This window comes from Stenella coeruleoalba (assembly GCF_951394435.1).
Source record: "Stenella coeruleoalba genome assembly, chromosome: 11".
Classification (NCBI taxonomy): Eukaryota; Metazoa; Chordata; class Mammalia; order Artiodactyla; family Delphinidae; genus Stenella; species Stenella coeruleoalba.
The window spans coordinates 49472574-50488993 of record NC_137157.1 but is presented as its reverse complement, the minus strand read 5'-3'; the positions used below and the strand labels follow the sequence as shown (position 1 = coordinate 50488993).

The window sequence follows — 1016420 nt, the reverse complement described above, 5'->3', positions numbered from 1 at the left end:
ATTCATGAATTAACTATATATTTGTTAATTCAATTAAAAGCCGATAACTTCTTATACGTTTCTTAACCAAAAATAGTGCCAGGCTTCCCACTGGGTTTCAAGAGGTGGGGTATTTGTGTGTGGTGGTGAAGAGTGTGTGTGTGTGTGTGTGTGTGCGTGTGTGTGTGTAATGTCAACTAGGCATTTACTGAGCATTAACTACACATCAAGCAGAGTGCCTACTTGTTGGAAAAGAGAAATAAAAATACTCTCTAAGGAATTTAAAATTTAGGCAAGGAAACAAAACACAATAAACTAGGCTCTGGTAAAACCTGGAGTTTAAAGATATGTTATTTTTAATTTTGCTGAACCCCATATTTCTTTAACTTTTTGAATCCTGAGAAAACTTTTTTTTCAAGAAGCACCTAATAATGCCACTCTAAGTCATTCCTTTACATTTGAAAATTAATTTTTTAATCTCCCAATCAATGTTCAGGTTTAGAATTTCCTACAGGGTTATTCACTGTACTTGAGCTCTCTTATAAAGCCATTATATAACTAAAATGCAAGTAAAAATGGCTTCATTTACATTTATATTCCATTATTTTAGATTACATTGGGGCCTTCTATCTGCCAGGTGCTATGCTGTGGGTTGAACGTAAAGGAATCCAACACGAGCCAGACTTGAGAGTACAGTGGGAGAGAGGTGAGTAAACCACTGATCATAGCACAGTGAGGTATCTGGTTGACAATATACAATATACGACCAGTGCCTGTAGATCAGCCACACTACCACGTGGGGTGCATGTGGGTGTGCCCGGGGGAGGGGAGGCTTTATGGAGGAAGTGATGTTTGAGCGGCTCTGAAAGAACAGAAGGTCCCCAATGGAGGATGAGGACTTTTCCAGGCAAAAGGCGAAGCAAGCTCAAAGACGAAATGGCATGATTTGGGAGTCTCCCGGGGGTCTACCGATCAAGAGAAAACTTCCTGAAAAAGGTTGAGAAGTGGGGCAGTGTTTGTAGGGGGCTTTGCACGGAGAGCTGAGTCAGACACCAGACCGCTTCAGCTCATGACATCTGCTGCCAGCATCTTCTCCCCCCGGCCCCCAGCCTGCAGTCTCCCAGACACCCCTAACTGCTCTCCCGTCTCCCCTTCTTTTTCTGTCAAATAATGGTAGCGTCTGCTCCTAAATTCTCAAGCATGTGATAGAAGACCTGAGCAACACCAGTGGGAAGACCAGATAAACAGCAATAAGTCGCGTCCTCGTTTTTGTCAGTCTCACAAAAAGAGTTTCTTCAAACAACCATTTGTAGTCTAAATTCCAGAGCCTGGTTGCTTAATATGTGTATTAGCTGTGCTTTCAATAACTCTTTCTCTGTTGTTTACCATTTGGCTATTTTCACTGTTTGTTGACTTTTATGCCCACAATTGGTTGTGTGATTCCACTCTTTCAGCTACTGTTATTTCTCCCCCCCCCCCCGCCGTTAGTGAATTTATAAGATCCTATCAGCCCGTAGCTTCAAAATGTATTATTCAATAAAACTACAGGGAGAAATTGACAAACATCCAATTATAGTAGGAGATATTAACACATTTCTTTTGGGCTAATAAAATAATCAATGGGTTAATACAAGTAAAAAGGCTATGACAAGTAACAAGCCTAACCTAAAACTCTAAACTTCATACAGAGAATGTTCAGTATTTTGACCCCAAAGGATGCCTCAACAAATTCTGGAACAATAATATTATACACATAATTTTCATGGACCACAATGCAATAAAATAAGAAATCAATCCATCCAAAAAAAGTAGCCAAATCTTCTATTACCCCTCCTCATAGTAGTAAAGATTTATTTTATAAACACTAACATAGCACTTATTATATGCCGTCAGCTACTGTTACATCTTAGACCGATAAAAGTTCAAATTGAGGAGTGCAATAAAATTGGAGAATAATCTGTGGACTTTCTGTTTTTGGTTTATTTCACAGAAAATCAAGATACTTGTGTTATTTTATGAAAAAATTATGAAACTGTCAAAATGTTCTTTTTGGTGAAAAACGTTTTTCGCTAGTCTCCAAAATTGTTGTACAACTATAGTTCTGCTGAATTTCTTGAGCACTAGGAAAAGTCCGTATAGCAAGTGTAGGGGTTTGACATTATTAGCAAGGGAGTGCACTGTATAAAGATAATTATGTTGTGACTAAAGACCTGTCTTAGGCTAAAGTCCTTGAACAGAGAACAGTTATAAGTATCTTTGTTTGAAGTTTTGTGGTGAAATAATCATTGGAAACTTATGTAGCTATGCCTTGATTGATAGCTGTCTTACAAAAATATTTTTAAAAGGTTAATCATTTGCTAGATAATGCAAAGTACATTTTAAAAATTCCATATTGGTTAAGGTTATATATATTCACTCAGCAAATGTTTACTGAGTTATTTCATTTGTATAGACACTATCAGCTACAAATCCTTGACATGTCACTTTTTTTAAGAGTAATGATTATAATTACTCAAGGAGAACTTACAGTGACTACCGTGGGCAAAGACAAAATCGTAAAATTATATTACTACGTACTGAGCAATTACAAGTGCCAGGCACTATACTAAATGTTCAATGGAAATATTACCAAATTTAATCCTCTTGGTAACCCCTTGGGGTAAGTTTATTATCCCCTTTTTAATAGGTGAGAAATCTGAGTCTGAGGGATCAAGAAGATTTGTCAAAGTTTATTAGAGCTAACAACACACAGAGCCAAGTTTTGAACGCAGGAATGTCTAATTCCAAAGACTTGTCTCTTAACCACTATCTCCCCATTGTCTTAGGTAATAAACATGCTAATTGGAGAGCTACTTACAGCAGATACTCATCCCTGGTTGGTAACGTGGTTATATATCACCTTACAGTTTACAAAATGTTTTTACATATGTTAGAATTTGTCATCGCTAACAACAATCCTTGAGGTAGGTGTTATTAATTCCTCTTTTTTAGAGCTGAGTACATTGAGGCTCAAAGAAATTAAGGGACTTTCCTAAAGTCATCCAACCAGCAAAAGGCAGAATGAAGACTGGAAAGCAGGCCTTCTTCTGGTTTCAAATCCTCTGCTATAATTGCTCTGCCATAATAGGCAGAAAGAGAAGTGATGGAAAGTTTGCTCTACACAAACATATATGCACATACACTCAACAAATAAGGAGATATTACTATATCTCTTTATGCTGCTAAAATGATCATTTGAATTAAAACACGTCAATTTTAATTTTTTTACAAAAACTTAGTAGCAATTGTAACTGTTAACAAGACTAATAATAAAGTCCAAAAGGATCAAATATTTATCAGTTCTCATGAAACGTTGAGACTTTACTGATTATAAGATGTACTTTTCTTAGTCTACTTAATAACCTTTCGAAGACTGGAGATTTCTTTAAATTATAGATAATGATTTTAAATCTTTTTCATTGTAGGCAAAAAACAACATCAACAAAAAAGGAGTAACTCATTATCTACCTGTTTTAATCTGAAAAAGGGGAAATTTTTCTAAAATGAATTGTTAATGAAAACTCTGAACAGATAATGAACCAGGAGACCTTTGGATCTTGTTAGCTCTTGAAGTTGAAATTTTTACATTTAAAATGGAGAGGAAAGAGTAAAAATTTAGCCCTCTGAAGGATGCTTAGAGGATAATATCATTCAAAAAGTCGGTGCCAACAACAATTTATACACAGCATGAAGAGCAACAAATTCCACTTCTGTGGTTTGTATCTGGAAAGGAAAACAAGTCAAAAGGAAAAATTCCAAAGAAGGTTCAAATTTATTCTCCAACCTCAGAGCCTAGTTCAGGTTTGCCTGTGTGGTTTTATTGCTTAGTTCACACACACAAATTAGCACTGGAGATCCTAAAAGCCAGCTTAAAAAAAAAAAAAAAGAAAGAAAGAAAGAAAGAAGGAAAGAGAGAAAGAAAGGAAGAAAGAAAGAAAATCTTTTGCTCCTGGTGTTGATGAAAGAAAACACTCTTTCTCAAAAATGTGATTATTTGGTTCCTCACAAGTTCAAGATGTGTAAAAAGAGAGAGGGGAGTTTCTTTAAAAGAACTTCCTTCTACCACATTTTAAAATGTTGCTCTTTCGTCAATGATGGGCGATCAGGGGCTTCCAAAAGCAAAGAAACATAATGGTATCTTTCAAATTAGTCAATAGGGAACCTAGTGTCAAATTATGTATATAACTAGAATACCTTGGGGCTGCTTTCTGTAGCTATCCCTTTATAGGGAAAAAAATAATACAATAATTTACATTTTAAATCATTGGAATTTAACAGTGACCTTTACTACAGTAAACTCTCATTGAAAAAAAAGTCTTACTACAACATTCCCTCAAGAATAACTTTTTATAATTATAGCCAGATAAAATATGATTTGCCTGTAAGATGAAAGCTACTACTATGCTCTACCATCTGCATTATATATTACTGTGAGCTTATATTGATGTTATATTGAAATAAGTATTAGAATAAGACCAACTGTCTAACCAAAGAAAACATTCACAAATCTAACAGTTTAAAAAAGGATATGAAAAATGTAAGTTACAAAATGTGTATTTTGCTAAAGTCATATAATACACTGATCAGGGAAGAGTGTGCAAATTGCCTAGAAGTCCGGGAGTTCACCATGTGCATCAGTATTTGAACTTTATCAAATACCTTTCAACACTTCAGAGGTCACTGCCAATCAAACTCGTTTTTAAAAATACTGATTGGCTCTTTTTCTCTCCGTCAACCTAGTAAAGTTATTTTTTTGTTTGTTTTGTAATTTTTCACTTGGTGACATCCACGGTGTAGCCTGGGTTTGAGATAAGAAAATTTTAGAATTCATTTGTTTACTCCTTAAAAGAGTTATTTCCCATTATTTTACCTTAGCCTCTTTTTACATTTTGTAGATGAAAATATTCTTCTTTATTTAACATTGTCAAAAGACAGAACTTCTGTTATACATGAGGATTTCAAAACTCCCTCCTAAATTAAAAAGTATGATTTACATCCCTAAGAATGTACTTTCTAAATGTTTTTTAAAAATTAAAAAGCTCAAAAAAATCCCAAGATGCACCAATATGCCCACTTTAAATATTTTGAATAAATCTAATTTTTACATGATTAAAATACCAAACTAAGTCCCTTTGGCTGAACCTCATATGACCACCTACTCTGGGTAGATGTAATGAAGTTGAGGTATTGGGGTACGACATCTGGCGAGGACTTGTGAATTACAATTTTCTTTTACAACTGAAAACCATATCCTGGTCAGGTCTCAGTGGGGTTTAATGCTGTCAGAGCATACAAGGTTTGTTTTGATCTGTTATGGAGTAACACACATAGCTTTCAGTTCACACTAATAACATCCCCGTGTCTGGTATACACCAATCCAGAGGCTACTAATTAAAGGTTGGAATTAACCAAACACAGTTTCAGTACAAAACATGTGAAACTTATTAAAACTTAAAAGTAACTGCTGATTCTCAATACAGACAGAACTAAAGAATGTGGGAGTCTTGTGAGGTTACTTCAGCAAAAATTTTAAAGCACATTCAAGATGCTTTGAGTCTGCCTAGTCAGTACACAATGTGTTAACATAATAGAAAAATATGCTAAACATTTAAGATTATTGAAACCAAGACATGAAAAGGATTCAACAAGGAAACAGACCATTTCCCTCACCGGGGTGAACTCCTACTCTGAGTCTTTGGTCTAACAAACAATTCTATATGCAGTTGTTGGAAATAATTACCTTACCATTTTCTCACTAGAGAACTGTTTGTTGATTTGGAAATGAAAGGGGGAGTGGGAACGAGAGGAAGATGGCAGAGAGGAGACAAGTTTCAGCAGCTAAGTTACAAGACTACAGCTTTATTTTTTTATTTTTTTTGTGGTACGCGGGCCTCTCTGTTGTGGCCTCTCCCGTTGCGGAGCACAGGCTCCGGACGCGCAGGCTCAGCGGCCATGGCTCACGGGCCTAGCCGCTCCGCGGCATGTGGGATCCTCCCAGACCGGGGCACGAACCCACGTCCCCTGCATCGGCAGGCAGACTCTCAACCACTGCGCCACCAGGGAAGCCCCAGCTTTATTTTTTTAACTCAGTATAAGACTACAGCTTTATTTTTCTTAAACTATATGTAATAGACATAAAGAAAAGTGCATATTTCATGAGTGTACAGTTTGCTGAATTTTCACAAACTGGATTTATCCATGTAGCAAGTACTCGGATCAAGAAACAGAACATTCTCAGCAGCCTTACAGATTTTTTTAAACTTAGCAATGTATCTTCACCCACAATGGGCACTTAGATCTTTCTCTATATCATGATTTGAAAGAATAGTGAATCCCTGGAGCTGGAAAGCAATAGGGAATGACAACAGCCAGAGCTGAATTCTCTCTGCTTGTGGTTTTAACAGGGCTTCTGGGTCCCACCATGGTAGGTGTGACACCAACTGCTCAAGCTGGATCCAAGGTAAGTATGGAAGAGGGGGGGAAGACACTTCAATTAAAGCTCTTTCCCTGTGAGGTGCCCTCAAAACTGAGATTTAGAAAAGTTGTGAAAGCACTGTGATTTGGGGGCTGAGGTCCCAGATTCTGAAAGCAGAGATACCATCTCCTCAATTTACTAGAAGGAAGACCCAGTCCAAGCTATTTAATCTCTCTGAGCCTCAGGGGCCCCATCAATAAAATAAAGATGTGCCTATGTCACTGAATTATTGAGAGGATCAGATGAGATCCCTTACAGTTGCATGTGGAAAGTGCTGAATGCAAAGAAGTAATCAAAGGATGGCATTTATTATTATCGTTATTACAATGCCTGAAAAACTGATTAATCCATTGGAGAAGAAACCTCCTGATTTTCTCCTCTGTTGAATATCAGTTCACTCTCAGCATGTGGATTTTGTTATCTCTTAGCCTGTTGGAACCAAATTCAAGACTAAAGAGTGAGTGACCCCTACTGGTAGAAGAACCAGTGTATTCCATTCCATCGCTTCCCATCTGGACTTGCCTAAATCTTTAAACAAATACCTCCTAATATTTACCCTACACCGGGGTTTCAAACTCTGGTATGCATAAACGTCACCTGGATTTCTGGGGCACCATACCTAAATATTCTCTTTCAGTAGATCTGGGGTGAGGCCCAGGAATCTGCATGTTAATCAGTGCCCAGGTGATTCTGACATAGGTGGTCTTTGGGCCAACCTTTCAGAAACACAGACCCTCTGAGTCTCAGGATCTCAGAGATTATAAAGAGCATCTGTTGAAGCAGAGGGAACATTCACTGATTCTATTTTCTATGCTGAGTAGACAGTATCCACAGTTGACACCTTCTAAACATTAAAGGAATTTTCCAAGGAATAAAAAAAAAATCTCCAAGTGTGTGTGTTTCCGGCCTTCATTTCAGATAGATCATTTGCATATCATTAAATTCTAAGTGAAATGGGATGCTAATGAAATTTGTTGAGTCAAATCAATGCAACTTTAAAATTCATGGAAGCAAAAATAAGATTCCTGCTAATGTATAAACGTAACATTTTTCTCATTATGGTTTTTTATTCCTTGAACATATTTCTTGGCATCTGACATTCTCTGTTTTATGGCACTTTCAATTCCTCTTCTTTTTTCTAAAAATAAGCCTACCGGTGCCACAGCCAAGACATTTTTGTAAAAAATTTCATTTGTACATATACACTTAGAGACGTGTGTGTGTGTGTGTACATATACATATATATGTGTGTGTGTATATATATATATATTCATTGAGATAAGCATAATGCTTTATTAAATGAATAATTCTTCCTGGCCTTCACGTTTTCCTCCTTTTCCACTGTCATCGTCTTCATCATCACCTCATCCAGTGCATATTAAGTCATATCCACATTCACTTAAAAGATATATCCCTTAACTAAGTTCAATTATCGTTCTTTCATGAAAACAATTCGATATTCTTAAGTGACATTGCAGTCCAGATTATAAATTTGGTTTTCTTTAGTTGCACTCAATAAGCATTTATATAGGCCCTACCATGTGCCCAATTCTATTAGGCGGGGCTGGTTATTTTCACAAGGCGATAGGGGAATGAAAATCACCTTGTGGTGGAGGATGAGTTGGAATAAGGTGAAGGTACCACTTCTCTCCACCAAAGAAGCCCTGGAGTCCTGGTCCGGGAAGATCCCACATGCCGCGGAGCGGCTGGGCCCGTGAGCCATGGCCGCTGAGCCTGCGCGTCCGGAGCCTGTGCTCCGCAGCGGGAGAGGCCACAACAGTGAAAGGCCCGCATACCCCCCCCAAAAAAAAAATAAATAAAAGGGAAAGAAGCCCTGGAGCAAATCTGAGCTACAGACAGACAGGTCATTCGACCTCCAGTACATTTGAATTCACTTTTATGGATCAGATCATATTTGTTTCCCTTCCCAGGCACCCCACACACAAATTTCTGCCCAGAGAGCACAGTGGTTGGAAACTCTCCCCTTACACCGTTCTAGTCTACACAACCCTGGCCCAGGTTGTCTAACATTGTTAAATTTGCCTGCCTTACTGAGCCAATCCATTTCTAAGAAAGCACCTGCTGATGTGAGAAAAAAAGATTTGGGGCTAGAGGAATATATACCAACATCAGTGCTTGTCTTCAGGAGAAGTAGGGATCATTAAGAGTGATTTTTTTTTTTAATGTTCTCCAAATTTTCCATAATTAAGGTGTTACTTTCACAATTGGAAAAAGTAATTTAGAAAAAGAATAAGGAAAGTGTATCTTAAGCTGAGCTGCCCAGCCATTAGAAAATAGGGTGTAGAGCCATTGTTATTGGTTCTACTATCAGATATTGTCATTCGTATTTTAAATTCAAGTGCATATTCAGTTCAAAATATAGTCGCTTTGAAAAAGGACCCTCAACAGAACACACAATTGGTTTTTTCTTGGATGTCAAGATTTCAGGCATGAGTGAGATCGAAGATGGTTCTGTTTTCTTCTTTATTCCCCTCAAGTTTTCTAAAATAAGCATGAACAACTTTTGTAATTAGAAACATACCAATAAACGTTATTTGGAAAGAAGATTTTAGACTTGCTGAAGCCCATAGATATTTGGGCTTGCCCAAATTTATTTCTACACTGCAGGAATTTGCTTAACTGCTTCCAGTGTGGTGGACAATTTCTTAAAATAACATTCAATGAATTCATTTGCTTTAATGATTTTATAATTAGATATCTTGTAAATATTCTTAATTTTTCAGTCTATCTGGTGTGCGTATGAATTAAATCCAGGAAACTGCACAATTAACAAAATTCAGTCTCCTTTTGATATGGCCTTTTAAATAAGCAAGCATCAGATTTACAATGTGAGACTTGTGAAAATGTCTCATTACCTGGGATTATCATAATCCTGGAAATGACAGATTTTAAGATTTGTAGATTCATTTTAAGACCACAGAGAAGGCTGAAAGAAGGAGCCTATATTTATTGTGACCAGGTGTTCCTGGCCCACTATCTTTAATAGCCGAGACCACATTGCTCTATCCCCAGAGCTCTGTTCAGGAAGGCATAAAAGATATGAACGTTTAAGAGGGCCTGGTAAACTCTTCACCCTAGCTTTTCAAAGTGTACCTCGTTCTTGGGGTAGAACTTAGCAGCTTCCAACTAAAGGTGAGAAGTGCTGAGATTTCTGAAAACAGATGTTGCAGTCAGTAAACTCAGTCTATGTCTAAACCATCATCCTACTGGACCAAACAGGAGTATAAGAAATGGAATTCATTCAAACAAACAAATGTGAGAAGACAAACAGACATGAAACGACAATTAGAATTGGCTAATTCTAGCCTCAGCCTGAGTGGACTCATCATATAAATCATTTTTATTCTTATGTTTCCTCTTAGAAGCAATATTTAATATTGAAAACAAAACGTAAGACATCTAATACTTTAAAATAATACCAATCAGAGAAAGGAGAAAGATGCACACATCTGTCTGGTTTCGTTTACAAGGTCCATATTTGAAAGCCAAAAAAGAGATTTTATGTTTTAACTATAACTAAGGATGATTTTCTTCAATGGAACCACCACTGAAAAGAAAGGTTTCTTATTATTTTATCCCGGGAACAACTTGTTTTTCATAAAGATTGAATTGATCTCCAAAGGTTATTACTTTAAGCAGCAAAGCAATCAATGTCCTCTAGTGAAGGGCAAGTGGGCAGACTGCTCTCCAACACCGAGACCCAAAGGCCACTGGTTGCCTTGCAAGGATCTCCAATAACTACAGTCCTTTGAGCTATGCAGGTCCTCTCTGTGGTTCACTTTGCACAGACTAGGACCTGAATGGCAGTGGAACATAGCAGTTAAGGGCTCTGGAGCCAGACTGCTTGGGTTCAGATCCCAGCTCCCCTGTCCACTCTCTCGTAACCTTGGGTGGTTTACTTATTTTAGTTCTTTCTGCCTCTGATTCCTTGTCTGTAGATAAGGATAATAATACTACTACTCTATCACAAAGCTGTTGTAAGGTGTCAATAAAGTTATTCCATTAAAGTTCTTAGAGCAATGCCTAGAACATAATAAATTAGAAGTATTAACTGTATTCACAAATACAGTCAGTGTGAAAATATAAATAAAAGAGAAGTCAAGAAGGAAGAAAGAAGAATTGCCAAACAGTATTGTGAACACTGTTTTTGAAAAATTAGAAATTATATGCAGATGCTTTCATGGTTCTGAGTTATGCAGTTGGGGAGTTTTCTCTTACATCTGGGTGAAAGTCTCTAGGAAATATGAGGGGAGACTTCTAATACTGTCACCCAAACTTTGCCACAAACAAAAACGAACCTCCCACAAGGCTGAGATTACGTTTTTAATGAAACAGCAGTCACCTGTGAGACATTTTCACCTATAAAAGTAATGGCCAAAACTTGTTCTCAATTTCACTTAGAACCCACTATGTTAAGAAGTGAATCTCTTGGGGAGCAAACATCAATTGCATGCCTGTAGAAAAAGTATTTTTTAATCGCACGCAGTCAGTGGAAAATGGTACAGAAGAATGAGGAGGTTATCTAATGAACGGGAAGCACAATGACGAATCCAATTCAACAGATTTCTCAAAGGCCTTTCCAACAGCTCTTACAGCAGCCAAATGAAGGGGAAGGTAACAGTGGATTATTACCTTTCACTCAACGCTTCTCCCTCTGCCAAGAATTTTTTAAATGTCACAGGAATATAATTCACATGCTTCACAGATTGTGAACAATTTTCGCTAAACCTTCCACCACGTATGTGTCCAGCAGCACCCAAGCTCCACATAATCTGAGCGCAACAGCAAATGGCCAACATCTGCCCTGCCACTCAAATGCCCTGGGGTATAGAGAGGAGGACTTCAGGTGGCTCTTGCCCACAGAAGAAGAAAAACCAATTCTTCTGGGGATGAGGCACGCTGAACATAATGGCAGCTCCTGCCAAAATATTGGAAAAGCTGGGAGCCATCACGCAGAGTGAGTGCAATGAGAAACTCCCACTGGTGCTCATTTTATGAACTTGGCAGGTTGTAGATAAGGAAAGGCACTCTTGAGCATCACAGTGCCAATCGCTCACAAGCCATGAACTCAAGAGGGCGAGGACCACCTCTTTTTTTTTTTTTTTTTTTTTTTTTGCGGTACGCGGGCCTCTCATGGCTGTGGCCTCTCCCGTTGCGGCACACAGGCTCCGGACGCGCAGGCTCAGCGGCCATGGCTCACGGGCTCAGCCACGCCGCGGCATGTGGGATCTTCCCGGACCGGGGCGCGAACCCGTGTCCCCTGCATCGGCAGGCGGACTCTCAACCACTGCGCCACCAGGGAAGCCCGACCACCTCTTTTTAATCTTTGGATGGCCAGACTTTGACATGGCTCCTGACACATCGAAAGAAAGGTAATCGCTAACATGGCTGAAGGCTTACTGTATGCCAAGCACTGCGCTAAAAGCTTCACTCCAAGTATTACTCCATTTAATCCTTAGAACCCTATTTTACATTTAAGGAAACTGAGGCACACAGAGGTTAATTGTTTTGCCCAGTGTCACCCATTAGCAATTGTGACTTATGTTATGAATACTCAACATGTATTTAAATGAATAAGTGAAGTGAATGCATTTCAAGGTAGGCATCTACTTTCCTAACATGCAAATTCACTAAGTATGCATGTATTATTCGAACTGAAGGGAAAGGACACCGAAAAAAAGGATGAGGAACTCTGAAAATTCCTAGGATTGCTTAACAGGATTGGGAAGATGCATTATCGCAAAAATACAGTGATCATTACACACTCTCCTCCTGGTTATCTTTCATTTTTAATTGAATGTCCCATGATTATACTTAAGTTGGCTTTTAACTGTTCTGCATAACCATGATCATTACTGCTGTTTCGTTTGGAGCTAACAGTTTATCGGTCTCCAATACACGGTAGCAATCACCTCCCGCTCCAGCAGCACCCATCTAGTGGTCATCCAGCACTCACTGGTCCTTCACTCATCCTACAAATTTTCACAAAGCATCTGCGTCAGGCTCTGGGGATATGGTGGTGAACCAGACACAGTCCTGCGCTCAGGATCTTGCAGTCCAGCAGGGAATCCTAGCGATAAACAAGTAATTGCCCAAACAGTTAACAAATTACAATCAAGATGCATGCTCTCAAGGAGAGAGACGTCACATGTGAGGGGTGTCAAGGTGGTACTTGCCCAGCCTAGAGGAATCAAGGAAGACTTCACTGAGAGGATATTTAAGCTGAGACTTGAATAGAAAATACGGAAGATGAATGGAAATTTCCCCGGGGAAGGGGATTGGGGAGATAATAGGTGAAAAAGTTCCAAGCAGAGGGAACAGCACGTGACAGCATGCCATGAGGCAGGAAAGAGCTGGATGCAGTGTGGGTATTTGTTTTCATTATTAAATAATTAACACGTCACGGCTTGGCAATAGAGGAGTATCTTTCTAGAAACCACCATGTAAGCTGAGCACTAGAAAACGGGATACTGCAAGACAGACCAAGGAAAGTAGTCAAACAATCACACCATTGGCCATGCTGCTGGCAAGTCTTTGGAACTATTCGGTCTGGGAGCAACCTCTGCAGTGTTGGTGAGTCTACCAGGAAGATCCTGTTGCCTCTCTCAGGCCCTGCCTGCCTCATCTCCCACCACAGAGAATGAGAAGAGAGGGAGAGAGAGAGAGGGTCCTACGGAATAGCCTCTTCCAAAACATTCATCTGATGCTTATTCAGGTCTTCTAGCAAAACAAAACAGGGTGGCAGCTGGCCTCGCCGCATTCCCATTTTCTCCCTCCACTCGCTTCCTTCCCTGAATGCCTCCATCCACCTTTCACTTAGACTTATACAACTGCCAAAGCAAACAGAGATGCCTTAGAAAGAAAAAAAAAAAAAAAAGAAAGAATAAGAATAAAAAGAGGAAAAAAGGAGAAAGGGGAAAATAAATCCCTTCAGGACTTTTTGCACTTTGGGATTCACACAGCAAAACTATCTGAATGCCAACCAGACTCCTGTAGCTTTTCAAAGTCACACAGCAACCCAGTCCCCCAGCTTAAGTGGCATGAAAAGCAGACCCACCAACTGATTGCATTCACGGTGTGTGGTCCAGAAAACCAATCCATTTGGAGGACAAAGCCCACACCTCTTCTTTGCAAGTTCATTCGGTTTCCTCACTTATTGTTTTCTCCAGGTAATGCCTGCAACCTAAGTAGGATCAGTAAAGTTAGTAGCCCTTGATAAAGTACAGGAAACATGGGTGGGAGGGAGAAGATGGAGGGAGATGCAGGCGGGAACAGGAGAGCCTCCTTTATCCTGGGACCCAAGGGAAAGTCTGATCAGTCTTCAGATGCCCGAGTCCTCTCAAGGTATGGGTAGCAGAGCATAGAGCTAAAAATGGCTAAATTTTTACATAAAAATTAATAGAAAGCTCAATCACAGGTTACTCAGCACTCTCCTAATTTTGAATCCGTAGAGACCTCTCTGACTAAAACACTCCCAATCTGGCATGGAAATGGGGTAAGTGCCACCCAGCACGTGTGGGCTTTCCAATAATCTCAATCCTTTTTCCAGAGGCTGGGTGGGGATTTCATCTTGCCTCCCTCCCTACACACAATCACTCATCATTTATGACTGGCTTTTAAAGGGGACTTCTGCACAAACTATGCACTGTTTAAGCTTAGCCTTAGTTCTGTTTTGAGTTTTAAAGCAATCTCATTGTTCTAACCAAACAAAAAAAGTTTTGACTTGGGTGAAATAAATAAATGTTACCTGAAAGGAAAAAGAGATATAAGCTATAGATCGAATTTTCTCCAGAAGATGTTCTCTCTGTCCATAGTTCTTAAAGCAGGAAAAGGCAGAGCCTGCCAGGTAATGGTCTCATTTTCATTTTGTCCTCCCCTTAGTTTCCACAGGAGATAGAGCCAAGCTGCTAGGTTGCCCAACTTCAGAGAGCACCGAGCTTTTGTCAACTGCAGTGTGGATGGTGCAATGCGGGAGAACTGTCCCAGAGGTCTACCAAGGTTAGGGGCTGCAGACCATCCCAGAACATTAGCTGGATGTGCGTCAGCTACATTTACCCAGCGCTTCTCCTAACCACTCTCCAAAATGATCCTTCTTTTTGTCACAAACGTCCCGCGCGGGGGAGGAAAGAAGGGGACTAGGGGAAGCAGAGCCAAGTGAGAAACAGGTTTATTAGAAACACACATTTAGCCATCCTGCTGAGCCAGGATGGCCCTGAAGAAGCCTTAAATCTGTTCCTTCTTTGCCTCTTCTTCAAATGAAGTATTTCCCACTGAGTGCCATTTCAGCCACCTTCCCTGTGAACATTCCACAAAGATTCATACGACTCTCAGAGCATGTAACCATAGTTCATTTCACAGTTGAGACCTTGAGTTTCTTGCATCACTTAGTTTCCTGTCTCCCCTAAGCTTCTGCTCTTCAAAGAGGGACATCTCTAGGCAGCACCACCACTTCTACTGATGAAGTTAAAGTGACCCTAGCGATACAGGGCAATTTGAACTTAACAAAGGATTCAAACTAAGTAGGATAAGGTAAGGTGCTTGGAAACTTAATGGCTTGGCTTTTGAATGCTCAGTTCTCAGGCTGTACTCCTGGGAGTATCAAACTTCCAGGACACTTAATATGCTAGTGAAGATCCACTGCCTCAGCAATGGGCTGTTTACTGTACAGGGAACCAGAGAAAAACAATTTTCCCTGGAAGCATCGGGGAATGCAAAGATACATTTAATACACGATATTTGATGGGGGTGGAGAAAGAACTTTTTTTTTCCCTAGGAGAACTTTCTTTGGCACCACAAAATTAAAGGATTTTCTAACCCTGTCTTCTTTTTGTCTTTCCCAGAGGAGGAAATTGTAAAGGCCGGCCCTTGAAAAATAATATAGTAAAATCTAACTTTATTCCCCTAATCTCTTAATAATGCTGCAGCTGGCCATGATCTATTTAGCATAACACAAAAATAATGTATTTGTACCAAGCAGATTTGAAATGCTTTAAAATAGTGAAAGCTATTTACTTGATTGATTAAGTTAAAGTGTTTACATAAAAGTGTCGTATTTTGACATCAGTCATACAACACCACATCTGGTACTTCTAATTAAACTGTGTGAAAAAAGACGACATTTTTTATTCAGTCACAACAACATGGCTAACGGAAAGTACAACCGTATTCGTCATGCCCAGGGCCTGGGATCTGCAGTGTGGCATGTGGCTGCAAAAATCCCCAGATTTGGATCTTGCAAAGCTTTCCTAGCCTCCAACACATGTTTTGCCTGAACAAAGACTAAGAAACTGGGTCCCACCTCGGTTATTATTTTTTCCTCTTTTGATTTAAACTTCTCCAAGTGCCATCAGTGAACTAAAATGTAATGAGAATTAGAATAAAGTTATCTCAAGAAACTTGTGCTCAGAGCCCAGGTAAGGCACTTTGTTTTGTTAAGCTTTATTCCTTCAGATTAGGAAATAAGCTCAAGAAACTTGAATGGGGGTACAGGGCAATGCAGCCTTATTATTCATTCAGAGCAGGAGTTCATTTGTATCTTCGCTGAAGTGTGGAACTCATACCTACCTTAAAAATGGCCTGCTCCTTCCTGAAGCACTTGATTTAAACCACTGCTATTTTTTTTTCCCTTCCAAAATTAAGATGAAATATTTTAAATATAACAAATAAAAGACAAAATGGCTTGGCTTGTTAAAGCATGCTTGCTTTACTTTTAATATACAAATAATACTTCAAAATCCTCCTTTTTATTTTTTTAAGTTAAATTATGTCCACCCCATGTGCAGATTCGATTTACTGACTAAGTACACAACCAAATCTAGCCTCCCTGGGAACCATCCATTTGCTTAAGAAGGTGGAGGAGACACTGCTGTATTTTCTTAAAGAGATTCCTGGCATTTTTTTCCTCCTTCGTTTCACCTTAAAGACTACCTTGAGAAATGTTGCCCAGCAGTAAAAGGAAAATGAGTTCAAGCTTCAAAATCAGGAAATTTGGATAGTAAAAATGTAAGTTATAAAGTCAATGTCGATGTTGATCGGAAAATAAATTGAGCTCTTTTAAATGGGTTAAGTGTCAGCCCTGAGAAGTAAAGACCATCCGACTTCCTATAGAATTATTCATCCTTGCTCAGGCAAATGTCGCCTCCAAAAGGCTCTTAAACTGCAAAAGGATACGTTGGGCCAAAATGGTAAAGTATTTGAACACACATATGGGGTATGCACTTATTTACCATGTACTATGTTCAATTTAAAGAAAATAAACGTGAAGGCAGGAACCATGAACAAATAGAAGGCACAGTTTCCTATAATTGCAAGGAGGCTTAGGTAATGCTCTATGTGGTGTTTGATTTAAAATGTTAAAATATTAACAGAAGTTTTCTATAGTGGAGTGTTCCTATCACAGTGAAATGACTCATAAGAATGCTAAATTCAAACCAGATGGGCACAAACATTAAGTAAAAAAAAAAAAAAAAAAAATCAGATTTTTTAGGGGTCAGCATGGGTCTTCATAAAAATGAAGACCTTGTCTGGGTTAGTGAAAAATGAACTTTCAGTGATAAAAAAGAAAACAAGAGAAAATATTAGTGACTTTGTTTTAATTATACAAGCCACTGTCAATTAGAAGAACTAACATTCACAAAACTTTACATTGCCATTTTAATTTGAAAAAGATGACTATGGTAATCCTGAGCCTTCAGATAAACAGGTACTTTAATGTCTCCTGTACAGCCGAAGTCAGGGACACATGAATTCAGCTGTGTACCATGCTAATATTGTACCAGAATCTCTTTGCTTCCCACCAAGAAGTCATCCTCATTGAAGATTAGTGTGGTATAGAAACCTCTAACCGTCCACCCACGGCATGATGCCAGCCTCTGCTCTTCTTTCAACAGACCACAGAGGAAAATTCTCATTGCTGGGTCAGACACCCCACCAAATCTCCTCTGCTCTGTTGTTGAAAAATATGTTCCCTTGCTCTTCTTCCTTTTTGTTTCTTTCCTCCAGAGCTTTTTACCATTTGCAGACTGTCTGCAACATGTGCTGTGTTTAACTGTGTACATTCCCTACGAGAAGAAAAATATGTGGGCTCAGAATTAATATTGTTTTTGACTTATAGGGAAATTCCAGTTGTGTTTAACTTGGACTGTGGGATCCAGGAACTTTACTGAGAGGAGAAACGAATGTATTTTGAGCAAAAATGTGTACGGGGAGTTCCCTACTGTTTTGTTGCTGGAATCTTGGACAACACAGGGAAAAATGACAAGCACATAATTTAGTCTGGCAGCCATACCACTCTGTGCTGGGAGCCTGTCAGTTCTCACTAGCTAAGTAAGGGCTGGGCTGCTTTGGTGCAAGGATGAGAGACCTCCCAGGAACAAGTAGGTACTTGAGGAAATGGTGTTTCTCATTCAGTAGGTGGCCTCTCCTCTGCAGGGCTGTGTGAAGCGATGTCCCGCGTGGTGTTCAGGGCACTGTGCTACACTGAGCTGTTTACCTTTCGGATGAAACCTAAAACCACAGACCTAACCATTTGTGGTCACCAGAGATCTTATGGCAGACTTTCTAAGAGCAGTTGTGTTAACTCCGGAATCCTGGCTCCAGTCCAACTAAAGTAATTACATTCTGCCTCCCTAAAATTCCCCCTGCAGTTTCAACTGAATATGATAGTCTCAACCCTCCACCTCACAGCGTTGCTGGGCACGGCGGTTAGCATTCCGTGGAGGCGCAGTCTGTAATTCCCTGTGGGAAGAAGTGATTCCCAGGTCCTCACCAAGGTGCAGTGATGCTTAATTAATTAGTACTCATAAAAGCATGTGGAGAACATCAATTTAAAAGTGCTCCTAGTATACAAAGGGGCAGGAGTGTCCACGTGTTCATTTGTCCGGAAGAGCGAGTGGTCAATGTGCTATTGGACGGCTTTAATGGAAGTACAAATTCAGGACAGCAGAGGGACAGTCCCACTGCCCTCCAACCTAAAAATATCATATCTGGGCCAGTGTACTCAACTCTGGAGATGCATGTAAGAGAAGTACCTTATCTGAGAGCAGCATGTCTTCAGAGGCCACCAGAATGAGGAAGGATCTACAAATGATATTGTGACATGCCCAAAGGAATAGGGAATGTTTAACCAAAAAAGAAACGAAGGAAGGAAGGGGAGGAGGGAAAGAGAGAGGGAGGAAGGGTGGAAGGGAAGGAGGGAGGAAGGAAGAACTGACGTTTGAAGAGCAAACATACTTTGTCACCCCATAGAACAGAACCAGGACCAGTGGGTAGAAATCACAGAGAGGCAGAGAAAAGCCCTTCCTCCCAGCCCCAGCCTAGAATATCTTTTCCCACTATCTCTGGGCATCAATTCAGCTCTCATCCATTCACTAAGTTCAGGTCTATCACCAGACGAAATTCATTCCACCAAAAACTCATCTAACACCAAACTCACTCAGTACTTACAATCTGTAGCACTGATTTGGCCTTATCATAGGCTTTCAATGGAGATCTCATTAATTCTAAATATCTTTTTTCATCAATATGTCTCTAAGATTTATCAGAGCAGGACCATGCATTATATTTCTCCATATCTGCAGTAGTGGTAAGCAAAGTACATTCAACCAAGTTCTTCACAAAAGCTATTTATTCAGAGACTATGACATGTGTGCTGAGTATACAAAGATGAATAAGAGAAACCTACCATCAAGGGTGAACTCCCACTGTATGGCATGAATTATTTTTTAAATAAAGAAAGAAAAGAAGGAAAAAAAAATCACATTGGAAGGATCAGGAAAGATTCTCAGAAAGAGGTCTTTGAGGTGGCCCTTGACAAAAAGATGTGCTTTTAATAGGCCAAAGTGTCAGGGGGGACATTTTAACAGGGAAGGAACCTTAAAAGCAAAGGCCTAGAAATGGGAAAACATGGGTTAGTTTCTTGGAACTAAGTAAAGATGTTTCTTGAAATAGGATATAAGTGAGGGGAGAAGCAGGAGACAAAAGGAAAGGCTAGTTGGAAATATATTTTGGAAGACCCTAAGAAATTAATCAGCTCAGTAAATAACAACGTGCTATAGAGGAATTTATCTTTATTTTCAACTGGGGAAATATTAAGATGAGACTTATGCTTTAAGACGTTGACACGATAGGGCTGTGTTAGGTGGATTCCAGTGCTGAAGGCTGGAGTCTAGGTCAAGGTAATTACAAATCTAACCAGGGAATGGAGTATGGTGCTCAAGAGGTGGGGGAGGGGAGGATCAAAGGAAAAGGAGAAAATTGATTTCACAGAACTTTAACAAGTTTGCTATGGGGATATGAAAGGAGATCTCTAGGTTGGAAATTAGATTTAAAAAAAAAACAGAAATAAAGAAATCAGGAGAAGGACCCAGTTTCCATGGGAAAATGATTAATTTAGTTTTTCACATATTAAGTTCAAGAATTTGTGCTGAATCCAGGTGAAGATTCCTAGCATGTAGTTGGAAATGCAATACTGGGCCCAAAGAAGAAGGGCACAGTGATTATATATATATATATATATATATATATATATATATATATATATGGCCTCTATCCACATAGGGGAGGTGCCAAGGCACAGAATATACAGAAAAGAAGAACACTCAAAAAGGAGGGACGGCCAGCCAGGCCATCACTGAGGTCAGACATGAAAAAATGACATAAGACTTGATGATTAGAAGGTCACTGGTGACCTTCAAGAGTAGATTTCAGTAGCCAATTGAAGGCATAACATCTCAGGAGAAAGTAGAAATGGGAATTAATGTAAATATAGGGTTCTAGGAGATTTAGAAAAGCTGTCATAAAGCATATGATAAAAACAGAATCAACAAGAGATGGATTTTTAAAGTGCTGAGTAATAGTGAGTGATCTTTGGAAGTCACCCTAAAGATACTGTACACACCAAAAACAAAACACAAATGTAAAATACTGGCTAATGGTTTTTCTTAGTAGTGCACTGCATCCTGACAGTTCACTGAGAAGGCAATAATAAGGGTTGATCTGGGTGGGGATTTGGTTATGCGGGAACCAGGAAGTGTAGGTTGATAGAAGGGGCAACAGGAAATTGACTCTCAAGGATGGAATCTAATGAGGCTGGTGAGCTTGGCCACATGATCACGTTAAGCAGAAATAGGAAGGAGGAAGCAGAAGACACATTCGCAGACACCTGCCCAGCACCCTGGGAAGTGCTAGGGGTATAGAGATGGAGATGCATGTATCTCTGAGGGAGTGTTCAAAGTGGAAGGGCAGGAAACACTTGCACTGATGATGATGTACAGGAATGATGATCAAACTCAGACTCCACCACTTAACTAGCTATGTCATCCTAAGTAAGCAACTCATTTACTAGCTATATCATTCTAAGCAAGTAACTTAACCTCTACGCCTCGGTTTCCTAGTCTGTAAAGTGGGGGTGGCAACCCACCTCACAGGGTTGTTATGAGAATTAAATTAAATAATCCATGTGCTTGGCTCAAAGTAAGCACCGAATGAATGAATTTCACCAACTTGCCATGTTCTCTTTAACCTGCTCCAGTCTGCAGCTGTCTAATCTATCCCTTCCCTCCTGTCTACCAGCCTCACCCTCTGTGAAATCCACTCCCATCCCTAACAGGTTAATGGTGTGGTGCACCCAGGGGAGTAAGTTAAAGATTATGAGCCTCAGCCCTACCAAGTCTTGGTGAATTTTCCAGCCCTTTATCTCTGTCCCTCCAACCCACAGCGGAAGCTCAGATTAATAGCTAAGGGACTGTACCTAAGTTGGGATGGGGGAAGTAGATTCTCTCTTTAGTTGCTGGGCTTGGCTCCAAGATTTCTCTTTCCTCAGTGGAACACCTTAGCTATGAGTCATTGCTCAGAACCATTTCCTCAGGGAAGTTGGTAAGGAAAGAACATGAGTAGCAAGCCCCTTAGAGCTAGCTATTGCCTAAGAACAGAGGACGAAGAAGAGATCCATGCATGGGGGGGATCCCAGTCTCTTTGTGCTTCTCTTGGGCCCAGAGACTTTTCCTTTGCAAACAGTGCCATCTATACATCGGACGGGTAAGAATTTAGTTCTTTACTTCACTTTGAGGAGACCATGGTGTATTTTGCCTTAAAAATAAGTCCCCCATTTTACCAACTTCACAATCTTTCTATTCCACTTTCAACACCAAGGTTAAAAATGAAAAAAAAATACTTTTTTTTAATTGAATGAAATCAAGTTTTTCTCCTTTTTGGCATGAATCATGACTTGTTCCAATGATTCGGCAAATTACTATCTGTAAATTCTAGGAAGGTGTTTTTGCAGCTCTTCTTTTTCTTCTGGAGATCGTAGATAGTCCAAAGATACAAAATGACTAAATGTTTTATCAAGAGACAAGAGGGTGGGTGACATAGAATAAGGGTCCTTCAAAGAGGGTTCAAGACCAGGAAGAAAAATAACCCGAAGTTGTAATCTGTCTTGTACCAGCACTTAAACAAGACCAGCAGTAAACTTCCTCTTGGAGAGCCACAGGCAGGCTGGAAAGTCCGCTTATGCCAACACCTTCACTTTACAGGTGAGAAGCATTAAAACTGAAAGAAATTTTCTTAAGCTCCATTAGAAAAAATAGATTTGTAGGGGGAGATTAGATACACCCTGTATAGTCCTAAGGGGTTAGTTCATTGAACCTATGTTTTGTTGATCTACTAACTACAAATACAAATACAAGAGGGATCAGTACATACTGGGTCCTTGAACATGCAAAAGTATTTAATGATAATGAAGGGAGAAGAGGTCAAGATTTATCCATTGCAAACTGTGTGGCATATCTCATTTCAGTCTCTTAGTATCCCTCTGAGAATGGCATGATCACCTTGTTGTAAAGATGGGAAAACCTATTTGCCTAACGTCACACAACTTGTAAAATGTGAAGTGAAATCTATCTGGCTTCCAAGCCCAATGTCTGTTTGTTTGCTTGTGTTACAACACACACATTTTTTTCGGTGTTGCTTTCCCATCAATCCTGGCTTTACATGTTAAAATCCCATTTATAATTCCATTTTAGGAATAGCTCACAGCTTGAACCATGTAAGGTCTTCATATGGCTTACCATCAAGTAGCCATTACTTTTAATTTTTCTCATCACTTCCCATCTCGGTACCAACTAATCATTCCCCAAAGTGATCTGCAAATCAGATCCAGGAATGAGGGAAAGGTGGACAAAGGGGAATCCATCCAATCCCACCTTCCACTACCAGATCAAGGCTCTACCTTCACCTATTTGGCCAAGGCAAAGATAATTTATCCTGCTCGAAAATGCAAGTGAAACTTTTCATTCAAAAAACAGCTAGTGTATCTTCTGGTATTCTTGAAAAAAGAAGTTCAACCCAGAAATCCTATAAGGTTTTCAGCCTCGTGGGAGGCTGTCTTTCTTTCACAAAGGCAATGACAAAGAATATTTTCTTCAAGGCGGCACAAATCATTTTTAATGAAAATAAATGTCACAATACCCTCTGTAATTAATACATTCATTCATTCTTTCAACAAATACTTCTTGAGTACCAATTATGGATTAGGCACTATCAGACTTGCAATTTAGCCTCAGAATTGAGAGCCTAAATAAGCCAAGGTCTAGGAACACTTACCTCCCTAACTAGAAATGTGATCCTAGCATTAAGGTACATGTTTCCATCTAGTTAGGCAAATCGTTAGTTAGCCTTTTCATAAAAAAGAAAAAAAGGACAGATTTTATTATGGAAGCTATATGTGTTGATACTAGTTGTAAAGAAGAGCATAAAACTTCTAAACTTGATAATAAAGTTTCAAGCATTTCTTGCTTCCCACACAAATATATATCCAGCCAATATACAAACACGATCCTCCCACAGAGTTCTGGCATTTCAGAGAGAAGGAGGCATGAAGCAAGAAGTTCTCACCTCATGGTCTCTTTGTTTCCCAGCTAACATATGGTAATGGGATCCTTTCTGACTTATTTTATTGAAAGCCCAATCAACTACCTTCAAATGATATATATATTTTTTAAATATAAAATACAAAAAATATTTTCATAATGTGTCTAATTTGGTCCTCTAGAAAGAAAGTGGATTTCAATATCTGTACTCTCACTTTCATTACTCCCTTGGGTATAAAGAACATCTTTCTTAGAAAAAGTCAGGGGTTTTTGACAGAGAAAGTGAAACTCAGATTATTTAATTAATTCACCCAATCACACGTATGGTTTCTAAAAGGCAAAAGTAAAAATCAGACACTGTTCTTGGAACTGCTACAACTATTTTGGCACACAACAATTTCGCTTCCAGGACTTTATCCCATAGATATGCTCACACAAGTGTGCAAAGTACAAATACAAGGATGTTCATTGGTGTTAGAGGAAAACTAGAAATGAGAAACTAAGTGTCTTTCAACCAGGGGTTGGTTAAGTGAATTAGGATACAACTACAAAATGGAAAATCAAGAGTTGCTTTAAAAAGAATGATTTAGGGGGCTTTCCTGGTGGCGCAGTGGTTGAGAGTCCACCTGCCGATGCAGGGGACACAGGTTCGTGCCCCGGTCCGGGAAGATCCCACATGCCGCGGAGCGGCTGGGCCCGTGAGCCATGGCCGCTGAGCCTGCGCGTCCGGAGCCTGTGCTCCGCAACGGGAGAGGCCACAACATTGAGAGGCCCGCGTACCGCCAAAAAAAAAAAAGAATGATTTAGGTCAATGTGGGCTGTTAATGGAATGACCATAATATACAAGATCTTTCCACTCTCAGTTTAGTGTTCAGTATACCATGTTGCCAATTTCAGTCAGGGTTTGATCAGGACAGCAGAAGCCGCTCTATGTATTTTAAGCAGGAAGGGCTTTCACAGAGGGAAATAGAGGCTTACACAACTATTGGAAGGGCTGGGGAAAAATGGTCAGGGAGGCTATCACCGAAGATCTCAGTCTGCAGCACTATGTGGGTGGCTCTCCAGAGCTCTTCCAGAAGCCTTTCTGATGGTCTCAGCCTGCACTAAAGCAAATGAGTTTCCAAAAGCCACCTCCAACTGCATCAACCTCTGAGAGTACCAAAGCAGGCAATAAGTAGGCGCTCACCCAGTAGCAGCTGTGAACCATTCTTGTGTCATCTGCCCACGGGTTTGCCTGAAAATACCTCTGGAGAGAAATGACCTCTCCTTCTCAACTTCCTTCCAGACCTCACCCTTGGGTCTCACACTGGCAGACTCAAGTCTAGAACAAATGAAGAAGGAGATTCTGGGAAATGTGATACAGAGGAGACCAGGGAGGGGACAGCAACAATATGGTTTGACTACAGACAGTCCCTCACTCTGCCTTTTACAAGAGAAGGTGGCCTAACAATCCTTTGACTGGTGGTCACAGGCATATGTAAAATAGAACTTTACAACAACAAAATTAATTTATATCCAGTTTCTCTAAAATAATATCTTTAGAACATGCACCCAGTTTTCTCATGAAGGTAGATGTCGTATCTTATAGTCAGAACTGAGAAGTCCAGAAAAACTTCTGAGCTTCATAAAATTTCATATCCTTTTTTACAGTCCTTACAGTACATAGAAGAATCTATAGAAAAGTTTGATCTTTTCTTTTATGTGACAATAACATTAGTTAATATTCAAATCTGTCTAGTGTTCATTTGGGTAAAGTGCTTTATGAATGATGTTTTCCTGTGATTGTCTAGTCCCTGAGGTAAGTGGCACTAGCCTTATTTCACAGGTAGGGAAAATCGAGGGTAAGAAATTCCTCTAGATCACACTGGGGTTATTTTACAGAGCCTAGACCTGAACTCTGACACACTCTAAAACCCAGGTTCTAAACCACTCTTTGTGAGGGGAAAAATGATGTGAATCAAAAACTCTAAAAATTATGTTCTTTATGAAATACTAATTGGAGAGCTGGGGCAGAGGGAGAGAAATGACTTATACTTGAGGCAAATATTTAATAAATCTTGGGTTTAAGCTAAAATGTTGAATGCTTCTTAAAATCTTCTAAGATATTTGAGCTATTGTTATTTAGGAGTCTGTTTTGCCAGTGGTACCCAGTCACCGCATCCGAAAAAGAGAGAATTCATTCATAGTGCAGAAGAATTAAACTAATTTCTTTCCTTAGAGAAGAAGAAACTGAATTTCTCTAAATGTTTAAGCAATTATAAAACAATTATAAACGTGGGCTCTAAAATTTCAAAAACAATCGCAAACATGGACATTGAAGTCACTCGATTAAATATGGTCATGCTGATAAGATTCAACTGTATAACAGAATGTTCCCTAGATGAGAAAAGTCTTTCACTTACTGTAGAGACTCGACTTACCTGTTGAAAAGGTGACTTTATCTCTTCCCCGAGGCAGTAAATTAAAAAAACCCAGTGAAATGAGCAAGAAGTGGGAGAAGAGAAGCCCTTGGAAAGAGGGAGGTAGAGGGCTTCCAAGCAGAGTATAACAGTGCGAATTATTAAGAAAAAATACATAGTGTTAACATCTTTTTGCCCATCACCATCCCAGAAACAGAAACCTGTACTGCATTTCTAAGCTAATCAACTGGCCTTATAATACTGACTCCCCAGCACTGCTACCCCCAGCCCTCACTCAGGTGGGGGAATAAGTCGTAGTCCCATAGATTATACACACTGAAGGTTAAAGTGGGTAAGCCCTTGAGGGCAAAGTGATGGAGTTGAGGTCATAGGGGAGTTTGAGTTTCTCTGAGACTGGGGAAGAGATGAAGGACAAAGTGGCAAAGGTAGCATCCTTTACACAGAGGAATGGCCATGAGATGCTGAGTCTGTGGTCAGGGGAGGATTCCTGGGAGAAGTATCTCTAAGCCTGGCCAGAGCATCATGGCCGAAGAGACAGAAGGCAGAGCCCAGTACAAGACAACTGCACTGGGCAGCAAACAGAGTGACAGTAAAGATGAAGTGCTCCCAGACTGCTGTCTGTCCCCACTTTTAGTTATTACTTAAAACCAGGGTTCCCGCCTGATACTATAGCGTAAAGAAAGATGCTTCCTAAATGACTGAGGACAAATGTATGGCCAGACATGTTACGGGTTGAAGCAGAATAAACTTCATATAGAAAAGTAAAGTGGGCTTCTGGTTAAAGATAGCAATAGCCATCTAAGGTCCAAGATGGTGGCACAGGGAGAACCTGAACTCACCACCTCCCGTGGACACACCAAGTCTACAGCTACATATGGATCATTTCCCTCTGAAAAAGATCTGAAAACTAGGTGACCTGCTTCTCCACAACAAAGGATACAAGGACCACAATGATATGGGTAGACAAGGCAGAGACACAGTCTTGGCAAAAATTGCATTCCCAGCATGGCATGGCAACACTCGTAGGGAGGAACCTCACCAGTCGGGTGCTTCCCCCCAAAGAGAGAGGAGTTGTCGCCCCATCAAGCACCCCAACCCCTGAGATCCGCATCAAAGAGACAAGCCCCAAAACGTGTGGCTTAGAGGGTCAATGGGGCTGATGTCCAGGGACCCAGAGTGATACAAGAAACTGAGATTCCCCTTCTACAGGGCTCATGTACAGTCTCTCTTGTCCCAAGATGCATTAAAAAAAACAGCAGTGTGAAAAGTGTCCATTACATGAAGGAAAGTCATTTGCTAATCTAAAAGCATCTGCTGGAGGAGCAGGGGACAGGTGAAACTCCCCCTAGAGATGGAGCCACTGGTGGACAACATTACTGCGCTTTCCTCCTACCCTGCTAGCACAGGAGTGGCTGTGGAAAAGCTCTTTAGAGCTCTTATGTCCCATTACCATCAGTAATGGCTTTAAGAAAACTGACAGAAATAAGTTCATTGAATTTGAGTACTTGAAAGCATGGTTTCGTATCACCAAATCTGTACCAAAAACTGGTTAATTTGTAATCACCGCTACCTCATAGCTTCTGGTAGTTAACTGGAATATCTACTTATGGTAGATTAGAATATTTTTCAGATTCTCTCCCCACTCCACTGATGTTGGGCTTGTACCCATGACTTGCTTTGGTCAGTAGAATGTGGGGTGAATGACAACGCAGCAGTTCGTAGCTTAGGCCTTATAAGGCATCACTCGTTTCCACTCACCCCTCTGGGAGCTTCTGACTTCTGCCATGGGAAGAACATGTCTCAGTTGACCGCTGTTCCTCCAAGTTGGGTCCTGGAATAAGACATGATGAGCAGACCTGAATTCCACCTGAACGCTAACCAACACATAGACCCATGCAAGAGTCACACGCTTACCATTGTAAACCACTGATGTACTGTGGCCGGTTATTACACGGCAAAACTAACACTTGCAGATTTTTTTTAAAGGGTGCTTCCAAATTCTGTTTGAAAAAATTCCCTAAAATTCCATCCTGTTGAGAAGCTTTATACAGGAGAAGAAGAATCAGGCTTCATGCTTCCCTCTGCAGCAATACTCACATTACTCTTCATTTATATTTAGTTTTCATTTTACAGATATCTCAAGTAATTAATTCTTTCTGTTGCCTAGAGTAGAAGGCCCAGTCCACACCACTGACCTGTTCTGACTGAAGGCAGTGGCTGGCAAATGTGGAACCCCCAAATACGCTGGCAGCTCAAGGAGCAGTTCCCTCATAGGGTGCTGGGACAAAGTCCCTGCTAAGTACCTCTGTCTATAAGGCATTTTATTTTAGAATGTAGTGGAAGTGAGTCTAGAAGAAACTTAGAAGGAATAACAATGAAAATATACAAGGGAAATCCAACAATATACCTTTCCTTTCTTTCTCTTTAAAATAATAATAACGATCCTTTACCATGTTTTTGCTGAGGGGAGACTAAGCTCTGTGTTCAGCAGACCTTGAAGATTAGCTCCTGCACATTGCCTTCCTCAGTCTTTGGGAAAAACAGCTTCTCCCCCATGACACAAAGTCCTGAACTAGCACCTACGACATAAATAATTAGGGAGAAACTTTAAACTGATGAGCTATACTTAGAATACAGTAGGCATTCGATATATATTTATTAATATGAACGATAGTATTTCTACATTCATTACTAACATACTTTCATTTAATCCTTGAGGTAGATATGACTGTCAGACTAAGGCTTGGAGAAGTGAAGCAACTTATTGAAAATCACACAGTCAGTATTTGTTGGAGCATCAACTCAAAACGAGATCTGATACCAAAGCTAGAACTACACAATGATAATTCTTTGTTGAATGAACTGAATAAACTCCCAGACTTTCCAACATCTCTAGCTCCCTTGTGAAGTGGAAGAATCAGACTTAGCTTGTTTTAGCCATTTAGAAGCAATTAGGTACGTTTTCTCTCTGCACTTTCTCTCCTCAAAAGTCTTGAACATTCCTGTGGACACTAAAGCAATATTGCTCTCATTATTAACTGTTTGCCTGGTCCCTTCTTGTGTGTTTCAGGCAATTCCTCAATAGTCTTCATATTACTTTTTATCGTCTGCCATTTGAAATATCTTGGAAGACTGAAAATAAAACTTCTTTTCCCACAGACTAGTTTCTGTTTCCATTTGGTAAACTCTAATACTTCTTTCTCCTCATATTTCGAATTCGACTGAAGATAACATGGCTTTGCTCTTTGCCTCTAACTATTTTAATCCTTGTGCATCAAGATCAATGAGCTGATGAAAATGTGCCCACCTCAGGGAAGGGTGATACAAAGACCCCTAAAGCCAACTACATTTGAATCTGCTTCCAAATGTCACATGCAAAAGTATTTTCCCCCAATATATCCTGGTGACACTTGAAAGCTCTGTCACTGCAAACATCAGGCCTTGGGCATGATGCCTTTGACTAGGATTTCTCTTCTCCTGCAGTTCCTGCCTGTCCTTCTCTCCCACTCAACTTCCTGAAGGCTTTCCCCAAACCAACTTGCAACCCAAATGATAGAAATTCCTATAGAAACCCAACAGCAGCTCACCCTCTCTGGACATCCCCAGTACTCCTCCACCCCTTCTGTCCAGGGTACCTCAAAGAATGATTATTTTATTTTCTGCAAGATATAACTCTGTGTCAAAGTTAGAAATTAAGTAGGCTCTGAATTAATGATTGAAGTCAATATTTGTGATTAAGAAGAAGTAAATGTCTGTCAGATACTGCATGCAAAAAAAAAAAAAAAGAGTGCCATTTAAGAAGGACAAAGAGGCATCCTGGAAGGCAAATCTTGCATCTTCAAATAGAACAAAATTACAGGCAAACAATATTCATCCCAGAAGCTAATCTTGTACCCCTGCTCATAAGTCCTAGTCACCACGTGTGTGCACCTTTCACCTTGAGTCTTGAATGTTCCCAGTTTCTCTTTTTACATGTGCCTCTGGAATTTTGGTGTCTCTCATAAATACCCTTCTGATAATTGACCCCAACTTTGCTTCTGTTCCAAATACAGTTTGGGCATTTGACTTTGGTCTTAGACCCTCTAGTCTGCCCTATAGTCTTTGTCCGTGTCCACCACGTTTTGTCTGACTGCTTACCCAGCAAGTAGAATATCCACGAAGAGATAGTCGAAGGTTTTGTTCAGACTTCCACCCAAGGCAACGGCTTGTTCAGTTAGGGGATAAGGTCCCTTCCAAATGTTATACTTACAGCTGAATTCTAAGAATCATTTCCTACTCTGAAACCTTCAGGTTTGGGGGTAGAGCAGAGTCTGAGACGGAGGCGACATTCCTATTCTAAACCATATCCATCTATTTCTTTTTTAAATTTCTTTTTATTGTAGTTGATTTACAATATTGTGCCAATCTCTGCTGTACAGCAAAGTGACTTGGTTATACACACATAGACATTCTTTTATTTCTTAATCTTGATCAAGAGTTGTATGTGTTCATATCTTTATTATAGATGCATTCATTGGAATAAAAACGTTTATTTATGTTGTTCTTTTAAAAGACACACAGTGTGTCCCACTGCATTTCTACGAACGAGTTTCTTTTATGGGGTATTAGAGCGTGAAAAATATTCTCCTGAGTTTTCCTGAGCAATGGTATGACACATAACCACTAAACCTCATACTAAGAAAAGGTTAGTTAAATAAGAAATCGAAAAACCTGCCTGCAAATAATACTGTAAAAGTTTACAGTCCATCCTAACCATCAAGGATACTTTCCAGAACTTCAGGGTTTGATAGTAAAATGTATACACACAGTACACACACATATGTATGTTTCTAATAACAAAGGACTAAAGTAAAATAAACCTGCTTGTCCAAATATGGTTGCGTTACAGTCAAAGTTTTGCTTAATATTTCGAGAAGAGCTTTGAGAAGATAAATATTCTCAGCCTTGGATCTGATATCAGATGCTCATGGTGCCATCTACCGGCCGTTTGACCGAGAGACCTGGATGTGGAAAGTTGTGTTTTCGGTACAAAGCAGCCTCCACGTTGCCAAACGTCCACAGCTCCACTGTGGGGGCCCGATTCTGCTTAAAATACCCAGCTGTGCTGATTTCCTTTTTCACAAAAAAGACATCCAAATTGTTGAGTGTCACCAGAATGATCAGGCATCTCATTTTGAACAGCAATGCTTCTAATAAAACAAAGTTTAAGCTACATTCTGCACTAGAAGCATAGATGGTCATCTATCTGCTCTGTCTGAGCATCAATGTGAGGAAGGGGAGTAGTCCTGGCCAAATGTGTCTTCATGGAAACATCCTCTCAGGAGCACATAGTGTTCCCAGTAGAATGAAGCTGGCGATAAAGAGGGGAGGTGGTATGTGTAGGTGCTAAAATGATTATCCCTCTGTAAAGAGCAGTGGACAGATCTTGGTCCTCCCTTCAGAAGTCATGAGGTTACTACAGGCTGCAGGAGATGGCTCACCTTTGCCAGTGACTTTCTGAGCAAGTTCTCTCATAAGGTCTATTCCTGGAGAGCAGGTCCAATGTCATCTCCCCACTGAGTGTATGCTCTTTTCATGGCATCTTTCTACTTTTCAGAAGCTAAGCTTGTTCTCCTCTTTAATGCTTTCTGTGTCTCAGGTGCAGAAGGCCCTTGTGGATAATCCACACGTCACTAATGAGCCCATTTATCATCCTGCCCGGCCCCTTGTTGAGGTGCTCTGAGTTGGGAGCTCCTGGGGGCCTGGACGTTTTCGAATGTAAGCCCATGTCAGCCACAGCCGGCGGGCTTCAGAGCTGCCCCAGCTGTTGGTTAAGCCCAGGACTAAGCAGCCATGGTCCTTTCACACAAATCAGGAAGTGTCCCGTAGGTCTCTACATGGAGACCACCTGATCAGAGACTTCTGAAATCTCTTTTTTATTAAAGAATCTATGAAGAAAGTATTTTCCAAGAATTAAATTAAATTCCAAACCTGATGTATATTTTGAGGATAAAATCCAAAATTCTGAGAGGAGGGTAGGGTCCCTCTTGAACCAAATATCAACCTGGCCCCTTTCAAAAGCTATGGTTATCTGAGATCTCTAAAAATAAGATGGTGTGGAAAATTTGGTAGATATTAGGACTCAAAGACAATTTCTTCATCCCTTCACATCAAACATGGGTCTATCTGTATGTCCTTAAAAATACTGGTATGAGTTAACACAACAATATTGGAAGCATACTGATGATTTTAGCGATCGGCCCCTCCTGAGAAACAAGAATGGAAATTTGAATGGATCTAAGTGTTTACAAGAGCACACAGTATTAAGTCCCAGACCACAACAAGAATTTAAAACAACAGGTTCTACAAGCATGAGTGATTTTTAAAATAAAGGTTGTATCCAAACATTGTTTTATTTTCAAAGGCTGGTCTCACTTCAACTGGCGCAGAAAAGGGGCCTAGAAAAAAATGGTTGTTTTTTGAAAGAAAATCTAAAAACACTCTGCTAAAATCCAACTAACGCCTGTGTGTCAGAAGATAAATGGACGATTCATTACTCGAAACAAAACAGTTGTTTTTCTACTTAAGATATCTGGGATATATATACAAGAAGCCTTTTAGAAAAGGATAAGTCTTCAATAATTTAACTAAAAATGGAGGGATACAAAATAGATTTGTGATGCACAGAGAAAGAATACAAGATAAAATAGCGACATCATTTACTGTGTTCATTTAGAGCCCAAATCCAGCTGATATAATTTGTGAATTTTCAATTTGATATACTCACAGAGGTATAAGTTTTGGTCTGGGTCTTTTGAGGATCATTCTCTTGTTTCAAGTTTTCTAAATAAAACTACCAACTTGTAAGTGCTATTTTTACTACAAATAGGAACCTAGATTATTCTAGGAGGGCACCCAAAACATGGCACACCCAAGAAAAATAGCTTCTATTGAATAAGAACCACAATCATATTTGCAAGGGCAGTGAAGAGATTATCTTTCATCACAGAGAAACTGAGATAATATATTTTCAGCTCCCAAACTCCCAGCTATCCCAAGTGTTCACGCCTCTTTTGTGACAGAAATGTACCACACATTCTGATTTTCCTTTGATCAATCCTATTATTTTCCAAGGATCTACATGTACCTAAACAGTGCAGCAAAAGGAAAATATGGTGTGTTGAATTCAATGAAAGAAAGAAAAAGAAAACGGTGAGGAAGAGAAGGAGAGAACATTCAGAGAAAAGAGAGATACAGAAAAGAGAGAGGGGAATGGAGCAGGTGAGAGAAGACAAGACAGTAAGGGGGCAGAGACAGGAAATCTAAGGAGGGAGGAAGGAAAGGTGGGGAGAGGAAGCAGGAGGGAATACAGCACAAGAAAGGTGAGAAAGGAAAAAGGAAAAAAAGCAAGAGAGAAAGGATAGAAAAAGAGGAAAAGGGAGGACAAAATTATGAGGCGGTGGGGGGAATGAAAGAGTCAACGAAGGGTAGTGGGCGATGGATCCCTGGAGAGGCTGAGGAACACAGATAATAACCTAGTTACTCAGCCGTTTAGAAACTCGTCAGGTCCGAGATGGAAGGAATATTATAGAACATCTCATCCAACACTTCAGAGTACAGATTCCAAAATAGAGGGCTGGGGAGGTTAAATAACCAAGCGGAAGTCACATAGCTAGATATCACTGTTGGAGAAAAGTCACAGAAACAAAACAAATAGGTACTTGGCCGCAGCTTTTTGATCATGAAATAAACGCTTGGGCAGCCTCCCTGCGCTTCAGGCTGCTGTTGGGCTAGTCTGAGAAACGGGACCGAGCATCCAGCGGCAGGAGGCAGTCTGCGTGCAGAGAGGATGCAGAAGCAATCATGATCCAGCATCCTCTGAGGTCATTACTCGGCTCGAAGTGAATTCCTAGCGCAACCAACAGCTTCATAATCAAATAGAAGTATCAAAAACGAAAGAGCAGTAATAACAAAACTCTAATCCCGCTGGTATTTAGAGGAGGATAAGAGCTTGAACTCCAGGGTCAGACTGCCTCCGTGTGAATCCTCACTGAGCCGCTGTCCTGCGACCTTAGCTAAGCAGTTTCTTTAACTCAGATCCCTTGTCCAAAAATTGAGATAATAATAGTATTTGCCACCCAATATCGCTGTGAGGATTAATTGAAACAATCCGTGTAGCGTGTTGACTGACAGTATCTGGCACACCAAACCAAATGGTTTGGGATTCTTGTTGGACTATTTCAGCTTCAGCGCCACCCAGCTGTGTTTAAAGCCTGGAACTGACTCTACTTCATTTTTGTAAAATACTTGATTATGAAACGCCTTTGGCATTTATTTTGAATGAATGAGGAGGGATAGTGCTAGGCTGGCATCAAGCCACTTTCAACCTCTCTCTGAGACGACCACTTGGCGAGGTTTCCCAAGCACTAGTTACCTGCTTTTTGAGACTTCAATGTCCGATGTTATCGGTCTTAGTTATGAAGGATAAACCTAATTTGGCATTTGACTTGATTGGCTGCAGACCTTCTGAATGCGATTTGTTTTGAAATGAAAATGGAAAATGGAAACGAAGGCAGGACTTATTAATTTACAAACATTAATGCTGATCTGTTGATTTTATGCTTAAAAATAGCCTTGTATCCATTTCAGCTGAGGTGCTGATCCCTCAGTGACTGCCTCCACATCTTTAATGTCACTTCTGAGTGCTCGTTTATTACAGGAAGTGAAGTAAATCAGTGGGGAGGCCGATTAGAATCCCTGTTAGAGGAAAGTGGATAAAAATGAGATTAGGGAATGTGAGTGCATCTCTAAACCACTGCACTTGACCAAACCAATTACATTTAAGTATGCCTTCTGCTCCAGCCCAAAGGAGCAAGCAGTGATTCAGGAAAAAAAGAGACTCGAACTCTGAGTGGTAAGCTATAGTCATTGGCTTCACACACACACAATACACAAACGCACACACACACACAACACACACACATACATACACACACACCACAACACACATACATACACAACACACACATACACACACACAGATATGCAACACACACATACACACATAGACACACAACACACACGCATACACACACAGACAACACACACATACACAACACACACAATACAACACACACACACCACAACACAGACAACACACACATACATACACAACACACACATACACAACACACACACAACACACATACATACAAAACACACACAACACACACACAACACACATACACAACACACAGACAACACACACATACATACACAACACACACAATACACACACAACACACACAACACACACAACAGACAACACACACATACATACACAACACACACATACACAACACACACACAACACACATACACAACACACAGACAACACACACATACATACACAACACACACAATACACACACAACACACACAACACACACAACAGACAACACACACATACATACACAACACACACATACACAACACACACAGCACACACACATACACAACACACAGACCACACACATACATACACAACACACACAATAAAACACACAACATACACAACACACACATACACAACACACAATACAACACACACATACATAACACACACAACACAGACAACACACACATACATACACAACACACACAGATACATACACACACGTACACAACACACATATACACAACACAACACACAGATAACACACATACATACACAGCACACACACAACACAAACAACACACACAACACATACACAACGCACACAACACACAGCACACACATACACAACACACACAGATACGCAACACACATACACAACACACATACAACACATACACAACACACACACACACACACACACACACAGAGCCTGCATGATTTTCCTCAGGTGAAGTGGTATTTTCCCATGGTAACTTCTCCAGATGTTCTTAAACCTGCTTTCTGACAACAATACTTCCTATTTACGGTGCACATTCTAAGTCCTGGGCACTGGGCTGGGAGTTTTACGTATGTAATTTCATTTAATCTTCACAACAAATCTGTGACATGGATAGTGTTGCCCCTTTAAAGATGAGGAAATGAAAGCTCAGAGAATAATAATATTAATAATAATGCTTACTTTTAAAAATACTTACATGTGCTAGATGGTTTTACACACACTGCTCATCTAATCTTTCATGATTCTGTGAGATATGTTTTTGTCCCCATTTTAAAGATGAGGAGAATGTGGCTCATAATTATTTATAGTAGCTACCACCTATTATATACTAATTGCATACCAGGCACTGCATCACATTTTTTTAATATACAACGCATTATGCTTTTAATTCTTACAACCTAGTAACATAAATCTTATCATCTCCACTTTATAAATGAGTAAATGAGGGCACAGCAAGGCAGACAACTTGCCCAATAGCATTCAACTAAGGCAAGATGAAGCCAGGATTTTAACCAATAATAGGTAATTTCAAAGCCTGAATACTTAACCTATGCCATGCACTATCCCTACTTCATTGCCTTTCTAATTTTGCATTTATTTTTTCCTTTATTTCTAGTTAATGTAATGTAAATGTTTCTGGAGAAACTTCAGATCTGGAAGACATGGATTCAAAATCAGTTTGAAGTGGCTCTCACTGTCCAAATCTGGGACAATTTGAGCCTCAAAATAAATAATGACAGTAATGGATTATGATCCATTTGGTAAGTAGGAATTCATGAGTCCTCACTGATATGAATGAATAAATGAAGAGAACAGAAAGCTTTTCCTTAAAGTAGAAAGCCAGCCAATAAATACAGAAGGAATGATGGATCTAGAAAACCACCACAGTGGCAATCACCATAGTAATAATTAACTCTTGCAAGAAACATCAATGGATGCCAAACCTAGTGGGTGGAAGTGGAGTGAGGAATATAGTCTCAAAGTATCTCCCCACAAAGTACTTATTAATACCAGGGGGAAAATAATTTTACAACAGAGGACAAGGCAGACACTACAATCTTAATCAAGAAGTCAAAGTTGGGGTTTCCCTGGTGGCGCAGTGGTTGAGAATCTGCCTGCTAATGCAGGGGACACGGGTTCGAGCCCTGGTCTGGGAGGATCCCACATGCCGTGGAGCAACTAGGCCCGTGAGCCACAACTACTGAGCCTGCACGTCTGGAGCCTGTGCTCCGCAACAAGAGAGGCCGCGATAGTGAGAGGACCGCACACCGCGATGAAGAGTGGCCCCCGCTTGCCACAACTAGAGAAAGCCCTCGCACAGAAACAAAGACCCAACACAGCAAAAATTAATTAATTAATAAACTCCTACCCCCAACATCTTCTAAAAAAAAAAAAGTCAAAGTTAATACCACCACTCACAGGACAGACACCACATGCCAGATACAATAAAGGAAACACAGCATCCATGATATCATAGCCAAAAATGCATCCTGGGGTCTAATCATGAGAAAACATCAGAAAAACACAAATAGAGGGACAGTCTACAGAATGACAGGTGTATAATTTTCAAAAATGTCAATGTCATGAAAAGACTGAAGACATGTTCCAGAATAAGGAGACTGATGAAAACACAACTGAGTGCAACATGTGACCTTGGATTAGATTCTTTAAGGTGCCACTGGAAAAACTGGCAAAATTTAAATGGGGTCTCTGGGTGAAGAATATACATTTCTTTTAACCTTTCTTGCAACTTTAAGTTTGAAGTCTGTCAAATAAAAAATATTAAAAAAAAAAATTCAACCGGGGAGCTTCCGGGAAGATGGCGGAGGAGTAAGACGCGATCACCTTCCTCCTCACAGATACACCAGAAATACATCTACACGTGGAACAACTCCTACAGAACACCTACTGAACGCTGGCAGAAGACCTCAGACCTCCCAAAAGGCAAGAAAACCCCCACGTACCTGGGTAGGGCAAAACAAAAAAGAATAAACACAGACAAAAGGATAGCGACAGGGCCGGCACCAGTGGGAGGGAGCTGTGAAGGAGGAAACGTTTCCACACACTAGGAAGCCCCTTCGCGGCCGGAGACTGCGGGTGGCGGAGGGTGGAAGCTTCAGAGCCCCGGAGGAGAGCACAGCCACAGAGGTGCGGAGGGCAAAGCGGGGAGAGATTCGCGCACAGAGGATCAGGGCCGACCGGCACTCACCAGCCCGAGAGGCTTGTCTGCTCACACGCCGGGGCGGGCGGGGCTGGGAGTTGAGGCTCAGGCTTCAGTCGGAGCGCCTGGAGAGGCCTGGGGTTGGCGGCGTGAACACAGCCTGCAGGGGGTTACTGCGCCACGGCTGGCCGGGAGGGAGTCCGGGGAAAAGTCTGGACCTGCCGAAGAGGCAAGAGACTTTTTCTTCCCTCTTTGTTTCCTGGTGCGCAAGGAGAGGGGATTAACACTGCTGCTTAAAGGAGCTCCAGAGACGGGCGCGAGCCGCGGCTAAAAGCGCGGACCCCAGGGACGGGCGGGAGACGCTAAGGCTGCTGCTGCCGCCACCAAGAAGCCTGTGTGCGAGCACAGGTCACTATCCACACCCGCCTTCCGGGGAGGCTCTGCAGCCCGCCACTGCCAGGGTCCCGGGATCCAGGGACAACTTCCCCGTGAGAACGCACGGCGCGCCTCAGGCTGGTGCAACGTCACGCCGGCCTCTGCCGCCGGAGGCTCGCCCCGCACTCCGTGCCCCTCCCTGCCCGCGGCCTGAGTGAGACAGAGCCCCCGAATCAGCTGCTCCTTTAACCCCATCCTGTCTGAGCGAAGAACAGACGCCCTCAGGCGACCTACACGCAGAGGCGGGGCCAAATCCAAAGCTGAGCCCCTGGGAGCTGTGAGAACAGAGAAAGGGAAATATCTCCCAGCAGCCTCAGAAGCAGCGGATTAAAGCTCCACAATCAACTTGATGTACCCTGCATCTGTGGAATACCTGAATACACAACGAACCATCCCAAATTGAGGAGGTGGTCTTTGAGAGCAAGATTTATAATTTATTCCCCTTTTCCTCTTTTTGTGAGTGTGTATGTGTATGCTTCTGTGTGAGATTTTGTCTGTATAGCTTTGCTTCCACCATTTGTCCTAGGGTTCTATCCGTCCGTTTTTTTTTTTGTTTTTTAAATTTTTTTTCTTAATAATTATTTTTTTATTTTAATAACTTTATTAAATTTTATCTTACTTTATTTTATTTTACTTTATCTTTTCTTTCTTTTTTTCCTTCTTTCCCTCCTTCCTTCCTTCCTCCCTTCCTCCCTCCCTCCTTCCTTTCTTTCTTTCTTTCTTCTTCTACTAATTCATTCTTTCTACTTTTTCTCCCTTTTATTCTGAGCCATGTGGATGAAAGGCTCTTGGTGCTGCAGCCAGAAGTCAGTGCTGTGCCTCTGAGGTGGGAGCGCCAACTTCAGGACACTGGTCCACAAGAGACCTCCCAGCTCCACATAATATCAAATGGTGAAAATCTCCCAGAGATCTCCATCTCAACACCAGCACCCAGCTTCACCCAACGACCAGCAATCTACAGTGCTGGACATCCTATACCAAACAACTAGCAAGACAGGAACACAACCCCACCCATTAGCAGAGAGGCGCCTAAAATCATAATAAGTCCACAGACACCCCAAAACACACCACCAAATGTGGAACTGCCCACCAGAAACACAAGATCCAGCCTCATCCACCAGAACACAGGCACTAGTCACCTCCACCAGGAAGCCTACACAACCCACCGAACCAACCTTAGCCACTGGGGACAGACACCAAAAACAACGGGAACTACGAACCTGCAGCCTGCAAAAAGGAGACCCCAAACACAGTAAGATAAGCAAAATGAGAACACAGAAAAACACACAGCAGATGAAGGAGCAAGGTAAAACTCCACCAGACCTAACAAATGAAGAGGAAATAGGCAGTCTACCTGAAAAAGAATTCAGAATAATGATAGTACAGATGACCCAAAATCTTGGAAATAGAAGAGACAAAATGCAAGAAACATTTAACAAGGACCTAGAAGAACTAAAGATGAAACAAACAACGATGAACAACACAATAAATGAAATTAAAAATACTCTAGATGGCAATAGCAGAATAACTGAGGCAGAAGAACGGATAAGTGACCTGGAAGATAAAAGAGGGGCAATAACTACTGCAGAGCAGAATAAAGAAAAAAGAATGAAAAGAACTGAGGACAGTCTCAGAGACCTCTGGGACAACATTAAATGCACCAACATTCGAATTATAGGGGTTCCAGAAGAAGAAGAGAAAAAGAAAGGGACTGAGAAAATATTTGAAGAGATTATAGTTAAAAACTTCCCTAATATGGGAAAGGAAATAGTTAATCAAGTCCAGGAAGCACAGAGAGTCCCATACAGGATAAATCCAAGGAGAAACACGCCAAGACACATATTAATCGAACTGTCAAAAATTAAATACAAAGAAAACATATTAAAAGCAGCAAGGGAAAAACAACAAATAACACACAAGGGAATCCCCATAAGGTTAACAGCTGATCTTTCAGCAGAAACTCTGCAAGCCAGAAGGAACTGACAGGACATACTTAAAGTGATGAAGGAGAAAACCTGCAACCAAAATTACTCTACCCAGCAAGGATCTCATTCAGATTTGATAGAGAAATTAAAATCTTTACAGACAAACAAAAGCTGAGAGAGTTCAGCACCACCAAACCAGCTTTAAAACAAATGCTAAAGGAACTTCTCTAGGCAGGAAACACAAGAGAAGGAAAAGACCTACAATAACGAGCCAAAAACAATTAAGAAAATGGGAATAGGAACATACATATTGATAATTACCTTAAATGTAAATGGACTAAATGCTCCCACCAAAAGACACAGCTTAGCTGAATGGTTACAAAAACAAGACCTGTATATATGCTGCTTACAAGAGACCCACTTCAGACCTAGAGACACATACAGACTGAAAGTAAGGGGATGGAAAAAGGTATTTCATGCAAATGGAAACCAAAAGAAAGCTGGAGTAGCAATTCTCATATCAGACAAAATAGACTTTAAAATAAAGAATATTAGAAGGGACAAAGAAGGACACTACATAATGAACAGGGATTGATCCAAGAAGAAGATATAACAATTGTAAATATTTATGCACCCAACATAGGAGCACCTCAATACATAAGACAAATACTAACAGCCATAAAAGGGGAATCGACAGTAACACATTCATAGTAGGGGACTTTAACACCCCACTTTCACCAATGGACAGATCATCCAAAATGAAAATAAATAAGGAAACGTGAGCTTTAAATGATACATTAAACAAGATGGACTTAATTGATATTTATAGGACATTCCATCCATAAACAACAGAATACACATTTTTCTCAAGTGCTCATGGAACATTCTCCAGGATAGATCGTACCTTGGGTCACAAAAATCAAGCCTTGGTAAATTTTAAAAAATTGGTATTGTATCAAGTATCTTTTCCGACCACAACACTATGAGACTAGATATCAATTACAGGAAAAGATGTGTAAAAAATACAAACACATGGAGGCTAAACAATACACTACTGAATAACGAAGTGATCACTGAAGAAATCAAAGGGGAAATAAAAAAATACCTAGAAACAAATGACAATGGAGACACGACGACCCAAAATCTATGGGATGCAGCAAAAGCAGTTCTAAGAGGGAAGTTTATAGCAACACAATCCTACCTTAAGAAACAGGAAACATCTCCAATAAACAACCTAAACTTGCACCTAAAACAATGAGAGAAAGAAGAACAAAAAACCCCCAAAGTTACCAGAAAGAAAGAAATCATAAAGATCAGATGAGAAATAAATGAAAAAGAAATGAAGGAAATGAGAGCAAAGATCAATAAAACTAAAAGCTGGTTCTTTGAGAAGATAAACAAAATTGATAAACCATTAGCCATACTCATCAAGAAAAAAACAGAGAAGACTCAATAGAATTAGAAATGAAAAAGGAGAAGTAACAACTGACACTGCAGAAATACAAAAAATCATGAGAGATTACTACAAGCAACACTATGCCAATAAAATGGACAACCTGGAAGAAATAGACAAATTCTTAGAAATGTACAACCTGCCAAGACTGAATCAGGAAGAAATAGAAAATATGAACAGACCAATCACAAGCACTGAAATTGAGACTGTGATTAAAAATCTTCCAACAAACAAAAGCCCAGGACCAGATGGCTTCACAGGCGAATTCTATCAAACATTTAGAGAAGAGCTAACACCTATCCTTCTCAAACTCATCCAAAATATAGCAGAGGGAGGAACACTCCCAAACTCATTCTACGAGGCCACCATCACCTTGATACCAAAACCAGACAAGGATGTCACAAAGAAAGAAAACTAGAGGCCAGTATCACTGATGAACATAGATGCAAAAATCCTCAACAAAATACTAGCAAACAGAATCCAACAGCACATTAAAAGGATCATACACCATGATCAAGTGGGGTTTATCCCAGGAATGCAAGGATTCTTCAATATATGCAAATCAATCAACGTGATACACCATATTTACAAATTGAAGGAGAAAAACCATATGATCATCTCAATAGATGCAGCCAAAGCTTTTGACAAAATTCAACACCCATTTATGATAAAAACTCTCCAGAAAGCAGGCATAGAGGGAACCTTCCTCAACATAATAAAGGCCATGTATGACAAACTTACAGCCAAAATCGTCCTCAATGGTGAAAAACTGAAACCATTTCCACTAAGATCAGGAACAAGGCAAGGTTGCCCACTCTCACCACTATTATTCAACATAGTTTTGGAAGTTTTAGCCACAGAAATCAGAGAAGTAAAGAAATAAAAGTAATTCAAATTGGAAAAGAAGAAGTATAGCTGTCACTGTTGGCAGATGACATGATACTATACATAGAGAATCCTAAGGATGCTACCAGGAAACTACTAGAGCTAATCAATGATTTTGGTAAAGTTGCAGGATACAAAATTAATGCACAGAAATCTCTGGCATTCCTATACACTAATGATGAAAAATCTGAAAGTGAAATTAAGAAAACACTCCTATTTACCATTGAAACAAAAAGAATAAAATATCTAGGAATAGACCTACCTAAAGAGACAAAAGACCTATATGCAGAAAATTATAATACACTGATGAAAGAAATTAAAGATGATACATATAGATGGAGAGATATACCATGTTCTTGGATTGGAAGAATAAACATTGTGAAAATGACTCCACTACCCAAAGCAATCTACAGATTCAATGCAATCCCTATCAAACTACCACTGGCATTTTTCACAGAACTAGAACAAAAAATTTCACAATTTGTATGGAAACACAAAAGTCCCCAAAGAGCCAAAGCAATCTTGAGAAAGAAAAATGGAGGTGGAGGAATCAGGCTCCCTGACTTCAGACTATACTACAAAGCTACAGTAATCAAGACAGTGTGATACTGGCACAGAAACAGAAATATAGATCAATGGAACAGGATAGAATGCCCAGAGATAAACCCATGCACATATGGTCACCTTATCTTTGATAAAGGAGGCAAGAATATACAGTGGAGAAAAGACAGCCTCTTCAATAAGTGGTGCTGGGAAGACTGGACAGCTACATGTAAAAGAATGAAATTAGAACACTCCCTAACACCATACACAAAAATAAACTCAAAATGGATTAAAGACCTAAATGTAAGGCCAGACACCATCAAACTCTTAGAGGAAAACATAGGCAGAACACTCTATGACATAAATCACAGCAAGATCCTTTTTGACCCACCTCCTAGAGAAATGGAAATAAAAATAAACAAATGGGACCTAATTAAACTTAAAACTTTTTCACAGCAAAGGAAACCATAAACAAGGTGAAAAGACAACCCTCAGAATGGGAGAAAATATTTGCAAATGAAGCAACTGACAAAGGATTAATCTTCAAAATTTACAAGCAGCTCATGCAGCTCAATAACAAAAAAACAAACAACCCAATCCAAAAATGGGCCAAAGACCTAAATAGGCATTTCTCCAAAGAAGGTATACAGATTGCCAACAAACACATGAAAGGATGCTCAACATCACTAATCATTAGAGAAATGCAAATCAAAACTACAATGAGGTATCACCTCAGAACTGTCAGAATGGCCATCATCAAAAAATCTACAAACAATAAATGCTGGAGAGGGTGTGGAGAAAAGGGAACCCTCTTGCACTGTTGGTGGGAATGTAAATTGATACAGCCACTATAGAGAACAGTATGGAGGTTCCTTAAAAAACTAAAAATAGAACTACCCTGCGACCCAGCAATCCCACTACTGGGCATATACCCTGAGAAAACCATCATTCAAAAAGAGTCATGTACCAAAATGTTCATTGCAGCTCTATTTACAATAGCCAGGACATGAAAGCAACCAAAGTGTCCATCAACAGATGAATGGATAAAGAAGATGTGGCACATATATACAATGGAATATTACTCAGCCATAAAAAGGAAGGAAACTGAGTTATTTGTAGTGAGGTGGATGGACCTAGAGTCTGTCATACAGAGTTAAGTAAGTCAGGAAGAGAAAAGCAAATACCGTATGCTAACACATATATATGGAATCTAAAAAAAAAAAAAAAAAGTGGTCATGAAGAACCTAGGGGCAAGATGGTAATAAAAATGCAGACCTACTAGAGAATGGACTTGAGGATACGGGGAGGGGGAAGGGTAAGCTGGGACAAAGTAGGAGAGTGGCGTGGACATATATACACTACCAAACGTAAAATAGATCGCTAGTGGGAAGCAGCCGCATAGCTTAGGGGGATCAGCTCGGTGCTTTGTGACCACCTAGAGGGGTGGGATAGGGAGGGTGGTAGGTAGGGAGACGCAGGAGGGAAGAGATATGGGGACACATGTATATGTATAACTGATTCACTTTGTTATAAAGCAGAAACTAACACACCACTGTAAAGCAATTATACTACAATAAAGATGTTAAAAAAAAAAAGAAACAGGTGTGTCTGGACATAGGGCAAAATTTGATTAATAGCACGAATGTGGAAATCAAAGTACCATACTGGAAATATTGGATAAATATTAATACTCAATAGATAACTTGGTTGATTTGTCATTTGAATAGAAAAACTAAGATAGAGGAAAAATGAAACTACGTAGAATATTTGAAAGTCTCATCATCACAGATATTTCACTGATATACTGGAAATCCCTAGACAGGACCTGACCTTAAATATAGATGGATATGGGAAAAATAACTGCTGTGTTATCTCTCTTTGAAACAAGCTCCCTGTAACTTCTGGGGAGCACACAAAGTTAACGAGAGATAAATTCCACCTTTTGGGGAACTCTTAAGCACTTTTAAAGTTGTAGTTCGGGCTTCCCTTGTGGCGCAGTGGTTGAGAGTCTGCCTGCCGATGCAGGGACACGGGTTTGAGTCCTGGTCTGGGAGGATTCCACATGCCGCGGAGCAACTGGGCCCGTGAGCCACAACTACTGAGCCTGCGCGCCTGGAGCCTGTGCTCCGCAACGAGAGGCCGCGATAGTGAGAGGCCCGCGCACCGCGATGAAGAGTGGCCCCTGCTCGCTGCAACTGGAGAAAGCCCTCGCACAGAAAGGAAGACCCAACACAGCCAAAAATAAATAATAAATAAATTAATTAAAAAAAAATAAAGTTGTAGTTCATCTTAATAAAGTGTCAACACAGAAAGCCAACCAGTATTCACCTCAGCCCAGAAAGAATTCTTCCTATCCAAAGAGACTGAAGTTAGATTGGATTAGAAAGGAATTTCCCTCTTTATCTTCAGAAATTTTAGAATTCCTTCTTTTATTATTACTCCTTCTCTTTCTCTCCTGGAAGGCTGATCTGTTCCTACTTTTTTCTTACTGATGCGTCTCATCCTACTCCAAAGAAAGAGAGTTGAGGTTTAGACAGATCACAGACTACGTTTCATTGTTCAATTACTGTAAAAGGGGCATAAGGATCCTGTAAACACTGCTAACTTTTCTTAAACATCCTTAGTATCTTTCTTAGGTAACTTTTCATTCTAGTTCAGGTGGTGTCTGTGTATGTGTATGTGTGTGTGTGTGTGTGTGTACATGTGTGTAGGCACATGTTAGAAATGATAATATATTTTTAAAACACAAAATAACTTTCTTCAAAAATGTACCTACTATTAAGTGACTCTGGGAGGCCGTATGCTTATTCCAGTTTTTTTTTTTTTTTAAGTCTTTATTGAATTTGTTACAATATTGCTTCTCTTTTATGTTTTGGTTTTTTGGCCGCAAGGCATGTGGGATCCTAGCTCCCCCACCAGAGATTGAACCCGCACCCCGTCCATTGGAAGGCAAAGTTTTAACCACTGGACCACCAGGGAAGTCCCTGCTTATTCCAGTTTTGAGGCATTTGTTCATGAAGATATTTCTAAAGCCTGGCTACATTGACAGGAATATAGTCATTCGACAATATAATCTCTGTTGGGTTCATCAATCTCAGTTAAATAAATATTGAATACATCAGTTAAATAAATCAATTTAAGCTAAATAAAATTACGGCACAAACATACAATGGAAAGTATTCCCAACTCAGCCGCTGTTAAAAAGAATTATTTAGCTCACCTCCAGGATACATTAAGTGAAAAAAGACAGATGCAACACTGTGTGTAGTGTGCTACCATTTACATGAGGGGAAAGAAGAATATATATGTATATGTTTATAAAAGCACAAACTTTTTCTGAAAGGACACATAGGAAACTTTGCCTGTGGTGGGTAAAGGGAGTGTGGCCAGAGGAGGAGGAATGGAAGGACAGAAACCTATTTGTTCCTGTGTCTGAATTTATCATGCATATGTTTTACCCATTCAACAAAAAGGCAAAAGAATCACAAAGAAGTCTCCCTCAGTCCCCTTTTTAGTAGCCATGTGGTAGAGTGCTCTACGGACACAAGGTTGAGCTTTGGGGTAAGCCAGGTTAAGATGTGAATACACATGCTAACTGAGAGACTTCCTGTGGGTCCCTTAACTTCCCTGAAGTTCTCTTCTCTGTGACATGGGGGAGATGATAACTACTTTAGGGTTGCCTCGGGATTAACGAAAACAAGGAATGGAAAAACGCAGCAGGCACTCAGAAAACCCTAAGCCCGAATTCCTCCCTGCATGTAGGAAGGGACTTGCTTTGGTTATATGACGTCCTTAATCATTTTTAAAGAGTTAATTGATTGCAGCCTGTTCTTTTCCATCTCTGCCACATCCAAAGGTTGTAAACAAGACTTTAAGGAGAAAGGCCTCACTATGCCACAGGGAGCAAATCTTGGTGCCTCAAAATCAAGATCCCAGTTGAGGCATTACCATGAGGGAAAGGTGGATTTGAAGAAAAAAGAGGGAAAGGAACTTTTACTACTTGTCTTGGTACATGAAATTTCACCATTAAATTTATCTTTTATATCCCAGTGGCTAGTAAATTCCTAGCAGCCTTGGCATAGATGATTCTTAAACCTCATCTGCTAACACTTTGCAGGGAATTAGTTTAAGCAATTAAAATCCTTCCCTTACCCAAACACCACCATCCATAAAATAGAGGACTGGTGAAAGGGAAGGTCGAGCAGCCTCTGGTCCAGTTCAAGCTGCTAGTTGATACACTTTTAAAAGTAATTTTATCCTTAAGACCTTTTACTGGGGGCTTCCCTGGTGGCGCAGTGGTTAAGAATCCGCCTGACAATGCAGGGGACACAGGTTCAAGCCCTGGTCCGGGAAGATCTCACATGCTGCGGAGCAACTAAGCCCATGAGCCACAACTACTGAGCCTGCGCTCTAGAGCCTGTGAGCCACAACTACTGAAGCCCGCGCCTAGAGCCTGTGCTCTGCAACAAGAGAAGCCACCGCAGCGAGACACCCGTGCCACCGCAACGAAGAGTAGTCCCTGCTCCCTGCAACTAGAGAAAGCCGCGCACAGCAACGAAGAACCAAAGCAGCCAAAAAAATAAATAAATAAAATTAAAAATTAAAAAAAGACCCTTTACTGCCATCTGCTGGACAACTGTAGGTATCAACTGTCCAGATTCTCCCACTGACTACAAGACAATGGCACCCCCTGGAATTGTGAGACACAAGGCCCACACAACTGTGAGCAACAGCTCAAAACAAGCTTCATAGTTTTGCCAAGGCACTACTCATGCAGCACAGGCACCATAGATAAGTGGCTGTCACCTTTAGGTGTGGGTTCGCATGAATTCTTCCCTGCAAAGACTTTTCTTGCCCATCCATGATACTGGACTGAATGTTGCTCCCTTTTTCCAGAACCTCTAGACTGGGAATATCTGCAGGGCCCCTTCAGATCATTTTAAAGACCCCTTTAGGGGTCCATGACCTCCCCAGGTGAAAAAGCTTTTAAGGAGTGTGAATTCATCTTCCCATCATTGCTTGAGGCAGCACCATAAATTGTGACAGTCATAGAAAGCCAATGGAATACAGCATCGTATGCAAGCTCTGTGGATGCAAAACAGATCTGACTAGGTGCCATCAAAACAAGGAACTGACCACTAGTAACTGCTGAGGTCTCGGGTGCTGGGGAGCAGGGCGAGGAGAGGAGGGGAAAGAAGTCCTGTGGGGCTCACGCAGCTGGCCAGCTCCGCATCGCAAAGACAGAAATGAGGTTTGGCTTCATTTCAGCCCACTGATTGCTTTACTTCAAATTACCCTAACTACTTAGCATGGTAAATTAAGTTGAAACCCCCAAAAGTTTGCAGAGGATGTCATCTAATCTGATTAAAAGGAATATTCCCGTCACAAGCAAGGGAGGAAATGGAAATTACTCTGAGTGCACTGCTATTAAATAATTTGCATAGACTTGCATATGCTATGCATCAGAAAAGCATATGCTATTTAGATTTAATGAAATAATTTTCCCTCTCTAAAGACTGCTGCAGCCTCTGTCCTTCCCTATCTGTCTTTTTCTTTTCTCATCTACCTCTTTTTGAATGTTAAAATTATTTCATGGGAAGAGTATATGGTTGTGCACAAATTACGTGAAATATGCTAATAATCTCCCTGCTGGCAGGGCTGGGAGGTACTAAAACTGCATTGCCAAACTTCCCCTGTGCCCTCCCCCGTGTCCCCCTCACATAATTAAAGGCTCCCTTAATAGCCTTTAAAAGGTTCAACTCGATTCATTTGGGGCTTCCATTGATGGGGGAGGGTGGTTAAAACCAATCCTTTGGCTCTACTTTCCAAGTGATGTTTTCCTAACAGTAAGGAATTGCATCTAAATCAAAATGAAAATGAAAGGAAAAAATCACCAACAAGCTCATGTCATCCCCGTCTGTTGAGTCTATGATGCTGCCATTGTGGTTGCACATGTACAATAATCACCCTTGAAAGATTTTTGTGCTTGCTCTGCTTTTCAAGGTTCAAAACCCTTGATGAATGTTGGCTGCTGTTAAAGCATCACCCCCATTTTTATCAATGGAGACAAGGAAGCCCCGCTAGATGATCATGATGCCTTAGTGGCAGGGGGGTTGGATGGGAGATGAAATCTATCTATATTTATATTCTCTGTAGATATACACTAGTTTGGGGTAATATTTTAGCAGATCTCATGTTCAGTTGTAATGTAGCCAACAGAGGAATTCTAGTGAATTCCCCAACAAAATTACATTAGGATCAAATGTGATCGTTATAAACACTATCCAGATGTTGGGGATGGACTGGATATAACTCTTTAAGCCCCAAATTACAGTATAATAAATGCAAGCATGGGGATCTGCCAATACATCTGAACTTCATGTCGGAAACCAGGTCTGACCTTAATTTAACTCTATAAGGAACTAAGAGTTTCCCCACTTGTATAGTTAGGATGCATCCAAAGATCTCCAAGTGCTACACTGTCACGAGTTTTATCACTTACTTGAAGAATGACCATATTGAATACTGGCATCAAGCCAATCCTAGTGCAAGCATTTTATTAACACATTTAGAAAGGAAACAGAGTTGCAAATAGAAATAACTATTGAGGTTATGAAACAAACCTGTGAAATGAAATACAATACAATATTAAGATCACATTTGTCCTTGGTAAATCTCAGGGAGTTAAGATGCTATAATAAGCACTAAAATATTTTACTATATAAACCAGGGATGCAAACTAGCACAGCTCACAGAGAAAGCAAGGAAAAACTTCATCCTCTGCCCCTGAAATTTTTTTTCTATACTCAGTGCTGATATAAATGGATAACTTTGTATTATAGCTCAAGATCAGTATTGAATGCATTCTAATTAGAATGTTTGTGGTTATGAGGGAAGATGAATATTTCAAATATTCTAGTGTCAATTTTTATTTAAAAAAGCAGGCACTCTGGAAAGCTAGACTCCACAGATGAATCAAGCTATGGAGTAAATAGTCAACTACAACATGCCTACTAGCTGCATGATATTGTGTTGATGTTGCTAAAAGAAACAGAAAGTAAAAGGCAACGATTTAAGGAGTGCCAAGTATGCATCAAGTTCTTTAAGAAATATAAGCTTTTTTATCTGGATACACCAAACCATAGAATGGTCTCTTCCCTGGAGAAACTTAATATACTGTGCCAAAGACATGAGATATGCAACCCTCCCAAATTCAGAAGTTAAATCCCAAACAAAATAATAGGTGTCACAAGTCAGCATAAGTACAGCTTTGAGGGGCTCTGGGTGTCTCCTACCACCAACTTTCCAAACAACAACAACAAAAGCTATCTGTAGCAGTCAAAACGCATTGAAAAACACAAGAAATTAGCTACCAAAAAAAAAAAAAAAAACGTGTGAAACCTACAGCATTATAATTGTTAACTAAGAGTATTTTTTAAAATCATACATTTGTTTGCAAAAAGAAATTAAATATCTATCACCATCACATTTACATGGTCTGGGACCTCTTCCTCTGCTCCTTCCCGACCTCCTTCCCCAATATTTTCATCACTCAGTATATGACTTTGAGGCAGACAAAGAGTACAAAGGAGTTTCAAGAAGGGAAGTTTGTCTGAGATTGACGAACTTGGATGAGCCAGCACCGTGAGCTTCAAGATATTCTCAGCAGAACAACCTAAATGTCCATCAATAGATGAATGGATAAACAATATGTGGTATATCCATACAATAGAATATTATTCAGCCATTAAAATGAATGAAATCCTGACGCATGCCACAACCTTGAAAAGATTATGCTAAGTGAAAGAAGCCAGACACAGAAGGATGAACACTGTATAATTCCACTTGTATGAGGTATACTTAGAATAGGCAAATTCATAGAGACAGAAAGTCAAACAGTGGTTACTGGAGGCTGAGAGGAGGGTTGAATGGGGAGTTATTGTTTAACTGGGACAGAGTTTCTGTTTCAGATAATGGAAAATTTCTGGAAATGGATAATGGTGATGGTTGTACCACATTGTGGATGTACTTAATACCAATGAATTGTACACTTAAAAACAGATTAAATGGTAAATTTTATACTATGTGTATTTTATCATAAAAAAAGATGTTCTCAGGGGAAAAGCCAGTGGAAGCCAGGGTGCCTGGCAGTGATAGGCCCGGAGTACATAAGGGAAAGATGAGTGAGTGTAGGTAGAGCAGGCTTGCGGAAAGCTGATTTCCTCCCAGGGTCAGTCAGGTAACTGTGTAGAAAACGACAGGGTGTAGGGATTACTGTGAGAACTTAGAAGTGCCTGACCCACCTAAAGGCAATATTCAATTTTAAAAAAGGAGCTCTTTGCCACATCTGCTGCAAGAATGAAGACCATTCTCAACAATCAGACTGTCGACATTCCAAAAAATGTCCATGTTACTCCAAAGGGACACACGGTTATTGTGAAGGGCCCCAGAGGCACCCTGCAATGGGGCTTCAATCACATCAGTGTAGAACTCAGTCTCCTTGGAAAGAAAAAGAAGAGTCTCCAAGTTGACAAATGGTAGGGAAATAGAAAGGAACTGGCAACTGTTTACACTATCTGTAGTCATGTATAGAACATGATCAAGGGTGTTACAATGGGCTTCCGTTACACATGAGGTCTGTGTATGCTCACTTCCCCATCAACGTTGTTATTCAGGAGAATGGTTCTGTTGTTGAAATCTGAAATTTTGGGGGTGAAAAATACATCCGCAGGGCTCAGATGAGGCCAGGCGTTGCTTGTTCAGTATCTCAAGCCCAGAAAGATGAGTTGATTCTTGAAGGAAATGACATTGAACTTGTGTCAAATTCAGCTGCTTGCTGCATCGCACGGGGAGATCAGCTCAGTGTTTTGTGACCACCTAGAGGGGTGGGGTAGGGAGGGTGGGAGGGAGACGCAAGTGGGAGGGGATATGGGGATATATGTATACATATAGCTGATTCACTTTGTTATACGGCAGAAACTAAAACAACATTGTAAAGCAATTATCCTCCAATAAAGATGTTTAAAAAAAATTCAGCTGCTTTGATTTAGCAAGCCACAACAGTTAAAAACAAGGACATCAGAAAATTTTTGGATGGTATCTATGTTTCTGAAAAAGGAACAGTTCAGTAGGCTGATGAACAAGATCCGAGTGGTCTGGCTACAGAAACAGAAAGATACCAGATGATTCTTCAGACTCATTTGTGATATATTAAAGATTCAATAAAAGCTCTTTTGATTTGGGACTTTTTCTTAAAAAAAAAAAAGTAAACACTGCACAAACCATCTTCAGGGCAAGGATACCAATTTTTCACTCCTATTATCAGCCATCAATGTGATGTCAGAACTAAAACAAACACTTCTTATGGGTCTTCTACTTCTAAGCATATCTTACCAGAAACTGGAGATAGAACTTGGGGAGTGAAGGAGAGAAAAGAAGATGTGTAACAACCAAACAACCACCACCATTTATAGCAAACTTACTGTGTCCTAGGTAGGCAGGAAGTGTTTTACATATATTTTCTTATTTAATCCTCACAACCACCTGCGAAGTAGGAACTACAATTAACCCCATGTTACAGATGCAGAAACAGAGGCATAGAGAGGTTAGGTCTCTGGCAGGTAGACAAGTGGAAGAGCCAGCTGGCCATCTGATTCCAGTTTAGGGTCCCTGCCCTCAAGGCATAAGAAAAAGGGTAGACCAGTAATCCTCAAACTGGAAACCTTTTTCAAACATACAGGGCTAAGAAAGACATAATATTTAAAGCTGTCAGAGTAAACTAAGTTGACGAAGGTAAGCATATAACGAAAGGAGAGGAAGTCAGATACTCATGTGCATATTTGAGTGGAAAAGGAAGAGAATACAATGGAGACTGAGGATTTGTTAGAGATGGAGGAAAATACCAAGAGTGTGAGTGGCACCAAGTCAAAGGAAAAGAGGGTTTCAAAAATTTCAGTCATACCAAGGACTACACAGAAAGACACACCAAGAGTAGGCTTGTACCACTAGGTGAGAGTGCAGTAACAAACCACCCCAAACCTTAGGCTTTAGAAAACAAAGTCTTGCTCAAGATACATGCCCATCACTGGGTGGCAGGGAATTCCTCTCCACACTGATGCTCTTCCTTCAGGACCTGGGCAGCAACCACCTGCAGCATTGCCCTTAGCACAGGAGAGAGAATGGGAGAGTAGCTGACTAAGGCCTAGCTCGTAAAAGATTTTGCATGCAAATGCATGTGTCACTTCCACTCCTATCTCATTGGCAGAAGTCAGTCATGTGGCCACATTCCAATGCAAGGGGTGGAAAGTAAAATTCTCCCACGAGCCTAAGAGGATCAGAAATATTTGGTGGATACCACACTACCCCAAGAGCAGTCTTAATACACCCCCTAACGTTGACAGTGTTCCACAGATTAAAAATATTTCTTACCTCTATTATCTCACGGGAGCCCCCAAAATCAAGGTCTGTTTTTTTATTTCCATTTTAAAGCCTGAGGAAACAGGCTTGAAGAAATTAAGTTACTTGCCCAAGGTCACATACTACTAAGTAGTAGGGCTGGGATTTGAACCCTAGTTTCCTGACACTTAGTCTAGTCTAGGGCTGTTTCCTTGATGCCTCCAGGCAGATGGGGGCAGATGCCAGATTGCGGTGGTTGAGAAATTATCTGGAAGTGAAGAAATGGAAGAGCGTACACACTAAGAAGCTTAGATCTGATCTTGCAGCCATGGGAAGTTTCCTAGCTGGAGAGTGACATATTGAAAGGAATGTTTTAAAAGCTTAATTTACAGCCCCTCCAGTGTGCCCCAGACAGGCAGTCACATGCTCCAGGGAAGGATTATTAATTGTTTCAGCCTTTCAGGAAAGTGAGTTGGCAATATGGATCAGGAGTCTTTTTAAGAAAAGTTCATTCTCTTCTAAAACTCTTCTACAAGAATATATCAGATAAGGATTAGTAAGGCCATTAATATTACAGGGAAGTATTTTAATCACACACACAAAAATATTTTGTAAAAAATTTAAATTCCAAACACAGGCAAACAAGAAAATGTAGTTTACCCATGAGACAGAATATGAGGGAATGTTTCAAAAGATTTTCAGTGGCATGGGGAAAATCCTCATGATGTAAAGTTAAGAAAACAGAATATAAAACTGTACAGTGTTGAGACAGTTATGAAAATATAGACACACATACGTATTCTCTGGGTGGCTGGATTATGAACGATTGTATTTCATTTAGACTTTCCTAGGTTTTCTACAACATTACACGTATTACTTTTATGAGAAAAAATAATAAAATATAAAAAGAAATTGATAACTACACAGGGTGAATTAGAAGAGAGTAGAAACAAACAAACAAAAATCTAGCCTTTTATGGGGGCACAGGGCAAGAGGAGAAGTTTGTTACTGTGTTGTTTCATTTTAACTAAAAGATATTACACTGCCTGTGAGGTAAAGAGGCACAGCCACCAATGGGAAAGGTTTGGTTATTAACCACAGCAGGAATAGAGCTGCAGAAAAGACTAATCACATACCATCGTTTCATTTAGCAGCCGCTCTTTTTATAGAAAGGAAAAGAATAGAATTAATCTTGACATTAGTCAGAATGTTACATTTGTGTGGCCAGTTGTCACTGCCTTATGGTTTAGAAAAAGATTGGTCTGAGAGTAAAGAGACATGGGCTCTGAACTGGGTCATGAACTCCTAATATCTCGGCAAAGTTGGGACGTCAACAGTTTCCTCATCTGTTGAAAAGCACAGGGTTAAAATAGGTCACCTCTAAAACATTTTTCAGCCTTAAGTCTTATGATTATTTTAGTTCATATTAATTTCATGTTAATGAAACCAATCTGTAAGGGTATTTGTGTGAAACATCTTCAAATAGACCACCCACCAAATAAAACTACATTGAAATGCTTTTATGTGTCAGTATTCTAGGTGCCATATTAAATTAAGAGTCCTTTCTCCAGCATTTAACATTTCCAAAAATGGTTCATAGACTTAAAGGAAAAGTTGGCTGTGAGATTTTTGAAGAGCTTTACAATGGAATTATCTTTTTTCCCCCCAAAGACTAAAAAGAGCCCAGTAGGAGGTGGAAGGTGGGGAAGACATCTAAACACACAGACACACACACCACAAACGACCACCATTACCCACTTAGCTTTGATAGTCAGGACGGTAAGCTTGTCTTTTTTCTTTTGGATACCACTGCCTTTAAGTGAGAAATTTGGGGGAAATTTGCAAATATAAAATGCAACTCAATTTCACTAAGTAGGGAGACATAAAACAGATCCAACTCACCTGAATTTCCAGATAAGGAACAAAAAGCCTTCATTAATAAATACAGAAAATATTTTAAAGCAGGATTCAGCAAACTCTTCCTTAAAAGGCCAAAAAAAATTTTTTTAAAAATACATAAAAAGGCCAGATAGTAAATATTTTGGGATTTTCAGGCCAGAGGAGGGTCTCATTCATAAGTATTCAACTCTGCCTCTGTTGCACAAAAGCAGTCATAGAAAATACATGAATGAGTGGGCCTGGCTACGTTCCAATAAAACTTTATTTGCAAAACCAGATGACCAGCCAATTGGCCTGCCCCTGTTGTAAAGCATATCTTCTATTTATGCATCTGGTTAGAAGATGAGGGTGAAAAGGAAGAGGAAGAAAAACATAGTAAGTGGAAAAACTGAGATGAGAGGGGAGAGAGAGAATGCAAGAAGGGTAGTGATTTGACCCTAAGGAGGAAATTGAAGTAATATCCACACAGAAAAAGAGGCCAGTGCAGAAAATTTTTTTTTAAAAGAGGAAAATGCAGGACTTCCCTGGTGGCGAAGTGGTTAAGAATCTGCCTGCCAATGCATGGGTCACAGGTTCCGTCCCTGGTCTGGGAAGATCCCACATGCCTCGGAGCAATTAAGCACGTGCGCCACAGCTACTGAGCCTGCACTCTAGAGCCTGCAAACCACAACTACTGAGCCCATGTGCCACAACTACTGAAGCCCGTGGGCCTAGAGCCTGTGTTCCGCAACAAGAGAAGCCACCGCAATGAGAAGCCCACGCGCTGCGACGAAGAGTAGCCCCTGCTCACCGCAACTAGAGGAAGCCCTTGAGCAGCAACAAAGACCCCACGCAGCCAAAAATAAATTTAAAAAAAATTTTTTAAATAATAAAAAAAATAATAGACAAAACAAAAGTATGGTATTTAGGGATTCATGCATAGGTGGTAAAACTATTAAGAACAACAAGAGGGACTTCCTCGGTGGTGCAGTGGTTAAGAATCCACCTGCCAATGCAGGGGACACAGGTTCGAGCCCTGGTCCAGGAAGATCCCACATGCTGTGGAGCAACTAAGCCCATGCGCCACAACTACTGAGCCTGCGCTCCAGAACCCGTGCTCCACAACTAGAGAAGCCACCGCAGTGAGAAGCCCGTGCACCGCAACGGAGAGTAGCTCCCGCTCACAGCAACTAGAGAAAGCCCGCGTGCAGCAATGAAGACCCAATGCAGCCAAAAAATAAATAAATAAAATAAGTAAAAAGTAAAAAAAAAAAGAGGAAAATGCAGAGGAAGAGAGAAAGACAAACTGGTGAGGAAAAACAGCACAGAAGTGGGAAATCTATTTGAGCTATTGTCACTGGACCACAAAGAAAAATGCCAGGGGTCATTTATAAACAAAAGCACTTACAACTAAACTTGGTGGTAAGTAAATAATGTTTAACTCGCAGCTTTAAGTTTTTATTTAAAAATTTTTTTTTTCTTTCAGTTATATGCAAGAAAAACAGACTGAAGGAAAGCAAAGAAGAGGGAGGTGCAAAAGAGTACCAAATGGGGACAGGACAGGTGGTGACAGCCAGAAAAAAAAAAAAAGGAAAGGGTAAACTTACCCTGTCCTCTCAGTCTCTGCTCTCTGGAATTTAAAGCACCAAGTTTGATCTGCAACCCTCTGGTCCTGCTGGAGTATTCCTGGAAAAAATATTTAGTAGGCACATGCCCAAGCAGCAACGTGGCAGCTGTACCCTTCCCCCAGCCCTCTAACCCATCCCAAGCCTAAGTGGTCACAGCCTACCAACCACTTGCCTTTCCAGAAATTGCTCAATGTCAAATTCCTCTCTGGCACTGTGAGCTCAGTGTGTAGACTGGTCTTTAATGACAAGGGTGGAAAATCAACCCTGAGTCAATTTTCTCATCCACTGGTCACAACTTAGCATTTCATTTCAATTAAGAATTACACCAAAAGAACCTCCAGACCTCGGGGTCCTCTGGCACTTTAGTTCTAATGACTAAAGTATACTCTTTAGGTCTGACCTTTTAAACCTCAAAACCTGAGATGTGAGTGTGAGAAAAGAGAATAAAGGACTCATAACCATTGGGCAGAATTACATTTAAATCATCTCAAGTGGGGGTCTCCCACTCTCCGCCCCCTTTCATTTCTTTCTCTAGCGCGCTCTCTCTCTTCCAGAGACAATTCAACAGCCTCTTCTCAACCCATGCCTGGCTTCAAATAACACTCACATTCAGGAAGTTCTTCTTTACATTTAACTCAAATCCCTTCTTCTACAGTTAAAACCCATATCGTCAGTGGAGATTCGGAACAGCCGATTCCCATTCTCTTTATGGCAACTCTTCTTAAAGATTCACAGGCTTATAAAGGACAACCATACCAATTTCACCCATGGCATACAGCTTCCTTAAGCATTTTCCATGAATATTTTACTATACAGTTATCAATAACCCATTGCCTAGTCTGTGGAGAGCTTACCCACTGAGCAAATTTCTACAGCTGGAGAAAGACAATAGCCCCTATCCAATTACTCAAGGGACTGCCTGCGTTAGTAAATACCTATGCTTTCGTGAAGACAATGTTAGTTTGAAGTTTGGGACAGAACAAAGACTAAACCTAGAGCAGAATGCTTATGTCTGAGTAGGAAAGCACGTAGGAATGACCAATCTTTGGCCAACTACCTACCACTCTGCTCAGAATATCACCCCTTTGTGTGAGCAAGATGAAGCTTTTTAGAATTTTGAAAAACAGCACCCAATGTGGGTCTCCACTGAAATTTGTAATCCTATCTCCCCGTGGCCCCATCACATATCTCAAACTGTTTCTTCTCTAAAGCATTAAAAAAATAAATAAAAACAAACAAACAAACAAAAAACCTGGAGCAATACAAAAGATCTTCAGTTGACTTTTAGGAGCAAACAACATATTTTCTTGAACATCTGTGATCTTCCCAAGCTATTTTTTTTCCCCATTATTGTCAAGAGAAAAGAAGTTTAGTGGAATGTTTCTCCACAGAGGCACAAGTCTATAATACTCCCCGTTGATTACATATAAAAGACACAAAATATTAGTTTATTAGAAGCAGCTTGAACCACTGCTGTACAAAGCAGTTCTCTGATGGAACAGATTTATGAAGTAACAGCTGAAAGGTATGTAGATCACAAGATACATGACAAATGTACTTTATTACACGGATCAGAAATACCATATGTACTAGCAGTTACTGTACAGTGATACACAACACCCAACTAAGACTATTTAAAGGCTTTGCTGATATTGAAAACTATAAAGACAATGTGAGAATGAGAAAGTGTTTCGTAAGACAGCATAATGCCAAGACAAGTCATCGCTTTAGGAAATTAAACACACTCTGCATATTATAAACTTAATGTATTATAAAACTATGCCGTTTTTAAATTAAAATGCAAAGGACTTCACCCCATTCATTGTTTAAAGCAGATGTTCATAACGTTTTTCCATACTTTAAAGTGGAACTTTGTGGAATGAATACCAGACTTAACGACATTAACAAATTTAAGATTTCAGATTTTGTTACTTCCACCAAAAAGATACTTAAGTCTGCAATCGTGGGGTGCCAAAAACTATCTAAGGGCAAAGTAAGCACAACACATTTCAAAGTGACAACTTTCTGCAAGGCCCTTCTAAGCTGGAAAGTACTTCACCAGCTTTCTACTGAAATTCCAAGTACAATATTTGAGTCCATTCTGCCACATTCCAAACAAGTGGCTCGCCAGTCTTAGCTTGACAGGATAGTCCTCCCAAGCTGCTTGTTCCACCTCCCAACAAACATCTTAGTTAGAAGGTTCTTCCTTAGATTCAGTCAAAAGCTGTCTCTGAAGCTTCCCATCAGAGACACTACTGTGGGAGATTCTACAATCTGGGACAGCCTTGCCCACTACTTAATAATTGCACAGCTTTAGGCAACTTTACTTACCTCTTCAAAGCTGTTTCCTCCTCTGCAAATAGAGATAATAAGAGTACTGACCCCACAGTATTGTTTTAGGGATTAAATGAAATAATACAGGTAAAGCATTTAACACAGTAAGCATTCTCTAAATGTTGGCTGTTATTACTAGTATTCTAGCAAATGAGTCCTATTTGACACCGCGTCCTATTCTTCTCCTATTCTAAAATAGGTGCGAAAGACTCTTGGCATTCAACTGGGTAAAGTTTAAGGGTTTTTGTAAGCAGGCACAAACCTCGCCCTGGCCCTCCTGCTGCCTGATGGGGTCCTGGGAACAACAGAGTGGCCTTAACCTGGCATGAGTATTTAACAGTTCCCTATTCCCCCTGAACATTTCCTTGTTAAACTGGCACGTGCCTGCTGCAATGGTGTTTTTACATTCCAGCAAATACAGGGGAAAAGCTTTGTATTTTTTGACTATAGCATAAATGTGAATCACTCTGCCAGGTGGCATCAGAAGTTAGTTGCTTAGCTAGTAAGCTCAGTCAACAGCCCACCATCTGCATCTCAACTGCAGTATTTATAAATTCGGGAATTCCCTGAGGTCTCTTTAGATTTCTCCTATTTATTCTATTTTGTGGCTAGCACTTCACTACTCCTGCACACCACTACCCTCACCATCAACACCAGTCCATTTCAGATATTTAAATCAAGTCATTTATAGCCAGTTACTTTTTTTTCTCCAGCTCCTAAAAATCATATCCCAGATATATTGATCCAAATTTTGAAAATATTCAGATTTCCTCATAAGCAAATATATTCTGCTGCATACTTATGCAGCATGTGAACTAGTAGGGGGGAAATGTATCTAAAACGTGACATTAGAAAAAAACATGTAGTCAAAACCACTAGATTCTACTTTAGAGTGTCAATGGCAGTTCACATTCCTTCTCTGATTAGGAGCTTGGGTACCACTGAATCTGGGCTATACCTTTAGGATGGGATCAGCCCATTCTAAGGGCATGCTGGTTTAGTCTGGTTTAGGCCTAGAGATTTGAGAAGGGGTCAATAAATCATTTCTCTACTGAGAATCAGCTCTTCACCTGATCCTGAGCCCCCCGAACAGATTGAACCAAAAATAAGCATTCTACCCTAAAACTACCTTTTTTACTTAGCAAGAGTTTGCACACCCTTGAGAGGCAGAATGGCACTGCAAGAACATAGGCTCTGGAGCTTGACTGTCTGACTTTGAATCCCAGCTATATGGCCTGTGTGCCTCAGTTTCTCCTGGTGTATAGAGAGATAATATCAATACCAAACTCAAAGGATTGCTGGGAGGATTAAATGAGTTAATACTTTGATTGAAGAGTTTAGGATTAAATAATTTAGAACAAAGCCTGATATGCAAAGCAACCAATAAATGAAAGCAGTTTTGATTATCCTTAGATGATATTTTAATTTTAAATTTAATTTCTTAAAAAACAAAAATGTCACATTCAATCCCTAATGTGATTCAGCCCACTCAATATAATTCCAAAAAATGATTTGGTGCTTAGCTTGAGCTCCATCTGGTGGTTTTACAGAATTCTCTGGAAAACATCAGTCAAATAAAGAGATGACAAATTTTATGAAGCTAATCACTTAAGAGATTAAAGGACTATGCTATACTTCTCAATTTATAACCTCCAGGAAAAAAGCAACAAAGAAGTGATCATACATTGCACTCATTCTGGAATGCTAGTCTAATTTCCTGCTAAAATTTGGAGATAGGAAGAATCCTGCTGGCCACACAATTCAGGAACTCAGTGACCGTAGAGGTCGCCATCACAAGCTATGCAAGACAATTTCACAGCCAACTTGCCAGAGGACATAGGACACTTGAGAACATGTTTCTCAAATACGTTTTTTGATAGTGATACTTTGATTTTGTTAACTTTTAAGTTAAATCCTAACTGTACAAACTTCATGACTAGACAACCTTAAGTGACCAGCCTAACATCACTGAAAGGCCCTGGATGAAAGCTCAAAGCTACTATCTACCGTTGGAGTCAAATTGGAGGTTATCAGCCTCAGAAAACATGATATCCTGGTACTGGCTTCTGACCTCAAAAATCCAGAAAAAACATACGTAACAACGCTGCCAAATTTTAAACAAGCACTAAGTGTGTAACATCACTGATGTAGACAATTCCTATGATGGGAAAAAAAAGGAAACAGCTGGTATATTTAGGCTGATATTATCATGGCTTAATTAGATGTTAGCAAATTTTTATTTCATGAATAAACATTTATATATTTGCCTTTTCCTCACAAACTGTTCAAAATTATACCAAAAGGCAAAAAAAAAGGCCATGAACTTTTTTGAACTTTCCAACTCACATCTTCTGCTAGCTTCCTTAAGTATTTAAAAATAATCCACTAACTTTTTGGTGAACTAACCACTGAATAGATTGACAAAAGCCTATTATATAAAATAATCCTAAGATTTTACTAGCATTAAATTTCAGCTTCAAATCTCCTAAAAGATTTGGGTCCTGTCCTATTTATCTCTATACTGTGTCCCAGTGTAGCTGTGTGCCCAGTACAAAATTTGTGACCTGATGCCTAAGTAACCTTATTCCACAAGGTCTCATTTTTTTTTTTTTAGGTAAGAAGTGCATTTATTTAGAGAGAAACACACTCCACAGAGTGTGGGCCATCTCAGAAGGTGAGAAAGGCCTAGGTCTCATTTTTAACTTGGTTTTCTCTGAAGCTAACAGCTTCTTCTGAGTACATACCCGTGAGGGCAGACACCTCGTCTTGTTCCCTGGGTCCCTAGCACCTGGAAAAGTCTGCTAGATCTCTATATGACTATATAGGCATACTTCGTTTTATTGCGCTTTGCACATACTGCATTTTTTTTTTTTTTACAAATTGAAGGTTTGTGGCAACATTCTGTCAAATAAGTCTATCAGCGCCATTTTTCCAACAGCATTATTTTTTAATTAAGGTATGTATATCGTTTTCTTTACATGCAATGCTATTGTAAAACAGACTACAGTATAGTGTAAATGTAATTTTTATATGCACTAGGAAACCAAAAACTCACGTGGTCCACTTTATTGCAGTGGTCTGCAACTCAATGTGCAGTATCTCCAAGATATGCCTGTATTAAGCTAATATTGTTTTTCAATCTTCAAGTATGTAGCATTTCCCAAACTTAATGACCATGTAATATATTTTTTTCACCACACATCCAGAAAAGCTAATTCTGAGAATCATACTCTGAGAATAATATAAAAACTGAAGCACATTAAACTAGTTCCCAGGATGTTCTAATCTCCTAAAAAGATGGAGCATAATAATTTTCACATGTCAATATTCCACCTAAAAATTTAAAATTTAAAAAAAATTTAACTGAAGAATCTGGTCTTCTCTACTACTAGGAAACCTTAAGGATATATGAAAGAACAGATCTTCACGATCTAGACAGAGTATCTTTTATTCTGAATTATACAAAATCACAACTCCAAACAAGTACTGCTTATAAAATCCACTGACATATTTTCACATGATATATAATTTACTTTAAATCTGAGTTAGCTCAAATTTGTCAGTATAATATTATGTTTCATCCTTCCTAAGACTCAATGATTACAACCACATTAATACTCGAGAGAATTCTGATGTCTGATAATCCCTGCATATTGGATAGCATTCAATTAAAATATCAGCGTAGCTTTCATTCATCAAAGAAAATATTTTATTCAAGTTACCAAGACAAATTTGAGGAGTTACAGTTGGGCTTGAATTGAAGAAAAAGGCCAAGTTAAAAAATGGAAACAAAGTTTCCATTTGGTGGAAGCTGAAATCAATGTATACATTCTAATCAAAGACCTGTTCCATGCGGCATTTTTCAAGTTTTTAAGGGTCTACCAAGCCAAACCCTTCGCTGCCTTGATGGCTTTTGCTTTGCTTTTTCCTTTCTTTTTCTCTCGCTTTGCTTTCAGCCTTTTCCTTTGCCTCTGGTTCATCCATATGGGGTACTGCCCATGCTGGTCTAGAAGAGTCTTTTTGTTTCTCTTAATATCAGTCTCCATTTTCATGTCATCTGAATTAAAAAATGGAAAAACTATTAATACTCATGAATGCAACCCCATGAAAAAGCAAATTAATGCAATGAGGACACTGAACTTAAAAGTGGCATGAAACTACAAAAGCAAAAAAAAAAAAAAATTCCTTTGTGCAATGATCTTTGACTAACACTCAAAAAACTCCTTACAACACATTCAGTAGAATCATACACATGATGCCATGTGTTCCCACAACCATGAAAGACATAAAAAGTATCTGCGAGGAAGTAGGGACATCATCTATTTAGTCACTAAGAAACTTTCTAAAGAATGTTGTTATGCAACCCAGTCAAAAAATGGGCAGAAGACCTAAAGAGACATTTCTCCAAAGAAGAAATACAGATGGCCAATAGGCACATGCGAAGATGCTCAACGTCGCTAATTATTAGAGAAATGCAAATCAAAACTACAATGAGGTATCACCTCACACCAGTCAGAATGGCCATCATTAAAAAGTCTACAAATAACAAATGCTGGAGAGGGTATAAAGAAAAGGGAACCCTCCTACACTGCTGCTGGGAATGTAAGTTGGTGCGGCCACTGTGGAAAACAGTATGGAGGTTCCTCAGAAAACTAAAAATAAAATTACCATTTGATCCAGCAATTCCACTCCTGATATATCCAGACAAAACTATAATTCAAAAAGATACATGCACCACTATGTTTGCAGCAGCACTATTCACAATAGCCAAGACATGGAAACAACGTAAATGTCCATTGACAGATGAATGGATAAAGAAGATGTGGTACATATATAGACTACTACTCAGAATGAAATAATGCCATTTGTGGCAACACGGATGCAACTATAGATTATCATATTAAGTGAAGTACGTCAGAAAGAGAAAGACAAATACCATATGATATCACTTATATGTGGAATCTAAAATATGACACAAATGAACCTATCTATGAAACAGAAACAGAATCAGGGACAAAGACTGGTGGTTGCCAAGGAGGAGGGGAGTGGGAGAGGGTAGGAGTCAGAGTTTAGGATTAGCAGATGCAAACTGGTATATATAGAATGGATAAACAACAAGGTCCTACTGTATAGCACAGGGAACTTTATTCAGTATCCTGTGATAAACAACAATGGAAAAGAATATGAAAAAGAATGTATATATATGTATAACTGAGTCACTCTGCTGCACAGCAGTAATTAACACAACACTGTAATTCAACTACACTTCAATAAGAAATAAATTTTTTAAAAAAGAGAACATTGTTATGATTGTCCTTTGCAACAGTGAAAGTTAAATAGGAAACATTTAGGATATATGGGTTTGAATTACTGCATTAGGGGTAAGTTTATGGTTCTGAAAACATGCGAGTTATGAGAACACTCCTCGGATTAGGTGCTTTCTTGAACTAAATAAAATTGTTGTGTCAATAAAAAGTGCACCCACGCTTCTAATGGACAGGGCTTAGAAGAAAATAAACTATTAGGAATGACTGGCCACTTTCAATGAAGAGTACTTGGAAGAGGAACAGCAGTAAGCAGCAAGCTTCACGACAGAACAGACCTGGAAATCCTGGGGCTGCCACACTTTTTTATCCAGGTCACACGCAGGTATCCAGCTCTTCTAACAGAAGACTTAGCAGGAAGCTCAGCACAGCCATGCTGTGGTCCATCTATCACCAACCTTATCTATTGTGAAGGACATGTCCATAATGTCCCTCTCTGGGAACTTACCAGGGTATACAGGTTTTCTGTGGACTCTGCTACCTGACATTATATTGTATTAGTTCATTTATCTGGTTTACTTTCTGTCTCCTCCAATGTGATGTAAATCCCACTAGGATGGAGGCCATTTCTGTTATTCACCATTGTTGCCTCAGTTCCTAGAACAGTGCCTGATATACATTAGCCCTTCAATAACTGGTCACTGAATGATTATTTTAGGTGCTGTTCTAGGTTCTGGGGATACTGTGGTCCAAATAAGCTCCTTGCTCTCACGGAGTTCTCAATGTTCTGTTGAGGGGAGAAGGACAAAGCAAACTTCAGCTTGTGGTTACAGCCTTTTTAAAGAGAAGTACTGGAACGAGATTAAGTAGGACCAGGCAGGCTGTGGTAAGCACATGGAAATATAATGAGGTGATTTAAGCATGGGAATGACATAATTGATTTATATCCTAAAAGATCATACTGGGTGATATGTCAAAAATGAATCAGAAATGAGCAAAAGCTGAAGAGAGAGGTAAAGTGGCTACTACTGTGGTTCAGGCAAGAGATAACTGTCATTAAAGTGAAAGCATGAAAGTAGGAGAAAAATGGATAGATTCCTAATGTATTTTGGAGATAGTCAAGATGATGTGCTAATGGTTTACAGGTGGGGGATAAAGGGAAGAGGGATTGAGGATAATGACTATTATACACATTATATACAGCTTCCAACTTTAGACTATATTAAAACAGACATAACTAGAATCTGTCAAAATCAAATACAGGGAAACTAATATTTAGGATAATAATATAAGGGCAGAGGACTCTTTGAATGGAACCTAGATCTTGCAAAGGGTAAAATGAAGAAAGACCTCCTTCTATCCTGCCTAGTTCTTGACTCCTGTGTACCCTTCCAACGAGAGTGTGTCTAGGTTTGTCTACCCCTGTAGTACTGTCTATTTCTGAGATACTTAGGCTACTGTATAAGCACAAAAGGCTCACTCTGAATAATCCAAAACATACCTACTCACATGAGGTGGCTTTAAAATAGCTTAGCATAGAATCTCTAGTAGCACCTCCAAAGAATTATGTGGGCATGGCAGGACGTTTGTTGGGAAGCAAGTGTGAGAAAGAATGGAAGACAGTGAAAAAGGGAAAAAGTCACAAAAGGAAGTTGATATAACCTTTTTTGAAATGAAACACATAAACTCACCTGTTTCATCTTTCACCACACATTGCGTTTTCTCTTGACAATGTTTGGGTTCTACCACAGTTGCTATCTCTTGAACGTCTTTCATTAAAACATCACCATCTACTTTAAGAATACTTTTAAGTCTGCTGAGCTCCTTTGGGGCATTCTTTTTTCTCTTTTCAGCACGCATCTTCCTTTTCCACTTACTCCGTAAACTTTTAGCCATATTTAGCTGGAAAGCTAAAAAATTACATTTTCAAAAGCAACTATTTACCATCAAACAAAAAAACAAATCCTTGGAAAACCAGGTCAAAAGGCATCTCTGCAGAACATGAACAACTGGAAAGTAAACTCTTCGCTCTGTTCATGATTTATGATGGCATAATGTGCAAATTATGTGAGGATCAACGTGGCATATACGGCCACTAAATAACAATTAAGAACACCAAACCAAACTCCCCGTGGCCACTGGCACACTGTGAGTCAAGCCAATTCTGAAAGCTCCTGTAGTTTTCATACAAGATGCAGAAATTTAATTTCCCCCAAAATGCAGAGTGCCATCACCTTACATTTATGCAACAACTTAAAAATCACAAAATATTTTATCTTTTAACTGAATCCTGATTTCCCCCAAACCTACAGGCGACTCCACCCACCCCAATTTTCCTCATTATCCACCCCCTCAAATCAATCTAGCTATTTTAAACTTGTCTATTTCTACTCTTGCTTTCCCTCAACCCCTCAGTCCCAGCCCATCCCCTAGAAGGTGGTCAACCTGAGCTTTTAAAAACTTAAAGAGCAGACACTGTCTTTCTTGGAATTAATGATTTTCCAACTCATATATGCAAGATCTACAAGGGTATTTGTGACCCAGCCCCTGCCTCCTTTAACTCTTATCTCATGCTCCACTCCATCCTCAAGCACCAATTACATCTGAAGAAAGTCCAATCAATGACAACCGAGGGAGAGTGTGGGGATGTGATGAGGGCTGGGAAGGGATTATAGGGATTACAAAAAGTTTAGAGGGAAGCTCGTGGGAATGACTTATAACATCATCTTGACTGTGCTGACAGATTTATGTTTGTGTGTGAGTATACATGGATATATCTTACACACTTTAAATATGTGCAGTTTGTTGTGTTAATTACACATCAATAGGCAGTTAATCACTAAGACATTATTTTGAAAAAAAAAAAAGAAAAAGAAAAATGTCCAAATGACGTTGACTTCAGTATCTTTACATTTGCCGTCCCTTTGCCTGGGAACTGATCCTTCACTTCAGTACCTCAGAGACAGCTTTTCTGACTCCTGTAAGCTCACCTTTTATTCTCTACCACCTCATCCTTTTCTTTCCTGTTTAATACGTGTTACAATCTAAAATTCTTAAGTTTATTTTCTGTCATTCCCGGTGGCCCGTGGGCTCCACGAAGGCAAGGGATAAACAGGTCTTGTTCGCTACTGGATCCCCCAGTGCGTAGCACTGTGCACACAGTAAAGTTTAAGCAAACATTTGTTAAACGGACGACTGGTGGAGTAACATTTTTGGACGGCAGCAATCACAAACTCACTCTGTCCCGTGTGTACAACAACGCAAGCCCTGCGAGGGGCTGGGAGAGAAGGGTTGCGGTACACAGCCCTCAGCGGGGCCGAACCACTAAGGAGGACTCCACTTCCCACAGAGCACCGGGAAGCCCCACGACAACGGGAGACCCTCGTTCTAGAGAAGGCCTGCGTCTCTGGCCCGGGCTCAAGCTTGCCAGAGAGGGACGAGGCTTGAGATCTTTCCACGGGCGGCGGACTCGAGTCCCAAGTCCCACGCCCCACTGGAGCCGGTTGGTAAAAAGAACTCACCTGAGAAAACCCAGGAACTCAAACACCGCACGCTGCTCACGCAGACCGGAAGCCCCCGCACTTCCGCCTTCCCGGCAACCCGCTCTACTGACCCCGCCCCCCGGGCGGCGGCTGCTCGCTGCTCGCCAAAACGCCCCGGACGGCCTCGAGAGGCGGGGTCCTCTGGAGTCCCGGGCTGACGCACTGGGTGCGAGTGCTGACCTGGGAGCTGGGCTCCTCCCAGATAGGTTCTGAAGTCGGATTAGGGAAATGCGGGGGAGAAGCCGGGTCGAGGGTCGTACACCAGCTAGGCCTGCGTCCCGAGCGTGAGCGGGGTAGCCCCGAGACTAACCCAAGGAGGGAGAACCGCCAGGTGACCCTGCCGTCAGGTAGTGAGCTCAGAGCCGACCTCTAGATTCACGTCAGACCTCCCCATTCGCACACATTCACCACGTCGCGTGTTCCTCTAGAAGCCGAATTAAGATCTTTATTTGCAGCCCTTAAATTTCCCCATCCCCGGTGGTGGTCTCACGGTTGTACACATATATCAAAACTTGTCAAATTGTATCCTTTAAGTATGTGCAATTCATTGTATATCCGTTATACCTCAAAGCTGTTACCCAAAACAAAAACCCCTTTCTCAAGACAAGTTCAAAGGGTAAAATGATCAAACTAATTCAGTTCAATCAGTGTTTACTGGCTCATCACTAATGTATACCAGACACAATACTTAGCCTAGGACACTCGGCTTCGGTGACGGTCACGCTGATCACAAACAACACCAGTTCTTTTTGTTATTATTTTACATATGCTCCTAATATCACTGGCTTTGGAACCGTACAGGTCTGTGGTATTTATGGTTCTAACACTTCCTTGTGAGTGATATGAGTACTATCTCAGAGCCTGGATTTCCTTATCTATAGAATGAAGCTAATACAACCTAATAATCCTAGGTAGGGGATATAAGAGCTCAACAAATGGCCGCTCACATCATTTTCACGTAATAAATTCAAGATGCACGGGACTATTTGTAAGCAGTATTTTCTAGAGATTTACAACATACACCAAAAACCAGTAAATGAATTGTCTTTAATCATGGCCTAGTAAACTCCTGTCTGGTTACTAGTAAAAGTTCATTCTGAGACAATTTATGGGTCCCTTTTTTCTTTAAATTTGTGTCCTTGAAGAAACCATGCATCATGTGGAAATTAATAAACTCAGACTACAGCAAGTTGTTTTTGTTTTTTGTTTTTTTAAACAGAGGCTGGAAAAAGCTCATAACATGCAGTATATTTTAAAAAAAAAACATGGTTGAAAAACCTGCTTTCTTTAGAGATTAAGAAGTTCCTATACAGCAAGTGAATTTCTATTTTAAAGTTAACTATATGTTAGATCTGGCCACTTTTCCCAAAAATACATGTTTACATTGCATTTTAAATCAGAGAAAGCTCACTTTCAGATAGTCCAAATTGACTGCATCTTGCTTAACATACCAGGCCAAGACTTTTGAATAGATACTTGGCACCGAAAAAGAGAAAAAAGTTTATCTATTATGAAAATGTCATAGTGTTAAATATAGGCCATAATTCTGCATTACTGATGTTTTAAAAGGCTGAATCCTAGATTGCATTATTGAGAAAAAAACCTTTTTGAACATGTTCCTCACCAGTTTATATAAAAGCAGTTCTAACAGAATAGTTAAATGGCCTTGCTATATTTAAATATCCTTAATTCATTCACACACTTGAGTATGCATTCTGTGATAGGCACTATGCTGGGTATACAAAGATGATGGGAATTAAACTACTGTCTTTAACCCCTGATGGTAGGATAAAGCTTAAGGGTCAAACTGGACATTGCTTCAGCTCCATCACAGAGCTAGGAGGAGCCTGTGGGACAGGAGGCACAGTGGGTCGCACTGAATACCTGATAGGAAGCAGAATGGTTTCCCATCTCAAAGCCATGCTACACTACTGGCACCAGCTAATGGGGCCTCTACAGTCAGGTCTCGCCCATGGAATTCCTGATTTGAATAATCCCTTAGTAAGGACTAGGAAGACGAATGGGATTCAGATGGTGACTCCAAGCTGCCCAGGCACTAGGTGACAGGGACTTCAAAACAAAGCTTTAAAGATGAACAAACAACATGAACTTCCCAGCTGCTCCAAAAAGGCCCACAACTGGCTGCTGACACCAATAATCCCCAGAAGTGGATCAAGTGGATAAAAGCCAGGTGTGAGGTCTGCAGAAAAGAAATGAAGGCAGGCAGACAGGGCCCACTGCACTTCTTTCCCCAAATTATATTCAATAAAAACAGTTCTCAGATACTGCTCTTCCCTGTTTTCCTCCTACCTCCCTGGCTGCACTTGGTACATTTTACAGTTACCTGTCACTCTGTCCAAGCCCTGCTAATTCCCCTTTTTTATTATTTGTGGAGTCTAGGTATTTTCACCTTTACTTGCTGTAAAAAATTGAGGTTGCATATGCCCTTGTATTCAGCAATTCTGCTCCTAGGTATATTCCCTACCTATGCAAACTCTCATATCTATGCACACTGGGACACACACAGGGATGTACACATGGCAGTACTGATTGTGACAGTAAAAAAGGAGGAACCATATAAAATTCATTAACAGAAGAATGTATGAATAACTATGGTCGATTTACAAAACATAATAAATACACCAGTGGTTGTCAAACTTCTTGGTCTTGTGATCTCTTTACACTCTTAGAAATTACAACATTTGTCATATCAGAAAGATAAATTTTTAAAAGTTTACCTGTCATTAAAAAAAATTAATTACATGTCTATACGATTTTTATTAAAGAAACTACATTTCGCAAACCAAACAATAATTTACTGGATGAAAAATGGTATTGTTTTATATTTTTTAAATGTCAAATCTCCATTTGCTTATTTATGGTCTCTAGTCACAATTCAGTACATTCTCCCTTTGGACCAACAATAACATTAATTAACAACAGCAGCTGACATTAATAAGCACTTAGTTTATATGATATATCCATCTCATTTAATCCTTATAACAGCCAATAAAGTAGGTGTTATTATTCCCATTATAAAGATAAGGTAAAAGACGTAAGTAAGGAAGAGTAAGTAACTTGCCAAAGGTCACATCACCAGTAAGTTGCCTAGTAAGGATTCCAATTTAAATTCTCTTACCTATGATGCTATGTTAAACTTGAGTATAGCATTATGCAACTGGGTATTCAAAAATTAATTGATAGTGATGGAGTCAAATTTACATCTGAAACTCACCAAAGGCTAAAGCTATATACTACTGATTTATTTCAGTTTAATAGTTTAATGCTTAGTGTTATGTGCTGAGTTGCATCCCCTGAAAATTCATATGATGAAGTCTGTCTCAGTCTATTCGGGCAGCCAAAACAAAACACTAGAGACTGGGTGGTTTATAAACAACAGAAATTTATTTCTCACAGTTCTAGAGGCTGGGAAGTTTAGCAGGCATATTCGGTGTCTAGTTTAAAGGCCCTCTTCCTGGTTCATAGACTGTGTCTTTTCGCCGTCACCTCATGTGGCAGAAAGAGTAAGGGATCTCTGTGGGGTCTCTTTTATAAGAGTACTAATCCCATTCATGAAAACTCCACCCTCATGACCTAATAAGCACATCCCAAAAGCCCTACCTCCTCATACCATCACAAGTGGGCATCAGGTTTCAACAAATTATTTGGGGGGACACAAACATTAGGAGCACTGCAAAGTCCTAACTCCTAGTACCTCAGAATGTGACTGTATTTGGAGATAGAATCTTTATAAAGAGGTAGTTAAAGTAAACTGAGGTCATTAGGATGGGCCCTAATCCAATATGACTGGTGTCCTTATAAGAAGAGGAAATTTGGACACAGACAAGTACAGAGAGAAGTCCACGGGAAGATGGAGATGAACATCTACCGGCCAAGAGAGAGGCCTCAGAAGAAACCAACCCTGCTGACAACCTTGACCTCAGACTTCTAACCTCCAAAACTGTAATAAAATAAATTTCTGTTTAAGCCACGCACTCTTTGGTGCTTTGGTACTTTGTTATGACACCCTAGCAAACTAATGCAGTCAGGAATTTGCCGAAGTTTCATTGGTCACTGGTATACTGCTGTAAGTTTTAAATGAAACCTATACTTTAAAAAACTAATAATATTTTATGTCAAAATATCTGACTGTCAAGCAGAATTTTAATTTTTAATATATCATTTAATAATGAAATGTCATTAACATTTTAATATAGTTTTAATACTGAATAATTCTCTGGAATTTATCTTTTATACTTTTTCCTTTCTAAATAAGATTAAAATCTCCTAGTAAAAGGAGATTTATACTTTATAATATAGTACATGGCATACAAATAAAATCTTAAAAGTATTTAATAGTTAGTTATATCTCAAACTTTATTACTTAATGAATCAGTTTCTATACACTGCTTTCAATCACTTTTTATTAACTGCTTCCAAAACCCGCAACAGGTGCAAGAATAGATTGATGATATCCAAGTAGAGGCTGATGGCAGCTAATACATACTCTTCAGGTGACAGCCTATGCATCAAGGAGTGTGTGTCATAGATGATGAATCCACAGAAAAGAAGGGCTCCTACAGCAGCCAAGACCAACTCCACTGTCTCACTGTAAAAAAATACCTATAGGCAAGAGATTAAAATAATAATTTTATATTTAAAAACAGCATTAAGAATACTTAAGTTACTTGCTCTTAAGTTATATATTCTACCTATGTATTTAATAATGCTGTACAACTTTGAATACAAATGTTAAAAGTAGAAAAAGGCAAGGCAGGTCCACTACTGTTGTATGAAAGGGTGAATGGATGAACCAATGGATATCCTCCTTTTATTAAATTACCCACCTGACTTTGAACAGTAGCATTCCAAATATAAATAATTTAAAATATATTTCTTATTCAGAATTACATGTGCCACTTGAAGGTTAGCAATTACAAGTGAGGGACTCTTTCTATGTAATTTAACTCATTTGTTCATTCATCTTCCTTTCCATCAATAATATTGGCATAAGACCTTGATTTTTTAAAATATCATTTTAAATTCATTCTACATACAAATGTTCCCAGATAATTATAACCAAGTGTCTGACCATAAGATGCTTCCTATAGCTTTTTGAGATTATTTATATTTCAAGTTACCATCCTAAAACAACTTACCTTCAAGATTCCTGACAAGCACAAAATCCACAAAGTAGCAAATAGTCTATAAAAACAAAATATTAATAATTTAGAATATTGTTCCTAACCAAAAAACTTTGTAAACCCATTCAACATTTTCTGAAGAAATAAATCCATCCTGATATTTGCCTGATAATTGAAATGTAAGAATTCTTTACTGTACGATGAATACTGTAGAACACCCAGAAATGGAAAGAACAGCTATCTATTCAACATTTGTTTTTATGGTGTACAAAACTAGTTAAGAGTATCATTTTTAAAGTTTTCAATTGGAACATAAATATTGACATAAGCTAAAAATCATCAGAAGTATTTTAATTCTTCTAGAAATTAAAAATCTATAAATGAACACAGAAAATCTATAAATGAACAAATGAAACAAAATTGCATTTTTTAACCAAATAACAATAACAAATTATTCTGTGAACATGCATATCCTTTAGAGTGATTGGGATTAACAACAGTTTAGACACTGAAGATTATTGAACTTGAAAACAGCAACAGACACTAACCAGAATGAATCAGAGAAAAAAAGACTAGGAAAAAAAAAATGAACAGAGCACCAGTGAACTGTGGGACAACATCAAGAAGGTTAGCAAATATGTAGTTGGAGTCTCAACAGAGAGGAGAAAGAAGGGGAACTTAAAAATGTTTGAAGAAATAATGGCCAAAAATGTTCCAAATTTGATTAAAACTTTACACTGACAGATCCAAGAAGCAGAAGAAATGTGAGAAAAACACACCAAGGAATATCATAATCAGATTACTGAAAATGTTAATCATATTACTGAAAATTACGAAGAAAATGTTAAAGGTAGCTAGGGGATAAAAGACATATTATGTAGAGACACAAAGATAAAAAAGCAGACTTCTTGTCAGAACTACACAAGCCAGAATACAGTGGAGTGACATCTTTAGAGTAATGAAAGTAAGAAAAAGCCCAAACCTAGAATTCTGCACCAGCAAAAATTACTCTCAAAAACAAAAGTAAAATGAAGATTTTTTTTGCAGACACACATAAGCTGACACTAACAGACCAGCACTATAAGAAATGTTAAAAGGAAATCCCTCAGACAGAAAAATATTAAACGGAAATTTGGATCTACACAAAGAAATGGAGAACAACAGAAACAGTAAATATGTGGGTGAACATAAAAGGCTTTGTCTATATTTTAAATCTCTTAAAGAGTTAAAAATAAAAGAGCAAAAATAATAATAATGTATCATGAGGTTTATAACATATGTGGAACAAAGTTATGGCAACAATAGCACAAAGGTAGAAGAGAAGCAACCTAAGTATACTTACTGCGCATGAAATGGTATATTCTTGAAGGCAGACTATGATAATTTAAAGATGTATACTGTAAAACCTAAAGCAACCTCTATTTAAAAGAACTACAGCTAATAACTAATAAAGGAGATGAATGGAATTAAATAATCCAAAAGAAAAAGAGGAGAAAAGAAACAAAGTAACAAAGAATAGATAGGACAAACAGACAGAAAACAAGTGGCAACAGAGTAGGCTTAAGTCCAACCATATCAAAAATCACATTAAATATAAATGGTCTAAACAAGCCAATTAATAGCAGAGATGATCAGATTGGACAAAAAGTAAGATCCAACCATATGCTGCCTGAGAGAAAACGATTTTAACTCTAAAGACACAAATAAGCTATATATAAAAGGATGGAAAAAGATATACCATGCTAACACAATCAATAGAAAGCTGGGGTGGCTATCTTAACAAAGTAGATTTTAGGGCAAGAATATTACCAGAGATAACCCCTTCATGATGATAAGGGGATCATCAAGAGGACATACAATCCTGAATATTTATGCATATAAAAACAGAGCTTCAAATAACATGAAGCAAAACTTACAGAATTAATAGGAGAAACAAACCAAGCCATACTTGTAGTTGGAGATTTCAACACCACTTTTGCATTAACTGATAGAATAAGCAGGCAGAAAATTAGTAAGCCTGCAGAAGACTTGAATAATGCTATCAAGCAACTTGACCTAATTGACATTTATTAAACACTCCTCTAACAAGAGCAAAATATACATTCTCCTCTAGTACGCAAAGAACATTTACCAAGATATCATAAAATGAATCTCAATAAATGCCAAAAGACTGAAATCATATAAAATATGTTCTTTAACAACAGAATTAAATCAGAAATTAAACATACATAGTATTATAATCCACTTTGGTGAATCAAGGGCATGGTGAGATTCCAGCTCTCAGTTTTCTTGCTGGAATGGCCACAGAATTTCTTGGATACATCTGGTATACTTAAGTTAGACTGATGTATCTTGCCACCTCACCATATAGATCCTTCAGGATTGAAAAGGACTCAGGACCTGCTTTTTCATACTTAAACCCTAGGGAAACTCCAAAGCTTCTGCACCAAGAAGTATGGGGAAGGTGGTATTAAGAACTGTAAGGCAACTGAAATTTTACCTACTTGTAAGCTAGTAAGTTAGTCTGGCAGAATTTCATGGATGTTAGGTAGAAGACATGCGACTCTTAGGTCTGAGATGAAGAGTGGTTTATAACAGCAATAGCAGTAGCTGAAGAACAGGCACAGGAGACAGGTGTTGTGGGAGTAAAGAAATGAAAGAAATAGAGGACAGAAGGTGAAGAAAGAAAATGAGATACTGATATTTAAGATTTCAGCAATGAAACAACCCCTAGTGATGACAATCACTATGATGTGACGTCTACGATGTGGACACGGCAGGAAGATGAAAGCTGCCAAAGTAGATAGAGGTCCAGAGATATCAAGAAGCTAAGGTGATGGATGGGCCTAAAATGCAGTTTGATGCTATCGTCTTTAAAGCATGAGGGAGGCTTGACCAAAAAGGGAATGAGTAACAGTAATGAGCAAGAGTATGAAGCATATAGCCAGACAGCATAAACCTTAAAGCAATGAATGTCCAGCATGCTGAGGAACAATGAAAGGAGCATTAGGGGACTGAAGCAGTTTTCAATACTAACCCCCCATCCCAAACAACATAGGGTGTGGGGGAATGAGCAGCTAGAGAACAGTGTTCTCAGGGAGGAATCGAGTTTCAGCTGAGATAAGGAAGAAGAAAGAATTTATTCTGAAGAGGCTAAAATATAAGGAAGATATATAAGGAGTTCTAGAGTCTATAGTAGAGTGGATGGGAGGAAGGGGTACATATGGAGATTGGGATGGGAAGAAGCAGAGAGAGAAACCACATATACATCATAAATCATACATAACATACAAATATATAAAAAACACCCCCCACCAACATACATATAAGACAGGAAAGGAAAAAAAAACATGTTGCCTCTCCCTAAATCAAACTCCATTCTAATACAACTATAAGCATCCTGCACAATTGTCAGTGTTGGCTGACCAACTATATTTTACCCCCAAGAGACTTCTGGTAATCTGGATTACCAGAAAAAAAGGAGGAGGAAAGAAAGTTTTGTAAAACTAGACCACTTGTAAATTTTTAGTGTTGTAACTGGAAAAAGAACAGAAAATGTTTGAGTGATTATGTGCCAACAGAAGGCCATTGTGAACTTAGGAAAGAGTCTATGCATTCTTACCAAGGTGAGGGCGATACAGTACCATTATCCTAGTATAGAAAGGATCATTCCCTATATTAATTAGTTTGAAGAATGATACAGGTTAATTTAGATGGATCAAAAAGATTTTAAAGTTCATGCAGACTCCTGGATCATAATTACCTTGCTTTTGCCACAAAGATGTAGAGGTAACATTTGGTAACAGTTATGCTAAGACAAAGATCTAAATAATTTAGGCAAATTTCATACCATTTATAAAGCATGCAAGCCTAGCCTCTCTAGAAGGCTTAAATTTTTTCGCATTCACTTCCCTTTCAATACGGGGGAAGCAAAAGACTCAAAGCCACTTTTCATCTCCTAGCATGCTCTGGGAGAGTACTCAAAGGGATGACCTCTCATTACCCTCCATTTTTAAAGTATCCAAAGCTAACAGTATAGAACTTCTCTCAAAATTAGGTAATACTAAATATACTTATCTATCATAACCATGATATATATAACTTACCCTGCTCCAAATTTGCTGAAATCTCTCTTAGATTGTAGAGTACATACAGTCAAGCCAAGAAATACTGCAGTAGTCAGTATAAAAGCTTGCAGAACAATATACACATCATAGAAAGTAACTGTAAAATTACAAAACACGGATTTAAAATACATACAAACATACTCAATATAAAAGTTTTTTTCTAGTGGGAAGCAGCCACAGAGCACAGGGAGATCAGCTCGTGCTTTGTGACCACCTAGAGGGGTGGGATAGGGAGGGTGGGAGGGAGACGCAAGAGGGAAGAGATATGGGGATATATGTATAGCTGATTCACTCTGTTATAAAGCAGAAACTAACGCACCGTTGTAAAGCAATTATACCCCAATAAAGATGTTAAAAAAAAAAGTATTGGTTTCTTTGTACACTTGAAACTAATGAAATATTATAAATCAACTATACTTCAATTTTTTAAAAAAAGAAATGTTAGTGTATGGGAGGATGTAAAAAAAAAAAGTTTTTTTTCTGTCATATAACAGAAATGCCTTATTTTGTCCTGTACTACTTGCTAATAAAAACAATTATGGAAAGATTCCTTATTCAGTCTTCAATACTGGTACAGTAAAACCACACCCATAGTGCAATAAACAGGCTCCAAAATATACAACGTAAGGGGTCATGTTATTATGAAGTTAAAGAAATGACTAGAGAGATATTACACAGCTAGTTGGTTTAGGAGTTTGGGGGACATGGTGAAATGATTCTCACCCATTTCTGTCCCCACTGCAGTTTATCACCATAGTTGACAGTGGTGACTGTCAACTCTGGCTTAAATGTCAATAGGATATTCTGTAACAACCTAATTGGGAAAAGAATTTGAAAAAGAATAGATACATGTATATGTATAATTGAATCACTTTGTTGTACACCTGAAACTAACACAACATTATTAATCAACTATACTCCAATATAAAATAAAAAGTTAAAAAATATATATATATCTCAGTAGGGATGGTTCTGGGTCCTGTGGCTGGCTGGGAATTCCTAGGCAAGAAAAGTATTGGGGCTGTCTGGGGCTGTCTGCCATTTACCAATACCATAGGGAACAGAAACCAACCACTAATTGCTTTATATCCAAATCTGCATTATCTTGGAGTACATTATTGGGGGTTTACTGAATATATAACGAATTCCCTTCTGAAGTTTTAGAATGACCATCTGGATTGACTATGGCTACTGTAATACAACTGCTTAACATTTTAACAGAATACTAAATTATAACCTCTTTAAAGGAAATTACATACTTTGAACCCAAAACCATTTAAGTAATTTTTAATTTGAGGGGGATTAATTATTCAGTTCTTTCTATTCCTAAATGCTAACTAATTGGACTTTCTCTACCTATGCCATTACAGGGTTAGGAAGATGAACAAAGAAAAGGTAAACCATGAAATCACTTTTGCTTCTCATTAGAAATTTCAGTGTAAGATTAGGTGGATTCCAATAACCCTGAAATAAATCTCTCTCCTACATCCCTTACAAATGGTGGGAGCCAGAGAAGACAGAGATGGACTTGATAATAACATTAATAGTAACATTAATAGATAATAACACTAATAATAAGTAAATATTAATAATACTTCCTTTCTATGCTGAGAAATTTCAACCCTATTTTTTTTAGTTGTTATTATTATTTATTTATATTCTGATTCTTTTATAAAAGGAAGAGATGAATTACCAAAAAATAGATTCAATAAAACTGGCATAAAAAAGTTAAAAATAGTAATGACAAAACAGAAAGCGATAAATATATTAACAATAAGGATCAACAATTTACTGTTATTGAGAGTAATAGTCAATTCTGATCTTTTTAGTATGCCAGATTAATCATTCTGAGTTAATCAGAATTTTTATTGTTAATAAATCACAAAACTTTTTACTTGAGGCATTACATAGAGTACATCAAGTAACTATAACAGATACTTCCTTTTAAATATATATTTAACACAAAATACAAAACAGAAATGAACACTGTTTCTTGTAGTGCCATTTGATGAAATATGAGGATATAATAATAAAGTACAGTTCAATGCAGACAATTTGAGATACTGAGCTTATGTGATGAAAGTACATGGCTCCAAACATGTTATCAATTCTTCTAAGCTCCCTTTAAATAAGGGAAAAGATTAGCTATGGTTGTCTTATTTTCACAAATGGATAAACAAAATGAATACTGTTCTTATTCCTATTGTCTTCCTAATTCTTTTCCACTTCCTCTAAACTCAGTTAACTACACAAACATTTAATTTTTGCTTATATTTTAGGAATTCTTCATCCTATGCCATATTTTTTAATGACATTCCATGATGGTAAGCTTTAGCCCCAAACACGTTTTTATCCAAAACATTTACCAACATTAAAAAGTTACTGTAACATATGGAAGCATAATTATGGCTTACCAACGAAGGCCACAGTCAGAGCTTCCAACAGTGTCTAAAAAAAAGAAATTGAAATTACATAGATGCATGTAAAATTTATACTATGTTATGTACATGTTCTAATTTCCAGGAGTTCAATGTGATTCCATATGCATGATCTCATTTTAGCTTCAGAGCAGCCTTGTGAAGTATATGGGACAGATAATAAGCCCACCATAATGAAAATGAGACCTCAATGTATTAAGTGAGAATATTCAGAATTCCTTTTTTTTTTGGCTGTGCAGCACAACTTGCAGGATCTTAGTTCCCTGACCAGCGACTGAACCCAGGCCACCGCAGTGAAAGCGCCACATCCTAACAACTGGATCACCAGGGAACTCCTGTGAGAATATTTAGATTCTAACTGTGATCCCATTACTCCTTGAACTCAACTAGATTTTTCATATCTGTAACAGGAAGATTCTAAAAGTAATATGGAAAATTCTATTATTCTCACTCACTATAATGTAAATAAAAATGAAACTGCAAATCACATGCACATTTATAAAAACCTCACTACCTCACACAAATAAACACAGGAAGAATAAAATATTTAAGTAGTACTTTGGTGTGGCAGAGTCTTAAACTGTCTCTGAATATTCGTTTTTTCTTTTTTCCTTAGTAACAGAATTTTTGCCTCAACACACAACTGTTCAGATTAATCATTACATTTTTCAGCCTCCCTTGCAGCTAGATCTGGTCACAAGACTATATTCTAGTCAACAGAATGTGAGCAGAGAGGCATACAACTTCAAAAAGCAAAATGCTTGCTCTCTCCTTTCTCTTTTCATTTTTTTAAATAAATGGATAGAATGTAGATATGGTCGTGAGCTATCTTATACCATGCAACACTTTAGAGATGTCTGAACCACAGCAGATGAATGGGCCCCTGAGAACTTCCCTAAACAGTCACTCAGATTTTTATATGAAAGAGAAGTAAACCATCTTGTTTAAGCCATTGTTATTTTGTCATTGTTTAAGCCATGTCAAAAGTAGCTAAACTCATATCCTAAATAAGAGTTAGGGATATTGAGCTTCATCCTCTAGCTTCTCTTTCCCCTTAATTACATATCTTTGTTTTATATGCTTACTCTAGTTAGATTTTATCTGATAGAAGATTATCATAAAGGTAAAGCCTTGAATTTTTTTAAAAAACTCATTAATTTTGTTCTGTTACTGTAACACATGTATATGCATTCAATTAAATAAATAAATTTAAAACTCAGGAATAAATGTTAAAGGAACAGATATTGTCAAAGTACTCACAAATCCAAAAAGCAGGTACAGGTTAAGGGGATGCTTATGTCTGTTTAAAGTCAAGGCTAAAATCAAACCCAAAGATCCAAGGGCACACACCAAAATTAAGGCAGGACTGAAAGACAAAAAATTAAATCATTCTCAAGTTTAAAAATACTATAGTTTTATCCAATTTAATAAAATTTGTCTATGTATTTGTGAAAGTACAGGAAAAAAAAATCTGAAAGGCTCTACACCAAACTGTCAAAAGAAATTATTTTTCCATGGGGAAAATTTGAGGACTGTGAGATGGGGAGGAGCAGGAAGACAAAGAATCTTCCCCACAGGGACTTCCCTGGTGGCGCAGTGGTTAAGAATCTGCCTTTCAATGCAGGGGACACAGGTTAGAGCCCTGGTCCGGAAAGATCCCACATGCCTCAGAGCAATAAGCCCATGTACCACAACTACTGAGCCTGCGCTCTAGAACCTGTGAGCCACAACTACTGAGCCCACATGCCACAATTACTGAATCCCGCAGGCTCCGCAAGAGAAGCCACTGCAATGAGAAGCCGACACACTGCAACAAAGAGTAGCCCACATCCGTCGCAACTAGAGAAAGTCCGTGAGCAGGAACAAAGACCCGATGCAGCCAAAAATAAATAAATAAATAAAAATTAATTAAAAAAAAAAAAGAAGAATCTTCCCCACAATGAATGGGGAAGACTTAGCCTTTTTACTTCATGAACTTCTAACATACTTGAATAATTTTTGCAATTAGCATACTGCTTTTTTAAACTAAAATACAATACATAAAAACTATTAAATAATAAACCAATTTTATACCTAACTACTTTTTTAGGGTATTTACTATATAGCTGTAATTTAAATTAAAGAACTTTACTCCAAATAGCAAACTAATAGTTCAAGATTCCCCTTTTGTAAAGGGAGAATAGAAATTATCTACTTCTAAGAAAATATTCATTCTCTACTTTTCCTTTCCTTTAATATAAAAAACCTATATTACTTTTAGCCGTGGAAATAATTATTTTGGAGGTCAGATCTTAAACAAATTAGGGATGAATCATACGGAACTCTTTGAAAACTTTTCAGTGAAAATTTCCTAATTGTGAACCAACACTAAGGTAAGTTAAACGTTTTTTAAGTACCTTTACTTTTCAAGCACTGTCTTGGGCTTTGGGGACAGGGCATAAGTCTAATAAACACACAAAAAACTAAGACTTAGAAAAACTGCATACACAGTTAAAAATTCTTAACACTATTCCAGGAAATGAGGACTTAACCCTATGAAATTAAGCTAAAAAGTTTAGAGGTAAATACCATATCGTAGAACATTTTCCTTATCAAAACTTATTTACAAGAGCTAATAATGAACCTTTTTTACGTTCTAACCTTAAAAGTTAATAGAAAAAAAAACTAACTTTGCTCATATTATGCCCTTTCAGTGATATGCAACGGCTGAAAATGATTCAGAACCATGTCATTACCTTACCTTTCATGAACAAATGTCCGTATAGAATCAAAGTATAAAAAAAAAGTGGATGTCACTGTAGTTAAGAGAACTTGCAGAGAAAGGATGCTGTAGACTTTTCTTAGAAAGCCTGAAAGAGAAAAAAGTTACACATGACTATTTTCTTAAGCATTTATCAAAGAACAGCAAGATCAAATTTCTTCTTAGAAACATTAACTTGTTATATGAATTCTTTTTAAAATCTTCATCCAAATAATGCAACCTGTAACTAAAACTAAAAACAAAACAACGCTGCCCCCAAAAATCAAAATTTTTAAGTGATAACTATCCTCCAGGAAGCATGACCTTAAAAAAAATTAAGTTAATGGGCCAGAATACAAATGTTTTCATCAAAATAAAAAGAAAACATTAAATGCATATTTGTAAAACATACAACAAAGCAAAAGATTAAAAACAGAACATTTTAAAGAACAAAGCTATGTTGAAACTGAAAAGCAGGAATAGAAAGCATATGGTTAGATATAAAATTAAAAAAGAAATCTTAATTTCCAAGCAATACAAATGTTTCCCCAAAATGAATTTCTCCATAAAAGGCAAACAATATTTAAACTTATTTTCACTCACCTATTTTTATTTCTCACTTCTAGTACCTTTACCTCTAGTTTCTATATAAGAAATTCTTACTTTCAAAATATTACCGACATCCATATATCAACTCCAAATATCAACTCCAAGGCCTAATGATCTAAAAATACTTATTAACATCTTCTGAGCTACAGATGACATAAATGATACAGTGAACACCCAACTCACCACCAGCTTCAGAAACAAAACATTAACAACAGTTCTCACCTCTCCTTAACAAACTGCTAATCATCTTTCAAGATTCACCCTTTCTCGGGACTTCCCTAGTGGTCCATTGGTTAAGACTCGGCACTCCCACTGCAGGGGGCCTGTGTTCGATCCCTGGTCAGGGAACTAGATCTGGCATGCCACATTTAAGAGCCTGCATGCCGCAACTAAAAGATCCCGCAGGCCACAACTAAGACCCGATGCAGCCAAACAAATAAATAATGTTAAAAAAAAAAATTCAGCCTTTCTCAGTTCCCCAGTCTGAATTAAATGTTCCTCCTCATGTTCCCAAGGGACCCTAAATATACTTCTAGTCACTTTATTTTATAGTGATACATCTAATTGTCTTTCACTATTAGACTGTAAAGACTAAAAAGCTCCCTAATAATAGGATAATAATATTAATTTTTATACTCCTAGCACCCAGCCAAGGAGTTGGCACAGAATAAATACTCATTAAATTTTATATGCTTTTAAATAAACTTATATTGAATTAATGAAAAGTGAATCTTGCCAGTCAGGGAAAAGGTCTTATTCTGAAACAATAATGGAGCCACATAACTTCTATAGAGCATTGTTCTTAGGCAAGAAAAACACTATTGAATGACTTTTACCCAACAAAAGATGTGATATTGTCTCTTGACTCTCATGACAAGGCGAATATGATAAATGTTCTCTTTGAAAAAAATTCCTACCAAAGACCTGGTTCCTCAAGGAATGATGAAGTGCTTTGACGGCATGTCTGCCAAATATCGAATAATAAAATAAATATTTCGTAAGAATAAGGGAATTTTCATAAATACTAAAGATTTAATTCTTAAAGACCCCGCAATTAAATCTTAATCAGTGTTTCCTTCTGGCACCCTTTCCAAAACATAGTGAGTTTTTCCTAATGTCTTAAACAGGTTTTAATGAACATATATCGTAACCAGTGACTCACAGTCACAGTGAGAATCAGTCCTACTTTGGCCTAGGCAGAGGTAATCTTGAACAAAAAGAAGATAAATAGTGTTCATCTCCACAACCAATCTACAACTTACTTTCTTAAAAAGGCCCTGGTGTCTGCAAGCTTTGGGAAGTCATTTCTGCCTTTTTCAAAAAAGCAAAGAATCTGACATAGACAATGTTATTTGGGCTATGTTTCCGCAAATTTAATTCTAAACCAAAGGTCAAACCATTATTCCCCCAAGGGATTTTCTGGACTGTAAAAAGATCATATTCTTTACTTCTGATACCCTACAATGTACCTTATGTAACTCAAACCCATTGCACATAATATATATTCTCAGTTAAGCGGTGAAAGTCAATGTTAATCCTTAACATTTTATGGACCTGTTCTACAGTCAAAACAGTGTGTTTAATGTTTATTTGTGTATGTGCGTGTGCACAAGTGCATATGTGATAAAAGACTGGAAGAATACAAGTGAACGTGTTAATAATGGTTTTCTTTGGGCAGTATGACTGAGGGTGATTTCCATGTTCAGTTCTTTGCTAATCTGTTTTTTTAATATATCACCAATAAATATTTATTACTTTTGTAATAGAAAAACATTTTAAAGAAACCTATGCAGGGGGCTTCGCTGGTGGCACAGTGCTTAAGAATCCGCCTGCCAATGCAGGGAACACGGGTTCAAGCCCTGGTCCGGGAAGATCCCACATGCCGCGGAGCAACTAAGCCCGTGTGCCACAACTACTGAGCTCACGCTCTAGGGCCCGGGAGCCACAACCACTGAGCCTGCGCTCTAGGGCCCGCGAGCCACAACTACTGAATCCCGTGCACCTAGAGCCCGTGCTCCGCAACAAGAGAAGCCACCGCAACGAGAAGCCCGCACACCGCAGCAAAGAGTAGCCCCCACTCGCCACAACTAGAGAAAGCCCACACGCAGCAACGAAGACCCAACGCAGCCAAAAATAAAATCAAAAAAAAAAAAAGGAAACCTATGCTAAGCCAATAAATTCATCATAAAAATAATCCTTATGCAGATACTCTAAATCACAGCTTTTCTATACTCTTTAAAAATGAGAACTTAAATAAAATCTCACAAAAAGTAACACCTGATACCCATTTTGAATAACTAACATAAAAAGTGGCAAAAGATATACATACGCAGCTCACAGGGAAAAATAAAAGATCTGATATGAAAAGAAAACAAGCCAAACAACAATCTTTCAATTTCTTTTTTTTTTTTTTTGAGTCCTAATTTCTCCCCTTCTACTTCTCCCCTTTCTACTCAAATTTAACAGGCTAAACCAGGAACTCTTCATTTCTACCCAATCTGTAACCAGCACCAACATCCCCCAAGCCAAAAATGTAGGAGTCATCTCTCATTCCCCTCCCTTTTCCCAATCCATCAACAACTACCATAGCTTCCACCTGCAAAGTCGACCACCTCTGGTCTCTGCAGCCTCTCCAGTCAGTCTTATGATCTCTCACCTGGACTATTAAAGCAGCCTTCTAATTGGTCTCTGTGCTTTCACTGGTCCCACCTGTAGGCCCAACCCATTCTCCACAGCTGTCAGCAATCTTTTTGTAACGTAATCCATATCACGTGACTCCCTGCTTAACTACTTTTAATGGCTTCCCTTAAACTTAGAATAAAACTTTGAAGATTTTATGGGGCCTACAGGCCCTACATGATATGGAACCTCTCTGAACTCATCTCATATACTACTCTTCCTTTTCCTCACCATGCATTACCCTCACTAGCCACCTTTCTGCTCCCCAAACATGCCAAATCCTTCCTGCTTCTGGGCCTTTGCCCTTGCTGTTTCCTCTGCCTGAAATGCCCTTATCATTCTTTACATGAAATGATGGTTTAACTTCTGACACTCCCTTCAAGTGACTCACTTCTAACAAAAAGAATAAGGCAGAAGTGGCAGTGTGTATTATTTCTAAGTCATAAAAGGCAACACCTGTCAACTATACCTCAATAAAAAAACTTTTTAAGGCAATATGGCTACCTACTTGCTCTTTCTTAGATCACTTGCTCTAGAGCAGTGTTTATCAACCTTATTTTTAATTGCCCATCTAAGAAGCCTTCTGAACGTTTTTATCCTAATAGCCCTCCAATAAAATTTTAATGCCACAGGGACTTTCCTGGCAGTCCAGTGGTGAGGACGCCACACTTTCACTGCTGAGGGCCCAGGTTCAATCCCTGGTTGGGGAACTAGGATCCCAAAAGCCACGTGCCATGGCCAAATTAAAAAAAAAATTTTAATGCCACAAATATACTGTACATATGTTTATGTATCACAACTCTTTGGAAGGCTACAAACCATTGAAATACCTGAGATTTTTTGCTCTCCACCTCAGGAACCAATTTTCACCCTCTTGGAGGTTGTCCCCACTGAGAATGAACACTGTAGGAGAAGCCAGCTGCCAATGCTGTGAGAAACCTCAAGCAGCCCTCTGGAAAGATCCATGAGAAAGTGAGGTCTCCTGCCAACAGCCAGTGAGAAACTGAAGCCTTCTGCTAATAGTGATGTGAGTGTGCCTTCCTGCAAGCGTATCCTTCACCACCAGTCAGGACTTCAGATGACTGCAGCCTCAGCCAGCATCCTGACTACACCTATGACAAATCCTGAGCTAGAATCTCTCAGCTGCCTGGTTCTTAAAAACTGATAATAAACATTTACTCAAGCCAGTAAGTTTTGTGGTAATTTGTTACACAGCAATAAAGACTAATACAGATTTTGGTACCTGGAAGTGGGATGCTGCTGTACCAAAAACCTAAAATATGGAAGAGGCTTTGGAACCAGGTAGTGGGTAGAAGTGGGTAGGTCTTTGAGGTAAAAGCTCAAAGAGCCTTGAAGAAACTATAGAAGGATGACGCCTTTACAGAGGCTGTGGGTAAGGACGTAAAGAGAGGAAAATCTTATGGAAACTGGAGGAAACAGAATCCTTGTTATGTACCGGCAAAAAATTTAGCAACACTGTCACCTGTGGGAACATGGAAAGTAGAAGATGTGCCTAATGAAGTGGTGATCAAAGTAAGGAGATTTCCAGACAGAGCATGCACTTGCTGCCTTCTTGCTGCTCATACTAAAATGCAAGATGACACAGCATGTGATGATAAAATCCTTTGTTAGAACCTCACAAAGGGACTTACCTGGCGGTCCAGTGGTTAAGACTCTGCGCTTCCACTGCAGGGGGCATGAGTTCCAGCCCTGGTCAGGGAACTAAGATCCCGCACGCCGCGTGGTGCGGCCAAAAAGAAAACAAAACAAAACGAACCTCACAAATATCCAACATTGTACCTCAGAAAAAATCATTCAAACAATAGGGCTTCTGAGAGGCTTGAGGAAACAGTCACTCATCATCTCAGCCAAAACTCACTCTAAGACATTTGGGTGTGGCTTTTATCTAATGGAGTGAACCTCAGTAAGAATCATAGGAGACCCACAAAGTTTTCTGAAGAATTTTATTGGCAAAAATACCACCAAATTATGTTTGTCTTACCTTTGGATGTTGGGTGTGTGGATACAGGTAATTAAAAAATTCTTTAGTTCCACAGAGTCTGAGAGGAAATGTACTCATACGAGCTACACTTAAGGAACCATAGGCAAGGAGCCTCATCCATACCTTTAGATAACAAGATTCTGAACTTTGAGCTGATGTTATAATAGGATAAGACTTTTAGAGGGGCTTAGCTTGCATGTGGAAGAAAGAAAAATAATTTGTAGCCAGAGGGAAATAAATATGCCTGTAAGTTCTTTGACACATCTTCAAAAGGTGGAGCCTAAATACCCTCCCCTTGAATGTGGACTGGACTTAGGAACTTGCTTCTAATAAATACAATAAGGAAGATGATGGTGTGTGGAACTGCCCTGACTAGGTCATAAAAGACACTGTAGCTTCCTCGATGGTCTCTCACGGATTGCTTGCTCTCGAGGAAGCCAGCCACCATGCCCATGACACTCATGCAGCCTATGGAAATGTCATGTGGCAAAGAACTAAGGCCTCTGTCAACATCTGCATGAATGAGGTTTCCAGGAAGCGGATCCTCCAGACTAGTCAAGCCTTAGCTGATTGCAGTCCCAGCCCACACCTTGAGTGGACTCTCATGAGACACCCTGCGCCACAGCCACCTAGCTAAACCTCTCCCAGATTCCTGACTCTCAGAAACTGTGTGAGGTAATAACTATGTGTTGTTTTAAGCGTCTAAAATGTGGGGTAATTTTTAATAAAGCAATAGATAACTAATACACCTGGCTAGCTCCTTCCAGTACAACACAACTGCCATCTCCTTTACGAGTTCTTTTCCTGGCCATTCCTGAACTAAAACTGCTGCTATTCTAGACCCTAGAGTCTACTCCATCACTGTTTCTTTTCTTCAGAGAACTTATCACTGTTAGTAGTCTATTTGTTTGCTTGACTCTTTAGGGTCTATCTCCCCTACTCCTCCACCCAAATAACAGCTCTAGAGAACTGAAATATTATCTGGTTACTGCTATATCCCTAATATTGGTAGGGAGCCCAAGAAAGTTGCGTAAACAAAGAAAAACCTCACCTGCACTCACCTAGCTAAAGAAATGTAGATTAAAACAAGATAACAAGAGTCAGTAAAGTACAGAGTCAGTAACACAACAAGAGTCAGTAAACTACAGCTAAGGGCGGAACCCAGCACATCACCTGACCTTGTAGGCGTTACTGGGCACAGTCACACTGCCATGTGTGTGTCCTCTATGGCTGCTCTTGCACCACGATGGCAGAGCTGTGCCACAGTGTCCTTAGAACCCACAAAGCTGAAAATATTTACCATTTGGCCCTTTGTAGAAAATGTTTGCCAACCCCTGATCTACCAGATTGCCAGATACTAAAAAGTTTGATGATCTCAGTGTTGGTGAGGGTGCAATAATAGAAGTAATACAATGGAAAATTGTATTTTCCTGATATACAAATAATACAATGGAAAATTATTCAGCCTTAAAAAGGAAACTCTGACGCATGCTATAAAATGAACACACCCTGAAAATATGCTAATTGAAATATACTAGTCACAAAAAGACGAATACTGATGATTCCATTTATATGAAGTTATCTAGAGTGGTCAAATTCATAAAACAAAAAAGTAGAGTGGTGGGGCTTGGGAGAGGGGAAAGTGGCAAGTTGTTTGATGGGTACAGAGTTTCAGTTTTGCAAGATGAAAAAGTTCTGGTGATTAGTTGCATAACAATGTGAATATATTTAACACTACACACTGAACTGTACACTTAAAAATGGTTAAGATGATAAATTTTTAATGTAGTATGTATTTTACCACAATTTTAAAAAAATTTTATTAAAAAAACTGAGTTCTATTGCCAAAATAGATCCAAAATTCACTTCCAGAAATACAGATCAAGATTCTTAGCACATGAGCGCTTCATAAGTCCTCTCCCAGAACAAGTTCCAGCTGCCGGATAGGATGAAAATCTGCTGCAGCTTCTGTGATCAATTGGCTGAACTAGAGCGGACAATGAATTCCACTTACATGAAGCTGAGCATTTTAAATTCAAAATAATTTCTACCCGCGGGATATTACATAATAACTTATAACTAACATGGCATTTTGATTGACCTAGGAAACTTCCATTTTCAGCAAATGCCTCAATAATCCTCACATCTATGTTGAGTTTTAGGTCTTGCAGAGAGGAAACAGTAAACGAGATAGATATGGTCCCTGCCCTCACAGTTCTTACAATCCAGCAAAGAAGACAAGAACGTTGGAACCTGGAAACAAGTTCACACCCCCTAAACCAAAAACATCCAAGCAGATAACTCCATTCACGTATATGTCACGATGATAACATAATAAACTTATTTTAACCGAAAAAATAACCCTAGGTTTCTCTTAACTGAAAGATGCCAAATTCAGGCTACTGAGGTTTTCAACTGTCCCCTTCCCCACCGAACACAGGGTTTAAGGCACGATGGGTTCCGGTTTCTGAGAGCACAGCTGGGGAACCACCTCCTCTCCCGCTGAGCCCCTGCGGAGGGAGAACGCTCTTCCTCCGAGCCGGCGGGGCTGGCAGGAGAAGGGAAGGCTGCCCTCTGAACCCCAGGACACCCGCGCTCTCCCCCGAGCCCGGCCGGTGAGGATGCTCGCCTCCGAGGCCGGCGGCGCGGCGGGACCGACTAGGCGCGGCCGAGACGGGCCCGGCGACGTACCCATTCGGATGTGCACGCTGGCGGAGGCCACGCAGCTGCCATAGTTGAAGTCGTCCTCGATGGAGGAGCAGGGGTAGCAGGGTTTAGGGTCCGCCATGTCAGAACGGCACACCCAAGTACCTTTCCGAGGGCAGACAACACCAGCACAACAGCCTCCAAGCCACTTCCGGAGGAGGCGGTCCAGCCCCAACTAGCCGAGCGGCTGCGGCCGAGCCAAGCCCCAACTAATCGATGATCTCGCCTCAAAACTTCAGTTAGGCTGAGGAAAAGGAGATGGCTTCAGATGAGGGTGGGAGAGAAAACGAGTTACGTTCTCGGCGTCATCTGAAGTGAAGGTTTTCTCAGATTTTCCTCCACAACCTTCTTCAATCTTCTGACCTGGTGAGTTGCTAAAAGTGATAAAAGCGAAGTCCCATTCATCCTTCCTTTCAACAAATACCCGTCTCATTCATATACTCTGTCAATAATCACATTAGAGAGACACTTTTAATTACATTATTTTTATTGAAGTATAGTTGATTTTATTTGCACTATTTTTAATAATAACAATCCCTAAAATTATTGAGCACTTTCTATAAACCAGGCTTTCTTAATGAGATAATGTTTAATCCTGGAAGACAAGTCAGAGCCAACCAGGAAAGCGTGGAGTGATGTAGGTAGGTTCTCAAGGGACCAACATCTGCAAGGCGGCGGGGAGCAGAGAGCAAAGCTCAGTATGAGTAGGGCACAGATGGCAAAGTATGAGGCTGAATAGATAAAGGCCAGATCACTGTTTGCCAAATGTAGAATACATTGTAGAGTCATGACCACAGCCAGGGAAGAAGGGATGTTGCTGTACTAATAAAAGAAATGATGGTGGCAAACACGATGGATCAGAGTGAATATTCATGGTATTACTGTCATTTCAGTACAAAGATGAGGTGTAGATATACACAGAGTAATATCATCCCAGGATCCCTTGGAATTTTTATGACGCATTTACTTTGATACACCCACATTTGCCATCCTCACTTTAACCATAACACTCAAAAGACTTAGCAAGTAGAACTCAGAATAGCTGTGGAACGGTCTATTCTGAAACCAAATCCTTAAACTTGATGTTATTGGAAGCTTTTGTCTAAAGAACTAAACTCAGGGCTTCCCCAGGGCTTCCCTGGTGGTGCAGTGGTTAAGAATCTGCCTGCCAATGCAGGGGACACAGGTTCGAGCCCTGCTCCGGGAAGATCCCACATGCCGCAGAGCAACTAAGCCCGTGCGCCACAACTACTGAGCCCGTGTGCCACAACTACTGAGCCTGTGTGCCACAACTACTGAAGCCCCCGTGCCTAGAGCCCGTGCTCCACAAGACAAGCCACTGCAATGAGAAGCCCACGCACCTCAGAGAAGAGTAGCCCCCACTCACCACAACTAGAAGAAAGCCCACACACAGCAATGCAGCCAAAAATAAATAAATTAAATTAAATAAATAAAACAACGAAAAAAAAGAACTAACCTCATTTCCATAAAGACAAGCAAAAAAAACTTACCTTTTATGATTTTACAGGCATTTCAAAAACACATTACTCATTTTAATATAAAGTCATAATAGGATTTATTATATAGAACTAACCAGAGTTGTCCTGGGAACCCACCATCTTTTTTTTTTTTTAATGTCATACTCTTTTGCTTTTTAAAAAAAATTTTATATATTTTATATTTTTTTAATTTTTGGCTGTGTTGGGTCTTTGTCGCTGTGCTCCGGCTTTTCTCTAGTTGCGGCAAGCGGGGGCTACTTTTCATTGCGGTGCACAGGCTTATTGCGGTGGCTTCTCCTGTTGCGGAGCATGGGTTCTAGGCACGCGGGCTTCAGTAGTTGTAGCCTGTGGGCTCCATAATTGTGGCTCATGGGCTCTAGAGCACAGGCTCAGTAGTTGTGGCAGACAAGCTTAGCTGCTCTGCAGCATGTGGGTTCTTCCTGAACCAGGGCTCAAACCCGTGTCCCCTGAATTGGCAGGCGGATTCTTAACCACTGTGCCACCAGGAAGTCCAAACCCATTGTCTTATTGACTAAAAGCACCATCAGCAAAGTTTGATCTCCTACCTCTTACCATTTACAAAAAGTAAATTTCAGATGGATTGTGGATATAAATGTGAAAGACAAAACAATAAAACTTTGAGAAGATGATATATAGGAAAATTTGATTTGGAGGAAAGAAAAGATTTCTGAAACCAGATACAAACTAGCAGTTAACCCCAAAGGAGAAGATTGACAAACTAAACTATATTAAAATGAGGAACTTCTAGTAATCAAAATACACTATAAGAGAGTAAAAGCAAGTCACAGAACAGAGGAAGATATTTGCTACCCATGTAATGTACACAATGCTTCTTTCCAGAATATAAAAACAATTGTTACAAATCAAGAAAAAAAGAGACAGGCAGCCAACAGAAAAAAAGGCAAACAGGCATCACACACACACACACACACACACACACACACACACACACTAAATTACTAATAAACATATAAAAAGATGCTTACCCTCAATGTTCAGAGAAATGCAAATCAGTGCCACAATGAGATATCTCTACACATTCACCAAATGACTAAAGTTAAGAGGTTGACAACACCAAGTGTTGAAAAGGTTGTGGATCAACTGGAACTCTTAAACTAGAACTGGCTTCATAGGCATGTAACCTGTACAATTGCATAGGGCCCTGCTTTCAGAAGGACCTCGCATTTGACTTAATGTTCAACTGTCGCCATTTTGCAATTCTTCATAATTTTTCCTTTGAACTTGTGTTTTATAAGTGAAAGCACAACGGAGCATGAGCAGAAGAGTTACACACAATATATAAGTGTGTACACTCTTCCATGCCAACCATTTGCATTTAGCATTCAGGCAGCCCCATTAGTGCAGAATTCTATTAGACCTGTAATGCATGGGAGTTAGGCTAGATTGAAACCAGTACAAGATGAAATTCCCTGGCGGTCCAGTGGTTAGGACTCTGTGCTCTCACTGCCGATGTCCCAGTTCAATCCCTGGTAGGGGAACTAAGACCCCACAAGCCTCACGGCATGGCCAAAAAAAAAAAAAAAAAAAAGCAAAAGCAAAACAAAACAGTACAAGATAAATGCGTTCCATCTGCAGCTTAGTAAACAGAAAGGGAGGGAGGGTGCAGACAGCTGAAAGAGGCCAAGCTTTCCTTACCAACCAGAACTTACTTTGCAGAAAGAATGGTGTTCTAAGAAACATGAATGACCAAGGAATCCTATCATAACTTTTAAAATTTGTGTTACTTCCGAGCATTAGCCAACCACTTACACTATAAATGAAGATATAGAAAGAAAGAGAGATAGCACAACTATAGTTTGTTTTCCCTTTAGTCCATCCTTATCCGGAAGCTGAAGGTAGAGAGTGTTGGTAGATTGTGCACATATCAGGAAATGAAATAAAAACACTTTGAGTTAATTTCATGCAGCTTTTCCACAGTTGAAGTAAGAATGAAATACATAAGCATGTACAAGCTATGAAATACAAATTATGTAATTTTGATGATTCCACACATGAGTTTGCATTTAAAACTGGCATTGCACAATATAAAGATCAATGGTAAAATCTGTGCTAATAACTTTAAATGATATTTTTTTCTTTACTTAAAATGACATTAAATAGCAAGTTAAAAAATCATGGCAGGCTTCCCTGGTGGCACAGTGGTTGAGAATCCACCTGCCAATGCAGGGGACACGGGTTTGATCCCCAGTCAGGGAAGATCCCACATGCCGCGGAGCAACTAAGCCCATGCGCCACAACTACTGAGCCCACGCGCCTAGAGGCCGTGCACCGCAGCAAGAGAAGCCACCGCAGTGAGAAGCCCGCATGCAGCAATGAAGACCCAACACAGCCAAAAATAAATAAATAAATTTATAAGAAAAAAAAAAAATCGTGGCAAGTCAAGAGACTGCAAAAGAAACAAAAAAGCTTTCTGTTTTAGTACATTTAATGGGACTTCTCCCTGCCTTTTAAACAAGGGGCCCCGCATGTTTATTTTGCACCGGGTTCCACACATCATGTAGCTGGCTCTGCTACTGCGACTGTATATGGAGAAAGCCCTTTGGAAAATTGTTTGCCAATATCCACCAAAGCTGAACATACACAACAAGGCCTATGACTCAGCAATTCCACTCCTACATGGAGTATACGCTCAACAGAAATGCATGCATATATTTGTAAAAGATGACCAAGAATACACATAGCAGCCTTATTCATAATAGCCAAAAACTAGAAACAACCCAACTGACCACTGTTGGTAAAATGGATTAAAAAATTGTGGTATATACTTGCATAGTTTCTACAATGAAAATGAACAAATTACTACTATATACAACATGAATGAACTTCACAAACCTTATGTTAAGTAAAAGAAACCAAATACAAAGAATATGCACTATGAGATTCTATGTAAAGTTAAAAAGCAAGCAAAAGGGGACTTACCTGGTGGTGCAGTGGTTAAGAATCCACCTGTCATTGCAGAGGACACGGGTTTGAGCCCTGGTCCGGGAAGATCCCACATGCCATGGAGCAACTAGGCCTGTGCACCACAACTAGTGAGCCTGAGCTCTAGAGCCCACGAGCCACAACTGCTGAGCCTGCACGCCTAGAGCCTGTGCTCCGCAACAAGAGAAGCCACCACAGTGAGAAGCCCTCACGCAGCAACAAAGCCAATGCAGCCAAACATTAATTAATTAATTAATTAATTTTTAAAAAGCAAGCAAAATTAACCTGTGGTCTTAGACATCAGGAAATTATCTTTGGGGAGTAAGAAGGGATAAGAACTGGGAGAAGGCACTTAGAAGGACTTCTGGCTGATTACATATGTTTACTTGTGATAATGTAGCAAGCTGTTTATACTGAGGGTTTGTGTACTGTTTAGGGCATTGTACTAAAAGTTTTAAATTGTGTTTTTAAAAGTGACAAAAGTTGTTTGCTCCCTCTCAGTTTAGATAAGAAAGTTACCTTATGACAATAAAGCACTTAATTGCAGATATGGAATCCAATAACTCGGTATCCTCTATTTTTTTTAAGCTTATATTTTCAAGAACAAGTTTATTTGTTGTCGTTGCATTTTGTTTTGTTTTGTTTTGGTTTTTGGTTTTTTTTTGGCCACACGGCTTGTGGGATCTAGTTCCCCAACCAGGGATTGAACACCAGCCTTCAGCAGTGAGAGCACAGAGCTCTAACCACTGTATCACCAGGGAATTCCCTCCTCTATTCCTTTAAAGCTGAAATTTCATACAGAGTGCTTTGTAAATAAAGTCACTAATCTAAACAAATTTCAGTGGTTTTAAAGACCTATCTGCATCTCTCCTCTTCCTGCATCTTTCCTCTTCTTTCTTACTGTCTCTTCTTCTTTCTCCCCTCCTTTTCATTTAATATGTTTGTTCTACCAACTACAGGCTAAAATCTCTTCTAGATTATTCCCAGACTATAATAATTCTATCCTATTCCTAGATTGACTTGAAAACCTTTTTTTTTTTTTGGCTTTTAGATAATAATCTGCGTTCAACATTGAAGGAAGTAGAGACTTAAGCTGCTACTATCTTAAAATTTTTTTTTATCTTTAGAGTTTTATCAACAACTCAAGTTTAGGGACCAGAGCAGTAGAGGTTTACAAATCTCATGAATTACCGAAAAAGAGCATGGGCTTTTAGAGCTAAATAAATTTGAGTCTGAATCCTAGCTCAATCACTCACTAACTTTCAAGCACCCAAGCTTATATCTCCAGGCCTGGATTTTTTCTACTATAAACTAAGAATCAGAACACCTAAACTGTGGGTTTGCTGGAGTATTAACATATGTAACGTTGGAGACAACATGTGTAAAGCACTTAACTCTGTGATAGCAGGTGCTCTACTATCTCACCCTCACTGAATCTAAATAGGTAGGATTTGAGAGTTATTAGGGAACGGGGAGAATGTTAGAAGGAGGGAGGAAAAGCAGGCATTAAGCATGGCCAGAGGTAGAAATGAACACAACCACCATGAAACAGACTTTAGAGAAACTTGAACAGTAGGCCTTTATTATGTAATAGAGAGTCACTAAGGAAGTAATGTGATGAAATCTCTGTTTAATGTAGCTTAATTTGGAAATAAAATGGATTGGGAGAAAGCTAGGCTAGAGAGGCAACACAGTTTTGAGGTTAAGCCTCAATTTCCTTGTCTGTAAAATGCAGATGGCACAGATACCTACTTCAAGGAGCCCTCATGTGAATACATATGTGTGGTATAATAAAAAATTATTTTGTTTTTGTTCTCGGTTCCTGGCACAGAGCTTCAAAAAACCTTGGAATTTCTGGAGTGATCAGAGTATCTTTTGTTATTCACAAAGAACCCCTTTCCTCCATATCTGAATTTATGCTAATTCATGAGGTGACTTAGGTGGGCCTTGAGATAGTTACAAGGAAGGGACTGGCCAAGCCAGAAAGACCAAGCTTGTGATTAGGGTTGGAACTTTCAGCCACACCCTCCTAGATCTTGAACTCAATCAAGTGGTCGATGATTTAATCAATCATGCTTGTGTAACAAAATCCTAGATAAAATCTCTGAAACAGTGAGGCTCTGGGAGCTTGTTGGTTGATGAAAGCATCTGTGTCCTGGGAGGATGGTACACCTGGAGGGGACAAGGAAGCTCAGGACCCTTCTAGACCTTGTTGTGCTGTTTACCTCTTCATCTTGCTATTCATTTGTGTCCTTCATAATAAAATGGTCATCATAAGGATGTTGTTTTCCTGAGTTCTGTGAGTTGTTCTAGTGAATTATCAAATTGGTGGGGGCTGGATTCCGGGAACTCTCAAATGTGTAGTCAAATAGGCAGAAATACAGGTAGATTTGGGATACCTAAGACTTGCAGCTGGCATCTGAAGTGGGGTTAGTCATGTGGGACTGAGCCCTTAACTTGAAGGACCTGTATTAACTCTGGGTAGTTAGCATCAGAAATGAAAGCCTTTGACCTTAACTTGTGGGGTCCATGCTAACTCCAGTAGTGAGTATTAGAATTAGATTCACCTGTAATACACTCAGTTGGTATCAGCATATTGTAGTTGGAACACAGTATGTAAAGTACTGACACAGCGCCCAGTACAGAGGAAGTGCTCAGTAAATGATAGCTGTAATTATTATTGGCTAGAGGCAAAATCATCACTTTTTTCATTTGTTAGACATTTGTTGAGTAATTACCCTGTGCCAAGCAGTATGCAAGGTACCCAAAGATGACTAGGGCTGTCCCACTACACTCCAACCCTCAACAAGCCCACGGGGAAATAAAAACAACAACAAAAAGTGATGATGGAAATAAGTACTGAGTGTTATAGAACCAAAAAAGGAATGATTAACTTTGGGGAGGTTATAAACGGCCTCACAGAGTGTTTTAGTTTGCTAGGGCTGCTGTAACAAATTACCACAAACTGGGATTTAAAACAATAGATGTTTCTTTTCTCACAGCTCTGGAGGCCACAAGTCAGAAATCCAGGTGTCAGCGGGGTCAGTTCCTTCTAGAAGCTCTTAGAATCTGTTCAATGTCTCTCCAGTGGCACTAGGCCTTCTACCTTCTGTGTCTCTATGTCTAAATCTCCCTCTTCTTATAAGGACACCAGTCACTGGATTAAGGCCCACCCTCATTCAGTATGACCCCATCTTAATTTGATTGCATCTGCAAAGAATTTGTTTCCAATTATGGTCACATTTAGAGGTACCAAGGGTTAGGATTTAAGCACATATTTTGGTATTACACAAGTCAATTTACAACACAGAGGTGGTGACTTCTCAACTAGTCTCAGTGTTTAAGTATGGGTTCACCAGGCAAGACATACTCAAAAAACACAAACATTGGCCTCCCTGGTGGCGCAGTGGTTGAGAGTCTGCCTGCTGATTCAGGGGACACGGGTTCGTGCCCTGGTCTGGGAAGATCCCACATGCCGCGGAGCGGCTGGGCCCGTGAGCCATGGCCGCTGAGCCTGTGCGTCCAGAGCCTGTGCTTCGCAACGGGAGAGGCCACAACAGTGAGGGGCCCACACACCGCAAAACAACAACAACAACAAAAAACACAAACATGAAATAACTAGTAAAGACAAATTGGAAAAGACTCAGACACTTATGAGAGACATTACAGAAGAAAAAATTTTGTGACTTATCGAATATAGCACCTAGCACAATGTCTGACACAGCAGTTGCTCAGAAATTCTTTTGAATATATCAATCAATTAATGAAAATTACTAAGAGTTCCCTTGCCATGTCACCGGAAACAAGGAGTTGATTTTTCAGAAAATGATCAGTTTGGGGCATGTTGATTTGAGATGAAAGCAAAAAACTTAAATGAAATAAATAAAGACTGGAGACAGGAGTGAGAAGGGAGTCTGCAGGGCGGGCTAGGGCTGAAGACACAAATATTAGTGTGCGGTTTGCGGGGCAGAAATTGAGACACAGATGTAGAGAACAAACATATGGACACCAAGGGGGGAAAGCAGCGGGGGTGGTGGTGTGATGAATTGGGAGATTGGAATTGACATATATACACTAATATGTATAAAATGGATAACTAATAAGAACCTGCTGTATAAAAAATAAAAAAAATTTAAAAAAAAGACAAAATATATATGCAAAATATATATATATATATGAGTGTAGTCTAAATATATATATATATAATATACATGCAAAATATATATATATATGAGTGTAGTCTACATAGAGATAATAGATGAAAATGAGATTATATGAAATCTCCAACATCTGGAATAAAAAGATCCAAGAATTCAGCCTGTGGGTGCATAGTACAGGCCAGAGGAAGAGTCAGTTAGGAAAACAGAAGAAACAATCACAAATATAGGAAGAAAATACCAAGCATCATCATAGAGGAAAAAAAGGCAAAAATTCAAGAAAGATGATGTGATGAGAAACTAATGCTCAGAATAAGCCCTGAGGCCATTTGATCTGAAAAATTACTAGTATCTTTAGACCCAAATATGCTGGATATTTTCATATACAGACTTGTTATTGCTTTCATTATCAAGACACCAGATTAAAATCTTAAAAAGTTAAGAACAATGAAATAAATTCAGTACAAGAACAAGAGGAACTATGACCACTATGAAAGGCTACATGATATAGATAACTAATTACCAAGTGTTGTTAGGATGTGTACTCTGAAACCTGATGATGTGGCATTGTTTCTTGAATTTACGTGCAGAGGGTTTCCTATGAACTGAAATCTGTGTCATTCCCCCCACCCCAATTCATATATTGAAGCCCTAACCCCCAGTATGGGTGAATTCAGAGAAGGGGCTTCTAAGGAGGCAATTAAGGTTAATGAGGTCACAGGGTGTGCTGGAGAACGGAAGGGACAAAACGTATCCACTGAACTAAGAATGCATTTTAAGACTGAAAAATGAGGCAGGGTGCTCCATACACTCGATGGATCAGTTTATTATAGGGTTACTCACAGGGGGTGATTAGTTGGACCACAATCTGGAAGCATTCAAAGCTGCACTCCACACAGCTGAGGGGCCACTGGGACAATTTTATAGGGTTATGGGGGTAGGTGCTTGGAAACAGGATGTGTACTCCTAGATTTATGAAGGGGTTACTAGTCTCGAGGGCACAGGGAATACGTCAGCAACATTTTTCATCGTTTGGGGACTAACAGAGCATAGAGGCTACCTGGACCTAATGATCACTAAACACTATCTAATAACTACAAAGCCCTTGATGACAGAAAAGAGATTCACTACACAGTACAGCCCTAGGTAGGGTCAGTGGAAGGACAGGAGGAACTGAACAGGCCCAAGATGGCCCAGTTATGCTAACAGCCATGCAGGGTGGGGCCCTGATCAGATAGGATTAGTGTCTTTCTAAGAAGAGACACCAGAGTGTTGCCTCCCTCCCTCTCTCTCTCTCCTTCTCCCTCTCTCTGTTTGTGTGCATGCAAGTTAGGCAAAAGTTATTCTAGAAATACATTCTGGGATGAAAAATACTGTGAAAATAATTTGAAAAGGAAATAGTGAAATGGGATGAACGATAAAAGTGCTGGAAAAAATTATTTTCTATAGTTGAAGGTTTTCTAATCATAGAGATAATACGTTAACTTTAGTAAGTTTAGAAAACACAAAGTAAGAAAATAAAATCCCCAAATCCTTTCTATCAACCCTAAAAGGATAATTGTTAAAATTTTAGTATTTATTATGTTGTGAAATAATAGATTTTTAGAAAAATGTTTTGATACCTTAAATGGGAAAAGGCTGAGTTACAAGACAATGCAACCCTAATGTTCTTTAAAAGTACAGAGAGAGACAGAGAGAGGAAGAGAGGGAGAAAGAGAGAAGGAACTGGGGGAATAATTATTGCATGTTATTTTTGTGAGGTCATTTTGATGAAAGCCCAAGAAACCATTGAACTTTCACTTTTTAAAATTACCAAGTAATGCACACTACAAATGTTCTCACCCCATTATTGATCTTTACCCTATTCCTGAACCCCAGGGCACCTATGACCCTCTAGAATAAGGCTCAAGGATGAGATGAAACTCAAAGACGATATAGGTTAGTGATCTTTGTTTCAAAAATTATTTCTGAAACCAGAAAATTCCCTACGACCCACAAGCCTGTGTGTCCTTTGAACATTCATCCTTAGGGATACTGGGTAGATAGCTGCCACCAACATAGCTGACTCATACATATTAAGAGCTGTTACCTGCCTCACCCGCTTTCTCTCACCTGTTTCTAGATTTCTGAGACTTTGATGCCCATGCTTAGCTGGAGCTTCACCACTGATAATACCATGTATCTGTGCCATTGTCACTTTGGCCTTCAGGGTTTCCTCAGCATCTCCGTTTGTAATCTTGGCAGTTCATTACTCTCTTACCTCCAGCTGGGGTGGAAACACTTTCTTCTTCTAGTGTCCAAACCTTGAGGGGGAGGGGTGGCTCTAGAGAGCATTCCGTGGCAAAGGGCTAGGTCATAGTGTGAAGCAGTTTTGCGGTTTCACCACAGCCCTCTCTTCACTAGAAAGCATGTGTGCTGGCAGGGGGTCTGAGTCTTCATGGATTCTGGTGCAGTCTCGTGCACGTCTAGCGCAGTCTCAGGCACGTCTCATGAACTTCACATTGCTTCCACCCACACTGCCAGAGTCATTCTCTACTAACATTCATTTTCTCTCAGGGACCCAGTTGTCTCTCTCTGCAATCCAGTTTCCATGCCTATCTCACATCCCACAGATATAGCTGTAAATGTACATTTGAACTCCAGTTTTGGACAGGGGTTAGTTTCCCTCCCATAGGTTTCAGGCCCTCAGCAAAATCAAGGAGTAATACCAAATGTCTGTTCAGTGAATCAGGATGCATTTAGCTGCAAATGACAAGATCCTTGGTTTAAAAACTGATTTAATAAGGGAATTTATGTCATATAATTATAAGTCCACAAGCAGGACATTCTCCAGGCATAAAACAAATGAGCAACTTAATGACCTTATCAAGCATCTGGTTCTTTCTCTCACTAGACCATCCCTAAGACTTACTTCATTCTAATATGATCTCTGTGTGGTTGCAAAGTGGTTCCAGAGATGGCCAGAGCTCCCGCCTGTTCTTATTCAGATCAAGAAAGAGAGAAATCTGAATGAGATTTGGTTCCTGCGGCCATGAATTATTGCCAATTCCAGTCACATGCCAGCGTGAATCTGAGTACATGGACCATAGCAATTTTAAATATGGAGGTCAAGGTAGACCTTAGCCACATGGGAAGAGCATACCAGGCAAGGGAATAGCAAGTACAAAGCCTCTAATGAGGGATTCTGCCTGCTGTGTTCAAGGACCAGCAAGGAGTCAGTGTGGCTATGCAGAATGAACCAGGAATCATGATCAGAGGGTAACAGAGTGGAGGGGGAGTGGGAGAGAGAATGCAGCACACATGAAGAATCGGATTTTTCTTCTGACTGAAATTAGAAGCCATTGTTGGTTTCTGAACAGAGGAGAGGCCTAATCAGATTTGATTTAAAAAGATCAATCTGGCTGCAGTGTTGAGAAAAGCCTGTAGGAAGCAATAGTGAAAGCTATTTTTAGTTAAGAGACAACTACAGTGATCTGGACAAGACATAGTGATGACTCAAACCAGGATGGCGGCTGTGGAGGTGGAGAAAAGTGTCAGGTTCTAAATATATTCTGAATAGAGTCAGCGGGATTTGCTGGTGGATTGAACATGGGCTGTGAAGAAAAGGAGGAGCCAAGGATGACTCTATAGTTTTGGGTTCAAGCTACTGGAAGGATTCAGTAACCTAGATAAGGAAGAATGTTGAAGGGCAGGTTCAGGAGGCATGATCAAGCGTCCAGTTTTGGACATGAGTCTGAAGTTCAAGAGAGAGGTCTGGGCTAAACATGTACACTTGGCAGTGCTGGGTAGATAGCCGGTATTTAAAGCCTCGAACCCACCTGAGATCACCAAGGGAGTAGGTGTTAATGGAGAGGACTATGGACTGAGCCCTGTGGCACTCTGACATTGAGTTAAGGGAGAAGTGGAGGAACAGCAAGGGAAGCTGAAGGGTGACCAATGAAGTCAGGGAAAATGTAAGAGAATGTGGAAGATAAACGAAGAAAGTGTACAAGAAGGAGGGGGTGATCAACCGCGTCAAAAACTACTAGTCGGGGGCTTCCCTGGTGGCACAGTGGTTGAGAGTCCGCCTGCCGATGCAGGGGACACGGGTTCGTGCCCCGGTCCGGGAAGATCCCACATGCCACGGAGTGGCTAGGCCCGTGAGCCATGGCTGCTGAGCCTGCGCGTCCGGAGCCTGTGCTCTGCGACAGGAGAGGGCACAACAGTGAGAGGCCCGTGTACCGCAAAAAAAAAAAGGGGGACGATGGCATGAAAAAAGTTTTTTGGTTTGTTTTAAGATGGAAGAAATAACTTCATATTTGTATGCTGATAGAACCGATCCAGTAAACAGTGAGAAATTGTTGATCTTGCAGAGCGTGCGAACAGCTGCCCTTAATGTCTTTGAGTAGGGGACAGGAGATGGGATCTAGTGCCCAAGTGAAGAGATTAGATTTAGGAGCCTAGATAATTGATCCATGGGAAAGGTGGTGGGAGGGGGAGTGCATATTAGTACAAATGCAGGTAGGGACCGTCGATGTGGTAATGAGATCCTGTGGAAGTTTTCTCCTGGTGCATCAGTACTCTCAAGATCATCAGCTGAGCATGAGGATGGGGGAGAATGTGATGGGACTGAGGAGAAAAGAGATGCCATATACTAGTTGTCAAGGAGATCAGCAGAGTAAATGGACTAAAGGCACAAGTGTGACTGCCTGGCAGCATAAAGGACCCACTTGAGAGCCATGACTTTGATTTTAAACTGAGTCCAATTAACAGGGTTTTTTTTCCCCCTCCCCCTTCCAGCTACGTTCAGGTGTATGGGTGGAGCTCAAAATTGGAAAACTGGATTTCATCAGTATGGTAGACTTGCCAAGGGAGTTCAACAAAGTGAGAGGGGAGCAAGAGAATGGACAGCATGTGCAAGGGAGGGATTATAATAATTGAGTGTGGACTTTATGGATAAAGAGAAAAGTGAGAACGTCAAGAGGTTGGGGCCAGAGAGGAGGTGGCAAGATTTTGGACTTGGTATCCAGACGGGGGTAGGGGTTGTTGGGGTCAGAGTACTAGAGGATAGGGGATGTACTATTAACGAATCTCGAGCAGATTAATGAAATAGAATTTACGGACGGGGGTGCAGTTATTGATAATGAGAAGTTCTAGGGGATGAGTAAGTGGCTGAAATAGTGGGGAGGAGAAAATCACTGGAGAAGACATATCGAGGAACTGAGAGTCCAGGATATGAGAAAGATCATCATCTATTCTACATATATTCTAAATCACGAAGGATTAAGAAGAAATTAGCACTGGAAAGAATTACAGTAAGCAGGAGCTACATAGTCTAAAAATGAGGAGGAGAAATTGAGGTGGGGGAGAGCAGTGGATGATGGCAACAGTGAAGAGTAGTGAGTGATACAACCTGATGATATAAAGTTCAAAGGTCAAAGACAGTTTTAGGGAACGGGGAAGAAGCATGGTCTGATACTGCCAACATTGAAAATGCAAGAAATTTCACATAATCTATACATAGATTTCGCATAGTCTGGCTTTCACATAAAATTCTTCCTTCTCTGTAAATCAGAAGATCTGGCAAAGCAATCCGTGCTGACTGCTTCACTCAGCAACAGTGATTTCCTGGCTCCCTGGCGTATTTGAGTTTGGCTCCCCTGTTCCAGCAATTCAAGAGCTACTAGATTAGCTTCCGTTACGCAGCTTATTCAGGTAGTCCCTTTGAGGGGTATAGGGCTTCTAAAGCGTGTACAGATTGGCTGTAAAATTCTAGCCATTTGAACAAAGCCATGTGAACATCGAAAACAGGGATACAGAAACTTTTGCCCAAACGATGTTGGTTTTACCAATTTTCAAGTACATTTTGTGGAATATTTTTCCTGGAAATTCAGGTAGCTACGAAATGACGGTGCATCATCACTGTTGATCTCTAGAGGGCGTCATTCCCCAAAAGTACAAATCGGAAAGGTTGCAAACAGGTGTTGATATTTTTCAGCGGAGAGCCATCGTCCACTCTTCAGTCCTTCGGGCTGGGATTTTTCTCACCACTTTCGAAGCATCCCCTCTTTTTTGGCAGTGGCATTCGTATCATGCCTGCGGTGGGATATTACAGCATAAACGGTAGAAGATTTCAAAACAATAGCCAATTTTACTTAAACTCCCTGTTGAAAGCAAGAGGAAGATTCTGTGAAGCACTTTGAGGAAGGAAAAAGTGGTCGAAAAATGCTTCATCAGGAAAGCCCATGGACAAGAGAAGGTAGTAAAACCAAATAGCAGTTTGGACAAAGGACAGCCTCTAGAAGAAAACGACCACACTCTTATTTCACTTCGTTCTCTCTTATGTTTTTCTGTTCTTGGTATCTAGGTTCATCTTTTTCCAATTATTATTTCAGACATACACATTTACCTGTTTAACTTCGGTAAAAGTTGGGAGGAAAATGTGCCAAACGTTTAGAGTGGCTGTCTTCAGCTGGGGAGGGGGGGGGCTATGAGTGATTATTTTCTTCTTTCAGGTTTTCTGGGTTTTCCAAGTGCTCCTCAAGAAACAGGACAAAACGAAATAACTTTGTAAAAAGAAGTCATGACAGGTCATCTCATATCCATCCAGGCCAGGTCGAGGGGGTGGCGGACTCTCCATCAGTTCTGAGCTTCTGGTCTTTCTCCACCTCTCACTCTTTGCTTGGTCTCATCACTCACGTCCCAAAGCCGGAGGAGCGAAAGGACTGTTTAAAACTGAAAGCCAGCCTGCAGGGGGAAGCCGGGGCCGGGCGAGCCAGCGCCGGGCCGGGCCGGGCGAGCCCAGGGGCCTCTCCGGGGAGCGGCGCTGTGTGTCACGTGGGGCCCGCCCAGGCGCGGCCCGGACTCCGCGCGTGCGGCCGTCTTAGCAGCCGTCGTGGAAGCAGGATTTCCGCGGTTGTGCAACGGCATCGCGCTTCTGCGGAGAGCCTGGGCTCCGCGTTCCTCCCTGGCCCGGCCCCTCCTCTCCGGCAGCCCAGCCATGGCCTGGACCGTGGCGGCGGCGGCGGCGGCGGCGGCGGGGAGCCGCGGGGCCCGCGGCGCGCTCTCGGCGCACACGCTCCTGTTCGACATGCCGCCCGCGCTGCTGGGCGAGTTCTGCGCTGTGCTGGACAGCTGCGACGGCGCGCTCGGCTGGCGCGGCCTCGGTGAGTGTGGCCCGGGCGGCGGGGCCGTGAGGGGCGGCGGGGGCCGTGAGGGGCGGCGGGGGCCGTGAGGGGCGGCGGGGTAGCGGCGCCCACGCTCCGTCCGACGTGCGGCCCGCAAGGTCCTCTGCGCGGCCTCCGGGGGTCCTTGCTGCGAACCCGCGCTTTCCTCTTTCGCACTGGGAGCGACTCCCCAGGCCCACCCCCGAGCTCCCCCTTCGTCACTGAAACTTCGGGTAAGATTTAAGTGACCGGAGCCTTGGGGAAACCAGCTCCCCCCGTGAAACCATCTAATGTTTCTCCACGATTCCTGCCTTGCTTGGTTCGGAATATTTTCAGTAAGAAACGCCTGTGGGATGTCTTCCTATCCTTTCAAAATGACCCCCAGAATATAATTTTCGTATGAAGACATGTTTATACCTTTAAAATATTTATCCTGTGGTGTTTTCAATGCACTCCCCTTAATTACACTTCAGGTGAAATGCTAAAGTAAAACATTATTTGTAATTAACGTGGCTCCCAGTTTGCTTAATTAAATACACCTTGCTTATTTACCCAATCTGGTGGAATGAAGTTTTAGGCTAGAGAGTGGCTTTTTAATTTAGTCTAGCAAGTTGGCTCCAAGACTTCATTTTCTGCAGGCTTTGGAAAGTTGAGCAACGGCCTGTTGGAAGTGTTGAGTGTGATCAGAAATAATTCAGGCAAAAATCTGTAAGTACGTGCGTTCATGGTTAGATTTGATACCCCGTAATTTCGCAATTAATGTTAGTGGAAAATAAACGCAAATATGTCAAAGCAGCTTAGCCTTAATTCTCTGAAATAGCTATTATTCTTACCCAAAATAGCAGAAGACCAAGGAGGAAGAAAGTTTAATTTGCTGTTGGTGAACAGTATGGTCACACTTTATGGAATGTGGCATTGGGTTTCTAGTTGTATAAAGATTGTTCATTATAGGCTCTGTAATTTTATATTGTAGCCCTTCAGTAAAAATCAGGAAACTGATTTCTGGAAAGCATGGACGTTTCTAGTGTGCATTGGAGACATATCCTTCCCACACTAGATCTTTTTGAAATGGTTGACGGCATGGCAGGTTTTGCACCCGTTGGTTTCCTAGAGGCACTGAATTTGTAAGTGAAAAATGTTTTTAGTCCAGTCCATGGTTAGTGAATGGACTGAGTAGATATCATAAATGCGTGAAGTAGGTTGGTGTAGACTGTGAAAATATAAGAACATATGTCTCATCTGAAACAGTGAGTACTCAGCCCCAGGTCACTGCTCCTTTTCAGGAAGTTCAGCTCAGTGTTGCTGAATCTTTTCTCTCCGACCCCCCTCTCTCCCTCCCTCCCTCCCCCCTCTTACTCAGCATGGAAATTCAGATATTCATTCATTACCTACGTTGTTTCATAAACCCTTCCAATGCCCCTGTCAGGCAGGCGCTGTTACCATCATCAGTGTTTGAACAGGTGAGAAAACTGTGGTGCACATTGGTTTAGTAACTGTCCCAAGTCAACAGCTGGGAAGTGCGAAGGGAGGACTTGAAGCACATTATACAGGAAGGATGAAGCATATGAGGACTCTTTGGACTATATTCTAAATTTTTCTGTATATTTAAATCTGTTCTGGGACTTCCCTGGTGTTGCAGTGGATAAGAATCCGCCTGCCAGTGCGGGGAACACGGGTTCAAGCCCTGGTCCGGGAAGATCCCACACGCCACGGAGCAACTAAGCCCGTGCGCCACAACTACTGAGCCTGCGCTCTAGAGCCTGAGAGCCACAACTACTGAGCCCACGGGCCACAACTACTGAAGCCCGCGCACCTAGAGCCCATGCTCCGCAACAAGAGAAGCCACCGAAATGAGAAGCCCGTGTACCACAACAAAGAGTAGCCCCCTCTCACCGCAACTAGAGAAAGCCTGCATGCAGCAATGAAGACCCAATGCAGCCAAAAAAATTAAAAATTAAATCTTAAAAAAAAAAAGCCTGTTCTAAACAATAAAGTCTATTTAAAATTAAAACAAAAAACACATAAACTCTGGAGTCTGTCTACATTTCCCTCTGTGACTTCCTCAGGGTCACAAGTACTGCTGTGTTCTTCAGCTGCATCTCACAGACTCCCTAAAGTACAGCCACTTCTGCCATGAAAGAACCATTCAGTGAACCATTTCAAACATGCAGCCCCATTTTCCTAGTAGTGGAAATAACTGAAGATCACCAAAATGAGAACAAGCAAAGGCTTGTCAGGAGTCAGCTCCCATGGCTTGCATTTGACTGAGATGCAAAGGCAAGCAGAGGATTGGAAAAGCTTTATAGCTGAAAAAGAAGCTTCAGGTATGCCCTGATTGGAGGCTGTTGGCATGGGGAAGATGTATGCAGGCCAACTAGGAGTGGGGAATTCTATTTAATTAAGAGTACATATTTGGCTTTCTCCAGTTGGCCCTAAATTGGAATTGGGGCAAAAATTAGGAAAGCTATCAGCTATTAATGAAGCCTTGGTTATTTTGCGCCAATTGCACTAAGGGTTATTGTTTGGCTTTCTGGACTAGTTGCTACGGATAGTAGTTTGACTTCCCAGACTGGTTACTCTAGATAGAACATTGGCTTCCTGGGCTGGTTGATGCGTGTTGTGGGTGAGAGTTCTGTTTGTATATCTATCTGGCCATTGTTCCTTTGTATATTTGTTCTCTTATAGGGGAAGAATCTAAACTGTTTACTCCTTCATACTCCAGCTATAATTCATTGTGTAGGGGGCTGTGTCCCTGCTGTCTGGACCAGAGACCTGGAAAGGACCAGCTGCTTCATGAATTGTTGGCTCAGCAGAAAGGAAAGGCTGGCTCCGTTCCAGGTGGTTGAGGGCAACTGCCCATGGTTAAATAGGCTGAGTTTCTCCGTTGGCACAGTGAAAGGAAAAAGGGGGGAAAGAGGTGCTGGGAGGGAAAACTTGACCTTAGAGGGCGGAAGGGGGAATATTGGAGGACTGAATCAAGAAGACAGTTTCTTTTATGCTCAGGACAGCTGAAAGCCTGAGGGTACAGAGGGTCCAAAATTCGATATAGAAAGCAACTGTCATAGTAATGGGCAAGAGAAGAGAAAAGCAGTGGAAGAGATTAACCAAACTAAGTGTTGGTTCTCGAGCTTATCATGATTCTTGATGATGGTGAATAACAAGCTATGTTTGCAAAGGCAGTTCAGACAAAGGCAGATCATATGGTGGCCTATATGGTATAATCAGTGTATACAGGATAAGGTAGACAGGATGTTAGCAAACAGGAATCACCTGTGCAGTCTTTAAAAGCTACAAATGCCCAGGCCCCACCCCTGGAGCTGTTGATTCAGTAGGTCTGGGTCAAGGGTCCAGCATCTTTCTGTTTTTTGCCAAGCCCCACGGTTGAATCTGACGCACAGCCTGGTTTGGGAGCCATTTGCTTAGGCCAAATTCTCTTCTTTAGTAACATCTTATTGTAACAGTTACTTAACTGTAGTGACTGTACTTAATTCTATCTTTAAACACATTCTACCTATTAATCATTAAATCACTTATATTTTATTGTTATTGAAAATGGTGTAATCACAAGGTAGTATATTCTCTGGTTGATGTTGATGATTTTATGGCTTTATAATGAAAGTAGGACCACTGTAGAAAATGCCATTATCTTATACTACCTCAAAGACCTAACGTATATGCAGAGCCTCTGGTGACAACTGATTTCATTACATTACCTTGAACTAGTGTTTAAATTGTTTGGAGCAGCTCACACTGTAAAACCTCTCAACACTTCAATGAGAGAGGAACCCTGCTTACAGATACTATGTAATAGGTTGTATTCAATTTTCTTCCTCTCAAAAAGGGAAAGAAAATTATCATAGAAATTATTATTAATCACTTTAAAACAAATTAGATGTAAAATCACATTAAATATGCATTTGAATATTTAGTAAAGATTTAAAACAATAATAATTACCACCATCTTTTGAGTGCACACTATTTGCTAGACACTCTGTGCTCAGCACTTTACATGGATTATCTCATTATTTATCACAAAAACTCTGAGACAGGTACTCTACCTATTTCCATTTTATAGATAGGAAAACTGACTCTCAGAGAATTTAGGTAACCTACCTCAAATCATAGTCTAGTATGTTGCAGACTAGGATTCTAACCAGATTGTCAGACTCCAGAGTCTATGTTGTTGTCTTTCTTTAATTTTAAATAGACTTTATTGCTTAGAACAGTTTTAAAGTGACAGAAAAATTTAGAAGATTGTACAAGGCGTCCTCATATATTCTGTCCTTCCCATATACTCTGTACCCAGTTTCCCATTATTAACATCTTACATTAGTATGGTACATTTGTTACAATATTGATACATTATTATTAAATACAGTTCATACTTTATTCAGATTTCCTTCGTTTTTACCTCAAGTCCCTTTTGTCTTCCAGGATCCCATCTAGGATATCACATTTCACACATTTCATTTAGTTATCATGTATCCTTTGGCTGCCTTTGGCTGTGATAATTTCTCAGACTTTTCTAGTTTTTGATGACCTTTACAGTTTTGAGCGGTACTGGTCACTACTGATCAGTGCTGATCTACTGTTGTGTAGAATGTCCCTCAATTGAGATTTGTCTGATGTTTTTCTCATGACTAGACTGAGGTTGTGGATTTGGGGAAGGCAGACCACAAGAGGTAGAGTGCCATATTCGTTACATCCTGGAAGGGGAACACACTGTTTACATGACTGATCACTGTTGACGTTAACCATGGCTGGAGTAGTGTCTGTCAGGTTTCCACACTGTAAAAGCGGGCTTCCTCTGCGCCCCCTCCCACCCCTTTCCATATCATGCTCTTCGGAGGGAAGTCACTATGTGTGGCCCACACTTAAGGAATAGAGAGTTATGCCTCCCCTCCCTGAAAGTGGAGTAGAACCCATGTTCTTCTGACCACCATGTCATTTTTCACATCTTACAATGTTCTGTCTAGATCAAACTTCTACTCTTCAGTTACCACCCCTTTTTCTGTTCTGCTTTATGGTAAAATTCCTCAAAAGGGCTGTTTACTCTCCATTTTCTCCATTCTCCCTTGAACCTGCTCCAATCAGGCCTTCACCCCCCACTGCACTGCTCCATTGAAATTCCTCTTGTCCAGAGTCACCATGGCTAAATCCGACAGTCAGTTCTCAGTCTTCATCTTATTTGACACAGCTGATCACTCCCTTCTCCTGAAAGCTTTACTTCCTTTCTAGAACATTACACTCTTTATTCTATTCTGTTCTTACAGGTTCCTCGTTCTCTCTCTCATCTCTTAGAATGCCCCTGGGATTAGTCCATGGACCTCTTCTCTTCTGTTTATCTACTGTACCCACTATCTTGTCATTGCCATCTGTGTGCTAATAACTCCCAGATTTCTTGCCAGGGTCTCTCTCTTGAACATCAGCACCATCTACCTAGTCCATCTACTGGCCTACTTGACAGACATCTCCAACTTAACAGTCCAGAAGTACTGCCTTCCCCCAGAGTTTTTCCCCATCTTAGTTAATGGCAACCCCATCCGTCATTTTTTCAGGCCAAAATTATTAGTCTTCTGTGACTTCTTGCTTTCTCTCACAAACCACATCCTGTGTCTCAGCAAATGCTGTTCACTCTGCCTTCAGGATCTATTTAACAATCTGACCACTTCTTATCACTGTCACCACAGCCATCCTTGTCCAAACCACCATCAGATTCCACCTGGTTAATTTCAGCAGTGTTCTAACTGGGGTCCTTGCTACTGCATCTGCCCACCTCAAGTTTCTTTTCAACACTGCAGCCAGTGAGCCTGTTTAACATATGAAGCACCTTATACCATTATCCTATTCAGAACCATCCAGTAGCTTCCCATCTCACAGTAAACACCAAAGCCCTACATTGCTTTTCTCACTTCTTTCTTCTTCTTTGTTCAACTCCAGATAAATTGGCCTCCGTGGACATTCAAGGAATGTTTTTCCTGTAGGTAACCTTGAGGCTTACTTCTTCACATCATTCCTGATTTTGATTAACTATTACACACCCTAACTATGCTTTTAAAATTGATACCTCTGTGCTCCCTTATGCTCTTTCACTGCTTTATTTTTCTCTGTGTCACTTATCATTCCTCATATACTTTATATATATACATACATCTATATTTCTTTGTTTATTGTCCATCTAGAAATAAGCTTCATGAGGGCAAGGATTTTTGTTTGCTTGTTTTCTGCTTATTCCTCTAGGATCTGATATGGTACCTGGTACAGAGAAGGTATGCACTAAATATCTGTTGACTGAATGAATTAATGAATGAACAGATGTCTGTTAAACATTCTTTTTGGGCAGAATCTTAGACAAAGTTTATACTAGATACAATGTTATGGCCCCTGCGTGCAAGAATTTTCCAATTTAACATAGGCAACAGAACAATAGAGATGCTATAAAGTTTAACAAGGGAAGGAAGTATGGGAAAATAGTACTGATGACTCCCTGAGTGTGGAATTGTACAGCTTCTGAGTTCCAGACTGAAAGACTGGTGTTGAGGGTGGACTGTTCTTCACTTGTCTCCCAGAAGTCATTAAAGTTTGATCCTTCCCTGGGTCTGGGATTGAGAGAGCAGGACAGATGGAAAGATCCCTGAAAAATCATGCGCAGGCCTTCCTGTTTATCAAATAGGAGTCCTACTCATGTAGGGGGTAAAAAGTACACATAAGCTTAAGTATGGACAAATATTATTTCTTGTAAAATGTATGACCTAGTGGGTGTTAATGCTGTGGTCTGTAAGAGGAGTTGAGCTAAATTATGCTTTTTAGTTTTGTTTTACTTTTTTAGGAATTAAAAATATCTTTTAAATCCTCAAGTTTTTTTTTGTTTTTTTTTTTAATTGCCTAATTTGTTTGTGTGCTTTGTGGGGGAAAAAAAAAAGCCATCTTTTCCTCTTCCCATTTTGTTATCTCAAAACAAACTTTGCAAGAGCGCAGACAGTTTCCTAGGGGTTTTGGCATGTGGTTATATGCAAATACAAAGATTCCAAATAGGGTATGTTGCGTTATTCTAAAAAACCCCTTCAGAGACATATTTGCATGTGGAGAGTGATTTCTACAGCTGAATTCCCCAGCGTTAGCACTCCTAGATAGTCCTGCCCTCTCAAAACAGAGCCCTGAGAACCTTTGAGCATTGAATGATTATTAAGCTGTCACTATTTTCAGATCAATTTATTTCTGGACTTCTCAGGTCAACTTTTTTGGCTTATATTATGCCAAGATGTCTTTCACACAAAAAATTTGCCTTCCAAAAAATGATTTTAAACTGTGTTTAAGTACAGCAGATTTTTCCTGATTTATCTTTTCATGTAGAAGGCTCTTCACTTTTACAACACAACAGCCATTGGGAAGTTCACTCTTTGTTTAGGACTATTAATAAATAAAGATCTACATTCCGGCAGGAACAAGTAAGGAAGCACTAGAGAAAACTTTGCACGTTGAAGAATATGACAGGAATTAAGGGTTTGCATTCCTGTCGCATCATATTGAAGCCATTGTTTTACAGAATTTGATCTAAATGAATTATACATTTTATGGATGTTAAGAATACTTTTTTAGTGGTGTTTCTAATTCCCGATGCATCATCATTGGAGAAAAGCTATTAAGATTGTACGGTGAATCACCAGTTAGGGAAAGAGAAAACATTTCATTTCCAGTCCTGGAAGCAACCCATGCTTTCAGGATCCATTTTCACTGAGCTGGGTCAGTTTCAGCACTGTCAACTATGTACTCTTGGAAAACGCCTTTGTCTAATCTAGCTTTCCTTAGACTTAGTGCAAACTCAGAAACCTTTGCCCCCGGGGTCAGTGTTAGGGAACTGTAAAAACCTCAGCTCATTTGGTATCTGTTCATTCACCCTGCAGCTAAATCTTAGAGATGTGCTCAAGGGAATCATGGCCTGTTGCAATTTTTTTTTTTTTTAACATACGTAGTGGATTTATTTTTATTTTTTTATTTGTTTATTTTTTACACCTTTATTGGAATATAATTGCTTTACAATGGTGTGTTAGTTTATGCTTTATAACAAAGTGAATCAGTTATATATATACATATGTTCCCATATCTCTTCTCTCTTGCGTCTCCCTCCCTCCCACCCTCCCTATCCCACCCCTCTAGGTGGTCACAAAGCACCGAGCTGATCTCCCTGTGCTATGCGGCTGCTTCCCACTAGCTATCTACCTTACTTTTGGTAGTGTATATATATCCATGCCTCTATCTCGCCTTGTCACAGCTTACCCTTCCCCCTCCCCATATCCTCAAGTCCATTCTCTAGTAGGTCTGTGTCTTTATTCCTGTCTTACCCCTAGGTTCTTCATGACATTTTTTTTTCTTAAATTCCATATATATGTGTTAGCATACGGTATTTGTCTTTCTCTTTCTGACTTACTTCACTCTGTATGACAGACTCTAGGTCTATCCACCCCATTACAAATAGCTCAATTTCTTTCTTTTTATGGCTGAATAATATTCCATTGTATATATGTGCCACATCTTCTTTATCCATTCATCCGATGATGAACACTTAGGTTGTTTCCATCTCTGGGCTATTGTAAATAGAGCTGCAATGAACATTGTGGTACATGACTCTCTTTGAATTATGGTTTTCTCAGGGTATATGCCCAGGAGTGGGATTGCTGGGTCATATGGTAGTTCTATTTTTAGTTTTTTAAGGAACCTCCATACTGTTCTCCACAGTGGCTGTATCAATTTACATTCCCACCAATGGTGCAAGAGGGTTCCCTTTTCTCCACACCCTCTCCAGCATTTATTGTTTCTAGATTTTTTGATGATGGCCATTCTGACCGGTGTGAGATGATATCTCATTGTAGTTTTGATTTGCATTTCTCTAATGATTAATGATGTTGAGCATTCTTTCATGTGTTTGTTGGCAGTCTGCATATTTTCTTTGGAGAAATGTCTATTTGGGTCTTCTGCCCATTTTTGGATTGGGTTGTTTGTTTTTTTGTTATTGAGCTGCATGAGCTGCTTATACATTTTGGAGATTAATCCTTTGTCTGTTGCTTCATTTGCAAACACTTTCTCCCATTCTGAGGGTTGTCTTTTGGTCTTGTTTATGGTTTCCTTTGCTGTGCAAAAGCTTTGAAGTTTCATTAGGTCCCATTTGTTTATTTTTGTTTTTATTTCCATTTCTCTAGGAGGTGGGTCAAAAAGGATCTTGCTGTGATTTATGTCATAGAGTGTTCTGCCTATGTTTTCCTCTAAGAGTTTGATAATTTCTAGCCTTACATTTAGGTCTTTAATCCATTTTGAGCTTATTTTTGTGTATGGTGTTAGGGAGTGATCTAATCTCATACTTTTACATGTACCTGTCCAGTTTTCCCAGCACCACTTATTGAAGAGGCTGTCCTTTCTCCACTGTACATTTCTGCCTCCTTTATCAAAGATAAGGTGACCATATGTGCATGGGTTTATCTCTGGGCTTTCTATTCTGTTCCATTGAACTATCTTTCTGTTTTTGTGCCAGTACCATACTGTCTTGATTACTGTGGCTTTGTAGTATAGTCTGAAGTCTGGGAGCCTGATTCCTCCAGCTCCATTTTATGTTCTCAAGATTGCTTTAGCTATTCGGGGTCTTTTGTGTTTCCATACAAATTGTGAAATTTTTTGTTCTAGTTCTGTGAAAAATGCCAGTGGTAGTTTCATAGGGATTGCATTGAACCTGTAGATTGCTTTGGGTAGTATAATCATTTTCACAATGTTGATTCTTTCAATCCAAGAACATAGTGTATCTCTCCATCTATTTGTATCATCTTTAATTTCTTTCATCAGTGTCTTATAGTTTTCTGCATACAGGTCTTTTGTCTCCTTAGGTAGGTTTATTCCTAGATATTTTATTCTTTTTGTTGCAGTGGTAATGGGAGTGTTTTCTTGATTTCACTTTCAGATTTTTCATCATTAGTGTATAGGAATGCCAGAGATTTCTGTGCATTAATTTTGTATCCTGCTACTTTACCAAATTCATTGATTAGCTCTAGTAGTTTTCTGGTAGCATCTTTAGGATTCTCTATGTATAGTATCATGTCATCTGCAAACAGTGACAGCTTTACTTCTTCTTTTCCAATTTGGATTCCTTTTATTTCCTTTTCTTCTCTGATTGCTGTGGCTAAAACTTCCCAAACTATGTTGAATAAGAGTGGTGAGAGTGGGCAACCTTGTCTTGTTCCTGATCTTAGTGGAAATGCTTTCAGTTTTTCACCATTGAGGATGATGTTGGCTGTGGGTTTGTCATATATGGCCTTTATTATGTTGAGGAAAGTTCCCTCTATGCCTACTTTCTGCAGGGTTTTTATCATAAATAGGTGTTGGATTTTGTCGAAAGCTTTCTCTGCATCTATTGAGATGATCATATGGTTTTTCTCCTTCAATTTGTTAATATGGTATATCACATTGATTGATTTGCGTATATTGAAGAATCCTTGCATTCCTGGAATAAACCCCACTTGGTCATGGTGTATGATCCGTTTAATGTGCTGTTGGATTCTGTTTGCTAGTATTTTGTTGAGGCTGTTGCACTTTTAAAAAGGAAATTCAGAAATTAATAAAAAGAAAAATGGGGAATAGAATTATGTCGGAAAGCTGACATCCCCTGGAACTTGAAAGGTTAACTCCAGATTTCCTTAATAGTTATAAACTGTTCCTTTCCTACTATGAGAATTGTGAGCCATGAAATGTTTATACCTTTTTATGTGCAAATACTGTATATGAGACTCCTGCTGCTATTGCCGCCAGATGGATCTTCCAGAAACTAAAGCTTCCATCTTTGCATCACCTCCTCAGAAATCTTAGATTGGCCCCGTTTACTTTCAGGGAAAAATTTTAAGTTACACTGACACTCAGGGCCTCTGTCTGTCATTCAGCAGATACATATGGAATGTCTGCTATGTGCTGAGCACATTCCTATGCAGGTAACACGGAGACTTCATGGAGCTTGTTCACCTTTTCTTTAAGTTGAACCCTCTGCTCTAAGCATAGTGGTCTCCTCTTTGCCCCCTCATGCCCTTTTCTTCATTTCTGGAACAACTCTCCATCTGACAGGCTCTTCCCTCTTCCTTCATCTGACTGAAACCTTGCCCCAGCCCCCTGCTGTTGCAGAGTCAGCTGATGTCCCACTACCTCATGCTCCTTCCCGGGCTGTGGTAGCCCACACGGACTTCTTCTTTCTTCACCCCTGTTAAATTACATGCATGTCTTATCTCACAGAGTCAAAGTGGAAAGAGAACTGTTTTAATAAGGAAAAAAAAAAGTCCTGCTGTGTTGTTGTTAATTTATATGGTACATTATGCCTCTATAAATGTTAGCCAGTTGATTTACTAACAAAGTAGAAATCCAAATTTTCCCTTTGCTGAAATTTGATATTTAGCATTCCCTTATTGGGATGTTCATTTGGAGACTGGGAAGTGTTTTAAAGACTGGAGGTGTTTTAAAGTCAGTGCTTATATAATCAGCAGGCCAGCAAAGGGCAACTAAATTTAGTGTCTGTTTTAGGAGGGACTGTTTGTCGAAGGACATTAACTGATGAGAAGTTTGAGATTGCTCAGTGAGGCTGTGACTCGTCTGGAGTTGTTCTATAGGTTGGTGATAGATCCGCCACTAAACCCCCGTGTTCCTGCATATATCCAGGGGGCCATGATGATGTCTGGACTGGTGACTTTTCTCATTAGAAGTCAGCATAGTCTGTGGGGCTCAGAGTTCATTCTTTTGTCTTGTTTTCTAATCGTAACTCGAGTGATTTTTTTTCTCCCCAGGGTAGTATACCCTATCCAGTTATTTCTTAAGAATTGGCCTCTCTTTAGAAATACTCATAGTTTTAAACTTGGCTCAGGCTCCAGAAACCACCCCTCTAGGAAGCCTTCCATGATGCCCCATCTTTAGTTAGGGACCCTTCTTCGTGCTCCACTCACACGTGCTATGTGCGGTTACTGCACTGTTGCACACGGTAGATGCTCAACAAACGTTTGAATTACACTGATATACAGTATTTCCTCCAAGAGCTTTTAGAAAGAGTTAAAGGGTTCATAAAAATGTGCCTCAACCAAATAGGCAGATGACATCATCCAAAAATACTTTAAAATAGAGTTAGCGTGTCTTGCCAACTATATTTGCTTTGAAGGTTCCCTTCTGTTTTTTTTTCAGTGCTACTCTATCTAAAACATATTGGCATTTGGACAGTCCTTGCCTCTTCATGAGACATCATCTCTACAAAGAGATGTAAAAGGAAGATATTCTTGCCAGAACTTAAAATATGGAAGAAGGGCAAAAACGTTCCAACTTAATGAATGATATCATATATTTTGTAGTAACTGTTTTCCCCCTACAGCCTAAGCAGGCATTCAGATTGAATGTTTCAACTTTATCTTCCCTTGTTTGACATGTACTTACCAGAGCAGCCACTTCCTTTCACTCTTTTCGGGTATAAGATGTGACTGAAATAACAAAATACTCTGACTTCCCTGGTGGCGCAGTGGTTAAGAATCCACCTGCCAATGCAGGGGACACGGGTTCAAGCCATGGTCCAGGAAGATCCCACATGCCACAGAGCAACTAAGCCCGTGCGCCACGACTACTGAGCCTGCACTCTAGAGCCCGCGAGCCACAACTACTGAGCCCGCGTGTCACAACCGCTGAAGCCTGTGCTCTAGAGCCTGTGCTCCCTAACAAGAGAAGCTACCGCAATAAGAATCCTGTGCACCGCAACGAAGAGTAGCCCCCGCTCGCTGCAGCTAGAGAAAGCCCACGCACAGCAGTGAAGACCCAACACGGCCATAAATAAATAAATAAATAAATAAATATTTAAAAAATAAAACATTCAAGATAAAAAACTTTGTATGTATTAGGTTAGACTAAGTTATACTGCAGTAAAAAACAAAACGAAAAAAAAAAAACCACCACTAAATCTCAGTGGTTAGCATAACAGAAACTTACTTTTGGCTCATGGGAAGAGCACTGAGAGTCCAGGGCAGCTGATCTCCATGTGGTGGTCCAGCATCTTGGGGCACCTCCATCTTGACATGTGCTTCTACCATTGCTGTGACAGGGGTGGGAGCCTGGTGAACTGCACCCTAGCTCTTCAGCGTTTCTGGCTGGAAGAGACACGTAGGCGTAACCAACCTAGAGCAAGAAAATATCATCCTCTCTGATGGGGTAGAGGAGTAGAAATATTGGTGGGTACTAACAATGTCTACCAAGTCCAGTTTTTTGCTCCGAAATAGGGGCAATAATGGTATCATATTGTGATCCCTTTCAGCTTTTAGGATTTACTTACAGTCTCAGCAGGAACATAAAACTGAAGGAAATTGAATAGTCCAGCAAACCCTTGTAGGACTGAAAATATGGGGGCAAGGGCTGCCATATTAAACAGAAGACATTTGCCTTTCTGATATCTTTGTTCAAAGACTGTAACTGGTGTAGTAGTTCCTTAAGAAATTTTTAAAACCTGTGGAGTCTGAAACAGACTGAACAAAAGATAGTTCCCTAGGGCTTATTGCTCTTCTCAGAGCTGAGAACCTGTTTGTCTTATAAAAGGACATCAGCCTTTGGAGAACATCATTGTTGGAAAAGTGAGCCCTTCCATGAGGTTACCTTGATTCCTCTTGGAGGTCAGCTTCCATATTTGTGTGTGGTAGAGGGAGAGGGGCCGATTCCCACAACCAGTGACAGTGATGTGTTGCAGGTCCCCACAACCACTCTCAGGTGACAGTTGGATTTTATCTATAGATCTGTATCTGGCTGCCTGAAATTTTAAGACTCTGGAGGATAAAGGTATGAGGGGATGCTGCCATCACCATCACCAGCCCTAAAACACATTGCTAATTTCAGTACTCAGGATGGCTGGCCTAATCCGGGAGTACTGTCCCAGGGACAAGAAAGCTATTCTTTCCATCTGTCATCTGCTTGCTTTCTTCCTCCTTTGCCTTAAAATACACTTTAAAATTTGGGAGTTATGCAGAAAGTCCGTGTAATATCTTACCTGAAGAATCCTATTATCTCAGGGTGCCAAATCAACTATACTCCAATAAAAATTGTTTAAAAAGTCATATACTTCCAGTACAGCTTTAAGGTATTTAAAGGACCCTAAATAAGTCATATACACTGTTTTCGAGTAATTAAAATCCTGTTATCCCAGTAGAACATTTCCCTGACCCTACCCAGATAATAACTTTTAATTGCTCAAAAATGTTCAGCAAAGACAGTCTAGAACAAAAAAAAATTTTTTAACATCCTTATTGTAGTATAATTGCTTTACAATTGTGTGTTAGTTTCTGCTTTATAACAAAGTGAATCAGTTATACATATACGTATGTCCCCATATCTCTTGCATCTCCCTCCCTCCCACCCTCCCTATCCCACCCCTCTAGGTGGTCACAAAGCACTGAGCTGATCTCCCTGTGCTATGCGGCTGCTTCCCACTAGCTATCTATTTTACGTAGAACAAAAATTTTAAACAGCGTTTCATATAAGCTTCAACAAATGAACCTAACTATATTATCAGTGAGTAACCACACTGAAGAGAATGAGAGAGAAAAGAACTAACCTAAGTAACCTTGGAAAACAGGCTCTTCCCAGAATATCCTTAGCCTGAGGACAAAGACAAGTGTGCACAAATGCTGTAATTTGATTAGTTAATGTGTTCCTCACAGGGCTACGGGTTAGCCATTCTGAAAGTACTTTATGTACGTAGTAGAACTGAACAAACAAGCAAATATATTGTGGATAATGAGAGCAAAGTTTCTCACTGTGTGAGAATGAAGTTATATAAGTGAGAAAGGTCTAAAATGTGCCATATGTTAAAAATCATGGTTTTTAACTTGTGTACAGACAGAAATACAGATGCATGGGTGAGAGCACATACATATATTTCCCACCTCTGTCTGCTTGAAAGACCTGGCAGCAGTGAGCACATCTAACATCTAAGTTCTTGCTTTTTAAACACCATTATCCAATAAAAGGAATCAGGACTCCTTGGAAAAGTAATTATATCAAGGGCTGGGGCAGGGGGAATACAAAATGAGCCTAGAGCATCTTGTAAAGCCAGAACAATAAGAAAGTGTTCCCAGAATGGTAGGGCTTGTCAAAAGAATGCAGGAGCAGCCTGAATGGACAAAGCTGGAGCAATTTTAGCAACAAAATAAATAATGATACTATTGGATTTTAACCTGTAGAGTAAAATAACTGTCCATGAGTCCACACTGATATAAATAAATTAATTACCTAAATAAATGGGGAAGAAGAGATAATACTTTTTTACAGAAGAATTGGAGTTAACGAACATAGAAGGAAAAAGGGAAAATTGAAAAATACCATTAAGCAAACCCCACAGTAATAATTATGATAAACAAGAACCATAGATAGATGCAGATATTTTTAGGCAAAATCTGAGAAGAAGGTTGCTTCCATAGTCTCAGAGTATCTCCCCCAACATAGTTATTAGTTAAAAATAATTAATAATAATTTTATAGTGGAGAAACCTGCAGACATCACCTTAACCAAGGGATCAAGGTTAACATCACCAGTGATAAGACATGGACATCATGAACCTCTTGATATTATGCACCGAGAAGGATACAACAGCATTTCACTGTCCTTAAAGATAAGGAAAAACTGAGGAACATTAGATTAGTGGAGATTAAGGAGAAGGAACAAGTAATTGCAATGTGAGAAACTGGATAGGCTCTTAGAACAGAAAAAAGACATCAGTAGAAAAACAGGTGAAATTAGAATAAGGTCTTCAGTTTAGTAATCTCTGGGTCTGATCTTTGTACCATGGTTACGTAAGATGTTAACATTAGGGGAAGTTGGGTGAGAAATACATGCTAAAATTAGTTCAAAATAAAAATATAAATAAAATGCAACAGAACATATAAGGTACACACAAAGAAACAGGGATTCCAATAGAAGTAAACTATTCTTTGGTTCTTCCTATTACAATTTCCACAGCGGAGCGACTTTCAAGCAGCTGGCTGGATGTTCGTCACATTGAAAAATATGTAGACCAGGGTAAAAGTGGAACAAGAGAATTACTTTGGTCCTGGGCACAGAAAAACAAGACTATTGGTGACCTTTTACAGATTCTCCAGGAGATGGGGCATCATCGAGCTATCCATTTAATTGCAACTTATGGTAAGCATTGATTCTAACGATACGGCTCTTACTCAATTTTATATGAATTGTAACTTGTAAATATTGTATTTTATCTAAGACATTGACTGGTCATGCTGTGTGTCACTGATTCCTTACCTGTGACTTTTATCTGAAGCGGGGTTTGCAGCTTCACACTTTTGTGTCTGACACTTTCTTTTCTTATTGCCTAACTTATACAACACATTCCCTTCTACCACTTTATAGTTTGGTTTTTAAAAAATATTTATTTACAAGCTACGCTTCTTAAAATGTTTCATTCTCACTTAGTTAAGAGAATCAGCTGTCTGTCCAAAACTCTGACTCTCTGAGTCATAAACATGACCAGAACCACAATATGAGTAAAATACAAATAATGCTATAATTTGTTTTACCGTGTGATTAGAAGTTAAAAATAATTGGGTTTCCCCCCCGTATTTTAGTGCAGATGATACCTCCAAAATAACCCTGGGATTTCTCTATTGTCTTCACTGCTGTTTTCATGCCATGGCTTTCTAACTTCTAACCTGTTTACTGTCCGTTTCACAGTGGCTTGATTCTTCCCTCTCTTTGTCTTCTCTTTCTGATGCTGTGTCATGCGTTACATTTATAGTAACCTGATAAATAAAGCTCATGAAGTTTTCTCTGTTCACTCTTTGTCAATAAAATAAACTCCCAATGTCACCTGTTCTGTTTATTCCACTTTAGATTCATTGGCTTCAACAAGAATGATCTTGAGTGATCTTGGGTCTTATGTTATAGATTCAGGGCTCTTAGGTTGGAAACTCCTTTAAATCAGCAGGCTTATTCTTTGGCTATTTCATCCAGGCATATTTTTAGTTCTGTGTATTTGCACACATGCTCTTTGATAATATATTTTGTCCACTCAAGCCACTGCCTCATCACCTAAAGAAGCTTTGCACACACAAGAAGAAATCCCAAGAGGTTTGTACCAGAAAACTGTAGCTTCAGAATGACTTATTTTATAGGTTTTTCACATTAATAAGGTATTAGACAGTTCCCAATAGGCTTCCACCATGATATTATCTGTATAACTTGGCTAATCCCTTTTTTCTGTTGCGCACTATTTCTTCACTTAGGTTTTTTTTCTTAATGTTTATTTATTTATTTATTTTGGCCACTCCGGGTCTTAGTTGCAGCACGTGAGTTCTTCACGGCAACATGTGGCTCTTTAGTTGTAGCATGTGGACTTCTTAGTTGCAGCATTCGGACTCTTAGTTGTGGCATGTGAACTCTTACTTGCGGCATGCGAGCTCATAGTTGCAGCATGTATGCAGGATCTAGTTCCCCAACCAGGGATCGAACCCCGGCCCCCTGCATTGGGAGTGCAGAGTCTTACCCACTAGACCACCAGGGAAGTCCCTTCACTTAGTTTTATACAGCAGAATGTTTCACTCTGAAGCTGACTGATCAGGTGAAATGCAGTGAGTCTCTGGGAGCTGTAAATGTAATGCCTTTTCATTATCTGAGCCTTTTCCAGCTACTGAAACCACCCACGTGACTTGTTGTTCACAGTATAAACTCACACCAATTTGATAGGGCACGGGTATATTTTATACTTCAGTGTTCTGGAATAGATTTCAGGGTGTCTTTTCACACTCTATGTTGTTTATTTATGCAGCGGGGAATTATATGGACAAAAATTCCACATCCTTGGTTGACTCCTAGTCTGTTGCACATGGGAAATTAATTTAATTTTTACAATGTGGGATTAGTTGATTTGTGGAAAGGCAATCAATTACTGCCCTAATACCAGGAGATAGATACATCTGAGATGAAAAGGAGGTTAGTGCTTTGTTCTGAATCCTTTGCTAAGGAAAATAGCATTATTTATTTGCAGTTTGTTGAATTAATGCTTTGAATTATGATCTTAAAAACATTAATTGTATAGCTCGTTGAAAGCAGCCACACGATGATTCATTGGAAACGTTTAAATGTAACCTGCTGCACAGGTGTTTTCTATGAGAGCAGCTCACTGAAGTCAGGAGTTGGAGCTCCTAATTGAAATGCATAAAGATTTAGTCTTTCTTTGTTGCTACCATGAACAGAGTTATCACTTATCTAAATAATCTGTTTTTGCCTAGCTTTCCTTAAAATTGTTCCATTTGGTGGGATGGTTTCACCTTAATCACCTTAGCCAAGCCATTTTGAATCTCCCATTTTATATGACAGTGAAGTATTGTCTCTCTTTTTATGTGCAGCAAAAGGACAATGGCTTTTAGTGCCCTTGCAGCCCCCAAACTTCAAATTTTGTTCTACACAACAATACCTTATTCAGGATGTTTGCTATTTCTTGCCTAATTGCCCTCGCTGGAACCTCTAGTATAATGTTGAATAGAAGTGGCAAGACCAACATATTCTTTTCTTGTTCCTGATCTAAGGAGAAAACATTCAGTCTTTCACCATTATGTATGATGTTCACTGTAAGTTTTTCACAGATGCCCTTTACCAAATTAAGCCATTTTTTTTCTCTCCCTAGAGCTTCATCATGATAGATTATTGGATTTTATGAGTTTGTTCATTTTATTAATGTGGTATATTTTCAGATATTAAGCTAACCTTGGATTCCTGGGATGAATCCCACTTGGTCATGGTACCTCATCTTTGTTATATGTTTCTGGATTTAGTATTTTGGTGAGGATTTTTGCATCTATATTCATAAGGGATATAGGTCTGTAGTTTTCTTGTGCTATTTTGTGTGGCATTGATATTAGGACAATATTGGCCTCAAAGAAAGATTTGGGAGTTGTTTCCTCCTCTTCTATTTTGGAAGAATGTGTGAAGAACTGGTCTTAAATCTTCTTTAAATGTTTGGTAAAATTTACCTGTGAAGCCACTTGGGCCTGGGCTTTTCTTTATGGGAAGTCTTAAAATATTAATTAAATCTCTTCCCTTGTTACAGACCCATTCAGGTTGTTTATTTCTTCTTGAATTAGTTTTGGTAGTTTGTGTCTTTCTAGGAATCTGTCCATGTCATTTATCTAGTTTTCTGACAAATAGTTGTTCACAGTATTCCCTTATAATTCTTTTTATTTCTGTAAGGTTAGTAGTTATGTCTTTTGTTCTTAATTTTAGTAATTTTGAGTCTTCTTTCTTTCTTGGTCAGTCTAACTAAAAGATTGTCAACTTTGTTTATATTTTCAAAGAACCAGCTTCAGTTTCATTGATATTTCTCTTCTGTTTTTCTATTCTGTTCTTCTATTTCATTTATTTCCACTCCAGTCTTAATTCTTCCTTCCTTCTGCTTCCTGTGGTTTAGTTGTTTCTTCTTTTTTAGTTCCTCAAGGCAAAAGTTTAGGCTATTTATTTGATATTTTTCTTCTTTTTAAAGGTGGACATTAACAGCAATAAATTTCTCTTTAAGCGCTGCTTTTGCTGCATGCCATACGTTTTGGCATGTTGTGTTTTTGTTTTCATCCATCACAAAGTATTTTCTAATTTCCCTTGTGATTTCTTCTTTGACTCATTGGTTATTTATGAGTTTGGTGTTTAATTTTCATGTATTTGTCAATTTCCAAAAAAAATTTCCTTTTGTTATTGATTTCTACTTTTTTTTTTTGCACTTTTAAAAAATGTATTTATTTTTATTTATTTTTGGCTGCATTGGGTCTTCATTGCTGCACACGGGCTTTCTGTAGTTGCAGTGAGTGGGGGCTACTCTTCATTGCGGTGCACAGGCTTCTCACTGCAGTGGCTTCTCTTGTTGCAGAGCAGGGGCTCTAGGTGCGTGGGCTCAGTAGTTGTGGCACGTGGGCTCAATAGTTGTGGCTCACGGGCTCTAGAGCACAGGCTCAGTAGTTGTGGCACACGGGCTTAGTTGCTCCATGGCATGGGGGATCCTCCCAGACCAGGGCTTGAACCCGTGTCACCTGCATTGGCAGGCAGATTCTTAACCACTGTGCCACCAGGGAAGCCCTTGATTTCTACTTTAATTCCATGTAGTCAGAGAATATGCTTTGTATGATTTCATCCTTCCAAATTTATTGAGGCTCATTTTACTACCTAACATGTGATCTGTTCCGGAGAATGCTCAACGTACACTTGCAAAGTATGAGTATATTCTTCTGTTTTGGATGGAATGTTCTATAGATGTCTGTTCGGTCTAATTGATTTATAGTTTTGTTCAAGGAGGCTTATTATTAATTGATTGTATTTTGTTGCTAGTCTTCTAAGCAAAATAATCCAGGAAACATTAGAATACAATTTAAGAAAAACTAGAAGATGAAATAAAACTTCTGAAGTCTGAATCAAAATGTCAGAAGTAACAGCAAAATATTGCAGAGTTTTAATTTTTTGTAGGAAGCTACATAGACTTCCTTAGTTCAGACAGAAGTAATTGTCTTCAATTGGGCAGCATTTGTGGGCATTTGTGATTGCGCGTGCGCGCACACACACACACACACACACACACTCTCACACTCACTCACCCCTCTAATACCTTATGGCACAAGATGGGATAAAGAGTGAACTAACCGAGAGAGGTATAATCCCATAATCGTAAAAAATTTAAATACACGTACAAAAAACTGATAACAACATTGCTTTTTTCCTGTCAGTTCTCTCCTTCATACTTCAATATTTTTAATGATGTCTAACAATAATTTAAGATAGGTGCTCATGGACTTCCCTGGCGGTCCAGTGGTTAAGACTCCGAGCTTCCACTGCAGGGGGAACGGGTTTGATCCCTGGTCAGGCAACTAAGATCCCACGTGCCGCGCCTCACAGCCAAAAATTAAAAAAACAAAAATACAAACGAACAAACAAGAAAAAAAGATAGGTGCTCATGTTTTAAGTGAACAAAGGTATGTTTGTATATTTGATCATTAGAAAGCTCTTTCACATATGGAAATTTGAAACCATTCAATGGGAATGAAACTGAGCTTTAGAAATGAACCTTACTAGCAAGGTATTTATTTTCACAGTGTAAAAAAGAAAAAAAAGTTTGTTAAGAACATAACATTTTTTGTATCTATATTCCCTTATTTCTCTTTCAGGGGCAGCCTTGAATCCTTCAGAGCAGAGTCATCAGGGAAAAGGATTTCCGATCACGTTATCCAAGGTAGAGTGTGTGCGCATGGGGAATGACCCTTGAACCCTGTTGCATATATAATTGAGTGTAAGGAATGAAGTTATCAGGCAGAAAAATGCTGTATTTGCAGGTACTTTTTTAAATTCTGGAGAGCTTTAGCTCTCATTCTTGTTCATTTATTTGGGGATTCAGGAAATTGGAGATTTGTAAATGTTTGAAGAGTTAAGAGCTTTGTCCTCTCAGTGATCTGTCAGAGATGAGTCTTAGAACTTTTAAGAGTACTGTAAGTTACGCATTTGTCTTAACTCAGCTTTTAGTTTTCCTGTTCTAGTGTTTTGCATGTTACTGTTAGTTTTTATTAAAGCAAATTAGCGGTGATCATTTTTACAGCAATAGAAGTCATTTAAAATTGACTATAGGGCTTCCCTGGTGGCGCGGTGGTTGGGAGTCCGCCTGCCGATGCAGGGGACGCGGGTTCATGGCCTGGTGTGGGAAGATCCCACATGCCGCGGAGCGGCTGGGCCTGTGAGCCATGGCCGCTGAGCCTGCGCGTCCGGAGCCTGTGCTCCACAACAGGAGAGGCCACAACAGTGAGAGGCCCGCGTACAGCAAAAAAAAAAAATTGACTATAACTATGACTTTGATACTTGAGTTTTTACCGTTGGTATGGAATATATATAGCAGTGAATACTATTGAATAAAATGGAATAACTTTGCATTCTACTAGCTTTCTTCTAAATTAGATTCCACCCTGTTGCACTGTACAGTCCCAGGGGGAGCTTTGGATTTCTGTTGGGGTTCTGTTCTTTCTAGACTTTATGAAATTGAATTATACTTTAATATGTATTTCTTCTCCTAGGAAACAGCTAGTGTCACAGCGGATAATGTTCTTATTCCTGAACATAATGAAAAAGGTAAGAAAAACAAAACAACTTTTCTTTAAATCATGTTTTCCTTTAAGTGAATTCATGAATTCTTTTAAGTGAAATTTAGAAAGATCCAATAAACATAATAACTATTCATTAATATGCAGATTCAGGATAAATTTTTCATAGATATCAAAATATTCTCAATTTTGACTGACACATAGTTCTGATAGGTGATACATTATTGTTGTATTAAAAATTCATTGGCCAGTAAAGAGCATAATTGTGGTCTCAGGAGAATTTCATGACATTTGCTATTTTTATGTGTCATAGGAAGACATTTAAAAATTATGTTGGGTTTTATACAGTTTTAGAAATTTTCATAGCACTTATAGAGAAATCTTTAGAGGTGATTGTAGAGCAGTGCTGAAGGTCACTATGAAAATCAGTTATTTTCCACACCAACTTTCCTACTTTATCAGCAGGGCGAATAATTTACTTCTATCTGGGAATCATTCTGATAAACTTTAGTGGCTATTTAAGGCTGCCTAGCCTAATCTTTGCCACTAGATCCGATGCTTCTTTGGTTCAAAAGAGAATTAGAATAGTTAGATAAGTTTGTGGTCCTTTAATGTTTAGCAAAAAAGGTTTAAATCAAACAGACTAAGTGTGCAGATATAGCCAAAATTGGTCTCTGAAGCATTTAGCCAGGCTTTTCCCTTTGTATTTGATTACCTTTGAAATGTTTCCTCCCAATCTCTGCTTTAGATGATTTTTTTAAAAAGCGGAAGCATCTTCCTGATTTACTCTGAGCAAGTTAGTTAGCCATTTAGAGGATTTGGCTTATGAGAAACGTTTCTCCCAGTCATGCTTAGAGAATATTATTTAGTCATATCAAAATTTCTACTTCTATAATTTTTTTTTTTTTACTGGTTTTAGGTTCATAGTGGGTCAGCAGCAATCTGTTGATTTAATGACAGGGAAACAGTCTTGGAAAAGTTTCCCCAACTAAGTTGTCTGGCTGATCTCTTTGGAAAGGTGATAGAATCACAGCGCTTTTGTTTGAATATCTAAAAAGCCATTGGCTCTGTGGGATGGTGGGAGCCAGGCCCAAGTAAATGTACAGAGAGCACATGGTGGGCTTCAGTTTTTGCTCCTGGGCCTTTCTCTGTTGACTTTTCGCTGGGCCCTGATTTGTTTCTAGTAGGGAAGTCTTGGTTCTTTATAATGATGGTTGATTCTTAAAAAGAGAAAAAGTAACTTATCTTCTCCCTACTTTCCTTCCTAAGGAATATTGTTTAAATCGTCCATCAGCTTTCACAACGTCATAGAAGGAACCAGAAATTTCCACAAAGACTTTTTAATCGGAGAAGGGGAAATTTTTGAGGTATACAGAGTGGAAATCCAAAACCGAACATATGCCATTAAATTATTTAAACAGGTATGGAAAGAATTACTATCACAGGATATCCATTCCATTTACTGGCTCATATTTCACATTAAAATGTGTCATTTTTCATCAACATTGAAAGGAGGTATACTTGAAAATAAAATTTCATAAATGGAAATAAGATATATGACCTCTGGTGACTGGAGAAATGACTGAGAAATGAATGCCTGTCTTGCAGGAATGTGGAAGTTAAATCCTTCCCCTCCCCAGATGTATGGCCTGAGAAAGACTTTTCTGAAAAGCGTAGTTAGGACCATTGCGACTTTGCTTAAGATGGCCGGATTGTGCTGGTCTGCTCCAGGTTTCCTGGCTTTCCAGGATGGGCAGCGCCCTCTCCATGCAGCTTCACGGGCTAAGCCACAGACTGATATTCGGTGCTACTTTATGAATCGTCTTCAATCGCAGTTCAGGAGCGGGGGAAAGCGGAGGCTTTGGGAGGAGCAGCACGGCAATGATCGGAGCAGGAGGTTAGAATACAGCTGAGTAGAGCCAGGGAAGCAGAAAGGCTATTGGGGGTCCGACGCAGGAGTCAGGAGGAGGTAGGTCTGCACACGCATACCCAGAGAGCTGTTCTTCATTGTTGGTCCACAGCCAATAAACATTTACTAAACTTCTTTTACGGGCTGCGTGTTGGGGGGAGATGAATAAAGCATAGTTACATTCTCCAAGAGTTCCCAGCCTTATGGGGAAAACAGGTAAAGAAAAGATTAAATTGCAGTGTGATAAGCACTTTAGCAGAGATTTGCCCCAAAGGTCATGGGAGCACATAGAAGATAGGCAGAGGAGGGGCTGGCACAGAGTAACCACGCAGTAAACATTTCCTCAGTAAACAAATGGAAAAGTGGATGAAAGGCAGTGACCTTTCAAGTGGATTTTGAAGGATAAGGAGAATTTACCAGGCAGCGAGGGAAGTACTTTCTAGATGGAAGAGATAGCAGGTGCCCAGGCCTAGAGGCACATGCATGAAAGCCTGTGTCTTACTCACGAAGACCAGTTCGTTTGGTGGAGTAGAGTTTAGTGTGAGAGGGTGGGAACGTAGTGGCATCAGATGATACTGGAAAGATAGGTGAAGTCCGTGGATGGTTTCTAAGTAGGAGAGTGAAAGGACGAGATTTGTGTTTTGAAGTATCACTTTGATTACCGGTCAGATGATGGACTGGAAGTTGGCAGGGGCACTGGAGGAAAGACGGCAGGAATTAGACTAGAGGTAGAAAGACCTGGCAGAGGGATATTTCAGATGTGTAAGCTGAAGTGGATAGGGCTGAAACCTGTATTCTCCAGTTTAATATTAGAATCACCCAGGAAGCGTTTTAAAAACTGAGCTCTGCAGCATCTGGTTGGGTCAGAGAAGTGGTGGTGGTAGGCGTCCCCAGGTGGTTCAGATGTGTGACGTGTGTTGGTAACCGCTCTAAGCCAGGGCAGAGGCAGTGGGGATGGCAAGGGAGGGTACTATGTCTGAAAGATGAGGTGAAATGGAGCAAATCTGGTGATCTGTTAGACAGGGCTGGGGAAATAGGGGAGAAGGAGGGATCTGAGGTGGTTCCAGTTTTGCAGCTTAGATTACAGGGCCTCTTTAAAAAAATTATGAACCCAATTTGTCCATTTCCTCAAACTGCATTTGCCCCACTAATTCTGTATAGACATCTCAAGATTCCTGAGAAGATGAATGTCTAATGAAGAAATGAAACAATCTATTGTTATAACCATTCACCAAGAAGAATGTGGTTACTCTAGAGGTGTCCTAACTGAAGGCTGCTTCTTGGGGCCAGTGTGTCCCTGGCCCCATTTGTACATTCTCTTCTGGTTGAGCCCCAGGGCCACCTCCCCAAAGACTCCATGCGTCTACTTTCCTCTTCTCTCCGCAGCTGCCACCAACTCACACTCCCTCTTGGGAGTATTCTTTCCAGGGGTCTGGCTTCAGAATGGGATGTCTTTGCCCTTTCTGTCCCGAAGACAATGATCATTTCCTTGACTGCTTCCGACCCCTCCAGGATGGTTTTGGTGACCCTCCTCTGTACAGTCGCAGGAAAATACCACTGTCTCATAGTATTGATTTCTTCATCTGCCTCTCCCAGTGGACTGGATGGTTTTCTTTAAGGAGCTTTTATTTATCTTTGTATCCCAGTGCTGTATTACAGAGCCTGGCCTATAGTAGTCGCTCAATAAATGTTTGTTAGGTGAATTGAATGAAGCACATAGGCTGTTTTCATGAATTTAGTTGCTATTCAGTATTAGTAAAAAGGCAGGAGGTAACAAAGTTACCCAAGACCTAGAGCTTGTACAAACTCCTACACACACATACACATACACATCAGGAAAAATGAGATAATTTAATGAAGCCTTAGCCACAGAACATTTTTTACTAGAAATGTAGTTTTGTAACATTGAGACCTTAATTTCGGTAACCTTTCTTAGAGGGACTGAGGCTGGGAACTGTACTTAGGTGTGTTAGATTAGTGCATCCAGCTCACCTGGGGATCTTACAGTGCAGATTCTGATTCAGCACATTTGGGTAGGGACCTGAGACTCAGCATTTCCCATCAGCTCCCAGACAATCACAGAACACACTTTGAGCAGCAAGAGTGCTAGGGTAGCATGAACACAAAAACTAACCCCTTCACATTTTCAGATTAAGAAAACGAGGACCCCAGGGAGGTTTGGTGACAATAAGTCACAAATAATGAGTGTTAGAGGTGGGCCTGACACCCAGTCCACTCGCTCCCAGGGCAGTGGTTTTTTAAAATGTAAATTCTCATAATGTGGTCCTTGCAAATGATTTGTTAGACTAGTTTATTGTTTCTGACTTCTTGGGTTAACTTGGAAAATAGTTTCCAGGATTCCTGTTGGATTTCTCTCCCTTTGTTCCTGAGGACAGAGAGCTCTAAAAACTCTGCCATGGGACTTCCCTGGTGGCGCAGTGGTTAAGAATCCGCCTGCCAATGCAGGGGACACGGGTTCGACCGCTGGTCCAGGAAGATCCCACACGCCGCGGAGCAACTAAGCCCGTGCACTACGACTACTGAGCCTGCGCTCTAGAGCCCGTGCTCCGCAACAAGAGAAGCCACTGCAATGAGAAGCCCACGCACCACAACGGAGAGTAGCCCCTGCTCGCAGCAACTAGAGAAAGCCCGCGCACAGCAACGAAGACCCAGTGCAACCAAAAAATAAATAAATAAATAAATATTAAAAAAGAAAACAAAAACAAAAAAGAACTCTGCCCTGTCTAGCAATTTGCAGACAATAACTGGAGCACACTTACTTTAACCCTTTCATGGTAGAAGTTAGGAATTTGAGATCCAGAGACACGCAACGATGTCAGGTGTATGAAGCCATCGAGAACAGTGGAGGTGCTCCATACAATATCATTGAATTCATCAATTTATTCATATGTCGGGCACTCTGCTAGCTTCTGAATCTTCTTTGAAGTAAGGAGTTATATGTTTCATTTTCCTAGTGGGCCCATTTTTTCAAAATTAGTACCAAGGTAAACTTGAACCAACAGCCAAATGACCCAAGTCATAAATGCCAAATTATTGAAATCAATTCTAATTAGAACACAACTATCACAACCAGGATTCTTTGAGATCAAGTGGGGAGTTTCTGTCATGGGATTTTCTTTGAATACATATTTTTGAATTCATGTAAATGTGTACAAAATATGGTGAAAGGGTTTGAATATAAAATAGAGCAGTATGATACATTTCATGAAAAACTTCTAATTCGAAAGCAGTGGTTCTAAATCTGTTTTGGGGTTAATGGATTTTTGAAAGTCTGATGCAAGCTAAGGATCCTCTCCCCAGAAAAATGTTCATATGCACTTATGCCATAAAGTATCTAATTTCAGGGAGACTATAGACCCTAGGTAAGAATCCCAGAAATAGAGAGATCCTTTCCTTATTGTTTTTCTTGTGTTTCTGTATGATATTTAGGGGAAAACAATGCAATGTAAGAAACAATGGAAGAGCTTTTTATCTGAGCTTGAAGTTTTACTGCTGTGAGTATATTGCTTTGGATTTCTCCACTTGTGCCTGGTTTTCATCTCTGTTCATCTTTGATTCTACAGCACAGAGCTTGGCATGGTTGGCATTTAATAAATGTGGGTTGGATGTTAGAACATCGGGTAAAATTTTGACATCTGCTTTAGTATATTCCTTGGAATACATTTTAAAATAGACCATTTACATAATTCACTTGAACATATTTTAACAAGAAACTGTCACAAGGAAATGGGTTAAATCATGTGTGACTAACATGACTGAATGTAAACTAATTCTTAGAACTTTAGAATTGTATATATTTTACCATTTCCCCCCTTTCTTAGAGACATTCCAGTCAAGAAACTGTTTCATCAATATAGACCTCTTCTGGAAGAGAGTTTTAGGCAAAGAAATCAAGTACTTTCGATGTGCACATTATTTTCTGGGAATTCATTCATGAACTTGAAAGTTCTTGGAGACAAACTAAAATGACTTCATTTTCATATATATTCATATCTGCAGCTGTGCAACCTGTCTCACTGAAGGCCCCTAACCCTATAGAGTTCAGTCATCACCCTTTACAAACAGAAAATGTTCTTTTCAGATGTTTTCTAAACCAATACATGAATTGGGGGGAGAGAGGTATTATCCTAAATCCTTCTCCGTTTATACCCAGGACCAGAAATCAAAATGTTAGAGGCTAAGTATAAACACTTAATATATCATTTAGTCAACAAAAAACTAAAACCAAAGTTGTAATAAGGTTTTTATATTTAAACTTTATTTCTTTGCTTAGGAATAAATAATAAGTTCAGACAGTTCAAAATTCCAAAAGGGCAAAAGGGTAAGCCAAGAGATTTTCTTCCACTATTCTCATCCAGCCACCTAGCTGATTTTCCCAAAGGCAACAGCGTTATCAGTTTCCTGTATATCTTTTCAGAGATATTTTCTGTGCAAGCATATATGTATTTTGTTTTCTTACTTTCCTCTTCTCACACAAGAGGTAGCATGCATACGTTGCTCACTTTGCTCATTTTAGTATTCCACTGTGTGCCGTGCTGTAATGTAATCAACCGTTTTCCTACTGATGGATGTTTAGAGTTCTCCTAATCTTTCACTTAAAAAAAAAATGCTACAACAAGAAACCTTTTATATGTGTTATTTCAGACCTGTTGGAAAACTTATCTAAGTTTTAATATCGCTTAGAAAACTAAGAAAGCTTCACATAATTATAGGGTCAAATGGTTGTATGTGTTACCTGTTACCACATTGTCCTCCAGTAGAAGCTGTACGAATTTACACGTATACCAGACATATGTTAGAGTGCCTGGTTCCCCATATTCTTGATAACATAGCGTTTATTCTTTTAGTTTTTTCTGATGTGCTAAGTGGAAATGGTTTCTCAGTGTAGTTTAAATTTCTTTTTCTATGATGAATGAATCTTTTCATATATTGAGATGTATTTCCTTTTCCATGAAATATCTGTTAATGTTTTTTGCCCATTTTTTTATTAGGCTGTTGGGTTTTTTCTTAATGGTTTGTAAGAGCATTTTATATATTAGAGAAAATTAGCCCTATTTTTATGTTACAAGATACAAATAATTTTTTACCACATTTTCATTTGTCTTTGCTTATTCTAGTTTTGGCCATGTGGAAACAGTTTTCATGTAGTTGAATTTAATCTATACTTTCTCTTATGGAGTCTGGGTTTTATATTATAGTTTAAAAGGCCTTCCCCACTGAGAGGTTATAAAAGAATTATGCCATTTTTTCCAAGTACTTTTATATTTTCATTTTTTACATTTGTATATCTGATCCATTTGGATTTATTCTGCTGAGGCATTTATGTATTACTTTAGAGAGAATTAACAACTATGACATTGAATATTCCTGGTGTGCCATCATTATCATTTATATTGCTAATATTTCTTTAGTTTTAGGCCCTATACCAAGTACTTCACATGTGTTAATTCTTTAATCCTCACAACAATCCTGTGAGGTGAGTCCTGCTATTATGCCCATTTTGCAGATGAGGAAACTGAGGCAGAGCGTACTTTTTTTTTTTTTTTAACAAGATCCAGTTTATTTCCTGAATCATACTCAATCTCCCTCTTCTCAGACATTTGCTAGTAAGTAGGTCAGAGGCAGGCTTCTCCTCTTAGAACATACTGTCTGGAGTGGGTTTAGGGGAGAAGTGCACAGGCAAACAGGCAATTTCGGTAAGTTAACTAATAAGACAAGCAAGTACAGAGCACTGAGGGAGGAGGAAATGCTAATTTGGGGAGGCGGGTGGGCGGCAGAGTAGGTGTCTTGGAAAAAGTAACGTCTAAGCTGAGACCTGAGGATGAGGTTTTTTTGTTTAATATTAAGGGAACTACTTAAGGGATTGTATTATGTGTTTATGTATGTATACTTACACACACCCACACATTGCCTTTCTTGAGGAAGAAGGAATAGAGGGACTCAGAAGGGAGGTATATATATATATATATATATATATATATACACACACACACAGACACACATGCACACACACACGCGTGTTTTATAGGTAAGTTTTGCTACTGAAGAAATGTGTAATAGGATATTTTTTTTTTTTTTTTTTTTTTGCGGTACGTGGGCCTCTCACTGCTGTGGCCTCTCCCATTGCGGAGCACAGGCTCCAGACGCTCAGGCTCAGCGGCCATGGCTCACGGGTCCAGCCGCTCCACGGCATGTGGGATCCTCCCGGAACCCGTGTCCCCTGCATCGGCAGGCAGACTCTCAACCACTGCGCCACCAGGGAAGCCCTATAATAGGATTTTATACATAACACCATTTATGGAAAAATAGCTTTATTTATTTTAATATCACCAGGCATGCCTAAGACATAGAAGGTGTTCCATAAATAATTGTTGAATTGAGTTGAGTTCACAGTATGTGTGGTGAATTTCACATGTTTCATATTTCATAGCTGTTACTGGGTTCCATTGGTTTTCACAGTGATGACACATGCCCTCAAGAAATAGAGTTTTTTTAAAAAAGAACCTGAAAAATGTATACGATACTGACACAGAATTCTGGGATTTAAAAATCAGTGATGTGTTTTTCAACATCAAACTTTACTAGTCACATGGGTTTCAGGTAACACTACAAGCTTTCTGAAGGCACTGGATGTCTCTTAACTGTGTGACTGGGGCCTAGTACAGCACTTGACATGGTAGCATTCAGTAAATGGATGAATGAAAACAGTCTTCCGAACTCTTCTATTTTGGTGATTTTAGTTACACATGTATACCTGAAGCAATGAAATGGATAATTTCACTTGTATTATCTTTAATAAATAAGTTATATTGGGTTTCATGTTGATAAAAATAAGTTAATATCAAATATTGTTTTCTATTTGTTGTAAAGTTTCCCAAACCCCAAATCTTAAGAACTCTTTACTTTCTTAAGATATCTGTCTTATGTTTGGATATTGGCTAATATCTGTCAGAACGCTTTAGACCAATTTGGAAGGCAAATCTGTATCATGTGTCCATTGAAATTCCTTCTCTCTTGGCCAAATTTATATTCTGCTTTATACCTGTTCCCCAACCCACCCTACCATCCCCAAAACAGTGTTATTCATTTCCTATTTGAATAAACAGTTTGATGGATTTAAAAAATCTTTTGTTTCAAGGTTCCAACATCCAAACATATTGGAGTTGGCTGCATATTTTACAGAGAGTGAGAAGTTTTGCCTGGTTTATCCGTATATGAGAAATGGATCACTTTTTGACAGATTACAGTGTGTAGTAAGTTATATCTATTACTCTGCCTGATACTCTGACCCTCTAAAGCCCTGAGGCAGCTGCTGAAATACTTGAGCTATTGTGTGTTGTGCAACATGGTGGCCAGAAGAGTTGCTGGGTCCTTACTCCTCATTGATACCACGTCTCAAATGAGTTTACATCAACTACCCTTATTTCTCAGACAATTTTTATTTGCATAACTTTACGCAAAGTACCATTCAGTACAAAGGATAGACATAAAAGTGATAGACACCTTAAAGAGAAGGAACGAGGTTGAATAAATGCCATGGTTTCTCTTTTGTGATGTTTCTGAAAGATAAGTTTTAAAAACTGATTCCAAATTGGTTAAATTTCAATTACGATGAGAATAAAACGGATTATTTTCAGTTACCCACACTATCGTGCCACAATAACTTTAAAATCTTGTTTAATGAACTCTTAAACATCTTATTAGCCATATTTCAATTAAGATAACACTAAAATTATTGGGTATTTCCATTGCCTATAAAGGGGCCTAGAACCAGCGTTGGTAGTAGAGGAAAACCTATTTTGAATTAAAAATCGCTTATGGTAAACTACAGTGTTCATTTACCCCCCCTCACCACCTCCTCATTAGCGTTTATTGGTTTTTACTCAGAAAATACAACCAAACCAACTACTGTTGTCTTTTCAGGGTGACACAGCCCCACTCTCTTGGCACATTCGAATCAGTATATTAATAGGAACAACCAAAGCCGTTCAGTACTTGCACAACACGGAACCGTGCTCCGTCATCTGTGGCAGTATATCAAGGTAAATTATCCCAGCGCTGTAGGTTACAGCTGAAGGCCCCTTTCATCATCATGGATGAGTCGGACTTCACCCTATTTTCTGTCTATAGTTTCCCTGGTGTGTGTGTGTATGTGTTAAGAAATCTCATTGAAGTATTTAAAACCTTACCTCTTAATGAAAGCATGTCTACCAAATTTTAAAGGCTGCACTTATATTGCCAATCGGAGAGTTTGTATTATCTTTGGGAATTATTAATGAACAGTGTAGGATAGGCAGTTTTGTGTATTTTATTAATTATACCGCACAGCAAACTGTGAAATGAACCTGTATGCATCTCACTTTTTAAAAAAAAGAAACTGAGGTCTCGGGAAAGGTTAAGTGGCTCATACAGGGACTCCTCACAAGATAACAGTAGTGATCGGCAATTTAAATTCTTCCTTCTTGAGTCTCCAGCCTCCTGCCATGCCACTGAGCCCGCTGCCTCCTAGCTGTAGGTACTCACCTGTGACAAGCTGAGCGGCAATCCCAGTGTTCATTTTTGAGACACGTGAGAAAATTAGAAGCAACATCTTCCGTCTTCTTTCTTCTTCAGCAGACATAAAGAATCATTCAAACAAAGAGTATACCCTGTAGCAAACCACCCCCCCACCCCCACCCCGCTCTGCATTTTTCCTGTGTGCCCTTCATCATGAACCTGTCTCAAAGTAGGTAAATACACCTTTGCTGAATAGCAGGGGAGACTGAATTTAAAAGGCTCTGCCTCTTGTGAACCATCACCTAGTATCTTGGGAAAAGCTTTAAGTGCGCCTTCAAGTTGAACCGAAGAGGAACTGATTGCTTACTTTGTTTTTCTGGTGAAGTGAATTTCATATAAAAAGACTCTAGATTTTGTTTTGTCCTGGGGGAGTGGTGGGGGTAGGGTGGAGGGGACACAACCCGTAGGCAATCTGCTGCTGTCGCAGTGTGGCAGTTCATCAACTGCCCGTGGAATCAGTGTAAAATTTGTGCGCCCTCATGGGGCCGGGGACAGAGATGGACAGTGAAAGTCTCAGCGGTCGGTGGAACCAACCCCTAGGTTCCACCTAGTGGAACCTCCCTCTTCCACTCAGCTCTCAGCCAGCTCAGCACTGTAGGTGCTTAAATATACGTTCTAACTGGGTAGATAGATAAATAAATACCTGGAATTTTGCTATACATATTCTTTCTTTGGTTTAAAGTGGCTTGAACTTTTTTTTTTTTTTGGTACGCGGGCCTCTCACTGTTGCGGCCTCTCCCGTTGCGGAGCACAGGCTCCGGACGCGCAGGCTCAGCGGCCGTGGCTCACGGGCCCAGCCGCTCCACAGCACGTGAGATCTTCCCAGACCGGGGCACGAACCCGTGTCCCCTGCATCGGCAGGCGGACTCTCAACCACTGCGCCACCAGGGAAGCCCTAAACTTATTTTTAATCCCATGAAGTAATCCATTAATTTTAAACATTTTCCTTTTGTGTGACTGATTCATTACCTCCTTTCCTGAAAGCAGAGCTTGATAGGAAAGAGGGATGAGAAGGGAGACAGTGTGGAGGTCCTGGTACTTGATGGGAGAGGGGGACAGGGAAGGCCACCGACCAGAGCAAAGGGAACATCAGGATCCCGGCTCTGCCTGAGTCACAAGGCTTTCCCACAGCTGACACTGGGCAGGGAGATTTGCATGTGCCCCTCCAGCACGGCTCTCCTGCTTTTAGGTCAGAGCACAGGCTGTGACCCTCATTTCTGCTTTCTCATCATTGGCAAGTGTCTTCAGGCAAGTTCCCGACACTGGGCAGGGAGATTTGCATGTGCCCCTCCAGCACGGCTCTCCTGCTTTTAGGTCAGAGCACAGGCTGTGACCCTCATTTCTGCTTCCTCGTGATTGGCAAGTGTCTTCAGGCAAGTTCCCAGGAAGTAGGCTCAGAGGCAGAGATTTGCCTGCAGGGGAATTTTTTGAGAATGCTCTCCGGAATAACAAAAGTAAGGGAAGGAGGAGGAAGACAGAATCGGGCGGTTGGAGAAGCTGAGCTGGGATATGGAAGTAGAGGCCTCGGCAGATGCCACGGGGACTGCTGGAGTTGGGGTGGCCCTTAGAAACTATCCCCAGATGAGGCAAGGTGCTTGGGTTTTGGCATCCCTGCATCCAGCCAGCCTTGAGTGGGGCTGTATTGGGGTGAGGCAGCTCCCTTTTCCCACTAGCAATTCCCAGGTTGGGGCTCAACTGGGAGCCCTCAGCAGCCACACCTGCCTGTTGGGGACCGAGTGCCTCCCTGGATCAGGAAGGAAGAATGGGGCCACACCACTGCAGCCGCCACAGTTAGGGAGGAAGTCGGCTGCATGGCGCGCTGCAAAATGTGACCAAGTGATTTTCTTTTTCTTGTACTTTCCTCCCCACCTTCTTGCCATCCTGTCCTCTTAGTTCAGTATCCACAATCTTTTAAATCAGAGAGCTCTGGTTTAAGAAGCTGGCTTTAAAATGCGATTCTGAGCCAACTGCTTGACTCCTCTACGCCTCAGGTTTTTTCCTCTGCGAAGTGCTAATAAGAGAATAATAGCTTCTACCCCTTAGGGTTAAATGGCAGAAAGTCTATCTGCTGCTTGGCAAAGAGGATGCACTCACTAAATGGTGGCTCCTGTTACAATGGTCCAGAAGTGGTAGGAGTAGCAGAGGCGGAGGCTAAGAGATATTCTGGCCGGTCAGCCTTTTTACTTATCACCCTTTTACTTATTGTCTTGGTCCGTTTGGGCTGCTCTAACAGAAATACTGTAAACTGAGTGGCTTATACACAGTACACGTTTATTTCTCATAGTTCTGGAGGCTGGGAAATCCAAGATCATGGCCCTGGCCGATTCTGTGTCCCGTGAGAGCTCACAGATGGCCGTCTTTTCTCTGGTGGAAGGTGTGAGGGGTCTCTCTGGGGTCTCTTTTATGAGGGCACTAATCCCATTCATGAGGGGAGCCGTTATGACCTAATCACCTCCCAAAGGCCCCACCTCCTAATACCATCACATTGAGGGTTAGGATTTCAACATAGGAATTTAGGGGGGACACAGATATTCAGTCCATAGCCCTTACCTCTGTCATCAATTTATTGCGTTTGAAAAGTGGACCTACAAACTAAGTTCTCTTTTAATAAAAATCTTTTCTGTGTTAGCACATGTTTATTGAACATTTTGCAAATCACATTCATTTTAGTTCACAAATATTTATGGGACATCTGCTGTGTGCAGAGCATTGTCTTAGACCACAGTGGGGGGAAGACATTGACGATCATAGTCTTGACCTGGAAGCTTCAACCTGGTGATCAGATCGATAGTGAAAACACAGAAAATATATAGTGTGACACTATATATGCCTAATGTGTGGTTGGTCTGAGAAGGCTAATTCTAATTAGGTAGTTCCAAGCCAAATCTTTGAGGAGATGGTCATTGTCAGTGGATTGGTTGAAAGAAGAGAAGAGAATATTCCTGGTGGAGGCATAATTTATTCAAGGGAACAGAGTAAAGAAATGCTGGGTGTATAATGAAATCAAGACAAGTTAGTTGAGGGACTTCCCTGGTGGTCCAGTGGCCAAGACTCTGCACTTCCAATGCAGGGGACCTGGGTTTGATCCCTGGTCAGGGAACTAGATCCCACGTGCCACAACTAAAGATCCCGCATGCCGCAACTAAGACCCGGCACAGCCAAATAAATAAATAAATAAACACTTAAAAAAAAAAAGACAAGTTGGTTGATTGGAGAGGAAAGGATGAGATTGGAGAATAATGAAAGATAAGACTGGAGAAAAATAAGGAAAATTGTGGGGAGAGGGTTGGATGGAGCTTTGAACACTTCCTAGGCTGAGAACCTGGGTTTGATAAGCTAAGCTCTTACAAGGGGCTCTGAGGCTTCTTCTCTCTGGGGTATAGGTGGGAACAGAAAGGTTCTGAAGTCTCTTAGGTGGTCTGACAATTTAAAAGGAGGCTATATCTTTCAGGCCAGTATCCCAGGTGTTTGTCTGGATGTGCTGAGCTATAAAATCACTTAAATAACACAGAGTGCTCAGCAGGTAATATTGATACGAGTAGCAAAAGAGATCTGATCAGAGAAAGGTAGAATTTCATGGAAGAGGCAGGATTGAGCTGGAAGTGAAGCTAGCAGTGTATTTTATTTTATTTTTTGTTGGTGAAGGGGCTGCTGCGGATTGTTGCCTTTCTGGGTTTTCCAGAGGGTTCAAGGGCTCAAACATAACCATCTATAGATTACACCCACCCAGTCATGTGTCAAGGTGTGGAATTCTGGGGCTCTGGGCATTGATTTGAGAATTGTGGTTTCACAAGGGTTCATCAGTGTGTCCCCGTCTGTTCCAGAGCAATTCAGCCCCCTCCACAGTCACTGCACTCTTGGCCTTTCTGCTGAGCCTGCCGGCAAAGGTGTTAATTAGTGCCAACTATAACAGTAGCCTTTCCCCCCTTCCTTTGGTGATGTGCACACCTGTTCTCTAGAAACTGGAATGAGAACAGCTCATTTCATTCAGGGCACTGAACATCTGTCAGATGGTAATGACATTCAGTCCCCTGCAGTCTTGACCAAACGTGAATTGGCTGACCTAGATCACCCTCCTGAATCTCTTTTATTTTTATATTTTTAACATCTTTATTGGGTTATAATTGCTTTACAACGGTGTGTTAGTTTCTGCTTTATAACAAAGTGAATCAGTTATACATATACATATGTTCCCATATCTCTTCCCTCTTGCTGAATCTCTTTTAAATGAATCCTTTACTCCATTCTAAACTTGGGCCTCCCCGATTCTTGGTCCCACTGTGTACAGCCTTGTGCTTTCAGGGATGTCTGAAATCCCTACTATTCGGCCTTTGTCATATTAATTTTCTAATTCTTTGCAAGGAAAGGCAGCTTCTTGAAGAGATGTCATTTTGTGGCACAGCCCTGATAATTGGCTCAAAAAAGGGCATCTCAGTATGTGTTAAAACAGTGACCTTTTCTGTGAGTAAGTCAGGGCCCTGTTTTTGTTGAAGTGAGAAATGGAAAACCTTTCTTTTCTTTTCTGCACTTGGGCCTCAGACTGATGAATCACCGAAGAGTTATCATGCATCATTTGACATTATTAAATATTGTTTTTAATAGTATGAAATAACATACAGTGTACGTAAAGTGACAGTGCAAAAAGCCAAATTGAAATAGTAAGCAGTACACAATTATAACCTTGTAGAACTACAACTTCAGGAATTAAAAAAAAAAGATTAAAAGTGGAGCATACCAAAATATCAATAAGGCTTTAATTAGATGGAGAGACTATGGCTTTTCATTTAATGGCTTATTTTTTACTTCTACTTGATATTAAATTCTTATTTAAGGATTATGTCTACTCTTATAATAAAAATAAAATTTATTAGAAAAATAATAACTCAGCATCAGACCTTTCTGTCTCAAACCAGGGAATCAGAAATTTCAAGAAGGAGTCTCTAGTTGCTGAATGATATCCCAAAGTTTCTTTTCATTCTCTGTAATTAATTCTGTCTGCGAAGAAGCTTGATAATCTCACACCTTCGTCGTTTTAAAAATAGTTTAAAAAATGAAGATTGTAAGGTCATCCTTCGGCAGCCTGGCGCCCAAAGTGTGAGCAGCACCTTCTGTCTGGGCAACACGAAATGCTGTCACGGGGGTGACGTGGAAAGAGCACAGGAAGTCTCGGTTCGAGTCCAGGCCCTGGCCCCCACTCTCAGGCCACGGTTTTCTCACTTGTACATCAGAGCCAAGTGGGATAATCTCGAGTTGGACCTCTTCTTGCTTTCAAATTCTGCGCCATTTCACCTGCTTGTTTTTGTACTGTGCTCTGTACTCACAAATCTAGGGGTTGTGGCTGGAGAATGACATGACATCACATTTTCTTAGATCTTGGCCAAGCTTTCCCCTGATCAGCTCCCGAGTGAGGATGAGCTCAGATATGTTTCAGGAGGCACCTCCAGACACCTGCTCACCCTAGAGCAGGTTAGGGAGAGTTCTGACTTGCCTGTTTTCAGAAACACCCCTCCCCAGTCTTTTCCCTGTCCTTCCCCCTTTCCAGCACCCACCCCAGTGATCTCATTGCTGCCCCTGTCTCTTGTCACTGCCTAAGGGTGTGGCCTTTGGGGTCTCCCAGGTCTCAGTACAAACGCCAGCTTTACTACTTTCCAGCAGTGTGATCGTGGGTAAATTACTCAATTCCTTGAGGCTCAGTCTCCTTATATGGAACTAGAAGCACTGTACTTCTTCCCAGGGTTGTGAGGATGAAATAAGATTATCTCTGTGGAGCACAGCCCAGGGTTTGGCAGTGAGTTTAGTTCCTCCCACCTAATGGAGACTCAGGTATCTCATCTGACCTGTCCTTGGACCCCTGCACAGCACATTGTTAGACCTCTCTTTGGGCGCAGCTCTAATGATTGGAACTTCCTCTGCGCTGCACCAAAATGTGACTCGTCCATTAGCCGTTATCTTGGCACCGGAATGATCTATATACAACTAAAGAGAAGAAGGGATGAAATTCATTTCCTTTCTGCCTTGTAATCAACAGTTTCTTGATCTTTTACGAATAGCTGAATCAAAAGATGTTTCTTTCAGTTAACTATAGTAAATCGAGAGAACACTGAACAGGGAAGTAGGAGGGCTAGGCTTTAGTGTAAGCTATTTTGCATAGAATGAGTCATTTCAACCAGCTGGGCCTCATTTACCTCATCTGAAAACAAGTGGTTATACTTTTAGCAGCGCTGACAAATCTGTTTCGTCTCACATTCCATCTTTGATTGGTTGGTAATGACTTCCCGTGTGCCTTGTCGAAAGGGAATCTGGGGTGGGTGGCTCTGAACTCAGTTAGTGATGTCTGCCAAGACTGTGGGAGGATGTTTTGGCCACATTTGGGCCACATACCTGCCCTATGCCCAGTGGTCTAAGGCTGCTTACGGTTTCAAATTCTCTTAATTTACAAACTGATTATATGATCAGATGTTTACTTGGTATCTTCTATAGATTCAGCATTATGCTTCTGTAAACAGCAGAAGCTGGTCTCGGAGGGAGTGCCAAATCGAAGAGGGCAGGGTGTACAGTAGGAACTTGGAGAAAGGAGGGCCGCTGGAGTTCAGAGCAGTCGAGTGGAAAGGAGGTGAATCAAGCCGCATAGTGGATTTGGATGACAATAAGTGGGAGGGAGTACTTTGCAGGTAAGGGGAGCAGCATAAAGAAGGCCCCCAGACAGCAGTAAGCCCAGTCTATCCTGACTGCGCTGCTAAGCGTCAGTACCTTCAGCGTGGCTGATAGGCTGCAGACGTATTAGGGAACTCAGTGAAAGCCAGGGGACTGAGTTTACGTATCATTTGGTCTTATCAAGTTCCTTGGTTTGACAGAGGAGAAAGCTGAGACTTCCAGAGGTTAGTAACCTGCCTCAGTCACATATCTGTAGATGGGTTGAGGAGGTGGGTTCCACGCTTGTGTGGGTCCAGCAGTCATGCTCTTATTAGGCAATTAAGCCTTTCTAGCCGGCACTCCTGGGAGCATGTCGGCTTCATCAGCAGAGGCAGGGAAATGGGACAGGAGAGGAGAACATAATTAGTATGTGCAAATTTGGAAATGTTGACCTTGGACTCCTAGTGAAGACGGCAGCAGGCAGCCGACTTTGCGGGGGAGATTAGGCCTGGTGGTCTGCATTCGGAATCTTCGCCTTGTGCAAGCAGAGAGGGAGAGTAAATGGTCTTTGAAGGAAGACACTGTCAAGGACACAGCTGCAGAACACCAAGGATGAAGCCGAGACCACATTTCAAAGATATTTTCAAGAAGTCTGCTGGTTTAGTTACCCCCAAAATGTCTTAGTAATTTGAACTCTGCAAAGAGAATGTTATAAAAACAAAATCCATTTCCAGATGGTGGAATTTGAGGAGGAAAAGTATTGAAAGAAAAGAATTCTAAAGAGTTGAAGTCTCTGTTCTTGGCGAAAGACCCTCACATTTTTATTGGGGAAAACGAAGAAGTTTTTGAATTACGGGATCACATAAAAGCATCTGAAGGCAGTAAACCTTCTTGTTATTTCCATCTTATTCCTTAGCGAGCTTAACTGTTTTCACATTTATGAATGATTTTAAATTGAAATGCATTTTACCCCTGGCATTTTTCATCCCAGACATTCATTCTTGTTAATGTTGCCAAAGTGAGGAGATAATCTTGGGGAACATTTCTAATGTTTCCTACAATATCATGTTCTCTTATGGTATGGCCGTGTGTCTCCTGCCAAGTGAAACAGTCTTTCATACAAGGGAGGTGGTCTAGGAAAGAAAGGAAGGAAGAAGCCATCTGCTTAAAAATGAATTTTTAAAAAATGGACATTGATCAAATATATATGGCCTAGTAAGCGCGTAGGGAATTTCCTTTGTGAGGGACTAGAAAGACTGAGTAGTTGGGAAGGAGGGTGGGCAGCCACACATGGGCTCCTTCATTGTGACTGTGTCACCCTTGCCCATGGGCCCAAGCTCCTCCTGCCTTTACCGCAAGACCTGATGTGAGTGGCGAGGCCACTGGGCTCCAGCTCAGCGTTCAGCAGGGACCGAAAATGCAGGGAATGCAAATGTTTGTTTGATTGATGGTTTAATTAACCAGTTTCCTCCCTGTCTGACGTCACTCCCCTCCCCCGCCAAGAAAAACCTACTTTTGTTTTTCAGAGACATTTTAGCTATAGCAATTCTTTTTCTTCAGATTTTTCCTGTTTCCCCCCTGGTGCCTGCCTTCTTCTAAAATATCCAAATATGTTCATTTTTTCTAAGGAATGCCAAAACAAATATTACGTAAATTAAAATTTTCCCTATTAATTTTATTTACCACTATTGTCTCTAAACCCCAGTGTTCATTTATTTATATACAGGAATGCATACATGCTTGCGCACATACATACCAAACAATATGTATATTTTTCTCTCCATGGTCTTAAAATATCTGGGAATATTAGTTTAGTCAGGTTCTTCCAGAAGTTCTCTGGAACTATTTTGAAACACAACTGATGCCTGGAAACTGATTAACCCAAGGGTGTTCAGATCTCCAGGGTTATCCTGCAACCCTCTGTACCTTTGTTACATCAAATTGGTGTCCTTGAACTTCTAGAGACACCTAACCAAGTTCTGTAGGATTTTAAGGTAAGGTGGTGGGTATAGGCTGGACAGTGGCCAGACTACATCCTTGAAAGCATGTTTCGAGGCTCTCCCTGTGCATCAGGCACTCTGCTTATGTTTTCTCATTTAGGCCTTGTAACAATCCTGTGAGGTAAGCATCATCAGATCTTTTTACCTACAAGGAAGTTGAGGCTTAGGGAAGTTGCGCTAGTTTGGTCAGAGACGAAATTTCACATTTAAAGGAGGAAGACCCCTTATCGTCTGGGCCTAGGACTCATAAGACACCAATAAAGCAAGAACAAGCCATAATACTGTCTCTGAGTGCTGCCTAGGTCAATGGGAAAGAAAGGGAAAGCTGTATAATCCAAGAGGGGCATTAAGGGTTTCAGCTTCGCATCATTTGAGGCCAGATACGCTGCATGCTGAAGTGGGAGAGGGTGTGTATGCCTTTTTCCAGTAATCTGCAGGTTGTCGGAGAAACTGGGTCTTCCCTCATCTGGTGAGGGGTGTCTTAGTGTTGCAACAGCAGTGACACAGACAGCAAGCTGTCCTGTTGCCTCAGGCTGTCATGGAGAGCCAGTTGGGTGCTCTTTATCTCTGGGGCCAATTAAGTGAAGTCTAGACTTTTCCTGAGAGTTGCCAGGTATTCAGGGACTGGGCTACTGAGCACAGACAGCTCCCCCTAAAATCAAAATATAGATACAGATTTTTAAAAACCAGTCATGCGCTTACACGTCAAACATATTTGCACTTAAATTCAGATCCTGCGATACAATCTAGGTGTATCATCTTGCTTTATATTTAAGGCCCAAGGGCTTCAGCTTTAAATTAGGAGACAACGTGAGCCGAAGGTGCCCAAAAAGAGTTGTGCTAGAGACCCCTAGCAATAGAGAGATGAAGTAACATCCCCAGAATCAGAATACAAATTCACCACTTTGTGTGGGATTTTCCCCATCACCTTAATGTACCACTACTAGTCCTTCTGCTAGAAGAGTTATCTAGAGAGGTGGTGGTCTCTCTGCTACAGTAAGTAGCCTTGTGATAGAGAAGAGAAGAAATAGGTGGTAGAAGCACTAAATTGAAGGCGTGGGCCATTGGATGTTTCTCATCTGTTTGTTGCATTCTGTTGTTACATGATTTTAGTTATTTTATGTTGTCTTTGTTTTGTTAGTCTGTTTTTACTCCTGTAGGGTGAACGCATTCAGTTGACCTGCAAGGTAGCTGAAGGCACCTTATGTTTGAACATTCTATTTGAGGTTGAAGGAGGGGAAAGAATTCAGGTACAATTGATTGTTGAAGGGCCTTTTGCAGTTCCCACTTTCCTAAAAGAGAACATCCTTCTTCCTCAGCTACCATTAACCTTTATTTAGAACAGAGTAAATCACTGGACTCAAAATTTATGTTGTACACTAAAGTCTGCTGGTAAACAATTTGTCTTTACACTTTCATTATTCAAAGTGTAAATGCAGTGCCCTGGAACAATTTCACATTCTTATTGATGGCTTCTCACTGACCCAAAGTCCTCTGTGTAACCCAAAGTCCTTTATTGTGTAACGCTGTGTAACGCTGTGGTTACTCAGCTCACCTCTGCCTCTTACAGAAGCATGAGTCACCAGTTGCTGAAAACTTCCCCAGTTTTTCTGAGGATCAAATAATGGATTAGATTATGAGTGGTGGTGTTTCTTTTTTTTTCCTTTTGTACTTAGAAAAGACCTATTCTTCAGGGATTCCGTTTCACCAGTTCAGCTTTTTGCATTCTCTTTTAAGTTATGGTTTTATGCCATTCTTAAGGCTAGGGTGAAGGAAGAAGAGGATGAGATGTTTGACCTTGAAGATCTGGCATTCAGATCTTTGCTGTCCTCCTCTTATGCTGAAATAAAGCGGGGTGGGGGGCAGTGGTAGGGCAGGGGGGCAGAGGAGAGCCAGGCTCTCAGGGGGGCAGAAGCTTGGGTCCTGGTAATGAGAGTTAATGAAACTCTCTGCCCACCTCACCTCCTGGCACACCTGGCAAACTCCTGCATTAAATACCCCGGGACTCTGAAATGATCAGGCCATCTCTGGAAGCCCCAGCCTTGATCTGAGCAAGTGAAGAGTACACCTATGGAAGAAGTCATTAAGAGCTAAATGTCTGTTCTTATCTAGAGCTGGGTTGAAGGTAGGATCTGGCTCTAATGTATTCCCCATATTCAGAGGTTCAGGATAGCTACCACTGTTCTCCAACTGAGAAAGTGGAAGACCAGGTAAGGAGTAACGTAGATGGTGCTGTGTGAGACCCCATCTGGCCTCAGAAACTGCCAGGTTTGAAATATCTGGGGAGAAAAGATCAGGCAAGGAGAATAATGAGGACTGTGCTTACTGATACAAGTCTAGAGAGCCAGGCCTTCTCTGACTTTCTCCTTGTAGGTACAAGGATCACGCAACAGGTAAAGGCCCTCAGCTTATGGACAAGGTGGGCTCTTTGGACCTTGAAACTCTCCTGCCACCTTTAGGGGAGGGAGAGTGAAATAAAGTTTAGAGCACATCTTTCTCTATCCTTAAAGGGCCTTGGGGAGTCCCATCATTTTGTCTGTTGTCAACTCAGTCCTAGACAAAGTCTGGACTAGAATTCTTAAGACATTAGCATCAAGTCCTCTAAATAGAACTAGGACTCAATACTCTGAATCATAATAAGACCTGTAGTTTAGAACTAGGGTCTGCCTGTGGGCCTACTTGTATAGGGACAGCAAGAATTTCTTTCATAAGATCCAATATTTGTTCTAGACTAAGAATTTCTTCTTCTTATCCTATAGCTATTACCACTTTTACTACAAATATCCCATGTGGCATTTTGGATGGGCAGGCCTACTGTTGGAAGCTTTGGTTTCAGGGGACAAAAAGCAAGCTCTAGATAGCCCTAAGTAAAGTGGAAAAGTAGATGGCTTTCTCACGATCCACCCACTTCTTTTATCAATATCCATCTGCTGTCTTATGAGGGGTTGCTAATCTTCATCTCAGCTACCAGTATTGAGCATTACTGTATGCCAGGCTATTTATATGCCCCATATCAGTTCTGTGAGTTCTATTTTTTTCCTCATTTCACATGTGAGGAAAGATGACATTGAGGCTTACAGGGTGATGTAACCCACCGGCAGTCACAGAGCCAGGAAGAGGCAGAGCTGGGACTTGCTCCCAGGCGTGTGCCCTGTGAAAAGCTTATCATTTCCCACCCCTGCTAAGACCACCCTTCAAAGATAAAAGGATCTGCTGCTTATTCTCAGCTAAGATGTTAAGTGACTATTGAGGTGTTTATGTGCCAAGCAGCTAAAACAGACTCTGAGCACTTTGCCTCTGCAGATATTTATATTTTAAAAAAGACTCAAAGACAAAAAGTCCATAGAGGTGGAACAACGGAATAGTGTTATTAGGAAGGCAGGGGCTACCGAAGATTCCTCAAATCACTGCAGAGCAGCAGCTCTAAGCCGGGCATTCCACAACACAGCCCTGTGCACATCAGACACTTAACTATAATCTGATTAAAACTCAGTTAGTGTTCTCATTACATGCATGTAAGAAGAACACAAGGAAAGCTGCTTTGGTTAACTTTAGTTTCTCCTGTTGACAAAGCATCAGCTTTAGCCACCAACTCCATACATGTGCCTGTAAATTTGAAACGCCTGCTGTTCCTAGGTCAGGATTTTGGTTTAGGTTTTATACAACACTTGGATTTATACTTTAAGAAAAATGAGAAAATGGCCTTTAAAAAGTTCATGGAAAATAACATATGGCTTTACTTGGAATTGATCAGATGTAATGGTGAGCTTGTCCTGTTTTCGAAATACCTTTATGATGTTTTTGTTTTGTTTGCCCTTGATCACAATTTCAGTGCAAACATACTTCTGGATGATCAGTTTCAACCCAAACTAACTGATTTTGCCATGGCACACATCCGACCCCACCTAGAACCTCAGAGCTCTGTCCTCAGCGTGGCCAGCAGCAGCAGTAAGCATTTGTGGTACTTGCCAGAAGAGTATATCAGACAGGGCAGACTTTCTGTTAAAACAGACGTCTACAGCTTTGGAATTGTAAGTACTGACTACCAGTTAACAAAGTAGAAGAGTTTGTTGCCAAGAATACACTAAATTCCAAGAATTATTTTAAAGGCTTTAGCTTTTAGACCTATTGATTTTCTGTTACTCATTGTCTTATACATTAATTTTGTATAATCAATCAAGTAGTGAAATGTAAAGTCATTAATTAGAATGAACTGTATTCAGCATTGAGGTTAATAGTCATGACTAATTATGTGTATATATTTAATATTTGTAATATTTTAATAATATTTATAATAATTTAGTAATTATTACTATGTGTATAATATTAATATTACGTAGTTGACTTTCTATATGTTCCTTGTAGGTAATAATGGAAGTTCTGACAGGTTGTAAAGTGGTGTTAGATGAGCCAAAGCATATCCAGCTGGTAAGAATTGTCTTCATCTCTGTGCCTATTTCTTGGTCACTTTTTGGATAGATTCTGAGTTCTCAGTGATGAGTTTGTCTCCTTTTCTTCCTAGAGGGATCTCCTTATAGAATTGCTGGAGAAGAGAGGCCTCGATTCATGTATCTCATTTCTAGATAAGAAAGTACATCCCTGTCCTCGGAATTTTTCCGCCAAGCTGTTCTCTTTGGCAGGCCAGTGTGCTGCAACACGGGCAAAATTAAGACCCTCGATGGATGAAGTACGTATACCCACGGTTTTATTAAAAACTGAGTCCATGGAACCATGGAAAATCTAAATTGGATAAATTGTGTATCTATGTGAATATCAATGAGACAAATGCAGCTCTCAACAGAGAATTCTCACCTAATAGATAGCTTTTCCAGCTCAGAAAGTCTCATCGTTTGGTACTCTGAAAGAGGGTATTACTGGGTGGGACCAGGGCAACCACAAAAAATTTAATGAAAAGACATGTGACTAATTTGGAGAGAATATTTTATTCAACGTTCGTGAAGAGATCTGGTCCATTAAGAATGAAGCATACGGGAATTCCCTGGTGGTCCAGTGGTTAGGACTCAGTGCTTTCACTGCCAGGGCCTGGGTTCAAACCCTGGTTGGGGAACTAAGATTCCACATGCTGCGTGGTGTGGCCAAATTTTTTAAAAAATGCATCATGTATTTCCCTTATTGATTTTTTAATTTACTCATCTGTCCATCAATTTAATCATCTAGACGTTTATTTGTTTACAATAAACAAATATTTAGTACCTGCTTTGCACGTACCAGACTTTGGACTAGGTGCTGGTGATACAACAGTGATCAAGATACTGAATTGCTGCCCTTCAGCTCACAGTTCAAAGGGAGAGTCAGATCTATAAACATGAAGTTTCGGTACCAGAAGATAAGCATGATGATAGATGGGAGCGTAGAGTCAGAATACGTCCCAGCCTATGAAGTCAAGGAAGCTTCTTGATGGAGGTGATAGCTGAGCTATGATCTGAAGAACAGGTTGGATTTAGGTATTAAAGATGGAAGGACATTCCAGGGAGAGAATCTACACCTGCAAAGGCTCAGAGGTGCAGTGGATTCCTTGGCACCAAGACTGCAGATTGTCTAGCACCATGGAAGTGGGATGGTGGAGAGCAAAAGCTGGACGTGTTTAAAATAAGAGGAGGTTCCAGGTGATCGAGGGACGTGAATTCCATTCTAGGAATTTGGATTCCATCCTAAGTCTATTGTAGAGCCATGGAAGGGTTTTAAACAAGGAGTTGACATAATCAGAATATAAAGACCATTGGCCTGGGAGTCAGGAGAGCTGTGTTCTAGCCCTGACACCACAAGTAAGAGCTGTGTGGCCTGCAATCTTGGGCCCGGAAAGGAGCTTTGAGATATATAGTGGAGGGAACGTGAAATTGGGAGCCGAAAGACGTGGGGTCAGGCAACAGGTCTGCTCCTTACTGGCCAGCGATAGCGATTCCCTTTTCTGAGCCTCAGCCTTTTCATCTATAAAGTGAGGATATTAACGTTTGTGCAGGTTAAATGAGGTGATGTGTGTGAAAACACTTTGTAAATTATAAAGCTCTCTATAGGTATTTTTTAAATTACGTGTGTGTGTAAATGTATGTTATTTTATATCAGGTTAATGGTTCTCAATTCAGCTGCATATCCAATTCAGCTGCATATCCAAATCAACTGCAAAGCTTGTAAAATACAGATCCCTGGGCCCCCATGTCCATATTTTTTGAATGACCATCTTTAGGTTGGGGCTAAGGGATCTGTTTTTTAAGAAAGCTTCCCTAGGTAGTCTGGCATTTGAGAACTATAGATTGGGTTCACCATCCCCTGACCCCTTCCAATCCTCCACATATTAAGGCTGAAGTAAAAAATGATAAGAGATTCATCCAAGGTCACAAAGTAGTTGGTGGCAAATCTAGGCATAAAGTCAGGTCTCTTGATAATCAATTTCTTTTCTACTTTGCTTCAAGTCACTTAATTTATTAACATGAAGGAGTTTAGCTAATCTTTAATTCCTTCGCATTTCAAATTCTATAGTTGAATTTATTTCATGAAAATAAGAGAATATTCCTTAATAGGTAGACAGAAAAAAAAGGTAAAAGGAGAGGTTATTCAGACTTCACCCAATGTGTGTTGGCTTCTTGGTTAATCAGGTCCTAACTGTCCTTGAAAGTACTCAAGCCAGCTTGTATTTTGCGGAAGATCCTCCCACATCCTTGAAGTCCTTCAGGAGTCCTTCTCCTCTGTTCTTCGATAATGTACCAAGTATTCCAGTGGAAGATGATGAAAACCAGAATAATCCATCGCTGCCTCACGATAAAGGTTGGAGAAAAGGGAGAACGACTCAGAAAACTCCCTTTGAATGCAGCCAGTCTGAGGTTACATTCCTGGGCTTTGACAGAAAGACAGGGAGTGGGAGGAATGAGGACACTAGCAACGTGCCCAGTTCTGCTTGTGAAGAAAGTTGGTCTCCAAAGCCTGCAGCTCCATCCCAGGATGTGAGGGCCTCTGGTGTGAATAGGGACCCTTCTGCGGAAGTTCCAGGGCATTCCTACAGGAGCATGCCAGTGGAGGCCAGCTGTTCCTCTGAATTTTCCTGGAATGAATGTGAACAGTGCAAAAAGGCATCAGTTTCACCAGAAGATAAAGAAGAAAGCAAGTATTGCTGAGGCACCTGAGTACAGGTCTCATCCTGGGAAGACATTGTCTTTATTGGGAGCGCCAAGAGGATGATTGATGGTGAACTTGGGTAATGCAGATCGATGATCGGAACAATTCTATTCCATTCCTTCCAACTTGTAGAACAGAGTGGCTTAAAGTTTTGTTTTAGCACGATCATTGCCTCATGATCAAACCTGGACTAAATTAGAACCATTCAGAATTACTTAAGATTGTAGACTGTGACTTCAGACCAACAAAACAATCAAAACCTACCAAAATGGAAGTGGATTCCAGTGTCTTCTCCCTCAGCATCCACGTGACTCCTCAGAGCCTCCAGTCTGCCAGGTACACTCAGTTCAGTTGGATTCCCTTGTTTTGGTTTAGCTTGCTTGCGAAGGTCGTCAGAAACGTCTAACTTGTAAATGTTAATAGATACCATACCTTTTTAAAGAATTGCCTTTTTGCTTATTTCAATCAACTCTTAGTATATTTCTGTTCATCCCTGTCAAGTCTGCCTATCTGAACATGAGCCATGACATGCCCAAGATCTGTATTTCTGTATTTAAACTCTTAAGATAGTTTATCTCCTATAATATTGACTATTATTACAATTTTTTTTACATAGAGACGATTATATCCTGAATAGAATGTATGAAATTTTAATCAAGCCATTTTTGTTCCAAGAAAATGGCTGGTCATAAAGGCCTAGGTCAGTTTTTTCTTTGATTCCAACTCTGTGCCTTTACTGCTGGTGTTTACTAGATCTCCCCCTTTTGAAATCCTACCCAGTCTTTCAGGGCCCACCATAACTGCCATCCTCCAGGAAGCTTTCCTAATCTTTCCAGCCAATAGTAATCACTTTATCAGCATTTCCATAGCAATTTCTTTTTTTTTTCCATTTTTAAAGATTTTTAATTGAAGTACAGTTGATTTACAGTGTTGTGTTAGTTTCTGGTGTACAGCAAAATGATTCAGTTAGATGCATATATACATATTCTTTTTCATGTTCTTTTCCATTATGGTTTATTACAGAAAATTGAATATAGTTCCCTGTGCTATTCAGTAGGACCTTGTTGTTTATTTTATATATAGTAGTTCGTATCGGCTAATCCCAAACTCCTAATTGACCCCCCCTTTCCCCTTTGATAACAATGTTTGTTTTCTGTGTCTGTGAATCTGCTTATGTTTTGTAAATAAGTTCATTTGTATCATCTGTAGCAATGTCTCTGTATTTCTGTTTTATATTTGTCACTTTCTGAATTATATCCAAGTTGCCTGTGCTATCATCTCTCTCTTCCTAGATGGTAAACTCCTGTATTAGTTTCCTACTGTCGCTGTAACAAATTATCACAAGCTTAGTGGCTTAAAACAACATAAATTAATTATTTTACAGTTCTAGAGGTCAGAAGTCCTTGGCATTCCTTCTGAAGGCTCTAGGGGAGAATTCGTTCCCTTGCCTTTTCTAGCTTCTAGACACTGTATGCATTCTTTGGTTCATGGCTTCTTCCTCTATCCTCAAAGCCAGCAACATGACATCTTTAAATCTAGATCTCTCTCTGAACTCTTTTTCATCACCACTTCCTCTTTCTTTGGCCCTCCAAAGGATCCTTGTGATTGCATGGGGCCCACTCAGATAATACAGGAAAACCTCTGCATCTTAAGATCCTTAATTTAATCACACCTGCAATGTCCCTTTTCTCCTCTAAAGTCATATATTCACAGGTTTCTGGAATTAGGACATGGACATCTTTGGGGCCATTACTCTGTCTGTCACATTCCCTGACTGTGTAGGGTCCATCTCTTCAGGGCCTAGCATGTTATCCTATACAGAGCAGGTGTTTCCTTATAAGTTAAATTGAGTTACATTATCTCTGTGAACCCACATAATCAAAAATTCAGCTATAATAAACATTCCGGAGTAAATGAACAAAGTGGGGATAATGACTGTCTTTATGATGATGGACAGAAACACTCCACGAAAACCATTTCCAGAGGATTTACAGAATCTCCCTCTCCAGGATGTTTATAATAAAAGGGCAGACCTCTAGTTTTCTCTGCATCAAAGGAATAGGCCTATGATTGTTTTTTGTAGGTTTTTTTTTTTTTGATAAGTCAGTACGGTTGAGTTAATCATAGTCAGATTGGAGTCCAGATTCAAGAACAATTAATCAAAGAAGGAAGTCGTCAGCAATCAGGGTCAGGTTAACAGACCAAGGTCAGAAACATGGAGCTACAATTCTGGGAAAAAGGATCTCATGGCAGGAAGTGAGGTTCAAAACACAATAAGCCTTAGCCTGATTGACAAGCCAAATAAAAGCCCCAGGCAAGCAGTTGGGAGAGGCCATCCCTGAGGGCTGGTCTGGGGGGACCTGGCTGCCCAGTGATGTCTTCCCCATCTGAGCATGAAGAATGTGTTCACAGTGCTCCCAAACTGCCCATATGCTAAGACTATCAGGGGAAAGGGTTACCCTAGACTCATGTGATTTTACCTCTTGTGACCTGTCCGGTTTGAAAACTCTTGATTATACACGTTAATCAAGGAATCAGTAAGTAAAAGTCTTCAACATTTGGCCTTATATATCGCCAGCCATTCTGAGGCCGATTCAGCTTGTCTTATGTAGTCTGAAAGTATTTTGGCTGAATCGGGCAAATAAGCCTAGAATTGTGTGAAGTTGCCACTAATAATTCAAACGAGGTAATCAAGATAATCAAGAACTGACTCTGTGTTAAACTGCTTTTCACTTTGAATCCGAATCCCCCAGTACCTTCAAAGAGAGATCATTAAGGAAGCTCTGATTGACAGCAGGCCCACACCATTATTCATCACATGTGTAATCCGTTGGTATGATGTTGATTTGAACTTGCTTAGTTGACTTAAAGCAGTGTTTCTCAAAAAAAAAAAAACAAAAAACAAACAGTGTTTCTCAAACTTTAACATGCAGCAAAATGACATGGAAGGCTTGTTAAAAACACAGATTGCTAGCTCCCAACCTATTCCATGGGATTTTGCTTAGCACTGAGTAGAAGCTCTAGAAATACTATTAGTCAATGATCTTTTTAACTAGATCACCTTGCTAGGGTGTGACTATTTTAGACATCTTAAAGACCAAGTCAGATTAGCTGGCAATAACCTAATTAATGATATGGTAAGCAGATACCACTGTGGCTAGAAATTACCAGAATTTTCTATTGAGTGATGCAGTCCTTACTAGATTTGCCTTCTAGTGGGTGCATTAATAAATGTTAACTGTTAGGAATTAAATCTTGCATCCTGCTACAGGCAATAAGAGGATACCTTTGTGGCTTCATGATGTAAAGACTAAGACACATGAAGAAACCAATAATGAGCCCCCAAGTGTTTCCTCTGATCAGCAAACGTGAATTAGTAAAGAATTGCACTCGTCTTCATCCTTATAACGCACCATGGGCAATCCTCCAGGCAGATCCTATTTACTTGATAGGTTTTTGTGCCATTTTACAATCCCCAAAACATGAAGAAAGTATTTTGTTGTTTTTGAAATTAGGTATGGGATTTCTGACGTAGTCAATTTTATTGGCTTCCGGAGAATTGTTATAACGATCTGTGACCCACTGCATAATTGTGAAGTTTCATAAGGTGGTACATCCTCTTGTGTAAAACAGCTTTTATGACCTGAGGTATGATGAGTCTAGGAAGTGAGGGTTATGTGAGTAGCATTTATGAAGAATCAAGGCACTGTGTTAGCTACTAGGGTACCGAGTAAGGAGCAAACATTTTAGAAAGGACGAAAAGGCATCTACCCAAGTTAACTGTTCAGTGACATCTGTTATTTGAACCATAAACTATTGGAACCGAAAGTAAGGGCTGAAAGGGTGAGGAAGAGGTCTTACCCTTTTTACTGTGCACTTTCGAGAGGGCGAGGAAGGTGTCTTGGAGAAGTTTCCTGGAAAGAGAGAAGGGGTTAAGAGAAATAGAAAAGAACACCCAAGAAGCACTCCAGGATGGATACCCAGGGAACCAGGGGTCCACAGCTCTACCAGACCCCTGCACAGCCCCATCTCTGGGGCTGGAAGGATGCGGTGAGGGCAAAGGGAACCGGGTTCAGAGCTGTGGAATATTTTTTTTCATTTAACCTTTACAGCCACCGTGAAGGTATGAATCCCATTTTATAGATGAGGAAACTGACTCAGGGTGGGTATGTAACTTGCCTAAGGTCGTCCCAGATCTGGAGGAGCCAGGATTTGAACCCACCTCTGTCAGACTTCAAAGCCCATGGTCTTTCTTGTACTCGACATGACACAAAGAAGCCACTGCAGATTCAAGCCCCTATGCAAAGGTCATTTGTCGATTCTAAAACTTTTCAGTAGGGACAGAAGCCTCACCATGTTTCCTGCCTTTTTCATTATTCTGTTCCTCTGCTTCAGGCACCCACCTCTGCAGTCATTTGATATGAGTTCAGTGGATTCATTCATTCATTGAATAAATATTTACCGATGGCCTCCTTTGTGTCAGACACTGTTCTAAGAGCTGGGGATACAGTGAAGATCAAAACCAACAAAAATCCCTGCCTTCATGGAACTTACATTTGAGTGAAAAATGAGTGAGTGGATGAACAGGAAATACTGTGGGAGAGTTGTAATCTCAGTTCTATCACTGACCAGCAGATCTCCGTGGGACCAGCCAAACTGAGTCGTCTCAAAAAAGAGTATTCTCCAGACATAGACCCTGGCTTCTCTGCCAGCTCTTTTGTCAGGATTCAGAGAGGTTTTCTCCTTGTCCTGTGGTATAGCTCATGTCTCCACGCTAGCCTGTGGCTCCGCTGTTAGTGCCTATGGCATACTTTGTGGCAATCATGACAGCACTTCTTCCACTGACCTATGACTTCTTCAGGGCATTCATTGGGCTACTGATGCCATCTTCAGCAGGCTTCTGCTAAGAAATTTGAAGCATCTACCCATGCCTCACTGCACCATCACCCCAAGCTGGAACTGCCTGTTGACTTCTCTCTCCTCCATAAAACTGAAACTTCCGTGAGGGCAGAGGCTATATCTTGCTCCTTTGGTATCCCTAACAGCTAGCACAGTACCTGGCACATACTACGGCCCAACGAATATTTGTAAAATGAATGAATTGAATAATCCTTCAAAACCTCTTCAGAATCGTTGGTATCTAGTGTCTCAACACGGTCATCTAGATTGCACCCAAAGTCTGTCTTTCTAATATCCAGACTGTCACCAATCATTTGCTTAAATGGTTCCATTTCACCATTCTTGGATGAAAGTTATGAATTTCAAATATTAACATCTGTGATATCTTTGAAAAGAGGAATTAGAAATTGTATATGTTGCTTATAAATTTGCTCCACGGTGAAAAACATTCCCAAACCGTGTCTACGCAATGATAAGCCAACATTTTGACAGGGAATAAACTGATGTTTGTTGTATTTTGCTTCCATCTTTCTGTCCCAAATTATTTATGTGTATTTGATGGTCCATTAGATTTTATTGCAGGTATTTCCTTGGGAGGCATTTTTATTCCAAAGATGCCTACTAAACCTGCATTACCCACCACACTTTCACTTAAGAGCCTTCTTACTGATGTCATCTGCCTAATTGCAAATTTTTGTGGTCATCTGTATAAGTAGCAAGAGAGTATTTCCAATGGTTTTCAGTGGCTCCTTAGTTTTAAAACTTTCTTATAGACAAATGTTAATTGGGATAGAGGGTAGGAAGGTAGGAAGAGTGTACTTGCAGGAGATTCAGACTCAGTTAATATTGGTGTATTTAGTTCTATGCTAGCTGCATTCACACATCATCTAAGCTCTTGAGCTGGGTTCTGTTACTATAAGATCAAGGAAAATGAGGTTCCAAGAAGTTGACTCTCATTCTGACTCACACTGATGGGGAGACAAACTGAAAATTCTTTATTTAAGCCCAGGAAATACCTGCTCTGAAAAGGAGTAAATTAAAAAATTAAAAGTATCCCCTATTTGAAAATGAAAACAGCTAATAAATATGTTTTTATTATTTTTAATTATTATTAATTTTGTCCTCACAGATGGGCAAAGATTAAAACAATTGACAGGAGTATGGGCAAATGGGTATTCTTATTCACTATTGGCAGGAGTGGAGATTAGTACAGCCTTTCTAGAAGGTAGTATGTCAAAATTTTAAATGGTGAGACACTTTTACCCAGCAATTTGTTTAGGAATTTATCCTAATGAATAAAAGTTTCACAAGTGCGTAAACATGAGGGCAAAGATGTACTTTTTAGTGTTTGCATATTAAAATATTGGAAACAGCCTAAATATCCTTCCATAGAAGATGGGTTAAATAAATTACAGCACAAATATACAATTGAGTTGTATGCAACTAATTAAAAATTGTTTAGATCTGTGTTTATTGCTATAGAAAATTTGTCCCTGAAATATTATTGAATGAGAAAGCAGACTACCGAATAGTATGTTTAATATGGGCCCATTTATAACATTAGATATTTTTAAATAATATGTGTTTCATAGAGAAATCTTCGCTAAAAAGTTAATGATGGTTTCTTTCTGGGCTGTGGCGTTTGGGTGCTCTTTACTTTCTTTAGACTTTTATGTATTTGAAGTTTTTATAATGAGTATGTATCACTTTTATTATCAGAAAACAATAAAGCTATTTTTATTTTGGAAAAAAATGTTCTCTAGATTTCTACATTTGCCTGACTCTTCGCTCAGCTGTGCCCTCGGTAACAACTGGCAACTGGTAATAATGCTTTTATTCCAATGCCCTTTATTATTTCTGTCTTCCAACCCTAGTGACTGACGCTCCCACATAGATTTGTCTGGTATCCCCTGAGTAACAAGTTTTGAGAGGGCTTATAAAAGAAAAGTCCAACAGGCAAAAACCAGACAAGCTGAAATACAGAAGAATGGAGAAGAGATCACAGTACACAACTGAGAATATCTGTAATTAAATATTAGTTGATTTTGGTAAAATCTTTAAAAGTTACCCTTAAGATCTATACTTGCTTCAAGTACTTCAAGAAGCAACCTACAGTTAAATTAGGGCTTCCCTGGTGGCGCAGTGGTTGACAGTCCGCCTGCCGATGCAGGGGACACGGGTTCGTGCCCCGGTCCAGGAGGCCCACGTACCGCGAAAAAAAAAAAACCCCAAAACAAAAAAAAAACACAAAAAAAGAAGCAACCTACAGTTAAATTAAAGATCTTTGGGGAGATAAATTTTTCACCCTTAAGTATCCACACCCCAGACTTGTGCCCCACTATCCGTTTCTAGCCTACACAAAAATTTTAACTTGCTGAATTTAGTAGACTCTGGTTATCATTATCAACTGAAAATAAAACTTGCAACAGTGCAGAGAAAGAATGGCTGACTACCGTGCTTTTCCCCAGCAGGTAGAGGTGGAGGCTGTATAACAAAGCTAACGGGATCCACAATAACACATGAATTATAAAGGGAAAAAGCAAAGTATACGCTAGGGTAAAATACCAATTCTGATGAGCTCTATCTGGGACTGTTGTGGACATAACGAAGTTATGGAGTGTGTAAATATAAAAACACTTCCTAGGCAAATCCAGCTAAAAGATAAATGAATGTTGGCTTCTTAAGAGCGTAACAGAGCCACAAATTTTGTTCTTTTATACTAAATTAATGTGTTGGTGCTATTCTTGTGTTTCCTAGAAGGGAAATGCCAGGTAATCCCAATGGTACCATCATTACAAAGATTTCAACAAAAGAGAAGTTAAGGAATCCAATACATAAATACAGTGTAAAATGGAATCATTCTGAACAGCACGTTGGAGTGAGGTAGAAATAACTTCTGGTGGTCTTCCTAGTCCCATTATTCACTAATGATAATTTCATGTCCTTCTGAAAGTGTACAGGCAAATTATGGTGTACTTGCAGGACCATTAAACACTGGATCTTGTGATGTTTTTAAATGTTTGTAACAGGATTTTTAAATAAGGGCTGCAGTGACTTCAGCCAAGGGCAAATATTAATCAATTTTTTTTAATGACCTTTTATTGTTTTTATTTTATATACCTGGAGGAAAGGGTGTGCTGACCTCCCAGTATGCGTACAAAGCCAAATATGCACGTTTTACGTTAACTCGCTGCCTGCAGCTCTAAGGCCGTTTGCTTTGTGATAGGAGGCAGAGCGATCTCTGACATTTTCATTATGCATCTGTCTGGCAGTTTGAAGCAGGAGAAATAATTCATGTGATTGCTAGTATCCTGTCTTGGCCATTAAAATGTATTTCCCTAATAAAAAAATTATCGCCATATTTTATAAGGCATAGTCTGACATGTCTTCTTCTTTCTCCCCATCTCATATCCTGGCATCATCGCTCCTGATTTCAATAGTCATGTGAGTGAACCAAGTAGCATTACTGCATCACAGTTAAAAGATCTCATTGATTACAGTGAAGCCACACTTAAACTTCCCTTCAGCCACTGTTCCCATGGCCACACTGGACCCTATCGCCACCTGAAGCTGCTACACATCAGGAATCACAGTATGTTGTCCTTGACTTTATAAAGACCTCCCATTATCTGATCTCTCCATTTTTTTTTTTTTTTTTAAAGAAGATGTTGGGGGTAGGAGTTTATTTATTTATTTATTTTTGCTGTGTTGGGTCTTCCTTTCTGTGCGAGGGCTTTCTCTAGTTGTGGCGAGCGGGGGCCTCTCACTGTCGCAGCCTCTCCCGTTGCGGAGCACAGGCTCCGGACGCGCAGGCCCAGCGGCCACGGCTCAGAGGCCCAGCTGCTCCGTGGCATGTGGGATCCTCCCGGACCGGGGCACTAACCCGCGTCCCCTGCATCGGCAGGCGGACTCTCAACCACTGCGCCACCAGGGAAGTCCCTGATCTCTCCATTTTGTCCGGGCCTATCAGTGATCCTCTCCCATCTGCTCCACGTTTTTTCCTTTGCATAAGCTGGGCCATGCGTTCATCTGTATCAGTGATTGTGCTTATGGAGAAATAGAACCCCTACTAGGTGTTTCAAACAGATGAAATTTAATATTGGGAATTGGCTATCAAAGGGTTGGAAAGCCTAGAAGAGCGAAAAGAGGAAAATGTGAAGTTACCCAGAGATTAATAACTACAGGAAGCCATTCTCACTCTTATGGATGAAAGAGAAAAAAGGGAAAATGTATAACTAAGAGCCCACGACCCCTGTACTGCTGAGGCTGCTGATAACTTGCTGCCGATGCTTCTGGAATAGTGTTGCCAAGGAGAAAAGCAGGAATGTGGACGGAACCACCACCTGTGCTGCTGCCAGGGGCCCAGTAAGAAGCAGGGAAAGAAAAACCTCTATTTCTTCCACATCCCATTATGAGAAGTTAGCTGCCAAGGGCATCTAGGAAATACAGGGGGTTTTTTTGTTTTTCTTTTGGCTGCCTTGGGTCTTCGTTGCTGCGCGCAGGCTTTCTCTAGTTGCGGCGAGCGGGGGCTACTCTTCGTTGAGTTACGCGGGCTTCTCATTGCGGTGGCTTCTCTTGTTGCAGAGCACAGGCCCTAGAGTGTGCAGGCTTCAGTAGTTGCAGCACGTGGGCTCAGTAGTTGTGGCTCATGGGCTCTAGAGCGCAGGTTCAGTGGTTGTGATGCATGGGCTTAGTTGCTCCACGGCATGGGGGATCTTCCCAGACCAGGGATTGAACCTGTGCCCCTTGAGTCGGCAGGAGGATTCTTAGCCACTGCACCACCAGGGAAGTCCTGGAAATACAGTTTTGTCTGAACTATAGTGGAAAGCACAGACAGGCAAGCATGGCGCTAAAAGCCAAAAGACAAATCCTACTCTTCAGCTGTTCAGCATTTATCCTCACCCTTGTACCCTTTATTTAACCTTGCAGTAACAATAATAGTATCATACAAATAACCCTAAAATAATTCAAGATGCTGTCACTCTCCCAAAAGAGGAGACACAAGGTCTCTTCAGTCATCATTTCTGTCTCTAGGTGATCTTGATTTATCTTCCACCTGGATTTTCTAAGAATAAAGGTAATCATCACCAACATTTCTTGTACAGAAGAAATGAGAGGGAAAAATAAAAATTGGTTAATATACGCAAATACAAAACAAAGGAAATATGCATGGCTGCTGTGGTCTTTGTTTCTATAATTTGTCACGAGGCTTTAATTTGTATTTACAATGTGCTTTTTTTTAGTCTCCTTCCATGTTCCCTTTGCCCTCAGCCAGCACCCTGGTTGTCTATGTTTCCTTCCCTGATGGCGTGCACCGAACCTTCATTCCTGAAGGCTTATTCCTCAGTGACCCTGCCTTTATTAATGTGTAACCACTGCACATTAACTTTTACCCCTGGATATGGAACTATTAGCAAAGCAGAATTCCCTGGATTCCCAACCTAGTCCTTCCTGCCCTCGCTGTGCTCACCAATCTGGTCTCCCCTTGAAAACTGCAATCAATCCCCAGAGCCAGTGTAATAACCTACTTCTTTCTTCTTGGTTCAGTGGCACAAAGAGCCCCGAAAGACAGTCCCTCAACTTCCAGTTCAGTGAAACCATGGTTGTGTCCACAGGGATCATTTCTCACTTGAGATCCAGGACCTTTAAGTTAGCAGAGTTCTGAGTCTGGGACGAAGAGAAGGGAAGCAAAAAAAAAAAAACATGTGAGCAGGTATTTTTATTTTTCACAGCATCCTGGTCATTGAAAACTGGGGAAAAATTTAAATCATCAATAACTCTCTTAAAGTATATAGTCAAATCAAATGTAATACTTTCAATAGGGTAGGTGAAAAGAATATTAGTTATTCTGTCATTTAATTTGGGTATGTTACTGTTAATTTAGTCTAAGGTTGTGCTGGGTGGAGATACATGCATGCACATATGCATGTGTGTATGTGCTTGTCTGCGGTGTATGTGTGTGTGTGTCTCTCGAATTCATCACTTTATACGAGCTCTTACTGAGCTTGTGGACCTACCAAGGTCTTGAGGTCTTTTTCACATAACCTGCTGATAGCACACCTCTCCTTCATCCTTTCCTTGTGTAATTGATTTTTATGAAATAAAACCCAGAGTGTATTACATTTGCATTTTTATAACACTATCCAACCATTTTTAAATGACTTAATATGCCTCGTGCTTCAGTGCCATCTTGTTTGTTTTGATTTATTGATCCCACCTTTTGAGCTTATCACGCTGCCTTTCAGCAGTCAGCTCCAGCCTCGCTAGCCTTCTTGCGCGCCAAGCTCATCCCCATGCAGGACTTTCACACTCGCTGTTCCTCTGCCTGGAACTCTCTTCCCCAATAATTTCTCCCTCTGCTATTACTCTCTATCACCTTTTACACTGTATCCTTCAATTTATTTGTCAGTGCATGATATTATATATTTATTTGTTTATCATCAATCTTCTCTAGAATATAAAAATCCATGAGGTCAAGGACTTTCACTTGTTCACCGATGGATCCCTGCCACACTTAGAAAATTTCCTGAAACATAACAGATGCTCCAGAAACGTTTTTTGAATACATGAACTAGCTAGTCTTTAAAGAAATTTTTAATTGAATTATGGTTGATTTACAATGTTGTGTTAGTTTCAGGTGTACAGCAAAGTGATTCGGTTATATATATTTTTTTTCAGGTTCTTTTCCATTATAGTTTATTACAAGATATTGAATATAGTTCCCTGTGCTGTACAGTAGGACCTTGTTGTTTATTCTGTATACAGTAGTCTATATCTGCTAATCCCATACCCCTAATTTATCCCTCTCCCCTTTCCCCTTTGGTAATCATAAGTTTGTTTTCTATGTCTGTGAGTCTGTTTTTGTTTTGTAAATAAATTCATTTGTATTATTTTTTAGATTCCACATATAAGTGATATCATAATATTTTCTTAAAATTTTTAATTTTATTATCCAACCTTTAAGTTCTGTTCAGACTTGTATCATTGGCCAGTTTGATGAGATTGCTTTCTCTATCCACAAAATTGTTGATAAAAAGTGCTCCACAGGATAAGGCCAGTTTCAGAACCATGTGGCACTCCACAGAGTACTTTCTTTGAGGTTAATGTCTTTCCAATAATTTTTAAAAATTAGGAATAAATTCAACGAACTCTGATTTCATCTCATTTTCCAAATACTTCTCTATCTTGAATGCAAGATATGATCCAAGTTCTTTAAGTAGTGCAAGAGGGACTTCACAAACTGGTCCCAAACAATTTTTCCGTCATTTATATCCCATCACTACCTGCTTCCTGCCTCCTTTCCATAGACTTTGTATCTTTCATTCTAGTCCCACTAAACTTGTTATGATTCCTGAAGCATACCACGTCCCTTCTCATCTCCATGCCTTAGCGCATGCGGTTCCAGCTATCTGGAATACCCTCCTCCCCCATCCCCACCTTCAGCTAGGTGCATCCTATCCTTATACACCATCCACGACCTAGCATAAATATCACTTTCTCCATGAATCCTTCCCAAACTTCCCTGGGTGATTAATCACCCACTCCTCTGTTCTCCCTCAGTAATTTAGATGTTTGTCCACTGTTGCATTTTGCTTATTGTTTGTAATCTTTACCATATTATTTATGTCTCTTTTCAGTGTTAAGATGCTGACCTCCTCCAGGTATGAAGTTAGATACTGATGGATATCTACTGAATAAATGAAAAACATAATGAAATATTTAGTTCATTTCTTGTTACAGCTTTAAAAAAGCAGGTCGTGCCCAGTAGGAGTGGCTTCCATCAAGGATGGCATTGACATTGGTGAGTTTTTGGGGATCCATCTTAGCCTTGCCATCTCAGAGACCTGAATTCTTCAGTCTGTTTGGAATGGACTTACTCTCAGTGGCAGAGCTGCATTGATCAGGTTCATGGAGGTTTATAAAAATCAGCATACTAATTCTCTACTTTCTAATGAAAAAATATAACTGTCCAGAGAACTGAAATCCTCAAGTCAACCTATTAGTGCATTGTCCCCCTGGAGGCAAGTTATATTTGAAGCAATATGATATGGCCCAGGGGAATTCGTTGATCTTAAGTATTCCTCAATGAAGGAAGCTTGAGACTGTCTCATGCCCTAGAGAAGTAGTCTCTCCAAGGAAACTTGGTGCTTAACCAAGACTGCCACGCCTGGGCAGGGCCTGGGTGATCACCTTCAACATGTCCGCTAACTCTCCATTTCCTGTGCAGCTTTGGTCAACCCACATCTCTTGGCCCAGACAGGACTTAAAGAAATTTCACTAAATGTCTGGTGACAAAGTTATGTTTGTATCTGAGTTCCCATTCTTCCCATTTATATAATCGTGGACGCTCTCCTGGTTTGTTCCTGTTCATATTTACTGTGTATAGATTTAACTAACTTAACTCCAAGGACAACTATATTTCCACCTCATTGCCAACCCTGTTTGATGACAACAAGACCTAAAAGGGTTGAGTGGCTAATCAAGGTCTTAGAACTTCTCAGTGGAAGAGGCAGAAATTCATCCCTGGTCTTGTTGCTCTAATCTGGTATGCTCTCTATTATTATTTTCATGTGGAAATCCCTAATAATTATTCAAGAAGGACTAGTTCTTAGCCTTTTTTACCTGATTAAACACATGTTTTTTCAAAAGGCTTAAAAACTTTGACACATTGTTGGCACATGTATGAATCTATCCTATGGAAATCATATCCTATGGAGGTACAAAAATTATAGCTAGAAGGATGTTCATTGCTACATGGTTTACAATAGTAAATAGCTGAAAAGAACCTAAATGTTCAACAACAGGAAATTTGTGAAATTATAACTATAGTTATTAACATAGTGTTATAAAGAATGTTCACCTTACATTGTTAAGTTGGAAAAGGCAGATTACTAAACACTATGTAAAATAGGATCCTACTTTTTGCAAAAAGAAAGTATATGGATACCTAAATATAGAAAAAGAACTAGAAGCAAATAAAAATAAAGAAAGTGGTTAGGATTATAACGATGTTTTTCCTTTTTTGGCTTATTTGTTTTTTTAAAATTTTCTACAATGAACATGTATTCAATTTTAAAAATGATTGCCATTATTAAAATAGTTGAAAATTAATTTTCATAATCTTATTTGATGGGATTTGAATAGAAAATAAAAACCATATGCAACAGTATATCAGTATTTTCATTACGTAGCTTTCTGTGTAAGAAAGCTGCTTTTATCTTTCTACTTCACATGTTATTAATTTCCTGTAGTGATATTCCACTAGAGGAGCTCTTTAAACTTATTAATCGCCTGTATTTCTATCCACATAAATGCAGACAAGTCTTTTTTGTTGTTGTTCTCTGGGAGAGACTATTAAAAGATAGTGAGGGTAATGACCCCCAAGCAAATATTCAAGGGACGCAGCTGAATTTGTTAGAATACTACAGTGATGTGATACCAATTACGCTTCTGCTTCCAGTGTGGGAGAGTAAAGTGTATATGAAAGCTGCAGAATGCACTTCTTCATAGTCTATCCCCCACAAATGTTGCTCCATTGGAATGGAGACTGCAGGAGAACACCGGTAGACCAGCATGAAATATCCTTCCACTGGTCAGTCATACCATGTTTGTAGGTGAAGTGCAGCAGCAGTTGGATCAAGGAATGTTAATATTTCATTATAACTCAACTGAAATTTAATTCAGTTTCTGAATTCAGAGGATTTAAAACCAGCATAATTGAAAGTCATAAAATGTAAAGTCTTCTGATTGTATTCTCTCATCCTCATACACTCGTCTTCCCTCCAGGGTTTCTTTGCTCACTGCCCACCTCCCTCCCAGACAGCTCTGCTCAGTCCGGTGGAATGGTCACTTGCTTGCACAGAAATGTCTCTTCATTCTCAACCTGCTCAAGATATTGTGTTAACAAAGACCATATCTTCCCATTATCTTAACAAAACCTGGCTCTCACCAAGAACGCTGCTTTGCTTCCTTTACAATTCGGTCCTGGGAAGGGTGCTCGTTCTTCCATGAACCTGACACCTCTAGGGCAGGGAGGAGGAGGTCCAATCCTTCCAGCTGCACACCGCTGCTCCTATGCCATTCACCTCCCAGTCCAGGGAGGCTTCACGGTCATGTGTCCAGTGCAGTCACACGGGCCCCCATGCACAGAATTGTCCCAGGCTTGGGGGTTAATGCTTTGCAGTGGTCATCTTGAAACTCTTAACAATTGTTATGGGCTGAATTGTTTTGTCCCCCCAAAATTCATATTTTGAAATCCTAACCCTCAGTACCTCACAATGTGACTGTATTTGAAAATAGGGTCCTTTAAAGACCCTTTACTTAAGGTTAACTGAGGTCATTGGGATCGGCCCTAATCCAATATGACTGGGAAGAAAAGGAGATTCCTAATCTTATAAGATTCATTATAAGAAGAGGGGATAAGGACACAGACAGGAAAGACTACATAAAGACACAGGGAGAAAATGGCCATCTCCAAGCCAAGCAAAGAGGCCACGAGATAAACTAAACCTGCCACTATCTTGATCTCAAACTTCTAGCCTCCAGAAATATGATGATATAAATGTCTGCTGTTGAAGCCATTCAGTTGTAGTTCTTTGTTACAGCAGCCTTAGCAAACTAACGTAACAGTTTCACCTTTTAATTTGTACTTTGTAAATGAAGTCTGATGGAACAATGGAGCCTGCACCAGGGGCCTGGAGCCTTGGCTCCCATGGGGCTCCACCTTCCACTGCCTCCCCACCTTCCCTGGTCAGCTTCTTGCGTCTCACTCTCCCCTTCCCTGACCCCCAGCAGCCTGGGTCCCATCCAGCCTTCCCCTTTCCGCGCCCTCCCCAGGACAGTGATTGGGTCATGTCATCAGAACAAGCCTACTGGTGCTTGTTCCTGCTGTTGCCCTCCACCTCTGGTGAGGGACTGGATGCAGGCACAGGTAGGGTTTGAAGTTGGGGCAACACTGCCCTGTGCCATCTTCAGGGAGAGCATGGAAGCACCATCTCCTCTCCAGGCTGGCAGGGTCACAGTGTGTGTGCTTGACTCTCTTGCCCGACCAAATCCAGGCACCGGGCATGGGGTTGTCCTTCTGCTCTGGGGTGGCGTGGTGGGTTGAGGGAAGGGGAGACTGATTTCTTTGCCTTCAGCCGGGGTGCAGCATCTCAGGGAAGGTAGAACTGCTAAGCCGGTGGACCATGCCCTGAGTCATGGGACAGAGCCGCCACTGGGCACCTGTGAGGGTCCGCACTCACTCTGCAGGGATTCCCCTTGTCCAAGGGACCAAGGCATGAAATAGTAAATAAAAACACCATGACAGGTCAAGAGAGAGTGACTGCAGAAAAAAGAGAGTTGTTAATATTTCGGTACCTTTAACAGCACTATATTTGAACAAAGGCCTGCACAGTTTCATTTTGTACTGGGCCCTACAAATTACACAGCTAGCCCTGCTGAACCCCATGCAAAAAGGTCAGCACTTTCAGGGCTCACACAATCTGGCTTTTTCACCCTCTCTCCTCAATACTCTTGCTTCTATACATACAATTTGCTTCCTTGGCTAGCACCTTTTTCCACACTCCTAGCTATTATGGTGTGGTAATCCATTACTAATGTGACGGACCCATCTACACCTAGCTCTCTACTTCACTGACCTTCAAATCCAGTCTAGGAGAGGAATTCGCTCCTGGAGCCCATCCTCCTGCTTTGCATTATGTAACTGCTCCACCTCTCAACCTCAGGGCCCAATTTAATCCATCAACTCTGGGGAAGGTCAACCAGCTGTGTGACATTGAACAAGTTAGCTGCTGCCTTTGAGACTCCGTGGCCTCACCTGTAAAATGAGGAGAGTAATTATTAACTTCACAGGTTTGCCGTAAGGTTAAATAAAATGATATACAAGCTGCGCTTAGCATGGCGCCTGGGACATAGGTGTTCTCGCGAAATGGCTAGCGTTTTCCCCACGGATCACACCTTCCTATCCCTCCGGCTCTCACCGGCGTACTCCCAGTGCCTCTCCAGTTCCCTGTGATGTGCATTCTCTGCGTCTGTACCAGGTGAGTCGAGGGGGAGTCCACTGCAGCACCCCGCAGACGCGGGCCTGCACACACGCGGCCCTGCCGGCCTCAGCTGGTCTCGGGTGGTCCGTCACCTCTAGACCCAACAGCCCTTGTTAGAAGGCTTCCCTCCAAGCCTCCTTTCCTTTCTCTCCTCTGACTCTGAGCCATCCTCCCCTGCTTCAGAGGGAAAAAACCGGCAGCGGGCTTGCCTCTGCCCCCCCTCTTCTGCTGGTGGACAGATCTGCCTATCCTGCGCTCTTCTCTCCTTCCCTGTCTTTCTCCATCGGTCTTCTTGGCCTTTTCCGTCTATGCTCTAGACCCCCTTTCTCTCCTGTATTCGGTCATTTAGCCTTTGTACTTTACTGTCAACCTCTTATTTTCCATGTCAGCTTCTCCTCAACATAGATACATGATTATATATATATTTTCAATGTTTAGGGGGAAACCCCTTCTTTGATCACATCTTATCTAACTTCTTATTCTCAGCCAGACTCTTTTTTTTTTTTTTTTTTGCGGTACGCGGGCCTCTCACTGTTGTGGCCTCTCCCGTTGTGGAGCACAGGCTCCGGACGCGCAGGCTCAGCGGCCATGGCTCACGGGCCCAGCCGCTCCGCGGCATGTGGGATCTTCGCGGACCGGGGCACGAACCCGCGTCCCCCGCATCAGCAGGAGGACCCCCCAACCACCGCGCCACCAGGGAAGCCCCTCAGCCAGACTCTTTGATAGAGCAGTTTGCACTGGCTCGCTCCCTTCCTTTACTTCCTGTTTGTTCCTCAGTTCCTTGAAGGAAGGCTTTGCCCTCCATGCCAGAAAGATTTGTCTTTCTGAGACAATCAGTGGCCTCCTAAGGGCCGATTCTGGTAATCAACATTCAGACTTCACCACCCCTGATTCCTCTGCAGCATCAGACATTGTTGAATTCTACTTCCTTACGGAAGGGCTCGCTCTCTCGCTCTCCTGTCTCTGTCTCTGTCTCTCCCCTTCCAAGAAATGACTCTCTTTCGGTTATATTACTACCATTTTGATTCCTCCCTCTCTTCTTTCTTCTCCTCTTTCTCCCCCTCCCCCCTCCTTTCCCTCAGGTGTTGCCATTCTCTGAGCTTCCACCTCCACCCCCCTTCTTTTCTCCCTCTCACAGCCGCTCTTGATGAATTCATTTAGTCTCCTGGCTTTAACCGCCCTCGATTTTCTGAGGAGCCCACAGTGCCGGGCTCCAGGCCCACTGGACCAGAGTAGCACAGTGGATTCAGCATTGATTAGCCACTCCGCGGCCAGCTGAATGGATTGGGAGCAAATCGGTTAACCCGTGTAAGTGTCAGCTTCCTCATTTGTACAATGAGACGAGTAATATATATATGTATCTTAAGGGCTTATTGTGAGGATTCAAATAATGCAGAAACAGCACAGTTCCTGGCACATATAAATGATCCCATAAATGGTGGTGATGCTGCCACTGCTGCTGCTGCTAATGGTGGTGCTGTTTACGGGTAGCTGCTCTTCCACCCTTGCTGGGTATTTGGAAGACTCACCCATGCTCCCTCCCATCGGTTAGTAGTATTAACCGCGGACACTCTTTTGACCCACTGGCACCTCTTTCTATCCAGAATCACAACATCTGGAGCTGCTGCATGTTCTCTGCTTCCTCTCACGTCTAACCCACTCTCCTGTCTAACCCACAAAGAGCGGGGGGATGCTCTATCTTGCCTTCCTGACTTAAATAATCTTCTATCTGACTCAGTCTTTCTGACGGCTGCAAACTTAAAGAAGCCCATTTTTGAACAGTCTCCCATACTATGTAAAGCCTAGTTAATACTGACATTCTCAGCATGTTTTTGTGCAGTATTTGTTACAACTCTGTTTATAGCCTTCGAACAGAGTGTGGGAGACACTATCCAACAGGATAAAGGCCTGTCTCCACTTCTCCCCTCCTCTGTGCCTCTCCCCAGCCCCTTGCCAAATTAGCTATTTCCACTTTATCTGTACCACAGCTCTGATCAGTCTTTTCTATAAATGTTTGCCTCTCAGCCACACTGAACTTCACTTTCAGTCATGTTTTGTCCCCAGAGCCTAACATGATGCCTGGCACACAACAGACCTTTAGCATCTATACAGGGATTAAAGAGATCAATGAAAAATACTGGAGAAATGCTTCCTCAAAATTCCACTAGGGGTCACTTTCTGTACGTTTTAGGAAGAAATAGTGCAGGCACGTAGTAAATCAATTCTTTATGAAAAATTCAGCTTGTGTTTAAATTTTTTAAGTCATCTGTTGTTTATTTAATGGAAACTGAAATGCTGTCATGTCGTACAAGCCTTGAAGCACGGTACGATGGCCAGCTCTTTCTGGTTGTACGGATAATGTCAATACTCATGTTTGTGTAAAAAACAAAATTGAACATAGCGTTTAATTTTGCATTTTAAGAATTCAGATCACTGAATTTATATGAAAGTTTCTTCCATATTTTTAGGTTAATATCCTTGGATAAGGTTAATATTTAGTTAATTTCAAATATGTTTATTTATAGATTATCCCAAAGGCCTGTTCTTCTAAACCTTTATTTCTTTACCACACTTATTCTCATTTGACCTCAGTTGCAAAATTAATGGTATATTCCTACTGATTATCTTGATCTGCCTCATACCACAGAGATTTTTAATAAGGGGGGAGAAACTGACTTTACTAGCAATTAATAGCCACTTAAAAACAGTGCAAATACACTTACCATCGATATAATGCTTTACTATTTTGGTTACTCTCTCAAATATAAGACCGGCCTCCAGAAGAGCCGTGGTATCAAGATTCTGTTCTTAAGGGAAAATATTGTTCTTAGCAACACTGCAAATGTAGTAGCACAGCTATTGGTCAAACATTGAGTTTATACTGGCTGTCAACCTTCTAGGACACAGAAACATCAACAAATGATTAAATACCATGAGGTGAGCGCATTGACAACAAACGCTATGGGAACACGGGGTGTGGGGGGCGGAATTAGCTAAAGGACCGTTGCTTGATCAAAAGGGCTGCAAGGAGCATTTCCCATCAACTTGGGGAAAGTTCATGAAATGTCTCCATCCCATAACGGAAGTTTCCCTCTCTAATGACTGCAGGTGGATGTGGGTCATTTATCCACAGTATGTCAGGGAAAGCACATTAGGTAAATTTAGGTGTGTAAGCATATTTCATAGGGGTTTTGGTATCAGGAATGGTCACACCACTGTGGAAAACCCTCGACATTCACTGAGCTGGAGGAAGGTCTTGCTTCTTCAGCTTGGCTTTTTGCTCATCCCTGAGTTGATTCTGGGAAGAATTCTTGGAGTATCCTGGCCTGCATGAGCTCTTCTGACCAGCTCTACTCTGACTCCCCAGTGCGTGTATTTTCTCACATAATGGGAAGCTATTTCTGTGTCCTCTGCCTGGAACACCCTACCTGCCCACAATGGAATGAACCCTTCTTCTTCCTCCGGAATTTAACAGAATGGTCGACTTGAGGTTTTGGCTCAGTCTTTTCCTCAGAGAAAACCTTCCCTAACCTCTTAGATTAGGTCCAACTTCTGTTTTTTTTTGTTGTTGTTGTTGTTTTGCGGTACGCGGGCCTCTCACTGTTGTGGTCTCTCCCGTTGCGGAGCACAGGCTCCGGACATGCAGGCTCAGCGGCCATGGCTCACGGGCCTAGCTGCTCCACGGCATGTGGGATCTTCCCGGACTGGGGCACGAACCCGTGTCCCCTGCATCGGCAGGCGAACTCTCAACACTGCGCCACCAGGGAAGCCCCCAACTTCTGTTTTGAGTTGTCTCTTAGCTCTAAATGCTTCTCTTTTGCAGCCCTTATCATTATTGCAATTTTGCATTGCTTTTCTGGTGTTCAAAGATAAACTGAGGCATATTAAAACTTTCAACAGTTTATTCAAGGAAAAATCGGTTGGAGTCAGGCAGTCATAAACCGGAAGTGGTTAGGAGCCCTCCACCCACAGGAGGTGGAGGAGAGATTTTTATAGAGAAAAGGTGGAAGCAAAGTAAGGAATTATTGATTGGTTATAGCTTACAGCCTAGTTGGCTGTTTGTGACTGGTCGTCCTTATGTTTCACTTTTGTAATGTTGAGGCATTTCCAGCTTAGATTTTGGTTTTCTTATGCAGGCCGCCATGGCATCAGAGCCCTCTCAGTCTAATGGCCTCCTTGTTTAATTAAACACTGGTAATTATTTGATTAATTACTGACTCTCAGACTCAGCTGAAGCAGGAGAGCTCCAGGTATAACTTTGCTTACCGTTACCTAACAGTGTCTGGTGCGAAGTAAGCATTCAGTAAATATTTGTTGAATAAGCAAATGCACTTCATTTTAATTTGGCTGCACAGCCCCAGACTTTTATTTCTAAGACCCTATAAGCCTAGTATTGTTCTCTATAACTTCCTTTATAAAAGGTTGGAAAGGGCTTCCCTGGTGGCGCAGTGGTTAAGAATCCACCTGCCAGTGCAGAGAACTAGGGGTTCGAGCCCTGGTCCAGGAAGATCCCACATGCCGCGGAGCAACTAAGCCCGTGTGCCACAACTACTGAACCTGCGCTCTAGAGCCCACGAGCCACAACTACTGAAGCCCTCGTGCCTAGAGCCTGTGCTCCATAACAAGAGAAGCCACCGCAATGAGAAGCCCGCGCACCACAACGAAGAGTAGCCCCCGCTCGCCGCAACTAGAGAAAGCCCGCGTGCCCGGGTGCCCAATGCGGCCAAAAATAAATAAATTAAATAAATAAAAATAAATAAATAAATAAAAGGCTGGAAGGAAATAAAGCAGATTTACTAAGCAAAGTAAGAAAATTTAGACTCAGATATCAGACGTTCCCTTCCTCCCACTGGCCTTCCCGGCCTGCCCCCTGGGCCTTGGCAGCCGCCATGTTGCTAGCTGTGCTCTCATTTACAATGCATCTCTTACCTCGCTTCTCTCGTCCCCATTCTTTAAGACCCCAACCTTCTGTCCCCAGCCCCTTCCCAAACCACTTATCATCCAAAAAATTCCTCCAAGGACAATGCCCTTTTCCATTTGATTGACAACAGTTTTATCTACTTATGTTTAATATTTCTCATTCTTGCTAGTCTCTGCGTCTTGGCTTTGCATAGCCAAGAATTTCTCCAAAGCTGTTCTATCTCCCAGATGAACTCTGCTGCACTTTTCAAACAGTAAATTTTTTCCTTCCTGCTGTCTATAAGCTATTTTGATTAGAAAACAGAGCCTCCAAATCCTCAGTGACTTCAAAGTTGCGCAGCTTGTCAGTGATAGATTTTAGATCAGAATTTTTTTTTTTTTGGAGACTTCTGACTTTGAATCCAGTATACTTTCTGTACAGATCTCTCTCGTCTTCTAGCCTGGGAGTTGAGGGTGTGGAATTGTTAGCGAGCTCAGCACAGTGCCTGGAACATAGTAAGATTACGCTCCATGACTCTGCTGAATGAACAAGCTTGATCCTCTGTCCCTCAACATTCTTTTAGATGCAAGCTGCCCGGCCTGTCCCTCTGGCGCCAGTGACCAACTGTGACCATTAGAGGGCAGCAGAGGTGTGAAAAGCACTGGGGAGGGGATAGTTGAAGTGTCGCAATGAAGTCAAAGTCAGAAACATCAGACCCGGAAATGTTCTGGAATACAAAGTGCAGGGTTTGTCAGATTTAGCAAATAAAAAGACATGACACTCTGGGAATACGTATATTTAAAAAATATTCATTGTTCATGTGAAATTCAAATTATCTGGGTGTCCTGTGTTTCACCTGGCCACGCTAACAAGTGCCGTTGCATGTGAACCAGACAGGTGCTCCAGAAGTGGCATTGGTCCTTAGAAGGGACCTGTTAGGAGGAATTGGATGGGGAAGTTGTTGGTGAGCTTACAGAAGTCGAATACAGGTGCTCGTCACATAGGGGATTGGCTAATTCAAGGTCAGCCAATATTAAAAGTCTGCTCTGGAGGAGAAGAGTCTGTAATGTTACCTGGATTGATCTGGGTGACAGGCCCTTCCTCTGTCCCTTCCTGCACTGTGATGGCATCAGATGGTAACAGTTGAAAGAGGATGTGCAACTTCTCCACCTGTGGCCACAGATGGATTGGGTAATGATTGTTTAACCCCACACACTGTGACTGTTGTGACTTGTATCCACCTTCCCTTCTTCATCTTGTGGTCTCTCACCTTGCGTAACAATCCAATTCTCTTATTTCAGAATCTGCCATTTTCCACATATTTTTTCCTATGACATTCCCTCTCCTCTAAGGCTCATTTTCTTTTTGGGGCCCTCCTGAAACTTCACTTCTTAAGGGTTCCTTTCTCTAATTAAGTGGAGACATCCATTCTCAATCCAATTGTTAAACATGAATAATTTAAGACACATTCATTTCCATACACATTTATTGAGGGCTTACTATGTAGGAGAAAAAGCTTCACCATTAAGAAACTTGTAATCTAGTTAATGAATTATAACATTAGAAACCAAAGGGGAGATCCTCCGTCTGAGAAGTGATTGATACAGGTTGCCAGAGAACAACTGGTCCCTTTGTAAATCACTGTTCTCATATTCCTATGAATTTACTTTGGGAAGTAACTTCAGAGTAAGAGAATTCATGAACATGTTACAAGTCATCTGTGAAATTGGGAATTATCAGTAGGGTCTTCTTTAAGTTCCTTTGTTTCTCAGAGAGCAGTTGTTTGCTTCTTCTTTTGAGGTAGGTAGAACTGACAAAATCTAGACTTACTTATTATATTTAAAAATGTAAAAGTGATTGAAACACACCCCCGCACACATACACTTACTGCTGCATGGCTTCAGGAAGAACGGGTAGTGATAACCGGCTGGAGGTGGAGGCTTTTAAGAATCCTAGGATGTTAGTATTCGATACTTCAAAGAACTTTCGGGATCAATCACGTGGTCCAACCTTCTTACTTACAGATATGATACGCAAGGCCCAGAATTTAAAGGCTGGTATAAGATCGCACACTAAGCTTGTGCTACGGCTGGGATGCGAGCCCAAGACTTCTAGGTGTGTCCAAGATTAGGTTCTGAAGGACTAGGTAACAATATAACGATGCTCTGTGTTGCGTGGCTCCTAACCACTTTTTTCCCGGGAAACTCTTGTAGGTGCTTGGCTTCTATGAGCACCTTCCCCCTGGGCTGTCTCCTCCCCCTTCTGATGCCCCTCCTCTGTCTGCTTTGCTAGTGCCTTCCTCTGCTCTCCTCTAAAGAGCAATGTTCCTGAGAGTTCACTCCCGCACCCTCCCTCCCTGAACAGTCTATCAACTACCAATGTTTTGGTTACCTTACAAAGCACCTCTTTGATTCACAGATATTTATCTTTAGTTCTGATCGTTTTCCTAGGATCTATATTTTCAACTGTTATCTGCATATCTTTTCCCAGATGGTCTACAGATGCCTCAAACAGTCCAAAACTGAAACCTCGTCTTTTCCATCGTTCCCCCACAAACTGGGTTCTCTCCCTGTGTTCTATGTCTTAGATAGTGACGTCATCAGCCATCCCAGTCTCCAGGTCCCTATCCCCCACACTAATTGGTCACCAAGCCCTCTCACGTCATGTCCCCTCATGAGGAGGGATGTCCCCTCATCCCACTGTACTCACTGTGATGAGTACAGTGATGTCCCCATCTCTGTACTCATCACTTCCTCTGCATCCACACAGCCCCAGCCTTATTAGTCTAGGCCAGGAGTCACAGGTTCAAATGCCTACAGGAGATTAACAAGTGAGATAGGGCACATGCCAGTAATAAAGCACAGTGAGGGCTATGACCAGCTGGAGACAACAAGCTTCATTTAAAGGGGGCACAAAATACTTAGTTTAAGCAGATTCTTACCATCAGGGAATGTGGGCCTAGTATTGACAGATATTCTCAATTTAAGAGACGTCTACATTTTTAAAATGTGAAACATTCTGATTTTTTAATTGGAACAAATCATTTTTTTAAAAACCCAACTATTGGATGGAAAACAAGCACACCCACTCCCCTGCCCCCATCCTTTATCCTTCCCGTAGCTCTGCATCCAGCAAAGTGCCTGACATACAACAGGTGATCAGCGATTACTTAAGTGACTGAAAATGGACATTGAGGTCGTAGCAAGCAAGCTATTACTAAGTTGTTTGCAGTTTAAATTTTTTTAGTTGTAATTACTGAATTATTATGTGCCCATTTTATTGAATGAAACACTTTGAAAATACCTCAAGAAAAGATCAGTTGTTTTCCTGCTCTCTTCCATATGCTTTAGGAAACTGGTGTTAACAGCTTAGTGTGTATCCAGCTACGCTTTTCCCATGGTCTTAAAACAGTCATATAGATTTTTCCTCCTGTTTTCCAGAAATGTAATAACACTTTACACATTACTCTGCAACGTGTGTTGCTTTGGCTTAATTATGCAGCATCGTCATCCTTCAGCTTAGTAACTATATATCTAACGTCATTCTTTTTAATAGCAGCCTAATGTTCTTTAATAGGATTTACCATAATTAAGTCAACCATTTTTCTATTGATGAGCAATCAGCTTGTTTCCAGCTGCTTTTTAGCCTATGAAAAATGGTGCAATAACTATCCTTATAAGTGGATACTTACACAGTGGTGCTTCTGTGCTTTCTATTTCTGTGGGAGAGATTCCCTCAAATGGAATGGCTATATTAAAGGATGTGGCTAAATATTTTAAGAGACACTCTGCAATTACTTTCAAAAGGTTCTAGCAATTCACATTCCCCCGAAAGGCCTTTGGCAGGGTGGACAGGGAAAGTCCCACTGAGAAGATGATATATGAGCAAAGCTCAAAGATGGTAAAGGAATTTGCCACACAGATCCCTGGGAAAGACAATTCCAGACAGAAGGAAGAGACAGTTCAAGGACCCTAAGGCAGAGGCACATGTGATATGTTCAAGGAATAAAAAATAGGCCAGTGTAGCTGAAGCAGAATGAGCAAAGGGGAGCCCAGGAGGCGAGAATGTCAGCGAGATTGATGGGCAGAGAATGATACTGGCTTTTGCTTTCATCATGAGGGTGATGTGGAGCCATTGCAGGGTTTTAAGCAAAGGAGTGACACACCAAGGCCTGTTTTAAAAGGATCGCTATGGCTGCTATGTTGAGAAAAGGCTACAGGGAGCAAAATCGGAAGCAGGAGACCAGTTAGGGGGCATTAGCAATAAGTTCACACAGAAAGGAGGGCAGAAATGAGAGTAGCATGAAAGCAGTGGAGATGGTGAGAAGTGCCGATTCTAGGTATATGTTGAAAATAGAGTCACTGGGATTTGCTGATGGATGGTGGATGGGATATTAGGAGATAGAGAGGAGTTGGGGATGAATCCAAAAAGTTTGGCTAGAACAATCAAAGGATGCAGTTGCCAACAACCGAGATGGGGAAGATCGAAGGTGGACCAAACTTAAGGAGGGAGAAACATCAGGAATTCATGTTTGGCCATGTTAAGTTGTAAATGCCTGTTAGGGACCTAAATGGAGGTGCTGAGATTTAAGAATGACAGCCTATAGATGACATTTAAAGACATGGGACTGAATGAAGGGAGTCTAGACAAAGAAGAGAAGACCAAAGACCAGGTCAGAGAGAATAAGGGAGACCAGCAAGGGAGACTACTCAGAAGCAGCAGCCACAAGAGAGGGAGACACCCAAGAGATTGCAGTGTCCCCAAAATCAGGAAACAAAAATTTATCAAGGCAGGAGAGATCAAGTGCATCAAATACTGCTGGTAGGTCAGGGAGATACATGTCTACACACAGCTGATTCACTTTGTTATACAGCAGAAACAAACACAACATTGTAAAGCAATTATACTCCAATAAAGATGTTAAAAAAAAAGGCAACTGAGAACTAACTGTGGTAGACTGAGTAATAAACACCACCACCCATGCCCCGCCAAAGATGTTCATATCCTCATCCCAGAACCTTGAACATGTTACCTTACATGGCAAAAAAGACTTCGTCAAAGTGATTTTGTTAAGGACCTTGAAATGAGAAGGTTATTCTGGGTTGTCCAGGTGGGCTCAATGTAATCACAGGTGTCCTTAGAAGAGGAGGCAAGAGGGTCAGAGGAAGAGAAGGGCATGTGACAATGGAGGCAGAGGTTGGAGTGATGTGGCAAGAGATGAATTATCCTCTAGAGTCTCCAGAAGAAAATCAGTCCCGATGACCCATTTTGAACTTCAGACCTCCAGAACCGTGTGAGAATGAATTGTGTTGTTTTTAAGCCATTATATTTGTGGTGATTTGTTGCAGCAGCAGTAGGGAATGAATACCCTAACCAATGGATATAGCTATGTGGAGGTCACTGGTGACTTTGGACCAGAGGAATTTCAGGGGAATGATAGGGGGAAAAGGCTGAGTGAAGTGCATTAACAAAGCACAGGAGAACGGGGCTATCATAAGCATATACAGGACCTTTGTGCAAATTAGGAAAAGAAGCCTGCCTCAGGCTGGCCAGCTGGAAATGGTGGTGCCCTGGGTAGATCAGTTTCAAATGTTGTTCCTTCCTCAAGGATGACAAAGTTCTGTGCCAGGCTTTCTGCTTGGCAGGCAAAGAATGGACTGGATTTCAGCTTCTACCCACGCCTTCTCTACCAAATGCCTCAGTGCAGAGCAGAGCCTGAACTAAAGCCCAGGTCAGCACTGGAAGAGAGGAGCAGGGGATACATAAATATAGACAAGCTTCAGGATAGCAAAGAAATGGAATGGTCTCTGGTGGGGCAAGTGAGAACAAAGAAAGGATTTTAAAGATGGCATATTTGTATGCTGATGGAAATACTTCGAGAGAGAGACAGAGAAATGAATGATATAGGAGGGAGAAGAGAATTTCTGGAGTGACGTTCCTGAGGAGATGAGAGGGAATGAATTCCTCACTTCATGAGGACTGCAGTGGAGAAATTCATATTTAATAAAATCAGTAAGAAGGAACAGGAGTAAAATATTATAGTATGTTTGTACTATGAGAGCAATGGACACAAAAGGAAAGAAAGTGGAGGTCTGGAGGCTAAGCAGGAGAAAGCTGTAATATGTTATGTGAAAAGGGTACAGAATAAGGTGTTGGTGTGACTCAGACTTGGTCAAGCAGGGCTCCTAACAAGGGCCCGAGGCATCCAAAAGGTCTCTCTCTTTGAGGGACAGCCTCAATTTTTTAGAGCCTTTCTGGTACTTAGGACCAGCTGAGATTGCATTGGCATCTATCTGGATGGGGCGCTCCAAGCTAGAACCGGGCCCCACGTGAATTCAGTCCCAGTGTCTCCCTTTTGGGATGCTCTCCCATCTGCTGTCCAATGAGTGGGTTGACCAGCTGTCCCAAGTTACTGCATAACTCATGCCTGTGCAGTCATCCTGGGGTTCTGTGGCCAGGTCCTAATTCTGGGAGGGTGACCTGGCAAGCTAATCATGCCCATTGGACAACACAGTATTTTTTTTTAAAGGATTGTGTGAGTTGGGCTGCCAGAATGGCACTGACGTGCTGATTTAGGGTGGCTTCAATTGTTCACATAGACAGGGGTCCTATAAAAAATATTTGTGCAGGGGCAAACACACCCTAGGAATGACACTGCCATAGTAATGAAGGGGCAATCAAAGAGATATTTCAGAGAAAGAGGAAGCAGAGATACAACTTAGGGATTAATTAGAGGTACCGATATCTGAGTGTCTATCTTAGTGTCATCTTTTTAGGTGAATTTCCCCACTACAGAAATGCCTCAGACCTTGTGCTTACCCCCATCATTTGGCAATCATATGATTTAGGAAAGAAATAATAGGTGGAGATTTTTGAAAAGCATTCTGAGAGATGTAAGGAAGTAGTTTTTCTCAAAATGTGAAGTCATGGTCAAATATTATGGGGAAAGTGTCAGCCAACAATAATGGCTCCAAAACAGAGCCAGCCAAGAAAGAGGTAAAGAGCATTCATTTCTCCCACACGTACGATGAACCTCAGACCCCTGAGTCTAGAGTTCTTATAACCTGATCCAGTAGCTATGTGAAAAATAAGTAACCTCCATGCAATTGGAGTTATTTATCACTAATCCATGACATCAGGTTGTAGGTATCTTTATAATAGTTTTAAATCTACTCTAAGATCTCAGAGAAGTATGTGTATGTTTTACAAATCTCAAACAAACAAGAGAGAGGCAACAAATCAAGAATGAGTTTCAATCTGCTGCAATATGAGTCTGCACACAACCCCAGAGAGTTCTGGGTGTATCCACAGAAGCTGAGAACGTGTAGCAGGAGAGAGCATGGGCACTGGAGCCAGACTCCCTGGGTTCAAATCCTGGCTCGGCCATTTCCAACCTTAATCAAGTCATTTTACCTCTCAGTAGCAGTTTCCTCATAATTAAAATGGACATCTTATTATTATTATTGAAATATTTGAAAATTTTAATGTAAGATTTTAAATCTTAATTTAACTATAAAATGGGCATTTTAATCTTACCATTTCACGGGGCTGTTGTGAAGAGTAAATGAGTTAATTCACAAAAAGCACTTTGTGGTTGGCACCTCATAAACACTCAAAATTAGCCATTATTATTGTTTATCACCATCATAAATAATAATAAAGGATGAAGATAAAAATACAGAAACATTCTGTTTTCTGAGTGTGGAAACATTTTCTTTGCACTCTCCACATTGTCTGTTTTTTTTCCATCAAAAATGGAATTTTGGAGATTTTATATTAATGAAATCTGCCATTGGGTAAAATGAGGTGGTATTACAGCATTATGACTTGCGGTACGCGGGCCTCTCACTGTTGTGGCCTCTCCCCTTGCGGAGCACGGACTCCGGATGCGCATGTTCAGTGGCCATGGCTCATGGGCCCAGCCGCTCCGAGGCATGTGGGATCCTCCCGGACCAGGGCACGAACCCGCATCCCCCTGCATCGGCAGGCGGACTCTCAACCACTGCGCCACCAGGGAAGCCCATGACTTGTTTTTAAAGCAGAGTGTTCAAATTCTTTTCTCTACTGCCATGCACCTACCTCCTTTATCCTCAGTGTAACTCTCTTTCTGCATTGTACTCCTTGTCTGTCTCTCTTTCAGACATTCCTTCTGTTTTTTGCTCTTCTTTATATCTTACTTTTCTCCAGTGCTTCATAAGCTGGATGGGTTATTTTTTGTCCTTGGCCAGAAGTAGATGTCATATGCGGAATCTTCTCACAAAGAGAGGAAATTTTCCAGCCATTTAAAATAAACCCAGGGAAACATACCTGCTAATCTGAAGGCAGTTTGATTTCTCAGGGTGGACCCTATGGAATGCTCAAATATATTTCTGTCCCACGAAGTCAGTCTTCTATTGCTGATTATGAATTGCATGGGCATAGCACTTTTTACTTGGTCCCTGATTTGCTGTCCTTCTGTTCTATAAGTCATCCCATAGCCAATATGACACACTATCTTATCAATGTCAGTTTAATATTTCTGCCTCTGTTTCTATCGATCCATATCTGAAAGAACTAACTTCCACTCTAGATATTCTCTCTCCCCTTACTCCTCATTCTCATCATCACTTGATATTTGTATTTACTTCCTTTTGACTATCTCCTCTCACTAGAATATACCGGGACTTGGTCTGTTTTGTTCACTGTTCTTCTCCAGCACCCAGAACAATAACTGTCCTGAAATCTATATTTACTGAATAAATGAGTTGTAATCTTTTTATGAATACTTCCCAAACTTGTTCTGGTTTTGATTTCTATTTTTTATTTCACTTATTGTATAAGATTAGATCAATAATTTTCATAAAATGCCTTACAAATAAAGACCAATATGACTGAGTAGGGATCTACCCCCAGCACGACCTCCCTGTGGTAACAGAGCTGAATGCTTTTGCTTTGGTGCTTACCTCACTCATGGTATGTTTCTTAGGAAAGGAGCTTCTAGAAAATATACTTAAGGAGGCAATAATTTTTTATCAATATATTCTCCTACAACTTAAAAACTCATATACTGAAACAGAAATAGAAGGGCATAGATTTAGCCCTACCAATATTTTAGCTTGAGCAAAAACTTATGTAATAAAGCAAACTAAATTGAATTGCAATTGAGGTGACTTGGGGCCATTTCTTTGTTTGTAACATTTAGAGACAAGGGCTTAACATCAAAGTCAGTTAATTTCATCAGCATTTCCACTGAAATGCCCATATGGCAAAGAAGAGGGCTTGCATGCCTCATGGGGTCTTGAGGTACTAGCCAGTCTGTCTTCGCAAAGGTGAAATTACTGTTAAGTTTTATCTTTTACCTTAAAAATTCTTGCCAACTTTTCATTCTATATAATGCATCCTTATTTTTTAAAATATTAGAACAGGGTACTAGATAACATTATGAGACAACTGGACACTTCAAAAAGCCTTTTATCTTGAGACTTTTTGTCCCTTTCTGGTGTATCACCACTTACCTACCAGGAGTCTAGAGTCCTGATTAGAGAATTATGGAACTAGATGTCAGCTCTTTGTGAGTAAGTCTTTTTGTTTCTTCTTTTCTTATTGAAGTATAGTTGATTTACAATGTTGTGTTAGTTTCAGGTATACAACAAAGTGATTCAGTCATATATATGTGTATATATATATAGATATATATATAGATATTCTTTTTCAGATTCTTTTCCCCTATAGGTTATTATAAAATATTGAGTATAATTCACCTTTCTGCTTCTTTAAATCCATTTTGGGACTGCAGAATACTATCACAGTGTTTTAGCTTTCAAAGGTCCTCTGAATCAGGCCCCCAGTGCAGTTTTCCAGCCCCGTGTCCCATTAATCCCAAATCTATATACCGTAATTAAATTATAGAAACTTTTGGCAAGGGCCACTATTATTTACTTATGTCTCTCACTATACTCACTAAACACAGCCATCTGGTATGTGGTCAGTATTGTGTCAGGAAGGATAGGCTAGGTTCTGCTGACTTAAGAAACAAGTCCAATGCTTCCCTGGTGGCACAGTGGTTAAGAATTCGCCTGCCAATGCAGGGGACACGGGTTCGAGCCCTGGTCCAGGAAGATCCCACATGCCACAGAGCAACTAAGACCGTTCGCCACAACTACTGAGCCTGCGGTCTAGAGCCCGCGAGCCACAACTACTGAAGCCCACGCGCCTAGAGCCCGGGCTCCGCAACAAGAGAAGCCACCTCAATGAGAAGCTCGCGCGCCGCAACGAAGAGTAGCTCCCACTCGCCGCAGCTAGAGAAAGCCCGCGCACAGCAACAAAGACCCAACACAGCCAAAAATAAATAAATAAATAAATTTATTTTTAAAAAAGAAAGAAACAAACAAGTTTACTGCCTTAGTGGATTAACACAAAAGGATTTCTCCTCATTTATTCAGACCCTACTGTGGGTCCGTGTCACTCTCCAGGGCAGTTGTCCATTAGGTGATGGCTCATCGTTGCACCTCACACTCCTACAATCACCAAGGCAAGGAGAGTTGAGCGCCCAAAATCAAATGCCTCCACCCTGAAATGATGCTTCGCTATGATTTTTATCGGCCAAAGCAGGTCGGATGGCCATGACTAACTCCAAATAGGTGGAGAAGTACAGCCCTACTGTGTGCCTAGAAAGAGAGGGGAACGAGATACCAGTAGACGGGTAATACGTGCCGCACACATGCAATCTCTTGACTGAACAAAATCTAACACATTTTTAATTAGGATTTCTGCTCTGTGTGTAATTGTCAGTCTCTTTGGTAATCCTATTATTTAATTCATTTTTTAATTCTGTTCTCCTTTGGACCCCAGTTTAATAAACAAAACAGACAAAATGCTAATTTAAACATTCACCTGGATAAATTAATTCAGAGTGCTTTCCCATAACTGTGAAACCATCATTATCATGACTACATCTTAATTGCATGCTTTACCTAGTCATTAATTAAACAGGTCACTAAATCTTATTCCCTCCGTACTCTCCCAATAAAACGTTTAGGTTTTACCAATGATAGCTTCACAGTGTGTTAGCTGCCTTGATACCATCCAGGCACACTAAAACAAAGGTATTTCCAGTGTAACCAGAAAATACATTCTGTGTAATTTAGGGGAAAAAACTCTATGTGAGAAGCAATATGAATGAGATACTGAAATTCTTTGCTTCATGATTCGGGTTGATTGATTTATTTAACAAACATTGCCTGGATTTCGAGGGGATATTGAAATGAGAGCTTGGTTTGTGTGACATGAATAGCCACGTTTTCAGGAGGATATGGTTAAGCTTCTGTTTACGACCTTCACTGGCTTCTCCCTGTGGCCTCCCAAAGTACTGCAAGTTCTGGCTCTAGCCCGGCTCTCTGTCCAGCCTCATCTCCTACCCACTCCTTCTACTCTTGACTTCAGCTACTGGCCTCTGTCAATCCTGGAATCCCTCTTGCTCTTTCCTGCCTTTTTTCCCATGACATTGACTTTCTGGAAAATCCAGGTCAGTTGTCTTGTAAAATATCCTATGTGCCAGGTCGAGTATGCACATATTATGGCCTTTTGTTGAACAGCCCTAGAGCTAAGAATAGTTTTTACATTTTAAGAGGGTTTTAGAAGAAAATTAAAAAAAAAGAAAAAGGTGAAGGAAAAAGGGTGGGGGGAGAGGAATTATGTGATGGAGATCATTTGTGGCCTGAAAAGCCTAAAGTATTTACTTTCTGACCTTTATTCTAGATCTTTTTGTTTCCACATGGTATTATTCACTTTGTACCTCAGTTCCTTGGATTTTGGGCAAATTGAAAAGTAGGTCTAGAACTGTGCTGTCCAATATTATAGTCACCAGCCACATGTGGCTATGGAGCACATGAAATGTGGCTCGTTCAAACTGAGGTGTGCTATAAGGGTAAAATACACATCAGATTTCAAAGATTTAGGATAAAGAGTGTGAAATCTTTCATTAATGATTTTATATCGATTATCATGTTGAAATAATATTTTGGATATATTGGATTCAATAAAATGCATCATTAAAATTAATATCACCTGTTTCTTTTTTCCATGTGGCTACCAGAAACTTTTATATTGCGTATGTGCTTCACATTATATTTCCATTGGACAGTGCTTGTCTAGAACCTTGATTAAAATCAGGTTAAATATTTTTGGCAAGAATACTTCATAGCTGATCTTATGCAATCATAGTGTATCACAGCATGAGACACGCATCAGTTTGTCCCATTATTAACGGCACTAAGTTTGATAACTTGATTAAGAGGAGACTGACAAGTGTCTCCACTGTAAAGGTCCACTTTCCCCTTCACAATTTATCATTTCTTGTAGCCATGGGACTATCAGCTTCCCAGTGACTTTTCACTTAGTGGTTTTAGTATCCTTTGGTGATCCTCCCTTGAATTAGTTATTATACTGGGGATTGCAAAATGGTGTTTTGTATTTTAGAATTTCTTCTTAAATTTCTTTTATTTTTTATGTATTTTTTACTTTTTCAAAACAAACAACTTTTTATTGACGTGTACTTGATTTACAATGTTGTGTTAGTTTTTGGTGTACAGCAAAGAGATTCAGTTATATACATATTCTTTTCCAAAGTCTTTTCCATTATAGGTTATTACAAGATATTGAATATAGTTCCCTGTGCCACACAGTAGGTCCTTGTTGTTTATCTATTTTATATATAGTAGTGTGTATATGTTAATCCCAAACTCTTAGTTTATTCCTCCCCCTCCCCTTTCCCCTTTGGTAACCATAAGTTTGTTTTCTGTATCTGTGAGTCTATTTCTGTTTTGTAAATAAGTTCATTTGTATCATTTTTTTAAGATTCCATATATAAGTGATATATGATATTTGTCTTTCTCTATATGACTTATTTCACTTAGAATGATAATATGTAGGTCCATCCATGTTGCTGCAAATGACATTATTACATTCTTTTTATGGCTGAGTAATATTCCATTGTATATATGTGCCACATCTTCTTTATCCATTCACCTGTTGATGGACATTTAGTTTGCTTCCATGTCTTGGCTATTGTAAGTAGTGCTGCTACGAACATTGGGGTGCATGTATCCTTTCAAATTAGAATTTTTGTGTTTTCCGAATATATGCCCAGGAGTGGGATTGCTGGATCATATGGTAACTCTATTTTTAGTTTTTTAAGGAACCTCTATACTACTCTCCATACTCTTATTTAATGTCAGTTAAATTCCTTAACTGACATTCTTTTCTTCTTTTCCTTAAAAAAATATTTTTAGTGAGTATCACAATGGACACATCAGTTTTCATATGCTCAGTGTGTTACAATCAAGTGCAGTCATTATTCTTTTTGTTACTCAAACGTCTCTAAATTTGGCTAGTGGGATGCCCTTCAAGCTGGCTCCTGAATCCTTTTTATCATAACCCTATTAGCTTTTGAGTGCTTCCTTGCCTTCTGGTACAGGAAATCCTAGGGCCACCTTGTACTTTCCTGTCCCAGAGGTGGAATCAGCCCTTCTTTTTTTTTAAAGTTAATTAATTAATTAATTTTTGGCTGCGTTGGGTCTTAGTTGCTGGGCGCGGGCTTCCTCTAGTTGCGGCAAGCAGGGGCTACTCTTCGTTGTGGTGCGCGGGGTTCTCATTGTGGTGGTTTTTCTTGTTGTGGAGCACGGGCTCTAGGCACGCAGGCTTCAGTAGTTGTGGCACATGGGCTTCAGTAGTTGTGGCACTTGGGCTTCGGTAGTTGTGGCACTTGGGCTTCGGTAGTTGTGGCTCGTGGGCTCTAGGGCGCAGGCTCAGTAGTTGTGGTGCACGGGCTTCGTTGCTCCGCGGCATGTGGGAACTTCCCGGACCAGGGCTTGAACCCACGTCTCCTGCATTGGCAGGCGGATTCTTAACCACTACACCACCAGGGAAGCCCCAGCCATTTCTTAAGAAGCTCTCATTTCTTTTAATAAGAAATGGTATTCCAAAACCAAGATGAAGGTGGTAGATGTGATCAGAGTTACTGGGGTGACGTTACTTTCAGGCCCTTTCAGTAGACAGAGCTAGGATATATATTTTAAGAAATCACAAGCTCATATTGATATTTCCAGCTCAGGTATAATGCTATAGGAGTTTTACTTCTTTTATTCTATGTTTGTATTTCTCTTCATGTACATTAAAAACCTTCCTTTGATAAAACACAAAGACATTTACTTGTTTGCTTTATCCTACGATACACATTGTATTCAAATTACAATAACAATATTACAACTAACATTAACCATAGTGTGTGGTAAATTTTTTTTTTTTTTTTTTTTTTTTTTTTTTTTTAGCGGTACGCGGGCCTCTCACTGCTGTGGCCTCTCCCGTTGTGGAGCACAGGCTCCGGACGCGCAGGCTCAGCGGCCATGGCTCACGGGCCCAGCCGCTCCGCGGCACGTGGGATCCTCCCGGACCGGGGCACGAACCCGTGTCCCCTGCATCGGCAGGCGAACTCTCAACCACTGCGCCACCAGGGAAGCCCAGTGTGTGGTAAATTTTAAGATTATTTTGTAGATCTTTTGTCCTCAGAATATAACCTACTAAGGGTATATAGTCAGAGTAACTTAAAATATTTATTCAAAGTATTCAGAAGTAACTTGAAGTAATTTTTTTGCCTGAGAGGTTATGTTATCCATTTGATAGATAGTTTCCTTTGTTTCTGTTTGTGTTCAATTTTAGGTTTTGATTTTGTTTCTTTATTTTTGAATATGTGAAACATTTTCATGGCTCAGAAGTCAAAACCATTATAAAAAATTACTCAGAGAGCTTGTTCCCACCTTTTTCTCCATTATCCTGTTTCCACTCTATCGGTAGGTAACTATTTTCATAAAATTCTGGTTTATGTTCCCTGTGTTTGTTTGCTTGTTTTGTTTTTGCAGAAAGAAGCATATGCAAACACATAAAACTATTTTCATTGTTTTATGTCTTTTTTCTTATTTAACATAATATCCTGGAAGTTCAAAAAGGTATTCCTCATTCTTTCTTTTATAAAATTGCTGAAGAATACTCCATGGTGTGGATGTACAATAGTTTATTCAATAGGTCTCTTACTGGTACACATTTCTACTGTTTCCAGTCCTTTGCTACTACAAAAGTTATACAGTGAATAACCTTATGCCTATGTTGTCTTACGTTTGTGGAAATGTAGCTTCAAGAATCATATTTTTATAGAAACATCCCAAGTGATTCTGATGCACAGCCAGGTTTGAGTATTGTTGCTTACTGTGTACTGTAAAGATGGTATCCAGGAACCTAGAATTGTTAACGTTTTAAAAAATGAAGAATCAACAGGTAAAGAAGCAAAGTCCTCACCATCCTGAATCCTAACCTACACTACCTAGTAGAATGCAACTGAGTTATATAAACAGAAGCTTAACATCTGGAGTCTTGTGCCTAAATCATCCTGTTGGTAACAAGGTTATCTTACGTATAAACGCGTAAGTGGACCACATTTGGGCAGCAGATAGCTTTCAGTTTGGATGCGTTGAGTCAGAGGGAGCCAAGGGGCATCCAGTCCTGGCATCTAATAGGCAGGTGTTTGCACAGGTTTGGAGATTAGATTGGGGTCATTAGCATGTAGGTGACAGAGTAGGTGAAAGATGATTGAGGGAAGGATTACAGAGTGAGGAGGTGCTTAGGATGGAACCCTGGGGAACACAAGTACTTAAGAGGCCAGTAGAAGAACCCAAAGAAACTATAAATGGCCAGAGAGGTTGGAGGAAAACCTAAGAAGACAAGTCACAAAAGCCTAGGAAGCAGAGTGTTACAAGAAGAAAATAGTTATCTGTGCCAAATACTGTTGAGAGGTGAGGCAAGACAAAGGCAGAAAGGTATCCACTGCATTTAGTAACAAAGAGACCAGTGGTGAGACATGTGTCAGATCAGATTCCATGTTGTGGTGGAAACAGCAGCCATCCTGAGTGTTAAGGAAGGCGTTCCACCTCATATAGACGATCCTTGGAAACACTGATGCAACAGAGGGTGTTTCTAAAAGCACCAACAGTCAACATTTGTACCCAAAGGAAAAAAAATCAATTTTAGTAATTTCCCCCGTAAGTTTTTAAAAAAAGAACAAAAGAACTTTATTTTTTATTGAAGTATAGTTGATTTACAAAGTTGTGTTTGTTTCAGGTCTATGGTCCCATAAATTAAACAAACAAACACAAAAAAACTTTGGTGGTGGTTGTTATTTATATTAGAATAAGATGCTTTTGGATTTAGCAAACAGTGTATGCTTAGTTATTTTGTTTATTATTGAGTAATTTCATAATAAATAGTATCAAAATAGTAATGTAATATATTTTATGGTGTTCCTCAAGAAGTACCATGACTTTCAAACACTATCCCCATCAAGTATGGGAACCCTGGCTCCAGAATAACTTTTAAACCACTGTTCTCTTCTACTTGCTTTCCCTCACTCCTGTCTATACCCTGGGCTGTAACTAGACTTTTTTGCCCCACTGCGAGCAGGCAGCAGCCCAGCTTAAAGAAGTTTGGGAGGCCTGGGTGTACTCACAGAGGAAATGATAAAGAGGACTTTGAAAGTCATCTAATGTAGTGCTTTCCAAACCTGGCTGAGCATCAAAATCTACAACTTGGGACGTGGGTTGAAAAGAAGCCTGGGTCTCTGCCCTAGATCCCGATACAATGGGTATTGAATGGGGCCTAGAGATCTGTACCTTGAGTAAAGTGCCTTTGATCATATAAATTCAACACCTGACGAAAACAGAGGCCCAAAGGAGTCACGACTAGGCGGCTCTCCCGATTGGAGATTCGCGGTTCTGCGCTTTGGGTGCTGGCCGAAGGGCATCTGGGTTTTCGTTTTGGAGGCATCGGGGAAGGGCTTGCTTTTCCAGGTTCTCTGGGGTCACTAGACTGCCGTTCCCTCGCGTTTCTCTCTATGCAGGAGTCGCAGTGGGTTAGCTGCTCTGCAAGTGCCCGTATGCCGCTGCCCAATCAGCTGGTTTCCTCCGAGCACCTGGCGAAGCCTCAAGTCTGGCTGCGGGGCGGAGGCGGGAGAGATCACCCCGCCCGCGCATCCGCTCTGCCCCTTGCCCGACCCCGCTGAGCCTCGACCCTCCCCACCCAATCCCGGTCCTCCGCTGGGAGCTTGGGGCGGAGCTTCGCCGCCGCTCCGCCCCTCCGCGCAAACTTTTAGCCTGGGGAGTGGGAGCGTTTGCGAAAGCTGATGGTGTTTTTTTAGAAAATAAGTTTCAGACGTATAGCATTGGGCTTCCCTGGTGGCGCAGTGGTTGAGAGTCCGCCTGCCGATGCAGGGGACACGGGTTCGTGCCGCGGTCTGGGAAGATCCCGCGTGCCGCGGAGCGGGTGGGCCCGTGAGCCATGGCCGCTGGGCCTGCGCGTCCGGACCCTGTGCTCCGCAACGGGAGAGGCCCGCGTACCGCAAAAAAAAACCCCACAAGAAACAGATGTACAGCATTATAGTTCAACATCTGTATATACTAGAGCGTGATCACCACTACAGTCTAGTTGCGATCCGTCACCATACAATTAACCCACTTCATGCTTTTCGCCCAACCCCCTGGAAGCAGATGGTCCTACAGTCGCGGAGCTGATTGGCTGTTCTTGGGCGTTACGTAGCCCGGGTTTTCCGGAATTTGGGTTGAGCTGGGGAGAGTGGAGTATGGCTTCTCTGAGTCAGCCCTTGCGCGAGCTACAGGGACCTTTGCTCCCCCCCAAGGACCTGGTGGAGGAGGAAGATGATCATCTGAGGGAAGATGCGGAGGAGGAGGAAGACACGGTGTTTGTCGATGCCGAGGAGCTCTGCAGTGGGGGTGTAAAAGCGGGCAGCCTCCCTGGTCGGCTCCGTGGTGAGGAAGCAACTCGCCCCTGGGAATGGGTTTGGGGGATTAATGAACTGTTTCCCATTATGGTCTCGTCCCAAGTAAGGCGCCCCATCGCTGCTAATAGACTTCCTTTGGGATGGCCTAGCTGTTTCGTCCTGTTTAGGATAAAATAAAAACAGCAGCAACCACAAGAATAGCAGAGACTTGAGCAAATACTTTGTGTTAAGCTTGGGCTCTACGTGTATCTCATTTACTGATGACAACTTTTTCAGGTAGTTTCTTAGTCGAGGAAACAATGGGTCTCCAGCCAGTATTCACACCCCGAATCAGGGCTTTTAACTATTTTCCTGTCTTTCCTGGAGTCGAGTATGTGGTTACTTTTCAGCTACTTAGACACACACGCACATAAGAAACACCCCAAGGCACTGTTGATTCATTAACCTTGTGTTAATAACCTTGTGATCTGTGTTTACCTTGTATAGTTTCCTGTCCTAAGAATTATACCTATTATGTGTACCTGGTGACTGATGTTTGAGAATGTTTGAATGTTCAGACCACTGCTGTACTGTAGAATTTTTCTGGTGATGGCATTGCTCTATATTTGCTCTGTCCAATACAACAGCTGTTACCCACTTGTGGCTATTGAGAACTTGAACTGCAGCTAGTGCACCTGAGTTGAATTTTAAATTTTAATTAATTTAAATTTAAATAGTCACAGGTGAGTGGCCAATACAGGTTTAGACAGAAACTTTTAAGTATTTGTGGAGGGTTTAGTCATTTATCCTGAAAGTGTTAGTGATTGGCTACCATCTTCCAAGCAAGGTGTTTGTTTTGTTGGGCTACCTTGGAGAGATTAGATGATGAGGTTGCTGTCTTAATGGAGCTTACCCTCTAATGAATTAAACTGACATTCTATAAATAATCACAGAAGTAACTATAATATCACTCAGTGCTTAGAAGGAATAGTACGAAGTGCTATGAGAGGTTATATTCATGAGATTCAGGGCTTTCCTGAGGAAGTGACAATTAAGCTGAGGTCTGTAGTAAATGGGGTAAATGGTAAGGAAGAAATTATTTAAGGCAAGTGGAACAGCTTTTGCAAAGGCCCTGGGTAGGAGGGACCATGACATTTTTTAGAAACTGCTTGAAGGTCAGTATTGACTGAGATCAGAGTAGCAGAGAGAGGACTGCTTTTAGAAGAGGAACAACAAACTTTTGCCATGTACCATGCCTCCCTCCTGGAATACAAAAACAGATGAAACATTGTCATGTTCTAGAGAGCTTACAGTGTAGTAGAGGGAGACAGATAAACAGGTGAGTGGAATATAGACACTGTAATAGACATCTGTAGAGGGTACTGTCCAGGGATTAAAGAGAGTAGTGGATTTGACAAAACATTGGGAAGAGATTTTAAATTTATCCTAAATTACCTTTTTTTTTTTAAAGTTTCAATTTTTGATGAAAATACTCAGCAGCAATGTGAAGTGTTTGGACGTTTTCCGTTAATGGGTGCTTGGTGGCGAGTGAAGGTACAGGTGAAGCCGGTAGGATCAAGGAGCTTTCAAGTTCAAGGATTTCCTTCTTACTTTTTACAATCAGATATGGCAGCACCGAATCAGTTACACATCTGTTCCCTCTTTCTTAAAGACTGTAATGTCTCCAGTGAAAAGAGAAAAAATTTTTTAGCATGGGTAAATGCTGAATCAAGTTATAAAGACCTCAACTTTGAAAATCTTAGGGAAAAATTAAGAACTTACCAAAAGAACATTGGAAGGAATACTCAAAAACAATCTACACGGAAAACACAAGAAGAGTCACCACCAGATGACGAGATACTGCGTTCTCTGGAAAACACAAGTAAGTGATTTTATCATTGAGTTTTAGTGTAACTGAGATACTGGATGACTGGTGTGTTTAAAATATTACCAGTACAGTATTGATATCTTGGTATAGTATTCTTTTTTTAAATTGGTTTGATGAAATGTGTTTGTATTGCTTTTGGAGTATGTCATTGACATTGTAGGTTCCTCATCTGTAATGTGAAGAGATTGGGTGAGATGATCTTTAAACACCTTTTAGTTCCTTTCCTGCTCTAAAAGTGTGATTCTAGGTCTCTCTCTAACTTTTGTGTCCTAGGATTACCTTGAGTCATTAAGAAGAAGTTCATTTATCAATTATTCTGTTTCAGAAGGGAGAGAAGAAAGGCAAGAATATGAGCAATCCATTTTGGAAAGATTTCAGTTCAAAGTAGTTTAAAATAACTTCTAAATATGGTTTGTTATCTGGACATTCACATATATGGAATATTTCATTTCTTAATTTTATCAAATAAATTTGGCAGTACATCATTGAATGATTTCAATGATGAAAACATCATGATTACAGTAAGAAGAATGACTATAAAGATTAATATGTAAATGATTTTTAATGCTTAGCTTTAAATTTATATATTATTGAGTCAGAAATTTTATTCTGATTCTACTGCAAGCAGAAGGAAACAAAAGGCTAAGAAGTAGCTATCTAAGCATTTGAAGAACATAAATTTTGGTGTTAAACACAATGAAAACCATCTTGATACAAAAGCAAGTGTTATAATACAATCACTTTTCTTGCTGGTCACAGTAAATTTATTACTCTGTCTTTGATTTGGATTTCTTAAACTGGTTGTGCTAAATGAGAAAGTCCATCAAATCAGTTGTTCTATAAGCTCATTTGTATGTTTCTATTTGTTCTTTTCTGATATCCTGTAGTTCCGTTTATAACTGTGATGAGAGCTCTGCAGTTCCCAAAAATAATGGAATTCCTTCCAGTTCTTCTGCCCCGACACTTTAAACGGCTCATAAGCTCAGATTCTACACAGGTGTTGGAAGCGATAGAAGAGATTTTAGGTACACAGCCATGGAAACTCGGATTTCGTAAAGTAAGAAAGATATTTGCTTAGCGTTTTGTAATCTTATACAAGGGAGGATGTCTCAAGCTTGACAGTTTTTTGTATCTCTTTCAAGGGAAAGAAATTTGTATGACTTCAGTGTTGATTTATTTTCCTTGCAGTGTTGCAACTAATATAAACTTCTTCCACCTATAGCTCTTATGCAATAAATTTACAAAGGAAAACAAAATAACACAATAAATGACATTCAAATTATCAATACTTCAGTTACATAATTTAATTTCATATGACATTTTTTGTAACTGAATTGCCATAGCTCCTTGAATATAGATCTCATCGAAGACAAGTTCTTGTGTGTTTGGCAAGTCCATTCTGCTATGCTACGCCGTTCCTCACTTTCCTATTTGAACTTTCGAAGACCTTCATTATTCATATGGTACATGATGATGCCATTTGATTCTTTTTCTTTGGCACAATAATGTTATTTACGATTTCTTTGGCACTTCTGTTTTTCTTATTAGAGACCAGGAGTAGTAAAGTGGCACCGCGAAGCTCCAGAGATGTTGAAAACCAAATGTGGCACTTAAATCTTGGCAGTACTTGGTTATAGATGGTTTTCCAAATGAAAATACAATTTAAAAATTCTGAGATAATTGGTGGGATCCCCAAGAATGTTTACAGATCCCACCCCCCTGCCCCCCATTTGAGAAATACTGGAATAATGAATTTGTTCCCTCTATAAAATGACTGATTTCAATATGCTTGGAAAAATGAGATTCTGGAACATTAGATTATTATATATATTTATTCAGTAGGAAAGAGAAGCAGAGCAATGAGCCTTCTGGGACTCAAGTGGAACTCAAGTCCCCTTTTCAGCGTGTAAACCACCACCCAGAATAAAGACTTTTACTGAGGTTTTGAATTCATTTGCTAGGGCTGCTGTAACAAACAGCATAGACTGGGTGTCTTAAACCACAGACATTTATTTTCTCACAGTTCCGGAGGCTATAAATCCAAAGTCAAGGTGCCAGCAGGGCTGATTTCTTCTGAGGCCTCTCTCCTTAGCTTATGGATGGCTGTCTTCTTCCTGTGTCTTTACATGGTCTTCCCTCTGTGCTTGTCTGGGTCCTAAAATCTTATGACATCAGTCATATTGGATTAGGGCCCACCCCAGTGATCTCATGTTAACTTAATTACCTCCTTAAAGACCCTATCTCCAAATATGGTCACATTCTGGGGTACTGGGTGTTAGGATTTCAACATACGAATTTTGGGGGGGACACATTTCAGCCCATAAAATGTATGGAGGGCTCCAGGGGTGATGTCTCCATGGGAAAAAAAAAAATGGAGCTGGTAGACGACCTACTTAGTGGATCATGGTGAAGGAAGTTCTGTACCTTTTCAGTGGAGTTTGGGCAGAATTTTGATAGGCACATGGAAAACTAAACAAGCCAAGAAAATGAGGCAGTCAGTAACTTCACAATATACACGAGAGTTCAACACAAAGTTAATGTAATCACAGCATATCATGTCACTCAGCCGTGAATCCTGTTTACACTGATTTAACAAAAATCAGTTTTCAAAATGTATACTATTAACTTTTCTCAAAGATGGGAGGAAGAGGGCTTCCCTGGTGGCGCAGTGGTTGAGAGTCCGCCTGCCGATGCAGGGGACACGGGTTCGTGCCCCGGTCCGCAAAGATCCCACATGCCGCGGAGCGGCTGGGCCCGTGAGCCATGGCCGCTGAGGCTGCGCGTCCGGAGCCTGTGCTCCGCAACGGAAGAGGCCACAGCAGTGAGAGGCCCGCGTACCGAAAAAAAAAAAAAAAAAAAAAAAAGATGGGAGGAAGAGAAGCATGTGTGAAAGTGACAGTACAAAGGGAGCAAACTTGCATGAAGAAAGACTTTCCATAGTAAGGAGTTAACTAATTACCTAAATATTTTTTAAGAAATTAAGGAATAGTATAAACAATACACAGAAATGTGGAGATAAATTCTGGAAGAAATAACTGAAATTGTTGAGGGTGTTGCCTTTAGAAGGCATGGAAAGGGTAAGTCAGAGGATTCCTATTTTTTGTGATAAGTCTCATAGTGTTATTTGACTCTTAAAACTGTATGTGTATTGCTTTGAAAAAACATAATTTTAATTATGAAATTATATAGATCTCTAATCACAGTACAGTTAATTAAAAAAAATTAGTTATGTATTAGGTACATAGTTTTTTTCCCCAAATTTTGTTGAAACACATGTCTTCTGGAACTTAAAAAATTATTATTAAACACCATAGTTTTCACTGTAATTCTCATAATAGTCATCTAATAGTCAATTATAAAAATATTTGTAATTTTTATAAAGCAAACTTGAATTTACTTTTCTTAAAGATAACCTACAGACAGTTGAAGCTTCTGCAATGTGAGGCAAGTTGGACATCGTTTTGTCAGTGCAGGTCTCTTCTCCAGTTGATGACTGATTTGGAGAAGAATGCATTAGTAATATATTCTGAACTGAAGCGGATGTGTAGAGAGCAAGGGCACACGTGTGTTGAAGAAGCTGACTTAACTTCTGAATTGTCAGACCGCATGTCTTTTCATGATGCTTGGCAGTCTCTGAAGTTCTTGAAGGATATCGGTGTGGTGACGTATGAGAAGGGCTGTGTCTTTCTTTATGACCTTTACCAGGCTGAAAGAGGCATTGCCTCTTCAATCTGTGACCTGATGACAAGGTCGCCATGGCGATTACATGTTGATGTCAAAAAGGTGCTTGCATCTATTCACACCACAAGACCTGAGAATTCAGAAAGTGATGATACGCTAAATAAAAGTGAACCTGACGAAACAAGATTAGAAGATCCTGTGGATATTTGGGACACGCAGGACAGCGGTGACCATATTTGGGATAATGGTGAAAGTGAAGTTAAGGCAGAAATAAGTGAAGTCCAACTGGATCAGGATCAGGTGGCTGCTTTGGACATGATTTGCTCCAATGCTGTGACAGTCATCAGTGGGAAAGGTGGTAGTGGGAAGACCACAATTGTTAGCCAGCTTTTTAAGCATATAGAGCTGTTGGAAGAAAGAGAAGTGAAAAAAGCTTGTGAAGATTTTGAACAAGACCAGAATGTACCAGAAGAATGGATTACCTTCACCGAGCAAAGTCAGCCGAAGCCGGGCAAGGCTATAGAAGTTTTACTTACAGCACCTACAGGGAAAGCAGCTGGCTTACTGAGACAGAAAACTGGTTTCAGCGCTTATACACTATGTCAGGTAAAGCCTTTTACATTTTTTCTGTACATAAAACATTTGCCTTAAACACGGGCTTAATGTAATGAGTTTATTTTTCATTTCTTCCTGACAGAAATCAGTAGGCATTTATTTTATTTTATTTTATTTTTTTAACATCTTTATTGGGGTATAATTGCTTTACAATGGTGTGTTAGTTTTCTGCTTTATAACAAAGTGAATCAGTTATACATATACATATGTTCCCATATCTCTTGCCTCTTGCGTCTCCCTCCCTCCCACCCTCCCCACCCCACCCCTCCAGGCGGTCACAAAGCACTGAGCTGATATCCCTGTGCTATGCTGCTGCTTCCCACTAGCTATCTACCTTACGTTTGGTAGTGAATATATGTCCATGCCTCTCTCGCTTTGTCACAGCTCACCCTTCCCACTCCCCATATCCTCAAATCCATTCTCCAGTAGGTCTGTGTCTTTATTCCTGTCTTACCCCTAGGTTCTTCATGACATTTTTTTCCTTAAATTCCATATATATGTGTTAGCATACGGTATTTGTCTTTCTCTTTCTGACTTACTTCACTCTGTATGACAGACTCTAGGTCTATCCACCTCATTACAAATAGCTCAATTTCGTTTCTTTTTATGGCTGAGTAATATTCCATTGTATATATGTGCCACATCTTCTTTATCCATTCATCCGATGATGGACACTTAGGTTGTTTCCATCTCTGGGCTATTGTAAATAGAGCTGCAATGAACATTTTGGTACATGACTCTTTTTGAATTATGGTTTTCTCAGGGTATATGCCCAGGAGTGGGATTGCTGGGTCATATGGTAGTTCTATTTGTAGTTTTTTAAGGAACCTCCATACTGTTCTCCATAGTGGCTGTACCAATTCACATTCCCACGAGCAGTGCAGGAGTGTACCCTTTTCTCCACACCCTCTCCAGCATTTATTGTTTCTAGATTTTTTGATGATGGCCATTCTGACTGGTGTGAGATGATATCTCATTGTAGTTTTGATTTGCATTTCTCTAATGATTAATGATGTTGAGCATTCTTTCATGTGTTTGTTGGCAGTCTGTATATCTTCTTTGGAGAAATGTCTATTTAGGTCTTCTGCCCATTTTTGGATAGGGTTGTTCTTTTTCTGTTATTGAGCTGCATGAGCTGCTTATAAATTTTGGAAATTAATCCTTTGTCAGTTGCTTCATTTGCAAATACTTTCTCCCATTCTGAGGGTTGTCTTTTGGTCTTGTTTATGGTTTCCTTTGCTGTGCAAAAGCTTTGAGGTTTCATTAGGTCCCATTTGTTTATCTTTGTTTTTATTTCCATTTCTCTAGGAGGCGGGTCAAAAAGGATCTTGCTGTGATTTATGTCATAGAGTGTTCTGCCTATATTTTCCTCTAAGAGTTTGATAGTTTCTGGCCTTACATTTAGGTCTTGAATCCATTTTGAGCTTATTTTTGTGTATGGTGTTAGGGAGTGATCTAATCTCATACTTTTACATGTACCTGTCCAGTTTTCCCAGCACCACTTATTGAAGAGGCTGTCCTTTTTCCATTGTACATTTCTGCCTCCTTTATCAAAGATAAGGTGACCATATGTGCGTGGGTTTATCTCTGGGCTTTCTATCCTGCTCCATTGATCTATCTTTCTGATTTTGTGCCAGTACCATACTGTCTTGATTACTGTAGCTTTGTAGTATCGTCTGAAGTCAGGGAGCCTGATTCCTCCAGCTCCGTTTTTTGTTCTCAAGATTGCTTTGGCTATTCGGGGTCTTTTGTGTTTCCCTACAAATTGTGAAATTTTTTGTTCTAGTTCTGTGAAAAATGCCAGTGGTAGTTTGATAGGGATTGCATTGAATCTGTAGATTGCTTTGGGTAGTAGAGTCATTTTCACAATGTTCATTCTTCCAATCCAAGAACATAGTGTATCTCTCCATCTATTTGTATCATCTTTAATTTCTTTCATCAGTGTCTTATAGTTTTCTGCATACAGTCTTTTGTCTCCTTAGATAGGTTTATTCCTAGATATTTTATTCTTTTTGTTGCAGTGGTAAATGGGAGTGTTTTCTTGATTTCACTTTCAGATTTTTCATCCTTAGTGTATAGGAATGCCAGAGATTTCTGTGCGTTAATTTTGTATCCTGCAACTTTACCAAATTAATTGATTAGCTCTAGTAGTTTTCTGGTAGCATCTTTAGGATTCTCTATGTATAGTATCATGTCATCTGCAAACAGTGACAGCTTTACTTCTTCTTTTCCAATTTGGATTCCTTTTATTTCCTTTTCTTGTCTGATTGCTGTGACTAAAACTTCCCAAACTATGTTGAATAAGAGTGGTGAGAGTGGGCAACCTTGTCTTGTTCCTGATCTTAGTGGAAATACTTTCAGTTTTTCACTATAGAGGATGATGTTGGCTGTGGGTTTGTCATATATGGCCTTTATTATGTTGAGGAAAGTCCCCTTTATGCCTACTTTCTGCAGGGTTTTTACCATAAATGGGTGTTGAATTTTGTCAAAAGCTTTCTCTGCATCTATTGAGATGATCATATGTTTTTTCTCCTTCAATTTGTTAATATGGTTTATAACATTGATTGATTTGTGTATATTGAAGAATCCTTGCATTCCTGGAATGAACCCCACTTGATCATGGTGTATGATCCTTTTAATGTGCTGTTGGATTCTGTTTGCTAGTATTTTGTTGAGTATTTTTGCATCTATTTTCATCAGTGATATTGGCCTGTAGTTTTCTTTCTTTGTGACATCCTTGTCTGGTTTTGGTATCAAGGTGATGGTGGCCTCGTAGAATGAATTTGGGAGTGTTCCTCCCTCTGCTATATTTTGGAAGAGTTTGAGAAGGATAGGTGTTAGCTCTTCTCTAAATGTTTGATAGAATTCGCCTGTGAAGCCATCTGGTCCTGGGCTTCTGTTTGTTGGAAGATTTTTAATCACAGTTTCAATTTCAGTGTTTGTGATTGGTCTGTTCATATTTTCTATTTCTTCCTGATTCAGTCTTGGCAGGTTGTGCATTTCTAAGAACTTGTCCATTTCTTGCAGGTTGTCCATTTTATTGGCATAGAGTTGCTTGTAGTAATCTCTCATGATCTTTTGTATTTCTGCAGTGTCAGTTGTTACTTCTCCTTTTTCATTTCTAATTCTATTGATTTGAGTCTTCTCCCTTTTTTTCTTGATGAGTCTGGCTAATGGTTTATCTATTTTGTTTATCTTCTTAAAGAACCAGCTTTTAGTTTTATTGATCTTTGCTATCATTTCCTTCATTTCTTTTTCATTTATTTCTGATCTGATTTTTGTGATTTCTTCCCTTCTGCTAACTTTGGGGTTTTTTTGTTCTTCTTTCTCTAATTGCTTTAGGTGCAAGTTTAGGTTGTTTATTCGAGATGTTTCCTGTTTCTTAAGGTGGGCTTGTATTGCTATAAACTTCCCTCTTAGAACTGCTTTTGTTGCATCCCATAGGTTTTGAGTCATCGTGTCTCCATTGTCATTTGTTTCTAGGTATTTTTTGATTTCCTCTTAGATTTCTTCAGTGATCACTTCGTTATTCAGTAGTGTATTGTTTAGCCTCCATGTGTTTGTATTTTTTACAGATCTTTTCCTGTAATTGATATGTAGTCTCATGGCGTTGTGGTCGGAAAAGATACTTGATACAATTTCAGTTTTCTTAAATTTACCCAGGCTTGCTTTGTGACCCAAGATATGATCTATCCTGGAGAATGTTCCATGAGCACTTGAGAAAAATGTGTATTCTGTTGTTTTTGGATGTAGTGTCCTATAAATATCAATTAAGTCCATCTGGTTTAATGTATCATTTAAAGCTTGTGTTTCCTTATTTATTTTCATTTTGGATGATCTGTCCATTGGTGAAAGTGGGGTGTTAAAGTCCCCTACTATGAATGTGTTACTGTCGATTTCCCCTTTTATGGCTGTTAGTATTTGCCTTATGTATTGAGGTGCTCCTATGTTGGGTGCATAAATATTTACAATTGTTATATCTTCTTCTTGGATCGATCCCTTGATCATTATGTAGTGTCCCTCTTTGTCTCTTCTAATAGTCTTTATTTTAAAGTCTATTTTGTCTGATATGAGAATTGCTACTCCAGCTTTCTTTTGGTTTCCATTTGCATGGAATATCTTTTTCCATCCCCTTGCTTTCAGTCTGTATGTGTCTCTAGGTCTGAAGTGGGTCTCTTGTAGACAGCATATATATGGGTCTTGTTTATCCATTCAGCCAATCTGTGTCTTTTGGTGGGAGCATTTAGTCCATTTACATTTAAGGTAATTATTGATATGTATGTTCCTATTCCCATTTTCTAAATTGTTTTGGGTTTCTTATTGTAGGTCTTTTCCTTCTCTTGTGTTTCTTGTCTAGAGAAGTTCCTTTAGCATTTGTTTTAAAGCTGGTTTGGTGGTGCTGAACTCTCTCAGCTTTTGCTTGTCTGTAAAGGTTTTAATTTCTCCATCAAATCTGAATGAGATCCTTGCTGGGTAGAGTAATTTTGGTTGCAGGTTTTTCTCCTTCATCACTTTCAATATGTCCTGCCACCCCCTTCTGGCTTGCAGAGTTTCTGCTGAGAGATCAGCTGTTAACCTTATGGGGATTCCCTTGTGTGTTATTTGTTGTTTTTCCCTTGACTGCTTTTAATATGCTTTCTTTGTATTTAATTTTTGACAGTTTGATTAATATGTGTCTTGGCGTATTTCTCCTTGTATTTATCCTGTATAGGACTCTCTGTGCTTCCTGGACTTGATTAACTATTTCCTTTCCCATATTAGGGAAGTTTTCAACTATAATCTCTTCAAATATTTTCTCAGTCCCTTTCTTTTTCTCTTCTTCTGGAACCCCTATAATTCGAATGTTGGTGCGTTAAATGTTGTCCTAGAGGTCTCTGAGACTGTCCTCAGTTCTTTTCATTCTCTTTTCTTTATTCTGGTCTGCAGCAGTTATTTCCACTATTTTATCTTCCAGGTCACTTATCAGTTCTTCTGCCTCAGTTATTCTGCTATTGATCCCATCTGGAGTATTTTTCATTTCATTTATTGTGTTGTTCATTATTGTTTGTTTCATCTTTAGTTCTTCTAGGTCCTTGTTAAATGTTTCTTGCATTTTGTCTCTTCTATTTCCAAGATTTTGGATCATCTTTACTATCATTATTCTGAATTCTTTTTCAGGTAGACTGCCTGTTTCCTCTTCATTTGTTAGGTCTGGTGGGTTTTTATCTTGCTCCTTCATCTGCGGTGTGTTTTTTTGTCTTCTCATTTTGGTTATCTTACTGTGTTTGGGGTCTCGTTTTTGCAGGCTGCAGGTTCGTAGTTCCCGTTGTTTTTGGTGTCTGTCCCCAGTGGCTAAGGTTGGTTCAGTGGGTTGTGTAGGATTCCTGGTGGAGGGGACTAGTGCCTGTGTTTTGGTGGATGAGGCTGGATCTTGTCTTTCTGGTGGGCAGGTCCACGTCTGGTGGTGTGTTTTGGGGTGTCTGTGGACTTATTATGATTTTAGGCAGCCTCTCTGCTAATGGGTGGGGTTGTGTTCCTGTTTTGCTAGTTGTTTGGCACAGGGTGTCCAGCACTGTAGCTTGCTGGTCGTTGAGTGAAGCTGCGTGCTGGTGTTGAGATGGAGATCTCTGGGAGATTTTCGCTGTTTGATATTATGTGGAGCTGGGAGGTCTCTTTTTGACCAGTGTCCTGAAGTTTGCTCTCCCACCTCAGAGGCACAGCACTGACTCCTGACTGCAGCACCAAGAGCCTTTCATCCACACGGCTCAGAATGAAAGGGAGAAAAGGCAGAGAGACTAAGAATTAGTAGAAGTAGGAAGAAAGAAAGAAAGAAAGGAGGGAAGGAAGGAAGAAGGAAAGAAGGAAAGAAAGAAAGGGAGGGAGGGAGGGACGGTGGGAAGAAGGAAGGAAGGAGGGAAGGAAGGAAAAAAGAAAGAAAAGATAAAGTAAAATAAAGTAAAATATAATATAGTTATTAAATTAAAAAATAATTATTAAGAAAAAAAATTTAAAAAAAAAATGGACGGATAGAACCCTAGGAGAAATGGTGGAAGCAAAGCTATACAGACAAAATCTCACACAGAAGCATGCACATACACACTCACAAGAAGAGGAAAAGGGGGAAAAATCATAAATCTTGCTCTCAAAGTCCACCTCCTCAATTTGGGATGACTCGTCTATTCAGGTATTCCACAGATGCAGGGTACATCAAGTTGATTGTGGAGCTTTAATCCGCTGCTTCTGAGGCTGCTGGGGGAGATTTCCCTTTCTCTTCTCTGTTCTCACAGCTCCCAGGGTTTCAGCTTTGGATTTGGCCCCCGCCTCTGCGTGTAGGTCGCCAGAGGGCGTCTGTTCTTCGCTCAGACTGGACGGGGTTAAAGGAGCCGCTGATTCGGGGGCTCTGGCTCACTCAGGCCGGGGGGAGGGGGGCACGGAGTGCGGGGCGAGCCTACGGCGGCCGAGGCCGGCGTGACGTTGCACCAGCCTGAGGCGCGCCGTGCGTTCTCCTGGGGGGGTTGTCCCTGGATCCTGGGACCCTGGCAGTGGCGGGCTGCACAGGCTCCCCAGAAGGGGGGTGTGGATAGTGACCTGTGCTCGCACACAGGCTTCTTGGTGGCGGCAGCAGCAGCCTTAGCGTCTCCCGCCCGTCTCTGGGGTCCTTGCTGATAGCCGCGGCTCGCACCCGTCTCTGGAGCTCCTTTAAGCAGCGCTCTTAATCCCCTCTCCTCGAGCACCAAGAAACAAAGAGGGAGGAAAAAGTCTCTTGCCTCTTTGGCAGCTCCAGACCTTTTCCCGGACTCCCTCCCGGCCAGCGCTCAACCGAAGCCCGAGTCTGAGCTCCCAGCCCCTCCCAACCCGGCGGGTGAGCAGACAAGCCTCTCGGGCTGGTGAGTGCTGGTCGGCCCTGATCCTCTGTGCGGGAATCTCTGCGCTTTGCCCTCTGCACCCCTGTGCTCTCCTCCGCGGCTCTGAAGCTTTCCCCCTGTGCCATCCGCAGTCTCCGGCCACGAAGGGGCTTCCTAGTGTCTGGAAACCTTTCCTCCTTCACAGCTCCCTCCCACTGGTGCCTGTCCCGTCCCTATCCTTTTGTCTCTGTTTTTTCTTTTGCCCTACCCAGGTACATGGTGGGGTTTCTTGCCTTTTGGGAGGTCTGAGGTCTTCTGCCAGCATTCAGTAGGTGTTCTGTAGGAGTTGTTCCACGTGTAGATGTATTTCTGGTGTATCTGTGGGGAGGAAGATGATCTCCGCATCTTACTCTTCCGCCATCTTCCCCTCGTCCCTGGACAAATTCTTAGAAAGTACACTCCCCCAAGACTATATTGTTGGTGAGAACGTAAGTTGGTGCAGCCACTGTGGAAAAGAGTATGCTGGTTTCTCAAAAACCTAAAAATAGAACTTGGCTGAATACTGTCTCCATCCTTGCTGGTTGTTTCATATTCAACAAGTTATTTAACTTCTCTGTGCCCAAATTTCTTGCTAGTTCTGAAAGCTAGCAGTCCAAAACAGAGGTCACAGTGTGTCAAGGTGTCCTCGGGGCCGAGCTCCTTCCCGGAGGATGCCGACATTTCTTGGATCGTGGCTTCCTTCCTCCATTTCCAAAGCCAGGAGCTGCCACGCTCTCACACCTCCTCACTCTGACACTGACTCTTCCAGTAGGCATTTATTGAATGTCTTCTAGATCCTTGCCTTGTGGTAGCTAATCACTTAGATCAGTGCCACTCAAAACAGCCAGTGTATATAAACTGTTACTGTTTGCAGTGAGTTAGGAGCTTGTACCAGAAAGTAGATCAGTGTACCGCTTCCTTCATTGAGAACGTCTTATTATGAAAAAAAAAAAAGTCAGGTAAACTAAAGTGTATGCTTAATGCTGTAGTTAGTTTAGATTCTGGCAATGCCCTGTTTCTCAGTGGGACTGGTTTCAAACATGAGTCCACCTTTTGTAGAATGAAAGCTCCGTCGAAGTGAGGACTTGGATCATCTGGTTTAGTGCTTTATCTCCTTTGCCTACAACAGTGCCTGGCAAATAGTAGTTGCATAATAAAAATTTCAAATGAATTAAGATGCTTGAAAAAAATAGCTTTGGCTATAGTTAAGAGTCATGAAGTTTTAAACTTGTAAAGAGTTGGAGAGTTTCCTTTAGCCCTGATCTGCCATTTTATAGATCAAGGAAGTTAGTCGTTGGAAGATTTCTGAAGGAAATAATAATTGAATTGGAGTCTAATGGACAAGGAAGCTCAGGTAAGGAGAAGAACATTTTATTTAAGGGAAAGGCCTTCCCAGAGGCATTGAGGTGAATGATCAAGTGCATATAGAGGGTTTTGAGGGGACTGCGTTGATTGGAATGAAGTCTGTGTGTTGTAAGATAATGGAAATTACACTTGGTTTAGACCGGGAATTTGAGCTTTAAAGTTTGTAAAGTATTTTGCCGTTTCATTAAATCCTTGACAAACGAGTGAAGTGGGTAAGTGATGTTATCTGCATTTTACAGGAGAGCCACTTAAAATTTGGGTGTGTTAAACAATTGGCCCCAAACCTTAGCTGAGTGCAGAGCTCGCGCTGGGATTCACATTTCTGACCTCCCACCTTGCTTCTCTTACCAAGGTGCCATGATCCCCTCATTTACTACAGACCTTATATACCTCACAAAGAAGCTTGGACTTGATTTACTGGGGAGCCATTTAGGTTCCTAAGCAAGAGAGTGAAATGAAGAAAGCAGTTCTAAGGAAGGCTACCGGAATCATAGACCCACGAGCCACCTCAGAAATTGCTTTTGCATTACTTTTATTTGTCACATGAGTGGGCATGATCCTAGAGCAGTTCAGTGTAGCTCATTGGTGGAAGAGTCTTCTGATCAGTTTATGATTTCTTCCATTACGCCTTCACTTCTGTTTAGTCTGAAGGATTGAATTAGAAAAGGAGAGGCCAGAGAGGGATCATTACTAAATTTCATCTTAAGTTCCAACTCTGATCAATTGGTAGTATCCTAATATCAGGTTGGGATGCTGGGAGGACATTTCTGAAGCCATGTTTAGGCTCAGGAAAGAGTGTAAGGGCACAGGAGAGGCATTGAGGTGGCACTTAGGCCACTTATTTATCATCCTTGGGCTAGGGATACCGGGTTTAGCAGAAAAAAATGCAAATAATTTTTTAGTGTAAGTGAGCATATATAGATATATGCATGCAACATAGAAACATTTGTGGAATGGTATACAACAAAATATTTAACATTCTCTGGTTGTAATTTTACAAAAAAATGTTTCCCTCTTCTGTGTTTTTTTAAATAGTAAATATTATTACCCCTGTAATAAATAGTTTTTTTAGTTGTCTTGGTGGTGGTTTTTTCAATGTTGGGGAAGTAAGGGAGTTTAGAATACTAGGAGAAAAAGTAGTATTTTCATAGTTAGTTTGGGCAGGCACCCCCTAATTTCCAGAATGGAGTATTACAGTTGGAGAAGAGAGGGGCTTAAGTGTTTGGGCCATCTCAGAAGGCCAAGAGAAGGTTTATTTGGGGGTAGAAAACAATAGGGAGTTCTGTCTGATAAGAGTGATAAGAGGACAGTTGGGATTCTTGCAGTGGAATGGTGCTGTGTGAGAAGCTTGTTAAACACACCAAGTACTCCCTAGGAAGCAATGTTTTGAACTATTTCATCTGTCTTTTCTGGGATTCATCCTATAACTTTTGTGTTCTCTATTTCTTTAGTCTGTTTCCCTATGTTACTCTATGTACATCCTCCCTGTCCCTTCCCCACTTAAGAGTTTTGTTTTAAAAGAATATGTTGTTAAAAACAATTTTTTTTTTTTTGGTAAATTTTATAACCCGAATTTAAAAATGCCATACTTTGCTTGTAGGTCAATTATAGCTTCTACTTATGGGAGACAAAAACAATGACCAAGGACATGCCATGGAAATTTTCTTCGGTTAGAGTTCTGGTTGTGGATGAAGGGAGTTTGGTATCTGTCGGAATCTTTAAATCAGTTTTAAATTTACTGTGTGAGCACTCCCAACTTTCTAAGCTTATTATCCTTGGTAAGTTAAAATATTGTTGGTATCCTAATTGTTTGGTTCAAATTATTGTGGTTAGTACGTTCTTTATACCATTGCACTGTTTTAATATCCATATCCTACAGACGGGAAGCCATTTCTCAGACCCCACTCTGAAGCCACTCTGAGTTCAGTCTGACCAGCCTCTCTATCAGCTTGGGTGGCTCTTTGTTTTGGCCAGGATATCAGCAAGCTAGGTTGTGAATGAAATAGAGTTGTGAGGAGTTACTGTCATTACCTAAATGGTGACTATTAAAATAGTAAAATTCTCACAGACTCAGAGTAAATCAGGATGTAGATCATTTGGAAGTAATAGAAAGTCTGAATTATAGACCACTTAAAAGTAATTTTATGATTTTAAGCTAGTAATTCACATTAGACCTCCTCAGCCTCACAAGTCCTTTCCAATTCCGGTGAGATTCAGTTTGATGCTATTAGGTAGTACCGATGTGTAGACCATGTTTTTTAATGGAGGAAAAAATAGAATTGCAATGAGAGAATCAATATATTTATAAATAACTGTTTTAGGTATTTGAGGATATTGTGTAAGCAGTTGATTTTATTAATAGCTTAAGCATGCTTTCAGTTTCCACCCAGAAAATAGTTTCTCTTTTCTCTAAGGTTTGCTTGTTTGTTTAAAGTAAAAAGATTTTTAATAGAGCAAAATATTATCATTACATTACTGGAATTTATTATCAAATGCACTGGGTTTGTTTATTTTGCATTTTGTACATTAAGTTTATTTGAGGCCATAGATTTTTCCATGTTTAGTAAGACACTGAGCAAGATTGAATAAGTGACTAAATTCTAGATATCTAAGGCCTGTTTTTTTCTTTACCTGTTGGTGAAAATATATGCCCCAACAGTTTGCCTGTGTTTATAGATATGAAAAAAGTTCAATTCATGTTTTACCTTACTGTGTTATCACTATTTTTTCTATCTTACATTGTTTAATTGGAATGGTTTTTTTTTTTTTTTTTTTTTTTTTTTTTTGCGGGCCTCTCACTGTTGTGGCCTCTCCCGTTGCGGAGCACAGGCTCCAGACGCGCGGGCTCAGCGGCCATGGCTCACGGGCCCAGCCGCTCCGCGGCATGTGGGATCCTCCCGGACCGGGGCACGAACCCGTGTCCCCTGCATCGGCAGGCGGAGTCTCAACCACTGCGCCACCAGGGAAGCCCAATTGGAATGGTTTTTGTTGCTATTGTTGTTGTTGAATATTTTTGAAGACTTAATGTTCTTAAGTAATTTTAAACGAAGATTTTTTTCTTTTTTCCTCAGAGTAAGTCTTTATGATTATAGCATATATCAGTAGGGAGAAATAAAAATAATTTCTAAATTTCCAGATCCCAGTTACATAAAACCTACTCTATGTATTTTTCCCCCTTTTAGGTGATATTAGACAGTTACCCAGTATTGAACCTGGTAACTTGCTGAAAGATCTTTTTGAGACTCTCAAGTCAAGAAATTGTGCTATTGAACTAAAGACAAACCATAGAGCAGAATCTGAACTAATTGTGGACAATGCTACAAGGTATACTATAACTAAAATTTTGTATTTTCTCTCTGTCGTATTAGAAATAAAGGTAAAAAAAAATATTAGCTTTTGAATTAGGGTGATTCAGTGCAGTATGTTCACTATGCTCTTTTAGCAAACCTTTTCTGTCCTTCAGGTACATGTATACCTTTTGTCCCACAGTTAGAAAAGCAAAGTATTTTTCATTATTGATCCAAGATAAATTAGTGTTGAAATTTAAGTATAAATGTGTTTTCCTGATTTTAAAAGTATATATGTGAAATAAAGTTGCATCAGGCTTAGAGACCAGAATAAACCCAAGGGGAACAGAGACTTGGAAATGAATTAATTAGAGTTCAAGGGTGACTTGGGGAAGACATTTCGTGTAATTTTTATAAGGGGAGCCCAAAGCAGGAAAAAAAAAAAAAAGAAAAAGATAAAGAAAAAAGTATTTTACTCCTTGATGAATCCTGGTGGCACCTGTGGCGTATTACTCTCCTTAAAGTAGGAAAGAATCCTTCTCTTTCCTTAATCTTTGCATAAGCCTTTAGAGTAATCCTCTGTAATAGATGTGATGGGACCACAGAATATTAAGAGACTTTTTATTCATTGGGCCAAAATTTATCTTTGTTTTTGACTCTCTTTTACAAGGTGCTGTTTTTGTTTCTTGGTTGGTTTTAGGTTTCATTTTCCCTTTATTGGCTGTAGTGCATGCTTTATTTCTGTATCAGCATGGAATTATTTTGGTTCTACCTTATCACTGTCCGTTATTTTGGGAATTATAGGGATCATGGGGCAGTCAGCTGAGTGGCAGAGGATTATAGTTGATTTGAATAAAAATTTAGCACAGGTCCTGAACTGTTGCTGAGATCACGAATTTAGCCTGAAACTTCATTGCGTTAGGTCTTCTTTGTACAACATTCTGTGTGTGTCTGTCCTGCCCTTGGACCTGCTGTGTATCCGTCTGGGGCTTAGGACCAGGAACTAGATTTCTGACTATACTTGAGGACAAAAAATGACTTACTGGATAACGTAGAATTAAATTGGAAGGTAGATTTTGCTCAAAGAAGTGCTTTCTTTACGATGACTTGTTTTCTGTCAGAAGAGTTCTTATTTCTTTAATGATGGATGAAAAACTTATTAGCTTATGTGGAGGTCTTTGCAGTAGCTATTGGGTTCAGATATTCAGCAGGACAGGGTATTGTATTAGACTACAAGATGCAGTTTTTGTTGCTTAAACATTTTCTTGGTTGGATGTCAGCAGAAACTAGAATATTCAAAGCCTACTATCTCCCTGCCCCATCTACCCTGGAAAAGATAGTGGGTATAGAGGCAGAATGGACAGGAATAGGGTAGATGATATAGGTTCGTACTGGGACGTTAAGAAAAATAATGCAGTTGGAAGTGTAACTATAACTCTTCTATAACTCTTACCTATAACTCTTCTGCTCCTACCTAAAGTCCACCTCAGTTTTGGAATGTTGGTGGATGATGGGTCATTTTAAAGTCTAGAAATCTTGGAAGAATCTAAAGCACATTAGGTTTCTTAGAACTCAATTTTATCTGAAATTTAGGAATTCCTTTTAGTAACCCTTTCGATATCTTTTGGGCTGAGCTGTGCTCCTTTCATTATTCTTGGTCATTCTTGGTCATCATCACCAAGTGTTTAATGACAGATGGATCCCAGTGATACCACGGAAAAGCTTCTAGAGATAGAAGTATGTTACATGTCCGGGGTCAGAAGCAAAATGGAAATCCATGGTGTTTCTCAGTACCCCAAATTAAATCTGGGTTAGTTCCAGCAGGGACAGCGTTCTTCCCTCTTTCTCCTTTCCTCCCTTCCAGCCCTGTTGGGAAGGATTGAAAGATGACACAGTAGGGTACTATTCCTTTGATAGCTAGGCTGCTGTTAGGTCTTTACAGGGTGTCAGTTTTCTTCCAAATAACCAAGGAGGGACTCTAGTATGACAAGGCCCTTGGCCTTTACTGTGCTTTCTGATATGACTTGCTAGTCTTGGGGAATACAAGAACAAAAGAATGATGATGAGGGAACAGAAACAAAGAGAAGATGTGGATACTTGGGTTCAGCTGGGAACATGAGACCATATATATGATATATATAGAAGAAAGGAGAAAAGAAAGAGTATGATGTAAATGTATGGAAAAGGCCCCAAAGAGTTCAAATTAATTTAAATAGAAAGGAATATGGAGCCCAGTGGCCCCAAATTTCCCTCCTAGCTACCCCACTTTTTACCTCTGTGATCTTGGACGACCCCACTGTAGTTAACTAAGCCTCATGTCGCTCACCTGTGAAATGAGGATAATACCTACCTGGTACGGTTCTTTAGTAGTCTGGAGAAAAGCAGGTCAAGTTCTCAGAATGTTGCTTAGTAAATTCCATGACAATTTTTTCTAATGCTTTTAATGTGCTAGGGGTAGGGGACTAATGGATAAAAGTAACATTATGGTCTAGTTAAGTGTATTTTGAAACTCATTTACTATTTATAATGCATATATGGGTAGCCCTTTTACCCTATTTATGACCTATTCACAGATATTAATTCTTGTAATGACATTATCTCTGCTCATATGTGAAGATACATTTTTGGATGCTAATGCTGTTAGTGTATTATTTTACCTTTATTTAAGAATCTCGAGACGCCAGTTTCCAACGTTTGATGCAGAGCTGAATATCTCTGATGATCCAACATTCCCTGTCTCAATACAAGATAAATCATTTATTTTTGTTAGACTCCCAGAAGAAGATGCCAGTTCTCAGTTCTCAAAAAGTAATCATCACTCTTGTAAGTATAAACTTTTATGTTATATAGGATTAAATATTTCAGTTTTGTAATATAGTTATTAAATGACTAGTTATAATTTTATTTGATGGTAAAGATAAATATTGCTAGCAAAACGTTAGGCACTGAAAATAAATAATTTATTAATCATCAAAAGCAGATGACTTTAGAATTTTGTAAAGAAGTAAGCTCTTGACACATGCATACTCAGGGCTTAGTAAATATTTGTTGAGTAAATAGGTGGATGTAGATGATTAGTTTAAAATAAAGCGAAGCCCTAAGTAATCCAGGTTCATTCAGGAGAAAGCATGTCTTAATGAATGAAGCTTTTCTTCTCCAGCAAATACTGTAAAGGTACAGTATTTGCTGGAAAAGTACAACATTTGCTGGAAAAGTAAATACTACGTTTGTTGTTTTGAGTACATCTGTGAAACAAAGTAATGGCTGTCAAACTCTTGCCAAGCTGAGTTCCTAACAGTTCTGTTTCTAGTAAAGTGGACAAGCATCACTTCTAATTGTGGGTGTTAGGATGACAGCGTGGCAGGGCTGAGGAAGTGCACGGGATAGGGAATCTTCTGCCTTATGTGTACGACCCATGTCACATCACTCTACTATTTGTAAAATGGGAGTCATAGTGACAGTGCGTGGGGGACAGTTGTGAAGGTTGAGGGCGTTCGTAGGTTTTGAGGAACTATATGAATGTTAGTTTTTTGTGAATAATAGGTATTAAATTATCTGCTCCAAATGAATTTATTTAAATTGAATTTATTTATTTATTTAAACAATTTGATCTTTATATTATAAACTTAACTTAGCAAGCTTTTTTAAATTGTATAGTGGTTTACTCAGAATTGAATTAGTGAAAATTTAAATGATTTTTATTGAGGATTTATTGTAGTTGCCACAGTTCTTCAAGGTATATCCTTCCTCCTTAGCAGCGTTCACTCTGCATGTGAAATTGACCTTCAGCTTTATCTGTAAGCCTGTCCTCCTTTGTGTGTCCCCATCTCAGTTCCTGTGGGTTAGTGTTCATTCACATGTTACATTATTCTTTTTTTAAATGAGCTCATGTAATAATAGGATTCTATAAATGCCTTTTTGGCTTTTTTTTAATTATTATAGAAATCGTTTATATTCCTTAACAAAAGTCAAGTGATACGGAAGTGTTTGAAGTAAAAATTATTTCCTTTAATCATCCCCTGTCCTCTTCCCCTGAATCAACCCCATAAAGGTCACGTCTATAGGAGGAGCTTGGAGTTTCTCTTTTTAAACTATAGGAAGAGCTTGGAGTTTCTCTTTTTAAACCGTATTATATCCATACACAGACATATATTAGTTTTACATAATTTGGTTTATAAGCTGTGTATTGTTTTTTGACTTGTTTTTTTTTTTTTTTTTTCTGCGGTACGCGGGCCTCTCACTGTTGTGGCCTCTCCCGTTGCGGAGCACAGGCTCCGGACGCACAGGCTCAGCGGCCGTGGCTCATGGGCCCAGCCGCTCTGCGGCATGTGGGATCTTCCCGGACCTGGGCATGAACCCGCGTCGCCTGCATTGGCAGGCGGACTCTCAACCACTGCACCACCAGGGAAGCCCTGACTTGTTTTTTATTATACATGTTGTGAGTAATTTATAGATAATGTTTATTCTCTCCACAGCTTACTTAGTTCATAGTAGGTATTAGTACAGATGAAGAAAATGAGACTAAGATGGTTAAGAAGCTGGCTTTCTTTGCCACTCCATTTAGATCTACCTAAAATATGTTTAGTTTTATTTCTGGTACCCATTCTTTACATTAACGAGAATGTACTTAAAAAAAAAAGTTGTTTCAGAATGGTAGTGGAGCTTAGCTGGAGCTGTTTTCTATCTTAATTGCAAACTTCAGCTGGAAAATGAGCCTCTTCTTTAAGAGAGTTGAATAAATTACTCCTTAGAGAGGCATATAGTATTTTTTCGTTAATAATTAAGTGTTATTCCTTAATACTTAAGTAATAAGTGTTTCTTAATAAATTACTCAGTTATTCCCATTATTGAAAGGTACAAAGGCCTAAGACAGGCTTCGTAGCTGGGCTAGAATTCCAGAGATGTTAAAATATGAGAGGAAAATGCGTATCTTAGAAACAATGAAGTACAGCGTATGTATTGATCTGGGAGATGTAGAGAGAGTGAACAAAGCAAGGAGCAGAACAGCGTGATCCTGTACGTGTGAAAGAAACCAGTGTTTTGTGAGACCTTTGGCAAGCGGGGCTTGGCTGGCGGTGAGCTGAGTCTTGGACTTTTTTTAATGATAATCCTTCCTTCATCTGAAAAATGAAGGGCTCAGCGAGCAACTGATTCAGTCTTCCTAGAGCAGGGATCAGGGCTTTTTCATTCCCTTGTGATTTATCTGCTACGAGGGACCCAAAAGCCTGGAATGTTTTTACCCCAATTTTTATTTTTTCTGCCTCTCCTGAGAAATGTTCCCCAATTTGTAACATTGCTGAGAGAGGTTAGAGGAAGCCTGCTTCTCAGTGCTCTGCAAAGGACAAGCTGTAAGTGGACATTATCACTGTCAACAATCTGAGCTCTAAAAGAGGGAGGCTGGTCACACTACCCCACTGGAAAATTTCTTTTACTTCCAAGAGCCTCAGTTTCAGGTTGTAACAAGGATGTAATCAGTGGTGCTAATTAAACTACTTAATAGCTGGTAGGGTCTGGTCACTCTTGGAATGGATGCCCTTCCTGTGTCAGGGTTAACCTTTTAGTTGCTGAATCATGGGGACATCTGGGGGCTCTGGAGGAAGGAAAGACATGGCTGGGGTGGGAGGGAGGGCACTGTGGTGTTTGGGGAGTGGCTACTTTCTAGTTAAAACAGAAACATCTCCATATGTTATACTGGTATGTAAAAGCTAAATGTCGGCCCTGTATGTAATAATACATACATCATGTGAGTATTGTGAAGATTAAAGATGAAATCACATACGCAAAGCATATAGATTCTCAAATTATAACTCATGACCACTAGTACCACCAGAACTTAAGACAGAAAGAAGTCTTACGTTAGTAGTTGTGTTACATATTTTGTCCTCTTGCTCATACTTTAAATTCAGCATTGACAAACCATCAGTAAATATGCAGTGGTGATATTACGAATTAGGAGCTGTCCTGGCTAGTGACTGAGGATAGAGCGTCTGGAACCGTCACCTTCATTCTCTTTTCTCTTGCTCCTGGCTGATGAAACAAATGAGGTTGATGCTCCCATGGTGAACTTGTATCCCATTTGGTGAGATGTTTTCCTGGACCCCTTAGCAGGAATTCTGAAGTAGTTTCTCCATTGAAACAATGTTATAATTTAGTGCTTTGCTGTGTTAACTTTTTTCTCTTGAATTATCAGATTTATATTCTGCAGTTAGTACTTTACTCAAAGAAAAGGACCTAGAAGATGCAAAGACATCACAATTTATTGCATTTAGAAGGTAAAGCATTTACAAAATTTTGATGTTTTTAATGAAGCTTTTAAATCTCATACCTTATGAATCTAGGTGCTGTTGGAATGGGAGACTGGTAGTTCATCACTGTGAATTCTCTCTCTTGTTTTGAGGTATTTCTTGGGTACGTCCAGCAGAAGGCAGTTTCTAAAGAGGGCTCTTTCTTTTTATTGGCCACACCTTGCAGCTTGTGGGATCTTAGTTCCCTGACTAGGGATCGAACCCAGGCCCTTGGCAGTGAGAATGCTGAGTCCTAACAACTGGACTGCCAGGGAATTCCCTAAAGAGGTGCTCTTTCTACCAAATATTATATTTGGTAACTCATAGGAAATCTGAGTGGAAGAAAGGGTTAAGATCAAAATTACAAAATACTTTTCCTGGAGAAAGTCCTAGAAACTTTTTTTTTTAAAAAGATTTATTTATTTATTTTTATTTTATTTTTGGCTGTGTCGGGTCTTAGTTGCGGCGTGCGGGCTGTTCGTTGTGGTGCGTGGGCTTCTCTCTAGTTGTGGCGTGTGGGTTTCCTCTCTCTAGTGTGGTGCGCAGGCTCCGGAGCACGTGGGCTCTGTAGTTTATGGTACGCGGGCTCTAGTTGAGGCGAGTGAGCTCAGTAGTTGTGGCACGTGGGCTTAGTTGCCCCGTGGCATGTGGGATCTTAGTTCCCCTACCAGGGTTTGAGCCTATGTCCCCTGCATTGCAAGGCAGATTCTTTACCACTGGACCACCAGGGAAGTCCCAGTCCTGGAAACTTTTGATAAAATCCAGTATCTCATAATTGTTGGTAACAGAAATCCACACAAAAAAGGTTCCATTAAGGTGACCCTTGTATTTTTCTGTGTTCCAGGCAGGACTGTGACGTGATCAACACCTGCTGTTGCAAGCACTACACGGGCCGTCTAATCAAGTAAGGACAGTGCTTCCTGGATTCGCCATACTTTTGTTTGTTTTGACATTTATCACTGTAGCCGCATATTTTAAAATCTTTTTTCTCCTTTGTGAAGTCAAATGATATCTTCAATTAAATATAATATATATCCTTAGGAATTGACTATTCGGTAATCAGGGTAATAAGAAAAATAAAGAATAAAATTGTCCCTGTGGTTTCCTACCTCTAGCTTCTCCAAGTTGAGTGTGGAGAATTCAGGGCAATTTTTCAAATTAGAATGTGTGTGGAATGTGTACAAGAACCTTAGCAATAGGGTGCCTACAGAGAGCACCTTAGGTGGACTTTTATCAGGGAAAAAGGAGCATGGAAAAGCCACTCTATTCACACGTAGGACAGACTAACTCACTTCTCTGGCATTTATCAATACCTACTTTTTATTAAGTGCAGAGAACCCAGAGAAGTGTAAATTACAAGAGGAGCTCCCTGTTTATTGAGGAAAGACAAAAAAACCCATGATAGGTAGCCCAACAAAGGGTTGAAAAGCATAAGTTTGGGGCCATCCAGTCTGGGTCACAGTAACTGTGATCTTGGGCAGGTAATTTCACCTTTGTATGTATGTAAAAGAGGACACTTACCCAGAATTTCCCTCATAAAGTTGTAGTAAGGATGTAATGAAATAATATACCTAAAGCACTTACCACGGTAACTGGTATTATCACCAGCACTTATTTGATTTGCTGCTATTATTCTGATAATATAATTACTACAATAGCAATATGTGTAAGTGCTGTAAGACTTGAATTGGGGTAGTGATTAGAGAGATTGGAGAGGAGAGGATGAATTTAAAAGGTAGAGTCAATAAGATTTTTGGTAACTTTTGTAATATAAAGGCAAAGAGAGACATCAGCCTTTATGCCAAGATTTCTAACTTTGAAAAAATTCGACTGGGAAATGTCACTGAGTTTGAGGTGCTGCAGAAAGTGTAGATAGACCACAACTGAGGGAGCCTGATTTCTTGTTGATCTTTGGAGAACAAAAGTGATGTAAAGAGACTGTGGAAATAATTTTGAGAACTGGATCAGATCTGAGTAAGAGTCAATGCTTAAAGAAAATGAAATTGAGGTTTTCCCAACTCTGATGCTGTATTATTATTTTCTAACCCAGAAACCATCAGAATAGACTTGAATTTGGAGTTGGTGATAAAATTTGTTGTACCAGGAACGCGTATCTCTCGGACTTACTCCCTGAAAATACCTTCAACAGCCAACAAAATAATGAACTAAAGGCCGGTGGCGAAGACTTTAATGGTACTCCTCATGGTTTTGCTAAAAATAAGCATGACTTTGAAAGTGGTATTCGACTCTGCAATGGAGAAGTATTTTTCATAACAGAGGTAAATGATAACAGAAAAATAGTACCTTTTTACCTATGAGGGATAGATTTAGTTTTCTTTTATTGCCCGAGGATTGATTCAGAATTTAATCATATCAGAGCTGGCATTCTTCTTCTATAATTTTTTGTTAAGGATTTTTGCATCTGTGTCCATGAGGGATCTTGGTTTGTAGTTTTCTAGTGATAATCTTGTCTGTTTTTGGTGTCTGACTAATGCTGGCCTCATAAAGTGAGTTGGGAAGTGTTCCTTTCTCTTACATGTTCTGGAAGACCTTGTGAAGAAACATTTTTAATAAGTTTGAAGTGCTTGAGTAACAAAAACAAGGGACAAGTGACACACTTACTATATTTTACAAAGCATCACTTGCTTGGTTGCTGTGTAAATGTAGGAACTATAGAAGTGGTCACCTTGAATTTGTCCTCATTGTATAAATACACTTTTAAACTTACAAGTTTATTCTTTAAAATCTGTGAGGAAAAGTAAACTCTTTGCAAAAAATACATGCAGACTTACATAGTCAGTGCAAGAAGTGAAATGTATAGTCTTCAAAATAAGAAAGACAACACAGACTGTTCTCCAAAGAGTCAAATTAAGGTTAAATTTCAAGCACCAAAAACTTCCATTTGTGGTTATTAAAATATTTGGGTGTGTCTGTATTCAGTTGATGCTCAAGCATAGATTTTAAGCTTTTTGAAATTCTTAACAATTCTACATGCTATTTTATTTATAAGGTGCTTGCATTTTATGTTCAACCCCAAAACAGACCTTTACAGTGTACATATTTGAAAACATACAAAACAGTTATTTGTTTTGATGACAGGATAAAACTGATATAACTTTTGGAAAGAAAAGATTTTTGACCATTAATAATATGGCTGGCTTCGAAGTAACTGTGGATTTTGGGAAACTAATGCAATATTGTAACATAAAACATGCATGGGCAAGAACTATTCACACTTTTCAGGTAAGAATGGACTTTTATAAAGCAATTTAAATAGCTTGCCAAGATAGAGTATCTTGCATTATTTTCTTCCTAAGTTTTGTTGCTTTTATTATTTTTTTAATTAGGAAACAAAATACACGAAAGTATAGAAACTACTGTACAGACACTAATGTTTTGCACTCTCTGCTTCAGAGCTGTCTTTATTTTCTGGATCTAAGACATAGTTAAAGCCTCATCCTGCAGGCCTTCCCGTGTCTCCCAGGAAAAGAGCGGTCAGGACCAGAATAACTGAATTTCCCTCTTGCTTCCGTCTCCAGTGTCACTTGGCATGGCACTCTTACTGATCTTGCCTTTATTTAAAATTTTGATATTTTGTTCATTGTGGATCTTTTTTGCTCTAAATTTTAACTTTTAAATTATTTTCTTAAATTGAAATATAGTTGACTTACAATGTTTCAGGTGTACACAAAAGTGATGCAGTTATACGTGTAAATATATATGGATATATATTTTCAGATTCTTTTCCATTATTGGTTATTACAAGATATTGAATATATCAGTAGTGCCCTGTGCGATATAGAAGGTCCTTGTTGTTTATTTTATATATAGTAGAGTGTATCTGTTAATTCAAAATCCCTAATTTATCCCTCCCCACCCCTTCCTTTCCCCCTTTGGTAACCATAAGTTTGTTTTCTATGTCTGTGAGACTGTTTCTGTTTTGTAAATAAGTTCATTTGTATCATTTTTTTTAGATACCACATGTAAGTGATATCATATACTTGTCTTTCTCTGACTCAGTTCACTTAGTATGGTAATTTCTAGGTCCATCCATGTTGCTGCAAAGGCATTATTTCATTCCTTTTTCTTTTTTTTTTTTTTGGCCGCATCGTGCAGCTTGTGGGATCTTAGTTACCTGACTAAGGATTGAACCCAGGCCCGACAGTGAAAGCACCGAGTCCTAACCACTGGACCGCCAGGGAATTCCCTATTTCATTCTTTTTTATGGCTGAGTAGTATTCCGTTTGTGTGTGTGTGTGTGTGTGTGTGTATTTTTTATATATATATATATATATATATATATATATATAAAATACACACACACACACACACACACACACACACACATACCACGTCTTCCTTATCCATTCATGTGTCGATTCACATTTAGGTTGTTTCCATGTCTTGGCTATTGTAAGTAGTGCTGCTGTGAACATTGGGGTGCATGTATCTTTTCAAATTAGAGTTTTCTCTGGATAGATGCCCAGGAGTGGGATTGCTGGATCATATGGTAATTCTATTTTTAGTTTTTTTTTTTTAATTTTTAAAAAATGCAAGTAACTTTATTTTTTGTCCATGCTGTGTGGCTTATGGGATCTCAGTTCCCTGACCAGGGATTGAACCCACACCCTCAGCAGTGAACGTGCAAGTCCTAACCACTGAACCGCCAGGGAATTCCCTATTTTTAGTTTTTTGAGGAACTTCCATACTGTTCTCTATAGTGGCTGCACCAATTTACATTCCCACCAACAGTGTAGGAGGGTTCCCTTTTCTCCACACCCTCTCCAGCATTTATTGTTTGTAGACTTTTTGATGATGGCCATTCTGACTGGTGTGAGGTGATACCTCATTGTAGTTCTGATTTGCATTTCTCTAATAATTAGTAATGTTGAGCATCTTTTCATGTGCCTGTTGGCCATCTGTATGTCTTTGGAGAAATGTCTGTTTAGGTTTTCTGCTCATTTTTGATTGGGTTGTTTGTTTTTTTGATAATTGAGCTGTATGAGCTGTTTGTGTGTTTTGGAAATTAATCCCTTGTCAGTTGCATTGTTTGCAAATATTTTTTCCCAGTCCATAGGTTGTCTTTTCATTTTGTTTATCCTTTCCTTTGCTGTGCAAAAGCTTTTAAGTTTAATGAGGTCCCATTTGCTTATTTTTGCTTTTTTTTCCATTGCTCTAGGAGATGGATCCCCAAAAATATTGCTGTGATTTATGTCAAAGAGTGTTCTGCCTATGTTTTCATCCAGGAGTTTTAAAATATCTGGTCTTATATTTAGCTCTTTAATCTGTTTTGAGTTTATTTTTGTATATGGTGTTAGAGAATGTTCTAATTTCGTTCTTTTACATGTAGCTGTCCAGTTTTCCCAGCACCACTTATTGAAGAGACTGTCTTTTCTCCATTGTATATTCTTGCCTCTGTTGTCATAGATTAATTGATCATAAGTGCATGGGTTTATTTCTGGGCTTTCTATCCTATTGGATTGATCTGTGTCTTTTTTTGTGCCAGTACCATACTGTTTTGATGACTGTAGCTTTGTAGTATAGTCTGAAGTCAGGGAGCATGATTCCTTCAGTTCCATTCTTCTTTCTCAAACTTGTTTTGGCTATTTTGGGTTTTTGTGTTTCTATACGAATTAAAAAATTTTTTGTTCCAGTTCTGTGAAAAATGTCACAAATGTCAAATTACCAAATGCTGGTAATTTGATAGGGATTACATTGACTCTGTAGATTGCCTTGGGTAATATGGTCATTTTAACAATATTGATTCAATCCAAGAACATGGTATATTTTTCCATCTGTTTGTGTCGTCTTCAATTTCTCTCATCAGTGTCTTACAGTTTTTGGAGTACAGGTGTTCTGCCTCCTTTTTGGTCCTAGGTATTTTATTCTTTCTGAAGTGGTTATAAATGGAATTGTTTCCTAATTTCTCTTTCTGATAGTTTACTGTTAGTGTATAGAAATGTAACAGATTTCCATATATTAATTTTGTGTCCTGCAGCTTTACTGAATTCATTGATGAGTTCTAGTAGCTTTCTGGTGGCATCTTTAGGATTTTCTATGTATACTGTCATGTCATTTGCAAATAATAACAGTCTTACTTTTTCCTTTTCAATTTGGATTGCTTTTATTTGTTTTTCTTCTCTGATGCTGTGGCTAGGACTTCCAAAACTATGTTTAATAAAAGTGGCGAGGGTGGGTATCCTTGTCTTGTTCCTGATCTTAGAGGGAATGCTTTCAGCTTTTCACCGTTGAGTATGATGTTAGCTTTGTGTTTGTCATATATGGCCTTTATTATGTTGAGTTATGTTCCCTTTGTGCCCACTTTCTGGAGAGTTTTTTATTTTTTTTAATTTATTTATCTTGATTGCTGAGTTTCTTGGTGTCCTCTTAAGTTTTGTACCCAAAGCAACTGGCTCATTTGCCCTCCCCTCATCCCAGGCCTTCCGACCCTCCTCAGAGGTGATTTCTGACTTGAATTTGTCTGTTCATATAGAAACAAGGTAACCAAGTTTTACATAAATGGTATTGTATTGATTATATATATTTTTACAACTTCTTTTTTATTTATTTAACCAACTTTATTGGGGTATAATTTACAAACACATTTTAATTACAAAGTGGGATGGGTTTTGATAAATGTATCCCCTTCCTCTACCCTTGTGAGGTAATTACTTTTGATTTGGGAATAATTTTAGATTTATGGAAGAGTTGGGAAGTTAGTACAGAGAGTTCCCGTGTACCCTTCACCCAGCCCTCCCTAATATTAGCATCTTATATAACTATGGTATATTTGTCAAAACTAAGAAACTACTATTGGTACAGTACTATTAACTAAAAAATACACTTTATTTTGATTTCACCAGTTTGTCCATTAATGTCCTTTTTCTGTTCTAGAATCTTATTCTGGACACCACATTGCATTTGCTGCAACTTGCTTTTCAACTTTATTTTAATATTTTTTAATTCTCACAAGTTATTTGTGGCTCTGTTATTTATCTCATTGTTTTGAACTCCTCTCTCTGCCATTGTGTTGTTTTGGTGACAAGGCTGCATCCACTTTCTTTCTTTTTTAATATAAATTTATTTTATTTATTTATTTTTGGCTGCGTTGGGTCTTTGTTGCTGTGTGTGGGCTTCCTCTAGTTGCGATGAGCGGGGGCTACTCTTCATTGCAGTGCATGGGCTTCTCATTGTGGTGGCTTCTCTTGTTGCGGAGCACAGGCTCTAGGAGTGCAGGCTTCAGTAGTTGTGGCTCACAGGCTCACTAGTTGTGGCGCACGGGCTTAGTTGCTCCGCGGCATGTGGGAACCTCCCAGACCAGGGCTTGAACCTGTGTCCCCTGCATTGGCAGGTGGATTCTTAACCACTGCACCACCAGGGAAGCCCCCACTTTCATTTTTATGTAGAAAATTTTATAGGTTAGACTATATCCTTTAATAGTAGGCAAACATTAATTAGCATAGGGTTTTTTTTCCAAAGTGGATGGTGTTTTATTTATTAACTTTACCCCACCTCAGTTCCAGAAAGAATTTGAAATGGCTTACAAAAAGTGCCCACAGTTGAGCATGATTTTTTTAAAATATAAAGAAATGCATGTCAGGGACTTCCCTGGTGGTGCAGTGGTTAAGAATCCGCCTGCCAATGCAGGGGACACTGGTGTTTGAGCCCTGGTCTGGGAAGATCCCACATGTCGCAGAGCAACTAAGCCCGTGCACCACAGCTACTGAGCCTGTGCTCTAGGTGCCACAAGCCACAACTACTGAGCCCACGTGGCACAACTACTGAAGACTGCACGCCTAGAGCCCATGCCCTGTAACAAGAGAAGCCACCACAATGAGAAGCCCGTGCACCACAATGAAAAGTAGCCCCCATTCACTGCAACTAGGGAAAGCCCTTGTGCAGCAATGAAGACCCAACGCAGCCAAAAATAAATAAATTTATTTAAAAAGAAAAATGCATGTCAAGTGGAAAATAAAGTTAAACATGATAAAAGGATTACTGCCAAGAGTGGATTGAATGCTGATGTGCATACTGTCCTATTTGCGTGTTAATGTAGACTGCAGATTCAGCTTTTAAGTTCCCTTAAGGCCAAAGTTCCCAAAGCGAAGAGAGAAGCAGTCAGTTGACTTTGTCTACTAGGTTAAAGTAAATGAACAAACAAACAGTTGTTGAGAAGGGCAAATATTCCTAGCTGTGAGATCTGGGAGAAATTTCTCCCATGGATTTTTATGATGGGGACTCTGGAATTCTGGAAACTCATACTCTTCAATTTTGGGAAATTTTCTTAAATAATTTCATTATCTCATCCTCAGATTTCTCTGTTTTTTCTTTCTAGAACTTCTACTGTATGGATATTGGACCTCCAGAACTGGTTACCTGAATTTCTTATCAGATCTCCTATTTTCCAGCTCATTAATGTTTTGCTCTATTGATTTCTTCAGATTTATAATCCAGTTTTTCTGTTGCATTTCTAGACAAATAAGTAGTGAAGGGTTTTTATTACTACTGGGTGGAGATTGGAGTAGATATCTTGCAATGTTCTTTTCATTGAATCTGGCTCTTATTTCATGGTTGAAATAATGTCTCTTACCTCTGAGAACATTTGTGATTGTTGTCTTCTATCAGTATAGTTTGTTCTTCAAGTTCAGTTGAGCTCAACAAAAATGTATTGAGTCAGACTCTCTTCTCTGTGCTTGGTAATAGGTCAGTCCATGAAATAGTCAATGATACTTGACATTATGAGGATTATATTTGGTAAGGAAGAGGATAGAGACAGATGTAATTGAAAAAAATAAGTAAACTATGTATTATGTGAGAAGGTGGTAAATGCTATGGAAAAGGGGTGGGGGTGAGGTGCAGTTGTAATTTTAAATAGGTGTCAGGGTAGGCCTCACTGACAAGGTGGCATCTGAGCAAAGGTTTGAAGGAGGTCATGAAGTTAAACCATGTGAATATCTGGAACAAGAGCATTCTAGGTAGAGAGAATAGCCAAGGCCAAAGTTCTAAGGTGGGAGAGGCTGTCCAGCAGGTTTGAGAAACAGGAACAGCAAGGAGGCCAGTGTGGGAGAGTGACAGGAGATGAGGTTAGAGGAGTGATGTGGGCCAGGTCACCTCCTGGGGCCTTCTAGGACTGTGTTATCCAATATGGTAGGCAAATCTGGTCCACCACCTGTTTTGGTAGATACATTTTTATTGGAACCCAGTCCCACATTCATTTACATACTGGTTGTGGCTTCCCTTGCACTACAAAGGAAGAACAGAGTGGTTGCCATAGAGACCATCCGGCCTACAAAGCTTAAAATACTGATGCTTTGACCCTTCACAGAAAAAGTTTTTTGACCCCCACTCTAAGGTCCATATAGACTTTCAGATTCTAGGTCCACAAACTCATGAAGGGCATTAATGGTTTGTGTCTATTCGTACCAGTTGTTGAGTTTTAGAACAAATTTACAGAAGTAAATAAATAAAACTTGCCTCCTTTAAGAAGTTGGACAGTTCTTAATGATTTGAGGAAGATTTAAGGACACGGGCAAATGATTAATAGCAGGTTGTGAGGTGAAGGTAGGTGCCCGTGTCCCACTTTCGGAGGACGGCTTTGGCTGACAGTCTAATTTTTATCCTCATTCACTCAATGAGACACCTGATAAAGAACAGTGAGCAAGACAGATGTGGTCCTGCCTTCACAGAGCTTACAGTCCAGTGAGGAGTACAGTTAAGAAGGCAGTTGGTGACAGTCCAGTCAGGTAAAAATACTGTGATAGAGGAAGTACAGGGCGCTGGAAAGTACACGGATCAGGCAGCTAATCCGGAAGTAGGCCAGTTGGAGGCCAGGGACTGGGGAGCACAGGCAGGATCACAAGCAAGTTCTTTGTGCTTGAGGGAGCCTGGCTCATGGGAAGGAAGGGGGAAAGGAAGGAGGGGAAAGGCCAAGGCTGGCTCTTGAAGGGCTGTAGGAGCCATATTAAGGAGTTAGGACTTTTTTTTTTGAGAGCCTGGGAGCCATTAATGGGTTTTAAGCAGAATCTGATGTGACTAGATTTGCATTTGACAAATAGCACTGTGGCTGCTATCTGTGAGGACAGTGTATTGCAGTAAATGTGGGTACAGGGAGACTGATTATGAGGCTATTAGATTTTTCTCAGTGATATTTAATTGATGATTAAGAACTCAGTTAAGTTTAGGTAGACGTTTACCTGTTTACAAAAATACAGTGTAAAGTATAAAGTCCATGGGGGCATGGGGGGATGGTGCTGTATATCTAGCTAATGTGTTTAACATTTGTAGAATTAAGTATCATTTACATTCATTTCTGAGATTCGGCAGCATTGGAAGGAAGTATTTATCAAACTTTTATAATCTGAAGTGTTGGTTTAAACTCTCTGTGTCCAGCAAGGTAGACGTGCTTGGTATGTACAAGGTTTTGTTTTTAGTGCAGATGTGTATTTTCTACATGCCTCATCTTGTTGTTTGTCTCCCCACAATTCCTCTTTCAGGCAGAGGAATGTGGGAGCGTTGGGAGAGAGAATGGCTCCAACCCCTTCTTAGTTTATATTGGCACTGAAAATACAGGGACTAAGAATAACCACAATTTGTTATTGTTTTCTTGAAATTGTTTTCTCACAGTTACACTGTGACATTGGGCATTTTTCTTGCCTGTAGTATAGTTCTTGGTTTGTTACACCCAAGAAACAAAGGTTCGTCATTCTCTTTTGTCTTATCTTGATAAGAGTAATAAATGGTTCAACACTGGAAAAATACGGAAAGTAGGAAAAAAAAGTCATCCATAGGCCCTCTGTTTGGAAACAGACTGGTTAAATTTTTGGTAGGATTCCCTTCTTGCTTTGTCATTTACTTTGTTTTTGTTACATCTTTATGTGCACTTCGTATTTTTGATCAGAGTAATTTTATTTTGTGTTACCTGGTTGTGATCTTTTTTTTATATATATGTATCAAGTTTTTAAAATTTTGTTATATTTTAAAGCATATCTGATGTTTGTAACATATATAGATACATGATATAGAAAAATAAATATATACATATATATATTTATCTATTTCCTATTATTAGATATTTCAGGTGTCTGTTTTTTGTTATGTAAGTAACAGTGGAGTAAGACATCTATGCATAAAGCCCATACAGCCGTTTCAAATTCTTTTATTAAGGGAGATTTAGCACTGCGTGAAGTTTAAAGTTTATTGCTGGGTTTCTACATGCCAGTTTTGGATCTATGACACCCAAACTTAGCAGCGTAATTAGAAAATGGGAATTCCAGGATAATGAATAAAATGGAACCCATCAGATGCATTCATTTGAATACTCTGGCCAGGTAGAATGCTCTTGAGAGCACTTTGAGGACTTGTCTCCTTTCTGCCTTTGTAGACTCTCCAGAGACATGAACCCATTATGCAGTATTAAATCTCCTTCGTGCATTATTTCCTCAGGGGTCAGAGGAGAAGACAGTCGTGTATGTGGTTGGGAAGGCGGGCCGCCAGCACTGGCAGCACGTGTACACAGCGGTGACCCGGGGCCGCTGCAGAGTATACGTCATTGCAGAAGAGTCTCAGCTTCGGAGCGCAATTATGAAAAACAGTGTTCCCAGAAAAACTCGTTTAAAACATTTTTTGCAAAACAAGCTCTCCGAGAGCTGTGCATCTCCAGCAGAGTCTGCATCCCCATCAAAGAGCTCTGAAGACAGCAGGAGACCCAGCACACGTCCATCAGCATCCCCACTCCCTACAGCCACAGATGACAGGGTGACAGATTACGTCCCCAGAAGGAGGGCCTCTGTGGCTGATGACACGCTGTTTGCCTTTGCTGAAGGATGGAAATTATCTTCATCTGATGAAGTGCATACAACTGAGGATCCATCACAGTCAAGAGGGTCCAAAAGAACATGTTGCATGAATGCCACTGCAAGTCCAAACAAAATTCTCATGGTAGGACTGATGTTCAGGTTTTATTTAAATATTGCTGGCCTCAGTGTGCTTATAAATGACTGCGTATTTTTGTTAATGCCACATAGTGCTGCAGGACTTAAAAAACAAGTGTTCCCGTCACCTCTGTCCCATTTCCTCTCTATTTCTATATATCCTGGTGGATCTTAGCTTGATCTTGGTTGGATGTTTCTCCCTCTGCTTGAGGCTAGCACTCTGGACAGCGTCGGTGGAGGGGTGGAGGCGGCATGCCAGCAGAAACTTCCTAGTCTTTCTGCATCTTCTTTCCTCGTCTTCCTCATCACCTTCCCCTTCCTTTCGCAGGCCATGGTCCCATTTTTATCCCCACAGCTCCATTGAAGTGGTTGGTGCCAGTCATCTTCTTATCAACTTCAGAGGCCTTTTCTTAGGTCTCATTCTGGACTTTTCCCCCCTGACAGTTAACATTTTTTTTTTTTTTTTTTTTTTTGCGGTACGCAGACTTCTCACTGTTGTGGCCTCTCCCGTTGCAGAGCACAGGCTCTGGACGCGCAGGCTCAGTGGCCATGGCTCACAGGCCCAGCCGCTCCACAGCATGAGGGATCTTCCCGGACTGGGGCACGAACCCGTGTCCCCTGCATCGGCGGGCGGACTCTCAACCACTGCACCACCAGGGAAGCCCCAGTTAACATTTTTAACTGCAGTTGCTGTTGCCACGTTTCCTTCCCTTGGTTTCAGTGTTCCCTTTCCCTCTGATACTTCCCCTCCATCTCTGGCTCGTCTCCCCTTCATGTCTTCCCTCCTTTTCTTCCCTTCCTCTGACTGGAGACATCTCCCCCAGGCTCAGGACTTCCTTCCCTTGAGAACTGATCCCATTCTCTCAGTTTTAGCTGTCACCTTTGCACTGGTGATCTGGTCAACAAATAGTTTTCAGCTGTCCATTGCATTCCAGGCACTGGGCATTCAGAAGTTCAGTGGCTTCAGTGGCTCCCTAGTTCCTACTGCATAAATTCCAGGCAATCTGTCTTGGCATTTGAGACCTTTCTCTGTTCGATTCCATCTTTCCCAGCATCATTTCATTTATTTCCCACTATTCCTTTTTTTTTTTCTTCTTCTTTAGTCAATCTAGTCTTCATTCATTCACTACAACTGAACCAAACTTATTCTCATCTCTTCCTTTTGGTTTTTCTTGGATTCCTCCTTTTCTCTGCCTCCTCTCTTTCAGCATTTGAAAAAAACCCCCAAAAACATAGCTCCTCTGCTAGTCACTGATCTAAATGTTGGAGGGAGAGAAACAGACAGGTCCCTGGCTTCATGGCCATTACATTGTACCGGTGGGTCATAGGCAATCCATACCACAGAAAAGTTTTCAGGTCAAGAAAGATTCTATGAAGAAAATACAGGTAATGAGGTAGGGCATGGTCGGTAGGAATAGGGGGGCAGGAGGTGCTATTCTGCCATGGTGGTCTGGTAAGTCCTTGCTGAGGAGGTTACGTGTGAGCTGAGCACTAAATGATGCAAAGAAGCCAGCCGGTTGAGGCCCTGAGGAAGAGCATCCCAGGCAGAGGGTGCAGAACATGCAAAGCTGAGAAGGAATGACCTTATTGGAAGGGGAAGGGAGACCAGTGTGCCTAGCGAATGAGAAAGAGAGAAAATGTGATGATCTCAGAGAGATAGGCAGAACTACAGGAGGCAGCTGGGACTTTATCCTACTTGCCACGGGAATCCATTGGAGAGCTTTAAGCAAAGGTGCGGTATCATATGATGTGTGCTTGACAACCATCTCTCTGCTGTGGAGAGTGACCTGTGGAAAGGAAGGTGGGAAGCAAGAAGACCAGTCAGGGTTGTCCCAGGGAGAGCAGTGAAAGAGCAGCGAGGGTGATGAGAAGTGGTTGGATTCTTGATGCCTGTTGGAGATGGAGTCTGTTTGACTTGCTGATGGGATGTGAGGGGATAAAACAAACAGTGACCCAGGACGATTCCTGGATTTCTGCCTGAAGCAAGTTGGTGAATTGTAGTGCCGTTTCTTGAGATGGGAAAGATAATAGGAGAGCTGGGTTTGGGGAAGTGGAGAGTTCTCTTTCGGCATGTTCTGTTTAAGTTATTAATTAGACGTATATGTGGACTTGTTGAGAAAGGCAGTGGTTGGTAGAGAAGTTTAGAGCCTCAGGGTAGGTTAGGGAGGGAAATGTCCATTTAGGAGTCATTAGCATATAGTGGTGGGTTAATTTCAGGAGATGCCACAGATAGAGGAGGAGGCCCTAAGACTGAGTTCTGGGGGTACTCCTAACTTTCAGAGGTCTGGCAGAGGAGGAACTGGCAAAGGTGACTGAAAAGAAGTATGAGTGAGAGAAAAGGAAGACTAGGGTGGTGGGAGGGGACAAAAGTCTATCTAGGGTGGACTGGTCAGAGACTAGGGGGTGAGAGAGTGGAGGAAGCAGTAGAGGCAGGGTTCTTGAAGGTTGCTATGAAAAGGAGCAGAGAGATAGGGCTGTATCTGGATGGAGGACTCATGGTCAAGGAAGGATTTATTGATTGATTGATTTTGGATGGGTACATTAAAGCAGCCTAGGGTATTGATGGAATGGTCCAATGGAAAACAAGAAATTCATGATTCAGAGAGAGGGGATAATTGTAGGAATGGAGTCCTGAAGTGGGTGAGATGGGAAACTCCGGAGCATAAGTAGAGGAGTTTCCCTTAGATAGGATTGGGGACATGGTGGGGTGTGTGTGTGTGTGTGTGTGTGTGTGTGTGTGTGTGTGTGTGTGTGTGTGTGTGTGTGTGTGTGTGTGTGTGTGTATACACACATATATGTATACACATGCATACAATGGAATATTACTCAGCCATAAAAAAGAAAGTGATAAAAGTGGACATAGCAGAAAAAAAGTTTTCCCTTTTTTTCTTCTTCAAAATAGTGGGATCACTGCTGATTCTAAGTTTCATTCAGTACTCGAGATCAACTCTGCTGAGATGGAATTTCCATCTCAACAAAGCATCTTTTTTTTTTTTCTTTTTAATTAACTATGTTACCTCTTACAAAGACCCTGGGATTAAATAAAGCTTTTGACCTGGAGCAGAAAACAGAAGCAGTTCCAAGGAAAGAGTCTTTTTCTAAAAGTTTCTTGCTTTTTATTTCTTAGCACCAACATGGGGTGGGGGAATCATGGTTTAGAGGATGGTACGAAGAGAAATTGGCAGCACTATTCATCATCAGTTTTGAGCTTGCCAAAGCTTTTAAGCTCCGGGGGAGGCTAATGTCCCTGAAGGTCTGGAGCGCAGAGTGACACTGGGGGGCTGCCCAGTGTGGGTTGTTCCCACTGCATGATGGCAGCAGTATAAGCAAAGTCCTCTAACTGAAGAGGATGAGTTTTCTCACAAGGTTTGCGACAAGTATGTGGCATTTACAGGAATCCCTAGAAATGAGGAAACTAGAATTCAAAGCTTCAGGAATTCTATAAATTAGGGACCTCTTTGTCTCGTAATTCTAGACTTTCAGATGCATTGAGATGTGTCATTTGTGAAAGATCAAATTCGATGACAAGGGCTGCCCACATATCCATCCTTCACATTTGTATTGCTACATAAGAGCTAAACCAGTATTGAGATTCTACAAATACCAATGACTAAAATACCTGAGCCCCTCCCTCCTAGAAAAAAGCTTTTGCTTTTCTGTCAATTAATAGCTTTGGGTTTGGAGAAAAGTCCTCAAAGAAAATGTTGACCTGATTATTTTTTTTCCTTTTGCCTAGCCTGCCACCATCAAAGAAAAAAAGGGATGGGTGACAAAAATGACCTTTAAAATAAAAACATATGGGTAAAATATTGCTAAAATTTATCATGTTTAAAGCAGGATTTCCAGAATTTTTTGAAAGAAAATGACATTTTTACTTAAAAATAAAAAAAGCTAGGAAAGACATAATTACATAGTCCCTGAATAAAGAAAGTCCTTGTCTTACTCAGAGTTCCCTAGAGAAACAGAACCAATAGGGTGTGTCTCTATCTATCTATCTATCTATCTATCTATCTATCTATCTATCTATCTAGGCTATTTAATTTAACCTATCTATCTGAGTTTATTTTAAGGAGTTGGCTTATGTCATTGTGAAGGCTGGTATTAGTAGAGTCCAAAATCTGCAGGTGAGCTGGCAGATAGGAGACTCAGAGGAGAGTTGATGTTGCATTTCAAGTTCCGAAGGTAGTCTGCTGGCAGAATTCCTTCCTCCTGGGGGGAGGTCAGTCTTTTTCCTGTTAAGGCTTTCAGTTGATTGGATGAAGCCCACCTACATTATGGAGAGTAATCCACTTTACTCAGTCGGCTGATTTAAACGTTGATCTCATCTAAAAAATACCTTCAAAGAAACATCTAGAACAGTATTATTCAACCAAATATCGGAGTACTGTGGCTTAGCCAAGTTAAAACATGAAATTAACCATCACCGTCCTCTAAATTGAACAGATTTAGCATGATGAATGATGAGTTGAATTTTGCTAATTTTTCTCTTTCCCTGTGGTGGTGAATCTTCTTCATGACTGTACTGGTCCATTGACTGGTGCTTGGGAATCACTAACAGTACCAAGAGTATACTTGAGGTGTACTTGCAGTGTATCGTCTTAACCACACCTACAGCTGGCGTCGTGGACGTGCAGGCTGGGCAGTCAGTCATACAGGGCTTCGTGCTTAGAAGGAACCCATGCTTGTTTTAATGTTCTCTGCTTGTCATCTTGAAATTCTTAATTTTTGAACAAGGGGCCCACATTTTAATTTTGCACTGCCAAATTATGTAGTGGACCCTGTCCGCACTTTTAGAAATTAAATGTATGTACTCAGTTAGCAAACAGTGACTTCTACATGCCAGTCCTGGAAGTGGGTAGTGGCGTTACCACAGTGAGCAAAAGCAGGATGACAGCTGATGGCTCTGGTCTGCTCCAGGCTTCCACGGGGTGGGAAAATGTATGATGTCTTCTAAGAAGCAGTCAGAGGGAATAGAATTACATAGGGTAGACTGACTATATTTTTATAAAATTAACTTTATTTTTATTGTTGTTCCAACAGGTGGAAGAATCATCTCCACAAGTGTCTTCTAAACTTCAGAATTTGAGACTAAATAGTTTAACCCCCAGGCAACTTTTCAAACCTACAAATAATCAGGAAACTTAGTTTTATTTCAGATTGCTCAAAGTAATTGTCTATTTTTTTCCATTCAACACAAAATGAACATCATAGCTTCAAAGGATCAAGACAAAAGAGGATGTCTATTAACTGGGGTTTTATTTTAAGGCATTTGTGTTAGCAGATGTTTTAAAATCATTTCATCAAAGAAAACCCTAGTGATTTTGACATCTGTCATCAGGAGAACTGACAGCACTGGTCATATATGAGGGAAAAATATGTTATATATTTTTTTAAAAAAACCTCTGTATTTTTAAAAATGTTTAATTTTTAGAATAATGCCTTATTAATTTCCATCATCGTTGTGGGTGATCTTTGCCATTGGGTTGAAGCAGTGGTAAAGATAAACTGTAATTATATCTCTTAAATTATTGACACGTATCCTAGGACATTGTGTCTTCTGCAAAGTGGTCATCTCGCAAGTCTGCTACTTGCTCCATCACTGCTGCCTGGGCCCACCTGGTACATTTTCCTGGAAATTCCTGCTGAGCTGGAAGCACATGGGGTTTTGTTTTTGTTTTCATAATTTGAGATATAATTGACATAGGACGCTGGGTAAGTTTAAGGTGTGCATCATGTGGATTCACTACTTCTGTATTGCAATATAATTACCCCTGTAGCATTAGCTAATATGTCTATCATGTCATCTATCATTTCTTCTGAGAGTATATTGTTTTAAAGATATTCCACTTTGAAAAATTTGTTTTCCTCAGTGATTTGATTTTTTTTGAGTTTAATTTATTATTAAATGGTAAAAGAAAAAGTTAGGAAAAATTTACCTGTTATCCCAGTGTTTTAAAAATAGCCTTCCTGAGCTATAATTCACATGCAGTTCACCCGTTTACATAGTTGAGTGGCTTTTAGTAAATTCACAGAATTGTGCAACCAACACCACAATTGATTTTAGGACATTTTTATCATCCCCCAAGGAAACCCTGTACCTCTTAGCTCTAATCCCTTTTCCGCTTCAGCCCTAGAACTGCTAATCCATTTTGTCTCTATTGATTTGCCTATTTCAGACATTTCATATAAATGGAATCATACAATATATGATCCCTTGTTACTGACTTCTTTGACTTAGAATAATGTTTTCAGACTTCATCCACATTGTAACATGTAACAGTGCTTCATCCCTCTCCCTTTTTCAAAGTTTAAAAAATTATGTACAAAGAACTAGCATTATTTCTTTTATTGGGTATATGTCTTGGATAATTCATTCAAGGAGTGTCGTTTTATCCAGCTTGATGAAACCTATATCTTTCGTGTACTGATGGAAAAACTGGCGGCATATATTGAGGTAATATTTCCAGATCAGACCATGCTGGTTTGAGCGGATGTGGCGAGATCAGGAACCTTGGCTGAATTTTTGCACGTAGCTCTAGTAGAGTTGCTCATGACCTATCCTGCTTTCAGTAGTGCAGTGAGGCAGAAGGCCTTCATTTCTTTTTATTACGAAATATTCCATTGTATGGATATGGTATGTTGAATTTATCCATTCATTAGTCGCTGGACATGTGGGTTGTTTCCTCTTTTTGGCTATCATAACTAACGTTGCTATGAACATCTGTGTACAAGTTTTTGTGTGGGTATATATTTTCATTTCTTCTAAGTATATACCTAGGAATGGAATTGCTGGTCATATGGTAACTCTATGTTTAACCTTTTGAGGAACTGCTAAACTGTTTTCCAAAGCAGCTGTACCATTTTATATTTACACCAGCAGTGTGTGAGGGTTCCAGTTTCTCCATTGTCTCCAACACTTGTTATTATCTGACTTCTTAATTATAGCCGTCTTAGTGGATATGAAGTGACATAATGGTTTTGATTTGCTTTTCCCTTATGACTAATGATGTTGATCACCTTTTCATGTGCTTATTGGCCATTTGTATGTCTTCAGAGAAATGTCTATTCAGATCCTTTGTCCACTTAAAAATTGGGTTATTTTCCTTTTTATTATTGAGTATGAGTTCTTAGTATATTCTACATACCAGTCTCATGAGAAACATTTACAAAATTTTTTAATTGTGATGATGTCCAGTGTATGTACTTTTGTTGTTGTTATTGCTTGTGCTATTGGTGCTACATCTGAGAATCCAATGCTTATCTAAAGTCATGAAGGCTTACTCCTGTTTTTTCTTACAAGAGTTAAATAGTGCTAGGTGTTACATTGAGCTCTTGGATTCATTTTGAGTTAATTTTTTTTATATGGTGGTGTAGGAGCCCAACTTTATTCTTTTGCATGTGGCTCTCCAGTTGTTCCAGTTCCATTTCTTGAAGTGACTATTTCTCCATTGAATTGTGTTGGCATCCTTGTCAAAAAATCAGTTGATTATAAATGTGAGGGTTTATTTCTGGATTCTCTATCTATTCCATTGATCCAAACATCTGTCCTTATGCCAGCACCATGAGTCTTCATTAGTTTTGCAGGTTTGAAAACAACAGATGTGGGGACTTACCTGGTGGTCCAGTGGTTAAGACTCCACGCTTCCACTGCAGTGGGTGCAGGTTCAATCCCTGGTCAGGGAACTAAGATAAGATTCCTGCATGCTGTGCGGCACAGCCAAAGAAAAAGGAAATCAAGAAATGTGAGTCCTTCAATTTACTCCTCTCTTTCAAGATTTTTTGGCTCTTCTGGGTCCCTTGCTTTTTGTATGAATTTTGGGATCAGCTTGTCAATTTTATTGACAAAAAAGCCAACTGGGATTTTGATTGGGATTGTGTTGAATCTATGTATCTGGGGAGTATTGCCATCTTAACAATATTAAGTCTTCTGATCTATAAACATGGGATGTCTTTCTATTTATGTCTTCTTTCATTTCTTTCAACAATGTTTTATAGCTTCAGAGTATAGTTTTGTGCTGTTATTTAATTGAAGTATAGCTGATTTACAATGTGTTAGATTCAGGTGTAAAGCAAAGTGATTGAGTTATCAGTATTTATAGATACATAGTATATTCTTTTTTTTTTTTTTCGATACGTGGGCCTCTCACTGTTGTGGCCTCTCCCATTGCGGAGCACAGGCTCCGAATGCACAGGCTCAGCGGCCATGGCTCACGGGCCCAGCCACTCCGTGGCATGTGGGATCCTCCCGGACTGGGGCACGAACCCATGTCCCCTGCACTGGCAGGCGGACTCTCAACCACTGCGCCACCATGGAAGCCCTTCAGATTCTTTTTTATTGAAGGTTATTAAAAGATATTGAATATAGTTCCCTGTGCTATACAATAGGTCCTTGTTGCTTATCTGTTTTATGTATAGTAGTGTGTATGTGCTAATCTCAAACTCCTAATTTATCCATCCCCACCCCTTTCCCATTTGGTAACCATAAGTTTGTTTTCTTTGTGAGTCTGTTTGTGTTTTGTAAATCAGTTCATTTCTATTATTTTTTAAGATTCCACATGTAAGTGATATCGTATAATATTTATTGTTGTCTGACCTCATTTAGTATGATAATCTCTAAGTCCATCCATGTTGCTGCAAATGGCATTATTTCATTCTTTTTTATGGCTGAGTAATCTTCCATTATATGTATATGTGTGTGTGTGTGTGTGTGTGTGTTTGTATACGTATATGTGTGTGTGTGTGTATATATATATATATATATATATATATATATACATATACACACACATACCACATCTTCTTTATCCATTCATCTATCCATGGACGTTTAGGTTGCTTCCATGTCTTGACTACTGTAAATAGTGCTGGTATGAACATAGGGATGTATGTATCTTTTTGAATTAGAGTTTTCTCTGGATATATGCCCAGGTGTGGAATTGTTCGACCATATGGTAACTCCATTTTTAGTTTTTTAACGAACTTCCATACTGTTCTCCATAGTGCCTTCACCAATTTACATTCCCACCAACAGTGCAGGTGAGTTTCCTTTTCTCCACACCCTCTCCAGCATTTATTATTTGGAGACTTCTGGGTGATGCCATTCTGACCGCCGGTGTGAAATGATTACTTCATTGTAGTTTTGATTTGCATTTCTCTAATAATTAGCGATGTTGAACATCTTTTCATGTGCCCGTTGGCCATCTGCATGTCTTCTTCAGAGAAATATCTATTTAGGTTTTCTGCCCATTTTTTGATTGGGTTCTTTTTTTTTTTCATATTGAGCTCTATAACCTGTCTGCATATTATGGAAATTAATACCATGTCAGTGACATCATTTGCAAATATTTTCTCCCATTCTATAGGTTGTCTTTTCATTTTGTTTCCTTTGATGTGCAAAAGCTTTTAGTTTATTGAGGTCCCATTTGTATATTTTTGCTTTTGTTTCCACTACCCGAGGGGACAGATCCAAAAAAATTATTGCTGCTATTTATGTTAGACAGTGTTCTGCCTATGTTTTCCTCCAAGACTTTTAAAATATGGTCTTACATTTAGGTCTTTAATCCATTTTGAGTTTATTTTTGTATATGGTGTTAGAGAATGTTCTAATTTCATTCTTTTACATGTAGCTCTCCAGTTTTCCCAGCACCACTTATTGAAGAGACTGTCTTTTCTCCATTGTATATTCTTGCCTCCTTCGTCGTAGATTGACTGTAAGTGTGTGGGTTTATTTCTGGGCATTGTATCCTGTTTCATTGATCTATGTGTTTGTTTTTGTGCCAGTACCATACTGTTTTGATGACTGTAGCTTTGTAGTATACTCTGAAGCCAGGGAGCATGATTCCTCCAACTTTGTTCTTCTTTTTCAAGCTTGTTTTGGCTGTTTTGGTCTTTTGTGTTTCTATACAAATTAAATTTTTTTTTGTTCTAGTTCTGTAATTTGATAGAGATTGCATTAAATCTGTAGATTGCGTTTTGTAGTATGGCCATTTTAACAATATTGATACTTTCAATCCAAGAACGTGGTATATCTTTACATTTGTGTCATCTTCAGTTTCTTTTGTCAGTGTCTTATAGTTTTCAGAGTACAGGTCTTTTGCTTCCTTAGATAGGTTTATTCCTAGGTATTTTATTCTGTTTGATGTGATGGTAAATGGGAAAGTTTCCTTAATATCTCTTTCTGGTAGTTCATTGTTAGTGTATAGAAATACAACAGATTTCTGTATGTTAATTTTGAATCCTGCAACTTTACTAAATTCATTGATGAGCTCTAGTAGTTTTCTAGTAGCATCTTTAGGATTTACTCTCTATATTATCATGTCATCTGCAAACAGTGACAGTTCTACTTCTTCCTAATTTGGACTCCTTTGTTTTTCTTTTCTGATTGCTGTGGATAGCACTTCCAAAACTATGTTGAATAAAAGTGGTGAGAGTGGGCATCCTTGTCTTGCTCCTAATCTTACAGGGGAAGTTTTCAGCTTTTCACTGTTGAATATGATGTTAGCTGTGTGTCTGTCATACATTGCCTTTATTATGTTGAGGTCGGTTCCCTCTTTGCCCAGTTTCTGGAGTTTTTATCATAAATGGGTGTTGAACTTTGTCAAAAGCATTTTCTACACCTATTGAGATGATCATGTGCTTTTTATTCTTCAGTTTGTTAACATTGATTGATTTGCAGATATTGAAAAATCCTTGCACCCCTGGGATAAATCCCACTTGGTCATGGTGTATGATCCTTTTAAGGTATTGTTGGAGTCAGTTTGCTAGTATTTTGTTGAGGATTTTTGCATCTATGTTCATCAGTGATATTGGCCTGTAATTTCTTTTCTGTGATATCTTTGTCTGAGACCACTGTCTCAGGAAGTATTTGGAAGTGTTCCTTCCTCTGCAAATTTTTGGAATAGTTTGAGGATAGGTGTTAACTGTTCTCTAAATGTTTGGTAGAATTCACGCATGAAACCGTCAGGTCCCAGACTTTTGTTGGGAGTTTTTAAATTACTGATTGAATTTCAGTACTGGTAATTGGTCTGTTCATATTTTCTATTTCTTCCTAGTTCAGTCTTGGGAGATTGTACCTTTCTAAGAATTTGTCCATTTCTTTTAGGTTGTCCATTTTATTTCCATATAGTTGCTCATAGCTGTCTTCTATGATCCTTTGCATCTCTGTGGTATCAGTCGTAACTTCTTTTTCATATCTGGTTTTATTGATTTGGGCTCTCCATCTCTTTTTCTTGATGAGTCTGGCTAAAGGTTTATCAATTTTGTTTGTCTTTTCAAAGAACAAGCTTTTAGTTTCATTGATTTTTTTTTTGTCTCTATTTTATTTATTTCTGCTCTGATTTTTTATGCTTTCTTTCCTTCTACAAACTTTGGATTTTGTTTGTTCTTTCTCTGGTTGCTTTAAGCATAATGGTAGATTGTTTATTTGAGATTTTTCTTGTTTCCTGAGGTAAGCTTGTATCACTATAAAATTCCTTCCTAAAACTGCTTTTGCTGCATCCCATAGGTTTTGGATCATCAGGTTTTCATTTTCATTTTTCTCTAGGTATTTTTTTATTTTTCTTTTATTTCTTCAGTGGTCCATTTGTTGTTAAGTAGCATATTGTTTAGCCTCCACGTGTTTGTTTTTCACAGTTTTTTTCCTTATAGTTGATTTCTGGTCTCATAGTGTTGTGGTTGGAAAAGATGCTTGATATGATTTCAGTTTTCTTAAATTTATCAAGGCTTGTTTTGTGGCCTAGCATGTGATCTATCCTCGAGAATGTTCCATGTGCACTCGAAAAGAATGTGTATTTTGCTGCTATTGAATGGAATGCTGTAAAAGTATGGGTTAAGTCCATTTGTTCTAATGTGTTATTTAAGGCCTGTGGTTCGTTATTGATTTTCTGTCTGGATGATCTGTCCATTGATGTAAATGGAGTGTTAAAGTCCCCCACTATTATTGTGTTACTGTTGATTTCTTGTTTATGTCTGTTAATATTGCCTTATACATTGATGTGTTCCTATGTTGGGTGCATATATATTTATAATTGTTATATCCTCTTCTTGGATGGATCCCTTGATCATTATGTAGTGGCCTTCTTTGTCTCTTGTAACAGTCTTTATTTTAAAGTCTATTTTGTCTGATGTAAGTATTGCTACCCCAGTTTTCTTTTGATTTCCATTTTTGTGGAATACCTTCTTCCATCCCCTCACTTTGTCTGTATGTGTCTTTAGATTTAAAGTGAGTCTCTTGTAGGCAGCATATATACGGGTCTTGTTTTTGTATACATTCAGGCAGTCTGTGTCTTCTGGTTGGAGGATTTAGTCTGTTTACATTTAAGGTAAGTATTGCTATGTATGTTCTTGTTGCCATTTTGTTGTTTTGGATTTGTTTTTGTAGGTCTTTTTCTTCCCCTTTCTTCTTTTGTTCTCTTCTCTTGTGCTTTGATGACTACTTTTGGTGTTATTTTGGATTCTTTTTTCTTTTTTGCGTGTTTATCTATTATAGATTCTTGGTTTGTGGTTACCATGAAGTTTTTGTATAGCAGTCTGTATACATACCTGATTGTTTCAAGTTGCTGTTCTCTTAATTTCAAATGCATTTTAAATACCCTGCATTTGTACTCTCCTCCCCTCACTATTACTGTTTTGATATATTTTACATCTAATTGTTTTAGGTATCCTTTAACTGCTTATTGTGGATACGGGTGATATTACTACTTTTATCTTTCAACCTCCCTACTAGCTTTGTGTGTGGATGATTTCCTACCTTTACTGTATGTTTGCCTTTACTGGTGGACTTTTTCCTTCCATAATTCTTTTTTCTAGTGGTGGCCTTTTCTTTTTTGCCTAGAGAAGTTCCTTTAACATTTGTTGTGAAGCTGGTTTGGTGGTGCTGAATTCTTTTAGCTTTCACTTCTCTGTAAAGCTTGATTTCTCCATCAAATCTAAATGAGAGTCTTCCTGGGTAGAGTATTCTTGGTTGTCAGTTTTTCCCTTTCATCACTTTAAATATATTGTGTCACTCCCTTCTGGCCTGCAGAGTTTCCGCTGAAAAATCAGCTGATAGGCTTATGGGAGTTCCCTTGTATGTTATTTGTTGCTTTTCCCTTGCTGCTTTTAGGATTCTCTCTTGAATTTTTGTCCTTTTGATTATAGTGTGTCTTGGTGTGCTCCTCTTTGGGTTAATCCTCCATGGGACTCTGTGCTTCCTGGACTTGGGTGACTGTTTCCTTTCCTAGGTTAGGATGGTTTTCAGCTATTATCTCTTCAAATATTTTCTTGGGCCCTTCTTTCTTTTCTCCTTCTGGCAACCCTATAATGCAAATATTAATGTGCTTCATGTTTTCCCAGAGGTGTCTTAAACTGTTTTCATTTCTTTTCACTGTTTTTTCTGTTCAGCAGCAGTGATTTCTACTACGCTGTCTTCCAGTCACTGATCCACTCTTTTGTATCATGTAGTCTATTATTATTATTATTATTTTTTGATGTTGGGGGTAGGAGTTTATTAATTAATTTATTTACTTTTGCTGTGTTGGGTCCTCACTTCTGTGCGAGGGCCTTCTCTAGTGTGGCGAGTGGGGGCCGCTCTTCATTGCAGTGCGCAGGCCTCTCACTACCGCGGCCTCTCTTGTTGTGGAGCACAGGCTCCGGACGCGCAGGCTCAGCAGCCGTGGCTCACGGGCCTAGTTGCTCCGCGGCATGTGGGATCCTCCCAGACCAGGGCTCGATCCCGTGTCCCCTGCATTAGCAGGCAGATTCTCAACCACTGCACCACCAGGGAAGCCCCTCATGTAGTCTATTATTGATTCCTTCTAGTGTATTTTTCATTTCAGTTATTGTACTCTTCATCTCAGTTTTGTTGTTTATATTTTCTCATTCTTTGTTAAAAAATCCTAACTTCTTGCTCTGCGCATCCATTCTCCTCCTGAGTTCTTTGATCACCTTTATGATCATTACCCTGAACTGTTTCTTGGGTAGATTGCCTATTCACTTAACTCCGCTTCTGGAGTTTTATCTTGTTTCTTGGTCTGGAACATAGTCCTCTGCCATCTCATTTTGTCTATTGCTATTTATATTTTTACGTACGTGGTAAGTTAGTTACGTTTCTCACCCTTGGAGAAGTGGCCCTCTGTAGGTGTCCTGTGTGTCCCAGCAGTGCACTCCACCCGTCACCCAAGCTGTATGCTCTGGAGGTGCCCCCTAAGAGGGCTGCATGGCTCTTTCTGTTTTGGCTGCCTATGTGGGTGGTATGGTAGGCTTGGCTGGTGCCTAGTCTGGTTGTTTGCACAGACCTGCCTTGCGTGGACGCTGCTGGCTGCTCTTTAGAGGGGCCTGGTCGTGAGGTGGCTGGTTGTGGAACCCTAATGGGCCCTGAGGCTAGTGCTGGCACACGGGTGGGCAGAATCAGGGTCCCAAAGACTCTGGGGCTGTTGCCCGCCCACTGAGAGGTGAAGCCAGACCCTGGGAGTAGTACCAGACTACTAGCAGTTAGAGGTGTTTCTTGGAGTTTGCCTGCAGGGCCCAGGGATCTCAGAGCTCATTTCAGATTGTTGGTGTTGTCAGGGGCCAGTCCTGACAGTTGGTCATGGGTCCAGAGTGTCTGGAAGGTTGTATTAGCCTGCTAGTGGGCAGGGCAGGGGGCCAACGAGTCCTAGGGTGGCGTCTGGCCTGTGTTGCAGGACTGTAGCTTTCTTCTTTCTGGAGTCTGCCCCCTGGTGGGTAAGGCTGGTCTAGAGGCTTGGGCTGGCTTCCTGGTGGGAGGGGCTGGTGCCTTCCCACTGGTGTGTGGAGCTGGATATTGGCCCTCAGGTGGGCAGGGCCATGCCTAGGGGCATGTCTAGAGGCGGCTGTGGGCTCAGGAAGCCCTTAGGCAGCCTCTCTGCTGGTGGGTGGGGATGTGTCCCCACCCAGTTAGTTGTTTGGCCTGTGGCATCCCAGCATTGGAGCCTTCCGGCTGTTGGATGGGGCCAGATCTTGGTGCTAATGATCCAGCATGTCAGCCACCTGGCATGTTCACACAATTGAATGTTCCTCAGTGTCTGACACCAGTGTCTGTGTCCCCCTGGGTGAGCTGCTGCCATCCCTCTGCCTCTCCAGGACAGTCTACGAGACCAGCAGGCAGGTCTGGCCCAGGCTCCTATCAAATTACTGATTTTGCCCTGGGTCCTGGTGTGTCAGATTTTGTGTGTGCCCTTTGAAAAGTGAAGTCTCTGTTTCCCCCAGTCCTGTGGGGCTCCTGCAGTGAAGGCCTGTTGGCCTTCAAAGCCAAATGCTCTGAGGATCTGTCTTCCCAGTGACAGACCCCCAGGCTGGGGAGCCTGATGTGGGGCTCAGAGCTGTCACTCCTGTGGGAGATCCTCTACAGTATATTTATTCTCCAGTTTGTGGGTCACCCACATGTGGGGTATGGGATTTGATTATACTTCAAGTCCTCCCCTCCTGTCTGTCTTGTTGTGGTACCTTCTTTATATCTTTAGTTGTAGAAGATCTTTTCTGGTAGGTTCCAGTCTTCTTCACAGATGGTTGTTCTGCAGCTAGCTGTTACTTTGGTGTGCTCATGAGAGGAGGTGAGCTCAGGGTCTTTTACTCTGCTGTCTTCCACACCTACTCTGTACTTTTATTGAATTTATTCCTAAGTATTTTATTGTTGATCCTATGAGAATATAATTTTTTTATTGGAGTACAGTTGCTTTACAATGTTGTGTTAGTTTCAGCTGTACAATGAAGTGAATCGGCTATATGTATACCTACATCCCCTCCCTCTTGGACCTCCCTCCCACCCCACCCCCATCCCACCCAACTAGGTCATCATAGAGCACCAAGCTGAGCTTCCTGTGCTTTATAGAATATAATTGTTTTATTTTTGGTTTGTTCATTGCTACAGTATAGAGATTCAATTGATTTTTGTATCTTGTAATCTTGCTAAACTCATATTAGTTTTAATAGGTTTTTTAGTGGATTCCTTAAGGTTTTTGTATACACAAGATTGTATCATCTGCAAGTAGAGTTTTACTTCTTCCTTTCCAATCTAGTTGCCTTTTATTTCACTTCCTTGTCATACTGTTAAATGGAAGTGGCAAGAATGGACACCCTGCCTTGTTCCTGTGAATTTACAAAGCCTGCTAGGCAATCTGCAAAAATGAAAACGTTGGGACTATAAGGTAATAGTTTTTTTCTTTTTTAAGATAGCATGATGAAAATTTATACATTTTAATAGTTTTTGAAAATGTATTTTATAGAATACATATAATGTTCTCAGGGTAGATGTGATCCTTAAGATCAAGCTTTGTCACCTAAAGTAAATGTACCATGAGTCTTGGAGGTGTTCCTGTTTTAGCATTTTCACATATGTGTCACATCTCTTCTCATGAAAGTACTGGAATGTAGATATGACCTTCAGTATTATAGGTGGGGAAACTGACTCAAAGTAATTAAATTTTATGCCACCACTGAGTGAGTACCAGAGCTGGACTTGCCCAAGTCCAGATCAAATTTCAAAACCTAAGCTCTTCCATGTTGCTTTTCAAGTTTATGGCAAAATCTTCCCCCGTAGAAAATTATGTAACTATAGGTATTGTGTAGGGCTCAGTCTAGAACACTAAAATATATTCAAAGCACCAAAAAAAAAAAGTTTTTCTTTTGGCTTTTTAAAATCACTGTTTATTCCATTTGGTAGAGGTTTTTTTTTTCCATACAAATATTTGCAACAATTTTTAATTCCCCAAAACCATACATAGACGATAAATACCATGCTATTAAAGTATTAAATTTGTACAAAAATACTTTACAGTTTAATACTTGTTTGTTACAAATAAAAATACATATTTAAGTGACTCCCCTCATGATCTTTTTTTTTTCCTTAACATGATTCTGCTTTATACTTTCTTGCCCTGGCAGTTCTGAACTATGATTGAAATAATATATTTCTTTGCACAAAAAAGAAAGGTGAACTTTTTCCTTAAACAAAGGACACAGTGTTCAAATGCTTTACCTAAGCAGTTGTTTGAATTATTGACCAAAATAAAAACGTTTGGAAAATAATTGTTTCAGGATGGAGATTCTACAATTAATATACAGATCTATTTTTTTTATATTCACCAAATAACAGTTAGTTATTAGTGTAACTATTCAAAATATCTGAACAAATGAAAACAGTTGCTGACGAACATTAAAAGCAACTGTCACAATTTATTGCTTTGAGGGATGGTAATAATTGGCAATGCATTTTGTAAAAAATGTATTTACAATTTCAGTAAGTGGCATGGCTCAGAACAAGAGACAGTCCAGTGTCATTTTTAAGTACATGTGCTGTACACCCCTCAATATAATCAGTTTTCAAAACATGTCTGTCAAGCAGTATGAGTTTGATTTGCCTATCAGTCAAGATAAACTTCATTTTAATACTCTTCATTCTCAAATTCTTAGTCTTGAATTTTAAAAATAAGATAACTAATTCTCAGTGTTGCTAAACATCCTAATTCATTATCAGATTTTTCAACTATTAACAATGTGTCCTTAAAAAAAACAGGTCACAAGACATATCCTGTTTGATAATCTGTTGCATAGGGAATAGCATACATCTTAGTTAAAATCATTCCTAAACTTGGGCAAAACATTTACCACCACCTATTATGGTTGCCTACGTGCATCATTGCTGAAACGTTGTAAGATGATTTTATACCTGTACCCCTCCCATAGCAGCAGTCCCAGCAGTTCACCAAACTAGCTCTCCTAGTACAGCCAGCTTTATGAAAAGCCTTGTTGGTTAAATTCTTGCATGAATGACTTTGTGGTAAGAAACTGATTTCAAAGTGAATTAAGGAAATTATCATAGAGAACATTTTCAAACAGATATTTCTCTTTTTAAAAAGGAATGGGAAGATGGACCTGTAAAAAATTTCCTCTGATGTTAACTGTAGAGAGGGGTGGCCTACTTGTTTTTCTTTTTCGCTACCCTTGGTCTTGGCAGGGGGTTGCCTGTCATATACCATAGTGATCACCAACAAAGAAACCTCTTCAACTTGAAAGGGTAAGTGAACATGAGCCATGAGATTTAAAAGACCCCTGTGCTTGCAGTTAATGCCACATGATTATCTGTGCTTCAAATGTCACAGAAATCTTAAAGGGATTTTTTTTTTTTTTTTTTTAGCACCATGTAGATATTGTCTTTTGTCCTGCTTTGTAGAAAGCATCGCTATAATGTATTAGTGGGCTCTCGTATCTCCAAATTACCACCGTGGCTCGACTGCTGGAAAAAAGCACTGTTCTGTTCACTCCATTCTCCTCCTGGTAGAGTCTGTTCTATGGACTTCTGTGAAGCCAGGGGGTTTCTACTAATAACCAGGTCCAGCTTATTACCAGATTCTGCTATGAGGGGCACAACAAGGCAGCAGTCAAAGTCTCTCGTTCGGACATGATTAACCTGAAAGGTCAAGAAGCGCCACTTTGAATTACTGTTATAGACATAAGATGATTCCCAAAACCCAGAGTAACATTTCAGACACAACAGGTTGATTGAGTCAAGTCTTGAAAGTGCTTAAAATGAGCACTCTGTACAGAGAGGTCTATCCTGGCCCTGACCACACTATAACATGGATATTGGCTTACTTTACTCTCTGCTACTAAATTGTAAGGCCCTTGAGAGCAGGGAACAGGGACACATCCCAATGTCCCCATGCTGAGCATATCGCCTTATTCATGGCAGATGCTCCAAGTGCCAAATATTATCCCTAATTTACAGATGAGGAAAGTAAGGCACAGAGTGGTTAAGAGATTTGCCTGAGATCAGAACTTGGCAAGTGGTCCAGCGAGGATGTAATCTCAGGCAGTCTGGATGATTCCAAAGCTCGTGCTCTTGACCATGACACTGAACTACCTCTCTTGGTCATGAGCCCACCCCCTCCTCAGCTTACACATGCGTTCATCGTCTTTCATGTTTCCTTATTTTTTTTTTTTAACATCTTTATTGGAGTATAATTGCTTTACATCATTGTGTTAGTTTCTACTGTGTAACAAAGTGAATCAGCTATATGTATACTTATATCCCCATATCCCCTCCCTCTTGTGTCTCCCTCCCACCCTAGCTATCCCTCCCCTCTAGGTGGTCACAAAGCACCGAGCTGATCTCCCTGTGCTGTGCGGCTGCTTCCCACTAGCTATCTATTTTACATTTGGTAGTGTATATATATATGTCCATGCCACTCTCACTTCATCCCAGCTTCCCCTTCCCCTTCCCTGTGTCCTTAAGTCCATTCTCTATGTCTGCATCTTATTCCTGTCTGCCCCTAGGTTCTTCAGAACCATTTGTTTTTTTAGATGTACATGTGCTGTACACCCCTCAATATAATCAGTTTTCAAAACATGTCTGTCAAGCAGTATGAGTTTGATTTGCCTATCAGTCAAGATAAACTTCATTTTAATACTCTTCATTCTCAAATTCTTAGTCTTGAATTTTAAAAATAAGATAACATTCTCAGTGTTGCCATCAGTCTTGCCATACTGTATGTTGCCATACTATATGTTAGCATACAGTATTTGTTTTTCTCTTTCTTGACTCTGTATGAGATTATGTTTCCTTATTCTTTTCCCCCTAAAAGTTTAAAGAATCATCTACATGCTGCTTCCATTCCTTGACTTTTCACTCTCTCCCCAATCTTCTCGGTCTGGGACCTGACCCTTATATATTATATAAATGACCCCAACTGTCCAACACAGGAATGGTGTCTTGAGTTCTCATCCCCTTTGGCCTTTGCCTGCTCATCCTTAAAACTCCCTCCTTGGCTCTTATGACACCACTTTTTTTGACCTTTGTACCATTTTAACTGCTCACTTTCAGTCCTTTCCTGCCTTTACTTCTTCCCGTCCTTTAAATTTTGTTTTTCTTAGAATTCTATCTTTAGTTCTCTTCTCTTCCTCACTAGAAATCCACCATAGGCAACTTTATCCAAATCCATGCCTTCAGTAGCCCAGATCTTTACTTTTGGCTGTAACATCTCTCCTGAGCAACAAATGCAAGCTGCCGCCTGCCTCACAGACGGCTCTGCCAGGATGCACTGAAGGCATTAAAGACTCAGGTCTGGTACACGTGTCTTACCCTTACCTACCTGATCGTCTTTCCTGTGATCCTCCCCTTCACCCTACACCAATCCACCTATGACATAATTGTATCGTCTTTCTAAATTATAAAATGTCATTATTCTGCTTAGAAAATTAACATACCTCCAGAATACAGTCCAAGAGCTTTATCTTGGCTTTCAAGGCCCTTCACAAGGTGAGTCCAGTCTACTTTTATAGCCTCATCTTCCATAAAAGTAAGTATAGCTCTAATTTATAGATTAGGAAGACAGGTCAAATAACTTGTCCATAGTTATTTATTCAGCAAATACTAGAGTATCTATGGAAAATAAACGTGTTCCTTACTCTTAGGACAAGAGTAATTGTTATATTGCCATGGTAAAAAGATCACCAGAATTGGTTTTAAAACTACCTAATCCATCAGTGACAACTTGCTCAGTGAACACGTGTCTGAAAGCCAACCAGTCAGTGCAACCTCATGCTTTGAAAGGCAACTGTTTAGGGACAGACTCATTCACCTGAACGTACTTTCAAGACTGATGGCAACCCCCCTCCTCTTCCTGCAAAATGCTCTTTCTAAAAACTGTACGTAAGATCAGGAATTTGCTTTGCTCAATGAAACTATACCTGACAACCATAGTACTCCTAGTACTTAATAGTAAACAAGGTTCAGCTTTTGGGTTTTAGACATTGTGTGAGATACTGGTATCGATCACTGTATAATGGGAAATGGGAGAATAAGGTACTAGTCCTGTTCTCAAGAAGTTTAGAATCTGCTGGGGAATATATATAGGGAAACAGGCCGTTTCCGTAACCGGTAAATTCTACCAAAGGAAAAAGTGCCTATCTATAGGAGGGGCCTCTAATCTCGTCTTGAGGCAAAGGAGGATGGGTGGACACTGATCAAATACGACTTCCAAATTAATTTCCAAATAAAATTCCATCTGAGGTCTTACCTGTAAGAGCCTATCGTAGGGCTTTAGGCCACCAAGATCTCCTGGCCCAGCTGGGCGAATATTTTTGACATATACTCCTTTCTCCAGCAAGCCATCTGCTACACTGAACCCAAAGTCCTCCATGTCAGAGCCCTTGTACAAGGTCACCTGGAAAATGAGAAAATGTGAAGGGGATATTTAGGTAGGTTGAGGACTTTTGCTTATGAAATTTCTTGATGAACCATCTTTTCAAACGAATTTCAATATAATAGATTTGTAATAGATTAGGCTGCTCCCCCCAATCTTGAAGCTTTTTCCATTCTCTAGGAAAATCCTTGGAATTTGCCAAGTCCCACCCAGACCTGGAAAAGGGGGAGAAATGCTGGAGAGTTCTGGTCGCTCTCTTTTTTTTTTTTACTTGCAGTCATCAGGTGTATATAGGTGAGAAGTTCCCAGGGGCAGGTTCACTTCTCCTGGAGCAACCCCTAGGTGTTGGGAGAAGCCAGGGTTAGCCCCTTGCAGCTGGATATCAGGATTAGGCCAAAGGCCTTTCCTTCCTGTTCACTGTGCCTGGTGCTGTGTTCAGTGCTCAGCATATCCTCTGCCTTTGAGCAAGAGCCAGGAAGTCCACCATTTTATTTTCTCTAGTATCCCAGTCAGTGCTTCAGTACTGTGGGCAAGAAATGTCTTAAAAGGGAGAGCAGCCAAGACGGCAGAGTAGAAAGGTCCTGAGCTCACCTCCTCTTACGAGCAAATCACACCTACCTGCAGAACAACCATAGATGAAACAGACTGGAACCTACCAGGAAACATCTTCTACAACGAAAGGCAAAGAGGGAACAAGATGGAACCACCAGTAGACTCGTGATGTAATCAAATCCCATACGTCCCGGCTGGGTGATCCACAAACTGGAGAATAATTATACTGCAGAGGTTCTCCTCCAGGAGTGAGAGTTCTGAGCCCCACAGTCAGGCTCCCCAGCCCAGGGCTCCTGCAACAGGGAAATGAGCCCCCATAGCATTGGCTTTGAAGGCCAGTGGAGCTTAAGTGCAGGAGCCCCATGGGACTGGGGGAAACAGAGACTTCGCTCTTAAAGGGCACACACAAAATCTCACGCACACCAGGACCCAGGGCAAAAGAAGCAAGTTGATAGGAGCCTGGGCCAGACCTGCCTGCTGGTCTTGGAAAGTCTCCTGGAGAGGTGGGAGGTGGCTGTGGCTCACCCTGGGGACACAGACACTGGTGGCAGACATATCGGGGAACATTCAGCCACATGAACACTACTGGTGGCTGACACACTGGATCATCAGCAACAAGCCCTGGCTCCACCCTACAGCCTGCAGGCTCCAGTGCTGCGAAGCCTCAGGCCCAGCAACTAACTGGGCAGGGACACAGCCCCACCCATCAGCAGACAGGCTGTCTAACAGTCCACGGCCACCTCTGGACTCGCGCCAAGACAGGGCCCTGCCCGCCAGAGCGCCAAGACCCAGCTCCGCCCACCAGTGGGTAGGCTTGAGCCCTTCTCTCCAGGAAGCCTGCACTAGCCTCGTGATCAGCCTCACCCACCAGGGGACAGACACTAGCAGCTACAATCCCACAATGCAGGCTGGACGCTACCCCAGGGCCAGCTGAGGCCTGGCCCGCCCCACTAGCAGGCCAATGCAAACTTCTGGACACCAGAGACCCCATACCCAGCTCTATTAGGAAACCCCCCCCCCACCACCAACCAATGATCTGAAACGAGCTCTGGGATCCCTGGGCCACGCAAACAGACTCCAGGAACCATCTCTTCCTGCCAGTAGTCCAGCACTAACCCCAGGATCCGGCTTCACTTGCCAGTGGGTGGGCAACAGCCCCAGAGTCTTTGGGACCCTGGCTCCGCCCACCAGTAAGCCAGCACTACCCCGAGACCTACTAGGGTTGCACAACCTTGTCACCTTGCCTGGTGACAAGGCCCCACTAAACAGTACCAGCAGCATCTGCACAAGGTAGGGTCTAGCAACCAACCAAGCCTACCAGACTGCCCACACACTCAGCCTACCACAAAGAAGGACCCATGCAGCCCTCTTAGGGGGAACCCCTAGAGCATATAGCTTGGGTGATGAAAGGGGAGTACACTGCTGGGATGCACAGGATACCTCCTACAAAGGGCCACTTCTCCGAGGTTGAGAAATGTAATTAAGCTACCACACACATAAAAACACAAACAGTAACTTAGACAAAATAAAGTGGCAGAGGACTATGTTCCAGACCAAGGAACAAGATAAAACTCCAGAAGAACTAAATGAAATGGAGATAGGCGATCTACCCGAGAAAGAGTTCAGAGTAATAGTCATAAAGATGATCAAAGAACTCAGGAGAAGAATAGATGCACAGAGTGAGAAGTTAAAAGTTTTAAACAGAGAATTAGAAAATATAAAGAATGACCAAACAGAGGTTAAGTATACAATAACTAAAATGAAAAATTCACTAGAAGGAATTAATAATAGACTAAATGATTCAGAAGAACAGATCAGTGAGCTGGAAGACAAGAGTAGTAGAAATCAGTGCTGCTGAATAGAAAAAAGATAAAGAATGAAAAGAAATGGGGACAGTTTAAGACACCTCTGGGACAATATCAAGCATATTAATATTTGCATTATAGGGGGTCCCAGAAGGAGAAGAGAGAAAGGGCCCAAGAAAATATTTGAAGAGATAATAGCTGAAAACTTCTCTAACCTGGCAAAGGAAACAGGTACCCAAGTCTACGAAGCACAGAGAGTCCCATACAGGATTAATCCAAAGAGGAACAAAACCAAGATACACTGTAATCAAAATGACAAAAATTAAAGAGAATACTAAAAGCAGCAAGGGAAAAGCAACAAATAACATACAAGGAAACTCCCATAAGCCTATCAGCTGATTTTTCAGCAGAAACTGAAGGACAGAAGGGAGTGGCACAATATATTTAAAGTGATGAAAGGGAAAAAACCTACAAGCAAGAATACTTTACGCATAAAGGCTCTCACTTAGATTTGATAGAGAAATAAAAAGCTTTATAGACAAGCAAAAGCTAAAACAATTCAGCACCACCAAATCAGCTTTAAAACAAATGTTAAAGGAACTTCTCTAGGCAGAAAAAATAAAGGGTCACAACTAGAAACAAAATTACAGGAGGAAAAAGCTCACCAGTACAGGCAAACATACAGCAAAGGTAGGAAATCATCCACACACAAAGTCAGTAGAGAGGTTAAAAAACAAAAGTAGTACTGTCACCTGTATGCACAATAAGCAGTTAAGGGATACATAAAACAATTTGATGTAAAATACAATATCAAAAACAGAAATCATGAGGGGAGGAGAATACAAATGCAGGGTATTTAAAATGCTTTTGAAATTAAGAGATCAGCAACATGAAACAATCAGGTATGTATACAGACTGTTATATAGAAACATGGTAACCACAAACCAAAAATCTATAATAGATATACGCACAAAAAAGAAAAAGGAACCCAAAATAACACTAACAATAGTCATCAAATCATAAGAGAAAAGGAGGAGGGAAGACCTATGAAAACAAATCCGAAACAATTAACAAAATGGCAATAAGAACATACATAGTGATAATTAAATGTAAATGGACTAAATGCTCCAACCAGAAGAAGCAGACTGCCTGAAATGGATACAAAAAAACTAGACCTGTATATATGCTGCCTACAAGAGACTCGCTTTAGATCTAAAGACACATACAGACTGGAAGTGAGAGGATGGAAAAAGGCATTCCATGCAAACAAAAAATCAGAAGCAAGCTGGAGTAGCATACTTAGATAAAATAAACTTTAAAGACTGTTACAAGAGACAAAGAAGGACACTACATAATGATCAAGGAATAAATCCAAGAATAAGATATAACAACTGTAAATATATATGCATGCAACATAGGAGCACCTCAATATATAAGGGAAATATTAACAGACATAAAAGGAGAAACTGACAGTGACAATAATAGTAGGAGACTTTAACACCCCACTTTCATCAATGGACAGATCATCCAGACAGAAAATCAATAAGGAAACACAGGACTTAAATAACACATTAGACCACATGGACTTAATTGATATATATACAGCATTCCATCCGAAAGCAGCAAAATACACATTCTTTTCAAGTGTGCATGGAATATTCTCCAGGACAGATCACATGCTAGGCCACAAAACGAGTCTCCATAAATTTAAGAAAGCTGAAATCACATCAAGCATCTTTTCCAACCACAATGCCATGAGACTAGAAATCACCTACAAGAAAAAAGAACTGCAAAAACTGCCAACACATGGAGGCTAAACAATATGCTACTAAACCAATGGATCACTGAAAGAGGAAATCAAAAAATACCTAGAGACAAATGAAAATGAAAACATGATGATCCAAAACCTATGGGATACAGCAAAAGCTTATAGTGATACAAGCTCAGGCAACAAGAAAAATCTCAAATAAACAACATAACCTTACACCTAAAGCAATTACAAAAAGAAGAACAAACAAAACCTGTAGTAGAAGGAAAGAAAGCATAAAGAGCAGAACAGAAATAAATGAACACGACTAAAAAAAATAGAAAAGATCAATGAAACTAAAAGCTGGTTCTTTGAAAAAATAAACAAAATTGATAAGCCTTTTGCCAGACTCATCAAGAAAGAAAGGGAGGGACTTCCCTGGTGGCACAGTGGTTAAGACTCCACGCTCCCAACGCAGGGGGTCTGGGTTTGATCCCTGGTCTGGGAACTAGAGCCCACATACATGCCACAACTAAGAGTTTGCATGCCACAACCAAGAAGCAGGTGATCCGCAACTAAGGAACCCACCTGCTGCAACTAAGGAGCCAGTGAGCCACAACTAAGGAGCCCTTGAGCTGCAACTAAGGAACCCACCTGCAGTAACTAGGGAGCCCACCTGCTGCAACTAGGGAGCCTGCCTGCTGCAACTAAGACCCAACACAACCAAATAAATATAAAATAAAAAAATAAATATTAAAAAAATACACAGCACCAAAAATAAAAATAAAGAAAGGGAGAAGGCTCAAATCAAAACAAGAATGAAAAAGAAGTTACAACTGACACCAAAGAAATACAAAGGATATTAAGAGATTACAGTGAGAAACTATACAGCAATGAAATGGACAACCTAGGAGCAATGGACAAATTCTTAGAAAGGTACAATCTCCCAAAACTGAACCAGGAAGAAATAGCAAATATGAACAGACCAATTACCAGTACTGAAATTGAATCAGTAATTTAAAAACTCCCCAAATAAACAAAAGTCCAAGACCAAATGGTTTCATTGGTGAATTCTACCAAACATTTAGAGAATAGTTAACACTTATCCTTCTGAAACTATTCCAAAAAATTGCAGAGGAAGGAACACTTCAAACACATTCCATGAGGCCACCATCACCCTGATATCAAAAGATATCACAAAAAAAGAAATTACAGGCCAATATCACTGATGAACATAGATGCAAAGATCCTCCACAAAATACTAGCAAACCGATTCCAAATAGTAGCAATGCCTTAGAAGGATCATACACCATGGTCAAGTGGAATTTATCCCAGGGGTGCAAGGATTTTTCAATATCTGCAAATCAATGTTAAAAAGTTGAAGAATAAAAAGCATATGATCATCTCAATAGGTACAGAAAACACTTTTGATAAAGTTCAACACTGATTTATGATTAAAAACTCTCCAGAAATTGGGCATAGAGGGAACCTACCTCAACATAATGAAGGCCATATATGACAAACCCACAGCTAACATCATATTCAATGGTGAAAAGCTGAAAGCATTCCCTCTAAGACTAGGAACAAGACAGGGATGCCCACTCTCACCACTTTTATTCAACATAGTTTTGGAAGTGCTAGCCACATCAGAGAAGAAAAACAAAGGAGTCCAAATTAGAAAGGAAAAAGTAGAACTGTCACTGTTTGCAAATGACATCATAATATAGAGAGAAAATCCTAAAGATGCCAGTAGAAAACTACTAGAGCTCATCAATGAATTTGGTAAAGTTGCAGGATTCAAAATTAGCATACAGAAATCTGTTGTATTTCTATACACTAACAATGAACTATCAGAAAGATATTAAGGAAAAAATCCCATTTACTACTTCAGCAAAAAGAATTAAATACATAGGAATAAACCTACCTAAGGAGGCAAAAGACCTGTACTCTGAAAACTATAAGACACTCATCAAAGAAATTGAAGATGGCAGATATACCATGTATATCTGTATATACCATTTTCAAACAGATGAAAAGATATACCATGTTCTTGTATTGGAAGAATCAATATTATTAAAATGATCATACTACACAAGGCAATCTACAGATTCAATGCAATCCCTATCAAATTACCAATAGCATTTTTCACAGAACTAGAACAAAAAATGTTTAAATTTGTATGGAGGGAATTCCCTGGTGGTCCAGTGGTTAGGACTCAGTGCTTTCACTGCTGTAGCCTGGGTTCAATCCCTGATCGGGGAACTAAGGTCCCGCAAGCTGCGCAGTGTGGCCAAAAAAGAAAAAAAAGAAAAGAAAATTTGTATGGAAACACAAAAGACCCCGAATAGCCAAAACAAGCTTGAGAAAGAAGAATGGTTTAATGGAATCACTGACTCCAGACTATTGTACAAAGCTACCGTATTAAACAGTATGGTACCGGCACTAAGATAAGGCACATAGATCAATGGAACAGAATAGAAAGACCAGAAATAAACCCACACAATTATGGTTAATTAATCTATGATAACAGGGAAGAATATACAATGGAGAAAAGAGTCTCTTCAATAAGTGGTGCTGGGAAAAGAATGAAATTAGAACATTTTCTAACACCATATACAAAAATAAACTCAAAATGGATGAAAGGTCTACATGTAAGACTGGATACTATAAAACTCCTAGAGGAAAACATAGGCAGCACACTCTTTGAGATAAGTCACAGCAATATTCGTTTGGATGTGTCTCCTAGAGTAATAGAAACCAAAGCAATAATAAACAAATAGGACCTAATTAAACCTAAAAGCTTTTGCAAAGCAAGGGAAACCATAAACAAAATGAAAAGACAACCTACGGAATGGGGGAAAATATTTGCAAGCAACGCAACTGACAAGGGATTAATTTCCAAAATATTCAAACAGCTCATAGAGCTTGATATCAAAAAGACAAATAACCCAATCAAAAAACAGGCAGAAAACCTAAATAGACATTTCTCCAAAAACATACAGATGGTCTACAGGAACATGAAAAGATGCTCAATATTGCTAATTATTAGAGAAATGCAAATCAAATCTACAATGAGGTATCACCTCACACTGGTCAGGATGGCCATCATCAAAAAGTCTACAAATAACAAATGCTGGAGAGGGTGTGGAGAAAAGGGAACACTTCTACACTGTTGGTGGGAATGTAAGTTGCTGCAGCCACTATGGAAAACAATATGGATATTCCTTAGAAAACTAAAAATAGATTTACCATATGATCGATCCAGCAATCCCACGTCTGGGCATATATCCAGACAAACCTATAATTCGAAAAGACATTGGGTTGGCCAAAAAGTCTGGTTAATGAATACGTTGTTCAATAAAGTTCTTGGTGAAAATGAAAAATGTGTCTTTTATTTATTACTTAAAACCAAAAGAACTTTTTGGCCAACCCAATATGTGCACTCCAATGTTCACAGCAGCACTGTTTACAATAGCTAAGACATGGAAACAACCTAAATGTCCATCAACAGATGAATGGATAAAGAAGATGCGGTATACATACAGTGGAATATTACTCAGCCATTAAAAAGAAGGAAAAATGCCAGTTGCAGCAACATGGATGGACCTAGAGATTATCATACTAAGTGAAGTAAACCAAAGATAAATACCATATGATATCACTTATATGTAGAATCTAAAAAACTGATACAAATGAACTTATTTACAAATAGAAATAGACTCATAGACATAGAAAACAAACTTATAGTTACAAAAGGGAAAGGCGGGGTGTGTGGGATAAATTGGAAATTTGGGATTATCAGATACACACTACTATAATATAAAATAGATCAACAACAAGGACCTACTGTATAGCACAGGGAACTATATTCAATATCTTGTAATAACCTATAATGGAAAAGAATCTGAAAATATATATATATATATATATATATATATATATATAAATATATATATATATATATATATATATATATATAACTGAATCGCTTTGCTGTATACCTGAAACATTGTAAATGAACTATGGTTCAATTTTTTGAAAAGTCTTAAAAGACCTGAAAGTGCTCCTGTAAGGAACACCCTCCTCTGGGGCCTGCCTTCAGTAGTTCCCTCAGTCCTTGTCCTGGGTTTGGTTTAGCAATTCCAGGCATTCCTGGAAGTGCCAGGATTTGCAAATCCACCCTTCTCAGCTGTGGGCCTCAGCTTGTTCCCTCTGCATTAAGGCAGTACCACCAGCTAAAGTTTCCCCCAACCCCCAGTCCTCCTCTGACCACCTGCAAGAGTTAGTCTGAGGTTTACACGTTCATCAAATGTGTACTGAGTCCCTCCATGTGCTAAGCCTGGTTCCGGGTGCTGGGAAACAGCAGTGAATGAGAGAGGAGAGGCTGCCTTCTAGAGGCAAACACATTAATGTGTAATGTTCACTGAAACCCACTGTCCTGGACACGCCAGACAACATACTCAGCACATCACACTCATTTAACATTTAATGTGACCGCTATTTTTAGTAAGGTTTGCTGCATGCCCTCCATAAAAACTGATGCACACATCAAGCAATAATTTGGGCTTAGTTTTTAACTCTAATTATTTAAAAATGTATGTTTTGGGACTTCCCTGGTGGTCCAGTGGCTAAGACTCCGTGCTCCCAAAGCGGGGGACTGGGTTTGATCCCTGGTCAGGGAACTGGAGCCTACATGCTGCAACTAAGAGTTTGCATGCCACAACTAAAGATTCCGCATGCTGCAACTAAAGATTCCAGGCCGCAACTAAAAGTTCCTGCATGCCGCAACTAAAAAGATCTCACATGCTGCAACGAAGATACCGCGTGCCACAACTAAGACCCAGCACAGCCAAATCAATGTTTTGAAAAAATGTATGTCTTATGTATTTTAACACACATAATACCTAAATACATTCTTGTAGAAGAGTCAAAAAATTCAGAGCTATACAGGGCAAAACGTGAAGATTAATACTCTTATAGCAGGTTTATACCAAGTTATTTTATTTCAGAGAAATATGGAATATTGAAGGAATACAAAAGTGGTCAATTGTGGATTTTCATCTCACTGGACAGACAGCTAAAATATCAAGCTGGCTGCGTAAATTCTAATCACCAGGCAGCCCTAGTGGTTACTGCCATGTTAGAGGTTAGGAAATTCAATTTTATAGACGTTAAATAACTCGCCCAAGATCACAAAAGTATTGAATGGTGGGGCCATCTCTGTCTGACTCCAGTCACTTAACCATTATATTCTATTGCCGCTCAAGTGCCTTATTTCATAGATTCTAAGATGTACTTTTTTTTTCATACTTTAAATTCTCTGAAATCAGGCTGTGTTTTATAGGCCTGACTTTATAGGTTTTCTTAGGACCTATAGGTTTTCTTAGGCCCTATGAAATAGGGTATATCAACATCTCACCCCTACCTGCCTCTTTCCAACAATACACTAGAAGGAAAGGGGCCAGAATATTGTTACATATTTACTTTAAGAGAAAAAAAGCTGTGCCTTGCCAATTACAGGTTGTCCTGATCAGAAGCGTCAACATCACTCAGGAGTGTGTTAAAATGCAGAATCTCAGACCCTGCTCTGAATTGCCATCTGCCAATTTCTGTGCACAATGAAGTTTGCTCTGTGTGGTACTTCACACACCAGAGGGGCTATTACATGTTCTGAAAAGGAAGAGCGGGAACAATGACACTCTTGGCAGGCTCATTCCATCACTGTGCATATATGAATGTGCGTATGTGTGGGTGCACACGTGTGCACTGGACCCTATGATGTGCTAGGCACTGTTTGAGGGACTGAGTGAAAGAAACATACAGCAATAAACACAGCACAGCCATCATGAGTATACAGTCCAGTGACCATATCTGACTTAACCCTCCTAACAATCCTGCAAGAGGGGCAAGAATCACAGTTTTCAATGAGGTAGTGTATATGAAGTTTCAAAACCTGAAATGACCTGATCTCTGTGGAAGGATCGCTTTTGTGGCACTCATTTATACAAGCATAGAGTAGAAAGTCCTACTTTACTATAGAAGAGATGTGTGTGTTTTAGCAAAATCCAGCCCTCTGCATCGGACATGTACCTTGGCATGAATGAGAGCACCCTTTCCCCTCAAAGAAAAACTCATCAGGAGGAGAGGAGATGTCTTTGTTGGTAACCTGGGCTCAGGTAAAAGGCTGAGGAGAGTATGTGGGAGATGTCCTGCCAAGCTCCTCGAGGAGGGCAAAGAGCTTTGTTTTTTTCACTGATAATATCCCAAACTCCTCTAATGGTACCTGCCACACAGTAGGGCTTGTAGTTTGTCGAATAAGTGAAACGACTGGTTCTGACATACCATGTGGATGCGCTTGGAAGCTAGTCAGAACTGACCATCACGTGCTGTGTGAATGGAGTGGGATTTAGTTCTGAGGGTCAAGCCATGCCCCGCCTCCCGGCCCCAGGGCGGCCCATGCTGGAAATGAGCAAGGCAAAAAGCTGCAGGGTGGCTGGCGTGGATGGGGCCCGGAAGGACAAAGCTCCATAGTGACACCGTGTGGCCACGAGAGGTGAGAGCACCACTGACGTTAGAGCCAGGCCTGCCCTGCCTTGAGCTGAGGAAGCCCCATTCTTGCACGGAGAGTAGGGTGGGATGGAGGGTCCTCCAGCTCAAGATTCTGGACTTCTTGCTAATAAGGCTGTGGGACTTGATTGCTTAGCTTAAAAAGCAAACCAGGGCTTCCCTGGTGGCGCAGTGGTTGAGAGTCTGCCTGCCGATGCATGGGACACGGGTTCGTGCCCTGGTCCGGGAGGATCCCGCAGGCCGCGGAGCAGCTGGGCCCGTGTGCCATGGCCAATGAGCCTCTGCTCCGCAACGGGAGAGGCCACAGCAGTGAGAGGCCCGCGTGTAAGGCCAACTGGCCCGAGTCAGGGGAACACAATCAGATTCACAGGTTGCATCAGACCGAAATTCTCCGGACCACCCAGTTCCAGAAACTGACCTGGAGACATTCCGGACCACCCAGTTCCAGGAACTGACCTGGGGACTTTGCACCTGGCCCAGCCTTCCCGCCTTTCGAGGGGCGGGACTAACAGTCCCCCAGGATACACGAAAAGACCACCAAATAAGGAATACCCTGCGCCCTCCCAGATTCACCACACCCCTTTCCCTTCTTCCCCTATAAAATCTTGCCCAACCCTCGCCCGGGTGCGACTTCTCTGGCCCCTTTCTCTCGGACCAGTGAACCTCGCCCGGGAGCGCTCCCTAATAAAGCTCACTTGAAGCCTTCCTCTGTTTCGCGGTGCCGTTTGTTAAGATCCGACCTTACATTTGGTGCCGAAACCCGGGACGGGTACCAAGCCCCGCGGGTTACCGCGCGGGCCGCTCCTCCCCTCCCCCAGGAGACAACCAGGGAACCTCTACTCATCCACCCAATCCGGCAGAAAACGGGGTGAGTCCCCCTCCCTTGTTCCCTCCGACCCCCAGAGTCCCTGCCCACCGGACTCCCTGTCTTTAACCACGGCCGCATCAGGGACTCCTCCGTACTCTCTCCGGGCCTCGGGCAACTGTGGAGACGTCCCAATTGCCTGACCGCTCTCCGACCCGCCGGGCCTCGGGTGATTGTGGAGATGTCCCAATCCACTGACCGCCCTCCGACCTGCCGTGAATTGGAGACTGAGACCAGGGACGCCTCTCTCCCTCTCCATTCACTCAGGGACAGACTGGGGGTCATGGGAACCTCACCATCGAAACCAGATCCTACGACGCCCCTGGGGTGTCTCCTAGCCAATTTTACAGCCCTCGGCTTCTCCCAAGATCTCCGTTGCCGACGGCTTATTTTCTATTCCACTGAGGCCTGGCCACGATATCCTCTAGACAATCAATCCAAATGGCCTCCTGAAGGGACTTTCGATTTTAACATCCTCTTGTGATCTAGATAATTACTGCCGCAGGACGGGCAAATCGTCCGAGGTCCCCTATGTTCAGGCCTTCTGGTATTCACGCTCCCGCCCCTCTCTCTGCGTCGATTGTTCCACTTCCCAGATCCTTCTTGCCAGACATCTCCTACATTCAAGCCCCTAATATCCTTTGATGATGACCCCTCTCCACTAGCCGACCCACCCGAATCTCTCGCCTCTCCCCCCTCCAGAGCTCCTCTCCAACCTCCACCGTACCCTGAGGCGGTCCCTCCTCCTCCCGAACCGTTCCGGCCCCTCCAACCATTCCCCCGCCTCCCTTGACAATTTCTCCTCCCACGCCCCTTGCTTCGCCAATTAGTGCACACACACGCTCTCACAACTCCCAAGATCCAAATCACCACTGCCCTCTAAGGGAGGTAGCAGGAGCGGAAGGACTGGTCAGAGTCCATGTCCCTTTTTGTCTCCAAGATCTCTCTCAAATAGAAAAGCGATTAGGCTCCTTTTCTGCCGACTCTTCCCGCTACATCAAAGAATTTCGCTATCTCTCTCAAGCTTACAATCTAACCTGGCACGATATCTTTGTGATCCTATCTTCTACTCTGACCCCTGACGAGAGGGAAAGAACTCAAACTGCTGCCCTAAACCATGCAGATCAGGTTCACCTTACCGACAACTCTATGACTGTCGGAGCGACTGCCGTACCTGGCACCAATCCAGGCTGGACTTATCAGGATGGCCCAGATGGCCGTCGTAAACGCGACCTCATGATCCAATGCCTCCTGGCTGGCATGCAGGCTGCCGCTCATAAGGTAGTCAATTTTGAAAAACTAAAAGAGATAACCCAAGAACCTAACGAAAATCCAGCTATCTTTCTCAATCGCTTTACAGAGGCCTTAACTCTCTACACCCGGCTGGATCCCGACACCCCGGCAGGGGCTGCGGTCCTAGCCACCCATTTTATCACCCAATCAGCCCCAGACATCCGAAAGAAATTATAACGGGCAGAGGACGGCCCTCAAAGCCCTATTCGAGATCTGGTAAAAATGGCCTTTAAAGTCTATAATGGCCGTGAGGACTTGGCAGAATCCAGCCGACAGGCTCGGATGCACCAGAAGGTGGCCCTCCAAACCCAAGCTCTTGTAGCTGCCCTAAGGCCGGCCATCTCCCATGGATCACAGCATCCACGGGGTCCGCAAAAGGCAACCCTGCTGGGGGCCTGCTTCAAATGCGGAAAAGAAGGCCACTGGGCTCGCCAATGTCCCAATCCCCGACCTCCTTCTAAGCCCTGTCCCAGCTGCAGGCTAACGGGCCACTGGAAGAGTGACTGCCCTACGACTGGCCCTCCCTCAGCGTCTCCACGCGGGGGGCAGGCCGACCCAACGGCATTACCACTCGAACTGCTGGGATTGGCTGACGACTGACGGCGCCTGGACTCGAAGACCCCCATCACCCTCGCCGAGCCCAGCGTAACGCTACAGGTAGCGGGTAAGTCCATCTCATTTCTGGTGGACACAGGGGCTACCTATTCGGTCCTGCCTACTTATTCCGGGCCAGTTTCTCCTTCCCAGATCTCGGTCATGTGTATTGATGGCAAACCATCCTTCCCACTCCAGACCGGTCCACTCCCATGTCATATCGAAGGACCCCTCCAAATTTCCATCAAAGCCCCAATTTCCCATCTCTGAGACTCACTTTAGGGGCCTACAACCTATTATCACCAGACTCCTAAACCAGGGACTCCTTATCCCCAGACTCTCCCTGCAACACCCCCATCCTGCCTGTCTGCCAGGCCTCTGGGGATTATTGCCTGGTCCAGGACCTCCGAATAATCAATGAGGCCATAATTCCTCTCCACCCAGTAGTACCAAACCCATACACCTTGCTCTCCCATGTCCCCCCCATCCACAACCCACTTTACGGTTCTGGATCTCTAAGATGCCTTTTTCACTATCCCCCTACATCCCGACTCCTATTTCCTCTTCGCCTTTACCTGGACAGATCCGGATACTCATACTTCCAGTCAGCTCACCTGGACAGTTCTTCCCCAGGGCTTCCGCGACAGTCCTCACCTCTTTGGTCAGGCGCTGGCACGGGACCTCACTTCCTGCTCCCTTACCCCCAGCACACTCCTTCAATATGTAGATGACCTCCTCCTTTGTAGCCCATCTCTCAGCCTCTCAAGACAACATACTGCAGATATCCTCAATTACCTTGGCTCTCGCGGTTATCGGGTCTCCCCAGCCAAGGCTCAGTTATCTGTATCTTCTGTAACCTACCTGGGGCTCCACCTTACCCCTACCACAAAAGGTCTAACAGCCGACCGCACCCGGATTATCCGTGAACTCCAGCCTCCGGAAACAGCGGAACAAATTCTCTCCTTTTTGGGCCTTATAGGATTTTTCCGACACTGGATCCCTAACTTTGCTCTCATCGCTAAACCCTTATATCTAGCCGCTAAAGAAACCCCTCAAGGACCCCTCACCTCTCCTTCCGCCGTTCGACAGGCCTTTCTCACCCTCCGTAACGCTCTGATATCTTCTCTTCCCCTTTCTCTGCCCAAGCCAAACCGACCTTTTCACCTTTTTGTGGATGAACGGGCCGGAATAGCCACTGGACTCCTTGCCCAGCCTGTAGGGCCTTCCTACCGCCCCGTGGCTTACCTCTCCAAACAGCTAGACCCAGCCATTCGGGGATGGCAACCATGCCTTCGGGCCCTAGCAGCGCAGCCGAACTGACCAAACACTCACACTGACTCTGGCCCACCCACTAACCGTGTTTTCCTCCCACCGGCTGGTCGACCTCCTAGGCCGCAAGTCTCTCTCCCTCCTTGGCCCCTCCCGCATCCAGGAGTTCCACCTACTATTCATTGAAAACCCAGCTATTTCTCTTGATCTCTCCCCTCGCCTGAACCCGGCTTCCCTCCTGCCTATCTCTGGCACCGGGGGGTTTCCATCCCATTCCTGCCCTCATGTCATAGAAGCCTTCAAACCACCAAGACAGGGACTCTTTGACATCCCTCTTTCAAATCTGGACCGCACTCTCTTTGTGAACAGTAGTTCGATATGCGGTCCTGACGGACGCCGACGGGCAGCCTACGCGGTGGTAACTATCTCAACTATTATCGAGGCTAACAGCCTCCCAGAAGGAACGACCTCCCAAAAGGCTGAGCTATTCGCGCTTACACGAGCCCTTAACCTTTCCAAAGAACAAAGGGTTAACGTCTACACAGACTCTAAATATGCCTTTCTCATTGCACACAGCCACTCAGCACTATGGAGGGAACGCGGATGTCTAACCACTAAGGGATCCCCAGTGGTCAACGCTTCCCTCATTGCAAAACTCCTGGCGGCCCTCCAGCTTCCTAAAGAAGTAGCAATTATCCATTGCAGGGGTCATCAACTCCCATCCAGCCCAATAGCACAAGGTAACTCGAAGGCCGATTCCGTGGCCCGAGAGCTTACAAAAGGGGATCCTCCAGCTCCACTCCTATTTTTTTTACCAGTCCTACCCAACCCACATATACCCCGCACGAGGAAGCTGCCTTACTATCAAAAGGGGGACACAAAGACAACAAAGGATGGATTTTTATAGACAACAAAATTGTCCTACCTCTGGCCCAAGCAGCCGGCCTCCTATCAGACATCCATAAATCCTTACACATTGGTCCAAAAGCAATGTTCCGTTTTTTGGGCCCCCTCTTTCATCTGCCAGGACTTAGAGAGGCCATCTCAAAGACTCACATGGCCTGCCAAACCTGCGCATCCGTCTCCCCACAAGGAGGCCTACGGCCCCGAATTCCTACACACCAGATGCATGGACATCAGCCTGGTGAAGACTGGCAGATCGACTTTACCCATATGCCACGCTGCAAATGCTTCCGGTATCTGCTCACTCTTGTTGACACCTTTTCAGGTTGGATTGAGGCCTATCCAACAACTCGAGAAATGGCAGACACAGTCGCCACCATCCTGCTTCAACACATCATCCCCCGATTTGGTCTGCCGGTCTCCATTCAGTCGGATAACGGACCCGCCTTTGTCTCTCAGGTGGTTCAACAGGTATCAGAGGCTCTCCAGATCACCTGGAAACTCCACATCCCCTACCACCCCAAATCATCCGGTAAGGTTGAACGCGCCAATGGGATCTTAAAAGACCACCTCACCAAACTGTCCCTTGAGGTCCGTGTCTCATGGCCCGACCTGCTTCCTCTAGCCCTTACCCGAATCCGAGCCTCACCTCGGACTCCTACTGGCCTCAGTCCATTTGAACTACTTTACGGCCGCCCTTTCCTCCTTCACGACCTACCAACCCAGAGTCCACCCCTAGCCTCCTACCTTCCCTACCTCTCCCTGCTTCGCCGTCTTCGCCGCGAACACGCTGACCGTCATCTACCAACAGTGACTGTCTCTGAAACTTCCTCTCTCCCTCTACAACCCGGCGATAGCATCCTCCTCAAAGAATCACACCCTCAATCTCTCAGGCCACGGTGGACAGGCTCCCATACGGTGATCCTCACCACTCCCATGGCAGCTAAACTCTTGGGACACCCCTCCTGGTACCATGTTTCCTGCCTTAAAATGGCCCCAACTCCAGAGACTTGGACGGCCCTACCGCTGGGTCCCACGAGACTACGGCTTGTCCATCACCCTGTCTCTCCTCCTGCTGCTCCTCCTGCCACCCAGGACTCACCAGATGTCCCTATGGTGCTTCCATGTCCACGGGACATGGCAAGCTAAAGGTCGGACCCACACCCGAGTCCTGGGCACGGGAGACTGCCAACCAGATGGGTGCCAGGCCTTGGTAACAGTCCAAATCCCCATCTCTAACATAGAAGGTGTTCCCCTGGGATGGTCCTCCCCCGCTGTCTGCTTCACTTACGATCAGACCCGAGACTACTGTCAATGGTGGAATGAGACCTATGGGGGGTGCCCCTATCACTCATGTAACATCCATGTGGCAAAACTAGATACTAGCAGCTCTCTCCGACAATCCCACCTGCTCACCACAAATGGCAAGGGTCAATTATTCACCAACATCAAAGATCCCTGGGACACAAGATGGGTAAAAGGGGTACAAGGAAAAATCTACCGATGGGCAACGGATGCCTACCCGTGGGCTCTATCAGGGTCTTTCGCTCATATATCAGTTTGATTCCCAAAGTTATCCAACATTTGAGCGAACAAGCCACTGCCATCCAGGAAACAGAACAAGCCCTAAGACACCAACTACCTCACCCCGAACACAAAGAGGATCCTTTTTCTTGGTTGACCCTCGTCCGTCAAGCAGTACAGATACTCAACCACACAGGAATAGGTAACATCTCCGACTGCTTCCTATGTGCCTCGCCTGGCCGGCCACCCTTGGATGCTGTCCCACTCGACCAGCCCTTCAATTCTACTTCCCACACCTCCCAAAACCCACCTTTTTCCCCGTTAAAAGTCCCCATGCTCCTTGATTCAAAAAATCTCACCATCTGTTACGGCAGCCGCCCAAATCTAGCTGATACTGGGTTTCTTTGCAACTCATCCCTCACGGTAAGCACATGAATTAAAGCACCACCAGGCACGTTTTTGTGGTGCAATGGTTCCCTCACAAAAGAGATCAATTCTTCCTCCCCCTTCCCATGTATCCCCGTTACTCCCGTCCCACAACTCACACTATATAGCCAAGCCGGATTTTCCTCGCTAATCATGCCGCCCTTTACCCGACGGAAAAGAGCTATCTTTCTTCCTCTGGTCGCAGGCATCTTTCTCGCCTCCTCCCTGGTCGCTGCAGGCCTCGGGGATGGCGGGGGGTGGGGAGCTCTAACACATAGTGCTTCAACGTCCCGCGACCTAGAACATAAACTCCAGCTAGCCATTGAAGCCTCCGCCGGCTCCATCTCCTCTCTCCAGCGCCAAATCACCTCCATAGCCCAAGTCGCCCTCCAGACGAGCCCTGGATCTCCTGACGGCCGACAAAGGAGGTACCTGCCTCTTCCTACAGGAGGAATGCTGCTATTACATCAATGAAACAGGACTCGTCGAAGACAACGTAAAAGCCCTCCATCGCTTAAGAGAAGAACTCCAACGCAAACACCAACAGTCCGCCTCCCCAATTCCCGATTGGTGGCGATCCACCCTCTATACCTGGCTAACACCAATCTTAGGCCCCTTAATTCTCATCTGTATCTTGCTCACGTTTGCTCCCTGTTTTCTCAGGTTCCTTCGCAGGAGCATGGAGGAAGTCTCCCGGGTGGCCACAAACCAAATGCTCCTTGGTCCTTACACCTTGCTTTCTACAGGACACCCCACTGGTCTCCCCTAAGCCTCGGACCTCTGGTCGCCCGACTCCCCTTTCGACGCCCCCATTCAGCATGAAGTAGCCAGAGATCAGAACGCCGCTCCATTACACCAAAGATGTCGGGATGTAAGGCCAACTGGCCCGAGGCAGGGGAACACAATCAGATTCACAGGTTGCATCAGACCGAAATTCTCCGGACCACCCAGTTCCAGAAACCGACCTGGAGACATTCCGGACCACCCAGTTCCAGGAACTGACCTGGGGACTTTGCACCCGGCCCAGCCTTCCCGCCTTTCGAGGGGCGGGACTAACGGTCCCCCAGGATACACGAAAAGACCACCAAATAAGAAATACCCTGCGCCCTCCCAGATTCACCACACCCCTTTCCCTTCTTCCCCTATAAATTCTGCCCAAACCCTAGCCCGGGTGCGACTTCTCTGGCCCCTTTCTCTCGGACCAGTGAACCTCGCCCGGGAGCGCTCCCTAATACAGCTCACTTGAAGCTTTCCTCTGTTTCGCGGTGCCGTTTGTTAAGATCCGACCTTACACCGCGTACCGCAAAAAAAAAAAAAAAAAAAAAAAGCAAACCAGATGCTACTGTCTCCACCTAGTTAGCGGAGCAGATCACACAGACGGGGAAATGAAAGCTCAGAGAGGGTTAGAAACTTGCCCAAGGTAAACAGATAGTAAGCAACAGAGAAGTGGTTCAAACCCAAGTGGTTCTGACTGCAAAGCATGGATCTTTGCACGGCATACTACCTCTTTACCTAGCACGTGGTTGCTTAATAAATATTCATTGCAGAGCAGATATTTTAAGCCCCTCTAGAATTATGATTTTACCTTAGGCCATAGGACAGGAGAGTTTTATGTGAGGTGGGAATGCTACTGAGATATAGTTGACATACAGCTCTGTAGAAGTTTAAGGTGCATCACATAATGACTTGACATACATATACTGTGAAATGATTACCACAATAAGTTTGGTTAGGAGAAAGTTGTGTTTTTTTTTTTTTGGCCATGCAGCAAGGCATGTGGGGGTCTTAGTTCCCCTACCAGGGGAACCTGTGCCCCCTGCAGTGGAAGTGTGGAGTCCTAACCACTAGACTGCCAGGTAAATCCTGAGAAATCTATTTTTTAAGGAAAGATTTCAAACATATTCAAGAGCAGAGATGCTAGGACAATGAATCCTCATATACTCATCGCTCAGATCCAACAAGAGCTCACTTACTTCATCCCCCCGTCTTTCATCTTCTTTGGGGGAGTATTTTAAAGCAAATGCCAGTCCTCATGTCATTTCACCCTTACATAACTCAGTATGAATCTCTTAAAAAAATATAATCACTTTTTTATACAACCTCAGTGCCATTAATTCATTCACAAAATCAGCACTTACTCCTTGATATAGTCTAATATCTAGTCTATAATAAAATTTCCCTGATTGTCTCAAAGTGATTTTTAGAGTTAGTTTGTTCCAGCAAGGCCCACGCATTGGTGTTAGGTCTCTTAAATGTCCTCTTACCTAGAGCATGCCCCCATCCTTTTTTCCCTGTGCTACTGACTTACTGTTGAAACCATGTCATTCGCTCTGTAGCATGCCCTTCTGTGCCCCATTTTCCTTTAAAACGAAATTAGCTCTGGTTGCTTGAGTTGAGTCAGAATCAGCTTTGGGGGGAGGGGTAGATCACAGGTAGGACAATGTGATTCCTATAACAACACATCACTCAGCATCTAGTTGTCCCACTTTGGGTGGGTTCGGGTGATGACAGTTTAATTCTTCCATCATAAGGTTCCCCATTAAACTTCAATTTAATAGTTTCATCCATTGATGACCATTGTCTGAATCAATAATTTTATTAGGGGTTGCAAAATGATAATCTTTTTATGATCTCTTACTATCTTCTATATGAGCTAGAATTCTTTTGTAAAGAATTCTCATTTCTTCAATTAGTGCTGTTTGGTTACTCTGAAGTAGTTTGTACAAGAAAGGCAAAATGAATGTTAATTCATTTTTAAAATAGGGAATTAGTGCACTAAATATTTCCAATGGTGACCCAATGAGGTTTTTTTTTTGAGGTGAGGGGTAAGGGAATGACCTTTTTAAAGTACATTATCAATATGAACCTATGGGTTTTTATATATATGATATGTTACGATCAATTGCATCATTCTTTTGGGTGCTCAAGTTTCCTCATCTTTGGCCAAGGGATGTCCTTCGTATTGACTTCATGTTGTCCTTTTGATATGACCCGTTTGCTCTGATAAGTTATTTACTTTCTGGCACAAGATATCATAGACTCACCATGAATTTCCTGCCTTGATTGGAGGAAGCACTTCTGGTTTACATTCTAGTCCCTTTCTTCCCAAACTCATGTTCCTTTCTCAAAGGGAGGAAGGGGAGGAACAGGGAGAGATGGGTACAAAGGAGGAGGGAGTGGCAGTGACAAATAGCTAATACGGTTGGTGATAGTCTGCTATTCTTGGGACTCTGTTTACTAGTGGATGAAATTACTCTACTCCAAGGTCCCTGCTATATGCCTCTCTTTGGCTTTGTGGCATCTCCTGTCCTTATGCCCCCTTTCCATCTTTGTTCCCAGTCAGGTTCTATGTGACAAGCAGCACCAATGGGGTGGAAGGTGGTGCATTCTAGTTATCTCTGTTCCACGAGGTACAGGTTTGGAGAGCAGTCCCATGGACCCTCTGCACACGGCTGGTCAGTAAGAGGACTGGCATCTGCTCTGCAAGCCAAGCCATACCCTTCAGTCACATCTGAGTCTGAGTCACAAAGCCTATGCTTGCAATGGACATGAGGAAGCCCGACTCTGTTTTAGCTCTGAGATATGTTTCTCAATACAGTGAACCTGAACCCTTGCATGTGGGGTACATTTGGTGTGGGCCTCAAGTAATAGTGAAGTTCTTCATTGCTCAACTGGCCTGTGCTGCTTGGGTGTTTGCTCCACAGGCCAGAACCCAGAAGGGGCAGAAGGATGAGTGTCACCAAATACTGCCAACACCAGGCAGTAGTAATCCGTTAACCACAACAGTAGAGAATGGATGTCAACCAGAGCAGGTTAGCAGATTAGCCCATTAACTGTAAAGTCACAGTTGTTGGCTAAGAGGCTTAGCTCTCCTGAGCCTTAGACTTGATGATATAGCTTTGTGGCAAACTCTTCAGGATGAGAGGCTAATAAAAGGTTTAAAGTTGAAAGTAATCTGTTTCTCTAGAAAGATTTCCTAAGGTTAGAGGAGAGTGAATTTTAATAGCCAGCCCTATGGTTCTCCTGGAAATAGCTTGCAAATAGCAAATAACACAATGAAATTTTAAAATGATACAGAGGTAAGATTCCAGGAATCAATAATTCACAAATATAGGACACATAGCTGGTCTCAAAAGCAGCAACAATAAATTGTGCCATGTAGCTGCTGCCCTCCTGTTTAGCTGGAGATGGGTAGTGGTTACTTCTGATTTATTTCCTATCCAAAAGTAATTCTAAGGATTCCAAAGTTTAAGTCACAATTTTCCCCCGCAGATGAATCCCTTCACCAGGAACTTTCCTATATATGACTGCTTTTGACCTCCCAACAACTCTGTGCAGCAGAATCATGCCCTTCCTACGAACGAGGACACCGCCCCTTGAACTTGGTGAATGGACTTGTCCAGTTAGAATACATAAGCCTGGGGATTTCAGTATTAGAATATCTGACCTCATGTGCTGTGTTCCTTCCACCAAATCATGACTTTTTTTCCCCCTTGACATGCAAATCTACTAGCTGGTCAGGCAGTTTTTATCCGTTTCCAACTGCCCAACCAACTAAAGATGAATAATTTATCACATCTGCTGTAGTTCTTCCCATCGGAGCCCTTCTGTGGCTTTCCCCAAGCATCCGGCCAAACTGCTCCCAGCTGCTGAGAGTTCTCTGTGTTCCACCCTAACCCAGGTAAATCAAGATTTTTCTTGCCAGGTCTCCATTCTGTGCTGACCAGAGGATGCCTCCGGGGAACGGACTGTGAACACAACGACAGATTTTCTGTTCTAAAAGGGCCAACGAGTCTCTTGGAAGGTAACTCTATGGGCGAGGATACCCTTCTACGAAACCCAGTTCAACTTTTAACCATTCATCACAGCCCAGGCTGCAATGGCCTCTAACCCTCCTGAGAACAGAAGCTTTAACAGGAGGTGTCGGGCTTCAAGTGATTCAAGTTGAACCTTGTTTTGTATTTCTAAGCAAGTCTATCTGCATGTCTGAACAATGCCCTTGAGGCAAAGATCAGAAACCTAATGCCTGTGTTTTCAATTTTTTTTTTTTTTTTTTGCGGTACGAGGGCCTCTCGCTGCCCTGGCCTCTCCCGGTGTGGAGCACAGGCTCCCGGACGCGCAGGCTCAGCGGCCGTGGCTCACGGGCCCAGCCGCTCTGCGGCATGTGGGATCCTCCCGGACCGGGGCACGAACCCGTGTCCCCTGCATCGGCAGGCGGACTCTCAACCACTGCGCCACCAGGGAAGCCCCTGTGTTTTCAGTTTTGACACAAGTGAAAAGCCTCAGCGGCAGAGCCAACTCCCCCCACCTGGATTTTAATGGCAACCGTGTCTACTCTCTTGAGCACGTCAAGGCAAGTGGCAGCCATCCCCAGAAGCAGTTCCTAAGCCCTGGCTGCCTGTGTGGCTCAGCCCCTCGCCCAATGGCCTTATCAGAGATGGTTCTAGTACTTCCACAAATTACCGGGCACTTGGGTTTATTCTTGCAGACACCACTGGCGGGGCCCTGTTCCTTTAAACCTGACAATTCAAGTAATGCTGGTTTTGAGCGCAATTCTATACTACCTGTGGGGCTGGAAGGAAAAACTAAAGTACGGCTTTTCCAGCTGCATTCTTCCAGCCCAGAGGAAGCCATCTTGGATTCTGCCACTCAAGTGTGGGTTCCAAGATGAACAGGGTCAGGAAAAGCAGCTGCTGCCTTCCTGTCCAGGAGTCTCGTTGGCAGAGGAGAGAACTGGACGGACAGCAGCGTCAGACGCTGCCTCCTGTTTTCTGGCAAGCATGTGGCCCCATGAGCTTGACAAACGGGGGCTCAACAATGGGAGAGTCAGAGCTTGGATGGTGGCCCTAAGCCTGTGCGTGTCAGGGCTGACTTGGCCCTCGGAGAACTAAGTCCCAACCAAGGAAGTTCACAGTTTTTAAGATCCATGGTGGATTGAGGGCTGCTTTCCCAATTCATGTCAGAGGACGTTTGCAGCTTTCATTTCACATCATACCAAAGAGGAAAGAACCAGATCATTCTCCAATCCTCCAGGAGATCAAGCCACACCACGGGCAGCTGATGGACACCTAGTTACCGTTAGCTCTGCCCCTGGCCCTTTCTCCTTGCCCAGCCAGCACCAAGTCAGCCAGCCTGGCAGAGACCGGTCCAGTATCTCAGCTCAGGACTGCCTGCCGGCCCCTCTCCACACCTGCCTCTGCTCTCCGGCCCCCGGGGCTGTTCTGGCCTGGCTCTCCTCCAGCTCCTGTCTCTTCCTGAGTCCCCCTGGCAACTTACTGACCTCCATAGCCCTCAGGACCGTGTGGGCAAGATGTCCTGATCACAGTTCGAACATGTGTGTGTGTGTTGGGGGTAGGTGGGTTCCCTACACCACCAAGCAGTCCTGCAACACCAGCTGAGTGTCCTACAATTCAAGTCAGTTCTGACATTACCTCCCTGGTGATAGCGTCAGACTCCACAGGTTAAGGGCTCAGTCTTACAATGTCACCTCACCTCCACCCCAGCATTTTAGACAATTGTCTTCAGACACGGGTTGTCACCCGTGCCTTTGACCAACCAGCTATGTCTCAGAGGTTCCAGCAGCCCCCCTCCTTGGGTTTGACTAATTTGCCAAAGCAGCTCACAGAACTTACCGTATCACCGGTTTATCATAAAATGGTACAACTCAGGAACAGCCAGCTGGAAGCGTTGCTCTGGGGCAAGGTATCCGGGAAGGGCGCAGAGCCTCCGTGCCCTCTGAGCACACCACTCTCCCGGCATCCACACCAACCTGAAAGCTCCTGGAGACCCATCCTTCCGGGTATTTATAGAGGCTTCATTACACAGGCACTAAGTCATTGGCCTTTAGTGATTGATTTCACCTGCAAATCCCCTCCCCTCCCTGGAGGTTGGGGGTGGGACTGAAAGTTCCAACCCTCTAATCACGGGATTGGCTCCACCGGCAAGCAACCCCATCCGTAACTGCATCTAAAGGGAGCCTCATTAACATAACAAAAGATACCTTTCTCACTCTCAACACTTAAGAAATTCCAAGGGTTTTAGGAGCTCTGTGCCAGCAACTGGGACCAGATCAAATGTATACTTATTATAAACCACAGTATCACAGGTGGCCTCCTTGATCCAGGGGCCACCTGCACCTCGGGGTGAGAGGCATCCCCTTCACCCATCCTCTGGGCTTCTGGGAATTTGGGGGCAGGAACTTGTCATTCGGGAAGTATGACAAATTACAGCTGACCAAACTCCCACTGCACTGAGCACTAAGAAAGTTGATTTTATTTCCTCATTCCAGGTAATGCTGTGGTTTGACACTACAAAGATCCTCAAACGAGAAAGAGCTCTGTGCTCCATCTAAGGGGAAGAAAGAGGGCAGCCCTGGGCTAGACTGTTATCAGTGTCATCCTCACCACAGCCCGGCCAGACACGCAACAGACACACAATAGAGCAGAACGATGGTGGAGGAAGAGGTCCAACAGGCTACTCTCCAAGGACCTGGACATTAGGGAAACAGAGTGACCCTCAGGGAGCCACCTCGTTTGTAAAGTGAATATCCCGTAGGTAACAATATTTTACGACCTATTCATAAACACATTTGATCACAACAGAGACAAGCAAAAACATCAGAAAAAGATGAATGATCCCTAGGCCAGGGCTAGACTTAAGGGAAGCTATTAACATTCCTGGACAGAAGGGAGAGATCAAAAACTGAGATATCAGGCACACTAGACCACTGCCTAACAAGCCCGCCTAAGGGTCATCTGAGTCTAGGGGACTGCACTCTGTTTGACTTAGCATTTCTATGGCTGGCTCAGGGCTCAGACTCTGTAAAAGTGGATGGCAACTTACAGGGAAGAGATATGATGCAAATTGAGTTCTGTCCCTCAGAAAAGATAAGTTCAAAGGCCTTGCTTTTATTTCCCTGTAAGTCATTGAGCAGCTTTCATTTTAACTAGGAAATCTTATTCGGCATTCTTTATTTTCCCTCCATGGACTGAGATATATATATATATATATATATATATGGTATAGTTTCTTTATCTTCCCTTTGAACAAGCTTTTTCATCCTGCTGTCATTCCTCATTAATGAGTTAAAAAACACTTTTCTTTTGCACGAGCCAATCATTTGTTTAAGAATTTTGTTTTTTACATTTTTGAAAAGTAAGTCTTAACAGAATCACAGACAAGGGAAGCTGATTGAAACAATCTATTTTGAGGACTGTCGGGGCTGGATGTCATTACTCATATAAAACATACAACCTAAACTCCAACCCTTGTCCTATAATTCCACACTGGTCGTCAGCTGCCCCTGGTTTTACAAGGAGAGAATATGCTTGTCAGACTGATGTAGTGACTAGTAACTAGACACACGTCCATTTCTCTCTGTAAAGAGATTCTCATTATGGTGTACACCTCCATCTCTGGAGGCTCTAAGGCAGCTGCCCGAATCGTCTTTAAGGCTGGGATCCTGAGGAGATCTCATTTTCTGGGTTTCTGACACTGTAGGGCTGAGGTAAGACTGAATGGTGACTTCACCTGGGAAATGCTATTTGTGAAGTCTCCTCTCCTGATAACAGGTGATCCCTCCTCTTTTCTGCTAAGTGAGTAAACTGAAGTTCAGAGAAGTGACGTAGCCAATGACTGTCAGATTGTGACCAAACCTCTGTCTGCCTGACAATTCGCTGGATCTTGAGTACCAACTGCAAATATTTGGTGAAGAAAGATGCCTGTGCCGGAATAAGATGTGTGTTTCCATTTCATATTTCCTCTTGAGGCCGAGCCTGTTCCTGAACTGGGGAGAATATTGCAAAAGAAGTGGGCTTTAAACACCAAAAATGACACTCCTTCCAAGAAGTGAAACAACTTGATCATATCAAGAAGAACAAAGATCCACTCTCAAAACACTCAAATATATTGAAATTGCAAAGTGAACTTGGCTGAGAGAAAAGCTGATGGTAGCAAAAGCAGCTACGAGAAATACGAGACTCAAATGTTCACGGGTCATGCCATCGGCAGCCAGAAATGAGAGATGATTCTGGAAAATAATTTTAAAAAACCTTTCTGTAAAAAAATAAATAAAAACAGCTGCATACAATTAAGGAATATAATTTTATTGAAAAACACAAATGACACGGACTTCCCTGGCAGTCCAGTGGTTAAGACTACATGCTTCCTCTACAGGGGCCGCAGATTCGATCCCTGGTCCGGGAACTAAGATCCGGCATGCCACGCGGTACAGCCAAAAATAAAACATCAAAAGGAAATGATTTTCTAAGAAGTCCAAATGCTCTGAATATGAAGAATTTTGTACTCTACTGAAAAAAAAGTTTTTTGCCTTAAAGTATGCAAAGAGAAGTGAGGCTAGAATTCATCTCAGAAATAGATTAAGTGGACACCAAAGAATATTTAAGCTTCAGAAGGAAAAGAGGGGTTATCAATGAACTGTAGCTACGATCACAGGCTCCTTAACTGCAAAGAGAAAAAAAAAATCTGTGATAAGCTATAGTACAAACCAGAATTCATTTTAAAGGTAAAACTTCAGAAGCTCCAGGGCCAAAGATGCAACCTCATTTCCCCTTTTCTCAGCCACTATGTGTCAGTGACTCTGATTTCACCAACACAAAATAATCACCTCCTGTTAGCAAAACCTAAGGGAGTGATTCTCAATCCTCAGGGAGCAAAAGAATCCATTAAGGGGTCGTTAAAATGTAGACTTTTGGCCCCCACTCCCAGAAAGTGCTGACCAGGTGAGTCTAGGTTGGGCTTAGGAACCCGCGTTGTAACAAGCAGTCACGTGATGATGGTAGAGATCATCAGAGGTCCATACGCCGAACTATTCTCTAAGGCTATGGTGCCCAAACTTTTGGCGGAGACCCATTAATAAGTCTTGAAATCAGCTTAATGGGACAGCATTTGAAAACAAAGAAAGATGTTAAAATAAACAAATAAATAAAAGAAAACAAACAAAACAGAAAATGTTAGCATACAGTGTGCAATTTTTGGATTCATTTACATATATGAACGTGGGTGTATGTGTGTCCTGAATTGTGAGGCAAAATGTATTTTGGACTGTGTCTTAGCCAAGCAAGTTTGAGAGGCAATGGCCTCTGGAGACACGAGTATCACTTCCCTGGGACTCCCTCACTGTCTACCTGCCATGCCCCCATCTAAGTACCGAACCGTCCCTCCAGCGCCAACTTCCTCCTCCAACCACAAAGGCCCAAAAGGGAAGTGAGGCTGTGGTGCTTTGTTCTCAAGCGTCAGGAAGGATAACTAGCTTTTCAGGTTCAGGAATGCACGGGGTCGACCTGATGGAAGACCTGCCGGGACACGGCAGAGCCTCAGACGCAATAGATAGTGTGAAATAAACAAAAACCATGTAGCCTGTCACCTGAGCTCTGCATTTTCAGAAGGTCTGAAGGAAGAAAAGCTATTGGTGAGGAGGACTGGGTGGAAAAGGAGGGGCAGATAATGGAGAGGAAGTTCCAACTCAAGAAACTGGAAGATTAAGGCCACGCTCTCTTCTTTCTGTATCAGGAGATGGAGTGGTTTTTGCTTTTTGTTTGTGTTCCCCAGGAAGGGGGGTGGATACCGGCCCATTCATTCCTATCCTCTTGAGGCAGCTTCTAGTGCTAGTAAGAGTTTGTAGGTACTGGCTTGGATACGGACAGATCCACAACTTGTCCTCATGGCCAGCTTTCACCAAGTGGCACACAGCCACGAGAAAGAAGGCAACTAAATAACACCAAGTGTGTTCAGAATGGTGTGCTATTAACCCTACCCAGCCCTTCCACTCTGGTCTTTGCAGCCCCTTGGGAATTCCTCCACTAGGTCTATGCAGAAAAGTCCACCCAAGAGGCTCAGGGAACTGAAAACCAGCCTTCATTCCACTTGCCAAGCTGTGCAGTCTTAACTTGGGGTTATTTTTAACTTGAGGAAGTGATGTTTTTCTATTTCCCTGGTCCCCTCTCCACACACCCCCCCCCAAAAGAGTACCTTTTCCTCACTTCTGTGAAGGTTTAGTACAGGCTAATAGCACCCCAAGGGGAAGATAACTCAATTGCATCAACAAGGCACTGTGCCTTTTCATGGTGTCAGGTAATCCTCCAGTGTTCAAGGGATACCCATATTCAAGACACAAGCGCAATTACCAGTCTCTGCTCTGAGTAAAGTGACTCTTCTAATGACTATTTCTCCTCTCAAGCATTTCAAAATTGGAGAATGTGTTTAACAACAAACATGTGGACGGCCTATCAGGGTAATTGAATTCACTTAAAAAAGAAAGGATACCCGAGATGTGAGCATAAAACACCCCCAGAATTCCATATTGTCAGGCAGCAGGCTCCTCCGTTACATTTTCACTTAACAAGATCATTTTGGGTGTCTTACAATGCCGAGGACACCACCTACTTCTGAGCATCTTATTTTGTTTGGTATCAATCTGGAAGAAGAGTGAAGCCACATGGGAAATGCACTTACTGCTACCATTGAGGGGAAATGACTGAAGTGAAGGAAGAAAGAAGTAACCCATTTATTAGGTCAAGTGGGTCCAGCGGAGTCTGTGATCTATGGCCTCTCAATTCACACCCCCCGACACAAATTTTCCAACCAGTCCATCCTCTGCCACTCATTGTGCTGTGAAATGCATGACACCTTTTTTTAAAAAAAAAAAAAAAAAACAAGATCTATTTTCAGCACATTTTTTAAAACCTCAGCTATAACAACTTGCACAGCCAATTGACTGTCGTTATCTTTGCTAACTGCTTTCAGTACAGGAGGGATGGGGAGACAAGCCTTTTGTATTGCTGGGCTATCAGGAATCTCCCTTTGAGGAGACTGCTTCACTCCAGAAGGAAAAATGGCTCTATTTTATACTTGCTATTTCCCTATCCTGCAGCTGGAGGTAATAAATATCTGCTAAGAAGCACTGTTGTGGGAGGCTAAAAATAGAAAGAATATAGCACACAGTAGGCACTCACTGGTATCCTTTTCCTTTGGTGCTGAAGGAAGGTGGGTTACCCAGCATGCTCCCCTCTGCCTGGGCAGTAGACTTTTAGAGAAGAGGGGAAGGCAGGGTTCCTAAATAACCGAGGGAATCAGGAAGGGCCAGCCCTTTTCTTGGTACAGCAGAATTAGCAGTGACTATGCAGCTTCTGCAATTTAATCACCAATGGAGTCCTTACAGCCTCCTAATGGTGTTTGTCGATTAGCAGATTAGGATATGTGACAGGTGGTGAGGGCTGGTGTTTACCAGACAGACATCAACTCACAGTAACTGGATAAACTATCTTGTGATATGGGGCTAGAGCCGGGTCCCCACCCTAAAGTGTCAGAAACTTCTTTGCTTTTCTGTAAAGTCTGTAATGCCTCTTAATGCACAAGGCTTTCGTTGGCAGATCTGCACTCCCTCAGTATACTGCTATCTGTGACATCCTTTTGTACATTTTTTTTTTTTTTTCGGTACGTGGGCCTCTCACTGTTGTGGCCTCTCCCGTTGCGGAGCACAGGCTCCGGACGCGCAGGCTCAGCGGCCATGGCTCACGGGCCCAGCCGCTCCGCGGCATGTGGGATCTTCCCGGACCGGGGCACGAACCCGTGTCCCCTGCATCGGCAGGCGGACTCTCAACCATTGCGCCACCAGGGAAGCCCTTGTACATGTTTCTTTCTGTGCTTTGGAATGCCTTCCCACCCTCCACCTTCCTGCGGAGTCAACACCTGCATCTAGGAAGGCTTTATCTTCCTCTGTAGTGGGTTCAGGTTCCTCCCCAACCCTGCCCGCCAGCCCCTACCTCGTGCCGTCCCTCAGGGCAGCCTAGTCTAGCGTCTATTGTACTTATCCCACCATCTTCCCACTGTTTCCTGGACTGTCTCCCCATTAGACCATGTGCTCCCTGGGGATTTATAATACATTCTTTAAGTAAATGAATGCACAGTCTATGCATTGAATGAACGAATGAATGAGTGATGAAAGAATGAACCCAGGATTGGAACACAGAATTCAGAACCCAACTTCCTATACAATCCTTTCTTTCACTATATCCGTTGTCAGCTGCAAAACGGCTACTTTTAATAGTTAGGGAGACTGAAGTCGTTAGAGGAAAAAGGGAGTAGTTGGCCTTTACCTCCTCTCAACCTGACATTTATATGCTCTTCTGGGTAAGACCGATAACTTATCTCTAGTTAACAGATTATTAACTACAGAGAGGGTCTTGGCTCTCAAGAAAACTAGGGTGAGATTGTTACCAACTATACATCCTTATGTATTAGCAACAAAACAACAAAAAGCATTAGAGTTCTACAAAAGAAAACCAGAGAAAGCTCCCTCCCACTGCTTTCCTTGGCCTGGGCTCCACAGACGCTGTCACCTACACATGCCTTGTTCAAACTCTGCCAGCAACTCAGATTCAGCTGTTTGCAATCATAGGTTTTCTTCCATGAAGCAAAGTGAGGCAACTATCATAACAGAGATGGAATATAACCAGGGCTTACCCTGTCCTGACCCAAGACATCTAAATGACATCTCAAAGAGAACTTCATGTCCCCTGAATAATATAACTGTCTACTGAGAAGTCTGTAACTGATGATTAAGCCTTCCAGCGTCACCCCTGAAACCCCTTTTCAGTGAAGCTGGGAGCGTACGACATTTAGAAAATCCTTCCCCCTTCCAATGAAGTCGGAATAACAGACCAACTCATTCAACCTCCACGTGACACTAGAACCTCAAACTTCTGTGAGAAGATTTTGGCCATAAATACATTTATGATAAATTCACTGCTTGGAAGCCAGTGTTCCCCGTTTTATGAGATCACCTCTCAGAGCTCACGTTTTGAGAACAATCGGTCTCTGATGACCTGCCTTCAAGCTCTAGCTTCTCTCCCTGGCTGAGCCCACAGTAGAATGTCATGATCATGCTTGCCTCGGGGTGGCCACGCTGAACAGAATGTGACCCTAAGGGAAGGAAAGAGAGTCTCCTGACCTTGTGCAGCTCCACAGGAGTAGGGGACATGATCTCCTTCATTTCCTGCTTCATTTTTCTCAGGGTGACAGACTTCCTGCCCACATCCGAGGGCAGAGTGTTGCTCCGAGTGGTCTGGCTATAGTGTGGCCGCGAACTGCTCCGTTCCTGGAAGCTGGCCTGTCGCCCCAGCTGACTGCGAGGTGTAGGGGCCTCGTGATTCAAACTCATCGTGCTCCCCGACATGATTGTTGCCTGTGGCATTGACAATTTTCAGAAAGAGTTAAGCCACGGACTAAGAAAAGCGTTTGGTTGCTCAACATGAAGCACATTTCTCCTTCTGCCCAGTCAAAATACGGTCTCTTCAGGGCATAACCAAAGGCTGGAGAATGGACGTACTAATTGCACCATGAAAGTCTGGGAATATGCTCCACACGTGACATTTATAATGCACAACTCAAATCCAATTTAAGTACTTAAGCCATTGAGTTTATTTAATCAAATACCACCCCTGGCAGTTTGGAGGCAAACTGAAAAGCTCTAACATCTGCTTACTGCAAACCACATTTTAAGCATTAACTTTCCACTGAGCGGGATCTAAAGATGGGATTCATGAGGCAACCTTCAGTATATCTTACAGAAATGAACTAAGAACTCCTCAGTGGGGACCAGGCTGACCCCATTTGCAATGGTGCCTCTAGCCCCACCTGGAGGTAACAATGGGCTGAAATGAGGCTACTGATACAAAGGCGAGGGCTTCTACCGAACGCTGGCTGCCTAGCTCTGGCATATTGCCTTTCCTTTGGCCACGTGGCCGGCCGGAGAAGTTTGTAGATCAGCTAGGTCTCCACATCATTTGGCGTAGGTCAGTGTTTCTTAGAAATGACCTTTGTGTAAGGTCCTCAGAGAGGTTAAGGAATAATCATTTATCACGCTACCGTATTCAACCCTTTGCTCAAAAGTGATGAGACCTGGGTTGGATTTTACCAGTGAATTGAGAAGTTTGTTCACTTTCAAATCTGTTCCCTGCATAATACACAAGGAATGCTAAGATTAGATCTCAAAAATGACTGAGTCTCAGAAGTGGAACAAAAAGAGCATTTGAAACCAATATCATGCTGGGAATGTTCATTTCTCATGGTTAGAGGATGCTAAAATTTGAAAATATGCCTGTAGCCAGCTGTGTTCCTCCGTATGATGGTTATATAAGGGTGTACCAGCATCAGTGAATCTGCATGAAATCATGGATACAGAAAACAAATTCCACGTGCCACGCTACAACATGATCTAGTGGTGTTGATACCGATGCTAAAAGTAACAGAAGTGTAATTTGTTGAGTCCTTTGAATGTATTCACGCATTTAAGCCTCACAACAACTTTATGAGGTAAGTGCTGTTATTCCTCCTAATTTACATGTGAGGAAACTGAGGCACAAAAAGGCTGACCTACCCAAGGTCCCATAGGTAGTAGATGAGCCAAGTGCACCATCTAAAATTACTGATCAGGAGGGAATACTGCAAAGTGAGTAGAGTTTTCACTTGTTATCTTGCTAAGATTTATAATTCCAAGCTTCACCTGGTGTTCAGCTATACCCATGCCACTCACAAGATCTTTGAATGACAGCCAAGTATTAGCACACAGGTAGGTATATCTACAACTCTGTTGAAAAAGAAACAAAACAAGTGAACTTATCAATATCCTGACTAGATCAGTTACCTTACTGATAATTTTTTTTTTTTTTTTTGGTACGCGGGCCTCTCACTGTTGTGGCCTCTCCCATTGCGGAGCACAGGCTCCGGAAACGCGGGCTCAGCAGCCATGGCTCACGGGCCCAGCCGCTCCGCGGCATGTGGGATCTTCCCGGACCGGGGCACGAACCTGCATCCCCTGCATCGGCAGGCGGACTCTCAACCACTGCGCCACCAGGGAAGCCCCTTACTGATAATTTTTTAAAAAACAATTGTAAAAAAAACCTCATGGGTCACTGAGCATTTACAAATGCTAAGTACCACATTGTGTGTGTGTGTGTAGCATACCATTAAATACTTATAATAACTCTATATGGTAAGGTATTATAATTATTATACCTCCTCATTTCACTCAAGGAAGGGGATGCCTGGATCAGTGAAGCAACTTGCCCAAGACTCTGGGATTACTACTTTAGCCATGTCTCCAAAACTCTTATTCTTGACTATGAGGCTATATTGGTTCTCAGTCAAGTATGAGGTTGAAACATATAAAACTGACTTTTTTTAGTAAATGAAAAAAACGCTTAACATTTATCCAGTGTGGATTATCCCTATAATGGTTTATTTCAGATAAATCCCCTTTAAATTGAAACCTTTCTATTACTAGCTTTGTTGGTAACATGGGACATCCTTTTATTTTATGGCATTTAACTCACACATATCATTTCCTTGTTTAATCTACTGTTACTGATAGCATCTGATGATTGTTTTCTTGCTGTGGTGACCATCCACCTATTGTTTTTACCTATTTAGACTAGCTATTTGCTTTGTGAACATTTATTTTTAATACTCATTTTTCATTAGACCAACAGGAAACACATTGGAAGTCAAATAATCACTACAGCCGGGAGACAACACTTCTGCTTTGACGAGCCTTAGCCACAACAGAAGTTACAATCTGATCTAGAAAGGGCCTAATGGAAGCGATGACAGACTATCAAAAGGTCTTCAGGTCGAGTTTTCAGAGGATAGATTGTTTTGTTTAAAGTGAATGTAAATTGAATTAGTGATATTGCTGAAGGAATATTAAAATTAAAACACAAATACAAAAACTAAAATAAAAAGTAATTATTGAAAGTTTTCTAGGATTTGTTTCTGCCTCAAGAGTATGTATTGCCTGTTTTCATTTTGCACAATTCATAATTTATATTATACTTTTTCAAAATTATTAGTGAGATAACTGGTATACATACAACTTAGGAGGAATATATTTAAGAGTTCTCTATCTGACATTCAGTTAAACCTTCTTCCTATGTTATACTAAGCAAAAGATAGTTAAGGCAGCATTCAATACTCAAAAAAGGGGCAAAAATAATTTCTATCAAACATTTATTGTGTCATGTTCTATGTTAAGTGCCGTATAAACATTAGTCATTATAATCCCCATATTTTAAAGCAGAAATACCTGATAAGGAAATTAAGTAACTTGTCCAAAGTCTTAGTTTGAATTTTTCTCTTTTGTTAAAACTATATATTTTTCAGCGCTAAAGCTGAACCTAAATTATTGCTAGCAATGGGGAAAATGACTAGTATAATTTTCATTTTCATTTCAATTGTAATCATTTTTCATCTTAGCTAATCTTCTGCATTTGTTACAGTGATAGTATGCTTTAACTTTTAATGCTGGATATACATTTCTTATGCAGGAACCTAGCTCCAGTAATATCTTTTGCATAGTAGCTTTTGCAATCAAGGGAGCAGAGTTCATCCAAACTGATAAATGAATTCCCTTTGCGCTAAGAGTGTGAATGAGATTCTAATTTATGGATTTGTCAATCATTCTTCCTAGTTGAAAACTTTAATTTCTATTTGGCTTATTAATTCAACCCATTTTTTTTCCTGGATGTATAATTTCGAGGGCCACACCTGCCAGAAACAATGTTACAGAAAACCTATTGGCTCCTGCGAGATGACTTCTATGCTGACGTATGTTGTTTCCATTGGATAACTCAATGTCTGAGTGAAAACGCAACTTCATTGTACTACTTTTTACATCATCTTCATTTTACCTAATGTAGAAGCTATTAGAAGAATAGCTGCTTCTTCAAAAGAGAAGTATTTCAAAATGCAAAGTGAAAAAGGCATATGAGCCAAAACACGCTTTGAAAAGCAGGAATATGTTCAAAAATTGTGAACTGAGATCTTTACTCAGTTTGGGAGAATGCTGACCCTTCTCTATATGGGAAGTGGTAAAAGTTTAAATAAGCCACCTGATACTTAAGCACTCTACTTTTTTTGAAAGTCTCATAGAAGGGAACCAATTGCTAACATCTTAATTGATTTAAATTTTATAGGATTATCCATCTCCAGGTCCTTTAACTTGTGCTCTGAAGCTGCAATTCATGCCAGGTAATAATCATGATGTTTACAAATTCAAACTAGTATTTTTCTTTATAATTCTCTTTGCAGATTCACAGACATTAGAATCACAGAAAATATCCACACATGCATTTGAGAAGCAAAATAATATAAAGATGAGTCATCATTTTAGAATTGCAAGAGTTCCACCCCATTAGGCCATTCACATTCCTTATGGTGACTTGGGGACCTCATATGACATCAAAATAAAAATGCAACTTCTGCCACTTTATTTTTTACAGCTCCGAAAATTTAAAAGAACATAAAAGGAAACAGTCCAGGACTTCCCAGACCAAAGTGTGAATACCGTCAGGAAATTTATGCCTTTGATTAAAGAACTCCCCAGGAGTTCAGCTATTATACTCCTTCTCTCTGCAACTCCTTGAATTCACACTAAATTAACAAAGAATCAGGATTTGCAATTAACAGCAATGTAGTCTGTAATATGTTGGCTGGCTGCTTCTCAAACAGACTGGCTTTTTTCACCAGAGGCACTGTCATCTACGTTAAGGGCAAAATGAAGTAAAGTAAAATTTCCTCTTATGTTCCTCTTCACGATCAAATTAATGTCTCTACCAGGTACAAATGAAAACATGCCAAAGAAACCTTTCTAAAGCAAATAAGAGAATGAGAGATGCCACTGCTGGGAGACTCAGCTCGCCCCAAACGATCCAGTGGCAAACAGGTACAGTCAGGGTTAGCAGGGAGCAAATGGCAGAAGCCACAGGTCAGTAAGCTCGGCGGGGTGGGGGGGAGGGGTGGAAATGGGGAAAGAAATACTTTTAACTGCATTGGATAAAATCAAATCACTGTCCAGACGGCAAGGGGGCAGGGAAGGCAGCTTCACAAGCAAAAATATAAACATAAAGGGTAGCTACCAAGAGATTCATGTTTCTCAAAGACACACGCCTGTCAGCTTTCTCCTGTGGAAAGGGTTAAAGCTTTTAAATGAACTGGTGTGATCAATGCCAACTCAAAAGGACCAAGAAAACAATGAATGTAGAAACAATAAAAGTAGCAGGACCGAGGCTACCTCGAGTTCTCTGAGAATTCCTGATTGTCCACAGGTTTCCAAATCCTCTAGCGCTTGGGACCAGAAGTTCTCCTCTTGTTCAGCCTCTGCACTGTCCGGAGCCCCTGTAAAACTGTTGTGAAAAACAGTCTGGGTTAAGAACTTGCTGGACATTTTTTTTTTTGGTCTCCAGAATCTCTCTCTCCTTCATCTCACACACAAAATAGAGATTCGTTTTGGGTCTGGCTTTCTTCCCACTGTGGCCTCCAACTCAAGCCAGCTCCAGTAGAAGGACGCTGTAGGAAACTCAGTGTCTCAAAGACCAGAAGGACCATGGTCTTACTAATTGAATTTCACAGTATTCATGGCTGCGTCAACATGGCACCCGTGGGAATATCTGTCAGCTGCTCTGTCCACAGGGAAAGGGAAATCAAACTTTTCTCTAAGAGAGAAAAATACGTTTTCCCCACTCATTACAAACAACAGTATAGAGCCGTTAAGTGCTATCGCTTTTTATGTATTTCCTTAAAATATTTTGGTAAGGGAGCAAACTGCTAAAATAGACCTCTCAGTTGAAAATAGGGAACCCTCAGTTAAAAAAATTTTTTTTTTCTAATGTAAGTTAATGTGAAACTACCTTCTAAACAAAAGGAGAGGGAACTAGTCATAGAGTGAGGACACGGTTTACAGAAGTAGAATTTCCTCATGTGCTACTGCTGTTTTCATTCAGGGAAACTTAGCTCTTGCCCTGTTGTGTGGTGGAGCCCTGCCTCCCACTGGGCAGGCCCAAGTCTTCGAATCTGGACATGGGGCCAGCATGGATGGCGACAGTGGCTTCACACAATGCTTCCTATGCTAGCAGTAGGTGCCACTGGAAGTAGAGAAGTTCACATCTGGCCCAAATGACCCAGAAGCAGTTGGGACAGGGCAGCAGTTGGTGAAAACCTTACCCACTGACTGTGGACTGGTCCCAGTCTTCGTTACTCAGCCCCACATCTGGGTAAGTCTGGCTTCGAGGCTTAGTGACTGGGGACAAACTGCCTCTCTGTTTGGGACTCCTCCAGTCATAGGTGTTGAAGTTGTAGCCTGAGGCCTGAAAGCCAGTGCCTGAAACAAAAACAAGGCATCATATTCTATGTTAGTAACTTGTCTTTTTCTGTAGCTTCCCTTAGTTTGTTCAAGGGGGCTGACTTTAACAGAATTTGGGATCCTGGAGGCCATCAAGACAATACTTTAATCTTACATTAAAGACACATTCACACCTATTATCCCAAATGAGTCTAACAACAACCCTGAGGTAAGACCCTTGGACCCAAGCAGGAGGATCCACAGTGCTGGACCTGTGCTTTCTCTGGCTCCTGCCCTCCTCTGTCCGGGTGAGAAATCTGCTGGGGCCTGTGGGCGGTGGTGGTGGAGTATGCCCAGACCTGTATCTAACCCTTTCTAGCGCAAGATCCAGAAGGCGAGAACCCTGACTTTCCTGCCCAGACACCCTGCGTCCACTTCCAGGTGGAAGTCTGTCCTTCTAAGAGTGGAATTTGCCACCAGATGTGGATTCCCGGCCCAAGGAGTGGCCAAGGGGCGCTGGTTGCAGGGGTGTGGCCTAACCGTGGCTAAACCGGCTGGCGCCCACCAATGTTAGGGATGAGCCCGAGGATTATTTCATCCACCAAGAAATGACATTGCTAGCGAGTAGGGGGGTCAAATAACTACAACACCAGCAATAACGGCAAACACAAGGTGGGCATTTACTATGCAACCAGAACTTCATTAAGTGCTTTATTTATTTATTTTTGCGGTACGCGGGCCTCTCACTGCTGTGGCCTCTCCCGTTGCGGAGCACAGGCTCCGGATGCGCAGGCTCAGCGGCCATGGCTCACGGGCCCAGCCGCTCCGCAGCACGTGAGATCTTCCCGGACCGGGGCACGAACCCACGTCCCCTGCATCGGCAGGCGGACTCTCAACCACTGTGCCACCAGGGAAGCCCAAGTGCTTTATTTGTAACACCTTATTTATTCTTCATAATTATCTTTGAAGGTAGATACTGTTATTATTTGCATTCAAGGACCTAGGGGTACTTGCACACTTTCCTGGGGGTTCCAGTCCTAACTTTAGGAGAATAAGTTTTCAGATCCTCAAATTCCACAGGCAGGTCTTCCCCAAACCGGCCTCGCTGAGAAAGTTCCGGGAGGATCTGAGATCTGTCAAGTCTCCCTTCTTACTTCCCCATTCACAATTGTTTTCCTGCCCCTTTACAAATGAAAGACATACTTCTCATCCATATCAAACCTTTGAATGAGCTTGGCCCCGGGATATAAAAACTCCTAGGCATCAAATCAAGGGATAATTCGGGAAAGCCTCATTCCTGAGGGCAGGTCTTGGAGCCTTATTTCAATCAGGCACAGATCTAGCGCAAGGCTTTTACCCCCTCTCATCCACCCATCTCCCTGCATCTCAGCATCAGAATTCAGAAGGACAGCTGTCGGGGTGAGGAGGCGGGCACATTATGATGTTTATTTGAGCTGCAAAACAAAGACTGACTTCCTTTCCGACAGGGAATTAAGTCTGATTGGCTTGATGGGTGACAGTGAGGAATGGCTTTGACGATGAGGTTGTATGATGGACAATTTTCCACACATTTGAGCTAAGTCTGGGGCTCCGTATTTTGACAAACATATATTGAAGCATATTTACCGCAAACTGGAAATGACAGTTTTTGCAAGTATTATAATTTGAGGAGAAAAATGTTAGGATGACAACTTTAAGTGTGTTGCGGGGTCTCAGTCTTTCAAAATTCTTCATGAGGTGCCTTCAGCTGGGAGAGCAGGGGCTGACTGGTAGGTCTGACTTTATGGTTCGTGCCGTAACCACCACACACGGCTTCATCTACTGCTTCAGGCTGTGACCCGTTACGTGTGTGTTTACGTGTGTGCACAGGGTTGCAATATTACATGCATTTCTTACTATGCTTAAAACACATAATCTAGCAAACAGGCCTAGGGCTCCAATTTCACATACAATTCAATGACTCAACCACATAAGATGACTGTCTCCATGCCAACCCTTTGTTTGTCTTCCCCATTCACTTTCCCTCTACTCGTTTGGTCCTATAACGCCATCCTCACTATCAGTTAGAGCCCAGAGAAAGCAGGATGGCCAAGGGTAAGGTTCTCTGATCAAAAGGATTTAATGTCCAGAATGCAGGGGAAAGCACACAGCCGCATGATGGAAATACTCTACGAATCTCCTGTTTTAGGAAACCAAGGATAAGAAGTCCTTGGCACAGAGGAACTATTTACAGTTCAAAATCTCATTTTCTTTCTTGGGTAACTGCAGAGTGTGGCTAGACATTTGGGGAGAAGTCTTGTGTGATGAATGTGCAGTTTTCTGTCAGAAGTGTTGAATTAAGGGAACACGAGTCTCCTCTTGACGGTGGGGGGGAGGGGGCGGTGAATGGGCAACACTGCATTTCTCCTGGCTCCGTCTGACAGGCTATGCATCTTCTCCTTCTGAACCAAATAAACTAACCCCCAAATATTCACATGAAGTCTCTTAAAAAGAGTTAGGGGAAGCCCGCGCCTCACTTCCCTTACCCAGCTTTAAACTTGCTAAAAGCCAAATGCTAAATGGTTGTGTCCTCCGGGGGAGCGTCCTTTTCTGACAGGCATTAACCCATAGGACCGTTCAGTTCCCAGGGGGAATTCCAACATGTTTTTTTGTTTGTTTTTTTTTTGCGATACGCAGGCCTCTCACGTTGCGGAGCACAGGCTCCGGAAGCGCAGGCCCAGCGGCCATGGCTCATGGGCCCAGCCGCTCCGCGGCACGTGGGATCCTCCCGGACCGGGGCACGAACCCGCGTCCCCTGCATCGGCAGGCGGACTCTCAACCACTGCGCCACCAGGGAAGCCCCCAACATGTTTTAAACTGAGCAGATTAACTTCCTGATTTTCCTTCCAACTGTTGTAAGTAGTTCCTGGTGACTTGGGCAAGAGTGTAAGGATGGCCTTGAGCAGATATGAAGCATCAGTACTAGGAAAATGTCCCCTCGCTGCCGAAAGGCGTGTCTATCTATACCAAGGATGCCTTGTCTTAATAAGCATTATTAAATGATTATTGCATTACAACAAAGCAGGGCACGAAAAGGGGATAAAATTCAAATATTTTTGCGTTAGGCATGAACTTAGAAGACCTGGGTCTGGTCCATGCTACGCTAGCACAGGGACTGAAGTAAGAGACCTAGGTTCAAATCCCAGGTTTGCCACTTCCCTGCTCTGCAGTCTTGGCCAATTCACCTCCATGTAAAATAGGGATAATGACACATGCTTCACCAGGTTGATGTGAGAATTAAGGAGAATAATACACACAAACACTCATGAACATGCCTGGAACACAATGAGGTGTTAATGAAAGCCTCATTTAATGTTCATTACTTTTATTATTTACTAAGTTACTCAACTTGTCAAGATCTCAGTCTCCTTATTATAAAACAGGGAAAGTAGGAAATCAGCATTGCTAATTCAGGAGATGTTCCAGCACCTCTAAGACTTGTCAGGTACTGCTGGAGGAGCTGAAATGTAAAGATAATAAAACTAGGTTCCTGTCCTCCCAAACTGCACAGTTTAGTATAGGTTTTGGAGAAAGAGAAGGAGAAACAGGCATAGATAGAAAATGAGAATTCTAATAGCATGTGAGAAGTGTTATCCTTTCAGTCTGTACACACTGAGAGAAAAGAAGAGAGATCTGTCTGGGGGTCAGAATACAGGTCATGAAAGGTGTCAACGGAAAAGCAACATACAAGCTGGGACTTAGAGGATAAGCTGGCATTTACTAGTGGAAGTACCGCGGAAGCAGTGCAGGCCTAGCAAGAGGGGCTGGAAAGGTGCACTCGTGATAAGCGCCGCTCCCTGGCCTCATGTTCCGTCAGTGGGTTCCTGCTTCACTCTCATGGAGGGAGCAGTAGTCCAGGGATTTTCTGGTCCCTCTTACCATCTGTACTTAATCCTCCCCAGAGGAAGAGCAGCGATTTACCCAATGGTCCAGTTCTGGAAAAGAGCACTGGGAATGTACCCTTGGGCCCTTCTTGGCTCTCTCCAGACCCATTCTCTCCCACTGCTGCTGACCACGAGGCAAGCAAACCTGGGTCCCACTCCTGGGACTCACTGAACTCAAAGGAGGCAGGAGGCCAAGACTGCACAGTTAGCTGACTGTGGCAGACTACTAATTGCCTATCATAACATCCATTCTTATCTTCAACTTTTTACTAGAATACCAGTTTTGAGGGTGGACATATTACTGCTCAGGATAAGACTATATTTCCTAGCCTCCCTTGAAGTTGTGTTAATTTAATTATGTAGAAAGTTCTGGCCAATGACATGTAAACAAAACTTCCGGAAAGTCTCCTTACGACTCTCTTTCCTGCTGCCCGGAATGTAGATGAAATGGCTGGAGCCCCAATAACTATCTTGGACGATGTGATAAACCCAAGGATGGAAGGCAAGTGCTAAGCATAAGAGAGAAGAAACACTTAAGAGCATGGGTCCTTGATGACACTGTTGAATTATATACTAGTTCTGAAATGCCCGCTCCTTTTTGAGTTAAGTCACTGCTATATTAGGGTTTTTAGTTCTATTCAGCTAAGTCAAATCCAACTGATATGCTGGGGTTAGAGTTTTCTTTGTAGATCTGACTTTCCCCTTACTTAAGTCCCAACATCAGACCTGGGTTGGGGTAGGGAAATAACAATCCTGACTCTGGGTGTATGTTCAATCCAGATATTCTGACAACCCCCCGACTCTGTCAAAAAAAAAATTAAGATGTTGATATTTTCATCCATTGCTGACTCCAATTTCTATTTCCCAACAGATTTAGAATTGATAAAGGCAGGGACTGATTAACATCAAAACACCTAGCGCTATCAAGGTACCAAAGACCAAAGCTTGCTTAGAGAAGAGTGAGAAGCTCAGGATGAGGAGTAAAAGGTACTGTGGGGAAGTGTCGGGAGATGAGATCGATAAAGCAGTTGGGGACTGGGGCTTCCCTGGTGGCGCAGTGGTTGAGAGTGCACCTGCCGATGCAGGGGACACGGGTTCGTGCCCCGGTCCGGGAAGATCCCACATGCTGAGGAGCAGCTGGGCGTGTGAGCCATGGTCGCTGAGCCTGCGCGTCTGGAGCCTGTGCTCCGCAACGTGAGAGGCCCGCATACCGCAAAAAAAAAAAAAAAAAAAAAAGAAGTTGGGGACTGGATTACAAAGAACTCTGTGTTTTAAACTAAGGACCTTTGGCTTCATCCAACAGCAAGAGAGAACCATCAAAAGAGTTTTTTTTTTTTTTTTTAAGGGAGTGGCATTGTTTGATTTAGGTTTTCTAAAGGTCATTGATAGTAACGTGGAATGGTAAGATGCTCAAAGTAAGATGAATGAGGAAGTAAATATTTCAGACCTGATGAAGGATTTGTAAAAAGGCAATGGCAATGAATGGAGAGACATGAAATGTGAAGCTAGTAGAAAGTAGGAGGATGCCTGGGTCGTGATAACACAGTGGGGCTACCTGCCCCCTCAGGCTCTTCCCTACAGCGGGAGAAAAATAAGCCTCTATCTTGTTTAAACACCATCCTCTGTATTTTCTTTTATAGTAGGTGAATCCAGTCCCTAACTGATGCAGGTGGATGATGACAGCGCAATTTAAAATAGGGAATATCTGAGGGAAATTAGGTTTGGGTAAAGGCAAGTTGGTTGCCACAATTGAGAAGATGTTGCCAGGCCCTGAAGAATATCCCTTTACACTAGGAGTCAAACTTAAAAGCCATGGAAAGAATAAAATAAATGAGGCAGCCCGGGTGCCAGAAATATAATTAGACTTTGTTTTTACTGAGTGATGATGTAAATAAGCACATAAAATTAACAGGTATGATACTGTAAACTAGATTTAAAATTCTAAATTGATTAAAACATTGAAAGATAGAAGTAATTAAAAAATGTCTTTCCTAAGTAGTTACTTTTCTTGTTTAGAACTGGAAACCTTTTCATGTTTCTTTTTTTCTCCCTCCTTTCCCTTTCTCCCTTTCTCCCTCCCTCCCTCCCTTCTTTCTTTCTTTCACATCTCAGTTTCAGTATCTGGTCTTATATTTTGTATAATAATGTGAGGGATGTTACGGATTGACTTGTGTCACCCCCCAACTCATAAGTTGATGCCCTAACCCCCAATGCGACTCTATTTGGAAATAGGGCTTTTAAAGAGGTAATTAAAGTTAAATGAGGTCATAAGGGTGGGGCTATGGTCCCATCAGATGGGTGTCCTTATAAGAAGAGGAAATGTGGATACACACAAAACACCAGGGATGCGGGTACACAGAAGAAAGGCCATGTGAGGACACAGTGAGAAGGTGGCCACCTGCAGACCAAGGAGAGAGGGGCTTCAGAAGAAACGAAATCTGCCAACACCTGATCAAGGACTTCTAGCCTCCCAAACAGTGAGAAAATCAATTTCTGTTGTTGAAGCCACTAGTCTGTGGTATCTTGTTACAGCAGCCCAAGAAAACTAACACAAGATATAAAATTCAGCCTAGATTCCTTTCACTGAGAGTAATGTTTAACTTTTGTTCAGTTGCATGATGAAAAAATAGTCTTCACAAATGTAGTTACTTCTGAAAGTTGATGGACACTTGGTATAATAATTTTTACTTTTAGGGTAACTACACCTCAGATATTTGTAAAATTCGGATGCTCAATATTGTTTTTAGTACCACAATATGGTGCAGATAAATATCTTCCATGTGTAGCTCTTAATTCACATTCACTATTAATTTAGAAAAGTGATGCTGGTTCTTATTCATAAAGTTTAAATCCAGAGAATGGTTTTGAAAATCAATCTTCAACTCTACAATTTTGGGATTATAGCTCCTGCCGTTACTTTTATTTTTGAAAGCCAATTTTAGCACAGGAGAGCGAGCCAGATAATTTCCTGCCAAATTCATTTCCTAAAGCCCCAATTTTGCTAAAAATGAGAAAATCAAATCATACATTTGTGTAACTATTTGTAATTGTTGTTGCCAAGAAATATTCAATGCATTTAGAGGAGACTGTGGTTTCAAAATGGCAGAGCAAAGATAGATCTGCTTTCTCTTAGAAATCACCTCAAAACAAAGAACAGAATGTAGAGTCCATCTTCAGCAAAACTAGAATATTGAACCATAATACACGGGAAAGTTACCAAATCCCGTGAAAGACAAACGGGGTGTGGTGCTAAGACGCCAAGAGGAGACACCTCTGACCAGAGATGATGGAGAAGGCCCTGTCCTCCAAAGCAGGGGCCACGGCATAGGCAAAACAATAACGAACGCTTTGTTTGGAACACTAGAATGGATTGCATTGACTGGTGGCAGGAAGCGCCCTAGAGCCGGTTTGGCACCAGGGAAAAGCCAGAGAGGTGGGCTGAGAGGTACCTCCAGACATGCCACAGACTGCATGAAGCAATCTCCCAGTGAGCCAGGCTGGCAGAGAGGAATTCTACATTGGTGGCAGCCTGCAGTTGCTGCCCTCTGCTGGCTGGGGAAGAATGCACTCATCACAGGTGCCGTGAACTGGGGGTAAATTTTGCGCCCTTCCAATTTAGGAAAAAGTCATCTCATTTAAACGTAAGCAGTAATTTAAAAGTAACTGGCATAAGACATATACCAAGTTAATATTTAAACAAAGGAGAGAAGGCACAGAAAAACAAAGCCATAACAGATGAAGGATACTCATGAGAAAAAGACTGCCATGGAGCAAATGATGAATATGACCAAATATATCACAACAAAATTAAAAAAATACACATCTCTATAAAACAAGAGATCAGAGATATGAGAGCTCAAGGAAAACTGGGCAAGGCAAAATCAAAGAAGGAGACAAAACATGAGCTTGTAGAGATCAGAAAAGAAATGGAAGAGAAAAATAACCCTCCCCCAATGGAGAAAGTCCTGCTGAGTCTCCTGCTCTGTGCTACTCTTTGTACGTACTATGTTGTGTTACCTAACTACGTTCAAGGAAAGCTGGACTCTGTACATGTTGGTGTCTTTTTGATCAATCACCATCACCTTTTATGAAAACTATAAGGAAGAATGGAAATAAATGAATTATGCATTCAAGTCATAAACAGAACAAAATCTAAGAAGAACAAAGTTAATCAAATTAAAAGCAAAAATTTATTTTAAAAAATCAGAATGGAATTAAATAAATGCAAGAGTCTGTTCTTTATAAAAAAAAAGGGCAAATACATTAAATATAGAACCATACTTGGGATATAATTATAGAAACCAAGAAAATTACAAGAATCAAATAAGCGATTATATAATTATATGCAAATATATTTGAAAACCTGGATGAAATGGAGTTGTTTTCTTTTTTCTGAGAGAATACCAATGATCATAATGACCTCAAAAAGGATCCGAAGGAAATAAAATCTGTATTGAAGAGATGGCTTTACTCCTATGTCACTGGATCATTATTCCCGATAGCCAAGATATGGAAACAACCTAAGTGTCTGCCAATGGATGAATGTATGAAGTGTGGGATATATGTATATATACAAGGGAAATGCTTTAGCCATAAAAATGAAGGAAATCCTGTCATTTGCAACAACATGGATGAACCTGGAGGACATAATGCTAAAATAAGCCAGAGAGAAAACGGCAAATGCTATGTGAGCTCACTTATCTGTGGAACCTAAAAATAAAGTCAGACTCATAGAAACAGAGAGTAGTATGTGGTTGCCAGGGGCTGGGGAGCAGGAGGTGAGAGATGTGGGTCTAAGGGTGCAAACTTTCATTTATAAGATGAATAAGTTCTGGGGATGTAATGCACAGCCTGGTGATGATAGTTACCAGTACTGTATTGTATACATGATGCTAAGAAAGGCGACATTAAGCCTTCTCACCAAACACACACACACATAAATGGTAACTATGCGAGGTGAGAGATGTGGTAATCAACTTGGTGGTAATCATTTCACAATATATATGTATACCAAATCTTATTACATTGTATACTTTAACTACACATAATTTTGTCAGTTACACCTCAATAAAGTAGAAAAAATAAACGCAAAAGAGAGAACTATCTAAAGAATACACATGACAGGATCAGACTGCCTGACTTAAGAGTCAAGAGTTACAGACGTCACAAGAGCCTCACCGTCCACGAGTATGACAGTCCAGGTACCATCAATCTGTCAGTCTCCTCTTGTACTGATTGACCTTTGCAAACTCTAAGGAAAGCAATCATAGGGTTTTCTGAGAGTCTGAAGGAGGAATAAATAAGACAAGGGGGCCAAAAGCATAAGCTCTTGAAAAGGCAGAGAGGCATGAATAGTATAAGAGTCAAGAGAATGGGGGGTGGAAGAAGCTGGCCCAGAAGCAGACTAGAAAAGGTGTGCATCAAGAGAACTGAGCGTCATCCCACTGTGAGACTTCTTGAAACACAGTCCTTCTTTCTCCACCAGCTTTGATTACTCCATCCTTTTTCCCTTTTCATTAACTAAGTAAAAATTCATTCTGTTGGTACTTGTTAATTGTCTGGCCCTTCAGCTGGGTAACCTCCTCCACAAGAATAAGGACCATACCTCTTTTGTCCAACATTGTATACCCATCATATATTGGCTTTTATTGTGCCAGTCATTACATATTTACTTAATGAATGAATGGGGCAAGCTTGACATTTTGGACTAGAAGCAGAGAACAATAAGGAACATGGCTGCAGAGACATGAATTCCTAGCCCAAGGAGGAAGATGAGCATGACGGAGGTACAACATCCTACTGGGAATGGAGCAACTATTATAGATTTAAAGGTAAAAGTCTTCTTGAGATATGGTAGAGAGAGTGTGCTGAGAGACTATGCAGACAAGGCGGAAAGATAATCTACATCTTACAACATGATACATCACAGGGGAAAAAAGGTACGGTTCTAGGCCTTCCTTTAAAAAGTCAACTTCATGGGCTTCCCTGGTGGCGCAGTGGGTAAGAATCCACCTGCCAATGCAGGGGACATGGGTTCGAGTGCTGGTCCGGGAAGATCCCACATGCCACCGAGCAACTAAGCCTGTGCGCCACAACTACTGAGCCTGCGCTCTAGAGCCTGCGAGCCACAACCACTGAAGCCCACACGCCTCTAGAGCCCGTGCTCCGCAACAAGAGAAGCCATCGCAATGAGAAGCCCGTGCACCGCAATGAAGAGTAGCCCCTGCTCGCTGCAACTACAGAAAGCCTGCATGCAGTAACGAAGACCCAACACAGCCAAAAATAAATAAATAAAATTAAATAAATTTATAAAAGAAAAAAGTCAACTTCACAAGCACTATCTGGAGAGATCTGGTTTAACCCAATATCACAAGTAAAGGGGAAAAAGACAGACTTTGAGATCTTGGTAAACAATAAGATCACAATGAGTGACTAGGATGTGCCCACCAAAATTCTTTTTTTTTTTCCCCACCAAAATTCTTATGGTGAGGTAGGCTGCACTGATGGGTTCTACAATTTCCAATGATGAAGGTGGCAGGCTTGAGTTGCTCTGGGCTGCCGTACTATAGTATGACTTTCCTTTCTGAGTGCTACACCTGTATAGAGTTAAACTTGAACGTATTCAGAAGAGAGGCCCCCAGGATGACAAAAACACTCAAAGGTAAGTTATGTGAGGAACAGTGAAAGGAACTGGGGCTGCTTTGCTTAGAGAAGGAAAGACTCAAGAGAGGCATGAGAGCTGTCTTTGAGCAGCTGAAGGGTTGTCAAGTGTCGAGGAGGCTTTACTTCGGAATGACCTTGAGGGTAGAACTAGAACAGGCAGAAGCTACAGGCTGACAGATCTCAGCTCAATACAAGGGAGAACTCTGAGCCGTCAGAACTAAGTACGGGGAGCGAGGAGAGCTGCCTTAGCAGTTAGGCAGCAACTTGTCACTCCGGGCGCTCTAGGCCGTGCAGCACGACGGCGGGCAGCCAGGCTGGACAGGACATCAAGGGCTGCACTGGACGCCAGACTAGCTGACTTCAAACTCTCTCCCAATACCGAAATCCTGTGATTTCAGCTTCTGTGTTCCTTATGGGAATCACTTGAGATGAGTTATGTAAAAGTGCTTTGTAAACTCTAGTTTTACAAATACAAGGTATTATTACCAATTTTTCATCACCTTGGAGGATGTCAATTCTATCCCAGTTGCCATTTTCTCTATATCTCTCTAATCTCTCTTCAAACTCATAATGATTTTTAATTTATAAATGCCAAATTTATCATACCAATAATTATGACTACTATTCCCTGTCTAGGATTTCAAATTTTCAAAATCCTTCATAAATAATAAATGTTTCTTCATCTTTTATAAACAAGGGATAGGCCTTATATTCAGTGTGCTAATCATGGGCCTGATCTTATTGTGTAAGAGGACAGAGTAGCTAAGTTCTCACATATCACTTAGGGGCAGAACTCCTTATAATCAATAGCTCACCAAAATCTGTGTAACAAAAAAGTTCCCACATTAGTAAATAAACAATAAACAAACACATGAAGAAATAAACCTCAGTCTACGCTCATAGAATTTGACTTGGGTCCTTTATCCAGAGTGTCCTCTGGGAGTTTATCAACTCCCTGGCAATGAAAATAGCTCTTATTTGGTGGCATAGCTAACTTGTCACAAGGTATTCAGACTTGAAAAAATTACTTGCCAGGTAAATTGAAAGTCCCAATCCTCTTTTGGGTGTTCAAAATATTTTCTCCACCTGTTTATTCATACAAAGGAATATTACTGAGCCATAAAAATAAATGAAGTACTGATACATGCTGCAACATGGATGAACTTAAAAATATTATGCTAAGTGAAAGAAGCCAGTCACAAAGGCCACATATTATACGATTCCACTTACATGAAATGTCCAGAATAGGCAAATCTATAGAGACAGAAAGTAGATTAGTGGCTACCTAGGGTTTGGGTGGAGAGGGTGGGTGTGTGCTAATGTGTACGGTGTTTCTTTTTGGAGTCACTAAATGTTCTATAATAGATTATGGTAATGGTTGCACAATTCTGTACATATACTAAGAAAACACTGAATTGTGCACTTAAAACAGTGAACTTTATGTTATGTAAATTATATCTCAAAAAAGCTGTTAAAATATATAGTGTCTTGAATAAGAATAAACCAGTAAAATCGAATTTTCTTTAAAAATTAAATAAAATTTTCTTGTTTTTTTAAAAAACAAAACAACAAAAAGAAAACTAAAATATTTTCTCCACCAAACTCCAATACCATCTCTAACAGGTAATGACTTGATAACTTTGAAATATCATTTCTTTTCATTTTTGTCCATCCTTCTTGGGATTTAACAGGAAGTGACACAGGCAGAGGCAGCTGAGAGAAAAAAACTAGAACCAGGAAGAGGGCAAACTGGATACAGACCCTCCTCAAAAGTGGTTACCTAAGTTATTACAAAGCAACCCTCCCGCCCGAACACATGTTCTCCAAACTGTTTATGTATTTTATTCTCTGACTTAAACCAACAGCAGAAAAGGGATTCGGAGGCTGGAATTTATACAGGGTGTTAGAGAGAAGGTAAGGGCTCAGATAAGGAGAAATAGAGAGAATTTTTGACACACTTCATCTTAACGATGCTAAGTATCGTTAAGAAGGAAACATTTTTAAAAGAAGCATTTAGTTTATACTCTGTCTTCAGTCTAATACTTTTTGTGTGTTTATATTGTTAGTGAGGTTTACCTTTTCATATAGGTTATACTTCGTCCCATGAAGATGATGTTTGTGAAGAAAGAACTACAATATACTTTAATATACTATGATTACAACTCTCTAATGATGCACATTGGGGGAAACCCCTACACGTTTCCATGAAAAGTCGGGAAGAGGCAGGAATAAATGGGGTCACAAATCTTTGGGCTCATCTCTTTGCACATCCCCTGTCCCTCATTCCATCTTTGTGGAAAGCTTGCTAAAAAAGTAAGACAATGGGGCCGGTCTTCAGTGACCCAATTTACTGTGTGGTTTGCCTCATATTAAACTGTGCTCGAAGGACAAGCTCTGGATCCAACACTTGGATGGCAGTAGGTCTAACGGGGGCCTGCTAGTGTTGGATAGATGTTCACAACTTATTAGCATTAAGGAGGAGGAGATGAAAGGCCAACATATTCACTGTGTTCACTACGGTTACATTGATGCAGACACAAGTCAAATGATACTCTTTTCACGGAGCAGAAGATGGATCTTTGAGAAACCTGAGTTTCACCAATGACAAATTTCCTGTACCCCACGGCTAGGACATACCTTGATTCCCGTAGCTGCCTTCTATTCCTGAACCATCCCACGAGTCCACGGCACTGTCCACGCTGGGCACAGTGGAGGGGTACGTATCGGTGAGTTTGCCTGGCTTCTGTGCTGGAGACGGGTCCTCCACATCTCCCAGGTCACTCAGGTGGCTGGCAATGGGGAACTTCTTGGGACTTGATGCTGACTGGGCTTTAAAGACAGAAAAGGAGCTTAAGTAGTACAGAAAATTTAAATACAAAGATATGCCAACACTCCTTGGCTGTGTATTTCCCGAGAAACAAACACGTAGACATTTGCACATTCTTTAAGGGAAGGAAATGCACTGCAAATCCTTAATTGTGGCTTTCAACCCACTCACCATCTGTCTGCTTCTTAATTTTCAAGGTGACAGTCTCTCCTGCCATCTGTAACAAATGGATGGCTTCACTCAGAGGCTTCCCTTTCAAGCTGCTGCTATTGATGGCTAGGATTCGGTCTCCTATGTGGATCGCGCCAGTTCTGAAACACCAAATAATTATAGGAAAGGTAGAAATAATCCCTGAATGCTACTGAATAGAAATTCCCTGATATACTTTGTTTATTCATAATAATAAAGACTTGAGGGCTTCCCTGGTGGCGCAGTGGTTGAGAGTCTGCCTGCCAATGCAGGGGACACGGGTTCGTGCCCTGGTCCAGGAAGATCCCACATGCCGCAGAGCGGCTGGGCCCATGAGCCATGGCCGCTGAGCCTGTGCTCCGCAGCGGGAGAGGCCACAGCAGTGAGAGGCTCGCGTACCGCAAAAAAAAAAAAAAAAAAAAGAGTTGGCAAGGGTCTCTAGAAGTCACTCCTTGCCTTCTCCTGAGCAATGTTACAAGATAACTGCGTCTGTTGTGAATTACTTTTTAGTTTCAAATAAAATCAGAAAAAATGTTTTAATTACTATTTAAAATGGACTTGTGGGCTGTTTAAATTCCAGGAAAGCTGAGTCATTTGATAACCCTCTTAAAAATCCCAAGGAAACGAGCGAAGTGGGACAATCACTGTAGTGATGTTTAGCATGGAGCAGTCCTTTCTACAGACTTAGAAGTGTTGAACACAATCAGTCAGCATCCCAGCTTACCAGAAGCAAGGTTTAGACACAAGACCCTGGTGTGGCAGGCCCCCCGCCACCCCCCAGTGGTGATTCCAAGAATTGAAAAAGGCTGAACTCAGGAATCAGTTTTTTTTTTTTTTTTTTTTTTTTTTTGCCGCACTGCGCGACTTGCAGGAGCTCAGTTCCCCGACCAGGGATCGAGCCTGTGTCCCCTGCAGTGGAAGCGTGGAGTCCTAACTACTGGACCGCCAGGGAAGTCCCAGGAATCAATTTGAATCCAACTCTGTCACCTACCAGCTGTGTGACCTGGGTACCTTATTTTCACCTCTCTAGGTCTCAGTTTCCTCATCACTAGAATGGGGATAGCCATCTCACAGGGAAGCTCTGAGGGCTAAATAGGAAAACACATGTAAAAGGGCTTAACATCCTGCTTGAAATGTGGAAAAAGAAAATTAATGTATTGAGCAATAGATAAACCTTTGATCTTTTCCCTTCTCGTCCCATTCTCACCCGATTCTGAACCAGCAGACTGGAATTTACGATTCTGATGTGCACCATATCTATCTTTGTTTGAAAGCACAGGATGGGGGAGGAGCAGACTCACAGCAGTCAAACTCAGGAAAGGTTTAAACACTCAGATCTCTCCACCTGGGTTGAAGGATGTAGAGTGGGAATCCCATATGCTAGCCTCTGGGGTGCTGGCTCACTTGAAATATCCTGAGTGAAGGAAGCCCAGCTCACAGCCTGCTTGTGACTGAGTGGTCCGACCCCAGGTTGCTTTGGGGTCGGTGGGCAGCGGTGCTGGGCAGCAGCAAGTGGGGCCACGGAGGTGAAACTGGGTCACACAGATTATGAGGGGCTGCCTAACAAGTCTACCGATGCATCTACTCTCAAGGAATTTTTTTTCCTTTAAAAAAAAAAAAAGAGAGAGAGATCAATTCATTCTTCCATGAAGAGTCTCCAGGGAGTGCCCTGGAGGTCCAGTGGTTAGGACTCGGTGCTTTCACTAACGTGGCCTGGGTTCAATCCCTGGTCGGGGAACTAAGATCCCACAACTGTGTGACGGCACGGCCAAAAAAACCAACAGTCTCCAGTTTATGAAAGAGCCGTGCTGTAAGCCATAGAACACTTGACCAGGAGGTTGCTGAATCAGATCAATAGTATCCTTTTCCTCATTGTCTAACAGAGAAACCTAGGACAGGGGGACACCTGAAGCATACCGTATCATAGGTGTCTCTGTTAATATCAGAATACGAAACTCCAACAGGGCAGCCTTTTTTGAGCTGCCTCGCTGCCCTCACCTGACAGATGAGGATGTTGGATGAGCTGATTTCTAAGGTACCTTGCAGCTCCAAAATTCTGTGATGCTATATCTCTGTTTTGCAAACCAGTGTCTTCAAGTGTCAGCACGAACAGTGTGTGTGCACTCCTGAGCTAGGTTACTGGAGGACAGATCAGGTTATGGGGTTTGGAATATGTCCTACAACGTGTCTTGGAAAGAAATACAGTAAAATGGGGGTGGGGTGCATGCCAATGGAGACAAATTGCCGAAGGAACAAATGGGCATTCCAAATTTCAAGATGTTATTAAGTCACTGCACTGTTTCCTGAAATCTTTGAAGACGAAGCTTCTGTCACCCTCTCAGCCGCTAAGCCCGGTACCTGTCAGGTAACAGAGGCTCAGGAAATGTTTGCTGAATTGAATTGGACAAGCCTTTTAACCTCCTTGAACTTTTAGTCTCCTCTTTTCAACATGGACACAATATAAATTTACCTCTAGTCCATTGTGGTCGGTTTACACATTTCTGGAGACTAATATCAATGCTAAGCCCGGGACACTTTCAACTGCCTATAACATGCCCCTCAAAATCAAGTCAGAGCTCTGCCTGAGAGTTTTCAAGCTCTAAAATCAATCCTTTGTGCAGAGTTGAAAAAGTCAACAGATAACCAAGCAGGAGAGGGGAGCATGTTTTTACGTGGCTGTGAGGAAGGAAACCCATTTCAGACAGGTGATTGTAGAAGTTGCTTCGAATGTTACCTTTCAGCTAACCCTCCTTTGGTGAGGCTTGAAATGATTATAGGATCAAAAGGCTCTTCAGTTCCTGAAATCGTGATGCCAAGGGGCCCCCCGTAGCGCTTCAGCTCCACGGTGTAAATAATTGCTCCGGAACTTTCTTGCTCATCTGCAATAAATGCCAACCAGTCGTAATTGGTTTCTTCGGAAGAAGCAGAGTAAAAAGACACATATATTCACACATAAAACAAGAAATTCAAAACATCATCATCAAAGCACTGTGTCTCAGAAAATAATTATTTTGGGAAGTAGCATTTCCTCAGTAGGATATACCATTCTAATACAGGGATGTAGTTGTTATCAGTGTCAGGGAAGGGGTTCTCTGCCTGAGGACTTATGTTTTAAACCTGTGAGCGAGCTTCCCAGCCGGCACTGCGGGCCCTTTAGACAATGTCCCTGCCTAGCACAGTGCTTGCCCAGCATTTTGTGAGTGTGCCACGAATATCCGTGGACTGAACACACCGCTGAGGAGGCGATATGGGTGGAGAGAGTCACGCAGTAAACAGAGACTGGGCTCCGCAATTTCTATTTTCAGGCTTTACAGGCAAGCTAGCTCTCAATATAGAAAAGTTGATTTAACTCACGGTTGGAGCAAACTTTAATATATGCATGGTCAAGTGGGGCTTGGAAATCTGGAATCCCTTACCTATTGCTCCTCTGTGTCTTAAAATGTGAATCTTATTCACAAAATCTGTGAATCTTATTCACAAATACACAGATAGTAAAACAGACGTTTGAATCATTATCTCTCCGCTGTTCTTGAGACTAGGAGCCACGTAAGTTACATTTCAGTAGCACATGCCAGGTTGCCACACTCTCGTGAGCTAAGTTTCACCATTTAATGTTCCTATGAAGGAAAACATTTGTGAGTGTGGTCTGCCTAAAGCATTGGCTTGAAAGATGTCATGGGACACCTTTCGCATGGCTGGGTATTTTGACTGCATCAAAGTTGCAAATATGCAGTCTCAGAATTCAAAGGGTTTTATTTGCCTATGACATGCTGAAAGTTCTTGAGCATTTCTTGCTTTATTCCTTGGGCCTGGGAGCTGTGAGTGGTTAAGGAGTTGTTCACCGCTGTACCTAAGGATACAATGAAATGGTCCAGTAGATACTTGAACAAAACAGCCAGTTTTTATAGTCAGTCTGTATCCCGGAGAAGCATTAATAGAGTCACATTTCTGCAATGAGCAGCTGTTCATTTATGATATGAGACCCTAAACTAAGGAGGAATAGAAAAGCTTGAATTAACAATTCAATGATCTGTGTGTGCGGTGAAGAATTATAATGAATATAAAATGAAATGTCTATAGAGAAATGTAGGAAGCGATGTGTCCTTTCCTGCCAGCACTTACTTCACTTCTGGCCACAGATTGGGAGCTCTGGGACGTACCCATTGCCTCCACTCCCCCAGTGGAGGAAGAAGAAGCTCCGTACATAGAGAATAAAGACCATCTACCACACACTGGAATGCTTCAATCAACATCCTAGGGTATAAACATCTTCAACATTAGACTCAAATTTATACTGGCAGCTGAGAATCCTCCACATCAAGGCTTCGACGGCTCTGTTTCATGGTTTACACACTTCTTCCAGGGTTCTACTTTAGTTGTGGTCAACAGGCTGGTGACGGGCTGCCAAGCAGCTGCTGAGAGAAGCGCCAGGATGCAGAGTAACCAAAAATGGAGGGACAGTCAAAAGTCTAACTTTTTCTACACTGTGATAGACCATCACCTGTCAGAACTGGCATTGACATAAATGAATAGGGTATTACAGGACAGATTACATGTATTTTGCAGTCTGTGCCACCAACTATATTCTGCATAAAATTCTAGGTGAGTCATTTGATTGGTAAAGCTTGATATAGTTAAGTGTTAGTTACCGCTGGGCACTCTACTGGCCATTCAGCGTGGGTGTGTGCGCCAGTGGGAAGACCCTGCCCTTTTATTGCCCTAAGTGTGAGCACTGCCTTGTCGATGGGCACCAAGCATTCTGGATGTGGCCATCAGCTCTTTACGGGAGTTGTGGGAAATGGCAGTTACCAAGTACATGGAACCCAGCTGCCCAGAACCCAGGAACCTGTGGGAAGCTTCAGTGGAAACTTTAGTCTAGATGAAAACAACCATTGGCCCATAGGTAGGTGAGCTGGGGTGCAGTCCCATTCACCAGGAGAAGGGGGAGAAATTGGTTCCAGCTAGCTCATCCTTCAGGTAACCCAGAGTGAGTGCCCTGTGTTATTTCTGGACAGTTTTGCAACTTGCCCCTAAGATGACAAAAAAACGCCAGAATGGAGTAAACTGGTTTAGGATGGTTTCAGGCCACTTTATGTAGGAACATTTTAAATTAGGCAGCTGAGGCGTCCCAATAACAAAAGGCAATTGTTAGGGATTCAATGAGTTTAAATAGTGGTGAGATGCAAACCAAGAAAATGGCTGTATATTAATGAAGAAGTGATGCTATATTTAGATTATGACAAAAATGTAGTTGATTTCTGATTCCTTCAACAAATAAAGAACTTGGAAACAAAAATGAGAATGGGTAAATTTAAGAGACGTTACAACCAAAAGCAATGAATACTTCTTTTTGGATCCTAATTCAAACCAACTGTGTTTTAAAAACCTGTCTACCCATGTATATGAAAACCAGGGAGATGGGAACATTGAGTACATATTTGAGGAGATTAAGAATTATTGCTAATATTTTGGGGCTTCCCTGGTGGCACAGTTAAGAATCCGCCTGCCAATGCAGGGGACACGGATTTGAGCCCTGGTCCAGGAAGATCCCACATGCCGCAGAGCAACTAAGCCTGTGCGCCACAACTACTAAGCCTGTGCTCTAGAGCCCGAGAGCCACAACTACTGAAGCCCACGCACCTAGAGCCCATGCTCCGCAACAAGAGAAGCCACCGCAATGAGAAGCCTGTGCACTGCAGCGAGGAGTAGCCCCGGCTCGCCGCAACTAGAGAAAGCCCATGTGCGGCAACAAAGACCCAATGCAGCCAAAAATAAATAAATAAACAAATAAATAAGTAAATAAATTTTAAAAAAGAATTATTGCTAATATTTAAAATTGTGATGATATTTAGTTATGTATTTTAGAAGTCTTTTATAAGAGTATTGTTTAGGGATACATTAATAATATTTGCAAGATGCAATGATATGATGTCTGGAATTTCTTCAGAATAATTCAGTGTGTGGGTGGGGTGCGGAAATTAGGGTGGGAGTAGATCTGAAGCAAGACTGATTCTAAGTTGCTAACTGTTGATGCTAGGTGATGTGGGCTGGTTCATTACACCATCTTTCTCTATTTTTAAATATATTTTCATAGTAATTTTTTAAAAAGAAAAAATATTAATTCCCTTAGAAAACCCTATGTGGGTGCCTTGAGTAAAGACACATTTAATTAGTTTGGCTTCCGTACTCTCTTAGCTGACGATGGTTGCCTGTACACTGTCTTGTCCAGACCCCATGACCCATCTGCCCACCAGGCAGGGTTCCCAAAGCATCCTACTGCCACGTGCTCTTGAGGAGGCCCCATGTCAGCTCTGCCCAGTTGTTCACAGCAATGGTCTCTTCCTAAATTGTTTTCCTACTTTGGATCCAGACTTTGTCCCTCTCTCCCACATCTATTTTCACCAGTCTTGCCAACACTGAATTCCGTCTCTTTTCTTCCCAGAATATTCTGAAAGCATAAATCTGAACATGTCACTCTCTTCCTTGAAGCTTTCCGTCAGGTCCCAGATTTCTGAAGAATAAAGGGCAACCCCTTGGCATGAACAGGGCTGGAGCCTCTGTCTTCCACTATCCTTTCCCATCCCAATCCAATCTAATTCTCTCCCCACTGAATGACCTGTGGTCCATTTAAAGACACTTTGTTCACATCTTTAACCTTGCACATGTTACTCCCTGAAAGCAGACGTCTTTCCTCTGCCGGAGAATCTCTACTCTTCCTTTAAAACTTGGCTCAGATGTCTTATATCTCTGGAAGCCTTCCTGGCTCCTCAGCTGAGACTAGAGACCTTTCCTATGAGATCCTACAGCTCCTGTGTATTTTTCTAGTGTTTCTCAACTTCTTTAAAAAAAAATTATTGCCTCCTCTCCTCCCATCAAGGAGAAAAATTAAATTTAAATTCTCCCTAATGAGAGAAATTAAATACGAGGGAATAAGAGTCAGTCGGGTAGGGTTGAGCTTGGAGGGTCACAAACTATTGTAACGTAGTATCTAAGATTCTTTGCTCCCTGAGAACCAAATTTTATTTTTTTTAATTGAAGTGGAGTCGATTTACAATGTTGTGTTAGTTTCAGGTGTACAGCCAAGTGATTCAGTTATACATACATATGTATCTATTTTTCTCAGGTTCTTTTCCTTTATACCTGAGAACCAATTTTTGCCCCCATCTGGAATGCATGGTCTAGTTTATAGGCTTTTCGCTCTATGTGTCTCCTTAATTAGAACAGGAGCACCTTGAAAATTACGATTTTTTATATTCACATGCCCAGAGCCTAGAACTATGCCTGGCACCAAGGAGACTCCAGTAAATGCCTAAACAAATGAGCGAAAGGATAAATGCCTGTTAGCAGGCAGTCACTGGGTCCTAGCTTTGTGAGTCACCCCTCCGGCTACTCCAAGGTCTAGATTCCTTCTCCAAGGTGATGCAGACCCAATCAGCCTCATTCAAAGAGTGAGAATAAAGCCTGGGCTGCCTGAGTTAGCTGCAGGCTGCACTTCCAAATCCATCTGCCTTCTCGGGCGTCGGCCCAACTGGCAGCTGTAAGGCCCTGCAGCTTGGGAGGAAGGTGATAACTGTCATTTACGCTCAGACCATTTTGGAGGTGGAAGCACTCCAAGACGCTGTCTCCTTGAGGCTGGTCCAGCTTAGAAAGGAGCAACTGGAGTGTTGAACGAGAACAGAAACTTTCTGAGAAGGAAGAATGCAGGGTCACCAGGAAGTTGCAAAGTGAGCCTAAACAGATCTTAATGATATTATAAACAGCTTCTATATCACAACAGAAGGTTTACCACTATTAGCAAAAGAGGTGAAAGGGGCCAGACAATTTGTTTGTTCTGCTCAGCTCTAGTTAAGGAAATTAATGGGATCACGGAACAGATGCAAAATTGCAGCATTACTCATCTGCAATGTTATTTTCAAGCTTTTTTTTTTTTTTTTTTCCGGTATGTGGGCCTCTCACCGTCGTGGCCTCTCCCGTTGCAGAGCACAGGCTCCGGACGCGCAGGCTCAGCGGCCATGGCTCATGGGCCCAGCCGCTCCGCGGCATGTGGGATCTTCCCGGACCGGGGCACGAACCCGTGTCCCCTGGATCGGCAGGCGGACTCTCAACCACTGTGCCACCAGGGAAGCCCGTTTTCAGGCTTCTTGAGTGCCGCCTATTTAACAAAATGAACGCTATCTGGCTTGAATCCATAACGGCAGCTGGATTTGGGAGGCTTGGATTTGGGAGAGGGTCTTTGGAATGCATAAATGTACAGGTCAATCAAAGTTCACTTCAACTAAAAGTGATGGAATTCATTTCACAGAGTATGGCTACATTTCTTGGAGGTGGACAGACCTGAGAAAATGAACCATTTAGAACAATACTCTGTACAACTGCCTTACTGTTGTGCCAGTAAGGCCAACCTTACTGGCCTTACCAAAGTCATGTTCCAAGGAGCTGCTGAGTGTTTAAGAGTAGAATTTGAATTTCCTTATGTAAGTGATCATTTATAAGTCTCCAAATTAGGTTGCCTTGTGACAGTGTTTCTTCAAGTGTAGTTGTGGGATGAGAAATTTTAGCAGTATCTGAGAACTTGTTAGAAATACCAATTCTCAGCTCTATCCCAGACCCGTAGGAATCTGAAACTCTGGAGGAAGAGCCCAGTCACCAGTGTTTTAACAAGCCCTCTGGGTGACTGTGATGCTGACTTGAGTTTGAAAATCATTACTACTTTGAGATAAAGCAGAAAAAAGGGAAGAGTACTTTAAAAAAAAAAATCTATCAGAGTTTCTTCTTGCAGCCAGCCTCTTGCCAAAACAACCCCTATCACTGTTCTTCGCACAGCCAGGATCATTCCTGGTTGCTTCGATGGGGCACTTCTGCTACTTCAACCTAGATTTGAGGGGGAAAAAGCTGCTGCAAATTACTTAGCCGGCTTAACACTGATGAAGTGAAAAAAAAAAAAAAAGATGAAAGCCCAAATCTTTGAAGGGCAGATGATTTAACTGGTACTAATAAGGCTATATTTGCTAAGGCTATTTGAAATTGTGAAAAGGTAATTTGCTTCCGATGGGACAAGTTGCCGCCTGGAAATGTTTCTCAACGCAGATCAGAGCCGGTGAAGGGAAAATACTGAATTTTTAGTCTCTACAAACATGCTACGTATTAGAAGCGAGGGGCTCTAAATCAAGAGAGAGGCCATTAGCGTCCGTATATCTGACTGGCACAAAGGCAGTGATACAAAGCGGACCCTTAGAAATTATTTGGGACAGATTTGGAAGCTTCCGTGTATTTCTTCCCACAATTCCCCCAAATTCTCTCCTTCGCTTCAGGGTTCTTTCTCAGATCTCCAAACCCTCCCCTCTTCAGCTACGTTGGATCTAGATGCAGTCAAGATCTTATTTCAAGCAATAGATCTTACTTGCATCTCTGAGGGCCTGGGGATTAGGTAACAGCCATGGCTCTAGAGGCTTGGACCCAGACAAGCACCGACTGGCTGTACTCGATTTATGTTCCCGTGGTAACGAAAGATGACAGATGTACAAGCTCCTCTAGAGAGAATGGCCACTGAATATGGGGGGTGGGGGTTTCCCTACAATCCCAGGTGTTCCAAAAGATTTGGCCATAGTAAAATAAAGCTAAAATTAATTTTATTTATTTTATTTTTTTTTTGTGGTACGCGGGCCTCTCACTGTTGCGGCCTCTCCTGTCACGGAGCACAGGCTCTGGACGCGCAGGCTCAGCGGCCATGGCTCACGGGCCCAACCGCTCCGCGGCATGTGGGATCTTCCCGAACCGGGGCACGAACCCGTGTCCCCTGCATCGGCAGGCGGACTCTCAACCACTGCGCCACCAGGGAAGCCCTAAAATTAATTTTAAAAGCATCCTAATAATGGCTGTTGATAGTCTGCATTCACTGGGCCTTACTTGGTGCCATTCATTGTCACTGAGCGCTAAAATATCAATATATTGCCTCCTTTGATCCTTAAAACTGCCGCGTTCAGGACGCATTCAATGGACATTGCGGATGAGGGCACTGGTGCCCAGAGAAGTTAATTTTCCGAAGTTTCCCAGCTTGTCAGTTGTGAAGTCAGCCTAGTGTTCTTGGTCATTTTATTTTACTGCTTCCCCCAGCCAGCGCTAGAAACAGAGTTAATGCAGACTCTCTTGAATGCCTCTTCATTACTTCAGTAAGTGACCGCAACCAGTGGTCACAGACCAAATACCCTCGCCTCGTTCCCCTGCTTTTTGTCTTTTAATGGCTCCTCATTGGCTTCTGGGGTAAAGTTCACATTTTTTAACATAGTTAGAAGGACCATAATGATCTGGCTTCAGTGTATCCATCTATTCACCCACTACTGAGTCCTTACACAACTTTTTACTTCAGCTATACCTGCTACTAGGATGTGCTGCTCTCTCTGACTTCCTTTGGCTCATACTTTTCCTCTGGTTAATTTTAACACCTCCCAAATACTTTCAAGGCCAAGGTTGTTAGAAGCATTTCCTTGAGCTCCCCAGTCTCAAATGGGTGCCTTCCCGTTCTCTTAACGTTTTGTGCACACACCTAGAACATTCATAATACTGTTGATTATTTTCTCCCGTTTCTCCTATAACATGGTGACTGATTTAAGGGCAGAGATGGTGTGTCCTTTTTAATCTAAGAACTGGCAGTCCCTAGTACCTTGCAGACACTAAATAAATGCTGATGGCGTGACTGAATGAAAAACAAAGACTTTAACAACGTTTGAGAATAGTTCTACCATCTCCTTGAAAGTACAAGGCAGAGCAATAAAATTATTGTAGCTGGAAGACAGGCTTACATTTTGAAGCAACATCTGTTAAACTCAATTCCAGTATTACTAGCTTAGGAAACCAAGTTATATCAAGTATGGTTATAAACTTTCTGTAACTGGTCAGAGAACCAAGGATCGAGAGGAGCAGACACTTAAGAACTGGAAGACTCCTGAAGTCTACTGGTACAGAAAGTCCAATATTAGTATAAGCAATATTTTAGGGAGTGAAGCATATATACCGAGTATTACCATTCTAAAATACAGAGACAAAGGATGGCAACAATTTAAATCACCAGCTTAATTTCAGATTAAGCAAGGTATCAAACTTCCAAAATCAGTGACTGTTGTCATGAATAATGCTTATTTTCCACTCATTTATATCTTGACCAAGGATCAGAACTAATGTGGGGAAAGGCATGTCAGGATGCAATAATAATAAAAATAGTTCCCAGTTACTGAATATTGATTGTGTCAGGAAATCTCTCTCTCAACAAGCTACAACAGCTCCCCGAGGTGGGTATTATTTTGTGCACCTTACTGAAAATGGTACTGAATCTCAGGCAGGTTAAGTAACTTGCCCAAACTGACACAGCTCAAATGTGGTAGAGCTGGATTTAAAAGTGTGTGCTCTGGGCTTCCCTGGTGGCGCAGTGGTTGAGAGTCCGCCTGCCGATGCAGGGGACACGGGTTCGTGCCCCAGTCCGGGAAGATCCCACATGCCGTGGAGCGGCTGGGCCCGTGAGCCATGGCCGCTGGGCCTGCGCGTCCGGAGCCCGTGCTCCGCAATGGGAGAGGCCACAACAGTGAGAGGCCCGCGTACCACAAAAAAAAAAAAAAAAGTGTGTTCTCTTTATGTCTACATAGTTGGCCTTGAACTAGTCTATATCCAGGTTTTACATTTTGAATAATCCCTCCTCTTGCTTCGCTCTGAATAAAAAAGGATTCAGTTACTCAAATTATACTTATATTCTCATGGGGGAAGAGGATACAGAAACACTCAAATTCTTCCAAATCGATGATCAGATGATAATTTTCAAATAATGGTCTGTTATAAAAATGTGTCTAAGTGGGTGTATATTTTAATATGACAACTTGAGAAAATCTGGTTTGGGTAAATATGTCTCTTGCACCTATATTTACAGTCTTATTTTGGGGAGGTGCATGGTTTTCAATGGAAGGATTTAGGATTTTAAAAACTGGACCTCTTAAAATTAGAAAAAAAAACCCTAACAAGCATGATCATTACCATAGTATTAGGCATAGGGATTGTAGGGGGAAGGGTCTAAAGGGGAAAAATGAGCCAAAGGAAAGAAGCAACTGAAAGTAAGATCTGGCTCTCCAAGTGCTCAGCTGTTGTTTCTGAAACTCCCCCCAGTGTGTCTGCACAGCCTGGCTTTGGAACTGGGAACAGCGCCAACCACGAGCACCATACATATTCATCTCTGGCTTGGCTTCTTCACTCTGCAAGGAAGATAGCTGAGATCTGCTTAGCTTGGCAAATCATGCAAAATGGGTTTCTCCACAGGGCTTTGCCTCTTTACTAGGACAGAACCCCATCTGACGCTGGAGGCTTTATCCTTCTTTTAAAATAAATCCCCCCCAAAAAATGCATGCTTTTTAGGAGAGAAATGCAAGTGTTGGTGTGGAAAATCAGTTGCTTGGGAAATAACTAGTAGAAATCTATGCATATTTTTAAACGTTCATTATAAAGTATACTCGGATATAATCATCTTTACCAGCTGTACTGATGGATGTAACTACCAACTTGTTTTGACTTTGAATAGGAATCATAAACACAAGGCTTGACATGACCACGAACTCTGGATCTAGAGGATTAGATTCCAGGAGATACCAGGACATTGACAACTGCTCATTATTGGTTGGGATGAAACTATATTCAGTAGAAACTCTCTTAATCAATCTCCCTTTAACCAATTTACTGGATTAATTGTGACTCTCCATCCTCTTTGTAAAATATACTGACCAATGCCACTGAATGTTCCAGAATAATAGGTTTCCCTCTGCAGTACCCCGTGTACCTCTGTTCCTGCTACCAATTGAGTCAAAAGCTTAAAAGTTTAGAGTCAATTATGATTATTTCCAATCCTGTTTATGCCAGTTGTACTTGTTATTGTAACGACGTAATTTAATGAATCTTACATAACCTATGAAATATGAGTATATTGGATCTATGAAAAAATCAAATGCTTTGGAAAGATTCAATAAGGGGGATTATTAGGCAAGAAATCAACAGTTAATTACACAGAGGAAAAACTTGAAAACATTGGGGAAATAAAAATCTAGATGGAGTAAGCATTCAGATTGCTTTAAATTATTTAAATTCTCACTGCATTAAAGCAAAACAACACACAAAAACCAAACCTGGAAATCATAAACTGTATATTATGGGTATGACTTAGGCAAACAAGTCAAAAGGCTTGTAACTACAATCAGCAGAAAGTGTTGGCTTCACCCATAAGATCGGTACATTTTTAAGTTAAATGTTTATGTTATAGATATATGTTACTTTCTATAAATCCCCACATTAGTTGACTCTTTCAATTCATGAACTTTTTTCAGTTAGCTTGGGTTCTTATCAAAATCAGATAAAAGGGCGTCTGCTGCGGGGCTACTCAGATTGCTGGGTCTTGGCCCACAGCAGCATCATGATGAAGTTTGTTAGAAATGACAGCCTCAGGCCCCACCTAGGGTGAGCGCTCAGGAACTGTGTTTTAACTGAGCTCTTCCGGTGATTCTGAGGCCTTCTCAAGTTTGAGAGGCACCGCTCTCCTGTATTCGCACATAACTGGAAGCACTAACAATGGATACAGTCCTTTTAGAAAGCAACATGGTACAAGACTCATTCGAAATCATAAAAATTCCCTTTTTATTTTGACTCAGTCACCCTACTTTTAGGAATATTTCCTAAGGAAATAATTCAAAAGAAAAAAAGTTGAATAAAGATATCCACGCATAAAAATATCGGTTATTGTGCCACCTACAGTAATAAAACAACTGGGAGCAATCTAAGTAAGAAGAAAAGAATGGTAAATACATTACGGGCAGTAAATTCAAATGATAGCTATTAAGGGTTTGTAAAATGGTAACATGTTTATAAAGCTAAGGAGAAAAGAGAACACGCACTGTGGTTACAATTACGTAACATAATATCAACTAGAAAATGACCAGTTCTATTGTATTAGGGTGGTATCAGGTGATGATTAAGTTTTCATCTCTAAAGTTATTTTAATGTAGCTATAATGTTTATATAATGAAAATGTCTTAATTATACCATTTAAAAGCACCATTATTTAAAATGCATACTACACTCTCAACGCCCAATTTAAAGACCCTCTTAACTACAAAAAACACTGCTGCCATGTCACTAGCCAGCTGTTGTATGTAAAACACCAAGATCTAATATCTTTGGTGACAGACGGGCAGTTAGAGAAATCAGTCTTCACTAAGGAGGTTATCAATACCTGAATTATCTTCATCTTTGCGGATTTTCAGCTTCACCAAGTCTTCACACTGCTGAAGGATCTGAACTGCATCTTCCATGGAACAGTTGTCCAGCCTGATGTTATCTATGGCAAGTAATTTATCCCCAAGTTCCAGGGTTCCCGTTCTGATAGTAAAGGCATAGCAAATGCATGATTAATGAGGAGCACTTGACCAGGCCATTGAAGAGGCATTTAGCACAGAGCAGCATTATGGTAGCCTTTAGAAGAAATAAGATTCTTCAACTTTTAAAACTGCATTTTACTGACAAATCCCCTTTCTCCAGTCTTAATTTGGATGGCTGCCCTGACATTAAATTGCAGAGTATTAAAAAATATTTTTCTTCTGCTTTCTTCAATTAGACCAGGACAACCATATAAGCGTCACTCAGGAATTCTAAGGTTTCCAGGAAGGGGGGTAATGGGCCCAGGTTTACACAGCCCGGGTGTCCTTATGCTTCTCCACATTGTTGCACCACTTTTGGTCCTTGGCAGTCCAGATACTAGGAGAGGATACAGGGAGTGAGGTGAGTCAAGGTGGGATGGCCTTAGGGGAGGTCTGAGTCCTGGTGTCTCTGCTATTTCCACCTGCACTGGGGAACTCACTATGGCTGCAGTAGGGAGAAAAGGGGAATTGGATGCTATCTGGAAGGTGGCCATTGAGAGTCTAATACTGGTTACGGACTGCTTCAGGTCTTGAAAGTTTTTAAAGGTCCATCACGAAATGAGAAAAACAATGAGAAGGTATATGTGCGTGCAGGTGCTTCTGTATGTATATGCACACATATCTGTAAGGAAGGTTATGTTTTGGTAAGAACCATCCTTTACGCATTATGTCTGTGACCGAGATTGCTAATTGCTTCCCAGAATCCATTCTCCCTTCCTTCTTCTGGGTCATCCCCTAAAGATACACACCCCAGACTCTCTCTGCACCACCCCACCTCCCTTCTATGGCTGGAAAATCACAATGACTGGAGAAGCTGGAGAGGACGGCAGAGCTGCTTCTCCAGCCCTGCGTTGCCTGTCTACCTCCCAACTGCTGTATGAGAGACAAACTTCTGTCTTGTTGGATCCACTCCGTTTACGTCTCCTTGTCACAGTATCTGAGCCTATACCTATATACCTAAGTTCATACAATGTCCTTCCTACTTTTTGAGTGTTAAAATATTTCTTTAATGAAATGACTGTGATAACAGATGGGATTTTTTAAGTCCTTAACTGGAAAATAAAAAGAAAGTTAACAGTCTTACATCAATATTCCTAATCACTTAAAAATATTTTTGATCTGTGAAATTGAACGTTTGAGGCTCCCTGATTTTTGTGGTCTATGAACCAAATAGGATACATAAACACTGTTTAAGGCTCAAGGACCTGGCTTGACTAGGGAGGACATCCTGGCATCTAGCAAAACTCTCCCCTAAGCTATTATCTCCATGTGGGGTGACTCTCATCATTGGGGCCACTTTCAGTTTTTTAGCGGGAAAAATGAAGGATGGAGGATGATCAGTGAAGGAGAGGCTATGTTGGACTCATGAATGACCCTAAAAAACATTTTCATGTGATTGTTGTCTGCACTGGGTGCAGAAATAAACTGACACTGGGGGAGAGCTCTACATAGTCATTGACATTAGGGATGTCAAAAATATAATCGATTAATCGTGGTTGCCTGGAAAATATTGAGAATACCGTGACCTATTAGCAAGGTTGTCTTGGGTGTGGAAGAGGTCATTTCTGCTGTAATTAAGAAATACCTTGGGATGAATCAGTAAATCCATCTTTCTTACCTGTGTGCCACACTGCCTTTCTTGATATCTGATATGACCAGGGGGTCTCCTGGTTTTCTACTGGATGGTGCTGTAATAATGAAGATAGAATAGTCACATCTTTATATCCACGATTCACCCACTACTGTACAGGTCTCACTGTATAGCAGCCATTAATGCAAGTACAGTTTGTATGCAAAGCAAAGAGAATCAGCAAATGAATTTAAAAATGCGCATATTACCCCTTCTTGATATAAAAATATGTTTGTGTTAAAGTACTCATAAACTTGAAAACTAAAGCAAAGTTATTTTAAATCTGCAATTGAAGAAAGCAATTGAAAAGCTGCCCATCTGGATTAAATCTATTTCAATCTGTGATTCTCAAGAGACGGAGGGGAAGAGTGAATAGTCCAACAGAAAAGTGTATTAAAAGCAATCAGGGGCTCCCCTTAGTGGTACTTACATGTGATCCCTTCTCCTACCCATTCTTTCACTCCTTACCAGTGAGGAGACACCACTCTTCATGGGATCCTGCCATATTACTCAAGTGTACTGGGTGGGAAAGTGGATGAGAATCACTAATGTAAGTTTTTTTTTTCCCCAGAAGGATATCTTTTGCTAGATAGACTGCAAATATTAAAATTTTGCTCACAAATTCATACCTAGAATGCTCTGAAATATTCAGAAATCTGACTGATGCTATTTATTTATACTTATATATATTCATATTTAAACATCTACATATAACTTTTATTGAGTTTATAGATAAATCTATTATCCTGCACAGGGGTCAGTTTTGGGCTTTATAAATTTTCTTAGGAATATTTCCCTTTGGTGATAATGGAATAATAATAATGAAAAGCCATTAGCAATGAGTCTACTTAGACTTAATCCTCAAAATGAACTATAGTCCATATTTAAGTACAAAAATATCATCTTGACCTAGAAAGTTTACATTTAATTTAGGAGTTCAATAATTAAAATGAACACACCAACATTTATAAACAACAATTTGCCTCCAATAGGAGATGTTTTACCAACCTGAAGCCTGGAGTGATTTCTTTTTAAGGATCATTAAAAGGCGCCTAATGTAAGATTTTATTATAAACAGTCTGATCACCCCATAATAATCACAGAACCATATCATATCCCATAATCCCATTTGAATCCCAGGAAAATGTTTATGCACAAGAACAGATGGTTTAATATCGCAACACATCATTGAAAGAAAAAGCAAACACATATACCCATACCTTACCCACCGAGTTAGTCCACAGTAAATGTTAATGGGACTTCATCCAATCACTATTCTTAGCTTCTAGCAAAGAATGCAAAACATTCTGTTCACTACAATTAATTCATAATTTAAACCTCCACTCAGTGATTTGATATAATTCCACTACAGAAATATAAACATCCAGCGGTTTTACTCATATTACATTTCAGAACAGCAAATCGTTCTGGGCACAGGGCACAAAAACAAAACCTTCGTTATAATCAGCGAATACAACTTTCCTAGCATCTGCCAATAACTTTACACGATATTTTTCCAAGCTTTAGTAACCATCACAGAGCACTCAATGCTTCCCTTGGTTTTTAAAAAATTCATTTTCCATTGAAATGGACTAAAACAAAACAGTATAGGCAACGAAATACATCAAACCCATCTCTGTCATCCTTCTAACAGAGGAAAACAACACTGTGACCTCTGGACAAACCCACACAGCTTTGCAGAGGGGTGTGAAATTTCTAATGGTCTACAGACATGTATGGTGCCCATTTCATGTTTACTACATTCTTCTCTTTCTCCTTTAATCAAGTCCATACTTGAGGTCTGAAAGGTTCATCAGGGTGGATGCCCACTGGAGTGATGAAGTTGAGCCCAGAAGTTGAGCTCCTGACACTATCACTACCATGCTTACCAGGCACATTAAATGTGGCCATGCCTTTGGGGCTTTGAGGGCTCAGTCATGGTTTGCACACCCTGGCACCATGTTTTATTTTATTTTTCTTTAAAAAAAAATTTTAATTGAAGTATAGTTGAGTTACAATGTTATGTTAATTTCTGCTGTACAGCCAAGTGACTCAGTTATACATATATATACATTCTTTCTTTATATTCTTTTCCATTATGGATTATCATAGGATATTGAATATAGTTCTCCGTGCTATACAGTAGGAACTTGGGGTTGTTTATCCATTCTATATATAATAGTTTACATCTGCTAACCCCAACTTCCCAATCCATCCCTCCCCCACTCCCCTTCCCCTTGACAACCACAAGTCTGTTCTCTATATCTGAGTCGTTTCTGTTTCATAAATAAGTGCATTTGTGTCATATTTTAGATTCCACACATAAGTGATATTATATGTTATTTGTCTTTCTCTTTCTGACTTACTTCATTTAGTATGATAATCTCCAGGTCCATCCATGTTGCTGCAAATGGCATTATTTCATTCTTTTTTATGGCCAAGTAGTATTTCATTGTATATATGTACCACATCTTCTTTATTCATTCATTTGTCGATGGACATTTAGATTGTTTCCATGTCTTAGCTATTGTGAATAGACCTAGCACCATGGTTTTTTTTTTGAGCCTATATTATTTATTCATTAACATCTTTATTGGAGTATAATTGCTTTACAATAGTGTGTTAGTTTCTGCTTTATAACAAAGTGAATCAGCTCTACATATACATATATCCCCATATCTCCTCCCTCTTGTGTTTCCCTCCCACTCTCCCTATCCCACCCCTCTAGGTGGTCACAAAGCACCGAGCTGATCTCCCTGTGCTATGCGGCTGCTTCCCACTAGATCTGTTTTACATTTGGTAGTGTATATATGTCCATGCCACTCTCTCACTTTGTCCCAGCTTACCCTTCCCCCTCCCCATGTCCTCAAGTCCATTCTCTACGTTCACATCTTTATTCCTGTCCTGCCCCTAGGCTCTTGAGAACCTTTTTTTTTTTTTTTTTTTAGATTCCATATATATGTGTTGGCATACGGTACTTATTTTTCTCTTTCTGACTTACTTCACTCTGTATGACAGGCTCTAGGTCCATCCACCTCACTACAAATAACTCAATTTCGTTTCTTTTTATGGCTGAGTAATATTCCATTGTATATATGTGCCACATCTTCTTTATCCATTCATTTGTCGATGGACACTTAGGTTAGCACCATGTTTTGATTCTTCTCTGAGGAAGGTACAAACCAAGCATGCTTTGCTTGACTTGTAGTGCTTTAAAAAATTAGTTGCGAACATTTAAAAAGTAGTAGATTTCATACAGATGTACAGCTTCTTTTAAAAAGTTAGAGAGGCAATATGGTATAGTGATGAAGAGGCAAGATTCGGCAGCCAGATGCTTGGGTTCCAAATCCTGCCTCTTCCACATATAAGCCGTGTATGCCTGAGCACATAGTGTTCAGACACCTTAGTTTCCTGGTCTGTGAAATGGTGGTAAAGAACAACAGTGCTGATCTCATACAGTTTTTGTTGTAAGGATTGAATTTTTCTATGTAAAGTGACTGGAGCAGTGCACATACAATACAGTACATAAGTGTTTATGTAAGTGGTTATGTTATAATAACATAAACATAAGTGTTTATTATGATGATTATCCAGCAACATTGGACTCACTTTCCCACTCTCTCCTTCAGATGGAGCCTTCCGTCTCTAATTTGCCACTGTCCTCATTGGAAGGATCTCACTTCCTGACTTGCCTCACCTCCGAGGGCTTTGTGACTCTTTGAGTGAGAATACATTAGCACTCGCTCAGTGCTTTGAATTTGCTTGGAGTTCTCCATTGAACTGTGAAATCCACTGAATTGAAGTTCACAGAGCCATCCATCGAACACATACTCATTGAACACCAACTATGAGCTAGGCACGTCTGCTCTGGGCACTGGCCATGAAATCCTGGAGAAAAGCTGGATAAAAAGGGGAGATGGGGGGACTTCCCTGGTGGTCCAGTGGCTAAGACTCCACACCCCCAGTGCAGGGGGCCTGGGTTCGATCCCTGGTCAGGGAACTAGATCCCACATGCCGCAACTAAGAGTTTGCATGCCGCAACTAAAAAAAGAAAAAATCTCGCATGCTGCCTCTTTCTGTTATGAAAGATGAGAAGTCAGTTCTCTTCTGCCTCTACATCACCACCATATTCAGACACAGTTCTTGTTCCCCCATTCTTCCAATACAGTTTTGTCATTTTTTGTAAAATTGATATTTAGCATTTACTTTAGTATGACTGCAAACAGTATTAGAAGACAAGCCATGTTGCATGGCATGATTACCTGCCTTTTCTAAAGGATATATTTTCTGTTGTCTTGATGCCTTTGTTGGCTTAATTTTCTTGTGTTTACCATGAAGTCAACTCCTCAGACCTGTAATCTCTCAACATGTTATATCATATCAAGAATTCTACTAGAGGTTTCCAACCCATCTGGAACGTTTGCTTTCTAGGGTTACTACACAGACCTTGGGAAGTTCCTTCCCACAGACCCTGGGAACCCAGAGTTTCTTTTCATTCCTGTTAAATTAATTAAAGAAGGAGGCCATTAGACTGAGGTGGCTCTAATGCTGTGGTAGCCCAAGGAAGCCAACCAAAAATCTAAGCTTTTACAAGGTTATGAAATCAAAATACTAAGGACAACCAGTCACAAACAGCCAACTAGGCTTTAAGTTACAGCGAGTTAAATAATTTCCTTTCTTTGCCTCTGCTCTTCCTATATCTGTCTTTCCCCAGACTCCTGTTGGGGGAGCATTCCTAACTACTTCTGGTTTGGTGCTGCCAGATTTGAATCCATTTTTTTGCTCAAATAAACTCTTAAAATGTTTAATATGCCTCAGTTTACCTTTTAACACTCTCTCTTGCATCCCTGGAGCCCTTGCCTCCTGAATCCAATTCTCCCTCTTCCTGGCTTTACTCTCTTTTGGTGGTTGGTACACGTTCTCTGACAGCTTCCCGAGGAAGAGTGCGTGCGAGGAGAGTATTCTGAATTCTTGCATAGTTGTCTTTTTTTTTACTTCCACCTTTGCTAGATGGAGAATTCTAGGCTGGAAATTTCTTCTCCCTCAGAATTTTGAAGGCACTCTTCCATTGGTTTCTAGATTCCAGAACTGCTATTTGTTGAGAAGCCTGATGCCATTCTGATTACTCGGTTTATTATTTGTGTTCTGATACACTGTGTGAAAACTGCCCACCCCCACTGGAAGCCTGTAGCATTGTCTTTTTCTCCCAGTTTTCAAATCTCATGATGATGTGCCTTGGTGTGGGTCTGTTTTCATCCACAGCTCATGGACTCATACATCTGGAAACTTATATCCATCAATTCTAGGAAATTTATGAAAATATATCCTTGATGCTTTTCTCTCCTCTTTCTTTTTGTAACGTCTATTATTTGGATATTGTGTTATTTGGACTCGTATAATTTTCCTATTTAGTCTAGATTCTTCATTTATTTATTTGTTGTTTTGTCCTAATTTCTAGAAATCTTCCTCAACATTTTTTCCAGTATTTCTGTTGAACTCCTTCATTTCTGCCATATTCTTACTTTTCAAGAGCTCTTTGTTCCCCTCTGGAGGCTACTGTGTAATAGTATTCAGGGCCTCCCACCCAGGGATACAAATGATGTTAATGATCATTTTTTTTTTCTTTTTAAAGTTTTCTTCTTCCTGCATGTGCTGTTTCTGTTTTCTTCTTTGTTTTTGGTGATAGTCTTGCATCTTAGATTCTTTCCTCCAAGTGCCTGTGTTTTTCTTAGCTGTCTGTTCACATCAAAGATGGCTCTCCAAAGTAGCTGTTTGAAAGCTTGGTGCCCCTGAGTGGGGCTCCTGGATTACGGTCGTCACTGTATAGTTCAGGCCAGACTGCTTCTGTATAGTTCAGTGCCAGATGGCACTGATTCTTCCTCCAGCTCGGAGGGGATTAAGCCTGGATACCTGGCTTCTTTGAGCTTCTGTGAAAAGACCAGCAGTCTCCTCATTCAGTGTCTCACTGAATCTCTGCTTTCAGAGCTGGACTGGTACACTCAGCTGTGCCCTCCCAATCCAGAGACCCTTCCTTTCACGTTTTCCAGAGGATAAAACTAGGCTCTGCCAGGAAGGGGAGGGGTGCTTGGCGGTTCTGAGTTGGGGAAGGCATCTGAGGGACTCATTCATTCTTAACAGACTTTCAACCAATCCCCCTGTGTTCGTACTCTCCCATCACTTTTTTTTTTTTTTTTTTGCGGTACGCGGGCCTCTCACTGTTGTGGCCTCTCCCGTTGCGGAGCACAGGCTCCGGACGCGCAGGCTCAGTGGCCATGGCTCACGGGCCCAACCGCTCTGCGGCATGTGGGATCTTCCCGGACTGGGGCACGAACCCGTGTCCTCTGCATCGGCGGGCGGACTCTCAACCGCTGTGCCACCAGGGAAGCCCTCTCCCATCACTCTTGCTTCCAGAAGTTCCTGATTCCACCTCTCTGACTTGCTGGGAGTTTAGGATGCACATCAGGCTGTCAGCTTTCCACTCTGCTTCTTTAAATTAATCTTTCTCCATCTTCTTTGCCACTTCCAAATTTGGTTGTTGTTATCTATTTTTCTTTTCCTCTTCTCCTTATGAGTTTCTGCCTCCTGAAAAATCTTATACTGTCACTTTAAAATGGGGGTTTGGGGTAGGAGCAGGGCTAAAGGCGTGTTTTCAAGCTAGCATCTTTTGACTCACGAAGCTTTAAAATCACTGGTCGTCTGTCACTGTCACAAACTGGTTCTCACAGTGAATTTGGATTCTTTTCTTCTCAAACAGTTGTTGGAAGAGGTAGAAAATGACAGTCCCTATCTTTTGTTTAAAACACTTTTTCTGTATCTGAAGACGGGTGAAATCTTCTGCAGTGTGAAGCTAATTAAATGTGAATCATTCCAAGAACATTCTATAATGTCTAGCCGTTCATGGAACTTACTCTGCTAGTCAAGGTACTTTGCTCAAAGGACCTGATAAACTGTCCAAACTACACTGGAGAAGCACACACACACACACACACACACACACACACACACACACTCACTCACTCACGCAATCATTCAGTTTTACTTTCATTGTAACCATATAAATATGTGCGTGTGTACACACACACACACACACACACACACACACACACATACATATATACTACCTGGCAAGTAAAACTGGTTATTTGATTTGAAATGGACCAGTGAGTAGAGTTTTTATTGCAAAGTTGGCAAAAAACCATGAACACATTTCTCTTCTAAATACGTTTAAGACTTAAGGCGAAAATGACAGATTTGTTGTTCTTGTTATAAAGAATGCTTTATGATTTTACAAAAAATAAAGCAGGCCTTTGTTCCTGAAGACAATTCAGTCACAACTAAAAAGGAAAGCCAATAAATTAACTGCACTCACAAAATGCTGTCTCTTGCTTTTCTAATATAGGATCTGGGAAGATTCATCAATCAGATGGTGACAGGGATGAGTGTTAACACGAACACAGCCAGTGTTAAGTCAGACAGAAAGGGTTTGAATCCCTGCACGGCCTTTTATTAGCTCTGGGTCTTTGGGCAGCTTATCCAGCTGTGTAAAATGGGCACAGATGTTATAGGGCCACTTTCAGGATTAAATGAGAAAACACATATAAACTGCTTAGTGCCATGCATGGTACAAAGTAGATAAAACTCCCTTGTAATAAAACCTCCAAAGAAAACTTCGATACCAAAAGATCTTTACGGACAACTACACGTTGCAGAGACAAGCACAGTTCTCTGACTTGAAAGGCAGGTGAGCTGCATTGGAGGGTATGGGCTCTGGTTTCTGACTGGCTGAGGTGTCAGAGCTTCAGGATGCTGCTTCTTGTCCCAAACTGCATCCTTCTGCTAGGCTGTTCTACTTTATTTGCTATAATAAATTACTCCATATCATAGCAATAAAATCTATAAAAGTAATGCCTGATGCTAATGTGCTATGAATGTCTCATCAGGAACTTATGAAAATTAGTCTAAAACTGCTCACCACATCCAAAATCAGAGGGACTCATTTCTCAGTCAATTAGGTATGAAGAGTGAGCCTCAAGCCAAGCGTGAAGGCTCTGATGGTACGCTTCCCGAGGTGGAGGCCTATTTCTCACTACTCAGAGCTTTCACAAGATGAAGATACAGAAAGAGGACTTTGTATAAAGATAGTGAGATCATTAGAGAAATGCAAATCAAAACTACAATGAGATATCATCTCACACCGGTCAGAATGGCCATCATCAAAAAATCTACAAACAATAAATGCTGGAGGGGGTGTGGAGAAAAGGGAACACTCTTGCACTGCTGGTGGGAATGTGAATTGGTACAGCCACTATGGAGAACAGTATGGAAGTTCCTTAAAAAACTACAAATAGAACTACCATATGACCCAGCAATCCCACTACTGGGCATATACCCTGAGAAAACCATAATTCAAAAAGAGTCATGTACCAAAATGTTCATTGCAGCTCTATTTACAATAGCCCGGAGATGGAAACAACCCAAGTGTCCATCATCGGATGAATGGATAAAGAAGATGTGGCACATATATACAATGGAATATTACTCAGCCATAAAAAGAAACGAAATTGAGTTATTTGTAGTGAGGTAGATGGACCTAGAGTCTGTCATACAGAGTGAAGTAAGTCAGAAAGAGAAAGACAAATACCATATGCTAACACATATATATGGAATCTAAGAAAAAAAATGTCATGAAGAACCTAGGGGTAAGAAGGGAATAAAGACACAGACCTACTAGAGAATGGACTTGAGGATATGGGGAGGGGGAAGGGTAAGCTGTGACAAAGTGAGAGAGTGGCATGGACATATATACACTACCAAACGTAAAACGGATAGCTAGTGGGAAGCAGCAACATAGCACAGGGAGATCAGCTTGGTGCTTTGTGACCACCTAGAGGGGTGGGATAGGGAGGGTGGGAGGGAGGGAGACGCAAGAGGGAAGAGATATGGGAACATATGTATATGTATAACTGATTCACTTTGTTATAAAGCAGAAATTAACACACCATTGTAAAGCAATTATACTCCAATAAAGATGTACAAAAAAAAAGATAGAAACATTCATAAACCCCTATAGTGCCTCAGTTTCCCTAACAGTACCCGTGTGTGTATGAGTGAGAAGAGGGTCCTTTGGTTTCCTACTTAGGTAGGATAATTACGGTTGGCACTAAATTTTGTGGGGTAGAGCCTTGCTTAAAATATTTCATGAGGCTCTATGTGGAAAATAAATATCGATCATTATAATAATTAACATTCATTACGGTTCACAAGGTGTTCTGGGCACCTTACATACACTAACTCATCTAATTTTCTCAACAGTGCTGCAAAGAAGGTAATGAGCATGCCATTTTATAGACAAGGAAACTCAGTACAGAGCGGTCAAGAGAGTTGGGAAGTGGGGCAGTCTGGGCTCTGAGTCCTTGCTCTTCATCATTTTCCAAGTTCATGCTTCTTCAGTTCATGCAATAGACTTTGCACAAGCATCTATATTCCTCATCGCCCTCAGAGGCTCATTTCCTGGAGGGCACACTGGTTAGAAGAACATTGGTTACAGACTCCTCATTCACTCCTTCAACAAAGACAGGGATTAAACAAGCATCTCGTATGTGCCAGGAACTGTGCTAGACCTCAGGAATTTACTATTCTGTAACAATGAAAATGGATTCTGTTTTGTTTTTTTTTCTTTAGCAAATTCTGCTTTCTCAACTGGCAAAATATGAGTATTTTCCACGAGGAGACACTAACTCAGGATGGTGAGGATTAGTTGTGTAAATGGAGCTGGAGCTCTAGAAGGACTGACAGGCATGTTTGATGAGCTTACGTATCATTTCTCCATCCGGGTATGGCACAAAACTTTTAGCTTCCATGAAAAGCTTTACTTTACAGCTGGCTAAAATTCAAGCAGTTTTGTGGGGTTTGGGGATAGTTTCCATGATTGGTATTAAAATCAGTTTTAGTACATATGTAACATCATCATAAAGCATAATTTTATATGATTCTTTATGCGAATAAAATATTTTGCAGTTGTGTGTACATGGCCACACTTGAAACAAACTGAACATATAAATACTGACTTTGAAAAAGGAATCTATCACAGGATTAGTTTTTAAAGGGATACTCTCCTTTATAGTTAAATTACATTTTTATGTATATTAATCTTTAAGAATAAATCTATTGCGAGTTGCCATTTGATCCTGCAATCCCACTCCTGAGCATATATCTGGACAAAGCTATAATTCACAAAGATACATGCACCCCTAGGTTCATAGCAGCACTATTTACAATAACCAAGGTGTGGAAACAACCTAAATGTCCATGGACTGATGAATGGATAAAGAAGATATGGTATATATATATATATATATGTACATACACACACACACACACAATGGAATATTACTCAGCCATAAAAAAGAATGAAATAATGCCATTTGCAGCTATGTACATGGACAGACCTAGAGATGATCATACTAAGTGCAGTAAGTCAGAAAGAGAAAGACACATACCATATGATATCGCTTATATGTGGAATCTAAAATATGACACAAATGAACTTATCTATGAAACAGAAAGAGACTCACAGACATAGAGAACAGACTTGTGGTTGCCAAGGGGGAGGGGAATGGGGAAGGGAAGGATTGGGAGTTTGGGATTAGCAGATGCAAACTATTATCTATAGAATGGATAAACAAGTAGGTCCTACTGTATAGCACAGGCAACTATATTCAATATCCTGTGATAAACCATAATGGAAAATAAAATAAATAAAACTGCTTTTCAAATAAAAAAGAATAAATCTATTGCATTAAAAAAGACCATCCTCTTAAGTAAAATTTGAGAGTAAAATTACAGTGTGGCAAACTGTGTGGTAAGAGAAGCTTCCGAGGAATAGGGGTCTTCTGTAGATGCACCAGTAGTAAGCATTTCTAAGGACTCAAAACTTAGTATTGGGCCATGGCACTCAGAGTGTCTTTACTGAATGGAGGCAGGAGGAAGAAAGAATGGGGTGGAAGCAGGGTCTCTGCGTGCAGCCAGCAAGCAGGCTCTACACTGCGCAACTCCAAGAGGTGCCCCGTTCACGGCCAATTCTGATGGAATAAATGAATGGAATGGAATAGACAGGATAAATGAGAGCAGGGTTAAAGTTACATGCGGGTTGCAGAAGCCACGTAGAGCCCCAGATACTTTTAGAATAGTAAGTTCTGATGAGCTCTCCCTTAATCTCAGCAAGCACAGCTGGTGACAGAACAGTGGCATACCATCTTTGCCTCGTAATGAACAAACCGAAAGGGGAAGCGACCCAGTTAAAGGCGTAAATGACTGTAGTAGCAACTAGAATAGGTCTGGAGTCTCCAAAGTCCCATTTCATCTTTCTACTTACTCTACAGAGGAACGTCAGATCCATCAGTCCTACTTTTCTCCCAGCACTGGGGGTTGGGGGAGATACAGGCTCTCATACATATGGCTTCTTGTTCTTTTTTTTTTTTGCGGTACGCGGGCCTCTCATTGCTGTGGCCTCTCCCGTTGCGGCGCACAGGCTCCGGACGCATTGGCTCAGCAGCCATGGCTCACGGGCCCAGCCGCTCCGTGGCATGTGGGATCCTCCTGGACCGGGGCACGAACCCGTGTCCCCTGCATCAGCAGGCGGACTCTCAACCGCTGCACCACCAGGGAAGCCCTGGCTTCTTGTTCTTAACATTTATTCCATATTGTAGTACCACTATTTTTGGTGTTACATTAGATATATGTGATTTATTGGTTATTAATAAAACTTCATCTTCGATGTTAAATGTATATTGTCAAAGTTGAATTGAACAGCTCCCATTTCATACACCCACTTGAGAACTCTTGGTTTTTGCCTTAGCCACTGATGTAAATGCTATTTACATCACTTTTACGTGATGTAAAAGGCACCTTTACGTAGCCTCATCACTCTCTGGAAGGGACCACACCTTGGTCACAGATGTCGCTTCTAGGTCTCCTTTGGTCTTCATGCATTAATCATTTGCCTCATTTTCTTGAAGCATTTATGGATGAACTTAGTTTATGGATATTAAAAGCATAGAGACCTCAATTTCCATTCTACAAATTTCCACTGGGGCTCAAATTTTCAAAGCTGTTTTACCAAAGCAGTTATAAATCTAGAGCCTGAGGAAAAGAGGGAATTAAACACATTTATATGTCCTCCTTTTCTTTTTGGCTTGGTTACCCAGGCACCTTGTACCATGGAGGAATTCAGGAAGTTACTAAAGAAAAAGACATTATTTCATTCTTGCAAAATGAATTATAGATGCATAGTGGACAGATGGGAAGATAGTCTCAATAGATTATTGTGAAAACTTAATCTATAGTATGTTAAAATGTAGAGAACCTCTATTCCTTCATATGCCATCTAATTATTCATGGGGGGTGTGTGAGACGTATTTATTGAGTACTTACTCATTATTTGCCAGGGATTATACTAGGTATATAAATATGTTATTTTATTTAATACTCTGAATAACCTACAAAATGAGGATATTTCGCAGATACGCTTATTTCCATTTTATAGGTGAAGAAACCTGAGACTGAAGAGAGTTACAGTAACTTGCTCCATTCACACAGCTATTCAGTGCTGGAGGGTAACCGGCTCCACATTTTTGTACCATTAGGTAGAAACTTGGCAATGAAACTTAAAACATTTGCCATGCCTGTAAACCATTTGAGAATACGCTTTTCTCATGTCTTCCTAAAACTCTGCATTTTAAAAGATATCACTTGTACTTACAACTTATGGTTATTCCAAGTTCCACACTGTGTTTCTTAGGGAGCTTTACATGAAATGTTCCACTACTCGGGATGACAGACTCTGTAATTTCAAAACAAAAGAGAATGTGTTTAGAGAAGACTAGGAAGATTGGAGCACCAATCAATGAAAATGCATCAGGAATACTTGTATCATCGTCATCATCTGTAGTTAAAGCTGTAGGAATTGACATCAAATCCTGATAAACTAAGCTCCTTGTGAAGAACAGACGTCCTACCCACAGGCCACAGCGCATAATTCACAGCAACAGTCGAGTTCCACGTTTTTAAAGTGTGATTCAGACAGCATCTCCATCAAATGTACCTAGGATGCAAGTTAAAAAGATAGATTCCCGAATCATCCCAGATCTGCGGAATCCGAATCTCTGAAGACAAGGCCTAGAAATCTGCATTTTAAACATATTCTCCAGGTGATTCTTAGGTATACTAAAGTTGAAGAACCAAAAGTAGTTATATTCTTTTCTCCCCCAGCCATATTGTTTGCAGAGTTTATTATTCAGCAGTGCTTTCTTTTTTTCATTCATAGCTGGGGGAGATCGATTTCGGAAAAGATTTCAGTTAGCTGTGACGGTTGTTGATTTGCAGGAGGAGAGGTGTGCCTGAATTTGTAAGGTAAACGTGGAAAAGTACACTTAAAGATGTAGAAGCAGCAGTGATAGTCAAAATATCTCACAACCAGAATGGTCCTGACCACAACCAACGAGACTGAGTGCTGAGCAGAGTTGGAACAAAGGGACCCAGGAGGTCCCACTGCACCAAGGATGACCCTCTAGTTTCTGGATCACGGGGACGTTTCAGGGAGGAGCACGAGGGCAGGAGTCACTGGAACAGAGCGAAGTTGGGCTCAAATGTTGGCCAACCAGTAGAGAAGTAAGCTAATGTAGGAACAGAGAGGGAAGCGGTGTGTACTGCTCGACTCTCAACCTTGGATAGATCTACTGTGATGTTACCAGGGCGTGACTAGTATCTGAGAAAGAAAGAATTGCTACATATTCTTAAATATATTCTTAAAATTCCTCTAACAGTCTGGGAGGCCTTCAATTGGAGACAAGGTTAAAATGGAAATATCCTCTTAAGAGATAACATCTATTCACACTAAGTAGCTAATGACTATAATCCTTTCTTGAAGGTTTTAGAAAGGGGTGGGAAGGGTTGGCAAGAAACAAAGGAAACATTAGCATAAGGGGAGGCTTGTGGGATGTCGGAATGAAACCACTTTTTCTGCTTCATTTTGCGCCAAGCTAGCTCCCAAACCGCCACAAAGAATTAACTACAGCTGCTGTGATGTGGGTAGAACTATTCGGTCCTCAGGCCCCTAGTCCAATTTGTTAATCACATTTTTAACATTTTGAGTCTCTGCAAAGCAGAGGTGAAAGGTGGGGTGGCCTCATGGAAGCAGAGTACTTCCTTCCTTCATCTGTCTTAACCTGCTCTTCCTGGCCTTTTCTACTTGCCCATGAAGAATTTAGGCAGTGAACCTTTTGTAAGACCAGAACCTGGGCTTCCCTGGTGGTGCAGTGGTTGAGGGTCCACCTGCCGATGCAGGGGACCCGGGTTCGTGCCCCGGTCTGGGAGGATCCCACATACCGCGGAGAGGCTAGGCCCGTGAGCCATGGCCGCTGAGCCTGCGCGTCCGGAGCCTGTGCTCCGCAACGGGAAAGGCCACAGCAGTGAGAGGCCCGTGTACCGCAAAAAAAAAAAAAAAAAAAAAAAAAAAAAAAAGTAATAATAATAATAAGACCAGAACCTGATCTTCCAACTCAGAGTAACTGCCATAGACAAACAGGAGCACACAGTAAAATTTTGATTTTCCTGGGCCCTCCAGGCTTCTAGAAAGTCATCTGTAAAGAAGGTTCCCCAAACTGCCCTGGTAAGTTTCAGCCGGGGCTGCTGGGTAAAGGCAAGTCTGCCCCCCTCTGGCTTCTTCCTTCTTCCCAGTTCTTTCCTCATTTCGCTGGGGCGTGAGGGAATCTGTCGCCTTCTCCCACTTCCTCCCTCTCTTCTTAATTCTCCTGTCCTGTCAGGTGTGGCCCCTTGAGTGTCACAGATGTTGTCCTCAACTAAGACTAATCTAAGATGTGCCAGGAAGTAACAACATATATTTATTTGTTTATTTATTCATGAAGAATTTGTATCCTTCCCATTTCCCAATCGGAACTTGAGATAGATAAAATTAGTTATTTCCCCCAGTAGATTTCAAAAAGACTGGCTAATTTTAATATATTGGGGCAGAAAAAGAGAAATGAGGTTAAGTAATAACCACCTCGGTATGCTTTACTTCCTTACTTCAGGTGCTCCAAGTATCACAAATATTTACTCCTAAAAGATCTCTCAAATCCTTCCTTTCATCTCTTTTCTGAATCTTTGTGATGGCTAATTACTACCTGCTTCCCACCACCAAAAGAGAAAGTTTAGGAATTTGGAATTAGCATGCAGACTGGGGGCAGACAGGGTATTTGGAAGAGGCTAGTTTGGCCCATCCGCACCAATAGCCAGGCTGCAGAGAGAAGGCAGAAAGAAACAAGTGTACTTGAGGACAGTGTGAGGTCTTGCAGAGAGCCAGTGGTTAGCCTTGACAGCCCCTGGGTCTAGCTCTTCCAGGGGCTGCCTATTCCCTGTCCTCAAAGGCTGTGAAACACCAGTGTGCTTCCAGGAAATGCCTCTCCTGTCTAAATTAGCTTGAGTGCATTTCTGTGGCTTGCAACTAAATAGCTTTGCTATTTAGAGAACTCATTTCATGTATGTCTGTTTTAGTGTTACCCGTTTTACGAAAACGTTCTCTGTGAAAGGGGAGGGGAGCATAATGTACGTATATGTGTATCCACGTATGTATATGACATCTTGCCCAAGATGCTATACAAGTGAGTCTTTGATTCATAAGGGCCTGGAAAACACAGATCTAAAATAGTTACTATAGAAACATTTTGCTTTACATTTAAAAAAAAATTATTTGTTATTTTTGGCTGTGTTGGGTCTTCTTTGCTGCGTGTGGGCTTTCTCTAGTTGCGGCGAGCCGGGCTACTCTTCGTTGCAGTGCGCGGGCTTCTCATTGCAGTGGCTTCTCTTGTTGCGGAGCACAGGCTCTAGGCGCGCAGGCTTCAGTAGTTGTGGCACACAAGCTCAGTAGTTGTGGCTCGCGGGCTGTAGAGCGCAGGCTCGGTAGTTGTGGCGCACGGGCTTAGTTGCTCTGCGGCACGTGGGATCTTCCCTGACCAGGGCTCGAACCCGTGTCCCCTGCATTGGCAGGCGGATTCTTAACCACTGTGCCACCAGGGAAGCCCTTGCTTTACATTTTTAATGTAGGGAATCTTGACCAAGATTAACATTGTTAATGACACTGAAGGAGACATTATCACTTCCTGGAAAACAGTAATAGATCACTTTTGACTACATAAGATTTGAAATATTTATAATGAATAAATATCAACATATGAATCTCTTTGATCAAGCTGTGGCTTCATTTTAATCTTAAATGTCAACATGATTTATTTTCTATCTGGTAATTTTCCCCCCCATACAATTACTTGGTTGTTAAAGCCAAGGCACGTTTAATTTGGGGTTTCTTAAGGAAATAATAATAAAGAGGAAAAAGATCCAATATTTGGAGAAACATCAGGTTTAGAGTAAGTAAACAGAACATTTATTTTCTTAGACTCCCCTGTGATTATTTTGTGCTTCCCTGGTTTTGCTTTATCTTTGTTAATACTGTAATTAAAAACACATTTGGGTAAACAGAGTCCTCTTTCTTTCCAACTGGTCTGCTTTTTCTGCCCAAAGCATTCATTGTTAGCACAGTAAGATAACCACCACATCACAATTCATCAACCTGGACACCCTTGTGAGATTTGAAAAAATTAAGGAAGTATAACGGGGGCAAATGTTAATGTTTAACTCCCACTCACACAGAGAAAAACACTGGGGATTCTAGTAATGATGGCAAACAACATTTGATAGGATTTTTCACGGAGGCTTCTTGCCAGGACAAAGCTGTATTTTTTCCAACAAAGTAACTTCAGCATTAAAGTAGAAACTTTAAGCATTCATGATATTGTACACTGGTATTTAAAAGACAGTATTGAAAAAGGCAGAATGTAAACTGTGTATATGTTATGATTATAGCTTTACAAAATTATATGTATGGTAAAGGACTTTGGTAAAGAAATATAAAAAAATAAACTTTTGTTTATTAGAATGATGGGGTTATAAGTAACTTCAGCATAAGAAAAATCCCTTTAACATTACTACAATTTGTTTGGACAGTGGTACCCATGTAAAAAGAGATAGATTTAGGCAAAAGTGTACCCACTGTCAAGCTTTTTAACCACTGTCTGTGTCACTTAGAATGTTTATAAAATAGAGATAGGTAATCTCTAAGATCCAATAGTTTGAGAATCAGTGTCTGGGTATAATATATTTCTGAGGAAGAATTGGAAATGAATGGTAGTTCATATCCAGACAATTAGGAGTGATACACATAAAATAAAAATGCATGTATAGCACAAGTAAATACTTAGGAGACACTGCTATGGAGAAGGTCAATCGTGCTGGCCATTCCACTACTGGGATGTAGTGAGTAGATGCTCCTCGAGATCCTACAGTGCACAGGAGAGACACCTCCCCTCAACAAACAATGTCAGTAGGGCAGAAGCTCAGAAATCCTGCTGTTTCACGCTGGGAACCCTAATATCGTCTTGAAGAGGGAGTGTAATACGATATGGAAAAGACAGGTGCAAGTCAACAGACCCGGGATCTACCGTTCACTTTGCTGTATGACCTTGAGTTTCCCCACCTGAACCTCAGTTTTCCCATTCATAAATAAATGAAGGTATTGGATTATAACAGTCCTCCCGCCACGAATGTTCTACAATTATAATAAGTACATTCTGGGGCCACAGGACAGCCTTCTTTGAAAGGTATAGTCTCAGTGCCATCTGACTGATTCTTACGAGGTCTTTTACTGGCTTCTGCTTGGCCACAGCTGACGGGAAGGGGAAGATGCTACACCTAAGCTGGGCCACTTAGGTGCTTTTTCTTGGGAATTAGAAGTTAAAAATGGCTGGTCCCGGCTGGGCATGTTAGCAAGGATGGGGTGATCATGTACAGTCAGAAGTCACAGAAAACTTGTACAGGGACAAAGGGAGCAGATGTGAAGAAACAAGCAGCACCAAGAGACGAGGAACCTCAGAGAAGCAATGGGTATGAAATCAATTTGTGGTGCAGATTGAACTTCCTGATCCTAGTCTCTCAGGAGTGCCCATTGTACTTCATTCATTCATTCATTCATTCACCAAGCATTGGCTGAGAGCCTCCTGTATTCCAAGCACTATTCTGGGTGCTGGGGTACATTCTTGAACAAAAGGTACAAAGTCCCTGACATCATAGATTTTCCTACTGGAGAAGACAAGACAAGGAACAAATAAATATACCCCATAACATCATGGCATAAGAAGGGAGAAGAAGAGCTATAAATCTGGGCAAGGGGAGAGACAGTGATAGATGTCGTGGAAGGCTTCTTGGAGCAATCTGAGCAAAGATCTGAATGAAGTGAGCAAACCACCCAGACATGCTGGGGAAGAGCTGCCCAGGCAGAGGGAACAGCAACTGCAGAGAGACTTCGATGGGAGTGTGCATGGCAGGAGCAGCTAGTTCATACTCCCTCCTCATTCCAAGTCCTGCCCTCCTCATTCCAAGTCCCGCCCTCCTCCTGAGAGACTTCACCACGTAGATGCTCCGCCCATCACTCTGCATCCCCCACTCCCAGACCTCTGGTTGAATGACACTTGCCTCCACTCCGCTTCACTTCGGCAGCTCACTACCCTGAGCCTTACTTGACCTCTGAAATCTTAAACTCTAATATGCCACTTTGACCTCAGTCTCCTGGCTGTCAGCCTTCTCATTCCCTTCCTCTCACTCCCCCCATTTTCCTTCCTGAAGACTCCTAATTCCTGAAGTGCTCCCTTTCCTTTTGGTCTCGCATGCTGCTCCTTTATTGATTTCCGTCCCTCCCTAAGCTAGATTCTTTCAAGCACAGGCAGTATGCGTAGTGCGTAGAGTGTGGCCTTTGGAGCCGCACTGTCTGTGTTAAAATCCCAGACCTACCATTAATGGGAATCTCCGTTTTCTGGGGACATAATAATAGTAACTTTCTCCATTGCTGTTTTAAGGACTAAATGAGCTAATGTACAGGCAGGGCTTAGAAAAGTAACATGCCATAGAGTAAGCATTTGATAAATATCATGATAATTTTGATGCTATTATCATAATCATTCCTCTGCTCTTCCTGCAACGATTTGAACCTCTATGACTTACGTGTTCCTTCTTTGAAACTTCTCTGGAAATCTCAGTCTCTGGATCAATCTCATCATCTACTGACTTTGCTTTTATTCTTCGGCAGTTGAGGTCTCCTGACAAAAAACTACTTGACCATGCGGTTTGATGTTGCTATAGACTTAGAGCTTCTGGACTCTGCTTGGTCTGCCACCCAGCTTGAAAATCCCTTTACATGAGTCTGGTTGGTTATCTCATTCATTTCCCCATTAGCTATTCTAAACCTTCCCCATTCTTTTCAACTCCCCAAGGTGCTGACCCTTTCTTGACAGTTCTTACATGATCTTCCTAAATACAGCTAAAAATTTAATTACATTCTCACATCTTTCTCTTCAAACTCCTAGGGAGAGGTCTTCTAGTTTCTGTCTTAGACGAGTTATCTACCTATGTTCTAGATAACTTCCCTTCTCATCCCTTTGGAAACCGTATCTACCAATTATCTCTTTTCTCTTTCATTTATTTCAGGCCCCAAACATGTTCAAATCTCTCCAGTCTTAACCAAACAAAATAACACCTCTCTGAATGTGGAATCCCCTTCTATCTGTTGTCCCATCTCCTTTCATCTACAGCTAAATGTCTTGACACTGCCAAATGTCCTCTGGGGCAAAACTGACCTTGGTTGAGAACCACCGATTAGAAGATAGGGTGGTATAGGACTTCCCTGGCGGCGCAGTGGTTAAGAATCTGCCTGCCAATGCAGGGGACACGGGTTGGAGCCCTGATCCGGGAAGATCCCACATGCCTCGGAGCAACTAAGCCCATGAGCCACAACTATTGAGCCTGCGCTCTAGAGCCCATGAGCCACAACTACTGAGCCCGCCCGCCTAGAGCCCATGCTCCGCAACAAGAGAAGCCACCACGATGAGAAGCCCGCGCACAGCAAAGAAGAGTAGCCCCCGCTTGCCGCAACTAGAGAAAGCCTGTGCGCAGCAACAAAGACCCAATGCAGCCAAAAATAAATAAATAAAATAAATAAATTTTTTAAAAAAGAAGATAGGACAGTATAAAACAGAGCACCGAGTATGTAACTAAATGTTGCAGAAGTTCTCAAAAGAGGAGCCCATGGTGGCCTCCAGTCCTTTTCATCTACTCCCTGCATTTTTCCTGCCAAACTGTCTTCCAAGACTCCTTGGCAGACAGACAACAAGCACAGCTTGTCTGTACTTCTCCACACTTTTTTCCCTCACCCCTCAGCTCCCTGCAATCTGACTTCTGTCCGCCAGTTGCTTGAAACTTCTCTACGATGTCTTTCTTCCTAATTGCTGAATCCAGTGGACATTTCCTTTCCTGCCTTTCTTACTTGAATTCTCCACAGCACTTTTATGCTATTGACGGCGACTTTTGCCTTGAAACTCTTGCTTTGGCTTCCAAAGAGTTTTGGTTCTCCTCCGACTTCTCCTACAGCATCTTCATCATCTCCTTTACTAGCGTCCTTTCCCTTTAAATCTTAGTATTCCTCAGGCAAAGTCCCCTCCTCAGTCCCCTTCTTAACACTACTCTTTCCCTAGTGGTGTCCTTTATTCCATGACTTTAACCATCACCACCATGTTGGTCACTCCTCAGTCCTGCTCTCCAGCAGAGACCCCAATCCCAGGCTCCAGGAGGTAGCCTGCAGTCTCTTGGGCACTTCCTTCTGCATTCCAGCGGCAACACACTTTCAGCAAGTCTATTCTTATCTTTCAGCAGTTCTTTCTTGTGTCTAACTGGATACAAAGTCCTTGAAGATGTCGATCCTTTCTATTCTTTCTTTCAATGATCTGAACATAGCGCAGCACCTAGCACTTAGTAACTGGTACTTGGGAAGAGTCTTCTGAGTAAGGAATGGATGTACTTGTCCTTTTTTCCCTAGTATTGACAGTGGATTTGCCTACTCATGTTTAAAACAGAACTCTTTTTGTTATCGCCAAATTTCTACGCTTCAGGTCTTCTTCTCAGTTAAAGACACTGCTATCTGCTCAACCACTCACCTTCATAACTCAGGATCATTATGAACTCCCCTTTCTCTCATCTTCCATATCCAACCCATAAGCAAGTTATGTTAGATCTGCTTCAAGCCGCATCCTAAACTTCACTCTCTGTCACCATCTCTAGCACTATCGCCTTGTCCAAGCCACCAACCTTCTGCTACAATCTTCTGTTTTTTTCTAAGTTTGCTACTGTCCCCCCTACACTTCATAAGGATCTCTCCAAAACATCCATCAGGTTATCTCACTCCCCTCCATAACAGGCCCCATGATTTCGTTACACTTATAAAATTGTACCAAGGCACTGCCCTGGCCTGTTCCAACCTCTCCCACCCCACCTCCAAATCCAAACCTGACTCCTATCCCCAGCTCCCTTCTATGCTCCAGCAAGAGCCCTTTTTGCTGTTCCTCAAATCCACCAAGCTTATTACACTGGCTGCTCCCTCTGCCTGGAATGCTCTCCTCCAAGATTCTGACATGGCTGGCTCCTTCTCAACCTTTAAATCTCTGCTGAAATGTCTCTTCCTTAGAGAGTTATCCTATGGAAAAAAAAAACCCCTACAGTCATTCTCTAACCCCCATTCGGCTTTATTTTCCTCAGAGCACTATTACTGCCTAAATTTATATTTCCTAATTTTTAAATTAACTTTCTGTACTGCTATAATATAAGCTTCATGAAGACAGGGATTTTTTTTTTTTCCCTCTCCTGTCCACTGTTGCATCTCCACTGTATAGAATAGTAACTGGCCCACAGTAAACATTCAGCAAATATTTGTTGGGATAATGTGACCCCTATGTCCAAAGGCATATCTTTATTGATTGGTAAAGGTTATTGGGTCTGTGAGATAGTGTTTCATTAAGAGAAGACAACTTTCTTAAATGGGAACTAGCACAGACCTCTAAAACCTGTACACCTATTAGCTACTGACAAGGACTCCTTCCATGGCCAAACTTAAGTCATACAAATGCACTTGCTGACTGACGCTGAGTTCAATCTCTTTCCTATTGCAAGTCTTGATCGCTACTGAAATAGTCTTGAATAAAGTCTCCCTTGTCCTTTTTAACAAGTGTCTGGCGCGATTTCTCTTTAACGCTAGAGACCAAATATTCACCTACTGGGCTTGAATAAATCCACCCAATGAATTCTCATTGTTCCCCACAGAACTTTCATATTTTTTTCTGCAGTGGAAAGAGTCAAAGAGAGGCATTTCTTGCCCCCGTGACTGAAGAATATGGTTTCTCTAGCATATAGGGGAAAAGTCAGGAAGAATAAAGGCTACATGATTTTTTAAATCACTTTTATAGCAGCTATTACTTATTCATTTTGTCACATTTATTTTCAATTGTTCTTGTGGTGACATTTTAATGAATAATACAAAAGCAATGCTCAGTGCAAAATGACACCTTGAACCTCCGAAAAAAGAACACGTTCGTTACATAAAAACAATTTGTCGTTCCTCCCCCGTCCCCTGCCACATAACCCACATGATTCACATGCAGTCCACTCCTGACTACGCAGCTGACTGGAGATTATATGATCATACCTGCAACATCGAACTCAATTTCCAGTGTGACCTTGCTTGTGATTGAAGAGTCTCGGAGGAGCTGGCTGGCTTCCTCGAAGGTGCTGTCTTCAGTTGGAATTCCATTAATGGCCAGCACTCTGTCTCCAATCTGTAGCACCCCACATCTGAATTTAGAACCACACGTTACAGGTCACAGATGGAGTAAATAATTATCCACTTGAAGTTGCCAAGATCCTGGCAAATAGCATTTGGTCTCATTTATTTAATGTTGTGGGCATCCTATTAGGTCAACTGCAATATCCCACATTCCTTTTTTTTTTAATAAAAGTGTAGTTGATTTACAATATTGTGTTAGTTTCCGGTGTACAGCAAAGTGATTCGGTTATATGCAATGTCCTACATTCTTGCATTTCTTGGCTACAAATGTGAGCAAGGGAATCTTGAAGTATCCCAGAAAAGTAATTAATAATTCAGCACCATGGTATTGTTATAACCTGATCTGAACCAATATATAGTAACGATGAATGTGCATTCCCCCATGGCACAGAAATTATTATGAAGTTTGGACTTCAGAGATTTTTTTAATGGATTTTTTTCCCCTTTTAAATTAATTTAGCCTCTAGTCGCCAACGGACAAAAATCTGCTAAAGGCACTCATGCTCGCTATTCTGTCTCAAACCTGATCAAGAACGTAAAATTTTATTGTCAGAACAGAGTTCATCACGTCTTGCATTTCCTGCGTTGAGCACTGTTCCATGATTTATTAGCTAGTCAAAGATAGCCAGCGAGAAATGCAGGGCAGACAACGATGCTGTGAAAGAAAATGTCTCACCTCTCTGCCGGGCTGTCAGCTTCAATATAGGAAATCAGAGGTGGAGAGGAGAGGGTCTCTGTGGCAAACACACTGCCCTGCAGTTGAATCCCAAATCCTGTGACAGGATCTGCTGTGAGCACAACCTCTGTGGTTTCTGTGTGAACAACCTGCCCAGCCAAGCCCACCGTACTGGAGGCTAATGACACTAGAGGAACAAACACACACACAAGAAATGATTTTAGATTGGAACAGGCACCAGGAGTGCCAGCATTTCTGAAACAGATCATGTCTCCGGAACAAAAGCTCATTGGCAATGGTGGGATGTGAGGTTTTGGTCTTTTAGCATAAAAAGTTTCACCAGAGCTGAACAGGATAGATGAATCTCCCAATATTTGTCACATCTAAGTCACAGCATCAGTGTAGCCCCCTCCTCAGGCCCACCCCTAATAGCAAGGACAGTTGTGGGAGCTGTAGGAAGAGGATGGTCTTGGGGTCAGGGTACCTGAGGTCTAGTCCTGGCTCGACCACTAAGCAACCAGTTGGGTGACCTTGGGGTAAGTCATCTATCTCCTTCCTATCTAGGAAAATGGGGGTTGGGCTTAACTGGTCTAATGTGTCCCCCCCCCCCCCACTTTAGCCATTTGCACCTAAGATTCCAGCTTTTACAAACAACTTGACCTTCAGTTTTGAAGAAACAACTGATCCAAGTCTGGCTCCTGGGGTGATGAGGATGTTCTGGTCATAAGCCTTAACGTGGCGTTGGGTTGCCACAATGGAGTCCTTTAAACCCTACATTCCTCCTACCCGCAAATTTGGTCTCTTCAGCTCTTGTTCTTTCCCACTGGCTCGCCAGCCTGTTTTGTCATCTCTTATTTCATTCATTTCTCTGATATTCATCCAAGCCCCCAGGCGCACAGCTGTCTAGTTCCCATTCCCGACCTAGGTGGTGAAGAAGCATCCTCCAGGAATGCCTTCCTCTCAGCGCTGCTCACTGGCACCCATGCCTCCTTTGTTCTCCATGAGCAAGCTCTCTGCCTGTAGGGTCCTGCGTTTGACTGCCACTTCCTCCAATAAAGGTCTCTGGCCTCCTTCCTCCAAGTGAAACCTGATGACACCATACACCTCAGGACACTCTCCAACCACAAGCTATTTTCCCTCACGCTCCCTGCCTGGGGCAAGGAGAGAGAAGGGTTTAGAATACTCCTTGCTGCCCGTATGCAGTGCTGTTTATCTCAAATCACTCCTATTTCAAGTTCCATATTCTGTATTCATTTCTGCTTTGTCTCATCTTCAAACCCATAGTTTTCTGTTTTTGTTGAAGTCCCTCCATTTCCTCACTGACTTCAGGACTTGGCTGTGAACCTACCTCCTCTAACCCTTCGTTGTCCTCGGCACCTTTGACATCATGGCCGTAATCTCCTAACATGCTGGCTTGACGGTTCTTCATCTCTCTCAATGCCAGTTACTAGCAGTTCCATCCTCCTCCAGTCCTCTGCCAGCAGAGCCCTATGCTGGACCCCATCTTCCTTCAAAGTGGATAGAGCTCTAGGATCTCAATATCTGAATCCTCCTTATTGATCACATGTCCTTATGAGCCATCTTCCCGAGTCCCTACGATCTGACTTTCTCCTCTTTATGACGTCTAGTCCCATTTTCTCTCACTTGTCTCCTAGTCTAATGGCTTTCAAACAATATTTTTAGCAACGGATATTTCCCCCCCTTCATATGAAAGCACGTAAGAGATGCCCTTGTATTCCAGATAAGAACACAGCTACTGCAGGTAGTGAGGTAGGAGCAGAATACTCCAGAAGCTTCTGCCTCCCTCACGTGAGAATCTGGCTTGCAAGCCATCATCTTTCCTCATTGCCTTTTCTAACATCATTTCCTCCACACTCCACCTGGACCTCCGGTGACCATTTCAATGATGCCTCTGCTAGTATTCTTACACCTCATGTGATTTTGTCTACTCTCATACACCATACTCTTTGGTAATAGCCAGACACTCCACTGCTGTTACTGAGTTGCTGAAGGGTCCTACAGAAAGTCATGATGAATTCACATTATTCTCTATGGGGCCCTGGAATCTTCTGTGGTGTAATATTTTGTCACCTTATTTGATTCCTCATGGGATTTTTCACAAATATTTCTACTCTTTTAAGGGTCAAACTTTACTTCCTTTCCTACAAGACTGAAAAGATCCAGCCATTTGACAAGAATTCCTTAAACAACATGCTTGTCAACCTCAGCTTCTCAGTATCATCATTTGCTCTCCACTCCCACCCCCATTTCAGGAGGATGTACAAGGCTAATTCTTCCTTTCATTATTTTTGATACTATCCCTCCCTTTCCACTCCCTCTGTGATTTTGTGCCACAAAAACTTCTCTCTTGACATTTTTCCTAACTTTCCTACTCACTCCCCTAGCTTTCTGACCTTTCTCTATAGATTTGTACTGATTCCCAAACCGCTTAAAATTGACTTCTCCCTTCACTCTTTACTGTAACTACTCTCGCGAGGATGACTTCCTGATTGCCAAAATCAATGGCCTCGTCCTCTCTGACCACTCTGCAGCAACTGGCTTTGGGAACTATCCCTTTCTTCCTGAAGTGCCTCTCTTACTTTTGATGAAGATTTGTTCTTAGTTTCTTACTTTTCCAGCCCTTACCACTTCCTTTGCCTTCTGCACTCCAAACACAGAGCTGACCACGGCTCTGTCCTAAGTGTTTTCTACTCTCATTCTTTCCCCCATTCACTTCCAGTGCACCTGTAATATGACCTCTCATGTATCTTCTCGTGTCTCCATCTCTAGACTCTCTCAAGCTCCAGTGATGCATTTCCTTGATGTCCCATCCACAAGGATGTCTCATTGACTCCTCAAACTCAACATCTTCAAATTGAGTTAATCATCTTCTCTTTCTCTTTGCCACCACTATTTCTATGAATGGGACCATCATGTTGATGGTCCTTCAGGCTTGAAATCTCAAAGTAACCTTTGACTCACAACAATTCATTGTCTTAAATCCAATCAGTTGCTAAGTTCTCCCAGGATGATGACTAAAATATATCTTGTATAAATCCTCTTTTCCCTTCTTATCGCCAATGCCTTAATTCAGGCTCTCATTACTTTCATTGCATTCAATTCATATTCCAATTATTCTAATATACCTGTTTCTGGGTCCCCTCATGTCCAGTGCTTTCCGCATATTATTGCCAGATTAACTTTGTTTAAGATGAGGCCCCAACTTCTCTACTCTCCTAGAGTACAGCCTCATCACTGCTAGTAGAGATTTCTACATAGGCTTCCAACTAGCGTCCTTGCCCCTTATCTTTTGCTAACAGCTCCAAATTGCTCCCAAGGGGCTTTTCTACTATGCAAAGGTCATCCCCCAGTTTAGAATCTTTTAATGGCTCCCGATTTCCAAGAGAACAAAATCTCTAATTCTAGCAGACTACGCAGGATCCTTCATAAGTTCATTTTCTCCTGCCCATCCAGTCTCATGTTCCCTTATGCTCTGTTCCTGAGTCTTTCCTACAAGACTGAAAAGATCCAGCCATTTGAAAAGAATTCCTTAAACAACATTCTTCTCAACCTCAGCTTCTCAGTATCATCATTTGCTCTCCCCCTCCACCCCCATTTCACCTGCTGCAACTAAGGAACCCATGTGCTGCAACCAAGAAGCCCATCTGCTGCAACTAAGATTCAGTGCAACCAAATAAGTAAATATCAAAAAAAAAAAAAAAAAAAGGGAAAGGGGCTTCCCTGGTGGCTCAGTGGTTGAGAGTCTGCCTGCCGATGCCGGGGACATGGGTTCGTGCCCCGGTCTGGGAAGATCCCACATGCCGCGGAGCAGCTGGGCCCGTGAGCCATGGCCGCTGAGCCTGCGCATCTGGAGCCCGTGCTCCGCAACGGGAGAGGCCACAACAGTGAGAGGCCCGTGTATCGCAAAAAAAAACAAAAAAACAAGGGAAGCGCTAAAGTGGCAGAGGGCACAGCACATACAGAGGTGCAGAGGCATGAGAGCAAGCCTGGAAGAACATGACTCAGGAGCAACTAAGCCCGTGCGCCACAACTACTGAGACTGAGCTCTAAAGCCCGCGAGCCACAACTACTGAGCCCACGTGCCACAACTACTGAAGCCCGTGTGCCTAGAGCCCGTGCTCCACAACAGAGAGAAGCCATCGCAATGAGAAGCCCACACACCGCAACGAAGAGTAGCCCCTGCTTGCTGCAACTAGAGAAAGCCTGTATGCAGCAACAAAGACCCAACACAGCCAAAAAAAAAAAAACCCCAAAACCAAAAAACTTTAAAATGTGTAAACATCATCTGAGATAGCCAAATAGATTATCATTTATTTGTAGTCACTAATATCCTTAATCAAGACAGCAGTCTTACCTCACACAAACAAATGTTTGGCCATTAAAGCAGAAGTATGAACATGAATGCATCTGTTTTAATTGCTCTTCCCTGCTGAGGGCTGTTAGTCTGTTTTCTCTCAGTAAGCAGTGTTGCACAAGAAGGCATTTTATGTAAAAAATCTCATATAAAAATATCCACCACGAATCCTGAGGCATTAAATGGAAGACTCAACCTATGTATTATGTCAAAGTGGAACCATGTGAAAAATGTCTAAGTTTGAAAGCAGTGTTAACATCTCAGATATAGGCATCATAATAGCAAACACTAGTGCTTACTTCAATAGTGCTTCCTATTTAATAAGTATTGTTCTAGCATATATATATTATATATATATAGTGTATTTATAATTATAGTTCTTATTTCATTGGGTAATTGTGAAGATTATATGAGAATATATCATTGTTCATACATATATATGAACATATCATATATATATATATATATGAATATATAGTCTAGAATGTATTTCTTGTCCTGCATGTTCCTTTCAGTGATGAGAATACACACACACACACACACACACACACACACACACACACATATACACATTTTCATATAATCTTCACAATTACCCAATAAGGTAAATACTATAATTAGCCCCACTTTGTAGCTAAGAAGGCCAAGGTACAGAGAGCTTAGAAGATCTGCTCAAGGCCCTAGAGCTAGAAATTAATGACACTGGGATGAGAACCCACACAACCTGGTTCCAGAGGCTATGCTCATAACCAGTTCACTATGTTGCCTTCAACTCATTTCTTCCATGAGTAAATAATTTGCTCTCTCGAGTCAGCTAAGAAACATATGAGGCTCTAGGAGTTCCTTGTTCTCAGTTTTCCTTCTATTTACCTATACGAAAGATGACAAATCTTCTATTTGAAGGGATATGCACGTCAATATCATGAATACACCACAGTGGAGGTTTGCGATGGTTTTCCTTGTAAGGAAACCTCAGGTTCTTATAACATGAAGAGACCATGTCCCAGTATGGTGATGGCTGGTCTCCTACACTGATGGTGGCATTGGTAAGCCTGGCCACAGACCCACCTCTGAAGACGAATCTCTGGCAAACCAGATGAAGAGCCAATAGACCCAACCACCTTTCCTCACAAGAACATTTTCTCTTTAACACCAGTCTTGAAGTACCTGGGTTTGGTTTTGTTTAGGTAACTTAAGAGTGGTCCTTTCTTTATCCCCATGGTAAGCACAGGAAGAGATCCCATCTTCTTTGAGCTTCTTTACAGGAATCATAATCATGGCCACCAAAAACAACAAGAAATACTCACACCTCTCTAGACTATGATTAGATCTGGTTGGAGAGATAGGTGTTCTCTTCCTTTAAAACTTATGTGATTATGATGAGAGATTATATTCTGCCCTCCCATCACCACAAAAGAAAAATTTAGGAGTGATGTGTTTCTTCCCTAAGGCATTCAACCACCCTTTTCTTGTTTACACGTACAACCAGCTATCCAGAAACAAGCAGCCAACCACATTTTCCTAGTCTTGCCTAATCTATAATGTGCTTGGCTGTCCCAGAAGGTCATATTTCTAAGAATCACGGTCGAAATTCCTGGACCTTAGGATGCTTGTTGTAAAGACGAGCATCCTTCAATCTTCCTGACGCTGGCGTGAGTAACAGATATATGTTAGGGCAGAGATTTTCAGTGGGGCACGTTCCTGGGGAAAGTATTAGAATCTTGGGGAGTGACATACAGTTTGAAAAGGCACATTCAAGGGGAATGAGATAGAGTTTGAAAACGCGTGTTTAAACTTATCATTGCCTTTCTTGCAGGGGGAGGTTCATGAAATATAATTTAGTATGAAATTTATAATAATATTAAACAACTGCATGGAACTCTTATAGTTATCAAAAGGGGGACCTAGTTTTCAAAGAATTGCTTTAGAGTGAATAAGAAACTAAGAACAAAGATTTCATGTCCAAAACCACCCAGAATATAAGGAAGGAGTCGTAAAGAAAAAAAATCACATCTTTGGTTATTTTATCAGATCAAAAGAGCAAGAAAAAGATCTCAAAAAAAAAAGTTGTAGGCAAAGGTAGAATGAACTAACAAATTCAGTCTAAAACCGTATTTGGTGCAATCATTACCTTGTCGATAAGAGAGATCATTTCAATGGTCTTTGGCGCAGGGCTGCGAGCTGCTTAGCGTCTACCTGTGAAACACTCTTCCCGCAGGTTTCCTTATATCCAAGACTCCAACAGACCCACCCGTTTCCTCCAGGCCAAAAGTCACTGGCTAACATTTCACTTACGTGAGCTTTTGAAGTCTTTCTTTTTCAACCTCCTCCTCATCATGGTTCCACGTGGGCTAGTGGAGTAGAGGCTTCGAGGCAAAGTGCCCATGTTCAGGGAACTCAGGCTGTATGCACTCGTGGAGGTAGGAGAGAAGGATGAAGACAAAGCTGCTGTAAAAGAGTGAGGACTTGGCACAGAGCATTCTCAGGTGGGGTGTGAGCCTGCCACACCTGCCAACCAGCAACAATATAGAAAGACACACAAGAGGCACAGCAATGGCTAGTAGGTACCCCAACCAATAAGAGACCAGATCTCAGGAGCCATGGAGACAGCGCTTTAGAATCTGAGTTACAAGGGCCCGGAAGTGCCTGAGGAGCAGCGCTGATCTTCATAAGTATAATGCAACACGGAGAGGCTCTATGAATTTTGCTTTAGACAAAAAAGTAAACATTAAAACAAGTTTCTCCATAAACAACAACTCAATGTATCAAATACATAACCTCATTTTCATAGATATTTTCTGACATGAATTTCACAAGTGGTTCCATATACACAAATAAGGTCTGAGAAAACTGTACTGTATATACTATTCTGCATTGGTATTTCCTGGCCACACATAAAGCATTCGGAACCTTTACATCCTTTCCTAACAACAAATGCTTTCTGATGGAAAAGAAGGACTTAAGAGATGACAGAAATGATAAGTTGCTACTACATAAAGAAAAGCACACCACACCCATGAAACCAAAAATGGTATGAATCAGATGAGGAAGGGGTGAGAAGAATATAATTTAAGTAAAAGACCAGGAGGCGAAAGCCTGGAACATTACGAGGGCTGTTTGGAGGAGGTGCTTTCGTGAATGTCAGGGCTGGCGCTCTGCAATGGTCTGGGTGGTACGTATTATAGTGATGGTAGGTGTGAAGACTGCAGTGGTCGCTGGCCCAGGAATCCCAGGGAGGTTGCCTGTCGCTCCTCTGGATTTTCACTGCCCATATGAAGTGATGATGAGAAATAAAAACAAACAAACAAACAAAGAACCAAAAAAAAAAAAAGAGGAAAAAGTAACTTGAATTGCACAAATAAAAAGTGTAACAAAAAAATGAAAGCTGCTTGCAAAAAAAAAAAAATATTGACTTTGCCCTTTTCTCAGTGGTCAGCAAAACTGATGATTAACATCAGGGATGGTAACTTTTCATCTTCGCTAGAATAATGCATGTCTTTCCCCAGCCCATTTTTTCTCCTTTTAAGATGACTATTGAATCCATTTCTAATCTCCCCCTGTGCTTCACAGCAGAGATTAAAAACATTTTTTTTAACTTAAAAGTCAACCCCACAAAGATCTATGGCACAAGATTAGTAATTAAAGATTTGCAAATCTTGGCCAGTTAGTAGCACTTGTTTTGAGAAGAAGGAAAGAAGGAACGATAAATCACACTGGCTCCTGATTCAAGGGGTTTACTAGTCACACATCACAATTTACTGCTCCGACATTTTAATTACACTACTATTCATCACTTGAGCTTGATTTTTCTCAACAATAAACCACTCTAATCATCTATCATTATCAGGATCTTATTTATACTCTAATCAGAAGATAAAAGTCTCAATATATTTTATAATTCTGGGGGTATTTTTAAAAGATGTATTTACATTTGAAAGAGATATTTAATTATTAAAGTATTTCAAATACTTTATATTTCCTTAAGATGCCATGAAATTTTAATAAAGTCAATTTCAAAATTCTGGTGTCCCCTTTATTTTCAAAAAATTGTATATCATATTTCCATTCTAATTTCAATATTGTTTAGATTTGATTTTCTACCCAGTGTTCTGAAATACAAGCACTTTTATGTTTGTTACTATATTGACATGAAATTTTTCATTTAAGTATCTTAAAAAATGAAAAATAAAATATGAACTTTTATCTCCTACTGTTACGATTCTAAGGTTAGATGCCTTACATGTGAATGACTTCGCAGTATCTATTCATGTAGTGAGGTCAAATACTCTGTAAGTATTTAAAGGAGGGTTATGTACATAAGAGTTTAGATTATACCATCCGTGATATCAGTCTCACTGGCCACTTCACAGCCTTTCTGGAATGAGACAGTACATGGAACAAAAGCACTAGTGTGGACAGATCACCATGGGCTGAGGCCAAGCTGAGTTTCTGTTCCGGCTGCAGCCCATCTTCTGTATATGACCCTGGCCAGTTACTCAACCTCTCCAGGCCTCAGTTTCCTCATAGGTCAAGTGGAGATCATGAAAGCATCTACTGCACAGGCCAACTGTGAGAATTCTGTACCTAAGGTGCTTAGCACGATGTTCGTACACAGAATAAAATCCAATGACCCTTTATTAATAGCATTGATTCTGTTTACTTTCTATCTACTTGCCAATGAATCATTTTTAAAGGAAATAGATATATCTATCACTCAACAAATTTCACTCATTGGGCACTTAAGTTTAGAGAATATTTCAGGAATCTGCAGCACACTTTTCTGGCCACCATAATTTTGTAACCCTAAACCATCTGGCCCTTTCCTTCTATCCACTGCTGTTTCTAGTTTGGGTTCCATCTCCCTCTCCACTATTCTACTTTCAAGCCACCATCTCCTTCACCTAGATCACTTCCCCATCTTCAGACTTGGCTCCCTGGTTCATCTCTGTATCCACAATACGGAATGATCTTTCAAATATACAAGTTAGATCATGTGACTCCCATTTAAGGTACTTCAATGGGTTACAATTACAAACAGAATCAAAAGTGAGTCCTGGGCTTCCCTGGTGGCGCAGTGGTTGAGAGTCCGCCTGCTGATGCAGGGGACGCGGGTTCGTGCCCCGGTCCGGGAAGATCCCACATGCCGTGGAGCGGCTGGGCCCGTGAGCCATGGCCGCTGAGCCTGCGCGTCCGGAGCCTGTGCTCCGCAACGGGAGAGGCCACAACAGTGAGAGGCCCGCGTACCGCAAAAAAAAAAAAGTGAGTCCTACTTATCTCTCCAGCTTCATCCCCTAGCACTCTCCTCATCACTGCCTGTTTCAGCCATGTTGGTCTTTTGTCTTGTCTTAGAACAAGCCAGGCTGCTTCCTGCCTCAGGGCATTTGCACTTCCTGTTCTTCCTCCCTCTAATATTCTTCTCCCCCTTGTTTTCATGGCTGGCTTCGTACAATCATTCAGGTCTCAGCTCAGGTACCACCACCTCAGAGTTGTTCTGACCTCCTTGGATGTAGTAGCTGCCCTCTCCCACCCACGCTATCCCACTGCTGCTTTATGTTCTTCATACCACTTACTACTGTCTGAAATGGCTTTATTTATTTAATATACTTTTAATGTTTCTCCCTCTATACTGGAATGTAAATTCCATGAGACTAGGGATCACTTTGCTTGTCTTGCTCACTAGAGGTATCATGGCAACTAGAACAGTGTCTGGTATATAATGACTGATGAATGAGTGAATGGATGCATGCATGAATGAACAGGAATATCGGCCAGAGAGTCCATGTCCACACTGTCCACACTGCAGCAGCAGTTTCCTTGGGCTAAAGAGCACTGCCCAGGAAGTCCCTGATGGATTCTCTTTCACCATCCGCATTCTACTTTAGAGTGTACCAGAAGACTTTTTAGCAAGATGCAGTCATTGCTGGGTCTGGCTCATCTACCCACAGCCATTCTATTGAGCTCTGTAAAATATGGTCAAATGAGGTACAGTGAGTGAACTTCAGAATTCTACACTCACTTTTCGACCCAGTTCTTTATGGAGTGCTTTGAAAATTACTGGGCATTTTTGATTACTGTCAAGTCCAATTGATAACACAATAAGAAAGCTATTGAGCACCTACTGTATGCCTGGCACTGTGCCATTTGTGGCAGGCAGGTTAAATGTAGGTCATCACATTTACTTTGACTTTGAACTACTACTGGGGACTAAATATTCATACACATCAAATAATTGAGACAAAAATTATATCCGATAATGCAAAAAACTGCATGCCGTGGATAATGAATGCAAAAGGCGTTCAACCAACAATGTAGGCCAGAGAAGACAGCTATAGCCTGTTTTGAACGTGCACTCTAAATCTCTTCTGTTTTATGGTGGTGTACTTAATACTCATATGTTAGGCAAGTATTTTAGTTTAAAAATTAGATGGTACTTTTTTTTTTTTTTTTTTTTTTTGCGGTACGCGGGCCTCTCACCGTTGTGGCCTCTCTCGCTGCGGAGCAGAGGCTCCAGACGCACAGGCTCAGCGGCCATGGCTCACAGGCCCAGCCGCTCCGCGGCATGTGGGATCCTCCTGGACCGGGGCACGAACCCGTGTCCCCTGCATCGGCAGGCGGACTCTCAACCACTGCGCCACTAGGGAAGCCCTAGATGGTACATTTTTGGCATGCTCTTTCATTTTGCAAAAAACATTCATTTATATTCTCCCATTTAATGGTCCCCATAATAACAGTCAGCCTTCACTGAGTACTCACTATATACCAGGCACTGTGCTAAGTGCTTTTACATGGATTATCTCAGATACTACTCACGGTATACCTATGAGGTAGGTATTGTCATAATACCCATTTTACAGATGAAGAAATTGAGGTATAGAAAAGTTGGGTAACTTGCTAAGTTCCCAAGTGGTGGAGCCAGAATTAAAGTGCTGAAAGTCTGACTCTGAGTTGCTGCCCTCAGCCACCATACTCCACTGCCTCTTTCTATGTGTTCCTAAGTCCTTTGTTACAGATAAACAGCAAGGAAAATATAATGTTTTTCCTATCATTCCATGGTGACATCGCTGTTGAAATCTTGAGGTATCTGATATGGAAGGCACTTCTGTTTGTTCTCTTCTCTAACTGTACCCTCTTGTCCTGTCCAGGAGTCCAAGGGTGTAGGCAACAGCTACTCTGGTGGTTGCTCCTGGGGCTCAGAAATGGAAGTCCTCCTGGTACTGAATGTAGAGAACCTCATGACTCTGCTCCCATTTTCTTTTCCAAACTCTTTTACAAAGTTTCCTCCAGTCATGACTATGTCTCCCAAAGACCCTCAGTGGGAACAATTTCTGAGCTCTTTAAAAAACTCATTCTTGTTGGCTTTTTGAATGTTGCTACTTCCCAGCAAAAGGCACAGTTAATCTATTCCTGGTTGATGTGCCCATTTCTATATTTCCCTGAATGCTATATTTTCCTGAATGCTTTGTTGCTAAGCAAAATCTGGGAAATGTTATATCTCCATCCACCTATGGGATGAGAGACATGCTGTTTAGGGATCAGAGATTTTGAAAAAATAACCAGAACTTTCTTGTAGTAAAAGGGTAAAACTATGCAAAACAACACCACTACATACCCAAACAGAAGTTTGAGAATTATAAACACAATCACGTTTTTGAGGATTAACGGGGATTTAATTATGTTTAAGAGCCAATATTTATTTCTTCTTGGAAATACAAGTCTGATTTTAATGTAAAATGTAGGGAGATGTCTGTATGTTAGATAAAGAAGATGGTGAACAATTTTCAACAAAAGTGGATGACAGGGTCAAAAACAGAAGCTAGAATTACTAAAATGACCAGCCCTTTACCCCCCTGCAAAATCACAAATGATGTCAGGTTTTCCACAGTGAAGAAAAGAAAAATTAATTTTTGGTCTCCATCCATTTTAGTATATAAATTCATCTTCTCGGACTGTCTTGGCAGGTAAAAATATTTAATATTTCATGAGTGGAAACTCTTTGAACTATTTATGATTTGTATACAGGGCAAATAAAAGGTGGGAAAAATGAGGTTGCTGAAGACAATGACATTTTTATAGGGTCTGTTCACTTTCCTGATTCACCGATACCAGAATTTACCAAGCGAAACCTCATGCTGAAAAAGCACTGGGCAGTGTGCACTGTTGTGCCCACTGTGCTCCAAATCCAGTGGCGACTTCAGATTAATTGAGAAGAAACCTAATGCTTTTAGAAATCTCCCTTCTCAGCCAGTGAGCGGGAAAGGCCCGCATGGCCCCTTGACGGGAAGGGAACGTTCCCATGAACTGCACCCCCTTATCATTTCCATTCAAATGAGGCAGCATTTCATAAACTGCCTCGGCTGCCTCATGTCTCCAACTCCAATGTGTAAAATTAAAATCTGATAAAGGGAATGCTGTACTGGAGATTTTCATTAGCTCCAGGGCTGTCTAAGCTCCATTTAATTAAAAAAGGTTGTATCCAGCTGACTCATTCAGTATGAAAATTATTTGGTACCTCTTTTTTTTCTAAACTGTGGAAAAGTGCAGTGTGTTTTAGAAGGTTGGAGACATAGGATACAAATGACCTCCTCATACGCAGAATTGCGGTTCCAGAGAAAATTCTTCTCTTGCTAACTAAACATACAGAAATGTGTCCTTCGCCTTTAGGGAGCCCTGATAGTATTAGTGAGGCTTCGAGGAATTGGTTTCAAAGAATAAAAATGGAGGGTGCTTGGTTTAAGGAAAAGGAGGGAGGAGGGTTGGAACAGAGACCTCACTGGAGAGTCTTTCTTCATTTGATTTTGGGCTCCAAGTCCTTTTTCTTGCACTGGGTTTTATTTAAAGATGCCTAGGTGGGATGGTATATAAATGCTCAGCGAACAGATCTGTGAGCTTCAAGACAGTGAAAATGCAGATTCCCTCAGTTGACACTTGTTACTGCATAACTGTAGTGAAATATTCTGATACTCCCAGGAGAAATATTTGGTCAGAAAGGTTGTTCTCCATCCTAAGAAAAAAACTACTCTGGCGAACAGACAAAATCTGGAGAAAGTCATCCCTCATGCAACTCTTCCCACCCACCTCCCCCAATATTTGAAGGGTCTGGCATGATACCCACTTTAGTTTTGAAAACTGGGAGTTTTACTATTTGCCTTTACTGTCCTTTAAGCAGAGTGGAAATTCAATATGAATAACAAGAAGTCAAATTATTTCCCTTCTCTCCACACTCAATTTGCACCAAAGGCTTTAAAAAAAAAAATCAAATAGTAAAAGCCTGAAAATTCTATTTCAAACAACGTTTCTTTCCTCAATTTGGGGGTTTCAAGTAAAATACCTGTGGCTTAGGAAAAGGGATTTGGAAGATGAAGAGTAAACAAAGATCACCTGTTGTTTTGAAAAGAAATGACAGAGGCAGAATTAAACTCAGCATCTCCCTGCTTTCTAACTGCTGGAGAAGCAATCATTGCAAGGGGAGGATAACAGATTTATCTGGATGGATCCTCTCACCATGGTCAGGTCCCTTCAGGGCCAGGCGGGTCTGATGATGGGGAAGAATCTCAAGCTTGACCTGGTCGGTGGCGTTGGCCAGGAACTGGGTTGCTTCTGCGAGCGTACAGTACTCCATGCTGGTCCCGTCGATGGACAGGATGTGATCGCCCACATGCAGAGCACCACATCTACGGAAGGGAGAAAGTCTCACTACAATGGCGTGCCGTCCTCCCTGGATTCCAACTTTCATGTCCTCATAGTCAAAACTTCACACAGTTTTCACTTACTTAAGAAAAAAAAGGAATCGTTTGGATGTTATAGGAAACACCGCCTCTCAGATGTTAAGTTCCTTGGATAAGAAGAGGAATGTAAAACCTTGTAGAATATAGAGAAAAACTCAAGGAGATGTTTTTATTTTGTCCTTCATAAAAAATATATTATTTGGGGGGTGGTGATGCTGCAAGTTGAGGGGAAGTGAGCAGGAAGGAGGGAAGAACAGGAAAATGTTTCCCTTTGACTTTTTTCTGTGATTTTTCCTCATAGGTTTTTATATCTGTGAGTTGGTAAACATTCAGAATGTTAAGATGTGACTCACAGAATGGGAATAGGGTCATTTACAACTATTTTCTGTGTTAGTGGCAATAACTTGGGGAAAGATTCAGCCAGTGCTTGCTCAGAACTGTCTCACTCAAGCTCCCAGATCACCAGTGCTTGATTACTCTGTTTTATTTTGTTTTTCTGGAGTCAAACAATTATTAGTACAAAAGCTCTTGATGATGATGGAAATTATGCAGAAGTCAAAGAGTAGTCAGAGGAGGCCTTCGTGGGGAGTGGAGCGCGGGGGTAGCTGGGATGGGGAGGGGCTGGCTGCTACATCTTGCTGAACTCAAGAGACTGGCCACTGGATGAGTTGAGAACAGCAAACACAGCAGTCAGCATCCCGAGGTACCAGTCAAGTGGACAGCTGCTTAAACTGCTTACCTGCTGCGAAATGGGAAAGAAACAGGGAGAAAATGAAAGCATCCTGCACCGTTGAATGGGAGAGTACCCGTGGGTCAGTGGCCATTACTGTTAAAGGGCTGAATGTAGGTAACAGCCCAGTGGAGCTGTAGATTGACCACTACAGGGGTGGCCACAGGTGCATCGGCGTCAGAGGTGCCCCAGGCAGGGCCAGGGCCTGGGCAGAAGAGGGCTGGAAACATGAAGGGAGATTGGGTAGTCAAGTATTGGGTTGGCCAAAAAGTCCGTTCAGGTTTTTTTGTAAGATCTTATGGAAAAACCCAGATGAACTTTTCGGCCAACCCAATAGATTTAAACATTTCCAAGGTGACCAGAGTCTACTTCTCAAGACAAAAGCACTTCAATCATCTAAAAAGAAAATTCCACGTGGAGGCACTTGGAGTGCTTCAGCTATGAGCTGGGGGTTTTCTTACCAGAAGCCGTAAAATAATTTTTTAGGTGGTAAGGTAGTCTTTTTTTCCCCTTCTTGTAAGTCTAAAATATTAATTAGGAAGAAGAGTCCAGGATAAAAATCTTGCGTTTTTACTGTCATGGGAATGAATGATGTTTTCGGGGACCCTTGAAAATGGTGAAACGCTAAGACTAACATACTATGACGGTAGAGGGCCTTTCTTTCAAGATTGCATCATTTTTAAAATGTTATTTATTTCAGAAAAAAGGAATAAGATTGTATGGTGGCAGGATTAATTGTTCACATAATAAAGATCTGCTTAGCTACCCTAAACCAAAAACGGGCTATTACCCTAGGACACAGTAGGTAATGTGCTGAGTTGCTCGACTTTTTTTCCCATTTCTAAAGGCCACACCAAACATTTGGGTGAAGCAACATTACATGATGGGGTGGCTGAAAAGCTAGGTGAATTTTTAAGCGCTAGACCAGTAACTTGTTTTGTATATGAAGCTTTGCATAAACTGGTAGAAGAGCTCTTTACTGTGTGTGTACATGTGTAGGTATTACATATAAATATATCTCTACATATTTTAACACACATGCAGTTTTGAAGAGCAGGCACTTTCGACGACACTCACCTGTCTGCGATACTTGCAGATTTGATTTTGTCTATGACAATGACCTGTTTGTTACAGCACATCGAGGTAGTCAGGGCCACACCAAGGCTGGCACCGGGAGTTTTGGCAACTTCAACTAGTAGTGGTCCGGATGCTGTCGCCACAGAATCTATGGAAGAACAAATTTCAGAAAATAAAACAAAACAGAATAAATAATCAAACAGACACATGAAAAAGGTGGAGAATGTTGAGTCTGATGTTGATCTGTTAACGTTATCACCGAAACTTAGATTTCCCTCCGTGTACTATCCCCACGTCCAGTGCGTGGTAACTTCTTAGGGCATCTTTTAGGACACCCGTTCTATCGGGCTTGTATTACGGTAATATGTGCATGGGTTTATCTCTTCCATTAACACGTAAGCTTCACGTCAGCTGGGATGATGTCTTGTGTACCTTTATGCCCTCTCCATCACTAGGCACAGTGCCTGGCACATACTGGGTCTCTTGAGAAAAGTTTAAAAAATTAATTAACTCAATAAACATCTTAGCACCTACTATGGATGGATGGCATTTAAAGCTTAGAAGAGGCAGAGGTCACACGGGAAGAGGCCTGGACATGGATTTATAACACCTGTACTTATTTCTTCTTTTCTCAATATTTTGTGTAAAAGAAGATATCATGGTATCGCAGACTAGTTACTAAAATTTTCTAAGTCTGCTTGCTTACCTAGAAAGCGGTACCTTTTCCTCAGCATTTACTACAATGGAAATCAAGGTATAGTTAAAGCATTTTTTAATTTATAAAGTGCTACACACATAGAATATTATTATTATTATTATTGATATATTATGACCTCAAGCCTTTGAGTCATCTCACTTTTCAACACTGTATAGTTTTGGTAGTTATTTTTTTTAACATCTTTATTGTAGTATAATTGCTTTACAATGTTTTGTTAGTTTCTGCTGTATAACAAAGTGAATCAGCTATATGTATACATATCCCCATATCCCCTTCTTCTTGCGTCTCCCTTCCACCCTCCCTATCCCACCCCTCTAGGTGGTCACAAAGCACCGAGCTGATCTCCCTGTGCTATGCAGCTGCTTCCCACTAGCTATCTATTTTACATTTGGTAGTGTATATATGTCCATGCCACTCTCTCACTTTGTCCCAGTCTACCCTTCCCCCTTCCTGTGTCCTCAAGTCCATTCTCTACGTCTGCGTCTTTATTCCTGTCCTGCCCCTAGGTTCTTCAGAACCATTTTTTTTTTTTAGATTTTAGATTCCATATATATGTTTTAGCATACGGTATTTGTTTTTCTCTTGCTGACTTACTTCACTCTGTATGACTGACTCTAGGTCCATCCACCTCACTACAAATAACTCAATTTCGTTTCTTTTTATGGCTGAGTAAATATTCCATTGTATATATGTGTCACATCTTCTGTATCCATTCATCTGTCGATGGACGCTAAGGCTGCTTCTATGTCCTGGCTATTGTAAATAGAGCTGCAATGAACACTGTGGTACATGACTCTTTTTGAATTACGGTTTCTCAGGGTATATGCCCAGTAGTGGGATTGCTGGGTCATATGGCAGTTCTATTTGTAGTTTTTTAAGGAACTTCTATACTGTTCTCCATAGTGACTGTATCAATTTACACTCCCACCAACAGTGCAAGAGGGTTCCCTTCTCTCCACACCCTCTCCAGCATTTACTGTTTGTAGATTTTTGATGCTGGCCATTCTGACCGGTGTGAGGTGATACCTCACTGTAGTTCTGATTTGCATGTCTCTAATGATTAGTGATGTTGAGCAGCTTTTCATGTGCTTGTTGGCCATCTGTATATCTTCTTTGGAGAAATGTCAATTTAGGTCTTCTGCCCATTTTTGGATTGGGTTGTTTGTTTTTTTGATATTGAGCTGCATGAGCTACTTGTGTATTTTGGAGATTAATCCTTTGTCCGTTGCTTCATTTGCAAATATTTTCTCCCACTCTGAGTGTTGTCTTTTCACTTGTTTATGGGTTCCTTTTCTGTGCAAAAGCTTTGAAGCTTCATTAGGTCCCATTTGTTTACTTTTGTTTTTATTTCCATTTCTCTAGGAGGTGGGTCAAAAAGGATCTTGCTGTGATTAATGTCATACAGTGTTCTGCCTATGTTTTTCTCTAAGAGTTTTATAGTATCTGGCCTTACATTTAGGTCTTTAATCCATTTTGAGTTTATTTTTGTGTATGGTGTTAGGGAGTGTTCCAATTTCATTCTTTTACATGTAGCTGTTCAGTTTTCCCAGCACCATTTATTGAAGAGGCTGCCTTTTCTCCATTGTATATTCTTGCATCCTCTATCAAAGATAAGGTGACCATATATGTGGGGGTTTATCTCTGGGCTTTCTGTCCTATTCCATTGATCTATATTTCTGTTTTTGTGCCAGTACCATACTGTCTTGATTACTGTAGATTTGTAGTATAGTCTCAAGTCAGGGAGCCTGATTCCTCCAGCTCCATTTCTCTTTCTCAAGATTGTTTGGATATTCGGGGTCTTTTGTGTTTCCATATAAATTGTGCAAGTTTTTGTTCTAGTTCTGTGAAAAATGCCATTGGTAGTTTGATAGGGATTGCACTGAATCTGTAGATTGCTTTGGGTGGTATAGGCATTTCCACAACGTTGATTCTTCTGATTCAAGAACATGGTATATCTCTCCATCTGTTTGTATCACCTTTAATTTCTTTCATCAGTGTCTTATAGTTTTCTGCATACAGGTCTTTTGTCTCCTTAGATAGGTTTATTCCTAGGTATTTTATTCTTTTTGTTGCAGTGGTAAATGCGACTGTTTCCTTAATTTCTCTTTCAGATTTGTCATCATTAGTGTATAGGAATGCAAGAGATTTCTGTGCATTAATTTTATATCCTGCTACTTCACCAAATTCATCGATTAGCTCTAGTAGTTTTCTGGTAGCATCTTTAGGATTCTCTATGTATAGTATCACATCACCTGCAAAAGGTGACAGTTTTACTTCTTCTTTTATGATTTAGATTCCTTTTATTTATTTTTAATCTCTGATTGCTGTGGCCAAAACTTCCAAAACTATGTTGAATAATAGCGGTGAGAGTGGGCAACCTTGTCTTGTTCCTGATCATAGTGAAAATGGTTTCAGTTTTTCACCACTGAGAAAGATGTTGGCTGTAGGTTTGTCATATATGGCCTTTATTATTTTGAGGTAGGTTCCTTCTATGCCTACTTTCTGGAGGCTTTTTATCATAAATGGGTGTTGAATTTTGTCAAAAGCTTTTTCTGCATGTACTGAGATGATCATATGGCTTTTCTCCTTCAATTTGTTAATACGGTATATCACACTGATTGATTTGCATATATTGAAGAATCATTACATTCCTGGGATAAACCCCACTTGATCATGGTGTATGATCCTTTTAATGTGCTGTTGGATACTGTTTGCTAGTGTTTTGTTGAGGATTTTTGCATCTATGTTTATCAGTGATATTGGCCTGTTGTTTTCTTTTTTTTTGTGACATCTTTCTCTGGTTTTGGTATCAGGGTGATGGTGGCCTTGTAGAATGAGTTTGGGAGTGTTCCTCCCTCTGCTATATTTTGGAAGATTTTGAGAAGGATAGGTGTTAGTTCTTTTCTAAATATTTAATAGAATTCACCTGTGAAGCCACCTGGTCCTGGGCTTTTGTTTGTTGGAAGATTTTTAATCACAGTTTCAATTTCAGTGCTTGTGACTGGTCTGTTTATATTTTCTATTTCTTTCTGGTTCAGTCTCAGAAGGTTGTTCTTTTCTAAGAATTTGTCCATTTCTTCCAGGTTGTCCATTTTATTGGCATAGAGTTGCTTGTAGTAATCTCTCATGATCCTTTGTATTTCTGCAGTGTCAGTTGTTACTTCCCCTTATTCATTTCTAAATCTATTGATTTGAGTCTTTTCCCTTTTTTCTTGATGAGTCTGGCTAATGGTTTATAAGTTTTGTTTATATTCTCAAAGAACCAGCTTTTAGTTTTATTGAACTTTGCTATCATTTCCTTCATTTCTTTTACATTTATTTCTGATCTGAGCTTTATGATTTCTTTCCTTCTGCTAACTTCGGATTTTTTTTGTTCTTTCTCTAATTGCTTTAGGTATAAGGTTGGGTTGTTTATTTGAGATGTTTCTTGTTTCTTGAGGTAGGATTGTATTGCTATAAACTTCCCTCTTAGAACTGCTTTCGCTGCATCCCATTGGTTTTGGGTCGTTGTGTTTTCATTGTCATTTGTTTCTAGGTATTTTTTGATTTCTAGTCTTAAAACGCTGTGGTCAGAAAAGACACTTGATACGATTTCAATTTTATTAAATTTACCAAGGCTTGATTTGTGACCCAAGATATGGTCTCTCCTGGAAAATGTTCCATGAGCACTTGAGAAGAAAGTGTATTCTGTTGTTTTTGGATGGAATGTCCTATAAACATCAATTAAGTCCATGTTTAATGTGTCTTTTTAGGCTTGTGTTTCTTTGTTTTTTTTCATTTTGGATTATCTGTCCATTGGTGAAAATGTGGTGTTAAGGTCCCCTACTATTATTGTGTTACTGTCGATTTCCCCTTTTATGGATGTTAGCATTTGCCTTATGTATTGAGGTGATCCTGTGTTGGGTGCATAAATATTTACAATTGTTATATCTTGTTCTTGGACTGATCCCTTGATCATTATGTAGTGTCCTTCTTTGTTTCTTGTAATAGTCTGTATTTTAAAGTCATTTTTTCTGATAGGAGAATTGCTACTGCAGCTTTCTTTTGATTTCCATTTGCATGGAATATCTTTTTCCATCCCCTCACTTTCAGTCTGTATTTGTCTCTAGGTCTGAAGTGGGTTTCTTGTAGACAGCATATATATGGGTCTTGCTTTTGTATCCATGCAGCCAGTCTATGTCATTTGGTTGGAGCATTTAATCCATTTACATTGAAGGTAATTACCAATATGTATGTTCCTATTAGCATTTTCTTAATTGTTTTGGGTTTGTTATTGTAGGTTTTTTCCTTCTCTTGTGATTCCTGCCTAGAGAAGTTCCTTTAGCATTTTTTGTAAAGCTGGTTTGGTGGTGCTGAATTCTCTTAGCTTTTGCTTGTCTGTAAAGGTTTTAATTTCTCCATCAAATCTGAATGAGATCCTTGCTGGGTAGAGTAATCTTGGTTGTAGGTTTTTCCCTTTCATCACTTTAAATATGTCCTGCCACTCCCTTCTGGCTTACAGAGTTTCTGCTGAAAGGTCAGTTGTTAACCTTATGAGGATTCCCTTGTATGTTATTTGTTGCTTTTCCCTTGCTGCTTTTACTATTTTTCCTTTGTATTTAATTTTTGATAGTTTGATTAATATGTGTCTTGGCCTGTTTCTCTTTGGATTTATGCTATATGGGACTCTCTCTGCTTCCCGAACTTGACTATTTCCTTTCCTTTATTAAGGAAGTTTTCAACTATAACCTCTTCAAATATTTTCTCAGTCCCTTTTTTTTTTCTCTTCTTCTTCTGGGACCCCTATAATTTGAATGTTGGTGCATTTAATGTTGTCCCAGAGGTCTCTGAGACTGTCCTCAATTCTTTTCATTCTTTTTTCTTTATTCTGCTCTGCGGTAGTTATATCCACCATTTTATCTTCCAGGTCACTTATCTGTCCTTCTGCCTCAGTTATTCTGCTCTTGATTCCTTCTAAAGAATTTTTAATTTCATTTATTTTGTTGTTCATCATTCTTTGTTTGCTCTGTAGTTTTTCTAGGTCCTTGTTAAACGTTTCTTGTATTTTCTCCATTCTATTTCAAAGATTTTGGATTATCTCCACTATCATTACTCTGAATTCTTTTTCAGGTAGACTGCCTATTTCCACTTCATTTGTTCAGTCTGGTGGGTTTTTACCTTGCTCCTTCATCTGCTGTGTGTTCCTCTGTCTTCACATTTTGCTTAACTTACTGTGTTTAGGGTGTCCTTTTCACAGGCTGCAGGTTCGTACTTCCTGTTGTTTTTGGTCTCTTCTCCCAGTGGCTAAGGTTGGTTCAGTGGGTTGTGTAGGCTTCCTGGTGGAGGGGATTGGCGTGTCCAGTGGTGTGTTTTGTGGTGTCTGTGAACTTAGTATGATTTTAGACAGCCTCTCTGCTAATGGGTGGGGTTGTGTTCCTGTCTTGCTAGTTGTCTGGCATGGGGTGTCCAGCACTGGAGCTTGCTGGTTGTTGAGTGAAACTGGGTCTTAGCATTGAGACGGAGATCTCTGGGAGAGCTCTCACCGATTGATATTACGAGAGGCCGTGAGGTCCCTGGTGGACCAATGTCCTGATCTCGGCTCTCCTACCTCAGAGGCTCAGGCCTGACACCCGGCTGGAGCATCAAGACCCTGTCAGCCACACAGCTCAGAAGAAAGGGAGAAATGAAAAAAAAAAAGAAAGAAAAAAATACATAAAAAATTATTAAAATAAAAATATTAAAAAGTAATGCAAAAAATAAAAAGGAAAAGAGTAACTAAACCAATAAACAAATCCATGAATGATAACAAGTGCTAAAAACTACACTAAAAAAAAAAGGTCAGATAGAGCCCTAGTACAAATGGTAAAAGCAAACCTATTCAGACAAAATCACAGAAAGAAGCATACACATACACACTCACAAAAAGAGGAAAAGGGGAAAAAATATAAATAAAAAGGAAGAGAACAACCAAATCAAGAAACAAATCTACCAATGATAATAAGCTCTAAATACTAAACTAAGATAAACATAAAACTAGATTCAAATTAGACACAGAAAGCAAACCCCAAGTCTACAGTTGTTCCCAAAGACCACTGCCTCAGTTTTGGGATGATTCGTTGTCTATTCAGGTATTCCACAGATGCAGGGTACATCAAGTTGATTGTGGAGATTTAATCTGATGCTCCTGAGGCTGCTGGGAGAGATTTCCCTTTCTCTTCTTTGTTCTCACAGTTCCCGGGGCTCAGCTTTGGATTTGGCCCCGTCTCTGCATGCAGGTTGCCTGAGGGCATCTGTTCCTGCCCAGACAAGACGGGGTTAAAGAAGCAGCTGATTATGGGGCTCTGGCTCACTCAGGCCGGGGGGAGGGAGGGGTACGGATGCGGGGTGAGCCTGCGGCTGCAGAGGCCAGCATGACATTGCACCAGCCTGAGGCGCACTGTGTGTTCTCCTGGGGAAGTTGTCCCTGGATCACTGGACCCTGGCAGTGAGGGCTGCACAGGTTCCTGGGAGGGGAGGTGTGGACAGTGACCTGTGCTTGCACACAGGCTTCTTGGTGGCTGCAGCAGCAGTCTTAGTGTCTCATACCCTTCTCTGGGGTCCGCGCTGATAGCCGCGCCTCGTGCCTGTCTCTGGAGCTCGTTTAGGCGGTGCTCTGAATCTCCTCTCTTCAGGCACCTCGAAACAATGGTCTTTTGCCTCTTAGGCAAGTCCAGACTTTTTCCCAGACTCCCTCCCGGCTAGCTGTGGTGCACTTAGTCCCCTTCAGGCTGCGTTTATGCAGCCAACCCCAGTCCTCTCCCTGGGGTCTGACCTCCAAAGCCCGAGCCTCAGCTCCCAGCCCCGACCTGCCCTGGTGGGTGAGCAGACAAGCCTCTCGGGCTGGTGAGTGCCGGTTGGCTCTGATCCTCTTTGTGGGAATCTCTCTGCTTTGCCCTCTGAACTCCTGTTGCTGCGCTCTCCTCCGTGGCTCTGAAGCTTCCCCCCCGCCCAACCCCTGCTTCCACCAGTGAAGGGGCTTCCTAGTGTGTGGAAACTTTCACTCCTTCACAGCTCCCTCCCAGAGGGGCAGGTCCCATCCCTTTTCTTTTGTCTCTGTTTATTCTTTTTTCTTTTGCCCGACGCAGGTACGTGGGGAGTTTCCCGCCTTTTGGGAGGTCTGAGGTCTTCTGCCAGCATTCAGTAGGTGTTCTGTAGGAGTTGTTCCACATGTGGATGTATTTCTGATGTATTTGTGGAGAGGAAGGTGATCTCCATGTCTTACTCCTCCACCATCGTGAAGGTCCTCTAGGTAGTATTTTTATGACTTTCTACTGCTCTGGTGTTTGAGACGTCATTAATACCACTTTGTCTTCCTGCAAGTACATCTTTATCACCAAGCCACCACTCACATATGGTGAACTAGGAAATCTGTATTCCTATCGCTGAAGCTCAGGCAATATGCACTGACTCCTGAAGCTAAAAGTCCCCTGGGAGAGAGCCATCTTCAGTCCCAGATGAAGCAAGATTCTTCTTAAATAAGGTAAAGATGAGCACAGTCATGCCAACCGCATTCATATTCCAGGGCTAAGGATTATTGTATGCACTACGTTTCTTAAATGATCGGTAATATTTAGTCCTAAAAAATGTTAAAAGGCCTGTACCTCTTCCTGTCAATTTCAGGGCAGGGTCCCATTAATAAAAGCTGGGAGGAGCCAAAGGTCTTAGTCCACTAAAAGAATTTTTTGATTCTCGGGTGTTATGGCTATAATTTTCCCATAAACCTAACTCCCTGGTCCTGCTCACCCTGCTGTGTTAACACCCTGATCTCAGGCCATTGACATCATCTGGCTTCTCTTCTTTCTCCCTCGTTTCCTGCTTTGTTTCTCTCCAGTGCTTCCCTTGGTCATGTGCTACCCAGGGTCCTGCCTTACTCTTACCTTGGAGTTTATAAGTGAGTGGTCCCAGGCCAACTGCAACAGTGGTTTGCACGTCGTCTGTCTCACTGGGACCTCCTAGTAAAGAATTCTGGTCAGTCCTGTAGTCCCTGTGTGAGCTGTCTTTCCAGCCCCTGCGTGAGCTGTCCTTCCATCATGAGGGTAGCTGATTCTTTCCCCCTTTCAACTCTAACAGTCAAAGTTCTGCTAAGCCAAGTGCATATAATCCGATGCCTATAGCTCTATCCCCAGAAGTCTGTTGTCCTCCTCTTGCTGGAGTTTGCTCCCTTGCAATGTCTTTTCCTGTTCAGGTTGAACCTCATGTGAGCTCTGGCCTAGTGGAGACTTTTCTCACATTATTTTCATAGAAATTTAGTACTAATTTTAGAAGGACTAATTTCCCAAATCATTTCTCATAGACTTGTTGGAGTTTTAACAGACAGGTTTGTGAGGTGACAATCACATGCATTCTTCCACATGGTTTTCTGTCTAAATTTATTGGGCTTAACAGATGAAAGTAATAAAGTTTTTTGTTTCTTATAACTTAACCTCTTACAAATGACAGAAATAGAGTTGTTCCTTGGCATCCCATCTTTCCTTCTTTCTTAGCAATAAGCTTTCTAAGTTTTAGCTGAGTGAATGGCTGCCCAGCTAATGACAACATTTCCCAGCGTCCTCTGCAGTGAGGTGTAGCCATGTGACTAAGTTCCAGCCAATGGGGAGTGAGTAGAAGTGAGATGTGACACCTTAAAAAGAATGGCTGTGTGCTCCCCTACCTCATTTTCCCTTTTCTTGATGTTGCACTGTGGGCCCAGAACTGGTGAGCCATCTCCCACCATGCAGACAAGGGCATGGCACTCCCAGATAGGGGATGCTTAGATTCCTGAAACTGTATCTCCAGACACTGCTTGCTCTCCCAAGAAATAAACTTCTACCACATTTAAGCTAGTAGTGTAAGTCTGAGTTTTTGTTGCCAGTTGAATCTGTACTGTGACAGGCCTTTTCACTTGAGTTTATGCCTCCAACATAACTTTCTTGAACTTTTATTCTAAGAAGCAGCTATTTACAGTTATTTGCAGATGTAAATTTTATAAAGCCACTATCAACCATCACCCAGTATACACACTAGGTTTTCATGTTTCTTAAAAGCATTACATCAGGATTAAAGATCAGAGTTTATAAAGAGGTTATCGGCATATGTGAAAGTTGTTTAAATATAAACTCTTACATTGCTATGCTTTTTTTTCCTGGCCTATATATTTGTCAAGGTATTAAAAATTATATTCTTTTTTAAAAAATTAATTAATTAATTAATTTATTTTTGGCTGTGTTGGGTCTTTGTTTCTGTGCGAGGGCTTTCTCCAGTTATGGCAAGCGGGGGCCACTCTTCATCGTGGTGCGCGGGCCTCTCACTATCGCGGCCTCTCCTGTTGCAGAGCACAGGCTCCAGACGCGCAGGCTCAGTAGTTGTGGCTCACGGGCCCAGTTGCTCGGCGGCATGTGGGATCTTCCCAGACCAGGGCTCGACCCGTGTCCCTTGCACTGGCAGGCAGATTCTCAACCACTGCGCCACCAGGGAAGCCCTAAACATTATATTCTTATGTTTGGTTCTAATGTTCCAGTTATAGTGAAGAATTAATATTAAATTTTTTCTTGTAGAAAGAAATGATAGGAACAGGAACACTAAGAAGCATAGAAAAAGGGTATCATATTTTCTGCCACCATTAATTTAGAGGGAGCGAGAGAGTATACTCATAGCTGCTCTGGTGCACCTCTGGAACGGAAAACTAGAGTAACAGTCTCTCTTTAAGCAGTACTTTCCCCATGAAAGCTTTGAAGGATCAACAAAATGCAACATTTACATGTGGGGGAGCCTAATGTGCAATTAATGAGTTTCTTTTAAAATTTAAAGTGGAAAGCTTCAGAACTCTGGAAAGCTTCAGAACTCTGAAAAGAGAAAGGTAAACTCATGGTTAAGAGAAGACACAGTGTGATTCTAAGCTGGGCTCAGATCTGGAGGTCTGGAGGGTGGTCCTAGCTATGCCACCAACTTACCATGTGGCCCAAGCCATCATCTCCCCTGGACCTCATTTTCTTAATCTGTAAAATTAGGGGACCTCAATAAAAGATCTCTAACTCTGATAATCTATGACGCTGCAAAGAGCTAGCAATGTCAGTAAGGAAGAGCCTAGTGGGAACTGGAAAATTAGAGAAGGTGAATAAACTTTATGAAAATACCCAATAGCTGAATTTAAATTCCAGTATCCTACTAATGGGTAGAAGAGGGGAGCTGCTAGATATAAAAGTGATTCTAGACAATTACTGTTTATCAAAATGGGATGCAGGGTCTTCCTTGGTGGTGCAGTGGTTGAGAATCCACCTGCTAATGCAGGGGACACAGGTTCGAGCCCTGGTCCGGGAAGATGCCATATGCCGTGGAGCAACTAAGCCCGTGCACCACAACTATTGAGCCTGTGCTCTAGAGCCCGCGAGCCACAACGACTGAGCCCATGCACCACAACTACTGAAGCCCGTGTGCCTAGAGCCTGTGCCCCACAACAAAGAAGAAGCCACCGTAGTGAGAAGCCCGTGCACTGCAACGAAGAGTAGCCCCCGCTCGCTGCAACTAGAGAAAGCCTGAGCTCAGCAACGAAGACCCAACACAGCCAAAAATAAATAAATAAATAAATAAATTTATATATATATAAAAAGATGGGATGAAAACCCTCAGACCTTTAAATATTTTGATGTCAACACTAATATCCTTTAAAGGCTGAGTTTGAGGGATGGTCCCCCACCGTCGTACATTCATCCCATAACATGAAGCATTCACATTAAGAACTTTCTAGGGCACAACTTTAACTTTCTAACAAGACTGTGTCATAATGAGGTCCTAACTTATGCAGAAAAAAATGATGAGGAAAAGAAGACGCTTATCTCATGTAAAGCTGATCAGGGATTGTTGACAACAGCTTACAGCGTATGAGCTCAGTCCTCTGTTCTCTCTCCTTAGCAGCCAAGAGTTTCACCTCACCATGTGCACTCTCAAATGCATGTGTCCAGCACACATCCTTCACTGCTGCCTTGCACAATTCCTGAATATCTCATAAGCCCATCAAACACAACATGCCCAAAGCGAATGGTGAGGTCACCCCACTCCACTGATTCTTCTCCATGTCTCCTCCTAGTGAATGGCTCACGTTTTATTCTGTCAGGCAAACCAGAAACCCAGGAGTCATCCCCAACTCCATCTTCTCCCTCACTCTCACAAATTCCTCTTGATTCTAATTTCTAAAGAGTTCTCAATTTCATTCAAGTTCCAAATCCATCATCACCCTTTTAGTCCAAGCTTCCATCAACTGATATATCCCTCATCTTCTCACGGCTGCCAACTTCCCCAATCCAGATCGAATTTTTTAAAAGTGCAGATCTCATGATGTTAACCCCACGCTTAAAACCTTTCAACAGCTCTTCCTGTAACAGGGTAAAATGTATTATCGGAGTCTTCAAGGACCTACATGATCTGGTTCCTGCTTACCTCACCAGTTTCCTTTACCACCATTCTGCCCTTGTTCTCTCTGCTCCAGCTTCCTATTCCTCTTTCAATTCTTCAAAAACACTGTGTGCCTTCCTGCCTCTGGACCCTTATATATACTGTTCTGTCTACCTGGAATGTTCTAACTCTCCCCTGGTCCCTCCTTCACCGCTGCTCTCTGCTCAAATGTCACTTCTGCAGGGATTCCTGCCCTGCCCTGCAAACCACATCAACCTGTCTGCTATACGCTTTAACAGAACCTTATGCTTTCCCTTCACAGCACTTCTAATAAACATAATTCAACAATTAGTTGTTCAATTACCTCTTTAATTAATTGTTCTTTGATTAATAATGTAAGCTCCGGGGCTTCCCTGGTGGCGCAGTGGTTGAGAGTCCGCCTGTCGATGCAGGGGACATGGGTTCGTGCCCCGGTCTGGGAAGATCCCACATGCCGCGGAGCGGCTGGGCCCGTGAGCCATGGCCGCTGAGCCTGCGCGTCCGGAGCCTGTGCTCCGCAACGGGAGAGGCCGCAACAGTGAGAGGCACGCGTACCGCAAAAAAAAAAAAAAAAAAAAAAAATGTAATAAACTCCATGCTGCAGGGACTGTGTACGTCCTGCTCCTGACTGTGACTCTCCATACTGTCTACACAGCATCTGTGTACACACTAGGTGCTCAGTGTTATTTGTTGATGGAATGAATGAAGACCTATTATTTTATTCAAGGTTATGCCAACAGTAGTGATGGTGCAGACATTTAAGTCATATTGTTATGCTTAAGAGTTCCTAGTGTAGTTGAAATCATGTTAACCCCATGTTTAGATCCTTTGAATGGCTGTTCTTGTAACAGGGTGCATATGCATACCCAGGTGATGTTGATGATGAGGGATATTTTTCCTTTGTCTAAATTCTAAGCCTGCATAAGGAATTCTATTCAATGCCTCATAATACCAGACTGAGAAGTGTTTGAGTTTATCTGATGGCAAAATCATTAGAGCACAATCCATTCCACGAAAGGTAACCCACCTTCCAGATGGAACTTGAACTCATTGGTCATTTCCCTTCTGTAAGTGAGTGTTCTAATAGCTGGAAATGGTCAGGTAAATAAGCTACTTCCAGGATTATGAGCTCTTGAAAAGACTGGCATCACTCAGAGACTGAACAAAGGTTCTGTCCCCTAACAGCATGCAGAGATGTGAATGCCCTGGATGCCGGGGAAAGGACACTGTCTGGCCATGGGAGAATCTGCCAGACCAGATGGTCTGCAGAGGACTCTGAGCGAATCATGTTGACTGACAGCTGAACAGAAACATGGAGTAGCAGAAGCTTACTAAGTCAAGGTCCTAGCAAAAAACATGATATACTCAAATTAGGATAATTTGATGAGATTTTAATGAAGGAAGTACAGCAAGTCCCTTACATATGAACCTTCAAGTTGTGAACTTTCAAAGTTGCAAACATGCATTCACATGTCCAGTCACATATGTTAGTTCATGTGTCTGGCGTACATTGTCGCATGCGTGCATCCTCTACAAGTGGTTGTGCTTTTGTGTACTTTACTGTACAGTACTGTATAGAGCACAGTAGGACAGTATCTTTATTTCAGGCCCAGGATGTCTGGAAGCAAGCGTAAAAGCAGTGGTATACAGCTGATGGTGTTAGTTGGGTACCTAGGCTAACTTTGTTGGACTTATGAACAAATTGGACTAATGAATGCATTCTGGGAATGGAATTCGCTCGTATGTAGGGGACTTACTTATTTAGAAATGTGTGGGCAGGTTATAGGGAAACCACAAGGGATAATGCAATACTCTGGGGTTAGAAGCAACAGGGCACCATACTCCACTAGGCCCCAAAAGGCAAAGGATAGAGCTGTTAGCGAAACCAGGCTTCAGAAAGGACTGTATGGACAGGCCTAGCTGACAGGAGCTGGGACCTTCAGTCAAAGGATGCAGCCATCCCCAGTGAATCCACAGGGTGAAGCCAGGAAATAACACTGGACCTCACTGTCCTCCCTCCCTCTGATCTCTGGCCATGATTCCCTGTTAGCTAAACCCAACTGGAGCCAGAGGACATGGGAGCCCATAAGGCAGGCCACACAGGTCACAGTGCAGAGTAGCATGGAGAAGGGTCATGAGTAGTTCTGGAGGTAAGAAGGAGGATATCCTTATTTGATTAATAATGTAAGCTCCACTCAACTTCTTTCCACAAAAGTCTGGAGGCTGCTTGCTTTAAACAAAATATGTAATATAAAGAAGCAATCAGGAAGAATAAAAAGACCTACGAATGCTTGCCTACAAGGGTTAATAGAGACGCTTTGACTGAATTGCAAAAATGACTCTAAATTATAGGTAAATCCACAGAGACAGCAAGTAGATTAGTAGTTGCCAGGGGTTGGGGGCAGAGGGGAAGAAAGAGTGACTGCTTCAGTTTTAGAACCAGGCAGAGGTGATGGTAGCACAACACTGTGAATGTACTAAATGCTACTGAATTTTACACTTTAAAGTGGTTAATTATATGTTATGTGAATTCTGTTACAATTAAAAAAATGATGATACCTCCTGGAAACTACACCGGTTACAGGAACATTGTCAATTATGCAGTTCTCACTGTTGGAGAAGAGGAAGTCTTCTCATCCCTACAGTGGAAATTTTCTTGTAGCAGGGAGTTCTAAGAGCTATCTCTCCCATGGAGTTTTGTATATAGATGGTGCAAACTGATATAATGGGTAATGGCCTCAGTGCATTTTCATAATGACTACTCCTTGATCAAAGTTGAGGCATAAGATTAAAAAGCAAATCAATGCTGGTATCTCTAAATGTGACAAGCTAATGTGATGGTCAACTTGATCTAAAGACAGATCCCTGGGTAGACAGACTGGATGTCTCTCTGGGGATCTTCCTAGATAGCAATCTTTTCCCTTACTTAGGTTTCCAGCAGAAGCTGGATGTTAGATAATTCAAGAAGGTCCTCTGTGAGGAGACCCTGCTCTGTTAGCATTTTATATATATGACTAAGACCAAATCCAAATGCTTTGGCCAGAAGGCTGGAGAAGCCTAACTAGATTCTTGCCAGGATAGAAGATCACCCATCTCACATTCCTGCACACTGGGCTTTCTAAGTCTGCAGGCTAAGTCATCATTCCTGCAACAACATGAATTTGTTTCTTATAAATTTATTTATTTATTTATGGCTGCGTTGGGTCTTTGTTGCTGCATGCGGGCTTTCTCTACCTGCGGCGAGCTTCTCATTGCGGTGGCACTACCACTGTTCATTGCGGTGTGCAGGCTTCTCAGTGCGGTGGCTTCTCTTGTTGCAGAGCATGGGCTCTAGGCACATGGGCTTCAGGAGTTGTGGCACTCAGGCTTCAGAAGTTGTGGCTCACAGGCTCTAGAGCACAGGCTCAGTAGTTGTGGCGCACGGGCTTAGTTGCCCCGTGGCATGTGGGATCTTCCCAGACCAGGGCTCGTACCCGTGTCCCCTGCATTGGCAGGCGGATTCTCAACCACTGCACCACCAGGGAAGTCCCAACAACATGAATTTTAAAATACATTTATTGAGTGCTAACTATATTCCAGGAACCTCAGAAGGTACTGGGGACTCAAAGATGAAAATGTATTATCCCTTCTTTCTCATAACCCCTTGGAATCCCTTGCCAAAGAAGCAGGGGGATGGGATAGAACTCTTGGATTCCACTACGGAAATTTATTCTGTTGAACCTCATGAAGTGTCTAGTTACTTTAAAAAAAAAAACTGCAGGACACGTAATGTTTGCAATCCCCCCACCCCCTATGAAATCTTTAATACAGTAGTGTCAAAGTGCTTATAAAAATATTGGGTTATCTAATGGGATATGATTTCCAGCTTTCTAGGAAGATTACTCAAGTATGTCAAAAAGTATGTCAAATATGTCATCATCCACAGAAGGTGACTCAAGCTCCCTGTCCATAGGGCTGTCTAGGGAAAGGCAATTTTTTTTTTTTCGCGGGCTTCTCACTGTTGTGGCCTCTCCTGTTGCAGAGCACAGGCTCCGGACGCGCAGGCTCAGCGGCCATGGCTCACGGGCCCAGCCGCTCCGCGGCACGTGGGATCTTCCTGGACCGGGGCACGAACCCATGTCCCCTGCATCAGCAGGCAGACTCTCAACCACTGCGCCACCAGGGAAGCCCAGGGCAATTTTTTTTATTTTGTTTTGTTTTTTTGGCCGTGCCACTCAGCATATGGGAATTTTAGTTCCTCGACCGGAGATCGAACCCGTGTCCCCTGCAGTGGAAGCGCAGAGTCTTAACCACTGGACCACCAGCGCAATTATTATTACCAAGTATCTATGGCACATGTCAAGGGAATGGCAGTGATGTGAGACCTATGGGGGTCAGAGGAGGCTGAGCATGGTGAGCTGGGATGCTCGGGATGAGCTTCTTAGATGAGAGAATTTAAACTGAATGCTTCTCAGCTGCCTTTATTTTAATGCGCTCTAGGAAAACAAACAATTTTAGCAAGTACTGCGTTCCAGCATTACCATGTGGCAGTTACTCTCCGCATCACAGAAGGGGATCTACAAACGCTCACGTTTAATTGATCATTAGCCTTTTCTGGCAATTGGTTTCCATAATAAATGTTTCCACACAGCAACATCAGGAAGTTCATACTGCCTTGTGGTATTAATCCTATTTCCCTAGCTGCAAACCAATTCCATCCACAGAGGGCCTTATGAAAAGCCGGAGTCCAAAAGCTCTGGCTTAATTCCAAAATGTCTAATAAGATGCGTAGGAAAAATAAAAGCAAGCAGACAGGGTGGATGAATGCGGAACCCTTATTTAAGAAAGTGCAAGAGAAAAAAATGGACCGTGTCAAAATGAGAAAAACAAACAGAAGAAAAATCAGGAAGAAATAATGCAGAGCCCACCCGCTGACAGAAGATTAGTTTATTCTGCTGAAGTGAAGTATGGCTGAGAGAAATGGATCATGCAGATATAAATTATTCATGGTTAAAGATGTCTCAGTCATTAAGATATTTACACTCTGACTGAAGTCCTTGCACGCTGTGTTGATTTATGGGCTACATAATTACATAAGATACGCTGATGACTGTTTGCATGGGAAACACTTTAGGTTTTTAATTTTGTTAATCAGTTTTCCCACTTTGAGCCCTGCATTTCAATCAGAGCAGGAGGCTTGATTAGAACCTCCCAAGGGAGGCAAAGCTTTGCCTGCTGTACCTTCCTGCAGATAAAAAGTACCTTTGGGGGCTTTTCAACTTACCCATTAGTTAAAAGTATTTTTATCAGTGACATCCTATTCAAATAATGCTACTAATGATTTCAACCCTTTTCAGATGAGTTAAACGCTAATAAAAGTTTTTTTAACTTAAAAAAACTGCTGACTTATTTTTGTCTATTGCAATACACTACTTGGAAAATATTCCCATACAACAAAAAATGTACCTTCCATACTCCAATGAGCTTTATCTGAAATCCTAAGTTTTTCTTGGGGAGTGAAAGGGGTCAAGTTGAACAGTTACTATATCAGAAGAAGAGTTCAAACAACGCAAGTGAAATTAAATAACACACCCCATGTTACCTTGAATTTAGCTAAAGCATGACTGGTGACTAACTTTCATTCTCTGCAGCAACCTCCACCTAGTAATTTTATTAACTTTGGAATATTTTGACACTGCCACCTCCATTTTACAGGACTGATTTTTCTTTTGTACCCTGAGTATTAGCTTAAGTGTCTTTAAAATTTTTACTGAAGTATAACAAACATATGGCGCAATGATAAATCCTAAGGTTGGAGCTTGACAGGTTCTCATAAACTGATCTGTGTAACCATACCCAGACCTAGAAACAGAACAATACCAGCATCAAAGAATTCCCACACCACATGCTCCTTTAAATCCCTCCCCTGACACACAGGTAACCACCATCTTAACATCTAGCAGCCTAGCTTAGTATTGCTTACCTTTGTACTTTTAGAAAAGACTCTGCCTGTACTCTTCTGTCTCTGGCTTCTTTTGCTTAATATTACGTTTCTGAGACCCATGCATAGTGTTGGGGATCATTTTGAGATCATTCCTTCTCATTGCTAAACAATATTCCATTGTATAAATAAGCCATAATTTATTCATTTTACCATTTAGCTTTTTTTCTGGTTTGGGGCTAATACAAATATTGCTCCTAGGAACATTCTAGTATGTCTTTTGGTGAACACAGGTATGCATTCCTATGGGAGTCATAACTAGAAGTGGAATTGTTGGGCTGTAGGGTATGAATATGTTCAGTTGAAGGAGATCCTGTCAAAGAGTTTTTCCAAAGAGTTGTATAAATTTACCATCTCAGCAACAGGGAATGAGAATTCCAGTTGCTCCACAAGTTTGTCAGCTCTTGCTGTGGTCAGTCTTTTCCATCATAACCATTTAGGTGGGTGTGTAGTAGTATTGCATTGTGGTTTCAATGTGCATTTCCCTGGCAACTAAGCTGTTGAGCATCTTTCATGGCTCATTGGCTACTTGGATATCTTTTTTTACAAAACTGTCTGTTCACATCTCCCTGCCCACAACTTTCTATTAGGCTATCTGGCTTATTGTTTTCTGGGAATTGAAAAAAAAAAACATATTCTGATATGAGTCCTTTATTGGATATGTGGTGTGGAAATATATTTTCCCCCTCTATGGCTTACTATTTCAGACTGTTAAAGGTGTCTTTTGATAAAGACAAGTTCTTAATTATTCTTTTTTTTAATGGTTACACTTTGTGTTCTCTTTAAGAAATCTTTGTTTACCATGAAGTCATGATGATGTTCTCCTATGCTTTTTCTGCAGGATTTACTATTTAATTTTCACATTTAGATCAGTAGTCCATCTGGAATTGATTTCTATGTATGGTGTGGGATAAGGAGGGTCACCATATATTTTCTCCACATGGAAATAGCTGACCCATCGCCATTTTTTGAAAAGATCATTTTTCCTCAGTGCATTGCAATGGCATTTGTGTCATAAATTAGATGACCATATATGTACAGTTCTGTTTCTAGACTCCCTTCTCTGTTCCACTGCTCAATCGGTCTGTGCTTCTTACGATGCTGTCTTAATTACTGTAGCTTGTTAATAGATCTGGGTACCTTGTAGTATAAGTTCTCTGGTTTTGTTATTATTCTTTAAGCCTGCCTTGGTTTTTCTTGGCCCTTTGTAGAGTGATGTTTTATTGTGTATTTACTTCAGGGGAAACTGGAACCCATTAACTAAATCAGTGAGGGAGTTGAGGCTCCTGACTAAGGGAATAATAACATATGAAATAATCATTAGGATTATTAATAATCCTAATTATTAATAATTATAATTAATCCTAATGATTAATAATTGTTAGGATCTACATGGTGGGTTTCAGTATTAAATTCGATAGACTGACAGTTTTTACAGATATTTAAATGTGTTTTTTAGAATGCTAATAAAAATCTTGCAATTAATATTTCTAGGGCTCTAGTCTTGTCCCCCGTAGAAAAATGATAAAGAGCTTTTAAACTTTTAAAAGAGCGAGTGAGAAAAGTCAGGTCACACAATTCCTTACAGAGATTTCTGAGCTCAGGCAGAGTGACCTGGGCACACTTCGTAGATAAGGCTGTGTGTGTCCCTTACCGTACAAGCTCCGGAAGCTTGCGTTTCCATTGTCAGTACCAACGTAAGGACTTGACAAAAAGGGCATAATTCTGTCTACTAGCAGCAAGCTTTCAGGAAACTCACAAGGCTCATGTCCTACTTGCTGTAATAAGTGTAAATGAATCTGGCATTTAAGTGACCGATACCAATGAGAAAGTAGAACTATTAGCTACAAAGTGAGAAATGCTTTAGCCTGGTTATTAAAAAGATTTGGCATATACATGACTACTGCACAATCATCATATTCCATATCATTATTTTCCAGAAAGCCTGATTCCTCCTCCATCTAAAAATAGTCAGTGTCAGGTTTTTCTGAGTTGGATAAGTGATCCACACAGAAAATGGAATGAATTTCCATCAGGTTCTGCTGAGGCAGAGAAATTACTTAAGTAGGAGTAAGTGTCTGCCAGACAGAAAAAGAATTCTTACTACTTAGGGTTCTTAACATCCCCAAACTGGAAGGGAACGTTCAGTCAGGAAGAGTTAATGGCTTAATGGCAAGACACAGACTCTGGCATCTTGTGCTAGGTTTAGCTTTACGGTTACATTAAAAGAAAGTACCCTAGTTCTCTAGGAACAGATCTGAAATAAGACAAATGAATACCAACCACGCAGACATCCTAAAAGCCAATTTACTTATAAGGTGCCAAAAATATACTTAGTAATACTTAAAGCATCTATATTTCTGACTGACCTTGGGCTTTTACAGGGGGTAAATGCAATATTAAAAAAAAAGCAACATGGGGCAAATGTACAGGTCTAAAGACATGGTTAGGTAAAAAAAAGAGAAACTATTTGACTACTATATATTAAAACCACCAATCCCTTGTCAATGAAAAAGCAAAGAAAGCCTGACCAAGGCATCCACAGAACAAGGGCACTAAGAGGGCCCCCACTTGGGCCAATGTGACCAGTGGCTAGGAATACTAGGCACACTGTCCAGTGTCTTGAATTCTGTAGGTCCTCAATAATACTCATTTATGAATATGACAAATGAAATTTTAAATAGAAAGGTTTGACATATAGCTGGAAGGGATAGAAAATAAGTTGGATGTCAGGATCTAAAAAAGTTGAGATAGGTTGGAATGATGGGTGAATATTTAGAAATTATTTTTAACAGGATGCACGATGATGTGCCTTACATTTTTACTGTAAGTTACAGTTTACAAAGTGCTTTCACATATTTCATCTTGCTTTTTTTCTCACAACAACCCTCTGGGATGGGCCTGGGCATTTTAAACAGCCTCCAGGTGATTCCATCATGCAGTGAAGGTGCAGGGCTGTTGCTTTGGGCTGTAGGCTTGGTCGGCAGGAAGATGTCAGTTATTACAGGTGTTCAAATAGAGCTTGGTAAGAAAAGTTCTGAAGAAATTCCAGCATTAGATAGTGGTTCAAGCAAATGATGCTGAGATTCAATTACTGTGGTGTTATCAACTTTAAAGAACATTGTCTCCCAGGACCCTTACACGTCTTCAGAAACATGTTTTGAACATCATCTTTTCACCTGTTGGATTAGATAGGATCTTCTGTAGGCAACTACTTCTTGACAAGGGCATTGGAAAGTGATAAACAGCACTTCACGCCACTGTAAGATATACTCCCACTAACAGAAATTGAAACAGCTCCTGAAATACTTCAAAATACGAAAGTAGAAAACTTCTCTAAACTAGTAGAAACAGCAGAAAGTAGAGCCAACTCTTTTCGGTGGGAAATTGAGGATTTAAGGGAGTCCAAGGACATTCTGGACATGTCTGTAGAATTAAAAAAGGTGACAGTTTTTGCCAAAGGGTAAGAGCTAACAGACTGTTCCATTTTAAACCCTTCATCATGGAACCCGACTTTGATGATGGTGCTGTATCATTCATGGTATCTTCATTACGTTAAGAAGTAAACATAGACCCTGCTTTGGGAGTACACCTGTGGCCTTTTCCTGGGCTATCTATTCCTCCCCTCACTTGGAAGACAAGCTAGATCCTAACACTTCTGTCTCACTATGGAAATCTGGGCTGCAGATGTAGTGCCCAGGAATCTGTGAAGATGTCTCTGAGTATACTTGAGATATTAAGAGAGAAAAGAAAAAAGAAGTAGGAGCGGAATCTAAACACTGGTACAAATGAACTTATTTACAAAACAGAAACAGAGTCACAGATGTAGAAAACAAACCTATGGTTACCAGGAGGGATGGAAGGGAGGGATAAATTGGGAGATTGGGATTGACATATATACACTACTATATGTAAGACACATAACTAATAAGGACCTACTGTATAGAACAGGGAACTCTACTCAATACTCTGTAATGACCTATATGGGAAATGAATATAAAAAAAAGTGGCTATATGTATAACTGATTCACTTTGCTGTACACCTGAAACTAACACTATATATACAATCAACTATATCCAAAAACAAAACAAAACAAAAAAATAAACACTATATGTCTCAAATGAAAAACAAGAAGTAGGAGCATTCCTGGAAAATTATGCCTCACTCCTTAGTCTGAGTAACTTTTCCATAATTTGAATCAATAAAAATGCCTGAATGATTAAACACCAGTACATAATTAATTCATTGTCTCACTTTCTTCCTTCATACTGAGAACACTCTTAGGTACTTAATGTTAAATATTTGATGTTCTGGGATTTTTTAATGGGGCGTTCAATAATGAACATTTATTCAATAATGAACCTAAACAATTATATTTTAAATAATAAGATTTCACTTTTATTTTTAAATAGTCCCTGCAAAACTTTTATTTTTGAAAGAATATAAACTGAAATTTACATTGCAATTTCAGAACCTTATGTTTAGAACAAAACAAAGCCATATTCCATTAGTTTTTCTGCTGCTTTCAAAACTTTCATCCATACTTAAAACATTTATTGCTTCATAGATTGGCTATAATTACACTCAATCTTCTGTGGGCACAATATCAGATCTGTGAGGTTGAGCCTAGGTTTAACATGATATTATCTGTGTTATTTGGTGCAATTACTGTAATGTCTTTGAGACATTACTTCATTTATGAAAAATAAGGATAATAATGTATTAACTATTGAGTTGCTATGACAGAGTTAATGAAATGTATAAAGTACCTTGTACAACTCTTGGCAGAAATGAACCACACCAATTGTTAGTTCTCTCCTTCTCTACTATTTCTTGGGTTAAACCCAGGACATGCTGACGTTATCTATGCTGCTTAATTAATTTCCTAGTTGATGGTGAAAAAGTTACTGTCTTTACTTGGCCACAGAAAGCTAGAGAAAGGACTATTAAATCAAAAAATTAAATTATAAGGGAACCCTCCTACACTGTTGGTGGGAATGTAAATTGGTACAGCCACTACGGAGAACAGTATGGAGGTTCCCTAAAAAACTAAAAATAGAACTACCATACAACCCAGCAATTCCACTACTGGGCATATACCCTGAGAAAACCATAATTCTAAAAGATACATGTACCCTAATGTTCATCGCAGCACTATTTACAGTAGCCAGGACATGGAAGCAACCTAAGTGTCCATCAACAGAGCAATAGATAAAGAAGATGTGGTACATGTATGCAATATTACTCAGCCATAAAAAAGAACAAAATAATGCCATTTGCAGCAATATGGATGGACCTGAGATTATCATACTGAGTGAAGTAAGTCAGACACAGAAAGACAAATATCATATGATATCGCTTATATGTGGAATCTAAAAAAGGGTTCAAATGAACTTATTTACAAAACAGGAGTAAAGTCACGGATGTAGAAAACAAACTTATGGTTACCAGGGGATGGGGGGGAGGGATAAATTGGGAGATTGGGATTGACATATACACACCACTATATATAAAACAGATAACTAATAAGGACCTACTGTATAGCACAGGGAACTCTACTCAATACTCTGTAATGGCCTATATGAGAAAAGAATCTAAAAAAAAGAGTGAATATATGTAATATATGTATAACTGATTCACTTTGCTGTGAAGCAGAAACTAACACAACACTGTAAATCAACTATACTCCAATAAAAAATTTTAAAAATTAAATTATTATTTATATACCTCCAAAACTTTTAGTGTTTGCATCTACATAACATGCAGTGATGTTGTCATCAAGAGAGCTTCTAACAGAGAAGGAGGGCAGGATTAGGGAGCCAGAGAGCTTTGAGTGTATCGCTAGTTAGATTTTCATGCGTTGTTCCACTTACTTAGTTTTAAGTGTTGTAAATGATTTCAATATTATTCTCTCTGCAATTTCAGATTAGCTACACTGCTATGGATTGAGTTTTATAATCTATAGCTAATGAATCCATATCTTGGACAAGGTCCTAAAAAAAAAAATCTACACATGGAGGCTCTCAAGTACAAATTATGAAAATTAAGCTAATTTTCATTTTTTCACAGGTGGGATGTTTAATATTCCTGCCAAATGATATCTTCAGCTTGACTGACCCCCCTCAAACCTGTTTTAGACACCCCATATGCCTTCCCCAGTGTGAGAATTCTGCTGGAAAGTCTGCCGAGCTTGTACTATAATTCTGTTTGGATAGTAAGGCTTCAGTGAAGCCGATTCCACTGGTGAATGTACCACTCAGCACAAAATTGTCTTTTAAGGAATTCAAAAGATGTGTTCAAGTTACGGAAATCATCTCTGAGAAGTAGGGAGTCCCAGAGTCGCCCACAGCAGGTCTCCACAACGTGAGACATCTCAGATAATCTAAGTCTGGAACAAAACGTCAGAGGGTCCTAAGAAGCAGGCAACCAACAGTGATGAACCAAAGTACATAAGGCAAAAAGCCTGGTGGGACTTTACATGGGTGCAGCTGAAATATTACTTGAGTTCTCATGAATTAATGATAACTACTCCTTCCTACTGAGACAGAGTGTGTGACTTAGTAGTTTGTTTTTTGTTTTAACCTCTTGAGAGGCACAAAAATAAGCCAGAATGAAAGTCTTCAGTGGGCTAAAAATGTCAGGTCTCAGTACTCTGCTGGTGCAAATTTATGATGCTTACCTGAAACCACACCTGAGTGTCTAAGAGAATCTTACTTGTACCAGTGCCTACACGGCTGAGGCCTCTGTGGATGGCCTGGAACATGACGGGTTGGACAATACAATTGATTTATACTCCCAATTAGCAGCAACAGCTGTAACTAAAGAGAAACGGGGGTCCTCAAATGACCTACAGAACACCAAGGTTTCAAACAGCCATGATACCACAGCAGGGCACCTTTCAAAAGCCATATATTAGGGGTTTCTATCATGAAGACTCCTATTTGCTACTTGGCGAAAACAAGGGTCTTCTAAAATAGAAGGGCTGGACACAGGGTGATACAGGCCACTTTGTACTCTGATCCCAGTACTTCCCGATCTTCAAAGAACTGGAGAGAAATAATTTATTGCTTGTATACCAGTGCACCTTCTTTGGGGGAGTCTGGTCTGGTATATTCCCTAAAAGTCTGGATCTCCAGACAAATGTTTACTGTTAGACTCTGGAGCTATGGTGTTCTGGAATCACTGAAAATAACTAATGAAAATTTGGGCGAGAAATTAACTGTGGGTATGGGCCAATGATTCACAGAAAGCCCTTTCATGTAGCTCTGTGGGATTCAGGTACCCTGATGTTTTCACTGATAACCTAGAGGAAATGCTTCTTGAAGGGAAGGGAAAGGAAGGGAAGGGGGTGGTGAGGGGAGGGGAGAGGAGAGAGAAGAGAGGGGAGGAAAGAATGGATAAGATTAACAGAATAGCAATACAAATTGGTTACTTAAAGCTTTATTGCATCTTTTACTACTACTTTTGGACTCCTTCAGAGAAGAGTAAATATTTACTCTCAACTTAGTGAAATAAGTGGATGTGCTGGTTTTAAGCTGTCTGCATTTCATTCCATCAACAAATATTTAATGTGCACCTTTTCTGTGCTTCAGGCATACACTGTGCATACAGTGGTTAAAAAATATATAATGTCCCTGCCCCTGCCCTTATGGTGCTTATAGTTTAGTGAAGGAGACAGCAGATTAGCTCACCAACGAATTAGCATTTTAATGGTGATAATTACTGTGAAGGAAAAGTAAGAGTTCCCTGGGTAAATAAACCAGGGAGACCTAATTTAGACAGGGTGTCAGGGAAGTTTTCTCTGAGGCAGTGACATGAAAGGATATGTACAAAATAGCCGGGTAAAGAATGTGAGTTTGTTCACGTGCAGCGTGGGGAGGTGTTGGCAGAGGGAACTGAGCTTGCAAGGTCCCTGAGGATAGGAGCCTGGTATGTGGGAGGAGCTAAAAAAAAGAGCCTTGGGAATCAAAGAGAGCTTCTGGGAAACGATGGAGAGTTGAGATGGGGGAGAGCATGCAGGGATTCAAAGGCACGGCATAGAGTTTAATTTTATCTGAAATTTAGTAGATGACAATTGAATGAGAGTGACACGATTCCATGCATGCTATGTAAAGGTCTCCCGGGCTTCTGTATGAGCATGGATTTGAATGAAGAGGGAGTAAAGAGTGGAGATGGGCACAAGCTGGGAGATGGCTGGGAGAGACAGGGTGGTGTATGTGGGTGAGCGGCGAGGATAAGTGCGAGGAAAGTGAAGATGGAGACAAGGAGAGTGGCTGGAAGGAGGAGAGTTGGACCCTGTGGAAGAGCTAGGTATAAATGGAGTTGGGGAAAATGAAGGCTGACCCAGGCTGTTGATTTGAGAGCTGCTCAGATGGAGGCACTAATGCCTGAGATGGGGAAGATGGGAGGGGAACAGGCTAAGGGGAGAAGTCAAGTTCAGTTCTAAACATTTAGCTTTAAGAATTACCATATAAATGTTGCATTAAGACTGCTCTGATGGAACAGACTGTGGTTACCAAGGAGGAGGAGGGGTAGGGATGGACTGGGAGTTTGGGATTAGCAGATGCAAACTATTATATATAGAAAGGATAAACAACAAGGTCCTACTGTACAGCACAGGGAACTATATTCAATATCCTCTGATAAACCATAATGGAAAAGAATATGAAAAAAGAACGTGTGTGTGTGTGTGTGTGTGTGTGTGTGTGTGTGTGTGTGTGTGTGTGTAGGTATAACTGAATCACTTTGCCGTACTGCAGAAATTAACACAACACTGTAAATCAACTATACTTCAATAAAATAAATTTAAAAAGAGACGGCTCTGATGGTTCATTTGCTTTAAGCAAAGGTTCTAGAATCAGACAAAATAGTTTGAATTCTGACTTTGTTCTTTTCTGCCTGGGCAAGTTCTTTTACTTCCTCTGATTCCTGAAATAGGGATACCTATGCCTATCTCTTATGGTAAGAATACAATGAGATAATGTTTATAAAATTGCCTTGCACATAATAGGTACTTAGTAAAATGCAGTTACTATTACTGTAATTTGCTAATAGTAGCATATTATGTTAGCGAGAAGGATGAATTTTGACTTTGACATTTATAAACTGTGTCATCCAGGCAAATAAGGAACCTTAAATTTCTAATTTTTTTTTTTTTTTTTTTTTTTTTTTTTGCAGTATGCGGCCTCTCACTGTTGTGGTCTCTCCTGTTGCAGAGCACAGGCTCCGGATGCGCAGGCTTAGCGGCCATGGCTCACGGGCCTAGCCGCTCCACAGCATGTGGGACCTTCCCAGACCGGGGCACAAACCCGTGTCCCCTGCATCAGCAGGCGGACTCTCAACCACTGCGCCACCAGGGAAGCCCAAATTTCTAATTTTTAAAACAGCCTAATACCCTCCTTTCCTACATCACAAGGTATATACAAACAATAATTTCTACTCTAACATCTTTGATTTAGTCTTGATCCCATAGGTCCCACTGACAGGTCACGAGAAGCCTTGGAATGAAAGATTCTTTTTTTGTACCATAAGGAAGAGAAGATCAGGAATATTAACAGTCTGTGACTACAGGAGCTCTGTGAAAAAACAGCACTGTGAAGAGAAGAGTGAACTGGGGAAAGGCCTTATTGAAGGTCAGTCTCATGTATGTTCACTGAGAAGGAACAAAAAGTTCCCTAAGATGTTCAAATGTTAACAACAAAGGTCTTATCTAATATTTCTGAACTGTAACCTTCAACATTAAACATTAAATGTGTGATGACCATGAAGCCTATAAAGCCATCTATGTTTTTCAAGAATGTATTTTGATGTGCTCAATTAAAACGTGAATGAATTCACTAGCTTTGTGTGAACTGACCTATCGTAGAAGTCTTGTGGATCCTTATACTCATCAGAAAGTGCCAGACTCCTGTGGTCAACATAATCCTTTCAGGTTTTCTCAAAAAAAAACAACACAAGAGGAAGCTTGGTTTCCTTAACAGGTAATAGAAGGATAAAATAGGATTGCAGTTGTGAAGTACACTATAAGCTAAAAGAGCTCTAAATACATGAGGAATTATGTTGAACATTATTAAATTTAGGGGAATGATAGTCTCAACGTCAAATACTCTTCATTTACTTGTTCATTCATTTCTTCAATCAACCAAGAAATAAGTGTCTTCCATGTATAGGGCACTACAAAGGATACAGAATGGGTATGAAATAGTCCCTGTTTCCAAGGAGTTTATAACATCATAGAGGAGTGATAGTCACATACACAAATAACTAGACTACCACACTGATGGGGTAAAGACTATGAGGTGTATAAACAAGATATTATGGGAGTTAAGGGAAGAGAGAGATTGCTGCTAGCTAGGTTTCCCAGGGCTCCTTGGTGTGAGCCCTCCCAGAGTCCACCATTAGCCCCACCAAAGAGCTGGGTAGACTCCAGTGCTGGATCGCCTTAGGGCAAACAACCAACAGGGAGGGAACCCAGCCCCACCCATCATCAGACAAGCAGATTGAAGTTTTACTGAGCTCTGCCCATCAGAGCAATAGCCAGCTCTACCCACCACCAGTCCCTCCCATCAGGAAGCTTGCACAAGCCTCTTAGATAGCTTCATCCACCAGACGGCAGACAGCAGAAGCAAGAAGAACAATTCTGCAGTCTGTGGAATGAAACCCACATTCACAGAAAGATAGACAAAATGAAAAGGCAGAGGGCTATGTACCAGAGGAAGGAACAAGATAAAACCCAGAAAAACAACTACATGAAGTGGAGACAGGCAACCTTCCAGAAAAAGAATTCAGAATAATGATAGTGAAGATGAGCCAGGACCTTGGAAAAAGAATGGAGGCAAAGATTGAGACGATGGAAGAAATGTTTAACAAAAACCTAGAAGAATTAAAGAACAAACAGAGATGAAAAATAAAATAACTGAAATGAAAAATACACTAGAAGGAATCAATAGCAGAATAACTGAGGCAGAAGAACAGATAAGTGACCTGGAAGACAGAATGGTGGAATTCACTGCCACACAACAGAAAAAAGAAAAATGAATGAAAAGAAATGAAGACAGCCTAAGAGACTTCTGGGACAACATTAAACACACCAACATTCACATTATAGGGGTCCCAGAAGGAGAAGAGAGAGAGAAAGGAGTCGAGAAAATATTTGAAGAGATAATAGTTGAAAACTTCCCTAACATGGGAAAGGAAATAACCACCCAAGTCAAGGAGGCACAGAGAGGCCCAGGCAGGATAAACCCAAGGAGAAACATGCCGAGACACATAGTAATCAAATTGACAAAAATTAAAGACAAAGAAAAATTATTAAAAGCAACAAGGGAAAAATGACAAATAACATACAAGGGAACTCCCATAACGTTAAGAGCTTACATCTAAGCAGAAACTCTACAGGTTAGGAGGGAGTGGCACGATATATATGAAGTGATGAAAGGGAAGAATCTACAACCAAGATTACTCTAGCCAGCAAGGGTCTCATTCAGATTCTACAGAGATATCAAAAGCTTCACAGACAAGCAAAAGCTAAAAGAATTCAGCACCACCAAACCAGCTCTATAACAAATGCTAAAGGAACTTCTCTAAGTAGGAAACACAAGAGAAGAAAAGGACCTACAAAAACAAACCCAAAACAATTAAGATAATGGTAATAGGAATATACACATTGATAATTACCTTAAATGTGAATGGATTAAATGCTCCAACTAAAAGACACAGACTGGCTGAATGGATACAAAAACAAGACTCATATACATGTTGTCTACAAGAGACCCACTTCAGACCTAGGGACACATACAGACTGAAAGTGAGGGGATGGAAAAAAGATATTCCATGCAAATGGAAATCAAACAAAGCTGGAGTAGCAATACTTGTATCAGATGAAATATACTTTAAAATAAAGAATGTTACAGAGACAAGGAAGGACACTACATAATGGAAGGACACTACATAATGAAGAAGGGATCAATCCAAGAAGAAGATATAACAATTATAAATAAATATGCACCCAACATAGGAGCACCTCAATACATAAGGCAAATGCTAACAGCTATAAAAGAGGAAATTGACAGTAACACAGTGATAGTGGGGGACTTTAACACCTCACTTACACCAAAAGACAGATCATCCAGACAGAAAATTTATAAGGAAACACAATCTTTAAATGACACAACAGACCAGATAGATCTAATTGATATTTATAGGACATTCCATACAAAACCAGCAGATTACACTTTCTTCTCAAGTGCACACGGAACATTCTCCATGATAGATCATATCTTGGGTCACAGATCAAGCCTCGGTAAATATAAGAAAATTGAAATCATATCAATCATCTTTTCCGACCACAACACTATGAGATTAGAAATCCATTACAGGGAAAAAAGCGTAAAAAACACAAACACATGGAGGCTAAACAATACATTACTAAATAACCAAGAGATCACTGAAGAAATCAATGAGGAAATCAAATAATACCTAGAGACAAATGAAGGTGAAAACACGATGATCCAAAACCTATGGGATGCAGCAAAAGCAGTACTAAGAGGGAATTTTATAGCAATACAAACCTACCTCAAGAAACAAGAAAAATCTCAAATAAACAAGTTAATCTTACACCTAAAGCAATTAGAGAAAGAAGAACAAAAAACCCCCAAAGTTAGCAGAGGGAAAGAAATCATAAAGATCAGATCAGAAATAAAGAAAAAGAAATGAAGGAAATGATAGCAAAGATCAATAAAACTAAAAGCTGGTCCTTTGAAAGATAAACAAAATTGATAAACCATTAGCCAGACTCATTAAGAAAGAGGGAGAGGGCTCAAATCAATAAAATTAGAAATGAAAAAGGAGAAGTTACAACGGACACTGCAGAAATACAAAGCATCATAAGAGACTACTACAAGCAACTGTATGCCAATAAAATGGACCACATGGGCGAAATGGACAAATTTTTAGAAAGGCATAACCTTCCAAGACTGAACCAGGAAGAAACAGAAAATATGAACAGACCAAACACAAGTAATGAAATTGGAACGGTGATTAAAAATCTTCCAATAAACAAAAGCCCAGGACCAGATGGCTTCACAGGTGAATTCTATCAAACATTTAGAAAAGAGCTAACACCTATCCTTCTCAAACTCTTCCAAAATATAGCAGAGGGAGGAACACCTCCAAACTCATTCTACGAAGCCACCATCATCCTGATACCAAAACCAGACAGAGATACTACAAAAAAAAGAAAATTACAGACCCATATCACTGATGCATATAGATGTAAAAATCCTCAACAAAACACCAGCAAACCAAATCCAACAACACAAAAAAAGGATCATACACCATGATCAAATGGGATTTATCCCAGGGATGCAAGGATTCTTTAATATACACAAATCAATCAATGTGATACAGCATATTAACAAATTGAAGAATAAAAACCATATGATCATTTCAACATTTGCAGAAAAACCTTTTGACAAAATTCAACACCCATTTATGATAAAAACCCACCAGAAAGTAGGCATAGAGGGAACTTACCTCAACATAATAAAGACCTTATGTGACAAACCCACAGCCAACATCGTTCTCAATGGTGAAAAACTGAAAGCATTTCCACTAAGATCAGGAACAAGCCAAGGTTGCCCACTCTCACCACTGTTATTCAACATAATTTTGGAAGTTTTAGCCACAGCAATCAGAGAAGGAAAAGAAATAAAAGGAATCCAAATCAGAAAAGAAGTAAAGCTGTCACTTTGCAGATGACATGATACTATACATAGAGAATCCTAAAGATGCTATCAGAAAACTACTAGAGTTAGTCAATGAATTTGGTAAAGTAGCAGGATACATAATTAATGCACAGAAATCTCTTGCATTCCTATACACTCATGATGAAAAGTCTGAAAGAGAAATTCAGGAAACAGTCGCATTTACCACTGCAACAAAAAGAATAAAATACCTAGGCATAAACCTACCTAAGGAGACAAAAGATCTGTATGCAGAAAACTATAAGGCACTGATGAAAGAAAGTAAAGATGATACAAACAGATGGAGAGATATACCATGTACTTGGATTGGAAGAATCAACATTGTGAAAATGACTATACTACCCAAAGCAATCTACAGATTCAATGCAATCCCTATCAAACTACCAATGGCATTTTTCACAGAACTAGAACAAAAAATTGCACAATTTGTATGGAAACACAAAAGACCCCAAATAGCCAATGCAATCTTGAGAAAGAAAAACGGAGCTGGAAGAATCAGGCTCCCTGACTTTAGACTACACTACAAAGGTACAGTAATCAAGACAGTATGGTACTGGCACAAAAACAGAAATATAGATCAATGGAACAGGACAGAAAGCCCAGAGATAAACCCCCGCACAGATGGTCACCTTATCTTTGATAAAGGAGGCAAGAGTATACAATGGAGAAAAGACAGCCTCTTCAATAAGTGGTGCTGGGAAAACTGGACAGCTACATGTAAGAGAACGAAATTAGAACGCTCTCTAACACAATACACAAAAATCAACTCAAAATGGATTAAAGACCTAAATGTAAGGCCAGACACTAGAAAACTCTTAGAGCGAAACATAGGAAGAATACTCTTTGACATAATCACAGCAATATCCTTTTTGACCCACCTCTTAGGGTAATGGAAATAAAAACAAAAATAAACAAATGGGACCTAATGAAACTTAAAAGCTTTTGCACGGCAAAGGAACCCATAAACAAGACAAAAAGACAACCCTCAGTATGGGAGAAAATAATTGCAAACGAAGCAACTGACAAAGGATTAATCTCCAAAATATACAAGCAGCTCATGCAGCTCAATATCAAAAAAACAAACAACCCAATTCAAAAATGGGCAGAAGACCTAAATAGACATTTCTCCAAAGAAGATATACAGATTGCTAACAAACACATAAAAGGATGCTCAACATCACTAATCATTACAGAAATGCAAATCAAAACTACAATAAGAAAAAAAAAAAAAAAAAAAAAACTACAATAAGGTATCACCTCACACCAGTCAGAATGGCCATCATCAAAAAATCTACAGACAATAAATGCTGGAGAGGGTGTGGAGAAAAGGGAACCCTCTTGCACTGCTGGTGGGAATGTAAATTGATACAGCCACTATGGAGAACAGCATGGAGGTTCCTTAAAAAACTAAAAATAGAACTGCCATACGACCCAGCAATCCCACTACTGGGCATATACCCTGAGAAAATCATAATTCAAAGAGTCATACACCACAGTGTTCATTGCACCTCTATTTACGATAGCCAGGACATGGAAGCAACCGGAGTGTGCATCAACAGATGAATGGATAAAGAAGATGTGGCACATATATACAATGGAATATTTACTCAGCCATAAAAAGAAACGAAATTGAGTTATTTGTAGTGAGGTGGATGGACCTAGAATCTATCATACAGAGTGAAGTAGTCAGAAAGAGAAAAACAAATACCGTATGCTAACACATATATATGGAATCTAAAAAAAAAAAATGTTTCTGAAGAACCTAGGGGCAGGACAGTAATAAAGACACAGACGTAGAGAATGGACTTGAGGATATGGGGAGGGCGAAGGTTAAGCTGGGACGAAGTGAGAGAGTGGCAATGGACATATACACACTACCAAATGTAAAATAGATAGCTAGTGGGAGGCAGCCGCATAGCACAGGGAGATCAGCTCCATGCTTTGTGTCCACCTAGAGGGGTGTGATAGGGAAGGTGGGAGGGAGATCCAAAAGGGAGGAGATATGGGGATATATGTGTATGTATAGCTGATTTACTTTGTTATAAAGTAGTAACTAACACACCATTGTAAAGCAATTATACTCCAATAAGGATGTTAAAAAGATAAAGGGTACAAACTTTCAGCTAGAAGATGAATAAAGTCTGAGGATCTAATGTAAAAATTGTGACTATAGTTGATAACACTGTATTGTATAATATGCTAAGAGTGTAGCATCTTTACACCATGCATGTGTATATCAAATTATCACGATGCACACTTTAAATATCTTACAGATCTGTCAATTACACCTTAATAAAGCTGAAATAAAAACAAAACAAAAAATTACACTACAGTCATTCTTGTTTAATACGGCCAACAAGAAATCTGTAGTAACCAAAAGCCCTCCCCCGCGATTTTGCAGGAAGGAAAAGTCATAAAATAAATAATTATTAGAGAATTGTGTAAGTTTTAAAAATCTTGAGTAAATTATGTCAGCACAGATTTGGTACCATCTGTACCCCTTGACTCTGTAACACAGGCCTAAGGACTAATATTCAGAATGATGTCCTTGATAACTGTATGGGCCTCTACCAAAGACCCAAGTATCTTTAATATATATTCTCAGAAACATTATTTAGAAATATTTTCAGCTAATGTTTAAGCAAAATAAGTATTCTGATGAATTTTAGAAAATAAAGCCATCCAGAACACATCATTTTTCAAACATTCTTTCTACTGAGGACTCAATGTTGTCACGGAATAAAGCCTCAGCTGCTGCTTAATCCAGGGTAGTGGGAGACCTGAGGTTCATTTTAGGGAAGTGGAGCATGGAAACCGTGAACTTTAATTCCCTGGTAGTCAACAAAAGTTTAGGTTAGTTATGATAAACACTTTACATGTATTCACTCGCTTAATCTTTTCATCAATCCTTTGAAGAAGTACTGTTATCATCCTTATATTAGATATGAGAAAGTTGAAGCTTGGAGAGGCTAAGTAACTTGTTCAAGGTCAACAGACAGCCAAGATTCAAAACCAAGTTTGTCTGACTTCAAAAGGCACTACATTTTACTAAAGTTATTGTTTTCAGAACTTTTGCCCCGAGATGTTCAAGCTTTCCTTATATTTTATGTTATTTGGCTTCTAACATCAGGGCTCTGAGACCCAATCATTTGGTAGTACATTTCGACAATAATGAAGTGGAGGGTTTTTTCCCTATAAACATTTAAAATAATTAGTTCATATTTATTGAGCACATATTATGGGCCAAACACCACATATGCATTAACTCTTTTTCTCCTCACAGCAACTTGTGAGTGTGGTAGTATAATTACCACCGTTTTACAAAGGAAAAATCTGGTCTCCAAGACTCCACACTCTGCCTTGGTTCTCTGTCTCCATCACTTGATGTTCCTTCTCAATTTATTTCAAAGGTTCCTCATCACCTTTCTGATTTGTCACTACTGGAGAGACCCAGAGCTCCATCCTTGGGCCTTGCTTTTCTCTGTCCACGGTCACTTCCCTAAGGTGCCTCGTGGTTTTAAGGTCCATCTCTGTGCTGATGACTCAAAAATTTATACCTCCTGCCCTAACCTCTGCACTAAATTCCTGGCTTAATGACCCATCTGTATACTCCATACCTCCACTTGGATGATGGATAGACACCTCAAACATAACATATCCAAAACTGAACAATTACTTTTCCCCCAGACCTATTCCTACCAGTCTTATCTCAATACATTTTCTTTAAAATTTTAACAAAGACTAAATTCAACATTAGTTAATAAAATTGATAATTTCAATAGCTTTCCCAGACTACTGAATTTGCTAAAATTTGTGATCTGAGATTTACTAGAAAATATATCTCATTCCAGTGATGAGATATCAATATCTCTGCACAGGCACACACGTGTTTCCTACAAAATAATTTGTGTACTTTTAATAGCATATAAAGAAACTCAATATTTATATGTATGATTATAGATACATACTTCCTAAGATATAATGTGACATAATTTTAATAGTATGTAAATAAATGAAGGTATTAAAAGTAAAATAATGCAACAGGGATGTCCAAGTGGCAAATGAAAAGGTGCTCCATATCATTATTCATCCTGGAAATATACATTCAATTTGCCATGGGATATCACTACATACCCATAAGAATAGATGACATGAAACAGACTGAGAATACCAAGTGCTGGTGAGGACGTGAAGTAAGGAAAATTCTCGTATGTGTGGCATCTATTACTTTCATCACCTGCTTTGGGAAAGTGCCATTCTTTGTCTTGTTCTGTTCAACACACATTCCTTCCTGCCCTGCCAAAGAGCAGAGGCTACACTATATCCCTGGACATAGTGATTACTGCAGTGGTCAGCATTTGCTCCAAGCTAAGTCACTCAGCATCTTTTAGGGGAGATTCAGTTTCATTTCTTTTTCTGGCATTATGAACTCACAACATAATATAGACCTGTGGCTGCCTGGGACCATCTGGTCATGACACAAGGAGAGCCTTTCCCAGGCAAAGAGACCCGAGAGACAGAACACCTGTGATATTACTGAACTTCTTCTGAAGTCAGGATGTATCTTGACTCCCCACTTTTACAAGCTAATCAGTTCCCTCTTTAAATTATTCTAAATTGGTTTCTGCCATTTGTACCTGATGGCAACTTCATATACCAATGATCTATTGCTCCTCATTTTCCTAATTTAAGATCCTAAGCTTTCTATTCCAATTTTTCACCTATTTAGCTTTATCTAGGAGTGACAGAAAGGTGTCTGTAAATAGTTACACAAATCAATAGAAAAATTAATACAGGGCATAGGCAGACAGTAGGAGATGAAAATGGCTAGTGTTCATACAAAAAAGCATTTAGTTGCACTAGAAATTTTTTTAAAAAGTAAACTAAAATATAAATGCAATTTTTACTTAAATCAGAAAGATTAAAACCAAAACTATTTAGTGCTGTATCTGGTGCTCTGTTGAGACAGGTACACTTAAAACATTGCTGGTAGTAATATATTATAAAGTAGGATAACCTTTCTGGAGGACAATTGGAATTATGTACCAAATATTTAAAAAAGAAATATGCCCTTCGACTTAATGAAGTCAGATACACAGACAAAGATTTGGGTTAAAAGGATATTCATTCCAGTTATCTATAATAGCAGTCTGTTGGGAAATGGTTATGTAAATACAGAATTTATTTTTGGGTGTGGTATAAAGTAGGAGATTAATTGAATTTTTTCCCATGTGGCTAACTAATTGACCCAGTATCATTTACTGACTAGCTCAACCATTCCCCACTGATGTAAGACTACACCTCTGCTTACATATCTGTAGTGGTCTGTGGCATTCAATTCTCTTCCACTGGGTTCTTTATTACCTCATGTAAATATTACATAGACTTAATGGCACAATTTTAGAATGAGTCTTGATATTGGATAGAACAAGTTTCTCTGCTTTCGTATTGTTTCAAAAACATTTTGGCTGTTTTCCCCCTCCCACTTTTCTTACATTTTAGAAACAGCTTATTAAAGTCCTCCAAAGATCCTTCTGGGATTCTGAATAGAATTTATGGATGCATTTGAAAGAAAGGATATATTTTAGATATCAAGACTTCCCACCCACATTCATGATGTAGGTCTTCATTTGTTTAAGTATTCTTTACATATATGCATATCTGTATCTATATCAATATCTATATCTACTGGGAAGATACAACTTTTGTTGTATTTATTCCTTATAGGAACCTTATTATTTTATTGTTGTTATAAATGGTATATTAAAAATTAACTTCCTGGTTTTGGCTGGTATATAGAAATGTAACTGATTTGTATACTGATCTTATATCTAGCAACTTAGAGAAACTTTTAATGAGTTTCCTTCCTGATGGCACTTTCCCCTATATTAGGGGGATATCTGAGAACTCTGAGGTATGAAAATTGTCAGGCATGATTCAGAATGTGAATGTGAATAGGGAAGAAGGAAGACAGGTGAGTCATCCTCTCCCCCCCTGACTCTGGTAATAATGAGATATGGAGGGCTCTGCTCTGAAATGGTGCCCATCCCCAGAGGGGGAGCCCTTGTCTCTCTGAGGTGGGCTGCTCAGAACTTACAAACTGTTGCTGTATTTAGTTTGGGAACTGGTTCCTTCTCATCCTTCAGGTTTTTGCCTACCTGTCACCTCTTCACTGACTCCTGATTGGCATCTGTCAGCCCTCACCTGTGCCTGCCCTTATTCCCTATTACAGAATCCAGTTCATGCCTTTCATGGTAGGTAATGATCACTTTCTGAGTGTTTGTTTGGTCATGTTCCTGTTTACTGTCTCTCCTCCTTGTCAATTGCAAACTTCATAAGGGCAGAGACCAGGTCTGTTTTGTTTATTTCTGTACTCTTGGTACCTGTCACTTAGCTTAAATATTAAAAAAATATATATTTGTAGACTGAATGAGTTAAATATGTCAAACACCTGTTTCAATTTTTAATGTGAATAATAAATTGGATCATCAGTTAAAATACATCTTACTTGTATAATTTTATTTTATCTTCCTAACTGCCTTTTAAAATAGGCACTGCTGGTTTCCATGTGACAAATGAGGTAACTAAGGCACAGTGAAATAAGTAACATGGTGCAAACTAATAGCTAGAAATCAGTAGAATTGAAAACAGAACCCAAATCATCTAACTCAAAAGCCATACAAAACAATAAAAAGAGAAAGAAAAAAGGGAGAAAGAGAAGACAAGAGAAAGGAAGAATAGAGGGAGGAAAGTTCATTCATTCCTGACCTTTCCATCCTAAGGGCATATCCTACCACTTATTCTGCTAAGAACTCCTTAACTCACACTTTAAGTCTTTTAGGAAGCCTCATACCTCTCAAAGACATTTCAGGCCAGTAGACAGATTAAGAATACGTTCAAGCAACACTGTGCTACGTGAATCATATAGAGCAGGAAATAAAAGGAGTTTACAGTTACAGAATAAGTGTTTTTTTCTTGGCTACATTTTACCAGGACAAAACTTGCTGGTAAAGTCAGGCACACAATCAAGTCTGATAATTGTAAGAAGTATTTACAACATGATTTAGGTTTCAGTTTCACGTTCCAGTTCATTCTATCATAATTTATCTGCCTTAGTCAACTTTACACAAAACTTTGGTTCTCTCTTCACACTGAAAAGCCACGTGAGAATATCTTTCCAGTTGTACTACAGTTGAGAGGGTAGAAATAGAATTACTTTCTATTGGAATCATTATTTCAAGAAAGAATATTGTACTCAACTTTCATTTTAATCAATGATACTATTTGTCCCCTTTCCTTTCTTTGTCCCTAAGTCTGATGATAAAATGGTAATTTCCATTAATTCTGATCAGCTGGCTTCACTCTGTGACGTAAAAAGAAGGAAAGGAATCCCCTACTGTTTCCAGTCTCCATGTAGTAAAAGAAAAAGTACTAGCCCCTAAGTTAATAACACCACTTTTGTGACTTGGAGGGGGAAAACACTTTCCTGCCAAAGGGTAATCCATGTATAAGAGCTGATTGCTAGGTGAAACACACTGACAGAATGAGATGTTATCATAGATTCTATCAACACAAGAATTCAAAATCGCTGAGAAGTACTCCTCACCTCTTTCTGAACTCAAACAGAATAATATGGTATTGATGAAATTCTGTCTGCTACAGGTGGACATAACAGTTCCTTCTTAATCCAAAGTGGTTTATCAGGGATGGACAGTGACATGATGTAGAGCTTAGTTAGAGATCCCAACCTCAGGATCCGACATACCCATGACCGAGACATCATATTCGATCAGCAGCGTCGCTTCTTGTCCACACTGTTTGAGAATACTCATGGCCTCAGCGTGCGTGGTTCCAAGAAGCCGAATTCCATCCACACTGAGCAACCTATCACCAGGTTTGATTGTGCCCTCTCTGAAGGGAGAATAAAGAAATAGTCATTAATTTAGCATCATGGGGCTTAGCATTAATAGTCACTCAGCCAAAGAGGCTCTTTCACACACATTCTACCATCTATCCCATTTGCATTTCCTTTTAAGCATCAAGTGTGACATTAAGAGAGTAAAGAGGTAACCCTGACCAGAAAGTTGCTGCAATATGAAAATCAGTAATAAGAAAATAACTACACATTAGCAAATGACCAGGTCACCCACGATGAACTCTTGGGGTGTAAAAGTAATAAAGGCACATTTTCTCTTTTCTAGGGTTTTGCCAAAATGTCTAAAATTGATTTATTAGAGCCCAAGAAATAGCACTCACCTATTTTCCCAAAGCCAGGTGAGCAGAAAAGTCTGCTGGTTTCATTCAATTTATCACCAGTGAACCCAAGCTGGATAGGGAATGCTGGTGAAAAATTTCCCTAGTCTGTAAATTTTCCTACTGATTTATAAGGCCATTTGACGATCATTAAATTGATTCAGTCTCACATTCAATGGAAAAGGCAGGCAAATACTATTCTCCCTTCTGTGGCCATAGACACTCAAGGCACTGGGAGAAGATGCCTCAGGACAGTAATGACACCACTAAAATGTAGCCAGAGAGGCTACCAGATTATAACCCTCCTGCCTCAGGGAGGGTCAATGAAGATAAGAAAATCAGATGTGGGGATTACAAGTTTAGGATTTGGAAAGAATAAAAATGCTGTCTTAAATGTCTTTCACCCAGCAACTCTCTATGTATTTTGACTCTAAATTTTTATCTTAAATTCTTAGATTTCCTTTCGTCCTCCATTAATTTGGTAATACGTTGCTCACAAACTAGTAGCCTGCTCCTGACATTTCTGTCAACTCAAACTCTAGAATGTTATTAAGAAATAGAAATATTTCATTTGCTTCAGGAAGAATCATTCACAAGAAAAGGCAGGAGAAGGAAAAAAAAACGGCAAAATTTCCTTGGAAATTTTGACTTTGTATTATCCTCTGCAAAGGCAAATACACTTTAGTGCAGAGGAGAACCCAGTGTCTCCATATTTTCTCATTTTATATTAAACATTGACTTAAAAAACAAACTGAGCTAACGGTATGAGCTTTGAAGGAAAATAAATCTGAATTTCTATCCTAGCTGGCAAGTCATTTAACGATACTGGGCGTCAGTTTTGTCACCTGTAAATCTGGATAAAAATACCTGATTTAGTGGGTGGTTGTGAAGATAAAATAAGATAATGTCTGCCAAGTACTGAGCACAGTTCCTGGCCCATGGTGGTCACTCATCAAGCAGTATTTACTATTATTATTACTATTTCGAGTGCTTAAGAAAGGTTTTTAAAAATCCATCCTAGGCTGAAACATAGTGCAGAGTCAGGGGTAATCAGTGCGTTTTCCTCCTCTCCTTCAACTATATCTAGTGGCAGGCATTGTGTTCCCTACCATTATGGAGCAGACTTTTCGCTGTGGGAAATTAGTACAAAGATAAGCATCTCTTGAGACATCTAAGTTGTGAGTTTACTTGGGACCCCCAAGGTTTATTGTAGGAAAGCTGAAGGAGCTTCTATCAGATATTCAAATTAGCCAGGAAGAGAATGCTCTAAACACTAACACTGACAATATTCCTTCCCTTTTACTAAAAGTCACTTCTATTCTGACACACATAATCATCATCAAAGGGTGATAATCATGATAAGGACAGTTGGTAATAGTAAGAGTCAGAGAACACCACCACCTGTCTTTTCAGGTTAGGATATTACCAATTGGAGAGGACGCATTTCAAGGACCTGCTGTTAAAGGGCCAGCTGCCTTTTTTTTTTTTATAATTAATTTTTATTGGAGTAGAGTTGCTTTACAATGTTGTGTTAGTTTCCACTGTACAGCAAAGTGAATCAGCTATACATATACATATATCCCCTCTTTTTTGGATTTCCTTCCAGGATGAAAGGCCTCCTGCAAGGCACCATAAATCTCTAACCTTTGATAAAACAAAAAACCTTGAAAGGTATGCATTATCACCTACATTTTACAGTTGGAGGGAACTGAGCTTAGAACTGTTAAGTCATTTGCCAAAGACACAGGGTAGCAAGCATTGAATCTGGAGTCAAACTTTCTTCTGATTCTGCAGCCTGAACTCTTTTGTTTTCACATTCCAACATATTTACTTAAGACCTATCTGTTACTATGAAATTTCTAATTCATCAACTTCTATGCCAAAGTCCCCAGCTTTATTTAATCTATTTGGATAGTGACACAGAAAGATGAAGTTTACCTGTCAGCAGGCCCTCCAGGACGAACACATGTTATTACAACCGGACGAGATTTATTTCTATCATCATGTGCTCCCCCTAGCAAAGAAAAGGAATACGGCTCAAAAAATGCTCTCATTGCTGCCATTAAAAAATTCACTTACAAAATGCCAGCTGAGAAACTGAAACAAATGTTACAGTTGTATATGGAGGAATACTTATACTGTTTCCTTCTGGCACATAACAGACTTAAAAACCTTATTCATTTTATACAGAATACATTGTTGAAGTCAACATTTCTCTTCCTCTCAATAAATATATGGCTGTAATCGGGGTGAGATATAAAATGTTTAACAACTACTGTGATAAGAGCATCAAATAATTATAAATACTAGCCCAGTTAGAACAGCTGCTGGCTATAAACAAAGTGTAGGTGGGTATATTTGGTGTCAATCAACCTGGGCTGTTATACTGGTGAGTCTACAACGTGACATGAAGCAAAAACTAAAGGAAAAAAAAATCCAAATATTAAAAAAAAGAAAAATTCGAGTGGCTGAAGTGGCCTCCATTAAAAACGGGGTGTTCAAAATATTAGTGCATTCTAAAAGCACTACATTTTTAGTGCCCACCACATTTTTTTTTAACATTTTTATTGGAGTATAATTGCTTTACAGTGGTGTGTTAGTTTCTGCTTTATAACAGTGTGAATCAGTTATACGTATATATATATCCCCATATCTCTTCCCTCTTGCGTTTCCCTCCCACCCTCCCTATCCCACCCCTCTAGGTGGTCACAAAGCACTAAGCTGATCTCCCTGGGCTATGCGGCTGCTTCCTACTAGCTATCTTTTTTACATTTGGTAGTGTACATCTGTCCATATATACACTACCACTCTCTCACTTTGTCCCAGCTTACCCTTCCCCCTCCCCGTATCCTCAAGTCCATTCTCTAGTAGGTCTGCGTCTTTACTCCCATCTTGCCCCAAGGTTCTTCATGACCGTTTTTTGTTTTTTAGATTCCATATATATGTGTTAGCATATGGTGTTTGTGTTTCTCTTTCTGACTTACTTCACTCTGTATGACAGACTCTAGGTCCATCCACCTCACTACAAATAACTCAATTTCGTTTCTTTTTATGGCTGAGTAATATTCCATTGTATATACGTGCCACACCTTCTTTATCCATTCATCTGTCAATGGACACTTAGGTTGCTTCCATGTCCTGGCTATTGTAAACAGAGCTGCAATGAACATTGTAGTATCCCCCACATTTGATGTGGGCTTTTTTAAAACATTAATTTATTTTTAGCTGCATTGGGTCTTCATTGCTGTGTGCGGGCTTTTTCTAGTTGAGGTGAGCTGGGGCGACTCTTGGTTGTGGTGCACGGTCTTCTCATTGCAGTGGCTTCTCTTGTTGTGGAGCATGGGCTCTAGGTGTGCGGGCTTCAGTAGTTGTGGCATGTGGGCTCAGTAGTTGTGGCTCGCGGGCTCTGGAGCGCAGGCTCAGTAGTTGTGGCGCATGGGCTTAGTTGCTCCACGGCATGTGGGATCTTCCCAGACTAGGGCTCAAACCCGTGTCCCCTGAATTGGCAGGTGGATTCTTAACTACTGTGCCACCAGGGAAGTTCCTGATGTGTTTTGATGTTACATTTTACATCTTTTTATTTTGTATTGCTTAACAAATATTTGTAGTTACAGCTAATTTTACTACTTCTGTCTTTTAACCTTCATACTAACTTTATAAGTGGTTGATCCACTACCTTTACCATATATTTGACTTTACCAGTGAGATTTTTTCTTTCATATATTTTCTCATTTATATTTAGGGCCATTTCTTCTCAGCTTAAAGCTGTCCCTAAAGGGACATTTCTTGTAAGGCCAGTTTAGTGGTAATGAACTACTTTTGCTTTTCCTTGTCTGGAAAACTCTTTATCTCTCCTTCAATTCTGAAAGTTAACCTTGCCAGGTAGAGTATTCTTGGAAGTTTTTTCCTTTTAGCACCTTGAATATATCACGTCACTCCCTCTGGCCTGCAAATTTTCTGCTGAAAAATCAGTTGATAGTCTTATGGGAGTTCCCTTGTATATAACGAGTTGTCTTTCTCTTTCTGCTTTGAGTCTCTCTTTATCTTTAACTTTTGACAGTTTAATTATAATGTGTCTTGGTATGGATCTCTTTGGGCTCATCTTGTTTGGGATTCTCTGTGCTTCTCAAACCAGGATGTCTATTTCCTTCCCCAGGTTAGAAATGTTTTCAGCCATTATTTCTTCAAATAACTTTTCTGCCCCTTTCTCTCTCTCTCTTCTCTTTCTGGGACCGTTATAAAGTGAATGCTAGTATGCTACATGTTGTCCCACAAGTCCCTTAAGTTATTCTCATTTTTAAAAATTCTTTTTTCTTTTTGCCATTCTGTTTGGATGATTTCTACTACCTTGTCTTCCAGGTCACTGATCTGTTCTTCTGTTTCAACTAGTTTGCTACTGAATCCCGCTAGTGTATTTTTCAGTTCAGTTATTGTATTCTTTAGCTTTATGACTTCTGTTTGGTTCTATCTTATGTGTTCTTTCTCTTTGTTGAAGTCCTCACTGTGTTCTTCATTCTTCTCCTGAGCTGGGTGAGCATCTTTATGACCATTACTTTGAACTCTTTATCAGGTAAATTACTTATCTCCATTTCATTAGGTTTTTTTTTTTCCTGAAGTTTTATCTTGTTCCTTTATTTGGAACATTTTCTTCTGTTTCCTCATTTTGCTTGACTCTCTGTGTTTGTTTTGATGTATTATGCAAAACAGCCATCTCTCAGTCTTCAAAGATTGTCCCAGTCTCGATGTGGCCCTTTCATAATTTCTTGGGGAGTAGGAATTCAGCTGTTTCTGGGGTTCTTTTCAGAGTAAACTGTTTTATGTGTAGCTGTATGTTTGTTGTGTCTGTGGGAGGAACTGAGTTCAGGATCTTCCTACCAACCATCTTGAACCACCCTCTATCCACCTCCACTTTCTTAACTAGTGTTTGCGTGACCTGATTTCCTCATACATCACCATCCTGGCTGCCCATCTGGATGGTCTCTAGTTTGCCAGTATTTGATAAATATGAATGTTACCATCATATGACATATTTTGGTTGTTTTTCTAATTTTATATTTTATACAGCATGTTCTTATTAGTTATCTTTTTTTTTTTTTTTTTTTTTTTTTGCGGTACGCAGGCCTCTCACTGTGGTGGCCTCTCCCATTGCAGAGCACAGGCTCTGGACGCGCAGGCTCAGCGGCCATGGCTCATGGGCCTAGCCACTCCGTGACACGTGGGATCTTCCTGGACCGGGGCATGAACCCGTGTCCCCCACATTGGCAGGCGGACTCTCAACCACTGTGCCACCAGGGAAGCCCTAGTTATCTATTTTATACATATTAGTGTGTATATGTCAATCCCAATCTCCCAATTCACCCCACCACCCACCCCCCCGCTTTTCCCCTTTGGTGTCCATATGTTCGTTCTCTACATCTGTGTCTCTATTTCCGCCTTGCAAACCAGTTCCTCTGTACCATTTCTCTAGATTGCACATATATGCATTAATACACAATATTTTTCTCTTTCTGACTTACTTCACTCTGTATGACAGTCTCTAGGCCCATCCACGTCCCTACAAATGACCCAATTTCATTCCTTTTTATGGCTGAGTAATATTTCATTGTATATATTTCATTGTATAATATTTCATTGTATATATGTACCACCTTTATCTATTCATCTGTCGATGGGCATTTAGGTTGCTTCCATGACCTGGCTATTGTAAATAGTGCTGCAATGAACATTGGGGTGCATGTGTCTTTTTGAATTATTGTTTTCTCTGGGTATATGCCCAGTAGTGGGATTGCTGGGTCATATGGTAGTTCTATCTTTAGTTTTTTAAGGAACCTCCATACTGTTCTCCATAGTGGCTGTATCAATTTACATTCCCACCAACAGTGCAAGAGACTTCCCTTTTCTCCACACCCTCTCCAGCATTTATTGTTTGTAGATTTTCTGACGATGCCCATTCTAACTAGTGTGAGGTGATACCTCATTGTAGTTTTGATTTGCATTTCTCTAATAATTGGTGATGTTGAGCAGCTTTTCATGTGCCTCTTGGCCACCTGCATGTCTTCTTTGGAGAAATGTCTATTTAGGTCTTCTGCTCATTTTTTGATTGGGTTGTTTCTTTTTTAATATTGAGCTGCATGAGCTGTTTATATATTTTGGAGATTAATCCTTTCTCCGTTGATTCATTTGCAAATATTTTCTCCCATTGTGAGTGGTATCTTTTCATCTTATTTATGGTTTCCTTTGCTGTGCAAAAGCTTTTAAGTTTCATTAGGTCCCATTTGTTTATTTTTGGTTTTATTTCCATTATTCTAGGAGGTGGGTCAAACAATATCTTGCTGTGATTTATGTCAATAGGAGGTTCTTCCTATGTTTTCCTCCAAGAGTTTTATAGTGTTCAGTCTTACATTTAGGTCTTTAATTCATTTTGATTTTATATTTGTGTATGGTGTTAGGGAGTGTTCTAATTTAATTCTTTTACATGTAGCTGTCCAGTTTTCCCAGCACCACTTATTGAAGAGACTGTCTTTTCTCCATTGTATGTCCTTGCCTCCTTTGTCATAGATTAGTTCACCATAGGTGTGTGGGTTTATCTCTGGACTTTGTATGCTGTTCCATTGATCTATATTTCTGTTTTTGTCCCAGTACCATATTGTCGTGATTACTGTAGCTTTGTAGTATAGTCTGAAGTCAGGGCATCTGATTCCTCCAGCTCCATTTTTTTCCCTCAAGATTGCTTTGGCTATTTGGGGTCTTTCGTGTCTCCATACAAATTTTAAGATTTTTTGTTCTAGTTCTATAAAAAATGCCATTGGTAATTTGATAGAGATTGCACTGAATCTGTAGATTGCTTTGGGTACTATAGAATTTTCACAATGTTGATTCTTCCAGTCTAAGAACATGGTATATCTCCCCATCTGTTTGTGTCATCTTTGATTTCTTTCATCAGCATCTTAGAGTTTTCTGAGTACAGGTCTTTTACCTCCATAGGTAGATTTATTCCTAGGTATTTTATTCTTTTTGTTGCAATGGTGAATGAGATTGTTTCCTTAATTTCTCTTTCTGATGTTTCATTGTTAGTATATAGGAATGCAAGAGATTTCTGTGCGTTAACTTTGTGTCCTGCAACTTTACCAAATTCATTGATTAGCTCTAGTAGCTTTCTGGTGTCATCTTTAGGATTATCTATGTATAGTATCATGTCATCTGAAAACAGTGACAGTTTTACTTCTTCTTTTCCAAATCTGTATTCCTTTTATTTCCTTTTCTTCTCTGAGTGCCATGGCTAGGACTTCCAAAACTATGTTGAATAATAGTGGCGAGAGTGGACATCCTTGTCTTGTTTCTGGTCTTAGTGGTAATGTTGTCCCAGAGGTCTCTTAGCCTGTCTTCACTTCTTTTCATTCTTTTTTTCGTTATTCTGTTGCATGGCAGTGAATTCCACCATTCTGTCTTCCAGGTCACTTATCCATTCTTCTGCATCAGTTATTCTGCTATTGATTCCTTCTAGTGTATTTTTCATTTCAGTTATTGTATTATTCATCTGTTTGTTTGTTCTTTAATTCTTCTAGGTTTTTGTTAAACATTTCTTGAATCTTCTTGATCTCTGTCTGCATTCTTTCTCCAAGGGCCTGGATCTCCTCACTATCATAGTTCTGAATTCTTTTTCTGGTAGGTTGCCTATCTCCACTTCATTTCATTGTTTTTCTGGGGTTTTATCTTGTTCCTTCATCTGGTACATAGCCCTCTGCCTTTTCATTTTGTCTATCTTTCTGTGAATGTGGTTTTCATTCCACAGGCTGCAGGATTGCAGTTCTTCTTGCTTCTGCTGTCTACCCTCTCACCATCATGTAACATTTAATGTTTGTCTGGTAGAACAGAGTGCCATTTCCCAAATTTCGCACTGGTAAAGAGGTCAGCTTAAAGAACCTAAGAGAAAATTTAAGAGGCATTCACTGTTCTTGATGAAAGCAAATGCTTCCTTTATGTTCATTGCTATTACAAGAGATTTATTCAGTCTGGTTGGTAAAATCTCTATTTCAGTATTTTCTTTCAATCAATTTGATGGATTCTTTTAAAATTCTTCCTTAATTAAAAAAGAAAATTCAGAATTTTTTCAGAAAAAAATTTTTTTAATGAAAATCATGACGATAAGTTACAGCACATGTTTAACCATATTTATATAAATATCATTATGTAACTTCTTTTTTGCAAGGTGATCATAAAAAGATAGGTGTACTTTCCCCTGAGGGGTATTGATTTAGAAGAGGAAAGAGGCTGAAGACAGCAAGAACCCTTTCCACTATATTGATTTGGAGGTCCAAATACAAGTATGTAACAGTGAATACATGTTAAAGTGTGAGACAGATAACTCTAAATTTATTGGTATGTGACATTTTGTCATTATTTGAAATAATGAGCCAAGTTTAGTTTGTGCTTCACTTACGTTCTAGATGTTTGGAGCTGTAAAGCATAATAAAGACCACTCAGAGACCAGTGGTATTTTCAATCCTGGTTGCCCATTAACATGACCCACCTGGCATGCTATTAGAAAAATATCAATGCCAGGGACACCATGCAGACCAAATCTGAATATTGGGGTCCATATGTTAAATGAGTACACATACCTACAATTTTATAGTTGAGAATGATTAGAGAAATTTCCTCATCCAAAGTGAAAAGCAAATTAGTGGCAGAGTGATTTTTCCTTTCTTTAAAAAAAATTTATCATAATTTTTTTCATCTATTTAAAAAACTTTTTTATTGGAGTACAGGTGATTTACAATGTTGTGTTAGTTTCTGCTCTACAGCAAAGTATCTCCACTCCTTTTTAGATACTCTTTCCAAATAGGTCATTACAGAGTATTAATTAGAGCTCCCTGTGCTCTACAGTAGGTCCTTATTAGTTTTCCATTTTATATATAGTAGTGTGTATACCCAATCTCTCAATTTATCCCTCCCTCCCTTCCCCCCCCCCCAGTAACCATAAGTTTGTTTTCTACATCCGTGACTCTCTTTCTGTTTTATAAATAAGTTCATTGATTTTTCCTGTTAACCTAAACCATCTTCTGGCTTGATGGCAAAGGAATTAACAGAAATTTAACTCTCCATGATATAGGCCAGAACATCATTTTTCATTTTATGGGTACAAGTTTCTATCGTTTGGGCAGTGAAGGTGTTTGGATCTGTGACATATAGCATTAGAAACGTAATTCCATTCATCAGCTAAAAGCCTGTTTTTTTTTTAAAAGATCCATCCTAATTGGGTAAGAAGAAATTCTCCAGCACTAAATGAATATGCTTCATCTGCAATATCTTCCCCTCCCTCTTCCCTGAATGTCCTGGTATTCCCCATTGATCTAAGTTAAGCTCAAATCCCATCTATGCCATAATGTTTTACCTGCCATGATAGCATTTATCCACAGTACTTTCTCATTCTGCAACTCTGTTTGTGATTAACCAATAACTCTTAAGGGATGGGCAATGGCCACCTTTTGAGCAAGAAGACCCTCCAGATGGGCCTCAAATTGATTTGAAAATGTAAGTTCTTTATTTATTCTCATTAAAAATTACATAAGGGGCTTCCCTGGTGGCGCAGTGGTTGAGAGGCCGCCTGCCAATGCAGGGGACATGGGTTCGTGCCCCGGTCCGGGAAGATCCCACATGCCGTGGAGCGGCTGGGCCCGTGAGCCATGGCCGCTGAGCCTGCACGTCCGGAGCCTGTGCTCCATAACGGGAAAGGCCGCCAACAGTGAGAGGCCCGCGTACCGCAAAAAGAAAAAAAAAATTATGTAAAATTTGACACATTTTTATGTTCAACTGACATACTAAGGGAGTTATTAAAACCTACAAAAATTTGGTACTCATAAACTAAAATTGGCTTATTATTACTAAGGTTTTAAAACCAGTATAATACCAAGAAGTCTGATGTCCACACAAATCTAGGCCTCATTCATTCATTCTTCCATTTATTAAGTGCCTACCATGTACTAGGTAGGAGTCTAGGCTCATATTAAAATACTCTTACTACGCATGCACACATGGATATTTGAAATTCCTGCCAATTGTGGGAAGGACATTTGTTAGCATCATATCATCAGTTGTCTTGAGGTGGTTGTAGATTACAACTGCTTCTATTCATTTTAGTTCTTAAGTGATAAATTACTGTTGGTTTAGCTCTTTCATTAGCAATTTGATTTTTTATTGATTAACCATACAGCAGCTATTGATGAATATCTGCACCAGCAGTATTTTTTACTGAAGCATTTCAATAATCAGGCTTGTAGGAATGCGAGTCAAGCGTGCCTCTCTTTCATATTTATATTTCAACACCAGATTTGTATATACCACCCTCCAAGCTAAAATTACTTGTACACTGACTTTTCATTATATTCATCTAGTTTTTTTGCACAGAAATTTGAAAATGGTTAAGTAAATGATCTTGGGGTCTGTCGCTCCACCTAAATGTAGGACTTGGTTAGAAAAGTGTAATAACTACTGGTCTAAACCATTCCATGGGTTCCTAGTTGCCTGTTTTCTCTAATATTCATTTGGGCACTTTATCAACTTACATCTTAAATTCACTGGACTGTAATCTCCTGTAGATAGGGGTCCTGTCTCATGACTCCATAGTACTCTGCCTGATGCTGACATGTTGACATGTCCTTAATGAATATTTGATTGACTGATTTTCTTAATGATGCACACAGAATTGAACCTAATGCCCAAAGCTCAGTCATTAAGGCAAGTCTGTATAAGTGAACACATCTGTTTTATTCCTTGATGCATGTACATTTATTAAGATGCTTAGTTAATTTTAATTAATGTCTTAATAATTTTGATAGAATTTTGACTCTGGTGAAGTAGAAAATGTAATAGGTAAAAACAAATTAAAAAATCAAGAAATGTTAAAAATTCCTGATGCTTACCTAGCTCCCTATTGAACCTCATTTTCATACTAGGAATTATGAGTTATTAATGTATGTGTAGTCTTTTTTTAATAAATTTATTTATTTATTTTTGGCAGTGTTGGGTCTTCGTTGCTACGCGTGGGCTTTCTCTAGTTGTGGCGAGTGGGGGCTACTCTTCGTTGCGGTGCACGGGCTTCTCATTGGGGTGGCTTCTCTTGTTGCAGAGCATGGGCTCTAGAGTGCGCGGGCTTCAGTAGTTGTGGCACACAGGCTCAGTAGTTGTGGCTCGCGGGCTTAGCTGCTCTGCGGCATGTGGGATCTTCCTGGACCAGGGCTCGAATCCATGTCCCCTGCATTGGCAGGTGGATTCTTAACCACTGCGCCACCAGGGAAGTCCCTTGTATGTGTAATCTTTAAGGGATGAAATTACTAATAAGAAAACTAAAATAATAAAAGCCAGAATTACAGCTCAGAATTAATGGTTTTGTAGACAAGTTAGAGTCACCTGACATTTTTATTATTCATATCATTCCAAAATAAGGTGAACTGAGCTGATGCACATCAGGGGGAAGCTGCAGTAACAAGATGTATTTTAGGAGAAAACAATTTAAACAAAGTTACTTAATCCTAGTGCATTAAATCAAATCATCCACATTCATCAACATTTTTGACTCAGCGATATAGAAAAGTATAAAAGGGAAGACAAAAGACATGTTGACAAGTGGCAAATCAGTAGGATGACTGTGAGTTCACAAGGTTTACAAATAATGGCTTCTTGTTCTGTATTAACAAACTGGAATAAATTAGCTACATCATTTGGATTCCACTTTGATTCCCAATTACTGCTTTATTTCTTTAAAGAAAAATGGGTGCAAATATTATAATGTGACTTTAGGCACTGAAAACATCAGTTTTTTTTAGAATGATTTTCTAGTTCACTCCCAGTATTTCACTGACAAATTCTCCAAGAATATCTGTTAGTTCTATTTTCTAACCGCCACCTACCTCGTATTACAAAACCAAAGGTATTGCCTTCTTTATGTAACGTGACCTCCACCGTTCGGAAAATAACACTCGATCCTTGAACGGCTGAATGCAGGAAAGAGAGAGGAAATGTAAGTCTTACATCATAATAACATCTCTGGATTTTTTGATAGGCATAAAATACTACAGATCCCCTGTCGCAAATAATTCTCGTTGAGTAATAAAACAGCAAAAAAGTCTGTTTTTAAAGAAAATGTTACAAAAAGTAATTGGAATGACATACAAATACCATAAAATAGTCATGTGCATAAATGACTTATATAGGTCCAGGTGGAATCAAAATCAGAGATACTTCCTTTCCTCCCGTGTAGCCAGTTTTTAGACAGAGCATAATATTCACATTGTTAAAATTCTATATAACGAGAGAGACAATCTTCATATGATAAACAGAATTGTTTTCCCTTTGTATAATGCAAAAATAATATGATTTTTATAAAACGTATGAAATAATTATTGTCTTTATATTTATTTTTGCAGCTAGCACAAGAAGGAAAAGTATTACTCTCAGATTACCATTAACAGGTTAAGCTGATGCAAACTGATTTTCTGACATGATGCATAGCAATTAAACAAAGACAACAGCAACTTGAATGAAACTTGGAGAGAAAAAGAAATTCGAAGTACATTCAAAATATTATTACTGACTAATAAAATAAAGATCTACTTAATTTCACTTGATAGTATCATGCTTAGGGTGTGTTTGCATGGTTATTGCTCTAATTTCACAAAATGAAATTCCATTGCCAAGTTGCTATCTCTAATTACATTATACACGAGGGGATAAGTTATGTGAAGTTATATGAATAGTAACTAAACTACCCTTTAAGACTGTTTTTTCAAGAAACTAGTGAGTAATTCTGATTATACAGTATACTCTTGCTAGATTTAAAAAAATATTTTATCATTATGGATACAAGGATATTTTTATTCATGGAGACAAGGGTTGGCAATCTATAGAATTTGATGGTCTTAGCTCCTTGTCTTGAATTTGTACAGTGATGTTCAATTGTCTAAGGCTGTGTTCATTATCAATGACTCATTTTTTACATCGTTTCTAGATCCTGAAGGGCTTATTACATCAAGCTGTCAACAAGAAACATATAGACAGAATTTAAAGGTATCTTTGAAAAGAACGTTTCTTGCCATTGACAGAAATAGGAAGTAATTTTAATTAAGCATTAATTATAATTATTTTTTAATTATCAGAAATTCTGAATCCTCAAAGGAATGGACATGATTATGAAAAGTACACAGTTAAATTCACAAAACTGCACACAGCCAGCTGAGACATAAAGTACAATAAGAACTTGGATCTGCTAAAAAAACAACATAAACCTACAGCTGAACAAAATGTTTTGGTACGCTGCTGATTTAATTAAATGTCATATTCTTGCTATCAGGGGAATTTCAGTTTATTCTAATCAGCTAGGAACAGTGCATACAAATAGCTGAAAGTGTTGAGGTACGGTATTAATTAAATGTAAAAAACTGAGTTCAAACCAAATGTTTTCTTATTTCCATGACCCAACAAGCCACTTGAAGAAACTGGTTAAGAACATGATCTTTCCGTTCCATTAAGGAAAAGATATGGAGAGAAATAATTAATGAGCATCTACTGTATGCAAGGAACTCTGCAAAGTGGTTTACAAATTTTATTTCATTTAATCATTAAATCAACTTTCAATTATATACAGCCAAATTCTAATTCTGGGCCACCTGTCCTTGTTGGCTGAGTGTCTGTTCTGGGGATGCAAGGCACTGTAATTTCAATTTTGCTTGAACTAAATCTTGCTGACCATAAGATCTTACAAACAAATCTAAAGTCAATATAAAGACTTCGGGGATTACCTACAGCTTTAGGTTATCCACACTCTTGCTGTTCATCATTTACAAAGATAAATGGGAATGTTGACTACATTTTAATATATTTAATGAAATAGATTTGGTCTTTATAATTTATATTTGCATGAATGGCTCTTGGCGACTAGGTTTGCATATTCAGCACCAGACATCCTGTTTGGCCACATGAATTTTACTCATTACTTCACATGTGTGTATGTGGACATAGAGATCCAATTAAGGGGCTTACCCAAAAAATCAAACTGGGCACATAGGAAGGCTAGAGAAACCAATCTTAGAATGCAAAAATACTCCTCCCTAGTATTTTAGTTGTACTGTTGTCCCTTGTTTCTATATGTGCATATGCATATACTTCTATAACATGAAGTGACATTCTCTATTTTATTATGGTGGATTTGGTTTTTCTAAATTATCAATATATACTATTTCCCACAGGAGAATAGGAGTTCTGCACTTTCCCACCTCATTACATTGGGTTTGCACAGCTGACTTGCTTTAGCCAATGGGGTGTTAAGACACGTGAGCAGAGTCTGGAAATGTGCTCCTGTGGTTGGGCTTGTCTTGTTTTCCCTCTGCCACTGTCACAGGAAGAGCTTCCCCTGGGTAGCTGATGCTTCTTCAGACTACATTCCAGAATGAACCATGGGGAGGAGACCTGGGACGCCCACCACGCCACACCTCCCCACCATATCATCATCATCATCATCATCATCACCATCATCATCTATCATCTGTCTATGTTTCTTAGAATTAGAAATGAGAAGTAATAAGGCTGTCACAGGGACATGCTTTAACACACTTATTTGAATTAAGGAAGCATTCCTTCCAATAAAAAGCTAGTCTGATTTAGCTGATGGTTTAATGGTGAGGACCGCCTTTGACAATAAGACTCTGTGGCAGATGTTTTCCATAAAACAAACGAGGTAAACCTGTAGCTCCAAGGTTTGAATGGAAATGGTATACAAAGATGTATAAAATAAACATCATGCTAAAAATTATATCCTATCCAACTACTGAAGTTTATCATAAAGAATTTTAGGTGTTAAAAACTGGATGAGAATTATGTAATATTTCAAAATTCTTTAGGGGTTATGAGACCCGAAAATTTGAAGGCACTCCTCTAGACCAACTTTGAACACACTAATACTCAAGATACAGCCTGGTAACATTCTCTCTAAATACGGTCTCAAAACACCACATAATTTTATAAAGTCAGAAAGAACTTCAGAGCTCATGAAGATCGACTATTTCATGTTCACTAAGAAACTGAATCTCAGAAAAGGTAAGTGGCTTGCCCAAGGTCAAAGTTCCATTTTTCTTCTATCAGATCTCTGTCTCTGTACCATTCTCTCTCTCTTTCTCTCTCACCCACTCTCTCTCTCTCTCTCTCTCTCTCTCTCACACACACACACACACACACACACACACACACACACACACACACACACACCCCTTCCTCCAATTCTTTCTGGATTCTGGGATTGGCTGAGCCTTAGATTGCTGTGAGAGTTCCAGTCTCGGTCCCGGTCCCGGGTGGCCTACCTTTCATCAGGCAGCTCTCCTCCCGGGCCCTCGCTGCTGCTGGCTCACTCCTGTTCTGGCTGTCTAAGCTCAGTGAAAGGGAGGCTTATTAATCCCTTCAACCTCCCTGAACTCACAGATCTTATCAATTTATCTAACATAATAGAAGGAGACAGAGATAATCCTTGGCGAATAGACCTCTTCTATCTGATTTCTACCACAGAATTCACACTTTTGTGTTTAAAAATATTTTCTCTTTTTCCATCAGCTTTACTGTGTGAGGGAGGAAAAGCTGGTATAATCACCACCCCCTGAATATTTCTGATGCCCACCCTCTCCTCTTTAACCCTACTAATGCTATAGTTATTCAGGATATTACCTCTCTTTTGGGAAATTATAACAGCCTTGGGGCTTATAGCCTCTGATCTGTTCTCCATTTGACCTCTTAAAATAAGTCTAAAAACCCTGATCTGATGATGCTGTTCCTTGGCCTTAAAAGCTTTTAAAGGCTCCTTATTGCCCACTCGACACCATCCACACTCTACCCACATGGCTTATAAGGCCCTCCTTCACTTGGTTTCTGTTTACCTCACTGGCCTCATCCCTCTCCAGGCCCGCTCTTTCCCTTTGTGTTCCAGCAACTCCAAACCGTTTGCAGTTCAACCTACGTACTGGACTATCTTCTTACCACCTTGCCGTATCCTGTGCCTGGAATGTTCGTCTTCCTACTGGACCTACATAAACTCCTTCAAATCTACCCCGAAATCCCCAGCTCTGGATTATCTGGGTTTGCTGGATAATACTCAGCATATCTCCACTACTGGTCCCACCCTGAGAGCTATACTAAGAGTTCCCCTTAGGAAGAGGTTGTGTTTTGTGGATATTCATCTACCCACTAGAATACAAATGCTTAATCAAAGAGCGTTAGCTCTAGATATTTGACTCCTCTTAACTCCTTAGCAGTGGTTTAAGACAGTGATTTCAAAGCAAACTGACTTTCAGTTCAAGAAAACACAGTACTTTCAGTGTAGTAGCAGTAGTAGTAGTAATCATGATAATGGTAATAGTGGCTAAGATGCACTATGGCTTAGCGAGTATGTGCTTACGATCTAAATACTTTACAGGATTATAGCCTTGAATTCTTACAAAAATTCTACGTCCATTATAGTTGTTTTATAGTTGAGAAACCTACGGCTCAGAGAACTTAAATAAAATGCCCAAAGTCACAAAGCTAGAAAGGGACAAAACTGACATTTAACTAGTGACACAGCCCAAGCTCTCAACGCTCTGTTTTACTGCCTGCTCTTAATGAAAATGAAAAACATTGTAGCAAGGTTTCAGAACGCAGATTCCAATGGATTTTGTTGTAAAATCACCATTAGATTTTCAGTGTTAGATTTTAGGTTAAGAATAAGAACTTATGATTGGTATGTACACCCACTCTCTGAGTGCTGTCATCTGGTCCCAAAGCTTCAAACACCATCTATAGTCCCATTCCTCTTAAATTTACATTTCTAGTCCAGATCCTTCTCCCAAACGCCAAACCGTATCTCCAGCTCTCGTCTTAACATTTTCTCTCAGCGTGGCAAATAGGCCCCTTAACTGTAGCATCTCAAACAACAAACTACTGATCTCCTTGCAAGTCAGCTCTGCCTGCATTCTTACCCACCCCCGTTAATGGAAACTCCATCCTTCCAGTTACTCAGACTCAAAACCCGCTGTGGGCCTTCACTCCTCTCTTTCTGCACAACCCACATTAAATGCATCAGGAAATCCTGTTGGCTCTATCTTCAAAACAGACGAGGGATATGAGGGCTCGTCACCATCTCCACCACCATCTTTTATCTGAATCACTGCAATAGTCCTCCAAACTTCTACCCTCATCCCTGCAGTCTATTCTCCACACAGCAGCTAGAGGAGCCTTTGAAAACATACATCAGATCATGTCACTCCTCTGCCCCAAATCATTCACAGCAGAACTTAAGGCCCCTCCAATGGCCTACACAGACGCTCCTATCCTTTACACTTCAGACCACCTCCCCCCACTTCTCTGCATGCTTACTCTGCTCCAGCACACCGCCCTTCTTAATGTTTCTAGAACAATGCCAGATGTGTTCCTGCTTTTGATCTTAGCACCGGCTTTTCCTTCTTTCTGGAACTCTTTTCCCCCAGAAATCCATACAGCTAACTTCCTTACCTCCTTCAAGTCGCTGAGTAATGTCACTTTCTCAATGAAGCTGTCCCTAACCACTCTATTTAAATTGCAATCCCATCCCCAGCCCGGCGCTCCCAACCCCGCTCCTTGATTATTTTCTTTTTCCCACAGCATTCATGACCCATAACATTCGTACGACAAACAGCTGACCCTTGAACAACATGTGTTTGATCTGCATGGGTCCATGTATATGTGGATTTTTTTCCATAGTAAACACCACAGTACTGCCCTATACCTGGTTGGTTGAATCTGCAGATATGGAAGAACCTTGGTTTCGGAGGAACCACATATATGGAGGGCCAACTATAAGTTATGCATTGATTTTCAACTGCGCAGAGGGCTGGCACCACTAACCGCCTTGTTGTTTAAGCGTCAATTTTAATTAACTTATTTACTGTGGTTTTATTTTAATACCTGTCTTCGCCTGCTAGAATATAAATTCCACCGATGTACTTTGTGGGGACTGGAACATAGTAATGCCAATAAGTCATTGCTAAACAAATGAATTATTATCGGTTAGTAATAATCAGTCTGAGTTCTCAGTAGTACAGAAAAGCAAAGAGCTGACTTTGATGCCTACTAATTTGGGAAAGATATCTAACTTAAGTCTCTGTAAAATGAGAATAATAATGAAAATAATGCCTATCTTACAGTTTTGATTGATTTATATATTTATTATTTAACAAAAACTTTTAGGGTGTCGGGCACTGTCCTAAATGCTATACAAAACCTAACTCATTTAATCCTCATAACAGATCTGTGAGTAATACCATAGATTCCTAATATCATCCCCAGTTTTCAGATGTGCAAACTGAAACACAAGAAGCTTAAGTAACTTTCTCAAAGGCACGTAGCTAGTAAAGTTGGAGCTGGGATTTAACTGGTTATTATTATTATTTATTTTGCGGTACGCAGGCCTCTCACTGCTGTGGCCTCTCCCGTTGCGGAGCACAGGCTCCAGACGCACAGGCTCAGCGGCCACGCCTCACGGGCCCAGCCGCTCCGCGGCACATGGGATCCTCCCGGACCGGGGCACGAACCCGGGTCCCCTGCATCGGCAGGCGGACTCTCAACCACTGCGCCACCAGGGAAGCCCTTAACTGGCTATTTGACATCAAAGTTCAGCTCTGCTATGCTTTCTTCGTGGTGAGGATTTAAGTGAACCAATAAAAGGGGCTCCTTACAATGCTGGACATTTAGTAAGCTCTCAAAATATGCTGGCTGCGCTTTTATTATGTCTATTATTATTACTTAACAATGTATTCTGATTCTATTTTCATGCTTCAGAAATGAACATAACTATACAAGAATCAATAGAAATCACGTTAAACATGCTTTTCCTAAACTTAGTCGCTAAGTACAAAGCCTGGATGGAACCTAATGCACAGAATTTATAAATATGTGGACAGTTCATTAAAATAGCTTAAGTACAATTATGGGGTTCACAGATGGCCTTAATGAAATATGAGTCCTAGATAATTTCATCATTATTTATGCTCTTTTACATTCTTCCTGAGTAGGCTATAGCAATTCAAATAAGTTTTAAATATGAAGAAACAATACTCTACCATTCCTGTAATAAGACAATGATGGCAAAAGAGAAAAAGATAGGAAACAATAGTTTTAGGCCCAAACGTGGTGCAGCTGTTCTGCCCCTGGCTTGTGATGACTTACAGACTGGCGGCAGCTCATACTCAACTTCAAGAACCACTCTTTCCCCGACATTCTTCAGCAAGCTGATGATCTCATCGTGGCGGAATCTGGCCAGGTTGATGCCATTCACTGCTTTGATATAGTCACCCACATCCAGCTGATCACTTCTGCAGAACAGAGAATGTCGCCTCAGTGGACCCCTCCTTTCCGCAGGCCAGTCTGACCATACTTCCCTCCTCCCCATCATGGATAAGCACGCAAGCCCAGAACGCCGACGCAGCTGGAGTCCCGGCTCCTAGGATGTGGCTGGTTCCTAAGAGCGGGTGAGCAGCGGAGGGTGGATGAGAGGGACTCAGTGGATCCCTCTTCTCATGCTGACTGCACACTTCGGAAGTCCTGTGCTGGGTCTGCTGCTGTCTCCAATTTCTTCCTAACCCTCTACCTCTTTTACTTTTAAGGAGCACCGTAAAACGAAATAAAGAGAAAGTTATCTTTAGTTGCTCTGCCCATAAAGAGGTGGTGCTCTTGGGGCAGACCATCCAGATCCTGGACACACTAGAATTTTCCCTTTCTTCTCATTCCCTCTCATTTTTGCTGCCTGCCTTTTGGACATTTCATCACTTTTGGTATCTTCACTGGGAGTGTGTCCAGGGCCAACCAGAGGGTGAGCTTATTTTGCTATTTACTGCTTATAGCGGGACTAATAAAAAAAAGTACTGGTGAAGAAGAAAGTGCAACGAAAGTACTGGCTTTCAGTGACATTCTCCTCTCTTCACCATCGTAATAGAACCTTGGCTACTCTGGGGCTTTTAGTCAAACTCTACTTTTAAACCAAGAGCAGGCAGCAAGAACTATGATAGGACTTAATTCAATAATATTTTCTCCCCAGATAAAAATACCAAGTTCATTTGTTTTACATAAACCCAGCTCCAATCATTCTTCCTTCGAAGCCTCCGTCATCCGTTCTAGCCAGTAGTACGTGTTGTCACTCTTAACTCAGGTTTACTGACTGACACTTATTTGGTAACTTAATTGCCTAATGCTCTGTGACAACCCTTAAGTTGTTGCTTTTTACTGTTATGCAATGCGATTATTGCTCCCGAACTTTTCATGTTTTTTATACCTTATTTCCCCCAATAGATTATAAACCCTCCTAGGGCAGGGATCTTATCTTTACTTATTTTGGTTTACTACCTGTTAAATGGTAGTGGCTTAACGAATAAATATTTGGTGATCGATAATACTCAACATAACTGGCACAGCGCTACATTTAATTATAGCATCAATACATGTGAAAACCACATTCTTACCCTCTCCCCTGCCAATCACACTTGCTCTAGGGGCTGCATATGCAGAAACCCTGGAGACAGAGGAAGTCCTGGCATCATGGATTGGCCACGACTGTTAAAAGTTAAAGGAGGCTATGATGTGGAAAGAAATCTCTTAAAAATCATAAAGGAAAAGAACATAAGAAAGAATGTATATATGTATCACTGAATCTGTGGTACAGCAGAAGTTAACACAACATTGTAAATCAACTGTCCTTCAATCACAAAAAAAATAAAAATGCAAAAAAAAAAAAGAAAAAAAACCCGAAGGAAGGAAACTAAGGTGCTTGTGTTGACATCAGCCTGTTTTACAAACAATTCCCCAGATCATGGAGCAATCAACTGGACTGAGCTTATAAACTGTACCAACAGGTTGATCATGGAAAGTAATCACTATTTCAGGTGACACTTTATAAGTTAAGAACTCTAAAACTTAATTTGTGCTTATGTGGACACAAATATTGGTGTCCAGGATTTAAGGGACATTAACCTCACTTTGAATGAAACCTGGGCATTCCACCCCCTCTTTCTGAGGTAGATTTAGAATTTGTCTGCCAAGCACACCGACCGCTGGCCAGCACCCAAGACATTCTGCTGTCAGCAAGACGCAGCGCAATCTGCAGTTCATCAGAACAAGGACAAAATGAGACCTCCTCACCCAAGCCTTCTGTCCTTTCGGAAACCACCTCTTTGTCTTAACGAAAGGAAAATCTCACAAGTAGAAAAGTTGAGAATATGCAGGAGAAGCAAAATTGGTACTTAGAAACCTGGAGTTGGGCCTCCCTCATTTTCTAGGCTTGTCCTATCCCTCTGTGGCAGCTTCCCCTTATCCACAGCATATGCGTCATCTGTTCCCCATTAGATGATCGGACCATCTCACTCCCACTGCAGCCTGTCTGCTGTTCGGTGGCAATCTGAGGACTAGATCCATACAGACACTTTAAAATTAAAATCTCAGGAGAGCCTGGCTGCTCCTGAGAAGACATGAGAGCTCCCTGGTGATTCTGGCACAGGCCAGAAAAGCCATGCTTCTGAAACGTGCCCCCCTATGCTTCTGCCCCGCAGATAGCAGAGTCGTTTGTTTACTAGTGACCTTTTCTGATGGAGCTTTAACGTTTGAATTAATTACATCATGCATTCCTTTTTCTACGTTTCCACACAATGCAGTTACCTAGCAGCAATTCCTCCCTGCCGCAGATTAGATACTCTTGGCTTGCCGTCCTTGTCAATTCCACCGGAAACCGTCAGCCCGAGGGTAGTGCCTTCCTTCTTCATCAGTTCAACCACGGTGGAGCCCTTGAATTCCTCTGTTAAAAGAAAAGCATCTGGTTTAGTAAATGACAGTAGAAGCGCAAGGGGTTGTTTTTGTGGGTGGTGAAGTGACTCCTCCCCATAAACTCTTTGCACTTTTTCTTTTGTGGGAAAAGATCTGCGGTCTCTTTTCCATTGCAACTTGCAGAGTATCTCATAAAGATGAGCATACAGGTAAAGTGGAGCAGATATTCCATTACAGGTTATTAAAATGGGTACCAGTGGGGTAGTTCGCTCTAGATTCACAATAGTCTGACATGGCTTATGTACAAGGATAATATTCGCCCTTTGTTTTCTGTCATTCTGAAGTGACTTTCTCTGGTGTCTCTCCTTGTAATTCCAAAGGGAAAAATTGAGAGTCGTAAGACAAGGGGCTAGAACGGAATTTTAAACAATGATACAAAAGCATATAGTGCAGACTCCAAGTTCCCGATACATTTTTGCTGAGGAAACCAGGTGACACAAGAGGAGAGCTTTCTACAGGTTCAAGAAAAATATTATTGATTTTTTTTTTTTGTCTTTCAGAAAACAAAGTACAATAGCTTCATGTTATGACTTACGTCATTTCTTACAAAATGTGTCACAGTATGGTAAAGCAGGGTTGGTCCTCAGAATCCCCAGGGAACTTCTGTTAACCCCCCATTCTCTACTTTCGAAATTTTAAAATCTCACTGATCTTGTGGGGATAATGTCTACGCACCAAGAGAGAACCCACATTTTTTGATCTTAGGCACTACAGAAAAGAAAACTTTAAGACTATCCTTGCTTTCAGAAATAAAAATGCGTCAGTATTTACCTATCCAGAGGCTAACTATGATAAACATTGTTTTACAATTCTCTGTTATGTTATCCCCCTCACTGCATACACTTTCTGGGTAGGGATGGGGAAACTGGACAGTTTTCCAACTCCTCTTGAATCAGGTTATGAATTTCAGGGGTTATGAACTTCTAGGGCATCAGAGACACTCATTAAAATTCAGGAACAGACTTCCTTTTTCAAAGTCTAGGACATCAGAGACACTCATATTAAGATTGAAGAACAGACTTTCTTTTTCAAAGTCAAAAAACCGAAAAGATTACTTACACACTTCTGCCCTTTATTACACATGACAGAGTTAATTATAATTTCAAAATTTATGAATGCTTATCATAAAGGTTTTTAAATTGTGGCTGCTGGTCTACTATCCCATTAGTTGATAAAAAAATCAAATCATGTTAGGGAAAGAAATAATCTCTCATCTGATCTCGTGAGGAGAACAGAGTACTTGGGGAAAGGAGGCAAGAGGGACAGGCCACTGATTTCGATGTAATAATCAGTCTAGGCAGGACTTTCAAGATTGCCGGATCCTGTGACCTAAGCAGCCCTGCATGCTTCCTTTTTCATGGCAGTTTCATGATACTGTATACATGAGTTGTTAGTGCTCTTTAAAACAGAAGCCAAGGAAGAGTCAGTGAGTGTGAGTGATGTCAGCTTCATTTACCACATTTTGAATGAGAGACCAAATAAAGATAGACATTCAAGAAGCAAAACTCTTGTCAAGTCCATAAAAGCACAGGGCCCGTTACATGATTTACCAGGAGCATTTGTAACAAAAGTCCACCACAGTGTGCATTTTACCTAAGCTCTCTTAACACAGAACAGAACAACCCTCTATATATCCCATAAAGACATACATAGGCCCAACTGATGGTTGAAGAGGTCAATTTAACAAACAACCCCTATCAGTCCTCCTTGGCAGAAGGCTAGGCATAAATTATTTTAAAAATAAGGTTAATAACTAGAGGAATGAAAATTACATAATGGATGATGACTTTCCACATTACAGAGACATAATGTATACAACAATTTTACCCAACAAATTATTTGCATTTTCTTTAAATATGTAGATTGACCCTGTATGTTTAAGCACTTGATTATAGAGCTTTACTTAAGGAGCTGGGAGCATGGGTTTTTAAGGGCCTGTCTTAAAGGTCAATCAGAAATGCACAAAGAAGCAACTGTAAAATAGTAGTAACAGACAAGTGAGAAATAAGTTTCAATTAGTACGAATTTCATTTGTACTCTGGTTTTCAGGAGTGTGCTTCCTGAATAGAATGGGATACCAGGACATAAGTGCAGCCTTATGGGACGTGGACAATGCAGTTTCCTCCAGAAGGAAACAGGTCCTTCCCAGGTCCCTGGCTGAATCCTGAAAAGCTAGAAAGGCTAAATTCAATTAGTTTGATTTGATCTCTGTTAAAATACAAATCCATCTGGGCTACTTTTTAAACTGGTAATAGTCAATTACCCTCTTGTTTAAAAATATTTCAAATCTTTCCCCAAGAGCTAGTTTAAAAACACGAAAGAAAGAAAATATTAATGTACCAGTTAACTGAGTAACTTGTGTATTCATTGATTCAAGCATTTATTGAGTGCTTACTATGAGTCAGACGATGAAACTCAAAGACGGAAAAAGTCAGAGATGCTTAAAGCCCAGTCACAGAGGCAAATGAGTCATAGAGCACCATGCCACAGTGTTGGTTGTGGGGAAGGCGGCCACAGAGGAGATGGTCCTGGCAACAATGTAAAATGAAAACTTGCTGTTCCAAATGCAACATCTATTTCACAATTTTATCTTCTGTCTAATCTGTCTGTACTTATCAATCAGGATTAGTGGAGAAGAACAGACCTATGGCAGAATCTAAATTAGGCAAAACTCAGGAGTAAAGATAGAATATTGTTGCAAGAAAATGTGCCGAATCACAAGAATGTTAACTGCCAATAAGCATCTCTAGTCCCTAAAGGACTGACTAAATCATTTATGGGCGTTTCCGAAGAAAGGAGAAAAGAAGCAGTTTGGAGAGGGAAGAACGTGTTTCTGGCGTTGGCTTTCTGCTAACCTGCGCTCTCCACTAGACTAATCACTCATTTTATGTCTTTTCTGGTGTTTAATGCTTGCATAATGATCTAATGGCAAGGAGAAATGAAGACAGATGCATTCATTTGCATAAGTTCGCTTGTATATCAAGGCTTACTGAAAAAAGCTCGCAGTTAAACAGTGGAACTTGGGAAAATCAATATATATTGACAGTTTCTTTCTTTGTGATTTAAATTACAAATATCCCTCCCCAAATTAAGAGGATTCTGTAGTAAAGACTGCAGTCTCTCCAAATTAGCAAGCAACACAGGGAACAGATGATACCCAACTGGCAAGGAATGAGACGGTTCTGGATTTGATGGTTTCCTTAATCACCATATTTAATTATCTTCGAAAAGAAATTGCAGGTTTACATCTGTACCAGCACACACTCAACCAACAAGAATCTCACTGATAGAATGAGATTTAGTTGTCTGCTGTTTTAATTTGGGCTTGAAATTCAATCCTCTTAATTACTGAACTCCAGGAAGTTTTAAGAAAAGTAACAATGATACCTGGCAAAAACAAGAGAAGTATGAAAAATTCTTGCAAACAAATAAGAAAATTCCATAACATAGATGGTTAAAAAATTAATATGAAGAAAACCATAGCCTTTTATAAACAAACAACAACTAGTTAGAAGTTAATCACAGAAGAAAAAAAAAAACCATTTACAATAGCCAAAAACTAAAATCTCTAAGAAAAAAAATTAATGAAAAATATATAAGATCTCTATGAAGAAAACGTCTGAGGGATATAAAACCAGAACAAATGAAAGGGCATCCCATTCATTCATTCAATAAAAACTTAGCACTTACTATGTGCCAGGCACTGTTCTAGACTTCGGAGGTAGAACTCAACCAAACAGAGAAAATCCCTGTCATCTAGGAACTGATATTCCAGTGGGCTCATAGCCCAGTGTAAAAATATGACAATTCTCCCTAAATTAATCTATAAAGTTCACAATATCAGTAAAAAATGCCACTAGGATTTGGAGGGCACAGTTATATTTTCTATTATTGCAAAAATGGAACATGTATCCTTGCAAAGATTCTGCGAAAAATTATATTCCTAAAGTCTACCAGCTGACAGTTTAATGTTGCTATGAAAGAACAGGAAGAGACTGCCTAGGAAGCCTCCCTGAATGAGGTGATGAACTACGACTGGATGCTATACCACCCTGAGAGAGATAAAAAAATTAACCAGACACCCCGGAAGCAGGGGTCTAGAGTGGGGAGGCTGGCAAAGCCTCTGTGTCTGCCTCCCAAACATTGGTCAGAGTCCGGATCTATTTAGATGTACAAAAGCAAGAAAGAATGAAAAGAAAACACGTATCATAGGCATAGGGTATTCAGAACCCATATTAGAACACCTTAGTGCTTTGTAATACTAAGATTGTAATGTTTTGCATAGAATCAAGGTACAGCATAATAACCTTATTTTGTTCTGTGAAACTTTTGGTATCTAGAAGTTCTTGCCTCATTGATTATTTAAAAAGTATAATTAGGCTTAGAGCAGGAAAGGGGAGTTACCTATAATTTTTGGAAGGTCCCTAAAATTCAGAGGCTAAATGATCAGGGAATTACAAAGTGAACAATTGTAACAACAGCTGCTGAAAGCGGGGAGGCAGACAAAAAGTGATGATTACAACAGAGAGGGATAAGAGCTATGACTAGAGTAAAGAAAGGGCCACCATGGTGCAACCTGGGAGGATCCATCATCAGACTGGGCAAGTCGTGCTCTGGACAGTTCCTCAGAGTTATTCCTGAGCTAGGTCATAAAGAAGGCCTCAGCTCAGCAAATAGAGCGGGGAGGTATTAAAGGCAGAGGAACAAGAAATGGTAGATGATTACATAGGTTCTGGGGAGTGCAAGTCCATCAGTTCAATTTGCACTTTCTCAGTTCTGGTTGCATTTTAGAATCACCTGGGGAGCCTTGAAAATTTTCAATGTGTGAGCCCACCCCAGACCAAGTCGATCAGAATACCACCCCTAATCGATGGGCAAATTTTTTTTTTTTTTTTTGTGGTACGCGGGCCTCTCACTGTTGTGGCCTCTCCCGTTGCAGAGCACAGGCTCCAGACGCACAGGCTCAGCGGCCACACCTCACAGGCCCAGCCGCTCCGCGGCACATGGGATCCTCCCGGACCAGGGCACGAACCCGTGTCCCCTGCATCGGCAGGTGGACTCCCAACCACTGCGCCACCAGGGAAGCCCGATGGGCAATTTTTTTAATGCAACTTTTACTTGTGAGATAACTTAATTGAATATTAATTGTAACATTCCCATGCAGTTGTAAGAGATAATACAGAGAGACCCCCTAGTTCCCTTTACCTTGTCTTTCCCCTATGGTAACGTTCTGCAGAACTGTAATACAATAGTACAAGTAGGATATTGACCTTGATGCAGTCAAGATACAGAACATTTCCATCACCACAAGGATCCCTCGTGTTATCCTTTATAAATCACCCACTACCCTCCTGCCCCAACCCCTTCTTTAAACTCCAGGCAACCCTTACCCCATTCTCTGTGTTTATAACTTTGTCATTTTAAGAATGTTAAATAAACGCAATCACACAGTGTGAACGCTTTATGGTTGACTCTTTACACTCAGGATAATTTTCTGGCGATTTATCCAAGTTGTGTGTGGCAAGAGTTCCTTTTCCTTGCTGAGTGGTATTCCATGGTATAGATATACAAAAGTTTGTGTCACCACTTACCTGTTGAAGGACATTTTGGTTGTTTTCAGTTTGGGGCTACTACGAATAAAGTTGCGATAAACATTCATGAATAAGTTTTTGTGTGAACATAAGTATTCACTTATCAGGGATAAATGCCCAGAAGTACAAGTGCTAGGTCATACAGTAGTTGCATATTTAGTTTTCTAATAAACTGTCAAATTGTTTTCCAAGGTAGCGGTACCATTTTACATTCCCACCAGCAGGTGAATGATCCAGTTTCTCTGCATCCTTGCCAGTACTTGACTGTCATTGTTTGTATTTTAGCCATACTGATATGTGTGTTAGTGATATCTAATTATGGTTTTAATTCTTGGGTACTTTGAGCCATTTCTCTAATGGGAAATGTTTAACTTTTTTTGTGTGCACTTATTTGTCATTTTCAAACCCTCTTTGGTGAAATGTCTTTTCATGTCTTCTGCCCATTTTCTAATTAGATTGTTTGCTTTTTTACTGTTGAGTTCCTCATATATTCTAGATACTAGTCCCCTGTTTGAATATGTGGTTTGCAAATATTTTCTCCCAGTCTGTAGATTTTCTTTTCATCCTCCTAACAAGGTCTTCTGCAGAGCAAACATTTAAGTCCAATTGATCGATCTCTTTTTTTTATGGATTACACTGTTGTCAAGTCTAAGAACTCTTTGCTGAGCCTTAGATCCTGGAAAATTTCTCCCATGTTTCTTCTACAGTTTCGAAAAGTTCTATAATATTATGGTTTACATTTAAGTCTTGTTATCCATTTTAAGTTAATTTTTTACATAAGATGTGAGACTTAGTCAAGTTTCACATAATTTTGGGGGGGGAAGAGAAGGATGGGTGTCCAACTGCTCCAGCACTATTTTTTGAATAGTCTGTCTTTTCTCCACTGAATTGCTTTTGCACCTTGTCAAAAATCAGTCTGTTTCTGGGTTCTCTGTTCTGTTCTACTGATGTATCTGTCTCTTCACAGATACCATGCAGTCTTCATTACTATATCTATATAAGTCTTGAAATTGGGTAGGCCAATTACTCCTATTTCATTGTTTTTTTTTTTTAAATTGTTTCAGCTCTTTTGGTTCCTTTGCCTTTCATATAAATATTAGAATAATCTTGTCTATATCTATAGAAACTTTTGTGGGTATTTTGATAGGATTTGGATTAAAGCTGTATGTCAGTTTGGAAAGAACAGACATCTTTACTATGTTGAGTCTTCCAATCCATAAACATAATATATCTCTTCAAATTACGTAGAAACTTCTTCGATTTCTTTCATCAGCATTTTGTAGTTTTCAGCATACAAGCCCTATACATGTTTTGCTGGTTTTACACCAAAGTATTTCATTTTGGGGAGAACAACTGCAAATGGTACTGTATTATTAATTTCGATGTACACGTGTCCATTGCTAGTATACAGAGATACAATTGATTTCTGTATATTTGTCTCATATATTGTGGCCTCACTGAACTCACTTAACAGTTCTAGGAATTTTTTTTTTTGTAGATTCCTTAGGGTTTTCTATGTTGACAATCATGCCACCTGCAAGAAAGGACAGTTTTTATTGGTTTCCAATCTATATGCCTTTTATTTCCCTTTTTTGCCTAAAGCACAGGCTAGAACTTCCAGTACTATGTTGAATAAGAGTGGTGAGAATGGATATCCTTGCTTTCTTCCCTATCTTAGGGGAAAAGCATTCAGTGTTTCATCAGGTATTATGTTACCTGTAGGTTTTTTGTAGACTATCAATTTGAGGAAATTCCCCTCTATTCTTATTTTTCTGAGTTTTTGTCATGAGTTTGAATTTTGCCTACGATGATGTGATTTTTCTTCTTTAGTCTGAAAATGTAGTGGATTACATTGATTGATCTTCTAATATCGACCCAATCTTGCATTCCTAAAATAAACTCCACTTGCTTAGGGTATATAATTCTTTTTATACATTGCTGAATTTTATTTGCTAATATTTTGTTAAGGACTTTTTTTGCATCTATATGCATGAGGGATATCATCTGTAGATTTCTTTTTTTCTTTCTTCGGTTTGGGTATCAGGGTAATGATACTAGCTTCATAAAATGAACTGAGAAACACATCCTTTCCTCTTCTATTTTCTGGAAGAGACTGTGTAGAGTTGGTGTTTATTCTTTTTAAAATATTTGTGTAATTTTCAATGAAGCCATCTGGGTCTGGACATTTCTTCTTTTCGGAGTTTTTAAATTACAAATTCATTTCCCTTAATAGTTACAGGGCTATTCAAATGATCTATTTCAGGTTCAGTGAGTTGTGGTAGTTTGTGCTCTTCAAGGAACTGGTCCATTTCAATCAGATGATAATCCTTGCAGGTGGGGAACTGGGCATTTTTTGGGTTTTTTTGTTTTTTTTTTTTTTGCGGTACACAGGCCTCTCACTGTTGTGGCCTCTCCCGTTGCGGAGCACAGGCTCCGCGGCCATGGCTCACGCGCCCAGCCGCTCCGCAGCATGTGGGATCCTCCCGGACCGGGGCACGAACCCGTGTCCCCTGCATCGGCAGGCGGACTCCCAACCACTGCGCCACCAGGGAAGCCCGGCATTGGTATTTTTTAAACCTCTCCAGGTGATTCTTACATGTAGTCAAGACTGAGAGACACTGATTTAGGGCTTAGTGCATGAGGAAAGATTGGTGGTGGAAATCAGGCTGGGAAGCAAACAAAGGAAGTGCTCAGCTTTGAGTTTTAGAAAAATTTTAGCCTGTTATTAGCATAAAGCAGTAGATTTGGTAATGATGACATGAACTGTTGGGGAGGAAGGCATTAGATTTGGATCAAGGAGAACCATTAGAAGGTCACTGCAGTACTATAAGGTATTAATTAAGTTAGGCTAGGTTGTGTCAACAAATTCAAAAACGAACAATGGCTCAACCACAACAGAAGCTTATTCCACGCATATATTTACAAGCCTGCAGTGGGTGTTCCCCATCAGCAGTCTGCTCCCCTTCACACAGAGATTCAGGGATCTGTGCTCTTTTCCATTTTGTGACTCTGTCATCCCCCAGGGATCTGGTTCCCAAAGTGTGCACAAGGTGCCTCAAGGTTTCAAAGTGAACTCGTGGGAGCACGGTGGAGTATCTTAAAAATCTGAAGGAATTACAGCCATGTGTGATATCAGTTGGGCACCCCACCACCTACTAGCAGTTTTGTTCAACATTAGAACACACAACCCTGCTTTTGGTGATGGCTTATCTTTCCAAAGCTGGGTTTTTTGGTGGTTTCTATGACAAAAAGGAAGTTCTGTGTGCAAGTCAATGAGGAACAGGAAATGAGTTTGTCAGTATTTCATTTGATTTGAAGGTTTGAGAAACTGTGCAGTGCCTCACAAGCACACACATACCATTGCTAAGTATTTGTGATTCTTTAAATTTATACGTCTTATATTTCTTCAAATGGCTACTAAATGGTTAGGAGATAATATGTATTACGTTGTTTGGACCTAACTACTTAATAAGTGGAACTACTGACATTTCACTTGACCTAGAGGTGCTGTGAAAAAATTATTGAGACCTCAAGGGCTCTGTGAACCGAGAAAGTTTGAGAACTTCTGCCTTAGGACTTTATCTTGTCTGCATTTCCCTGGGGGAAGGGGAAAAAGCTCTCAAAAGCCACCACTGGCCTGCTTCTGTTCACATCCCCAGGGCAAGAACTTGTTTCATGTTCACACCTAACTGCAAGGGAGGCTAAGAATTGGAGTGTGGACAGATGCCAAGGCAATGAGGGAAGTGTAGACTTGGGGGGGCAGGTAGGCAACACACGAAAAACTGAAATCCATCGGTAGCTACGTGGATGGCATGAACTCCAGGTACACCGAGGAAGAACTTCCCTGAGTTAGAGATAAATTAGTGTGTGGGGAGTGAGGAACTAGGACAGACAAGAGGATCTCAAGATTTCCACCTTGTTTGACTAGGAATCTAGAAAAGAGAGGAAGGGAATCCAGAAAAGAGAGGAAGTTTGTGTTGTTGAGACTGATTGGAGAGGGCAAAGTCACGTGATATAATGCCAGTTAGAGAGAAACCAAATGAGATTTAAGTACTAGGGAAAAACCTAGTCTTAGAATAGTTTTTGTCACACCCCAAAGGGTCTGTAAGACCCTCACCTTAGAGCCATATCACAAAAAGAAAAAGACGCATTTTAAAAGCAACCACCAGGACTTCCCTGGTGGCGCAGTGGTTAAGAATCTGCCTGCCAATTCAGGGAACACGGGTTCGATCCCTGGACCAGGAAGATCCCACATGCTGTGGAGCAACTAAGCTCGTGCGCCACAACTACTGAGCCTGTGCTCTAGAGCTCACGAGCCACAAGTACTGAGCCCGTGTGCCACAAGTACTGAGCCCGTGTGCCACAACTACTGAAGCTTGCACCCTAGAGCCCGTGTGCTCTGCAACAAGAGAAGCCACCGCAATGAGAAGCCCACACACCGCAACGAAGAGTAGCCCCTGCTCGCCACAACTAGAGAAAGCCTGCACGCAGCAACGAAAAGCCAACGTGGCCCAAAAAAAAAAAAAAAAAAGCCATGTAACAGCAACCACCATTGGCACATTCAGCAAAATAGACCCTGGGAGCTCTTTACTTATTGAAGTTCCATTCACTAGATTTTTAAAAGTATATCATAAACAGTAAAATAGAAATACTATTGATAAAAATAGTATTTTTTATTGAATAAAAAATAAATAAATAGTATATTTTATTAAATAAATATAATACCAAGAGTATTAAAAATACTATTCATATATTTATTGTATAAATACTTTATACAGTAAGTCACAGATTTTTAAATGCTAGTGACAGAGATAGTGTTCTGTTCTCTCCTGTATCTCCAGTGCCTAGAATGGCACCTGGCACTGTGGTAGGTGCTTCCTGGGAGCTACTGAACGAATGGGCACGTCAGTCCCAACACAGGGAATTATGAGCTGGAGATGAGCATCGGCTTGTGGCAAACAGAATTCTTGCTGGATGGTGCCAAAGCAAAATGATAAAGCAGCAGAATTTGAACAGAAGCAGACAGAGTTATTTCTCTAAGCTTCTTTGGTTGATTATTTTTTACCATTGCCTTCATAAGGGCGACTGAGGCTCATACCAGAATACTATAGCTATTCCTGTGTATTACTTTTGAAGAGAATATTATTGCTCACAATGCAGTCTTATCTGTATATTACTTTTAGTGGTGCCACCAGGATGTTTATCCCCCTCAGGAAATAAACAGATGCTTTTTCCAATACTCATTTCAAGTTCCTTCTAACATCCCCTGCTTCAGCAAAGCTGTCGGGCTCAAAGCTGGGTTTCTGTGATGAATGGCTGCATTTTCTGTCTCAGTTCTTGCCACCCAGACTAGCAGGGAAAGGTCTTCTGGCACTTTCCACATTTGTATAGCGACATGAAGGATGTACCAGAGTTTTTCTCATCCCCTGGGAATCTGAACATAAGTTAGATTCGTGGCAGGGATGTATAGCACATAAATATTACCTCCCACAAATATTCATGTGAGACAAAATCATGATAGGTATTTATCTCCCACAGTGATGGGAGGGCTGGATTAATATCTGTAAGTTTCTCAGATCACCTCAAGAGAAAGAGGATACACAAATATGCGGTACCAGCCACAAAAATCTGAGACCCCTGAAAGTACGCGACGTCTAGATCAGCATTTAAAAGAATAGATAAAGCAGAAATGTGGACTCTTGGTGTAATTGACTCAGATATATTACGTCTTTTGAGTCATTTAGAAGAAATATCAGTGCTTTTAAATTATGGTAATACTAGGATTCTTTCAGTTTTCCACTGTTCCAAAATCAATAATTTAATTGTCAAAATTTTCTATTAAGCTTCCCAGTGTAACAGCTTATAAGTTATTTAATTTTTTTTCATCTTAGTTTCCTTATCTGAAACAGGGATAATAAAAGTACCTACCCTTATGTGAAGAAAAAGGAGCCCTCCTGCACTGTTGGTGGGAATGTAAATTGGTGCAGCCACTATGGAGAACAGTATGGAGGTTCCTTAAAAAACTAAAAATAGAATTACCATATGACCCAGCAATCCCACTCCTGGGCATATATTCATAAAAAGCTCTAATTCAAAAAGATATATGCATCCCAATGTTTACAGCAGCACTATTTACAAGAGCTTAGACATGGCAACAATCTAAATGTCCACTGGCAGATGAATGGATAAAGAAGATGTGTCTGTGTGTATATATATATATATATATATATATATATATATATACACACACACACACACAATGGAATATTACTCAGCCCTAAAAAGAATGCAGTAATGACACTTGCAGCAATATGGATGAATCTAGAGATTATGATGTTAAGTAAAGTAAGCCAAAGACAAATATCATATGATATCACTTATATGTGGAATCTAAAATAACAGTAGAAATGAACTTATTTACAAAACAGCAATAGAGTCACAGATGTAGAAAACAAACCTATGGTTACCAGGGGGGATGGGGGGGAGGGATAAATTAGGAGGATAGCATTAACATATACACACTACTATATATAAAATAGATAACCGACAAGGACCCACTGCATAGCACAGGGAACTATACTCAATATTTTGTAATAACCTATAAGAGAAAAGAATCTGAAAAAGAATGTGTGTGTGTGTGTGTGTATGTGTGTGTATATATATATATATATATATATATATATATATATATATATATATAAAACTGAATCACTTTGCTGTACACCTGAAACTAACACATTGTAAATCAACTATACTTCAATAAAAATATATATCTTCAAATAAAGTTGTATAATTTTTGCTATAAAATATTTACTGCTTCTCATACACCACTCTCTGCTCTTGCTTTTAGATCAAGCATAAGAATTTGTTTTTAGAATAGGAGTCAAGGGTATGGTTCCTAGAGAACCATGTGGTGGCATCTGGAATCACTGAGATACATACATTCCTGTGCACACGCATGCGTGTGGGCACACACACACCTGGCCCAGATAAGCACACACACCACACTACCACATTCATGATGAGCAGGCCCTGGAAACAACACAACATTGTAAATTAACTATACTTCAATTTTTAAAAATGGTTTAAAAAAAGTACCTACCTTTAGGGTGTTGTGAAGATTAAGTGATAAAATTCTCATAAGGGACTTATTATAGTACCTGCCACATAGTAAGTGTTCAATATATATGTTAGTCACGGTATTACGGTTGTCAGCATTATTATTATTTGGATATAGGAAAATTCTAGATATGTAGTTGCCAATCTTCTGCTGTATTTTGATTGTTATGAATAGAAGACAAAACAATTAGCAGCAGTATTCAACCACTTGTGGAATCACAGACTCCTCTGCGAATCTAAAGAAAGCCTCTTCCCAGAAAAATTTTGTATACAGTTCCAGGGGAATTCATGGATACCCTGAACTCTATCCATGTACTCTACACAGAAATCCTGAAGATCTTAAGTCAGATCAGATTTGAGCAATGTGAAAATCAAAGTATATCCTCTGCTAGGCTGACATAAACTGTGCACATGTCAGGTAGGGAGTCATGAAACAGCAAATAATGTCAAACCTATCAGTGACATGTTCCTACATAGTCATCTAAAAATCAAGATGAAACCATATTCAAGACATCAGAAACAGGAAGTGACTCATATTCAAGACATCAGAAACAGGAAGTGATTCCTGAGCAGGACCGCCCAAGGGGCGGACATTTATATCTGAGAATCCATAAGGACCAGCAAAAGGCACTGGCCAGGAGATCCAATGATTGCACTTGTCTTAAGAGCCCCAGGCAATTTTGCTCTGGGAAGGCTCCCAATCTGCAGCTTTTTACTTGCAGGCGGTTGTACTCACATTTTTAAAGTTGTTGACATGATTGAAACCTGGATTCTACAAGCGAAACTAAGCAACTAGCACAGGTAACTTTGAAATGACTCTGATCTTCAATGTTCTCCTAGAGAAGCTAACTGCATCCTTACAGCTACTTGTGGATCATTTTGGTCCAAAAACATTTTGTGAGCATCTGTTATTGTCAGACTCTGTGCTAGGGGCTAGCATGTCCAAGACCCATAATCACAGCCTCTACCTTTCTGCATTCTAAATGTCTAAGCGACAAATGTCTATACTTTCAATGAAATGTGGTTGGTGCACAGCATGGCCTGGGAGCCTCAAGAATAACGAACAGTTCAATCCGTGGTCCTGGGAAAGCCCCTGTAGGCTATGGATGTGTATTTGGAGGTTTAGATACTTTCTTTAGGGGAGAGTAGGAAATTTATTTGCAATATTACTATCATTTCCATCCAATAGTTGGAGAAATTCGAGGTATCAAAATTTGCTTAGCAAATGAATGAGATATTGCTGGGGGAGGCTCTTTTATTTTTGCATGACTTTGAGGATATCCTTTTGGCTAGTATCTTATATTAAATAACTATTTAGATATGAAAACGCAGAGCTCCCATGCTAGGATTAGAGTGATCAGATGGTGTGGTCTGGGAGCTCAGCTGAACAAGGGATGAGAAATATGTCTTGTTCAGCTGGGTGAGTGAGAAGAAAAAAAACACTCTGTAAGCAAAGGAAAACCCTGAAATTCGAAAAGATTCATGCACCCCCATGTTCATAGCAGCACTATTACAATAGCCAAGACATGGAAGTAACCTAAATGTCCATCGACAGATAAATGGATAAAGAAGATGTGGTATATATGTACAGTGGAATATTAGCTGTAAAAAGAACGAAATAATGCCATTTGCAGCAACATGGATGGACCTAGAGATTATCATTCTAAGTGAAGTAAGTCAGATAGAGAAAGACAAATACCACATGATATCACTTATACGTGGAACCTAAAATATGATACAAATCAACATATCTATGAAACAAAAACAGACCCACAGACATAGAGAACAGTCTTGGTGGTGGCCAAGGGGGAGGGGGAGGTAAGGGAGGGAAGGAATGGGAGTTTGGGATTAGCAGATGCAAACTATTACACTTAGAATGGATAAACAACACGGTCCTACTGTATAGCACAGGGAACTAGATTCAATATCCTGTGACAAACCATAATGGAAAAGAATAAGAAAAAGAATATATATGTATAACTGAGTCACTTTGCTGTACAGCAGAAATTAACACAACGTTGTAAATCCACTATACGTCAACAAAATTTAAAAAGAAAAAGGAAAACCCTGAGACAGACAGACATCAGGTAAGGCTGCACTGGAAGCTAGTGAGAGTAAGTCATCAAGGAGTTAGGAGCTTAGCTAGTGCCCAAGACAGGGAGCTAAACACTGTTTAGGGACCGTTGCGTCTTCAAAGACAATTAAAAGAACAATGCTTGGGGGGAACATTCTTTCTGCCTGAAAAGGAAATGAAGGGAGGATAAACTTCAACAGGAAATCAGACTTCTTGAATAATCAGGACAAAATGGGACTTAGAGCTACACCTGCTTGGTCTCCTCCTTCCACGGAGACCAAAGTACCCGTGAGTCTACCATGAGTGAGATAACTGGATTGAGGAGAAAAATTAAAAGGAAGAAATCCCTGACACCGTTTAAGATTATCCATCCTTTTAAAGCAGTTAATAACTCTCAAAATGGTTCACATCTGTCATCTAATTTAACCTTCAGCATAACCCTGCGAAGAGGATAACACTTCCATTTTATAAATCAGGAAACTTGAGACTTGAAAATTGGTTTGTGAGGCAGAAATCTGTATCTGTTTTAGGTGCATGGGATTGCCTTCTCATATAACTGAATGCTATAAATGTTCAGACCGTCATAAAGTAATTGCTAAACAATGGATGCAAAAACATGTAGATGAAATACTACTGAGAAAGGAGCTGAAAAATAAGGCCAGGCTTAGGCCAACTCCAAGCCACCAGGGCAACAGTAAATCAGTAAATCCACCCCTATCATTTTGTTACAGATGTCAGAGGCATTTATTTGCCTCTCTTGTTTTATGAGGCTTGATCCATTTCAAAGGAACAGATGGAAAACTGCAGTCACTGCAGATAACTAAGAGGCAAGGCATCAAGGGAGCCCTGTGGACTCTCCATGGAGAAGGCAAGCAGCCTGTTGCAGTGAGTTTCCGTTTTATTAGAGCCCTACTGAGACCCCGCTGGAATCCAGAACTGGAGGAGGCTGTGCTGCCCCCATCCTACACCTACATCCTCCCTGTCAGCTTCCTCCACCCTGACAAGGAGGGTAGCCTTCTTTCCTGGTCCCTCTCCTGGTCCAGCTCTTTTTTCCTGCTCTACCTGAGAGACAACATATTCTTGTCTCAAGGGAAAGGCTCCCCCTTAGGGTGAGCAGCAAGGAAGTGAGCAGACCCACCAGAGTCATTATTATTTCCTTTGCTCAGTCCATACTTGTATTAGTACATCAACTGTCATATATAACACCACCTTATCCAACTATCTTGTAGCCTCAATCTGAGTATGAAATATTTCAGTCCTTTCCATCCATCCATCTATCCCTCTCTTCATCTACCCTTCCTTCATCCATCCATCCATCCGTCCATCCTTCCGCTGGAAAAATCTAATGATCATTTGCTGAATGGTAGGCACCTTGCTACCTAGCAGTAAACAAGACAGACCTCATCGTTGCCCTCAGGAATTTATATTCTAGTAGGAAATGCAGATCCCAAGCAATTAAAAAAGAATAACAAATCTGATTAGTGATGATTAGTGAAATAAAGAGTGAGGGCTCTAGTCTGGGGCTAACTAGGGAAAAACTGCTTGAAAAATATTTGCAGCTAGTTCATTATGCCCTGGAAAGATCAGCCATATTGCCTTGGGCAAGTCACTAAACACTCTCTGGGTATTAATCTCTGAACTACAAAGTGAGAGAATAGAACTAAATGGTTTAAAAAGTACCACATTTCATTGACTCCAAGACACCAGCACTTTTAAGGAACGCTATTGTTTTATTTACCACTAAGAAATGCTGCCAATTAAATTACAACATAATGCTTTCTTACCACTAAGTTTAAAATTTTTTTGTACTTACAAATGAACTCGAAGTGCATACATAAGAAGGAAGATGTAAGTTAAAGTCAGTTAAGGGACTTCTATATCTTCTTCACACTCACTTTCTGAACCAGTGTCACTGATGTCTTTGTCATATGACATTGTCCTCTGGACCTCAAGAACACTGATGATGCCAATTTCTGAGACAGGGCTATGTTCCTGTCTCTTGGTCTTTCTTCCAAGCTGCTGAGACCCCTTTTGGCAAGTTGTGATGCTTATGCTTCCTTGATCTTCCCCCCAAAGTGTCAACAGAATGTTTTAGACAACAGTGCATGTTCCTGACTCAAATGGTCCTTAAATGATTTATTGCCCGAAACTTCAAGGGGTTGCATTTATCCAATCATATTACCAGGAATTACAACCAAGTTAAGAGCGTGCACAGGCAATAACGATGACATCACAACCACTGCAGGTTTAAGAACAACTGTAAGGTGCATGCATCCTGGTTTCATGGTAGTTAAAATGGCGGGGGGGGGGCGGTCTTCAAATAAATGAAATACAGTGTTTCTCCAAATTCCCCTTTCAACTGAAGTTCTTAGGTACCCAAGGAAGGAGGAGGCCACATGGACACAGTTCTAACTAAATCCCTTGTCCTAACTTCAGCTCCTCCTATCTGTTTTCTCTTCTGTTTCTCCATATAAGATTTTGTTTCCAAAGAAGTTTCTACTGGGAAAAAACAGGTGTGAACCCACTCTCAGCTCTGGCATTCTGTAAGTCTGTAATAATAATGCACAGCTAAAGCTACTGACTCAAGCTTCTAGGACCTTCACTGCCACAGGCTTCTTCTAAAGCCTTGGTAGAGGTCCTAGCAAGGTGTTCACATGGTCACATGGTTTTGTAAAATCTTAAAAAGACATTTTTGTATTTTTTTCCTTAAAAAGCTGCCTACCCTCAAATTGTATAAGCTTTGGGTACCACAAAAACCTATATTTTCCTTTGATCACACCATTTTACATCTCTATACCACTTGAAGAGGCGTCTAGCAGTGTCACATTTTCTCATTTGATTCTCAGAGAAACCCAGCATCTTAAAGATGAAAACACAGAAGATTTTCAAGGTTAGATGATTTGCCTAAGGACACCGTATCAGGCAAAGCATTTTGCTAGAACTTAAAGCCAGGTGCTCTCAACTCTGAATTCAGTCTTCTTTTCACAACGTCACTTTGGTTAACATGGGTTGCCTTGGCTTGGTATGTTGCCAAAGTGACTCTCGTCAAAAAAAAAAAGTTCCAAATTCTAACAAAAAATTCTAAGACTGTTTTTCTTTTTCTTCTTGAATGTAAGTATGAAACACGAAACCACGTGTGGTTCAAGCAGATTGTGAAAGTCACTCTCACGCAACGGGTAAAAGAATATTTACTGATTTGCATTGAGTTAGTGACCTGCCACACCGTCATTTGGAAAGCCACACCAGTCCCAGAAAATAACAACTTTGTGTTGAAGTTCATGAGAAATATGCTCAGCTGAATGTTGAAAGAAAAGTCTTACTCTTTCTTTTTGTTGTTTTGTCTAATCTTTGTTCCACTCAGTGATATACACACTCAGGAACATTTTTTTCTCATATCTGAAATCTTGATACATATTTCTTGAAAAAATATTACTCCTGTCTTTTTTTCCTCCATTGCGTATTTCTCTTTAACAGATTCATCATGTGGTCTGAATACAATATCCACCCATGTTATCAAGTATGAACAGGGCAGAGAACAGTTTCTTTTTAAAAGCACACTGCCCTACCAATACCTTTAAAATCTATTAAAGAATATCTCACCGAGCCCAGGAGAGCATTACAGTAATTGCTTCTCTTAGCCAGGTGAGAAAGAACGTATCTGTCAACACAGAAGTGCAGAAGCAACTAACACCTCAACAGTCTGCTGGGAAATTGCTTAAATTAAAGAAATAACAGGGATGCATCATGGTTATTGTATTTCTAATATTTAGTCACTCGCATGGCTGTAGAGTGCCCCAGTCATCCCCCTGCCCCCCTCCCCAGCACAACAGGGCCAGGTGCTAGTGTGTGCATGACTCAGGGTGTATTTGGGTGTTGGCATGTGTGGCGCATGTGGTTGTTTGGTCACATGTCTCAGAGGCTGAATGCAGAAATAGGGCTGGTGTGTGCACTGATGCAATTCACATGCAAGGCTATGTATGTCTTACATCAATAATTTCTCAGGCATAAAAAACAGCTTTCTGGATTCTGTGCTGCCACAATGGAGCTGCCTTGTTTGTCCTCTTCCATGCCTGGGCTACTGAACAGAAAGTTTATGTTTACCAAGCCTTCAGTGCAAACAGCGGAGGCTGAGCTGGTGAGTGAATCAGAAGGGTAAAAAGCCTCGTTTTAGTCACCAGCAAGATCTAGAGAGAGTCTAGAAGTCCAATCCATCATCTCGCCCTCTTCCCAGTAACGTTACATGACCTTTATTGAGTGCAGTCTAGGTACACAAACCTGATTAGGGTTTTGAGAGGCCCAGAAGCTGAAAAGAGGGCTTGCAGCTCTGCAAATCTTAGTCAAGGTAAAATGCATTTCTTTCCTTCCTCCCCACCCCACCCCTAAAGCTCGGCTGTTTTAAGAGGGACCAAAGTCACTCTCAGAATTCTCAGAGAAAATCATATAGGCTGCTCTAGTTCCCATTTACACAGGGGAAGTCAGGTAAAAATGAAAAAAAAAATACCATGCAAAACACCTATCCTTCTGAAACTATTTCAAAAAATTACAGAGGAAGGAACACCTCCAAACTCATTCTATGAGGCCACCATCACCTTGATATCAAAACCAGACAGAGATAGCCCCCACAAAAGAAACTTACAGGTCAATCTCACTGATGAACAGAGATGCAAAAATCCTCAACAAAATACTCACAAACCGGATAAAAGTATCATACACCACGATCAAGTGGGATTTAACCCAGGGAGGTAAGGATTCGCCAATACCACAGATCAATCAATGTGATACGCCACATTAACAAAGTGGAGAATAAAAACCATATGATCATCTCAATCGATGCAGAAAAAGCTTTTGATAAAATTCAACACCCATTTATGATAAGATACCACGCAAGAAGAACAGCAGCAACAAACGCATAAAGATGCTGCAGGAGACTTTGGAGGAGGGCAGTTTTTCACCTTGTCTGGTGGCTGAATTAAATCACAGATGATCTTAAAGGTCATCTGGTTCAAGACCTACCTCCATTTGATTTTATTTACAGTCACCATCCAGTCCTGTCTGAGTACCCCCAGTGTGAGAAACTAATCTTCTCAGAAAGCTACCTATGTCTTCTTCAGACAGTTTAAATGAAAAATAACGACATATATTAGGTACCTTAAAGGTACTGGGCCTGAGTTAGTACGCTGTGGCAGACAGATGCTAAGGTGGTCATTCATGATGCCTAACTTCTGACTATGAGGCCTTGTATTATCCCCTTTTTTTGAGTGTGGGTGTCACCTGTGACTTGTCTCTAACCAGGAGACTATGGCAAAGGTGATGGGATATATGCGATGACATGTAAGTGATTATGCACGTAAGACTGTAGCACCCATCTTGCTGGAGCCTTTCCTGCCCTTGTGCGTTTTGGAAAAGCAGGCAGCTGGGTTAGGGCTGAAGGCCTCTGGCTGACAGCCTGATTGACCTTTGTGAGACCCTAAAAAAGAGAACCAGGGAAGCTATGCCTCGATAACTGACCCATAGAGACTGTGAGATCATGAATGTGTGCTGGTTTTAAGCTGTGAAATTTGCAGTAGTATTGACACACAGCAATAGATAGCTAATACAGATGCTTTATAAGCACTAACTTATTACTCTCTCATTTCACACAATAGGAAAACTGATACATGAAGCATGAAACTTCAGCAACCAGCCAAAGTTCACATAGCAGTAGGTGGCAGGACCAGAATTCAAATAAGGGGCAGGCTAACTCCAGAGTCTGTGTTCCCAGCCAGTAAGGTAGGTTGCCTTTCTGTACTTCTTAGAAAGTGCCACTTTTAAGTTGCTTCCAGATCTGATTTCGTATAACTTACCCTTACAGCATGGGTGAAAAATCCAAATGCATGTACGAATCTGATACATTAAATGAATGAAGCAGGCCGTGTGTGACCGGATCAGTAGGGTGCGGACATGAAACAGAGTGAAGAGCGATGGGGACCGCCTCACGGTATTTGCTGGCCAAGTGCATCTAGGCTGCCCTCAGTCAGCGGGATGATGTTGGCTGGTGACCTCTGATATACAAGTTCTTGTTATGCTTCTGAGATCGCGGGGAACACATGGACCCCTTTTCCATATGACTGAAAATATTACATACCAGTAATCATTTTTGTTTCCAATCTTCTATTTTTTTCTACTTAAATGAATGGCGATACCCTCACGTTTTTGTTGTTCTCTCTTGCAGATGAGCTTCTTGACACATGGATAAATATTTACAAGTCTGTTGGCTCTGTGTAGTATCAGCTGGCAGGCATACCTCCTCCTCTTCTTCTCCATCTGCAGGGTTGGGTCTGGTATGTCCTCCAAGATGTGGTTATGCCAGGCGGCTCCAATCCACTAATATTCCTTGTTGTCATTATAGTATTTTTAAAAAACCACCCAGGTATTACACAAATACACTTTAGTGGAAGATTCAAATGATATAGAAGTATATGGATCAAAGCCTGAGGGCGCCCTCCACACTCTCCCTCTTCTCCTCCTCTCATCTCAGAGGAAACCACTGTCAAAGTCTGTGCCCAACTTCCATTCTCTTTTCAGGCACTAACATTTAACCAAAATTGGGTTAAACCAAGCAATGCTAACTTGCTGCTTTCTTTTCTTTCCTTTCTTTTTTTAAAAACTAAATAAATTTATTTATTTTTGGCTGCGTTGGGTCTTCGTTGCTGCACGCGGGCTTTCTCTAGTTGCAGAGAGCAGGGGCTCTTCATTGCGGTGCGTGGGCTTCTCATTGCAGTGGCTTCTCCTGTTGCAGAGCACGGGCTCTAGGCACGCGGGCTTCAGTAGTTGTGGCTTGCAGGCTCTAGAGCGCACGCTCAGTAGCTGTGGTGCACGGGCTTAGCCGCTCCACGGCATGTGGGATCCTCCCGGACCAGGGCTCGAACCCGTGTCCCTGGCATTGGCAGGCGAACTCTCAACCACTGCACCACCAGGGAAGCTCCTAACTTGCTGCTTTCAACATGGCAATATGTCGTGGAGATCTTTTCATGATGTGCTCTATAGGTTTACCTCATACTTTTTAACAGTTTTATAATCTCTCTTAGAATGGCTGCACCCTAATTTGTTCGACCATTCCTCAACTGATGGATACTTTAGGTTCTTTCCAATACTTCAATAATAAGCAAAGCTCCAATGAACATCTCTGTATATACCAATTTGTTGGCACACTTTATTCCCAGACCCGCCCACTTTCACGGTCAAACACACTTCGCCTGTCCAACTCCTGGACGACTAAAGGGATTCTCAGTCCCCACTTTTCAACAGTGAGGCACCAGAGTTGGGAGAGGTCCCTTTCTACCCCTGGAGTCACCCTCCTTCAAAGTCAGTGATGCTCTCCCTCAGAGGCAGTGAGTGATGGTGACAGTGGTTGTTGGGGGCTACCTGCACTTTTTCAAAGCATTTCTTTACCAGATTGGGATGATTCTCAAAAATTACCACATCTTATAAGTAGGCAAGTATGGTTACATCTTTGTGCACAAGTGTGAGGATTACTGTAGAATATATTCTCACAAATGTTGGGAAAAGTGCATATATTTTTAAACACTCTGATTGATGCTACCAACGTGTCTTCCAAAAATTTTATATTCCTGCCAACAATATATGTTTCTATTTTCCTGTATCCTTGATAGCACTTGATATAATCTTCATTTTAAATATTTGCCATTTCATTTTTTTGCAAATTTCTAATATTTTCTTCCCTTTATTCCTTGTGCCTGGAGAGAAGAGGAGTCCTTGCCACCATAATGACTACCACCTTCATCTGGCCTCCTGGAAAGAATAGTTCTTGAATATGCTTTATTGTAATATGGACAACTTTTATCACGTGAGAACTATAGCTAACAAGAGATGATAAGGTCAACTAGAACAATTTTTCCAAGTTTTCTAGGCCAGAAGAAGAAGAACCTGGGGAAGAAGTCTACCTCTGAGAGAAGCTGGTGTCAAGTTACTTTTAGCATGGTGAAATGCTGAGTTACTCTATTCCAATGATGCATCTCCAGTAGCTTCCAAGGAGAATAACCTTAAACTAGAAAGGATAGAATTTCAGATTAAAGTAAGAGGAAACTTATGCCAAAGGTTAATAAGTAAAGTGATATTAAAATAATCCCTTAGTTGTTTAAAATATATTCGAGTTTCCAGAGTCAGGTAAATTACCTCCCAGAGAGTTAAAAGAATACGCAGATGTAATAATGAAACAAACATAAAAATGAGGGCTTCCTTGGTGGCGCAGTGGTTGAGAGGCTGCCTGCCGATGCAGGGGACACGGGTTTGTGCCCCGGTCCGGGAAGATCCCACATGCCGCGGGGCGGCTGGGCCCCTGAGCCATGGCCGCTGAGCCTGCGCGACCGGAGCCTGTGCTCCGCAACGGGAGAGGCCACACAGTGAGAGGCCCGCGTACAGCAAAAAAAAAAAAAAAAAAAAAAAAGAAAGATATGCCTAAAGTCTGGGCAAAATTTTAGAAAGGATTATTAGACCACTGAAGAATAAGGCATGCAAACCAACGTTATGCAGGTATACCCCATTTTGTTGTGGCTTGCTTTACGCTTGTTTACAAACTGAAGGTTTGTGGCAACCCTACATCAAGTTTATCAGCACCATCTTCCCAGTAGCATTTGCTCACTTCGTGTCTCTGTGTCACATTTTGGTAATTCTCGAAATATTTCCAACTTTTTCATTATTATTATGTTTGTTGTGGTGATCTGTGATTAGTGCTCTTTGATGTTACTATTGTCATTGTTTTGGGGCACCACGAACTGCACCCATATAAGATGGTGAACTTGACCGATAAATGTTTCATGTGCTCTGCTTCACTGAGTGGCCCTTCCCCCATCTTTCTCCCTCTGTTTGGGCTTCCCTATTTCCTAAACACACAATAATACTGAAATTAGGCCAATTAATAACCCTACAATGGCCTTCAAGTGTTCAAGTGAAAGGAGTCACACATCTCTCAATTTAAATCAAAAGCTAGACATGATTAAGCTTAGTGAGGAAGACATCAAAAGCTGAGACAGGCTGAATGTTAGACCTCTTGTGTCAAACAAGAATGCAAAGGAAAAGTTCTTGAAGGAAATTAAAGGTGCTACTCCAGTGGACACACGAATGTGGTCTTCACAGAAGATCAAATCAACCACAACATTTCCTTAAGCCAAAGCCTAATCCAGAGCAAGGCCACAACTCTCTTCAATTACATGAAGATGAGAGAGGTGAGGAAGCTGCAGAAGAAAAGTCTGAAGCTAGTAGACATTGGTTCATGAGGTTTAAGGAAAGAAGCCATTTCCATAACATAAAAGTTCAAGGTGAAGAAGCAAGTGCTGATGTAGAAGCTGCTGCAAGTTATCCAGAAGATCCAGCTAAGATAATTCATGAAGGCGGCTACACTAAACAACAGATTTTCAATGCAGATGAAACAGCCTTGTATTGGAAGAAGATGCCATCTAGGACTTTCATAGCTGGAGAGGAGAAGTCAATGCCTGGCTTCAGAGAGTCAAAGGACAGGCTGATTCTCTTGTGAGTCAGGAGCTAATGCAGTTGGTAACTTTAAGTTGAAGCCAATTCTCATTTGCTACTCCAAAAATCCTAGGGCCCTTAAGAATTAGGCTAAATCTACTTCGCCTATGCTCTATAAATGGAACAACAAAGCCTGGATGACAGCACATTTGTTGACCACATGGTTACTGAATATTTTAAGCCCACTGTTGAGACCTACTGCTCAGAAAAAAATATTTCTTTTAAAATATGAGCACCTGGTCACCCAAGAGCTCTGATGGAGATCTACAATGAGATTAATGTTGTTTTCATGCCTGTTAACACAGCATTCATTCTGTAGCCCACGGATCAAGAGGTAATTTTGACTTCCAAGTCTTATTATTTAATCTTATACATTTTGTAAGGCTATAGCTGCCACAGAGAGTGATTTCTTTGATGGATCCGGGCAAAGTAACTTGAAAACCTTCTGGAAAGAATTCACCATTCTTAGATGCCATGAAGAACATTCCTGATTCATGGGAAGAAGTCAAAATATCAACATTATTAGGAGTTTGGAAGACGTTGATTCCAACCCTCCTGGATGACTTTGAGGGGTTCAAGACTTTAGTGGAGGAAGTGACTACAGATGTGGCAGAAATAGCAAGAAAAATACAATTAGAAGTGGAGACTGAAGATGTGACTGAGTTGTTATAATCTCTGATACAACTTTCATGGATGAGGAGTTGTTTCTTGCGGATGAGCAAAGGAAGTGGTTTCTTGAGATGGATCTTTTCCTGACGAAGACACTGTGAAGACTGTTGAAATGATAACAAAAGATTTAGAATATTACATAAACGTAGTTGATAAAGCAGTGGCAGGGTATAAGAGGATTGACTCCAATTTTGAAAGAAGTTCTACAGTGGGTAAAATGTTATCAAACATCATTTCACACTACAGAGAAATTGTTCATGAAGGGAAGAGCCAATCGATGCGGCAAACGTCATGGTTGTCTTATGTTAAGAAGGTGCCACAGCCACCCCACCCTTCAGCAGCTACCACCCTGATCAGTCAGCCGCCATCAGCACTGAGGCAAGACCCTCCACCAGCAAAAACATTACAACTCACTGAAGGTTTAGATGACGGTTAGCATTTTTTAGCAATAAAGTATTTCTAAATTAAGATATGTACATTGGTTTTTTTTTAGACATAATGATATTGCACACTTAACAGACTACAGTGTAGCGTAAACATAACTTTTATATACAATGGGAAACCAAAAAGTTTGTGTGACTTGCTTTATTGTGATATTCGCTTCATTGTGGTGGTCTGGAACTGAACCTGTAGTATCTCCAAGGGATACCTATATATAAAGACAATATAATGTAAATGCATATTTGAATATTTCAGTGGGATTTGAGAAAGATCTCTCATGATAACTTGTGGGCAGAACAGAGTACCATGAACTAAAAGCTGGTGGCTTTGAAGCTCACTGAGGATGATACCCAAAAGGCCGAAAGTCATTGTTGATGAGGGAGGATCAAGGTTTCTGGGGGTGGTGGTGGTGGTGGTGCCGCAGAGCTCTGTCCTTGGTACTGACTGCTATGCTCAAGATTCTTTTCTTTTCTTTTCTTATCATTCTTTGTCTTTTTTTTTTTTTTTTTTTTGTGGTACGCGGGCCTCTCACTGTTGTGGCCTCTCCCTGGAGCACAGGCTCCGGACGCACAGGCTCAGCGGCCATGGCTCATGGGCCCAGCCGCTCTGCGGCATGTGGGATCTTCCCGGACCGGGGCACGAACCCGTGTCCCCTGCATCGGCAGGCGGACTCTCAACCACTGCATCACCAGAGAAGCCCTCTTTTCTTATTATTTTTTAACATCTTTATTGAGTATAATTGCTTTACAATGGTGTTAGTTTCTGCTGCATAACAAAGTGAATCAGCTATACGTATACATATATCTTCATATCCCCTCCCTCTTGTGTCTCGCTCCCACCCTCCCTATCCCACCCCCCTAGGTGGTCACAAAGCATGGTACACTCAAAATTCTTAACATTGTTAGATGCTTGTCAAATTTATGGCTAATCCACTGCTAAGACAGTGGTAAATATATGTGATGTGCAGGAATAGAGACTATTTCCACTATGTTGGAAAGATGAGCTGAATCATTTGAGAGCTGGGAACAAGAGCTGAAAGATGAGAGGCTTTGGATTAAACTAATCTAAACTCAAATATCAGCTTTGTTGCTGGATGAACTTGCACAAGTTACTTAAGCCTCAGTGAGCCTTAATTTCTTCCTCCATAAAATTGAGATCATTAAATACCTCTTTTGAATAAATAAGACTGGTACACGATTGATGCTCAACAATTGTTAGTACCCCTCCTCCTCTCCTCTTCTCAAATCTTCCTAGCGGAATATAACAGAAATACATGTGTAGAACAAAGGGTACAGTGTTGGCCAGCATTATACGAAGTGCTACTGTTCAAGGCAGGAAGCCTAGCTCTTGAGGGATATCCATGAGAATAAGGCCTATTGACTGAAAGTTCAGTGTAAACAGACATCATTATTTCATTCAGAAATACAATCTTAATCTGCACTAATTGAGTAGAACACCCAGATCAGGGAAGGTACTGGTTTTCTTATACTCTGCGCTCTTTAGCTGGAGGGAGGATTCGGTTTTGGCTGCCACATGCAAGAGAGCATTGACAAAATGGAGAAAGGCCACCAGGGTGTGAAAAACATGTCACAGAAGGCCAGGCTGAAGGAAGGAACATGCTTTATCTGGTTAAACAACAATGACGGCTCAGGGAGGAGCTGATAGGTGCATTCAAGTACTCGAAAGACTTTGGGGAAGTTCAGAAGAATTAGAAGAGCCAATGGGTAGAGGTATAAGGTGGGAATCCTCAGCCTGTTGGCCTAAGGAATACTTCCTAACACACACAGATTTTAAAAAGCAGGGGTTACCTTGTAAGATAGTAAGTTTCCTGTCTCTAAAAATATTGAAGCAGAAGAGGTTAGATGTGAAGTTTCCTATACTGAAAGAGGAAAACAGAAGGAAAGATGTGTGTGTGTGTGCGTGCGCGTGCGGACAGTGTTTGGAAGAGAAAGACCAGTAAGTGTACTACAAGCCATGCTTCATCATTCCATCTCAGTGTCTCGTAAGGTTTGGTGCATAACAGTGATCAGATCCTAAAGCAGGTGATGAGAGAAGTCTTTCATACGACAACCATGGACCGCACCCAGTTATGAACCCTGCTGGGCAAAGCTTGGTGGGAGAACTTTAAATAAAGAAACATTTTCTTGAATATAAAGGGACTGTAACCTTAAATTAGAGGTAAGTCTAGAACCCAGGAAAATAATTGCAGAGCGACTTGAAACAGGATGAGCTAACCTGCCAGAAGGTTTAATAAAAACACATGATATTGTGGGTGTTCATAAAAAGAAATGCTTATGAAAGTCAGAAGCTGTAGGAGAGCTCCATGGGGAGATGGAATATGATATGTGGGGACGACACGGGGCATCAGCATCAGATGTGTAAGTTCATTTCATCCCTTTTTGATCTGAAGAAGTCAGGTTTTTAAGAGAGAAGAGGCCTCTATTTAGTTAGGGATCTACAAGGCTGCAGGGTAATCCTTGGACGTTGCCCAAGGCAATCCACTCTCCCAGCCTTTGAAATGACACCTCCTCCTCATTCTACAACCCCTCCCCTCCTTCCTCTCTGTGATGATCTCACCTATTATTTCAAGAAGAAAACAGAGCAGTCAGAAGAGGACTCACGTATCTCCTTAGCGGGAAACCTACCATAATCTTCCTGCCTCTGTGCCTCTGGATTCATCTGCCTGACCTCCTGCTGACACCTCCACTGCATGCTGGATGCCCCCCCTGGAGCCTCTTCAAAGGTTTTGCTTTCGCTTTCATTCCCTTTCCCTCCTGCGTCAATTTCTCCCACTCCACTAGATCAACCACGGTCAGCACACAACACGCTGTATCCTCTCCTGTATTTAAAAAGGGAGTCTCCCCGAGACCACATGCCTCCTCCGGCTACTGTCCCATTTTTCTGCTCCTCTTGATAGAGTCTTTTGAAAAAACATTTTTTAAAAAATTAATTAATTTATTTTTGGCTGCGTTGGGTCTTCGCTGCTGCGCGCGGGCGAGCGGGGGCTACTCTTCGTTGCGGTGCGCGGGCCTCTCATTGCGGTGGCTTCTCTTGTTGCGGAGCACGGACTCTAGGCACGCGGGCTTCAGCAGTTGTGGCTCACGGGTTCAGTAGTTGTGGCTCGCGGGCTCTGCAGTGTGGGCTTCAGTAGTTGTGGAGCATGGGCTTAGTTGCTCCGCGGCACGTGGGATCTTCCCGGACCGGGGCTTGAACCCGTGTCCCCTGCACTGGCAGGCAGATTCTTAGCCACTGCACCTCCAGGGAAGTCCAAGTGTTTTGAAATTCTGAAAGAGTTGTGCACATTCTCTGACTCTGTTTACTTAGGTCCTATTCTCACCTCAGCCCACTCAAAGCAGGCTTTTGCTCCCACCACTTGACTGACACTTCTCTAGTTAGGGTCCACTACAAACTCTCTTCTTACACAATCCTTTAGCCAATTCTCAGTCCTCGTCTTATTCATCTTACCATCAATACTTGGTTCAGTTTTTCTCTCCCTCCTTGGTCCCATGTGGTTCTTAACTTGGATTCCAGGGCACCACATTCTCCTGCTTCTGTTCCTACTGCCTCCGTTTCTTCAAGTCTTTTGCTGAAACTTCCTTCATGGCTGACCTCGGAAGGCTGGAAGCCCCAGGCTCAGACCTTGGACCCCATCTCCATCTATCTGCACTACGAAGATGGTACCCCTCATCCCCAAGGGTGTAAATACAAACTGATTGCTCCAAAATTTATATCTCCACTGACCTTTCCTCTGAGTTCCCTACTTCCCCCTTCCACTGATCCATTTCTTCCCCAGGGTCTGTCTCAGTAAATGGCATCACTACTTACCCAGTTAAGAGCAAAACCCTTGGACTCATCCCAGACTCTTCTCTTCCTCTCACATTCCACATCTAATTTGACCATTTTTACTACCTCTACCTCCATCATCCTAGTCCAAGACACCATCATTTCTTGAGTGAAATAGTACAATGGCAACTGATCTCCCTGTCTCTGCTCCTGTCTCCTTAAAGTCTATTTTCCATATAGACGCTAGAGAGATTTAAAAAGAAATGCATCAGTACCTCAACTGTTCAATCCTTGCAATGGTTTCTTGTCACACCAAGAATAAAACTGAAGCTCTTACCTTGGCTACAAGTTCTACAGAACCTACCTTTGTCTCTCCCTCTCTCCAACCTCATCTGTTGCCACTCTCAGCATTGCTTCATCCTTTCTGGCCATGCTGGCCTTCTCTCAGTTTCTTTAACAAGCCAAGCTTGTTCTGACCTCAGGGCCTTTGTACTGGCTGTTCTTTTTGGCCTAGAATCCTCTTTCCCCAGACCCTTATGGGTTCACCCCTCATTTTAGGCTCACTCAGTTGTTACTGCCTGACTGAGGCTATCCTTGACTTTCTTTTCAAACACAGAGTCCAGGTCTTTCTGCCCACCACTCTCTACACCTTATACTAGTTTATTTCACTTTATTGCACTTAGCACAGCCTGACCTTATGTTAGGCAGTCAGTGCTTGTTGAATGCCAGTCTCCCCACTAGCATGCCAACTCCAGGAGGACAGAGGCTTGTAGGATACTGCTAGCTTCTGGAACACTACTAGGCACATATAAAAAATGAGTGAGGATCATTTTAGTTATAATGGACTTAGGGAGCAAGTAAGGGATTGGCTGGAGGAAAAATAAAGGCCGTGCGGTGAAATATGCAAGGGTGAAATGCATGGAATCAATGTGTAAGCAGTTTACATTTACATGCAGAAGGCAGGACGGCACCAGGGGAGTAATCAAACTCCCAAAGAGAAAAAGACTTTCCAGGTGCTATAAAGTTTCCCCCCACTGCCCCCCGGTTCTGAAGCAGAAATCTTCCTAACATCCGTTTACCATCTAGCTCAGTAAGAGTCCTTCGAAATGTACAAGAATGTTTAATATTAAGAGAATTGAAAATGTATATACTGAGCACATTGCCCAGAGTCAGTCTTTACTCATTGAATCGGATATTGGGAGATCTATGTGAACTGATGTTAGAAATCTATTTGCCAGGTGAAATGCTCTGCCACAGAGCAAAGTGACTCATTTTACTCATTCAGAGTTATCTTAAGACTCTGTATTATTCTAAGGTTTTAGAAGCGAAACACAAAGCAGAGTTATGGTGTTACCTGTTCAAGAACAAGTAGTTAAAAGCCTGCTTCGGCAATTTCAGGTTTTTTCCTTGAAAATTACAAATGTATAGAATAGATGACAGCACAGCCGAAAGCAAACTAGCCGCCTGCTTCCTCAGTTTCTGCTAGCCCCCAGTTACTTAAATAATGGCATGACCCCTATGAGCGCAGCCTCTACTCACTGACCCACCTGTAATCAAGGGCACAGTCGGTGATGACTGAGATAGATTCTGCAACTTGGACAGACAGAGGCCACCCACACAGGCTCCTGCCCACCTTACATTTTCTTACATTACTTCAGAGCAGAGGCTCCATGGGCCACTAGGAGGCAGTCTTTACACCTCATTCTCATTAAGAATTCTCACCACCTTCTCCTTTCACTCACTGCTCAGGACTCTGGTAGAAATTCATTGTTACCTAAATGCATTTCAGATAAAATTTTATTTTGTCCCTTACTTTCTAGCCCTATGACCTTGGCATGTTACTTTAGCTCTCCGAACTTGTTCCCTCAACTGTTAGAGGGAAATGAACAAAACTTAGTTCCTGCAGGTGTTGTGGAAGAAACGCAACATAATGGTTAGGCCAATACTTGGAACACAGCATGAAATGAATGACAACCAGTATTTTTAAAATTTATCTATGGCTTCCCTCACTCTCTCTTTCTAGATTAGGTTACTCTTGTGATCACTGCATTCTTGTTATTTCTTAGGCTTTGGGTTAATATTGTTCTCCCTCCTCGCTATCAGCATTTCTTTCCATTTTATAGCAAAAGCTCCAAATGCCTTCCACTCCCATCCAAATGCCCCATTTCTGCACTATAAATCAACGACTACTCATCAATATACTGACAAACTGAAGTTCTCGAAGGCATATTTCTTTGGAGAAGAATCTCACTCCAAGCCAGTGTTTCCCAAAGTATAGTGTATGTAAACATTGACGGATATATTTGAGGGAACACATTAAACTTAAAAAAAAAATTTTCAGTTATAATTTTTAAAAACTTATATTAGAAAAATATAATTAGCATATCAAATTCAAGATAATAAAGCTTAGGATAAAGATAAGGAAGAAAGTGAATCAATTTAAATTTACTTAAAATCATATTAATTATAGTCAAGGTGGAACAAACATATATAACAAACATTATGAAGATGACACGACTGAAATTGCGGGGTGTTCTAAGTCATGTCAGCCCTAATAAGAAAGGAGTATTAATGAGCTCAACTGCTCTATTCTACATTAAACTGTGTAGGATGGTTCTTTTCTTTCCCTAGTGCCAATCAATCCATACAACTCTTTTATTATTTTTTTTTTTACAGAGCAACTATTTTAAAAAAATTTTACTGGAGTATAGTTGATTTACAATGTGTGTTAGTTTCAGGTGTATAGCATAGTGATTCAGTTATACCTATACATATATTCATTCTTTTTCAGATTCTTTTCCCATATAGGTTATTACAGAATATTGAGTAGAGTTCCCTGTGCTACACAGAAGGTCCTTGTTGGTTATCTATTTTATCCATACAGCTTGCACCCAGCCAAATTCTCTAAAGTCCCTTAATTAAAACACCCTGAACTGAAGGTCTCCCTAACCTGGGGAGCGGGAGAATTCATTTATCTTCAGTGCCAAAGTAGTAGACAGAAAAGACTTTCTCCTGTGGCTCTTGTGCACATCTCCTTGAGCCTCCTTGTGAAATGTTTCCAGACACTGGGAAGCTGTGCTGGCCGTCGTCAGAGTCATTCTTATGACTTCGTGTACCCAGAGCACGACATTGACCAAATGCCACCACTCCTGTAACACAGTGGGGCTCAGGGAATATCCAAGCACAGAACTAATTCATTACAAATAATTTCCCCTAAACTGCATGCTGAAAGAACTATTGTTTAAAAATCATTTGCTGCCTATGTACCACTTCATTATATTTCACCCGTGTCTACGAAGGCAGGAGAGAGGTTCAAACATAATAGACTGTCATTTGTCTGAATCGCTAATGAAAGCTGCAGCACTGAACACACAAATCAAGCTGCTCGTTTTGCCCAGCGCTATCTGAGAACTCAGGGTGTACCACAGAGCAAAGTGGATCAGCTCTCCGGGGGAAATCCTTCATGCGTACCTGCCATAAGAAGTAATAAGTTCTGCTTTGCATCACTCTATTTACAGACTCCAGCTAGTTTTGCATATTTTTTGTGGCCTTTTTTCTATAGCAGCACACGTTCTCGAACGAATCACTCTCATCCTGTCGATTTTATTGTTAAATTGTGCTCAGACTTTCTCTTTAGGTGTTAGAGGATCGCACAGACATTTTCTGTTCAAACAGGAACAAATGAGACTTGGGGGAGAGACCTCTGGCCTTTGAAATTCTCCACGTAACTGACAGAATTGTAAGACATTTAAAGTGTACAATGTGACGATTTGATACACGTAGGCACTGTGCAGCACCGTGCTTTGTATGACATGACATACTTGCTTGAGTCAACTGAGTTTGGTTTCCCATCTGTGAGACTCGCCCATTTCTTGGAGCAGCTCAATGGTGGAACTAAACAGAGGAAGGAGAACCAGGCCCCAAAATCAGAGGAAATGCCCTTCATCCACCTGAAGAGTGTTAGAGCTATAAAATCCTATTGTAAATGTCACACTATATATCTACTATAATCATGAAAATTTAGACCAATGAAGTGTCAAATTGTGTGTTAACAAAGAGGAAAATGCTGAACAGGGAGGGCAGAACCTTCAAAATTCCTGTCCTTCCCCCTTAATTCAAGGTTGCCAGCTTCTCTGTGATACCAAGGGCACTGTATTATTTTCCACACTTTGACTTTTCAGTAGGTTTCAATGCTTCCTCGATGTATTCTAAACAGCGTTGAGTGTATACATCTTGGGCTAATGGGCATTTCAGACTCTCAGCTCCATATCTGTACACCCTCTGCAAATACTCAAATGTGAGAAGCAAGAAAGACATATCATCTTCATTTAATTATGACCAAATTGATAAATGTCTTTTCTCATATTCTAGGAGGAAAAAAAATTCCCACACAAACTTCTGACGGCTCATTTTGGCCACAGAGTTAAGATCATTTTCCTGGGGCACCAAAGTTTGGAAATGACAATGGGTGTGAACACTTGACATCTTCCTGCTTTTGTGAATTGCCCAGAATTCTTCGTCAAAACTAGCATAAACAAAGAAAGCTATCCTACCTGGAAAAAGTATGTGAATCAAATAAATAATACACTAACTCTAGGCCTTCAGGTCTAGTATAGTATCCTGTCTTTTCCGTTCATGAACATTAGACAGACATGATTAAATGCCTCATCTCTAAGTGGCTAAAGCCACAAATTATTGTAAAATGTGCTAATCCAAGAATCATACAGATATCCTGTAATAATCTGGACAACCCTCAGGTGGCCAAACTCTGATTCACCAGTAATCTCTCAAATAAGGGAAGATCAGACCAACAGATTCTTTTTAATAATCATAGATGTGTAGTAGAATCTGTTAGTTCAAAATAGCTTTGTACTTGGAATTCACCAAAAATGAGCTCAAAAAATGAGCGGAAGTGAGACTGAAATATGCCTCCTTAATAGTTTTAAACAGAATGTTAAGTCTTTAAATTTAAACTTCAGTGTCATAGGTAGTCGTGTCATTTCTTTTTTACTAGCATGGTTATTAAAAATTTTACAAAACCTTATGAAAGACTAAAAAACCTTTTTTTTATACATTATGCCATAAGAGACACAATTAAAATGACGTTTCCAAATAACAAGAAAAATGCATTTCCCCTTTATCCAAATCAAATGCATTTGGCTCCTAAGAGATGTTTAATCCATTCCCTTTTTTGAGAACAGACAGGAGTGGACCGAAAGGATTTACAGTTAGAATTGTCATTTCATGAAGGACACATATTTGACTTGTGATTATAAAATAACTGCTATAGCAATCTTGAGTTTAGACAGTGGTAGTAGATTTTGATATGAATGAAAAGCAAATTATATTTTTGTTAACATTCAGGGTCACTTCTCTGGGTCAGAATTATTAAAAGTTACGCTTTGTTATGCCATGGAAATAGTGGAACCCATGTTAAGAAACCTTATCTATGTATATGTGTACAAATATTTATTCCAGGAAGCATCAGGTCTCTATAGAATTAGTTTCAAAGAACAGCTTACGCTTTCATAAAAACGTGTATAGAGAGCTTTAAAATGCCTTCCACTACCTTATACTCTTCCTCCCTTACACCTCCCCCCCTTCCATCAGAGAAAGTGTTCACATGAACGATCCAATTCAATCACCATCATTGGATCGGTGGGGAGAGATGTGAGGAAAAGCCATAGCTCCTTTAAAATTCCAGCTTCTGGGTGTTCGCTTACTGCCCAGGAATTGGGGCACCAAAATCTGCCCTGAGAAGTGCCTTTGCACTGAGAAGATCCAGGGGCCGGTAGAGGAGCCACGCTTTCCTTTACGCCTTTTTCAGTTCCTTGGTGCCTTTTTCCTTTAGACACATCTTTCCTTGCTACCAGGGTGGTGATAATACTTTTGAGGGAAGTGAGGTTGGGAGGTAAGCACAGGAGAAAGAAAAACAGGCTGTAGGGCTTCCCTGGTGGTGCAGTGGTTGGGAGTCCGCCTGCCGATGCAGGGGACGCGGGTTCGTGCCCCGTTCTGGGAAGATCCCACATGCCGCGTAGCAGCTAGGCCTGTGAGCCATGGCCGCTGAGCCTGCACGTCCGGAGCCTGTGCTCCGCAGTGGGAGAGGCCACAACAGTGAGAGGCCCGTGTACTGCTAAAAACAAAAAAACAAAAAAAAAAACAGGCTGTAAACTTTGATTTTGCTCTTTTAGCTCCCCGGGGTCCACCTTCATTCCTCGGGAGGACACTTTGGGATTTTTCAGCCGAAGCTCCAGCAAATAATAAAGAGCGTGCATTTTCCAGGTCTCTGCGCATTTCCCTCTCTCTCTCTCTGACTTCACAGGGATAAAGGTTGCCATGGTAGGTGACTGGTTAAGATTTCTGGATGCTGGATTTAGATCTCCCTTTGACTTAACTATTTGGCCAAAGATCAGGGGAGAGTCCCTTTTTTTTTTTTTTTTTGCCAGAACAAGAATTAATGGGGATTTTTAGGTAAGACAGTAAAGGTTCAGAACTCCAAGTGTCAGAACTCAGTCAGGACGCAGTTTCCAAGAAGTTCCCTAATTTACTGTTATTTCTTAAGATATAACAGTAAGTCCTCATCAGTTATTAATCGCTTTGGTTTCTTAGCCTTCCGGCTGGTGAACTCTTTTTTTCTCTTGGGCTGTTCTAAATAATTAAGAAGATTTTGAGGACGCCCAACCCTTCTGGCTGCTGCCTTCTAAGAGAGAACAAAAGGGTGTTTGTTCATGTTCAAACTCCAGGAGAATAACCCCTGAAGCCTACAGAAAAGGTTCCTGATTCCAGTGACTTAAAAACTGACCTGAGGAAGAACAAAAGGAAAAAGTCTATTACGAAGAATCACTGTATGTCATGAACTAAGGATTATAATTAACAATTTCTCTGTACCTAATATGTAATGTTAAAAACTACTTATTGACTTTAAGGAAAAGCCTGGCCCATAAACCTGTGTTCTAATTTAGTATGTAATACTAGAAAACCCATGAAAGGAAAACATGAGACTAGTCAGTGCTTTTCTTTAGTACCACATAAAGTGGTAAGGACAGTGGGAAGGCTCTTCAACGCTTCCCAGCAGAGTACTGAGCACCAGCTAATTAGAGAGGCCAAGAAGGAATTGATGGATAACTGGCATTCTCGAGCTTCAAACTTTGGGTACTTCCTTATTGCTGACAAGGAGAAAGCAGAGAGCACAGCACAGAGCTGATCGCAGTAGTTTTTCTAAACGTGATCGGCACTAAGAATGACGTTTTATAGGATGGAATAGAAGAAATCTCAGCACTGGGTGATGCCATCTAATTACAAATTGCAAGTTACTTTAGAATCTTCAAAGCACACAAACAAGGATAGGTAACATTCACAACATGCCTCTTTCTAAGCCAGGTACTTTCACTATGAGTCTAAGCCTTCAGAATAAGAATAAAAATAACCACATGTAGTTCTTATAAAAATAAATAATAATCACGAACAGGGCAGAAACTGGACTCATCTCGCTCTTTACGCAAATGGAAAATTCCCCTTTCATTGACAGATCTGCCAAACCATTCAATTTAACATTGGAAACACTGCTTTGTTTCTCCTGGATTGTTAAACTACTGTACTCTAGAATCCTGTCACTAAGCTTTAGCTGTACTCAATTTGCTTGTATATAATATAGAAAGACGTTAATTTTGATAAATTTCTAAATGTATTAATGCTTTTAATCCTTCTCTTAAGTATAGTTGCTACCATAAGAGGTTTTCCACAAATTACTGAGTTCAGATAAAGTTTGAATAATATTTTGAATCTCCTTCCTCCTTTAATTTTAGAATGTTTATGTCATTCTCAAATTCAAAGTTTCAAAATATGAAAGTTTGGGATAAAGACATTTTAAGATATTTCTGAAAAATCTTTTGTTGAAAAAAGTAGGTATCGTTTATTGTACTACAAGGAACCTAATCACAGCTTCCTAAGGAAACAAAAGTCCCAGAATTCTACAAGAGTTGTTCGATGGAAGTAAATCCAAGTTCAACGAGACAAGAAGAAAAGAGTAATTTGTTATTCAGCGTATATATGATCTGCCACAGCAATTCTGAACCATTTGTTATGCCCGGTTTGTCTCAGTAAAGGGATAGATGCTGCTGTGAGAATCATACCCTGAAATCAGAGGTGAAAGTAAGTCAATGAGTGAGAGCTGATATAAATTCAAGTCATTTTACAAAGGATTTGCACACAAGATGAATTTTCACAAGTCTGCAAGCTTTTCCAGAGTCTAGCTTTCATGAACGTTGTTTGAACAAGTTGTATAGAATGCAGTCTCCACCCTATGAAATAGCATTTTTTTACCAAGTTGGAACTATTTAGGATCACCAAATAACAGGGTTCAAAAGGAAAACAGCTGAAAAATCCAGCAGTCTGGTCTAACCTGGGATGCTCTGTCTCCTCACAGCCAATGCTCCATCAGGCGGTTTTGTCTGGCTGGCGGATTTAGTGTAGGGACTCTCATCTGCAAAGGTACAATGAAGGGTTTGGTTAATTTCCATCCAGTTTCTAATGTAGTGAAGATTTTCCAATGGACTGCAATCCTTCTGCCAGAGAGAGGTGATAGGATACAACAGAAAGAGTCTGTAGACCTGGGTCCTAACCTTGGGTTGGCCATAGGACAAGGTCAAGTCATTTAAAATGCTCTGAACATCAGTTTCCTCTCCTGTGAAAGAGGGATATACTTTTTCATCCACCTCTTAGGATTGTCAGGATCAAGCTATAATGCACATGAAGGCATAGAATGGTAAGAAGTTTGTAAATCCAGTACACAGATTATTCGCCTGTCACCTATATTCATTGATAAATAAGCATCAGTGACTGTCAGTAATCAGAAGACAAAGAAGGAATAAAACGGCTCAATGGGCACTAAGAATAAACAGGTAGAAGAACAAAGGAAATGAAATGTTATATTTCAGAGAAGCAGATGACAGAGTATTAGTATTGCAGGGAGTAAAGACACAGAATTAGTGGGTTCCTCTTGGAAGTAGGAACTGGCATCCAGTGGAAAATAAAGGGACAGGGACATTCAGAGTAAGACCAGAGAAGCTAGGTTAAGAACAGGGAAGGAAGGATGGTTTGGGGAAAGAAGACATATATTGCAATGAGCTGATGTGCCCTCTTTTAGAAAGAGATGGAAATAACTTGCAGAACCAGAAAAAGAGCAACTGAAGAGACAGAAGGACTAAAGCCTAGTATACCTGTGACAGGCAAGAAGCTGAATGAGCAAAACAGGTGACAAAATCATACAAGCGATGGATCCATCAAATTCTAAGTAAAGTGATTTTTTTTTTTAATCTAGGAAAGGATTTAGTCTGTCTTGGAATATAGGAATAATGACCTAGGATGGCAAATATCTTCTTTCTAGTTTGCATGGGACATTTGTATAAAGTAAAAGAGATGTCTGAGTGACAACCTTAAACATTTTCAAGAATAGGATGTATCTGGCCTGAGCAGACATAACGTAAAATAATTACCTAGCAGATCTACTCAAGCTGGATGACCCAAAGGTTACTTCTGGCCACACTATCAGGTTAGTTTGTGGTGGTTGTTGTCATTGTTGTGATAGGAAATCATTAAAGGATTAAAAAGCGTTATATTGTGCACGGCAAACTATTAAATATAACAAGGATTTAATTCAGCAACAAGACTTAGTCATCTGAGAACATAATTCTCCCAACTAAGTAGTCTGTGTTGCAAAACTGAGGAACTCCATTCCTCTTTAGGATGTTCTTCTGGTTGAAATGATTCACGATTTCTTCATAAAACTAACAAGATCTTTGTAAGCAATGACAAAAACGAAAGAGTAACACTGCTGTAAGCTGCAATTAAAAAATGGCAGTCATGCTGTTTCATGTTTCTATTCCATTTGTCACACGATTCTTTAAATTTTTCTAACCATAAAGATAAACTACCAACTTTCAGATACCAATACACTCAACAGCGTCACTTTTGCTTAGGAAGCAGTATCCTAGATCTCTGACTCTTCTCTTTGCAAATGTGATTTTGAGTAGAATCACAAACCACAACACAAAATGCAAGCATTATACTACAAAAGTCTTCTTTTTGCTATACCATGCCCACCTGAGTATTTGAACTCTTTTCTCACACTGTTGGTTTAATAACCAGGCAATATGCTCTATATAGCACCCATTAAAACAAACTTACTATATGTTAAAATCTGGATTCTTTATAAAACCAGTTTAAAAATGTATTTCCTTTTATTATCTGAAACTTTGAAACTGTGTATTTATGAGTACAGAGCACTGAGCCAGGAGATACCAATCACGACGACCAGTTTCAGGGGACAGTATCTTGGAAGCCTAAGGGCTTTCCTCAGTTTTCAATTTGTCTAGAGTCCAGCCAATTAAAGTCTTGGGTTGAATTCAGTGTTGGATTTTCTTAAAGGGCAATAAGAGATTTGACCAGGAGACTCTGGGGTGTTTTGCACTTGATGCTCTATTTTAAGGAGGCATGTCTTTAGAAATTTACCCAGTTTGCATTACAGAAGCAGTCAACCCTGGTAAAACTATTTTCTCATTTATATTTGAAAACGTCCTTGATTTAGAGCCGAGAAGTCTAGTTATACACATCCTTAAAAGGTTGAAACTGAATTATAGATGGCCACCTGGCCAGCCTCTGCTTATCCACTCCCCAGCGCCCAGCCTCACTCCCAGTATCAAGAGTGTCCTTGCTGAACACAGGCAGAAGTAGACAATTACCTAGAAGTCAAAATTTGCATTGGTCAAAGGACCAGAGTGAAATAAGTTTGATATTATCTGAGAATAGCTTACCGAAGTTAAGGTGAAAGCAATAATTCTTAATGGACGTGAGGCAGAATCTCGGCAACATTCATCATGAGTTAAGGAGAGCATAGCAACAGAGCAGCATGGCGCCTTTTAACATTTGCTTTTAAAGAAACTTTTTCCTAACAATATATCTTTAATTTAAACCTCCAGGAGGCATCGTAGGCCTTTTGTAAAAACCTACCCATCAGAGAATACGCATCAATTCTCTTGATGTGATTTACGCAAAGTCAATTCTTGATTCAAACTTTGAAGATAGAAACAGAGGGAAGACATTGAATGAATCAGTGGCTGATGGCTCCATAATAGGATATTCAAGGGCAAGAATGTCTGGGGAGCAGACAGTCATGGAGAGCTGTGGAGTCTTCCATGGTAGTTTTCTCTTAAGTCCTTTAATGGCCATTTGTAGATATATCACTAGAATCTCATGATTATAAGGGATGCTCTAGACCACTCTTTCATTTTAGAGTCAGGACTTGAGGCCCAGAGATGAAAATTTATAGAAGGACCTGCATCTAGAATGAGTCTAGACTGAATTTCTTTTATTCCTATTTCTGTGCTCTGTCCTCCTTATGTTATTTCCTCTTGGATAGACAACAAGATTTGATAGGTTATCAGGTATCACACATTTCGGCATCACACAGGCCACACTGGACACACCACTCCAGCAGACACCTGGCATCATGTAAGTCAATTACTTTGGAAAAGTCTACAAAAATGAGCAATCTTAGCCAGTTCCTTTTGTGTGTATAGATAAATCTCACTTCCCTCTCTTCCATATACTTATTTGCCTAAAATAAGTAAATTTAAATTGTACTGCAGAACCAATTTATACCTTTAAGGTCACTTATTTGAAGACGAAAATTTTAAATAAATGCCAGTACACATGAAAAGATGCTCCACATCACTAATTATTAGAGAAATGCAAATCAGAAGTACGACGAGGTTACCACTTCACACCGGTCAGAATGGCCATCATTAAAAAGTCTACAGATAACAAATGGTGGAGAAGGTGTGGAGAGAAGGGACCCCTCCTACACTGTTGGTAGAGCCACTATGGAGAACAGTATGGAGGTTCCTTAAAAAAAACTAAAAATAGAGCTACCATGTGATCCAGCAATCCCACTCCTGGGAATATATCTGGAGAAAACCATAATTTGAAAAGATACATGTAATCCCAATGTTCAATGCAGCACTATTTACAATAGCCAGGATATGGAAGCAACCTAAACGTCCATCGATGGAGGAATGGATAAAGAAGATGTGGCACGTATATACAATGGAATATTACTCAGCCATAAAAAAGAATGAAATAATGCCATTTGCAGCAACATGGATGGACCTAGAGATTGTCATACTGAGTGAAGTCAGAGAGAGAAAGACAAATATCATATGATATCACTTATATGTGGAATCTAAAATATGGCACAAATGAATCTATCTACAAAACAGAAACAGACTCACAGACATAGAGAACAGACTTGTGGTTGCCGGGGGTGGGGGGAGGGAGAGGGATGGACTGGGAATTTTGGGGTTAGTAGATGCAAACTATTACGTTTAGAATGGATAAACAAGGTCCTAATGTATAGCACCAGGAGCTATATCCAAATCTCCTGGGATAAACCATAATGGAAAAGAATATAAAATAAGAATGTATATATGTGTATAACTGAGTCACTTTGCTGTACAGCAGAAATTAGCACATTGTAAATCAACTATACTTCAATTAAAAAAATAAAATAAATGCCAATACAGTTCACTGTTCCTCAGTAAAGGCCTCAAAAGTTTCAGTGAATTATAAGATCTATGGTAATACTTCTTTGATTTATCAGGAAGACACTAAATAGACTTTCCAGTTCCATCTAATTATGTAAGTGAATTAAAAAATAGCTCAAATAACAAAGGAAGGAATCAATCTATAGATAATGTCTCTAGGACAGTGCCTGACTCATAGTATGCATTCGTTAAATATTTGCTGATAGATGATTAGACTGCATTTAACTTTTCAAACTAGAGCATTTATTGTAAGTAAGCAAACTGAAGAAAGTCAAACATTAGTTACGAGCTACCCTGCCTCCTCCTTCTGATTTCAGTTTCTAGGTTTACACCCTATTGCTTTTAAAGCCACATCACCACCTAACAGCTATTAAGTATTGCCCTATTGTATGTTCAAAATCTGTGACTCTTTATAAAAATAATATTAAAATATATTTCCTTTAATTTTCGTTCAGACTACAGAAAGGTTTATCGCACAACCTTTAACATAATGCCTTTAAACAAAAGAATTCTGATTTTCATACCGGATGCCCAACCTTGACTTTGATGGTGGATCATGTTAACAAGGGATCCTTATGGAAAGTCACTATAGGGGCAAAGGAGGCATTGAGCTAGTGAGTCACTGCTCACTGAAGTGAATGCTGCAAGTAATCATCAAGGGCACATCAGGGTATCAGAACTGTCAGCCTTTTAACATGACATCTTAGCAGCTAGATAATCACTGTCACATACGATGGCCACCCATTGCCGTTGGTCGTAACAAGAAAGAGCACGGGTCCCCTTTACAGTGACATCCCATAAGGCTAGGGAAAATGCCCTCCGTTAAATGGAGAATCGACACTGTGACAGAGACACAGAAAGGGCTTAGTCAAGCATGTACTTAAAACAGAAGTGGAACAATGGCAGGGACCCATCTATCCCTCTTATTTTCCCTAATTTGGCCACTCTCCTTATGTGCCAAACACAGGAGCGGCAAACACAGATCATTTGTTTTGATTACATGTTCCAAGTGAAGCTGGTATTTACAAACTTGGGAAGCAAATGGCAGGCACCTAAGAAGCAAGGTTTCATTCTGCATCACAACCAAAGCCCATGCTGCAGTTGGGAGAAACCCATCTTGAGGAATGGACTCACGTCTCCTTGAATGGTTGCCTGGCATCAAATAGCATCCATGTGTAATCAGGCGGGTCCTTGTCTCCACCTTCTACTTCTCCCATTCCCAGAGTCTGGGCTTCCCAGAGAAACCGGATATGACTATGGTTTCAAGAATCTCTAGCTGTTTTCAGGGCTTTATTTTTTATTTTATTTTATTATTTTTTTTGCTGTACGCGGGCCTCTCACTGCTGTGGCCTCTCCCGTTGCGGAGCACAGGCTCCGGACGCGCAGGCTCAGCGGCCATGACTCACGGGACCAGCCGCTCCGCGGCATGTGGGATCTTCCCGGACCGGGGCACGAACCCGTGTGCCCTGCATCAGCAGGCGGACTCTCAACTACTGCGCCACCAGGGAAGCCCAGGGCTTTATTGAAAAAAAAAGTTTAATTTCCTTTGGCTGAGACTAATCAGTCTATGCTAAACAATTCCTAGCAACTAATTATGCACAATTGAGGCGCCTGCTAAGCCAGAAAATCCCTCAACTTCTTGATTAGGGAAATAAAGGCATTTTGTGCAATTCAACATTATGACCATTTCCTAGCAGCAGGGAGGGAGACAGCCAGCTCATGCCACAACGTTCATGCACATCGTTCCGAACGCAGAAGAAAACTGTTTCTCGTGAGTGAACAAAATGAAATCCATCGTGAAGGAAATAATCTGTCCCTAGAATTCAATTACATTCCACAAATTTTAGTGCCTACTATGTGCAAACTAAGAAAGTGGATATAAGATAATAAGACTCATATTAGATCCAATTTTATATTCACCATTAGTGAATGGTGATGGAGGAATCCTTATTACGTCATAGGTTTGAGACTGGAGCATGTGGTTCATTAGCTGAGGGGCAAAATGAGCATAGGCTCAGGGTACTGGTGGAGGTGGGACCCCGTAGGAGAAAGGTAGCTCCACTGTGATGAATTAGTGCAGAATTCTGCAATCAGAAAAATCAAGAAACAGGCAATGTTCATTTTCAGCTAGCCTGGAAGTTCTGTGTGGTGTGGGACCATAATCTTTCCAGTACTTGGGTCTTGTGAACATTTTATCCCAGCCCAGCGGGAACATACTACAGATTGTCTGTTTCTCTCTCTCTCGCTCTCTTTTTTTTTTTGTAAGTTTGAGCAACATGGTCTTGGTAGAAAAGTAAGACAAAAATATTACAAGGAAGAAAAATTACAGCACAGTGCATCTAAAACAGAACAAAAAATAAGAAAAACTGACAATATATTTAAAAAACTAAATCTTTAAAAATTTTTTTAAAAAGACAAATAATTCATCACGTTCAATTGGGTTATACTCCAGGCATACATTTTATTTTTAATAGATTTACAAAAGCCATAGTGAGAATTTATTTTTTTATTTTTATAAACTTTTTATTTTATATTAAAGTATAGTTAACAATGTTGTGATAGTTTCATGTGTACAGCAAAGTGATTCAGTTATACATATATCTATTCTTTTTCAAATTCTTGTTAACATTTGAAAATCAGTTGCTGATTCAGAAAATTCCCAGAAAAATTCAGAAAATTCAGAAAATTCCCAGAACAAAGGAGATAAAGAGAACTATTATCACAGACAATTCAGAAAAAAGCATTTGATAAATTCAATATATACTAATGATATAAAACTCAGAAATTGGGACACAAAGGAGCATCTTGACTCTTGAAAACAGCTGACAAACCACAAACCACGGCCCTAAGACAATGCAACTCGTCCTTGTTAGAAAACAGGAGTACATATGCACAGAGCTACAGCTATTAATTTGCATATTATCTCTGCCTGCTTGTTTGCTCCACTGTCAGTTTTCTAGTAGTGACAGAGATTGACAATGGAGCAAAAAAGCAGCCAGAGATAATATGTTTCTCTCGTTTTGACATTAGACCTCCAGTTCAGTTTGCTGCCTTGCTGGTGGCATACTCTAAAATTTAAGCAAGATTTCCTGAAGGCTAGCTGTCACATGATTTTGATCATAGATCTTAATTCTGTCTTTCTCTACTTATTAAGACAAGGTATAACTACAAGCACAAGGCCCTGCATAATTTAAAGAAATGCAAACTCAATGATATGGCCAAATATTCCTCTGCAATCCAAAATAGTTCTTAATTCCTGATTAAAATGACCCTGTTTCTCTAGGGCAAATGAAAAGTACACCCTTAATCTCTCCTAGAGTCAGAGGCTTCTGGGTGCTACATAGACTTTAGCTCTATTGCTTTGGCATGACTTTTTGAGAATAAATTAATTTTATCTCCTTCCCTACTGGGGTAAAGTGGGCCACACAACTACGTTTAAATCAGAAGGGAGCAAGAAAGATCTGAGCTTGAAGGCAGGAGGCAGAAGCAGTGAGCTGCTCCATTACAGTCCCTTTCCTATGAAGAGATGATTCCCCCTACTCCAAGCTACTTCTCTCCTCTCTTTCGTTATTTGTTTTGCATCTGCATGGCATCATTGCCTATCCTTTACTCTGCAGGTTTCCTTACAGTTTTCTCATTCTGACACTGATGTGCTCTATATTCTTAAAGGGGACCAGGTCTTTTGATTCTGAACATTAAAAAACATCCAAACAGAGCAAAACTTCATTTTAAAATCGAATGTATGGTGGTTTCTTCACACTGACAGAATGTCCTCTAAAATTATATTAATCACAATCACATCACCATTTCAGGGATTAAATATTACAGCTGAAATGAATGCTAACCGAGGAAAACAGCTGAACAATCACAGACAGGAAGACACTGGAACTCACCAAAAAAGATATCCAAAGACAAAGGAGAAGCCACATGAGACGGCAGGAGGGGCGCAATCACAATACAATCAAATCCCATAACCGCTGGGTGAGTGAACACAAAGTGGAGAACACTTATACCACAGAAGTCCACCCACTGGAGTGAAGGTTCTGAGCCCCACATCAGGCTTCCCAACCTGGGGGTCCTGCAAGGGGAGGAGGAATTCCTAGAGAATCAGACTTCGAAGGTTAGTGAGATTTGATTGCAGGACTTCTACAGGACTGGGGAAACAGAGACTCCACTCTTGAAGGGCACATAAAAGTAGTGTGCACATTGGGACCCAGGGGAAGGACCAGTGACCCCATAGAAGACTGAACCAGGCCAAGCTGCTAGTGTTGGAGGGTCTCCTGCAGAGGTGGGAGGTGGCTGTGTCTCACCGTGAGGACAAGGACACTGGCAGCAGAAGTTCTGGGAAGTACTCTGAGCCCTCCCAGAGTCCCTCATTAGCCCCAACAAAGAGCCGGGGTAGGCTCCAGTGTTGGGTTGCCTCAGGCCAAACAACCAACAGGGAGGGAACCCAGCCCCACCCATCAGCAGACAAGCAGATTAAAGTTTTACTGAGCTCTGCCCACCAGAGCAACAGCCAGTTCTACCCACCACCAGTCTGTCCCATCAGGAAACTTGCACAAACCTCTAAGGTGGCCTCATCTACCAGAGGGCAGACAGCAGAAGCAAGAAGAACTACAATCCAGCAGCCTGTGGAATGAAAACCACATTCACAGAAAGATAGACAAGATGAAAAGGCAGAGGGCTATGTACCAGATGAAGGAACAAGATAAAACCCCAGAAAAACAACTACATGAAGTGGAGATAGGCAACCTTCCAGAAAAAGAATTCAGAATAATGAGAGTGAAGATGATCCAGGACCTCGGAAAAAGAATGGACGCAAAGATTGAGAAGATGCAAGACCTAGAAGACCTAGAAGACCTAACAAAGACCTAGAAGAATTAAAGAACAAACTAACAGAGATGAACAAATACAAAAACTGAAATGAAAAATACACTAGAAGGAATCAATAGCAGAATAACTGAGGCAGAAAAACGAATAAGTGACCTGGAAGACAGAATGGTGGAATTCACTGCTGTAGAACAGAATAAAGGAAAAAGAGTGAAAAGCAATGAAGACAGTCTAAGAGACCTCTGTGACAACATTATTGACACAAACATTTGCATTATAGGGGTTCCAGAAGGCGAAGAGAGAGAGAAAGGACCCGAGAAAATATTTGAAGAGATCACAGTAGAAAACTTCCCTAACATGGGAAAGGAAATAGTCACCCAAGTCCAGGAAGTGCAGAGAGTCCCGTACAGGATAAACCCAAGGAGAAACACGCTGAGACACGTAGCAGTCAAATTGGCAAAAATTAAAGACAAAGAAAAATTACTGAAAGCAGCAAGGGAAAAACAACAAATAACATACAAGGGAACTCCCATAGGTTAATAGCTCATTTCTCAGCAGAAACTCTACAAGCCAGAGGGGAGTGGCATGACATACTTAAAGTGATGAAAGGGAAGAACCTACAACCAAGATTACTCTATGCAGCAAGGATCTCATTCACAATCAACGGAGAAATCAAAAGCTTTACAGACAAGCAAAAGCTAAGAGAATTCAGCACCACGAAACCAGCTCAACAAACGTACAACAACAAACGTACAACAAACGCTAAAGGAACTTCTCTAAGTGGGAAACATAAGAGAAGAAAAGGACCTACAAAAACAAACCCAAAACAATTAAGAAAATGGTCACAGGAACATACATATCAATAATTACCTTAAACGTGAATGAATTAAATGCTCCAACCAAAAGACACAGGCTTGCTGAATGGATACAAAAGCAAGACCCATATATATGCTGTCTACAAGAGACCCATTTCAGAACTAGGGACACATACAGACTGAAAGTGAGGGGATGGAAAAAGATATTCCATGCAAATAGAAATCAAAAGAAAGCTGGAGTAACAATCCTCATATCAGATAAAACAGACTTAAAAATAAAGAATGTCACAAGAGACAAGGAAGGACGCTACATAATGATCAAGGGATCAATCCAAGAAGAAGATATAACAATTATAAATAAATATGCACCCAACATAGGAGCACCTCAAAACATAAGGCAACTGCTAACAGCTATAAAAGAGGAAATCGACAGTAACACAATAATAGCGGGGGACTTTCAACACCTCACTTACACCAGTGGACAGATCATCCAAACAGAAAATTAATAAGGAATCACAAGCTTTAAATGACACAACAGACCAGATAGATCTAATTGATATTTATAGGACATTCCATCCAAAAAGAGCAGATTACCCTTTCTTCTCAAGTGCACACGAAACATTCTCCAGGATAGATCACATCTTGGATCACAAATGAAGCCTCAGTAAATTTAAGAAAATTGAAATCGTATCAAGCATCTTTTCTGACTACAACTCTAGAAGATTAGAAATGAATTACAGGGAAAAAACGTAAAAAACACAAACACATGGAGGCTAAACAATATGTTACCAAATAACGAAGAGATCACTGAAGAAATCAAAGAAAACATCAAAAAATACGTAGAGACAAATGACAATGAAAACATGATGATCCAAAACCTATGGGATGCAGCAATGGCAGTTCTAAGAGGGAAGTTTATAGCAATATAAGCCTACCTCAAGAAACAAGAAAAATCTGAAATAAACAATCTATCCTTACACCTAAAGGAGCTAGAGAAAGAAGAACAAAAAAACTCCAGAGTTAGCAGAAGGAAAGAAATCATAAAGATCAGAGCAGAAATAAATGAAACAGAAACAAAGAAAACAATAGCAAAGATCAATAAAACTAAAAGCTGGTTCTTTCAGAAGATAAACAAAATTGATAAACCATTAGCCACACTCATCAAGAGGGAGAGGACTCAAATCAATAAAATTAGAAATAAAAAAGGAGAAGTCACAACAGACACCGCAGAAATACAAAGCATCCTAAGAGACTACTGCATGCAATTCTATGCCAATAAAATGGACAACCTGGAAGAAATGGACAAATTCTTAGAAAGGTATAACCTTCCAAGACTGAATCAGGAAGAAATAGAAAATATGAACAGACCAATCACAAGTAATGAAATTGAAATTGTGATTAAAAATCTTCCAACAAACAAAAGTCCAGGACCAGATGGCTTCACAGGCGAATTCTATCAAACATTTAGAGAAGAGCTAACACCCATCCTTCTCGACTCTTCCAAAAAATTGCAGAGGAAGGAACACTCCCAAACTCATTCTATGAGCCCACCATCACCCTGAAACCAAAACCAGACAAAGATACTACAAAGAAAGAAAATTACAGACTAATACCATTGATGAATATAGATGCAAAAATTCTCAACAAAATACTAGCAAACAGAATTCAACAGCACATTAAAAGGATCATACACCATGATCAAGTGGGATTTATCCCAGGGATGCAAAGATTCTTCAATATATGCAAATCAATCAATGTGATATACCATATTAAAAAATTGAAGAAAATCCATATGATCATCTCAATAGATACAGAAAAAGTTTCTGACAAAATTCAACACCATTTATGATAAAAACTCTCCAGAAAGCGGACATAGAGGGAACCTACCTCAACATAATAAAGGCCATATACGACAAACCTATAGCAAACATCATTCTCAATGGTGAAAAACTGAAAGCATTTCCTCTAAGACCAGGAACAAGACAAGGATGTCCACTCTCACCACTATTATTCAACATAGTTTTGGAAGTCCTAGCCACGGCAGTCAGAGCAGAAAAAGAAATAAAAGGAAAACAAATTGGAAAAGAAGAAGTAAAACTGTCAGTGTTTGCAGATTACATGACACTATATGTAGAGAATCCTAAAGATGCCACCAGAATACTACTAGACCTAATCAATGAATTTGGTAAAGTTGCAGGATACAAAATTAATGCACAGAAATCTCTTGCATTCCTATACACTAATGATGACAAATCTGAAAGAGAAATTAAGGAAACACTCCCATTTACTATTGCAACAAAAAGAATAAAATACCTAGGAATAAATCTACCTAGGGAGACAAAAGACCTGTATGCAGAAAACTATGAGACACTAATGAAAGAAATTAAAGATGATACAAACAGACGGAGAGATATACCATGTTCTTGGATTGGAAGAATCAATATTGTGAAAATGACTCTACTACACAAAGCAATCTACAGATTCAATGCAATCCCTATCAAATTACCAATGGCATTTTTTACAGAACTAGAACAAAAAATGTTTAAATTTGTAGGTAGACACGAGAGACCCCAAATAGCCAAAGCAGTCTTGAGGGGAAAAAAACAGAGCTGGAGGAATCTGACTCCCTGAGTTCAGACTGTACTACAAAGCTACAGTAATCAAGACAATATGGTACTGGCACAAAGACAGAAATATAGGTCAATGAAACAGGATAGAAAGCCCAGAGATAAACCCATGCACCTATGGTCAACTAATCATGACAAAGGAGGCAAGGATATACAATGGAGAAAAGACAGTCTCTTCAATACGTGGTGGTGGGAAAACTGGACAGTTACATGTAAATGAATGAAATTAGAACACTCCCTAACACCATACACAAAAATAAACTCAAAATGGATTAGAGACTTAAATGTAAGAACGGATACTATAAAACTCTTAGAGGAAAACATAGGAACAACATTCTTTGACATAAATCACAGCAAGATCTTTTTTGATCCACCTCATAGGGTAATGGAAATAAAAACAAAAAGAAACAAATTGGACCTAATGAAACTTAAAAGCTTTGGCAAAGCAAAGGAAACCATAAACAAGACGAAAAGACAACCCTCAGAATGGAAGAAAATATTTGCAAACAAATCAACGGACAAAGAAGTAATCTCCAAAATATATAAACAGCTCATTCAGCTCAATATTAAAAAAACAAACAACCCAATCCAAAAATGGGCCAAAGATCTAAACAGACATTTCTCCAAAGAAGACATACAGATGGCCAAGAAGCACATGAAAAGCTGCTCAACATCACTAATTATTAGAGAAATGCAAATCAAAACTACAATGCGGTATCACCTCACACCAGTTTGAGTGGGCATTATCAGAATATCTACAAACAACAAATGCTGGAGAAGGTGTGGAGAAAAGGGAACCCTCTGCACTATTGGTGGGAATGTCAACTGATACAGCCACTATGGAGAACAGTATGGCGGTTCCTTAAAAAACTAAAAATAGAATTACCATATGACCCAGCAATCCCACTACTGCACATATACCCAGAGAAAACCATAATTCAAAAAGACACATGCACCCCAATGTTCATTGCAGCGCTATTTACAATAGCCAGGTCATGGAAGCAACCTAAATGCCCATCGACAGACGAATGCATAAAGAAGATGTGGTACATGTATACAATGGAATATTACTCAGGTACAAAAAGGAACAAAATTGGGTCATTTGTAAAGACATGGATGAATGTAGAGACTGTCATACAGAGTGAAGTAAGTCAGAAAGAGAAAAAGTAATATCGTATATTAACGCATATATGTGGAACCTAGAAAAATGGTACAGATGAACTGGTTTGCAGGGCAGAAATTGAGACACAGATGTAGAGAGCAAACATATGGACACCGAGGGAGGAAAGCGGCGGGGGTGGTGGTGTTGGGATGAATTGGGAGATTGGGATTGACATATATACACTAATATGTATAAAATGGATAACTATAAGAACCTGCTGTATAAAAAAATAAATAAAATAAAATTCAAAAATTCAAGGAAAAAAAAGGAAAACAAAAAAATAAAAAGAAAGTAAAAAGAATGCCAACCATACAGACCATATTGCTGTAGGCCTGTCTTATAAGACCATCTTATAAAATAAAGAAGATATAGTATACACACACACACACACACACACACACACACACACAATGGAAAACTACTCAGCCATAAAAATGAATGAAATAATGCCATTTTCAGCAAGATGGACCTAGAGATTATCATACTAAGTGAAGTAAGTCAGATAGAGAAAGATAAATATCATATGATATGACTTATGTGGAATCTGAAAAAATAATACAAATGAACTTATTTATAAAACAGAAACAGACTCACAGACTTAGCAAACAAACTTATGGTTACCAAAGGGGAAAGGTAAGGGGGAGGAATAAATTAGCAGTTTGGGATTAACATATACACACTATTATATATACAACAGATAATCAACAAGGACCTACTGTATAGCACAGGGAACGCTACTCAGTACTCTGTAATAGCCTATATGGGAAAGGAATCTGAAAAAGAATGGATATATGTATATGTATAACTGAATCACTTTCCTGTACACCTGAAACTAACAACACTGTAAATCAACTACACTCCAATATAAAATAACAATTTAAAAAAACGTTTACAGATTAAAAAACCCCCAAACGTACAGTGGTTTATTCACAATGATAGAATGTCCTGTAAAATTACATTAATTGCAACCACATCACCATTTCAGGGATTAAATATTACAGCTAAAAAGAATGCCAACCATACAGCCCATATGGCTGCTGGCCTGTCCTGTAAGACCATCTTTCTCCCTCACTGCTCCATTATCTAATGCCCTGCTACTCAAAATGAGGTCCACAGATGAGCAGCACGGGCACCACCTAGGAGCTTGTCAGAAATGGCGAATCTCAGGCCCCACTCCAGACCTATGCAACAGAGCCTACATTTAACAAAATCTCCAGGTGATCTGCACACACATTGAAGAAAGACCTGCTCTAATTGATTTGGCCAACAGCAAAGGCAAAACTAGTGAGGATCCACCTGTCCTGATTGTCACCTGATTGTGTCAGTGGCAGCCCATAAAGAAGCTGGCAGAATGGCTTCAATACCATCCCCAGACCTCAAATACTAGAATTATCAACTTGCTTATGGAATGAATTCCTCAAATGGAAATGAAACTGTTGCAATGTATGGTTTTGAGTAAATTTCATCTTCTCTTGATCCACTTTAAACCCTTTAACAGTCCTAACATGGCTGATTTATGGGGGTACCTGGATACGTCTAAGGTCAGATTACCTACAGCACTTGATTGACTGTATTAATAATCTATTAGTCAACTTACACTTTAAAGTGGAGAGAGAAAATAGCATTGAGTTACTACCACCTAGCTAGTAAAGAACAACTGAAAATGAAAACTTATGTCCTACCTCGTAGAAGGGACATGGGGGAAGCATCCTCATGGTACTATCTCTTTTGTTTCAGACACAAGGTCGCTTCTTTGCATGTGCAAGGAAGGTCTTCAGCACAGAACTTGACCTATAATCTTCACGTGGGAATAAATAGGACCACTGTAGCCCCCAAGCATCTGGTCAACCTTGTGGATGTGGTCTGTGGTAACTGTACTGCTCCATGATGCCTGCAGGCCTTTTGGAAGAGTAATATCTCGAGCCAGGTTAATTTGTAAATCCTCTCTGAAATTAATGAGCATGAAATTGCACATTTTCTGCCTCTGGCATTCCTATTGCTTGTGTGTCTGAATCACAAATGCTAACTCCGATGCTGCTTCCTAGTATTGTTTCCAGCAAGGACAGATGAACAAGAGTCATAGTCATAGGCTCATCACCAAAAATTTCTAGAGGGATGGACTCTGTTCCATAAAACTCACTTTCATTACCATATCAGACCCCAATTAAAAACTTTAAAATCTTATTTTCAGTACAGCTTCTACATTTTCTATATGTAGGGAGGCCTATCTGCTGTAAACCTTTGGTTTGACCATCAGATTATGCCAGCTGGCATTCTCTGTACCTCAACACTGTGAAATATGCCTAGGTTCAATAAGTTCTAAGCATTAGAATAATAATCTGATAAAAAATATGAATTACTTCAGCATAGTGAGTATTGACTGTTTAAAACCACACCTGTTAATTCCTATTTTAAAAGTGTACCATTCTTCAGGAGAAAGTATTCATGTGGGCATAAACAGGTTATACCATATCTGAGTATTCTTGGACGGTCACATGAATCAATGATTTTATGTAATAGCAACTAGACCTGTATGGTAGGATCAATAGAAATAAATAAGACATTTGGAGAAATTAGGGTTCCCCCCAATTTTTTGACCAATGAATAATAGAAAATTAAGTTACTTGAATACATATTGATCACAATTTAGACTGAAGGAAATTTTGTGGAAAATAATTAAAACAGTACATAGATTTTCTTGAGATAACTAATGAAAAATGTTAAAAATATTTTCATTAAAGAGACTGAGAGTGAAAAAATAATAAATAAAATAAAAAAAATAAGATTGAGAGTGGTTGTTTTTTTTTTTTTAACATTCCAATAACAATGGTCACAGCTTCAAAACTTGATCATTTAAATGATCATATCTCTTGATTACTTAAATCACTTTTTTTGTTTGCTCCTTGTCTGGGAACTTTTTGGCATTTCTAATGTAAACTGTAGAGAGAAAGATGGAGCTTTCGGTAAAATCAGGGCTCTCCAAGAACTCTTCTTTTAATGATATTACTGCAAAGATTTCTACATTTAGAAAATTTCAGTATGGTAGTTTCTAGAATGGGGTCAAGATTGATGGGAAAATGAGAGGAAACAAAATGCAATCAGGATGACTTTATTTTAAGAGGTCTGAATCTTGTGCCAGTGTGTGAATCAATGCTGGGTGTCATTAGAAGAAAAGAATGATTCGCATTGAGCTGTGGAGAGGAGCATTCTTGTCTAGGTTTGATTACCATGAAAATAGCCTTTAAACCCTCACCTGTTGCTCTGACAATCAGTGACATGATGAAATCTTATAACTAAGGTAACTTTCCAACCTGGTTCAGTGGCTCAATATTTTTTCTTTCTTTCTTTTTCCTGTTAACCAAGTGTCGTGTAAACGGAAACAAATGTCAACTGCTGAAAAATTACTTTATACAAATAAATGATCAGATAGTCCCTACTGCTGACAAATTCCTAATGAAACTGGAAAAATAAATATTGTCCAGACTCAGTTTCCAAAATACAAGCTGAAAATCGGTCTCTATATCTAGCACCCTGGCGTAATAGAAAAGGCAAAATGAATAGTGTACATTTATAATCTTGAGCAACATTTTGGAGCTGGAGCACAGACTCTTCTCCCCAGGGTCATTGATCTGACTGCAGAACAAGGGCCATATATGTGCCCAAACCCACTCTGTGACCCCCAACTCCTTCCTTCATGGCTGAAGTGTGCAGTGGTCTTAGAAAAAATACTCCAAAGAATGTTTCCAATATGCTGAGGAAAAGCAACGCTGAGAGTCTATTTTCATTACTAATCAAAACACTGAAACAAGAGATGAGACTTAGTGGTAATGGAGAAAATGGATTAAGCCAGAAGTTATCAGAACGCAAAGTAGATGGAAGGAAAAGTAAACCTCAGGTTGAAGCCCTGGGTTGTATGTAAGGGATATAAGTTACATGAAAAAAACAAAAAGCACACTTGAGTCAACTAGAAGATTTTTTTATGCCAGTAGTACTAATACTCCTATGCACAATGATAGCTAACAGTGAGCACTCACTGTGTGTCAGCCCGAGTCCAAATCCTCTATATGTATAATCTTTTTTCTTCTCAACAACTCAATAATATTTAAAATTGTAAAAAATGATAACTTCATTTTACAAAAGGAGTCCTGGTTTTCAGGAAGAATTGGCCATTGCTCATGCTAAATAGATTCCATGGTGAATTCTAAATGGCATTACTACTATATTGCTGCTGAGAGCAGCGTGGGTGTACATACGTGCCTGTGCTTAGTACTTCACATACATTATCAATACTTAGGACGATGTAATTGCACAGGTTGCAGGTACAATAACACTTCTGAAAATTTGAGGATACAGAGGCTTATAGAGATGAAATAAGGTGCCTAAATGTTCCCAGGAAGCAAAGTGTAGAAATAAAGCTTTAACTTACATGCTCTTTACCACTATGATATACTACTTGCCCAAATTTGATTGACATCCTTTATTATAGTGTGTGTGTGTGTGTGTGTGTGTGTGTGTAAAGAAAGGCACATTTTTATATAGTAGTCACTACTGGATGTATTCTGGGTGACTATCTATCACTGATACAGAATGGGGACTTGAGGCTGCATTTGAAGATTCCCTGAAATTTCAGCTGAGAAAAGAACATATCGTTTCTCCAAGTTTTCACATCTCACTTCCTCATCATGAGTTCTTGGTTTATTTTCTAAGATTCAAGTTTTTTTTTTTTCCAGCACATAAACAAATCACTTGGAAGAATGCCTTTTAGCCAAGACACTCCAAGCATTTTAGGAGATGAAAGTTGGCTGAATTTATCTCTCAACTCCTCCTCTATGCCCACTATTGTCCCCGAGAGAGCATTTATGAACTGGTTCCTACAAGTGGATTATCATCTTAAAATGAATAAATAGCGGGACGCTCTCTTTTCTCCTTTCGTATTCCAGACAACAGGTTCAGAGCCTGCTGCCTACAGTATGTCAAACTTTTCATTAGTGTTCACGCAGCTAGAGGGGTAAAAGAAATCTTAGACCAGGTGACATGGAGCAATGCAACGAAGAAAATGGTGGAATGACTTGTGCGGTTAGCAAAGATCATTGAATCTGTCTTTCCTCTCCCTCTGGCTCTCCCAGCCACCCCTACAAATAGCCAGGCTCCAGTGTAGGGAGGCTGCAATCTCTGTTCTCAGACTCAGGAGAGGCTCTGTGCAGCACGGTTACTGGGCAGACAGGGGCAGACTCTTTGCTGAACTTCAGAATTTCACAGAGAGCTTTTGGAAACCAGGTGGTGAGCACTCATCAGCCATCCTTTCCAATACTGTCATCTCTTTTGGCCTTGGCTCATTTCAGGACCTATCTCTTAACTCCTTTTAGTTTCGAAAATTCCCACATTTAAGCTCAATTTCTAAGTGTGAGCTGGTGTTGTTATATACTATTTTAGAACCAACACCTTTTTGCACCCAGGATTGGGTGTGAGAATCACGTTTGGATGCCTTGGGAATAACATATTTCATACATATGCCTTGAGTTGTCACATATTTTGCTTCATTAATTCATTGCTAGGTCAAGCAATAGCAGAATGACTGCTTATCAAACAGATGACATGTTTTTAATGCTTGATTAAAGCAGGATTTATCACGGCTGTCAGAAGGCTGGAAGTCTGTGATTTTCACTATTTAAAGCTGTACTTTGGAGACTCTCTGGTGTTACAGTGAGAGGCAGTGATTATACAGACAAAACCTTACCAGGGTCTCAGAACAGAGATAACTTTTGTATGGAAAACACAAACCCATTTTTTTTTTTTTTTGCGGTACGCAGGCCTCTCCCGCTGCAAAGCACAGGCTCCGGACACACAGGCTCAGCGGCCATGGCTCACGGGCCCAGCCGCCCCGCGGCACGTGGGATCCTCCCGGACCGGGGCACGAACCCCGCATCGGCAGGTGGACTCCCAACCACTGCGCCACCAGGGAAGCCCAACCCATTTTTAATACACTAGATTTTACTGTAATGCAATTTTCATAGTTCATACTGCACTGCCATTTATTAGCTGTGTGACCTTGGACGAGTCCCTTCTTCTCCCTGAGCTTCAGTTTCGTCACCTATAAAATGGAAATAGTACCTGCCTCATAGAATTGCTGTGAGGATTGAATAAAATAGTGTAAATAAAGCACCAGGCCTGGCTGAGTTCAAGAGGTGGTGGCTGCATCCCTTTTATCTTGCGGGCGAGGAAGCTGAGTGACAGACCAGAGTTAACAGGGACCCACAGCAACAAACACATGTTCCCATGACAGCACTTACCGAACCGCCTTGTAAACATCAACCTGCTTATCTGTAAGGTATGAACGCCTTTGAGCAGGAATTTACTTCTACAGTCACAAATATTACTATCCCCGTTTTTACAGTTGAGAAAACTGAATCTTGGGGAAGTTAAAAATCTAAGACTAAATAGCTAATAAGTGGCAAAGACATGATTCCAACCGAGGTCTGTCTGACAGCAAAGACCATTCTTTTCCCGATACGGACCCACTGCCTCATTAAAGAGAGTCTGCAGGACAAACAACCCTTAGTGGAGAGGAAAGTCTGTTATTTGGCCATTGCAGACCAATCTGAGTGTTGCCCAAACCTGTCCTTCCACTTTCTATCATAATAAAGACGCAGACACTTGACACATCTTTTTTTCAAGGCCCATTATGGGCTACGATTTGCTGAATTTCTAGTTAGAGAAATTCATTGACATTAAATGGTCTATTATGACTCAATTTGTCAGTGGCAAAATAAAAATTAAAACCCAGGAACCTAGATTTAATAGTCCAAAGATTATCAAATTATCTTCATTTGCTTCTGAGACACATTGTTCAGATGTACAATTTCCTCACGAATTACTTGCTTGTCTAACTCTCCTTGGGTTATGTCTACTTCATCAACTTCACTACTTTTCCCCATAAACCTTGCCTGAGCAAAGATTCAGCTTTTATAGTTGATTAGGACAAACAAGGAAAATGCAGTTTAACTCCACAAAATGTGAATGTTTAATTTTAAACTGATTTTGTAGCATTATATTCAGTAGGACTCTTGCAGTTTTCCAGTTAAGGAGTTACTGACATTTACGAACATCTAGAATAAAAGAAACCTTTCCTTCCATCACTGTTTGTCAGCTCCATTATTGAATTTTAGGTCTGCTTTGGGATACTTCAATCATGAAAGTAATCATGTAAAACTATATTGGGTTCTGTTAGCAATAATACCATAGAGAAGGTTCATTGATGAAAACTGAAACTTTCTCTGACTCTCTCTCTTCTGCCATGTAATTCACCTTAAGGTATTTTAAGGTGAAAATTTGAAAATTACATTGTCAAAGCTTTAGAAGGACACTCCTAATAAGCATTTAACACTGAGCCACAGTATATTTTGAAACACAGATATTTTATGAAATCCAATATTGACACGCAAATCACTCAGCATTTTTCAATATAAACGTTGTTTAAATTTTCCAGATCAGCTTATCAATGCTGTATGAGAAAAACACAAAGATATATACACACATACACACATATGCACATCCATCCATCCATATATATTTCACAGATGTATTCATCCATATATATGTATCTATTTATGAGCACTACTAGGAATAAGTACACATATGAACAGGAGATCTAAAAGGACCCCTCAGCCCCAAGTCATCCTCTCCTATTCTGCAGGGCAAAATATGATGAGGAAAAGTTGGAGACTACCATCTTTAACCCAGCCTTGTAGTAGAATAACAAGAAGCTTAGAGCTAATGGCAAGGCCCAAGACGGAAAAGCTTTCATAATATTCCAGAAACTTCAACTTTTAGAAAATATATGCAAACTTCTACCTCAATTTATATAATTCATAGACTTTGGAATTCTACACCTAGGATTGCCACATTCTAGCAAAAGACGTTTTCAGAGAAATTGTAATTTCTCTTGGAGACAGCCTATAAATATGTAATGACACAGCTTGTAGAAGCACAAAAGAGTTATGTGAGAAATGAGTTGATCTCAGTGGTCCAAAGTGAATAATTCAGGCACAGCAAAGCAGACATTGTAGAGGTGGGCATGGTGACCATTTGACATGCACTATCCACACATCCACTGCATAGAGAAGTAGCTTAGAAAGGTTATGCACGTGTGTGTAGATCTATTGAACAATTTGGGTTCTGACTTCAAGAGTAGCCTGCCTTCACATTTCTTCACCGTATATCAGCAGCCTTTATTGGCTTCGATTTCGCTTAAGACAAGCTTAACAAAACATTTGATATTTATTGCGATAGAAAGAGTAAACAACACATAATAGCTATTCTGGGTACCATAAAGCTCAGATATTTGCTTCTTTGACAATTAGGGATGTACTGCAAGCATTTGTGCATTATCTGAAAAACACCCCACTTATGTAAACAGACTTAATAAAACTGATGTATGTAAGCACTGCTGGTGCTACTCCTGTCAGCATCTTTCCTGTAGGAAACAATTTCAAAGGACACTTTTTTTTTTTTTTTTTGCGGTATGCGGGTTTCTCACTGTTGTGGCCTCTCCCATTGCGGAGCACAGGCTCCGGACGCGCAGGCTCAGCGGCCACGGCTCACGGGCCCAGCCGCCATGGCTCACGGGCCCAGCCGCTCCGCGGCATGTGGGATCCTCCCGGACCGGGGCACGAACCCGCGTTCCCCGCATCGGCAGGCGGACTCTCAACCACTGCGCCACCAGGGAAGCCCCAAAGGACACTTTTATAAATTCCAATTATTAGAGATTTTAGCTAAAAATCTATTAGGTCAAAAAATTCTTTGTTAAACCAAGTAGAAAGCTTTGCCGCCTCTGTTAAATACCTACAAACTTAATTGAAAAAAAAAATGACATTAAACTAGTTGGAGAAATACCAGAAAGTCTCGAGCAATTCGCATAATTAAACCATCTTCTTTTCCATTTCCTTCATGTTTTATCCTTCTGACCCCAGAATTTCCTTCTTGTATTGCATATTTTTGCATAATTGAGATGAAGCATGAAGCGAAGGCTGAACTCATCCTAGGAGCCCTCAGAATCATTTGAGGGCAAGCTCTTCTGTGAGTAACAAACTTCAGGATTGGATGCACATCCACTAAACGATCTCTTCTCATCTAGACTGTGAGTCACGTGGGCCTATTAGAAATTTTATAAATAGAAGGAGGCATGCATTGACCACATTTGTTTTTTCTGCCATCGGCAAAGATAAGCCAATTAGAAATAGGTGTTCAGAGAAGCAATTCTTTATTTTCTTCTAAAGGTTTTCTTCTTAAAGTTTACAGCAACAGAGCATGTGTGTACTGTCTTTATAGTACACACATGCAGTGTTTAATGTTTCTTGGCTAATATAACTGCAAACAATTCGAGCAGAGGAATGGGGGTTCTTTTGTAGAGAGTTAACTCAGTAATGTGGAAAGCACACAGGTTTTACGTTCATAAAATATTTGAAACTCGGTTTCTCCATTGACTTTGGACAAGTTATATAAGCTGTGATTTTCTTATCTCTTAAATGTGGATAACAATATCTATTTTTCAAACTTATGAGAATTGGGAGAATGCATGTAAACACCTTGGTATATAGCCCAGCATCAATTATACCAGCTTCTCATGCCACTTTGGCCTGGTATGATTTCATGGACCTCCTGGGCATTTGATACATGTTAATTGATCATATTTGGTAGAAATAAAAATCATGCAAATAGAGTATTTTTTAAAGCCTAGAATTTTTTTTCAAATGTTTTAATTTTTTGATGAGGGAAAGACAGAACCCAACAACAGGAAACAAAACCACTGCTCTTCACACATAATTGAATTGATTAGAGATGAGTTCTGAGAGGGCTAAAAATGGCTCCTTAAAAGCTTAGTTAAATAATCCAAAAAATACACAAGAAACCTATTAAGTATAAAACATATCTTTAAAATGTTATGGGGTAAATCCTCCCAGAGGCATAACTTAGTCCCCTAAACCAGACATATCAGGTGGGCAAATGCCAATTCTTTCATGGTACTAGGATATCATTTATTAAATTACCACTTTCATAGCACCCTGGTGGCCCTAGAACTAATGCTCCTTGTAAAGGTTTAAGTTAGAATGAGGGAGATGATTTGCTCACCTGATCCTTTATGCATAATTATCACTAACTGCACAAATCTGGTTTGTATTTGTTCCATTATGTACCTCCAATGACATCGTTTTGTATACAGACCAACTCTGGGACGCACACTCTGTCTACATGTAGGAAGTTTCCTACATGTTACAATTCAGTTCAAATTTTTATTAAATAAATGAGAAACAATCCAATAACAAGGCATCCACAGCTTTTAAATAATGAATATGCACTAGACTCCTTGCTTCACGTGATAAATAACGACAAAGGACAGAATGGAATCCTTATCCAGTTTGGCAACAGCTAAGAAAAAAAAAGAACTTTCAAATTTCTTTCCATGAAATTTTACTTTCAAAAGTGAAATACGGCAAAAAGCGAGTACTCTTGGGTATTATAAATCATTTATCTCCCAGCTAGAAACATCTGCTGGAAGGCTGCACAATGATTTGTTCTTTTTCCTGAATCACTATTAGAGGGCAATTACTTTTCATTGGATTTAGGTTTATTCTGTGCAAGCATTAAAGAAAAATGCTTCCGCATCCTGGAGTTTAAAACTATAGAAACAGCACACATTTAAAGTTCAGTACAGGTAGCACTCATTTGTGGTCCGAAGGTTCTCTAGAAATCATGTCTTAAGACATATTAGCATTAATATTATTTTTAAAATATTCCCTGATCTCTTCATTCTTGGCATTTTGGCAGCATTACTGGAATCACTCTCTCTGTCCTCTTGGCTTTGGATATAGTAGTTGGTCTTGGCTTCCCCCATGCCTTGATGACCACACCTTCTCAGCCTCTATTGGTGCCTCGCTCTCTTTTACTCCTCCGTCTCTCAGACCTGGAAATACATATATGACCCTCCTTCACTTATCTACACCTCTCTCTCCTTCTCTCATCCACTTCTAAGATGCTAAAGACTCCCACATTTCTCTCTGCTGCCATGACCTCCCCCTGAGCTCCAGACTCACAACATACAACTGTCTATCTGGTTGAACATCAAAAAGGCATTTTAGGGCTTCCCTGATGGCGCAGTGGTTGAGAATCTGCCTGCCAATGCAGGGGACACGGGTTCGAGCCCTGGTTTGGGAAGATCCCACATGCCGCGGAGCAACTAGGCCCGTGAGCCACAGTTACTGAGCCTGCGCGTCTGGAGCCTGTAAGCTCCGCAACAAGAGAGGCTGCGATAGTGAGAGGCCCACGCACCGCGATGAAGAGTGGCCCCTGCCTGCCGCAACTAGAGAAAGCCCTCGCACAGAAACGAAGACCCAACACAGCCATAAATAAATAAATAAATAAATTTTTAAAAAATGGCATTTTAATCTTAAGATGTCCAACACAGAATGATTGATTCCCCCCCATGCCAACCCCATGACATGCCCATCCAACCAGTTACTCAGGCTAGAAATCTCTGAGTTATCTTGGATTCTTTCTTGCCCTTACATTCTACCTTGAATCCCTAAGCAAATTCTGCTGGTTCTTCCTTAGACTATTTCCCCAGTTCATTTACTTCTCACCACCGACTGTGCTACCAACCTGGTCTAAGCCACCATCACCTCTCTGCACGATGAGAACAGACCCTGAAACTTGCCTATCTACTGCCCACTTGACTGCCAGAATTATCATTTAACTCGCTCCCCCAGCAAAATCACATTATTCTTTGGCTTAAAGTTATCCAGAGGCTTCCCACTATACTGAGAGAACTATCCAGACACCGGACCACAATGTCAGGTGTAATCTGCCCTCTACCCAACTTCCTCACCTTGTCTTGTATATTTCTCCCTCCACTCTGGCCACATGGGCATTTCTCCTGCTCCTCGACTACGCTAAGGTCATTCTCGCCTTAGAGCTTTTACTTTTGCTAGTCCCTCTACCCGGAACATTATTCCTCCAGGCCTTTGCACAACCAGCCTCTTCTTATTCTGATCTTGCTAAAATGCCATCTCTTTATCCCTGAGCATCCTTTCCCAGGTCCTCTCTTCTCAAGTCACTCTCTATCCATTAACTTATTTTCACTTTCTTCCCAACACTTGTAACTACCTGAAATGTCTATTTATTTGCTTTTCTAATGTCTGTCTTCTCCACTAGAATATCAACTCCGAGAGAGGAGGGTCCTTGTATATATAGTCTACGTGTCTTGGCACATAGTGGATGCTCAATAAATATTTGCTGAATATATATTTTGAATGCATTCCTGACCATCATATATGTGTAATGTAGTATAGATATACCATATACTAGAGTCAAACCTAACAACTAAAATTCTTTATAATAATTTAAAATAATGAAATCATGCTCCTGGTCATAGAGTTCAAGGACTGGGAAGGGTCCTAGAAATTATAATGAACCCTCTTATTTTACAATGTCATGCGGCTTAGAGGGGGGCAGTGAGCCAAAAACAGCTCACAAAGTGAAAGAGAGGCAGAGTCAGGCCTGGCCAGGTCCCCACTACAGCACCAAATACAGCTGGTTGCCCGTTATTATACAACACACATAAGTGCTTTTATGGACCTCATTGACTATACAAAGAAACCCAGATCCAGCACCAAAATGCAATTCATTATGCACAGCAAGTAAAAATATTATTTTGAGTCATAAATTTGATTTATCTTAAATGAATATGCTAGTGTTCATAATAAATGGCAACCTTTTAATTAACCGTATGCTTGCGTTAGAACTTAGAAAACTTTTCAGGGACAACCAAATGGCACATGTCTCTTAAAAATATAACCAGGAAAGTTTTAACTGACTTTTATAGTTTCTCTCCAAAAATGTCCATAAACATCACTTCCAAAAACCTGCATAACTGCATTTCATTATCTGGGTGACTTTAGTTAAGAGACATGATGATGTATATAATATAGCTCTCTTGAGTGCCCAGGAATTTCCTGGACACTGAGAGAGGTCTGGGCCACTTTAAATATTTGAGACAATAGGCATTTTTTAAAATAAAGAAATATTTAGATGAAGTTAACAAAGTTATGAAATATTTCAAATATTTACATTATACATATTGACCCCTGAAAGAGTGCCTTATTATTATAGGATTTTTTTTTTAAAGCTTATTCGTCATGCACTGGAGGCTCTATGATCTACTGCAGGGACAATACTTTAAAAATTTAAGAGGAACACCTACTCCTTGCAATGCTGTCTGTGAATCTCTAGGATGAACACATGAAAATAATGTAAAAATCCAAGATTGCAGTTCTTTATGATGGTAGAACCTGGGCCAAGTGATCATCCTAGGACAGACCTTGTGTATCTGATTTTCTTTCTGCCTTCACGCCAACTGCAAGCAAGTCATGTGGGGAGAGGATGGCAGGCGATGGGGGAGATCTTAGCCACCAAAAGGCAGCTGAAATCCAGTGTACAAAAAGTGAGGAGGGACAGACTCTTTCTGGTCTCAGAACTTGAAAACCAACCAACCAAATAAGTGAAAATAACTGATGTGACTCTTTTTATCTCTCTCAATCCACTGCCTCTCTGATACTCTGGGGGGAAAGTGAGTAGCTGTTTGGAATTAGCAGTTACTGTGGCCTAATCCTGAATGAGGACAACCTTCTCTGGCCATGGCCATATCCTGACTTGCACTTGCATTCCAGGCATAAATTGCAATTAAAGCAAAATATCTATTTATTAGGATGAATTCCAAAGGGCTTTATTGGTATTGCAGAAGTGTGTTCTGAAAGGTCTGTTGGGTCCTGAGAGGCAAGTTATAGGAGAAAGGAAACCAAATTCATTTCCTCAAGAGTTAGGGAGCAATTTGACAAGCTTTAGGTACAAATGTGTGTGCACGTGCGTGTGCGTGTGTGTGTGTGTGTGTCTGTCTGTCTGCCTGCCTGTCTTTCTGGAGAAGGTGAAGAGATGTATATAGCCTGAGGTCTTTTTCAACTTCAGAAGATCAGCACTATGGTGAGGCTGGGTATAACTCAGTTCTATCTATCCGAAGAGACCCCACTTCAGGTCTGGCTCTTTCCCCCACATAGCCAAAGGAAAAAAAAAGATGCTGGTAAACTACTGTGTGGGTGGTCCTATTCATCTTTCTTTAGTGACATTACCATCTAATAAGCTTTAGTTCTTAATTGGTTTTACAAGAACGATGTTTAATTGAAGCTAATGATATCGGGGTACTTGGATCACCATGTGATTTAATTTAGCAATATGAATGCTTCATCACATTCTCTCTTTATTTTTCTCAGTATTAATTAGAAGCATTTCCCAAAGAATGTAAAAATCTCAGGGATGACCTAGATATTCCACTTTTCATCCCAAAGTGGGCATATTCTAAGAGTCTGACAGGATAAAGAAAGACGGGTTTTGGTTAGAAAACATTTTCTAACATTTGCCCAAATCTGAGATATTTACACGTACTTGATTTTAATACACTATAACCAAAACCCAGTAGAAAAATGGGCCTGTGATATTAACAAAAATTCACAGAAAAAGAAATACAAATGGCTCTTAAAAGTAAGAAAAGATGTTCAATCTTACTCATAAGAAATGCAAATTAAAGCCACACAAAATATCATTTTTTTTCACTTCTAAGATTAGCAAATTCTACAAGTTGGATAACATACATATTGGCAAGGCTATGGGGAAACAGGTACTGTCACACATTGTAGGTGGGAATATGAACCAGTATAACCTTTAAAGAGGGCAATCTGGCAATATTTATCAACAATATAAATTCATACTATAATCTTTGACCCAGATTTCCATTACTGTGATTTATCTTACAAATATACTTACACACGTATAAAATAATACATGTAAAAGGATATTAATTACAGCAATTTCATAATAGCAAGATATTGCTAAATGTTCATAAGACTGGAAACAACTCACATGTTCACAAATGAGGGATTGGTTAAATAAATTAGAATGTACTCATACAATAGAACATCATGCAGCTATAAACAAAGAATGATGAACCACTTTTTGTGCCAATATGGAACGATTTTCAAGATTTACTTTTTCAGTGAAAAAAGCAATATAGAAGAGTGTGCATAGAATGCTATATTTTGTTTTTAAAAGGAAAGTTCTGAATATGAATTTATATTTGCTTATATTTGCATAAAGAGCATCTGGAGGAATTCTAAGAAATGAATAAATGTGATTTCCATTTTGTGTACATGGTGGTGGGAACTGGCTGGCTGGGGGATGTGGAAGAGAATTAATCTTTTTATTTTATACCTTTTTATATGTTCTGTGTTTTGAACCATCTGGTTGTATCAGAATCTACCTCATTTGAATCTACCTCTTTAAAAAAGTAAAGTAAAAATAAATAAAGCATTATTGATTAGGATGTCACAATTTCCGAAACCGTACTGATATATATATATCTAAAACTGAACATACTTAAAATTTTTCTGACAGCTTTCTTTGCCAAGGAAGTCTAATAAGTATCAAAAGATAAAGAGTGAAAGGCATTACATGAATGCATGTGCATAATGAAACATAAAGAGCCACTGATGCATGTAGTGAATGAAGTTTCTTGAGAACGAGCATTGATTAAATGTTATATTTGTAAAACAATTAGGATCTGAAGCTTATTAGATGGAGAATGCTGAAAAAAGACAAGCACCACTATCACCTACAGTAAAATGAAACATTCAGTAGCTATCACTATCACATATCTTATTAAGACAAATATAGTATCTGTTTATTTTATTTTTACAGGTTTCTAATATGAGGAAGTTACAAACCCTCTTACTCTATTATGCTTAAAAATGATGTTCAGGCAGAGGTGAACAAAGGGTATTTAAAGCACTCAGATAAAAGTATAAACGGCATTTCCTCCAAATCTGTTGTTGTTGCAGTTATTTGAAGTCTTGCCTGGGTAGTTAAGAAGGTATCCCGATGAAGACATAGACAAAATAAGATAAACTAAAATGTACACGTTAAAATCAAAGGAAACACTGTGATGAGAGAAATAGCTCAGGGGCCACAGGGCAAGAAGTACTACAACGTAAGAGTTATATTTCTCTTTTAAAAGGCAACCAAAAACTCACATAAGGTATTTTTAGATGGGCACCTAATGTTCACAGTTCATAACTTTAAAATGACACACTGAGAACTGGGTACTAGATCATCAAGCCTAATGTGCAAGTGGAGTAGGAAAAAGTGGACGTAAGTAGCGGCAGCCATCAGGGATGGTTTTTCTTGGCCTCCCTGAATCAACAGAACACATTAGGGAATTTTTGCTTTCTCCCTGGTGGCATCTTTGACAAAAGTAGCAGCTCACAGTATTTGTACTCAAGGCCCACTTTGGAAAGAATGGAGCAGTAAGTTTCTAGCATTTGCCATGTATTGGGTAAAATAAAGAATAATAAATGAACATGGAAGGTGAAATCAGTGAAGACAATAAAATGGCCAAAACATTAAACTTTTCATTTTTATCTGCCTTGTACAAGAAACCAAAAGGAGAGAGAAAAAAACATTTGAGGATAGTTCCGTAGGAACAACTTTCTCAAAATGGTTACAAAAAGCATGACTGCATATTGTCCACCTAATTTTCTTCTCCAGCAAGAAAACAAACATCCAAAGAGAATTCTACATGTACAGAGGATTAAAAAAGAATGAGATTTAAAAAATACTGGTTTACTCTTATATGGTTTTGATTATCAAAGAAGAGTTGAAAGTAATTCATTGTTTGGGGATGAAATTACTGCCTCTTACAAACCTTTAATAGAAAAAATTCTTATTTAGAAAGTATTTACAATTTCAGTGCAATTTTAGGTTCACTTTTTCATTTGATGAGCTGATATTATCATCCCTGTAATACAGATAATATATAGACACCAAAACTCAGAGGCATTAAACTACCTGCTCAAGGTAGCACAGGTAGAAAATAATGGAGCAGAGATTCAAATCCTGTTCACGACTCCACAAATTCTGTGCTCTGTTCTCCATAGATCCTTAAGAATATGTGCAAGTAATCTTAAAAAAAAAAATAAGGTGTTCGGTTTTTCCTCTAGAGTAACCAGCCAGGGACTAAAGGTATTTTGACAGTCTGCGCCAATGGTGTGCTGAGAGAGTTCTCAAAAATCGGCTCAATGATAGTTACAAAGATGCACTGATAACACTGCCACCATCCAGGACCCTCAAATTCCCTTCACCCAAAAGGCCAATATAATTTTGAGCCATGAATTGAACAAGAAATTGATTTTCCTTTGGTTCAAATTCCTGAGTAGGCGGCTCTGAAATCCTCGGAAAGCTCTGCTCTCACCTTCTGGACATCCCACTTCAACATCAGACAGATGTTAACAATTAGACATGTTCAAAGAACAGTACACAATTAAGGAGCCGGCAGGACTGATCCTATACACCAGGTATATTGTGCCTTTCATGAGAGCAAGAACAAAAATTAGCCTTCACAAAGCTGCAGACCAGAGCTTTTAAAAAAATATTCATTTTCAGGATTAAAAATAAAACTTTTTACTTGGTTTCTGATACCTCTTTACTTTAAATTTGATCAATGTATTTAAATAACTACCTAAAATAACCCTTAGGTCCTTTCCTCAATTTTAGCTGGTAGTACCTCAGTTTATTACCCTAAGGGATATTTGAATTCCTTTCTTTTCTTTTTTTTTTTTTTTTTTTTTTTTTGCGGTACGCGGGCCTCTCTCTGTTGTGGCCTCTCCCGTTGCGGAGCACAGGCTCCGGACGCGCAGGCTCAGCGGCCATGGCTCACAGGCCCAGACGCTCCGCGGCATGTGGGATCTTCCCGGACCGGGGTATGAACCCGTGTCCCCTGCATCGGCAGGTGGACTCTCAATCACTGCGCCACCAGGGAAGCTCGAATTATTTTCTTTTAAAATTATTATTTATCAGTTGCCTTCAATAAAAGTAATCTTCAGCCACATTATTTTTGTTACATAGCATGGTGTCTCTTTAAACACAGTTCCTTCCTTCTCTCCTTCCTTCCTCTCTTCTTTCCTCATTCATTCTTTCAATCATTTATTTAAATATTTATTCAGTATTTTCAAGGTGCCAGGCACTATGCTAGATGATGGAAATACAACTTTTATTCTCAGTATCTTCCCATTTAAAATGGTTTGTCCAATACTGTGGAAATTAAACCATTCTATGATTTGAGATATTAAAAAAATTGTAAGAAAATAAATTATTTCAATTGGTTCCTCTTTTTCCATACTCATATCTGCCCTCTCAAAGGGTTAGAATACGGTGGCATAGAGGTTGATGTCATTACTCTGGTTTAAATAATTAAACAAAACATCTCATTTCAGGAAGTACAAAAATATGTAACAAAATGATTTACAGCTTTAAGTCAAAGTATACAACAGGTACTATAGTTGTGAATTATCCTCTTAAGGAGAGAAAAAAATTATAAGTAAAGTAACATTTTAAGGCAAGATGGATGCATTAGAAATTTATCATTAGATAGACTGCAAAATGTCTCTTGCATCTGAATAATAAATATAATTTATTGCTTCTCGCTGAATGTATTAGAGAAATAAAGCCTATAAAATAATCATTTATACTAAGGACATACAGTAAAAGAATCAAAATTATTCTCTGCAGCAAGCACTAGGCTGACGGTCAACAGCACATACATTCATTTTCATACCTCTTGCCCTTTTAAATATATCTCTAAGGAAAGACAGTGGTTATTATTTGGTTTTCTCCATGTGCAGTTTCTCATATTACACAGTAAATCTTTAAAAGTTATATGAAAAGTACATTTTTCTTTCCTGAATTCTCATTCATGGTGGAGAATGCTTGCAGGTATATTTCATTTAGCATGGACAACATTTCCAATTTAACTTGTTGCAGAGAATGTAACATTTGCAGTTAATTTCCAACATAACATTTAGAAACAGCTCAAAGTGAAAACCCATTATTGGTTTTTGCCATGTTTAAAAGCCACATGCAAATAAAAACCAAGGCAAGGCTATATTTTACTTTTAGATCATGTATTTCAGTTCCTTGTCCAGAAAAATAGGTTTGGTGTAGGTGGTAAGCTTGTAATGTTATTCTTTGTTGAAAACACATGGCAGAAAGGTCTCAGGGAGGAGAAGACACATGTTCACATCTGTCATGACCCTATAGATATAAATCTGCCATTTGAAGACAGGCCTTCAAAGGGCCAGATGAGCGGCCATGTTCACGTATATTATACTAGCTTCGTTTTTTGTTAACCAATATAGCTCAGATGTTGTCTTTTATATTTCTATAATCCGTTCATTACGGATAGCTTACATTATGTTTTGCCCAAACTGAACTGACTCCTTAATCTGGCTCATGTCTCAGACTTGCAAATGGACAGATTTTCACATATGTACTTTCCCATATGAACTGATGACCAGTAGGTCTTATAACATTCTTTTCTGAGTATTTATAATATTACAAATTACCTACACTAATTTTCAAAGAGACTCAATAAAGTGATAAAATATTTACAAACTTAGATTGAAATATAGTCATTTGTACTGTTATATAAGGAAAACCAGAGTTGGTATTAGTGATTTTTTAATATAATTACTCTCTGACAATATGCATAAAATGAAGAAATTCAAAATGATGCAATTAATCTTAAAGTTTGAGCCCATGTAAGTAGTTTTTTAAATGTTAGAGTTTAATGAAAAATGTTACTGAGGTAGAATAATTTTGCAAACATAAATTTTAAATGGAGCTTCTAGAAAGGAATAACTTTAAGATAACCTATCAAATTTGAGGAGTCAGGCATTATTTAGATAAGAATTCTGCCAAAAATATAAATAGTATAAAGAGTATACAGAGACACTTGCAAGTATCTTCCAAACAGGATTCAACAAATATCTGTCTCATGTCTACTAAGAATTTCAGATACCGAGAGTTCCTGAGTGGGAGGGAGGATGCACCATTAGGTAGGAAATGCTGAGACCCAAAGAAAGACATGGACCGTCCCACCTCTGGGGAGGACGGTCCCAGGCAGAGGCCAGAGCAAGAACATCAGTCTCAAACGCACATTAAAAGTATACTTATTTTTTGGGCTTCCCTGGTGGCGCAGTGGTTGAGAATCTGCCTGCTGATGCAGGAGACACGGGTTCGTGTCCCGGTCCGGGAAGATCCCACATGCCGTGGAGCGCCTGGGCCCGTGAGTCATGGCCGCTGAGCCTGCGCGTGCGGAGCTGTGCTCCGCAACAGCGGAGGCCACAACAGTGAGAGGCCCGCGTACCGCAAAAAAAAAAAAAAGGTATACTTATTTTTAAACCACATGGTAAAAGAGTTAAACAGAAATTCAATTACAGATTAATATATCTATAAGTAAGGTGCATATATATTGTGTTCTGACAATATACATGCACACATATATATGTATACATATATAATTATACATATATATACACACATGTATATACTGAATGGATGTATATAAATAAATAGTATTTCTATAAAGAAAACTGAGGATATAGTTCTTAAATGTTTTGAATGTAAGCCAGCAGAAGCTAGGAGTAGCTGGATAACCCATATCCTGAAAACATTTGCTTATGGTTTGTCCTAATACATCTGCCTTGTCCTTACTTCTCTTGGCCTCTCTTTCTGCCAGTGTCTCATATTGTGTCCCTCCCTCCTGTGAGCTAGGGAAGGTGAAAAGGCCTTCGTGTCTCAATTCAAAACAGGTAGAGTCAGCACCACAACTCCACGTTCCGCTGTGCTGAAATGAGCATGGAATCCTGATGAGAGAGAGGTCTGCTTCTTTCTACAAAGGTGACTCTGCAGGTGGTAAAAAGAAAGGGCACTGAGCCAGGGACTGGCACCCAGGGACTTGGCACAGATGCCGTTTTGCCAGAATTTGTGCTCTTATGCTCTCTGACCATCTCTGCTTGATCCAAGTAATTCATTTGCATGGACATTAAACTCCAAGTGTCACTGCACACTGTGCCTTCCCATTTTCTGACCACAGATCAGGTCCTTGCTCAATCTGCCACTGGCTGTTGAGCCATTATCCGTCCTACAGACATGAGGACAGCTGTACTCTTTCCTTTGATGAAGAATACTTAGGTGTTCTTGTTCATCTCTCAAGGCAGGTCAACACCCACCTTAGGAAGACCATATTACTATTGTCTCTTCATCAGATGGTTTCTCCGTAGCAGAGATCAGTATCTAACCTTAGGATGTTATGTACTGAGCTAGGAAGGAAACTGCAACGCTGAAATTCAACACAATGCCCAAAGTTTACCAAATCTCTATCTTGCACTACCAGGCTCCTAACTGGTTTTCCTGACTCTTCTTCAATCATTGGAGCTCTACATGTAAAACAAAATGAAACTACCAGACTACTTGTTTATTCACTCATTAATTCAATAACAATTCACAATATTTACTGAAAAGCTTTCAGGTGTCAAGCACATGTATTACAAGTGTCAATGTCACTGTAGCAGGGCTTACAGTGTAGTCAGGAAGGGGTGAATCAGGTAGGTGACTGTAGTGAACAAGCAATGTTTTTGTCTAATTAGCAACCATTTCTCCCTTTATCAGCACCTCTTTATATAGATAGATAGATTTGGATATATAGATATATAAATAGATATGTCTATATCTATCTATCTATCTAATTAGCTGCTAATTCCAACATTTGAGTGTTTAGATCTCTTTGTGCTCCAGAGTTTTAAGGGCAATGATAGAAGCTCTGATAAACCACTACATGAGTGTCAAGTGGTAAGTAACCAACTCTGGAGCAGCTGGGGAAATGCAGAGCCACCTGGCACCTGCCTCTTCTTCACTGTTCTTCAAATGTCACCTCTTCAGGGGAGACTTTCCTTCCTCCCAGAAGGATTACTTGCTACCCTCACTTTGTTCTTAAGAGATCATGAGCTCACAGACACCAGAGAACATGGCTTGGTCATATATATATCTCCTAGCGCACAGCACTGTGCCTGTTAGATTGGATACACAGTATGCCTTCAAGGAAAATTCCTGGAGTGCCTCTATGTTCCCAGCCCTATACTGAAGGCAGGGGGTTCAAACAGGAGCAGAATGCTGGCCCCGCCCTTGCGGAATTTGCCAAGGTAACTATCATGTTTGGAGAACCGCCTTCAGAAAGAAACCTAAGATAACTTATTCTTTTTCTCATTTTCCCCTCCCCCGCCATGTCCTTTTCCCCCTCTCCCCCAGCGTTCTGGTCTAGCTAACCTTCCATCAGAGCTTAACACAAGTATCTCCCTGTCACTTATCGGAAAGCTTTGCCAATTTAGGTCCAGGTTCCCTGTTACAGGTTCTCAAAATGCTTTGTATTTCTCTTTTATAGAAATCAGTGTTCTCAACGAGGGGTGATTTTGCTTCCCCTTCCCAAGGACATCTGACCACATCTGGAGACATTTTTGATTGTTACTACTGAGAGAGGTGGCCTGTGGCATACAGTGAGTAAGGATAAGGATGCTACAGAAGAAGACAGCTCCCCACGACAAAGAACTATCTGGCCCAAATGTCAGTAGTGCTGAGGCTGAGAAACTGTTATACAAATCTTCACAGTTTAGAACTACTGATCTATTTTTGTCATTATTTGATTGATGTATTTTCCTCCACTGAATCGTAAGTTCCAAAAAAGCAGGGACTAAGTCTGTTTTGCACCATTATATTCCCAAAGACTTACAAGTAGTAGGCGCTCAACAATCATTTATTGAACGCTGTCTTTAAAGAAATGTTAACTCTCTGAAACAGAATACAATATTCAAGCAATTTCTCCTTTACTGTAAGTATGTATGCTAGCAAGACAAATGTAATTCTCTGTACTCAATTATCATTTTCTAGAAAAAATAGTTGTCGGTTGCATGGTTGTAATTCAGTCTAATTGAAGAGGTTCCATTCCAAAATGAAAATATCCCATATGAAAATATTTGTTTTAATGTATTTGGAAATTCTTGGGAGGTTGACAAGACCTACAGAATGCATGGCTCCAGCTGCAGTAATAATCGCTCATACTTTGCAGTATATAGAACTGACAAGCCCCCATGACACAAAGAGCAGGAAACCTAACATGTGATGACTGGCATGTCACAGAGTTTGCACAGTGATGTCATCAAAATATCCCTTAAGTAAATGCTATACAGCCTCCTATACTTCCCATCTGCTCCCTAAGAACCGGAAGCTTGCATTCTACTGAGCCAAGTCCTCAGTGCCTCTTTTAAAGCCTCTAATTACAATCTTGAGTCATAATATTTGCTTTAGAGCTTTACCTCAAGTGAACATTCAAATGTGATTTTTATATAGAAGTCAATTTCTGGAAGACCTACAATGTAAAAACATTGGGGAAAGGAGCCGGTTAATTATTAAAGCAAATCTAAAACAACGTACTAAAATACACTACTATATAAAAATAAAAAGTAACTAGTTGCTTTACAATGGTGTGTTAGTTTCTGCTTTATAACAAGGTGAATCAGCTATACATATACATATATCTCCATATCTCCTCCCTCTTACATCTCCCTCCCACCACCACCCCCCATCGCACCCCTCTAGGTGGTCACAAATCACCGAGCTGATCTCCCTGTACTATGCAGCTGCTTCCCACTAGCTATCTATTTTACGTTTGGTAGTGTATATATGTCGATGCCACTCTTTGTCCCAGCTTACCCTTCCCCCTCCCCATGTCCTCAAGTCCATTCTCTAGTAGGTCTGAATCTTTATTCCTGTCTTGCCCCTATGTTTTTCCTGACCATTTTTTTTCTTTTTTATAGATTCCATATATATGTGTTAGCATACGGTATTTGTTTTTCTCTTTCTGACTTACTTCACTCTGTATGATAGTCTCTAGGTCCATCCACCTCACTACAAATAACTCAATTTCGTTTCTTTTTATGGCTGAGTAATATTCCATTGTATATATGTGCCACATCTCTATCCATTCATCTGTCGATGGACACTTAGGTTGTTTCAATGTCCTGGCTATTGTAAATAGAGCTGCAATGAACACTGTGGCACATGACGCTTTTTGAATTATGGTTTTCTCAGGGTATATGCCCTGTAGTGGGATTGCTGGGTCATATGGTAGTTCTATTTGTAGTTTTTTAAGGAACCTCCATACTGTTCTCCATAGAGGCTATATCAATTTACATTCCCACCAACAGTGCAAGAGAGTTCCCTTTTCTCCACACCCTCTCCAGCACTTAATGTTTGTAGATTTTTTGATGATGGCCATTCTGACTGGTGTGAGGTGATACCTCATTGTAGTTTTGATTTGCATTTCTCTAATGATTAGTGATGTTGAGCATTCTTTCATCTGTTTTTTGGCAATCTGTATATCTTCTTTGGAGAAGTGTCTATTTAGGTCTTCTGCTCATTTTTGGATTGGGTTGTTTGTTTTTCTGATATTGAGCTGCATGAGCTGTTTGCATATTTTGGAGATTAATCCTTTGTCAGTTGCTTCATTTGCAAATATTTTCTCCCATTCTGAGGGTTGTCTTTTCATCTTGTTTATGGTTTCCTCTAGTGTGCAAAAACTTTTAAGTTTCATTACGTCCCATTTGTTTATTTTTGTTTTTATTTCCATTTCTCTAGGAGGTAGGTCAAAAAGGATCTTGCTGTGATTTATGTCACAGAGTGTTCTGCCTATGTTTTCCTCTAAGAGTTTTATAGTGTCTGGCTTTAGATTTAGGTCTTTAATCCATTTTGAGTTTATTTTTGTATGGTGTTAGGGAGTGTTCTAATTTCATTCTTTTACATGTAGCTGTCCAGTTTTCCTAGCACCACTTATTGAAGAGACTGTCTTTTCTCCATTGTATATTCTTGCCTCCTTTATCAAAAATAAGGTGACCATATGTGCATGGGTTTATGTCTGGGATTTCTATCCTGCTCCATTGATCTATATTTCTGTTTCTGTGGCAGCACCATACTGTCTTGATTACTGTAGCTTTGTAGTACAGTCTGAAGTCAGGGAGCCTGATTCCTCCAGCTCTGTTTTTCTTTCTCAAGATTGCTTTGGCTATTCAGGGTATTTTGTGTTTCCATACAAATTTTGAAATTTTTTGTTCTAGTTCTGTGAAAAATGCCATTGGTAGTTTCATAGGGATTGCACTGAATCTGTAGATTGCTTTGGGTAGTTGAGTCATTTCCATAATGCTGATTCTTCCAATCCAAGAACATGGTATATCTCTCCATCTGTTTGTATCAACTTTAATTTCTTTCATCAGTGTCTTATAGTTTTCTGCATACAGGTCTTTTGTCTCCTTAGGTAGGTTTATGCCGAGGTATTTTATTCTTTTTTTTGCAATGTCAAATGGGAGTGTTTCCTTAATTTCACTTTCAGAGTTTTTATCGTTAATGTATAGGAATGCAAGAGATTTCTGTGCATTAATTTTGTATCCTGCTACTTTACCAGATTCATTGATTAGCTCTAGTAGTTTTCTAGTAGCATCTTTAGGATTCTCTATGTACAGTATCATGTCATCTGCAAACAGTGACAGTTTTACTTCTTCTTTTCCAATTTGGATTCCTTTTATTTCTTTTTCTTCTCTGATTGCTGTGGACAAAACTTCCAAAACTATGTTGAATAATATTAGTGAGAGTGGGCAATCTTGTCTTGTTCATAATCTTAGTGAAATTGGTTTCAGTTTTTTACCATTGAGAATGATGTTGGCTGTGGGTTTGCCATACATGGCTTTTATTATGTTGAGGTAAGTTCCCTCTATGCCTACTTTCTGGAGGCTTTTTATCATAAATGGGTGTTGAATTTTGTCCAAATCTTTTTCTGCATTTATTGAGATGCTCATATGGTTTTTATCCTTCAATTTGTTAATATGGTTTATCACATGGATTGATTTGCATATATTGAAGAATCCTTGCATTTCTGGGATAAATCCCACTTGATCATGGTGTATGATCCTTTTAATGTGCTGTTGGATTCTGTTTGCTAGTATTTTGTTGAGGATTTTTGCATCTATGTTCATAAGTAGTTTTCTTTCTTTGTGACATCTTTGTCTGGTTTTGGTAACAGGGTGATAATGGTGGTCTTGTAGAATGAGTTTGGGAGTGTTCCTCCCTCTACTATATTTTGGAAGAGTTTGAGAAGGATGGGTGTTAGCTCTTCTCTAAATGTTTGACAGAATTGGCCTGTGAAGCCATCTGGTCCTGGGCTTTTGTTTGTTGGAAGATTTTAAATCACAGTCTCACTGTGATTTTAAATCACAGTGACTGGACTGTTTGTATTTTCTACTTCTTCCTGGTTCAGTCTCAGAAGGTTGTGCTTTTCTAAGAATTTGTCTATTTCTTCCAGGTTGTCCATTTTATTGGCATAGAGTTGCTTGCAGTAATCTCTCATGATCCTTTGTATTTCTGCAGTGTCAGTTGTTACTTCTCCTTTTTCATTTCTAATTCTATTGAGTCTTCACCCTTTTTTGCTTCACCAGTCTGGCTAATGGTTTATCTATTTTGTTTATCTTCTCAAAGAACAACCTTTTAGTTTTATTTATCTTTGCTATTGTTTTCATCATTTCTTTTCATTTATTTCTGATCTGATCTTTATGATTTCTTTCCTTCTGCTAACTTTGGGGGTTTTTTGTTCTCCTTTCTCTAATTGCTTTAGGTGTAAGGTTAGGTAGTTTATTTGAAATGTTTCTTGTTTCTTGAGGTAGCATTGTATTACTATAAACTTCCCTCTTAGAACTGCTTTTGCTGCCTCCCATAGGTTTTGGGTCATTGTGTTTTCATTATCATTTGTTTCTAGGTATTATTTGATTTCCTCTTTGATTTCTTCAGTGATCTCTTGGTTATTTAGTATTGTTTTGCCTCCATGTGTTTGTATTTTTTACAGATTTTTTCCTGTAATTGGTATCTAGTCTCATAGTGCTGTGGTTGGAAAAGATACTTGATATGATTTCAATTTTCTTAAATATAGTGAGGCTTGATTTGTGACCCAAGATATGATCTATTCTGGAAAAAGTTCCGTGAGCACTTGAGAAGAAAGTGTATTCTGTTGTTTCTGGATGGAATGTTCTATAAATATCAATTAAGTCCATCTTGTTTAATGTATCATGTGAAGACTGTGTTTCCTTATTTATTTTCATTTTGGATGATCTCTCCATTGGTGAAAGTGGGGTGTTAAAGTCCCCTACTATGATTGTGTTACTGTTGATTTCCCCTTTTATGGCTGTTAGCATTTGCCTTATGTATTGAGGTGCTCCTATGTTGGGTGCATAAATATTTACAATTGTTATATCTTCTTCTTGGATTGATCCCTCGATCACTATGTAGTGTCCTTCTTTGTCTCATGTAATAGTCTTTATTTTAAAGCCTATTTTGTCTGATATGAGAATTACTACTCCAGCTTTCTTCTGATGTCAATTTGCATGGAATATCTTTTTCCAACCCCTCACTTTCAGTCTATATGTGTCCCCAGGTCTAAAGTGGGTCTCTTGTATGAGTCTTGTTTTTGTATCTATTCAGCCAGTCTATGTCTTTTGGTTGGAGCATTTAATCCATTTAAATTGAAGGTAATTATCGATATGTATGTTCCTATTACCATTTTCTTAATTGTTTTGGGTTTGTTATTGTAGGTCTTTTCTTTCTCTTGCGTTTCCTGCCTAGAGAAGTTCCTTTAGCATTTGTTGTAAAGCTGGTTTGGTGGTGGCTGAATTCTCTTAGTTTTTGCTTGTCTGTAAAGTTTTAGTTTTTCCGTCAAATCTGAATGCGATCCTTGCTGGGTAGAGTACTGTTGGTTGTAGGTTTTTCCCTTTTATCAGTTTAAATATGTCCTGCCACTCCCTTGTAGCTTGCAGAATTTCTGCTGAAAGATCAGCTGTTAACCTTATGGGGATTCCCTTGTATGTTAATTGTCGCTTTTCCCTTGCTTCTTTTAATATTTTTTCTTTGTATTTAATTTTTGATAGTTTGATTAATATGTGTCTTGGCGTGTTTCTCCTTGGATTTATCCTGTGTGGGACACTCTGCGCTTCCTGGAGTTGATTGACTATTTCCTTTCTCATATTAGGGAAGTTTTCAACTATAATCTCTTCAAATATTTTCTCAGTCCCTTTATTTTTCTCTTCTTCTTCTGGGACCCCTATAATTCGAATGTTGGTATATTTGATGTTGTCCCAGAGGTCTCTGAGACTGTCCTCAATTCTTTTCATTCTTTTTTCTTTATTCTGCTCTGTGGTAGTTATTTACAGTATTTTATCTTCGAGGTCACTTATCCGTTCTCCTGCCTCAGTTATTCTGCTATTGACTCCTTCTAGAGAATTTTTAATTTCATTTATTGTGTTGCGCATCATTGTTTGTTCACTCTTTAATTCTCCTAGGCCATTGTTAAATGTTTCTTGTATTTTCTCCATTCTGTTTCCAAGATTTTGGATCATCTTTACTGTCATTACTCTGAATTCTTTTTCAGATAGACTGCCTATTTCATCTTCATTTGTTTGTTCTGGTGGGTTTTTACCTTGCTCCTTCATCTGCTCTGTGTTTCTCTGTCTTCTCATTTTGCTTCACTTACTGTGTTTAGGTTCTCATTTTCACAGGCTGCAGGTTCATACTTCCCATTGTTTTTGGTGTCTGCCCCCCGTGGCTAAGGTTGGTTCAGCGGTTGTGTAGGCTTCCTGGTGGAGGGGACTAGTGCCTGTGTTCTGGTGGATGAGGCTGGACCTTGTCTTTCTGGTGGGCAGGACTGCATCCAGTGGTGTGTTTTGTGGTGTCTGTGAACTTATTATAATTTTAAGCAGCCTCTCTGCTGATGGGTGGGGTTGTGTTCCTGTCTTGCTAGTTGTTTGGCATAGGGTGTCCAGCGCGGCAGCTTGCTGGTCATTGAGTGGAGCTGGGTCTTAGCGTTGAGATGGTGATCTCTGGGAGAGCTTTCACCATTTGATATTACATGAAGCCGGGAGGTCTCTGGTGGACCAATGTTCTGAACTCAACTCTCCCACCTCAGAGGCATAGGCCTGACACCCAGCCGGAGCACCAAGACCCTGTCAGCCACATGGCCAGATATGTGGGGAGTGTCTTGCCTTTTGGGAAGTCTGAGATCTTCTGCCAGCATTCAGTAAGTGTTCTGTAGTAGTTGTTCCACATGTAGATGTATTTCTGATGTATTTGTGGGGAGGAAGTTGATCTCCACATTTTACTCCACTGCCATCTTGAAGGTCTCCTGTACTATCAACTCTTTCCCATGGTTCTTCATCAAGGGCTCATTCAGGTGACTGGAGGCAGGGCAGGTGAACTGAGAGACAGCTTCCAAAGCAGGAGCTAGAGGTTGCCTTTACAGTGGGGTGCAGGACTGAGGTTGGGGGGGACAGTGGGGGAGGGGAAGAGGAGCAGTGGTGCTGAGAGGGAACCCTTTAAACCACCTTGGGCCTGTGGAAAGCTGGGGGCAGAGCAGGAGCTAAGAGAATTCCTTCAGGTGTCTCTGACCCTTCGGAGTGACTCTGGGACCATTTTCAAATTCATTTTTGTTCCCCACAAAATATCTTGTACATTTTAGGTGCTTAATAAGTATTTGTTTATTGACTTTTGCTTACTGCTCAGATACAAGAGATATTACAGGTAGTATTCAAATAGAACATGAAAACTTATTAATGAGAAAAAGAAACAGTACCTGTAACCCAACCTTTTTATGACTACAACAGCAATACTAAAGACATATATAGTGTAGCACTGTTTTTTGTTGTTGTCTTCCTTCATTTAGTAAGCATTAGAAAGAGGCAAGATTTTTCTCTCTCTTTCCTATTACAATGCCATCTACTGCGGCCACCTGATTTCTACATAATACAAGAAAAGGGACAAATGATACTATCTTTGTCATTATTCTGGGAGACTGGTGACAAATCGTAGCATGGTGGTCCCACCTTGTGAACTGGTTGAATCAGAGATTTCCATCAAAGCAGAGGATTGTCACAGGTGAGTTTCTTAAGGTGACAGAAGTAGAGGAAAAGTGGAATGAGCAGGGATTAACACTGAATATGTGCCCAGGGCTGGCTAGTATTTTACATGTATTATTTTATTTCATTCTTGTATAACCTTATGAGGTAGGTATTCTTTTCTGGAGAAGTTCAACATAGAAAATGACATGTGAAGTACTGCACAGGGGTAGTAAGTAGACTGGGGTCCCAGTCTCCCGTCTCCTAGGAGGCCCTCCAAGGTGGCACTCAACTCCTTGGCGATTTTACCCTGGTTCTCCTTCAAGCCGTCTGCCTTGCAGGTCTAGAAACTTGCTTTGTTGGCTCACCCAGCATGGCCCCATTTCTCAGAGGTAAGAAACGTGTTATCAAACTGAGGAGACTGATGTATACTGAGATAGATGTATAATGAGATAGTTGTCATGGGTACAAGAATATTTGCTGTAAGCAAAACTACATGGGAGGAAAGATATATTCTAAAGGTTGCTGGGTGAGAAAGGAATGAAAACAAAAGGAACTATATCTAAATGGATGGCAACGCTATTGAAGTAGGAACGCTTGCAACAAGAAGAGCTTGACAATACTCCTCTCTATACGTTAGGAATCATCTAGGTATTCGGGTTGGACCACTTGAAACCATTAGCTAAGATTTCCTCTCCTCCCTGGATGGTGCCAGTACTTACTTCTGGGATCCTCCTTTCTACTATGCTTCCAATGAGCATCAAATCCTGTTCTTATTTTCCTTGTATAGATATATATTTATACATCCTTATATATTAATACATTTGGTCAGGTTACAGAAAAGTCTTGCTTTTTAAGCAGTTATTTGGTCTCATGTTGAGGAAGTGGTTTTTAACCTTTATGGAGTCATAAACTCCTTTAAGAATGTTTTGAAAGATAAGGAGTTTCTCTCCAGAAAAAGCCATGTACACAAATACAAATATATATTATTTCCAGAATTCTAGAAACTCATACTTGGATCCAAGATTTAAAATCATTGCTTAAGATAAATGTGCATATTCTTGCTCTGATCCATTACATATTGATAAAGGGTAATACTCAGAGTCCATGACACCTATGATCCTTATGAATTGGTATCAATTCCGTTTCATAAATAAGAAAACAGAAGCTCAGGAAGGTTCAGTGACTTGCTCCAAGGCCAGCCAGTAAAGGACAGAATAAGAAATTTATCAATGTCTACAGTAGGTATAAGACTACCGTCAATTTTAAAAATTACTCTTTATAAATGAAAATTTCATCTCCAGTTCAAAAAAAAATCAAAAAGGAGAGAGTTGAGAAATAGGGAAATGGGTATAACTTTTGAGCCTTTAAAGATGGCCAAAACTTTCTTTTAATTAGTAAAGACATGGATTAATTTACCACTATCCCCATTTTACTGAAGGGTAGAAATTACCTGAGGTTACACAACTCGCTCAAGTTTTCTTAGCTACAAGTGATGGAACTAAATTTGAACAGGAAGCTGTGTTCCAGAGGCTTTGCTATTATCTACCCTATGTAACATCTGGCCACAGCCTCAGCAACCACTGGCTTCATCCATCTCTATTGGCAACATCTCAAAGTAAAGTTGCCAATGGCAGTCAAATAACATACTTTAAGCACACTTGAGGATTATTATCTTGAAGGAACTCTGAACCTTCAAGTTCAAGAGGGTCAGAGTCCAGGGTAACCTTCAGATGATGGGAAGCATGAGATGCATATGCTTTCCCTCAGTATTTCAAAAACATGTGAAATGGTTTATATTTTACTTCAAAAATGGTCCATCTCTGCCTTTTCCTTTTGTGTTGTGTTATATTTCATTAGGCACCAAAGGTTTCTCTTTTTCCTCTCCTGGTAATAAGTAGTGATTAATCACAATCACCTGTTACACTTAATTTAGCATTCATTCCATTTAAAGATTTTCCACATGCTCCAAGGTGAAATCTACAATTTTTATTTTTTATTTTTTTTTTGCGGTACGCTGGCCTCTCATTGTTGCTGGCCTCTCCCGTTGCGGAGCACAGGCTCCGGACGCGCAGGCTCAGCGGCCATGGCTCACGGGCCCAGCCGCTCCGCGGCATGTGGGATCTTTCCGGACCGGGGCACGAACCCGTGTCCCCTGCATCGGCAGGTGGACTCTCAACCACTGCGCCACCAGGGAAGCCCTGAAATCTACATTTAATTACATTTAATGTAATGCAGTATGCATTACATTTTTTTTCCCCAATATGAAAACCATTTTCGAGAATTTAGACTGCTAAATAATCATTCCTTTTATGAGACTAGCTCTAAAGGTACATATAAATTTTGGAATCTATAGTATCACTTAGCAATTTTAGTGCTTTGCTTTTTGCAGCCAATCATGGAAGACATACTTTTACAGCTTTCTCTGCAGAGTCATCTTAATTATAGGGAAATTCCTTTATAAATGGCTATCCATTTACAGTGCTTCAGCTGGAATCTAACGCTGGTTTTATTGGAAATGATGAAAAATCAGTCTTCCCGGGACACAGACTTAAGAATTACGATTGGTAGTGAACCATGTTCTTTTAGCTTTATGAATATTTTAAATACCCTATTATTTCCTTCTAAACAGTTTATCCCAAGGAGGTTTAGTAAAGCAAAAACCTTTTAGATTCTAGAAAATTTTTCAAGGGGAAAGGAGTCATACCAGTTATGTGATTCAAACCACACATTTAACTAATAAATAAGATGAGTTTCACCCAACTCACAGAAATAGGGAGCAAGCCTGGATTAGAAGTCCTATCTATGGGCTGCCATTGTACCCTTTCAGCCTCACTCTGCTTTGAATGTTATACCCTTCTTCTTTTGTTTTGCAAATAGCTCACGTGGCTGGGAATGTGTTCTGGCCCTGATGACAGGAACTTCTTTGAGGCTCTCATCATAGCATTCCTGACAACCTGGCGCCATGTTATATATTCACTTGGCTATTGTCTTTCTCCTAGAAAGAATGTAAGTTCCATGAGGACAAAGAATTTGTGGCCTCTAATGGTGTCTGGTATATAGTAGGATTCAATAAATACCTGATAAAGGAAGTTGTGAATATAGCCTTACATTTCTCCCATAATTTATATTGTATTCCCTAAAATATCTGTTTGCTTTACCTAGAAATAAAAAAAAATCTTAATATCCTCAAGGTACAATACTTCTTAAATAAGAAGTCATAGAAGCAAAAAATGATAAATTGTGCTACACTAAAATTAAGGGCTTCTATTCAACAAAAAATTACCACAAAGAGATTGTCAATACAAGTCTACAAACAAGGAGAATAAAATTGCCACACATATAAGCAACAAAGAATTAGTACCCTAGAATACACAAATACTTCTCAAATTCAATAAGGAAAATAAATACAAGTTACGCATTAGAAAAATAAAATGGTGAAAGATAGGAGCATACATTTTAAAGAAAAGAAAACACACATGGCTAATAATGGCCAATAATGACCAATAAAAATAAGATCAATATTCAACCTCTTTAGTAATCAGGGAAATGAAAATTAAAAACCTCAATAATATATACTCAAAAAAAAACCCTGAAAGCAGAGACTCAAACAATACACCCATTTTTGTACATTTATTTGTATATCAATGTCCATAGCAGCATTACTCACAACAGCCAAAAGGTGGCAGCAATCTGTGTCCATGGACAGATGAGTGGATAAACAAATTGTATTTTGATGACAAATGGAATACTAACAATGGAATATTATTTGGCCTTTAAAAAGAAGGAAATTTTGACACATGCTACAACACAGATGAACCCTGAAGATATTGTGCTAAGTGAAAATAGGTCAAGCACAAAAAGACAAATATTGTATGATTTTACTATGTGAGGTATAGTCAAATCCATAGAAACAGAAATAGAATGAAGACAGCCAGGGGTTGGCAGAAGTGGGGGATGGGAAATTATTGTTCAATGGGTATGAAGTTTCAGTTTGAGAAGATGAAAATAGTTCTGGAAATGAACTGCGGTAATGGTTGAACAACAATATGAATGTACTTAATGCTACTGAACTGTACCCTTAAAAATGACTAAAGTGGTAAATTTTATGTTATATATGTTTTACCACAAAAAAAGAAACCACAATGAGATATCAATTTATTACACTAGACTGACAAAAAAGATAAAAACCCAAACTTCTGACAATAGCAAGTGTTTATAATTGCTATAGACTAAAATGCATATCCCTATAAATTCAAATGTTGAAGCCCTGAGTCCCCCCAGCCCCCCATCATGTGACTGTATTGGAGACAGGCCTGTAAGGAGGAGATTAAAGTTAAATGAACTCATAAGTGTAGAGTCCTGATCCAACAGAACTGGTGTCCTTATTAAAGAGGAAGAGACATCAGAAAGCTTGCTCTCTCTCTCCACCCTTAACGATACAGTGAGAAGGCTGCAGTCTGCAAGTCAGAAAGAGAGGCCTCTCCAGAACCTGAACCCTGCTGGAACCTTGATCTTGGTCTTTCCAGTCTCCAGAACAGTGAGAAAATAAATTTCGGTTGTTTAAGCCAGCCGGCCTATGATATTTTGTTATGGCAGCCCAAGCAGACTAAGACAGTAATAATGGAGCAGTGGGAGCTCATATGCTACTGATAAGAGCAGACACAGGGACGGTCTGGCCAGGTCTAGGTGTACACTCATAACCCGGTGACTCCATTGCCTGGGGTGCACTCCAGAGAAATTCCAGCATGTGTGCAAGATAAGATAAAAACACGGAAGTTAACTGGGACAGCTTTTGTATTAGGAAAATCTGGAAATAACCAAAATGGACACTGAAAGGAGGATAGAAACTATACATAAAATAGGTGAATAATAATAATTATTATTAATAATAATTAATAATAATAATTAATAATAATAATAACACAGGATAATATTACATCTAGGAAGACAAAGAACAATACATCCTTCAGGGGAGTACAGGGGCTTCACATGGTCACTAATATTCTATATTTTAAGCTGGGTGGTGGGCATGTGGATGTCCTATTATTATTATTCTTTAAAACATAAATATCCCCTCTGCATCCTCATACTTTACATACATAGACTATTTAATAACAATTAAATAAATGAAATTAATGACAATATGCAATACCCAAAGCATAGAGCTTAACTATCTTTCATCCATTTTGGTCCAAAATTTTTGTTAAAAATTTTTATGTCTCTCCCCTTGCTATGTTCTTATACTGTTTGGTTTTTTTAATTTACAAAAAATGGTACAGAGCTTAAAAAAGTAATTTTACTCAATTTAAAGATCTCAACTTTTTATTTTCTCCACTAAGATACTGAGTCCCCTGGGAACCAATTTGCCATGAAGAAAGTGAAATCCTCCACTGATCTCAAATTGTTATACAATTTCCCAGCATGTCTACAATATGATAATGCAGGCGAGAAATGGAAGCTCATAAATAAATACAGTATAAAACTTCAAGTTTCAGGGCATAACTGGGACAGATAAGTAAGCAAGCACAACTCTGATATAATAAATTACTTGAACTGGTTAAAAGAGTGGGCTATATACGTCACAATTTTACCAGAGGTGCTGCAAAATCCAAGTGCACTGTGAACAGTATAAAAATCGCTTGTATGCTGCTAACCAAGACTCCACGTCACATACGTAAAGCCCGAGGGCCATTCAGATACATGCCACAGGCCTACATACACAAACAACAAGAGCAACCTCTTCCCCTTGGTGTGAGAATGTCATTGCCCACGTGAAAACAGAGTTATTTTTGTTATGGCTGGAGCTGGGAGTGATGTTAAGGTGTTAGAAAGTGAGAACCAAGAGTTAAAAAAACAACATCAAAATCACTAAGAAACGTCATATTTTACATTTTCTTCCACCAGGGTAGACAAATTGTACTGGGTACACTGAAAACGTTGACACATGAGTATTTAGTTCACATTTATCATTTTAATCCTCAATACATCACCCTTGATAGGTATTACTTTTCCTATTTTATATATGGAGGGAGGGAGGGAGGGAAGGAGGGAAGGAGGGAGGAAGGGCTGTGGGAGGGAGAGAGAAGGAGAAAGAGAGACAGAGAGAGAGAGACAGAGAGAGAGAGAGAGAGAGAGAGAGAGAGAAAGAGACAGAGAGAGACAGAGAGGGAGAGAACCTTCCCAGAGAGTGGGCAATGGAATCCAAACCTAGTTCGTCTCACTCAAAGTTCAGTACTTTTGGCCATTATACTGTTTCCTTATGACTGCCTTAAAATATAATTTTTTTAAATGACAGCAAAAATAATTAACAAGTCAAGAGTTAATTAGCCAGGTTCTTAGCTTTTCCCTCAACTTTACGGCTTTTCCTATCTTCTGGGCTATTCCTGCTCATCAATTGGTTCTTTCTAAGATGAACCAAGGAAATAAAATATGAAAACTGTCTATCAATTTAGGCCCTTCTTAAAGAGGATCGCCCACATTTCTGTGCCATACCTGGTATGTGCTAGAGTGGGCTGAGGATGAGTGCATCTGGTAGATACAGTCACATTTCCCCCTCCTCTTAGACAAATACAGCTTTATCTGACACATTCAGGTAGGAATCCTGTAGGGTTGTCTGTCAGTTTAGTTCGGTTCACTTAACTATGCCAAACTCTGTGGAAACAGTAATAACCGAGACAGTGTTGATGCCTCACAGAACTAACTCAGAAACAGACACATAAAGGCAGACGCAGTAAGAAGATCTGCACAGGTGTTACCACCACTCAGGAGCACCAGCTGGTGGCGGCTGAGAAAACTGCGAAACATGTGAGGTGAGTCTTACATGTTAACATGTGAGGTGAGTCTTACATGCGAAACATGTGAGGTGAGTCTTACATGTTAACATGTGAGGTGAGTCTTACATGCGAAACATGTGAGGTGAGTCTTACATGCGAAACATGTGAGGTGACTCTTACATGCGAAACGTGAGGTGACTCTTACATGAGAAACATGTGAGGTGAGTCTCACATGTTAACATGTGAGGTGAGTCTTACAAGATGAGCCTAAATGAGTCCCACTGAGTGAACAGGCGGTGGGCGAAGGTCTCTGACAGGTTGGCCCAAAGAAATCATCAGTTGACTAAAAACAGAACTACCATACGACCCAGCAATCCCACTACTGGGCATATACCCTGAGAAAACCATAATTCAAAAAGAGTCATGTACCAGTGTTCACTGCAGCTCTATTTACAATAGCCAGGACATGGAAGCAACCTAAGTGTCCATCAACAGATGAATGGATAAAGAAGATGTGGCACATATATACAGTGGAATATTACTCAGCCATACAAAGGAACGAAACTGAGTTATTTGTAGTGAGGTGGATGGACCTAGAGTCTGTCATACAGAGTGAAGTAAGTCAGAAAGAGAAAAACAAATACCATATGCTAACATATATATATGGAATCTAAAAAAAAAATGGTTCTGAAGAACTTAGGGACAGGACAGGAATAAAGATGCAGACGTAGAGAATGGACTTGAGGACAGGGGGAGGGGGAAGGGTAAGCTGGGATGAAGTGAGAGAATGGCATGGACATATATACACTACCAAATGTAAAATAGATGGCTAGTGGGAAGCAGCTGCATAGCACAGGGAGATCAGCTAGGAGCTTTTTGACCACCAAAAGGGGTGGGATAGGGAGGGTGAGAGGAAGACGCAAGAGGGAGGGGATCTGGGGATATATGTATACATATAGCTAATTCACTTAGTTATACAGCAAAAACTAACACACCATTGTAAAGCAATTATACTCCATAAAGATGTTAAAAAAAAAGACAAAAGTAACCAAAAAAAAAAAGGAATCATCAGTTGAGAATTTCGTAAAGACCTGAAAGGATTCCCAGAGGTGTTAATGTCATGGGCCAACTCTCTCTCTTACTTCGGACATAACTTAGAAGGTTCGCAGTGTACCAGTCCCTGGCACTGTGCAGATCACGCTCAGGTTGATCTGATGAAGGGGAAACAAGTGGTACCACTCTCTATTCTGAATAAGAAAATCATAAATTAGATTAATGACAGCAACATAAAGATGCAGAAGGGGAGGGCAATAGTTTCTATAATGGCCATATTGTCAGTAGAATGGGTATAGCCTAAAATTGAAGAAAAAAGCTCATGGAGTCACAGACAATACACAATATGACCATAGCGGCAATGCTTCATCCACCGCTTCATTCTTCAACCAGAGGTGACTGTGCACCCTCAGTGCCAGGTTACAAGGGGGGATATGACAATGGTAGACGAGACTTCGAGCTTAGAGGGCCTCGTCCATCTAGTGGGGGAGACCAGGCAGAGAACAGGGTCTGACAAAACAGCGTTCAACACCGCCCTGGGGACACTGCAGGTGCTAAGGGAAAACACAACAGGAGCAACTAAACTGGACTTTAGGGGGAGAGGGAGAAAAGTGACATCTAAACTGAGGGTAGAAAGAAGAGTTTGCCACAAGAAGGGGAGGAGGAGGGCGAGGAGAGAACTCCAGTGAGAGGAAACAGCATGCGAAAGGCCCAGAGGCAAGACATAGCGAGGTAGGTCAGAATGGAGCGAGCAGCGCAGTGGGAGGGCAAGTGTGCGCGAGTGCGTGTGTGTGATATGTGTGTAGTGTGTGTATGGTGTGTGGTGTGTATATGTAGGGTGGTGTGTGTGTGTATATGGTGTGGTGGTGGTGTGTGTGTGTGTGTGTGTGTGGTGTGTGTGTGTATATGTTGTGTGGTATGCGTGTGTACATGCTGTGGCGGTGTGTATGTGTATATGGTGTGGTGGTGGTGGTGTGTGTGTGTGTGTTGTGTGGTGTGTACATGGTGTGGTGGTGTGTATGTGTATATGGTGTGGTGGTGGTGGTGGTGGTGGTGGTGGGGTGTGTGTGTGTGTGTGTGTGTGTGTGTGTGTGTGTGTGTGTGTGTGTGTGTGTATGGAGTGTGGTGGCATCAGAGATGAGAAACTGAAGCTAGATTGTTAAGCAGGAGCCAGATCACAAAAGGCCTTGAGACCACATTAGGGGGTTGAGCCTTATGTCCAGGCCAGGGAGGAGTGGTTACAGCACCTGCAGCACACACATGACAGAAGCAGATCTGTGATTTAGAAGATCTCTCTAGATGCAGAGTGCAGAACAGCCTTGGGGGGACCAGGCAAGGCCTGGGGGGGCGGTTAGGAATCTAATCCAAGTAATCCAAAAACCAGCATTTGGAAATTGTGAAGGATGATTTTGAAGTCCACTTGGAAGAATGAATGAATGAGAACAGGCATGGCTCCTTCTAAGCCCTCCACCTTCTGTCCTAGTCAAGACACAATCTATTTTAAAACTACTGTAATTAAAATAGAGTGATAACAGTGTAGAAGTGGTATAGACAGATGAGTGGGACAAAAAGTCAAGAAATAAGCCCAAGTATTTATGGAAATTTAGGTTATGATAAAGGTGGCAAGTGGAACTGTTTTAAAAAATAATTAGGCTTTCACCATACCTAACAACAAAACAGATTCTAGGTAAAGTAAAGATTTAAAAGTACAGAATAGAAAACAGGTAAAAATCATTACTTAGGCAATTCACAAAAGAAGAAAAGCAAATGCTAAAAAAACATAGATACCAATTTTTACCCAGCAGATTGGCAATGATTTAAAAAGTTCATAATATCCATGGGCAGCGAGATTACAGGGGAATAAGGATGCTTCTACTCTACTGGTGAGAATGTATAAAATTGGTATGTCCTTTCTGGAAGACAATTTAACAACATAAAACAAATCCTTGAAAATATTATGCCATTTGACCGAGAAACTCTATTGCTAAGAATTTATCCTGAGGAAATAACTGAATAGACACCCAAACATATATGAACAATGGTGGCAATTGGGACATTTTGAATAGTAAAGATATTAATGATAACTAAAGTGTCATGAGACAGTGAAGTACTGTAGAGCCATTTAATGTAAAGATAAAGAATTATTTTAATGACGTGAAAAGATATTCACAATACATTGGCAAGTGAATAAACAAGGTTGTGGTACAGTGTGTATTATTACAACTCTATTATATATTTGTATATAAAAAGAGGAAATTTACATAGAACAATTAACAGTCGTCTTCTCTGGTATTGCGATTATGGTTGGTTTTTGTTTTCTTCTTAGGTGTTTTATGAAATTTTCTTGCCAAAAGTATATATTACTTTTATAATCGTAAAAAAGTACAAACTCTATTTGCCTTTACAAAGAAGTGTCAAGAATAGCACTGGGGCTTCCCTGGTGGTGCAGTGGTTGAGAGTCCGCCTGCCGATGCAGGGGACACGGGTTGGTGCCCCGGTCCGGGAAGATCCCACATGCCGCGGAGCGGCTGGGCCCGTGGGCCGTGGCCGCTGAGCCTGCGCGTCCGGAGCCTGTGCTCCGCAGCGGGAGAGGCCACGACAGTGAGAGGCCCCCGTACCGCAAAAAAAAAAAAAAAAAGAATAGCACTGATAGTGGAGTTAATAACTCAGATGGAAAGAGCAAGTGCCTGCGTCACATTCCAAGCCACTGACAAGTGACAGCTAGAAAGTCTCTTCTCTCTGGATTCAAGGAGAAAAACTGACACAGAAGAACTTTCTACCACCGAACCTCAAAAGAAGAATGAAAATCCCTGCCATGAAAACCAGTAGCATTACTGAATAAATTACAACGTATTTTGCTCTTCAATTGCAGAGATAATGCAGACACTCAAACCACACTTTCAGATGCAATCCCCATATCATGGCTGCCCATTTATCAAACTGTGTCAAATACCACAAACAGTACAGCTTAGCTTTGAGGAATATGCTTTTCTCTTGTGTGGGACTGTGTCATATTCGTACGAATCCTCATGTTTCTCTGTTTTTTCACTTAGGAAACAATAAGAAGTTGTTTCATGTACTCTAACTTTGCCTATCAAGCACTAATACGGTAAATGTCTTTTTCATAATAATCTAAGACCAAAACCAATAAATACCACCTTACTTTTGTAAAGCAGTTTTCCAATATTCTTTTCTGCACACAACCTGTAGTCTCAAAAAGACCATGTTTAGTGGAGGAGCAGGCATTTTTAATATTATTATCATTATTATTATCCCTACTTCTATAGAAAAGAGAAGTTACGATTAGAGTTTATTTTCCCAAGAGTTTCGCAGTCAATCAGCCACACCCAGTACTGCTTTCATGGTGGTATTTTTTTCAGCTTCTAATATGAATGATGCTTTTTCAATGAGTAATACTGGAGTTGACCAATTTTATTTTTCTGCCATCTACATAATATAATAATTTAATAATTATGGAGATGTCAAGTTTGGTCTCCTCATCTTATTGACAAAGAAAACTAAAGCACAGGGAGAGTAAGCGACTCTCCTCACATCTTAAGCATCATTAGCGGGATGGGAACCGGACCTCAGTCCCCATCCTCTATTACAAGTGCTCGCTGTGCTAGAGAGAGAGCCTGAGCAACCCCCCAGCCATAGCAATTTACAGACTGTGCTCCCACACACTTAGTTCCCACAATCACCGTGTGAGGTATGATTATATGATGATGATGATGAATATTATTCTCATTTTATAAAGGGGTAACTGTCACTTGGAGAATTTAAGTGACTCGGTAACACTTTCAGTCACAAGGCCCAAGGCTTTATACCGGGACCAGAACTTTTTCACTCTGAAATCAAGACTGGGATGTGTTTTCTCTAACTCTCAATTCAAAGGAATCCACTGCTGAGAAAGTCTTGGAAACTTAAAATTAAATAGCAATCTGATAAAAAGATTCACGAACTGTTAAGACAATTATTTCCCAAGGAAAAAACTCTTTTATCTCATACATCTTTTCAAAGCAACGGCTTCCTACAGATAATTAAAAACTGAACTCAGAGAATAATGAAAGCTTACCCTTGTTTAGTTTAGCAAGAAATTCAAGAGGGCCCTGATCCAGGTTAACCTTTGTATCATTAATTTCAGGAAGCTCACAGCTTAAATGAAAATTGTCAGTGTAAGCTTCTAGGGCTCCGGAGGCAAAGGAATATGGCTTTTCTTTGTATTGGATGGAACCATCAATATTAAAGGAGATGCTGTTGAGGATTAAAGATGCTGGAACAGAAGGTTCAGAAGTGCTAAAGTGACATTTCTTAACTGACTTTGCCATGGCTTTCTCAAAATGGGCTGCAAGGTCCATTCATTGTCCAAAAAACTCTAAACATGTAAAGGTACACATGATTTCAGTTAATACAGGTAACGGATGATAATACTCACAAAATCCTTCCTAATCTTCATATCCTATACATTTGCTTTTTTACAAATGAAATTACTTTTTATTCCCCTTTGTGTTTTGTGTATTGCACTCTCAAGCAATGTTTGTTGACTGACAGTTTCACTGCTATGGCCACAACTGTAAACTGTGCTTTAGAAACATATTAGGGAACTAAGAATAGAAGCCTTGTCGGGTAAAGCAGAAAACTGAGGGGCTGCCTTCCTTTGTCTTTAGGTTTCCTCAATTGAATAAGTAGTTCTGGAATCTCGAGATATTTTTATTTGCTGCATGAAGATAGGATAAGCCTTCAGAATCATGTCAGTTTTCATTCCCTACGCCTGTTCCCACCTCATTGATGGGGCAGGGAAAGCCCCATGTGAAGACAAGAAGACAGCAACAGGCGACCCCAGCACAACAGTGATGGCAAACTCTCCACATTAACTACTAAAAACAGGCAATACAGTGTCTTCCTTTTCAAAATGAGAATATGGTGACACATGGAGATCAAGTAACTTGTCCAAAGCTATAGAGCAGGGAAACAACAGCCAAGGTTGAACCTCAGTGGTCAGATTCCAAGCTTGAACTTAACCACTGCACTAGACCATCACCCCACATGTGCTGGAACGGCCCATGTAACCGGTGATTTCTTTAATGTCAGCCACATCTAATGTGCCAGCAAGGTCTACCAAGGGTAGACTTTAGGCACTCGGGTGCCTAAATTCTGTGGTCTCTTATTTCTCTAAAATGCTTACAGTATATACTGTGTGCAATGGAAAATGCCAGTTATTGGATAATAATATATGTGCAAGTGTCAAAGAGAGAGTACTCACTTTTTTGGTCTTTGAAATCCAAGTGGATATGCTGAATTTTCAGAATGTTACGTTATGTGACATCGTAATACCTGCAGTTTTCATTGGTGTAATGTTTTTTAGTTTCCTCTAATGTAATGGAGTTATACAGAAGCCTTTGACAACCAGAAGAAAACTATGGACCATCTTCCCACAAAAATGTATGTTAGCAGACACAAATGCAATGGGTTCTAAGATTCCTGAAGCTCATGCATGGCCCCCCGTGAACCCTAAATTAAGAGCTTTCATCTAAAGAAAGTGATAGGTGAGGGAAGAAAGGAAGGGAAAGAAGGATAGCTAGGAAAAGAATGATTAGAAGATCCTTACTAGGGATGGAACAAACACCTGGTATCGCACATTCTTGGAGATATGATGATAATATATCTTTTGAATTTAAAGGTACAGCTCAGAAGGGACTTTCTTTGTAAACCACGGCCATGATCAACTTCCTCTTCTCCTCCTCTGGATCTCCTCCTCAGTATGAATTAGTTACCATTACAGACAATGGGCTTTAGAATAAGGGAGATGTGTGTTAATCTCAGTTCTACCCTTTACTAGCTGTATGCCTCCATCCCCTCCCTCAACGGTGATTTCCCCATTTTAAATTCTGCTTAATAATACTTAGCTCCTGGGGTGGCTGTGTTTGATATTCTGCTGTTTTGCACTGGGACGGCCCTATCAGGGGTAACATGTTGAAATACTTTGAAAACAGCTGGAAAAAGCTGCTGCCCTTGACTTTCACCCATACCTCTCAACACACACCACAGCGCCTTCCAGCTACTCCAGCTCTAGCCCTCTTCACCCAGAAGGCTTCAGACTGTCCTATGATCCGGCAATGTAAGAGCTACTGCCTGGCTCTGCAGGACTCTGCTCCATGCTATGGTCGATGCCCAATCTATTTGGTTAGTGTCTGGACACACAGATTTTTTTAAAATTTTATTTATTTATTTTTGGCTGCATCGGGTCTTCATTGCTGCACGCGGTCTTTCTTTAGTTGCGGTGAGCGGGGGCCACTCTTCGTTGTGGTGCGTGGGCTTCTCATTGCAGTGGCTTCTCTTGTTGAGGAGCACGGGCTCTAGGTGCGCAGGCTTCAGTAGTTGTGGCTCACAGGCTCAGTAGTTGTGGCTCGCGGGCTCTAGAGCGCAGGCTCAGTAGTTGCTCTGCGGCATGTGGGATCTTCCCGGACCAGGGCTCAAACCCATGTCCGCTGCATTAGCAGGAGGATTCTTAACCACTGAGCCACCAGGGAAGCCCTGGGCATACAGATTGTTAAATGTTTTGAATAGATCCCTGAGAAGCTGTGGTATGCAGCAAGTGTGCGTGTTTTTCCTTTCCTCATCCTTGGTGCTTTGCCTCATATTCATCATGGTTTGACCTATATGATAGCTGAGTATGTGTCTTTTTCCCTCTCTAAGTTCAAGCAAAATAAGGAATGGTATTTCTGGTCTTCCAGCCCATGGCAGCTGCCCGATAGATGTTTGTTGAATTGAATTTCAGCCAAAATGTCTCTTTCACTGTAGAGCATTCCTGGGTGATTACTGCAGTCGTTAAAATGCTCTGAAAGATGGAGCCCTTTGGGTTTATTAGTAGCTGCTGAGATGCAATAAAACAGGTGAATAGAATAATGTAAAGTCAAGGATTTAATGAGAGAAGGGCTGAATGCATGGAGAGCAAGAAGTTGATGAGAGAGTCGGTAAGATTATCTCCCATGTTGGTTATATTTTGGAGGTTCACTTATGGCAAATCTTTAGCACCAGACTGTCCAATGTGCATCCACAGCTCAAAGTCCAGTTTCAACTGGACATTTAAAGGCATTTTCTGTATCACCTAAGTGCATGAATAACACTGTAGAGGAAGCTTGATAACTAAATATTGCTAAAACAATATAGAGGAAAAAAATCAATGTGTAAAATATGTTGATGATCCTAATAAGTGAACACTATAAGTTTGAGTTTATTTTGTAAATTCCATTTTATCAAATACATGGCAATGTGCAAATTCATTCTCTTGGTTTCTCATCATTATAGACTCATGGGGGCTAAGAAGCAAAGAAAGGGATGATCACTCTTGCAGTTTAAAAAGCAAGAATACCATATGCAATAACTAAGAAAAGAAAAAAGAATCAATACATTTCCTAACCATAAATCAAATAAAATGCAGACTGTTTGGATATTTCCCCTGGAAATTTCATGTTTGAAGTTGGTCTGGCTTGATTCTCTTCGATAGTATTTAAAAAATGTATTCAATCTATAAAATCCATCTACCAGCAGGCAACCAATACTTGAAGAACAGAGAAGATTATACAGGTAAGAGGAGTAGAGAGAGTCATCAGCTCTGTCTCCCTTATCACCTTAGGTTAAAGCAGACTCAGTCAAAGTAGCTGAGTCCCTCAAGCCTGGACAGAGAGAAAGGTCCAGAGATTTGCACAAAGTTCAGTTTCCCTCTCTCATTCAACTCAATTAAACACACAATTATTGACCACAGATGTGCAAGGAGCCACGCTTAGCACTGGATAGGGATACAGTGATGGGCTAGACATTATCTCCCTCACAAGGAGCTTGAAGTCCAGCAGGAAAGATAAAAGCAGCATATAAATGAGTATAATCCAAGGAAGAGCGTGCTAAACGTCATCGAGTGCCCCCAAGGGTGGCTGGAACACAGAGAAGAGAGAAATTACTTCTGTTTCGTAGAATTGGGGAAAGTTTCATTTTCAGACAGAGTATTTAAAACCAGGACTTGCAAAAGAAGTAGGTTTCAGGCCCATGCAAATGAGGAAAATGGATATGCCAGGAAGAAGGAACAACATAATCAAAGACATTGAAATAGAAAATCTGCATACATAATTTAGACGGAGGAATATATCCGAATTTCTTGCGTTGTCAGGTAGTGACAGAAAAGGCTGGAAATACTCTATTCCATACCGTATAGAGCAAAATTGTGACTTTTAGGGCTAAGTATTATATCTAGTTTAAAGAAAAGGAAAACTGAGCCTTAGAAAGCTGTTAGAGTGCTCTAAGGGAATACATGTAGTGAGTGATAGATCTGAGACTTAAAGCTTCAGAGCTCATATTCTTTCCATCACATCCCAGTGTCCTTTCCCTGCCTGTCTTTCCCCAACATCTGAATGAACAAGCACAGACCTTCCTGGCCACTCCTTTCCTGCACCCCATGGTGTTCAGCTCCACATCCAAGTGAGAATACCCTGCTCCACCCACCCATGCAGCAACTAGAAATCTGTACCCCAGTTTAAGTCATTCATAGACTAATGTTTTTACAAGTCTGCTTGGGTCATCTGGCCAATGGGATACCTCACTGGCCAAGGTCCAAATATGTGTCTCAAGATGATGAGGGAGACAAGAAGCAACAGGACAGAAATATGCCTTAATCTTGCAGGTTTCCTCCAAGAAATTTAGTAATCAAAGCATATTTTACTAGAGAGATATTATCATATCCATTGTCAGTTTGCTTCGGAGGAAACTTTGAGCCCTCAAAGATCAAGTGATGAACATGCTATGTTTTAGAATATGAATTTTAGTAAAAGACAGTCAGAGAGATGCAACTTAAGTTTTCTCAGTAGAAAGACGCTAATGGAAATACTTCAAACGTTATCTCAGTTGCCAGGCACTGTGACAAGTAATACCTTCGTTGAAGGATAGTTTACACATACTGGTCACTATTATTACCTATTCAGAGTTTAGACCACAGACTGATTTTAATTATTAAGGAAGAATTCGACAAGAAACCAATGTTTGAAACACATAGGACATTACAGATCAAAGATACTCTGAGATTTGTCTGCTAGCAATTTGGTACATGGTATGTAATGAACACCAACATATACTGGTGTGCCTCTTGGGACTTATAGTTTTGGGCAGATAATATTTTAGAGTAACAGATTACTGCAGTTTGCGTAACATTCTTTTACAAACCCAACTGGCAAGCCCCTATACACTTGAGGATTAAATGCCTTCCGCAAACTCCTCCTTCACGTTGATTCAACAAGTATTTAATGTAAATGTAGGAAGGTGGTACAGAGTGGAGGTCAGGAGTCAGGCTCTGGTACCACACAGACCAATTTCAAATCTAGCTGCATGACTTTGGGCAAAATACTTAACTTCCCTGTCCCTAAACTTCCTCATCTCTAAAATATGGTAATAATACCCGATTCACAGCACTGTTATAGGGATTAAAGGGGATAATATGGGTAATGCTTAGAACGATACCTAATTCCATGGAAAGTGCTCGGGAAACATAGTTAGCAGTTATTTTTATTATTGCCTAGTATGTCTTAGTATATATTACCTACATGTGTTAGGCGCTCCTGCTACTGCTAGAACATTCATTTCCCATCAGGATGCATATACTTTGTAGCTTTATCGGATTCCACTTTGCCCAGATAAGCAGTGGCGTAGCAACTCTGGAATATTAAGCACCAAAATAAGAAACCTAGAATTTCACTCAATGTATCCATTAATCTCCTTAAATCCACAATCCATAGATGTAAGGATTATCCTAAAGCAGGACGATACTTAACTCATTTCACATCCTACAATCTTCTGTAGAGCCCAGGAAAGAGGCTGGAGGAGAGGCATCAGCAAAATTTAAATTATTTCCTAAACCTTAAGCTTTAAGAGCTATTGTGTTCTGCTCTAGGGACTGTTTTCCTCCCTACGTCACTTAGCTCCCCCCCACCTCATTTTCAAATTCTCTTTATTTCCAAATCAGAATACTCACAATTACTGTTCTTTTTACAAAGCACGGATATGAGTGCTTCAGCAAAAATAGCTGCCAATAGACTTTAAAAGATGTTATTCACTTTAATACACCATGACTAATTGGGGGAAACAGGAAACAAGCACATTAGGATTACATCTGCCGGCCTGTGACCATTCACTGGCACTCTGGCAACACATTAAGCAGAATCTCACAGTATTGGGTAATAAGCAAAAAAATTCCTTTGCTTGGTGGCAATCTCTATGGACATCATTTTAAGCAGGAGGGAGGGGAGCTTTTTACTCACTCACTCTAAACTAAATAATACCATCCATCACTTCTGAATACATTGTTTTTATTAAAGAAAAAGTATTGGAATCAGGACAGAAGCACATGGGGCTGCCAGATCCATTTCCCACTATAATGTGCATCGTATTTTAAGGGTTTTCTTAGCAGAGGTGGCATCTGGGAATTATTGTGGGAAAAATTAAAATACTAGGAAGCAAAAGGGGTACTGGGTAGTATGTTCAAACTGAATGATAGAGAAGTACTCTGCTTTCTGGGAAAGGTGAAAAATTTTCTTAATGCAAAGTCAAACAATATGAAACAGATCTTTATTCTACTACTCCAATATGCAAGTCCTATAGTGGAAGCTATGGAGGAAATCAAGGAAATACAGTTCTTTGCCTTCATGGATATTCTAATATAGCGGGAGAGAGAAAACATGAGTTTGAAAGTTAATTGACGTTGGGCAGTTAGTGTTGAGTTGTCCATGAGTAGAGTTAACAAGTGGAGCCTTTGCATAGCGGATGCCGGGAAAGCATCTCACCTGTGAGCTGGTGTCCATGCCCATGTGCTCTCCACACATATGCTTTCCCTTCTGGGACCAAAGCTGATTTTACTCGCCAGAAGTTTGGCTTTTCTTCTTAGAATGTGATGAAAGATTTCCACCCCAGAGATGCTTACTTGGGATTTTCTTTAGGGCCTATGTGTACCTTGCAAATAGTGGAAAGGAGCACATCAGGATTATGAAACAGGCTATAGTTTTCACCTCTAGTTTGCTTGATCTATAAAATACGAATGTCAGTTGTTTTACTTGAAAGATTCCAGAGGTAAATAAGGCTATCTTTAAAACATCCCACACTCGTGTATTTTAATTTGGTTGTTCTGTGATAAATCCTATTGTGCTTACAATTCTATCGTGCCAGAAAAGTTGTGGCTGACGGAGGCGCCACAACTGGTAAGAGCTGAGTCTTTGGATTCCTTGACATTGATTTCTAGATCTCAGGCTCTCAGTTTCCACATACAATTTTCACAGGGTTTCTAAATTTAAAATGGCATAATAATTAAAAAAAAATCTCTTTCCCATAAGTATGAATATATAATTGATCTAATTACTACCCTATTATAACTTTCCAAGCACCTGTTTGCCAAACACCAAATAGCTTAAACCAGACACTTTATAAACGTGAGGTACCCCTGTAAGCTGAACAGTGCACGTTCTCACAGAATATTTAGCCGTTTTATACTAGCCCACCTATCTCCTGAAAGTATCACCTCGAATGAGTACTGATACCAATTTGGGAAATAAAATCAATGAATAATAACATCTCTGGATTAGCAATTCCTCCATTTATTAATCTAATGTAGTAGAACAGAAGCTTCATCCCAGTATTCCCTTTCTTCAGTTTCTTACACACAATTTAGCAGCTCAGCATTTATGTCACTGAGAGGATACAGAACTCAAGAAATTGTTGATCCACGCTAGACCTAAAGGAAGAAACTATTTGCTATAAGAACGTGGCAGATCTACCATAAACCCTATCCAAGAGAAGCATTCCTCTGGCTCATGCTGGACACATAGCAATGAAAATTTAAAGCAAAATTAAGGGGGCACAGCCACACTTAAAAACAAGGTAAGTTTCTCCGTGGACTGAATTTTGAGCTGAAATGTACACCACTGGGTAGAGACTGGAGTGGCCTACTGGCCTCAGGACTAGATACAGACTACAGTGATCTGATATACACAGGCTCAGAGAGAACAGGAACTAAAAGCCCTTCACTTGCACAAGTCAATGGATGCAGGATCACTACATGAAAGAGCAGCTGGGACGGCCAACCCTGTTAGCAAGCAGAGGCTGAAAATGCTGTGACAGCCGCCCAGGACTATAATCACTGCTTGACGGGGAAAGGGGGACAAAGCAGAGCTGCCAGGCACCCAACCTAGTTCTAGATTTAAACTCTCAGACTTAGGAAGAGAATTCCTAGCAGTCATAAGAAGACCTACTTCTCAATAGTTGACCCCAGAAGGACAGAAGGAGATAACTACAAACATTTGTGGCAAGGAGAGATGATCTTAAGGAAATGGAAAAAAAAAAAACCCCAATAACAACAAAAACCCAACCAAAAAAACCAAACCAAAACTTCCACCTAAGATAAACTTGCAAAGAAAAGGCATAATAAAGTACCAAAGTGAACGCAATCAGTGCCCCAAATATAATAACAACAACAAATATAGGTCAAGTTCTATAGAAGAGGCAGAACGTGAACCAGACTTACAGGAATAAGTTTTGGAACAGTAGAAGAGGAAAGGGCATTTTGGAAAGGAGAAACAACATATGCAAAATCATGGAAGTTGAACATGGAATGGTGCTTGGTTTCTGGGAAGCACTGGAGGGTTGATGAAAAAAGAGGGACTGTGGGAGAGGGAGACATGCTTTATAAATTAAGATGGAGCCAAGCCATGGTGACGCCTAAGTTCCAGGAAGAGGAGCTGAATTTGCTTTGTGAACAATGGGAGCAGGATGACAATGTGATGAACAAAAAGTAACAGCAGGGCTTCCCTGGTGGCGCAGTGGTTGAGAGTCCGCCTGCCGATGCAGGGGACGCGGGTTCGTGCCCCGGTCCGGGAAGATCCCACATGCCGCGGAGCGGCTGGGCCCGTGAGCCATGGCCGCTGAGCCTGCGCGTCCAGAGCCTGTGCTCCGCAACGGGAGAGGCCACAACAGTGAGAGGCCCGCGTACCGCAAAAAAAAAAAAAAAAAAAGTAACAGCATTACACAGATGGAGAAGACGGGGAATGTGGAGGTCATCAGACATTTGGGGAGGTGACGAGAGTGTTAAATGATGATGTGTGTGACATAATGATACAATAAAAATGGAAAGAGATTTTGTTTTTAATTTTTATTTTATATTGGAGTATAGTTGATTAACAATGTTGTGTTAATTTCAGGTGTACGCAAAGTGATTCCGTTTTTTTCAAAATGTTTTCCCATTTAGGTTATTACAGAATATTGAGCAGAGTTCCCTGTGCTGTACAGTAGGTCCTTGCTGATTATCTATTTTATATATAGCAGTATGTATTATACATGTCAATCCCAAACTGCCAATCTCTCCCTACCCCCTTCCCTCCTGGTAACCATAGGCTCATTTGGAAAGATGTTTCTTAGGTAGATTTCGTAAGTAACAGACTGCATTAGCCCCCAGGGATAAACAAGAGGGAAATTTTAAATATTTTAAGTCTGGGAGGCTGGTGCCACTAAAGCAATGGTGAAAATTAGAAAAGGCATTCTCTTAGGAATAAAAAAAAAATCTAATTTAGTCACGTTGTGTTTTTACATTCTTATTTTATTTTTATTACCTATTTAAAATATTCTAAGCAGGATGATGGGGAAAACATGGGATGCCTAAGTCCCCCATCATCAAGACTTAACAAATGTTTACATTTGTTAGATAATTTTTAAGAAACAAAGTGTTGCAAATACAACTACAGACCAACATCTCCATCACATTTCCCTCCCTCTTCCCCCAGAGGCAACCACTGTCCTTAAGTGGGTGTTGTTATCCTTCAGCTGTGGAGGTTTTTATACTTTTCCTACAGTTGAATGTTCCTATAATATATAGTATTGTTTTGTGTGCCTTAAAAATCACATAAAATCATTCTGCATATTTCTTTGCAACTTAAACTTTTTTTCTCACTATTATGCTTTGAACATGTATTCATGCTGATACAAGTAGTCTTGGTTTACTGATATATCATAGTCGAAGGAAAACAGATATACTGCAGGTCAGGTGAGAGGTTGGAAGCGTAGGTGTTGATTTGAAGCCTATAAAACTATAGGGAATAATTGAATGATGAGTACGGTTTTCCAGGCTAGGGGGGAGGCATCCACTAGACTCAGTTCTTTGGTGCAAAGACCCCATATTTCATTTATCTTTGAAAGCCCCATAGCACTAATCATGATGCAATACTCAGTAAATGTTTGTTGAATGAATAAAGGAATGGATGGATGAATAAACAACTTCTGTTTTTGCTACAGAACATACAAATGCACAGCTTGGAAACTGGCAACCACGTGCAAAATCTGAGTTAGAAGTGAATTTCGTTTGCCAACACAGTATTTTTTAAACAGAAGCAACATTTTAAAATTGGGAGGTTTCCTATTAAAAAACCAGATTCCTGGCTTTTATCACAAAAATCTAAATATCTGACAATACCAGGCTTGTACTTCTGCCTGGCAGCGATCAAGGTGAGGAGCTGCAGCCACCGTTAAACAGGCCATATGTTCCCAAGGTGACACCACCACTGCCTTCCCATTGCCACTGTGACACCAAGGCCAACTGTCAGTTAACATGGATTACTGCTTGAACTGTTGTTTGCAAATTTTTCATTGTATCCTAGCCTCCAAGAAAGGGAAAAATACAGATGGACGGAGAGGGCCCAGTATTTCATGCAGATTGGAGAGAACATATTTCTTTGCAAACGTAAATACCGTGCCCTTAGGTGTTTAACACGCCAACAGTGTGTCCAGGTCAGTCTGGGTCATGCAGGATGGCACTTATATATTTATTTATTTATTTAGCTGTACGCGGGCCTCTCACTGTTACCCGTGTCCCCTGCATCGGCAGGCGGACTCGCAACCACTGTGCCACCAGGGAAGTCCTATTTATTTATTAAATAGCTATGAAACGCCTGGCTCTTGTCAGCATTTCCGTTTGCAACCCAGTTCTCTCCTCTCAGATTCTTTTAGGAATGCAGTATTTACAAAAGACACTTTCTCTTCAGCTTTTTAGTGTTTAGTCTCATGGGGTTTTCAACCCAATAGAAACTCCTAATAATCTGGAAACCTTCCTATTCTCTATTTTCTCTACTAGAATGACCCAGTAGCACCAATCATGACTCTGGCAGTACATACAATATTTCTAAAAGTTGAAACTATAGTTTGATTTTGATTTAAATAAGAAAATATGGGAGTTGTTCCTTTCAACTCTAGTCTAGCATTGCCAGTTGTAGGGAATTAATCAAAAGGTTAGATTTGCCTCGTCAAGTTGTCATTTTTAATGATGTGAGACAACTCTCTAATGACCATTTCTCCATCAAAGAGGCATTACCAGCAAGGGTCCTGAGAGGAGAAACATGATGAACTGTCAGCATGTGGTGTGATCCCCCGGAGAAGTCCCTCTCAGACTTCAAGAGGACCCCACGCAAAGTTGAACATTTCTGTCTTTGGGGGTTGCTTTGGTGCCTAATCCTCATAGCTGGACAGAAAACAGCATCAGGAAAGGTGGTGAGGACATGCAGGCTATGTCTTTAAGTGAGGTGTCTTTGTGGCTGAAAATCCAAGCTTTACTCCAACCTTCTGCTCAAATGAAGTAAAGTCCTTTCAGGTCCTTCCCATCAATAGAAGATTATTTTTATTGAGCTAATGATCTTTGATTAGAAGATAATTTTTCCCAGGCTTAAAAATAGAGGACATCTGACTCTGGTTAGAGAAGCAGATTCTAAAAGCTGCACCATCCCCCCTCCTCTGTTTAGATGGGTTTGAGCTGGTTTATTTCCAGCTACAACAGGTTTCCTTTTCACTGCATTTAAAGATCCCTCAACCCCACATGTACCAAACTGCCATGACAATTAATAAAACCTTCTTAGCTGGATAAGAGAAAGACAATACACAAAGCATGATAGCCATACTGTCTTCCAGACAACAGGAGGGACTTCATCTTACGTGATTTTAAAGTTTACTCTTAAATACTTGAAAAAGTGGGCTTCCCTGGTGGCGCAGCGGTTGAGAGTCCGCCTGCCGATGCAGGGGATGCGGGTTCATGCCCCGGTCCCGGGAGATCCCACATGCCGCGGAGCAGCTGGGCCCATGAGCCATGGCCACTGAGCCTGCGCGTCCGGAGCCTGTGCTCCGCAACGGGAGAGGCCACAACAGTGAGAGGCCCGCGTACCGGGGGGGGAAAAAAAAAAAAAAAAGAATGGCATGTGAAATACTTGAAAAAGTTATTTGTTTGGGGGATTTAACTTAAATTTTGGTTCTTACAGAACCAAAGATATTTTAAATTTCATAAGTGAATAGTTTACTGTCTTCTCTCACCCTTAGAAGGTAATTCCTTCCTCATAAACCCTTAGGAAGGCAAATTCTCAAGTTTAAAATGTACTTATTAGTGAAATTAATGGTACACAATGATTTCAATAGTTAACAAACAACATACATGATGAAGAACGTTTATTCGATTGACATGTTAATGCCAGAAAAACCCCAGAGAGGTAGCGACAAAAGGAATCAATAAGGTAAGTCAGAAAGAGAAAAACAAATATCGTATATTAACGCATATATGTGGAACCTAGAAAAATGGTACAGATGAACCGGTTTGCAGGGCAGAAATAGAGACACAGATGTAGAGAACAAACGTATGGACACCAAGGGGGGAAAGTGGAGGGGTTGTGGTGGTGGGATGAATTGGGCGATTGGGACTGACATGTATACACTGATGTGTATAAAACTGATGACTAATAAGAACCTGCTGTATAAAAAAAAAAGTTGTTAAACCACAGCTCATCCTAATTAAAAAAAAAAGGAATCAATAAGAACAATGGGAACAATGCACAGGATTATTGCTACTATTAATTAGCAAATTACTTTGAGAACTTAATGCAGTCTATGCTGACCGTGGATCTAGATGAGGGCTGTCTTTGCAGCTAGGAACGGTCCTAATAAAAATGAAGAAATGCCTAGAAAGTAAAGTATGGTACTAAGTAAGCTTGAATCCTTGTATTCTTGTCATCTGTACCTTTTTAGAGATCTCAGGGGTGTGACTGCATATGGAGATGATAAGCAATCAGCTTAAAATCCCTATTTAAAAAGTAGCTCCTCAACTCTTTGCTTTGCTTACTTTACTCAACTCTTACTCTGCTCTAACAATATTGTCCTCTCGGTGAGCCTCACATGCCAAGCTCATTCCTACCTCAGGGCCTTTGCACTTGCTGTTCCCTCTGTGCAGAACATTCTTCCCCCAGATAATCACATGGCTCTCAGGTGTTGGCCCAGATATTATCTCATCAGAGGCCATCCCTGATGAGATGACATCCCCCATCTCACTTAGTGCCTTGCCCCTTACTCTCTACCCCTATGTCCTCCTTTAACTTCTGCATAACACTGAGAGTGTGCATTTATTCGTGTATTTGTTTATTGTCTGACTTTACCATTAAAAGTAGCCTCCATAGTTTAAGAGCAACACTTGTTTTGTGCACTGTGGTGTGAATACCCACCACTCACAGCTTTATCTGACATTTGGGTGCTCAATAAATATTTGTGAAGGAATGAATGAAGCTGTCACTGTACATTCCTTTTTGAAAACTTTATTTCCTTCAAAACAAAACATTTAAAAGCTACACTTCCACATGCATGTAATATAGTGTCACACAATCCTTGAGGATGTGACTATTAATGTATTATTTTTAGTTTATAGGTTACTGAAAAAGGACATGTCTCAGTATAGATTCTAATTTAACATAAACTATATATATACACTGAACTCAATCTAAGAGAACAATTCTTTTCCCTTTCAAATGGTTGTTCATTCTGACAGTGTATCTAGTATGTCCTCTAAAAATGGACATTTAAAAGATACATTTCTTGAAGGACCCAATTGTACCATGTACCCACTAGAGGCTCAATAACTATTAACTCGTGGTGAATTGTTGCTATGTAATGTAAACTCTCTCCAGTGGAAGATAAAAAGAAGTTCTACCTGGATTTTAGTCCATAAAAATGGTATCTTACAGTACAAACTCCACAAATATATCTCAAGTTAACACATAGGTTCTACACACAAAATAAACAAAGGATTGTTTTTCTATTAAAAGATTCTGTTTGCTGTACAAAGATAGCCATCGAAATAAATCAATGCTCATGCTTCTCTAGAGAGAAAACTAAACTATCTACTGTTTTCCATGATTCTCATGTTGGTGTCTACACTGCATACAATTCAACAGCCTCAGCCCAACTCTTCTCTGGTGAACTGTTGGCCATGGTTAAGGATAAGGAATCAATAATGTGTCCTTATTAGAATTTTCTTCATATATCTTAAAACCTTAGTTAATGCTGTTAAAAAAATCTCTATAGAAAGCAAACTTATGGCTACCAAAATGGAAAGCAAGGGGGAGGGATAAATTAGGAGTTTGGGATTAGCAGATACAAACTACTATATATAAAAGAGATAAGCAACAAGGATAACAAGGACCTACTGTATAGCACAGGGAATTATATTCAGTATCCTGTAATAAACCGTAATGGAAAAGAATATGAAAAAAGTATACACACACACACGCACACACACCCCTGAATCACTTTGCTGTACACCAGAAACTAATACAAAATTGTAAATCAACTATACTTCAATTAAAAACAAATAAAAAAAACTAATCTCTAGCACTCATACCCTAAAATAAAAGCTAAATAGTAAATAATGAAATCAGTATCGTAACATACCACCCATTAAAATGATGTGCCTACACAGTCAAATGATTAGCAGCATCTTAATATTAGAAGAGCTATCAAATTGTTTCTATGTCACAGAACAACGTTTAATGTTATTTGAGGCTAGGAAAAAAATGATTACACCCGAGAATTATCCTCTTATTGATATTTTAAGTCAAGGACCTATTCCTCAGCTAATGACCTAGTCTCAATTGACTATCAGTAATCCAGGGTCTATTATTAAAACTACGTATATGGTACAGTTATAACATTTCAAATGTTAATATTTCACGGGAACATAACACTACACCATATTTATATAAAATTTTACATAGCACTTTTACATACATTTCTCGTAAGTCATTTTTAGCCCACTATTTCATTTCACTAACACATTTCTGTTTTGGGGGGAGATGTGTGAACAGAAAATAAGTTACTAATTTAATATCAATTTCATCTCATTTATTTATATATTTATTGATTGCCTGATATGTTCTAGGCATTTTGCCTGGTGCTGGAGATACTGAGAGGAGTAAGATATGGGCTGTGCCCATTACAGTATTGACGGCTTAAGTATGGAAAAAAATAAATGTATTTTTGCACAGCATCAAATAAATTTGTGTGTGCATGTTTGTATGTGTATATATGCGTATTCATGTATATATGTTATATGTATACAAATTATACATATGTATTACATATATACAAATATATATTACAGATAACACATGCATATATCTTCGGATCTATGTAAGTCACTAGTTATACTCTGAAGACATATAAATACTGAAGTTGGAAGGGATGCTATAATTTTTAGGAAAATACAAGTTAAAATACGCAGATATATGGTGGCTTTCCTAGAAACACAGAAATATGCTCAGTGCCCAGCTGTGATGAAGGATCCATGACCTTATAGAAATTAAGAATATTTGGGGAAAATGCCTTCTATGGAGTAATCTGAAAGCAGAATTATTTTTATGAATAGGGATCAATCTATGTAGCTGATTTGAACTTCCTATGCTAAAATGCTAACTAGCAGCCCACCAGAGAGTTCAAAGTTCTGTCCCTAGAGATCTGAGTCTTAAGGAGATTTTGCTCATCTAGAATTTCCAATGAGAAAGGTCAAGTGCTGAAGCGTTCAAACCACCAAAGTCCCTTGGAGTTAATTTCTCAAAGCAGAGACTACTTCTCTCTAAAACAAACAAACAAACAAAAAAACTATCTCTGAAAGTTAGGTCCTGTGAAAATAAAACCCTGGTTAGATTCTGGAAAAATAGGGGAGGTGGCAAAGAAACCAAAACAAACCATACCTACTACAATTTTTCAATTTGACTTGGGGACAGACAGTCCAGTCTAGGAAATTCATCAGAGTCTTCATTAAAATCTCAGATGAACTTCATTTGAATATCAGACACCATATAATACACATTTTACACTCTGGATTGTCCAGAATTTCACCAAAGTAATGAAAAAGATAACTGAAACATTTTCTTTTCCCCAAACTAATATTTTTGAGTCCTCATTTAGTTTTTTTAAATTAATTAATTAATTTATTTATTTATATTTGTCTGTGTTGGGTCTTCGTTTCTGTGTGAGGGCTTTCTCCAGTTGTGGCGAGCAGGGGGCCACTCTTCATCGTGGTGCGCGGGCCTCTCACTGTCGCGGCCTCTCTTGTTGCGGAGCACAGGCTCCTGACACGCAGGCTCAGTAGTTGTGGCTCACGGGCCTAGTTGCCCCGTGGCATGTGGGATCTTCCCAGACCAGGGTTCGAACCCATGTCCCCTGCATTGGCAGGCAGATTCTCAACCACTGTGCCACCAGGGAAGCCCCCTCATTTAGTTTTATTTTAAGCATCACTAAAAAGCACCCTCTCAAGGCTTTACAATGACCAGTGTCCTATTTATACAATTACCAATCCACTTTTTTCCATCTCTGCCCTTAAGAGATTTTAAATAAAATGATTAATTCATCCTCAAATTAATCTTCAGCACTTAATATAACTATTTTAAGATTTCACCATATGTATCAGTTGAACAGTGAAATTTGGGGCATGTAAGGTTTAGATAAAGCAAAATCTTTTCTTCCCCATCAATAACACTGTAGCCTTTCCCACTCCGGGTTCAGTGAGAGAATTAAGCCCTAATATTCTAAGGTGTCCATACCCCTGCACATGTAGAATGACAGTAATTGTGTATCATCCTAGTAAGGATTAAGAAAATAACCACTTAAAATATTTTCTGTCTTCTGTGTTTCAAATGAGGAGCTAAGCTGAGAAGATCCAGATTCACTCCATGCAAAATGTCCTTCTGGAGAGGTTTCCCTTCTAACCATGGCTGACCAATATCTACTCATCTTGATGGCCCCTTTGTTATTTGTCAGTTCACTGTCTGCTGAAGTCAGGAATCCTGCTTCCTCCCTCTCCCTCTTCTTTACCAGGTTCCCTGCCCATTTCCCCACTCTACCCTCCCACCGAAAGTCTGTACAGTATGGAGGAAATCATGCATAAACTGTTTAACTTCAAAATCTTTTCAGTGCAGCACATTCCTTTGGGGGCAGGAGAAGGGTCCTAGTAAGTTTCTGTGAACAATTTTGGCTGACAAGAGTTGAGGGTCTTGTGCATTGTCATCTGAGTTATAATGTCCCCAGGAGGAAGAGTAGAAGCACATGTTTCTTTAGATGGTTGGGTGAATTATTTCATGATGCTTTTCCCACATTTTATAGTTTACAGGCCTGTCTCTTCCTAAAATTTGGTTAAAACAAACCAAAAAACAAACAAACCCAAACCATTTTTATTAATTTTTTATTGAGGTAACATTGGTTTATAACAATGTATGTTTTATGTGCATAACATTATATTTCGACTTCTATATACACTACAGCATGCATACTACCAAAAGTTAGTTTCCACTCATCACCATACAGTTGACCCCCTTTACCCATTTCACCCTCCCCCATTCCCCTCTGATAACTACAGCTCTGTTCTCTCTATCTACATGTTTGTTTTGGTTTGGTTTGGTTTGTTCATCTGTTTTTTTGTTGTTGTTGTTTGTTTTTTATATTCCACATAAGAGTGAAATAATATGGTATTTGTCTTTCTCCATCAGACTTACTTCACTTAGCATAATACCTTTAAGGTCCATTTCTGTTGCTGCAAATGGCAAGATTTTATTTTTTTATAACTGAATAATATTCCATTGTGTATATATATTCCACATCTTCTTTATCCATTCATCCACCGATGGCCACTTAGGTTCTTACCATATCTTGGCTATTATAAATAATGCTGTGGTGAACATAGGGATGCATATATCTTTTCGAATTAGTGTTTTCATATTCTTTGGATAAATACCCAGAAATGGGATACCTGGATCCTATGGTAGTTCTATGCTTAATTTTTTGAGGAACTGCCATACTGTTCTCCATAGTGGCTGCACCAACCAGCATTCTCACCAAGAGTGTATGAAGGATCCCTTTTCCCCACATCCTCGCCAACGCCTGTTATTTCTTTCTCCAAAAACCTCTTTTAAAAATTTCTATCACTTGCCTAAATGTTGAAAAAGATCTCAGAAAAATACCTTTTCCTCCAAGAATTATTACAGTTCTGTCCCATGTGCCTGTGTCTTTTCTATCAGGCCACTTACTGTAATGACTTTCTTGGCACATAATTCCTTCCTGGTGGGCTCTCCTTTCAAAGTAGGAAACCATTTTATATTTCATTCAAAGTGCAAAACTAGGGCTTCCCTGGTGGCGCAGTGGTTGGGAATCTGCCTGCCAATGCAGGGGACACGGGTTCGAGCTCTGGTCCGGGAAGATCCCACATGCCTCGGAGCAACTAAGCCCGTGCGCCACAGCTACTGAGCCTGCGAGCCACAACTACTGAAGCCCGCATGCCTAGAGCCTGTGCTCCACAACAAGAGAAGCCACTGCAATGAGAAGCCCGCGCACTGCAACGAAGAGTAGCCCCCACTTGCCACAACTAGAGAAAGCCGGCATGCAGCAACGAAGACCCAACACAGCCAAAAATAAATAAATGGATAAATTTATTTAAAAAAAAAAAAAAGAAACAAAGTGCAAAACTATAACTCATTTTCTTCGTAAAAACAAAGAAAAATGGTAAGTCTGGGTTCCTCAATCTACTACCTTGCATTAAGGAGTCACTCTTCCGTTGCCGATTACTGTTCTCCCCTTGCTTTACCACACTGAGACGAGGTAAGACTTTTTGTCGTGTTCATTGATCTTTTTTGCCTTTGATTCCATAAACAGAACTATCTGTGAGTCAAGCTGTACACTCTTGGATTAAAGTCCAAGCTATTAATGCTTTTTCAAAGGGTATACCATAATACCACCGTCAGAATCAGCACGGATAAGAACGCTTGTCTGACAGATCAAATTCTAATTCTAAATGGTGTGGCATCTTCCTTCCTGTTAACCTTTATCAAGGTAACTTGATAACATCTGAGCTCCATTAGAATTATGCCCACAGATTCTATCACACTGAAAGCTGACCATATGCCATTGTTATCAGGATATACTGATTAATTCTGCTATAAAGAATTTGGCAGACATTCTCTAATATATAAATGAAAAATTGAAACTCCACCCCAAAGTTTACTCATTCAACTCTCTGGGTGGAGGGCATACTTTGTAGAGAACTCAGTTTGCCAGGTTCCTTAGGAAGTAGCTGCAGTAAAAACTAGACAGTGTCTGGGGGTCATCTGCCTCTTTCATTGGGTGGCCAGTTTGTAACAGTGCCTTTTAAATGTTATGAATCGAATCATTTCTTTTGTGCTTCATGGCACAGATCTTAGAGGTTTCCTAGAATTGAGTTGAAATGATTTGACAGATTCAAAATGCAGACAGCTCTGCACTTTGGAGGAATGGGGGGTGGGTGTGTGCATCATCTAGCTGCAGACAACCCTGCAGTTTATTTCCGTGTAAAAATAGAGGAGTATGTCTAGGAAAGACTTTGTCAGGGTCCTAAGTTTCTGTTAACAGAACACAAACTTCGTTTTCTATACTTTTGAACTCTGTATCCTATGGGTCTAATTTTATACATGATACCAGAGAATACTGGCACTTGAGGCAATTCTCAGAAAATTCATCCTCCAGTACTTGCCAAAAGTGTATCTGAAACAACTAATTTTGACAGCTCTCTCGGGCTGGGAACTGGTGCTTGTATGCTTGCTGCCTTCCAACCTGTTCTAGGTAAACTCATGTCTCCCAAACTCTGGTATCTGCAGTATCAGTGTTACTTGAAGAAAGGTCCTGTCATTAAATAAACTGGGGGAGAAACTGGGTTAAACGCAAGTAATTAGCTTTACTTTCTATTGAACTTCTAAGGGTCTTTAATAGGATAGTTTTGAGTCTACAAAAGGGAGATTACAGTTTGCTGCATTTTCAAAGACAATTTAACCCATTTTTTGGTGAAGTAACTATTAACATCGAGCATAATTAGTTTTCTAAAGAACACAGGTTGGGAAACTCTCCAGAAATCAATATGTCCCGACTCTACTACCTGCATTTCCTAAAGAAATTACTTCCCTGCATTATGATATAATATGATGCTCTTGGCTTTTATAGTGAGTCAATAAGAGAGTTTTTCAAATAACTTTTCTATCTTTTTGCCATAACGTAATTATAGCATCTATCACACCTTAGACAAACATTCATAGTGTACGTTCCTTCCAGAATTTGTTGCCAGGTACCGATTATCTCTCCAGGTTTTTAAATGGGTAATGAGACTTATAACCACAATAAGAGCTTCCCCTGCCCCCAACTGCTAGGGAGCTCAAACTCAAATATATGTACCTTAATCTTATAACAAATATATTCTGGGTTGCTGAGAATTTTTCTTTCTAAATAATGTTTTATGTCTTTCATATTATAATTGGGTATCTTGATGCTTAGGTTATATCATCATAACTGGTTTAATAAATTCCACCCTAATAAATGCAGCAAAGAATATCAAGTGTGAAGATTTAACTGAGATAAATTATACAGAATATCTAGTTCAGTATCTCAATAATGGTAAACATGAAATAAATGGCAGCTATGATTATTATTGTGAATATTACTTTTGTTTTGTCTTTCTTTTTAATGTTATGGTAGAGAAAAGATAAAAAGTAAAAATTTCCTTCCTCATTATTTCTCATTCTCATTCCCATTCCTCAATGGGAAACATTTTTTTTAATTGTTTCAGTTTCCAAACTTCTGAAACTACCAAAATAAATGTTACCATTTCTTCATTTATCATTTTAAAACAGTGTTTGTCAATGTTGTCTGTGAAAGAGGGAAATGTGCACCGTCCACTCCTCCCTCTTCCTCTCACATTGGTAGTTCTATTAGATATATTTATGAAGTATAAATAGTGTACTCTTCAACTTCGGGATTTTTAAAATAAACTTTTTATCGTACACACAAAGTGCATGAAGTAAAAGTGAACAGCCACATGAGTTTTCACAAAGTAAACACACCCATGTAACCACAGCCCAGATGAAGATACAGACCCCTACCAGTGTCCGATCAATTTCCTTCCTGTCTCCACCATTATCTTGATTTCTAACCTCATAGTTTGATTTTGAGTGTTTTTCAGCCTTTTAGTAAATGAATCGTATACTTTTTCGTGTTTAGCCTCTTTCACTCAAAATTAAGCTAGTGAGATTCATGAATTTTATTGAATGGAGCAGTAGTGTCTTCTTTTTAATTACGTACAGTATGCCATTGAATACCATAATATATGTAGCCATTCTATTGTTAAAGGATATCTGGGTTGTTTCTAGCCTTATACTAATACTAATGCAACAGCCATTCTTGTGCAAGTCTTGAATCATATATTTATGCATTTTTGTTGGGTGTAAAACTAGGAGTGGACTTGCTGGCCTAGATAATATGTAGCAGTTACACTTCAGTAGACATCACCAGTTTTCCAAAAGTGACTGTACTAAATTTTACTTCCCTGAGAAGTGCATGAAATGTTCAGTTGCCTCACATCCACGTCAACATTTCACAGCGCCAGACTTTCTGTGGTCTTTTTGTTTCCTTAACATGTTAACTTCACATAATACCTTAAGATATATTCCACATAAATTGAGGAAATTAGCAGCCCTATATTTCCTTCCATTTCTCTCTTCTCCATAAACCTCCAAGCTTATTAGGTATATAATTATCTTTTTTTTTTTTGCGCTACGTGGGCCTCCCACCGCTGCGGCCCCTCCTGCCGCGGAGCACAGGCTCCGGTCGCACAGGCCCAGCGGCCACGGCCCACGGGCCCAGCCTCCCGGACCGGGGCACGAACCCGCGCCCCCCCGCATCGGCAGGCGGACCCCTAACCACTGCGCCACCAGGGAAGCCCCTATAATTATCTTTATATTACAAAACTTTATAGCATTTACATTCTCTTCCCTAATTGTAATTTAGTTTTGTGTTTTCTCTGTACAGCTAGACTATAAAGATTAAAAATCCAATAAATGACAATTATAAAATTACGATTATATAAATATTCATTGCAAAATAAAATAATGTGATGGACTCCCTAAAGCAGGGGATGCAGGTTTTTTTGGGTTTTTTTTGGTTTCGGGGACATGGTGAGGGCGTTGTCTGGCGGTGGCCGTGGTGTCTCGTGTGGTGGCCGGCCCGGCGCCCAGCCGGGGCCCCGCGTCACGGGCCGGTAGCGCCGAGGCCCGCGGGCTGCGGGCGGCCGCGGGCTGAGAGCGTGTTGGTCGGTGTCGGGGCGTCGGCGAGCGTGGGGCGCTCCTCCCCCGCCCCCTCCCCGCCTCGCCCGCCTCCCCCTCTCCAGGTACCTAGCGCGTCCCGGCGCGGAGGTTTAAAGACCCATGGGGCGTCGCCCGTCTGCCTTGGGGTCTGGGAGGTCGGGCCCGCGGGGAGTCGGGAGTCCCCTCCCTTCTCCCCCCAGACTCCGCTTCCCCCCGCCCCCCACCACAGGGCCGGAGCGCCGCGCCGCGCGCCACTGGTCCTCCCCGCCGCGGCCGTCGAGAGGGGGCTCCCCGGCGGCCATGGTGCGGGCCGGGGCCGTGTGCCGCGCGCGTGCGCGCCCCGCGTCCCTGGTGGGGCGGGGCGGGGGGGGGGAAGAACATCAGCATATTTTTTTATGAGGACACAATTCAAGCCACAGTAGGCTCCAATCAGCAAAATCATCAGTCACTGAAATTCAATGAGCTAGGGTTGCAGTCCCCAGAGGTAGAAGCAACTTTTCTACCGCAACTCCTAGGAGAACCCCCCTGACACTATTGGGATCGGAAGTACATGCCTGTAATATACCAATTCCTACTATACATGAGATGTAGAAGCAGCCAAAAAAAGTACATTGAGTTGGTCCAAACTTCTCTCACCTACTGTGACCCCATGAACCCTAGCCTAACTGCGTTAGCTATATTTGGACACCTCCTCTCCCATGGAAGCAAGAAGGTTGGCACTTTGGGTGCCGGAACCAATAGAGTTATAAAAGTTTAAAACCCTCTCTCCATGCCGTAGTTCAGAGTGTATATGGCCTTTGATCCTCCTTGGGACCAGAGAGACCACGAATCCTTATCCTTCAAGCAGATGAAATTGGAATAGAAGGGGAGTGAGAGTCCAGTGGGTGAAGAGGGACAACACAGCTTCACATTGGTAAGCATGGCACATTTGTTTTCAGTTTCAGCTGTCAATCACTCAGGGTTCAACCAAATGAACTTTTCTTTTTTTTTTTTTACAGCAGCTTCTTATTAGACATCAATGTTATACACATCAGTGTATACATGTCAATCCCAATCGCCCAATTCATCCCAACACCACCCCCCCCCCCCGCTGCTTTCCCCCCTTGGTGTCCATACGTTTGTTCTCTACATCTGTGTCTCAGTTTCTGCCCTGCAAACCAGTTCATCTGTACCATTTTTCTAGGTTCCACATATATGCGTTAGTATACGATATTTCTTTTTCTCTTTCTGACTTCTTCACTCTGTATGACGGTCTCTAGGTCCATCCACGTCTCTACAAATGACCCAATTTCGTTCCTTTTTATGGCTGAATAATACTCCATTGTACATATGTACCACATCTTCTTTATCCATTCGTCTGTCGATGGGCATTTAGGTTGCTTCAATGATCTGGTTATTGTAAGTAGTGCTGTAATGAACATTGGGGTGCATGTCTCTTTTTGAATTATGGTTTTCTCTGGGTATATGCCCAGTAGTGGGATTGCTAGGTCATATGGTAATTCTATTTTTAGTTTTTTAAGGAACCTCCATACTGTTCTCCCTAGTGGCTGTATCAATTGACATTCCCACCAACAGTGCAAGAGGGTTCCCTTTCCTCCACACCCTCTCCAGCATTTATTGTTTGTAGATTTTCTGATGATGCCCATTCTAACTGGTGTGAGGTGATACCTCATTGTAGTTTTGATTTGCATTTCTCTAATACTTAGTGATGTTGAGCAGCTTTTCATGTGCTTCTTGGCCATCTGTATGTCTTCTTTGGAGAAATGTCTGTTTAGGTCTTCCTCCCATTTTTTGATTGGGTTGTTTGTTTTATTGATACTGAGCTGCATGAGCTGTTTGTATATTTTGGAGATTAATCCTTTGTCCGTTGGTTCGTTTGCAAATATTTTCTCCCATTCTGAGGGTTGTCTTTTCATCTTGTTTATAGTTTCCTTTGCTGTGCAAAAGCTTTTAAGTTTCATTAGGTACCATTTGTTTATTTTTGTTTTATTTCCATTACTCTAGAGGTGGATAAAAAAGATCTTGCTGTGACTTATGTCAAAGAGTGTTCTGCCTATGTTTTCCTCTAAGAGTTTTACAGTGTCCGGTCTTACATTTAGGTCTCTAATCTATTTTGAGTTTATCTTTGTGTATGGTGTTAGGGAGTGTTCTAATTTCATTCATTTACATGTAGCTGTCCAGTTTTCCCAGCACCACTTATTGAAGAGACTGTCTTTTCTCCATTGTATATCCTTGCCTCCTTTGTCATAGATTAGTTGACCATAGGTGTGTGGGTTTATCTCTGGGCTTTCTATCTTGTTCCATTGATCTATGTTTCTGTTTTTGCGCCAGTACCATACTGTCTTGATTACTGTAGCTTTGTAGTATAGTCTGAAGTCAGGGAGTCTGATTCCTCCAGCTCTGTTTTTTTCACTCAAGACTCTTTGGCTATTCGGGGTCTTTTGTGTCACCATACAAATTTTAAGATTTTTTGTTCTAGCTCCGTAAAAAGTGCCATTGGTAATTTCACAGGGATTGCATTGAATCAATAGATTGCTTTGGGTAGTATAGTCATTTTCACAGTATTGATTCTTCCAATCCAAGAACATGGTATATCTCTCCATCTGTTTGTATCATCTTTAATTTCTTTAGAGACAGAGATACATATACATACACCTATTTTTTCTTTGCTTAAGTATCTCAGCAAGTTTTTTCTAAAAGTGCTCAGTGGCTTTTTTGTAAAAGTACACGTTGGATATAAATCATCTGAATCATTGTATGCCTAAATATATCTTTATTTTATGCTCACCCTTGATTGACAGTTCTAGTTTTAAAAGCACACCTCCTCAAAACGTTGAAAGCATTGAGAAAATCTTCTAGAATCTAGTGTTAATAAAAAGTCTGATACCAAGTTGACTCTCATTCCTTTATAGGAAGTCTATATTTATTTCTCTTGAGAAACTCTTAGGATCTTCTCTTTTTCATAATGTCCTAGGATTTCAAAAGAATTTGTCTAGGTCTTTCTTCAGTCTTCTTGCTTAGGGCTCAGTGGGCCTTTTCAATCTGAAAACTTTCTTTTGTTCCAGGAACTTATATCAATCATATCCATTATAACTTCTTTTTCTCTCTGCTCTCCCAATGTCTTTTTGGGTTGCTGCTATGTCTTTCCAATTGATCTTCTATGTACTTACTTTTAAAAAAGATCTTCCTTCTTTTTTTTTTTTTTGGCTGTACTGTGCAGCATGTGGGATCTTAGTTCCCCAACCAGGATCGAACCCGTGCCCCCTGCAGTGGAAGTGTGAAGTCTTAACCACTGGACTGCCAGGGAAGTCCCTGTAGTCATATTTTTATATTCTAACAATTCTGCATATATTTTCCCCCCTTATCATTATAGCTGGTCTTGTTTTATGTATGTAATATTACACCTTCTTGAATGTTTCTGAGGTTAATAATTAGAATGTTTAAAAGTGTATCTTTTCTTCTTGAATCACCTCTCCTTTCCTCAAGTTAGTGGTTAGCCCTCAAATGTCAGTCATTATCAGTTTACATTTATTAATAGAAAACTAAGTTGCTAATAGAAGTAGCTAGTGCAAATTATATAGATATATTTCTTCAATCAACCTTTCCTCGGAATGACAGGATGTGAAAACTGGCAGGCTTTACCCGAAGGTCTCGGGCTGGGAACAGACAGTAAGGTAAACAGGCATGTTATACCTGACTATTCCTCACTAACTGCATGCCAAAATGAAGAGGGTTTTACTCTGAGGGTCATCATCACTACATATCCAGGAACATCTTAAAAGTCTGGTTTTCTAGTTTTAGATTAGGGGACAATACTATAATGGAAGGTGATTAAAGGGGAGTGGGGTTGACTTTCCCAAGTGTTTCATCCTTCAAAAACAAATCACATTATTTTCTACCCCCTTCTTCTTCCTGATCTCCCAAATTTTGTCCTGGACTGTAATGTCTGCTTTGGTTTATCTACTTTCCATCTTTCAGAAATTTCTGAAAATCTCTGGTCTCTTGATATCCATCCATTAACTTCCATTTTTAGAACTGCCCTTTTGGCTTTCATGTTGACGTTTGGGATGTAGCTGAGCGAAAGTTTTTTGGTCAGTGTGATTTGAGCCCCTAATCCTTATACAGATTTTAACATTCGGGAGGCATACATCTAAAACAAATAAATATCGTCAACATAAAAATATCATTAGGAATTAATAGTCTTGGAAACTCTTTTGATTCTGAGACTTTATAACTGAATTTTCACAGTTTATGAACCAAACTTACCAACAAAGCATTTAGAAAACAAAGGCAATAAATGAACTTCACTTCGATCTATATGAGGTCCCCTAGCTTTATAGAATGGGAAAAATTCAATTCAATCAGAAACTCTGTGGGGTCCTAAATATTCCCCAGATGGAATTCAATTGGGAATTTGGTCATGCAGAATTCAACAACAGTTTGTCCTTCAGCCTCCAGCCCCTAGGTGCTGTTCCTGGCCTCCTGCCAGAATCTTCCTCTAGACTGCCCAGAGCAGGCTTCCAGAGAAGGAGGGAAAGGAGGAGGATGTTGAACACCCCTCTTGTTAGGAGGGCAACTGGGAAATCAGCAGGTGTTAGAGGATGCTGGAGCTCCTTGGAATAGTCCTGGTGCTTACTTCCTCATGTGATGTGAAAACCTCAAAGAGTATTTTCAAAAATCAAGAGCTCTGGAGAAAAGGAAGGAGCTAACTGAAACATTCCAAGTCCAAAATGAACACGTGAGATTGGTTAATCCAAGAGACCTTTAGAAATTAACACTATCCCTTCAACAGGGCATTTTCTTTGCGCCAAATTTGCTGGGGATATAATGATAAGTAAAGCATGTATATTAATTTCAAGGAATTCATAGTCTGATGGTTGTATACAGATAAACGGACAATCAGAATTCCACTTGGAAAGCAAAAGGAAAGACATCTACACATGTTTTAGAATACGTAGAGCACAGGTACCTATTCAGTGGTATGTTGGTAAATTTTAACAACTGGCTTTCTGGGGCTTATGGGGAAGCCTTGATTTATTGCTTGTGCCAACTTCCATGGTGTAAACACACCATAGCCAATTTCAAGCTATTAATGTGATGTCAATGACTGTGGAATTGGGGAGAAATGTACAGTAGCACACCATTATATAGTATTTCCACCATACTGATACACTAGACCTTAAGAGTACAGAGAATAAAATGTTGTAAAATACTAATTAGGCAATGATTGGGAAGTGATGAAGTTTGAGCATGTATTACCTTTGTTTTTAATATAATTTATTTAACCATAAGTTTATATAAAATGATGTTTAATAACATATATGTTTAACAACTGGCTCACAAAACTCTCGAAAATTTAACCACTGGCTCTTTCAAGCTAGTATAAGCTGGCTTCAGCATGCAACTACCCCTATCTGGGGGCTGGGGTGACAAATGAGGGTGGAATCCTTTACTGTAAGTAGGTCTACGTCAGAATTCATTAAACAATCACCTTCTGCTTAGTGGGGAGGGGAGGGGAGAAATTAGCTCCTGGGATAGTAAAGACAGAAAAACCACATGGAAATAAAACATTCCTTTCCATCCCTATCTGGACATTCCTTCTAGTTTATGCTGATGTGGACCACCAAGTGGGGGGAGGGGTGCACGTGATCAATGGTCCACTAAACAAAATGATCCAAAGGAAATCCTAAAGGAGCAGTGGTGCTCATAACTCGGCACGGAGCTGGGGGACCAAGGTTTGTTAAGGCTGTACTGGTATTCTGGGGAACGTGAGCGATTCTGGTTATCAAAATGTGTACGCTCAACTGTTACCACCCATATATCAGGCTGCTTTTGATTGCAAGTGACTGAAAAAAACCTGGCTGTCACTAGCTTAGGTGTTGGGGAAAATTATTGGCTAATATAACGGAAGAAGTCTAGGGCAGAGATCAGAGCTCACTTAAGGTAGTTCTTGACCAGAGGCTCAGGTGATGATACTGGGACCTGATGTCTCTTTCTTTTGGCTCCATTTCCATTTTCAGATGTTCTCTGCCTGCAAGGTCACGGGAAGTTGAATCTGCTCAATTTCTCCCTCCCAGCAGTTGAACAAAATCCCAGGCTTGTCTCTGGCAGAAACATGTCTGATTCCCAAGGACCAGTGTGATGTCCCCATGGGGCTCCCTAAATGGTTAGGTTGGTGGCTCCCAAATGCACCTGCAAAGCAGAATCACCTGGGAAATTTTTAAAAATTCCCAAGCATAGACCACAGCCCCAGTCAATTAAATCATAGGCTCTGGGGTTGACACAGGTGATTTTTAAGCTCCCAGGTGATTCCAATGCATAGACAAATTTAGAAACCCCTACATTAGGAGCTCATAAGAATATGAGTTATTAGAATCTCCTTCTAATTTATTAAGAAAGTTGAGTTAGGTTAACTTTCTTAGTGTCTACCTCAAAAGCTTTCTTCCTGTGCTGTACCATCTCCATGACAAAGGCATTCCCCTTGCTGGCCCAGGCTGGTCTCCATCTGCATCTGGCTCTCACTCCTTCTCACCTTGCCTTGCTCTGGAATCATCTCTCCTCTGATTCGCATCTTAAAGTTTCACCTCTCTACAAGCTCTTTCCTTTAAACCTAAAAAACTGCCTACATCTCTATCTCATAATACCCTTCCCTATTCCCTGTGATCCCACCCTCCACCCCTAGAGGTTACTCCCAGGCCATAGCCTCACCTTCAGTGTCCACCTTGGAAGAGAGGTGTGTACTCACGACCTTCAGGTGTGCCTGAAGCCCTTATAATCTGGTTGTGAACATCACTACTCTGCTGAAACTGTTCTCTCAAAGGTCAATGATGACCCACTTAAAAGGCTGAAAGGCTGTTCATTTTTCACTCTCCTTCTCACTGAAGGCTGCTCTCTCTCTCTCCTGTATGAAATATTATCCTTGCTTCACTTTTTGGATATTATGGCATCCAAATGCTGCTTCCCTCACTGTTTGTCTTTCTGCCTTTGAGAACACATATGGGCTATGTATTCCAAACACATTTCTGCCACCTTTGTTAGCTTTAAAAAGCCTTTGAGAACACATGTGAGGTACATATCCCGAACACATTTCTCGGGAGATGTGTGTCAGGAGATTTTAAAGTGAAAATATACTGAGGCAAGGCAACAATTTAGAACACAAAGGATTCTTTTCCCTTATAGGTTATTATGAAATATTGAGTATAGTTCCCTGTGTTACACAGTAGGTCCTTGTTGGTTATCTATTTTATATATTATAGTGTGTATATGTTACTCCCAAACTCCTAATTTATCTCTCTCTCCCTTCCCTTTGGTAACCATAAGTTTATTTTCTATGTTTGTGGGCCTATTTCTGTTTTATATATAATTTCATTCGTATCATATGATCCTGCAATCCCACTCCTGGGCATATGTCTGGAGAAAACCATAATTCAAGAAGATATATACACCCCAATGTTCACTACAGCACTATTTACAATAGCCAAGACATGGAAGCAACCTAAACGTCCATTGACAGATGAATGAATAAAGAAGATGTGGTACCTATATACAATGGAATATTACTCAGCCATAAAAAAGAATGAAACAGTGCCATTTGCAGCAACATGGATGGACCTAGAGATTATCACACTGAGGTAAGCCAGACAGAGAAAGACAGGTATCATATGATATTGCTTATATGTGGAATCTAAAAGAAAATGATACAAAGCAATTCTTTAAAGATACTCAACACCATCATTTATTTGAGTGAAAATGTGGAAACAAACTAGGGTGATATGTTAAGTACGGTAATCCACATAATGGAATACTACAGAGTCAGTAACATCTTATGACAACAGTGTGCTAACACACACAAGTGGGTAGAATTTTAAGAAGAAAATGTAGGGCAAAGATATGTGTTCACATATAGTATAACTTCAACTCTTACTAAAAAGCACATAGAGGGCTTCCCTGGTGGCACAGTGGTTGAGAATCCACCTGCCAATGCAGGGGACACGGGTTCAAGCCCTGGTCCAGGAAGATCCCACATGCCACGGAGCAACTAAGCCCGTGCGCCACAACTACTGAGCCCGCGTGCTGTAGCTTCCAAAGCCCACGTGCCTAGAGCCCGTGTTCCGCAACAAGGGAAGCCACTGCAGTGAGAAGCCCGCGCACCGCAACGAAGAGTAGCCCCCGCTCGCCACAACTAGAGAAAGCCCGCGCACAGCAACGAAGACCCAATGCAGCCAAAACTAAAAAAATAAAGTAAAAAAATTTTTTAAAAAAGAAAAAGAAGAAAAAAGCACATAGAATAGGATAAATTGCAAATCACCTTGCCCCCCACACCAGGTTCCAGGTTTCCATTATAACACCGGCAATGTATTTTTAGTGACATGACGTTAGATATTACCTTTTCTCCTAATTCATCTTTGCTTTGAAAACTGGGTAGAAAATTTACTCAGTACAAATTTTAATTACTGTGCTTTCTTCATATGTTCAGCTGTTTAATAATCTAGTTTGAATTATTAATAAGAATTAATAACAGTAGTTCTTACTATTGTAATAACAAATTAATACTTTTTCTCATTTTCTAATAGCCTGAGAAGGTTTGTCTGAATTTAGGTGGTTACCACTGACTTGAGAAATATGAGACCATTTTGTTTCAATTGCTTTTTTAATGGCAAGGTCAAAGTTTCTCTTTGCATTTGAAAGGTGAAGTAACATCCTTCAAGAAGCTAAGCGTGCATGGCTTTTCTTTGAGATACATGTGGTACTGAAACTTTAAAGTAATTACCAAACAAATTTTGCAACAATATATCTTCTTCTGTAGATGTAGAAGGCACGGATGATTAATTTTTAGGTGAACATATAATTCTCATGCATATGGGCAGAATAATGCCGAGAGACTGAATAAAAGAGAGAAAAAGGAGAAGGATCTAATCATTGACTGCTCCCTTATATTCCTAGAAATTTTCAGAATACATATTTTGCCTTCTCTCGAATTACCAAAAATATGTTTTCTGTCAGAATAAAGTAAATTGACTAAGGTAGAAATTCAAATCAATTGCAGTAGAAAATTAGAATGAAACAATTTTCTTATAGCTAACATGAGCATAAAGCCATATAAAAGCTTTTGCATATGATTTTTAATTTATAGATGAGGAAACTGAGGTTTAATGGGGAAGTTCAGTTCTTTTTTATGGCCACACAGGTAAAAACAGAAGAGCTGGGACAAGATCACACATCATCTCACTTCTAAGTCAATTCTGTTGCCCCTATACCATGTAGAACACTGAGGGATTAGTGATGTATTACCTTGGTTGATTTCCCTTTAATATTCTGGTGAGCAGGTATCAATATATAGTTCTCATCCCCTTTTCCTACTCTAGAAAAAGTGGGGCAGAAATGAAACATTGGGTCTCATTTTCCCAAAGTGAGAATGCCTATCCTGAATTGGAATTCCTTTTCTCAGTAACGAACCAGCTTTTCCTCTCTGAACAGCCACAATCATATCAGAGAGTCTGGACTCCTGTTCATAGGAGGTTGTATGAAGGATAGCCAGTTACTCCATCAGAAGGATGTGTGGCTTCTGGAAGGAGGAAAAGCATTTCCAGCATGCAATTCCCATCCAAGAAGATGGGGGAGAAATAAACCTGCAACTATGACAAGCCTAGCCAGTTTTACAAAAGGAAAGCTTCAGACCACTAGGAGTAATGTGGTCCAAGCCGCTGTTCCACGTAAACTCCCTCAGAGCACTGGACGAAGAACACAGCAAGAAATCCATCACCGTCCCCTCAGGTAGCAGCACTTGTGGGGGAACAGCAAGACTTGCCTGAGATCCAGTTGCAGAATTCTCCTATTCAAGCAGGGTCTCTCCATTTGTGAGACAAATATGCTCGTGTCCTAGCAACAGATGACACTTCAACAAAATAAGACAATCTTATTTTGTGCAACAACTTTTAAGGGCATGGAATTTTAAAAAGTTTATAGGCTGGAATGATGAATGAGTAAACTAGCTTCGAGGGGATGAAATTAAGAGGTAGAGGCAAAGGAGAAAGGATATGTTTTCAGGTGAGATGTGAAAAGGGATGGAAAGTTAATGAGGTAGAGAGATACAGTCAAGCTCTTCCAGATGGCAGGATCTGACAGAGGAGGACAGCGTGGGTTAGCAGAAGAAATGGGGATGGGGAAATGCAAGTAATGAGGTCCAGTAGGGAGAAAGATCATTCTTAACCCAGATGATAATCAATTCTGAATCATATCACGGAGTGGATGAGGACTCATCAGAGGAGAATGCCAGAGGATCTGGGAGACTAGACACAGACAGATGGCGAAGTGCAGAGGGACCTGAGCAGAAAATTCGAAGCCATCAAAAGCGGAGCAATCGCATTCAGAACAATGACACTGACCTCAATGGCTGATATAGAATTCCTCGGATTAAAAGAACATTGCAGAAGGGAAGACATAGGAAATATTTTTCCTCTTCCATCAAGACCAAAAAAAAAAAAAAATTAAATGTACTGTTGAAATTGATGGAGATTACACATAGAAGATGAATTTCTGAATAGAAAAAGTTTTAAACATTGGATGAGTGTCGAAGTGTTTAAAAAGACTCAGAGGTCACTTAAATAGTCCTTTGAAAGGTTATCAGACACATCGTGAGATTGTTCTTATTGAAGAGAATTAAGAATAAGATTGCTGGCTGCTTAAAATGGTTGAGCTGCAGTTCCATCAGGAGACAAGTCCTAGATTAATGTCTGACCTTCCCTTTCAAGCACGATGATTCCATGCTGGTGGGGCGGGCGTGTAAGGAGCAGAGACCGAGAGGAAGTGCCTTTTAATCCTGCTCAGCGCCAGTGGATAAAGTGAGGCCCAGGAATGCCCAGGCAGCAGGAGAGGAGAGAGGATACCCAGGCTGGGAGGGGTAATCAGGAAGGAGAAAGAAAGAGTGCAGAGCAGGGGGCAGTGGGATGCCAGCCACAAGCTCAGATGCCCCACTGAGACTCAGGTCAACAGGGCTGCCTGTAGTAAGCTAATGGGAAAGGGACAGGGAACGTTCATTCTATTCTAGGCCATATGTGTGTCTGGGAAGAGAGAGGAAGACAAGGCAAGTAGAAAATAAAATGAAGGAATTCTGGTAGTGCAGTGGTTGAGAATCTGCCTGCCAATGCAGGGGACATGGGTTCGAGCCCTGGTCAGGGAAGATCCCACACGCCGCAGAGCAACGAAGCCCATGCGCCACAACTACTGCGCCTGCACTCTAGAGCCCGCGAGCCACAACTACTGAGCTTGTGTGCCACAACTACTGAAGCCCGCGTACCTAGAGCCTGTGCTCTGCAACAAGAGAAGTCACCTCAACAAGAAGCCCACGCATCGCAACAAAGAGTAGCCCCCGATCTCCTGCAACTAGAGAAAGCCTGTGTGAAGCAACTGAGACCCAACGCAACCAAAAATAAATAAAATTTTTAAAAAAAAGGAAAATAAAATGACACTTAGGCCAGCTATGATAAATGATTTTGAAATCTACACTAAAGTGAAGGCAGAGATTTTTGGACATGAGTCCTGAGCCAGTAAAGAGAAGATGGGGAGATAAAATGTATGGAGACCAAAAACAAGAGGTGACCAGAGCCGCATGCTCCCTGTGGAGTGTCAGTAAATATTAGCTGGCTGATGTTGACTTTGGTAGACAGAGGAAAGCCTGAGAAAGAAGAATGCCATTATCAGTGGAGCATGGAAGTTCCGATCTCCCAACTAAAAACAGTGGCACCGGGCTTTCCTGGTGGCGCAGTGGTTGAGGGTCTGCCTGCCGATGCAGGGGACACGGGTTCGTGTCCCGGTCCGGGAAGATCCCACGTGCCGCGGAGCGGCTGGGCCCGTGAGCCACGGCCGCTGAGCCTGCGCGTCCGGAGCCTGTGCTCCGCAACGGGAGAGGCCACAACAGTGAAAGGCCTGCGTACCGAAAAAAAAGAAAAAAAACAAAAAACAGTGGCACCTGAGAAAGAAGTGGGGTCACACCAGTTATCACACAGAAGATGATTCTTTGCAGAGGACGCCAACCAATTTCAAGGAGAATAAAATGACACAAACATGACGTGAGAAAAAGAACCATGGCTGTAGAAGCTGTGAAAATATATTCCCTTCCCCAGGAACACATTCACTTCTCTGAAGGTCCTGTAACTCCTGGCAAAGAAAGCAGGCTCTCAGAGGTAAGCAGTTGTGAAGGTAGGTGCCAAGAAGCCTAGCTTGAATTGCTCAAGAAAATTCCTTTGTTCGATGTGCCTGGAAAGCTGAGAAAATATTATTTTTGGACTTGGCTCCAACGCTAGGTAATCAGTAGACAGTCTCATTGTGGCGTTAGCACAGAGGCAGAAGACAGCATCTCTTCTCTAGATTTCATTATTAGATGTAAAAGAATACTTTTGACAATTTTGGTCTCTTAGTGGCCCAAAGTTCCTATCTTAACTGTAGGACCAGGCCTTTTAAGAAAAGGTTATTTTCTTGTTCTTGATCTACCTTGGTAGGAGGTCCATAAGGCAAACAAATTGAAACAGTCACTGGAAGGCTTAATAAGAAAACAGACCCAATTCCCAAGTCTGAAAAGTACTAAGGCCACGTAAAATACGTTCTTCCATAAACCTGCGGGTCAGGCTTCTATGCAGGGTGACCAGAGGATTTGTCTGTAAAGTGTATATTTTATAGATCTTTAAAAATCATTTCACAAATAAAGAACAATTTATTTATTGTTAAAAATATATTGATTTTAAAATGCTTGATACCCTTACAAAGTGTCCCAGCCCAGGATTTCAGTACAAAAATGGCAGTGTCTGGCACACACAGTAGATGCTCAACAGATATTTGTTAAATGGACAATAGATGAATGAATGAAGAAACCTAAAACACAAGTAAACTACTAAGAATTTGTGTGTGTGTGTGTATAGAAAATAGTTTACCTTTAATTGCATCCTTTTCTCTTTAAGAGAACCAAAAAGATATTATAATTGCCATATTGTTTTTTCTTGTGGGTGACGTCAACCACAAATAGCAAAGTAGTCTCAGAAACACAAAGCAAATCCTCCCTGCCCCTCCTAAGAGGTGGGCAAGGTTCTAGCCACAAGGGGTCCAATAAGGAACTTGAAGCATTTGCTAAAAACTCACAGAAACTTCAAAAGTCCTACCACTTTCAACTAGGCAAATCTAATTCCTTTTAATAGACAAGTTGCAGGGCACTGGGGTAGATATCTGGAGGAGGTGTATTAGGTGAAGCCTTCAATGGGTATAAAGAAATATGTGCCTTTGGGGGTTGAGAGTGAGGGTGTGGGAGCTGTGTGAGGAGGGGGACATGGCAGGAAAGAAACTTCATCCAAGTGCGTATCTGCACATTACTCCTCACCCCCCAGGAAAAAAAACCCCAAAGGAGGGTAATTTAAGACTGTAATTACATATAGTTCTTGGTTTCACTACTACAGCCTAAGAAAAAGAGCACAACAGGTAGGGGTGGGGTGCTGGAACTCAATGTATCCAGTTTGGAACAACAGGTAGCGTTGGTGGGACTTGAACTTTGTTTGACAGGACGGTAAGGAGATGACAAGGTAGGTGGAGCATTACTCAGACACATTCCTGGCCAACATCTGAACATCCAGTCAAATGCACAGAGGAACCGAATGATGGCAAATTGGTTCCACATAGAGATTTTACTGCAGTCATCAATTGGCAGTCTTCAGCCAGATGCCAAAAAGAAAAGAGGCAGATATAAAGATTTGGGGGGAAAAAAGTGAAATAGCAATGACAAAGAAGGTATCAATACTTTCCTCATTTATCTAGATTTCTAAAACTATCTTAGTAAACATTTAAATCTCCTTTCACTAACGGACGGCAATGCTTCTGTAAGACACAGAAAACTGGACAAAGTTTAAAAATATTTGTAAAAACTAAAAATTGCTTAGGTTCACTTTCATCCTAGTATGTAGGATTTGTAAAAGAATCTCTGATACACATGAATAGAAAATATCAATTGTTTTATGGTTATAATCTAATAAGAGCATCAACTTCTTAACATCAAGATGAGTAAATGCTAAAATCAGCTAAGAACTTTTTAGAATAAGAGACCTTCTAAGTCTTAGCCCAAACCATCACATAAAAGATAGTCTGTTAATAGTGATTCATAAACAGAAATGGTACATTTGTACCAAGTGCAGAGGATAAAGTCCAAACAGAATTTACTACCCCAGGCTAACAGCCTAATTTAAAATGGATAGTCTTTCCTATATTTTCCCCAAAGTACCTTTTCAAAGGACTTGCTCTGCTATCCAAACAACTTGCAAATGCATTTGGTAAGTTTGGCTGTAGTATTTATTCTCTTTCCTGTTATTGACTCAAGATCTATTCCTCACTATTTGCTTTGTGCTCATTCTTCTGCCAAATAAAATATTAATTGCATTTTTAGCTGTACTGCTGGTGATAAAAGAACTCTGATGCGTCAAGCTGAACTGATAGAAACAGCATCCATTAACATATTTATAGGTTCAGAGCTTCTGGAGCATAATTACATCCATTAATTACTTGACAGGACTCATGTTACAGGCTGAAAGAGAAAGGCATTTGCAGCTACACACTTTTACTCAGAGTGAAGTTTTTTTAAATAATACATTCTCTCTAAAGAAGATTCTATCTAAAGGAAATAAGGCAAAAGAGCTCACACATCTATCCGCACCTAAGGTAAGAGTTTTAAAAACAATATTCACGGGGCTTCCCCGGTGGCGTAGTGATTGAGAGTCCGCCTGCCGATGCAGGGGACACAGGTTCGTGCCCCAGTCTGGGAAGATCCCACATGCCGCGGAGGGGCTGGGCCCGTGAGCCGTGGCCGCTGAGCCTGCGCGTCCGGAGCCTGTGCTCCGCAATGGGAGAGGCCACAACAGTGAGAGGCCCGCGTACCGCAAAAAAACAAAAACATTCACTAACTTTGCAAAAGAATGCTCACGAAGTAAATGGGATGGCATACGGAGAGTGATTTCAAAGAAAAGCATATTTAAAATATTACGGAGAGATTTAATGAATATTTTAGAGTTCTAAAAGAGACAAGCCCAGGAATTCTTGAAGGGAGGATACAAAGCAATGGTTCTTTACTTTCAAATAAACTTCTTCAAACAGCACATAAGACCAAAGCATTTCAAATTACCTACATTTCTGAACATGCAATTCTAAAAAAACCCCCCAAAACTAACGCTGTCCTGGGAAAAAGCTCATGAGATGTCAGAAATTAACAGAATAAACAATGATTCTGTGCATTCGTCAGCTGTGCAGGTCCTGAAGCTGCCAGCTGCATTTAGCACGTGTGTCATGGAAAGGACAGCAACACACACATGAATTTTCTTGCCCAGTTAATCAGCATGCAAAATGACAGGTTCCCAGGATAACTTCAGCACCGGACGCAAACGCATTTTCTTTTCAGCAATGAATGAAGTTGCTAAGAAAAAACAGACATATACACACACACACACACACACACACACAGACACACACACAAACCGGGTTCATGATTTCAGCATGAATACAATCAGGATGTAAGGACAGCAAGCAAAGCCCAGTCTACCAGCCCATATCTCTCTATCTATCTACACCTATCTCAGAGTTCTTTGTTGCTTGACAATAAATTGTAAAGGCAGTCATATCTGAAAGTAAAAACCATTAAACTGTGTTTATAGGCTACTGCAACAGACTCGCGGAGTGAATGACAAGGAAATTACGGTACCTTTAGTAAGTCGCCGCAGAATTTGACAACGGCATTTAAAAGAGACAGCTATCATTCTTGCTCACTGCTTGCCGTGGCCAAGTGTACTCCGGGGCTCTGCTCTGGTGGCTGCAGCAGCAGCACATGAATTCCTTGCGCACATACCAGGAGAAAGGTGGTCCCAGCGGGGAGTGACAAAGCTTAATTCCTCTTCGCTGATGCAGAGGTCCGCTACTTGTCATCTGGCAAACCTGTGTCATTCACAACTCCTAGCACCCCTGCCCGCCACAGCCTCCTCCCGCTGCACAATCACAACGGCTTAGAAAGTGAGGCTGTTTCGATAGCAACAAAGCACCAAATTGTAGAAAGCAGGGACAACGCCGGGAGAGGAGCCATTCCATAAATCTAATACTAAACACTGAGCAATACCTACAGTTTTAGGCAAAGGGCTATGTTTTCCAGTCAGTTCAGCCCTCCACCCCCTTCCCTTTCCAGCTCAGCATCAGGTCAGTGTGCTTCAGGGCTTCTTATTTAACTGGAAATGCAAGTGAAATGCTTGCACTCTTCCTTTAGGGGGAAACGTATGTATCATATACTATGTTCTTTGAACAACAAAAAAGAAAGGCAGGGGCTTCCCTGGTGGCACAGTGGTTGAGAGTCCGCCTGCCGATGCAGGGGACACGGGTTCGTGCCCGGGTCCAGGAAGACCCCACGTGCTGCGGAGCGGCTGGGCCCGTGAGCCATGGCCGCTGAGCCTGTGCGTCCGGAGCCTGTGCTCCGCAACGGGAGAGGCCACAACAGTGAGAGGCCCGCATACCGCAAAAAAACAAAAAAAGAAAGGTAAAGGAGGGAGGCAGTCTATCTCTGGGATGCAGTAGAGAATAGTATTTTTGCCTACAGAAGAGATGCAGCCCTATGACAGTCAGAAAGACAGCACTATGTGGCACTTTACAAATCTATGAGGGTCAAGCCAGTCTAGATGGAGAGAGGAAATGCAAGAAGGGCTCAGGGAAAGGGTGCAGGCAAGGCGATCATCAGGCAGACGGAGTCCCAGTCCCTTTAATCACCCTTTGCAAAAACGGACTTGGCTGGGAAGCAACACAGTCAAGACAGTTTCTAAAGATACCAGGAATAAAAAACAAACAAGGCCAAGTATTTCTATTTTTAAAGTACCTTATTATCCTATTTCCCAAACAACCCTCCCCCAAACCATTCTTCTCATTATGCAAATAAAACAGTCTTGCAACATAGATATTTGGGAGTATCTGCTTCAGTGGAGTGAAGAGCAAATGAACAAACTCTTCACAATCCATTCACGAAATTACAAGAAGGCGGAGCAAGTTCTTCATCCGCCAGCACCAGCCTACTCACTATACAGTCAATACAAACTAACATTTGGTATGGAATTTTAATTCAAGAACCTCGATGAACATGCCAAAAACTAAAGGAAAAAAAATCACAGTTGGCCAGGAACTCAGTGAATTAGTCAAAACAGAAAGATATATCACTGTCCAAACTATTTGATTAACATTTCTAGGACTATATAAATTATTCATACAGTCTTATTCTCTACTCTAAAGCTGTAAAAAAAAAAAAAAAATCTTTCAAGCTGGTTTCTAAAATAACTCCCAATATTCCAAATTTAATGATAGAGCTTTTTCCTCTCCATTCATAATTGCCATAGTAAGTCCGTTTCAACCCACTGATGCTGAAATGTATATGCTTCCTACTTGGAGTCCAATAGAAAAATAATTTCTGTGGGAAAAATAGTTTAATATCGTAAGCATCTACGTTAAAGGTCTTTGAAAAGAATGAAATTCCCTTACCAAGGATGGTCTAGCTAGAGCTGTCAGCCACCACTAATCAATAGGAAAGTATATTAAATGGATTGGACGGCAGAATCAAATTTTTATAACTGTTTCAATTAGCATAAATCTTTTTGAATTTTAACCCATCTCATTTTCATTTCTATTAGGTCATCCCCTAGTAATATTTTAGCCTCCTTGATTTGTTCTTTTTTTTTTTTTTGCTTTAAATGAGATGTACTTTACTGGTAGAGAATTGGGTTATGCGTGAAAATGAGATAAATATTTATAGTTAGCTCTTTAAAAGAGCTTTCCCTAGATTTGTCTTTCTGTAAATCCAGGCACTCAGAATACGCAGCTGTCAAATAGCATTAGTAAAGTCTTGCCAGTGGAATATCACCACTGTAGCCCATTTTTTTAATGTCTATTCAAATAAAACTCAAGATCATACAGAAATCTCTTGCCCCCTGCTATTATGCCTGCTCAGATCTAATTTGCTTCTTCCTTAAGGCTAAAATAATCAAATATTTCCTCTTTTACTAGAACACATTTTTTTTTTTTTAAGGCTCTGTCCTCTGGTCCTAGAAAGATCTTCAGAACTGACCAAACATCCTGTTTTTCTGGAAGGAGAAATAACCCATCCCAGAGCCCTTTTTAAAGGTTCCCGGGGGCTCAAATTAGGGGATTTTTTTTTTCTCTTTGTATATCGTGGTTAATCCAGCTAATGCAGCTGAGCTCATGCTCAAAGCTCCAGGAATCTTACAGAACTGGAGTAATTTTACAGAACTGAAGTCATATCAAAGTCATCCTGGAGTAACCCTTTTCCAGGAAATGACGGAGTCTGCCATGTGTTCCCACCTTCTTCCACGTGTGGCCTTTCTAGTCCTCAGAGATTTCCCTGGGAGTCATTCCCAACTCAGCCTTCTTACTGTAAGCCCCTCCTTCTTCTGTCACCTAATCGGAGCCCAGCCTCAGATCCCGAATTCGAATGCTGGCAAAATGCCTTCCAGTAGCGTGAATTTTTTAATCTCAAAATTTATTGACATGCAGGACAAAGGTCCCAAGCAGCTACAGGCAACTTGTGGAACTGGACCACAGTCTCCTACCATAGCCACCACTGGGGCAGAGGAACCTCCATTTCTCAGCCACCAGACTAATGCAAGCGTGTGTCTTTGGAACGATCAACCACATTCTTTATGGCGGCTCAAACTTAACAATGTGCTCTTTGAGGTCAGCAGGTGAGCGCTATGGAGATAGAAAAGCAGGCAGGATTACACAAAATATATATATCTGATTAAGTTCCAAGGTGATCTGGAGAAGAGCTGGTTCATGAAGTTTACTCCTCTTTTTTTTTTTTTCCAAACTCAATATATGAAAATACGGGCTTACTGGATTTAGGGTTGGTTATTCCCTTTAAACGATAATTATTTCAGGGTTTTAAAAAATTATTAATTTTGCTAAGGTATAATACAAGTATACTGTGTGTATGTGTGTGTATTCTGTGTGTGTGTGTGTGTGTATGTAAAATTTTTTAAACCATTATTACAAAGCACATCTATACACAGTGTCTCATTGGAGGGACTCTGTTATGGGTTTTTGTTCCAGATAAGGAAACTGTTTCTCAGAGAGAGCACTTTTCATCACAGTCATTCAGCTAGTAAGTGGTAAACAAAAGGAAAGAATCCAAGGTTTCTCACCCTGGCTGAATATTCTTTCTACTCTTTGCTTTTTCACTGTGTCTCTTTTTCATTGATAGAAAACGTGATCCCTATTACGGGGGAAAAACGTCCAATTAACAAAGAACCTTTACGTGTAGTTACCTTTTATAATAGGAGGCAAATCTAGAGTCAGTTACTTCTTCAACGTCCCCTTCTCCCCTACCTGTGCCCATGCCCCTCTGAAGCACAGGTAATGTGCCCAGAACCACAGTGACTAGAAGGAACCAGAAACCAAAGGCAGTTAAGACAGGCACTTCCAGGCTCCAGACCACTAATTACATACCAAGTGTTTCCCCCAGGAGTCCATTCTGACTAGATAGCTTGTCCGCTCTGACTAGTTGGCGTCTTTGTCTTGCTTGTTTTTAAATATTCTGAATATCACTGCCAATGACAGTATGGTACTAATTCTAGGATGGGGGAGGGGAGTGAGGACAAAAAAAACCTTTCATACTGGCTCAAGGACTCCAGTATCTTCTCAAAACCACTCCACACCACCATCAGTAGTAGGTGGGAATACACATGCGCGCATGCACGCACGCGCGCACACACACACACACACACACACATTCTTACTCTAATTTTTCTCATCTCTTTGATTCTCCTCCATTGTATACGTTCTTCTATATAATATCTCCACTCCCAAAATAAACACTGCTGTTTGCAGATCCTCCTGATTCTTAGCAAGAAAGAGTCATTGTGAATCATAAATTTCCTGCCATCTACCTACACCTGGGGAATTCATTGAAAAAATAAAAAACGTAAAAATGTGGTTAACTCCACACACACCGCACTATTTTATATCATTAGAAACAATTCGATTAAATTACTAAAATAATTTGTACCTTCTTCCTTGTTTCAACTGATTTTGTAATTCTGTTACAAAACACACTTGACAGACCCCATTTGATTGTTTATTTAAATATTATCTCTTTTTCTTCGAATGCAGTTGATTCAAAATGCTAAACACGTTTCGGTCATTATTTAAACACCACAGGACATCCTGAATTGGCTAGTATTGAGTATACTGATGTTTTTCCCTCACAGTTAATAACTTTAAGGCATTTCCTAAGTCTTGAGGGTGTTTTAGAACACAGCAATGTTCATGGAGGTCTTAAAATGGGACCAGAACCCCCTTTTTGGTTTCTTATGGACACTCTCACTGACTCATCATTAGCTTATTATAATCTGCTGCTTTTATTTTCTTTTTCAAAGATGTTAAAAGCAGCCATGAGCCTCAAACAGGTTAGAACCCTTGTGGCCACTGTCTGCCACTTAATTTATGGAGTGTGTCAAAGTGAGGCCAAATATTCGGATCGGGCTGCAAACAGAGCGTGCCACTGCCCAACTGGAGCTGCGGGCAACTATGAGAAAGAGGAAGAACAAGACCTAATTTACTGACAGCATTGTGAAGGGTGAGGGTGCAATTGCCCAAGACAGGATTTATTAGGCATTTTTAACAAATATTTTAGGAGAAAACAGTTTTGCAGAAGTAATGATGCCCTTTAGGGAGTGTCATTAGGACATACTCTTGCAAATCTGGGGTGGTTAAAAAAGCACTTAGTGGCTCTGAGCCTCTGCTGTGTTGTGATATAAAAGGGAGGGTATAACGCACACCCCGTGCTTCTGTTGTCCAGGCCCTAAGGCCCTTCACAGTGCCAGGGGAGGAAGGCTGCTTCCACTTAACATGAGAAGGCCAGGAAAGCTCCCACCAAGCTAAGGACCTTAGAAATTTGTCAGCTAAAAGCATCTGGTGGAGAAACATTAAAGCATGGAATATGTAGAAAATGAGAAATGCAGTACAAGAGGAAACCTGCCACAAATCATCCTCCTGAGCCCAGGTTAAATCCAACTATTTACTGGGGCATTAGGTAGAGAGAAGACGGTATAGTGGCCAAAAGCCCAGGCGTTAGAATCAAATTGCGTGGCTTTGAATCCTGCTTTTACCACTAAGTGGCTGTGTGACCTTGAGCAAGTTTCTTACCCTTCCTGTTCTTCATTTGTAAAATGGTGGACATCATTTCTAGGCTTGTTTTAATGATTAACTGTGTTATTTGTATACAGTGGCTTGAACACAGAATAGCAAAAGGTTTTATTAGTCACTAGGTATTTGGTAGAGGATACAGTCTTACAACCTGGCAGTTGGTTACAGAGCCCAGATTCTCGAGATGGGCATTGGGACTCACAACTACAATGATCCCTCTTCCATGAAGCCTTGCATGATTGCAATGGCACAAAGCCATCTCTTTGGATGGACCATGTGCCTTCCTTTTCAGAGCATACGTCAGATTTATTTCTGGTACTTCTGGCAAGGTGACTCATGAGGACCCTGTCCTTTTCCAAATATGAAGAAACACACAACACAGCTGGATTTTCACTGAAGTCAGAGGCAGCAAGAGCAACAAAGAAAAAGGCAAAGTAAAAGTAACGCTAAAATTAAAAAGAATCCTGTCTTTGGCTTGCTCTGTGAATAAAGAAAGTAGCAAATACAAACTCATCCTGATAGTAGGTTGTGGTGTGACAAGCATAATTATCACCTGTCAAGGATGGAATTTCAAAGTTTTTTAGCCATGTGTCACTAGACATAGAAACTTTTAGACAGGCACATACTGATACTTTAGAGAGATATTATCTGTCTAAAAGTTTCTATATCTAGTGACACATGGCTAAAAAACTTTGAAATTCCATATTCAACAGGGCTTTGTACTATAAAAATTAACCTCTAAACTGACCTTGTTGCTGTTTTAGCTGCTATTTTAATTTCTTCCTTTTATTGAAGTATAGCTGATATACAATTTTGAGTTTCAGGTGTACAGCAAAGTGATACAGATATATATATATATATATATATATATATATATATATATCTATCTTCAGATTATTTTCCATTATAGGTTATTATTATAAGATATTGAATATAGTTCCCTGTGTTATACAGTAAATCCTTTTTGCTTATTTATTTTACAGTAGTTTGTATGTTCATAGTAGCACTATTTACAGTAGCCAAGACATGGAAACAACCCAAGTGCCTTTCAACAGCTGATTGGTTTAAGAATATGTGGTATAGGACTTCCCTGGAGGCGCAGTGGTTAAGAATCCACCTGCCAATGCAGGGGACACAGGTTCGATCCCTGGTCCAGGAAGATCCCACATGCCACGGAGCAACTAAGCCTGTGCGCCACAATTACTGAGCCCACGTGCCACAACTACTGAAGCCCGTGCACCTAGAGCCCGTGCTCCGCAACAAGAGAAGCCACCACTGTGAGAAGCCCACGCACCGCAACAAAGAGTAGCCCCCGCTCGCCACAACTAGAGAAAGCCCACTCCCAGCAATGGAGACCCAATGCAGCCAAAAATAAATAAATAATTTTTTTAAAAAAGGAATACATGGTATATATATGCAACGGAATATTATTCAGCCATAAAAAAGAATGAAATTTTTGCAGCAACATGAATGAACCTAGAGAATATCATACTAAGTCAGAGAAAGACAAATATTATATGATATCCCTTATATGTGGAATCTAAAAAATTATACAAATGAATCCATATACAAAACAAGAACAGGCTCACAGACATAGAAAATAAACTATGGTTACCAAAGGGGAAAGGGAAAGGATAAATTAGGAGTATGGAATTATTCTGACAGCTTTCATTTTGTGAATACAGGAGTAAAACCTTCCGTAGTGAGAATGTATACTTTGAAAACAAACTACAACAAAAGCCTCAATTCTAAGACACTTGACTCATTCAAATAAAACTGAACTGAATATTTTAAGGCATACTATAGATATATAAAAATCTAAATAATTTTAATAAAATGAGGGTAAAGTAAGTCTGGATATAATTATCATATATGATACAGTGAAATGGACAAATGTTTCACACCTTCAAGTAATGTGTATTGTGGGTCATTAAAACACATACAATTAATTGGGTGACCAAGGCCACCACCCACTAGAATATTTTAATCAAAAAACAGGGAAATGATGGCGGAAAGTATGAAAAAACCCCCACAGGAAATAGGATGGCAGAACTGAGAGATGCCTTAAGGAGTCAGAAGGCTAAGGTTGAAGTTCTGGTGCAGTTACAGATTGGGCATTTCTGGGATAAAAGTTGCTGGGCACCTCCTTCATGCTGGCCACCGTGATGTGCCCTGTGAGTGCAAAGGTGAAAAATACACAATCTCCTTGCTGCAAACGTACATTCGTGGGGATAAATTCCAACTTAGGATACACAGTCCAGAATTCCAACCAAAAGACTATGGAACCACTTTATACAAATTGCCTTATAGCCTTATAAACTGCCCAGGCCTATGCAGCATCAAGGTCCCCCTCCCCCTTTAAAGAAGGTTAACACCTTGATTTTCTTTTGAGGACCCTCTCTCAGACCATGTGATGCGAGTGCAGCAGGCACTCCCTCCAACTGCCTTTCCAGGGCTGACCACACAAACAGGTCCAGAAACAGGCAGTCATACAAGCCCAAGCTGATGAGATACAATCCCAGCATTTTTGCTAGAACTACAAAAAAGAAGATAACTCGCATTCCACCAAGAATGGTAAGGTTATATGCCCAGAACTGCCATCTTATCACGAGTTCAGGAGAAGGTGTCTTTGAACTATGCCAAGACAGAGGAAAGAGATGGAGAGTGACAGGTTCCTGGAGATGTTGTTGGAGCATCTGGATCCATCCCCTCCTAAAACCATAAGCCCTGGACTTTTTGGTTATATGTGTCAACAGTGTCTCCTTTTTGCTAAATCAGTTTGGCTTGGGTTACAGTCACTTGGGATCAAAAAGATCTTGACTAACTAAACATCTTTCTGAACTTCAGATTCTTGACCTGTAAAATAAGGGGGTTGTGTCTCTAAAATCCCTTACAGCTCTGCCATTCTATTACAATACTGCATTCACCTATCTTACAGTGTTGCTGTGGCGATCAAATGAGATAGTGAATAGGAAAGTATTTTGTCAAAGTGCTCTATAAAGAGCATGAGAGTTTCTGAAAATATTCAAATGTGTGTGTGCGTATGTGTTTGTGTGTGTGTGTCTGTGTGTGTGCGTGCATGCACACATGTGTGTGTTGGAAGAAACATTAGGAGGCTCCGGAATCTACCATCTGTAATACAGTTACATAAGGAGTACAGACTCAGAAAACAAGGGGGAGAAAGGTCTCCTCTCATAGGAAATCCACACTTTATCGAATTCAAAGGTTTATACGAACTATATCCTGTCTTCCTAAGCTCATTACCACACCTCTCTCACTTAAAAAAAAAAATGGTGCCCGTTATTTTTCACTTTTTTTTCCTTATAAAAATAACGTTAAAGGGCTCCTTGGGGATGTTTTGCAAACACTCTCAATCACTGACTCTGAGAAAAAAGTCAAGGTGTTTCTTTAAGAGGAAACAGCCCTCTAATAATTCCTAAAGGGAAAAAAGGGACTCCATAAAGATGGAAGGAGCATAGAAATTAAGAAAAAGAGAAAAGAAGTCAGTATGGAGGGTCATTCTTTCTCTCATCAGGCATCTTAATATCCATTAGGACATGAATAAAAAATAATAGAATTAACATAAAATTAAAAAAATAAAAAGATCCAGTTCCGTGAGCCCCCTGCCATCCAGCAAAAGCGGGGTCGGCTTTATGTTCTGGCTGCTCAATTGGGTGCATAGCTACTAGAGGGCAGCAAAGGATCAGAAATGGGCCTGCACGGCCTGTCTGGAACTGACCAGGTGACCACACTGAGGCCAGCAGCCTAGAGAAAACCTCAGCCCAGCTTCCCATCATAAGGCAGGGAGCATTAACCTGCAGGGGCCCCTCAAATTTCTCTATGGCTCGTGACGAAGCCTGTGTTGACAGTAATGCAAGGACTTACCTGAGCATCCAGTGACAGGAGCATAGGTAGAGAGTCACAAAGAAACCAGGGGTGTAGGGAGAAGCCCTGGGGGAGGCAAAGTCAAGGAAAGGTGGGGAGGAGGTTGGGGCACCTGGGTTCTGGCTTAGAATTCAGGGAACCCATTATGTCAACTGTTGTCATCTTTTGCATCATCATTGCCATTACCATTGGCAACAGCAGCAAGGCCAGCACTTACATGGAGCTCCCTGTGTGCTGGGCACGGTCCAAGCCTCGACTTAAATGTCCTCATTGAATCCTCACAAAAAGCCAATGCAGGGGGAACTATGATTACCCCATTTTGAAGTTGAGGGACTTCCAAATAGTTCCTCTATTTGCCCACTACACTTAGGAGCAATGCTGGTGAATTTGGTCCAATTTCCAGGGTACTGAAAGCTTTGGAGGACAGAGGCCGTCTTTTCATTTTGAGGATCTCAAGGCCCAGGACTTGAAGAACAGTAGATTCTTGATACTTTTTTCCTTGAAAGAAAGAATGAATGAATGAAGGGGGCATCAGAGGAAAGGACTGGGAGACCCAGAAAGTCCTATTTCAAAGTGTAGAGCCAATATACATTGGGATGTAAGAGGCCGAGGACTAAGCACAAAACAGCTGCAGCTCTCAGACTTGTGTGCCAGAGAGCAGCTCTCATGGAGCACCTCAGTCCAGGAAGTGGGGTCTTGAGAGCAGATTTCATTTTCCTTGCTACCGCTGGACCTTTCTTTCTTTCTTAGGGCCTTTCCTGTACTAGAGAAGCTGAAACAACAGACATTTCAGGGAGCATCACACTAACCAGGAGCTGGGGGCAGGCACTGCAAGTATCTGGCATGAAGCACTCTGAATGGTCTGGGGCTTTCAGATGTCAGGTCACCTGAAGGGTCGGGATGCTTCTGCAGCATCTGGGGGGCCTTGGCTAAGACGGGTCTAGGAAGCAGGGCCAAGTCTAGGGCCCCGCTCCCCATTTCTCAGTCTTCTTTGCGCTCCCAAAGGCTTGCTATATCTCTGTCTCTCCTCCAAGGAGACTTCTTGGACGTATAATCCCAGTCTCTTGGGAGTTTTCTTGGAAAGTTTTAGAAACTTTCTAAACACCCTGGCTTCAGAATACACAGCAAAAGTACTTGAAGGGGCGGAAGATTCCAAATACACCCATCCACTCTGGCCAGAAAGAGCTCTTAAAATTATCCTAAGGGGGGCACCGCTGGGAAACTCTGAGGAAGTGGAAGTGGCTGATGCGTGGTGGCTAGAGGACCGGACGATGAGGGCCAAAAAGAGACTGCCGTGTGACTGACAGGGTCTTGGTGCTCTGGCCGCGTGTCAGGCCTCTGAGGTGGGAGAGCTGAGTTCAGGACATTGGTCCCAGATCCCCATAAAATCAAATGGCGAATGCTCTCCCAGAGATCTCCATCTCAACAACAGCACACAGAATCACTCAACGACCAGCAAGCTACAGTGCTGGACACCCTATGGCAAACGACTAGCAAGACAGGAACACAGGCCCACCCATGAGCAGAGAGGCTGCCTAAAATCATAATAAGGTCACAGACACCCCAAAACACACCACCGGATGCAGTCCAGCAGATGACGCCGGATCAGAAAGAAAAGATCCAGCCTCATCCACCAGAACACAGGCACCAGTCCCCTCCACAAGGAAGTCTACACAACCCACTGAACCAACACTAGCCACTGGGGGCAAACACCAAAAACAATGGGAAGTATGAACCTGCAGCCTGAGAAACAGAGACCTCAAACACAGGAAGCTAAGCAAAATGAGAAGACAGAAACACAGAGCAGATGAAGGAGCAAGGTAAAAACCCACCAGACCTAACAAATGAAGAGGAAATACGCAGTCTACCTGAAAAAGAATTCAGAGTATTGATAGTAAAGATGATCCAAAATCTGGGAAATAGAATGCAGAAAATATAAGAAACATTTAACAAGGACCTAGAAGAACTAAAGAGCAAACAAACAATGATGAATAACACAATAAATGAAATAAAAAATTCTCTAGAAGGAATCAAGAGCAGAATAACTGAGGCAGAAGAACAGATAAGTGACCTGGAAGATAAAATAGTGGAAATAACTACCGCAGAGCAGAAAAAAGAATGAAAAGAATTGAGGACAGTCTCAGAGACCTCTGGGAAAACATTAAATACACCAACATTCGAATTATAGGGGTCCCAGAGGAAGAAGAGGAAAAAAAAGTGACTGAGAAAATATTTGAAGAGATTATAGTTGAAAACTTCCCTAATATGGGAAAGGAAATAGTCAATAAAGTCCAGGAAGCACAGAGAGTCCCACACAGAATAAATCCAAGGAGAAACACACCAAGAAACATATTAATCAAACTATCAAAAATTAAATACAAAGAAAAAATATTAAAAGCAGCAAGGAAAAACAACAAATAACATACAAGGGAATCCCCATAAGGGTAACAGCTGATCTTTCAGCAGAAACGCTGCAAGCCAGAAGGGAGTGGCAGGACATATTTAAAGTGATGAAAGGGAAAACTGCAACCAATATTACTCTACCCAGCAAGGATCTCATTCAGATTCGATGGAGAAATTAGAACCTTTAAAGACAAGCAAAAGCTAAGAGAATTCAGCACCACCAAACCAGCTTTACAACAAATGTTAACGGAACTTTAGCAAAAGACCTACAATAACAAACCCAAAACAACTAAGAAAATGGTAAAAGCAACATACATATCGATAACTACCTTAAATGTAAATGGATTAAATGCTCCAACCAAAAGACATATATAATTTATATATACTTATGTATAAAACATGAGTGTGTGTGTGTGTGTGTGTGTGTGTGTGTGTGTCTCCATCTCCAGGCAAATCTCTCAAGCCATTCCCCTCCTCCCTCTTGTTCCAAAAAAAGGCTAAGATTTGTCAAAAACAAGTTAATCAACACCCGTTATAAGAAGCATTAATCATCTGGAACACTTATCTGTTACAGACAATTCTCTTCGGGTCAAGAGAGTTCCCAATATAATTCTCAGCTGTAAACTGTGAATTACAAGTCAGTAAGAAGTTTTCAGATACAGAATGTAGTCTACGTGAAAAATATTAATTGAAGCAGGCGATGGGGATAGCCTTAAATACATGCCAAAAACTGAAGAAGTTTAGTATTGAGCCCTTGTAAAATCGTTCATTCAATGACACACATTGTCCTGTGATAAGCATGTTCTAGATACCATTCGAGATATAAATGAGACAGAAGACAGGGGTATCTGCCTTGAAGAGCTTAAGCTCATGACCCAGATAAATGAATCATGAAATAGTTCTCAGCAGTATATATGCTGTACTTATCCGAAGTGAAGAAAACATGATTGGGGTTCCAGGTCGTTTAGGCAGGCTTCATGGAAGAAGCAAGCTTTGGAAGAGAGCATGCAGTTTGGATTTGTGGTAAGAAAAAGAAAAAATCACTACATGCTGCATCAAAAATGCAATATACACAAAAATTAATTCAAAATGGATTAAAGGCTTGAATGTGATGCCTGAAACCATAAAATTCCTAGAAGAAAACATAGGCAGTAACCTCACTGACATCGGTTTTAGTGATCTTTTGTGATCTGAATCCCAGACAAGGGAAACAAAAGCAAAAATAAACAGATGTGACCACATCAGACTAAAAAGCTTCTATGCAGCAAAGGAAACCATTTTTCAAAATGAAAAACACAACCTACTGAATGGGAGAAGATATTTGCAAATGACATATCCCAAAAGGGGTTAATTCCCAAAATATATAAAGAACTCATACAACTCAACAACAACAAAAACCCAATTAAAACATGAGCAGAGGATCTGAATAGACATTTTTCCAAAGAAGATATACAGATAGTCAAAAGGCACATGAAAGGATGTTCAACATCACAATCAACAGGGAAATTCAAATCAAAACCACAATGAGATATCACCTCACACCTGTTAAAATGGCTATTATTGAAAAGACAAGGAATAAATGTTGCAGAGCATCTGGAGAAAAGATCTGTGCACTGTTGGTGGGAACATGGTGGAACATGGTGGAACATGTCCACTGTTGGTGGGAACATAAATTGGTCCTGCCACCATGGAAAAGAGTATGGTGATCCCTCAAAAAACTAAGAAGAGAATTACCATATGGCCCAGCTGTTCCACCTCTGAGTATTTATCTAAAAACACAAAAACACTAATTTGAAAAATTATGTACCCTGTACACCCCTATGCTCATTGCAGCATTATTTACAATAGCCAAGATATGAAAATAACCTTAGTGCCCATGGATGGATGAATGAATAAAGAGGATATGGTATATATACAAAACAGAATACTACTCAGCCATAAAAAAGAATGAAATCCTGTCATTTGCAACAACATGGATGGGCCTTGAGGGTACTATGCTAAGTGAAATAAGTCAGATGAAGAAGAACAAGTACCATAGGATTTCACTCATATGAAGAATCTAAAAAAATAAAACAAAAACGATAACAAATGAACACACAAAATAAAACAAAACAAACCCATAGATACAGAGATCAGATTAGCGGCTACCAGAGGGAAAGAGGGCAGGGGGTGGGCAAAATGGGTGAAGGGAGTCAACTGTATGGTGAGGGATGGTAACTAGGCTTGTGCTGGTCATCACTTTGGAGTGTATACAGATTTCAAATTAGAATTCTGTACACCTGAACCTTCTATAATTAAAAAAATGCAATATGGTGGAGCCGATGTATACAGATTTAACTTACATGATTTCAGCAACTTTGAGTTTCCTCTCTCTCTCTCTCTCCCTCCCTCCCTCTCTCTCATTCCATACGAGTTCTCAGTTCTTGCCTGATTCTCATCAGGTGAGCATTTTGCCACACTGAAGATGATTCTGTACTTGAACATAACCCAGCCCCTATATTTGGGCCAGCTATTCTATCTGCACAACCAAGAAATACAAGGATCGCTCAGGGGTAGTTCTGACTTTATGAGATTTTTGCCTCACTTTTTAACTTTATTATTTTTTTTATTTAAAAATTTTTTGCCTTATAAGGAAAATAATCTATTTTTACTTAGCGGGATTTGCCTATTTTCTTTCTTTTTTTTTAAATTAATTTTTATGGGAGTATAGCTGATTGACAATCTTGTGTTAGTTTTTGCTGTACAGCAAAGTGAATCAGGTATATGTATACATATAGCCACTCTTTTTTAGATTCTATTCCCATATAGGTCATTACAGAGTATTGAGTAGAGTTCCCTGTGCTATACAGGGGGTTCTTACTAGTTACCTATTGTATGTATAGTAGTATGTATATATCAATTCCAATCTCCCAATTTTATCTCTTCGCCCCCCTTTCCCCCTTGGTAACCTTTTAGAACTACCTCCACATGCTCAACTGCAGGGCAACTGCTACTAAATTTGCACTTTCTAAACCAACTCTGATAATGTCATTCCTCACAGCCTCACAGCAAGGGGTCTCTTTAAGCAACATGCTTTCCGTTGTTTGTATCTGTGGTCCTAGATGACAGACAAGGGCACAACCTAGTAGAAGCATCAGGTTTGTGCAAATCCTGTGATTTATGTTTAGGCCCAATAGGAGAAAGCAACAAACAGACACACCAGATTTTTCTTTCATAAAAAAAGAAAACATAGTCCAAATATTTAATCAAAAATAAAATAGGGAAAAGTTTACTTTCAAGTTCTTACAGAATTTAAAAGAATATATACACTTTTCAAAAGGTAGTTAGATCCATCAACTTCTGCCTTTCCCAACATATAGATCTCTGAATGGTTTTTAACGATCGGCTATATGATTAAGCCTGGAATTCTACAATGCCCCCAGAATGCCCTTGCTCACTCACTCTTCCATATTTTTGGTGGTGAGTTCCAGCGGTCAGTAAGAGTTCTCTTTACTGGCATCTTTTAAAACCCTCCTTTTGGCTTCATATCTCATGTTTTATTTCAGAACTGATGATCTTCTGCAGATCCTCCTCTGAACTTGAGGAGGGAATCACAGGAGCTTAACTGATGAAAAGGGAGTCATAAGGTGAGGAAATATTTCGCATAAGCATAAGCTAAAGGAAGTGCACCAACCTGTAAGACCCACTGCTTACAGGAAGCATCACAAACCAGTGAGCTGATGAAAATGCAAAGCTGTAAGGCAACAGCCAAACCTAAGGGGCATCTTCTGAGCAGGAAATTAGAGACCCATTGACATAATTCATGGCATATCACCGCTCTGGAGTAAATTCACACCCTGTCCTTTGTCTCCCTCCCTCCCTCTGTTTTCCATTATCAGTCTCTCAGCAGGGTTTGGACAGAACTGGAAACAAGTGTGTGTCACAAATCAGCGCATGCTCCCATGTCATAATCCCATCCTTGTACATCAGACACAGATTCCACGTTGCTGCTGCACTTAAAGTCAATTCCCTGTCATTACAGCTGTAATTTCTCACCTATTTCAGGAGTTTATTTTGTGCAGACCTTTAGAAAGCCTCACTCATTTGAGGAGGTTCAGATGAAACAAGAATGTGAGTAGACAGCTAAGTGGGCGCTTTCTGCTCCGGCACCACAGTCTCACTCTCATTCCACCCCTTCCACTGCTCAGATGATGTCAGCGGGGACTAAACTTGCTGAGAGACAAAAGACAAGGCCATCTCTCACCATTATTTGGAAATCTCATCTAGCAAAGGATTTATGATCTGCTCATTTCAGAGGAGATTAAAAACTCCAAAGATTGAATAAAACATGTCTGGTGATGCATGAAAATGAGATGAGTTTCAAAGAAGACCCAGGGCTGAGACAGTCAGAAATGCCATATGGCCACGCTAATGTGGACAGGGTTTTTCTGGGACCACGAGGCACCACAGCTGAGAGGTATTTGAAGAGTGGCCAGTACCCAGAGCACCACAGAGGCAGTCAGAACAGCATAGTGGTTAAGAGTTGCAGGCTCTGGAACCAGTCTGCCTGGGTTTGAATAAGAGCTTGGGCTAGGGCCAGTTATTGAATAGCCCCATGCCTCAGTGCCCCTAGTTATTCACAGGATTGTTATAAGGGTTAAACGAGTTAAGGCTTGTACCTAGAAGTCCCTAGGACAGTGACATACAGTAAATGCTATATAAGTGTCTACAAAGCCAGTAGTAGCCTAACTCGCAAGGTTTCAGAGATGGTAAAAGGAGTGACTGTGAATCAAGTCTTCAGGGTAGTGCCTGGTACATCATAGGTGCTGGAGTGTTAGCCACCGCTACTATGAATGTTGTTATTAGAATGATGACAGTAATTAGCAGAAGTACTAGTATTCCCTAACATGGTAACATCCCAAGAGAATCAGGTCGTCAGCTTATCGGTCAAAGGCTGATGTCTCAACTCAGGTTATCAAACTGGCAACTCAAGGGTCACACATGAACTATAGGTACATCCATTTTGCCTGAACCATGCTTACGAATATTCTGACTGAGCTGTACACTTCAGAAATTTCTGAAGTGCAATGAAAATTATGGATTTGTGGCTTCTCTTGGAAAATCTAGAGGTCATCCCACACGGGGTCTGCATTCCGGGTGACTGTCACCAGGGGCTGAGCAGTGGCCGCCTCCTTAGGTATTTGGGGTGCACGTTATGCAGTTCACCCCAGTCCCCCCCGGGTTGCCTTCACTCACCGTGTTATCTGGCTGGCCCTTGTTTGCACTGGTGTCTGCTGCCTCTGCCACTCCCGAGTCTGTTCTAGGTCTCCTTGGGTGACATGCCCTCAGACAGAATGTGGGCCTTGACCCCATCTGAGAATCTAATGAAAGTTAGGGAAACTCTCCCCAATAAAATACACATAAATTCACATGCTCACAGCATATGACCCCCCATGGACCCCCCAAAGTCCACTCATGGGAAAACTCCCAGCTTTAAGGGTTTACTCATGGACAAGAAAATTCCATTAACCCTCACGCTTCCTTAGATGACTACTGTGTGTTGCAAGGAGGAAAAAACGATTAAAATAAGGTAAGTTATGCAATGCATAGATGGGAGGGCTACGCTTAGGAAGACTAAATGCTTTGACTCGATGATAAATTCAGTGGTTGATTTGGTTTCAGTCAAATTTGACATCTTTAAAATAAAATCATCCTATGAGCTCGCTACCTCATTTCACCTCCTAAACACTTCTCAATTCCATCATCTTTTCTCCGTGTCTCGTCTCCTCACTGCTAGGGTCACTGCCAGTCCAAAGGGTACAGTGGCGAGCATCATAAAAAGGCTCAAGACATTTGACTGCCATCTGCTGGGGGAAAAGCGCCATATTAACTATGTACATACACTCACCATGTCTAAGATGAGAACGGCACTCCCTAGACATGGAGTCCTGGAGTTGCGTACAGCTGCACAAGAGTTTCCAGCATGACCTGAGTTGTAAGCCTCCCTGACTTGGGCTGACTATTACTACAGAAGGCTGTTTGTTACCCAGGTGGGGCAGCAAAGAGCAGTGCTGATGAGCTGTGTTGTTCTGAGGTTTTGCTCTTTTCTTTTCTTTTTCTCTCTCTTTTTTTTTTTTTTGGGCAGAGCTGTGCAGCATGTGGGATCTTAGTTCCCCGACCAGGGATGGAACCCGCACCCCCAGTATTGGAAGTGCAGAGTCTTAACCACTGGACTGCCAGGGAAGTCCTGTTCTGAGTTTTTAAGAAAACATTATTTCGAACTACTCTTGGACTTCCTGAAAAGATGCAAAAATAGAACAGAGAGTTTCCACAAATGAATCCCCTACCCAGACTCCCGCAAAGAGTTTCGGTTTTACAGTCATACAAATCAGGGCGTCAATTATGATTCTGACAAGATTTGGGCAGATGGGCTGAGTGCCAGCGCAGAGTAAATGCCCAACATGTAAACTGTTTAGCACAGTGCTTGACATACAGAAACATTAATGGTTGATATTGGTGGTGATATTACCTGTTATTATTTCTGTGGTCTAATGTTCCCCCCCACCCACAGTTTTCTAGCATACTGTCATTCCAGTTTTCTAGGTGTAAAATCGTAAGTAATCACTACTAATGAGATGCTTCCATATCCCAGGAGGTAGATGACGGTGACCAATTCTTGGATGACCACACTCGGCATCTCAGTGACCAGGAAACACCCAGAAGCTAAGGGCAGATCCAGCTCCAGGCTGAGGGTAAGACTAACAGGGACCTTCTCCTTTTCTATCTTATCTGAGAGCTGACACCTCTCCAGAGCATGTAGTCTTACTGGTTGTTACTGTCATCATTGTTGTTTTAATTTCATAAAAGAAATGGCAACTCTTTTAAAAATAAGACAGAGACACTTTTCAGTCCCACCTCTAAACCATCTGTACCTATCCAAGTCATAAGGACCACTGGGCTCCCAGTACAGTGAGGGTTGTTAGGTTCTCAACAGGAGGAATGAGCCGCATAGAAGACCTTGGTTTCTAGAAAAGGCTCTGACACCTGGGGGTGAAGGAGGGGGCAGGCACATGCAAAGAGGAGCCTTGCTCTTAGAAGGGAGGACACTCCTCAAGTCACTCCCAAACTGCTTTCACAGCAGGCAATCGAAGCTTTTCCTTTATAGCATCTGTTTACACAAATGCTGACCAGGCGGCCAACTCTTCCCCTCTGCTCTCAGCAACAGTATGCAGGCCAAAGAACACCTGTTCTAGAAACGGACTGATTAACCGGAGGCTGGCATACACAGCACAGGCTTGGGGCCACATGCGGGGAGCAGATCCTGCCGCCTTGTCAGCGTTTGGATCCAACTCCTTCTCTTGGCTCTAGTCCACGTTCACCACTAATGGGATTGATCCATGGGCATAAATCTGAAAGACCTTGCCAGGCACGTGGGAGGTTATTCTATCCAAAACTGCTCCTGTGTGCTGTTACTAGTCTAAAAGCAAATGTTTCGAGTGCTGGGTAAGATACTGGGGGTACAAAATGCACCTGATGATCCTTGTCTTTAGGGAGTTTCTTAGGAGTTACTGAAAATGACAGAATGGAATGGAAATACTGTTTAATGAACATCTTTTCTGCAATGTAATTTACATTTGCAGGATCACTTTAAACAAGTAACAATAATTCGACAGGATACATGTTACATTGGTATTATCAACAGAGGGCTGCAGAAGCAAAAAGGAGGGAACAAGTTAGTGAGGTGAATGGATAAGTGAGGGAGTAAGACAACTGGGGGAAAGTTTCCCAGAGGAGGTGGAATTGGAGCTGGATCTTGAAGGATAAGTAGGAGTTCGTCCATGTAGGAGGCAGGTAGAAGAAGCAGTATGCAACCTGGGGCAGATGGGAACTAAGTTTGAAAGAAATTAAAGAACTAAGTGAAGGGGTGAAGACAAATCCAAATTACAATTCAGCTAATAAATACAGGGGAAGCTAATGATAAGCAGAGTTACTGATATCTCAAAACCCCATTTTATTAACAGGGCAGCACACCACAATACCTCCCACTGTGGGGCTCCTTACAAATTTAGGTTACTTCCATGCCTCCGGAATGGTCCCTTGCCCCAGGGGGTGTACAGAAATACAAGTCAATCCATTCAACTTTCTAAATATACGGAAGACTCTAACTCTGCATGCTCCTTGTCATTTTCAAAAATTTGTTTTCTGAGTAAAGCACAGTACTAATCTAAACATTAGTATGGGTGGGGCAACAGAAAAGAAATTCTACAAGTTCTTGATTCTCAATAGTCATAAAGATCAGATGTCAAAAGAACATGAGTTAGAAAAAGGCAGAATATACATGAAAAAGAAATTTTAAAAAATGATTATAGAAATGTAGATCTAAGAGGGATGTTAGACAGCCTACCCTAAAAGAACATGGCAGATGCTAAAAATAACTTGTCGAATGAATGATTAAATGAGTGATTATTCCACTTCAGTGGTTTACAGACTGTGCCTTTTGGAGGTGGCTTGGGTTCTGTAAACCCCAAAGTCATTGTTGTACAACAGTGAAGGTTTACACCGCGTTGTAGACATGTTTGACCTGGCGCCTGACATACAACAGGTGCTTCATAAATATTTGATAGTGAATGAAAGAAGGAAGAAGCAAATTTAATGAACACAAGGATGGAACTGTTTGAATGTTACCAATCAGGAAGTAAGAGAGCAAACTCTAAAGGGAAGACAAAGACTGCCTTTCATTCTCTACTCACCTACCTCAAACTTCACCTTTGCCGTATCTTACTTTCCTTGGATCAAGAGAAGCATAAACATGACCCTTTTCTCACTTCAGAGGGAGGTGGGAAGGGTAAATATGCTAATAGGTGCAAAGCTTCTGGAGTTTGTCGAAGAGGGCCACTACAGGTACTTATTTCATTATTGTAAGCTTCTTGTGAAAATACAGCTGTCACACCCTTAAACAAACCATTTTTGATGATGTCTCAAATATCTTCAAGTAGAACAGGGAATGAGCTATGTGGCAATGGGGAAAACTGTCAACAAAACAAACCCACCTGGAAACAAAACAAAACAAAACAAACCCACCTGGTCCTCAGCCTTGGACTCACTCAGGGCTCCCTTTTGGGGCAATCACAAATTGAAGACCTTACTTTAGGTTGTGCGGTTGCACTATCAGCCTGCACTGAACTAAGTCGGCAGGGCGGGGTAGGGGATGAAAGGACTGCATCTTTCTCTGTTCACTGAGAGCCCTGATTTTGAACTAAATTCCAGGAGAGGAGGTGTAAAGAAGATGAAAAGCAATGGGTTGGAAGGTATTTTAAGTGGGTTATTCTCTTTGTAGCAAGTACTGACCCTTTTAAAACTACATGTCTCATGTCAACACTGCAGACAAACTGCTTTAATCAGCAAATGCAAATTAAGACCCCTTCAGTATAGGGAAGCGGAATAAGAATAATAGCTTATTGATCTTCTCATTATTGATCGGCACCAAACATCTAGATTCGTCTGGATCCTAGAACTAGAGAAAGATCTTCAATGTATAGCATTAAACAGAGAAAAGATCACAAGCAATAGTTCCTACAATATTTAAAATAACCAGAGATTAGGAGCTTGAAAAAGAATGAAACACATCGATAATGGGACTTGTGTCATCAGATATGCAGGTTATGTCACATCTGTGTCAAAATTCTTCTGTTAATCATCATAGCGTCAATATGCAGCTGGACTTGAATATGCACGGGAAGGAATCCACACATCAAAAATACAACCAGGAGGGAGAAAGGGTAATTAAGATCACAATTATTGCAAATGATTTAGAAAGGAAATTTTATTTGTCTACAACATCATGTTCTTTATATATGAGGCTGTCTGATGTTTTTAAAACATAAATATTTATTGAATAGTCAAGGTTGTACTTGTACCTGTGCCATATTTTCAATTGCGTATTGATGCTTTTCCATTGAGTAGCTCCTTGAGCTACCGTCTTTAATTATACAACACACATTTTATTTTGTGAATAGTAAATATATATACAAGGTAAGAAAGCCAAACAATCTAATTGAGAATACAGTAAAAAAGTAGGTCCTTCCCCAGGTCCTTTCTCCAGAAGCAGCTACTGTTGAAAGCAGCTCTTTTGCCACTTTCCTGTTTGCCCATTTTTAGTCCCCTCTAACCTTGAAAGAACCTAATTATAAGAATGAGATCACGAGGCAATTTAAACTAACTCCTGATTTATGCTCTCCTGAATGCACACCATGCCTTGCCTAATCTATTCTCTTCTTAGATGAACAGAAGAATGAAGAATTAAGTAGTTAAAAAATAACTAGCTCTTTACCCCCAGCAGCCCCTTTAGCAATGCAGGCAAGATAACATATGATGAGAGAGTCAGCCAGCCTGCACACAATGGAGAATGATGCAGAACCTATCCTCCTGCCTCGATGATTCACTGAGACTCTCCCTGCCTGCCCCACCACCTCCATTTTTTTTCCTTTAAAAAATGTCGTGGCTGAGCAGAATCTTTGGAGTTGGTCTCAGGACACGAGTCCACCTTCTCCCCAGATTGCCGCCTTTCCTGATTAAAGCGACTTTCCTTTCTACTGACACTTGCCTCTCAAATTATTGTCTTTTGAGTGGTGAGCAGCCAAACCTGAGTTTGGCAACACTGTTACCAGTTTATGGAATACTTCTGGAAAGACATACAGGGCATGTATAAACGTAAATAGATACATGTGCTTTAGGCTGCCCATAAGAAGGCTTCTCCAACTCCTGCCTTCACCGCTTTCTTCCTCCTCTGGATTCCTCCTACTATCCATAATGCAGTGCCCCAGAGTTTAGCACACAATTAACCTCAAATTGTTTCATAAGTTATTAACCTTGTCTCCTTGAGGGCAATGGCTGTTACACACATCAGTGTTAGACACACAGTAGGTGTTCAATAAAGACCTGCTGATTAATTAAACCTTAAATTAACTTCATGCTAGCTTAAATGGTGTATCTCCTGTAAACCTTTAAGAGAACTCATTCACACAGCTGCTGCATGGTTACTTTTGCAATAGCTATCGACTTCATTGGTAATCAATCTCTTTTTAGAACCCCATCTGTACAAGTACTTGAAAAAATTATTACTACGGATGCTGACATTATAGTGAATGCAGTCATTCAAAATCTAAATCTCAAGACATTCAAGTGTCACAGAGCTGGTCCTGCAACACAAATTCCAACTCTGCTTTGAGAAGTCTGGGTCGTAAATGATGGGGAAAAGGGAGTACAGATTCCTCCAGCAGTACCCCAACAAGGGTATTATTGCTGCCATTTCTACCTATTTACACCAGGCTATATATACTCAGTCCGGCTACATTTTAAATGCTGGCTCTATTATATTCATGATATTCCACTAAAAGGAGACCACCAGGCTCATTTAGTTTACTCTTTATGAATCTCAGATAGTCTTCCAGGGAAAGACTAAATGCTTCTTTTCACTGTGATTCAATGTCTTCACCTAATAATGCTCTAGAATTACGCTTCCTCCCCTAATTTGGGATCTCTTAGGCTAAATTCACTTCTTTTGTTCTCTTGACAGTTTCGAATCCCAGTTTAAATACCTAGAGTTCTGCTTTCAGGGTAGTAATTTTTGATCCTATTTTTAATGACAGCAAAAGTTACATGAAGGGGTTTATGTATATGGCTTGCTCTTTGCATTTTACAAGCCCAAAGAAAATTACATTTCAGAGAAGGTACATATGCAATTACTAGGAAATGAGTTACAACAAAGTGGCCATAAGAGGCAGCGTAACAAAGACAAACTCAATTAAAAGTCACCGTAACATAGCAAAAAATAGACATAATACAATGCACATTAACAGCTTATTCAGAAGTTAAATACTGAGTGGGTGGTAGAAAAAGGAAGCTTCTTTCACGTAGAAGCTAATGAATCATTCTGTTTAACAAGAGGTGGACTAAGAAAGGGTGAGGGTCTCTTTTATGATCAATAGGAAGTGGCAGTTAGAATTCAAGGAAGAAAACAACTCCCAGTAACCTTGTGAAAAATTATTTCAGACAAATCTTGTTAACTCCATGGGTTTTTTTTTTTTGTTTTTTTTTTTGCGGTACGCGGGCCTCTCACTGCTGTGGCCTCTCCCGTTGCGGAGCACAGGCTCCGGACGTGCAGGCTCAGCGGCCATGGCTCACGGGCCCAGCCGCTCCGCGGCATGTGGGATCTTCCCGGACCGGGGCACGAACCCGCGTCCCCTGCATCGGCAGGCGGACTCTCAACCACTGCGCCACCAGGGAAGCCCTCAATCAGTTTTAAAGAAACATTACGAGATGAATGAAGTGTAAGTGAGCATAGGCATACACTTACACCCTCACTCTAGTTACATAAATATTTATTGTGCTGTAAACTGAGCTCGTGAGAGATGGAGGTCCTAACTGGAACCTCTAGGAAGTAGACAATTACATAGCAGTGTGGTGACTTCCAGGGGGAAGGAGGCAGAAGGACCTGAAGCTCAGGGGCAGGAGACCTAATAGACTGGAGCCAGTGGTGGGGACGGAGAGGGGACGAGGAAGGGAGAAAGAGAGTAACAGGCGAGGTTTCTGGACTTGAGCAAAGATATGGAACCTAAACAGAGGTTGGCCTTCCTGGAGTGTGAATGCAATTCAGTTAGGCTTAAGCTTGCTGGCTGTGTGTGTGTGTGTGTAGCGGGGAGAGTGGAGCGGAGGTGAAAGAGGTGTAGTGGATTTCTAAAGCCTTGCCAAAGAATCTTAACTTGATCCTGAAAGTCATTAACTTCAGGAAGCCAGAGCTGTAGCATGATCATATTTGTATTAAAAATACCATCAGGTGGAATGGCTTCCCTGGTGGCACAGTGGTTGAGAGTCCACCTGCCAATGTAGGGGACGCGGGTTCGAGCCCTGGTCCGGGAAGATCCCACAGAGCAACTAAGCCTGTGCGCCACAACTACTGAGCCTGTGCTCTAGAGCCTGCAAGCCACAACTACTGAGCCCGTGCACCACAACTACTGAGCCTGTGCTCTAGATCCTGCGAGCCACAACTACTAAGTCCGTGCACCACAACTACTGAGCTTGTGCTACGAGCCACAACTACTGAAGCCCACGCACCTAGAGCCAGTGCTCTGCAACAAGAGAAGCCACTGCAGTGAGAAACCCGTGCACCGCAACGAAGAGTGGCCCCTGCTCGCCGCAACTCGAGAAAGCCCGTGCACAGCAACGAAGACCCAACTCAATCAAAATTAAAAAAAAAAAAAAAAGACCATCAGGCGGCACCAGTGTGAAGGATGGCTGGGAGGAGGCAAAGGAAGCGGAGGCTGAGGCATTAATCCCTGTGGCAGGTGATGAGAACCTGAAGAACAGCAGGGCCCATGTGGGGTAGAAACGAAGTGGAGACTCAAGGAGTATCAGTGGTAGGGGATCAAAAGGACACTGATGGATGTGAGGAGAGAGGAAGAAAGAAGAGCCTGGGATGACACCCAGATTTCTGGCCCAAATGATCGTTGGAGGGTGGAGCCACTCATGGGATAGGAGATAAACCAGGAGAAGCATCTCAAACATCACTACACATATGTAAATGAAGAGCATCAACGTCAAAGAAAAGCCATGACTGGGTGATATTCTGCCTATCAGATACTAAAAATGATTACAAATCTATGATAAAATCATGTTGGGGGAGAAGGGAAGGAGGAGTTATTGTTTAATAAGCACAGAGTTACTGTTTGGGATGATGAAAAAGTTCTGCAAACGGATAGTAGTGATGGTTGCACAACACTGTGAATGCACTTAATGCCAACGAATGGTACACTTCAAATGAGTTAAAAAAACACCCAAAACCACGTGACAAAGGTAAGAGAAGTACGCAAGTGACAATGAAAGGAAACAGATCTAAAGCAGTACATAGAAGAAGGCAGCAGACGACAAACAATACATCAATAGCAAAGAAATAGGGGGTAAAACTGGCTCGCTCCTCCAAAACAGTCAGTTTAGATCCATGCACAAATATCAAAATACACTACAGTTTGATAAGCATAATATGTAAACAAAGAACATAAACTATCCAGAGACACATTTCAGTTAATATTTGATCTATGGATAGGGAAGGATTTTCAAAGCATAAAAACAATGGAAGAAAAAAAATCAACAAACTGTCATATTTTAAAAATATTAATATTAAAAGAAATAAAAGGTAAATCAGAATTTGACACAATACATGAGGATCAATAAAAAGGCCACTAAGATCTAAACAGAAAAATGAACAGGAGATGTGAAGAAACAGTACGTTAAAGGACAAATACAAACATCCAGGTAAATTAATGAAAAGCTCTTCAGCATCACGAATAATCACAGAGCTGCCAAACAGAAATATGAGACATGTTTTTCACCTGTGAACTTGAGTTCTCCAATGCTCGCAAGCACTCTGCAGAATATGTAAGCCTATGTGCCGCAGATAGGAGGTCAACTGGGTACCACTTCTGCAGGGAGCTCCCTCATGACTTGTATCAAGAGCCTTAAAAATGTTCCCATCAACTGATTCACTTTGTTATAAAGCAGAAACTAACACTCCATTGTAAAGCAATTATACTCCAATAAAAATGTTAAAAAAAAAATGTTCCCATGCCCTGACGAAGTAACTGCATTGTCGGGATGTATCCCGAATAAACATTCAGAAATATAGCCAAGAGTTTTGCATATCATCACAGTTTCTTTTTTTCTACTTAAAAATAAAGGATTTATTGATTCCTTTGCCTGGACCATTTTTTCCCATAATTTCTCTAGATAATTTCTTCTTTTCCTTCAAGTTGCAGCCAGTCCACATTGCTATCCCTGCTATACATTGCGAGTGCGTCCTGTGATCCCTCAAAGGCAGCTCATCATGTTGATATTGTCTTTCTCTGCCTAGAATTCTCATCTAAATGATAAGCTCCATGAAAGTCTCCTTCTCTGTTATATATCATTCACCTAATAGAGTCCTTAACAAAGTCCCTGTTGAATGACTGTATGAATAAATCAACGTATGATTGCTGAGAAACAGGACTGCAATTATTTTTACTTTTTTCCTTAAGATTTGAAATAGCTCTTATGTGATTTTTCTATTCAGAATAACTACAAAAAAAGATATAAAAACCAGCATCCTTTCATACAGTTAGCCTACTGCACTAAAAGTTGATACTCTACAAATAAACTATGAAATACTACACAGAATTTAAAACTAATAAAAACATTTGTTTCACATTTGTTTTAAATTCTTCAGCTTGCAAGCTGGTTCCCATACATGAAGCTGTTCATGCTCTGTCCACTCTGGAACCTTCACTCTGCCCCCAAATCCACATGTTCTTGGAGATGACCAACATTAGAGCCTTTGTGCCATAGTTTCTAAGCTGTAGCTGCTGCTCTGAGACTTTCCCAGATTTGCCGATCTCACGATTTATTACTTCTGCAAATTTACACACTTATTTCGACAAGTTAAAACATACCATGTAAATAAGCAATGTGGAGAAAACTCACTTATACTCAGTCTCTAAAGTCTGATTAAAAAGACTAAACACAATCTTTCTTCTCTGAATAGCAGCTTTCTGTGATTTTACTGCCGAGCCAATCACTGATTTCTTTTAAAAAGTGTGAAAACTTGTACTGGCCTATTTAGACGCATAGAAAATGTCTTTAATGACCCTCTTGGGCACTTCAAGTAATAGTTCTTTTAAAAAGAGGTTGGTTTTTTTGTGTGGGTTAAAGTCCTTCTTGTTTATTTCTCCTTTACAAAGTTGGAACAATGTGAATGTGCCCATAATTCAACCACTCGTAAAATTCCTTTCAGTGCCCTGTAATGAAAGCTATGTATTGAAAACCCATGCATTTTTTTAAAACATCTTTACTGGAGTATAACTGCTTTATAATGGTGTGTTAGTTTCTGCTTTATACTTCCCACTAGCTGTCTGTTTTACATTTGGTAGTGTATATACGTCAATGCTACTCTCTCACTTTGTCCCAGCTTACCCTTCCCCCTCCCCATGTCCTCAGGTCCATTCTCTACACGTCCATCTTTATTCCTGTCCTGCCCATAGGTTCATCAGAAACATTTTTTCTTTTTTTAGATTCCATAGGTATGTGTTAGCATATGGTATTTGTTTTTCTCTTTCAGACGTACTTCACTCTGTATGACAGACTCTAGATCCATCCACCTCACTACAAATAGTTCAATTTCATTTCTTTTTATGGCTGAGTAATATTCCATATGTGCCACATCTTCTTTATCCATTCATCTGTCGATGGACACTTAGGTTGCTTCCATGTCCTGGGTATTGTAAATAGTGCTGCAATGAACATTGTGGTACATGACTCTTTTTGATTTATGGTCTTCTCAGGGTGTATGCCCAGTAGTGGGATTGTTGGGTCATATGGTAGTTCTATTTTTAGTTTTTTAAGGAACCTCCATACTGTTCTCCATAGTGGCTGCATCAATTTACATTCCCACCAGCAGTGCAAGAGTGTTCCCTTTTCTCCACACCCTCTCCAGCATTTATTGTTTGTAGATTTTTTGATGATGGCCATTCTGACTGGTGTGAGGTGATACCTCACTGCAGTTTTCCTTTGCATTTCTCTAATGATTAGTAATGTTGAGCATCCTTTCATGTGTTCATTGGCAATCTTTATATCTTCTTTGGAGAAATGTCTACTTAAGTCTTCTGCCCATTTTTTATAGGGTTGTTTGTTCTTTTAATATTGAGCTGCATGAGCTGCTTGTAAATTTTGGAGATTAATCCTTTGTCAGTTGCTTCATTTGCAAATATTTTCTCCCATTCTGAGGGTTGTCTTTTCACTTTGTTTATGGTTTCCTTTTCTGTGCAAAAGCTTTTAAGTTTCATTAGGTCCCATTTGTTTATTTTTGTTTTTATTTCCATTTCTCTAGGAGGGGGGTTAAAAAGGATCTTGCTGTGATTTATATCAAAGAGTGTTCTTCCTATTGTTTTCTCTAAGAGTTTTATAGTGTCTGGCCTTACATTTAGGTCTTTAATCCATTTTGAGTTTATTTTTGTGTATGGTGTTAGAAAGTGTTCTAATTTCATTCTTTTACATGTAGTGGTCCAGTTTTCCCAGCACCACTTACTGAAGAGGCTGTCTTTTCTCCACTGTATATTCTTGCCTCCTTTATCAAAGATAAGGTGACCATACGTGCATGGGTTTCTCTAGGCTTTCTATCCTGTTCCGTTGATCTATATTTCTGTTTTTGGGCCAGTACCATACTGTCTTGACTACTGTAGCTTTGTAGTATAGTCTGAAGTCAGGGAGTCTGATTTCTCCAGCTCGTTTTTCTTTCTCAAGATTGCTCTGGCTATTCAGGGTCTTTTGAGTTTCCATAAAAATTGTGAATTTTTTTTGTTCTAGGTCTGTGAAAAATGTCATTGGTAGTTTCATAGGGATTGCACTGAATCTGTAGATTGCTTTCGGTAGTATAGTCATTTTCACAATGCTGATTTTTCCAATCCAAGAATATGGTATATCACTCCATCTGTTTGTATCGTCTTTAATTTCTTTCATCACTGTCTTACAGTTTTCTGCATACAGGCCTTTTGTATCCTTAGGTAGGTTTATTCCTAAGTATTTTATTCTTTTTGTTGCAATGGTAAATGGGAGTGTTTCCTTAATTTCTCTTTCAGATTTTTCATTGTTAATATATAGGAGTGCAAGAGATTTCTGTGCATTAATTTTGTATCCTGCTACTTTACCAAATTCATTGATTAGCTCTAGTAGTTTTCTGGTAGCATCTTTAGGATTCTCTATGTATAGTATCATGTCATCTGCAAACAGTGACAGTTTTACTTCTTCTTTTCCAATTTCGATTCCTTTTATTTCTTTTTCTTCTCTGATTGCTGTGGCTAAAACTTCCAAAACTATGTTGAATAACAGTGGTGAAAGTGGGCCCCATGCATTTTTGCTAAAACAGTCTTCCATCAGTTTTAACATGTCCCACATCAATGTTATACTATAGTGTTTGTCTTTCTAAGTCTGGCTTATTCACTTAGTATAATACCCTCCAGGTTCATCCGTGTTGTCACAAATGAGAGGATTTCCTTCTTCCTCACGGCTGAATAATATTCTATTGTGTATATGTGTATATATACATATATATAAATGTATATATACATATATATATATAAAATATATCTTCTGTATCCATTCATCCATTGATAGACATTTAGGTTGTTTCCACACCTTGGTGCTTGTGAACAGTAATGCTGCAATGAACATAGGAGTACAGGTATCTCTTTAAGACAATGTTTTTGTTTCCTTTAGATATGTACCCAGAAGCGGGGTTGCTGGACTATATGCTAGTTTTATTTTTAATTTCTCGAGAAAACTTCATTCCGTTTTCCATAGTGGCTGCACCAGCTTACATTCTCACCAACAGTGTCCAACACTGCATGATGTCACTTATACGTGAAGTCTTAAAAAAAAAAGTCAAACTCATAGAACCAGGGAGTAGAAAAGTGATTGCCAGGGACTGGAGTGGGGGAAACAGGGAGAGGTTGGTAAAGGGGTACAAACTTTCAGTTTTAAGATAAATAAGGTCTGAGGATCTAATGTTTAATATGGTGACTGCAGTTGATAACACTGTATTGTATAATTGAAATTTGCTGAGAGGGTAGAATTTAAATGTTCTTACCCCCAAAAGGGGGGGTATAAATATTCAAGGTGATAGACATGTTAATTAACTTGATGGAGGGATCCCTTCACAATATACATGGATATCAAATCATCATGTCGTACAATTTAAATATCTTACTGTTTTATTTGTTGGTTACACTTCAATAAAACTGAAAAGAACAAAGAAACAGAGAGAAGCAATGGCTATTTGTATAACAGTCTCTAAGAAAGTTGCTAATAGTTTAAAAGGGCATATTTTCAGGATCCCCTGTTACTGCTTTTTGATTACTTAAAGTGAACTGGTCCATAAAATCTCTGAAGCCTCCAGTAGCACTGGGGTGTGTCTTGGGACACAGAACACACACAGCACATGCACCCAGTGGGAGGAATGTAACAATGGCATCCAGAATGCTCTTTTACATAGTACTTGATAAACAGAATTAAAAATAGCTCCCCACAGAACTGAATGGGGCAAATTAACGGTAATTTAAAAAAAAAAAAAAAAGAAAGGAAAAATCAGTCTAATATTTTATTTGTTTAAATCTTAGGTATCTATAATGAAAAGAGTATCTTTTAAGACTATTCATTCAAGGCAATGCTAAAGATTTACAGCACCATATTTATGTTTTGTTAGTTTACTTTTAAATTCTATCAGGAAGTTTTAATTTGTAATGCTTATTTTCTCAGTTCAGGCTCAGGTAGATGTTAATCCAGTGTTTCCAAGTGATGATCAAATAAATTATTTTAAAGATAGAGTGACATGTATACTCTGATGTGTATAATGGATGACTAATAAGAAAATAAATAAATAAAAAAAGAAAGAAAAATAAAAAGAGAGAGTAAAAAAGAAAATCAACCTCTCATAAGTAAGTCAGACAGAGAAAGACAAATATTATACGATATCACTTATATGGGGAATCTAAAAAAATGATACATAGAGAAATGGAAATAAAAACAAAAATAAACAAATGGGACCTAATGAAACTTCAAAGCTTTTGCACAGCAAAGGAAATCATAAACAAGACCAAAAGACAACCCTCAGAATGGGAGAAAATATTTGCAAATGAAGCAACTGACAAAGGATTAATCTCCAAAATTTACAAGCAGATCATGCAGCTCAATAACAAAAAAACAAACAACCCAATCCAAAAATGGGCAGAAGACCTAAATAGACATTTCTCCAAACAAGATATACAGGCTGCCAACAAACACATGAAAGAATGCTCAACATTACTAATCATTAGAGAAATGCAAATCAAAACTACAATGAGATATCATCTCACACCGTTCAGAATGGCCATCATCAAAAAATCTACAAACAATAAATGCTGGAGAGGGTGTGGAGAAAAGGGAACCCTCTTGCACTGCTGGTGGGAATGTGAATTGGTACAGCCACTATGGAGAACAGTATGGAGGTTCCTTAAAAAACTAAAAATAGAACTACCATATGATCCAGCAATCCCACTACTGGGCATATACCCTGAGAAAACCATAATTCAAAAAGAGTCATGTACCAAAATGTTCACTGAAGCTCTATTTACAATAGCCAGGAGATGGAAACAACCTAAGAGTCCATCATCGGATGAATGGATAAAGAAGATGTGGCACATATATACAATGGAATATTACTCAGCCATAAAAAGAAACGAAATTGAGCTATTTGTAATGAGGTGGATGGACCTAGAGTCTGTCATACAGAGTGAAGTAAGTCAGAAAAAGAAAGACAAATACCGTATGCTAACACATATATATATATGGAATTTAAGAAAAAAAAATGTCATGAAGAACCTAGGGGAAAGACAGGAAAAAAGACACAGACCTACTAGATAATGGACTTGAGGATAAGGGGAGGGGGAAGGGTAAGCTGTGACAAAGTGAGAGAGAGGCATGGACATATATACACTACCAAACATAAAATAGATAGCTAGTGGGAAGCAGCCGCATAGCACAGGGAGATCAGCTCGGTGCTTTGTGACCACCTAGAGGGGTGGGATAGGGAGTGTGGGAGGGAGGGAGACGCAAGAGGGAAGAGATATGGGAACATATGTATATGTATAACTGATTCACTTTGTTATAAAGCAGAAACTAACACACCATTGTAAAGCAATTACACTCCAATAAAGATGTAAAGAAAAAAAAAAGAATGAGAAAGGATAAGCCAGGTACACAATAACCAGAAAAGGTTGATGTAGTTATATTAGTATCTGAAAAATTAAAAGCAAAAATAAAGATATAATAAAAATAATGACAACAAAAAGGAAATTGAGAACAACATAAAAGTCAAAAAAGAAAAATGATACAAATGAAGTTATTTACAAAACAGAAACAGACTCACAGGCTTAGAAAACAAACTTATGGTTACCAAATGGGAAAGGTGGGGAGGGATACATTAGGATTTTGGGATTAACAGATACACACATTTTTTTTTTAATTTTAGAATTTTATTTATTTTTTTATACAGCAGGTTCTTATTAGTTATCCATTTTATACATATTAGTGTATATATGTCAATCCCAATCCATATACACACTTAAAATAGATAATCAACAGGGACCTACTGGTATAGCACAGGAAACTCTACTTGATACTCTGTAATAACTTATATGGGAAAAGAACCTGAAAAAGAATAGGTATGTGTATAACTGAATCATTTTGCTGTACATCTGAAACTAACACAACATTGTGAATCAACTACACTCCAATATAAAATAAAAATTAAAAAATATAAAACCAACCCCTCAGTGATTCTCACTGAGTAAATTTCTCAGTCTCCTTTTTCTTCTCAAAACTGAACAAACAAAAGCAACCACAATGAAAACAGTATGTCAGATAAGAAGCATGTCTGGTGCGGTGCGCCCAACCACACTGAAGGATTAGGAGATGGAGACAGTGGGCACCGGAGCACACAGTTAATGGTGCTCCCTTTGTACAAGCCTCTGGAGTGGATAGATTTTTTTTTTTTTTTTTTTTTTTTTTTTTGCGGTACGCGGGCCTGTCACTGTTGTGGCCTCTCCCGTTGCGGAGCACAGGCTCCGGACGCGCAGGCTCAGCGGCCATGGCTCATGGGCCTAGCCGCTCCGCGGCATGTGGGATCTTCCCGGACCGGGGAACGAACCCGTGTCCCCTGCATCGGCAGGCGGACTCTCAAGCACTGTGCCATCAGGGAAGCCCGGGAGTGGATAGATTTTTGACATGGAATCAGGGATGTGTCCCTACACCTTCCTGATCACTAGATTTGCTGGTGAAACTGCTGTGTATACTCCCCCATCAATGCAGCAAAGTAAAACAAACTAACCCCGAAGAGGGCTGTGATATAATAAAAGAGGTACAAAGGAGAGTAGCAGAGGGGCAGTGAGAAGATGCCGCAGAACTGCTGGCTTTTCTCACTGATGCGGAAGCAGGCAGGGGCTCCTGGTTTAGCCTGGGGTCACCACACACGGTCTACGCAGGACCTGCGATTAGTTTATAAGGGAAACTGACAGTAATATACTGTTTCACCTTAAGATTTTGTAACAGTTTTAAAAGTTCCTTTGATAACAATAAGCCAGACGTACAAAGATACAATTTGATACCATTAGGGCTATAATATTATCACTTCTTTGAAATATTAAGAGAAATTAGTTTTTATACAGCTCTCAAATATAAACACGTTTTATATGTTCATTTAACATTCATATCTTTTTTATACTTTGTTTTAAAATAAAATTAAAACAGAATGTTAGGCAGAAGAACAAAAGAATATAGATAAATATGCTTATGGAACTAGAAAGACAAAACTTTAGTCTGTCCACGATGAAAACACATGAAATTAGGTTATATTTATGCTTAGATTACATGTATATACTTAAAAATGTATGTGATTATACATTTTAAAAATCCACAAATTAAAATTTATACTTTTACTTTGAATGTCATAAACTACGTTTAGCTGTAGTTGACTCCCTCTATTGGCTGAAAATGATATTTTTGGTGAAAATGCATTTTTTTTTTGAAAATGCATTTTTTGCCAAGATTTTGACAGATGAAATATATAAACATAATTTGTAAAATCTGACAAATTAATACCATTACCTTGGAACATGATTTTTATAAGCAGAGGGAAGTTAATATAAAAGATAATATACCACCACGAATTAGAACACAAAGAAAAATAAGAAAAAAGCTCCTGGGGTATTAAGTACACAAAGAAAAGGAAATATTCAAAACAAAGCATTTTGAAACAAATTTTAGAGTCTATCCAAGTATTTGTAATTATATTCAAGGACAAATAACTTGTTTTTTTTCTGCTTTGACTCCAGTATTTTTTTTTAACATCTTTATTGGAGTATAATTGCTTTACAATGTTGTGTTAGTTTCTGCTGTATAACAAAGTGAATCAGCTATACATATACATATACCCCCATATCTCCTCCCTCATGCGTCTCCCTCCCACCCTCCCTATCCCACCCCTCTAGGTGGTCACAAAGCACCGAGCTGATCTCCCTGTGCTATGCAGCAACTTCCCACTGGCTATCTATTTTACATTTGGTAGTGTATATATGTCCATGCCACTCTCTCATTTTGTCCTAGCTTACCCTTCCCCTCCCCGTGTCCTCAAGTCCATTCTCTATGTCTGCAAAGGCCAAATAACTTTTTAAAAAATTGAAGTATAGTTGATTTACAATGTTGTGTTAGTTTCAGGTGTACAGCACAGTGATTCAGTTACACACATATATATACTTACGTACATACATATATATACACATATATATATATTCTTTTTCAGATTCTTTTCCCTTATAGGTTATTAAAAAATATTGAGTATAATTCCCTGTGCTATACAGTAGGTTCTTGTTGGTTATCTATTTCATATATAGGAGTGCGTATATGTTTAATCCCATCCTCCTAATTTATCCCTCCCCCCCTTCCCCTTTGGTAACCATAAGTTGTTTTCTATGTCTGTGGGTCTATTTCTGTTAAGGACAAACAAGTTTCTTAAATGAATGAAAAATAAAACGCCTCAGAATCTGGTCAGATCTACAAGAAAAGAGGTTTCTGCTCACTTTGTTTTTTATCATAGTGAGTTGAAAATTTTTAAAAGTATATTTATAAAATTGTTGATGACTCAGAAGGAGGAGGGAACACTCGTATACTGTTGATGACAGACTCAGGACTCAAAGTGATCTTCAAGGGTGGCCTCATGGATTGACTGAAGTTAATCTCTTGTCTATGGTCCCCAAACCAAAAGCACCCAACACTGAGAGTTGTTTTTAACCTTTTTGATGGCAGAATCTGACCTGAGCTAACCAGAGGCTATATAAATCTTTATTAGTACCACTAAATGTGAAGATCCACATTTTTCACTGCAGAAGTATTAATATACTTGATTACAGGCAGCTGTTAGGATAATCCTGGGCAGGGGGCATATTTGGTAACATACGGGTAATACAGGGGCCACTGTGTTACCTTCTAAAGGCTGGTAGTTCAAAAAAAATCTTCCTTATGGGTTTCTGATGAAGGACTGTGAATGTATAACAAAACTAAACTAAAAGGGGTAAATAAGAGTATGCACAAAGGACCAAAAATGCCACAGCACAAGTGCAGAAGAGAGACTTCGCATAACAAGGAGCATAACAATTTCCTTAATAAAAGGAGATCAGCCAGCTTATAGTGAGTTGCTATCTTTTAAAATGCCTGCTATTTGCCCAGCCCTTTGCTGCACATTTTATATAAATTATCTTATTTTACAATAACTGTGTAAAGTAAAAATTTTACTCTCATTTTATAGATAAGAAAACTGAGGCTCGGTGTGGTCAAATAATGGATGCAAAGATAACAGCTATTATGTGGCGGAACCAGGATCTGACCCCAATTCATCCTGACTTTTAAGGTTGCACCTTTATAACTACACTGCCATCAAAAAAAGGATAGAAGAGAGACTTAAATCTAGATCATGTTGAGAATATTTAAAGGGACTGATCATACTTAAGGAGTCGGGAGTTTATGTTCCACCTCTGCGAAGTGTTTTTAAAAGTAGAAGAGGGTAGAATTATGTCTTAAGAGAGAAGAGAAATAGTTCGATAAAATAAACAAAATATACTCTGCTCTTTGGAAGACCATGAGCTAGCCCTGGGAACTCTTAGAATAATAAATAGTCTCTTAAGGAAATAAGTAGAGCTTCCCTAAGACACTTCCACCTGAGAGGTGCTCTACGGTTTTCCTTTTTGTTGGAAACAAGCAAGTCAGCCACGATGTTTTTTCCATCTTTTGTAAATCTATCTTATTCTTGAAGGAAGTTAATATTTATTTGTTAAAACATATGAACGTGGTAGATGAGTATTTCCAAGCCTGATCAATTTGTTCCCAAACCTTTATGTGAACTTTCGCACCTCTATAAACAAGATGCATAGAAACAAAAGCACTTACCCTGAGAATTTACTGTTGCCATAACCCCTGAGTTAATGACCCCAAATACAAAGAAGAAATTCACCCCATTCCCCCGTCATACACTTTGCAAGTTCTTATGATTAAAGAGAATCTTAACATAAATAATGCATGCTCAATAACACAGTACACCAAACGGCATTTTAAATATTCATGCAATTCTCTTAAAAAATAAAACCACAAATTGCAATTCAAACTGAGGCTTCTGAAGAGGAAGCGATACAATATGTCAGTGAGTCTCAACAGCTCTGAAATGAATTTATAGAAGAATCTTCCAAAGGTTTCTGCCCTTCTGGATCACTTCAGCACAGTTTACGTCAGTAGTACAGAGCACATGAGTTTCTGAAAACCCTAAATAATATGGTGTGTTTGGCACAGATATGGTAGATTTGTCTCCAAGATATCTGTTGTGACTTTATAGAGGATATCTTTTCCTTCATTTTTCAAACATAGTGATTTAATTTACTGGACCAGTATAGATATAGCTTTGGGTATTGCTTTAGAGCTCAGATGGATCTAAATCATCTGGATAACCTGCTTTGGAGCTTGTTTGCTCTGAGTCCTGTTTTAAGAACAAGTATTTTCAAAATGTTTGGTTAAAAATGTATTTAGCAGGAAAATATGAATGCAGGATCTTAATGAAGGGTATTCCTAAAAGCTTCCATTTACAAATGAAAAGCAAACTCCCTAAAAGTGGATTCAAAATTGATACATCTCAGTTGTTATTAGTAAATATATGTCCTTGAGAAACAGAATTCTATAAATGTTTACACAAAAAATCTAGAGATTTCTAAGAATTTATGAGCATAATTAAATGATCAAGAAATTTTCCTGAGCATGGTAAATTTTATCTCACCATAGCTCAACAAAAGGTTTTGATGTCAAGAAAATTAAATTTTGCCTAAGCCTTGAAATATATGAATAAAACAAAATTCACTGTGCTCTTAGATATTAAATGCCTCAAATATGATAGGTAAAACACATGTTTGTATTCAATGTTGGAATTTTTCTTACATTAATTGAGTTCACACTGCTGCAAACCTTGGTAAATTTATATGTCTTATAAACTGAATGACTGTAAATCCAAGGGCATTACACAAGTAATGGATAAAATAAAAATCCACCTACCAAAAATGCCCTTTTGGAACACAGAACTGGCCTATTTGGGTCTGCCTCAATGGGTTATACATGAGAAAGTATGACTAATAACATTACTGCTTTATAGAATGAGTTTGAGAACACCCAAAAAAGTTATTTGCCAACCTATACAGAACATGGAGTCACAGATGCTAAATGGGTAGATCAAAACCGGACCATCAGTTGGTATGAACAGAAAGAATCCCAAGTGATTTAGGACTTGCATAATTAAAAAAAATAAATATTCATGTAAAACTATCACATCAGTGAAAAATCAACTGAATTGAGTTATCCAAGAACTGTAGTTTACTTTTTATCTTAGTGCCAGGTTTGTTTTTTTTTTTAAAGTAACTATTTAAAATATATATGTGGGTGCTTTCAAACCTTGAAATTCAATACAATCCGATACATCCCTTACTTCACACGCAATGAAATGTACTGTGTCTAAGCAGTCTGATTTCTGACCATAATTTATGCTTTTGTATTTTAAGTTAACCTTGGTACTTACCAACTGGAAAATTATTTTATATTAATAACATCATCATGCAGCAAGTGGTACTTTTGGTCAAAGGAAATGGACATAATTTATGGCTAAAACCTACTAAAATCATTAAGATCCCATAGGAGTTGGGAAAATGGCAAAATCTTAATTCTCAGCATAAAACAAGTTCAGACGTTGACTATAGGGACACTGAATGAATGATTGATGTCAGACAGCATATTGAGCATATTGATATAACATAGGGATTCTGTTTCCTCTGGGATAGCTTTCCATTTTGAACTTGAATTTTGAGGAAAGTTAAGACGCCAGTGAATTTTATACAGCTCCATTATGTTTCCTGATTATTTCGGCGTGAACAGATAAAGCCAAACATAAGCAAAAGGAGAGTATCGTGATGGAGAAATGCAGTGAGTAATAACAACATGTTTTTTCAGACACTGAATTCAAATTTCAGCCCTTGCTATTACGTGAGCTGGGGTGAATCACTTAATTCCTAAGTCACAGTTTCATCATCTGAAAAATATTTGTCTTATAAGGTTCGTAGATTAAATGAGATGATAGCATATGGAAAGCCCTCAGCCCAGTGCTCGGCACTTACTCTGCAGTCCTAGCATGTATCACCAGGTAGGGCAATGGAGTTTTGCTTCTTTGTCTTCACCTCTAGGTTGAGTGCTTGCTGAGGGTGGTCTTTTTCATCTCTATAGTCCTAGGACTTTATCAGCAGATTACTAAGTCCAAAAAATGGCTAATGGGTGCTGAATGAACAGTGCACATTCAGAAAGTTGAAAGTACTTTCATAGACCACTTCTTTTATTTTTATTTTAAGCCTTTGAGGCAGAAAAGACAGAAAATAAACCAGTAGCCTCTTTTTTCTTCCACTAAAATAACCTAATACCCATCCATCAAACATTTCCTTCCTTAAGTTTTGTCTTTATGATAGTCAACCCTCTTACTTTCTCCAAGTGGGATGGGCAGTGATACACTCATCTACTCACAGCCAAAACAGAAAATAGCTAAGAAATTGAGTCGGAATTATTTCTTAAGATCTAAATGTTTAGCCACCAGTCTTGTTCCTCAAAATACATTTGTTAATTACCTACTATGTGCCAGATAGTGTGCCAGGTACTGTGGATTCAGTGATAAGTAAAGCAATCTCCACTCACGGAATTTAAAATTTAAGGATGCACTAAGGTAGACTGTAGTCTGCCTAAGAGTCACTTGGGGTACTTGTCAAAAACGTAGATTCTTGGGGTTCCCTCTCAGAACAATGGAACCAGAAATTAGCAAGCTTGTCTCCTGAATCCCCACTGTCAGTGCCCTTGCCCACGCTGCAAGGCTTGTCCAAAATATCTTCCACTTTTATCACCCACCTACTCACCCTTCATTGTTCTACTCCAATGCTCCTGCCTCTAGGAACCTTCCCTAATTATCCCTGTCCCCCAGAGAATTAATTATAGAGTTAACTTCTTCTTTCTCTGACCCTTTGCTTACCTTGGAGCCGTTCTATCAATCACAAGCTTACCATGCTGCTATGTAATTTATTACTCTACACATCTGCTTCCCTTACTGATCTAGGGGCTCTGTCAACAAAAACTAAGCCCCATTCGTCTCTGCTTCCTGGGACCTAGCACAGAGCCTGTATGCAGTGGATGGTCAGGAAACATTTACTGAATTATAAATGGAAAAACTGAAAAAGCTCCCTGACAGATAAACTTGGGAATGTCCTTAGTCAGAGATTGGCATGGGTAAAAACATTCATTGAAATTCATCCTACTGCCAGCTCAGGGACCCAGCACAGTCAAATTCCCCAAACTGCAAGATTGTTTCGACAAGACATAGAATTTTATTATTATTTTAAAATTACCTACAAGATGTCTTCAGTTGTAATTTCTAAGTTTAGGACTTAGTATTCTAAACCAATGTGAAAATATATCTTTGTTTCACTCTCTAAATCTACCCAACAGATCAGTTTGGTCTGATTTAAATCTAATGACTTTTTAGAAAAGAAAACTAGAATCCAACTCATAACTTAAGGATTTTGTATATTTAGGATGTGAAATATTTGAAGTAAACGTTTTCTATTCACACTATATTCATTGAAAATGATAATTTAACTCTCTGAAATACTATGAGCGCAAGAAGCTATAAGAATTAAGGGAAATACATAAGCAGAGAAGATCAGTAAATAATATGAATGGCTTAATTATCAACTGGACTACCGTGTCCTCTAAATCTTTCATTTTCTATTCTGTTACTATGAAAGTTTGTGTCAGACTCTATCTAAAATAAATATATCACATAATCTTAATTTGTTTGTAATTGTACCTAATAACCTCTTCAAAGGAGATCAGCATAAAATGTTTACCCCTTTTATAGTTATAGTAATTATTTTTATTTTTTTTGCGGTACGCGGGCCTCTCACTGTTGTGGCCTCTCCCGTTGCGGAGCACAGGCTCCGGACGTGCAGGCTCAGCGGCCATGGCTCACGGGCCCAGCCGCTCCGCGGCACGTGGGATCTTCCTGGACCGGGGCACGAACCCGTGTCCCCTGCATCGGCAGGCGGACTCTCAACCACTGCGCCAACAGGGAAGCCCCCAAATTGTGGTAATTATTAAATAATCACTGCATTTTTCATGCATGGTTTACAATGAACATTGCCTTATTCAGTATACTATGAGAAAACTGTGTGTCATTAAGTTTTATTTGGTGAACATTTATTTATATGACTTCTTCAAAAGTGACTTCTATATTCACTTGGTGAATGGTGCTCCCAATCTTCCAGGTGATCAAGCCAGAAAACAGGGAGTGAGCCTAGATTCTTCCCTCATCATCCGTCCAATCCATCCATACCACCAATCCACCTGTTAGTCAAAGCAAGGTCCCACAGATCGTACTCCATAAATATCTCGTATAACTCCCGACTCTTTCCTATGCCCACTTCTGTTGCTCCAGTGCAGGTCTTCCTGCCTGCTTCTTCTCCTCCCTCCTCAGCTGGGGCCAGTGATCTTTCCAATTTCCCAGCTAAAAAGCCTTCAATTATTTTCAGTTGCCAAGGGCATAAAAACCTGAACTCTTCAGCAAGGTACACAGGGTCTTTTATGATCTGTCTCCTGGGCCATATTTATACTTGGCTCTAGTCCCTCAGACAATGCTCGCTGCACTCCTTGTACTTTCTTGAACTTGTCATGTGGTTTTGCTCCTCCTTAGACAATGCACGTGATCCCTGTTCCTAGAACCTTCTCACTTATTGGACTGACAAACTCTTATTTTATCCATTACATCTGAGCTTAAGCATAATTCCGCCACAGCAACCTTCTAATTGTAGTTTTTGTTTTTGTGTCTGTCTCCCTTCTAGATTAAACACCTCATGGTCGTGAGTATTTCTTTTCATCTTTGTTGCCCTCATGTCAAGAGGAGTGCCTGGCCAGTAAATGTGGGTTGAATAAATGAAGAGTTGTCTACTTCACCTATGCCTGATTGGTCATGCTCAGAGCTGCGCTAGAAACTACAAAAACATTAAAGCAAGTAATACGTGGGAATACAGGCAGAATTATAAAGAGCTTAATTCACCCCACCTCTAGTCATCTCTCTCCTCCTCGCCTGTCCTCACCGATTCTGCTGTGAGAGCTTTGATGAAGACACTGTAGATCTAGAAGCTTCAGAAGGGAAGAAACTGTGATAATCTGGAATAACTTAAGAGGGTTTTCCCACAGAGGAACACTCAATCAGGCCCCGTCAGTATCTGGGTACCCCTGTGACCAAAAGATACACTGCTCAGCTGGCATGAAGATCTCACTCACCCATCTAGAATTCCTCTCATTTATGATGCTTTCGAGATTGACTGATACTCATTTTACGCTAAGTAAGATTTGCTATGGCTGCTTTATAAGGTTAGTTTCCTTACCTAAAAAATAATAACCTCCCTTTTTTCTCTGCTATAAAGTTCAAATGTGATGACATGAAACTACTTTGAGGAGCATTAAAAGTATCAAACACATTTAATTTATTATTTTTACTCCCAGCTTATGTGAGTTCATTTACTTTGTACTTTGGGGGACTTCCCTGGCATTCCAGTGGTTAAGACTCTGCGCTTCCACTTCAGGGGTGTGGGTTTGATCCCTGGTCAGGGAATTAAGATCCCATATGATGTGCAGTGCAGCCGAAAAAAAACAGAAAAAAGAAAAAAACTAATTTGTATTTTTTTCCTTACTCTGGTTTAACTGATTTGAAGAAACAGGATTTTTGATCAGGAGGGAAGGGATTCAGCTGTTTTGATTATTGGTTCCCTGACCTGGCTGCTCATTAGAGGCTCCTGGGGACATACAGATGCCCATGCCCATTTCTTATCTGGGAAGTCAGGGGCTATAAAGGGAGAAGCCCAGGAATCTGCAGGTTGCTAAAAGCTCCTGGTGTACTCCAATAACCAACTAGGTGGAAAAATCTATGTTTCAGGATCACATCCTTTGAGAAGGCGCTCCTCAAAGTGGACACATGTATTGATATTAAGAACACAGGTATTTGGACTCCAGACAGACAAATAAGACCTGTGTGCTAAATGTGCCTCCCCGACTCTTCATGACTCTGCAGTCCTGGGAGCTTGAGTGGTAGCGATGTGGGCGTGAGGGGCACTTAGGAGTGGAAGAAAAGTGACAGTCTCATAAACTCCACAGTCCCAGTTCTCAGGACAGGGAAACTCAGGCTTGTCCTAAGTATTCTAATTCAGCTATTTCAGACTATTTTATAGTCTCCCTCCTTAACCCTTCTTACAACCAAACACACAGCCTAGACAAGAAACTGGTAAACTTGCTGAGAGCCCATTTACTATTTACATAGCTCTGTTTTTAAGACAGAATATGTTCCAAGTTCCAAAAACCTTAGTCACAGTGACCTTTATAGAAACACAACTTATACTTAGATCAGAAACAGTCTCTGTTACCCTACAAAGACAAGTCCAGCAAGTTACAGGACACACATACTTGTAATAGCCTGTTCTTACTAGACAACTTAGGACAGAAATTTATTTTTCTTGAATTTTGTAGACAGAGGGCAGCATGCACAGTCCAACTGTACAAGCCAAAGCCTGTGTGTCAACTTTACAGAAAATGCTCTAAGATGTCTTTCTGTAATGGTCCTTTTCAACCTCTGAATGTTGTTTATTTATAGTGGACTGGTACTTTTGCTCACCGTTAAAAAAGAAATCACTACATGGCCCAGGGAAGTGTTCATTTCCTTGGTTCAGAAAATGTATGCATGTGATATCACCATGGCCTTGGAAAGGGAATACACACAGATGTGATGACAAGCATCATGCCAGAAAACCCAGTAGTTAAAAATGATAACTAATCTTGTCGTGCTCTGTCATTATGCAAATCCAAGAAATGTATTGCCAAAGTGATTTACGTCAGTGCAGTTGGAAGACAATTAAAAACTGTAATCTTCAGCAGATCATTTTAAAATTGACTCTCTATGGCTGCCTCTGCCTTATAATGGTGATGCATATTGAATAGTAATTGTGTTGGTCTTTTCTTTAACTATAAATGGTATTGCACTTAAATCCAAAGTACCCAATTGACAAAATTAAATTAGCGGACTTTAAAAGGTATTGATTTTAAAATCAAATAAGATGTTCTAGAAGAAGTCTATTTCCCATTTTTGTTTTGGTTAATAGATATTCTTGGACTAGACAATAACAAATCTGTGGTTCTCTTGTGTAGGAGATGCCAGGTAGATGGTACCCTGTGTCCTGGGGAAGATGCGTTCCTGGAGATGGAATCACCGCCCGAATCACTGCTAATGGGGTCATTGCAACACGGTTTCCATGGAGATCTGCCTCTGACAACACACTTGGGTAACTGCTCTTCAATTTTCTTCAAATCCCCTGACTAGTTTCCAGCTACCATTCACACAGTGGTCAGTCCTCCCAGGCTGCAATGATGCCCTTCAATAATGCCAGTGGATTGCCACCACCCCCAATGTCCTGCTGATTCTGCGTTACCATGAGCTACCAACACTGGAGAAATAAGATGAGGGACGTTCTTCCATGATGGTTGCCAAAGTTTTTCCAACTTGTTGAGCCTCAGAGCCTACTCTAATTCCCTCATTTTACAGCTAGAAAACAAAGAGCCAGTGTGGTTAATATTCCGGGAAAAAGTTACTTAACAATTTGGAAAAGAATCTTAAAATAACAGGAATTAAAATTCAAAATTCACTTAAGCTCTTTTTCCAAAAGAGAGAATTTCAAGCTGTTTTCCTCAGAACACTGGGTATTTCCATGATTTTAAAAGTTTGAAAAACGGTAGGATAAGCAAAATGAAACAGATCTCCTTCCTGCAGAAATTCTCATCGATGTTCTTTGTGAACATATAGGAAGAGTGATGGTACATACAAATGTTTCCGAAATATTTTTTTCCTCTTTTCTCATAGAGCACTCTTGAGATCTAGAAATTTGCAGAATAATTTTGGTAGAAACTATTATAGAGGCATGGAGTGACTATATGATTTATTGCCCTATTAGAAAAATTTTGAGAGTGAAAGGGGATGCCATTAATATTTATGCTGGGAAAATAGTGTAAAGTGGGACTATCCTGAATGGGATGTCTGGTCCTAGAGGCATAAAACAAAACACAACAAAACATTCTGAGGGCTAAAGATAACAGAAAGGCAGTCATACTGTTTCCCATCTTGAAGGCTATAATTTATAGGAAAGACAAGTATTACTCTGTTTTGCTCTAGAAGACAATGATAATAATAACAACAACAATAATGGTAATAGTAATCATGACAACAGCAACAACAATAATAGGAGGAGGGGGAAATTAGATGGAAAAAGGTTTTTACACAATGTAAAAAGGAAATTTTTAGAAATCAGATCCGTCCAAAGAGGGAATAAATTCTGTTGGGAAGATGTGCCTCCCGCTCCCCTCCCTAGAGGCATTCAAACAGAGGCTGTATGTTGATGAGCGACGGACGCTATTTGAGTATGGAGTATATGACTTCTAAGAACCAACTAATGTTCTATAATCCTATGATTTCACTAACGGAAACTTACTGCAAAGTCCTGAGACATCACCGCAATTCAATCTAAGTAAACATGATTGTTTCAAGAGAGGACTCAAAATGTCTTATAATCCAACTTTTTCCACTTAACCATTTGCCCAAAGGCATACAAAGAATACAGTACTGAACAAAAGAAACATCATCAAACTTGAGTAACTGAGTTTCACACAAGTTAAACCACACTGGACACTTTGCCATGAGGCCTTGGTCTTGAAGAAGCCACTGCATTTATGTAAAAATGAAGGCTCTGAAAATTCCCAGGGGCAGTGATGATAAAGAATTGGGAGGTGCAGACTTAGGTACAACTTACAGATGAACAAAATTGTGGAGCGGAAGGAAAGTTGCAGGTCATCCTAATTCAGTTTGCTTGTTTCCTCAAAAGGACACAAGCCTAGGGATATATAATGCATCTTACCCAATATCAAACAGTAAATTAGGAGCATAATTGAAATCATAATCTAGGTATGGATCTGAGTAGGACATGTACAGAAAGTTAAAATTATTTTACCTATCTTTACATAAGAAAATAGCATATATTAACAAATTAAGATGAATTTTCAGGCACTGCAAGGTGCCGAATTCTCTCATTTTATGAAAATAGGTAGTGATTTATATGGTTTCTGGAACAAATTTCTAATCCTTCTAGTCCCTAGAAAAGGAAATTCAAAATAAAGGTAATACAGAAGTAATTAATCATTTCAACTTTAATACTCTTTACTAGTGATAAATAGTAATATAGGATCAAAAGCTCCCATTTTACAGGTGGGAAGGTAAATGATAGGACTAAGGTCAAACTGCTAAAATGGGAAGAACCAGAATTCTAACCCCAGTCATGACACCTGAAGACAAGTACAGTAGTATTTCCATTCTGTCTGCCTGTTCCCGTAATTTTTGTGTTTGCCAATGCTGGCTTTGATATTTCATTGTTTTGAAGTACTTCCATCAAATCAATAAAGAAAAACAAAACAGAAAACACTACATTTTTAAGACCCATTTGCCCTTAGGCCTTCATGGACCCTAAATCAAGTCACAGGAGCCACAGGTTCCTGGGCAGCATATCTTTTGGAAAACAAATGAGCAAATGGAAGAACATAATCCACTGAATTTCTACACATGGGAATCCTCCATCAAGTAAGAGGTTCTCGTTTTCTTTTCGGTTTGAGAATGCAAAGAAGAGTTTTGCACACACCCACTTCACCATGGAGTTTTGTGACGCACTGGAAAGCCACACAATAGCAAGGGATCTATGGGCAAAACAACTGGAGATGCTTCATGCCGAGAAAAAGGAGGAGAAACAGAGAATTAGCAACTTTCTAGGACAGCTTCAGCACAAAGAATTAAGCACAGTTACCCATTTTAAGGGTCATTTTGCAAATACACACCTGATGAAGAAAACAGTGGTGCAGCAAAATGAGCATTTCTTTTTTTTTTTTTTTTTTTTGCGGTACGCGGGCCTCTCACTGTTGTGGCCTCTCCCGTTGCGGAGCACAGGCTCCGGACGCGCAGGCTCAGCGGCCATGGCTCACGGGCCTAGCTTCTCTGCGGCATGTGGAATCTTCCCCGACCGGGGCACGAGCACGTGTCCGCTGCATCGGCAGGCGGACTCTCAACCACTGCGCCACCAGGGAAGCCCTGAGCATTTCTTTTATTAGGTCAGTGGGTTATAGATTAAGCTGTGATGTGGCAGGGAGAAGATAGGTTAGGAAACAGAAACAAGATAAAGCAGGGAAATGGTGCTTTGTAGAAGTGATAGGGTAGGAGAGCATCAAGACCACATGTCATAACACCTTGACACTCCTCCAGTCCAAAATCAGAGTCTCAGAGTCGAATTAGTGCACAGTTACTTTTTTTAAAAAATACATTTATTTATTTATTTACTTTTGGCTGCCTTGGGTCTTCATTGCTGCGCACGGGCTTTCTCTAGTTGCAGCGAGCAGGGGCTACTCTTTGTTGCAGTGCGCGGGCTTCTCATTGCAGTGGCTTCTCTTTTTGCGGAGCATGGGCTCTAGGCACATGGGCTTCAGTAGCTGTGGTGTGTGGGCTTAGTAGTTGTGGCTCGCAGGCTCTAGAGTGCAGGCTCAGTAGTTGTGGTGCACAGGCTTAGTTACTCTGCAGCATGTGGGCTCTTCCTGGACCTGCGCTCGAACCCATGTCCTGTGCATTGGCAGGCGGATTCTTAACCACTGTGCCACCAGGGAAGTCCCGTCGTGCACAGTTACTTTTAGGAGACTCTGGGAATTCACACTTGAGTAATGAGAGAAGATGCCTGTACAGAGCTCTGTTAGGTTGGAAACGAGCTTCTTTGGAAAGCTTGTTCTGGTTCTCCCACAGTGAGAAGTTTCTGGCACATCTGAACAGGATGCTGGCAGTCCTCTCTTTACACATAACAGCACTTTTTAGCAAATTGCCCCATGATGGTTTCAAGAGAGAGCAGCAGATGGGGTGCCACTAATACCCATGGAACAGGCCACTAGGGTGACCTTTTCTCAGCCGGAGCCTCGGCAGAAGGCTCACAGGTGCTGAGCTGCACTGAGCGTTATGCTGTGTGTTTCGGGCAACTGAGGGAGAGAGGAATTCACTGCATCCCAGCTCCTAATTTCTTCCTTGTCCTACAACACGCTTGTCACTTAAGCACAGAACATTTCAGTGAAAAGTTAGCTGGCAGCCTTCAGCTGTTTACCTTAAAAACTGATCTCTTTATCACCCACTCAGGGGGGCTTTGGTCACCTGATGTCCAAAATGGACTCCGGGGACAATCGTAACAACAGGTAGCTTCACTATCTGAGACTGGTGACCATGTGGTGTTCTGTACCCTAGAACGTCCCTTTAGAAGTTATTTCTTCTTTCAATGTCCATTTGTAATGGACAGATAAATAAAGCTACTGCCACCCTGGGTTTCCCACATCACCATTTACTGTGCCAAGAAAAATTCTGGGGAGTTCAGAGAACTTTGGCCTGCAGAAGTGGAAGGGACCTTGTCAAAGCAGAGTCCTGCCATGACCCTATGTCACCCACTGGGAGGATAGCAGGCACGTCCAGGCCCTGACTGCAAGACGCTCTTCCCCATACTGCCCACCTGTTTCTCTCTACTTTGTCACCAAAATGGAAGCTCACCAATTAAGGATTCCTTTCAGAACAAGAGAATCTTTTAAAAGTACATTTAAAAAAATAGAAGTTGGGCTTCTCTGGTGGCGCAGTGGTTGAGAGTCCGCCTGCCGATGCAGGGGACACGGGTTTGTGCCCTGGTCTGGGAAGATCCCACATGCTGCGGAGCAGCTGGGCCCGTGAGCCATGGCCGCTGAGCCTGCGCGTCCGGAGCCTGTGCTCCGCAACGGGAGAGGCCACAACAGTGAGAGGCCCGCGTATCGCAAAAAAAAAAAAAAAAAAAAAAAAATAGAAGTAATACATGAATATTATATAATGTAAAGGCAAAGAAACTAATAAAAATTTTTAAAAACATCTTCTGGAGCTAATCTTGGTATTAACTTTGCAGTTTTTTTTCTGTTATACATATACATTTTTTTTTACTATACACACACACATAAAATATATATGTATTGCTTTTAAAAAATGAGTTTTTGCACTTAGTATATTATGAATATCTTTTAAAATCACTAAATTGTGTGTGTGTGCGCATATGTACGCATGTGAAAATTCACAGAATCAAGAAATGTTAGACTTGGAAAAGATGTAAGAGATCGTCTATTTCGAACGGGGACTACACAACATTAAAAATGCGTTTTACATTGCAACTCAGTACACACATTCATATTTGTTATACACACACACACGCCAGAAACAAAAGTTTTATGTAATAACATTTACCCTTACTAAGCACCCTAATCATTTCTATTTTACTTTTATAATAATAAAAATGTATCACTGACAACACCAAATGCTGATGAGGACGTGGAGCAACAGGAACTCTCATTCATTGCCGGTGGGAATGCAAAATATTACAGCCACTTTGGGAGTCAGTTTGACGTTTTCTTACAAAACTAAACTCTCCCCATATGTTCCAGTAATGTAGCTGAATCCAGCAATCCTTGGTATTTACCGAAAGGAGTTGAAAACTTACGTCCACACAAAAATCTGCACGCAGATGTTATAGCAGCTTTATTCATAATTGCCAAAACTTGGAAGCAACTAAGATGTCCTCTGTAGGTAAATGGATAAATAAACCGTGGTCCATTCAGAGAGTGGAATTTTTTTTTTTTTTTTTTTGCGGTTCGCGGGCCTCTCACCGTTGTGGCCTCTCCCGTTGCGGAGCACAGACTCCGGACGCGCAGGCTCAGCGGCCATGGCTCACGGGCCTAGCCTCTCCGCGGCATGTGGGATCTTCCCGGACCTAGGTACGAACCCGTGTCCCCTGCATTGGCAGGCGGACTCTCAATCACTGCGCCACCAGGGAAGCCCAGAGAGTGGAATATTAATCATCACTAAAAAGAAAGGAGCTATCAAGCCATAAAGAGACATGGAGGAAACTTAAATGCATATTACTAAGTGAAAGAAAACAGTCTGAAAGGCTACATACTGTATGATTCCAACTCTAACATCCTTAAAAAACTATGCAGATTGTTAAAAGACAGTAAAAACTTGTTAGGGGTTGTGTGCAGGGGGGCTGAAAAGGCAGAGCACAGAGGATTTTTAGGGCAGTGAAAGTACTCAGTAGGATATTATAATGATGGGTACATGGAATCACACATTTGTCCAAACCCATAAAATGTGCACAACCAAGAGTGAACCTTAATGTAAACTATGGACTTTGATTATGATGTGTCAGTGCGGGTTCCTCAATTTTAACAAATGCACCACTCTAGTGGGGGACGTTGACAATGGGGGAGGCTGTGCATGTGGTGGGGAGGGGAGTATATGAGAACTCTCTGTAACTTCCTCTTAATTTTGCCGTGAAAAGTCTTAAAAAATTCTAGCAGAGATCTTTTGCAGATTTATAACTCACTACTTGGTTGGGACTCACAGTTTGGAAAAAAAAAACCTTATCTAATTAAACCCCTTCTTCTAAGAAGAAAACTGAGGCTCAGAAATTAAGTGTTTTCCTAAGATCACACAGTGAATAAACGGCACTGGCAGGATCAGATCTTCTTGTTTCTGTCCCACATCATCTCTGTGTCTCCTGGACACTGTGAATCACTAACCACTGACAGACAGAGATGTATATGTGTGGGTGTTGTGTGTGTGTGTGTGTGTGTGTGTGTGTGTGTGTGTGTGTGTTGGAGGTGATGACGGGGGAGCACACAGCACCCTGAAATATATAGAAAAACGCTCAACATTTTCCATAAGAAAAATTATTATAATAGCTGACATGATTTATGAGTAAATTTTCTCACACAGCTTTATAATTTTCTAAGGCAACAGGTCCAGTAAGTTTCTACAGCTGACTAAAAATGAAGCTATCACAGATACAAGTCAGTAGTTAGGTTAACTGTGAACCACCATGCTGTAGAAAATGTCAAGATTATCACTCTATGGGTTGGCAAAATATATTGACTTCACGAACTTCAGTCACTTTCTTTATTTGTAAAATGGAAATGACTGCCTTGCACACCTGAGAGAATGGAAGCCATAACTGCAACAACCTTCATTTCTTGTTTGCCTCGTTTGTAGCTCAGGCTGACTGAGCATCCAAGGTAACTGTGCTCCCTGTGGTAACCCCGTGACCCAGGCTGCTTCCATCTTGTGGTACCGTCACCTCCACATGTGGCTTCCAGGTCAATACAGTAAGAGAAAAAGACAGCTAGAAGGTGGCATGCTGGCTCTTACCACTGGCCCAGCAGATCACAATAACACCTACTCACAGATCATTGTCTAGATTCAGTAAACAGTCCTACCCAACTACAAGGGAGCCAGAAAACATGGGGCCACAGAAGGACACACCCATAGCAGTAAAGGTCTCTCCTCTCCCAGCCAACGATACCAAAATTGTTAGAAACCAACTAACTACTTGGACCTACGTTATAATTTTTAGAAACCAACTAACTATATCGAGTGATATTATAATTGTTAGAAACCAACTAAGCATATTGAGCTGTATTTGTGCATATTCCTCAGCCTAACTAGTATAAAACTGTAGTACCCGACATATCATCATGATTAGTGTTTCTGTTTTTCAGACTGTGATCCGGGGGCATGAACAATAAATTTTTAAAAGCTTGAGCACCTATTTATAATTGGCCTGACCTCTAACAGCCAGTGAAGCAGGCTGTCATGGAGCTATAATATTTTATGTCCACAGAGGCCCCAAAGTATATTGCAATCATATATAGAAACTACACTCTGTTGAGCAAGGTATTTTTAGCACAGTTCTCAAAGCATCACTGAGCTGGAAGAATTTAAGGCAGTAAAGTTAGCCACTAGCTTCATTTTGTCCATTAAGTAAAATCAGCTGGATCCTAAAATGAAGCGACACCAGTTATCAGAAGCAAAAGCAAATTTCCTCAAGAGACCCAATGTGCCCTTCAGGATACTGGCTGATAATAGCCTTGGCCTTTAGAATTTGTTAAACATACACTATATGTAGTTTGGTTAGCTGACCAACCCATTTATATTTTAACCATTTATATTTTAATACTAAAAACTAAAATCTCTCTTTCTAAAGACAATAAAAATCAAGAATACTCTAAAATACAGCTCAAACCTCCCGAAGTACATTTATTCCTTTTTGGACTTTTCTCCATCTAGATCTTAAAGTCAGAATTAGATGATTCTGTGCTCATGTGTGGTGTATGTGTGTGTGTGTGTGTGCGCGTGTGTGTGTGTGCGCACGCACACACACGCACACGTGCATATGGTGGGTATCAAGAGAAAGCGTACGTTCACTCACAGTGGTATGGTAGAATAACGTATTGTTTCAAGTTTTCTGTAACAGGATTGTAGATCTGCACCCTTCACCGTGTAACTGCAACGTACATCAGTGGAACAGGCGGGATAGACAGCCCTGCCTCACTGACTTTGTCCAGCTGAATCTGGCAGAAGTGATAGGATGACAGTTCAGAGGTGAGGCCTTAAGAGGCTCAGTCCTCTTGCTCTTCCCCCAGCAGCCAATGGACGAATATGACCCAGGTAGCTGCCAGTTGCAAAATGAGAGACATGTGGAGCAAATCTGACCGAATCTGCCTCAGAAGTAAAGCTTCCCCCCATCTCATAGACCCAGGAGGCAGAAAAATAAATGGAGATTGGATTGTTGCAAGCACTGAAACATCGGGGTTGTCTATCATGCTGTGTTGGTGGAGAAAAACCTAACTGGTACAAATGAGGAAAACACAGAGACAGAATCTTTTTAAAGAACTTCCAAAACTCCTACAAATTCTCCACTCTTTAAACATAGAAGACTCTTGAAAGAAAGCAGAGAAAGAATAGAAATGCCAGGGAAATTAAGAATGGTTGTCTTGTGACGATCTATAAGGTAACATGTAGAAGCTGAAACAGACAAAATGGGTACAGATATATGCCTGGAAATTCTGAGGAACTGCTGATATACTCAAAGAAACCAGGGAAAATTCTGTATAAACAGAAGGGAAAGAAAAATTCTAATTTTTTAAACAGCGCTGTTCTTGATGATACTAAATCTTGACCTAAGTTAAATCCACAAAGAGGTTGATTAATACTCACAGATGCTAGGAATTTGTAGGAGAGACTAGGCACTTGAAAGAGTAAAACACCACAACAGACACATTGCCAAGACAAAAGATCCAACTTGAGGGCTGACTTGTTACAAAAATGAAATGGAGGAAGAGAATTCAGATTTTAATACAGTTCATATTCACAATTTATAAAAATTTCCTTATGTTACTTGTAGTTTTTAGGATGATGTTTGGTTATGAGTGACAGATAATCTAAATTAATAGTGCCTTGAACACAGTAGGATTTCTTCTGTCTTGTAAGAAACAGTTCAGAGGCAGTGAAGCAAGGCTGGAATGGTTCATCACAATGCCCCGGGCCCAGGGTCTTTCGATTTTGCCCCAGAATTCTCAGTGCGCAGATTCCCCCTTTAAGCTCTAAGATGGCTTCCTACTCTCCAGCCATCACATCCGTATTCAGGAAGCAGAAGAGAGGAAGAGATAAAGAAGATAATACCCTTCCTTTGCAGGGCACTTCTGAGATGCGCCACGTTGCATTTTAGCTTATGTCAAACTAACCGGAGCTTAGATTCACAGGTAGCTTTAAAGAAATGCACCCAGGTTAAAAACAAACAAACAACAACAGGGAGTTCTGCTAGTAACGAAGAAGGAAAGAATGGATTTAGGGGACCAGTAGCCTCTGCTACAGTTTTTATTGTGTCGAGCATACAACATACAGGCAAGAAACATGCAGTCCTTCAACAGCCTGCCCTAAGTCACTAGGCAAACCGAGACCAGAAATATACAGAAATGAATAAAACAACAGCATTTCATTTCGAGACCTAAACAAAACACTAACAACACTAACTAACTTACAGAATCCCGACATACATAAAACTCAAGTGACATCTGTCAACTTCCTTCCTTCCTTCCTTCCTCCCTTCCTTCCTTCCTTCCTTCCTTCCTCCCTCCCTCCCTCCCTCCCTCCCTCCTTTGGTGCTGATTAAAATCCAAAATCCAGTAATCTTTAACATTATCCAAAACATCTTACCAGTCAGATCAAAAAGGGTTGGTGGATTAACTGATTAAGAAAAAGCTTTCTTCATGAGGATTAAGTGTAAAACATGGTGACTCTAGTTGATAGCACTGAATTGTATAATTGAAATGTGCTGAGAGTAGAACTTACATGTTTTCACCACACACACACACAAAGATGATGATGGACTTACTAATTAACTGGAAGGGAAGAATCTTTTTACAATGTATAAGTACAGCAAATTTTCTTGATGTACACTTTAAATATCTTACAATTTTACATGTCAATTATACCTCAATTAAGGTGGAAAAAAAAAGGAAAGAAGGGTTTCTTCAGACGAAACATGTTCATGTTGATCACTAGTGTTAATGGCCTAAACTTGATGAAAAAGAGGCACATATTATTACCTTTTGCCTTCTGATATTGCTTATCCAGAAGGTTTTTGGTTAACATTAAGATAAACCATACTGACGTTAATCTTTTTCTGCATATAAAATACTTATTTTGAATGTGCACAATTATTTATGTATAGTATATGGAGCTTTTTCCAATAAATAGTCTATGGCTTCTCTGTAGTAACAATATAAAGTGAGCACGTAGTGAATACTTGCTATGTGCCAGGTACCATGCTCTGTGCCTGACATTACTTACTTCACTTCATTCCTTTTTCAAAAATAAACCTAGGGCTTCCCTGGTGGTGCAATGGTTGAGAATCCACCTGCCAATGCAGGGGACACGGGCCCCTGGTCCGGGAAGATCCCACATGCCGCAGAGCAACTAAGCCCGTGTGCCACAACTACTGAAGTCCGCGTGCCTAGAGCCCGTGCTCTGCAACAAGAGAAGCCACTGCTGTGAGAAGCCCGCACACCACAACTAAGACACAACACAGCCAAAAATAAATAAATAAATTTATTTAAAAAAATAAATAAATAAACCTAGAAGGAGAGACTACTGTATCTTCCAAATTACAGAATAGAAATTTGAAATGGGTAACTAGCTTATGGTCACAGGTTTACTCAATGATGAAGGTGAATCCAAGGATACACATTTAAGTCTCTGATTATAAGACTCAAGCTTAACCACTGTTTTATTACAGCACTTATCTTAAGGAAAATGGTACACAATTTAGAGATAACTAGATAATTGCATATATGCCTTTATTTTTATACTTCCTTTTTGTCTTATCATCTTATAGCTAAATGAATATTCAGAAAATTGTCTCTAATTCGTCACAAAACCAGCTTCCAGGAGAGTAACTCATATATAGTAGCCACAGGTTAGTTGTGGAATGACTGAATTAAATGTGAAATTATTACACTTAACAGTAGTTCTGTTTTTCATCTGCTTTCCAATACATATATACCATACTAGTGGTTTTTGTTTTACGGTAATAACACTTAAAAATCACAAACATTTCCCAAGATCATATCCAATTTCACCACTCTGAATTTCTCTTATAAAATATCATCTATCATTAATGGCTAGTAGCCGTTTTAGAATACCGCAAAGAATTTCATAAGTAGCTGTAATTGCAAGTGTCTTAATATTTGAACTATGTGTACATAGTTTGCCGTAACATTTTAGGAGAAGAAAGGATGACTGGAACATGCATTGTTTACTGCTTATGATTATATTTACAATTCCTATTATTAAAGATCAGCAGCAATCTCCCGATATTACAACATTTATAATCATTTGTCCTAAGAAAGCTCATTACTTCCAAAAATACATGTAAATTACACATCATTTTGCCAAAAGTAGGTTATCTAAAGAAGACACAAATCGTTAACCTCAAATATGCTTGTTCTTAACAATGAGGCTCAGACCCTAACTGGATGCTAGCCCAGGAATAAGATGCCAGAAGGATCATCAACAAAGAAGAGACATATGCAGTATTTCCCGTGCCCATTTCCCATGCCCAGAGCACAGCACTGAGCTGATATGCACAGAAAGTGGCTTCTTATTTCAAATTTGCAAAAAACGTGTACATAACTACTAATTCTCCATGTGTCTTTGGTTGCCTTACCTGTCATTGAAAATTTATGTCAAAATACAATATTCTGTACTCTTGGAAAGAAAAGGCATTACCTAAGTGTGGAAAGCATGATTATTAATGTTAAAATTAAAGTCATTATATATATATTCTAATATAGATATTATTTAAGATATCAGTTTTCTGTCTGTACTGTTGTGCTAATGCAATAAACCACACTAATTTGTTCTAGTAAAATAGAAAAATTGAAGTCGTTTTTATCCTTGGTTAAATAGCAAAAGGAGACTATAAGCCCACTCTTTTAGCTCTGGGGTCATAAAGAGCCCATGAGGTTTTCATTTTTTTTTTTCCTCAGGGAGCTCTCATTAGATCTTTTCTCTGCTGGTGGATTTCATTATTTGAAGAACCATTGGATTGCCAATGAAGAAAAGAACAGATTCAGCTAAAAGCAAGACAGAATGAAACAATATAAAAAGAAAAGAGGTCTTTGTTATAATTGCCATTAAAAAAGATTAAAAGTGAGAAACATTTTTGGACTATCATTAAGTTAGTATCGTACTGCACTGGACTCAGAAGAGACTTTAAATTATTCTTGTCATAAAGATGATCTTAGCCATGTGGAGTTTCACACGTCTTAAATTCAGTTTTAGAGATCATGGGAATGAAGGTGCTGTAACTGCATAAAATTACTTATGCACTATTTTGGATAGAAAATTCACTGTTAAGTAATACGTTGTCCATTTAGACCTGTTTATGGTCATTTACAAAATATCTGCTTTATTTAACCACTGGAATTCCAAATAAATAGGGTGGGAACATGTTACCTAAAAATTCATCTGCATGAACAAACATCGATAGTGCATTATTTTGTGCCAGATACTATGGTAGACAAGAAAATAATCAGGCCATAATAGAGAGATAAAAACACAAATGGACTATGGTGAGTTAACAATAGAGACAGGACTTGTATTAATGCATGAAATGTGTTGACTTCTAAGTTTTTAAACATCTGTGTACTGGACTTCAGTTTTATAAGAAACTTGCTTTAACTCAAAGGATTGCGAAATGTAATGTGGATGAGAATTAAACATTCTTTTTAACAGGTACTCAAAGTGTCATATCCAAATGACCCACTATTAAATAATTTAAAACACGAAGGTAACATGAAAATTATACTTTAAAAATATTTGACTTGGGCTTCCCTGGTGGCGCAGTGGTTGGGGGTCCGCCTGCCGATGCGGGGGGCGCGGGTTCGTGCCCCGGTCTGGGAGGATCCCGCGTGCTGCAGAGCGGCTGGGCCTGTGGGCCGTGGCCGCTGGGCCTGCGCGTCCGGAGCCTGTGCTCCACGGCAGGAGGGGCCGCGGCAGTGGGAGGCCCGCGTATCACCAAAAAAAAAAAAAAATTGACGATTCTGAAGTCATTAAGGATTGTGTTGGGGCTAAATTTTACCATGATGAAGAGTAATTTTTCTATCAACAGAAAAGAATTATAGCTTTCTGATTATTTACATGCTGAATAAATAAGTATTTGCTGTGGAAAACAGCACAACATGAAGAGAGGAATCTGCTGTTTACATTTGTTTTCATACATTGCCAATTGTGGCAAAGACTGCTAACTGCCAAAGCAATATCAATTCTCTCCTACCTCCTTAATACAGAACACTGATTTTTTTGGAGAGATGGTAATACATTCGGCTGATAAACTATGTATTTTCCATGTGACTAAGTTCGGGCTAATAAGATAAGAGTGATAGTGTTTGGATGGGACTTCTGGTGAAAACTCCTTAAAAAAGAGGGCTGGCTTAGCTGGGATGTGACCCTTTCTCTTACTCTGAAACTTGGATGAGATGGATGAAGCTCTGGTAGCTGTTTTGGGGCCCCAGGCAAAAGTCACTTGGTAAAGATGTCCAAGCAGAAAAAATGGAAGTTGTCTGGATCCCACTGTGGGCTGCGGCATTTTCATATGTGAATTGCCAACGTCTAAAAAACTGTCAGCATGGGAGAATAAGAATCAATTAATTTTTTAAAGCCACTCTCTTTGGGTCTTTATAACTAGCAGCTGTACACAATTTCTAACTAACCTATCAGGTAAAATAGGAATAAAGTGGATACGACATCCCGGGGAAAGAAGAGAGCCCTCTTCAAATTGTAACCAAAATATCCTGTAGCGTTTTAACCTCATGGAGCAATATATAAACATTTTATTCTAGGGGAAATCAAAGGAGGAAGGGTAGCTCCTTTTGTGATACTGCAGAGTTTAGTGTGTTGAAAGCCACGGCACTGTCACCACAGGGCATCGTTCTGCACACAGATGCTTCTTGCTATTTGCAAGGTTTTCTGTTCAAGCTGCAACTCGGAGAGGCACAAAGGAAATGTGTGGCCCACACAGCAAAACAGCAAGAATCAAAGTTGCTCGCTTTGTAAATCCTGAGATCTGAATGGTATATATGCTAGTCTCTCAGAGGTCTAGGATAATAAAATGCCTATTTTAATTACAGGATACTTAAACTGCTGTCATTAAGGTTATGTCAGCAATTACTTTTTTACAACCTTATTTTCCAGAGAATAATAAAAACGTGTTTGGGACTGATACCTTGGCCTGAAACGTGGCCATCTCCATGCCTTTTCTTGCTTTTGACAAATTGGAAGAGAGCCTGAGCTGTGTTTCCTTGAAACTGTGAAAGAGAAAATTCTAAACGAACAGACCTCCAAATTACTCTGCTTTTGATTGTCTGAAATTCAGGTCCGTGAGCTGTCAGGGGTGATCAGTGCTATCATGTTTCAGGATAACAACTGTGGTTGCTATGGTAACAAAGGCTCAAAATGATTAGTGTTTTGAAATTAAAATCACCTCTCTGAACTGTACTTTAAAGAGGGAAACCAGAGTCATGATATAGAAGTGTTAATTTTCTTGGTCCACAGGTCTATGATGGAATGATTTGTGAGGAACAAAATAAGCAAGAGATTTAAAGAAGGGATCAACTCAGATCAGTGTGAGAAGAAAATGACTTTACAAACGGAACTCTCCCTAGATGGGTAGGAATTAACACATAAGTTTTGTGAATGGTGAAAGAGAGTTATAAAAACGCAGCAAGGGGCTTCCCTGGTGGCGCAGTGGTTGGGAGTCCACCTGCCAATGCAGGGGATGCGGGTTCGTGCCCCGGTCTGGGAAGATCCCACATGCCGCGGGGCGGCTGGGCCCGTGAGCCATGGCCGCTGAGCCTGCGCGTCCGGAGGCTGTGCTCTGCAACAGGAGAGGCCACAACAGGGAGAGGCCCACGTACCGCAAAAGAAAAAAAAAACAAAAAACAAAAAACGCAGCAAAAAGGCAATATTAGGAGATTCTTTATTAGAAAGAAGCATCCCCAGAAGAACTGACGCTTAAAGAAGTGTGAAATCTCTTTATAAGATTGATAGTATGTTAAAGGCTGCATATTATGTCAAGCTTCAATAATAATAATAAGCTTAAGTATAATATAATAACTAAAATGTATTGAGCATTAACTATGGACAGGTCTTTTGATAGCATTTTTTTTTTTTTTTTTTTTTTTGCGGTACGCGGGCCTCTCACTGCTGTGGCCTCTCCCGCTGCAGAGCGCAGGCTCCAGACGCGCAGGCTCAATGGCCATGGCCCACGGGCCCAGCCGCTCCGCGGCATGTGGGACCCTCCCGGACCGGGGCACGAACCCGTGTCCCCTGCATCGGCAGGCGGACTCCCAACCACTGCGCCACCAGGGAAGCCCTTGATAGCATTTTTACATTATGAACTCATTTAACACTCAGGACAATCCTAGGAAGTAGGTACTTATTATTCCCATTTCACAGATATGGAAACTGGAGTGAGAAAATATGCAAATACTTGTCTTTGGAGCAACGATGGGCAAGAAGAGGTGGACCCACCTGCGTCCTTCCTGATTCTATTTAAGAGAACGTGATTTCCCCAGGTTGTGCACAAATCTACTGAATAGTAAGCTTTCTTATACCAGATTTCCATGGTTTTATGAAAGAAGGATAAGCAGGTTTTAAGATACTCTACAGATATTAAAAGCCATATGTTTGTAATGTTGAAATGATAATAAGAATTTTCTGAGGCATAGAAAAAGGACTGGGAAGGAAGAAGAATTCTGGACTAAAGATAAGTTAAAGGAACAAAGTCACTTGAAGGGACTGTGGAGTCAATAATAAAAGCTCTCAGTAGCCCAGTGGCAGTGGTGACAGGGGACCCTGGCGGGATAACAAGCCCAGAGTCCGAATATAAATTTCTGACTTGTGCCATATTTCCTGGAGTCATTCTAAGACTCCTTTATGACAAAGGAGAAAATCTGATCAAACCCGGTAGGAAGATAAAAAGTTTAAGTGGCAGCAGGAGGGGAAGAAAACAAGTGAGGTGACAAGAGAGGAGAAAACCTGAGAACAAAGGTGGCAGGAAGAGGGAAAGTGAGGTGTCAGGGGAAAGAAACCATCAAGAAGGGGTGTGAGAAAATAGGCCACATTGGAAAGCTCCAGGAAGACAGAGGCAATCGATCATAAGTGGCGGGACTTCCAGAGAGACAAATCTTTTCATAATCCCATTTCTTATCAATTTCAGCATGAATCCATCCCCCAGAGAATACGCTTCGGCATTAAACAGTAACTCCAGGCTCTCCCCTTCACTCCCCTCTTGCCAGCAAGCAAACATTCCCCTTAGGATATGACACAGTTAAAGAAGAAGAGGACTCTTGAGACAGACCTGCGATGTGGCACCCAGGAAAAGGACAGAGAAGGTGAACTGTATTCTAAGTATCTGAACTGATATTTATCTGCTGCTAAAAATACCTGGAAAAAAAAGTTACATGGAAAATTTAAGGAGATACCAGGAAAGAGTTTTGCTAGGTAGATGAACTGGTGTTGTAAAGATGCATCAGAGTTGGACGAGGTCCATTATGGCATTTTCTGGGAAAGAAGTCTTCAAATTGAATATATATCAGTGCTTGCTTTGGCTTTCCCTTGCTTCTCAAGTCTTTATGATGCTGAGGTGAAACACTAACACGCTAACCTCCACAGAGCTTTGCAGACTGACTGTTCATTAGGAATTTTCAGGTACAGCTGCAAAGCAGCAAGGAAGACTAAGGTCTGAAGAATTGGCCATGATCATGTGTACATCTCGGTGGGTTAAATTAAGCACAGAGCTAAACAAGGGTCAGTGTCCTTCCCTTTGGTACCAGAAGGTCCCTAAGTCATTACCCTAAGCTGTGCGAGATGCTTATGTGTCTAGGTTGCAGTCCACTGTGACTGACTGCCTCTTTCCTTTCTAGGTTCTTCAGATCGTCCCCTATTTCACCTCTAGTGATTCCCAGGATACTCTCTGTCTCTATTACACACTCTCACCTCATAAAATCACCTCATTACTCATTATCTCTATAGCTTTTCCAGCATAACTTCTCTCTCTCTCTTCCTCTCCCTTCACCCTAGTATCCCTTTGAGATTATTTTTAAAAGCAAACAATATTGCCACATCTCTTTGCTCTGTCTTGGACCTATTTCTTTACTCTTTTGTCCCTCCTTTAATAAATATTTAATCATCACGCACCCTGTACCAGGTGCCATGTTAGGCATTCTGGATACCACAGGGAACAAGGCAGACCAACTGTATGTCCTCATAAAATCTAAACTTTAGATTTTAAATTCTAATTTTAAAAATTTAATTTTAAATTCCAGTTGAGAAGGCAGACACCAAACATGTGATTATTTGAGACATTTGTGATGATTTACTGCAAAGAAGACGGGCCAAGTGCAAAGAGAGCAGCTAACAACCAGCTCAAAGAAATCAAGGAACGTTTCACTTGGGAAGAAGGACAGGAGAAGGGAAGGGATGGGTGAGGGGAATCCACTTCTGGTGCCCAGGACCCCTTGGCTGGCGGGTCTCAAGGCAGCGAGAAGCACAGATGTTTGAAGACTGGAGAGAAATGCTGAGATGGACTGGAGGAGAGGGAGCAGAGCAGGAGAAGAGCTGGTGAGGCAGGCAGGGGATGGAGCACAAGAGCCTTGTAAGTTAAAGATTTGACATGCTTTATCCCAAGAGCAATGTGAAGCCATTGGAGGATTTTAAGCAGGAAGAAGAGGCACGGTCCATTGCATGTTTTGAGAGACAGCATTCTTGTGACATGGAGAACATGGATCAAGAGAAGCAAAAGGGGACACAAAGAGACTAAGCGAGCTAGGAGGCCACCAAGGCACTCCAGGGAAGAGACGATGCTGCCAGCAGTGAGAATGAACGGAAATGGGTGCGAGTAAGAAATCTGAATTACGGAGAATACAGGCAACTAATAAATGCCCTTGATGTTTCTCCTATTGCAATAACATGAAGGTGTTAAACTCTTGTCTGTATGGGAGTTTACCTTCCCACGTTGCCTCTCACTCCTGCTAGAAAGCCATCCTGCCTGATTCCTCCTTTACATATTCAGTGTTCTGTCTTTTCTTTTGCTCAGAAGTTCCTCAAGTGTTTAATCCTTGACCAGGAGAGCCTTAGATATTTGTTCACAGATTGGCATGAGTAGTAAGTCAGTGTATTTTCCAGTGACTGCAAACACTGGGTCTACACTTTGCTTGGGTCACAATAAAGCTCCGGGCTAAAGGGATCATGATACTGACGTCATCAAAGAAGTACACTGTCTACTGTAACACCTGCCAACAGGAAAACTAAGATTAGAAAGTAGATAATAATCATTGTTATTAACATCTACTGAGTACCTACCAATATGCCAGGTATTCTAGGTTGATTGTCTAATGTAAACCTCACAGAACTCCTATAAAGCGGGTCCTGTAATTTACCTCCATTTTACAGATGCGTAGACTGAGGCTTAGAAAGGTAAAATAATTTGCACAAAGGCACACAGAGTGAATGGTGGAGCCATCAGTCTGACTCTGCAACTACCTTATCTATCTGCTAAGGTACTACACATCTCACAAGAAGAGGTTTTCTCTTCTAAAGGAATCTTTGGCTCCAAGTCCCGTAGACCAGTTAAAGGTATTACTGGGATTCCCCACAGTCTTGGGGATACCCCTATTTGTCAGACTTGACTATTGGGATTATCATAACTTGATCACTTCTCTGTATTCTCTTCCTGGGGAGGGAGTCATTTAATAGTCCCCTATCCAATCCCCCCCTGCCCCGCTTTCTAGTTGGTAAACTCAGCCTCACGTCTAGTTCTGCAACTCAGGCAAGAAAGACTTAAGGGACAACATTGGATCAATTTTGCTCTTTAAGGGAAAAAAATCAACATCAAACTAATCTTGCTACAAGTTCGTTGAGGCTCAGTCCTCTGAACTAGCTTCTGTCTGTTATTGGTGTAGCCATCTTCTTCATACATGAGTGTGAATAAACGGATTCCTTCCTGAGCCTCTTCCCCAGCAGCAAGCCCAGTATCCCTAGGACGGTGCTCCTGTCTCTTCCAGCTCTCCTCTGCAGTACTGAGTCCTGGCATTTTATCTAGGCTCTTCTAATAGATGACCCTGATGTGAATGAAAAGACCTTCAAATTCTGCCAGTGTCCAGAAGCCTGGTGATTGGGCATGGTTTGGTGGAGAGAGGTCCTTGTTATAATGCCACGTATGTTGGACCTCGAATGATGAATATAAGTCTATTTGTTGCCATACCCTCTGATGTGTGTTCTGCCTGCCTTTCCTATCCCCACCTCCGCCCTACCGTGGGAAAGATCTTATCCCAGGTCATGTTCTTCTCAGTTCGCTCTAGCCTTCTAAGTTTAACTGGGTCATCCCCAGCCCTGTCAGTGCCTATGAGGCGTAAGTGATACAAACGACAGTAAGGTCAGTATCCATGTAAGGTCCTGACTTCAACACAGGGATGTTAGGACTGCAGTCATGCCAGCTTCTCTCCTAGAATCTGAACTGTGGCCAGCAATAATTTCTGGCTGCTGGCCCAAGGCATAGAGGAGTTTAAATTTGAGTTATAATGCCAGGAGTGCTTTTAACTCATTAAGGTTGTTGGAAAAAATCACTTAGCCTTCTGTTGATTCACCCCATTAGAAGAATACAGGGCCAAAATATGGGGAGGTAAATGAAGATGGTGTTTCCACAAAGTTGTAAGACCAGTTAAGATTTATTGAGCACTCGTGTGCCAGACACTGTAACTTAATACTTTGAACAGTTATCTCATTTAACTCTCACAACCCAATGAGTAGTTATTATAATAATCTTGACATTACATAGGCTTGGAGAGGGAACCTGTCTAAGATCACAGAGCCAGGACACGAGTTATAAGCCAGCCAAAGCCCTCATTCTCAACCCTGGATGGAAAGGTCATACTTTCAGCATAGCCCCATGTACTGAAGACATGCATATGGACACATATGTTTTTAAATGTATGCAAATTTAAATTTCAAAGTTAGAAATGTAATTAAAGAAAAAACATCCAATTTGACCAAGACTTCTCGAATCTTTGAGAAAGGGGCATGGTGGTGAAGAATGATGCTCAGAAAAACAGCTCCCCACTCTTTAACAAACCATTCACAGCTCTCTTTTTCAAGAAAGATGCAACATCTCCTCCTACTAGTAGGAATAAGACAGAAGTATTCTAAATCAATCTATTCTTTGGGATTGACATATATACACTAATATGTATAAAATTGATAACTAATAAGAACCTGCTGGGGCTTCCCTGGTGGTGCAGTGGTTAAGAATCCGCCTGCCAATGCAGAGGACGTGGGTTCGATCCCTGGTCCGGGAAGATTCAACATGCTGCGGAGCAACTAAGCCCATGTGCCACAACTACTGACCCTGCGCTCTAGAGACTGCAAGTCACAACTACTGAAGCCCACGTGCCACAACTACTGAAGTCTGTGTGCCTAGAGCCCGTGCTCATGAGAAGCCTGCACACCACAAAGAAGAGTAGCCCTTGCTCGCCGCAACTAGAGAAAGCCCGCGTGCAGCAATGAAGACCCAACACAGCCAAAAATAAATAAATAAATCTATAAAAAAAGAACCTGCTGTATAAAAATAAATAAATAAAATAAAATTTAAAAAAATGTATTCTCCTAGGTGCTTCTGTGTGGTGTATCTATCAATAATGAAAAGCTGACAGGATTTTTTGCTTAAGAAGAACTTAAATGTCCTTTATTTTAGAGAACTGTCTCCAGGGCCTGCCCATAAAAATAATTCTCCAATCATGCTGTTCATTCTCTTTACTCATATCTACCTATTTGAAAACTAAAATTTCTAAACCAAATAAAACAACTACTTTTAAAAAATGAACACATTCCCTGGGAAAATGTGAGGAGGAAGCAAAATTCATCACATAAGAAAGTGAAACTGTGGTTAAAATACCAGAGATACAACAGTCCTACTAACGTGGTATAGGGCCGGACCAGCCCTGTCCAATAGAGACATGCTATGAGCCACATATGTAAATTTTCTGTAGTCATATTTAAAAATAAAAAAACTAGTGAAGCTAATTTTCATAACGCTTTACTTAACTCAATGTATCAAAAGTTATCACTTAAACATGTAATCAATCTAAAACTTAAGAAGATAGCTCACATCTTATTAAAGATTATTAAAATATATATACATTTGATGCTAAGAATTGGAATCTGGTATGTATTTTTCACTTACAGCACATCTCCATTTGGACTAACCGCATTTCAAGTATGCTGTAGTCACAAGCGGTGAGTAGCTACGGTATTGGACAGCACAGAGTTGAACTGCGACAAATCTGAATATTCTTTGAGTTTCAGAGCATCATAGCTTCCCAGCTTCAGAAAATAGCTAGTTCCCTCCTCACCCATTTCTTTCCTGGAACTTTTCCCGTTCATTGTTCCCTATCACCTCTACCAATTCTTCACTCGACTCATACTAAACAATTTTCTGTCAACAGATCACAATACAAAAGTATAAAATTATATGCCATTGTACTTTTTCTTCCCTCTGTTTTACACAGTACCTAGGTTATTTCCCTACTCTTGTATTATTTTACTTTCATATATCTTCCCTTTGATGTGTAACGGCTGCCAGCTTTTCCAAGGTTTACTGTAAAAACTCCATAAAGCGTTTCCTCTATGAGAGGGCTGGTCTTACTTTCTGATGGTAACTATCCTGTTCCATTTGCATTTTTACAGGAAGCCTCCTCTATTCATTGTTTTCCCCCAAAAAAGTTGGGATATTTGTTACAAGTGAAATGCTAATAAAATGGTTCCCTTAGGAAAAACTGAGAAGGGGGAGAAGAGAGGGACAGAGAACAGAATCCAAGTAAAAAACAAATACCAGATGGAAATGTTTGCTTGAAATCATCAAGGAACTGGTAGGAAGTTGCCTAAAGTGGATATGCTGCCCAGAAGGGTCTCCTGACAAAACCACCAAACCCTTCGGAAGTAGAATATATGATTACAGGAAGATAGTTAGAAAGTCAAGAAAAAAACAACCATAGCACTTCAAAGATCATCCTGAAGAAAGATGAACTGGAAATGAGGTGATAAACAGATTAACACTGATTAGATAAAGGGATCTGTGGCCATGTCTGGTGTATCACGCCATACACTTTTTACCCAGAAAAATACAGAAGCGTTGCACTGTAAATTTGTTTCAAGTGAGAGACGGAACGGAAGGACAGATAATAACATTTGAGGAAATGGCTGCAGTTTCCCCAGATGATAATATAAGACGGCAAGCTGAGAGAAGAAAAGGGCAAATGAAACGTGATGAGGCAATAAAAGGCAAAGAGAGAATGTCAGTCCGATTTATTACCTGTATTTTGATAATCAAAAATAAGAGTTAATTCAAGGCGGTTAATGACTAGCAAAATTAGGAGGTAAAATCATCAACTTAAGAATTAAATTCATATTGAAAAAAAGAGCAGGATATACCTCTCTGTGAACAGAACAGTTAATGTCTAGCTGTGAAGAACCTTTTCAACATACCACAGTGCCAGCAGCCTTTCCCGATCACAGTGTGCAAATAAACAGGCCAATAAGAGATGTTTATTTCTCAAGGCAAACAAACAGCCCCTGAAAACCCACTGACAGTAGACATGAAAAAGAGAACGGGTCTGAAGCTAGAACGCAGAGACTGCATTTTATTCCCCGGATATTCACCCCAGAGCTTAGTGTAACGCCTGGCACAAAGCAGGTACTCATTAAATATTTGTTGAAAGTATTCTCGGGCAATGGCTATAGCTGTGGGTTACTGGTAGGTATATTTCTACCCCCAAATATGCTGGGGTAGAAAAAGTGTTGAATACTACTGGGTTAGGGGAAACCTCTCCCAAAGTGGAAGGGTTAAGACTGAGTGGCAACAGGGGTCCTGCTATTATCTGAGGTGGTGCAGAGATCAAAAGGAACTTTATTATGAATCCCAATCAGAATACGGGTCATGAGGAAGAACCCTATGGGAAGCCAAGGTCTGACTGATTAGACTAGATCCCACGGATCAGGACCCAGGGACCTGGGAGAAGTGAATAAATACATCAGCTAGTACAGAACAGTGGCCATGCTCTCCATGGAGCAAGTTGAGTACATGATATACATAATGTATGTAGACTTTTTTGTAACCAGGCACTTGACCTTCACCAGGACATAAAAGGAGTCTGTCCTGGAGTGTCTAGAATGTTGTACAAGCCCACCAAAGTATGGGATAACAAAGAGGAGAAGGAAAGTTAACATTCTATAAAACCAGACAAAGTTAATGGTAGTAAGGTTAGTGTACCAACAAATCAACCTACCTTCTATTCAAAACCATCAGTTCCCCATGGATTACCACAAGGGCCACAAGTATGCAAAGACTGCAATCTCTGGAGGACCTTTTCTTCATTTATATGTTTCTGTGTAAGGAGGCAAATTCTCATTACCAGTAGCGTCCTTACCTTCCAGTCACCAATACAGACACTCTAGCTGTGCGGACTTCCTTGCTGTTACTTATGGCAATAGTTATCTCTTTCTCACAAGGTGCCTACAGTGTTTTTCCATTGCTTCCTATGTAATAATTAAAATATTTATCTTCATTCCATGAGCGTGTTCCCTAGAGATCCACCTAGCTTTTATTTTTCCAGATGGTGGCAGTGAAAAGTTACTGAAGTAAGCAGCGTAGTCAATTAATACACAAATACACAAAAACATTAAAAATGAGAGAAATTAAACATTGCTTAACTCTAATCTTACTTCATGTCCCTCTTTCTCCTTCATTCTTCACACCAATGCATTTACCAGGATGGTCCTCTATTCCTGACAAAAATGGTCCATTTCTATAAGAATAGCCTTCCCCTTCCCTCCTTCTCTAGTCACTCCATTCTTCGGGGACTGGGGCCTGGGAGGTCATAAAGCATGGTGCCCGTAGCTCCTACAGAGAGTTTTTGCTGAGTTTCTGATTCCCCTTGCTCCTAGACTGCTCAGGAGGATCCTGCAGGATCCTCAGGAAGATGCCTTGTTTGTCTTCCTGGGCTTGGATCCTACTGTGCACCGTGACCGCCAAGACCTGTCTGAACGAGCATCCCCGACTGTGAAGCAATCTGCTCTGGACTGTTAAACTCACGGCAGACCTCGATACTGACCCTGCGTCCCGAGACCCTCCTGCGGCCTGGCTCCCCACCCTCTTCATCTCCTGTCTGCACCGCAGCCCAGCCCCTGGTGTCTCAGTCTGAGACATTCTGCATAGACAACCCTGTACCACCCAGGCTCTGATACAATCTAAAGGTGATTTTTCCTCATCCTTTGAGTAACTCATTCATCATAACTTAGTTCCATACACAGCAATACTATCCAATTATGTTGCAAACAGTTCTATCAGCACTGTTAACAATGACTAAATTCATAGTACTGTATGGTTACGTTATCTATTATCAGCAGGAAATTAATGAATTGGACTCCCAGTTCTAACAAAGTCACTTTGGTCCTATAAAAGGCAAAAGTAGGAGGCATTGCATTGCAGGGGCCTCCTGAATGTCAGGGACAAAGCATTTCATGCAGCACCTGACAACTATAACTGAAAGCACTGCCCCATCACATGAGGTCTGTAGATGGTGAGTAACATCAAAAGCTTCTATTGTTCCCAGGTGGCAAAGCTGACAAGGTACCTCTACAGGAAGTCTGACAATAACATATATAAACTAGTCAGCGAAAAGGACTGCGGTTTTACAGAATCGGTATTCAGGAACAGTCAGTAAAACCTAGCAGAAAATAAACAAATGACTTATAGATAATTTATATTATTGGTTTGGCCAAGATTGTAGACAAATCAAAGCTGATAAAAGGCAAGTCATGCGAGGTAAATGGTAAATGGGGAATCAGACAGAGAAAATGATAAGAAAAAGAGGCTGATCAATAAATGCATTCTGCTTATCATACTAAGTAAGCCAGACAGAGAAAGACACATATCATATGATATTGCTTATATGTGGAATCTAAAAAAAATTATACAAGTGAACTTACATACAAAACAGAAATAAACCCATAGACATAGAAAACAAACTTACGGTTACCAAAGGGGAAAGGGGGTGGGAGGGATAAATTAAGGGTTTGGGATTAACATAAACACACTACTATATATAAAATAGATAACCAATAAGGACCTAATTGGAATTATACTCAATATTTTGTAATGATCTCTAACGTAAAAGAATCTGGAAAAGAATATATATATATAACTGAATCACTTTGTTGTACACCTGAAACTAACACAACATTGTAAATCAACTATACTTCAATAAAAATATCAATACATTAAAAGTAATAAATGTATTCATTCATTCAACATTTATTCTGTGCCCAGTAGGTCCTACAGAAATAAAAATAGATAAGATAGTGCTTTTGTTCTTGAGAACCTCACATTCCAGTGCTGAGACAAACACATAAATAAAACATTGTAATAACTGGTAAGGGTTCTAGTAGAATTATGCAAATCCCTTTACAGAGCAGAGAGACACGTAATTAACTGCATGGAACAGGTAGCAGTAACCTTTGAACCCTATCTTAAAAAGAGAGAGGTACAGGGACATTTCAAAGTGTAAGGAAAGGTTGGAGACACCAAAGGAAGAAGGTCAAGATAATAAAGTGCCCTGAAAAGGACCATTTAGGAGCAGGACCCAGAGGCGCCCCAGAAGCCAGGAGAGGGCAGATGTTCAGTGACCACATTGTGGGCAGCAGAGTCAGAGGTGGCAAAGCTGGTGAGTGCTGCTGGCCTCCAGCACTCAGCCACACCCAAGCATGTGGTACTTTGTCTGCTGTAGGTTGTATGGAAAGCTTACAATTTAAGAAGAGTACATTTATTCACTTGAAGTTAGTTCTCACACGTATGAGCTTAGAATAGTTCACAAAATGAACATCATATGAAGGGCCAGTCTAGCCATAAGAAAAGATAAATTCTGCACTGGCAGGATTTGCTGGCTGTCACATCAATTGAATTTTTAAAACAGAGAGAGAGAGAAAAAGGAAGGAAACATCAGAAATCTTGTTGCTTGAGAAAACAAAATAATGCTGCTGAGAGAACTTAGAAGAGAAATGAATCTCTATTAAGAGGAGCTAAAAAGAATTTAGAAATGAAATAACATCCAAAAAGTCACTTATTTTCAAAACTTTTCTTGCACACCTTTTACAGCCTTGTGACTCAAAATGTGGCACTCAAGACCAGCAGCAGCAGCATTGCCTGAAAACTTGTTAGAAATGCAGAATCTTGGGCTGCACCTGAGAGCTGCTGAATCAGAATCTGCGGTTATTATGATCCCTAGATGAATCACATGCACAATGAAGTTTGAAAAGAATTGTTTTCTAGAACTTAGGGAAACTGTCCATGCTATAAAGGGACAGGGAAACTATTGCTAAGACACTAAATAGGGACATGCCCTTCTCCACCTCTGCTCCTCAGCGCCCCCTTGTTGATGTCTCAATTGAAATCCTGCAGATCTATCAGAGGTTTCCCTGGAAGCCTCGGAATACCTACATCACCCATATGTCTATGGCATTGAGACTGAGCTCAATTAGGTACTAATGGAAAAAGAACACGATTATCTCATTAAAGTAATATCTCATGCACTAAGGTGTAAAAGGCTGATTGGATTAACATTCTCAGCAAGCATTGACATTTTAAGGGTACGTGTTAATCCAAATGGATTTCTAATTCATAATCAATGGGAAAGAGTTCTTTTTGAGCTGAGAATCCTTCAGGTATGTATTGTTCCTACCTACCCCAGACCACCGCTAGCAGAACAATAAATTTTTAGAATCCACTTATGGGTCAAATACTGTTATAATAAATTAAACCATATTCTTCTGAGTTATGGAAACAATGGTAATGACAGCTAAGCAGACTAGCTAAAATTAAATTATATATTATGATAAATAAGAGAGCATGGATAGATAGAACAGTAAACTGGGTTTAGGATTAGAAAAACTGAAAAAATATATTTAGGTAGAAGTGAAAGGAAGTGAACTGAGAAGGAAATTGACAAATTATATACTCTATCCAAACAAATAAAATCTAAGGTTATCTCTAGAAAAAATATAAGGGATAAAAAAGGTGAGTAAATAAAAGTTATGTCCAGGTTGTTTGGCTGTATAAATTATTTAAAAATCGAAACTAGAAAAAAGGGGGAGAGATAGCAAACGGAGCCATTTCTAATTTGAATAATAACCATAGCATTACTGCCTACACAATCCAAGAGGCAGTTGTGTACATGAAAAGAATACTTCGGTAGATGCTTCTAAAATCAGGCAAGCTATATGTTCTTGACAGGGGTCCAAAATTTACATTATCTACAATAAATATGAAGCAAAAGAAGCATCTCTTTCTGTGCTTTCTCATTGGGTGACTAAACAGGTAGGTAAGGTTCAAGAGAAAAATAAAATCATTTCAAAAGGAATTTATTTTTGGACAATAGAGAACAGAATATTGCACGGGATCACAAACAAAATAAGAAAAGCTATACAGGTACAATTCTATCTCGAATTGAGCAAAAGCTTATACACGGCAAGAGCCAAGTTACTTAAACTTTCTGACACTTAATCTCTTAATTTGAAAAATGAGTTTAACGACACCTGCCTTTTTTTTAGGGTTGTCTCCAGGACACGGTGAAAACTGTAGATTGTCTTGCTCAGAAATAGTCAATAAATGTTTGAGCTTTTGTTTAACTTCACAGAGAATGAAATATGAGTTACAATAATATTTTGAGTTTAATAAGCTGTAATTCATATTCAATAAAAGTTCAAAAATTATAAAGAAGAGAGTAAGGGAAATTTATACATATTAACATTTACATGTAAGTATATATATGTATATATCTGCTTCTTGGCTATATATATTTTCTTTCTTCTTTTGACCTTGCATTCTTTTTTTAAATTTTTTAAAATTTAAAAAAAATTTTTTTTTTACTTTTTAAATTTTTTTTTTTTTTTTTTTACTTAAAAAAATTTTTTTTTTAACCTTGCATTCTTATTCTACAACTTCTCCACTATGCTAAGCCATCATTATAAATGACTTGTACCAAGACTATAAGCAGTAGAGCCACACTGCCTGGATGCAAATCCTCACATCACCATTTTAAAATGTGGGATCCTAGAAGATATATTTAATTCTCTGTGCTCAGTTTCCTCATCTGTAAAATAAGGCTAACAGTAATCCCTATATCTTACATGTTTCCCGTGGTATTTGTTCTTGGTTGCCTTGTAACTCTCCCTACTCAACTGGCAGCAGCACATTCCCTTTACCTCCCAGTTGCTGATGGCATGCACCCCAAAGTCCTATCAGTAACCAACCAAAAGTTCTGTCAAGAATACCATGTGCCTAGCTGCCTTAGGATCCACAGAGATTTAAGGTCCAGTTCCACCTCTGTTGTGTGGGAAATTTTAATTTCTTTGCCTCCCAATGTCCAGTGATGAGCCCTGAGCCCACAAATGGTCTGCTGTTTCTTGGCTATGTGGACTTTCCGTGTGTTTTCTCCTATCTAGATGTTCCTGGGTATTTTGATAGTCTATGCTCGTTTGTTTGCTACTACCATTTTAAAGTAATTTTTTAAATTATATGGACAAAACATACACTCTATAAAATTTACACTGTATAGAAGTGTATCCATCCCCAGAGGTGATCACTCTTGTAGACTTAGTATGTGTATAAACCCCAGACTTTTCACTGTGCATATATTATAGATAATAGGACGACAGATAGATAGATAGACAGATAGATCACTACTGTAACCCTAACACCTAGAGCAGGGCTAACACTTAGTAGACAATTAATAAACATCTGTTGGATAAATTAATTACCATACCAACTGTATCAGAGACTGCTAGTTGCTCACCAGTATCCCTTCTTTCCATTCTCCCCTTCTTTTACAGAATCCCTGATTTTATCTGGGTATATCCATTATAATATTTTAATTACTGATACATGCTTGTCTCTCTCATTAGAATATGAGCTCCTCAAGAACAAAAACTATGTCTCCTTCCATCTCATTGTCATAATTCCTAACACAGTATCTGGCACCTACGAGGCACAGAGCAAATGTTGAATGAATGACACCATTTTGGGTCCACTTGTTTTTCCATATTGTTTAGTCAGCAGTCTTTATGAAAGAAACAAGCTCAGTTCTCAACAGTCCTAACCTTGTCATTCACCCCAGAATACTAGCCTTTTTCCAGCCATATATTAGGCAATGTATTAGGCTCGTCGATGAGAAAACTGAGGGGGCTATTTGTGTTCTCTAACTGAACGTTCCATTTGCTCATTGTGCGCTGTGTTTTAGATGCCAATTTTGTAAAACTATAATCCTCTTTCCTGACTAGTATATAGTAAAGTCAGACTTCCTGTGGAGGAAAATCCTCTTTCCTTACTAGTATATAGTAGAGTCAGACTTCCTGTGGAGGAAAATTTGGCAGTTTTGCCACCTGAGGTCAGTGGGGATGACTTCATCTCCCAGCCTCCCCTGCAGCAGAATCTATGTGCGCATCTTCTAAGTGCCCCTCCCCGCCTCCTTCGCACTTCCTGTTGGCTGAAATGGAGGTATAGTGGTGGTGAGACATCTTGGATAAAGACAATGCCCTGGGGATGAGAGGGCAGCAGGGTAGAAGGAGCCTGGGTCCCTACTGCCATGGACTGTTTCTGCCCAGATGGGTACATGAGAGAGAAATAAATTGCTACCTTAGTTAATGTCTTAGAACTAATATAAAAGCAGATTATCTCATTGGGTTACCCCTCCATACTTCTCTCACTTCTCTGGCAGACAACCAAGTACCAGTTGAGGTATCCTTTACGGATTCCACCACTGCCACAGAGTCACCTCCAACAAACCAGGGATAATGCATGGCAAGTTATATGCCCATTGTCTATACCACAGAGAATGCTCATGCCTTTTTCTTCCCTCCTAATGGGTAGAGATTATATCAGCTTACTTTCTTTTGCCCAGTACCATCAGACAAGGTGAATCGCACCTGTCAAGGACCAGAAATGGGGAGAACTGCACAACACTACATGGCATGAGTTAAACAGGCTTTATAAGGAAAGTATTTGTAAGCCAAAGGTTCCTTGATGCTTTCATCATCCCACAGAGAAGCATGCTGGGCGGGGTGCTGCTGTTGCCACAGCGTGAGTGTGAGTTCCGACGGAGGAATCTAGCTCCCCCGAGAGCCTCCACTTTCTAGGGCAAGCATGGGAATCAGCCTCGTCAGTGCTCACTGTTAGGCAGCTGCAGTGTAGGGTGCTAGCCGCTTACGTGAATGGCCAGAGAAAGCCAAGCATCTAGATGCTACGGTGGACCTGTCTAGGGGAGGGAGTCACAGGTCCTGTAGGAAGCTGAACTTGAGCTTGGTATAATCTCACCCATCAGGAAAAGGAAGCAGCCCTTCTTCCTCCGCCTTGTCCCAGCTGCCTGTTGTCCAGGCAACCCAGAATCAACAGGGTCAAGCCAGGGCTGCCACTTCCTGTACATATCTAAGGACACAGTGTTGTTTTTGTGTTTTTTGTTTTAATAATTATTTTTAAAATAAATTATTTATTTATTATTTGGCTGCAATGGGTCTTTGTTGCTGCGCACGGCTTTCACTAGTTGAGGCAAGTGGGGGCCACTCTTCGTTGTGGCGCACAGGCTTCTCATTGCAGTGGCTTCTCTTTTTGCGGAGCACGGGCTCTAGGTATGTGGGCTTCAGTAGTTGTGGCTCACCGGCCCTAGAGCACAGGCTCAGTAGTTGTGGCACACGGGCTTAGTTGCTCCGCAGCATGTGGGATCTTCCTGGACCAGGGCTCAAACCCGTGTCCCCTGCATTGGCAGGCGGATTCTTAACCACTGCATCACCAGGGAAGCCCCATAGCGTTGCTTTTCAATAATGACTTTGAATAAATCTGTTAGATCAGATCAGAGTGCCAAAAATACCTACAGAGTATTAAAGTAAGAGTAGTAAAGGGAACACAATTCCAAAATCACTCTTAAATGACACATATGAACAGCAATAGAATTTCACAGAATCAGCAGAAGACTTGTGAAATAGGGGTTAAGTCACCAAACCACAGATATCTAAAATAAATTCTTTACATGCGATCATTAAAACAGCATAGGCAATGAACTGTAATGCATCTCCTAAGGTAATAGGAAGATTGACTTAAACTAATAAAGACTGAAATATTCTAAGGTTGCTGTAACTTCATTCTCTTTCATCTTCAGATATTTATTGTAGTAGTCTGCTTTACGGGGCATAGCACGGATTTTAAGAAAGGTTTTAGATTTTAAAAAATACTTTTTAAGTGAGAAATTCAGAAAGAATTATAGATGCAGCTTGTGGAATGCTTCAGAGGTCTCATTATGAGACTTTAAGGTGGGATGCTGGAGTGGCTGTCCTCATCAATATTCCATCATGAAACAATTTTACCTCTCTCACTTCTAACTGTAATGGAGAAGAAAAGAACAGAAAAATAAAAAAAGATTAAGAAAACTAAAGCACATAGAGGAGTCAGGGGAGCAGGGAGACTAGGAGAGATGTGCCTGCTGATAGATGCACAAACGTATGGACAGAAGAGAAATAAACAGCATAACTGGGAAACTATTCTCTCTTCCCATGTTTTGCATTTAGGTAGTTTGTAGCTACCTGAACCCCCAACCTAGTGCGTACACTTTGGAAATTAAAGGTAAAGAAATATTCGTGATTGCTTCTTCCAGAAGGGCAGGGTGGAGTCCACAGAAGAACTACTGATTGCTTGGTTTGGTATATTGCAATTCTAACCTGGCTCGAAAGTCACCTCCTCTCTGAGGCCCTCTCTCCCCACTGGGTGAGCGCCTCAAGGGCAGGACTTCGAGGACTTCTCCTTGGGATTCACGACTGGCTCTCAGGCAGACGCTCCCTGAAGGAGTATTGAATTAAATAAGAAGATAGATTTAGTGTAGTGCCTTCATTAACTGCAGTGGGAAACAATTCACAGTTTGTTTAGTTAAAATGAATAGATTTAGATTTTGTACCAAATTTGCCTCACTCATAAACTTGGCGAATTTGCTTTTACGTTCCCCATGTAATCTGAACGTGCTGACGTGTGTCACCAGCATAAAGTCTCCATTAGGCTCCAATGGTGGGAAGTGGAATTTAAAGTGACTTCAATTACCCTGCTGCAATTTCATATAAAAGCAAAGCACAGAGCCATCACGAGGAACTGTCAGTAAGTAATATCACAAATGCAAGAGGCTGACGCGATAGGCATGGAGAGAGCATACACTGGACTGTCATTCTCACTGGCAGGCCCTCAATTTCTCAGCAAGTCACTAATGAAAATGCTTCTTGTATAGAGAAAATATTCATCCATATTACAAACCATAACGAAGTTTGACATAACAATTTATTATGGTTAGAAGCTTTCATTTAAGCAACAACTGAGACTATGGCTATAAGGGCCTTGGCATGGAATGAACAAAGTAAACTGGCTGGAGTGTTAAGTATTTTTATAAACACCTGCATAATCCTCCATCTGAGAGTCCCACTAATCTACTATTTTCAGGGAAACTGAATTCACATGTCTATTTTAAATGTTTTCTAGTTTGAAACAAAATATAGTAAATTAGACCAATGTTCTGATATAGGACTTAAAAAAATATGGTAGGGCTTCCCTGGTGGCGCAGTGGTTGAGAGTCCGCCTGCCGATGCAGGGGACACGGGTTTGTGCCCCGGTCCGGGAGGGTCCCACATGCCGCGGAGCGGCTGGGCCCGTGAGCCGTGGCTGCTGAGCCTGCGCGTCCGGAGCCTGTGCTCCGCAACGGGAGAGGCCACAACAGTGAGGGGCACGCGTACCGCAAAAAAAAAAAAAAAGAAAATATGGTAAAGATTTTCCAAGGACGGTATACAATTTGTTATTTCAAAATCTAAAATATCTAGAGAATAAGAATTGTTCTCATTATTCTGTCCCAACTCAAAGCCTTGGACCTATGGGCAAGTGACATGTTTCATCTCATGATTCAATACAGATGCCCCTTTGTTGCTAGTCCGTATGAACTGAATTATTTAGAAACAGTATCATGGGCCATTGACACTGCTTTCTTATACCTATTTAAATAAAAACCATTTCTGTGAAGCTGTTATTAAACTGTCAGCTAGTTAAACACTGACTGAGTACTTCTGTACCTCAGTGGCCTAGGGAAACTATAGGGAAATATATGGAGTATAAATGTGGCCCTTAACTGCAAGATTATAATCCTATGGAAAAAACAAAGCTTGAATTTTTAAAAATTGCATTATGAAAATATAATGCCTCCAATCACAAGTAATAAATATAAAGTCTACTTCAAAGAAATTCAGCCCAGCAAATCAGTCAACTAATACTTACAATACTAAAACAACAATGAAGAGCTATAATTCTAAGGCGAGTGGAAACTTCTTAGTAAGGTATTTATGAACTTTTATGATCTAGCCCTCAACTACCTTCCTAATATTATTTCTCATTGATCCCCGTCTGCCTACTAGGCTGCACATGGAGAAAAAGTAGAAAACTTCCTCTTTCCCAAACTCAGATCACTGTGTGTTTCTCATGCACTTCTCTCCTGTTTATATCCCTATCCAAACTCACTTTTTTTTCATCTTTTAAATTAAAAAATGATTTGTAAATGTTGATGTTAGTTTCAGGGGTACAGCAAAGTGATTCAGTTATATATACATATACGTATGTGTATGAATATATATATATATATGTATAATATATATATAAAATTTCTTCAGATTCTTTTCCATTACAGGTTATTACAAGATACTGAATATAGGTCTCTGTGCTATACAGTAGGTCCTTGCTGTATATCTCTTTTATATATATACAATAGTAGTGTGTATCTCAAACTTACTTTTAATCTAAAAAAACTCACTGCAGTAAGATTACTAGCATTTACTAATATCTGTGTTCCCTTCTATTTGGGCATGTGGCTAAAATACATTTTCCATCTCCCTTGCACTTTGATGTGACCATATGTCTGAATCCCAGAAAACAGAATGTGAGTGGGAGTGATAAGGACCCCTTCCTGGTCTAGCCCATAAAAACTTCCATCTGCAGACCTCTGATTCTAAGGATCTGGAAGGAAGTAAAGCAACAACTGGAAAGGATCCAGGGTCCCAAAATCACTGTATCAGGCAGAGACACCTTTCATCACCGCTTTGGATTGTTGGCCTATGACATGAGTGATAAATAAATCTCCTATCGTGTTAAGCCACTAATATGTGGGAGTTGATCTGTTATACAGCTAGCATTATTTACCACAACAAATACACCACAGATGAAACCATTCATAGATGAAAGAGTCCTCCTCTGCAGTCTTTTCCACCCCCTCAGGTGGAATTAATCACCTTCTTCCTTGTGTTCTCAGAGTATTTATTATGTATATTTATTATTTATTGTTGTCTAATTCATCAACTAGCTTGTGAGCACCCTGAAGGTAGATCCTGTTTTATTCATCTGGGAATCTTGTAACACCTAGTTCATAGTGAGTACTCAGTGAATGTTTATTGAAAGTTCTTGAACAATGGATGGTATCTGAGAGTTGTATTAACTTACTGAATGTTTATACCTGTATTTGACTTAGAATGCAAAAGAAAACACTTTCTTTTATAGTTAATGAGAAAATACTACTGTTGGATCCAACAATGTATTCAACTTGCACTTCAACTCCATGCTTAAACAGTAACATTTCTTTGGATAAACATGATATATCATTTACTCTTCTCCTTTACGATGCTTGGCAATTTGAACCACCAAATACAACTATCATAGATGTGTTTGTCTTACTCTGACTCTTAATAGCCACCTAAGGTTTAAGGGACAACCTACTGGTAAATAATAATGATCTGCTGCAATTTTTAGAATAGTTTTACGTTTCTTTTTGACAAAGGAAAAACAGATCATTGGAAGGATACCTTTAGTATTCCTTCAAGAAAAATCTAGCCAGAAATGTTGGGTTCGCCAAAAAGTCCATTCGGGTTTTTCTGTAACATGGAAAAACCTGCATGAACTTTTTGGCCAAGCCGATAATTTTAGAGGGCCTGCAAAACGAATGTTAATGTAAAACTGAAAATAAGTAAAGGTTCCATTTATAGTCTATAAAATCGAAAGTTAAAACAAAACCCATCCATTTCTGAGTTCCTAAGTATTACATGCCTGCCTCTCTCCCCAAGCTGCATTCCCATACTGTAGGATTTCTTGGAGCTATAAAACGGGATGAAGCAAATGCACACGCACGCTCACACATATGCACACAGACAATATGACTGGATTCAATCCCCTGTTTAATTAATGAAAGAGATGAAACGCTATATCTCAGTGCAGATTCTGTTGGCCCTCAGGATGCTGAGTAAGGGCAGACAGCCCATGCAGGGTAGGGTCTCAAAGGACCCAAGAGCACAATTCTTCCTAAACCGCTGCGCTTTACAACTCAGGTATATATCATTATTCCAGAAAAAGTAAGCCTAACACGAAGTTCTCTCGACTCTCAAACCAACATCAGCCTGAGGGCGGCCCCATCTGAGGGCGGAAGTGGAGGCCAGAAAGTAGTGAAGGGAGGAAAGCCCAGATGCTCCTCTAAGTAACTCTACACTCCAGCATTTTGGGAAGCCCATCTTCCAGAGTCTGTCTGCCTCATTTTAATATCATTTTATCTAGTTGGTTGTCATATGAGTTTGGTCTGAGGGTTATGATCAAAACTCCATTTCCCTACACACAAAACTATGCCACCATTTATCAAGAGGTAAATAAGCATGATTTCCACATTTTCTAACTGTGAATTTTTTTAAAAATATGTGAAGTACTTTCATATTTTCTAAAATGCCATTACATTTATTTTTTTTTTTTTCCTAGGGAATACAGACTGATTTCCCAAACATAGTGATGATTCTAGTAAAGCAAAAGAAAGTTGGGCCAAAAGAAAACACTGAGGGAACCTGTGATATTTACCCGGAAATCTTCCTATGAGAAAAAGTCCAGAGCAGGAATTGAGAACACAATTGCTACAGTGACGCTTGCTAATATTTAGAACATTAAAAAGGCCATGAAAAATCAAGACTTTCATATTTTTTTAGAAATATGAAATATCTTGAAACTGCTATCTCTCATTGCATTATGTGATAAATAAGTAACTAGGATAAGTAATTAGGACTCACTTTATTTCCAAAGGTAAAGAGGGCAAAGAACAAGAGGAACAACCACGTTCTGCATCCAGCCGAGTAATAATGATATATTGGCTTCTAATATGAGGCACACTGACTCACAGCAATGCTTTTGTTATTAAAAAAGAAAAAAATAAAGAAAGGTAGAGCGCAGTAGCGATTATTTCATTCACACAAAAAAGGGAGACCACGGCCATCTTCAGACTCCCTTGGCCATGCTTCCTCCTACCTGGGGAGCTCAGTTTACATCACCAGCATCACTTGTCCTGGGAGTGTTGAATGTTCCCTTAATATGGCTGCCGCTGGGCAGCTGGGCCCATCAGTCACCCACCTGGAGCTTCTGGCTTCTCCTTCTACTTACTGATGTGGAAGCTGGCATCCCACACAACCGCTGGAGAGGCCCAATGCAACCTGCAGATGTGGGGAGTTAACTTCCCAAGGGGCAAACTGTGACCTATGGGAGATGGGAGGGAGGTGGGCGGGTAACTGTCTTCCCCCTTTCCTTTTTCAAAATTGTGGTAAAAAACACGACATAAAATTTACCATCGTCACCATATTCACAGGTGCAGTTCAGCAACGTCAAGTATAATCACACTGTCATGCAACAGATCTCTAGAACTTTTTCATCTAGCAAAACCGAAACTCTGTACCCACTGTACAACTCCCCATTTCCCCTCCCCCAGGCTCCTGGCAACCACCATTCTACTTTCTGTTTCTGAGTCTGACTGCTTTTGGTAGCTCACTTGTCTTTTTGTGACATCCTCCCCTGTTTCTTCTCCTCACTGGCCTGGATTTGTATATCCCAAATAAAGTCCTAGTACTTCAATCCCTGCCTCAGGTGCGTCTCTAGAAAATCCTGGCTAGAACACAGTGTTCTGATACCTGAGAGTTAACTCACTGAAGCAGTAAACCTGTCTCTTGGAGACAGACCCTTGACTTGGATATCAGAACTAGTCTAAAAAGTGATATCATACAATAACATTTCACTTCATAAGTACCCTTTTTTGTAAGCACCTGGTTTTTATATTAACTTTTTATTGTAGTTATTAAACCGGCCGTAAAAGCCCCAATAATGGTGGTAGTTGGGCTTTAGTGATGGCAGAGGTGGTAGCGGTATGGTGGTAGTAGAGATAGTTAACCATTACTGAGTTCCTTGGGCCAGGCATTATGCATCATCTCATTTAATCCCATCTGTGGTGAAGTAGGTCTCATCATCACCATAGGACAGAGGAAGAACTGAGGTTATCAAGGTGAACTGAGAACTCGTCTTGGGCCATGGAGCCAAGAAGTGGCAGAACTGGAGTTTGAAATGAAGCCTTTCTGCCCTCAGAGCCTGGCTTTTAACCATGTGTGTGAGAGATACTGCCTCGCTTTCAGTCAAATCAATGAGTCCTCCTTTGTGCCAACGCTTTACATGCATCTTTTCGTTGTTGTTAAATCCCCAAAACGATTCTTTGCAATGAAAAAGCCTCACAGATGCATAAAATTCTATCATTTTTCCCCAAACAAATCTAGGAAGAAAACAAACTTTTCTTGTATACTTTATTATAGGAATGAAACAGAAAATTTATGGAATCTGTGAAAAATAATACATACTTACAAAATGCAGTTAGTTTAGGAAAAAAAAAGTTAGAAGTATTTCTGAAAACAGGAATATTGTGAAATTAATTTGGGAGACAAATCCACACACAATGAAGATTACACACTATCAATATTTTGTACGTCCTTAATTTGATCTGGAACTTGTTTCAATGTTAGTGCCTCATCCTGTTAGTATTCTTTATTGCTCCCCCCCAGATAGCCTGGGGCATCTTTGTCTGTTCCCATGATTCTGGCCAGGATGCCAGACAGGTAGCACACTTCAATGAGAGCTTTGAGCTCTACAGAACCCCCCAAATCACCACCCTACTCAACTGAAAGCTTCTGGAGGACGTGTGTCACCTTTATCTTGGCTTTTCCTTTGGAGTCTAGCACATAGCAAGGCTCATTAAATATGTTTTTAATGGAAAGAGGAGCTTGAAGACATCAATCTCAAGGGTTTCTGGTGTTTATAAGCTGAGTTTTAAAGGACTCCTAGAGCTAGAAGAGCCAAACCTCAGCTGCCTCAAGTCTTTGTGTTTCATTAAACAACTGAACAAAAGAGACGCAACCCAGCACAGCAGCAGAGTCCAGATTCTGCAGCTCTGCAGCCTGAGGGTGAGTCCCAGTTCTGCCACATACTAGCCATGATGTAACCTTGAGCAGGTTTTATTTCTTTAGCCTTTATTTCCCACCGCCTCAGTTTCCTCATCTATAATATAAGGGTAATTATATTGCCTACCCTAGAGGGTTATTAAGAAAAATAAATGAGTTAATATTTGTATAGCACTTAGTTCTGTGCCTACACATAATAAAAGAATATTAAAACTGGGTCTCCATGCTTTTTGCTCTTTCTGTGATAGTCACCTTCTGTTTTGAAAGCATGGTTCTACGAACTTGGACAAAACTTTCTGACCCTTTATATTTACTTAGTATGAGTTTTACTTAATGTTAAATGTGAAGGCATAATTGTCAACTAGGAGATTCTAGACTGCAGGCAATTCAGCTGGCCTGGAGGAAGCTTCCTGCTTTACAGCTATGTTGAGAGTTTCATCTCCCCCTGGTCAGAGTAGGCTGACAGGAAAAGGGGCTGCGGGCTGGAAGCATGTCTCCTGTCTTCCGTTCCAGTCTCATTTTCCTATTACCTGTTGTTAATATCCTTCCTAGTTTGCCCTTATTTGTATTTCACAGTGTGCTCTGTACAACTTAAAATTTGTAGCTAAACATCTGCTTAAATCTTTCAGCAGATAGATGCAATATTTGGTTCAATTCAATTCCCCAAACACCACCAGCAGCATTCTGTGCTGGGCATTATGCTGCGGAATCCAAGAGAAATGAGGCCACGTTCTGAAAGAGACAGACATGGAACACACAACTGTAAGGTACTGTGTTAAGTGCCTCAACAGGAGATTAGACAATGTACAGTGGTTACACAGATTGATTCTGCCCTGGGGATTGTCTTCGTTAAAACATCTAACAAATTAGTAAACAATACTGGTCGATTTCATTTCATCATTCCTTGTATTTCATGTGTTTTGTATATGAGGCTGGGACCAGGGGCTATTGAGCTGAAGTACAGAGAATAGTAACTGATCATCATATTCTTGAATATTCTGTTTACAGAAGCCATGCCCACACTGTTTGTTCTGCTACTGCAAGATGCAAAGAAAAGTCATATGAGATACTTTTTTAAAAATTGTAGCTTTAAAATGGGATCATTAGGTTTCTACTACTAAACTAATCCTTGCTATCCTCAGAACAGGATCTGCTGCATTTGTTCCCCTTGGTGCTTCCATCATCAGATACAGAACTTGACCCTCGAACTACAAAGGCCACTGACTGCAACTTGGTGGTCCCTCCAAATCAGTCACCCTAGTGATCTCTTCTGTGCCGAGCTTCCCTCAAATTAGCTAGTTGTTTGCAGGCTTGGACGGATGTTCCCTCTAGGCCACTCCTGTGCAAGCTACCTAGGTCTTTAGAAACAAGCTCCACCTCAGGAATGTGCTCTGACATAAAATCACAAACAACTGTTGGGCTGACCACAGTCGATGATAATTCCCCAGGACTCAGCTTGACAAGGAGAAAGAATGAAGTGGAAGAAAACTAGATGCTTGCCAGCATGACTGTTAAATGTCAGCTACTCTGGAGTTTATCCCCACATGAGATATTTCTTTTGTGCTGCGAGGACGATCACTGAGAAAACATGACAACATAATAAAGCCACAGAAGACAACTCCATCATTACTGCTGCAGGAAATAAAACACAGATTAATGTCACCAAAGCCCATGTCAGGAGGGATAATGATGATGTATACAAATGAATCTTCTCATCCTGGACAAAGGGCTTAAGTACCACTTAAAACTGAGTAATAATTATATACAGATCACGCATGAGAGTCTGCTAAGCATGTATTATGTTCTCACATTTTCAAGGAGATTGTTTTATACTTTTCTCTGAAAATTCTCTAAAAGTCTTCCCACTTGTATCCAAGTGACACAAATGACAAAGTGGTGCAGCAAAGCACTAACATTGCCTAACAAGGCAAATGCACCTTGCCATGGACAGCTATGGGACATCACGCTTCCCCAACCTATTCGATGAGCAGCTGTGAACAAGAAAGGCAACAGTGATGTGGACCATGCAGAGAGGCCATTTGGCTGTCCAAATGAAAACTGCATAGAAACAATCATTTGGAAAATAGGTTCCATTTGTGTTTCTGGCCACAGAAAAACTGGGCGGAGAGTGAAAACTAAATGGAAAAGAATCAGAGGCCAATAGCTCACCAATATAAGGAATGTAAGATTTAGTGTGAATATTAAAGATGAAAGGAGCTAGAATTCCTTGATCTTGGCTTTAGGCTACAGCCATTTTACTATTAATTAGCAGTCTTAATGTGGCCTGGCTAGAGCATCTTCATACTCACATCAGCCTGCTGCAACCTCAAGGTACGCCTTAGGGAAACCAATAAATAACAAAATAACTTTGATAATAGTTATAACTTAAATTATACTGAGATCTTTGACCAAAATTTAATGTAAGCTAAACCTTTCAGGGATGTGTTTTATTTTATAACAAGAAGTTCACCTACAGCTCACAGCAAATGAATGGGTTATAATTACCGAAACCCCATCTAGTCATGGATATATTTTAGAAGGCTTATACACTTTTTAAAGCCTGTTATTCACAGTTCTTTGAAAGAATGAGGGGTGGAAAAAGGACAACGTGCTGTCTTTCTCCTTTCTTTATATTTTTCTTTGTTGGAATAAAATGTAATCAGACACAAAGAAAGTCACTTGAATTTGAGCAAAGCCTACCATCTCTTGCCTGTACAGAGTCACTACCATGTTCCCCTACCTATGAAAAGGAGGACAGCTTACGCAGACTGCAAAATATAACAACAGTATGACTGGTAGCAGCTCATACTTTACTGCTTCCTATGTCCCGAACACTGTTCTAAGTGCTTTATGTGAATTAACTCATCTAATCCTTATAACACGTTATGAAGTAGACTGTATTAAGTAACATCCTTATTTGATAGAGAAGGAAACAAGTGCATGTATTCATATTTTTTCTCATGAAGAAGGTTACTTTCTTGAAACTTCAATAGAGTACGTGATTAGAAAGGAGATGGAGTTCCTTATCTCACTAAATACATACCCATCACTGACAGCACATTTGGTCTTACTCCCTGATGGGACAGGCCCTTGGTCACAGTCTATTCATCCTATCTGGTGACGATACTTCATAGACTCAAACACTCTTAAAGTTGAAAAGGGTGCTGGAGTCATTTAGGGCAATGTTCAAGCCGCTGCAGAACCATCCATTTGGAATGGACTTCCCGCTATCCTCTGAGCACCTCCAGCCTATCTTGTGGATGAAGAGCTCCAGGGGTCAAGGTTCCCCTGTTGATTCACACCACCGACAGTCTTTGAAATGGCTTTTCTTCAGTCAGTCAAGAACTTCTGCCTTTGAAGTGTTACTCTATGCAAGTGAAATAGTATGGAGCAATGTCCTAGTTTGTTTTTTTAAATAGATCTTAGCTGAAGTCAAGGGCGTAATATTACAGAATTCCATGTGACGAAATGAAGGAGGCTGGTCGCCATGTGTGGGTTGGGAGGTGTGATCCTCATTCCTGGTGGTCACACCCTCCTTGCTTCCTCTGGCTTCTCCACTGGTGAACGTGCTAAGACTCCTTCACATTGCCGTAGTGAAAACACACTAAGATTTATGCTGAGTAGGAAGCTCTTGATAAGTGAACCCAAAGCAGTATTTTTTTTTTCCTTTAATAAATGGTGTGAAGACTCACTACTCCATGCTATTTGAGAGAAAGAACTGAACAGTGGGTTTGAGGAAAGAGGCAGGAGGAGAAGATGCGGGAGGCAGGAGGAAGTGGGCAGGGAGGATGAACAGGAGGAGGTGATGACTGCAGGCATAGGACCTGCTTAGGGAAAGGGTGTGAGGGCATACTTATCTTCAGAACTTCCAGACCATTCATTTGTATACAAATGAATCTTCTCATCCTGGACAAAGGGCTTAAGTACCACTTAAAGTCTATCTTTAAGTGGGGCTATCCTTCTGGGGCTACCAGCCAGCTTTCTGAGCCTCTTTATCCACTCTTCTCCAGGACTTACTCTCCTGTGGCTCTGGGTTTTTTTCCTTATACTCTGAAAACATGCTCAGAAAAAACACCTCAAGCTCACCCACACAAAGATGTAACTGACTGATGAAACGTTAAGTCTTAGCACCATCAAAAGAGTGTTTTCAAAAGGAAGGAAAATCTTATATTAGAGAGCTGAAGTGCCAGGTCTTGAATTTAGTGTATCCATCAGCAAGTGGCAGAGATACTGTGGAGGTCGGTGGTCCTTTCCAGGACTGGCTTCAATTCCTGGGGCTCCCCTTGGACTCTCTGTACATGGCATCGCTTTTCAGAAGGTGGCTGGCATTCTAGGCAGAGTTGTCACTTGTTTCTTTGAGCCTTTCCTAGCATACAGCACACACACCTCCATGAAAACATCTACCCTATCGTACTTGGAGTTCATGTGTCTGTCTCCACCCACTAGACTGTGAGCACCCTGTGGGCAGAGACTGTGTGTTGGTCAACTTTAGATTTTCAGCACTTCGTATCAGGTCTGCCTGATCACCCTTCCCTCCCACATGGCTGCCCTGCAAGGAATCAGACACACGAGAAACAGCTATACATGGGCAGTCTTACATTTAGGGAGCCTCTCCAGGTATCGACAAGACCTTGACTTAAAGATCAACAATCAAGGCCAAGACTGGTTAATCTTTTCATCAAAATATAAACTTGCTAATGGTATACTTGTGATTTTTATTTAACGGAGTTCCAACTTGTTCTTTCTAATTCAGTGTTCACGCAAGCATATTCTCAACAAGTGAAGTTTTGAGTAATACCTACTGAAGAATCCACCCACCACTGAGCAAGCATTGACTATGAATGAGAGAGAGAATGAATATGTGGATAAGGGAATCACTATGGTTTCCCCATTCTACCGCAATTTGTTACCCATTGAAAATAGGTTGGGTTTGATCATAAGTTATAGGAGACTCAAAATTCTATGGTTCAAGGGTTTAGTTTCAAGGCATTTAAATAAAAACTGAAATGACTTCGAAGTGAACAAGACATCATTAAAGCAAGGTAAGCCTGATGATTGAGCAGTAGATCAGGTGACCTAACTGCTTTGATAATTACCAAAAAAAATGAGTAGAAGCATAAATACTAAAGACTGAAAGTCAATTTAGCATGCCTAGGCTTAGTTAACCGACCATGGAGAAACGGAGCATCTTTTTACGACTGGCCCCCAATTTGACAAAAAATAAAATCAATTATTTTAAGTGAAAATCATGCTTGAAATCCATACGTTTTTCTAATAAAAAAAACAAGAAGATTTTTATAATTCATCAGAGGTATAATACACTAATTGTGGCAAGCACACTTCCCATATCAACAGGAATGCTGACTTGTTTTTAGTTGAATTACATTATGAAAAGCACACATATAAAAGCAAAGCTAACAAGTCAGTTTCAAAATCCTCATGTTCCTCAAGGCGTGAAGAAACCCCAAATAAAACCATAGCCTAGAGGTCACTGGCTCAGAGGCAGGTCATAACACATCTTTGCCTCGGTTTCTTCATCCATGAAATCGGAAACACTTTGACAGAACGTGAAGTGACGTAGAATTTAGCAAGCAACCGCCTGACGTGCGCTTGCATCACACGCTAAACCTTTTCTGTGCTTCCAGGTAATAGTCATTAAACAAAGCAGAGGATTAAAGAATGGTCCACAATTTTGGATTAATTTCTTTGATTTTGCTACCAATCTAATCATCTTCAAATCTCAGAAAAGTCTTTGTACAGCTTTTGAATATAAATGCTTTAATTTGATGTGCTTCAAAAATTCAGTGTAAGCTAGTCTTATTGTTACAAGGAGATACTTGCAAATTCCAGATTGCACTTACATCAAAAGTACTTCACATTAACAAGGCATCTCCAGACACACGCCAAATCAGAAGAAGCCAACCAGCTCTGGGGGATGAGCGGTGAGGAGGAGGGAAGAAATTCTCAGAAGACGCATCTAAGGACAAGGGACTTAGGAAAAAACAAAATGACTTTCATTATTCATATCATCTGTGCTTAGATGTTTAAAGAGTTATTTCAATGGAAAGGTCTGGGACAGGATTAAAGGCACTAGAGTTTTCTGATATATCTAATTAAGCAGTAGAAGCTTAAGGAGAATGCTATTCATCATCGGTTTTGCCTTCGCAGCAAGTGGGTCTCTATGTTAAAAAATAGCTTTAATCAGTATAACTGACCTTTGACGGGATTAATAGCCTACCAGGCATGATTTCTCACAGTAGGCTGAAAAATTGCAACTAACATGAGAGAAAATTACATAATCACTGAAGCAGAAGACAAGCAAATAATTTATACATGAGTCAATTGAGATGGAGCGGCCCTGCCAGGATGTCGGTTTGCCTCTCCTCAGCTTTATCCACCAGAGACATAACATGCATATGTGTTTTGGTGCCGTATGAGGTAATGTCTTATAACAAGATAGTAGCCTTGGGTTGTTCCCCTTTGGAACAATGCTGAGGTGCAATGACTCATTTGTGATGTGCCTTGTTAAAACAACCACAGACCGTGTAACAGGAAGAAGAGAGGGTTAAGAATCAACACAATTCCTGTCTAATGTTTGTATCCTGTAGGCTTATAAAACGTAGAATCAATTTGCTTCACCAATGCGTAATAACCTCTATGCCCTTGAAGAAGCACTTTGAGAAATGCTAGAGTCACAACTATACATCCAGTGACACTGATTAAATCCTGTTTGCTATATATTGTATTGAAGGTGGAGGCGGGGCAGCACATTAGTATTGCTTGCCTGGGCTTCGAGGATAAAGCCAGGTAAGGGTGTCTTCCCTCAGGGAATGCCATTTGCACACTGCTGGCACTTTCTGAGGAACTTGACTGACATTAATATTTTATATAATCTCGGTTTAGCAGGCACCCGCTTCCCCAAATGACATGTTTTACCATCACCAATCACGGAAGTCTTTGTCTAAAAATGCACTCACATACGGCCACATGCAGCTGGGGAGGCTACAAATTTGGCTGGTTGGGACTTGCAACCTCGCCAATTGCTTCCATGGGAATAAAGATGCCAGCACAGGGGATGATACACCTGCGGGAACTGAGGAAGTCAGTGATGTGAGAGTTTACGTGGCCTGGTGGACTGGACAGCGGGCTAAGGTAGTGAAGGCGGGAGCACTGTGTGCTTATTTCAGTCTCGGCTCTGATTTTCCCAATGGCTTCAAGGAAGTTCTGTGCCTTCTCCATGCTCCGTGTAAGCGTGAATTATGGAAAACAAACAAGTCAGCTAGACACTGTTTATATATAACAACGTTTATCCTTTTCTTGATGCAGTGGCATTTCATTATGGGTGACTAGGGACAAAGGCAATGCTTACATTAAAGAGTTTTCACATTACAGGGTGACAAAAAAAACCTCAGGTAATCAGAGCTATAGGACAGTGGTTCTCAAATTCTGCTGCACATTATAGAGTAGCCTGGGGACCTTTGGAAAAATCCCAATACCCAGCCTACATCCCAGACCAACTCAATCAGAATCTCTGGCAATGTGACATAGTTTCTAAACCTCCCCAGGTGACTCTGATGTGCAGCTGCATCTGAGAACCAATGGTACAGGATTCTACAATAGCGCTTTTCTCCCCTTCAGCCAGTGGCTCTCGCTCAGAATCCCCTGGAGTCGTTAAAACACAGATCGCTGGGCCCTACCCCCAGATTTTCTGGCTTAGGAGGTCTGAATTGCCATTCCTAACAAGCTCCCAGGTGATGCTGGGCTGTCTGGGGACCACACTTCGAGGATCACTGCCTCCATTAAATGGACCCAGTTGCATAAATGATTCTCGGGCTAGAAATGTTCTTTTACATTAGCCTTTCTGCAAGTGTGGTCCTCAGACCACTGTCATCAAATTTCCCTGGTGTGCCCGGTGAAATGCAGATTCTCAGGCCCCGCTCCAGATGTCCTAGGTCAGAAGCACTCTGGATGAGGCCCCAGAAACTTCATTTTACTACCCCTCCCTTGTGACTGTGCTCAACAAAGTTTGAGAACCACTTCTCTACTCCCTCTTCCTGTATGAATATGAAATAGTTCTCCCCTAATAACCAAAATGACTCAAGCATAGAAAGGCCACTGGGTCCCAACCTAAAAGTGGGAAAGAGTGAATCCCCTGAAATTTGGTTTCTTCATTACATTATTCACAGGTTAACATTTTCAGAACACAGTGTCTGAGAAATTGACTCCGTCACAAAGTCTCCAGCGTACTGAGCATCTCTTCATTATCTTTTTTAAAAAGATTTTATTTTATATTGGAGTATAGTTGATTAACAATGCTGTGTTAGTTTCAGGTGTACAGCAAAGTGATTCAGTAATACATATACACGTATCTATTCTTTTTCAACAGAAACAGATTCATTATCTTATTGCTGTAAACCTTCTGAATTTAAGAGGGAAGAAATCCTCCTTTCCAGCAAGTGCACCATAACAACCAATAACTTTTTTGTAGTATCTCCTTATGTCTTCCTGGCTGCATGCGTCACTTTCTCTGCATCCTCTCCTGAGCTCACAAAAAATAACAGAGTATTCGGAAAGGAGCTGTTTCCTTCCTAAGCCCACCATGCTGACACTCTCAGGTTTAATTAGTGAGGAATAAGAGGACTGGATAATAAAACAGTTTAACTGCTTATAATTTAAAACTACTCTGGTAACTTGGTTGAAGGCTGGGTGTTAGAGCCATTCAAATGAGACTCACCCCATCAACAGACGAATGGAAAAAGAAGATGTGGTACATACACACTGTGGAATACTGCTCAGCCATAAAAAGAATGAAATAGTGCCATTTGCAGCAACATGAATTATTGCATGCAAACTACATTGCAGCAACCTAGAGATTATCATACTAAGTGAAGTAAGTCAGACACAGAAAGACAAATATCATACGATATCACTTATATGTGGAATCTAAAACAATGATACGAATGAACTTATTTACAAGACAGAAACAGACTCACAGACATAGAAAACAAACTTATGGTTACCAAAGGGGAAAGGTGGGGAGGGATAAATTAGGAGTTTGGGATTAACAGATACACACCACTATATATAAAATAAACAACAAGGTCGTACTGTATAGCACAGGGAACTATATTCAATATCTTATAATAACCTATAATGGGAAAGAATCTGAAAAAGAATATATATGTGTATAACTGAATCACTTTGCTGTACACCTAAAACTAACACAATGTTGTAAATCAACTATACGCCAATAAAAAAAATATGGGACTCACCAGCTGGTGACCTTGGGGGGAAATTAGTTAACCCCCTATGCCTCCATTTCCTCACCTGTACAATGGAGGTAATAATAATGCCTAATTCATGGGATTACTGACATGAACTAAAGCACATAGAGTACTTAGCACAACGCCTAACACATAAGTGTCCAAAAAATGTGAGCTTTGTTTTAATTATGACATAGCGGATGCTCAGCAAATGCTGAACAAAGGATAGAATAAATGAATAAACACATGACGAACCAGATAACAGGAAAGGCAGTCTCTTAGGTCAATCAAGCTTCAAATTCAGACTAAGTTATTGCTCAGGGGACCTAAAATTTAAGAGTGCCCGGATGGAGAGTTTGATTCGGGATGAAGTGCATTCACAGATGTCTATGACATTTATTTTTTATAACTAGGTCAGGCCCAAGTTTATTCTGTGAAAGTAACTTTTGCCAAGAAAAAGAAAAGAAGAGGGACTCAGGTCTTTTCATTCCACGGAGCAGAGAGTTAACCAGAACAGAATGGCAAAGAGCAGGGTGGGAAGTGACGTCCTGAGGCTGACCCACTGGTTCAGCCTGGGGGGAAACTGAGGCAGGGCACTTGGAAGAGGGCCATCAGATGGACTGAGGAATAAACATATGGGCAATGAAGCTCGAAAAGATGAGCTGGATGGATCAGGGGTCTGCTTTAACCTTACTGTGCATTATGGATTTTCTCCCCTTGATGTTGATAAATGTAACACCTTATACTCCCTATCTCATGGTACCAGCATCCCTGATTTAACTTATCAGTCCATGCCACAGTACAAAACTCAGTAGCTGGCCTATGTGCTGTGGTTTATTATTCAGAGACGTGTCGAAGACTCAACACCACAGGCCATTTCATCTTTGAGAGTCCTAATCTCCCACTTGAATTCAGAAAATGCTCATTTAACGGAAATTCATTTTAATAATGATACTTTTATTTTCATTATGACATTTCTTCCAACCCGATACTCAAATCTAATATAGCAACACAACGCACCATTAAGTTTCAACTGTACTGAAATGTGTATATTGGGCCATAAGCATACAAGACCTTGCACACACACACACACACACACACAACACACAAAGATGCATGCACTCCTATCCAAGCAAATAATTAAACCATAGAGTACATCATAAAATAAGGCCCACTCACTGTCTGTTGCTTTGTATTTATGGAGTAGATGTTAAGGCTGAATTAAATTAGGGGCTCATTTTGGTCTAAAGAGTTTTGGATACAATCTGCTTTCAGCCAATTCCAGGCCAGAGTCTCCACCAAAGAACAGGTGGATACTAAGACTCATTCAAATTTGCTTAGAGGGTTACACAACCGACCTGGCTTTTGGAGGGGCTCTTGTGAACAAAGGCTACCTTAAAGCTAGAGAGTCTCCTTCTAAATGATTTTGAAAACAAGTAATTCCCTTAACCCTGAAGTAAACAAGAAAAGTTAGCTCGCTAGCTCTGGAAACAGACCTAGTCCTTAGGATTTGGGCCACCTACAGCCAAGCCTAGTACCTACTATGGAGGGTAAGTCCATGGAGGCACAGTGCACGTGCCAAAACGGATGGAAGAATCTTCAACTTATTCAAACAGGACCTACACATATGAATGACACCTAAAAATGCTTGAATGGCAAAGGAAAAATTATAATAAAAATGATAATAATAGTGGTGATAACCAAGTAGCCAAGACTTACTGAGAGCTTAATATATTCTAGATACTGTGCAGATATTCTACAGGGTTATCTCACATTATGCCCCTACAGCCCCATGAGATGGGTACTGCATCATCATCTCCATTTTATAGTTTAGGGAACTGTGGCTTAGTAACATTGAGTGAGTTGCCTGAAGTCATATACAGAGCCAGAATGTAACCCTGGGCCTGGGATGTCCAGAGCTGGAACCCTCAACCCTACCCTAGTTTGCCTCAGTAGAGAGCGATTGAGCAGGGAACCCCTCAGTGGTTTTAGATCTTAGATGAGAAATTATACAACATGGAAGAATTGGCACATAATCCAGAAAGAATATTAGAGTGTGATCCTAAAGGACAGTATGGGGACCTAAGACCCCAAATAAGTTGGATTCTTTGGAATATTACTGAAAATGACGCAAAGGACATTTTATTGATGGGATTCAAGATTGAGAGCATAAATCCTGCAAGTGCCAAGCTTCAGCCACAGCTGAGTAGTCTGAAGGGCTAATGGGGTATGTCTTTAACAGAGGGATGAGAAACCACCAAGGGAATAATATATCCTAAGAGAGAAGCCTGCTGCCACACAAAGGCTTGGTCTAAAAGGATAATGGCGTCAGGTTAGAGGGACGCCTGATTCTGAGTCATTAGTGTGTGTTTCCCCCAGCCCTTAGGTTTGTACCAGAACTCTGGAGACTGGAGATAGAAAACCACTGCTTCTTTAAAGCCCCTTAGGCTTTGAAGAGCACAGAGCAGCCCACCCTAAGGTCCATGTTAGAAAGCATAGCACAAGTGGGAAGGAAAGAGCTTTTCTCATTTGGGTTGACCCTTGAAGCCCACTGGAGATTCGAACAGGGGTTGAACACAGGCGGACAGCCATGCCTGGGAGCATTAGCAGTGGGAGGAGACCCACAGAGCCACAAGAGAGGCTCCCCAGCTCATGGCAGCTAGGAAAACAGAACTTTCTGGGCCAAGTAAACAAAAGACTTCCAAAACAAGTTGGAGAGCTGGTATGTGGAGGAGATTTCAGAGGAGAAGGAATTCCTGCAATTCTGTTAGTGGTGGCGGACACACAATGGAATCATGACAGGAGGCAGAGCCTAGAAATGACAATTTAATAGTGACTGAGGCCCTTATGTATGCTCAGATTGGCAGTACCTTTGGAAGCTGAGGTTGGTTATATAAGCTCTGGTCTTGGAAAGAAGAAAGAAAGGGACCAACTCATTGTTGGCCATTGTTCTCGTTTTTGCTGGGGGGTGTTTTTGTTGCTATAATGTTAAGAAAATATCAAAATCAAAAATAAGTGCTGAGCTCCTTTCTTGCATTCATAATACATTCCAGTTTCCCACAACTCTGCAGAGATGAACCACATTAGTTCCTGAATCCAAGAACTACTGGGTCAGTGATCCAAGAACGACTGTGGTTAATCTGTGCAGTCACGGTAAACTTAAATGGTGCTAGAAGATGGGAGTAAAAAAAATATATATATATATATATATGTGTGTGTGTGTGTGTGTGTGTGTGTTCAAAAAATAGAGAACAGTACATTTGAGAATACATTCAGTGATTTATTGTCATGTAGTAGAAAAAGGACAAAACTAAATGCTTCGAGTATGGTTCAGAGTCATCATTTATTGATAACCTTGTTGCCTCTATTTTGCCATCCATACACATGAAGATCATTAAGATCACTAGCTCCATCCTCACAGTTTGAGGGATGCTCAACTGAGCTATGTTTTCTTGTGAAAATGCTCTGAAAACTGAAGCTCTCGAAGCTGCCATGTCCCACATTTCTATCCACAGCTTTGTATGAAAGCACAGAAATAAAACTAACCCAATACGAAAGTGACACAACTGAGTTAAAGCTAATGTGTTGAATAATGATTAGAAGAAGATTAATAAAGCACTCTACTTGCGTGAACAAAACCAGATGAGATGGAATGTAACAAGGATATATTTTTCATTGATATGAAACATTTTAACTGCACAGGTACAAGAAAGCAGGGGGCGGTGCAGCTCTAACCTTAGTTCATTTGATGCAGGAAAAACCCTGGAGGTTTCATCTTACCACGAGCTGAATAGGAGTCACCAATAAGATCTGGATGCTGAAAGGAAATGCAGCCATAAGCTGCACTAATGGAGCCATCACTCCAGTAGAAGACAGTAGGACTGTTCCTTGTCTTCAACTGCAAATAAACTTGTAGCTAATGTAGCTTCCATGAATTACATGGGATTTAGATACAGTAGGGGTTAATGGGTTTTTAAGGGCTGGTCTAGAATCATAATAATCATGAACAACATTTTTCAGTAGGAGGGAAAAAAAAAGTGCTCGAAGTCCCAAACAGTCAATTTACAAACATACTGTGGAACAGAACTCATTCACAAAGCAGGGCGGGGTGGGAGAGTGCAAGTACTTGGGGCTGTGTCTCAGACACAGAGCCACGCCTCGCCGGTCTGAGCCTCTCATTTCACAGGAGGTGCTTCTCTCTCTCAAAGATGATTTGAAAAGATGGAGGTAAATTCACATGTTGATTTCCCAGCACTCTGAAGGCCAGAAGCAGCACACCCTCAGTCATGTTTCGAATGATGGAATGTGAAATTAAAGGCTGCATCTGTGCTCAGCCTGTAATTGCCAACCTAGTGGATGTTTTTAAGGAGTACAGAGAGGGAAGCATGAGAAATGAGAAGAAGAGGGGAAGCAAGTTGAGTGCATTAGAGAGCCTGAAAAACACGAAAAATGTAACAAAAGGAGGGGAGGGCCATTTAAGAATTTCTATGCACAGATTAAAGTTCTCAGTGCCTGTTAAGTAAATCTCCACAATTAAAACACAAGCAAGAGTGGTCATCAGTTGGCTTCTTTGACAATACAGACAGAAGTTTTAGAAGCATTCTACTGACAACATTTCAGGTATGTGAAGATGTTTTATAGTTAGGAGAAATTAATATCTAGGTTTAACTTTTTAAAATCAGCACTTTCTTCATAGGTCCATTTTCAGTCTCATACCTGTTCCTAAGCTCTCAGGTTAACGTTAAAGTTTCTAATTAGTCCTAGGATGTAGTCTATTTACAAAAACAGATTACTAAATTAAAATGTTCAGTTCATCGGCAGACTATTTCTGTGGTCAATGGCTACAAACCAGCCCATACTAGACAGCAACTCTTCATTTGATGAATACATGCTAGGAACTGAAAATAGACATATTTAGTGATAATTATTTATAAATGTATATAATCATCTCTATTGGTACAAAATGAAAAACAGGAAAAAAAAATTTCTCTTATTTTTTCTCCAGCTCTGTTCTGTGGAAAACTGATATCCTGTGATATACTGACAGGTGTTACTAGGAAAAAAAATAATTTCCTGTGGTCAAATTAATTTGAGAAACACTGGGATAAAGAGTTGTCTTTACTGCTGGGCTTCTCGGAACCCTTCATATGCTTCTGTGCACGGAGGAGAGAGATTCGGTACAACACTTCCAAAATGGAACATTTGCTATACTCTCCAGGGACCCAAGTGTACAGGGAAAGCCAGCCCAGGAAACGCGGCTCATCTCCCTCGGCCCACACAATCCTCTGCCCAAATCCATTTTCAAATCACATTTTCAAGGTTCTCAAAACTAAGCGACAGTATAGCCATTAACTTCATGACCTCAGCAGCCAGATGCCCCAGGCTGCAGACCAGAAATTGCTGCTCAGCTTCAAGATGACAAACCAGACAGAAGCAGACAAAGCTACTGAAATCTGATTGAACTGTGTGAACGGTCACCTGCACAGGATCCAGTCCCACTCAGGTTTCTGTATATTTAAAGAAATGCTTACTTTGGGGATTAGAAAAACGCATTGACTATCTCCATCCTGAACGCTACAGGTGGAATACATAATTGTTCTCAGCTAGCAGTTAGAAACATGTAATCCAATAAATCAGTGTTTCAGTGACAGCTGTTGCTGTCATTTTAATTGTCAAATTCGTAACACAAGTATAAGATTATATAGCATAATTCAAACAGAATTACGTCATTCAGTCATTAATCAACAAAGATATGATAACTGTTCATTGTGCATTAAGCAAAGTTCTAGGCACAGAGGGGAGGGTATAAAAAATAAGAGGTTAGCCTGGCTCTTGAGAAGCTTATAATAAAAAAATGGAACACAAGGACATAAACAATTAAAATACAAGCAATAAACGCTATGAAGAGATGTAAAGTGCAAAGCAGTTGGGAGCCCTGAGAAAAGGAAGAGGAGCCGCATAGAAACCACATTATTATATGATTTAGAGTGGAGGAGGGATCACTCCAAAATCATACCCGTAAGGGAACACTTTTACTCACAGAATTGGCAAAAATAAAATTGTTGGTTAATGGCTACAGTGTTAATAGGAAAACAGCACTCTCCTACATTGTGGGTGAGAATATAAATTTGTACAACCTCTCTAGAGGGCAAATTGGCAATATCTAGGAAAATTAAAAATTAGCATTCCTCTGGGGCTTCCCTGGTGGCGCAGTGGTTGAGAGTCTGCCTGCTAATGCAGGGGACACGGGTTCGAGCCCTGGTCTAGGAAGATCCCACATGCCGCGGAGCAACTGGGCCCGTGAGCCACAACTACTGAGCCTGCGCGTCTGGAGCCTATGCTCCGCAATAGGAGAGGCCGCAGTAGTGAGAGGCCCGCGCACCGCGATGAAGAGTGGCCCCTGCTTGCCACAACTAGAGAAAGCCCTCGCACAGAAACGAAGACGCAACACAGCAAAAAAAATTAATTAATAAACTCCTACCCCCAACATCTAAAAAAAAAACAAACAAAAAAAAATTGGTTGAAAAAAATAAATGCTTTGGTACAGACATGGGAAAAAAAATTAGCATTCCTCAATGAGTTATTCTACTACTAGGAATTTATTCTACATGAAAGTTCACACGCATGAGCAAAAACATGTAGATTCAAGGATATATACTATGTCATTGTTTAGAATATCAAACAGGACAGAAACAACCTAAGTGTCCCTCTCAACAGGAGACTGGTACATGGTACCTCCAAACACTGGAATGTTTTGTGGCTGCCAGTGAGACCTGGCAGACCTCCTTACTCTCACAGCAAGAGTTCCAGGGGTTATAGGAGCCTCTCAAGTAGACAAGACCCACTGCCCTCTCCAATCACTTCACTCCACTCCACTGGCCATCTCACTGCTCCTCACTAAAAGGAACATACATCCCAATGTTCACTACAGCACTATTTACAACAGCCAAGGCATGGAAGCAACCTAAACGTCCATCGACACATGAACGGATAAAGAAGATGTGGTACATATATACAATGGAATACTACTCAGCTGTAAAAGAATGAAATAACGCCATTTGCAGCAGCATGGATGGACCTAGAGATTGTCATACTAAGTGAAGTAAATCAGACAAAGACAAATATCACATGATACTGCTTGTATACGGAATCTTTAAAAAAAATGATACAAATGAACTTATTTACAAAACAGAAATAGACCCACAGACTTAGAGAACAAACTTATGGTTGTCAAAGGGGAAAGGGGGAGGATAAATTAGGAGTTTGGGATTGACATATACACTAAATAAAATAGATAACCAATAGGGATCTACTATATAGCACAGGGAACTATATTCCATATCTTACAATAACCCATAATGGAAAAGAATCTGAAAAAGAATATATATATATACATATATATAACTGAATCACTCTGCTGTACACCTGAAACTAACACAACATTGTAAATCAACTACACTTCAATGAAAAAAATTAAAAATAAAAAACGTGCCAGGAACCCTCCCACTTTGGGCCTTTGCACTGCCCTCCCCTGCTGGGAACACCCTCCCCCCTAGATTTACCCACAGATAACCCCTCACCTCCTTCAAGACACTGAGCAAATCTCTCCTTCTTAATGAGGTCTCTCCCGAGCACCCCATTTGAAATGGAAATTCCTGACCCGCTACAACTTTTCCTTTTCTTTTTTTTAATAGTATTTATTGCCTTCTAAAATACTAAAGAGTTTACTTAATTAGGTGTTTACTGTCTATCTCGTTCTTCTAAAATGTAACATCCAAAGGCGGAGGTGTTTATCAGTTTCGCTCACTGATAGAACCCAAGTGCCTAGCAAAGCATGCAGCTTGTCCATAAATATGTGTTGAATTTATTTGAATATGCACAGATACACACACACATGCATATCTGCATATACACATAAACACACACACCCATACTACTAAGGAATAACTTCCAAGTTATGGTGTTAAGTGAAAAAACAAAAAGCACTAAAATAGAAACGTGTGTATAGTATGCCTTTGTGTTAAAAAAACGAGGAAAAATATACTTGACGTATAGAATAACTTTGAAAAGTACATGAAAAGTTGTGTTTGCCTTTGAGGAGAAAGATGGAGGAACTGAGGATTAACGGGGTAGAGAGTCTCATTTCGTACTGTACAACCTCTTATACATTATTACTTTCTCCCTCCCGCCCTTCCTCTCTCTGTACAATACAATATGGCAGCCACTAGCCACTCATAACTAATGAACACTTGAAATGTGGTTAGTCCTCTTTGAAACATACTGTGAGTGTAAAACACATACCAAATTTTGAAGAATCGTACAGAAAAATAGAACGTAACATAGCTCATTAACAATTTTTATATTGATTGCATGTTGAAATGACACTAATTTGGATATACCGGTTTAATAAAATATATCATTAAAGTTAATTTCATCTGTTCCGGCTTTTAAAAATATGGCTGTACTAAAATATAAAATTGTATATGTGAGTTGCATTTGTGGATCATATTATATTTCTCTTGGACAGTGCTACTCTCTCTCCAAAAACATATAGGTAATATAGATAGATATCCATACATAAAAATACACATGTACCCACACACTAACGAGAATGGTAAAGAGACTTCTGGTAGGACCTGTCATAAAAACGAGTTTTGCTTTTACTTAACTTCCCTGAGCCTTAGTTTCCTTTATCAGTAAAATGGGGATACGATCATTTACCCTGCAGGATTACAGTGGAAATGAAAGGAGATAAATGTATGTAAAGTACTTGGTACACAAAGGTGTACCATAAAATGGTATAGTGCTGGGATTTTCTTCTCCAGAGGAGAAGTTCCTAAGGCGTGTATGAAGCCATGAGCCCCACCATCAAGCAGTAAGGGATAGCATGTTTCTGCATCGTTGTGCAGATTGTACTTCCTCGGGGAAAGGAAAATTAAAGACACAATAAAGATTTGCATCTGACACAGAAAAACAGAAGTAGGCAATGAATGAGGAATGAAGGGCTGAATTTTCAGTACAGGGTTGGTACCATATTTCTATATGCAAATAGTTTCATAGTATTCAGGAGGTGCCCAATCCTTCAACAGTGCAAACTGCAAGGATAGGAAAGGGAGATGAGACTTGATGGGCAGCCGAGGAGCATGTACCAACGCCATCCCAGACACGAGGGCGAGGTCTGAACTGGCCTCACCTCCGAGCGAGAGGTGATTTGGAAATGAGGGGAAGCACTCTGTGGAATGAGAGGTTTGGGGGAGAACACAACAGCTGACCGCATCACTGTGGAAGCCTGTCTCCCAAAAGAGGAATTCATAAAGGACCAGAGGGAGAAACCAGAACACCAGCTCAAGAGTGATGAAGTGCTGTACTTGAAGAAGATGCCTTTTTTAAAAAGTGATATCAGATTTCAGGTGCCCAAGGACAGTTTGTCTTTTCTATTCCAGGTCAATATGGCAGATTTTCAAATTAAGCTGGACTTCACTACCTGCCAAACCACAGGGCACTGAGGGGACTAGTAAGCACCTCTTGAAAGTAGCAATAAAAAGCTTGTTTAATGTAGTATAGCATTTACGTTAGTGGCTGGATTTATTTTAAAGGCTTTAGGACTGATTTTAGTTCTGTATTCAAAGAAACATTAGGAGGTCACTTAAATTTTTCAGTTATACTTTACTTCATTTTATGGAGGAAATTGTACAGTATTTGTTAATCTGTGGAAAGAAGAAAGGGCCCTCGGGCTTCCCTGGTGGCGCAGTGGTTGAGAGTCCGCCTGCCGATGCAGGGAACACGGGTTCGTGCCCCGGTTCGGGAAGATCACACATGCCACGGAGCGGCTGGGCCCATGAGCCATGGCCGCTGAGCTTGTGCGTCCAGGGCCTGTGCTCCGCAATGGGAGAGGCTACGGCAGTGAGAGTCCCACGTACAGCAGAAAAAAAAAAAGAAAGGTCCCTTAGGCATAGTCCCCATGAATGCCACAGGTCTACTGCATCAGAGATGGGAAGGAGATTCAGTAAACGGAGGTCCTCAAGACAAAGCAGCTGAGAGATCATAATGATAGCTATCACAGAGTCAGGGAACCTTGCAATGGGATGTTGCCGGAAAGTTTTAAATAGCACTGGCATGATCTGATTCACAGTTTTAAAAGATCACTTTGGGTGAATTATGGTAAAATGATGGTAGTAGTGGAAGCACAATTTTGGATTTTCCCAGATCCCCACATAAAAACAGAGTAACTAGATAGCCAACTCAAAACCCTAGGGACAACATTCAGACAAAACTAGGAGATGATGTATTGATTGTTCACAGACTCCAAATTCCAAGCTAGTGAGGACAAACTACCAAGAGGAACAATGTCAGCATCTGTGCAGGAGAAAGCAGAGAAGCAAAGAGGTCTCTGGTGGATGTGAGAACAGGAGGACCTCCCAACAGCCAACAGGTATTCACTAGAGAGTGTTGCAGACCAGTTCGATCACAGAGGCTGAAACTGCCCAATCCAAAAGCCAGTGAGGGCCAAGACACGGTCTGGCAGGCTACCCACTGTGAACTTTTGAATCCGATCCAGCCAGGGATCCCTTCAGGACAGGACTCCACACTGAGGAGAAACTGCTGGGAGTGGAATCAAAACTGAACAGGACAGAAACAATAGTGGTGAAGGAAAGAGAAGATCCAGGGAAGTGGGGGGCATATTTTCCAAGGCTGCACCCCACAATAACTCCCATTCTACATGTTCTTATTACATGGTACGCTTGACACCCCCTCCCATCAAAGGATTAGGTCTACATCCCTTCCCCTTAAATCTGGGCAGAATTTTGTGACAAACTTAACCAACAGAGCATGGCAAAAGTGACTGCAGGCGACTTTTGAGACGAGATCATAACAATGCCATGCACTTCTACCTTGCGCTCTGGGGATGCTCCCTCTTGGAACCCAGCTGCCATAATGTGAGGAAGCCCAAACTAGGCCACCTGTAGGTAGTTTAGTTGACAGCTGAGCTGAGGTCCCCGCCAACAACAGGCTGGGGCCTCAGAAAGTGTCGAGTGGACAGGCCACCTCTCCTGTGCTCTATCTGAATCCCTGACCCACAGAATCCAAGAGCATGATGAAATGGTTATTTTCACTATTGAGTTTTAGGGTAGTAAGTTTCCTAGAAATTGTAACAGAGCATAGTTTTAATTAAAATTTTTAATCTCATAGCCAAACTTTAAGGCAGGTTTATTTTAGAAGTCTTCTTTATTTTTGGTAAATTATAAAATAAAGTCAATGCCAGTGGAAGTGTTCCCCTTTCAAAAGAGTAGCTTAATGGATTGGTGCAGCATAATCAATTTTTCTTTGCTTTGGATGGCATCTCGTTAACAAATCCTTCAAAAACCATGCCAGGGACTTCTCTGGTGGTCCAATGGTTAAGACTCCATGCTTCCACTGCAGGGGGCACGGGTTCAATCCCTGGACAGGGAACTAAGATCCCACATGCCATGTGGCATGGACAAAAATAAAAAAAAATAAAAAAATAAACTTTAAAAAAGGGCTTCCCTGGTGGCGCAGTGGTTGAGAGTCCACCTGCCGATGCAGAGGACAGGGGTTCGTGCCCCAGTCCGGGAAGATCCCACATGCCGCGGAGCGGCTGGGCCCGTGAGCCATGGCCGCTGAGCCTGCGCGTCCGGAGCCTGTGCTCCGCGACGGGAGAGGCCACAGCAGTGAGAGGCCCGCATACCGCAAAAAAAAAAAAAAACCATGCCAGGGAGAATCTGCTTCTTTTTCCAAAAGAAACAGCCAGACACATTAAGTTTCTTCCTTTTTTTTCTTTCTCTCTCTTTTAAAATGGTAGAAAAGGGGTCAAGCAGGATGACCACATGATTTATCATCTAAACTAGAACAACTTTTCAAAACATCTTTATTGAGATATAATTCACACACCAGAAAATTTGCCCACATAAAGTACAATTCAATGTTTTTTAGAATTATAGTCACAGGGTTCTGTGACCATTACTAAAATCTAATTTTAGAACATTTTCATCCCCTCAATCTAAGACAATTTAAAAGTGAAGGGAGCACTAATAAAAATTAGACAAGGACAATGTATAAACTTGGTATATCCAGGGTCTGTCCAGGGCAAATCAGAGTACACCATCACCCAAAGTAGAGGGTACTGGTGTTAGGAAGAAATCTGTATAACCTAATTCAAAACAGTAGCTTGCTTTAAGAAACATGATTTTAAAGTAGATAAATAATTTAAAATGGAATTCTCATTCCCTACTGAGGCTGGGTGTGGCCGGGGGAGGAGAGTGTATAAATTGGCAGAACCATTTTCAAAAACTCTCTGGCAGCGTCTATTGAAGCTGCACATACGCACCTACACTATGAGCACAGAAACAACTACTTGCTCTGAGATTTCACTTACGTAAACTTCAAAAACAGGCAAAAGCAATCTACAATAGCACAGATCAGGACAGTGGTTAACCTTGGACAGGAGTCAGTGACTGGAAGGGAGCGTGAGCGAGAGTTTGAGATGCTGAGAATGTTCTGTTTCTTGATCTGGGTGCTAATTATATGAGTGTGTTCGCTTTGCAAAGATTCCGCAAGTTGTATGCTTATAATCCGTGCACTTTGCTATATGGTTGCAGACTTTGATAAAAAGCTGACTCAGAAATGGATAGGTTTGTGTTTGACAAAGGAATATTAAGAATATTCTTCTATAACTGAAACAGAAATTCCAAGCTTATTAACAGAGAGCCACCTTAAAGAGAGCAGTTACGAGCACTTAGTGTTCACACACTAAAAACAAGGTGTTAATTTTCTCCTTAACACCTTTCCCTTGAACTAGTGGCACTGAAACTCCTAGGGAAACAGTGGTGGGAAAAAGCAAAAGGTCTTCCCCTCACATAAAGGAATGTTTAAGTAAAGACTGAAATAATTACCACTTAGAAATAATGGAGGTTTTTTGTTTTAGAGTTTTTAGATGCTTCTGCTAACGAGGATAATATTTTAGAGTTGGAAGCAATATTCAAGGTCATTTGATCAATTTCTTTCACTTTACAGTTAAGGAAACTAAGGTCCAGGGAATTGATAGGGTTTGCCCCAAATTACACAGCTAGTCAGTGACAAAGCTGGGTTCATAACTCTTGACTCGTAAACCATTTTTCCCAGGAATAATGTTTGTTACTCTATGGCTTACCAGCAAACTGTGACAAGAGCATTCCTTTTGATCTAATTTAATCTCCACAACAGACAACAGGTATCACAGTTATCCCCATTTTACAGAGGGTAAAACTGGAGATGCTCAGAAAAGTTCGTATACCTTAACAAGGTTAAAAATCAATAAAATAGAGGAGCCAGGATTTCAATTCGTTCTCATTCTAGCATCTGAGATTTAGCCAAGGGGCAATACTGCTTCTTTGAATGAATAGTACATCACCGTATTTCTAAGCTGATGGGTAAATGAGTAAATAGATGTGTTGTTCCTTAATCATTGTGTCATGGAAAAAAACAAGGGAGTATGCAATTTATTTCTATGTTAAAATCTAGTTGCTCTCACTTATTCATATCTAAGGAAAAGACATCCATTGGATCAAGGCTGTCTTCAGTAAGCAATCCCATTTTCCTCTCAGCAGCCATTTCTAAGTGAAGTGGCTCTGTGCTTAGTGTTCTAGAAGTTATTCAACACCCAAATACATGACCATGCAACATCACCTCTTTTAATGACACATCTTTACGTCCTTAGCAACGTTCTTGACAACATACAACAGGCAGCGTTAAAGATTCACGGCCAACACATCAATTTTACAGTTTTCTTCTTAAGTATCCATGGATACTTCAGATAAGGTACTCCAAGTAGAGTCTAAGTAACTATTCATACCCTAAAGTGCTGAAAATACACTATTTTGAGTTCAATATAAATATAAGAAAAGTATAGCCAGGTAAGACATATCTGATTTGTCAAAAAGATAGCTCGCTTTCCCATCTGAGTTCCCTCACGTTCTCTCCAAATAGCTAATCTGCAGTAGAACTAAGACATTTAAGAAGCACAGGCTCATTCATTATGCATTGTAAAATGTCCTTCCTTCCAATTCATTCATGTGGGAAGACTAGCAAGGCTAACAGGAGAACAAAAACTGTATTTTCTTTCCATGTAACTGTCATCATTTTAAACTTAGGAAATACAAATAAAGATGGAGGGAACAAAAGGAAATATACAAGAGAGAAGGTCCCTTAATTTAAGCCAATGCTCCCTCTAATTGATTTTTTAAGATGTAAGTAGATAACTATGTAACATAAAAATAAAATACGACTGAGTATAAATGATCGTTTCATTCTAACTATATCCCAAAGATGGTAAATATATGGTGCACTTTCTCTCACTCCCATGGCAACTGAGCAGGGTTTGCTCTTTCACCTACCATGATCTCATAATCTTTCTTTCTCTGACCCCAACAATCTTTTTCAATACTAACGTGCATCACTTATAGTACGTGTAAGGCACTGTACTAACTGCTTCACATGCACCATCCCCTTTAATAGCATCACAGTATTCCTAGTGAGATAAGTACTACTACTATTCCCCTTTTAGAGGTGTGGCCACTGAGAGTCTGATGTTAAGTCACACAGGTGGAAGGGGCTGAGCTGGCATTCAAAGCCAAGTTCATTGTACTCCTATGTCCAGGGCCAGGCTGCTTATACTACTACAGCCAGCTCCCACCAACTGAGTGGAGTTAGCACATAATATATAAGCTAAATGTCATCTTGCTTCTCTGCGCATATCTTCCTTCACTGCACTGCTAACAGTGGTCACAGAAAAGATGCCATTTTGTTTTCTGAAAAAAGAATCTTTCCTCAAAGCTACACACTGGTTTTAGCCTTGTTTTTAAAGGTCACACAGAGCAAATTCTGGGGTTGCACACGGCAGCACTGCTGTACCTCCAACCTCCTCTCTGCTATTTTTCTGCGAAGTCTTCTCTCAAGTAAGGTGAACACCTTCTGTTCTTTCAGCCAGCCCATATGTGCCGTTCCTGCATCTGGTCATTCTTCTCTGGCACTGCTTCAGTTTGCCCACATCTCCCCAAAGCTAACAGAATGTTTCTAGAGAGGTCTGACCAGCCCAAGTGCAGCAGGGCCATCCCTCCCTTCCACGTTCCGGCTCTCTTGATTCTTACACCCGAGGACTGATTTTTAAACCAATTTCACAGCTCTATAGGCTTATGCTATTTAATATTCTACTAAGTCAGCATAGGCCTCAAACACCAAAGATGAAGCTGGATACGAGAAAAGGAAAGTAGAAGAAAGTTAAGTACTGGCCAAAGGAAGAAGGCTGCGGAGATGAAACTGTTTCCAGGAGAGTCTGAGGATTCCTCACATCAAGGTGTCCTCGTATGTAAATAGAATACGCTTAGAAGCAAAATTTAGTAAAAGCAATGCAGTCCAAACGCACTCTCCTATGTTGCCTGAAATCTCAACATTTGAAGATGTATTGGGGTTAATAAGCAAAAAAACAAAAACAAAAGCAAAATAAACCATAAAACTCATCCATAATAATATGGGTTACCAGACAATCACACACCTTGTGAGTTTTCAAAAAAGAAAGTAATTTGGTTTAGCAAATGACAGTACGTTTTGGTGTTGAGATGATAACTTTTTGACTGGGATAAGTGTTAGGGAGAAGGTAAAGGAGACTGGGAATTTGGGGATGGGTGGTGGAGGGGTAGAGAAAACCAAAATCCACTGTGAGGGATGGATATGATGACCCTGTTTTGCAAAATAAAAATCAGTATTCATGGACGAACAGAGGACAGAGGATTGTTGAACTGGCACAGGAACCAAACACCTGAGACACATGGAGGCCATAAGTACTTTATTGGTGAGCAGACCTGGAAAGAACGTCACCATGGGCACCAAGCGGCAACCACTGGGCAGCAGGAGGGCTGTGGACGGCGGTTTCAGGAAGTGGTTCACCATCATGGCCATTTAATCCAGGGCCAGTTAAGCAGCTGCTTTCCTCTCTCCTGAACCCAAGTGCAGATGCCTTATCACACAGAGACAGGACCACTGTTTTTCTCAGCATGCCCAGTGCCTTACCCAATGTCTAGTAATAAACACTCAAGAATGAAGGTTGGGTCTTCCCTGGTGGCGCAGTGGTTGAGAGTCCGCCTGTCGATTCAGGGGACACGGGTTCGTGCCCTGGTCCGGGAAGATCCCACATGCCGTGGAGCGGCTGGGCCGGTGAGCCACGGCCGCTGAGCCTGCGCGTCTGGAGCCTGTGCTCCGCAGCAGGAGAGGCCACAACGGTGAGAGGCCCACGTACCGCAAAAAAAAAAAAAGTGAAGGTTGCTGGACAGTCTCCCCATCAAATGTCCAGCCTGCAAGTGCTGCTGCTTGAAGTACTGTGGTGAGAGCCTTGGCTGGCTGGCCGTCCAGGACATTCTGACTCCCAGGGATCCTCACGGGACTAGAGGAGGAGCCCACAGGCATGCTTATGCCGGCTAGAGTCCCATTTAAATGGATCCACAGGGTTCCAAGATCTGACAAATGATCACTGGCTTTGCTGTCAACCTCATACAGTTTACCTGAATCACAGTGGCAGTCTAATACTTCCACTTTCTTTCTAAAAAGAGCACGGCTGATCCCTCAGGTCTCATCTTTCATATCTGTAAAAGTACGAGGGGAAAAAAGCCCCAAACAAAACAACAACAAGCTGCTATAAAGCCATAGCTACAGCTTATTACATTTAATTTTACACACCAGTGACCCTGGATACCTAGTATTCGATCCCCCAGTGGCCCCAGCTGACCCCAATTAATATCCGGGTGCACACACACACCTGTGCTCTCTGTGAGTTAACATATTAATAAGGCTTTGCATTCATGCTAAACTCCAGATAGATGAACTGGATTCAGTCCTAGGGATGAGCTCTGGTAATGATTAAAGGTTACACAAAAAAGTTTAGGAAACATTTTGCTTCCATAGGACACACACTGCAAAACTATGGAGTGCCGTCTGTCGTTAGCTTTAAGCAATTATTTAGCATGAACTCTTTTGTTCAGGAGGGTAGTTCTTATTCCTGCCACCAAAGTAAGATTTGCCCTCCTTTCCTATGTTAGGTCCTCCACAAACATAGTAAATTGCATGAATGAGAACAAGCAGGGCCGTAACGAGGATGGAGGAGCGCAAATACTGGTTTGCTTGCCCGTTAGCCAAAACACTTATTGTGAGAACAGCACCTCAATCCTTCTTTCCCCCACTCTCGGTTCATATGATTTGGATTTCTGCTCCTGTCACTTTCCCCCAGGTTCCAGGCCTGGTAGATAACCCAGAACTGGTCAGTTGGGGAATTCCATTCCCAATAACGATAGGGATGAGCCCAGAGCACAAGACAGGCCAATAGAATCCCTTCAGGACTATTGAAGAAAGCAGAGTGTTGGGAGAACAAAACAGAATCCTGCTGGTCCTAGAGTCAGGACAACCCCATGACTATTTTGTTAAATAAACAAATAAACTGATTTTGAGGGTGGAGGTCTAAAGCCAGTGTGAGCTGGGTTTCTTTAACTTTTTCCTTAAAACGTCTGAACAAGGTGAAGGTTAGTCTACTGGAATTTTACTTCTGATTTAGTCTATCTGAACAAGAGCATTTCATATGAATGGGCTACACAGCCTTAAGATGTCTCCAATGATTCTGCCTCTTAGCAGTCACAGTCTGGTGTAATCCCATCCTCTTCAGTGTGGGCTGAGCTGGTGACTATCCTCTAATGAACAGAAGGCAAGAGTGACGGGTTGTCAGTTCCAAGATTAAGTTACAGAGACTGTGGCTTTTGTCTGGCATGCCCTTTCATGCTCTCTCTCAGCTCACTTGCTCTAAGGGAAACCAGCTGCCATTTTTGAGCCACCTAATAGATGGCCCACTTGGGAAAAAACTAATGTCTCCAATCAAAAGCCAGCAGGGACCTGAGACGACAGCCCCGTGAATGAGCTTGGAAGGGGATCCTCACCCAGTCCAGCCTATGCCTTGACTGCAGCTTTATGAGACACAGTGCGCCCAAGGACCCAGCGGATGCACAAGATTTCCAACCCACCTGAACTATGATATAATAAATGTCTGTTGTTTTAAGCTGCTATATTTGGGGATAATCTGTCACGCAGCCATAGAGAACTAATAGAATGGAATTAACCCCAAATAGATTAACAATAAAGTACTCATCCTTTTCCTCTTTGTTATGTTTCCTGTGACAAGTCTCGATTTATAAAAAGTACTTCATTTAGAAGACTTTAAAAATGCAGTTTCAATGATTTCAAGTGCACAGCATAATTCTATTAGGTGGATACAATATCGTATTTGAGCAGTAAGATTCTTTAAGAGACTGACAATTGAAATTCCATTCTAGCGTACAGTAATCTGTTCAACAAATACACTTCATGCATCTGTTATGTTGCAGGCACAGGAGGATAAACAGGGCAGGGTAGGCTGTTTCAATAGATCTCTAAGTCCGTTCAGGAAAGGAGAAAAGCCCAGAAGAATCAAGAGGAGTGCCACTACTCACTAACTGTGTGACACTGTACAGCCATTTAATTTTCCAGTATTTTCTTTTCCCTCATCTATAAAGTAGGGAATAACATAACAACAGCTAATTTATCGACTCATAAGATTGCTAGAAGGACCACAAAGTAAAATGTACGTAAAATTACTGTAAAATTCTGAAATAAAATAGAAGTATAATTACTGCAGTGCTTACTATCAAAACTACAATATTCAGGCTTTACTACAAAATAGACAAGAATGATTCATAATTAATTTTTTGTTTACTAGCATGCAAAATTTCTTTTCCATTAACTATTTAAACATGTCTTTAAATTTGAAATTTGCACTCGAAAGTTGCTTGGTCTTGATCATTCTTTCCAAAACCATGCAATGTGAATTACTTTTCCCTTGGATTTAAATTTCTCATACTTTCATTTATATTTATTCTCTGTGAGAAAACAGTTATTGTAATTGTTTTAAAAACTGAGTGAAAATCACAAAGAACATGAAAATTCTAGACATTTTGGTCAGTTAATGATTCTTTTTTTTTTTTTTTTGCGGTACCGGACACGCAGGCTCAGCGGCCATGGCTCACGGGCCCAGCCGCTCGGCGGCCATGTGGGATCCTCCCAGACCGGGGCACGAACCCGCGTCCCCCGCATCGGCAGGCGGACTCCCAACCACTGCGCCACCAGGGAAGCCCAGTTAATGATTCTTATAAGCAAAAAAGTTCCATTCTATAAAAAAAGAGACAAAATTTTCTTTGATTTTAAATTTAAACAATATCTAGAGCTACCATTTAGAATCAATTACATGTTCTCATTACTTCTATTGCCTTTCTTCACTAAACCTCCTCTGATATACTCTGATTTATTAGATCAACATTTTGAGGTCACTGAAAAACACTTTCTCAAATTTTCAATATGCGCTTACACTTCATTATTTTAGTCCAAATAGCCAGTCCGTTAATAAAAATGCATTGGTAAGAACAATTGACTCCATTTTAGGGAAAAGATATCAATAATAAACTGCTTTGAACTGAGGCAATCAATGGTTATTGAATTCTCGACTCCAAACTAATATTTCCAGTTACACAGGTCCTTGAGACTCAAGTTGGCCACTTTGCTTTTAATGAACAAGGTCAAAATCATGAATTGAAATACTACGACATTAACAGAATACATTTCCTCAGAAAAATTTTAGCCTCGAGCCATCATAAACTACTACGTATCTTTCCAGTAGGCCTAAATATTAAGATATACATCAAAGTTGTAGACAAGTCCCTTGGAATCCACTATTCTTGTTGTCTACATTTTGGTGTGAAAAAAAAATTGAACATTTATTAAGCTCTAACTATGGGCTAGCCCAGGTGCAGAGGGAATACAAAGATAAAGTATGAAGTAGATGAAGTAGATAAAATATAATTGAAAAATGTAGAGAAGGTAGGGTGAGGAAAGATTTTGAGCTTCTTATTTTGGATGAATTTTTAGAGGACTGTGCCTTTAAAAGAAAGAAGGAAGGTGGAACAAACGTGTGGGGTGGGAGATAAGGTACAGGTTTCAGTTTAGGAAATGCTGAAATCTGAGGTGATGGAGTATCCAGATGACAGTTGGCAGTGTGATCTCATTCGTGCCATCTAAACTACAAAGAAGAGGGAGACAGAGATTGCCCAGGAAGAGTTTACAAGAGGGGGGAAAGCAAAAAAGCCAGGAAAAGGGGGAGCAGAAATAGGTGATGACCAACTGTCAAATGCTACAGAGATCAACAACATTAAGGAGTTTTAAAGGCTGCTAAATATACATTCAGGAGGTCACTCAGGATCTCTGCTGGATCACTTTCAGAGAAGTGGCAGGTGTGGAATGCAGAGGACCCTGAGGCATCCGTCAGTCTAATATTAACTGAGCACCTTCTGTGTGCTTTGGGGATGACAAAGTCCAAGCTATATATGTGGAACATTTTGTTGTTGTAAAAGATATTTGGGAGGTAGGGGGAGGTGGGGAAGCAGAGTCAAGAAAACTGAGAAGTAGTCTGTGTCTTTGGTTGAGAGTGTGTTTAGGGAGGGGAAGCGCAGGTTGGGGCTTCAGAAGAGAGGTACAGGGCTTCCCTGGTGGCGCAGTGGTTGAGAGTCCTCCTGCCGATACAGGGGACACGGGTTCGTGCCCCGGTCCGGGAAGATGCCACATGCCGCGGAGCGGCTGGGCCCGTGAGCCATGGCCGCTGAGCCTGCGCGTCCGGAGCCTGTGCTCCCCAACGGGAAAGCGGGAGAGGCCACAACAGTGAGAGGCCCTAACTGCTTGCGGAAAGGGTAAGAGAGTGGCTAGAGATAAAGAAAGACTGATGACTAGTGTTGAAAGCCCAGCTAAGGCTGGAACTCATCAAGTTGTAATGCAGCCAACCTCCATGGCTGTACAGTCTTTTTCCTCCAACAATGTCAGTGACCTGAGAGCAGGAGTAAAGACCACAGATGGTTTGCTGTCACTAAGACCAAGCACTGTCAGGCACGTGAGGCTGCAGTCCAGGGGAGACAGATACTAAAGGGGAACTGGACCCCTAATGAAAGAATGAGAAGTCAGTGACATTCTGACAGGTGGAGGGGACAGGTAGGGCCTGAAGGGCCTGGTGAGTTTAACATTCAGGTTTGATGGTGAGGGAGAGGTTGAAAAGGGGGATTTAATGAGATTTCTGAAGAGGATATAAAAATAGAGAGAAAACGTGATACTATTAAAAGTTACCCAGTGTCTTAACAATTCAAAATAACTGATCACCTTAAAAAATGATACACTTCCCTATAACTTTTCACTATATAACTTAAAATTTATACTTTGCTTTTAACATTACATAATTCTAAGTAATATCAGGTCATTTCTGAGGTTTGCTGCTATATTTCAAACTAAGAGATTCCTGTCAAGTTAATAAAGTATTTTAATTTCTGATGGCTTGGGAAACTTGCAACTTAAAGGAAAAAAAAAATTAAGTAAAAAACAGAAAACTTCCAAGTGAAAAAAAAAGAATAAACAGCTAATTATTTGAGACATTTACAAAACCCCAAGGGTAATACTTTGATAAAGTCAAGCTCAGGGCTTCCCTGGTGGCGCAGTGGTTGGGGGTCCACCTGCCAATGCGGGGGGCGCGGGTTCGTGCCCCAGTCCGGGAGGATCCCACATGCTGTGGAGCGGCTGGGACCGTGAGCCATGGCCACTGGGCCTGAGTGTCCGGAGCCTGTGCTCCACAGCGGCGGAGGCCGCAGCGGTGAGAGGCCCTCATACCAAAAAAAAAAAAAGGCAAGCTCAAACTGGATGATATAAATGATGTAACCTGGCACTGAGAGTTCCTTGATCACCATTGTCAAGTATCAGAATATTACCCATTCCTAAAATTTATACCTTATAGTAAATAACTTCACTCTACTTGATTAATATTTCCCATCAGCAAACTTCACAGGTGAGTATTTTATCTGGGTGGGATATGATTCATGTGTGACTTAGTAATAGAGAAAATAAATAAAGAAAACTAGTTCCTATATCATTTTCTAACTCTCATAAATCCCAGGATTTATTTGGAACCCCTAAGAGAACTCTTTGTTTTTATGACAGATTTATACCCATATTCACATTTTTGTTCATACAGATACACTGGTTTTGGACAGTTTAACTTTTTTTTTTTTTTTTTTTTTTGCGGTACGCGGGCCTCTCACTGTTGTGGTCTCTCCCATTGCGGAGCACAGGCTCCAGACGCGCAGGCTCAGCGGCCATGGCTCACGGGCCCAGCCGCTCCGAGACATGTGGGATCCTCCCAGACCGGGGCACAAACCCATGTCCCCTGCATCGGCAGGCGGACTCTCAACCACTGCGCCACCAGGGAAGCCCAGTTTAACTTTTAATAATCTGCATTTTAGGTAGCATAGACACAACATGCATTCATATTCAGATGACCAAACGTGTCCCAGTCCTCCTGCTGTCACTTCTATGTTTCTGTGGGATTATGAACAAGGTTTAGTCAAGGACCCCAGCCTAGATTGGATGTGTTTGCTCACTTTGGTGATTTTAAGTTTTCGTCTAATCCAAATATGCTGTGAATTATATACATCATGTCCTAATTTTAGATTCAGTGGGGAAGAATACACACACACACACACACACACACACACACACACACACACCCCTCACAAAGTTACACCAGAATGTAATACGGCAAATTAACCTGTTCAAAGCACGACTGATTTCAAAATGATTGAATGAACAGGATTGAGGAGAAAATTTACCTTGTTACAAAAACAGTCACAACAGCAGTTGCTTTTGCTGTCTTTTTACCTTTGGAGACTTGGAATTATGTCCAAGATGACCCAGGAGTTCATCAACCTATCAAAAGGGTAGAGGTTCCTATCACAACAGCATCCTCAAACAGCACCACGGGGGAAGTAGGCACACAGCATGGCAGTTGGGAGATGGGATGCACTTGGCTCTGCTCTCAGCACACAGTAACTGCTTAATGAATATTCGCTAATAACATCCAACAGCTCAGATAATTAAGCTCATTTGGCCCTAGTTTTATGGAAAATAAGGATGATAATATCTGTCTCACAGATAATATCTTCTTCAATTTGTGAAAATGAGTAACTCATGTAAGTGCTTAGCACAGGGCCCAGCATGCATTAACCCCAGAAGATCAAGCCTCAAGAAGTGTGTAACAACTGTATGTTGAAAAAAAAGAAGGTAAGTCTATAAAATACAAACATTTCTTTTCCCCTTATATTTATTTTGCATTTAGATTCTCTTAAAAGTTTGTTGTAAGAGCTGTGCCATCTTATGCTACGTGGAGTTATAGAGGGGCAGTATCAGAATTACAGACAGGGCAAATGCAAATTCTTCCCACCAAAGAGTATTATTTTCTAAACTTCCTAATCATTATGGATATATGAATAAGTTACTATAAAATAATACGATGGGTGTCTGTGGGTGGCTCATGGGAATTAGTCTCCAGATTTTTAAGCAAGAAACATCTACTGATGGCCCAGAATGTGGCAGGCAGCCAGGCACTGTCCTAGGTGCTGGAATATAAAGAGTGGTACTCACAGGAGAGACATATAGACATACACAAAGTGACAGACTAAGTAAGGCATCATTTGTATACACAGGTGCCCCCAGATCTAACCCTTGGGATTGGGGTGGGGTGGAGACTCACTTGAAGACAATCTTTGACTCAATGGGAAAGGTTTAGAGAAAGATAAGATTAAAAATACACCAAGCTAAGAGACTTAAATACTTAATGTCAGTCCTATTCTTAGCAGACTACGTGCCCCCGAGTTAAATATTTTCTCTCTTTAAGCCTTAAAAAACAATTACTGAGCAAATTCCTATGCTGTTAAGAATATTCATCATATGTAGCATCAGAGAGCTGGATTAGAAGATCCCAATAGTTTTTCTTTCCTCTAAGTTTCCTTTTATGCCTGATCATCTTCCAAATGGTTCTAAATACACCACTACACAAACATTTTGAGGTTTTAAAGAATGAAAGAGGTGTCCGTCCCTGTAAGTCATGAAAACTTGGTATTGGTAGAAAAACTGAGCCATAAACAGTAGTTCTCAGGTGCCTGGAATTCCCCAACTCTACGCCAATAATGAAAGGCCACTGTAAATCCATAAAGTGGAAATTTATAACCAGCAGCTGAGCACCTGTATTTCTCACCATAGATTTTGACAGCTGCTCCCTTAAAAGTGATCATGATTCTAGGCAGGGTGAAACTCACTGAGCAAAGTAAGTTCATATTCATGTCTTCAGAATACTTGAAGAAATTAATTTTTTCCACACGTTACTATTTTTTGCCCATCACAGTTTATAAAAACAATGTTGCAGGGAGACCTTCAAGATGGCAGAGAAGTAAGATGTGGAGATCACCTTCCTCCCCACTGATACATCAAAAATACATCTACATGTGCAACAACTCCTACAGAACACCTACTGAACACTGGCAGAAGACCTCAGACCTCCCAAAAGGCAAGAAACTCCCAACATACCTGGGTAGGGCAAAAGAAAAAACAGAGACAAAGAATAGGGACGGGACCTGCACCAGTGGGAGGGAGCTGTGAAGGAGAGAAGGTTTCCACACACTAGGAAGCCCCTTCACGGGCGGAGACTGCGGGGGGTGGAGGGGGGAAGCTTTGGAGCCACGGAGGAGAGCGCAGCAACAGGGGTGTGGAGGGTAAAGCGGAGAGATTCCCGCAAGGAGGATCGGTGCCGACCAGCACTCACCAGCCCGAGAGGCTTGTCTGCCCACCCGCCGGGGTGGGCGGGGCTGGGAGCTGAGGCTCCGGCTTCGGTCCGATCGCAGGCAGAGGGCTGGGGTTGACGGCGTGAACACAGCCTGAAGGGGGCTAGTGCGCCACGGCTAGCCGGGACGGAATCCGGGAAAAAGTCTAGAGCTGCAGAAGAGGCAAGAGACTTTTTCTTCCCTCTTTGTTTCCTGGTGCGCAACGAGAGGGGATTCAGAGCACTGCCTAAATAAGCTCCAGAGACGGGCACCAGCTGTGGCTATCAGCGCGGACCCCAGAGACGGGCATGAGATGCTAAGGTTGCTGCTGTCGCCACCAAGGGGCCTGTGTGCGAGCACAGCTCACTATCCACACCCCTCTTCCAGGGAGCCTGTGCAGCCCGCCACTGCCAGGTTCCGGGGATCCAGGGACAACTTCCTCGGGATGAACGCACAGTGCGCCTCAGGCTGCTGCAACGTCACGCCGGCCTCTGCCGCCGCAGGCCCGCCCTGCACTCCGTGCCCCTCCCTACCCCCGGCCTGAGTGAGCCAGAGCCCCCGAATCAGCGGCTCCTTTAACCCCGTCCTGTCTGAGCGAAGAACAGACGCCCTCAGGCGACCTACATGCAGAGGCGGGGCCAAATCCAAAGCTGAGCCCCGGGAGCTGTGAGAACAAAGAAGAGAAAGGGAAATCTCTCCCAGCAGCCTCAGGAGCAGCGGATTAAAGCTCCACAATCAACTTGATGTACCCTGCATCTGTGGAATACCTGAATAGACAACGAATCATCCCAAATTGAGAAGGTGGACTTTGGGAGCAACAGTAGACTTGGGGTTTGCTTTCTGCATCTAATTTGTTTCTGGTTTTATGTTTATCTTAGTTTAGTATTTAGAGCTTATTATCACTGGTAGATTTGTTTATTCATTTGGTTGTTCTCTTCCTTTTATATATATATTTTTTTCCTTTTTCTCTTTTTGTGCGTGTTTACGTGTATGCTTATTTGTGTGATTTTGTCTGTATAGCTTTCCTTTTACCATTTGTCCTAGGGTTCTGTCTGTCCATTTTCTTTATTTTTTGGTACAGTTTTTAGCACTTGTTATCATTGATGGATTTGCTTTTGGTTTGGTTGCTCTCTTCTTTCTTTCTTTTCTTTTTTTTATTACTTTTTAAATTTTTAATAATTTTATTAATTTTTTATTTTATTAACATTGTTTATTTTACTATATTTTATTTTTTCTTTCTTTTTCTTTCTTTCTCTCTTTTCTTCTGAGCCGTGTGGCTGACAGGGTCTTGATGCTCCAGCCAGGTGTCAGGCCTGAGCCTCTGAGGTGGGACAGAGCCAAGCTCAGGACATCGTTCCACCACAGACCTCCCAGCTCCACGTAATATCAAGCGGCGAAAGCTCTCTCAGCGATCTCCATCTCAATGCTAAGATAGAGTTCCACTCAACAACCATCAAGCTACAGTACTGAACACCCTATGCCAAACAGCTAGCAAGACAGGAACACAACTCAACCCATTAGCACAGAGGCTGCCTAAAATCATAGTAAGTTCACAGACACCCCAGAACACACCACTGGATGCAGTCCTGCCCACCAGAAAGACAAGATCCAGCTTCATCCACCAGAACACAGGCACCAGTCCCCTCCACCAGGAAGCCTACACAACCCACTGAACTAACCATAGCCACTGGGGACAGACACCAAAAACAACGGGAACTACGAACCTGCAGCCTGCAAAAAGGAGACCCCAAACACAGTAAGATAAGCAAAATGAGAAGACAGAGAAATACACAGCAGATGAAGGAGCAAGGTAAAAACCCACCAGACCAAACAAATGAGGAGGAAATAGGCAGTCTACCTGAAAAAGAATTCAGAGTAATGATAGTAGAGATGATCCCAAATCTTGGAAATAGAATGGAGCAAATACAGGAAACATTTAACAAGGACCTAGACGAACTAAAGAGCAAACAGTGATGAACAACACAATAAATGACATTAAAAATTCTCTAGAAGGAATCAATAGCAGAATAACTGAGGCAGAAGAACGCATAAGTGACCTGGAAGATAAAACAGAGGAAATAACCACTGCAGAGAAAAATAAGGAAAAAAGAATGAAAAGAATTGAGGGCAGTCTCAGAGACCTCAGGGACAACATTCAACGCACCAACATTCAAAGTTTAGGGGTCCCAGAAGAAGAAGAGAAAAAAAACGGACTGAGAAAATATTTGAAGAGATTATAGTTGAAAACTTCCCTAATAAGGGAAAGGAAATAGTCAATCGAGCCCAGGAAGTGCAGAGAGTTCCATACAGGATAAATCCAAGGAGAAAGACACCAACACATATATTAATCAAACTATCAAAAATTAAATACAAAGAAAAAATATTAAAAGCAGCAAGGGAAACGCAACAATTAACATACAAGGGAATCCCCACAAGGTTAACAGCTGATCTTTCAGCAGAAACTCTGCAAGCCAGAAGGGAGTGGCAGGACATATTTAAAGTGATGAAAGGGAAAAACCTAAAACCAAGATTACTCTACCCAGCAAGGATCTCATTCAGATTTGATGGAGAAATTAAAACCTTTCCAGACAAGCAAAAGCTAAGAGAATTCAGCACCACCAAACCAGCTTTACAACAAAAGCTAAAGGAACATCTCTAGGCAGGAAACAAAAGAGAAGGAAAAGACCTACAATAATAAACCCAAAACATTTAAGAAAATGGTAATAGGAACATACATATAGATCACTACCTTAAACGTAAATGGATTAAATGCTCCAACCAAAAGACATAGGTTGGCTGAATGGATACAAAAACAAGACCCGTATATATGCTGTTTATACAAGACACCCGCTTCAGACCTAGGGACACATACAGACTGAAAGTGAGGGGATGGTAAAAGATATTCCACGCAAATGGAAATCAAAAGAAAATGGAGTAGCAATTCTCATATCAGACAAAATAGACTTTAAAATAAGGACTGTTACAAGAGACAAAGAAGGACACTACATAATGATCAAGGCATCAATACAAGAAGAAGATATAACAACTGTAAATATTTATGCACCCAGCATAGGAGCATCTCAATACATAAGGCAAATGCTAACAGCCATAAAAGGGGAAATCAACAGTAACACAGTCATACTAGGGGACTTTAACACCCCACTTTCACCAATGGACAGATCATCCAGAATGAAAATAAATAAGGAAACACAAGCTTTAAATGATACATTAAACAAGATGGACTTAATTGATATTTATAGGACATTCCATCCAAAAACAACAGAATATACTTTCTTCTCGAGTGCTCATGGAACATTCTCCAGGACAGATCATATCCTGAGTCACAAATCAAGCCCTGATAAATTTTTAAAAACTGAAATCGCACCAAGTGTATTTTGCGACCACAAGGCTATGAGACTAGATATCAATTACAGGAAAAAATCTGTAAAAAATACAAACACATGGAGGCTAAACAATACACTACTAAATAACCAAGAGATCACTGAAGAAATCAGAGGAAATCAAAAAATATCTAGAAACAAATGACAATGAAACCACAATGACCCAAAACCTATGGGATGCAGCAACAGCAGTTCTAAGAGGGAAGTTTAGAGCAATACAATCCTACCTCAAGAAACAAGAAACATCTCAAATAAGCAAACTAACCTTACACCTAAAGCAATTAGAGAAAGGAGAACAAAAAAACCCCAATGTTAGCAGAAGAAATCATAAAGATCAGATCAGAAATAAATGAAAAAGAAATGAGAGCAAAGATCAATAAAACTAAAAGCTGGTTCTTTGAGAAGAGAAACAAAATTGATAAACCATTAGCCAGACTCATCAAGAAAAAAAGGGAGAAGACTCAAATCAACAGAATTGGAAATGAATATGGAGAAGTAACAACTGACACTGCAGAAATACAAAGGATCATGAGAGATTACTACAAGTAACTATATGCCAATAAAATGGACAACCTGGAAGAAATGGACAAATTCTTAGAAAAGCACAACCTTCTGAGACTGAACCAGGAAGAAATAGAAAATATAAACAGACCAATCACAAGCACTGAAATTGAGACTGTGATTAAAAATCTTCCAACAAACAAAAGCCCAGGACCAGATGGCTTCACAGGCGAATTCTATCAAACATTTAGAGAAGAGCTAACACCTATCCTTCTCAAACTCTTCCAAAATATAGCAGAGGGAGGAACACTCCCAACCTCATTCTACGAGGCCACCATCACCCTGATACCAAAACCAGACAAAGATGTGACAAAGAAAGCAAGCAAGAGGCCAATATCACTGATGAACATAGATGCAAAAATCCTCAACAAAATACTAGCAAACAGAATCCAACAGCATATTAAAAGGATCATACACCATGATCAATTGGCGTTTATCCCAGGAATGCAAGGATTCGTCAATATATGCAAATCAATCAATGTGATACACCATATTAACAAATTGAAGGAGAAAAACCATATGATCACCTCAATAGATGCAGAGAAAGCTTTTGACAAAATTAAACATCCATGTATGATAAAAACCCTCCAGGGCTTCCCTGCTGGTGCAGTGGTTGAGAGTCCGCCTGCCAATGCAGGGGACACGGGTTTGTGCCCTAGTCCGGGAGGATCCCACATGCCACGGGGCGTCTGGGCCCGTAAGCCATGGCCGCTGAGCCTGCGCGTCTGGAGCCTGTGCTCCGCAACGGGAGAGGGCACAGAAGTGAGAGGCCCTCGTACCGCAAAAAAAAAAAAAAAAAAGTAGGCATAGAGGGAACTTACCTCAACATAATAAAGGCCATATATGACAAACCCACAGCCAACATCATTCTCAATGGTGAAAAACTGAAAACATTTCCACTAAGATCAGGAACAAGACAAGGTTGCCCACCCTTCCCACTATTATTCAACATAGTTTTGGAAGTTTTAGCCACAGCAATCAGAGAAGAAAAAGAAATAAGAGGAATCCAAATCGGAAAAGAAGAAGTAAAACTGTCACTGTTTGCAGATGACATGATACTATACAGTGAGAATCCTAAAGATGCTACCAGAAAACTACTAGAGCTAATCAATGAAGTTGGTAAAGTTGCAGGATACAAAATTAATGCACAGAAATCTATTGCATTCCTATACACTGATGATGAAAAATTTGAAAGAGAAGTTAAGGAAACACTCCAAGTTACCATTGCCACAAAGAGTAAAATACCTAGGAATAAACCTACCTAAGGAGACATAAGACCTGTATGTAGAAAACTATAAGGAAATGATGAAAGAAATTAAAGATGATACAAACAGATGGAGAGATATACCATGTTCTTGGATTGGAAAGGGAGGGGGAGGGGTAAGCTGGAACAAAGTGAGAGAGTGGCACTGACATATATACACTACCAAATGTAAAATAGATACCTAGTGGGAAGCAGCCGCATAGCACAGGGAGATCAGCTCGGTGCTTTGTGTCCACCTAGCGGGGTGGGATAGGGAGGGTGGGAGGGAGACACAAGAGGGAGGGGATATGGGGATATATGTCTACATATAGCTGATTCACTTTGTTATAAAACAGAAACTAACACAGCATTGTAAAGCAATTATACTCCTATAAAGATGTTAAAAAAAAAAATGTTAGCCACAACTGTGACTGCAGAACTCTCCACTGTGCTATTTGTTAACCTACATTCAATTTTTAGAATCAGCAAGATGCCACTGTTGGCTTCACATTCTATACTGGTTACTTGTGACATTTAACCAGTGCATATGACATGTGCCTAGTTTTATCTCAAAAATGGGGCTTCACAAATCAAATATTTTCCACACCTGCAAATTCATGATTCACATACCACCACCAGCAGAAGAGCATCATGAAAACGTAAGACCAGCTCTGCAGTGATCAGAAGCACCTCTTTTCACAAAGCGCTCATCACAGCATCGTAATCAGGCATAAGTTTTAAGTTTGCTGGTTTGACACATCTCCAGAAAAGCAATTCAGACAATCGCCAGAAAACAGCAAGATATTTTAAATCTTACACTGAATTTATTTCTAAATATAAAAAATACAAATAGTAACTGATCTGGAAAACAACAATATTCCAAGAAGCAATATAAAATTCCCTGGCTGTCTACTGCTAGTAAAATAATAAACAACAGAAATGTAAAGGGTCCAATTCTCCATAAAGCACAGAGACTGGCAATGCTATGGGCTGTAACCCAAAGACCGTGTACAACTCTGCTCACTCTCTGGAAAAAAATTCTTTGACGTATAATCTTTCCTATAAAATGCACAAGCCATTGAGTATCTATACTGCGGTGATTTTCAAAGACCAGGGAGAAGTGGGATATGTTTTTGAACAAGAAACTATAAAACAAGCATACATTTTAGTATCCTCTGATTACATGGCAAGTACACTTTTAGGTTAAGAAATGTGCTCAATGGATGTTTAGAATCAAGTGACACTAATCTAAAGGTAAAGTGAACTATTTTCTCATTCCTCCAAAACACTGCTGCCACTTTAGGCATCCCTTAACTTGGCAGAAGTCTTCTAACAGAAGACTCCTATACATGAAAGGCAACTGCAGCCCTACCTTTTTCAGCAAAATTAAGGTTTTCTCCACTACCTACCCCTCCTTTGGCCACAGCCATACTTTACCTGTTAGTGAAATATTGCAAAGGCCTTCAGGGTCAGGCGTAGCTTGAAATCTAGGGAAAAATGCATTCGCAATTCCAAACAACTGATTTTACAAATGAAGGCTAAGGAAACAGCTCATTCAGAAGATGTCACTGCAAGCGCTCTATGAAAATGAATAAACACATTTCTAATACTGGAGGGTTTTATGCCCTGGCTCCTCTGCAGATTATCACAAGGTGGCTCTGTCTCTTCTATCAGAGTCAGCCCAAACATCTAGTTCTCAAAGAGAGATCACCTTAGCTAAGACACGCACCCCCTTTACTACCTCTAAAACTCTAGCCTGTAAAACTGTGATTTTCTCCACTGTACCCAACACACTTTCTTTATTTTCTGTTCCCCTGTTAGATTTCTGGTTCCAGTAAAGCAAGGACCTTCTCTGTCTTCTGTACCACCCAATCCCTGGCACCTAGAATGACACCTGGCATGTGAAGAATCTCATCAAGTATTTGCTGAATGAATAAAAATGATGGGGTGCTTACCATAAATTGTCTTCCTATTCTTGGTAGGGTAGGGAAGTAAAGGAGAAAATCCAAGCATTATACTCTACCTTAAATATTACTTAATTTAAACAAATAAATTTAAAATGACTTAATTATGATAATCTGTTTAGCCATAATATTTTGGACTCGGTTCAGGCAGTTTCTAGAACAGAGATCTGCAAAGGTATATTAGTATATTAAGTAATACACTTCAAAGGTATATTAGTGTGTTAACTGAAGTCCAACTCAATTTCTACAAAACTATAGTCCTAAGTGCTGATATTTAGTTCAAATCTACTGACCCAAAGGGCTCAGTTCTATGGTTCAATGTTTCAGAAAAGCTTCTTGGCTCTAAGCTTATGTAATAGTTGACGAGATATCGGAGTGGAATTCTAACACTTCAAATAAAAAAGGCACATAATCAATTCTGTTATATATTCTAAAATACCACTGGGAGTGTTTCCCTCTGGCCTCATGGTGACTCATTCTGTATTCCATATTTGATTTGCTTGTTTTCTGAGTTGGGACTTAACAAACACTTCTTGATTGAGCTAATGCCTAGGACATTCCATAGTGGAAAATAAACTCTGATTGCTCATTTGGGAGCTGCTAAAACAAAAACAAAAACCTTACATGTATTCATTTGAGTGCCTACCACTCTATCTTTTTAAAAATCAATTTAGTGATTTCTAAGTAAGTTTACAGAACTGTGCAACCATTATCACAGTCTAATTTTTAAAACATTTCTATCACCCCATCAGGAAACCTTGTGCCCGTCTGCATCAGTACATGGTCTTTTGAGTCTAGCTTTTTCATTTAGCATGTTTTGAGGTTCTTCCATGTTGCAGCACATACTAGTCCCCCCTCTTTCTAAACTCATTTAGAAGTTGCTTTCTCTCCAGGACACCACAACCGAATGTACAACACTAATAAAAATCCAACTTTTGAATCCTAACACCTATTTTGAGTTGCATTTCCCTTTGCATAATCAACTTGCAATTAATCTTTTATATCAGCATTATAAGAAATTAATCAAATGGGCAATCCATTCAGTACTCATTGCGAATTCCCTTATTAAGGTATCTACAGCATTGCTTCCTCTATCTGTTGACACTCTCTCTTACATCATTAGAATTGTATGTTTAATCCGTTTTCCTCATTTGGTCCCAAGAATAGTCAGCATAAGACAGAGTCAAAAGACCACTCTTTCTTACCAAGCTCATCTAGTCCCATGATTCATCCATCAAATGTATATACACATCTTCCAAATCTCTTGAATCCTACCCCCTTTCCACAATTCCAACTTCCATATTTCAAGCTGCCTCCTTACAGTTCTCCTTGGACATCTTCCTGGCAACACAGTGTGTCGAATATATTTTTTTCGGTTCATACCTATGTTTTCCCACAACTGCCGTATCTGCCCTTTTATTTATGTCTCTACCTCTAATCCCTTTTATACACTAATACCATACTAATCTCCCTAAAGTACAGCTCTTTGCTGGCTCTACCTCTACTTGAAAACCTACAATAGTGCCCCGGTGCCTGCACAATGCATGTAAGCTCCTTAGCCTGCCATTCATAACTATCCATTGTGCTTCACTTAATACCTTTATGAATAAGGCTTTCTTCTACTAACATTTACTAAGTGCTCACTATGTGTCAAGCTCTTAGTGCTGTATTATGTCATTCAATTCACCATAACCCACACTAAGAGATGGGTAGTTATTGACCCAATTTCATAGATGAGGAAACTGAGGCACAGACAGATTTACTTGCCAAGTTCACTTATCAATGATTCCAACTCAGGTAGTCTCACCCAGGTCCCACATCCTTAACCAGCAGGACACAGCCTGCCTGGACAAATAGGTATTGCCTTAGGGTTAAGAAAGGGTGTTGTTTTTGACCTCACAAATATCTATATAAGTCCCGTGTGTGAGTTGGGGGTTGTGCGCTCTCTCTCATGCACACACACATGCACATGCACACACGCACGCGCACATGCACACACACGCATGTCCTCTCGGGGGACTCACTGTCCTGTACTTGGTATTCTACAGCACCTAGTTTTAGGGCATATACTGATGAGAAAGAATTGTCTCGTGTGTATCCAAACCCTCTTTTATGCATCTATAGATACTGGCGGCAGAACTCCAGTGAGATGTCGATAGGGAAGTTGTGTGGCCCCCTCTCAAACAAGATTTAACTCTGAACAGAACGTGAGGGCAGGGAATGTTAAATGCACAGCAGTATGCTGCTAGGTGAAGTCATGTCTTCTGCTCAGATCTGTCCACTGGCCATCTCCCTCCTCCAGCTGCTTTGGCTGCGCGATGCCCTGAGAGACACAGCTCTAAATACTGTATCTAGACCTGTCAATGGATCCTCTCTGAGGTCTCTGGTCCTCTGCACTGGGATGGAGTACCCTCACTTTACAAAGAAGAAACTGAAGAAGCATAGAGATCCACATGATTCCTCTAAAGTCACAGAGTTCCTTAATCCCATTGAGAAAATTACTCTTTTGGAGGGTAGGAAGTTTAATTGAAAGAATCTAGTTTCTACCTCTGGCACTTATCTCTATTGGTGAGAATACCAAACAGTAATATTTTCAAAATTTAAAAAATTACCCACACGATCAAACTAGAAACGAGCTGATCTGAGCTCCAGTTTTGGTTCTGGTCCTTTCTAGCTATGTGAAATTCAATGTGGGCAGCCCTAGAGACCCCAACGTCTGGACTGGTGACTACAAAGCTGTGAGAGGGGGGACTTCCCCGGTGGCACAGAGGTTAAGACTCCGCACTCCCAATGCAGAGGGCCCGGGTTCGATCCTTGGTCAGGGAACTACATCCCACATGCTGCAGCTAAGAGTTTGCATGCCACAACTAAAAAGATCCCACATGCCACAACGAAGATCCCACAGTCTGCAACTAAGGAGCCCGCCTGCCGCAACTAAGACCCAGCATCAATCAATCAATCAGTAAAATATTAAAAAAAAAGCTAACCTTTAAAAAAAAAAAACTGTGAGAGGTCTCTTGATCTTTTATTCTCATCTCTTTTACATATTGACTTGATTCTCTCCTATTCCAGACTGGTTTTTTCCATGTGATAAAGGGCACTGAGTTGAATTTGCAAGCTCCCAGAGGAGCGCTCTCATTGACCCAGCTTGGTTTATGTGTCCATTGCCAGACCAATCACCACAGCCGAGGCAATGGTATAATTTAATTATGTCGGTTTTGATTAATCAATAATGACCAAATTGGAATAGAAACAGGAATATTTTAAATATGAGAATTGTTCCTCCCAGGGGGAAAAAAGATTTTCAAGGCAGACAAATAGATGTCCACTACATCATGCAAACACAAAGCACAGTATGTACTTCTCATTAAATAAATGGGAGATTTGGTGACCTTTAAGAAATTTTAAAAAGAAAAATTACCAAATGGATGTAGGTACAATGCAGAGCTCTTCTGGGTTTGTGTAGTTAAAACAAAAATAGCATTGAAGGAATTACTCACCTCCACATACCATATGTTATATCGGTAAAAGAATAATGTGAAGAGAGGGGAGGCGTGAAATCTTATTGCACATTAAATATAACAGAGTCTATGTTTATCTGGGTCAAGATAAAATTTTGAGCATATTACTGTATTTGTTGGAATATGCAAACAACTTAACATAAAATTTAGAGCTTGTTTAAAAGAGACTTAGGCTTATTCAATGACTTGCCTGGTCTGGAAATGAATGTGTTCATACTGGAAGGATATAAATAAAAGCTGGAGGTCCATATAGCATGGATGCTGAGAAAGAACTTCCTATATGAAACAGCAGGGTTCCCTAACTGAACTCCAAGGATCCTCCTAATTCTAATATTCCTGATAGACTTATGCCACTTTAAGTCTCTTGAAGGGATATTCATTGGCAGAAGTGGCTGTATATGCAAATCACAGAGCAAATGGGAGGTGATACAAAACATATTGTTGGCTGGTTTTTGAGTCAGTGACGATCACTGTTACTAGCATCATCTATAAATAAGACACCAAGTTAATTTCACCTTCAATATTATATTAGGAGTTAGTTTTTGTTCAAGAGTTTAGTTTAAGATAAGAGGAGCCACTGCTTAAAAGAATAAAGCCACCAACAAGGGAAATTAAAATTCTAATGCATTTGTAGATGGATCCGAGCCCTTAAATATCGGAAGAGTCATCGGAGAACTAAAAGATGAGTGTGGAATAAAGAATGGAGGACCAGCCTCTATCAGGTCCGCCTTGAGGATCAGTGGGGGCTTGCATAAGCCACTTACCTTGTTTGTATCCTACTTTATTCATCTAAAAAAAGACTCAGATTGGACAAACGGATTCTAAGGTCCCTTTCAACTTTAATATTCCTTTACACTATTCCATGTGGGGAAAAAGTACAGTTTGAGATAATGAAGTTGATGACACAAAACACCCAGGCAAATGTAACATGGTAGCCAATCAATTTTCAACCAAACCATTATACTAGAGATGGAAAGCAATTCTTAGGAAAGAAAAATAAGCCGTGTAGTCATAAAACAAGCAAGTTTGCCCTATTTCTATATAACCGATGTTTCTCATTTGGGATTTTGTGAATCAAACTAAGTACAGCTAAGGTTTGAATCATTCAGTATCTCACATCCAAGACCTGCCACTTCGATGATCACTGTTTTTAACATAGAAATAAATGGCTTTTATGCTCGGAAACCTCAGATAGGTAAGGATGACCTATGAAATGTGCTGCCCTCTCTTCTTCCCTTCCTCCCCTCCTTTGCCTCACTCCCCCACCCTGTGATGGCTGTGTTTAGCTTTTGCACACAGAGGAGCAGGGACCAGCCATCTTTCCAAAGTGTAGGTGAAAGTTCTCACTCTATCCTTATGGCACGCTTATCAAGAGACAGAATCCTAATTTGATGTCAATTCCAGGAAGCAGAGAGGATTTGGTTACATGAATTTACAAACAAACTTGTAAAGGAAACTAGTGAGAAGAAATTACTTGAACTAATTACCCACAACAATTCCTAAAAATTCTCAAACTGCAAACATCCACTACCAAAATTCTTTTTCCTCTAAGAACAGTGTAGGACATCTTTCAATGAAATAAAAGAAAGTGAGCAGCCCTCTTAAAATGCATTTTGAACATCTCAGGCAATTTAAAGCCTGAATTGGCTAACTAGGGACTTTAGATGCAGACATTATTTAATAAAGTAACTTAGCTAACAATGATTGTATGCACACACATCACAATTGTTGCTCAATACCTATTAGGATAGGCAAAGAACAACAAAAGAACAAAAAAAAAATTGTAAATACAAATGTCCTATTTTCAAAAGACCTAAACCATATTCCTGTTCCCCCCTTTCTCTGGTTTTCCTGAAAGGACCTCAGTGGGAAGGGTGAATGGGTCGCTGAGGACTGCCCTGAGTAGCTTCACCACACAGCTCACACCTGCCTAAGTGAGTCAGGATGAAAGCAGAAAAGAGTGGCTACCTTGGAGGAACTCCATGCCTAATTCAAAGCCATTACACATGTGCAAAAAGGCGCCAGGGCCATAAGTGAAAGTGGCTCACATACTTTCACATTAGTAAGATAAACTCCTCCTTTTCAAGTCATTCAATAACCATACCCTGCCTGGACTCAGGCAGGTCAGGATTTCTATCATGGATACGAACAGAGCTAAGAGAATACTTGTAAAATGCACATTATCTGTCTTAGAACTTGAATATTATCCTATGTGATTAAATAAAAATATACACTGAAAACAGGATCAGAGGGCTTCCCTGGTGGCGCAGTGGTTGAGAGTCTGCTTGCCGATGCAGGGGACGCGGGTTCGTGCCCCGGTCCAGGAGGATCCCACATGCCGCGGAGCGGCTGGGCCCGTGAGCCATGGCCACTGAGCCTGCGCGTCCGGAGCCTGTGCTCCACAACGGGAGAGGTCACAACAGTGAGAGGCCCGCGTACCGCAAAAAAAAAAAAAAAACAAAAAGGCATTTTTATAACCCAGTATTTAAGGAACAACAAATAAAAGCAACAAATACCATAAAACTGAATTTCAGTACCCTTTTTTATTAGCTTTTTGTTGCAGTAAGGTTTATAAATCAGTTCTGTAATCAGTGCCAGGTTTTCTTAAGTAAAAATACCAAATGAATCATCCATGCGAGAATTTCAGAGTAAATGGTGATTTGGGGCAGATAAGATTACATAAAAGATGAGGTATAGGACTTAGCAACATGTTCAGAATTTCATAGGTTTATAAACATTCTCCAAAACTCCTGCATATTCAATGATAGATTACTAACTTAAAGGAACAGGAATCGTTCTACCAATGATTCCTGCCAGAAAAACCAATTCCCCATAACACAGGTGAATTTTTTAGTTTAAATCCCGGTTAAATTCCTTCAGCCAATACCTTTACCTGAATTGCTTTAGAAAGTAAAACAAAGTTTAAAATCATAGGGTCTTAGAACTTGAAAAATCTGAAGAAACAAATATCCCTCCTAACACATTTTAGGAAACAAAACCCCAGAAAAGTGTGGTGATTTTCCCAAAACAACTGTTTAGTTTATTTAAACTCTAACTCTAGAATTATGAAAGGATAGATGAATGACGAAAGGAGATTTTAAAAAACTAAAGACAGTCATCCCATGCACAGTGACATTCATTAAGTCAACATAAAATCAGGGAAGATTTAAAATCAGTCTATCACCATGATCACTACTCAAAGTCAGTTTTGATGGAGTTACAGAAAAATTATCCATTTTTAGGATAACTTCTCCTTCATACTATCAGACCCTACTGATATTTTCATTCAGGTTTTGGCATTTCATGAAATTATAAGCTGCGCTGTATTTCAGATGAAGGAAAAGATGGTAAAATTTGAAACCAGAACCCTTACAATAGAAGAGACGTTATCTAGGATAAAATTAAATGTCAACAAACACTTGAGAATGTACTAAAGGAGGGGCAGACTTATTGGGGACCTTTCTGGGAAGGTCTTTCTAAGCTCAGTCATTCGTTTTTTATTTTTTATTTATTTATTTTTTTTCGGTACTTGGGCCTCTCACTGTTGTGGCCTCTCCCGTCGCAGAGCACAGGCTCCGGACGCGCAGGCTCAGCAGCCATAGCTCACGGGCCCGGCCGCTCCGCGGCATGTGGGATCCTCCCAGACCGGGGCACAAACCCGTGTCCCCTGCATAGGCAGGCGGACCCCCAACCACTGCGCCACCAGGGAAGCCCAGTCGTTCATTATTATACGTATAACGTCCTTGTGGTAATCTGAACCATCGGATAAATTGACAAAACAGAGAGGTAAGTTTCTTTCAAGAAAGAAACACCACAGGGAGAAAAATAATGACACTTCTGGTTTATCAATAGCACCATTAACTAAGATGTGAACGTCATCAGTAAATTTCACCAAGGTTTGAGTCTCAATGTAAATAATTTTTCTAAGCCATCTAGGGAAATACAGGGCATAAAACTTTCAAATCATGCCAAAGACTAATTAGAATAGATACGTTGTAGATGTAATTAAATTCAACCATGTTAACTCTTTGAGGATTGGCCTTAAGGATGAGTCTCACCCTTACTTACTATTTTTCAGCTATAAAATACAGCTATTTTACACCTGTAAATTATAAGGGGATGTCTCTCCTACCCCATTCAGACAGGAGCTGAAACGGAAGCCAAAAGATGCACTGGGAGGTCATTATGTTGTATGACGTGGCTTCTTTAAAAGCCCTGGCAATTTGACATTTGATGAAATGTCAAATCCCAAGTGTCAGAGCCCATTGCGACACCTTCTGTTTATTATGTAGCAGTTTGAAGTTGGAGATTCGATATGCATCTAACTCCAAAAGTTATATGTTACATAACGGGTACTTTCTGATAAATCATCGGGGAAAGCATGTCCATTCTGCATCTAAAGCAAATGACTTTTGATGTTCAGTATCTTATCCTTAGCATGATCTTGACAAATCAGATAAAACATGATTCTCTTTAAGTTACTGCATTTAATGTATGAAGACTACTGTCTTTGATATGTAATTCTCCTAACTCTAGTTTAGGGCTACTTCTTAGATATCTCCATAAATATTTCTCCTTGTGGGCACATTTTGTAAACTTATAAAGTACTCTTGTTGTTTTTAAATTCTTACCAAAACTAGTAGGATGCAGGAATTTGAGCTTGTTTGATTCTATCTGCACAAACACATCACAATACAAACCCAAGAAGGTGTGAATTTGACTCAGTATATATTGGTTGTAAGAAATATGTACAATGAACACCAAAGTAACTAAAAGTTCCTAAGCTCCTTTTTTCTTTTCAGTCTCCGAGTTTTCAGAATTATGCGTGCAAACTGACAGTGGTTTTTGATGTGACACAAATCTTAATTAAATTCAATGGAAACTAAGTTCAGGAAACATAGATCGTCACTACACTAGAACAGATTATTCATGTAAAAGCATGATTCATGTAAAAGCATGATGAAAGAGAAACATCTCTAAAACTCAGGAATTACTCTGTAAAAGCAACAGAGCCATATTATTCAAGCAAATGTCAAAGAATTATAATCTTTCATTATTTTGTTATTGCCACCACGTGAATTTTTAACCCTCAACTTTCATCAATCACAACAGAATTTCTGGCATTTAGAACTAATTCTCATGGATTCCAATACCACGGAAATGGAATCTAAATCATTTATCAGTCAACACTCACAAGTTGTAAATGGTACATATTCATGGTTAAACATCAAAAGACCAGGCTATATTAGAACCGAAATATAAGTTTATAAAGATCCTTATTCAAGAAGATAAAAATAATTTTGCAAATGTAGAGCATGCATAACTGCCAGCATCCCCCACTTAGGACACCTCATATAAACCATGTAGCTGCTTCTCTCTGCACCCTTGGGTGTTTCTAGGCATTTTAAATCTATTAGGACAAGTCTAAACCTCACCAGGAACTTAAAGCAATGATAAGCACAAGAAAAATTCTAGTTCTCTGCTATTTAGAAGCTCATTTACAAATATCTTAATATAGATATATTCTTTTTTTCTTAAGGTATCACTGCTTCTAGTTGACAGCAAGTAAGAGTTCCCTTAACTTAGTAATAAAATTATGAACATGCATCAGAGAAAAGCATTTGAACTTCCTTGTACAAACAACACCTCGGATTAATCATAGGTAACTGTCTAGAAGTCTGCATAAGGAACAGTAATTATCAGCATCTGCTTGAACAATTATTTCTTCCAAATAAACTACTCTCCTAATCAAAAAGAAAAAACAGTTATCTAAGAGCAACAATTAAAACCGAACGTATTCTAACCACCTACTACATGGGCTTGCAAGATACTTTTTTGAGTGGCTCATTAAAATGCTAACATAATCAATTAATTGCACTGAAAATATTAACCATGTGTATAGATCTGGACAGTTTATACTGTCTAGATGCTATCTGATAGCTATTCTTGCAACAAATCAAGCAAAATGTAGCACTTCAGTACTTACAGACAGCTCCCAGAGAACACCATCTGGAAAACCTTTTGCATTTAAGATTAAAGCTCCACACAAGGTTTATTGTTAGCCCCAGCATGCGAGAAGGAGGGTGGAGGGTAGCGCTTACTTCGAAAATGCTCTGAGGCGTAATAATAGACATCCTCATAGCCCTCGTGGTAATCCTCTTCTGGTCGGTACTTTTTTCCCTTTCTTCTCCTAGATCTTCTTATCTGCTTGACAAAACCCAGGAAGCGGTCCATCTCTTGCTCACCGCACAGCCTGGCTCAGCCAGCACCAGAGTGTACCACCAGCCCAGCTGCCTGGGGAGCCAGCGGAGCATGAATGAAACCTTGGGCTGGGGGACGCGCTACCCTTCCATCTGCCTCCGTGCTACCACCAACGCAGAGATTTTAGCCAGGGGACAGGAAAAAATAACGATTAGGTTTACAAGATTTCTTACTTTGCTCAGTAAAATGTCAAGTGTGCAATTTAGAAAGAATTTTTTTTAAAAAGGAAAAGAGGAAGTGAAATGATACTGAAAGACTAAGAGAAAAAATCAACAGCAAAGCTTTGTACTTCAAATTGCTTTGAAACAAAACAAAAAAAAGTTCAACGACAGATTCCGCTGAGAGGCGAGGAGTCCCAGCACTAGAATTTCACTATCCAATGTCTCCATCATCAGGGGCGGGGGATGAAGGAGAAGAGAGGGGCGGGGAAACTTGTTAGTCAATGGACTGAACCAAAGCTAGAGACCCAAGGGACATTTTCTTACCTGCTAATCCCACCCCCTAGAGCCTGGCACCCTTTAGGGCAAAGCATGTACTTGGGAAGGGTCTTGGCAAGGTACTGTTTGCAATGGGCAGACTGATTAATCCTTTGCTCACTCCTGCATATCATATTAATGAGCTGCAAAGTGGTTTCATCCATATGCACTGCCTCTTGCTGACAAAAGTGTGCAGTATGTGTTAATTGGAGCAGCAGGGAGAAGGCTCAGCAGCTGCTTTCAAATGACACATTTACCCACTGGGCATTAATGTATTCCAATTGCTGTTTGATCTAAATATTAAAATGCACTTCACAGAGAGGTTTCTCATAGGCTTATAACGGCATACCATAATCAGCAAATAAAGGAAACTGCACGGTTTGGGGGAAAGAAATATAAAAAAATCCAATTTCTGCTTACACTGAACTCAAATATCAATCTAGCTGAGTTGTTATACTTTTTTAAAAAATATGAAAACAAATGGGCTAAATAGTAAATAAAATTTAGTTCTTGATGAAGATGTAAGGAGGGAGAGAAGTTTTGAAAAATGCTCACACCCAGTTCGTCCTTTGTCTCTATAATCACAACCTTTTTTTTTAAAGTATGACAATCAGAAACACTTCAGACTAGACGAAAGAGGTACACTAAAGTCTAGACAGGTCAGCGTTAATCATGGATAATCTTTTTCTCTCCAGTTTCTTTTTCAGATCTTCCAATGAATGCAAACTTTTAACACCAGGAAAAATTCGATTTGTTTACAATATAATGAATCAAACATGTTAGCATATTACCTACTAAACTAATAATATTCTGCAGAAGCTCCATATTCCCAGAAATGTAACTTTTAAAAAAGCTTCTTACTGTATAAAGGTTGTTCAATATCTATGCAATATCAAGTTTGTAGGAACATCCCAGAGGGAAGTGATTGCACTTTGCCTTATCTGTTCTTAGATTCACAGGCAATCTGTCTCTCCTCTAGCTTTTGACAGTTCTCTATCTTCAGATATTAACTGCTAATGATGGAGTAGGGAGACATTTACTCGAAGAGGTAAAAGTTCATCAATCAAGAACATTTCATCTCTGAAATATGTAAAGTTAGATTTACAGTTATGCTCAATGATTACATGAATTTCCCTTTTCCTAGAGATTTCCCTTCTTTATGCCTTATGAGTGAGCCCATGAAGAGAAACACAAACTTAATGATGCTGACAAAAAGATACTATAAAATGTTTTACGAACATCTTTAAACAAAAAAATCACTTGTCTGTAGGTTTTAAATTATTTATTATTCTCAAAAAATAAACAAGAACAGTTTAAAAACAGTGAACTAAATATGTGAAGATCTGGAGTCTGGATCTTGAATAAGTCACTAAATAAATGATAATAATAATACATAACCTTTTATTTCATTTAATCCTAACAACGACCTTTATAATGAGGTGATATCCCTATGGATGAGGAAAGAAGGTTCAAAGGTGTTTTACTGGTTTATCCAAGATCATGAAGGTAACACTGCCAAGTATTACCTAGTACCAGGTATTTTTTCATACAAATTCAGAGATTATCTCTTATTTGCATTCAGTGAATCAATTTTTTCTATGTACGTCGTTTGCTATTGAAATGGAGTTTGAAAATAGTAGCAGACTTCCATTTTCAATTGGGCTAAACATATATCCTGGGTCACATGATTAATCTGTCAACTACACTTGTCCCCCAGAAATTATGCAGGCAACAAATTTTACCCAACTATCCCTGACTTATTATAACTCCTACATTTGTGGAGTCCACATTATTTAAGTTTTATAGTTAGTTCCCAGTTCAACCTGAAAGGGCTGACTGTACAGAACAGATGATGCTTTTTTTTTTTTTTGCGTTACACGGGCCTCTCACTGTTGTGGCCTCTCCCGTTGAGGAGCACAGGCTCCGGACGCGCAGGCTCAGCGGTCATGGCTCACGGGCCCAGCCGCTCCGTGGCATGTGGGATCTTCCCAGACCGGGGCACGAACCGTGTCCCCTGCATCGGCAGGCGGACTCTGAACCACTGCGCCACTAGGGAAGCCCCAGATGATGCTTTAACAGAAGATCCTTTTCCCAGAGACCAACCTTAAAACATTTCATTACAGTTTACTGATTTTTAATTTTAGTATTTCAAGAGGCTGAGAGTTTCCCAAGCGGTGATAAGCAACTATTTTTAAACAAGAAACAATGCAAAGTGAAAGTATCTACATATGAAACTGTTCTCATAAATACACAGAAATTATGCATAAGCACCTTCCTGTTATTTTCCTAGTTTTGTAGGATTTTATTCAAAAGGTTAACATTTTGGTATGTCATTATAATGACACGATTATTACACAAGATGAGATTTGGTGGTGCTAAGGGAAAGTTTGGAGTTCAGCCATATATTTGGAGAGGTATGGGAGAGGAGGTGACAGCCCTAATGAAAAATCATAGATGCTTGGGAAGCAGGAATAGGGAATCGGGTATTTAGAGGAGTCTACCTGGGTCACAGAGAATGAAGAAAGGTGGCAGTGTATGATGCGAGGAGAAAGGAGCACTGTGTATGTGTCACAATCCAAAAGACAGAAGGCAAGACACTTGCTACCCTGCCTGAGGGGTGTGCATGAGGACAGGATTCTTTAACCCATCATCCTGGGCCCAGAATTCTGGGCCCAGAATTTTTCCCATGTTCTATCCTGAATACTCCATATTTAGCAACCTAAAATCTATAAGAACTGAGGCACTGCAATAATTAACTAATACACCACAAGAGTTGATAAATTAGTGGAGTGAAGTTCAAGTCCATTCAAGTTAAGTACACTACGGTTTCTGTAGAGTCACCCTTTCACCCCATAACGCAAACACTGGTTAAGTGGTGCTATTCCCCAGTGACTGTACCCTTCAGTCTAAACAGATGGGATGGTTTAGAGGCTGCAAATGGCAGTTGACAGACCAAGCAACTCCCACAATTGTGTTTCGTTTGGCTCACATTAGAGTTTTTTTTTTTTTTTTAACTGGGCCAATATCTAAAAGTCAGGAATTTCACAAGTAAATCAGACATTAGCATTTTTTTTCCTTGTGAAGTCAAAGATCTGGCAACTCTGGGCCAAGTTCCAACATGGCAACTATGGATTAGAACTGAGTGGTGGCTGTCAACCATAAATAAACATGTGCTTTCCACTTAGCCACAGTCCCCTCTCCTGGGCCCAATTCCCTCATCCAGTTACCACCTGGCCCCTGTAGGCCTTTACGCTTGTGAACCTTGGTTGAGGTATTATCCTGCCAATTCCAAAACACTACATTTAAGAGAAATTTCAGCTCCTTTATATTTTCATGTAAAGAAAGAAGATTACTATGACAAATTGGTTTCAGTTGAACTAAATGTTCACTAAACTATAAAATTAACTTTCTTAGAAAAAAATTTGTTCACATGGGAAAATGGGGAGATAAAGCAGGTTGAATTAGTCAACAAAATGTGCTTCAACCAAGAAGAGCAAACACATGCCAGCAATTTTTTTTTTTTAAAACAGCGAAATCTTTTCTTTCTGGGAAGTAGATAATTGCCTGAAGAGCATTTTCATGGTTTCCATACTCTTCTGAATTAGATTCTCTATTGCCTTTTAGGAAAAGAGGAACAGATCAACTATTGAGATTAAATCTTCAATTTACGATCTTCCCTAGATCTCCTGATTAGTAGGGCCCTTCTGTGTTGATTTAGATTGAGTAGTTGTTAGAGTATTTTCTGAGTAGTAGTATGGGACATCGAATCTATGAGAGAAATCTTTGAGACATTACATCAATCTGGCCCTTTCAGATGCCATGGTGTTTACATGTGATGCCCAAAACTGCAGCAGACTCCCTGGGACCTGAGGGGAGACACTCGGACATACTGAAGATGGCAGACCAGGCAGGGAAAACGCTCTGGGCCCTGGAAATGACCCTGTCAGACCCAACACCACTTTACTGCAGCAAAGATTTTTAATATGCCCTATTATTAGTCTAAATGAAATTTATAGATCATGCAACCCATATATAAATAATTTCAACATAAAGCGTCTTAATAATAATCTATATTTAGGTATATATTTAACAATAGATATTTCAATTAGTCATCTGAGGACACTTACCACACCAGAAGATGAAGCTGGATCCTTGCACCTACTTCTAATAAACAATTTCAAATTTGAGAGATGATCAAAAGCCATTCCATACAATTTACAGAAACTAAAAGGGTAGAGTCACAGATAGCACAGTAGAAATTAGTATGTTCACCATATACTAAAACTGAAAAATATCTCATGTCAAAAGAGTGAAAAGACAAATCACAGACTGGGAGAAACTATTTGCAAAAGACACATCACATAAGTGACGATTAATCAAAATATACAAAGAACCCTTAAAACTCAACAAGAAGAAAACAAACTGCCCAACTGAAAAGTGGGGCTACAACTTTAATAGACACCTCAGCAAGATTTACAGACAACAAACAAGCAGATGAAAAAATGTTCCACATCACACGTCATCAAGGAAATGCAAATGAAAGCAATAATGAGATACCCGTTACCCCTATTAGAATGGCCAAAATCTGGAACACTGACACCACCAAATGCCTACGAGGATGTGGAGCAAAAGGAACTCTCAGTCATTGCTGGTGGGAATGCAAAATGGTACAGCCATTTTGGAAGACAGTTTGGCAGTTTCTTACAAAACTGAACATACTCTTACCATAAAATTCATCAATCACACTCCTTGGTATTTACCTCAAAGAATTTAAAACTTATGTCCACACAAAGATCTGCACTCGGATGTTTATGACAGCTTTATTCAGAATTGCCAAAACTTGGAAGCAACCCAGTTGTCCTTCCATAGGTGAGTGAATAAATAAGCTCTGATACATCAGATAATGGAATATTATTCAGCACCAAAGAAAAATGAGCCATCAAGCCAGGATGAGACATAAGGGAACTTTAAATGCGTACTACTAAGGGAAAGAAGTCAACGTGAAAAGGCTACATTCCGTATGATTCCAATCATAGGACATACTGCAAAAGGCAAAACTATGGAGACAGTAAAAAGATCAGCGGTTGCTAGAAGTCAGCTGGGAGGGAGGGAGGGATGAATAGGCAGAGCACATAGGGTTTTTAGCGCAGTGAAACTACTCTGTACGGTACTACGATACTAGGTACATGTTATTATGCATTTGTCCAAACTCATAGAATGTACAACAACAAGAAGGAAACCTAATGGGCTCTGGGTGATAGTGATGTGTCAGCGTAGGTTCATGGATTGTAACACATGGAGCGCTCTGGTGGGGGACGCTGATAAGAGGGGATTCTATGCATGTGAGGGGGGTAGGAGGGTAGATGGGAACTCTCTGTACCTTCTGCTCAATTTTGCTGTGACCCTAAAACTGCTCTATAAAGTAAAGTCTGTTTAAAAAACAGATGTATGCCTCTCTATATAACAGTACGTATACCTCTGCATATAACAGTATTAGTTTCTAGGCTCAAAGAATTATAAATAAGCTTTCACCTACAGGAATATTTATTCATAGAGATATTTGAATGTTATAAAGATGCAGGACGGTCTGTCAGCATTTCTCCCTCATTTCAGTACTTCTAGCACCCCAAGCCTCCATCCACAAAATGCTGGCTACCCTCCCCTTCCCTCCAACCTTACTCAGCGTTGTGACAATCCAAAATGTCCCTCTACATTTTCAATAGGTTTTTGGAAGGAACAATGGGTTGTTCCTTCTGACAACCACTGAGCTAAATTATAAATTAACCAAGCAAATGCTGCCCTACCCCTGGGATTCTTCTTCCTATGTGTGCAGTACCTACCCCCTGCCCCACCTTTGTTCTCCCTGTTTAAGATACTTTGAAGTGTGAAGACTAGTTTTAACACTTAGCTATTTCAGCAGTTGATATTCGAAGACAGGTAATATCCTAAGAAATATGAGTGGTATAATACGAATCCTTCCTGTCTTCTTGCTCTTCATGAATTTGTGTAAAATTTAAGAGAAACTAAGTTCCAAAATGAATGCTTCAGATTAAAAATAAGTTCTTCACACCCCATGCAAGGCATTTAAATTATTATTCTGCCAGTAACTACACTTAGGTTTACTAGAAGGAAAACACCGTCTGTTGGTATACGAGAATTAAGTCATTCTAGATAAAGTCACCAAAGCCCTGCAGTAGCTCAACCAACACTCCAGTTCATACATTTATCTCAGTAATGAAAACACTTGTTTTCACTGTTAAAAAAAATAAACAGCAAAACAATAGCTCATGGTCCAAACAGGGCACATCAGAGCCTGAAGTAAAATGCTTTCAGTGTACAAGTAAATGTTTTCTATACTCTCCTCAGGCATACTTATCTGTGGGTAAGGAGACACATCCACACAGAGATAGGCACTTATTGCTCCTGGCAGATAGTAGATGCTCAATAAATCTTTTTTTTGCATTAATATGATAAAAAATGCCAAGATACCTTAGTTAACAAAAGATAGGTAATCTAATTAAATTTTTTTTAGGAATTTAGATTCACAAAATACTGATGTTAGAAAAGATTTCAGACATCATTCTCAGCCTCTCTAATCCCCACCGACATTCAAACCCAACGTTTGTACCAGATTCTAGAAATCCTACGAGGCCCAGCCTTAGACCTATGTCTTCTTGATGCACCGCGGACCCTCGCCTGGAGCAGAATAAAGGACGTTTCCTCCGCACTCTGACGGCTCTTTGCTTCTGCCTCCGTTAACGTAACTTTTACCTCCTCACAACATCCTTTGACTCAAAAGTCTAGTCAGTTAATGCATGGTAGTCATTACTACTCATTTGAGATACGTAAAATGGCATGCATATTTTTATTATTTGATGTGCTACCATTGTTTTATTTCAGGGAAAATTATAAGTATATATTTCATTTACTTATGAAAAACTGCCTTTGCTCCCGTTTCCTATAAGGCTGTTTTCAGTCAATTAACCTTTATCATAATAACAACAACAACAAATTCAAATATCTATTGCTCTGATCCTGTCTCCAAGAACTTCGTGTATTCATTTCATCCTGCCGACAATTTTATGAAGGTGGCACAGTCCTTTACCCTTATTTGTAGGTGAGGAAAGGAGATACAGAATACTTAAATAACCTGCTCTCCGCCGCACAGCTGAGGGTGGCATATTTACTACTGCGAAATGAAATTCGTACATCATATAACCATTACTTAGATAATTTAATAGATATAAACCTCCTAATAATAAACCAGGCAGTTTAGAGTTCATGCTCTTCACTATCATGCTATGCTGCCTCTCAAGATTTCTTCTACTTGAACAGTACAGTATCTTTTAAAAGATGATTATAACAAATTGCTATAGTAATTTTGATGTCACTGTATACATTCAAATGAATGATCTTACAGATTTATCTAAAATGTATAATGCGCTAGAAATGATCTATTTCATAAATATATAAACGAGGAAAAAGTATGATGAAAAACTTCAGATGTGAAGTTAAAAATCTGCAAGGGGAATGCATTTGTGTTTCAAATTCTCTCAGTGCAAAAAAGTTTGAGAAAACTGCCTAAATGTCGTGGTGATTTTTTCACCTTTGTATCCTCAGTTGCGAGAACACGCTCTATGTCTGATGAGCAGATGAAAGATGCAATGAAGAGTGAATAAATGGATGAATGAATACTTGACTGAAGGACGGCTGAAGAGACTAGATTTGCATAACCCTGCTCACCAAGAGTGGGAAAGCTGTTGTATAGTGGAAATAAAACCATGTCCGGTCCCACTGGGCTAACAGTGCATGAAGAAGACAGGGATGTGAGTGGAGGCATTAAAGCACAGATTTAGGCTTGCTGCCTTGACCTCCCTGAGATGCTGCAAGGGAACACAGCCAGTAAGTCACTGTCACTTAAAGGGGAGACAGACCTGAATGAGAGACACGGAGCTAAGCCCACCGCTGCTTAGCAGTCTGAAGCAGAGCTGCCAGGTGGGGCCCAGCCGTAGTTAACCCAATTGCAACCCACTCCGGGCACACCCGTGAGGGGGAGAATGGGAATGATTATTGTTGGAAACCACTGGATTTGGGAGGGGCTCCTGATGCAGCCATATTAGCGCATGCTGACTAGGATACCACTGCCGACTCATCTAGTGCAGTTCACGCTGTATTACAAAGGCCCCTTTTAAAAAATTTGTCTTTCTTTCTTGACAGGGAGGTACACAGAACAAGAGCCATATCTTATTGATGTTTGGATCTCTGGTCTCTGGCAGAGCACTGGGCACAGAGTAGATGTTCAATACATGTTTAAAGATGGAATGAATGGATGAAGTCTTAGGCAAGTTCTGAGGTTTCTTTCAGTTCTGACTGCAACCACTTGAGCACCCAGTCCCAGGCACTGAGTTGGCCCAAATACACATTGGGGGAGCCTGAGAAATAGACCAGTGACCACCTAGGAAATGTCAAGGAAATTGTCCCAGATCGTGACTGACACTGATCATTGTTCCCGTTGATCCAAGAATGCGCATCTTGACACACAATGCACCCATGAGGAGAATCCTATTCGGGTCCTCCAGAAATTAAGGACGTCAGGATGTGAAAGATTCTCTTGAGTTTGAGGATCAGCAATGGCTACTTGTTAGAAAAACTAAATTAGGCTTTTGACACTATGGCTTAAAAAAAAACAACACACACTCCTTACTTACTTTGGACATTGAAAATAAACCCATTGCTGCCTTTCTCTGTGTTATTTATTTTTAACCTCTGGTAGATGTTTTTGGAATTGGATGTTTCTGGAATTACGGATTATGAGAGAATAATTTCATAATCCATGTAGCTCAAAGGCCAACCCAAGGAAAGAAATTCTGGTCTACCTATTTAAGTTTCACTGATTCTAACTAAGTATTTCGTGTCAGGAAGTTTAGCTTCCTGGTGAAAACAAAATGTAAAATCTTATCAGGAAAGGCTGGAATCTCTGTTTTGTATAAAATATACCTGAAAAAAGAATATCACCTATTCGATCATTGTTTTCAAGAAGAATGATGTGTAGAGTTTGTTGCTAAGTCTTTCAAAATAACCAAATTACTTTTGCAAGTGTGCATAATATCTAGTATATGCCTAAATTAATTTTTTTCTGCACTGATTTTACCAAATGGAGGTACGGTATACCAAACAGGTATGTAGAACATTATGCCTTTTAAGTATTTCATTGCTGGATGCTGATGGAAACAAGGCTAAATAAACACAGAAAGTATCTTAGTACAATTTATTATTGGCACTGTGGTATTAAATAAAAGGAGAATGCTTTTATGCTCTCATCCATATGCTATGCCCCCACTAAGCTCCAGATTCACTTAACCGTACCCAACTCTATACTAAGATGCATGACAGGCATGTCCAAGATAACAAGGTCAGAAACTCTAGGCACAGCCCTCAATCCTGTACCTCTCATCATAGTTCCCTTCTTAGTAAAGAGTATTATCCTTCTAGCTGTTCAAACCAGGAACCACAGTCATCCTCGATTCCTCTCCTTTAGACTAACCGTATCAAATTTATCAGCTATACCTTCAAAATATATCCCAAACCTATTAGCAGATGCAAACTATTATATATAAGATGGATGAACAAGAAGGTCCTACCGTACAGCACAGGGAACTATATTCAATATCCTGTGATAAACTATAATGGAAAAGAGTATGAAAAAGAATATATATATGTATATATGTCTGTAAGTGAGTCACTTTGCTGTACAGCAGAAATTAATACAACATTGTAAATCAACTACACTTCAATTAAATATATAGAGAGATAGATAGATATCTCCCAAGCCTACCTATCTATGCTCCACTGCCACCCCTAAAGCCAGCCAGCATCCTTTCTAACTAGGCACCCTACTTCTACTCTTGCTCTATTTTCCATACAACAATCAGAATGACCATCTTAAACATACATCAGATAATGTCACTACCCTTCTTGAAACTCTGCAATGAATTCTAGATGCTCCTAATACACGTAAAGTAAAACTCAACAATTCTTATCAGGGCATTTAAAACCCAAGTTGAGCGGGCCCCTGCCTACCTCTTTAGCATCTACTCATATTACCTTCCACAGTGATCTTTTCCTGTCCCTGGCAAAATGTGAAGCCCAGGGTCTTTGTCCTTCCTGTTCACTCTGCACCAGATGTACTGCCCCCAGATGTTTGCACGGATGGATCTTTTTGTATTATTTAGGCTTCAGCTCAACATTTGTCTCTTCCTGGTGAGGCCACCCCAGATTCCCCCATTGTGATATAGCCCCACAGTCACTTTCCATCGTACCACCCTGTCACTTCTCCCTGTCAGAAATTACTTTGTTTCACAATGTGATTACTCGTATGTCATCTGTTTTTTCCTCTTCTAGAATATGATCTCTGTGAGAAGAGGGACATTTACCCTCATGTACACTGCTCTGTTTCCCAGCTGTGAACAGTGCCTGGCAATAACCACAAACCATAAGCATTAGTCGAATGAATGAATCAGATTTAGTGTGAGATGAGCACATACTCTTCATGGTTCAAGGAAACATACTATTTAAATTATACAAGGGCCTTTAAAGTATCCTTCCTGAAACTGTATTAAACACCAAAATCGGCCAGCAAGAATATGAAATAAGGCCAGTTCTAAAGATTGGTTAGAGCTGGCATGCATTAAGTATCTAGCATGTCACAGGTGCTAAATACATTTTATAGAGTGAATAAATAAGTCTTTAAAGCTATAGACACTCCAAAAGCCCTTTTAAGCTAATGGTTTCAAACTCTTCACTAAACTTATAACTAAAGCTAATATCAAGTAGAAAGATGGCTTGGAATTTCCTCTGCCTCCTGCTGCATACCCACTACTTAATAAATACTGAGTGCATAATACATATGTGGGAAATAATTGAGCAAATAAATGCATAAACAAAGGAATGAACCAGCCAAAGATTTAATAATAAAAGTAAAGAAGAGAGGTAAGAACACAGGTTAATCCAAGTTGGATAAACAACTCCTTAAAAAATCAACAACGTGTAAGTACTTTGATAGCAAACCAGACAAGTGTGCCTATAAATGACAGCTAGAATTAGGGGTCTAAGAAATGAGTTTAAGAGGAAAAGGTCAAGAAGCTAAGATGAATCATACGGCAAAGCACTTACAGGAAAGAAAAGAAGAGAAATTTAAATTAGATGAGTCATCATAATTCAAAAAAGAAGTGAGACTACAGGAAACTATTTTAGAGACCAAGAGAATGTTCCTATAGCCAAATGAATTGATTAAAAACAACAAACAAACAAACCTAAGCTTTTTGAAATGCAATGCTCTGGAAAAAGGAATCAACCAACCAAGAAAAATAAATAAACAAATAAGTGTATGGCATTTAAAAATAGACTTTTCTTGATAGCCTCATCCATCAGAGGGCAGACAGCAGAAGCAAGAAGAACTACAATCCTGCAGCCTGTGGAACAAAAACCACATTCACAAAAAGATAGACAAAATGAAAAGGCAGAGGGCTATGTACCAGATGAAGGAACAAGATAAAACCTCAGAAAAACAACTAAATGAAATGGAGATAGGCAACCTTCCAGAAAAAGAATTCAGAATAATGATAGTGAAGATGATCCAGGACCTCGGATAAAGAATGGAGGCAGAGATCAGGAAGATGCAAGAAATGTTTAACAAAGATCTAGAAGAATTAAAGAACAAACACAGATGAACAACACAATAACTGAAATGAAAACTACACTAGAAGGAATCAATAGCAGAATAACTGAGGCAGAAGAACAGATAAGTGACCTGGACGACAGAATAGTGGAATTCACTGCTGCAGAACAGAATAAAGAAAAAACAATGAAAAGAAATGAAGACAGCCTAAGAGACCACTGGGACAACATTAAATGCCACAACATTCACATTATAGGGGTCCCAGAAGGAGAAGACAGAGAGAAAGGACCTGAGAAAATATCTGAAGAGATTATAGTCGAAAACTTCCCTAACATGGGAAAGGATATAGCCACCCAAGTCCAGGAAGCGCAATGAGTCCCATACAGGATAAACCCAAGGAGAAACACACCAAGATACATAGTAATCAAATTGGCAAAAATTAAAGACAAAGAAAAATTATTGAAAGCAGCAAGGGAAAAATGACAAATAACATACAAGGGAACTCCCATAAGGTTAACAGCTGATTTCTCAGCAGAAACTCTACAAGCCAGAAGGGAGTGGCATGATATAGTTAAAGTGATGAAAGGGAAGAACCTACAACCAAGATTACTCTACCCAGCAAGGATCTCATTCAGATTCAATGGAGAAATCAAAAGCTTTACAGACAAGCAAAAGCTAAGAGAATTCAGCACCACCAAACCAGCTCTACAACAAATGCTAAAGGAACTCCTCTAAGTGGGAAACACAAGAGAGGAAAAGGACTTAAAAAAACAAACCCAAAACAATTGAGAAAATGGTCATAGGAACATTCATATCAATAATTACCTTAAACGTGAATGGATTAAATGCTCCAACCAAAAGACACAGGCTTGCTGAATGGATACAGAAACAAGACCCATATATATGCTGTCTACAAGAGACCCACTTCAGACCTAGGGACACAAACAGACTGAAAGTAAGGGGATGGAAAAAGATATTCCATGCAAATGGAAATCAAAAGAAAGCTGGAGTAGCAATGCTTTAAAATTTAGACTTTAAAATAAAGAATGTTACAAGAGACAAGGCAGAATACTAGGTAATGATCAAGGGATCAATCCAGGAAGAAGATATAACAACTATAAATATATATGCACCCAACACAGGAGCACCTCAATACATACGGTAACTGATAACAGCTCTAAAAGAGGAAATCGACAGTAACACAATAATAGTGGGGGACTTTAACACCTCACTTACACCAATGGACAGATCATCCAAACAGAAAATTAATAAGGAAACAGAAGCATTAAATGACACAATAGACAAGATAGATTTAATTGATATTTATAGGACATTCCATCCAAAAACAGCACATTACACTTTCTTCTCAAGTGCATATGGAACATTCTCCAGGATAGATCACATCTTGGGTCACAAATCAAGCCTCACTAAATTTAAGAAAACTGAAATCATATCAAGCATCTTTTCTGAACACAACGGTATGAGATTAGAAATCAATTACAGGGAAAAAAACTTAAAAAACACAAACACATGGAGGCTAAACAATACATTACTAAATAACCAAGAGATCACTGAAGAACTCAAAGAGGAAATCAAAAAATACCTAGAGACAAATGATGATGAAAACACGATGATCCAAAACCTATGGGATGCAGCAAAAGCACTTCTAAGAGGGATATTTATAGCAGTACAAGCCTACCTCAAGAAACAAGTAAAATCTCAAATAAACAATCTAACCTAACACCTAAAGGAACTAGAGAAAAACGAACAAACAAAACCCAAAGTTAGCAGAGGGAAAGAAATCATAAAGATCACAGCAGAAATAAAAGAAATAGAAACAAAGAAAACAATAGCAAAAATCAATAAAACTAAAAGCTAGTTCTTTGAGAAGATAAACAAAATTGATAAACCATTAGCTAGACTCATCAAGCAAAAGAGGGAGAGGACTCAAATCAATAAAATTAGAAATGAAAAAGGAGAAGTTACAACAGACACCGCAGAAATACAAAGCATCCTAAAAGAGTACTACAAGCAACTCTATGCCAATAAAATGGACAACCTGGAAGAAACGGACAAAATTTTAGAAAGGTATAACCTTCCAAGACTGCACCAGGAAGAAATAGAAAATATGAACAGACCAATCACAAGTAATGAAATTGAAACTGTGATTTAAAATCTTCCAAGAAACAGAAGTCCAGGATCAGGTGGCTTCACAGGTGAATTTTATCAAACATTTAGAGAAGAGCTAACACCCATCCTTTTCAAACTCTTCCAAAAAATTGTAGAGGAAGGAAAACTCTCAAACTCATTCTATGAGGCCGCCATCACCCTGATACCAAAACCAGACAAAGATACTACAAAAAAAGAAAATTAGAGACCAATATCACTGACAAATATAGATGCAAAAATCCTCAACAAAATACTAGCAAACAGAATCCAACACATTAAAAGGATCACATACCATGATCAAGTGGGATTTATCCCAGAGATGCAAGGATTCTTCAATATATGCAAATCAATCAATGTGATACACCATATTAACAAACTGAAGAATAAAAACCGTATCATCATCTCAATAGATGCATAAAAAGCATTTGACAAAATTCAACACCCATTTATGACAAAAACTCTCCAGAGAGTGGGCATAGAGGGAACCGACTTCAACATAATAAAGGCTATATACAACAAACCCACAGCAAACATCATTCTCAATGGTGAAAAACTGAAAGCATTTCCTCTAAGATCAGGAACAAGACAAGGATGTCCACTCTCACCACTATTATTCAACACAGTTTTGGAAGTCCTAACCACAGCAATCAGAGAAGAAAAATAAATAAAAGGAATACAAACTGGAAAAGAAGAAGTAAAACTGTCAGTGTTTGCAGATGACACACTATACATAGAGAATCCTAAAGATGCTGCCAGAAAACTACTAGAGCTAATCAACGAATTTGGTAAAGTTGCAGGATACAAAATTAATGCATAGAAATCTCTTGCATTCCTATACACTAATGATGAAAAATCTGAAAGAGAAATTAAGGAAACACTCCCACTTACCACTGCAACAAAAAGAATATAATACCTAGGAATCAACCTTCCTAAGGAGACAAAAGGCCTGTATGCAGGAAACTGTAAGACACTGATGAAAGAAATTAAAGATGATACCAAAAGATGGTGAGATGCTCTTGGATTGGAAGAATCAACATTGTGAAAATGACTATACTACCCAAAGCAATCTACAGATTCAATGCAATCCCTATCAAATTACCAATGGTATTTTTTACAGAACTAGAACAAAAAATCTTAAAACTTGTATGGAGACACAAAAGACCCCGAATAGCCAATGCAGTCTTGAGTGAAAAAAACAGAGCTGGAGGAATCAGACTCCCTGATTTCAGACTATACTACAAAGCTACCGTAATCAACACAATATGGTACTGGCACAAAAACAGAAATATAGATCAATGGAACAGGATAAAAAGCCCAGAGATAAACCCATGCACCTATGGTAAACTAATCTATGACAAAGGAGGCAAGGATATAAAATGGAGAAAAGACAGTCTCTTCAATAAGTGATGCTGGGAAAACTGGACAGCTACATGTAAAAGAATGAAATTAGAACACTCCCTAACACCATACACAGAAATAAACTCAAAATGGATTAGAGACCTAAATGTAAGACCGGACACTATAAAACTCTTAGAGGAAAACATAGGAAGAACACTCTTTGACATAAATCACAGCAACATATTTTTTGATCCACCTCCTAGAGTAATGGAAACAAAAATAAAGAAATGGGACCTAATGAAACTTAAAAGCTTTTGCACAGCAAAGGAAACCATAAGTAAGATGAAAAGACACCCCTCACAATGGGAGAAAATATTTGCAAATGAATCAACGGACAAAGGATTAATCTCCAAAATATATAAACAGCTCATGCAGCTCAATATTAAAAAACAAACAACCCAATCAAAAACTGGGCAGAAGACCTAAATAGACACTTCTCTAAAGAAGACATCCAGATGGCCAAGAAGCACATGAAAGAATGCGAGAAGGAGAAAGAAAGGAGAAGGGGGGGGGGGCAGTGGAGGAGGGGGAGGGAGGTTGGGGGAGGAAGGGAGTAGGGGACAGATGGATGGCGGAAGGAAGTGTGAATGAATTCCCAGGCAATAGAAGCCATTTGGTAATATATTGTTCAGAACCATCAATATGGAGCTTAAATAGATCACATGAATTCTCACTATTACCTAAAAGGACTTCATAATCAGCACTAGTTTTTTTCCATCACTTGAAAGCACCTAGCTGTATAAAAATAATAACATCTTGCAGCTAGAAGAGACTTCCTAGTCTAAATCTTTCTATCTACAATCCATCTTCAGGGAACATATGAATTCTGATACTTCGCAAATTTCTGAAACCCCTATAATATTCACATGGCACATTCAGAATTTCCAATTTGGAAATTATTTTTAAGTTTTAATTTTTAACTCTCCTACGCTTATCCCACAGTAGTTATTGATTGAATATATTAATTTTACATGATGGAAAAAATAGAAAAAAATCTTTTAAAACTGAAAGAATAATCTCATTCACTCAAGCCCTTTGAAGCCTAATATATTTGGAACCTCAGAATGACTGCCTGACATTTCATTTTGCAAGAAGCCTAAACAACCACAATAAATTTACAAATGCAGACATGCCACAGTTAAATTTCATTTCACGCTCAGTAAGCAGACATTATCAAACTGTAAGCACTGTCCTCCACTGTCTTTTTAACTCAAAATCTTTTAGCCAATGGATGGTCGACCTTGAAATATTCCACAGATGGATGAACTGGCTTAGTTTATTCGTCAGTTTGCAGACTAGCAAACTTAGGCTATATGTACTACTGTTTAGGCAGGTGGCTCTATGCTTTATTTAATAAACAACACAAATAATTAGTGATTAGAGGGAATCAAATTAGAGACCCAATTAGGAGTTATTCAAGAAAAGTCTTCTAAAGATAAGGAGTATTTTTTTTGTGCGTTCGAATTTTTTGAGAAACTTGATTCTGCTTTCATTTGTTAATGGAAAATTTCCTTAAACAGTTTGCATCAATTTCAATGAAACCAAGGAAATACTTTGAAGAAATCATCAGATTATACAGGGGTTTGGGAAATCAAATGAGTACTGAGTGCTACAGAGTGCTAGGTAACTACTGTATTTATCAGCATTTACCTTCATTTTTAGATTATATGTAAAGAGGAAGCTTTCTTTATTTAAACGTATTTGGTTTCGTAATACTGTCATTTCATTTGTCATATGCATTTATCAGTTACTCAGTAAATGTAATAAAGATACAACATGAAAACATACAGAAAAAAACACTCATAACATACTTTATAATTTCGATGCCAAAATCCCACGTAGTATGTGAAAACTTTGTGTTGAATATTTATTTAAGTTTTAAAATTGTTACACAACAACACTTTTCAATTACAAATTATTGAAAAGGCAAATTATTGACGCAGATTTTACATCCAGGAAAAAATTTTCCTTTGACTAATCAAACATTAAAATTGACAGATATGAACTAAAGAAATATTCTTTAACGTTGGAGTACACACTACTCCCCAGCATGGAAGCTTTATCCTGTAGGGCCCAAGGTGTTAGTCTTAGTCATGACTTGCATCTGATCCTTGGGGGCACTGCAAGTCAGTTATCCATATCCATGTCACTGGTACATCACTGAGTACATTTCTTTCCCTGAGCGGTACCCTACTGACTTCAAACTCTCAAGAAGTGATGTAGCTATTTTAATGATATAGTTAAAGTTGAACTGTTCAGAGCCCACTTAAGGACAAGGATATCTAAGCATGAGCTCATTTTGTAATACATTATTAAAGAAATAAAATTCAATTATTTTGTACAGTAACGACTGTCCGAGTTTCAAAGGTAGAACATCTTCATCGACGCTATCATAGCTGCTCTTTACACAAACTTGTAATCATCTGCTTAGTTAACTGTGAGTTCAAGGGCAAAACTGTCCTATTTATTGCGGTGGGCTGAATGTCTAAGCATAGATTATTCCTTTTATTCATCTTTATTCATTGGCTCTTTCAATAAAGAATTTACTGAATGTTAACTATGTGAACAATGGCATTGTGTACAACTGATTGTTGTACAAAAAAAATTAACAAACAAAGAGCACATCTTAATGAAGCTTATATGGGGGAGGGAGGGTGACAAGTTTGTAGAAAAAGTAAATAAACAAAGAAAATCGGTAAGAAGGTTCTACATTGGATATTTATATTCTTTATTTATGTGTATATAGTAAGTGCTCCATACACATTGGTTTAAAGAATGAAGCAACTCCTATTTCATGCAATCTTCCACTGGAATCATACTAAAGTCTCACTATACGGCATCGTATCAGTGATTCTCATGGCGGAGGGGTTCCTAAGAGGGGGGGTCAGACCACCTGGGGAGGAGTGTTTTCCAACTCAAAACAACCCTTCAAAACCCAGGTCAGGGAGCCCTTCCTCCAGGAAGGCTTGTCTTGGGCTCACCCTCCCCCATCTCTTCCAAGTGGTCCAGGTCTAGGAGTTACAGTGTCCTGAGCTTACTCTATTAATTAGGACACTAGCAAATTGGTTAAGAGTGCTGAAACACGATGGAGGTATTCTTTTTCATATTAGGGTCCGTGCTGGTGGATGGTGGCTGGGATTGGGGAAAGTAGGTGGCAGGTAGCGCTGCTATGTAAGTCACCCAGGGATCTGGGTTCCTTCTATCTGAAATGGTATAGCTTGGCGTGCTCTCCTTATAGCCCTGAGTTTGGCTCACCATTGCCATGGCCAAGTCTCAGCCCAAAGAAGGAGAAAAATGGTAAAGTTTCCTTTTAAACACAGAACGAGTAAATCGCACATACTACTTCTGCCCGCTGCCATCGTTATATGGCCACACTGTACTGAAATCAAGGAAGGGAAATGGGGTTTCTCCAGCTGAGTACCCATGTGTGTAGCTAAAATGTGGGAGTTCACCAAAGAGTGGGTGAATAAGTATTGGAGGATACCTAATTTATCTCCCCTCACTTACTTTATTATAGCATTATTATTCTCTGTTGTGACTGAGACCGTATTTGGTCTTGCCTGGAGCTGATTTCAAAGTCTGTTCAGCAAAGAGCCAGTATTCTATTCATCTTTGTTACCCTGGTACTGAGCACGGAGCCTGGCCTCTGAGGAGCACTCAATTCCTGCGTATTGACTATACTACAGGCTCTATCGAAATTTCATTTTCTTTTTACAATAACCTAGTCAGCTAGGTAAAATAAGCCCGTTTTATAGGTGCCAATATTCATAAACATGCCCATTTAAAGACTCAATACATTATGGATTCAGTATTTGAAACCAAACTTGTATGACTCTTCAAATCCCTTGCTGTTACAAAAACCCATGCTGGCATGTTTTAAGTAAACACCAAAACTTGAGGCTATTATTTTAAAATCTAGCCTCAAAACCTTTCATTGGCAACATCTTAGAATTTTCAAGTGCTTATTCTAACATTAACAGCCTTATTTTTATGTTATACCAATGCAAATAGGACAACAAATAAGAATTCTGATGCTGAAAGACTGAACTTCTTACAGAATCTTGAAAACATTTGAAATTTTAAAAAAACTAGATCCTCAGCCACTTATGTTCATTACATATTGCTATATCATTTGCCTCATGATTAAGTTTACCACGCTTTTATTCTATTCTAGAGAACTGTGGGGCTTAAAATAAATTTTTTAAATTTTTATTTTACTGTGGTAAAAACACTTAACATGTGATCTAGCCCCCTAACAGATTTATTTTATTTTATTTTATTTCATTTCATTTTAATTTTTTTGGCCACACCACGCAACATGTGGGAATCTTACTTCCCCGACCAGGGACCGAACCTGTGTCCCCCGCATTGGAAGCTCAGAGTCCTAACCACTGGACCACCAGGGAAGTGCCCCCTTAACAGATTTTTAAATGTACAATGCAGTATTATTAACTATAGGCACAATGTTATACAGCAGATCTCTACAACTTACTCATCTTACATAACCGAAACTTGTTGGTAGGAATGCCAAACAGTGCTGCTGCTATGGAATAGAGAGGATCCCCAGAAAATTAAAAATAAAACTACCATATGATCCAGCAATCCGACTTATGGATCTTTATTCAAAAGAACTGAAATCAGGATCTCAAAGAGATAATTGCACTCCCATGTTCACTAGTCACCATAGCCAAGATGTGGAAATAACCCAAATACTCATTGATGGGTGAGTGGAAAAAGAAAATTTAGTAGATTAGTATTTACTATATAGTATATACATACTATACATTATAGTACATAGTATTTAGTATGTAGTATATACATATATACATTATTCAGCCTTTAAAAGGAATGAAATTCTGCAATACAGTAACATCTTAACCTAGGCAGGGCACTAGATCTTTGAAGCAAGATGTGAATGAAGCAATATTTGCACAATAGTGCTCCTCACAAACACTTCCTCCTGAGAAAACAAATAGGATTTTATTCAGGAGTTTGAGCACTGCCAAGTTAAACAAAATTAAGCATGTTTTTCAACTGAAGGACCTAGAGCTTCTATGCCACTGTGCATTGTGCCTCTCTGATAGGGAGTAAAAATTTCACCACAGTGTACGTTTTTTTTTTCCCCATGGGCTACCTCACTTTAAGTGGTTCTTAAACTATCTGGTCTCAAGAACTCTTTACCCTCTTAAATATTATTGAGGACATCAAAGAGCATATCAGTTGTATCTATTGATATTTACCATAATAAAACTGAGAATTTGAAAGTATATTTATTACTAATTTATTTTAAAATGACATGTTAATATAAGTAACATATTTTATGAATAATAACTACATTTCTCAAAACAAAAAAATTCAGTGAGAAGATTGGCACTGTTGTATATTTTTACAAATCAAATTTATAGCTTAATAAGAAATAGCTGCATTTTCATGTCAGATTCTGCATTTAATCTGTTGCAATATGTTGTCTGATCAAAGTATACAAAGAAAATCCAACCTCACACAGACATGTAGTTGGAAGAGGAAGTAGTATTTTAATAGCCTTTTCAGATAGTTATGAATATTCTTTGAGACTACACCAGAAATCAACAAGGGGTAGTTTCTTAAAGATTAGTCTCAGTGTGGAATCTGAAACTTTGTCAATGAACTTTTTATACTCTGTTACATTAAAATCCATTGGTCTATCATACATTTGAATGGACTTTTACATATGATTTTATAGCACCATGTATTGGTCACTTGGAAAATAATGGTTCAGTGAATTATGTAGGTCTTGCAAATGTTGATATATTTCATTATACAATATCAATACATCACATTAATTGTCACCACTCATCTCAGAAAAGTCATTAAGTATTACAGTATTGGGAAACTGGCAAGCTCACGATGGTAGATACAAGTGTCCCAAACTTCCAATTTTCACTTGAAAGCTCGAATTTTATCCCTGGCAACAAATATTATCTGTTGCTATCCTTGAAGTGACAGGATCATTTTGTTCATTTTCAAAAAAATACCTGCCAAATACCCAAGTCTGAATAACCAGAGTTAGCTTGTCAGTTCTTTCAGTAAAATGTTATTCCATGGTAAAGTGGCTAGCTCAGTTCACAACTCAGTCTGGCAAGTGCTTTTTCTCAAGACAGCCTTAGTACATCGGTGTGCAACAGAAGTGTTCTAAGAGTGCTTCCCATTTTGTAACACAGAATATTACAACATGTTTATTGTTTCACCAAAGACACTCTTACGTGAAACCCACTTTTTATTTTTATTTTTTTATTTTATTATTATTATTTTTTTGTAGTACGCGGGCCTCTCACTGCTGTGGCCTCTCCCGTTGCGGAGCACAGACTCCAGACGCACAGGCCCAGCGGCCACGGCTCACGGGCCCAGCTGCTCTGCGGCATGTGGGATCCTCCCAGACCGGGACACGAACCCGCATCCCCTGCATCGGCAGGCGGACTCCCAACCACTGCGCCACCAGGGAAGCCCCCCACTTTTTATTTTTAATTGCAAGTATATGGTGGTGAATAATAAATGACTCGTGGTGCATTTTGATGCCACTGTCTTGGTACTAAAGCTCCAGAGGTGTTATCCACCATCGGGTAGCAGCAAATAATATGGACCCCCAAGGGTCCACTATACTTTGAGAACCCTGCTATACAGAATCACTGCTAAGTAAAACAGATAAGAGCCTTGGTTTTCTGTTATTTGCTCCAAGTTCTAACAAAGGGTTTCCCCCAAATTTTAGTGCAATGTAAAGCTTTAATAATTTCAGAAGTATAATGCCAACAACTTAGTTAAATGTCTTTTACACATATTTAGTTTAGTACATTTGAAAGAATCAACTTTTAATTTAAAATTTTGGTCTGTAACTGCTTCCACGTGGATTGGTGAAGGAGGCCCTTTGCTTGGCCACCTCAGTTACTAGATCTGCCTCCACTCAATTTTTTTTTTTCTTGATACATACAAACTGTTATGTATGTATCAAAACCTTGTTCTTTTGGTGATTTGAAGGATAAAACTACAAATTCAATCCTTTCAGTCAATGAGCTCAGCTGGTAAAAAGGTTTTACAAAGTTTAAAAATCAACTAGAGCAATGTATACCATAAAGTAGTAGTTATATTGAATTGTACTAGAAACATCAATATTTTAAGATGTTAAGTAATCAACCTTTCAAATGTTTTCTGTAAGTAGTTACACTATAGTATTCTTGGGGTACTTGCCTCACAAAGCAATTATGGTATAAATACATGAATTAAAGCATTCACTCAACAGTTAATAAATATTTATTGAATATTATGTACCAGGAATTGAACTGGGCATTTTTATAATACCAGTACAAGGTAATTTCTGAGATTTATATGCTCAAAATGTCAAACTAAACTGATAATTTTTAATATTCACTGTCAAAATTCAACCTATTCCTATTCTAGCATTTATAGTAAAATTATGAACTTGGTAGAGGAGAGTGAAATTCAGTAAGAAATTTAACTTGACATTGTTTTAAAATTTATCATCAGATAAGTACTATAAACTTTGCGTTTCAGCCAAAATATAGAGAGTTACAGGTGAATAAAGGTCAACTGTTGTGGCCTCTCCCGTTGCAGAGCACAGGCTCCGGATGCGCAGGCTCAGCGGCCATGGCTCACAGGCCCAGCCGCTCCGCGGCATGTGGGATCCTCCCGGACCGGGGCACGAACCCGTGTCCCCTGCATCAGCAGGCGGACTCTCAACCACTGCACCACCGGGGAAGCCCTTGGCTTTTTCTTAATAGATGCCATGAGTACTCAATTCAGGAGCACCATGATATGAATAATTGTGACTGTCTCTGACTTTTTGCTTTTTGCCATAAGAAATAAAATATATTCCTATAGATTATGTTTGTAATTTTATAACTTGGGTTGGAAAAAGTTTAAACAAATGTCAGTCTACAGAAATAAAAACATTATCTTTGTCAATACAATTTAGCCAGTGTTATACTTTAATTTTTGGTGCTGCTAACTAGTCTCCCTAGGGAAATTGAGCCAATAGTAATTTAAAAATCTCTCTAATACATATTCATTCTTCTGGGTTTTAGAAACAAACCATTGAGATCATCAGAAACTCCCCTCTTCTGAAAAAGTCTTGTGAAAGTAGGTGGTCTTTGATGGAAAGAAGGGGGACTGAATATGGGATCTGGACCCCCCATCCGAATGAGGGGGGCATCTGTATGTTTCATCAAGTAACAAAAAGTGGAGGCTCTGCCGCAATCAGTTCATGATCTAAGGTGGGCTGTGAGAGTCACCTTAGATCATGCGTGAGATTAAAATTCCTTGAGGATGGTGATCTCTAGATTTCTATGTGGTTAATTACCCAATAATGTCTAGTCTAGTAAAGTACTTTGCACATTAACATTTTCATGATAAAAATGATCAATTAAAGCTTCTCTTGCTCAAGTATTGGTTTATAAGAAAATTATACCTTCATTAAGATTCACTTTTCTCCTTCTTCAGTATTTAGTACATACTCTGGCATCTAACAACCACACATATCAACCTCTTTGGGAGATGAATTAAGATTTTCTTCTTTGACCGAAAAAATTAGAGACATTTAATAGAAGCAACACTGGAAATCAAGTATTTACTCAGTAGACACCACCTGTGATACTTGGGAATCATTTCTCTATACAACGCTTTCCAGACCTGAGAATCCCGGCACTAACTTATAGCAACTATGCAAGCTGGACTCATGGGAAAAGAGTTCTGAAAGAATTTGGGGGAGAGAGCATAAGCCTCCCTCTTCTGGGTCCCAAACACCAACACATATCCACGCGCTTCTTATTGCCATGCCTGGACTAAACTTCTTATCCACTGGACAACATGTAGGAGAGAAAATGCAACACCATCCTCAACTCTGAAACAGAGAGCCTGGTGATTCCCAAGTGTAACCAGTTCTAATTCTGCTAACAGCTCTGTCCTTTTCAGGAGAGTACGTAGAAATGGGCTCCAGCTGTCCCAAGGACCTAATGTTTCATTCTTTGTACAAGCCTGACAAGTTTTCAAATGTTAATAGCATTAGCAGTGATTTCCATAGTGTAACCATGGCAGAGGTGCCCTGAGTCTGCCAGGATTTTAAAAAGGTGGGTGAGGCACAATCCCCAAACACAAAGAGGTTCAAGGATAAGGCGTTTTGATCGTCAACTGGAAAATCACACACACACAGATGGGAAGTAAAGAAGCAAGAGTTACCGGTTGAACGGCACTCTCAGAGAGGTTGTTTGGGGCCGCGAAAAGGTAAGGCTCCATAGAGAAAAGAAAGGTGAATAAAGACACAACGTGAGCTACTGAAGCCCCAGGCCCGGGTAAAGCCTCTATGCCAGGGCTGCCTCACAGGATCAGCCTCTCCTTGAATGGCACGGGCAGTTACTGCTCGCCTCAAGGCTCTGACTGGGTCTTTTTGCTTTGACATATCTCAGGGGATTTCATAGGACTCTGGCATTGCAAGTGGCTAGCCTTGAAGGTCATAAGTCCAACACCACCTTCTCCCCATCAAGTTAGATGCCCTCCCCATAATCGGGACAAGTGGTTGCCCAGTCTCTCCTTCACTTTATCCACTGGAGTTAAATAACTGTGCTTTGCCTACAGGAAGCATGGGGGGCTTACCGTTCAGGGATAGTTGGTACCGAGAAAAGGCCACTCAAAGTGAATCCACTTAAAACAGAAGCTAAATTTCATAGTACTGAGCAGAAATAAGAAGGCTGGAAAACTGAACCCCCAAAGATGAATCAACTACTGACTTTTATTGTTTTTAGAGCGGGCATAATTTTTAAAATTTGGGGTAAATTTATATGATAGCACAAAATTATATGATAGAAGAATTTAACATCCTTTACTTTGTAGTGGACTTTGACAGTTCAGTCTAAAAAAGGTCATTTTTGTAAGTTTTCAAAGGCTTTATTAATTTTCCCAAAGGCTTCATTAAATCCCTCGACACACAAATCATCCTCTTTTGAAGTGCCCATATTACCACTATTCTTGTCTATTTTTCATCTTCAATTTTTAACTAGTTCAATTCTATTTTTAGTTTGAGCAGTTTGTCCACATCTCCTTATCCATCTCATGAAACTCTGAAACTTTGGTGAGATTTTTCAATGTACACTGTTCTTCATTGTAAAGAAGAGTAATCAGCGACAGCATATATTTATGGATCTCTTAAAAAGGAAGAGAGAATGACTGAAAAAACTGGCAAGGCAAAGGCAGACAGTAAATACAGGAGAGATGGTTTCCCAAGGACAAATATTAAAGTAGTTCCTAAGTAAATTTTTTCATGTTATAACAATTTTTGCTTTGTAATTCAAAACAGGGACTTTTCAATAGCATTATTGTTATTACTTTTCTCCGTGTGATTTTACACACAAAGCATGAGAAGTTAAACACAGAGTCTGTTTATATTAGGCATGATCATATTATTTAGTACAAATGGCATTAATGCCTTTTCTCCTGGGGAAGCTAGTTTATTATAAAAATGCCTCCAGCCTTATTTTCACGGATTAGTTCTGGAGTCAGCTTGGTTACCATCTTACTCTGCCAATTACTACATTTGAGACATTAGATAAGGCACTTGCTCTCTTTATCCCACAGTTTCCTCATCTGTAAAATGGGCATAATGACAGTACCTACTCACCATATGTTTGTGAGGAAAATTGCAAGTAATCAGCACCCATAAATGTCTCTGACATTTAATACAATTCTTCTGCTGCTGCTGTTGTAATAAAATGATGGGGATGCCCTTTGGATGACTAATAGCCAATTTCTTTTTTCCTTTTTTAAGGAACAAAACTATATTTTAAAATGTTAAAAAGTACCCTATGTCTCTGAAATAAAATTTTTGATTAAGAATTAAGGAACTAAACTTTTGACTAATATTCAGAGTTTCTATGATTCCAAAGTACTTATAAAGAATTAGGCAAACTGAAATGAAAAGTCAGCAAAATGTTAATTGAATCTAAGTCCTCAGCAGTATTCCTACTTCAAACGCTACTAGAGATTTAAAGTGTCAACTAGAGAAATCTCTGTACTATATATATTAGGTGAAAATGAAGTCACAGAAAAGAAAAAAAAAACAACATATTACATTCTATCCAATGAAAAAATAACTTAAAAAGTGAGGAAGGAATGATTTTCCTCTAAAGCTCAAACTTTTAAATGCCACTGAATTAAATAAAAATTGGGGTGAAGGTGGGAATAATTCTCATATTCTGAATATATCATAAGTTCAATTCCTCTTTTCAAAATATTCACCTGGTATAGTCTGTGTTTCGTCTTTGAAAATGCATAAAAGAGAGTCTGGGTATAGGGAAATCAATATAGAAACAATATACATCCTAAATATATTTTAAAATTTCCAAAATGATTAGCATCTTGTTTAATACCTATGGCCTGCATTTCTCTCTCTTCTTGATGCAAGCTTTTGGATGTAGAGAGAAAAATCAATCACATTCATTGTACTAACATCTCTTGTTACATGGCAAAACAACAGTCCCCAAACATAGTGGCTCAAAACAACACACACTATCTCACAGTTTCTGTGGGTCAGAGTCTGAGCAAGGCTTAGCTGGGTCCTCTGCAATCAACACGTCACCCTGGCTAAGTTCTCATCTGAAACTCAACTGGGAAAGAGTCTACTTCCCAGCCTACTCAGGTTGTTGGCGGAATTAAGTTCCTTACAGCTGTAAGACTAAGAGCTTCAGGGTCCTGCTGGTGGTCAGCAGGTGGCTGCCCTCAGTTTGTAGAAGCTGCTTGTAGTTCCTTGCTACCCAGGGTTCCCCAACATGCCTGCTTGCCTTCTCAAAACCAGCAAAGGAGGGAGAGAGAGAGAGAGAGAGAGAGAGAGAGAGAGAGAGAGAGAGAGAGAGAGAGAGAGACCCCAGCCTGACACACTACAATTTTATGTAACACAATCACATAATCACATATACATAATCACATATATCCTGTCGCTTTTGTCCTGTTCTATTGATTGGAAGCAAGTCACCATCCATTGTCAAGGGGAGGGATCACACAAGGGCATGAGTACCATCAGGCAGGGGGATGAAGGTCGCTTTAAGAGTCTGTCCGCTACACTCATGTATTTTAATACTTATTAGTAGATTCATTTTTAGTGGACGAGAAGGATGACAATATTGATTTTAGAAGACTAAAAGTCTACATTACGCATGTTCCCTTTTGTCCCCTCAATAATTGAGTACTGGCTCTTTTAATATATTATTTTGAAGTGACTGTGAACACTAGCTAAATATTTGCCTATAATTCAAATTTAAAAACAGATTCCTTTTAGTAAAAACGTATCTTATTTGGAATTTTCTTGGCGCTTAGAGTTCTAGTTTTTTCAGCACTTGCTCAGTGGCTGGAGGCTGATGAGAAGAAGAGTATGACAGTCTTTTTTTCATGGATCTTTCACTGGGAAACCCTTCAGCCTGTACCAAAAAGCAGAGACATCGCTGTCAATCACTGGACTTGCCCTGCATCTGGCATTCCTATGCCTCAAGATCAAGATGGACCAGATATCTGTCCCAGGATGACATAATTTACCAGCATTACGGTGAGACGGTGATTTTATCTTAGTTCAACATTCATGCGACACATTCTTTCTACAGGCTTAATAAATAAATTCAAGACAGTCCTTGTGAATTGTAGACAATATGATCACAATTATGGATGATGCTGTACGTGATAGCATAAGGTTAAAGAGATTGCCAAAGGCTATATGGAAAAGAACTCGTAGGTAAGCATGATACACAGAATTCTTTTTTTTTTTTTTTTTTTTCGGTACGCGGGCCTCTCCCGTTGCGGAGCACAGGCTCCGGACGCGCAGGCTCAGCGGCCATGGCTCACGGGCCCAGCCGCTCCGCGGCATGTGGGATCTTCCTGGACCGGGGCACGAACCCATGTCCCCTGCATCGGCAGGCGGACTCTCAACCACTGCGTCACCAGGGAAGCCCGATACACAGAATTCTCATTGAGTTAACCCTTTAAAACGTAAGCCCACGCCATCTGTTTTCTAACCTACTGATGTGCAGTACTCATATAATATGATGTGGAGATTACCAGCATTATTAATAACCAACACCTCACATCCCCATAGCTTTCACATTTTCAAAACACATTCGTAACTATTATCTCATTTTAGATAAGTAAAAATGGAATCAAGGATGATTTACCCCTTCCACTTTTTAGTCTTTTATTTTATGTAGTGAGTTTTACCTCTCTTTTGCAGTGGAAATTATATTACCATCACTTCTTTAAATATCAGCTCCAACTACTCCTTGGGCGAGGAAGCGTTCTGTGAGAGACTTCTGCCCTCTGCTAGTGCATACTTCTGTCTTTGCTTCTCTGCACGGAAGAGCTTTATGTTACTTTTTCTTTTACTCTGAACTTTCAGTTGTTTTCACGGGTCTTTTATATTTCATTTGCTGGATGGGAACTTCATCAAGGGAAGGGATTTCACTTGTTTTTTATTTTTGGTCGGGGTTGTGTCCCGTAACGCCTCAAAAAAGTGCTCTTGTTCATAGAAGCATTCATCACAGGGTACCAATGATCCCTCACTTAGCTGCTGAGTGAAGGCTCTTCACCATTTCGGAAAACATTTCCCCTACTTTTCCTTCTGTCCCTGTGGTAGGTTGAAACAAATGACCATCTTTTTTCCACCACCGGTTACTAATACTCATTTTGCAAAACTATTTGAAGTACTTTATTAATATTTTAAAGCAATATAGGCCAGCATATTTCTAAAAGGTGATTTTCAAACTTTTTAAAAAAACAATTGTTTTTTTCAAAATCGTACGTGGAAATCTCAATATATGAACGGGATCAAAGCAATTTTGCTCTGATGGAAGGTGACGGGGAGTGGTGGGTGGGAGCAGGTCTAGGCTGCCTGCCACTCCCCCAGCCCAGGGCCCCCTAAGAGGCCGCAGGAAGCATCTGAAACTCTCTCTCCAAGGCGGTAACTTCTGAGTCTCATTCCCACCAACGACTTGGGAGCTGGCCATGTAGCCAGGTTCAGATGTCCACAGAAAGTTGCTATTTTATTTGTACAAGGTGACACTTGGCTCTGTTTTTCCAGGAAGGCTGATTAGTTCATGTTGATGTATTCGCATTAGCATTATGTTAATGTTATTGATATTGTCAAGGATTTTGAGATATCTTACATTAGCAATTTCCCTCAAGAATGACAAGAGAAAGAATGAGTTGGCTCGGTCACCCCCAAGTTTAAAGGTAGGACTAATCATATTCCTTTCAAAATGTCATGTTGACCCAACCAACTTCCCTGGACATGCTTCAAAATTATAACAGCAAACAGTTTACGTGTGTCCCCACAAACAACACTTCAAAGCAAGTATTTCATCCTCCCTTTACAGTTTTAAAAACTGAGACTCAGAGAAGTAACTCTGTTGAGGTCACACAGCCTGAAAATGGCAATGCTGGGATCCCAAGTCAGTCTAGCTCCAAGGCATATGCTCTTTCTAGATTTCACACCAACGAGGGACGTGTTGCCCTTTTGGAGGAGCATGTTATAAAACCCAGATTTACCTCTTACTTGCCAAGTTACTTAACCTCTGGAAGCCTCAGTTTCCTTACCTGTAAAACCGGGACAACAAAAGACCCTATCACGTGGGCCACAGTGAAAACTAAATGAGTTAACACGTACATAGTGCTTAGAAAAGTCCCTGGAATAATGTAAGGTGTGCAGTACATATTTTTAACCAGGATTACTATTTATTAATAAATTTGAATTATAAGCCCGGCTTTCCACGGTAGTTCTGCACTACTCCTCATTTTATCCAGAGTCATATTTGGAGAAATCTTAGCTTCTGCAAAAGATCAGGACACGCTGTGAACTGAGACAAGTTACCTCTGAGACTCTCTCTGTGTACACTTAAGACCTGTGCATTCCTACCAAGTTAGTTTCATGCTTAGAAAATACCAAGAGGTCACTTAGCTCATCTTCAAGCTGTGGCCAGGTCCCTTCTGAAATTATCTACCTCAGTTGGAAATACCTCCAGAGAAAAAGGTTTTATAGCTTCCCGTGGTAACTGATTTAAATCTCAGACGTGGACAGACCCAAAGCCATGAAGCACCATGCCTCATGCTTCACTTGGGGCTCAAGGTCAGGGATACCTAAAATCTTCCTACAGAGACCCGGGCCATGTTACAAAGGGGCTTCTTGAACTTCAGCTGGTACCCTTCCTTCTAAATCAATGCCTAATCCAGGTTTCCTTCCATCTGTCCTTGGAATTAATGAATATTTCAATTTAAAAACCGTATCATCTGTTTATGGAACATCTGTTATGTTCCTTTCAGAACTGCAGAGCTTGGTAAGGAAGTGATTTACTGCACGCTGAGCCCTGTTAATGGAGCAAACTGGGGGTTGGGAGGTGAGTATTTAACTGGTAAGAGTGAGGTGTTAAGAAAGCCTTCCGACTGAAAATAAAGAGAAACAAATTCTACATAAGGCTTCTCCACTGACTATTTATCTGGCCTTAGGCAGACCCATAAAAAGGGGATGATGATAACTACCCTGTTTATTTTACGGGCATGTTGTGACATTCAAGTGAGATCATGTGAAGTAGAGCGTATCAGTGATTACAGGATACTGTGTAACAGGTGGTCCCCCGGGGGAAGCTCTTGGCTATCACCAGGCAAAGTCTCCGACCCTCAATCCCAGTGGCATGACTACAAGCATCCCGACTTTCTGAGCTCTTTCCACCTTTGCAGAAGGGGGTTTGCTCTGAGATGTGCTCCTTCTGGTGTCCCTTGAACTGAGTGCCCAGCTTACAGAGACAGAGGGATGGAACGGAGCCAAGTAAGGGCAGAACCTGATCCAGGAATTCCCAATTGCACAAAGCCTATTTCCTCCTTAAACCTGGGGCCATAGCTGCACGACGCAGCCAGCTTTCCTGGATGCTTCCACAAGCACTGGCCCTAAGGAAGGTGTGTGAGTGGGTCTAGGGTGGAGCAAGGCTGTCTGTTTTACAGGCGCCCCTGGCCAGGGCTCTGAGGCAGGGTGTGCGCTCCATAGCGGTCCTTCTGGAATATTTGACTCCTGCCACCCTCTTTATTCTGGCACGAGAGCAGTGCTGCTTTTCCTTCTCTTCAGAAGCATCACCATATTGTCAACCGTTCTTTGCTGGGCCCCAGGCGAGACCCATAAAACCCCCATCTTGCACCCCCTTCACACCTCGTGGAGATCCAGGGTGTCTTCACATCACCCTGGGACTCTGCCATGCGGCCTCCCTTTCTCCAGGGGAAGCAGGCCTCTCTCCTGTGTCACTGGGCCCAAGCTTCTCCCCCTTTCTCCCAGCTCCTCTCCCCTCCTCCTTCCCCCTCACACCCTCCCCTAGTTCACTGTAACCTACAGACCTGCACCCCTCCCCCACCCCAATGCGGGACCCTCACCATCAACCCTAAACTTAGGATTCCTGTCATCATGATCACTGTCATTTAAAAATCATCCTGAAGTCAGATACAGTGTGCAACTACATAAAACAAGTAACAATATTATTTTCCTTTAAAAAAATAAGGAAGCTCAAGAATTGAGAGTAGAGAGAAAAGCCTTAATAGATAATAACAGACAAAGTATATCAAAGGCTTACTATGTGCCCAGCATCAAATAACAGTTTAAAAGGATTATATCCTTTAATCCTCCATGCAGACCAATGAGTTAAGCGTTACTCTTATTAGCTCCAGTTAACAAATGATGACACTGAAGCTTTGGGGACGGTCTATCACTCTATGTCACACACTTAATAAGTGGTAGAACCAGGATATAAATAGTATATTGCACTGCCTCTGTGAAATGATTAAGCAATGGCCTTCTACTCCTCACTGGCCGTTTAGTATATGCATGAGAAAACAGTGACTCTGAATTAGTACAGATGTATAATAAAATAAGATAAAGGGCTTATAATCCCAAAGGGAAAATGAAATTAAAGCTTTTCCTTCGGATCAAGGAAAAACTAAGGTTTCGTTAAATAGCAATTAATAATAGTCAAATTAGCGGCCAGTATGTTAGCATTTCTTTATATCTTGTTCTCCACTGTATTTGCCTCAAATAAGCTTTAAAATATTTAAGGTTTGCTGATGATTTATGTCATTTTAGTAGAAGCATGCAATAGGCTGGACCATATGTATAGGTAATAAAAAGAGCTCTTGTATACAAGCCTGCTACTGCTCTTGGTAAGGAGTCAAAGCTCTAAGGAAATAACAAGTATGACATGATGGCTTTGCCATCCCGATGTGTCTAAGATCTCTGCACCCATCTAAGATACACTGAGTAAGTATTCCTTATGGATAAGAACGTCACACATTTCTAAATGCTTGGAGGAGCCCAGGCCTGGGAGTGCCAGGACCTTATCTCCTCCAGAAGATGCCTGCCTCCCCCATGCCTTCTCTGGCTTCCAGACTTCCTGGGACTTTATCCACAACCCTATTCTATAAGCCTGCCACTAGTTAATGGGTGCTTTCAGGCGGTGCCATAGTGGCAATTACATTAGCATGCTTTTCAATACATCTTTTAAAACAGGCCATAGCTCTTGGAGTAGAAATGTCTTTAGAAGGATCCCCACAACCACCCTCTCGGAAATTGATTTCACTAAATTTGGAGAGAAAATACAAGTGTAATATATTTTTAATGTCTATTTTTAAACACACATACCTTTTAACTTTAACTGTAAACAATGAAATGATGAGAATTCCTTCATTAGAAACATGAGAGACTGGCATTGATAAAAATGCTTCCGTTAATATCATGGATTAACGGCCAGCAGGAGTCCTTAGGGTCCTCCTTCCCTTGTGTTCACCCTTACAGACTGGAAGTGAACAATATCATTAATAGGCCTCATTTGCAGGCTGGCAGCCGGGTGCCCCACCAAAAGGATGAGTGCTGATTAGTTCATTTGAAGGGGAGGATGTTTATTGCTCACAGTTGGGAAGCTTGACCATCAAAGCAGTCCACTGCTCTTTCAAAGAAAGGAAGGGTACATTCATGTTGCTTTTCTCTTCAAAGCCCATCCTTCAAATGAGGGCTGTAGAGGAGGAAATGCATGCTTTTATCCAAATGATAATTGCCGTCAAACAACCTAGTATGAAATCAGTTCCACTGTACATGGAAACATCAGACTCTGTCACTTGCATTTATTTCCCTAGACTCACTACTCATGGCTTTCCTTTTTTCCAAGGAAAAGTTAGTAATGCCTTTATTCTCATTCAAATTAATTTAACACATATTTACTGAGTGCCTTCTATGGGCCATAGCAGGCCAGCAGGATACAAAGGTAAATAAGGCATTATTTATTTTATTTATTTATTTATTTTATTTATTTATTTATTTATTTATTTATTTTATTTATTTCCAATCTTCAAAATCTCACACTAGAGTGAGAGATTTAGAGAAGAGTTGCCTTAACAAAGGTAGCCAAAACATACAGAGAAAGGACAAAGAAGCAAGTGACTAACGCTACTTGGGTGAGTCAAGGAAGGCTTCAGAGCAGAGAAGATGTCTCAGCCAACCACTGATGGGCACTTTGTATAGTTTCCAAAAAGAAGGGCATTCCTGCAGCAGTGGCTACAGGCACCAACGCCCAGAGAGGCCCACTGTAACTAGTCCAGTGTGCAATGTGTGCAGGAAAAGTAGAAAGAGGATGGAGAGGTTGGCAAGGCAAAGTAATGAAAGGGCATAGTAAGGAGTTAATATTCGATCTTTCAAGCAATGATCAGCCACAAACCGATTTGAGTTTTAGAAAAATCAGTGCTGAGCAATATGGAGAGTAGACTGGAGAAGGATGGTAGAAGGCCAGTTGGAAACCTACTAGAAACCTGTAGTAGAAACCTACTACAATAGTCCAGTCACATGGGGCTGAGGGTGGGAACCAGGGCAGGAGTGAAGGGGTGGAGAAGAAAGGCCAAATATTCTTAAGGCAGAATAAAGAGGAGAGCATCAGGGGTGAGGATCCAGTTTTAAGCTTGGGTTCTTTGAGAAAGGGGATCTAGAACCCAGCAGGAGAACAGTTTTAGGGAAAAGGCAATGAGTTCAGCCTTTCCCAGAACATCAATAGGTGAGGTAGAAGAAATACTCTTCATTCATTAACTTATCACCAGGTACTATTTATGCTTCTATGTGTTTTAGAGCACTAATTTTAAAACCTTAAAAAATACGTCCGGGCTTCCCTGGTGGCGCAGTGGTTGAGAGTCCGCCTGCCGATGCAGGGGACACAGGTTCGTGCCCCGGTCCGGGAGGGTCCCACATGCCGCGGAGCGGCTGGGTCCGTGAGCCATGGCCGCTGAGCCTGCGCGTCGGGAGCCTGTGCTCTGCAACGGGAGAGGCCACAACAGCGAGAGGCCCGCGTACCGCAAAAAAAAAAAACCCAAAAAACAAAACAAAAAATACTTCCAGTGTTTCAAACTGAGAAAGCTTGGTGGGTAATGGGTAAAATCGTTAGCAGATAGAGAGATGAGGTTAGAACATCAGGATTACATTAACGAGACAGGACTCTACTTGCCCAGAGCAAATGCAGGAGATGCAAGCTCTGATCAGACAAGACTCCTGCCAGGAGCAAAGGTGTGACACACTCACTCATGCATGGGGACAAATCAACTTAGACATAATAAAGCCAAAGGATTTGATTAGGAATGTTTGGGATCAGTGACTGGGTTACAATAACAGGAAAGGAAAGCACAAGGACAGAACACTGCCTGATAAAGGGGGCAGTGTATACTTTGGTTTGAATTGATAAAAATAGGTGAGTGAGTCAGGTGATTCTTTCTGGTTTGGTAATAGCGGTAATCGGGCAAGTGAGAAAATAGAAGAGGTTAAATAAAGAGAAGCCAAATAAATAAGAAAGGATGACAGAAGAGGCATAAGGATAACAAAATTGTCAGAGTGAAATACTGGGGTCGTAGATAAGGGCAGCCTCCTATGTATAAAGGCCAATTTTAAACTTAGCAGTGAAAAAGACATTTTAAAGGGCAAGTCAGAGCAGAGGCAGAAATGATGAGCTGCCTGGGTCACAAATACAACAAGAACTCCGGCACAGGCTTGAGAGTTTTCTAGCCCAGGAATGAAATCAAGACACTAAGTGCTGTCTGCTGCAGTAATGAGCATTACTGTAATAGGACCATTGCTGTGAAAGAACGCTAGACTACTTTGGATTTAATTCCCAACAGGCTCATATTCGAGGTAAAAATACAAAAGGAAACGGAGAAAAATGGAAAAACTTGCATTTACTGAACAAAAAGAATTGTTTCCTTCACTGCTGGTAAATAACGGACAGGGGGAATAATTTAGTAGGCAAAATTGCCAAATCAGTGATTCTAGAATCCCTAATGTACCTATTATAGAGACCACTGTGGGCAGGTAATTCAAGTATACAGGCCCAGCTGTCTCTCTCCTATGTTACCAGTTTATGAGGTCAAATTGTAATAGACACAATTCTATGGAATGAGAATTTTCCAAAGGATTTAATTCTGCAAGTTAATTGCATGTAGTATTCACCTATGAGTTTATTTTAAACATGTCTTTGCATATATACACTAATGCCTCAGTCCATGAATATATGTATGAGACTACATGGAGACTCACAGTCATACAAGAAACAACATAAAGCAATGGAGGTTATTCTTATCAAGGAACAATAATGAGCTACAAGTTTGGGTGGTGGCTTTTAATTGCTAAGGAAATTATGAAAGCTCAACATTTTCCTAATGTTAATCTGCTGGGAAATGACTAGAAAACAATGTAGGAAGAAAATCTGTCCTAGACAAGAGCAGGAAAGGAACAGGATCATTAGACAATGACAGGGAGGGCTGCCCTGTTAATGAGGCGGATGTAAAATTTTTCCTAGCTGACTGGCCGGCATTTTTCTTGCCAGTGATGTTATCATTCACCTTGTAAAGTGAAGTCATTTTACAACATCAGGGCGTAGTATCAACTCTGAAAGACCTTAAGATTTTTCATATATTACTGAGAAATCTGTTTAAATTGAAACCTACTGAACTCCTAACTATGCGCCAGACAAGAGTCCCCAAGCCCTAACTGGTCATTGGGGCTGCCAGAGGCGCGTTCAAGGGTAGAAGTCATGTCAGCCTCTGGTCTTCCAGTACCTGACCAGCAACAGTACTGTTAGCTGTGCACAGACAAGCCCAGTGAATCTTTTTTAATTGGCTGGTCATTCGTCTACTTTTTTCTAACTATCTAAAATATTTTAAAAACCATTTTAAAATTTAAAAGAATTGCCAGGTAAAATACCAATTGCCAGGTAAAAGACCCATTTAAATTTGAAATTCAGAGAGCAATGAATAATTTTTTAATATAAGTATATCCCAAACACGGCATGGGCTATACTTCCGCTAACAAAAAAGCATTTGCTGCCTTTCTGAAATTCAAGTTTAACTGAGCACCCTGTATTTTATTTGCAAAATCTGGCATAGCTGAGCTCCCCAGGATATGAGAGAAATGCTCAGAGTCGGGGTGGGAGGCAAAAAGGAACCCAAACTGAAGATCTATCTGAGTGACTGGCATATCGTCCACGCTTCCCATGTGTTTGTTCCTTCTTTTCTTGCCCCTCTGCTAGGCCTGAAAGAAATACCAAGACGATTATGTTCCTGCCCTCAGTGTGCATACTACTAATAAAACAAATACAGTCATATACTGAAATATGACATGTGGTAGGGCCAAAGAGGAGGCTGGGAGCAACCTCCCATAGAAAGAAAGAGATCAAGTCTAGTTAAACATGCATCCTTATCTAATAAGCAAACCTCGCTTAAAATACTTCTAACACAAAGACATGAGATGAAGCAGGGCACTACCTGGGGTGTTTTCAGTATCCTTCACATTCCTCAATATGCATTTTGAGGCTTACCCTTCATTCCCTAAATTATTTTCTACAGGTATTAGCTCAGCTTCATGCCTTTGGACTCAGTTAAGTTGGGCTCAAATCTCAAGTCTCAACTAGGATTTCAGGAAATACGTGCATATAGGTGGCCACAGTTAACTGGCATACAAAGTAACCAGACCACAGAAACTGGGGAGCCATTCCAGCAGCGCAAAGACACCTTCATTACTTCTGGGGAGCATCTTGGGGTAAACATCCTCCTTTCACAAATGCCAAGTTCAAGGCTTATATTTCCCAATTCTGCAAATCGCATTTACAAAGGCTAAGTAGGCAAAATAATTAAACACACACATGTTCAAAACACAGATTTTATTTTTTAAGTATGTACAGGACTGAAGTTTTTTATAATCTTCACAGGCCTAGTTATTTTTGGCAAAATAAGATCAACAGTGATTCCTCTACTCTTGCCCCTATGCCACTTCCAACACGGAGATTAATTTCAAGTGCTTTGTTATTAGTCCCCTCATTGAGATGAGGCATATTTTTATTTATTTATTTATTTTTATTTTATTTTTTTTATCTTTTTTTGCGGTACGCGGGCCTCTCACTGCTGTGGCCTCTCCCGTTGTGGAGCAACAGGCTCCGGAAGCGCAGGCCCAGCAGACATGGCTCACGGGCGCAGCCACTCCACGGCATGTGGGATCCTCCTGGACCGGGGCACGAACCCGTGTCCCCTGCACTGGCAGGCGGACTCCCAACCACTGCACCACCAGGGAAGCCCAGCATGGACTTTTAAAAAGTAGTTTTAGCCACGTTGTTTTAAACTTTTTTTTTCTAAAAGTAAAAATGATGCCCACTATAGAAAAAGTTTTTAAATAAATAAATGAATTACCCAGAGAAAAACCCATACATCTAGAATGTTTGCTGATAACATCTTCATATTTCTTATTAGTTTTTATATATATACAACTTACATAATATATAATTACTTATATATAAAATTTTGTACATGCACTACTGAACATACGTTAGACATATGATTTTATACTGAAAGGATATTCCATGATTCATCACTTGTCTATATTTTAGTAAGTGTTTCTGATCAAGACTTCCTGTGTTGGATCCCAACACCTCCAATTAACCTTGTGTGGCCATCAGCACTCCCTGCCTTGGTTTCCTCTGGTTGTTGTTATGAGACATAAATGAGTTAATAATAAGTATAGCACTTATATACTGCCTGACACATTATGACTTCTAAATAATGTTAGCTATTAGTATTTTTGTAATTATGATAAAATTATTTTGTATGTCTTTTGAAGGCGAGAAGTTAGAAAAATCAGAACAGAAGAGTGTAGATAAAAGAGAAAAATTCCAGTAAGACTGAGAGGAATTTCTTTGATACTACCAGAGATGAAATTTTGTATAGATTTCCAATGTTTGGCACATAATGGATACCCAACTGATACTGCTGAATGAGTTAATCAATAAATCATGGACCAATGGCTTTTGGCTTAGGGGCACAGGTCATATTTTCATTTGTTTCCATGTATAAGATGTGTCTCTGGAAACTAAAAAGTAAAATATAGAAAGTCACCAACTTCTTATGTCCTGAAATCAAAGATTCAGTCTGTAGAACCACTTGATATTTATAATAGAATAAAGGTTGTTAAGGTTGTTGAAATATTACATAACTTTGTATTTGGGAAGAGATTCATTCATCAGACTGAAAAAGCTTTTAATTGAAATTGTCCAAAAAATTCCTTATAAAACCCTTACAAGTAATAGTGGAGAGAGGGGCAAAAGCTCCTGAACCAATTTCTGAAATGTGAGCTACTATTTCTGAATTAATAACAAAACATTTAAATATAAAAAAAGATTCCATTTACAATAGTATCAAAAAGAATAAAATACTTAGGAATAAACCTAATCAAGGAGGCAAAAGACTTGTATACTAACAACTAAGAAACGTTGCTGAAACAAATTAAAGACATAAATAAGTAGAAAAATATCCCATTTAATGCATTAGAAGACTTAATATTGTTAAGATGACAATGCTACCTGAAGTAATCTTCAGATTTAATGTAATTCCTATCAAAATCCCAGTGGTATTTTTTGCAGAAATAGGAAAATCCATCTGAAAATTTGTATGGAATTTTAAGTGACTCCAAATAACGAAAACAATCTTGAAAAAGAAGAATAAAATTGTAGGTCTCATATTTTCTAATTTCGAAATGTATTACAAAATTATAGTAACCAAAATAGTGTGGTACTGGTATAATGACAGACATGGAAACTAATGGTATAGAAATAGCCCAGAGTGAAAGGCAACTTACAAAACAGGAGAAAATATTTGCAAAGCATATTTCTGATAAAGGGCTAGTATCCATAATATATAAAGAACTCCTACAACTCAGCAACAACAACATAAAAACAACCTATTTTAAAAATGGGCAAAGGACTTGAATAGACATTTCTACAAAGAAGGTAAACAAATGGTCAATAAGCACGTGAAAAGATACTCCATATCACTAATCATTAAGCAAGTGTGAATCAAAACCACAGTGAAACACCACCTCATGTCCATTAGGATGGCTACTATCAAAAACGCCCCAAAATACCAAGTGTTAAGGATGTAGAGAAACTGGAACTCTTATGCACTGTTGGAAATATAAAATGGTATAGCCTCTATGGAAAACAGTACGGTGGTTCCTCAAAAAATTAAAAATAGAATTATCATATAATCCAGCAATTCCACTTCTGGGTATATGTCCAAAAGAATTGAAAGTTAGATCTTGAAGAGGTATGCGTACACTCATGTTCATAGCAGCTTTATTTACAATAGCCAAAAGATGGAAGTAACCCACGAATCTATCGATAGATGAATGAAAAAACAAAATGTGGTATATACACAGAATGGATATTATTGAGTCTTAAAGAAAGAAGGAAATTCTGACACAAACTAGGACACGGATGAACCCTGAAGACATTATGCTAAATGAAATAAGCCCGTCACGAATTTCCTGGTAATCCAGTGGTTAGGACTCCATGCTTCCACTGCCGGGGGCCCGGGGTCGATCCCTGGTCAGGGAACTAAGATCCCATAAGCCGCACGGCGCGGCCAAAAAAAAAAAAAAGAAATAAACCAGTCACAAAAAGACAAATAATGTATGATTTAACTTACATGAAAGGACTGGAAAGGGAGAAGGGAATGGGGAGTTATTGTTTAATTTAATTGTTTCAGTTCTGCAAGATGAAAACAGTTCTGGAGACTGGCTGCAGAACAATGTTAATGTACTTAACACTACCAAACTGTACACTAAAAAAAGGTTCAGACGACAAAATTTATGTTATATTGTGGTATATTTTACCACAGTTGAAAAGAAATACACGATAAAAATGTTTAAGGATAAATACAGAAATATTTCATGATATATTCTTTCTGGCTTTAAATTTTAGGTTACACTTCTCTCTTTTAAATCATTGGGTAAGTATTAAGTTCTGTCTTCCCAACAAAACCAAAATTTCCGTGGGATCCTGGGCTGGGTCCCATGATTTGGGCCCACAGTAGACTAACAATAAATCTTTGATAGTTGGTGCTAAAAAAAATTAACATAATAATGTTTGGTTAATCTTCTGTTGAGCCTCAAACATTAATAGCCTCTACACCAGCTGAAAGTAATCAGCAGACAAAGGAGAATTTCCATCCTGCAGGAACATCTATTTTAAAAGACAAAAGCCTGAACAAGAGGAACTCTATTTAATTCTCTTAAGGAAGTGCCCAGAGGACTGCTGGCACTTTAAATAAACTCCTTACCTTCCAGGTCTTCAAGGGGGGAATGACTGGTATTAAGGTACTCTACTCCTCCCCCATACAAACTGTCTGCTTTCATCAGCTGGACTATTCACTGTTGTCCAAATCTGCAACACACATTTTGCTTCTGAACCTTTGTTCACACTGTTTACTTCTCCTGCTTAGTGTCCTCTTGCCTCAACCCAGCAATGCTCACGTCTCACTCCCTGCAGGAGGGACTCCCCATGATAAGCAGTTTGGAGTCTGCTATCTTTGGTGATTACTACCATCTGTAATTCTCACTTGCTAGGATTTTTAAAAGTCTATTATTTATACAATCCTCTTTTCTCAACGAGATCTAGTCACCAGTTCTTGAACTGTCTGTCTGACTGTCTCCTTGACATTTCCACTTGAGTATCTCAAAGTTACCCCCAGATCAATACACCCCAGATTGAACTCAAGACCTTATCCCACACCCAGGGCCTCTTCCAGTTTTCTTGGTCTTGATGAATGGTCCCTGTGACACAAGCCAGAAATCTACAAGTCATCTTCATCACCTACTTTTCTCTCATCTTCAATATGGACCTATCTTGGAATAACGTTGTTGTTATCTCATACCTACCTTTGCATTTACCAGGTTTTTGCTGTCTCCGCCACCAACCTAGGACTGCATTGTTTTAATAGGTTTTATTATTATTTAGGTATGGTAAAGCCAACACATTGGGAGATGACTGACATTGAAGAGACTAGACGGTTTCTTCTACTCAAAGTTCCCAAGAGAGGGAGTAGGTGTCACACCACAGGGGGCAGAGGATGGGGGCGGGGGGGGGGCCACACAGGGAATCATGGGGCTCAGCTCTGAGGCAGAAGGAGAGGGAGGAACTGTGGGCAAGAGCCTTTACTCTGGTTTCCATAGGAAGGAACAGATGAGGCGGGATCGGCTAGTTTAGGATTGGCTCGTAACTTCAGCAGGTTCTGGGGCACTGGGGCTGTGCCTGGGTGTCTGGCATCTGGCCTTGGGGTGATTAGGACAGGCGGACAGTGGGCCACAGAGTGAGAGCCCAAGAAAGGAGGTGGTTGGTGTGTGGAATTAATCAGCTGCTCCCGAAGGGGAACTGACCAGTCTCCAGCCAAGGCCTCCAAACAGGGTCAAGACAGCACTTAGACTACATTACAAGCGCATTACCCTTCACTGCAACAGCCTTGTAAAGGCCTCCCATCACTCTCTCATCTCTAAGTTCCTCTCCACCCTCCCCTAAAACCCTTTGGAGATTTCCTATTGCCTCAGAATAAAGTCTCTAACACGGTTTATGAACCCCTGAATACTCTGGTATTCTCACTTCCCCAGGCACAGTTTCACCTTGCTTCCCCCCTCACTATATACTTAGTTCTTATCTACCTGTATATATACCTTGTCATTTGCTCCACAAAAAGGTGCTTTCCTGCTGAGAAGACATCAGTTGTGAGAATTTTAATGAACATCTTAAATCAATTCCAGTTCTATGATTCATTTTTACTTGGCAAATCAAATAATGTTATTTAACAGTAATTAATCAGATGCTGCTATCCATTATACGTACTTATCTGCATCATTATACAAACCCCAAAGGCAAAATGGCTGGGTTTATTTCCATAGAACGAGTAGGTTTCAGGTAAACATCTTAAATTTGATTACTGAATCTTGCAATGAAAATGTCTGTTCAGAAAATCCTTGTTTCTAGGAACTTACGAGCTAACAAAGGCACAAATTTTGCTTGAGGACGTGTCTGACAATTCCATCAGCCTCCTAAACGGCCTCAGGATCCAATGGTAGCATGTTAAAAACTCACTTCAAGATGAAATTTCTCCTGCAGCATTTAAACTGCGGGAAGAGGATCTGAGAATGTGCTTTAATTTCTTTTTTATTGATGCACTATCATCATTTTAAATAAAACATTTATTGAAGAGGCAGCAAGTAAGTTTATTGGATCCTTGGGTTTGTCATAATTTCCCTCACTAACCTGAACATTTTGATTCATTTTACCAGGAGACAGAACCAGTCGATAAGTGATATGATTCGCTTCATACGTGACTTCCAAAGGCCATGATGCTAACATCGTACTAAATCAGTATGAATAGGCTTTGTGGAAAGGCACATGAAGCCTAGTTGAAAACAAAGTTCTTTTGTAAAAAAACAAAGTTCTTTGTAATAACCCTAAATTAGTTTTCTTTATCTCTGAATCTTTGTTCTCCTTTTCCTTCCTTCCCTTCTTTCTCTCTCTGTCTCTCCCTCTCTCTCCCCACTCCCCTCCACCCTCTTGTCTCTCCTCTTTCAGCTGGTCTGTCACTCAGTTATTCAATAAGAATTTAGTGAGCATTATCTCTATGCAGACACTATACCAGGCCCTGGGGATAAAACAGTGAACAAGACAGAAACGAGTCCTGTGGTTGGGAAGCTCACAGTCCAGAGGTGTGGCCAACCATTAGACAATTACAACCTAGCATGGGAGAGGCTATGGCAGGAGAAGTGCAGGGTGCTACGAGAGCACATAGGAAGGAAAAATAACCTCAACACAGGGTCACAGAAGGTTTTCTGAAAGAAGTGACATCTAAACTAGAACATCAAAGAATCAGCCAGATGGACATTCTAAATAAATTTCAATTTAAGTAGAAAGAATGCTGATGTAGCTTCTAATTATAAGGATTCTAGAGTCCATTAGCTCTTGCCGTTTGCCTGTCTAGTTTTTCCCAACTCCCATCCAACCTGCACACATCACATCTCTCCTCCAGGATATCTAGCGGCCCTCAAGATAGCATCTCCTCTCACCCTGTGTCACCAGTCCCATCTCATCTCCCTGAGATAAGCCTCCCACCTTTTACAGGCTCCAGTGCATGCTCAGTGCTGGGAACACTGATACCTGCTCCTTCCTGCTAAGGAGGCCTGAGCCTCTTCTTCTATCTGGTCATTTCTTATATGTACAGACAGCTCATCTCGCATTCCAACCTCCTCTGTGAAGCCTTTGCAGGTCACTCCAGCCTGTGTTGCTTCCCCTTTTTCTGAACAACTTATTTTCTGTGCCACTTATTTTGAAACCTCTTTTTTTCTTACCCAACACCACAATTTGTGTTATTTTCATTTCCCTAATTATATTACAAATTCTTTTAGATCTTAAAAATCCTTTTATTACCTCTCCTCCTTACCACCCTCTCTGTAATCGTGTTAAACCCAGACTACCTCCTTAATTGAAGGTAAATGAAGACATACCTAGTTCCTAAAAGACATGTGAGCTTGCTCTAGAACAAACAGAATTACAAGAAACAAAATAGCCCTATTGGGCTTCCCTGGTGGCGCAGTGGTTGAGAGTCCACCTGCCGATGCAGGGGACACGGGTTCGTGCCCCGGTCCGGGAAGATCCCACATGCCATGGAGCGGCTGGGCCCGTGAGCCATGGCAGCTGAGCCTGCGCGTCCGGAGCCTGTGCTCCGCAACGGGAGAGGCCACAACAGTGAGAGGCCCGCGTACCGCAAAAAGAGAAATAAATAAAATAGCCCTATTTACAATCCCTGTGCCAACATTCACCAGGTGCCCTTTGCCTTCAAATGGTGGAGGATGGTGCTCTGGACCCATCTTAGCGCTGCCAGCCCTGCCCCAGCATGAATGGGCCACTATCACCACTCAACAGTGTCTGATTCTTACCCTGCTCGGGGGCCCAGAGAGTCAGGGCACCAGACCCCTTCCTCACCCTGTTCATCTCTGTCCCTCAGTGTTCAGGGGGGTGGCAATGCTGATAGCTTGAGCCGCTTAGAAAAGGATGGAAAATGGTCTTCAGCTAAGAAGTTACCAAATGTCCATTAAAGCTCTAGCTGTTCTGACTGCAAACAACAACAACAATCTATCTCTCTTCTTTATTTCCAAGGATCAGTTACCTCTTGGCGAGCAGACGTAGTCTAGTGCAGAAAGCACTGGACTAAAAGCCCCGCATTCCAAGCTCAGTTCGGGCTCTGCTGGCTCTGCCAGTCTCCAGCTTAATAACTCTGACCTAGCCTCCTAACACCTCTGTGTCACAATTTTCTCATCCACAAAATGAAGGAGTTGCGTCCAGATAATATTTAAAGTCCCTTTTCAGTCTCTCCTTTACGGAGATACATTCTATAACCCCGGGCATGTCTAGACAAGCAGAGTGGTAACTGGTTAAAGAAGGAAGCACTAGTCAGTGTAAGGGGGATATGAGACTAAAGAGGAGATGAATTGTATTACAAATCCCACAGATGAAAATGAATCTGGAAAACTACTGTGACCGGAGGTATCAGCTCATCCTTTGAACACATTATCTCTCTAGGACGTTAGCTGACAACTCTGGCCAATCAGCAAGCAGTTTAAACTGTAGTTCTGTCATCCAGCCCTCCCTGTGAACACAGATCTGGGTTCCTGAGAGGTGACTGCACAGTTTTCAAGATCTTGGAACAGTTGTGGATTCACAGTCAGGAAAGCCCTCTGTCAGGCGATGAAACTGTGTCGTAAGACTCAGTAAAATATCACCCTATTGGATTTGCAGGTGGCAAAGTTTTTATGTTGTTTCTTGTTGTTGTTGTTTGTTTGATTTCTTTTTTATTGAGGTATAATGGACATATAACATTATATTAATGGCAGGTGTACAATATGATGACTCGATATTTGCATATGTTGTGAAATGATCACCATGATAAATCAAGTTCACACCTATCACCCTACATGCTGTTTTTGTTTCAACACTTCATAAGAATGGATTTCAACTTTGTATCTTGAAATCACAGATCTTGACGCAATCTTAGCCTGAGATGGGAAAGGGGTGCAACAGAAACAAAACATTTTCAGTGACACCAAAGGGTATTCTCAGGAATACCTAGAGGTGCCTCTTGGATGCCTAGGACATCAGGAACATTGCTGCAAGAGTTACTGAATAGAGTTAACAAAGAAATGCAGAGCACGTTTTCTTAAAAGCACATCTTTCTGAAATAAACATATGTAAATATATTTATTTACTATTTTCAGATAGGACCAGCCAGCAAATAATGTCCCTCCCTCCCTCTCTCCTTCCTTCCTTCATTCCTCCCTCCCTTCTTTCCTTTTTTTCTTTCTTCTCTTTTTAATTAATGAGAAAAGGAAAATGTGACCTTTCTCCTAATGCTGTCTCTCCTTTTGGGCTTCTCAGCTCTTTCATTTCTCTCCCTGACTTCTTTAACATCTCTGAGCCTTGACTTATTCAGCCATTAACAATGTAGGTAAGGTATCTAGCATGATACCTGGAATCTTTTAGTGATTTATTTATTCATATTGACCTCATGCCAATTGCGATTTGAGGGAATACTTGGCCGATAGTAAGTGCTGAAGAAATGTTAGTTTCCTTCCCCTCCTTCCTCTATTTAAATTACCCCTAGTTTTCTTGAGACGGAAGGATAAACTGAAAAGCAAGAGGAGTCTGGGAATAAAGGGTATGGAGATAAACTACTAGTAAGTGATACAGCTGTTCCTTTTTAAAAGCTTCCCCATCTGAAAGAACAACACCCTTTCACAAGACACAGGACATCTGGAAACAGGAGGCTGCACATTAAAGGAGGAACATTGGCAAATGCCTCTGTCTCTGACAAAAGAGGACGTTATGGGTAGGGGGATGTTTTCACAGCTAGAACAGCTGTCCATCCAAGAGCTCAGCTGCCCAAAGCCAAAATATAGAGTTTTATTATAATTACAATTGAAATTTATATAGCCTTCTTATACTGCAAACAGCTAACCAAATCTTCATATTACAGGGCTTCACAGCCATCCTGGAGATTTGTCCAGCTGGGCCATTCTAGACGTGACTATGATGCAATGGCAATCAGAAGATGCAGCTAAAGTGTGCTTGGGCACACCAATTTCACCTCTCTGGATTCAGTTTCTCTATATGTAATATGGGCTAGTTTAAGTTCGCTTTTAGCTCTAAAATCCCTGCCATGGAAAGTGGGTAACGTCACCAAGTGCTCACTAGTACCTGGCTGAGCAGGATCTTGCATCCTCTTTCTTTGTTCTCTGAATTGCAGTCTCTTCATACATTTTTTCTTTCTCGTATTAAGCAAATTATGAAAAGACTGAGCATTCTTCCTTTCATCACAAACCATTTGCATTTTTTAGGTTGAATGTGTCTTTATATAATCATAATTGTAAACCTTATAAAAAACCAACCTATCTGCAGCCACTATGGAAAACAGTATGGAAGTTCCTTTAAAAACTAAAAATAGGGCTTCAGTGGTGCGCAGTGGTTGAGAATCTGCCTGCTAATGCAGGGGACGCGGGTTCGAGCCCTGGTCCGGGAGGATCCCACATACCGTGGAGCAGCTAGGCCCGTGAGCCACAACTACTGAGCCTGTGTGTCTGGAGCCTGTGCTCTGCAACAAGAGAGGCTGCGATAGTGAGAGGCCCGCGCACCGCGATGGTGTGTGGCCCCCGCTTGCCACAACTAGAGAAAGCGCTCGCACAGAAACGAAGACCCAACACAGCAAAAATAAATTAATTAATTAATAAAACTCCTACCCCCAACATCTTCTTAAAAAAAAAACTAAAAATAGAGTTACCATACGATCCTGCAATCCCACTCCTGGGTACATATCTGGAAAAGATGAAAACTCTAATTCAAAAAGATACATGCACCCCAATATTCATAGCAGCACTGTTCACAATAGCCAAGACATGGAAGCAACCTAAATGTCCATTGGCAGATGAATGGATAAAGAAAATGTGGTATATATACATAATGGAATACTACTCAGCCATAAAAAAGAATGAAATAGTGCCATTTGCAGCAACATGGATGGACCTAGAGATTATCATACTAAGTGAAGTATTTTAAGTCAGAAACAGAAAGACAAATATCATATGATACCACTTATATGTGGAATCTAAAATATGATACAAATGAACTTATTTACAGACAGACATAGAAAACAAAGTTATGGTTACCAAAGGGGAAGACAGTGGGGGCAGAGGGGATAAATGAGGAGTTTGGGATTAACATACACACGACTATATATAAAATAGATAAACAACAAGGACCTACTGTATAACACAGGGAGCTATATTCAATATCATGTGATAAACCATAATGGAAAAGAATATGAAAAAGAATATTTATATTTATGTAACTGAATCACTTTGCTGCATACCAGAAACTAACACGACATTGTAAATCAACTATACTTCTATTAAAAAAAACCAAAAAACCCTGTCATGACAGGTCACCCCATTCACAATTCTAACTTCTTCATGACTAACACTCCCTTTCCTCATCACGTCATCATGCATTAGAGTCATACTCTCTAAACAGAGGGGATACAATTTCAAATAAAAAATTTAATTGCAACTTAGGGGTATTTAAAGCCTTCCATAAATAGAGCCAGCAACTTTAGCTGAGAAGGGCTGGGTCAAGACTCTGAAAAGGGCTGTCTGTGGAAACACAAGTTCATTCTTCCATTTTTGGACACTTTTTTGTACCTACTTTAGTCACGAAAATTATATCTCCCATTAGCTGTGCCAGGGAATTTTTTTTCAGAAGTAAATTTGATGCCTTTCCAAAATTGCATATGATTAGCTTTAAATCAGGAAAGAGGCCAAGACTGACTTACTGTGCTGAGTTAGCAGCCCTCCCAAGAAGTTAAACTTGAGGTCAAAGAAAAAGAAATGTCATTTAGAATGAGACCACAGTAGGAAACAACCCTTAATACCTCCTGAGTTTGGGCAGAATTTTTAATCATCCCAAACAATAAGCAAATAAAAACTGCTTATGCACACAAATAAACATAACATACCACTGTATACATTAAAATTAATTTGGATATTTTTTCCAACCCATGTAAATTTATATAAATGTATAGTGTGATAAAACATATTTTTCTAAACACCAATTATTGATATCAATTTTGAAATATTTCTATTTCAAAATAGAAATAGATTCTGAAATACTTAATGAATTTGAAATATTTACTCGATACATTATTAATGGGAAATCTGGGACAATTCCCATGTATTTCAACTAATGACAAAAGATATAAAATGATTCCATTTATAATTCAAAGCCTGGAGTCACAGCAATAAAACAGTTTTGCTGTTAAATACTGCAAATCATTAGTGCTATCAGCATATACGTCTTTGGAGAGTAGACTCACATCCTAACACAAACCAACCTCCATTTATTGCAAACGTAAGAGTAACTAAAACATGGCAGCCTGGCAGAATGCATCTTAACCCTCCCAGGCAACTGCTCTCCTTGTTAAAGTTCCCCTTGATAAATATGAAAAGTAACAGATGACTAACATGCTATTAGCTCAGAGTTTGTGTCTCACGGGTCAAACGCTGGGGGCTTTTTCTTCTGATTGGGAGCATTTTAGAGTAACCATGAGAGAACTCTTTACATGAATAAGAGAAAAGGGAGATTTTTAAATCTTCCAGTTGCTGTAGAGCTCATGTACTTTGAAGATGCTCAAATACTTCTGTAAATACCCCCAAATCCTTCTTACAAGAGGCAAGGTGGTTTTTCTTCTTAAGACATTATCATTACCTGTCAGCCGCCAAGGACACATTTGATATTTGGCTTCAATATCATTTTCAATGAAAAGCTCAAGTATCTGAGGGAGCCATTTTAACAATTCTTCTCTTAAGTAATAATTAAAGCCGCTGCTACACAGGAGTTTTATGTCTTTATAAATGTCAGCTCAATTCTAATGAATCAGAGCTTCTCGGAAGTTCTAACACCACATGCATGAATATATACAATTTTGAAACGTCTTTTTGCCATTTATACACTTATAAATCATGAGCCAAAGTTAAAACCCCAATCGAGTGTGTACCTTTCACGAATTCTTGAGTCAACAATTACTGGCATGCATTCTAACACCAGAATTCTTCCCCAATTACTGACAGTAAACATGACACTGAGGTTGCAGAAAGACTTCAATATCTGAAGTTCAATTACACTTAATTCTACAAGAATATAATTTGAGAATTCATGAATATGATTGGTTGCTGTCACTGGAGTTTTTTTTTTTAACATACATACAAGTCTATCTTTTTTTGTTGTTCTAAATAGATATTTAAAACAGAGCGTTATTTTTCTGATTCACAAAATTACTGAAACATGTCTGATCCTATTAGGATTAATAAATAATGACAAATCTTTTCACACTCATTGGATTGACAGGGATAAGGAAGAAAATAAAGTGAGAGATGCTGTATGCTAGATATTATACACTGGGAATATAAATATAAATAAGGTACTTGGACGCTTGATGTGCAATCTTGTAAGGACAGATAAACAGATTGTATTAAAATGGAAACGTGCAACGACATAGAAAGCACAGATTAGTATTTTATATTAGTTACTCCAGGGGTAACTAATGAAGGAGGGCTTTGTAGGAACTAGCATTTAGCAAACAGCGATTAGACACCAGGTTCTTTACTCATATCGTCTCATGGAATCCTCACAACAATCCTATACATCACCGTCTCCATTTCATGGCTAAGGAAAGGAGACTAAGAAAAATTAAATAGTTTGGCAAGAGCACGTCATTGATAAGTGGTAAGACTGGAATTTAAATCTTGTCTGGGTTGCAATCTCCAAATTTTCCAACTGCATGAATGTGTTGCAACAAAATGCAAAATGAAACCTGAACAACCTATGTGCAGCCTAAGCTTCATGACCAATACATGGATGCTGCTACCAATTTAAAACAAAAGTCATGGCACTGACGCAAGAGAGGCATGTATGAGATGGGGCCAAGGACAGGAACATTACTACCCACACTACCCAGGCAGGCAGGTAACATGGAGAAACCCCAACCTGTTTTCCTATGGACTTCATTCCCATGGCACTTTGTTAAAAGAAATTACTTATTTTTAAATTACAGTGTCCATCTTCATCAACATCGTCACTGTTTGAAGAGATGTTTTCAGGCTATTCCTCCCTTCCCATCTGCTTTTTTTGGGCGTATGTGAAGACAGAAGGTGGCTGGAAGGTTGCGAAGAAATCACATTGGTTATCAAACGTCTCAAACTATGTTACTAAGTCATTAAGACTGACTTAGAAATATTAGGGTTTACCACCTGCTACTGTACACAAGGCACCTTATATAACTGGTCAGATGCTGTTAGTCACTTTCAAGGACATCCCTATCTTCTGGAAATGAAACTACTCTCTAAGCAAGTTGGTTTAAAAAATAGCTTCAAGAGTGTTACATCTGGAATGAAGCAGAGAGAAAATACATCTTTGCACTGTTTGTTCTGAGCCTGTATTCTCATGTCAGAGTCAATATCCCCACTTCATAGGTGAGAAAACTAAGGGCATGAAGAGAAATGACAAGTACGCTTTCAGAGTTTGGGAATGTCAGGTTTGGTTCTTGAATCCAAGCTTGTTGACACACACCACTTAATGCTTTATCTTCATGCTTCAGAAAGAGTTTTTTTTCAATTAATAGTATATTTTTGAAGGTTAAAGCATTTACAAATCAACTAGAGGAAGTCAACATTTCACCATTTTTCTACAAGAATATCGTAGATTATGTCATTCTAAGATAGCAAAAGAAAAGCCTGGGGTTCTCATTATCCCGATTACTGAGTACTGATTACTACATACAAACACAGAATAACACAGTCTGCTGATGACATGAACAGAACCAGCTAGAATCTGCTACAGCAGTGTTCCCCAAAGTGGGTTCTGAGGAATGCTAGTTCCATCAAACATTCCCTCATTGTTCCAATAAGTTTGTGAAACTGGAAATATTTTATTCTCTTCACGCAGATTCCTAGTGCACTCTGGCATATAAAGGTTTGATAAGTCTTACAATGTAAAAGAACCTGTTTAATGTTATTTAATTCAGAGTGCTTCAAAATAATGAAAGCAAAACAACAGAAGTGGTTGAATATCAGTGACTGAGATCCCAGAAAGTTTTAGAACATTTCTAGATTCAACTCCAACAGATTAGTTATATCAAAAGTCAAATCAAACATGAATTTTATAAGGTTTCCATTTAGTATCATTTTTCACATAAAAATAATGCCTACTCTGAGCCAGGTGTTCTCCTAGGCCAGGGGTAGCAAGAAAGCTGAAACCAGTGTGTCAATCACAATGAATTTGTAGTAAGCGGCTGACCAAAGCATGGTGTTCAAAAATACCACGCGGCTATGCCTAGATTCCGAGAGAAAAAGTACCATGATTGACTTGTACTGTCTGCCACAGATGCAGAATTGAAGTGTGGAGGCATGTGGCCATATATTTTCAATCCATGAACTAGGCAGACATAAATGAATAAAATGTGGCTCCTGACTTCAAGCAGCTCATTTGGGGTGGGGAGAGGTGAGGCATATCATCATCTAATTTCAACACAGTGAGACAAGAATAAGAATAGGAGACTGTAACAGAAAGAGGAGCACAGGAGTGATTGGCTAGCTTCAAAGATTAAAGGCTGGGCTTCCCTGGTGGCGCAGTGGTTGGGAGTCCGCCTGCCGATGCAGGGGACGCAGGTTCGTGCCCAGGTCTGGGAGGATCCCACGTGCCGCTCCACGGCTGAGCCCGTGAGCCATGGCTGCTGAGCCTGTGCTCCGCAAGGGGAGAGGCCACAGCAGTGAGAGGCCCGCGAACCGCAAAAAAAAAAAAAAAAAGAAGTTAAGATGAATATGAATCGACTTTATATTATGTCCCAGAACCACTCTTAAAAATCTAAATCACTCAAATTGACTTTTTCTCCTTGGCATTTTCGTCTATTCTTCAGATTGCAACCATTACCGGCTTTCCCATGGACGGAATACAAGATAACAAAGTCTATTGTTCTCTTCGGAAACATTTCATTTTCTTACAGAGAAAGGTGAAGGTAAAATGAAATGGTCAAGAGCCCGATTTTGAAAGTGTCTTGAGACTATCACCAGAAACGATTCACAATAAATTTCTTTCATAGTTGAGGTCATCTCTCTACATTTAAAATACAATCCTGGACTCTAAGGACACGTGGAGTTGAAGCAAATTTAAAAATGAACTAGTAGCATTTAGGGGTATATGAGGGAAGTAGTAACTGAAAGGGAGGAAAATCTCATCGCTGGCAAAAAAAGATCTAGTACTTTCGTGTTAATTCGGTATCTTTTTTCTTCGTGTTGGTTATAGAGAGATTTAGTGTATCAGAGCTATTCCTTCAAAGAATGAGATAAAGGTGCTCGTTGACAAATTATCACCATACCCATCATGACTGACCCTTTCTACCTCGTTTTCCTATCTATTACCCAATCCCTGTGAATTTGGGCAGGCATACATTTTCCCCTAACAATTTCTACTACACCCTACACCACTTTGTCTGTTTGGGAATATGAGGTATATTTGGAATGTGCATTCATCGCTGATATCAGATAAATAAGCCAGAAGCAGAACCATTTTTGACTGGAGGACAGGAAATGCAACAAGTCACCTGGAAGTAACAAAATGAGGCTGAAAAGACTAAGATAAATATTCCCTGCATTTTCTGAAAAATGCCAACGTTAGCCATCAAAGATGGCAACAGGCCAGTTAGTTCCTTTAGCCTCCTCTTATGACCCATGGTTTCCTCTCAGGAAGCAAGTTTCATTGTTGCCAAATACGTATGAGTCTGCTGTAAACCATTATTCAGATTTAACATTCATCTCTGCTTATAGATATGTTCAATACATGATTTAATAAAAGATGATACAAGAAGAAAAAAGGCTCTGAAACAATCTTCTCAGACTGAGCAACAATCCTCCTACATACAGTAACAAAAAAATAGATGGAACTTCCTTATCTTACTGAGATATCTAATTCTGTTCTCTGTGGGAGACTCATCAGCACATTTAGCTAACACAACCAGGCTCCTGTCAGTGTAGGTAATTACAACTATATGAAACCCTGAAAATGGTTTTGAAAAGATCAATGCCAACCTGGGCAATTCCTAAAACCAGTGCTCTGTGGGCAATGCAGGGCTCGCTCAGTCAGTGTCCTGAAAATGCTGATTTGCAAGTGGCACCTGGTTGGATTTGGGAGAGAATACTTGGTTCTTAGATCTCCTGAGCTCAGCATTAATATAATCCCACTCTATAACAAATCTTCCAGCTAAAGGTCCCCAATCGCCACCCATCTGCAGTCAGCCTCGACTTCCTCAGGATGGCAAGGCTGTATGAGATGGAGGAATTCACATGACCCACACACAAGGTATAAGTGATCACCACCCCCATTTAGGAAGTCACTCTTCAGTGCTTAATTTACAAACTTTCCAAAATTGCTATTTCAGTGTAAGGTCCTCAGATCCTTGGTCTGGAAATCAACCCTTTCCTTCGCTATCTATAACAGAGGTGATGAGGACAGATAACTTACTGGAAGAGCCTGGGCTCCTAGGATGCAGCTTATTCAAAACCATGGGCTTTGGAGCTTGGCAGAGCCCAGCTGGGCTTATGCTTTTGCTCATCACTGACTGGCTGTGTGAGTGACTCTGCATGGTCTCCTCTTCTGGGACAGTAATTTCTCTCTCTCAGAGCTGTCACAAAGATTAAATGTGAATCTCAGCCCAGTGCCTACCAAACACATGCTTGCCCTTAGTACATACCTCTCTTAGCACCTACATGGCTGAATTTCTTCTTTTTTAAACACCGTCTCCATCCCCTGACTCTAAGCTCCCTGCTGGCTGGTATCCTGACTTGGCCATAGCTGCACCCAGGCCCAGGTGCACTGCCTGACTTCCAGCAGGCTCTCAACATCTGCTTTACATTAACGGAAGAGGAGGCACTTAACAGTGCTTCTCCAACTTTAACATGCACATGAATTATCTGGGAATCTTGTTAAAAAGCATATTCTGATGCATTACATCTGGGGTGAGCCCCAAGACACTGCATTTCTGACAAGCACCCAGGAACACCCATGCTGCTGGGGTCAAAGGACCACACTTTGAGTAACTACATACTAGTTTCCTTTCCTTTCCTTCCTTTTTGGCCACCACAATATTCCATGAAGCGGCAACAGTGAGCTATTTGTGAGCAGCTCTTTGAGGGCTGTTACCCTCAGCCCAACCTCATCCTTTGCTTGACACAAACACAGAGGATGGGGACACCCAGGATAATACTCTATGGGGATTATTTACTGATATATCTCTACCCTATTAGGACAAGCTATTAAGTGAACTCCAGTGTTAATCATCAGAAAATAAAAAGCTCCTTAAGGAACCATGAACAGTTTCACTATAGCGCTATAGGGCAACACTATATAATAATGTGCTGGAATAAGGCACAAATTTACAAATCTCTGACATTTAATACCTTGTATTTCAAAAAAGTGTCATTCGCTCCACCACAGTAATGTTAACAGAATGAGTATTTGTAAATATATAGGCCAGAAATGCACACAGCCACATTTGCAAAAGGAAGCTGTCATTCAGTTACCACACAGTACCATCTGCTGGACGACTGCTGACATGCAGCGGAAAAAATATGAAATAACCCCCTGGGAATAATAATATAAAGATTTCTGCGGCTTTTCAATGAGATTTATGCAAATTAAAGCAACTTCCTACTGTTCTGCACTTGTTTCTTGGAGAGAATATTGTACAGCATCTATGCTCTTTTGCTTAGAGAAGTAGAACAGTTTTATAGAGATATGTATATTGACGCAGGACTAAAGGCTGAACCCAGAAATCCCATACGGCCATGGAGAAGAAAGAACGGCTTCCTTCTTCCAAAGAAAACCTGGTTTTCTGGGTACCACTGGAGTTTACATGACTTAATCAACAAAATATTAGCGCACACTATCTTGCAGCACCCCAAGCAAGAAACAGATATAACAGCAGAAAATATAAATCCCCAACAGAGTTCACTCTGCACACAAGTACCTCTTGAGCCTTACAACTGGTCAAATTGTTTAGCACAAACGGTAAGAAAGGAATAAATGGGAAAGATGGGAGGCTTAGGTAAGACTTGCCTACTGACATCTTTCAAGAAGAGCGCAACTTGCTCTATCAGAGTAGTAATATAATTTTGAAGTTATTTAACGATTTCCTACCTGATATGAACTCAGTCTAGTTGCAAGAGCTGATCACATAGGTCTTAGGCAGTCTTCCATTTTAAAGAATTAAGAAGATGGGTTTAACTGCACATATTAAAGAATAATGATTAGTGCTGTGAAATATCTACTTTGGGATGTTAGAAAAAATATATGTAACCGGGCCCTTTTAAGCAAATTTCTATAAAGGATCTCGAAGGGCATTATTGGCTTTCATTCAATGACCCTGAGAATGGGTCTACTGAGGTTTTCCAAAGATTTAGAAGTGGCAAGTATGAATAAAATATGGAACAATAAAGTATCTTATAGGTATTTTGGGGAACATTAAGTGAATTGCCTCAGATCACAAAGTCCTAACAGTGAGAGGAAAAAAAGAACCTAGGACTCCCAGATCCTAGCTGAAAACACCTAAAGCACTTCCTCCTGTAGAATACTTCTTGGGGGACAATCCCATAATTAATTTAAACAGCTTTCGGGGCACATTAATCAGGTACGCTATTTGTATACCAGGCCACTCCAAGAGGAGAAAATGGCTTCCTTGTCACTCATAAAGGGGACTGCTTTCTTCTGAGTGACACCAAATGGCTCCTGGAAGGAAACAGCAGCAATGCCACGAGTGCTGGGAGCTCACGTGGGGGGCAGATTTTTCATCCAGCTGTCTTGTCTCATCTTTTAGGATCTCCTCAGTAGCCGGGGAAAGTTGACCTTTCTTTCCAACTGTCAAGGCTCACCCCACCCCAGGCCTTCATCACCCTTAGCGGGATGATTCCCAACTGTACATTTTCATGAACTAAGCATCGCCTGAGGCCCCAGCTGTACTGGAAAGGAAACCGCACCCTGCATTCCATCTTTCCCAATGGTTAAGACAGCATTACTCTTCTTGGCCTGCATCCATACAGATTTCAAATATGCGGCAGTTTCGGGAATGTTGAACCAGAGTTTTGGGAGCAAACTCTTACAGGGTAAAGATGATGAAAATTAAGACATGGAATACTACGGCACTGAGACTGAAATTCCAAAACAAAAGAAGCACATCTCAAGCTGGTCAGGAAAAGGATCCCTGATGGTAATATGGCATCTGGTAAAGCTCAGAAAAAGGAGAATGTTCTTTTAAGTGTTGAAGTCTAGACCCAAAATATGACTCTACCCACTTGAACTGAAACTAGAGCTGACTAAAACTTTCTCTTCTCCTTCGTACTAGCCAAGTTAAATTACCTCCTGTTTCCTAGAGTGTATCTGCGTTTTCTAGCCCCACTGCAACTGTTCTGCCATTCATTCCCTCACTCACTTCTTCCTGCCCTCATGCACTGAACAAGTGTTAAGGCCAGCTATGAGTCAGGCACTGTTCCAGGTGCTAAGTCTACAGCAGTGTCCAAGATAAACAAGTCCCTGGACTCGTGGAGCTCACTTCTAGTAGTGTGGGGCAGATAATAAGTAACAGCCCAATAGATATATACCAGGGATGAATTACTTAGGGAAGAAAGAGAAAGGAAAGGAAAGAGACAGTAATGAGGCTGGCGTGTTTCAGTCACCAGGGCAAGCGGTTCTGGTACGGTAACACCTGAACAGAGCTCTGGATGAAGCTAGGGAGAGAAAGGTGTAGCCACGTGGAGGAAGTGCATCCCAAGCTGAGGGAAAAGCACAAGACGAAGGGTTCCCTTGGCAATTTCAAGTAATAGCTAGGAGGCCACTGGTGCATGGCGGGAAGAAGGTGGAGAATGAAGGGAAAGGGCAGAAGATGCAGCAGGAAGGTTGTACAGGCAAGTGCTCCTCAAACATTCTGGTGTGTTTTTCACAGTCCACTGCAGATCAGTTCTTTATATAAAGTACAATTAAAATGTCACAGTAATATCTACTCTGAATCTGTCTCCTCACAGACCCACAGCTATTCTCAGATCAGCAGTGGGGGGGAGGAGAACACTGCACAGCACTGAGGGGGGTTGGGAGGCCAGGGTCAGTGCTTTAAATTATATTCTGAGCAGTTGCACCACCACTCGAAGGTTCTGATCTGAGAGACCTCTGTTCCTTCCCATAGTGCCAAGTGGCAGGAGCGCACTCAGTTACAGGAAACATATCCACCACTTACGGAGAATACCTTCAGCCAGGAGCCCTCTCAGCACATGACGTTCATTTACTGACCTCATCTCATGGCTTCTCCTTCCCCCCCACCAAAAGTAATCGCTTTCAATGAAAATTCTTCTCTTTTTTTTGGTCTACTCTTCACGGCATTCATCTACACGATATTATGATGTTTTGAATACATGCCACATTTCTCCAAGTAGTCTAAACTCTTAAATATCAGAGACTGTTTCATAAACCTTGTACTTATTATGTTAACCTGACACTCAATACATGCTCTTGAATTGAGCTCTAAACTAGACCTATAAGGATCAGTCATCAATAATATGATGTGACTATATAAAACAATCTTTTAAAGACCTGTTGACAGCATTTTGGAAAGTGCTGACATTTTTCAAGCTCCCTGTAACTCTACAGATCAAATCCAGAAAATCGTTACTGGTTCAAAACTTTTGTAGTTCTAATCTCTTGTCTATGGCATATTTCTTGAAATACATGGCTCACTGGCTGGAACTTGTTACTATCTTAGTCCTATATAGATTCCTTTTCTAATGAAATGTGGTATAATGCAGTTTGACCTGTAGGGCTGAAGAATTTCAATACTCCCTTAAAAAGTCAGTGACCAAGAAACAACATTGTTTGTGTATGTCCCAGACCTACAGTTACTTTTCAAATTAGAAGTAATGATCTGCTATGTTAAATGTGTAAAGAAATTGAAAATTTAGCTTTCAATATTTTAGCTCAAAGAAGCATAGCAAGAAGATTATTGCTCTAAAATCCAATATGAAAAACTTTGTGGTGATTCTAACTTTATTTTTACTATGCAGAAACAGAGTCATCTGTACATTCTTGAGTGTTTGTGTCTTTGGAATGAGTCACAATTTGTGATGAAATTCCTGATTAAAAAAAGAAAACACCATTCCTAATCAGAGAATGTTATTATTTTTCTCAAAATTATAACTTTCTCCCTTACAAAAGATGAAAATCTTTTAAGAGTAGGAGGGCAGTTAAGAAGGATTACCTAAACAGAGCAGCAGATCTTTGCCGTAGCTTTTCTGCATGGACAGAAATATCCTCATTTCTAGCTGCAAAGGGATCTTCTTAATTTGGTACATAGAGTTTTTAAAGGTCTTAGTCCTCTCGGGCTGCTATAACAAAATACCACAGACTGGATGGCTTATAAATAATATACATTTATTTCTCACTGTTGTGGAGGCTGCAAAGTCCAAGATCAAGGCACAGGTAGATCCGGTGTCTATTGAGAGCCTACTTCCTGGCTTACAGATGGCACCCTTATGCTGTGTCCTCACAAGGCAGAAGGGGTGAAGGATCTCTCTGGGGCCTCATTTATAAGGGCCCCAATCCCATTCATGAGGGTTCCGCCCTCATGACCTAATAACCTCCCAAAGTCCCCATCTCTCAACACCACCATCTTGGGGGTTAAGGATTTCGACACATGAATTTTGGGAAGATACATTCAATCTACAGTAGTCAGCAACACAGTCTATCCTCTCCTATATCTGTCCATCCACCCATCCACTCACCCATCCACCCAACCACTCACCCGTCCATCCATCCACCCACCCACCCACCCATCCACCCACCCACCCACCCATCCACCCACCCATCCAACCATCCATCCATCCATCCATCCATCCATCCATCCACCCACCCATCCATTTGCCAACCCATCCACTCACCCACATCTCTGTCAGTTGATCACTTGATCTCTCTTTCCTTTTTCTAACCTTCAGAGTGAAACAAATAATATTTTCTTCCCCATGATTCCAAGATTTAAAACAAAACCCTAGGCATATCTTTATGCTCATCTTTCTGTATTCCTGAACAATCAACTTCCTTCAGCAATTTTCCTACTGCCTTTTCCCCAACCCACTTCTCTCCTTTACCTAAATCTAATGTTTTTCTTCTATATGTAACTCTCCATTTCTTTCTGTCAACCCGCAGAAGCAAATTCAAATGAACACCATAGCTTTTGCGCAGGGGTCTTTGTAAAGCAAGAAAAGAACAAGGACCCAAGGCCTTCCTTTGCTGGGTCTTTTATCTGGAGCCCCTCCCCTCCAGGGGTTGTGACTTTACGGGCTGCCACCAACAGACTTCTCACTTGGTGGCTTTTGTGCCGGCACTTCACCCAGAGAAAACATATAAAATAACTTACAACCATATGAAAAAATCTATAAGAAATAAGGGGGAAACCTGCTCATAAATTATTTTAAAAAGAAAAGGCAGTTATTTCATATTGTGCATTAAAAACCGATGACAAAATTTGACCTTCCGAGACAGACACTGGTGCCCCTTGACGGCAATGACTCAATACCAGAAAAGCTTGAAACGCTGAATTAGCATCATTGTTTTCATTATAAATTTGAACATACAAAGTTTAAGCATTTAGAGGTTATCTTTGGGCGGGGCTGGAGTAGGCAAAGGACACACAGGAGCTTTTAAATACACTTGTTACATAAAAAGTTGCTCAACATCGCTAACTATTAGAGAAATGCAAATCAAAACTACAATGAGGTATCACCTCACACCAGTCAGAATGGCCATCATCAAAAAGTTTACAAATAATAAATGCTGGAGAGGGTGTGGAGAAAAGGGAACCCTCCTGCACTGTTGGTGGGAATGTAAATTGATACACTATGGAAAACAGTATGGAGGTTCCTCAAAAAACTAGAAATAGAACTACCATATGATCCTGCAATCCCACTCCTGGGCATATACCATGGAAAACCATAATTCAAAAAGATACATGTACCCCAATGTTCACAGCAGCACTATTTACAATAGCCAAGACATGGAAGCAACCTAAGTGTCCATGAACAGATGAAAGGTTAAAGAAGATGTGGTATATATAATATATATACATATATATATATAATGGATTATTACTCAGCCATAAAAAAAGAATGAAATAATGCCATTTGCAGCAACATGGATCGACCTAGACATTATCATATGAAGCGAAGTTAGATAGACAAAGACAAATATCATATATGGAATCTAAAAAACTGATACAAATAAACTTATTTGCAACAGAGAAATAGACTCACAGACATAGAAAACAAACTCATGATTACCAAAGGGGAAAGGGGGGAGGGATAAATTAGGAGTTTGGGATTAACAGATACACACCACTATGTATAAAATAGATAACCAACAAGGACCTACTTTATAGCACAGGGAACTATATTCAATATCTTGTAATAACCTATAATGGAAGAGAATGTACAAAAAGAATATATATGTGTATATATATCAATATGAATCACTTTGCTGTACATCCGAAATTATCACAACATTGTAAATCAACTATATTTCAATAAAGTTTTTTTTAAAAAAATACTTGTGTTTGTTTCTTAAACTGGTTGGTGGATATGCAATGTTATTTTGTTTTTATACCTTATATATATATATATTATCTTGTCTATGTTCAATATATAATAAAAACAAAATTATTAAAGTCCATTCTTTGAAATGAATTGATTTATAATGGTATCTCTTTAGAAAATGGCAGAAGAACATCTATTATCTGTAGATACTTTTAAATAAAAATAAATCTACCAGAATACCACATGTGGTGCTAAAGAACTTTATTCATGACAGAGATACTTCACAACTTTTTGTGGAGTTGTGAGATAATGAATTTAAGGCACCTAGTACATTGCTTTGTATATACAAGGTACTCAAATGAACCACCTTGAAGTCAAAAACAGATTGCTAAACAGGAGACAAAAATCTTCTGTAGGAAGACATGCAGAAAAGTTTGGTATTAAACTACACTAAGTTTTCAATTCCATAGGAAAAGAAAAATAGGATTCTTTATTTTAATACAAATATAGGAAGTAGTGATTGGTAAAGGATGGGATAACAAAAAGTACCACAAAATTAACCTCGACGTGTGGGCTATAGAAGAAAAACTGCTTTAAAATACATCACACGGTTCACTTAACTTAACCAAAGGAAAGCATATTTGTCTTGGTCTGTTCTGCCACCATAACAAAATACCACAGACTGGGTAGCTTATAAACAACAGAAATTTATTTCTCACAGTTCTGGAGACTAGACATCCAAGACCAGGGTGGCAGCATGGTCAGGGTCTGGTGAAGACCCTCTTCCAGGTTGCAGACTGCCAACTTCTCGGTGTGTCATCACATAGCGGAAGGGGCAAGGGAGCTCTCTAGGACTACTTGCGTAAGGGCACTAATCTCATTCATGAAAGTTACACCTTTCCTTACTTAAAGTCCCCACCTACTAATACCATCACCTTTGTGGGTTAGAATTTCAACATGTGAATTTGGAAGGATCACAAACATTCAGATGATAGCAATGGTAAATTATGGAATTAGTTAAAATTTTACATTAAACCCAACTTTTTAGAAGACAAGTGGGGAAATGTATGCTGTCAATCAGAATGACCAGGAAGGGACGGGGTGGGAGTCAGGGGGGCGGAATCTGGGCTGGTAAACAGTGAAGCAACACAAGCCACAGAAGCTGAGACAGAGGAGGAGAGAGTTCCCTAAGAAATATAACCTAAGTGAGGAAGATGAACAGGTGGGGAGAGGACTCCCTGAAGCATTTTTTGGCAAGCATTTTATGTCATCTTAATGAATCTTCTCAAAACTATGAAAAGTAGGTGTTATTATCCTGTCTGTACAGGTGAAGAAATCATACTTCTGTGAATTTAGAAAAATTACCCTAAAACACACAAAGTTACAGCAGGGATTTAAATCCAGATATATTCGACTCCAAATCTTATAATTTTATACCAGGCCACCTCAAGAAGAGAAAAGACTATAGAATATAAGTTGGGGTGGAGGGAAGAGAGGGCAATCATCTACCCCCAAAATGGTGAAATTAGAGAACACAGAAATTAAACAAAAATTTCATTTGAGTCCTTCCTTCAGCAGTTATTATGAGTATCCTGCCTAGGTGTTCAGCAGTTATTATGGAGATCTGAAAGCTAAAATCATCTTTTGAAGCAGAGAGGTCAAATTAATGTTCAGAATGTGTGATGTTCTGAGTCTAATTGACACACCAGACATAAATAAGTCACCAGGAGTGGTTGTAATACACTTTAGAGGTCTAAGGAACTTCAGGATGAAACAGTGACACACTGGGCCAAAATGTACAACTTGGCATTTACAAAATTATCCTTATGCGAGAAGTCTGGAAGCCTGTCAGCACGGTTCTAACACAGAATATGGGTTTCAGAGGTCTAGATCAGTAACTTGAACTTTCATGCACTACTGGCAGGCAAGCTCTACCAGCAAGATGCTTCAGACACACCATGGAAACTGCATCTCTCGTATATGTACATCTATTTCAACAGTATATTACAGTTATTTATGTACATATCTTACCACCCTTGACTAGGCTTTAAGCTGTTTAGCAAAGGTTGTCTTATTCAGGTTGTATGCCCTGACAGCCTGGCATACTGACCTGTACATAATAGGTACTCAATATTTAATTAAATCAACCCCTCACCGCATCAGGAAGCACAACTGCTGGGTGGAAAGGCAACTGTGGTTTCTGTCAGGGGAGATACCATTTAGAATTATATTTAGAATTTAGATCTAGAATTCTTTAAGAGTTTGACATCAGTTTGTGGCCAAGGAGGACTCATTAGGCATACTTTTCCAACTAAATTGCATGGTAATTGGGAAAATGTTTTGCCAAGGGAAGAAAACTGGTTCAAAACTACAAACAAGAAGGAGGGAGAAATGTATAATTTCTCTAAACGAAAAGGAGTCAAAACAAAGAGTCTGTTGCAGCTGACCTTCATTAACCTTTTGTAAGATATAAGTCATCTGGCTGATAAGCCATGATGTGTTCCAGATAAGAAGTCAAGCTGATGAACATAAATGGCAAAGAAAATAAATGGCAGAGTTGAGCGGAATGAAGAGCGACAGACATGCATTGAAGACAAGTGCAAACTGAGGATTAAAATACAGAAGTATCATATAGGATGCTGGACTTGGAGGTTCAGTCATTGGTAACAATTCTGGAAAGGCCCTAAGCTCAGGCGTCTTCTAAACATATAGACCAAAAACTTCCAAGTATTGTCAGGCAGAGTTTGGAAAAACAAAGGGTGTTTTTTTCCCGTTGCATTAAATCCAGATTCTGGGATTGTGCCTGAAGAGAGACACACCACGTAAGAAAGGATCCATAGAGAGACACCTAGGCGGGATACTCAACCTACGCACTATTGACATTGTAGGTGGATCATTCTTTGTTTTTGGGAGGTGGGGTGCGGTCCACCATCCCTGACCTCTACCCACTGGATGCCAGCAGCACAGTCCAGGTTGTGACCACCAAAAATATCTCCAGAAATTGCCAGATCCTCCCTGGGGAGCAAAACTATCTGATATAAGAACCACTGCTCTAAAGTGATCAACAGAGTCCCCAACTGGAGATGAAATCTGCTAAGTATGAGACAGAAATAAACATCCCATGAGAGAGTTGATGCAAATATGCATATGCTTGCTAAATTTCAGGACTACAGGTATAGCTGAAGGGAGGCACTTTTAAGTCCCTTTTAAATCACAGCAGTATTACTAAATAGGATGCAAACTTGTACATTTATTTTCACCTGAGGAAATGGACCAGGATTGACAAAAACAGGTTGGGGAAATGTTTGGCAAAGTCATGTGTGGACAGGCCCCAAAGCTTTTCTTTTCATCTTAATCTCTTAGAGGGCAATGCTATTCTTCCACAAAACATTTCTTGGTGCAAAGAAAGAGAGAATATCAGTTTAGTCTAACATAAATGTTAGGCTGAAATTAGCTGATTTCTTCAGTTCTGATTTTTAAGTGTTCTATTTTGTTCATTCTGGGTCTCACCAAATGCATTTGGTCTAACTGCAGAAGTTATTTCTCATGTAAGGTTAGCCAATCTTGGGCATAGATATGGAGATGGAAAAGGGACAGTGATAGGGTTCATGCTTCTCATAGGATCATTGACAAGTGCTTTCAGACTGGAAAGGTGGGTACTTGACCAACAGGATGTAAACTTTTCATAAATGCTAGGATTTATGGTCATGGCCTCATATGTTGCCATTTCATGACGAGCCACTCCACTTCCAAAGACTACATCCCAATCTGGTGCCCTTGCCATTGTTGCTTTTTGATCGTGTTTACTGCGCTGACCTATTGCATTTCACTGAGATCCTTAACAGTAGAGCTTACACAACAGTGGAGAATGTAGGGTTTGTATTCAAAGCCTGGTTATTATCATTTAGGGTCTGTCTGAGCTTGACCATAACACTTAACCTTCTGAGACTCATTTCTTCATGTGTAAAATAGAGGCATAATGACCAATCTCTCAGCACCGGTGTGATGATTAAACAAGGCAAAAGGTTGGAAAGCTACAACTGGAATCACTGCAGGAGGAGGAAGAAGGGTTTTCTGGGCAGCAGGGTCTGGAAGGCAGACTGTTGAAGGATGAGACAATGTTGTAGTTCTGTGCTCTTTTCTCCTTTTTCAAACAGGCCCACCTTATGAAAACCTGTGTTTTAGAACACTTTCTACTTTCCCCCCTAGTTAATACATAAACATTACATATTCCCGGCATCCACTCTGACAAGGGGGGAAAGAATCACCACCAAGATACCTTGTAAAATCCCTATTTATCAGTGCTTAAGAAAGCAGATCTAGAGTCAGACTACCTGGGTCCGCATGCCAGCACTACCATTTACTAGTTACATGGCCTCTTTTTGCCTCAGTTTTTTCATCTGTAAAATCGGATAATAACATTTCCTACCTCAGAGGGTTGTTATAAGGTTTTAAAAGAATTAATAACTATAAAGTACTTAAAAGAGTGCCTGGCATGTGGTAAAGACTCAGTAAGTGCTGGCACCATCACCATCATCATCATTTGTTCTCAGGACCACACACTGCCAAGAGATAGGAGATGATGGGCAGGGAACCCTGTCCCCACCCTACAGTGTAAAGACTACAGCATTAAGCTTATTTACTTCATTGCTTCTGATCATATTTCCCCCTATCTCCACATCATGCCAGGTAGGGGTTTTGCTAAAAGAGACTTGAAAGTAAAATAAGATTGAGCGATGTGCTGGGGCAAGGGGTTTTTCTATGTACATTGGTATAAAATTTAAGCCTGCGGGTAGACCTGAACGCTCCATCAGCTGTCTCTAGTTTTGCTTTTTGGCACCATTGGAATAATGCAATCTTCTGAGCTGTGGGTAGCAAGACTTCTGTTTGTCTTCTTCTAATGCATCCCGTCTCATACATAACGGCCATGTTTTCAAGCTGTCCAGCACCTTCCAAACACTCTCACTACGTTTGGGGAATTTGCAGCCTTCTGGATCTGGCTTCATCAGGGCAGAATCCAGAAAAGTCAAGTTTCCAGACTCCCTTGCAGCTAGGGAACAGGCACTTGGACAAGGTTTTGCCAGCCAGTCCGTGCTCCTGACTCTCTGGTTTGGAAATAAGCAACTTGAGGGGACAAGCTTTGGGAGGAGGTCATTTTGCTGGCTTTGGTGGCAGCAGAGGCATCCAACAATCATGGGCAGCCAGCCCAGAGGTTCCCCCTGGTGCTCAGTGGGCAGCAGAAGCACCTGCAGTTTATTCATCAGACCAGTTCTGATGCATGGTTTTACGATAGTTCCTGTAAGTTTAAACTCAACTGTTCTTATATGTTTAGACTCCAGCCCTCCCTACAGTTCTGTGAGCTACCCAATAGCCTTGTCCTTTTCTGGTTAACCAGCCCAAGTTGGTTTGTGTTGCTTCCCATTAAAAATCTTGACTGAAAGAGCTACATCTACTATGAAAGGGAATATAGGCATCAACCCATACCAGGAATATATATAAAACACCTAGTGTTTTAAAATGGTGATTGATATAATTATGCCTACCATAAATGTGCAACTTTCTTCTCCAACTTTTTCAGCAAATACTTCTACAGAGAAGGAAAGACTTTGTCCAGGCCTTCGCAGTTGACTATAATGCTTTGTCATTATGATGTTGCGTTTACCTTATCAATGATTTTTCTAGTTGGAATTACCTAGAGACCCCCTTTCATTGTTCATCTCTGCTGCCTGGGCTGATATGACTCAAAGACTAGGACCACTGTTTGGAGCACCTAGAGATGCCTGGGCTTCCTCACAATATGGCTGCCTCAGGGTAATCAGACTTGTTACTTGTCAGCTCAAGTATTCCAATGAACGAGGGGGAAGGTGTACTGACTTTTATGACCCATCTTGGAAGCCACACAGTGTTAACTCCAGCATACCCTATTGGCCAAAGCAGTCACAAGCCTGCCCAGAATCAAGAGGAGGGAAATTAGATTCTTAAGGAAATGGCAAAATCATGTTGTGCAAGAGTGTGTGGAATGAGAGGTGTTTTGCATCCATCTTTGGAAAATGAAATCTGACACAGTGATGCTGGCAAAATGGATTTAGAACCCAAATGTTAATTCTAAAGATGTCTAGGAGTCGTAGTCAGACATTTAGACTGCTGGGGTACTTCGAGGCTTGATATTATCATAATACTTTATATCTGGTATAGCTCCTAAAAAGATAAGCTGACTTTCTCAATTTTGCTTTCTATTTTTCATCCATCAGTACATAATTTGACTATGGAATACCCTTCTAGAAGAAATCTAGTGACTACTTACATTCTGAATACTAACATCTCTCAGTAATAGTCAAATTAATATATAGTCTGTGTTTCTTCCAGCTTAGCATAAGCTCCTAGTACTATGATTCCTCTGCAAAATCATTAAAGATCTCTTGAAAAATCTTGTGTTTGCTTTCAGAGCAATGTCATGAATATAAAATTCTTTTGATGGTAAAAGGGTTTTTGTGATGCTCGTGTATTTCCCCTAGTTTTACAGATGGAAGATGGTGTTGATAACAGCATGATAATTTATATCATACTCATTGAGCAGATCATTGCAGGTGAGTTTCCCACTGAAAAATTCAATTACATTTCTCTACGTTCTAACGCCACTGCTAAAAGATGCCCTTAAGTCTTTCCTGACTCCCTTCGAGGCAAAAACGGATTCTGCTAGGAAAAGTCGCTTAAGATTCTTGAAGGACATTTCTTCTCATGGGCATGTGATCTAGGGGAGATATAGGCTATTTCCAGATATACGCTCATCAGTTATTTTCTTGGCAAATTTAAAAGTTTTGACTGTTAACTAGCACAAATTATTTGCAAAGGTAACAACTAGCAAACAGGTTAACTAGCACAAATTATTTGCAAAGGTAACAACTGAGGGCTATTACTCTTAAGGTACCAAACCTCTCCTGAAGAAAATACACCCAGCATCTTTTTTAATGGAATGTGCATTTGTTCCTCAAGGCCAGGGCTTGGGTCTTAGCCACAGATACCCAGTTCATTTACATAGTGTTTGTTCAACTAATGTCTGTTGACAAGAATTTTATGATTACACATTGCTTTCATGAATATACAGTTCATGTACTACAATGCTAGCTCTTTTATATTTGGCGAGGAATCTAAATTTTTAAACTCTTGATGGCTGACATTCCATGAGATGGTCATTAGATTTACATTCTAAGATATATTACACTTCCTGCATACATACCTTGTCTGTACGCTAAAGTCAAATCCATCAGAATTGGTAATAAGACGCGTGAGGACAGGAACCATGTCTATCTTACATATTCCCTGCACCTTGCATAGTAGTGCTTCATACAGAATAGATGTTCAATAAACATTTGTAAAATGATGCAATTATTGATTGAATAAATGAAAGAAAAAGGCATACTTGGGTCTTAGGTCACCTTGTCTTATTCATTCATTATCCCATGAACCCACCTCAAAATAGAGTTGGTAATATCCACATAGTTATAAAATGGGGCCTCAGCTTCTTAAGAAGATAACTGGCTCACATCCTGGACTGGCATCACAAGAAAGGATTAAATTTCCACAAGCAAACTATGTAAATTGAGCTAGATTTCCAAGAATGATTCTTGATTGGACCGAACAATTGGAAGTGTGCATGTATGTGCCCCTGTTAAGTGAACAGGAAGTGATCAGGATATAGTTAGCTAGCTGCAAAATTCCATTTCCATGCAAGCTCCTCTGTGAGTGCCAGGGCTCACCCACTCCACAGGCTGCTTTACAAACATTACACATAAACCATAAAAATAAAACCCTGGCATCGGTGCTATTTAGTCAGTAATCAAATTCCACACACACCCAGAATTTTGCTAGTATGTACATTTTGATAATGAGGTTGTCTTAAAGGCTGTTGAGAGGTAGTGGAAGACTTCATTGCTTAACCAAAGTCTGCCAATTACCCCTTAACTTTGCTATTTTCCTAGGATCAATCATCCATCATATTGTGGTGTTTTAACTGGTTACAAATTAAACAGGAAAAGTAATAAGAAAAGAAAACTAATTTTCCTAGACTACCCTAATCCTGCCAAGCATAAAAATGCACTTAACTGAGAAAACTGCTGAGAGATTAATATAGAATTTGTGTGCTACTGAAGAAATCATTATAGCAGCTAAGTTCTGGGAATACAGCCTCTACAAAAGTGAAGGAAAATACCTTTTTCAGAAATAGTGTGTGATAAAATTTAGATATTTATTCTCTACCAATGTAAACAGGATTTTATTACTACAACTTCATTTAAAGTCATGTATTCAAATCTCCAGTGTGTCAGTGAAGAAAAAATTTCAAGGGCTAGGCAATTTAAATTACAGTATTAGCTAAAAGGAAAAGGATGAGCATTTAACTTAAAGAAATCTGTAAGACTGATAAGGATCCAACTGAAATAAAAACTAGGCTCGGTGATCTAGCTGCTTAAAGAAAAAAATGTCTAGTTAAGTTAGAAAAAAATCAAGGATAAAATTTTTTTTTATCTCAAGTACAATTCTTTTTCATTGTCATTGTCACCGTTGTCGTCGTCATCATCATCGTCATCACCATCATCATGGTCATCCTTTACCAAATGTTTACTCGATAGCAAGCATTTATACACACTTTCTACCAATCCTCAAAACAACTCTATGAGTTAGGTTCTATTATTACCTATGGTTTACTATTTAAGAAACTGAGGCTCAAACAGGTTAACTAGCACAAATTATTTGCCTAAAACCTGTAAGTGGCAAGTTAAAATTCTAGGCAGTCCAATTTCAAATTTTCTCGTAATTATCATCTGTCTAGATATTTCTGACGATAGGTCTGATGGGCAGAGTAGCTACAGACAGAGCAAAGCTGTCAAGCAGCTCATGAGCCTCATAGAACTTAACTAGTTATGTGACTAGTCTCAGGTAACTGAAAGTTTCTGGTTCTCAAAGTCCTTTAGAAGGTGGTAGAACTAGACTAGAGATTTGAAACTGGGTGGCACGAGCTGATAGGGAGCAATTTGGACATTTACAGGGAGGTGGCATCACAATGACTGTGGACCAGTCTTGTGGGCATGTGGGGGGCAAGGGTCAGTAACAGAAATTGTAAAGAGTGGAACAATTCCACTAGAGGAAAACTGTCCTGTGTTCTGCACGATTTTCCAAATGTTCTACCAGACATTCAGCTATTCAATAAACCCTTCTTACAACTATCTAAGCCTACACAGTAACTCCTTTTCCACATGCAAACACAAAGTATTTTTTGTTTCGTGTTATTTTAATACACCCTGATTTCTCCAGGCATGCAGCTGTAGTCTATATGTACGTGTGGGTGACTGTGTATGGATGAGTGAAGGTGCTTCACTTTGAATAGTTTTTAAATTATAGTTCACTATTTGGGAAAATCATACCACTGACATAAAACATACAGTGTTTGAGTTGCCAATACAACACACCTTTATCCAAAGGCATTTATGGCTGTTGCATTCATGATAATTCTATGTACAGGTGCATCTGACTACTTCATATGTTTCCAGAAGAGTCATACTCAAACATTTATATATCGATACTGATGCATGTATATGTACATGTATAATTTTTATTATAAACATACTTTTATATATATATTCTAAATTTTGATTTTATTTATATGTAAATTATATACACATACAATTTTATATACATATATTTAATTTTATTATATATTATTTTATTTTTCCTGGCTATTTCAGTCAGGCTGTTATATTGATTTTTAAAAATATGTGTTTGTTGATTAAATTGTTGGTGAAATTTATTTTAAGCCAGTAAGGCACTGTTACTAAATATTTGTCAAAAAAGAGTGCACTGGGCTTCCCTGGTGGCGCAGTGGTTGAGAGTCCGCCTGCCGATTCAGGGGACACGGGTTCGTGCCCCGGTCCGGGAATATCCCACATGCCGCGGAACGGCTGGGCCCATGAGCCATGGCCGCTGAGCCTGCGCGTCCGGAGCCTGTGCTCCTCAACGGGAGAGGCCATGTCAGTGAGAGGCCTGCGTACCGCAAAAAAAAAAAAAAAGAGTGCACTAGTTCTGAGAAGATAAAGAAATTCTGGACTAGGAGTATCTAAGGTCTCACCCAGCTTTAACATTCTACTCCATCCTATTAAATAAAGCCATAGCCCGCGATTTTTCTCTACAAAAGTAGCTACAGCGAAAATCAAAGGTAAATTACACACTCCCTCTTACTTAGCATAACTGCTCTCAGAATACAGACATATTTCTGGAAATTCCCTAATTTGCACATTTTTTATGATGGGAAGTGCCTTTCCTAGTCTGTGAAGCAGAAAATGACATTCTACATACACCCGCACTTGTTCATTCTTCCCTTTTAACCCACACACAAAACTTAGCTGGCAGAAAGTCAGCTGGATTAGAAAAGTGAGACTATGCTGACAAATTAATTTTAAATGAAAAAATATAACAAATTAAGTGAAAGGAATAGCAATAGGAACAATGTACGGCAAATGAGAGAAACGATGTGGACTTAAAGTAATTTGATTACTCTGCACCGTGGGCCGACATCATGGAAATATTCAGGGAATTACAACGAAGTATCATCATTTTAACCAAAGAAGAGCTTAAAGTTTCCTCAGTGCTTTGCCATCTAAAAGGGTCACTTTGTCAAACAATCGTTAAGCAAGAGTTCAGAACTCTTTTCTGAGGGGTATGATGGCCTTTCTGAAGGCCCTCCTCACACGCAGGTTCATTGATTAAACAAGATAGGCTGAGCCCTCACTGAGAAGAGCAGCAGAGCACTGTGCTGGGTGCTATGCAGCGTGACAGGAATGCAGGGATTCCTACCCTACACACTCCTGCAGGACACACACAGATAAATAAATCTGAAACAAGGAAGACCATGAAACAAGTTGTAAGAGAGCAACAAAGCGCTGAAGTAGCCTCAGAGAAGGGGAGATTCATTTCAACTGGGGGAATCTGAGAAGGCTTCTTGGAGGAGGCAGGATTTGAACTGAGCTTGAGGAAGAAGAAAAGCTCTGGTAAGCAGACATGATAGGAGAGGGAGGTAGCCCAGACACAGGCAACAGCTTGAACCAAGGCCTGGGAGAGAAGAAGATGCAGAGCAAATTGGAATGATGGTGTTAGGGTGGGAAGCAACACTGCAGAGGGCCAAAATAAATACAAATTTGAAATCCAGGTTGAGGAGTTGGGGCAGTATTCTGTATATTCAACACACATTAAACAAATATTACAGAGCAGCTACTATGTTTTAGGCAGTAGGGATATAGCAGGAAACAAGGCAGACAAAATTCCTGACCTCATGGAGCTTACTTAATTAACTGTAGAAATACACAAAAAGATAAATAAGAACAAATACATAGTATGTCACAGGGTAAAAAGTATTGTGGAGAAAAAGGAAGAAAGGAAAATGAATGGGGGTGTTGCCATTTTAGAATGCCCTGGGAAGGCTTCACTGAGATAGTGGCATTTGAATAACGGCTTATAGGAGATGAGAATATATGTAATAGGGATTCAACAGTAGATTGTGACCACTACACACCTATGGGAATGGCCAAAATCCAGAACACTGACAACACCAAATGCTGATGAGGCTGTGGAGCAACAGGAACTCTCATTGCTGGAGGGAATGGAAAATAATACAGTCACTTTGGAAGACAGTTTGATAGTTTCTTACAAAACTAAACATATTCTTAACCATCCAATCCAGCAATGGCACTCCTTGGTATTTACCCAAAGGAAAACTTACCTGTGTCCACACAAACACCTGCACATGGATGTTTACAGAGCAGCATTACTCATAATTGCCCAAACTTGGAAGTGACCAAGATGTCCTTTAGTAAGTGAGTGAATAAACTGTGATACATTAGATAAGGGCATATTACTCAGCGCTAAAAGAAAATGAGCTATTAATCTATAAAAAGGCATGGAGAGACCTCAAATGCATATTACTAAGTGAAAGAAGTCAATTGGGAAATGCTACATATTGTAGCCTTTGATTCCAACCATATGACATTTTGGAAAAGGCAAAACAATGGAGACAATAAAAAGATCAGTGGTTTCTGATGGGCACAGGGGAAGAGAGGTGAATAGCAAGAGTACAAAGGATTTCCAGGGCAGTGAAAATACTCTATATGATATTATAATGATGAACATATGCCATTATACATTTGTCTAAACCTACAGAATGTAAAACAGCAAGAGTGAACTCTAAGGTAACTATCTACGGACTTTGAGAGATTGTGATGTTCAATGGAGGTTCATCCTTGGTTTAAAAAAAAAAAAAGGATCATTTTGGTGAGTAATGTTAATAATGGGAGAAGCTATAATGGGAACAGGGGGTATATGGGAAATCTTTCTACTTCCCTCTCAATTCTGTTGTAAATCAAAACTGCCCTGAAAACACCAAGTCTAGAAAGAGATAGAGGAAGGAGGGAAGGAAAGAAGGAAGGAAGAAAGCTGAATGATTTACAGAAACAGATTTGTGTTTTGGGATGGTAACTCTAGAAATAATATGAATTACTGATTTGAGGGATGCATTGGGGGGCAGGTAACTAGAGGACAACGCATTGCATACCATACTGCATTCATAATTCTTAGCTACACAGTCAATGTGTAAATATATATACAAATGATAAACACTAAACTTGGGTCAGTAGTTATCTCTGGGATGGACGAAGGGAGAAGAAAACGAAAGGAGGGAAAAGTTGATATAGGAAAGGGTTCTGAGGTAGCTTTTATCGTCTTTGTTGATTTCTTTCTTAAGCTGGTAGCTGCTGCATGGGTGTGTGTTATATCAGCCTCTATTCCTACTTGCATGTTTGAAATAGTTCACAAAAATTGAAAAGAAAATTGTAAAAGTAGAAGCTAGAAGTCATTAAAATAACTCATATATAATTACCATTTACTATGTACTAGGCAGTAAGGGCTACACTGGAACGACCTCAATTGATTCACAGAACAGTCTTATGGAAGGGCTGTGATTATTATCTTTCATTTAAAGGGAACAAGACATAAATGAGACACAGAGACTAGGAAATTTGGACACAGCTAGCAAACTAAGACACAGGGGCTCTAAAGCGAGGTAGCAAAAAGACAATACATGAAACCACTGAACCAAACTGCCTCCCCCAAAACAAATAAAAGCTTGAGCTGAAGAAAACTTGTCAGTGAAGGAGGGTTGACAAAGATAGCAATAGAGTTAAGAGTCCCTCTCAAAGCAGAATGGACTGATTGGCAACTGGTTACAACATTCACTCATTCATTCCTTTTTTTCACTGCTCAATTTTCAATGCCCATTTGTTGACGCTTATGTACCAGGCACTACTCTAGATGCAGCAATATAAGACTAGATAACACAGTTTACAGGCAGTTGGAATATGGTGTGATTAGTGCTATGATAAAGATATGCGCAGAGGTTCTGGGAACCTGTGGGAGGCGTTATCTAAAACCCAGACCTCAGAGCTGCATTCAGATGAGCAAGAGTGAAACCAATTCAGCAAAGGTTGAGGTGTCTGTTCACAGTAGGTGGAGGTGTTTACAGCAAGGTTTACTTGAAGAAATGCAGATGGTAAATACTGTGGTGGAGACAAAAGGGAGTGTGAGTATTTGGAAAAGATGCAGCTGGAGCAGTAAGCAGAAGCCAGCTCGTGAAGAGCAAAGAGGAGGTGGTTAGCCATGCAAAGTTAGGAAGGAGTGAAGGATGGATGTAATTAAGAGCACACGAGGGTGCAAGGGAGGCAGCAGATGAAGCCTGAGAACCTCACACTTTCTAGAGCTGTGACCGGTAAGATCATCCGCTAAGAGGAAGGGAGGTGGGGGTGGGTAAAAGCTTTGTCTTACAGAAGGTCAGAAATAGCCATGTTAATTACACTGACGGGAAATTAAACAGGGGATCCAAAATAAATGCGTCATGACAAAACTGAGGACGCAGTGAAGGTAAAGTGCCTTGATGCTGAGTTCATCGGTCAGCACACACATCGATCATCACCACCGTCGGGAGATCCTGATCTATTCTCAACCACTTGGGAATGGAAACCAGAGAGACTGCAGTGATAACCAGGGATAAAGAAAGACAATCAGCGTGGGCATGATGGATTCCTGAGCTAATTTTTAAATTATTTATAAGGATGCAATGGTTAGCAGCAATAAGGAACGTAGACTCTATCGCTTCCAAATCCCAGTTTATAATGTAACTGGAATAGAGCAAAAGCAACCAGTTGATAGTAGCCAAGGATTAGCCAAATGAATCCCAAAAGAATGCTGAACTGATTAACTGACCTGTACCACTCCATAGGCAGACTCTTAAAAATTAAGTAGACTTTTGTTAATGTTTCTCAAGGTTCATTTCATATGTGTTCCCTACAGACAGCATATCCAAGTAAGTGGTGAGATGAATGGGGAAATCTCTAGATCTTGCCTGTGGCCCAACATTAGTAAAAGTCAGGTTTTCAAGCAGAATTTGTTACTCTTCTGTGCTTTTCCTTTCCTGAAAATTACAGGGGTCTCAATTGAGTAGGAAAAGGAGGACTAAAGGGAGTTTTCACTTCTTTTCCCTTCCCTTATTAACTCCTCAGATATTGTTACAAATGGGCTCTCTAATGAATAGTACATAGAGTTAAAGAAAAAGGCCCCGATGGACAGAAAAAAAGAGAGAAAGAGGAGAAGAAGCTTCTGGGTATGGCGGGCAGGGGGCGACAGTGTAGAACTTCCTTTTTTTTGGACACTAACACCAGAGGTGAGTTTTAAGCCTTAGTCTGTGAAGATGTGATCTGGGGTTCACCAGGGAAGTAAAGGGTAAAAGACTTAAAGCGTGGCTGCAGAAGCTGAAGCTGCTAATTGGCTCTAATGATCTGAATGCAAATTAATAAATCTCTGTGCTAAAAATTACACGCATCTATAACTGTGACTTTAATAACTTAAGAGCTCTATTGAACCCGTTATTCACACTCTTTCCTTCGTGGGACCCGGTAGGGATGGAGAACTTTCGTTTTACTCCCTTCCCTGCACGGTGCATCACAGCACTATTGAGCTTTACAGCTTTGGAAGCTCTTGTTAAAAGGATCTAAGGATTGCAGGCATGAAACCCCAGGATATTTTTACAAATGAGGGGGAAACGGTCAAGCACAAAGCTGTGGAAGGCTGAACAGCTTGAAAATTCCCAGCCAAGTTGTCTACTCGAGAACCCTTGGGCCCAGCCAGAAAAAACTTTGACATTGCAGTGTGTGGCCACGGGCTGTTAGAAATAAAACGGTCGTACTGCATTTTCTTCCACAAAGGGTGGAGTCGTTGATGAACTGAGATAATTGATAGGAAAAGGCCTGAGCAGGCCTGGTTCATAGCAGGCACTTAAAATCTTGTCCTTTCATCCGTTCATCCACTCGGTCGGTCAGAGAGGCAGCATCTAATTCCTACTTCTAGTTCCTATTATTTCCCTTTTCCTTGTCCTCCTCTCTGTCGTTTTCTCTTTCTTGTGCACTTGCTCCGTTTCTTCCTCCCCTCGTCCCTCCCTCCTCGTCTTACACCCTCCATCTCATGCAGAGGCACCATTTTGCTCCGCTGGGGGCACATGGAAAGAACAGGTATTGAACCTCATCGTGAAACACTCACCAGAGACCTAAGCCTTGGGCCCTATTCTGCTGCACCACCACCCACACCCCCGTGTAAATAGTCTGCCATCACTGAAAGGACCACAACTTTATCAACGTAGATGTTCGAGCACCTGAGTCAACACAAGGCTAATATGAAATGAGAATGGGAACTACGTCTGGAAAGCTGGCAAGAGTGTACACGGGAGGGAAATCTCCAAGATCGCCAGATTAAAAACTGGGTGCAAACTATATCGTACCTGGGATCTGACAAGGGTGGTATAGGAGAAAAAAGGAAGTACTGTAAGAGGAGCCGGTAGACCTGAACCAAAACCCATTTTAGGCCATCAAAATTCAGGCTGCCCAACTTCTCTGTGCCTCAGTTTCCTTCTCTGTAAAATCGGGGTATTGTAAGAATGAAATCGGTCAATACATCTCAAGCCTTGAGAATAGTGTCAGGAATGTATTACATGCCAAATAAGGTATTAACTACTGTGACCACCATCATCATCATTTTATCTCAGCATAAGTCCAGAATGCACATTATAATCATTAATATTACTTATAATAATAATAGGATTCTGCTTATTTCATATTTTGCTTTTTACTTTCAAAAGTACCTTCCTCACGTTCCCATTTTGTGGACTGGGAAGGTTATTATCTCTACTTCACAGACAAGGAATCTGAGCTGCTTTGAACACTCGCTCTCCTCTGCCATTTTCTGCAGAGTTCATACCTATAGAACTCCTGGATTCTGGCTCCAGAAATGGGGGAGACAAACACACGAGCATGGTAAGAAACCAAAACTGGGAGGAAGGAAGGGTCTTTCCCTCTCACCCCTCACGTCCCATTAAACACCAAGTTATGTGTATTCTACCCCCTCTGTTTCATTCATTTCTATTCACCCCACTGCATCCTCATGCCCCAGCCTCTATCATCTCTCACTGGGATAACTGAAACTACCACTTGATGTTCATCCTGTCTCTCTGGTCTCTGCCCCTCCCAGCCATTCTCCACAGAAAACTCCATCAAGTCCCTCTCCTTCAGGGGCTTCCCTTATTGCCCCTGACAGACTCCTCCAGTCACGGTCCCAGTGTATCAGTGCATCCCCTCCTCCCCTTCAGAGCTCTTTTCACCCTACTCTGTTTCATTGCTGGCTTTTGTCTCCACATTAGATTAGAAATTCCTTGAGGGGCATGGACCGTGTCTTTTCATCTTCATTTTCCCACGACCCATCAAAATACCCAACCCATGGTAAATGTTCAGCAAATGTATGTTCAGCAAACTGAAACTCTATAGTACAAATAAGGGGGGACGGGGGTACAGCCCTGACCATGTTTACATAGTACTGCATCAGTGGACACATTCATGGAAAACTGCCTCCTTTGAGTAAAAACTGAATCTGATTAGAAGCTAGGGACTTTCCAACCTTGGGGAAAGGACCTTGGAAAGGACCCCAAAGTCTTCCTTTACTGTCTCAGTGATTGAAAGCTCCCCACCAAGAGGGCTTATAGTCACGGTAAACATATGTCCTGGTCTGCACAGAAGAGCTCTGATTTATAACTGTTATCCCAGTAAAAATAGCAACAGTGTCCCATTTCACTCTCAAAGATGTCCCCATACAGACACTATATAACAGGATGGGGAAAAGGGCAGACCTGGTTTGGGCTCTGTTACCTTCCAGATGTATGACTTTGGTCAACTTCCCTAAATGTCTGTTTTTCCATCTGCAAAATGGGTATCTATTTCAAGGGACTGTGAAGATTAAATGAGATGATGCCTGTAAAGTGGTTAGCGTAATGCCTGGCACACAGCTCAAAGGTGTTAGCTACCATTATTATCACCCATTTAGAGAAGTGGATCGTGCCTGCATGTATGAACAGAAAAACTGCAATTACCAAATGTTAGCTCTCCAACACATTCCAACAAATTGAGTCAGGTTCTTAGAGCATGTACGAGTGCCTTTTGGGCAACACTACAATAGTGCTTTTAAGAGCAGAGAAATGGGGAAAAGCAGGGCAAAAGGCTGCATGCTTGACCTGTGTGTTTTGTTAATAATTTAAGTGAGACCACTTAGTGCTTTTGCTTACTACAAAGAGCAGAGATCTGCACCTCCCCCAGCTGTATTAGAACTCTTGTCAGCCACAAGGGAACAGAAAGCTGTTTGAAAAATTGCCTCTCTCCAGCCTCTAATAATTATATAAAGCATATCATTGAGGATCTATAATTGGTAGAGAAGGCTAAGACTAGAAAATGAGACTATTGCCCTCTGGAATCATCTTATGATAAATGATACATTTATTTTAGAGAAATAAGAATCAAAATACACAGGAATAGGAAGGAAAGTTAATGCAGCTTAAAATACTACTATTCAGCAGAGTTGACATCAATTGGAAATGAATAATCATGAAATGTAGAAGTTATAAGAAATGAAAGCTTTAAGAGACAAAAATTGTAAATGGATTATAAAAAGAGAAGTCGCAGGTTTCTCGGAGATAAAGCTTAGTCTTGAATACAAGAGCTGCACAATGAATCTCTGATGTGCAATTTCTTAGACTGAAAGGCAAAGCAAAAAACTAAATGCCAAACAGAAAATAAAAGAATAAAAATATTACTTTTCAGGTAATAGAATATTTTGAAGTACCATCCTAAATATGCATCATCCTGGCAGTTCTCATTACTTCAAAGTCCTTTACTCAGCTGAGCCATCCATTGCTTAAAGGAGATGGCAGGGCCATGGTCCATCTTGGATTTTAAGTGGGCTTGTTTTAAAACAGGTCATGGAAACGCTGATTTTTCCCTTGTAAGAGCTGGGTACTTAAAAGAGGTTTGTTTCCCCTGGACTCTGAAGATGTGCTTTCAATAACAAAACTAGCTTGAAGAACTGGGAATAAAATTCTACAATGAGCCTGGTGGATTTTGCCCACTGACATCAAAACTCCAGGAGGGTAGACAGGAACTCTTCAGAGAGACTCAGCACCCAAAAGCAGAGGACACTCCTGGTCTCTCTGTTCGATTGAAACTCTCAGCGGTGCCAATGCCAACTCAAGAAGGCTGCAACAGAGAACAAATGCCAGCGGGCAGATTTAGACAAGACAGAACCAGCCACTCCCACTTCTCTCCACACCATTTCCCGTGGGCACCAGCAGGGCATGGAGGAGCGCTGAGAATTCCCACAGGCCCTTGAGAGGGTCATAGAGGGCGGCTGTGAGCTGCGGCGAAACGTGCTATCCTACCCGGGGAGCCAGAGACAAAGAGAATCTGGAACAAAAGCTGTGGGTAGACCAAAGCCAGGATTTCACACAGGTGTGGCTGAATCTCAGAGAGAAAATAGCACGGGAAGAAAGCCAAAGTGATGGCGAAGTCAGAAAAAGAGCTCCAGGCACTGACTGTGCTAAGATCAGATGAGGGACACGTCAGTAGCAGATGGAGCGAGGGCAGGGGCTGGTGCCCAAAGAACAGGCAGGATGGGCCATCTCAGAGGAGGCAGGGAGAACCAGGGCCCAGCTGATGAGCCAGCCGCGGCCCCTCCACCAAGGCCTGGAGGCTGCATAGCCCACACCGCACTCTGCTTTCCAGATGTTGCCTGAGAGAAATGGAGAACTCTGAAAGACTAAGACTTTATGTGAAGAAGAAGAGTTAACCTAGAACTGACCTGCTTACCTTGAATGGGCAAAATTATGAGGAAATGGGGAAATGGAGACTTAAGTGCTACAGTAGGAGGAAAATAAAGTTATGGTATGTGACTCTCCATGTAAAATCCTCCCATACGTTCAATGTCCAACTTATGGAAAATTAAACTGAGAGCATCTTTGTGTTCAAAGTTAACCCTGGAAAGATCCAACGCAGAGCAAAAGTTAGTTCCTCCTGCCTCCCTAGGAAAACTCTCCATTTTAAAGGAAGAAATGATAGGAAAAACTGTAGAAAAAGCATTGTGGAGTGGCGGGTAAAGGGCAGTATAGGTAAAATGTACCGAAGGCCTTCTACAACCTGGTATTATAACACACTCACTCTTTACTCAATCCTCACAACAACCTCATGACATGACATGGGCAACAGTATCTCTCTCCATTTTGTGGAGGAGTCCAAGGTTCACATAAGTGAATGAACTTGTACCAGGTCACACGGCTGATACGTGGCAAAACTGGGATTCAAACCCAGGTGTTCCTAACCCCCTAAAGTCCAAACTCTTTGCCTTGAAAGCAGAATCAAACTTAATGACGTCAGCACCTGAAAATTAGAGGAGAAAAGGCTGAGGAATGGAATTCTAGTGTGTGTTTTGCAATATGTGCTATGAACATGCCTACCACTAATTTAGATCGCATAGTACCTAAAAACTGAACTTTGCCAAATCATAATGAAGCTTATATTGGAAATGAGATTATATTTATTTGCAGGGGTAAGAGTTGTCTGCTACCTCCTCTAATCAAATAGTGAGCTTGTATAAGTGCACCACAATGTTTTATTAATATTTTAGCTTGGATTCCTTCAAGTGAAAAGTAAATAAATAAGCTGAGAATTAACTCTATAACTGGATATCAGTCTTAATATAGTATAATTTTTAAAGAAAAAGGAGATTATCTTTAAGTCATATATAACAGAGGCTTTCAAGCTAAAAATGCTCGTAACAAATAGAACAAAATGACTAGTTTTCAAAATGAAAAACTGTGCATTTGGATGGATACATTCACAATGATCTATATCCCAGGTGGCTTCTATTTTCAACTTCTGTTTACTCCTCAGGCCCATTTACAACCCCGCCCCCCGCACCATATCTTCTCCCTCTGCAGTCAAAATTCTCTTTTTTGAAAGCAAATCTAAGAGATTTTCCAATTAAAATTACTTTCATGTTCCAAAGCTTAAAATCTCCCAATAGGGCTTCCCTGGTGGCGCAGTGGTTGAGAGTCCGCCTGCCGATGCAGGGGACACGGGTTCGTGCCCCGGTCCGGGAGGATCCCACAAGCCGCGGAGCGGCTGGGCGCGTGAGCCATGGCCGCTGAGCCTGCGCGTCCGGAGCCTGTGCTCTGCAATGGGAGAGGCCACAACAGTGAGAGGCCTGCGTACTGCAAAAAAAAAAAAAAAAAAAAAAAAAATCTCCCAATGATCTTACACGGGTAGACTCCTGAGCTTGGCTCCCATCTCAAGCACCCATTCATCCTACCTTCCATCTACTCTGGAAAGGTGGGACCACTTTTAGTTGGTGGTAAACATAAGCAAAAATAATAATAGTAACAATAATGACAAGGTAATAGTAATAAAGAAAAACTAGTATCTGAATATCATCATATACCCACAAGCACTCTCCAACAAATATCTCATTTGATCGTGCCAACCGTACTGTGAAGAGGCTCTGGCAGACGCTGCTGTTCTTGTTAATTACTGCTCTTACCACTCCGCTCCCTCTATCGGATAGCACAACAAGACATTTCAACAGGTTCAAGTTTTTTGCAAGATCACAGCCCTAAGTGAGAGCAGGAACGAGGTTTCAGTCTCCCTGGGTTCTTTCTCCCAGTGCTCACTGTCTCCAAGCATCCCTGCTTAGATGTTAAATGAATTTCAAATCTTGAAAGTTGGGGAATTGAGAAAGCAAAGCAATTAAAACTGCGGAGTATGAACCACTTGATCTTACCCTTTGTTTTTCAGGCTTTGTTAACCATGTCAGCCTAGGAGATTCAAGTGCTTTGAAGACTTTGCCTTCTGGCTTTGCCTTAGGAGCAAAACATACTTTAATAAAGGTTGGCATTTCAAATACCAGCAGAACTTAGAAATCATAAGGACTACTAAGGTACAGAAATTTTTGAGAAGCCTTAGAATTCAAATTGTAATTACTAATGACAATATTTAAATAATATTTATAGATGTAAAGTTACTCACTGTATCTCCATGTTCTCATGGGTAAAATGGGGTAATATGGTATCTGCCTCGTGGATTGTTGTGAGGACAGAATGAAATCCTGACCTAAAGTGCTTAGAATACTGTCTGGAATACCGGGATCCCATTAATGTTAGCTGATAGCATTATCATTTCTAATGATACAATAATAAACTATAGGTATCTTCATCCAGGTCTTTTTTTTTTTCTAGAGGTCAAAGATACTTACTTCTGATATTTAGTTGCCTTTTAACTAATTTGAAAATTCTATATATGTTGCTATAGACTGAATGTCTGTATCCCCCCCAAAATACATGTTGAAATCCTAACTCCAAAGGTGATAGTATTAGAAGGCAAGCCTTTGAAAGGTGATTAGGTCATGAGGATGGAGCCCTCATAAATGGTTCTAGTGCTTTTCTAAAAGAGACCCCAGAGGGCTCCCTTGCCCCTTCCACCACACGGGGACACAGTGAGAAGACAGCCAGCTATGAAAAATGGGCTCTCATCAGACACCAAATCTGCCGGCACCTTGACCTTGGACTTCCCAGCCTCCAGAGCTGCGAGAGATAAATTTCTGTTATTTATAAGCCACTCAGACTGTGGTATTTTTGTTACAGCAGCCCAAACAGGCTAAGACGTATGTTTTGACAGTGTGTTTGGATTATCATGTTTTATGTATTGCTATTCTAAGATAAAAATCTCTAGAGGTGGGACTTCCCTGGCGGTCCAGTGGTTAAGACTTCACCTTCCAATGCAGGGGGTGCGGGTGTGCTCCCTGGTTGGGGAGCTAAGATCCCAAAAACCAAAACATAAAACAGAAGCAATATTGTAACAAATTCAATAAAGACTTTAAAAATGGTCCACATCGGGCTTCCCTGGTGGCACAGTGGTTGAGAGTCCACCGGCCGATGCAGGGGACACGGGTTCGTGCCCCAGTCCGGGAAGACCCCACATGCCACGGAACGGCTGGGCCCGTGAGCCATGGCTGCTGAGCCTACGCGTCCGGAGCCTGTGCTCCGCAACGGGAGAGGCCCCAACAGTGAGAGGCCCGCGTACCACACACAAAAAAAAAAAATGGTCCACGTCAAAAAATCTTACAAAAAATCTGAAGAACTGACCAGCAAGATATGATTATGATGATTTTTAAAGATTCTTCATAAATTTTAAAGTTTATTTTACTAAAAGCAGCAGAGAGGTGCCTCCCATGTTAAAGTACTTCTCCTTAACCAAAGAAGATTTTTACCAATAAAAGTATGTGAAGATATTTATTCCCAGACGGCCCCCTATCAGAAGAAAAAGGCTGCTTTAATTAAAAGGAAATTTAATTTAGATAAGGATAAGCCTACATCAGCAGTTCTCTGTCCTCTGCGTGCATCCGAATCATCTAGATTCTGGAGAGCTTCTAACAAAGTCTCGCCCCTGGTGATTCTAACCCAACTGGTCAGGGGTGGGGCCCAAGAACTAAAACATTTTGAAGCCTATTCAAGTTACAAGCATGTGCAGCCAGGGTTGAGAACTATGGGCCAAAATTCAATTTCCAAGATCCTATTTTGCTAATAGAAACGAATTTTTTTTGAGGCTATGATGTTATACTACTAAAAAATAGAGTTGTTATCTTCACACTTCAGAAGACACATTTAAATAAATGAAGCCACATTTTTACCTGAAGAATATAGTGTCTGACAAAGTTTAAAGATATCTGAAAAAAACAATCTGGTCCTCTATAACCACAATGTGGTGTTAACGAAGAGGTAATGCTAGAAAACACAGCTGATCTAGAGAAGTGAAGCTCGAAGAAGGTGTATGATTTGTCCAAAGGAACAAAGTCAAGAGAAGACTCTGTATCAAACCTTTCTTCCTACCCTGCTACAGTTCCTCTATTGTAAGTCTTGTCGTTTGTCTGTACATACACAAGCATTCTGTTTTTTTTTTTAGTTTCACAGATTTTGAAGAACTGTGATCCAATACCGAACATTATCTATTATATATGTTGCATATTAAAAATATGTTTATAAACTGTGCTAAATGGTCAGTGACATAAGCTAAAATATATCCTTAGCTTCTGATCAGAATAGATATGTTTAGCTGGCTTCCAAATTTTAATAAACATTAGAGAATACTAATTTTATTAAGTTTAATTTTACACTATCTGTATAGTAGATAAAGCATAAATGTGTGGCCCCTGAGCTGTGTTCCTGGATGGAGAATGATGGCAGGTGCCATCATGTGTCATAATGTGCTGACCTTTCACATTTCACATCAAGTTTGAGACTGCATTTGTAACAATGACAACTATATTATAACAACATTATTATAGCAATGATAATAACTACTATTTATTGAGTACCTACTATATGCCATACATGGTACTCAGTGTTTTACATATGTGGCCTTTAAGGTTATTATATAAATTTCATAGATGGATAAACCAAGGCTTAGAAAATTTAAAGTGCTCACAAGTATAGCCATTTGGTGGCAAACCAATCCAAATCAGTTTTGTTTTAGAGCTAATATTTTATCCACAAATTTATACTGCTGTAATAATTGATTTGAGAACATTCAAAGTTCAATTTTGTTGAATATAAAGTTAGACTAAAATCTTTTTATAAAATTGAATTTAAGTATAATGTAGGTTGAGAAAACCCCAACTGGCCGAGAAAACACTGATGATGAAGATTAACACTGATAAATCCTGAATGTAAGACTGCTGAAGAAGCTCCCTATTAATCTGAGTGACAGAAAAATGACACAGGGTTCAGAAATGATACACTTGTAACTAACTATCACTCTCCGCTCTGTACCCGAGAGTGAGCTCCAGGGAATATAAAGTTAGAAAAACAGGCAGAGGGAAAAAAATTTTAAATGCAAATAATTCAGATGATTATAACTGGAATACAAATGAGTTTATTATACATGTTAATGGGTTAACCATCTTTAGATCCGAAAAGTAAATTATCTGACTAAAGATAAATCTTAGCAGGAGGGCAGGGAATGTAACAGGGTAACAGAAGTGCTATGTCTAGAAAGAACTGCATCAATGTGGGAATTGAAACTAAGGCTTTGGATCTTGCATCTTACAAGATTATCAGTGGTTGTTCAATGACTTTATGATGTGTTTCTTAGAGACTTAAATAAGATCACAGAAAACGTATGGATTTTGGGGGGAAATGAGTAAACAAGTAAAGTGTTGCTATATTTTAATGTTGATCTAAAAACTATATAGTTGGTTTTCTAGTAGCAATTTTATGATGGTTATAAGCTGCTTAGAAGTCATGTACACTTTAATAAAAAGTCTGTTTTAATGCAATAAAGGTGGAAGGATCTCAAAGCAAGCTAAAGCTATTATATTTCTCCAAAACGGTTGAGTTCTACATTTGGAAGCAACTGGCAAAAGTCCCAACTTTTTTTTTTTTTGAGATAATGCCATATTGATTCAAAATTCATACAAGGATTCTCGCAACCTTACTAAGAAATAGGTTGCAGTTATGACTCAACGGTCCAGAACCGCTCAAGGACTTAATGTAAATGTTGTGTATCAAGGACCCGGCAGGGCTATCAGCCCTGGAATAGTGTTCATATCTGAGTGATCACAAAGCCATCAGTATATGTTTCCAGGAGGATGGGATGGTGGAGGGCCTGGCTGTGGCCTGGAATCAATGAGGGGAGATTTACCTTCCCACCAGAAGGATGCACTGGAAGGGTGTGGGCCAGTGTGCTGATGTGAGGATGATGCCTGAAGGGTTGGTTGCCAAAAACAGAAGTGGGGCAGCTGCATCCTCCACATCATAGGGGGTGGAAAATTGGCATGACTGTGACTTTGGTACTTCCCCAGAGATCACTGAGCTAGCCATGCTCCTAAGAGAGGGTGAGAATACATTATCGTAAATCTGAATCAGTAGGCAGGAAAACACTTCGGCACAGAGATTTTTCCTTCCTTCTCTCAGATGGGAATGTGTCTTAAGAGCTAAGAGGTGAGGAGACCCTTTTGGAAAATATGCCTAAACTGAGCTCTTCCCCCTGGATGTGGAAAAGGAATTAAAAGCTTCCCAAGAGGATTGCACCAAGTTTCCTGAGAAAGAAGCAGTGGGAAGCCCAGAATGTGATACACCTCCAGTGGGAAAAGTAGGAAAGTCCAGTTCAAACCACACGGGGCAGGTGGTGGTCTTCTTCCTAACGGGTGGGCAGAGGAAATGCAGCTCAGACAGTAGAAGTCAAGGACTTGTGAAGATCTGGGCAATTCTGGCACAAGTTAGCAGGAATCCATGGCGACATCAGGGGCAGCAGCACCTACCAGTGGCTGTGAACCTCAAATGGCAGCCACGATGGCAGAAAGCAGCATGAGTAATGGGCAACAGACTAGATCCAGAGATGACAGCAGAGATGGTGACAGGTAGTGACAGGCTGGGCGTCTGGCACTTCTGAAAGTTGCTCTATTGCATGGCCCAGAAGGGACAGATAGGAGCTCTATCACCCTGGCCCTGCCCTGGTGCCAACCACCATCACCTCTCACCTGGATGAGGCAGTAGCCTCCTAAGTGGTCTCCTATCTCCCCTTCTTCCCCCATCAGTGTTGACTCAACAGAACTGCCAGGGAGTTCCTTTTTAAACTGCATTTAGAAGTAGTTTTAGACTCACAAGAAAGTTTCAAAAATAATACAGAGAGATTCTGTGCACCCTTCACCCAGCTCCTCCAATAAATAACACCTTACATACCCATAGTATATTTCCAAGCAAGGAAAACTGACATTGGTTCAATACCATTAACTCAACTACAGACTTTATCAGGATTGTCACCACATTTTTTCATGCATTCTTCTTTTTCATGGTTTGATTCTATGAAATATTATCACACATACAGATTTGTGCAACCACATCACAATCAGAATACAGAACTCTTCCTTCAAAACAAAGAAATGCCTGTGCCGCTCCTTTACAATCACACCCTCCCTAACCCTCACCCTCACAACCACCGACCTGTTCTCCATCACTATCGTTTTGCCATTTTGAACACGTTACATAAATGGAATCACAGACTATAACACCTTTTGAGATTAGCTTTTTTTTTCAGTCAGCATAACGTCCTTAGGCTCCATCCAAGTTGTGTGTATTTAATAGTTCTTTCTTTTTGCTCTTGAGTAGTATTTCAGTGTCTGGATGCACCAAAGTTTGTTTTTCCATTCACCCATTGAGCACTAAGGGACATTTGGGTTGTTTCCAGTTTGGGGGTTTTACGAATAAAGCTGCTATGAACATTTAATGCTGTGAAAATTTAGCTGCTATGAAACTGTACAGGATTCTGTGCAAACATTAAGTTCCCATTTCTCCAGGATAAATACCCAGAAGTGTGATTGCGGGGTTAGATGGTATGTGTATGTCCAACTTTATTGGGAATCGCCAAACTATTTTCAGGATCGCTTTAAACCAAACGTCATGTTATATCACTTCTTGCTCAAAACCCTCCCGGGGCTTCTCCAATTAAAAACCGAAGTCCGTCAGTCTTCTAAAACACCTTACAGAATCTGGTCCTCATTACCTCTCTAACCTCATTTCTTTTTACTTGCTCATTCTGCTCTGGCCACACTGGCCTCATTTCTACTCTGCTCATCAACCAAGCTCCTCCCAACTTGAGCCTTTATGCCTCCTGTTCCCTTGGCCTGGACTGCTCCTCCCTCAGAAGTCCATGTGCCTTGCTTCCTCATCCTCAAAGCCCAGCCTTTAGAATTAGAGCACTTCTTTTTCCTGCTTTATTTTACCCAGAGAGTACACTTTGTTTTCTTTCCTTTTTTTTTTTTTTTTTTGCAGTACGCAGGCCTCTCACTGTTGTGCCCTCTCCCGTTGCGGAGCACAGGCTCCGGACGCGCAGGCTCAGCGGCCATGGTTCACGGGCCCAGCCATTACGCGGCATGTGGGATGTTCCCGGACCGGGGCGCGAACCCATGTCCCCAGCATCGGCAGGCGGACTCTCAACCACTGCGCCACCAGGGAAGCCCTCCTTTTTTTTTTTTTTTTTTTTAATTGAAGTATAGTTGATTTGCAATGTTGTGTCAGTTTCTGGTGTACAGCAAAGTGATTTTTTCAGATTCTTTTCCATTAGAGGCTATTACAAGGTACTATATATGGTTCCCCGTGCTATACAGTAGGACCTTGTTGTTGATCTATTTTATATATAGTAGTCTGTATTTGCAAATCCCAAACTCCTAATTTATCCCTCCCCCACCCCCTTTCCCCTTTGGTAACCATGAGTTTGTTTTTATGTCTGCGAATCTGTTTCTCTTTTGTAAATAAGTTCATTTGTATCATTTTTTTAGATTCCACTTAGGAGTGATATCACAGGGCATTTGTCTTTCTCTAACTTGCCTCACTTAGTATGATAGGTCTGTCCAGAGAGAACACTTTGAAGTCTTTCTCCAATCTTTCCTATGAGTGTCCACTGGGACTCATGGAGAAAAACCCTTAAGGGAGTGTATACTCCCACCACTGCCACCCCAAAGGTCTCCACATCCTCTCATTCCTCCACAGTCAGTTTACCATCCAGCGTCGCGCTGTCTACCGCAGGTAAGCCAGTGTTTGCATCTTGTCTCTTCTGCCAGCCACCTGTCTCCTTAGGTTTGGGGTCAGCTGGCTGTCCCGCAACCAGGCTCTCCAATGAGTTTGAGAAAATACATGAACTTGGGGTTTGAAGTGCTTTTTAATTTTTTTCATTGTGAGGACAGGAAGATGCTCCTTCCAGCTGTCCAGCCCCAGGAGGAAGGCCGGGGTCTTCTGTACCCACAGTGTGCACAGAATGGGGCTCTGGGATCCCTGTTCCTGCCACATTCCCCTGCCTTTGTCTTCCCAGTTCCTCATGGGCCCAGGCCTGCCCTGATTCCTGGGCTAATCATGAAAATGGCAAGAGGCTGATTAGAAGACACAGACTGCCTTCCAGACACAGACCTGAGAATTCAACGCTGCTGACGATCTGCCCCGACAGGGGATGAGCAGGGGGCATGTGTGAGGCCTCCCAGTGGCAATTCTTCTAGTCACTGTGTTGAGACAACCTTTTTCTATAATCTTCCTGGACATACTGACCAATAACCTAGGCTCCCTCTGGGACTGGAACCCTAGCTGCTGGGCTTCTACCCCACCTAACCCTCCCCTGGGGTCTTGCTGTTCTCCTCCAGTCGGTGGCTGTGATTCTGCTGTGAAGGAACTAGGTTCTCTGACGTGGCTCAGCCGTGCCTGACTTTGCCCTCTATGCTCCATGAGGAGCCGCAGTGCACTTCACCCGCCAGACTGTCAACCTGTGGGACCACGGACTGCCAAGCACACCATTCTTTTTGTTATGACCTTAGACCACTTAAAAAAAAATCTTATTGAAGTATACTTGATGTACACTATTATATAAGTTTCAGGTGTACAACCCAGTGATTCACAATGTTTACAGCTTATACTCCATTCATAGTTAGGATAAAATACTGGCTATACTCCCCTGCTGTATGGTACATCCTTGGAGCTTATTTATTTTATACATAGCAGTTTGTACCTCTTAATGCCCTACCCCTATCTTGCCCCTTCCCCCTTCCCCCTCCCCACTGGTAACCACTAGTTTGTTCTCTAGATCTGTGAGTCTGTTTCTGTTTTGTTATATTCACTAGTTTGTTTCATTTTTTAGATTCCACATATAAGTGATAACATACAGTATTTGTCTTCTCTGTCTGTTTCACTAAGCATAATGCCGTCCAGATCCATGCATGTTCAGCACACCCATTCTTTAGACACATCTTTGGGTTACTCAGGTGCCCCGCCAGCACAGTCAATTGTAATAGCCTCACCTGGTCTGAATTCTCTCTGCTTCTTTCTGCCTGAGCCCTGTACGTCTCAAGCTCACTGCATGCTCCACTGAGCACCACTGATAAGCAAAAACGATTACCAATCATTGCCTTATTCAAGGATTTGTCTTCAAAGGTAAAGGTAGCCTCAGACCTGCCCCTACCTCCTATGGTTAATGTCTGTGCGCTACTGGCTTAATTTCATATTAATGTTCATTTATCGGAAGGAAAGGAGGTTGTACACACCTTGTAGTCTGTGGTTCCTATTATGTGTCTTAATTATAATGTTACTATTCCTTTGTTACTAGTTTAGCCCAAAGACTAAATGTATTTAAAATTCAAACGGACTGTAGCTACTCTGGCATCTAACAGGAAAGCCAAAATTCGTATCATTGAGAAAAAAACATGTGTTCTCCTCTGATCTTTTGCACTTTGAGAACTTGAGCAGAGGTGAGGAGGTGGGACAGAGAAGGCAGAGGAAAGGCTGAAATTCCAAAGTCACCGCCAGTTCTGCTGTGCTGGTAAAGAGTGGATGGCCATTTTGCTTGGCGAGATAGTAACGAATCCTTAGACAGATAGAGGGCAGGCATGGGGCCAAAGAGTGGGTCGTGCTAGACCACTCTGCATAAAAAGTGAGAAAAACTGAATTTGAAGCATAGTGAGAACTGGAGCAGCGTGAGGCTGAGCAAGGATGACTTGAGACAGTTCTCTGTGATGGAGTGGCTGAGGGACATTTAAGAAAAGGAATGTCTAAATTCAATTCTAGTTTACTCAGCCATAAAAAAGAATGAAAATAATGCCATCTGCAGCAACATGGATGGATCTAGAGATTATTATGCTAAGTGAAGTAAGTCAAAGACAAAGACAAATATAATATGATATCACTTATATGTGGAATCTAAAAAAAATGATACAGATGAACTTATTTACAAAACAGAAACAGACTCACAGATGTAGAAAACAAACTTATGGTTACCGGGGGGAACGGCAGGGGGGATAAATGAGCAGTTTGGTATTAACACATACACACTACTATACATAGAACAGATAATCAACAAGGATGTACTGTATAGCACAGGGAAATCTACTCAATATTCTGCAATAACATATATGGGAAAAGAATCTGAAAAAAAAATGAATATATGTATATGTATAACTGAATCACTTTGCTATATACCTGAAACTAACACAACATGTAAATCAACTATACGCCAATGTAAAATAAAAATAAATAAAAATAAATAAATAAATTCAATTCCAGGTTATCTGTGTTGTGGTAATGTAACTGCTGTCTCCTGTTGCCCCAAACTTTCAGTAAAGTCTGTTATACCTAAAAATGTCTTGTCTGAGTAATTGGCAGGGAAATCTAGAGGTAAAAAGCCCTGTATAGGTTAAAATGGAGAAGAGGGAAGAAAAGAGCAAGGGCGATCAAGACTTCCATGAGAACTAAAACTCAAACTCAAAGCTAGAAGTGACTGTGAGAATTTGCCAAAAAAACACAAAAAACAAAAACCGTCTTTGGTGGGCCGGGATTCCCCATGGGATGTACAAGAGAGGATTTAAGTGTTCTAGAATCTTAACAAAGAGACTTCTAAGCTGTCACCTGTGATGTGTTTCTGTAGGTGAATGGACACCCCCTTCTTCAAGGAGTGGCCGTAGTATAAGATCAGGTCCAGGTGATGGGAAGGAAGACGTAAAGGGGTTAAAAGGCTGCCACAAGAACTGCTCTGGCTGACTGGAGAGAAAGTCGGGAAGCTGTTTTTAGAACCAGGAGAGTTCCAAGTTAACCAGCCATAACAAATTCTGTATTCTAAGTTAAGTGTCACGAAACAAGGATTAGGAAGATGGCTTGGCAGGTTTCTGGTTCCACAATTTCAAAAAACATGTCCGCGGCAAGGAAACAATAATTAGAATGTGTCAAGGCATTTTCCAGACCCTTCCCAAATCCTGCTTCCACAGCAGAAGGAAGCTGCTCAAACTGAGAGGCAGTGCAGCACGGTGATTAGCACGCAAGCTCGAGCTGGCTTGCCTGAAAGCAAATACTGGCTCAGTTGTTTGCCAGCTGCTAGATCCTCCTAGTCTACTACTCATAGTTTCTGTCTCCATTTTATTCCCTATAAAATGTGAACGATGGGGCTTCCCTGGTTGAGAATCCACCTGCCAGTGCAGGGGACAAGGGTTCGAGCCCTGGTCTGGGAAGATCCCACATGCAGCAGAGCAACTAAGCCCGTGTGCCACAACTACTGAGCCTGCGCTCTAGAGCCCACGAGCCACAACTACTGAGCCCACGCACTGCAAAAGCTGAAGCCCACACGCCTAGAGCCCATGCTCTGCAACAAGAGAAGCCACCGCAATGAGAAGCCCGCGCACCGCAACGAGGAGTAGCCCCCGCTCGCCACAACTAGAGAAAGCCTGCGCACAGCAACGAAGACCCAATGCAGCCAAAAAATAAAAAAATAAAATTTTTTTAAAATGTGAATGATAATAAATAGTACTAAATTCATGACGCAGTTGGGAGGATGACCTGAATTAATACATGTAAAGCATTTAGATTGGCACCAGGTACCCAGAAGGCCCTCAATATGTTTTGCTCCCTTTATTACAGGAAGGAAACAGCTCACCAAAAGCACTGGAAAGCCCTGTCCTGAGAGCTAGAAACCATGTTCCCCCCACTTAGCAAGAAAAGTTAAGATCACAGCCTAGGACTCTTGGAGCCTTCTATGAAAGTGAAGGTCAAAGCAGAATAACTTGTAGAGTTTCCGCCTCTTCTTGATTAGCCTCTGGCAATACAGAAAACTGACACTAGTTTAAACACCTGCACATGCTTAAATACCATTTAGGTAAGAAAAATACATTCTGTTCCATTTGATTAAGACACTGATGTTATAGCCAAGGCGGGCAAGAAGCAGCTTCAGAACGCTTGCCTCAAAGACCAGCTACACACGAATGGAAGGGAGCAAATGATGGTGGCCTTTGAGATCAAACAGTGCAGTGTTCCCTCTATACAGAGATTTTCACAAAGCGTGGACAAAGTGACAATAAGCCCAGTAATGTGAACAGATCCAGTTACAGCAAAACAGGGGAAATTAATACTTGCCTCAGGCATACAGTATTAGACCAGTGTTTTCTTTTTGTGACTTTTAACACCTAATTTTTCTTGACTTTGATCTTGAAATACCTTTTTTATATTGTTTTGTTTTTGGTGTCAGTGTGAATCCAAACACATACACACACATAAGTTAAGGCTGTGTAAATCCCAGTAATAATAATCACCTGCCACAAAATGCTAGGATCCACTTTTTTATAAAAGCCAAATCCTTTGCAAAACAAAGGAAAACAACCAATACTGACAAGAATATACTGCCTAACCCTTGTGCTGTAAAATCTCAAACAAATAATAATTTGGAAGCTAAGAGGGAAAAATCATGTTTATCTATCACCTTTATCACCTAAATGCTTGTCCAAATACTATGTTCCATAATCCCTGAAAATCCTACAGAGTGGAGGAATTTTAAAGATAATTTTATTCATATTAACTAAGGCAAGAACTAAGGTTCAAAACCAGTTCTGAGTTCACAGTCTGCACTGTGCCCACGACACTAATATCCTGAGACACAGATTCCCCAACCTTCCTCAATAACTGGTTATAGTTTGTGACATTTTTTTCTTTAATGATGCTCACTTTCAAGAAATGCTTCCCAATATTTAATCTAAATCCCTTTCTTCTCCTTGAGTTTAAACAATTCCTTTTATACATGTCTTCTATGGGGAGAGAGAACGTTGGCCAATGTCCTCCTTAATAACAGCTCTTATAATGATTACATTGCCTCTACTCCAGACGAAATGCATCCAACTCCTTTAACCTTTTGTTAAAGGCCCGATTTTCCAACCTATTGATAACTGCATTTGCTCTTCTCTGGACCCATTCCAAGCTCTTGATGTTGCCCTCAAAATGCATATGTTTTATATATGTGGGTGTATATATATATATACACACATATATATATATCACACATACACACACACACTTTTCCTAAAATGAAGAACCTATGCTAAGTAAACCTCATAAAATCCTTCCCGGTTTTTTTTTTTTATGTGAGACAGAGACAGAGAGAGAGAATGAGATTTGATTGGTGATTTTAATAAAAGCTTTATCTTGTTAGCACATTATCAACTTACAAACCATTATTATCACAGATTTCTTTTTACGACCCATTTTCCTAATCCAGCTTGTACCCAATGTAGTGTGTTTATTATGGACAATTATAACCTACCTTGAAATTACTCTCTACACACATGCCAAGCGCTTCGGTGCCGAGAGGGGAAACAGAGTGTGCTGGTAGGGGTTGAGCTGCTGAGCAGGGAGGTTTATGTAACACCTCAACACCCACCATCCTGACAGTGGCTGAGGGTGACAGCTATATGACACAGCATGCACGTGATGGCATCGTCCCTTCCAACAGTGGGATGTGGCAGAGAAAGGGATCAGGTGGTCTTGTTTCTCTATGCTGCATTCCTGCCCCTCTCTTTGGATGTATGCCTGAGTAACTCACTCCACCTTCCCAATTTATGTCCATAATGTTCCTTCAAGGTTTTATTTTCTTCTCACTGGATCACTCCTTTAATTTACCCTTGGCTGAATGTGACCTCTATCTTCTTTGACATTAGCAAAGCCACAGAAAGTTGCAGGAAGGCAGGGAAGAGGCCCCTGCCTCTTAGTAAAGGCCTGAAGGGAGCTCTCTTCTTCACTGTCCATGAAACACTCACCCAGTGAAGTGCTCCTGGCAGGAAAGAATCTATTTCCCGTAGACATCATGTGAAAGAAGCTATGTTCCCGCCCCATGTGAGACTCTAACCCTGTCCAACTCATCCTGTCCTACAGGCCGGATTCTAGACTTCAGTGGTTCGTGCCTGCCAAACAGTTGCCCTGCACACCCCACCCCACATCTACTGCGAGCGCTGCTGTGGAAAGTCCCCTTGCCTCTGAAAATGCTGTGTTCAAAGGAGAACAAAGGAAGAAGCAGCAGAAATAGCTGCGAATACATTCTCCAGCCAGACCAGTCTGCATATGCGATTTTCAGGCAGGCTCTTCCTGTCTGAGAATGTCCTCTTGAATGCTAGTAATAAGTAGAGAAGAGGGAGTTAGAGTTAGGAGAAGAGACGAGTGAAGTAGGAATACATGCTTCTGTATTACAGTCATGGGGAAGTTATACCTATCAGGTATGATTAGGTTTGTCTGCATATAACAGGAAGCTCAAACGTGTAGTTTAAACAAGTCAGAAATTTACTTCCAATTCAGACAGAGGATGTAGAGTCAGCCCCCTTCGTATCCACAGGTTCTGTATCTTCTGTATCTTCGTATTCAACTGACTGAGGATCGACTTTGATCAATTGTCCCTCCGGCCCTCCGTATGCATGGATGCCATTCTATATCCCGGACTTGAGCAACCACAGATTTTGGTATCCGTCAGGTCCTGGCATCAACGACCCACGGACACCAAGGGACAATCGTATAGATGTAGGCGGTACACACTGCCATGTCAGCTCCAAAATCATCAAGAACCCTGAATCTTATCTTTCTAAGTGGCTTTCATCCTGGAGGTCCAAGGTTGCTATGAGGCTCCAGATACTACATTTCAAAGAGAAAGAGGACCAAGAAGGAAAGGGCCAAAATTCATGCCTCTCAGCTGGGTCAGTCTGCCTAACAGAGCCTTCCTGAAAGCCCATCCAATCACTTCAGCTTCATTTCACCGACCACCTCAGGGGTTCTGGGAAACAAAGGTGTTTATCCAGGCACACTGCCGGTTGGGGGAAAAAAAACTAGGTTTCTTGTGAGTGAAGGCAGAATGGATACTGGGTAGATAACTATCAGTTACTAACAAGATAAACTAGGCGGAATACTTCTGGTCTTGACTTTTAAGCCCTACGTATTCTTTAAAAGTATTTCCCTTAACTCCACATTTCTCCCAGGGCAGTGGAAACCCGGGGATGAAAACAGACCGGGATATTTAAACCAGTTGCATGGAAATGTATCACTCACGTTGCTTACAGTATTTTTAACTGGGAAATGAAATGAAATCTTGATTATATAAGTAAACTAACAGAAGTCGATCATGTCAGAGGGAGCTATTCAAACTGGAATGTAAAGCTTTGTTTTGAAAACTAAAAACGTCCATTAGAGGGGGAGTTAATTCAACAAAAGAATGAAACCAGTAAACATCTGCAATTTCACATGATGAGGGAAAAGAATATAAAGCTCAGTTATTTTAAGCAATAGACCAAAGACGACATGAAAGCAGAATGTAGCCCTAAGATTTGTCACTCTTGCTTACACAAGGGATGGCTTCACTCAACCATATTTGGGACACATCTGGTGGAGAGGAAGGCTCTAAATATTTCACTAGGTTATCCTTACGGTTCCTGGTACCCTGTGGCTATAGTCAACATAATCTCTGAATGGAAAATCAGATTATATGGTTTGACAGAAGATTTTTGTCTTTTGTGCCAACGTATGGAATAGTCTCACATAGGTAAGATGGTACACATTTAAGAGATTGCTTTTATGGCAAAGAATAAAAGCACTTGAACACAGGGCTATCTCAAGAAAGCTGGGATGTATGCTAGACTTAATAAATCTGGATTGACCTTTATAATCAGCCACTGAGATGCTTTACCTGGAGTATTTATTGCCCTGCAAGTAATATCTCAACCACAGGTCCAAGTCTAAGTGCTGGCCCAAAGAGAACCTGGTATCAGACAAGAGAAAGGAAGGAACAGGAAAAGGAGGGCGAAGACTTGCTCTGCGTAATTCCTTGCCACCTGGTCACTGCAAATAATGAACTGAACGTCTGTGTAATGTTGCACAACTGCATCATACTGTGTGAAGAGCAATGCCATACATTAAAGCCACGGTGCTTTCAACAACAAAAGTGAGTATTTCTACCTGAGAAAATCCTCTTGAGCATGTGTATATGTGGGGAAAACATGAGCTCTGGAGCCAAAAATACCTGGCTGGCAATCCAAGATCCATGATTCATTGGGCAAGGGTAACACTGGAAAAGCAATTAATATTTTTCATAAGCAATATTGGGAAACCAGTTCCTTACTTCCTTATAATGGTGTTGCGACGATTCAGTGAGATCAAACACATCAAGCACCTGACACTTAGTAGGTATTCAACAAGTGTTCAAATCTCTCCTCTCCTACCTCACTACCCCACCCCTTTGCCCACTCTCAATAATTCCTTGTTTTGGATTTAGGTTCACATGTTTAGCACCATTAGATCATATTAATACACCATGAGGTTAAATGAGGATGCCATTATTAGCAGAGCCATGGATAAAAACTTCCACTCCTTCACAATGTGACATTAGGTGCCGACCTGGAAGAAATAGCTGACCTGAGGGATGCTTTAGGCGAGAATTCTGGGAAGGTTCAGGGATATGGGAAGAGCATCAGCTTCGGAGCTCAGATCACCTGAGCAGGCTCCCAACAGTCATTCATCTGAAGCCCAAAAAAATCCCTTTTTTTAATCTCTAAAGAAAATATATATTGTGGACCTCGTTTAATGAAATTCTTGGGGTTTTTTAGTTTTTCAAGGTTTCCCCTAGAAGGGGAGGTGGGGAAGAGAACCACAGAGAACTAGTAATCAAAGAAAGCTTCTAGGAAATACTAAATTTTCTCCTTAAAGTCTACTTTTTGGGGGCTTCCCTGGTGGCGCAGAGGTTGACAGTCCGCCTGCCGATGCAGGGGACATGGGTTCGTGTCCCGGTCCGGGAGGATCCCACATGCCGCAGAGCGGCTGGGCCCATGAGCCATGGCCGCTGAGCCTGCACGTCTGGAGCCTGTGCTCCGCAATGGGAGAGGCCACAGCAGTGAGAGGCCCGTGTACCACAAAAAAAAAAAAAAAAAAAAAAAAAAAAGTCTACTTTTTGAACTTAAATCAACATAGACAGGAAGGCTTATATCTATAGATTTTTTTTTCTTTCCCAAAATGTTATGAAGGGAGAGAATGTGGGTAACAAAATAATGAGTTCAGGATCACTGATAATTAGACAACACCAAGGATGCCTGCCTTGGTCACGTTCAAGGATAGTTTATGGATTGCTGGCTTTCAGTGGGGGGAAGGGAGGAAAGGTGGGAAGTGGAGCTCTTCTCTAAGTTGACTCAATAAAAGAGAGAGTCTCCAGACACAGTGGTGCTGTTTGTGCACCTGTCAGCACTTTAGGATACTGGATATTTCTTCTGCAAGAAGTCTCTGGCTCTTCAAGAAAGTGATCTGATAATGTCTGCTATAAGAAAAAGTATTGTAGGGAGTATTCAACAGGTGGTTAGTACCCTTCATATAACAAATATATTGAGCCTGCCCATAGCTAAAAGGCTGCTGCTAAATAATGTACCTCCAGAAATGAACAGCAGGGAGGGGAACCATTTTTCTTCCTGTTATACAGGCTAGAGGGCAGTGTGGTATAATCTTTGTAGATATGTCTTCAACCTTTGTCTAACCCAGACTACTGCACATCAGTTATTGAACAAATGTTTCAAACCACTGCATGTGGTCCTGCCTACTGGCCAACACGTAAGTTTGAACAGTGACACCATCTTTCAGTGAGCAGCAGTGCTTACTTATTTCAGTATATTTTCTTATTTTGTTGTATAAAATGGCATGGAAAAATGGAAGTCATGAAATAGTATTAGTCCTAATGATAAGGACCAAGGCTCTCAGAAAACTAGTTGATGTGAGAGCTGGTTGATGTTACGAATTAAACAGTAAAAGTAAGGTAACTGTACGAAATGCTGGAAATTTACACTCTAAGATTGTGCCTTAAAATATAACTAACTAGGGATATCATCATATATTTAGTTCTTTGTGTACGGAAGACCCACGCCCTTAAATTTAGAAAGTTTGTTAAAATGTAAGGTTGGTAATTTTTTAATCTTTTTAATGGAAAAGCAAAAGGGAGTTTAGAAGCTAGGCCATTTGTACAGTGTACTCAAGAAATGTAATTTCCCCCTTACAGTCCTCAGATACAGTAAATGTTGCTAAGTCTCCACACATGTTGACCGTGCAGAAGTGTTTGTGATACCTCACAAAGTGGGTAGCATCTGGGTATTCAGTAAATGTTTTCAAAATGGCCTTATCTATGAAAACTGGGGTCTCTCTTTTTCCTCTTTTCTTTCAAATTCTAGATGTAATAGCCCCGTTCAGGTTTTGGTGGTTTTTTAAAATATATTTATTTATTTTATTTATTTATTTTTGGCTGTGTTGGCTCTCCGTTGCTGCACGCAGGCTTTCTCTAGTTGTGGCGAGCGGGGGCTACTCTTCGTTGCGGTCCACCGGCTTCTCATTGTGGTGGCTTCTCTTGTTGCGGAGTACGGGCTCTAGGCACGCGGGCTTCAGTAGTTGTGGCACATGGGCTCAGTAGCTGTGGCTTGTGGGCTCTAGAGCGCAGGCTCAGTAGTTGTGGCGCACGGGCTTAGTTGCTCTGCTGCATGTGAGACCATCTTCCCGGACCAGGGTTCGAACCTGTTTCCCCTGCATTGGCAGGTGGATTCTTAACCACTGAGCCACCAGGGAAGCCCCCCAGTTCAGTTTTATGCTAAAGAAACAACAGTGTGGCAAGCTGCTTTGTTGAACTGTAAAAACGTTCTCTGTAGGAATCCTCTGCTCCAAGCTCCACACTTTCCATCTGTGGATGTTTGTGTTTGTGAGGTATGAATGCCTAGATACAGAGATGATAGATGCCACAGAAATACCCAGGTAGGTAGCTGTGCAAAGCAAGAAGTCCCTAGGGGAGGATGCCAAGAAACAGACAAGAGGGACTTTTCTTTGCTTAGACAACCTTAACCCTGTTGTTAGCAGTGCACGGTTTATGTGAGCAAATGACAGTGAAGTTATGGCTGAAATGGAGTACCATGTGTTTTCAATAGGAAATAATTGCAAGTCAAAAGTTTTATGAGCAAGAGGAAAATAACCACACACTGACCCTAAATGTTTATCAAGGGTTCAACCTTTAGGAGGCTTTTCTTAAATTTCCACCTGACTAGAAGGTCTTATTATAGCTCTTCTTAATTATATGTGCTATTATATAGTCATTCTACAGTGATGGACTAAGTTTAGAATGCTCTTAGATGGACTTCCCTGGTGGCGCAGTGGTTAAGAATCTGCCTGCCAATGCAGGGGAAACAGGTTCGAGCTCTGGCCCGCGAAGATCCCACATGCCATGGAGCAACTAAGCCCGTGCACCACAACTACTGAGCCTGCACTCCAGAGCTCGTGAGCCACAACTACTGCAGCCCACGTGCCTAGAGCCCGTGCTCTGCAACAAGAGAAGCCACCACAATGAGAAGGCTGCGCACCGCAACAAAGAGTAGCCCTCGCTCGCCGCAACTAGAGAAAAGCCCGCGCACAGCAATGAAGACCCAACGCAGCCAATATATAAATAAATAAATTTATTTCTTAAAAGAATGCTCTTAGAAATGCTCAGGGATGTTTTTACAAGGATTTCTGAGGTTTTAAACTTATTTTTTCAACCTTTACAGGTTATCTTAAAAGTTATAGTGTTCTGGATTTCTACCGTAATATATCAAGATAAAGATGTTCTTTTATATGTTTAAGACATTTTAGAGGGACATTTTCTACACAAAATTTGAGATTAGCTATTAGTAAAAAGGTGGTCAGTCCACAACATATAAAATAAAGTTAGCATGTATTGAATCATTAAAAAAAAAAAAAAAAAAGATGCTCAGTTGGGAATCTGGCCAGGATATCTTGGTATTCAAAGAGAAACACAAATTTTCAATTCAAAGATAAAATACAAACAATTTAAAAATCAAGGTATAAGAAGACCAGATTCCCCATTTTTATTTTCTTTTTCTCTACTACAACTCTTCTTTATTACCTTCAGTCCTGATGGAAGCAAACTGCCAATACACAGTGTGTAGGCAGTACAGTATCACTGCCACCAAAAGGCAGGATGCTGGCCTCAAGCACAGGCACTCCAGGACCAGGTCCTCCCTAAAGGCACCAAGTTGTTGCCAGGTAAGACAGGTAGGCCAAAGAGAAAACACAGACCGCAAATAACCAAAGTGGGAGCAAGCAAGGGGAAATTCATTCAGTGTTTATTGAGCACCTACTAGGCTGGGCACTGTTAGTGGCTGAGAATCTAACTATTAAGGCATACTTTCTGTCTATGGAAAGCTCCTGGTTGACTTTAACTTATTATTTTGAAATAATTTTGGACTTTGAGAAAAGTCTTAAAGATTGTACAAAAGGTTCCCACATCCCTTTCACCCAGCTTGCCCTAATGTTAGTATCTTGTAAAATCTTCATACCAATTATCAAAACTAAAAAAACTGAGTTTAGTACAATACTATTAATTAACCTGCACACTTTTTTTTTTTTTTTTTTTTTTTTTTATGCAGTACGCGGGCCTCTCACTGCTGTGGCCTCTCCCGCTGTGGAGCATAGGCTCCGGACGCGCAGGCCCAGCGGCCACGGCTCACGGGCCCAGCCGCTCTGCGGCATGTGGGATCTTCCCGGACTGAGGCACAAACCCGTGTCCCCTGCATCGGCAGGCGGACTCTCAACCACTGCGCCACCAGGGAAGCCCTAACCTGCACACTTTATTTGTATTTCACCAGCATTTCCACTGATGTTCTTCTTCTGTGCCAGGATCCCATGTTATATCATCACGTCTCTTTAGTCTCCTCCATTCTGTGACATTTCCTCAGTCTTTCCTTGCCTTTCATGACCTTGACAGTTTTGCTAGTTGACTTCTGAACAGCCATAATGGAATGTGTAAACTCTCTGAGGGAACTATATTGTGCCTGGGGATGGAGGGGCTTCATAGAAAGATGACATTTGAACTAGGTCTGCAAAAATAAAGTAGGACTTGGCCAATGTATTATTTATATCTCATCTGTTCAATTCAACATATATTTATAGTAATGGGAAGAGCATTAGGCATTGCAAATATAGCCTTGAACAAGGTAGAAATGGTCTCTGTTGTTATGCATTTTGTGAGGTATTAAACAAATCATGACACATGCACTGAAAATTACAAAGAGGAGGGAAGGAGGATGGGTAACATTCAGCAAATGGATTTTACATCATCTAAGGGGCGAGGGGAGATTCCCTGGAGGAAATGGCAGGCAGTAAGCTGAGATCTATCCAGGGGTTTGTCAGCTGAGGGAAGACAACAGTGTTCCAGAAAGGGGGAACAGCCTCTGCAAATGCCTAGAGTCAGGAGTACTTGTCGTTTTCCAGTAACTTCAAATGCTGCATCACTGACACATGATGGAAGGCAGTAGTGTGAAGAAGAGGGGCTAAAGGAGATTGGGAACAGCTAACTGTTGGTTACATATGAGAAACTTCAAATAAGAACAAAGAAATAAGAGAAGACCTAGGTGGAAAAGTGAAGGAGAATGAGATTCCTACATCAAATGCATAACAAGTTCCATTAGTTGTTTGTTTTCTGAGCTATTTAGGAAGAGGATGGCTGGAGCAAAGGGAAGGGAGAGAGGCCAAGCCAATGTAAGACCAGCAGATACAAATTATCAAGAGACACCGGAGGGGGGGGGGTGGGGGGGTTCAGGAACAATATTGGACTACCCTGCAAGATGACAAAGACTAGGGCATCAGCAAAATTAGAGTACCAAAAGTAAGAAAAAAATTTTGGAAAAATAGAGAGACCTATTATTTTCCCAAAAAGGCATCAACATCATGGAAATTGTAGGAACTCTGTTAAACTTCCTTCAACTTATTTAATGGCTCAGCAGTGTTATTATTTTAAACTGCATCACCTAGGAAACATAATGTCAGGGTTTCTGGCTTCTAAATGTCCTGGTCTTGGCTGAAAATATAGATTCTGTAGACAGCCAGTACCCAAACCCACAAGAACAAGAGATGGATAAAAGAGGGTAGAACACAGCTCAGCAAGAAGGCAGTCGAAGACTGATATGCCGGGAGTGAGTGGTAGACGAGAAGCCAGTGAAGATCAGAGGCAGGCCTACCTTACCAGAGAAAAGGGAAACGTCCATGAAAAACTCAGTCACCAAAATCAGGGAAGGAGAGAGCTTCAAGGAGGCACGCCTTCCCACAGAGAGTCGTGAAGAAGGAAGAGCACTAAAATGATTCATGTCACCTCGTCCTTAGCAGGCTGGCTGCCACGGGTGACCTCTGCTAGAATGGTTTCAGAACAGTCACAGACAGGCGTAGATACTGTATTAAAACAAGTTGAGGGGTGAATGTGATCTGAAGAAACAGTGCTATGTCTTGAAAACTCTTCCAGAGCGTCTGTCTATGAGGCAAAGGCGTGAGATAAGAGAGCACTGAATGTTGGGCTTCCCTGGTGGCGCAGTGGTTGAGAGTCCACCTGTTGATGCAGGGGACACGGGTTCGTGCCCCGGTCCGGGAGGATCCCACATGCCGCGGAGTGGCTGGGCCCGTGAGTCATGGCCGCTGAGCCTGCGCGTCCAGAGCCTGTGCTCCACAACGGGAGGGGCCGCAACAGTGAGAGGTCCATGTACCGCAAAAAAAAAAAAAAGAGAGAGAGAGCACTGAATGCACGGTGGACGAGTCATTTTTCTGCAGGACACTATGTTCATTGACCAAAGAGAAGGAGTGAGCCAGAGAGGGGTCTGGTTGAAAGACGTCTGCACGTCTGCAGGGGTCCTCTGGTGAAAACAGCTGCAGTAACATTCAGCCATGAAGATGCCTTTCTTGCAGGTCTAAGAGAAGTAGACACAAGATGTCTGCCTGGACACTGACCCTCTCCAACTTCCACCCTGAAAACAAACCCCAGATTTAAGAGGACCCAAGGGAAGCCTGCTGCACCCCCAAGACTGCCTCAAAACTCTGCCCCTCAACGGAGGTGATAACTTTAAACGTCATACATCACAGGTGCTTACTTAGAGCCTAGCATCAAATACCCTTCTTCCTTTTTAGCACATTCCTTGATATTTCTGCTATTTCCCTTTCTTTTATTTGTTTGCTAGTACTGTCCACAGACTTCTATTAAATTTTTTTCTCGCTAACTTAATGTTTTTAATCTGCTTTCTCTCATTCCTTCTCTCTGTCCGTGTCAGCATTCCTTTCTCTGTTTCACTAGTTTGCCCTGTCGGTACATTACGATGCCTTAGCTTGCAGCACTTCCCTCACCTCCACCTCAAACGGCCTCTCTCACACCAGTCACCACACCTTCCAGTGTCCTCTGTGAAGTCAGAGAGGAGGTCACCTGCTGGGGGACAGGGAGATGAGGCTGTCATGACAGGCTGTGGTGAATGCTAAATCCAGGATGCTTCAGACAAACAGGATATTCACCTGTTCGGTACTGATAATGATTTTGAAAACTGTTCCATATGCAAAACTAGTTTTAACCTAAAACCTGTTTACAGAACATCTCAACGGGGACATTTCGGCATCAGCTCACATGGTCAGTTTAACGTTTCTTATCATCCCCAACCTTGTTGCCAGCCGTCCATTCTGTCTCCACACTCTACTCTTTGACTCCGTTCCTACTTAAAGCCAACGAGGATGTGTTGAGCACCTACTGAGTACATTCTTTGGGTCATGCAAGTAATCATTTGTGAGAGCTGCTATAATGGAGGCGGCTACAGGGTGCGTGGGAACAAGGTTTACAATGTTCTTCCAAACATCTTTTGGCCCTCTTTGTTTCTCTTTATCCCCTCCCCTACCTTCCCCTTCTCTTTACTCCAGACTAGTTCTGTTCTAATATATCTAAAAAATACCATCTCTAGTTAGCTGACCAAACACAATAAAATGGTTCCAAGTTATTTCCATAATAGTGTCAAATCTCCTGAAAATGGGATCAAAGACTTTCCACAAACTGATAGCATCCAGGGACTTCCCTGGTGGTCCAATGGTGAAGAGTCTGCCTTCCAATGCAGGGGACATGGGTCTGATCCCTGGTCGGGGAACTAAGATCCCACATGCCATGGGGCAACTAAGCCCGTGCACCACAACTACTGAGTTCACGTGCATCAACGAGACAGCACGTGTGCCGCAAACTACAGAGCCCACGTGCCACAACTGGAGAGAGAAAACCTGCACGCCACAACTAGAGAGAAGCCCACGCGCCACAACGAAGAACCTGTGTGCCGCACGGAAGATCCCACATGCTGCAACTAAGACCTGACGCAGCCAAAAAAGAAAAAGAAAAAAAAAACTGATAGCATCCAAAATATCTCATCCCCACCACTTCAACTTCTCACCTCATCTAAGTAAATCATAATCTCCGGTCAGTGCGTTTAATCAGTCTTCTTTTAATGGACTCTCAAGGTTGAAGAGCACTATTACTAGGACGACTAGCACAGGTAGGACATGGAATTCCAGACATAAAGGAAGCACGTGAATTATGAATATCCCTTGCATGGAAGCAATACCCAGGCCAGGGACTCATCTCTCCCCTGTCTTCTTGCCATTCATGAGTCCCCTTTCCTCTGTCTTTTTGGTCAGTTTGCTGACAGATTCACCACTAGCACTAATCCCCAGTTCTCACTCTCTCTCTGCCCAAGTGCAAAAGAGGAAGCAGGGCTGAGGGCCATTCAGACACCTAGTTCCATCTTCAGGGTTGGGCCTCCCCTTTCCTTTCTTCTCCTGGCTTCTGTAAAACATAATTTGACATCTTGGTAATGACCTCGGGCCTACAAAGCGTCCAGTTCAACCACAATCAGAGCCAGGAACCAGAACAGTGAGGACCCAAAATGTATTGAAACTAAAAGCCCATGGCAACAGTGTTCAAGCAAGAACTGAGGAACGTGTCATACAGCCTTTCTAGCCTAAGAACCTAAGAAATTGGGTCTGGGGGTAAATACTAGCACAGGCCTCTCCTGTCTAGCACCTGGCTCTTAACCTCAGGAAACATTCTGAGGAAAAGAAAAAGTCTGAAAATGAAAGACAGGAAACTTGAAATTAAGAGACCTAAGGTTGGGGATCAAAAAGTAAACCAAAGGGCTTCCCTGGTGGCGCAGTGGTTGAGAGTCCACCTGCCGATGCAGGGGACGCGGGTTTGTGCCCCGGTCCGGGAAGATCCCACATGCCGCGGAGTGGCTGGGCCCGTGAGCCATGGCCGCTGAGCCTGCGCGTCCGGAGCCTGTGCTCCACAACGGGAGAGGCCACGACAGTGAGAGGCCCGTGTACCGCAAAAAAAAAAAAAGTAAACCAAAGAAGTCTTCTAAGTTCAACTCTGAAGATCAGAGATTCTTAAACTATTCTTCAAAGGTGCTTCAAGGACTAAGTGGGTAGGTCTCCAGGCTCTAGAACTCCCCTTCACCAGAGCAGCAACATTTTTATCTCTTTTACATACTAGACCTCCATGTCAGACTTCAACTTGAAGGACTGGTTCTGCAGCTTGAAAAACATAAGTTTAAAAAAAACTTATTTCGAACTGCATCCATTCATGCATTCATCCATTCAACCAATATTTATTGAGCATCTCTGTGACAAGCATTGTGCTAACGGATGGAGATACCAAAATAAGTAACACATGGTTGCTGTCCTCCAGGGGTTCTTCCTGGAGATGGGGAAATAGACAAATGATGCAAAATTCAGAGCAGAATGTGATTGGGTGCTATGACGGGGAAAAACAGGGAGCTTTGAGATTCCACAAAACAGATGCTTTAACATCTGGAAACTGGCTTTGAAATTGGCTTTGAAACTCTGCTTAAATATATCCAATGGTGGGTAATTCTACAAGGTAGCCAATTCTATTTTTAACACCTGTAATTATTCGCAATTTTTCTTTTTAGGGCTAAAATCTATGTTCTTGTGGCTTCAATCCATCAGCTCTAGTTTGGTCAAGTCTACACAGACCAGGTCTGTTAACCTTTTCCACAAAATTGCCTTTGAAGATTTGAGTCCAGTCATCATTCCCTTCCCTGGACTTTCCGCTCTCTAAGTATACAGCCTTTATTTACACCAATTATATTATGGTTTCATGTAACCAAGACAAAAAGGGAGAGAATTTGGGGAGAACAGGGACTTGATGAAGTCATTCCTTCTATGTGAGAACTTTGTTTTATTTGGGATAATTTTAAGAGCAGTCCTGGTGCTATCATGGAATCAAGAAAAAATGTGTAAATGAAACTAGACCTTATCTTGAAACTAGACTACAGATCTTGAAAGCTCATTTTTCTTCAATATTAACATTCAAAACTAATGGAAATCTAGAACATACATTAAAATGGTTTATTGATGTTGTTACAACACATGCTGTGTTCAGTGTGTTGTCTCTCCATCATTACAATGCATAGTTCAACATGCTGTTTAAAACTGGAATGAATATGGTGACTAATAGTTCCCATTACTGCCTGCACCAGCATCTGAGATTTGTTACCTAAGATAACTATGTCTTCGATTTTCACTGAATAAACCTACTCCAAGAAGTAATCAAGGAAGGTCAATCTATAACAAACAAGAAAGGAATGTTATCTACATTTGCAGATTTCATGGCCAGCATCTATTTTTCATTAAAATTTTACTGTTTCATTTTTAATTGCTTTTTAATTATTGAAAGCTTTAGAAAATTATCATGCTTAAGAAAAATTCCAAACTGTTTTACCTATGTAATGTTATAAAGCATTTTGGTATTTCTTTTTCTTTTTAACCTCAATTTCTAGGCACAGGACTTTTGCTATCTAAAAATTAAGACGCTTTGAAGGCCAGTGTGAAACACATATAACTAACACACACATAACTTTATCTCTATGAAAAAATTTATCAGTTAAAATGGTTTGAAGATAAATTTTCTGAACACACGCTTTGCATAAGAAGTATCTTTCACTATTAACATAAAATTGAAGTACCACCTGCTTCCAAGGGAATTGAAGTAGTACATAAGCCTGTTTAAATTTTAAAAAGCATGTGTAGATATTACTATGGTGTGTATTAAATTTGACTCTGATCTTTCTGACAGCCTAGGCAAAAGGAAAACATGAAAGAATACTTAATTATACTTGATACATCTGATAAGATGAAATAGCCAGGGTTTTTTTTAGGAAAGAACAAACATTTTTACTACTAACTTCCAAACAGAGTTTATCAAGACATACTAATCAAGGGAATTTAAACAAGGAACACTTAACAATACCATGTCTTCAACAAAAACATGCAATAAAAGGTTGGAAAACAATCCTAATAATGTTAAGTATGACACAGATCTGTAAAATTTGAGGGCACAGTATTAATACCATTTAGTGAGGATGTTTTAATGGAGAATTATACTGAAGAAGTCAAGAAATATAGTTCTTTTCTGAATTGTGATCATCAACTCCTGGGTGGAATTTGAATTCACAGAAAAAGATGACTATTATTTTCTTTATTTCTCTTCCTCTACTGTAGCTGTTACAGGATATAGATGGAAGTTACCTCAAGTTTAAACTCTAAGGGAAAAAAAACGTAGCACAGGTACCCGGTATCCACGCTAGGAAGAAGAACTTAGGGTACCAAACATGAGGGTGCAAAGTTAACATTCCGTTAAAGAAGCCGAAAAACTGTCTAAAATCCCTGCCTGGGTAAGGGGTCACCTCATCATCTCCACACAGGTCAGCTGCAGCAGCATCTCAGGCCAAAACCCGCATCAAGATGCAGCTTTGGATCTGCTCAAGTACATGAAAAGGTGCCTGTTTGAAACTCCAAAATACTGTACCAAAGAATACTGTTTCTCCCAGTATTTTTTTACTCCAAGACTTCTCAGAACTTCTAACTAGCTAACATGCAATGTGGACCTTCCAAAATGGACCCAGAATGGGCAGTAAACTTGTCTGACCAAAATGCTCTCATTTCTTGGAGCACCTTACAAAACTAGCGTCCCAAGGAACATAGTTCGGAAAATACGACCAGAAATGCCACAAGCTGAATATTTTAGGAACAGGTATTACCACCTCAAAAAAAAAAAAAGAAAAAAGACTCTCATTGTTGGAGAATTATTAACAAAGCAACAATAGCTTGGCATTGTTTATATACAGTGACTCCTTAGGACAATAATGTGACAAGGACAGCTGCTTTCTGGAGCTGGAGATGGAAATTCAACGTCTTCAGCCCAAATAGGAATGTTTTCTATTCAATTATGTCAGGAGGTCATTCAAGTGATAAATCTGAAAGTTGTAATAGTAAGATAAATTAAGCTGAAAAAAGGACATTTAAATATTATACTGTTTATACCATTTGATATTGAAATCTATTCTACTAGTAGGTAATTCCTTTTCATTCCTGTCATCAAAAAAGCATTTAAGGGACTTCCCTCGTGGTCCAGTGGTTAGGACTCTGCACTTCCACTGCAGGTGGCACCGGTCCCCTGGTCAGGGAACTAAGATCTCACAAGCCGCGTGGTGCGGCCAAAAAAAAAAAAAAAGGGCATTTAAACGCTGGTTTTGAAGCAGAAACAGACATACAGATTTGTGGTTGCCAAGGGCGGAAGTAAGTTGGGATTAGCAAATGCAAACTATTATACATAGAAAGGATAAACAACAAGGTCCTACTGTACAGCACAGGGAACTATATTCAGTATCCTGTGATAAACCACAGTGAAAAAGAATATGAAAAATACATATGAAAATGTGGATAACTGAACCACTTTGCTGTACAGCAGAAATTAACACATCATTGTAAATCAACTATACTTAAATGAAAAAAAGAAAGAAAGATAAACACTGGTTTTGAAGAATCATCACCAGCCTGGGCTCAATAATGATAACAGCCGGTACTTACTGTGCTGTAGTATGTCATGGTACACTCCTGTTAAGTCATTAAATTCTTATAACAATCCTAAGAGATTGGTATTATTATTGCCATCCCTGTTTAACCAGTGAGGAATGGTCTATGGACTACAGAAGGATACTATTAGAAATAAGGAGATCTTTTCTTTACCTCTAAATTTTAACCACTTTTCTCACTGTACAAATAGCAAATTCTGGGATCGTAAGTGATTTTTAATTTTATCTATGATATCCATCTCAAAGATTGTGGGAATCAAGTAATCAATAATGCTGGCTCCAGTAATGATAAGTCCTTCCGGGCTATCTAATTCTTTGGGGTTGGTCTGTTTGTTTTTCACAATATTGGTAAGGTTATAAATACTCTTGAACAGGTGTTTTCCTTTTGATTCATTCACTTTATTATCTCTAGAAGCGTAGTTCTTGACCTTTATTTTCTTCACAACACATATGACAGATGAGGTTCACATATGACATACTCCCAAAACCTGACCTTGTTTTTCCTTTTTTAATTTTTGGCTGTGTTGGATCTTTGTTGCTGCACGTGGGCTTTCTCTAGCTGCGGCGAGCGGGGGCTACTCTTCGTTGCGGTGCACGGGCTTCTCATTGCAATGGCTTCTCTTGCTGCAGAGCATGGGCTTCAGCTGCTGCAGCACGCGGGCTCAGTAGTTGTGGCTCGCGGGCTCTAGAGCACAGGCTCAGTAGTTGTGGCGCACGGACTTAGTTGCTCCGCGCGGCACGTGGCATCTTCCCAGAGCAGGGCTCGAACCCGTGTCCCCTGCATTGGCAGGCAGATTTTTAACCACTGTGCCACCAGGGAATTCACCCAACCTATTCTTGACACAACAAAATTTGATAAAATAAACAGAATATGATAGAATTTTTGCTATGATATTTATGAAAGTATTTTATAGGCATATGGGTCAAGAAACCGAAATTTAAAAGACCTCAAAATTTTGTCATTTTATGTGGGAAAAATGAATACATATAGTTACTTTTAGTTCAAATAATTTTTTTAAAATGTGAGTCTCTTTCCCCAAAGCTATTCTACTGGTAAAATTAATTAAGCAAAAGAGATGCATTATTGAAGAACAAGCATAAGAATATATTATATATTTTGTTTTGAATTACATAGAATTTATAGATTTTTTTAATTGTAATGAATATGAATCATGTTATTGCAAATAGTACTTGCATAACCTTTTCTGCTGTTATGCTAATAACCATGATGTAGACATTAATATAACTGGCAATTATCAAAATTTTACTGGCACATCAGCAATAATCACCGAGGACTGTCAACTCATGGTGTGTTGGTTTCAATTCTAACCCTTCCTCTTCCACCTAAGAAAGACTATCATAAACCAATGAGCAGTATCACAGGCATAAATTAGAATCTACTTTAGACTAAATTAAAAAGGAAATGATTAGAAAATCTTGGAATGTGTTAATGCATCATTGATCAGGATTGAGCAATTAGTATATCATGTCACAGTGTGTAAGAAATGCCAATATTAAAAACTGCCCTTGAGAAGCAGCCACATAGCACAGGGAGATCAGCTCAGTGCTTTGTGACCACCTAGAGGGGTAGGATAGGGAGGGTGGGAGGGAGACACAAGAGGGAGGATATATGGGGATATATGTATACATATAGCTGATTCCCTCTGTTATACAGCAGAAACTAACACACCATTGTAAAGCAATTATACTCCAATAAAGACGTTAAAAAAATAAAATAGTAACTAGAGAAGAATTTATTGCTTTAAAAATGTTTATAAGGAAAGAATAAAGGCTGAAAATTAATGAGCCAAGCATCTACATTTTGAACTTAGAAAAGAAGACAGAATGAGGCAAAGTAAAGTGAGAAGGACTGTGTGTATGCATATGCGTGTGTAAATCATAAAAAGATTCATGAGAATGATAAATACCAAATTAATGGTTTTGGTTACCTGCGTGCAGAAGAGATGAAAAACGTTTTGGCAAGGTATATACAGTTTCACCCGTACTGGTTATGTTTTCTTTAAGATGGGTAGTGCATATGTATGCACTTGTATTAGTCTATTCTTTTTATATATCTGAAATGTTTTATGATAACATTTTAAAAATTTACCTAACAATCTCCCTGGCTAGTGACTCATTCATTACTAATTTACCTTCACCAAATATTTTTTGAATTTTAAAATGTCATTTATCCAAATTAGTATTCTGAGTATTTTCTCCTTGTTATCACTGACTTTCAAAGGGCATCGATTTTGTTAACACCAAATCTAGAAAATGTATGAGAGGAAATGTTATAATTTTAAGAAATAAAAAACCAGTTCAAGGTCTTAAAGTTACCTTATTCTTTTAGTCTTTTACCTATTTGTTTTTTCTCTGTTGTATCTGCCCTGGATCACTTCTTCTGTTCTTTAACAATAAAAAATAAAATAAAATGTAGCTTTTAAAGGGAGTGGTTTGTAATAAGTGTAAAGACAAATCAAGCACAAGTAAGTGCATATAACTGGCACTGAATGATTGTAATAAGTGGCTACATAAAATTTAAAAAATAAATAAATACTGCCCTTGGGAGAGGGCTGCCCAGTCCAACTTTTCCTTGATGAGAAGTTTGGTGGGTCACAGAGCACATAAAGATCATGACACTAAGACCTGGAAACCAAAGAATCTGCATGCACCTTGGCTCGCGAAAAACAAATATGGAGACACTGCAGGCAGGTCCCATCAGAAAGCTGAATTAAAATCAGATTAAATCTGAGAAAGAAAACAAGCTTTCCTATTTTATGAGACACAGACCATGCCTCTGGATGGCCCAGTTTCTATCTCCCAATTTACCTGATCTTAAAGGAAATTCATTTCCTAATATCCAGGCCCTCTACAGGCGAATGACATGAAGTCCCACAGCGACCTCAGCAGACCAGAACCTTGCTTTTGAGATGCCCTTCCTGACATGTTCCAAGTAAAAGGTCTTAACCATTGAAAGGCATAAACATCCCAGTGAAATTCACTAACTGAGGAAAATAATGCTGTGATTTTCTTTTTGGCAAAGTCTTAACTTATTTGGCAAACGCTTACTAACTGGAGTAACACCACGAGAGTCAGACTAGCTTAACTGCCTGTGCGTCCTGGGGAAGGAGTTTTAGTGAGAAAGCGTATGGGTTTCCCAGACAAAGCCATCTGGAGATGGAAGCGGGGGTTGTCTAGACAAGGAGACAGCTAGCTTTAGAAAAGAAAAAGAGTACATTGTGACAAAGGAGAGCGAGACAGAAAGTGGGTGAGATCACACAGAGCCCGCGTTCTCAGCAGGCATCAGATGCGGGTGGGCATCAAACAGGACGGCAGCCTGGACACAGTGCTCGCCTTCAATCACTGTGCGCGCCAGCCAGGCAGGTTCCGGAGATGGCACAGATCTCCCAACTGTGAAGCTTCTCCGTGTGGGGTTTTCAGTGAATGAGAAAGATATTAAACAGGGTGAATTAGGGTGGGGTCGACGTCTTGTATGCTGGGTAATGAGCGAGCCAGGCTGCAAGCCTGACGTTTCCTCAGGATTGTTTCCTGCTGCTCAATAAACAAAAGTAATGAGCTAAGACTGTGGGCCAGACACTGCGCTAGGCACCGGGAATGAGACGAAGAATCTAACCCAGTCTACCTTCAGGTGGTCCTGCACCTATTAACACTCCATCAAAACTGGACGCAAAGTGAGAAGAAGGGTTCACAACACTTCCCACAGGAGCCCTTTGCGAGGAACTGATTATGCCATAAGGCACCTGGCGAGCCTGGAGGGGGCAAGGCTGGGTGGTTAGAGACCTACTGAGCTTTGGCTGAACACCATGGCACGCCAGGCATGTGCACGCACGTGTGTGCGTGCTCAGCGCAGTGCACAGTGTGGCCCCTCTGAGCCCTAAGTATGCCCACCCCTGCCCTACCTGTTAAACGATGCTATAAGAAAGCCTAGTAAAAAGGAAAATGGTAAATGAAATGATCTCTGAAATTCACAATTAAAAGACAAGGTGTCCTACGTGATATTTTAGGTTGTGAACCCTACGAATGACAGGGGAATATCTATACAGCTGCCCTCTCAGGCTGGAGTCCACAACGAGGGGGCTCTCAGGGGCTGGGACATTCCTATTTGGAGAACCTGCGAGAGCATCCGTGTGTTCATGCTCCCCTCCACCCACAGACAGTTTAGGCCTAATCAGGTTGAGGCATGTAGAGCTCAACTCCCCTGGGAGGTCCTGACTGTGTACAGACAACAGTCTCAGCACTTTGCCTTCCAACCAAGCTTCCAAGCTGCTTCGGAAGCTGCCCCTGTACTACAAAGTACCTTTCGTGTTCAAAGAAATCCCACCTTCAAACAAAAAGTATTAGAAGCATTACATTTTTTAAAAGGCAAAATGCACATACTTCAAAACCTCAGATTCCAACAAGTTTCTTAGGTGGTTAAAAAAAAAAGAGTATTTAAATCGTTATTTTTTGTCTTTTTGCAAAAATGTTAAGAGAGCCACCATCAGAAAAAAACAGTCAAGAAAATCTAGGAACTGAAGGTTTGGGTAAAGGAAAAAATCTTAATATTAAATAATTATACTTTCTTCTATTATGCCCTTTGGCCTAGGATCAAAAGGCTTTTACTTTACCTGGAGGCCTGATATTCTAAAGAGATCATTTATATTTCCTTCGCTGTGTTAAAATTAACTTTGTTCAGCACAAGGTAGATACCACATAGCACTAGGAATATATCTTTATAAAATACATCAGAATGGATTTTTGTTTGTTTGTTAAAGCTAGAAAGTATTTTTTACTTACAAACGTTCCAAGTTTCAAGATCTATTTTCAAGTGATATGAAACATGTCTAGAGGATTTACAAAATTTAATATGGAGAGCGTTTTCTGAAAGTCTACCATAATCTTCAAATTGCATCCCATGTGTTTAAAGAATACTTTCAAGTTCTTCATCTCTTGTTTTACTTATGTTTATTTTTAAGCTTTCTATACTTTATCAGCACAGCCCTAATTTAGGACACAGTCACACGTTGCCACTCTGATCAGTAACAAAAACACAACAAAGGTCAGTAATCAATAATATCTATGCTTTCCTAATACATGATTTCAAATACAGCACCTCCTGCAAAGCAAAGAGTTTTCCAACATTGTGAAGGCACTTTCCTTAATCTAGGAATGAACTGTTGAGTAACAGGAGAACCAGAAAGGAAAAAAATCTTGTTAAATAGGATCTATTCTTAATTGTTTATGGTAAAACTATGCCATGGTGCCTATCAAGCGTAAATCAGGGTTTATAAGTGTATATTTTCATGATAATATAATTAAAGTATGACAGTAATTGATAAATGGAAAGTAAAGACATGATTTCCTTTATCACATGCCAAGTGTAGGGCTTCACTTTAATCATTATTTACCCAACACCTAAAATCTGCCAGAGGGGAAATTTACTGCATTAATTTCAATCACTAGACATTTTAAAGAATGTTCTGAACCACATTTAATACACTGTTTGAATTTCCCCTGTTTTCTCAGAATAATTCTTTTTAAATCAGACATTCTAGGAAACATTAAACTGGACAAATTAAGTCGTTTTATATAATGTTCCCTCTGGCATTGTAATTTTCAAAATAATTACTCATCTCTCTCTTTATATCTCCGAATCAAAACAACTTAGTTCAACTGCATTAGTCAGGGTTCTCCAGAGAAACAAAATGACTAGGATGTGGAAAGACAGATAGACACCTATATAGAGAGAAAAAAATTTATTATAAGGAATTGGCTAACACAATTATACAGGCTGATTAGTCACGAGATCTGCAGGGTGAGTCATCAAGCTGCAGACCCAGGAGAGCTGATAGTGTAGTTCCAGTCTGAGTCTGAAGGCCTGAGAGCCGGAAGGACCAAGGGTACAACTCCAGTCCAAAGGCCAGTAGGCTTAAGATGCAGGAAGAGCCAAAGTTTCCACCCTCAGTTTCAGTCTGAGTCTGAAGTCAGGAAAAAACCCCCTGTGTTCCACTCCAAGGGCAGACAAGCAGGATGAATTCTCTCTTAACTCATACTCAGGGGACGAGCCGCCTTTTTTTCTTTTCAGGCCCTCAGTTGACTTGATGGGGCCTACCCACAGGAGGCAGGACAATCTGCTTTACTCAGTCTACCGATTGAAATGTTAATCTCAGCCAAAACACCCTCACAGGACCATGCAGACTCATGCTTGCCCAGATATCTGGGCACCCTGGTGACCCACACAAACTGACACATAAGATTAACCACCAAACCAACCAATGATAGTCCCACGTGTACTTCCTTTTATTCTGTACTTTCCTCTAAGTCTCCCAAATTTCAGAGTTTTAGAGGATTAAAATGTTTCCAAACAACAGTTATTGTAAATTATTCAGAGAAACCTTATCAGCACCAAAAAGTTTTCTTCTCAAGCAGAAAAATGATCCTTTCTTTCTCACATTTATAAAGTTCCATATTATTTATGTTCGCTCTCACAATAAAGCAGTGATATCCTCAAGATAAAATAAAAGAAAATGTTAAGCCTAAATTTAAATACCAATCTCCATTTGGAAACTTGTTTCCAAACTCCCAGGTTATCATTAATGCTACAAGGTAAAGATATTTTATAAAAATGTAACATGGGGCTTCCCTGGTGGCGCAGTGGTTGAGAGACCGCCGGCCGATGCAGGGGACACGGGTTCGTGCCCCGGTCTGGGAAGATCCCACATGCCGCGGAGCGGCTGCGCCCGTGAGCCATGGCTGCTGAGCCTGCGCGTCCGGAGCCTGTTGCTCTGCAACGGGAGAGGCCACAACAGGGAGAGGCCCACGTACCACAAAAAAAAAAAAAAAAATGTAACATGAAGAGTAAGAATACATGAATAAATTAACACAAATGTCACAGAATCTTATCATTTAAGTTTTCTTTAGAGCCTTGAAATTAAAGTGTATATGAAAAAATAATCCACAAATACTGAACATACTTCATGAATAGTTCCTAAATGAGTGAGGCCAGATGGTCATTTGAGCTTCAGGCTCACAAGGGGCTGGACCTCTGTCATCAGCATGATTCATGATCTGACTTTTTACAGTTTCAGAAAAGCAGTTTTGTTTGGTTCCCCCATGCTGTAATGGGTATAATGGAATGGATTCAAAGGAATCTAATGAGAAAGAAACCTATTTAAATCCAAAATCATCAATTATTTAAACGTAAGCTTTTGTTTGACCCCAAAACTAGGGAGGTATCTATATGGAACACATCCTTCCTGGGGGTTGGGGGAGGGGGAGGGTGTTCACTTGGAAGCAAAGTTAGCAACTGGCAGCTGGCTTGGTGAGAACAGAAAAAGCACAGATTATGATACTCCTTAGGGAAGCTGAGCCATGGAGCCCCATGAACTACCCTTCTCTACCCTGGGGATATTTTTGTGGAAACAGCAGGATGACTCATTAATAATCAGAACACCTGCCCTCTAGGCAGTGCTGGAGAAAAATCACAAATTCTTTCTCTGCAACTCCCTTTGCTTTTCTAGACTACACAGGAACTTGTTTGCACTTATCATTATCTCATTCTCCTTTATTTATCTTACGTAATAGATTGCTGGCTGTCTCCTAATGATATAAAGGGAAGGTACCTCAATGACACCAGTGAAATGAAGCAAGAATTTGGTTTGGGGCTTGATTCTGCCCCCAGAGGACTATCTCAATTATCCATTCCAATGAGAGGGATAAGGAAGTGAAGTAAGCCAGAAAAATGTGTCACCATGTATAACGTTGACATACCTCTCCATCAAAGTAGGACAGAGGAGGCAGTAGACATTCAAATAAAGAAAAGGGCTGTGGATGTGTGAAGAAAATATGAACAGATTTTTTTTTAAGTCTTATGTACAAAAACACCTTAAGGAAATTTTTACCTTGGTAAAACTAAAGTATTTCTGAGTGGAAATATTTATTTGTACATTGGAGGTATTACATAAAGTTATTTAAATAATGCAAATGAACCAGATATTAGACGAGCAAACAATTACCAATAATATAAATCTAATGGAGATATTTTATAGGTATATAAAGAAATTTTATATAAATAGGTTATTTGCTGATGCATTTAATTTTGGCAATTATAAATCAGTTTGAATCCTAAAGCCCATAAGGATTATCAATAATTGGGATGAAACAAGAAAACAAGCTGCCCAAAATGCCAAATTTTGATTGACCTGGATTAAATATTAACATTTCAGCTGTCCTGCATTGTCAAGTGACGTTCTCCTCCACCTACAGTAATGCAGGATGTCAGCGATTTACTTTCACCTCTCCTCGTGTCCTCAGTCCCCTGCTTACCCAGCTTCATGTCTCCTGGCCCTGTCATCACTCCTTTGCATTCATCCCTGTTCCTGCTCCCTCAACAGCATGATCCCTTGATTTTACCCAAACCTATGCTTTCTCTCTATCTCCCCCAAGCAGCTGAACTGGCTAGAGAAAACCCCACAATCACGATGACAAGGCACATGTTACGTTCATGTCCCAAAAGCTCAAAAGGCGCTCAGCAGCAGCCGGTGACTCTCAGAGACACCCAGAAATCTGTCCAGGGTGAAAAGTCCCATCAGGGAAATGATGGAAGAAACCCAAGGACTAAGGAGACCTACTGGTGTCTGGTTCAGAACTGTCTATCGCTGATCACTCTTAGTCAATATTTTCATGGTTCCAGGGCAAAAAAAAAGTATGCTAATTCATACATATTTCACTTACTGGTGGACATGAACAGCCTTAATCAGGCCCAGACCCTAAAAGACTTTCTTTAAAATTTCATAACCTTGGGAGAATCTCTATTCAGCTTTTTCCTCATCTCTTCTCTACCTGAGCATCACACTTCCTGGGCATTCTGATCCTATCAATTGCTTTTCACACCTTATCAGCATCCATGAGGACTCTACTGCCCTGCTGAGAATCCCACTTATTCTGAGTGTAACAGTCTCTACCTCCCCAACACCCCTATCCCATCACCAGATAATGGGAATGCAACAGTGGGCTCCATTCACTGGAGTAAGGCGTAAGAGGACTCCTCTGAATACTTTGTGGCAAACTGTAACTTGAGGCAAGGATGCTTCCTGTCACTCCCTTTCATTCGGGATGGCATAACCCAGCCTCTGAACACGACATCCAGAGGACAGGACATTAAGGTCACACTATGGGGAAACGAGACGCCCTGATGTTACTTTTAAAGGCAGGTGACATGTGAGCCTTCGTTTCCAAACAGGAGACATCACTTCTCACCCTGAGGGAAATAACAGATGAGTTTGGAAGCCTTTCGGCTCAGAGAACTGTTTATAACAGCAAAGAAAATGCTACAGTAGCTTCCCACCTGATAGGTCATCCTGAAAGACAGACGAAATATCCAGGAAAACTGTTTTCCATAAACCCAAGATGCGTCAGCTGCCTAAAGCCCCAAGCGAGATTCCACACACAACACTGAGGAAGGGGACCACTCCTGGCTCCTGGCTCTAGGCCCCTGAGTATTGACATATTGATACGTTAGAACAAAAAATTCCCATGAATATCATCTGAAGGAATCTGGGCTGCCTTCCAGCCAGGCTCCTGAGCAATTCCTTCCCGTGTTCATTTCTAATTCCCACCTGAACCCACCTTCCCACCCCATGGCCCTGTGCACTGCTGTCTCCCAGGGCTGCTGAATCCTGCCACTGCGCCCACATGCAGCGGACCCCATGGGCGTCTCCCACCACTGGCCATACGCCAAATTTTCCCACTTGCCTGCCGTGTGAAAGAAAAGAGAATTAGAAAAAAGGACCACTGCTTCCAAGAGCAGAAGTACAGAAAATGATTAATATGAAACAAACTTTTTGTTTCAAAAGTGTTTGTTTTACCCTATCTTTTTAGAAAGGATGTAGCTGGTTTACATTTCATTTGGAAACCAGCTGTTTATAAGAAGAACCAAGGACTGTGAAATTCTCTTTGGGAAAGAATGAAGAAAACCAATTAACAAATACACAGTACAATCAGCAGTAAACACTTTTTTAACATGCCCAGCTTCCCTTCCTCTAGAATACATCAGTAACCCCGGAACAATTTACAGAGCGCAAGGATTGTCCTGGGGAAGGAAAGAAAATGAGGAAGCATCATTGTTTTGCCCTTTTTTTTCCTCTATAAAATCATGACTCCGTGGTCTCGTGTCATCTTAAAGTGAAAAACAACAGCAGCTATTTACATTCCAACCTTGTGAGAGAATTTCACAACGCACCTTTTTGATGTCTAATTTTCATCTGAAGTTTCCAAATGTTGGGTGTACAACAGAAGGTTTGGGAACAGTAAAGTGTTGCAGAGACTGCAGTTGTTCTCAACATCCCCCTTTCTTTGTTTTTCTTTAAAAGCAGGTCCCTATATTGTTGTAGGCAGCAATGTGCCTGAATTAAAAAAAAAAAACAAAAAACCCTCTATAATTCCCAAACTCCCTTGTATGAAAGAGTATTTAGAGATTTAAGCAGAAGTCATTGACAGGCTTCTGGAAAATGCTATTCAAAGAGAACTGACTCAGCTGACAGCCTTCGCCTTTCCTCCTTTCTCCCTCCTGTTCTCTGGAATGTGGGCATGATGGCCAGAGCTCCAGCAGTTATCTTGTGAATAGAGGTGACCACGAAGATGGAAAGCCTGGCCTAAGAAGAGCGGAGCAAAAAGATAAAAACAGTTGAGCCACTGATGACTGTATACGTATCATAGAAGCCCTTGACTACCTACCTTAAGATTTCTTTTGCATACGAGAAAAATGAACCTCTATCTTAAGTTACTAGTATCTCGGGTCTCTACTACTGGCAACTGAAACTATCTCAATTAATACAAACAGTTATTAGAGGCTGTTTGACATTCTTTTAAAGAAATTTGTATTGCAGCACTGTACATTATTTGGCCAATTGAGACCACCACTGGTTCATGGTCCACAGCATAGACTGACTCCTTGGAAATGCCTGACACTCTACTCAGTCTCCACCATCATCTCACCTTCCTACTGAAAAAAGAGTTCTTCCAAATCTCTTCAACTTTCCACAAAACTTCTATCCTCTTTTTAACCCCACTCAACTCTCAACAGACGATCTCATCTTCCACTTCAGAAAAAAAAAGCAGAAACTATCAGATAAGGGCCAGCAGAGTTCCCTCTGCCAAATCCACAAACCCCCTTGTACTTTTGAGTCAGTATGGGTTAAGAGCCCAGACTCTGGGTGCAGAAAGACCAGGTTGGAATCCCATCCACTTGCTGAGAAATCTTCGGAAGATCCCTTACCCTAAGTTCCAACTCATCTATAAAATGGAAATACCTGTATCTGCACTTAATGAGCTTTTGAAAGGATTAAAGGAGATAAATTTTTAGCACACCAATGCATGGAACCCTGGAAGCACTGAAACAATGTTAGTTCGTATTGTAATTAAGTATTGTAATTCTACACCATATCTGTCACAATCACCACAGTGCAAAGAGCCTTACGTACTGGAGGCACATAATAAACATCTGCTGAATGAACTATACATTAAAACAAATTCCATTTAAAATCTAGGGAAAATCCCTGGAAAAGAAACTAAGCCCATACTGTAGATAGATTGATATAGATATGTTTATCTAACTCAACCAGAGTTGCACCATCAGCCCACAGAGGTGATCACATTCTCTGACCTCCTTTTGTCTTTTCTAGGCAACAAACTTGGTATGGAGATGTACTTGGCTGATTTGAACAGTGGTCTTGTACTGGACTGACTAACTGAAAGAACGATGAGAGGTATCACAAAGCAAATGATGCCTAGCTCAGAAGAGAAGCTGGATAAAAGTTAATACAGCAAGATAAGAATTTTCTCCTTCAAAATATAAGTAAGTCAGATTATGAGTGATGTTATTTTAAAAGAAATGATGAGACTCTCGCTTTTCTAACAGATTTGGGACACTTGGGAAGATAAGTAAATAAATCCACAGGACTCTACGAATTCAAGAAACCATGCCAAAAGAATTTTTAAATCACCATCCCATACACAAAGTCAGAGGCTTTTTTTTTAATAGCTAATAAAGACCTACACATACACACTGATGCCTACAAGTGACACAGAATGTGACAGTACCAATGAAATGGGTTTAGGGCAGATCACCAAGCCACATGCAAAGTACCGACACTTGCCATGAGTTGGGCCAGGAATGACATTCCAGAAAAGGATTATTTTGAAAAAGGAAGCAGAAACACATTCTCACGTATGTATGACCTACGGAAAGTAGAATGCAATATCCCTCTTACATCATACAGAAGAGTGAATGAACGTACACTGAGTTTTCATTTGTCTGGGTCATTTAGAGGGAGTAAAGAATGACAGGGATACCTGGAAGATGGGCTAAAACCATACGGCTTATAGTTAAACTTGTCTGAGAAAATTTCTGAACAATAAGGATAAACAGCATGAAGGCAGGAATTATAAATGAATAAACTGACTAAAGGTATTAGACATTTTAATATAGGAACAATGATAATAAATATTCCAAGAGGTAAACAGACTCTTCTTAACACAGTAAACTAAAGCAGCATCTCAAAGGAATGCTTCCTTCCTCAATGTCAGCAGCCATTACCCCACCATGTACTTCCGAAGGAGTCGCCCCGGAGTTTTTGTTTAAAATTCTCGGTGTTATACAATCAATGTTACCAGTTCCTCTGACAATAACTTCAGTCTTTTACACATGATAATGTTCTCCACCACCTAAAGAGGCTGTTACTTTCATGTTTTTTTTTTCCTTATTCCAAATGGTCCATTAGTGAAATAAAGGTCTATTCAGCACTTACAAGACTCCCAAGGTTCGAAGCTAAGCTACTGCCTAAAATCAGAGTTTTACAATAAGGCTGCTGCTCGCAATTCTCCTTTATTTCCTCACATGGTTGAAGTTCTGCAGTTCAGCTGAAAAACCTGAGTCTGAGTTCTGTCTCTCCCGCTTCCCAGCACTGAAGTAGCATGCCATCACCCTGCATGTCTGATCCCATGTTTTCCATCTACAAGATGGGAGGATTTGATTAAATGGTCTTTCAAGTCCTTCCCAAATACACTGTCAAGCTATTCTATATGATTTTAGACATCAATTTGCAATATTTGGTTAGTAGACCCTGAGATCATCTGCTTTCAGACATTAAGAAGGCGATTCTTTTAGATGCGAAGTCTATGCGCGTGTGCTCCAAATAACAGACTTTCGTTTGACATTGGAATCCTGCGTGAAAGCCTATTTCACTAGGTTACATTTTTCCATTAGAAATATAGTTCGCCATTAAAATCACAAAGCACTAATATTATCACAAATCACACCACTAAAAGCAAAGAAAAAATAAATTCACGAAGGCGCAGTTAGATATGAACTATTTAATCTAATCACGATATTCTTGTAAATCTGTTTAGAAAGCTCACCATCTACTCACTCATTCATTCATTCACTCATTCATTATTGAATATGTACTATGTGTTAGGTGCTGTGCTAAATTTTATATTTATAATAACTTTATATTCAGCACAGCACCTAACACGTAGTACACATTCAATAAATTTTTTAAAAGTCTTCTAGGGCATAGATATCTCCTAACTTGTTACATTATGTCAAAGTCTCAGAGCTTTCCCAACATCAGAAGTCCTTCATTACATGCTAACATCCTCCAAGTGAGAAGGAATTGATTTATCTCCTCAGACTTCCTACCTCACAGAACCCTCCAACTACTCAAGCCTATAACTGAGCTGTTGTACATGCCTCTATTATTCCATTATCCATTCAGAAATCATTAATGATTCTGGCTCCAATAAATGTTACTTCAATAAATACATGTGGCGTGCTCAATATGTGTCAGGCAGTGTGTCAGGTGTTAGACATACACAGTGAACAAAGCAGTGGAAAAGTCCCCACTCCCATAGACCTTATCATTGAGCAAATATTGATAAAAGGTGACTAGATCAATAAGACATGTCCCTACGCTCTTGGTCATTCCCATCACTATTCTGATTATTTGTTTATTGTGACTACCCTGTGGGTTTCAGTTCTTAAAACACAGTAAAGACTCAGTAAATGTTTTCTAAATGAAAATGTCAGTCCCTCTCTGTTTCTGTTCACAAGAAGGACACTGCTACTCCACAGAGCATGGCTGCCAACAACAAATTAGAACTCATTATTAAAACATCTTTAGTCATTTCTATAGACTCCTACCTTATAGGAGTGATTGCCACCTAGTACCCGTCCTCTCCTACCTCTTTCCTAATGGAGCCATGATTTGGTTCAGGTCTCCCCCTCTCACTTGAGCCCATGGTTCTCAGGGGAAGTAGGTCTTATCCCCAGATCCAAGGCTGAGTCTAGACAGCACACTCTTACCATGACCATCTCATTCACCCTGGTGTTGATAATTCAGAAGTAAGCACATAACTTAAGTCAACCAATCAGACCAGAGGAAAGGATTTTTAGTCTATGGCTGGAGAAGAAGCCCTTTCTTCCACTGTAGTTAGGGACAACTGCTGCTAGTGGTGGCAATTATCTTGTGACCACGGTGGAAGCCAGCTTGAGAAAAAAGGTGACATGGAGACGAGAGTAGATCTGAGATACTAGAAAAATGGAGCTGGAACTGCCCAACTTCTGGCTTCCGGTTATGTGTGATAATATAACTGTTTATTGTTTATGCCATTTTAAGTGGGGTTTTCTGTTACCCTTAGTTAAAAGTATCCTCATGTAATCCTCTGGAAGCTATTGGCTGAACTCCAGATTAGGAGAGAAGAATGTGCTTTTAGGATCCATGGATGCATTTAAACGTAAACTCTGACCAGAAGGGCAGCATATCTCCTCCAAGACCCAGCTGGAGAGTGAGGCATCTGTGATTATTGTTGTAAAGTCCAAACAACATTTACCACAAATAATTTATAAGGTTCTTTTCCCTCTCTCAAAACTTGATGTTTAATACCCTCGATGCGTGGTTTTAAAGTTCTTTTGTGAATTGAAAAGGAATTCCCTTAAGTTAAAAGCAACATAAAACAGTATTCATTGGATAATTCATTCATTAATAGAGGCAAAAAGTTAACAATAAATAACTCAAAGATGAAGAACTTTTAAAAGAATCATGGTCATAGAATCACAGCAGGAAAAAAAACTTACAGAGTGTCTAGATTAATGCTTTTCAAACTTTTCCATTGAAATCCATGAGGGAAATGTTTTTATGAGGATAGAAATCATGCCTGAAGTAGCTTGTCAAAAGCATGAAATATCTTTGATATTTGACTTTCTAATCTTTAAAATGCAAGGGAGTTTTGTGTTCTAATGCAGAATATTATTCACATATAACATTTCCCAAATCTTTAGTGAAATTAATAACCCAGGAAGATGAGTAGTGTCTATATTCAGTCTGTGGGTTGTCCTCACTGACATACCACTGTGTATCCCCAGGGGCAGATGGTCTGTTTATCCAACCATTACCCTCATGTCACAGATCAAAGAACTGAGGCCAAGAGAGGTTAAATAACTTGACCAAAGTTCTTAAGATATTACTAGCAGAGCTGAAAAGAGAATCAAGCTCATTGTAACTTCCAAGACCAGTACTCTCTCCAAATGCTTCTTTTGATCTTTGTAAGAAAATAAGAGCAATGCAAATTAGAGTTTCAGCAACAGCTCCAACCGAATTCATGAGGCTGTGGGTCCCATCCTGAACGTGCCCAGCCTCAGTGCCTCTGCACTTGCTATGCCTTTTCTCTAGAAGGCTCGTCTGACTCCCTTCACGGCTGGTTGCATCCCAGCATTCCTGTCTCAACTCAGACATTACCACTTTACAAAAGAAGCCTTCCCTGACCATCCTATCAAAAGTGGTCCTCCCACCCCCAGTTATGCTCTACGATGTCATTCTGATTTGGTTCTTTCACAGAATATATCACAATATGAAATTACGTATGTATTTGTGCCCTTTCTGGTTCCCTTCCTCTTGAACATAAGCTCCACGAAGAACAGACCTTTTCTGCATTGCTCACACCAGAATTGGGGGTTTGCACATAGAAGAAATGAGTACCCTATGCTGTCCTATCTCTCTTTTTCCAAGCTGCCACTCTGCTGGAGCACCATTCCTCCTTTATCTTTCCTGCTCAAGTATTACCCATTCTAAGGACAACTCAAATCTTACTTCTTTCAGGAAGGCTCCCCTAGATCTATTTACCCAACTAGCTTGTGAGGTCACGGAGAACTGGAAACTTGCCTTGTTCACATTTATATGCGCACACGTTTATGTGCCCAGACCCTAACATAGGGAGCACCTTTGATCCCAGTCCTTCCCTCCCGTCACCTGTTTGCCCTTCTCATCTCAGTGCACTTTTTCTCTGTGTTCTAGAAGACCATTTTAAGGTTGTCCTACATGAGATTGACTATATTTTCCATTATGTCAATTCTGTTCCTCAAACACTCCAATGCAATTTTTTTTTTTTTTTTTTGCGGTATGCGGGCCTCTCACTGTTGTGGCCTCTCCCATTGTGGAGCACAGGCTCCGGACGCGCAGGCTCAGCGGCCATGGCTTACAGGCCCAGCCACTCCGCGGCATGTGGGATCTTCCCGGACCGGGGCACGAACACGTGTCCCCTGCAGCGGCAGGCGGACTCTCAACCACTGCGCCACCAGGGAAGCCCCCAATGCAAATTTTAATTCTGTCATTTCATTTGGTTATTTCCCCCTTGCCTTCTTTTCCTCCTGTCATCCAGGTTCTCTTTTTTACCTCAAAGCATCATTTCCTTTGGACTTTCTGTGCTATTAGTGAGCTTCTGTTTCTTTGTAGTTGATGTAAGATGCCTATTTAAAATAGCATGCTATTTCCTGTAACAAATTATACTCAGAAATACTCTCTTCTTCTGATCCTTCAGCTTCTCCTTCTTCCCCTTAACCTGCACTGCTATTTTGTGGGCCCCAAACTTAGGGGTTCCTCTGTTTTCATCCTTAGAAGGAGGGGAGGTCTATCCAGGCTCATATATTGACCAAACAGGTGATTCACAGAGCTCTCAGCCCTACTCACTGTCTGCTACGGAGCAGGTCTAATCCTGGATGTAAAGCAAAGGGGGATTGGTGTGCCAGATCTCCCCTGGCTCCCAGAATCTAGCCTAACTTAGAGCAGCTCTAATGGACCTAGGTGGGATCTTCTAATGGACCTAGGTGGGATCTTCTCCTGACTCTATCAAATGATGGATTTCAGAAGTTCTGGAAAAACCACAACCACCAATGTGCACGGGGTGAAATATTTCCTAAGACACGATGCACTCTCCCCTCAGCCCCCTCTACAATGTGTTCTGCACTGTTGTTTTCTAAATGGATTGCCTTCAAATGGACACTGAAAGCCGAGGGAACAGAATTTACGCCTCTTCACAGGACATGGAGTAAAGGAAAAAAGCAAGAGGCCAAGAAATGAACCTTACAATTTGCTAAAATTAAGGACTGGAGGAAGAAAGAGAAGCAGCAGTCCAAGAGCTAAATGATAGCCATGTCGTGTCACAGAGATCACCTGAGGCAGAGGGAAGGTTGAAATACTGCAAAGAGGTGACCATCAGTGTCACTGATTGCATCAAGGGAAAAGAATGAATACTGCATGATTAGGAGGCCCCTGACATCCTTGGACTTTTCAGAAGGATAACGAAGGAGATCACTCTGGCAGGTGATTAAGCAATGAATACAAGAATGAAGAAAGGGAAACCAGGCCGTGCTTGTTGAGAAAGACTGACAATGGCATTCAGGGAAGAAATAGGGAGTAGTTGTCTATTTCAATATTGTAGGAGAGATGCTAACATCTGCAAGCACTATTTAAATCTCTAAGTAAAAGTAATTGGCATGATTGCCATTTTTTGCATTTGGGAAGACTATGTCGGGTTTAGAAAACAGTAAGTAACCATATGTACATCCTTTGTTAAAATAAAGGGGCACAAGTGGGATGACGGGAGAGAATTCAACCCCAGAAATTAGCAATCTGAGCATAGTGATAAAATACCAGTAAGGAAAGGTTCCATAATTTTTTGAAACTGCATCCAATAATTTCTTCCTTAACTCTGCTAAATACCATGGAATTTTTAGACCTCTCTTTTTAGTATTTTGTAATATCGCTTCATGGCCCCCAATATCAACAACAGGTTATATGCCAAATTCTGAAGGCTTCTTACAACTAAATAGAACAATGAACTTGTACGATTTGATGGCTAGACATTACCATACTCATTGAATGAAAAGATTATAACAGAAGAAAAGTGAAATTCTTTTGAATGGTGTTTAAAATACATGCATTTTTATAGGTAGGGAAAAGTCATTAAATATTACTTTTCATATCTTACAGGCTGAGAGCATCAAAGATCTACTCTTCAACCACAATCCAGCAAGACTAAGTGATAACATAAAGGATCCTGGTTACCAGCAAATTTGGTAAAGGCACTGGAACCCAAGGACCAGAGGCACCGTGCATCTCGGCTCTGATCTACCACCGCAAAGAGCGCATCATGAAGATTCCATCCGTCTGGAGCAACAAAAGCACAAACCAGCAGACATCCACCCACTAGTCTAACCATCTGTTAGTACTTAATTGTTGTTAATTCATTAGTCATTTGAGAAAGGTGACAAATTGGAAACTCTGATGCTCTAAGAACAAATTCCTGTCCTGGGAAGGAATCCTCAGGATCATCCACCAACTGCTCAAATATTTTAACTTCTAAAAAGGGATTCAGGGCTTCCCTGGTGGCGCAGTGGTTGAGAGCCCGCCTGCCAATACAGGGGACGTGGGTTCGTGCCCCGGTCCGGGAAGATCCCACATGCCGCGGAGCGGCTGGGCCCGTGAGCCATGGCCGCTGAGCCTGCAAGTCCGGAGCCTGTGCTCCACAATGGGAGAGGCCACAACAGTGAGAGGCCTACGTACTGCAAAAAAAAAAAAAAAGGGATTCATTCAAGTAAGCCAGACAGAGAAAGACAAACATCATATGATAATGCTTATATGTGGAATCTAAAAAAAATGATGCAAATGAAATTATATACGAAACAGAAATAGACCTACAGACATAGAAAACAAACTGATGGTTACCGAAGGGGAAAGTGGGGAGGGATAAATTAGGAGTTTGGGATTAACAGATACACACCACTATGTATAAAATAGATAACCAACAGGACCTACTGTATAGCACAGGGAAGGGACTATATTCAATATTTTGTAATAACCTATAAGGGAAAAGAATCTAAAAAGTATATACATATATGTATAACTGAATCACTTTGCTGTACATCTGAAACTAACACAACATTGTAAATCAAATGTACTTCAATTTAAAAAAAACAGTAAAATAAAATAAAACAAAATGGGATTCACTCAAACAAGTATTTTTTGAGGACTCCTATGTGCCAGCTCTAAGCCTGAAGCAAACAGGTCACTTATTTGGACACCAACACTGAACTGAGTCTCTCAGTCAAGTGAGGAGAAGGATAAAGATTGTATATACTAAGAAACAATATCCAAGCCATTAGGCTCAAGGGACTAAAATCAGAGGGGGGAAAAAGACTCACAGATTATCAATGTGCTTTAATGACAGAAAACTTACCAAGGGATGATATTATTCTTGTAGGTGGCAACTATTTTTATTAAGAATCTTTCCTATGTGTGACATCTTTTAGCCTTTGGCCTAATTTTTCTCCCAGATACTGGGCTTGTTAGCTGAGCGTAAGTTTCCAAAGCAAATTACCTTTTGATGATCTGACCTAACCTTTTTCTTAAGTACAGTCAACAGAAATGGAGGCTGGTACCACTTTCCCAAGTCTTATACCAATACAAAGGCATGACTAAGAGTGTACCTCTTCCCAGAGGAGCTGCACAGGAGTTTGGGATCATCATGTTAATTCTCCAGAGAAATCTACAATATGAGATGAGATCACTTGTGCGTAATTAAGCTAAAAATAAATTCTGTCTTATATTATATGGAATGAGTGCTGACATTTTCCCCACACATAACTCTAGTCTGAGGATAAAATCAGCTTAGCATTTTGTTGATTTTGAAATTCATTTATCCTACTAAATGCATAATAGCTATTATTTAACTTCTTCCTCTACACATTTTAACCAGGGTAAAATGTGTAGTTTCTGCATATTCAGTTCTTTCAACAAAAATTAATTGAAAAATTAATTGGCCTACTATGTGCTGGCTGCTGTTATAGGCTCTGAGGACATCATAAGGACATGTAATGAAGAAAACGGCATCTCCGCCCTCATAGAACTTACGTGGAGCTTACATTTTAGTGAATGGATATATAAATGTACCACCTACAAACATAGTGCAGCAATGTTTTCCATCAAAGTGAAATCTGCTTCCCTGCTTATATTTGGAAATATCTGAATACTGTAGTGTCAGGGATCTAAACAAGTCACTAAGCAACTTTTATTCTACATAGCATTAAACCATAGCCCAGATCTAAATTTTATCAGATTCACATGATATTCAGTGGGCTTTTTTTTCCTACAGCAGGTTGTTCTCCCTTGCATAAGTTACCGTTAATAGAGGTATTTTTTTCCCAGTCTTAACCCCACTAACCTCCCCCAGCAGCATTACTCATTCTCCCAAGTGTACTAAAAATGTTCTCTTGCAGATTGTATTCTCAGATGAGAGCACCTTGTCTTTTTTTTGTTTTCTGTTTTTTGCGGTACGCGGGCCTCTCACTGTTGTGGCCTCTCCCACTGTGAAGCACAGGCTCTGGACACGCAGGCTCAGCGGCCATGGCTCACGGGCCCAGCCGCTCCGCAGCATGTGGGATCTTCCCAGACCAGGGCATGAACCCATGTCCCCTGCGTCAGCAGGCGGACTCTCAACCACTGCGCCACCAGGGAAGCCCGAGAGCACCTTGTTTTGCATGGTACTTTCTTGTCCTTGAGGTCGTCTTTTAAAAGATCTCCAAAGTCTCCTTTGTGATCACTTCTTATCTTTTCAGGTCACTTCTTACAACTCACTTTATAGTCCACAGAATGGCTTTTGTTTCTCAAACACGCGTGCTCCATCTTACCCCCAAGCCTTTGCTCGAGCTTTACGTCTGCCTGGAATAGGCTTTGGCTACACTCTTTCCCAGGCAAAACACCTTTTCATCCTTGAATACTTAGTTCAGACACTACCTCCTCCAAGAAACTTTCTCTGACCCTTGTATCTCGGCTCCCTGGGGGTTCTTTAAGTTCTCCTCTGTGCTTGCACAGTACACAAGAAAGAACCATATTAACTGAACTTGCTACACTATATATAATCATCCGGTAGCACACCAAAAAGGGGAGATGAAGTCTTGGTCACGTTTGTGGACCAGTGTCTTGCACACAGCCCTCCATATGCCAGATACCAAAAAAACATGTTTGCCCAATAAACACTTTAATGAATTTTAAAAACATGCTTCAATAAATTTTTAACAGTAAAAACAGCAAGTAACAAAAACCCGTGACATTATCAAGTTCCCTAAACCAAAGAATGTTTCTTAACTCAGTCCAAAGTTTTTCTTCTTTTCAACACAAGCTGTCTACTTATTTAGCTTTTTGTTTTAACTAGATATTAAACATATGTAAATGCTTGTTTAAACTTGAAAAATCCTACAGGGATTGTGGAAGTTGATGGAGGAAACACAGTAATAAGCAACTGAACAAATATCTGTTATGAGATTTACCCTCTGCCCAGGAGACACCAGAAAGAACTTCATTAGCAAAGACCTTCCTTCACCTATGAGGTAATGAAAGGGGAACTGCCAAAGCCCTCAAGCCAAAGAGCAGGTGACATCAACTTCATCCCGAGTAATTTCAATCTATCTGCAATGCCGTGTCCTCCAGAAGGGGCCTGGATGAAAAGTAGGAGTTAACCATGTTTTCATTCCTGGTTCTTTTCTACCCTTAGAAGCTGCCCCTCCAACAAAAAGATGAACTTGAGCTTTGGCTGTGGAGATTCCCTTCCTAGCCAGGATTTTTTTTGTTTGGTTGGTTGGGTTTTTTTGCCTCTTTGAGTTGCTACTTTCTTATCTCTGGGCCAGCTATGTCTTTAGTAAAATTCCTAATCCAAATAGGTTTTGAATTTCTGTCTGCTGTAGAATAAAGAATGTAACATAATAAAACCATGCTTTTGTGCTGGGTTCCTGGAAGGGAGCTTCCAAACTTAGAACTGCCCAAGTGACAGGAGTATCTTTGGTATTCATGGGAGATCCTCAGACCACACTTGAATTTATGCTAACCAAGCAACTCAAGGTGGGCCCCTAGATAGTTTCAGGCTGGGGACCAGCAGTGCTAGAAAGACCAACCACGAGATTTAGATGGGTGGGACTTTGAGCCTTGTGATATCAGCCTGACCCCTGGGGAGGGAAGTGGGGGCTAAGGATTGAGTTCAGTCATGTGGCCAGTGATTCAATAAAACGTGTCTATGCAATGAAACCCCAATAAAAACTCTGGACACCAAGGCTCTGGTGAGATTCCTGGTAGATGAACAAACTAATGTGTCTGGGGGGCAATGTCTCCTGATTCTAAGGAGAGAATACTTGAAAGCTCTGTGTTCAAAACACTTCTAGACCTTGCCCTATATGTCTCTTCATTGGGCTGGTCCTGATTTGTAGCCTTTATAATAAAACTATAACTGTAAACATTAGTACTTTCCTCAGTTCTATGGGTCATTCTAGTGAACTATCAAACCTGAGGGAGTTGTAGCAACCCCTGAATTTGTAGTCAGTTGGTCAGAAGTGCAAGTGGCCTGGAAACCCCCCAAACCTGCAGCTGGCATCTGAAGGGAAGGCAGTCTTGCTGGGAACTCTGCTCTTAACCTGTGGAATCTCCAGGAGGTAGTCGTGGTATTATACTGTTCTACCATGGGAACTACACAATTACCATATTTATTCAGCATGAATTTAAAAAGTCAGGCCCGGAGTCAGGGTACCTGGGTCCGGGGTCAAACTTGCCATTTAATAGCTCTGTGATCTTGGACAAGAAACAAAACTATTCTGAGTATCAGTTTTCTCCTCAGTAAAATGAAAGGGCTGGACTCAGTGGTGGCTTCTGCCATTTCCCATCTTGACACAGTTCCCATTAGGCTCAGTTTGGAGGAGAAGCCAATGACTGCTTTTTCCTCTGGATGATTTTCTTCTACAGGCTCCTCTTATTAGCAACAGCGCACAAATAGGTTTGAGACCTTTGTATTTGCTGGTAATTCACAGGCTCATACCTGAGGTAACTGTAAAAATGATTTCCCCACAGTTCAAAAAGGAGGCAAAGTGCGATGACAGGGAACAACAGAATGCCAGGAACCATACTCAGAGAAAGGAACTGTGGAGATTAAGAGATTTGGGGGTGATGATGGTGATGAGTGAGGTGGGGATGAGCTAAGACACTGAGAGACGGTAAGACGGTAGAATCTTCAAAGGTGATGACAGGGGAAGGCATATGGGGAAACTGCAAGGCAGCTGATGCCACTGTAATTCCAAAAAGTGCTTATTGGTCACAGCAAAGATAATGAAAATCAGGTGGTATAAGAGAAAGGCTCTGAAATGTTGAGAAATTGCAGGGGAACAACAGTTGAAACCAGACGTCGGGTACAGTAGCTGTTAGACACAAGAGGCTGTTAAGCACTAGAACTGTGGCTACTCTGGACTGAGATGTGCTGGGAACGTGTGAAATGAACACCAGATTTCAAAGATTTAGCATGAATTTTAAAATGGAACACACATCATTAGAAACTTTTTATGTTAAGTACACGTTAAAATAATTTTTGGATATATTAGACTAAATAAAATTAATTTCACCTACTTTTCACTTTTTTAATGTGGCTAAAGGAACATTTTAAATGACATCTGAGGGCTAGCATCGTACTTCTATTGGGAGCACCTGTCTAGGAGTGTCCGAGGGGTATATGAAGAATTCTGCAGGTTTGATTATCAGCCCCCATGAACCTGGAGAAATGAGAGAAGGCATGGCCTTCATTAGAGAAGTCTGCTAAAGAAGCAGTATCTTCAAGGGAAAGCTGATTTTCAACATCAGGGAGGAAGTAAAAAGGTTACTTGAAAAAACAGGATGTGATAGAGGTGTTAGTTGATAGAGGTGTTAGCTGATGCCAAGGTGGTAATCATACTGCAATACATAAATGTATCAAATCAACACGCTGTACATCTTACCCTTACACAGTGCTTTATGTCAATTATCTCTCAATTAAAAAAAATAGGTATAGTTCATGTGTCAGAGGCAGGTTGGTAGATTAAATCACAAGAGAGGTAGGGACTTTGAAGTTCACCTACTCCGGGTTGATTCCAAAGCTGAGAGCATTTCCTTTTGTCAAGACCAACTTCTTTGTGGGAGGCAAGGTGGATGAATAAGTCATCCAACTACAATACAGTCAATCAGCAAACATTTATTAAGGATTTTACATATCTTAGGCTCTAGGGATCTAAAAATGAGTAAGTTCCTATCCACAAATTGTTCTCAGGCTAGTAGGAGAGACAAATACTTAAAAATAGATAAATGTCAATATAAATCCTGACAAAAACAGTAACTGTGTGTAAACTAGGCCCTGAGGTCAGAGCTGACAGTGATACACACACAGTTTAAGGCCTGTGTGCTGTTTCCACTGAGGCATGGGCTGTAGAAATAGTCCATTCAGCACAATTTCAATTCTAGCTACAAAAGGGTCATGCCTTCTTTTACTTAAAAAGATTAAATCTTCTGATTGGGAAAAAAATGTATTTTCCATTCTACTTTTACAGATATAAAGGAAAATAACTGACAGTTTACAAATGTACTCCACTGTCTCTCATTTAAACCATAATTATCCTTCATTCAAAAATTTTAAAAATACCAGCTTATATCCTACAATATTATTTTTAGAAGTCTTTCTATAAAACAAAATATGCACATAACTGCTATGTGCTTTCACTATCTTAAGATGCCAGATGGTTACAAAAAAGAGTATTTCTTTCATTTTCCTGACTTCTTTCAAAAAATAAAATACAGTTGGTTTGGTATAGTTAGTTTCTAAAAGGTATAACGGGAAACACCAAAATCTCCTTAGTAGAAACAAATCAGCCTGTGTAGACCTTTTTGGTTCTTCTCTTCATTCTTCAAAGGTAACACAGTCAAGGTGAAGATAACTTCTGATGACAACTGGTGTGTCTGTGTGTGTGTTGGGGGGCAAGAACTGACCATCTCTGGGGCTCATTCTGGTTAAAACAGGCCCAGGGCAGAAAGAGAGGCAATGGACATTAGAGTCAGAAGAAACTGGATCCAAATTCCACCTCTACGGCTTATTAAATTTAGAATGTTGGGAACATGAACAACTTCTCAGAACTTCAATTTCATCGCCAATTTTTTCACACACCTCGAGCAGTGTGAAAATTAAATGAACCATCTGGCAGACAGTAGGTGCTCAGTGTTAGTTCTCCAGTCCTTTTCCTTCTCTACAAACCCCACCACCCCTTCCGATCTGGTCGTGGCCACCTACCCCCAAAAGAATGACAAAAGTATATCAATCGGCATAGTAGCTATTCTGCTCCTAACGGTATCAAGTGTATCAGTGAAAGCAGTCAACCATTCCCTGTGTATTAAAATGAAAGCACATGGTTCCAGAATAAAAATGTCATTAATTTCTATAAAAATTAACTCCTTGAGCATTTTCTAGCAAAATGAAACCAAGCTAACTGAATAGTCCTTGAAGAGCGGGAAAATCAGCAGGGCCATCACAGACTCTTGATTCAGTCTCTACAAAGTTGAAAAGCAAATTATAGAAAGTTGTGATAAGAATCTCCTTATCAGCATGAATAAGGGCTCATAAACTTCACCCACTGAATTCCAACAATCTAAAATTCAACAGAAGAACCATGTCTTAAAATAATAAGAGGGTGTGTTTTTATCAGAAAAATAACCTATTTTAAGTCCTCTGTAAAAAGAAATAAGATATAAATTCATTTTTTATTGAGTAAAGATTTCCATTTTTTGATATCAAAGTCTCCTTTCTTATTTGAATAAGTACAGTTTCCACAAAAAAGTTCCTAGGGAAAATAATAATGCATTTGATTTAAAATAAATCACACCACTGAGCATAGTCTCCAGTGACTACAACACTTAATGAATATGCAGGAAATGACAAATAAGCAGAAAAAGAAAGTATGCCTTAACAACATGCTATAAGACCATACATCACTTCATGTAATTTTTTAAAAATTCATTCAGAACAGGTAGATATTTTTATACCAACTAAGTGGGTGAGAAAGCTCAGAGAGGGTAGGTGACTTGCCCAAGGTCACACTGCCTAAGTGTACCAGAACCCAAATCAACTGATTCATTTGGCCACCTTTAAAATCTTAGTGTTGGAAGCCCATGGAGGTTATTCAGTCTCAGTCTCCCAGGCCACATAAGAATCCTATCAATAACATTCTTGACATGTGGTTATTTGGTCTCTATTAACAGTTCCAACGACTCACTCCTTTTACAAGGTCTCTATTGCCATTTCTGAAATGTCTTCTCTACAATGAATCTAAATCTTCTCCCCAGTAATTTTTAGACTTTGGTCCTGAGCTACACAACATAAATCTAATCCCCCCTCCACAAAGAAGCTGGTCCTCTAGAGCTCTCTCTACTTCAAAGCTAAACATTCCTTCCACCCATCGGGTTTTACCACGAGGTGCTGCTAGGGCGTCATCAAGGTACCATGTCTGAAAATCCTTGCTCATTTCTACATTCCCATTTCCTGTTACCTTTCAATTTTCATTTCATTACATCCCTGACGTGTTTTAAACGGAATCATAAATAGACTGATAAATAAAACACCATACAATTAAAAGGCAATCAGGAACGTAACCATGATCATCCTGAATTACTGATCTTCCTGAAATATCTGGCCTTCCTCAGTGGAGGATTATTTGCAATCTCTATCTGTAAGGATCACTAGAGTTATCAAATCTCTTCATCTTTTTCATTCAAAGAGGGACAGTTAGGGAGTTTGGGATTGACATGTACACACTGCTCTATTTAAAATGGATAACCAACAAGGACCTACTGTATATAGTACAGGGAACTCTGCTCCATATTATGTAACAACCTAAATGGGAAAAGAATTTGAAAAAGAACAGATACAAGTATATGTATAAAAATATATTTATAAGCCCACAACTTTTGAATCAGAAAATAAAAAAAAGACAGAAATCATTCCATCACTTACACAATAAACATTTATTGAACATCAGCTACATGCCATGTCCTGTGCTAGGCTCTGTGGTATGCACTACCCATAGAAGAACTGATAAGACAGTTACTAACCTAAAAAGGGCTAATAGTAGTATTATTATCAAATAGCTTTCATTGAGCATTTATTGGGTGTTGAGCACAGTTCTAAGTGAACTGCATGCATTAACTCACTTAATCCTCACAATGACCATAGGAAGGTGCTATTATGATCATCATTTTCTCATGAGGAAACTGAGTCCCAGGAGAGGTAGAGGAATTTATGCAAGGCCTCCTAGCCAGTAGTGGCTGCCACCAGGGCCTCGGGGAGGAATTCCAAAGTAAACAGTTTGGGGCTCCCCTGGTGGCGCAGTGGTTGAGTCCGCCTGCCGATGCAGGGGACACGGGTTCGTGCCCCGGTCCGGGAAGATCCCACATGCCGTGAAGCGGCTGGGCCCGTGAGCCATGGCCGCTGAGCCTGCACGTCAGGAGCCTGTGCTCCGCAACAGGAGAGTCCACAAGAGTGAGAGGCCAGCGTACCGCAAAAAAAAAAAAAAAAAGTCCAAAGTAAATAGTTTGTCTTTCTTTTCCCAGCCTTTTTTTTTTCTTTCAGTTTTTCTGTTATTTCTCAGCTGTCCAAAGTCTTTCCTAATGCTAAGTAATGTGAAGCTTTCTTCATTCACAAATTTACATTAGTGTGTAGATTACCACCAGGCATCGCACTACCACTCTAGATCTTCCTACTTCCTTTGACCTGCACTTCCTCACCCCTGTATACAAATGACCCCAACTCTGACTTAACAATTGAGCTGAACAAGGAGGTATATGTTAAACAGTCTGTGGGAAGGAGATATATTTCAGAGCAATTGTTACTAATCATGCCTGACAGCCTTCATTCCATGCACATACCTGTAGTTAGTAAGAAAGGTAGTAAGAAGGGCAGTCGGTTTGCAAACTTCATTTTTGGTGGTGCTTTATGAGCATGTGGATTGGAAACATGTAAATTTGAGGATTCTTTTGTTGATAATTTTGTCTTCTACTCTTATGAAGAATCTTTCCATCATTTTTTTTTATTATTATTTTTTTTTTTTTGCGGTACGCGGGCCTCTCACTGCTGTGGCCTCTCCCGTTTGCGGCGCACAGGCTCCGGACACGCAGGCTCAGCGGCCATGGCTCACGGGCCCAGCCACTCCGCGGACCAGGCGCATGGGCTAGTGGCTCTGCGGCATGTGGCATCTTCCCGGACCGGGGCACGAACCCGCGTCCCCTGCATCGGCAGGCGGACTCTCAACCACTGCGCCACCAGGGAAGCCCTCTCCATCATTCTTGTTGGCACATCTAAAACGAACTAATCCTGGATTTCTCTGGGTAATGCCTCATCTGAAGATCAAACACGGGTTATCCCAGAGAGGGAATGGGGCAGAGAACAGGTGGTTTGGGCCTTCACAGCAGGAGGTCCAGCAGTTGCAAAGGCCCCAAGCTGGGGAGGCTTGGGGATTCCAGGAACAAGTACCAGGCTGAGGGAGAAGGGGAGGGACACTGCCAAGGAAGAATTTTCTGATGAGAGGATCTTTGAATGACATGAGGAACCACAATGTATTTAACAACTTAACTGATACTCATAAACTGATTTGCTCTATTTAAGTATTATAAGCATTAAAGACACCTTTATAAAAAAGATAGTATTACAAATATTTAGAATTTAATGTTATCTATACTCCTCTTTTCTGTGAAATTGCTTCGGTTCATAATAAATGCAAAAGGAAAGAAAGGCAGTAAGCACGTCCCTGATTAAATTTTTAAAAGGGAAGCAGCATTACAGTAAATGCATTTACAGATTATTCCACTTGTGAAATTTCATTTGATAGATACCACATAATCATCTTCTTAATCTTTGGACCATAGAACATTTACAAGGTTTTTTGGTTCGTATATTTTGTTTCTTGAATTTAAAAAGATCTTCAGTGGTCCCTAAAAATGCAGTGTAACTAAAACTCTACTAAATCAGTAGGAGAATTTAATTATATATATATATTATATATATAACATTTATATATATAATATGTATATTAGTCTTTAAGTTCCCTTTGTATCCATTTGAAGCAGGAAGTTGGGTCCTATCTAATATCCTCATAGGTTCAGTATTTTTAAAAGATTCACTTTGACCCAGGTAATCTGGAAGAAAAAACCGATATTGTTAAAAAACTATCACTAATATTTCTCTGATTCCCTGAGATGATCAATAATTCCAACTCCCAGGCTTTGCAGGGGTTAATGTTATACAGTACTATAGATTCTTCCAAGCCGACTGCCAGTGGCAGGGCCATCTGATGCCTTTCTCTACGTTGTTGACAGAAAGGACCCTGAGAGGCTTTTGTGCTGTGAAAGGCGCTCACTCTTTAGCTGGGGCAACTCGTTTACCCCAACCCTTCAGGCTTTCGATCTGTTAGAGGAAGAGGTTAGGCAATACGATCTCTAAGGTCCTCACGTGAGATAATTGCGTGAACTGTGGGCAACTTGGTTTCCTCCTTTACAAACGTGAAGCATGACAGAGAGCTTGACCCCAAGGCTACTATAAAAAGTCTATCTTTCCCATGTAAACGGCTATGTCCTTTTAAGTAAATGTGCAATACAGGCTGGAAATTCACATTGATTAAGTGGAGTACTGATTCATTCGAGTCACAAGAGTCCATTTTTGATGGGCCACTTTGTTGAAGAGAGGCCAGTCTATTTATTGTAAGCAATGAAGAAAAAAGGAGGAGCATGGTTCTGAGAGTTAGCGTGCAGTTGGAGAACTCTGAGCTGTGTGAGAAAGTCTTCTGTGTGGCCTGAGGAGCTGATGGGAGAGGGGGCAAAAGACAGGACAGTAACACAGAGGGTCAGAAAGGGAAAGGTCAACTGCTTTCTCCAGCACTGCAGGGCCCAAGATGTCACACCAAAATCCACCACTGAGCCATTTTGTACTCTTTCCCCATCAACAGTTTAAAAGTCAAAATATGCAAGACGTTTTTAACATGGAATTGCCATTCTCTTTCACAGGATAACAAGACTCACTACAAAAACTTTCATCTAACTGTTGCGATAAAAATGGAGCCCAAATGTCATCTTTGACCACCACACCCTGTAAAATTCAAAAACGTTTGGCTCGGGACTTCCCTGGTGGCACAGTGGATAAGAATCCGCCTGCCAATGCAGGGGACACGGGTTCGAGCCCTGGTCCGGGAAGATGCCACATGCCGCAGAGCCACTAGCCCATGCGCCACAACTACTGAGCCTGTGCTCTAGAGCCTGCGAGCCACAACTACTAAGCCCATGCGCCACAACTACTGAAGCCCCTGCGCCTACAGCCTGTGCTCTGCAACAGGAGAAGCCACTGCAATGAGAAGCCCACGCACCGCAACGAAGAGTAGCCCCTGCTTGCCGCAACTAGAGAAAGCTGGCGCACAGCAACGAAGACCCAACGCAGCCAAAAAAATAAAAATAAAAACGTTCGGCTCACACATTCAGCCAATTAATCCATCAGATTATTTCTGACGATTCTATAAGTGATCCAATGTACTCCTCCATATTTTAGCAAGCTTTGCAGGCTTCTGTGCTCTGGCTCTGATTTTCCACTTCTGCAGAATTCTCATTCATTGCTTGATACCCTGCAGCTACTCTTTTCCTCAACCTTAGCACAGACCCAAACATGGAACCCCCCAAGAGCCCACCCTGCTTCCTGCTGGGCAATTATTCACAGCTCTTGCACTTAGGAGAACATTTAGAGAAAGCTGGTGGGTCATGGGAAGGGGTTACAACACAGCACTGCCTGGTCAACAATCTAACCTCTTCCTAAAAGATCCTTCTACTTCTCCCCCTCCAAGACTTCTCATAGGGCCATTCTATCTAGATTCCCCACTCTTTGCTTGCTCTTCTCTCTCCTTCTACTTCCCACCTTGTCCAAGAAAATTCTACATAATCTCCCTTTATTATTTAGAGCAATTCAATTCTCTCCACACTCATAAACTCAATTCCGGGTCCAGTTTTGAATAATGCAAACCCAGTAGAGAGCCTGAGATTACAGTCTTTCCTTAAAAGTAATTGACAATTCTTAGGTAGTGCTGTGGTTTTAAATGATGACATTTTCCCATTATAAGTATCTTCAAATATATGCCCTAAATGATGGACATCAACTCTAAATAAGAGCTAGCCTAAAGTTTATTACCATGACTTCCAAAAGTGACATTAAGAGTATATTATTCATTAGATACTTTACTACAGTTCTTTTCAAACTTGAACATGTATCAGAATCAACTAGAAGGCTTGGCAAAACACAGACTGCTGTGCCTCATCTCCAGAGTTTTGGTTTCAGACGGTTTGGAAATTTGCATTTCAAACATGTTCTGGGCTTTGCTAATACTGTCCCTTTAAAAATCCCTGCTTTAACATAAGTTCTCATCCCCACGCCTGAGAAGGGCAGAAGAGCTTCAGAGTGCTTTTAGGAACATAATGGCTAGAGCTTTCTCCTCTAGGTGTAGGTAGCAAACAAATAGTTTCACCTGTCCCCTTTCAGCCCACACATAGTGATGAATCTTGATATTCCCACAGATTCTAGTCTATTTCTGGTAAGATCTACTGATAGTGGGCTGGTGTGGTCTGCATATTAATCATCCCTCCCAGACCCCTGTCATCACAGCAGCCATAAGGATATGCTCAAGCCTTACATTATAAATGTGAAACCGTTTAGAAGATGATGCTCTGTTTCCATCTCCATAGTTTCCCCTTAATCACCATGATTGTTACTGATTACTCCTGAATGCTGGCAGGGGAGAACATGTAAAGAATGAGAATTTTGGAGGCGGTTAAAATAGTTGACATGGTACATGATGCTTCATGTGTGTAGCTTGTAGATGTGACAATAATTTTTGTACTCTTCTGAGCAGGTGACAGATGGGTGACTTCTGGCATAGAAAGGGTTGATGCTCTCATTTGACGGCTCCTCCCACGACATCACTGACAAGGCATTGTGAACAAGAATCGCAACCAAAATTTTAGCCACTGTTCAGCATCAGCTACTCAGCATCTTCTTACCAGTGAGACTTCTCCTGAGACAGGCTGTTTCTGCAGGATTCCTTAAATTTACCAACCTAATCAATAACCAAGTATAAGACATAAAACCATACAACACAGTGACAGGCTCTGTAAGCAACATCTGTGGCTGAAATTAAAGAACCACCTTCATAGTTCAGTGTAGAAAGGGAGCTGCTCCTACACTATTTTCTTTCCTGCCTCCTCTGTCATTCAGGACCTCATTGTTTATATAAGAATGGCCAGTAAAACCCCTTTATAAAGTGGGTTCACCTCAGAGTGTCAGATCACATCATGATATACAAGCCCCTTCCATCGTAGCAAAAAAAGCTTAAAACTAAAAATCAGATGATGTGCTTATTCTCAAGGCCAGGGTTTAAAGATTTACATTCAATGTGTTTTTTTGGACGGAGAAGGCCCATTTTTTATTCTTGCCAACCTGTTCTTAGAGTTGCTAGAAATTCAGCTGTCATGAGAATTAAATACATCAGTTTATTTTTTATTTAGTTAGTTTTAAAATAACAGATGTGTCCTTTTAGTCACAGATAAATTTTGCATGGGTTACACCTTGAAATCTCCATTTGGTTAATTGGGGAAGGAGGAACAGAGGGGCTAAACTAGCATCACGAGGTGGTTTTTCATGAAAATGGAAAACCTAAGTGGAGCAACGGATGAGCATGTAGAGTGGATTAATGATAGTTATTTGCAATATGTTAAAAGATTGGTTTATAAAATTGATGTTTCTCAGATATTAGAAATATTTTAATACTTTATATTGCCATTATATATCCTTCTGGGGGAGGGTGGACTTTTAGATCTGTCCCTAAATAGTATTTAGTCAGTTTCTCTGACACTGAGTTTGTTAGATACCTATTTGTTCTTTCTTCTCTTCCTTCTTCTCTACTTCATTTAGCTAAATGATGTAGGGCATGACTATGCTTAAGAACTCGTGACATGGAAATTTGGTGTTGAACCATCAAATCTTACTGGGCAGATACTGTCTTAAGGACAGTGCCATACAAAAGGGTACCTAAGATGAATAAGTGATGGTACCTGTCCTAAAGAAGCATATAGTCCAGGGGGAGAGGCAGACATATGACTAGATGAACTACTGTAAAACAGATGAATAATGAACAAATACTGTATACTGGGAACACTAGGTAAGGAGAGACTCACTTCCTAGAGATACGAAGGTGGCTTCAAACGGAGGTTTTGTCTAGCTGGGTTTCCGAGGATGGAGGATGTATCCGTAAATGGAAGAGGAGAAAGGGAGAGAAAGGAGAGATACTGATACAAGTTCTATCTTTCCTTCAATTTGCATCAAGGACAAATTCCTCACTTCCTACCACAGAAAGTTAGAACTGTAGAATTTCACTTTATGAACATCTACTTTCACTTCTATTTTTAGCCTATGTTAGGGAATCTCTCATAAATTACTAAAGATGTGTTGCAGCTAAAAGCATAAACTAGAAGCACATAGCTGACCTGAAAGGGAGAGAAAATTAAGCGCAAAAGATCTGTCCCTCTAATTCAGCATTATTTCCCTTTTTTTTTAACCAAATTAATCTAATTAAACTAGCTTAAACTACTCAAAAAGCAATTGCTTAAATTTTGTTGGAAATGTTTTGCATGGGGGTTTTGACTCTTTAGGAACAGATTTGAAGACATAATTACAAGCACCCTAGACCATATTTTCAACTATTGATTATAAAAAAGCTGTTAGAAAAAAAGTATGTATATTAACCTAGTTGCACCAGTTCCTACAGAAAAATTCTTGAGACTTTTCTATGAAGAAAAAAGAAAACAAAAAGACGAGTAGAATATCCTTCTGACTGGGGGAAAGACTCATAAAGCCATTTTCCTCCAGTTTTACTCTGAGCAACTAAAAGTCAAATGAGAGGTCTATGTACAATCAACTCAGAAAGAGCCTACGTACGTGATGTGAGTGCAAATCTATGGCTAAAATGGGACTTCGTGAGCCCAATAGCTAATGGTCACAGTGAAGTAGACAGGAAAGTGCATTAACGCTAATCATCCTCACTTCTCTGATTGGCTGTGGCATCCCACCAACCTGGTGTTTTAAGCTTTACTTCTCAAAAATTGTCTGTACAAATCCAACATCATGAACTAAACAGACAAGAGTTTCTATTTCCTTTAAATTTTCCTTCTCTCGTGTTTGTCTTTCTCCACCTAAATCTTCATCAAAACAGTCAAAACATTTCTGGTCCTTCTGATGGATGGATTCAAAACCAAATTTAATGTCCATATTGTACTACATAGTTTTAGGTACAAAAAAAGGGAATTCCAAAACAGCTAATAGTTCTCAAAACTAATATTTCAAAGTGCTAGCTGGAAAACAATTTTGATATATTAACTCTCCTACAGAGAGTTAATATACTTTCAATGAGATTGTGTCCTAGACCCTCAAAAACATTTTCCTTTCTTTAATCAAAATGATTTTATTGACTTAGAAGTAAAATGTATATCTAATCTTAATCAATTATTACTTGATTTTAACATTTATATCTATGAAAAACCACAGCTTCAAAAATAAGATATTTTCTTAAAAAAAAAACCTTTTTCTAACTGAGAAATCAATTGTTAGTTCTAACCCATGTTAATCAATAAATAAGATAGAATAGCATAAAATAGAAAAGAACAAACAAGAGCAGAATAGAAATTTATAGAATATACTGCATGCAGCAATGGAAAATATTGGTTTCTTAAGTTTTACTTCAGTTGTGTGTGTGTGCCTGTGTGTCTGTATAAATCATAAGGTAAACTGGGTCATGGCCCAAAATACTGGAAAAATAAACACGCTGATATTTAATTGCGTTACATTCATTAAGAAGAAGTATTGAATATGGATGAATATATGGTCATTTAGTCTACATCTCAGAGACAGTGGGCAGTATGTAGGTCAGCCACTGAGCTCATCCTGCAAGGTGAAAGAAACTGCTTCTAAAGAAACTGCTGATAATATGTTGAAGCTAAAGACTGACAACATCTGACATCTAGAAGAACAATTTGCAAATATTTTAGTATCTTTGGCTTTCATTCAACCATGTAACTTGCATTTATGAAGACTCATTTATATAGGCCCCATGACAGGCCCAGGGAGGAAAATGATGAACAAAAGAGTTGTGATCACTGCTGTCATGGAACCTACAGTCTAAGCAAATATTAATCAAATAAACACACAAATAAGGTACACCTGTTAAATACTATGAAGTGTGATTAAAAAAAGATAATGAGGAAGCCTCACCTGGTTGCAGAAATGATACCAATTGTTAATATCATGATATAAATAATAATATATCTTGTAATAATATAATAATGTTGTTACAAATGGCCAATAGGCACATGAAAAGACGCTCAACATCACTAATTATCAGAGAAATGCAAATCTAAACTACAATGCGGTACCACCTCACACCAGTCAGAATGGCCATTATTAAAAAGTCTACAAATAACAAATGCTAGAGAGGGTGTGGAGAAAAGGGAACCCTCCTACACTATTGGTGGGAATGTAAGTCAGGATACTTCCTAGGTCTCTCACCTAGACCTGGGTGGGCAGTGGTGATATGGAAAAGGGTTTTACACTGAGCCACGGACATGCCCTAGAGGCAAAGGGTAAATGTTTGGATAGGCAGGTCTGGTGTGCAGAAGAAAGGTATGGGCTGAAGATTTTGATTTTGGAATCAATAGCATAGTGCAGGTAACTGACAATAGATAGGGTCACAGATGAGATTATTTAGAGAAAAGTGTAAAGTGAGAAGAGATGAGAGGGAAAGGGAGGGCAGGGAGGGGAAAAGAGGAAGACTGAGGCTGACTGAGCCTTGAGGATGAGCAGCTGGGCAGAGCAGAGAAGGAGCACACAGAAAGTGTTGGGGCTTCCCTGGTGGCGCAGTGGTTGAGAGTCCACCTGCCGATGCAGGGGACATGGGTTCGTGCCCCGGTCCGGGAAGATCCCACATGCCGCGTAGCGGCTGGGCCCGTGAGCCATGGCCGCTGAGCCTGGTAGAGGCCACAACAGTGAGAGGCCCGCGTACCGCAAAAAAAAAAAAAAAGTGTCAAGGAAAATCATGTGCCAAAGCCAAAGGAAGAGACAGTTTCAAGGAGTGAGTGGACATCGGGTAGAACGCTGATAACAGATTCAACAAGATGAAGGCTGAAATAGTCCTTTAGATCTTGGACAGTGAGGGCATCAGAGAACCTAGTGATCAAGAAAGATTATATTTTAAAGCACTGACTTGCTCTTGTATAAATGTAGAGAGTTTCAAAGCTCGAGATTACGAATGAAAATCACATATAGTATTATTTATCAACGGCCTATTAATGCGACCCAATAAAAGGGTGAACAACAATCTCCTTTTATAACTGAAGTATAAACAGCAACACCAGAATCCATTCTTTTTTTTTCCATTATTGATCACATCCTCTTGCTCTTTGCTATGGTAAAACGGGACTTAAAAGCAAAATACGAATGGCAGATAAACATTTGCTTTTTCATTTCAATACAAAGCATAATGTTTCATCTCAATGGAGTTCAAATTCCTCTGACTCAATATACTCAACATCTTTCATGACCACAATTCAATCTGATTTGACATCTCCTCAAAGACGTTCTCTATTTGCTGCTGGATGAATGATTTCATAAATTGCATACATGATCCAGGCCCTGGAAGACTGAAAGGAACATGATTCTGATGAGTAAACATATGCCATTTTTAGTTCATTTGTGTTACGCATCCTTGCAAAGTGATTCAAGTTTATGATTAGAGTTACATGAGGACTTTTATAAATATTCTGTACAGCTCCACTCTGTGGCACATAGAAGTTTAAATTCCGAAGTTGGTTGAGCATAGCTGCAACCCAAATCAGAAGAGAAAATGTTATACTGGGGTACACCTGCAAAGCACAGAACGTACACCACATCCCTAAAGAAATCTTTCAGCCTGCAACAAATGGAGAATGACATTTTTTGAGAATATCTTTTAATCTAAAAAATATCTAAAATAATCATGTATTCATGGATTCGTTTTGTCAGTATTTATCAAGTGTCTTCCATGTGTTGAACGTTAAACCACAGTGTGAACAAACAGACAGGCTCCACGTGAGCCAAGGTTCTGAGGGAAAGAACAAGAAGGTAGGTGGGGTTATCTAACTCAGTTTCGGGGGCTGGAGGATGGTGACGGTGACACTGGCAGCCGTCATTCACTCAGGACTCAGAACTGTGCCAGGCCCTGAGGAAGCCCCATAAAGATTACCTCATTCGATCCTCGAAGCAACTCTCTGAATTGGGTAATAATGTCCTTATTCCCATTTTTAAACAAGAAAACTAACAGAGAGGTAGTTTGGGTTTGTTTGTTCTTAGCATAAGTCATAATGCTCACAATGGTTAGCCTGAGACATCAAGAAAACAAATTCTGGGCTTCCCTGGTGACGCAGTGGTTAAGAATCCGCTGCCAATGTAGGGGACACGGGTTCGATCCCTGGTCTGGGAAGATCCCACATGCCGTGGAGCAACTAAGCCCGTGCGCCAAAACTACTGAGCCTGCGCTCTAGAGCCCGCGAGCCACAACTACTGAGCCTGCTCACCTAGAGCCCATGCTCTGCAACAAGAGAAGCTACAGCAACAAGAAGCCCACGCACCGCGACGAAGAGTAGCCCCCTCTCGCTGCAACTAGAGAAAGCCCACGTGCAGCAACGAAGACCCGACACAGCCAAAAATAAATAAATAAAATAAATAAATTTATTTTTTAAAAAAGAAAACAAACTCTGTTCAGCAAAACAAGAGAGGAAGCAGGCTTTTAGAAGTGCTATCAGGCTTCCCTGGTGGTGCAGCGGTTGGGAGTCTGCCTGCCGATGCGGGGGACGCGGGTTCGTGCCCAGGTCCGGGGGGGATCCCACATGCCGCGGAGCGGCTGGGCCCGTGAGCCATGGCCGCTGAGCCTGCGCGTCCGGAGCCTGTGCTCCGCGGCGGAAGAGGCCGCTGCAGTGGGAGGACCGCGTACCGCAAAAATAAATAAATAAATAGAAGTGCTATCACTAAAGCACGGTCATGATTTTGTCACTGCCTCAGTGCTCACAGGTATCAGTGGTTTCTTAGGAAGACTCTTCTTTCTCCCCAAGAATGACAGATTAAAGAGGCAGTACTATAAAAGATTAGAAAAAAAAAAGTGAAAAGGAAACAGAGAGGCCAGAATAAGAATAAACAAAACTGAGTTACCACTGGGTGATCCTGGACTAGCTACTAAACGACAGACCAAAGAGAGAGTGTGACACATACACACACACATATACACACACCAATATACACACGCAAACACACACAGACATCCACACACAAATACACACATACAAAAACATACACAAATACACACATCCACACACAAACATCCATACACAAGTACACCCATACACACACACACATACATGTGCATGTCATCTCCCACCCAGATAACGAGGATCCTCTAATAAAACTTCACACTCAGAATCTGGTTTCTGGCTCAGTAGATTTTTGCCATCCCCAAATCTGTTAAAAAAATATTGTCAAAACCCATCTCGTCTGCAGCTGTCACAACACCTCTCTCAGAATCCTCTGCTGAGTCCCTGCACAGAGTTCACATTTCTCTTCCTGGGTTTCCAGGCCTTCTCCTCACGTGGGCTTTTGCCTTTATCACCTCTCCTCCTTCATTCACCGCAATCTGCGCTTCTGCCTGGTCCATCTAAACCCCCTCTGTCTCATCTCTTCTGTCTCCTAATTCTTTCCTCATGACATCTCTACTCAGTTCCTTCTGCTGGCAACAAATCCGCACCTCTTAACTGCCACTCTCACCGAGAAAAAATGGCTGCAGACTTCAGCAGTATTGGGGAAAACAAATTCATTTCAGCTTAACGGTACAGAGAAGTGCGTTTCAAACCCTCTTAGCTACACAGTCCTTCTGCCAGTGAAATTTCTCCGAGAATCCAGCCACTTGGGACTAGAGCCCTGCGGAAGGGTGGATGTCTGGGGCCGCTGACTGGACTGGAAGCCCACCCCTGCCTCAACCCCCAGCAGCTCTCCAGATGGCTTTGGGGTGCAGAGACCATTAACCAGTGCCCAAAGCACAGCCTAATTATAGAAGCATTTCACCAGTCAAATCAAACATTCAGAGCACCTAAAGCACTTGCAGAGCACTTGGAAGCCTGCTTTCATAAAGCGATTTTATCAATCATTCATTGTGGAAACAAATATTAAAGTGCCTACCATGTGTCAGGCGCTGATTTTAGCACCTGGGCTCCATCAGTGAAAACAAAGATCCCCTGCCCTTGAGGAGTTACGATCTAGCAGGGGAAGACAGACATTTAGGAACGTACATAACGAATGTGTACGTTAGATAATTTATGAGATGGTGATAAGCGCTATGAGAGGTGGGGGGACACACCAGGAAGCAAAGGAGACTGGGAGTTCCAGACAGCGGGGCAAGAGGAAGAGGCATGCTGCAATTATAAAGAGGGCAGTCGAAGAAGGCCTTCTTGATCAAGTGCCATTCAAGCAAAGTCCCAAAGGCAGCAGGGGAGTTAGCCGTGAAGACAGCCGAGGGAAGAGGCGGCAGTATGTGGCTCTTACTGGTACTTTTACTGAACCACTTACAATATGCCAGGCAATTGCTAAATTGGTTTGCATTGCACACTCATACGTAAAACCATCAGAGGCCTGTAGTATTATTCTTTGCATTTTACAGCTAAGGAGACTGGGATTTGGAGGAGTAGAATCACATAGAGGACTTGTTAAAACACAGATGGCTGAACCCGATCACCAGAGTTTCCAATTTAACAAAAGTGGGGTTCAGCCTGAGAATTTTGCCTTTCTAACAAGTTCTCATTAATGCTGTTGGTTCCTGGGAGCACACTTCAAGAACCACTGATTTAAAGGAACGAGGTAATCTCTGCAAGACCTGTTTCCAAATCCCCATATTCTGGTCCAAATTATACACTTTCTCTTTCAAACAACAGTGCCTTCACCCAAATGTTTACATTTATCATCCAATTAAACCTTAAAAGCAAAATGCATACTACAGCATACATTACATACTTACAAATACAGTTTTTTTAAAAAAAAAGATCAATTGGTAATAAAATGAAAGCTCTATCAGGGCAAGAATAATATCTGTTTTATTCATTGCAGGATTCTCAGCACACAGAAGAATATCTGGCACATATCAAGCACTTAATAAATAGCTTTTGAGTGAATCCATGCTATTACGTATGCTACATTTTTTAACATTTTATTTTATAATAATTTTAGGTTTTTAGTAGAGTTGTGAAGGTAGTATAAAGAATTCCCATATACCCTTCAAGCAGCTTCTCCTAATGATAACATCTTTTTTTTTTTTTTTTTTGCGATACACGGGCCTCTCACTGTTGTGGCCTCTCCCGTTATGGAGCACAGGCTCCGGACGCGCAGGCTCAGCGGCCATGGCTCACGGGCGCAGCCGCTCCGCGGCATGTGGGATCTTCCCGGACCGGGGCACGAACCCGTGTCCCCTGCATCGGCAGGCGGACTCTAACCACGGCGCCACCAGGGAAGCCCAGATAACATCTTAAATAACATTTATCAAAATTAAGAAATTAACACTGATACAATACTAATAACTAATCTTCAGACTTTTGGATTTCACCAGTTTTCCCACTAATGTTCTTTTCCAGTCCAGGATAACATGTGGGAATCAATCATTATGTTTAGTTTTCTCTAGTCTGTGGCAGTTTCTCAGTCTTTCCTTGTTTTTCATGACCTTGACACTTTTGAAGCAAATTGATCAAACATGCTGTAGAATATCCCTTAATCTGAGAGTTTTCTTTTTTTTTTCCATGAATAGACCAGGGTTATGGATTTGGGGGAAGAACGTGACAGAGGTAAAATGCTGTTCCCACTTCATCCTACCAGTGGTACGTGGTATCAACAGGACTTACCACTGGTGATGCTGAACTTGATTACTTGGTTAAGGTGGTGTCTGACAGGTTTCTCCACTGAAAAGTTCCTATTTTTCTTTCTATAACTTTAGAAGGTGAGTCATTAAGTCCATGCTTAAAGGAAAGAGAACTGAGCTCCACCTCTTGGAGGGAGGCATATAAAAGTGTTTGTGGACATATGTAAAAACCACCACAGTAATTAATAAATATTTGGGGTGGGTGAGATAATTTGAGACTATGTACATATCCTTTTGCTCCTTTAATTTTCTCCCAGACTAATCATATTTTTCTTGTCTCAGTCCTAGAATCAGCCATTTCTCCTCTGCTTAGAGAATGGTAGTTAGAAACCAACTGCCAGTAGGTATGTTTGTTGCTACTGGAATGTCACTGCTTCTAGGACCTCTCAGCAGATGAGCTATGTAATATGTACACATATACTAACCATGTGTACACACATAACTATATTTATTTCTGCATCTATATGCATATATATTAAAGTAAACATGAGTCCCACTAGTATCTCCAATCCTAATCTATCACCACAGGGTTGTTCTAGCCTTTCTCTGTTGCTTATCTGTAACTTCTTTCTCTGACAGTGAGAAATATGGTGTCATGGGCTGAAATGTGCTCCCCCCCCACCCTGGCACAAAATTCTTATCCTGAAGTCTTAACTCCCAGTAGCTCAGATTGTAACCATATTTGGAGATAGGAGCTGTAAAGACATAAAACTTAAATGAGGTCATTAGGGTGGGCCCCAATCCAATACAATTGGCATCCTCATAAGAAGAGGAAATTTAATCACAGATATGCACAGAAGGAAGACAATGTAAAGACAAAGAGAGAAGACAGGCATCTACAAGCCAGTGAGCGAGACCTGGAACAGATCCTTCCCTCGTGGTCCCTGGAAGAAACTAACTCTCCAACACCTTGATCTCAGTCTTCTACTGATTACAATTAAATAATCAATACCGATGCATCATTTAAGTAAAGTCCATACTTTATTAAGATTTCCTTAGTTTTGACCTAACGTCCTTTTCTGTTCCAGAATTCTATCCAGTTTAACACACTGCACTGAGTCATGATTTCTCCTTGGGCCACCCTTGGCTATAACAGTTTCTTGGATGTCCCTTATTTTTGATGACCTTGACACTTTTGAGGATTCCTGGTCAGGTATGTTGTAGAATTTCCCTAAATTGGGATTTGTCTGCTGTTCTTCTCATGCTTAGACTGGGGTTGGGGTTTGGAGAAGGAAGACCCCAGGGTAAGATGCCATTTTCACCACATTACATCAAGGGTGCATACAATCATCGTAACTTATCCCTATTGATATTTACTTTGATCACACGGCTGAGGTAATGTTCTCATGTTCCTCCACTGTAAAGCTATCCTTTTGCTCCCCCTACCCTTCCATGATGTGTTCTTTGGAAGAAGTCCCTCTGTGTAGGCCACCTTCACAAATGGAGAACTGCATTCCACCTCCTTGAGGGTGGAGTATCTATGTAAATTACTTGGCATTTCTCTGCATGGACCATATTTCTCTTGCTCTCCATTTATTTATGCAATCATTTATTTAGATTAGTATACATTCATGAATATTAACTTCATACTTTGAACTATAATCCAACACTTTATTCTGTTGCTCAAATTGTACCAGCTTTGGTCCCTGTGACCCTCTGAAATACTCTATCACTGTGGGTTTTGTTTTTGTTTTAACACTTCCTTACTTTGTGGCACGATAAGATGCTCCAAGTTCATTTTGATTTCCTGAAACAGCCTTAAAATCAGTTATTTCTCCAGTGATTGCTGATTTCTTTTACTGGAGAATGGCATTAAGAACCAAGACCTGGGTGCTAGGTGTTACCTACATTTTTGACCTAACAATTCATCAGAAGTATTTTTTCCATGTAAATACACATTTTAAATTATCATTTTCTGAAAAGCATCATATTCTATTTTATGGATAAATCATAATGTATTATCATCTACTGATGCATAGCTACACTGTTTCTAGGTGTTTTGATATTATAAATAATGTTGGGATAAACTTTCTGGTATCAAAATCATCATACTCATGACTAATTATTTCTTTAGGATAAATTCCTAGAATTAGAAATTGTGACTTTAGGGCTCTTGAGGCATATTACGAAGTAGCCCTCCAGAGTCTGATGTGCAAAGAATGACTGCCCACTGCTCCATATTTTCCAACACCAGGTATCTTTTTTTTTTTTCATTTTCTATTTAATGGACAAAACTTTCTTTGTAGTTATGAATGATTCCTATCTAGGATGAACAATATTTTAAACATTTGTCATTTGAATTTCCTTTAAACTTTTTTATGTTCAAGTACTTTGCCCACTTTTCTATTGGTATACATTTTTTTAAATTGACATGTAACAGTGCTCGTATATTAAGGAAATTAACTCTTTGCCTGTTATATGTATATATATACATATATATATATTTTTTTTTTTTAACCATCTTTCACCAGTTTGTCATTTGTCTTCTAATTTGGTTTATGGCCTATTTCTTTTTAAACAATAACTTTCCATATTCTGTATTCTACAATTTAAGCTAATTTATAGATTTTTTTTGACCTAAGCCACATTTACTTTTTTGTAAATTTTTTTCTGTAAAATACATTTTACAATTTTGCTCGTGGACTAAAAAATGTGTTTGCTTTCACATCTTTGCATTATGTGAGCCAATGTGATAAAGAGCTGATTATGTATTATTGATTCTGACACAGTCATGAAAGCAAAGATTATGTTTCTATTAAAACTTGTATTTTATGACAAGTTTGTCAGGTTTAATTTATGACTCATATACATTTCCGGCTCAGTAGCCACAAATGATCTCTTCTTGAATCTTTATAATATAGTACATTTTCTTGCCAGAGCATTTGTTCAAATATTTCGATACATTCTAACAACAACAATAAAAATCAGAAAACACACACCAAAAATTGATATGTAGGAAATACCATTTTTAAACACAATTTTAAATACATATGTATATGTGTATATACGCATATAATTCCATCTCCTCTTCATTTCTCATGCTAGTTTCATATTTTTATAAATATATTTTTCTCACTTTAAGAAAATGATATAACATAGATATTCATGCTATCACAATTCTCTAACTTTCTGAATACAGCAAACATGCACACAAAAAAATGGAGCTGATGAACCATCTTCTTTATAGCAGCATTAGTGTAATTTCAAATGAGAAGAGAAAAAATATATAAATATATATCCCTAATACTAGGAATTAGCTAGGATGATGGGGCTGAGGAGGGGCTGGCTAAGAATATTCTAATCACGTGCAGAGACATGGCGGTGGGAAGACATATGGTATGTTCAGGAAATGAAGGGAAGGTAGGCAAGGCCAGATCACACAGGCCATCTGGTCTTGTTAAGGATTTGCGCCCTTAACCTAAAAGCAGATGGAAGCACATGTTAAGTGACTTGTTCAAATTTATTGTTTTGCAAGATCCTCTGAGTGACATAGAGAATGGACTGAAGGAAAGTAGAAATTCCTGAAGTCCAGGGTTGAGGGTCATCAGTGGTCCAGGAACAGATGACGGTGGCTTGACCTGCAGTGGCTGGGGGTCGGGTAGGGAGGAGGATAAATATGAAGAGAAGGGTATGGATCTGGGGCAGAGCTGGAGTACAAAATCACCCAGCACTTAGTGATTAACTAGAAACAGGGAATGAGGGAGGTGGGTAGATGATAGAGCCTTATTACCAGATAGGAAACACCAAGAGAGGAAGTACGGTAAGAAGATCAGCATTTTGACTTTTAGCTTTGCAGCCTCTCTGAAATATCCAGGAAGATATGTTGTCACTGGAGCTCAAAAACAAGGTCTGAACTGAGATTACACGATGAGCATGATGAACACGTAGACCGTAATTGAATCCAAGAGTGTGGACAGAGTTGCTTGGGAAAAGAGTATAAAGCAGTGGTTCTCAACCAGGGGTAGGGGAATTATTTTGACCCTCAGGGGATATCTGAAAATGTCTGAAGACATTATTGGTTGTCACAAACGGGGGCACTTAGTGAAGAGAGGCCAGGGATGCTGCTAAACACCCTACAATGAATGCACAAGGCAGGCCTTCACAGCAAAGACTACCCGAATCAAAATCTCAATAGTGCCGAGGCTGAAGAAACCTGACATGAAGTGTGATGAAATGAGGGCTTCAGGAACTCCACCTGAAGACCGTGATGGGTCAGGAAGAGAGGAGGGGCAACCACAGAACCGAAAGGAACACCAGGAGTATCTGGTGCCACGAACACCAACAGTGCTAAATGCTGCTACTGCAAAACAAACTATTGTATGTACTGGTTCAGAGTCTTATTCATACAGAGAATATTTTTTATAATCTCCCCTACATTATTTTCAAACCTCTGTTATAATTCAACAAGCCTCAACACAGGCATACATTTATAAACAGAGAGATGAAATTCTGCCACACTTCTCATTAATCCCCAACCTTGGTCACCTTCCTAAATGTCTCTTTCTCAGATGCTTACCACACAAGCGAAAAGATAACTACTATTTCAGAAGGAATAAGAACAGGGAGGGGTAGAGGACACAGGGAATTTGGGTAGGAGAAAGGATGAACAACTTGACATGGAAAAAAGCAAGCCTTCCTTACAAGTATGAAGCATTCCAAGTGGTTATGTTTAGAGTTTGTTATATGGCATTCGGTATGCATCTTCAATGTTAAGATAGACAATGTTATGAGAAATAGTTAAGTTTGAGGAAAAACCACAAAAGCCTGTTTTGCCTGTGGTATCTTTTGATACTGATGACAGCCCAAGTTGTAGAAGGTTCAGAGTTAAGTTTGAGGAAAAACCACAAAAGCCTGTTTTGCCTGTGGTATCTTTTGATACTGATGACAGCCCAAGTTGTAGAAGGTTCAGGAGGTTTGGGGGGGTTTGCTAAAAAATCAGCTGGCTTCCCCTTTCTTGGGATCACCTTCAATCCCAATATTTTTAAGCTCATTTGTTCATCAAAGATTTCTTGAATACTTAAATAGGATTTGTCTAGTGTCTGTGTTCCCCACTGAATGATAAGCGCCATGAGGGCCAGCCCCACATCTACTCTGTTCACTACTAAACGCTAAGAAACTACCATTACTGCCCAGCATCCAAAAAATAATCACTGATCGGGAAGTGAGTGATGAACAAATGAATGAATACATTTCAATTTTTTAAAATGACATTTACTCTAATGTATTTCAAAAGGGTAGGCTTTCATGCAGAATTACCATACAAAATTTTTAGAAAATAGCCTCACAGCATGAAGAATGATGTTCTGAGGCAGAGAGGTCACCCATAAGTAGGCCAGTCCTGCCTGAGAGCCTGCCCTTGGGGTCAGCCACATTCAAATGGTATATATATTTATAGTTATAGTTTTCTTCCTCCCTCTTAGATATTAAAACATGTATTTTTGCCATGGATGTGGTAGTAGTGATATAAGTGTAGCCCAAGCTAACAGTTTCAACATTTAGGGAGAAAACAGTCTATTTTTAAAAATAAAAGGAAATCTTCAGGAAAGGTGACTTTTTGAAACGTATAGAAACCTACTAACAGGATTAATGTATTATTGTAAACAGTTTTATGCAAAGAAACTTCCACATTGGACTTTAAAGGGGAATGGAATTAAGATGGGAAAAGTGGGTCAGGTGGGGAGGACTTTTCTGATGAGGAAAATATAGTCAGAGGGGAGTGTTTTGCAGTGAACTCAAGCATGAGTCCTTCGTAATGAGCCTTTCTTATAGCTAAACGGTGCTATAAAGACCAAAGCATGATATTAGAGAATGAAAGCAGCTTCTCTGCAGAAAATATGCAGGAAGCAGTAAGAACTGGACACCCCGTAGGTAGCCTTGCTAGCAAGATGTCAGTTAAAGACAACAGATAAAAAAACTGCAAATACACACTTTAATGAGCCAATAATTGTGTAGGAGTCCAGGACATTTTAGATATTTAAGGTACTAATACAAAGGTCCATCTGAAAACAAAATGAGATAAGCATGAGAGTCTGATTAACAGTAACAAATAAGGTTTAGTCAATGGCACACTTAATTTATTCTGGAGTTTGTATTTTATTCAGTGTTGCTTGGAGTTTAATATCATTTCGTTTACAATTTGTAATTAGTAATTGGTAGGTATACTGTGTGATTATTCACACACATACTCATGCACAAACATAATAGAAAGGAGTGGTCCACCCCACTCAGCAAAAATCCACATCTAGAGAAATCTTCTGTGGTTGATCTTGGAAGCCATAAGCACTAATGTTCCAAACTGGAGACATAATATAATTAAAAATAATAATGATAAGATCTAACAATTATTGGGTGCATATTATGTTCTCAAGCTTTATACCTATCTCATCTAGTCCTCACAACAAGCCTAGAGGTAGGTATTATCCTTGGACCCACTTTACAGATGCAGAACGATGTATAAAGTGGTTAAGCAACTTACCAAGATTATAGCTTCAGAGCTACAATTTAAAGTACACATTCTTCTTAAAGTTCTATAAAGCAATGACAGGGCTTCCCTGGTGGCGCAGTGGTTGAGAGTCCGCCTGCCGATGCAGGGGACACGGGTTCGTGCCCCGATCTGGGAAGATCCCACATGCCGCGGAGCGACTGGGCCCGTGAGCCATGGCCACTGAGCCTGCGCGTCCGGAGCCTGTGCTCCGCAATGGGAGAGGCCACAACAGTGAGAGGCCCGCGTACCGCAGAAGAAAAAAAAAAAGTAATGACAAACATAGCAATGAGGAATTCACAGAACTTTGGGGAAGAGCACTAACCTTCTCACTGCTTGTTTTGATTTTCTGTTGCCATTTCACTCTCAGTACTCCTTGTTCTTATCTTCTGTGTCTACATACTTTTCTCGAAAAACTGCATCATTTCCCTGGCTTTCGTTTTACCTTGAAGTTGAAGGTTCCTAACTCTAGGTCCAGCCCAGGAAACCCTCCTATACAGTCACAGCCAAGCAGACATCTCCATGTGGACATCATCCTGCTGCCTAAAGCTTAACATGACAAACACTGAACTCAGTACCTCCAACCTACCCCCAAATCTACTGTTCTTAGTACACTTCTTGCCTCGGGAAATGACCTTTCTCTCAGTGCCTAAGGCTGGAACTTGGGAGTGATCCTGGACTCCCCTCTTCTGCCTCAAACCCTAAATCCAGTCAAAGTACAAGTTCTCTTGATTCTACCTCCCGACTGAACTCTTCCATCAGTCTAGGCTTTCTGTCCACACCTCCCCCATCAACTTTAGCAGCTCTAATACCACAGCCTCCTAACCTCTATCCCTGCTTGGGGCCACATTCCAAATATTTTCCACAGTGATTACTTAAAAGAACAAATCATGATTTCCATTCATTCATTTATTTAGCAAATTTTTTGTTGAACATTTTCTATGTGCCAAGCACCATTCTAGCTAATGAAAATAGAATAGTGAACAAAAGCCAAAAAGGCACAGCAGAGGTTTCATTCCAGTGGGGAGAGACCAACTGATATTTAACAAAATGAGTGAGTGTGTACGTGTGTGTGTGTGTGTGTGTGTGTGTGTGTGTGTGTGTGTGTGTGTGGCGCGAGGGGGGAGGGGAGGTGATAAAAGCTTATTACTCTTATACCAAATCCCCCCATTCCCTCATTCACAACACACCCTGGACTTCATCCCTATGGAGCTGTTTTTGATTTCCCGAACATGCCATGCTCCCATGTCCAGGCCTCTGTACACGCTGCTCCTTCTACTTAAAGTTCTCTTCCCCTGCCCTTTTCACCAGGCTACCTCCCACCTACTTTCAGCAAGTCTTCCCTGATTCTCCCAGTTCCGATTTTGTTATCCATCATTAGGTTCCCAGGGCAACTTAAACGTCCCCTTTAACACTTACCATACTATACTGTTACTGCCAGATTACTCGTCTGTTTTCCCTTCTGATCTGTAAGTACCCAGAGAGCAGAGGACATGTGCTCTGATGATGTGCTAGGTATCTGTGTCAGTTTGGCAGGTCTGCCATAGCAAAATACCACAGATTGGGTGGCAAAAACAACAGCAAGTTATTTTCTCACAGTTCTGGAAGCTGAAAGTTCAAGATCAAGGTGGCAGCTGATTTGGTTTCTTCTGAGGCTCTCTCTTTGGCTTATAGATGGGGTGCCTTCTCCCTGTGTCCTCACGTGGTCTTTCCTCTATGCACCTGCTTCCCTTATGTCTCTGTGTGTCCAAATTACCTCTTCTTACAAGAACACCAGTCAAATTAGGTTAGGACCCACCGACCGCCAGGGCCTCATTTTAACGTAATCACTTCTTCAGAGGCCCTATCCCTAAATAGTGTTACTGTGAGGAACTGAGGGTTAGTGCTTCAACATATGAATGGGGTCGGGCGGACACAATTCAGCCCCTAACAGCGCTCTGTAATCAACTCACAGCCAGCCTTGTGTCGCCTACAGACCTAACCACCTCCCCAACTCCCATATTATTTTGAGGCAAATGCAAGATATCATATCCTTTAATCAGTAAATATTCTTTCAATGCCTTTGGATAAAGACAACATATTTTTCTCTCTGGGACAAAAGAGGTAAGTCCTACTTAGCTCTCTGATAATTCCCTAACCTCTTTTCAGGTTTTGAGGAGCAATAATCCTTTAACAAAAGATTTTCTCTTTTTGGAAAAGTTTTCTCTTTATAATAACCATTTACAAAACAATTTTTTTAAATCTTCAGTATGGTAGATATTCAGCCTACATTCTAAAGATGGAAGGAGGGCTCTATGGATGGTTTTAGTTGAGGTTTAATTTTTCTACTTGCTGCTTAGGCTACTGAAAACTAAACAGCGTGTGTATGTTTATGTGTGTGTCTATAAAGTATGATGCGTCAAATGAAGCTAACAGATTTTTAAGGTGCATTCTGAGAATCCGTGCATGCTGTTCCATGCATCTTCAGTGAGATCCAAGAAGCCGGGCTATTTTCTCTTTTCATTATGGCTGCTCTTTACCACATCTGCACTCTCCTAACAGCTGTCATGGCAACGTTCTCCTCTGTCAGGAGGAAACGGAAAGGCTCATACTCTTAATGCATGAGTGAACAGGGGAAGACTTCTGAATAACAGAACTCCCCAGAGTTTGGATGACACCCTTGCAAAATGCAGCTTCTGCCGGGCAGTCTGCTTCCAAAGTGACACCTTCTCCATACTGGCGCTTCATAACGTGATAATAAAATAAAGGGTAGATGAAAGAGGTGGACTTTTTCATTTGTGACCCAACATGTATTGTCCTTAAATAGCAAGGTGTAAAATGACAATGAATTAACACAAGCACTGAAAAATACATGGAAGACACAGGATCTTAACAACTAACAGACAATTTTGCCCTTGCAAATGTTTGTAGGGGAAAAGAAAAGACCTGCTATATTCCAGAAATAAACGGAATATCATTAATACCAAAAGTTCTACTCAGCAGAAATTCTTGAAACTGGAACAAATGGCCTTGGGTATGAGTTCTACAAATGAAATGTGTAGATATATTAAAGTGATTTTTTAAAAATAAAATGTAGTTTTAGAACAGTTCTGGACTTACAGGAAAATTATGAATATAGTACAGTGAATTCCTATAACCCCAGAGTTTCCCATATTATTAACATCTGACATGCACATTTGCTACAATTACTGAAAATATTGATACATTATTATTAACTAAAATCCCTACTTTATTCAGATTTTCTTCATTTTTAACTAATACCCTTTTCTGTTCCAGGATTCCATGCAAGATAACACATTTCATTTAGTTGTCATGTTTCCTTAGGCTCCTCTTGGCTCTAACAATTTCTTAGACTTCCCTTGCTTTGAAGAGTATTCATTTTTGTAGACTGCCCCTCAATTAAGATTTGTCTGATGGTTAGACTAGATTCGTAGGGGGGTGGGCATGAAGACTACAGAGGTAAAATGCCACTTTCACCATACCCTATAAAGAGCATTAAAGTACTAATATCAACACCATTTATCACTGCCACTGTCAATCGTGATCACCTGGCTGAGGTATATCTGTAACTAATATAACCACTGTAAAGTTACCTTTTTCCTCCTTTCCACACTGTCCTTTTTAGAACAAAGTCACTATGCACAGCCCACACTTAAGGAGTGAAGAGCTATGCTCCACCTTCTCGAGGGCGAAGTAGCGACATCGATATTTGTAATTCTGCAGATGAGATCGTCTCTTCTCCCCCATTTACTTATTTTTTATACGGCTGTGCCACAGTTTTGTTTATCCATCTATCATTAAAAGACATCTTTGTTGCTTTGTTGTTTCTCCTTTTCTAATATATGCACTTAATGCTTTGAATTTTCCTTTAAACACTGCTTTTGATGTATCTTACAATTTTTGATAAGTTGTATTTTCATTTTGTTGAAAAATTTTTAAATTTATGTTGTGACTTCTTCAACCCATGTGTTATTTATGAGTGTTGTTTAATCTCCAAATATATTGGGATTTTCCAATTATCTTACTGTTACTGATTCCTAGTTTAACTCTCATTACATACTTTGTATGGTTTCTACTCTTTTAAATTGGTTAAGATGTGTTTTATGGCTTAAAATGTGATCTATCTTGGTGAATGTTCCATTCAAGCTTGAGAAGAATGTGAATTCCGTTCTTGTTGGATGGAGTATTCCATAAGTGACAATTAGATTAAGCTGATTGCTAGTGCTACTTAAGTCAACTATATCCTTACTAATTTTTGCTTCCTTGATCTATCTATTACTAAAGGAGGGCTACTGAAGTCTATAGATACAATAGGGCACTATCTATTTCTCTTTGCAGTTCCATCAGTTTTTGTTGCATGTATTTGATGCTCTGTTATTAGGTGCATACATGTTTAGGACTGTTATGTCTTCCTGGAGAATTAACCCCTTTATTATTCTTGAATGTCTTTCTTTACCCTATATAATTCTCCTTGTACTGACGTCTTCTCTGTCTGAAATTAAGATAGTAATTCCATCTTTCTTTTGATTAGTATTAATATGGTATATCTTTCTCCATCCTTTTACTTTAACCTGAGGCTTTATATTAAAAGTGGGTTCCTTATAGACAACATAGAGCAAGGTCTATTTTTGTAATCTACTCTGATAATCTCTTAATTAGTTACTAGATATACTTAGACCATTCACATTTAAATGTATTTGTATACAGTTGGATTAATATCTACTATATTTGTAACTGTTTTCTATTAGTTTTCATCTCTTTTTTCTTCTTATTCTGACTTCTACTATCTTAATTAAGCACTTTATATGATATTTTAACTCCTCGCTGAGCGTATCAATTATGCTTCTTAAAATTTTTTTAGTGGTTGCCTAGAATTTGCAATATGCACTTTAAGCTAACCCAAGTCCACTTTCAAGTAACACTATGCCACTTCATGTGTAGCGCCTGTACCTTACAAAAGAGTACAGTCATCCCTTGGTGTCTGTGGGGGATCAGTTCCAGGACCCCTGTGGATACCACAATCCATGGATACTCAAGTCCCTTACATAAAATAGCGTAGCGCAGTTGGCCCTCCAAGCCTTTGGGTTCTGCATCCACAGATACAAAGGGGCAACAACGCTGCCATTTCCTCCCTCCCATCTCTTATGGTACTGTTGTCATTCATTTCACTTATCCACATGCTGTAATCATCAAACACATCATTACCAGTATGACTTTAAACAAATAGTTTTCTTTTAGATCAATTAAAAAACAAGAGATTTTATTTTACCTTCATTTATTTCTTCTCTGACACACTTCCTTTAAGTAGATCTCAGTTTCTAAACTTTATTTTCTTTTCCTCTGAAGAACTTCTTTAAACAGTTCATGAAGAGCTGGTCTGCTGGTAATAAATTCCCTCAGTTTTGTTGTCTGAGAAAGTCTTTATTTATTCTTTACTTCCGAAGGACAATTTCTCTCGATATAGGATTTAAAGCTGGTGGGGTTTTTCTTCCAATACTTTAAATATTTCACTCCACTGGCATGGTTTCTGATGAGAAGTCCTCTGTAATTCTTATTCTTCTATAGGTAAGGTTCCCCCTGACTCCACCCAACCCCATGATTTCTTTCAAGATTTCCTCTTTGTCTTTGGTTTCCTGCAGTTTGAATATCATATACCTAAGTATAGATTGGGGGGGGTTGTTTTGGGGGGTTTTCTTGGCCACAACACAAGCATGCGGGATCTTAGTTCCCCTACCAGGGATCGAACCCATGCCTCCTGCAGTGGAAGCGCTAAGTCTTACCATGAACCGCCGGGGAAGTCCCATAGATTTTTGGTATTTATATTGCTTGAGGATTGCTGAGCTTCCTCTATCCGAGGTTACGTGCCTGTCCTTAATTTTAGAAAGTTATCAGTCTTTATTACTTCAAATGTTGCTTTTGTTCCATTCTTTTTTCTCCTTCTGAAATTCCAATTACATAATCTGAAATTGTTGTTGAATGTTCTGTTTTTTTCATGATCTTTTCTCTTTGCATTTCAGTTTGGAAAGTTTCTCCTGACTTACCTCCAAGCTCACTGAGACTTAGCCCAGTCATGTCCAGTCTACTGATGAGCCCATCATAGGTATTCTCCATTTCTGTCACTGCATTTCTGATTTCTAGGGGTTCCACTTGATTCTTTCTTATATTTTCCATTTGTTAACAAACATTACCCACTTGTTCCTATATGCTGTCTACTTTTTCTATTAGAGTCCTTAATGTATGAATCATAGTTATTTTAAATTCCCTCTCATCATTCCAAACTCTGTGTCATACCCGAGTCTGGCTCTGATGCTTGTCAGACTCTGTTTTCCCTTGCCTTTTAGCATATCTTGTAATTTTTTGTTGAAAGCCAGGCATCACATACGGGATCATAGGAACTAAGGTAAACAGGACTTTAGTGTGAGGTATTCTATTAAGCTGGCTAGGAGCTGGGCTGTGTTTAATGCCTGCTATAGACGTAGGTGCCAGAAGCTTCGAAGTTCTCCTGTGTCCTTGTTTTGTCTCCTCTATTATCTTTAGGCTTTCCTAAGAACCCGCCTTGGATAGAGTCTGCATCCTGCAGCTCTTTCAGCTGTAATCTATTGTTATTATAGGGGAGCCTAGTTGGTGCGGTGGTAAGGAGTGCGGAAGGGGAAGCATTCTAGAATCGCATGATGAAATCTAACTCGTTTGGTAGGCTTGTGTTGCTATGCTGTGACCTCTACTAGTGTTTCTTAGCTTTTTTCCTCCTGGCCTTAGGTGATACAGAAAAGCTAAGGAGGGCTTAAGTCAGAGAAATGCCCTTTCCCCAGGTGGTGTAGGACTTTGCTTAAGTCATTTCCCCTGGAGAGTAGACCCTCATTACAGAGAATGCTCTGTATTTTACAGGGGTTACATTTCTCCTCCTCTTGCCAGAGTCAGCAAAGTATATTTCTTGACTCTTCCCTGTGAGACCCTGATGGAGTTCTAGAGACAAAATCCACATAAGTATGAGACCCCCTCTAAAACTGTTGTGCCTAAGAGTTTCTCAGTCTCAAGCTGAACTACACTGAGCCTCCTGCAATTCAGCAAAATTATTATTTAAGTAGTTCCTCCAGTTTATGGCTCCCCTGCTTCAGTGGCAGGCAAGCAAATCTGAGTGGTAACTGTCTAGATTTACCTGCTTCTCCCAATTTCGGGGTAGTATTTGCCCCACAACTACTGATGGGGCTAAGAAAAAAAATCACTGATTTTCAGTTTGTTCAGCTTTTTCTTACTGTAAGGATAGAAGCAATGACTTCCAAGCTTCTTATGTTGTCTTTTCATACTCATATTGTTAATATTATTTTAATAGAGAACAGAAAGTATTTATTGAGAACTCATGACAAGCTTAGCATAGTACCAGGTACTTTGAAAGATAAAAATTCATTCATTCAATGAATATTCATTAAGCACCTATTATGATGCCAGGCCATGTGCTGGACAGTAGGGATACAGTGATGAAGACGACAGCTATGGTCCCTGCCTTCACAGAACTTATATTCTAGTGAGTAGAACATAGAACTTATATTCTATATTCTAGTGAAAAAGGATATACACATGAAAACACTAACCTCAGCCTTTAAGAAGCTAATCAGACTGACAAAACAAAATGTAATCATCATAAAGAGTGTGTATGCTGGAGGATATTGTAATAACGTAGTTCAGCAAAGAAAAGGAACTGTGTGAGTTGAAGCATTCTGGGGCTTGAACACAAGTTAGAAAATAAGTAGAATTAAGGTTTTGAAGAAATGTCACTTTGATAAAGGGCACAGCTATGGGAAAGACTTGCAGCAGTAATGAGAATATTATGTTCCAATGCAGCCAATACAACATAATAACATGTTCCAATACAGCTGGGCTGCAGAGTAGTATGAAAAAACAGCAGAAAAGCTGGCTGACACCAGAATCGGAAATGTGCTGTTCAACAGCAACCATGAGAGCCTTGTTATTAAAACGTTAGACAGGGAGTGGAATGGAAAAAAAAAACACTGTCTAGGATTCATAAGGACACGTAGCCTCTGCCACTAACCAGTCACGAGTCCTTGGGCAAAATCACTTGGCTCTGAGTCTGTCTTCATCCTTAGTTTAAAAAAAAAAAAAAAGGTTGAATCACTGAGTCCTCTTCCCATTTAAATACCCTAAGGTTCTGTGTGGGAAGCTCTTCCCCATCAATCCAAATAGGGAGGAATCCAGTCTCTGGATGAGTGCATCAAGGGCAGGAGGCTCACGGTTCTCTGAGGCAGCCAACTCAACAGAACAGGCACTGGACAGTTCAACTGACAGCATGCTTTTGTTCATAATAAGATGAAATCTGCCTTTGCATAATCCACCCTGTTTAAAGTTTAAAACTCTAGAGCAGCTCTGTCCCATAGATCTTTCTGCAATGATAAAATATTCTATACCTGCACTGCTCAATTTAGTAGTCATGGGGCCCTTGAAATGTGGCCACTATCACTGGAGAACTGAATTTATTTTATTTATTTTTATTTTATTTTACTTTACTTTTATTATTTATTTTATTTTATTTATTTTATTTTATTTTATTTTATTTTATATAGCCACATGTGGCCAGTGGCTACAGTACTGGATCACCCAAATCTGAGGCAACCCAGAATAAACTTACTCCTTCCACATGCCAACCCCTCAAATATGTGTGATAGTTCATTAATGGCCTGTGTCCCGAGATTTTCTTTTTCCAGCTAATTAGGCTGAGGTGCTCTAACCTTTGTTCACATGGCATCTCTTGTAGCCCCCAAGTTCTTACTGACACATTCTAATTCACTCACACTCAGCTAAGGTATACAGATGGTTTCCAGAAACCATGAAACACCCCTGAATTTACATATGAATCTCTTATGTGTACATGTGCATTCTTGACGGGACAGCTTCCATGCTGCCTTCAGATTCTTCAAGGAATCTCTAACCCCCAGATGGGGGCTGGAGTAAGAGAGAAAGATAAAGGAAAATGGGACACAGTGATACTATTAAAGTTAGCTCTGACACATCACAAAACTATTATAATAGAGACTAAGATAAAAGCCGACCTCAGGACCCCTGAGCACCTATTCCTAGTTCTATTTCAATACCACCTAGGAATCTTCACACAAAAGTTGCTTCAATTTCTTCCTGAAACACAAGCCCATCATTCTTCTTCTATAAACATGGTAATACGCAATTTTTACAAATGCATGTGTCATGTAAAACTATGTTATTTTCAGGAGAACTATGGTTAAAAGTACTTTTTTTGTAAAAGCATTCTTTAACACCACACACACACACACACACACACAGACACACACACATACTATCTAGCTTATTCAGAGTCTTGGAATTACTTTCTAAATTTTCTGACTGACACGACAACTTTTTAAAAAAGGAAAATGCACTTCAAAAACCTTCTTGCAGTCTGTTAAAGACATCTGTAATTCCCTTGCTTCAGATCCTGCTGCCTCCATACAGTAAGGTGTATTTTGAAACGATTTTTGAATTCTGAATGAATTCACCTGACTAAATCAAAGGACCTATGGTCTGTCAAAGCAATCTGACCTCTACTGGCCTAAATCAAAACATCACAGCTATGCCAGTGTTTATCCTATTTTTAAAGAACTCCAGGAAAGATAAACTGTTACCTTAAATAGCAATTCCACTCCAATGCCATAAAAGATGAAATGTAATACGACACTGAAATAATTGTGTAGGTAGATATTGCTTCTTACCAAAGGTATATATCAAATAAAAGTACATCATCTACTTGAACAGTTGTGGCTTCTCTTTACTAGCCTTCCAATTTAATCCAGGCATTACAATTATATAAGAAGACCCTTTGGCATACTGAATATTTAAGTCTACAGTTTTCCTAGATTCTGGGCTTTGAGGGCATTCTTTCTTCTTCCTTTCTTTTCATTTCTTTTTCTCTCTTTTTAAGATATTAAGCAGGTGATTGTAGGGGCTACAATATAAAAATTCTACATGAACAAACAAAAAAGGATACCCCACCCTGACATTACCTCTAAGTTACTTTTTAATAACAATTGGCTAGAAGACAGAGCAGGAAAGATTTTAATCTATCTCCTTGCAATTAGATCTTGCTACACAAACTCCAGAACATTTACTTTTGTCTTTCCAGTCCTGAAGAAAGACATCACCATGAGACATGAACAAAAGTCCCCGTGAATCATGTTGAGGGGCAGGACCTGGAGTCTCTAGTAGGCTCTTAAGAACTCTGCTGTGTCGGCCTTATAATCCCCCACTCTGATATCTATTTAACTATTAAAGACCAAACACAGAACCCGGCCCCTTCTCACCACCTAAAACACTGCTTCCCCGGGCCACAGACAGCCCCATGACTCCCCAGTCAGATCACTAGAATTCCCACTAGTCCATCTCCCTATCCCACCCTTGACCTCTCTTATTCTCCACCCAGCAGCCAGAGAGATACTTCTAAAACTTAAGTCAGATCGTGTTATTCTTCAACATATCCCAAATGCTTTGCATAACAACACTCAAAAGAAAAGCTAGGGGCTTCCCTGGTGGCGCAGTGGTTGAGAGTCCGCCTGCCGATGCAGGGGACACGGGTTCGTGCCCCGGTCCGGGAAGATCACATACGCCCTGGAGCGGCTGGGCCTGTGAGTCATGGCTGCTGAGCCTGCGCGTCCAGAGCCTGTGCTCCGCAACAGGAGAGGCCACAACAGTGAGAGGCCCGCGTACCGCAAAAAAAAAAAAATTTTAATTAAAAAAATAAAAAAATTTAAAAAATAAAAATGAAGCCTTAGCGGGGTGTCTGGCACATGGTAAGCACTCAACAAATGTTTGCTCTTATTGATTTTTATTACACACTTTCCTTGGGATAAATTCTTGGAAGTACAATTACTGGTCATAAAGAGAGGCATGTATATTAAGTGCCTAATAAAACTTAATCATCAGGCCCCTCATTTGCTAGAGCCTCTTCCAAGACATGAGCAGGGTCATCAAAATATGTTCACATGGCCATATATTTTTGTAAAATTTGTAAAAATAAGATAGTTTAACTGCATCTGTTATGACTGCTGTTGCCTTCCACTCCAGTTTCCCTTTCACCGAGTTGCCCCTTATATTGAGGGGCTATCTAGTAGCCATGGGCATTTTCAGAACCCAATAAGGGCAAACTGAGTTGGGAATTGTATTTTAGTTTAGTGGCTTTTATATACGGACTTTGAGGTCACTTCCAAAGATAGTTAGTGATAGCTATTCCAAATGAGAAATGGCAAGGAATATTCCTACTGCCCATCATTCCACCTCACTCTCCAGGGCCAGAGGTCACACATCACAATGAGAATGCCTCTTGCCAAGCCTAGAATTAGAAGTATGTGGGTAACAGAGGAGAAACAAGATTTGAAATGTATAGAGCTAGTAGCTAGTCGGTAGAAAATTCTTCCAATCATCAGGCATCTAAAATCATACGCAAAGTACTGAATTCCATTTTCACTGCCTAGACTAAATGGAAGTAATTTCCTGACGAGAATTGTACTCAGTGATGCAGTATATTCAATTATAAATACAACAAATCTATAGCAGTACTACAAACAGCAAGCATGTGTGCGTGTGAACTTTCACATTCTATGCATCCTATTAACAAAAAGAAATTTCCATCCACCATGCTAGAAGACTTAATTATGTTTCCTGTACCTTTGTAGAAAATACAAAACCACTGTCATCTGAAAAGACAAAGAGTAACCAACATAATACAGAAATAAATTATTATAGAGGAACGACAGGAAGCTCATTACTAAAAATGTTAATAAACATAACATGTAAATTCCATTCAAGGATGAAACACAGAGACCAGTTAGGAAGCTATTACAATGGTCCAGGAGAGACAAGACGGAGGTTTAGACCAGGGCACCAGCATTAGAGGTGGTGAGAAGCTGCAAATACTTTTTGGTCTTCAGTAGTCAACAGACATACACGGTGATGAATTCTGAGGCTGTCAGAAAAAAGCTGTCTTGAGCCAAGCCTTAGAGTCAGACTGACTCAAGTTTGCCAGTTAGAGATGAATTTTGTGACATTTGTGGTATTTACCAACTTTATAAAAATTTGTTATGATTTTTTTCTCATTAAAACTAAATATTTACTTTCATACCGAATTCTTGTTGTGGCCTCTCCCGTTGCGGAGCACAGGCTCCGGACGCGCAGGCTCAGCGGCCATGGCTCACGGGCCCAGCCATTCCGCGGCATGTGGGATCTTCCCGGACCGGGGCATGAACCCGTGTCCCCTGCATCGGCAGGCGGACTCTCAACCACTGCGCCACCAGTGAAGCCCCATACCCAATTCTGTATGCATAACTTCAGAATCCTTTTTTTTTTAAAAAAAGAACCCTCCCTTTCCCCTCGCCCCGTGTATAAGCCTCAGGCTCCACAAACCCACGATCTGCCCCTGGTCACAGAGTATGTACATTGTAAATATTGATAGAAACTGGTTAATTTCCCACTGGAAAGATTATACCAATCGACAGTCTTGGTTTCCTTAAAATTTCGTTAATATTAGCTATTATCATTCTTTATAAATTTGGCCAATCTGACAGATGAAATTTTGAGATTCTTTGATTACTAGGGATGCTGAACTTATTTCTATATATGTATTGCCCATTTGTAAATCTTTCCTTATAGGTTACCTGGCTTAGTCCTTTGCCATTTTTCTATTAGAAAGTTGGTCTTCGTCACCTAACTGGCAAACCAATAAACAATAAGTCAAACATTGTTACTGTGTATGTATTTATACCATTTACCTTACATATATATTTCATGTAAACATTTTAGCTCTAAATGCCTTGTTTCTCCAACTAGAGAATATGTTCTTAACAGGCAGGAGACATTCTTAATGGGCAGACATATTATACTGTATTATGTATTATATTTTCTATTTTACGTTCCTCACCTAGCATTGATCAAAGTATTTTGAAGGAGCAATATTTAAAACAAAATCTGGGACTTGGGCTGCCCTGGTGGCGCAGTCTGAGAGTCCGCCTGCTGATGCAGGGGACACGAGTTCGTGCCCCGGTCCGGGAAGAGCCTGTGCTCCGCAACAGGAGAGGCCACAACGGTGAGAGGCCCGCGTACTGCAAAAAAAAAAAAAAAAAAAAAAAAATCTGGGACTTCCCTGGTGGCACACTGGTTAAGAATCCACCTGTCAATGCAGGGGACATGGGTTCGAGCCCTGGTCTGGGAAGATCCCACATGCCGCGGAGTAACTAAGCCCCTGAGCCACAACTACCGAGCCTGCGTGCTGCAACTACTGAAGCCCGCGCACCTAACGCCCATGCTCCACAACATGAGAAGACACCACAACGAGAAGCCCAAGTAGCCCCTGCCCACCACAACTAGAGAAAGCCCGCATGCAGCAACGAAGACTCAACGCAGCCAAAAATAAAATAATAATAAATAATAAATCTATTTAAAAAAAATCTAAACTCCTTCCACCACCACCACTACCACTTCTTCCTCAGTTCAAACAGCTCAGTCCATTCAAAACCAATAGAAGTTAAACACAAATAACTCACTGGATGTGTCACATGTCTGGCCAAAAAACTATTTCATTTTCTTACTTTTAAACGAACATCTGAAGATTTGTGTCTTCATTATTTCCACTTACCCTCACTTTTCTTCAACTCTTCTATACCTCCTCCATATTCTTAGTTTTTCTCTTTTGTCCTATCCTTAGATTTTTAAAACTCACATACACACATACATACATCCAAGTTTATGAACTTCAGAACTAATGAGAAATTTGAGAAACAAATTCTATGTTCTGAACTGAATATAAATTGTAGCTAATTCTGACCCCCACTGAATATAAATTGTAGCTAATTTTAAACACACTTATATGATTGAAAGTACAATTTGAGAAACAGAAGCAGATTGCTAATTACCAGGAATATCAATGGGCAGCTACCAGAGAAAGATTCCTCAATTTTGGTGCAATTATGAAAAACAATATATATATAAACATTAGCACTCCCAAATCTGCCATGTTTAAGATTGGGGCAAATTTTCATCAAGATATATCAGCCAGCCCACAAAATTTTCTTTTTTTCAGGATAAAATTATCTTAAGAGTTCTGAATGTCCATTAAGTTCTATAACATATCTTTCTAACTTTTTAAAATGTAAAATAAATGTACCAGAAAAGAACACAAGTGATTAAGTATATAGCTTGATGAATTTTCACAGGATGAATCCTTCAAGCCATCAACCCCCAGGTTATGAAACAGAGCACTACCGGAGCTGAGACGCCCTCACTGTGCTCACTCCAAGTCACTACTTCTCCCCAAAATACACCTCTACTCTGACTTTTAACACCATTAGTTTTGCATATGTTTAAGCATGGTAGGAAGCATCCAATAAATACTTTTTTGCACCTGGCTTCTTTTTCTCATAATTATGTTGTTGCATGTAACAATAATAGTCCAAACACTCCAGTTTTGTAACGTATCATTAAAGAATGCCTTCCTCAGTTACTATAGTTAGTTCCAGAGTTGGGGCTCTTCTTTTAATAAAGTCTTCCATTTTAGACTTTAACTCCAAATCCAGAAACTACCTCAACAGGAGTTAATAAACAGATTCAACCCAAGAGGAGGATGGTGTAAGGATGATTTTTTGATCGGGTAAAGTACATATTCACACATACAAGAAAGGAACTTCCTTTTATTACACTGAAAAACAGTAATGAAAAAATGTAATGACAACGTACTATACTCTAAAATTTTTGAAAATTTGATTTAAAAGCACTTCTATAGAAATAAACTGTTTTGATTGTAGATGAAGTCGATGCATGTATGTGAAAATCATGTAATTTTGATTTACCTAATCTTGACTGCATAATTGGAAACTGACCACTCTGTCCCCGCTTCAGTCTCTGTCTTTGGGTAATTATGTCAACATCTCCAAACCGGTCATATTTTTCCCAAGGAGGCAATGCTACTATATGAGGGATAGTGTCCCCATGCACACGTCAGCATTTTTTTCATGTCTCAGACCAGCTGTTTTCTATTTTTCCCCCAAACATTAAATGCTACTCAGTTAAAGCCAAAAAGAGAAGTATCTGCCTCAAAAGTAAAGATAAAAAGTAAACAGAAACCACTAAAGAAAAAACAAAAACCTTTTAAAAATACTGAATTTCGGGCTTCCCTGGTGGTGCAGTGGTTGAGAGTCCGCCTGCCGATGCAGGGGACAAGGGTTCGTGCCCCGGTCTGGGAAGATCCCACATGCCGCGGAGCGGCTGGGCCCGTGAGCCATGGCCGCTGAGCCTGCGCGTCTGGAGCCTGTGCTCCACAATGGGAGAGGCCACAACAGTGAGAGGCCTGCCTACCACAAAAAAAAAAAAAAAAAAAAAAAAAAAAAAAAATACTGCATTTCCACCAGATTGTTCGTTTTTCTCTTGTGCAATGACATTTTCACTTTCTCTTACTTGATCTGACTTCTAACCAAGTTCATTTTTTTTTTATTTATTTTTGGCTGCATTGGGTCTTCATTGCTGTGCACGGATTTTTCTCTAGCTGCGGCGAGCGGGGGCTACTCTTCGTTGCGGTGCGTGGGCTTCTCACTGCAGTGGCTTCTCTTGTTGTGGAGCACGGGCTCTAGGCACGCGGGCTCAGTAGTTGTGGTGCTCGGGCTTAGTCGCTCCACAGCATATGGGATCTTCCCAGACCAGGGCTCAAACTCGTGTCCCCTGCACTGGCAGGCGGATTCTCAACCACTGCGCCACCAGGGAAGCCCCCAAGTTCATTCTTAAATTACAGGCAGCCAAGCGTTTGAAAATTTTATCTGCAGCTTTCAGGATCCACGGGGACAAATGTCAAAGTGGTAGACCGTGACACGGCCACAGCTCGAGCCCGTGGAGGCTGGCCAGGCTTGATGCCTTCAGGAGCACGCCTCCACCCTCTGTGCTAGGTCAGTAGCTTTAACCATCTGGGTCGCTGCCCCAGGATGTATGATTTACTAAACCTGCTGTGATCCCATGTGTGACTCTTCCCAAGGAATTAAAGAGAAAATACACTGCTCTCCCTAAACAGCAATAAATCTCAAACAATTTGATCCTCATGAGCCCACCTGATTCACACAACATCCCCAAAGCCACAAAGCCTCTCTTCTATTAAAAAGAAAAAGAGCAAAACAAAATAACATCCTGTCACCTTGCAGGTACCACCACCACTAGATAATTCTGGAATTACCTTTGCTTTTCTATGAATTCGTACATTTGGGGAAGGTGGAAGCAAACTCAGTGAGTGGACTCAAGAGTGAAAGTGACTTGCTAACCTAGTTTACGTGGCAACAGCCGGTACTAGCCAGCAATGAACGTTATCAACCAGAGCTCTACAGCTCTTGTCTTCGTGAACTCATCAAAACATCTCCCCATGCCTCCTAAGCTTCCAAATCTCAATCCTGAGAGAGACTGTGTGGGGACTGTGGCTGGATTATATCTCCCCAAAGGTTATGTTCCTGTACCTATGAATGCGAACGTGATCTTATTTAAAATGTGACCTGTGAATGTGACCTTATTTGGAAATAGGGTCTTTGCAGATGTAATCAAATTAAGGTGAATTCATTAGGGCCTAACCCACTATGACAGGAATCCTTGTAAGAAGAGAAAGCCCCGTGAAAACAGAGACACACAGGGGAGATCTCCACTTGATAACAGAGGCAGAGACTGGAGGGACGCAGAGGTAAGCCAAGGACCACAAAGACCAAAGGCCAACAGCGGAAGGTAGGAAGAGGCAAGAGAGGATTCTACCCAGAATCTCAGAGGGGGACGGCCCTGCTGTCATCTTGATTCTGGACTTTTAGCGCCCCCGAACTCTGAGGATACATGTCTGTTTAGCGCCCCCGAACTCTGAGGATACATGTGTGTTGTTTTAAGCCACCCAGTTTACAGTACATTGTTGTGGCAGCCGGAGGAAACTAATCAGGCTATGATGAGTATATTAAGTGGAGTGCCAGCAAGGCTTCTATAATACCCCTTCTTCTACAACACAGCAGACGGCCAAATCAGAATGGTCACAGTCTAGTATCGTTCACTAGGTTTGCTCAATTCTCAGTTCTCTCTGATGAGATGAAATACTAAAAACAGTTAATCCAATGGCTTTTTGTTGTTGTTGTTATAAATTTATTTATTTATGGCTGCATTGGGTCTTCGTTGCTGCACTCGGGGTTTCTCTAATTGAGGCGAGCAGGGGCTACTCTTCGTTGAGGTGCGCGGGCGGCCTCTCTTGTTGCAGAGCACGGGCTCTAGGCAAGCAGGCTCCAGTAGTTGCAGCACGTGGGCTCAGTAGTTGTGGCTCATGGGCTCTAGAGCACAGGCTCAGTAGTTGTGGCACACAGGCTTAGCTGCTCCGTGGCATGTGGGATCTTCCCGGACCAGGGCTCGAACCCTTGTCCCCCCTGCATTGGCAGGCAGATTCTCAACCACTGCGCTAACCAGGGAGGCCCCAATCCATTGGCTTTTGAAAAATTACTTTGTACTTCTATTGAATGGGAGTGACGGGCATTCTAGAAATTCACCACACTTCAAACAATCATAACTAACACACACTGCGTGCTCACTGTGGGCCAGACCCTCTTCTAAGAATTCATACGTACTACCTCATTTAATTACTACAACAAACCTATGAAATTAAAATATTATTATCCATATTATATAAATGAGGGAACTAAGACAAGAAGGAATTCACTTGCCCAAGGTCGCATAATTAGAAAGCAGCAGAACCACAGTTTGACACCCCAAGCAGTCCGACTGCAGTGTTTCTTCACCAGCACGCGTGAGGGTCTCTGCCACTGGACGAAGTTAAGGCTATTCATCTTATCCAGGCTACTGTTTCTACTCAGTGCCTTTCATCTTCCTCCATTCTTCCTGCTTTGTTCTCCATTACCCCGTTTTGGACATGGGCCAAATCCCCACTAGGCGACGTAAAGGACCCATACACAGCAGAGCTGAGTCCTTCCTCAAATGTGCTGTTTCCTACTTTTTCTAGGGCAGAGAGGTTAAGTATTTTTTATTTAAAAGGCCTTCTATTCCAACTGAATTATAGCAAACAAAGCTCCTATTTACATCAACCCAGCACTTAAGCAGAGAAGGTGACAATGTCAGCAAGTCTTCCTTTCACACGCTTAATGTGCATAATCTCTAATCAGTGGTTGGCCATGACTAGGGTGGCTTTCCCAATGATCCACAGCGGGAAGTACTCCCTTCCTCTCTCTAAATCCCCTTAACATTTAGTGCTTCTTATGATGTTCATCAGAAACTGCCCTCTATTACAATTATCTGTGTTCATGTGTTACTTCCCTTTTTGCATTATAAATTCCTTGATGTCAAAACCACATTTTAGGGCTTCCCTGGTGGCGCGGTGGTTGAGAGTCCGCCTGCCGATGCAGGGGACACGGGTTTGTGCTCAGGTCTGGGAAGATCCCACATGCCGCAGAGCGGCTGGGCCCGTGAGCCATAGCCGCTGAGCCTGGGCATCCAGAGCCTGTGCTCCGCAACAGGAGAGGCCACAGCAGTGAGAGGCCCGCGTACAGCAAAGAAGAAAAAAAAAAAAAAAACCACATTTTAGGTCTGTCTTCCCCACAGCAGCTTCCTTGGTGCTTTGCATAAAGCAGGCCCTCAAAACATATTTGTTGAATGAATAACTGGATAAATATATAATGACCATAGTAGTAGACTAGTGATTCTGCTGTAATAATACACTGAATTCTAGACACAGATTGATTAGTCAATCCACTCAAAGTGACATAAAAGGATTTCCCCTTGAGAATCAGTTCCTATCTATGACAAAACCTGGATGTTAGATTTAAGGTTAAAAAGCAGAAAAGAAAAAAATGTAGCTTTGCTGCAAGGTCCTAAGATAACCTATCTTTGGTTAGATAAAGGTAAGAAGATAAAGACACTATTTAAGAGGATAAACAAAAAACTATTATTTTCCAAAGGTAAAGGAAGCACATGCTTCGATTGGTAAAGGTATTCTAACAGCATATTTGCAGAAAGGACTCAGCTCTGCCATACACAGGTCCTTTACATACGCCTAGATGGTGAGATGGCCTACTCAAAAAGATGGTAATTTCTAAATAAGGAAGTAAAGGGCCCAGATTTCAGGCTTCCTGACTCTCAACCTTAGAATCGTATATCTGGGCTACACTGTGTTATTTTGGGGGAAGGTGCTCCTTTTACCTTTGGGAAAAATTCATTAAGAATTTACAAAGCACACTTTTATGCTACATTATCTTATTTAATTAGCACAATAAGCCTGTGACTTTGTTGAGGAAATAGGTCAAAGATGTTATTTTACAGGTGGCAGAGGTTCATTTACTAGGTGGCATTTCAAGGACTCAAGTCCAGTTCCTTCTAACTCCAAACTCTGTACTCTTTATCCACTCTACATGGCAGCGATAGCTAACTGCCTACCCGACAGCCCTTCTCCACTTCTTCCTGATTTTGTGTGTGATGGTAACATCGCAGCTAAAAGTATTCAGCCTCTAAGGTGGCACCCAACGATTCCCACCTTGGAGTGCTTGTCTAGTCCCCTCCTGTTGAGCATGGGTTGGACCTAATGAAACTTCTAGTAAGTAGAACAGGGCAAAAATGATGTGATGTCACTTCCAAAATTAGGTTAAAAAAGACTGGGACTTCCATTTTGGGCTACCCTCTCTCCTCCCTTGTTCTCTCTGAGGGAGGCCAACTGCCATGTTGTGACCTGACCTGTGGAGAGGATCTCATGGCAGGAAACAAAGCAACTGTGACAAACAGCCAGTGAGGAACTGAGGCCATCAGTCCCACAACTCATTAGGCATTGAATCCTGCCAACAATCATGTGAGTGAGCTTAGAGGTAGATTCTCCCCCAGTCAAGTCTTCATATGAAACCACAGCCCCAAATGATGCCTTATGAGAGACTGAGACAGAGGCACCCAGCTAAGTTTCTGTTCTGACCGACAGAAACTATGAGATAATAAATGTTTGTGGTTTCAGCTTTTAAGGCAGGATAATTTGTTACACAACAGCAGATAACTAACACCATTCCTTGGAAGTTGGCAGGGGCTATATGACCTACAATATGTAAGCAGAAGTCTAGAGAATGGGATTACTGGGAAAGCTACTATTTTCATGATAAAAAGGGATAAACTCAGCTGTCATGTGCTTTTGACACTTGACCTTCCCCCTTCTGTCTTCCTGGAATATAGATATGATACCTGAAGTTGGAGCCATCATCTTGTAACCATGAGTACAAAACCCACACATTAAGAAAGGTAGAGACAAAAGAGGGAAAAATCCAGGCCCCTTGTGGCATCATGGAGCTGTCATCCCAACACTGGAATGCTTTCCCCTCGACATTTTGTTGCAAAAGAAAAAGAAACCGTTTTTGAGTCTTGCTATTTAGGGTGAAATGCAATTCTAACTAATTTAATCATTTTTCAGCTTTGGCTAAATGTTCAATTTTCTCTATAAAATTGGAGGTTAATAACAGCCTCCCTTTCTACATGGACAGGTGTGTTGAAGTACTTTATTCTCACAAAACAAAAACAAAGCATTATGGTTATTTTTAAAAATCTAAAATATTATTAACATTTAATGTCAAGACCAGAAATAAATTACTGACGATAAATAGATGTTTAAATAATTAACTCTTAGCAATATTTTTAGCTTACTAATAAGTTTTTGAAAATAAATTTGTAGGTAATTAATAGTTGCATCATAAAAATTTACTGTAACTCAACAATAAAGCCAATAAAAAGTGTTAAATACATTATGCCATATATGGATTTGATGAAGTTGTTTCTATGTTTCCAAAATAATTCACAAGAAAATCAGAAATATAAGCCCAATAAGTAGCCAATTAAATTCCATACCTATATGTCATCAGCCAATATCATCAATGTAAAGGACGGCATATTGTGCATGAAGTGGTTAAATAGTATTGCCCAGGACTGCTGCTATCCAAGGTATACTTAATGGCGTTACCGAGGAAGTATCCTGGTGTCTTTGTTTTTGCACAATGGGGTATCTATTTCCAAATCAGACTCCAAGCAGGACGCACTTCTTCCCACCAAGGGAGATTTAAAACCCGCCGCCTATCTTTGCAGCACACAGAAGACATCGATTCCAGCAAAGAAAACACAGATGGGGATATTCAGGCTGGGGATACAGTATTACATGACCACAGCCAGCAATTTACAGAACAAATCCACGAGAAGCAAAGCCACGCTTAGAAATCCACAGATAAATCAAGACTATACTTAAAGACAGATATTTCAAGAGCATAAGCAAAGAGGAAGAAAACACAGTTATAATGAGCCTACAGCAAAAAGCAGACATCTCAGCAGATGCAAAAGCACAGGGAAGATCCAGTCTGGGGCCAAGTTATGCTCATGTCCCCACTCATTAAAGACTCTCACCTGGGCTCCTTACTGAGGAGAAACCTGGGACTAATATCAAAAGCCGTTATGTGGCATATAAAATTTATCATATGTAAGAACATGTAGAAAACTATAAAATAGTCATAATACGCTGAATTCAACTGCTCTCAACAAACCCTCCAATTGTGTTCATAAAGCACCAGAATTAAAATGATGCTAACAGTATCTAACATTTATTGAGTGCTTACTATGTACCAAGTGTTGTTCTAAGTGCTTTACATGGACTAACTCATTGAATCCTCACAACTCTATGAGTTAAGTGGTTTAGCATCATTCCCAATTTACAGATGGAGAAACTAAGTAACTTTTCCATAAACTAGGAGGTGATAGAGCTATGTAGATAATCTCACTCTCAATTATACTAAAAATACATCCAGATATTATTATCTGTTGACTAGATCACATGGACTCTGTCTGGCTACCGAAGAGACTATTCTCTAGTGTGGGCAAACTAAGTATCTCAAACTATCCCAAGCTTAGTGGCTTAAAACTGCAACAACTATTTTATTTTGCTCATGAGTCCACAATCTGGGCAGGATGTGTCTCTGTTCCACACAGTGTCAACCAGGGTGCCTGAAAGGCTGTTGGGGCAGAGGGTGACTCTATGCCTGCAGACTGGAATCATCTGAAAAGCCACTCACTCATTTAGTAGATCACTGGCATCAGAGAGGACCTCAGCTTGGGCAGTCAGCCAATATACCTACACATTTCCTTACTGCAGGGTGGCTGAATTCCAAGAGTAAACATCCCAAAAGAATAAGGTGGAAGTCCATGGCATTTTTATGACTTAGCTTCATAAGTCACATGGTATCACTTCCAACTATTGGTCAAGGCAATTGTAAAGGCGGCTCAAGTTCAAAGAGAGGAGACATAGATCCCACCACTTGACAGAAAGGGTGTCAGTGTCATACCATAAGAACAGCTGGCGGTAGGAAATATATTGTGGCAGCCATCTTTGGAAAATATAACCTGTCAAAACAAAGCAATTACACCTTTTCAAAAGCTAAATATAATGTACCTACACAATAAATAAATGAATTAAATAAGTAATGTCAACAACATCCTAATTAAATATCTCATGAGTTATTTTTTAAATAAATTTTTCACTGCCTAAATTGCCTATTATAAAGCTCTAAGACATTTCCATTTATAATTTAATTGTATGTGATCCAATTTCAACTTCCTGAAGACCAAATCTGAGGTTAAATCACCCTTCTAACGGGAAAGGTTAGGGAGACAGGACTGATACCGTGAAAGATTAGAATTTTTCTATCATGTTAAACTGGACAAAATGAACACTGCCACTCAGGCTTCAAAGATGAAAATGGCATTTTCAAGTAACACCTAAACTTCCTCTGAAACATTTCATCCTGCCCTAAAAACACTGTAAATCAAAATCTCGGTTCACTTTACCAAAATGGCATGCCACTTGTAGATCCTTCACTAAGGACACCAGAAAACAACTCCAACACTGTAGTTCCTGTGCCTCTGGTCAATAGTCAGCAGCAGTTACTGATTTCATTCTGATTACAAGTGCTCAGTAATTTTTGTGTCTAAAATTCAGGGTCATCCTACTAAATTTGCTGCTTACTTTTTCTCTTCATCATCACTTTCACCCTTGAGATATACTGTCCTCCAGCCTGAGATGCCTTTCCCCCACCTGACCTAAATCTGATACATTATTTAATCACAAATCTTGATTTCTGCCCTCCCTCTGAATCCACATCCACAATCCATGCAAGAGATACACTTGTGTTAACAAAATTCTGATCTGAAAATGATGTGGAGACATACGGAAATTTCAAGAAGCTCAGAGACATTCTGTAAATGTAAAAAAAACATACAAGAGCTTTCCCTATTTAGGGTCTGCTAGGCAAATAAAGGGCTCAGCAGGAGTATTTGAGCCTTCTGGCTTAACTGGATAAAGCTCACCAGAGGTCAGAAGAAGGTGAAATAAACTGGAATAGTGCTGAACTCCTGGTTGTTTCTTGGAAAGAACGAGGAATAAGAACCTGGAAGGCAGGATATCAAGGTGAGCAGGTAGGAGAGGAGAGAAATAGGATTTATTGTCTCTTCCTACCAGGATCTAAGTTCTGTAAAGACATGGGTAGTTGTTGGTTAGTTCACAGTGATACCTCCAGCACCTAAAACAGTACCTAACAGGTAACAGATACTCAACCAGTATTCGTTGAATGAATGAATGATACTGATAGATGGTAGTAATCTTGGAGATACGTTGCAATGAGAGATGGGAATCCAGGCTTTTCTCTTTTGATAGCCGACCCTGCCCTTTAGACCTCTGCCCTCTTAACAACCTACTCATTCTCTCTCCCTCCTCATAAGCCTCATCCGTTGTAGGACGCTAACCTTCTCCCCTGTCTAGAGAGCTAGAGTGCAGAGCTGTGTATCCCAATTACCAATGTATAGGTGTATCTGCCAAGAGAGAAAATCTACCCACGTGAACTCAATAGGTCGTCTCTGCAGTCCAACTCCAAGAACCCCCACCTTCTGGAAAGGAGCTCTACCTGGAGCAGGTTAAGCTGACCTTCCGTTTACAGGGTTGAAAGGCCACAGAGTGGACACCAAAGCATGGTACTCACACTCTTGCTGGTCCCACCAAAAATAAGCAAGGAAGAGGTTTTTCCTTCATTCAAAGTCTTCTTTTTAGAAGACTGCCGCTTTCAGCTCCTCTTTTCTCTGCCAGTCTTGACGACCGCCGTTGCTTTTCGGAATGCCAGTTGATAGCCCTACAGGTGCACAAGGCCACAAGATGGGCTTTTTCTCTTCTTTCATGCCCTCAGTAAATCTACCCTGATTTCCAAGCCTGCCTCAGTCACTAAGTAGCTACCTATAGCCAAGTCATTTCACCCCCAGGGCCTCTGTCTCTTCATTTATAAAACCAGAGATCGGAAACAGATAAATTTAACAGTCTCCTCTAGTCACAGATTCTTCAAATCAATAAGTAATTAAGAAAGGACTCCACATAATAATCTTTCTGATAGTGTAAAATAATGGTGCTAAGTAATTCTTTCTTGTAATCTAATGGTGCCACTTATTTCTTTGCCCAAGAAGTAACCATATGTTATTTGCATGGTGCTACCTGTCTGATGTTCCAGAACTTGTATTTATGAATGATAACTACTTGAGTTTTGATCTACGCTTTGGGAATTTTAGGTTGCTGTCCCAAATTCTGATAAATTGTATGGTTTTTCACTTATCTACTTATTCAGGAGACAGTTAGTTAAGAAGCTAAGTGCTTATTGATTAACTCTCAATAAAGGATTGATTTGACAACTTTACAAGGGAAGATGCTTACTTTTTGAGATTTTCTTAACTTTATGAACTAGAATAATGGATAGGCAAGCTAACTGGTGATCAGAACCTTCATTTATAAATATTTCCAGAAACTAAATGTCATCATAACTACCACCTGCTGAGCACTTACGCTGAATCAGTGCTTTTAGATGCCACCATCAAAACAGCCCTCTAAAAAAAGGTATCACTAGTCCCATCGAGCAAACTGCAAACAAGACAAGAGGCTGAAGAAGACTGTCCTGTGAATCACAAATTCCTGACTCTCAAGCCGTCATTCCCAAGGGTCACAGGCAATTTCCAACCAGTGTTCTAACATTTCTAAATTTCTGTGTGATTCACATTTTAATGTGATTCTCTTGTATGTAAACTTGCCACAGCTTCACAATTAAAAGGTAGACTTATTCACTGGAGGGTCTTTTCTCTGTTGTTCCTCTGAGTGACTAATTGCAGCACAGTAGGGGAAGTTTTTACCAAATGAATGCAGTGAGGGTTTCTGCCTTGCTGAAATGTATCAGATTTGAGATTTGTCACAGTGAAGATCAGTGTGTCCTTGGGAAGGAGCCATGGCCATAGGAATCTTCTTCCCCAAGCAATTAAAGGGCGTCTGATCTGTTTGCCATCAGTGTTCAGAGTAAGACCCATCTGCTTGTGCCCTAATACAAATGGCCTGATGGCAAAATTATCCTCAGTTCCTCTGACGAATACCTCTAAATAGGTTATTAATCATCACTAAACGGAAAACCTTTGTCTCACGCTTAAGAGACTTCTGAATTTTTTAAGTTTAATATGGTCAGATTAAAATACAGCGTTTCTACAGCTAAGCTGTAAATTGGCTTTGGAACAACAATAAACACTGTCATTACACAGGAAAGAAAATAAGGGAAGCTATTAGTTTGTTAGTGGGAAATGGAATCCCCGGCTCCAGCATGATCTGGCTGGCAGCACCAAAGCCTTTCATGGAATTTTAGTTACAAACTGGACAGGTGAATACAATCAGCTTTAATGATTGTGGCAATGTGAGAGGCAAGGAAGAAAAGTGTAAATGATGTTCAAGGAATTGCAATTCCCAGGGAAAAGGATAAAACGTGCAAATACACGGTTAGATGTTGTTTGGTAAGACTTCATAGAATTAAAATAAATGAAAGTATTACTGCTAGTTCCTAGCTCGTTTTATTATGCCTATTTCTGACTAGCAATATGCTGAATATCAATATATTTCATTCAAAGGCATGGTCCACAGCAAGGATGAGGGAAACACTGACTCAAATTCTGGAAAGTTAGAAACCTAGGGAGATGGGATTTGCTTTTGAAGTTCTGGGGAGAGGTGGTTAAAGCTGTAAACGTAATGTATGTAACACTTACTAGGTTCCAGCTCTGGGCCAGGTTTGAAAAATACAGAGTAAGATAAACCGATCAACACGAAAGAGCTTATCTACCACTGGAAAGAAGAGACAGGAAGGAAAAGGAAGCTAACAACTGTAGATTATTCTGTACACCAAGTGCTGTACTAGGCGCTTTGCAGTCAAGAACCCATTTAACCCTTGCAACACCCTGGACAATTATTCCCATGTCACATTCTTTTCCCAGCGTCATTCCCATTTCACATAGGGCTCACCGAAGCTCATAAATTTGGGGTATCTTGCCCTGGACAATTATATCCACGTCACATTCTTTTCCCAGCGTCATTCCCATTTTACATAGGGCTCACCAAAGCTCATAAGTTTAGGGTATCTTGTCCAGGATCACATAGTAATGCGGTCAAACTGGGATCTGAAACCCTTATTATCAGTTCTCTCCACTACACACACAAATATGTCGAATACAATATAGAACAGGCTGGGGGCAAGGGTTGTTTAAAAGATAAACTGTGCTCATGAATAATCAGTTCTGCACTTACGTGAACTCTACCAAAAAATGTGCAATAGAAAATATGTTTAGTCAATATGTTTAGAGATGTGGCTTCATTTCCAAATTAGAGTAAGGCATTGTCACAGCAGGCAAGGGATGAAAAAAATATTTCTTCCATATAGCCAAGTGACAAGAAAGCAAGACGTTGTATATAACATCAAGGGTCAAAGTAAAAACTGGAATTATTAGTCAAAATACTTTCTTTCCTGCAAATTATTATTTCTGAGTGAAAGAGTACAGAGAAAAATGAAGTCAGCTTGGGTACAACCAACTTTTTCAATAAGGGGCAACACAGTCGCGAATTCATATTGTGAGAGTCAAATGATTTATTAATAGCAATGTTGAAATACAGCCAGTTAGATATTTAATGGTGATATAAATGCTGTGCAAGAACAACTTATTCTACCTAAAATGATACTTAATGATAGTAAGTATACTTTAATCAATATTAACTACATCAGTGAAAACACTGGAATTTGTCAAACTGAATAGTTTTTTTTTTTTTAACTCTCTAGGGTGTATTCAGCCAGAGCCCATCTCAATTTGGATTCCAGATTAACAGCACTAATGGGAGCTCTTGGCCTCAATTTCAGCAGTTTCATGAAAGAGAAACTGCTTTCACAGAACAGGACACATTCAAACACCACCCAAAATATGCTTTAAACAGAAATTTCACAGTAATACTGAGATGCTTTTAGCCATGTTCAAATTCCCAAGAATATTATGGGTATGTTTTCTTACTAGCATTGACTGCACTCAGTTGAAATCTTGATCCCATCCACACTACAGGCTGTGGGCTGCTAATGCAGACACCCAGGGCCAACTGCAGAGACGTAAGGCAGGATTCATGTTCATCACAACCTGCGAATCTCCTCTAAAACTGAATTTTTGGTCAGTGTGCTGCACAATTCTTAGAGAAGCAATAATTCTATTGCTTTTAAGATAATTCAGAAACTGGATAAGCAAACAAGCTGCTTTTGGAAACGGATGAGTCTGCTGGTAACCATTCTGAAGGTCTGATCAGAACGAATAACAGGTATTCTTAAAGTAGAAACCAAAGCAAACGAATTGAGCAGAGCAGGGAAAAGGAACATACCCTGTATTTTAACCTGACTTTTCTCCTGGAGGAAAATAATTCTGGCTTTCTGCCTTTACTCAAGAAGGGTTTTTTGTTTGGTTTTTTACGAAAAAAAAACAAACTTTGAAAAAAATCAACAGCACAAGAGTGACATTTCCTAAGAATTTAATGCAAAATCCTCCTCTTTATTTTTACAAAAAGGCATGTAATACATAGAGCGTAAGTGTTTACTGCTCACACTAAGACTCAAGAAGATGTTGCCCCTATCAAACAAGAACAGGCAGAAAAAGAAAAGTGGGTAGTAAAATAAAAAGCACAGAAGAAATTTAATTCACATAAGAAGCAATAGAAAACAGACTTTACACAACAGAAAATGGAATGAAGATGAAGAACAAACTTGAGAAAGGACCCAAAAGAAGAAACTGAAACGGATGAGTCTGCAGGTAACCATTCTGAAATAACTCTGAATAAATAATTCTGAAAGGTTAAAGCATTTTCCAGAGGCCACACAACCTGTAATTTGTGCAGCTGGGATACAAACGCAGGTCTATACGGTCTCTAAATGTATGGGTTTTGTCAATCACAGCATCCAAAAGATATGCTAAAAGAAAACTTTCAAAACCTGGGAAAGGACTAGCAATTGCCATGTGCTCAGCAAGTTATTTTTAAGAATGTAGAAGTCATATCCATCATTTACAAAATTTCAATTTTTCTAAAAGCAAGACAGACAGAGTTTGGATTCTCTTCTGCAGGAATAAATGCCGGAAGGCAACAGAATAATGTCTACAACTGTGCCGTCCAGAATGGTAATTTAAATTAATGGAAAGCAAAAAAAAAAAATTTTTTTAGTTACTCAGTGGCACTAGCCACATTTCAAGCGTTCAATAGCCACATATGGCTACAGGCTACTATATTGGATAGGACAGATACAGACGACGTCTATAGCTGCAGAAAGTTCAATTGGACAAGCTGGACCAGAGAGTTTTAAATAAAAGTTCTTAATCAAATAATCACATGAGGAAGTTGGAATTTCTGCTTGAAGGTTAGAGAAGACACTTTTTAGTTCTGTAGAAATCTCAGAAAATATACAACCCCTGTACCTTTCTGAGAAAAATGCTTGTTTGTGCATGCAACCCTGCTGACTAGTCTCATTTTCAATTCATGACCACGGATCCCAAATGGGCATTAAGAACTGCCTGGATTTCCACTACCTATCCCCGATAACTTCATTTCACACATTCTTCTTTCAAACTTGGCTTCTCCATCCTTTTCTCTGTCCATCTTCCCCCTTCCGGTCCCCACAGCTCCTTCCTGACCAAAGACCTCACCTCACTCGTCAAAGAGAAAATAAAGCAGCTAAACAGGAACCCACCTGTATCAGGTTCATGTGCATTTGTAAATGAAGAGGAGCCCCAGCTTCTAACAAAGACCAGCCCCTTTGACTGTACCTTGACCTTGGTCTGCCCATTTCAGAGACCACTCGTCGGCCATTATTCCTCTCCACCCAGCAGCATGCAGTCTCCCTCTCTAGTGGGTCATGCTCACCAGCATAAAAACATGCTCCAAAGCTTTTTTTAAAAAGGGTGTTTGCACCCTAAGTGCCTCCAGCTATATCCCCATTTTTCTGCTCCCCTCATTCCAATCTTAGCTCAAATGACATCTCCTCAAGGTGCCTCTCACTGACCACCCTTTCCAAAGCTGCCCACACCCCATACCCACAGTTTCTATCACATTAGGATGTTTTCTTCATAACATTTCTATCAGTAGGAAAAAGAGTTCCAAGACTGCAGACCTTGTCTGCCTTGTTCATACCCCACATCTCCAATGGAGCAAAAAATAATAAAGTAACGGTAATTAGTGTGCCGTGGTCTGAATATGAGTCATTTTATTTAATTTTCACAGCTTTGAGAAACATCCTATTAATATCTTATTTTACAGCTCAGAAAACGAAGATCCAGGAAAGTGGTATAAGTTGCCCAAGGCCACACAGCTGGTAAGTGCTAAAGCCAGGCTGAAACCCAAGCAAACTACCCCTACAGCCTATACTCTCAGCCACTACATTTCACTGCCTCTTTACAACGGGTACTCCAAATACACTTTGTTTGTTCACTGAATGAACATTTTAGCTGTCATCAAGAAACAAAGCAAAACTACCATCCAAGAATGAGGATTAAGGAAGTGAACACTGAAATGAGCCGTAGGTCATAAAGATAATGATGAATGGCATCGACCACCAATAAGGAAAAGAATAATACAGAACTATCTATGTAATTAACACACAAATGGGAGCAAGAAGAGAAGGCTAAAAGGAAAAATGCAAAAAAAGGATTCATAGTGAAAATAGCAAAAATAAAAATACCGAGAGAATCAAGATGTAATTATAAACGATGGCTCCATCTACTCACAATAGTTGTTAATGTTTGGTTGTAATGTGAGATGTTTTGATAATAACAGATGATCACGTGCTACACTGGACACTCGCTCGCCTGAATATTTGTCCTATACCTTCCTGCACTCGTAACTTTTCTCATGACATTTTTATTTCGAAGCCCCCAACCTTTCTTCCTCCCTCCCATTAAGTTTTTTCAGATCGAGGAGCTCAAAGATTTCTCTCCTTCTTGATTTCAAAATCTTTGCTACAACACACAGGGTAACTAGCTACATGACAGCACACATTTATATCATGTATTACTCTATCTTTTCCCAAGTTTATTGTCCCCTCAAACTTATCTGGGACCTTTTGGGGAAGGCAACTCTGTCTTGTACTTCTCTTTTTCTCCCCAGGGACTATCACAGTATTTTATAAATAAATTAGGTAAATATGAGACGGCAAGAAGAATACCACATGTTTTCAATTATCTAATACTTAACGACAGTTTCATATAAAAATAAAAGAATACCACCTTTCTATGGAACATGTAATGTGCAGGAATTAGCAATATTTCCCCCAAGTCGTTATTTCTTTGCTAGCCAAATAAGAGGAATTAGATATTAGCCATTACTAATATCTAATCACTTTCCATTATTGTGTATCTGCTAATATGCCTAACCAATCATTTCTATAGATCTCCAAAGCATCCCTAAAATTGTCATCCCTTTGGAGAGCCTTCCATCAATTACGGACAAACAGCTGAATTGTATTCTCCTATAAACTTCCATGATAGCTCTGCACACACATAGATCAGTCTATCTCCTTGCCTGCAGCAATTCTAGTAAAGGTTATTTTAAAATTCAGCAAGTTCATGAGGACAATTCAACATCAGACAATCAATCCAAATACTATTGAAAGAATTTGTGCGAATTCTTCACTATCTTCTGGCTCATAAATTTCAGGTATTCTGCCCTAGACTCTGAATTTTGCCCAGGCTCATAATATAGGGTTGCCAGATTTAACAAATACAAACAACACAAAAACAAGATGCCAAGTTCGATTTGAATTTTATATAAACAACAAAAAATGTTTTAGGACAACTGTGACCCTTGCAATATTTGGGGCATACTTATATTTTTTAAAATATTGCAGAGGACGTATTTATACTAAAACATTATTTGTTGTTTATCTGAAATTCAAATTTAACTGGGTGTTCTGCAAACTCTACCCTAAAGGACAGAAATCAGACTTCCCATATTTCTGGAACCATCTTCATTTAGCACTGATGTCACATTGCCTGAACATGTATCTCTGTAAAAATGCTTCCTGGCTAATCCAGTCTCTCTCCTTCTTACTTTACTTGCTTATCCTAGCTGTTCCTACCGGAGATTTTTGAAATGAGTTCTGATTACCTCTTCAGATTTTGCTCTAGCTCAGCTCTTTGCTTTAAAAGAGCCAACTCTCCACCACTATTTCCCAACATAAATTATACTGAGGGCTGGGGAGCTATTTAAATTCTCTTGCACAGGCTCCAGGAGTGAAAAGAGAGGAAAAAAATAATCACGATACATCTGCAGTCATGGAGGAGAGAGAGGCAGCAGATGCGAGGCAATAAATATTTTCTGTAAGACTCTGGGGTTGGAGAACTCCGATCAGTCAATCAGTGTTGACCAGAGGTCACAGGCTCACAGACCCAGGCACGCTTTATTTGGCCCACACAGCATAATCCTCGGGTTGGTTTGTTTGTTTAAGAATTTTCAGTTAATTACTCAAACTGAATAATCAGGATATTACCCAAAAACCCCATCTGTGGTCTCTCTTGAGAGAGAAGTCCTAGCAATTCTGGCCTTGCATTCCTAAATGATAACCAGAGACGAGAGCCGACAGGTACCCCAGGAATCCCGGAAGACCCCACTCGTTATTACCTCACCTGCCTGGGGGTTTGTGACCCTCTCAGACCAACCCTGCACTTTTCACAAGTCCACACAACCAACCATTCTGGCTCCTACTTCCCATCGCAGAGACTCTATGAGCTAATCAGGCATCTCACACTAGCAGGTTCCCTGTCCCTGCCAGCCGTTTGTACAATATCCTACCTGGATAGAAGAGTATGTTTGCCCAGATGTAAAGTAAAGCTGAATTCAACCCAAGATAGAGAGTTTTGCACATGAGATCGGGGGAAAATACCCTGAGGAAAATATGTAGCAAGTTACAAATCAAGAGAGAAATGTGAGGTTTAGAATCACCTAAGTCCTGCATATTAAATGAACAGTATCGGATTCAAACTCAATTGAACCATATGTAGTACTTTCACTATTATTAGAGCAATGATAAATGCAACCAGCGCTCCTTATTCAAAACAACTGCAGCACGATTGTTTTTTTGCTACTCAAAACGGTGTTTGTAAATTGTACGATCTGTCAACACTTGAAGACAACCTGAAGCAAAGCATTTATATCAGGAAATCTTCATGTTGAAATTCACTGACCTAAATATTACAAAGAATGTAAATGAAAAACTGCCACAGATTATACCAGTAGAATAACTGGTAAATGCTGCACACCAGTAACAGAACAGACTGGAACAGAGAAGCCTGGTGTAGCGCATTATCCCACGTTTGTTTAGCAAACCTCCTAAACTTGCAACCTCACAAAGGTTCTGTCATCCAAGGTGCTAAACAGGAGATGATACTGGCCTTTTTCACAAGTCAATTCATACAACAAAGTAAATTAAAATTCTCTAACTGGTTTAAAGAAACAACTATTTTCTTTTATTATTACAGCCATCTATGAATAATTGGGTTCATGACCCAGGACATAGTATGTGTACCTAGTTTCTGTTCTCATTTTTAGGTAGTCATGCAAACCTTTTTAAGAGAACCCAGACAGACCCTTTTCCTGTGGAACTGTACCAGAATCATGGTTTTCTACTTCGCTTTTTTTTAATTAGTTTCTTTTGCCTTTCCTTTCTTTCCTTTTCCTTTAATATTTAACTACAGAGACATCTCTAAAACAAGAAGTCCTTTGTCCTGATCAGGGTTAAATCAGAGCTACAGTTGCCTTTCTGCCATCAGGGAAGGATGTTTGGGGAAGAGAGAGCCAGCCATCACTGACGCCTCCACCCTGCCCATCAGCACCTTGGTTTCTCCTTACCATTTGCTTTCTACTCTCCCTAGCTAAGTACCAGCAGATGACAGGTCCCTCTGTGTACTATGTCCTAGGAGGACATGGCAGCCGTGGTCTGGAAAGGCAGCACCTGCCTTATTTCCCCCTTAAGGAACTGTGCTACACTCCTAAATGCACAACTTAAAGAAAAGCAAAATGTAAGTGGAAGCACCACCATTCAGTAATTTAGGTATCATCTCACCCTCTTTTCCTCCTCTTGCCCCTGCTTTCTGCCCCAAACGGGACAATACCAACGTGCATGAACAGTTTCACATTCTAAGTGGCAATCCAATGCTAAAGACAGAAAAATAGGCTGTACTTTGATTATTATGTTGTGTTATTTACAGCAGTAGGAGTCTAATTAACTTCCTGAGTATCTAGTTCCCTACCACTAATTCTGTAATAAAGACCGACATCTCAAAAATGATCATCCCTATCATTTTTCCTCTCTTTTCCTCATCTATTTGGGAATGAACATATTGAGAGAAGAATAGATGGACATTAGATTCCTGAAGCTGCTGTAACAAATCACCACAAAATTGCCCTCTTAAAACAACAGGAAGTCTTCCTCTCACAGTTCTGCAGGCCAGAAGGCTGAAATCCAGCAGGGCCACGCCCCCTCCAGAGGCTCCAGGGGAGAGTCTTTCCGTGCCTCTGCCAGCTCCAAGTGGCTGTCCTGGCGTTTCCAGGCTTGGGGCTGCATCATTCTAATCTCTGCCTCCACCTTCCTGTCACCTTCTCTCTGTGACTGCCCTCTACCCTCTGTCATAAGGACACTTGTGATGGCAAACAGCGTTCACCTGGATAATCCAGGATGATCTCCCCATCTCAAAATCCTTAACGTAATTACACCTACAGGCGCTTTATCTAAAGAGAGTAACATTTACAAAGTACAGAAAGTAGGACTTGATATCTTCAGGTGGCCATTATCCAACCTACTGTAAGAGGAGTGCAGTGCTACATGGAAAAGGTCTTAACTGGCTGAGAAGCATTAGCCAGCTACATGCTGTCTTTCAGTTACACAGTATACTGTGGATACTACATTCTTACTAAACAAGCCCCAGTTGTAAAAGTCATCCTTAGCACTTAGCAGCTGCGAGAGTCAAGATTCTTAATCTGGAAAATCACCTGGATGGCAAAGTGAGTTGGACTAAATTAAGAAATTGTTCAGTGGGCAAAACTATACCTCTCAGAACTTGATGAGGACCCAGTTTAGAAGGCAGTCCATGAATAGGATAAAGGTCTACTGTTACAAAACCAACAAGCCTGGCTATGCAGAGAATATAATATGTTGAAATGTGATCTACCCAGGACACTCTCGTTGGATGGAAATGAAAGAAAGAGAGAGACAAGAAAATATACTTTCTAGGACACCGCATGAAAACACACAAGATAAATGTTGAGCACTGCCTGACAGCAGAACCTACTACAAATAATTTTTAAGCTTAAAGGGGAGGAATAAAAATATTATAGAACTGGGAATGAAACTCAGCTTTGAGAAAACTGAATGAATGTAGAATATATGACTAATTTGGTCAAGCTTTATCTAAGATAGGACACAGTCATGTACAAACATTTGAAATGTGCACATACCGGAAAGAGAGATGAATTTAATATATTATCAAAGGATTAAAAGCAATGGGGAAAAGCTGTCTTCAGATGAGACCATGGGAGCATTTTTTAAAGGTCATAAGCTAGCCTTGTTGCATTAACTTCAAAAGAAGACAAATAAAATATCAATTTATTTTCATCACTGTGGGCAGGAAGTATGAAAGTAAGAATTTTTTACTTTCTTATAAACATCTGACCAAAGCAGTCTTTTCCTAAGTAGGATGTGGGGAAATATTCTTAACCACTTGCTGCTCTCTTCGCTTTATGAAGTCAAACGGTACCTCAGAAAACAAACTCAGGTATTTCAGAAACCAAGTTTCCATCCCTTCTTCTACATCTAATCTGAATTTGCAGGGTAGAGAGGAAGCAGCCTGGTGATAACATCTTTGGCCATCATAAACATAATGTTGACAACTCAAACACTTGAGTTGAAAAGTCCTGAAATATAAAGACAGTCAGGGAATTATCAGAAATTCACTACGATGATAATATTACTTGACTTTATTGAGTGCTTACTAACAACCAGGCACTGTGCTATAAGCACTTCACTTGGATGATTTCTTGAAGTAAGTCCTCACAAAAATCTTATGAGGGAAGCATCATGTGCATGGAAATTTTGCAGCCAGGGAACATAAAGCCACGATCCCAAGACTAGAAATGGCAGAGCCAGGATTCAAATGCGGAGCCTAACTCCAGAGTGGAACTCCACCTTTTGCTGTTGCTGCATGATGGCACTAATCACTTCCTGAATGCTCACTGTGTGCCTGGCAGTGTCCAAGACAACCACCCAGATGAAGATGCTCCTCCTGGCCTCCCTGGGAGTTAGGTACTCATTATTAAACCCAGCTACGGAAGCTGCCACACAAAGATTATGCAACTTGTCCATGGTCACACAGTTAGTAAATGTTTTGATCTAACCGCAGGTAGATCAACATTTAAACACAGCAAGGAAAATTCTAAAGGCAGCATCCTTGACAAGTGCGCCAACAATAAAGACCAGTGATTTATGTCACATTTCTCAGACCAAGTACAGAAAGGGAACCCAGGCATCTAATCTGCCTGGTGAGGCAGGACTACCTTAAACCTCCATTTCCCCTGACCTTTAAGCCTCACATCCACATGCCAGTTCCATGGCTTTCCAAAGGTGAGGAATAGGGAGCACAGTCACTTTTAATACATTTTGGAGGGGAAAATGGTGCCAGGTTTTCTAATGACCTGATATGCTAAGGATAAGCATATATGAAAAAAAAGAATAGAAAGAGGCATCCGTAAACAAGTCAGAAAAAAATACAAGGACCAAAAGCAAGTCACAAGTCACTTCCCCACCACTGCCTGTCTCCAGTCATGTAGGCACTGACGTTAAAAAAAAAGCTACACTGCCAGCCTGCATCTGAGGAGACTTTCAGGTGCATCTAAGAGGATGCTGGCTGGCACAACCTAAAGACAGACAGGAGCAAGCTCCAAAGAGAGGAAGAGAGGAAATAATCTGGTCCAAAGCAGAGCTAAGTAGCAAGTAAACCAAAAGGGGCTTTTGTCTGTTTGTGTGTGTGTTGTTTTCCCATTTACCATGAGAAACTTCATAAAGACAAACTGCTGCCTTGGTTTGTAGAGCCAAGAACATGCGAGGAGAATGTTTCCTCTAGTTCCTAGGAATCCCAAGCTCGGATCAGGCTAGGGCAACCAGTGCTGACCTTTACGATTTCCTTTTAACATCCATAATGGGAAATAAAGCCCAAGTAGGGAAAACATGGTTGTGACAGGCCAGCGGAGGGGTCAAAAAACACCACACATTACTAACTAGGTAATTATGATTTTCCTCCTGTTGTCACACACAAAGGACAACAGATGATTGGTTTAAGAATATGTGGTCTAAGACTTCCCTGGTTGCGCAGTGGTTAAGAACCCACCTGCCAACACAGGGGACATGGGTTTGATCCCTGGTCTGGGAAGATCCCACATGTCGCGGAGCAACTAAGTCCATGTGCCGCAACTACTGAGCCCACGAGCCACAACTACTGAGCCCGCGAGCCACAACTACTGAGCCCGCGAGCCACAACTATTGAAGCCCGCACGCCTAGAGCCCGTGCTCTGCAACAAGAGAAGCCACTGCAATGAGAAGCCCGCACACCGCAGCAAAGAGTAGCCCCTGCTTGCCACAACTAGAGAAAGCCGCACACAGCAACGAAGACCCAATGCAGCCAAAGATAAATAAATAAATTTATATATTTTTTTAAAATTGTCACAGCCACCCCAACCTTCAGCAACCACCACCCTGATCAGTCAGCAGCCATGAACATGGAGGCAAAAAGATTATGATTCTCCAAAGGCTCAGATGATGGTTAGCATTTTTTAGCAATAAAGTAGTTTTAAATTAAGGTATATACACTGTTTTTTTAGACATAATGTTATTGCACACTTAAGAAAATACAGTAATATTGTAACTTTTATATGGACTGTGAAACAAAAAATCCACGTGACTAGCTTTACTGCAGTATTCACTTTGCTCTGGTGGTCTAGAACTGAACATGTAATAGCTCTGAGGGATGCCTGTATCTTCCAACATTCAGAGCAACAAGATTTATATGGGAGAGGAAATCTATTCAGCATTTATTCAGAAAAGTAATATCCAAAATATGTGTGACCGGTAGAAACAACCTATCTTCCTCTTTTATACTTTTTAATAACCCACTGCATTTCTTATACGAGCAGACAGCAATGCAAAGATGTACCCCTCCCCCCGAGAAAAACAATGTGAGGCAAATGAGAGAAGAGCAATGAGCAAAGATGGTATCGGTGTCTAGACTTAGGCATGTAATTATTTTCATAAATATACAGTGATTAAAAGCTTATTAGACAGATGCATTCACTCCACGGGGACCCCTTGTTCCTCTTGTTACTATTACTAGTCACATATTTTCTTTTCAATGTCTTCCCCACCAACACCCCTGTCACCACAGGAAAATTAAGGTCATGGTATAATAGCAGTTTTGCCACATAAATCAAAGATAGAATTTTCTTGTACAATCAATGCCTTTGAAATCTATACTATAAACTTGGGGATTTAACTTCAGTCAACATCATTAAGTTTTACAAACAGCTGTGTTCCAGTGCTACAATGTGCATTAACATCTCAGAAATAACACTGCCTATATAAGGATACGTGTAAACAAAAAACCAAATCATGGCACATTCAGCCAAGTAAAATGAAACAGGAACCCACCGAGTCTTTGCAGAAATAACAATTCATGAATAAAACATCTGCACTGTATACAGCTTCAGAAGGAATCAATCATATTAAAGGATTCTGTGACGTAGGATAACACGCATGTACTTGAACTTTTCTTTTTGAAAAATGACAGAATATCATCAAATCCTTCCATATTCATTGAAAAGATACCACCAGTCTAAATGCTGACAACATCCACGGCCTCTTCATATGTGTGGTAGAGAAAGGGGAGGATAAGGGATATTGCTTCATTAATGTTCAGAGTAGAGGTTTACACACACAAAAAATGAAATTTTTAAGAAGTAAAAGAAAATCTGCAGAAATAGCCAAATCTTTGGGGGGGGAAATGTGGAGTTCGGATAAGCAAGTCTCAAGTTTATTCACCATATTGCATATAAATATTTATATTAGAGTTCCTAAATCATGCATCGTAAGTCCACCCCTTCCCATCCAGCGGTGATCCTCACCTCGCCCTCGGAGTCCATGGAGGTCCCCTCCACTATGCCCTAGGGCAGACGAGCCGAGTCCCCACTTCTGGACTGTCCACCCTCAGCCGCTTAAGGGTTGGGGAGGATGACACGGATTTGGGGACCATCTCCAACCTTACGTTCTTCTACTGAGAATGCTCCTGGAAGCTCACCTCCAGCGCCACACTTTACTGCCTTGAACCTGAAGCCTACCCTATTCCAGAAGTTCTCAGTGCAAAAAATAGGTACTGTGGTGTTAAAAGTTCAAATATTAAGGAGTCAAGATGGCATACTAAGAAGACGCGGAATTTGCGTCTCCTCACAACTAGGGCAACTACCAGGCACTGGTGGGGGACCACAGACAACTAAGGGGACGGGAGGAACCCCCAGCAACGGGCTTGCAGGATCTTGGTTCCCTGGCCGGAGGTCGGGCCTAAGTTCCTGCGGTGGGAGCTCCGAGTCCAAACCGCTGGACTAACAGAGAACCTCAGACCCCAGGAAATATCAATCGGAGTGAGGCCTTGCAGAGGTCTTCATCTCAGCACCAAGACCCAGCTCCGTCCAACTGCCTGCAAACTCCAGTGCTGGACGTCTCAGGCCAAACAAATAGTAAGACAGGAATACAGCACCACCCATCAAAAACAAAAAAATCAAACGACAAAAAACTGTGTTACAGACGAAGGAGCAAGGTAAAAACCTACAAGACAAATAAATGAAGACGAAATAGGCAACCTACCTGAAAAAGAATTCAGAGCAATGATAGTCAAAATGATCCAAAATCTCAGAAACAGCATGGAGAAGATACAAGAAACATTCACAAGGATCTAGAAGAACTAAAGAGCAAACCATCAGTGATGAACAACACAATTACTGAAATTAAAAATACTCTAGAAGGAATCAATAACAGAAAAACTGAGGCAGAAGAACAGATAAGTGAGCTGGAAGATAAAATGGTGGAAATAACTGCCAGGGAGCAGAATAAAGAAAACAGAATGAAAAGAATTGAGGACAGTCTCAGAGACTCTGGGACAAAAATAAACGCACCAACATACAAATTATAGGGGTCCCAGAAGAAGAGGAAAGGAAAGGGTCTCAGAAAATATTGGAAGACATTAGAGTGGAAAACTTCCCTAAGATGGGAAAGGAAATAATTAAGTCCAGGAAGCACAGAGAGTACCATACAGGGTAAACCCAAAGAGAAACACACCAAGACACATATGAATCAAACTATCAAAAATTAAACACAAAGAAAAAAAAATTGAAAGCACCAAGGGAAAAGCAACAAATAACATACAAGGGAATCCCCATAAGGTTAAAAGCTGATCTTTCAGCAGAAACTCTGCAAGTCAGAAGGGAGTGGCAGGACGTATTTAAAGTGATGAAAGGGAAAAACCTACAACCAATATTACTCTACCCAGCAAGGATCTCATTCAGATACAACAGAGAAATTAAAACCTTTACAGACAAGCAAAAGATAAGAGAATTCAGCACCACCAAACCAGCTCTACAACAAATGCCAAAGGAACCTTTCTAGGCAGGAAACACAGAGAAGGAAAAGACCTACAGTAACAAACCCAAAACAATTAGGAAAATGGTGATAGGAACATACATATCAATAATTACCTTAAATGTAAATGGATTAAATGCTCCAACCAAAAGACACAGGCTTGCTGAATGGATACAAAAACAAGACCTGTACATATGCTGGCTACAAGAGATGCACTTCAGACCTAGTGACACATACAGACTGAAAGTGAAGGGATGGAAAAAGATATTCCATGCAAATGGAAATCAAAAGAAAGCTGGAGTTGCAATTCTCTTATCAGACAAAATGGACTTTAAAATAAACACTATTATAAGAGACAAAGAAGGACACTACATAATGATCAAGGGATCAATCCAAGAAGAAGATATAACAACTGTAAATATTTATGCACCCAACATAGGAGCACTTCAATACACAAGGCAAATGCTAACAGCCATAACATGGGAAATCGACAGTAACATAATCATAGTAGGGGACTTTAACACCCCACTTTCACCAATGGACACATAATTCAAAATGAAAATAAATAAGGAAACACAAGCTTTAAATGACACATTAAACAAGATGGACTTAATTGATATTTATAGACATTCCATCCAAAAACAACAGAATACAGTTTCTTCTCAAGTGCTCATGGAACATTCTCCAGGATACACCATATCTTGGGTCACAAATCAAGCCTTGGTAAATTTAAGAAAACTGAAATCACATCAAGTATCTTTTCCAACCACAAAGTTATGAGACTAGATTCAATTACAGGAAAAAAACTGTAAAAAAATACAAACACATGGAGGCTAAACAATATGCTAGTAAATAACCAAGAGATCACTGAAGAAATCAAAGAGGAAATCAAAAAGTACCTAGAAACAATGACAGTGAAAACACAAAGACCCAAAACCTATGGGATGCAGCTAAAGCAGTTCTAAGAGGGAAGTTTATAGCAATACAATCATAACTCAAGAAACAAGAAACATCTCAAATAAAAAACCCAACCTTACATCTAAAACAATTAGAGAAAAAAGAACAAAAAAAACCCAAAGTTAGCAGAAGGAAAGAAATCATAAAGACCAGATCAAAGGTAAATGAAAAAGAAATGACAGAAACAAGAGCACAGATCAATTAAACTAAAAGCTGGTTCTTCGAGAAGATAAACAAAATTGATAAACCATTAGCCAGACTCATCAAGAAAAAAAGGGAGAAGACTCAAATCAACATAATTAGAAATGAAAAAGGAGAAGTAACAATTGACACTGCAGAAATACAAAGGATCATGAGAGATTACTACAAGCAACACTATGCCAATAAAATGGACAACCTGGAAGAAATGGACAAATTCTTAGAAAAGAACAACCTTCCAAGACTGAACCAGGAAGAAACAGAAAATATAAACAGACTACTCATAAGCACTGAAATTGAAACTGTGATTAAAAATCTTCCAACAAACAAAAGCCCAGGACCAGATGGCTTCACAGGCAAATTCTATCAAACATTTAGAGAAGAGCTAACACCTATCCTTCTCAAACTCTTCCAAAATACAGCAGAGGGAGGAACACTCCCAAACTCATTCTACGAGGCCACCATCACCCTGATACCAAAACCAGACAAAGATGTCACAAGAAAAGAAAACTACAGACCAATATCTCTGATGAACATAGATGCAAAAATCCTCAACAAAATACTAGCAAACAGAATCCAACAGCACATTAAACGGATCATACACCATGATCAAGTGGGGTTTATCCCAAGAATGCAAGGATTCTTCAATATACGCAAATCAATCAATGTGATACACCATATTAACAAATTGAAGGATAAAAACCATATGATAATCTCCATAGATGCAGAAAAAGCTTTCGACAAATTTCAACACCCATTTATGATAAAGACTCTCCAGAAAATAGGCATAGAGGGAACCTAGCTCAACATAATAAAGGCCATATATGACAAACCTACAGGCAACATCATTCTCAATGGCGAAAAACTGAAACCATTTCCTCTAAGATCAGGAACAAGGCAAGGTTGCCCACTCTCCCCACTATTATTCAACACAGTTTTGGAAGTTTTAGAGACAGCAATCAGAGAAGCAAAAGAAATAAAAGGAATCCAAATTGGAAAAGAAGAAGTAGAACTGTCACTGTTTGCAGATGACATGATACTATACATAGAGAATACTAAAGATGCTACCAGAAAACTACTAGAGCTAATCAATGAATTTGGTAGAGTAGCAGGATACAAAAGTAATGCACAGAAATCTCTTGCATTCTTATACACTAATGATGAAAAATCTGAAACAGAAATTAAGGAAACACTCCCATTTACCACTGCAACAAAAAGAATAAAATACCTAGGAGTAAACCTACCTAAGGAGACAAAAGACCTGTATACAGAAAACTATAAGACACTGATGAAAGAAATTAAAGATGATACAAACAGATAGATATATCATGTTCTTGGTTTGGAAGAATCAACTTTGTGAAAATGACTATACTACCCAAAGCAATCTGCAGATTCAATGCAATCCCTATCAAACTACCACTGGCATTTTTCACAGAACTAGAACCAAAAATTTCATAATGTGTATGGAAACACAAAAGACCCCGAATAGCGAAAACAATCTTAAGAAAGAAAAATTGAACTAAAGGAATCAGGCTCCCGGACTTCAGATTATACTACAAACCTACAGTAATCAAGACAGTACGGTACTGGCACAAAAACAGAAATATAGATCAATGGAATAGGATAGAAAGCCCAGAGATAAACCCACACACATATGGTCACCTTATCTTTGATAAAGGAGGCAAGAGTATACAAAGGAGAAAAGACAGCCTCTTCAATAAGTGGTGCTGGGAAAACTGGACAGCTACATGTAAAAGAATGAAATTAGAACACGCCCTAACACCATACACAAAAATAAACTAAAAATGTATTAAAGACCTAAATGTAAGGCCAGACACTATAAAACTCTTAGAGGAAAACATAGGCAGAACACTCTATGACATAAATCACAGCAAGATCCTCTGTGACCCACTTCCTAGAGAAATGGAAATAAAAACAAAAATAAACAAATGGGACCTAATGAAACTTAAAAGCTTTTGCACAGCAAAGGAAATCATAGAAAAGACGAAAAGGCAACCTTCAGAATGGGAGAAACTATTTGCAAACGAAGCAACTGACAAAGCATTAATCTCCAAAATATACAAGCAGCTCATGCAGCTCAATATCAAAAACACAAACAACCCAATCCAAAATTGGGCAGAAGACCTAAATAGACATTTCTTCAAAGAAGATATACAGATTACCAACAGACACATGAAAAGATGCTCAACATCACTAATCATTAGAGAAATGCAAATCAAAACCAGAATGAGGTATCACCTCGCACCAGTCAGAATGGCCATCAACAAAAAAATCTACAAACAATAAATGCTGGAGAGGGTGTGGAGAAAAGGGAACCCTCTTGCACTGTTGGTGGGAATGTAAATTGGTACGGCCACTATGGAGAACAGTACGGAGGTTCCTTAAAAAACTAAAAATAGGACTACCATACGACCCGGCAGTCCCACTACTGGGCATATACCCTGAGAAAACCATAAGTCCAAAAGGGTCATGTAACACAATGTTCACTGCAGCACTATTTACAAGAGCCTGAACATGGAAGTAACCTAAGTGTCCATCGACAGATGAATGGATAAAGAAGATGTGGCACATATATACAATGGAATGTTACTCAGCCATAAAAAGAAACGAAATTGAGTTATTTGTAGTGAGGTGGATGGACCTAGAGTCCGTCATACAGAGTGAAGTCAGAAAGAGAAAAACAAATACCATATGCTAACACATATATATGGAATCCAAAATAAAAAATGGTTCTGATGAACCTAGGGGCAGGACAGGAATAAAGACACAGACGTACAGAATGGACTTGAGGACATGGGGAGGGGGAAGGGTAAGCTGGGACAAAGTGAGAGAGCAGCATGGACATATATACACTACCAAATGTAAAATAGATAGCTAGTGGGAAGCAGCTGCATGGCACAGGGAGATCAGCTTGGTGCTTTGTGACCACCTAGAGGGGTGGGATAAGGAGGGTGGGAGGGAGATGCAAAAGGGAGGGGACATGGGGATATATGTATACATATAGCTGATTCACTTTGTTATACAGCAGGAAGTAACACAACACTCTAAAGCAATTATACTCCAATAAAGATGTTAATAAATAAATACGTAAATTTATATTAAAAACTGCCAAAAATAAGACTAGGAATTCACTCTAACAGAAGGCCACTCAATACATTATTATTTACATTCTGCTTACTTTCAAAAAAGGAATTTGATTTAATTGTCCAATAAAAGACACATCCAATCAGAGCAGATAAAACAGCAGTTTGCCACAGTGGTTATGAGCTCAGACTCTGGAGGCAGAGAGGATGGGATCTGAACTCCAGCACTACAACCTACTAGCTATGTGACCTTGAACAAGTTACTTCATATCCCTAAGCCTCAATTTTCCTGCCTGTAAAGCACCAATGATAACACCAACCTCTTATGGGGCTATGTGTGAAATAACACACATAGCATACATAAAGTTCTAGCACCAAGCTAGCGTTCGAATAGTAAGTGCTCAAGAAACTACAGATGCTGTCAATTTTGTAATTAATAATAACAAAAGATTCTAGAAGAGTACTCTCCGAGTTGCCAGGCTGTCCTTATTAACTATTTAAAAAAGAAAAAATCTATATGCTTTCACGAACAAATATGTGCATGCCATATAGTTATAAAAATTAAAGAACCTGACCCCTTCCCGTCTCCAAGAAAAAAAGTCATTTCACCTTGACACAAAGGTGGCCTAGAAGACAACCTGCAAACCGGAGATAAAATGTGGTTCAGGAATTCATTGTGCACGTGTTTCAAGGGCCTAAGCAGCTGAGACACTAGAGTTTTTTTTTAATCATAAAACAGATAGCAATGACTTTGGTCTGAAATATTTTAAGAGCAGGAACTACCAGCTGGCTACTTTAATCAAGATTTCTATTTTTAAAAACTGCATCCTGTTGTGTCCCTCCACGGAATTAGCTACAAACTGTTTCCCATGAGAATCAAGCAAAAAAGTAATTTATTTGATATTGTAACTCTAATTGCCAAAGACTTTGACAAAGGGAATTACTTAGCTTTCTTTTTGAGAGTAGTCAGCCCCTGGATTCACCTGCCTTGCTAACAGCATGGAGGAAGATGCTGATCTTTCACTTAACTTTGACAGGAGGGCGCATACGCAGCTCATCTAAAAGCTATGTGGGACATATCTGGTGCTGTTAAAAGTCAAAATAGCTAGAACACACTACTTTTGTTTTATATAATTGAGGATTGGAATTTAACCCACAAAGAGCATATTCTTACCTACCATCATTCTCAGAATGGTTTTATATGCACAGACTCTTTAGAAACATTAACAACTTGTGATTCATGCTGCATCATAGTTGGCCCAAAATGTTTCCGCTTGTGAATTAAAGACTGACCACAGATGGATGGATCAATGGTGTGAAAGTCCTTCATGGCTCCTCAACATCTGACTGAAACAGACTACAATCTGTGTATCCTCACCCAAGACAGATACAGGACTCAAGGAAGGCTTCTGAGAAGGCTGTACATCCCGGATGTGCACCTAAAGGACAGATCTGGAATTGGGGAAAACTGAATGCTACCTTTTTAAAAAGACTTTAGACTAAACTTTGAGTCCATCCTAGAGAAATTCTAGTTGAACCAATATCAAGATCTATCACTAAGAAGAGAATTTCAAAAGTGCTCATCATACCCTTCTCATGATACTTCTCTTTCGACTTTCAAATAACCTCCCCACTAAGCTTTTACTAAAGGGAGAGGAGTAACAAACGCGAGGAGGCACACTGAACCACCACCGCAAAGGGTGTTTTTCAGTTGTCTGATGTCAACCTAGACAAAGTTTCCATGGGTACACCACAGCACTGTCTCCGAACCTTCCTTCTGCATAGTTTTCATCAGTGATTCCGATGAGGATAAAAAAATACACATATATGTACTTAAACTCGTGCATAATGCAAAGCTAAGAGTACAAGTAATATAAAAGGGCAAAAAAAAAAAAAAAAGGATTCAAAATGGTGACCACAGATTAGATGAATGAGCCAAAACACAGCCAATTAAATTTAATCCTCCACTCCTAGGTTCAAAAATTGACTGCACAAACATAAGATTTGACCTAATAGCCATTTGTGTTAAGAAAAAAAGAGGACAACAACGACAATGATATAGGTGTTTCAGTTGCCTTCAAGCAAAAGATAAGTCAGTGTTACAGTTTCCCCCAAAAGCTAAAGCAATCTGAAATTTACACTTTAAAAGAAAAGTGCCTAAAGCAAGAAAACGTGACAGTCCTTTTCTATGATGAAAGCTATAATAATACCAGGAATTGACGAATTCAGTTATGGGTACCATATTTAAGAAAGCCACTGACAAGCTAGAATATACCTGGGGAAGGTGCTAAGAATGTTAAGGAGTTTCAAAACCAGAGGCGAAAAAGGACTGAAGGAATTAAGACATTAGCCAGAGAAAAACCTTTGGTAGCACAGGCTAGTGGTGGTGTGTTCACCTCATTGTAACTAACCTGTCAGCAAGAGCTGAGCGCAGAAACAGGGAATGTAGGCTCCATACCGCAACTCCTGAGCCTGTGGTCCAGGCCACAGCTGAATCGTGTTATGTCCTACTTCTGGGGGAGAATCAAAACCAAATCCACTAGGATGCCTTACATTCTCTGCTTTCCTTGGTTACCTCCTAAACGCAGGCCTCTGCACTCAAACACCACTTCAGTTATCTGCTGCTGCTAACAAACCAGCCCAAAACTTAGGGACTAAAATAATCTTTTTTTTCTCATTACTGTGCAGTTTAGGCTAAGCTTAGCTGGACAGTTCTTCTGTTGACCTTGCTAGTAGTCACCAGGTGGCTGCATTCAGCTGGCAGACTGGCCGAGGGCTGGGCTCAGCTAAGATGACCTGGGCCTCTCCTCTCCTCCCTCCCCTCTCCCCTTCTCTCCCCATGTAGGATTAAGGGTTCTCCCTCTCCACGTGGCCTTTCCATATGGTCTCTCCAGCAGGGAAGCCAGATTCCTTTAATGGCGTCTGAGGGCTTTCAGGAGAGCAGAAGCTTAGTCCTAGAACTGGCACTGCCTCACTAATGCCACGTTCTGTTGGTTAAAGCAAGTCACAGACTCAGACTCCCCAAATTCAAGGGAAGGGGATTGTGTAAGGACCTGACACAGGGAGGCATGGTTCACTGGAGCCTCTAGTGGTGCAGACCACCACAGCTATCATCTCCCCAGTGACTCAACAGACGCTCTCTGCCCTGCCAGTGACCACGCATCCCACCCTCCTACATCCTCAAATGTGGCCTCTGGAACTCCAGAGACCACTGAACCGCCACATCCTCAGCCTCTTTTCTGAACAGCCATTTTCACTTCCTTGCCTTCACCTCCTTACCTGAACTGAGACCTGGCTATCTCCAGAGGATTCAGGTCTGCCACACCTGCCTAGGCTCTCAGACCTTACCTAGGGCCAGTATTGGGAGTCTGGTCTTCCTAGGTCACTGTTCCTCTAAGGTGCAGATCAACTTTCCGCTCTTTCTTTTTTCTATCAACTCACCTCCATCACCGAAGCTTTAAGGACTCCTTTAAGGTCTTGTCTCACCCCAAATCTTTCTATCATCCTGTGTGACCTAATACACTGGTGTCTCGATTCCTTGACCTCTTCAACTTCACTAACCACCTCCTGGGCACCAAAATTGAAGTCACTAATCCAGATATCTTATTCACTGCCCACAGTCTACTATACTTCCAGGTTGGTAGCTCAAGACAGAAGCCACTCATGGACATTCCTGCAACTTCCTGCCAGCACATGGGCAAACCTACCTGCACCTGCATCCCTCCTGTCCACTCTCCTTCCTGTTACGATGGAGAGAGTGTCCTTCCTCCTATGGAAAGCCAGCCCTCCCCTGGGGGCTCAGGTTCCCTCCCCTCTAGGAATATCAGAGGCTTCATCTGGTACCCTTTACTCTGCTGTCTCTTCACCCTCCCCACCCTACTCTTTCCTTCCCATTGAGGCTCAACATCTTAGAAACAAATACAACTTCTTGTCTGCATCTCCTCTCCCTCTCTAGCAGCTGCCTTCTCTCTCCTTTCCTTCACAGCTTAACAACTTGGAAAAATGTCTCTTTATCCTCCCTTCCTACTCATGTACCTCTCAGCCTATCCTAATCTGGCTTCTGCCCTCACCACTTAGCTGAGCCTGCTCTTGCTAAGGTCACCAGTGTTCATCATGTCTGCAACCTGAAGGATGCACAGTCTCCGCCTAACAATCAGCAACAGTGCTACGGGGCATAGAAACCTGCCCACCTTCTTTTTTTTTTTTTTTTTTTTTTTTTTGCGGTACGCGGGCCTCTCACTGTTGCGGCCTCTCCCGTTGCAGAGCACAGGCTCCGGACGCACAGGCTCAGCGGCCATGGCTCACACGCCCAGCCGCTCCGCAGCATGTGGGATCTTCCCGGACCGGGGCACGAACCTGTGTCCCCTGCATCAGCAGGCGGACTCTCAACCACTGCGCCACCAGGGAAGCCCCTTGCCCACCTTCTTGAAACATTCTCTCTGCTTAGCAGAAGGATGCCAATTCTCCTAGGTCATTCCTACTCCCCTGGCTCCTCCTCTTCATTGGAGGTTCCCTCTCCTTCTCCACCCAAATAATCAATGTCAGAGCCCCTGGGACTTGAGCCTAGCCCTCTCCCCACCCCCCACCCCGTACTCACATCCCCAGGCAATCTCACCCACCAACACGACTTCAAAGAACCTCAAATGCTGACGGCATCCAAACTACAATAACTACCCACATCTTTCCTCTAGGCTCCACATTAGTGCATCCAACTGTCTTCTTGACATTCCTACTTAGATATCTCACTGGCATCTCAAACTAAACTTCTCCAAAACTCAAATCACTACCAGTTCGCACCAAACCTGCTTCCCCTCCAGAATTCCCCATCTCATAAATGGCAACTTCATTCACCCAGTTGCTTACATCAGATGACTGGGAATCATCCCAGATTCCTTACTCCCCTTTACTCACCCACCAAAGCAACTGGTCCACCAAAGAGCTAATCCAACCACTTCTCTCCATTTCCATGTAATTGCTTTAAAATGCAAATCGATTTAAAACCTTTCAGTAATGTCCCAGTGCCCTTAGGGAAAGAACAGGATTCTCAGAAGGCCCTGCCCGATCTGGCCCCTGCCTAGCTGAACCTCAAACCACCTACCTTCACGCACTTGGTTCCAGCCACAATCGCCTTTTAGTTCCTTATTTATGCCAAGCCCTCTTCCTTCTGCAGGACTTCCTGTGAGTTGTCCCTCTGCCTATCTGTTCCTCACACCCTCACAATCTTCTGGCTCTTTTTTTGTCCTTCAGGGCTTAAGTGTATTCTCTCAGGGAGGAGTTACTGCCCAACCTAAATTAGGTTCTCCCTGTTATCTCCTTCCTAGCGCTCTGCACTACAGAAATGTGCAATGACGTATTTAGTGATGAGTTCAAGAATTTAATATCTACCCACCAGACCAGCGGTCAGCAAAATTTTTCTGTAAAGGGCCAGAAAGTAAATAGTTTATGTTATAAACACCACAGGGTCTGTTGCAATTACTCAACTGTGCTGTTGTAGCACAAAAGCAGTCATAAACTGTATGTAAAGAATGGGTGTGGGGCTTCCCTGGTGGCGCAGTGGTTGAGAGTCCGCCTGCCGATGCAGGGGACAAGGGTTCGTGCCCCGGTCTGGGAGGATCCCGCATGCCGCGGAGCAGCTGGGCCCGTGGGCCATGGCCGCTGGGCCTGTGCGTCGGAGCCTGTGCTCTGCAACGGGAGAGGCCGCAGCGGTGAGAGGCCCACGTACCATAAAAAAAGAAAAAAAGAATTAGAGCTGACCAAAAACATATGTAGGTTACCTTCCGAAGCAGTGGGGGCCCCCTGGCTTATTTAATAAGAGCCTGAAGACCCATCAATCAGACGTGCTCCAGGACAGATTTTTGCATTGGCGGGAGGTTGGACCAGAAGACCTCCAAAATGCCTTCCAACTTCTCACTTGGAACCTGCCCATGAAGAGCAATTAACATATTTACCACGTCCCTAATGCGGGGCAAGAGCTTTGTACGCCATGTTCTATCTAATTCTTGAAACAACGCTTTAAGTGTAAATGGCATTATCCTCATTTTGCAGAGAGGAAGCTGAGACTCAGGGATGGTAAGGTGAAGGGGTAGAAGCAGGACCTGGAGCCCACGTACCGCAAAAAAATTTAAAAGAAAGAAATGTGCATCAAATTCCTTATGGGCCTCTGACGGAATGTTGAAGAAATGTGTGTCTCGAAACAATCATTTTGGAAGACAATCTTCCTTTGAGGTATGCTGAATAAATATAACAGCTTTGTAAAGAGAAAATAATTTATGTCTAAGAGAAACATTTTTTCACCTTTGTGAGAAAATCTATTATTTTTCAACCTACATTTCATAGAAGGGAAAACAGGTAGCTAAAGCATTAGTCAGGTAACATTATAAATTACCACATAATGTAATTTGGGTAACATTTGTTGGGGAAAGAAAATATCAGGTGCAGCGCAGAATAATTATTGCTTTCTCTGATTTTCAAAGACACAGGAGACCTTCCATTTCCATACACAAAAGTTTACATAAAAATAGGCATATTTGTTTCAGAAGGAGGTCAAAAATTATTCTTGTTTTTAAGTCAGAGCAATGGGATTCCAAATGCTTTTTATGATCTTCAAGTTGCTTATCTATCTTTGTTATATTTTTAATGATGAAAATATATTACATGTGAATAAAATGGTCAAAAACAATCTGATTAGGGGATGTACTCTTAATATCTTCTCAGTAATTTACTGACCAAATCCTTCCTAATTACTCCATCTACCTACCTGGAAAACAACTGAGAATTACGAAGAAAGCAAAAAAAGCCTCTGAACAGCCCAAATACATGTGACAAATCCAGTACTCACGCACATTCATTACAGGAGGGCCTTTGGGGCCCATCTTATTATTTTACAGAAAATTCTAATAAACTTAGATATCTGGTAATGAAATCTCTTACAGAATTGGAGAAACAAATAAGGAGGGACATATAGTAGAAACATCTCCCCAACATCCATTCTATCCAGCCTCCAATGTGTACCAGGCATTCTATCTAGGTGGGATTCAGTCCTCCCTCCAGGGATATTCTCTGATAACCATGGTAATATCAGAATTTCCCATCTCCCTTCCACACTAATTGCTGCATCATATCCAAACCAATAAGCACTTAGAATTGCTTGGGGATTGGTTCAGGAGTTTGTCCAATCAGCACAAAGCTCAGGATTTCTACTAATAATTCTGGGCGAAGATGCTCTTCTTTTCTGATGGCAAACTATGCAACACAGATGGCCAGAAGTAAAACCTGAAAAAACTGCAGTTATTTTGCACCATGATACAGGCCAGTGCAAGGATAAACCATATACTTAGAGCCAGGAAAATGAAGCCAGATCTCTGACCAAGCCACAACAGACGCCAACTCAGCCTCTGAGATTTTTCAGTTACATGAGCCAGTAAAACCTCTCTATTGTTTAATTAGGTTAGTTTGTCTTAATTTTGTGTTAGCCATAACAATCTTGGTTTGCCCTGGAGAGTCAGTTTACAGCTACTGTCCCTGTATAACTATTAAGAGTTCCCTTTCACTTCCATAAGTATTCCGGTTTGAATAACCAATGATATGGGTGCCCCAATCATAACTGATGGGAGGGGAGAGGCAGGGATCCGGCATTTAGGAGAGGTCAGAACACTCACAGTGACAACTGAAAATGGTAAAAACCAAGAATGTACAGAAAATGTAATTTAAAAGGAGACCTAAAAATCCAGCAGCAGGCTTCCCTGGTGGTGCAGTGGTTGAGAGTCCGCCTGCCGATGCAGGGGACACGGGTTCGTGCCCCAGTCCGGGAAGATCCCACATGCTGCGGAGCGGCTGGGCCCATGAGCCACGGCCGCTGAGCCTGTGCTTCCAGAGCCTGTGCTCCGCAACGGGAGAGGCCACAGGGGTGAGAGGCCCGCGTACCGCAAAAAAAAAAAAAAAAATCCAGCAGCAATTTGAGTCATTCAATATAGAGGCAAATAATCCCATATATACTGACAGCCCTAGAGACTTATCACACTAAAGCAGCATTTTCCCCAAATTTTCTAAAGATTTTCTTCAGGAACTACAACAATCTAACACAAAGGGGGTTCTGTGGTTCATTATAGTTGAGAAAAGCTCCATTCTCTAACTCTCCGTGGAGACTTAAAATATACATGAACATGGTAAAAGCTCTGAGTAATTCTGAAAAAAAAAAGAAAGTTACTTCATTTTGTTTACCCAGTATTTACCCAATTTATTTGATCACAGAGCACTGTTTTTCAAAGACACCTATTACTATGCAGTAGACAACTATTCTGCTGACTCCAATTTGGGGAAAGCTGCAGTCAGTAATTAATGATCTGAGTCATCCAAAAAAAGTCATCAAATTACATTGAGTGTTTCTGGTCTAAAAAGTTGAAAAGTATTCAACATATTCTAGAAAGATTTCCTTACAAAATGGTTAAAAATTTTAAGAGTGAAATAATTAAATAAATGAAAAACCAAAACCTCACCTCTTCTGGTGACTAATTAGGAGTGGTGAATAACAGAATGTCCACTACAAAACTAAAATAGCACCTTCTAAGGTGCTATGACTTCTCTCCTATTATCTAGGAGAGAAAAAAGCTACGAAAACATGACTCATACACATCAGTAATTACGTCTAAGTAGGGTTCTACCCTGATGAAAAAAAGTGTACACTGATAATCTGTAAGATGTGTATTATCCCAGAGGTCAAATCAACAGTAGTGACTTAAAAAAAAAAAAAAAAAAAAGGGCTTCCCTGGTGGGGCAGTGGTTGAGAGTCCACCTGCCGATGCAGGGGACACGGGTTCGTGCCCCGGTCCGGGAAGATCCCACATGCCGCGGAGCGGCTAGGCCCGTGAGCCATGGCCACTGAGCCTGCGCGTCCGGAGCCTGTGCTCTGCAACGGGAGAGGCCACAGCAGTGAGAGGCCCGCGTACCGAAAAAAAAAAAAAAAAAAAAACAGTAGTGACTTTACAAAGGGACTTGAGAAATTGCAACCTTCACTAGATAAATTCTTAGCACGCTTAGGGGGCTCTTTCATGCTGAAATATAAATGTGCTTAGGAGAAATGTGCCAGGGCATATTTCACTGTCCTCAAGAGACATTCTCTTGACTCTGAGTAGAATAAAACAAAAAGCTTCAGAGATGCCCTAAAATCAATCCTGCTCACAGCAGACAGACTGGCATCTTCACTACAGCTTGAGCCTGGTGAATCCTTATAATTCAGAACATCCTCGGAGCTTTGGAGAACCACTCTGAAAAGACTTCTGACAGGAATTCCACGTTGGGTATCTGAAATTGAGAGCGTATGGGGGGAAGGAGAATGCATGTCTTGACTACAGCATTGAATACCCAAAGCCTTGCAAGGAAGGAAACAAATAATCCTCGTCGGATGCCAAGTGCAAACAATCTGGCTTCGGGGCTGCAACCGTGTTGTGATGGCAAGAAGGCGATTTCCCTTCAGTTTCTAGAGGAGGAAGGATACATGGCACATGGTTCAGGAGGAGTCTTGGCAGCTGACAACAGAACAGTTGGCATAAAATCAGAAAATGCTGCTGGGCCTCAGAAACAACATCATCCCCACACAAGATGCAAAAACAATGTGGCATTAGCAAAAAGCATGGCTGATTATGATGAGTTCTGGTTACCAGGACTCCCAGCTGTGGTTTATGGCTGGCCCCACAGGCAGCACCATCACTGCTGTTATCTGCTTCTCAGGGGCTGGAGTAAGGATTTAAGGGCACAATAACATCCTAAGTCCAGAGCCATGGAACTCTGGGTTACTGGGAGGTCAGAGGTCCTTCACACCATTTGTAGCACAGTAGTTTCAATTGTCTATGTATTTAAGATGCACATGATACCACCCCTTGAAAGAGAAACATCACTTTGCTTCACAGCTTGTGTCTAAGTATAAGAAATTAGGTTGAAATGGTTTCTTTCTCTAAAGATGATAGAAGACAGAACACTTGAGAAACACTTGAAAAGCTTGCACACCACACTCAGAAATAAGACTTTAAAATGCAAATACATCAAAGGAAAGTTGGCTTAAACTCACATTAAATGGAGCTGATAAGAGGGCTTGGTTTTTTTTTTTTTTTCCTAAGAGCAGGTTTTAATAAGGAGAACAAAGCACAAAAACTGTGAACCTGAAAAGGGCTAAAAAAGGGGTCCTGAGTTGGGGACAGAGAAAGGATTTCAAAAATGAGGCTTCACAGCCGCACAGCACAGGGAGATCAGCTCGGTGCTTTGTGACCACCTAGAGGGGTGGGGTAGGGGGGGTGGGAGGGAGACGCAAGAGGGAGGAGATATGCGGATATATGTGTATGTATAGCTGATCCACTTTGTTATACAGCAGAAACTAACACAGCATTGTAAAGCAATTATACTCCAATAAAGATGTTAAAAAAAAAAAAATGAGGCTTCAGACACAACAGGCCAACTGCCTTCTAGAAATTCTGCCCACAGCTGGCACACAGACACATACACGTATACCATCTATGGGACAAGTGGGCCGTCCAGAAATCTGCTGAGCAGCTGCACAACACAAGCAAGCATAGGTGGCACCTCAGGGGGCCCTGAGCGATAGCAAGATGTAAATACAGATGCTTCCTTCTCACCCAGTTGGCCTGGGAGCCAGAGACAGGCACCCGGCGGCTCCTCTGGCCCTGACTACGCAGAGCTGTAATACTCAAGGATGAAATACGACGGAAGGAAGGTAAATATGTTAACGACATATACCATGAAAAATGGTCGCTGTAAAGCCACTCCAAATAAGAGCAGGGGAAAAGGTAAGTGCTTCTCCAGAACGTACCTTCAGTTTCCAAGTGTCCCATGAATCATAAGGAAAATCTTCACAGCTGGAGAGATAACGTCTAGAAAAAATGGTAATAGTTCTGAATGTTGCTGCTATTATTTCAAGAGAGGGTGACGAGGCCAGCAACGGCATAGTGATTTATCAAGTCAGGTCTCGGGTAGATATGTTAAAAAGGAGGATTAACGCAGAAGAAATTCCCCTATAATCCTTAGATGTAATTACTAAAATAGAGAGAGGAGGTTCGTGATAAAATGTGCGCACGTGAAAGATTAATGTAAAGACATGAAACGTGAGAAAATGCCATCATCTTCTGCAGAAGTTTGGAGCTCTCAATGAATACCTGAAAAGGTAAGTATTACAGGAAACAAACTTCAAGCACCGTACTCTTGGTCTCAATTAATGGCTTTCTTAAATTGCTACTAATTTATGTATATTAACCTCATCTTCTCAACTAAAACATGAACCCCTCTGGCAGTCAGTTCTTTTTTTGTGACTTCTTTTTTTTTCTCTTTATGTATCCAGTAAACAAAAGGGACTTAATACAGAACTACCTGAGGAACAAATGAATAAATGTGGAAGTCTTCAACCCTAGTACAAAGCATGATATTACACTGTACTTTCTACAATGTGGAGAAAGTTTTGATTTAATAATTAATCTTGCTTTATTTCACAGTATTTCTCATGAAATTTTGGTTCTCCAATGGTGTCGTTTTAAGCCTCTGCATAACATTTAATGTCTAAAAACATTCAAACATGAAAAACACTTAATCATCAACTTAAACTATCAGCAAGTGTTAACCAGATACTCTTCAAAAGCACATTTAGGGTTTCCCTGGTGGTGCAGAGGTTGAGAGTCCGCCTGCCAATTCAGGGGATACGGGTTCCAGCCCTGGTCCGGGAAGATTTCACATGTCATGGAGCAACTGAGCCTGTGCACCACAGCTACTGAGCCTGCGCTCTAGAGACCGCTAGCCACAACTACTGAAGCCCCTGCGCCTAGAGCCCGTGCTCTGCAACAAGAGAAGCCACTGCAATGAGAAGCCCGCGCATCGCAACAACGAGCAGCCCCTGCTCTCCACAACTAGAGGAAGCCCGCACGCAGCAACGAAGACCTAACGCAGCCATAAATAAATAAATAAATAAATAAATAATTTTTTTTAAAAAAGCACGTTTAAACCAGTGAGAGTAAATACACATTAGTGGGTTAAACTTAGTATTTTTTTAATCAACTGTATTAAAGTATAATTGACATACAAAAAATGGCATATATTTAAAATATATAATTTGATAAGTTTTTACTTCTGCATACACCCAAGGAATTATCACCACCATCATGATAATAAATATGTCACCTCCAAAAGTTTACTCACAACTTTTTCATTAATCCCTTCCACCCACCGCCCTCTATCTTCCAGTCCCTGGGCGAACAACAATCTGCTTGCTTATTTTTCACATTTAATGTAAATGAGAACACAGAGTATGCACTCTTTTGTGAGGACCAGGGGTAATTATTTTGAGATTCATCCATGTTGTAGCATGTATAAATAGTTCATTTCCTTTTATTGCTGAGTAGTGTTTGTTGTATGGATACACTGTATCCATTTACTGTTGATAGACATTTAGGTTGTTTGCTTTTTTGACTATTACAAATAAAGCTGATATGAGTATTCATGTATTCAAGTATCTGAATATACACATGCTTTTATTTCTCTTGCACAAACACCTTGGAGTGGAATGGCTTGATGATTTGGCAGGTAAAATTGTACCCTCTTAAGAAACTGCCCAAATGTTTTGCACAGCGGTTGTGCCGTCTTGCGTTGCCATCAGTAGTGTAGTAGAGCTCCGGTTCCTCCACTTCCTCGCCAATACTTGGTATGGTTCGTCTTTTCATTTTACACCTATCAGACAGATGTGCCTGGGCATGGCATGGTGGCTTTAATTTGCATTTCTCTAATGGGTAATTATGCTGAGCATCTTCGTATGTGCTTAACTGCCATTCATATATCTTCTTTGCCTAAGTGTCTGTTCAAATCTCTTGCCCATTTTTTTAAAATTGGGTTGTTTACTTATTAATTGAGTTTTGAAAGTTCTTTATATTCTGGATACAAAAGCAGATATATGCCTTACAAATATAGTATTTCCTCCCAGTCTGTGGCTTGTCTTTTCACTTACTAACAGTATCTTTTGAAGAGCAGATTTTTTTTTTTCTAAAGAAGTCCAATTTATCAATTTGTTTGTCTTTAGATTATGCTTTTGGTGATGTATCTAAGAAATGTCTACCTAACCTGAAGTCACAAAGGATTTCTTCTATGTTTTCTTAAGTTTTATATTTAGGCCTCTGACACACTTTGTGTTAATTTTTTATGATGTAAGATGTAGACCGAAGCACATATTTTAAATATGGATATTCAATTTTTTCAGCACCATTTGTTGAAGACTATCCTTTCTCTATTGAATTGCCTTTGCATCTTCATCAAAAAGAAGCTGTCCATGTATGTGTGGATCTATTTCTGGATTCTCCATTCTGTTCCACTGACGTATTCATCTGTCTTGATACCAGTACCACACTGCCTTGATTAATGTAACTTTATAATAAATGCTGAAACCAGTTATCTAGTCATACAACTTTGTTCTTTTCATTTCTAGTGGTTTTTGGCTACTCTAAGTCCTTTGCATATCCATAGGAACTTTAGAATCAGTTTGTCAATTTCCACAAAAAAAATGTCTGCTGGAATTTTGATTGAGATTACACTGACTCTATAAATCGGTTTGGGGAGAAGTAATCTAAGGCAGTGGAATCCAGAACTTCTACTCCCATCCTTTCCTCCCTCCCTCCCTGTCAGCCTCACACCAGTAGTGGACTAGGGGCTAGAAGGTAAGAGTCTGAGATTAAACCAGACAGAGGGTAAGGTGTCTCTGGCCAGTATGTCCCAATGGGGACCCAAGGTTATCTCCCTCTTTCACTTTTTCTCTCTTTTTTCTTTATTTTCCTTCCCTTAACTTTTCCTCTTTTCTCCTTCCTTCTTACTTTCATGAGGACATTACAGATTAGCTCCCCCACTTCCTTTTCCACTGTTAACCCCAGCACCTTTCAGCCAGGGTTGGAAACTGAAGTTTCACAGCCGTTTCTCAACTCTCAGGTCCCCGAAGCAAACAAAAAGCCCTTTTGAGAAGGTCCACATTTGGGGAACATTAGGTCCTTTCTCAACAAGTAGTTAAAATTTATTATCAAATTTATTATCAAAAATTTATTTATTATATCAATAATAATTTATTATTATTAATAAACATTTTATGTTTATATAATAAACATTTTATTATTATCAAAAATAATAACGTTTTCCTCCCATCACTCATCATCCTCCCTTGCTTTACTTTCTGTCATTCTAGAGAAAGATAAAATACAAACGATCATAACCATGATGGCCCTAAAGACTGAGGATTCATGGAAAGATTCCTGCTGAGGAGCAAAGTGTCTGAAGAGTTCTGGCTGGGGCTACACTGGGATCAGCAGGAGGAAGAGTAGAAAGAAGAAGGACGGACCTGCAGCCATAAGAAGTGGGGTGGGGTGGATAACAAAAACCGCTGGGGAAGGAAAGGGAGAGTGGTTTAAACCAGAGCAATGAAAGGGACATGAAGGAGAAAGGAGGGGCAATCCTGGCAGAGGCTGCACATCCGAAATAAAACTGACTGGTTCACTGTTTCTAAAGGCCTTTGGCCATTCACAGACCTATTTGTAAGTCAGGGGCTGCCTCTGTAATAAAAGAGCCATTTAAAGAAATCTTACCATTTAATTGCGTCCTAAGTACAAAGTCTAAATTATAAATTGTAGAGAGGAAAAGTATTATGACCTTCATCGCTTCACATATGGAATCTTTTAGATCTCTTTATGTCCTAGAAACTTAAAAAAGATCAGAAATACAAATGGCTACTCTTCCATATTTAATTTTACTTAATTCCTGGTACAATCAAAGAAAGAGAAGGACTGACACACATGTATTTTTAAGCCGAGGATCATTACAATAATATGTTTGTCATGATTATTCCTAGTCAGTGGTTCTCCTACCAACAGTATTCAAAAATTTATTTCCATTCAAAGAAATTACAACAGTTTTCTCACTGCCATTTTTTCCACTAATTTAATACAGAGGATTCCTCCAAGAGATGTGGTTGAGAACCTAGACCAATTTCTGAATGAGACCTTCTCTACTCAACTATGAGAAAGCATAAAATTCCCTCTAGAAGAATAAGCAAAGAGAACAATCACACAGCCTGTGAAAAAAAATTCTGCAATTCAAAATACAGAAGACTATGTTTAGAAACTAAGAAAATAAGGAATTTTAAATTCCATATCCATTTAATTTATAATTATATTTTTCTTTTGGGCAAGCTTACACTTTAGCCTTTTATTTCTATAGAAATATAAGCTAAAAGAAATAAATGTGCATTACAAAGACAGCCTTAGCACTTTTCAATGTTCATTACCTTTAGTATCACCTCATGGACTTGAATATCTAAGGCGGGACTAGCTCAGATTTATTTCTTCCCAGCGTTTTAACTTGCAATTTCTACACCTGCCACCAGGTGGTATCTTGGGTCATGATGGCAAGGGTGGGTCAGCTAGGTTTATTATACCCCAGGTGTGGATAAATGAAAGAACACATGACCCAGGCAATTATGCACATTCTATTAAAATAAATAAATTATTGAAATTACAAGCATACATTATTAACTAGTTTCTAATTATTGTGTACAGCAGTGCCTTCTCAGCACTCTAATCTGAATTCTCAAAATGCTCTTAACTAGCCAGTGCTGTTCTTTTTCCCTTTTTTTTCCCCCCCGTTGGAAGAGTGAAAGTGCATAGTCACCATCTTTCAGCAGCATGAATCTCTGGTCTGTTTTCCCAATTAGGAGGTTTACTTCCTACCTGGGCCGCTTCACTCTTTGCCTAACTCCCGAAACACTGTCTCTAGTACAATTTAATTTTCATTGAATTATTAAGATTATTTATTGAAAACCTTAGATGCTTTCTGCCAGCTATGCTTTTTGTTCAAAGAATAGTGTCTTTTTAAACGTTCCTGCTAAAAAATTGAAAAGTATAAAGAAGAAAGTAAAAACCATCCCTAATCTCACCACCCAAGTATAAAACCTTTCAAAGCTACTACGGTTTCCCCAGATTTTCGCATGTTCCACATTTTCGTCCCTTTTCCTTTACGTTTGAATTTTTTTCCTCAAGTTTGTTTTCTACTTTACTTTTTTTGTGACTATTTCTCAGTGTGCCACTGTCTACTGACTCCTCGACAAAGGTTTTCTAAATGGAGTTAATAACTGCATATCCCTCATAGGGGTGTTATGAAGATTAAATGAGTTAAAACACATAGGGCCTTAGAAAAATGCCTAGCCCTTGATATGTGCTCAATAAACATTAGCTCTTGTCACTATTTCTATGAGGCTGGCTCCCACGTCTTTCAGCACTGTGTAATCCTTCCTCTCCTTCCTTCACCTAATGGCCTGTTTAGACTGCTATAGTTCCATACGTGCAACAAACCCTCAAGTGCTGCTGAAAGCAGAAAAACATATTTTCTAGGATCGTCTCATCTCATGGTCAATCTATCACAGAGGAAACAATTCCTCTGAAGCTTTAGAGAAAACAGTGATCCTTTTCTTTTGAATAACAGAAATCTCTCAATAGAACCCATGAGGGAGCCTTATTTTTCTGATAAAATAATCTCCTAATAGGAGTTGAGCTGCTTTTTGGCAGAATTTGTTGTGGATTCCCATCCAAATCTTTCTTAGAAACACATCCTTATCTAGATTGAAGAGAAGATGATCCGGAGCAGAAGAAGACTGTTTTATCAGTTAAGGACATCCAGCAGCCCGTGGGGACAGAGAAGGAACCAGAATGCAAGTCCCTGGGCCTCCAATGTGGAACCTATTCTTTGGGAAATGCCCCGTTTTCCAAAAACTCTGCCTGATATGGCAGCCACACCACATCCTATCACCATGCCTGGTCCTTTGCTTGTGGCAGTTGTCTGTGTAGGGAGAAAAGGTCAAAAGGGTATCCTAGGTAGCTGCTGAAATCCTAATGCTACCATCCCTCAATCCATCCATCAATCCATCCATTTCATAAATATTTATTGAATATCTAATATATGCCAAGTGCTATGCTAAATGCTAGGGATACAATGGTGCACACAGCCAGATACCACTCATAAGTGGAGCTCATAGTCTAACAGGGGAGACAGATCCTAAGTAAATAATCATGAAAATGACTGTACAATTCGAATCACAGCATGCCATGACAGCACAGATCTCTGATGATCCCTAAGGAAGGAACGATGCAGCCAAGATCTGAAGGATGATGAGGAATTAACTAGGAAAGAGGGGCAAGAAGATGTCCAAGTGGTAGAACTGGTTCGGGGCCAGTGCGAAAAGCCAGAGCCAGTGGTGCCCATGAAGTCAAGGTGGCTGCAGCATGGAAGACATAATGGACCCGGAACTGGAAGGCAAGAAAGGTCCATGTTTTGGATGTCTGCCTCGATCCTAAAAACAGTTGAAACCCCTGGAGGCACTTAAGCAAAGGCATCACGTAAAAGACCTACCTCTTAAAAGGATCATGGAGTCTAGTGAGGAGAAGGAATTGGAGGAGGGTAAGAATGATGTGGGGAGACACGCAGAGGCAGTTTCAGTCTCAAGATGCTGTGGTCACGTGCTAACCAACCAGCCCTCAACCTGCCCTCACCTCCAAACACCGCATCACTCCCTCACTTGCTTATTTTCTGGATCCAGTGAGGGGAAAAGGCTCTGGGACATCCTTCAATCCAGACCCACCAAGGAACTGCTCACAAAAATTCCCCTCACTTTCTGCCACAGGGACTGTATCCTTCCTTGTTTCTGCATTCTCTTGTTAATGCAGATTTCCCCCCTATTTCTATACCCTTCCAGCCATTCTGCTAGAAATTTGGGGAGAACTGGGGTCTGTGCTTACACCAATCACCAAATCCAGAGATTTCAAACACTGCCTTTGGAAAACTGAACATTCCAATTAAAGAACCATATTTAGGGGCTTCCCTGGTGGCGCAGTGGTTGAGAGTCCGCCTGCCGATGCAGGGGACACGGGTTCGTGCCCCAGTCCGGGAGGATCCCACACGCCGCGGAGCGGCTAGGCCCGTGAGCCATGGACGCTGAGCCTGCGCGTCCGGAGCCTGTGCTCCGCAACGGGAGAGGCCACAACAGTGAGAGGCCTGCGTACCGCAAAAAAATAAATAAATAAAAAATAAAAGAACCGTATTTGAACAGAGGCACATTTAAATAAATGATATTTTTAGTAGTCTCTTCACAAGCATATTTTGGATCAAGTGGATACTTGTAATTATGTCAGCAATTTTCAGTATTCATATAAGTAGAAAGTGTTGTGAAAAGACTGCTGGGAAAGGAAACATCACCCATACCCCTATTATCTACTCTTATGCAGAACATAGCTAGCTTGGTGGATAGGAATTTATGAATAATTTTTAAGAAGTCTCTTTATTCACCAGTTTCCATCTCTTTAATATCTTTGACTAAAAAGATTAAGTGCTGTGACTCCTTTGCCTTTTTCTCCATACTGTGTTTTTAATGTCAATAATTTAAGAAGTAATATTTCCCGCAGCCGCATAGCACAGGGAGATCAGCTCGGTGCTTTGTGACCGCCTGGAGGGGTGGGATAGGGAGGGTGGGAGGGAGGGAGACCAAGAGGGAAGAGATATGGGATCATATGTACATGTATAACTGATTCACTTTGTTATAAAGCAGAAACTAACACACCATTGTAAAGCAATTATACCCCAATAAAGATGTTAAAAAAAAAAAAAGGTAGTATTTCCCAAAAGCAGAGATCAGGAATACTCTTACTGTTTACTACACTCCTAGTGAATGTACTTTTTACATTTTACATTACTAATACTTTATAAGTCAATTTTTAAAGTAATCAGGCAATACCACTTGTGGGGAACACTGGCTATAGAATTTCTCAAGTTTTTATAATTTTTATTTATTGCAGCACCTAAGATAGCCCTGTAGACTTAATCGCTGGGAAGCTGATAATGAGATTCATTGGTATTCTCATTTTATAAACATGAAGCCTTGGGCTTAAATATTAAATAGGTTTACGTAAAACTTAACCAAGGTCAAATAATGAACCTTTCGCAAATTCAGAGGTAAAGCTGATATACTTTGATTACCAAACCAAAATTCTGGCAACCACACAACACTGCTTTGACTTTTGCATCTTTTTTTTTTTTTTTTTTTGCGGTACGCGGGCCTCTCACTGCTGTGGCCTCTCCCGTTGCAGAGCACAGGCTCCGGACGCGCAGGCTCAGCGGCCATGGCTCACGGGCCCAGCCGCTCTGCGGCACGTGGGATCTTCCCGGACCGGGGCACGAACCCGCGTCCCCTGCATCGGCAGGCGGACTCTCAACCACTGCGCCACCAGGGAAGCCCTTTCCATCTATTTTTAAAATCAAAGTTCCACAAAAGCAGTAATGACGTCTGCCAGTCATACTGACTGAAACCTTGACTATTTATATTGCAGGCAATTTTTAGCAACCGTGTTTCTATTTTTGTATTTTTCTGAACTTTTGTCTTTTAAAATGTTTAAGTTCTTCAAATGTGAACTGCTTACATGTTTTTATTAACTTATTTCCAATAACACTAATATAGAAAAAATTCTTATCCAGAGTCTTACTACAAACTTTCCTTAGGACATCAAAAGATCATTGCTGTAGGGAAATAAAAGTTATCATCCATGACATGCACAGGGATGGGTTAAAATATAAATACATCCCCCACCCAGCCCAGATTGAGAAACACCACCTCTTTGTGGTACCATAACTCTAGCAATGAGGTACGTGTAGAAAAGACCAAGAATAACCATTTCACATGTTTTTTTAATATTCAAATGGCAAAAGTTTCCAATTTGGAACTGTTATTTTCTCTCTTTAATCCATAAAAACCTGTTCAGCTATTTCCCAAGTCCCCCTCAGGAATAAATATTAAAATGAAGCAGTCAGACCTCCAGTTTCGCCATATATTTTAAAAACAGTAGATAAAATTTAAAATTCAAATTACTTCTAGCTATGAAAAGGTGATCAGTGCTAGGAAGAGTTTTACTTATGTATTTTAACACCTCCCCCCATCATTTCCATTTTATTTATTTTACCAGAAACACTCTCTTTAGCCGAAATGCATAAGGGCAAATAGAATTAGACATGATCCCTTATTTAGGACATCAACTCAAGACTGTCAGAGCTTTGCTAGAGAAGGAATATGGACAAGGACACAGTTTTAGGATTTAGGAGCCTAATTACTAAAAATTTCCTTCTGTCATTTTTTTCAAGCAGTGGCCCTGTTAGCTCCGTTTTCCTGAGCCCAGAGGTGGAGGAGGCAGTAGAGATTACACCTTCGTTGTCTCCGTACACACCTCATCACTCACCCCATGGTAGATAAAATAAACAGATACATGTTCAATGAATACCTGCTGGAGGAATGAATGACCCCACAGAAAGAATGTCACAAAGTCAGCACGTGCTTGTTCTCCCAACAGAAGCAGTCTGCCCATTCCTTCGCTCCTTACCATGTGCTTCCCACCCAGTACCAGAAGGCTACCAACATCCTTCTGGTGGTGAAATTCAACTCCCTTGACGTCGCTCCAGTTTCAGCCTCCACGCTCTGTTAGCACTGCTGACCGCTGTGGAACACCCCCAATGCAAACTCCTCCTAGCTTCTATGATTACTTCTGTATGCTAAATTACACAGAATCCTCTTTCTGTGTCTTTTGCCTCATCTTTTACTTCCTTCCCTGACTTCTCCTCATTTCATCACCTAAAGACAGTCACACCTAAGGGTGTATCCTAGCCTTCTCACTGGGTACCACCTTCCTCAAGTAATCTTCTCTATTCTCAAAACTTCAGTGACCACTTTACCTGAGATGATCGCCCAAATCTCTATTTCTTGTCCTTGTTACTCTCTGGGCCTCAGATCTGATTCGCAGGGGCTTCCTCAACCTCTCCACCACCTGGATACTTATTATTACCTCAAACTCAACATGGCAATCCTGAATTCATCATCTTTCCATTCTTGCCAAACCAACCCATCCTCCTGCCCTATCCCTGTTAATGTCCCCAGACACCCAAGCTTAAAACCCCAGGATCACCTTTGATTCCTTCCTTTCCTTTATCTACTGACCTCCAGTCAATTGCCTCGTCCTAAATACTTTGTCTCTATGTGTCTCTCATCTCTCTTTTCATCTTGCCAATCTGTTATAAATGACCTCAGTCTTGTTGTTTGTTTTTGTTCACTTCTTTTGTTTGGGGTTTTCATTTTTTAACTGCTCCACACTGGGATTCTAAAGTCAACTTGCCTATTGAATATTCCCCAAACACACTCCCCTTTGCCTTGGGCCATGCTGTGCCCTCTGCTGTGTATGCCTTTCCGTCATCTCCATGGGTCGTTATCCTGTCCACTGCGGGGTACATTTCAAACAGAAAAGTCTTATGAAGACTTTACCTGATTTCCCCAACCAACACTGGAATATTTTCCTTTGAAATTCATAGTTCTTTTGGTTGTCGTTGTTTTTGCCACATCTCTCTTCTGACATCATATGCTGCTTACAAGAGAGTGCATTTCTCATGCCATCCTCTACCAGCCTGCAGGCTTTTTGAAGGCAGAAGTTGTATTTTATTTATCTCTATTTTCCCTGTAGAAGCTTTGCATATACTCAGATTTCAGTATGTGTGTATGTTTATATATATATGTGTGTTTATTCTTCCCTCATCTTGTTCTAAATAAGATTTGTAGTCACTCAATAAATATTTGTTGAGATAACTAACAAAGCCTGTTGCTTTAACCCTAACCATCTCCAATTCCTTACTCTTACCTACAATAAGAGTCATTCTTTAATGCTGCTAAATACTTATGCAGTCTAATATTTCAAATCAAATTAACCTATAAGCAGTTTTAGCTCCCAGCCTTTTTCCCCTACTTCTCCTTTCTGAACCATCTGTTCAGGAGTTCTCAGCCTCAGCACTCTTGACACTTTGGACCAGATAATTCTTGTTGTGGGGTGTGGGTATCTGTCCTATGCATTGTAGGACGTTTAGCAGCATCTCCAGCCACAACCCACTAGATGCAGTAGTATGCCCAGTGGGATGATCAGACTCGACCCTAGACATTGCCAAATATACCTTGGAGGATGCAAGAGGTAGTGAGAGGAGGGAGTTGCCTGTGGCTGAGAAGAATCTCAACCAGCACTATGATACAGACATATAATGAAAGTTACAAACGTAAGGTACTTGTATAATTTTAAATATCCCAGAAGCTACATTAAAAAAATAAAGAGAAACAGATTAAGTTAGTTTTAGTATTATATTTTATTTTACCCAACATATTCAAAATATTACCATTTAAACACGTAATCAATTTTTTTTAATTATTAATGAAATATTTGATGTTCTTTTTTCTTACTAGTCTTCGAAATCCAGCACATATTAGTTAAGACTAGTCACATTTCAATTACTTGGTAGCCGTTTGTGGCTAGTAGCCACCGTGTTGGACAGCTCAGACCTGGACAGTTTTCCCTAGGCTGAGAACTCATTTTTTTTCAAGAAGAATAAAGAAACCTTTTCTTTTCTTGCCTCCTAATTATTCATAGCTATAATCAAATATAGCAAGTTTCAGGATCAGAAAATTTTAAAGGAGATGGATGATAGGGGATCTGGGATGTATCGCAAGTAGACGTGGTAAAAGATAAGGAAAATCAAGAAATGTCTGTAAGAGAATGCCGTTCCTCCAGTGGCTCAGTGCATTTCACTAGCAGGTCATGTAGAGATGTCAGTTTTTATCTGCGTTCCACACCCAAAATCCCCAGCCCAGGAATAATACTCTATTATTTTCAAACACGTATCTCAGTACTCTACAGAAGATGGTCTCACACCGTTTATGAAAACCTGTTCATTAAGTACTGACCTCTCTCAAGTTCCCCCTGGGTCATGCATGTGTTACAGAGGTTTGGGATAGAAACTTAATCCAAATCTTCACATTCTAAACCCTTTAATCTACCAATGAAGAAACCAGAGTCTAGTCAGGACCAGAAACCAGCCTGAGACCTTAGCGCTCATTACTGGCAGCATCCAGGTCCAGAGCCATGGTTCCAAGCCCTCTCCCCACCCCTTCCTAGCTGTGCCGTTTTCAGTGAACAAATTCACTCATCTACTGGACCCTCGGTTTCTTCATACGGACAACAGAAACAATGTTATCTCCTTTGCTTCTGTGAGAATTACCTCAAATAAATTAATACATTTGAAAATATCAGGCTCAGTGGTCCTGTGATCCTAAATGTTTGTTGAATCTGAAAAGGCAGCACATAAGAGAATCAGAAGGTAAGAAGCAACTTGGAAATTTGTTTTAACCCATTCTTTCCCCCTCAGGAGTATTATAGCTAATCTATCAAGGCCGATGAAACTATAAATTTTTATGTAAAAGCTTTAAAGGAAGGATGGTAAGACCTCTCTCAACAGTACATTCCAATAAGGGACAACTCTTATAATCTAAGACACAGATAACGGACATATGGACTCGGGGGTGGGGGGAATGAACTGGGAGACTGAGATTGACGTATGTGCACTACCATGTGTAAAACTGATAGCTAGTGGGAACCTGCTGTGTAGCGCAGGAAGCTCAGCTCTGTGCTCTGTAGTGACCTAGATGGGTGAGATGGCGGGGGTCCAAGAGGGAGGGGATACATGTATACATATAGCTGATTCACTTCGTTGTACGGCAGAAACTAACACAACATTGTAAAGCAACTACACCTGCCCCCCACCAAAAAAAAAAAGTTTTCCCAAAGGTCTACATTTTTCCGTGGATGTTTCAGGAACAAAAAAAGAGTTTAATTATTAGCTTCAATCCACGTGGGCAAACGCAACCTGCCAGAGGACACAGATCAATCCTGGAGGAAGAATTCCCTACTCCCCTTAGGATCACAGCCTGCCTCCTGCACTGAAACTTCCCATGGAAGGAGGATTAACTTGTTTCCTAAATATCCCACTTCACTGGTTTGGCTAGTAGGAAGGCTTACTGTGTGCCAGTAAGATAAAACCAATTTTACCAAATTTTCTCTCTCTTAATAAACGCACCAACGGAATCACTTGTGGAAAACAGAGCCTGCCATTGTTTCCAAGTGATAACAGCATGACTCCTTCAAATATCGAAAAAGCATGATTAAGTTATTCCTAGCCTTCTTTCCTCAGAAATTTTAGATATTAACTTTCTGGGTTCTGTAGAATGGTCAGGCACTTTAATAACACCTTGTACCAATATTCTGTTGTCTTCCGGCCCAGTGTGAATTTAGTCGCAGCCTTCCTCTGGATAAAATGAAAGAAAACCATTTTTTTCCTCCACGCAGTTCCATAAAGCTCCGGTTTCATGCAGGCTTTTTCATCTCCCGACATCTCTTTGAATTAGATCCTTCCTGCCTAAGCCTCCCCTCGGTAGGGTGTTCATGGCGCGGTTTGGAATTCAGGCCCTGGAGTCAGGGAACAAAGTCTGAATCTGCCTGTCCTACAGGACACAATGGAACAGCCAGCTGTTTGCTTAGACATTTTTCTGAGTCGTATGTTATCGGGCTATTAATAGTTTTAATGTTGTAATTAGATGTGCAAATGTACCCTGAGGTAAGTTTGGATGGGAACATCATACAAATCAGAATTGACAATGATGAACACAGCTGCACTGCTGCCAGTGATGAGGCATTTAAATAAGTGCTCGCGGTGTATTTGCTGGAAAATGGGATCCTGTGGAGTGGAGAGGTTAGCAAGGACGTGAGGCTGCCAAGGGGACATCAAAAATATCAGGAAAACAGGAGAGAGGGAATAAATTGGATTCCACTTGGAAACTGGAAACTCTCTCTCCTAACCACCCTATGGAAAATAGCTCACTTCTCCCTGACATGTTATATATACAAACAGATCTTTTTTTAACATGTGTGCATTGTGCCTCCCTTCCCAACAGAACATAAGTTGTAAGGGAGCAGGGACAACGCTATATCCTCAACACTAGAACACTGCCCAAGTCCTCCACATACCAGGTTTTCAAAACATATTTGCTAACGAAATAAATGGATAAAAATAAATGTATTACAATATATATTGAAGAGAGTTGGTGTAAATATGACTTCTCTCTGTTTTTGTTTGTTTGTTTGTTTTTTGTTTTTTGTTTTGTGGTACACGGGCCTCTCACTGCTGTGGCCTCTCCCGCTACGGAGCACAGGCTCCGGACGCACAGGCTCAGCGGCCATGGCTCACGGGCCCAGCCACTCCGCGGCATGTGGGATCTTCCCGGACCAGGGCATGAACCCGTGTCCCCTGCATCGGCAGGTGAACTCTCAACCACTGCGCCACCAGGGAAGCCCCAATATGGCTTCTCTCCAACTAAAATTTTCATAAAAATCATTCAGCATTTACAGCTGGATGACATCAAGTTCAACCCCATCTTTTCACCACCAGAACTGGAAGCTTGAGCTGGTTAAGTGACTTGTACAAAGTCTTATAATTAATTAGCCTGGACACAAAGGAAAAACTTAGAAGCCAACTTTGCACTACATTATATTTTTTTGCTTCTGTCAAGAGTCACTAACACAAGAATAGATTAGCGTCCCCTCCTACTTGCCTAATGTTCTACTCAATGAGTATAGTCACAGTAACAGAGAATAAAGATGGCAGCACTTTTGTACCTACACAGCACTCTCAGCTGTAATAACATCGTAATTAAATCTCTTTCACAAATTGCTGGCCTCTAAAATCCTCCCTTCTTCTTGTAGCTCCAAATTACTAAACCTTCCAATCCAATGCTTCTAAGACCCTTTCTACTTAGAAGCTCTGAAACTTAGAAACTTCGACTGCTCTCCACAAGTTGTCCAAGTTGTCTCCCGATCACCTCCTGCCCCTATTCTCCTTCCAAATTTCACAAAAATATGAATCCAAAGATATAAACACACTAAATAAACATTATCCCTATTTCTGGAGGCATGAAAACCCCACAGAGTCTACAAGTGTGTAAACCGGGATGGCTTGGGGGCTGTGAGCACATGGTTAAACACTGTACCAATGTTGTATGAATAAGAATATAATATTCTAACGCTGATGCTATACCAACATAATGTAAACTTCCTTTGGAGATTCAGAAGTCAATTTGCAGTGCCTGAACGGCATTATTCTGTACATCGATTTTCCCTATACATTGCTGTAGAAAGAAAATATGATTATTTAAGCTCTTGGATTCCAAATAAATGGAACTTTATAGCATTGTGACAAAGAGGAATTACAATGTTCTTCATATGAAGCAAAAGCAGGCATAAAGAAAATGAGCTATATTTCAAGCAAAAGAGTTAAATTCGATATTTATCATTTCCTTACGTGTGAAAGACTAAATCTAGGCCCTAAACCATTGAAGTAGGATTGCATTTAGCATGGGTGATGACCAGAAAAGTTTACTCACCCTTTTGTCCTTAAGCAAATGTTAAGGTTATGAATTTTATTTCATTTTATATTTCAGTCTATCAGTAGGACATTAACCTAGACTGTAGAAAGTTTCATCTGATTGCTAAATATTAGGTCAACTACAACTCCACACAGGTTTTTCTTAAGTAAGTTTTCAACAGGGGGGTTTAGTATGACTAAAGCTACTTTAAGCTACACAGTAAACTAAATATACTGAAATTGACAAAAGCTATTTATCAACTTTAAATATTCAAGTTGATGACAAACATATACTCATCAATACAATTCGCACTGGCCATCTGTAACTGTACATCTGTACAGATGTAACAGTTACATCTGTAACTGTTGTCTGACCACCCAGTACTAATCCAGCTAATGAAGGACTAACCAATGACTTTTTAAGAGCTTTCTTCACTGTTATTAAAAGAAGAAGGACTTCCAAGGAGACTCACTACATAAGGCTAACGATGGAGAAAGGGAAGAAACTGAGCAGAGGCACTGAGAAAAACAGAAATAAGGACATGAGGAGAGGATGCTAAAAGTTTCCCAGCCCATTCTGGTGACCCAGGCTCCATCCCCACCATCATATTCATGAGACATCTCTAAACCCTTTTAATAAATTCTCTCTCTTTTCAATTTAATTCCAATCGGTGTCTGTGGCTTGGAATAAACATCTTTAACTATTAAAAGAGTAGAACTCTATCCTTAGAGTTTCACAATGCACATTAATATAAAAGCATCAGAAAACTCTCATAGTATGTTTGAAACTAAGTGCACCAGTAGAGCTTTTTTTCACATCTACTAACAGCCTTTGAGCTACTGCTCCACAGAGCCTATTCTGAAAAACAATAATGTATACGTTAGTATAAACGTATACAATGTGTTTTCTCAACCAAGGCATTTCAAATTTAGCTTCAGAATATGGTGGTGAGGGGGAAGAGTGGAGGAAAAAGTCCCAGAAATATCCATCACACAAGCATCTGCCCATTCCTTCTTAGCAAAGGCTGATTCTATACAAATCAGCGGGGCATTTTTCCCCTCGGAATTAGTTTGATGGCCATGAATACCCATTTTACTTTAAATGATCCACTATTGACTAAGAATATGATCGATCAATGCCTTAATGTAGCAAAACTATATGCACTCACTACAAATTCATACTCCACACAGATCCTGAAGTCCTAGGCAAGGCCTTGATATGCTCCACAGCAATATGACCAAACTCATCCCCAAATCTCTATACACACGTAACAAGAAAAAGCCACAAACCACAGACACATACATACACTCTTAGCACATTCCCGAAACTTTTTTTTTTTTTTTTGCGGTACGCGGGCCTCTCACTGTTGCGGCCTCTCCCGTTGCGGAGCACAGGCTCCGGACGCACAGGCCCAGCGGCCATGGCTCACGGGCCCAGCCTCTCCGCGGCATGTGGGATCTTCCCGGACCGGGGCACGAACCCACGTCCCCTGCATCGGCAGGCGGACTCTCAACCACTGCGCCACCAGGGAAGCCCCCGAAACATTTTTAAAATGAAAAATAGAGGTCTCGAAAACTTAAAGTTATAAACAACCTTACTGAAAATCAAGAGTTAGACAAGATTTATGTTTGGGTCAGGTAGAATGTTACATTTTTAACTGTTTGGCAATTCCCCAAAGCACAACTGGTAAATACACCATTCGAATTCAATTACTGCTTAAATACCAGGCTTATTCTCACATGTTTAGATAAAAGAAAACAGGTCCTGGGTCTTTTTTACATGCCACATTCTACCAGACATGGGCACAAAGAAATAAATTCTAAATAGTGACTCTTCCATGATGAGAATATCAAATGAAAACAAATTTGTTTCATGCAGGATAAAAGGCAGTCAGGCTAGCTGCACAGGCAGTACGAATTTGAGTTTTAACACTGGAAATGAATTCAGCACAGCTGGGCTCTCTAACTCTAAACTACAGCCAACATGGGTGCTAGTCAAAAGTCAATTAAGGCTGACAGCTCCATTTCCAAAAAAGCACTGCAACACTGGGTCTGTACCAATAGGAGGCATTCAAAAGAGTCTCATAATAATGATTATCGTTTCATAAAGATATCTATATCCAGAACCTAGGAGTGTGAAACATTATGGAGAAATCTCTTTCTAGATAAATGAAGGCTAAGCATTAAAACATTTTACTGATTTTCCAGGGGATGCTTCTAGAATGTACTGTATACTTCTAGGCCTTTTTTTTTTTAACTTTTTTTTGGGGGGGGCCTTCTTAATTAAGTGCTCAAAATCTGATTTGAACTCCTGGCAACTTATTATGAATGACAATTACTATATGGTGTCAAATGGTCTTTGGTGCGAACGGGTGTTTTAATATGTGCATGGCCCCTGCTTGTGGTATGTTTTAGGTTTATGTTTGCTTTTATTAAGCTTTTCCCTTCCACCCAGTTTAGTCAACCAGCTATTATTTCTTACTTCTCTCCAGCTGTCTGCCCACTGCAAGGTTTCTCCTCCCTCCCCACTTTCTAACTGACAGCCTCTCACACTGCCCTAACCTTAGAAACCAGTGTTTCCAGTAAGAGCAAACAGGCTGACTCAAGGCCTGGGTTACCATCCATGATTTTTATGGCATCTGTGGGCCTTTTTCACATACTCTCTGGTTATTAGCCAAGTTCCAGATAATTGCAGGGTAATTACAGCCCATGTAGATTCCATCCCACACCCCATCCTTCTCCAGCAAGTAATGCATGAGCTCCAATAGTAATCGCCAGCCCCTACGACAGCAAGTTGAAATAGTCTTTGATTCCATGTAACTAGAGAAAGCCTCTGCCTCAACCTCAGACACAAAATACGCCATTTTTAAATTATACTTCTTAGTCTGTCAGTAACACTTTCAAGGGATCTTTTTGAGCCCTGCCCTAGGATCCTTCCCATAAAGATATAAATCCCTATTTTGATCACAATCTCAGGAAGTGAATAAACTATTTGCTCTCACAAATAGTGCTTTGGAACTCATTTTAGGTGTCCCTTCACAGGACCCCAACAGTTACTACCCATCTGTTCTTTTCATGTTTAAGGAGAGAGGTAAGAAACACGAATTCCACATTCCACATTGGTGGGAATGTAAATTGGTACAGCCACTGTGGAGAACAGTATGGAGGTTCCTTAAAAAACTAAAAATAGAACTACCATATGATCCTGCAATCCCACTCCTGGGTATGTATCTGGAGAAAAACATGATCCGAAAGGATACATGCACCCCTATGTTCACTGCAGCATTGTTTACAATAGCTAAGACATGGAAGCAACCTAAATGTCCAACGACAGATGAATGGATAAAGAAGATATGGTACATATATACAATGGAATATTACTCAGCCATGAAAAAGAATGAAATAATGCCATTTGCAGCAACATGGATGGACCTAGAGATTGTCATACTGAGTGAAGTAAGTCAGACACAGAAAGAGAAATACTGTATGGCATGGCTTGTATGTGGAATCTAAAAAAATGACACAAATGAACTTATTTACAAAACAGAAACAGACCCACAGACTTAGAGAATGAACTTATTCATCCCTTACCGGCGCAGGGGGGACGGGTAGTGGGGAGGGATAGTTACGGAGTTTGAGATTGATATGTACACACTGCTATATTTAAAAGAGAGAACCAACAAGGACCTACTGAATAGCACAGGGAACTCTGCTCAATATTATGTAACAACGTAGATGGGAAAAGAATTTGAAGAAGAATAGACACACGTATAACCATCACTTTGCTGTACACCTGAAACTAACACAATATTGTTAATCAACTATATTCCAATATAAAATTGAAAGTTTTAAAAAATTTAAAAAAAGAAACATGAATTCCAGCTCAACCACTTACTGTCTGTGTACCCTTGAGCAGGTAAATTATCCACTTCATCCCTAAGGTATCTTCCACTTTGGAATTAAGATGCCCAACAATGGAGTTAATAAGAGACTTGAATGAGATAATGCTCAGAAAGAACTGGCACTCAAAATATGTTCAGTGAAGGTTGGCTACTGTGATGGTTAATTTTATGTGTCAACTTGGCTTGGCCACGTTGCCCAGATATTTGGTCAAACATTCTGGATGTTTCTATGATGATGGTTTTTGGCTGAGAAAACATTGAAATTGGTGGACTTTGAATAAAGCACCTTCCCCTCCATAATGTGCATGGGCTTCATTCAAACAGCTGAAGGCCTTAATAGAACAAAGACTGCCCTCCCCCAGCAAGAGGGAATTCTGCCAGCAGACTCCCTCTGGACTCAAACTGCAGCTCTTCCCTGAGCCTCCAGACTGCCAGCCTTCACCACCAGATTCTGGACGTGCAAAGTCTCCAAAATCATATGACCCAATTCCTTAAAATATATCAATATCTCTTTGTCTCTCCCCCCAAACCCCCACGTCTCCCTCTCCTCTCTGTCATCATACATATATGGAGAACCCCGACTGATACAATTACTATCAGAATTATTTATAATCATCATCACTGTTACACCATTCAACCAAATACACTGGTCATCCTGTAATTTCAACTCCAAAGGAGATAGAAAGGAAGAAAAGCTTAATTACCTCAAACTTCTTCAAATCAAAAAAGGACTGGATAATCCTCAGCAAAACCAGATATTCAAGTAAATGTCCCAAAGTAGTTCACCTAGCATCCAAGGATGACTTGGTATAAAGATATCAGTGTGGACCCATTCCTAAGCATTGCAAATACAGTTAAAACCTTTAATATGTCTGTCTCTTTTTTGTAAGAAACTTTAAGGAAGAAAAGCAACGGCAAAAGAAGACTTGCAATTAGTAAATTAATTGATTTATGTGTTTTACTGTTGAATTTATGTTACACTGTAAGCTCCTTCAGAGCATATCCAATGCCTGCATCTTTCTAGCAAAACCACAGTGATGTTACCAACATGATTATTCATTTATTGCCTACTGATTTGGTAGGCATATGCTTCTGTGATCTGGGCTTTGCTCATAAAACTATCATAAAATGAAACCCCTTTTTCTATGAAAGGTAATAAAATAAATCAGCTTCATGTCTTTGAAGTATGGAATTTTTCACAATCTCTTTCCATATTTTTGTTTAGCAGAGGGTCAAAGGATATCTCAAAACCCTGTAATTTCATTCCATTTCAATTCACAGGATATAAATGTCTTTATTTCTCTGTCAGGCATTTTATTGATATTTCTTTCGTTGTCTCATGTCTAATGGATTGTGTGTCCTAACTTTCCAGTCTCCTACCTAGCATTTGGCTTTAAATGTCTTTATTTCTTTAATTATCAGAAACGTAAATCTATGAGAGGGCCAGGCTGCAAGTGGTCAGGAGGCCAGGAATGAGGACAATTCAGTGGTGAGAACAATTAGGGTGGCACCAGATTGTAAGACTAAAGTTTTGATGGGCAGGGGGTGTATCATGACTGTGAGTTGCAAGAATCTGAGTGAAGTCAGAGCAAGGGAACTGGGACAGAGCGAAGCACAAAGGGTTAAAGTCTTAAGTATGAGTGAGAAGGAAAGGGTCAGTGTCCAGAGGAACGATCTGGACAGGAACAGAACACATCTTTCAGGCAAGTTGCAAGGAAACAGGCAGAGAAGAGCCTCCCGTGGGACAAATGGACTTGTCCACATGACAGCCCAATTTGGAATGACAAAGGATCTCAGGGCAGGGCCATCTGCCCACTGTCTTGGTTTTAAATGGCCTCACTAGTGTGGGGAGATAAAGGCTAGCAGGTGTGTGCTGTTCCCTGACAGAGGCCAAGGATGGCTCTGCAGGTGCCGGGGACTGCAGCCGAGAGGACGGTCCTCTGGGAGCCCTTGCAGGTCTATTGCCATCGTTGGAACTGATACAGCATAGACTCTTCCTTTGGTTTTCAGTCTCTTAAGAGCCATGGATTAAATATTCATTTTTATTACATTATCTCCTGGAGCCTGCTGATGGAAGGAATGGATAAACAGTGGAAAAAAGTCCTAAAGTCAGCTAGGAAAACTTGGGAAGATCTGAAAATCTTTTCACTTTCACTAAAACTGTAAGTGTCCAGTTCCCAAATATCTTCTTTGTTCTCAGAGGACAAGAGAGGGTGATCCTAAATTCTCAGTCAAAAGCAAAATATATCAGCCCCTCTTAAAAGAGATACAATGAAAAGTATGGAGGCATAATGTTAGAGGGTTTTGGTTTTTTTTCGCTTGTTTACTCGAAGATCAAAAAAGAAGGCCTATCCCAGAGCAAAGGAACGAAGCAGAGGACATGTGGCTTCTAGCCACCCGCTTTTATGTAACCACCACCGTCACAGTCAGGGTAATCCCTTCTCCCAACAACCAAGAATCACGGTGCGCCCTCCCTACGCAGTACCGTTTAAGGCCAAACAAAAACTCCATAATCCGGAAAAGAGTTTATAAACTCACTAACACATTGCTGTGAGGCTGGACGTAAGTCATGCCTGCGACATTTGCATTTGTAGAAGGTAACAAAACTTGAAGTTTAAAAACAGGGAGAATCTAATGTGGAATTTCAAACAGCCAATAGATAAAGAAACAATCTGGAAGGAATTCAAAGGCATTTCACAGCCACTGAATTGAAACAACTTATTCAGAGCCCACTCCACCCACGAGTAAGACTGACCCTGAGAGCACCTTTTATAATAGAGCCACGAGTTTTAATCTTAAAACACTTGCCTATTAATTCTGAATATTCAACTCTAAAAGAACTAGAAAAACACACTAATGCTTAGACAAAAGCTTATGATGCTTCCAATTTCTCCCCAGAGCTATTTCCATCAGTTTGTTCCTAGGGCAAGTAGCTTGTAAGGGGGGTGGGTAGTAGGGTCATTTCTTCCACGAGTTAAATATTTTTGCAGAAGGAAACCATGTTACATTCTCCTAAGGGATTTAATCCAAAGACTTTTTCTCCTAAATTTCACATGTAAATTGCTCCCATCTTGAGAGAACAAGGACTTGTAGATACTAAAGAAGTAAATCAGAAATTAAGCTGCTTGGAGTTACCACTGATTGATCTGGTATTATTAAACATTTCTACCATTTTCTTACTCACATTTATCTTCTATAGAAAACTAAAGTGATTACAGTTTTTCTTTACAGCTTTTTCTAAGTGACTGTACATTTCCCTTCAAAATCTTTGAAATAAAAAGCTCCTGTGAAAACCTAGTACAACTGTGGTCATAATTACTGTAAAATTCCCATTGATTCCCAGGACGTTATGTATCGCAATTGCTCTTTATCTCATTCTTCTGTGTTCAAGCTGACACCAGCTACTTCCAATTCTCCTCTAGTGACTGTCATAATGTTTCTGTTTCAGAATTTAAACAGATTCTAATCTAGAGTCATGTACTATACTAGTCTACATTTCTTTAAAAACCCTCAAATAATTCTACAACACAATCCATGCCCTGAAGACATTATTTTAAAATGCTTTTTGCATCTACTAATCCAGAAGGAGTCTGAGTTGGCCAACACCATAATTTTTACTGAGTACTTCCTATGTACTAAGAGTTTTACATATGTTAGTTCATTTAATCCTCACAACAACCAGATGAGGATGGTATTGTAATTATCTCCATTTCAACCACTAGCAAACTGAGACACAGAGGCATTAAAGACTTGCCTGGGATCATAGAACCAATAAATGGCAAAGCCAGAATTTGAATGGAAGCAGGCCATCTCTAGGGCCTGTGCTGTCAACCCTACCTTAGCTCTGCCCATGGAGAAAATCAAACAGCACAGAGGAGATGGGATTTGATTCACTTTGTTGTATAGCAGAAGCTAACACAACACTGTAAATCAACTCTACTCCAACAAAAATTAACGTAAAAAAAATTTTTTATAAATAAATAATTAGCACCTAAAAATTAAAAATAAATTTTAAAGCTTTTATAAATAACAAAAGCCATTATAAAATTAATTAAATAACATTGTTTAGAAAAAAAATCAAGACATCTACACTGCGAAGAATGGGCCATTTTATTCTCAAATTTTTTTTTTCCTTTAAGTTAATTAGCAAGCAAAATACTGTTGATCCTGTGTCAGGGGAGTGAGAAGGGGATACGGAAAGGGATGGGGAGGGAGACATAGACAGTGACAGAGGAAGAAAGAGGTCCAACATCAACTTTTGCTGAGTTTTGAGGTAGCAGGAAAACCCAGATCATGCTACTGCTTAGAGCCCTGTTAATAAGTTAACAGGAAACACTGTATTACTTGAGAAAAATGTTCTTTCTGCTGTGTTACTCTTCCAACCCCACAGCATGTCTGTTACAGGATGCAGCTTTCCTGTAAGGGCCATCATGAAGGCCCGTAACCTTTTGTTTTAGTTTCCTGAGGGGAAAGGGAGTCCCTTGCCCACAGTCTGGGTCTGGGGAGGCCAAACTCTACAGAGAGGAGAGGGCTGTGGAAGCCAGTGTGAGACCTAATGGAATTCCCAGGTCATTAAGGAATTAGCCTCAAGTTTCAACTCAGGTGCAGCTCCATTAAATAGAAGACTGAGAGGAAGATGCCCATGCTGGCTGTAGGCGGGTCCAGACCACTCTGTTTGGAGGCTGCGCTCGCACATGTGACACTTCACACCGACTGAGAGCTTTGTCCACAATCACCGACACCGGTCAAATGCTGGCGATGACACCAGGGATGCCAGCACCGCCAGCACTGCCACCGTAGCCACCAGACCTGCACCAAGTACAGGGATGACTGGACACACTGGCCAGGCCTGAATAGTGGACTCCTTAGAGGGGAACATGAACCTGAAACACACACGACTAACTCCCCCAATTCCGGGATACACATTTTGGCTGAAGCACACCCCAGCGGTGAGGCTGTCTTTACTCAGCTCTCTGGAGAGAAGAGCACTCCACAGAGAAAAGATGGAGACAGTGGGGCAGCAGCCACTTTATCACCTGACGAATCTGGAAAGAAAGCAACCTGAGCTCTCTTCACTGACCTCTGCTTCCCAACTGAGTTCAGCCTCCAAGTCAAAGCCAACGAGTCTTCACCTCCTGGCCCCCTGGAAGGGGCAGGAACGTGTACAGTATGGTGCTGAGAGCAATGACTGCGGAGACAGAGGACCTCCGTCCTCAGCGCTCCCCTCCATGATGCAATCTCACGTGAAAGGGCAAGTATGCAATCCACCTGGGTTCCCGTCTACCCAAGACTCCTGACACTGCTTCAGTTCTCTAACCAGGCTTTTTGCTCTATGACTAACTCTAACATGACTGAATTTCAGGCTGATTTTAATAATTTTGAGCCCTGAGTTTTCTATTTTCTGGTGCATTTACATAGGTCATAATTAATTCTCGTACAACCAAAATACAGAATGTCCTGACCTCTGCTCAACATTTTAAGCCATTCTTGAACTCTTTTATAACTTTAAATTTAAAATATCTTTATTTTTAATTCAAACCCAGTTTTCAAACACAAAGCATAAAAACAACGCCTAAACTTAAGGGACTATCTAAAACATTTCAAAACACAAACCAATTACACAAAATAAATTTATGCATAAGTATAGAACATAATTAAAGTTTATTTAGAATCACAGTAGTGGGATCCTTCACTATAGGAAATAATGCTTGAGTGAAAATTTAAATTCCCTCATCTTACTTTAAAAGAGGAAAAGGAAAAAACACACCATTATCCTAAATAGCCGTTTTCAGAATTTTAATTATATTATTGCATTCTTTATGGCATGCAAAATAAGAAGACTAAAGAATTACCAGGCTGTTAAACTTGCATTTACCTAATCAAATTGACATCGTGTTGGACTTTTTGATCTGTTGAATGTAAGTTTTTATCTATTTGATATACAATTACCATTTACTACAGAAGTGTTTTAACGAAAGCAGCATCTTAAAGGCTTTTAAACATACCAGTAAAACCAAAGATGTTTTAGGAGCTCAATAAAATCATGAATTCTGGTAGCTTTAATTAAATCTATTAAATTCCCATCACAGCTTGGACATAAGTTCCTATTTTCCTATTTAAAGAGAGTATTGCAAACATCTAATAAATAACAGCAATTAAGTTTCGTGTTTATTTTTCTAACTTAAAAAGCAATATATTTTTATTGTAGAAAATTTGGGACATAGTGAAAACTATAAAGGAAAACAATCCACAATCCAATTGCAAGATAACTGTTAATATTTTCATGCACTTCCTTTTAAGCTTTTTTCTGTTTTGTTGGGTTTTTTTTTCTTTACACAATTGAGGTGAATACATTTACAATTTAATATCTTACTTTTTATACCCAATATTTAAGAAGTCTGCATTTCCCATGGTATGGAAATCCTCTTTTTAAAAATCATTTGGAGCAAAGGTTTTGTTCACTGCTGTGTCCTCAGCACTGAAGCAGTGGCTGGATATTTGTAGGATAAATTAATCATCAGATGACTTATCCTATCATTTATTACCCCATGACCACCGTTCTGCACATACAGGCTGTTCTCAATTTTTCACTATTATGGGTTATGCCATGTATCTTTTTGCATAAAGACTTTTCAGGGTTTAGGATTATTTACTTGGGATCAAATTCCAGAAGTTGAATTACTGGGCCAAGTCTTGTATAAACAATTTTAAGACTTCTGATACCAATCATCAGATTGCTTTCTCCAAAGTAGTACCTTTGGAGTATCTATTTCAGCACTCTTTTTGAAAAAGCTTTCCTGCTCTAACAGATAAAAAGTTATCTCGTGGTAGTTTTACTTGTAGGTCTTTAATTACCTATATTGACTATTTCTCCAAATATGTATTAAACATTTGTATTTCCTGTTCTCTGAGCTGTCTAGCCATATCATGTAGCAATTTACTCAGTCACTCTGAATTCCTTGCACCAGTAGCCATATTCTTCTATTCCCTGGGTGTTTCCTCTTTCACCTCCTTTTCGGCAAAAGTTGGTTCTGTTAAATCTCTATATAAACTTCAAAACATTGTCATGTTCACACAGGGACACACACACCCAAATTTGATAAAAATTTTTAAAACATTGTTGCTTTTAACACAATATATATACATTGTAGAAAAATTAGAAAGTATAGGTAAACAAAAAGAAAATAAAAGTCACAGATAAGCACTGTTTACACTTTAGTATGTATCTTCCCAAATTTTGCTCTATGCTATACCATTTTTAAAAGAACATATGTGGGATCATGTGTGCATACTGTTTTGCAATTGTTTTTTTACTTAACTCTATTTCATAAACAGCTTGCCATATCATCAAATGCCCTTCATGGTATTTTTAATGCTAACAGAACACTACGGTAGATAATAGCGTGGACTTTAAAGGCATACAGCTATGAGTTCAAATGTTGCCTCCAAAATCCAAATTAAAAGACTTAGTTTCTTGGGATCCCTGGCGGCACAGTGGTTAAGAATCCGCCTGCCAATGCAGGGGACACAGGTTCGAGCCCTGGGTCAGGAAGATCCCACATGCCGCGGAGCAACTAAGCCCGTGCACCACAACTACTGAGCCTGTGCTCTAGAGCCCGCGAGCCACAACTACTGAGCCCATGTGTCACAACTACTGAGCCAACGTGCCACAACTACTGAAGCCCATGCACCTAGAGCCTGTGCTCCGCAACGAGAAGCCACTGCAATGAGAAGCCCACGCACCGCAACGAAAAATAGCCCCCGCTCGCCACAACCAGAGAAAGCCCGCATGCAGCAATGAAGACCCAACGCAGCCAAAAATTTTTTTTAAATAAATTTTTTTAAAAAAAGACAGTTTCTTTAAGCCCTTTGCTCATCAGTAAAATGAGGATAACAATACTTATTTTATACTGATTGTTGTTTAAATAAAATAATACAATTTATAAAGCAACTTAACAACATGGTGATAACAGGTGTTTAATAAGCATTTATCAAATTAAGGAAGATTTGATTAAAAGTTATTTTGTTTTAATTTCCATCTCTTTGCTTTTCTTGTATATTTGGATTTGTACTTCTGTGTGCACACACACATGTGACTTGTGCTATGCCACTCTTCACATCTTTTTCATATTTCTTTTTTTTTATAAATTTATTTTATTTATTTTTGGCTGCGTTGGGTCTTCGTTGCTGCGCGCAGGCTTTCTCTAGTTGTGGCGAGCGGGGGCTACTCTTCGTTGCGGTGCCCAGGCTTCTCATTGTGGTGGCTTCTCTTGTTGCAGAGCACGGGATCTAGAGCACAGGCTCAGTAGTTGTGGCACATGGGCTTAGTTGCTCCACAGCATGTGGGATCTTCCCGGACCAGGGCTCAAACCCGTGTCCCCTGCATTGGCAAGCAGATTCTTAACCACTGCTCCACAGGGAAGTCCCAATCTTTCTCATATTTCTACTGGGGTGCTTTTTGTCCTTGTTGCTTTGAATTCATTTATTCATTTATTCATTCACTCATTCATCCAACAATGACTTATTAAAAGCTACTGTGTGCTTATTTTACCAAGGATAGTAAACTTTTATCTTTTATGTTGCAGATGTTCTTTCTAGTTTATAGTTTGCATTTTAATTTTGTTTATGGTAGGTTTTGGTGTACAGAAATATTAAATTTTCATGCATGTGTTCTATTTCTTATTTTTTGTAACATGCTCAGAAATTTCTTCTCTACCCTAAGGGGATCCTTTATTATTTGGAGTGAAAAACCCTGTTTTTTAAAAAAAAGTCTGAGGCCTGAAATGAAGAAAAACAAAATAATTGGTTTGATATAGAACCACCTTTATAAAATATCTGTTTTGCACTCTAATTTGTTTTTCAAGAGCAGGCCTAGCGTATTCATTATTTGTGTTTCCGGCAACTAGCACAGCATATGACACATAGTAGGTTCTCAACAAATGCTGACTTTCCTCAGAGAGAACAGAGCAGTCAGAAAAGGCAAACTCAGTAACCAAACATCAGAATTGAGAGGAAAGATCTTAATTAGGCTGACACTACAACACTACAGAGAAAACATCAAAAAGTTCAAAATCAAACATTCTACAGCACTGTCGTTCTTCTGTTGTTGAGGAGATAACACCTGCTCTTAACATTTTCTCAAGCCCCAAATAGCACTACTAGTCTATGGGGCAACATTTCTCTAAGTGTGCTCTGAACTACATTACCCTTCAAGATGCTCCAACAGCAAGAATCCTATGATCAAATAAATTTGGCAACCACTTCGCATTGCTTTACCCCTTCTCGTCAACTCACCCGCATACCAGAGGCACAATGAACTTCTGCATAAATAAACCTCTGAGAAACTCTGCAGGTACTCATTTTCAAAGGAGACAGAGAAGAAACTGAGTTCAGAGTTTATCTGGGGTACCCAGACAGAAAGGAGGGAACCAGGGAAATGATGGGTCCTAGCAAAAACTAAAATCAGTATTCTGGGATTCAGGAAGATCCTGGACAAAGCACATACTTAAGACACAGAAAAAGACCAACGACTGGAGGAGACACAGACCAGGCAGGAGGCATTCAAGGATGTCGGCAGGACTTAGGTTACATGGTAGACTGGGCAAGAAGCAAGCACCAGCATCCTGGAAGATCATGCGGCAGGAACCAGGAACAGGAAGCAGGGACCCAGGCGTGGCTGAAGATGGAACAGAGAGATGTGGCAGCCACATCACCCCAACCAAGAGCTGGGCTGGACTACAACATGCAGTGGGATCCCTATGGCTACCAATCATTTGCTTCCGAGCCAGGCTAATTATTCAACACTCATTTACTAGGGGCAGGGCAATGCACTCTGTGCAGGGATTTTCTAAAATTTTCCACTTGACGATCTGTCCACTACGGTAAAAGGCGTTATGTGTGAGAGCTTGGATTATAACCAGCCCCGTGTTCCTGATTTATTGCAGTGATGCGTAGCATGCATTTAGACTGGTACCCTGGCAGTACATTCTTTAAATCTACTGTGATGGGACAGAGTACCAAGTGGAAAGGGCCATCAGCGCTGACGTCAACAACAAATCAAGTTCTCCCAGGCAGGGTTCCCCTGGGAGACTCAGAACCGGGTTAGACAGTGCACAGAGTGGGGTCAAAGAGGTAACATCTAGGCATCAGTGGAATGAGAAGCCAGGCAGCTCCTTTGGCTGTAAATAATGCAGGGTTCCAGGGGCAGAAGGGGTCTGGGCTGGCAAAAGAATCCTCTCTGGATCCCAGGTTAGCTTGGTCACAACGCTGTCAGAGTGGCTCTGCTGTTTTTGCTCTGTATTGCTTTGCATTTGCCTGTAAGCATTTAACTGTAGTGTTGACACAAAATCTTCATAAATCATCACGTCTTTGCAGGTTTTCTACACTGAAGGATAATAGTTTACTTGGTGTGTTTAGTTTATTGTCTTGGTTTAACATATCTTGAAAGCCTTGCAGTGAACAAAGCTATTCTTCAAATGCAGCCACTGACAGGAAAAGGACTGGAAATTCTGATTCACGAGCTTGATGTCAAACCGAACCACATGTCAGCAGTGAAATAAATGGAGGCATATGGTTTTAAAATCAGTCCTTTTATCCTGAAACAACAAGTTTCAGGCCCTTAAGTCTGATGCAAATTAGCCTAGATGAATTTCTAGGTTATGTTCATAATCACTTTTTCAAGTACTTTTAACCAGTTGTTACTATTACCAAATATTTATATTAGCGGCAGAAATTTGTGAATGACCCCCCTTACTCCTCACAGGATACAGCGATCTCCAAACATCCTGGCACCCACCTTGAAAAACAATCCTCAGGTAACTGCATCACCCACAATTACACAAAAACCTGGACTTATCTTGATATCATCTTGTAATTAGCATACTCCTCTAGATTTTACTGACAGGTACCTTTAGAGCTACTCTTAAAAGCTACTACAACCCTGCAGAGTACGTGTTGTTATGTTCTTTTTACAAAGGAAACAAAGGAGAAGCCAAATAATTTGTCGAAGGCCGAAGAGCCAGTTAGGGTAGGAGTTAGTATTCAAATTCCATTCTGACCCTACAAGCCGAAATCTCTCAATTATCTTGCAGTATAGTCAAGTTGCCTAAATTGTTTTCCCATAATAGAAAGTAAACTTTTGATCACTGAATATCTTTCCTCATCCACTGCATACATCCCAAATCTAGATGACATGACAAGGAACCCAGGAGGGGCCTTCGATTCATTTGGGAGTCTTCCTTAAGTTAAACAGTCTACAGGAGGTGAAGGGGTTTAGCTCAATCGATCAACAAGTGATTACTGAACGCCTCAGACTTTTTTGTGCCAGGCATGACAAAAAAAACATAGGGAAGTAATAGAATTGATCATTATTCTGATAGCCTAATGTTGGGGGATGAGGGGGGAAACCGAGCAAATACCTTGGGAACTTAGAAAGAGATAAAGTAGGGATCTTGTGAGAATAAAGAATCACTGATACACAAGCAAATGACAGTTCACATGTAATAGGAGCCTAGGAAAATTAGTTGTTAAAAAGGTGCTTTGTGGGGAGGAACAATTGCATTAAATCGGTTTCCTTAATCTAGGTATGATTCATGGTTATGCTGAAATTTGAGGTTATGTACCATGCAATCAACCATATCTAAAGAAAAAATATTGTACTAGTTAAGAGTGCATGTACATATGAAACACTGCCTTAGAACCAAGAACGAGGCTATACAGGGACTTCCCTAATGGTGCGGTGGTTAAGAGTCTGTACTTCCACTGCAGGAGGCATGGGTTCAATCCCTGGTCAGGGAACTAAGACCCTGCATGCTGCGCGGTACGGCCAAAAAAAAAAAAAAAGAATGATGCTATATAATAACATTATAAATGTTTTCCTAAGAGTACATATAAACATTCCCTAATAGGTCTGCCATGTAACTATTCAGCCCTTTGGTTTCAGTAATAAGAAAGGAAATTAAGTACTGCTTCCTGTATTTCATATCAAGAAAAAAACAAATGACATAATAAATTATTCAGTTAAAGGCCTTTTTTATTTCACTCCATTAGAGTATAATGAATTGGCTTAGAAAAATTAGGGTAAAATATACTAATCTTCATTTTACTGGCATGTTATTACACACTTGGTAAAACCAACTGGACTTATCTAGGGCCAGAAGGAGGCTGTTAGAAAGATACTGCTTTCAGTTCTCTTCTAAGAATCAACAATGAAAAAAAAATATAAAGAAATATGTAAACTATTCAGGTTTGCTTTTTAAAAACACCTTGTCCTTGGTACAGCTTCTTCAAATGCCACATATAACAAGAACAAAAATGATTTTTTCACTTAAAGCAATTGCATGATGTAATCCAATCATGTGTCCTGGTACCAGGTAGTAATATACTCTACTCTTGACTTGTACATAGTTTTTGCCTCTAGATAGAGGGGAGCAGATAGGCTTATTTCTTTCTTACCATGATTTTTCATAATGCAAACTCATTTTGTCTCATTTATTCATTCATTTCACAAATATTAAATATCTACACAGTGCCTTGCACCATGGTAGGCGGCGTGGACATAAATAAGGCCACGACACAGCTGCTGACACAACAATCATATCTCAGAACATCAAGAAAAAGATTTTCACTGTAAAACACTCCTCGGTCATTTTTCTGCTTTACAACACCAACTGTATCATCAACAGAGGTATATTCTAGCAGAAAATATTTATAGTTTTAAGACATTAAAGAGCACTTTTCAAGGGGCAGTCCACAGATTGCCAGTACTGGAAGGGAAACTCTACTCATCTTCCTCCTTTCTTCTTCAGCCCCAAAGGGGAGACCAGGAACAATATGGGAGTAGTACTAAAATTGTTCCTGTTTCCTCTTCCCCTGGAATCAAGATGGCGTAAAGCTCAAACGCAAACCCTGAAAGCAAATCGTAAATAGGAACGTAACTACTCCGTCATCTGAAAACCATTTCTCTTGCTTTCTTAGTACCACTGCCTTGGCCCCTCAATTCACTCAACAGAGATTTACTGAGCGCCTACGGCAAGCCCAATACTTCTGTGTGCTGGGGATGGAGCAGTTAACAAAACAGATAAAATCCCTGCCCTCGTGGAGCTTCCATTAACAAAAAGCAATAGGCTATACAACATACGCATAAAAAAGTAAAAGAAATAGCACGTCCTAGGGTGCCATGGGAAAAACGAAAGCAAGGAAGAGAGAGGAGGGGTGTTGGGGAGGTTACTATTTCAAGTACAGCTGGGCAGGGAGGCCTCACTAAGGAAGTGACATTTACACCAAGCCTTGAAGAAGGTGAGAGAGGGCGTGACACAGGCAAAGGGGAGGGGGAGGGCGAAGACAGACCCTGAGACAGAAGCCAACTGGGTGTTTCTAAGGCCAGGGTGCCTACAGTAGACACAACGGGAAGCCACTAAAGTGTTTTGAGCAGACCTCAGATATTTTAAAAGGATCACTATGCCTGTTCCGCATAAAATATTTGTCAGAACAGAAGACAAGGGGACAAACAGAAAACCCAGCTTGGAGGAGAATGCAATAAGCCACATAAATATAGATGATAGTGGCTTGAACTGCGTTGGATGTGGCAGAGGTAGATGACAATGGTCAGATTCGAGATATATAATATTTTGAAGGTAGAGTCAACGGGATTTTCTGACAGACTGGATGTGCAGTGTGAGAGAAACAGAGGGTCCCAGGAAGATACCAAGGGCTCTGACATGAACAAGCGGTAAGATGGATGTGCCATTTACAACGATGGGGAACACTAGAGAGGAGCGGGTTTGAGGGAGCGAACGAGGAGCTTGAGTTTGGATATGTTCGGTAAGTTGCTTGCCTGTTCGACCTTCAAATGAAGATGCTGGAAGTCCTGTGAACAGGGAAGCCTAGAGTTCAGGAAAAGGACCAAGCTGGAGACACAAATTTTGAAAGCATCATGTATTGATGACCAGATGACAGCACAAAAGAAGAGGAAGCACAAAGACCAAACCCTGGTGCACTCCAATATTTAGATATCAGGGACCTAAGGAATAAACCAAAAGAGACCAAGCAGGAATGAGAAGGGAAGGAGGACAATGTGACAGTCTAGAGGCCAAGTGAATAAAGGCTTCCAGGGGGGGAGTAGTTAATTATCTCAAATGCTTCTGACTGGTCAGGTAATACGGGACTGAGAATTAGCTAGCAGGCTTAACAATATGGAGGTCACTGGTCACCTTGGTAGAAGGAGACATAATAGGGCACAAACACTGGATTGGACTAGGTTCAAGAGAGAATAAGTGGAGAACTATTCAATATTAAACAGTGAATACAGACAAATTTCTCAAGGGATTTTGCTTTTAAGAGAAGCAGAAAAGTGGAGTGGTAACTGGACAGAGTAAGCGTCAAGAGAGGGTTGTTTTTTAAAGTGGCTGAAATAACATCATGGTTGAATGGCAATAATTCAGTAGAGAGGGAAACTAATGATGCCGGAGAGACAGAGAACATGCTGGAGCCGCGTCCTGGAGGGGGCACAAGGGCATGGGATCTGATGCACAAGTGGAAGGCTGGCATTGAATAAAAGCACACAGTTCAACCGTAGTAGCAGGAGTGAAGACAGAATATACGGGCACAGATGCAAACAGAAGTTCTCTTCTAATGGCTTCTACTTCCTAAGTGAAATAGGAAGCAAAGTCTTTAACAAAGGGTGAGAATGGAAGCAGAGGCAGTGAAGATCTGAGGAGAGAGGAGAGAGCAGGAGTATGGGTCAGCTAGGAGAGCAGAGGCATGAATGAAGACCAAGCAAATGCAGCTTGGTAACCCAGCAGCACTAAAAGTGCGCTTGAGAGTGGCAATCTTGAAATTAAAGTGAAACCAGTCAGCTTGGCCGAGTGTTTTTCTCCAACCATATTAAACGGCAGAGGTAAAAATTAGGGTGGTAGAAAGTTGAGTTTAACCAGGTTTTCTAGATGAGACCTATGACATGGAAGAGGGAAGAGGAAATTAAGAGTACACCCAAGAGACTGATTATATATGAAGGAATTGAGGCTGGAAAGAAGGGAAATGAGGACGTGAGAGGGGCGTGGAATAGTAAAAAGGGGGTGAGATCAATGGGTTTTAGGTCCTCGTGGGATTGAGGATTATTGGAGTCAGGATCACAGAGGCTGAGTTAGAAAGATAGGTGCTGACTGGAGAGCAAGACACCCGAAGATGAGCCAGAGGGGAGCAGTCACTGGCAGTGACAAGGTTGAGGGCAGCAGTTCTCAAACAGGGTGGCTTTACCACATTCCTATAAGTAAGTGGGCGTTCCAAAAAGTTTTTGGTAATGTGGGTGAGGTCTATTCATATTTACCGTATTAAAATTAAAACAGAAAATTTGTAAACATAAGGATATACAAGTACACATTTCACTAGCTGCCAGAATGAAGATGTTCATCACATGTCATGTAACCTCTGAAAACTGCTGTGCACTCATAAATGCATGAAAGTTCCAATGGCAATTCATGTCTGAGTATCGTTATGGAAATTAACAGACCCTCGGAAAGTGTCTTAAGAACACTCACTTTGAGAACTGCTGGTCTAAGGTGTGGCCATGAGGCAGACATAACAACGGAAAGAGAGGAAGATGCAGGGCTGAGAAACGAAGAAACTAGAGGGACAGTTTATGTGAAGACTGAAATCACAAGAATTACGACGGAAGTAGGGCTGCAACAATAGTGAGCCAGGAGTGAAAGTGGTCAAAGACTGCAGGAAGTGACTGCAACAAGGAGAAACCATGGTTTATGTGGTCTGATGGCATGAGATTCAAAATTCAGGATTTTTAGGAAGGAGAGAAGAACAGTCTGGAAGTAGCAAAGAAGGACAAAGAGGACCTTCTACTCCTCCTCCAAGGGTATGTGAGAGAAAACTGCCACCACTTGAGAGAGCACAGGGGAAGCAATGAGTATGTCACCTTCTGTTCAAAAGGAGCCGTTTCCAGACACTTAAAGATGAAATTTATAGGAACATTACCTAAACCATTGATTAATCTTCTGTTCCTGCCCGTTCTGGACTGAATGTTTGTGTCTCCCCCACTCCTAACCCTGCCAAATTCCTATGTTGAAACCCCTGACCCACAGTGTGACTGTTTTTGAAGACAGGGCTCCCAAGGAAGCAATTAATGTTAAATGAGGTTGTAAGAGTGGGGCCCTGATCCCACAGGATTAGTGTCCTTAAAAGAAGAAAGAGTAGAGAACTCTCTCCACCCCCACCCCCCAACCTCGTGCAGGCTCCAAGGGAAGGCCGTGTGAGCACACACAGACAGGAGGCAGCCACTGGCAACCCAAGAAGAGCACTTTCACCAGAAACTGGCCTTGCTGACACACTAATCAAGGACTTCTAGCCACCAGAACTGTAAGAAAATACATTTCTGTTGTTTAAGACTCCCAGCCTGGGGTATTTTGTTATGCAGCACAAGCAGACTAATACACTGCCCTCCCTGCTTCTTCAGCATGAGCAGCAGAGGCTGAGAGGGTAGGATTCTGAGTCAATGCAGTCATGGAATGCAAAGCCCAGATCACACTTGATAATTTTAGATGACTGCTGGCAAAAAAACTAGGGCTACTCTTTGGCGGTAGGGTAAACATGTATGTATGTATGTATGTATGTATGTATGTATGTATGTGTGTGTGTGTATATTTGCATTCAAATTCACTAGAAAGCCAGATGAGGTGCTTTCTTATTTCTTAGTAGATGCAGCACTACGGGTATCTGATTCTAGCCTGGCAAACTGTCATTCTCTTAACTAAAATTATAGGGGGGGAAGTGAAATAGTAATAGAGAAACTAAATTTATATTCCCTTGTTCAAGGTTCACATTTAACGAAAATGTGCTCTGCACATACTAGAAAATTACATATTTAAAAAGAAACACTTGAATTCATCTGAAAAATCTAATTTTAAATGCCACTCTCTCTTTTTTTTTTTTTTCGGTACGCGGGCCTCTCACTGCCGTGGCCTCTCCCGCTGCGGAGCACAGGCCCTGGACGCACAGGCTCAGTGGCCATGGCTCACGGGCCCAGCCGCTCCACGGCATGTGGGATCTTCCCGGACCGGGGCACGAACCCGCGTCCCCTGCATCAGCAGGCAAACTCTCAACCACTGCACCACCAGGGAAGCCCCCGCCACTCTCTTTTAATCAACAATCCTGACACTTCAGAAGAGGGCAAGGTAGAAATCCTTATGACTAACTAAGTTGAGGATATTAGTGCACTTTTTCAATGGAAATTCTGAATATTGATAACAGTAGAAATACTTGACATCAGAAGGTATCAAGAAGGAAAGCTATTCTCAGATTATATATCAGAATACATGAACAAATAAATATCTACTACATTATTATCTGAATGTTCACCTACATTATTTTCCACTGTTTTGCTGTTATTTTTAATGTGCTAACATTAAAAATTTTTAATGTGCTAACATTAAAAATACATTCATTAACTTTTTCTCGAATGATGAACTGTACCTAAAAAAGATATAAACTCTAGTAACTTATGCTGTCAAACTATCAAATTTTCATATTTTCTGCTATATTCAACAACTGTGAAAGCAAAAGAAATGAACACTTCACCAGTAAAAAATATATTTATCAATTCTAACATCAATTCATACAAAAAGTCTTGATCTCTTCTAAAGATCTTTATTCTAAATACAAAGTAAACCTTTAAAATACATGAATAACAGAAAATGCACATTGCAATTACACGACCAACCATGAAAAGAAATATGTCAGTTCTCAAGTTCACACGTTTGCTGATGAAATACAAAGGGCAGATTTCTAATAAAACTATTAAGTGAGAAAGGTGTGTGTACAAGGTAGGCCGAGAGAAGGTATTGGTCAAAATTACTTGCCAGCCTCAAGCTACATTATCTCTGGGCTATTAGACAGTTCTTCTCTGTATCTTTTTTCCCTGACATTCAGATCTTAGGGACAGGTGTCCACCTAATCATGGCCTATTGGACTCTTCTCCCTTATTATTTATTCACCCTGCTGACTCCTGTCCCTTCCAGTTTTAAGTTTTCAAGTCATTTAAGCCACTCCAGATATCTGGGACAGCAGAGAAAAAAGAAAAAAAAAAGAAGGGAGGGACAAAAGATCAGATGTAAGTATCCAATACCCTGCAAGGATTCAAGACTCGTGACAAGTACAAAAGGAGAGGAAAACTAACACCTGTTTGGTTTTCAGGACATTAGTAAACATTCTGACCAATGATCCGTCTTGCTAGCATAAAGGTCCCTACTGGGCATAGGCAGAATTCAAGGTAGCACTGGAACAATACAGTGGCAATATATGCAGAAGGTGGCATAAGACAGGTAGGGATGTTGGCACCTCCCAAGATCCCACAAACTCCATAATGATTCAGGAGAAATTGTTGTGTTCTCTGGCTCCCAGGAGGGATATAGACATGTTGACAGGACTGGAACCTAGATGAGGCCTGGGGTTTGACAAAAAGGTCACAGGCTGCATGTTACAACCAGGCTCAATGGCAAGATCCAGGAAGCCCAAATCAGCTGCCAGGATGACATTCAAAGACCAAATGGGAACAGTCGCATTTCAGTGGATACCAGTCACCAAGCATGCCAACTCCAAAGCAGTGGACGCAGTGAGGGTCATACAATGAATAAAATGCCCTTCACCCAGGGCCATGAGGATACAGAGCTTTCCCGTTCACCCGAACACCATCTTGGGAATGAGGGAAGGGAAAACCCTTGAGAAATGAAACAACCGAAGAGTCTTTAAACAGGAAACTAATGTGCTCTTAATGACAAGATCAGGTGTTTTCAGTGGGAATGGGATCTTGAAGGCAAAGTGAAAGCAGCTATAGAAAATAAGTTACGTTTCATTTGTATATTTTAATAGTAGTGTGTCCATTTTCACACACACATACACCCATCCTTCTGAACTCTGCTTCCCAACACTAGCTACATAAACATATTCTAAACCAGTACTATCCAAAGTGTGGTCTACGGACAGTGCCAGTTAGAAAACTGCTTATTACCTATCCATGGTTAGATGAATACTGAAAATGAGGGTAGGTGTTGAGAAATTCCTGCAGCAGTCTGGCATTGCCCCAACATCTAAGTCCGTGATGAATGGGTTCATCTCACTGAACACGACATAGACAAGTGCAGATGTGGTCAGAATCACGTGGGGAGTTTCACGTGGTGCAGTCACTACAGGACCACATATCAGACTGGGGGATAAACAGCCCTTCACCACAAGTAGTCTTAGAAGTACTGATGTAGATCAGCCTAATACTACCACCAACTGCATTACCAATACTGGGGTTTGTATTTAGGATCACAATGGTGCAAAACAAACCAATGAGAAAAGAGAACTTCACAAGCAAATGACATGTTCATGCCCCGGAAAGGCCAGGTGACATCAGACTGTTGAGACCAACGTTCCACAGGAGTTCAACTAGGGAAAAAGTGAAAGTAGTTCAACTACTTTCCACAGCAGCAAGTACCATATTCATACTACAAAAGGGAATTTTGTTTCAGGCAAACAATATCAAGTCGCATGAAGTAGATGCTGTTCACTTGGAAGTTATTGATTTTTTTGGTAGTTTTGTTTACATTTCATTTGTAAAATCTGTTTTGGTTCTGTGGTTGTATGAGACCTGTAAGCATCAGGAGTTTACACCTAGTTTTACGTTAGTACATATTTAAGTAACATAACAGAAATAAAGTCAGCAGTGGAGGTCTGCAAGAATTTTTTTCTTCCCTAAAAAGGTTCCATACATGATTTCAATTTGAGAAGTAATGGTGTCTTGGGGTTTGCGTTGAGGTCAGAAGCCTAGGCTGGAGAGCAGCAGAAATTGAAGAGGGAGAGGTAGCAAGGTACACTCAGCATCTGAGCGGGATGCTTCCAAGCCCAGTGGGGAAAGAGGCTGCTTCCAAGAATTGTGCAGCCTGTGTGTATATGTTGTAATTTAGTTACATCACTTGAGTTATTTTGTTATCAATGGGAGCCTAAGGGGGGACTCTCATATTTGAACTTCATTTTGGAAAACTAAGAATTAAGATTCTTTAATGAAAGCTTCCAGTTTATGAAACAGAAGTTATGCAATAACGCCTCCATCCAGAAATGGTCAGCTAATAGATGTGCTTTAAGAATCTCAGTCTTGGGCTTCCCTGGTGGCGCAGTGGTTGAGAGTCCGCCTGCCGATGCAGGGGACACGGGTTCGTGCCCTGGTCCGGGAGGATCCCACATGCAGCGGAGCGGCTGAGCCCATAAGCCATGGCCGCTGAGCCTGCGCATCCAGAGCCTGTGTTCCGCAATGGCAGAGGCTACAACAGTGAGAGGCCCACGTACCACAAAAAAAAAAAAAAAAAAAAAACCTCAGTCTTTCAACAACTTCTTCCCTTCGTAATGTAACCACGTAGCAATAATAGCTTTCACCCGATAACAACTTTAGGAGGTCTGTATGACAAGAATCATCTCTACTTTCAGATAAGCAAATGGAGGTTCAGACGGGCAGGCTGTACCTAGACCAGCTAATCAAGAACATGGCCAAGGGAGGACTTTAACCCACTTTTTGAATTTTGAGTCCAATGTAAGAATTATTTTTAAACTTTATTCATAGAGAATTTAGTTGTTTTCAGAAAATAATAATTTTTTAAAACCCCACCCAATTCTGTTAGTAGGGGAAGACATTTCTCTAAGATAATAACTACCACTTTTCTCTTTTTCCATTAAAAAAAAATCACTTTAAATTCCAGATTAGCATTCGGATATAAGTGTACAGGATAATAATTATTTTTCCTTTAAGATTAGATAGTATATGAATTTTATATAATTAAAAGAAAAAACGAGTGCATACTAAGCTATCATCATGACCCAGCCTGGTACCCAATCACTTTGGTGGTTGTCTATTTTTACATGATTCTACCAGACTATGTTTACATTTTTCCCCTACATAGATTGGGGAGGGGGGAGTAAAGAAAGGCAACATGTAGTGGAAAGAATACCAGGCTTTGTATCAAGGTACTGGGTCTCAAGCCACAACTGTAAATCTAATCAGTATCTTCACCAGAGACTTACACCCTCCACATTTCCTACGTTCACCTGCTCACCAAGCCCTCCTCCGGTACATCTCTGCATGGCCTGCAACAGGGCAGTAGATTCCTACCTGATTCCCACCTCTCCAGTCCCTTCTTTTTCTTTTTCTTTCTTTTTTTTTTTTTTTTTTTTTTGCGGTACGCAGGCCTCTCACTGCTGTGGCCTCTCCCGTTGTGGAGCACAGGCTCCGGACCCGCAGGCTCAGCGGCCATGACTCACGGGCCCAGCCGCTCCACGGCATGTGAGATCCTCCCGGACCGGGGCACGAACCCGTGTCCCCTGCATCGGCAGGCGGACTCTCAACCACTGCGCCACCAGGGAAGCCCAGTCCCTTCTTTTTCTAATCTTCCCTCCTTGCTACCGAGATGACCTTTCTAAGACATAAATCTGATCCCTTCACTCCTCTGTTGGAAATCCTTCAATTAACTCCTCATCACCTGCTGGATACAATCTGAACTCTGCCACCTGGCATACAAAGTCCTTCCAAAGGTGGTCTCATCTTCTCCCACCCAGTCTCCCCACCGCTTGGGGAAAGACGTATTCTTATTCGACAGTCCATATGCATATTCATACTCTATGCTTCAGCCCCTTAAGAAACCAGTAGTGGTTCTTAAAATATTTTATTCCATAATGCTTTGGAACACACCATGCCCCCTGCCTGAAATATCTGTCCTCACATCCCCTCCCAACCTTCTGAACTCCTCCCCTTCCTTCAAGTCCTTTAACACTTCCTCTGTGCCACCTCCTTTGAGAGCGTCCTCAGAAGCTTCCCTCTTCCCACCTGCCCTCGGCACATTCAACCCCTCTTCTCTGCTCCCCCAGAGCTAATCTGTACAGGAGGAGAGAGGCTATCATATCCATGACTCTGTAACTATGCATAATAATCTCCTTGACAATGGGAATGATGATTTGCTCATCCCCAGCACCCAAATGTCAGTTAGTTGTCAATAACTGTTTACTAAATGTATGAAATGTGCCCTTGGGCACATTTCCCCCTATACTGGAGTTTCTTCTTCTTCATGAGAGGGTCAGACCAGAATATATCAAAGACCTTGGCCTCATAAGTCTCTGTGTTTCAACACAGCTTTTCACAAAACACTGGACTTTCTTTTTTACTGGTTTATGAAGTTTTTAAAGGATAAAAACTTATTTAAAGAATAAAAACTTATCATTTCATCATCAGGATGCCTTAAGGTGTCAAGTTTACAGATCTATATCAAGATAGCGTAAAAGTAATACCGGTTGCCATTACTGAGCCTTGAACTATATACAAGGTACTGACAGAAATTCCCCCACACTTTTTAATTTCATTTACTCCTCCCATGAGGTAGATGTTACTTGTCCTCATTTTAAAGAAGAAAACACAAGGACTTTGAAAAGTTAAAAGATCACAGAGCTAAGAGGTGCTGAAGTGGCTTTAAACCCACAGCTGTTTGACTTCAAATACCTTGTCCTCCATCACTCTGCTGGGTGAGGCAAAGGAATCTATCCAGGACACTAGCCTCGTCTTCACATTCTACACAACACCTGATTTAGTACTTAAAGTTTAATCACTGTTGAAATAAAAGGCGGTAAGAAATTCAATCAGGCGCATTTTAATCAGCAGATGTACTTAAAGAACGTTGACTTTCCCATGAAACTGACAACACCCTTTGGCCACTGACCTGTCTAAATAAATAGATGTCTTGAATATGGAATTTTGTTCCAATAGATTTTTATATTTATATTCAGGACACCTTCGAATTTAAGGAGAAATAAACTTTCCTAAAAGGTAAAACAATAGATTCAAACCCAGGTTTCGCTCTTGTGTTTGAAGAGCACTCTCTGTTAGATGTGTTACTTTGTATTACTACTATTCTTGTATTTTTTATTACTGAACTACTATTGTAATTTAACTGAAAATAAACTGATCAAATCCTAAACGCCTTAAACCACCAGCCTTCACACAGCATTTAATGTAACCATGTTAAAACCCATGATAATCAATTCTCAATAGCCTTTATTACCAATTTAAGTTGATCCTTCTTTTTTCTTCATGAAAAACCAATAAAGCTGCCGCAGGAAAAAACATTATCTGATGCCCCTTTGGCCACTGGGCCTTCTGATAGATAGCCAGGCCGAGAGCTCAGATGGATGGCTTTAATTAAATAAAAAGTTGGCAAAAGAGCAAATGTACAGTGGCTATTAACAATATAGTAGTTTCCTAGTTCATCGCAGTGAGGGAAAATACCTAATTCTTGTTCATTCTTGCCTTCATGGCAAATACTCTGATAAAAAGGAAAACTATGTAATATTTCAAGTCCTTGGGGGAAAAGCCATTCATTTACATGAGTCTCTTTAAGTTTAATCAAATAACTCCACTTAGAAATATGCTGACATGCCAATCCTTACAGTTAGGGTTAATAAATCTACCTAGCAAAGACAGTTTTTCAAAAGCCCAAAATATACTTTGGAAGCTTTTCCGCAGGATATGTAACTACAAAACTCTCCTCGTGAATTCTTAATGAAATATTTGGTGGAAGCTTATTAAAATTCTGTCCAAAAGAAAAACCGTAAGACATTATAATGTTAATACAATGCTAAAAACCTCATCTTAGGAAAAGTAACAATTTCTTTTACGAATTATGTCTAGAAACGGGTGCCCTCAGTCTTGGCTTTGTAACTTGAGGCAAATTTTTTCATTCTCTGAGCATCACTTTCTTCCACTGTCAGGGGAAATAATAATACCTACCTTACTGGCACGTGGTAAGGACTACACCAAATAATGCTCAGGAAATGTCAAACACAGTGCCCAACGCACAGCAAACTCTTGTGCATTTTGATCTCTTCTCTCTTCCCCACAGCATTCCCCAGTCAAGACTCAAATTTCAAATTGGACTTTTTATTAAGCAGGTTATGTGGGGTAGGGTCACCAGATCTCCTTGTGATGTGGAAAATGAAACAAACCAAAGATGTAATAAAAGCACACTACTTAAGCCCCCTGTGCCTTCTCATACATATTTTATAAACACTAATTCTTTACATCTAATAAGATCCAAATACTCTCATCTGACAGAACAGAAGCAAAACCCCAGACACAGTAATTCCTACAGGGGTCCAAAGGGAAGTCCTCAAGTTCACTTGTAGACCTCCAAAACTTATGAGAAGAACAGAAAGGCAAGAGGGAGGGGAGATATACAAAATGCATACATTTTCCCATGGAGAATATGTATACACCACACACACAAACATTTACTAACCAAGTCCACACAAATCAGAAGGGAAGCTACAAGGCAAAAGAAAGGCATCATTAATTACTGAGGCACCTATCCCTTTACACTAAGGTTTTCCTTAACAACTATATTCTCATTACACACGATCAGCTAATAAGCAGATTAAAACAACAAATGAATTGCTTAATTTAATTTGCTTGGAAGGGATATTAAACAGAACAGTTTTCAGAATCATTTATCTTCTTCTAAAACATTTACCCAAAAGTGTATTAGGCAGTTTCTAAATGGATTGGGTTTATCAGCTCAGGCAGAAAATCGGGGGGAAGACAGAGAAATGTGTCCTGAATTTTAATAGCACGTGGGTGAATTTTTACCGTACATGGGTGAATCTTAACATGTCATTTTGGAAATGACGGCATTTCCTGCAGCAACTCATATGTTACAGTTTCTCTGCTCAGCACTGCATGCAGTAGCAATAGTTCACTCAATATCATCTTGACAGAGGCATTCAAGGTGAACCCAAGTTATGAAGGGTGTGTAGGTATGGCATGAAGTCATATGGATTGGCCAGACCTCTCTTTGTATGTGACAATACCAAGAAGGCAGGTTCCCTAAATCTTTGAATTGAGATTAGCGTTTTTTTTTTTCCCAAGAATAACGCCTAGAAATACTTGTTCAAATACATGGTCCTTAAAGAAGCTAGCAGCCTGTATTAATTTGCATTGTTTCAGAAAGAGATTTAGCTAAATAAAATCTACATGAAAAAATGGTATGCTAGAGTAGTCTCCATAATGGGTTTTAGAATGTTTAAATGTAAACTGGGGTTGGGGGAATGTGGAAAGAACAATGGTTCTATGAGCACAACCAACCTTAGAATTTAATGGTAAGATATTATAAATGGGCTTTTTGGTCAATGTTATCCCCAGACAAAATTTAAAATGTATTTGTTCCCTTTATGTTCCTTATTTTCCTAACCAACCTGATAGTTTAATATTTCTGTTTATATTTGACAAGAACCTAATTCAACACTATTTGAATCACTTAAAAGGAAAAATGCTAAATACAATCTGATTTCAAATGCAAATAGAAAACTGCTCATTATTTTACAATAAAATTCTTCCAAAACAGTAAGACAATCTCAAGTAGTATCCTCTGACACATGCGTTAAAAATCAGTTCATTCAAATATATGTATATATGTATACATATATATGTATACACACACACACACAATTGAAACACAAACACCAGGTAGGAGATTTTAAAAGGAACAAAACACACATTTGTGCATTCCCCATGAAGCAGGACCTCAAAAAGAAATGCCACAACCAAACAAAAACAATACTAATTAGAAAAGCATCACTTAATATAAGCAAGAAGTAAGAAACTTTTTAGTGAAAAAAGACACCAGGTAACAAACGTTCCCTGTTTTCTCCTACTGGAGAAGTTAAGGCAGAATACCCAATTTCTGACTCAGATTTTTATGTTCTGGAGGAAATTCAGTCTTATCTCCAACAAGCAGATTAGGCGCTCATCTTTCAAAGTTACCATATATTTCTAAAAGACATAAAAGTACATTTTGTCACGCCCCAAAAATCTACCCATTTCAGCATTCTGATAAAACTTGTAGGCAGCACTGCAACGGTTTTTTAGCAAATGGATACATTTAACACCAAGTCCACTGTGACGCTGAGTTGACAGGACAGACACTCCACGCTTGACAGAAGGCTTTCATTTAGTGCTTTTACCTGGTTATAAATTATTGGTACTACTATTTGCACCTTTTAAGATATGACCTACTAAAGGGAAAAGCAGAAGTTTTTCTAAAGCAGGGGTGGCATTTTGAGTGGGTGAACGTAAGTTCGGTCACCAGAACGTGTGCTGGGAAATGAATGCACATCTCTAATAAGGAAGTGGTTAAAAAGGGATGAATTCCCTGAGTCATTAAACAGGATATAAACCAAAGACAGGTTGTGCCACCTAGAGAAAAACTGAAAATCGTACATTCGTTCTTCAGTAGTAGGCATTATTTCCAAAACCTGAAACTTCGGGCGTGCCCAATTAGCAAGCCACCTTCCGTACCAACTCATCATTCTGCTGGATTCAGCTCCCCTGACAACTCTGCCTACTCCACTCACCAGACTGGCCTCCTCACCCCGCCAGCCACGCAGCACCCTTCATCCTCGGCCCTGGCGGTTGCACAGCCCATGCGGACCCAGCGTCCTGAAACCCTTCCAACTCTAAAGCATTTTCCTCGAAGCAGGGCAGGCCGGGGTGGGAGGAGCCGAGGAATAAACCCTGGTGGACCTTGCCAGCCAGGGGCCCTCTGGACGCTAGCAGAGCCACGGCGCACACCCCCCTGGCCCCGTGCGGCCCGTAGAGGAAATTCTGGCACACTCAGTACATCATCTCCAGGTTACCGAGATGAACTCCCCGGCCAACCTCCGCACAATCCAAACACCATGAAATGACCTCAATAGAACCGAGCCTTGGAGGTGCAAAAAAGGCCTTCAACTTTCCTCGCCGCAAGTCACTTAAAGGCAACGTGCCTAGTACACTTGTCAGGCTGAAGCACAAAAGGTCTACAAGCCACCTGGCACCGAGAGCCGCCTTTTACAAAGGAAACAGACAGCAATTACGAAAAGCCCGCAGTCCTGCGGTATTAACTTGACAGCGGGGACTGCACTGGGGCATAACTCATCTCCGAGGCACTCTCAGCCCGAGACCCTCAGTCTAGGGACAGCTTTCCCCCTCCTCCCCTCCCCCTCCGGAGACCTGCGGCAGCGCCCACTTGCCTTCCCCCACGCTCTTCCTCCGCCTCCTTCTTGCTGATTCTCCAGCAACTTTGGGTGGCAGCACCCTCAAAGCCCAGCCCGAGGCGGGGACACCGCGAAAGCGACCACGGGAGGGAGGAGGAAAGTTTGAAAAGTCACTTAAAACACTGCAGGACTACCCCCGCCCCACCCCGGCGCCCGGTCACCCCAGCACCCACCCCGCAGAAGGCCGCCCGGGGCTCCACGTGCAAGTGGGCCCTGGAGAAGCTAGAGTTCCCCCCACGTCCTCTCCAGAAAAAAATCTCTGCCCGTCTTAAAAGTTCCCTACTGCAGCACCCTCCTTCTCCCCCACCCCCACCCCCCCCAAAAAAAGAAAGAAATCTGGAGTTCGCACGCCGCCGCCGCCCGGACTCCCCCGCGACCCCGGAGGGCGCGGCGCCCCTCCCCCGTCGGCCGCGGACAGGTCGGGAGGGAGCCCGGGGAGAGGGAGGCTCCGGGGCGGCCCCCGGCCCGGACCCCCTCCCCGGCCCTCCCCGCCCGGTCGCCCCGCTCACCTCTCTCCTGCTCTTCCGCCTGCAAGCAGATGGGGATATTCTTCTTCCAGCCCGGCATGGTGTCTGCTCCCTGCGCTCGCTCTCGGGCTCGCTCCTCCTCGCCCGCTGGCTCTCCGTCTCCCGGTGCTGGCCGCGCCTCCCCGCGCCTCCCCACTCGCCCTCCCGAGCCGGCCGCGGCGCTCTCGGGGCTGTTCAGCTGGGCTGGGGCGCCGAGGCGTCTCCCGGGCGCATCGAGGCGGCGCCGCGCGCCCCGCGCTCGCCTCAAACTCGCCGGCGGCTCCGGGTGGCTGCGGCCGGGCCGGGCTGGCCGGGCCGGGCGGAAGGGGCTGCAGCCGCGGCGGCGGCCGTGTGGCCGGGAGGCCTGGCCGGGCCGGGGGCGGGGGGCGCGTACAGGCCTAGAGCAGGGGCTGCGGAGCCCCCGGGAGGTGGGCGCGGACGGCTGGAGTGGGCTCGCGCCGCCGCCTCTGTCCCCTCCTCCTCCTCCTTCTTCCCCTTCCTTGTCTCTCCGCCGCCAGCAGGTGGGACTCGGAGCCGCCGCCGCCGCCGCCGCCGCCGCCGCCGCCGCACAAAGCTCCGCCGGCGGCAGGACTGAGGCTGCGGGTTCCCCAGGCGCCTGGTGGCGGAGCCTCCCCCGAGACGCGCGCGAGGCTGAGCGGGCACGAAGGGGGCGCGCGCGCTCACACCCTCCGCGCCCCGGGCGGCCGGCCTGCCAGGTACAGATCCTGGCGCCGAGCCGCGGCTGCCGCTCCTGCCTCCCAAAACCTAAACCGGCGGCTGCACCGGCTTGGACGACGACCTTGCTGAAGTAGGGGGCAGTGTGTTTCCCTCTAGTCCCTCCTCCCGCCGCTCTCCCACCGGCCCGGGCTGTCGCCCCCTCCCCCTAGCTGAGACTTTGCAGCTGCGGAGTCGCTAACTTTGCCCTCAGCTGAGAGAAATCGCAACTTTCGCCCGGTCCTCGCCAGCCGGGGCCGGGAATACGTTTTCTGCTCGGGTGGGAAGGGCGTGAGTAGAGAACCTCTTTTGTTTTCAGTGAAGCCGGGAGACCTTGGCTCAGTGAATATTTAATCGTTGTCTTCAAGTATAAGAAGGGTTTTATGATCAGGTTTTATGATTAGTTTCTTCCCCTTGTCATAGGTTCATAGAATATCGGTGGAAGGGTGAATTGAGGGGAGAGGGCAGCTTTACGGTAGAGTCTGGAAGATTCCGCCCAGACTTGGGGGCGCTTGCTTGTGATTTCAAAAGGATAATGTTAGGAGGGGCTCCTGAGTCTTCCACTTGGCAACTAACTGCCTGTCCTGCGGGGTTACCTCGCTGGGGGCCCAGCTAGATAATGCCTAAGTCTTCACCTCCTGAGTGTCTGATGGGGACTGAGGAATTTGGGGCCCTAAGGCTATAACTACTGGTTTGTAGTTGTCAGGGACCAACCACTTATGACTCTCTCTGCCCTGCAGTTTATTTTGGCCTCTGAAGGAACTGCAGTTTGCTCTCCCAGACTGAGGACATTGGCCCTTGCCAGGCTTCTCTCTCTCTCTTCCCTTGGAAACGGAATAATACAGCCAGAGGAATGTAATAACTACAAAAGACAGGAAGATAGAATCTTTTTTTCCCTGCCACTGCATAAGCAGTCTTATCAGGCTGGGATGTTTGCTTCTGCTGCTGCCCCTTGGCTGGGTGGCTGTCTGTCATTACAGAACTGCGGAGCTGCCAAATACAAGTGGCTGTCTCTCCTAAACAAAGGAGAGGCCCGGGCCCAGGAACCTCAATGAGTAAAGGAATTGAAGGGCTAAAGGAAGGGCAGAGTCAAACCATCCCCGGGGGTTATCAGTAGAAATCCCATCTGAGCTGCTCAAATCTTCTTTCCAGACTCTTTGAGAAGTAAAATCCAGAAAATCAATATGAATGTCGCACCTGTCACCTTTAAATGACCCACTCTCCATCCTAAAATTAACAAGACTCCTTGGGTACTTTCCTCTTGTCCTGCTCTTGTTTCAAGATGTAGTCCCACCAGCCTTATGTGGAGAACGGCATTTGTCATAGATTCTCCCAAAGGGACAGGGTAAACCCAGCCATAACCAGGACAGCCGGTGCCTGTACACCGCAGAGACTTAGGTTTTGACAACATAGAAATGACTGCAGCATTGGCGTGCTTGCTTTTTGTGTTAATAGCATCTTATATAGCATATTATGTATGTGGTTGTTCTAACAAGCCTAATTCTAGAAGACCTACACACTAAGGTAGGGACTAAACCATACTCTTATAGTTACATTGCAATCAGTGGTGCAGTTATCCTGCCAAGATGAGTGACAGATTACAGTTGCTAGGGAGTTGCAGCTCACAACTGTTAAAATAATAGTATTTTAGCTAGGGTAGACAGAATTCCTACTATGTGTTAGACTCTGGGCTAAAAGTTAGAGATACAAGAAAGAAGTTGATATTTAGTAGTGGAAGATTAAATTAATATATTCTGCTGTGTGTTAGGTCAAATATTATTTTACAGATTATATAACTGAGACTGGTAAAGAAACTCTTAAGAAGGGATTCATATCTTCCCCAACCTCAAAGTACCTACTGTCTAAACCCTTGTTCAACAATATCCAATGCCTTGTTTCATCTTTGTATGTACATCTAAGTCATCAGTTGGGCTCTAAGCTCTGTCAGGGGGAAATAGGGCTTATCTCTTTCCATCTCCGGAGCCAGGGACAGTAAGCTCTCAGTCAGTGATGGTTGATGATGATGGTATTTAACCTCACTAGAGCTACCCCTAGCATATTATCTAAGGGAAATAGGCCCTAACACTGTGAGATCACCACTTGATAATATCAAACCAAAAAAAGAACTAAATCATTTAAAATTCAGTCTGATATATTTGGTTCCATTGTCCAAAGCCATCTCATATTCAAAGCATTATATCTAAAAACCTATTCCAAGGAAATTATAGTGCTATTGGGGTAGGATATAAGACATATTATTTTTTCCTTTACTAAATTTGAAAATCAATGTTCTTTAAAGATTACAACTGCAACTACAATTGCAATGTCTGTTTCTAAACATCTGCTCACTTAAGAATTTATGCTCCTTTTCTGAACACAAATTCTTCCAAGGTATTTGTGCACTTTGAGTGGCTTTGCAGTCTGCATTTACAGAATTCAAAGCTTAATTTAAATCAATTGTTTTACTTTGACAGGTACACAGTTGACTGCACAGGGCACAGGACACTCCTAAACGTGGCCTCGCTTGATCTACTTTTCTATTTACAATTTTCAAAATACAGTGGAGAAGAGACATGTTTTCTTACTACTAGTGCCTCTCTCACCTGGTAGAAAAGGGGAAAAAAAACTTGTAAATCGGGCTTCCCTGGTGGCGCTAGTGGTTGAGAGTCCGCCTGCCAATGCAGGGGACTCGGGTTCGTGCCCCTGGTGCCAGAAGATCTCACATGCCGCGGAGCGGCTGAGCCCGTGAGCCCGTGAGCCCGTGAGCCCGTGAGCCCGTGAGCCATGGCCGCTGAGCCTGCGCGTCCGGAGCCTGTGCTCCGCAACGGGAGAGGCCACAACAGTGAGAGGCCCGTGTACCGCAAGGAAAGAAAAAAAAAAAAAACAACCTGTAAACCAAAGGCTTTAATGTGACTGCTTGATCACCTTTTCAAGCTTATGTGGATGCACTCAGTTCATTAAAGAATTTGGAAATGTGTGTGATAGAGAGAGTCCGTAGCTGCCCTTCCATTTCCTCTATGCCAACAGTTAAGCTTCCAGTCTCCTGCTCACAGGGCCTTTCACCCTAACAGAGTGTTATGACTGCTTGGGACTGAATTTCATAAGTTTGAGGAGTTCCCCAGGAGATGTAAGATCCCAGCTGTTATTTTGGATTGGCTCCAGGGCCTGAAAACATCCACAATATATGTTTTTAATCGTGCATTGACTTTTACGAGCACCCACACTGCATACTGAACAGCCACCTGGAAGTTTCAATACTGCTACCAAAACCCAGCACTTCTTTTCTATTGCATGCAGTGAATTTGAAAACTCTTTTAACACCTAATATGCACTCCTAGTGGGTACCCAAGGATTCTTTTAGATGTTGTTAACTCACTTTTAGCTGCAAAACCCTCTTTGAAAATTTAAAATGCAAGAGGAAGCTTCCTTGGATAGTTTATCTTCTTAAGGAAAAAATAAAGGGAGCAGAAAGCAAACAGAATGAATCCACATGGGTTTTATTTTAAAATCCTCAGTTAGAAGAACATTACTGGGGAAAGGGGAAACATGGGAGAAGCAGCAGCTCTAACATGAGTAATTTAAGTAAGGCATGTGTGAAAGCCAAATGAAAGTTCACCTAAGAAAAATATTAGCGTGTATTTATTTATTTATTGGCTATGTCACACAGCTTGTGGGATCTTAATTCCCTGACCAGGGATTGAACCTGGGGGCTTGGCAGTGAAAGTGCCAAGTCCCTAACCACTGGACCACCAGGGAATTCCCTAGAGTGTATTTTTAAATGACAGTACAGGGCACAGTGGTTGGGACAACTAGTAGTTAATCTTATGTGTCACCTTGACTAGGCTATGGGATGCCCAGATATTTGGTCAAACATTATTCTGGGTGTGTCTGTGAGGGTGTTTTGGATGAGATTAATGTTTAAACTCGTTAATTGAGTAAAGCAGATTGCCCTCCCTAACGTAGGTGGCCCTCATCTAATCAGTTGAAGGCCTGAATAAGACAAAAAGACTGACCCTCCCCAGAGTAAGAGAGAATTCCTGTTGCCTGACACTCTTTGAAGTAGGACATCAGATTATTCCTGTCCTTGGACTCAAACTGAAATTTCACCTCTTCCTGGGTCTCAAGCCTCCCAGCCTTTGGAGGGGAACTACACCATCAGTTCTCCTGGTTCTCAGGTCTTGGGACTCAGACTGGAACTACAGCCTCAGCTCTCCTGGTCACCAGCTTGCTGGCTGCACATCTTGGGACTCATGACCTTCTATAATTACATGACCCACTTCCTTAGAATAAATCTCTTTACACACACACACACACACACACACACACACACACACACACACATCCTACTGGTTCTGTTTCTAGGGAGAAACCTAATATGGAGACCTATGTTCAAATCTTGCCCCTACCACATAATAACTCTGGGCAATTTATTTAACCTATGTGTTCCTCCACATAGGTAATACCTATATGACAATGTAATGGCGAGGATTAAATGAGCTGGCACTTAGGCACTTAGCACAGGACCTAAAATGTAGTTTTAGTTTTATAGTTGGAAAATATATTAATGCATTGGTTAAAAAAGAAGTTATGCAGAGCAAACTCTTGAGACTCATGGCTGGGTTTCAAAAAGTACAAGAACTCCCTAAAATTGTGTGCAAATGTTTGTATGAATGTTTATGATTCCATCGCCCCTCACCTCCCTGCCACACATGCACTTGGGGATGCAAGAAAGTCTATAGTTCTCATCAAGTTCTCACAGGAATTCCAAATCCAAAAAGAGAATAAAGGTCCCTGATAAGAATGAGAAGAAGACTCCATAATAGAATTAACTTTTGGTTTTGCTAAAGAAAAGAATTAATCCAAAAGAGATTTATCTTCGTAAATTAGCTTTAGAATTACTGACACTCAAACTCTCCATCCTCTCTTTCCCGTTAAATTCAAACTTTTCACAAAGTCATCCATACTGCTGACACCCAAGTTTTCAGTTCTGATTCACTCCTAAACTAACTGCAATTTCTCTCCACAAAAAGGCATGATCATCATTTCAGGACCCTGGGGCTAAAACCAGAAGAACATTTTGACTCAGTCCCAAGTCTCCAGTTGGTTACCAAGTTCTTTCAAATCTACCTTTGAAATTATTCTTGACTCTCTCTCCTTCCTTTCCATGAACATTGTCCTGACTCCTGCCTTTATTATCTTTCACCTGGTCAATCCCAGTAGTCTCCTGCAGATTCACTTCTTCAGCCCCTCCTTACTCCAAACCACACCGCCGCCAACCTTGTTGTTTCCCTTTGAGTAAAATGACACGCTCTCTTTCTGCCTTCTCAAGTCTTCCAGCAAATCCTCATACCTATTTCATTTTGCCTTCAGCCGCAAATGCTCTCCACATATGCCTGCCCTTCCTTCCTTCCTTTCTCCTTTCCTTCCCTCCCTCCCTGTCTCCCTTCCTTCCTCCCTTCCCTCCCTCCCTCCCTCCCTTCCTCCCATCCTTCATTCTCTCCTTGAACTGCCCCCAATAGCCCCTTAAACCCCCTTTACTTTGCATCACTTCCATTCCCTAAACAAATCATCTGCCTCCAAACTCTTATATCTTTGCTCATTACAACTGAAATAGGTTGAGTTCCTGAGGCTAGGTGAATTTGCCTTACAATTAGTATGTGCTGGGGTCATAATTTGAACCCAGAGGTACTGGGCTCTAGAGTTTATCTTTCCACCCCACATAGAACTATCCACTTTCATTTCTACTCAAAACAATATTGTTTCTATCTTTCAAGGCCCATTAATATTCTACCTCTTCTTTGGATCTTGATTTCTCTAATTTCCCAACCCCCTGTACTACCATATTTTCCTAGTGGTAGTATATTATTGCAAGTTATGTTGTGTAAGTCTATCTTACTGTACTCAAGTTTTTATAGGGAAGCATACATTAAGCAAGCTGATTCTGGACTAAAATAGTCCAGGTTCAAATCCATCTGTGTGGTCCTGGATAATTACTTGCTTCTCCCTGCCTTTGTTTCCAATCTCATACTGTTGTTGGGTGGATTAAATGAGTTAGTACATGTCAAGCATTTAGACCTGTACTTGGCATACAGGGAGAATCCAATAAATTTCTATGATTATCATCATCATCATCATAGGGTGAGGAATGTGGCATTTGCTTCTTAGCATTGCTGCAGACATCAAGTATTGCACCTTGTAGTGCGTGCCCAATGGATGCTTGCTGAAAGGATGAATATTAAAAATAATTTTCATTTCCTAAATGAATCTCCAGTGATCATGAAGACTGGCCCATAAATGTGCTAGTAATGGAAATTTCACTTATTTCAACAAAGCTTGGCAATATTTCTAGAAGAAACCTTTTAGGTTAGAATGGAGAGCAATGAATTTTTATTATTTTTACTATTATTATGAAAAGAGCAAAAATATGTAGTTGAATGGAGGACTAGACAGAAATAAGCATTTCATCAAGAAAATTAAATAGATGCTTCCTACCTTCATGACCAAAAGCGTCTAATAATATATTCAGGTTTAGCCCCCTGTGTATCTAAAAAATTAGAATAGTGAAGTGATTAAGGAAACTGACTTCAGAGGGAAAATTAAGGTGGCCAGCCACATCTAGTATAACTTGGCTGAGCAATAACTAAGAGCTTTCTTGGTTGAAATTCATGGACTCAGTAAAGGAGTAAATACCAAAAAGGGAAAGGAATTATTTATCATGTTGGCAGGTGATAAATAAAAATAAAGGAAGAAATGAAAGGAGAGGGTAGGTTGCCCAAGAGGCAAGATTTTTAAAAAAAATAAATGTATTTATTTATTTTTTGGCTGCATTGGGTCTTCGTTGCTGTGCACGGGCTTTCTCTAGTTGCAGCGAGCCGGGACTACTACTCGTTGTGGTGCACGGGCTTCTCATTGTGGTGGCCTCTCTTGTTGCGGAGCATGGGCTCTAGGTACGCGAGCTTCAGTAGTTGTGGCTCACGGGCTCTAGAGCGCAAGCTCAGTAGTTGTAGCACACAGGCTTAGTTGCTCTTTGGCATGTGGGATCTTCCTGGACCGAGGCTCGAACCCGTGTCCCCTGCATTGGCAGACGGATTCTTAACCACTGCGCCACAAGGGAAGCCCAAGAATCAAGATTTAACTTGTACATACTGTTGATGAATAGTGAAAAGCACTGGTTAGAAAACACCGTGTGCCTGCATATTCTACCAGTTAACATACAGATTGAATCAATCATTTTGGAAAGCAACTTGGCAGTGTATAGGAAGTGCAAACTGCGTATCATTTTATCTAGCTAGGCTAACTTGGAACTCTCTCTTAAGGAAATTATCAAAGATGTGGACAAAGGTTTACTCTCAAAGATGTTTATCACATTTTAGTTTACGATGGCAAAAACTTGGAAAGGTCCTAAATGTGCAATAATAGGGAATTGCTTACATAAATTATATTGAATGTTGTACAGCCCTTAAATATCATTAACTTAAAAGATAGCAGTAAGTTCTCTTTTTTATTTAATTTATTTTTTTTTTATTTTTGGCTGTGTTGGGTCTTCGTTTCCGTGCAAGGGCTTTCTCCAGTTGCGGCGAGCAGGGTCCACTGTTCATCGCGGTGCGCGGGCCTCTCACTGTCGCGTCCTCTCCCGTTGAGGAGCACAGGCTCCAGACGCGCAGGCTCTGTAGTGGTGGCTCACGGGCCCAGTTGCTCCGCGGCATGTGGGATCCTCCCAGACCAGGGCTCGAACCCGCGTCCCCCGCATTGGCAGGCAGACTCCCAACCACTGCACCACCAGGGAAGCCTAGTAAGTTCTCTTGATATAAAGTTCAGCCAAAAAGAAGGTTGCATATACCATATCTCATAGATTCTAAGGTGCATACTTTTTCATATTTTTACATATCTAAAATCATCGTGTTTCTTAGAGTTTAGTTGCCTGTGCATGTATATTAAAACTTGCACATAGGGGACATCAGCTTAAGGGCAAATTCTGGAGACAATAGCAGAACACTTTCAAAAAATGCCCTATCACCAATACCCTAGCAGGGAAAGAAGATAATTGTGTAAAGAAACACAAACATCGAAAAGTCTGAATCACAGAGTGAATCATAAGAGTTGAAGTTTGAATATGAAAAAGTTTTAGGAATACCTACCGAATTAATTTCACTTATGTTTTATTCATGTAAGCTCAAGATATCTGATAAAAACCTATGTCTAGAGGATTTTTTTCAACAAGTATAAAATAATAATTCTAAGTAGTTAAGCATTGTTTCAAATTATCAGCAATTTTTTCTTGTTTCTTAATAGTACATAAAATAGGTATTTATATAATATTAATATAATAGACGACCTACTGGATTAATGAAAAGCGATATGTATATATAGTATAAATCTAACTTTTTTTAGAGGGGAAGAGATATGTCAAAATATATTATCTCTGGGTATTAGCATTATCTGTGAATTTTATTCTTTTTATACTTTTCAATTTTTCTAAAGGGCAATATTACATTTTAAATAGGAAAATCTTAGTAAATATTGTCTTTAAAAACAATAGTGAAAGCAAATTGTTGAAGACGAGATTTTTTTTCCAGGTACTCTGGAATTGGAATATCTATCAGCAATTCTGTAGTAAATAGGCTAAGGATTGAATTTGAGAAGTTTGGGTTTCATTTTCTCTTCTGCCAGCCTAGCCATTTACAAAAAGTTTGAGCTTTCTAGAATTTTCCTATTCCTATGTGTAAGAAATACACAATAATGCTCACTTGCCTACTTCAAAGTAGCAGGGAGTGAACATCTGGAAAGAAACAAATAGATATCATAATTGCAGGGAGTCTGAGCAAAGAGCAGGAACAAGGCATTTTGTGAAGACAAATCTGTCTCCCCTTTAACTTATCACTGAGCAGCATTTGTTTCTACACTAGCTGTGGGGTCCAGACCAGCCAATCTATTGAAATCCCCAGGAACACCAACCTCAGATCAGTTTCTGTCTGATGTACCAAAAGACTTAGAAAAAAAAAAAAAAGATACCCCTTAGGGATTTGTAAGCTTATTTATTTTTATAACCTGAAAATTCCAGCCTCAGGGTTGAATGCAAAGCGCTTGACACATGTGTATTATGCATGTATGAGCATTTGTTTATATTCTCTTTGACTTTTAAAAATCTGTTCAATGAGCCTTTTTATTCCATGCTTATTATATATGATGTTTCATTAAGATCCATGGATAGAGTCGCTCCTAGTTTACATTTACATTATTTAAGCCCTGCAAGTGATATTTGCTATTGGTTATGTAAATGGAAAATAACTTCTGAGATTTATGACATGATTTTCCTTCTTGTGCTTGGTGACTGGGTTGCCTCCTGATTTTTATTTATGCCCTGAATGATAATCAGCCCCTTCCTTTTGCCCACCCACACTGTAGGCTAAGCTTAAAGAAACAGCTTTAAGACTGGAAATGAAGACTGGGGGAGGTATAACTGCCCTTAGCTCAGAATGACACTAGCTAGCTCCTCCTTGAAACCATGAGGCAATTCAGTTTCCAAGAAGAAATACCAACCTGATTTCCAGAAGTGAAGAAGCAGGAAGTCCCAGAGCTTGACGAAGAAGCTACCCCCGCCCTGCACTTTGCAGTCAGCCCCAAGGGACATCAAAAAAAGATCTATATTCTGGAAATGCCTATAGATGATTAAAGGGTAGACAAAGGAAGTACTTAAAAATTTGAAGGAACAATAGACTAGATGAGCACCAAGAAATGGGACTGTCTACAGCCACCCTGAAATCTAACAGGAAGCAGCAATTTGCAAATTGGTCTGTTTAACGGATGAAACGCCATGATGGCATCCTCTCAGTTGATCTTCTCAGGACCCCAAACAAAGTGAATTTTATCAAGCCAGCAACATCACTGAACTTGTATTTCAACAAAGAACGGTCCACATGCTACTAGTGAAACTTCGACAATAGTATCCTTTTCCATGTAATTTAGTTCTATTTTAAACTCACTTCACAATTCCAATTACTATTCTAGTGTTTTATTCTTCTTAGTCATATTCCGAGCAGCCTGAAAGAAATTTTACTTTGAGGCTACCCCTAGCTTTTTCAAATTCTGACCCTTCTCAGCATCCTCTTTTCCATCACTGCTGTTTGTTCTCTTTCTCCCTGGAACCTTCCATGTTGTCACTTCAAGATACAGACCTTCTCATCTCCTGTCTACCATCCCCAAACAGCATCTGTCCCAACTGTGATCTCTGCTTTCTAAGTGACAGTTAACTAATCTGATGAACTAATCCATGCTAATGTGCTAATGTACTATAGGTCACTACTGTGCAAATGAGACCATGCTGGTTTCCTAACCTCTTTTCCCGTCCAGGAATTTTTACCAGGGCCTTTTAAAGAATGTCTTATTTCAGCAACATGGATAGACCTAGAGATTATCATACTGAGTGAAGTAGGTCAGATAGAGAAAGACAAATATTATATGATATCACTTATATGTGGAATCTTAAAAAAATGATAGAAATGGACTTATTTACAAAACAGAAACAGACTCACAACCATAGAAAACAAGCATGGTTACCAAAGGGAAGGGGGGGAGGGATAAATTGGGAGTATGGGATTAACAGATGCACACTACTATATATAAAATAGGTAAACAACAAGGATTTACTGTATAGCACGGAGAACTATTTTCAACATCTTGTAATAATGGAAAAGAATAAAAAAATGTATAGACATATACATATATGTATATGTATTACCAAATCATTTTGCTGTATACCTGAAACTAACAAAATATTGTAAATCAACTATACTTCAATAAAAAAAGAAAAAAAAGAATGCCTTATTTCAAAGAGGTAGTATTAGCAGTGGGAATTTTAGGTAAGATATGAGACGTATGGGGGGAAACGGGACAGCCCTTTTGGTTATTCTTCAATCACAACACAGAGGAATGGTGTCACAAGGGTTGTAGCTGATTTGACTATTACATTATGGATGACTCTGCAACAGTTCTGTCTGGAGCTGCTGTGGATTCAGCATTAGGTTAAACCCTAGAAACATGCCATGTAAAGCGACTTGCATTTTCATGTCTGTAACAAACGTTAACATTTGAACTCTCTATTTAATTGGTATATATTTAAACTTTATTTGCAATGGTAAGAGAAAGGCTTTTGGCATTAAGCTGCTGCTGTGTAGATCTTAAATGTCTGAAAAATTCATTAAAATAGCACTTTAATTTTGACAGAGTTGAACTACTGGGAAAATTAATTGATTGTTTCTCACTTGAGCTTTGGAAAAGTCATTAAGGTTTTTATGGTTTATGGAAAATGGAGAATTGAAGTACACTGAAATCAATATGTTATCTGATGTACAGAGAAAATGGCACTTTAGATAAAAGAGAGCGTGAACAGCTCCTTGGAGCTTTTTCTTCCTTTCTCCTGATTCGACAAGCATATTTACATAGAGCTTCTATATTTACTTGTATTCAAAGTCCTTAGTCAGTCATTTCATTGTGCTACACATTGTGAGGACAGAATAATGAGGTCTGAGAGATGAATCACTGCATTTTAGAATCTATTCTTTCCTGGCTATTTCCAAAAAATATTAAGGATGTAATACAAAGCACCAGAGATATTCGTATAGGTCTCTGCATTTTGTGATGAATTTTTACAAGAAATTTTTAATTGGGCTTACATGGTAAGGGCAATGGAAAATACTTCAAGTGTTCTACATTGTGCTTACGTGCATTTTGGAGAAAATCATCATGCTTTGTAGAAATAATGGGCAATGAATTGGATATTGGCTGATGCTACCAGCAAGACTTAGGAGCTCATTCTGTGAGATTAAACTAGACTTAGAACAGGGGGAAAAAAAGAACTGGTAAGACAAAAGATCATCATGTAATTTTTCTTTAGTTTATTTCCTCTTCTCAATATGTTTCTCTGATATACATACCAATGATCCTGGAGGGAGGAGGGGGACAGTTGGCCTTATTCCATTTTTGAAAACACTGAATGGGTCGGGGATTATAAGAACAGCCACTTCTGCATTTATCCATTTCCACCATCTCTATTCCAGAAAGAAAATGATACTTTTCTTTTTGATTATTCATTACTGCTTCCAAACTCCTTCAGCCTGACCGACCCTTTTCTTCCTAAAATCACTCCCAATTCATCATCCTTCTACACAGTTCTATCCACAGTAGGCCATGGCAGCATGTGATACGGAGGGGATCCCGTAAGAGCGTTAGTGATAAAATATTTGCTAGCATCTCAGAAGCATTCAGCAAATAGAGTAGCCCTATAGGTAGCAATTGGTTTTGTTGGTTATCACGGGATACTTGAAAACCAGGATGTTGTCTAGTAAGAATTTACCCTAGACCAGGTATTTTGAGGTAATCAAGCAATTGCATAACACGAGTGTTCTCATTACGTTAGCATCTGATACTTGACATGTTAAGTATTCATTTATTTATAGTTTCACACTTTATCCAACTGGTTAACCATTGTTTTCACTCTTAGGAAATCAGTAATCCCTAGGGAATATACCATGAATAGAGAAACTCTTTAAATACCCTTTATTAAATTGTATTCTAACCTTCTTTCTTTATCAGTTTTATTAATAAAGTCTGTGGAAAACTCATTAATTCATTAAGAAATAAGCGAGCACCCAAACCAAACCAGGGTGTCCGTTCATCTCATGGTTGTCAGTCTGGCGTACAGCCCTTTACCTGGTCTTTACGCTGCCAACTTGTGAGTGACTAATCCCTGCCTTCTCCCACAGTCAATTGATCTTCGTATATGTTCCCATGTTAGGCATCTCTGAACATGTTCGACCAACTTGCTCAGACAAAGGCTTTCAGTTGGAGTAGAAGACTAGCAATTTTTACTGCTTCAATGGTCGCTCGTAAGAATGTAATTTATTAAACAGTCTCTATTAAACCAAGAATAAGAATTTCTTGTTCATGATTATACTACAACTATAGATTTATTAAGACACCAAAAGGAAAAAAATCTTTTCAAAAGATTCACTATAGCATGTATTCTCTAAAGGGGGAAAACTGTTAACCAAAGTATAGGTTGGGGTCAAGAGCTTTGTGTTATTACCGTTCTCCCACCTGATCTGTTCAGTGATCCCAATCATTTGACATAAGCACCAACCAGTGCTCTTTTCTGAGCAGTAATTCTTTTTTCTGTCTCTAAGTTTAATCCTACAGATTCTGAGACCACCATGATGTTATTCTTTCTTCTGTTACTGAGATTGCACTTCCCACTCCTAGAAGGAGAGTCTTTGGGTCAAGGTGACATGGTCTCCGTGAAGTTCACATTAAAACATACCTGAGGTATGTAAAACATTAACTTATTAGCACCAGTCATGACATAATCAGATTGCTTTATCACATTTTAACCAACTAGCAACCAGCTCGGCAGGTAGAAATTGCCAGGAGATCAGGGAGACGGATGAAAACAGACGGGGAGTTGTTCTCAGGAAAACAGACTTACAATGAAGAGATGGAAAAATCCCTGGACAGGCAGCAGGAAGGCACTGCCCAACCAGGAAATGGGGAATTAGCTAATGCTGAAGGGTCCCTCCAGAGACTAACCCCACACCTCGCAATTCTGCTGAGGCAACTGTTTCCAAGCAGTTCTTTAAATAAAATATCCAGTCTGAAGCAAAAAGGACAAAATATATCAGCTACAACATCACAACATTCTTGGGGGTTCCCCCCTGCCAGCTCTGGAGGTTTTCTTTGCAGCTTTGGAGTTGCATTTAATTCTGATAGCAATATCAGTAGACTGCCTGACTTCTAATTGGATAAAAATCATTCACACTGAAAATCAGTAACCTGCTCTTCCTTGGTCCACTCTGAAGGCCCTGATGAGTAAGTAGCCTTTATATTCTTGGGCTCTTTCAAAGTGCAGACAGTAACAAAGATGGAAAACACGTCAACCCTCGTGGGTGGGCAGATAAACTTAAGGGATCAAGGACAAATGACAGCTACCTCACACCATCCCCATGTGAAATTTTTTCCCACAATAGCTCATCCTTTTTTTTTAATTGGAAAAACTTAAAGTTGAAACATAAAAATTCAAGTACAGACGGCTCACATGAAATGTGTAAATATAGGAGAAAGAGTAACACAGTGGCTGACAGCATAGACTCCAACAGAACTGCATTGGAATCCCAGTTCCATCACTTACTATCTATGTAAACTTGAGCAATCTTACGGAGACTTTGTTTTTCTGTCTGTAAAATGGAGATAATAATAGTACTTATTTTTTTGTGGAATATACTAAGTATCCCATAAGTGAGCTGTTACTAATTTTTTAAATTAGATGTTATTCTACTACAATTTACTTCTGTGATTTAAAGGTTTTAGACATTGTAATTATAGAGAGAGTTACCATGGAATAGTTTAAACAAATTATAATCGAGGATCCATATGTCTACAGGGTATTCAGTGCTAGGACAGTTGCTTCATGAATACAAAAGAAATATAATCCCTAATTTTTTCCCTTATGTGATATACCTCATGGTTAGGGAGACAAGACTACCTTGTAAATTTTTGTAGTATTGACTTAAAAGATTGGTTTTGGTACAGATGATTATGAAATCACATGTAAAATAATCATGTAACATAGTCCTTTGTCTTCCAAAGCTTCAAAACGATTATAGGTAGTGATCAAATAGTGCAACCAATGAAATAAAGGCAGAAGTTGCAGTGAAATAGTAGCCTATTCAATTTTGCATTCCCTAATTTTAATTTCTTCATTGTCCAAGCTGATAAGGCACCATTTTAACCTTTGCAATGGGTCATATGCAGACCTGTCCCACTGATGCAATGAATCCAGACTGAAAGGGATGGACTCATTTCCATGTTTTGTGTATCAGCTAAATCCTTACTGCTGGACAGAGACCCAATTAGCATAGATAGGTTGGGAGAGGTGATGCTGCCAACCAGTCAGGGCTCGAATGTGCAACTGGACCAAACCTCATGCTCTACCCCTATCAGGTAGGCAGCAGAAACGCATTTCCTCTGCACCTCTTCCTTACATATCCCTCAAACTAAACATTGCCACGTGACAGTATGTAGTATCTATTTACAAGTAATTTATGACTACATTAAAACAATGACAGGGACTTCCCTGGTGGCGCAGTGGCTAAGAATCCGCCTGCCAATCCAGGGGACACAGGTTCAAGCCCTGGTCCGGGAAGATCCCACATCCTGCAGAGCAACTAAGCCCATGCGCTTTGGGAAGATCCCACATCCTGCAGAGCAACTAAGCCCATGCGCTTTACAGCCCATGAGCCACAACTACTGAGCCCGCATGCATAGAGCCTGTGCTCATCAATAAGAGAAGCCGCTGCAATGAAAACCCTGTGCACCGCAACGAAGAGTAGCCCCTGCTCACCGCAACTAGAGAAAGCCTGAGCGCAGCAACGAAGACCCAACGCAGCCAAAATAAATAAATAAAATAAATTTATTAAAAACAAACAAACAAACAAAAAAAACAACGACAAACATTGGGAAAGGGGTCTTCCAGGCTTTACCTTGGACATCACACTACTCCTAAGATGAAGAGGGAGAGGGGTTATAGAACTGAGTTGCTGACCCAGGCTTGCTTCTATGGAGACATTTTCTGTTTTCCATAATGAAGGCTAGAATTGCCTGACTCTAGGAGGTACCACCCGGGAGTTATTTGTTTCATGGTTCAAAAGTTTGTTTACTGAGCTTTTGTTCTGATAATGATCTGAAAGTCAGTTTTACTTTGGAATGAATGGCAAGTCTAACTTGAATTTTTTATTATTTGAGTTGTGCTGCAAGAGGTCAAAAATGACCATATCACTGATCCATGGAGAGACACAGAGCTATCTTCTGTAAAATAGCTAAACTTATGTCTGGTTTAAAGTAATCTTTCTGGAACACAACACACACACACACAACTTACTCTGTCTTTGTCTACCTATTTTGTTTCACTCCACAAAAGTAGAGGGGGTGGGCAGTTTGAAAGAATCAATATTTTTTTTCTAAGTCAGGTCAATTTTTCCACACCATTTTTACTTTGACAAATAATGTTAACAGTCATTCCCATGAGTAAACAGTTTCGAAGAATACTACCTCCTTTGGTTAGGACAGTGTTGGGAGATGGGTAGTGGTTACAGAGTAACTCAGGTCTTCAGAAAGAGTGTGACTACAACAATAAGACATGTTTTCAAGCCTGGCTGATGGAATTCATGTAACTATTTTGTTATCATATCTTTTATAGATATGTCATATCTGATTTAAGGTATTTCATATCTAAATAAGTCGTATCTTATTTAGATGGGAAAACTACTTCAAAATTATTGGTTCTTGAGGTTTTAATATCCCTATGAAATATTCAGAATATCATGATTTCTGTTAAAATAAGAATAACGGGGGCTTCCCTGGTGGCGCAGTGGTTGAGAGTCCGCCTGCCGATGCAGGGGACACGGGTTCGTGCCCCGGTCTGGGAAGATCCCACGTGCCGCGGAGCGGCTGGGCCCGTGAGCCATGGCCGCTGAGCCTGCGCGTCCGGAGCCTGTGCTCCGCAACGGGAGAGGCCACAACAGTGAGAGGCCTGCGTATCGAAAAAAAAAAAAGAGAATAACGAGGCATTCAGAATTTGTCTTATTACTGTTTAGATAGAACATTGGGTATTTGTGGCTTAGTCTTCTGACACACAATGCAAGGACAGCATTTGGTTCATTTAAGCTCGTAAGTGTCTGCACAGCATAATTAAAATTATATTTTAAAACTATTGTAGGGGAGAAGAGGGTAACACCAAATTTTGTAGAGACTAGTTATGGAATCTTCATTTACATCCTCAAAATAATACTCCATAATACTGTAATGGTTCTTCTGGTATCATCTGGAGACACACACACACACATACACACACAAACACAATTTGAAGGGGTACTATTGCCATTGCCTTAGGAGATATCCATTAAAATAGTTTTCCAAATACATTCCTTTAATTAATGTGTGTTATGTTTAAACATTTATTTTCAGATTTATGTACACATGTATTGATGTTCATCTAGCATTTCCTTAAAAAACAATAGATTGCATATTGAGGGAGGAATGTTGGGGAAGAGTGAGCTCCAACTTCATGTGTGAACTTGCCCTAAAATACTCAATGTTAATAATGAGGATTTACCTTGCTAAGAAAGTGAAAATACTTTCAAAAGTCAAGTTATGCTTTTAACCATTAAATGTGACATTTTTGTAGGCAATTTTGGAAAGGGTGCTTCCTTTAGCAGCTAAAAAATAGGAAAAACAGACTGAAGTTAAGGCTATGACCATTCTGTCATAAGACATGTTACAAATGGTCACAATATTTTAAGTGAAAATATACTATGCCTGGTAAACTTTCTGTTTTTCAGAGGCCTTAATATTGTATTTCAAACAAAAGGAAGGATAAAAGAAGGCCAAGAGATAAGGATCTTTTAAAAACATAAAATTTCTCTCTTCTATTTAAGGGTAGATAAATGAAGCTATGTTCAACAAAAAGAAAAATGTCAATGAAATATAATTTTACCCAAATCCACATGTTTGATTTTATATTTCAGTTCAAAATATTTCCATATTTATTCTAAATTCTGGTCTCAAGGTTAATCTTTTGCACGTGGCTTGAAACTAATTCTAAAAGGAAAATTAAATAGGCAATCTACAATTTCAAAAATATGAGAATACTTCTTGTAAGAAAAATTTACAATGATTGTGAGTTATGTTTGTTTTGCTTGTTACTTTTTATTATTAAAACTCTTTCATAAAGCTGTTATTTCTTCCATGCCCAGGAGGCAAGAGCTTAGCCCTCTGCTGAATTAGTTCATCTAAATGTCAGCTTTTTCTAATGGAATAAGAATTGTCTTATTCTCATTTAGCACTACAACTATATGACCTTTAAGAGCCTTTCCTACACTGTGATCTCTGAAGATTTTATTATACCTTTCCTTAAAATTCATGGTAAAAATCTTCATCAAAATTGTTGTGACATTCATTTTTACATTAGCTTAAGGCAGAATATAAAAATATTTGTGTCAGCTATGGCTTTCTGTTGGGATAACACAGGTCCTCGACAATCTCCATGGAATTTTCCTAGTGTCTTTGGGTTACTGCATGAGAAGAGGGAAGAATTGAAAGATTTCTGCTCCGAAGATTATATTCTTGAACGTAAGGCTTTTCTCTTTCTTCCTTTCCTCTGTTTGTGCTGCCTTCCTCCTGTTATTATCTCTGAGCTGTAATACATGCCCAGCAGGACTGCACAACGACAGAAGTGAGTGCATCTTAGCTCATATGCGGTTAGTCAATGTACAGATGCACAGTTGCTTCAACTTAAATTAGGTTGTTGTAGTTTAACTCCTTACGCTGATTCAAAAGCTGTCTCTGGAGGTTCCCTGCTGGGTTTGCTGGCTCCCATTCCTCCCTTTGATCCCGGGTTTACTCACACCTTCCTCTCTGCCTCCCAGCTCTACCTCTTTAGTTCAGATTCAAAGTCTGATTCTCACTGCAGCTGCCCCAGGGCTGACTCACTGGCTCTGCCAGCTCCTTAGTCTGCCCATCACTCCTGGACCTTCCACTGCTCCCTGTCTCCTTGCTTGCTGGAGAAAAAGCTTCGAGGATTTTTTTGTGGTTGATTGCTTTTCGTAGCTTGATCGAATTTCTGCCAACTGTCCTTTATATACCTTCAGAATTTCCTGATTTAGATTAGCATATAGTCCTTGCCTTTCCGTTATCTATAATTGCATATCCATACTTACAGTCTAAAGAATGTTATCTATAGACAACTGTATTAAATATGTTTAAAAATACACAAGTTTAGGGCTTCCCTGGTGGCGCAGTGGTTGAGAGTCTGCCTGCCGCTGCAGGGGACGCGAGTTCGTGCCCGGTCCGGGAAGACCCCCCCTTGCCGCGGAGCGGCTGGGCCCGTGAGCCATGGCCGCTGAGCCTGCGCGTCCGGAGCCTGTGCTCCGCAACGGGAGAGGCCACAACAGTGAGAGGCCCGCGTACCGCAAAAAAAAACAAACCAAAAAACACAAATTTATAACAATACTTAAAAATATTCATTAGTCATCTTTGGAAACCAGTAGCCAGAAGGAGGAGGAGAGACAGAATCAAGAATTTATCTTTTTTTTTTTGCGTTACGTGGGGCTCTCACTGTTGTGGCCTCTCCCACCGCGGAGCACAGGCTCCGGACGTGCAGGCTCAGCGGCCATGGCTCACGGGCCCAGCCGCTCCGCGGCATGTGGGATCTTCCCGGACCAGGGCACGAACCCGCGTCCCCTGCAGCGTCAGGCGGACTCTCAACCACTACGCCACCAGGGAACTCCGAGCGTTTATCACTTTTTTTACCATGCTTTTACTATAAGAGCCATGGTTATCTCAGAGTAACCAAAGAGTTGATGAAGTCAAGTTCATTTGTTTGTGTTAATGAATTGCAGTTAATAAATGCACAAGGGATACTAGAATTTAAATATCACCACTTTATGATCCCTAATGAAATAAAGAATCTGGGCAATGATAGTCAATGGCTTCTAAACCCATAGGTGAAAAATGAATGGAGAACTTTATAAAAAATGATCGAGCTGACAATATCAGAACCCACTGATAAAGTTTAACAGTACAGAAAGGAATCAACTCTACACTCTGTGCCTCCCCATATGATGCAAAAGAAAATATACAACCCTAACTGTAAAATACTCATAAAAACTGAACGAGATTCTTATCTCGTGTAGAGGCTGCTACATCTGTCAATTTTATAGGAAATACAGGAGACAGAGGATATCACAGGAAGGCGATCAGCAAAATCCAGAATGTGGGAAATTCTATAGGACAAAATATCTTTCTTCTACAAACAGCAAGAAAGACAAAAAAGGAAAAGATACATGTATTCCAAGAACTTTAGAGACATATTAGTGTGTAACATATGCTCTTGTACACATTAATATAATTATGTATAATTTTGGCTCTTGATTTGAACAAAGCAATTGTAAACAAATGATCTCTTAGGTCAAATGATCAGAGTAATCTGAAGACTGGGTATTTGATAATATTAGGGAATTATTATTAACTTTTAGGTGTAATAAAGGTATTGTGATTATTTTTTAAAGAAAGAAGCCCTATATTTAAAAGACGTATTATAAAATATTCATGGATAAAGTGATAAAACTTTTGGATTTGTATAAAATAATCTAGGAGATAGGAGATGTGGAATAGAGTATAAATGAAAGAAGATTGGCCATGAATTGACAATTATTGAAGCTGGTGATGGCTATATGGTAGTTCATTGTACTATTCTATACACTTCTGAATGTGTTTAAAATTTATCATAATGCAAAGTGGTGAAAGACTCAGTAACTAATACATTTCTCTGAAAATGCAATAAGAACTCTAATGTCGAGAGAGAAGCTTATTCTAGAAATTATACCTTATCAAATGGAATCTGTTCTGTAGTAGGATAGTGATGTTCTCAACCCACTTTCTTCTCACCTCCCCAAAAATCTTCAGAAAATATGGTGCTGTCTGTGAAAATGTAGACACTGAATGACAGGAGGGGGGGAAGAAAGGTGTTCACCAGGAAAGTGGCAGATGTATCCTTTATTTCTGGAGAATCTCTGCTTTGTCCTCACCACTCTGGAGAGGGATCAGGAGATCCAGGCTGGAGGTGATTTGTGCAAATCCAAGTGAGCACAAATCCCCTTAGATGCCCAGTGCAGCCCAGCAAGTGTTCCAAGGCTACCTCTGAGATGATCTGGGGAGCCAGAGCCATGAGGCATGCTGGCAGCTCCATGCTGGGACTTGGAGGAGGGAGTACGATTCTGCTAAAGGAGCAGGGTTAGAGGAAACTGAGAACAGGGGGCTGGAAGATTCTTAGGGAGGAATCTACCTTCCACATCAAGAAGTTCAAACCATGACAAGTTCAATTCTATTTCTAACTAAACATTAGATATTGAAAACTAGGTAGTTTGGGAATAAGATGTCAACACAAAGACTTCTCAGGCCTGGCAGGACTGGGAAAGAGGGCTCAGAGCCCCCTGGTATACACTCTAACGTGCAGGCGGGGCTTGGGAGTCAGGAACACACACTTTGCAACGAGGGAGGGTAGATGCAGTGGATTTAGTGGAGAGGCTGTGGTGCATTGATTATGTGTCTCCTAGGAATCTAATGTCACATCTAGCCACACTAATTGCAGGCAGCAGACACCATTCAGTAACCGTGGAGATGGAATTTGAACCCTGCTCTGTGTTCAAGATCTGGTTTTTTTCCATTGCACTCGCTGCCTCCCAGCTCATTGAACTGCCTGGGCACATGGAAGGGTCCTCTAACAAGCAGCTCTGTTCTATACACTTGGTGCTGTTCTTATCTTGGCATCCCACCCAACCCCTTGTTAAGTGCCAATCCCTTACTTAGGTGGGAGTGGAAGAGAACCGACATGGCATAGAAGGAAGAAAAGGGAAGAGTCGGTGGGAAAGCTTGGGACTCTAGAGGGAAACTCACCTGTGTTAAATCCTGCTTTATTTCTTCCCAACTCACTAGCTTCTGGCAAGTTTCCTGTCCTTTTGGAGTGTTTTATCATCTGTAAAATGAGCAGAGTATTACCTAACTTGAAGGTTTGTTGTGAAAATGAAATTTTAAATAGACCATGAAATATACTATTAAAGTAACCAGGAACCCCACTCTTCCTTTTAAAACTTGTTTTGGCCACTTGGGGTCCTGGGATAAATGGAAACAAGATACACTGAGAGGTAGCAGAATCTACCTCAGAATCTACCTCTCATGTGGTTCTATTAGCACATGGCATTCCCACACCAGGAAAGTCAGGTACACGACCTGTCCAAACCTGATGGGGAAAGAGTTGCTTTTGTGAAAATGTTATGAGTCAAAATATTACAATACCTTGCCCAGTCTCTTCCTAGTCGTTGCCATCCCACTAATACAGAAGTAAGGGAGCTTCCTACTGATGCCATCTGGTCCAAAAGACATTTTTTTGTCCAGTTCATTCTCGACATTGACAATGGTTTGGGCATCAGACTTGCAAGAAGCAAGTAGCCTAAGTGATACATATTTAAAACATGAATTCCTTTGGGCTGGGGCAAGGTTGTCATTCTAAAGCGATTAGCCAGAGCACTGTGTCAAGTAAAGTCTAAGATGCTTTTTCAAAGAGATCCTAAATTATGGAGGATTAGAGAATAATGTAATGTTTGAGGAGTTTACTTCCCTCACACATTGTAATCCTTAAGTAAGCAGTCCAGGTTGAGGAATGGCTCTGCTCTGGGTGTGCTATGTGATGTGGAGATACTGGCAGACAATAGATTGTAAAAACTTTTGCTTATCTATCATAAGGATCTTTATGCTTTTTAATATTATTCCTCAATATATAGCTCTGGATCACTAAATGTTAACTCCTTTCTTCTTTCCATGTGATCTATACCAAGTATGTTGGAGATGGCCAACTCCTTTGCTGATACATTTATGAAATATTAAAAAAAAAAATTTTGCAAATAATGCTTAACATTGCCATCGTTAAAAATAGCCTTACTTTCTACTAAAACAATCTCTAGAATTGTTATCGACTTTGAGTAATGGGTTTTATGCTTATTGTTTAAAAGAATCACTTGATTCTTTCAAATAGAATAGAACTTTGTTATTGAATTTAATTTTAAATAAAATTAAAATTAAATTAGGTTAGCTGCTGACAACTCTAAATTTTGGCTGATTTTTTTTTAAAAGTCACCGATAGTAAATAGCAGAATTTAAGGAACAGGGAAAATAAATGTTCAACCCCGTAGCCCCTTTATCACTTTTTCAAGACCGTTTTTGATCAATAGCCATCCTATCAAGAACAAGTCCCCAGGAGAATGCTATAATTTTGTTTATTTCAAGCTAAGTCTCTGAAGACATTTCTACTGCATTTGTTGTCTCCACTTTATAAATACGTTTGAGTTGTCAAAAGACTGTCATAGACCCTTCCCTAATGTTTATCTTTTAAAGCCATTCTCTGGCACAAATAATTAGAACTTTTCTTTTTCCTAGACTCATTGGACTTATTTTAGATCTACTGAACAGATTTTATTATGATTAAATTGGGTGGGTTAATACTACTATTCTTTCATTAGTGATAAATCCTTATAGAGCATATTTTTCCAATGTATACATGATTCCAGAATGTCCAGGTGAATAAATAAACTCATCAATTATCTGAACTTTTTGTTTCCCAACACAAAATACCAGGTAAAGGCTATCATCTAGAACAGGGGTCCCCACCCCCTGGGCCTTAGACCGGTTCCCATCCGTGGCCTGTTAGGAACTAGGCCGCACAGCAGGAGGTCAGCTGCAGGCAAGTGAGCAAAGCTTCATCTGCCGCCCCCCATCACTCACATTACCGCCTGAATCATCTCCCTCCCCCGCCCTGTGGAAAAATTGTCTTCCATGAAACTGGTCTCTGGTGCCCAAATGTTGGGGACCGCTGCTCTAGAACGCTGTTTTTTCCCCACCTCTTTACCTAGTAGTTTGTGCCTGTAGACAGAGCTTTTGACAATAAAGGAAATGAAAAGCCAGACTGAAAGGATCATCTAGTTTTCTTGAATTCTGGGCAATGTCCCAGGATTGAAATGAATTGTTCTCTGAGCTGTGGGGAGTAGATGTCTGAAATCACTCCTTCACAAGCTGCAGGAGGCTTGAGACTATGACACGGTAAAATGTCAACTTGAAGGAATTTAAAGTTTTCAAATCCTGAACTTGACCTGAGAGGAAAGGTTCATTCCCGAGAAACCACAGTGAAGGAAACCACAGCCGCAGTGGATCTAGGCGAGAAGATTATCTAGAGCATAAAGCATCAGAGGCCCCCAAACCAGCAGAATGGTGAAATAAAAAAAAAGCAACAGGACAAATAGGTCTTAGTTCCAATGCTACTTGTTACTGGTCACTTATGTTCTAAACGCCGTTGAGCCAACAAAGTGTAGTGGTTTAGCACCTGAGCCTTGGAGCCAGGTTCTCAGCGCTGATTCTGTCACATATCACTGGGTGAACTTGGGAATCTCAACCTCTCTAAGCCTCATCTGTAAAATGGGGCTAATAATAGAACCTAAGTCTCAGGATTGTGTGAAGATTCAGTGAGTGAGCATGTGTACACTTGGCACACAGTATGTCCACAATTATCCAATGATAGAGCTCCTATGATTATTATTCCCATGAGCTGCTGCAAGCAAAATCCGAGATAAAAGATGTGAAACGCTGGGAAGACTACAAATGGCCAAGCAAATTCAAGATATTGTTAGTTTGTTTAATGGTTAATTAGACCTACCTCAGTAGCTCATCAGAGGTCTGGAAAAAATCTCAAACCATAATGGGAATGAATACTCCTTCTGTACAGGTACCTAGAGCTTGTGTTCTCAGAAATGTAGAGGAGAAAGTTATTTCTTCTTTGTACCTACCTGATCAGGTAGAGACCTAACACTGCTGGCAGCCATCGTCCTCACCTGCATGCTTGCCTATTATTTTAATAAAGCACAGGTCCATCCCTTGTCCTTGGAATTGAGAAATGTTGGGAAAGAGGCAGCAGTAAGAGAGTCACATTCCTTACTTCTTCCTTTTCCTGCCTTAGATCCCATCTTGCTTAGGTTGTCTGGTCAGTATATTAACCATACTTTGAGCCATTCCAGAGGGTCATGATCTCTCTTCTTACATAAGACTGCCCTAGCCAGGAGTTACAAAGACCAGCTTTCTGCCTCTGCAGAGATTGAATTTAGTGTATGGAGAATTGAACCATTTGTTGAGATGGGTTGACTGAAAATAAAATGGATTCTGCTACTTAAGAAATACTCTTTGGGGAATTCCCTGGCAGTCGAGTGCACTCTCACTGCTGAGGGCCTGGGTTCAATCCCTGGTTGGGGCAATAAGATCCCACAAGCCAGGCAGTGTGACAAAAAAAAAACCCACACAAATATTCTTGGGAGGAAAAAAATAACTAAATATGGCTAATAACTAAGTGTCCTATTTGCTGTGAGAGTGTAGACCAGAATAAGAGAAGGGGCTTATCATTTGGGGAGGTGCTTTGAGTTCCTTTATAAAAGATGTTATTAGAATCTGAGAGCTTTTGATACTTGATAGCAATTCTATTGGCAGACTGACTTTTTCTCAAGGCCTGGTGGTATCATCAACTTACAGCCCAGAGAAAAGAGCATTAGAAAAATGTCTTGTGGATGAAATAAAACATGGAGTTATATACAGCTGGCAAAATACATGATATTTTGAAAAATATCCTTGACCCTGGGTTCTCACTTTAGAGGAAAGGAAATAAACAATCCATAAGCTTCTGTGACAGGAGTTCTGAAAATTTGTGGAAAATGTTCCCTTTTCCCTTAAAATGGATAAGGGAAATGACTGTTCATTCAACAAAATAAGATTTGTTCTCTCCATATCCCTGCAAAACACCCATCCGCAGTCCCTGGGGGAGTCTCAGCAGAGGGGTGTTTTGATCAGCCTAATCCCCAAAGAAAATGGGAAGCTGCCCTCACGACTTTTCTTGCCACGAGTACCATGCTGCCCAGCAATGCACAGCTCTCTTAGCCCATTGACTAAGTACCAGGAAAATGGGCCCTAACCTGTACCAGGCCTCTTCCTAAAATCCTCCAGAGGGGGCAAGATGAAGGGTAGGGAAATGCCAGGCTGTGTGTAGGGAGGGCTCTGCCTCCTGCCTTTTGTAGCATTCCCCTCCTTCCCGCCAGGTCACAGGTGAGGATGGGTAGGTGGATAAAACCACTGACTAGAACATATTCGTACCTGTTCACAAAGCACTAAGAAGATTATACTTGATTATGAATTGCAATAATTAGCGGCAAGCAGTATGGTGGATGTGAATGTAACTGCTATTCCAGGCAGAGGTCAACGTTGCCTCATGAATGACTGACTCAGCAAAACAAAATTGTGAGGTGTCTCTGCTGCAGTTCAATGGGGCCCTCTCCGAAGTAATCAAAACAAAGAGCTCAGCAGGAAAGCAAGGCTGGAGAGTAATTTGGTGGTATAGCACAGTGATTATTATCATTTTATAATATTTGTGGTATAAACTGCTCACTGTTAACCAAAATCGGTTCTCCTCTCCTGGGCATATCCCCAGCCCGCCCCAAGATTGCATTTCCCTTTCTCCTTTGAGACTAGGTGTGGTCACAGGACTCAATTCTCAAAAATAGAACGTGAATGGAAGTGATGAGTACGACTCCTGCATCATTTGCTTAAAATGAAATTGATGCTCTGGGCCTGATCTCTCTCACTCTTCCCAGTCTGCCCAGGACCCATTTTTGATCATGCAGGTGAAGACAAGGCTCTTTCTGAGGGGGGGTTGCCAGGGTAACAAAATGGGAGAAACATGAGCACCTGAGTGCCTATGCAGAGGAAAGCCAACCTGGATCCGCACTGCCCACTTCAGGACCTCAGTGTGTGAGGGAAATGAATGCCAATATTTTCTAATCCATTGTATTTTTGAATCTCTTTGAAAAAGCATCTTAGACTTTAACCTGATGCAGTATATAATGCAATATATCTTTCCACAAAATATGATATATAATATTCATTTTTTATAGCTGCATAACAAATTACCATAAACTTAGTACCATGAAACAAGAGAAATTTATGATTTCACAGGTCTGTAGGTCATGCTTAGGTGAGTTCTCTGCTCAGGGTCTCTCCAGGCTGAAATCAAGGCATTGGCTGGGGCTCCCATCTCACCTAAGGCTCACGGTCTCTTCTTCCAAGCTCATATGTTGTTTACAGAATGCATTTCCTTGCTGCTGTAGAGCAACGTTCCTATTTTCTTGCTGGCTGTAGGGCAGGCCCATTCTCAGTTCCTGGAGGCTGTCTGCAGCTCCTTGTCATGTGGCCGTAGTTCACAGCATGGTCGGAGTTCCTTTCAGACCAACAGGAGTACATCTCTCTGACTTCTTTCTCAGATTCTTACAGTCTGGAGAAAACTCTGCTTTTAAAGAGCTTGCCTGATTAGGGCAGGCCCACCTCTATAACCTCCTTTTCACCGCATTAGGTGATATAATCACAGGAGTGGTATATCATCAAATTCAAGTATTTTTAAAAAATTTTGTGTATCAGAATACACAATGGATCTATTTTCAGGAAACCTATTTACTCCCTCAACAATAAAAGAAACATTATACTATTTAATTAACACATATTATTTACATATGTAGATAAAATGAACTTAAATATCTGAAATGTAAAGAATTTCATTTCATTAGCATATTTAGGTAAACAGTGTGATGTAGCAGAAAGTGCATAAGCTTCAATGCCCAAGAGGAGAATAGAATCCCAGATCTGCCAACTTTGTGTCCTAGAGCATAGTTTGAATTTCAAGTTTTAACTGTATCTTGGATTTCTAATCTCTCAGTAGTCATGTTTAATATGTTTGTATCTGTTGTAATAACTGTTATGTTTGGTCTTATATCATCTTGCTTTATACTGTCGTTTTTACTGTTTTCTTGCTTTTCATACTGCTTTGTTTTTCTTCGGCAATATAAAGAAATTTTTGCCCACTTTTTTTGTGATTTAGAATGTGGACATCTTGTTATTCATTCTCCTAAGGATATGTTTAAATTTTTAAAACCCTCTAAAATATATTTCTCTTATTTTTGTACTCAAAAATGAATCAACATTTAAAATCACTCCTATGTATGATAAAAAATTTTACTAAATTTACTCCTTATTCATTGCTTATCTTTGTCAATATAGTTTACTACCCAGAATCTATATTATTATATAAAAAGTTCTATCCACACTCAGGGGAGGGGATTATACAGGGTTTGTATACCAGAGAGTGAGAATTTTGGGGGGGTCTTTTAGAATTCTGCCTACTGTAAGAATACTTAATATATATATGTGCTATCAACATATGTGTGATACATAATATAATACCACAATATAATAATGCTTACTTATAATAATAATTAGGCTTACTATATGCCAGGAACTTACAAACCATTTTAGGTGTATTTTATCACTTAATCCTCACAGCAAGCCTATGAGAGATAATATTATATTCCCCATTTCACAGATTACAGAAGTAATTGAGGCTTAGAAGTGTTAAGTAATTTGCTCGAAGTCATGCAACTAGTTAAGTGGCAGAATTTGGCTTATCCCCAGCTCTGTTCTCAGAGAGCTTAGACTTGGAATTGGACAGACCCATTATGCATGCTCCTAGTGCCCTATAATTCTCCTTTATAGCACTTGTCACAATGCCAATTAAATCATTTTTGTGAAATAAATTGGTTATGTCTGTCTCCCCAGATAGACAGCAAATGTCATCAAAGCAACTGTATCCATTCAGCTACAACTAACAGAAAACCTGATTAACTGTGGGTTAAACAAATAGAGATCCAGTTTCCTCATCAAAAAAAAGTACAGACATAGTGGCTGCTGGTAATGTTTCAGAGGCTCAACAATATCACGATGTCCCTTTGGTTCTTTTGGGCTTTACTTCATGTTCAAGATGGCTGCTGCAGCTCCAGCCATCACATCCAAAACAAAACCAGAAGAAAGGAAAAGAGATGAAGATAGGCATATTTGTCTCATTTTAGTGGGAAAGCAAACTTTTCATTCTTGAGCTTGGCCATAACTAGGTTGCTTGCAACTCCAAGCTGCAAGGGAGGCTGGGAGAGTGAGATTTTGCACAGTCTAAATTGGGAAGGAAAGTTGTAGTGGATATTTGATAAGCAAAAAATACTTTCTGCCATAGGTAACAACAGTATCTGTCCTAGTCATCATCTTATCTCCTGCACCCTCTTCAATGGTTTCCTCATTGTAGGCTCTTAATCATAGTTGAATGAATGTTTGCTAAATAATGCAAGCAAAATGCTTAGCACAGTGCTTGGCATAAACGAGGTAGTTGATAAACTTTGACTACTAGTGACTACATTGTTTAGAGACCCCAAATGTGTGTGTGTGGGGGTCCTGATGGATGCTTTCCAACACTACACTGGTTGATTCAGGATAAGCACCAACAGCTGATAGCTCTGCTGGGTGCATTAGCTGCAGGTGGGCTGGATAAGGTCTGCTTTGGGGTGGGGAAGTGGGAAGTGATGAATCTTCTTTTAGCCCCATGATGCTTTGCAGGCTAAGACTGGTAATTGCCCAGCTGCTGCTGCTGCAGCTCACTTTAGGAAGCTAGGGGAAAGGTGAACACTTAAAGCTTTCTTTCTTTGGATAAAAAGAAAAAAAATCCCCGCCCTCATAGTGGCAAGATTTCTCTGCCTGAACCTGAGGCGGGGAAAGAATGTTAAGACCTCTGTATCAGCACCATCTTTTGGCAACACTGCAGCAAGCTTGCGTGTCTTCAACTTACTTCTCTCCCTTTTCAGCCGACGGCCAGGCAACAAGGTATGTTTAGATTGCCAGGTGAAATATACACTCTTGACTCTGCTCACCTTCTCAGAACTAGAAGTGGAGCATACTGATGTTGCAGCAATGCTGGGAATTGCAAATACACCGCTTCCCTCTTCCCTCAACAGTCACTGTGTGACTTGGGTGAATCTGTTACTTTGCTAGAGCTGCCATAAAAAAGTACCACAAACTGGTGGCTTAAACAACAGAAATTTAGTATCCAGAATCCAAGAAAGGTGTCAGTGGGTTGGTTCTTTCCGAGTGCCCTGAGGAAGGGATCTGTTCCAGAACTCTCTCCTAGCTTCTGGCATTTTGCTGGCAATAGTTGGTGTTCCTTTGTTTTGTGTTCCTCGGCTTGTAGAAGCATCACCCCGATCTCTGCCTTCATCTTCACATGGTGTTCACCCTGTGTGCTTCTGTCTCTGTGTTCAGATTTCCCCTTTTTATAAGGACACAGTCATGTTGAATGAGGCCTAGCCTAATTACCTCAACTTGATGATCTGCAAAGTTGCTATTTCCAAATAAAATCACATTCACAAGTACTGGGGGTTAGAATTCGACGTCTTTTTGTAGGGGACACAATTCAACCCAAAACAATGAGAGATATATGGTACGTATATATGTCCCTTTGCTTAAACAAAGACCACTAGTGATCTTTGGGCCTCCTAAAATGTTAAAATGACTTCCAGTTTCTTGGGCAAGAATCAAGATCTATAAAGAATGATTCTATGACCTGGATTTTTAGGATAACATTGACTCCATGTAATGTTTTTCTATAAAAGCAATTGATTAAGCATAAGAGATTTATGTTTTGTGCCTGTATGATATTTCTCAGATAAATTAAGGATCTGGTCAGAAAAATTAATGATTATGATTACAGTTACAACTTATGGCTTATAATAGCCTCTAGGTGCCAGACACTGTATTGAGAGTTTAACCACAGTAATACTGCCAACCGGGTGTTAATAGGCTCGTTTTCTGGATGAAGAAACTGAGTCTCAGGATAGTTAGAGAACATGCCTAAGGTCAGGCTCAGCCCGGGAGGGGTGCCTGCAGAATACTAATCAACGCATGTTTGAATTTCAAAACCATCACAGCATGCTGCCTGTTTTGGTTTCAGAAAATATGGTCTCCATACATTTGCAGCTCAAATCAGCTGTACAAATTACAATGGCTGAACATGAAAAAATGAGACTCTGGACAAACTAGACTTTCAATAGACAGAGAAAAATGTGACCCACAGCGCTGAAATGGCACTTCATTGATTTGCTAATATCAGTTCCATCAGATACATCATGGTGCACCTGAAGCGAGCAGGCAGCGTTCTGTTTCTAACGTTATTAAGAAAAATGTGCATTGGTGTTTAAATAATTCTTCAAACTTTAAACAATATTATTTTTACCCTTGAGGGCACTTGCAGGTGAAAATTAAAGAGGTAAAAGTTCAAGACTTGCCTACGAAAAACGCTTCAGAAAGAGACAGCCATTATTGAGAGTTTGATAAGAGCAGAGTTTAGGCAAGTGTCATTTGTTTTACTCTTGTGGTCTAGAAAATGTAGATTCCTCATCAAACTATCTAATTGAAGTCTCCTTAATACTTAATGTTAAGTTACATTAAAGAGAGGTTGAAGAATCTCTTTCAATCACTTTACAGTAATAGGATTTTGTGGTTAAGAACCTAATTTAAAATAAATGGACCATTGGCTAGATTTAGATATTTCTGTCATACAAATTTCTTCTCCAAATCTATTTGCAGTAATGGATTTTGATCTATTATAAAAATGGTCAATCATTTTGGACATTGTACCTTCATGTGCGTTTAGTAACTGATGAGCAATTTTGAAAATTTTTGCTAATTAGCAATGGCCTGTTTTTATGATGATAAAGTGAAAGAATGTAGCACTGATGTAAGAATTATAAGCCAGTGACTACCGCTGAAACTATTTCTCCCCAGGAAATTCAGATGCAGAAGCCTCACATGTTCATTCAGCATATATGTATTAAACACCTGTCGCAGGCCAGGCACAGTTCTAGGTGACTGAGATGCATCAGTGGACAGACTGATACAGATCCCTGCCCTGTGGCATTTACTTCTAGTATGGGGGGGACAGGCAACAAACAATAAAATAATAAGAAAGTTGGAAGTGTCCGAAGAAAAGTCAGAATAAAATAGCCAAAATAAAAAAGTGATATAGTGATAAAGCCATGAGAAAAAGAAAAAAGACACCAAGGCACGAGGCATTGGGAATGTTGATAAGTGATATCACTGTTTTAAATAGCTTGATGGGGGCAGACCTCACTGTGAAGGTGACACCAGAGTCTCAGACTGGAGAAGGTGGAATCAGGGTTTCCACTAGTTGAAAGTGAGCAGAAATTGATGAGGGATACAGTGATGTATGTTGTCAACAATGGCCCAGGTTTGGATGGCATTGCTGAGCTCCTCCTGGCTGAAGAGTGATCTGGAGACAAATCACTTAGTCCCGTATTTTAACAAGTGTATATGGAACAGAGAAGAGAAATCATAGGTTTTTCCCTGAGAGGTGATGGGAATGGGGATGGAGGTAAACAGTTATAAGATGGCTGTATGTCAGAGTAGCAAATTACTCAGAGGTGGCATTCTCAAATCAGATCAAGACAAAGTGGAGATGTCGAAAATTACCCTTGAAACTTCTGTGGAAAGCCCCCTTTGGAGATGAGACCATCTATCATGAACTGCTAGTTTTTCTTTTGGCATTGGAGTAGATTTGTTTCTTTGGTTGAGCAGCAGATAACATAATTGACTTGTATTGAAGGGCCACACTGAATATTCAAATATGGTAAGAAGTTCACAAGGGAACTGAGACTCGGGTCACAGCAGACTCATGTCTCTTGTATGACTCACTCTGGGAAGGATGATCGTTGAGGGGCATGGCAGGCAGGTGCTATTTTAACGTCTTTCTGTCTCTCTCTCTCTCTCTCTCTCTCTCTCTCTCTCTCTCTCTCTCTCTCCCCCTCTCTCTCCCTCCCAAGCAAGCATAGTTGAATTCGCATAGATTATTTGAAATAATTATTTAATGTGACGACACTCTCTACCTTCACCCTCCGGTCTTGTGTTTATCAGCTGCTGTCAGTGTACCTCCACTTCTCTCTTTCTGCCTCTCAGAGACTGACCTGCACTTGCCTGTTTTCTACTGCTTTACAAAGCCACTGAAGTTTAGGACCACGGGGCATTTGCCCTTTGTTTACTATGCAATAGAGCTATCTCTACTAAGCTATTCAAACAAGTATATCCCCTGTATATTTTTCTCTTGGTCTGATTCATTTAGTTCAATAAAAATGAGTCCAGTGAATCCAGGAAAAAACTCATGCAAAACATCACAATTCACTTCTACGCACTTCGTACAGACAAGATCCAAATTAAAACAACTGCTGGAGAGAGTGAAAAAATTTAGGACAAGTTCACAATATCATGAAGCTGGAAGACCCTTAGTTTAATTATTAGTCAGGATTATTCTGATTACATATGCATAAACTTCTCCTTGGGGACAAGAAATAAGAAGATTAAGTTGTCTTTTTCTAAGCAACACATTATAAGCTTAACCAAGATTAGCCACATTATAACAGCTAAGATAATACATTCAAAATTCCGCTTACTTAATTTAAATATTTCAAAAATTGAAGCTAACTCCTCAGCATGCCCAAACTAGAAAAAAAAAAAAAAAAAGTGTTTTTTGGTGTTTGTTGTGATTGTTCTGTGTGCTGTGATTGTGTTTAATTAAATTCTATATAAGCTTTCTCTTTTTCTTTCTTTTTTTCTGTTTTTGGTGGGAGGGGTATTAAAAGTTATAGGAGAAGCAACTGAAATTTAGCTTTTCTCTCAGTAGAGTTCCTAAAGTCGAGACCTTTCAAAAAATTCTCAAAGATAATTAGCTGCCCCAAATTTTCATCTTGTCCTCAGTGGGAATACCATTAAACCTCCTTCAGTAGATGTCTGAGAAATTTTCAGTTTAGAGATGGGTAGCTTGGACTTTATTCCAAAAGAAAAAATAAAAGGTTTAAAATATATTGCTTTGTCCTGGCTGACTGCCAAGTTTCCAATTTTCTACAATATTTTCATAAATAGGATAACCCTTACTAATAACTAATTTCACATAGATTTAGGATAAAATAGGCCATTCCAGTGGAGTTAATGTCAAGGACTAGTTGTTAAATAATTTAAAGAGTACTTTTTAAAATGAAAATTTGGGAATGAAACAGCTTTCTAAATAGGAGTCTTATGATATAACCAGAAAAAATTCCAAACCCAGTTGTAACTCTGATGTGGGTACAGGGAGTGAGTGGGGAGTGGTCCTTCAGAGAGAAGCACTTATGGCACAGAAATTCTTTAGAATCCACTGTTCAAAATAACCAAGGGGAACCGATGTCTAGTAAAGTTCTAGAGTGAGACCTGGGTCTGGGAAACCAGTGATATTCCACTACCATGTCTGGAGGATCTGCCAGGAAGTCCTGCCTGCCTGGGAGTTATTCGCAAGAGGAACCGTGGAAGGCTGTGAGAAGGAATTCACTCAAAGAAGGTTGAGGTGTGCAAGCTTGGACCAAGGACAATGGGTCATTGTCAGAGGGGACGGGCGGCCTGAGGTTAGCAAGGTTTATGTTGCTCAGGTTCCCTCTGGCCCTGCTGTATCCAGAGACCAGAGTCCAGGGAGGAAGAGTGTCCGATAAGAAGCTAATCATCAGCGTCTTGTGAGATACAGGCTGGGCAGCGCAGCTCTGGGGCCTGTAACAGAATACAACCCAAATGGGGGAGCGGAGTAAATTCCTCAGTTCAGCTGGAAGGTGGTTGGCACGGGCCGCAGTGGTTACAAGCCAGAAATGCTCTTCAGGTCAGCCACCTGGGATCTCCTGGGCCGTGCAACCTGAGTCAAAAGCAAGGACCACGGCCATCTGGTTGCTGGGTATGACCACAACCTGACACGTGAGCAAGTACCACTGGGGAAGAGGGGGCAAATGCTTCCATGCTGCAGGATTAAATCCAGTGTGAGGTGACACACCCTCTGAGGATTTCTTTAGCTATCCCAGGAAGCCTGGAAGGGGGCTGGAGCTTCCCATGATTCATCTGGAAGGACCAGACCAGACAGACACTCTTTTGTTAAAAGTCCCTTGATTTTTTTTTTTTTTTTTTGCAGTACGCGGGCCTCTCACTGTTGTGGCCTCTCCCGTTGCAGAACACAGGCTCCAGATGCGCAGGCCCAGTGACCATAGCTCACGGGCCCAGCCGCTCCACGGCATGTGGGATCTTCCCGGACCGGGGCACGAACTCGTGTCCCCTGCATCGGCAGGCGGGCTCTCAACCACTGCGCCACCAGGGAAGCCCAAAGTCCCTTGATTTTTAAAAAAAAATCTCCCCACGGCTGCTGTGGCTGGGGAAATACAGGTTACACGTGCAAGTGCCTTTTATTCAAAAAGCCCAGCTTGGAATTTCCCTGGCGGTCCAGTGGTTAAGACTCTGCCCTTGCAACGCAGGGGCCACGGTTTCCATCCCTTATCAGGGAACTAAGATCCTACATGCCGCGGCACCGGAGCGGGGGAAAGCCCAGCTCCTCTCACAGCTTTCTCTCCTCCATTCCCCACCCCCAACATAATCACAGTGCTTTCAAAGTGATAATACTTCCTGAGCACCTACACTATTCAGTATGGATATCAATGAAACAGAGAAAAGGCTTTTACGTTAGGATTGAGATAAATCATTCTATATAGCCACGTGTGAGAATGAACAACCTGGTAGATTCATTCAAGAGAGGTTTCTTGGGAGAAGTGAGGTGATATAAACACTAGACAGAAATATTGCTCTGTTCCTACTGCTGACTGTGAGACCGCAGTCCCCTCTGTGCAATGTTAGTTCAGCCAGTAACTGTGTGTGTGCATGCACACACACACACACACACACACACACACACACACACACACACACGGAGTCATCTGAAGTGGAGGAAGGTCCTTGAACAGCACTTCCAACAATTCCCCGGGGTACAATCCGCTGTTCCATTGCCCTCCTCAGGAGATGACAAAGTAAGTAATAGCCATGAAAACTGTAAGTGCCCATATTTGAATCTCTTGGGCATTGTGAAGAGGGAAGCAGGCCCATGATTCACTCAATATTCAAGCCATAAGAGCAGAGCACCTACAAAGTGAGAGCTGGAAGCAGCCTGGTTGTGTGAATCAGTCACCCAAGGTTGAAATCCAAGTTCTTCCCTGTGTGATCGTGGAAAAGATATTTTTCTTCTCTTCCTCATCTGTGAAATGGGAATAACACTCCTATGAAGCTGTGAAGGTGAAGTAGATACATACATTCTAGTAAGGTGTCTGGCATTCAGAAAGTACTCAATGCACTAGGATTGCAGTTCTGATCAGGTAGCAGGTGTCTCCCAAGCAGGAAGCTGGAAAGAAAGTGGTATGTAGTTACAGGAAATACAAGAATTCAGTGAAAACAACAGTTCCTGACTGTCCCCAGAAGAATCACTCTGGACTCAACTCTCTACCCTCTGTGTCCCAACCCTGGACCCTTTTGTTTCCTTCTGCATGAAGGGATAGTCATTGGCTTCTCCTGCAGCAGCTAAAAGCTGCTGTCAAGGTCATATTCATTGTACTAAGTGCCTGGAAGTTGGGAATCCGAGGGATATGGCTCTCTCTCTTTGGAATCTTCACTTCTTGGGTGCTCTCACCCTTGTTGCTGCTCTGGGGCTGGGGGCAGCTGTCACAGCTTCTTTCTCTTTGATGCTTCTTCCAGTCAGTGTCACTATCAAGTGCTGGCCACTACTGCTGCCAGCTCTGGGCTTGGGGCCTGATGCTGGAAAGACTTAGGAAGGAACAAGGGCATGGTTCCCTCCGCCTTATGTTGGGCTGCCCTCTCCTTGGGCTGGGTTTTGGCACTGAGACCACTTCTCTGGTCTTTGGTGCTGTTTGGTAGCCCCAGCCTTTTCATTTTCTCGAAGGAGAAAAGGTGTGTTTATAATTAAAATAGAGAAAACTTTGGGATGCTTACATACCCTTCCCTAATCTACCATTTAATGATGACTTGAAAATTATCGCTATATCATTTAATCCAAACAACACCACTAGAACATGAATATTATTTTCCCCATTTTACATATAACAAAGATGAAGACCTGACAGGTAAACCCTTTCACAGTTAGTAGGAGGCAGAGCCAGGGCACAAACCCAAATATTCTGGCTCCAAAAGTCCTCTCCTTTCCCTAACTCTATAATTACGCACAAAACTCTTGGTGGGCAAAGACGCAGTCCTACGAATTATACTCCCAATACCTTAATATGGTGGCATATCATGTGTTTTATTTCCTCTTTCTTGATGTTAGTTAATTTGTATCAAATCAGCAAGAAATTTAATATTTTTGCACTATATTCACATGCTTCACTCCACTTCAGTTACTTAGATTATCAAACAGTATCCATGAGCCTTTGTGTTACTTTTATTCCCAATCCACACGAAGTACTCAGTTATAGTTTGTTAAATAAACGAATGTATAAATGAATATAAAGTGTAAGCACAAGGCAATAATCAGACTGCTCAGTGATAATAGGGCTGCCTGCATCTCAATAAACAATGTTCAGATATAGAACATGGGGAGCATGTTGTTCGTAAATGATGGAGGCCCCAGTTAACTTTGCAGTGCACAGCAGGACAGTCAAGTCCTGGGCATGGCGGGACATCCAGTCTAGGACACCGTATACATTAAAGACTTGAGCAAAGACAGGTATGGCTTTGTGCAAGTCGGCTTGGACTTGAACCAATGGTGAGAACAAACAGGAATAACAGTAGCAGGCAGGCCTGACAAGTGACTTCTGCAGTTAAGCGCATTGATATTAAGCAGTGCACAAGAGCTGACACAGAGAAAGAGCTAATGTGTTCAGTTTTAGGGAGGAAATGAAATATACCATGGAGGAAGGAGGAACAAAAGCAGAAAAAAGCTCAGCGTGTATAAGTATAGACTGCTGTATGAATCAGGAAATGAAAAGAAATTCTTTCCAAAGGCTCCTGTTCCTCTGTCCACACTACAAAGAAATGACAAATCCCCCCTGAAATTGTGGACTCAGCTTTCTCTTTTTCTTCCTTTTTATCTTGCCTAATGAATTACTTGTTTGTAAAGGATACCTTAACAACTTTAGAAAATGAGAAGTGTTTTTCTACCAACAGAAGACCTGCTGTAAGAGTTGGGTTACAGGCACAGAAGCGCTCAGGCAAAGACCCAGAAATCTAAGTAACATGATAAAAAAGAAAGGACCATACTATCTCTGGTTATTGGCAACTGTAAGTCTTAATATTTCACCCTATTGTGTGATATTACAACTTATTCATAAATTCATCAGTCACCCAGTATTTACTAAATCTTCCTAACAGGTACAAGGCTGGGGACAGTGTGGCACTGTCCTGGCTTCAAGGAGCTCATGCCTATTAGCGGATATAATTATATATCTTATTACAATACGATATATACACACTGCTCTGAAAGCACTCTGCCTGGGAGATGGGTGAGAGCTGTAAGGTTTCTCCTTACAGGGAGAGGAGGCTACCTGAGTTACATCTTGATTAATAAGTAACAAAAGAAGGGTGTGTGGCAGCTCCAGGCACAGGGAACAGCATCTGTGAAGGTTTGACAGCCTGCTTGAATTGTATAAATTCTATAAGGGTAGATTCAGACCATGTTGGGCCTGGAGATTATATACTTGGGGGACCCTCTTTAATGAAAATGGTAAAAATTTATAATATACAATTAAATATTAAAGTGAAGATTTATTTAGAATGAGACAGTAGATGACAAAACTGACAAAACTGACTGTAAAAACTGACAAATATCACAAAGCTCACAAAATCCAGAAAAACAAAATAATATTGAATAATATTCAATAATACTGAATGAATAATATTGAATGAGCTAGCTACCCAACATAACTCTATAATACTTTTCCCTATCATTTTGGAGGGGCTTAAACTCTTTGATACCCTCTGCATGTGGCAACAATTTTGCAACGTGATATATATATTGAAAAAAGAAATATAATTCATTGATTTTCCTTGAATGGTTGATAACATTTGATTTTTCTTATTATCAGTTTAGAAAAAGTGTTTCAATTTTACAACTCTTTGTTGTTAATGCCATGTTAAATTTTTAGGAGTGTTTTCAAATTTGGGGAAACACCGTCAAGGTACTTTTTGCATAAGCTGTAAGATTTCAGGGTGTTTGAAATTCTTTTTGGCAGTGACTCATCTTCAGTTCTCTTTGAATTAATGACAGTATCATCCTGTTGTCATTAATGTTGTCATTCTGGTGGCATATCATGTGTTTTATTTCCTCTTTCTCGATGTCAGTTATTTTGTGTCAAATCGGCAAGAAATTTAATAGTTTTTGCACTATATTCACATGCTTCACCCCAATTAATTAGATTATCAAACAATACCCATGAGCCTTTTTATTACTTTTATTCAAAATTTATCTCTTCCTATGAATGACTTTTCAGTGTCACAATGATTTCTATAGATTTTACCACTCATCGTGTTTCATATTTAATTAATTTCATCTGAATATTTTATATTTCTTTAATAAATAAATTTAATTATGATAAAAGGAGGTCCCCTTCGTATACATCCAAATCAGGAATATGTAATTTCTCCCTAGTTCTATTGAAATGTTTATAAAATGACTGCCAAATTACAGCTAAATTGCATTTTTGAGTTTTATTAACTTTTAAGCAAACTTTCTGCATCTTATGTTCATGTTGCAAATCCTGAAAAGCTTCATAATGGGTAGATCACACTGTTATATCCAGACTGAAAAAAAATCCAGATTGGTTTTGTGGGTTTAAATACCCTATTTAGGAGATGAACCAGAAAACATACAGCTTTTACAGAATACCAAGGTAATCAACAACCTCAGGAACTGTGGGCCAGTTTCTTCTCCAGCAAGATTAAGGAATGAGCTGCACATGACACATATTCTGCAAACTTATTCATGATCAATAATAAGATCTTCACAATGTTTAATTGTAAATGTTGCCTAGTGGCATGTTAGAACTGAACAGATGTTTTACTCTGTTCAATAAAGTCACACATAAATGCTTTTCAGGTGGCAAAATAAAGTTAAATATAAATACATAGTATTTATTCCACGTAAATATACTCCACTATATCCAGACTAAATATAATTCCAGGTCAACTTCTCCTTAGCTGGATCCCCAAAATGTTGATGACCACTCCAGTGCCAGTCAAAACAAGGGATTGTTGACGGAAATAACGGACCAGCCAGTCCGTAATAAGAATAGAGAAGAGTTTTATCTGAGCCAAACTGAGGACTATAGCTGGGGAGACACGGATACAAGAAGTACTTGAATTGTGTTCCGCCAGACTACAAAATGGGGAGGCTTATAGAGGCAGAAACTGCAAAATGACTAAGCTGCTTGCCAAGAATTAGGGTTAGAGATGGCAAGAAGTAAGGGTGCTTGTTAAGTAAGGATTGGTTGGGGTCTAACTTGGTTGCATAGTTACGAGGGGAGAACTTGAGACCATAAGGTTGCAGCTGGAAGCTGCTTACAGATACTATTTTGAGAATGGCTGGTAGTGTACTTGAGTCTGATACAGTTCAGAAAACTCAAGTTCTCAGTGATGCAGAAATGTGTCTGAAACCACATTCACAATGGTCACTTGGCTCCATTTTGGATGCCTGAACCACAGTTACTCCATTTTGATTTTTAAATGGATTCTTTTCTCTAATGGTTAAAGCAGATATACAATGCATGTTTGACAGGCTGTAGGACAGGCTGTCCTAGGTAGCATCAAGTTTAAGTTAAATCATGTATAAGCCAGAATGACTTGCCCATACCTCAATATGTGAGAATTTCTTCCATCAGGATCATATAACAGAGGGGAAACTGCAGTGGGAAGAGATAGTGTTCTTAACTGATTGTGGTTAAAGAATATCTATCTCCAAACTTATGAAAGCATAAGTATCCTTTTTTTATAAAAACATAAAAATCCTTCCTCCCTCCCACTCTAATTTTCTGAATAATTTGGTCCAAACAGCATTACTTGGGACCAAGCAAAGTAGGTGTCTGTCAGGAGTGGCAGTTGCAGTGGTGGCAGCATGAGGTATCAAAGCCATGGGGTGAAGGTAAAGGGCATCTGTGTGAGAAGGAAGAGGAAATGGGTAGATGTGGGCTTTCAGAGCTCAGGAAGACTGACCAGAGTGCCCATGAGGCCCCACGCAGGACACTGGAGTCCAACGGTGGTAAAGAGGAAATCCGAGCTCAGGGTAGGTAGGAATGAGTGGATTGAGCTGGTGGCCATGGCAGCCCAGAGCAGGGTGTCAGAACCCGAGCTGGGTGCGGAGAAAACCAATGCACGGTCAGTCAGGTGGTCTCTGACACAAGGTGAGGGGGGCAACCATGTGGCAGGGGTGGGGGAGAAGACTGATTATATAAAGGGGGAATTGACTCAAAAGATAAATAAATTGAGGTTTGGGAACCAGGTTTCTCACTGTCAAAGAGCAGAGTTATGAATATGCTAAACTAAATGAACTAAAATGAACCTTGCGATGTTGGATTGCAACAGAAGGTATTGGTTGAACTCATGTATGGAAAGATATAAAAATAAATACAGATGTAAATGTGTGTATATGAGTATGTTCATTAGCTTCTCCACTGAGAAGGCTTGGGAATAGCAATACCCCCAAAGGAATGAGCACTCCGAGTGCCCAGATCTTGGTTTGTCAATACCTCTGCAGGTTTAGAGCAGTGAAATTACAAGACAAGCTTGGAAATATTGTTCTTTTAGAAAGCAAGAGATTCTGGGGACCTGTCAAGATTCACAGAAACCAGCTTGAAGGGGTGCCCACTGGCCAAATCTGGGACAACTTGAGATCAAAATAAAGTATGATAATAACAGATTATTGCTCATTGAATAAAATAACAATCATGAATTCACACCAGTATTAGTTAATTAATGAATGATAAATAGGGAGAAGAGAAAGCCTTTCCAGTAGAATACCAACTAATACATGTAGAAAGAATGAGCAAATCAGACGATCATCTTTCGACAACCAGTATAATAATAATTCAAGCCATTAATGAATGCTAAAACTAGTGAGTGAAAGAATAGGAAATTCACATAGTATTAAAACACTTCTCCACAAGACATTAATTGCAAAAGGAAAAAGAGTAATTTTAGACTAGAGAAACCCAATAGACACCACCTCAATCATGATCATAGTTAACATCAGCAGTGGTAGGACAAATGGAAATCATGTACTACCCAAGAAGATGCAATGAGAGCACAGCATTACTTCTGTGATGTTCCTGCTACAAAGGCAAAAGCTGACTCCAGTCCTGAGGAAACATCAGATGAACCTGAGCTGAGGGAAATTTTACAAAATAACTGGTCTATCATTTTCAAAGCACCAAGGTCATAAAAGTCAAGGAAAGAGTAAGGAACAGTTTCAGACTGAAAGAGACTAAAGAGACTTAAAAGTAAATGCAATACAATAGCGCAACCAACAAGGTGTCAATCTCCAAAATAGACAGCTCATACAATTCAATATCAAAAAAACAAACAACCCAATCAGAGAATGAGCAGAAGATCTAAATAGACATTTCTCCAAAGAAGACAGATGGCCAAGAGGCACATGACAATATGCTTAACATCGCTAATTATTAGAGAAATGCAAATCAAAACTACGGTGAGGTATCAGCTCACACCAATCAGAATGGCCAGCATTAAAATGTCTACAGATGACAAATGCTGGAGAGGGTGTGCAGAAAAGGGAACCCTCCTACACTGCTGGTGGGAACGTAGATTGGTGCAGCCACTATGGAAAACAGTATGGAGGTTCCTCAAAAAACTAAAAATAGAGTTACCATATGATCCAGCAATCCCACTCCTGGGCATATATCCTGAAAAGACAGAAAGTCTAATTCAAAAAGATACATGCACCCCAATGCTCACAGCACCACTATTTACAATAGCCAAGATATGGAAGCAACCTAAATGTCCATTGGCAGATGAATGGATAAAGAAGATGTGGTACATATATACAATAGAATATTTCTCAGCCATAAAAAGGAATGAAATAATGCCATTTACAGCAACATGGGTGGACCTAGAGAATATCATACACAAGTGAAGTAAGTCAGAGAAAGACAAATATCATAGAGTTTTGTCCAGATATACGCCCAGGAGTGGGATTGCTGGATCATATGGTAGCTCTATTTTCAGTTATTTAAGGAACCTCCATACTGTTCTCAGCAATTATCCCTTCTTAAAGTTCTAGCCCCTTGTTTCCTGAAGTCACCAACTTTTGGTGATTTTTCTCCTTACTTTTGACTCCCCTTTCTCTGTTCTTTTCTCTGACTCTTCACTTGCTCATACTTCAAATGAAATTGCTTTCCAGGTGCTCATCCATGACCTTTTTCTCAAACTACATGTGTTCCCTGTGCAGTTCTTCTAAACAATGGCTCCAATTCCCATCTATATATCTATGATGCCCAATATCCATGATCTGCTCTAACTCTATTACAAGCTTCCTACTGTTCATAACAAATGATCAAAGTCAACATTTAAAAAATAGAGTCCTCTCCCTAGTCCCTCCTCCTCCAACCTGTTTCTCCATTTTTGAGTTAATAAGATATCAGTGAGGATGCTTTTAACATAAGTAACAGAAAACCCAGGCCTAATTAGTTTGAACAAAAAGGAAAATGTATTATTTCATATAATGAGAATTATGGAGATAGGTCAGTCCCTTGATTGGTCAACTCAGGGGCTAAATGACATGAAGCAAGACCCAACGTCTTCTGTTTTTACTTCCTGCCATTTTCAGTCCATTGGCTTATCCTCAGGCTGGCCTCCCTTGAGATCACTGCTGCTATTCCAGACATCATATCAAGACAGGGAAGTGTCCACTGAAAGAAGGTAGGAGCTCTTCCTTTTTCTGTTTGTCTTTATATCAGAAACAAAACAAAACAAAATCTTTCACTAGCCCTCTAGAAGACTTCTCCTCACATCCCACTGACCAGAATTCTAACACATGCGCTTGTCAAAATCACCTACTTTATTCAGACACCCACCATCCTCAAGGCAACCGCATGGTGTGAGAGGGGCAAGCCTACCACAGTGGTCCCTTTCTTTCCATTTTAAAGTAGGATGTGAATTTCTCATTTCGGGAGATTTCAAGCAGAAGCTGGAAAATATTCTGACAAATATTGTAGGCACAATTGATGCACTGGCTAGACGTTTGAACCAGACAAGCTTGTATTCTTCTCCAACTCTGAGATTCTAGGATTTTGGTAATATTGGACTAGAAGAACTTCATAGGGGGAAAGAAAAGCACAAGCGGGGAATAGAGCTGGGAAGAACTTGGGAACTATGGACAGCATAAGGATACTGGGGTAAAATAAAAATAGAAGCTAGGAGGACGGCATTCAAAGTAGATTTTACCTTCTATACGATTTTTGCCTTAGATTGGCTCAATATTGCCTTAACCCCCAGCTAAGTGATGGTGCCAACGTTTGATGTAAATTCCAAGTCAAAACTTCAGACTGCCTCAGGCTATTTCTATGCTTCAGTCTTGCAATGAAGAGAATTTTCAGTCCCTCACTGAGGCCAATCCTAATGTTTCCAAGGTGAACGAATTATTGCATAAGGCATGAAAAAGGTGATCAAATGCTGTTGGCTTTCAGACTCTCAGCTTTTTATAGGTAGAAATGGCAGGAAAAAATATTAACAGCCCCTGTATTAAATCTTGGCAGAGAGTAGAGATTATTTGGGGGAGGGAGTATTTTTTTTTTCTCAAAAATAAAAGCATTTATTAAATGACTCATAGTGATTAATGCGTTGTTTTTTCCATGAGTCAAGTATGTATGGTTGATTACTGCTAAGTGAAAGGCTAAATGCAAATAAGAGAAAAAACAAAAGAATAAGGACAAGAGAGGTGCTATGCTCATTGTGAAAGACAAAGTTGAGTACTAGTAATTATATTAATTAATTGACATGAATAATGTGTCAAGAAAAACGGCTGATTGATATCAGTAGTGATGAACTTAAATTACGTCAGTCTCTTCAAAGCATTCCACGAATTTCACAGATACTCTTTTAGGCACATACCTCCCCAGAGCCATCAATTTCTAGTTCCGAATGGAAAAATAGGTGTGGGAGGGCTGGTGTCTTGTGATAGACATGCAGGGAATGAGTGGCAGAATCCAAGCTCAGAACAGAGTTCAGCCACTGTCGTGTCTAATCCTGCAAATGTCAATTTGTATCTTAAACTCCTTTCAGAAAGGATTGTACTATTGGAAGCACAGCAAGCATTTGGCTGAAATGGGAGTGATGGAAATACTTGAAATGACTTCACAGTGCCTGATTGACTGAAGGCAATGATTTCCTGGTGGAATGGCTTGTTGAGATAGCGCTGAAAATACTTGATTTGATTTCTCGCCCATCATTAAGGGTGTGAAGCACAAGTACATAATGGGCACAGTTAGACTCAATCTATTTTATGCACCCATGCCTGACGTTACAACAAGGGACCCAGATGCTATTTTAGAATATGTTTCAAAGCCTCCAGCATACTTCTCTAACTTGATGGATTTCAAACATCCCCAGAATCCTTGAGGGGACCATTGATGAACTTCTCTGGAGCAAATGATTGTACCTTAGTGCAACAAGTCCAGTAAGTTACTTTGTGCATTATAGACTGCTGTGCAGTGGTGGCTGAACAGCAGAGTTTGAAGTAAGTGTAAAGGAGACAAACTAGTTATAAAATCAGCCCAGAAAAACATGCCCCTAAAACTTTGCTGCTAGGCTAGAATGAAAATCTCCCCAACATCTAAAATACTGCTTGGAAATATCTATGGCTTAGCAATAGGCAGGAGAGAGAGGTTCCAGGATATATATCTTTCTAATCGAGAAGAAGACAGTGGTCTTATATCAGTGTAGAGGACACCCAGCACAAAATGCATTCTTCATTTGATTGGAGAGTAGGGTATGCAAGGGAGAGTAGCAAACACACAGTAAAAAAAAAAAAAAAAAATGTAGGTGGGATTAGAAGATGGAAAGTTTGGAAGAAAAGAGGGTTGGACTTTATTTCCTTTGGTAATTTTTCTCTGATCTCCCCAGATGAGGTTAAATGCTCCAATTAAATGCCCACACGATATCTTTTACCAAACACATATTGCATTTTATTGCTACTGCTTCTTAAATTGTGTGATTTCCCTGCTAAACTCAAATGCTCTGAGGACACCTTCCTCTCACTAAACACCCGGAAAAGATTTGGCACATGTTAAGTGCTCAGTACATATTTGTTGAGTTAATGAATGGATAGGAATAGGAAGCCACTGATGGTCTCTAAGTTGGGGAGGCACGTGATTTAGAAGTGTTATAGGGCAGTGAAATTGTAGGGTACATTGGCAGTAAGATTGGGGAGTGTCCTACCCCTTTATCAGTGGCGGTGCTAGGGGTATATCTCACCTGGATTTAAGCCACTGATAATTGTGTTGTCACTTTGGAGATTATGGGATCTAAAGGAGTAGGGAAAGCTGTAAGGCATGCTACTTCTACCTCTTCCACCTTTGGAGAACTTTGTTGTGCTCCTACTGTAACTTGGTCTTAAAATCACAGAGGAGGAAATTAAAAAAAAAATGTTATTGAAGCATACTTGATTTACAATGTTGTGTTAATTTCTGCTGTACAGCAAAGTGATTCAGTTATACAAAAATGTATATCTATTCTTTTTCATATTCTTTTCTATTGTGGCTTATCACAGGGTATTGACCATAGTTCCTGAGCTATAGAGCAGGACCTTGCTATTTATCCATCCTTATATATGATAGTTTGCATCTGCTAACCTCAAACTCCCGCTCCATCCCTCCCCCACCCCCTCTCCCTCACAGAGGAGGAAATTGAGTCTTAAAGGGGTTTGTGGTTTTCATGCGGTCACACTGTTTGAAGGAGCAAAGCTGAGATTAGATCCCAAGCTCCCAAATTCCTAACCATGAGGTCTTTTGGCAGTTCTTTAGGAAGATCTCTCTTATAAGATCCTTTAGGATGAATTTAAGAAAGAGATACTGTAATTAAGAAGGGGATTATCTCTAGATATATGTTGAGGGTTGTATAAAGGTGATTATTATGTGAGTGAAAGGAAAGTAACGGCTCTGAGAGATTTGAAAAAGAAAGAGCCTATTGTTTTGACATGAGGTGAAATCTAGAAGAGAGGTTTAGGGAGTAGAATGAGTGAAACTGCTAATTCCTGAGCATTCTGATAAATGTGAGTTGAGAAGATGGTGTTTTGCACCCAAACAATAATAACAGAAAGCATAACAGCAGTACTTATTTAACAATAATAAATATGGAATTCTCTGTTGAGCAAAGGGTTTAGAATGCAGACTCTAGGAGGACAGTGGAGACAGGGGCTTTTGTAGGAAGGGCAGCAAACGCAGGGATATTTATTACAAAAGGGAGAAAAAAATGTCAATAACTGCTATTGTCAAGGATGCCCTGAATAACACAGCCCACTGACAAAGTTAAATGTGGGTCCCCAAGTTAAGTTAAATGAGTCCCCAAAGCTAAATATGGGTCTCCTAGGCAAAAACTTTATAAAAGTCTTCTGTCCAAAAATAGTGAAACACACATCTCTGAAATTTATTGACAATTTAATAAGTTTAATATGAACTTTTTTTTTTTTTTTTTTTTTTGCGTTATGTGGGCCTCTCACTGTCGTGGCCTCTCTCGTTGCGGAGCACAGGCTCCGGACATGCTGGCTCAGCGGCCATGGCTTATGGGCCTAGCCGCTCTGCGGCATGTGGGATCTTCCTGGACCAGGGCACGAACCCGTGTCCCCTGCATCGGCAGGTGGACTCTCAACCACTGCGCCACCAGGGAAGCCCTGAACGTTTTATACACAGTGCCTGATACCAGTTTCAGTTCTATTTTATTCAATATTAAACAAATATTTGTTGATCATATATTATGTACTTGGCACTTAAAATATTATCATTTTATTATTATCATCATTATCATTATTAACATTATTCTATATTTGTTGTTTAGTCAACATAGAATAGTTAATACACAAAGGTGCAAATAGATGCCGTGTTGGCTTTCTTTCTAACAAAGGAAAAACATTTCTGCTGAATATTGGCAATCAACAATAGACTATTATACCTATACTCTTAATCATATCAGGGTCCAAAGGAAAAAAATCAAGCCACCACTTCAAAAGTGACACTGGCATTAAATCAACTATTACCAGGAAGATACATTCTTGACATGCCTTCCTGATAATTCTATCTGCCAAAAGGCAAGAAAAGCAGTGAAGGGAAAAAAATGTTTCTTTGGATCTAATCATAGCCTCCGTGAAAGAATTTGCTGATTAAGTGCTAGAACCTTGGAAAAATAAAATGATGTGGTATAATATTTTGTGATAGTCAAGGAGAGGAAAACTAGACATGTATCAGATTACATTTTTATTCATGACAATCATTTGTTATTACAAAATAGGTGTTCATTGCAGAGGAATGCAAAAAATGTAGAAATTACAAGGGAGAAAATAGAATAGTAACCTAGAGAAAGCACTGTTAACATTTTGATGTACATTCCTGGCTTTTTAATACCTGTGTTACGTTTCTCTTGTTATACAATTTGCATTATACTTTATAAAAAATTTTATACCCTGCTTTCTTCCATTAACAGTACATCATAAACATTTTCCCACTTTATTACATGGTCTACTGAGACATTATTTTAATGTCTACATGATATTTATTAAAAGAAAATACTGAGTTAATTTTCATCAGCCCTATGTACCAGACACTACATAATGAGTGCATTATTGGATTATCTCAGTTAATGCTCATGTCAGTCGTCATGTTAAGCACTTTTAGGATCTCCATTTATACTGAGATTTAGCGAAAATAAATAACTTGGCCAAGGCTCTGAAGGTAAGAATTATAAGATTCAGATTTGAATCTAGCTAATTTAAAACTAGAGTCAGTGCTTTTAACAACCGCTTTATGGTATTTCTCTTATTGTAGAAATGTATCAAAGTTGATTTAACCCAATCCCCTATTGCTGAACTTCTAAAGGGTTTCCATTTTTAGGCAATTACAACTAATGCTATCATTTACAAATTTGGCCATACTCTTTTGTAAATATCCATTGTTATTGCCTTATGATAAAGTTATAGAAATAAAATTATTGGATGAAAGAATATGAATAATTCAAAGCTGTTTGATATAGTTAAAATATATTTGCCAATTTCATAGAAAAATGTATTTTTCTTTAAATTTATGTTTCTTAGACTAATAATGAGGTAAGATATTTATTGGCTTTAGATTACTTTAAAAATACCTGGTAATGTTTTTGGCATAATTTCTGCTGACTTTTACATTTTCCTTTTTGATTTACTAGAACTCTTTACATATTAATAATTAAAATTTTTCATAAATTTTTAAAGTTTTTCTTCTAAAAATTGGCCTTAAAATTGTACTTATGATATCTTTTCATGTTTGAGATTTAAAGCTTTAGGTAATATATCAATATTTTCCATAATTGTTTTTTCATTTGCTTTTGCGTTCAGAAAGACTTTGTGTTCTCTGAGTTCAGACAAATATTTAACCCTATTTTTGAGCAAATTTAGAAGGCTTTCTTTTAAAAATTGATTACAGGGACTTCCCTGGTGGTGCAGTGGTTGAGAGTCCGCCTGCCGATGCAGGGGACACGGGTTCATGCCCCGGTCCGGGAGGATCCCACATGCCGCGGAGCGGCTGGGCCTGTGAGCCATGGCCGCTGAGCCTGCGCGTCCGGAGCCTGTGCTCCGCAACGGGAGAGGCCACAACGGTGAGAGGCCCGCGTACCGCAAAAAAAATATTAAAAAAATTTTTTTAAAAATTTGAATACAGTTTTTAGCTATGTGAATCTCATATATTTTTAAGTATATGACCTGCAAATTAAATAGTACTCTAGGCTAGAAGAGAACTGGTTTATTTGTTATGACCTCCTTGTACTTTTGACTTTTTATTAGTGGCTGGAAAAACTTAATTAGGGTTATATTGTTGTTTAGAGACAGATCATTTTCACATCTTTCATCTGTCTCTGAGAATCAATGTGTTATATCCCTGGAAGGACTGCCTGTAAAGCAACTCTAAATTTATGCAGTTTAGAGTGGGTGTCTCAATGGATGACAGACCATTCTCTTTAGTAAAATCTCTTGCTTCATCTACTGGGACTGCCTTAAGAGGAAGTAAATAATTCCTGCTCCTCACAAGCATTATGATGTTTCTATTGGCATAACATTTTCAATCTTTCAACTACCATTCTACATTTTCACACGTGATATACTTAGCATTATTATAAATGCTAAGGTACCTATTTCTCCGTGGTGGTATGCAAATATCATAGCTCAGCATTGCTGTTATCCTACAGCATCCTCTATTTGAACCTTTATTTTTTTCCTATCAGCCTGGATGTGTCTTACTGAAACTCTTCCAGCTGAGCTCTTGATTTCCAGATTAATCTCCTTCAAGTAAATTGAAAGAGGACTGCTTTCTCTATCAGAGTCCTACTTGTTGTCAGGGATGCCAGCAAGTGGAGTGGTATTGGAAGTTGTGCTGCACTGGTGGGACCAGGGTCAGTTGATGCAGTAATAATTAAAGGATCAAGGTTTCTGGAATTTAATATTTTAATACATCTGAAATTTCTCTGGTGTATGGTGTGGAATAGAAATCTAATCTTATGCTAAGTTTCTTAACGAATAATGACTTATTTTCTCAATGATTCAAAATGCTACCTCTTTCATATATTAAATTTATATATTTATGTATACACAATATGTACTTATGTATACATACATAATAATGCTAAGTATATCACATATGCATATATATATGTGTATCGGCTTCTGAGCTTTTTATTCTCTTATTCTTTTCCATTAGTTTCTTTAGTCTTGTGTCACTCTCATATTGTTTTCATCATTACAGTTTTAAAGTATATTTTAACATCAGGTAGTGGTAATCCAAATCATCTTCTGTGCCAGTAATCAATGTATTGACTCTCAGCTCCAAATTTACCCTTCATCGAATGCTCTGGGAAAATGGAGCTGGGTCTTTTAAATATTTTCCTTGGCCAGCTGGCATGATAGAATCATTGTCAGTAGAGGGCGCTAAAGAGACACGGCAAGAGAAGATGCCTTCCGTCTCAGTTTTGGAGTGCTGCTCCCTTGGCAGTCTGCAGCAGGCATGGATTATCTAGTGCCCAGCTCTTGCGGTACACAGTAGTCTGGAGTAACCAGCAGCCAACAGATTCCCCAGCACTCCTTTTGGACAGTTTTGTGATAAAAGGCTTTTAGTGAGATATCTTCCAGTGAACAGCTTTCCCCAGCATCTAGAATGCAAATTTCAAGCAAGTTCCACTGGTGCAGTACAACAGTGACTTCTTTGCCATTCAGTGAGCCACAGCTGTGCCTTCAACAAGGTCTAGATCTCAGCCCTGGGGGAGGTTATTCCTTCTAGTAGCCCTAGAATTCATGGCTGCTTAGTATAGACGCTATTTTTATATTCTTTAGCTCTTTTTACTTCTGACTAACACTTCATTATTCCAATCCTTTATTACAGTTAATAATTCTTATTATTAAACTTTCCCTGTTTGAATTATTGTTTTGTTTCTGTCTCCTGATTGGACTCTGAATGATACCATTGTTTTTCCAAAATTTCGTATGTCCTCTTTCTATTTTTCCAGATGAATTTTAGAATATATAAAATTCAAGAAAAATCCTATCAGATTTTCCATTATAATTACATTAACCCTATACATTAATTTGTGAAAATTAACATTTTATTTATTTATTTATTTTATTTTTGGCTGTGTTGGCTCTTTGTTGCTGCGCAGGCTTTTCTCTGGTTGCAGCGAGAGGGGGCTACTTTTGGTTGCGGTGCGCGGGCTTCTCATTGTGGTGGCTTCTCTTGTTGCAGAGCATAGGCTTTAGGCGCGCAGGCTTCAGTAGTTGTGGCTCGTGGGCTCTAGAGTGCAGGCTCAGTAGTTGTGGTGCACGGGCTTAGTTGCTCCGCAGAATGTGGGATCTTCCCAGACCAGGGCTCAAACCCTGGTCCCCTGCATTGGCAGGCGGATTCCTAACCACTGAGCCACCAGGGAAGCCCAACATATATATATATATTGCGGTACGCGGGCCTCTCACTTTTGTGGCCTCTCCTGCTGTGGAGCACAGGCTCCAGACATGCAGGCTCAGCAGCCACGGCTCACGGGCCCAGCTGCTCCGTGGCATGTGGGATCCTCCCAGACCGGAGCACGAACCCATGTCCCCTGCATCAGCAGGTGGACTCTCAACCACTGCACCACCAGGGAAGCCCCCAACATACTTTTAATATTGAATGTTTTCTTCTAGATAAACCAGTCCTCCTCTATGTTCTTTAGGAAGAAAAATCAGTTTCTTTATTTAGGCCCTACAGATTTCTTGTTAATTTCTAGATGTTTTGTTGGCTGTTATTATGAATGTGATCTTTTCCCCTTATATTTTCTATTTGGTTCAGAGGTAATGGTTAACATGATTGAGCCCCTGAAACTGGCTCTCAGAGAATTGGCCTTCTGCAGAACTTCATGGAACTTGGATAAAGCCAAGTGTTAAAACAATCAATTTTGGCATAATATTGAGGTGGTAGATCCGGCCACTGGTCCTATAAGCTCCAAATGCAAGCCTTAAACTCTTGTCACTCTTCTAGTTACTGTGGTTGCATAACAAATTACCCAACATTTAGTGGCATAAGACAACCATTTGTTACACTTATAGATCAAGAATTTGGGCAGGACAGAGTGTGAACAGCTCCTCTCTGCCCCTTACTGTCTGGGGCTCAGCTAGAAGACTTGAGGTTGGAGGCTGAAATCATCTGAAGTCTTGTTAACGCACATGTTGCTTGCTGTTGGATGGGGGAGCCTCAGCTCCTTTCCACACAGGGCTCTCCATCTGGTCTCTCCAGGTTGGCTGGTTTGGGCTTCCTCACAGCATAGAGGCTGGTTTCCCCAATGCCAGCCTCCCAGAAAGAAAGCACCAGTTGAAGCTGTGTCCTATTGTTGCGCCAGCCTTGAAAGTCACATAATGTTCCTTCCTCTGTGTTCTATTGGTCAGAGAAGTCACGCACACGTTCTGGTTCAAGGAGAGGCCAGATAGACCCTACACTTGATGGAGTGTGGCAAGGTTCTAGAAGAGCACGTGGTATCAGAAATATTGCTGTGGCCATTTTTGGATAATAGAATCTGCCACAGTCCCCTAATAATATCAAAAGAAGGACTGGTGCTTCCCAAACCGTGAATGCTAAGGTGGCAGTGCAATAATGAAGAATAAGCTTCTCTTGTTCTCTTGATCATGCTTGGGGAGAGTCTGGTGTTTCCCCAACTGAGCAGTTTATAAGTCCTGTATCCCTGGGCCAGGATCCTTCTCCTGGTATCTGACATCTGGCCCTGCTAGATTTCTATGTGCTTTTTCAGAATGTGAAGGGCAATATTAAACTCACGGGCCATGCTATTGCTTCAATCTCTATAAGTTTCCTTAAGAAATGCTGTCGCAGAGGCCTGCTTGTGTGCTCGCTGGCATTTTGCCGTCATTTGTTCAAAGTCGGATTTTGCTGGTATATAAAAACCTAATTTTTATTTATTTATAGTCATATTGCTAAACATTTTTATTGCTTCTAAAATCTTCTCATTTGATTCCCTTGAGTTTTCTAGGTAACAGATTATTCAAATAATGACAGCTCTACTTTCTTGCTTTTTATTTTCTTACAATGGCCAAAGTTTGTGGGAAAATGGTAAATAAGAGGGCTGATAGAGTCTATCTTTTTATTACTTCTAAACAAGGAATCTCAATGTTTAGTCATTAAGCATGATATTGATAGTTGGTTTGAGACAGGTTTTTCATTATAGTTTTAAAGAATCACCTTCCTAGTCTGCATTGACTAAGGGTTTATTATTTATATTTTTAATCTGAGTGAAAGATTTCTGTGCAGCATCTTTGGAGATTATTTTTCTTCTTTAACCATTTCGTATGGATGCTTTATATTAGTAGATTTCCTAACATCAAATCGTGCTTGGAAAAAGCTTCTTTGGTCATGTGCATTTTCTAGTATTAAATTCAATCAGCTATCAATAATTCTTTACAAATAGATTTGCAGCAATTCATATATTTTTATGAAGTGTCCTCATTGTCATTATTTCTTAAATAGCTTGTAATCACATTTTTTCGCTCCAAAATTATTTTTTAAACAAATTTTTTAGTTAATTAATTAATTAATTAATTTATGGCTGTGCTGGGTCTTTGTTTCTGTGCGTTGCAGCGAGCGGGGGCTACTCTTCATTGCAGTGTGCGGGCTTCTCCTTGTGGTGGCTTCTTCTGCTGGGGAGCACGGGCTCTAGGTGCACGGGCTTCAGTAGTTGTGGCTCCTGGGCTCTAGAGCACAGGCTCAGTAGTTGTGGCACACAGGCTTAGTTGCTCTGTGGCATGTGGGGTCTTCCTGGATCAGGGCTCGAACTCATGTCCCCTGTATTGGCAGACGTATTCTTAACTACTGAGCCACCAGGGAAGTCTGCTCTAAAATTATTTTAGAGAGGTTTTTTTAAAAAAATAAATTTATTTATTTATTTATTTATGGCTGCATTGGGTCTTCGTTGTTGCACACAGGCCTTCTGTAGTTGCGGGGAGCGGGGCTACTCTTCGTTGCGGTGCACGGGCTTCTCATTGCGGTGGCTTCTCTTGTTGCGGAGCACGGGGTCTAGGTGAGAGGGCTTCAGCAGTTGTGGCACGCAGGCTCAGTAGTTGTGGCTTGCAGGCTCTAGAGCACAGGCTCTGTAGCTGTGGCACACTAGCTTAGTTGTTCCACAGCATGTGGGATCTTCCCGGACCAGGGTTCGAACCTGTGTCCCCTGCATTGGTAGGTGGATTCTTAACCACTGCTCCACCAGGGAAGCCCCTTAGAGAAGCTTTAAAAAGGTTATTATTGCTATTTCCAAGATGTTGAGATTTGTTTGAAATTCTATTACTACAACTTAGGTATTAAGAAAACATATTTGTTTGTAGAAAAGATATATATTATTTTAGAGTGTGTCAGTCAGATTAGGCCTTGTTTACTGCATTAACAAATTAACTCCCAGATCCCAGTGGTTTTACACAACAGTTGTTTATTCTGGTCACGCTACATATCGAATGGCAGGTTGTTAGGGAGCCACGACTCAGACTGATGGAATGTCCACCATCCCCTGGTGCTGCCATCTCCAATTGGGGTTTCAACCTTCCCTGTAACAGTGAAGAGAGTGAATGGAGAACTCACTCTTTCTTTTAAAATCTTTGACCTTAAACAGCACATGTCACTTTCACTCACAGGCCATTCATTAGAACTAGTCTCATGGCCCTGACTAACTACAAGGATATGTGATGAAGCAAATGGAAATTCAGAGGACCGTAAACATTTACCAAAATAGCCATGAATCTAAATGGAAGATAGTCTCAGGATATTATACTGAGATTATAATGTTATATTAAATGTTAGAATGAGTATTTGCAGAAATATTTTTCTGTAAATGAGGAAGACAAGTGGGAGGCGTCTAGAAAGATCAATGTGACTACAGAGAATTTCTCTGATGAGCTATCAGAGAACATTTAAAAAATATGAAAAAATGGGATGGAGTAGCAAGGACTGGGATTATTCCCTCACCTGAAACAACCAAACAAAGGTACAAAATATATGAAAAAGTTGTTTTCAAGGAATCGGATATGAAGCAACTAAGAACAGTGATCCCTAAAAGGTGGGTAAAACATAGGCCAAGCCCTACCATTGCCCTGGATGGCTGCTTTGAGAGCAGTTCCAGGCTGTAGTTCAGGAAAAGGGAACCCAGGTCAAGTCTGAAATGAGCAGATAGAGGTGAGAATTTTGGAGATTTCAGGTGGTTAGAATTCCGATGACGGAGTAACAGATTGCAGAAATCTGTGCAGAGATTGAACTCCGGAGGTCTGCAGAGTTACCCTATAGTATTCAGCAGAGTACTGATCAGGACACACATGTGAGGAAACTACCTGAGGCTGAGGAAAGCACCACTCAAAGGATTAGAGGTAATGATGCTCAGTACTAACACAGAGCCGGGAATAGTGCCTAGTCCCATCAGCCAGACTGGAAAGCCTCATCCTTCATGGGACATTGGTAGACTACTCAGAAGAGTTTGCTTCCATAGTGAGAAATAATTAGCCCTAGTCTAAATGCTGTTCTGATGCTGCCTAACAAATCTTAAAAACAAGACCCAAAGGATCAAACTCTTTCCAAGTAACTTAACGGCATCCTAAAACAAGGCTCAAGTATAATTATAGGGCTACAAAAATATCCAGCACCCACAAAGATAAAATTCACAATGTCTGGTATCCAATAAATAATTACCAGGCATGGAAAAGCAAGAATCTATGAACCATGGTGAGGAGAAAAATCAATAAATTGAAACTGATCCAGTACTGATGCAGATGTTAGAATTACCAGACAGGACATAAAAAGAGTTATTATAACTGTATTCCATGAGTTCAGAAAGTTAAGTAGAGACAGGGTAGGTATAAACAAAAGACACAAATAAAATTTCTAGTTATAAAAACTACAATGTCTGAGATGAAAAATTCACTGGTTGGAATTAAGGGTAGATCAGACACTGCAGAAGAAAATTTTAGTGACTTTTAAAACACAAGGCGAGGGCTTCCCTGGTGGCGCAGTGGTTGAGAGTCCACCTGCCGATGCAGGGGACACAGGTTCGTGCCCCAGTCCGGGAAGATCCCACATGCCGCAGAGCGGCTGGTCCCGTGAGCCATGGCCGCTGAGTCTGCGCATCCGGAGCCTGTGCTCTGCAACGGGAGAGGCCACAGCAGTGTCATTAGTGTCTCCATAGGAGAGGAGAGAGATAGGGAAACAGAAAAAAATTTGAAAAAATAAGGGTCAAAAATTTTCCAAATTGATGAAAACTATAAGCTCACAGATCCAAGACGCTAAATGGACCCCAGGCACAAGAAAGATGAAGATAACCACACCCTGGAACATCATAATTAATGTGCTCCAAACCAGTGGCAAAGAGAAAATCTTAAAAGTAACCTGAGAAAAAAGACACTATGTATAGACATAAAGATAAGGATGGCAGCAGATTTATTGTTGGAGACAATGTATGTGAGAAGACAGTGGAGAAAAATCTTTAAAGCAGACAGAAAAACTTTCAGCCTAGAATTCTATAGCAAGCAGAATATGTTTCAGTAATGAAGATGAGATAAAGATTTTTTCAAACATGTAAAAAGCTGGACAATTTCATCTCTAGCACACCCACACTGCAAGAAATTGTAAAGTACTCCAGGCAGAAAATAAAATGAACAGAAACATGGATTTACACAAAGGAATGAAGAGTGCTGGAAATTGTTACTTATTCTCATGGACACAAATGGCCGGAACAGTTCCTTGCATCATATCCAGAAAAGATAAAATCCAGCCAAAGTAACTGATTTTACTTCTTTTCATCTTTTGCAGTGTGACTCTTTAAAAGCAGGAATACTTTCCCATAAGCAACCCTCATACATACCCACAGACTTCTCCTTAAGCCACTGGCCAGAACTGCAAGAAGAGAACTGCCGTGTTTGGCTCAAATTTAGCATTTACTCAAGTCAAGTTGGAGAGGAATGGAGGAATGGACAGCTGAACTAAATTGGGAGTCTACCATAATAAAAAGAGGAAAATGGTTGTCAGATAGGCAAACTGCATTGTCTGCTATTGAACATTTATAGAGAAATGTCATTAAATAGTTTTGTAGAACAACAGTTTAAATTTAATAGTTTTAGGATTCCATAGAAAGGATGTACAATAATCCACTTACCCGGTCATAATCCCTGCTGTTAGCCATGTATATTGCTTTGAATTACTAATGGTCCTATGGTAAATATCTTTCTAGACCTAACTTTGTGCACATAACTGATTATTTCCTTAAGAAAAATTATTTGAAAGAGAAGAGCCAGATCAAAGGTGCACATCAAATGGTACCTTATGGCAAGATTATACAAGTTTTTTTTTCCAACCATCAAAATAGGATAGGTTCTATATCCCCCCACCTTTACCTATACTATCTATTAAACTTCTCCAATTTCATAGGTAAAATGTGTCTTTTCATTACTTTAATTTGTATTACTTTGATTACTAGTGAGATAAACCATGTATTCCCATGTTTTGTCTACATTTATATTTCCCCTTTTGTTAACTGCCTATCCAATATCCTTTGCCCCATAAATAAAATGGCATTTTAATGCAAATGAGCAAACAAAATATGAAAAGAAGAACATACAATTTAAGACATATTAAGGAACGGCATGGGGACTTCCCTGGTGGTCCAGTGGTAAAGAATCCGCCTTCTAATGCGGAGGACGTGGGTTCGATCCCTGGTCGGGGAACTAAGATCTCACATGCCACCGGGCACCTAAGCCTGGGCGCCACAACTAGTGAGCTTGCGCTCCTCAACGAGAGAGTCTGTGTGGCACAAACTACAGAGCCCACACGCTGTGGACCCTGCACACCACAACTACAGAACCCATACGCTGTGGAGCCCACCCGCCAGAACTAGAGAGACAAAACCCACACACCACAATTAGAGAGACAAAACCCACACACCAAAACTAGATAGAAGCCCGTGTGCCGCAACGAAAGATCCCTCATGCCTCAACAAAGAAGATTCCGTGTGCCGCAACTAAGACCCACCACAGCCAAAAAAATAAAATAAAAAAGTAAAATAAATAAATATTTTAAAAAAATAAAGAAAGAATGGCATGGACCAAACTATAACATTATCAGAAAGATAAATGGCCAGGAAGAATTAAAACTATAAAAAATAACAAAGGACATTCTTATTGGGTCTAGATTGAAGAGAAGCATAAGAATATATTGATTTTACTTTATATTCTCTGTAATGGAAATTGATGGCCACACCGGAAATGTAGATTAGACAATGGTAGAAAAGAATTGAAATCCTACCTATGTTAAGAGTTATCAGAGAGGATTTACTTTCAAATGAGTTTAACCTTCCAGGAGGTTAATGAATTAAATTAAGTGTCAAGTACTAGTTCTATGGATTAGTTTGCTGTTCTTTAAGGAAGTTGGCAGAGTAGAAGAGTTTCTGGATACCGGGAAACTGGTAAATGTTGCCTTGAGTTTTACAAAAGTTAAAAAAAAAAACGTAGAATTTGTATGATATACTAGTGATAAAGGAGGTATGTAGATTCTCACCTGATTAAATGAGCAACCCCAAATTTTCATGATATAATAGGGATAAAGGAAATATGCGGATTCCTATGTGATTAGATGAGTGACCCCAGATGATGGTCTCTGGTGGCGTGCTACAGGATGCAGTCTTCAATTTATCCTGTTCAAAATACGGAGGACAAGCTAACATAATGAAATTTAATGAAAACATAGGTGCTAATGGAAATAAATAATCTGAATAATATAAATTACTTACGTACAGGATTGAGGATAGAAGTGTAAACTACAATCTGCTTTAAAAAAATTTATGTTTCTTATTCAATTTTGTTTTAAGTCTAATATGGCAGAGACTGTTTAAATAGCAAGAAAACCTTTTCTAAAAAGCTATTTTAGAGTTACAAGTAAACAATTCCACTATAGCATGGAAAAGGGATTTCAAGATTATCTTGTCTAAGCCTTCAGTTTATAGTTGTCAAAACAGACATCAAGAGAGGTAAATTGCCTTTCCCAGCCTCCCAACAAGTGAGTTGCATGATTTAATGCTGCATCATCTGTCACTGGTGTTTCTCTCTCTCTCTCTCTCTCTGTCTCTCTCTCTCTCTCTCTTTCTCAATTACTGTCTCTCATGATCCACTTTTCAGGGAAAGGCTGAGGTTTCCTCTGCTGAACATAATGGGCCTTTTCAGAGGAAAAATATGGTAAATGCTGTAGACTGAGATGTGGATTTCCACCCTTAGGTTTCCAATTGGATTTAGGATTTCTGTGAAAGAGACCGAAATCAATGATTGGCCCAGTTGGTCTGATAGTTGATGTTACTTGATCCCACACCTGTGACACACTTCGCTCTTCCCAAGGAGAAAGAACCCTGTCCTGCAAGCATCATTCCTGCCACATGCATAAAGGTTGTTCTCCTGTCAATATGGACTCCTCACCTGCCCTGCTCACCTCTCTGACCTCAGGTCCGATAACTCCCCATCATTCATTATGCTGCAGTCACTCTGGCTTTCATTCTCTTCCTCCAACACACAAAGCCATCTTGGAAAAACTTTCTTTTGACGTGCTGCTCCCTTTGCTTGAAAGTTCTGTGGCCAGATCTTTGTATGACTGGCCAGAGGGCTCAGTTTAGCTGTGACCTCCCCAGAGAAGCCTTTCTTTTCTTTTCTTTTGTTTAAACATTTTTGAAGAATTATTTTTTTAAAGATTTTTTTTATGTGGACCATTCTTAAAGTCTTTATTGAATTTGTTACAATATTGCTTCCGTTTTATGTTTTGGTTTTTTGGCTGCGAGGCATGTGAGATCTTAGCTCCCCGATCAGGGATCGAACCCGCACCTCCTGTGTTGGAAGGTGAAGTCTTTAACAACTGGACTGCCAGGGAAGTCCAGAGAAGTCTTTCTTGATGATTTATTCTGAACTACCTGCTCACCTTCCTGGCTCCTTTCCATTCCATTTTTCTATTTTATTTTTTTTTCATATTATTTATCACTATTTGAAATTGTGTCTTTAAAAAATATTTTTATATATTTATTCTTTTTCTCTCCACACATCTAACACGGAAGCTTCATCACATCAGGGTCCTTGAGCAGTCTTGTTCATTGCTGTATCTGCAATGTCTAGAAGAGTAGCTAGCTTACAGAAAGATCTCAATAAATACTTGATAGGTGAATGAATAAAGTTCCCACTTGGAGTCTCTGTCCCACTCCCTAAGTGAGAATCATAATATTCAGTTTTATTTAGGCCCCATATTTATGTGCACACAGGCACATATCAGAATCAAGCAGAGTGGAGGGATTCCTCTTATTAAACTAGTTACTGTTAAACTAGTATATACCTTTCTACTTGAAACAGAAGCCAGAATTTCAGAGCTTGAAGAACTTCAAGGATGATAATGATGGTAGTGGTGGTAGATAACTGAAACCAAGAGAAGTAAAGTGATCAGGTCAAAGTGACACAGATATTTCTGGGTAAAGTGGAGACATAATCCAGTCTTCCTGACTCCCAATACCGTGCTTTTCCTACTGAACTATGCTCCCTCTATAAACTATGAGAGTAAATATGAATGAACAACGGAGGAGAGAGGGGTTTGGAAAGGATGATGAATGGTTGGAGAAAGACAGAAAAAAGTGGGACTTCCCTGGTGCCTCAGTGGTTGAGAATCCGCCTGCCAATACAGGGGACACGGGTTTGAACCCTGGTCCGGGAAGATCCCACATGCCACGGAGCAACTAAGCCCGCGTGCCACAAATACTGAGCCTGCGCTGAAGAGCCTGTGCACCGCAACTGCTGAGCCCACGTGCTGCAACTACTGAAGCCCATGCTCCTAGAGCCCGTGCTCTGCAACAAGAGAAGCCACCACACCAAGAAGCCCATGCACAGCAACGAAGAGTAGCCCCCTGCTCGCCGCAACTAGAGAAAGCCTGAGTGCAGCAACAAAGACCCAAAGCAGCCAAAAATAAATAAATAAATTTGTATAAAAAGAAAAAAGACAAAAAAACCGTTAACTAACAATGTCTCCCACAGAATCAGGAGGTGATGATATATACTACCTATAGTCTAAATGGGGGGAAGAATAACCAACAGCCCATAATATCAGGGAACCCTAACAGAACACAGCTATTTCAACTATAAAAGGTATGAGGTGTTTTTTCCCCTCGAAGGAGAGCATTAAGCCTCCTGTAAGCAAAGCTACTCAAAGCAAAGCAAAAAGGCTCTGAGGGGTTTTGTGGTTGCCCCATTATTTAGGTGAATCAAATCAATTTTCTGTGCTCATGGAAGATCTCCTCCTAGGAGAAATGTAATGCAAATGTAAGACGTCATGATCTTTCACAACTGTCACATAAAATTCTATCTTTTGTATACATGTCAGGGTTATAAAGCTAGAGGTAAACATGGATATAGGACTGAATTCATTCAACATGACTTCTGTAGAGAGAATGGTATTAGATACCATACATACTCTGTATAATAACGCAATGCTCTAAAATTATTATTTCCAAATATCTGGGACTCTTCTCAAAAATAACATTCTCATAACTTGCATTTCTGGCAGAGATTCCTTAAGTTCATAAATGATTAAACATGGAATCTTTCTGATAAGATTTTGTAAAGATGCAGACTGTTTGCTTTTCCACTTATGCCATACTTTCATTAGTCGTAGAGTGCTTTGTCTTCAAAATGATGGATTTCAATGTGTTAGTTGTTTACCACATTATTTTGGACAGAAATTAAGGAGGAGAAACTATATTATTCAACATAAGGTTAGAAATAAAACAGCTCAGTTCTCTCACCCATCACATGTGTAGGTATGGGTTAAGCTGGGGATTGAGTAGTCATGTAGATGGGAAGGGAACTCCTAACTTCCCTGTGTGTTACCTGGACTCACAGAAGTGTCCAGCCAAGTTCAAGGGCCAATGAGCTTTCGCTTGTGGAAGGTGAGGTGTAATGTAACAACTCCAGACTTGGGATTTTAGGCTCTTGTTAGCAATGTGACCCTGAACTTGTCACTTACTTTTAGGAGTTTTAGTTTCCTCTTCTAGAAATTGATGAGAATGATACTACCCTGGCTCTATCAGAGGATTGTTATGAGAATCAAAGGAGATAATGTCCACGAAAGTGCCTCATAAACTACAAAGTACTGTGTAATTGCATTTATGTAGGTGGGAAGACCGGGCTGGGTGATACTAGAGGAAAGGTTAGGAACTCAGAAGAGGCAATAAAACTGACAGAAGGCCCTGCTTGTTTAGTACCATTTGTCTCAGGGCCCAGCCATAAGGCAAGGTAAGAATCAGGGGGTTAGAGATGCTGTATGATGCTGTACAAAACGTAGCCAACTTTCAATTCAGGAATCACTCGGTTTATTGCACACAGTGGGCACACAACACAGGTCAGTCAAAGTAGGGAAAAGGGAGTAAGGAACCACGCCAAGGAGAAGTTTGGGAAGGAGGCGTCCCAGCGCGAGCAGCGGTCTCTGACCCACTACTGGGTCACACGACGAGTGTGAGTGGGAAGTTGCCCTCTGCTCCGACAGGGCCTCCAGTAGCTCTCATCTGGATCAGTTCTCATCAGCATGGAATCAGGTCCCCAGAGAAGAGCCTTCATTCAAGTTGCTGGGTCTCTTTGTAAGGAGTCTGTTGGTAGAGTGTAACAGTTATTCCCAGGGCGTCTTTCCTCTATCAGTTACTCCTTCTGTTCCAGTGGTCAAACAAATTCCTTATCTAAAGTAACTCTCCTAGTTTCTCAGTCTAAGACACCTGCAGTCTTACCACAGGCATTTCAAAACGACTAATATGGAAGTTCACGTTGACCACTGTGATGCCATTTTGAGCTACTTAACATAGCTTAAATCCTGTACATTTCATACAAGATAAGTAGGAATCAACACAAAAGAAATCACATCATAACAGTTATGCTAAAAAAAACCCCCAACAATTATGCTCTCTTACCTACAGGTGTCTTTGGGGTATATACGTATCTGTGTATCTTCATATATGTCTCTCAGGAGGGCTAGAAGTAAGGGACGCCAGTAACAATGAACACGTCTGGGACCTAAATTTTGGTATTTAATATCATTTTCCACTAAAAGCAAACAGAGTACCTTGGAGAAAGGCTGACTTCAGGGCTGGGGCAGGGAAAATAAAATGTAAGCCTAGTACATCTTCTGTGAGAAGATAAGGAAGTGCTCAAAAATTATGGAACTTAGCAAAAGGATACAGAGACAGTTTGAAGGGACCTCCATAGGGACCTCAATTTCTGGGGAAACTGAGCATCAAAATAATTAACACTAACAATGAATTATATTAACCATTGAAAACCCATGAGTTCATACTGACAATAGATTAAATAGGGAAGAAGGAAGGAAAAATGCTAGAAAACTCATTACTGAGAAAACTGATAAAATTACTGTGACTAAATAAAGTTATTGTATTCATGTTAATTTTCCAGAAATTGATAACTGTATTGTGGTTTATATAAGAATATATTTTCTTAGAAAAAACACACTGGAGTATTGAGGGGTAAAAGGGCATGCTGTATAAAACCTACATCCTAATAATTCAGACATGTATATATAAAAGAGCCTGGGGACTTCCCTGGTGGCGCAGTGGTTAAGAATCCGCTTGCCAGTGCAGCGGACACAGGTTCAATCCCACATGCCGAGGAGCAACTAAGCCCATATGCCAGAACTACTGAGCCTGTGCTCTAGAGCCCGCAAGCCACAACTACTGAGTCTTGTGCCAAAACTACTGAGGCCGCGTGCTGCAACTACTGAAGCCCACTCCCCTACAGCCCACGCTCCGCAACAGGAGAAGCCACAGCAATAAGAAGCCTGTGCACCGCAACAAAGAGTAGCCTCCGCTTGCCGCAACTGGAGAAAGCCCGTGCAGCAACGAAGACCCAACACAGTCAAAATAAGTAAATAAGTAAAAAAAAAAAAAAAAAAGCCTGAAGTCTTTTTATTAGACAAACATGTGACATGGGTTTGTTTCCTGGCTTTACCACTTATTAACAGTTTTAATATTTCTCTTTTTCTTCTTTTGAACCCAAAGTACAAACGGACAGGTGAATTGGAGGCATAAAAGGTTTAGAGAGGCTGTACAGAGGAAATATTGTTATCTTTAGGTCAACCTTTTAGTTAAAGTATAACATTCTTACAGAAAATTCACACATAGTGAGTGTATAAGTCAATGAATTATCACAAAGTGAAAACACTCATGTGTCACAGCATCCGTATCAAGAAATAATAGAACATTACCAGCCTGCAGAAGCCCCCTCACTATTCCCACCAGATAATCACCATCCTGACTTCTGATGGCACAGTTTAGTGTTGCTTGTTCTTGAATTTAATATAAATTACCAGCTTTTCTTTCCACATTATGTTTGTAAGTTCCATGTTGTATGTATGTGTAGTTCACTTATTTTCATTGCTGTATAGCATTCTATTTAGGAATAAGCCACAACTTATTCTTTCATTTGCCTGATGTTAAGTATTTGGGTTGTTTCCAGTTTGGGACTATTATAATGTGACTCAGGACATTATTGGACATGTATTTTGGTACACATGTGTGCATTTATTTCAGTCATGTGTCTAGAAGTGAAATTGCTGAATCATAATATGCACATATATTCCATTTTAGGAGATGCTTGCGAACAGTTTTCTGAAGGAGTTGAACTAATTTACACTCTCTCCAGTAGTGTATGAGAATTCCAGTTGTTCCAAATCTTTGCCAACACTTGGTACTCTCTGCATTACTTTCTTGCCATTTTGGTAGGTGTCTTAGTTTTCTAGATACATAACAAATTATCACAAATTTAGTAGCTTAAAACAGTGCAAATTTATTATACCACAGTTTCCATGTACTGAGTATGATTTAACTGAGTCCTCTGCTCAGAGTCTCATAAGGTTGCAATGAAGATATCGGCTGGGTTACATTCTCATCTGTAGGCTTGACTGGGCCAGAATCTGCTTCCAAGCTCCTGCAGGTTGTTGGCAGAATCTGTTTTCTTCCCACAGTATGATTGACAGCCCAAGGTTTTTGCTGGCTGTTGGCTGGAAGTTCTCTCTGGTCCTAGAAGTTGTCCACAGTCCCTAGATGCCACCTTCAGTTCCTTGCTACATAGATTTCCCTAACTTAGCTACTTACTGCCCCACACTCACAACATTATCTCCAGTATGTTAATACAGTATGTTAATATAACAAGATGTAATAACAGGAGTGACAGCTCACCATCTTTGCCATATTTTATCAGTTAGAAGCACATCACGTGTCCTACCTGCAGTCAAGAGGAAGGGGTTGCACAAAGGTGTAAAGACCAGAGGTGGGGATCATCAAGGATCATCTTAGAGTCTATCCACCATAGTGAGTATATCATGATATTACACTGTAATTTCAGTTTACATTGGAAGACTATGTTCTCTCAGAACTAAGAGAATAAGGATATACTATTTACTTGGAAAATTTGTCTTGAAATATCTAAATTATTTTTTCTCTCCATCTTATGAATTAAATTTTCCATCTTGCTTTGCCAGTCTGGGTATGGGCTCAAAGTACAGACTTCAGCTTTCATGTCCTAGATAAAGCCTAGCTCATATATAGGTTTGATGTTCTGCCAGCTCAGTTATCTATGCAATTTCAGTTGGACACAGAGGACAGAGACCTGAGTTATAGCCCATGGTACTCCAGAGATCTTTGAATACGTTGATGAAATATAAGGAATTCCTATTGCCTGGAAATGTGACTTGGCTTCTTCTTTCTTGCTTACTTCCTCTAAACAGCGTGAAACATAACTCTGCACTCTTAAGCAGTGGCAATTTCACCCTAGGGGAGATAACATTTCAGGAGTGAATGCTGTGATATTTGAGATTTGTTTATCACTTCTCTTAACTCTATAGAATGGTTGGAACCTTCCCTAGGAGGAAAGTATGGAGTAACTCTCAAACAGCGTTATTATGGTTAATGTATTTGCTGAATCACATATAATAATGAAATTGTCAAACTTGACCACAAAGAAAAGAGTAATCATTACTCCTTCAAAATAAGGAATTTATAAAATCACCCAGCTAGATAAGAACTGCATTTTTAAATGTTTTATTCACTGTAGAGAACATTGTCACAGATTAAATAATACAACCAGTTGCAATAATACACAGTAGAGTGAGAGTTTTTAAATGAAATTATACCAAGGAGATTTGAGAAAAATAATTGTGAGTGAGCTTAAGGACTCAATGCTTTCCTAAATCCAGAAAGCATAAAACCCCTCTAATTTTTTTTTTTTTTTACCCCTAATGATCTTTTAATCTTTGGGAACTTTATTAACAGAGATGTATAGAATGAAATGGATATCATTGGAAATAAATTCCCCAAATATAGCAGTATATTCATAAGAGAGTGATTGCATCTCACAGAAAATGTTACAGGGATAATTCCACCTGAGGCTATCTTTGAGTCATCTTTATAATAAGGCTTAGAAAAATGCATTCAGATTTGAATTCCTTTGCAAAGAAGTGGGAAATGTATGACAAAATATTCAGAATTCTGGAAGAAACACCTGAAAATTATTTATAATGAATCAAGTTTAAGTCTGATGAGCAGTGAATTTGAATGTATGCTGAACAGGGAAATTTTTATTCCTTAAATTTAATTTTATAAGTAAAAGTCACAGGTAACCGTTTATCCCTATAACAAATTGGAGGGGTGGCATGAATGATGATTGAGTTCTATTACATTTACTTTAAAACTCAAGTAGCCAATCCATTCTAGATCACATCTCTTTAGCATTTTACTTTCCTTTTTGCAAAAGGTCCTTGGAAATAACTTTTCAAAATGCATTTATTCGCTTCTATTGGATATACCAAAAGCTAAAAATTTCCTTTGAAATAATACTCTTAAGCAAGGTGATAGTGGTAGAGCAAACAATTTTGAATTAACTGGAAAAAAGTCATGTCTCTGGGGAATAAGATGAATATCAAATAACCAAGTAGAAATCTCTCTTTTAAAATAAAAGTAATTTTTAGTAATCTTGCCACAGTGTACCAAGAGCTCTGCCACCATGATGTGGTATCAGAAAATGGGGCCTGGGAATTTGAACCCTCTCATTTTCTAGTTGAAGGTAAATGAATATTGTAGACAACCCAATATGCCAGGATTATGTATATTCTTATCTATTTTATACATTTATATTTATATTTTCATCTAACCTCAAGGATTTTTCCAAGATAAATACTATCTCCATTCCTTAGAGATCAAAAGCTTGTGGAGTCCCAGAGTCACATGACCAGTCAGTGCTACAGCTAGAATTCAAACACAGCTGTGTGTGGTTCTAAGGCATTTTGCATTCCTTTGCTCGGGAAGCTCTTTATTTTATTGATGTGTATCAGGTGAGGTCCCTGTGGAGTTAATCCTCCCTGCCCCCACCGCCACCCCCTGCCCCCGGCACCCCTACCCTGTGGTCCATCATCGTGACTAGAAGCCTCTGTGATCGGTTTACATCAACGAGTATAAATTCCAACATTGTTACCAAAGTGCACTCAGGGCAAGCTTATGTTCACCAGATCCCTGAGGCTAGACATGTGCCAACCCAGCTTTGAGAGTGTTCTTCCATTCAGCTCCAATTTCTATTACCCTTATTTAACCATGGTGGATACCAGGTGTGAGATAATAGAAAATATATGGGTTGGTCTCTGCCCCTGCTTCCCGCACAGAACTCCTGAGACCCCCGTAATTTCCTAAGCGGCAAGAGTACTAGGAGTATCTTTTGTTCTACTATTTTGTCTTTGACCCCAGTTCCTGACACAGCGTTCCTGAAACCCTTGCAATTTCCTGGGTGATAGGAGTGTCTTTTGTTCTAATGAGGCAACTCTGCATGGGCTCCTGGATGATGGCTGGTCACTGGAAAGACCAAGCCATGATTAGAAGCTTGGAATTTTCAGCCTCGCCCCTCCCCCATTCTCTTGAAAAGGGAGAAGGGCCGCAAACGGAGTTAATGATCTATCATGCCTACATAGGGAAGTCTCCATAAAACCCCCAAAGTACAGAGTTCAGAGAGCTTCCAGTTGGGTGAACACATGCACACCGGGATGATGACACACCCCAACGCCCCAGGGACAGAAAGAAGCTTCTGCGGTCAGGACCCTCCCTGCGTATCTCTTCATCCTTTACCATATCCTTTAATAAACTGGCAAATGTATTTCCCTGAGTTCTGTGAGCCACTCTAGCAAATTAGTTGAACCTGAGGAGGGCGTTCTTGGAACCTTTGATGTAGAGCCAGCCGGTTGGAAGCACAGGTGATAACCTAAGCTTTTTACTGGCGTCTGAAATGGGCGTGGGGATGAGTTGTGGAACTGAGGCCTCACTGGGGGTCTGACTCTCTCCGGGTAAACAGTGTCAGAATGGAGTTACCTTGTGGGACATCTAGCTGGTGTCAGAGACTTGCTTGTTGCTGTGGGGAAAACCCTCGTGCTTTTGGTGACTAGAAGTGGCAGATGTGAAGTGCTCTGTGTGAGTAGTAAAGGAGCTGCACAGAATAAGAAACAGTAGGAAGAACTGGCTTTTTTCCTACATAGGAAGTGGATAACAAGCCCATCACCAGTTGTGAGAAGGTCATCACTTGGTCCAGACTCTCCCAACACTTTTTCTTCTCCCGTCTGTTCCTTCTAGAACCAATGTGCAAAATCCAGGTAAGAGAGATTCTAGTACTTTTAAGTATTTTTTTTATATTTGGCTTTAAAATATATATATTTATTTATTTGGCTGTGCCAGGTCTCAGTTGCCACACGCAGGATCTTCGTTGCTGTGTGCGGGATCGTTGTTGTGCCGTGCGGGGTCTTTTAGTTGCAGAGTGCTGGGTCTTTTAGTTGTGGAGTGCGGGATCTAGTTCCCTGACTAGGAATTGAACCTGGGCGCCCTGCATTGGGAGCACAGAGTCCTAACCACTGGACCATCAGGGAAATCCCTTATCTTTAGCTTTTAGCAGTTTGATTATGATGTGCCAAGATGTAGTTTGCTTTGTTATTTATTATTGCTTTGGATTCTCTGAGGTTCTTGAGTCTGTAGATTATTTTTACCAGTTTCAGAAATTGCACAATTATTTCTTCAAATGTTGCTACTGCTACATTCTCTTTTCTCCTTGTAGGACACCAATCACATGTGTGTTAGATCTTCTGGTGTAGTCCCACATATCTCTTATACTCTCTTTGTCAACCCCCCCCCTTTTTTTTAAATGTTCTTTGTGCTTCATTTTGGATATGCTCTCTTGACCCATCTTTTTTTTTTTTTTTTTTTTTTTGCGGTACGCGGGCCTCTCACTGCTGTGGCCTCTCCCGTTGCGGAGCACAGGCTCCGGACGCGCAGGCTCAGTGGCCGTGGCTCACGGGTGCAGCCGCTCCGCGGCATGTGGGATCTTCCCAGACCGGGGCACGAACCCGCGTCCCCTGCATCGGCAGGCGGACTCTCAACCACTGCGCCACCAGAGAAGCCCCCATCTTTTTTTTTTCTTAAAGATTTTTTTTTTAAATGTGGACCATTTTCGAAGTCTTCATTGAATTTGCTACAACATTGTTCCTGTTCCATGTTTTGGCCTTCTGGCCCCAATGCATGTGGGACCCTAGCTCCCCTACCAGGGAATGAA

At 40.4% G+C, this 1016420-nt stretch overlaps 5 protein-coding genes and 1 pseudogene across 15 annotated transcripts; 3 read left to right on the top strand and 3 right to left on the bottom strand.

The window, feature by feature from the left end:
• Positions 1–51497: 51497 nt before the first annotated feature.
• On the top strand, positions 51498–52270 carry LOC307194658 (large ribosomal subunit protein uL6-like; annotated as a pseudogene). The gene is made up of 2 exons: positions 51498–52003; positions 52190–52270. The product of its transcript is annotated as a large ribosomal subunit protein uL6-like (transcript).
• Positions 52271–62002: 9732 nt separating this feature from the next.
• Positions 62003–68209, bottom strand: LLPH (LLP homolog, long-term synaptic facilitation factor). The gene is made up of 3 exons (XM_079937013.1): positions 68160–68209; positions 66330–66548; positions 62003–63431 (listed from the first exon to the last, which is right to left on the bottom strand). Exons 2-3 carry the CDS (start codon positions 66532–66534, stop codon positions 63253–63255), a joined length of 384 nt encoding a protein of 127 aa, XP_079793139.1. The 5' UTR covers positions 66535–66548; positions 68160–68209; the 3' UTR covers positions 62003–63252.
• A 504-nt stretch (positions 68210–68713) lies between these two features.
• On the bottom strand, positions 68714–90813 carry TMBIM4 (transmembrane BAX inhibitor motif containing 4). Its single transcript, XM_079938191.1, has 7 exons — positions 90611–90813; positions 82630–82738; positions 81150–81255; positions 79866–79899; positions 77431–77548; positions 73340–73385; positions 68714–72803 (listed from the first exon to the last, which is right to left on the bottom strand). Exons 1-7 carry the CDS (start codon positions 90705–90707, stop codon positions 72597–72599), a joined length of 717 nt encoding a protein of 238 aa, XP_079794317.1. The 5' UTR covers positions 90708–90813; the 3' UTR covers positions 68714–72596.
• Positions 90814–90873: 60 nt separating this feature from the next.
• Positions 90874–167493, top strand: IRAK3 (interleukin 1 receptor associated kinase 3). 4 transcript variants are annotated; one of them, XR_013830639.1, is made up of 13 exons: positions 106042–106390; positions 122387–122569; positions 127582–127646; positions 128476–128530; positions 129772–129923; positions 133862–133926; positions 137571–137685; positions 138356–138474; positions 151454–151652; positions 151987–152049; positions 152144–152308; positions 154236–155088; positions 167392–167493. XR_013830639.1 is itself a non-coding variant. In XM_079938190.1 (12 exons), the coding sequence occupies exons 2-12, from the start codon at positions 122530–122532 to the stop codon at positions 154749–154751; spliced, it is 1554 nt and encodes a 517-aa protein (XP_079794316.1). In that variant the 5' UTR covers positions 90874–90991; positions 122387–122529; the 3' UTR covers positions 154752–162074. The 4 variants fall into 4 exon arrangements, 3 of the variants coding, with proteins under 3 accessions (XP_079794316.1, XP_079794314.1, XP_079794315.1); XM_079938190.1 differs by lacking the exons at positions 106042–106390; positions 167392–167493 and adding an exon at positions 90874–90991 and having other exon boundaries at positions 154236–162074; XM_079938188.1 differs by lacking the exon at positions 167392–167493 and having other exon boundaries at positions 154236–162074.
• A 26760-nt stretch (positions 167494–194253) lies between these two features.
• Positions 194254–241284, top strand: HELB (DNA helicase B). Of its 3 annotated transcripts, none has more exons than XM_079935860.1 (13): positions 194254–194441; positions 196017–196274; positions 197168–197337; positions 199689–200567; positions 210405–210582; positions 211987–212128; positions 214760–214914; positions 218282–218363; positions 219220–219279; positions 220426–220654; positions 221475–221618; positions 229818–230312; positions 235346–241284. In XM_079935860.1, the coding sequence occupies exons 1-13, from the start codon at positions 194255–194257 to the stop codon at positions 235448–235450; spliced, it is 3084 nt and encodes a 1027-aa protein (XP_079791986.1). In that variant the 5' UTR covers position 194254; the 3' UTR covers positions 235451–241284. The 3 variants fall into 3 exon arrangements, with proteins under 3 accessions (XP_079791986.1, XP_079791985.1, XP_079791987.1); XM_079935859.1 differs by having other exon boundaries at positions 195864–196274; XM_079935861.1 differs by lacking the exons at positions 229818–230312; positions 235346–241284 and adding an exon at positions 222492–222552 and having other exon boundaries at positions 195864–196274.
• Positions 241285–248383: 7099 nt separating this feature from the next.
• Positions 248384–946578, bottom strand: GRIP1 (glutamate receptor interacting protein 1; the record flags this gene model as incomplete). Of its 5 annotated transcripts, none has more annotated exons than XM_079937948.1 (24): positions 248384–248708; positions 251317–251463; positions 282957–283190; positions 288075–288186; positions 289004–289160; positions 302345–302536; positions 302706–302845; positions 305458–305602; positions 316978–317123; positions 318780–318849; positions 331552–331632; positions 341425–341570; positions 342239–342425; positions 348909–349061; positions 349722–349877; positions 356115–356284; positions 358146–358293; positions 397797–397942; positions 400223–400298; positions 410194–410277; positions 417503–417648; positions 419981–420116; positions 457752–457832; positions 945917–946578. In XM_079937948.1, the coding sequence occupies 24 exons, from the start codon at positions 945972–945974 to the stop codon at positions 248481–248483; spliced, it is 3339 nt and encodes a 1112-aa protein (XP_079794074.1). In that variant the 3' UTR covers positions 248384–248480. The 5 variants fall into 5 exon arrangements, with proteins under 5 accessions (XP_079794074.1, XP_079794077.1, XP_079794078.1 ...); XM_079937951.1 differs by lacking the exon at positions 945917–946578 and adding an exon at positions 944727–945203; XM_079937952.1 differs by lacking the exon at positions 945917–946578 and adding an exon at positions 513194–513476.
• Between the last annotated feature and the right edge of the window lie 69842 nt (positions 946579–1016420).

What these genes read in the sequence shown, in the direction of transcription:
- LLPH (XM_079937013.1), bottom strand. Translation starts at nt 66,534, where the DNA reads ATGGCTAAAAGTTTACGGAGTAAGTGGAAAAGGAAGATGCGTGCTGAA. An exon ending in TGTGGTGAAAGATGAAACAG is followed by an intron (nt 63,432 to 66,329) that starts GTGAGTTTATGT and finishes TTTTTAATTCAG; the next exon opens with ATGACATGAAAATGGAGACT.
- TMBIM4 (XM_079938191.1), bottom strand. Translation starts at nt 90,707, where the DNA reads ATGGCGGACCCTAAACCCTGCTACCCCTGCTCCTCCATCGAGGACGAC. An exon ending in CAGCGTGCACATCCGAATGG is followed by an intron (nt 82,739 to 90,610) that starts GTACGTCGCCGG and finishes TTTCTCTTTCAG; the next exon opens with GCTTTCTAAGAAAAGTCTAC. An exon ending in CGGACATTTGTTCATGAAAG is followed by an intron (nt 81,256 to 82,629) that starts GTAAGGTAATGA and finishes TTTGTCTTTCAG; the next exon opens with TCCTGCCTTAATTTTGGTGT.
- IRAK3 (XM_079938188.1), top strand. Translation starts at nt 106,225, where the DNA reads ATGGCCTGGACCGTGGCGGCGGCGGCGGCGGCGGCGGCGGGGAGCCGC. An exon ending in TCCTGAACATAATGAAAAAG is followed by an intron (nt 128,531 to 129,771) that starts GTAAGAAAAACA and finishes TTCCTTCCTAAG; the next exon opens with GAATATTGTTTAAATCGTCC. An exon ending in AGCCAAAGCATATCCAGCTG is followed by an intron (nt 152,050 to 152,143) that starts GTAAGAATTGTC and finishes TTTTCTTCCTAG; the next exon opens with AGGGATCTCCTTATAGAATT.
- HELB (XM_079935859.1), top strand. Translation starts at nt 194,255, where the DNA reads ATGGCTTCTCTGAGTCAGCCCTTGCGCGAGCTACAGGGACCTTTGCTC. An exon ending in ATTGTGGACAATGCTACAAG is followed by an intron (nt 212,129 to 214,759) that starts GTATACTATAAC and finishes CCTTTATTTAAG; the next exon opens with AATCTCGAGACGCCAGTTTC. An exon ending in AAAAAGTAATCATCACTCTT is followed by an intron (nt 214,915 to 218,281) that starts GTAAGTATAAAC and finishes TTGAATTATCAG; the next exon opens with ATTTATATTCTGCAGTTAGT.